Below are 1,153,433 nucleotides of genomic sequence, written 5' to 3'. Positions count from 1 at the left end.
CCCATGCGTTTGGACGGGAGGGGCCCGCAAATTTTCAAAAATCGGTCATTTCGGGCTTCCAAAACAGACTTTTCTCTATACACGGAGAACGAAGCGACTCAGGGGCCCGCCCTTTTAACTGTAGCATCCCCGCATGGTCCCTGATAATCACCACGAAAATCGAGCAAATCCGTCTCAAATTTTTTTTGACTCATTTTTTCGGTACCCAAAGTATTTCGGTCTGTAATTCCGGAAATAATGGCCGAACCCGTCAAACCCCATCTGTGGCATAAAGCACAAGTCTCTATCCCCCTGCGTTTGGACGGGAGGGGCCCGCAAATTTTCAAAAATCGGTCATTTCGGGCTTTCAAAACAGACTTTACTCTATACACGGAGAAACGTGCGACACAGGGCCCGCCCTTTTAACTGTAGCATTCCCGCATGGTCCCTGATAATAATCCACGAAAATCGAGCAAATCCGTCTCAAATTTTTTTTGACTCGTTTTTTCGGTACCCAAAGTATTTCGGTCTGTAATTCCGGAAATAATGGCCGAACCGAGGAGCGGGATGCGGTCTCGTATTCCCCTTTGACTTAGTTCTTACACGATAGTATCAAAATTGGAATCGCGAACGCAAGCTGATTTTCGAAAAAAAAATGAGAAGTTCGCCGACTTTCTTTCCCCCATAACTCCGCAGTATGAGAGGTGAGAAAATAGCCGGCCAGTGCGTTGAATAGAGCTCGTCGAACTCCATCTGTGGCATAAAGCACAAGTATCTATCCCCCAGGGTTTGGACGGGAGGGGCCCCCAAATTTTCAAAAATCGGTCATTTCGGGCTTCCAAAACAGAGTTTTCTCTATACACGGAGACCCGTGCGACACAGGGCCCGCCCTTTTAACTGTAGCAATCCCGCATGGTCCCTGATAATAATACACGAAAATCGAGCAAATCCGTCTCACATTTTTTTTACTCATTTTTTCGGTACCCAAAGTATTTCGGTCTGTAATTCCGGAAATAATGGCCGAACCGAGGAACGGGATGCGGTCTCGCATTCCCCCTTGACTTAGTTCTTACACGATAGTATCAGAATGGGAATCGCAAACGCAAGCTGATTTTCGAAAAAAAAAATGAGAACCACTAGTTCGCCGACTTCTTTCTTCCAAAACAGACTTTTCTCTATACACGGAGAACGAAGCGACTCAGGGGCCCGCCTTTTTAACTGTATTATCCCCGCATGGTCCCTGATAATCACCACGAAAATCGAGCAAATCCGTCTCACTTTTTTTTTGACTCATTTTTTCGGTACCCAAAATATTTCGGTCTGTAATTCCGGAAAGAATGGCCGAACCGAGGAACGGGATGCGGTCTCGTATTCCCCCTTGATTTAGTTCTTACACGATAGTATCAAAATTGGAATCGCGAACGCAAGCTGATTTTCGAAAAAAAAATAAGAAGGGTTAAACCACTAGTTCGCCGACTTTCTTTCCGCCATAACTCCACAGTCCGTGAAGTGAGAAATAAAGGCGGCCAGTGCGTCGAATAGAGCTCGTCGAACTCCATCTGTGGCATAAAGCACAAGTCTCTATCCCCCTGCGTTTGGAAGAGTGGGGCCCGCAAATTTTCAAAAATCGGTCATTTCGGGGTTCCAAAACAGACTTTTCTCTATACATGGAGTAAGAAACGACTCAGGGGCCCGCTCTTTTAACTGTTGCATCCCCGCATGTTCCCTGATAATGAACACGAAAATCGAGCAAATCCGTCTCACTTTCTTTTTACTCATTTTTTCCGTACCCAAAGTATTTCGGTCTGTAATTCCGGAAATAATGGCCGTACCGAGGAACGGGAAGCGGTCTCGCATTCCCCCTTGACTTAGTCCTTACACGATAGCATCATAATGGCAATCGCGAACACAAGATGAATTTCGAGTTCGCCGACCTTCTTTCCGCCATAGCTCCGCAGTCCGTGAAGTGAGAAAAAAGACGGCCAGTGTGTTGAATAGAGCTCGTCGAACTCCATCTGTGGCATAAAGCACAAGTCTCTATCCCCTTGCGTTTGAACGGGAGGAGTGCGCAAATTTAAAAAAATCGGTCATTTCGGGGTTCCAAAAGAGACTTTTCTCTACACAGTGGTTCTCATTTTTTTCTCGAAAATCAGCTTGCTTTCGCGATTCCCATTTTGATACTATCGTGTAAGAACTAAGTCAAGGGGGAATGCGAGATCGCTTCCCGTTCCTCGGTACGGCCATTATTTCCGGATTTACAGACCGAAATAGCCTGCATTGTGTACGGAAAAAATAAGTAAAAAAAAGTGAGACGGATTTGCTCGATTTTCGTGTTCATTATCAGGGACCATGCGGGGATGCAACAGTTAAAAGGGCGGGCCCCTGAGTTCCTTCATTCTCCGTGTATAGAGAAAAGTCTGTTTTGGAAGACCGAAATGACCGATTTTTGATAATTTGCGGGCTCCTCCCGTCCAAACGCAAGGGGATAGAGGCTTGTGTTTTATGCCACAGATGGAGTTGACGAGCTCTATACAACGGACTCTCCTTCGTTTTTCTCGTTTCGCGGGCTGGGGAGCTATGGGGGAAAGAATATCGGCGAACAAGTGGTACCCTTCTCATTTTTTCCTCGAAAAATCAGTAAAAAAAATGAGTAAAAAAAATTGAGACGGATTTGCTCGATTTTCGTGTTGATTATCAGGGACCATGCGGGGATGCAATAGTTAAAAGGGCGGGCCCCTGAGTCGCTTCGTTCTCCGTGTATAGAGAAAAGTCTGTTTTGGAAGCCCCAAATGTCCGATTTTTTTAAATTTGCGGGCCCCTCCCGTCCAAACGCAAGAGGATAGAGACTTGTGCTTTATTCCACTGATGTAGTTCGACGAGCTCTATTCAACGCACAGGGCGGTTTTTTTCTCACGTCACGTGCTGCGGAGTTATGGCGGAAAGAATGTCGGCGAACTAGTGGTTTAAAGCTATCGTGTCTTTTACGAGTTAGTCAAGGGGGAATGCGAGACCGCATCCCGTTCCTCGGTACGGCCATTATTTCCGGAATTACAGACTGAAATACTTTGGGTACGGAAGAAATAATTAAAAAAAAAGTGATACGGATTTGCTCGATTTTCGTGGTTATTATTAGGGACCATGCGGGGATGCTACTGTTGTGCGACCGTCACTTAGATGGCACTGATTGGCACCCGGATGGCTGCTGCGTTCGACTTCTGCTGTTTCTCATCAGGAATTCTTTCACCACCATTGTACACAACAATGGAAAACGATTTTACTGGAGGACCCGGAGCTCTCAGGATACTATAGGAAAACTACATGATTACTAAACTAAGTCTGAAATGACTGCAATATTGTAAACACTACTTGATATATTCTATATTTAGAAAATGTACAAATTTACTTACAGGGTATTTCATCGGACGACGCCCTGCAGCTTCTCTGATACTTCACCCCCTCTGCCAGCAGTTTTCAATAACTAACTGCAGAATCTCTTCTCCAACACTTTTTATGTTTCGTTAACCGATTCCCGCCCGGAGTGCCGACCACGCCATCCACCAGGTGAGATGGGCTTAAAAGCACTTTTGATTTTACGTACCTACTTACAAATGTCGTCTTAATCAAACATCTCTTACATTTAATTTTGATTTAGTGCATTATAGTGACTATTTCGTTTATATGACGTCATTCCATTTTCGACCAATGGAGTGTAATGAAATTTTGAATTCCAACCAATCACAGTCAGACTTTGCGATAATTTCTGCAGCTAGATTTATCGCTATCAATTTATCGCATGGTCGTTCTTTTGTTTAGTCCTTGTCGCCAACTCTTTGCCCGTAAATTGATGATCATGAATACATTAAGATGCAACTACACGGTTAAACTTTTCTTTCAACTTTAAAGCAATGAATGCAAAATTGATATTTAATATTAATTATTATATTTACGCAGTGAAGACCACGTTCAAAACGGCGCACCATGTAGACACAAAATTTTTATGCATCTTAATTGAACGTACCTTTTAAACTTGATTCTATTCTTCCCAGATTGCACCCATACGCGATTGGAATATTGAACTGTGTAGATGCAGCTTTAGTTCCGTTACATACTACAGCGAGAATGCGTTTGTCGAGCTATAAAAAAATGCTTTCGTGTAGCACTCATTGTAAGTAACGGTCGAAACAAGGCACAGCTGACATTGGTCCTGCTTCCACAGGTAGGCCTAACGTAACCTATAAAATTGTAGACTATAACATTTGTATTGAAATTAAACAATTAACAGAAGTTCAAATTTATGTAACATCATCGCATATCGAACTCAAAGACCTTGCATAGTAATAATGTCTTTGATCAAACTGCCTTTCGTATGGCGTAATGAAATTCGTGTTTTAATTAGGCCTATCTATACAAAGATGGCTTCACTGTGTAGCAACATGTCTCGCTGTGAATACATAACCATTGGTATATAGCTGTCCCCACTATTACTGTTAAATTAAATTATGATTTTAGCAGATAATGAAAATGTATTTGTTATAATAATAAGAGAAAAGTGCAGTACATGTAATTAACAATGTTAAACCTGTATTTCGCTTTTCGCAATTGGCATTACTGAATAATAACATCGAATTTCTTTATTGCAATAATCGATATTCATCTAAGAGTATTTCAACTTCACAATGTCTGAATAGGTTAAGTATTCGTTAATATACAATTATTAACATTTTGTGATCGAATTTTAGGGATACATTATTTACATTTTTATTTTATTCACGAAATAGTCCTAATAAATGTCACTCGAGGTCTGAGATTTCCCAGATAAATCCACTCGCTTCGCTCGTGGATTTATCGGCAGATCTCAGTCCTCTCGTGACATTACTACAGATAAGTCGCTATAATGAGATTGCGCGCAAGAAAAGAGTTCGAACAATGCGTGATATAATTTTAACCAATTAAAATGCATGCTTTGTCCTACTGGACCAATCCGTTTAGTCCAGCAATGATCTGAGGCATAAGAAGACAAATCATTGTAGACTGTGATTTACCTCACGCCCGACAAGACTCTATGACGCTGGCTAAGCATCTTAAGACCGTGTATTCCGCTGACACTGTTCCTGTTTCAAATTTAATACTCCACAGGAAATCATGCTACAGGACGTTCTTTAGCCCTGGGGCATAACAATGCCCCCTTCTTTTCAAAAAGACGATGCCTCAAGGGCACGTGCTTTTTCATTGAGCTTGTTGTGAGGCCTAGTGATCGTGGGTTAGATTCTGTAACACATTCACGCACACAAGCAACAGGTAAAGTTTACAGAGAGTTATCTCATGCCAGGGACTCTCTCTCTGCTCAGGCAGGCTTACGGAGTATTTACTCCTCGCCATTGGCCTTCAAATGCACACCATTTATACTACGAATCTGGTGATCACTAAGTTACAAGGCAGAGCGGAATCACTAATAATGTCCTCTCTAAAAAAAACTTAGTTTATGCATTCTAATTGGTTTTGAATTTTCCACGTTAAATTTTGAGACGATCCATAATTTCGTGTTGGTTCGGTTCGTTACGGTTCGTTGCATGGCGTCAGCTGTAACAGTTATCAGCCCTTTTTACAACAATAGATTTTGGGTACCATACTTTCCCCTTTCACAGTAAAATTTCATAATATTGGTTATTATTAAGTTAACATAATATTTCTCTCTCTCACACTCACTCACTTTTGGTTCTGTCGGGGCCCCGATATACACTTTTTTCTCCTCACACACACCGCATTCCGCATACACGCACACACGTTTCAATGTAATTCACTCCAATCTTAAGCTAAATGTTTGTCTTAAAAGCATTCAAGTCTTAACTCTATGTTCTGTGTTGGAACGTCTTTTCGTACATACAGCACTTCCTATGTTGTTCTGCTCACACATGAAGTTGATTTCCGTGCTGTGCGCTGATAGCGTTCCAGCTGGCGCGTGACGTCACCTGTCCATCGTGGCTCCTGTTGCTTACAGCGCGGTTCACGTTACGCTACCGGAGGACATCTTGCATTCTCGAAGCCTAGAGCACATACAGTACATAAGTTCAAGTAACACAATGATTAAATTAAGATTATCGTTTACGCACTCACGAAAGAGTTTCAGTTATGACATCTCTAACTTCAATTTGCACATCAACTATGCTTTCCTTTTAAATCATCGCTTGTGATACGTTTAAATTTGAATATTTACATATATGTGTTAGGCAGAGTAACCTTCAAAACTATTTTAATTGCTATTATATCTCTGTGTCAAATTAACCCTAAACTTAAGAACATTATTTTATCTCATTGTTTAAAATGTTTCAAAATCTATATACATGTTACATAGCAGTTAACTCGAGCAATAATAGTACATTATGCAACGAGCCTATAATGAAGGTAATTAAGAAGTGAGTATGGATATTTATGAAACGAGCGCAAGCGAGTTTCATAATTTTCATACGAGCTTCTTAATTACCATTACAGGCGAGTTTCATACGACTTTTTATGCTCGACCATATTTCTAACTTGATATTATTATACGATGAAAGAGTAATGGAACGGAGAAAAATTCTCTCCGGCGCCGGGACTTGAACCCGGGTTTTCAGCTCTACGTGCTGATGCTTTATCCACTAAGCCACACCGGATACAACTCCGACGCCGGTTAGAATCGTCTCAGATTAAGCTCCAACTCTTGGGTTCCCTCTAGTGGCCGCCCTCTGCACTACGTCATAGATGTCTATGAACGCAGGACCGAAGTCCACACATGTGCTGAGGTGCACTCGATATGGGTGACTAGTTGGCCGGGATCCGACGGAATAAGCGCCGTCTTAAATCACGAAGTGATTTACGCATATCATATATATTATTTTAATGTACCGAAGTACATATGAATATCTGCATGGAAATATCATATGTACTTCGGTACATTAAAATAATATATATTTGATATTATTAATTTTATTGTATCTGACCTGGAGCAATGTTCCGTATGTTGTGAGATGTGCGCAGACGCGAAAGTATTGATTTTTTCCGAGGAACAGATGTCCACATTGACCTTGCTAGGCCATAAGAACCTACAGAGATAACATTCAAATTAAATTAGACATTGAAAAACGAGATGACAAATTGAATTTATTTGAATATTATTTACAATTAACGCTAATTATTATAGTAACAGAACATAACCTTCTGCGACAGTATTGGATTTCCATCCTCCGTAACTTTTCGCTAATTCTCTTTCGATTGCATATCCGAGAATAATCGATACTTGCGGTTTTATAACGGTAGAAAGCTGACCTGTCATTGGCTGAACAGTTGTAACCTGAGTCGTCATTGGCTGAAAGACCTGACCTTTAATGAGTAGGTGTACTTTAATGACATGCAATAAAGGTCTGCTACCAGGTGTATAATTACTACGTTTCGGCATGGTCGAGCATAAAATTATTTATGATATAGTTATTTCAAGTTACAACAGTAGAAATAAGTTTTACAAGTGCCATTTTCAGCTTTGGCATCTTCAGGCGAGCTTCATGCTCCACTTAACATTATACAATATACTTTGAGTTTTTCCTGGAATGAGCGATATCACGTCGAAGGTCGCTCAGATCCGATGACACAGGCTTCCTCAGTTTTCTCTGGCTAGACAGTGCGGCTGAGTAGCTGAAAACATTGTTACATATGGGGAACAGAGAGTGTAAATCTCGTCCCCATATTTCATTAGATCACTTCGTTACGATAACAATCACACAATCTGCTATTAAATATGTCAATAAATGTTTCTATTTCGCAATCCGTAGCGAGATGAAGTCGGTTGGTCTCACTGTTCGACTGTTTCATTACTCACACTGGGAGCATTAACTGAGTTTGGGTCGAACTCGTGGTCTGGTTCATTAGAACTCTGTGCCTGGGGAGGATCACGTAATCTCGCTTTCCACGAGGCAAGAGGGATTTCGTCCTCGGACTCAAAGTCTTCATCTCTCTCTACTCTGTCTCTTAACTCGCTCAGTGGCATCTCATCTTTCGATGCCCACGCGTTTTCTGCCGCCGTTTCTGGCGTTTCACTATCTCTTCACCTTGGAGTTCCCTGTTCGATTCCGCTGCCAGGGATCCCTCATCATTCTCCCAATAGTGCGTGTACATACTTTCAGTATTACTTTCGGTATGGTGACTGTCGTCATCCTGTTCATCGACTCTACTAGGGCACAACTTTAACCTATTCACATGAACTACCTGTCTTCTACCGTCTCCGTAGCGAATGCGATAATTGACTGCATTTAGTCTTTCTACTATCTCAACGGGACCTATCCATGGCTTAGCTAGTTTCTTTGTTACTCCTTTTTTCAACACTGTGCTATGTATGAATATTTTCTCTCCTACTTCGAATGTTTGTAGTTTCACATTTCGTCTCTTGTTGTACTGCCTCGCTTGCGTTGTCTTACTCTGCTTTAATCGATCTCTAACTACTTTATAGGCCGTCTCTAGTTTCTTGGCTAGGCCAACTACAGGGTTGGATTCTATAGTTTCTCTCGGAAATTTTGGACTGATATCGACTGGGAATGGCAGAGGCATTTCCCTGCCATATAAGAGAAAGAAAGGGGAGTAGCCGGTCACTGAGTGAGGTGTACTTCTGTACGCCATTTGTACAATTGCTATCCATTTATCCCAATATCTTTGGTCTTTACGCACAAAGTGAGACATCACTGCCGTGAACGTTTGATGAAGGTCGGCGAACTAGTGGTTCATTTCTTTCTCGAAAATCAGCTTGTGTTTGGGATTCCCAATTTGATGCTATGGTGTAAGGAGTAAGTCCAGGGGGAATGCGAGACCGCATCCCGTTCCTCGGTACGGCCATTATTTCCGGAATTACAGACTGAAATTCTTTGGGTAACGGAAAAAATGAGTCAAAAAAAGTGAGACAGATTTGCTCGATTTTCGTGTTGATTATCAGGGACCATGCGGGGATGCTACAGTTAAAAGGGCGGGCCCCTGAGTCGCTTCGTTCTCCGTGTGTAGAGAGAAGTCTGTTTTGGAAGCTCGAAATGACCGATTTTTTAAAATTTGCGGGCCCCTCCCGTCCAAACGCAGGGGGATAGAGCGTTGTGCTTTATGCCACAAATGGAGTTCGACGAGCTCTATTCAATGCAGTGGCCGGTTTTTTTTCTCACTTCACATACTATGGAGTTATGGCGGAAAGAAGGTCGGCGAACTCGAAAATCAGCTTATGTTCGCGATTCCCATTTTGATGCTATCGTGTAAGGAGTAAGCCAAGGGAGAATACGAGACCGCATTCCGTTCCTCGGTATGGCCATTATTTCCGGAATTACAGATTGAAATACTTTGAGTACGGAAAAAATAAGTAAAAAAAAAGTGAGACGGATTTGCTCGATTTTCGTGGTGATTATCAGGGACCATGCGAGGATGCTACAGTTAAAAGGGCGGGACCCTGAGTCGCTTCGTTCTCCTTGTATAGAGAAAAGTCTGTTTTGGAAGCTTGAAATGACCGATTTTTTAAAATTTGCGGGCCCCTCCCGTCCAAACGCAAGGGGATAGAGTTGTGCTTTATGCCACAGCGACGAGCTCTATTCAATGCACTGGCCGGCTTTTTTCTCACTTCACGCACTGCGGAGTTATGGAGGAAAGAAGGTCTCGAAAATCAGCTTGTGTTTGCGATTCCCATTTTGATGCTATCGTGTAAGGTGTAAGTCAAGGGGGAATGCGAGACCGCATCCCGTTCCTAGGTATGACCATTATTTCCGGAATTACAGACTGAAATACTTTGGGTACGGAAAGAATACTGTAAGTCTAGAAAGAAGTGCGACGGATTTGCCTGATTTTCGTGGTGATTATTAGTGAACATGCGGGGATGCTACAGGTAAAAGGGCGGGCCTCTGAGCCGCTTCGTTCTCCTTCTGTAGACAAAATTATGTTGTGAAAGGTCAAAATGACCTTCAATACAAATTTTCTTCATTGAGGCGAAGAGATGACTGTTGCATAACGAAGAGTAGTACAGTGAAACCTGTTCAAATCGGAACCTGAATAATCCGGAATCCTGTCTATTTCGGAACAATTTATTGGTCCTGGTGAAATTCATATGTGTTATGTGTAATTCTTCCTGAATAAAACGGAAACTGTCTGCTACTGTTCAAAACGGAAATAATATTTTGGACACATTACTTTAATGTAAACTATATTTTGAAACAGTATGTCCTTTCAAGGAACGTACGAAATACTAGTAGGTCACTAAAATAAAAACAAGTTTTCTTTGTAAAATTTTTGAGGGTGCGATGGTGTGTTGGCCTGGTGGTCATAAATTTTATTACCCTATTGACTAGGCAGACGAGTCCCTTCAAAGATGTTCAATGCTTCACTCCTGTATACTGTCGTACTAGTAGATGGGTAGAACGCAAGTGTATTAGCGATTTCGTGATAACAAAAGTTGCGTAAAAATGTTGCACTATCATTAATTGATGAAATAAAAGTTATCGAGGAAAATGAGAAATGAAGAGTATGGAAAATAATGTTGAAATTTATGAATGTAACACTCAGGTGTAACTTAACACTTTCAAAAATAAAGGCTGTAACATGAATGAGTGGCTTGTGGTCAATAATGGTGGCATAAAAAGAAAGAGAAAACAACTGGTTACATATAAATAAATGAACTGTTGTGGGAGTGGATTGTTCTTGCCCTTTTATAGATCATGCAAATTTCTGGAACCCTTGAATTGGCAAAGAAATTAGATAATCCAGAATTCAAGTCTTCTATACTGTTTTCGCTGTAAGAAAAATCCTAATGTAAACATAAGCATGTTGCTGTCATACCCGTGATTGGCTCCCAGCCGAAACTCTCACATGACGCAGTGAAATGTAGTTCGTATTTGGAAACCATAATCTTGTATTATTTGAAAATAAAACTTGAATTCTAGTTGTTAAATACGATGAAACATATAACTTCACTCATATGTAAAACACTATGTAAAAGAAAAGCTACTTTTATATTTTGTTATGCACTATGAACGCGGATGAATACAAACAGTAATACTGAGGTAGTCTGTTCCTGTAACAAGCTGGCGTCACTTGAGCTCGTATAGCTTTTGTATCCTCAGTGTGTGTGGTTATTAAACATAGGAGTGGAAACCCTCTCAAAAGCGAAGAAAAACAAATAGACTTAAATGTATATAATAAGTTAAGTGAGTTTTAATTACAGTAATTATAAAGTAAATGTTTCCTAAGCAAACGAATGCATAGTAGTGAGGTTAGACCTACTTGACGAGTAACGGGAAATGTTTAACATGAAACAGAATGTACAACAGTAGGCGGGAACATGTACTGAGAATCTATGGCGCCAAACAGTGGCCAATGAAACCTCACTTCAGTCACGTGCTATTATTTACATTAGGATTTTTCTTACAGCGAAAAGATTATAGGCTCCTAGTCCAATTAAATAATGTGCTGTAATATACAGTATAATATTATAATGTTATAGTGTTAGATATTAAATTTAGCAGTGTTTAATGAGTGAGTTACGATACAATTTATATATGAAATGAGATTTTCATCAAGATCATTCACCAATTAAATAAGTGACAGGAAGCTGATTTAATATCAGTAGTGTTAAACGGAATATTTTGTAATTCCTACAATTTGCGGCATGCCATTTTGTTTTTCATTTATGCAAATGATAAAATATTTCATTTAACTTCACACCTGAATAACACGGAAACCTGTCCACAACGGAAAAAAATTAGGACCATGTCACTTCCGTCTTGAACAGTTTTTACTGTATCTAGTACCTGGAGACAAAATCTACGTCCGGCGAAGACTGTGTTTGTTGAAGGTGGGCCAGCGCAGACTTCGCTTTGTTTTATCTGCTTTCCTCGCAGTAGGAATTGGAGTTTTGGTTTCTTGCACTGGACCATGCTCCATCTCGTTCCGGCCTTCTCGTAAAGGTTCTGCTGTCTCCGGTTGTTTACGGGTGGCTGATATAACCAGACACCATGTAGACGTGGACATTGTCGGTACGTCTGTGGGACACAAGCAAGACACAATATTAACTCCTGTTATGGTTAAAGCTATTAGCCAGGGGTTTGCACTTTCTTGTGTGGGGTTTCGTCTACTTTAGATTTTACACTTTCAATTTTCTCTTATAATTTTTCTACGGTTATGCCATCATTATTAAAATCCTTAATACTTGGAAGCATATTCTTTAAAGCAATGACATGTTGTTCAGATAGATTTAGATCTGGATGAACTATTTCAGAAGTTATATCCGGGACAATAACATCATTATGCTCATATACTGGATACAGATTTCCAGAAACATGGGGAAACAGTTTAAACTGATCAAAATAAAAATGACAGTTTGCAGATACATTAATAATACCTGCAAATCAAGCTTTCAGGTGTAACTCCCTGTGAAGTTGATTTGAATAATTTCGAGGGAAAAATTGTTCCGGGGCCGGGTATCGAACCCGGGACCTTTGGTTTAAAGTACCAACGCTCTCCCAACTGAGCTACCCGGGAACTCTACCAGACACCGATCCAATTTTTCCCTGTATATCCACAGACCTCAAAGTGGGCTGACAACCGTCAAGCAACCAACATTGAGTGCACACTAACTCTGTGTGACTTAAATTGTGGTTTTCTGTTAACGAACAGTGACGTGTATTATGCAAATCAAGCTTTCAGGTATAACTCCCTGTGAAGTTGATTTGAATAATTTTGAGGGAAAAATTGTTCCGGGGCCGGGTATCGAACCCGGGACCTTTGGTTTAACCCTCGAAATTATTCAAATTTATTAATAATACCTGTCCCTTGGATAATAAATATAGAAGTTGACGGTCGTGTAGCGTTTGGGTTACGACAACTTCTAGACATACGTACGGTAGCTGGTACGCTGTACACCCAATAATTCTTCTGGTACGGTCTGTACCATACAGGTCACCTGTGGGGTCCAACTAGGCGTCGGTCACACAGTTTCGTTGCTTCCTGGGATTTTCCAAAAAAAAAAAAAAAAAAAAAAAAACAGAGCTGCTGAACAATGTGATTGCACGGAGGCTGAAAAAATAACAACATCTGGAGTACATAACATATACATTTCACCTCTACATTGAGATAGATCATTCTCCTCCATGAGAGCATAAAATTGCCTATCACTTGTGACGACAAAGTACGGAGCTTGTCCATAGCGGTTATATATTGCCTAAATTCAATAAGAGTGCTTTCAATTTCGGTTTCTCTCTGCATTATCTTATTAATTTGTTTTAATTACTGGATCACAAACTACTATCGTGAGAAAATACATAATCTGAAACGAGATAATCTAATCAGTCGGTCTGAAGCGAAAATTATATCTATGACAGGATAGTTCATCACTATTCTGTGCCACGGGTTCAGTTACCTCATCGTTATCTAAATTAGCATCATCATCATCATCATCATCTGAATTCATATATTCACGGCGGGAGGAAACAAAGGAAGGAGACTTCACATCAGAATTTGTCATGGTAGGGTCATTAGTTTGTGCTGTTACCTTTCTCGATGCGGTCTGTAATTGATCTCTTAACTGTGCTAATGGTACGTCATCTACCTCATCGAAATCATCACTCGGGGGAACACGTAACTGCCTAAGAGGAATATCACCTTCCGTAGACCATCCGTCGTCATCCACCGCTGCTGGTACCTCACGGGGAGTTTCGTATGACTTCAGGTCGTCTCTAATTATTTCGATGGTTTCCGCTTCACTGAAACTACTATCTTCGTCTGCTTGCCGGGGACGAAACTTGCCTTCTTTAATTTCAGACCCTGGGGGTCATAATTTCAACCGGTTTAGGTGAACTACCTGTGTTCTACCATCTTTGAACTTAATTCTGTAGTTCACTTCATTTAGTTTCTCTACAACCTGAAATGGACCAATCCATGGTTTCGACCATTTTTTCGTTACGCCTTTCTTAATCGCTGGAGAGTGTAGAAAAACCAAGTCTCCTACCTTGAGACAACGAAACTTTACTCTAGGATCTTTGTTATACTGCTTTGCTTGTGTAGTCTTACTTCGAGCTATTCGGTTTCTTACTACCTTGTAAGCTTTTTCTAGTTTATCTGCTAAAACTTCAACATGCTCGTCGGTTATGTCACTTCTCGAAAATTTCGGTACGATATCGATAGACAATGGGAGCTGCATTTCACTACCGTGAAGCAAAAAATGTGGGGAATATCCCGTTGCGGAATGCGGTGTTCTCCTGTACGCCATCTGGACTATTGCTATCCATTTGTCCCAATCTTTCTGATCTGCAAGTACAAAATGTGATAACATGTTAGTGAATGTTTGATGACTGCGTTCCACTAAGCCATTCGACATAGGGTGATACGGACTCGTTTGTATTTTTTTGAATTTGTAGCAATTTACAAACTTTGTTGTTTCAGCGTGCCTGAGTAAAACCCAGGAAAGGGGAAAGGATCGTAACTTAAGGTATTTTTGGCTGCCTTTCACAAATAATAGGTATAAATACCATGATAATTGTAACAATTTAATATTAACAAACTGAGAGAGATAAATTAATGTAAAAATACAAAAACAAAGAATTATAAATCTAATAACAATATAAAGTGGTAAGATGATGAAAGAGAGAAAATTAATGTCTGCCATCAAAATGAATGTAAGATGGTGATGTATAACAGAGTGAACTGAACACTCATTGAAAATACAGTCTGAATAGACTCGACTCAAATAAGACATATAAAGTTGTAGTCTCCAACCTTTAGCTGAATCAAAGTTCAAATCCATGGAAAACACACGGTAACCAAGTAAGCCGTTATATACATTAATGGCGTAACGACCCCAGAGAACTTCCCTGTAGGTTTATGGACGCCGATGATCCCTCGTAGTGTAGAATATGAAAATCAGGAATGCTGGGAATGAAACAGACCATCCCTTAGTCTGTAAAACGATGATATCCAAACGATGTTCCACCGATGAATTATACCACACAGACGACAGTCGCAGCTATCTAAACCAGCGGGGTCACCTTGACCACCGGAACCACGTAATACGATGAGTTGACTATCTCAGCAGAGACGGGAGACTGCCCGTTTCTCTCTTGAAGTCGTAACTGCCTCGAATTCTTTCACCAACTGAACATTCGCTCGCTCTCCAAGCCGAGGCCGGCGGTGCGTGACGTTCCTCCAATCAGCGGAGGAGAATATCACTGTACGTTCAGGAAAAATAAACCTAACACTACAGCCACCATAAACAATAATATTGCCCACAGCATAAACTACATCACAACTTCTTTAAATAATTTAAACAAGAAGTTTCTACCCTGATCCGTAAGTAGCTTTTTCGGGGTGCCATGTCATGCTACTATCTTCGTAACAAATTCTCTAGCTATTGTTTCAGCAGTTTGATCAGGAATCGGGATTGCTTCGCTATACTTTGTGAAAGCGTCCATAAAAGTCAACAAATATGTGTTACCTGAAGTTGTTTTGGGAAATGGACCAACTATGTCCATACTTACTAGTTCAAAAGCCTTTAAACAAGCAGCAAAGTTCTGTAACGGAGCTATAGGCTGCCTGCCCGTCTTTCTCTTGTTACAATTACACATTTCTCGATATAATTTTCAATATCGGTTTTCATATTCGGCCAGTAAAATCGTTGCCTAAGCAATTCGAATGTACGTTTTTGACCTTGGTGTGCTCCAATAGGAGTATCGTGGTAAGTATTCAAAATAAAATTTCTCATAGGACAAGGAACAACCAACCGTTGCTTTGTATCGAAACGAAACAGAATACCGTTTTCGCCTAACTTAAATATTTCGGTATCTGCTATCCATTCTAAGCACTTTGGTTCTGCCATCTGAAGATTTCTGAGTGATTGACTGTCTAACTGTTCACTTTTTATAGCGAAACATTGTGCGTTCGGGACAAAGCGTCAGCGTTTTGGTGACGTTTACCGGGTTTGTATTGGACTTGGAATTGAAATTCAGAAAGTCCAACGAAGTAATTTAGAATTTGGTTCCTTTAAGCTCATTAACCAGCGGAGAGCTGCGTGATCGGTCATGGCTATGAACTCATGACCATATAGATAACAACGAAAATATTTCGTACCCCATACAAGTGCTAGTAATTCCCTTTCTGTCGTGCTATAATTTCGTTCAGCTTTATTCAAAATTCTAGAGACGTATGCTATGAGATGTTCTTCTGAACCAACCTTTTGAGATAGCACTGCTCCGAGGGCAACTCCTGAGGCGTCAGTCGCTAAAATGAACGGTTGTTTAAAATCGGGATATTTCAAAATAGGTTCACTGCACAAGGTTTTTTTCAATATGTCAAAGGATTCTTGTTGTGGGTCTAGCCATACTAATTGTTTATCTTTTCTTGTAAGTTCGGTAAGTGGTTTTGCAATCTCAGCAAAATCTGCTATGTGACAGCGATAGTAACCAACTAAGCCAAGAAATGAACGGACTTCCTTAACATCTTTAGGAATCGGAAATTGTTGTACAGCTTGTACTTTCTTTGGATCTGGGCGAATGCCATTTCTATCTACTACATGTCCGAGATAGTCGATTTCGTGCACGGCAAATGTACACTTCACAGGGTGTGCTTTTAAGTTTGCTTCCTTAATCTTTGTAAAACTTCTCGAAGTCTTTCAGCATGCTCTTCTATGGTTGAACTGTACAGGACGATGTCATCAATATACACAAAACAGGATACGCCCTTTAGGCCGGATAGTACTCCGTCCATTAATCTCTGATATGTGCTTGGGGCTCCAACCAAAAAAAAATGCCATTCCGTTACATTCATAAGAACCTAGTGGGGTGCTAAAGGCTGTCTTTTCTTTATCTTTTTCTTCGATTTCCACTTGCCAAAAGCCACTGTAAAGGTCAATTTTACTAAAATACTTTGTACCAGAGAGATTTTCTAATGTTTCAACTATTTTGGGAATGGGGTATGAGTCACCGTGAGTAACTGAATTTAAACCATGAAAATCAGTACAAAACCGGATTTTATCGCAACCGTCGGGAGATTTTTTTGGTACTAACACAATTGGTGAGCTCCATGGACTGCATGAGGATCGAATTATGTTTTTTTCTAACATGTCTTCTATCATCACCTTCACCACTTCTTTATACTTATATGGCAATCTATAAGGGTTTGTCTTTATAGGATGCGCGTTCCATGTATCGATCCTATGTTTTACTTTGCTAGTACAACCTAACTTATTCTCCTTAGGGTCCTGAAATACCTCCTTGTATTCCATAAGAACGTTCTTAATAACTTTTCTCTCGTCATCTTCTAAGTGACTTAAATCTATGCTTTCTAACATGTTTGCCTGAGGGGAGGACTCTAATTCATCTTTAACACGTACGGAACTGATTACATCAACAGCACTGAGACAACCTGAGTAGTACCCAGTAACTTATTTCGAGGTACTTCTACTGCTTCACCTGAGCAATTTATAAGTTTCGCCGGAACCTTGGGAAATTGTTCATTGGGTCGACTTGCACTAACACACGAGAAATATACACTCCGTTAATACCAAAATCATTGGGGTCCATTACCATGGGTACCGGAGTCGAAATACCCTTCTGAAATAGTGGTAAGCTATTTCTCCACAATGTCTTATTAAAATTATCCAACAACGTCACTTCACTTCTAGGCGGGATAGTAACTCTCTTACTCTTAAATACACTTAATTCATGAGACATGTTAAACTTCTGAAGAGACTGGGTTACTGGTTTTTCCCTCTGAACACGTTCTAATTGATATGGCGGACTCACGTTTAAAACAGATTGTTTGTGGGTCGTCGAACGTTTCCGGGTGATCAATCCGGGTTCGAACACGCCTACCCTTTCGCAACGCGTCGATTCATTTATCAGGTTTACCCATCTTCCATCGGTTTTCAGTCCACCAGTGAGAACATCTAGAGAAATACTATTTCCTCTCATAAAATCAAGACCCAGGACGCCTGATACCACCGGTCCAAACGACACTGGACATACTAAAAACTCGTGCCGCTTTCGCACACCATTATTAAATTCAAATTCAATCATTTGCGATCCCTCGATTTCAAGATGGTGTCCCGTTACCCCTATCGCTACCATTTGCGAATACTTAACCGGTACTGCTGCTACACCTGGTTGTACTATCGATACTGTGGCACCTGTATCGATTAACCATTTATGTTCAATCCCGTCCACTTTTACTACTACCTTGAGAGCTTCTGTGTGAGGTGTTACCATGTAAAGGAGAGAAGGTAGCTTTATTGCCTCTCTGCCGGGACGCACATTGAAGCGGTTGTGTTTACCGAATTATTAGCTTGTTTTGAAATATTTGGCAATGTATCCCTCTTTCTTACAATTAAAACATACAAGTGGTTTTCTATAACTTCTAACTGCTTCAGGGGGTTTGAAATTATTTCCCTTTTGAAATGGTGCTGTTCGAGGCTGAGCTGTGTGAGCAGAGTAATTACCCTTCATCTGTTGTCGTTGTGATTATTAGTGAACATGCGGGGATGTACAGCTGTCAAAAAAAAAAAAAAAGTGGCAGCGAATATTTTCAAAGTCCACTTCGGGTCGCGGCGATGTTACACGATGCATGTGCTTGTACAAGCAGTTCCCGAACTATGAAAGTATTCCATGTCTGCGCCTCGTAGGCCAGCGGTAGAGTGCTTGTTTAGTGATTCAAAGGTTGTGGGTTCGGGCCTTCTTCAAGTTTTCACTTTATTTTTTAATCGTTCTTTAGCGATGTAAATGCTATTCAAATTATCATTTATATTCAGTTATCGTTCTTTATGGATATCACGTTATTTATATTTTGTTATCGTTCTTTAGAGATATGAATAAAATTCAAGTCATCATTTGTATTCTGTTATCGTTTTATAACGATATGAATAACAATTTTTATTATTGTATCTCCAATGGTGGTTAGCCCTATTTTACATATGTATGTTAGGGCTATAGTTTCATACACAAAAAAGATAAGCATAAAGAGAAATAGAAAAGAAAATTAAATTAGCTTACGCGATGTAAACAAAACATAAACAAACCGTAAATTAGGCATTGCGATTGCAAAATAAATATCAGGTATCAATTTGAAACATACAAAAACATTAACAACACACATACGTAACACTTCTATAACACAAATACGCAGCCTTCCGTACCATACATCATAAATTAATACACAATAGTCATACAAACACAATCAAACTATAATTACGACATTGCGACGACATCAAGCATCACATAACTGACTCACATACATAACAAATCAAGCATCCGTTACAACACATACACTTCAACATAGTAACCACACTTTTAAAAGTTACAAATTTGGCTCCAAGAAGAATAAATAGGACACTGTTACTAATTACTATTCTTCTACAAATTCTTAAATATATCTGTAATAAATCTGTGAAATTCCGATATGAATAATATTCACGTTTTTTATATTGTTATCGTTCTTTAGCGATATAGATAATATTCAAGTTATCATTTATATTCTGTTTTCCTTCATTAGCATTATAAAATAATATTCAAGTTATTTATATTGTTATTGTTCTTTCGGAATATAAATAATCTGTATTTTATGTAAGTAATTATTATAACACAAATAACCATCTGTCTTTGTTATTTTATTTAGATAATTAAATAAGTATTATATAATATCTTATATTAATTAAACAAACCGATATTTATCATTTATATTCTGTTATCGTTCTTTAGTGATACTGTATAAATAATATTCTAGTTATTTATATTGTAATAGTTCTTTAGCGATATAAATAACATAAATTTAATATTAGGTTTGGAAAAATCCAGTTGCATAATACTGGTATTAGTTTTTCTTTTTGTATTATTACATTATACTATCTTGAACCACAATAAAATGAAAAGGAGTAACGAGGAATTGAACCTGAGACGTTGACATCTAAATTTCGACGTTCGTCCGCTGAGCTACGAGGGCAAAAGTGTGGAAACATTTTCGGAAAAATTGGCCCAATCACACTCTAAGATTTTCTGATGATTCGTAGAAGCTAGTCCAGGATGCGGGGGGCAAAGGCTAATTGAGATTTCCCGGTCTCTGATCGGGTCAAACATCCTGATAGAATTAATATTTAACCCTTGCCGTGACTTTCGGTGAAGTCCGGAGGGCCCAATTAGTCAAATCCACTCTCCTCATCTCCAAGATTGGGTCCCCTGGAATTTAATAAGATGCGAAAGAGATAGTGGTGTGCGGAAAGCAACGGGATGTTACCGCATTTAGGTCTATCCTTCCCAAGAAAAACTGCAAACATGAACAAAGGAAGCTTTTAATAGAAGAAGAAGGATATTCTGCGGACCTCTGGAAAAAGAACTAAGGAAGAGACTAGTGAAGTACTTTGTGTGGAGTGTGGCACTGTATGGGGAAGGAACATGGACATTACGACGAAATGAAGAGAAACGAATTGAAGCATTTGAAATGTGGATGTGGTGAAAAACGGTGCGTGTGAAGTGGACAGACAGAATAAGAAATAAAATTGTGTTTGAAAAAGTGAGTGAAGAAAGAATGATGCTGAAACTGATTAGAAAGAGAAAAAGGAATTGGTTGGGTCTCTGGTTGAAAAGAATAATAGACGACATTAGGATATGTGGATCATATGCGGAGACTAAGAGGAAGGCAGAAAATAGGAAAGATTGGAGATTGCTGGGTTTGCAATGAAAGACCTGCCCGTGGACAGAACACTTATGTATGTGGGTATGTTCAGAATGCCTGGAATATCGTGTCTAAGAACAGTCGCTATTTGCAAAGACTAGTCGATTCCATGCCCACTCGACTGCAAGATGATCGAGATAAGAGGAAGATAGACTAAATATTGAATTGTGGCTTTTTGTTTTGTTTTTTGAACGCTTAATTGTTTGAATGTTTTAAGGCCGACGCCAGTAAATTTGTTTTGTTTATGCCACGGAAGATATTTTTATTGAGAATAAAATCTTTTTTCTTTCCATTTGCAGCCACAATATCATAATGATAAAGTCATGGCATAATATATTAATGAACCTGATGTTAATTACTAAAATAATCGTAAAAGAGAAAGGAGCCATTATGTATAGTTTGTCTCTCTCAAAAACATAACAAAAAAGAACATAAAAAGCACGAGGTTGTAGTCGAACGCAGGACCTCATGAATAAGAGGCCTGAACGCTACCATTACGTTATCGAATCACAGAGAGAATACTTCAATTATAACTGTAGATATCAGGCAACGTGGTCCAACAACATGTAACATCGCCTGTCTCCGAATTATAGCGAAGATACCCGAAGGGAACTTTGTTCCAGGAGAGCGGCCACTTTTTCTTTTGACAGCTGTACAGTTAAAAGGACGGGCCTCTGAGCCGCTTCGTTCTCCTTGTGTAGAGAAAATTCTGTTTTGGAAGGTCAAAATGACCATTTTTTTTTAATTTTGCCCGCCTCTGCCGTCCAAACGCACGGGGATAGAGAGTTGTCCTTTACACTAAAGGTAGAGTTCGAGGAGCTCTATTCAACGCAGTTATCAGCTTTGTTCTCACTACACGTACTGCGGAGTTATGGCGGCGGGAATGTTGGCGGAAGGGTGGTCCTTCCCTTTTCTTTTTTTTTCTAGAAAATCAGCCGTGTTCGCGATTCCCATTTTGATGCTATCGTGTAAGAAGTAAGTCAAGGGGGAATACAGGACTGCATCCCTTCCTCGGTATGCCCATTATTTCCGGAATTAGAGAGTGAAATTTTTTATGACTTATCATCCATTTCTCTGAGAACCTTCTTCATTACATAAAATACACTATAATAATGATTTCAATTAAAATAATGTATTTCATCGTCGACTGCTGCGAAGAATCGGCGAAAGATATCTACAGAAAAATAGAGAATTGTATATAATATTTGTGGATCTGGAAAAGGCTTCCGACAAAGTGGATTGGAATAAACTTATGGGAATCTTGAAGAAAACTGGTCTGGATTGGAAAGAGAAGAGAGGCCATTGGATAATCTTTATACAGAACGACTCAAAGTCAGGATAGGAGAAGAAATGCCAGAGGGAAGTGGAATAGGGAGATTACTACAACATCACCTATCTTGTTCAACATCTACTTGGAGGGTTTAGTGAAGAACCATTTTCAGAACATGGGAAAGGTGATAGTAATTGAAAGAAGAATAAAGTGCAGAAGATTTTCTGATGATATGGCGTTGTTAGCATTACAGAAGATGCTACTAAGGGATATACAATTGGAGCTAAATGACAGCTGTGAGCAGTATATGAGATGCAAACAAGAGGAAGACCATGGTTATTTGAATAAAAAAAGGTAAACTTGCGAATTCTAAATGAAGCAGTAGAACAAGTGGACAACTTCATGTACTTAAGGTGTGCTATAAGCAGTAGCATGAGGTGCTGCCAGAAAATAAAAAAGGGATTCATAAAAAAGAAGCATTTCTCCGGGCTTTTGAAAAGAGAATTAAGGAAGACACTAGTGAAGTTCTTTGTGTAGAGTGTGGTATTTTATAGGGGCAAAAACATGGACATTACGAGAAAGAAACGACTAAAAGTATTTTAAATGTGGTTATGGAGAATAATGAAGCGTGTAAAATTGATAAACAAAATAAGAAATGAAATTGATCAGGAAGTGAAAAGGGAAATGGCTGGGCCATAGCTAAGAAGAAACTGCCTACTGAAGGATGCACTGGAAACAATGCTGAACGGGAGAAAAGTTCGGGGACTAAAAGAAAGGCAGATGAGAGAGTGAGAAGATTGGAGAATGCTGGATTTGCAGTGAAGGATGTGCCCTCGGGCCGAAACAATGAATGAATGAATGTGGATTTTGGTTTATCACAAAATTTATCCTAGATCAATGAAGAAAATAAGATACCGGAATGTGAAAAAATAATATACATCCACAACAACACCAATGAATAGGCCTATAATCTGACTTCACAGCCTTCTCGATCGATCTGTGATGCTTTTTTTTTCTTCTTTACGGTACCTTCTATAAGTTACAAATGTCTAACCAACACATGTATTTTTTCTCTTTGCTCCGACAATGATATATAGCCTATGATATTATATTTATCTTATTTATTTATTTATTTCATCAATCTTTGTTCACGTCATGGCGGATTAGATGTATTCCAGTTCTTAATCCGCCATCACTCTCAATACAAATATATCACAAAGTAATGCATAATGAACCTATAAGTTTCCTCTGTTTACAATAATAAAACTAATAATAATAATAATAATAATAATAATAATAATAATAATAATAATAATAATAATAATAATAATAATAATAATATAATAATAATCTATGATATTATATCATTTTTGTAAAAGAGAATAATAATAGTAATAATAATAATAATAATAATAATAATAATAATATGCCATGTCTACGCTAAAACAATAATAATGATAATCATAATCTACTATTGTATTTCATTTTTTTAATATATTCAAAACTATCTTCTCTTTTTGCTCTCATTGGCCTTCATTTCCTCTTTCGTTGCCTACACCTTCTACTTCATCATTATCTTCTGAATATCCATCATTAACTTTTTTAATATTTAGTATTTACCATACACAGTGGAAATATTACAGCTATGCACATTTAAGGTAGCAATACAAGACATTAAAATAATAGAAAAAACACTATGTGTTTTGTAATCTAATGCATGGTTAGTTAGAAAATTACTCTGAAAGTACGTAGTTTGACAACAGCGCGTAGCCGACTCAAGTATGGATACATACACACTCGGACTGAATAGCAGTATTACTTGGTCACTGCAGCAGGGTTGGCAGACTTTCTAATGACAGGAAATAATGATACAAGTTGATCTTTTTATTTTATTTACAAGAAAACTGCAAAGGGATAAATAATAATTCCTTATCAATTTCTCTAATGATAAGAGTAAAAATTAGAATCGTATGAATAGTACTTATCGAGTAAAACAGTGCTAACATTTATGGTAAAATTATTCTTTTTTCTGAGGAAAGTATTCAATTGCGACTAATATAATATTAACACATTTTACTATAGGTCTACTCTATCCAAGGAATATCTGCACAGTTATAGGCTATTACTTTCATCCTGTATATTCGTAATATTGATGATAACCAGTAAGTTATGTCTTCTTACTATTCATCATGCTAATGTTTATCTTCATCTCCATAATCTATAATAATAAATCTGTAGCCGAAATTTTTCTGGTAATTTTCGATTTTCCAAAAATAATTGGTCCTAACATATATAATTAACCACCCTGAAAACGAAAATCGCTTTTTTGAAATTTTTGTTTGTATGTCTGTCTGTCTGTCTGTATGTTTGTTACCTTTTCACGCGATAATGGCTGAACCGATTTCGATTAAAATTGGAATATAAATTAAGTTCGTTGTAGCTTAGATTATAGGCTATATGACATTCAAAATGCATTATTTAAAAGGGGGGTTATAAGGGGGCCTGAATTAAATAAATCGAAATATCTCGCTTATTATTGATTTTTGTGAAATATGTTACATAACTAAAGTTTCTTTAAAAATGATTTGTGATAAGTTTTATTCTCTGAAAAAGTTTGATAGGACTGATATTTAATGAGATAAATGAGTTTTAAAATTAAAATAACTGCCATCTAAGGCGGTGTATTGAAATAAAAAACAAATGACTTCGTCTATAAGGGGCCTTGGACACAACAATCGAAAGCTATGAAACATAGCCTACAGACAATGTTTCTGTGTTTGTATGAAGTAATATCGGAAGCTAAATTAACCGATTTGTATAATTAATTATTATTTCATCATTGGAAAATGTAGTTTCTCTGGATGGACATAATGCTATAATGTTATTACAGTAACTTGTGAGTGAATTGAGGACAGGTAAGATTAAAATAGCTTCTTATGCACAGAAAACTTGATAGGTTATTCTGTAGGCTATATTCATTTCCTGTATTTCTTATAATAATGTTTATGAACATATTCATTTTTATCTCAGAGAATTAACGAACGAGAGTGTATTGATTTAGTATGCAGTAATAGTACGTTAGCTTAGCAATCCATTATTTTATAATTCAAATTTTAACTATGCTCAATTGAATCGTGTTAAAATACATAAAATACATATGCAGTAAATGCAATGCAAAAAAAAAAAAAAATTGGGTAATGAGCCAAGCAGATTATGTTGCGCTGTTGTAAAAGTCGTTCCTCCTGAGATTCAAGAGCTCCCACAACAAATTAAAAACTTTCTAATTCGAGTACATCCGTTATCAACACACTTTTTCATAATATAATATAATATAATATAATATAATATAATATAATATAATATAATATAATATAATATAATATAATATAATATAATATAATATAATATAATATAATATAATATAATATAATATAATGTAATATAATATAATATAATATAAACATAATAATAAATCTGTAGCTAAAATTTTCTGTCAATTTTCGCTTTTCCAAAAATAATTGGTAATAACAATTAAGAAACATGTTAAAGGAATTGTCATTGCACCAAATGAGTGGTCTCTGGATCAAAATGATCGCATTTTAATATTTTAAATACAATTTAAATTAAGTAAAATATTAAACGATTTATCCTTCTATCAAACACGAATGTTTCCTGGATCAAATGTCCTATTTTAATTATGTAATTACTTTATATTTATTTCTAACGGGTGCAGCGGAGCGCACGGGTACGGCTGGTCATCAATAAATTATTCTTCATTGTTTGGTACACTCTTTAAACACTTGTAAAATCACTGATTAACAATAACTTCTTTACTGTGTTAATATTATACACTAAAGAAGGTACTGTTAATCAGTAAATAAATTATTTATTTATTCTTCTTCTTTAAAAAAGAGGGGTTGAATCTTTAGTTGCTTTTTTATCTTTGAAATAATGCATACATAATTTCAATTAATTTGCAATAACTAATTTCATGCTCATACGATCATTGCGCAGCCTATCTGCTTGAGACAACATAGGTCAGTTATGAGAAGATATAAGAACCAATTTCTAGTTTCGCTAAATTGTTTATAATAAATGCTGCCTATCTCTTAACATGAAGATCACTGTATATGCAATATATGTAGATATCGGTAAAACATATATTTTGACGTAGAAGTGAATGACACAGTCAGATATATATATATATATATATATATATATATATATATATATATACATACAGTATGTATTATTTACATACTTGTACAACACCAATGGTCTAATTTGTCACTTCACTGGGTGCCAGTAACGTTATGCAGTGAAATACAGCAGCACTTGTTTGTGGACAAAAATGCGAAAGGAGGGTGATATGCGATAATCATCTTATGGACAGAGTCATAAGCAATCCATTTTTATGGCACTTTGCTGTAATATGTACAGAGGGGGAAGAACCCATAAAACGCCAATAGCAATAACAATTTCGGAAGCAAACATTGTCATACTGAGCACAATCGAGACCGCGAAGGTAAGGCAGGGCTTTGTTACGAGTTGTCTCGCCGACATGTCTTTTCTTCCTTCACACTAACGTTACTTCCGTTGTAAACTTTTAGAAATCCTTACATTAGTCTGTAATACTGAATGTGGAAGCAGATAAAAATATTAAAGCACCCTACGAATTCAACGCAATTTTCTGCTTTCATCTCTCATCGAGGTGAAGTTCTCAAGAGTGATGAAATCTACGCAGAATTAACCCTTGAACTGACGACGTATCCTATAGGATACAACATTTTAATTTATGCTACAATTTTAATAAAATAACAGAAAAGAAATTGGTTGGAAAATATACGTAAATTTAAGCAAAATTACAGAATAATATTCAACATTGCGTTAGTTGTTTTCTTTGCAATCCGTCGCAGTTTGAGAAATATCAGAGTGAGACACAGATTTCTTCCAATTTAAGGGCTAAATAAAACATGTTATTAATAAGACAGCAGATTGCTCACGCAAGCAAATTGAAATGCTTCAAGTATGCTGACGATGAATAAGTCGAGTTATAATGCTCGGCTATACAAAATGCTTAGTAAAGGCTGCATTGCAACTTTTTGCTAATGGGAAAGAAAGAAAGAAAGAAAGAAAGAAAGAAAGAAAGAAAGAAAGAAAGAAAGAAAGAATAAATGGAAAAATAAATGACAGAAAGAAACAGCGGACAAAAATAAAGGAAAATGAATGAAAAAGGAAAGAAAAAAGAAAGAATGAATGAAAACAAGAAAAGACAGAAAAAAAGAAACAAATAAAGAAAGAACGGACAGACAGACACAAACGACAGAAAGAAAGAAAAGACAAAGAAATGGAACAGAAATAAAAATAAAGAAGGAAACAAAGTAAGAAAGAATATAAAAAAGAAACAAAGAAAAATGGACAGTCATAAAGAAAGAAACAAACAACAGGAAGAAAAAAGAAAGAAAGGACGAAATGAAAGACAAAAGAAAGGGAAGACAGAAAGAAACAGAGAGAAAGAAAGAGAGAGAGAATGAAAGGAGGAAAGAAAAAAATGACAAGAAGGAAAGAAAAAAGAAGGAAAGAAAAAAGAAGGAAAGAAAGAAATAAGAAGAAAGAAAGAAGGAAAGAAAGAAATTACAAGAAGAAAGAAAGAAAGAAAGAAGGAAAGAAAGAAATGATAAGAAGAAAGAAGGAAAGAAAGAAATGATAAGAAGAAAGAAAGAAAGAAAGAAAGAAGGAAAGAAGGAAAGGAAAAAGAAAGAAAGAAGGAAAGAAGGTAAGAAAGAATGAAAGAAAGAAATTACAAGAAGAAAGAAAGAAAAAAAGAGAGGCACTGGAAAAGGTTCAAACTAAATTCATTCTGGAACGCGACATTTCGCGAGAGCACTTACTCAACAACAGCTTTTGCCATTTTGGCATATAAATTCCATATCAGTAGGCTACTTCGGTGCTGTTAGAAAACAAATGAAGGGTACACGGGAAAAACGATCAAGGTCCACCAAAAATCGAAATTGAGTTAATAATGCTATCTTATAGTGGAAAGAAAGTACTATCATGTGGTCTAGTTAGTAATAAGAAGTAATCGTTCTTGACATTCCACTACGTCAATTTCTATTAAAAACAAAGTATTAACTTTAAAATTCATTTTTCTCGAAACTTTCTAAAATGGACCTTGATCGTTATTCCCGTGTACCCTTCAAATGTCAGATGACTTTCTGAACTCGACTAGGAGTTATGTGAAAGGTAGCCTCCAGGCTACTTGACTTCAGGAAGCGATTCTTTCCGCCGCAGCCGCACAGCGTAAGCTGTTTGGGTTTCTCATGCACAGCCCATCCAGCTGGTACAATTTGTTCTGATTCCCTGTTGGATTGAGAAACGCGAAGTAAGAAAGTAAACAATCAATTACTATCGAGATGCGGTTCTAACTACAATACATCGATGTTCCCCGGAGACCTGAGACTCAATTTTCTCTACATCTGCGGCCGGAGATCGTCTGGTGATTCAGACTCTCTCTTGCAAGTGTTTTGTCTTTCACTGACACCGACAGTGTCTTGGGAAATTAAGAGGCCACTGGCAAGCTGAACGTCACAGGCCCGCCGTGAAGTGAACATATGCCAAGCATGCATATTCGTCAGTAATGCGAGAGTTATCTATACTAATAATAAATCTGTAGACGAAATTTTTCTGGTAATTTTCGATTTTCCAAAAATAATTGGTCCTAACATATATAATTAACCACCTTGAAACCGAAAATCGCTTTTTTGAAATTTTTGTTTGTATGTCTGTCTGTCTGTCTGTATGTTTGTTACCTTTTCACGCGACAATGGCTGAACGGATTTCGATGAAAATTGAAATATAAATTAAGTTCGTTGTAACTTAGATTTTAGGCTATATCGCATTCAAAATACATTATTTAAAAGGGGGTTATAAGGGGGCCTGAATTAAATAAATCGAAATATCTCGCTTATTATTGATTTTTGTGAAAAATGTTAAATAACAAAAGTTTCTTTAAAAATGATTTGTGATAAGTTTCATTCTCTGAAAAATTTTGATAGGACTGATATTTAATGAGATAAATGAGTTTTAAAATTAAAATAACTGCTCTCTAAGGCCGTGTAATGATTTAAAAAACAAATGACTTCGTCTATAAGGGGCCTTGGATAGCAACAATTGAAAGCTATGAAAGATAGCCTACAGAGAATGTTTCTGTGTTTGTATGAATTAATATCGGAAGCTAAATTAACCGATTTTTATAATTATTTATTATTTCACCATTGGAAAGTGTAGTTTCTCTAGATGGACATAATGCTATAATGTTATTACAGTAACTTATAATATAATATAATATAATATAATATAATATAATATAATATAATATAATATAATATAATATAATATAATATAATATAATATAATATAACATAATATAATATAATATTATATTAGTACATTATGCAACGCGTCTATAATGAAGGTAATTAAGAAGTGAGTATGGATATTTATGAAACGAGCGCAAGCGAGTTTCATAATTTTCATACGAGCTTCTTAATTACCATTATAGGCGAGTTTCATACGACTTTTTATGCTCGACCATATTTCTAACTTGATATTATTAATTTTTCAGCAATGTCCCGTATGTTGTGAGATGTGCGCAGACGCGAAAGTATTGATTTTTTCCGAGGAACAGATGTCCACATTGACCTTGCTAGGCCATAAGAACCTACAGAGATAACATTGAAATTAAATTAGACATTGAAAAACGAGATGACAAATTGAATTTATTTGAATATTATTTACAATTAACGCTAATTATTATAGTAACAGAACATAACCTTCTGCGACGGTATTGGATTTCCAGCCTCCGTGACTTTTCGCTAATTCTCTTTCGATTGCATATCCGAGAATAATCGATACTGCGATTTTATAACGGTAGAAAGCTGACCTGTCATTGGCTGAACAGTTGTAACCTGAGTCGTCACTGGCTGAAAGACCTGACCTTTAATGAGTAGGTGTACTTTAATGACATGCATTAAAGGTCTGCTGCCAGGTGTATAATTACTACATTTCGGCATGGTCGAGCATAAAATATAATTTAAGTTATTTGAAGGGTTCACAACCATAGAGGGCCAAGCGCCATTTACTGAATACGTAGAAAACAAGGGTTAAAATTAAGTTATTACCATAATTCAATGGAAACCTATAACAATTAATTAAAATATACACATTAAATCTAAATGATGTCAATCTTCATTAAACTATGGTTGCATGTAATAAAAATTAAGAAACAGGTCAAAGGAAAATTGTCATTGCACCAAATGAGTGTCTCTGGACCAAAATGGTCGCATTTTAATTATTTGGATGCAATTTAAATTAAGTAACATATTAAACGATTTATCCTTCTATCAAACACGAATGATCCCTGGATCAAACGTCCTATTTTAATTATGTAATTACTTTATATTTATTTCTAACGGGTGCAGCGGAGCGCACGGGTACGGCTAGTACTGAAATAATTATTACAGTTTTAAGTATCATGAAGATATCACGTCCTACATATTTATAATTTCTAACAGTTCATTACCTTTTAGTATGAAGTATCATTTCCTAAGATTTCTCGATTTCGTAAATATTTGTCATCTTCTTCACAATACAAAGGTGTTACTGCAGAATCCTTTGAAATTTTTTAACGTATACTATGAAGGTATTCCATGCAACAAACAATTTCTATAATTTATTATCAACTTATTAAATTACAGACTTCTCGTCAGTACTGATTCATAATAAGCACTTCTCTCTTTTATATTTTCATTTCCTTTTATTTCTATCGTTAATTAATTGCATATTCTTATTTTATAAATACCGCCCATGTAAGTCATTATCAATAACTATAATTTAAATTGTTAATTTATATTTATGTGAAGAAGGCGCTTTGCTGAACATCTAGCCTGGGTACAGTAGAGGAGGCAAGACGTGTCGTAACTAGTCACCAATGGGTATGGAGGAAAAGATAGGTTTTAAACATTAATTATAGCCGTTTACTTAGCCGGCAATATTAATTTTAATAAAATATGCACCAACAACGTAATGGAGACAGAATAAATTGAATTCATATAGGCTACATTTTTGCCTCCATAAATCCAATACGATCTTGAAGGAATCGAACATGTCCCTATGATGAAGCCGATTAAAATGTTATATCACGCAACTGAGGACTGAGCGCCAACGTGATCATTAGAGTAGGAAGCTTAACGATTACAACGAATACATTTATAATTTCAAAAACAATATACGCCTACATGCAACTATATTTCTTAAATTACATCTTGAAATGCAGAAATAAATTCTTCTGCGAGAAACAGAGAACCGTTTAATCATCGATTTTGAAGATGATGATAAAGAAGAACGCTAGCTTCCTAGTAGGGACATGGAGTTGGGATTGTTGACGACTCCCGTCAAGATGACGTGGGATTCGAATCATTTGCTTAAAATCAATAGGGCGTGCCGAGTCAGGAGCCGACAGATAAAGAGCGTAGTTTAAATCAGTTAGTCTTGCATGACAAAAGCGTCGTACAGCTTTGATGAATGGCATCATTGAGAAGTTGTGATATTCGAAAATGTTTTGATTGAAGTCTTCCAACATCAATCAGTTAATTAATGTAGAATATAATGCTACGACTAAGGAAAAACAAATTTACGTGAGCGCGCACAAGGTGAGTTCGTTACTAGGAATAGGCCTATATTACCTTCAGTGCGTGTTCGTTCGCCACTCGCTGCCAGCCTTTAAGTTCGCAGCCTAGAAACGAGAGCGACCAAAGCTGAACTCTGCTCCACTCTATTCGCTGCTTCGGTCGCCTGCACTGTTGGCCGTGGAGCGGATAAAGTAGCCACCACGTGGTAGACAAACATGTCGAAAGAACTCGAGAATGCGGGTGTTTTGTTACTAACGGCAATTCTAAGAGAACAAATAACTCAACAAAATAGAGAAGTTAAGAAAAAGAAAAGGAAATAGGTAAAATGTTTTTCGATAGGTCGCTAGCACAAGAGTCGCCACGTGTCAATAGGCTACATCAGCGACTTCATCCGCTATTCTCTTATTCGCCGAGCTTCCAAAGACGCTACAAGAACACGAAGGATACAACAGTCAACATAGTAAACTCTGTACCAAAGAGGACAGTGACGCCATTGGACAGTCCATAGTAGTAAAGCAGCAGTAGGCTAGTTGTGATGGTGGTGGTATCAGTTGTTGCAATAGCAGCAGTTAATAGTGTTTGTAATAGTAGTAGTGATACTACGGGTAGCAGTAGTTTCTGTAATACTATTAGTGGTAATACTAATAATAGTAGTAGTTGTTGTAATAATAGTAGTGGTGTTGGTGATGTGGTATCAACGTTGGTTTTAATAGTAATGGTGATGGTAGTTGTAATAGTAGTAGTGATAGTAGCAGTTATAACAGTATTAGTAGTAGTTGTGTTAGTTTTAGTGATAGTAGTAGTTGTAATTTTGTAGTGGTGGAGGTTGTAGTACTAGCAGTAGTGGTAGTAATAGTAGCGATGTTTGTAATAGTAATGATAGTAGCAGTAAATAGTAATGATAGTAGTCGTTATAGTACTAGCGGTAGTGTTAGTAATGATAGTAGTGATGGTAGTAGTATTAGTGGTGGATATCGTAGTAATAGTATTAATAATACTAGTAGTGGTAGACGTTTGCGATGGGCAGGGCATGTAGCACGTATGGGCGAATCCAGAAATGCATATAGAGTGTTAGTTGGGACACCGGAGGGAAAAAGACCTTTGGGGAGGCCGAGACGTAGATGGGAGGATAATATTAAAATGGATTTGAGGGAGGTGGGATATGATAATACAGACTGGATTAATCTTGCACAGGATAGGGACCGATGGCGGGCTTATGTGAGGGCGGCAATGAACCTTCGGGTTCCTTAAAAGCCATTTGTAAGTAAGTAAGTAAGTAAGTAAGTATGGTAGTATCAGAACAGTAGTGGTGACGGTGGTAGTGGTAGTACTGTTGCTACTATTACCACTACTAATATTACTACTATTACTATACTACAGGTATAAATTTTCTATAGCATTCTTAGCCTTTTTAACAATTTCTATAGGAATTTTACGAGATTCCTCCATTTTGTACGCAATTAATAAACTTTGTTTATAAAATCGCTAGACACCGTTTCCATGTGAACTTAAAGCCGACGTTTCAAATTTATTATTTGATTCAATTATGAACTTAATATTTAGTTATGGAGTAGTGAACCATATTATGAATTAGTCAACCATAAATTATTATTATTATTATTATTATTATTATTATTATTATTATTTTTATTTATTTATTTATTTTTATTTTAAGTAATATTATAATCATCCTTGTGCGAAACCTATTCGTATGAATGGCGACACACTGTTGGTTAATAGGTTAGCATTATAAATTAATTAATAAATAAAAAACAAAAAATAAACAAACATAAAACGAACGAATAAATAAATAAATTAATTAGTAAGTGAATTAGTAAGTAAATAAATGGATAAACATAAAAACAAATAAATAAATAAATAAATAAAAATAAATAAACAAAAAAAATGGAATGAATGAATGAATATATATTTTAGGCCATATATAGGCTATAGGTCTACAGTTTTTGCCGACCTTATAACTTACCGGCACTCGACGGCTGTCGTATAACTTCATCGATGCGTGGAAGCTACGGTGTAGGGCTTGTATTTTCGTCCGTTGCCCCGTCTTTTCATATGCACACAATAGTTGTACATTATACAGATTTTAAAGTTATTGTATAAAAATTATTTCGCATCTGGGAGCCCCGGTCAGCTCCTGATAGCCGTGGATTCATTATTCTGTCTTTGTTCCGGACGTTTTAAAGTACCGATGCTGTGTATCGGGGATGCTAAAATGAAAAACTGCAGCATTTTCATTGCTGCCCAAATATATAGCATATTTCCGTGGGAATATGTTTCGCAACCTGCGATATGAATAACGCTGCCGGGAAGCGCAATATATCACGGCGTAATGTCCGTCTTGTTTTGCATGGGAATATATAGAGCTCAAGATTCAACCAAAAATCAGTTCCGTCCCTCTCGTCCCTCCCCGAGGTATCATCCGTCATCCATCACCCCTCATCAATTTGCCATTTCTTCCATCCCCATTCGTTCGTGGCCCAGTGATCGCTCCCTTGCGGATATCGAGCAATCAGGGTGGAGAATTAAGGGAAGACACGTCTACCAGCTTTAACAAAACAAAACATTAAAAAAAAAAAAAAAAAAAAAAAAAATGAATGCTCTGCAGCGCTCTGCTTTTAAAAATCGTGGCTTAAAACTCCTACTTTAACATATAATTTATATTAATCGTTGTTCGAAATCTTTCTGAAAAGACGCACTTAACAGTCTTACAGTTTTTCGCCTGCGAGACGCTGTTAGACGTGAGGTTAGGGTTTCTTTATTGATTACGTGTGCAATTATTTCTGAAGTGTAGTTTTCGCCGAGATAGAGATTTTTTCCACTAAAATTATTTGAGTTTGTCTTTCCTCAGACGGAGCAGAGGTTTTCCAAGTCGAAGACAATATGTTGTATCATCAATCACGTATCTAACTCAAACTATGGGTTGCTGAACCACCAAAACTCGGAGAGTAACATGTAAAGCGCTTAATGATAATTCTCCAGTTACCATTACAGTAGGCCTATCTATTCACATGACTGCAGGCTTGAGTGTCAGTTCGGCGATAAAAGCTGGATAGACGAATAACAATCTCGCGACCGTGCACTGATGCCAGTCAGAGGCACCCAGTGGCGAGACCCGCTCGTATAGCCTATAGAAATGTTATCAGTAAAGCCCAATATTTGATTACATTTAACGAAGTTAGGTGAGCAGTGACTATATGCCAAAGGCTATAGGCAGAAACGGGAGGTAGGTACGTTTAGATATTTTCATGTCTCATAGGTACGGGCGGTTGACAATAAATTGAATACAACTTACTGTAAACAATACTTTCAGTAAATGTTTGACATAGGTACCAAATAATTTATCATATATTCTAGAGTGATCTATACAACAGGGTATTATTCTAAGGAAAGACCACCAGAAAATTATATAAAAATCTAAAACTTAAAATTAAATTTAAATAAAACAGGAAATACTATAGAATTGTAAATTAGATTACATGAAAACGAAATCATATAATTTGCTACACTTAGCTATTATATTGAAAGGCAACACAATAAATAACTAGGCTATGTACAATCCTAGTGTTTTCATTGAAACAATTCTTATCTTTATTCGACAATCCTTGGATCTTATTTGTCTATGTTTATTTGTAAGGTTTTGTTACTAGAGCCAATTTGTCTTGTGATTATAGCAGTAGCTTACAATGACTATGTTCAATTCATAGCGAGATTGATCCTATGCCAATGACATGACGTATGAATACTCTTATCAATTATATGCTTAGAATTTCATTCAGGAGTTTGAGCCAACTGTTATACGCTGATTTCAGGCTACCAGTTCCGTGATCACCATGAATAAACATTGTATCGAAAAACAGACGTCCAAAACATGACGCCTCAGCATTGTTATTACTCTACCGAGACGAGTGGAGCCGTGGGCGTAATGTGAACTACAGCGATGACGCTATACGAACGCAGGAGCAGTACAAGTGGCGCTCCGGGCTGCTGGACTCCACTGGCCTCGGTCGAATAATATGTATTGTATTCTCGGAGTTTTATTCGAGAGTTGAGGTAAACTATCATACCTTTATTTCTCAATATCGTCTCTTTTTTCACTCAGTTATTACTAGTATTATTATTTACTAATTTTATTATCATCTTTATGTGAGCTTTTTTCTTAAGTATCATGTCTACAAAGTATGTGTATCTATGTAACGGAACTGTCCCCGAACACGAGCTTTGCTCTTTCGGGGTATTTTAATGTAACGTTTTTATGTATATGTTATTATTAAATAAAATCTAAATCTAAATATAAATTTATTTCAGGTTACCGTACCGTGACCTTCACGGATGAACACTTTAATGAACAATAGACTCCCTAAACATGACGTTTGTTTACTCTTATTTATTATATTCTCGGAGTTTCATTCAAGGGTTGAGGTCAACTGCCATGCCCTTATTTCAGGTTACCAGTACTGCTACCACCATGGAGAAACATTGGATTGAACAATAGACGCCCAAGACAGACGTTTGTTTACTGTTATTCATTATGTTAAATGGCTGTTGTTTTACTTTAATAAATAACGCAAATATAGCTAGGTATTGCAGTGAAGATGAGGATTTATGAATCTTAGATGGATAGTCTACATGGTCAACTTCAGAAGGAAGAGGTGATGCATCGGCCAGAGACGTGCCGTATGCAGGGTGAACCAGAACTCTACCGACAAACTTTCACAGGTTGTTCAGGGATGTTGGCTGAGTGTTTTGATATCAGGAACCTATGGTCTCTGGTGACTTATTACTGAGTAATGTGTTCATTCTTATTTCAGCAGTCGGCGTATTGCAAGACATGTCAACGTAAGCCAATCAACTGTTTTGAGAGTATAGTCGCTGTACAGTTTAAGAGATCATGGCGGTCGACATTTTGAACAGCTGCTTTAAACGAAGAGAAGAATAAATAGCGTACTGTACAGTGAAGTGTTTAACAAACAAGTATGAGTTTTGTTCTAAGGTTTGTTTCATTTCTCATGTAATTTCTGTATTGTTTGTATTATAGTTTATGATATTACTGTACCTACTTCAGAACTCAGTTGATTACTTTTTAATTTTTCATTGTAATCTATCACAACCCATCTTATCACCGTCCAAACGGCATGAGTAAAGTGAACACCTAAACAGCACAGTACTCAGTTATAAGTCACGGGAGACCATAGGTTCCTTATATCAAAACACTCAACCAACAACCCTGAACAACTTGTGAAAGTTTGTCGATAGAGTTCTCGTTCACCCTGTATATTAGATTGGTTACAACTAATAGTGCTGGATCCTTATTGGTACATCGTATTGAAAACGATTGGAGTAGTACTATCAAGAAAGGTTGCATACTGTTAATTATACTAAAGGTCTTAGGGAAAGAATGTATTTATGTAAGCTGGTGAATGAACATATTGTATGGAAGAAGCATACAAATCAAATAATTAGAATAAGACAATTATATGCTGAAAATGAAGTGTTAACTAGAGATAATAATGATAATCTGAGTGAGGAAGAAGTTGTCAGCCATAGTTGTAGTGAGTGGAAATGAGGATGAAGTGGTGGCTCGCAGATCAAGGGTTGCTGACCCTGAGGACAATGTTATTACCAGTGAAGAGGAGATAATGCTTCAAGGTAGATGTACTGAGGTTTTATTGAGGCGTTCTAGTATGGAGGTTAAACCTCGTGACAGATTGCGATATTGTTGAATTGGTCGTAGTTTTTATCTGGTTAAGGAAGAATTTAATCTTTATTGATGACTTAGAGTGGGTCATGGTTGTTGACATTGTTGTCTGTGATTACATACTGAATGTAGGGCTATAACTTATGTTAAATGGCTGTTCTTTTGTTTTAACTAATATCACATGTAATGTAATAAATTTCAATTAGACCATCTATGCTTATCTTATGATAAGATAAGCATAGATGGTCTAATTGAAATTTATTACATCTTATGATAAAATAAGCATAGATGGCCTAATTGAAATTTGTTACATCTTATGATAAGTTAAGCATAGATGGTCTAATTGAAAGTTATTACATCTTATGATAAGATAAGCATAGATGGTCTAATTGAAATTTATTACATCTTATGATAAGATAAGCATAGATGGTCTTATTGAAATTTGTTACATTATAGGGAGCTTATCGGAAAATCAAAACAAAGATGAAATTGTAATATCACATGGTTTAATAAAAATAACACAATATGGTTTAAATCCCTCTTTTATGGTCAAGTTTATCCCAGTTCACGGTAAATAAAACAGTTCATTTCAGAGGAAATATGGAGTAAATACGCCACGCGTAATACTCCATGAGGTGTTCCGTAAAAATATCTTTTCTCCAAAGCAAGACATGAATGATGTCCCTGTCTGCGAAGAATATAGTACCCAATGTAATACAGCGATTTTTCAACTTCTCTTGTCACTTACGAGCAATATCGTCAATATCCAGTGTCCGGCAGAGGAACGACGACTTTAAATAGTTGGCCATTTACTGAAGAAATTATTTTTGAAAATGACATAGGTACGTGAGATCATAAAGTACACAGTCTTTCATTTATTTATTTACTGAAAAGGACATCCTTCAAGGGTCGTATTCATAGACAAGACTTTGGACCAAAGTTGACTTTGGAAAGTACAAAGTCACCATTTTCCTATTCACAGTCGACACTTTGAGGAAAGTAAACTTCAATCGTGACTTTACTTCGAAGTCGCCGAAAATCTAGACTTTGACTTTGGTTTGTGGACAAGAGGAAAATGATTGATATTTGGGAAATTGTTGAATTTGCCGAGAATATTGAAGACATCTAGGAGATTATTAAAGTTTCTCGTGTTCCTTAGCGTATTATTATAGATTATAAATTCAAATCAAGGTACAGATTTGATAAACAGACAGTATTAAATATCCTCGTCATGTTTCAACTTTCATTGATGAATAATCAAAGAGGATTATCTGTTCCACCATAAATAATACAACTTATTTCATCGCGATTTTAAGCTGTAGGTAAGGATTAATAGCTTAATATTGATTCTTACTATTTAATTTTATAGAAGATAGGTTATACAGTTGGAAATGCAGTTAATTTATAATCCTTGCGGTCATCATAATAATGTTTTCTACATATTGAGTTCAGATAATATTTAAGTAGTTTCTGCAGACATGCAGGGAATAACTCTGCCAACTGTCAGCTGGATAATATGTCTCTTTCATAGTCTGTCATTGGTAGAATCTTATCTTCCATATCTTCACAACAAAACTATTTTACAATGGAATAATTTCAGGGCTTAATGTGAAACTAACGTAACTGCAATAGATGTTTTATTCACAACAAAATTCTTAACAGGCAATACTATTTCAGATAAACTATACCATCACGTTTTGTAGTTATGAATTATGTTATATATAAGACTGTTCGAACTGAGTTACGCTTTTTGTGACCAGAGAAGAACAAATTATTATCGATTGGTGTAAAGACCTGAAAATGTCAATTTTTGTACTTACGTTAGTTTCACAATAAGCCCTCGAATAATATTATTCTTATGTAAAACTGCAAGAACTATTAACAATTGCTTAACATGTACCGATGTTCAATTGTTTCATTGATTTGTGTCTCAAAAGATGGCTTTGATTGTGGAAATGCCTACTCTATTTCAACTATCTATTAATTTAATTCGTTTAGAAGTCAGTGATTTTGATTGCCAACATTAGAACAAGATCGTCAAATCTCGACTTACCAAAGTCAAAGTTAAAGTCTCAGAAGTATCGTCTATGAATAGGACTTTTAACAAAGTTAAACTTTACTACGAAAGTCGACTTTGGGAAGTCTTCATCCAAAATCTCGTTTATGAATACGGTCCTAAGTGACTACCACAGAGATGGAAATGTGCTTCGTTAGACATCCACAAAGTGTCAATAAAGTCTTCATGCGATTTAAAATCTTCCCACAAAACATCCTCCGGTTGAGAATATCGCGATAATGTACTGCGTATGGATGAAAAAGTAAGTCGCATGAGCAGATGGAAAGGAACATGACGCCGTAAATTAAAATGACGCAATTCACACCTAGTAGCCTCAAAACTGTTGTTGTTCTTGTAAAAGCTTTTAATTGCTAACTGCTCCACTTTTTCATGATGACTAAATGGGACTGTATTATCAGCAGAATGTGCTCGCAGTTTATGGTCCTTCTACTGTGCTGTGAGAGTTAGGTATACGCTCCTTAAAAGTTATCCTTTGCCGGACCCTGTGTAAGTTCTCTTATTTCCATTTTCAGTATTATTTGGTTTGCATTATTTAAAACACTCTTTTTTTCTTTACGTCTTCACATATAATTTCAATTACTTTCAGTCTTTCAACCAGATAGTGTAATAGTTTATATAGGGAAAATTAGGGTCTGTTGCACAGTCGTGCATGTTGGACACTTTGTACTTTAACGTGTTACCTCGCCACTTGTGGGCACCACATTCTGCTAGAAGTCAACGACGGAAGTAGCCACGAGTGGCGAGGTAACACGTTAAAGTGCAAAGTGCCCAACATGCCCGACTGTCCAACAGACCCTACATGTTTACGTACAATCAATAAAGAAAAAACTAAAATTATGGCCTTCTGCGGAAAATACCCTGTGCCTAGCAAATTATGTTAAGATTCAAAAATATTAGAAAGGATAAATTATTTTACATATCTCGGATACACATTATCTTTTTCCGATGAAGTAGACATTTCACAGAAAATTTCTAAATACACCAGAAAAATGGGAATAATTAACACCATTATGAAACCTTCCCTAATACAAAGGCATACTCGAATTCGCCTTTACAAGACCTTGGCGAAAACTGTACTTTGTTACGGCAGTGAGGCATGGACATTGAGGAAGAAAGACGAAAGCAGAATAACGGCTAATGAAAATGAAATTTATGAGATATACAGCGGGATATACGAAATGGGATCACAAACGCAATGAAGATGTAATGGAAGAATTACAACTAGAACCTGTAATTAATCACGTAAAACATTATCAGAACAACTGGATAAATAATCTGCATCGCATGCATAGAGATAGAATCCCAAAAGTCATGCTCCACTATCGTCCAAACGGGAAGAGATCTCTCGGTCGTCCAAAGAAGCGCTGGATTGAAAATTCAACTGTGAGATCGTAACAGGCCATTTGGCCTAATATTTGAAGGGAAGAATAAGAAGAAGATATGCATGTCTAAGAACAATAATGTGTAGACGAAGTCAAGTAAAGTCACAATTAGGCCTACAAAGGAACGTACAATTAAAAAAAATTAGTCATTGTTACAGAACGCCATTGAAATTAACGAACTAGAGATGTATGATAAGTTATGGGAGTAGGTCTACTTAGGCTAAATTAAAAATGTGAGAAGAAAATCTATTTGCAACCTTTAGAAACATTTATTGAAAGTTATTGTATATTTTGGTAAGTCTACAAGGTGAGAAATGAAAATAATTTGTTTGTCTTGTGTGTATATATAAGAAATGAAAGTTATTTCTTAATATTGAAGTTGAATGATTATCTTTAACATATAGGGTTAGCTCTAGAATATGTTAGGCCTATAAGTTTATATAATATCATGATTTTCTTTTTTACAAATAAAAGTTTACAATATTCATTATAAGTTACGTTCGATATACTCTTATAGCCTTTTTTTGCAGCAAACGTGCCCTATTTATAAAAGTACTGTTACTCCATAGCAATATTCCATATGTAAGAGTGTTTTCAAAATAAGCATTACGAATATAGTCTGCAGGTACAACTGTTTTAATCTCTTAAGGAGAAACAAAGTTCTACAAAGTTTACTACAAATATGATTCACACGAATTTCCTACGTCAAGTTAAAGTCAACAATAATACGAGTACCTATCGTTAAAGTCATTAGTTCGTGATTAGGGGAGACACGGGCAAAACGAATAACCCGGGCAAAGACAATAATGCCTATTTCTTAGAAACGCCAACAGGTAGCGCTTTCTGCTATGTTGGGGAAGAATCCCAACCAGATTTTGCTGCTGGAACTGACTTGTCGTCATTCTAGCTAGTGAGAGAAGAAATCACCGTATGTTTGAAGAAAATTGACTGTTTTCTTAAAATATTTCAAAGTAAGAGAAACATATGTACAACACACAATACTGCAGAAACTTTTTGTTATGTGATAGTAATATATAGGCGATACGATTACTTCTAAAGTGTCGCACTTACGAAGAAGATTATTGATGCTTATGTTTGTATAACCTTAAATGAAAAGCGAAATGGCGTCTGCGGGCAAAGTGAATAGGGCGAAGTGGATAACTTATCCGCTTTGCCTTGCCACCTTTATTTGATTAATTATATAAGTGTTAGCTGTATTTTTGTATGTATTTGTCTATTGTAATAAAGCGTATTAAATCATTTTACATAGTGGAACCATTAAGTCACACTAATTAAACTATAAAGAAGAGTCACTGATCTTAATTTTTACTTAAAAAGATCGTAATGTGTTTTCTGATGGTTTAATTTTTCAAGAGGAAGACGGAGCAAGCAAAATGGTCTGAAGAAGCCATGAAGAAAGTACTTGGAGAAATAAAATCTTCCAATCACTGGTTATGCTATCTGGCCATACAACCATAATGTGTTTGTTGATGAAGATTTTGCTCCAGATCAACTTACAGATCTCCCACTTGAGAAAAAATTATCGAAACGACAGCTTTCTCAGATTTAACAAATTCTGCGGTGCCAGCTTCTTCAGCGGCTGAAGAAACAGTTAATACTCACTCAGAATCAATCACCTCTGTGATGTCGTTATCTTCAGAGATTGAAGGAATATTCAGTACATCAATTACACTCAGATTTTCAGTTTCGGTTACACCAAAACCCTCAACATCGTCAGCAGGAGAACCCAAGTCAGTTCTTTTGATTTAGACCAGTGCCAAAATTGGATGCTCGAAAGATACGAGGTAAAGGAAGAAAATGTCAGCGCTCTGCAGTTCTTACTTCTATAATACCGATTAAAAACGTTGAAAGAGAAGTAAGTTATGGGCAGGAGCAAAAGCAGAAGAAATCCAAGCCTTCAGTGCCAGTGAAACGTCGACTTGTTCAAATTTGTATTTTGTTCTAATCTAACGTGCTGTAAAGGACTGTAATAGGGTAAACTAGGGTCTGTTGGACAGTCGGGCATGTTGGACACTCTGTACTTTAACGTGTTACCTCGCCACTTGTGGGCACCACATTCTGCTAGAAGTCAATGACGTATGTAGCCACGAGTGGGGCTATTTCCGTCATTGACTTCTAGCAGAATGTGATGCCCACAAGTGGCGAGGTAACACGTTGAAGTACAGAGTGTCCAACATGTCCGACTGTCCAACAGACCCTAGTTTACCCTAACATTTCTTATCGTCTAATATGACTCATTAACATCGTGTTGATGTGTTGATTTAATTTTATTGTCAGTGAATAAAAATTGAACAGAAACGTGAAAATGTTATAGGTATATTCACTTTGCCCGGGTTAATTATTTTCTTTCTCAAATCATATCACTGTCCGTAGGTACGAGAAACGAATTGCTGTTTTTTAGATATGTGGACAACATGTGTCACAACCAATGCCATGAAGTTTTTATTTAGGAGCACCAAAATATAGCCTGTGGCATTGTTTATTTATAGCTTATCCGCTTTGCCCGGGTTTCCCCTACTGTAAAAAGCTCAAGTTCAGCAGAAAACCAATAGTTTTAAACAAAATTTTAGCATATTTTAAATTTTGTTGGATAACATTTTAAAAAAAGTAATATCACTAAGGTTAATTAAAAAGGTAGTATCTCCGTATACAGTAGTGTACGAGCATTTACATTATAAGCTAGTCATTAGTAACTAACAAAGAAAAATCGGATTCAATACTGAGCCGTAAGGAACTCCATGGTAATAACACATAATATTAGATTTGTTTATGATTTCACAATAAGATGCAAAAATCATTAATTCCTTGCTTATGATACCCAAATAATTCAGTTAATACAATACGATGATCAAAAAAATCAAAAGTCTTGCTTAGATCAAAAAAGAGATTTTTTTTTAATTGGGGACATGGGCTATGAATTAAACTAAAATTATAATGATGGCAGGCAGAGTAATTATTTCATGCCTTCATGTTAATTATTGTATTAGTGCACTTTATTTGAACCAGGTACCCAGCTTTGAAGCCGTTAGCCCTGTGAACTCACAATATATTTAATTCCCCTGTTAAAAGATTTAGGTTTTACTAAAATAATGACAATAATTTATTTATGGTTAAAGAATTACTTACAAATGGCTTTTAAAGAACAAGGAGGTTTATTGTTGTCCTCACATAAGCCCGCCATCGGTCTGTATCCTGTTTAATCCAGTCTCTACCATCATATCCCATCGCCCTCAAATCCATTTTAATATTATCCTTCCATCTTTTTCCCTCCGGCCTCCCAACTAACACTCTATATACCGTATTTGCTCGCGTAATTTGCGCACTTTTTAATTAACTTTGGCCACTGAAAAATTGGGGTGCGTAGAATATGCGGATTTTTCAAATAAGAGGTCCTGTTCTGAGTTTATCTCAATTAGTATATGTATAGGTAAGTATTTACGGTAGGGCTAATTTTCTATACCGGTAACTTGTCTCTACCAAGGACAAGCATTGTTAAAGTAGCGGGACTTTGGGGTTTCTTTCTGAAGCAGGTACTTCAGTTGCTGGTGAATGACCTACGATGGACTGTAGGGAAGGACCCTACTACACTGAAAAAAATATGTACGTAAAATGTGTGCGCAAAATACACGGAGCAAAAATAAAGTTCAAAATAATTCCTTAAAAATTAGGGTGCGCAAAATACGCGGGGGCGCAAATTACGCGAGCAAATACGGTACATTTCTGGATTTGTCCATACGTGCTACATGCCCTGCCCATCTCAAACGTCTGGATTTAATGTTCCTAATTATGTCAGGTGAAGAATACAATGCGTGCAGTTTTGCGTTGTGTGACTTTCTCCATTCTCCTGGAACTTCATTCCTCTTAGGCTAAAATATTTCCTAAGCACTCACACAAGGATATTCAGGGTAAAATGAGGAAAATGCGATTTTAATCAACATCTTCAACAATCTGCAGAATGCTACATCTGGATGTGTGAACATGCAGCACCGCAGGTGCCAGTCAGTTCCCTTACAATTTTCTGCGGTTGCCTGACTGGCCACTAAATACGGTTAACGGAGTTCGACAAGCCCGGCCCACCGCCACAGAATAGCATCGAGACGTCGGAGCAGCGTGCCGTCGCGATGCCGGCGTCCCATTGGCCGACGCCCCATCCAGAAACTCCTCCCCGCGCCGCAGCGTCCATTGGCGGCCGGCACTGGGCCCGCCCCCGCGAGCATGGAGCGGCATGCTGGATATAAGCTAGGAAAGCGGGGCAGTCGGTGCATTCCCTTCATCTGGAAGAGTTGCAGTGAGTGCAGCAGGGATGCACGGGTGCTTGTGCACGTGGCTCAGTCGTGAAGTGTGTGATAGTGACATGGACCCTTAACGCAGTCTTGGCGCACACAGGCAGAAATCCACACATATCCGAGGTAAATCAATATCAATTACACCAATTGGACGCTTAATTGAGATGCAGTGTGTATAAGATTTTCAAAACTAAGGGCCTAATTCATAATGGATACTTTTAATGAGTGAAATGCTTAAGTGATAAGTAAGTTACTCATATCTGTTTCTATGTCATAAACAACATTCATATAAGATGCACGCTCAAACTTATAGTAGTAGGCCTTAAATGTGGCATCATAGCACCCTGTGATGTATGTCACGGTTTTGGATATACAGTAGAACCTCTATTATCCGTGGTAATGAAGGGGGTGGAGTGAACGGTTAATCGAAAAAATCGGATAATCCGCACCATAAAAAGTTTTCATAAACTAAGTACATAATATTTTCGTAATTTCCTCGATGATTTTTTCTTTTAATACGCTAGGTAGTGGATCAGAAGTTCAATAATTTGTCTGTTTTTTTTTTTTCTTTTGCAATTCATGTTTGATTTTCCTGTAAGTCAGTTATTAATGGTTTTAATGGCTGAGGAAATTCCTTATGACTACTGTCTGTGCAAAGATAGAAATAGTAGAGGTCTCATGTTGTAGATTACAAATTTTATAGAGTTTATATTTTAGTCTTTATTAGTCTAAATCGCGTACAGTTGTAATTCATATCTCGTATTGTGATGTGAGATGAACCACATTTTCTCTTTTCCTAAATCACTTAATTACTTGCACTTTTTGCCGTAGTACATGTTTTCTTTTGACACTTGTAGAAAATACTTTCCATAGAAGTTAAACAGTACGGCCATAATGCGTAAGGGTAAAGATTTATAAAAAAGACTCTGTAGAAAAAATTCATACTAATATATTGTACAGTAGCCTACTTCATATTTTTTTTCTGCGAGCGAGAAAGACAGTCGGATAATCCACCAATCGGTTAATAGGGTGACGGATAATCGGGGTTTTGCGGTATTTTTATATTACTGACATGCAGAGTATGGATCAGTTATGTTAGCGCAGTGTTGAGTTCATATTTGTAAATGATATTATTACAGCTGCTGCTTTAACCTAAAATTACGCCTAGGGTAAGCATTTTACAGACCAAGAAAGGCTTCACCTGCAGGATTTGGTATTCAGATACACGATTAACAGAAAACAAACAGATAATGTTTCTGCAAAGAGAGAGAGAGAGAGATGGGGAAGATTTGCTTGGAATGCAATGCCAATTCTGAATATAATTAATTGAAATAAATAGGCTAAATAGTGGGTAAAAATATAGCATTATAAAAATGTGAAGAGTAATACTGATATTAGTATTTCTAAATAGTCACCTGAAAAGAGAAATTTCCTTAGAACCTCAGAGAAATAATAATTTTCATAAGAGCAGAGATTGGTAAAGTTTCTTGGTCACATTATCTGTTATTAATGAAATCAAAACATTCACAACAGTCCATTTATTGAAACGAAAAAGTTTTCTGAATTACTGTTCATCATTATACGTCTAAAGAATTCTCCTTAAATAATTTCTATCTTTGTGCAGCATAAAATTAAACATATTCTGCGAAGTAATTATTATTATTATTATTATTATTATTATTATTATTATTATTATTATTATTATTATTGTCTAAAGAACTACTATTCTGGTCAGAAAGCAATATGAGTAACACTCAAGAGGCATTCTAGCTTACTTATTTGATCACTCATTTGTGAATAAGGAGCAATTATGAATTATTGGAAATGAGTCTGAGTACTGATAGGCCTATAAGTGTCCTTCATTTGTAAACGTTCACCATGAATTATGCCCTAACAGGTAACTTTAATTGATCACATTTTATATTGATCACATTTTATACACAATCTTAAAAATTATGGCACTGGCTTATTACACATCAGATTTTTTTGCATCACCATGACAACGAGTTTGTTTGTTTTTATTGTTCTGGTGGTCGTGTTATCAGTAGGAACTTTCATGTAACTTGGCCTGCAAGGTCGCCAGATATTAACCCAGCAGATTATTGGTTGTGGGGCTATCTGAAGGAACCTATGACAAAAATAATGAGTTGAAGGGCTTCATCGCACACACGTGGCAGATATTTAGAACTTCTAGCATAAAATAGACATAGAGGAGAGGCTGTTACTTGTACAAGAAAACATGCTGGACATATACCTACATCTACGATGAAGTTGCGGGGCTGGGTGGTGATGCAAAAAAAATCCAACTTTTTGTGTAATATCTCAGTGACAGAATTTTTAAGATTCTGTAGAAAATATGGGCAAATAAAATTAGAAATGTATTAATTGCCGTTTTGTTATAGACACAATTGAAACACAATGCGATGAATGTAATTGTAATTCTTCATTCGCCGTCCCATTTAAATTATCGACACTAATCAGGGTGATGAGATTATTGTAATCGCTATTTTTTTTGTAATATTCATTTTCAACTACAGCGGCTACTCAGAGGCAATAACATGATTTTAATAATGTTATTGTAACTGTTTATGTAACAACCAATTTCAATAAAATTATAGTGGATGAACAAAGAAGACCTGTTTATAGAGTTTCAGATTAATTCTTCTTTATGTAAAATTCCTTTTAAAATAAACATTCTACTTAGAGATCATCATTTGTAATCATATAGGCCCAATTTACGTTACTTTTAAACTATAGAGATTATTCACAGACGATGATATAATAATTGTATTTTTATTTAGACGTATTATCCTTCCTTAAATTATAGGACTATTCAAAGACGGTTATATGACTGTAATTGTAATTATTTATTTAACAACCTTTTAATGTGAAATGTTCATGCACTTGACAATTCAGAAATCTGGTCACACTTTCTGTTAAAACTGTGACGTAATTAATTACAGTAGCCTTAGATGACTGAAATTATGATATGTTTAAAACAAAGTAGTTTATAATCCAGCCAGTCGTTATAGAACACAAAGGGAAACGAATGTGATATCATAATGAATTCATTATTATTCGTACACAAATGGAGTGATTAATTAATGCGGGGAGTATAAAAACATAATTAGTTAATTTAACATAATTTAGTCCAATTCTAAAGCACTTAACTGTGGTATTAATTTCCAAACAACTCATTGGCGTCATATAGACGTGTGAATCGTTTCAACTATCAGTTGTCTCGAGACTAGATCTCATGGAATGAGGTAGTTAACGAGAAGGCTCTGCCTTATTAAATTTGAATGTGGGCAATATAATGTTATTTCAAATCCCAAACATCCTAACAATCCCAATCATTCTCACAATAACAGTCACGGACAGAATGAACGTTTTAAGCAATTATAGGGCTTCGATTAATCCCCTGTCCGTTTTTTTAACTACAGAGATTATTCACAGACAATAAGATAGGCTAATTTCAATTGCAGTTCTTTATTTAACGTCTATTTTAAACTACGGAGATCATTCAGAGACAACGAAATTATTGTAAGTGTAACACATTTTAATAGTACAGAGACTAATGGTTTTAATTATAATTCATTGTTTAGCGTCTTTTTAAACTAGATGGAGTGACATTGTCCTTGTAATTCTTTATTTAATGAGTTTTTAAACTATATAGACAGACTGGTGGCTGTAATTATTGTAATTTTAATTAGGTCTATTTGTTTAACGTCCTCTTTAAACTACAGAGGCCATTCAGATACGATGAGAGTGGAACAGCTATTATTTATTAAAAGTCCATTTTAATTTAAGTTACTTACTGTATTTAGTAAGCTGTCTTTGTAAATTTTATGTTATATTATTGGCTAAGACCACACCGTACACTAGCCTGGCTCTTACGGTAGTGACTAGAAACATTTTTGTTTTATAAATGTAATTTGTACTCACTAGCTAGCTAGCTAGTTAAATAAATTAAATGACCACTTCTACTCAAGAGACTATAAATAAGATTATAATACAGTAATATTTAACTAATCAATCGCACTCTTAAATTTCAGATTCAATTCGGACAGTAAGGAATGTTTCTAGATGTTCTTCATTTGACGCCTCATTTAAATTATATAAATTCGATGGTGATTGGGTAAAGGGAGATAAGTCATAAAAATGAGTTTTGAGTTAAATTAAACATCGGACCCTTATTGCAAATAATTTTCTACACAAATAAAACACATCAATGCTAGTATTCTTTTGTTTTTTGTACACTCACTTATAGAATTTAACTTTTGTATTCCCCTGAGGAAAAAAAACTACATTTGCACAAATAATGACTTAATCCCCTTTACCCGAACACCATCGAATTATGAAATGACCGTATGTCATTAATTTGACATTCATTTCGAACTGAGAGGGAATTCGGAGACAATTATGTGCTTGCAGGCTTTAGTTTAATGCCGTTTTTAAAATACAAAGGCTATTCAGAGACGATGATAGGCCTATGATTGTAACAATAGCTTATTGTTTAATTAATGTTTCTCTTAAACTGCAGTGATCATTTAGAAAAGATAATAGTCTATGATTATAATTGTAAGTACCTACTTATTCAACTTATAAACTACAATGATTATTAATTAAGGACCGAATTCATAGTCAACACTTATCGTAAGGAAACCCTTAAGCAGTTGCTTATAATCGTTTCCAATTCATAAATCCCACTGAAGTGAACACTTATTCAAATAAGGTAGCTTGTCAGCTTACTCAAGTATTTCCTCATATGCATTGTAATCAGCCGATTCAGTATACAATTGATGATTATGATTTTGATGAATTGATTGAGTTCTATAATGAAAATGAAAATATGTTTCGGCAAAACAAAATAGGGTAGAGTAGCATAAATCGCACCGCTTCCTAAATGGCACCACTGCTAGTTTAAAACAAGTTACTGTAGTAGTGTAGCATCTAGTAGTATTGTTACAATCTACCCTATGAACTTCCACCATGTCACTTGATTTCTGCCACTTCTTTGTGCTAGCAACGTGGTGATAGAATATTTAATATAATCGCTCAGTTGGATGTAAATTTAGCTAACATTTTGTAACTAAATAACGGATTTGTATGCAAAGGAATCCATAATCTTAAGATGTTATTAGTTAAAATAAATATTAAAGAACATTTAACTTAGTACGATTTTCGAACATGTGGTGATTATAGGCTAGAATGAAGGAAATAATAACTTATGACGCAGTTTCTTAATTTGCACCTCTTTGTAGGTGCCTAATTCGCATCGGTGCGATATGAGCAACTGTAGCAATTCTAACCGTATAAAAGAAGGCCCAAAAATTTTAACTGACCGAGGAATGCTCAGGTGGGTGCAATATCAAGTGGTGAAAAGGGCGTTAATACAACAAGTGTGTGTTGTAAAAACGCACCAGATATTTTGTGCCACCTATGAAAATTTTTAAACGTCAAACAGTGCATCCTACATTATTAACTAGTGTTCTTCCAGGATCGTTATTTGTTTGCTCTGATTCAGGTTACATCAACAGTGAACTATTTGTCGAATAGCTCAAACATTCTATTTGCCACTCAAACCTGCCATAGAAAAAAGTGCTGCTTCTGTATGTCCACCTAAACGAACCATTCCAAAAATTTAGAAGCTAGATTAGCTCGGGAAAATGATGTGCTTCTATTTCAGCTTCCTCGTCATAATACTCAGAGGCCCAGCCTTTAGATGTTTCTATCTTCAAACCATTTCAGACAGCTATATCATGAAGCAGTTCTTAGGTGGCTTCGAGATAATCGTGGAGAAAAGGTGACGCAGTTTACAGTTTGAACTGCCTGGTGAAGCACATGGCAAATGTGTAACAATAAAAAACGCATTCAGGAAGTTTAAATGTTAGGTAATTTATGCTCTATTTTTTCAATTTCATTATTTTGAAGATGCGTTACTCTCTTTCATTAATTTCAATAAACTTGTAATTTGCATTTATTACATTATTCATATTAAATACTGTTCAATATGTTCAATATTAAAAGCTTTCCTTCATCCTGTTTCCTGCAGTTAAAGAGGTGCGATTTAAGAAACCACAGGTGCTATTTAGGAAACTAGTTGCCTAAATGGCACCACTGACAAGTGTTTCGAAAATTTCATTCTACTTAAAAAAATATTAAACCAAATTCAAGGATTCTTTTTTACATGAAAGGTAAATGTTCTGGGAATGTATTTCTGTATAGGAATGCAGAAAATAAAAATTGTGTTGTTCTATAAAAATTATAAATGCTAAAGTGGTGCGATATACGCAACCTTACCCTATATATCAAACATATGGAAATCCCTTTAGAGATATAGAATGAACATTTCGACAAGAACACTGTTGTGGATATTCTGGTGTCTCTCATTGAAATTCACAATACAACCATGAGGCTTACCGACTTTACCATTACTGAAAATAGGCCTACTGGTTGCTTTGATATTTTATGCTACAGCATCATTTCAGGTAGGTTTAAGTAGTATTTGTTCGAAAAGTATTGACGTCCCAACAAAGTGTTATCTGCATTTTCGTTTGTATTTTACCCACGGAATTAGCTATTAAAATTTGCGTAATTATACCACTTCCACTCTGTATATCATAAAATAACTGAAAAATAAATTAAAATGATTTACTTACAGGAATATTTCCGGAGCTTGCGTTAAACTCAACTGTAATTTTGTCTCATGTCAATTTCTTCTTTTGGAGAAAACACTTTTTAAGATTTTTTTACTTTCGACGATATCTCTATATTTCATAACTATTTCTCTTCGCTCTAGCTCACTTCTTTCTTTTTTTGTAAAATGCTTTCTCGACATTTTCTATAATTTTTAGTTCTATAATATTTACTTCTGTATTTGTGTACGATAATAATGCCTATTTAACAATTTGAAGGCGCTGGAAAACAATTGAATGTACGAAAGCGCTCACGTCTAGCCATGTTGCCATATTTATTTTGATATCAAGGGAACACTCAGTGCATAAGAAACAGTAGGCCCAAAGTCTCTGCAATACGATCTAAAATAAGTGCTAAGGAAATGCTCATTACTTAAGTGTTTCCTCATTTTATAAGTGACGACTATGAATTCGACCCTAGATGATATGATTATATAACTCCTCAAGTACCATAGAGACTAGCCTACTTTGATCGGTTATCTAACATCGCCGAACCCAACTGCGCCTTGTCTGGCGACGGTGGAACTGGATATCTCTAAATAATATATTAAAGAAATGATTGCGATGTCTCACCATATGACTGCCTGACTTTCGTATTACAGTTTGAGAAAATCTAGGACGAATGTCAGGGAATCTGCTCAAACTGGATTCGAACCCACGCCCGGTCACATCCTCGAAGCGGGTGTCTCGTCTGTCACCCCTAAACCATATCAGTGGCTCGGAGAATACTGAGAGGGCGAAATAATCAGGACGATAACAGAGGAATGATGGGGTGGCGTAACATTGGAGAGGAACTGTCTACAGCCGCATCCAGATCATCCGTCAGACAGTTTCTCCGATTACTTCTCATTTAACTGCCGTATCATCACATTAGTTTCTGGAGGGTCTTTAATAAAAAGTAGGATAATACAATTTTAATTTAGGGCATGAATAAATAAGATTTCAATTTAAGGCATGAATAAAGTTATAAACTTATTGTGGACTGAAAGCCATGTTATTCTTTTGCATTATGGAAATGCAGTTACTAAGTAGGCTATACTTCTATAAAACTTTCAAAATTGATTTTTGCCGTATAACACAAAAGAAAGATGCGGAAGAATATCAAATATATGTTTTAATATGTAATGGCTATTTCTAGCTTTTATATAGATACAAAAGTTAATGATTGTGGGAAGAAACAAAATATAAATTATTAAAGTGAAATTCTTACGGAAAAAAGAAGATTCCGTAGGTACAGAAGAAAGAAACAAACGTAGAAATAGGCCTACTATGTATGTGCTACTAACAGTAATAAAATATAGGGTAAACATTGGTAATTTCGTGATAATTTCATGAAAACAAATTTAAAATTCAAACCTGTAAATATATCCTTATTCCGATTTTTTCATCTAAAAGACGATAACTTGCTGTACAAATCTGGAGACATAAAAGATTGGATAAGTTCTTGAATATGTGCCAAAAACCACTTTTACAACTTAAGCTGAAGGTTGGTTATTTCGTGATAACCTTGGTAATTTCGTGATATTGCATTGATCATTTCGTGAGAGGTAGAAGAATTGTGGAAAAATTCATTAAAATCAAATGAAATTCTCATTTATTGTTACAAGACTTCAAGCATAGTAATTCCGTCTAATATTCATAGCAAGAAAACATAGAAATACATATCAACACATAATAAGAATGAAATCAAAGTGAAAATTGAAATTGAAAGGGTGAACACTTTTATTACGGACTTGACTATAGCCTATATTACTAGGGTAACTCCAAAAGTAATGCATAACGTTTGTTTAAAAATTATATTTTTATCCTACAGCTTTGCTATTTTCACAGAATGTAGATGCAACCTTAAGGAACAAAATGTCACTTTTCCACATAATCCCCGTCCCTTTCAACTGCCTTACGTAACCTAGGAACGAGGGCCTGTAGACCAGCACGGTAAAAGTCTGGACCAACACGTGAGCCACTCTTTAGCAGCGTGCACAAGGGAGTCATCTTCTAACCTCGTTCCGCGAAGGGATCCTTCAGATTACCAAAGAGATGGTAATCGCACGGTGCCAGTTCAGGACTGTAAGGCGGATGTTTCAGTGTTGTCTATCCGAATTTTCTGATCTGGTCTGTGGTCTTGTGACTGACATATGGCTGTGCGTTGTCGTGCAATAGCAGAACATCCTGCTTCTCCCGATATCGTCGAACACGACTCAGTCGAACTTGAAGTTTCTTGAGAGTTGCAACATACGCGTCAGAATTAATGGTGGTTCCGTGTGGCATGATGTCCACAAGCAAGAGTCCTTCTGAATCGAAAAACACAGTAGCCATAACGTTTCCTGCCGAAGGTGTACTTTTGAATTTCTATTTCTTTGGTGAATTTGCATGATGCCACTCCATTGTCTGCCTCTGTCTCCGGTCCAAAATGGTGGAGCCATGTTCCATCTTCTGTCACAATTCTTGCAAGTCATCTAGCACTTATCATTGACACTTAGCATGATAACAAATCAAACAGAAGCTACACTGAACACATTGCGTCCCCGTTTTCTTTTTTGTTATCACATCTTGTCTTCAGATTTCTAAAATTCCTATTGTAATACATTTTATACTATTTTAAAAATTGTAACACTTAATGCTCAACAAAATTTCGCCTCAAACAGCTAAGATTTCTATCAGTAGAGCTAAGCCTATATGGCGACTACAAATATATCTAAAATTCCAAAAACATTTCCTAAAATTTCATGAAGATACAATAAATCTTTGTACCAAATATCATAAGCTTACGTTAGTAATAAACCTGTAATGTAATTACAAACGTCCACAAAATTTGTATGCCTGAGAAGTCGACGCAAACTTGCTCTCTCCAAACATAAAAGCTCACTGAAGCAACTACAATAGTCACACAAAGCTTAGCTGTATGTTTCTGGAAACTGGACAACATATGCAATCCCTTGGAGGAAATGTGGATCTCGTAACACCATTGGTTAGTTCACAAAAGAGCAAAGAAAAAGTATCACGAAATAACCACTGCCACGAATTTACCAATGTTTACCCTATTGTGTTATCTGTGTAATTTCTCTGTTGCTAACAATAAAAACAAAACAATAACTACACAAATCTTAATCACAGAAACATTTGAATATCATTTCATGTCAAAGCTCTTTACAGTAGCTCTGTTTTCACTACACACAATCGAATTACCACTCTCGTTCGCGGCCTTCAACCCGTCCCTGTACTCTCGTTTCCGTTCAGTTTTTAACATACGTAGCTAGTCTTTTCTGAATCCTTGAACCACCTTTACTGTATTCCGCCTAATACACTCACAAACTGGGTTTCGTAACTCTCGTAATTTAACTCACTTATAAATTGTATTTTTATCCACTGATAGCGTTGTCTTTAAGCTGCAGAGCGGAGTACTGCTCGCTTCCGTATCTAAAGTCATACTGGCGCTGTTGGCCCTGACTCATACCACGGCGCAGAGCCGAGTTCGCCGAAGACGGCCATTTTCACCGCGCCCCCTCGCCCTTTACGCATCTGGTCCAACCGGTTCACATATTGTTAGGAAACGATGTAATATATAGGCCTACATTTCTCACTGTAGAATATATTCCGATGCTTGAAAAATCCACTACAATAATTTCGCGGGGGGGGGGGGGGACTTTTAAAATATTCTTCATGCTGAAAAAAATGACATGTCTGTGTACGGCGATTTCTACTAAACTATCGGACAGAATTTGTTCATAGGGCCAAGTGAAATATTATAATTAAAAATAGATGACAGGCGATTTGAGTAAATCCTTATGATTGCGTATTTCATCTATCCAGGAACTGTGGTTATGCAATTAGGATAAGTAAATACAATCTGTTGTAAGATTTAAGTGGGTCTATTTACCGTAATGAAATAGGCTATCAATAATAATAATAATAATAATAATAATAATAATAATAATAATAATAATAATAATATACTATTATGAGGACAAGTAAATAACTATTTTAAGCCACAGACAATTAACAATCAAATAGTATACTGTTTATAAGCACATGAGAATATCCGGTAAATATTATTATTATTGTTATCTATCTTTCTGTATGTGAATAATATCAAACTTGCATTAAATTTCTATAGTTACGCATGTATTGTACACGCGTCTCTTTCGCGTTCATGTCAAAGTACAAATTAATAACATTATTTTTTTAATGTAATTAGGCCTACTGCACTCCCCCATGGATTATAATAAACTCTTCCAAGTAACTTATGTATTCGCATATATTATATACAGAAATCGAATTTCCGTGACTCCTGCATACAGCAAGATCGTGCGACCTGTCATACAGCAGGTGTAACCATGACGATGCCGAGGACATTTTTTGGAGACTGAAACATATCTAGAGGACTATGGCCTCCAAGATCTCCAGATCTTACCAGTCCAGATTACTTCTTGTGAGGACACTTAAAATAATGTGTACAAAAAGCAATTCACACGTCTTGGAAGAGCTGAAAATGAACATCACTGCTGCCATAGTGTTCTGCCCAAGGGCAGGTCTTTTACTGCAAACCCAGCTTTCTCCAATCTTTCCTGTTTTCTGCCTTCCTCTTTGTCTCCGCATGTGACTCATATATCTTAATGTCGCCTATTTGATATTTTCTTTTGCTCTGAACTTTTCTCCCGTTCATCATTCCATCCAGTGCATCCTTCAATAGACAGTTAAGCTCTCACTAATTCTTTGCATAGGAAGGCCATTATATTTGTTTGATTGATTATGGAAATTGTCACGTTATATTTTCTCATTACTTTCTTTAAACTTAAAATTGAATTTTGTTTTCTGAGCGTCCGGAAATAATTTGATCATTATCGAAGTCAAAGATTTTATTCCATTAATAATTAACACTTTTTTAAAGTACTCTGTCATAATTTTTGGGCATCAACAATGTCAAAATTAATAATAGTGGAGACAGTGGATTGATCTCTATTGAATACTTTCCAACAACAGTTGTTCTTTATTTTATTATTGCCTCCATGTTTCAATGAATCTGAAACAGAACGAAGTACAGCAGACCATACTCGGAAACATTCCAAGTCGGAGAACTGTATATTGTGATTGAAAGTTTCATATTGTAGAAAAGAAGATATAGTTGCTTCAAAACTACGCTTCAAAAGCAGTTCTATATGAAAGGACTTGGAATTTGGGACAGCTTGAATGGCAAGTGACAGTAACAACACAGGGTGAGGAGAGCGCTATGGGAAAGTGGTAATTCCGTCTTTATATTAGATTAGTCATGGCAGTTGGGTAAGCTATTTACGAGCGTGTGGGTTTTAAACGTCAGTGACACTTCTTGTGACTGGACTGCGGTACGGACAGCCAGGGGACTCGCGGGCAATGAGATCTGTGCCAACTTCCTCCCCTGCTGTGAAGGAAGCGTGTTGGCAGATGGATAGTTCGAAAACAATGTCAGTTGATTCACTCTCCGCGGAGAGCGAGGCAAGGAGTATCTGTAGCGCGGGACGCTCCCTATTCGCGATACCGCTGCGCTACGACAAAAAATATATCATCCCAAAATAAGGGTGAAAATATTAAATTTCATATTCTAAAGCATTTCTGCTAGCGGAATGGGAAGAAGAATTTTCATGATTCAAGATGTCTAGCATGAAATTAATGCCAACAAATGTTTCATACGGCAATTCATAAAGTTTCGGTAAAATTTTCATATTTCATAAAAACTTTTCTAAAGATTATGTATGTATGTATTTATTTACGCTGCAAATGGGCAAGCATCCGGTGGCAGTGGTATAGACAATATAAACAATACACAATAAAATGATAAACAATACACAATACAATTTAAAATACACAAATACAATTTTACAATACACATACAATTTTATACACAATACAATAAGAATACACAATACAATTTAACACAATAATAATAACACATAGATAAAATACCTAATTTTACAATACAACCTACATAATTATGTATAGGCCCTACATAAGTTTCAATAGTCTTTCACTTTACTCTCATCTCACTCACTGTAGTGGCACTATGACGCATTTCACTGACACTTTAGCACACATTTCACTGACACTCTATAACACATTTCACTGACACTGTAGAACACATTTCATTAACGCTATAAATTATCACTGATCGGAACTATTCACAGCCACTGTAAACTATAACTTCACTGACTCACCTCGCTTCACTGATACAACAATTCAAATAAGTCAAATAATTACACCCTTATGCATACTTATAAACAGAACTACATTTAAACTAAACGTTTCTAGTCTAAGGCCCTCTTACACGCTATTTTTAAATAATTTACCATTCAAACCAAGGAAGTAACTCGTCAGGCTAAATAAATCCACGTCACCTTAAAAAATTAAATGTTAAATGTCACCTTAATTTTAATTTGCACTTTATACACAACTTTTTAAGTTATTCTTGAATCTCCTTAAGGAAGGACAGCCCTCAAAGACCGCTACAGGTAGGGCATTCCAATCATTTATAGTTCTATTTAAAAATGAGAATTTACCTAGATCCGTTTTCTGTTTCCTACATTTGATTTTAAAATCATGATCGTTCCTACCATAGTACGTTAGCTTTTCCTAACCGAGCCGTTATGTCTACCCATTATAAGGAGATAATAGAGATGTTTTCAAGGAAACACTTGAAAGCCATGTCACTCTTCCACCAATATACAGGAATTCCCTAGAACAAGTGAAATCTTCAGCTTCCCCTTTAGAGTCACTGAACTCTCAGCGTCAATGAATTTCATAAACCAAAACGAAATAAGTGGTTCCTATTCTAACTTTGCTCATTCTCTGGATTCCAGTGAAAATCTTTTCAGTGTTGCCATATCTAGTTAGGCCTATATGAGTGTGAATTAATTACTTAAACGGGTTTCAACGATCAATTTTATTTTGCTTAATTTCTCCTCTTTTTAGAACCTTAACGTACAAAACAATATTAACTGATAGAAGTTGTAGCCTATTCCCAGAAATTATAGAAAAGTTACTTGTGTTGTGTTGTAACCTGTGTTGAGTCCAGCCAATATAGAAACTATTTTTCTTTTCACTTCAGTATAAGAAATTGAGTAATATAATAATATTATTGCATTCGGGTAAACATTTGATGATGCTGAAAAACTGTTACTTATGCAGATTTATTACATACTAGCCGTACCCGTGCGCTCCGCTGCACCTGTTAGAAATAAATATAAAGTAATTACATAATTAAAATAGGACGTTTGATGCAGGGAATATTTGTGTTTGTTAGAAGGATAAATCGTTTAATAGGCCTATGTTACTTAATTGAAATTGTATTTCAATAATTAAAATGCGATCATTTTGATCCAGAGAGCATTCATTTGGTGCAATGACAATTCCTTTAACATGTTTCTTATTTCTTATTACATGCAACCATAGCTTAATGAAGATTGACATATCATTTAGTTTTAATGTGTAAACTTGATATTACTTGCTATATGGTTCCATTGAATTATTGTAATAACTTAATTTTAACCATTGTTTTCTACGTCTTCAGTAAATGGCGCTTGGCCCACAATGGTTCTGAACCCTTCAAATAACTTAAATAGTGATACGCATAAACAGTGATATGTAATTATATTTATTTCTTTCGAAAATGTAAGAATTCACGATCTCCTATGTACCATTGCCATGGGGTAAATAAATGTGTTTTTTCTTCCTACTCAAAAATTTTATATTTTGCACATAGGAATAACTGCAGAAACAACAACGCTACAATCTGAGGCGGCGGTGAAAATGTATTGTATTGTTATTTTAAAAGTCTATCAGTCCTACCAAATTTTGCATAGAATAAAACTTAACGGAAATCATTTTTAAAGAAACTTTTGTTATGTACCATTTTTCACAAAAAGCAATAATAAGCGAGATATTTCGATTTAATTCAGGCCCCGTTAAATGAAGTATTTTGAATGGCATATAGCCTTAAATCTAAATTACAACGAACTTAATTTATACTTAAATTTTCATTGAAATCCGTACAGCCATTATCGCGTGAAAAGGTAACAAACATCCAGACAGACAAACAGACATACATAAAAACAAAAATTTCAAAAAAGCGATTTTCGGTCTCAGGATGAATAATTATACATGCTAACACCAATTATTTTTGGGAAAGCGAAAATTACCAGAAAATTTTCGGTTACATATTTATTATTAGTATATATCATATTATATTATATTATATAAAAAGTGCGTTGATAACGGTTGTACTCCGATAAGTAAGTTTTTAATTTGTTGTGGGGGCTCTTGAATCTCAGAAGCAACAACTTTTACAACAGCGCAACATAATCTGCTTGGCTCATTACCCAATTTTTTTTTGCATTACATTTATTGCATATATAGCCTATTTTATGTATTTTAACACGATTCAATTGAGCATAGTTAAAATTTGAATTATAAAATAATGGATTGCTAAGCTAACGTACTATTACTGCGTACTAAATACACTCTCGTTGTTCGTTAATTCTCTGAGATTAAACTGAGTGTGTACATAAATATTATTTTAAGAAATACAGAAAACGAATGTACAAACTAGCTATCAAATTTTCTATGCATAAAAAGCTATTTTAATCTTACCTGTCCTCGATTTACTCAGAAGTTACTGCAATAACATTATAGCATTATGTCCATCTAGAGAAACCACACTTTCCAATGGTGAAATAATAATTAATTATACAAATCGGTTAATTTAGCTTCCGATATTACTTCATACAAACACAGAAACATTTTCTGTAGGCTATGTTTAATAGCTTTCGATTGTTGCTGTCCAAGGCACCTTTTTCGATTGTTGTTGTCCAAGGCCCCTCATAGACGAAGTCATTTGTAATTTCATTGCACCGTCTTAGATGGCGTTATTTTAATGTTAAAACTCATTTATCTCATTAAATATCAGTCCTATCAAAATTTTGTAAAGAATAAAACTTATCGGAAATCATTTGTAAAAAAAAAACTTTTGTTATGCAACATTTTTTTACAAAAATCAATAATAAGCGAGATATTTCGATTTATTTAATTCAGGCCTCTTTATAACTCCTCTTTTAAATAAAGTATTTTGAATGCCATATAGCCTAAAATCTAAGTTACAACGAACTTAACTTATATTCCAATGTTCATATAAATCGGTTCAGCCATTATCGCGTGAAAAGGTAACAAACATCCAGACAGACATACAAACAAAAATTTCAAAAATGCGATTTTCGGTTTCAGGGTGGTTAATTATATATGTTAGGACAAATTATTTTTGGAACATCGAAAATTACCAGAAAAATTTCGGCTACAGATTTATTATTAGTATAGATTATTTGGAAGTATAGTCCTACTAAATTAGGCAAAAAGATAATCTCTGAAAGCTTATTTGGTAAATAATGATGTAACGGATGGCATATCTGACCGTGAAACGAGCGAGTCCGAGTTCAAATCCGGTTGGGACAAGTTACCTAGTTTACTATTTTCCGAGGTTTCCTTCTACCAATTGAAGCAGAATTGCTGGGTAACTTTCGGCGTTGGACCTCGGACTTATTTCGCCATCATTAAATCAAATGTCATTGTCATTACTACAGCTCGGTTACGTTGAAGGTGCAGCATGCTGTATACGTACAAAGCGCGATCGTTCGGCGACAAAATCTTTCACAGAATAGGAGAGCTAAGCACAATAAACCTCATACTGTACAACAAGCCTTCGGGTGCATCCTCCGTAATAGTAATATACGTTACAAGAGCGGTATGTTGACGTTTTCATGTTCGAGGAAAAGATTGAAAAAGCGAAACGTAGTTGAGCTTTTTTAATTTCCGAGAACATGAAAACAAACATACCGCTCGTGTATCGTACATTATTTTGTGCGAAGATCGTTTATTACATACCTGAAAGACGAATTTCTAATTAGGTGCAATGAAATCTCCATGTTGGTTTCTGTTTAATGACGGCAACTTCGGAAAACCAAAATATCTATCTTCAACATTGTTGCTATAAAATGTTTTCTGTGTTTACTATACTCCAGCAGGCCGTGATATACGTCTGTCTTTTTTTTTCCCCCAGTCTATAAATGCGAACTTAAAACAAACGGTAAGGTTATGTAATGATTTTTTTTTCATTTTAATATTTTAACAATATTATTTATATAACATATTGCAGTAATAACATCGGCATCTGGAATCTTGTTGATTTTTTCACGGCTTCTTTAATGTTACTTGTATCAGGAATGCAATAAGTTTCGTGGAGTAGTAGACTTTACTTAATTTTTGCAAATATTTAAAAACAATAATTAACATTGCAATTTAGGTGAAATTGCAGTGGTAAGTTTCCAATTTATAATTATTACTATGTTAAACGTCTCTAAAAATAATATGTTAAAAGCCTAAAGCAGTAAAATGAATGTCGCGCTTAAGCGGTAAGAAGAGGGAAATTGTTATGTGTGTTACGTTGGGAATGTGATATTCACACTTACCGCGTATTGGTTCTGTGCGGAAAACAAGCAAATACGCACGATCTCGCACAAAAGGAAAATACAGGCAGATCTATTAATTTTTTAAGGACTTGCTTTTTTAATAAAGTAAATCTGTTCAAAATGGTTTAGGAACGAATATATTTCTGTATTGAAACATTTATTTCATATTTTCATATTTTTCCAAAATAAAATTAATATTTTTAAAAATTTTCTTCATATTGTGCCGGTCTCTAGTGATCGTAATGTTCCTTTCAGTAAACCAAAGAAACATTATTACAATATCAAATGCAACTTATACTGAACACTGAAAACCCTTTTTGTGTTGCTGTAAAATCTTCCGTAACTTGATATAGTATTTCTTGGTCAGAGTGTGACTCGAGCTCTTTGAAACACGTTTATTATCCCACGAGTTCTGCTTTGTTGCATACTCATCAAGGACCTGCACATAGCGGTAACATGTAAATTACCTTGGCAGCCTAACCTTTAGGTCGGAGGTCTCCCTCATGAAAATAATCTCATTAAGATTAATATGATATAATGTTTAAAAACAGTGTAACGCCACACAATTAAATGTTTTTAACTGGTTTATTTTACGACGCTTTGCCAACTGCGATGGTTATTTAGCGTTTGAGTGAAATGAAGGTGATAAAGCCAGCGAACTGAGTCCAGATCCACCGCCGAAAGTTAGCCACGATTTGCTCTTAATATGTTCAGGGAAAACCTCGGAAAAACTTTAATCATTTAACTTGTCCCAACCAGGATTTGAACCCGGGCCCGCTCGTTTCACAGTCAGACATGGTAACCGTTACTCCACAGCAGTGGACTAATTAACTGTTAGACTAATGAACACTAAAATAATGAATGTATGAAATTTTTCCAAATTGTTATTTGTCTATATTTAACATATCCTATAAGACCACTTATAGAGTATATAAATTTTTAGCAGTCATAACTTTATTAGTTTTTGTTAATTGCCTGCATTTCACTGTAAGTACTTTATAACGTTAATAAATGTCTGTCTAACGAAATAATGCGAATGAATATTGCTGAAGTTCGTATAATTTTTAAAATGAGCAGATTAACCTCCAGTATAGTGAGGGTAAACTTCCCTTTGTTACTCTCGGCACTTGATACATTAATCCGATTTTCAAACTCTGTGACAGATTAACGGATTTCCATTGTGACAAACGGTTTTCTGCTACCTTTTCGAATTTGCTATAACGGAATTCTGCCTTATCAAGTGACACGTCAGTACAGCAAAAGTAGTCACTCTTCTGTTCCCCCATGAATCCGTAATTTGCAATAAAACAGAATTTCCATTTTCTGTAAGAATAGCAAATAAACTGAAACATTTATTGTAAGAATTTCCCTTACATAGGAGGCCTATCGCTTAAAACTTTTTTCCTAGGCGTTTCCACGTATACTGCGGTTTGCCTTAGACTTCTCTCTCTTGATTCCGACTCATCTCGCCAAATAATATCTCGCTATCACCAATTCAATCGACTTTAAATAACTTCGCAGTTCCTGCAGCGTAATTACATAAACGATAGGCTTAAAAAATCTGGGTAGGCTGTATCGGAGACACAACCGAAACTGTTACGCGTAAATAGGTCGTTGATAGAATTACAATCAACATCTCTTCTTTTCAGATACCCTGAAAACCCGGTATATCTTCGCTGTGCTGGGATTTCTGGGAGTAGCTACCTTGCATCCATTGGAAGTATTATAAACATGTTTGTTGCTATAATAACCGTCCTATGCTATTGTTTGTTACCCATTGCTTATACGTCCGCTCTAATTTGTGCTACATATGCCTCGGCATTGTGAATTTTCTTGCTTCACTCAATTTCAGTCGCAAATTTTTCCAATTTAAATTATCGACTGCTGGTTGTTGCTCAATGGAGATTGTAGCCTGATTCGTCACGAATCGTACGACACCAATGCGAACGTTCTATCGCTTCGAATACTCGGCATACACTGCCTAGGCTGCCACGCGACCCGCCAATTCGTGCTTCGACTTCCCCTCTCCCGCGTATCGCTAATGACGTCATTCGCTCCAAGTCAAGGTCACGTTGTATACATTGATCCTTCGTCTGTCGATCGCCGTTTGCTTCATTGGAATTATGCCGCGTAGTTTAGAAATTACAGACGCCACAAAACTCGTCTCAAAATGTGCCTGTCGACTTCCTCGGAGGGTAATCTAGTGCTGGACCAACTTATAGGCGTATTCACGCCAAAACATTGTGTATAGACCACTTTCTATCGCATTCTGTCACTCGCTGCGTTATCCATTTAATTAATTTATAACTCGAGGGACACGTTACTCGTTATAGGCCTACCATTACAATATAGCTGGTACGCTTGTAGTAAATCTAAGCTTATCTCAAAGTTTTGCTAAGAGCAAGTCTTTCACATAGCCAGCACATATATTGTACCGACGGACTGCATTAATTTCCGGCTAGGTGAGGAACACTGTCACCTCATTACACGGCCACTGCCAACAGAAGGGTGGAGAGATGCAGTCTTCCACGTCGACGACTTGTAATTATTCCCAAGACCTACGAGCAGGTGGACAAATTTCGAAGTAATTGTCTTCATATTTGTAATTCATGTTTCTCAAAATCACTTCCAGTTCTCAAGTGAAAAGACATTAAAACTTCACCGGCAGCTCTGTTCTAGATTGCGGGCTTCCTATTAGACAACTTCTTTCACTAGCCTGTAAGGATAGGCCTAGTGATGCAAAGATCGGTTAAAAAGGACGAACTACTTCGTTAATAACCGGTTGGAACAAAATTATTGCCCTTGATCACCTATCCTGTTCAACAACTACTTGTAGGATTTAGTGAAGAACTGCTTTCAAGACATGGGAGGCGTGATAGTAGGAGGAAGAAGAATAAAGTGCACAACATTTGCTGATGACATGGCATTGTTAACGGAAGACTAGATGATAGCAAGAGATATGACATTGGTGCTAAATGACAGTTCTGAGCAGTATGTGATGAATATAAAATAATGCAAACAAGACGAAGACCATGGTTATCGGAAGTAAAATAAAGAAAGTAAACGTGCGAATTCGAAAAGAGACAGTGGAACAAGTGGAAAGCTACAAATATTTCAGGTTTAGGCCTACTATAAGTAATAACATGAGCTAGTAGTAGTGCATTGTGTATTGGTGGGTGGTTTGATGGGTGAATGGAGGAGTGGATGTAACCTATGCCTCGTATCTGAGTGTTCCGAGGAAAACAATATCTTTGAATTTGTTCGCCCTCTCTCAGACAGGTAACATTGTATACTTACAGACGCCAGACAGTTGGTTGCACTTTATGTTGATAGTGATAAAACCTGCCGTGACGCTGCCATTCAGAACATATTTATATCTCCCTCGAACTGCGATTCAAGCTGCATGCCAGCTTCTTGTGTCATATAAACTCGAAGCACGGCGCTCAAGTTTTCTTACTTCTCCCACTTTTATTTCAGATCCAGTCTGATAAGCTGCACTGTCTTTTACGACGTCGCGGTAAGTGCTGCAATTAACATGGAACAAGTTGCTATGGCAACGCCAGCTTTTACCTCCTGCTACTTTGTTTTAGGAACTATCGCTGCCCTATTCTGCGTTTCCCCTTTTACTAATTTAATTTTTAATAAATTTTAGATACATACATTGCTGTCTAATAGAGAATATTATGGAATGCATTTTTGACATTTTAGGACTATGTCTACGAACTTGAGTCAGTATGGCTGTATGGCTGCACATCGGGCTTTGTGATAAACGTAAATAGTGGTATAGCGAAAACCGCTATAATTGTTAAAGTAATAGATATATAACGATGATATTGTAATATATTATACAGCAAGGAGTCCCGTAGTGGTAATGCACAGCAAAATCGCGCGCACCTGCCCCCTCTATCTCATGGCGATGCCCGAATATGCGTTATTTATCTCGACTTTCGGTTGACGTAACAAATTCGTGTTTGGTGTTGTTGTAAAGCGCTCGAAGAGATCTACCCAATAAAATACTACTTTACTTTATTCCAAGCGAAATTATATATATATATATATATATATATATATATATATATATATATATATATTCCTTTTCAGACATTTTGAAGATGACACGCAATACCGCTTAGTAATGTAACAAGAAATGGCAAAAATCTCAACAGGAGGCAAGAGTAGATCAACCAAAATCACCAGCACCGAGCGAGTTAAACGATTTCAACAGCTCAAGAAAGAAACCGAATAGTCTTCGGTTCGGCTATCGAACTTGTGCCTGGACCGTCCGGAATCGCAATACACTTTTGTTCAAAATACATTTTCTTAGACGAACTTTTATGTGTGTGTGTGTGTGTGTGTGTGTGTGTGTGTGTGTGTGTGTGTGTGTGTGTGTGTGTAGAGGCCTATGTATGTATGTATGTATGTATGTATGTATGTATGTATGTATATATGTATGTATGTGTGTGTATTTTAAAATGGATTCTACGACGCTTATTTATGTTTCCTAGAACATTCTCGAGGACAAGCTTTGGCTGTTTTCGGGAGTGAAGTAATTATAAATTATTTAATTTTATATATATATTTTTTTGTAAAAGAACTCAATAAATATATATTATTGCTTTTTTACTTGAGGCATTTACTTTATAAAAAAAGAACGGAATACTTCGTGACGATCAAAATTCGCGGTATCAAAGCTATAAGATAAGCACCGGCATTGACTCTTGAAACGGCATATTTTTTTCTATTGTTGTTTTAATCGATTATTTAACGACGCTCTACCAACTACTAGGTCATTTAGCGTCGATGGAATTAGTGCCTGTAAGATGTTATTTTGCGAGATGTGGTTGAATATTCGCCATGGGATTACCTGACATTCATAGAAAATCCATCTAGGTAATCATCCCCAGCGGTTTTATATTGCTATATTCTAAGAATATTATAAAACTTGCGTCCCTATATTTTTTTAAACAGTGCCAATCGAGAAACGTATGCGAAATATTTGTTTTATATGGGTGTTAGGGGTATACTTCAAATATTTTGATATTTGTTTAAGAAAAATGCATATAAAACAATACCCTATTTTCTTTTTCTCTTGCTCTAATAGTTTTTACATATGCTAAATGTGCCATATATTTTACGGTCTGATATTTTATGATTCATCATATTGTGAATCGCCAGTCAGTTTAGACTACACGCACGTCTTTCGATCAATTTTATTATCATATAATACACTGCTGTCTTATATTGACTGAGCATATTGGGAAAATAATCAATAGCTTTTTCAAAACACGTTATAAAATGTTTCATATAAAAATATTTTTATCCGAAAAGGAAGCAAAAGCAAGCAAAATTGTATTAAACTTTTTCTATTGAATTATCTCAAAGAATAACCTCCTGAAATTAATGGTATTACGGTTCACTCTGTAGGCTATATTAGTCTATAATTTGTGTGTGTCTGAGGCACTGTTCTAATCGGAAGTCAATCTGTGAGTTCAGAAGTAGCCGTTTTGTTAGTTAATTAATTGACTAAGGCCCAATTGTATAAAACTCCCTGACTAAAGATCAACTTTGATCGAAGATCGAAAAGTGAACCGAGTTCAGACAGTTCTTCTATTGTATAGAACTTTTCTGCGATCAAATTACCTTGGTTCAAATGCAATCTAAGTTCACGTGAAAAGGATTTGGCAACATCGCATAAACAGGTGAAATACGTGATGCGTGGACCATGTTATACAGGTTTGTTCAGTGTTGCCAATCTAGCGACTTTAACTCTTTTTCAACAACAATTTCTTTTAACTTTTATACTGCTTAGATAGGGATTTAGTGACCTTTTTAGCACCCCATAGTGACAAAATTTAATCTTTCTTTGTTGATAATGAGAAATCTAGCGACTTTACAACTACTTTTTGGCGACTTTCCGTACACTCTGTTGGAGACACTGGTTTTTTTGTGCAATGTAAATAATGGCGGACAATAAGAAGAAGGTTGACTGTTCTCCGAGTTGTTATGTTATGGTGTTTGATACTGCTAAACATAATAAAGCTTTATAAAACGACAATTTTCGTTTATTAATACAGTTAATTGAAAATGTATGAATGTAACTATCATATCCATTAATAATGAATGGTTGTTATAAACATAACATGTTATTTGATACTGCTGAATACGATAGAGCCTTATAAAATATAAGATTGTTTGTGTATTAAGGCAAGAAATTGAAAGAAATATATATAAATGTACCTATCATATCTATTAATATTAATAATAATGGATATTTTATTTGCACAATCTGTCACTCGTATATTTCAAACAGAAAAGAAATAACTGAACTTGGATCATCTAACTTAATCGGAGAAATTTCTTCAGTCAAAGTTGACTTTAGTTGAGACAAATTAATCTCAGATTAGACTTTATACAACACAAAATTCCAAGTTCAGCTGAAACAAGGATCAATTTAACCTCTGATCTAAGATTAAATGGTTTATATAATCGGGCCTAAGACTCTTACTAAGACATGTACCGCTTACTACCAAGCTAAGATTACTATTTCAAAGATACATGTTGAATATTGAACAATATTCGATATAGTGTATTGTAAATTTAAATGATCACAATTCATTGAAGGATAATCTAGCTGACTGTGAACACCAAAGGGTGAGTGAGGGTTCTTCTCCCTTAGAAGAGCTAGGGGTGGGACATGGACCTGCGGCGAAGCTTTCATTGTTCGCATCTGGCTCGATCCTTGCTCTGTGGACGAGGACTAGGCGCTGCCTGAACTACGTAGTTTTTCGCGATAAGCTATTTCCCCTTCATAATATGTTCTTCCGCTTTCCCCTTACTACCCAGAATGAAGACGAGTGGGTACCAGAGTCGAAATAGACGTTCCATCAGTCCGGGGCTCCTATCAACGACGTGAGCTGCTACAATCTTTTAAGATTTTCTCCTTTACATTGACTGTTAGTGTTAATTTAAGTTAAATTGTACTCACAGATCACGTCTCTTCCAGCAGTGGTTAGTCCTCCATTGAAGCTGTAAAGAAACAAATTCATCATTAAAGGAACTTCATTAATATTTTTTTTATTTATTCAAATTTAAATGACACAAAAATAAATATGGAATGAAATATTAAAGAAAGCACAAAAACACAATAGAATAGTTCATTACAGGAAGAGCATGAGCCAACTTTTTATGCGAAAATATATTTTCATTGAAACGTACAGTTGAAAGATAGATCTATCATTCTGCAGAAGAAGGGATTCAGTCACGAATTTGTATCCACTGTTTTACAGTTTGCAGATATCCAGTCCTTGTAGAAAAGTCATGAGCAGAAAGCAGGGTTTCGATGTCCCTATACAGCAACAAGACGTCGTGTCCTTTGGCGTACGGAGGGACCGTAGCAACTAACATAGGCCTACACTTAACGTTCAGTATCGGGACCCAAAATCCGCTGTCTGGTCACGAGTCACTGACTCGTGCCCTATCTGCAGTATGGATGGAGCAGAACTGACATTATCGCCTTTAATTTTGTTTGTTTTAATTTTTTCATCTCTCTTCAAATCTCAATAATTGTTTTAGTTCTGAGCAAGGTTACCAGGTTGTACGATAATTACAGATCCAAAACGGTGAACCGTTTGGTATGCAAAAATCCCCAAAATATACGACAATTTAATGTTGTTCTCTCTTTTTCATTTTTCTATTTTCTTTGCAAAAAGTTATATTAATTGCAGAAATGATATGAGTCAACCAATTTTATATATATTTTTTTTCTCAAAAACTCTAACATGTCAAAATTCAAATTACACTACTCAAACTCTTTCCACAAAGTATGTTTATTGATATGACTTTTGGCAAATGTCAGTGTTACATAGTTAACCTTATAAACAGCTTTTTGCTGTTCCTGAAAAGTTTGCTTTGCAACTCATGTCTTTTCTGAAATGACCGATTCAATAATTACAGTAGTAATAATAATAATAATAATAATAATAATAATAATAATAATAATAATAATAATAATTATTATTATTATTATTATTATTATTATAAAAATAGACGTTCCAAATCATACTTAAACTATATCGGGATATTAATATCATTATTTTTTGTGAAAATGGGAACCAATTCTACATTTAGCTCTTTTCTGAGTTACTTATAATCAAGTAAACAATAACAACACAGATCAGATTTCAATAATTCTTTTATGTAATAATTTTAGCGAGAGAATGGTAGTCTGTGATAATCCACCCCATCCTAGGACTTCAATATAAGACCTAGAATGCGAGTGTAGTGTTTTACAAAAAGCCATCTTGCTCAGTGATGTAACATTTCGCAGGTTTACAACAAAAGAAATTAAGTAAAAAAATATTACTTCCGAGAAAATGTTCTTTACAAAACTGAATCCTCAAAAATATTATTTTAGTAAGCTGTTTCTCTTAAGTATATTTCATTTTCCAACTATAAGTTTATAGACATGAATTATGTGAATTATATACGCCCTTTCTCAAAAGTAATACTTTGGACTTAATGTGTTTTGCTTCTAAACTGACGATTTGTTTCGATTAATTTCGATCTTTAGGTACTAACCGGACTTCAAGACATTCTTCGTTACTGTTATTTATTATTATTATTATTATTATTATTATTATTATTATTACTAACAACAACAAAGCAATAAATTATAAAATAAGTTACCAAAATGGACCACATTCCTAGAGTTACAAAAATTGTGGCGCTAGCCAATTTCAATGCGTATGATGTTACCAATGTGGAAAATTCCTGTTCTCCGCGATATATCCCTCCAGTATGATTCTCCAGTAGGGTAGAAAGACGTTCAGTGGTCCTTTCTGTAAACATTCTTACATGGAGAATGATAATAATTAGTAGCGTTCGGATTTAATTCACCAAAACATTGTAAAAAGTTTAGCTGTATATATAGTATAGCTTGAGCTGACGTAACGAGCTCTGAGAGGACATTCCCAACTAGAATATCAAAGCAGCAGTCGTCGCGTTTGTTTGAGTGAACGTCGTTTGAGTCATTCAGAAAGTATGTTGTTATTAATAAGTAGCAGAGAGCCGTGAACGAGTGACTAATACTGTTGTATATAGGTCTATATAAGTGTATTTAATTTATGTATTTATTTTATATTTTTTAAGAAGTCAGTGAATCATGACTAATTGTGTTATATGTACAAGTGTATTTATTTTGAAATTTTTAAGTCAGTGAACGTGTGAACCAATGACTAATTTTGTTACATAGAAGAGTACCTAATTAATTTATGTCTTTATTTTATATTCTGTTAAATGCACTGAACTAATTACTACTTTTGTCATGCGTAGGAATGTGTTTTATACATTTTTCGATGTTTCTTAAGGTATTAAATTTTGTCTGTTAAGTTCCACGTGAAAGTTCTGCAAAATTATGTTACATTTACTACGAAAGGAAACTGTGATTTCCCTACAAGGTTCTTCGCGTGACTATCTGTAGGGAAACAGGCAGTGCCTCAGACTCTGGTTGTGAATGTGTTCCTGTTTGTATTTCTTTCAACTTTAAATATATTTGCTGCGCAGTTAATGAAATTCGGGCTCTAATAATTATTTTAATACCAGCATTTACATTTACATAGCCTAAGATATAGGCTATTTCCATTTTGAAATCCATGTTCTTCAATAACTCATCTGTTTGTTGCAGCACAGCGGCGTCCATCAGAATGACTATGGACATTAACATTCAGCAGCGCGTACGAGTCGAGTCCACGACCTCCCTCATCAACACGACGGCAAGCGGCAGCGCCTCAACCACCAACAGCTCGAGCACCAGGAGCTCCGCCTCTCCAGACAACAACCGGTCCCCCGCCCCGCCCAACACTACCCCCGACACTCCCTCGTACTCGCCTAACCTGCCAACGACGACCACCACAATCCCACCACGAAATATCAAGCGAAGCTTCGATGTCGCCTTCCTGATGGCGCCCGACGAGAATCTGGCCAAGAAACAGATGCAGCAGGAGAAGCAGCTGAGGCTGGTGACCACAGGATCCCTGATCAGCCGCTCGTCGCCACTGACCATCCATAACACGTCACCACGTTCGTCCCTGTCCCCTAATAGCGCGCTACTCACAGCCCAGAACCCTCTACTGAGTGGGATCACAGAACCGCTGAGGTCGTATTCGAACCACGGTCTGATAGGTGATGTAACTGACTCTTCTGTGAGGAGCAGCAGTCATGTGGTTGGCGGAATTGAAGTCATTCCCCGTCCACACAATCAAAGACTAATGCTAGGTTCGCATCAAAACAAAGTTGGTTTGTTTGAACATTCAGGTCTGTTAGTGCCAAAAACGAGTTACAGCCACGAAGATAATGTTGACAGAGTTAGCAAAAGCCACGGCAGTGGGAACAAGAGTCAAGAATTAAGTCTCATCAACATCAGACCTGGTTTCCAACAAGACGATATTCTAGAGAGATCTAGTAAAGGCCACAGCACCGCAAATAAGAGTCAGGAAATGAACTCTATCAGCAATACCACTACAGGCGTGATGATTAGGAGTGCTTTTACCAAAGTTACAACGTCATCAACAAAATTTGATCCCAGTAATCTCTTGAACATGCCTCTGCCGACATCTCCTTCATCTGTATCGTCGTTATCCGGAGGTCTTTCTCCAGACCACATGACTTATCAAGAAAGTATGAGTCCTCCCGCCATAGGCACAGGCCCCACAACGTCTCCAGTACCTCCACATTTCATGCACTCGGGCCCTAAACCTTTTCAAAGTCCGATGCCGTTGCTGTCTCCCAACCAGCATCTTTCGCCAAATACCCTTCATGGGGCATCTCCATCTGCAGGGAAATCATTAACGACCTCATATTCATCTGCAGCTTTTCTGTTGCAACAAGAAAGCAACAGCACCAAGCATATCAAAACCAGCAACGGACTGTGTAACAGCGGTGGTCCAGTAAGTTCCAACAATGGGAATTTCAGGAGTGACATCGACAGTTATTTGATGAAAGCTTCAATCACCGCCACCAACCACCACCAGCTATACAGTACCAACGAAAAAGAATTGATGGCTGGTTTTTCAAATTCCGGTGCCACTACGTCGAAGTTACGACCGACAAGCATGCTATACCATCACCCAGAATCCGTAGCGGCATACTCTACTCTAGCAGCAGCCGCGTATCCGTTTGCAGCAAATTTCTCAACAACGGCCGCTGAGCTGCTAGTAACGAGAGCTCCCCCGCCAAGTCTCTTGACCGCTGCCACAAGCCCAGCAGCTGCAGCAGCTGCTGCCGTGGTATCAGCGTCCCTGCTGCCGCCGTCGTTCGCGGCGTTGTCACTTCCTGCGCAGAACGTATGCGCAAAGTGTAACATCAGCTTCCGTATGACGTCGGACCTCGTGTACCATATGCGGTCACACCATAAAGGCGATCACATGAACAGCGATATACTACGAAGGAGAAGGGAGCAAGAGAAGCTAAAGTGTCCAGTGTGCAGTGAGAGCTTCAGGGAGAGGCACCACCTCACGCGTCATATGACGGCGCACCAGGACAAGGAGGGGGATATGGTTGACGACGCCGAGGACGCGGATAGAGCTGACGCCAGCGTCGAAGCGGGCGGCAGGCGTCGGATGATGGTCGCGGGCCATAACAAATGACAGCGACCACAACATAGAAGACAGCAGCAGCCGCAGAGACTGTTTCAGCAGACGAGGAAGCTGTTCGGGACTCCTTTAGTTAACCAGCAGGATCTATACGTGTTGGGGAACTACCGACAACAGAACTAGTGACTCAGCTGGGAATAATCTCATTACTGTTACTGGTCTTCACACTGACAGTGTTTCTCAAACTGCAGGCACTCACACCGTGTCAGATTGAAAATAAATGACAAGTGAACACAATTATTTTAATTAGAAAAAATTAGCGACATATCTATGATTTCACTCAAATGCAGTTCCCAGTGTATCTATACTTGTAACACAGAGTCCGACAGAAGAACGAGCAATTTAAGGAGCGTATATTTCTCACAGTACAGTTGAGGGGCGATAAATTGCGCCCACATTCTGCTGCCAATATAATGTCATTTAGTCATCATGGAAAGGTGGAGCGGTGCACGTGGTTTTGCAATAAAAAGCTTTTGCAAGAACGATAGTTCAAGGTTATTAGGCATGAATTTCGGCATTTTAATTTATGGCGCCATGCTCCATCTGCTCCATGCGACTTACATTTTCATCTATACAAATTAAAACATCGGGATATTATAAATCGAAAGACGTTTTGTGAGGAGGTTTCAAAAGGTATGGATGAAGATGAAGACTTTACTGAAACTTTGCGTATGTGTGCGAAGCAGATTTCCATCGCAGTGGTAATTACTTAAAGGACGTACTTTCAAAGAAATAAATGACAGACTACGTAGTTTGTGCTCTCAGCATGTTATTTTGAAAAAAAAAAATTAATTGAGTCAATAACCAACTATTTATAATCGTCCGTACTTCTGCCGGACTCTATATATTCTGCGTAATTCATATGCCATCTGCTTGTTTCTACTCTGTCATTCTGAATTAGATATTTTTTCTTAAACATAACCACAAGTTATTCTGTCCCGAAAGCACGTACGAGAGGTGCCATAATCATTACTACCCGTAGACATGCCACACATTTATTTTATCTCTAAGCGAACTATTATCAAAAGCATGAATAACTTCTAATTATTCTTATTCGTTTTCTCAAATGGCTGCACCAATATTTTTAATTTAGGGGAGGGCATTAGGATGGGAAGAACGTCATCAAGATGGAGAATCATAGTGGTTTCGTGATAGGTCTTGAAAAATGAATGACTTACTAGAAGGGTCGCTAAATTTTCAGAATTTCTCATATTTTTATTTTGAAATCTTCTTTTCTATTCAAAACCAATTTTAATCTGAATGTTACAGGAAAGGGGCAACGTGGATATTTCAATTTGCAAATGAAAAGGAAAACTTATCAAATTCTCCTATACGATATTCACAAACCTCTTTGTTTGTTCCCCACGTTCTTTAAATTGTTTTGAGTGAAGATGCAGTAAGTAGTTCTGATATTAAACAGTGTGTGTTAGCTTATGATTACTTTTACCTTCACGCACCACCTAGGTGCTAAAAAGCTTTAACAATTTTGAGCAAAATTAAAATCATGACTTGGAAACCTCAACACATTCGGTTGGTAAGAGAAATTGTGAAATAATTGCTAAGGAAAAGATGTAAGTTAAATAACATGATAAATCAATCAGAAAATTTGACAGAAATGTCTAATCTTTATTTAACTGCACTTTGAGCACTTTTGTATAGTGGGGAGACAGAGATGTGAGTGTGGGTTGAATTTTTTGGGCACTAGCAAACCAAAGTCCCACCGCTCCTACAGGCGACGTCCCTGATAAAAAAATGTCATTGTGATAGTTAAGAAAGCGAAAGCCAGGTTTTCAAAATAGCATTTTGAGTGCAATAAAACGTTTTTCCCAGTCGCTGTAGTGTATGTAGTAGCTATATCACAAGACGAGAGAAGACATATTTGAAGTCACAGGTACCATAGTTTTACGAGTTGTTTCAACTGCAATTGTTATTTATTTTATAGTTATTGTAACTGCATGTTTTAAAAAATCAGAAGAACTTTTTTGGCACAAATTTACAGTAACTATTCACTTACTTAGAAAAATTTAAGAGAAAATATGTGCAATTCCTTAATCATTACAAGGTTTAATATAAAATATAACTACTTGAATTGATATTTATATACTTTGTGTATAATTTTTCTATCAAAACATTTACGCAATAATTTAACAAATACGAGTAATTTTTTCACCTAATTTTACTTAATTGCATAATGCAATGTGTTTGAGAAACACTGCTTCAAATAATACGATTTTGACATCGTTACACGAAAAACTAACAGAATTATCAATCCAGATTACAATCACAGAGATATTGAGTGATTGCTGAACTGTGACCTCCTATGAATGCTGCGTAAGGTCATTTATTAACATCAAAAGATATTTGCATAGGCCTATACAGTACATAGAATCAATTATTAGTTGTACGAAGACGTGCATTTGATTTACAGCCATGTTGCCTATAAAATGACGAGTGGCAGTGTGTCCATATAGCCTATTTCCCATTTCAAGACATTAAGCATATTCTGGGTGAGGAAGAATTAAAATTATTTTGAGGTCACTTTAAATTAATCATATATTACTAGTGGGGTTTCAACAGTTCGGCGCATCGTATTAAGATATTACGTTTCGTAAAATAACTTACACCTAAAACATTAAGTAGGCCTATTGTCGCTGGACCACGTTGGGTTACAATGACAGGATCTTGGTTTCATTTATATAACAAAATAAAAAAAAATCCTTTGCATGATAGCACAGAGAAGACCAAGACCTATCAGCCGACTTCTGGTCTCATGTACACATGCCTCAGCTGAGGTGAACGATTATCCAACCAGTATGGGTAACGTGTGGTTAGTACGTTGACTTGTATACCTGAAGTTACAACGACGCAGTTTCTCGGGTGGAGAAATCGCAATTCAGTAATTTCTCAGACTAGTATGTGGCCACTACAGTATGGACGTAAGGTCACCATAAAGGTAACTGTAATGGGAAAGGTGGATGTAACACGGAACGATGTAACGAAATGTTAGAATATGGTGAAGATTATGATCCGCTATAAGATACTATATTATAGCAAATTGTCAAGAATGAAATGTTAAAACAACCTATCTTTCTAAATACATTTTCCAAAAAGAGTCATGTTTGTTATGAAGTACACTGCTCTCCTACCTTTACTTCTGGTACCGCAAAGTGCTGTCAAATTTTAAATGAAAGCTCATGAGGTTCAGAAATATTAACTGTATAAAAACATGATTTTATTTGTTTTTATGAAGTGTGGAGAAAGACTAGATGATGGTGTAGCATATTGTAGATTGTTTGATAGTGCTGCCGTATAAATTTGACCGTTTTTATTTGTTTGTATACTTATTTATTTATTTGTTTATTTATTTGGCTATTTATTTGTTATTTATTCATTCATTCATTCAATTTCTTTTCAAAATATACCTATTTACATTTTATAAACCTTAAAATATATATTTTGTACTAAAATAATGCGCAATACATAGGCCTAACTATGTACTCGTATATACACTATTTCAGACATAACCTTTTGTATTGTGAGATCAATATTTTTCTTTTATGTTTACAATTCATATCAGCAGGATGTCTAGAATTTCTCGCACTAATGTCAAACATCCAAGTCGCAGTTTGTCATACTATTATTTTGGAACTGTTATTTGGAATCTGGTATTTCATGTAAAACGAAACATATGCGCCCTTAATATGCACAAAATATTGCTTTTATATCTGTGATTCAGCACAAGAACCTGTAATCCTCACAAAGCTTGTTCTGAGAAAATCAAAGTTAAAGGAAATAGTAAGCATTTGTACATAATGGTAATGCAGCATGCTGTCATCCCTATTCTACCTCAACAACAGTCACAACACAAGAAATGATAAATAAAAGTTTTAGATCCATAGTAATAATTTTATCTGACTTTATGAGAGTTACAGGGTTCTTGCACTGAACCACAGACAGACTATTAACTAAATTGCAATTAGATTCACACGATTCTTTTAGGACAATTACACACAGTTCTAGCCTTAAAACCACATAATATGGATAAAAAAATGTCAAGGAGATAATAGAATGTTTGGTTTTCAATCTAAAGTCATCTGTAATTGTTACTTGATTATACTGGTACGATTTTTAATTGAGTTTTCTAGAGTTTATTAGCACATTTCAATTAACTTTTTGTGTTTACAATGTTTCCGAACTTCATTGGTTCCGATCTAAGGAACATATTTTTAATATTTTCCAGGAGAAGAAAATGTTCTCGGAGTCATCGCTAGCAAATTTACCTCTTGTATGCCACATACGTACAGATACTGTTAAAACACAAGTTTAAACATATTATCTAAGTCAACTAGTTTAAATAATTAGGAGTCTAACAGCAGTTTTTAAGGTATTATATCCGACCAAAGCCTATAAATGTCGCAGTTATGGGCGTCATTCCCATTGCTCTAATTGATTTCTGACGGCTACAGAAATGTTAATTGTTTTATAGAGGGTGTTAGGAAAAACATTCAGTATTTTGAGAGGTGGTAGTATTCATCAGAACAAGAAAAAATATAATAAACTTGGGCCCTAAAATTAATATCTTCCGAGATATGAGTAGCCTACCGGTACTCGTTCATCAACATAACAGAATGTGCTCAAAATGATTTCTATGTATAAAAAGCATTCTTTATTCTCCATATCTCGGAAGATACTAGTTTTAGGACCCATGCTTATTAAAGTCTACTCTTTTCCTTCTTTTGATGAATACTACCATTTCTCCGGACACTGAATGTTTTTATTCGTGGAAATCGCATTGTGCATCTTTCACTCTGTAGATGAATCAGTACTCATATCTCGGAACATATTAGGCTAATTTTAGAACCAATGTTTATTAGACTTTGTTGCCTTATTTTGATGAATACTAACACGTCCAAAAATGTTGAATTTTTTAACACCCTATATAGTCTAGTATGGCAATTGTGGCTGTTGAGGTGCAAAGCGTTCTGTAGAATCCCAATTTCAAAATCAGACGCAGAACTATCCTCTCAATGTTCTCAATACACAAAAGTTTCACTTTTCTAAGCTTGCACGTCACTACCATGTAAGTGACGCAATTCATTGCTTATTTCCTTTTAACATGGAACCAGTAAGGAGTTCTGAAACGATGGAAATTATCTCTTCAGTCATGTAATTAAACACGTGACTAAACTCAATCGTAAAGGCTGGCATCATGTAACAATATAATATAGATATTTAAAGAAGTGAGTTTTCAACTCAGAATGTGGAAATAGAATTTAATGGTCTGTTAGCCGGTTGGTAAGGTGTCACATCTGATATCTCAGGCGCTTCCGCCAAACGCAAGGATTCATTGTGGTTACGTTACCCAGACAAGTTTCACCGCAGGAATTCAAGGAACCTGTAATTAATAACCGAACATTTTACAGATACATCAACACCATGTGGTAGCGTATCACAGGTTAATATCTACTTTCTTGTAAAGAATAATTTCAAAGAAGGAAGTCAGATACTATGGACTTTGAATGCGCCAACTTTGTGAATGCACTCAACAATGAGAAAGAAAAAAAAAATATGTAAAATTGTAAATGTACATATCTTACACTCTTTATAGACGGTTTTCAGATGTTTCACACAGTTTTATTGCTTCCAAATTTAGTCACTGAAGAGCAAAGCACATTGTAGATCCATCCCAATCCCTTCTAAGGACTCCCTGATATTTTTAGACGTATGTTCACCTGATTCTACATATTAAGATCTGATCACAGAAGAGAAGCAGTCTGTCGATCCATTCAACGTGAATGAGTTAATTCTGCTGCATATCTGGGGTTGAAAAGTCAACAGCAGGGTTTTCATTCATTTCACCCATACCTCATGGTGTTGTACCTAAATAGTCTCCATGTGGAAGAAGTTTCGTTCGACACACAAAAACAGATAACTTGCACAAACAAGCAGTGGGTCGGTATAAAGTACAGGCTCGGGCATGGATTCGATTCCCGTCTGGGCTGATTATCTGGTTGAGTTCTTTCTGAGGTTTTCTCCAATCGTAAGGAAAATGTCAGGTAATTTATGGCGAATCCTGGGCCTCATCTCGCTATCAGCAATCATATGCCAAATAAATCAGTAGTTGATACAGCATCGTTAAATAGCCAACTAAAAAAGTACTCAATTGTTTATACATTTCATTCATTCGATCTCATATCTTTTGTTTTCTAATGTCGCCTGGCAACCTGGATTATTGTTATTGTCAGCTGGTTGTAAGGATGGAAGCACAGCTTATTTTAGATAATTTACTAAATTAAATACTCAATGCACAGTACTTCACAGTCACCACAACAGATCTAAAGGATAGTTGTATTGAGCAGCTAGAAGACTGACGACAATGTTTCAAAATGTCTGATTAAATAAATAAATTACCGGTAAATGTTCAAAATGTGTTCCATTGTTGGCTAGACAGTAATACGGCCTATTTCGGAACTCTCTGCATAGCACTGCCTTAGTATCAAAACGTAAATCCAAACTTCGGCTTTTATTATCCTCTGTCCCGTTCTAAATTCTTAAAGAATATAGTGTAAATGTCAGGTTATCTATGACGAATCCTCGGCCTCAACTCATCTTGCCAAGAAATTGCATAACTCTTGATTTGTTCCACATCTTAAAGCTTCAATGCTAATGTAGGCCCCACAGTAAGATCTATGGAATACAATAAATTAAATGGAACGAAATGAAATGGAACAACCATAATATTCCTTAATATTAGTTTATTTGACTGCCTGAAATAACCTGTAAGCAACAATAGTCTTTATAGTTTTATTCCCTAGGGCCTTCAGCTTTAATCAACAATAACAACACTCTAGGTTGCCAGGCGACGACAGAAAACAAAAGATGTGAAACAAATGAATGAGATGTATAAACAACTGAATTTCTTTCAGATTCAAGTATCATAATTAGAGGTGCAATTTGAAATTTCAAAGGAGGGGTGAGTGGGTGAAACCTAAAATGCAATTAACACTAGTTTAACTTTCCTCTCGATATCTAAATTGACGTGTTTGTTGTTTAAATTAAACTTAATTGAAATAAATAGTTATTTAAACTGTAAAGTTTCGAAATGAAAGTCCTGTACAATGGGCTCCCTTTTGATGAATTCGAAGATCCCTAGCAACGAGAGGTGACATTATGAACGTCAGTTTATCGTCAAGAATTGCTTACCTTGACCCATCTACTCTCTAACTTCTCAGCATTAATATGCATCTTGATATTTCGTTTTGTTTATTTTTCCAGTAACACGGAGTTTAGTTCATCATGTCAAAGAGTATAAATAGGTCTGCAATGAGCGCTGTAAAATGTCGATGCTTAACTTTTTATAGCTAAAATGTTGTGAGACGAACTACGGGATGTTTCTGATCCGTATTTACGGCCCCTGCGAATGCTGTAACTCGGAACCATCGGTTACCAGTCTGGGGGAAATCAGTCACTCCCGAAGCTCAGATCGCTGGAGTCTTACAGATAATTTAGTAATAAAATGAGGAAGTGCTAATTACATGTCGAAAACCGTACCCTTTCGACGCTCTTCACCCCTCGACGCCGCCCCTAACTCGTTCCATCATCCCTCCTCTCATCTCATGCAAGCCCTTATTTAATCTGTGTGTTCGAAAACTGTTAAATTAAATGGACCGAAAAGGTGCGATAACAGCCGAGTAATCCCGATTGTTCCCAGATGTATAGTTAACTATGTAACACAGCGATTATCTTGGGGTACAGTCCAAAGCAGAAAACTGTATCGACGAATTGTAAAACTGTCATCAGCACCGAGTTGTACTTTTCATTTTTATTCGTTGCGTTGTAATAAAATGTAAGTATAAAATGTAGTATATACCATGTACGTAAGAAAGCTGTCTTCTGTCCTTTCATTTTGCATTTGTTGAAATGTTCCAGCAACAGCAAAATGAAATCCACTCTTGCTTTTCACTGTTCACATTTCTCTACATGTTTCACAGCCTAATTAAACCTGTGTGATATTGGGAAAATGTAAAGTCTAAGAGACGCCCGTAGTGTGAAGTGTAATATACTACTATCTAAGTTATTCACAACTAGGATGGCTTTTGTAAAATATGGATCTCTTCAGTTTCTGTGTATCTGTTGGAATAGTTATAACTTGCAATCTCAATTACACATCTCGTAAAGATCAGTTGATGTATATTAAGGCTGTTATTTTTAATAAATTGTGTGTTAAAATGAATGTTTGTACAACTTATTTGAGTCCTTTAACGTCAGGCATCCACAGATATTAGCAACAAACCTACATAGTCTATACTAATAATATATTATCCCTCATTACAGTCATACTTAAATTGTAGCAAGACTTAAACCATTTTTCGCATTCGTTATTTTAAAGAACAGGAAGTAACTGACTATTATAATATAAAGGAATTGTAGTGAGATAATAAGAAACCAGCTTGCCCATGAAAGAACGACAGAGGTGATAGACGAGGCTACTGCCTGGTAGTAGCCTAGAAGGCGGCTTGTTTGAGTATCTTTTGAAGTAATTTGATTTGTCTGTAGTTTGTTAATGTTATTACTTAAATTTATAATAAAATTTTATCGTTATTATTTATTAGCTACTACTTTCAATAAAAAAACGTAACTAACATGAAAACAACAAAATATTAAATTGGTTATATTCTTTTTATGAAGTACATAATATAAAATGAACGAAACTATCGGACATTAGGTAGTGTGAAGGGTGGCTAGCATGAGGAGATGTTCTATGCTATCCTAAGCCCATTAAATTCATAAACATGTGTTCCTATACATGTATAAATCGTACTTTCAATTTTTTATATAGATTTTAAATAGCAGTGTTAAATTTGTAATTATCTCTCCTGAGACCAAAAATCGCAGTAAACTTCTGAAGAAGTTGTAATTAACGGAATAAGAAAATAAGTTAAGCTAATATTAATTATATAAATTAGTATATTATTAGAAGAAAAACTAAATAAAAATAATTAGAAATAAAGCGGTAATTGAAGAAGGGGAATTAACAATTTGAGGAGTAAAAATCAGAAGAAGAAACAGAAATTAGAAGTGAAATAAAGGGAGGTGATGATGATGGTAATGATGATGATGACTGACGATGATAATGTTGATGACAGCAGAGACCACGGTGGTAACTACGCAGACATTTTTCTAAACGCATACTGATAGCTAATGTCCTTTCAAGTAACATAGGCTATGCGTTTAAATTATTTTTGTGCAGGCTTATGTAAACTAACATCTGCACATTTTTATTATTACCATTAATATTTCTCTAAATAGAATACAAAACGTCCCATGGCAAAATCTCATTACATTAATATTCTCATTATATCAAAATATATTTTAGATTTATACATATTTTGCTCCCTATAACATAGTTCTAGTAAGCTTTTATTATATAATTTCTCATCATTTTAACCAACCAGCTATCTCAAATTAATTATAATTCTTTACATATTGGATATAGACTGAATTGAATTGCATTAGCTCATAAATTAAGTTATTACTTTCTCTTACAGGTTTTATCTCAATTTAAATAAACATGTACTATAGTCCCGACGCTGTTATTTCCAGCGTGACTCCGCCTCTTTGTTTACGTCTTAGAAAGTGAAGGCTCTATAAAGTCTAGGTAGGTAGTATCATTCGCCATTTTTGTTCTTACGTTCCCGAGCTACTATACGAGGAATCTATTTGCCACACCGTTAAACATTATCATGTCGTAGCTCCTATGATAATAAATCAAACGCACTGTAATTCAGCAAATAATTGAGCGGCAAATAACGTCTTCGTGTGCTTTCTGCGAACGTCAACGAAAGAGCTAAAATGGCGTGCGATTATATTAAGTATTTATCGAGCCTTAAGAAATGAATCAGCGAATCACAAGACGCACACGTTTAAATGTAGCCGACCTGGAACGCGATTGGCTGCCGGAAATTAGAGCGACGGGACTATAATTAACTGAAAAATATTGCTGGAGAATCTTTTAAGTGTATTGTAAATATTCATAATTTAAATATTGTATTGATTAAGGCTGATTGAGTGGAAGAGAAGCCCTTATGGCCTTAACTCTACCAGCAAAAATAAAACATTCTATTCTATTCTATGTTCAGCAGTTTTTGAAATGTATCCGGCATGGTTCAGATCTTTGTGCGTTAATGAGCAGGCAGGAGGTCCAGATTCTGGTAACGAGTGCAATGGAACGAGGAGAATCTGGGCGCTGCGGCCATATGCAGTCCGGTCCAACGCCGAGAAGGACCAGCCCGTATCTGGAGCAGATTTCGCGGGAAACATCGCGTGGAAAGCACAATTACATCCAGCGGTGCAGACCTAGTTCATATCAATAACCACGTCTTGTACCGCGTACAGTCTCTTACGAAATTGACTTCACACGGAGAGTCAGTTTCACCCATAAAAAGTGACAAGAGTATTCACGGAGTCCCTATAATTGCGTGAAATGTTTATGCTGTTCGTGATTGTTATTGTGAGAATGGTTGGGATTGTAAGGATGTTTGGGATTTGAAATTAAGAGTTGATATTTATTTTCATTTCTAGCCGCATTTAAATTTAACAAGGCGTTAACTACTTCATGATTGCTTCCTCATTCCATGAGGCCTAGTCCCGAGATAACGATACAAATGATAGTCAAATATAATTTTTTCATTAAATTAAAATGAAGTTTAATATTTTGTTCAACTTTTACGCGTTAAAAATCGTTTCACATAATCTTCTCCAAGTCCATCTGATACCGAAATCACAGATCTACAGCAGCTGTTTTTAATACGGCCTCCCTTCTATAAAGATATACAGTGGCAGTCAAAAAAATAGAGCCGTGTTGAAAGGTAGTGAAGTAACACACGTAATAACAACATACAATTGTTTTATTAATGCAGTCATTTTGTATAATGTACAAGACAACACTGAACGTAATGACCTCTATTTGCATTAATCTTTATAATAAAAAAATATCTGTACTATGTACGTATAATGTCCCAGGTCAAAATAATAGAGCCACTTGCTACAAAATAGGAAAAACTACTCCAACATGTCTGAATTTAATATTTGGTTGGATATTCTTTACTCTTCAAAACAGCACGACATCTTTTACCCACAGAGTCTACTAACTTCTGACAAAGACCTACTGGAAGTGAGTACCAAGAATTTTGGATTGCTTCCCACAGTTGGTCCAGATTTGTGGTCTTTGAACGATCAATTCTTTTGTCAACAATATCCCACAGATTTTCAATAGGATTTAGGTCAGGGCTCTGCGGTGGCCACTCCAATACACGAACATTTTCCGTTCTAAGGAAGTTTTTTACTACTCCAGCAGTATGTTTCGGATCGTTCTCATGAATGAATTGCCATACTAGTGGCATATTTTCTTCGGTATAAGGTAACGTGACATCTTTCAAAATACCTTTATACATTTCCGTACCCTTTCTGCCATTGATGCGAAATATGGGACCGACACCGAACCATGAAAAACATCCCCATGCCATAACGTTGCCACCTCTATGTTTGATAGTTTTTATGGTGTAATTATGATTGTTTTTCTGTTTGGTGGCAGCCTTACGTACACTTTCCCATCAGAGGTGAATCTGTTAAACTCAGATTCGTCTGACCACAAAACATTACGACAACAACGATCATCTTTATCCTTGTGTCTCTTAGCAAATGCTAATCTCTTTTTGATATTTTGTTTGGACACATGAGGCTTGTGTTTGGTTAGTCGACCATCACACAGCCGTCGTCTTACAGTCGATGTTGATACATACAGACTGTTCTCATTTGGTAATAACTCTTTCAACCGTGGTACAGTTAAGAAAGGTTCCTTTTCAACTGCTCTAGCTATCAGCCGGTCTTGGCGCAGAGAACTTTTTCGTGGTCTTCCTCGTTTTTCGGGCATCGCTTTAGTTTCTTTCGATTGTTTTATTGCGTTCTGTACGCGTTTACGGGAAACATTTAGTTGCTTTGCAATTTGATTCCTACTGGTGCCATTTTCCCACAAACGAAACATAACACTGCGTTGATCGTCAGTTGTATGCTTTGTTCTCCCCATCTGCATAAAAATATGTTCTGAGTTGAAAAATATACCTAATACACTGCATAGAGCATGGATGCACGGTAATAAAAAAAAGTGGCTATTCAAAAACACTAGTATACTTACATGACATTACGTAGCTCTATTTTTTTAACATCCTATGTTTAACTTTCTATCTTCTGTGCTGCCTCAGACACGCAACTGTTATTCCAGGACGTCAGCGTGGTGTACAGATGTTTACTGCTACACGAACTAATAACTGCTGCGCAGAACTGTGTACGCATAGTACAAGTAGGTAGAGTCAGCCTCTTTATCTCCAAACGAGCATGGCTCTATTTTTTTGACTGCCACTGTAAATCACTGAAATAAAGAAGCACCAAATGCATAATTAATTTATTAATACGTTATCGTTATTGTTGCAATTGCCTATAAAGCCTAAAGGACAACACCCCGGATGCCTGGACATTTTTTTGAGATACACATAATCTCCTAATATACTGTAGAAAAAATGAGGAAAGATCTAATAACATGACACTGTTTTGTGCGCCCATCGGAATGACGCATATACACTGGCGGAGAAAAAATTTGGAACACTTGAATTTTGCTTTGTAAATGTATTTAATAGGTCACCAAGATGTTTTAAATAGTGATTAATAAGATTATAATCTTACTGCAAAAAAAAGAAAATGAAGATGACTTCATAACACCAACAATTACCAACAATAATTCCTATTGTTGTCACACTCTGCATAAGCAAAATTTTGTTCAAATCTAGACTGTGATGTTATTGTTGGTAATTGATGGTGGTATGAAGTCATAATCATTTTCGTTTTCAATCTATGTTACGTTTATATATAATCGTATAATTAAATTTATCACCATTTAAAACAGATCGGTGACACATTAATACAAAGTAAAATTCAAATGTCCTAAATTCTTTGTCCGCCAGTATATTATAAATGTACAAAAGCTTCTGAAATTTTCTCGCAGCTTTGTCATCATCATGTGACAAATCTAACTTACTTATTTCGAGGTGTTTTATTCAAGACAGCACTTCCTAATTAAACTTTTGTACCTATACTTATAAGACTTTTATTAATATAAAGAAGAAGAAGAAGAAGAAGAAGAAGAAGATGCTGATGATGAAATACATAGTTTTTTTAATTTAGTAAAATTTTAATTATCTCATGTATTCTGGTAAAGTGCTTCAAAATTTTGAAAACAAATAGGCTAATTATACATTTTTGGAGAACATTAATTTATGACAACTCCAAAATAAATTCTCATTCACCAAATTTTCATGGCGAAATGGACAATTCCTTACACCTAAATTTTTCATTTTTTAAATACGTAATTACTTATGACACTACTGAATCAATAAGCCTACGGGATTGGCCGAGAGTGTTTATTTCCACGAGTGGATATAAAAGTCTTGATTCATTGGTGCCATATAGCCTAACATTTTTTCAGCACCGACAAAGAAACCAGGGAGTCTTCCTATTTTTAGTTAAAATAAGAAATTTGATACTTTATTTATTAGTAATTAAAGTAAAATTTTATCAATCCTTATTGTTAAAGCGATTTCAGCTACTAAATTGTAACTTTGCAGGTAGGCCTAAGTGTTGGAAAATAGTAATATGCGTTACGTTGAAGTTTTCATGTTCGAGGAAAAGTTTGAAAAAGCGAAACGTAGTTGAGCTTTTTTAATTTCCGAGAATTCAAAGAAAACATACCGCTCGTGTATCGTACATTATTTTGTGCGAAGATCGTTTATTACATACCTGAAAGAGGAATTTCTAATTAGTTGCAATGAAACCTCCATCTTGGTTTCTGTTCAATGACGGCAAATTTGCAAAACAAAAATATCTATCTTCAACATTGTTGCTTTAAAATGTTTTCTGTGTTTACTATACTCCAGCAGGCCGTGATATACGTCTGTCTTTTTTTCCCCCAGTCTATAATTGCGAACTTAAAACAAACGGTAAGGTTATGTAATGATTTAGAGTTTACTTAATTTGTGCAAATATTTAAAAACAATAATTAACAGTGCAATTTAGGTGAAATTGCAGTGGTAAGTTTCCAATTTATAATTATTACTATATTGAACGTCTCTAAAAATAATATGTTAAAAGCCTAAAGCAGTAAAATCAATATGTCACTTAAGCGGTGAGAAGAGGGAAATTGTTATGTGTGTTAGGTTGAGAATACTGAATATGGAATTTTAGACTTTCCGCGGATTGGTTTTGTGCGGAAACCAAGCAAATACGCACAATCTCGCACAAATGTTACTTTAGCTTTTATAACGTAGGTTTTAAAGAGAAGAGAAATTATAATTAATTTAGCGATATTTAATTAAATAAGATATTCCCATAACAAATTTAGAGGAATCTGAGTAATTTACAGTCTGAGGTTCGCAATATACGTTAAAAATTATTTTAAAAGATAGGCCTAGTAAGATTTATCGTAACCTCTAGAGTTAAATGCGTTATGCGATTGCTTTGTTGGAAAACCCTGCCGGTATTCATTTATTTGTGATAACTAGCATAATATTGATATGAGCACAAAGGTTAAGTGAAGGAAGATCTCGCAGACGAAGCTGACTTTTTCAGTTCAAGTTGTAGCAGCGTGATCACAACTGCCATCATTCGCCACTCGTGAATATCACTCGCCTGTATCATTTCATGTCATATAACGAAGGGAAAGAAGACGGCAACTCTCGAAATGAAATATGTGAAATCCCCTTCTTTATGTAAAGGAAAAAAGTTGTTGTAAAAAAAAGCTCAAGGGGCCAATATGGGCTGCGTTCTGAACAGATAAGAGGAAAAGGAGAGGACGAAATGGCGAGCTGTAACAGACGGCCATTTTATCTTCCGTGCAGTGAAGGCGGGAAATGGAGGAGAGGAACGTGGACAGAGGAGAAGAGAAGAAAATGTTCGCAATATCATAGAAGAAAATAATTCTCAGACAACGGGAAGAAAGAATCGAAGAGATACAATATTGAAAGAACTACGTGGAATGTTTGCGGGAATTTTGTTCTCGAACAACGGAATGTAACAAGAACAATATTAAAAGACAAAGAAAAAAGCACTTGCAATATTGCAGTAGAAAAATAGGACTATATAATGTGGGAAAGACTTTATTCCAATTTTGTACTTCAAGACAACTCAAAGGGATAATAATTGTGATAATGCATTATGAAGAGTGTTCATAGAACAGTGATAATTATGAAAATTAAGCATAAATATTACAAATCATTTCTGTACAAAAGAATAGGCTTTGCTATATACAAAATAGTCTAATTCTAGATTATATACATACATAGTGTTCTGTCAAATGGTAGATCTTTCACTGCAAACCCGCATTTTCCATCTTTCCTATTTTCTATCTTCCTCTTAATCGCCGCATATGATCCATATACTACAGTATCTTAATGTCGTCTATCATCTGATATCTTATTCTGACACGAACTCTTCTCCCGTTCACCATTCCTTCCAGAGCATCCTTCAGTAGACAGTTTCTTCTCAGCTAGTGATCCAACCAATTCCTTTTTCTCGTCCTGATCAGTTTCAGCATTATTTTTCTTCATCCACTCTTTTCAGCACAGCTTCATTTCTTATTTTGTCTGTCCATTTCTCACGTCCTATTCTTCTCCATATCCAAATTCCAAATGCTTCTAGTCGCTTCTCTTCACTTCGTCGTAAGATCATATACTGACCCTAGTAAAAATCCAACTCATACAAATAGGCCTACATACATAACTTACTAATATACACGCATTACAGCTCTGCATTTCATTAAGAACGACCGACGGAGTCATGATAATATGTGCGATCGGTCCCTCGCTCCATACTATACGCAGCAGGCTGGCTACCGCGTATCCTGACTCCGCAGAAAGCAAAACACCCAATGAAGCATCACGGACGACCGATCATCTCGGTCGTATGAAGGGTATCATAGACTGAAAACTGTCTTCGATCGACGTGTTTACAGTATGCGCTATGGAAATTATTTAACTGCCTGTTTAGTGAACCTAGTAAGTTCAGATTTAATAAAATATTTAAACAACAATAAAAAATAAATAAAATACAATTTTAAGAAACTATATTGTCTATAAGAATATAAATATAAAGCATAAGCAGCACAAAAAATAAAACAATAAGTTAGTCGTTATCCTCTAGTTGAACGGAACAGTTAACTTATCATATTTTGTAACAGTGTTATATTCGTAATGGCACAGGACAAAAGTAAATACATTACAGAAACCAAGGAGAAAATTGTAGATAATATTGAACAAAAATTATTAAAAAAAATGTTTTTTTTTATTGATTCCTTTAATTTTGGAATAACTTTAGCACGAATTTTGTTTGCTCCATTCTGGACATTCGTGATATGGTCGTTGAATGTGGAATAATAGAATCTGCATACACCTTACCATAAGTAGCTCCAACATCAATCATTGCCTGCGATAAAGCATCTCTTAATGTACACTAATGTAAAAATATTAAGCAAAGTGAACATTTAGATTTGGTTTATTTTTATTAAATATTGTGACAAACAGATTATGCCTGCTTTTGAAGAAATTAGAGACGTATCACAAAATATCTGTTCTTTTTATACAATCACATCTTTACTAAGCTATAATAAACATTTTTGTTACTGATATAATGAGTTCGACAATATGATGCTGAATAATATTATTGATAATATAAAGCATTATTTCATTTAAAGAATTATGTTATTTAAAAATTGTTTCCTTGTTTAAATGTTCAAATACTTTATAATTTTCGTGCTATCTGAAATAGGAACAAAATGGTAGGCTGTTTTGGGGATTAGATATTAAAAGGTGATGTAATTGTAGCGCAACAACCTCGAGCGCTTGCGACCGACCGAGTAAACATTTAAACCGATCGGTTATAAATTCTCGACTGCATGCGCTCGAGCCATTTCCCGGCTGTCTTCTTCACAACCGAGGACTAATCAGCGAGACATACATACATAGTGCATACATACATACATACATACATACATACATACATACATACATACATACATACATACAATTCTGGTGACATTTGTGAAAGAAATTATCCTTTATAGAACAGCTTTCATTATTATTTGAATTATAATTGAAGAAGTCACCAGCAAAAGGTGTTAACTAACAAAATTTAAATGTGGTGCACAGGTTCACTTCTGCTTCCATATCAGCTATAATTTTCATTCGATTTTCTTGTCTTGTGTGCAAAATTCTTCGGAAAGGATTAACCGAAACAACATGCGAATCTGCTGTTCAGATTGAATTATATTTATAGCAGGATCGGAAGTGGAAGTACACCTTGACACAAATTCAGATTTTGTTACATAGCACCTTTTGCTGGTGACTCCTTCAATTGTTATTAAAAATTCTTCTGTTGATGAAATGAGCGATTCATCTAAAGTCAAGTGAAGCATGAATGTATCAGTCAATCAATCAATGCAAGAATTGATGAATTTAACCTTCATTAAGCTAACCTCATGTCTTACATCTGAGTATTGCTGAAGTTAGATGGAGTCAAGGCATGGATTCTACTGAATGCGACATTGTTGCTGATGGGCGGTAATAAAACTAGATGAAAGGAGAACACGAAGAATGGAGACCGCAAATACGGATAAGAAAAAAATAAGTAGGAAGAATGGAAGGGAAAGAAGGAAGGGAGGAAAAGTTAATCGTTTTTAATATGACAAATATACGACACATGGGGGCGACCAGATGGCCATAAATTCGGGGATGATGTCTTCTTTTGCCTCCGCACCTCTCCAGCCAATTTCCCCAGCCAGTGTTCTCTAAATCCCTTCCCATCACGCGGTTGTATCTGCCCCGCAATCAAGTCGAGGCTCTCGGCTGCTGAATGAATCGAGTGAGTCGCTTCTTCCGATATTTATTAAACGAGTATCGATCCAGCCTCTAAGTAGCGACGCCGCCGTCATAACCCACACAACGAAAACAAGAGAGGGGGCTACTTAGGAAATAGTTGCTACTGCTTCAAGACTCATTGTATACACACAAGTGAGGACTACAGTTGTAACATTCTTCCTAAACTACAGAACATATCAATAGAAGATGAGAGCGTTACCTAAATTAAAAGAAGCTATTAAGAGACGATGACATGGTTGTCATTTTAATAATTATTAATTTAATGTTCCTTTTAAACAACAGCGGCTGTTTAGGGATAACGAGACAATAATTGCAATTTTAATTCTTTATTATTTTAATATTCCTTACAAACTATAGAGGCAATTCAGAAATGATTGAAATAATAATTATTTACTTAATGTCCGTTTTGAACTACAAATCTATTCAGAAATTCTGAAATGATTTTAATTATAATTCTTTACTTAATGTCCCTTTTAAAAGATTCTATTAGAAATCATAATTGTAATTCTTCATTTAATGTTCCTTTTAAACTACAGATGTTATTCAGAAACGCTGTAATAATTATCATTATAATTATTTACTTGACTTTTCTTTCAAATGACTGAGGCTATTCGCAGATAGTAAGAAGATTTCTTTTCCTTTAGTCAACTCATAACAACTTAAATATAACTAATAAATCTTCTTAACAATTAGGAGTTTTAATTCAGAATCTCGAGGGACGTTTGAGTAATGGTTATTTTATTCAACAATCTTGTTCGAATGCTGCAGTAGTATGGCCACCGATATGTAAATCTTATAATTAATTAGGGAAACTAAAAAAATGTTCACCGAATATCTTTCTCAAAAGTACAACGTCCCTCTTAAACAATGGTCCGTCATTGGTTTGCTATTTTGCAGTAGAGGTTCAATCACAAAATTCACGTGGAATTATCTTAAGGAACTTCACATTCCTTTTGATTCTGTAATGTCTATTCTTATAAATATTATCAAGGATTCTCTTCAAATATTACATCATCGTCTCTATTTCAATTAATCAACTTATATTTGCCTTCAACAATTAACTTTCATTTTTCTTCAATGTATCACATCACATTATTATACATGTTTATTGTATTCAGGACCCTTGTGGTCACTCAAAATTCTTTGAGCTGATGTCTATAATTTAGAAATTTATTTAATAAAAGTCAGAATAATTCGATATATGAGCGGGACAATCCACGCAGCGAGGTTTCAAATTAATTTATCTTGCGTAATGATTTGTTCCCCATAAATCTGTCTATGCCACTAAAATTTTTTTCCCACTTTCTGGTGGAATTTCTGCGAAATCTTAGTGGACTACTTTCACATACTGTCGCTACAACTGGAAGTCGACATGGTGCAAAGGAGAGCTGAAAATATGGGCGCAGAACAATGTTTCGTTTTTATCAAGAGTTAAAATACAATGAGAGTAACATTCTTCCAGTAAGCTTGCAGAACCATGCACCAGCACTATAAAATTAATCTTTGTTGCTGTGATATATGCATACATATAGGAGACATGAAATGCGCTAGCAACCTTAGACGAGTACAAGATACGTCATCTGTTCGAGGCTCCTGATCAGGTCCCATCCCAGCACATCTTAAGCAAGAACCACTCCTCAAAATCCATGGCATTGTTCCTTCTCTTACCCTATTTGAGCTCACGGATCGAAATCGGTCTCCCGCGAGTCATAATGAACCTTGGGAGCGATCTGTGAAGTTCAAAGCATCTATTGTCTGACCCGAGATCCAGGATCGAGACCCATCCACAGCTCAACTTATGCCAGAGACACCCCATCATCGTGTCTTGTGGTCAAATTCAACTCGGACTCTCATAAGAACAATAACACTTAAATAATAATAATAATAATAATAATAATAATAATAATAATAATAATAATAATAATAATAATCCGTGGCGCTACAGCCCGTGGAGGACCTAGACCGACCAGCCGGCTGCTGGCCTCACGCCCACATGCCGAAGCAGAGGTGGACGATCATCCAACCAGAATGGAGGTATCGAGTGGTTAGCACGATGATCCCCCCAGCCGTTATAGCTGGCATTCGCAACCGGATTTCGCTATCTATCGTAGCTCCTCAAGTGCATCACGATGCTGGGTGGGCACCGGTCTCATACACTGGCCGAAATTTCATGAGAAAATTTCTTCCCCATGAGGACTCGAACCAGCGCGCATTCCGTAACGCGAGTCCAAGGCAGGATGTCTTAGACCGCGACGCCACGGCGCGGGACACAATAACACTTAGCCTTCCGAAATAATACCCTCAAGATCTATCCGGCTATATTTTAATAGTGACGTCAGAGCCAACTGGCTAGACTCCTAAATTGAGACAACTCATTCTGCATGTGATTTTCCGTCGTTTTCCTAAGATGCTAAGACAAATGGGCCACGAACCTACATCTCCCTCCCCACACAAGTTCCGGAATTTTTCCAAATTAAAAGCGGATTGCAACAGTGCCACTCTATGTGCAGGCTTTAAACATCTTTCGTCGTTCCTGTTCTGTCATGCTTCTCTCCCCCCTCTCACGTGGTACCTACTAGATTACGGTTATTTTCGACATCCCCTACAAAATTCACTACAGTTCCTTCAGTGGAACGGCGAAACTCGAAGTGAGACTAAATGGCCAACAGGCTTGGAGCTCACATACTCAGTTTTCCTCAGCCCCAAATTCCCTTGGAAGATCGCGTTTTCGCGTACGGTACGTTTCAAAAGTTTCTCCTCCCAGTTCTCATCGACAGCGACAATGACATGCAATGAGCAATACAGTATATTATTCCGTTCGATCGAGATGATACTGCGAAGGTCTCTCCTACGGAGTTCAAACCACTTGACCTCTCTTCGTCGAAAACCGCCTAATTACGTATTATAATGACGTGCTAACCTTGCCAGTGGAGTGGCACACAGACTGTGAGATGGCTGCATCGGACCTGCTGATCTGCTCTGACGACATCCCGCCCGGGAAGTGCGTGCTGTACCACCGCGACATGCTCAAGGTGAGGCATTGCTGTCCACGCCGTAGTGATAGGAAAACGAGCCACTTGTAGGCCTACTTTCTCATTATTACAGGTACAAATTTTAGGCGCTGCAACGAAAGTTTCTTTGCCAGAAATTACATCCCACGAAGCGAATATGAAACAACACTCTTGATCATTGGTGTACGCAGAATTTTGACAAGGGGGTCATTATTAAAATTGTTTAAAATTTACATTATCACTATTTTAAATGTTGTATATTATTATGTTACGGTATATTTATTAATATTATACTATGTTCTAATAGAATATAATATTCATGAATATCCTTATAAAATCTTTGAAACGTAATTGCTCCACTCCATCCAATTTTTAACAAATTTTAAACTCTGTTTAATTTTGTATAATAAAAAATGTTTGTGTCGTTATTACACTTACACAAGAAGTTTATATTAAAAATATGAACTGTCAAATCCAAAACGTTAAACGAACGTTTCACAATAACGTCAGAACTCAAACTAACAAATGGGCGAATATTGCTCTTAAAATGAGTTTGAGATCGACAATGCACAATATTTAACATCTGTACTGCAGACCTGTCAAGACCACCTTTTCAATATGTTGCACAACAAGTTAAATTTCGTATTGTGTCGGCTTCATTTTATTACAAGGTCGATACTGTTTTGGTTGTACCTATCTGCACCTTTTCTCAATGTTCCTTTTTGCACCTTTTTTGGGGGAGGCACACTTTACCGGGTTTTCATTTTTACAAAAAAAAAAATGAACAAGGAAAAGCAAATTAATTGAAATTATTATTATTATTATTATTATTATTATTATTATTATTATTAGACTATTATTATTAATTAAACAACACAAGTACAAATACTGTATAATATAATGAAAGATACATTATATTCTTCACCTGACATAATTAGGAACATTAAATCCAGACGTTTGAGATGGGCAGAGCATGTAGCACGTATGGGCGAATCCAGAAATGCATATAGAATGTTAGTTGGGAGACCGGAGAGAAAAAGATCTTTGGGGAGGCCGAGACGTAGATGGGAGGATAATATTAAAATGGATTTGAAGGAGGTGGGATATGATGATAGAGACTGGATTAATCTTGCACAGGATAGGGACCGATGGCGGGCTTATGTGAGGGCGGCAGTGAACCTTCGGGTTCCTTAAAAGCCATTTGTAAGTAAGTAAGTATAATGAAAGATACAAGATAACGCAAAACCACAATACAGTAAGATTAAAAAAAAAAATAACACGTTCCTCTTCATTAAAGTTACAAATCATACTTAAACTACAGGCCTATTGGGAATATAACACAATATACATAGACTATAGAATTATTGTATTAATAAATGATAACTGGTCACATCCGAAAAAGTAAGAATGCTGCTTCTATCAGTGTACTCGTATTTTATCTGTAACACCTGTTTGCAAACTATAGAAAGAATTAACATTCTGTAGACCTGTACAGGACAATGTAGCAAGGTGCTAATAACAGTTCTAAGTGTGGAATATAACGTTAATGTTATAGAAAAAATCGGGAATGGTAGAGAGAAAGCTGGCGTGAATTTTGTTTTATAAAAGAAGAATTGAGAATGATTTAAAGATGCAGTATTTTGCAAAACGGAAACAGAAAAAAATACAGATTTTTTTCAGTCTGCATTCTCAATTGTGATTATCGTAATTACTTTATATTACATAATTAACTACGTATTTTATTTTCTACAATCCAGTAGGCCTACAGTATATTTGTCAAAATAATTAAAAAACGGCGTAAAGTATTTAAAAAGCTATAGTACTTTAGGTCTATATAAAATTGAAATTCAATTACAGTCATTTATAAAATGCGTAACATTATGAATATAAAGTACATTATTTCTGTTTAGAATTTTACTTACGTGTTGTATTTATTTACTTATTTATTATTAATACATTTATTCATTGATTTATTGTCTTATTTATTTATTTTCAGAGCGACACTCGTTTATTGCGGCATAATTTCTTTAGTCCTTCCGATAACACTACAACAGAGTTCAGCTGTGTGTGAATATCCCTTGTGCATAGGAATGGACTCATTCATATTGTTGAGTTTATCGGATATAACGTAAGCATTTCCGTGGGAAACTATGTTGAATTTCCGTTCGACAAAATTATTTCGTTTTTTTTTTTTTTCGTAGGCCAAATACAGACGTTACATGTCGAAATAGAGGAAAATAAAATAAAAGGAAAGAACAGGCAGAAAAACAGAAAAGGAAAAGAAAGTGAAACAAGAAGAAAGAAAGAAATATGAAATAATAAAATGACAAGCAAAGGAGAGGAAAGAAAAAGAAGAATGTCACTCATTCATTCATTGTTCTGCCCAAGGGCAGGTCTTTCACTGCAAACCCAACTCTCTCCAATCTATTCTATTTTCTGCTTTCTCTTTGTCCCCTCATGTGATCCATATATCTTAATATCGTCTATCATCTGATATCTTCTTCTACTCCAAACTCTTCTCCCGTTCACCATTCTTTCCAGTGAATCCTTCAGTAGGCAGTTTCTTCTCAGACAGTGACCCAACCAATTCCTTTTCCTCTTCCTGATCAGTTTCAGCATCATTCTTTCTTCACTCACGGTTTCCAACACAGCTTCATTTCTTATTCTGTCTATCCACTGCACACGTTCCATTCTTCTCCATATCCACATTTCAAATGCTTTTATTCGCTTCTCTTCACTTCGTCGTAATGTCCATGTTTCTGTCACATACAATGCCACACTAAGAAGGATGTATAGATGGACAATGTATGAACAAGGCAAAGAATATGATTAGATAGAAAATAAAATTAAGGAAAATAAATTGAACTGAAAATGACGAAAAAAAGAGAAAAAAAAGAAGGAAGGAAAAATAAAAAATATACGAAGAAAGCAAGAGTAAAGAGTGGAAAGAAAGAAGGACAGAGAATAAATAAATGGAAGGAAATTAAAGAAAGAAAACAGATAAAAATAAGGTAGCAAAAATATCGATTTAAGAAAGAAGAGGAGCAAGAAATATAAAATAAAGAAAGAAAGAATGAGAACGGAAGTAGGCCTAAGAGATGAAAAGAGGAAGAAATGTGAATGAGGATATAAAGCGGGAGGTAATCATATAACAATGAAAACGGAAGAAGAAAGGAAGTGAAAATGAAGAAACATAATTAATAAGTTACAAATAAATACATGATAAAATAAATAAATAGATTATAATGAAAACAGAAGTATAATAATAATAATAATAATAATAATAATAATAATAATTATTATTATTATTTATTTATTTAATCTGGCAGAGCTAAGGCCAGTAGGTCTTCTCTTCCGCCCAGCCAGACTCTAATTCTACATACTTACATAGTTATTACATTAATATCTAGACCATAAAACAACATGAAAGACCATAAAACAACATGAAGGACTACGCGGAAAAGTGAGTTAATTAAATCTTTCAGCCAGCCAAGCTTTCTGGTTGGCTAAGTGTTGATAGGTGAGAGCATCTTTCACGATATTCCAGTCTCGTTGCAAGTCGCCGTTACATCTCGAGTCAAATAAATTCTGGAATGAGCTGTCAGAGCCCCGTGAGCTGCTACCTGCTTATTGCACAGTTGCAGCTATAACTCTAGGGCGCATTGATATAATTTTTTAACTACTGCTTGTGTTGCTACCTTTTTTTTTTTCATGTTACTGGGCTTTTCCTGGTACGAATATCTCTCGTCATCTTTTCATTATTAACAATTTTATTTGTCTCCATTTTATTGGATGTATTCCGAGAAATTCTCCAGAATATGATCAGTCATAAACTTCAACACACATCATTGTAGCAGAAGATGCTGTGTGCGACATTATTGTCTCGCAACAACGCCCAAACTTTACTGCATTGTAGATAAGCAAGTCCTGTATAGACAATCTATGCGTATACTCTATCAAATTGGTACCTCCGCGTACAAACAAGTTATCGATGAAAATAAAGTTACGAATTGCGACGTCAAGAGGAAATAGATATGGATTTATAGTAGCATATTTGGATTGATGTCTGGAAGAACCAACCACACACGACTGCCAGATGTAATATATTATTATAGACGTATTATTTATCCGGACTTTATTTCTTCCTTGCATTAAAATAAGACTGACTCAGAATAATTTATTTTAGAAAGGTTTCTGCTTCTTTAAATAAGCCAAATCGACGCGATAACAAATGCTTATTTTAATTTTAAGCTGCGTTAGGACTGAAATTTTCAACTTCTATACTTTTTACGCAATCTTTTTCAAATTTTTATCACATACACAGTTAACGTATGCTATCACACCAAATTTGTACTGCAAACAGGTTTTTATTTATTAATTATTTTATTCTTTTTTATCGTCATATACCTATATTTCGTTGCAATTTAAAACTTTCTAAACTGAAATTTAATGATTAGTTACTACAAACGTAGAAAATTAACAATCTCTCTGGGTTTGGTGAGCAACTGATATAACATTTATAGAATTTTTTTTTTAATTCTGAATTTTTTTATTTCCCCACTTTTTGTCACTTTTCGTAATTTTAAAATGTGAAAAATTCAGCAATATACAGTATGATTATATAACTAACACATTTCTTTCTTTCTTTCTTTCTTTCTTTCTTTCTTTCTAAATGAATGGTGCTAGCCACAATTTGTTATAAGTATCTCAAATGTAGAGTATCTCTGGGAGATTGCTAACCGCTATAGCAAATGTTGAAAATGTACCCGGTCTCCTGTGACTAACGTCTTAATGACTTACGGAGTGACAGCTCCAATCGTGCCTGGACGTCCACAACAACCGTGGGCAGCCTAGATGAACGATGTTTGCCTTTTTCACTCACCAGAGATTCAGTTGTTTCCAATTTGTTTACCAGTCCCAGTAGGCCTATTGTGTTTCTTTGAGGGGGGGGGGGAATTACGAACACCAAATTCTCTCTGGTATGCCCTTTGAGTAGCGGTAATTGAATTCGTAATCCAGTATTGCTTCACAAGGAAGAGCCGTTGATTTAATGTGTACCGCATTTTGAGTGACTAAAGAAAATGTCGAAAACAGCAGCCAACAGTAAGGAATAAAGAGTAAACATCTGAGCATCTTGGTACAGGGAATAGAAACTTCTGCTTAATATGACGTTAAAAACTGGTCATTAAGTGAATTTCCAGCCTAATAAATAAATAATTTTCAACATTTGCTATAGAGGTTAGTAATCTCCCAAAGATACTCTACATTTGAGGTAAAACAAATTGTGGCTAGCATCATTCGTTTTGAAAGAAAGAAAGAAAGAAAGAAAGAAAGAAAGAAAGAAAGAAAGAAAGAAAGAAAGAAAGAAATAAATAAATAAAGAAAGAAAGAACGAAAAAGAAAGAAAGAAAGAAAGAAATGTGTTAGTTCTGTATAAATCACTCTGTATAATTTACACTGAACTCAAAAGCAAATTAAATTATTCATACATTTATAAGCATATCCTGGAAGTTTCCAGATGGTACCACAAAATTTGTGACGCCTTACAAACAAAAGTATTGCCTTATTTACCGAGACGCTATTATAATGAAAGGGGAATGTGGAGAGTGTTAGTGGATTGATGAGAAAATCTCTCATAGTCTTATATGGGTACTTCTTAAATATGACGTATCAATATAAACATGCATTTTCATGCAAATCCTTGCTCTAACTACAAAACCAACGGCTTATCTACTAAGACAGCAGATTAATCTGAAGTCCATCTCTATTTACACCTATACTGTTTTTTATACAGAAAGAAACTCACTGTTGAGTAGGTGCAAATCCAGTCTAGGTAATTTAATCTTATAATCAACAAACTTGGATCAACTATTCATAAATAAATGTATACTAAACAAAAAGAGTTAATTAATTCTTCCGTAACCTAGTAGGTTCAGTTTTTGAACACATCATTTACTATAATGTATTATTTTCCATTTAGGATTATAGATGGACTATAGTGAGTGGTGTGTGGGTGTTGATGTGCTTAGTAATTACTATGTAATTGGCGGAGGAAATTGCATACACTCTGATATCAAAGAAGTTGTGTGTCATGTTCATATGTACGAGTATTTCCAGAGAGAATATGAAAATGTAGGTAATAGAGGACAATCAATTTCATTTTTTGGAGAGAATACTTAAAGCTATGGGTGTGTCTTAAATTGGGGTACATAATTACATGAAAGGAAATGAACCGGGAGAAAATCTCAAAGTCCTTCCAAAAAACGTGTTCTACATTTAATCAGGAAACTTTAAGACGGACAGTAGGCCTACTTGCTTTATATAAAGAAGGCTTTATGTCCAGTTTAGAGGATATTTTGCCGGAAACTCGCAAAATACGAAACATACAAATTAAAATGTCACATTTCCCATTGCGGAAAGCACTATAAACTATTGGATACAGCAGAGCAGAAGCGAGGACAATAAGGAAATATTTAATAGTGGCGACATTGTTGCCCGCCGTAACGAATTTTAAGAACAATGAGAAAAATGAGAGAATTGGGAAGACCTATAATATTTTTAATGAAATTATTTTTGGTGCAGTTCTGTATTTATCGTTCATAATATTACTTACTTACTGGCTTTTAAGGAACCCGGAGGTTCATTGCCGCCCTCATATAAGCCCGCCATTGGTCCCTATCCTGAGCAAGATTAATCCATTCTCTATCATCATATCCCACGTTCATAATATTTATTTACTTATTGGCTTTTAAGGAACCCGGAGGTTCATTGCCGCCCTCACATAAGCTCGCCATTGATCCCTATCCTGAGCAAGATTAATCCAGTCTCTACCATCATATCCCACCTCCCTCAAATCCATTTTAATATTATCCTCCCATCTACATCTCGGCCTCCCCAAAGGTCTTTTTCCCTCCGGGCTCCTAACTAACACCCTATATGCATTTCTGGATTCGCCCATACGTGCTACATGCCCTGCCCATCTCAAGCGTCTGGATTTAATGTTCCTAATTATGTCAGGTGAAGAATACAATGCGTGCAGCTCTGCGTCGTTCATAATATTACTTTAGTTAAATTTGTTTTTGTGAACTTAGTTCTGAAATGTCCTATACGATAGCCCCGCCTCAGACCATTTGAAATTTCAGCTGGAAGCTTTCTCCTGTATGAAAAACAGAGTACACCAATCGTTTGATTAACCGCGAGGAAAATCCACTGTGGCTGAGATCGATTCGGCGTCTCACAAACACAAGTGGTTCCCTGTTTATTTAGATGAAGATTATGATGAAAGGAGAAATATGGAGAATGTTGGTGGATTGACGAGAAAAGCCTTGATAATCTTGGCTTTAACCACTACAAAAACTCCACCATCGTCGACATTTAACTCGCTTCAGTTGTCCCAAGATTCCAAGACGGAAGAGGCGAGCACCCTGACAACAGAGGGCAAACAGCGCTATTGGGTCACACAGGGTCTGTTCTATTCGCTGGAATATGCTTTATTGTAACCACAGCCAAAGACGAAATCTCCAACAAAGCAAAAGTAGAAGAATCAATTAGCGAGGGTTGTCAGCGTTCCGATCTATATTAAGATAAATTGATTGGATTACAAGTCAACTAGACATGAAAACTAAATTGTACAAACTCGGCGTAACATCTTTCACAACATATTTCTCACGCACGTGCCATTGTAATGAGAGAGAGCCCGTCTGAATAGATAGCGCCCATTGTGGCGGTCGTGCTCCGTGAAGAATCGTCGAGCGTGCTCCAGTCGTGACGAATTGATCACGCGCTTGCGTATTTCGCATTGCAGAACGAAATGACCCATGCGCCATCCGATCTGTTCCACTGAGTAAGGAGATATCTTGATAGTTTGTCAAGATAGGCAGAACCGTCGAAGATCGCGGCTTTAGATTGTCTTCTTTCTTCACGATGTTAATCACTATGGCAACTCAGAGACGATTCCATTCAATGTAAGAGTTACTCCAGTCACGACACTTTATGAACAATAATAATAATAATAATAATAATAATAATAATAATGATAAAAATAATATTATTATTATTATTTTATTATTATTATTATTATTATTATTATTATTATTATTATTATTATTATTATTATTATTATTATTATTATATTACACAGAATTGGATTCATTTGGAAATTAATACTACAGTTAAGTATTTCAGAATTAACTATTTCAGATCAACTATTTGTTTTTATTGTCCAAGCATTTATTAATTAACTCCATTTGTGCGCGAATAATAATAAATTAAAATTAAGTCCAATATATCGTTAAGTTTTTACACGTTAAAAGCAAACCCTAAACCAACGTCCAGATGGCAAAGGAGATCAGGTAAACCAAGGAAAAATGGCTGGGTGATATAGTAAGGATGTGGCATAAGACGTTGGAGAAAATGTGCCCAGGACAGATGAGTCGGAGACTCCGGTAGGGAAAGCCGGGGCCCTACGTGGATTGCAGCGCCTGGAGATTGATTGATTGATTTTGTAGGTTAAAATGTCTGACGTGAAGCTATTCAAAGTTCGTATGATACCAAAATCACAGACCTACAGGAACTGTATTTAACACGGCCTTCCTGTGTAAAGACATAAATCACTGGAATAAAAAAGCATCAAAATACATTGTTCATGCAGCCGCCACGGTGTTGTAGTGACTAGAGTGCTGGACTCATAAACCTGTGGACCGGGTTCGATCTCCGGTGTACTACCGATTTATAACTTGTGTTGGGCAGGCCCGTGGTCCAAGTAACACAGGTGTTTTCTCTGGGAGCTCCGGTTCCCTTGTGGCATCCCAACAAATCTCCATCATCTCATCTCATCTCATGGCAAGTGTAGCCTCCTATGATGCACCTTGGACGACTCCATCGGTAATTGGTCTACATAATTGACTTCATGTCGAACAGTCAAATACAAAGTACTTACAAATGACTATTGGAGAACCGGAGGTTCATTCCCGCCCTCACATAAGCCCGTCATCGGTCCCTATTCTGAACAAGACATTTTCATTTCGGACTATGTTCTGGTCACGAGACATAATCATATAAGTTACTTTGTCTTTTAGGGATTTACTTCCAAACCTATCTCTTTACTTGCTTCAAGTAAAATTCCCGTGTTTTCCCTAATCGTATATGGATTTTCTCCTAACATATTCACGTCATCCGCATAGACAAGTAGCTGATGTAACCCGTTCAATTCCAAACCCTTTATATTATCCTGGACTTTCCTAATGGCATACTCCAGAGTCTAGAGCGAAGTTAAAAAGTAAAGGTGATAGTGCATCTCCTTGCTTTAGCCCGCAGTGTATTGGAAAAGCATCAGACAGGAACTGACCTATACGGACTCTCCTGTATGTTTCACTAAGACACATTTTAATTAATCGAACTAATTTCTTGGAAATACCAAATTCAATAAGAATACCATATAAAACTTATATTTTAACCGAGTCATATGCGGTTTTGAAATCTATGAATAACTGATGTACTGTGCCTTTATACTCCCCAAATACCCGCCATAGGCCTAGTAAAAAAAACCTTATTCATGTAGGCCTATTAATTAATACGTCATCATTATTGCTGGAATTGCGTATAAAGAGGACATCTCTTATGGCTGAGTGGTTCCTTTCAGGAAATGCTACGACGTACTAATCTCTCAAAATATAAAAACAAATGAGGATGGATCCGCCAACATAATAAGTATATGTTACCCATTCCATTTCATCAATAATATAGGCTAGTAGAAGTATAACTTGGGTCATGAATAACAAATGAAGTTTCTTAATTAACGAATGCATTGCGAGTGGTGTCGACGCAATACCCATAAGGACAATGTAATTTGTGTTACAATTTTCTTGAGTGGTACGCAGAAATACATTCCACGCTAATGGGCCTGAGCACAACAGCCACAAAGCAATTTGAACTCCATCACTGCGAATTTTGAAGAATACAGATCTCAGACCTAAATTAAGAAGAAGAAGAATAAGAAGAAGAAGAAGAAGACGAGAAAGAAAAATTCTTGTGCATCACAATGCTTTCTTTTTATAATTCCATTTTACTGTTGCGAAAAATACACTCTATATTAACCAGACTACACTGCAACTTTATTTCTTCACAAAGATGCACACTTTCCAAAACACGTGCTGCTTTTATTCATCAACAAGTTGTCCTCCGTGATCTAGCTATTACCATCCGTGTGAAGTTAGCTGGTTCAAACACATAGAGGGCCATGAATTTTTAAGGGCAATGAAATACTTAGCACTGGTTCCCTTCGAAAGAGAAGTAAATCTGTGGGTCCCGTTTCGTATTTTACTGCACGTAGAAGCACTCTGTCCCTGATGGAGGACTCAAGGCAAAATTTTCCTGCCACTTCTCGACCACAACAAAATTCAGTGGCCTAAATGCACTTAGGCTTGTCCCCATCTACCCATGGCCCTTACTCGTCAACAGGCAGATGCACAATGTATGTAACAGAAACTGTCGAATACAGCACACTGCTGCTTCGTCTAATGACGAGAGACGTGCAGTTAATAGCATAATGGACAGACAAAGCTGTGATGACTTTATCTAGCCGACAGCAACACATCAAGACATGTGGCACAAATAAATAAAACACTGACAGCACCCCGCTCCTGCTCTAAGAATTAAATAATAGCACCCCAAGCTGCTCGGGCTATCTGAGCGTGTCAGACCGCACCGTGACTAATTGCTGCATTTGCATCCAACACAGAAGCTTACATGTGGGAGCCAAGTCGAGCTGTTTGAAATAACGACCTGCGATCGGTGAGATGCTGATGTGTAGGGCTCGGGTTTCTATGACTTCAGAACTCTGGAAATATGCATGCACTTATCTATACTAATAAAAAATCTGTAGCCGAAATTTTTCTGGTAATTTTCGATTTTCCAAAAATATTTGGTCCTAACATATATAATTAACCAATGAAACCGAAAATCGCTTTTTTGAAATTTTTGTTTGTATGTCTGTCTGTCTGTCTGTATGTTTGTTACCTTTTCACGCGATAATGGCTAAACGGATTTCGATGAAAATTGGAATATAAATTAAGTTCGTTGTAACTTAGATTTTAGGCTATATGGCATTCAAAAACATTATTTAAAAGGGGGGATATAAGGGGGTCTGAATTAAATAAATCGAAATATCTCGCTTATTATTGATTTTTGTGAAAAATGTTACATAACAAATATTTCTTTAAAACTCATTTGCGATATGTTTTATTCTTTGAAAAATTTTGATAGGACTGATATTTAATGAGATAAATGAGTTTTAAAATTAAAATAACTGCCATCTAAGGCAGTGTAACGAAATAAAAAACAAATGACTTCGTCTATAAGGGGCCTTGAACAGCAACAATCGAAAGCTATGAAAGATAGCCTACAGAGAATGTTTCTGTGTTTGTATGAAGTAATATCGGAAGCTAAATTAACCTATTTGTATAATTAATCATTATTTCACCATTGGAAAGTGTAGTTTCTCTAGATGGACATACTGCTATAATGTTATTACAGTAACTTCTGATATAATATAATATAATATAATATAATATAATATAATATAATATAATATAATATAATATAATATAATATAATATAATATAATATAATATAATATAATATAATATAATATAATATAATATAATATGTAATATTATTATAATATAATTTAAGTTATTTGAAGGGTTCACAACCATAGTGGGCCAAGCGCCATTTACTGAATACGTAGAAAACAAGGGTTAAAATTAAGTTATTACCATAATTCAATGGAAACCTATAACAAGTAAAATAAAATATACACATTAAATCTAAATGATGTCAATGTTCATTAAACTATGGTTGCAAGTAATAAAAATTAAGAAACATGTTAAAGGAATTGTCATTGCACCAAATGAGTGTCTCTGGACCAAAATAATCGCATTTTAATTATTTGGATGCAATTTAAATTAAGTAACATATTAAACGATTTATCCTTCTATCAAACACGAATGTTCCCTGGATCAAATGTCCTATTTTAATTATGTAATTACTTTATATTTATTTCTAACGGGTGCAGCGGAGCGCACGGGTACGGCTAGTATTATATAAAAACTTGCAATAAAAAAAATATTGCCCAAAAATTGCTTAGAAAACGTCTTTATTCACCAGTGAACAAAACCGTTTTTGTGAATATTAACCCTCTCAGTGTGGACTGTGTATGAATAGAATGAGTTTGATATCTTTGTAAGAACTTCCGGAAAATACGGATATTTGGTTTATGTAAAGAAATGTTCGATGAGATCATCATCTCACAAAGATCGTTAGAAAACTCAGATGCAGTGTCTGGAGATGAACTGCTGGCTGAGAAATCAGTCAGCAAGCCTATCTGCTTTCTGTAGCGAATTGTTTATTTAAGCAGCTTTTGTGCAATGTCGTTTGATTGTAAAACGTTTCTGAATCGTAACTTTCACTTCACAAATTTTTCAAAATAAAATTCCCCAATAGAATCAAAATATTTTTCACCAAACTCTTTAACAAACCCACGCAATTTCGCACCATCAGAGACTATTTTACTTTAAGCATGTTAAACTAGACTCGTATGCTACTGTAGAACTGAATTCACACTTCACAATAAAGGAGACGAAAGGATTCTGAGAAATGGGGAAAAAAGGGTGAACATGTCTAACGTCTGTCCTCTGCGAGACTAATGTCTGCATCGGACGTTTTCGCTCGAGCGCCAAGTAGTTCATAGCATAGGCCTAATCCGATAGGTAGCGCACATGCATGATGGGTAAAATTGTCGCGAGCGATAAATCCTCGAACGGTATAAGCCGAGCGTTAGACATTCGTTCTTGTTACAGTGATGAACTGTGTAGTAACATCATACATGTTTATCATTTCAAAACTTTGCAGTGTTTAACTAACCTCTCCATAGTACAACTACAACACTTGCTTTAAAATGTAATATAAATGTTGTAGGTAAATGTTCCCCCCCCCCCCACACATAGGAGTTATTTTGTTTTTGTCACATCTGATAGATGTTATTGGATGTAAATGTAATTATTATAAACGGAGAACACAATCACAATAATGCAAGAACCGTATCAAGTTTTCTAGTAATAATAATAATCTCTAATAAATAGTGCATCAATCTTTGCGTCTGTAACAGTTGCGCAGCATGATTATTCGTTTTGTTATATTTTCTGCGACGTTATCTCTGTACTAATATTGTTATTAATCTGCTTCTATATCAATAATATTTTGTAAAACGTTTCTACATTGTCGCAGTATATAGGCAGAACATTATATATGGACCTATCTTATTATGTATGTGGTAAATCAAATATTGAATAATTATTAATTAGCAATAATAACTGTATATCGAAGTTTTTCATACTATTTTATTTATAACTTCATGTTCCTGTTTTGGTACGTTCCATTGACTGTTCCATTAGATGTTTGTCATAAACGCAGAAAATAAAGCCTTACTTTTACCGTGTGAGCAAAACATATGTGTATCTTATCTGTCGCCTTCCATACAAGATAAGACATTTCGGTGAGATGACCTTGTACTGCGCTTCTATTTATTACGAGCGTATCACGGCCGATCTTACCTCACTCGAGGGTACGACATTCGACCGAGTTCAGGCGAGCGATTTAACTTCAATGCAGGCAGCACTCTGGTAACAATCGTCACATGTTTCGGTGGGGTGGAAGGAGTGAAGGCAAGACCAGCCAGAAACAAACTGTCCATATTCCTAACATCTTTTGCTCTTTGTGTTTTGGCATCTTATTGCTGGTAAATTCCGTTACTTTCAAACTTTATTTAACCACAAAATATTTCTAAGAAAAGGAAATTCAAAATAAATAATCAAACGCAAATAAATTATCTTACCATTATTGACACAAAACATGTGAATAATGTTTGGAGAACTCCTAAAACACTAAATTGTAATTTGACCAAAAATATGCTTATATACAATTTTTGGTTGAATGTGGTAATGCTAAAATATGGTAAAATATGCATTTATATCACCAATAAAATCGGGTCATCGTGTTTAGAAAAGCTAGCAATGTGTTTAATTTAACTTAAGTTTGTAAACAAAGACCAGGATAAAAATATGGCATGTTACAGAAATTCGAGCCCTGCTAAAGACTATGATACTGAAATTGAGAGATGTTGACGGAATGTTGTCAATTTTGAGAATTTGGGAGAAAATCGAAAATTGCTAATCGTGACTTCATCCACCACAAGTGTCATTATGAATTTTGAAAAGTCACAGCCTGCCCGGGGTTTGAACTTGATTGTCTGACAGATTGATGGTCTAGACCAGCTGTCGTCAGAACACTGCACTCTCGAGCTGGCGTCTCTTACCCGCAAGTCTCTTACAGCACCAGCAGCGGCTATGCTTCCTCCTGCACGGGGGTGCATGTCGCCATGCACTGCTTACCCGTAACCCATTTCAGTGAGTGCTGACGACCACTGGTCTAGACCATGCAGCTACTAGTAGATGAAATTATATTTATTACTTCATTTATTAAAAAGTAGACTTAAAATATAAATTATTTCTTTCCGCAGAGCCAGTGAGAGGGAAGGAGAAACGTGAAGAGGGTGAAAGAGAGATGGGAAGAGGTGGAGAGAGAGAGAGAGAGAGAGAGAGAGAGAGAGAGCTAGTGGGAGAGTGAGAGAGCAAAGAGGGGGAAAGGAACATCATCGGGATAACAGCCCTGAGTGATCAGGGATAACAGTCAAAACGTGTTTAGGGGACTGTTTAAATCTGTAAATGTACTTACACGTCCCTCAATCAGAATACCCCCTCCCCTATGCAGCGCAAGAACAGGAGTAAAAATGTTTAATTATTAATTAGAAATGTGTGCTTCTACAAACTGCGCATTTAGGTGTCGAAGATGACTACAAGTGCCAGTTTTATTAAAATTTGCAGGAAACATTGTCTGGAAACTCGATATCAAGAACGTTCTGAAATATTGGAATACGATTACCAAGCAGCAGCAGCAGCAGCATTCAATATTATCACTGCAAGTGTGTCCTTACTAGCCCCACATCTTTAATTCCGCAGTAGCGTTATCTAAATGAACGGCAGTCCAACTTGCTATTCTGGAAGCAGGAATAATTCTCTCATCGGAAAGAAGATAAGAAGGCGCAAGTTCGAACACACATTCCAATTAATTAAAAACGAATCGACATCCCCAAACCATTCAAACTTAATTCAACCTCTTTACAAGTTAATAGGCCTACAAGGGAGATATCATCTTCTTTCTTCTAGAGTTCCTTTATTTAGTAAGACAGAGTTGGGACAACGCAAGCCTACATTCATAGTATAACGATCCCGAAATTGACGTATGCAAGAATCTTCGTTTCGTTGCTTAGGCATTTTCCTAGTTTACGCCAATTTCTGGATCATTATTACAATCAGCGCGCCTTGCACTTTCTTACTCTATAAAGGGTGATTCAGTAAAAGCGTGAAAAATTAAGCAGGAAATAGTGGATGCTCTACGGAAAATTTCGAGATAAGGAACTTGGGGTCTGTGAAATAGATTAAGTAGATATGAGCTTAAACATATCTATCGATATCGCTTACTGTTTTCCTTATCATTTACATCTATATTTAGGTACATTTATTTACACTTACTACAGTAGAACCTCTATTATCCGTGGTAATGAAGGGGATAGACTGAACGGTTGATCGAAAAAAAATCGGATAATCCGTACCAGTCATGAAAGATTTTGTAATTTCCTCCGTCGTCTTGTATTTAACTCGCTAGGTAGTGGATCAGAAGTTCACTAATTTTAAGTCTGGTTGTCAATGACGGGTTTTTAAGGGGCAAGGAAGCCCTTTGTAATGATTGTCTCAGGAAAGACAGGAACAAAGGAGGTCTCATGTTGTAGATTTACATATCTTTTTACACTTTCTCCTTGTTTTTTTTATTAAATCGCGCAGTTGTAATTCCAATCTCGTATTCTGATGCGAGATGAGCCATAATTTCTCTTTCTCAGAGACGCGCTGACCGTTACTCCACAGGTGTGGACCAGTAGGTCTATGTATGCGAGTGGGTAAAATTCTCTCTGCTGTGGATTTGTCGTCCCTGATGACGTTGATGACAATTAAGAGAAATAAATATATATTTTTTTTAATTTTCGTCTTCCACAAAGGCTGTTAAGTGTCGTACGCAGTGGATTTGCGGCAGGCTGACCATACGACGGTACTTACGTTAGTCCCGCTGCGTGAAGGCAGATTGTGATGTTGGAAACCATCAAGAGTCTAGAGCAGCCGTGGCGAGAACGTGACTCGCGAGACATTGTGGCTCGCAGTGATAGCTGTGCATTTCGCTTGCCCTCTAACCTCCGCCAACCCCCACCCTCTCACTCACTGGAGTCAAAATCCGTTCCATTTGTATTTGTCTCTGACCTGCGAGTGGCATATGTCTCTCTCGAAACCATGTACGACAGTTCCAAGTAGGATGGGAGGACGCATTTTTTTGCTGTCAATATGATGAGAATATTAAATGTATGATTTGTTCACAAGTATTACGAGGAAAACGGTTGTATAACATAAAACGGCATTATACTACATGTTACTGATGAAACATTAAAAGGTTAAGTGTTATTGTTGTTGTTATCATCATCATCATCATCATCATCTCTGTACGTCGACCCTTTTTCAGCAGGTGTACGAATAATGCGGTTAGATCTTCAATTTAAACTCACAGATTTACAATGTGATGTTAAATGAAAGCTAGATGTAAGGACTTGACAATTCTTGAACTTTCAAATCTTTGCCAAAAAATAAATATCCGAAGCTTCGTTCTTTCGCTTGCTCTTTTGAAGCCATGTTCGCTACAACTTACGTTCGTGAAAAATTATTTTAAACAATTTAAAATAGTAAAACCCAAATTTAGATCACGACTGACAGACAAATACTTTCGTGATCAACTACGACTGGCAGTAAGTGACATAATTTCTAATTTTGAAATTCTATCGCAGAGACATTCTGAAGACAGTTAATTTTAGGTTGTGATATTGTTCATTTATTGTTCATTTCTTTCTTCGTTACACGTACTAAACATTAGTTTGTAGCCTTGTACTGTACAAAATTATATTTAAGTGCTTGACGTAAAGAAAATGAAAATCCGTTAATAAGTCAGACAGTCGCTTCACCTCCCCTTCGGGTGTCCGCCTCCCTCCATAGGTGCCATGCACGTTGCAGGTTACACAGTGGCTCGGCGCACGATTACATTTTCGCCACCGCTGGTCTAGAGTGTAGACTGTCTTGTGTTAATGACGTCCTCCTTCATAGCCAGTTAACGTCTCAGAGCACTACCCGAAATAAGACGCGGCCGCTCTCATATCTTTACGAGTTTTGTTTGGGAGACTCGCAGCATATTTATGTACCCTTCCATCCACGCGCCCCTCGATACTCCGCCCGCCATCATTTTTAGAAATGGCGTTTCTTTTATGCATCAGTCTTGGGCGAAAGAGAGTCATGACTAACGCATGAGACGCCTCAATCAGTTGCTTCCAGCCTTATGCTCGGATTGGACCGCAGAAAGGCCCTCTCACCCACAGACTGTTACCAATCATTGTTCACCACAGTATGATCCACAAAGTATGACTTATTTCCACAACTGTCGAGTGTATAGTATACATTACAGGCGCTTAGAACAATGACTGGCAACCTGTCACTAAACACTATTTACTACATTGTGTTCCTCACTTGCGGAAAGAGGCAGAGCCGTCGATTTATGAATATTAGGCAACATTCATACGAGTATAGCAATATTTCATGTGAAGAAATCACAAAGGCAACATTGATGAAAGCAATAAAAACTGTATGAAACTGTACTCCAAAATGAAAATATTAAAAGAGGTAGTAGCGTTATCCCTTCTACGAATCCCAGCACTTTTCCTAATGCAATTTTCGGAATGGAGAATATCCCAAACAGCATTATTCCAAAATACAAATTTGGAAAGCCAAATTTACAAAGGGACATTTCCTGAATGCAATTTATCCGAATGCACTGTTTTCCTAAACTATTATCCGAATTGTTTTTCGGAAGTGCAACCGACTTAGTGTTAGTCTCTCATTTAACTATTTTTTACAAATCATTTAACAATATTGTTTATATATATATATTTGACCTTTAAGCATACTGAAATTTTAAAAATCTGTGTACAGTGTTTACATTAGCCCTTTTATTGGAATTTTGCAGATCTGTTTACAGTTTCTTCAGACAATGAATGGTCGTAGACTATGAGATTATGAAGTTGAACAACCAATCCGCAGATTAGTATAGGAAAATTTCATTATTGGTGCTCACACTTTTTTTATAATGTTAGTGATGTACTCACCAACACATAGCCTACCCGTATACTGTAGATCTATTGCTCATAGCTCCTAACGATGCCAGTTATATAGCCTATTCACAAATGAAGAGTCCACTGCAAGAATGATGGATGTCATTTGGAATACATTTTGCAGGAGAAGCAAATGAAAATTTGAAATGCTTAGCGCTCAAAGCTTAACTGAGATTTTCCGATCATTACTGGACAATGACTATCAGTGTTAATGCCATATAACTCTCTATGTACATTCTATATGTCTTAAGCTATGCATTGACAGTCTTGGTTCATTTTCGACAAGAAAGTGACATCCATCATTCTTGCAGTGGACTCTTCAAATATAATATATAAACTTATTTCTCTCAGTGTCTGTTAACGATTGTGATGCACTCACAAAGACATAATACACTTATTACTGATAGTTTTTGATAATGGTGTTGATACACTCAAAAAGAAACATACTTATTGCTCACAGCTATCTACAATGAAAGTGATACATTCACAATCGTATAATACAATAGGCCTAATTTCTCAAAGTTTCTAATAAAGATTAAATTCACGCACAAACGCATGTTTTGTTTTCACTTTCTATACTTATGAATTCACAAACTCAAACATAATGTTTACTGATTCTGAAATTGCCTAAACACAAAGAAACACGAAAAATGCACATATATCACTTTGATATTGCTATTAATACAATCATAGGCACCTGCTCACCTACTTCATACACTTCCTGATACTAATACAATGACAAAGAGAAGCGCATGGAATGCTTACATTTCATGATGCTGATGGAACAAACCTGAATAATGTAGCATCATCTATTGGGTCCATAATTTTATTTATTGAAGTCTTACATGAGAAAGAATAGAAATTAATTGACAAATTTTATGTCCAACGCAAAACAACAAATTCAATTGAATTATTTACTTACTTACTTACAAATGGCTTTTAAGGAACCCGAAGGTTCATTGCCGCCCTCACATAAGCCCGCCAGCGGCCCCTATCCTGTGCAAGATTAATCCAGTCTCTATCATCATATCCCACCTCCCTCAAATCCATTTTAATATTATCCTCCCATCTACGTCTCGGCCTCCCTAAAGGTCTTTTTCCTTCCGGTCTCTCAACTAACACTCTATATGCATTTCTGGATTCGCCCATACGTGCTACATGCCCTGCCCATCTCAAACGTCTGGATTTAATGTTCCTAATTATGTCAGGTGAAGAATACAATGCGTGCAGTTCTGTGTTGTGTAACTTTCTCCATTCTCCTGTAACTTCATCCCGCTTAGCCCCAAATATTTTCCTAAGCACCTTATTCTCAAACACCCTTAACCTATGTTCCTCTCTCAGAGTGAGAGTCCAAGTTTCACAACCATGCAGAACAACCGGTAATATAACTGTTTTATAAATTCTAACTTTCAGATTTTTGGACAGCAGACTGGATGATAAGAGCTTCTCAACCGAATAATAACACGCATTTCTCATATTTATTCTGCGTTTCATTTCCTCCCGAGTGTCATTTATATTTGTTACTGTTGCTCCAAGATATTTGAATTTTTCCACCTCTTCGAAGGATAAATCTCCAATTTTTATATTTCCATTTCGTACAATATTACAAAATTGAAAAAAAAATATTGTTTCCAATTTATGATTTCACTATTAATTTTTCCCCCATTGTTGTTGTATTAGGTAGGCTATAATTGCGACAAATATACCAATTTCTTATATTTTCGCTATTAATTCATCAATCTTCTACAGCAGGAACTGTAAGGTAGATCACGGTTTATCACTGTTGGTCTGATTTTATATTTGAAGATTTCAGTGCCAGAACAAAGACATTCTTATCCTTCATTATTCTTGTGAATGGTTTCATTTTTTATTTCTGGCTTGTCATAATGCTGATTGTGGTGCCATCTTGGTGAAGCTGCAGAAAACCCCGACATATGTGCATAGACCGGGGAATCGCATTACAACAGCCCAAGAAAACAGACTCAGATGTCCATTCCTTGATTGTAATAATAAGGAGCTGAGATGGAATTTATATCCTTGCGCGGCGTCTGTTTCGTGCTTTCTATTTCCATCGCCATGTTTTATTCATATCTTTTTTATGTCTGAAGGAGCTACGATACTTTTATATCTATTTTTGTTCTAATAAAACGAAACGTTGTATTATCTTCCTTTTTACTCTCTTGGCAATTCTGCCACATAGCGAACTATCATAATGCTTGACATCTGACGTATGAAAGCAAACAAGTTTTACTGTCTATCGAGGAATCAAACCTCTAACTTTATCGTCGCTTATTACAGTCTGCGGATGCAGTAATTCAGGAGTAGAGTAAAGACAAATATCGTAACTTGTGTTACTATTATCAACGACACACTAGGTCGAGCTTGTTCTCAGATGGACATAATACTAGCCATAATTAATGCCATTTTTATACCTGGAATTTTGTAAGTTTGTAATATTCACACTGTATTTGTAAGTTGTCCATGGAATTTAGAGAAGACTACCGTTGTAATTATTACGTAATGCTAGCGTATGGCAATCGTCAACTATTAATTTAAATAAAAAAATATGGAGTTAACAAAGTTAGAGTTTCAGTTCTTCTTAGGCACTATTGCAAATACGATTACCAAGATTGGGCTCGAAAGATAGGTTGTGTGTTGTGTTGGGTGAAGGAACTGCCAATGAGAATGTAAGAAGTTATACGCAGGGTGTTAGGAGTGTTCCTGCAAATAATTTTAGAAGTAATCGGGTATGGTATAACCAAACCACATTATGGAAAGAATTTCTCATTCTTCGTAGTTATTTTTAGAAATAAAAAAGTCATACTTTTAGATCCTTCCAGGCAATTTGTTTTACCAACGAACGCCTGGCTAGTTACGCGGAGGACCAAGCTTGTGGGGGTTGTCTTCGTCCAGGTTTACCATGAAGGACTTGTACTGTAACACCTAACCCAGAGCTGGGCAGCAAGAGCGGATTCTACTCTCTCACGGGGAGTCATATGATTTCTCTTCATCCCCTTTCTTCCCCACCGAACACCGCGCAGCGATGATTCATTGACGGATGAATATTAAGCGTCCCCGTTTAGAGACTAGTTCCGCTCCCGATGCCCAGCTCTGACCTAACCAAATAATTTAACGTGTATCCAAACACAATACTTTTATACATTAACACATGCGATTAAATTGATTATTTAATTTGTACCGTAATACGTTCGGATGTCGAACATTTTTTATTTTCATAAATATAGTAAACTACAAGGAAACAAAATAATTTAAAGTAATGTTATCTAAATTATCAAAATAAAAATGGCTTTATAAATTATATGGAATTTATTCTAAATAATCACGAAAGAATTAAAATAAATTCACATTTAAAAATAATTTATAAATTCTTAACAATAGCGTAGAATATTTTTTAGAACAGTTGTGTCACATAATGAAGAAGACTTCGTTACATTATGGTCCACGATCGGTCCGAGGACGAAGAGATTGAGTGTTTTGGTACACAGCAAAGAATACTAATTTATTTGGAATCCTACGATTTGGAAATCGTAACCAATAGAGCTCCCTTGCTACTATTGCAGATTCTCTTGCTGTCCCGTACATTAAACGAATATCGGCTAATTCGACATCAGTTAATGATTCCATAACGTCAAGTAAGCTTTTACAAGGTTAATGACCCTTAACCAACTTAGAAAGAGTGTTCTTGCTTGAGTATATTATGTGATCGAAAGACGTGCGAATAGTCTAAACTGTTAGGCGTTTCATAGAACGACTATTCATAACACATCAGACCGTAAAATACGTGACACATTTATAAAAAAGCTATTAGAGCAAGGGAAAAAGCAAATAGAGTGTTATTTTACATGTATTTTTCTTAAAGAAATGTCAACATATTTGCACGTATAAACCTAACAACCTGTAAAGATACAATCCGAAAGTCTCCAGTGATAGTACTTGAGAACTCACGCAGAGCTTTGGAAGAAAATTCATCAAAAAGCACTCTAGGCTGCCAGAATAATCTATACTAATGATAAATCTGTAGCCAAAATTTTTCTGGTAATTTTCGATTTTCCAAAAATAATTGGTGTTAACATGTATAATTAACCATCCTGAAACCGAAAATCGCTTTTTTGAAATTTTTGTTTGTATGTCTGTCTGTCTCTGTCTGTCTGTCTGTCTGTCTGTCAGGATGTTTGTTACCTTTTCACGCGATAATGGCTGAACGGATTTATATGAAAATTGGAATATAAATTAAGTTCGTTGTAACTTAGATTTTAGGCTATATGGCATTGAAAATACTTTATTTAAAAGGGGGGTTATAAGGGGACCTGAATTAAATAAATCGAAATATCTCGCTTATTATTGATTTTTGTGAAAAATGTTACATAACAAAAGTTTCTTTAAACATGATTTCCGATAAGTTTTAATCTTTACAAAAGTTTGATAAGACTGATATTTAATGAGATAAATGAGTTTTAAAATTAAAATAACGCCATCTAAGACGGTGCAATGAATTAAGAACAAATGACTTCGTCTATAAGGGGCCTTGGACAACAACAATCGAAACAGGGGCCTTGGACATCAACAATCGAAAGCTATTAAACATAGCCTACAGACAATGTTTCTGTGCTTGTATGAAGTAATATCAGAAGGTAAATTAACCGATTTGTATAATCAATTATTATTTCACCATTCGAAAGTGTAGTTTCTCTAGATGGACATAATGCTATAATGTTATTACAGTAACGTCTGAGTAAATCGAGGACAGGTAAGATTAAAATAGCTTCTTATGCACAGAAAATTTGATAGGCTATTTTGTACATTCGTTTTCTGTATTTCTTAAAATAATATTTATGTACACTCATTTTAATCTCAGAGAATTAACGAACAACGAGAGTGTATTGATTTAGTATGCAGTAATAGTACGTTAGCTTAGCAATCCATTATTTTATAATTCAAATTTTAATTATGCTCAATTGAATCGTGTTAAAATACATAAAATATATATGCAATAAATGCAATACAAAAAAAAATTGGGTAATGAGCCAAGCAGATTATGTTGCGCTGTTGTAAAAGTTGTTCCCTGGATCAAACGTCCTATTTTAATTATGTAATTACTTTATATTTATTTCTAACAGGTGCAGCGGAGCGCACGGGTACGGCTAGTATGTACATAAAAATGTTTACGGCAATAGAGTGAATATCGTACTTCGTACAGTAACTGGTCCAATCCATGAAAATGACCAATAGAGGAAAAGAAACAATAATGAATTATATAAAATATATTAATATCATAAGAGCAGGAAGATTAAGATGGGCTGGACAAGTTGTAAGAATGGACAATTCTGAGAGTCATAACTGGTAAGTCTGGAGGACGATCTAAAACTCGATGGCTGGATGGAGTGGAAGAGGATTTAAGGAATATAGGATGGCGTAATTGAAGAATGCAGCAAACAACAGACTGACATGGCAGAAAGTCATTGAAGAGGTCAAGGTTATCTAGAGAGTGTAGCGCCAACGAAGAAGAACAGTGAATATCGCTGTCGTCAACTTGTCACTAATCCCACGGATGATAGGATCACGAAGAGAATCGTAAAATATGATGAAAATGAACATATTATTTCAAGCAGTTGCTCAGTCTGCCAGGGATTTTACTAAACAAAGTGGTTTGAGCTTAAAACAATGTTATGTGCCATGTGGAAAATTGTTCTAGCTGCTTAGAATAAAGCTGAACATCAATGGTACGCCAGTTTGGAACCAGCTCGAAGTGGTTACGAACCCTAATTCTTTCATGATGATGTTTTGAAAGAACATGAACACAGGAACTGTATACCGGTAGGCCTACATACGAACCTGAAGAGCTAAGGTAAACTTCTGGGTAATAGACGATAATTATACACAGTATGTAAAGGATGTAAATGATATTTTGTTATTGAAGTGTTGTATCAGTGAAGGATTATGTTGTGTCAGTGAAGTGTGTTGTGTCAGTGAAGTATGTTGTGTCAGTGAAGTGTGTTGTGTCGGTGAAACGTGTTCCTGTCAGGGAAGCTTCATAGTTTATAGTGGTAGTGCAAAGTATTTGAACAGTGAAATGTTTTTGAAGTGTTAGTGAAATCAGGATAGAATCAGTGAAATGTGTCGTAGTTCCAGTGCAGTGAGTGAGTTGACAGCGAAATGAGTGTAATGTAGAAAGGTACTTGTGCAGATATGAACATATCATACTCGTGGGTTTTAGTTCGAACTTAGATTTAAGATACAAATTAGATTTATTTTAAATGTTATTTTAAGTGATCGTTTCATTTAATTTAGGATATTCCCTATTATTATTATTATTATTATTATTATTATTATTATTATTATTATTATTATTATTATTATTATTATTATTATTATTATTATTATTAATTATTTGTATTAATTATTGGTATTATTATTAAGTGTATTTTTAATTAACAAGTTTATTATTGTCATTATTGAGTGTAATTAGTTACCACTGCCACCGGGTATATACCCATTGCAGTGTGAATACATACATACAATATAAATAATGCTACTTTTTGGAGGAGGTTAGGCAAAAGAAGAAAATAAGAAACATAAAAAAGAAGAAATATGAAATAGGAAATAACAAGGAAGAAAACTTGATAACTGACAACTTCGTGACTCTATTTCAATTCGTACACATAAAAGCTTATGACAGACTAAAGAATGTCATCAACGTAACACCTATAAAAAAATGCACATAGCCTATCAGCTTATAGTTTCCTACCACAGAATTAAAATATGACGAAAGTAAATGAGAAGAATATTCAGTAAAATGAAAAGACAAAAAAGAAGGGATTGAAGAAGAAAGAGAAAAGAAAATTAGGGCACAAGAGAATGAAAAGCGAACAAGCAAATATAAGGATTAAGTTAAAGACCAGGCAAACGAAAGAGAAGGGCTGACATATATTTTAAGTTGACTCCCTCTGACTTACGTAATTGGTATTCTTCCATTACAACTAGTTGTCATAGGGTTCCCTGGTGATAGCATTTTGCCATTCTTTCAGTATCATCAATTTGTCATAATCATGAGTTTCTTTCACACTAGACTTTCGCTATTATTCCACTACAACCATGCTGCCACGACCATGAGATTCTTTGACGTTACTAAATCTCTTTTCTTCCATTATAACTATGTTGTCAGGAGCATGAGTTCTTCTCACGTTAGTATTTCGCCATTCTTATACCTATTAATACGAGATAGTTCGTAATCTCGTCCTAAATGCGTGTTTTACATGAATCTACAACTAATCTTCCCGGAAAAATCGTACCGCGACAATTCGTCCCAAACTATTTGTCAAAACGCGTTTTGGTACCGGTACAAGATTTGTACCGTGACAAATCGTTCCAAAGTGTTTTTCTCAACATGTCTCAGTCCCACGTTTGTGCCAAATAAGTCATAAATATTGTCAGTTTACTGTCGGCATTGAAAGAGAGGAGCCACCGTCTGCCGACCTTATCAATTTGGAAACGGTCTGGTATGACTTCCAAAACAGCCAGGGATTTAGGATCGGGAAGTAAATTTTCTTTACGAACCCTTTGCACCAAACGATTTATGATTGATATTTTTTTAAGTTTTAAATACGTCTCACTTGACACCGTACTGACATGACGATCCACTATTGAAGATGTTGCTTCGTTGGATGACTGCGCTGACTCTTTCATCTCTGCTAAGACTTCGATTGCTCTGCACTTGCCCCAATCAGGAGCATGCGTATGATCACTTTCTTTTAGAACTTGATGTGACCCTACTTCTAAATGAACTCTAGCAGAACATTCTCCTCTTCTTTCACATCTCCATCCTGTTTTCTCCCTTCCTTCCCTATGTTCGGTGTACAAATTAATTTGGTTTTGCCTTTCTGAGATATGGTGAGATGTGGACGTTCCATGATGTTTAACCAGTTTGTACAACGAATTTTGATCTTGTTTTAAATTTTCGCCTTGAGACAATGGGACAATATATAATAATAATAATAATAATAATAATAATAATAATAATAATAATAATAATAATAATAATTTATTTATTTAATCTGGCAGAGCTAAGGCCAGTAGGCCTTCTCTTCCGCCTAGCCAGACTCTAATTCTAATTACATAGTTATTACATTATTACATTAATATCTAGATCATAACACATTAATATCTAGATCATAAAACAACATGAAAGTAAATAATGAAAATTGGATAACTAATGTTAGTGCGACAATAATAAACACTGGTAAGAAATAGTTATAATAATAATGATGATAATAATAATAATAATAATAATAGTAATAATAATAATAATAATGAGATAATTTAGATATTTATCTCATATATATATATATATATATATATATATATATATATATATATATATATATATATATATATATATATATAACGATTAAACATTGCGAAACCTGAAACAGCTATTATTGTTGACAATAATTGTTAGAAAAATATCTCGTTAGCCTATTCTTAAATTGATTTGTTGTCTGACAGTCCCTGACGTTACTCGGTAGGGAATTCCAAAGTCGAGGAACAGCCACAGTGAAAGAAGATGAATATGAGGATGTTCGGTGGGAGGGAATGGATAATATTGAGGAGTGTTGTGATCGTGTGTCTAGGTTATGATGGGTGGATAAATTTTGAAAACGAGATGCAAGATAGACAGGAGTGGAGAAATGCAGTATGTGAAAGAGAAGGGAAAGACAGTGGATTTTCCTACGATCTTCTAGACGGAACCAGGACAACATTTCGAGGGATGGTGTTACGTGATCAGCCCGGCGAATGTTGCAGACGAAACGGACGCACATATTATGAACACGTTGTAGTCTCTGCGCCGAAGTAACGCTTAGGTCAGTAAGCAGAATATCACAGTAATCGAAGTGGGGCATCACGAGTGTTTGCACTAACATTTTTTTCATGGAAAAGAGTAGAAAATTCTTCAATCGTCTAAACGAGTGGATTAATGAGAATACCTTTTTGCAGGTTTCTGCAACTTGAATGTTCCAATTTAAACTTTTATCCATATAAATTCCTAGATTCTTTACTGATTCACTGAACGGAATTTCGGTGCCGTGTATTTTAATCGGGGACAAATTTGGTATGGTAATAGTGCTTAACAAACGTGAATGGCCCACAATGATTGACTGTGATTTTTCTGGATTTAGTTTAAGTCGGAATTTCCGTGTCCATGTCCAGATTGAGTCCAGATCGTCATTAATTTTAGTTATTGCATCATTTATTTCGTCAGTGTGGAATTTTATGTATATTTGAAGGTCGTCTGCATAGAGATGGTGTCGGCAGTACTTTAGAGATTCTGATATGTCGTTGATATAAACTGTAAATAGTAAAGGGCCAAGAACTGATCCCTGTGGGATCCCTGACCTCACGTCGTGGTACGTCGTAGATTCGGGGCGAAATATTCTTGAAACAATTTGTCGTGGGACGAATTATTATTCTTGGGACGAATTGTCGCGGTACAAATTATATTCTTGGGACGAATTGTCGCGGTACATATTTCCCGGTACGATTTATCGCGCTTCCGTTTTTACATATCTAGCAAAGATAAAGAATGCAATGTACTACTATATAGAACTAACTATAGCTTATTGTGGTTCTGCTCACTTACTGTATCCTGATAACACCAATCGACTTATACTCTCCAGATCTTGCGAAAATGTCTTCTACCAATAGGAACGGAATTTAACACAAACTTGGTTAACACAAGATACGTCTAGAGATGTCGTAAGTAAAGAACCCTGGCCTCACACCACTTCTGCACAGATGACAGTGATTGACAGGCCAGTTAGGGGAAGCTGTTGCCAAGTTTGCTCTTGGCTGGACTCTTTAAATGTACTTTCTTTTGCAACTGGTTGGATTCTTTCAAAAATGGAAAATTCACAACACAGCATTCTCGGCGGTCTCCTGGCTGTATCTTTGTCCACAGTTTCACTAATTGGGGGAGTGTGTCAGTCAGATTTATGGCTTCCTGAACCCAACCCTGCAACGACGGTTCTTTACTTGTGAAACCAAGAGTACTTACCACTATTAGGATAACAGAATGATCGAGGAGGTATTATGAGAGTGTTCGTGGTCACGTCCTAAATACGTGTTCTACATGCCTAATAATAGTAGCTATCTATTGCAAAGTATGTAAGAATTAATACGTCTTTACATTAATACAATGATAAGTCTAGAGATGTAGTAAGTTTTACAAATTCGTCGCAGCGAGGACAAGGAATTTATTCTCCTACTAGGTTAACATGGGCATATGCTTAGTAATGTTATCGGTTGCTAGTTTAGTAGAATTACATTTTGCTTTTGTTCACTTCCTATAACCTAACACCTGTTGTGGAATTCCAGTGTCCTGATACTTGTGCTTTTCGAAAATTTTTGCTGCTGTGCAGTCCTGGTTTTGCTATTCTTTTATTATAACCATGTTGTCATGTCCATGAGTTCCTCTGACTTTAGTATTTTGCTACTTTTCCATTATAAGCATGAGTTCCTCTGACTTAGCATTTTGCTATTCGTCTTTTATAACTATGTTGTTACGGTCTCATCATGTGGGTGTTCGTCCAGTAGTCTATAACCATTTTTTCATTTCATCGACTTGGAATAACGTTATTGTGGTTTGTGAATGAACATCAGCGTCATGGGACGAGCAGAAAACTCTGTATGACAACAGAGTTGTATAAATCGGAGAAAACCTTTTCAAACTTTGTCATTATTTAGTTCCATTTAGTTCACCTCCTAACATCATGTGTCCAAAGTGGCAGGAAGCTGATGAACATTTTTACCATATCCATATGTATACATAAAGCACTGCATAGGATTGCGACTGCTTGCCTTTATATTTTAATTGGAGCTGTGAGGCCGATCCGACGGGCAGGCCAACAAGGGGAGCCGAAAACAAATGACTAAGCTTTCCCGTTAAAGCTGTAAATAACGCCCGTGTTTTGACTTACTAGGTGCGGAAACCGGACGCTCGAGTTCTCCATATATGCGCAACAATAACACAGACTGCCTCGGAAGCATCATTGTAATCAATTGTAGGTGTTTCTCACACACATGGGGCGCCTTTGTGTTCGAGCTGAATGGACGTTAATAAGTGTTGCAATTGTTGCGAGGGTCCCATACAGAGAGCTTTCTAATTGATTTATACTTCCACGAGGCTCCAGTTGCCTCTCTCTCTGAAAGAAGCAGATACACTCCCACCTTCCCACAGATGCTAGAAACGTTAATAACTGTAGGAGACGTGATGCAAAGTCCCGCGATGATAACTTGTTTAACAGTGATCTCTTCAAAAATATGATAGAAGTATTATATAGGTCTAGCCTATAGACCTACGGTCTTACTAATAAACTGTGTATAGTTTTTATACGAGACCTATGCAGCGTTGAGACAGAAAACGTCACTAATAAGCCATGCATAAGCGATGGATATATAAACAATCTGTAATTATTCAATGGGAATTACTTTGCAGTAGTTATATATACGAAACCCCTTGTTTAAGCGTTGTATATAGAGAAAAAATGGCCGCCCTCTAACAGCTGTTCGTATAGATTTTCATTTTATGATGATGGATCCCTTGTAACCACAGAAGAACACACCAAAGAACACAGAATAAGTAGAATATTATTGCTGTAGCTTGTACTCTTTGACCAAAATATAGTGTGGTAATCGATCAGAGCCAGTTGTACTATCGATTCTTAACACGGCACACTAGAGCGCTCTACCGGATGCAATAGAGAATCTCAGAATTCTATTACCTTTCGTAATGAAGTAATGACGAAACTATGACGTAGCTGTGTAACTGTTATACTGTTATACACGACGTATGTAGTGATTATTAGTAAGGAATTTACACACGGCTTATAAACGAGCTACTCCTTGTATAAGTGTAAGACAGTTAAACGTCTGTATATAGAGTTTATATTAGTAAGACCGCTATAATATAGGCTAAATCATATAAATAGGAAGGGCAGAGAATTTTCACCACATCTGAATTGGATAAATTTTGTTAGTTTCGAACACTGTGACATCACGTTAATGAAATAACATTTTCCAGTCACGGGACATTCTTTGTTTCTTTCGTTCTGCCTTTCTTTCTTTGTATCTTTCTCTATTTATTATTATTTGTTTGCTTTCTAACGGCATTAATTTGCATCATAATTATGAAAAATAATAGGCCCTATTTTATGAAGTTCTGGTGAGATTTTACAAAGCATCAATTTTATTTTTATCGCTAAACGAAGTTATACTGTTAACAGCTGAGCTATCGACTTACGTCATGCAACCACAAGATAATAATTATTGCAAACGAATCTCTTGAACAGTCATTCATCATTAGACCTATCACTAATATATTGTAATTATATCGTTATTACATTACAGATATAAATAAAATGTACAGTTTTATCCAAACATTTCTACACTAAATGTTATAGGCTACCGTTTAGGGTTTCTAGATCAAATATGTCGAATCTTTTTAATTTTTTTTTTAACCCTGCACACTTCCAGCAAGTATTTCTCTATTCCTTTAACACGACTGTACACTGTAGGACGATTGGGAAAACCTCTCGAAACCTTCATCGCACTCGCCAGGCAGTCTTAGTGAGTACTTACATGAGAAACATAAACAACTCCTGTTGCATAGTAAATCGAGAAACATTCATTCCAATCACATGATCGCCATAAATGAAATCCTCATTTGTACTGACGGCCAGAACTAACAGAAAACTTGACTCCCTTTTATACGGATTAAATGAGTCCAATTGACTTTTGTTTGTTCTGATTTATCTCATTATTATCTGAGGCTTTAATCTTATTCAAAAGAACTAAGATTTTGATGGCCTATCAATTATCAAACAATTCCGTAAAAATAAGGCATATAGGCCTACGACTTAAAACACTTTTTAAAAAACTTAAAACTAATATGCCAAATTCGCAACATAAAGTATATATATATATATATATATATATATATATATATATATATATATATATACTTTATGTTGCGAATTTGGCATAGTATGAAAATAGGTTTTGTACTGTTTAATACTTAGACTAGTAATTAATAAATGTCGTGATTTAGTTATTGTAGTATCAACATTGAAGTATACTATAATATTTATTTTGCATTAATTTTATCTAAATAAGTGTAAGTACATAAATTATTTTACCTGATGTAGCTACTTCCCATCAGTTCGTCTTTTTAATTTGCGCTTTCACTTTCTGGGTTGTAGTATAGGCCTACAATAAATATCTTAGTAAGGTTTTCAACATTGAAACTATGAAGAAAATCGACTAACAAAGTATTATAAATTATACGAAAAGCATCCTTCCTACCTGAACTGGAACAATAGGAGCACACTTAAAATACACAATATCACTGGTTACTAAATCACTGTCAATTTGCTCCTGTGAAAATTGTTCTTCAGATAGAACCTTTGATATGGTCATATGGAACACATCTTGGCATAACCTATATTTTAATTTAGAATTTTCTTCGTGTTTTCATTTATGACCTTGTCCATACTAACCGGACGAATCTATAGTGAAGGGGTGATTGAATTGGTTCAAAGTGTAGATGTTAAAATGGAATTATTCAATGTGACTAGGAAATTAAGAGAGGAATTAAGAAATGCAGAATTCGAATCATGGAAAATAATGCCTGGAAGAGGCAGAGGTGTAGAATTGTACAGCCAAGTACCTGAAGCCAACGCCTGGATTTTTAATAAGTCTGGAGTATCTAAATCTGAATGGGTAACCTGCCTCAAAATGAATGCCAATTTAGCAGCAGTTAGAGGAGTACCTGATCGCTCTTTGGACGGATCCCGGTGCAGACATGGCTGGCCGGAGACTGAAACCCTTGCCCACGTCCAAGGTCAGTGTAGCAGAGGTTTACTCCTCCGAAATGCCAGACACCATCATGTTCGATCCTTAATTGCAACTGCTTTAAGAAAAAAGTCTTGGATAGTAGAAGAGGAAGTTTTTTGCCTTGCTACTAATGGCTCCTCTAGATGTATTGACATCATAGCGTATTCCCAGACTACCAAGAAAGGATATATAATTGATCCTACCATAAGGATTGAAACGGGGAGTAGCCAGCCGGAGGATGCCAATCAAGAAAAGATCAACATTTATCTGCCAACAGTTGATTACTTCAAAGCAAAATACCAGCTTGAAGACATTGAGGTGATTGGTCTTCTTATTGGAGCTCGTGGTGTGATTCCCAAGTTCTTTGAAAGCTTCAGGAAGACTTTTGAACTACCACAGACACTTACTGCTGACATCATAACTTCAGTTTTGAAACGCTCTTGCCAAATTCTGAGTCATCATATTCACTCTGTTTAATTTTTTTTATTCACTTTATATTCATATGTGTTTATTTTAATTTTCTTTCTACAAAATTTACGTAAACATTTAATATTGTAAAATTCATGTAGGAGAGTATACTGAGTCCTTCTGGCAGTTAACTTATCTATTATCTATTTTACAAAATGATGAGTACCTCTTGATGACCAAATGAGTGGAGGAAATATCAAAGGAAATGCAAATAGGAATAATGGCCTTGATGGAGATTTGTGACGAAAATTCAACGAAAAATCCTAAAAATGATCGAACAGAACAAAAATATTCTTAAGGGAAAATAATTAAAAAAACAAGAAGAATGCCGAAACGAATATGTCTGAAAACGCTCCATCTATCATGAAATACCTATGTAAGTACCTAAATACCACAGGAGCTATGTTTTTGGCTTATCAGAAAAAGATCCGATTTCATCAAAATCTTAGCCCTAATACTGAACGCACACAGCGTGAAGAGCGTATGGAACAGAGCGGGAGAAAGTGTAGCCCTATGTTAACAGTAAGAGATAAAACAACGGATTTACTGTATTATATTTCTCTGTGAAGGAACCCACTTTCGACAAAAGCCAAGTCCAGGCATGTACCTCACTGAACCGGCTGTCGTCAAGGAAACAAACTCCGTGCGCCATGATCTGCCGTCATAAGAGTGACGACCCGCGCGTATGTACGAGTGCAGATAAAACATTGCTCCCCCTCCCTCACACTTGCACCCTTCTCAGAGATTTCAATTAAGTGAATTGCCCTTCTCTATAGCACCCCCATCCCTTATAATACATCCCAAGCATTTCGATCCGATAACGCCAGAAAGCGATAAATATTAATTATTCGGTCGAGGCGGAATCAGTTCGAGAAAGCATTTCTGCAGATAAACCGCCGCTATGTTGCGCGCAGCAGATACGAAATTGATGACGTCAAACTCGGGTTTTACTCCATGTATCATACTTGACATCAGAGAGCGGAAAAGAGATTCAATGGGAAGGATATTAGATTATCTTAGTAAAAATACAGCCTTATAGCACTACCGGACACGTTTGTAGACCTATTATACGACTGAGATGCGGGTTCAGATACTTGTGTGGAATTTCCCGCGCTCAAAGAAGATTATGTGACACACATTCTCCAGCTGCTACTGCATAACTGCTCAGGATATCATTCATTGCAGTCGTACCCTAAATTTTATTGAAATTTTTCTAATTAGACCTACAGAGACTACTGCAGCAATTGTAATTATTATAATCATTACTTGAAATCTAACCGCAAATGTATTTAACGTCCCTCTTAAATCATAGTAGTAGTAGCAGTAACAGTATTTTGTTTAACGACGCCTTCAACTGCACAGATTATTCATCGTAGAAATTTAACGTGGGCAACAAAGGGCCGTGTTACCCGACTCACCACTAGATCTGAGATTTTAGGGTAATTTTTTTGGTTCCCGTCAAATACTTATCAATTATAATACCATAAAGTAAAATTCTTTACACATTACATAGTGTACAATAAGGTTAAAAAAAGAATAGGCCGGCGACAAATGTCTTAAGTTCCAGAAACAGAACAGTGCGCTTGTACGTCTCCTTTGAAGCTCCAGTTCACAAGACGACACAATTAAACCATGCAAATGTGCTGTATTTTGTTCTAAAATAGGCCTATGTTATAAAATAAGGGTTGATTCTAGCTGCATCAAGGTCTCTGAAGAGTGAAATAGCAATAAAATAATTGATAAATACTAAATCTATCGAAACGAGGTAAAAAATTTATAGATTTTTATACATCATTTACACAAGTACCAAGTGGCAACATCGCCTGGAAGTCGATTGAATGTTTAGTAAATAGCATAACCCCTCCCCCGAACAACATTCCTGTCTGTTAATAAAACCATCTCCATTTATATCTGATTTATAGATTTTAAAAATATGTTTAACTACAACATTAAAACATGTTACCATTGTAAACATAGAATTTAGTTCTATTTGTTTTAATAATGGCAATACTAAAGTGATAATGTTTACCATTCTTCAGTTCATATTGGAGTTTAGCTTTCTGTATTTTTTGTTTACCTAGGCCTGTAGACTATTCTTCACAGGGAGCGTTGACATTTCTCCAGTCGAAGTCCACGACATGATCCATTTTCAAATGTTCTTTCGTCGCAGTTCGACGAGACCTTATGCCACGCTCTCTAAAATGCCTCCTCATAGTTAGTGAAGCCAGGAAAGTAGGACGCCATCTTTAATTCAAAGGCACTTCGAAAAGAGTGGTTTTCAACTTCTTTCATTAAGATGGCGTCCTCTTCCCTTGTAGGCTCTAGAGATGCGCGGCCGACCAGGTGGTTTGTGGACGAAATACTAGTCACTACCACAGGTCTTTTTTTGGGGGGTTTATACATGTTTCTTTGCATAATTTGTGTTTATTTATATTTTAGGTGTTTCTGATTTTTTAGGAAGCAAATAAACTATTAATTTTGTATACAGGCCAGGTCGGGCCTAATAGACCTAATATCCCACGAATAATGGGCTATAATATGTTTGCAATACTTGCATAAGAAATTTTATTAACAAATTCCACTAACACTTGTCATTAAAAATGTAAAATAATACAATAAAAAAATCAACCCTGCTGGGAAGCTTACTTACAACCTCTGATTTCGAAATCAGAAACCTTACCCCTACGTTACACCACCTCGCAACACTAGCTACATTGTAGACGGGTCACAATCAAAGAGCAAACGTCACAGCATTGCCTTTGAACGCAATGAGTTCACTCATGTGAACCTGACTAAAAACTTCACATTTAAACTACCAAGTGTCGGCCCATTCTTTTTTAACCCAATTGTACATAGGCCTATTTCTTGTATAAACGTTTTCGCCATTCTTTGTGGCATCATCAGATACTTTTGGTTTTCAATAAAAATAACCTAATTAAAATGTGGGCTAACCATATAAAATCAATCAAGATAAAATTTGAAAACGTGAATTTTAAAAGACATGAATTTAAAAAAGTATCTACGAGCTTTCACTTACTTGATAACATAAATTTATTTTGTATCTTAATATTCAGGGTTGGATGTCGTATGTGGGTTTGTTATATAAATCATAGTTATCATGTGTGTTTATATTAAAGATATGTGTAAGGGAAAACTAGTTTACAGTTATATTTTCATATGGAAACCTTTGTTCATAGTTCATATCCAATATGTTATGTGCAGTATAGTTTGTAATTTTTTGTTTATGATGGTTGAATTGTGTATCTTGGAAGTGTAATTGTGAAATTTGTATAGGCCTATATTGGTTTGAATTATTTTAAAATTAGATTATTTATTTACGTGATACAAGGTTTACATACAGTGTGTTAATTAAGTATGGAATATTGCTAATAACTCTTTATATATTCATTTTATGAAAAAATACCAAAAACACAAGTTGTTAGAGATATCTAACTAAACACTTATGGATGTAATCTCACAAAAGTATTGATTTATGTACAGGGTGTAGCAAAATAGTAACACTTTTTTCTAGTGGCATCCTATATTAAAGTTTACTTATTTGAAATCTCAATTCTATTTTGCATACAAATAGAATTTTGACTCAGCATAAATAATGAATACTCTTTTGTAAATGTTATGGTTCTTTCAATTGCTTTGATAATGTAATACAAAATAAATGTGTGTATTCATATGGAGTAGGCCATGAAACAAAACAATAACATAACTGTTTCAATAGAGTCAGAGTTCGCTACCCCACAGTGTTTAGTAGAGTATCAACTATTTTCTGTTTAATTTTTGCACACTTTTACAGACTTCATACCATCTTAAGCCACCCGGTCGTATCGTGGAGAAAGGCTAATTGACACGTGATTCTGGTTGCCGAAAAGTTCGGAACTTGAGAGCGATGACAGCAGCGGGAGGAAAGAGTTGCCTGTCAGGCCCAGTACACATGCGACGACATTTCCGTAATTTCATCATCGGTTTTACCCCCGATGACATTTGCATTGTTACCCCCGACCCTTCCTGCAGGCCACAATAAAACCGCGCCCGGCACGCTACCATGTGTTTTCCGGCAGTGCAACGAGTGAAAAGGTTGTCCGGAGAGGATGTTTTTGCGACTAGCGGCAGGGGCGGAGGGGGGCGAGAATTTGTATGAGGGGCGGAGTTTTTGGTCCGGAGGAGGAGGGATGCAGCAGTCATACCAACGTTATACAATAGTTACCAGGATTTAAATCATGTGCTTTTACGCGCTAGATAATTGGTTCAGGGGGGATCTTCACCTTTTCGTGACTTCCATGGTTTGATGGAAATCCTCTCCTTTCTTACACAAGCCTGCCGAATGAGCACTCCTCGCATTCTCAATCCCCAAAGCTCTTCTACCTTCATCTCCTCTCCTTTTTGCTCTTCCCCTGGACTTTCATCAGATTCTAGTGCATTTATCGTATGTTCAAACACTTCATTACACGTTGTTGGTCTAGAGCTCGCACTTAAAACGTTAAAAGCATACAGGCTTAAATACGTTCAAAATAAGCACTAAAATGCTAGGCCTAATATAAAAATATATGTTATAATGAATACATAAATTATCAATATTTTCACTTATTTTACTTTGCTACATTTTTTAATGAGCAGCTGTGTTTTATGATGCTTTAAATGCCACTTCTTTCCGCGTTTTATCTATTAAAAATACGGTCTCAGTATGTCTGTTTCGTCCCCATCCAGTAGACGTATAAGTGGTCTGCCTGGTCTTCTATGATGTCGTCATTATCTTTGAGATTCTTACGCCGTAGGGTACATTCTGGCCACATGGTGTAGCTAATTTACACTTATAATAACATTTTGTCTTCACCTAATTGAACATTATTTTATTTCTGCTAAAATTTCTTCATATCTGTTGAAGTCAAAAAGAGTATAATATTATATAAATGATTGATTAAATAGCAACTTACTAGTGTTAAATTATACAACCACGTGTGGCTTACAGCTGTTTCGGTGTATCCTTCACAACATCATCAGAGTCTACTAGATCCCGGCGTCCCTACAGTTTTTCTGAGGAATTTCATTTCAATGGTCTACAGTAATTTTTTTTGGGTGGCCGGGTAGCTCAGTTGGTAGAGCAGCTGGCTACGGACTGGAAGGTCCGGGGTTCGATCCCAGGTGGTGACAGGATTTTTTCTCGTTGCCAAACTTTCAGAACGGCCCCAAGGTTCACTCAGCCTTCTATAAAAATTGAGTACCGGGTCTTTCCCGGGGGTAAAAGGCGGTCAGAGCGTGGTGCCGACCACACCACCTCATTCTAGTGCCGAGGTCATGGAAAGCATGGGGCTCTACCTCTATGCCCCCCAAGTGCCTTCATGGCATGTTACGGGGATACCTTTACCTTTTACAGTAATTTTTTTTAGTTTATTTACCTATACACGCTTTAACATGTGGTCATATCGCGTGTTAGGATCTGTGGGTATGCCAGTAGGCCATTGTTACTATTCTTGAGTTCCTGTTTCTGTTGTGTGTTGTAGATGGTTTGTCTTCATGTAACTGATGCAATTTCTTATCTCTTTGTTTTAGGGTCAAAATTTATCTATCATGTACAACTTACAAAAGTATAGGAAGGACTAGGGCATTAGGCTAATAGGCCTATATTTTGATTTGGAAAGACATTTGTGGCGAATTAACTTTTCAGTGTCATTTATTATTCCTCAGATTTATGTAGGCCTAAACTTTGTGATATTTGTTATGTAGGCCTAACTTAGGCCTGCATCTTTTTAAGTTTCTTGTCATATATAAACTCCCTATCGGCCCTATCACATCTGAGGTATTAGTCTAAATATTTGATAATTGCTCCAACATTAATTAATATCTTATGATTTTGCTTCTTAATAGGTGCTGTCCTAAAATTGTTATCGTTTTAGAATTTCGTATAGATATTTCTAGCCCCAATTTCCTGTTATGTAAATATGACTCTTCGTAAATTATCGCTCGAGTTGGATCATCCTAAAAACGTAGAGTGTTTAATTTAGTAGAATTTTGTTAAGATAATGCCTGGTGAATAGATTTGGTTCCATTTGGAAATCTTGTCATTCATGTAAGTGTTGAAAAAGGTTGGTAATGATGGACATTCCTGCCTAACTCTATTATTAACCTATCTAGCCAATTGCCTGATATCTGGTTGTTTATTTTTAATTTTCATTATTTCTAGTGTAGGCTAGACAGTTGAGGAGCTCATTTTCAAAACGTCTCTTGTCCACCTCGTAAGAAAACGAGCTTCTTGTGTCCAAGCATTCTTAAAATATAACTCTACATGCAACTGTCGTGATTGGCCTTCAGAACGCCTTGTAAACCAATAAAATCTTGCGTTAAAAATGGCTACTGAATCAAATTGACTCTTGTCCACAGCAAAATTGCGACAAAATATTAGTTCCAGCTTTGAAATCAAAGATGGACCCAACCTATTTGGTTTCATAATGTCTCTTGCTTAGCTGGTAAGAAATTTTAGACCTAAAAATGTGTTTTGTGATTTCCCACAAAGTTATAGGAATGGACAAGAGTCGCTTTGAAAATAATCTATTGAGTTCTGTAACAATAAATTAAGGACATTCTTATCCTTCAATAGGTAGTCTATGTCAAAGATCTTTTTTAACTTTGTCGAAAGCTTCAGCATAATTAAGTAAAGTAAAATGGGTCTCCAATTTATTATTATTATTATTATTATTATTATTATTATTATTATTATTATTATTATTATCACTATTTTTTACTAAAAGCAAATGGACACTGAACAATGGATCTATGTAACATCTACCTCCGTACAGACTCATTCGTGGAAGAATTCTGGACTAGAGACCGAAGGGAAGTAGAGATCCATGGAGATAAAGGAAATTATGGACAGGCTTAAAATGAAGTCGCAATAGGCTATAAAGTCTAATCTTGCAGGTCTAATGCAATTGCATACACAGCGGTCCGAAATTACTCTAGTGTTCAAAGTAAGAGTGTGGATATTGGAGCGCACTCATATCAAATGAATGTATTCCACGGACTGATCAAGCTGTCTGCCTTATTGTGCACGTATTCTGGCCAATGTTTATGAATATCCTGATTATCTCCGAAATTGGTGATGGTCTGACGAGTGTCATGTGATACCTACTCAGTGGACATGTCAATAAACAGAATTGTCGGATGAGTAAGTATGTACAGAGACTACTACATTCGGGAAAAGTTACATTGTGGGCCGCTGTGTCTTGTCACATCACTGGTATAAGTGTAGGCTATTTCACTGTAGGCGAAAATGGAAACAGAACTGCACAAGTGTATAGAGATCAAGTTATTGAACGTTTCAGGGGTACAGTATTTGGAAACATTTGTGAGCTAAATAATTTTGATATGAATAAGCAAGTGTTCGAACAAGATGGGGCTACAGCTCCTATTGGTCATGGGAATGGGCGCCTGCTCCAACAGATGTTTCCCGATCTGTTGATTTCTAACACTCAGACTTTTCATATCTTGCACGGTCTTGATTTGTCTTTGTGTGACGCTTATTTTTGTGGGGAATATCGAAAGAACAGTACTTTACGTCCATTCCACGTAGTCTACACGATGTTCGTTCTGCACAATGCAACAAGGTAGCAGTGTGATGCTATGGTCACTAGAGTGATAGAGGATATGGATCATGTCATCCACAATGTAGAACATATAGTTGTATGATAAGTATTGTGTTTTATCAAAGTATTCGGTTAGCTGCTTTTTTTTTCGTTCATGGTCATGAAGAGCATGCTTCTACTTCCTGAAACTGGCTTAATATTAGGTTACATCTTTCAGATCCATACAGAAGAGTCGATATCACTCCTCATTTTGAGGCAATGGACTTAGAGACTGCCACTGCTTGTATAAATCTAGTTTCCATACATGCACAGCTAAGATTAATGTGAGTTTTACAAAATAGTTTACCGTCTTCAGTCATGTACGCTAGAGAACGCACCTAATCCTATGTTGTAACGAAATTTGCATAAAATGAAAAGAAACGTATCCGAATTTTGAACTCGTTTTCTACTTAACAATTCATCACTGCAATAATGATTTTATACCGGCGATGCCTCTCTCTCCTTCCACAGATCACCAGTCAAACATTTCCCCCCGTCATGTCGCAGAGCCGGTCGCTTCGCTTCGTGATCGAAGTTACCCATTTCAGATGCAAGTTGTTGTGTTCTGGAGATAGTACACAGTGCAGAAGACTAATTTCCTGCAGTTACAGACGTTACTCAGTTCTGATGGAATGATGCACGAGGAAACGGAAAGAATTGGTAGTTGTAAAATTTTAATTTAGGCCTAATATATTTTTAAATTACACACAAGATTCAAGGGATCATAAGATGATTGTAATTCAGATTATTATATAATTAACACTTTAAATAGCAGGGGCTATAGGTGATTGTAATTCTAATTAATTTAAACTAGAGACGCTATTCAAAGACGTCGAGATGATTGTAATTGTAATTATTTGTTTAACGTAGACTACTATCACAGCCTAGTAAGTATATAGCCTATAGTCACGAAGCTTGAGTTGATGAGGGTACTAGGAACAATAGACTGTGCAGGTATTATTTCGCAATGTCTGTGATGAGACGATAGTAGTGATCCTTGTGGTTAGCAACTAAGTATCTCTGGATGCATATTCCCTACGTATTGAGCTTCGTGGCTAGACTGTGGTACTATCCTTTAAACAGCAGAGCCTATTCAGATACGATGAGATTATTGTAGGGGCCTAATTGTAACGCTTCTTTTAAAATGCAGAGACTACTCGTAAACGATGAGATGATTGTAATTGTGATTTTTTATCTACCGTTCCTTAAGAAAAGGAGACTATTTAGAGACGACAAGATATTTTTAATTCTAGTTATTCATTATTTAAAGTTCCTTTCTAACAACAGAGATCTTTCATACACGAAGAACTGATTGTAATTATTTATTAAATTTAACGTCCTTCTTAAACTATAGACGCTATTGAAAGACGATAAGATGATTATAATTGAATACCCCCCTCCCCGGAATAAGGGTCTAAGTACATAGGGAAACAATGTACCATATAGGCCTACTCTTATTCCGAGGGAGTAATCAAGTGTAATTATTTATTTTTCTACATGTTCTCTAAAGCAATGTATTGCTTTTCGGACTATTAAGCGCCTTGTAAAGTCGACATAGCAACACCTCAACGAAATAATTAATTAATTAAATATCGATGGTTAAGAAGTGATACCTCGTATCTGTGAGTTTGCAGGTGAATCAGAAGATTGTTTCAAAAATTAACTTCTTTCAAAATAGACAGACTTGCAAGATCTTCCACTCGAGGACGAAATATTACTTAGGCCCTAACTGTTCCTTTTTATGAACATAATAATAACGTAGACCTAGTTATTCTAAATAACAATGGAGCTAATCTAAATTACCATTTTTGTAGTAGATACGAGTAATCACTTCTTAGTCATTTACTTTTAAATAAAATTATTCAACTTCAAATTCTTCGTATAACATAGTTTAGGGAGTTTTTACTAAAAAAAAATATTGTATGCTCGACATAGCCTAAGTGAAGAATTTTAGCGGACTCATCCTACATTCCGGACACGTATGCGCTTTGTCCGAAAACACTGGATTCTTCCGCTAAAGCTTCTCTTGATAAGTTACATTATATAACTTATTATTAACGTTTCTTCAAAACAAAAGAGGTTATTTAGAGAGGAGAATATATATTTTTTAATTATTTCATGTTTAACGTTCCTTTCGACCAAAGAGATTTTGCATACACGATAAGATGATTATAATTACAGGCCTAATTATTTATTTAACGGCCGGAGACTATAGCATGAAGCTATTAAAAAACAAGAATATGACTGTAGGCCTATTGCAGTTCATTTTGAATCTTGCGTACACTACTTTTAATACTTGAATATAAGTAATTGATTAACTAGCGGACTTACTCGTGTTAATTATGTAAGTCTCCTAGGCTCTGAGGATGGTGTGATGAAGCACCGAAACAGCTGTAAGCCGCACAGACTTACATAATTAACACGAGTAAGTCCGCTAGTTAATCAATTAATATTGCAGTTATTTTTTTAAGGTTCCTACTAAATTAAGCAAACTCTTCCGAAACGATCAGTTAATCGATTTCCATTTTAAGGTATAAAAATATTCAAGAACAATAGGGACACGGCTTTAATATTGGAGCAATTGTGAGCTGGGAATAAAGAGAATCAGGTACTCACCTAACTGATGCTGGCTTGCACTTCGGCTCGTCCAGGTGGACCTGCACACAAAAATCACATTTACCGTAGTGCAAGTGTGTTTATACAACAGTTGGTACAATAGCCACTCACTTAGAAAGAGAAATATGGAATGGTGGCAGTAGTGAGAGTGAAGTATATCCCCCCTATATGTAACAGCAGAACTAAACTACCCCTATTCTCCTTCCACCCCCTGGCAGCCGAGTGTGACGTTTTGCTCCACTCACTTCAGTTGTACAAAAAGCCGGAACACAGTTGAAACGTAATGAGGTTATGACGATCAACAAATTACTCGCACGGAAAGGAAGTGAGAGGGTTTGTTGGGAGTGGGGGTGCGGCCAGACATGCAGTATACAGCCTCTCTTGCACTCGTTTCTATCTAGCATTAAAAGTGACACTGTTAGTGTGTCTGAACCTAGCACACAACTATCACAGGAGTTTAGTTCCCACCGAGCTGCCAGGATTAAAGACTGATTCAGGACGAGGCTTAAAGGTTAATTTAATGTAAGTGAAGCTAATGAAGGAATACTTTTAAAGACAAGACTAACCTAAAAAATTAGAAGCCTGAAAAAGACAAAAGCCAAAAGTAAAAAGAAAATGTGTGCCATCTTGTAGCCTATATGAGAACTTCAAGTGAACTTCTTTCAGCCAATGAAATAAGATCAATGATACACAATAGACCAATGAGATGATGATACAGTATCTTTCGTTTGTATACAAATTCACCAATAGAGGGTAAAAATCTGTTTAATTTAAACCAATAAGATCCATTTATCATTGTAATGTTATCGATTTTTTATTGTCGCTTTTGTCTTGTCACAGTTAGAGTCCCTCGATAATAACTGAATATAGGCTAAGAGTTGAGACACTGAGCATAAGTTACTCTTTCTGATTGGTTGGGTCCAACCACGACTTCCATTAACATACAATTAATAAATCTGGGTACACATATACTCAAATAAAAATTAATTAGGTCGATGAAATAATAAATCCCTCATTATCTGTATTGTCTAGTCTCTGGAGTCCCTTTATAATGAGAGTTTAGACTTTATAATATGGTCTCTGATCCCATCAACAAAAAAATTTGTAATGATTTCATAGCACTGAAAATGGGAAAACAAAATTAATATCATGAGAAGTAAACCATAGGCCTATTATATTACACCTACAATACATTATGTAATTTTATAACATAGGCCTATCTTATTATTTATTATAATACATACAAACTACTATTACAGCTACTTTATAAATGAGGAATGAGGGAAACGTCCTATTAACTTGTTCGAAGTGCTCACTTGATTATGCTACAAGGTAGGCGATGTTTGGATCTGTTGTCTCAACTCTTATATTCAATTATTACCAAGGAACTCTAGGCATAGTTGATCGCAATCAATCAATCAATCAATCAATCAATCAATCAATCAATCAATCAATCAATCAATCAATCAATCAATCAATCAATCAATTTCTATAGCTACTACCAAATCTTTACCCTGAACTTCATATTGAAGAAGGCCTTTATTTATATCCACTATTTACTAGTTACTTTCGAATAAAACAACAGAATAAATTGAAAACAGACACCCGTATCAACTCGCTGTTTCTACAGTTGATGGAATTGGTGGCTGCAAAACGATATTTTAGCGAGATGAATTATTATAAGATTCTAGGTTACCTAAAATTCGCTTTGCAGTTCAGGACAATATCGGAAAACCTCTATCATGTAATCAGTCAATCGAGATAAGAGGTATAGTTCTATAAATAATTATGGATTTCTCTGATAAAAGCATTTCTGGAGACATACGGCCAACACTATTTTGTTTATTATAAGATTTCAAATAAAAAAAATTATGAAAAATCGTCTGAGGCAACTTCAAGTTATTTTATCTTATTTTATATAAATGGTTCAATAGTTTTGTAACAGTCATTTCCGGATAAACTGACTAACATAACACAGGCCTAGGTATTTCCATAAAATCTTGTCATCCGCAGTATTACAACTTTCTCTTCAAATTCACTCATTCATAGTCCTCTGTTCAAAGGCAGGTCCTTCACTACAACGAACCCAACATTTTCAATCTTCCCTCTTTTCCGCCTTCATTTCAGTCTCCGCATGCGAACCTTATAGGCCTATCTTAATGTTGTCTATCATCTGATGCCTTCTTCTACCCCGAACTTTTCTCCCGTGCATCATTCCTCCCAATTCATCATTCAGTAGACAGTTTCTTTTGAGCTAGTGACCTAACCAATTTCTTTTTCTTATCCAGACCGGTTTCAGCGTTATTCTTTCTTCATCCACTCTTTCCAACACCCAGCTCTTATTTTGTCTGTCCATTTCACACGCTCCATTCTTATCTATATCCACATTTCAAATGCTTTCAGTCATTTCTCTTCACTTCGTCGTAATATCCATGTTAATGCCTCATACAATGTCACACTCCACACGAAGCATTTCACTAGTCTCTGCCTTAGTTCTTTTTCCAGAGGTCCGCAGAAGATGTTCATTTTTATATTAAAAGCTTCCTTTGGGATTGTTATCCTCCTTTTGACTTTCTGGCAGCAGCTCATGTTGCTGCTCATAGTAGGTCTACACTCCAAGTACGTTATTTGAAGATTTCCACTTGCTCTACTGTCTCATTTAGAATTTGCAAGTTTATTTTTCTTCCTATGACCATGGTCTTCGTCTTATTTGCATTTATCTTCATTCCATACTGCTCACAGCTGTCTTTTAGCTCCAATAGCGTATCCCTCAGTATCATCTCCTCTTCTGTTAACAACGTCTAATCATCAGCAAATGTTTTACACTGTATTCTTCTTTCTCCTACTATCACCACTCACGTTTTGAAAACAGTTCTTCACTAAATCTTCCAAGTAGATGTTGAACAGGGTAAGTGATAAAGGGTATCCTTGTCGTATCTCCTTCCCTAGTCCACTTCCCTCTGACATTTTATCCTATGCTGATTTTGATTCGTTGTTTCATATAAAGATTACATAATATCCTCCTCTCTTTCAAACCCACGTCAATTTTCTTCAGGATCTTCATAAGTTTATTCCTATCCACTCTATTAAAAGTATTTTCCAGACCCACAAATACTATATACAGACCTACTATAACAATAACGTTGTCTTTATATGCTTCTTAGAAATAATGAGAAAGTAGTAGACCATAAATAATTACAACATCATTGGAAGAAAACTGAAGATCCAAGAGGAAAATTATGATTGGATGAGTTTTGATCGCTGTTAAAACAAGACGAAATTACATATATAAATTAGATGATGATGATGATGATTAATACGCAATTTGTAAAGTTGGAAAGATCTTGTGATGGCTGTCCTGCGGAACTCGTTAGCAAGATACAAAGGCGCTCTTCTCGAGATAGCGCGCTCCCAGTTGTGTCTGCTGTTTTGACTAATTCGATAACATTTCCATGAGAATTAAATAACATAAAATACGGCATGCATTAATATGGATATGCGAGGCTTTGCGAAAAGAAGAATAGCGGGGAGGTTACGAAGAATAAGTTGAGCGGAGGAAGAATGCTCAAATTAGGCGTAACATCACCATATTTGCATAAATATGTCGTCTGAGCCCCATTTATCACTCCGCTTATGCTTGTGTGCATAGTACTACACAACTCTTACCCCTCGCCTAGAGCTAGGGGGGGTTCTGGAAACCGTGACGATGGGGTGGGGGTGGGGTGGGGTGCGGCGACAGAGACAGAGGGAGGATGTGTGAATGGGAGGCGTATACATAAGTAATCTGAGCAGAATTTAAGAAGCAGCCCTGCTTACGAGATAGAAGCCTTCACACAGCTACAGTAATCGAGGCCATGCGCACAAATATGTTCCAGAGGCACCGCCGGGCTTGCTGACGCATGCGGCTCATTTCCATATTGCGATCGAGTCACATTAACAGTATTAAATTATGATAACAATAATGTTCTTTGTGTCGAAGTTTTGCTCCTGGTTGAGTGTTAAGGAAGGTGTATGATCTGAACTCTGTCAGGTTAAATAAACCATTATTATTATTGTTATTATTATTATTATTATTATTATTATTATCATTATTATTATACAGCTAATGTTCTCACAAAGAAACCGTAAAAATTATCAACTCACAAAAATATCACAGACGATTTATGAAATCCCTTGTTTTGCGTGAAACGTCTTTATTCTTTATATGTAATTTTTTGATCACGTGAGGATGAATTTAAGGATTAAATAAATACTAACACAGCCAGGATGAGTACATCCTATCCAATAATTAATTAGATAAAGGAGCAAGAGTCCAGACCTGTGGAGTAACAGTTAGCGCGTTTGGCCGCGAAACCAGGGTTCGAATCCTGGTCGGGGAAAGTTACCTGGTTGAGGTTTTTTTCGGGACTTTCCCTCAACCTCAACCCAATCTGAGCAAATGCTGGGTAACTTTCGGTGCTGGATCCCGGACTCATTTCACCGGCATTATCACCTTCATCTCATTCAGACGCTAAATAACCTGAGATGTTGATACAGTGTCATAAAATAACCTCTAAAAAATAAAGGAGCAAGATGGTAAAGGCACATTAACTATAGAATGAAGCGAGACGGACCGCGTCACAAACCACAAGACACGAAGTCCAGCTCACTGTTTCCATGGTATCACGAGTGACGTCAGACTAAAGCTTTCATATCAAGATATTTTACTTTTTCTCTCGAATATAGACAATTCACTTAAAAAAAACCTATCATTATGAGCTGTAAGGTACGAATGCAGTTTCCAAAACAGCCTAAAATTTTAATTTTACTAGCCCTTATGGCAGAATATTTAGTGAAAAACTGTTTTCAGAACATGGGAGGGGGGAGCCACAGGCATAGCTCAGTCGGCTAAGGCGCTTGCATTCCGATCCGGAGTTGCGCTTGGGCGCGGGTTCGATTCCTGAATGGGCTGATTACCTGGTTGGTTTTTTCCCCGAGATTTTCCCCAACCGTAAGGCAAATGTCAGGTAATCTATGGCGAATCCTCGGTCTCATCTCGCCAAATATCACTTCGTATCACCTAAAAAAAAAAAAAAAAACATGGGGGAGAGTGGTAGTAGAAGTAAGAAAAAGTGCATAAGACTTGTTGATGATATGGCGTTGTTAGCAGAAGAGGAGATGACATTAAGGGATAAGGGACCTAAATGTCAGCTGTGAGCAGTATGGGACGAAGATAAATGCAAAAAAGACGAAGACCATGGTTTCGGAAGAAAAATGAAAAGGTAAACGTGCGAATTCGAAATGAGACAATGGATAAAGTGGGCAGCTTCAAATACTTGAGTGCACTAACTTATAAATACCTAGTAACATGAGCTGTTGCCAAAAGGTCACAAGGAGTATAGCAACATGATCTGTTTCCAGAAAATCAAAAGAAGTATAGCAATTGTAGAGGAGGAGCATTTTATGCGTGAATACGTCGCTGATAGAATTGCTTTTACGGTAAGTGTCAGCAGTGACAGTCTATATGCCCTGAAAACCCGTTACACCTTCGCTGTGCCGGTATTCCCGGAGTAGCAATGTTGTAGGGCTACTGTATTAAAAGTAAACATTCGTTTGTTTTAGTGACCATCGTGCTCCATCGTTTGGAACCCGTTGCTTATACGCCCTCTACCATTTGCTCTGCACATGCTTCGACATTTCGAATTTTCTCTCATTACTCAATTTTACTCGCGAATTTTTTCAATTTAACTCGTCCACTGCTGATTATTGCTCGATTGAGATTTTAGCCTGAATCGTTTGATGTCACTCCGAACGTTGTATTGCTTCGCATTCTCGAGTTACACTGCCTCGACTGCCGCGCGACCGTACCTCAATTTCCCCCTCACACGTATAGCTAGATGACGTCACCTGCTCCAATTCAAGGTCACGTTGGATATTGATCCTTCGTCTATCGATCGCCATTTATTTAAATTGAATATGTCGTGTAGTTTAGAAATTATAGGAGCGACAATACTCGCCTGTACATGTGTCGGTCGACTTTCAGGGATAGGATCCTAGTACTGGACTGAACATTCACGTCAGAACGCACGCAGCTGATAGCGTATTGTTAATTGTAACGGTAAGCAATACATCCGCTGTGACAGACAATCATTATCTATCACAACACGTGGAGCATTATCGTGGCTTATCGCCGACAGATCAGGAACCAGACGCAGTTTAGTGTAGTGCTGCCGTACTCCAAGAAGCAGACTGCAAGCATGGTGAGTTCTTGTTTCCATCTCTTTGTATCTTGTTTCCAGAACACTCAAATTTGAAACGGACAGGGCCTTCTCAAATATTTATCAGATATCTGATAGGCGAGAGAAGCAGTGAAAGTAAAAATATGTAACTAATTTCTCGTCATCTTGGAGCAGAATGAAATTTCTTCCACTTTGTTTTCAGAGAACATTTACATACTCCTCTACTTTATTTCAGAGCAATTCCGGCACTAGAAAATTCTCCAAACATATCTTAATTGTTTATTTATCAGGTGCATCTTGTCTGTACGTTGTCTGAAATTTCTTTGCACCAAAAAAATGTATTTTATTTCTATATAGCACACGGCAACTTGAGCTCGCTGTTGAGGCATCGACATTCTTATTTATTTGCCACAGAAACAAATAACTAGGCTAAATGTGGCGATGTCATGGTGAACTAAAATCATTTGAGTTTTTGTTCTTCTAGTATTAATTGAAATTCACCTTCACATTTTTTCACAGTGTTTGGTTAAAATGTGGTAGCTCTGAACGGAATCATGATACTGTAATAGTGTAATATTAGTAAATATATCATGTGAATTTTTTAAGTTATTCACACATCTAATTAAATAGTCTATATTTTACAAATGAAGTCAAATATTTTCTTCTTTAGGAGTACGTTACGCAATTTATATTAATTCATTTTTGGGGGCTCAGTAAATAACGTATTTTATGCATATCTTTCGAATGACAGTTAAATATTTAACTAGAAATTGCGATGTCATTGGTAATATGAGAATTGAATTGAATTGTTTCATCAATGATAAGAACTAAAATGAAAATCTATGTATCACATTTCTGACACGAATTATTTTAATCACCGGTGTATTTCCATCCAACTGTCTGCCTACAGATCATTTTGCCATCGTTCACTTTAACCATGGATGTGAACTTAAACAGTAATTATGAACTCGAGTGGCTTAGAAAATGAAGTAAGGACTAAGAGTAACAGGGTTGGAATCCTGTACTTCAGAACAGGAAAACAGTTGAGACAACGTGACTAGGTCGCTGTGCTATGTTACATCAAACAAAGCGTGCACTTTTTTTTTAATGTAGTATCAGTTAGTAAATTTGTTGGGAACTGAGCGGATTTAGGGTTGTTAATCAGACTCATCGCCAGGAATTTGAATTAACATGTAGCATGTAATGTTCATCGGCTCATTGGATCTCCAGTTGTTATGGAAACCGACCGATTCTTTTATAAAACCCCACACGCTCTGTCTTCTCTAATTCATGCAGGGATATTGTTTACATTTACATTATGATTATCTTATTCAATTTGTTGCGCACTATATATATATATATATATATATATATATATATATATATATATATATATGTAATGTTCTTTGTATCGAAGTTTTATTCCTGGTTGAGTGCTAGAGAAGGCTCTACAGCCTCTGTCAAGTTAAATAAAACTATTATTATTATTATTATTATTATTATTATTATTTGGCTCTATGTGTAAAACTAGAACTATTGTAGTGCATTAACTGAAGGTCAGTCTGAGAACAATCGACCTTTGTTATCGTGTCTTTTTTTCTCCAGAGTTATTAATATTTTATTTATTACATCGACTAATATAGCACAACAAATATAGATTTGTTCAAGAATTGTTCGGAAATGACTTAGTTGTAGCGCAGAGGAGTGGACAGCTGTACTGCAAGTTTCTTCAAGGACATGAATTTTATGTGCACATAGAAACATTTAATATTTTTTTTATTTCACAGTGTAATCCAATCTTGACATATTTTTCGTACTTTTTAAATCGACAGACGAATCCAGAAACCTACAATATTTCCAAAGTAAACATTTTTCGTGCACAGATTTTATTTTTGTTTGAAATTATTTGGAACACTAAGAACAAAAATATCAAACAAAATTGCTATTTTCCAAGGAAATGGCAAAAACGTTGTCTTTATCTCTTTGATTGTGAAATGAGTTCCTCGCTCTTCAGGACATTAAATTTGTGCTTATGTGTTTACTAAGTTTTAATTTAAGTAAATGTATTATGTATTTCTGAAAATAAGGACGAAAGTGGATTTCTGAAGCTCGTTGTAGTAGCTACGGTAAAACTGCCAACAGCGAAGAAACTATTGTTAAAGAATTCGCTTTGTTAATAGAACGACACAGTCGGAAGCGCAGACTTTGCCCGGCTGAAGCAGGAGGTGCAGGACCTGAGCTACATGGTCTTCATCATCACAGAAGTGTTGTCTGCCAGCATCTTGCTCATCTTCGTCCTGATTCTTGTTCTGGCATGGCGTCTCAAGAGGTAAGGACAGGAAACGAGACACGAGTTTTTTTTTAGGCCAGGTTCTTTCAATATAATGCAGGAATAATTGTAAATTTTTAAGATATCACTTGTACTACAGTGGCTATTGAGTGACAGTGAAATGACTGTAGTTATAATCCTAACTTTCCTTTTAAACTGCGTGACTATGAAATGACTGTAGTTATAATCCTAACTTTCCTTTTAAACTGCGTGACTATGAAACGACTGTAGTTATAATCCTAACTTTCCTTTTAAACTGCGTGACTATGAAACGACTGTAGTTATAAGTTTTAAATTATTCATATGCATCCACAACCTCGTAACTAGATTATAGAACTTCATGCACTAAAATCCTGAAAATACGCAATTAACTATGCAATGAAAACAGTCGCAATATCCGCTAAAAATTAAAATGTATGCAGTAAAAATACATTTAAGAGGATTATTTGGTTTAATAATAAGATATACGAATTTTAAAATAATAATTGTCATCATTTGTATTAAATATATTTTTTTCTTTGCATGCACTAATAAAATCAGTAATTTTACAGGTATATTATTGAACCGGCACCTCTTTAACTCTATAACTTTAACTTTCTTCGCCTTTCACATAATAATTATGACTGAAGAATCAACGATTTCTCCAGGTTCTTTTCTGTGAAACTTCTCTTATCTGTCAGAATTAGTTTAAATGCCGAGATTGATTATGTCTATGTGACTGGTGCGTACTTGTAAGTAGAATGTTCCGAATTTTAGTGATTGTTTCGCATTTTCCACTGAGAATGTCAGCGATTTGTAGCATTTCTTTATAGCTGGAATTATCCTCTAACACACGCTTAAATTTTGCAGCCATTGTTTTATCTTGAGATCAAGGAACTGCTTCTAGTGAGTCTTTCACCTTTGGCACAACTAGAAGGATTTTACAATTCATTTTGAAGATTTTTTTTAGATAAGTCGTAGTAAATTCAATTAAATGGTTTTATTATTTTCAGTCTATGACTTAACATACAATATTTAAGAAATAGTTCCTTTATATTACATATTTTTTTGCTGTTTGTATTCACGTTTTCATCGCGCCTGCGACATAATCAGATACATTCTCACATTTCCAATATGTTAACCTCATTATCAATGTGCAGAAGCATAGTGAATATCAAATATCGATAAAACAAAGGTTAAAAGTTAAAATATACAAGGTAAAAACCTTTAAAATATGTGCTACGAGCTTTCACTTACATTTTAAAAATTATTTTGACCTGTGTTTATGATTGATCATGGAAAATTTGTATAAGTTATTAATTTAATTAGTGTGAGTGAAAACTCGTTTACAATTTAATTTACATGAAGTGAAATGTATAGATTATGTTACTTATTGTGTCTATGTTCATTATTTTGTGTTTTGGTGTGGTGTTGTTTTATGGTTGAGTATGTGGTTGCTATTATGTGTCAGTATAGTAAGGATGATATTTGGAATTATGGGCCGATGTTGAAGTATTATGTGATTATTTGTGTGTGGTTTATATGTTATCTTCTATTAGGGGGCAGTGGTGTAATGTTGAAATACCCTCAAAAGTTTTCAAAAGTAATTCTTTAAGTATAGTTCTTTGAAAGTTATCTTCTATTTAGAGGAGGTAGTGTAATTAGTATTAGTGGAGCATCGTCAAAGATTCTCAATAGTTACTGTATGAAGGTAATTTATAAGTAAGTTACTATTGTGCCTTGGAATTGTGAATTAAAATTCAATAGTATAGCAATAGCTAGTCAGTTGGTGTGTGTGTGACTTCGCTCGTCAGCTCGCATTCAATTGGAGAACGGGAACGAATAGAGAGAACAAATTAATTATTAATAATAGGCAAAGGAAGATGTACTAAGCATTGTACGCTCTTGTGTGTATGTGTGTGTGTATTTTTCATAGAATTATTACATTTCTTTTAAATTATTATTATTATTATTATTATTATTATTATTATTATTATTAGAAATAAATTTGTAAAATTAGATAAAACAATCGGGCAAAATAAGGAAAGATGTCGAGACATGCGTTTAAATGTGCAAAATAAAGTTGGCTTCATTCGAACGTAAGAACTATGCTCGGCAAAAATTCATTTTTACATTCTCAGTATGCAAATCAATATAAATATGCAATTGCACGTAGTTACGCAATATAGGCTACTCATAAAATTCACAAACACTATATGTTACTTCAATTTGACGTTTCAAATATCATTCTCGATAAAGTTTTGCAATGTTTCTCACCAAGATGATAAAATTTGACATATTTGTAAAGAGGTGGAAACATAATTAATCACTCAATACAGGCTTCAAGTCAAAGAAGGAAATACTAAGCAAATAATACAGTGTAGCAATCAGCAATAAAGAGGCGAGTAGAAATGTACGTACTGGATTTCTTGTGCAAGTATTGGAAACAGATAAGATTATACCCAATCCATCGAGATATGATAACAATTCGCCAAACGCTAAAGTCATTGAACTATTTCGGCGCGCAGGTTGATTGTAATGCTGTATGACGCAATCAATTTTGGTGTAATTTGAAGTGCTCTCTCTTTTTCTTTTTATGATTCAAGTATTTTTAACGTGAAATATTTTTCTGCATACGAGTCAAAAATTTGTAGCAATAATTACAACACTGCTCTCATGGCAGTTGCGTCGAATGCATTAATTGGTTAAAGGACTTAATTTATTATTCACGGCCCAGGTTATGTTTTTGATAGAACACTGATGAAATGCGAAGTACAACCTATGCTTATTTGGAAGATGACACACACTTTCTCATTATACACATTACGCATTTCTGAACAATGCTTCTTTATGACGTCATGAATGAAATTCCTACTTCTTAAACTATCACTTACAAAACAAATTAGTAAGATACTGATTGCAATGTTAAAACCCTATGTCGTAAACCCAGAAAAACACAAGATATGTTACTTACCACAATGAACGAGTTGAAGTAAGAGCGCCAATTGGAATTCAGAAGTGAGATAAGAACAAAGCAGAACCTTTCATCCTTGAAGTTTCTGACGGTAATAGTCACTAAGGTGGCAAAGGGGAATAACGCCAGTCGAGGTAATAGCGCCAACTACTCGTACTTCACCCAGTTTTCAAGAAGCTCAACTGATGCACACACTGTACTTAAGGAACACCTTTGTAGTCAGAATAGCAAAAACTCGTTCTTTAGGCAGCCATTCTTCAGTTAGCAGGTGCATGTGTTGTGTGCAGTAGCTATCTTTTTTTTTTTTTTTGGAACGCTTCTTCTAAATTTTCAAAGGCAAATAAAGTTAGGCCTATATTGTGACCATAATAAGATCGTAGTACAATTGACAATTCGTCTGAAACTTTCAGACAGCCACTAGAAATGAGAAAATACAGTATTTCAATAAACTTATTCTGTAAAGCTGATTCATGTTATCTTTTGTTATGTATATAGCGTTATTATTCATGTAATGCTGGAGTTAATATTCACAAGCACGAGCAAGTTGCAGTAGGCTATAAGGCAATATATTCCTTAATTCCTTTTATCCTTGAATTTCTGACAAATACACATTTTGCACGTTTGATGAACATGTTTGACTCTAGAATTGTGAGACTATATCTGAACAAGACCTGTCCTTGAAAGGTGTCCAAACGTTAAAGTTAACATGGCGTTATTTCCCCAACGTACCGTATTATTGTTTAGTATACTATCCAATTATACACATTTCTTTCATATTGAGATGTGTTATAATATAGGCTATTGCGATGAAAATAAGATTGCATCAAACGATTAATTAATGATTTTCAGCTCGAAAGGGAAACTTGAAACACTGCTCTAGAAAGGAAGAGACCACTGTTGTTGTAGTGGTGGATCATAAGGATTTGAGATTTCCAGGATATGCACATAACAGCAATGGTTACATGATCACTCCAAAAGCTTTGTTCGGTTCAAGTCTCACGGACAGTGCCAGGTGATGCTCATGTGTTGCAGAGAGAAGAGGAGAGCTGCGGCACAACAGAGCCAGCAGACCTTCTTCAACAGAGCCTTCCTGCCCGACGAGGAGTCGGGCCACAGACTGAGCAACATGCAGTACACGTATTCTCAGGAGTGAGTGACAGGTTCTACCACAAGTTTAAGCACACCCCTTCACTCCTGTCCTGAAATCTCCTGATGTTAATAAAGGGACCAAATGCCTATGAAAAATGAAGTTTTTTGCTCCAAACCCAATCTATCTTTCAAACTATGGATTATAAAGCAATTTTTCTGTTATGAAAACTTACTGAAAAATTGCATTTTTTTATAGGAAGAAAATTAATTACTCCAGTACGGATGTATTTGGGGTAGAGTTAAATGTTATCTCAAATAATTCTGCCACTTCACGTCCACACTCCTGAATTTCGACCCATTTCCACTTTTTTTTTCAATGAAGAGATCTAACCTTTCCACAATTGTAGCAATCTTCAAACTGGTTACTAAAATAAAGGGAATAAGCTGATTGACTTGTATTAGCAATGCTCAATGTTGTGATGTAAGTGGCAGTGGTGGTCCCGGGTCAATTTGGTGCCAATTTCAAACTCAAGAGGGTTTTTGAAAATGGCAATTTTTCCTAACGAAAATAAAGAAAAAATCTGGATTTTAATGCGTGAACAAGGTGTCACAATTTGTTTAAACAAAAAGTAATATATGCACAAGAAGCCTTTCAGATATTATGTCTTATTGACAACATAGGCCTATAGGTTTGTATAAAATCATGATCATATACATAATAATATGCTATTCTAGCCTGTCCTAACGTGTCCTGTCATATCCCTTCCTATCCTATCCTGCTATTTTACCCTACCTTAACCTCTTATCATACATTACTCTACGCTTTCCTATCCTACTCTACCTTACCTACGCTATCGTACCTTACCGTACCTTATCTGTGCCTATCTTACCATACTCCAACTAAACCTACCCCATTCCGTTTCAGGCCCCAATAAAGTATACGTATGTATGTACTGTGTGTATATATATATAAGTGCCATAATGCTACTTGTACATTTTTATGCTGAAAGTATGCATACTCGCGTGACGTAAGCAACGCAGGTGCTTATTCAACCTTCTTTCCACTTTCTGTTTTATGTGTTAGGATTTCTGAACAAAAATATGTAAGATCTTAACTTGTCTAATAAGAAGAGAATTCGGCTTCATTTCCAGTCGTCAAATTGGGCTATAACACTTCAATTTTCAGCGTGGTTTGAAAGTCTCGATGGTCTAATGTAATTATATTAGAAAATGAATAGCTAGAAATAAAATAATTTCACTTTTCCTACGATGGTCTAAAATCTTCTCAAACCGCTTAGTATAAGTTAATTCTAATTTAAAAAGTGTCATTGTCACAGTGCATTAATAACAACACTAATAGCTATTTACTTTCATTGCAGTGTGAAGATTCCTCTCTAATCAAGAGTGATGTCGGTGCTGCTGGACGCCTGATTAAGAATAATCTCTTGTGTCAACGATCTTCCTTTCTCAAATTGACTTAGTATATACTAACGACATTTATTTCTAACTTAGTCATTAACAAGTAGACTTACAAAAGTCACAGCTCCAGTATCAGAGAATGAACACAGAAGTGTTTAACATCCAGGATTCGACCAAGAGAGTGCAAGTGTATCTATAAAAGTTCTTGTTTCTTGTTAGACTGAAATATCCATCTTTCAATTCGATACTTTTACGACATTTTTAACTTTAACTAAACATAATGTGATACGTTATTAATTTTAAATGTAATAAAGATTTAACTTCTCTTAATAGTTGATTATAATAGGTAGTAGGCCTACTACTCGAATCGAAAATATAGGCTAAGTAAAAATCTTCTTCACTGGTATTTCATATATGAAACCGGATGCTCTTACTAATACTAAAACGTAATAATATACACGTTTTTTCTTAATAAATGTTCGTAGGAAATGTAACACACAAGAAGAATACGCAGTTACTTCAATTCAGGTTTAAGTTATAGGCCTACTTACATTACAATGATAAATATTCTGGTAAAAACCATTAAAACTATGTTTTATATAAAAAATTTAATAAGTTCCTCAATATGCTAGTTTTTGTTAATTCGCCATAATTCAATACTTCGCTTGCTTCGTCATATATTGCTAATGTGTAACTCATGACTAGACCGCGGAACTTTATGCACTAAAAAAACCTGAAAATATGCATGTAACTATGCAGTGAAAACTGTTGAAATATGCGCTAAAAATTAAAATATATACAGCAAAAAACATATTTTAGAGGTTTAGTAATGCGATATAAATTACAATAATTTAAAGTAATAAGTATCAAGAACCATATTGCACAGAAGACAATTTTCCTACCAGTAGAAAAATATTTGTCCTCAGAAACCCATTTCTTCAACAACATTTTTCTGCTACTTTTTTCTTTCAGCATATCGGTGGTTAAACTTGTAAGCAGACCGATCATGTACTGGTTCTTCACTTGGTTGCGCAAGAAAACTTGATGAAATGAAAATTTATACTCTGCGAGACTTCACTGTCGCAGATGTTTAAATACATTTAGTTTTATTTCTATGAAATCAGAGTGCACTAGCAGCATTGTTTTCGCAGCAATTTCATGACCTCACAATACACGGCTTTACTGTCGCAGGTATCTAAATACTGTACATTCATTTTTGGTTCTACGACTAGTGAAGTGTTTTGTGTGGAGCAGAAATACGGACATTACGACGAATTGAAGAGAAGCGAATTGAAACGTTTGAAATGTGGATATGGAGAAGAATGGAACTTGTGAAGTGGACAGGCAGAATAAGAAATGAAGCTGTGTTGGAAAGAGTGGGTGAAGGAACGAATGATGCTGAAATTGATCAGGAAGAGGAAAAGGAATTGGTTGGGTCACTGGCTGAGAAGAAACTGTCGACTGAAGGATGCACTGGAAGGAGTGGTGAACAGGAGAAGAGTTCGGGGCAGAAGAAGATATCAGATGATAAACGACATTAAGGTGGATCATATGCGGAGACAAAGAGAAAGGCAGACAATAGGATAGATTGGAGACCTGCTCTTGGGCAGAACACTATGAATGAGTGAATGAAACCAGAGTGAAATGTGGTAAAATTCTGAGGCATCTAGGTGACGCGTATTTTCACCCTGGTTCCTGAAACATTACACTTAAGGCTCATTCACAATGAAAATTAAACATAACGTAAACATTAACATAAGCACATAAACATATGCCACAAACTTCTTCTTCTTCTTCTTCACTTCAAGGATTAGGTTCATGTTGAACCTGTTCCGGCGCCCATTTCGCTCTTGGTCTTCCTACATCTCGTCTTCCTTTCGGTTTATAGCCCATTGCTAAAGGTGGCAGTCTGTAGTTCGGCATCCTTTGTAGATGTTCACACCACCTTCTGTTATTTCTCTTTAATTTCTCCAGCAATGGTTCCACCTCTAATTTCTTCCGTATATCTATGTTCTTCTTTTTATCTTGTATTGTACATCCTAGTGTACTTCTCATAAATTTCATTTCTGCTACCTGGACTTTTGATTTATCTTTTTCTGTCATTATTCTGGCTTCACTTCCATAAGTTAGCATAGGTACTGCGATTGTATTGAAAAATTTTATCCGTGTATCTTTTCTTGTTTTGTTTTTTTAAAGATCTATGGATTGTTCCACAGACATTTCGAAAGTTATTAAGTTTTTTATCCAGGTCTATATCTCTTTCATATGAAATGTAGCATCCTAGGTACTTAAAATATTTAACCTGTTCTATAATTATTTCATCGATTACTATTTTTGTCCTTATTGGGTATTTTCCTTTAAATGCCATTGTTTTGGTTTTTTGAGCTGCAATTTTAAAATTATATTCTTTTGTTATTTTATTTAAAACATAAATTGATTTCTGTAATTTATCCTCACTGTCTTGGATAATTACTTTATCATCAGCATATAAAAGGGAGTTCAAGAAAGTGTTGTTCTTTAAATATATTCCTGGAGTAACATAAGATTTCCATGTTCTAAACATGTCGTCAATGTAAATATTAAAAAGTGTCGGCGAGATACTACAGCCCTGTCTTACTCCTTTATTAGTGGGAATCGCTTCTGTCAAGTTTCCTCCTATCACTAAGCATATGCTGGTTTCTTTATAGAGAGATTTAATTGCTTCCACAAGGTGTTTCGGGTATCCCCTTCTTATAAGTATATTCCATAGTAGTTCTCTATCTATATTATCGAAGGCCTTTTCCAGATTTATGAAGGCTAAATGTGTTTCACAATTAAACTCTCTTCTTTCTTCTATTATTCTTTTAAGTGTGAAAACTGCATCCATGCAAGATCTTCCTTTCCTGAATCCTACTTGTTCTTCTGATATCAAGTGGTCGGCTATTTTCTTTAGTCTTTCATTTAGCATTCTTGCATATATCTTGTAAGTGGTATCTAGCAGGCTTATCCCTCTGTAATTATTCGGATTTGTTCTGTCGCCTTTCTTGTAAAGTGAGATGACTTTCGCCTGGTACCATTCTTTTGGGATTTGTCCGAGTTTCCAACACATGTTGTACAGATGAAGAAGGCGGAGATGAAATAATATTCCTGCATATTTTAGTAATTCTGTATTTATACCATTAAGACCAGTTGCTTTCCGATTTTTTGATCGTTTTAAAGCTTCCAATAATTCTTCTATGGTGAGACTGTCCACTTCTTTGCAAGCGTAGTTATCTGTTGCTCCTGATTCTTCCTCGTTATACCACAATTTTTTGTAGTGTTCTATCCAAGATTGTTTATCAATAGCATTTATTTGTATATTTTCTCTTTCATTCTTATTGAGTGTTTTTATTACTTTGTAGGCTAATGACTGCCTACCATGCAAATCATGTTCAATGCATCCAATAAACCTTTCCCAAGACTCTGTGTGTGCTTTCTTTATAATTGTCTTTGCTACATTCCTGGCTTTTTTATATTCTTCCCGATTGTCTTCTGTGGGACTGTTTAAATATGTTTCATACTTTTTCTGTTTATCCTTTATACAACTTTCTATTTCTTCTGTCCAAATCTTTAATCCTTTTCTCTTTCTATACTTTTTCCTGTGTCCCAAAGATTCACTTGCTGCCTTTGTTATTATTTTCTTTATGTTTTGCCACTCTTCTTCTATGTTATCACTTGTGGTACGATCTTGGAGATATGTGTTAATTCTATTTTGATATAGATTTCTTATGCTTTCAGTTTCTAAAAGATATACTTTATATACTTCTTCGTTCTTATTCCTTGCTTGTGTTATTCTTTCTTTCTTCCATCTTGTTAGAAGTTTTATGCGGGAAATAACCAGGAAGTGATCTGATCCTATATCGCTACCTCTTTTAACCGTTGTATCTTCTATATGTTTTGCTATTTTTTTGTTTCCAATCACATAATCAATTAAAGATCTACAGCCTCTGGCTGCCCAAGTAAATTTATGTATATCTTTCTTTTTCTTGAATGTGTTGGAAATACTTAATTCATTAAAAGCTGCAAACTCTATCAGCTTTTCTCCATTAGAGTTTTTTACTCCTTCTCCACATGTTCCCATTACATTCGGTATACCTATATTTCCTACTCTTGCATTCATGTCTCCCATTAGCAAAACTTCATATCTTGAATTATATTTATCCAATATTATTTGAAGAGTTTTATAAAATTCATCTGTTTCCTCCTTTTTTCCTTCTTCTGGAGCATAAGCACCTATTACTACAAGGTAGCCTCTATCATGTTTTAATTTTATTGTAATAATTCTTTCATTGATGTATTGACATTCTTTTATTCTCGATTCCCATTTTTTATCCACCAATATTGAAACTCCCTTTGCTGCTCTACAGTCTTGATTCACACCACTATAAAACATGGCATAATTTCCTATATATTTTGATCCTTTTAATTTCTTCTTCGTTTCTGTCAGCACAGCTACATTTATATGTTTATCTTCTAAGATTTTGGTTAGTTCAGATTCTTTATTTGCTATTCCTCTTACATTCCAGGTAGCAACTTTGAGATAATCCAATATCCATTTACATTTTCCAGGTTTCTTTGCTATGGTCGTCATATTTTGATTCAATCCATTTCCGAGGCTAATATGGGCACTACAAGTAGCTTCATTTTTACGTGGGTGGGTTACTGGCCCTCTCTGCACAACCTCCAACCGGAGGGGGGGATATTATTTTGGACTTTCCTTGTCCTAGGGAGATTGCCTTCTCTACGGCTTTGAAGTCCCCCTCTCCATATCCCTCTTTAGGGTTCATTTCCTAACCCAAGGTGAGAGATTGAGCCTACCATTGTCTGCTCCTCCGCCAAATGCCGTTGGCAGACAATGGGGGACCACTTATCCCGGCGGTCACTCGGTCATGCCACAAACTTAAGTAGCCAATTTGTTTTCGTAACTTCTGACAAAAATGTTACTAGAATTCACCAATTTAAAAATTGTTTTTCAAAACTTATGGTAACATCCAAAACCTGTCTTGAAATTCAACGTTCAGAATAATAATAATGATAATAATAATAATAATAATAATAATAATAATAATAATAATAATAATAATAATAATAATTTTAAACAATTTTTCTTAGTAAATTTTCATAAGAAATGTAATACACAGTGTGTAAGAAAAGGCAACCATTTACTTCAATTCATATTATGTAAGCTACATTTTAATTTCAATATAGTCTACTAAATATTCTCACAAAAAACAATTAGAACTGCACTTACTATAAAACCAAAAAGTAGTCTGTAGATATGGATACTAGAAGTTAAGATCTTTCGCTGTAATAAATTTTGCCCGTTGTTTGATAACTATGTATCATATTTATATGCACTGAGTTAAGAATGGAGCCGAGTAGCAAATACAGTATACTGGAGTGGATTTGGTGTCTATTGGGAGAAGCTTTACACCTGGTTCACAAGTCCCTGAAACCTAACAGCAAAGAACTGAGTGACATAGACTGGAGAGTGCGTTGAGGAATAGCTTGCAAGCTGATGTGTAAGTGGCGGATTGGAACTGATTCAAATCATCATGAACATTGTAATACGTTGATATTCTTTATTATTTTTGTTACTATGGCTTTCCTTCTTTCCATGCTTTGAGCATTACCCGTAGAAATGATGAAAAAAAGGCAAACAACCATAAGTTACACAATATTTGAACTCACATTGCTTCCACTGTTACTAAAGAAGCAAATGTATTTTTATAATGTATTTTGTTGTGAATAAATATACAAATGTATTTTAATTTCCAAACTACGACATTTTACTGTATGCACATCAGATTTAACAAGATTTCAATAAGCCTGGTGGAACTGATACACGATGTAACTGCGCAGATTGAAGGAGACAGCAGAATACTGTACATTAAAATAAATAACAAAACCTAATAATGTGTTTTGCAATTAAGTACATGGTTAATTTAGGCTGAAAGTATGCGTAGTTTGGCAACAGCGCATCGCCGGTTGACATATTACGAAAGTACACACGCACTTGGTCTGAACATCTGAGTTCCTTCTCTTAGTCACTACAGCAGGGTTGCCAGACTTCAAAATGGCAGGAAATGATGATACATGTTGATCTTTATATTTAATTTGCAAGAAAACAATCTACTGTAGCAGAAAATTGCAAAGGGATAAATCAGTTTCTCTAATGATAAGAGTAGAAATCAGAATAGTACAGATAGTATGTATGGTTTAAACAATGTTAACTTTTTGGGGAAAATAATTTTTTTTAGAAAAGTATAGATTCGGGACTAATATGTTACTTTTTTTCGTTGTAGGCATAATTAATCCGAAGAATAAACGGTTAAAATCTGCACAATTAGGCCTATCTTACTTCCACTCGAATACGAATTTTACAAAATCTGAAAGATTGTAAAGGTGGCAAAAGTGAACATATTCCCATTATATCCAGAGAGCCTAAAAGTTATATTCAGAATTACATAAAATACTGTTCGTTTTGTAATTAGAATGCATTAATTTTTACATTTCAAAATTATTCTGTTCAAGCATGACAAAAATATAACAGCACTTGCGGCTATCAGTAGGTTTATTAATGAGGAATGATGCGATAGTTAGGTTCTATGAGTTAATTCTACAGAAAATGTTGCACAATAATTATAATAATTCTTAATAAAATATTACCGGGTCTTTATTTAAAAATTCCAAACATAGTAGTTTATCGTACCTACTCCAAAACGTACCCGAAATATTATTCCATTTTTTTTTTCGTACTTAAGCTGATGGATGAAATTATGCAGAGACATTGAAAAAAAAACGAGGTATTTTTAAAACAAATACCTATCTGTACATTGCACATAATGAATTAATTTAGTGTTTTTCAACATCATAAACAGCCTAGACTTCGGAATTTTTGTATATAGCGCGTAATTTCATCAACTACTAGATCTTACTTACTTACTGGCTTTTAAGGAACCCGGAGGTTCATTGCCGCCCTCACATATGCTCGCCATAGGTCCCTATCCTGAGCAAGACCAATCCAGTCTCTATCATCATATCCGACCTCCCTCAAATCCATTTTAATATTATCCTCCCATCTACGTCTCGGCCTCCCCAAAGGTCTTTTTCCCTCCGGCCTCCCAACTAACACTCTATATACATTTCTGGATTCGCCCATACGTCCTACATGCCCTGCCCATCTCAAACGTCTGGACTTAATGTTCCTAATTATGTCAGGTGAAGAATACAATGCGTGCAGTTCTGTGTTGTGTAACTTTCTCCATTCTCCTGTAACTTCATCCCTCTTAGCCCCAAATATTTTTCTAAGCACCTTATTAACTACTAAGTCTAGTAAAGAAAATGGTATATTCTATGTTGTCGATCAAAGCATAATGGCATCGATTTTAATAGCGCAATGTGAGTTCAGAGTGAAGTTTCTATGGAGAGAAGTTCCAACTGAAAAATTGGTTTAAAAAATTCGAAGAAACAGGTTTCGTCTGACCGATCACAAATTTGATTCTCTAAAGAAGCTAATTTTAATTTGAGTGGCTACGTTATTAAACGTAATAAGCGTGTTTGAGCTTTGAGAATCCATGTTTAGGCAGTCAAGTACCATTACATTCTACAAAAATATCTTCATAATTCCAGTTCAGCACTAAAATATATTTTGCCGAGGGACAATAATTCAGATTGGGTCTCCCAGCATTGTAACTGGCAAGTAATAAATAAAAAGGAAATGAAACGTAACTGTCACAGAATAATCTTTATAAAAAAATACGTTTCATCAAGACATAAATACCTTCGCTTCGTACATAAATTTAAAGAAACATTAGAATGCAATGTTTGCTTCTCCTATGCAGGACGCTTTTCAACAGCATCGAAAATCAATGCAGCAGCACCATGTTTCCCAAACAGTATTAGATTTATTATAGATCTATGAATATTTATGGAACATCTGCATTTTCTGTTTTCTGTAGTTGGCTTGTTTCTTAGCCTACTTGCCGTAAAATCAATCGTTATCAATGTTAAGTTCCTGATAACGACATCTATTTCGGACTGTTGTTTTGAGGCTGCAATCGGATGTGGGATCGATTCCCGCTTACATTTTCCCAACTATATGACAAATGTCAGATGATCCCATGACGAATGCACGTATTCAACTAGGCTAATTCTATTTCGATATTATTAATGCCAAGGACGACTGGATAGATAATCAAGTAATTAATGCGACATCGTCAAAATCAGTTTATGTACATAGCGTGTTTAGTAACATGTGGGAAAACTTTGGGGAATGGGAAGAGAATCTAAAAATAAGCAATAGATTTCATGTAAATAAATAAATAAATAAATATATATATATATATATATATGTAGCCAATAATTTAGACATGTCTTCATCCGGAATTCATACACATGTCCTCTCTCACCCATCCATTCACCCAATAATTTAGGCATGCATTCATCCAGCCACTCATCCACATGTCGTCTTTCATTCAACCATTCTGCTAACCATTGAGGCATGTATTCAGACCGCCACCCATCCACATGTCCTCTTTCATTCAAACATTCAGCTAACAATTGAGGCATGTATTCAGACCGCCACTCATCCACATGTCGTCTTTCATTCAACCATTCAGCTAACAATTGAGGCATGTATTCAGACCGCCACTCATCCACATGTCCTCTTTCATTCAACCATTCAGCTAACAATTGAGGCATGTATTCAGACCGCCACTCATCCACATGTCCTCTTTCATTCAACCATTCAGCTAACAATTGAAGCATGTATTCAGACCGCCACTCATCCACATGTCGTCTTTCATTCAACCATTCAGCTAACAATTGAGGCATGTATTCAAACCGCCACTTATCCACATGTCGTCTTTCATTCAACCATTCAGCTAACCATTGAGGCATGTATTCATACCGCCACTTATCCACATGTCCTCTTTCATTCAACCATTCAGCTAACAATTGAGGCATGTATTCAGACCGCCACTCATCCACATGTCGTCTTTCATTCAACCATTCAGCTAACAATTGAGGCATGTATTCAGACCGCCACTCATCCACATGTCCTCTTTCATTCAACCATTCAGCTAACCACTGAGGCATGTATTCAGACCGCCACTCATCCGCATGTCCTCTTTCATTCAACCATTCAGCTAACAATTGAGGCATGTATTCAGACCGCCACTCATCCACATGTCCTCTTTCATTCAACCATTCAGCTAACAATTGAGGCATGTATTCAGACCGCCACTCATCCACATGTCCTCTTTCATTCAACCATTCAGCTAACAATTGAGGCATGTATTCAAACCGCCACTCATCCACATGTCCTCTTTCATTCAACCATTCAGCTAACAATTGAGGCATGTATTCAGACCGCCACTCATCCACATGTCCTCTTTCATTCAACCATTCAGCTAACAATTGAGGCATGTATTCAGACCGCCACTCATCCACATGTCCTCTTTCATTCAAACATTCAGCTAACAATTGAGGCATGTATTCAGACCGCCACTCATCCACATGTCCTCTTTCATTCAAACATTCAGCTAACAATTGAGGCATGTATTCAGACCGCCACTCATCCACATGTCCTCTTTCATTCAAATATTCAGCTAACAATTGAGGCATGTATTCAGACCGCCACTCATCCACATGTCGTCTTTCATTCAACCATTCAGCTAACAATTGAGGCATGTATTCAGACCGCCACTCATCCGCATGTCCTCTTTCATTCAAACATTCAGCTAACAATTGAGGCATGTATTCAGACCGCCACTCATCCGCATGTCCTCTTTCATTCAAACATTCAGCTAACAATTGAGGCATGTATTCAGACCGCCACTCATCCACATGTCGTCTTTCATTCAACCATTCAGCTAACCATTGAGGCATGTATTCAGACCGCCACTCATCCGCATGTCCTCTTTCATTCAACCATTCAGCTAACCATTGAGGCATGTATTCAGACCGCCACTCATCCGCATGTCGTCTTTCATTCAACCATTCAGCTAACCATTGAGGCATGTATTCAGACTGCCACTCATCCACATGTCGTCTTTCATTCAACCATTCAGCTAACCATTGAGGCATGTATTCAGACTGCCACTCATCCACATGTCGTCTTTCATTCAACCATTCAGCTAACAATTGAGGCATGTATTCAGACCGCCACTCATCCACATGTCCTCTTTCATTCAAACATTCAGCTAACAATTGAGGCATGTATTCAGACCGCCACTCATCCACATGTCCTCTTTCATTCAACCATTCAGCTAACAATTGAGGCATGTATTCAGACCGCCACTCATCCACATGTCCTCTTTCATTCAACCATTCAGCTAACAATTGAGGCATGTATTCAGACCACCACTTATCCACATGTCGTCTTTCATTCAACCATTCAGCTAACAATTGAGGCATGTATTCAGACCGCCACTTATCCACATGTCGTTTTTCATTCAACCATTCAGCTAACCATTGAGGCATGTATTCAGACCGCCACTCATCCGCATGTCCTCTTTCATTCAACCATTCAGCTAACAATTGAGGCATGTATTCAGACCGCCACTCATCCACATGTCGTCTTTCATTCAACCATTCAGCTAACAATTGAGGCATGTATTCAGACCGCCACTCATCCACATGTCCTCTTTCATTCAACCATTCAGCTAACAATTGAGGCATGTATTCAGACCGCCACTCATCCACATGTCCTCTTTCATACAACCATTCAGCTAACAATTGAGGCATGCATTCATCCGGCCACTCACCCACTTGTCCATTCACCCAACATTCTACCTGCACATTCGTCTAACTTTACGGTCCTTCGTACACCCATTGATCCAAGCACCTACCCACCAGTGTCTAGGAGTGAATTGACTTGGACATCCCTGATTTCTGCGGGGTGAGGAAAAAGAACTGACGAAGAAAAAAGCGGAGAGTGGGTCGGCTATGACAACACTTGGAGGCGACGTCTCCATTGAAATGTGCACCTATTAGCAGATTGCGCTTCCTTGCTCACCCTTTCTAAAGTAGATTCATAGTAACCAAATTTATCGTCAGTGCCTTTTTGCTAAGCTGCGAGGGTGGGGGTTAAAAGGGTGGGTGGGGAGGAGAGTGCGGCGGGAGGTTAAGCCCAAAACCTCGACGGCATATGTGACGTCTCACAAAGCGATACATCAAAAATTTAATCTGCGAAATGGAACTAGCACCGCTTCGGACAGACAGGCAGACAGACGGGCAAAACGTTCTAGCTGAAATCAACACGCCGGCCGACTAGAAGCAGAGGACAGCAATGTGTCTAAAAGGCTGTTAGCATTCTCGAGCTATAGCCGGACGGCAACACTGCCGCCTCGTAGGCGACTTGCTAGTCTCCACAATTCAAGTCACACTCACTATCTCCGAAAACAAGACAGGCTACAAGGTTTGCAGAGTAATTCAGAATTTTCAACCGTGTCTTGAGGTTAGTGTCCCCGACGTTTCGGAGGTTCCATCATCAGGTCATATTACCCCTACCCCATCCTTCCAAACTCTAAACTGGCTTCGTGTTAATGAACGTAGAAATTTTCATTTCCTTGTTATTCTTTTCCAAGTCCTTCACATCTACACGTACCTACCTTGCTTACCGCTTCAGTTATCTATCATCATATGACAGTCTCTACACACATACGCAGAATATCCCTATACTAGCCATACAAACATATGTATAAAACAGGGTATGTTCATTTAGTGAGTTGTGATGCAAACGTTCTATTGTTGTGAACCAGATGGCGACTGTAGGCCTATATGTAGCCTATTACTGATTTGTTATGAATATGATTTCGGTGATGAATGAGGCCGGTGATTTTCAGGGATGTTGTGGCCCGAATTTCCTGGCATTTGCCTTAAGGTTGAGGGAAAACCCTGAAAAAACCCAAGCAGGAAATCCAACCCGACCGGAAATCGAACCCGGGTCCTCTGAGTAAGAGACCAGCATGCTGACCTCTACATCACAGAGGTGGATGAATACACAATTGCTTGAGGTCAGGGGAACGAGTAGGCAATAATGAGTAAATCCTGTTTTTCTTAAAAGGTCTCCTGAGTTAATGAAGATGATGTAAGAACTAAAGAGTGCCTGTAATTAAAAAACAAAGCGAAATTTACTGTACTGTTTACTTGTTTTTAGGTTCTCCATCCACTTTCCAAAAGTTTCCCATATATTAGTCAACGCCTTGTGTAAAGACAATTTTATGATGGTAATTATAACTAATTTTATTTATTTATCTATATATCTAAATATCACAGAAAGCAGACCCCAATTACAGCAGACAATGCAAAACTATAATTATTTACGACACAAAAATAATAAAAAGCAATTAAAAAAAAAGAGAAAATGTAGAATATAAAAGTCAAAACTAAATATATCTGGTAAGGTTTATCCTGCCTCAGTAGCAATAAAACCAAGTCCCTTTAAATGAGGGTGGAGATTATAGGAGGGTTGTAAATTTTCAGAATTCCTTTCAAAACCTTCTTATTGTACAGGCTACCGGAAGTCAGTTTCTTGAAAGACAAGCCCAGTGACGGAACTACACAGTACGAAGAGAGATATTTTGTAATTTTATTTTGCGCTACAGAATGTATCAACTGGTCCCTTCCGCCACTGGATGGATGGATGGCATCGCTTCACTCCCCCATTGCCATAACAATACAGACGAAGTAAGACATATTTCCTTTCTCTCTCTTTTCACAGTGAGACAAGATACATCACACAAACTTTAATAACAAATAGGTAGCAATATTATTTTAAATCGACTACCTTCATTATATTATTAAGAATAAGTCTCTGCTCGTATTTAGGTAGGCTCTAATATACGAAATGAAGAAATCTAGATCTCATATTTTACATACGTCATTGATCTCAGCACATATTTTTAACATTTGTAAATTTTAAATGTGTCTAAGTGTTTGATTTTTTGTAATGTAATGATTATGATTGTGAGGAATTGAAATTGAGTGGCACTTTGGGGATCACGCTACACAGATCATCTGTGCCGATCACCACACGACAGGCAAGATTTCTGTCCCCTTACCATGACCACAGCTGTAACTTTCAGTGCGGCCAACGAACTGGTACAACAATATTCCGTATTCGGCCCGGAGAGGTTGGGAGCGACACTCGACGCGCAGCCTCGGGGCCATGCGCTGTGCCAGGACTGTCCCCTGCTGGCTCGGTATAGCTATAGCGCCGCCGACACTAATATTTTCTCCCGAGTTATATATGACGTCCATTTTGTTTGGCTGTAAATAATCATTCTTGGTGAAAACTTTGAACAAACAACTCTGTTCGTCAACGCTCTCTTGTCACTATTTTAAAATGACATTTTTCAACTTTCATTTTGTTATCATTTTAAAGTTTCCATTTTTACAAATCGTTTCGTGATGATAACCAATACAGACAACTCAGTGTTTAGTTTTGCTTTATGTATAGGCCTAAAGAAATTAACTGTTCATTTCCACACACAGCTATGAATCCTGGGGATAGCCTGGCGCTGAATGTCCCCATCGAAGCTCATAATTACCCTCCCGGAGATTTCAGTTGAACTCAAAGGATTTTACATTAAGTTTATGCTATCGGTATTAAATTTAACTTAAAATAAAACGAGTCAAACAAATGAGGAATTTCTTGTGTCTAGTCATACATGGATCAGCTTCAACAATAGCGGCTCTCTTGCACATAAAGATCGCTCTACTTTAATATTATTTTACAATAAAATAGTTTATCCTCACTAATCATGTTATATTCATCAGCAGCGTATAAACATAATAATAGTAGTAGTAGTAGTAGTAGTAGTAGTAGTAGTAGTAGTAGTAGTAATAGTAGTAGTAGTAGTAATAACAACCACAATATGAACTTGAACTTACTGCATTACGAATGGGCAGGTATCTGATGGTAATTTTGGTATGATGCAATAGTGAACAAAAAAACATTATACAAATACAAAACAAAATACAATATCACGCCAGTGCAAAACAAACAATCAATAACATAAACTAATAACAATTACAAAATAAAACACAAAAAATCCGTACTATCGCCAAAACTTCAACCAGCCTATTTTTTAGTTATTGCTTATGATGCATTAAATTGAGGGAAGACAGAATGTGTAGGTGAGATAAAAGGGGGGAAACAGGAATACCCTGAGAAGGACTCTCTGCGGCATCTATTCTGTGCACTACAAATTACACCACGACGAGACTGGGGATCGAAGCCGGGCCGCCTGGATGAAAGGACAACATACTGGTGCTGAACCACAGAGGTGGTTTGAATTATGAATTATACGTTGTGCTCAGGTTGTATCAACCTTCGTGCTTCGTAACATTAGACGTGATTTATATAGCCAGAAATAGGAGAATTACTCAACTATTAGAGGAACGAAGTATTTTACACAATTAATCGGTATTTTGTCTTCCAGTTTTACTTTTTCTTAAACAGTGCTCACATGTCTGCACATGATACAGAGATGTATGAAGATTTGGGACACTCGCTGGAGATCGTCTTCACTAATATCGCGTATTGATTTGCCATTTCATCCATATTAACACATATTACATAATTTAACAGCACAATATTCCTAATGTCGCCGACTCTTGCGTAACACAAACTAATACGACTTCTTCAGTAGATAGGCCTACATTTGTACTGTATAAGTGACCATGATTAAAATACGTACTTCTAAATAAAGTTCAGACAGCTGACTAACAGAGACTGACAGTGTAAAGTGCCAGCAGAATTGTATTCCAAGTGTAGTGCAACAACCCACGCATTGTGTCCTGGACCACGCTTAAAGCAAACATAAGTTACCTGTATTCATACAGAGCTGTAACATTGCTATGTGGCAAACAGTACGTTGGGTTTTTCCAACCTCGTGTATAGAACGTAATGGAGGACATATTTTGCAACTGTGAATTCAAGTAAGATTCTCTCCATTTTATTAAATAAATAGACTGATAAATAATGTAGGATTTGTTTATAATTGCCTCCAGGCGTTAATGCGATAGTTAATAAATAAAATTCCCTACTTTTTCTACGTCCGTTGAATTTTCGCTGCAAGATGTGCCTAACTTGAACCAGGGGTTCTTATAAATTTTCGTCATTACGGTAGTCTTATACTGTAGGCCCAGGTACGTATATTGTGTTACTTTTTTCTCAATGTCGTCTTTTGTTCAAAATAGACGAGTAGCAGGAGTTTTAGTCTGGATTTGATAGATGAAGTAGAGTGAATATTATTAAATAATAAATAATGATGTTGTTAGATATCAAGACAACAGAAAGCTGGGTGTCAACGGTAACAACAATAACAACAAGGGCTTGCAGAAGATACAGTTTTTGTGGAGCGTGGCTCCATTGCCACAAACAAGCGGACGACTGGTGTATTGTGAGTTTTGAATTATACATACATGAAATCAGTGACCAGTATCATCATCGCTTCCATTTTTCAGCGATTTAGCATTTTTGCTGAGCAATACAATAGTCGCCCCCTCTCTGTCGCACCCACACAGTCTCGCTCGTCTAAAAACGCTATAATTTATTGATTAATAGGTTTCACAGCAATGGGATGCGATACGCCCTATTGCTTTTTTGTGCATGTTGCGAAACAATTGAAACCATTCCGACAGGGTAGACACCGTGCCTATGCAGAGGCGACTTGCGAGTCGCCGAGCAACAACGGCGCAAGTGCCGTCCTGCCGGTTTTTTATCACAGTATGAAGGATTACTTAGTGGCACTGCCTGCAGTTTATCAACACGTCGTGTCTAAACAATTTCACTATTACGCGTGAGGTCTGAAGCAGAATGGAGGATGGTATTTTAGCGTGAGAGGATACAATTAATGCTGTAAATTCTGAGTTAAGTGCAAATATAGTAATATGCGTTACAAGAGCGGTATGTTTCATGTTCGAGGAAAAGTTTGAAAAAGCGAAGCGTAGTTGAGCTTTTTTAATTTCCGAGAATTGAAAGAAAACATACCGCTCGTGTATCGTACATTATTTTGTGCGAAGATCGTTTATTACATACCTGAAAAAGGAACTTCTAATTAGTTGCAATGAAATCCCCATCTTGGTTTCTGTTCAATGACGGCAAATTTGCAAAACAGAAATATCTATCTTCAACATTGTTGCTTTAAAATGTTTTCTGTGTTTACTATACTCCAGCAGGCCGTGATATACGTCAGTCTTCCCCCCCCCCCCCAGTCCATAAATGCGAACTTAAAACAAACGGTAAGGTTATGTAATGATTTATTTTTCATTTTAATATTTTAACAATATTATTTACATAACATATTGCAATAATAACATCGGAATCTGGAATCTGGTTGATTTTTTCACGGCTTCCTTAATGTTACTTGTATCAGGAATGCAATAAGTTTCGTGGAGTAGTAGACTTTACTTAATTCTTGCAAATATTTAAAAACAATAATTAAGAGTGCAATTTAGGTGAAATTGCAGTGGTAAGCTTCCAATTTATAATTATTAGTATGTTAAACGTCTCTAAAATAATATGTTAAAAGCCTAAAGCAGTAAAATCAATATGTCACTTAAGCGGTAAGAAGAGGGAAATTGTTGGGTGTGTTAGGTTGGGAATACTGAATGTGGAATTTTAGACTTTCCGCGGATTGGTTTTGTGCGGAAACCAAGCAAATACGCACGATCTCGCACAAAAATTTATACGTTCTGGTACAGTTAGGAAAACTATCCGTGTCATACAGATGGAATGTAGGCCTACATATTTTCATTGGGTTTTCGTTTTATACATTTCCCGATAATTTAGTTATTTGGGGTGTTATCAGTGACATTCTTTTCTGTAGTTCACTCCTCTGCTCATCACTCCAATTTCACTTTAGTCATTTACTACGCACTGAAGTAAGATTATAACTTGTTTCTTCCGCACTACAAACAAGAAGCATTTTTTTTTTATAATTGTACAAATGAGAAATCTGACTTCAACTGCAAGTTACGTAGACACAGTTGTCTACAGGTTTACTTTATGCAGTTATTGTAACAGTTTCTAATACTATTTTGCTGATTAATCTATACTTAAACCATCGGCGTAGCTCAGTCAGCCGATCCGGCGTTGCTCTCGGGCGCGGGTTCGATTCGCGCTTGGGCTGATTACCTGGTTGGGTTTTTTCCGAGGTTTCTCCCAACGGTAAGGCAAATGTCTGGTAATCTAGAGCGAATTCTCGGCCTCATCTCGCCACTATCTCACTATCATCAAACCCATCGACGCTATATAACCTCGTAGTTGATATAGCGTCATTAAATAACCAAGTTAGAAAAATTATAGGCTACTTATCAGTCGAAAATGGTATTTACTCTATATACAGGTATAAACCACAGGGAGAAAGAATAATTGGAAGATCTAAGAAACGTTGGCGAGAACAGCTATAAATCTTGGAGACGGGATGGATAAAAGGTCCAATTCATGAAGCTTATGATAATAGGCATATATATAATTATATATATATAATAAATTTATAAATCTTCTCACTATTCGTGAGCTGCCAAAGGGACAAAGAGTACTAGTAGAATCAAAAAGTGACCGAACATGTGTATAAAACTTTGTTGCAGATGACATGTACCCCTGGGCAGTGACACACTTCTGCCAGCGTCCATACCACTTCTCGAAACATTCCTGCAGCCCATCTTTGGTAATTTCCCGCAGAGCGCGCGTCGCATGAATTTTCACCTCTTCGGCTGACGCAAACCGCTGTCCCTTGAATAGAGATTTGACCTTTGGAAATAGGTAGAAATCTGCTGAAGCAAGATCTGGAGAATATGGTGGCTGTGGAAGGACAGGTATTTTGTGTTCTGCGAGGAATTCGCTCACCAAGAGCGACTGATGTGCTAGGGTATTGTCATGATGAAGAACCCAATTTTGTCCTTGACACAAATTGGGTCTTTTTCGTCGAACTGCATCACGAAGGCGTCGAAGAATTGTAACATGCACCTCCTTACTTACAGTTCGACCCTCAGGAATGAACTCGAAATTTACGAGACCCTGGATATCGAAGAACACTTCAAGCATTACTTTCCCCTTTGATCGGTCGGCAAACTGAGTCTATACGCCTGGAGAGTAGGCCAGTACCACACGGACAAGGCAGAGAAGTTGCCTACAGAGCACGGCGTTGCTACCCGAAGTTCAGGTACTTTCTGACTCTACTAGTATACCTATACAGTGTGTGTATGTACACAGTGCATTTTTTCTACGGAAAAAGTGCCGGTACTCACCAAAATTCAGAAGTTACACATATTTATAATAGCAACCAATTTCGGGACGAAAAACACCTTCTTCATGGAATCATAACTTAAAATTTGTATTCACTGCCGATTGTATGATTATTTTGCCAACATTTTATGACAAAATTGTTAATTTAAAAACGTTTAAAAAGGAGAGCTGCCGGTGCGTACTGCAAAAAAAAGCACGGCTTATATATGTACATTATATATACATATGTGTATATATATACATATATAAAGGTAAAAGTATCCCCTACACAAGCCATGAAGGCATTTGGGGAGCTTAGAGGTAGAACACCATGTTTTCTTGACCTCTGTTACTATAACGAAGTGGTGTTGTCGGACCATGTTCCGACCGCCATTTACCCCAAGAAAGACCCGGTACTTTAATTTGATAGAAGGCTAAGCGAATCTCGGGGCTCTTCTGGAAGTTAGGTAACGAAAAAAAATCACCACCTGGATCTAAATCCAGGGCATTCCAGTCCGTAGCCAGTTGCCCTACCAACTGAAATACCTGATCGAATATAGCCTACATACATAACTGTAATGAGCAAAAGTAGGTTATGCATTATTATTATTATTATTATTATTATTATTATTATTATTATTATTACGTAGCAATATGAATATGAATAATAAGAATAAGTATTGATGACATACTCAAAACAATTAATAACACAGATAAGTTCATTTCCTTAAGTGTTCAAATTGGAATCAAGAAAACTTTGTCTAAGGCTTTTTAATCTTGTTACTGCTGTATTACATCATTACATCCAAATAATGTTTACACTTACTTATGAATCATCCGGTACATATATACATACATTTTATATATGTGTTTACATACTGAGATGAGCAGAACACGACACGAACTTTTGACATGATGCTTCTTTCTTCGAGTAGGCGTCAGACTTCTGATCTGTTGTGGCCCCTATTAAATCTGCTGTACTCATCTTTTTCTTAGTCCACCGACGTCCTACGTCCCTCCTGGCTCGTATAAGAGTACTTCGGTAATCTCTCTGTGGTCTGGATTCAGCCTTTCTCCCTTTTTCCCTTTCCTGGTTACTCTATCCGCGCCTGATTGCTGTCATGCCGGGTTATGACATTCTTCCAGTGTAGCTGCTTCAATCCTAAGAATTGAAATTGCTGATCTATACTAAGATAATTTGCGGCATAACACAACAAGAAATTAAACAATCTGTCGAAGTAATCATGCGTTCTGTGTAGTGCAGAGTTTCAAACCCCGTAACGATAATTAGGAATAGTCTATGTGCGACAATAACTGAAGATCCCGCATCGGTGTGATGTCGTATATGACAGAAGGAACAGCAGAGGAATAGAAACAGAATATCTTAACACTATACCCAGTTCTTCAAGCTAGTTCACATACCTTCCGTATTAAAAGTTAATATAGCCTCACTAGGCAGTTGCTGCATTTTCTGTTTCGTAGTTGACATTAAATAATTCTGTGCGTTTAGTCAAAAAATTACACTGGTTAGTTTACTTGTGGTTGATTATTAATGTTGCTGATTAAAAACAGGCAGCGCTAGGAATACTGTAGCAGTATAAAAAATATGCTGATGTGCCGATAAATCACAAGATACAAGAGTAGTAGGTGCATCGAAGAAAAGTTTGAAAAGAAGAGACTAAGTTGAGGCTTTTCTATTCCCGAGATTGTTACGCACTTAACACATATGGTAAAGATTGAAATATTGTGATAGCTCTTTTTGAGAATTTATTATAATTTTACTGAGCGAGAGAAAAATCGATTTTTTGCGTCAGCGTATTAAGGGAATGTTCGTGGACAAGTTTCTGCACAAAACCGGTCCTTCTCTCGCTCAGTAAAATTGTAATAAATTTTCAAGAAGAACTATCACAATATTACTCATATCACAATACTACCAACCTTTATCCTATGTATTGAATATTGGTATATTTTGCAGGATCATATTTTTACAGTTATTTCAAACACTACAAAATTTTTACGATATTTCTTGTACTGAAAATATAGAGTAAACTTATTTTTCAAAGGCTTTGTGTACTGTTTCATTGTAGACCAATTGATAACTAACTCCAGAAGAGAGATTAATAATAACAATAATAATAATAATAATAATAATAATAATAATAATAATAATAATAATAATAAGTTCATTCTCAGAAAAATATAATGCTCCGCCATTTTAGTCGATGTAACTATTATACATTCAAGGGAGTATTATTTTACTAAGAAGATTAGTAAATTTAGTGTTATACTCGTAAATACATCCGATAAGCTTACATCAGCTCCGGGCATAAGAGAGGAAGTTAAATGGACGGAGAAACCTCCGCCCCTGCTTTTTACTTACACCGCCTTGTAGACAAACGCAAAGTAAGGCTCTGTGCTTCAGTGGTGGATTTTAGGCGATCAGCTAGAGCTGAAAGTTCGCACAAGCTATAATTCCAGCTGGTAACAGTGACTTACATCACAGCAGCTAAGATGACTGAAAACGAAAATTCTGACACGTCTGAGGACATAAATATTGCAGAGCTACGGAAAATTGAAAGTACTTCATTGGTACTGTTACGTCCTATACAACACTAGTGTTGTTACGAGTCTCTATAGCAACTATCTCGCGTGTGGTAAACCCAACTTACAAGGCCTGTCAAGAATAGCGGTAACTACCACAAAAACTACAATCGCGAAAAACAAGATTATTATGAAGGCCTACATAAGGTTTGGACATACAAAAATGAAATAATTTAATTTCGAATTTGTGATACCAGTCAATTTTACTAGCCTATATTTGAGTTTTGTAGAATTGTTTTGGCTAGCCGCTTTGACTGTATGGAGAGCGCGTGTGCTTCCCAATTAAGCGGTCCTTGGTTAAAGTTCCGGCTTGGGTGTAATTTGTATCCATGCGGCGGAGTAGATGTCTGTCCCTTGACATTTTCTTGTCCTGCGACGCGTCTGTCGAGCGAGGTAACGGAAACAGAACATGAAATATAATAGGCCTAATTATATGGTTATGTAACGTAGGCAGAAATTTAATGTAACCGATAAATTAAACTGTTGCGGAATACATGAATATAACATGAGAAAGTATATATATAATCTTTATAACAGTCTTTTTTATTTTTAATAGTTCTGAATCTCCAAACCCATTTTTACCACTAAATTCTGGTGTTATCGAAAAAAATTCTTCTGTGAAAAATATGAGACCACAAAACCGTAAGAAAATATCTGATGCTTCACAAGTTCCCAGTAGTTAACTTTCATAGCTACCTTCTCAATAGAGGTGACGTCGTTAGGCATGAGTCGACAGTCCGTGTTTCGCTTCCTGAAGGGTTCTGACTTAGCACGCTGTTGCGCGCACTTACGCAATTAAAAGCCCATCGACAGTAAAAATTAATCGTTTACACATAAAAGGCAGTGACGGCAGTTAAAAAAGATAAGTTTGTACAAGTGATGAAGTGCATTTATCGGTCTATCTGCTTGATAATTATCTGTCCCTTATGCATTACTGGCTGGCTGCAGGGCAGACCATTGTTTGTTGGGAATAAAAATGATTTACTGGACTTATCTAATCTTTTGATAACACTCTGTTGCTTATGGGCGCTGCTATATGTCACAGCCCTGCCAAGAGACGCAGAAGAAGAGCGTAAGTAATGGCTTTGTGGTGCCGTATCGCTAGCATTTTATAGCAGCATTATTAAAAAAAGAACAAAATATGACGTGGGGGGTCTCTATTAGTACATCAGACTCGCTGGAATTTATTATCATTCATGGGTTTAAAATTTACATTAAGTGCACAATTACATTATTTTTCAATACTTTATTATTTTAACTTTACGGAGTGGAAAATTCTACACAGCATACAAGCCGCACTGCAACATGTTTACAACAAACAACGGCCGGCAGGCAGGCAGGCCCCCAGCCTGGGCGCTATTGAAAGCGGGTTGCGCCAACATGTAAACAGATTACCGTGGCTACGGAAATTACATATAAATTTAATATATTTTTGTTTCATTTTTTCTTCCCTCCTTTATTTTCTTTGCTTCTTCTTTATTCTTCTTTACCCTTAGGCATAATTATTATTTTCAATTTGCTTGTTTTTCTCTATTTTATTCCTTTCTTCATTTATTTGATTATAATTCTGTGGTGTTCGGGTAAAGGGGGATAAGCCATTTTTTGTGCAGATGGAATTTTGTTCCCCAGATGAACACACAAGTTAAATTATACAAGTGGGTGTGCAAAAATCAAAGAATATTAGCAGTTGATGTGTTTTATTTGTGTAGAAAATTATTTGTAATAAGGGTTCCAAGTTTAATTTTCATTTATCTCCGAACTCATTTTTCTGTCTTATCTCCCTTTACCCAAACACCACAGAATTGTTACTTTGATCTCTTCCTGTCTTTCCGTTCATATCACACTTTCGTTCTGTCCTATAACATTTTTCTTTCCTCCTTTCTCTCATGGTTCTTATAGTAGAGGTCCATATTTCTTTCTAAATTATTGTTAACTTACATTAATGACAAAAGAATACATTGTGAATGATGGGCCAACTACAATTTTATCAGATACAGTAATTACTGAGAAGAATGTTACAGATATTATCAATTTTAAAGCAATTACAACTTAAAATAAATGTTAAGCAAACCAAATTATTACTTATTTACTTATGGCTTTTAAGGAACGGAGGTTCATTGCCGCCTTTACATAAGTCCGTCATCGGTTCCTATCCTGAGCAAGATTAATCCAGTCTCTACAATCATAATCCCGCTTCCCTTAAATCCATTTTAATATTATCCTTCCATCTACGTCTCGGCCTCCCCAAAGGTCTTTTTCCCTTTGGCCTCCCAACTAACACTCTATATGCATTTCTGGACTCGCCCATACGTGCTACATGCCCTGCCTATCTCGAACGTCTGGATTTAATGTTCTTAATTATGTCAGGTGCAGAATATAATTCGTGCAGTTCTGCGTTGTGTAACTTTCTCCATTCTCCTGTAACTTCATCCCTCTTAGCCCCAAATATTTTCCTAAGCACCTTATTCTCAAACACTCTTAATCTCTGTTCCTCTCTCAAAGTGTGAGTCCAAGTTTCACAACCATAAAGAACAACCGGTAATAAAACTGTTTTATAAATTCTAACGTTCAGCTTTTTTGAGAGCAGACTGGATGATAAAAGCTTTTCAACCGAATAATAACAGGCATTTCCCATATTTATTCTGCGTTTAATTTCCTCCTGAGTGTCATTTATATTTGTTACTGTTGCTTCAAGATATTTTAATTTTTCCATCTCTTCAAAGGATAAATTTCCAATTTTTTATAGGCCTATTACCATTTCGTACAATTGGGAATATAACGCCGAACCTTTCTGTCAGCATCAAACTCGAAATGAGTTGGTCACTGGGTATGAGTAGATTTTAAAATGGTTCTGTAAGATCATAGTAATGCGATTTAGTTACCTTGTTCACTTTTTGAAAATTACTTTAGTTAATTGTCCCCCAATTACAATTTAAACACTAGTGTACTCTTCCACATAAGTAATGCATTACACTCTGCAATATCTCACAATCAATGTTTCTTATTTCTTCTCGTATGCAGTACATGGATGATTCTGGAAGACTTCGGACTATAAATAGCCCCATACACTCACATCCGGAGATCTTGCTACTCCCAAATCTTGAAATTAATAGACCGGGAAACATGGCTCTGAGGGCAGTCAAGCTTTCTCTTGCGGTATGCGCCGTGGCAACATCTTGTTGAAAGGAAAGTTATTTATCCCAAGTCTTGCAATTCTTCTAAAAATCGTTCTCGGAATATTCAACAGCAGAGACTGTCTCAGGATCGGAATTCTTGCCACGGCAGTTCGCACTCGTTCAACGTTCTCGGGAGCTCGAAATAAACGTGTATCACTGCCACGAAATGATGAATTAACACTGCCATAAACAACAGAATTGCTAACTCATTTTAAAATCGTATTCCTTTTGAGTACCTTTCCATGTTTTGGAACTAAATGAGATATGAAACTTCTTTGTGTCTGCACAAGAAGGTATCCACAGGAAACGTCCGTTGATTTACTGAGAAGTATGACATGATTCATCATACTGTAGAACACGGAAAATGAATTTGTAACAATATGATATTCTTAAAGTGTTGCGTTGGAATTACACATCCAATCCTGTATTAAAATGAATGAATGAATAAATGAATGATTAGGCGGATGGAAGGATGGATGAATAATTAATTGGAACGGCTTTACTAGTTAAACAAGCCTTTACCAATAGAAAAGCAGTTACTGAACTGCCGCCTCAAACATATATGCTAAGTGAGGAAAACATTCATAAAAATTATCTGTACTGTATTGTTGTATTGAAGTGAAAGTTAGCAAATTATTACAATACTAGCCGTACCCGTGCGCTCCGCTGCACCCGTTAGAAATAAATATAAAGTAATTACATAATTAAAATAGGACATTTGATCCAGGGAACATTCGTGTTTGATATAAGGATAAATCGTTTATTATGTTACTTAATTTAAATTGTATTTGCATAATTAAAATGCGATCATTTTGATCCAGAGACCACTCATTTGGTCATAAAAATTATTTTAGGAAATACAGGAAACGAATGTACAGAATAGCCTATCAAGTTTTCTGTGCATAAGAAGCTATTTTAATCCTACCTGTCCTCGATTCACTCAGAAGTTGCTGTAATAACATTATAGCATTATGTCCATCTAGAGAAACCACACTTTCCAATGGTGAATTAATAATTAATTATACAAATCGATTAATTCAGCTTCCGATATTACTTCATACAAACACAGAAACAATATCTGTAGGCTATCTTTCATAGCTTTCGATTGTTGCTGTCCAAGGCCCCTTATACACGAAGTCATTTGTTTTTTAATTCATTACACGGCCTTAGATGGCAGTTATTTTAATTTTAAAACTCATTTATCTCATTAAATATCAGTCCTATCAAAATTTTTCAAGGAATAACACTTATCGGAAATTATTTTCAAAGAAACTTTTGTTATGTAACATTTTTCACAGAAGTCAATAATAAGCGAGATATTTCGATTTATTTAATTCAGGCCCCCTTATAACCCCCCTTTTAAATAATGTATTTTGAATACCATATAGCCTAAAATCTAAGTTACAAAGAACTTAATTTATATTCCAATTTTCATCGAAATCCGTTCAGCCATTATCGCGTGAAAAGGTAACAAACATACAGACAGACAGACAGACATACAAACAAAAATTTCAAAAAAGCGATTTTCGGTTTCAGGGTGGTTAATTATATATCTTAGGACCAATTATTTTTGGAAAATCGAAAATTACCAGAAAAATTTCGGCTACAGATTTATTATTAGTATAGATTAACAACGCCGTAACAACTGCTGGGTTATCTGGCTTCAATGGAATTGGCGACGGTCAGATGGCATTTTGGTGAGATGCTGTAAGTCTCGAGGTTTGCCGAGATATTACTTGAGATTTGACTTAGAGCCGGGAAAAGCATAAAAAACTAGTTAATCAAATCCCAAGGGACTGAGCACAGGTCCCTCTCGCTACCCTTAGATCACGCCGATAGCCTATTGTCGCCTTAAGTAAACAGCGTTATCATAAACTCATCGATAAAATAGCTCTGTTAAGCGGATATCAACCCACCGGTGATATACCTACGAGGTGTCGTACACGCTACTCGTCACCATGGAAACGGAGCAAATTGAAAGCGGTCCTCAATCTGAGGCAATGCACTACGATCGCCATTGTAAGGGAAGGGGGAGGGGGCGTGGTCATGCCTGCTCATTTATGCATGCGACTTTAAATGGGCAATTAATGATGCAAAATTTGACGAAAACCTGGTTCGAAATCAATCACAGATGCGCGCCCCATTCAGTGCAGTACACGTCTAATCATTTCGCCGCTCCGCTCGGAGCGCTTCGTAGCAGACAGGGAATGAGTGCGTGGTGGCATTCAAGTGCGATCCAGGGGCTGCCTGGCCAGAGGCTTAAAGCCGGACGACACTGGGCGTGAAATTCTTGAATGGCACTGTTACTCGTTCATATGTGCCATCAATTCATCATTATCATCATCATCATCATCATCATCTTGAAATTCTTAAAAACTCCCTATAGTTAATAAATTCTACAATGTAAACTTTCTTCCGAGTATTTCAAGTTTCCGCGGTTTTCCTCACATCCACCTCTTTTATCATCCAACATAATAATAATAATAATAATAATAATAATAATAGTAATAATAATAATTTATTTAACCTGGCAGAGTTAAGGCCATACGGCCTTCTCTAACACTCAACCAGGAGTAAAAACTGCGTTACAAAAACACTACAAATTTACAAAGTACACTACAATTTTACACACAAAACTGAATAAGATAATAATAATAAAATGTAAACAACAAGTAAGAAGAAATCAGACATATATAACATAGAGAAAGAAAGAAAGAAAAAAGCATAATAAAATGTGAACAGCAGGTCAAAAATAAATGAGGCCTACAAAGTATAAAAAAATAAGACAATTATTGATAATAATAATAATAATAATAATAATAATAATAATAATAATAATAAATAAGAATAGTAATAATAATAATAATAATGACAATAATAATAATAATAACAATAATAATAACAGGCCTAATAGTAATAATAATACTAATAGTAGTAATAAAATAGTGCAGTACAAAGCATACAATGAATACGATATTTTTAAGTACACATAGTAAGGGAAATTATGATTATATATAGCTCAACTTATCACATTAGAGATATGCCATTATCGGAAAATATGAAAACAAAAATATAAAATAAGTTAAATATCACTAGAACATAAAAAAAAATGTGAATACGTGGAAACATGCAATGCAACACTCGTCATAATAGTAAGTTAGTTTGGCAACTCGTCATAAGATAATTTTCTAACTTGGATTTGAAAGATTTCAATGTTCGGCAGCCCTTGACTTCAGGCGGCAGAGAGTTCCAGTGACGAGAGGTAGCAACAGTGAGAGATGAGGAATACAGAGATGATGTGTGAAGTGGAATTGCTAGCGTGTTATCGCGTTGTGATCGAGTATTAATATTATGATAGCGAGAGAGAGTATGAAAACGAGCGTATAAATAATAGGGGGATGAAGTGTGCATAATTCGATATAAGAGAGAAAGTGAATGCAGATTTCTCCTCTCATGTAACCTAAGCCATGATAACTTCTCGAAAGAAGGTGAGATATGATCATAGTATCGAACATTACAAATGAAGCGGACGCACGCGTTATGAACATGCTGTAGTTTCTGAGCGAAATCAATCCTGAGATCACTGAACACAACGTCGCAATAATCGAAGTGAGGTAGAATGAGTGTCTGTACCAGCGTCTGTTTTAATTTAGATGGATAATGATACAATCTTTTTAGTGAATGAAGAATAGAGAATGCCTTCTTACATGTATATTTAATATGCGTATCCCAACTGAGATTAGATTCGAAATGCACTCCGAGATTTTTTACGGTAGAGCTAAACGGGATGATTGTTTTATTCAGTTTCACAGGTGGAATATTCAGGTCGTTGACTTCAGGAATTAATCTACGGTTCGCGAACAGAATAGCCTGTGATTTACATGCGTTTAGGTTAAGCCCAAATTGTTGAGACCAGGAAGAGATGGAATCAAGATCTTCATTAGGCCAATGTCTACGATCATTTTATATGCTACTTATAGGACAATAGTCTGTTGCAGATGATACGGCTGACTGTAATTTACACTTGCGGTAAGCACGTGCGAAAGTTTCCACTCATTAATACTGTATGCCCGTTGACGAGCCAGAGAGACAGAGCTGTGACTGGTCGAGCTCTGGAGGAAAGAATCGACACGTTAGTAGAAAAAGTAAGTTAAGAAAATGAAAATTGAAAGAGAAAAATCCAAAAAGGCAACGATAACTCAGAGAGATAGAAGTCTGACCGGTCCATTCCTAAAGGAAGGACAGAAAGGACTGAAAAGTAACGTTATCGCTGATTAAGTAAATTCAGTAACACGTCATTGCTTGGACGTGAGAAATGATGGGAACTTTAAGAAGGACACCTGCAAGAGTGGAGTGAAAAATGGAGACGACGCCACTAGATCGATCAATAGATCGATTCCAGCACTAAGTGTCAGTTCAAATGACGTAGGTACCTCTAACACGCAAACATTCTGATGGAAGCAGATAAAAAAGTTAAAATATTTTCCCTCTCCCATGTTAATAATGTCAAAAGAAGTACTTACATAAATTTTGCCCACTGGACGCAATTACGAGGGCCGTAAAAAAATAAGTTCGCCGGAGCCGTTGTAAGAAAGAAAACACAATTTCATTGGAAAAATTTATTTGACCAGACAAAGCAATTGTTGAACTATTTTTCAACATATTCCCCACCGGAACTGATACATTTATCATGTCATGGTATCGATAGAGAGGTGCAGACGGCTGTCACACAATGGTTCCGATTCCAGGCGGCATACTTCTACGACACAAGGATACAAGAATTGATCCCATGGTATCACAAATGTCTTATTTTCAGTGAGGAATATGTTGAAAAATAGTGCAACAATTGCTGTATTTGTTTCAATAAATCTTTCCATGCAATTGTTCTTTTTTTCCATAAACGGCCCCAGGGAAAATCACTTTCTAGACAGTCTCGTAATTGCGTTTGAGTGGCCAAAATATGTATAAGCACATCTTTCGACATTATTAACATGATGGAAGAAAAAATTAACTTTTTTATCTGGCTCCAGCTGAATGTTTACTTGTAAGAGGAAAGTGAAGACGGTTCAGAGAATTGCTGAAGCTTCCACCATCAGAGAAATACTGAAGCGCCGCACGCTGGAACTGGACTCAGAGCTTTGCGAACTATCATTTCGTATAGTATGGTATCCCAGCTACTAGAAACGATTAAAAGAAATAACACCTCGAATTAACTAATTAACTGCTTGAAGTGTAATATTAATACATATAGGCTATGTAACACCGGAAATGCTTAATACACAATTATGCGTGTGAATTTGTTATTTTAACTACAAGGTCATATCGCGTTCTCCTCAGAATGGTGCACTGCTGATATCTGGTTTTCACTGTAATGTCACCTACAGGCCAGACAACAGACATGTGCACTCATGACCAACGTGTCTACCGGCATGTGCCCGACGTTACAGCTCATGAATCCCTTTTTATATATTGCCATTTAGTGACCATATCTGAGTATTCTGCAGTCATGTCAGCCGTGTATAACAGGTCTTGTGAATCACTTTTTGCAAGTACGTTTGTAGTGGAAGTGGGAACCAATCCCGCATTTGCTCTTTTTTTAATAACCAAATTCCCAGTTATTTATTAATTATGATCGAGTAAACCGCGATCAAATTGTTCGAGACCGGAACTTGAACGCGAGACATCCAAAATGTAAATGTGCATGTTTAACCATTGAGCCATATCGCTCGGTTTCGAACTTTTTCAACATCATCTATGTTTACTCTTTGTTATTTTTCTTATGGAGTGTTATCATGGGATAACATCTCCACTCATGTCATATTCTTTTATTATCTAAATTTACTTACTAGACAGATTGTAAATTTGGCATAAATGTTAAATAAAAAAGTCTGGTTACTAAGTCAAAGCCTGTTCTCTTGTTTAAATTGTCATAGCCTGCTAATTCTGTTCTCTTGTTTAAATTGTCATAGCCTGCTAATTTCTAAACATGGCCCACTAATTAGGTCTAAGTAATTTCTTCATTGTTTTCATTCATAATCTAGGTTTCTTATGGAAATGTTAAATGCCTAAGTCCTATACCCAGAAAAACACACGGTGTACCTATGTAGGTCTAATACAAAAGTATTTTTTTATCATCACACGACATTTATTTGAATAGAAATATCTCTCAATTATCTTACACTCATACTCTTAACGAACAAATCAAACAGTTTTGTCGCACCTTGCAATATGACTCCTCATTTCGCATACTTGAAATTCCAACGATTTATGTCCTCCATACGAATAAAATTGTTACAGTGTGCTTCATGGAGTTCGCGTTTACACAGAAGAAATATATCAATAAGGAAAATTCTTACATAAAAACTTTTCTAATAAATTTTCAACGGTACACCGCACGTCGGTACAAAATTCGAAACTACAAGGTCAAGAAGTTTTTTATCAAGAAATGCCACATTGCAAGTCAAAATAAGCTCTTCATATATCACAAGAAAACTCATGAAATGTATTTCCCTTATAAGGAACATTGGCTTCAAATCCTTTAAACAACAGCAGAACGCAGAAGAAAGTCGAGACTTCCTCTTCCTAGCCTGCTGCTTTCATGGATAATTTATAGATCTAACTTCCCGGATTCTTTTTATTTCGTTCAAGTCTGTATGCATATTTTTACCTTGCTACGATCTGGAACAAGTTTTCAAGTCATAAAACATTAGAACCGAGAACTATGTCATCTATAACACAAGAAACGACAATTCTTTCTTTTTTATTTTTCTTTTGCTCCGTCTTTTGAATATCAGATGTCGTTAGAGGTGGAAGCGAGAAGTGTAACACTTTTCCAATTCCTCGCGCTCTATGAACTGGAAGCGAATCTGAGAACAATTAAGAAACGAGTATCGCCAGCAACTCTATGAATTGCGACCATACAAAATTATCATTGTACAATCGTAAACAAATTTCAGGAAAGAGTGCATAGGAGACTTACTGCCTAATAAAGTGCAGAATATTCTAGGTCTCACTTTATTAAACATATAGACACAAGTATAAGAGTACCGGCCCACACTGAGAACCAGTTAGGTCGAGTTGTTCACATATACGTACTTTAGCCTACACATATGTTTATTCAGAGACATAATAAACTTTACGTACAAACGTACATTGATACATATATATCTTTATATTATTTTATGTTTCTTGTATTTATATCATTATATTTTCTTTGTCACCTTAGCTTTGTAAATAAATAAATATATATACAGCTATATATAATTTTTGTATTTAATAATTAATATCTTAGTTATAAGTGAACATTGTAATTGGTTGGCCTGTTATGGTCACATCTTAAAAGAAAAAAAAAAAAAAAAAACAAACAAATGAAAAATAAACATTTGGGGGGGGGCACATTTTTTTTTCTAAGAAAACTATGGACTTTCACTAGTATTATATTATACTTTTTTACCATGTAACATGAACTTCGCTCTGAAAATCTGCAGGGTTATTTCACTTCCACCCTGTATATATCGACGAGTCAGTTCAAAAGGGAAACAACTCAAAATTTAAAGTTTCATGTTACTGCGGACAGTCCAAATAATATCACTCTAATTTTAAACTTATAATACTGGACATATAAAACATCATTAACAAAATTTTGAGTAATTGCAATTATCCCAGAATTTTACTTGGAAGTTTGTTCTTTCTGACATATTTTGAGTTGTTCCTTTTTCATCTGACACTGAGGGTAAATTGACAGCAACAGCAGTATTGTTTTGAGACAGAGTACAGGAAATGTTACGAATATGAAATAGAGGTACAAATATGAAATAGTGTGATATACGATTGCGTCTCAGATTGCGTCAAGGACGGTATTCCGTTGGACTCTACCAATCGGGTACGGAGGGCAGATCTGATATTTGAATGTAATTTATTGTGAAAATTTGTTTGAACAATCTGGTTCTCCTCAACAAATCGGCTAACTTTCATTTGAAACATTTTTTTACACAGTGAAGACTTAGAAGTTACAGTTTGTTTGAAAGTAATAAGGACCCATAGAAACTCCAACTATGACCTTGTCCAACTGCGAACCCGGGCCACCTGCCTGACAGTCTGGTGCTGTAGGCTAGACACGGAACCACAATGAGGATTTAATGCAGTTTGAAAAAAAAATGTGCGTCGCCGGTGTGCCGGAATATTTTCCCGCAGAAGTTCTTTTATCTTTTACATGCCAGTAAATCTACTGACATGAGCCTGTTGTATTTAAACACACTTAAATGCCATCGACCTTGGCTGGGATCGAACCTCAACTTCGAGCATAGAGAAGGCCAGCGCTATACCAACTACGCTACTGCAGTTTGAATACTGTTTGTGAACCAGGGAAAAAAATTGTTGGAAAGGCAACAGTAACATTCTGATAATCATCTGTTTTCAATATGAATGAACAAATAAGTGAAGCGTGTGATATTATTATTATTACAGTCGGTATGTTAGTAAATGTTAGAAGAAGCCTTCGTAATAGTAATATGCGTTACAAGAGCGGTGTGTTGAAGTTTTCATGTTCGAGGAAAAGTTTGAAAAAGCGAAACGTAGTTGAGCTTTTTTAATTTCCGAGAATTCTCGTGTATCGTACATTATTTTGTGCGAAGATCGTTTATTACATACCTGAAAGAGGAATTTCTAATTAGTTGGAATGAAATCTCCATCTTGGTTTCTGTTCAATGACGGCAAATTTACAAAACAAAAATATCTATCTTCAACATTGTTGCTTTAAAATGTTTTCTGTGTTTACAATACTCGAGCAGGCCGTGATATACGTCTGTCTTTTTTTTCCCCCAGTCTATAAATGCGAACTTAAAACAAACGGCTTCCTTAATGTTACTTGCATCACGAATGCAGTAACTTTAGTGGAGTTGTAGAGATTACTTAATTTTTGCAAATATTTAAAAACAATAATTAACAGTGGAATTTAGATGAAATTGCAATGGTAAGTTTCCAATTTATAATTTATTACTATATTGAACGTCTCTAAAAATAATATGTTAAAAGCCTAAAGCAGTAAAATCAATGTCACTTAAGCGGTAAGAAGAGGGAAATTGTAATGTGTGTTAGGTTGGGAATACTGAATGTGGAATTTTAGACTTACCGCGGATTGATTTTGTGCGGAAACCAAGCAAATACGCACGATCTCGCACAAAAGAATTAATAAGCGGTTAGATGTTAATGAAGGTTACAGTTAGCTTCCTCATACGCAGACGAGTTTCGTTACGGAAAGTTATGTAGTAAAGATCGTCAAAGTTTAGGTTTATCTTTACATGCGTCGTTTACTTCTGGCTGCTTGCAGACTTGTTTATAGCTTAAAATGACACTACTTATTATAGTATAATACTAATAATATAATATAATATAATATAATATAATATAATATAATATAATATAATATAATATAATATAATATAATATAATATAATATAATATAATATAATATAATATAATATAATATAATATAATATATGTTTAGAAAAAACCTGAGAATTAGTTTCAATTAAAACAGTCTTGGCCTAAATGTACATTATAATTTTACGAATTACACGTCATCTTCATCTTATCTACAACGAACGACACGTAGAGGTAACACATCGAAGGTGGGGAGAAGTGTCGCAGAGATGGAGGGCGGCCTCAAGCCTGCTTCTTACGGCTCCCATTCGCTCACCACAAAAACTCCGTTACTTTCCTTCCATTATTTCCATATTAACGTGTGCGCTGGTATTTTATGACCAGAATATGCGATAAGGGTTCGTTGCTACGAACCTAACTAAATCAGGGAATCAATGATGCATACAAAACACTGCATTGAAATTGACGCTGAATTCCGTTCCGCGAAGCTCCTGCCACCCCAAACATATCCCTGATATCTTTTCAAGGATTCCACTGCGACTAATATTATTTTATTGTTATATTTGGCAAAACATTGCATCGAAATTGACGTTATATCCTGATTCCAGGCCATATATATACACACAGTGGATTTCTATAGGTTAGGCAACCGTCGTCAGGCCCTATCAATGCTCCATTCTATTTTTTTCAAGTGGTATACATCCTTCCTAGCGGCGATATTCTAAAAATCTACCCTCCATACCTCCCCCTGCTCCTCCCCCTTGTTTGCATGAAATAAAATATATTTCAACCAGCGCCCGTAACGCGGAAATTTAATGGTAATTAATCATACCATTGTCTATTGGAACCGGAGCGGACTCCTCACTCACAATGTCCGCAGCCACACAAATACAGTCAATCATAAAATATTCTTTCAAAGTCGTAACCAGGCAGTTATGCTCGATCAAGTCTCATAAATATTGTTCTGTGTATGGTGATCAACTATTTAATACGTGTTTTATTTATTTGTGCAATTAAAATACTAGTAACATTTAAGGAAAGCTCATTGGGATGAGCTGAAATGGAGAAATTTTGACATTCTGAGATCTAAGCTAAGTTCAGTAAAGAAACTGAATGTCATGCAAAGTACTGTCACATAATTCGTTTTACGAGTTCCGTAATTCAACTTTCTAACATGACATCATTAACCATCAATCCAGTCGAAATTGACTCAGATACCGAACATAGATCAAATCTAAGAAACAGTTTAGAAAAATTCGCTATACACAGACAGACAAACACACATGGCATGCCAAAGAAATACGTTCCTGGAAACAGGGATGCTGAAAAACAAGTTTTTCCATAAATATTTCAGATAATTGCTGGCTTGCACTGAAATAAAGTTACAAATAAAATTACATAATAGTACATTATGCAACGAGCCTATAATGAAGGTAATTAAGAAGTGAGTATGGATATTTATGAAACGAGCGCAAGCGAGTTTCATAATTTTCATACGAGCTTCTTAATTACCATTATAGGCAAGTTTCATACGACTTTTTATGCTCGACCATATTTCTAACTTGATATTATTAATTTTTTAGCAATGTCCCGTATGTTGTGAGATGTGCGCAGACGCGAAAGTATTGATTTTTTCCGAGGAACAGATGTCCACATTGACCTTGCTAGGCCATAAGAACCTACAGAGATAACATTGAAATTAAATTAGACATTGAAAAACGAGATGACAAATTGAATTTATTTGAATATTATTTACAATTAACGCTAATTATTATAATAACAGAAGATAACCTTCTGCGACAGTATTGGATTTCAGCCTCCGTGACTTTCCGCTAATTCTCTTTCGATTGCATACCTGAGAATAATCGATACTTGCGGTTTTATAACGGTAGAAAGCTGACCTGTCATTGGCTGAACAGTTGTAACCTGAATCGTCATTGGCTGAAAGACCTGACCTTTAATGAGTAGGTGTACTTTAATGACATGCATTAAAGGTCTGCTACCAGGTGTATAATTACTACATTTCGGCATGGTCGAGCATAAAATTAAATAAAAGGAAACAATGAAAGCGCTGAAGATATCGATAACAAAAATTTCAATAGAAGGAATATGAATTAAGAAAGGAAGAGAATCTTACTACTATTCCAAGCCCACTGGAAAAAGAAAAGAAGAAGGTGACAGGGGCCTTTGTAAAAGGGGATCATTAACACCAAAATTATTTTGTATTGTTAACTATCCACACTCTGTGCTTCGCTGCACTTGTTACAAATAAATATGGATTTGAATCTATTATATTTTCAATACAGCTTTGTTACTACTTAGTGAACAATTAGCTTATTATAAGTTATAAGTCGGCTCCTGCTGAATTATTTTAAAAATTACTTTTAGTGGCATCTAATTTATTTTACATACCAATTTTCATAGATACCTGTTCAGCCATTATCGAAGGAAAAAGTTATAAACATACAGTCAAACGGACAGGCAGCCATACAAACAAAAATATAAGAAATGTAATTTTCGGCCTCAGGAGAATTCATTATAAATATGCTAACACCAACTGTTTTTGCAAAAGCAAAAATTACGAAAAAAAATTTAAGTTACAATTTTATTATTATTATTATTATTATTATTATTATTATTATTAATTTGTATAGTTACACGATTTCCTCTACTAATTTTTTGCTTGGCACTAATGTTCTTCGAGAGTTAGCCTAATTAATTTGCATTTACTTTCGATTCTGTTTTATTTTGTAATATTTAATTAGCATCTAACTGAAGAGTGTGATCCCAAAACTCGCTCCGTCCATTTTTATGATTTATACATAGTCTATTGTTTGAGACCTCTATCATATTTTAAGCTTGTTTTCTTCCAAAACACCACCAATCCTTGACTAAAAGTTTGTGTTATTGTCCATGTTACTTGAAAACTCGCTTAGTCCGTAGACAGGTGTGTAAAAAAAAACTAGCTCAGTCCTTTCATAAAAATGGACTTAACTCGTTTTGAGATGATACTGTTCAATTGACTTATGTTCTTAGCTCTTGGTTATTTATATTCTTAGAAAGTTGTTTAATTAACTTTACCTACTTTAATATTCAGTTTGTGATTTATTTACTTATAATATTATATTTTGTAATTGTTAATATTAATTTGTCCATTACTGTATTCTTTTATTTTTGGTTCAGTGGTAGAAAAGGCCTGTTGGCCTTAACTCTGCCAAAAAAAAAAATAAATGAATTAATTAATAGACAATACGCATAGCTATATAAATAAACAAGCCAAAAACAAATATATACATAAAAATAAATAAATAATGACACAGCACTGCGACCATTACTGATCTATTGTGATAACCCCCAAACTAAGCGCAACAGCACCTCGCAACTGAGCTAAGGCTGGGTTACCGACCTGTGATCGGAAAAATCTTGGTGAATATGTTAATGGAGGGTTGACGAAAAGCTGTCGATGGCTATATTGGGATAAGTGGAGTATCTCGAGAGGGTAACAGGAGTACCTCGAGAAAACCCTAATCGCTACCTCGTTCTCTACAAGTAGTATCAGTATAGAATTTTCAATGAAAAATTCCAGGCCTAACCGTGATTCGAACTTGGACCGCTTGCATGATGTTCTACACCACGCAGCCATATGGACAGTGCCATGGCCTTACTTAAGCAGACCAATATCGTCAAAATAGTTGTTACTATGGATACACATATTGTATAAGTAACCAATAAGCTTGTTTCTTTGCGGAATGTAGATCAACGAACCTAACCTTTCAGACTTCCGACCTCAAATATTGGTATTATATTGTATTTTATTTTGTTAATTTTATACGAAATATTCGAAGCATTTTTGCCTCATAATTTGACAGTGTACACCACCTCCCTTCCGAATTGTATGCAAAGAGACAAAAATCCTTGCACACAACGCTGCTCCTTGGTGGCGGGGCATCAGATAGCTCAGAGGCATGTGTCAGGAAGAAGATAGGAAAATGGTAGCTAAAATTACATGCAAAAGGGTTTTAGTATTAGATTACAACGGAAATTGACAAAGTAAGCATTTTAGTTGTAGATTCGCGCATTAACGCAGGGTGGCAATTACAGAGAGCGACAGCAGGGTTACCAACCAATGTTTCAGGGCTGATATTGGATAAAAGAAAGGAAGGGTCGCTAAGTTCGTAAACGAATACAAAAAAAATAGAGCGGTTAGACGCAAGTTTTCGACAACGTGACGAGAAGCCTGTTGTAATATAACTTCATATAGATTACGTAGTAAATGAATGCGAAGTTGGTATAACTGAGAATGTTTGACTTTTTATAGTCATAGATAAACTACAGGTTGAATTGCCATTGTTGTGATTTTATTGTTGTTAAATTTATTTACTTTACTGTCGATGAAAGCGTAATGGAACGGAGAAAAATTCTCTCCGGCGCCGGGATTTGAACCCGGGTTTTCAGCTCTACGTGCTGATGCTTTATCCACTAAGCCACACCGGATACCACCCCGGCGTCGGACAGAATCGTCTCAGTTTTAAGTTCCAACTCTTGGCTTCCCTCTAGTGGCCGCCCTCTGCACTACGTCATAGATGTCTATGAACGAAGGACTGAAGTCCACACATGTGCTGAGGTGCACTCGTTATGAGTGACTAGTGTGCACCCCAGTAATCGAACCCACGTCCGAACGCAACTCCGGATCGGCAGGCAAGCGCCTCAGACGACTGAGCTACGCTGGTGGCGAGTGGAAAGTGGCAACCCGACAATCACAACTAAACTATTATTTTTACATACTAATTTAATCATGTGTGAATAAATATTTGTTGATATTAATAAAGACTTATCCACATAATAGGTCTATACGTAATACAATACTTAAGGGATATGTACAAATTTTGATAACAGTAGTTTTAATCATTTCTCAGAAGAAGAAAAAAAAGGATCATATGTTTGTAAAATATTAAGTAAAAAATCTGACCTAAATTTCTTATTTGGCATAAATGTACGAGCGACCTATTACAAAGATAATTTTAGGACATGACAATACTGTAACAATAAACCCCCATAATGATATTCTTTTAATGTACGCACAGAAAATTCTTCATTTCAAACCCAAAAACCGAAAATGTCATTTTTGGTAATCTACACTACCCAGATTCTTTAAGAAATATTGAAATAAATATTGTAGTTTGTACAACTAGTTACAGCAATTCTTTGAATAGAGAAACTTATGGAACTATTGGTAATTGTCTAAAATATGTTATATGATATACGTCAGAAATGATTTTAATTTGTTCGTAAATTTGCTACACTTGGCTTAGCTGTCTCGTTTCGCAAACATGCATACTCACGAAATAAACCCACACTTTTAGCTCTTGTGTCAGAAGTATATCATTGTAAGGAATGTCCAAAACATGAATTTTGGGTGAAAATCTCAAAATGTACTTTTCAGCACAACAATAATCTTGTTTCACGTTTCTTAAAGACCTGATAATATAGCCTAAACATGACGGGCGATTATGGTACACTAATAACGGACACTAAAATTCAAGGCTTTCCGCGACCCTAGCGCCATGAAGATGAACAGTCCCTTTATTCCAGATCATTATTTCTGGATCATACGTAACGACAATGACGTACGAAGTGATATAGGCCTGCACACTAACTGTGCATATCTGCGTCGATCGGAGACTCGTCAACAGCTTCATGAACAATGTTCTCCAAATCGTTTTAGCTGCTGTAGTTGGATTATGTATCAATTCAGTCAATCGCCTGCGGTTTATGAATGTATCCCTCGTCACTGTTACAGGCATGTTACCATAACGACACATTTTGCATTTTAATTAGCTGTCACTTCCTGGGGATTGGCTGCTGCACAAATACGCCATACCACCTCAATCACCCGCCTTTAATTGAACACTAAGGTAGAGTTAATCTTCGTTCATTGCAGCATTGCGTTTGCGAACACATATTCGTAAAATTGACGGACTAATGTTGGAGGAAACAGCATATTTTACTTTTAAAATACCCACTAAATTCATCATTAGAATAACTGGATAAAACGTAAGTATACCGAAAGTAAAACATCGATTAATACTGAAAGATTCGTTTTAACGATGGATAGTTCCATGGCAGCTGTAGGACTAAGAAGTTTGTGTTTATTGGAATAAGATGACGAGCGGATGTATGTGAAAGGTAACAAAAGAAATCTGACTTCTATGTTTATGTTTGCAGGACAGTACGTTTATGTGAAATGAATTTACAGTAGGCCTATGTTTATGTTTCATTCATTCATTCATAGTCTTCTGCCGAAGGATTTAGGTCCTTTACTGCAAACAGAGCATTCTCCAATCTTCTCTTTTCTCTGCTTCTTCTTCTCCGATGCAATTTATATATCTTAATGTTTTTTTATCATCTTATTCTGTATCATTTTCTAACCTGAACTTTTTCTCGCTCACCATTTCTTCCAGTGTATCCTTCAGTATGTTATTAAAGGTAAATAAATAAAATAATGAAAATGAATAAAAGAAATTTAAGGTGAAACATTACCGTGTAGTTATATTTTTAGTTTTTTCTAATATTTTATAAAGCTAAAGGTTTGATAAAGAAATGTTTCAGACAAAAGTTTTTTCTTCTTGCGTAATATCAGAATCTGATGAAAAAGTTTGGTTTCTCATTCAGAAAAAGTTTGGTTTCTCATTCAGAAAACTAACCAAATCCTAAAATGATCTTGCTAACCTCCACCAAATAAAAAATAAGTAATACCATCATTTTTACCCTTTAAACGAAGAAACGGTAATTAAAAATTTTCTTAATTCTACAGAAGAACTAGACCAAACGAGGAACCATATTTTAACAATATGCGTACTACGAATAGTATACAGTACTAAGCACGTGGTTTTACTTTCTGGTACCCAATACTTTTCACAGAATAACTAAGAATTATTCACTTATTTGTACGTACATAGTAGGTCCTAATGAATTGATGTATCGCCGCCATATTGTCCACATCAAACGTCACAAGCGAATGTATCACCATTTACGCGATTTTAATTATTTCGAAATATGACTTCATTCGAAAATAATCTCTATCTTCACTCGCACTAAAAATGCTTTCTTGCTGGTGCTGTCCAGGCCCCCAAATACGCACCATCCGTGAAATATGTACCTCCACTGGCACTAAAAATGTTTTGTTGCTGATAAGATCCAGCCCCCGAACACCATTGTTCAGAAATTTTCACCTGGACCTCTCGAGCAAACATATCTCAACACCATGTGCCATGAAGGCGTGAATAGTCCTGTTATTCTGTGGAAAGTATTGGATACCGCTGGGACGTAAAACCAAAGCTTAGGCCGGTATTCATAGTCGAGATAAGTCATACTTATATATAAGTCGAACTTAAATCTCGTCTCAATTGGAGATTTCGGTCCAAATAAGTCGTACTTATTATAAGTCGTGATTATTTTATAAGCTTTACTTTACAAAGTCTGACTTCATGAAGTTGAACTTATTGCAATTCATAGTGACTCAAGTGCGACTTATGTTATGAAATAAGTTAAACTTTATCAAGTCAAGGGAACCCCTGACTTAAGTTATGTCAGTTTTAACCTAAAAATTAATAACGTTTATGAAGAACTGGCGAAGAAAGTTATTGGAATGTAGGAAATTTGCGCCTAAAAGCGTTACTTGCGAAACGTAATGGGTCGCTTTGAGTTTTATAATGATCTTGAATTCAAAACGAGGTTTCGTTTTCGCAAAAGGACGGTTTTAGAATCAATACTTCGAAAATGTAAAGAACTCTAGCAAAACCGAGATAGCGAGGTTTGCCAGTTCTTCTAGTACTTCTTGTTTGCTTGAGATTTTATACACGGAAAACTTTGAAATAAGTTTAATATTCTTAAAATATAGCCATAACTGTAGTCTGTAATATACTGTATGAGGTATTCAATATATAGATGAGGTTAGGCTTCTTTAATATGCATGAAATTGAAGTATTGTTAAGATTAAATTCCCTTATCCCGTCATTTTAAATTAAATTATTATGTATTAATAAAATGAATGGAAAACAAAGCCTTCTTGCTGTTATACTTACTTACAAATGGCTTTCAGTGAACCAGGAGGTTCATTGCTCCCTCATATAAGCCCGCCATCGGTCCCTATCGTAAGCAAGATTAATCCAGTCCTATCATCATATCCCAACTCCTTCAAATCCATTTTAATATCCTCCCATCTACGTATCGGCCTCCCCAAAGGCCTTTTTCCCCTCAAGTCTTCCAAATAACACTTTGTACACATTTCTGGATTCACCTATACGTGCTACATGCCCTGCTCATCTCTTTCCATGAATAAAAAGTCCTGTTCCTAATTGGTGATTATTATTTCCTTCCCCATAGTACAAGTAATGGTGATTATTATTTCCTTCCCCATAGTACAAGTAATCTCCTATTGGTGATAGGCCATTCTCATCTAATCTAACTCCTGTAGTCCCACAAAGTCTATTCTATATCTACTCGTAGCTAGTTATATTGCTACTAATGTTACCCCTCCTCTTCTATAAAGACTCGTGGCATTCCAAGTACCAAATCTCACAACCTTATTCTTTTGCTGTGGTCGTGCCAAAGAATCAATCCCATTTCGAGGCTTGTGTTGGGGTTCCGTAACAAGCTCTTTTTTACTGTGGGTTGTTAGCCCTTTGCCAAACCCCCAAGCTGGAGGACCACCCCTTATCGGCTGTCCGCGACTGCTTAGTCAATATATTCGCAGCTACCATTCCCGGTGGTTCAAAGTTTCAAACGAGCGTAGAGCTCACTGATCATGCAACCACAGTAACCAATTAAGTTTTCTTACTGTCATAATAAAAATAAATAAATTGTAAAATGTAAGAAGTTGTGGAAATATCGGCTTGACACTTTATAAAATTTATAGATACAATACAGCCGACAAAAGAGACGAGAATTAATGTAGCGGAGACAAAATTTGAGATTTGGAAGGTGAGATTTACTTTTCTCTCGGTTAGTTTAAGAAACAAACTCGAGAATGTCCCAAATATAAATTGTTACCTGTGCAGTGCTTCACAATTTGAGTTCGGAGAGAAATGACAACTTACAAGATGATGATCCAGATGTAACGATTCTTCTTATGAACCTGTGCCTGTTACATCACCTGTACAGCAAACTTCGGTTTGGCTTTCAGGAAGAACTGATTAACAGTGTGTTTAGGAGGCATGATGACAAAATGTAAATAAATTTCATCATTAGTGTTCATGTATTTCACCGAATAAAATATTTATTCATTTATGTGATTTACCAAAACATTTAAACTTGAGACAATTTGTAATATCAACAATGAATACTATGAAGTTTTAAACAATAACCGATTGATGTATTTTATAGCAGTCCCAGTTTCATTATGGACAAGCGGCATTTGTTTGTGAGCTTCTGATCTCAGTTGCATTATTGACTTGTAAAAAGTAATAATAATTACTCTAACCACCTGACCCACTTTAAATATGTGCGGCATTGCCAAGTCTAGTCTTTTTCCGTGGTGTCTAAACCTAGAAAAAAATATTTAATATTCTAATTGTTGCTACCATTAACTAAGATCCGGCAACAACGAGGCACTCTCAGTGAAGTGACAAAGAGCTAAATGGCAGTTAAAGCGCGTGCCGTTTCGATTTCAATGACTTGAACAACAATATTGACGCGATAACGAAAATCTTTTACATGCCACTTGTCTGTAATGAAATACAGTAGGCTCCTAGTCTCTACTATACTATAATAATTATGCTTAGCTATGTCAACAATATCCAATCTTTGAGCTTTTGTATTTTTTGCTAGATCAATATCAATAAGTTGTTCACGCAACACAATTTCCGCAGATTCTACTTCTAATTTTGCCTTCATTCTTTTTAAATGAAATAATTAATTTCCTTCAAAACTGCATTCCTGCGCTTTCTTGTGTGATCTGCTAATGCTGCTGGAGTTGCCGTTACTGTTGTTTCAACTGCAATTGAGTTGGATGGTCCAGCAGTAGAGGAGGTTACGTCCTTGGAAGGATTTGGTGTTTCCTCTGCGAACACAACTGCAATTTAAACAATATGTATGTCAACTGGCTAATTATTTTGTGAAGAATTTATTCTTCCTCATTCTATCACTTGTTAGGTTTAGTTACCTATTACGGACTCTCTTCATGTAAATAAATATGATTTGACAATTTTCTTTATTAACAAACAATAGCTAATAGGCTAAGAAAGAAATTAAATGTTCAAGAAAGAATGTTGAATGTAACACTGCTTAGGCCTACCTTTTAGTTCACTCGCAATCATATCGGAGTCAACCGCTCCCGGAACTTGGACTATTGTGCGAGGATTATTTGTGCTACAGGTGGATCAATGTCCTTCATATTTTTACTAGAAGATCACCTCGTGTAGCCAACACTATTTGACGTTCTTTGGTTAAAGCATTTTATAGGTTGCATTTGATGTTCGTCCATAGTAGCCTATCCGTAGTTGTTTTCCAAATCTCTGTAATCATTATAACCAAATTACAATAAAATTTCCATCTTCGCATAAACGAACTTCATAATTTCTTTCTTTATGTTATAATATACACTTTTCAAAGAAAATATTGTATTAGGCTTACTGGTTATTTGTAAGAAGTCGTCGCTGAACGATTCACATCGTTTATAGTTCACTTCTAGGGTATTGTTACACAAGATGGATGCACTGAACGATTCACACCATTTATAGTTCACTTCTGTGAACGATTCCATTGTCTATTGTTACACAACACACTAAACCTGGAGTAATTTAAGCTTATTAATCAAATAAATAATTCTACTTACTGTTTTTTATATGCTCACCTGTATGTAATTTCTATTTTATACATATTTCATTGTTATTTTCCATCCGAAGATCATTAAGAACGATGAATATTACTTAATATCTCCTATCTTTCTTCAAATAGTGTTTATATGCTATGTTAATTTCATTTCTTTTCATAAGTTAACAATGATGCACATTGGGAGCAACTTATAAGAAATTATTTTCCTACACAATCCACGCTATATTCACGTTGTTTTGGAATTATTAATCGAAGATGGTTTGCTTATTGTTTATTACACGCACATTTGTATGTAATATCTATTCCATACGGTTTTTTTTTTATCCCCCGATCATTAAGAATGGTGAATATTGTTCATGCTTGTTTCTTGTATTTCTTAAAATAATGTTATGTGGCATGTTAGTTTTTATTTGTCGTTATTTACGTAAAAATGATACGCCAAAAAATAAAAAATAATAATAATTTCGTACTCACTCCACATCCTATGTATTCACATTTGTTTTTCAGTGATTTATTAAAGAATGTACCGGTATTTAAAAGACTAATAATTTAGAAACATGTTACATAAATCATCCTTGTGCCAAAAGAGAATGCTCCCTGGACCAAACTGTCGTATTTTGCAGTGGTCGTCAGTACTCGCTGAAATGGGTAATAATAATGTAATAAAATAATGTTGTACGTAGCATTTAGAAACATGTTACATAAATCATCCTTGTGCCATAAGAGAATGCTCCCTGGACCAAATTATCGTATTTTGCAGTGGTCGTCAGTACTCGCTGAAATGGGTAATAATATAATATAATTGTTTTGCACGTAGCAAGTGGGGCTGCAAGCCCTGATGATGATCCTACGTGTAGCACATGATGTAAAAAGCGGGGTATCGGGGCTACAAGCCTTGATGATGATCCGACGTGTAGCACATGATGTAAAAAGCAGGGTATCGGGGCTCCAAGCCCCGATGATGATCCGATGTGTAGCACATGATGTAAAAAGAGGGGTATCGGGGCTGCAAGCCCCGATGATGATCCGACGTGTAACACATGACGTAGAAAGCGGGGTATCGGGGCTGCAAGCCCCGATGATGATCCGACATGTAGCACATGATGAAAAAAGCGGGGTATCGGGGCTGCAAGCCCCGATGATGATCTGACGTGTAGCACATGATGAAAAAAGCGGGGTATCGGGGCTGCAAGCCCCGATGATGATCCGACATGTAGCACATGATGAAAAAAGCGGGGTATCGGGGCTGCAAGCCCCGATGATGATCTGACTTGTAGCACATGATGAAAAAAAGCGGGGTGTCGGGGCTGCAAGCCCCGATGATGATCCGACATGTAGCACATGATGAAAAAAGAGGGGTAGCAGCCCCGATGATGATCTGACTTGTAGCACATGATGAAAAAAAGCGGGGTGTCGGGCACTTAAAAGTGCCTTTTCGAAAGCATGGTGATGCGCATTTGACAAACGCAGTGTACGTACTTTCTAATAATCCCTTTTTATTTTTCGTTATTTACGTAAAAATGATGCGCCAAAAAATAATAATACTTTCGTACTCACTCCACTTCCTATATTTACATTTGTTTTTCAGTGATTTATTAAAGAATGTACCGGTATTTAAAAGACTAATAATTTAGAAACATGTTACATAAATCATCCTTGTGCCAAAAGACAATGCTTCCTGGACCAAATTATCGTATTTTGCAGTGGTCGTCAGTGCTCGCTGAAATGGGTAATAATATAATATAATTATGTTGTACGTAGCAAGATCGATTATTCAATTGATAGGATACTTTATGAGGTTGTCATGACAGAGATATCTATTGTCAATTGCTTTTATTTGTCAGAAGGCCTTGACTGACGGGTATATAAGGACCGGCGCTCTTAGTGGTGGAGGTCGGGGTTTGGGATGGCTCACAAGTAACAAGGGAGAGAGACACCTAGTATTTTAAAGATTTATATCGTTCACTAGATGAGTTGATTCAACTAACCTGGAAATAATGTGAATCGTTCAGCGACGACTTCTTGTAAATAACCGGCTTATTTATATGTTCCACAATATAATATATCGACGAATTGAATTCTTCTGCAATCTTCTGTCTTCAAAAAACTGCGTCGGTCTTCTTATTCTCTACAATCTTTGAATATTTTAGAATAATCTCCTTCAATACAAGAATCTTTCTGTACATAACTAAAATATTTTCTTTTCTTCTTTCCGTACATACATCAATTATTTTATTGTATCCTACAGAAACTATGCATACAAATTTAGAGACAAAAGAAAATCGACTGTCTGATTTACATTGTCGTGATAATGGCCTTGCAATTTCTCATACCAATAAGTTCGACTTATTTGTATACACATGTTACACTTATTCAGTGAAACTTTACAAAGTACGACTTATTAGCCGACTATGAATACCGTAATCATATAAGTTAAGATTTTCCAATAAGTATAACTTAACAAAGTCATACTTATTGAACAAATAAGTCACTGACTATGAATACCGGCCTTAGTACTCTATACTACTCGTAGTATGTACATGTTAAAGAAAAAATTGTGCCCCCTTTGGTTTGGTTCTTCTGTAGAATTACCAAATTGTTATTTTCTTCTCGCTAACGCGTTGTTTTCGAGATAAGCAGTTGGAAAGATTAGAAAGAAACTTCCCGTATACCAAAAACAACTGTTTCACTATGAGGATTGTTAATGATGTGAATTTTCGTGAAAACTTGGAATCGACAATTATTGTGCAGCGTTACGATTCTTTCTCTTTTGCATAATAGTTGGTGTAACGAGGTAGTAACACAGCCTCTTCCGCATGAATGAGAACGCAGACGGACGACAAAGATCCGTTACATAAGACTACGTGCAACTGCCATCCCTTCAGATGTTATAGGAAGTAATTATCACTTCGCTAGTGATAACAGATAGAAATCGAGGCATATATCACTTCTTGACTACGTCCGCGGAATATAATCAAGATTCCATTCCCTTCATGCACAGTTTAAAAAGAGGAACTTTTTTTTCTTGTCAGCGACTGCTGTAAGAAAACTTGGACGGGTTTAATCCAGCGAGCGAGCGAGGCACGTAGCCAAGAATTGACCAGGCGGTTTTAGCCACACTGTCTATATGGAGGAAGGCTAAAGGCCATAAGGGGGCGAAGCGAAAGGGATGGGGCACGCTGCCAAGAAACTGACCCTTATTATTTATACAATGCAAACGTGTGTTTTAGAGAACATGGCTTTTCAAAATATGGACTATCCTATCCGGGCTGTGTTGGACTGGGATATACAATATGGACTGCATAACCCAGAGGGAAGGAAAGACCGCAGAGCGGCAAGACTGGCGAGCAGCGGGAAGAAGGCGGAGCTTCGCTGAGGGAGAAAGTGGGCTATCTAATCAAATATCATGCGAGATGAACGTCTGACCTCAGAAAAAAATTAAACAGACAATATTATAGTGCTGATCAGCATATCGGTAAGAGCATAATAACTTCTCTATGTGTGCACCAATTTTTAAGAACCTTGGTACACTCATGTCATGCTAAGAAATATGTTTTCAGTCTGAATCGAGGCACAAATGAGTCATTTTGATTCTTTAACAATAATTATTTCAATGTAACCCACCAGTAATATAGGCCTAATATACTGTTTATAAAGTTTAATAATAATAATAATAATAATAATAATAATAATAATTATTATTATTATTATTATTATTATTATATCCCATCGTACTGGAAACTAGTTGAGAGATTTATTTTAGACTAGTTTCCTTCAAGTTTATTACGCATACCAAATAAACAATAATACAATGTATTATAATACTACACAATACAGTCACGTATCTTAACATGATACTTGTTTACTCACGAGATTTATAATATAACATACAGTAATAAAGAATGACTAATCGATTGAAAAAAGTCAGTATTTTCCTACATTTAGTCTGTCTTCAATTACACAACGAAGAAAATGATATCCAAGATAAGAAAATATAAAAGATTATGTGCTAACATAGAGAAATCTGAAATATATGCAGCAAATGAAATTAGTTTAAAGTGAAAATATTTGTAGTATTAAGTGATCTATAATGAACCGAAAGTTTGACGATTAGCGCAAGGAGGGAAAAGAGACTGCGTGTACAAAGATTAGATTTTGAAATCCCGTAGACCTACTGAAGTGAAACGAGCTAAGGAATTGTCATGTTAGGTCGAAAATGTTTAGCTTAGGTGGAAAAATAAACGGTTACTGAAATCGATGGCTATATTATGAGGAAAAAGTGACAATCGATTTAGACCTTCAATTCATAAACCAAATTGAAAAATAAATTTCGAACGACCGAAAGAAAGATGCGTGCACAATACTGGAGTCGAATAAGTATTTTCGGTCCAATCCTTGAAGGAAAACTACAAGTAGAAAGAGCAAAGGTCGAAAAGAGGAGGAGGAAAAGTAGAATTAGAAAAAATAGCATAAATGAGAATAAAAGCAAAAAAAAAAAAAGGAAAATAATAAGAGTACGGTAACAATAAAAATTACAAGAATAAGAATAACAAGAAAAATAAGGGAAAGAATAAGAGGAACAATAAAAATAATTAGACTCAAGTCTGATTGAGCCATATCATATTGTGTTAGATAATGAATAAGAAAATTTGTTTTGAACAAACGTGAACTGCGATTGCGGACTCAGGCACGAGTTCCATAGCTGACTGTGAGTCCGAAAATCGTTCGGCGGCGCGAGCCGAGGCTTTTTCTTGCGCTGTTCAAATCGTTTTACTCGCTCGGTGCTGGTGATATTTAGCTTGTTCGGTTCCTTTTCACCTGCTCTTGTCTGCTGTTAAGATTTTCGCCATTTCTTGTTAGGTTCATTAGCGATAATTCGTGGCATCTTTAAAATGTAAACCTTATATTTTCTTTTTCAGAATAAAAATATACTTACATAAAATTAATTTCGCGTTGAAAAAAATTAATTCGTCTTTTAATAGATAGAGGTTTACATGTCTCCGAGAACTTTACAGCAATTATAAGAATATGTTACGTCAACCGGATGCCGAGAGAACCTGAGTAGAGTGGTCGAAAAATTACATAATTCTTGGGCGTCGACGGAGGTTGAGGGAGGGGAGATGCGCGCGACTTCGTTGTGCATTACTGTTATGGGAGTCGTTCCTCTATAATATTATTATCATCATTGTAAGTCTATTAGTTAGGCCTACTTATAAAGGTTTTCGCTATAACAACCATTAATTGTGTTAAACGCATAGCCCAAAGTGCAGCCCCTATTCTGACCCGAGTTCTTAGGCGCAGTCCAATGTCAAAACACAAAGGCTTCGTATTATGTACGTTGACACAGGCGCAATGTTTCCATGTAGAATACGCCTGAGGGGTTTGCTGAGTTAGAACGAGACTACAGTGTTCTCTTTTTTTCAAGATTTGATTTATCTCTGACAATCTTTACATTGGCTACGATGATAAGAGAGGTAAGAAATGGAAGGCATAGGGGCTTAACTTTGAAGTTCTGATTTCGTTCAAATTTCTCTAAACTTAAAAAATGTGTATTATCCTAGCAGAACTTGTAATTCTGAATCAAATGGCAGTGAAATGAGCTCTGTACAATATGTCTCCTCGAAGTCGTGGTTGTTTACTGGAGCGTTACACAATGTTTTCACACTGACTATATTGTCGCTACCCCACCATGACTCATCGCTCGGACTGCACATGTCAGAAATGTTCGTCCCTGTACTCTAAAGCACTGCGTGTTCAGTTCAAAGTATGTCATGTGTCGCTGTATGTCGTCATGTGGCTAGCCGGTTAGCCTAGAGAATTCAATCTTCCTACACTCCCGCAGAGGCGTATTACCTAAATGCGAGAGAAGTTGCCTAGCAAGTACGGCGTTCATTCTGAAGTACGCAGAGTCCGTGGATACCCACGGACTCTGGAAATACGTACCGATACGTGCGGTAACGCCGGCAGTGGCAGGAATGGAAACTGTTTGGAAACACGTACTGAGATGAGTTTTTTTCTTACTGTCGGGATATGGCGAGAGGGTTAAGACGATTACTTACGTATTTGTTGACATTAACTTGGACGGTCTACATGGACACGGAGCATTTGATTTGTGTTGTGGAATGTTGCGGTATGCAACGGATGATAACAAATACCCTGCGTACGACTTGCCCGCGAAAAACGCAGTTCGAAAGAGGTTATGGTAGCACACAGACCGTACAGACCGCCATCTGTTGCTACGACGTTCAAGTTATACCGTACACGTTCTCAAGTTCTGATTGAACGCCTTGATTAATAGGCAACTTCTCTAACATAAAAGCTGAAACTCACTTCAAATCGCTGACTCACAACAGTGACATCATGACACACTTTGAAATGAACACCCAGTACAATTATTTGGTTTATTTGGATATTTCTGGTATTAGTTTTCTCACAGTAGGAGTTTCTATTATCGTCTATTTTCGTTTGGCTTCCTATACGCAGTGCGAACAAAGATGTATTTCACGTCAATAAAGATGAGAAAGGCAAGAAGATGGACGTGAGGGAGGATCAGAAGAATTACAGGAAAGTTCAGAATAAGAAGGGGAGGAGGAGGAGGTGGAGGAGAAAGATAAAAAAGGAGATGACACAGCAGAAGCGGAGAACAAGAAGATTGAAAGGGAAAGAAGAAGGAATAAGTATAAGAAGAACTGCAATGAGCTCATAAACGAGAAAAGACTCGAGTGACTAAAAAGGAAGAGACAAGAAAGATACACAGAACTAAGAAGAAGAAGAAAAAGAAGAAGATGATGATGACAAGAAAAAGTCGGGGACAAAAAAGAGATGAACAAAAAAGAAGAATAAAAAAAGCAGGAACGGGTTTTCATTTCTTACACGAAGCACAAATTAATTCTTTACGAAAACAAGCTAACAGATGATAGGGCAACAAAGAAGCTAACGTGGAAAGGAAATGACAGAGCGAAATCTGCTTTGATTTGATGAGGTACCCTGATTCGAACCTCGGCCTCGCTCATGAATGCGGGATGCAGCGGATCGTATGGGGAAGAGAATTAGGAGCAGCAGAACTGGAAAAGAGAAACAACACAAGGCTTATTACGGAGAGGGAGGCGCTGCGAACAATAGCCACATCCACCTCCATAACTGCAAAACTGCTTTGGCCGCTAGAGGCGCTTTCAACCGAATTGATTCTCAACTGTTTCGTCCCCTTTCGACCTCAATCTTCTAGTTCATTATCCTGTCACCTCGGGGCGCTAGTAGCGATATTGTTGGGATGGGATCCTGTTATATGTACGCTGAGGGAAAAAATATATATACCATATAAAGTAACAAAAAAGATCCAGAAATTGAAGGAAAAATAAGGAAAATGCTTTTAGACATAAAATAAGAATTTGGAGGAAGTACAGAAGCATGTCAATGCAGAAGTGCTTTATATTATGGATTCTCGGCTTACAAAATCACAAGCGACAGATGGAAAATGTTTTCCTTTTCAAATAAAATAGGGCCGATCTTTAACTTGTAGTTTTGGAGTTCTTTTGATTTCAGTATTGAAAGAAACGCTGTTATGGAATTCATTAAATAGCCACAAACATAATGAGTACAATTTTTCAATATTGTAACATGATTATCATTTCAGAAAAAACAGTTATTGCAGAAATAATAATAATAATAATAATAATAATAATAATAATAATAATAATAATAATCTGGCTTTTCTTAATTTTATTTTTCGCTGGCCTTAGGTAAGAGGAAAGAAAATCTATATTAACTGAAAGCATTACATAGTGCAATATAACTTTTTTGGGCTTCTATATATAGTTTAGGTTCGCCGTCTTTTGGAAACCAATCCGGTAGAATATAAAAGAGGTGAAACGTCTTACAGTAAATAATGTAATATCATGCAGTGACAATTTGTAGTTGGAAATTAATAAAAGAATGTCATCTCGCATTTATAATGCCCTGTTGGCTTTCTTTTATATTCAATATGAAATTACAAGACATGTAGGGCTATATACAGTAGTTAGGACCTAAAAATTATACAGGTTTACATTACTACAAGTATCTTTACGTTCTAAATAAGTCGCAGAGCCATTTAAATTCCAAGTAAGGTAAGTCCCTTTTACTCAGAAATAGTTAAAACTACAGTTCTCAAATGTTGCTCACATCCCCTAAATACTGTGTTACAGATATGGGTAAGCTGTCATTAAAAATACAGTTGTTTCCATTTTATGCTTCACATGGTACATTTTTTTTATTAAAACTACCCAAGAAAAATAAGCTAAAGCTTAATAACATAGATAGGAGAAATGAGGAATGTGTGTACAAAATTTTCGGTTCTGAACTATTTTTAGTTTCAGAGATATGGGGCACATATGTAGTCAATGTTCGTATTTTATTTTTCCATACTAAATAATTTTAATCAACTTTAGTCTCTAGAAAGTTAAAAATTTGTGTCTTTATAAATTGTACCAACAAAGGCCAATGCGCTTCTGACATTATTGCCAAATAAAAAAGTAAAAATCCTTCTGAAGGAAGTAAAAAAGTCCCTTTCAGAATACCCACAGATCCCCAGAATGATCTTCGGGGACCCCACTAAAAGAATCTCTGCATTAGTCTGTATCAGCGGTTCCCAGTTATTTTTTTTTCAAAGGCCACATAGTGTTATTTGACATGGGCAAGGGGACAGAAATGAGCAATTAATACTCAAATGCTTGAGGAAAAAATTGTTTATATTTGGGGTTGATTAAAGTATTAAACAGTTTTTGGAGGTATCTAATATTATTAACATCGCCTTATATATTAAATAATTTTATTAGCAAACGTTTTTACATCTGTTTTACATTTAATTGAATCCATAACCTGTTAATGACAGAAATAAGTACGATATTCAGGGCAGATTTTATCTCAGTTAAGGCTGTAAGAGATAGTGGGTAATCTTAAAGTATCTTGAAAGTCATTGAAATATAATTCCGTAATTTTTTCATATTACTTATGTCAAAAAAGCTTGATTCACACCAGTAAGTTAATGCAAATATCGATACAACCTACAGTACAATGCAAGTGTCTTGCAAGTTTGAAAATTATCCACAAATTTGTCCAAAAATAAGTAATATTAGAATTAATCTCAAGTTATTCTGAATCCTAAATACCATGTAGTGAAACTGTAAACTACTTTTGTTTATCTCAGGTAACATTGATTTCAATCCCTCATAAATATTATTTATCTGAAGGGCGTAAAAATACCTGTGTAACAAATCACTTTTGTCATTAAAATGTGTTTAAGGAAATATCGAAGATTTTTACCGCTGGCCTTCTGTGCCCGAGGTTGCGGGTTCGAACCCGACCCAGGTCGATGGCATTTAAGTGTGCTTAAATGCGACAGGCTCATGTCACTAGATTTAGTGGCATGTAAAAGAACTCCTGCGGGACAAAACTACGGCACACCGGTGACGCTGATATAACCTCGGAAGTTGCGAGAGTCGTTAAATAAACCATAATAATAAAAAAAAAAAGATTTTTACCTAATTTCGAATTTTTGGAAAAGAAAAACTTATTACGAACGACATCATCTGACAGATTAGACTTCCGTTTGTGTTCCATAAAGTTTACTCTTCGGGCCCAAACTAGACATTTGTCGGGTCACATTCTTCCCGCAAACCGCCTATTGGGAACAGTAGCCTACTTACTAGGACTATAACTATTTTAAAACTATATTATCAATGTAACAAAACATAAAATAAACACATTGTTGACAGTCTATCAGGGAGTCACCAAAAACAATAAATAAATAAATAAATAAATAAATAAATAAATATAAATAAATAAATAATCACGTGAATATATGAATGTTTGAATGAATGAATAAATAAACAAATTAAAAAATAAGTAAATAAATAAATAAATGTGAGGTGAAAACTTACAAGAGAACTGTTAATAAACCTATTCCAAAACCTCAAATTGAGTACACTGAACAATCTCCACAACATATTGACAAATATATACAAAATATTAGTTATCCATACTTCCAGTATGGGAGCGAAATTAAAACCTCAATAAATGGTATAAAAAAATTCGCAGCAAAATGATGTAACAGCTAAGCCATGTTGATGGTAATGATAATGTGATTATAATCCTAATCCATATTTGACGATAATGAAAATGATGGTGATTACTATCAATCCTAGACAAAAGTATAGGAGGTATATGATATGAAATGAACAGGAATCAGAGTGTCTTGTATATTATTCAGATGCTGCTCGTACTTGACCCTTGTGTCTCATTCATGATAGATCCTGCAATTTGGCGACTCTGTTCTGGGAAACCACTCGTGAAGGAGAAATGCAGTTTGCCACGGGTCACAACTAAGAGGATTTATGAAGCCCATAATGCTCGGAGATCTACATCAAGTGTCTGGGCTCGGCACTGCTATGGCAACAGCATTACCGGACGCCGACGACATCTCGAGAATGGCTGACCGACTTGAAGCAATTAATAAGTCAAGGGGATCAGATGGCAGGTGAGTCAGGGGCCTAGCTTTGATAATACTGTGCAATGCGGGATTCGACTGTCCTTCATTTATTTTCTCTGTTGTTCACAATAGAAAATGAAACAATAACTAACATCTGAATGTCACTTCATGTCAAAGAGTTTGTAGCTCTGTTTACGCTACGCAATACAACGAATTTTCACTCTCGACAGCGGTCTTCAACCAGGTCTTGTACTCTCGTCTTCGTTCAGTTTTAAACATAAATGAATTCTTGTACCCTCGGCCATTCCTCATTGTGTATTTTGCCTGTCGTGATGGTATTTTACCCAAAATTTCATGGACATATTTTAAATTGTCACTCTACTCTCACACACTAGTCTCGTAACGTTGTCACAAATAAATGATATTAAGTGTAATTATTGTGTACAATTAAGTTACCACTGCCACCGGTTGTTTGCCCACTTGCATACATACAGCCTACATACATTATACACTGACAGCGTTGCCTTTAAACTACTGAACGAGGTACTGCTCGCTTCCGTATCTCCAGTCACACTGACGCAGTCTGCTCTGACTCACACCGCGGCGCCAAGCCGAGGTTGCTGAAGACAGTCATTTTCGCCTCGTCTTGTTTCACACTTCACACATTGGGTCCAACCGGTTTGATATTGTTAAGAAATGGCATTCTGTACTCTATCCCTGTAGGCTAAATAAATTATTAAGGTAGATCTTATAGTTTCCGTGCAGTAAAGGTTTCAAATTTTGAACTTTTTGGGACCTTCGAAACTCTATACTTAACACCTCAATCATATTCAGGGAAGGACATATTTGTACGTCAAAATAAAAAGGATAATGAAAGACGAGGCAGAGTCAAGAGCAGAACTGAGGAAATTAGGGAGAAAAAATGACGAAGAGAAAGAGAAGAGAAGGATAAATGGGAAGATGAGGAAAAAGGGAGAAACAGAGAAGAAGACAAAAATGAGGAAAATGAGAGAAGAGAACAATAAAGAGAAAAGAGTTTGTAGGAAATGGAAGCAAGAGGAGGAGAGAAGGAATACAAAAGAGGATGACGTATAAAAAAGAAAATAAAGAAAATGTGAGAAATACGAAGAAAATAACAGGAGAAGAATGTGCCTCACATGCATCGTAGTGTCACAATCTCTATCTATCATGTCTATCATGTACAACAGGGCTGGGCAGCAAGAGCGGATTGTATTCTCTCACGGGGAGCCATATGACTTTTTTCTTCATCCCCTTTCTTCCCCGCCGAACACCGCGCAGCATTGATTCAGTAACGGATGAATATTAAGGTCCCCGTTTAGAGTCTAGTCCCGCTCCCGACGCCCAGCCCTGATGTACAATATCCTTAAACGTAGTTATGAGGTTTTAAAGTAAAACAACGTTATCTTACTTGTCTACAACTACGGAAATTACACTAAAGCTCTAAATTTACAGTTGAGTTCGCCGTATAATAATAATAATAATAATAATAATAATAATAATAATAATAAGAATGATAATACACAGATTCAAATACAGTGGATCGCAAAGAGCACTGCTTATGTTCGGGAGTCAGTTCAATAGAGACAAACATTAATGAAGACTATAACAATAAGTTATTTTGTCTCAAAAAAATAAAATACAGAACCATTTAGTAATTATCAATAATATATAATTCTGTGCTGTTTGGTCAGAACATAACTCCAAAAAGATATTTTTAAGCTGAACGCGCAGCCCTATAGGTATAAAACAGTTCTCTTGGCATAGCAGTGATATCTCCATCAGTTGTTTTTATTCCAAGAATCCTGTTGAAATATCATCTCTGCTTCGATTCGACTGTTTTTCTGGCTCTTATTATTATAACATCGAATGTTTTAGTTGTTCAGAATTACAATTGCTCGCATTGGATTGTCTTGTCGAATACAATTCGTGATAAAATTTATTCTCAAATATTTAATTTCGCTTTTTAAACTATGTTTGCTGTCATTAGATAATTATTTATCGATCTCCGGTCTCGAAATAATTGTCATGACAACAAACACTCGTTGTATTATAGAAGATGTTATGTTATGTTTTATTTAACGACGCTCGCAACTGCAGAGGTTATACCAGCGTCGCCGGATGTGCCGGAATTTTGTCCCGCAGAAGTTCTTTTACATGCCAGTGAATCTACTGACATGAGCCTGTCGCATTTAAGCACACTTAAATGCCATCGACCTGGCCCGGGATCGAACCCTCAACCTTGGGCATAGAAGGCCAGCGCTATACCAACTTGCCAACGAGGTCGACATTATAGAAGATAGTTTTGAGAATGAAAATGTTTCAAAAATATAACAGAAATAAAATAAAAGCCTCCCCATATTACCGGTTCTTCTGTATGGTTGTGAAACTTGGACTCTCACTTTGAGAGAAACAGAGGTTAAGGATGTTTGAGAATAAGGTGCTTAGGAAAATATTTGGGACTAAGAGAGATGAAGTTACAGGAGAATGGAGAAAGTTACACAACGCAGAACTGCATGCATTTTATTCTTCACCTGACATAATTAGGAACATTAAATCCAGACGTTTGAGATGGGCAGGGCATGTAGCACGTATGGGCGAATCCAGAAATGCATACAGAGTGTTAGTTGGGAGGCCAGAGGGAATATAACCTTCAGGGAGGCCGAGACGTAGATAAGAGAGTAATATTAAAATGGATTTGAACAAGGTGGGATATGATGGTAGGTACTGGATTAATGTTGCTCAGGCGTGCATATGTAAGGGCGGCAAAGAACCTCCGGGTTCCTTAAAAGCCATAAGTAAGTAAATAAATTGACGCGGAATTCAATTTATGATTTTCTAAAGCGGAAGTAATGACATAGAGAATAAAATTCTGTAAGCAACTTATTCCAATTAACAACACATTTCAAGTCTTTTGTGTTTGTACAGTAGCTTAACTCATTATTTGTTTTAAGAAAAGCCTCCCCATAGTAAATAGCCACTCCTCTAAAAGACCAATTTTATGTGAGACTATCAATCAGTTTAATACCGATTTCACACAGAATTTCTTAATTTTCTTCTAATTATTGTATTTTGACATGTTACTTGCAAGTTAATACAATTAACTATGCGTAACGTGTACTCATACTTAATTGACACACTGCAGTTTTGCGACAGACTTAATCGGGTCACTCCCGTTTATCCTGACACTGAATCCAAATTTGAATCGTTGTTGCATTCGAGTGGTTGTGACGTCCGCCGTGAGTTCTCCGCATCGAGTGGGATAATTCGGCTGTAACGTCTCGTTAGCCGGCTCCTCGACATCTTCTGCTCGTTGGGGTGAGGAGAAGGGGTTGCACAATATTATACAGCAGGCGATGCAGATATTAGATTTTACCTTAATTGCACTTTAGTTGTTCGGAGCTTAATTTAATACCCGCTCCAGTCCAAGTAATTGATTGGAATAATTTGTTCTTTATTTCGACTTACTGACATCAGCAGATTCTATTTTATTTGCTGCATTCGCAAATTAAAAAATTTCTACGAAATGAATCCGATTCAACAATCAATAAGAGCTTTCATGAATGCAACAACCACAAATGGACAGATTTATTTTGAGGACGTGGGTTTCATGTTGTTAATGTTCCTGTTTCACTTATGTTTCGACATCGTTACGCGGTAGTAAGCAATATTGACTGAATGACAAATTCTTCATCCACTTTGGCCAAAACGCTAGCGTTTATTACGTTATGGAATTCAACACCACCAAATATCCAAGAATCACATAAAATACAGTTTTATTTACTTATAAATGGCTTTCAAGGAAACTTCAGGTTCATTGCCGCCCTCACATAAGCCCGCCACCGGTCCTTATCCTGAGCAAGATTAATCCAGTCTCTATCATATCTCGCCTTCCCCAAATCTATTTTAATATTATCCTCCCATCTATGTCTCGGTATCCCCAAAGGTCTTTTTCCCTCCGGTCTCCCAACTAACACTCTATATGCATTTCTGGATTCGCCCATACGTGCTACATGCCCTGTCCATCTCAATCGTCTGGATTTAATGTTCCTAATTATGTCAGGTGAAGAATACAATGCGTGCAGTTCTACGTTGTGTAACTTTCTTCATTCTTCTGTAACTTCATTCCTTTTAGCACCAAATATTTTCCTAAGAACCTTATTCTCAAACACCCTTAATCTCTGTTCCTCTTTCAAAGTGAGTCCAAGTTTCACAACCATACAGAACAACCGGTAATATAACTGTTTTATAAATTAAAATACAGTTTACTGTGATAATATATCTTGTGAATATGAACAAGAAGAGCTTAAAAGTTACACATATTTCAAAATATTTCTGGCATCTCAAGAAGTTTAAAAAAAATGCATTATTTTATTTTTATAAAGTTATTGCGGTCCCTATCCTAAGAGTGCAACTTCGATTAACGTTAGTTTCGATAACAATTGTTAATGTTTATACTAACGTCCATTGATATAGTACATATTATTAGCATTAAAATAAATTATCGTCGAAATTTTATTAATCAAAATTGTTGCTTAGTCATGTATCGGTACATTTCTCCTAGATGAATAATAATGGCACAAACTTGAGCATGTTGTCACGTGTCCCATCAATTAAGGAAGATTATGAAACAAGCGAGTCTTGATAGTTTTTTTCAAGGAGCAAGATGAATCAGACACTTTCAGAACCCCAGTCATCAACTAAAAACATAGACATCATTTTAATTCACTGATTTCAATTTCTTGAGACGACGAGAAAGTCTTTTCATGTTCCAATTAACTTTCGTGTTTTGTGTATGCCTATGTAATATTATTCAAGACGCGCATCCGATGTGAATATTTGAATGCTAATCTTCCTGATCGTTGGACTGGACGCGCTTCTGGCAATGACTATTCTCTTCTTCCCTGGTCTTCATGGTCATCTCACCTAACCACCTGTGAATTCTTGTGGGACAGTATGAACGTATTTCCTATGAGAGAGGTAATTTACTAGGGCTGAGACAAAGAATCACGCAGACAATCACTGCTTTCGACAGTGAGATGTTGAAACGTATGTGGTGAGAACTTGATTTTACAGGATTGGCGTCTGTCGTGCCAACAGGGATGGACATACTGATTACCTGTATGGTAGGATACAAATTTGGAGAGTTTGTCTACCTTTTTACATGTAACTCGTCGTGTACCGCAAGTGTAGAAATCCCAGAAGACTTATAAATTGCCTTGCATTATCGGAACAATTTTTTTTATTTAAATCAAAATTCTTCACTATATCATATATGTAAATAGTTTTTTGATATGATTCAAAGAATATTTCTTTCTCGAAAACCACAACGAAGATATAAAAATCCCAAAGCACTTTTGAGTTTGCTTCAGTGACTCATCGCTATAAATGAATGTGCGCATGCAAGAAGGCGACTTCTCCAAAAGAGCAAGTTTTCAGGAGAATGTTAGAACTGATTTGTAGTCACATGCATTACTGCACAACTTCTTTACTACAACATATCGGTAGATAATGGTAATGCCTGCCTTTCTGAGGTATTATAAGCAATGAATTTTATTTGCATTAAGTACTAATACAAATCACTTTTAACCTTCTCATAAAAACTTGTTCTTTTGGAGAAGTCACCTTCTTCCATACGCACACTCAAAAAAATGCAAAAGTTCTTATTTCATCCTGCTGAAATACTTCGTACATGCTTTACTGCGATAGGTTGTCACAAGTACTACTGTACACTATTATTACTTACTTACTTACAAATGGCTTTTAAGGAACCCGAAGGTTCATTGCCGCCCTCACATAAGCCCGCCACCGGTCCCTATCTTGTGCAAGATTAATCCAGTCTCTATCATCATACCCCACCTCCCTCAAATCCATTTTAATATTATCCTCCCATCTACGTCTCGGCCTCCCCAAAGGTCTTTTTCCCTCCGGTCTCCCAACTAACACTCTATATGCATTTCTGGATTCGCTCATACGTGCTACATCCCAAACATCTGGATTTAATGTTCCTAATTATGTCAGGTGAAGAATACAATGCGTGCAGTTCTGTGTTGTGTAACTTTCTCCATTCTCCTGTAACTTCATCCCGCTTAGCCCCAAATATTTTCCTAAGCACCTTATTCTCAAACACCCTTAACCTATGTTCCTCTCTCAGAGTGAGAGTCTAAGTTTCACAACCATACACAACAACTGGTAATATAACTGTTTTATAAAATCTAACTTTCAGACATTTTGACAGCAGACTGGATGATAAGAGTTTCTCAACCGAATAATAACACGCATTTCCCATATTTATTCTGCGTTTAATTTCCTCCCGAGTGTCATTTATATTTGTTACTGTTGCTCCAACATATTTGAATTTTTCCACCTCTTCGAAGGATAAATCTCCAATTTTTATATTTCCATTTCGTACAATATTCTGGTCACGAGACATAATCATATACTTTTTCTTTTCGGGATTTGCTTCCAACCCTATCGCTTTACTTGCTTGAACTAGAATTTCCGCGTTTTCCCTAATCGTTTGTGTATTTTCTCCTAACATATTCACGTCATCTGCATAGACAAGAAGCTGATGTAACCCGTTCAATTCCAAACCCTGCCTATTATCCTGAACTTTCCTAATGGCATATTCTAGAGCGAAGTTAAAAAGTAAAGGTGATAGTGCATCTCCCTGCTTTAGCCCGCAGTGAATTGGAAAAGCATCAGATAGAAACTGACCTATACGGATTCTGCTGTATGTTTCACTGAGACACATTTTAATTAATCGAACTAGTTTCTTGGGAATACCAAATTCAATAAGAATATCATATAATACTTCCCTCTTAACCGAGTCATATGCCTTTTTGAAATTTATGAATAACTGATGTACTGTACCCTTATACTCCCATTTTTTCTCCATTACCTGTCGAATACAAAAAATCTGATCAATAGTCGATCTATTACGCCGAAAACCGCAATGATGATCCCCAATAATTTCATCTACGTACGGAGTTAATCTTCTCAAAAGAATATTGGACAAAATTTTGTACGACGTCAACAAAAGTGATATTCCTCGAAAGTTACCACAGTTGGTTTTGTCCCCCTTTTTAAAAATAGGTACAATTATGGACTGATTCCATTGTTCTGGTACAATTTCCTTTTCCAAAATAGCAAGTACAAGTTTATAAATTTCGCTATATAATGCACTTCCACCCTCATGTATTAATTCTGCTGGAATTTGATCGATACCTGGAGACTTGTACTTTTTCAGATTTTCTGTCGCAATTTCGACTTCTGAAAGCGTGGTTCGGGTATAAATGGCTCAGCAGTTTGTGTTTCAATTTCGTCCCGATCATTTCTATTTGGCCTATGTACATTTAGTAGTTGCGCAAAATAGTTTTTCCATCTGTTTAGGATTGATGGAGAGTCTGCAAGCAAGTCATCATATTATTAAATCAGTGAAAATTTGAAAAAAAAAAAAAAAAATCACCACAAATAAACTACGTAAAGGATACTGAAACAAGTAGCTACACTCAACAAGTTTTCTCTCACACATTTCACAGGTGCTCAAAGTATCAACCTCTGTTAATGTACATACCCTGTTGCGACGAACTGGCTGGCAGTTTCAGGGGAAGATCCTGGCTCTGCACTGAAAAACAAGAAAAACAGAGTGAGACTCTTGAAAAGAGCTCGCGCGTCAGTACTGAGCTTATTGAAGGTCTATGATGACAACCCCAGACTTCCCTCATCACCATAATGTCATAAAACAAGTCTAATAATTTCTGCACAAGAACGAAAGTCGAGTATCTTGCGGGCTGACGTGCGGAAGAAGAGGGTAAACTGCTGCGAGAGTGCGGCAGGTTTCACTGCTGTAAAAGTTGCAAGCAAACTTCCATATTTTCTGGCGCAGTAGGGCCCATTGTGCTCGCACGCAAGGGTGTACAACGCGCCTCGATACAGCTTCTTAAGATCAACTAATTGAACATACTGTAACACAAGAGCAATAATAACGTCTTCCCTTTACAAGCGTGTATTCTACAGAGTGTTCATAATAGTAATATGCGTTACAAGAGCGGTATGTTGAAGTTTTCATGTTCGAGGAAAAGTTTGAAAAAGCGAAACGTAGTTGAGCTTTTTTAATTTCCGAGAATTCAAAGAAAACATACCGCTCGTGTATCGTACATTATTTTGTGCGAAGATCGTTTATTACATACCTGAAAGAGGAATTTCTAATTAGTTGCAATGAAATCTCCATCTTGGTTTCTGTTCAATGACGGCAATTTTGGAAAACAAAAATATCTATCTTCAACATTGTTGCTTTAAAATGTTTTCTGTGTTTACTATACTCCAGCAGGCCGTGATATACGTCTGTCTTTTTTCCCCCCAGTCTATAAATGCGAACTTAAAACAAACGGCTTCCTTAATGTTACATGCATCACGAAATGCAGTAACTTTAGTGGAGTTGTAGAGTTTACTTAATTTTTGCAAATATTTAAAAACAATAATTAACAGTGCAATTTAGGTGAAATTGCAGTGGTAAGTTTCCAATTTATAATTATTACTATATTGAACGTCTCTAAAAATAATATGTTAAAAGCCTAAAGCAGTAAAATGAATACGTCACTTAAGCGGTAAGAAGAGGGAAATTGTTATGTGTGTTCGGTTGGGAATACTGAATGTGGAATTTTAGACTTACCGTGGGTTGGTTTTGTGCGGAAACCAAGCAAATACGCACGATCTCGCACAAAAAGTTTATTCAGCAAGCAAGAGGATATCCATGGAAGTTCGCCACTCCATGCTGCTCCAGTGGACAATGAATGCATTCAGGCAGGTGGATTTCAGTTCGAACAATTCTTGTGAGCACTTGTTTTGTTTAGTCTTTTATCTTAGGACGCTGTACCGATTATGTTCGTGGAATTTGTGAAAGCGAGATGAATCCAAAGATTCGTCATAAGATTATCTACCATCAGCCGTATAGTTGGAAAAAAACTCGGAAAAACTCCTACTTGGTAATCAGTCTAAGCGAAGTACGAATAAACGTCCAAGTGGATTCCCGGAGAACGAGAGCAGCTCGTCAACCTCTGAGCTTTGCCGGTGGCTTTGCTATGTTCTGTAGAAGATTATTGTCATGTTTGGTTTCGTTCATATTTTAAAGTACCGAAGTACCGGTATGTGAAATTTGTTTCAGTTGCGTTGTTGAAGTTTTACTGCAAGAAATACAAGCATCTGAACTCTCTCCTCCTCCCTCACTTGATTCATCGTAAGGAAGGCCTGCCTAAAATTCGCGTTACCCTCAGGTCCCTAATACAGATGATTCCGGCGCTATCTGTAATGTTATTGTTAAAAATTACCTCTTTTTACTTCATCTATTACCTGGCAAAGTTTGTCAGTCAATTTTTTCCTACATTCTGTGTATGTAAGTAAACATAGGCCTACATATAAAATTGGCGGTAGTCAAGTTAATTTTAAGTTACATTTCAAAGTACGCTGGTTTATTCATATATGTATGAAAGCGTTAGACTGCAGCTATAGCAACGGAAATGCATTCATAGCTAAAGGATGGTGTTAATTTGCTACCACAATAAATATAATGCAAATTTAACTTCTCTCTTACAGTAAAATGGACGGCACTAGCTTTCATAATGCCGGTATTATAAAAGTAGTTTACACCTCAGTGTTAATAGTTAACTTCTAGTTTTCGATATTTTTGCGTAGGCCTATTATACAGGTTGAAGTGAAGATTAACTCTACCCACAGAATTCTATCGGTTAACTTTTCGTTAAACAATTTCGATAGCAAAAGCGTGATTCATAAACACTAAGGCCGCAGATATTGTTATTTAGTCAACTGTCCGAAGACATCTGAACCTCACAAGTGATACCAAAAAGGCACCATTTATGAGGCAACCACGCCTGGAGGACGAATTTGAAGAAATATTAATTGACGATTATGGGGTACACCAAGGCCACAAGTAAATCATATCAACTTCTTGGACTAAATTATTCCGATATACAGAAAAAATTATATAAGGTAATTCGGGGGAAGATGCCAGTTGGGTGAAGACGCAACTTTCTTTGCAGTTCTTTTATGTGTCAGCAATTGACAACGCGGATCCTCTAGTTTGAAGAGTGTTGACGGGGTGGACACGTAGCGTGTGCATTTGTCTTACTTTATCGTCTTTCATCACCGTTATTTTGGATCTTGTGAGAATATAGTCTGGTTAGGACACACTTTATAATATTTCGTTGCTTATATTTAAGGTTCATAGACTGATGTTTCATTTTAAATGGAATATCTGCTATATACGTGAGTTGTGCATTTTGTTACGCACACTAGACATGCAGCTACGGCAACAACCTTGCGGCAGTAGGCAAGTAAGTGTGAGTGGCGTCTTCCCCCTGTAACTGGGGGAAGACGCAACATGGTTAAGAAATACATTATTTAACACGTAAATTATGTTTTGGGAAGGTTATTATTTGATAATATTTTAAATTATATTATTTTACATGTTCTCTGATACTTTACAAAAGTTATCAATGATTAAAAATATATTCACATTTCATTTTTATGCAGACGATGACTTCAGACTACAAAATAAAAACAGATTGGACATCTTAGTCAAAATAAAATTTAATTCTAGCTGCTGAAGATTTAAAGTATGGACAAAAATCGTCATGCGCTGCAGTGAGGGTGTGTGGCATTCCATACAGAACTCTCAAATGACGAATGGAATCTTCAAACATTACTACAAGAAATCCTTGCACGAAGATTGGAGTGGTGATAATTTGCAGTGCATGAAATGTGGTACAGGCTCGTACTAACATTCAGAATTGTGTCCTAATTAATCAATTTTTGCAAAATAATCATGAAATAAGTTTATAATTAAATTTATAGATGTTTCTCTGTAGTTGTAATAAAATACACATAAAATATTCCAATGTTTATTTTATGTATGCCATTTACTCTGTTGTTGCATCTTACCCCATACCAAGTGGCATCTTCCCCGTATATATGGGGGAAGATGCCACCCTGACGCGAGTTCTTTTAACATGAAAAATTGTTAACAATATACGCACTTGCAAAGGAACCAATCATTATACAGAGCAAATTATAATTGAAAAATACGATAAATTTGTTTGTATTGGCTTATCACTTCAGGTTTGAGTTGTATAGCCAAGAAATACCTTAGTTGTGGCGTCTTCCCCCGAATTACCTTACAGGTATAATAGGGCTACAGGTAGTGTTTGGACAGATCCATTTTTTTTTTCGAGTACCAAATAAAAGATTTGGATTATTTTCAATTTAAATAATTCATTATGAAATTAATTTAAATATAGGAATCTATCTTCAGATTTATTGTATAGGATGAATTAACTTTTGTTAGCTCTGGATATTCACATTGGATTGATGTTTTATCTACAGACAACAAAAATTTTCATTATTAAAAATTACAAAATCAAGACAAAAATATTCCCAGTATGACTCTAAAATAGATGAGTAAGTGCTGAAGTTATTGTATAAATGAATGTTTATTTCATATTTTAAATTTAAAACCAACTACATATAGAAATAAGAGAAATCTATATATTTTCTGGTAACATTGTTGTACTATTGTCACTTGTAGCACTATCTAAATGTATTGAAGTCAACTAACCTTAGACGAATTTTATAATTCCGAGAATGGATCTTTAATGATTTGGTGTTATCTTATTGAGAATTTAATTTTATCTCATATCATTCTGTTATTAATGTACTGAGAATTTATTATTCAGATTATCATTAATAAAATTAAACACTATATTTTCAGGTTGATAATTATTGCGTCACTTTAACGTCTACTGCTTCGAAGCCCGTTCAACCTACTCCGACCAATTCTTATCAAAGAATCTGTGTTACGTTGATAGTTCAGCAACACCGCCTCTTGTTTTGTAAATCTCAATTTTCTCTAAAGCTAACTTCTTCGCACACTTCTTGAAGTTATCATGTACTTACACTAAGATTTTTTGATGATCGTTGCGTACAACTGGTTCTACCGTTGAATTCGTCACAGTCACAGTCTTCTATATATATTCTAGACTGTGGTACCGTACAGTTATTCCATATCCCTTTTTTGTTCCTATGTGAATGCATCGGTCTTCTTGCACTCTGCACTATATTACACTTATATTTCTTAACCAAGCTGAATAACAACTTATTTTCGTCCTGTGAGAAATAACGTTTCCATTTGTTTCCGACATTTTGTTAACAAAACACGATCTGTTCGTATTACCAACTACAACAAAACACGATCTATTCGTGTTACCAACTACAACAATGTTCAGTTTAACTTAACCAAATCTTTATACTGAAAAGTTCGGTAATATTTAAATTGACGAACGGCTAACTTTTCTTTATAATACCAGCCATGACCGGTTTGGCTCAGACGGTAGTGTTTGAGATTCCCATTCGGGAAGTCCCGGGGTTCAAACCCCGTGGCCGGCCAATCTGACTGGAGTTTTTCATGGTTTCCCTCAGTCACACAGGTAAATGCTGGATTGGAAATTTATATACCATGATTCATCACCGCCTCAGTCACCAATGTCATAAACATTCATCAAAATCTAAAATCAGTTACATGGACACAAGTCATCTACAAACATAACAGAAACAGAAACTCAACAATAGTAGCAACGGCGTCCTACCACAGATATACCGATATAACCACAGATGTTAAAGCGTGTATAAATAAACTTAACAAAGAAATACGGCCTTAAATAATTATCCAGACTTTTTCCATTATAAAAATGGGGAAGTGGAATTTCATGTAGCTGGCCATGTGTAAGAAATTAGTAGGCCTTGTAGAAAAGAAGACTGTCTACTGATTACTGCCAACTAAAATTCTGTTTGATTACATTAATCTAAAAAATAGATTATTACACTACAGAAGAAAATATTTTATTTATTGAACTATTTGGAAACAATCCTTTGAGAAAGGTAAGATACCTACTTGAGAAATCTTTCCTGGTAGAAGAGTTCTATCCCACAATACGATCAGACTTGTGATTAATCTCTTCAGAAATTGGAAGTGTGAACAAATCATGCAGGTGTGAGGAAAGGACAGGGCATACATAATATTGAACAGAAGCGTAGAGAGAAGGAAATCCTGTTGAGAGTTACTGACAAAAACGTAAGTACTCGAAAAATTGCCAAGTAACTAATGAAAAAAAAAATCTTTAAAATGAAATACACAACTGAAATTATAATAGTGAAACCATGATATAGTTATTCTAATCACTTAATCTAAAAGTGATAATATGTTTTGAGACGAACATGTATAAGTTGGCAATAACCAGCAGTCTTCTTTTCTACAAGGCTTATTAATTTCTTACAAATGGCCAGCTACATTAAATTCCACTTTCAATTTTTATACACGAATTTCTTATGGCAATGTTAATTCCCTTTGCACTATAGTTCGAAATACACGTGGTACGACTTCGTGCGCAGATAGTGATACAGACTTATGAGTGCGCCAGCAAACACCAACAAATAGCTTTGCCCATCGTGTTTTTTGAGTGTTTAGGGCATGACATTTAATTTCTTTGATATATATTTCAATTTCAAATTGCGGCAGAATCTTACTCAGGGACTGGGTTGTTCCAAATAATATTTAATGATGAACTAATCATTCGAAATGGAACTGTAGTAAAGCTGTTGCAAACAACTTAGGCCAAATTCATCGTGGCTTAATGATTCTGAAGGTGTGAATTTCTGTTTCTATAGTGCTAGGTCTCAACTTCCATCAAATGCATATTTACAGATCAGTTCCAATTTGTAAAATTCGCTGTTATTTGTTAACATATTTTAATAGTGTATTCCAGTAAGAGATTTAAGGGAATTTTAGCTCTTGTATCACTAACTTGTAGATCTGGAGATCTGCATGAAAGTTTTGCTGCCTTAATGCTTTGATAAGGACGGAAAATAGGCTCATTAGCGTTCTGACTTTTAAATATAATCTGGTGTTGATACATTGTCGTTTACTTAAATTATTATCTAGTAGTTATGTCAACGCCTTATCACCACTTAAAAGTAAGAGTGATGGATTATTGGAATAAAACAATAATAACAATAATAAAGAATAATTATATATTCGCATAGTCGGGGGTTTATTCACTTCCTTTGACACCACAGCAAGTTCTAATTGTTCTATTGATCTGGCAGCCACACTTACAGCTTTAACAATCAAACCGGCCTGTTGATGATGATCAGAAGATAACTTTTACGCAACTCTACGCTTCGATATTTCTGATTTTCCTTCAAATGCAAGAGCATGGCGACCTGATTCATGTCTTGAACAATCTGTAGAAAGAGAAGTTTTTCATTTAAATAATTCAAAATCATCCGAAAAGCTAAATAAACAAAAATTTCTAACATCCTGTAGCTTTTTTGGCATTTTATATTAAGTTTACGACAAAAATCTTTAACTGTTAACTTCAAATTGTATACATAACCATCTAGAATATCATCTTCATTACTGAAATTCGATATTTGATACAGAGCAGAACTTTCCTTGTATAATTTTACAGTTTCATCATTTCATTTATCAAATAGTACTTTCTTCTTCACGCGACACTGAACTGGCATGTAAAAGAAATCCTGCGGGACAAAATTCCGGCATACCGGCGATGCTGATATAGCCTCGGCAGTTGCGAGCATCGTTAAATAAAACATAATTTACAATTTTTGTTATCTGATATAATGTAAATAACCCCTAGGAGTGCAGGAGAGTGCAAAATGAAAGTATTCGATCATGATCAGTGATAAATAGCAATAATAATGAATTATGAATTAAACAATTAAATACAAACTGTGTAGCAAATTTAGACTAATATAGCCTACGTACAGTACATAGAATGTTAGTATACTTCAAATAATTTTAGATAATAGCAAGAAATTACAATGAAAATAATTACGATAATTGTAAACATTTAGCGTCATCAGAATGAATGCCTAGGCCTAATAGGTAAACGAAATTACCAGGTAGTCAGCAACCGTTAACGTCAGGCTAAAGATCGAATTGCTAAGAAGGTTATCCTTTAACCAATTCTTAAAAGTGATTGTTGTGTTCCAGTGCCTATTGATAATACCTGAAAAAACCGCAACTTCGAACTTATCCGTCACAAGTGTCACTATACTAGATCTTTAATAAAAATTCTAGACCTGATCGGGATTCGGATCTGGAGCGCTTGTATCACAGGTTGACGATTTAGACAAGAATAACGGAATACATAAATCTATATCTAGTGGTTCAGTAACCTGCGATGCTTGAAATGGCACATTATGCAACGAGCCTATAATGATAGTAATTAAGACGCGAGTATGTTTAAGAAACGAGCGCCAGCGACTATCATAATTTTCATACGAGCGTCTTAATTACCATTTTAGGGAAGTTTCATACGACTTTTTATGCTCGACAATATTTCTAACTTGAAATTATTCATAAGTATTCATGTTATTCTTATCTGACTGGGGAACGGAACTGACCTTGTGCAATATCTCGTAAATTGTGAGATGTGCGCAGACGCGAAAGTATTGATTTTTTCCGAGAAAGAAATGTCATTGACCTTGATATAATCTAGAGAGTAAAATGAACAGTAATCTTGATAAAACGTTGAAATTGATTTAGACATTGAAAAACGAGATGACAAATTGAATTTATTTGAATATTATTTACAATTAACGCTAATTATTATAGTAACAGAACATAACCTTCTGCGACAGTATTGGATTTCCAGCCTCCGTGACGTTTCGCTAGTTGTCTTTCAATTGCATATCCGAGAATAATCGATACTTTCGCTTTCATATTGCTACAATGATGTTTTCTGATTGGTGGAACACCTGAACTTTATTGAATAGGTGTACTTTAATGAGGTCCATGAAAGGGCTGCTACCAAGTGTATAATTACTACATTTCGGCATGGTCGAGCATAAAACCTTCTTTAGTTTTCAATTAGGCATATTTATTGAAAAGATTTATTTTCTCCTTTTGCACGGTGTTACAGAATGCACCACGAAATCATAAAATATTATCTGTGCGATTGAGTACTTTTTCACCTTTAGTTCTTTCTTATATTTATTATTATTATTATTAGTAGTAGTAGTAGTAGTAGTAGTAGTAGTAGTAGTAGTAGCAGTAGTAGTAGTAGTAGTAGTAGTAGTAGTAGTAGTAGTAGTAGTAAATGTTTCTTTCAAGCTTGGAAGAGATTAGAATGCAATTTTTTTCATTAATTTCAACTTCAAATTATATCCATGAACATTTAGATCATACAGGGGTAATTAATATATTGTGGAATGATAACGCAGGTTTCATTCTGTTACAAACTTATTCAAAAGCTGATTATGATTCTGTTCAATTTGCACATGTACTGGTATTAGACATTATCTTGTAATTTTGGCCATCCCCTGTTTGAACTGCGTTGTTAGTTCCCTGCTTAGAATGAAACAGATTTCCCGTTTGTAAAATCTGAGACGCGACAGAAGTTGTAAAGTCATTTAGAATTACTGGCTGCTTGGGTCGGACTATATGCTAGCTCTGTTATTACAATTGCGCGGATCCCACCATTATCTGCAGACAAGGAGACGCCAGATAAGAATAAGAAGAACGTCTTGCTGAAAAATCCCACTTAGAGCGAAACCACGGTTTCATGAAGCAATTCTCTTTATATACAAAACTCTGCTCTGTTTTGCAGCTGTTTATACAGCGCAATTGCTACAGAAATTATGGGTACGAACTTGCTCTTGCAGATAAGACATAAATGTGACGCCAAATGAGTTCCGGTAACACAGTCCGTCCTTGCGTCAGGATTCTTCAATTTGTCCAACATACTAAATTCACGTGTGATCAACCAGGCTGTGGCGTCTTACTGAGTTTCCTACGAAAGTGCATCATAGGTTCAATACATCCTTAGCTTATTTTCACTGGTTTTATCTATAGTAATGTCACAAAAGGAGTCTGAGACTTATTAGGGCTATTTTGTGAATAAAATAAAAATATAAATAATAATATATCCCTAAAATTCACTCACGAAATGTTAATAATTGTATATTTATTCAGACATTGTGAAGTTGAAATAGATGAATATCGATTACTGCAATAAAGTAATTGGATGTTGTTCAGTAATGTCAATTGAGAAAAGCGAAATAACCTACAGGTTTAACAATGTTAATTACATGTACTGCGCTTTTCCCTTGTTATTATAACATAGATACATTTTCATTATCTGCTGAAATCATCTGATTAATAATTTAATGAAATGAACAATTGTTATGAAGGAGTGTCATTCTCTTTATATACAATGGACATGGAATTAGAACATGAAGATATAATGTTAAAGCAGGATTTCGAAATTTTATTTAGTACAATGAATACATGCTCATCCATTTACGGGGAACAGTTGGCGACACCGACTAAACAAAAGAACGACCACGCGATACATTGATAGTGATAAATCTAGTTGCAAAAACTATCGCGATATGTGACTGTGATTGGTTGAAATTCAAAATTTAATTACACTTCATTGGTCGAAAATGGAATGACGTCATATAAACGAAATAGTCAATCTAATCTCACATTCACCTCCTCGTCTTTTAAAAATTACCACCGTGTCTTACAATATGTATGTGTTTATTTTTAATAAAATAACAGTACTACAATTACAATCTTTTCGCTTTCTCTGAATGGTCACTGCAATTTAAAAGGGAAGTTAAACAAACAAACAAACAAACAAATAAATAAATAGATAAATAAATAAACAAACAAATAAATAGATAAATAAATAATCTATACTAATAATAAATCTGTAGCCGAACTTTTTCTGGTAATTTTCGATTTTACAAAAATAATTGGTCCTAACATATATAATTAACCACCCTGAAACCGAAAATCGCTTTTTTGAAATTTTTGTTTGTATGTTTGTCTGTCTGTATGTTTGTTATCTTTTCACGCGATAATGGCTGAACGGATTTCGATGAAAATTGGAATATAAATTAAGTTCGTTGTAACTTAGATTTTAGGCTATATGGCATTCAAAATACATTATTTAAAAGGGGGGTTATAAGGGGGCCTGAATTAAATAAATCGAAATATCTCGCTTAATATTGATTTTTGTGAAAAATGTTACATAACAAAAGTTTCTTTACAAATAATTTTCGATAAGTTTTATTCCTTGAAAAATTTTGATAGGACTGATATTTAATGAGATAAATGAGTTTTAAAATTAAAATAACTGCCATCTAAGGCCGTGTAATGAATTAAAAAACAAATGACTTCGTCTATAAGGGGCCTTGGACAGCAACAATGGAAAGCTATGAAAGATAGCCTACAGAGAATGTTTCTGTGTTTGTATGAAGTAATATCGGAAGCTAAATTAACCGATTTGTATATTTAATTATTATTTCACCATTGGAAAGTGTAGTTTCTCTAGATGGACATAATGCTATAATGTTATTACAGTAACTTCTGATATAATATAATATAATATAATATAATATAATATAATATAATATAATATAATATAATATAATATAATTTAAGTTATTTGAAGGGTTCAGAACCATAGTGGGCCAAGCGCCATTTACTGAATACGTAGAAAACAAGGGTTAAAATTAAGTTATTACCATAATTCAATGGAAACTTATAACAAGTAAAATAAAATATACACATTAAATCTAAATGATGTCAATCTTTATTAAACTGTGGTTGCGTGTAATAAAAATTAAGAAACATGTTAAGGGAATTGTCGCACCAAATGAGTGTCTCTGGACCAAAATGATCGCATTTTAATTATTTGGATGCAATTTAAATTAAGTAACATATTAAACGATATATCCTTCTATCAAACACGAATGTTCCCTGGTTCAAATGCCCTATTTTAATTATGTAATTACTTTATATTTATTTCTAACGGGTGCAGCGGAGCGGACGGGTACGGCTAGTAGATAAATAAATAAACAAACAAATAAATAGATAAATACATAAATAAATAAATAAATAAATACAATCCTCTCGTCTCCTCTGAATGGCCACTTTAGTTTAAAAGAGAAGTTAAATATATAAATAATTACACTTACAATCTTCTCGCCGCCTCTGAATGGTCTCTGTAGTTTAACAAGAACATTAAATACATAATTACAATTACAATCCTCTCGCATCTTTGAATAGCCTTTGTAGAACAATTTAACTACATGAAGACCTGGAAACAGACACCGTGTCTATAACAATCAGAAATGTGACAATGAAACTCTATCACTTGGCTTCACAGAACACCAACCCGCTAATATGCAACTTTGGCTCCTATTCAACTGCAGCAGATAAGCACTAAAGACCTAAAAACTTTCTCACGAGTCACCACCATCTTTTAATAACAATAATCAAGCTGTAACTACATGTAAGCATAGCTCAATCTCATATAGGTTAGCATCTTTTGAACTCAAGACACAGATCACCATGTTGAACTACAACTGAGAGGAAAGATCGAGAGACCGACACTGTTTATACTAGGCTACAACACAAGAAGAATTACAATTGCAATCCCCTCACTGTAGTTTAAAAGAAACGTTAAATATAATACAATTACAATAAAATTACAATCCTTTCGCCATCTTGAATAGTCTTTGTTGTTTAAAAGTAGGCATAACAGTAAATTACATTACAGACATCTCATAGTCTCTGCTGTTCCAGTGCTGTGTGATAAATGCGTTACAGAACTCTTATCCACAATCACACATTAATGTAATGTTCGAACGTTTACACTGTTTTGCGGATTCAGTGACTGTGCCAGCAATTCGCGATTCAGAAGTATTATATGTAGGCACATTGCCATGTAGAGCAGAGGGTACGTTCAGAGTAAGCCTTAAGGTTTGCGGTATGAATTACGAGATCTTGGTACCCGTGCGCAATGCATACAAAAGACAATTCTTGAAACATTGTACGCGACATCAGAATCCCCTCCGCCCTCGCAAGATAACGTTTAAACACTAAGTATAATAGCAGGAAACAATTATAAACTTGCTCGCAGCCGCAGTCTTTACGATTCCGCTATGCAAATCGACTTCGAGGAGAAGATATCTCTTATACTGCTAATTAACTAAAACTAGACTAAGATTTGTAATTAGATCTCTTGTGCTGCCGCAGAACGTGAGGCAACAGCGCCTCAATGCATCAGCTAGAGACATATTTACTAGCATAGCAATTCTTCTAATTCACAGAACAATTCCTCCACGTGTCTAAGTGTACTGTTTACCGCTCTAATTTGTTTCTACATTCATAATATAAAACGTTTTAGGGATGAATAGAGAGAAAATGAAAATTTCTACATTTTTTAAAATACAGCTTTCATTTTTGGTACACGTTATGTATCTTAGAAACCTAATAAGGGCACCAAAATCGACTTTCAAAATGTCCTTTTTTCAGTTACTGACTTTTTTTTAAGAAAATGGGCCAAATTTTCAAAATTCTACTCCTGATACAAATTTCAAACAATCAGCTTCAATATTTTTATACAGCACCACTGTTACGTTAGAAAGTGAACTGTGTAATTCATTTTTTTAAATAATACCAAGTTACAGAGAAAAATAATCACATCATTTTAAAATTATTTTGTTTATGCGACATATATTTTTTTCTTTCGAAAGTTAGAAAAAAAAATCATGCATAAAATCGTTAGTATGGTATAGTGGATATACATAATAGAATTTAGATTCTTAGATACACAATTGTAGAAGCTTGGTACTTTGGGTGAAGTGAAATGCACAAAATATTATCTATAAAAATGACTTTAAAGTTGACACTTCAAGAGCACGGACCTTTAATTATGTAGGGCATTAGGAACCATTCACAAGAAAAGGAAAGAAAAATATATTTTTTTGTTCAAAAATATCACATTTTCTCTATAAATATTGTTATTCCACAATAGTTTTCTTGTACAGAGAATTCTCCTAAACTACTGGACAGAATTTCTCCAAATATTTAGTATGTCTGAAACATTTCAATCTCAAATGATGCGTGTGAAATGTAATCGTTGTAATAATATATATATATATATATGTGTGTGTGTATGTATGTATGTATGTATGTATGTATGTATGTATGTGTATGTATGCATGTGTGTATGTATGTATGTATGTATGTATGTATGTATGTATGTGTGTATGTATTTATTCACACTGCAATGGGTATATACCCGGTGGCAGTGGTAACTAATTACACTCAATAAAGACAATAATAAACACAATTAATAAAAAACACAATTAATGATAATACTAATAATTAATACTAACAATAATTAATAATAATAATAATAATAATAATAATAATAATAATAATAATAATAATAATAAACAATAACAGGGAACATCCTAAATTAAATGAAGCACGATCGGTTAAAATAACATTTATATATATATATATATATATATATATATATATATATCATATATATATATATCAATGCTAAGTAGGTGATAACATTTCTCATTATACATTTTGTGCATTTCGAAACAAATTGGTTTTTCATGATACCAGCTCGTATCTACGTTACGTAACCACATTGTCACGTTATATTTTAGATTCTAGCTCCGTTAACTCGGTCCACAGCACACATACTGTACACTGACACAATTCAGAATGTATAGACTTATAGGTCCACATGAAACAGCTACGCAGTGAAGAACAGAAATAAAAGGGAAATTAAGGAGGGAAGAAAATTTAATAAACGTGAAGACATTTTGATTTCATTCATAAGTTGAATTATACAGCCTAAGTGGACACAGCCTATATGTAAAGGATACAACTTCAGCAATACCTTTTTGCTCTATTATGAAGCTACTGAAACCTTATTTATTATAAATCGGTTATTTTATGGCGCTTTATTTTATACGATGCTATGGTTAGCGTCTGAGTGAAATGAAGGTGATAATGTCAGCGAAATGAGTCCAAGGTCCAGCGCCGAAAGTTATCTTAATGCGCCCTTCTAGAGTCCGTAGAAAATGTTGCAAAACAATTTTTGGGTTTTACAGATACAGAAGCGGCTAAATGCAATGATGATTCTACTGACATACAGGCCGATTATTTAGTCCTGACAGCTCAGCGACGCGAAAGAGGGGAAGTAATAGGAGTAGTGGGGAGAGCTCCGGAGTAGAGATAAGGGCGAGCGGTCGGTAAAGGAATGCAGTACAGCTTAAATGTACTAGAAACATACCGCTCTACCGCACGCATGACATCCGATCTCTTCGAAGACAAGCGAGTGACTAACCCAAACACCCCTTGGCGTAACTAAATGGACTCGCCTGACCCAGGCGCACATCGCCGGCGACTGTCAGGACTAAATAATCGTACTCTACCACTAGATTTAGATGAAACGTGGCAGAAAAGAGGATCACGGTGTAGTTGCTGCAACCACCTGCAGACACAGAAAAGTTGTAGATCTACATATCATGACCAAATACTTCATACTTTTAAACAATTTGGTGATCAGCATCATCCTGACCGCAACAAAAAAATTTTGAAGATACCAGTGGCGGGGAATGGAGACAAAGGGGACAACACGCAATTTTCAGAAGTTTTCAGAGGAAAGAGAAGTAAAATACTGTACATAAATTAGGGGATGGAGATAGTAAAATAGTAAAGGCTTTGTGGAAGTGCTAGAAAGTATACCCTATGGCGAAGACATAAATATAAAAAAATTAGAATGCGTAAGCTACACAAAGAAACGCATGGGTTTACGACTGCGGGAGGAAAGAAGATTTTGTGGGGGGGGGGACGAACAGATGGACGCAAAAAGACTCAATACTCATATTTTGATCCAGTTTTGAGAAAAGTGCACCTAAACATTTTCATTCAAACCCCTAATTCTTCCTTTGTTTCTGTGTGTGAATGTTAAAACGAGTTCATAAGACTCTATTGAACGATTGGTTTACGAGTTTTTACGTAAACATTTTTTTTTCAGAAGCTCAGGCTGTGATTGCAAAATTATTACGGAATGGCAATAAAGCTAAAGTATCGGGACCTGTCACAGCCGCTGCCACGTGGTCAAAAGCATCATGCGGTACGGAACGAGAGCTGGTTCCAGTCCTCGTAAGGGAAGAAAATGTATCATTTCAGTGTGTGGGACCGGTAATCACCCAGCTCCGTCATGAAATAGGAGAGCTACAGTAAGTAGCTAAATCCGGTTTTGAACGGCTGAGAGGATAATCGTGCTAACCACACTATAGATACTTCTGTAGCCCACCTACTGCTTGATTCAATTTAATTAAATTTATAAGCCATTAGACATACAGTGAATGTATCTATGTATGCCACAGATTACAATTTTCCCAAAATGGCAAAAAAATATGACTTAGAAACAGTATCTTAAGTATAGAATCAAATGTTAGGCTAAGATACAGTAGATATTTAGGGGATGGAGATGGTAGAGGCTTCATGCGAGAGTGAGCCTTATGTTAATGAGTGTTCCATTAAAACTACGCGAACTTTTCTAATCGAACTTTGTGCGTACAGAAAGTTAGTGCTTGTTATCTTGAAGACGTCGCCGTGTGCGCTCGCGATACAGGCCGTAACTCAGGCACTCGCTTTTATCTGTTCGGAGATCGGAGTAACTGTAATATTCCCAAGACGTGACGTCATCTGCTTCTCTTCAGCTACTTACACATTCTAAACCTGTGCATCTTAATCCCGGGGAAATTCCCCAGGTATACCGGAATTGCTCTGCCAAATGATACGATCTTTTTAACTCATTTAACTGCAGTGTACGTCACACCTCCTGAGCGGTATACTTCCTTCCTTGCTTGCAGAACTGCACAACAATATTCCTCTCAAAATACGGCAATTGATTTGCGTCATCTAATTCAATGAAATATTATGAGAATTCCGCATTTGAAAATTTCCTCTATTTTTAATAACATTATAAATTTAGAATGTTTTCAGAAGCGAGCATTTAAAGTCTGAACAACTGTATAAAATCATAATAATCATGTTTCATTACAACGGGTCAGAAAGAAAAATAATACAGATATGCATGTCATCTTTTGAGACAACAAAGATACCATCAAGATGCACAACATATCGCAAAATATCATTTTCGCCGAAAATTTATATAATATCATGATCACCTTTCACCTTGAATTCACAGAATTAATAATATGTAACGGATTTTCATAAAATTCATCCCTCATGTAGGCCTATTTTATGAGAAGGGAGACATGAATCAGATTCTCTAGGAAGCCATGAGTTTCCTTGCCACTTTCATTCACTGCTTTCTTGATCTATACCAGGCCATCACTACATCTCGCCAAGAAATTGTAAAAAATTGAAATTGTAAAAAAAAAATGTAAAAATTGTAATTGTAACCCTGTAAAATTTTGACTTGTTCCACATCTTAAAGCTTCATTGCTAATGTAGGATCTATGGAATATAATAAATGAAATAAAATGAAATGAAACATAGTGTAACGTGTGCGACGTCACTTGAAGAGACGAAGTTTCTATATTTGAGAATATAGAGTTCAATTAAATATATTACGTTATTGCGTATCAATGCTCGGTTTTATCTAGTGTAATGTAGTGTATACATAACTTCCATATACTTGTTATATAATATGTTGCAGAATTATGAAACTTTATTATTTTAACGTGAAGAGAATTTACCATGAATTTTCTTTTAAAGCTAATGGCGGAAACTTGACTTCCAACATTTACCCAAGCGTTCCTATCTAATGGGCGACGCTCCGAAGCTTGTAGTTCTTTCAGCCGCCACGAAGGCGTTGTCCTTGGTGCACCATATGAGGCGAACTACGACACCGTATGATGATAATTAACGGAGCAATGGTGGAATGCCGGTAGAGGAAACTGTTTAAGTTGGACCCGCAGAGAATCGAATCCGGGTTACAAGCGTGGAAAGCCGACACTATAGCCGTTCGGCTAATACTAACTAAATTAACACAGCCTACTTACAACATTAATATTTTAAGTTTACAATGGAAGCTATTTTGAGATTTAATAAAGAAGAATTTGTATTATGACTTTAATTTAGCACATATACTTTTCTTACTTGTACAATAAAATTCATCAGAATCCTATGAAATTAGAGTACGGCTATATATTGCTTCCTCCGAAAGGTAGTAGATAAATGCAATCCAGTAGACTCCAGTATAATAACAAATAAATGCAATTGCATGCACAGGCTATCATCATTCATAAAGTAATGCTAAATTATGATGCATAATTGCAAAATAGAAATGTAAGGTAATTACAGTACAAGAAACATTCACCACTGTGGAATAACAGTTAGCATGCTTTACCGTGAAACAAGCAGTCCCTGGTTGAAATACTAATTGGGACAAGTAACCTGTTTGAGGATTTTTCCGGTTTTTTTTCCTCAACTCATGAAGAGGAAATGCTGGGTAACTTTCGGCGCTGGACTGTGGACTCATTTATTTATTTGTTTATTTGGTTCGTTATTTATGTTTATTAGTTATTTGTCTATAACTAGGCAAAGCCCCAATTACAATAGACAGTACAAATAGTTGCTTATAACACAAATAAACAATTTAATTATTAAAAAAAGAACATTAAAAAGAGGTAAATACAAATATAAATACAAGTAAAAGCACAAAATCGAATTTTCTAACAAATTTAATTGTATAGTCTACTAAAACTAGCAATGTGCCATATTTATAAAATAATGAAATAAGCATTACTTCAAGTTAAATGTCATCCTTGTTTGTGGGAATTTTTTAAAAATATAATGTCGTAGTGTTTTTTCTTTTAGTAGGCCCATGGCAATCCTAAATTTGCTACACTCCCTTTCATTCGTACATATTAAGATTTTCAGTTTCTTTTGCGCTTAAAATGGTGAATTAATAGAGTAAATATGGATATACTATATTGGACGACTCATTCAATGCCCGACGAAAGGGGAAGAACAGCAATAATAATATAACGTAATTATTAGGCCTACATAATATGAGAGGGAAAGCAACTGGGCACCCTACCCCATTACCTCCTGGCTTATTTACCTCAGGAGTGATGTCTATTGGTGGCGCTTATGAAGTTCCAACCTCTCTTCGGACAGTTGACTGAACAACTATTATATTCACAATTATATCTCTAATAAAAAACTTCTTAAGGCAAGACTGGTCCGCATACCATTAGGATAGTAAGTAGCATTCCAGTTTGCAGACCACCGAAGAGATGAAGGACAGCTGGCCGCTAATCTCTAAAAAAAATAGGTAAGCAAACTGTTCTAGCATTAGTGACTGTGCCGTGTCGATCTCGAACCAAGCGAAGATAAATAATGATGGCTGTGCAATATATTCCGAATAATAAAACCAAAGTATCAAGTTAATATGATTAGGTAATGTGTTTTATCAGTGAATAAAGACGATTATTTTTCCTGGACCAAAAAATTGTACTTTCCCTGGCACCAAAAAATGAGGGAATGAAAGGGAATTATTTTCCCTGGAACGATCACTTTACAAACTTTTCTCTAGAGTTGGCCTTGATTTCTCGTAACGGTACAAAAAATGAGGATTAATCACTTCGAGAAAACAGATCGTCAGAACTCAGATACTAGAAGAAGTGTAAATAGTATTTGGCACTGTACGTCTGAGAATTCACCATGCGATTATGAGATAACCGGTCGGAGCGGGATTGGAACCCACACGCCTACGCAAGGGATCACGAGTCCCACTCTTTAAGCCGGGACTAAATGGCCCTTTAACAGTTGTTCAACCAATTACAAGGTTATCTAAGGCTAACACGATGAACTCAATTGTTAAGAAACAAGTGAAACTTGTGAAAAAGTTGGGTGTCAAATGCCATCTCATAACAAAGACTTCTGTTTGCACTGCGTCTTTGACAACTTGCGCTGTCCCTGGTGGTACGTAGCAATATGGTGGCAGGAAATGTGCTGTCCACAGCATTGACTCTTTGGTCGTTTGCCTCCCCCCTCGGAGCTGGGAGCTGAAAAACAGAATAATTGCGGAGTCCGCCTTCCCCAAATTACATCCCGCGTTGCTTAAGTTTATGACGCCTCATTGCTTTACAGCGCCAATGAAGCCGGGATTATTGTCTGCATGCGAATAAAAACGAGCAAGGAGCCACGGCCTATGCAGGATTTGTTTGAATCCCGAAGGAACTGCAATAAATCTGTATAGAGAGGAAAGTTTTTTGACGAGACGCGACAGTGTTAATAACGGATAATAACGGACTGGAAAGTTTACCGGTTATCGCTTTACAGCGTCGTTACGGACAAATGCTAGCCATACGGTCATTTTTTCCCCTGGCTCTCTCTGGCTCAGTACATCCATACCGTTAATAAGTCTTCAGTGAATTGTGTAGCAAATGCATGACAAATCATTCGTATGATATCTACTGAAGTTTATCTGCGCGTGATTTCATAGAAAAATGTTTAGTTCCACCACAGTGATATCTTGTATGTGTGACAAAGTCATCCTGTATGATCCAACTACTTATGCGTAAGTCACAATTACGTGCACCTTCCTTACGGATCTGTAACCTGCAGCTGACGACGATACGCTCGGGTTCAAGCATGACAACGAACAAGAAAGTCTAGATAACAAAGAGAAAGATAAAGAGCGGCGTGGTAGAGGTGATGCAAGTTAAGAAAGGAGAAGGGGAGAAAAAAAAGTAAGAGAAGAAAGGTAAATAAGAAAAGCATGAGGAAAACAGAATATGTAGGAAAATAAATGAGGAAGAAAAAAACACAAAGGATGTGGAAAAACTGAAAAGAAGTAACACAAATTAAAGAACAAAAGAGAAAGTGTTTAAGGAAATGGCTAAATAAAAATAAAAAATGAGAGAAGAAGAAAAACAAAATGATGGAGAAAGGAAGAGGACAGTAAACAGCAAAAGTACGCGGAAGAGGGATGGACAAATGAGGGACAATTGTGAGGAAAAATGGAGACGAACAAAATGCAAAAGGAGAAAGAGCAGAAACAATTAAAAAAGAGAAAGGAGAAGAAATTAAAAGGAGGAAGAGAAGAAATTTAAAAAGAGGAAGAAGAGAAGACATTAAAAAGGAGAAAGAGGAGAAACAATTAAAAAAAGAAGAGAAGAAATTAAACAGAAGGAAGAGGAGAAAAAATTAAAAGGAGGAAGAAAAGGAGAAATTAAAAAGAAGACGAAAAAAATTGAAAAGAAGAAGAGAAGAAATTAAATGAAGGAAAAGGAGAAGAAATTAAAAAAGGAAGAGGAGAAGAAATTGAAAAGAAGGAAGAAGAGAATAAATTACAAAGGACGAAGAGGAGAAACAATTAAAAAGGAGAAGTAAGAGAAGAAATTAAAGAGAAGGAAAAGGAGAAGAAATTAAAAAAGGAAGAAGAGAAGAAATTAAAAAAGAGGAAGAGGGGAAAATTGAAAAAGAGGACGAGAAAATATTAGAAAGGAGAAAAAAAGAGGAAATTAGAAAGGACGAGAAGAGACGTTGAAAAAAATAAAGAAGAGAAGATCTGAAAAACTGTAATTTTTCTTACTCGTTGTGGCCTCTTCAGAAAATAAAAAGGGAACCGATGAAATTAGATAAAGGGGTAGAAGAAAAGAGAAAGATGCGAGAGGATAAGTAAAAGGTAAAGGTAAAGGTATCCCCGTAACATACCATGAAGGCACTTGGGGGGCATGGAGGTATAGGCCCATGCTTTCCATGACCTCGGCACTAGAATGAGGTGGTGTGATCGGCACCACGCTCTGACCGCCTTTTATCCCCGGGAAAGACCCGGTACTCAATTTTATAGGAGGCTGAGTGAACCTCGGGGCCGTTCTGAAAGTTTGGCAACGAGAAAAAATCCTGTCACCACCTGGGATGAGAGGATAAGTAGGTAAATTAAAAAATAGGAGTAGCGAAAGGATATGAAGTAGGAAAATAATAAGTGGGTAAATAGGCTAAAAAGAAGAAAATGAAAGTAAGAAGGGAAAGAATGATTGGAGAAAATAAAACATCAAAGATACAAAGAAGGAAAAGTAGGAGAAAAGGGAAAGGAGTGTGAAAACCCGAAAAAAATAAGTGAAACACATGAAAAGAGGAGGAGAAATAATGCGGAGGTAAGTAGGGGAAGAGAAGAAAAATATCAAGAGAAGGGTAATTGTATGAGGAGGTGGGTAAGATGGACGGATTGGGGATAAAGAGGAGGATACTCTGAAAGGAAGTCAACTTGAAAATATAATCCGTGTAGCTGTAAAGTCCAGGCGTTGAGTAGAACCTCGCAGTAAAGCAATCCGCCAGCTCGCTGTGTCATTTTCATAAACTCATTCACAGCATGCCAGCCCGACAGGTCCTTCTGCTCAGTACTCCCCCACTGGCCCCCGTGGCCTCTTTAAAAATACAGACAAAACTTACTTTTTAAATTTAAGAAAGACTACAGAACTGGCGCCACGAAAGCTCTCCAACTAAACATAAAGATATCCCAGAGCCTATTTCCTCCTTTTTTATACCTCCCATCCCTCCCCCTTAAAGGCCGCACTGTTTGCCCTAATTTACATAATCGAGTGAAATTTGAATGTATTGAAAAGAGGGTTGCGGGGAAGACACACGCTCCGGGCTGCTGAGAATCTTCCAATGAGGACGATGATTTATAACCATCATAAATACGGTCACACCTGACTTCATACCGGCACAACTCCGACGAGTCCTCCTGGCTCTCAAAGCGCGCCCGGCGCGGCGTGAGAGTTCGGACTGTAAAGTTCGACCGACATACACATGACACTTTGACAAAGTGCTCAATTCTCTTTCAGTGACGTACATAAATATGACATAAAAACACTATTGTCGTTAATAAATTGATATGTACCATGCATTTTTTCGGGTGAAGGACATAGGAATTTAACATTGCTATAAGAAACCTATGTTTAAAAAAAATGAAGAAATAATTTAATCAGTGAGGCTTGCTTAGAAAATAGCTTACTTTGACAATTTGTAGAACAAGAGAACATCATTTTTATGGTTGCTAAGTCAAAGCCTGATGTTCTCTTGTTTTACAGATTGTCAAAACCTGCTAATTTCTGAGCATGGTCCACTGATTAAGTTTTTTTTCATTGTTTTTACTCTTAGATTTCTTATGGAAATGTTAAATCAGTAGGCATAAGTTCTATGCCTAGAAAACACGCGCTATTTTAATCAGTTGCTTAATAAAGCTGTGTTAATTACGTCTTGTTTGGCATCTGTTAAATTGTTGATAGCGTGATATTATTTGAGGGAGATTGGTAGGAGAGTCTTCCATAGGATTACCTGGTATTCGCTTACAGTTCGGAAAACCCTGGATGGAATTAACCAGATAATCATTTCAAGCGGGATTCGATCACGCTCAAGCACAGCCTGGAATTATGAGTCCAGCTTGTAACCACGAGACTACGCGCGCCGCGTCGATGGGAAATTGACACTGGCTTGGCCAAATTCTTGTAAAGTAGGTATCCCTGATATGGCCATGCTAAAGTTTGAGAATTTTTCTAGCTGCCATTTTGAAAAAAAATGTAAACCACTTTTTTCTTACTCGTTCTCAGTCTAATGGACTTTCTTAAAACAATTTCCTTTCCCCATAAAAATAGCTTTAATTGTCCAAAAAGTCCCAAATTCCAAAAGTCTACCTAGTGGCCATATCGGGAACATGTGCACATGATATGGCCATCCTTGTTCCATGTTCTACAAATCGTGATTGTTTTCAGTTTGATAGCGCTGTTGTGCTAAAATTAAATAATTTTGGTGTAAAATGAATAAAAATGACACTTAATAATCTTTTTTATAATTCAAAAGTCTAGTCAAAACAGGTATTTCCATAAAAAATTAAGTTGTTTTTCTTAAAATACAAAACTTTTACGTAATCCCAGCTATAAGGCATGTAAATTTGTCAGGTGAAAAAATAAAAGTGAAATGAACTTGATATGGCCATGGTGCATTTGATATGGCCATATCAGGAGCAGATAAGCTTTCACGAAAATCGTTTGATTATGAACAACTCGCAAAAGATACGCCATCAACGACAACATCAATCGACAGAACATTAAAAACTGAATGGAGTACGATGGTTTTCATGAAACAAGTCTTTGAAAAACATGCATAAAACAAAGGAGACTTACCAGAGAAAAATAAGAAGAGGTCACATGAAAACAGCAAAACAGGCAACTGACGCCATATTGCTCAACCTGACTGGATGGAAAACGATCAAGTGACATACCAGGATGTCCTTTCACTGGATGCTGCTTGAATTTAGCGGATTTTTTGGTTAACTAACTCACAATAGGGGGGTGGCCATATCGGGAACATGGCCATAACAGGGGAACCCACCTTATGTGAACATAACTTATTTTTCAGCTAATTAATAATGAACAAACACAGATAATCGAAATAAAGTTATTTATTTACTTATCTATTTATTTATTTGCTTAATTATTTGCTTGTCTATAACAAGGCAACGCCCCAATAACAATAGACAGTATAAATAGTTGCTTAAAACGTATATAATGAAAAAAAAAGAACATGAAAAAAGAGATAAATACAGATGTAAACACAAGATAAAGGTATCAATACAAATTAAAAATGAAAAAAAAAGAAATAAATGCAGATATAAATACAAGACGCGTGTAAGTACAAGTGAAAGTACAAATGAATCCTCTAGATTCAAAACCCCCTAAAGACCATTTTGTTCACAATTGAGTTATGCTCACATATTGCTTGCTAAGATTTAATTCTAATGATTTATATAGTTTGAATTAAAAAGTAACTAAATTTAAAGCAAAAGGTTTGTCAAAAGTGACTGTAAGGTTTAAAATTTCCTCAATTTGCCACCAGTTACTGTCAAAATACTTCAAATTGTGAAAGTGGATATAGGGAATTTTGAATCTATAGGATTCAAATAAAATAAAAAATATATATAAATAATTAGAGATATAAATAAAAGATGAAAATGTATAAATGAAGATTATAGTGTAACAAATAGATAGCAATATACCTATTATATTAAATCAACTAGCTCCAATATTTTAATAAAAGAAAATACATTTAATGTAAGAAATTCTGAAATCTAGATTCATGATATTCCATCGTCATATTATTTCGCTAGAGACTGCCATGTCTCTGTTAGTAATTTTTTGGCGATAACATTCTTTGGACTTGGAAGCAAGCAACTGATGGAAATCCTGTATGGATCCCAGCAACATTATCGAGTGTCGTCTGTGCAGAAAAAGTGTCAAAAGCGGAAAATGCAATGAGTGAGCTATACTGGATACGATGTTTTACAGTTTTAACGTGAAACGTTTATGCTCGAGGGCGAAATGGAGAAAACGTTACGGCAGTTTCAACATATAACGTCACTTGCTTAGCAACGACGAGTTTCGTCACAATATTCTCGCGTTACACTTTTAGAAACGGAAAACAGTTACGTTAAACCGCTGCTTAGAAACGGCAACGAGTTATGAAGGGAAAAACTATTAATAATAAAGCACATAAAGTGTATTTAATTTAGCCTATTTCATTCCCAATTACAATCCTTATAAATAAACAATCAACTCCTAAAATATATCACAATAATACCCAACCTATAACATCAACGTGTCACGTAATTACAGCGATTCTGTGAATCCCCTTCCCTTTCTGATGTGAATACTACTGTAAGTTCGGTCCAGTCCTATGGTGCCAACCTAGAAAGCTGACCAACACATTTTCAGGCCAGTTCTGTAGCACTTATGTATTGCAATGAAGTGAACGGCGATCCGCAGACGAAGGTTCATTGTATCCACGAGGAACGAAATAATTAGTGTTAGTATGCCATCTATCGGTTGGTACTCAAACTATATACAGATCTCTTAACCGTATCGCTGACTCTAGACAATAAACGATGCAGGGATACCAATTTCACAGCAAACAGTGGTGCCAAAATTGTTAAATTATGACATACATAAAAATTAGCTAATCAGTGAAATGTAACATTCCTTCCTTCTTTATCTTTACATCTGTGTGCATTGCTACAATTAAAAATAGCACACGAACTAAACCTGTACTTATTCATCTCAACCAAGCAAATGGCCGCCCGTCGGCTGTTCAATTTGGGAGCATAACACTAGCGCCAGTGAGCGGTCTAGCGGTTATTTAGTAAGTCTATGGACATACAGAGTGCGATTTGTAGTAGTGATGGGGCAGATTTCCTCCCTCAAAGCCAATAACATCCCTAACTCTCTTCGTATGGCATATCATGGCCAACGATGGTAATTTCCCCCTCTGTGCACTTTTAGAATTAACATGTCACAGATTACGGAGTTACGCTCGGGCGTGGGTTCGAGTCCCACTTGGGTTGATTACCTGATTGGGTTTTTACGAGTTTTTTCCCAACTGTAAGATGAATGTAACGTAAACACATGGTGAATCCTCGGCCTCATCACGCTGTCACCAATTCCATCGACGTTAAATTTAATAATCTAGTAGTTGATAAAGCGTCATTAAATAGCCGAATAAAAAGGGCTTGTCCTACAATCCTGATTGCTTTTTGATTATTATTATTATTATTATTATTATTATTATTATTATTATTATTATTCAGCAGCAGGCTACAACAAGTGCGTCAATTACATTTGCAATATTCGTAAGCATGATCATGTTTTCCTGGCTTTCCAAACTCTGTCTTAGTTAAGACTAAGCGATCGACAAGCCATGCATTCTCTTATTCTCTTTATTTCAAATTTCACCGCTACCCCAATCTATTTGGCTTCTCGTTTTCAAAATTTATCAGAAAATTATCAGCTAAGTGCCAGGTCTCATGATAACAATTTGTTCTTTGTATCCTGCTACAAGACATCTTTATATTCTTCGTCCTATACAGTCACAGTTGCCAGAAATCAACTCGCTTTCGAGCGAAATAAGGGGTTGTCAAACAATGACTTCATTTAGATCAAAACTGCATAAATTCTTGCTTAACAGATTAATTATTAATATTTGTTACTTATGATGAAGCTAATATCTGTCCATTCTTATTATTACCATTACTTTATTTAAATAGAATACAAAACCTCTAATGGTTAAATATTACGTTAAATCTAATATTATTCTCATTATACCGATATATTTTAGATTTATATTTTGATCCGTATAACATAGTTCCAGTAAACTAATTTCGCACCAAGTAGCGAAAAGAAAAACTAATTACTTCTTGCATTTAGCAGCGTACCTGGTGACGAAAAATGTTAAACTATGCAGAAAATATTCTTCCCTCCCACCCTCATCGATATTCTCAACCAACCCAATTTAAAATAAAACATTTACATTTTCATTTCTCACACTATCTTCCACTGAAAATTCTTATCGGAGCCAACAGGAAGATATTTCACATTATCCAATTAAAATATAACCAAACAGAGACAGAAAATAAAGCAAATGGTTAGATAATTGGGACTGTTTTCTTTGGATATTTAGTGTACAGCGCAATGGAAAAATCTTCAAAAACTACTTAGATAGTTCAATTTATTATATTACTATTACTATACAATACATTCAACGACACTATTTTTACAACGTCCATAAACATCACTGTTCAACATACACTGCTTATACACACACTTAGTATCACTTTATGTGCATTCATTAGCAAGTTTCTGGCTGCCATCTTGTCTTCTCGAGCATCGTCTGTTCGTCTCGAACGAACGGATAAATAGAGAACTCTGGGTAATCTACCCCACACGTAGTTCTAATGTTCACCACCCACGACGTCGGGCGCTGATCATCTTATTTAAACCCCCTTCCGTCAGATGGTGCTCACCGCAGTTTCGCATCCTATTATAATATATTCATCCATGACTATGTCATTCATATCTCCACCACTGTTGGTAACATATTTTGGTTGTGTAAACTACGTGTATGAACATTTACCTATTTATTTAAAGCAACGGTAATCATGATTAGCTGTAAAATAAATCTTAAAATTGAAAGAACTGACAATAGCTCAATCTATAATTCGAGGGCTTCAGATTTTATAAACTACTGTCATCTCTTGTGAGCTCACGTAACTACTAGGACTCGACAAGCTGCGATACTTTATGCCATCTTTCGGCAGTCTGATGAACCACCTCGCCGGCTGGCAAGGAGGAGTGGCGGAGGGCACGTGCGACGAGTAAACGATTGAACGCTCGTTTATGTGCCCAACAGGAATGATCGACTGGCGTCGGGAGTTTATTTCATCGTCAAGGATATTTTAAACGACCCACGCCAGGGCTAAATAAGACTAATGGCATTGCTGGCTTGTGGCTCCCCTGTCGATGTGAAGCATTCTGATCTTGCAGAAAGCAGATATTCGGGCATAAGAACTAGGGCTAGGATTTTGATAACCTATCAATTATAAAAAAAAAATCTCTAAAAATAGGATTTATAACCTAAATATCCTCAAAAAATGGACCTAAAATATTTTATTATTGTGAATTTATGCCAATTTATTATTATTATTATTATTATTATTATTATTATTATTATTATTATTATTATTATTATTATTATTATTATTATGTCAATTATAGTGAATTTAGAATAAGAGGTTCTGTACTGTTTAATACGTAGACTTGTAATTAATAATTTATTGCCATAGGCCTCATAGGATTCTAGTACTAACATTCAAGTATTCCATAAAGAATACTGGTAAGAAGGATGGAGAGAAAATGATGTAATGAGGAGGAAAATGAGGTGGTAATGATAAGGTGGAGGAAGAGAAGTTGATGTTGATGAAGAGGATGTGTAGGAGAAAGAAAAGAAGCTGATTATTTATTTAATCTGGTGGAGTTAAAGCCATCAGGGCTTCTCTACCAGAATACATGATGAGGCGGAAGAGAAGCTGATGATAAGGAGGGGAATAGAGACGAAATAATGTAATGAAAAGGAAAAGTACCTGATGATGATGAAGAGACAGTAGGATAAAGAAAAGGAGCTGATGATGATAAGATGGAGGAAGGTGAGCTGATGATGATGATGATAAAGAGACAGTAGGATAAAGAAAAGGAACTGATGATGATAAAGTGGAGGAAGAGGAGCTGATGATGATTATGATTATGAGAGAGAGTAGGAGAAAGAAAGGAACTGATGATGATAAACTGGAGGAAGAGGAGCTGATGAGGAGAATGACAGGAAATAATGTAATGAGTAGGAAAAGGAGCTGATATTGATAGGGTGGAGGAAGAGAAAGAAGTACTGATGAGGAGAAAGAAAAGCTAATAACAAGAAGGGGCTGATGATGAGGTGGAAAAATGATGGTGAGAGAGAACTGGCATTGATGCTGAAGTAAGAACAGTGTCTTGCGCATAGTTTGCTCCAGATATTAATATCCGGCGCTTCTCGTGGGCAGGTTTTGTATATTTTTGTTGGAAAAGTAATCATGTACGCATGGATTCTCACACATGCAATTTCAGTGTCTTCAAGTGGAACACCATCTGTGAAGGTCGGACTGTGCCTGTCCATGACCCAAATGCGCCAGGTTCTTCTTTGATGCACATCTAATTCCCAGTAAGTTGGTGCCCCCCTTAACACGTGTGGATACAAATATCAGAACAAGTTTTAAATGCAGGTGCACAATAACAGAAATGAGTCAGAGAAAGTCTCTGCGTCAACATATCTTAACACTTCCATTTATAACACAATAAAATCACTGTGTTTTTTTATTTCGTAACTACCGTGATGGAAAAAAATTAAATATTGGTGGCCCGCTCAGTTTAGTTACAGGGAAGTTCTACTTAAAAAGCCGAAATGTCAAATAGAAAGATTAGAATTTCAGAATTCCAAACAACAAAATGCATTTACATCACTTATTTGATTTGACACTTCATTCATATGGATGATCTTATATACCTCTATTGGCTTTCAAATAAACTACACATACATTACTTGAATTTACCCTCTAAGATTGTCGAATAGGTTTACACATATTTCCTTCTAAAGTAATTATCAATATTTCAATTTCTGTTCTCTTGATATTAAATTATTTCCACAAGAAGGACGACATCCAGAGTCTTCTCTCATGGCATGTCATAGTTGTCAAATCTTCACTCAATTCTTTTTTTAAGTCCACTGAAATGAAACTTAATATGCTATAAGACTCAATCTTAAGGAACAATAAAATAGAGAACGGATTTTCATTTAGGACAATCTATTTTAAATCCTGTACAATTTTACTGGGCTTTGTGGTGAAAGAATCTTGTTGAACCAGATTTTCGCAGGTTGTCCTGAATTTCCTTGTCAACATATTTTAGTCATGCTCTACATCCATCTTCATTAGTTTCTTTTTAATGAAGCAAAGTTGTATATGACTACAATCGCTTTCGTGTTCCATATAAATAACTCTATGCATACCAGTAGTTTATGTTAATTTTGAAACATAATTCATATATATTATGTACGTGAGCTATTCATAAAGTAACCTCCGTTTCCGTGTAGCATGAGAAGTACTGGAGGAAGCAATGTCATTTTGCGCGGCAATACACAATGTATCAGTACGTACCAGCAATGTAAGAGAGAAGGTCGTGCTGCTGTTCGTCTGGTGCTGCAATAGAAAATCCCGCCAAGTGTGAAATACGATCAGTTATACGATATCTGCTAGCGAAAAACTTAAAGTCGTCAGGAATTCATCGTCAACTTTGTTTTTGCATGATAATGCCCGCCCTTATACTGCCGCTCGCACGCAGCAATTTCTTCAGCAGTTCAAGAGGAAGTGTTCGATCAATCCCCGTACAGCCCGGATTTGGATTCCAGCGATTGCCATCTCTTCACACACATGAAGAAGTGGCTTGCTTCTCGGCGGTTTGATGAAGGTAAATCGCTGAAAAGTAGAACTGAAGAGTGGTTAAAGTTCCAGGCTGCAGAGTTCTATGCAAAGGATATTTCAAAACTGGTTAAAAGATACAAGTGCTTCAATTTGAAGGCGACTGTGTTGACACGTAGTGTAAGACTGTAGCTTCAAGTTGTTACAATAAAATGTTCTGTACATGTATCCCAATTTTTTAATTACTAAACGGAGGTAACTTCATGAACAGCCTCGTATTATTAATTATTCAATCTTTCTAAAATTGTACGTTGTCTAATCTGACAAAGTGTACGTACCACACATAACATTATTTAATAAAAGCAAAAGTATAGATATGCGAACAGCGTGGTTGCATGAGGTAAACAATGCATCGTCTACAGTAATACAATTCATATTTTACATTTTGTATAAATGATTGCATATGAATCGAGCGGGCTAGCGGCGTGTTAGAGGGTTGGCCTTGCATTCGGGAGGTCCGGGGTTCGATCCCAGGGGCCGGCAATCCTAACTGAGGTTTTTCCATGGTTTCCTCAGTTATTTCCAGGCAAATGCCGGGATTGTACCTCTTGAAAGTCCGGCCATGGACGGCGATCCTTCCCTTAATCCTTTCATATGTGTGAGTGAATGCTGTGTAATGTCTTAAATGTTTGTGTTGTATCGGAGGTGGCCCTGGCATTGATCTGATCCCTCATCCGGGAAGGCCCTCCATGTCCTTGTGTGGTCAAAAAAGTATGTATGTGATCCATAGATTAATTCCTCTCCCGACAGGTCGCGGCCCTGTAAGGCCGGGGTGGCGTGGATCGTGTAATTAGAACCTAAAAGGGAGAAGTTAAACTAAGGGAAAGAAGAAGAAGATTGCATATGATCTGTAGAGACCCGTTAATATCAAAATAGCTAAATTGATCCATTCATTTTAGGGCTCCGAAGTGTTTTACAAAAATCCACTACACGTCTTGGTATTGTCCTTCTTGTTCCTAAGAAAAGTACTATTACTTTAATCTAGAATATTTCATATTCTCTCTTTGAAGTAGGCAATCGTTGCATTGTAATTCGCCCATTTCCTTGATCTGCTTCTTCTGACTGATTAGCGCTCACCTCAAATCTGATAGTGGAGTCCAAAATATACGTAGTGTCCAGTGTACGGTTAATGGCAATGTCAATCCTTCGTCAGCAATGCATAGGACTTCTTCATGGACTTCACACTCCTTCTGAAAAATGGTAGCAGCAATTCTTGATCTTATTCTACAGTGTCTCGAGTCCCTGAGCGGACTCCATCTCGACTACGATCAGGAAGAGCCCGAACAGGAACAACGCTACAGGACTGTTTTCCATTCTGAACTACACAATATACTCAGTCTCTAGCCACCTATTTGCCAATCTATATTCCTGGTACAAAATAGTTCCTTTATCGTGAATACTTAGTCCGAAGCTTTCGATTGGATGCATAATAATTAATTTGTGTGAAGAAAACCAACTATACCTATAGTTTGTCATTTAACTTATCACTATACTTATAAAAGAAACAAAATAAACAAATACAAATAAACAATGTCATCAAAATGACACACTTTCCTATTATACATTTTATTCATTCCAAAAGAATTTAGTTTCTCATGTTATCAGTTACATTCCTGTCTATCTTAATAACCACATGTGTACATTATATTTCACATTTGATCTCTGACAGAGAGACACAAAGACATGCCCACACACATCCGGAAGCACGCAAGGACTCTCGAATTCACATGAAACAGCTATTCGTATGAGAAGAGGAAGAACGAAAGAAAAAATTATGAATTTTAATTTAACTTATAATCTTCATTATTTAAGTAGGTATGTTTGCATAATTATCTTTTTACAAATTTACGTAAAGTAGCTACTCCTATATGTAGCTATATAGGCCTATTGGAACCATATGTAATTAACATTTTTCTATTTACAAAAATCAGCAATTAAACATTAGGCTACATCAATTTAATATATACTTTGGTTCATTCTCTCGTAACAAGTAAGTTTATAAAAAGATGCTATAGGCCTAATCCTACTACTGCTTGAAGTACAATATTAGATCCTCTTCACCAAGTGCAATGACCAACTCGCTGAGCCTGAAGCCTGTTTGGACTTGGAATATTCGCAAACAAAATTCCGTACATGCACAGATATAATGTCCAAAACCATTTTTTTAGTATCAGCGATATTTAAAACGTATATTTTGAGGAAAACTCGGAATCGATTTTTTCTGCATCACATTATGTTTCATATATTGAGAATGTAAATTCTTGAACCGATTTTGTATAATCGTCACATTTTTTTTTTTTTTTGTATTTAAACAAGGACCTTAAGTTGTAGTACAAATTATTTTATTTTATATACATAATTTCCGGTTGACTTAAAGAGACCAATGGATGAAGTTTCTACTTTATACTTAATATTTTGTAGACTATACTTCATCCCCTACCTATAAGTATTTTTGAATATAGGCCTAAGTTTCATTACGATCAGATACATGGCTTTGAGTTAGTCAAATTAAAAAATGCATATTTTCAAAATTCATCTCCTCTTATAATAATTTAAATTTTATGCATGACTTTTTTACGACATCTCTGATATGCTTAGAAAATAACCAAGTACCCAGAATTTTAAATTTACTTCTGTAAATGGAAATACTTACTTTTCAAATAGGTCTACATGCAACTTCAAAATTTATAATTTTACATATCCACTACATATGTTTTATTTGTCAAATTCTAAAACATATTGTTTATTTTAAAAATGCTATTGCGTTTTGTTAACCACAGCATTTCGAACATGTAGTAAAAATTTTATGTTCCTAGCATCAAAATTATGAAAAGCCTTTACTCTTTGAACATGACGAAATGTGTTAAAAATGTGCGAGAAAATAAATTTGAGGACCGTTCTTCCAAAACTCGCTTTCTGCAAAATTATAATTTTTCAGGAGATGCAAATGACTGATTGGAAAATTGTATGTAAAAAAAAATTCAAATTCTACGTTAAACACTTCATTTTAGACAGTAGATATATATATATATATATATATATATATATATATATATATATATATATATATATCAAAAGCAAAATATGTATCTTTTCTTAAGTATTTATCACACAAAACTCCATTTTACTTATTTCTGCAGAAAGTGAGTTTCCTGAACTGTAAAATTGGATGGAATTCGAATTCAAGAGCGCAGCCAATAATGTGACGTACGGTAATTGTTAAGGTTCCAAGCGCCGCAGAGCACTGGAACTTGTTCAACATATAAATAAGAGATTGTTGATTCATTTTAAAGAGAAAAACGAAAATGCGATTTTTGATTGAAAATGACCAAAGTGTCACTCGTCTCCTCCATTAACTCGCTTGAACTGAATATGAACAAAATCTAAAATCAATTAAAATCGCTTTATAGAAACCGAAAGACACACGAGATACCGGAAATCAATTTTTCGTTTTCACCGATGCTACAAATCGATTTTTACAGCATCAAAATGCCTCTTCCTGCGGGTACTATATGAGTAAGTAAAATATAGCCCAGTTCTCCCAGCACATCTGAGGAACTGAGAGGATCTGTGAAGGATCGAAGTCCGGACCCAATGATGAGAAGCTGCCGGTTGCCCCGCGAAATGGGTCGCGCCCGGCTCGCTGGAATGTTATTGCAGTTGTCCCTGAACTGAATTAAACACATCGCAGGTCAGTCACCGTGAGAGCCGTCTGCACGCCTCAACCTACTTGAGGTTGGCTTCTGAGAAGATGTTCCAGCCTGATAGGACCTCACACACAGCTCGGACCTTCCAGCCCTATTGGAGGGCTCTTCCTCGAGGCACTATCGCTTACTATGCTCTTTCAGAACTGAATGACTACGTAAGACAAAAAAATCACTCAGTGACAGCCGAATAAAACACATAGAGGCTCCCTGCAGTTACCAACGACGAGTGATGTCATGCGATCTTCATTCGACCTCCCTCACTACCGTGTTTTAGAGATAGTAAGATTTTACAAACTGTAATTGTTTTTAATGTCGACATTATGTAATTTAGTCTTTAACGCCCCTTTTAATCTATAGAGGCCATTCAGAGACGAAGTGGCAATTGTGATGATTTCCCAGCGCTACATCCACCTCACAAAACTTTTCTATTAGTTCCCCTTGAGGAGGCGGACACGGGCTGGAGACCACCCTCACACGTAGGCCGCTTGGGTGGGCTCATTATACTATCCCGATGTGCATGTCTAAAGCCCCCGCGCTACAGAGTTCCCTGCGGACAGCCCCGATTCCCCCTACAGCCTGCAAAATTCCTTTTACTTTTCCATGTAGGCATCAACTGTGGTCCCTCAACTCCGGGTCCCACGAGCACTATGAGACCGAGGGGAGAGCCCAAGGTACACAGCACTACCACCAGCAACTAATGACTACATACTACGATGTCCCGCAGCCGACACATCGGACGCAAGTCCGAAATACGGGAAATAAACGGAGATGATGAAAAAGATAAGTGTAATAAAATTATAATTATAATTACTCAGCAATTATGCTTCAGTTAGTTGAGAGAAAACCTTAACCAGGTTAACATGTCCCTGCCAGAATTTGAATCGGGCCCGCTTGTTTTACGGTCAGACATGCTAACCGTTACTCCACAACGGTGGACGACAGAACTTACATTCTGACCACAGTATAAGAAGAATCAGTAGGGACAACTCCTGTCGGCACCTTTAATGTTGTTGGTACTAAATTCAAGCTCATTAAGGTCTAGTTCCCAATGAATCCAACTATGTCGCTAGTATCAAACCATTATCAAAATATTAGTAAAATATTTATTTATTTATTTTATTGGTCAGTAATACGAATAATCTTGTATGTATATTATCTATCATTACTATTATGTCGCTAGGAAGTCAAAATACTTATATCCATTGTTGACGTTCATGTTCGCACTTCACCGCAACGGACGCCATGATGTACTATGTTGTACTTGGATCAATTTTACCAACATAAGCCTCAAACAGTGACTCGAACGTTAGCGTCAATTAGTGAATATTTTCATGATGATTGCATACGGAAGTAATTATTATTATGGTTATATTGCCATTCCTTTGCCTCATGTTTTTAAAATTATTAAAAGATGAGTAGGCCTAATGAATGTTTTCAGTTAATATTAAATTATGCCAGCCCTGCGTAGATGGAGATACATCTGGTGGACGTTCCAGATAATACACCCGGTTTCGTGACATGCGCACTCAGAATTTGTTCCCACGAAATGGCTTAGGTGTCTTTACTGTATGTTCTCTATGCTGTGTTCTGACCTCCAGCTAGATGCATTTCCAGCCCACACCGGTTGACTGCGCTAAGTTCGCTGAGTATCCAGGTTTCTAGCAGGCAACCCCGCTCATCCCTACACCAGCCCCTCCGTGCGTAATCAGGCGGCGGTCGTGAAATAATAATGGTATTCAGACAGAACGGGATAACGTTGATGCCTACGTGGAGAAATGGAATAACCCCGAGAAAAAATACGAACTGCGACGTAGTTCGCACAAGTGTCACTATGGACTGTTTAATGAAACAATTATGCACTAGAATACGTCACCCAGCTTCGAGAATGAAACTGCAGTTGAGTTGGTTTGAATGTTTTATTTCTGTTTAAGTTTACAAATGGAGAGTATGGCTCTATGATAAGAGAAGTAATTAATGAAGGGCATGCAATATATTTTGTGCGAGATCGTGCGTATTTGCTTGGTTTCCGCACAAAACCAATCCGCGGAAAGTCTAAAATTCCACATTCAGTATTCCCAACCTAACACACATAACAATTTCCCTCTTCTTACCGTTTAAGTGACATATTGATTTTACTGCTTTAGGCTTTTAACATATTATTTTTAGAGACGTTCAATATAGTAATAATTATAAATTGGAAACTTACCACTGCAATTTCACCTAAATTGCACTGTTAATTGTTTTTAAATATTTGCAAAAATTAAGTAAACTCTACAACTCCACTAAAGTTACTGCATTTCGTGACGCAAGTAACATTAAGGAAGCCGTTTGTTTTAAGTTCGCGTTTATAGAATTGAAGAAAAAAAAAAGACAGACGTATATCACGGCCTGCTGGAGTATAGTAAACACAGAAAACATTTCAAAGCAACAATGTTGAAGATAGATTTTGTTTTCCAAAATTGCCGTCATTGAACAGAAACCAAGATGGAGATTTCATTGCAACTAATTAGAAATTCGTCTTTCAGGTATGTAATAAACGATCTTCGCACAAAATAATGTACGATACACGAGCGGAATGTTTTTTTTTTCAATTCTCGGAAATTAAAAAAGCTGAACTACGTTTCGCTTTTTCAAACTTTTCCTCGAACATGAAAACTTCAACATACCGCTCTTGTAACGCATATTAATAGTCTATTCTCTTCATATGAATCGACATTCCGAAATGAGTACCAGCTAACAACAAATTTTTCACTGAAGTTCACTCAAAGTGTAGGCTATCGTACGTGTTTCTTAGGCATCATTTTAATATTGCATAACTCGCGATTACATATCAAGTGAGTGGTCGCACAGATCCGTAGCTACTCTCGATGACGATGTACTGTATTACGAGTACTGACAAAGGCCGTTGGCGCGACTAATGCTATAGGCAAAATTCGGCGCCCTCATGCCTGTAGCGAGAGGAAGTGGCATCACTGGGTGTGTCACACAAGTTATATCGGTTAGCTACTAATAGCATTAGCATTCGGCTGCGGCTCAGAGTGTTGTAGCAGTAAGCATTTGAAATTCTGTCACTTATTATTTCACCATACATTCCGAACGAGTTCCCATATCCTGTGAGGAGAAATACACATTCTACATCAAAATCTCAGACCTTACCGGGACTCGAACCCGGGGAAACTGAAGGTATAACCACTTAGCCACGCAGAGATTACTCCCTTACTATTGAATGTTCCCTACGGGCACTGATTTGTGAGACCCAGAAAGGAGGTTAAACGGAAAAGGAAAAAAATCTATTGATTATCCCTTTCAATCATCAGAAACTATTCACTTACTTATGACTTTTAGGAACCCGGAGGTTCATTGCCGCCCACACATAAGCCCGCCATCGATGCCTATCCTGAGCAAGATTAATTCAATCTCTATCATCATATCCCATCTCCCTAAAATCCATTTTAATTTTATCCTCTCATCTACGTCTCAGCCTCCCCAAAGGTCTTATTCCCTCCGGCCCCCCAACTAACACTCTATATGCATTTCTGGATTCGCCCATATGTGCTACATGTCCTGCCCATCTCAAACGTCTCGATTTAATGTTCCTAATTATGTCAGATGAAGAATAAAATGCATGCAGTTCTGCGTTATGTAACTTCCTCCATTCTCCTGTAACTTCATCCCTCTTAAAGCCAAATATTTTCCTAAGCACCTTATTCTCAAACACCCTTAACCTCAGAAACTATTCACAGGCAATGTAAATCAATAAACCAATAATTAAGTAAACTATGTAAGATAATAAATAAAATAATAAGTGTACAGATGAATAAAAGAGTAAATAAATAAATAATGAAATATGAAAGTTAATAAATTAACAAGTAGCCTACATAAACAGGTAACAGAATAATTGAATAATAACGTAAAGAAATATTTACATAAAGAAGTAAATAAGTATGTAAGTAAATAAATAAGTTAACAAATTAGTAAATGGATTAAGTACGTGAGAATGTGAATTTATATATCAATAATGGAAAGATAAACAGAAAGCAATAAATGAGGTAATTTTATAAATATGCAAATACATTTATAAGTAATGTAATAAATAAGTATGTAATTACAGAAATTAAAGGTGTATTAAATAAGCAATGAACGTATAAATAAATGCCTAAGTATACACGTATGTGAATAAAGGAACCAGCGCTTAATAAAAAAGAAGTAAATGAGGATGTAATTATTTAAGTGCGTGAATAAATTAAATCTCCTCTAACCAGGCATGAAGCACTGACCAGTTCCAGAATACGGAGTATAATTACAGAACTTACTCTGTTAGCACGACAGTTATGTTGCTAAGTGGACAAGAGCTACAAAAACCAGTTGTGCTCAAGAATGCCTATGGAGATACAAATTGCTCTTCGAGTAACGAAAATTAAAGTCGTATTTAATTGTTCGCTGTTACTTTCTCTTGGGAACTCTTTAACAGCGACCTTCTTACTCCCATAACACACTTTAATTTTATTCATGACGGCGAATGACTTCACACCTTTGGTACCTGCCTCATATTCAAAAAAGGAATACAGGTATATTGCGTAATTAAATGGCCTCCACGTCCGATCTGTTATTGTTAGAAACGATGTTGGAACATATTAATTTGTGATGCTTCCAACACAATGCCATAATTCGACCACTTTACCAGAATTCGCAATACTATTTACCATGACGTAGAAGGCAATGGGAAATTGTTTAATTTAAGAACTAATTTTGCGAATGTTTGATGTTAGTGTGACGGCGAGGAACTTCTGTAATCCCACGGGGGAGACTGAAACACTGTTTATAAAGAATGTTATTGTTATTCAGTTATACTTTGATATGGATGCGAAACAGGCGTAACCATAGAAAGTTAATACAAGCTTGACATTATTAAAAAACAAATGGATAAATAACAGTAACAATATATATGGAATATTCTCTTGTGCTTATACTGTATGAGGTGTTAAAGAAGAGCATTCAATGTTTTGGTAATATTCATCCAAGCAAAAAACAAGCCTAATAAACGTGTTCCTAAACGTAATATCTTCCGAGATATGAGTGCTTGTTTATCAGCATCACAGGCTATGTGATTTCCATTTTAAAAAATTCAATATTCTGAAAGGTGGTAGCAAGAGTATTAATCAAAGAAAAAAATCTAATAAACATGGTTCCTAAATTAATATCTTCCGAGATGAGTAGGCTACTTCTTCTTCATTATCGTCATAATCATCATAATAGGAGATGCTCAATGTGATTCCCATTAAAATATTCAATATTCTGAAAGGTGGTAATATTAATCAAAGCAAGGAAAAAAAGTCTAATAAACATGGATCATAAAATCAATATCTTCCGAGATGAGTGCTCGATCGTCGTCATCGTCATCGTCATCGTCATCGTCATCGTCATCGTCATCGTCATCATCATCATCATCATCATCATCATCATCATAGGAGATGCTTAATGTGATCTCCATCAATATTCTGAAAAATGGTAGTATTTTTCAAAGAAAGAAAAAAGTCTAATAAATATGGTTCCTAAAATTAATATCTTCGGAGATGAGTACTTCTTCTTCTTCTTCTTCTTCTTCTTCTTCTTCTTCATAATCGTCACTACCACCACCACCATCATCATCATCATCATCATCATCATCATAAGAGTTGTTTAATGTGAGAGGTGGTAATGTTCATAAAAAAAAATAAAAAGCCTAAATAAACATGGCTCCTAAAATTAAATGTTATGCGAAGCTGGGCTTTAAAATTGATATTGTAAGAGCACCGTATCTTCTAATGTCAGCTCCTAGCTTATTTCTAATTGGGTATAGTATATTATTATATCGGAAGTACAGTAAATAAAAGGGTAACAAGGTTTGAGTCTTTAAGACGAATCTTGTGTGACGTTGATGAACAAGTACTCATGTCTCAGAAGATATTAATTTTAAAACCCATGTTTATTAGACTTTAGTTTCTTTTTTGGTAAATACTACCAGCTCTCAAAATATTGAATGTCTTTTAACACTCAGTATAAAATATACCAGTTATTTGTTAATAACTCTGACTCAAAAATAGTTCTTTACTTGTTCTCTGAATAGTACATTGTTTTTATGCATTATTATTATTATTATTATTATTATTATTATTATTATTATTATTATTATTATTATAGGAGCTTATTTCATTCCGTTCATTACACACACTTAAATCTTACAGAAAATTGTATTTGTTTATCCTAATTGCATTACCCTAATTTCTGTATAAACGTTAGGCCTACACGCAATTAGAGGGATTTTTCAAATCTTCTCTCACTTTTCCCTATGTCCGAAAGTTGCAAAATACATATTTCCATGGAAATGTCAAACTCGCTTAACTGCACAATAGTGCAAAAGAGTGTATTTTCATGAAAATGACGAAGTAAATGTTAAGAGCATCACAATAGGTTTATTTTCTTTGTGTACTCCATATAATTAAAGAAAAGAGATAAAACTCGATGTCAAGAAAATGGCATCTTTTCTCAGAATGCGTTTCGTAACGAATCAGGCATTTATCATGCTATCCTGTTCATATTTCATCTGCTCAAACTGTCATTCAAAAGCCGTACATACTCGTAAATTAAATCCTTTAATTTGCACCTAGTCAATTCCTTTCAGTCCAAGCATTCCAACTTGTAATCCAATCTCACCTCTCTTCTTGCGGGAAACCCGATCTCGGTGACTGCATAGACTGAAATTTAATTTTTTTTTTAAATTTAAATTTTTTTTTAAATTTAAATTTATGTATTTAAATTTAAATATACAGAATAAAGAATATAATTACAAAACAAACAAGAGAAATAGAAATAAAATAATACAAGCAATATAAAAAGAAGATACAGTAGTATTAACAAAATTTGAGACCGAATGAGCAGCGCTCGTGCTCGGTCGCAGTTCAGATATAATATTAAAATAAAGAATAATAATATCAATAAAAATAAATAAGTAAAATAAAATAGGAACTAAAATATAATTACAGCGGCAATGGAATTATATAATATAATATTAACACTAGAGAAGAATAATATCGCACATGAAAAGTAGGACTAATATATATTTCAAAATTATAGAATACAAATATAATATAGGTTGATTAATTCATACACATATGCTATAAATTTATTTAATCAAATTGAAGATATTAACATGTTTCTAATTTTCTTGTTATATGTTAGTGGGTTACATGTTAGAAGTTCTGGGTGTAATTTAGTTAAAGCATTGTACAACCGAGGGCCAAAATTTATGCTATGCTTCAGACCAGCAGATGTGAGACATTTAGGTTCTACTAAAGTTGAATTAATATTTCGTCTTGTGTCATAATTGTGTGTCTGTAATACAGACTTATTACGATTTTTATGATAAAATTTTAACAGCGTATACTTATAAATTTGTTCAATATTAAATACATTAAATTCAGAATAAATTAATTTAGTTGGATAATCGAAACGTTTCTTCAAACAAATTTTAATTATTCGTTTTTGTAGTAAATTTAACGGACTAAGATTAATTTTTGTACTTCCACCCCAAACAATTATACCATATTGAATGATAGACTGAATAATGGCCAAATAAACATTTCGTAGAACTCTAATAGGTAAGTAGCATCGAAGATTAACGAATTTATAAATTGTTTTACGAAGCCTCTTTATTTGGATTTTTTAAAATAGTGTTTCACTAGATATGAAGCAGCTATTAGTTCATTGTCTATGTACACAGAATATTAAACAAGGAGCTTACGACGGCAGCTTAAGCAAGATATGCTGAATTACGCCCTAGGTTACAACCAGAAACTGTAATGATTATCTTAATTCAGCTGTCGAATAGAAACGCTGCAGCAACAACTTCGCAAATTTCTTCATCGCCATTCAGTTGTTTTAGTGTCAAGTGTTACGAGTCCCACGCAATATTCCTGACAACTGCCGGCGTCGCGGTTTAACGACTGCGAGGCGAATTCAGAAAATCAACTCACGTCAGAGTTTATGGCTTCTGTTGCAGGTGTAATGTTAGCGGTGGCACAGTAACTCCAATCTGCAATTCATTAAGACCTTTCTGCAATGATTAAACACTGGCTCAGAAAACCTTTCCATAAAATTCATTACATATTGAACTCCAATAAGTGCTGCAACCCGAATATCTCTTATCCTAAGACACTCAGACTCGAACAATAAAATTTCACTCTATTTAATAATACTAATAATAACACTACTAATAATAATAATACTAAAATAATAATAATAATAATAATAATAATAATACATTAAAATATAATAGATACCGAAAGAAGAACATAGCTCGTGTTCGGAAGTCAGTTCAACAGATGCAAACTTTTACGAAGGCAGTGAAAATCAATTACATTGTCTTTAAAAAATAACGTGTAATAAAGACAAAATGATAATCATTTAGGACCTAGTAATTATTAATTATAACTTAAAAGAATACAAATATTTTTAAAATGTAGAACCATTTAGCAGAGTTATTAATTATAATAAGCAAAGAGTAATAACAGTAATGCTGCATAACTTTCGACGTCGGACATCGGATTCATTTCGCCACCACATGTCGTTATCACCATTACCACAGTCCGAGTTAAGTTCACGTGTAGGGTAAGCTTACTGTATTCGTACGAGAGCGCGACCGTTCGGCGACAAATATTCACAGAACAGAAATAGTAAGTACAGTAAGCCTCAGGCTGAAGTACAAACAAACCTTCGAGGCCTCCAGCGTAAAAGAATAATAATAAAAAAAGAAACAAAATGTAAACTTAGTACAAACGAAAATGTAGAATCATTCAGTAATTATTCAAGACCTCCCCGGAATAAGAACCAACAAAACTGTAATTCTTGTTTCAGGAGAAAGGAAAATAATTTCAGGGTCATATTTCATTAGACCTATATTTGCTATCACTACCATTTGACTAAACAAGGATACAAGTTTATCCAGCCATTGAACTAAATAGGCCTAATTTATTATTATAAATCAATGCTTTAAAATTACTTTTTCCATCTACATCACATATTTAAAAAATCTGATGTTACATTCCTTTTCCGGGGAGGTTTTCAATTACGAATTGGCTGTTTCGTCGTCAAATGTTGTAAGTCAAAAAACGTTGTTTTGTGGAAAGCAAGGTTTTGCACTTCACTGAGCAAAAACGCGCGATGAAAATAATTTTTGTGCGAGATCGTGCGTATTTGCTTGCTTTCCGCACAAAACCAATACGCGGTAAGCGTGAAATACCACATTCAGTATTCCCAACCTAACACACATAACAATTTTCCTCTTCTTACCGCTTAAGCGCCATATTCATTTTACTGCTTTAGGCTTTTAACATATTATTTTTGGAGACGTTTAACATAGTAATAATTATAAATTGGAAACTTACCACTGCAATTTCACCTAAATTGCACTGTTAATTATTGTTTTTAAATTTTTGCAAAAATTAAGTAAACTCTACAACACCACAAAAGTTACTGCATTTGTAATGCAAGTAACATTAAGGAAGCCGTGAAAAAATCAACAAGACTCCAGATGCCGATGTTATTACTGCAATATGTTATATAAATAATATTGTTAAAATATTAAAATGAAAAATAAATCATTACATAACCTTACCGTTTGTTTTAAGTTCGCATTTATAGACTGGGGGAAAAAAAAGACAGACGTATATCACGGCCTGCTGGAATATAGTAAACACAGAAAACATTTTATAGCAACAATGTTGAAGATAGATATTTTAGTTTTTAAAAGTTGCCGTCATTGAACAGAAACCAAGATGGAGATTTCATTGCAACTAATTAGAAATTCGTCTTTCAGGTATGTAATAAACGATCTTCGCACAAAATAATGTACGATACACGAGCGGTATGTTTGTTTTCATGTTCTCGGAACAACATGAAAACATCAACATTTCCATCTACATCACATATTTAAAAAATCTGATGTTACATTCTTTTTCCGGGGAGGTCTTCAATTACGAATTGGCTGTTTGGTCGTCAAATGTTGTAAGTCAAAAAACGTTGTTTTGTGGAAAGCAAGGTTTTGCACTTCACTGAGCAAAAACGCGCGACGAAAATAATTTTTGTGCTCTAACTTCTAATGCTTTTTGTTGGTAGATTTAGATATTATGGACTTACTTACTTGTCAGATTAATATTTTTTCATATGAAGAATACGATGGCACTACTAACTCAATTTCGATAATTTCTGATTTACACCCCTTGGCAACCAAGCAGCGTATGTATAATTAGTAAAGAATAAAACATTCATTCCCTGCTCATCACCCTTCTGTCTCTCATGTACGGAGGAGGGACTGCAGCCTGAGGCTTATTGTGCGTATCACTCCTATTCTGTGAATGATCGGATAGCCGAACGGCCGCGCTCTTGTACAAGTACAGTACGCGGCATCGTGAATTTAACCCGGGCTATGGTAGGGATGATGATGATATGTGAATTAATGATGGTGAAATGAGTCTGAGGTCCAACGCCGAAATTTACCCAGCAATTCTCCTTCAATCCGTTGAGAGAAACCCCTGGAAAAAAGCCCAACCAGGTAAGTTGTCTCAACCAGGATTTGAATCCGGGCCAGACGTGCTAACCATTACTCCACAGCAGTGGACCTCATCACCCTTACGTCCCGCCTCCCTTGTCCGTGATACCGTTTCCCCTCTCGCCATCTCGACACACTAATTTATCTTCCGTCAGTTCAAATACTGCGGACCAATATGTTACAACATGCTCGTAATGTACCGAATATGTGGTAAATTAGATCAAACCAACTTTATTTGTCTGCAGTGTTTAATTGCTCGCATCCACTCTTTGCCATTGCCGAGTTCTGGTTTCTGTGTCTCGGTTTTACGATAATTACACAAGTTAAAATAAAACGGGACGCATTCCGGATCTGGTTCTTATCAACATAGCTTGCGTGAATACCACATTATTCATGTATGAAACGCTGCACACTAACCAATTAGCAAATAAGACCTATGACAAAGTGATTCAATGTAACAAGTGTAAACAACCATAAGAGTGGACATTGTTCAGACCATGCACATTAAGAAGACAAGATATAAGACGTTTCACTTTTTGCTCATTTGCAGGAGGTTTGCATGGTTTCAGCAATTACAGTCTGCATTTGCTGGTTAAGGGGCGGAATGTTCCCTTGGTGTCTTGGAGATGTAATCCGGAGTAACAGCTCCTTCGGCATCTCATTGCTAATGCGTGTGCTGTGATTCTGTAAACTCGGGTTCGAGCCCCGTTTCTGGCTGCTAGACAAGACCCTGAGGATAACGGTTTTCCCAGGAGTTCTCCCGATTCCTCACTAGCCTTGATACGAAGCCAAGGGCGATGAATTTTGCAGGACGATAAAATCCTTTGCACGGCTTCCTCTGAGGAAAAGTAAAGCTGTGAGGTCCGCGTCGTACATTTCTGCCTCTGAAAGAGAGTTCTAACAAAATTATTTTGTCAACGATTTGTCGCGCACGTTGAATTTCGACGTTAACTAAATTCTGCAGCTAAAAGCGTAGTTAAACAAACATCACTGACAAACAAAGACGACGACTACCACCACCACCACCACCACCAAATTTATGTAAGCCTGACCATTAACTTTATAATTAGTTTTTTTTCTACATAGTCTGTCATTCATTTGGGCACCGTTTCTGTGACTCAAGTGCTAGTGCGCTGGTTTTCCATCCAGACGGCCCCAGGTTCAGTCCCCAGCCAGATCGTGATAGAATTTATGGCGGATAAAACAGAAGTTGCAGAGGGTTTTTCTCGAGGTTTTCCCGTTTCCCTCCATTATTCCACCAATATTCTCCACCTCACCCTCATTCTGCAATAGTAAAAATAGGCTGAGAAGAAGTCTTGATGGTAGTACGAGTTTCTGATGCCGATACAGGAAGGGTTTGGAGCTACTCGTCTTCGAGACGGGATCTGGCTCTATCAGCGGCTGAGGCAGGATGACCCACTTTCAGTGTTAGATTCACGAATGCAGTTATCGCATACATAGGACGCACAATGAACCAAAGCGTGGACATCGTTGAAGTATAGATTCAATGGTACTGCAGACAGCAGACATCTTTGCCTGAAGCCTCGATTCAAATTCTTGTTGCACAAAAGCTTCTCACATCTACATTAAACCGTTGGCAATTGCACACGTTGAAAAGTTATAAAGACTAAAATAAATCAGTCACTGGTCTGTGAAATGTCTGCATCTGCTCAAAGCTGCTGGATCCGTGGTTCTCATAAAACATCAATCCATGTCCTTGTGTTTTATTAAATCGCTGCACAATGACAGAAATAATGCTTGCGAAGAAATGTGTTATTCCTTACAGAGACACACTTCACATTCTCGATCTGGCGTTCTCTTTCTCTTCAAAATCTTTGACCGTTCTTGGTGGTCTAATAGTTACCATGACGAGCGTTGCATCCGAGGTTCGCGGGGAGCATGGCTTCCTGCGGAGGTAAGTGAAACTGTGGATGCCGTGTCTATATTTACGGAACGAAGTTCTGTCCGTGATTCTTGGCGTCAGGCAAAATTTACCTGATATTTCACACTCATGTTGAATTTGGATGGTGAGTTGAAATCTCTACATATTATGTGTTATTATTATTATTATTGTTATTATTATTATTTATTATTTATTTACTTACTTACTTACTGGCTTTTAAGAAACCCGGAGGTTCATTGCCGCCCTCACATAGGCCCGCCATCGGTCCCTATCTGAGCAAGATTAATCCAGTCTCTATCATCATATCCCAACTCCCTAAAATCCATTTTAATATTATCTTCCCATTTACGTCTCGGCCCCCCTAAAGGTCTTTTTCCCTCCGGTCTCCCAACTAACACTCTATATGCATTTCTGGATTCGCCCATACGTGCTACATGCTCTGCCCATCTCAAACGTCTGGATTTAATGTTCCTAATTATGTCAGGTGAAGAATACAATGCGTGCAGTTCTGTGATGTGTAACTTTCTCCATTCTCCTGTAACTTCATCCCTCTTAGCCCCAAATATTTTCCTAAGCACCTTATTCTCAAACACCCTTAACCCATGTTCCTCTCTCAAAGTGAGAGTCCAAGTTTCACAACCATAAAGAACAACCGGTAATATAACTATTTTATAAATTCTAACTTTCAGATTTTTTGACAACAGACTGGATGATAAAAGCTTCTCAACCGAATAATAACAGGCATTTCGCATATATATTCTGTGTTTAATTTCCTCCGAGTATCATTTATATTTGTTACTGTTGCTCCCAGGTATTTGAATTTTTCCACCTCTTCAAAAGATAAATTTCCAATTTTTATATTTCCATTTCGTACAATATTCTCGTCACGAGACATATCATACACTTTGTCTTTTCGGAATTTACTTCCAAACCTATCTCTTTACTTGCTTCAAGTAAAATTCCCGTGTTTTCCCTAATCGTTTGTGGATTTTCTCCTAACATATTCACGTCATCCGCATAGACAAGCAACTGATGTAACCCGTTCAATTCCAAACACTCTCTGTTATTCTGGACTTTCCTAATGGCATACTCTAGAGCAAAGTAAAGATAATTCTGGTAAATGTTTTTATAAATGGATTGGTAACACATATTTCTCTATAATTTGCACATTGCCTTCGATCTCCCTTCTATATAACTTATAAATTCAAGTCTCATTTTTCTAGGTATTTCTCCACCGTCTAAAATGTTTCTTTAAAGGTCTCTTACAAGGGTACAGATTATCTTCAACATCATTTTAAAATCTATATTGATAGGTGCCTTAAAAACTGGTCTAGAAATTGTCGCTATATGGGACTGCAAATTTAACAAAATTATTATTTACACCATCTATTATTTGCACGTGATCAAGTACTGATCGCACAGGATATGGATGATGCATCTTGCATGATAAGAAAACTGTTTGCGGAATATGGAAAATCGGAATTACAAATACATTTCGAGAAAACTGAATGTTTGACATTAGGTATGGATGAACAGTTAATATGAGACATAGATGAAATAAAAAATGTTGAAAGTTTTAAATATTTCGGTTCAATTTTGGAGAAAAATAGAACTACAAATTTAGGAATTAAAAGAATATCAATTGATGGTAGGAAAATTGTTGGAATATTGAATTCAGTTTTATACTTACTTACTTACTTACAAATGGCTTTTAAGGAACCCGAAGGTTCATTGCCGCCCTCACATAAGCCCGCCATCGGTCCCTATCCTGTGCAAGATTAATCCAGTATTCAGTTTTATACAGTAGGAATATTTTGCAACGCACTAAAAAATTAATATTTAAGGCACTGCTACAAAGCACTTTATTATATGGGGCAGAAACATAGGCAGTGACCAGACTATAAGCCGAGAGATTAATGATTAATGGTAGTGTAAATGGATTTTTGGAGGAGGGCAGCATGAATATCAAGAAAAGACAAAATCCGAACAGACAAATTATGCAGGTGGACAGGAATATTTTTAAAACAATGGAAGGGAAACGTTTGAGTTGTTATGGACATTTAAAACGGATGACTGAGAACAGACTACCATGGAAAATACTGAATTGGACGGCGGAAGGGAAAAGAGGAAGGGGTAGACACGAGAATGTTGGTTGGATGAGGTTCGACGGAGCATGCAGAGAAAAGAACCAAGTGACGATGATGCTATGAACAGAGACATTTGGCGACAGCGGATTAGTTTGGGTTGTAGTTGAAGGAGAACCACTGTCTAATGAAATATTACTTCTTCTTCTTCTTCTTCTTATTATTATTATTATTATTATTATTATTATTATTATTATTATTATTTAATGGCGCTCTGCTAACTACTAGGCTATTTACCATCAGATTCGCCCTACATTACTTGACATTCGCCTTAAAGTTTGAGGAAAACCTCAAGGAAAAACTCAACCAGGTAATCAGCCCTTACTTGAGGTTAATTTTAATGCGAGATACAAATCACATCTTCATCTAGCCTCTGTTAGTCTCAGCTGTTATAAGAAAAGAATTCAATATTTATGTATTACGATCTTCAATGCACTGCCTAATTGTCTCAAAACTTTGAAGGGCAAAGAGAAAAAGTTCAGAACAGAAATAACCAAATCGCTGCATACTCGTACCTTCCACTCAACTGAAGAATAATAGTTTATTCTTGTAAATTGAATTAATCTGTGTGCTGCATATTTTCGTATAACTTTTGACTTGTTCCGCACCTCAAAGCTGATATGAGATCTTTGGATTACAATAAATGAAATGAAAATGAAAACTCAAATATCATCTCCCTATCATAATCAAGGTATTCCAACAGAACGTCGTCACTCCGCACGTCATACCTATGTATTCTGAAAAATAGTTTTCTCATTCCAGATAAATTCATGCGTTCTATGAGTAATCAAGGATGCTGCAAACATGTATTTCCGCGAAAATTTGTTTTTTTTTTTTTCTCGCAGAATCACAATACATGCTCTTATACTTCGTGTAATGAGAGAGTAAAACAGGATGATAACAATTGATTCATGTTGAATACATTGCGTACAACGATACACATTTCAACCACTATGGCACTATGCAGGATATCAATAAAAATAAAGGCATTCTAAAACTATACATGGTAGGCCTACCAGGAATTCTAGAAAGTAACGGACACCGCAAATAGTTCCAACACTCTCCGCGAGATGGGGGAAGTGTGCGTCAAACTTGTTAAGATTCCAGAATCTCTTCGATCCAGTACCACGCAAGTCTTAACTTGAAAAGTCTAATCGACGCCGAATCACAAATAAGACAAGAATTATTAGATATTTATAGATAATCCTTAGAGATATCTAGTTTTCGCAGACTACGGGTTAAAATATCGTAAGTTTACACTCGCAAAATAATGTGAAATTTTATATGTCTATGACAGCTGCCTCATTGAGTGATACAATACCTTAGAAAAGATAAAAGCAATACATTACTCTAATAGATTAAATCCATTTTCTCACAGAAACGCTCACATGTAAACCCCGCTGGAAACGAAGTAAACCGAAGTTGGAAATAGAAAACGTTTTCGAGTACTGTACAAGACAACGGCAAGTTTTTTTTTGTCCTAAGCCGTACCAATTCACCAACGAAGTGCAAGAATCCGTTGCATTTGAACCAATCAGTGCCATTTATTACTGCAATATTGTCGATATCATTTTTGTCTCGACGCTGGTGATTCGGAATATTTTCTGTAATTGTAATTATAATTGTATTCAAAGTTATTTTTAAACTACAAGGGCTATTCATAGACGATGAGGCGATTGTAATTGTAATTATTTATTTAAAGTTCCTTCTAACTACAGAGACAATGTTTGTAATTGAAATTATAGCCTACATTTAACTTCCTCTCAAATCTGTTAAGGTTATACAAGAATGATGAGATTGTGGTAAATGTAATAATTTACTTATTTTCATTCTGAAGTACACAAAGTATTGAGAAATAAGGATATGAGTGTAATTTTGATTCTTTATTAAACGTCCTTTTGAACTACGAAGACTACTGATTGAAGAAGAGTTCTTTGTAAACTGTCATTCTTTACTCAACGCTCCTTTTAAACTACACAGATTATGTGATGGTTTTAAATTAGCCCTTATTTTATGTCCACTTAATCTGCAGCGACCACTAATCGACGGTAAGATAATGGCCACAGTGGATTAATATTGGGATGAGAATGGCAGAAATCTCTCTCGATCTCGGGTCGTAACCGGGAAGTCGCCGACTCTTGATCCTTCCCGCGGACTTCAGTAACACATCAGTTAACAAGGAATATATATTTGCGATGTCAACTAATTGAGTTCGACGCAGGTAATGCCCACGCTGCTGCATAGTGTTATTGCGCATGTCCACAACCGACTTGTCCAATTTAAGCACTATTTACTATTTAATTAAGCAGAGGACTTTTGAATATATGAGCTCACTTTGGCATGAGCTCAGTCCATTATCATAGGCTCATGAATACAAAACGCTTCGTGCTCAGGAATGTATGGCACTTGGGACCCGTTCGACCTGATCACCGGGCGATAAGCGACCGGGCACACGACTCAACGTCTTATACAGAGTGTTGGAGGCATTCATTGACATGAATAAACGGTGTCACTAAATGACACAAATGTTACATCTAGAAGCACGTATAACAGAAAGCTTTGTCAAATTATTCAAAATAAAATTGTTACAAATCCACTCATTTGGGAAGTTATATCTTGATATCGGCCAGCGTTTTTTGGTTCTTGGCAAATTTTGATATCCTCTTGGAAGATGCGACAGAATTTGTTTTGGCTATCTAGCAGAGTTCACCCTCTCCACATGTACTGGAGAGCTAATTTTGAGATGCGCTGGTTTGCAGCCGACCATTACTGCAGATTCGGTGGTTATCACTGTGTGTGGCACACATGGTGTTAGGAAATCTGAGAGAGACAAGTTATGCTTCAAACTTCTCTGGTTACAAAAACCCATAGCCTATACCAGTGGCGGCTTTACTCGATCACCATTTAAGAGTATAATTAAGGAACTCCATTTAAGAGTCTAATTAAGGAACTCGTTCATCGGATGCGGATTAAGCCTTAAGGCTCTCAGATTAAAAAAAAATCGTACGTCATTGGCGAATTCCCTCAATATACTTTAAGCTTTAAAAGTGTAAAAATCTTACGTCAGTGGTAAGTTACAGAATTCATACACCAGCAGGCGTTATCTCGGTTATACCTTACTGTTATGGGATTATGTCTCGAAGTACTTTAAGGTTCTATATTTGCGAAATTCGTATATCAGTAGTGTATTACATAATTACTTCGATTATTATCTAAGGCTCTCTATTAAAAAAATCCTCTTACTCTGGGCATATAATCCTGATCAGCCTTCGTATTATCTTGGTCCACATCCTTCACAGAAGAAATTTGCAAAAATTCGGCGCACTTATAGCTGAGGAGCTGGGTGCAATAACAGCATTAATGTAAAACATCGCCTTTGAGAAAAATTAGGTATACATTTTAAAAATTAGTAGGAACAAAATCTTTACATTTGGTAATAATTATACTTATGTTATGGGATTATAATTATTATATGAATAACATTACTGATTTGATAATATAGCCTATAATATTTAAGAACAGCTATCTATGCAATAACAGCGTTAATAGGTTAACACTTTTATTGCACACAGCTCCTCAAGTGATATCCGCGAATTTTTCGCATAAATAAGAAAAACTGTTAACAATCTATTCCATTAATGCCGTCCCGTTTTAATCTGTGTTTATATTGAGTACTTCATTTCCCCTTCACTGCAATGCTAATAACTACGTATACAATACACAGAGATAACCATTCCTATGAACAGTGGCGTGCCGCTGTACCGCTGAAATGTTGGCATACATCGCAAACAAGTTCTAATTTGTGATGACGGCGCAGCTGCTACTCTAGCACGAACACCACTGAATACCGGAATATACAACACAGTCAAGCGCACGTGACAGTACAAGTGGGGGTAGAAGACGTAGATTCGTTGTGAGTTGCATTAATGGGAGCCGGTGTACCGTCAAGGGATGTTGGTACTGGCTAAAAGGTAGTTCAAAATCGCAGAATCTGACGATTAAATGCATTCCGTGTCAGAACATACTCTGAATAAAACAATGTTCGAAAAAAAAACATTTTATTACAGATTGTCGGACAAGCCGCCTGTTTATGTAATTAGTCAATGAAATAGTAATATGCGTTACAAGAGCGGTATGTTGATGTTTTCATTTTCGAGGAAAAGATTGAAAAAGCGAAACGTAGTTGAGCTTTTTTAATTTCCGAGAACATGAAAACAAACATACCGCTCGTGTATCGTACATTATTTTGTACGAAGATCGTTTATTACATACCTGAAAGACGAATTTCTAATTAGTTGCAATGAAATCTCCATCTTGGTTTCTGTTCAATGACGGTAACTTTTAAAACAAAAATATCTATCTTCAAATTGTTGCTATAAAATGTTTGCTGTGTTTACTATATTCCAGCAGGCCGTGATATACGTCTGTCTTTTTTTTCCCCCAGTCTATAAATGCGAACTTAAAACAAACGGTAAGGTTATGTAATGATTTATTTTTCATTTTAATATTTTAACAATATTATTTATATAACATATTGCAGTAATAACATCGGCATCTGGAATCTTGTTGATTTTTTCACGGCTTCCTTAATGTTACTTGCATTACAAATGCAGTAACTTTTGTGGTGTTGTAGAGTTTACTTAATTTTTGCAAATATTTAAAAACAATAATTAACAGTGCAATTTAGGTGAAATTGCAATGGTAAGTTTCCAATTTATAATTATTACTATGTTAAACGTCTCTAAAAATAATATGTTAAAAGCCTAAAGCAGTAAAATGAATGTCGCGCTTAAGCGGTAAGAAGAGGGAAATTGTTATGTGTGTTACGTTGGGAATACTGAATGTGGTATTTCACATTTACCGCGTATTGGTTTTGTGCGGAAAGCAAGCAAATACGCACGATCTCGCACAACTATTAGTTCAAATCTGCCTAGGTATAATACAAAATAAATACTTTCCTCTTAGAAAAGTCTCTGTGAAGTCGTTGTTCACTACACGTTGCGTGAATGTACATGACATCAAATTCTGCATTGCCGCGTGATTTACGGTACTCTTCATAACAGCGACACAAGTCAGACACGCAAATAAATGTTTATTTCATTTCTTAACGGTGAGCTGTATTTTAGAGTTCTGAAGGTATTTTGATGTTCATTCTCAGAATGTAGAGTCCAGATCGCACTCAACAGTATTTGTGTAAACTTTCAGTTCTCGCGAGTCGTCTGGCTTCTATTCAGAACTAAGAATGCATGTCAGGTTTTATCCTCGAAAGAATTCTCAATAAACAAAGATGGAAACTTTCAATTGGGCCAATGCAGTGAAGATCTCATTTGATGAACAATTTTCTGAAAGGCTGGAGAACGACTGCCCCGTAGCAACTGCATGCGTTGTGACAGATTAAGTAACCATGGGAACCAATGCATTAGTGTAGACGGCATTCGGCAATAAAAGTTTGTAACAACGTCACAAAATCACCCTGTGAAAATAAAGTTTGCCCTCAAAGAATACACCAAGATCTTTGTTGCCATCTACTCTAACAAATCGATTTTCATTGAAGTTATTGGCCTAACTGAATTTAAGACAAGTGGTTTTCCTCGATACATTAGTTACGTGCTGGGTTACACAGATCCCCGTGCCCTCGTGCGAACATGCAGTTGTTGTGTTTATCCTCTAATACTATTGAGTAGCAGGCACGAGTTTCTTCGAATGCGTAACATTATATTCACTGTTTACACATTTTCCCCCTGCGATGTTTATTTTCGAAGAACTGAGCCGAAATAGGTCTGTAGTAGATAGAATTCAGCTTCAGGTCTGGCATTCGCTGTGGCACAGCTTCGGTATGTAGCCTAACAAATATGCAACTGGAGCTGCAATGGAAAGTTTCTGTGCTGTAGTTAGACTCCAGTGTATACATAAAGACTTCACCGCTACCAAATGACATGAAAACAGACGAGGTATAGTAGGAATCAACATGTCTGTTTTGACCAGTGCATAACTATGCGTAAGTTATGTAAAACTGCAAAGAACAAATCAACGAACCTATCTACTTACTTGTATACCTATCTAACTACTACCTGCATACCTACCAAGTAATCCGTATCTACTATCTAGCAATCTGTCTGCCTACCAGTGGCGTAGCATGAAATTTTGAGCAGGAGAAGCTAACTCAAGTTGTCTTTCATGCAATATGAGAAAACGTATTACAAAAATACAGTCTTAAAATAAATAGTAGTCAATGTCAAGTCAGCCGTCGAAGATTGGTTGGAACCTCGTAAGTAACACCAATAAGGCATGACCTCAAATGGTACGTAGTAAAATATGATTTCATGGTATACACATATCTCTAACAAATAGACACGTATACGTATAACATTAGCTCACTCCCTGTCATACTTAGAGAAATCACAATATTAACGGTCAATAGATACAGTACGTAAGTATGTGTCTGTCTTTTGGTTCTGTCCTTCATTGACAGCAAGGGAGTCGGTCATTTGTTTTTCAGATCACACTTTTGTTCGTAAGTCAGTCTTGATACTACAATTGTCCTAAAAAATTCAAGTAAATTAGTGTCAGGAACCGTTATTTCGCTCATTATTTATTATATCGGCCACAATGCACACTAACACTTCAACTGAACACAACTTACGAAAAGGGATAACTCGGAAACTACTTATTTAAAATGTTAAAGCTAGCTTCTTGCGAGCCTTGCGACTAGGATAGTTTAGTTAGAAAGGGATGGAAAATCTGCGGGGTGGATTACACAGAAGAAACCAGTCTGCTTGGAAGCTGGTGTGTGCAGGCTTCTTGTTTACTGCTGCATCACAAATCATCCTGAGCTGCCGCATCACAATATTTAACGCGTAAATATAAATTCTATTAAAATTAATAAATAATTTTGTCCATAGACTGCAGGTTTATTATGAAATTATTATTAACTGGGGAAGCTAAGCTTCTTAGCTTACATTGACGCTACGCCACTGCTGCCTACTAGTAAGCTATCTATGTACCTATTCTTAATATACATTTTTTTCTGTCTGGCTATGTAAATACTTTTAATCATTAGTCCTAATTTTATTAGAATTTTATTACACGTTGAGATGGATTAGGTTCAGTTTCTTATTGTTTAGTAATTTATTATTCAATCTACTTAAATAGCTAACTTCCTACTTAACCACTTGACCTCTTACTGAACTGCATTTTCGTTTATCTACGTGCCTATCTACTTAGCTAGCGAACTGCCACTCTATGTCTCCTATCTACCTGCCTATCTACTTAACTATCTGTTTAATTACCTGCCTACATATTCATTAGCTAATTATCTGTCTACCTACCTGATCACTTTCTTAACTACCTATATGATTATCTACATATCCACCTATTTAACTAGCTATCTGTTTACCTACCTGTCTACCTACTTAACTATACCGCATTCTATTATGTATAAGGGCGACGGTAGAAGGAGGGAGGAAGATAAATGCTATTTCAAGCAATAGCAGAGTTCACAGTCGAGGCTTATCTTGAAGTGGGGAGATCTGAAGCGTTCTGCCTCTGCCATTGGTTGAATTGCAAATCTTTCTCACTCCCTCTTCGGCAATGTTTATGTCGCCTGTCAGACATTATGGAACGCAGTATAGCTATCTGTAAAGCTGGGATTTACATGTAGTAAGAGTTAAGAATGATGCCGAATATAGCTTAGTCGGTGTGATGCCGGTTAAAAGATTTTAAGCCTGGTTGACAAGACTGGAAATTCAAGAACAGAGAACTTAGTCACAAGGACTAGACAATGCAGCTTTTAAACGCCGCGTTGTTTTGTAAGTGATGGTTAAGAGAATTAAAAACCTTTAGCGCTAACTAATGGAAGTACTGAATGACAAGAATGGCAAGTACTCGTAGAAGGAGTGGGGGCATGGGTTGCATGTTTATAAACTATACCGACTAAAAATATTAACTTTTACTACATACGAATGCCAGTTCTAGTTATCTGTCTCTCTACCTACATACCAGACGACTTCGCTATCTATGTCTTTGTCCCTACCTATTTACCTAGCAAACTATATATCTACCTACCTGATCACTTACTTAATTAGTCGTCTACCTGCCTGCCTGTCTCACTCTTTGTCTACCTGCCTGTTATCTACCTATTTATCTGTCTATCAATTTAACTCTTCTTGTCTTTATGTCTACCTAGCTAGCTAGTTACTTCTTAGTTATCTATTTGTCTACTTTACTCGCTATTTCTTTATCTACCTTCTTACCTGGCTACTTAAGTAACTATCCGTCTACCTATCTGTCCACCTACATAATTGGTAGCCTATCTTTACACATGTAAACTCCTCCAGTCTGTCCACATGCCCAACCTCTTCTCCAGATTGCTTGTCACACTCCGCCACGCAGCGAGCCTATTGTAATGTATTAACCCTCATTGCCCTCACGCCTTTTTTATTGCACTGAGAACGTCACGCTCTTAGCGGACTGAAGCGGAACTAAACGCGAGAGCTCCTTCGTTACGATTCAATTTGCAGGAGTTGAACAATGATGGAAGCAGCTCTTCGAATTATGGTATATTTTTATTCTCTGCCTGTCTCATGACCTCTATAGAAAAGGACTACATCAGGGACAGGAATCACAGAAGCTCAACAAAAGAAGTGTTCAGAACTGGAAATAACTGAAGAGGATTAAGCAATAACATTTCCTTTGACTACAGACTTAAAATAGTTGCATTCAAATTTGGGGTCATGTGAAAAGCGAATGTTTTTACATATTATGTTCAAAAATCATAAAGCTCTTGATTTTACTTAGCACGGTAAAGTACACATGCCATTCAGAAAACGTAATACAAATACAGAAATGCAGCCCTTTAAATGAGAAAAACTACTCAGGGTTATAAGATGATTGTAATTGTAATTCTTTATCTAACGCTATTTCGAAATACAGAGACGCTGAAGTAAAGAATAAAGGCTATTCACTATGGCGAGATGGTAAGATGAAGTTTAAGGAGCAATAGCCTACTAGATTACATTATATATATATATACTATATTATATTCTTTTCTAGGCTTTCACGGTGATTGTAATCAGATACAGACTTTCGGGTATTCCTCCTGAAACTCAACATTTTCAACAGTGAACAATTTCCGTTGCTCAGTTGTTACGGCAGTTACAAGTAGCCAGACATAACGAGCCCAGCAGAGTAGGCGATAGAGATGAACAACAATCGAGAAAGCAAGACTAACAGATCCGCAAAGCCGAAAACCCGCATGAAAATGTTCTATACTTCGCGTCGTTGACGTAAAGACTGCTTGTGAGTGTTTCGAGACGCTGAGATTGATCATTCCCGAAGTTCCGAACGTCAAGCAGCCTTGAGTCGCCACAGTTGTTTATATCTGACTGAAATGTTATCTACTTTGGCAACTGTTATATATGTATAAACAATTAAGTAGCCTATTTGAAACATCATCTCTACCTTTCAGTGTATAATAATCCGTTCCCCAATGTTTATTTAATTACTAGGTACTTATTAAAAGGCTAGGAATTTTCTTTTCATATGTTTGAGATCAAGTGTGCAATCTCAAGAAAAAAGATATTAAAGTTATGTTTTATGTTTCTTTGAAATGCAAATATATTTGCGAATTGTTTTTTTTTCTATTTATATAACCATAGGTAATATCATATAATAGAACCAGAACATTTTGATAACTGAGATATTGTTCTGTTTTGTCTTTTGTCTCATTTAAACATTTATAAAGTTGAGTAGCTTAATATCAAAGACGGACATCTGACCTCAATCAAAATTTAGATAGCTGTGATTTTTTATACAATTTTTCATGCTCTTTCCAGTTATAGTGAAACCATATGCAAACTATAACACTACATTTATAAAATAAATTGTGTTAAATATTACAAAGAACACTGTGAATTAAATAATTGCCTCTAGATCAAAACTATGGAGACGACAGATGTCCATCTTTGATATTAAGCTACTCAGTTATTTATTTCAATGATGTATGTTATTAAAAGTAACGAAATTTTTCCACGCCGACCAAATGCTATTTCGAGAATGATGAGCGAGACCCCAGATCACATATAAAACAGATTGCTCATCCCTATGTTAAAATCGGTAGTATTTTGAAGAGAACAACAGCCAGGATCGCCACCCGTTCGCCGTAAACGAACACGAGATAGCAGTACAGTCTCTAATGCAATTCGATGTGACTCCTTATGTAACAACTAGATGACAGCATAGTAAACCTGACAAAAGTTGTTACCGTCAAAGCCTATAAGGCCGAGCAATCTGGGCGAGACTGGAAGCGCACGAGAATAACGAGACGAGACTCGAAAGACAAATGCAACGAACACAGCGAGCGAGAGCGGCAGTTAGTTTTGTTCATATCTAGTAGGCGACCTCTCTGGCCAAACTATCAGCCCTGATAATGGTACCTCCGAAACGCTGGAAATGTTAAGCTCTAGGACGCGGTGGAATATATAAATATCTGTATTTCCTCTATTCACACTGTGAAAATATGTCATAGTACAGTATTTCAATAGAGGTATTTGAACTAGTGCATTTCTATTGCTCATTAATAAGTGCATTTCAAGGGTTTTCTTCTTTCTTGTTTTTATTTTCCTTATCCCTTCCTCATCCCGTTTGGATATCTCTTTCCTTTTCTCTGTTATTCCATCTTCTTTCTTCTTGAATAATTTCGAGGGAAAAATTGTTCCGGAGCCGGGTATCGAACCCGGGACCTTTGGTTTAACGTACCAACGCTCTACCACTGAGCTACTCGGGAACTCTAACCGACACTGATCCAATTTTTCCCTCTATATCCACAGACCTCAAAGTGGGCTGACAACCGTCAAGCAACCAACTTCGAGTGCACACTAACTCCGTGTGACTTAAATTGTGGTTTTCTGTTAACGAACAGTGACGTGTATTATGCATATCTTCTTGTTTTTAATTTCGTAATCCCACTCTCTTTTCCTTTTCTCGTAGGTTACGTCTTGTTCCTTCTTCAAGCAATTTTAATCTTTCTACACATCAATCCAATTTCAGGGATTCCTCTGGCTTTGATGTAGTATTGTTATGACACAATGCCGTAGCTTCTGCTTTCTTTCGGCAAACAGTAGAATAACAGGGGGATTGTTAACACCGACAAACTACTTGAATCATTCCATTCTTCCCATCATTAACTCCAGCATTTATAACCAGACTTCGACTTCACAGCCATGAGTCATACTGTTCATCAACAGTAGACCTACAGATTAAATGCAACTTCAAAGTTCAGTAACTACCGGATCAGAAGACATATGAGGACTTGTTAATAAAATTCAAATGAAATACAAAATATCCGCAATATTCATGCGTCATACACTGACATTCTTACCTGTTACTTTTGTTTACTACCACTTCTTAGTAAGAGTGGCAGGAGAAGAGTTCCTTACACGGATAGGCTACGTGTCACTTATCTATTGTTACAAGTGACGGAAGTGACTGAATTTAAGACTACCCTTTTAACAAAGACTTAATTCATTTTCTTTTTCACTCGATGTAAAGTTACACACAATGTAACAAAGATGTGACGTCATCTTGACTGAAACTGTTGTAACAGGCTTCTGAACGATCTTCATTGTGGAGAAGAATAGATGCACATCACAGGACTTGGTTTTGGCACACTGACTTCAGAAGTCTTCCTTCAGGCAGCGTACCGTCCTTGACCCACTTCCATAAACAAAGCCCAGGGGGGTAGGAGCGGTCCCTTAGTGGACTCTAAAAAGAAATCTCACGTAAACATCTTCAGCATCGTTTCGGTTGATACATTTATTCGTTATAAAGGGCTATTTTAGTCAGCTTCGCTGCGGAAGTTGTTGCAACTAAAGCAGGACTCGTTCATTTGGCTGGAGAGCAAGCAGAGCAGAGAATTGGCTCTCTGTCTCAGCGGTGGCTACGGTACCAGCATCATCGTCTACTATTATAGGCCTATGCTTCTTGTTTATTACTCTTCTACACTTTCCCTTTTAGTTCTACTCACACACGCTGCGGGTACACTAGACATCTCACAAATGCTGGCCTCCCTGGTCATGGGATGGGCGTGACGCAGGGCCACCGCAAAGACATCACAAGGCAACGAAAATACATCCAGTTTCGGGGACGGAAGATAAATTTCTTCCTTCTTATTTAATAATTGGTACTTTTATTTTTGATAACTGTTTAAACACTTCTATCCACACTTTAGGAACACAAACTATCATCTACGCATGTCGACGCACCTCCACTAGTAGGATGCTTTTCCACAATGACAGCAAACAAACACGCTTCAGGAAGGAATTTAATGCAAGACTCACTTTCTTCTTCCCTTCTTTATATCTCGCCGTCATAGTTATCTTAAAAACATATTCTTTCTTCATACATTTCCTACTACCTTTCTCTGCACACGTCTTTCTTCATCTCCTCTCTTCAAACATAGCTCGCCACCTCCTTTAACGCATCTGTCTCTCTCTTCACACAACTCTTTCCGTCTCTCCTTGTACTTACATCCTTCTCTCTTTTCTACACCTTCCATATCTCTTTGTGTATATATATATATATATATATATATATGTTTTTCTTTTTTTGCAGATTTTTTTCTTGATAAAAAAATTAAAATTATGGTTTATTTAACTACGCTCGCAACTGCAGAAGTTCTATCAGCGTCGCCGGTGTGCCAGAATTTTGTCCCGCAGGAGTTCTTTTACATGCCAGTAAATCTACTGACATGAGCCTGTCGTATTTAAGCATACTTAAATGCCATCGACCTGGGCCGGGGTCGAACCCGCAACCTCAAGCATAGAAGGCCAGCGCTATATCGACTACGCTACCGAGGCCGACTTCTTGATAAATATCTTTCATTGTCTCTTTATACATATTTCTCTGTTCACACATTGTCAACATATATTTCTCCTTCTCTATATGCATTTCTTTGTTTCACTCTTTACAATTAAATGTCTTTCTTCCGCTCTTCCTAACCTACATTAATTTCTTCACTTCCTATCTTAATAAATATTTCACTTGTTATACTTTTTTCTTTCTGTTCATGTCTTTCTTCAATCTTTTATTTTCTTATATTCATCTTATTTCAGAAAGAAAATGTTTTTCTTGCACTGTTATATTTTTAATAACAACAATGATTTGAATGCCTCTACCACATAGGTTTAGGTAACTAGAAATAATTATTTTCTACAGACAATTTGCAAGAACTCTTTATTCAACATTTTGATTCTATAATTAAACATTGAAAATTTAGATCAATTAATAATTGCAATGCTAATAATAATAATACTTAGATAGTACCTTTGATTTAACGATATTTGTCAGAGGAAGAACAAGAGCCAAGAGAAAAAGTTCAGAACATAATTAATCAGATTTCTCCAGATTCATATCATTTACTCAGCTGATGAATTGTTTATGCTTGTCAATTGAATTAATCTGCTTATTATATCATATATTTTTTATAATTTTTTATCTGTTCCACATTTTAAAGCTACATTGCTGATGTAAGATCTATGGAATACTTAGAGTAATGAAATAAAATGAAACTTCAGTAAAATGGTGGACGGCGGCTAGCTTACGGTTCTACATAGAGCTAAGTTATTTTCTTTTCCAAGAAAAAAGAATTTAGTATGCCCACACGCAAGGATAATTCGGGCTTCTTTTGAAACGCTATGGGTGTCAATAAGGGATACCAAACTTTCCAAACGCAGAATTTTTGAATATGTGACAATAACAGAAGGAAAAAGCTAATGCGTTCCATTTATATCTCTACCAGTAACGCGTTCAGTAGTAGAACAACTCAATGTGCCATGCAGCGATCTTGCCAGTGAAAAGTTGGGGCACAAAGTACGTCGAAGCAATGTCAAGCAAAGGTTGATCACTTTCCAGAGTTTGAGAGCACTTCACTTTTTTATGTGAAACGTTTAAGCGGAATCCTATACGGATAAAGGTATCCCACTTTCTTGTAAAACGATGGCATTTGTCGTGGTACCATGGAAGTGCAAGTGATTTTCCACGCGGTAAGTCTCACTTTGTTCTCTATTTAATGTGCCTCGAGGTTTTCCATGCAATATTGGGTATAACTTATGAATATAAAAAATACTGTATAGTGTTAAACAAAATACATACGTTATTGTATATTATTGCTTAAATTTGAGTATATATGTTTCATGCAATCATTAGGATTTCTTTAAATTCCCTGTTACATTTTGTTAGTTTTTCTGTATCAGAATTATCACCGTAAGATATTTATGAACACGTGTTTAAAGTAACAGTAAAAGAAAACATGTCGTTTCTTCTTTCAGTGATATGCTCTACTCTGAGATAACCGATTAGTCGCTTATCAGAAATCACCGACTAGGTACTGTTAAGTGATGGTGACTGGGCCCACTACTTGAAGATTATAGCACGGCAATTTTAATTTTATACTTATTATTTGAAACCAGTCGCTCCTTAAGAACACAGCTACTACTAGGAACAGAGCAAACCCGTGAAAACTCTTAACCAGTTACTTAACGGCAAGTAGGCCTACAGAATAAGGTTATCTTCTGCGCATATTAACAGCTTGGTTCCATATAGACACCATTATGCATTAGAGGGATTGTTTTTTTATATGTATTTCGTTGCTATGGTAAATGTGTCACGCTTTTATAAACAATTTATTGTTGTTAGGAATACACACAGCAATAATCTTTACAATGATTTTGTCTTTACGAACTCGTATAGACCTCGTTCAGTACTATTATGACTGTAATAGATAAAATTCTAATACGTCGAGAAGATTTCGAACGTTACACGGATTGAGAAATGGACCGTGCCCTGTAAAATCATTTCGTAAGTTGGTGAACAAATTTGAGGAAACTGGCGCAGTTACCGATAAAATGCGGTCGGATAGACAGAAACTGAATGTCACTGAAAACATTCCTTAGAATGCTCTTATTAATGCCGTTTATAACATAGTATAACGACAATTTCACATTCAACAACACGGCGGTGGCCATATTTAACTTTTTTTAGTGTTTCTTCTTGTTATGTATGTATACTGTCGTTATAATGAAAATTATTTTAGGGTTTAATAATTTTCTTGATTTTTTTATGAACATGAAATGTAAAGAATCGATTTAATGTTGCATCATCTACTGCAAAACCTATATGAAATTTGATATGATCTAACTCTCATTTCTTTAAGAACAAAATTGGTGCTTTTATGTTTGCAGAATGTGAAAATATGCCACAGTTATGGCCATTTGAAGCTGAGAACTTACTTTAGAATAACTATATTTTAAATTCAACGGCGACATACTCCATTTATCTCTACCAGTAACTCAGCAATGTTTGAGCGTTGTATGTAGGCCTATGTGACGGATCCGTATTGCGCTGGAAGCGTCATCCCCACAGCAGGCCCCACTGAGCTGAGCCACGTGACCAGTATGTTGGCGCTCTTCCCCTTGAAGTTGTCCAGAAACTCTCCTGTTCGACACGGGTGTAGCATGTAGAAGGGGCGTCGCAAAATCGGGTGCTCTTGCTGAGTCAGGACGCTCCATCTGTCTTGCTGCTGGAAATTCTCCTGTACCCTTTGCCATATTTGATCCAGGCTCAGCAGACTTCCATCTTCCTTCCATACGTTGAAGTACAGGGTGGGCACAGCGTAACTAGCACTGTACAACACGTGGTATTCCCACGTGAGAACTCTGCTCTGCGGCGCTGCAATTGCGTTGTCGTCTTCCAAGGCCTTGTCAAGCGGTTCCTCTAATGGAAGTAATGCGGCGGAGGTGTCAGATTTGTCTTCGAAATCTGGCAACACGATTCGCTTCATGAGATACGAAGCTTCCGGTACTTCCTTGTTCTTGTGAGTCCATCCGTCGGATATGGAGTCTGATATTTCAGTCAGTTGTGAAGCACAGCTAAGGAATTCCTCTAAAGAAATACTTCCGGGCATTGGAACTTCTTAGGATTTCCAGTGCTTCAACTTCTCCAATTGCTGTGAAATCTAGATGCCTTCCTAAAATAAAAATGAAATTATTTTTGTTAGCACTCTTATCAATGCTTGCATTAATGCTTAATTCTGTTAAAAGAATATTGCATGTAGTCATGTAGCGCTGTGCTTTCCATTTTGAGCCAGATGAATAAATAAGGAAGGAATAAATAAGGATGATTAGTGGGTTTAGACTTCTGTCTGAAAGTAAGAAAAGGCGATTCGAAGACTGTATCAATCCTCATCACCGTGTGAGGAGAAAAAGGAATATTCCAGTTAAGCTCCATAGCGTCACTAGCCAAAAGAGCAGAACTACACTCCTTTCTCTTCATTCTCACGTGAAATTCGATGAAGTGCATGGAGGATGACAATACAGAAGCTTGCTGCCGCAGCGATAGAACCTAATAATTAGATATCGGGCATTTTGCAGCACTTCAATTAAATGTTGAAGGTTTTCAGAATCTGAACACAGACAAACACGATTCATAAAGAAGAAAGAACGAAATTATGATTTGCATGACCAATCTTTTAATTTCTTGCATTAGAATGTCTACTTGCAGTTAGCTATTATTTTTATTGCTTAGAATTGATTTTAAAATAATTCGTAGAAATTTTTTGTAATAAAACGCAGAACCAGTCATGGATAATATTCAATATGTATTTATTCATGCAGTAACAGTAATTTAACGATGCTTTCAATTATAGAGTTTATTCAGCTTCGAAATTCACCGGGACTGGCAAGTTTCCCTGGAGCCCTCAGACACAGGGTTATTTACGACACAAGATCCACAGCTTTACTTCACTCCCAGAATTAGGATTTTATTGTCTTCGGTTGGGTTTGAACCCACTACATCAGATCCCACAGCCAGAATTGTAACCGCGGATATTTTATTAGGACTATACGTTGTAATTTTAAGACTCGATATATCTTTTATTGAGTTAACTACTTTTATACAGCATTCAATGTTACATTTTCTGCTGAAAGATCAAGAAATTTTCTTATGAGGGTCTGTTTTAGTACTGCCATAGTCCACTCTCGTGTGTTATATATTCAGTGGCATATTCTATCTTTGTATGCACAATGTCAAAGTTGCACATCAGCGTAATGTGTAGCTGAGATTTCTTGTCATGCAACAGGTGACAGTATCATGAATTGTCATCTTGCAAAAAATTACTCATGATTTCAGTTTTGTACAGCCATCCGTGATATTACTTGCAATTGTTTTATATTGTGCTCGTTGGTTTTGGTTCACTAGAGAGTCAGTCAATCAATTCTAGTATTTTTCTCCCAATAACTGTACATTTAATGTCCTTCTGAACCTTATATCTTATTTTCAAGTACATTTATTTCTTACCCCTTCTTGATAGCGTCAACACCTTTTTAGTGCCGTGTTATTTGCTGTCTAATATTATATATATACACATATTTGGAGAATGTAAACCACGTGAATTACCCGCCGACCACGAATGCCTCATGTCTGCCTTTGGGCCTGATTGATGAATTATTTTTGCCAAACAGCTATATCTGAGGGTGTATTTGCGACCTAGTCTAAATACACAAAATATTTAGCAGAAAGGTTTTTTTGTTCTTTTTCTGTAACGACTAGAATTATGTTAATTTTATAAATAAAATCACATGGACACTCAAGTGTAAATCATATGTCTCAATATCTTTTCAATTTGAGGTAAAATCCTGTCAACATTTTTTAAAGGAAAAAGTCACTTTTTTGTGCTATTTCCGAAACTGCTACGTATACGTTTAATTTAAAAAGTTTTTCAGCTGGAGACATAATTACTTACAGTAAAATAATTACTTAAGCTCACAAAAGTCTTCTGAACACAATTGTTCTGTACTATACACTGTGTCCGGCAGAATTACTACCAATAACAAATGTGAATATTTCCTCAACCATTTAGGTTACAAGGATGCTTATGTTCTCTTCTACAGAATCTCTTGTGCGTAGGCGCTGGTCGTGATATTGCACAGCAATGAAAATGCCGTAGTTCACAGTGCAGAGGTTGCGGAATTAAAACTTCCCATTATTCTGTAACGAACATGCAGGCAAGAATAGGGGCAGAATCTTCCAGAGCGTCATACCATAGTTAAATGGCATAAGCAGCCGTTGAAAACAGGTTCGGTGCTCAGAAAGAAGGGAAATGGCAATGAAACAGTGACTCAGGCTAGAGATGAAGAGGTCAGAGAAGCTTTTCAACGCAAATCACGGAAATCCATTCGACGGACATAAGAATGGACACTGCGCGTCGGTACCTTTGATATAGCAGTGACTTATTTCAATGACCTTCAAACCAGCTGTACTTGCGTCAGCGTGAGGTTCTCCCTTATTCCCTACGGTTGGCGCTGATAACGCACTAGCAATAGTCAGCAGAAATACTTTTTTAGCACACTTACCAGCGAATAAGCATTGCTCTTCCACCATTCGCAAGTGCTCGATTACACTGACCTCTAGCGTCTGGAAGTGGAATTACACGGTAACGGAGCGCATGCGCACAGCCAGACAGAACAGGAAAGTTCACTCAGTGTCCATTCTCTATAATTTCTATTCGCTGGTATACCGTTCATGACAAAATATTGCGGCTTGGGGCCTACAAGATCCAGCTAGTGAAGAGGCTGCAGCAAAATTATAAACCCAGACGGGCCGAGTTCGCTAAGAAACCGCCTTGACACTGTTGGGGCCATCAGAAGCGCTCTACTGGAGATTTACTGAAAATTTGTGAGTTTCCCTAACAGAAAATAAAATCATTTGTTATCGGTAGTAATTCTGCCAGATACACTGTACTGTACTGTATTATTTCATTTGAGCTTCTAATTTAATGTACGGAACAAAATCGTGAAAAAAAAAAAAAAGATCGTTACAGTCGTCTTTGCATACATCGCTATTTTATGTGTGTGTTTTTTTAATAAAGACCCACAAATTTAGGGCAGAAAATCATTCTAATTTATGTGCATACTTCCGTTCGAAGAGACTTTTATACAATGATTATGGACAAAATCCGTACAGTATCTATACTTGTTTTTTTGAAAGATGGGACATGACAGGAGCGTTGCGATCGGAAAAACAACTGAATGTCACATAGCGTGGTAGGCCTGTTGCTATGGTAACAACGGTTGAGTTGCCAAACTTACAGTTTCCATATGGCAAGTGCTTAATAGCTCTCATGGCTACATTTATTGTGTACACAATGTTAGCACTGGCACGTTTCATCTTTGATTCTCTGTCGATTTTTGTATTGTTTTCTTACCTTCGCGTCAATTGTCAATGAATGTTTTAACGTCAGCCATCTTAACGACAATTGCTAGCTACCATCAGCTGGCAGCGTGGTAGTCCCTATTGGCAACATGGCAATGTAGTTCCAAGCTCGGCCGCTTAACTGTCATGTCCCATCTTTAAAAAAAAAAACAAGTATAGGAAGAAATCGCAGTGCACAAGACATTCCGAAGACCATTATTTTTGTAACGGGAATTATACTGTATTTCTTAGCTAAAACAGTAAATGAAATGATACATCACACAGTTTGCATTCGGAAGAGTTTCGTAAGCTTTAATATTTATTTTCTATGCTTTTTTGCACAGGCAGTGGATGTTACTACAGTGCTGCCACGCTACAGGAAGTATTCCGTAACTAACATCTAAACGAAGTAGTGACCTTGATGAACCATGTGACCGAATTACCAACATTAATGTTGAAATATTATTGTAATGTTTAATATTTTACCTGGTTGGCCGCCGGTCTTCAAAAAGCAGTTTCGCTGTAGAGAACACGCACCCAGACGAGCATTATCTGGCGGCCTTCTGTATTATCGCTGTAAGCCAGGCCAGGCGCTGTTCACGCATGCTTCTCAGAACAATCTCCTTGCGGCCACGTCCATGCTTTCTACTAGTCTGAGTCAGAGCGTGCCTCTGTGGCTATGAGCATGCGCAGTGCACGCCAGAGTTCGCGGTCGGCTTTCATCGTGATTATTCGTTTCTCGTCGACTCTGAAGTACTATTGATCGACTCGTGAGGAAAATCGTAATTCATAATATAGCTCATCGGCGGATATAATTAGAAATATTCGTAACTGAATAATGTATTTTATTCTTATATGGAGAAAGTTACACAACGCAGAACTGCAAGCTTTGTATTCTTCACCTGACATTATCAGGAACATTAAATCCAGACGTTTGAGATGGGCAGGGCATGCGGCACGTATGGGCGAATCCAGAAATGCTTACAGAGTGTTAGTTGGAAGGCCGGAGGGAAAAAGACCTTTGGGAAGGCCGAGACGTAGATGGGATGATCATATTAAAATGGATTTGAGGGAGGTGGGATGTGATAATAAGAGACTGGATTAATCTTGCACAGGATCGGGACCAATAGCGGGCTTTGTGAGGGCGGCAATGAACCTCCGGGTTCCTTAAAAGTCATTCGTAAGTAAGTATTCTTATATATTGAAAGGTAAAAGGAGATGCACTATCACCTTTAATTTTTTACTTTGCTCTAAAATATGCCATTAGGAAAGTCCAGAGTAACATAGAAGATTTGAAATTGAACGGTTACATCAGCTGTTTCTTATGAGGATGACGTGAATATGTTAGGAGAAATCCACAAACTATTAGGGAAAATACGGGATTTTACTTGATCCAACTAGGCCTAACGAGATAGGTTTGGAAGTATATTCCTAAAAAAACAAAGTATATGGTCAAGTCTAGTCACCAGAACATAGTACGAAATGGAAATATAAAAACTGGAAATTTATCCTTTGAAAAGGTGGGAAAAGTCAAATACTTTGGAGCAACAGTATAAAAAATAAATTATATTCGAGAAGAAATTAAACGCAGAATAATTATGGGAAATGCCTGTTATTATTCGTTGACAAGCTTTTGTCATCTAGTCTGCTTTCAAACAACTGAAAGTTAGAATTTATAAAATAATTATATTACCAGTTGTTCTGTATGTTTGTGAAATTTCGATTCTCACTTAAAGAGAGGAACACAGGTTAAGGGTGTTCGAGAATAAGGATCTTAGGAAAATATTTGGGGCTAAGAGAGATGAATGGAGAAAGTTACACAACGCAGAATTGCACGCATTGTATTCTTCACCTGGTATAATTAGGAACATTAATTCCAGACGTTTGAGATGGGCAGGGCATGTAGCACGTATGGGCGAATCCAAAAATGCATATACTAAATAGAATGTTAGTTGCAAGACCTAAGGGAAAAAGACCGTTGGGAAGGCCGAGACGTAGATGGGAGGATAATATTAAAATGGATTTGAGGGAGGTGGTATGTAATGCTAGGGATTGGATTAATCTTGCTCAGGATAGGGCCGATGACGGACTTACGTGACGGCGGCAATGACTTCAGGGTTCTTTGAAAGTCATTTGTAAGTAAAGGTATCCTAATTAAAAGTTCTTGCGCTTCATGGAGGATACTCAGCGAACCTTAGCATAGTCAAGTGATGTGACTTGATATTGTACCTAGCTGGAATTTAGCACAATAGATCAGCAATGACTGTATGGTGTTTATATTGGGCACATGCCTTGTGTAATAATGGTTACTGTTATCATAAGTAAATGTATTACAAATTAATAAAAAAATATAAATATATAATATTAAAGTACAGTAGAACCTTACTAATTCGGATTAACTGGGAGACAATTCGGTCGGAATTGGTTAAAGTCCGAATCATAGAGAATTTACTGAAACAGGGCTATTTCGACAATTGAAAAAAATGATATTGCATAGTTGTTTAATTACTAACTTAGTGTTTAATCATTCTATTTTACAAACATATGGAGCACAGAACATAAATTTAAAAAAAGAATGAGTTTGAAGTTCTTTAGTCCAAGTGAATTACTGCAAAGGAAGTACCGGTGCATACGAGCTTTGGAGTTTTCAGACTGTGATTTAAAGAAAGAGATTAAGTGTTGTCTGCGTCTGTTTGCGCTGCTGTTCTTTATGTACATCATCATGACGCATTTCTTCAACGGCAAGATAAAATGTCTGACATTTCGGATTGCAGCCCACAAATTCAATTATTGTATTTAAATTAATCCTATATTGGAAAATTTGAATTTATTACTACATTTTTCACTCTTTATATTCACTTCTACCTTCAATCTGTAGAATGTTTATATCTAAGTGACGCGTAAAACGAAAGAAAAGAGCTGTTCCAATTATCGGGATTTCCGTGTATTACTCAAAAAAGAAAAGGGCTGCATAAACGATAATGGAAATATTAGTTGTACAATATATTTAGCTACTGTGAATGTGTATCAAGTGTTCTGATAAACGTTTCTATTCGGCGCCTGAATCAGCAAGGCCAGTTCAAGTACACTTGATTATTAGCAAGGGTGTCGACATTAGATATTGTTTTAATGCAAATTTTGTTAATTATTTTTGAAGTGCTACAAGAGACATAGCAGAGTGCAAAATGCTAATGATACTTTTTGAACGGAAACTGAGAAAGTGAATATTTTAAGAGTACCTCGAAATCAGAAATACAAGCATTAAACTTGAAAGTACTTTTATTTTTGTTAATAACACTATCTTTTTAAAAAATGATTAATTAAATAATAATACAGTTGCTCAGAGTAATTAAAAGGTATTATATATTAACTACTGTTTTAGAGGCATGCATTTTGAGTTTCAAGTGTAAACATTACACTAGAATGTATGTACTTATTTGCTCTTCTATTCAGTAAGTAATTGTTATTTATTCTATTCTCGCTTTTCTTTACACACCAGATGTCACATTCTGCATTACACTTATTTCCTTTGTTGTTACCGATGTCCATTTGTTTATTCATGTATTAGTTAAGAAGATCACTGTATTAAAGTGTCCAATCAATTATAGGCCTATACCAAGCAAACACATTTTTAATAAGACAGTAAATTTCCTTCAATTGTTACTCCGCCTGTGTACTCAGAAAATGTCAGTTTCATGTATGATGAATGATGAAGTGCGCCTGGTGTTCTGTCTTACTTACTTACTGGCTTTTAAGAAACCCGGAGGTTCATTGCCGTCCTCACATAAGCCCGCCATTGGTCCCTATCCTGAGCAAGATTAATCCAGTCTCTACCATCATATCCCACCTCCCTCAGATCCATTTTAATATTATCTTCCCATCTACGTCTCGGCCTCCCCAAAGGTCTTTTTCCCTCCGGCCTCCCAACTAACACTCTATATGCATTTCTGGATTCGCCCATACGTGCTACATGTCCTGCCCATCTCAAACGTCTGGATTTTATGTTCCTAATTATGTCAGGTGAAGAATACAATGCGTGCAGCTCTGCGTTGTGTAACTTTCTCCATTCTCCTGTAACTTCATCCCTCTTAGCCCCAAATATTTTCCTAAGCACCTTATTCTCAAACACCATTAATCTCTGTTCCTCTCTCAAAGTGAGAGCCCAAGTTTCACAACCATACAGAACAACCGGTAATATAAGTGTTTTATAAATTCTAACTTTCAGATTTTTTGACAGCAGACTAGACGACAAAAGCTTCTCAACCGAATAATAACACGCGTTTCCCATGTTTCTTCTGCGTTTAATTTCCTCCCGAGTGTCATTTATGTTTGTTACTGTTGCTCCAAGATATTTGAATTTTTCCACCTCTTCGAAAGATAAATCTCCAATTTTTATATTTCCATTTCGTACAATATTCTGGTCACGAGACATAATCACATACTTTGTCTTTTCGGGATTTACTTCCAAACCGATCGCTCTACTTGCTTCAAGTAAAATTTCCGTGTTTTCCCTAATCGTTTGTGTATTTTCTCCTAACATATTCACGTCATCCGCATAGACAAGAAGCTGATGTAACCCGTTCAATTCCAAACCCTGCCTGTTATCCTGAACTTTCCTAATGGCATATTCTAGAGCGAAGTTAAAAAGTAAAGGTGATAGTGCATCTCCCTGCTTTAGCCCGCAGTGAATTGGAAAAGCATCAGATAGAAACTGACCTATACGGACTCTGCTGTATGTTTCACTGAGACACATTTTAATTAATCGAACTAGTTTCTTGGGAATACCAAATTCAATAAGAATATTATATAAAACTTCTCTCTTAACCGAGTCATACGCCTTTTTGAAATCTATGAATATCTGATGTACTGTACCCTTATACTCCCATTTTTTCTCCAATATCTGTCGAATACAAAAAAATCTGACCAATAGTCGATCTATTACGCCTAAAACCACAATGATGATCCCCAATAATTTCATAGTCAGAAAAATATAAGGGGTAACCGGTTGAAATTCGAACATTCGGTCGGATGCTAAACCTTCACGGATGTTCTCTGATCGGTTGTAAGCCCTATTCTGCAGCTCTCTAGTGCCTATGACAAACATTACCGATGGACATTACATTTAGAGTTCCGAGTTCTGTGCGTTGAAATCCAAGCCAAGCAGCGCTCCTCGCGTGCGGAGGCCTGCACTGGGTGGCGCGGTGCTAATTGTGCGGAGGTGATGAATCGCGTCTTATTACCGGGCGTTCGATTTTGACAATGCCATTATCAATTATGTGAGGCAGGCGGGGCGGCGCTGGAGCGACCTTACACGGACCCGCCAAGGCTGTCTCACAGAGCGCGGCTCATCCACAAACACAAAATGTCTTCCTTTCTTGGGAGACATAAGAACGCTCATGCTATCTACTACCTACTTTTTCTACTCCTTTTACCTTTCAACTTTCCACTCTTTTCATTAATATCCTCCGTCTATTTCTTCATTTCATTCCTCTTTATCATAATTTTTCTTTCCTTTCTCTATTTCCTTCATTAATTTCTTCGAAACTTCTCTATTTTATCAATTTTTTCTTAATTGCTTGATTCTCCTTCCTTAATCACTTGGTTTGCCCATCTTTCTTCATCGTTCGATTCTCCTATTTTTTACTCATTACCGTTCTTTCTTCATCGCTTGATTCTTTTTATTATTTCATCGCTTGATTCTCCTTATTATTCCATCGTTTGATTCTCCTCATTACTTCATCGCGTGGCCTTCCTTTTTTCATCGTTTGATTCTCCTATTTTGCATTGTCTTATTATCGTACTTTCTTCATCGCTTGATTCTCCTCATTACTTCATCGTTGACCTTCCTTTTTCCATCGTTTGATTCTCCTATTTTGCAGTGTCTTATTATCGTTCTTTCTTCATCGCTTGATTCTCCTCATTACTTCATCGCGTGGCCTTCCTTTTTTCATCGTTTGATTCTCCTATTTTGCATTGTCTTATTATCGTACTTTCTTCATCGCTTGATTCTCCTCATTACTTCATCGTTGACCTTCCTTTTTCCATCGTTTGATTCTCCTATTTTGCATTGTCTTATTATCGTTCTTTCTTCATCGCTTGATTCTCCTTATTACTTCATCGTTTGATTCTCCTCATTACTTCATCGCTTGACCTTCCTTTTTCCATCCTTTGATTCTCCTATTTTGCATTGTCTTATTATCGTTCTTTCTTCATCGCCTGATTCTCCTTATTACTTCATCGTTTGATTCCCCTCATTACTTCATCGCTTGACCTTCCTTTTTCCATCCTTTGGTTCTCCTATTTTGGATTGTCTTATTATCGTTCTTTTTTCATCGCTTGATTCTCCTTATTATTTCATCGTTTGATTCCCCTCATTACTTCATCGCTTGACCTTCCTTTTTCCATCCTTTGGTTCTCCTATTTTTCATTGTCTTATTATCGTTCTTTCTTCATCGCTTGATTCTCCTTATTACTTCATCGTTTGATTCTCATTACTTCATCGCTTGATTTTCCTGTTTTCTTCATCACTTGATTCTCGTCTTTCTTTAGCGTTTAATCCTATTTTTCATCGTTTTTAGTATCGTTCTTTCTTCATCACTTGATTTTCTTTCTTTATGCTTCTCAACTTTCTTCGTCATATGCTTCATCTGCAGACGAATCTGACACGACACTTTCGTATCGTAATCTTTGCCTCTTAAATATTCTACATATAAGAGACAGAGTTATCAAACTGACGGGTTGTCATTTATTTCTTGATCAATTTTCATAAAACAATTCTTACCTTAATGATACGTTAAAAATAACAGTAATTCGACTTTCGTGGGAGGAAATTCGACGAACGTTAGGTAACCAGCAATACGATTCATACAACGAAGGAAAATGTTACAGCACACCTGCTTTCCTCTAACACTTTGTTAGTGAAGTCGCATTTTCCAAGAAATCATGGAAATAATATAAATTATCATGGAAACAAGCCTTTAGAACGTGTGGGAAATGGGAACGTGGGGCAAAATAAAGCACATCATACAGTCGCCTAGCAGCAATAAAAGTTGACAGCAAGAGCATGGAACAAGATCAGCCGACTCAAAGCTCAAACTGCCAGTCGCTGCATTCTTTCCAATTGGAAGCATAATGAAAAGGGGCACCGACTATCTACGCAGGGGTGCCAACTTTCCCGTTTTATTTTCTTGTATTTTTAACGCTGCTTTAACGCGGTTTCCAAAGAGCAATTCTGGATTATTTTGAGGTAATTTTTTGGATAGTCTCGGAGTCGCATCCCGCAAAGATAAAAAAAAAAAACATTGTAATTGACTATGAATGGGCCTCCACTTCAGTACACCTTTCTTCACCATACATGTTGCGAAAGTGTAAACCACTGCACTGGAACATACATGCTGTTTGCAGAGCAAGAAAACGACAGAAATACCCTTTGATTCAGAATTAATGTCTTTTCATTTAATATATTAAGGATCCACTAGCAAACGTGAGGAAGGAGAAGCAGCAGTGCAAGGAAAAGAAGAGAAGTGCAGCAGAAGTAGGAAGAAGTAGTGCGGAAGAAGAGTCTAATGAATATGGTAGGATTAGGAGGAAGAACAGGAGAAGAAATAGATTTTTTTTCGTGGCATATTTGATAGTATGAGAGTCATTATTTCCTAATAGACATCGCCTGTCTCAGTGACTAACCGTCACGTGTCTGAAGTACGGGCCAAAACTTGATTATCAGTTTCAAAAGTCACACGATGGACAACCCTGCCAGTTGTCAAGGAAATTGTCCAATAAAGCCAGCTTTCTACCACACCTGGATCACCCCAATACACTGGCCGCCAACCCTGGGCGGGATTAGTAGGGTGAAGCTGTTAACCTGGGGTTTTCGCTTCGTGCTCTTGCAAGAGCCACACACGTTACCGAGTGAAGGCCGCTGATGGCTCTACTAGCATTGTTGTAGTTAACAAGGTTGTCTACATGTCGTCCGAGTGTTTCCATGTCTGTGATTCCTTACTAACAGCTTTCACTTGTTCAACAAATTTTGGTCAGAATTTACGGATACACATTAATTCCATTTTCTATTATGGATTACTTCATCAAATAAGTAAGTCCATCGTAGCGTTTAAATTGTAGAAAATCATTATGTAGTCATTTCTTTTACACAGTTCAAGGATCGTTGGCTCTAGTAGTAGCAGTGGTGATGGTATTCAGTTGTTTACAGGACTCGTTAACAACTTCAGCTACTTGAGTCCTTACTCAGTGTATTAATAACATAATTATTACCGGTAGTAATGTTTATGGAACGCGACGACATTATAGCTATTTTCATCCTTAGCAAGGATTAATCAAAGAAACGAAAATTTGAGTGGTATAATGTGAAGGACAGGCACAAATTGTAATCGCTGCCGATCTAAAACTCTGAAAACAGATACGTTTATGAAAGGGAGAATAACGGTGAAATAAATTCATAATTATAAAACCGACACTAAAAGGTCCGAAAAACCACTATAAAATCTATAACAGGGCTGGGCATCAGGAGCGGAACTAGACTCTAAACGGGGAAGCTTCATATTCATCCGTCACTGAATCAACGCTGCGCGGTGTTCGGTTGGGAAGAAAGGGGAAGAAGAGAAATCATATGGCTTCCCGTGAGAGAGTAGAATCCGCTCTTGCTGCCCAGTCCTGATCTATAACATGGGATAAAAAGACGATTATCATATGTAAAATATCTGAGTGTGTTTTGAAATAAAACATCAAGCACTCTGATATAAAGAGTTCCAATAATAACTAGAAATGAATTAAAAATATCCTCCATGTAAAAAGGGCCTACATTTACAGTAGCTTTAACTGTGAAGACTACCTGTTGAAAATCATAAGTACATTACTGCATGTTAGGTTTTCCTTGTATTGTCATCTATCGGTCAGTCCACAGACATGTTTACTTCGACGTGTTGCCACCTACAGGCATGTACTGTACGTAGACCTACTACCTGGTGTCACATCTATATTAATGTATTATCATATAACGAAGTGGCATATCTGAATAGTCTGGAGACATGTTCACTCTGTACAATTATATTTTGAGATCTTGCGAATCAGTAGGTGTTCCAGAACACCTTGTGAAGGCGTTTACTGAATAGAAATGAATCGGTAGTTGCATAAACAACACAGTCCAAAAAAGTAAATTTTACAGGAGAGATATAAAACAACTTTTCTCCTAAACTGTATCTTCAATTGGTGCAATATTAACCTTCTATAGTGGGATACTTTAATTATAAAATTCAGGATGATACCTTTCATTGCTATTTTTCTGCAATCATTTTAATTTTGTGGACTCATGTTGTTATTGTAAGGTAGTATTTTTAAAGGAAAAATTGATATAAATGCATATTATCAACAGGGTGATATTTTTCTTTCGCGCAAGTTGGATACTCTGTTAAATTCATCTAATCTGCAGTTTTGCCTGCTGTGCCGGAATTACACTCAGTATAGCCATAATTTGAGTGGAGTCTTACTCTTAGTTAGGTCTATATTTCTTTCTTATAGTTGACAGCAATGCCAAACTAATATTGCTAGTTATTAGAATAAATGTTAACTGACGTTAATCCGGTTCTGCCATTCAAATGGCGCTATCTTGGTGTTATTTTCACGTTGTTTACGGCTTACGTTTTTCCCCTTATAAATATTATCAAGGATTCTCTTCAAATATTACATCATCATCTCTATTTCAATTAATCCACTTATATATGCCTTCAACAATTAACTTTCTTTTTTCTTTAATGTATCACATCACATTATATTGTACATGTTTATTGTATTCAGGACCCTTGTGGTCACTCAAATTCTTTGAGCTGATGTCTATAATTTAGAAAAAAATATATATATGTAGTGAATTTAGAACATTTTTCTAGTTCAGCATAAAAATGCCAAGAAGAAAGTGTGAAGTCCAGGACGAGCGTTTTGAGGGGGGAGGAAGTCGTATTAGTGAAAGCCATGTGTTTTGTATATTTTGCAAATGTAATGTTAATTGTTAAAACAAAGGTAGCTGCTTTAATCTCTCATCTGTTGCACAAACAACATGAGTCCAGAATTTATGTTTATACAAGAACATAAAAATGAATGTGTAAGTTTACCTATTTTAAATACAAGGACTCATGTTATTTACACATCAAAACATGCATCTAGTACATACGAATACTGTACAGCACTTAACTCAATTTCCATAAAAATTGGACTCTTGTTGTTTATGCAACTATCGATTCAAATATCAAAGAGAACGCTGCCACAATTATTAAACAATATCATCTCTAAAGTCGGACGTAATACATGTTGACGCCGAGCGCCACCATACTTGAAACAATGCAGTAAAGTACCGGAACATGACACTGTCACACTTCCGTGGAGAAGTGTCACTTTGAACAGGCGGTAGTGCCCACCCCCCAACTTGATGGCACTGACGTTCTCGTTGACGAATCGCATTATTAGTATATTTCATTGTGACGAGGAATGATTTCTGAATATACATTTGAGGCTTCTACAGAACAGTAACAATTATTGTACAGAAATTTCAGTTTATTTCCGTATTGGCTGAGTTCAGCTAATTTCACAAGTGATTCGTGCAGGTATTTAATTAATTGTGTCTGTACTGATATGGCAGCCTCACCCACCTGCCGGCTTATTTAGGGCTGCACTGCCCACAGTTCACCTTCACCTTCGCTGCAGTGACATCGAGACGCGCGCTGGTGATGTCTCCTCCGCAGGTCAACGCTCACGCAGCCTAATAATACGCGAAACTCAAGCGGCTCCAGTGCCGTACATTCGGCTACGCTGTGCGAGATAAGAAGCACTTGTAATGGTCACTTTCATCGGGACGTAAACCGATGAGAGCACTCACACGGTCCACTTGATAAAGGATTTTTCTCTTACATCGGGAGAGGAACTGAAGCATGAAACAGAAAAATACCTAATTTACCGGTAAATGTAAAGCAATATTTTATTCCATTGTCACTCAATATTCATTGTTTTAATTTCAACATGAATCAATTTCATTTATATATTCGTTATACAGTCTAAGCAAGGCGTTCATAAACAAAATCACTTCGTAGAATATTTATTTAACTTTATTTAACTAGCTAGCTAGTGAGTACAAATTAAAATTATAAAACAAAAATGTTTCTAGCCACTACCGTAAGAGCCAGTGATCATTTTGTATGTGAAACGCAAACAGAGGCACTGCGATCTTATGTTGTTACTCTGTAGGAAAGAGGAAGGCACATTCTGACAAGAATAAGAGAGCGATAGTACTGCACAGGCGATGTAACAACAGCGCGCTGTGTATTAGTACAAGCAACTGCCGCGCCACAAACAGAATGGTCGGGTAATATGTGACTGAAATCAGTTTGTTAATATTCAGCTGTAAAACTTTTCTAAATGACTCTTCTACTTCTTGGAGATGGCATCTTTGGGAAACGAGCTGCAGTTTGTCTTTCTAGTTAGGTAATTAGTAGGAAGATACACTTTTGAATCATATCCCCATTTCCGTTATCACTAAGACACTGAGAATAATACCATTAATAGGCTCAGCGTACATGCAGTTAAGATTCTAATGAGGGTGATGGATGAAATTCATATTTTCTACCATTTTTAAGGCAGAAACTTCATATTTTGTACCCTTTGTCTCCTTGCTGTAAGTATTCTTGCATGTAAGTTTGATTATGATCAGCTGAATGGGTTTTTAGTCATTCAAATTGAAAAAAAATCTAGATTTCTACTAGTATGGCAATTTTAATTCAATTTTATATTTGAGGATTATATACGTAATACTAGATTAATTTTACTTCACTATACTGACTATTGTAATGAATTAGTAAGACATTTTCCACCTGCATACATAATTATGTCTTACTGTGATCTGATGGGTCTCAGTACTGCAGCCTTATTTGTAAGAACTCTGAGGTACAATTCGCTTATAATGAACACACAATATTCAATCATACAGCATTGAGACGTAACTGTGAGGGTCACATTTATAAGAAAACAAGGTAAGAGTCTCCTTCCTGGCTGACAACCTCTTCGAGACGACGTGATTAAATACAGAATATTCATGACTTTGACTCCAGAGAGTGAAAGGAATATTTTAAGATTAGATTTACCCCAGCATACAAAAAAGAACTTACCAGGAAATTAATAAATTATATAAGAGTAATCACATTTTCAGACGTCTAGAAATCTTAATCATAAAATAAAGAGACTTAGCAGAAAAAATACTTAAGTACGTACGTTTTACGCTATGAAACTATCAATAGACAAAATTAAGACAATGGCTATGGAAGCAGAAAGAAGTGATTGGTTGGTTTCTAATGCTACTAGAAATCAACTAAGAAATAAGATTAGTCGGTTGCAGAGTTCAATAATTATTGTAGTTAGCTGTGGTAGTAATAGTAGTACTTTATTTAACGAGGTCTTCAACTGCAGAGGTTATTCAATGTCCAAATACAACTTGGCCGAGAAATAGCAGACAAATTTTGCCCCTAGCCCCATCAGGGACAGTGCTCTTTCATGTGCCGTAAATCTACGAAATGGGATCCACAGCTTTACTTCCGTCCCACAGAAAGCCATGCCAAGGACTTAATCGCCCTTTAAAATCTACCGTCCCCGGCCGGATTTGAACCTCCGAATCTTGGATCCCAAAGCTAGTATTGTTACGGCTAGACCACGGAGGTCGACAATATTGTTCACTCACAATGTTTAATGGCAGAATTCAGGCATCACTGGGACTTGAACTCGGATCGCTTGCGTCGCAGGTCGAAAATCTAGACCACTCAGTCACCGCAGAGAAATCTGTACTGTTCTCTTGACTCCACCAGTAATTTTGAGTAACAATTAAGTAATTATATTAGGAATCTATTTTCAATAACTTGTCATATCCGCACTTCGACTCACTAGTATCGTCGTTTTCCTTGGCTGTAAACATAATTTAATGACACTGTCACCTTTAAGCGTCAATTACTCGCCGTTTAGTGTTGATTTTTATTAAATTTTTGTGCGCTGTCACTTTGGAATAAGTTCAAGTTTCCACCTAGTTTATTCCAATTTCACACAAGATGCACACGAATGAAGGAAAGGAAGAGGAAACAGAATCAGCCTGTTGTATGGCTTTCCAAGTACAATGAGGACGTAGTGAATGGCGGACACAATAGGCTCTGCATCGAGTCTGAAGTCACAAGGGACCCGCCAATATTTACACAAGAAAGAGATTTTCCGTAAGTGCAGAGACATGCTGTAGTTCTCTACCAAAGGATTAGGACATCGTCTTTTATATTCTTATGGTTAATAGGTAGTAAACACGGCAAGGTTCACACGCTCACACAACTCAAGGTACGATGATAAAAAAGCAACTAAGATCCGCTATTCGGAAGGTTTACTTACGAGAATGGGATTTGGGAATTTCTGGTGCTCAGGAATTCGTCATGTAACGGTCTAAACAGACCAACGAGAGTGGCATTATGAACTGTGAGGTTCACATCAGCACTCCGGAGTCACAGGGCTTTAGACTCGTAATCCTGGCTTTCAAAAGGGAGAAAGGACCGTAGAAAATACATGCCAGACGAACTGGCGCTGCACAACCTGAGAGCAAGTGATTCTGTGGGAAAAAGGGCTATTTCATAGTGGAAAACTTTTGTCAGATCGTCATCATCCTCATAATCATCATCGTCATGCATGACAAGATTTATCACTGTGTACACGTAGTTCGAAATTCTAGGTGCTTTGCACTGCGTCGAAGACGTTCACTTGACATACCGCACCTAGGCATCGCTTGTCACGTGTGGGCATACACACATTGCAATAGGCTAACAATTGCGCTAGATACGGATCAAAACAGATACCTGCAATTATTGTAGAATTTCTAAGATGTGTAGTTTTAACTTTGCTCTAGAATATGCCATTAGAAACGTTTAGGATAACAGAGAGGATTTGGAATTGAACGGGTTACATCAGCTTCTTATCCATGCGGATAACGTGTTAGGAGAAAATCTACAAACGATTAGGGAAAACATGGCAATTTTACTTGACGTAAGTAAAGCGATAGCCTAGATTTGGAAGTAAATCCGAAAAGACAAAGTATAGAATTATGTCTCGTGACCAGAATAAATTGGAAATTTATCCTTCGAAGGGGTGGAAAAATTCAAATATCTTGGAGCAACAGTAACAAATATAAATGACACTCGGGAGAAAATTAAACGCAGAATAAATATGGGAAATGCCTGTTATTATTCGGTTGAGAAGCTTTTGTCATACAGCCTGCTGTCAAAAATCTGAAAGTTAGAATTTATAAAATAGTTATATTATCGGTTGTTCTGATTGGTTGTGAAACTTGGACTCTCACTTTGAGAGAGGAACAGAGCTTAAGGATGTTTGAGAATAAGGTGCTTAGGAAAATATTTGGGGCTAAGAGGGATGAAGTTACAGGAGAATGGAGAAAGTTACACAACGCAGAAATGCACGCATTGTATTCTTCACCTGACATAATTACGAACATTAATTCCAGGCGTTTGAGATGGGCAGGGCATGTAGCACGTATGGGCGAATCCAGAAATGCATATACGCCTGGAGTGTTAGTTGGGAGGCCGGAGAGAAAAATACCTTTAGGGAGGCCGAGACGTAGATTGGAGGATAATATTAAAATGGATTTGAGGGAGGTGGGATATGATTGTAGAGACTGGATTAATCTTGCTCAGGATAGGGACCGATGGCGGGCTTATGTGAGGGCGGCAATTACCTCCGGGTTCCTTAAAATACATAAGTAAGTAGGCTAAGTGAAGTAATCATGCAAATAATTAGACAATAGTATATTAAATTTAAAACTCATAATAATTATTTTTTTTTGTTCGCGGCCCCCAATTAAGAGAGGAGAGAGTGAAACATTGGCCATTTTTTGAGACAAAACAAAATTTTTAGATTTTTGTATAAAAAATAACCATTGATTTTTCATTTATATGTTGCCTATGCTGGACAATTTTATCAACATAATCGTACTTAAAATTCATGCGTTAGTTATATTTCACAGTTACAAATAAGTTCTCGTGAAAGAAAATCAACATTTTAAAGTCATTTTCCACACTTTCATATTTACTGCATTTACTCACATTCAAAATTATGTACTACTAGCCATACCCGTGCACTTCGCTGCTCTTGTTAGAAATAAATACGAGGCGTGTTCTTAAAGTAAGTTCCATTTTCAATTATAGCTGTCGCATCGCTGCAATCGTTATTTTGCGCATAAATGTTTTCTTCTTCAGTCCTCAGGCAAGCTGTGCATGCAGTTTCAGAGCTTCAGTCCGTGTGTGTGGTTAGTTATGATCAGTTGAAATGTTTAAAGTGATCGAGCACCCCGCCGACTGTGAGATGCGGTCTGTTATCCGTTTCTTGAATGCGAGAAACATCAAACCAGCTGACATTCATCGTCAACTTTGTGAGGTGTATGGTGATGATGTCATTAGTGATGGAATGGTCAGGAGATGGGTTAGAAAGTTCAACGAGGCCCGCATCTCTGTGCATGACGAGCAGCATACCGGTCGGCCATCTTTGATCAATGACGATTTGGTGCGTGCTGTCGATGAAAAAATTCATGAGGACAGGAAGTTCACAATTTCTTCGCTTTCCTTGAATTTTCCACAAATGTTGCGGAGTGGTTCGCAGGCGGGTGAATTCTACAATGAGGGGATAGAAAGACTTGTGCCACGACTCTATAAATGCCTCAATAATGGTGGAGATTATGGTGAGAAGTAATTGAAGCGTGAGGAATACAATGCTACAAAAATGGTTTGTAAATATTTTCCCGTTTACTTTCTACACCCTTTTGGAACTTACTTTAAGAACACGCCTCGTATATAGTAATTACATAATTAAAATAGAACATTTGGTCCAGGGAACATCTGTGTTTGTAAAATCGTTTAATATGTTACTCAATTGAAATTGTATTTGAATAATTAAAATACTATAATTTTGGTCCAGAGAACACTCAATTCCTCTAACATGTTTCTTAATTGTAGTTGAATATGTTAATGCATGTTCTGGAAAAAATGGTTAACAAAACTAGAGAGCTTTTTTTTTTCTTGGATAAAGAAAATATTTTAAAAATAAAATATATTATCCGAATTTGTTTTAAACTTATTTTGAGATCACGTATACATTCATCTTACAGTTCCACTGTTAAATTATATGCATGTCAAAAGTGCTGTACAATTATTTTTCAGACCTGTCACTTGTATTTTATGAAAGTAGGTACATTTAAAAAAAGTAAAAAATGAAAACATAAAATAACTAAAAAAACTATTAAAGTAATACTAATGAAGCATAGGTAGCCTACAGCAGTACTAATAACAACAGTTTGGTATAATAAAAAAATTAAGTCTCTAGCTTAAAAAAATGTAGAAAATAGAAATTTCACGTAGCCTATTTCATCCCTTAACTGCTCTTTGGCCCCCCAAAGGGGCACGTCCTTCGGTTCAGAATCACTGTTCTACTCTACTGTAAAGTAAAGTGAGGAAAAGCGGGCCTTGTCATCAAAAAGATGGAGAAACACTGCTCTGGACAATCTCTGAGGAACTGGGTGCTCTACGCTTCTCTTCATCTACTTTTATGGAAGTATGCAAGTGTGTCTATGGTTCATAATGATTGATCAGTACATTGTCAAGTAATCAGTAATCCTGTGAAAGCAGATAGTTGCTGGAGATACTGTAAATCTAAATTCTACAATAGGCATTCGCATGCGTATAAAAAGGGGCAGTTTACAACCAATGAGGACTAATTAAAAAAAGGCGACCTGATTGTTCTTTTGTAGCCTTACCACCTTTAAAAATCACTCGTATTTTGAGAAGAAATAGTTTTATAGTACAATTTTCGACTTCGCCTCACAAACAATATATATTCTTATTCTGTTTCATTCCCGTAACGGCTAGGATAACGTTCCTGCAAGTAATGGTTATATATATTTCTAAATATTCAGTTCTTTCCTCTGAAGAAGTTTTAATTTTGATGCCTGTAGTTCGTAATAATTATTTTTTATGAGAAGTCAGTCTCTTTCCCTGCTCTATATTTCCGTAGTGACTGAGGATATGTAGGTCTAATTTAAGAAGTCTACTCGTATAGGTTTCTGTAAACTTGAAACCTCTGCCTCGAGAAATTTCGGGTTCAATTAATGGTTAAGTAAATGATAGTATTATGCCACAGAGGTATTGACATTTTTGTAGCTTTCCTATTATAATTTTCTGATTCCTACAAGACATCTTACATCCAGGTGGTTGAAATTATCCACTTGTTCAATAATTATGTCGTCGAATGCCATATTTCCAGCAGGTGAATAGAATCCCTGGATGTCATCACTTTCCTCTTTGTTGTAAATATTTTTAAGTTATAAGCTTTTTTATGTTGTACAAGTTATAGTCCGCGTTGTATATCATCTTCAGTTCTACTGTAACTCTATGCGATGTCTATTAATATAAACTTTCAATAGTGACAGAAAGTTTCTTCAGTTTCTTTGTTAGTGTGGAGATCACTTTACGTCATACCGACCACATATTCAAGGAGTCCCACCGACGATGTCTATGGTTGGTTCAAAATTCCCATTGAGGACGAAAGCTAAGATTACATCGAACATAACCATAAATACTTGTTTTAATGCTGTATTCATGTCTACTGAAGTAAATCTGCAATAGTGTGAACATCGTTTCCGTAGTAGACAAATGCGTCTGGAACACAAGTTCAACCCAACAATTTCAGTCATATGCTATAAAGTTCTTTAGCGTCATGCGGACATAGCCAGTCTGTGCGAAGGGAGGAGGAGGGATTTTTTTGTCCCTTACTCACATAATCTTCAAAATGTTGACATAGTCCCGTTCAAATCGCAAGGAAATGCATATCAAAGAAAAGAGGAATACATACACTATATATAAGGATGGCAGTTAGGCACAAAATGTAAAACTCAGCGCCGTCGTAACGTTGTTGTTGTTCCCGTCGTCTCGACGCTAGGCGCCGCGTCTGTGCAGACATCGTTTCAGTCAGGGGCATTATCCCTGCTACAGTGGAAATACCCATAAACCACCACGGCGCCTCTCTGCTTGCTTAACTTGGGTTATTGCACTTATATGGAGTCCAGAGAAGAAAAAAAAATGGCTTTTCAGTCGTGTTTCTTTTTCCTCAAAGATGTGGCATGAGGATGCGTTGCATTTTGTTAAGCCAAAGTGAAGTCTATATAAGACAAGGGGGCAAAATATTACAAATAGAAACGTTTTTGTTCTTCAATCTCTGTATCTCTGAAGAAACTTTGCAGGTTTACTATATTATTTACTAAATAATTATTTAGAGTTATTATTTGTTTTCTTTACGTAAATTATTTAGAGGTTAATAGTTTTGTTTATATCGAATACGCTACCAAATAAAGTAAATACAGCTGCATAATTACAGTTTACAGAAGTGCAAGAACTAGGTAACTCAATTCTTTTACACTGAAGAGGACAAAAGAAGTTATTAAATTGGCTGGACCCAACACTGGTTGTAATACAACATAACGTCGCAGGCACCTCCAAAATTCACCATGTGCATTTAAACAGATTTTTGGGAAAAAGAAAAACCACCACTTTGAATTCCCTTGATTTACAAAGCTACTTTCGATATATATATATACACACACACACACACATTAAACTACTGGGTGGGCATTGGACACACACACACACACACACATTAAACTACCTTATCTAAGCCCGTGAGATAAGAGTCTTTAAGCCTACTCATTTTCGTGAGATAAGAACTTCATTATTGCACCGTTTCTCATTGCCGCACTCTTTTTTAATATTGAATAATAGCAATAAATATATGCCAACACTTATTGAAACTACAACTACAAAACATAAAATGAAACTTAAATGTTAATGCAACCTCTACATTATTTGAAATATATTCCTGATGAAGTTGAATAGGTGTATATTCCATAAAATTTAAGAAAAACCATGGTAGTTTATAATAAAATTATCATTGCTATTTTTTTACAGCTGTTATCTAGATCGTTACTTTCAGCTTTATATTAATAAAAATAATGGAAAAGTTAAAATAATTTATACTTTTTTTAATTTTGGGCGGGCGTTCATAAAATATTTCACATTACAGTATTAATGCAGTATTAATATAAGTTACTTAAGTGATTAAACAACTCTTGCTAGTTGTTCAACTTCCATAAGCGTATATTGATAATTCCCTTACGCCATTTGTATTGTAAATAAGTTATTCAACAACTCGTCAGTAACAATTTTAAAATGTATCGTACAGCATTTGGATCATGGTGCTAACCAACACGATAAGGTACCCTTGTACTTGCTTGATGATCGTTCACCTCTGCTGAGGTATGTAGACGTGAGACCAGCAATTTCTTCATTCTGCTGCTGTTATCCTCTATTAATTCCAAGGTTTAATATCTACATGCTACTTTTATACGAGCTGGGCAATGCCAGCATTAAATGTAGGCTATTTTCAGTCATTCATTCCTATATCTAGGATGTTTAAGAACTTGAATGTAACATTATTGATCTTGTTACATGGGCTGTACCGCATCAGATTCCGAAACCGCTCGTCCGTGTAAGCACTAGACAAATTGATAGACGCGGCGGATGTACTGGGTCAAAATACTAGCCGTCTGGATCGTAAGATGTAACAGACAGCCACCCGCGGAAATCTAGTCTGCTGTATGTAAAAACTCCACCGCAAATGTTGAAGAAGCATGGAAAATGCACGCTTTATTTACATATCATGAGACGCAGACTACTAGAGATGTTTACTGCGAACACTTAACCTGCGATTTGTCTGGAAGCTGGAACCCACATCGTCTGTAATAGTTATATCACCCCATTTGGGTTCAGTGTCATCTACTAGCGGGAGGCGCTTGCTATTTAACGACGTTCTCAAGTTACAAAGTTCAATGTGATAGTGAAGTGGGAAAGGCAGAGAACTGCCTGTTCAGTGTTGCAAGATGCGCCGGCCCTGTCTGCTGACGCCTCTGCCACACTAAGAGATCTCAACAGCACTTAATTGTTTATATTTTAATTCTACTTAGCTTTCGTCGTTTCTTCTCATCCTGTTCTATCTTCTCTTTCACTCCCTTTCCATCTGTATTCTCCGCGCCATGCTCTTCACCCGGTTCTCAACCATAATCTCCTTCTCCTTCAAGCTTCTCTTTTCCTTCCCACTCTGTTCTCTCATCTATCTAAACTTCTACATATTTTCTTCCTCTTTCTTCCTTTATTTCCCCATCCTTTAGCCATTTTCGTCTTTTTATCCTCATTTCTTTTTTTCTAAAAACTCTTTTCTTCCAGCCCTCTATACCCTACAATCACACATCCATGCACTTCTCTCAGCATTCAACAAAATTATCTACTCTCACATCCTCATCCACCTCTTTCACTTACATCCTTACCTCTTCCACCCACATTCTTATTTACCTCTTTCACCCTCATTCTTATTTACCACTTTCACCCACATTCTTATTAACCTCTTCCACCCACATTCTTATTTACCACTTCTACCAATATTTTTATTAACCTCTTCCACTCACACTGTTTTTACCTCTTCCAACCACATTCTTATTAACCTCTTCCACCCACATTTTTATTAACCTCTTCAAACCACATTCTTATCAACTTCTTCAATCTACATTTTTTTTTTTACTTCTTCTACCCACATTCTTCTACCCATATCATATTAATCTTTTCCACCCAAATTCTTATTAACCTCTTCCACCCACATTGTTATTAACCTCTTTCTCCCACATTCTTATTTACCTTTTCCACGCACGTTCTTATTTTATTTTTTTCACCCACATTCTTATTTATAATTTCTATCCACATTGTTATTTCCTCTCAAGTCATTTTAATAACACTCACTGTAATATTAATTACAATGTAGAATCAAGTACTTCTTCTTTCCATTAAGAACAAGTTACTGTAGTTCGAATTCTCGTTTCGTCTAGAACTCTACATAGATGCAGACATTGTCAAAACTTTGCAGACTCAGTAAATAATATCTGATTGAAGGCCGAAGACGCCGCGGCCAGGAAATAGACGATTCGGAGAGAGAAACAAGGGAAGAAAGTTTATCAGAGAAATAAGAGAATAATGGCCGAAGATATGTGAATTGTTTGATTGAATGTGTCTCGTGGAGAGTTTTATTGTGGGTCTGTTACAGAGAGTGCGCACGTGCAGAAGCCGTGGAGCGTCGAGACATGATGCGCTCTGTCGGCCAACGGGAACAAGCTTATCAGATTATAACAATGAACAAGAAGAAACTTACATCTTCCAAACTGATACAATACAAGACGAAGTGCACCTATCAGAACCTCAGCTACCACATGAACTTTGGACTGTGCTCTAATTCAGACAGAAAAAAATGTGTATTGTACAGCAGCGAATAAAAACAGAACGGAAGGCGCAACTGCTAATGCATCACTGTCCATTTACACATTCAAAAAGAAGAATAAAATACATACATCAAATTTGACGAAACAATTGAAGGTTAATATTATTATAACAGTGATAACAGCTTTCATTTTATTTTTTTACTTGGTTATTTAACGACGCTGTCTCAACTACTGGGTTACTTAACGTCGATGGAATGGTGATAGTGAGACGATATTTGGCGAGATAAGGCCGAGGATTCGCCATAGATTAACTGATATTCGCTTATGATTGGGAAAAACCTCGGAAAAAACCCAACGAGGTATCAGCCCAAGTGAAAATCGAACCCACGCCCGCGCAACTCCGTATCAGCAGGCAAATGCGCTATCGCCTGACCTACACTGGTGGCCACGCTTTTGTTTGCAACAAAGGTACAAAGCTAACCACATATAAATTTCCTTTAAGCCATGAAGAAGTCTCAGATTTTTCTCGAGGTACAAAAAGAAAAGTTGTAACATTTTGACAAGAAAGGTTATTCTGACATGAATGTATGAATGAGCGAATTAAATTAAAAATTAAATTATGGTTTATTTAAGGACGCTCGCAAATGCCGAGGTTATATCAGCGTCGCCGGTGTGCTGGAATTTTGTCCCGCAGAAGTTCTTTTTAAACACGTTAAGAAATGGCATCATGAATTTCAAGCTTGAAGTGTCAACAACACCCACGCCAGATAGTTTTTTTTTATTTCTCCTGAAAATGTATGTTTTTGAACTATGATTGTTTTTACAAAAACCCCTTCAATTCATATTACCTCACTAAGTGATTCGTACATAATTAACTTTAATTGTTTATAATACATGGGTCATTCAATAATTAGTGGCAACAATGTTTGTATGTAGCACTATCAGCGGTAAATGATGCAAGCTGATAACAATGAGAAAGAAGAGCATCTGATGTGTGTCATCTGTGAGTTTGAAGACAATCTCATTTATAAGATATTTGTAGTGAGTTTAATTTGTAGACTGTTATCTGTAGTGCTCTAAAATGTTTAGCAAATACGAACAAAGATGCTTCATTAAAATTCAGATTGCAAGAGGCAAGAATGCTCGACAATGCCATACAGCATTACTTGAAGCTTGTGGTAGAGAGACTTTACCATATCGAACCGTGGCTATGTGGGCACATGCATTTCGCAACGGGAGAGAAGATGTTCATAAAAAACGTGGAGCTGGCAGACCGCAATCGGCAAGTGATGACGTGCATGTGAACGCTGTAAGAGCACTGCTGGAAGAACACCGTTGTTGGACTTGTATCGAAATAGCAAGGAAAGTTGGAATTGCTCCTGGTACGATTCTTCACATACTTAAGAAGAAGTTAAATCTGCGCTCGGTGGGTTCCACACAATCTTAAAGAGGAAAACATGTGGTAGAGAAAGGAAACAGCGAGATTGCACTTAAAACCCTATGGACGTGAAGGCGAGCGTTTCCTTCGACGTATCATAACTTTAGATGAAACCTGGGTTCGATGCTATCAACCAAAATTGAAGAGACAATTAAATGAGTGGCGACACAATGATTTCCCAAGGCCAAAAAAGTATCGGCAAGAACAGGATCCACTTAAGGTCATGTTCATTGTTGCTTATGATTTTGACGGTGTCCTCAATGAGTTTCTGCGGAAAATCATGTGAATGGTGCATATTATTACAGTTACTGTACTTTCTGGAACACCATTTACGACCAGCTGTGCGCCGTAAACGTCCAAATCTCCTGAATTCTCATCCTATTGTGGATGGTGCTCGCTTTCATAGCTGCCCCTGTGGTTAATTTACTTCGCAGATGGAACTGGGAAATTCTGGAGCATTCTACATTCTCTCCAGATATGAGCTCATGTGATTTTGACTTTTTCGCGAAAATGGAATTACCACTTAGAGGAGTTCGCTTTAGAACCAGACAGGCAATTATAGCAGCAGTAGAGCAGTCTGTTCGAAGATTAGTACAATAAGACGGCTGTGGATGGCATCCGTCGTCTCCCTGAGGTGTGGAGGCGGGTTCTTCATGTTGGATGAGATTACTTCTGAGCACTGTTCCAAAAATGTTTTCTTTGTTGTTAATTCAAATGTTGCCACTAATTACTGAATGACCCCTGTATTATATTTATTAATTTGAAAAACTCCGGTTCTGTTGTGGTGGTCCACCGTTTTTATGTCATTTTTTTCTTTAGCACATCATGAACAGCACGAGTACAAGGCGGGATGACAAGTCCCTCATTACTTTTAACTCGCAAAAGACTAAATTATCACATTTTCTTAAATTCTTCATTTAATTCCAAGCATCTTAGCGTAGCATTCTTGCCACGTGCTCGGTCCGGCCTCAACGCTTTAAAAGGCTATGCATGCCATCGGAACGTTACTTAGGGCCGATCCATGCGATTACTACACAAGAGATGGGCGAAAACAATCGAGGCGAATTGCAAATAAAAAATTAAAATAAAGGAATGAAAAAGAGCACGTAACATTCTAAAAACATCTGAAAGAGAGAGATAGAAGCACAAAAAAGACTATAAATCTTGGTTTGAAGTCAGAGGTATGTCTTTTTGTAGGCTGACGGATTTCGCTCATTACGGCCATCTCTGTTGTTGGAGCGGTGGACAGCGGTCGTTATGGAGTGACGCAGGAGACATCCGTCAAGCCGGCCGGCCGGCCGGCATCTCAGCAGAACCAGTTTGCTGCTCTGCTCATGTATACAGGGACTCGCCGCTGCTATAGTGCTTGGACGCGGCGGATACCGTCCCTGCCATGCCATGGGATTAGGCAGAAGTGAACAAGTGAAACGATGAATGAGGGAATTAGTGAGTCAAGTGAGCGAGTGAGACAATTCGCGAGCTAGGGGAAAGAGAGTGAATAAGTGAATAAAGGTCTGTGGGCTGATTTGCATGAGTTGATGAATCAATTACTGAACGAATGAGCGAATTAATTATTGAACTAACGAATGAATTATTTACTGAGGGAAGGAGTGAATGAATTATTGAAAGAGTGCATTAATTATTAAACAACGAGTGGATGAATTGTTGAACTCATGAATAAATTGTTTAACGAACTAGTGAATTAATTACTGACCGATACGAACGAGTGTACGAATTACAGAACGAACGATTGAATCAATTACGGAACGAACGAGTGAATAAATTACTGAACTGATAATTGAATAAATTACTGAACGAACTAGTGGATCAATTACCGAACGAACGATTGAATCAATTACTGAACGAACGAGTGAATAAAAATTAATTACTGAGCAACGAGCGAATACATCACCGAACAAAGGAATGAATGAATTATTGAACGAATAAGTGAATGAATTACTGAACGAACGATTGAATTACTGAGCGAACGAGCGAATAAATTATTGAACAAACGATTCAATACTTTACTGAACGAAAGTGTATGAATGATTGAATGAAGGAATGAATAAATTACTAAACGAACGAGTGAATGAATTATTGAACGAACGAGTGAGTGAATTACTGGACGGACGAGTGAATTACTGAACAAACGAGTGAATAAATTACTGAACAAACGAGTGATTACTTTAATGGACGAGTGAATAAATTACTAAATGAACGAGTGAATAAATTACTAAAGGAATGAGTGAATAATTACTGAAAGAATGAATGAATACTTTATTGAACGAACGAATTATAAATGATTAAACGAACGAATGAATAAATTACTGAGCGAACGAGTGATTGAACTTTAGAACGACTGGGTGAACGAACGAGTGAATCAATTACTGAATTGCTGAACGAAAGGGTGTATGAATGATTGAACAAACTGGCCCAGAGCGATAGGTTTTAAAGGACGATGAGATTGTTAGCATGGCTTCTTCCTGCTGGGAAGTAAAGCTGAAAAGCTGAAGAATCCTGTTCCTGTTAGAGGGCTGGAGGCAAAGTTCGTTGGCAACTTTTCACCGACGTTGAATTTTGTCGCGGAATAACTTCTGCGACTGAAAGTGTCGTTAAATAAAATACTATCACTATTTGACCTGTCCCATCTCACGAGTCTTTCCATCCTCATCGTGGTACTTCAAAATCTCTAAATTCTATATATTTGAAGTGTTGTTATTCTTTCCGTATGTGTGAGTTTTCAGTTCCATTGTTTAGGCCGAATATCGTTAACTTTTTCTGAAAACGTGATCGCTCACTCAGGGTCCTGAAACATATTCTACTATTTCCATCATTCTCTTACCCGTACTATTCATTACCCAACTGTCAGAATCGTAGCCCTACATTACGAAAAGGACAGACATTATCTTAGGACATTAAGCATTTCATTCTTCCTGGCCTTATTTCTTAAGAAGCATTTTAAGGGTAACACAAATGCTCTTGAAACTTGTACAACTCTTCAATTAGGTCTAAATGTTTATTATAAACATATATTATGACGTCGTACTCAAAAAAAATGATAATAATAATATAATAAGTCCCTTATTTGTATTTATTATTACTTATTACTAAATACTTTCCCTATAGAAGGATTGCCTAAAAGACAAAGTATACCATTTACAAAAGAAAATTTGAATAGTACATATTACATGGGTAGTTTTGTTATGAATACTAAACCAATGCAAGAAAGAGAAAAAAAAATTACAATGCAATGTCTTATCTCAGGCGTTTTCTTAACAATGCAATCGAACCTTTCAATACAAGTAAACAAACATTGGTAATCATAGACGATGGCAAATAAAAAGCCTTACAAAAATCAACAAACAGTTTCGGGATGGATCTTCTTGCTCCGACCATCAAACGCATTACTTCTATCTGTTGTAGTTGATATTCAGTCGTTTTCCATAGCACTATATTATATCAATTTAATTTAATTAGCAATATTTTGTTTAGGTACATAATATATAGTATACCTTCATGTAGGTAGTGCTACTATTATTGATATAAACTAAATTATTATTGTTGTCACTTGTCATGTATTTTCAATTTGTCATATACCAACATAATAAATGAACGTTTTAAGCAAATCTGTCAGTTTATTTGAAAGGCAAATTAAGAAAAAATACAAGCATGCAGGTCCCACTGTGTAGGCTAAATTCAAATTAACGAAGAAAAGAAAATTTGATTAAAAAATCTTATTTATTTGATTTTTTAAATCACTTAAATTTATCAAACCTGATATTCAGTTAATTGAAATTTGATTTTGTTTCCTGAATCAGAAGGAAATTATCAAGTTATTTGACTAAACTCTGATATGAATGCAAGAGCGGAGGATCGTACCTTCACTGAAATCTATCAATTTTCCTACTATAAAAAATATAGTATTATGCAATACGAATGGCTTATGTACAGTATGTTGTTTTGTTCACTAAATGTGAGTAAATGAACATTTCGATTTTCTCATATTTCACAAGAACGTTAAAAAGGCATTAAAATGACAAATATAAAGAATTGTCCTCTCAACGTTTTTAAAAAGTCCCTGTTTATAAAAAGACATTAACAGAAGCGCCAACCTTTCACTTATCACTTTATCAGTAATCCCAAAGGTCACGTGCCCCCCCAACTGTCAAAGTTAGATGTAAAGCATATTACAGTATATATAGCTACACGTTATCTGTCCCGTATTCTGCAAAAAAAAAAAAATGTTTTGTGGTATATTTTGCTTCTAACAGCTGTTATTCTGCAAATTTCTTCTTGAAGCATACTATCCTTGTAATGTCATCAGAAGTGATTTCAGTCTTGATGTGTTTAATGTAGGCCCGAATTCTGAATTTTTTTCTCAAAACACTGAAGACACTTTCCATAGGATAGTCATTGTGACGCAATGTTTCACGCTTTCATTTCTGAAATCTGCAATTCTGGTCTTATTTGCCGTATTCTAGATCCATCTAGAATGTATTCAGGAAAAGTATCGCATTGGTAAGCTGCAAATCCTCTTCAAGTCTTATTAACCAAGTCTGAGAATCTTTGAATAAAATATTCAAGAGATGGATATGAAACTTTTTTCTATGTGAAATATCTACAACTTCTGCATTCTTAAGGAATTCAGTTTCAATTGGAAACAACTTTACGTTTCTCCCCCCCCCCCCCCATATATTATTGCCATGATAATTTTCTTTTCCGCAATAATATTCCCTTTGCCGTAATGTGGAGAAGTCCGTAATAATTATGGAAAAGCTGCAATAGTTGGCATATCTTCGTTAATCATAATTGCATCATCTCACATTCTCTGAATAGGCTATGTGGGTAAAAAGAATGTTAAAATTAGTCTCAAGTCTATGAACGTCCTCTGTAGCTCAAAAGAAAAATTAAAATGATACAATTACATCCATTTAATCATGTGTGAATAGTCGGTACATAGAAAAGGAACGTTAAATGAAGAATTACAATTTGCAATTACAAGAAAGTGAAGTGTTTATTGACGTCTAGCGACATAAATGAGTCTTCAATCCATGTAAGAACTGATCCTGTTCATGAGGCCATGTCTCGCTTATAACGCCTTGTTATACAGAGACGCATAACTTCAATCACAGTGACAAATGAATTCTGACTCGCGTATCAAGGAATTGTATTATGATCCTGGCCTGGTCGCAGCCATATAGATTCGCTAGTATTTGTTACTCTGAGCAAGACCACATTCCTGGTAATGAAGGCCGAGGTTCACTGCTGTGTGCAAGTGGAGGACGCAGAGAAATATAAGAAAGCTTTCCTTTCCCTAAATTGTATGAAATTTCAAGTCAGTGCCACCGATACCTGTCATTAACACGCTGTCAACGACGGTACATTAATGTCTTCGAACCTAGACTGACGCCATACATTAAAAGCAGACCTTCAGAACACATGGACGGTATTTATACAAAAGCTTGTAGTATAGTGAAAGCAACGATGACATTTGTTGGAAAGAAACCATTTTATCTGCTTCGTAACTGTCTAACATGACTCCTATTAAGAACGTGTGGAAAATTCTTAAAAAGAATTTCTAAAAGCATATCAATAGCAGATATAAATTATTAGCATTGGTAATCTAAATGCAATGCAGAAGATGGCTAACTCATTCTACTTGTTTCTTGGTATGTTGTTCCTTAATCCAATTAGGTCATCGGCCAATCAGTTCAGCATCCTCGGGTTTTTGATTTGTATCCCCTCCCTGCACATGACCTTTTCTTAACAGTTTTCTTGACTGGACTCATGTTCGTAGTTCTGAACAAACAGTTTACGTTTTTAAATAATTATTTATCCGATCTTACAATGTTCTTCATGCATTTTCCGTAACTTTTCAAGTTTTTGTTGAAGAATTGCTAGTCTTATTTTAAACTGATTTTGTATACCGGCAAAAGTGAACCACTGAAGGAAATCTAATACATTAACACTTGTGTCGCTTAAAAAAATGTCGATTTTCTTGAGGAGAATTACAGTGTTAGACATTATTAAAACAAACATGTTGTTTTTGTGTAAAATTATTACATATCAGTATATCTATTTTAGCCGTAAAATTTATACATGCGGTCAAATGTCTTACATTTGAGTCCACAAAAAATTCTTTCGTGTATATACCAATGATAAAAGTTCCTCTTTCTATTTAGGTAGGCCTACATATTAGCCTATATGATTTCATTTTTGTGTGTCTTTTGAATAATAATTCAAGAAAATAAACAATAAGCAGTAATTCGGAAGGAAAGAAATGAACTGAATTAAGAAAAAAAAGTAAAACTTCCAGGCCTACTTCAATCTTACAATGAAATATCGTACTTTTTAACATTATGGGGAATGTTTTCTTCTATGCAATCCGGAAAACGAATTTTTCTTCCTATTCTGGTGCATAGTGAATTTTTTTAACTATGTATGCCTTTGGAGTAGTAAGCGGATAAGGTAATCTAGAGGTAACACAGTCTGTTCATTTGGGTGGTTAAGTGCGCATGGATTTGCCACGGGCGCTGAGAAAATTTCAATAAATTATTAAATCTCAAACGACTATCGACAGACGATAAGATAGTGACCGTATTCAATTAATGTTGGGATCAGAATGTGACCAGAGGTCGAAAAACTGGAACTACTGACGTCAACAGTACCGGTAGGCCTTTTCAACTAGGGTTACCATGAGAAGAAATTCTATAGGAGGACATGGAATCTAAAATAAGAGGACGTTCCTGAAAAAGGAGGCCTTTTTAAAAATTGATACGAACAAAATTAAAGATTAAAAATAATGGCTCACCTTAGTCAGTTTTCTCACTAGTAGTTGGATCTGTATTTTGTGCAGAAGAGGCTGAAAGGACAAACTTCTATCTTATAGCAAATAACTAAGGAATTGTTCACATGATTATGCCCTTGAAATTATATTTCACCATGATGATACCTGTCTTCGTTAGCATGCAATTTCGTACTTTTGTCCATGGAACAGATATTAGGGAAAATATTCTCTCAACATTACTATTGTGCCTTGGGATAGAGAAATTAAATTGACATATTTTTTAAAGTTCTGAGAAAGTTTCAGTGCTCGTAGAAGTATTGGAATTGAAGAATGCACAATTGTTTATCTAGAGTTAAAGCTTTGTCAAAATTAACTTGATTGGCATATCTTTGTACATTGCAGAATTGATCAAATAGTTTAAAATCATGAATAGTGGCAGTTTTAGAGTGTAAGAATTCAATGCACGTCAATAGATAATCACATTTTACGTTTTGTATGTGCTCCAGCTTCAACCATTCAAAATAGTTAAATTCTTTAATTGGTTTTGACCATTTGCTTAGATATTCTATGCAAATTTCATAGAAAAATACACTAAAACAAAACTAGACACTGGGTAAACAACATTTTGCGCCCTATTATGAAAATGCATTAACTCACATGAAGGGCGTTATGGCATATAAGAAAATATGAGTTTAGCCGGATGAAACAACAGATGTGACTGGGAGATCATAGATCATGTGAAACATAATTTAGTTTTTATGTAATTTACAATTCAATACAATTTCCTGTTTGATTTAAATTTCATTTTAAGTCTTTTATTTGTTATATAATTTTATTGGAATTCTTCCCTTATAATAATACTCTCTTGTATAGGAAAGCATTGTTTACAGTAGTATACAATTTATTGTGTCAAGCGATTGTACCTGTATGATGACAGTGCCCAGACTCACCTTTCGCTCCTGTCCGTCCATAGCCTTGGGCTTATAGTCATTGCTTATCTAACGTGTGCTAAATGTGGGCTTTACTTAGGAGTGAAGGATTGTGTATTACCACGATATTGGTACCGGCGGTAAGTCGCTATCGAGCCGCGGCCACTGCGATGCGATGTCGTGCTCGTTGATTGCATCTGTCACTTCATCCCTTATTGGCGGGCGCCTCCTAATATGGAGCAGCGTTAACAAAAATGTAACAGCGCCGTGACATTCATTGCTCGAGTTTCAACGTTCGGCCGTCGGTTTGACGTGAGATGTTTCTTGCAGACGTTTATGAAGCGGCTCCGTATGAAGGTGCCTTTAACGACCGAACGCCGAAATAATTTATACTGGATTTAATACAACGCCGGGTCTCTTTCAAGTGCAGTTTTAATTAGAGGCTGGATTTGAATGTCTTTGCATTCCACATACTTCCATTTACGTAATTTTAGAATATTAATACCAGTGAATAAATACTTAGCTCTTAGTAAGTAAATCTGTCAAGCAGTAATGTAATACTTCTGTAACAGAAATTACTTAACATGCTCGATGTTAAAAGGGCAGAAGTCGCTTGTTGTATCTAGCACTGGAATTTTTATTTGTTTTATTGAACCATAGGGGCGCTCTGTAACGTCACGGTTAAGACGTACCGCTGTAAAGCAGGAAGGTCGCGGTTTCGATTCCCGATGAGGTCATGGATTTTATCCATTGATCTAATCCCTCCGGCCGCACTATGGACCAAACTTTATCCAGCCCATAATACAGATGAGTACCAGGGGTATTTCCTTCGGAATAAAGGCGTGGGAACGTAGAACTGACATTTTTACTGTCATTAATGCCGATTGTCTGTAAATGTGGGTGTCTTAACCCCCCGCCAACTTCTGGACAGATTTGGCATTACAAAGAGGTTGCTTCACCGTTACTGAATCATAAAGTTATGTATCGAAAACTGAAGTAAATTCTATACTACCATATTAACAAGTAGCAAGGAATTTACTGTAAAGTTACCTTCAAATAACAGAGACACTTTTACATACACACTCCTTGCTATGTGCCTTACGAGAACTTGTCCACAACTCATTACAGCTCGCAGACGAACAAATCGTTCTACTTCATTCTAAACGTGATGTATAAGGAATATGTTTAAGTCTCGAAAAATAACCAATAAATATGTAACTTAAAGTTATCTACAAATGAGTCTAAAGCCTTTAGGTTTAAGAGCACATAACAACTTCAAATTTGAAATAAAATCTGCAATAAGTTTAGTATCAATCATGAATAAAGTATTAAATTTAAAATTGGTAGGTATTGCAACTCACGAGTAACGTACCTAAATTTGTCCTTGGTGGCCCACTGACTTGGGAATTTAAACGTGGCATAGGTCGATGGATTTTATGGGCCAATAAACTCCATGACATGACGTCATTCCAAGGGAAGTCTGTTAGAGATCCAAGTCGTATATACGCGACACGTCAGACAACAAAAGAACACGGGACGCCAAGATAAAATTACCGCCCAGTACTTCATCGTACAACCAGAATTCTTTGATTTCGAATAGATTGACTGCGTGTAGACTGAGGCAGAAGATGTCTACAGGACGACTCAATAGTCATTATAGATTCCTGCAGAACATGTCTCGGTTGAGACTACAAGTGTGTCCACAGGACTGCAGGTGTGTCTGCACGATATTATCTCAATCCAGGCTACAGATGCGTGCAGGACAACTTTCGATTGAAACTATGAGTATCTTTACAGGACAAAGTCTTGATTGAACCTACAGATGTATTTACTGCAGTCGCCTCTACAGGACGATGTCTCAATTCAGACTACAGATGTTCTCACAGAACAAATACTCGATTGAGACTACAGATGTCACTACAGGACGAAATTTGATTGAGCCTACAAGTGTCTTTTCAGAAAGGTCTTGATAACGTCTATATATGTCTTTATAGGACAAAATCTTGATTGAGCCTACAGTCGTTACAGGAAAAATTCTCGATAGAGACTACAGATGTCGCTACAGGAGAAAGTCTCGATTAATTTACAAATGTATTTACAGGACAAAGTCTCGATTGAGACTACAGATGTCTTTGCAGGATAAAGTCTTGATTGAGAATACAGATGTATTTACAGGACAAAGTTTTGATTTAATCTAAAAATGTATTTACAGGAAAGACTTGATTACGCCTACAGATGTATTTACAGGACAAAGTTTTGATTTAATCTAAAAATGTATTTACAGGAAAGACTTGATTACGCCTACAGATGTCTTTACAAGACATTCTTGACTGAACCTACAGATATCTTGATAGGAAAGTCTTGATCACGCCTATAGATGTCTTTACAGGACAAAGTCTCAATTGAGTCTACAGATGTCTTTACAGGATAAAGACTTAATTGAGACTACAGATGTCTTTGCAGGAAAAAAGTCTCGATACAGACTACAATTGTCTCTACAGGGCAAAGTCTTGATTAGGACTACAGTTGTCTTTACAGGACAATTTCGATTGAGACTGGAGATGTATCGATAGGACAAGAAATGTTTGTATAGATACCGTATCGTGAGACTGCAGAGGCGTCTATCGGACGAAGTATGAAATTGAATAAGGTAAATTGGGCGCAACAGTCCTTGAGATACCATCATTCTTAAGGAGCCGCAGATCAAGATCACCACTAAAGAGCCGAGAAAGCCTGCATCATGAACATCACTTGGACTCGTCGGGGTTTGAACACGTGTAACGGGATGGGACGCGTGCGCAGGTGCGCGCTCTCGTCCGCCATATCGAGAGCGGCGAGTTTGTCCTTTTACAGAAAACGCTTATAAAAAGAGACAATGCGAGCCGCAGCGCACCTCGATATATATATATATATATATGTATATATCGATAAGTACTCAGAAATGAAACGAAATTGGCATTTATGTATTCCAGTACAATCTGTGACGAGGTATACGACAATAAAAGGACGGGATTATTTCTTAATAAGGAAAAGCAAAGTGCAGCTCTGTTATCAGTCTCGAATATCTGAGTGAACGCTGAAAAAGTTAATTGATTATTTGAATATAATGACAGAGACAAGCCCTTCAAGCTGCTCGGACTGAGGTCAGTGGCGGATAATACAATCGACAATTTCAAATACAAAATAGTAGGTACGTACAACAGGAACCTGTCCTGCCGTAACTCAGGCAATTTTCCATCATCATCCTTACCCGTTCCGTATTTATCAGCGGTTAGTCACATGAATTTAGCAATTTGTAAGCAGTCATTCGCGTGAATTAAACCATTCGCAATCAATCACTCACGTGGATTGAATTCTTTGTAGGCAGCCATTCACGTGTATTAAACCATTTGTAAGCGGTCATGTAGATTAAAGTATTTGTGAGCTACCATTTACGTAGATTGAACAATTTGTAAGAGACAGTCACGTGGATTAAAAACCATTTGTAAGCAAGCGATCAATAAAGTGGATTAAAGCACTAGTGAGCAACCAATAATGTGAATTAAATTATTTGTAATTAGACCATTTATAAGTGACAGTCACATGGATCAAAAGCAATTTTTCAGCAAATCATCAAGCATGTGGGTTAAAGTATTTGTGAGCAACCAATAATGTGAATTAAAACATTTGTAAGCAAGCGATCAATCATGCACATTAAAACATTTGTGAGCAACCAATAATGAGAATTAGATTATTTGTGACAGCTACTTCGGTTAAGACCGTTCGTAAGCGATAGTCACATGGATTAAACATCATGTGTAAGAAAAAGATTAACCATGTAGATTAAAGTATCTGAGAGAAACAATAATGTGAATTAAATCATTTATAAGTAATAGTTGGATTAAGCCATTTGTAAGCAGAAGTTTACGTAGATTAAACTATTCGTAAGCAGACAATCATGTGGATTAAACTATTTGTAATGAGTCGCTCATATGGATTAAGATATTTTTAAGAGATCAATCAGTGGATTAAACCATTTCTGAGCAAGCGATCAGTAGAGTGTATTAAAGTATTTGTAATCTGTCACTCATATGGATTAAACTATTTGTAAGCGATTAATCACGTGGATTAAACTATTTTAAGCAAGGGATCAGTCATATGAATTAAATTGTTTGTAAGCGATCAATCACGTGGTTTAAACTATTTCTAAGCATGGGATCTGTAATGTGGATTGAAGTATTTGTAAGCGATCAAACATGTTGATTAAACCATTTGTAAGGAAGTGATCAGTCATACGGATTAAATTATTTGTAAGCGCTCAATCAAATGGATGAACCATTTGTAAGAAAATGATCAGTCATATGGATTAAATTATTTGTAAGCGATCAATAATGTGCATTAAATCATTTGTAAAGTAATGATCAGTCATATGGAATACATAATTTGTAAACTATCAATCACGTGGATTAAACCAATTTTATTGTAAGAAGTGATCAGTCATAAGGATTAAAGTATTTGTAAGCGATCAATCACGTGGATTAAACCATTTCTAAGCACGGGATCAGTCATGTGGCTCAAAGTATTTGTAAGCGATCAAGCACGTGGATTGAACCATGTGTAAGGAAATGATCAGACATATAGATTAGAATATTTATAAGCGCTCAAACACGTGGATTAAACCATGTATAAGGAAGTGATCAGTCATATAGATTAGAGGAGTGTTTGTAAGCAATCAATAACGTGATTAAATCATTTGTGAGGAAGTGATCAGTCTTACGGATTAAATTATGTGTAAGCGGTCAACCATGTGGATTGAACCACATGTAAGAAAGCGACTACTCATGTGAATAAGCCATTTTTAAACAACAATCACGTAGATGTACCATTTGTAAGCAATCGTTAAGTGGATTAAACCATTTTAAGCGGTGAGTCATATGAATTAAATCATTTATAAATTGTGAGTTACGTGAATTAAGCCATTTGCAACGACTATCACACACAAGATAGCTTTCTAGACTTATTTCACTGAAGGTAAAAGTACATCTCGCCTTGGAAACACTGTGCATCTATTTACATACTTCATATAAGCTTTCAATGGTGGGAATCACTTACGTGATGCTGATATGATTGCAGGGCAATCTGGAGTGCCTAGGAAGATCTCTACGAGCCGCAATTTTTATTCATTATAAAGTCCATATACTAAAATATAAGCCTACAAGTTTTCAGCGTGAAAAGCCGACAACACAGCAAGACTAAGGAGACATCAGTGATCACGGATTCGTAGAATTGCACGCTGATCGCATTTGGATACGCCACTGCGATGTACTGCATGTCACATGTCGGCACTGTACACTTATAAACATCATTAGTATACTTTTCAATAATCTACAAACTTTACTGTCGGTTTTTCTAAACTTGAGGGCTGGGAATGCGATCTTGCACAGCAGTGGGACGGAATGCAAGGCTATAAAGCAGGGTATTAGATTACCAAGACGATTGTGAGGCGCCTTAAACAAACAACAATTTTTAAGTAATGGCTCTTATTGCAGCAATAAACAAGTAATGATATCTAAAAAAGAGACATAGCGGAAGTACAACTGCAACATAAATCCATCCTTAGGCTGAACTCGATACAAGTTTGAGTGTACTCAGTAAAACTATTTTATTGAATAATTTTGGCTGCGATTCACAAATTATTTTGACATTGTTAAGATTAAAGCAGGTGGCATTAAATTTATTACATGTGGCATTACTGCGTCTAATAAGCCATACCTGTCCAGATACAGAATTTACTTTCCTTCTCATTTCGTGTTGTGAGAAGTTCATTTAATAATGATGACATTGATGACATATACTTTTTCATCACATGTTTTATGCCTTTCGTAACAATTTACTTGTATATAATGTCGCTAATGACATTGAAATTTGTAGTTCATTTCTTTCAACTGTCATTCAAAAGTCACATTAGCTATAGAAATAAAACATTTATTCTTCAACCAAAAGAACGAACTTTAGTTTCTTTCAATGCACTCAGAAAAGGAATCTTTCTGCCCTCTCCCCTCAAATAAAAGAGATCGAATTTAATTTACAGATTGTCTGGTTTAAAGTTATCTATGTAGGCCTAATTATGTAATTTTTCAATGATGCAATGAAATAGCTATTCCTATTTTTGTTGTTTATGGAAATAAATAGGAGGGCTATTCAAAAGTAAGTTACATTTTGAAATAGATATATAGCCTACAGTAACATTTTAAAAAATTAACTTATACACAAAATGGTAACACATTTGTACTCGTATGTATCGAACAATGGAATCTGTTCATTTGTCACACTCATTTGTTTTGGTTAACATGGTAAAAGGTTTTGTGTATAATAATGTGCCAAAAGTAAATTTACTTCTTACTGAATTTTTAAATCACTATCATTGACTGTGTTTTTAAATGGTTTGACTTTACAAGTTGGAATTAGTCTTGTTCAGTGTTATTATGAATGTATAATAAGTTTAACAAACGGCATACGAAAATTCAGAACAAAACATAATTTAAGAATTGGTCCGTGCAGTTTACAAGCTTATAGAAAGTTAATATGTGATTTTTTTAATTTAACAATTTTATTAAAAAGTTGGTTATATTTTGCTTTTCTGGAGTTACATTAACTGTTTTAGGGCTGGTTTGGTTTCACATATTTTCATTTCTACGTCATGGACATCCAAAGCCTAAGTATTGTAATTGTAGTTTGAAAATATTTACAACGATACATCAGTCATTGATGTCATGAAAGTAACAGGCTGGATAATAAATAATGTCAGGTGTAAAATTAACAAAACATTTTAATTTTCAAAATTGAAAGAATAACCATGTAAGTTCTATACACTGACCTTTTAAGTGTCTTTGCTCAATACTTCCAGGTATACTTGTATGCAACTGATACCTATTACTACAAAAGATCAGTGTTTTATAAATCCAAAACTATTAATGTTATCAGGAAACAGATCATAAAGTAATTCTTCAATCTTTCTTTGGAAACACGAATGTTCAATATGTGCTTTGTGTCACATGGCACATATCATGGCGATAGTCTAGTTCTTTCCAATCTAAAACCATTTCACCTAAATCTAAAATTTAAATCTAAAATTTAAATCTAAAATTAACTAATCTAAATCATTACGAAGCGGGACGTAAACCTAATCTTTCACAAAGAAAAAAGTCGCACGGTATGAATCGGGAATCATTGGTGAATACTGTGCGAGGAAGCGGTTATCGTTTGTAGTTGCACGACCACACACTGAAACATATTGTTGGCAGCCAGAGAGATAGGAGTAGAACCACTGAATCGGATTTTCTGATAGACTAAATACTCGTATAATGATCTGAGTTTAGTAATTAATTGATGAATGCTTAGGCCTACTAAACCAAATGCTTTGGAAAAGTCGATGAGAGAACATTTTACTCGCATCCATGTAATTTTACTGCAGAAGAACGCTTCTGTTTCAGAAAAGAAAGAAACTGCATAGACGTAACTTTTACACTGCAGCAGACAGATATACAAGAAGAAAATTTAATTTATCGGTACACAGCCTATAATTTTCATTTATTCATCATTTCTATTGACAGCTAGATTTTTTACAGACCATTTTTCCTCACAATATTTAATCGTATATGAAATTTAAAAAGTGGTTTCGCTCTGACATTCCCTTGCTACAAGAATACTTACGAAACTTCACTGCTTTAAATCTTATATCCTAAGAACACTGCAAAAATAGCAACTTGGATGCCACATGACAATGAGTACTGAGACACAGGTACACTTCCTGAAAGATGACGGCGACGATTAACGGAGGTTGACATGCTATCCTCAATGCGCCTTCATATCACGAAATGGAATTCCAGTGTCTCATTTGTATGAAACAACAGAGCATCAAATTCTAGGAAACGGAGCTCAGAGGTCGAAGAAATTACTTGGAATAGACAAACATGTATCACAAAGTTGCGCGTTACGACTTCGCATGTGAATGTAATAAACGTCTATTAAATAATCTTATTTCATTTCACATAAATTATTGTTTTAAGACGTTTATGTACTCCCGAGAGCCATGTATAGAAATGCGTTACTAATTAAGGTGAGGCGAAATTTACTTACGGCTGCGCTTTACATAGCTGGCGTTCAAACACACGTGCTCGAGAAGCATCTTGTCACGTCTCGAATGTTGCGCGGTTCGTAAACACCAGCCTACAAGCACAGGAAGATACTAAACCCGATTGTCACGTTAGTCAGAATGAATTGCATTGCTGGGCCATTCCTGTGTAATTGCCACCATTACAATTAACGTACTTTAAATACTGGAAACCGTTTCAACGAATCAGAAGCGCCGCAATATAAACAATGAGGACGAGTTAATTACTGAGAAGTGGAATGCCAGTTCTCAGCTGACTAGTGTCGCCATTACCTTCCAGATTAAATCGAATTAAACAGACATGTAGACTTCTCCAGCGAAATATTTACATTTAAATTCTCATCCACAGCACGGCTTAAAGCATTTGGTTTTACTGCGCAACGTTTATGCGACTGAAGTCTTCGCATCTCAGAAAAGTACAGGGTGATCCATTTAGGGTGCTGGAGGTTCGCTGATTGCATCTGTCATAACGGATACTTACTTAAACGTTTGAAAGAATTATTGGGGGAAGAAGCCGACTTCAGAGAGAAATTCCTCTCTTAGTATTGGTTTGAGTTTTCCCGAAGTGAGGGCATTGTACTGTGCACTTTGTACTTAAGTTTCCTCTTCAAGGTGTAAAAAATCACATGGTGTAATATCGAGAGAGGGCTTTCCAATTTCGTTGAACTTTGCAAAAGATGTACCGACTTCAAATGAAAACTGATATTACTATCCGATATTTTGTAAATATAGGCTACTTTATAGAGACTATTTCGTTTATATGACGTCATTGCATTTTCGACCAATGAAGTGTAATGAAATTTTGAATTCCAACCAATCACAGTCACACTTTGCGATAATTTTTGCAGCTAGATTTATCGCTATCAATTTATCGCATGGTCGTTCTTTTGTTTAGTCGTTGTCGCCAACTGTTCCCCCATAAATCGATGATCATGAATACATTAAGATGCAACTACACGGTTAAACTTTTATTTCAACTTTAAAGCAATGAATGCAAGATTAATATTTAATATTAATTAATATATTTACGCAGTGCAGACGACGTTCAAAACGGCGCTCCATGTAGACAAAAATCTTCATGCATCTTAATTTAACGTACGTTTTAAACTCGATTCTTTCAATATTCTTCCCAGATTGCAAGCATACGCGATTGGAATATTGAACTGTGTAGACGCAGCTTTAGTTCCGTTACACACTACAGCGAGAATGCGTTTGTCGAGCTATAAAAAATGCTTTCCTGTAGCACGTAGTAACGGTCGAAATAAGGCACAGCTGACATTGGTCCTGCTCACACAGGTAATCTAACCTATAACTGTAGCCTATAAAATACATCTTCATCTCCCAATTCCATGTCCATTGTAGGCTATCTGAAAAAAATTACATTCCTTCATTCAGATTAGATAACTGCGTTTTCAACAATTCTTCATTTAATTAATGTATTAATGAGGTTACTGTAATTATATTATACCATTTTGAATTAAATCATGATTTCAGCAGATAATGAAAATGATTTATATTATAATAATAAGAGAAAAGTGCAGTACATGTAATTAACATTGTTAAACCTGTATTTCGCTATTCGCAATTGGCATTACTGAATAATAACATCGAATTTCTTTATTGCAGTAATCGATATTCATCTATTTCAACTTCACAATGTCTGAATAGGTTAAGTATTCGTAAATATACAATTATTAACATTTTGTAATCGAATTTTAGGGATATATTATTTACATTTTTATTTTATTCACGAAATAGTCCTAATAAATGTCACTCGAGGTGGATTTATCGGCAGATCTCAGACCTCTCGTGATTACTACAGATAATAGTTTTGTTGCCTTTGCCACATTAGACCTCAACGTCAACACCAAAGCGTTACTATAAATGCGGCAATCACTCTTCCTTTGCCCATAGTATACCTCAAAATCAACACTACAGCATATTACAAAAATGGGAATTTATTTACCTTTACTCACATTAGACCGTAACATCAACACCAGAGCGTAAAATTTCTCTCTTTCTTTGTCCACATTAAATCTCAGCGTACTATAAAAATGGGAATTTCTTTCCCTTCACGCACCTTAGACCTCAACGTCAACACCACAGCCTACTATAAAAAAGATAATTTATTTCTCTTGCCCACATTCGACCTCAAAATCAACATCATACAGTACTACAAAAGTGAGAATTTCTTTCTCTTTTCTCATATTAGACCTCAATGTCAACACCACAGGGTATTATAAAACGGGAATTTCTTTCCCTTTGACATATTAGACCTCAATGTCAACACCATAGGGTACTATGAAACGGGAATTTCTTTCCCTTTGCTCATATTAGATCTCAACGTCAACACCACATCGTATGTAAAGACAGAAATTTGAAGTTAATATCCAATACCTATGCCTATAATGTAGTCTCTTGCCTGCCAAGTGCTCAGTTATTTGCAAATTTGAAATGAATATGATGATGATAATGATGATGATAATGGCACAGGAGGAGGTGGAGGAGGTAGACAATTTGAGGAGGATAGTAAGCTTTAAACATAAATATCGAATTTATAAAAGGTATTCCCGTAACATGCCATGAAGGCACTTGGGGGGCATGGAGGTAGAGCCCCATGCTTTCCATGACCTCGGCACTAGAATGAGGTGGTGTGGTCGGCACCACGCTCTGACCGCCTTTTACCCCCGGGAAAGACCCGGTATTCAATTTTTATAGGAATCTGAGTGAACCTCGGGGCCGTTCTGAAAGTTTGGCAACGAGAAAAAATCCTGTCACCACCTGGGATCGAACCCCGGACCTTTCAGTCCGTAGCCAGCTGAGCTACCCGGCCGCCCAATATCGAATTTATATTGATGAAATTTCCGAATCCTCGGACAAGAAGCACGGCACACCTATTGGTAAAATTAAGATATATTACAACATGTAACAGGTTCTACAATGTATAGTTATTCATACTGCGACGCGCGCTTTGTTTGGCGCGGAATAAATAAGTCAGAATGCGCGTATAAAACACTCCATTGTACGTGGCGGGCAGTGCAGCTATTGTTCAGTGTATACAAAGTATTCAGTTTAGGACGGACTGCAAGTATTACCTTTGGGGGCCCGCCCGTCTAAACAAACACGTCGGAATCAAAACAAAACAAGTGCCGCATGGTCGGACATGTTTTGTAGCGAGGCCGGTCGTCGAGCGGCGTTTCTTTGGCTACAGTTAAACTGAAAATTTGCAATTCTAATTTTTAGAGGAACAAATATTTGACCTCACTCAATCAGTTCAAGGTCACTGATTTTGTTGGCCAGATAACGACTCGGAGAAGTTTTAGAAGCTGCGTGCGACTTGATAACATGTAATTACGTGCAAGATAAACAAGACCGGCTTCTTCAGCAACTAGTTCGAGCTATACCCATTACGTACTCGCTCCTGCTAAAATCATCACTGCTTTCTACACAAGCTTTTAAGTCTGTTTTATTTTATAGCATGATTGGTTTGTATCATTTGCAGCAAGAAGAAACACACTTAGCAAGCTCGCCGGACGTCCACTTTTCACATCGAACACTCTTCTTCAAATTTCCCTAGAGTGTGTAGGTGGAATTCTGGGCCCGTTTTCTCTGATTATTTAAATTTCCTCAAGCATACCAATGATAACCAATGAGCATAAGATATTGTGCTTCTTCTAAAATATACGCGCCATTTAAAAATCCCAAAACATATACAAAGAACGCTTTTATAGTATATTGCTATACAACGGTGCGGTAGTAAGTGTAAAAGGAGAAAATTATAAAAAAAAAACGACAGGAAGTCGAGTCTTTCTTATTTACGAGACTCTGTTACGCACCTAAAACATGTGTAATTGCATACTATTTTTTTGCACGATCATATTTTTAGAATTACAATTCCTCCATAATTTTTATGACATTATTTTAAATTGAAAATATACAGTAAATTTATTTTTTAAGAGCTTTGTATAACTTATTGATTAATTGTAGGCCAATAGGTATCTGGGTAACCCAAACAATAGAGTTGGTTGATGATCCGCCATTTTAGTCATAACTATTACACATCTTGAACCCCATGAATATGTGGACATTCGTTGTTGGTGGTAGTGTTATGCACCGTAGGCTCTCCACTGGGCTCATGGTAACCAGTAGGACCGGGCTAACGGACCGCAAATTTTAAATCAGTCTTATTTTGCAATGTGATTGTTTTATACCACTTGCAGCGAGAAGAAACACTTAGCAAGAAGACCAGAATATCCACGTTCCACATGGAACACACAGGTTAAAATTACAAAAAGTGAAAATAAAGTTCGTTGTGATCGAGAATATCACTAATCAAATGAGTCCGAGTTCCAATCTCGACAAAGAAATCAAAATGCATCTCCCATCTATATATCGCTTTAAGAGTGTAAGAGGAGTTGTCTGTTAAAACAGTGCTTTGCAAGTGGTTTTAAATTTAATTACATACATGTAACGATGCTTAAAAACTTAGAACACATTAATAAAGCACAAGAGGCTAGATTTAAGATTACACTGAGCTATTTTGTAGGCCTACTTTTTTAGAGTATAAATAAAACAGTAATAATAAAACTCAGAATTAAAATTCACAACATAAATGAAATATGTAAAATATATATAAAAATATGGAACCGAGAGATTTAAGACATCAGGCAAGATATAATGGAATAGGCCTACATGTTCATGAAACCATTCAGTGATGAGATAGGCCAACTAGTCATCGTATAAAAGATATTTATAAGCACAAATGCTATCAGTTTCTTCATAGTTTATTATTATTAATATTATTATTATTATTATTATTATTATTATTATTATTATTATTATTATTACTCTTAAATTTTATGAAGTGATGACCATTCTAACCTTACTACATGGATACGAAAACTGGGTCCTAGGTAAAGACCATTTACCTAAGGACAACAGAAGTGGTAGAGATGTAATTCTTAGAAACAGTGGCTGGATTCAGGTTCTTGGAGAAAAAAAAGAAATGATGAAATAAGGAATGAATTACAGGTTGACAGTCTATAAAAATAATAAATATAGACAAAATCCGAAGGACTGTTTATCGATACAATGCAATATTATTGATTACTGGCTGTCAAAATTAGCGAAGGAGTCTAGTATAGGATAACGATTTTTAGAGACATAACCTACATTGAGCCTTAAAAACCAGACCTCTCTCTCACATACTGAAAACAGTCCCTCCAATATCCAAACATCTGTGACCCGGAAGCAATTCTTAACTATCATCACATGATATGGTGCAGATTTGTTTTTTTGGCAACTCCTTGATATTCGGTATACGGAAGACTAGGCTAGTCTCCTGGGAATGCCTCCTTAATGATTTTGATGGTGATATCTGCCATCCTGCATCCTGCCACCAGACAGCTTCCTGATCTTGATCCTGTCTCTAATTTCTGCGTGAAGCACTTGAAGGTACACTTATGTTTGTAAATGTCCTTTGACACTTACGAACAATGAACACGCTCTTCATCAAGCCTACATGGATGATTCAATGTTACAGGAAGATTTAGATTCACTAGGAGGTGACGTATCTGCTTTGTAAGATGCGAGTATTTGCATATTCCACTTCAAACTAGAAAATGCGTCACTTCATTGCGAGCCTTTAGCAAACGATTCAGAGTGTAAGGGACCGTATTACAGTTCTTCTCAGCTGTCGTTCCTAGAAGTATGGAGAATCAAATAGTATAGGCCTGATAGCATTTTGCTTCTTCATGAATGGTTTTCGGTTTTTCACTTTGTGTTACATTTTTGCTTGTGGATTCCATGAAACTATTAAAAAAATACAAGTTGTATTTTTAGGATACTGTGAGTTACCTATTAGTGGCCATTAGCCACCTCCGCCATACAATTTATGCTTTGAATTTCTTGGGTGCTAATATGCATATAGCTTCCCGAAAGCATAAAACTTCTGCTTATTAAGCTGATTTACATCCTTGCATTGAATTGCGTTGTGGACTTACTTTCTCGGTGATTCATATTCATAAATGTCCCTGGTCGTTTTCCTCTTGACGGAGTTACGTATTATTTGGAGATTTAAATATATTTTGCATCTATTCAATGATTGCGTTCCTCATTTGCTTATATGTATTTAATCGCAATGACATCAGCCGAAGTATATCGGTGACCACAGGGAATCTGAATTACAGAAAACTATTACAAAGTAAGTGATTAAAAAAATTCAAACAAATAACACAGATTTAAATAATATGGATTTGTACTAAATAATTTCCATTGGGATTATAAAGTCTGAAAAAGAGAATTATTAATAATTCAATTATTGTTAGGTTGGTTGAAATATAAATGATAATGAAGAATCTTCAAATAGTCCTTAAAAATTAATCTGTTAAAAAAGTTTATATACGAGTAATGCATAGAATCTTTACTGTAACAGTTACATCGTTTTGCTTATTCTTCATATTTCTGTGAAAAAGAAAAACTTAGAATAATCTAATAAAAGCACTTTCTTTTCTGTCTCAATTATTAACAATTAATGCAGAGAGAGAGAGAGAGAGCGAGAGAGACATTCTGAATTTAAGACTACTACTTAATGCATTGTTTATCCTGACTGACTCACTCATTCACTGTGTAACAAAATATAATCGTTCTTTGACATAAAAGAATAGTGCAGCAATTGGATTTCTCATTTTTCCAAAGTAAGCTAAATGAAATAATAATGTAGCAATCGACTTTTCATGTTGCCAGTAACAAACATTGTTGTAAAAATTCACATCAGGTTGCCAGTAGTGCCCAATTGCTCTGCTAATTGAGTAACAGGCAGTCAATAAAATAATAATAATAATAATAATAATAATAATAATAATAATAATAATAATAATAAGCATCAATTACTACTACTTCAATTATATATCTCGACGGGCCAGTTCAAAAGGGAAACAACTCGAAATTTAAAGTTTTGAGAAACCTGCATTTTTAAAGTTTCATGTTGCTATAAAAATTCAAGTATCATTGAAATTATTTCGAATTCTGTTAATGATGTTTTATATATACTATAATTTTAGAGTTAAACTGAAGTTAATTGGATTTTTCACTGCAACATGACGCTTTATAATGCAGTTTCCTCAAAACTTTTAATTTTTAGTTATTTCCCTCTTGAACTAGCCCATCGATTTATATTCAGTATCAAGTAGTACCTGTATGCATATTTTCGCCTATATGTAAATATAGAGGCATATTTGTGCATACATATCGTGTTTCTGTGGGTATGGAACATGGGATAAAACATTGTCATAAGAAACCTAATGCATAAAAACAATTATTAAGAAATAACTACATGTGGGCCATCTTTAGAAATTAGCAGACTTTTACAATTTTTTAAAACAAAAGAACATTAGATTATATCTTAGCAACCATAAAATTATGTTTATTTATGGTAATGTTAAATTGCTATGTCCTACATCTAGAAAAACATACTGTATATAATATATCTGTGCTTTACTAAATCCACAAACACAAAATGACAAAATGCAGTTCTTTATTTACTAAAATCAAAAGGATTTTTGGAGAAAGGTAAACAGAACATCATGAATAGAGTAAGTTACGAATGAAAAATACGAGAAGAAATGGAGGTAAACCTAACAATAATAGCAGAAATGGCAAAATAGCTAATTTGGTATGGTCATATTCTAAGAAGGGCACTAATATCTAAGACTTCAAAGGAACTTTTTATTGGAATCCCTTTGCAAGAAAGCCAAGAAGAACGAGGCAGAATGGTATAAACAAAGAAACGAAGAACAGGGATATACTCTGTGGTTTGTAGGAGGATCGAGATGCCTAGAGATTGAGAATTTGAAAGACGTGACACATCAAATAACCGATACTATACTGTATATATTGAGACCGTACCACTTAATTATTTTTGAGACAATTCTTCTGCTAGTACCTCATTACCACTGCCTCGTTCAGCGCACTATCTGTGAATGAACAAACTGAGCATAATCACCCTCTTATTATCAACAGTAACTCGATTTTCCTCCTGAAAAAGTAATTGTAATAATACATGTTTCTTGCCCCTCATTTGTAAGGAGAAGGAATAGAAGAAAGAAGAAAAGAAGAACTTGTGATTGATAGCGAAGATCCCAGAATGGATCCAATTTGTGGAATCTGGAGACTTGGTCACCTTGCGATGCACTTCTTACGGAAGAATGCTAACCATTAGACCACCAAGTACGACAACCGACGCAGCTAATGGAGTGTCGTTAAATAAGCAAATAAACAGCTCAGTTGTTAGCTGTTCCATCGAGTCGACAGCGATTTATGACTGAATTATAAAGCAGCTGCAATTATTCAAGAGGCGACCGAGTACTTGCCGGAGCTTTTTAAAAAGTGCTCCAGTTGTTTCTGAATGCACTCCGCACTTCATTTGTCTGGAAAACATCTTTTACTACACAATGATTGTGTTCGATATGGCAGAATCAGATTGTCCTGGTAGTGCATATATTGCAACTGTAACCAGTTCTGCTGCACAGTCCAGTCGCCATAGATTTTTCGACTAGTGCAGTAGAAAAAGGCAGTTGGATGCTTTTATGGCGTCCGGAGTGACAACACTTGCTCGTTACACGCTAGGAATTATTTTAAACGCCAAACGATTGCAATTGTATGTTTGTTTGAAGTTTCACCGTTCATAAAGAAAACTTCTTTTGCAGCAGTCGTTCTGCACCGTGAAATAAAACCACTGCGTACGGCAGATCCTTACTAAGAAAACTCAGATTCTAGTGAAATACACGAAGTGTAACACAAGCATTCATGAAGTTGTGGTGCATGCTTCATCATGACACGAGTGGTCCGTGTGTCGAAGTGCACGAATTACAATGCTTCGGCCACTTAAATGGCTGCAATGAAGATGAAAGAGTAATGGAACGGAGAAAAATTCTCTCCGGCGCCGGGATTTGAACCCGGGTTTTCAGCTCTACGTGCTGACGCTTTATCCACTAAGCCACATCGGATTCCACCCCGGCGTCGGAAGAATCGTCTCAGTTTTAAGTTCCAACTCTTGGGTTCCCTCTAGTGGCCGCCCTCTGCACTACGTCACAGATATCTATGAACCTAGGACCGAAGTCCACACATGTGCTGAGGTGCACTCGTAATGAGTGACTAGTTGGCCGGGATCCGACGGAATAAGCGCCGTCTTAAATCACGAAGTGATTTACACATATCATATATATTATTATAATGTACCGAAGTACATGTGATATTTCCATGCAGATATTCTGCGTTATCATACGATGAAAGAGTAATGGAACGGATATGCGTAAATCACTTCGTGATTTAAGACGGCGCTTATTCCGTCGGATCCCGGCCAACTAGTCACTCATTACGAGTGCACCTCAGCACATGTGTGGACTTCGGTCCTAGGTTCATAAATATCTATGACGTAGTGCAGAGGGCGGCCACTAGAGGGAACCCAAGAGTTGGAACTTAAAACTGAGACGATTCTTCCGACGCCGGGGTGGAATCCGGTGTGGCTTAGTGGATAAAGCATCAGCACGTAGAGCTGAAAACCCGGGTTCAAATCCCGGCGCCGGAGAGAATTTTTCTCCGTTCCATTACTCTTTCATCGTGTGATAACGCAGAATATCTGCATGGAAATATCACATGTACTTCGGTACATTATAACAATATAATAATAATAATAATAATAATAATAATAATAATAATAATAATAATATATATGCAATGAAGAGAATCGTGTGTAGATTTCCACGCTCCCACCTTCCTAAAGCAGAGGACAGGCTGTTTCTTTCCTCATCTTTCGCCCAAATCTGAAGTAGCTGCCCGTAAACCTCACATAACTGACGATAAATTTCTGTGGCGGTTAGATTTTTTTTTTTTTTTTACATGAAGGAAGCAAATTACACCACGATCTTCACAGTTGGCGGGAATCCGGATTGTTTTGCTCACATTATACGACAGATATTCCACACGAGCTCACACACAAAGTGACGCGTGGCTTCTCAGTAATAACAGAGTGCGAGTTACGCAAATTATTCGGAATTTCTGATCATCGTAACATTCGACAGGACTTTTATTTCAGAATGCGCCTCGTAGGCTAACAGAGAAATACACGACTCTTCAGTACTTACTTACAAATGGCTTTTAAGGAACCCGAAGGTTCATTGCCGCCCTCACATAAGCCCGCCATCGGTCCCTATCCTGTGCAAGATTAATCCAGTCTCTATCATCATATCCCACCTCCCTCAAATCCATTTTAATATTATCCTCCCATCTACGTCTCGGCCTCCCCAAAGGTCTTCTTCCCTCCGGTCTTCCAACTAACACTCTATATGCATTTCTGGATTCGTCCATACGTGCTACATGCCCTGCCCATCTCAAACGTCTGGATTTTAAGTTCCTAATTATGTCAGGTGAAGAATACAATGCGTGCAGTTCTGCGTTGTGTAACTTTCTCCATTCTCCTGTAACTTCATCCCGCTTAGCCCCAAATATTTTCCTAAGCACCTTATTCTCAAACACCCTTAACCTATGTTCCTCTCTCAGAGTGAGAGTCCAAGTTTCACAACCATACAGAACAACCGACGACTATTCAGTAAAATCTTAAATAGGCCTAATGCTTTGAAAGAGTTTACAGTAATGGAACTTCCCTCTACAAATTATCATGTAAACATATTAAATAAAATAATATTAATTTAAAATGACATAATATGAGGGACAATCTTTTGTTCAAATATGCCACGTCGCAGGAATACATTTTCAATTAAAATCACTCTGCTTTTATGGACACAAGCAAAAAAGAAGTTTCCTAGAAAGAAATGTCAAATGTTCTGCAATGCATTTTTAAAATTAACTTCCATTATCTACGTTCTTTCATATTTCATTATTAGAAATACATTTCCATTGGACACTCATTCATATAATTATTATATTCCATAACAATTGTTTTGCTTAAAATTTAACAATTAAAATTAAATATGAGAACAGGCAACAAAAAACAAAAAAGCATTCATAGCGAACTAATTCAACCAACTAAACTATACATTTCTCTCTAGCGCAGTGATAAAGTGAAAAGAAGTGTTGTAAGTTACACTCAATGAATATGCAAGCGGTAAGTGAACCAATATTATAAATTACAAGAATTACAAACTCAAATGTAAATTATAACTATACAACACTGAGGAAAATTACATATATACACACATACACACAAAGGGAAATTAAACATGAATGCGGAAGAAAGAAGACAATTTCAGAAAAATGAGTAAAATATATACTAATAATTTGTAGGATTACAATGTATATTTATAATTTCAACGATAAGAGTACATACAACAATCATGATAGGATAAAGGAACGGGAAAATTAAATCTGAAGCGAGTTATATGACTTAGTACTGGTCACGTGTTTAAACAATTTATTTTTAAATTGCAGTATCGTTCGACATTTCCTGAGGGAGTTGGGTAGGGAGTTCCAGAAACGAATTGCTGATGCTGTGAAAGAGGAAGAATAGTGAGCTGTTTTATGGCAAGGCATAGATAATAAAGGGTCATTTTAGAACGAGTATCCAGGCTGTGATAAGAGGACAAGAAATTAAAACGCACCGAGAGATAGGCAAAGAAGTATTGATGATGCGATAAAGGAAAATTAGTGAATGGATTTATCTTCGGTCCTGTAATCTTACCGACTGCAGCATTTTCAAGGGAAGGTATTTGCGGATGTTGCATTATGAACGCGCTGCAATCTTTGAGCTAAGTTAGAATTTAAATATGTTAGCAGAATGTCGCAATAGTTAAAATGTGGCAGCACCAATGTTTGTATGAGAATTCTTTTTATGCATCACCCACACTCGAAGAAGGATGTAATTCTACGTTAAAATAAAACAATACCTATTCCAGAAACGTATAGGGTAAATTAGGGTCTGTTGGAAAGTCGGGCATGTTGGACACTTTGTATTTTAACGTGTTACCTCGCCACTTGGGCACCACATTCTGCTAGAAATCAGTGACGGAAGTAGCCACGAGAGGGGCTACTTCCGTCATTGATTTCTAGCAGAATGTGGTGCCCACAAGTGGCGAGGTAACACGTTAAAGTACAAAGTGTCCAAAATGCCCGACTGTCCAACAGACCCTAATTTACCCTATGAATGAATAGCCATAACACGGATACGAAATGTCAGGAACATAGTTTTACTTCAGTCCTTCCGAGTTATTATGGTGATATAAAATATCTATTAAAATCTTGGACGACATTTTTGTTTTTATACTCTTGTTAATATGTTACATTTGACATTCGCAATTTTACTTAGGTCTCGTAACTTCACACGGGTAATAAGCCTTTCGTTGCTCGTGATACTGACATTGCCACACACTATATTAATAGTATCGGAAAATAGGACAGATTCAGAAACTTTGAATTGCTCTGAAACTTCAGAATTTTGGAAAATGACGTTATGGACAATTTTTAAGGACTCTCTGTTCTTTGGAATTTGTAGTACTGAACTTTTTCTACATTAAATAGTTTCGTACTGGACGAAATACTTGGTGCATCCTGTGGTTTGACCCCCTTATTTTTTAGCCTTAACTTTGGAAAACAGAAAAAAGTGCGGACGGTAATACAAAAAATTAAACAATATAAAATAATTGAAGAGACCACGTAGAACACATTCGAGAAAGGAGAATTTTATTACAATAATTGTATATTTTTAATCTCTATTTAAAAAAAAACTTCAAGAACACCCACGAAGACGCAGAGATGGAAGATTCAGTATTTATTGCAGCTGGGGTAGGCATAAAGATTAAGACCGTTATTTAAATTATAATGATCCTTAAATTATATTTATGAAATATTTGATTTAAGCGCGGAAAAATAAACAGATGTGGCTTAATTTAATAGCTCTTATAAGTGCTATTTCGCAGAGTGTGTCATAGCCATTCACGTACTTGTTAACCCGAAGCAGTGCTTCCTCTGCCTCCCCAGGTAACAGAGGGCAGGCGGGCAACTCGATAACTACAAGAATGTTAAATGCATGACCCGAACTTTTATTAGTCTCCCGTCCAGATAGGGTGGGGTAGCGGAGTTTATTACAATCTGCTTGTAATATAATGTCTTTTTTACCTTTTTCTTGTTTTCTCAATGTTTTTTATGTCTTTCTTGTTCTCTAATTTAAAATCTCACATGATATATCAGCGCCGCATGGTGGTGGATGATTGAAATGTTTAAACTCTTCGCGGATTCTCCCCCCCCCCCGCCTACCCCAATGAAACAAAACAAATGAGTAACAGCATCCGTATCGGGAGCTGAGTGCCAGTGTTGCCACACGTAATCAAGCACGTTTAACACTAGAAAAGTGGAACATGGACGTTCTCACTATAGTCCCGTCGCTCTAATTTCCGGCAGCCAATCGCGTTGCAGGTCGGCTACATTTAAACGTGTGCGTCTTGTGATTCGCTGATTCATTTCTTAAGGCTCGATAAATACTTAATATAATCGCCCGCCATTTTAGCTCTTTCGTTGGCGTTCGCAGAAAGCACACGAAGACGTTATTTGCCGCTCAATTATTTGCTGAATTACATTGCGTTTGATTTATTATCACAGGAGCTACGGTATGATAATGTTTAACGGTGTGGCAAATAGATTCCTCGTATGGTAGCTCGGCAACGTAAGAACAAAAATGGCGAACGATACTACCTACCTAGACTTTATAGAGCCTTCACTTTCTAAGATGTAAGCAAAGAGGCGGAGTCACGCCGGAAATAACAGCGTCGGGACTATAATAGCACATTATATTGCTACATGTTCAGCTCGGTGCTAACGCCCTACGTCATTTTAATCTGCGTTAATAGTTCTTGGGAATACAAAAATACTCTTTACACACGCACAGTAGAATTCGCACATATATTTCGAGGAATATTAAACGACATATGTATACGAGTATTACGGCACTGTCAGTATCAAATAATTTAATTGTCACAAGGAATGAAAAATTTTTTGCTGGTCTTCTGCTTTCAGATTATGATAAATTTAATGGGAAATGATTTTACATGTTGAACATTTTAAGAAGAAATGTTTCACATTACGTGTAGATATGGTTTCAGATCTTGATAAAGTTATTGAAGTTTCGTTATATTATCCGTTTATTAGACACAGTTTTTTTATTGTGATATATTTGTTATACATTAATTCAGGTACTAATAAATTAAGTTAACGTGAGTTTACATAATGATAAATTTATTATTAATATTAATATTATTATTACTATTATTATTATTATTATTATCATTATTATTATTATTATTATTATTATTATTATTATTATTATTATTATTATTATTAATTCTCCAATGGGAATAAAACTTGTTCATCACACTAGGTATGTTAGGGTTTTGTTTATTATATACAGAAATATTTTAATACTACTTAATTACTTAATTATATAGTTTTAAATATTTTCGTTATGAAATTGTTGACTTTATGAGTTGAAAAGAATTATACTTGAAACATACGATGGAATTCATAAATAACTGCACTAAATCTGAAGATTGATGTGAGATCTCTGAAAAATTCTTTATCGAACTTCCGGAAGGCGCATTATCAGTATTTGGTAAGCAATGGCGTACAGAATTCCTTCAGATATTGGTACTTATGTGTTTTACCGCTCTAAAATAATTTATACTAATCCATTTCAATTCATTCTAATGTAACTTAATCTAATCTATCCGTGTCAATTTAATACAATGTATCCAATACAATCTAATTCAATTAAATCCAATACAGAATAGTGCAATCTAATTAAATCTAATCTAGTGCAGTGTAATACAGTCGAATACAATCCTATCTAATGCAATGTAGTCTAGTACAATCTAATTCAGTCAAATCTAATGAAATGTAGTCCAGTACAATCTAATATAGGAGTATTTTAATCCAATACTATATAGTGCAGTACAATATAATCAATTCCAATCCACTACAATGTAGTGCAATACAGTCAATTCCAATCAACTACAACAGAGTTTCGTTAATCCGAACTAATCCGGATTACAAGATTTTCGGATTAACCGAAATATTTCCTGTAATGCAATGCATGCTATTCACGAGCGCTGAGAGTTGGTGGTGGGAGTACCCTGTTGCTATTTTTAGAACCACAACCAACAGGTTCACTTCATTATGTCAACAGAAAATTACTGATTTTATGAGCATAACAATGTGTAAATTATGTACAGAAAACACTTATTGTTGTAAGTACCCATGAATTGCTATTTTCATAATTTTTTAAGTAAAAGAAATTGAGTGAATTTATACATTTTTTCTTTTCGCTACTTTGTACTATTATAATAAATTTGCCACCTGGAAAACGCCATTATCCCACGACAAGACAGGTCAAAATTCAAGGTTATGCTTGAACTGTTTTTTATTCAAATGGAATTGTTCACATGGAATTCATTCCCCAAGGTGCAACTGTAAACAAGACCCGCTACAAGGAGATCCTTGATCATTTACGCGATTCAATTCGTCGCAAGGTTCCTGAGCTTTGGCGTAGGAAGAATCGGTTGTTGCTACACGACAACGCCCCTGCATATCGCTCTGCCCTTGTCCAAAAAGAACTTGCAAGACAACAGGGCGCCGTTTTGCCACAACCTCCGTACTCACCTGATCTCGCACCATGCGATTTTCTTTTTCCCCGCATGAAAGCAATGCTACGTGGGCGTAGATTTCATTCGGCCGAAGAGGTCATGACTGCCACAAGAGAAGCCACACGGGACCTTCCTGCCAACATTTTTCAGCGGTGCTTCCAGCAGCTATACCAACGTTGGCAGTCGTGCATAGCGGCCAACGGCGACTATTTTGAGGGAAGACGTGGATCTGTTTAAGTGTACGCCGTGTTATGCGGCATCTTGTAAGACATTCACATTCTTGTGAGTGCTTACTCTCCAGGCGTCAGTCTCAGAACTTAATGACTGCACCACATATGATTAAAGGAAGATTGAACGTAAAGAATAGTTTTGATTAAAGCGATGAATTATCAAAAAGTGAAAGTTAAGCATTTGCTTGCTCTCGGATTTCCGGAGGAGTACTAGCAACAATATCGTCTTCAATATCACTATTAATTATATTAAAATACAAAAAAATTAACACCAAAATTACAAAAGTCCATTATTATTAATAATTTATTTTGTTGATAAATTGTGACAATACAAATCACTAAAACTTAACAACCACCGCCTTGTGGAAACGTATGTAAATACGGTGCTTACAACTAACTTGTTTCATTTTAATTTTTCATAACTAAGTAAAATTTCTACATTTGAAAATTTTATTATGCTTTTGTTGCAGATTTTCGAATGGTGATGAGAAAAATAATGTACAGACGATGACTCGTGGCTAAACGGTGACTTTCTTTACTTGTGCCCTAATTTAACCAAATCGCAAAAAGCACCTCTTTAGTCATGTGGTATTTACGTACACCATCTTGAGTTGAATTCACTGTTTGATAACTATCAATAGTAAGGAGAAATAGCTGTACACAGAGAGACAACTAAAAAAAAATCACTTCTTCAATATTACAGTTATTAGAAACATACATTTCTGCGAAAATTTCGAAGTGGACCTCAGTATCATGAGAAGTTCTCTGCAATATTTTTATAAAGAGAAAACAGCAGTAATCCAGTAGCCCGTCATGTTTAACGGTATAACTCTCAAATTTTCAGACGATAACAAAAGAGGCCGAATAACGTTATATAGTTTATTAGTGCCGGTAACTAAAACATATCGGAATACACATTGTCACCAAGATGACAGTTTTTCATTATAAAGTTTGTGCATTTCGAAACAGTTTGTCTTCTCGCGTCATCATATGCATTTCTAAGCATCGCAAATTAACAAATTAGCTCTACACCAAAATAAAAAAATATATAAAAATAAACATAAATAAATAAATAATAAAAAAACCAATCACTGCACTCACACACCTACTGGCACTTATGCCAGAAATAGTGTCATATACAGTATGTAAATATATATTTATTATTATTTATTACAATGGCTGGAGAGGGCATCCTGCGCGTATAAGACCCTAAAACGGCCTCTGGCTCAAAGCCAGTAAAGTCAATAAATTACTACTACTACTATCTACGTTAACTACATTCTTACACTACACTTCATATTCCACCTCCGTTACTTCGCTCGACCAGCACACATACACTCTGACACTCCTCTCAAAGCATACACAGATTAGTAAATTCACATGACACAACTATCCAAAGAAAAATAAATAAATAAATTAATTAATTAACGAAAGCTAGCGTGAATGATAGTACAACAAATACAGAAACAGCAGCAGCAAGGCAATTGACTTCACGAATAAATTGTTTGAGTATATATATATATATATATATATATATATATATATATATATATATATATATAAAGAGAGAGGAAGAGAGAGAGTGCGGAAGGTTTTCACTGACAATAACGCCACAAAGTAAAATCAATCGTTAAAATAAAGGAAAATAATTTTACTTTGCTACACTACAGTAAATTCAGTCCCACTTGCTCCCCTTCTCCGCAGCAGTGAGGAGAAAACATGTAAACAAGCATGGTCTGCTGTGCGCTCCGCTCTGCAAAGCGCTCTACGTCCCACGTATTGCGGAACTCAGGCCTTAGGGTGAAGTACGCGTCTACGTTTCGGTAACTGTTTTGCCAAACATCGTATTAGTATTTAAAGTCATTTATTAAATTAAAGTCTTAAAATACTCTTACACTGTAAACGTGACAGAACTATTGTGCATAATATTTTTTAGAAAACAGGGAACTCATGATGCTAATTTAATTTTAAACTGTGGTAATGTCCGTCAGCCCCTGACGCTACTAGTATAGAAACGAGATGATGTTAGACTATGATGAAGAAAGATAAGTGTGAAGAAGTTCTGTGAAGAGGAATAGAAAGAAGCGATCGATGTCGATTACGAAGTGCTGTGAGGAACTGAAAGCGTGGTGCCAGGTAATTTGGAGCAGAAGTATGCAGAATTTTGAATAGAAGTGACAGAATGCATTATGTGCACTTTGCTTTGGGTGAGTCACGTGAAACAAATGCGTTTCTAATTAGCGGTCCTAATCCTACTATTACCTGAAATACAATGAAGTACACTTCACTAAGAATGGCGGTTAACAATCAAGAAGTAAAAATAATTCTAGATATAATTAATTTTTACAAACGTAGAGTCTAAAGACAAAACGGGCGAATCATTTAATCATTTCTTATCTTATACAGAAAAGAAAATTTAAGAATTTGTTTATATAGACGTATACTTCATTTTTTTTTTCAAATAGGAACTATTAATGTTTTACTAAAATTATCAATAAATTTACACGTAGAAACTGGATATGAACGAAATCCGCCCAATAGTTTGGGAGAAATTCCTGTATGCACACAGACACAAATACATACTGAAATACAGACGGCATATCTGAATTCCTGTTTTCGGTTTCAGAGATGCTGAAAACATAGACTTCGTCCTCAGATCTCGGAGGCGTCCAGAATCGATATTGGATGCACCAAGGGGATACACAGATCAGCGCCAGGTAACACGCAAGGAGAGGTTTCTAGTTCTCTGACTGAAAATGGTACCTAGGGCTCGGATTTCTATGACCTAAAATCTCTGGAAGTATGCATGCACTAATGCCCGAAAAACACCAAAATATTACATAAAAGTTTGAAAATATGACGCAAAACAAATTAAATATTTCCCAAAAATTAGTTATAAACCTTTTCTATTCACCATTTTGCAAAAATATTATATTATATATATTTTTTTAATATTAACTTCATGTATTGGCCATAGCGGACTGTTTGACCTATAAAAATAGAAGATGGAAAAGAAGGGTGAACATTTTCCAACGTCTGTCCTCTGCGTGACTATGGTAACAGGGCCACTGAACTGTTTATGAATTACTACGTACCTGGCAACATCGAGGTTGGAACTTCTTAAGCGTCACGTTTGGAAGGGGTGAACGAGATAAAGGCGAGATCAACCAGCAACAATCTGGCCATATTCCTCATTCTTTTGTCCTTCGTGTTTTTATAACTTACTGCTGGTGAATCCAGTTGCCTTCTAATTTAATATAACCAAACAATATTTCTAAGGAAAGGAAATCCAAAATAAATAACCAACGCACACAAAATCTGTCATTATTGACACAAAAAGTGTGAATAATACTTGGACTGTTTAAACGATTAATTGTAATATGACCAAAAATATATTTTATACCATATTTTGGTCAATTATGACTTTATGCTAAAATATGGTAAAATATGCATTTATGTGAGTGAGCAATAAAAAACCGTGTCATTGTGTTCAGAAGAGCAATGTGTTAACCTAAGTTTGCAAAAAAAGATCAGGATAAAGATATGGCATGTCATAGAAATCCGAGCCCTAATGATTGCTAGAAGGGGGGCTATAGAGAAATTTGGTGAAGTGAAGAGGAGGAAGGGATCATTCCGAGAAAAGGATTATCGTGATAGGATAAATAAAGTAATATAAATTATCTTTATTACATTTAACAGAAAGCACTCCAAATCTAGATTTCGTCCACAACGAATGGCATATTCGCCAGAGACGAAGACTAACCAATGACCAACGTGGTAAGCGAAAGACCACTGAGGACGACTATACCGAGTCGATGGACGTAGTAATTTGGTGCAATTTTAAGCATTTAATTCCCGAAATCTTTGTTCTTGCTTCCTACAAGTCTATGTGTTATATTATTTTCAACATAAGACCCTGTATGCCAGCAGCGTAGCTCAGACTGCAGGCGCATTTGTCTGCCGATCCAGAGGTAAAGTCGAGCGTGAGTTCGATTTCCGCTTGGGCTTTCCCCAACTGTAAGGCGAATGTCAGGTAATGCATGGAGAATCCTCTCCCTCATCTCGCTATTACCAAATAAATCGACGCTAAATAACCTAGTTGTTGATACAGCGTCGTTAAATAACAAAACAATCCTGTACTACTGTCACTAACCTATACTGCCATATAAAACAATATTGATCCAATTTCTCAGCTTATTTTCAACAACAGTATCTGATCTATAAGACTTTATGGATCATCATCATCGCCTCATACAACGCGCCGAAGCACAGGTCCACTTCGCATTACGTAAACGAACCGTATTTAGCGAAACGAAACTGGTGTGCAAACCGCTCATAAAAAGAGCTTTTCAATTCGACGTGTATTCGTCTAGGTTCATTCGGTCTTCGGTTCCACGCGGTTACACTCCTGATGTAATACTTAGCGATAAAGATGGATAGGGGTGGGTTTTTGAGTGGAAGAGAAAGGGGGGAGTGATAATTGGGGGGTAAAACAAATAGCTTACAGACACAGTTTGAAAGAGAACTATAGGTCGCAGCAACTTGCTGTTCCATCATGGAGCGCGAGAACAGCTGTGCGCGAGCTTTAAACCTCGCGCTTGGGGCAAAAGCTTCACATTCAATAAGACTTCGCCTTTCCTCAAATATGATATTTAAAAATAGGTTAATATTATACGTTTCATGCATTCTGCAACAATTCAGATCTTTTGCCACGTTGCGATGATGATGATGATGATGATGATGATGACGATGACGATGAAGATGAAGTAACAATTGACGAGCTGGGTGCAATAAGAGCATTAGTCTGTTAACGCTGTTATTGCATAGATAGCTGTGATGAAATATTACACATTACAAAGTCTCTAATTTTATTAATATGCCTACAGTATATAAACCCTTACGATTATTATCAAAATAATGTAAAGGATTTGTTCCTAACAATTTTAAATATTCTATAGAATTTTTCTTAAAATCGAATTTTTACATTACGCTTTATTGCACCCAACTACTCAATTATTCTTCATCTTGAACAGAAGTAATTTTCGAAATAAAAGATAAAATCTACTGCAGACGAAACATTATTATTTTCAATGCTTCAATTGTCACCTTTCTTACACTGCAGCTAAAAATTGCAAGCAAGAAATTACCAAAATGATTTGAAAATTAGAAAGAATGGTGCAATGAAAAAAATTCTGAGGATTAAACTTCGGCGTAGCTTAGTAGTTAGAGCGCTTGGTACATAGAACAAAGGACCCGGATTCGATCCCCGCCGCCGGAGCGAATTTTTATCCTCTAATAACAAAGAAAATGTAATGTTGTTGTTTAGTCAAGTGTCCGAAGACAGATCTCAACCTCACAAGTGATAACGATTTAACGTACCACGCATGAGGCAATTAGGCCAGGAGATAATGGGATAGGGTGACCAGTTCCTTTTTCCCTCCATTGCAGACATCGCCGATTAGCTGCATATTACATTAATCATACTTCAGATGCATACAAACAATACCGTAATTATTGTTCTTCCTCTGACACATATCGGCAAGTGAGATGTATTGCTTGATAATATCGGCCAGAACCTCAATCAGAGGATGAAATGTAATGTGTCTGATGAAAATTACCTTACTAGATTGCAAGCTTCAAGATATAACTTACTTCATAATTTCCGTGAAGAATCAATATAGCTAGTGAATACAATGGACAATTTTAGCACAAGTAACGCACTCTGGAACGGACGATTAAATACGTTTGTTTCCAAATACTGGTTTACATTTTTTATTTCTATTCTCCAATTTAGATCAAATTGTTATATTTATTCAACAGGATGAGGCATATCAAATAATTGCATAAAACAAGAATTTTATTCTTTCAAAGCATCAACATAAATTCCTTCGAAAATCTAGCAGTCAAAGAAATGCATTAAAAGAGTCTGTATCTTTGTGTGAAAAAACGGATGGAAATAAGTTTCTTTAGTCACAACTGTATTATCGGAAATACATTTTTGCACAAATGCTAAAGTTGTTAGGATGATGAAACTATTAGCCGTCACTACCTGTAAAGATTCCTTTTCTGATTGGATAATGTACAGGGGATGTTGAAAATGTTAGTAGTGAAGAATGTATAGGCCTATAATAGTAAGTTATAACATAACCTCTTTATAGTCCTTTGATTGTATAGTTTTTCTGTCATATCGTTATTTTTTCTGTAACTACTACCGGGTGCAACCCATTTGTAGTTAATAAAATATTAATCCACTGAGAAACGAAATATTTATTTGTTTACTTATTAGTTAGTTTGTTTGTTCGTTCCTTCTTTCATTCCTGGCCTTCAAGGAGGCTCGGAAATTGGATAAACTTTCCAGCTATCTAGCTCACAATGCCCACTTAAGTGGCTACGTGCATGGGACCGTAAGGGCCCGACCCATTGTAATTGATTTATTTATTTATTTATTTACTTTTTATTTATTTATTTATTTATTACTTATTTATTTATTTATTTAGGGTAAAGGTTGGTAATATTGTGATACGAGTAATATTGTGTGAGAATTTATTACAATTTTCCTGAGCGAGAGAAGGACCGGTTTTGTGCAGAAACTTGTCCACAACATTCCCTTAATACGTTGACGCAAAAAACCGATCGTAATAAATTCTCAAAAATATTACTCATATCACAATATTACAAACCTTATTTATTTGTCTGTTTGTTTGTTTATTTATTTATTAATTCATTTATATATAATTTATAAAACCTAACAAACGCATTTCAACCGTTGAGAATTCGCCATATGCTAATCTGATATTCGCTTTACAGCCGGAAAAAAATATTTGAAAAAAAAAAAAAAAAAAGAAGTCCAACAACATAATGCTACGTCCGAGCGTACTGTAGGTCCGGATCAGCAGGCAGACGCGCCAACCGCCTGAGTTACGCCGGTGCGGTGGCATAAATTACGAAACAAACACCATTTTTAATAAGGTGTCTGCAAATTAATTATCCGAATTCACCAACTACGATGGCGCATCTGTTATAAAAAGTAACACTTCGTCATATAGGATGGCATTACGCCAAAATAACTGGTTGAACGTTGAATAGTTCAGTTTTCCTAAGCATTCACAACTGAGCAGAAATAGGTTTACTTCACCAAATACCTATTTCACCATCACGTCACTCAGTAAATTTCCTAGGTACCGCCCCGAATAGCTGATTTTGTCTTTAGTATGAATCCTCTTCCGGATGTCTGTCATTGTTTCATCGCAATTCTTAATGACATAATTCTATTCTATGGTATCGACTTGGGCGTATATTTCTTCAAGAATGCTTGAAATTTTTCGTTGCTTAGTGTATTTAGTGAAATATTAGCAGAAATAAAAGCGTTTCACATTAAAAAGTGGGAGTGTTTCGAGCAACAATCATGTCTTAGCAGGTGTAGCGTTTTTTGATCTTGAAGTCGGTAGAGAAGTGTTTTGCTTATTTCGAGGTAGATCTTACCAAAACTATCTAAAAAAACATAACACAGTGATAATTGAAAAATGAAGTAACGGCATGGAACAAATAGAAAGGTGAACCAGGTACCTTTTCTTCGTGGTGAGCATGAAGTTATATGCGATTGCCATATAGGTATAGGAATAACAGTAGCCTATTCCAAATCTTACAATTTTCAAGCAAAACTAAGATGGTAAGTATGAAGAATGGATTTGAAGTTTGCAAGAAACAATTTTTGACAATTAATTTTTTAATTGGTTATTTTCCGACGTTTTACCAACTGCTGTGGCTATCTAGCGTATGAATGCAATGAAGGTGATAATCCCAGCGAAATGAGCCCGGAGTCCAACGCCGAAAGTTACCCAGCATTTGCTCTTAATGGGTTGAGGAAAAAAAACACCGGAAAAATCTCAACTAGGTAACTTGTCCCAACCAGAATTTTAACCCGAACCCGCTCGTTTCATGGTTAGGTAGGATAACCGTTACTCCACAGCGGTGGAATTTAGACAATTAAAGGGTGAATGAAAGAAAAATGTAATATTTTAAGAAACAGCTAAATATAAAAAATTAAGATCCAGAAGTACGAAAATGACCAAAAATTGACTAAATATAAAAATAAAATTGATCTTATAAAGACAAATGAGGGGAAAAAAGTAAAATGTCCTTATTAAGTCAGCTTAAATAGCGTATTTGTTACAAACATGTAAACACCGAATCAGTTGTTTTCTTTACTCACTAGAAAATAACGTAATTTCATCAGAATCCTACTCCTGCTTAACAACATGCCAGTTCCTCTTACTACGACTAAACTCTGCACACGGCAGTTACATATACCTTCTTGTCAATCGTGCTGGGAAGTGCAAGCGCAATCCCAGTTATTTATTCACGTTAGAAACAAACAAACAAACAAATAAATAAAAAATATTTGTCTTGAATCCATTAGCATCCTCTAGTCACGTGACGTACAAAGAAGATTAATCTCCTCAAACCACGCTGTTGTGATTAATTCATATTGTTTGTATGATACAAGCTTCATTTCTCTTAACGAATTGTCAAATGACTTGCGAGGGAATGTCATATTCGTGTCCTTATATTATTGCGCTTAAGTAATTACAGTATTGTGAAATCATAACTGTTTTCAATCACGTCAAGTAATGTTACTCATAATCAGAGTATTACTTAGATAGTGTGCGTTACAAGTAACAAGAAGGAAAAGACAAAATGCCTGAATGACTACATTTCAACAGTTTAATGCACTTTTTCGCTCTACTGACAACAGTAGGCTAAGTGTTACTCTTCTGAGGTTCCCTTTAGAAGAAAGAAGAGTGAAGAAGGAAAACCTTGTATGGAAGAAGAAGCTGGAACCAGTGAAGATGCTGTTTGGGGAGCTGGGGCACAGACTGAGAGAATGACCAGTGAGGGTAGTCCGAGGCGCGCAATTGAAAATACATCAAGGAGAAGCGATTGTGGATCAACCGGCAAAGTCAGCGCAAGTGAAGACCAATTAATAAGAATGCCACATGCCGTTGGTAGTCCGGGGTGCGCGAGAGGAAGTGCTACAATTTGGAGGAGCTGTGCGATACCGACCGATGAAGTAGAAGCAGGTGACGAACAGTTAATAAGAGGTAAAATGACAAATAGAAACTCTAACAGAAATAAAGTAGATTCAATCAAAACTATAGATACTGAACGAAACTACCTACTAAGAGATAGACATCAGCAAAGATTAAATTTTCCTAAAATCAGAAAAACTTATTATTAATTAAATAAGGTAAGAAGACAGGTTTTGAAAATAAGATAGAATTACGTCAAGGTTTTTTTTTAAATAATAATAAAAAAATTGAAAATAGAGAACTAAGGTAGTTATTAAGGTATTCCGATAGTTATATTAATTAGTAAAAGTTCAGAAGAAAATTTGACTTTATAAATTGGTTAACTAATATATTTTAATTTCAATAAGAATGCAATTATAATAAATTTATTAGATCATAATAGAAATCATAATAGAAATGAATCGATAATGAGTACATGCGACATAATGATGAAACTAAATTGAGGTTGATTATGTAAGCAATTTGTCAAGCTTGTTTTTAAGCAGGCATGCGGTAGTCTTCGTAGAAGTTACGCAAACGTTTCTGCTGACATGAAAATATTGTAAGAAAGAAAGATTAACCTACATATGGAATGTACCGATTCAGCTATTTCAGGTTCATGACTTACAGTATGTCGACATCTGATCATCTAATTGGAATAATAAATTATTATGTAAAATAAGACCTAAATATTACAATTAGATTTTTGAAAAGGAGCAAATAATTAAGGTTTAAAGTCTTAAGGGTTATCACGATTGGTTTAAACATGCACTAAAACAAGACGTAAGTGCAAGTTTGAACCAATAAATTATTGAGATTTGCGATAGATTAATTAGTTTAGGAAATTGTATATTTATTATGTAGAACTACATTTGTATATAGATCTTTTGTTAAATTATTAAGTTTTGTACTTTTGTGAACAATATCAATAAAGCTATCTATCTATCTATCTACTCTTCTGAGGTCGTCTTGTTCTTTTATGAGGGCAACACTATTCGTAGTGCGAGCTACCAGTTCATCCGTTGTGTTTACTTTGGTTTGCATACTTCGCCTTTCATCTACCTCCACAAATAAAAATCAACTATAGTAAAGTCTGGGGACCTAGGAGGCCATTGTAACCATCCAGTTCGCATTTTTTTTCTTAAAGTATTATTTTCGGATATTTTCCGTAGACCTAATGTTTATATTCTCACTTGTATTCCTATAAAAGATTAAAGCGCTTACCGTACTTTCAACAAATAGATTTGGTAGCCTACTCAGAGTCTTTGATATGACTGATCGAAGAACATTAGTTTTATGAAAGATGTAGGCCTACGCTTTGTTAAATATCTGTACATTAACTAAGGGTTAAGGGTCGCACTGACGAGTCGTCAATTATTTCTTGATCGATGATCATGAAACGGCTCTTATCTGAAGTTCACTTGTTAATTCTGTGGCTCCTAGACAAAATATGATACATCGTTTCTTGCAGCTTTTCAGGAGCGATCATTTACAGTCTGATCGACTGTAGGTATAAAGTCATAGTAATCACGTTTCATAACAAAGGGTTAGAGAGAAAAACAATAGATACAGAGTGTATGTCATCTTTTGTCACCATCAGAATGCGCAAGATACAGCAAAATCAGATTTTAGTCAAAAATTGACATATCATCTTTTGCCTTGGAATCACAGAATTTGAGATTCGTTAATAAAACAGCAGTAAAATTGTTAACTTCGAAATGCGTATGTAGACTAGCTGTCTGATTCGTATCGGGAAAGTACTTTCTCCACACCGTTGCCGGTGGCAAACGGCTACTCTGTTGACAGACGCAGCACAAGCTATTTGCAAGAAGCTATACTTGAAAAGACAAGATGATGGAATCCCCTCGGGTCAGATGGCGGCATGTCGAAAATAACAGAGGAAATGCTGGGTTATGCGGTTCCACGGAGCGTAGTTACATGGCGCGCGAGAAAATTCTGACGATGCCTGGCGTGGGCTCGTTTCACTCCTCCCCCCGGTAATGCGGGCAACATTCTCCACGTGTGTGTTCCGGTAATATTATTATATACACCAGGTATTCCAGTTATCTGCCTAAAGAGGCAAAAGAAACTTCACGGGAGAGAGAAGAAAAGAAAAAGGGGGAGGGATAAAAGGGGGAAATTGGCAAGAAAGAAATTAAGGACGTACACTAAACTGTACTGGTGTGGAGCAGCGCGCAAACGTTTATGACGACGTTAACATTTTATAGTGCTCATTATTCAGGCATGCATATGATTTCCAAACAAAGGTCGATGGAAATTAAATACAACACATTTACAGAGTATAAAACACAGACAGATCATTTCACTTAATACGATGGACTGCAGCCAGACTACTGCAAACCCTCTGTAAGAGCATTCATTACACACTGTGAAAATCAAAGTACTAGACATAGGAATTTAACATGGGAAATCATTTTTTCTCACTGTCTCTCTCTCTCTTTCTCTCTCTCCCCGAATGTTTTGGAGAAAAAATAAGGAAAATGTTAAGGTAAAAAAAAGCATTAGTAACTATTCCGTTTTCTTAATAGGTTCAGAGGAATTAATTAAGTAAAATTCTAACATGTAACTTCATTTGTTTTATAGTATAAGGGTAGATTGAGGTGAAATTTCAAGTTTCTAAACTATTCAAACTAGAGACTTGAAAAAATTCTCTGAATCATACATCTGTCAGACTCTCAGAAACAAAACTTGCTGTCAAGGATTTCCATTATATTCACACGCATGCGCGCACGCGCGCACGCGCACGCACACACACATACACATACACACAAAAGAAATATTTAATGCAGTTGTATATCAAGAATATATAGGCTACATACATATCTTTAATATTTAATCTTCCTCAACAAGGTGAGTTTGCCAAAAACAAAGAATATTAAACAGTAACATTTAAGGTGTGACATTTAAATGCCTTACAAGAAAATGGTTTACATAAATTGAAATTTACAGTTCAATATCATGAGAATTTGCAGTAAAATAAAAAGATAAAAGTTTTTAAAAACAAAATAAAAAAATCAGTTGTAGTTAGAATTGACGTACAAGTGTCCCCGCAAAATCTGCAGAGAACCCTTCAAAGCCAGTATAGAAATTTCTTTTATCGTTGTTGTTGGGAGTCCAAATTTATGACACAATAACACGAATTGTTTTATTATAATATTATGGATTTATTAATTTGTCCTACAGAATAATCTCTGTAATGTTGACAATTAATATTTGAGGAGAGGAATTGTTTTGTCACGATTCCTTCTATGCTTACCATTAAACCGATAACTTCTATATCTCTGAGTTTATATGATGTTTTGTAATAAGGGAGTCGATTCATAAACTTCCCATTTCTCTTGAGTAGCCAATTCGGGTTGTTTATGACGCGTTTCGAATCTGATGGTCGGGTCCAGATAATCTCAATAATCGAAGACTTCCGGTGTCGATTATTCCATGGACTTCTTCGTAGGTAGTGAAGCTATTGGACTTAAGAAATGTTGCGATTACAGACCTAATGTTGTGATGTCTGTCTGCTGTTAAGAAGAGTTTCGTCAAATGGGCATAGACTCATTGTATGAGTGTACGTCTTGTATAAGTGTTGTTTATGAAACAGAAACAGATATTTATGATTCACACTTATAACTTAAGCACTCTACTTATTTATAATAATTCTTTACTATGAATTAGTTCTAAGTGGTATAAAAACTAACAGAAGTAGTAACATTACTATTTTTCTCAAATAATAAATAAAAATAAATGTTACTGAGATATTCAGATTCATATTCAATTTTTAAATACAACATTTTCCCTAAAACGAACAGAGGAGAGAGTAGTTGAGAAAAGCTGATTTTCCACGCTAAATCCCCATGTCCAATACGTTAATTTCTACAGTGTATATAAAGCTTCGACGTTTTATCCATTACGTAAGATTTTAGAAAAAAACAAGGCCACCACAAGAATATTCTACAGTGAGATTTTGTTTCTAGTGTACTGGTTTGTTCTTCCCTTGATTGACCATGGCTCGTATGCTGAGTGACTGGTTGAATGACTGATTAGTTATTTAATTGATTGACCAGTTGTTCCGGTCGGTTGATTTATTAATTTAGTTGATTTTTTGGTTTATTTGTTGTTCATTCATTGACCACTTCCTTGAGTAGCTTGTATCTAGGTCCATAGCTTGGCGGATAGATTTTATAACCTACACACGGATCAAATATACAATTATCTAGTGTCAGTGGAAGAGGTTATCGCGAGATCAAGGATTTTGCTTGTGGGGTTTTGTCAAAGTAGGGTGTACACAAAGTGTCTAACACTTAGATGTCCTGCAAACAACTAGAGGAGCCTATCTATGTTGATGTGGACAGCAGAGAAACTTTTTTGAATTGACGATTGCAATGAAAAATATTGTACGTTCTTATTTTAAACAGTTTTTAAGTTACCAATGAGTGGAATCCGTCAGAGAATTCTGGAATACTCTATATTAATTTTTAATCGTTAGGTACTTTGTTTTAATTTCAAAATCTTTATTCTTAGTGTGGTACTATTTTTTCATTGATCTCTGTGTAACATGGTAAACCGTCAATAGTTAAACAGCTTGTCGAGGCTGGTCACGTCGTATTCCCTGCAAGACGATAGAAATTACACTGGCGAGAGTACACTGGCAACAAACAAAAATTAATATCCATACCCAAGGCATAGTTGGAACCAAAAAGCGTGGATAAATATTATTATGTTAATGCTATAGGCAATTTCACACACACGCCATCAATTTAATCCTTGAAGTTAGCTAAATTCACTTTCTTTGTAATTCTGGAGTCCTCTGATCGTTTCTCAAGTATCGTACTTAATCCATACTACTCAATCTGCGTAAGAAATAAGTACAGTAAAAGATCTAAATTCCGAAAGGATCGGAGACTAAGACATACGGATTTTCGAATTCTCACACAGAATGTCAAAATGAGATTAAATAAAGCACGCAGTTCTCTTTTGATCTTTGCGAAGCTTTCTTAACAGACAATGTTTCATTGTGAAAAATAAATAATCTTGTTCTAAACCAATTGCTGGATAAATATACAAAACAAGTGCCTAGCCGAAACATCTTACATAAAATGCAAAACGTTACATGTTGTTACAATAATGTAATATCAGCGCGCGAAAGAAGTAGAGAATAAGTTTCTATGGGTGCCCTTTGATGAAACTACCGATGCTCAACAATATTAATGTCTCCAGTGAAAACGTGTAATTTCTCTCTCTGAGTAAAATTTCCTTAAATTAATGAAATGTAAGTATTACTTTTCTGCAGTTATTTCTTCTAAGAATTGGTCTTATTAAAAAGTAACCTTTCCTAACGGTTACTACGAGATGTTCTTCTGACATTTCCTGTCGATGAAGGTTGCAACAATTCTCGAGCATACGGTGTTCAATATTTTTCTACAATATAATAAAATGTCTCATTATTCATTCTAAAATTATTTTTAAAAATCTCCTGTCGTTTAACTGAGGAATAAGATGATATTCACCAAATTCACATCTCAACTGATTAATTTCATGGACTGCAATTCTCTCTGGTTTTAATCTTATCTGCGCAAATTACTAAACATGCTGCTCCGTGATGGCGCCTGACCAGACCACCGTCATGCCGATACAACACGCGCCGGCTTTAGGATATTGGCCTGCACTCTATCCGTACCCTTAGACACTTAGAGTGCTATTCATAGACATTTTGCTAACCCGCGCTATGAGCGTGCTAAACTAGCCTCGGCTATCGACTGATTACTTGTACAGGATACTTATCATATCATATCACTAACACTGGCTTATGAATACGAAAAACGTTAGTTCGCTGATCATCCACCGGAAGTCCACGCTAAGAATATCTATGAATATGGCCCTTAGAGCTTGAACGAAGAACTGGGAATTTTCCACATGATGTGAATTCCGAGACAGGATTCATAAGCTTATTCATTCTTCACAGCCTAATCGGCGTACAAATTTAAGACCTAACAGCAACTCCAGCAGATTTTATAGCTCTCTTATTCTGCTTCAATGTGCTTGCCACGTGGTGCACCCAGAGGTCCAAACGATATGCGATTTCTTGCCACACAGAAAGCAACAACTGCTGATCAATTGCTTAGGAGCCCGACGTGCACAATTCTTTACAATCATCCAAATTTCGCGGTAAATGTGGTGTGTCAAGTGCCCCGAGAAAAAAAAAAGATTATGAAGAAAATTGGCACACACTTTTTCCTTGCAGGTTCGCAATAATCCAATTCTTTGTTATGTTTTGACGATATTACCATTTATAACTCACTTTTCTGAACAGTATGCTAATAAAAAAAATACACAGATCCTACCTAACTGAAATGATTGAATAAAATTATCAATATAAGAAGATACACTTTCGTCCTCTAGATTGCACACAAAATACATTATTTATACTCCAAATAGTAAAACATTCAATGTCATTTATAAAAATTGCAGAATAGGTCATTAATTTCACACCTTTCTCACCATACAGCGCTTCTAACACTGTATTCGCACCTTATTTTGCTATTTACGAAAATCACTACACGAACATGGAAAAGTGTTATTCCTTTATAATGAGATTCTACTTATGTTTTGGCCGGAAAATCAATTAATCGTTAACGAAAGCATTTCTCATAGGAATAATCGGTGGATGTGGAAAGTAGGAAATCATTCATTAAAATTAGGGGAGAGTCGGGTAGTATCGGACATCGGGTAGTATCGGACAGTGCGTTTCTTTCATCTACCACCATATGGTAGTACATGAATGACATGGTTACGTTTCTCTATGGGACACCACAGAAACGTAACCATGTCAATCAGGTACTGTCATCGTGTGGTAGATGAAAGAAACTCACTGTCCGATATTACCCGATGTCCGATACTACCCGACTCTCCCCTACAATGAGTGGCCCTTCTATTCAAATCACTCGTGGCAAGGAATAAGTTCTGACTGCACGTTTAGAGACTTAAATGTTATGTCTCTTAGAAGCCAAGTTCCTTTTCGGGTCAACTTAAGTTCCTCTTTTATTGCTTTATTTCCTAATGGCTAAAGTCACCGCGGAGTAGAAAATTAATGTCCGTAGGTCTATTTAGTCCACAACAGGTTTGTCTGAAGCAGTTTTCAATCGGATGTATAATTGTGTAGTTAATTTTTAGAGGAAACATAAGTATTCTGCTGTACTTAAAAAAAGACAAGAATTTCGTTAATTCTTAGAAGTAGGCCTAAACGGTGGAAATACACTAATTTTAAGCTATAGGCTACATTCTTAAGATCTGTCGATTGTAGTTAAACGTATGTCTGTACATTTTCGTTCAGTAAAGTGTCCGAAGACAGGTCTGACCCTCACAAGTGACACCAACAAGGTACCAGGTAACTAGGCCAGGAGAATAAGGGGTAGGTGGCCAGTTCCTTTCCCTCTCAATTTCATACATCGCCGACTAGTTACACATTACATTAGTCAGACTTCAGATGTATACAAACAATAATGTTCATCCTTTGACACATATCGTCAAGTGAAGTGTACTGCCTGATAATAGATGTAGCCTATAGATATGGAATTAAAATTTGGAGCGAATCTTGATGAGAGGCCATCTGTATGTAGGCAAAAATTTCACACGACTGTTCACAAGTAGCATATATACAGAGGCTCTTGTTTATTGCACATGCGCAATGTGTTGCAAGCGAAACTTATAAAATAATGGACCTCCAAATTTTATTTCCGTATCTATACATGTCAGCCAGAACCTCAATCAGAGGATTGTCTGTACATAATTGCCATAATTTATCTAACAAAAACGTTTCTGGAGACATACCTCCCACATCACTTCATTGATCAATTTATCTGACATACGAATTACAAATTTTAAAAAATGTTTTGGAGCCCATTTTTTCAATAAAACGTTAGTTACATTTTTTTACATAACGATCCATTATTTTCAGTTAAAATAATTATATTTCCTCCGTGCCACATACTTACCTAACTACATAGCCTACAGATACACACACATATACATACATACCCACATAGGCCTACATACATACATACATACGCGTAACCTAGTTGTACATATAATATACTTATTACTTTGTCATGCTGTCACCGTCTCGCGCTCCGAGCAGCTCCCAGACTGCTGCTGCTACTGCTGCTGTATTCTATTCTGTACGAATAATATAATACTCCACACCATATGTTGTAAAATTTTATATGCACACATATTTGGAATTCCTGCGGACAGACGGCGAGTACTGAGGGTGGCCTAACAAGCGTGCCACAAGGCGGGCGGCCCTTGCAGCCTGCAGCTAGCAATCCAATTTGCCTTCCTTTCTGGTTTGAGCCCCGAGGAAAGGTCACTTTTTTTCAAGAGGAGGAGAATTTAATGTGAGACGGTGGTATGCATAGCGGAACATCGCATCGGGGGAATGAAGAAATATGCATAGCTCCGTGGACAAAGCTGTTCAAACTGTTTAAGATACCAAACAAGCCATAAAGCATGGTCAATTGGTAAATATCTTATTCTACAGCATGTTTCTCATCTCTAAGGAGCCACACGGCAGACATCAGCTTTAATGCGCCTGCTGCAACATGAAGGAAATGATGACAAGTTCTCCGCATTACTTCTCAAAGGCCATGAGTTTGAAACCAGTGGCCTCGACTTTGATCATGCTACTGGCTATCATAGAAGAGAAAGAAGGAGGTTGAGGACGAAAGAGAAAGGAACGAAATTAATAACGAATGAAGAAGGAAATAAGGGAGTCAAGGAAGTAATAACGTGTGAAAGAAATTAAGTAGAGAAACATAGAAAAGTGAAAAGAGAGAAAAATATGGAAATGTAGAGATGACAGAAAGAAAAAGGGGCGAGCATAAATAACAAAGAAATAAAGGAAGAAGTAAATAGAGAACAAAACGTACGAAAAGTATAATTATGTAGACAGAAAGAGATAAAAGAAGGGAGGGAGAAAGAAGAGAGGGGAGAGAAGATAGCGAAATAGAAAGGCATAAACAAGACAAAAAGGAAGAAAAATGAAAGATAGGAAATGAAGAATATAAAAAAATAAAACTATAGAGATAATTGAAGAAAGAATAAACTGATATAAGAAGGAAGTAACGAAAGATAAGGGAAAACGAAAAGATGATAGAAAAAGAAAGTAATAATAAACGTAAGGTACGAAGAAAGAAGGAACTCATTCCGAGGAAAGAAGTAAAGCGATATGGAAGCAAATAAAATTAATGAAATAATGAAAGGAGATATAAAATATGATTAAAAGGAAGGTGAAAGGAAATGGCTAAGGAAAGAAAGAAGAAAAAAGAAGAAAGAGAGAAGTGCACAAAGACCACAATAAAGAATGCAAAGATAAAGAAGAATAATGAAGAGAGACAGAGAATAAACAAGATAAAACAAAAAAGAAAATAAACTAATAATGTCAGAAAGAAAAGGGATATAGAAAAATATAAAGTGAATTAAATAACGGGAGAAAATGAAATGGAAAGTAAACGAAAGAAAGGAAAAATTAAGACGACATAACGGCGAGTGAGTGAATAGAGACAGGAACAACGGATTTCTAATGAAAAATCCCAGGACAGACTGGGACTCGAACCCACACCGTGTGTGTGGCAGGCTGAAAGTCCCGCCATGCAGAGAAAATAGCCTAATTAATGAGCCTACATCTTTTCAGTACTAGTTCAAGAAACAAATAATAAGCGATACTAAGGCTGCTGACCCTACAGGTCTCAACGTAATGTATGGCTGACTTGACTATCACTGGTAACATGATCAAAATGGAATTGTTACGATTTTCGTAAAATCTTTAATGACGTGCACGCGCCGCTTACACGACAGATCATTTATAACACTAATTTTATTCTTTTTATTACCTGAAATTTGCATTCCTACATGCATTCCTGTTTCGGCTGAAATAAATTTATCCATGATACGATGTCGACAGAATCCACACTACAAGTACGAGATCTCTAACTCCATTTACCTCCCGAAAGACTCTCGTCCTCGTCAAGGTCCGAACTCTGTTCTTTCGGCACCGTTAATCCTACCTCAGCGCGAACTGAAGACTTCTGCGAGCGATCCGGGGACGTTTCTCACAAATTATGAAGACCGTGTTGCACAGCAGTGTGTGACATCCTGATGGTCTGCAGGCGGTAGCTTTTATGTGACTTGTGGTGGCCAAACCGCCTGAAGTGCAAATTTTACTTAATGATACAATTCCCATACGTCACAATTCCATATTTCTCCCTTGAAGTAATTTTAACATTTCATAAACTCTGAAAGTCTAATGTAGAGCCTATATGCAATATGGGCAAGAAATCAGGGAGGACTGTACTATGAACGAACTTAATTGGAGTTTGCTTATTTCGCTTAGTTTCGTAACAGCACACAGCAGTAAGCTATTCTAAGTAAGAGGCAAACAGAAAGTACTTCAAAACAACAATGTGTGACAAAAATAGTGTTAAAAAGTAGACACATACTTTCTAATTACACATTTTATACGTTTGTCAAAAATTCAACTACAGTGTTATATAATGCAGGATATTACACTATACCGTACTCGAGCTGCTGTGTAAAAAATAATATTGTATGTATGTATGTATGTATGTATGTATGTATGTATGTATGTATGTATGTATGTATGTATGTATGTATGTGTGTATGTATTCACGCTGCAAATGAGTAATTACCCGGTGGCAGTGGTAACTAATTACACTCAATAATGACAATTAATAATAAACACAATTATCTTCACTGATACAGCACTTAAAATAACAAAACATCAATTAAACTCTTTAAACAGTGTCGTATAATATACTAAATATACTACTGTCTATTAGTAAAATCTTTAAGCCTATTTTAAATACATTTTTTGTTATTGGTAAAGCCTTTAGTAAGTCTGCAGGTAAAGCATTCCAGTCCCTGATAATACGATTGAGAAAAGAAAACTTTCCAGTGGCCGTCCTCTGTCTTCTTTCCTCTAAGAATAGAATAACTTAACAGGAATCCAAACAACATAAAGTTAATTTCCTAAACTGCACACTAAAAATATTATTTATATCCAAAGGTCTTAATTTATACATTCACTATTAAGTAGATACGCGTAATTATTGAACACAAACACCCAAGTCATACATACCAAGGAACAATTACTAACCAAGGAAAAATCTCTCGGCAGAGTCAGGAATCGAACCCGGAACCTGAATGAGCAAATGAAGCCCTTTAACTAGCAAATGCATTGCGGGTGGTATCGACGTAACTCCCATAAGGGGAAAAGTTTTAATTTTTCTTACAGTTTTCCTTTAAAAGTACTACGCAGAAAAACGCTCAACGTTAAAATGTGGATAGCGAGGGTATGAATCAGTTAAATTTTATTGATTATGTTTATGACACCCTACTCCATTATCTCCTGGCTTAGTTGACTCATGAGTGATGTTTTATCGGGTCACTTATGAGGTTCCAACTAGTCTTCGGACTGTTGACTAAACATACATACAAGCCTAGGAAATATTAATTTATTTTATTTTATTACGTGTAGCTTAGACTAGTATATACAGTCACGAAGCTTGAGTTGTTGAGGGTATTGGGAACAATAGACTGTGCCGGTACTATTTCGCATTGTCTGTGATGGGGTGATAGTAGCGATCCTATTGGTTAGCAACTAGGCCTATCTATGGATGCATATTTCCTACATATTGAGCTTCGTGACTGTACTGTATATACTAGATTGTGGCTGTACTGTATTAAACTCTTTGCTCTTTGAAAAGAACACTGATTTATCTTTAGCTGTTGTACATGGACTCCTTACGCCATCGGATCTATTCATTCCTCATTACTGCGGAATAATAAATTCTGTTTCTTATCTGTCTATGATTACAACATTTAGATGCAGCCTTTCCATCCCTATATACACACAACACGACTATGAAAAACTGCAGAATTCCAATGTATTATTTAAACAGCAGAATTTCGCCAGAATTTGCCTGGAGAAAATGAAGGAAGTCACAAAGAAACGCAGCTGAAGCGGGCTTCCGAAAACAAAGGGACATGTTCATATGCAAGGTCAGATCAGATCGCTTCTGGCCCCTGAGCTATTGTTGGTATCAAAGCTGCGTACTAGAGTTACCCAACGTCACACACTTGGTGCAGGGCCAATATCGACAGAAGTGATACCAGCTGCTGGCCGTTCCATTCACAGATGACGTGACGCAGGTTGAGCCCGACCTCAACAAGTTTGCCACTCACTACTCGTTACATTGATGCCGCGATTGTAAGGGTAAAAACATGTTGGAGTTGTTCATCTCGCCACGCATATCGCCGCGCACCTCGCCGTGTGGCGATTAGGAAACAAACCAACGATATATAATGGGTACAAACATGCTCGAGTAGTTCATCTCGCCACGCACCTCGCCGCACATCTCGCCGTTCAGCGGGAATCAAACTGGTTTGATTTTCAAGATGCAGCTGCCTGAAACTAGCGTTCTGATTGGTCGGTTGTCGCAACGGAACGTCATGATTCTCTCCATCCATCCTCTCAAGGCATAAGATTGGAAGGAAATTCTTATTTTTTTTTTTAATCTTGCAGTTCTTAATTGCTTATTATATTACAGTATGTTCATTTTTAAAGCCATTATCATTATTATTATTATTATTATTATTATTATTATTATTATTATTATTATTATTATTATTATTATTATTATTATTCATTTCGTTTTCAGAACAAAAAGTGTTTATACCGACGTCAAACTTTTGCACAATATTTTGAAAGAATATGTGTTTCTTATTGTGATGGACAGTAAAAGATTTTTGCTAATAATACAGTAAGTAATAAGTTAAATTTTGATAATAGTACATTATTATATACTGTATAATTATTAATTATCTGAGAGTCATTACCAACCTCTCTTCAGCACTGATTGGTTGTTTATGTATGTTAGTGTACACTTTTTGGATTTTAGGTTCTATTAGCATCAAGATGTAGGCCTAATTGAACGTTGACTGAGATATTCTTAAATATTCGTAAAATCTATCTGGAAATGCCTTAAGCTGCTGATATAATTGATACAATTCACCAAGTTTAGTGCGTTCCTTATTGATTGGATGCACGCTGTATTTTCTTCTTCTGTTGGAAAATAACCACCATTTCATTGCAGTACTCGTAGATAAATCGCTAACACTGTCAGTATTTGTAAACATTTTTTAAGTACTAATATGTACGACCAATAAATTTATTAGTATTTACCACGTTGTATTCATGGAGAATCTCACATCTGTACTCATTGTCCGCGTAAGGCGAGAATCATGGCGAGGTGAATTACTTCACTATGTTCTGCTGTGGCGAGATGCGAGATGCACGGCGAGTGAATGGCGAGGTGCGCTACTCGGAGAGGCGAAATGAACAACTCCAACATGTTTTTACCCTAAGACTCAAGTCCGTGCGAGCGCACAAGGGAGGTTCATGAAGCTAAATGTAACAGCATTATCAGTAGATAGGAAATAGATAATAATCAATCATTAGCTTTGATGAATCAACGAGAATACAAAGCACAATTCATAGCAAGCAATGATTTGGTTAAATTATGACTTTCTTCTTTGCTGGCCAGTTACGGATCCGCGACGTTCGTACAACATTAATATAATGTACAAACATTACTGTTGTATAGGCCTGTAAGCTAAATTACAGAGTTGAAAATTTAAATTTAAATTAAAACCAATAATGCTGTATGCTAATACATTTAAAAAATACAATTTTAAATATACATAAAGAGTTTCGAACCCTGGTCTTTGGAACGAAAAGGAAGAGCTCTACCGCTAAGCAATAAAGGTTTCGTAGGGGATAAAACCTGATCGGAAACATGTACTGTATTTCACTCGTACTGCATACCTTTTTGGACTCGCGCTACTGCCTTCACAAGTAGTAGCGCAGATAGTCATGGCGGACGGAAAGACTGAAATTCGGCTGCGAAATCATCACATTATCAGAGAAATAAATAATATTGTGAAAGATGTTGACACAATTTGCTTGGCAGAAGCTGGATGCAGCAGAGTTCAAAAGGTTCGCTGGGTAAATGAACCCTAGAAGCTCAATTCAGCATGTACTTGCTGCAGTAGTCGGCCATCAATCAACTACCGGCAACGTGCGCTGCACGGCACATGAGCGCTCCGCTCGGCAAGGCAATTCCTCCGCGGTGTGCACAACGCGGCCCGAGGGTCGCCCGCCGTAGCTACGCGCAGAGACAAGTAAGCTTACAGAGGTGAATCCTACGGGAAATGATCACGGATCTGTTGTTCACCCGTGGCGGCCCATACACGAATTGGTAATCAAGGATGAGGTGAGTACCCGAACACAAATCCAGTATTGGTCCTTCTGCAGGGTATCTCCCAACCCTTCTGTTGGCATGCTCTGTCTCAATTTACCAGTGTTCCCTAGTGTCAGCTCTATCTTCAGTGCTATCTCATTTTACGTCACAAATATCATCGCAACTGTAGTATTTTCTGATGATCCGTGCTTCACTTCTATTAGCTAGTAGGCCAAACTGAAGTTGCTCCTGGTGTGTTTCTTTACTGAAGATGGTCTCATAACTCAATGAAAGATTCTTATACATTTCATAATTTTATTTGCAATGTCTATACCATTTGTATGTCAGGGAATAACAAAATTAGTTACCTGAATTCGCTCGTTCTAACAATTAATTATACCAAGACATTATACCATTATAGCCCCTGTTTGCCGGTCGGAGCGATCGCGGACGGCGGCAGGACTCTCGTACCATCAGGGACTGGAATGCTTTACCTGCACACTTACTCAAGGCTTTACCAACAACCAAAAACGTATTTAAAAATAGGCTTAAGGACTTTACTAATAGACGATAATTATACACAGTATGTAAAGGGTGTAAATGATATTTTGTTATTGAAGTGTTGTATTAGTGAAGAATTATGTTGTTTCAGTGAAGTGTGTTGTGTCAGTGAAACGTGTTCCTGTCAGGGAAGCTTTATAGTTTATAGTGGCAGTGCAAAGTATTTGAACAGTGAAATGTTTTTGAAGTGTTAGTGAAATCAGGATAGAATCAGTGAAATGTGTCGTAGTTCCAGTGCAGTGAGTGAGTTGACAGCGAAATGAGTGTAATGTGGAAAGGTACTTGTGCAGATATGAGCATATCATACTCGTGGGTTTTAGTTCCAACTTAGATTTAAGATACAAATTAGATTTATTTTAAATGTTATTTTAAGTGATAATGCCTCATTTAATTTAGGATATTCTCTATTATTATTATTATTATTATTATTATTATTATTATTATTATTATTATTATTATTATTATTATAAATTATTGTTAGTATTAATTATTGGTATTATTATTATTAAGTGTATTTTTAATTAATAAGTTTGTTATTGTCATTATTGAGTGTAATTAGTTATCACTGCCACCGGGTATATACCCATTGTAGTGTGAATACATACATACATACATACATACATACATATCTTTTTAGAGCTGGGAGGCTAGAACCATACATTTATCAGATATTTACACATCATAACTCTAAGGTTATGGAACATTCTAAGAGTTGGTTCGCAATACCTCCGTCATTCGCCTATTTTTGTGTATTGTTACGGTGTATGCTGTCATACTGTAGTTGTCTCCATTCCTGTATGACGTCATTCATATATGTTACTCCTCTATTAATACATTTCCAATCAATTCATGATTTATTCTGTAATTAAAATAAAATATTGTTTACACATGAATAATATAAGCCATTATGCATCTGCTGTGATACTCCATTTGTTGTTACCAACTTAGTTCTGAAACGTCCGATACAGCTACCCCGCCTCGAAGTGGAGATGGTCAGGCCGTTTGATATTCCAGCGGAAAGCTTTCCTTTGCAAGAAAGCACTGTACGTATAATTCCAGTTATAAAAGTGTTACACCTGTCGCGTTATCGCTGTCAGAGCACGGATAACGCGAGCTTAAGCAGACATCATCTCCCCTGCGAACTAGTCAATCAGAGCGCTGAGATACTGCGAAGGTCACGACAGCAATGTTGACGAATTCTCTATTTACATCTGGAATTTACTATACGCACTGCCTGTTCGCCCATCTAACTACTTAAGAAACCAATGAGAGGTGATGTACAAGGCAAGGAGGGGGTCTAGACACGCCCACTAATACTGCCATTCGGTCTCAGTCAAATTCATTTGTCCGTCTAGCAGTAGGATAAAAAATTTGGTTTTTATTTCACCTTCCTTCGTATATCCGTGATTGGGTGTAAAATTTGTGGGTGTGAAGCTCCGCAGTATAGTACTTATTCCAGAGTTGTCATTGGTCAACATTCTCATTCTTCACAATATCATCATCATCATCATTGGTTGAAAGCACTGTATACCTATTACTTTTTCCTAGATCCTATGAACACGCAGACTTCAGCTTTCCTTAGACAAACAGCCACTCCACATGTGACTATACTGTTCTACAGGAATCTACTCAAGTACAAGTATTAACTTTTGCTACTGTCGTGCTTGCCTCTGCTACAGTATACAAGAACTTAACGTCTTTCAGGCGATTCTGCAACGTCACTTCCTCCGCTAAAGGAAAGACAAAAATACATAGGCAGGTAAAATTAGCAGGAAACATTGTGTTGAGAATCAGTGGCGCAGATGTAGGCTTCGAGGTTTGGCGTGGGCAGAGAGCAGATACGATGGGGACGTCTGCACACCTACAACACAAAATTCTATACAGTTCGTCGTCCTTTACTTTGTCAGTGGTCAAAGAATAGAGAACGTGCTGCGTTGTTGAAAGACGTTGATTTTCATGTTAAGAGAAGCCTAATTCAAAGCAGCCAAGAACCACAGCACAGCTCTTGTTGGCTAGCTCACGTGGTCAAAGATCCAACTCCAATTCCAATTACAAGAGCCAGAAGTCTGGAGCGTGTGTGAGTTAGCAGGTTATTTTACGACGCTTTATCAACATCTTAGGTTATTTAGCGTCTGAATGAGATGAAAGTGATAATGCCGGTGAAGTGAGTCCGGGTCCAGCACCGAAAGTTACCCAGCATTTGCTCGTATAGGGTTGAGGGAAAACCCCGGAAAAAACCTCAACCAGGTAACTTGCTCCGACCGGGAATCGAACCCGGGCCACCTGGTTTCACGGCCAGACTTGCTAACCGTTACTCCACAGGCGTGGACAGAAGTCTGGAGCGATAGTAAGAAGATAGAGATGAAGGTAAGGAGCCGTCTAGGAGTCTAAACCTTAAAAATATATTTTTTGGCAGAAATAAGAATTTTCAATAGTCATTCTGACTAGAAAATTCTGTGTGGTATGCTGATTCGGTCTGTATTCTCATTAGACCTACACAATTGAAGCACGGAATCAAGAATAGAGTTGAAAATATTACTAACATCGCCTATATTTTATTTATTTATCAAAACGATAACAACTCCCGTTAGGGTCAAAATCAATGAACTGACGAAACTTTCTACGCATCGGCTGTAGCGCGATGGCCTACACTCGGGTCAAATCTACCCTAGCATTATAACTAGAGAGTAGTGCAATTTTCCATCTTTCTTCCTCTTCTACTTATCCTGCTTAAATATTTCTCTTGATTTCATCTTCATTCTCTTCCAGCTGCTTCTTTATTTCTCCTAGCTTCCTAATACTGCACTGTCAATCGCTCTTTACTTTCGTCAAACTCAACCGCTATGCCACCCTCTCCTCCCAGCTTCTTCTCCCTTTTAGTTCTCCTCCTGTTCACATTTCCTCCTCTCCTTCTATTCTCGCCTAACCTTCCTTTTCCAAGCGTTATTCAACATTTTCCCTTTCCGCTTTTCTTCGTCTTTCTTCTTTTCCTGCTGCTTCTCATCTCCTCTGCACTGGCTTACCCAGTGCTCTAGTTTCCATACAGGCTCGGAACTAGAGCAGCAAAGCTCTGATCCCGTCGGTATTCGAACCCGTATCCTTACTAACACAAGCCAACTCGTCGAGGTCTGGACGTCGCCTATACATCTCAATCGTGATTCGACTGGGTGTGTAAAACGTAGTTTGTTTATAAACCTCCGCAAGTTTTTTTAAGGCCCGCAGGGTAACTGGTACAAAATGTTGGAAGAAGGAAGACCACACAATATGCTGGAGCCGGGCCGGCTCAGCTGCCTTGTTAGTTGAGATGGCTCACTCACACGTCAAACACGTGGCCATTAAATATTACTACTGGGACTCAAACACGGTAGCAGTAACAATTAATATAACACATGGCAAATAATGCCATTAAAGTTGTCTAAAAAAATATCCTCGCTAATATTGAAGAACTCCATTTTCTAGCAATCATTTACACATGACAAACAGATACTTTTGAAAGAGATGACGATTTTAAATTTATTTTCTTTCTTTCTTTGTTACTCTGCTTAAATTCCCCTTTTATCCGACTTATAACTGCGAATAGGGCAAGGATATGTGCTTGATCGTACACTAGATATCTCACAAATGCTGGCCTCCCTGGTCACGGGATCGGCATGACGCAGGGGCACCACTGAGAAATCACAGAACAATCACAAAACAGCAGACATATACGAAGTTCCGTGGACGGATGATAAATTTCTTACTTTGCCTACGCCGGTAATCGAACCAACGAACCTCGAACAGCTTAGTTGGAAAGTGCAAACATAATAATGGCGGACATACTTAGGGTCAGTAAAAATTCGATTAAAAATATAGAAGAAGAAATAGTCTTTAGAATTCAGAAAGGGAATAATAATAATAATAATAATAATAATAATAATAATAATAATAATAATAATAATAATACTCCGCCCTACCGTATGAGAAAGCTGCGAATATTATCGTGAGCATGCTTGCAGTGGTGTTACGCAACTCTGCAGCAGTAAAGATATTCCTCCACACAATCACAGTGATCGTTAACAGAATCACAGACTTGGAGATTCAGAAAATAATACATCTCGGCAGTCCGCATTAGCAACAAAATAAGGATGTTCTGCAACTGCAAATGTACCAAGTTTAATTGAAGCAGCGATTGCAGCAGATTGTAACAAACGCAATACCAGAAAAAGCGGCGACGTTACAATTACGTAGACGTGAATGCTAAAACAAGGCCGATGAGTGCTGAGCCCTGCGATCAGTCAATAAAATTACATACTTTACGAACCTCTTACACTACGCTGGGCTTACTACTTACATTTCCAACCCTTCACTTGACAGAACTTAGAACACGCAGGCTGCCCAGGGGCGATGATGGTATTGCAGACTATTTGTAATTCTTTATAACTTTACTACAGACGGTATTCAGACACAGTGGGATGTGTGTAATTGATTTTCTTTATTTCTTCCCAAAAGTAATGTTAAGCGCAACAGCCTATAAATTCAACTCATCTGCTGTGTTCAGCTTCTATAACTTCAAACTGAAGGTACGAATAAAACTGGATGTTGATTATTGTTTCCCATTACTGTATAGAATTTTATCTCCATGATAGCCATAGTATGAAATGCCTTCAATAGAACATGTCCAATAGAACAAGCAATCGAAGAATTCTTCATAGCTAGTTTGAGAAGAGGGTACGTACGCGTATGTACACACAGAGTAACAACATTTTATTTCGCTCCCAACTCCCAAACATTTCAATTAATGAAATAAAATGTTAAATTTTGAATATTTTCTGAACAACATGCAACCTTATGATATCACATGCACAGGATTAGAATTCCAAGCATAAGTCTAAGGTCTTAAGTGCACTATATTTCTTTCTCGAATGTAACTGATGCAACATAGGGCTCTCCGAACTGCTTCCAGGAACACTTTAATATCGTTTAAATTATTATTACCGAAGAAAGCATTTCTACTGGTAGCCTACACAAAAGAACCAGCCGATGTTAACGAGCGAAAAGCTGGCCGAGTTCTTTATCTTGATATTTCTTTCATCGATATGCAAGTTTTACGTTATAAATTTCAACCCGTACAACAAGACAAGAATCGTACAATGCAAATCAATTCTTGCGAATAAAAACCTCTCTTTTATTACAACGCTGTTCCAGGAAGGAGCGGTGCGCTGAAAGAGAATTGAGCTGGTAGTTTTAATTAGATCAGCCTTGATACACAACCCATTTAGCAATACGGAGGAAACTAGTTGAAAAGAAGAGGGTTCTTGCCTTCAGTAGGTGGATGAGCGTAAAGCAGCAATTCTGATGCATCCCAGCTGAAGCCTCTGAACTTACTAGTAAAGAAAGGTGAGAGGTCTTGAGAGCAGTAATTTCTCTCTCTCTCTCTCTCTCTCTCTCTCTCTCTCTCCTCTATTGCTTCTCCTCCTCCAGACTTATTTTCCACTTTCTTCTATTTCCCCTTTTCTTTTCTTCTTGATTTTGTACTTATTCTCGACTTTATCGCCTTCCTTTTTGTCATCCCTCCTCTTTCGACCGAAGAAACGTAAAACTTTAGCAACGAAATAATGAAATTACATGTCTATGAAATCATGAAATGGTGAGATACCAGCCAGAATATAAAACACATTGACACGCATAAAATATTTTCAATTTAAAAAAATTACAAAGTTCTTGTTTAGTTTTGAGGTCTCAAGACAAGAATTACAAATTACTCCATTTCCATAACATAATACTTTTCGTAATAAACTCATTTATGTCCACAGAAAATTTCAAATTAATAGCTACACTACTTCTCAGAAAAAAGGGTGCCGGTACCTACAATTTTAAAAGCGGACTTCAAAAAGAAAGAATAGTCTTTAACATTACTTCCAGAGGAAAAAGTACCGATACCTAAGATTTTAAAAGCAGACTTCAAAAAGAAAGCAGAGCCTTTAACATTACTTCCAGAGGAAAAAGGTGCCGGCATCTAAAATTTTAAAAGCGGACTTCAAAAAGAAAGCAGAGCCTTTAACATTACTTCCAGAGGAAAAAGGTGCCGGCATCTAAAATTTTAAAAGCGGACTTCAAAAAGAAAGCAGAGCCTTTAACATTACTTCCAGAGGAAAAAAGTGCCGGCATCTAAAATTTTAAAAGCAGACTTCAAAAAGAAAGAAGAGCCTTTAACATTACTTCCAGAGGAAAAAGGTGCCGGCATCTAAAATTTTAAAAGCGGACTTCAAAAAGAAAGCAGAGCCTTTAACATTATTTCCAGAGGAAAAAGGTGCCGGCACCTAAAATTTTAAAAGCAGACTTCAAAAAGAAAGAAGAGCCTTTAACATTACTTCCAGAGGAAAAAGGTGCCGGCATCTAAAATTTTAAAAGCGGACTTCAAAAAGAAAGCAGAGTCTTTAACATTACTTCCAGAGGAAAAAGGTGCCGGCACCTAAAATTTTAAAAGCAGACTTCAAAAAGAAAGAAGAGCCTTTAACATTACTTCCAGAGGAAAAAGTTGCCGGCATCTAAAATTTTAAAAGCGGACTTCAAAAAGAAAGCAGAGCTTTAACATTACTTCCAGAGGAAAAAGGTGCCGGCATCTAAAATTTTAAAAGCAGACTTCAAAAAGAAAGAAGAGCCTTTAACATTACTTCCAGAGGAAAAAGGTGCCGGCATCTAAAATTTTAAAAGCGGACTTCAAAAAGAAAGCAGAGCCTTTAACATTACTTCCAGAGGAAAAAGGTGCCGGCATCTAAAATTTTAAAAGCAGACTTCAAAAAGAAAGAAGAGCCTTTAACATTACTTCCAGAGGAAAAAGGTGCCGGCATCTAAAATTTTAAAAGCAGACTTCAAAAAGAATGCAGAGCCTTTAACATTACTTCCAGAGGAAAAAGGTGCCGGCATCTAAAATTTTAAAAGCGGACTTCAAAAAGAAAGAAGAGCCTTTAACATTACTTCCAGAGGAAAAAGGTGCCGGCATCTAAAATTTTAAAAGCAGACTTCAAAAAGAAAGAAAAGCCTTTAACATTATTTCCAGAAGAAAAAGGTGCCGGCATCTAAAATTTTAAAAGCGGATTTGAGAAGGAATAGCCTTTTAATGAACATCTATTATTACAATATGTTACGCAACGCCCATTTTTAATGAATATACAATCAATTGAGTGAATGAAGTAACCACATAAAACTCAAGAAAATATTCATTTGTAACTTCTAACTTATTGACATTTAACCCATTGCGCATATGACACCAAGAGAGTGAAAACGATTCTATCGACGAACAGCTTTCAATAAAGTAGATAACGTAACTTAGTATATCTATCGGCTGGGGAATTCACTCGATGATAATAATAGGAACGCAAGGAAATCACTTCATCATGAGATAACCATTACTTAAGTGATACCTAGGCCTAATACTCAGGACGTACGGTCGGAATGCAGCAAAGGAAGCCGAGCAGAGGAGAATGTGTACAAGATGAAATTTGTTGGGCGGGATGCTTCCGCTCCCGGCATTCCCCCATCGGGTGCAGGACGAAGCATGATTAATGCCTCACAAAACCCACGTGACCGGAGTTCAATAATAATCTCAAGGTCGATATAGTGCCCGTTTCATCAAATGGGGTTGCTGGCATTCCTCTTCCTTTGTTTATGAATATTCATTACATGAAGGAGGGCACTCCGTTACAGAGCATAGACTTCCCATGTCAGAGAACTGGGTTCAAAGTCACAATATTTCAAGTGAAATTTGTAGTGGACAGAAAGTGTTAGGGCAAATTCTTAAACGAGATTAAAGTGAAGCTTTGTAATAGAGGAGCTCAGTTATGGAACATCAAAATGTCTAGTGAAAATGTTAGAATTTCAGAATGGAAAATCTTGCACTTTACTTACTTGAATAATTTGAAACTACATTCATAGCCATCGAATGAATTCGCGTAGTACAGCAGTTGAAACATCGCGATATTCTCAGTTGAAGGGCGTTTTGCGAGAAGATTTTAAATCGCATGAATGAAGATAAAGACTTTATTGACACTCTGTGGATGTCTGACGATGTCCATTTCCATCTCAGTGGTAGTCACTTAAAGGACGTCCTTTTCAAGTAGTAAATGACAGACTATGTACATTACGATCTCACGTATGTCATTTTTTAACAAAATTTTCAGGCAATAACCAACTATTAATAATCGCCCGTACCACTGTAGATTCTGTATAATCAAATAAGGCATAGCATTTAACTATCTGACTATTTGGGAAGTCATAACGATAATACCTTCACGCAGATAGGTTGATAATGGAATGTGATACCCATGAATGAGTTTCTAGTCTAACATACAAAAAGTTGCTGTACGTAATAAAAAAATATTCAACATACACTTAGGACAACGGTCAGAAACAATACTAAGGCTTTGCCTTGGCCTGCAAACCATTTTTTTTTAAGTTTTGGAAATAGGTTATAGTCTCAGGGGGGCTAAATCTGGCGAAGATGCATGACGGTCATAAATTCAAAGCCAACTTTCTCAATTTTCTGCAACGCAATCATGAGCGTGTGACCGGTGCATTGACTTGCAGCAACAGAACATTTTACCTCTACTTTTCGCTACAGTTTTTCTGAAGCTTACTTAATAACAGGCCTAATTAATAAATAGTCTTTGTCCCAATAAACAGATCAATTGATAGAAAACACTACTTTAACTTTTTAGACATTCTGGTGAACTGATAGATAAAGTGTCACTTCGTGTAATTCGTTCATACATTTTGTCCATTTTTCTGGAGATGCTGGAAATTTTTTACTAATCTATTCGCAAATGCATGGATTAGTCAAGAGTGGCACATTGTCAGGCCAACGTGTTTCCTGACATACAGACACTCTTTTAATCCAGTGCTTACTGAACACCGACAACGTGTTGAACAAGGTTGTCAACAAATTCGACAGACACTTGGAATTTTTGAACGATCAGGATGTCTATGACGAGGTGTTGCAAGACTTGCATCGAAGCTGAAAGAGCTAACTTTGAGAACGTCTTTGCAATGTGTTAAAGAGAAGAAAAAACTGTAACCAACTGTAAGCTGAGAGAATTCTTGTTATTGTAATATGGCCTTGAAACCGTCCCTTACCTAGGTACTTCATGTAATGAAACATTCTGTACAGCGATAGCTCAGAAGAGGCTTGTCGTATAGAGCAATAGGACACTGAATATAAGTAGCAGATACAGTAAATCCCAAAAGTAGTCTTCGCCTGTTACACATTCTCATGGCAGGAGATAGCGGTAAAGCTGCACTCGCACATGCAAGAGGAATTGCCACGGAATTTCGTAGTTGGATTGTCGTATAAGGAACAGAGAACTTCATGAATTCATTTCTGCAGTGCCCGGAGGTTCTGTTTAACCGGATTTCACTGCCCGCTCGGCTCGGCAATGGCTTCACCTCGCTGACCATGTGGCCAGTTCGATGAGTGGCGGTAGTTTGGAGTGCGGTAAATGTCTTAAATTACAAGGCAGGGGATTCGATAGCTGAAGCGACGGGTGGTCCGACCAATAACTCAACACACAGATAGGTAATACCATGTATGCATGTGACGATTATGGGGAGAAGGGGTTTTAGGTTTATAATACCCACGAGAGAAGTATAGTCAAAGACATGTAAATGCATCACATTACCAGGCGCATGTATCATTTCTATGATTTAATTCGGTGCTGACCCATCGTCGCTCCGACCTCCAGACCCAAAATCGAAACATCACTTTTACTACAACAAATGGGACACTTCTGTATGACCAAGGTCGAATACCATCAGTAGCAGTATCAGAGGTAATACCAAATTGGTCAGTTCCTCATTCACGCCTCTTAGGACGTTTGAAGGTGTATAAGCAATAAGTTTACAAGCTAACAAGGACACAAGCCTGTAGCTACTAGTTAGAGATGACAGCAGTTTCACAAAAATAGTGACTCTCACCCTTTACTCCTACTAGGTTGATTCACAAGCTCTACCTATTGCCAAAACACTTATTCAACGGCAAATTGCATACAACCCTACTTACATCTTTCTTTGACTTAATATCCAATTTTACTTATTCGTTACATCTACATAATAGTTCGATGCCGCAATTTATTGATTTCGATATGGCGTCCAAGCGCATTCCTCCTCGCGAAACAGAGGCGATAACCTATAACATTCATTAGGGAATTTAGAGAGGATAATGCTGTTATCTCGAAGCTCATGTGTCCACAAACTGCAAAATTAATTCAATTCAGTCTATTGTGTAAAAATATCAATGTGCTGATCTTCTAATTTCAATAAAGTTGTAGTATTTTCTTCAATAAGTATGTAACTGCTTATACTTCTAACATCAATTTGTCAAGATTTCACTTGAAAAACTAAAACTGCAGTTGAAAGTTTGATAAATGCATGTCTTAATAAAGAATATAAACATCATTCAAGTATAAGCTATGCCTTATAGTCATTTGTACGACACAACGAAACGAAAACAAAATTAGTATGATGCGAACATCAATACAGTATTTAAATTTACTTACAATAAACGAAATTAAAACATACAGTTTTAATATGAAAATAAATATAACATATATATACTATTTTAGGTTTATGAACATATTAAAGCTATAACCAAGCCCTACATCACATCAAATTATGCAGACCACATTATCAACAATAATCATGGCTACAATAATAAACAGATATGGAAATTTTACACATCACACCAAAAAGTTCACAGTTAAACATCTTAGAATAATACGAAATATATAAACATACAATAACATACCCACAACATATACTTAACACACAATTACAGTTCAATACCCACACATTATTCGACGTCATGATACATCATAACACACAAACAACCAGCCCCCACCATAAGAGCAACATACCCCCACCCCTACAATCGACAAATGCACATCGCAGAATTCAAGATCACCAGTAGTTCAGGAGACACTGAGGAAGACATGACATCACATCGAAACGGACCTTCTGTCAAAGGTATATACCTTTTTTTAAAGTTTTAACACTTTTTAACGTATGACTAAGTAATTTTATGTTTTTAACAAACAAAGTGTTAACATGACGTGAAATCAATGACTATTTGTACTATTTGTAGATGACGTGATATTATTGGCAGATACCGAAGATGGCCTTCAATGTTCTGTTTTTAAATTACGACACATTTATGACGAATACGGAATAAATGGGCTTCATCGGAAAAAGAATATACGCAGCAAAATTTGCCCCTTTATAATAAACCTCTAAATAAGTCTTTTGTTTCAAATATTTACATTATAATTTAAGTTATGAGCTGGAAAAGATATTTCTACAAAACCGAATTATTTTATTAATGCAATGAATATTATTAATAAGTAATAACATTTTCAAACCTTCTCTTTGCCAAAAAGATAAAGAATCAAAGCCTATAAACACATTGACTAGACATATTTTAATGTATAGAAATGAAGATTTGACCATACGTATATATGTTATGAACACCGAATCACTGCCAAACAAATAATATTTTCAAGAAGAACTGCGGGCTACACTACATTAGAAAGGAAAAAACATAGATATTTTTAAAGAATTAAAAATGGATACTATTTTACAAAATAAATAAATAAATAAATAAATAAATAAATAAATAGATAAATAGATAAATAAATAGGTAGATAAATAAATAAATAAATAAATAAAAATTACAGGTAGAAATGGAAATCGCATGTACTCAGAATGCCACCTACAAAAATACCGTACCACATAATAAATTATCGTTCTTCATAAAAGGTCTTTGAGCCGTCCTCTGAAACAATGAAGGGAGACAGTAACAGGCCTCTGTTTGTATTCATCAAGTTAACTCAAAAAATGTATGCGAATTTTGTAAGTACCGCTTAAGAAAAGAGTTCGAATAGCTCAATAGTTAAAAACGAAACCTTTACTCCAAAAATACTAAGACAAGCAGGTGCACATCGGAATGACTGTACACTACACCGTACAGCAGCCAAGAATTTTGTACAATTTTCCACGGGATTCCCGACCAAACAACTTATTTTCAGTTATAACATAATTGTGTCGGGTCTGCAGTCAGCTGCTGATGAAGTAATTTTCCGGACCCTCCCGCAGTGCGCCGGCCCCTCCAGGTGTCGCTGCACAAGGGGATATTACAGCCAAACTTCACTGTATATTGCCGTCAGTACGTAGGCCTGCCTGTACTATATAACGTCTTTGGTCAGTACGGAAGAAAGTTTTCCTAGGAACCAGTCTAGCAAGAACAACATTCCGGCAATGAAGCAGAATGTAATGTGTGTGTTGCAGATGTATGTATGTATGTATGTATGTATGTATGTATGTATGTATGTATGTATGTATGTATGTATGTATGTATGTATGTAGGGAAGAGTCGGGTAGTATCGCACATAGGGTAATATCGGACAGTGAGTTTCTTTCATCTACCACACGATGATAGTACCTGATTGACATGGTTACGTTTTGTGATGTCGCATAGAGAAACGTAACCACGTCATTCAGGTACTACCATATGGTGGTAGATGAAAGAAACGCACTGTCCGATACTACCCGATGTCCGATACTACCCGACTCTCCCCTATGTATTATATGTATGCACGCGCCTGTAGCAATAGTAGCAGTAAGTAGTATTTCCATTCCCTGCGGTGGTTGAGTGGTCAGACCTCTGACTTGTCACGCAGACGGCCCGGGTTCGAGTCCCGGTTAGGTCTGGGATTTTTCTCATTTGAAAAATCCATAGTGACACTTGTGGCGGACAATGTCGTAGTTGTGGTTTTTCTCGAGGTTCTCCCGTTTTTCCCCATATTAGGCATTTACATCATTACATAGCATTCTCCGATGGCCGGCTGGCGACGCACGGAGGGGGCTGGCCTAGGGGCGAGGGAGGTTGCCTACTCGACAACTTGGTACGCAGCGAACCTTAGTGTAGTCAGCCGGTGTGGGTTTGGGAATGCGCCTAACTTGAGGGTTAGCGCAATAGATCTTAACAGGTCGCAGTGCAGGGCCATAGTGACCCCCTCTGTAAATTCAATTCAAGTAGTAATTTCCATTAGTACCGAAACATATTTATTTACAAACTCATTTGGACGGCAGAGGCTACTCAGCGTTGAAATTTTTCCGCAGTCCTCATGCCGTAAATCTACGACGCAAGTCACTTCTTTGCCATTTTGAATCACACCCGCTGCCATCACCCATAGAGCTCGAGTTGATGTCCATCAGCAAGCACTGGACTGTCCCAGGAAGAAGGCTGCTCGAGCGTGGTGCTGACCACATCATACTTTTGATGTCAAGGTCTACCTCTCGGCCTCCTGTACGCCTTGCCAGTTCCACTGTTTCGGTACGAGAAATTTTCGCGATAGTTGCTTTAGTAACATTTTCAAACAGCATAATTATAAGAAAATTAATATGTCCTTCTCGTTGGTAGACGATTCATTTGAAACGGCTTTGTGAATGTGTAGACTTGATATTCAGCCAATCAGCTTCAGCGACTCACCAGCCTCAGTGAATGTGTCACGTGATATTCAACCAATCAGCTTCATCCACTTGTCAGTTTTCTCGCTGTGTACACCTCTGGTCAAATGTCTCCGGAATCATGTTTGTACAGTAATTTTCTCCGCACTAAAATTTAACTTATAACTTGATACTACTAAACACTGAATTTCTCCAAAAGGAAAACGATATCTAAATGTTGCTTCCTTCTCTTTATGGTTTCTGTCAGCGGAAAGGAGAAAGTAGACTATTCATTTCTTGCAACGTTAGCAACGCGAAAAAGTCCTGCTGAAGTTTGTGGAGTAAGCCTACAATTAATTTTGTCTCTCTTTTTTTTTTTTTTTCCTTCTTGTGAGAATTGTGCATTTTATATAGGCATCTCCATCCTTTCTTTTGCGCCAATCACTTTCTAATATCACGGGAATAATAATAATAATGATAATGCGAGTAGTAATAATAATAAATCGTCAAGGACTGGCCTGTTTGTTTTCATTTTGGAACGAATTTCAACAAACTGTAAAATTCTGAAGCGAATAAACTCCTCTGTCCTGTGGTGAGCATGGCGCAAGATCACCGCTTAGGAGAAACCAAAACAAGTGATTCACACAGTTCCCTTAAAAGGGAAATAAATTTCCACTTTCCGACAGATTATCGAACCTAGTTTTGCTAGATTATTAATGAGAAATTCTGAGACGGTCTATAAAATGAATTAAGCTCATAAACGTCATATTACGAGGTTATTAGCCAAGTAAAGGATTTCAGTTAGTCAATTTCATCATTCAATGTTTTAAGATTACTTGCTATCAAAGTAATTACAATGTAAAACAGAGAACCGATAAAGGCATTGTTAGGCTTATCTTATAGCTGTATGAAGCAAAACGTATTCAGATATAGTATGTGCAAAGTTACGTGGAGAAAACAAATACTCATAGAATAAGGACTATTGTGTACATTTTAGCATACTTCTCATCGTTTACAACACGCTAATAGCTCTATAACAAATGACCTACACCAAAATCCTTTAATAATTTCGCGCGAATGCCTTTGTCGGGCTTTGAAGATTCAACCAAACAATAAGAGACAAGTAAAGCACAAAATGTAGCGAAGATACTCGGACTCGGGTAACAACTTTTTCTAGTAGCGTACCTGTAGTCTCGACTATCCAGGCTAAAGACCGGGAAGAAGTATAATGCGAAAAAACGAACAATACGAAAGTTTATTATTTTGCATGTACTATGTAGTATGTAGGCCTATTTGGTGAACAAATACTTTTAAATCTATATTCAACTTCATATTTACTGTAATACACACAATAGGTATATAGGCCTATAATTTTACACATAATCTAGGATTAAGATTCACACAATTTAAGATTGTAGACAACAAAAGTAAATTTGTTTTCCCACCTCCTCTTCGAAGCAGCCAAGCGTAGTTCACAATCTACCATTTTCATTTGAAGTCCAGTATATTTTTTCATGATTTATTGTCACTTTATATTAATAAGTAATAAATTATTTTCGAGTGTAATCCATGCACGCGTAAACCGCAAACCGAACAAACCGCGCACGAATAATCGAGAACATACTGTAATAGACTGAGAATTTGAGCATGAGTAGGTTCCCTGAGATGTGAGCGTGTTGGATTGGTTGTTTATCTTTATACAATTTGTACTGGATTTATACTTTGGGTTTATAGTACATTATGCAACGAGCCTATAATGGTAGTAATTAAGACGCAAGTATGATTGTTTATGAAACGAGCGCAAGCGAGTTTCATAATTTTCATACGAGCGTCTTAATTACCATTATAGGCAACTTTCATACGACTTTTTATGCTCAACCATATTTCTAACTTGAAAGTATTCAAAATTATGGTTATGTGCGAACTGACCTGAATTGTGAGATGTGCGCAGACGCGAAAGTATTGATTTTTTCCGAGGCCGAATTTCATTGACCTTGGCACAGAATAAGATGAACATTACTCTGGTATAACCTGAAAATTGATTTAGAATTGAAAAACGGGATGACAAATTGAATTTATTTGAATATTATTTACAATTAACGCTAATTATTATAGTAACAGAACATAGCCTTCTGCGCCAGTATTGGATTTCCAGCCTCCGTGACTTTTCGCTAATTCTCTTTCGATTGCATATCCGAGAATAATCGATACTTGTGGTTTTATAACGGTACAAAGCTGGCTTGTCATTGGCTGAACACCTGTAAGCTGACTTGTCATTGGCTGAACACCTGTACATTAATGAGTAGGTGTACTTCAATGACATGCATTAAAGGACTTCTACCAGGTGTATAATTACTACATTTCGGCATTGTCGAGCATAAAATATATTAAACACTTTAGTCTATTCACTCTCAATTTTAATGTTATTTTTGTCTGTATTGGAATCCCTCCTGATCACGAGTCTTACTCATTCAGGAGTGGGCTAGTTTATCTTACATTGTATTAACTTGTATTCATTTCAAACTTTCTAGCAATAAAATAAATAAATAAATAAATAAATAAATAAATAAATAAATAAATAAATTGGTGCCAGCTCAACACTGCTGGCCAACAAATTTGTTCACCAACACCGTCAGGTAGCACACCTTAAAAAATATTCACCAGTGTTCATTTTTATACCCAACTTGTCGGCTTGTGTTAGCCAACATGTTGTGTATGAAGATAAATCCACTTTTACAACACACTCAGTTCAAAAGGCCTTTTGAACGGCAACCAAGAATTCATAATTCCATAAGTTGTCGCCAGAAAAACTCGCAGAGCGAGAGTGTATGTTTGCTGAGTGACCTCAAAACACACTAAGACTGACCGCACTTCCGCAATATCTGCAGTGTCAACGTTGTACTCCACTTATACCATCTCTCAGAAACACAACGACTTTTCAAGCCAACTTTTATCGTACACTAATTACCATTTGGAAGTTAAAATTGAATGAAGTACTTAGTGAAGTTTTATTGTTCATAGGTTCTACATCCATTCCTGAATTAGTTCTCACATCTTTCATACACCCTGTATACAGAATATTGTACTTGTTACAGACAAAGGATTATGAGAGGACATTCCTGCGATATATCTCGTGGCTACTAGCCCCTGGGGCGCACGCCTCCTGTCCCCGCCAATGTATACATTTGATGTATTTTGTTCGACACAGCTATACAATAATTACTGTAGCTGGACCCGCTACGTAACAGCAAAATGGAGGTACCTGTATTAATTCCCATAAAATTGGGGTAAAGATTCCAGCACAGTTTTAATTCATAGGTTACATCCCACCGCCTATCAATTAAGGACATATTTATAATAAAAGCGACAAAATGAAACAAAATTACAAGGCTATCTTTAAAAAATGTAAAACCCATTAGAAAAACATCTCATGCTGGATATATTATTTCATTTGCTTTCAAACGTATCAAGTGCTAAAAGAACCGTTTTAAATACAAAATTATGGCTGTACTTGTTTTATCAGACTTGAAACATAGGCAATACAGGGTAAGATAGCCGTGTACTAAGAATATCAGGCAATGAAGGCACAAGAAACCACTTGAAAATCATATGAATTAATTACAGCACTATTAAACAAATACCTTGCTACAATACTATAAAAATGTGGTTACTCCCTCAAGATGATGTCATAAATATTAAAACTAGCAGGAGAAAGAGGACAATCAGTCTGATATTCACTTATCTGGAACTTTCTACTCCATTGTATATTTTGAAATATGTATTTTTATAAAGTCTCTGTATAACTAAACTTGTATTACATGACGAGGGTGCTACCCCTTCTTCAACATTAAGCTTATAAATGACATAATTTTCCCTCCTAAGAAACAAGTATTTCTTAAGGAATTTATTTGGAAGTCGGAGTCAGGACATTGAGACCATCTCCACAGGTAGGAAGATTGCTAACCAGATTGAGTGAAAATGTTTAACAACATGGAGTAATAGGCCAATATAACATAATGACGACGACAATGATGATCTCATTCGGCTGCAGAAGTCAAAATCTTCACTGCTCAATGACCGTGAGAACGTGACATCCTTTTCTCTTGTCTTGTTAACTTGTTATATACAAGGCACTTTTTTTGGACGGGACTGTACTCGGTAAGGCAGGCTAGCGTTCCCTTGTCTTGTTAACTTGTTATAACGTATTAGAGGCACAGCCTGCTCAGCTTTTTAATGTTTGAAAAACCGCTGCCGAAAATAAGGGAGCTTGACTCCTGCCCTATCATTTGGGCGGTTAGCTTCAATGGTTACAAAACATACACTGAGCCGAGCCGAGGACTCAGGGCCGCGCCGCGCGGTCAGCCGGCTGCTACTACCCGTCCCGACAAACCAGGCCACTCACTAATCATTCCTCAGTTCTAACTTTTCCGATCACTCAATTAGTCTTTCCGTACTTAATTAAATAAACGGTATCATTAAATGTCACATTTTCTCATTACTCCATTTACGACATACCTTATAGCATACTCTGCAACAAATCCAGAAAAACAAGTGTTTGATTACTCGCAGGAAAGCAAAGATTTGACTCCCTGTTGTTGGCTACGAACATTTCTAAACTTCTTTGTATCTATAAAGGGAACCTCTCTCAAAATCAGACCGAAATCCGCCGCCTTCGAATTGATGTACATAATTAAATTCCTTAAAGGAAAAGTAGCTGACAACATGAACTGCATGACACAACAGCTAATTCGTATTACAGTGAAAAATAGTCTATTCCTCGAATAACTTTTCTAGGCACAGTATTTTCTACATTGCAGATCCACAGAAATAAGAGTTTAGGAGTCTGCAAGAAAGTAGACTTATGCCCCTTCCCCTGGTTATGTATCTTTAAAACTTATTTTGTGTGCGTGTGTGTATGTTTATGTGTGGTTTTTCATGGAAATTTGGCTGCGGAGTATTTCCTAGTGAGCAGAATTATTATTTACTTACTCGTGGCTTTTAAAAAACCCGGAGGTTCGTTGCCGCCCTCACATAGACCCGCCAACGGTCCCTATACTGAGCAAGATTAATCCAGTCTCTACAATCATATCCTAATTATTATTGTAGAAAATTAAAAAAATATATATGCTGTTTATAGAGAAAAAAGTGAAGGTACACAAATTTAAAAAAATATATATTTAAAAAATATTTTCAAGAAACGGATTACATTACAGTGTCTTATTAATGACGCATGGTTAAATTAAACGCCTCAGCCGACTGAACTACTACCACCACCACCACCACCACCACCACCACCACCACCACCACCACGACTACTACTACTACTACTACTACTATCATTATTAAATCTGTTCGGATATTAAATATTACATGCAATATTTTGTAGGAAAGGGACGAAGTTTTCATTACCTACACAAGTAACATACGTAAACTCCATATTTCTGTAAGGAAATGTTTAAGGTGATGAACATGGTGTTGATGGATATTATATGCAATGCATTTCAATGCAAAAGAAAATAACATTGTTTGTTCAAGCGCATACATTTCTATCTAACTTACATATTACATTTAAATGTTGAATTGTGGGCAAGAGATCCTTGGGCAAACAAACCGTTCAAGCATTGGCAAGAGACTGTAACGGGCCATTAGGACCAATACATGCAAGGATGATGATGACGTTGAATTTTACTGCTTTTTAACTCATTCGACAATACGAGTACTTATTATGCAACATAATTATTCGTCGAAGAGCACGATTAGGTACTTTAAAGAAAATATTTTTAAAATCTCATTTTGATAGCCTTGTGTCAGACTTGCAGAGCGCGTGCTTGGCTCTGTTCCTCACCAGTCGCTACATCTGCAAACCAACTATAGGAATTCCTGGTCTCTACAAGTGACTGCCAAAATAGTAGTTATTACAAAGGACCACGAACTGCTTTCATCCCATTCCTATTAACTCTTCATTATCACATAATTCCTTGTCATTCGCGACAGATCTCCCATTTGTCCAGAAGCGAAAGAGGCTGCAACGCTATGGAGCAGGAGTGGCAACCACTGATAAGTGACAACGCTCTAAAATAACTATATTTTAAATCCTACTCTGAAACAATATAAAGGTTTACTTCTACCTCAAGCTTCCTCAGTGCTTTGTAAATCTTGTTTGGCTTCAACGGATCTTGTAGTTTAGCATAAACATCCCTTTAAATATCGACCCATTCCTTCCTAGTCTCCACCTCCTCACACCCACAACCCTCAAATCACACTCCGTATCATCCAGCCATCCCAGTTTTTGAGTTCCGATGTTACATCTACATTCGGATTTTGAATCCAGGATCTTCGTTAGAACACGACAATCCTCCATTCAATGACATGACGGTACCCAAACCCTCCTAAGCGACGTGTCTTAATTCCTGCTAAATATTTGGCGATCTGTATTGATTCCTTAATTCCATACTGCACAGTATCCCTCAGTTTCCATTCTCATATATAGATAAAAAAAATTGCTGTCAATATTTTACCTTTATCATGTACATAATTAGTAGCAATTTCATCTTTTTAGTGAATATCCAGGTTTCACTTCTATAAAGAACTAATGACCTATAATTGTTTTATATGTCCGAATTGTAAGGTTTTTATTTATATACTTTGCACAGAGGATTTTATTGAAAGTTCGTAGATATCTATTACGAGTTGCAATTTATCTTTTACATCTGTAGTGCTTTGTAAATAACTACGTATCTTAATTTGTCGACTTATATAAATGTTGACTAAAAATAATTTTATTACATTTACAGAAGTTTGCAAATCACTGTTATAACAACCAGGATTCATTTTTAAATTGTAGCTCGCAGTAGGCCTAAACACCGTGAAGATGCAGCTTCTTTGCAGCAAGGATGATGATAATTAAGTGAGAAATTGCAATTATTTTTGAAAGAAGACTTCCTTGATATATTTTAAGCATTGAGTCATAAACTGATACAGTCATTCAATAATACTGTCCTAATATTTCTTGCATTACAGAGCATTCGTCGTACGAGACTCATGAAACTGAAAACGTAAGCCAGAAGATACAGTGCAGCTTCCCGCTGCCAATGCATCAATGATGAGGGTGATTTGGGATTATGGAATTATAACGGATGGAACAGAAAGACCTCTTGGAATCCTCCTCCAGAATCGTCTTAATTTAGGATAAAAAATTACATTTTTACTTGTCCATTTTTGAACTCAGAACTTTGTAGTAAAGTCCCAGTATTTGCCGTCAGAGCAAGAATGCATCCACGACCCATTTCGTTACGATCGAGAATGAACCTCGCGGCCATTATGCAGAGTTTTTTAATAGGAACATTATGCTGGCCCCGAATCAAGTCAAGCAAATACGGTTCAGCCGTGATTAGCTCATGATGTTCATGAATAAATGCCCAACTCTTTAATTAAAGCTTCATTCTTCCGACAGGAAATTTGACCCTGCGTCGTGGTGTAGCGGGTAGTTTCTCTGTGGAGTTTCCCCTCCGTTTTATTCCGTCCCCTCGGGCAAATTCCGATATAATACCTCACATTAGACCATGATAGTTTCATCCGTGTCCCTAGCAATTCGCCATTCAAATCCATCGTGTTATTTCTCACTCGATGCACATAAGGAGATTTCGAAGAATCACGAATTCTGAAACTGGCAAGTATGTTGCTCTGCTTCACAATTGCATCCTTATTACTATGTTAAATTAAACTATTTCCAAATTCTAACACCTCCGAGGTGGCGTTCCAATGTCCTGCTGCAGTTATTTGTTTGTAACGCGCATACCAAACAATACAGGTGATGACGTCATGTTTGTTGCCAATAATTCTACCTATTTTTGTTTTGTTCATTATCATATGTAGTCACTTTAAATGGGATAAACATACTGAAATAATTTCGAATAAACTCTGAACAATACTATACAAATTATATTACATAAAAGGAAATATGCCGTACAATATATTGCGCATTATATAGACTACTTTGCACTAGCAGAATCAAATATAATATATGGAATTCAGGCTTGGAGAAATACTTATAAAAATTATCCAAATCGTCTATCTAGAGGATAAAGAAATATTGTCAAAATAATTACTACAAATTCAATCAAGACAAACATAAAAACTGATCATGACTTACATAACTATTAAAATAAATTATCACCACCATAGGGACTATATTATTATTGTTTGTTGTTGTTTAGTCAACTGTCCTAAACAGGTTTGAACCTCATATGTAACACTAATAAGGTATTACTCATGAGGCAACTACGCCAGGAGATAATGGGGTAGGGTGGCCAGTTCCTCTCCCTCTCCATTGCATACATCCTGACAAGTAACATATTTCACTAATTAGACTTCAGATGTAAACTGATTAGTATAAACTGCCAACTTCTACATAGGACAGACAGACAGATCATTTCAAACACGTTACAAGTAACACATCACAGCCACAACAAAATTACAAAACAATTCCACATACGCAGAACACATTACAAATGCCAACCACACCTACAGCGACATAAACACAGACATGGAAATTCTACATAATCAACCGAAAAACCAGAAACTAAACACACTAGAACAATACGAAATACACAGGCACACAAAAACACATTCAGATGAAATTCTCACCACACATCTCAATTTCAGAACACACACACACTTTTTGACTCCACATTACACTACACAAACACACCCCCACAGAAAACACAAACAAAAAGACGCGAAGAACAGTACCAGCCAGTTCTGAAGATGGCCCATAATAGGCTGAAACTAGTCAACAAGGTAATGTACCTAATATTTAACACGCGAAAGCATTAAAATACATATTCCGAAGTGATATAGTGTTAAAAGTTGTGTAATCAAAATGTATATATTATTAATATTAGTTTATTGATTTTTTTTTATTAAATGGCCGACGTAATAAAATATGTATTTATTCATTTACTTCGCTTGTTCATCACAGTTTTAATACGTTAATTTATTTATGTATTTATCCATTCATTATTTACTTATTGCAGTTACAGACAAAGATAAAGACGGACCATCAAACTGCAGCGCGGGAGATTAATCTTACATGCGACTTGAGGCGCGAGCTGCTCACCAGACAGAACATTGACGAATTAACGTTTTCCACTCCATAACACACACACCCTCCTTACATGCAACTAGGCCAGACCTGTAAATCTCGCCAGCTTTACGCAATAACTCCTCTTATGGTTATTATGACACGTCTCGGATGTTAATCTGTTTCAATTACGACTTCTTCAAAACATTATGTGTCTGCGCACATATTGCGAACAATGATCCCTTCGTCGCAGGAGGGGAAGAACGCAATAAGTGTCCTTCGGGCTTATTCATTTCTATGTCACTTCATGAAGTAATAGGCTCGTGTCTGACCGTAAAGAAATTATGTTCCCGTTCATGATTATGAACCTCGCAAAGTAAAGTATAGAGATTTACTTGTACTGTGATCAACAGAGCCCGGATTTATGCGTTTATATGAAAAATTCAAATTTAACATATGCAAACATGGTTTTATCCGATTATCATGACAATAGGAACCACTTAACACATGTTTGTTAGTGTATATGACTGCATATTTTAACATTTATTCACATTGCAAAAAATACTAGTGGAAACAGTAGTAAGGCCTCATTTTGATTATTGTGATTTTCTACTAACCGAACTCAATGTCAACCCGTTTCAGAGATTACAGCGTGTTCATAACTCTTGTGTTCGCTTCGTATGCTATGTCCGTCCCGCTGACCACATTACCCCATGCTTGCAAATTCTAACTGCTTCGGATTAACGAATTTTCATTATTTTTTTCTCATTTTTCAAGTCCTTCACACCTCTACACCTCCCTCTTCATTTACTTTTCATCGTATCACAATCTCCAAATACGCAATAGACGCATACCAGCAATAATAAAAAAATTAATAATAATAATAATAATAATAATAATCCGTGGCGCTACAGCCCGTGAAGGGTCTAGACCGACCAGCCGGCTGCTGGGCTCACGCCTACATTCCGAAGCAGAGGTGGACGATCATCCAACCAGAATGGAGGTATCGTGTGGTTAGCACGATGATCCCCCCAGCCGTTATAGCTGGCATTGCATACTAGCCATAACAACACATAAAACATCAACGTATTCATTATCATTCACTATATTGCTTGTACATGTACAATATCCTATCCAGTGACATCAGAGACTGTCGGAATTTAGAATTATTCAAAACAAACCTAGTAACCATTTTCTTAATGGGAAGAGTACATTGTAATAAACTGAAGATTTTAACTTTACTATAAATGTTTTGAAATTGTTACTCTTTTGTTTGTCTTGAAATTTGTAGTTACTTACTTTTAGATGTGTAGTTTACTTTCAACCACTCCAGAAATGCATATAGAGTACTAGTTGGGAGGATAATAAAATGGATTTGAGGAAGGTGGGATATGATGGTAGAGACTGGATTGATCTTGCTCAGGATGGGGACCGATGCGGGCTTATGTGAGGGCGGCAATGAACCTCCGGGTTCCTTAAAAGCCATAAGTAAATAAGTTTCTTTCAATCACTAAACAACTTAAATTAAGCAGTTAATATATGGTATTATATTAGATTTTTGTACCTATTGTGTTTTTTTTTATCTATGTACTTGTGTTTATTTTCTTTTCTCCCCTTACTTACATTTGTGTGTGTGTGTGTTTTTTATATTTGTACTAGTATTTATTTACTTTTTCTCTCTACTCTTGATTTTTTATTTATATTGTGACAGCGACGTGAGATTCAAACTCACGACCAGCGTCCCGCAAGAAAGCAGATCGCGCGGGGACGGAGCGCGGCGGAGAGAAGTAAAGGGAAAGGGCCTACGCGGCGAGAGAGTGGAGAGAGAGTGCGCGCGCATCTGGTGCTGGTAGAGAGGAGAGGGCTCTGGATTTTTCTGGAGTGCCATCTCTAGAGACGCGTGGAACTTTCGAGGCTACGTCGCTGTGGTTATAAATTACGGACGCGAAGGAACGACAGCAGTTTTCAGTTGATTAGTCAGCCAGTCAGTGAGAAAGCCAGAGCAAGCAAGCCAGTCTTGTGTACCGGAGTTCGACTCGAGTGTGCGTCCGCAACTGTATCAGCATCCGAAGGCCTGAGTTCGAGTGCAGTGGACCGCAGTTGGAGGGACCTGAGTTCGAGTACAGTGAACTGTCTCTGAAGGTCTGTGGTTCGAGATACTGTGAACTCGAGTGATTGAGCTAGAAGAACTGTGAACTGAGAACTGATAGTTCTGATTTGTAAATAGTGCTTTGTAAATATTAGTTAAGATTAACAGTTCATTGTTGTTCGTACTAGTCCAAGTAAATTGTCATTGTCGTCGGTGGAGTGCTATAACGAATATTGTGTTGAGTGAAAATCCAATTGTTGACGAGAGCGTTTAAGGTGAATTGTAGAAAGAAATTATTGTTGGAAAAATAAAATCCTATTGTTGAGTTGAAGTAAAATTCACAATATTTTTGGTTGCATGGTCTGATGCTCTTAACTGCACAAGATTAAGTAAATAAGTAAAAATAAACAAATAAATGCAATAAATAAAATAAATAAATAACAAATAATTGGCCGATTTGGATAAGTTTCGTTAAAAATTGTGTATGCTGTAGCCTACTTCTCGTTCTTTCACCAAATCCTTACACATAGCCTACCACAATCTCACACTAGGATTTTCGTGACGAGGGACCAAACGACTCCGAGACTCCAGCTATCGATCTGATAACAAACATCAAGGAATTCGAACCCACGACCGTAGCTTCTGTACAACTGCTGAAAGTTGATGATACAAACAAAATGCGAGGCTCGTGCAGTGTCAATGCATGGCGCAATTCTAAAATAGGACGATCTGGATAACAATAAATTATGCCAACGCCTTCCAGGTAGTTAGATGGCGCTAAGGCGGTTCCTAGTATCGAAAAGAGACGCAAAACGAGAGCTCAAGACTTGCGCAATTCATTTCACTCAGCACTGCGCTCGTGTAATCACTGAGAAAAACAATAAACAGCGGCGCTCCGCGTGTGGAGCTGCTCTCCCTGCGGTAGCCCTCGCAGGTCAGAATCTGCTCAGACTGCATTTACGCAATCACCGACACTAAGGCCCAATTGTATAAAACTCCCTGACTAAAGATCAACTTTGATCGAAGATCGAAAAGTGAACCGAGTTCAAACACTTCTTCTATTGTATAAAATTTTCTGCGATCAAATTACCTTGGTTCAAATGCAATCTAAGGTCACGTGAAAAGGATTTGGCAACATCGCATAAACAGGTGAAATATGTGATGCGCGGACCATGTTGTACAATTTTGTTCAGTGTTGCCAATCTAGCGACTTTAACTCTTTCTCAATAACAATTTCTTTTAACTTATATATTGCTTGAATAGGGATTTAGCGAACTTTTTAGCACCCCATAGTGACAAAATTTAATCTTTCTTTGTTGATAATCAGAAATCTTGCGACTTTACAACTATTGGCGACTTTCCGTACATCTGTTGGAGACACTGGTTTGTTTTGTGCAATGTAAATAATGGCGGACAATAAGAATAAGGTTGACTGTTCTCCAAATTGTTATCATGTTATGGTGTTTGATACTGCTAAACTTAATAAAGCTTAATAAAACGACAAATTGAAAATTTATGAATGTACCTGTCATATCCATTAATAATTAATGGTTGTTATAAACATAATATAATTATAGGTTATGTTATTTGATACTGCTGAACACGATACAGCCTTATAAAATATAAGATTGTTCGTTATTAAGGCAAGAAATTGGAAAAAATATATACAAGTGTACCTACCATATGTATTAAGATTAATAACAATGGTTATTCTATTTGCATAGTCTGCCACTCGTATATTTCAAACAGAAAAGAAATAACTGAACTTGGATCATCTAACTTAATCGGAGAAATTTCTTCAGTCAAAGTTGACTTTAGTTTGAGACAAATTCATCTCAGATTAGACTTTATACAACACAAAATTCCAAGTTCAGCTAGAACAAGGATCAATTTAACCTCTGATCTAAGATTAAATGTTTTATACAATCGGCCCTAAGAAGATTAGGTTATCACAAAGAGCTTCCCATTGCAATATGTTAGTCATTAGTGCTGAGAATTATATGAACTAAAATTCTAAAATATGCACTTAAAATGCCGAAATATGCACTTAAAGTATAGGCTATAGGTCCTACGCACTAAAAGCTGAAGTGCCAGCAAACTTATCACGGTATAAGAGCCCACGAAAAACAAAAGACAAGTCATACAATAGGAAATATTTAAGTTATTTTTGGTATAAAGAAAAACTCAGTGACTTTAATCTTACTTATTTCCTTATTTACTATTGCTAATTTAATTAAAACCAATTTCATACAGACAATTCGTTTTCTAAGAAACTTTGTGACAGAATACACTTTTCCATGTTTTCAGGATCCAACTTGTTTTTCCTGTAAGTAAAAACGAATTTCTACATAGAAAAAGTATTTATACATTACATGAAGTGAGCGGACAAAACTCATAATCTGGTAACAAGTTAGGATTAACGTTCACGTCACTATTGCAACCTTAAAGCATTTTGCTAATTTCTCTAATATTCTTCAGATCATCATTCTTTACTTTAGCTGAAGACACGTTTTCTCGACAAAATTTATTCAGAATTCCTTGATTTAACTTGCGGAATATGTACAAACTATTGAAATTGAACGGAAGGCACTGCTTTTTTTTTATTTACACAAGGCAAAAGGTGAGACCAACTTATTAATATATCACAACGCCTTCTATACAAGGAACACCACAACAAACACACAAACTTCAGTCATCACTGAAGTCTACCTAAAAATACACACCTTAAAGTCGTAAGTATCAACTAACTACATAAAATAAAAATTATTTCTTTCTGCTGAAGAATGCACTGGAAGGAATGGTGAACGGGAGAGGAGTTCGGGGAAGAAGAAGATATCAGACGATAGACAATATTTAGATATATGGATCGTACATGGAGACTAAGAGCAGTAGGCAGTTTCTTCTCAGCCAGTGATCCAGCCCATTTTTTTTTTCTCTTATTGATCAGTTTCAGCATAATTATCTCATCGAATTTAATTAGTATTTGTTGTTTAAAAGGGCGTTAAATAAGAATTGCAATATTACTATCATCTCATAATTTCTGTATAGTTCTATAGTTAAAAAGAATGATTAATAAATTACGAACATCTGATCATTTCTGAATTGCCTCTAGCCTCAGTTGTTTAAAATTAACTTTAAATAAAAAATTACAATTTTATTACAAAAATGTTATCGTTTCTGAACAGCATCTTTCTGATTTCAGATGTCGTAGGACGTTCTTAAAATTTTGAGGGAATACCACGAAATTTTAGAACTCAAGTTTCATCTTTCAGATCCTATGCCTTTTTTTCGGTTAGTAATCATTTCACAACTGCAGTTTAATAAACATCGAAGTCAGTGCTGCAAACTCTGAAGAGAGATCCCGCTTTCAACACGGAGTTCATATGACTGTGCTTTTATTCGAACGGTCTGACGTCAGTTTGTGGAGAAATGCGATGAATCCTTTCCCAAGTATTCACCTTACGTGAGCAGGGCACTCATGTTGGCGAATTTCTTTTTATGAGTCTCACGTACAGAAACTGTTGTATTCATTTTGCATTGCTTTCAGTTATGAAAATTCCACATGTCACATATGGCAACTTGCGAAAAGTGGCATAATACATTACCTGAAATGTTACATATTCTGAAACCTAAGACACGTAAACTAATGGTAGACAGTTGTACTGGATCAACAAAGATTAAAGATGCTATCAATCCAAAGTGCACGATCACATAATGAGGGAACATTTGTCTGATGTGATCTAATATGGCTCAACTAATAACACTTTCATTTCTTTTCTTTTCTTTTCTTCTCCTTTCTTTTCTTTGCTTTCCTTTTCTTTTATTTTCTTTTCTTTTCTCATTGTTCAAAATTTTCCACAATATGCCATTATCAACAAGGAATTAATACACAGTATAACACTCAGAATATTAACGCAGTAGGATAATCGAATAAGATGTGTTACATTGGATAAATGACCAATTATTTGAATTTCGAACATAGTCATCAAAAGTCCTGGCAAATGCAGGAAGCACGAAGGTGAAAGCATGTGATAAAACATATACAGTGACTACTATTGCAGAAGATGTATCGACACTATACTCTTTCACATGGTGGACTTCCCTAACCATGTAATCAACACAATGCAGGACCATAGCAGAGACGTTACAGGACAATAAGCTTACACGATAAGGGACAAATCCAGACATGTAGAATGGAATCATAGATCGCTTGTTTAGAAAGGACATACGGCATAACGCCTGGAAATGATTGCAGTTCTTCATTTTAACTAGTGACGATGAGATTATCTTAAGGCTGGTTCACAATAAACCGGAAACGAGAATCGGAACGAAAACGAAAACGAAAACGAAAACTAAAACGGTAAAATTGTTAAAATGTATACATTCAAATGTGAGTATTCACAATTAACGAAAAGCTTGCAGGAGCTGGGGATCGGGAACGGAAAGTTGGCCAAGTTTCAACTTTGGCGTTCACGTTTCCGATCACAGCCCACTAGATTCATTCTATTGCCATCTAAAAGCTATTTTGTCGTCGTATATTTTGTAGCAAGAAGACCGTGACATAACCTTTGCATTATTTTGTTCTGTGCTGTGCATCATGGAGCAAGTTTTATTTGATGAGATTCTAATATTGAGTGTTGAGGAAAATCCTCGCGTTTACGATAAGCGGCGCGCCTCGTATAAAGATGAGAAAATGAAGGAGAATACGTGGCTTTCAATAGCTGCATCTTTGAACACCGATCGGAAGCGAATCATATTTTATTACTGTATTGGTTGTATTACGCACTACATATTCACGTTTCAATTCAATAACTATTGTTGTGTTCATTTTTGTTCTATTACAAATGTTTCTTCTCTAATTATTTTACGTTATGGTAGACTTAAAATAGGTTGTGATAATAAAGATGCATGGGCATATTTATAGTACCGTACCTAATGAAATGTTTCAGTTGAAATTTCGAAGTTGGTTAATCTGTGTTTATGTTGGCTGCCTTGTACTCATGAGAGAACGCCATTGGTCAATTATACACAAATAACAACAGAATGCGTAATATCGACTTTACATATCGATATTGACATACATATCGATATGCATAGTCGCTACGTTCTCGGTTTATTGTGAATCAAAAATTTTCATATTCACGTCCTCTGCTTCTCGTTTTCATTCTGGTTCTCGTTCCCGGTTTATTGTGAACCAGCCTTTAACTGTAAGTCTTTATTTACAATGCTGTGGTTATTCAGAGACGATGACATGATTGTAATTTTAACTACTTGTTAAACGTTTCTTTTAATTTACAAACATTACCCGGAGACAACAGGATGATTGGAAATGTTGTTGTTTTCTAATGCCAGACGTGTGACAATAAAGTCATTTGACCTCTTGCACTCCAATATTTTTCAAAGATATTATCATGACCAGCCACTGAAGCACAGATTTTGAGGTGTTCCGAATCCATTTCTTGGTTTGAGTTGCACAATGGACAGTTAGGGGACTGATATATTCCAATTCTATGCAGGTGTTTGGCCAAACAATCATGGCCTGTTGCCAATATAAATGCAGCTACAGACGATTTTCGTGGTAAATCGGGAATTAACTGTGGATTTTGATGCAGAGAGTTCCATTTGTTCCCTTGGGATTGAGTTATCAAATTGGAAATGGAAATTGATTGGAAATGTAATTCTTTGTTTCTAAGCTACAGAGACTATTCGGAAACGATGAGATGACAGGCTATCTCCGCAAAGAAGCAACTGTACAAGAAGAAGTCTACTGGCTAAGATAATCGTGTTCCCAAGTCCCAGTCTATCGAGACTCCAACATGACAAGCTTGAGACTGACACCTCATCCCATGCTGCGGCACTATCAAATTTGTGTGTAAACGAGTCTTCTACTTTTGTACTGGACTTCTTCCTCTGGATGACAGTGCGATGTTGAAGAGGGATTTGGGTTTCGATGGTGGCGATGCGAAGTAACCAAAACGTAATCTCCTGCATCTCTGTCCAATTGGTTCGACTTATATTTGATTCAGGTTACATGCATTGAAAGAGAACGCTTTGTCAGTATGTAATACTTGTTATTCTTCAAATTTGCCTTGGATCTGGCTACAACATTTAAGTTTATTCAGTGACATAATGCAATTCTGAGCACGACGATAACCTAGCCCATGATGTCGGAATGATTCATTCACTGCTCCCATGCGTCATGTACAAGCATTCTTTCATACTTAGCTATGAGAATTTTAATGTAACATCTACTGAAGACGTGCTTTTCTACGTCCTTGCCCGAATTTTTAACTAAAATAATATTCTAAGAGAATGCCTTATCTGCAATCATGTTATAGGACTACTACAAAACTAAACAGAAATGATAAGGAAATTATACGGAAAATAAGAAAAAATAAGAAACAGGAGAGAACTCCATTTTGAAAGGAAATCTGTATCACAGACATTCCGTACATCATACTTCCATACTTTTCACAGAATGCAGTGATCTCTCTCATCACCAGAGCTAGGAACTTCGTACCGATCTCGTTATTCAGGGAGCGAGCAGCCAGGAAATGGACATACAAAACGGGCGACCTGGATTCTTGGATATGTGAACTGAGCAACACTATAAAACGGACCATTTTTCTCTTCTAGGCCAAGAGTTTCTGCGCTCAATCATCTTCATCCAAATTTACGGTAATTTTTGCGCAAAGAAAAATAATGATTTATATTTTATAAATATTTCTGACTGCAACTAATCTGACACACATTTACATAAAACAGATTAAGCATTTATTACGAGAAATCGTAATGAGAAATGGTTTCACTTCAATGGTACCATTTATTTAAGTGTGAAGTCCGTTCTTCTTCAGAGTAAAATTTTATGACGAGAAGTATATCGAAGATCAGGACACAAAAGACTACAAATAACCTACAAAATCATCAAATATTGACTCGCAAAATGTATTAAGAATATGAGTTTTCTGTAACCGATGTCAGTTTATTTTGGACAGAAATGTTGTCACACCTGCACGAACGACATTGATTCGCCGCAAAAACCGCGGTTATGCGGTTTCTTTTTAACTTTAGGTATTTCCCGCTTCCTGTCACATAACCTTGGCTATCTGGTCTGTCCGTTTCCTTTCAGTGCGTTAGGTTTCCTGCTGTTATTGAAATATATATGAACTACTGATCTACGTAAGTACTCTCATGCTTGTTTCAGATCTTTTATTTATAGATGTAGTATGTTTAGGCAAATGTTTATCTTATACAGTATAAATGAGAGTCTAAAAAAATATGTTTCAGTAAACATTAAGCCAGCCCATGTATTTTAAATTCCCAATTTTCCATACTCTTCTCATGAATAATATATTTCCATCTATAAAATAGGTAATGAGATTAAATACAAGACTTGACTAAATACAAAATATTACTCCATTATTGACCTATACGTGAAAAAGAACTTAAATATGAAACGAAACTAAATAAATATGCACTCAAACTATTAAGATATCTGAAGTTCAGAAAAGCAAACACAATAATTAGTGGTCTATAAATTCTGCATTCCTTTAATGTGAGGACCATAAGACAATTTTAAAACATAAATAACGCCTGCTTAACAAAAGAAGAACACACGTCAAACTCCGGCCTCTTAGTCCCACAATAAGACATTTGCACATTAACAGAATAAACCTCGAGAAGTGTTTTACATTCATGCACTACTTCTACATTTAAAAGTACTATATATAGGCCTACAATACCACAAAAGCTGTTAGAATTGGCGACCATCGATATGAATGCAGGAAAGTCAGCGACTCGCTATATTTTGACAACAAAGTGGTACACTATTCTGAAATATCGAAAGTGTGGAGGTCTGAATAGTACAAATAGTTCCGAAATCCTGATAACTGCAGTGTCCAATAGTTTTTCGCAGAGAACACTCATATTCCATAAATTATAAATGATTGTGCCCTTCTTAATAGCACTGCTTTGGGTTTCGTAACGACACCAATCGAGAGTACGAGGCGCGTCCCTAAAGTAACTTTCCCACTCGTCCCACAGCTAGCAAACCATAAGTTGCGCGAAGCGACTGCGTGTACGTGATAGAGTAATGTCCTGGCATGACGCATGCACTAGCGGAACTTCCCGAGTGCTCTCAGTAGCTTCGTTGCATTGGCTGATGATGTACGTTCCTATTCCAGCTCCCGCCGAGTGTGAAGTGCGGTCAGTGATAAAGTTTTAGAATGCATAGGGCATAGCGCCGATTGAAATTGATCGTCAGCTGTGTCAGGTCTATGGGCAAGCAGATGGTGCGTTGCTGCTGTAGACAGGACGCCAAAATGTGCATGACGAGGAGCGCAGTGGGAGATCAACCATCATCACAGATGACCTTGTGGAGCAACGCACCATCTGCTTGCTCATGACGTTAGGCCCATGGTTGAAGAACATAGAATCAGCGTTTTCAACGGCGCTACGATTTTTATGTACTGCACTAAAGATAGACATCCAAATTACATTTATTCTGAATTTACATTACAATTCATTACAATTCCATGCACTAGCATTCAGTAGGCCTACATTATAACCTTTACAAAATGTGTATTACTTATTGTGCTACTCGTGATTATGTTTATCACAAAATATTAAGCTTTATATTAATATGCAATGTTACTTTACATTCATACATCTCAGAAATACACTTCTGAGTATTCCACCGTGTCCTAGTAGGCCTACCAACGTTTCGGAGCTACATACAGCCTCAGTTGTTTGGGCTTTATTGGAAATCTGATATAAGAACTCAAGTGTTGCGAAAAACATAACACGTAATGAGTAATTTTTGTGACAGCAGTATGAGATTGTGGACATATGTGGGCACTATCCATTTCAACAACGATTAAGAACTTGAAAGCAGACATTCAAAATGCTCTTGAGAAAATATTCAAATCAGAAACTGTACAGAAAAGTATGTTTAAATGTCCCATATCGTCTTTAGCATTGTATCAACGCAGAACGAATATTACTTGAAAAGCAAAGGGTAATCGTTTTTGTCCTATTGTATTCTATTTGGTGAATCCGACGCCTAACAGCATCAGGGATTGGGAGAAGAAAACGAAGAAGAAGTATTCTATTTACTATCTTTGGAGAGTGGTAGAAAGTTTCTCAATCCTAGAAGATAAGCGAAACCCACGAAGTTTGCAGAGGCAGGCAGCAGCTGAAGCACGGTGAGTATTTTATCCAGCACTACTTATCGATATTGCAGTTCATTTATTTTCAGTAAGCCAGTCTAACAAATTGGAGACTCGCTACAGATACTTAAGATCTCAAAGTTGTTACGAGGCACTTAGAGGTGGGTTAGTCGCATGTACCACAAAATCTTCAGCAGTCATTTCACCTCATTAGCGGTCACTAACCTCTGCAGCAAATGAATTGTCGGATGAACTCAAGAGACTCATTAGCTGGACTTGTAATTGGAAAATAATAATCCGCTGACGTATTATTCCAAGTATACCTTTTTGATGCTTATAGCAAAGTGCATAATGACAAATTGTGTGCCAAATAGTTTTCACTACTGCCCTCTAATTATCACTCCGAGAAGTTCTAAGTCAGCAGAGGAAGTCCCGCCACGTGGCACTTGAGATGAACAAGTAACCATTCAAGACACGTTTGAGCACAGGGAGAAATTAACTGAAATTCAGTCAACGCAAATAGCGCGTGTGCATGTCCTAGCGTTTTATGCCTCTTTCAAAATGACGATGTAATTCGCTTCCAGTCCTTAATCAGGAATTTAACACAACTTATCAAGAGTCCGTTACTCTAGACATGTTTTGTTTCTCAGAATTCGTTTATTTTCGTTTTCTATATACATTCTAAACTTGGGTTAATCTTCTTTACTCTCTCTATCTACAACCACAATACTGATCATCATTGTCGCTCTCGTTCTTCAGGTGTTTTTCTCCATCTGTTATTTCCGTTATGATAAAATCATCGTCATTGTCATGCCATTTTTGTCCTTTTCCACAGTTTGCATTATTCTGTTCTCAATAGTCTTTATCAACACCTCTTTCTTCAAAGCTGTCAGCAGCATTACATCCTCTGTTCCAAGAGTTACTATTTCTATCACTGTCTTCATTGCCATCGTCGTCTTCTCTGTCATTGTCATTCTCATTCTCATCATCTTCATCATTTCCTTCGTTATCATTGTTATTATCTTTAACATCACTGTCATCGTGTCATTGATTCCATTATCGTCAACGTCCCATTTTCTGGATGTCTTCAACATCGTCAAAATCGCATTTCTAACAACATCGTCATAATCTTCATCATTGTCATTTCCTCTTCCACCATCTTTGTTATCTTCGTCGTCAACGCCGTGTTTCCTATCAACACTATTTTCATCATCATTGTTAGGCTATTTCTCTATCATAAATACAATTATCTTCATCAAAGGTATTGCCTTCAACATTATTTCGTTTATCATCTACTTTAATACATTCATCATAATCTTCATCTTTTTTTATCTACATCGTCATTGGCTTTAACATCATTGCCGTCGTGGCTTAGGTTATACGAGAGGAGGAGGTTACACTCTCTTTCTCTCTTATACCGAATTTTGTACACTTCAGTCCCCTATTACCTATTTGTTTCATTTCACAACCTTTCTCGCTATCATAACTTAAATAATCAGTCACAACACCATAACGATTATTATTATTATTATTATTATTATTATTATTATTATTATTATTATTATTATTATTAACTGCTGCCAGGAAGTCAAAAAGAGGATAGCAATGATCAAGGAAGCTTTTAATAGAAAAAGGAGCATCTTCTGCGGACTTCTTGAAAAATAACTAAGGAAGAGAGTAGTGAAACGCTTTGTGTGGAGTGTGGCATTGTTTGGGGCAGAAACATGGACATTTCGACGAAGTGAAGAGAAGCGACTAGGAGCATTTGAAATATGGATATGGAGAAGAATGGAGCGTGTGAAGTGAACAGACAGGATAAGAAATGAAGCTGTGTTGGAAAATGTGTGAAGAAAGAATGATGCTGAAACTGATCAGGACGAGAAAAAGAAATTGCTTGGGTCACTGGCTAAGGTGAAACTGTCTACTGAAGGATACACTAGAAGGATTGGTGAACGGAAGAAAAGTTCGGGGCATAGGAAGATATCAGATGACAGATATTAAAATATATGGATCATATGCGGGGACTAAGAGGAAGGCAGAAAATATAAATGATTGGGGAATGCTGGGTTTGCAGTGAAAGACCTATCTTTGGGCAGAAAACTATGAATTATTATTATTATTATTATTATTATTATTATTATTATTATTATTACTACTACCACTACTTTGTCCATCGTCGATATTATCTTCTCTATCATGAGCTACAAGATGAGTCAAAAGTTTGCAACCATCTTAATAAGCCTATTGGTATATGTATATTTTTAGTAGGTTATTTTATGACGCTTTATCAACATCTTAGGTTATTTAGCTTCTGAATAAAATGAAAGTGATAATGGCGGTGAAATGAGTCCGGGGTCCAGCACCGATAGTTGCCAAGAATTTGCTCATATTGAGTTGAGGGAAAACCCCGAAAAAACTTCAATCAGGTAACTTGATCAGACCGGGAATCGAACCCGGGTCACCTGGTTTCGCGGCCAGACGCACTAACCGTTACTCCACAGGTGTGGACCTATTGGTATAATACTGCATTTTATGTGAATAATAGATATTCCCATTTATTACAAAACCAATGAATCAACCAATTACACACACAATTGTAACACTCCGCCATTTTGAAAGCCGCTCTCTTGGGTGCAATTTCAAATGCAAAGTGGTCGCACGATCACTCTAAACTGTATAATTTTTTTGTGACAAAGCCAGCGACGATCGGTTTTAAGATAACGTAAATCCTGTTGAAAGTATCGCATATTAAAATTTCTGTAAATAAATTGTTACTGCACTTCACTTTTAAGAAGTATCTGTTGATCATCATTATCATCTCCATCTTAATTTCCAATGCCATCGTAATTTTCATCATCCTTCTGGATTTATAAATAAAGTAATTGTACTCTATTGAAATAAGCTGAATATCACTGATTGCGAAGGCAATAGATTATACAGGGACATCATTTTATTTTTACTAACATTTACAATATTAATCTGGCTATACCTTTGGATCAACGGTTGATACCCCCTTCCACGACTGGAGTTCGATGATACTGGCGTAATATACAAACAAATCACTTTACTAGGTATAGGAGGGAACAAAAGTAGTTCATCCATTTACGTAAACTAGGAAATATCACGCTTTTGAGTTTGATAATTTTCATTAGGTTTTTGTTTAATCAAAATACAGTACAGTATTAACAATAAGTGTTTTTACTCACGAACTGAGCTGTCCATGCGGACGTATTCATTATGCAGTGTATATTATACTGTCTACAACACATTAGCGTACACTATAGAGAATGAAGTTAAATTGAAAAATAATCATAATGTGGATATTTAAACACATTTTCAAAATGGTGGCCGTTCATTTCGATATAGGCTTCAGTGCTAATGTGTGTAATTCCAATTGTCAGTTTCGTCCTTCGTACTAGTAACTCATGTTGAAATAATTCTATATCTACTCTCAGAGTACCTTACATACTGTAAATTCAATCTTCACTTCTGCTCGATCCGAAAAGATAAAATTAGTAAGACATGCTATCTGCTGTCCGTCCAAGTGGTTTTGTCGCAGGGTCGTAGAAAGGGGGGAAATCACGTGACAGTTAATTTCTTAACGAGGCCCTTTTATTTAAGTTATTTTAAACAGTTGTATGGGTATAATATGACGTAGACGTCCAATTCTTAACAGAAATTAATGTTCTCAGAAAAGAGCTAAGACAACCCAGCTACTAGCCTTTACAGAGAGGCGAATAGAAGCTGGTGGGGAAAACCGGAATGCGACGTAGGCAAATGGACGACAGTACCTGTGCGAAAATGATGCAATATTGAAAACTCTTGCGTCACTAGAAAACGCGAACATATTTTTGGAACGTACTGTTTACTATGACCGTAAGGCTACTATGACTGTATATGCAGTCTTGAATCTATGTAGAGGGCGGTTGAACTTCATTAGTAGAAGGGGTGGGAGTGAAGTATATTAAAAAACTAAGGTACAATAAAAATTGAAGTAAAAATAAAATGATGTCCCTGTATAATAAAAGAGCCAATTTGGTCAGAAGAAGTTATAGTTTGGAAGAGACGTTAACTGAATGAGTGGCGCGGGTTAAGCCTGCTGTAGCGTGACTCTAGCAAATCGTTTCCACAAAAGCTCTAATTTAAGCTCTATAAATAAAGGCGCAAGGCGTCTTCACTTAGCCACCATCATTCACTTTGTGAAACCACCGTTGCTTGTGACGTCACGTGTCAATGGCTCCTTTCATTCGCACCTCGCAACTAGCTGGTAACTTATGTTTCCTGGCGTCGCTTCAGGCCCATCTCTTTTCGGCAAGGCGCTCTTTACAAGCGTCTCTTGCAGCTAGGTTCAGCAATCAATTTCTCTCCTCTTATTAACTAATTACAACCAAAACACAAGAGGTCGTTTCCTTAACCTTGGCAGCACTGTTACCGTTCCGAATCTTTACTTCAAACTCACCCTAATGCACGTAACACGATGGGGATTACAGCACTTCATATATAGATTTTTATGTATTGTAATCTATTTCGGAAAGAATTTCAGATCAAGGTTATACGGGGTCATTCCAAGCACCATACAACATATTCTATCTTCTGAATATAAGCTATGGAACATAAACTGAAAGTATTGTGACTATAAAATAGATTTCGTGATTCCGCTGTGCTATTCTACAAGCTTTTAAACGTACATGTTACTAAAAGTAATGAAACAGACTGTGTTTTCCATTTAATTCCTCTGTTGCTGACAACAAAAACAAATAATAACAATAAATGAATACGTAAATAAATAATAAATAAACAATCAAATAAATAAATGAATCAATCTGTCAGTCTAGTGATTCATGCAATAAAGTAGGCCTATAAGATTATAAACTTGTTTCATAATATAAGCCTACTGTTATATCCTATTTAATTTATTTTGGAAGCTTTATTTCATTATCAAAACAAGAGGCATAACATTTCCAGCTCAAATTTCACTTTATTTTTTTTTCACGACTGATTAGTCAGTTCATAATTTTAACAGCTTTGTAATACAGCACTTTCGCCATAAACCAATAATTCACTTCAGATTCCATATTGTGGTAAATTTCAGTTTTACCCAAAAACAATTTTTGTAACGGAACATCATTTCACGAATCATTAACAATACTGATGAAATTAGAAACATGATAAAACGATGTAGTCTATATGAACCCACAGTGTTATCGTGCCTTTATAATAAGATTGTATAAAGCAAATAAAGATCTTAAGGAGAGATTATTTCCAGTTTTACAAACCCGCTACGAAAAACGTTATGAGGCATTTTTACATGCTGTAGTATTCTGAAAGAAAACCAACTTGTGTAAATACTATTAGTTGAATGGAAAGTCACTCACCCCTGTTATCACTCCAGTTGTAATGTCTAGCTTCTAACTTCTAGCACCTGAAAAAAATAAGTAAATAAATGAGTGAATGAGTAACTGAGTACTTATTTAACTAAGTGAATAAATTAATTGCTTACTGAGTAGGTAAGTAGTTAAGAAGTTTAGATAATTAGATAAGTAGACGAATAAATAAGTAAGTAAATAAATAAATAAAATATATAACTAACAGAGACATATTATGTTATCACAAATAAATCTCTTCCTCATGTAAATACATAATAAAAGTCAAGTGACTGGATGGAAGGTACATGCATATACTTGAAGTAAGTAGTTTCTACTTAAGTTTGTGACATGCATTTTAACAATGTACAAATTACTAAATTTCTACCAAAGCAATCATTACGGCTAAAATAATGACACAATTCACAGATTATTTTGATCCAGAACCACGACTGTCAACCGCTAGGTAACGATGTCCAAGTAAGGGCTACATTGTAATCGCTTATATCTTTGGAACAAACATAACGAAATGAAAAGTATACCGCCGTGCAGACAAAGGAGTCCCGCAACCGTAAACATTCGCACGAAATCGGTCGGACCCTCAGACCAGACGAGATGGGTGGTGCAAAAGATGTTTCGAAAAATGCGTTCATGGTGCCATTTTATGCGTATAACCCCGTGGGATCTCAACCGATCCGGACGTTTGAGGTGTCGATCGAATAAGAGCGACGAGATCGACTAAATAAATGCGAAAAAATGACCCGGAGTTACCTGGACCCTTGCTTTCAAAAAGTAGTTATGAAAATTTGTGAACTTTCTAAATGTCTCAAAATTCAGACTTCGAGTTCACGCAAAAATGAAGACGAGCACAAAGAGGAAACGGCATCCCAAGACGAATCTAGAACGACGAGACGTGTCACAGTATACATCGGCTCAAAAGTGAATCCTGACAGCCACTGTTATACTGTAAGTACAGGCTACTCTGTATTCTGTAAGCTATTCATTTGATTATATTATTATTATTATTATTATTATTATTATTATTATTACTCTTATCGGTACTTTACTTAACTGAAAAGGCTTTTCAAGTTAGTTTTAAATTTAGATCCATCCATTGTTCTCGATTGCACGTATTTTATACTGGTACTATGATTATATCATGTTAAGTACGTTAAAGTTTTGTAAACAGCACTTTCGTGTGATTTATTTTTTTCAGTTGTTTTTAGAGCCAAGTATAACGGACCCACCATTGGTCTGTAGACCACAGTTTGAGATCTTCTAGATTTTGATCATTATTATTCTGTAAATGTAACCTGTAAATAACGTAGTTTCGAAACGTAGGGAAATGAAATTTCAACAGTTTACGAAACTAAAAGTCTTCATCACAGGTAAACAAAAAGAGGTTAAAATATCTCAACTCGTTCCATAAAGGAATGGATATGGTGTTTATTTACGTTTTTATTCGTCACATGATTGACTACACAGAAAAACGACCAAAGGTGAGTAGGTGTGCACACTTTTAGCCGTGCAAAAACGTCTATTACAGGAGGAATGTCAGTGACGTCACACAGCTAATCTTGGCATTACCTATGCCATATCTTTCAACAGCGAATATAAAGAGACCAAATATAGAGTAGTCTATGATATTAACGTAAACTGAAGTGAGCAAATGAAGCTAAAAATAGCCGACAGAGTGTACAGTTTGAAAGCAGAATTTCAACTCAAAATAGACAACACTTCTCTTTCATGTGCCTAGGATAAGAAACCTCACAAATAAGGGGACTACGTTGTTAAAGATATTGGCTGTAAATTTGTATAAATAAATTAACTTTATCGAGCTGAAATACCAGCGCGTTCGAAAATTAATGGCAAACGATCATGGCTACAGGCTGAGTAGGTTGAGGGAGATTTTTAACATTACAGAATTTAAATGTAATTGTCTACATATCAAAGACGCAGTGGCAAACCGGGGAAGACGGCGATCTTCCTCTGTCCCATCTTCTTGCAATAGTCTTGTTACAGGATTTGAGCTTATAATAAGGAATTGTCCAGAATTTTTACATATAACTTGAAAATCCTTAATCAAATCAAATCAAATTTAAGTTAACTTGAAGAATATAGACTAATATTTGAAGGGTACACGGGAATAACGATCAAGGTCCATTTTAGAAAGTTTCGAGAAAAACGAATTTTAAAGTTTAAGCACTTAATACTTTGTTATGTGTGTGTTTAATAGAAATTGACATAGTGGAATGTCAAGAACGATTATTTCTTATTACTAGGTAGACCACATGATAGTACTTCCTTTCCACTATAAGATGGCATTATTAACTCAATTTCGATTTTTGATGGACCTTGATCGTTTTTCCCGTGTGCCCTTCATTTGTGATGGTATGAATTCATTAACTGCAAATGGATTTTCAAGAATTTATTCGTAACGTTGGTAATCATAACGTGAAAAAAGCAGCAAAATCATACCACTGACACTTTTGGTAGAACTAATTCGAAATCCTGTATATTTTTAAAAAGTCAATAATTATTCAGTAGAGGCAGAAGAAGAAATAATGTTTCATACCATATTAATGTAGTTTACCGTTATGTTTAGTTTAAGAGAATAATAAAATACACGCATGTTTTATGTTTCCATGTTCCAGATTTTGTCACATCACTGGCATGTTTACGAACTCATACTTAATGCATTATGTATATCACTAACTGTGCATTACATAAACATACGTATAATACAGTATAGTGATTACTACAGTACAATTAATAAGAAACAAAGCTTCATTTGAACAATTATTTTGTCCAATGTTATTAAAAATGTCCCACCACTGACGATGCCCAAGCCCATTTCTTCCCTTCTTTGAAAGCGAACGCCTTGTAACATTTCATTGCACACAGGTCTGGTGAATTCGATGGATGAAGGGGGATTTCCGTTGCGGTCACGTGACAGAGAACGTTATCGTGTAATAGAACAGTTCCCGACTGAAGAAGACATGGTCGTTTACGACGCATTGGTCGGCGCAAATGATGGTAAAAGAATGTGCAATAATAAGCTTCATTTACGGAACTCTATCACCAGAAGCTATAGTGCGAACGACGATTAATAGTATCTCTTCGTAATCAAAACACACCATAATCATTTGTGCGAGATCGTGCGTATTTGCTTGGTTTCCGCACAAAACCAATCCGCGGAAAGTCTAAAATTCCACATTCAGTATTCCCAACCTAACACTCATAACAATTTCCCTCTTCTTACCGCTTAAGTGACATATTGATTTTACTGCTTTAGGCTTTTAACATATTATTTTTAGAGACGTTCAATATAGTAATAATTATAAATTGGAAACTTACCACTGCAATTTCACCTAAATTACACTGTTAATTATTGTTTTTAAATATTTGCAAAAATTAAGTAAACTCTACAACTCCACTAAAGTTACTGCATTCGTGATGCAAGTAATATTAAGGAAGCCGTGAAAAAATCAACAATATTACAGACTCATCATAGACTGGGGTAAAAAAAAGACAGACGTACATCACGGCCTGCTGGAGTATAGCAAACACAGAAAACATTTTAAAGCAACAATGTTGAAGATAGATATTTTTGTTTCGCAAATTTGCCGTCATTGAACAGAAACCAAGATGGAGATTTCATTGCAACTAATTAGAAATTCCTCTTTCAGGTATGTAATAAACAATCTTCGCACAAAATAATGTACGATAAACGAGCGGTATGTTTTCTTTCAATTCTCGGAAATTAAAAAAGCTCAACTACGTTTCGCTTTTTCAAACTTTTCCTCGAACATCAAAACTTCAACATACCGCTCTTGTAACGCATATTACTATTACCGGAACCAATGCAGACATTCCAACAGAGGCCTTCTCGTATAACAGTCTAGATGCTGACTTGTTGCAAATGAGTTGCAGTTAAAAACTGACGGCAATATCGTTTAAAACTTTTTTAGTGACTGACGGTGCGTTTGAGGATACTTTCCAAAGCCTACAATTTTGTAAAGGCTCACTAAAACTTCGCACTTCCACACAGGAACTAAACTATTTCCTTCTTAGATCTTTCCAGGCTAGAACGGCATATACAATTTACTTATAACTCAACGGAAAAAGAGATATGCCTTGCGTGCGTTGGTCAACCCTGAGTCGCAGACTTGTCTGCCTGATGATCACGCCATATGTGGCAAGAATTGATTCACCCACACCACAAGCTGATGAATCCGAGACTGCGGGCTCTATAAATAGACGCACTACAATAGCCGTGCGTTAGGTTAGGTCAGTTTGTGCTTCTCAAACTTTCTCAACAACGCACGATCGCCTTTTACGCTCATCTGTTTCTCGCTCTGGAGCTGTGCCGCAATATTTCTCAAGTCGTAAAGCACGTGTATTTACAGTGCTCGTTTTTCTACAGGACTGGATTACGCCGGCCGCCGCGTGGCCTGCACTGCACATCCCCACCAGCATGTTTTTCACCTTGTTTTAAATTTCGTACATATTCTTGCCAGGATCAGCGAGACTTTCAGTGAAAGTACGCTTGAGGACTATCCACCAGTGTAACTTATGTGCCCAATCTCTGAACATTGTTCCAGAAAATGCCTTATTTCATAAGAATGAACATTTCTTAAATGTTACAAAGATTCGTAACCTTCTGAGGAACAGAGAATTTGATATTTGGTGTCGTCATGCACAGAAAGTTTTATTTAAACAATATCCTGGTGCCAACAAATGGATTTGTAAACACGAAGGACTCTCCAACAGCGAATGGCGCGATGGCATTAAAATGGTTGGAAATGTTGCTGCAGTACGTGCTGTGCCGGCAAGATCTCAGGACAACCGTTGTAGGATTGCCACAACGAGGCTGAAACTCTTGCACACGTCCTGGGATCCTGTCCGCACGGCGAAGCTCTGCGAAACGCTAGACACCACCAAGTACGATCAATTATAGTCACTGCCCTTAAAGATGCCGATTACAACATCTTTGAAGAAGTACATGGTCTCTCCGTCACTGGCAGTACACGGCGCATAGATATAATAGCTTTTAAGAAATCTACAAGATCTGGATACATAATTGATCCCACTGTGCGTTTCGAAACGGATGAGGAACAGCCAGCAGAAGTGGATAATGAAAAAAAGAATATCTACAATCCTACCATTCCCTATTACCTCAAAAAATACAAGCTAAAAGAGCTTGAAGTAATCGGACTTCTGGTTGGAGCAAGAGGTACCGCTACTCTCTTCATGAAAGATGTGTTTAAGAGGCTTGGAATACCTACAACTATTATTCCGATTGTAACCTTAGCTGCATTGAAAGGATCAATTGCTCTCCTGAAGAATCACCTATATTCGAAATCAAACTAAGTTCTGTAGCATTCTTTACTTTTTTGTAACACTTACCTTTCTAAAAATAGGTATATTTCCACTAATCTCAGAAAATTATTTGCAGCTATGTACTTGCAAGAACTTCATTGTTAAAACAAAATTAATGGTTTTTCATGAACTTGTAAAAAATGTCTATGGTTAAGTACTCTTTGTCCCTTGTGGCAGCTCACGAATGGTGAGAAGATATACATTTTATAATACCAAGGGAACGCGAGAGATGCGAAAAGTTATGTTCTCTCGTTAACTATAGAGTATAAATAATATAACTATGCAGACTTTAACAGCTAATTCTTGGATAGATAACAACAAAAAAGTTCTAGTGCCGTATTAGTCCCAAAAGAGTACTTTTCTCAGAAAAAAATGTTACCTTAAATATTAACACTGTTTTTACTCGGTAAGTAATATCCCTATGATTCTGAATCTACTCTTATCATGAGAGAAATTCCCATTCTCTGTTATGTTGGTGGGCCACACGAATCCAGTATGAAAGATGCATACCATCTGCTGAAATGAGATTTTTAGAAGAAATGCTGGATACAGCCTTTTAGATTGCAAATGAAATGAACTCAAAATAATCCCTATAACTGAATATCTCCGTGGCTATCTACAGAATTAGTTACAACGTTCCAGGATACCCAAAACAGCTGCTACGATATATACTCAGAGGAAGAAGATCGGTGGGTCCATCATTCCAAACATGGCGGGAGACCGTAGCAGGCCACTAGGCCTATTACTTGACAGGAAGAAGATGATGAAATAAATTATATCGATTATTTGAAATCAATTAAAATAAAATAATGAAGTGAAAAGGCTATACCGATCGTATTTTTACAATAAATCTTATGAGAATATCTCTGTACCGGCCATGTTTCCTTAAGTCCTCTGAAAGTAATATTAAACGCTTCTGTAGAGCCATGTATTCCTGAACAATTGCCAAGCAGTAATAGCAACAGTAATTATGAAACAAAATCGACAATTCAAAAAGATAATACGAGTATTGCAGTGATAGTTGGCTCTGATAGCTATAGTCTAAAATTCAACGGATACCTAAACTTCATTCGTAAATAGATACATGAAACATTAACGGTTATCTATATATTAAGGTAGGTAAGTAGTTTTTACTAGTCAAGGACGAGCTTGCGCCCAAGCGATAGCGAGGACTGCAATAAAATAGTCCGAGACTAGCAAATTATACTTATGTCACGAATTACATAATATAATGTTTTTTTACATTCCCACATTTTACGTAATGAAAATATATTTCTTCATTCTACAAGATTTAATATGCAGAACTGTTGGGAGAGTCGTAGAGTTTTGAGTATTATTTTGTTTGTTGCTATGCGACTGTTGAACGAAACATAATATTCTCATTTACTTCCCTAGGTAAGTAATATGACTTACGTCCCGTCGTCAGTAGCAAATTACATTATCACTGTAAAATTCATTTTTGCACTATTTTCTTTTTTGCTCTATTTACAGCTATTGTTGTTAGGCCTTGAAAGTTAAAATTCCCACTCAGAAATTTGTTGCTAGGGAAACCCTTCTTCTTAACATAACAACTATACTGAAATAGACTCATTACAGTGCACCTATTGTTACCATTACAGTGCAGTTTTGCAAGCCTTTGGAATAATATTGCTCTAAATTTGCAATGAAAAATAGGTTATGTTATACCCCAGGGCTAAAGAATGCCCTGTAGCATGATTTCCTGTGGAGTATTAAATTTGAAACAGGAACAGTGTCAGCGGAATACACGGTCTTAAGATGCTTAGCCAGCGGTATAGAGTCTTGTCGGGCGTGTGGTAAATCACTGCCTACAATGAAAGTATTCTTACGCCACAGATCATTGCTGGACTAATCCCATTGGTCCAGTAGAACAAAGCATGCATTTTAATTGGTTAAAATTATATCACGTATTGTTCGAACTCTTTTCTTGCGCGTAATCTCATTACAGCGACTTATCACTATAATGCACTGAATCAAATTAAATGTAAGAAATGTTTGATTAAGACGACATTTGTAAGTACGTGAAATCAAAAGTGCTTTTAAGCCCATCTCACCTGGTGGATGGCGTGGTCGGTACCCCGGGCGGGAAACGGATAACGAAACATAAAAGGTGTTGGTGAGGAGTTGAGGCAGTCAGTGGAGATTGACGGAGAGTGTACGAGTACATCGAGTCTATTTTTTTTTCTTGGTTAGAAGAAACGGTAGCGGTGATGGCGTCGGTAGAGGAGAATGATATACCCTGTAAGTAGTTTTGCTGTACATATATAAATATATAATAAATTAGGTAGAGGTTACAAGATTGCAACCATTTCAGACTTAGTTTAGTAATCATGTAGTTTTCCTATAGTATCCTGAGAGCTCCAGCTCTTCCAGTAAAATAGTTTTCCATTGTTGTGTACAATGGTGGTGTCAGAAATCCTGATGAGAAAGAGCAGAAGTCGAACGCAGTAGCCATCCGGCTAGCAATCAGTGCGATCGCAGTGACGGTCGCACAACAGTTATATTGTATTTGCAATTTTAAATATATCTTCGTGCAAAAGATATTGTACAATATACGTTTGTGAAGTGCATTACAAAATCTGGAAATTAAAAAACTCACTCTGCTCGTTTATCAAACTTTTCCTCGATTTTGTAAAAAGCACTTCCCAACCTTGTATCGTAATATACTATTACTTCCCTAAAAACAGCAGTATAATTGCGGCATTGGGAATGGAAAAAATATTTCATAAGCATCATTTTCGGGTGAACTGATTCGTAGGGTATCATGGCCAGACTGTGTGTCCAGAAGTACAATTTCAGTGTTAGTAATTGTACTTCTAAGAAAATCTCGGAACTCATCTTTGTACCATTTTATGCTTTGTAGTATGAGAAGTATCAATATCGCAATTAATGAATAGAAACATCCCATGGGATTAGTAACCAAAGAAGATCCCTGGAACTGGCGCCAACGTGACGTGCTCTGTGTGTACCTGCCCACAGGACGGAGGCCGTTGAATCCCTCCAGGGTGAGGCGATCTAAATTTATACCGTCTTGACGTGTGGATTCCACGCCGTCAACAATTCTGACTGTTATATCAGATTCACAGGCCGCAGTGAGGGTCCTGCTGACCCTTAAAGCTGAGACTTCGTCACAGGAGATGCTGGATTTCTCGGAAAGAAAGAATCCAGCTGCAGATTGCTGCCTGGAATCTGATTTCATGGCAGCAAGGTGTTTAGTCTGGAACATTCTATTTATCATTCTCTGAGATGAGATGTATTATACCCTCTCTGTGCAATAGCAACCATCACACGGATGAACATGCCCCTTAAACTTTATGGTAGGGATCAAGTTTGAGAAAAGATGACAAGAGTGTTAATTTCATATATTAGTTAGTGTAGGCAAAACAGTAGTACATATTCATGCTGATTTCACAGCATTTCGTGAAGTTGTAAATTTATAATTTATTGTGATGATAATGATTATCATGATGATCATTATCAAGGCGACATGAGAATCATGATGAAACGGAAAATGATGATGAGTGTGAAAGCAATCATAATGAAAAGATTATTATTATTATTATTATTATTATTATTATTATTACTTACTTACTTACTTACTTACTGGCTTTTAAGGAACCCGGAGGTTCATTGCCGCCCTCACATAAGCCCGCCATCGGTCCCTATCCTGAGCAAGATTAATCCAGTCTCTACCATCATATCCCACCTCCCTCAAATCCATTTTAATATTATCTTCCCACCTACGTCTCGGCCTCCCCAAAGGTCTTTTTCCCTCCGGCCTCCCAACTAGCACTCTATATGCATTTCTGGATTCGCCCATACGTGCTACATGTCCTGCCCATCTCAAACGTCTGGATTTTATGTTCCTAATTATGTCAGGTGAAGAATACAATGCGTGCAACTCTGCGTTGTGTAACTTTCTCCATTCTCCTGTAACTTCATCCTTCTTAGCCCCAAATATTTTCCTAAGAACCTTTTTCTCAAACACCCTTAATCTCTGTTTCTCTCTCAAAGTGAGAATCCAAGTTTCACAACCATACAGAACAACCGGTAATATAACTGTTTTATAAATTCTAACTTTCAGATTTTTTGACAGCAGACTAGATGATAAAAGCTTCTCAACCGAATAATAACACGCATTTCCCATATTTAATCTGCGTTTAATTTCCTCCCGAGTGTCATTCATATTTGTTACTGTTGCTCCAAGATATTTGAATTTTTCCACCCCTTCGAAGAATAAATCTCCAATTTTTACAGTTCCATTTCGTACAATATTCTGGTCACGAGACATAATCATATACTTAGTCTTTTCGGGATTTACTTCCAACCCTATCGCTTTACTCGCTTCAAGTAGAATTTCCGCGTTTTTCCTAATCGTTTGTTGATTTTCTCCTAGCATATTCACGTCATCCGCATAGACAAGAAGCTGATGTAACCCATTCAATTCCAAACCCTCTCTGTTATCCTGAACTTTCCTAATGACATATTCTAGAGCGAAGTTAAAAAGTAAAGGTGATAGTATTATTATTATTATTATTATTATATTATTATTATTATTATTATTATTAATATAAAAACAACCATGTAATATCGAAAATTATTAATAACAATAGTATTAAACAAGTAAATGTGCTTTCAGTTATCTCGGTTGCTGCCTTTCTTACATAAATTCCAGATGTTTTCTTACGGGCTAGAAATCATGTTCGGTTTCCGTTTCACAGACCCATCCTGTGTACTTGTTTCTTAAGGACACAATGTTCCCGTCAGTAAGCTTATGACAGTTTTCAGTTCCATTCTCGAACTGTCACCATGGAGATAGCATCCTGTGGAAGCCGTAAGGTGCGGCAGTTTTCTATCGGTTGTAAATGTTGTTGCCAATATTAAATAAATGTCCGCCGAGTTAGCTCTGTAGTAGCATGTCTGCCTCCAGACTAGCCGGCCCGGGTTCGATTCCCGGTGTGGTCAGAAATTTTCATGTAAAATTTATACCTCGGGACTAGAAGAGATGGCGGTGCACAACTTCTAATCACTAGAGATTGTGCACCAATATGTCTGGGTTAAATCCCAAATCTTTCCGCAGTGCATATGAAGAGAAGGCATATGTCACTGTTGATAGTGATTCGTCCGTCGGATGGGAACGTTAAGCCTGGCGGCCTCCATGGTGCTATTTGACAGGAGTAGGCTACGTGCCGGCACCGTGTTTCTCCTTCTCCCTTCCTCATCATCACTCATTCCAGATACTACACGAACACTTACACATACACTCACCCTAGTACACGACATAACTCTCCACAGATACACATCATGTACAGTGTGGCCCGCCGAAGTGGTGTACAACTAGAAAAATGGGTCACAGTCCTGATATCTATCCGGAATATGCGGAATCCGAATCACGTAACGTGAAGTGGGCAGGCATTGGATACATACATATTAAATAAATAGCGGTTAAGGGATATTGGGACTGAATTTTGGGCAACAATGGAACAAATTTCTTAATTAGGCTTTTCTATATAAATACACAATTGAATTTATGCATCGTTTTGATATAAAATTTTTCGCGCGCCGACAGTTCTAAAAACCCAATAACATAAATAAATATTCTGTATCTAGGAAACCAATTTTTCTTAGTTTTGCATTTTAGACATAAAAAATGTTGTATGCGTCACAGTTTTACTCCAGTTTGTATGAATTGTATGAATATTATTTGGTATTGGTACAATATCTTTATAAGGAAGAATGCATTTTACGGTAGCTTCATTAGTTAACACAAAAAAATTGTATTATAAAAATATTATATGTATAATGTTATCGATATAGATTTTCATTATAACTAAAATCAATTTCTCCATACTTAATACAGTAATATCAATTTTAAACAAGTAACTATATATTTGTAATTATAAAGGTACAGTATCAATTGACTCGACGCAAAGTAAGCCTTACAAAATTTGCATAATTCCACTAATTAAAACTACATTAATTAGAACCTATGATATGTGAGAAACTATTGAAGATAGTTCGAAATTTTGTACAACAGTTTCATTAGTTACGTAATATTGTGTATGCAAAATTTCAAATCAATAGCTTATTAATTACTAAATTAGAAAATTCGGACCCAGTGTCCCTTAAGATATGAAAATGAGATAGCCTCGAAACCAACCACATCACCGTCTTCCTCTCCAAATATTTCACTTGCACTGGCCGAGATTTGAACTCTGGATCCCGGAGTATAGAGGCAGCATTATGGTGTTCTAAAAAGCGTCAAATAAATTGGTAAGTGTGCCGAAACATTATCATATTCTGGGCGGCAGCAGTTAGTAATTGTTTATGTGAGGAAGCTGCTGCCGGAGCCCACACCGGTCCTTTACCTCTCAACCGAGAGGCAAGATCGGCGAGCTGCATAAGCACAAGGAGCAGCTGTATCTGCAGCATGCAGTAGGCCAAGCGGCAGCTGCCAGTCCACGGACCTGGGTTCGATAACGAACAGTAAATGGATATCCATTGGAACTAAGTGTGTGTTACATTTCACTTCCGAAATTATGTTACGAAGATGACACATACTTTCTCATTATAGGCTACATTTATGCGTGTCTCCACAATTTAATTCTTATTCACGTTGGAACTGTTTTTCCTGTTCGTAGTTTACAGCAATTATCATATAGAAGACATGGCATCGAGAACCGATTTCCTCTGCACCTACTACTTCTATATCGGCATATGAAATTGAAATATTACAATCTATCTTACCAAAGTAGCCATATTTTGTGGTTCAAAATCTGCAGTTCAAACAATTGTTTCATTAACATCAGAAGATCAGAAAAAGAGAGCCAAATCTATACCAAAATTAAGTTTCTACAAAACAAACATAAATAGTTGCTTTACAATGCATACCTCCTCATTGTGTACTGAAAGGAATGAAAATGCAGACTTATTTGCAAAGAAAGAAACCACAATCCAACAAAGAATTCATCCTGAGATTTTGTGTTATTCAGCAAAATTATTAATAAAGAAAAATATAAGCTAACAATTTAAATAGTAATGGCAATAAACATTTTAGTAAAACTTAATCTTGGTGCGAAATTTTAAATAACAAAAATTTGATTTCTAATTCTCCAAGAACAGCAGTAATTTTATCTTCACACTGGAAATTGGAGATGGCTGTTTGACAGCGCATCTCTTCAGAATTTGAATTTATACATCACTAGAATAATTGAGGCTTATCAAGTGCAAAACTCGCCTTATCCTAAATTTAAAAAAAAGAGTTACATATGGGATGTTGTACGTCTTGCAGCTCTCTATCCACTGATATAGTCGGTTTGTGCAAATCTTGTCTAATTCCTCTTCCATAGAGCTCAGAAAACTACTATCAAATGCAAAACTGTCCGTATCCATAACGGTTTTTCCTGGTTTCCGACAAATCACTTTACCTGGATAAGGCGAGTTTTGCATTTGATAGCCTTAATTATAATCTCTGCAGAGAAGAAGATTCAACTATGAACTTGCAACACGTACTCAAATGCAAAGCTATCGATAGTTCAGATAGAAGTGTTAATAATATCGCAGACGTTCACTTATAGATCGAAAACAAGTGCCGAAAATCCAGTGTTTTGAGAATTTGATTAATAAATTTTTTATTATCATATTTTAATTACATTATATATCAAGAAAATAGCTGTAGGTATACAAGAAAATAGCATTTGATGAGCATACGACCGGGAATACAATATTATCTACAACTGACTGCGAACAGCAGATTATATCTGATTACAAAGAGCGAATGAGTTCTAGACACTGGGGTGAGAAAGAAATTCCGAGTGTGCATTTTGCGACTTGCACAGAAAAGATGCGGTTATGTTAATTTTTCTCTAATTATTGCATAAATCTCTTAAATCATAACATTTTTTGTATGAAGACGTTTCCAAATTAAGACATAACTATTTAGGTATTAAGTGTTTGGAGAAAGTGAAGTTTCTTTTTCCTTCAATCCTTAATGAAAAGACACATACTGACTGACACAGGCTGACTGACTGATTCATTTATATGAGGATCATAACGACCAGCACTTTCGATTAGATCATCCTTTGGCCAATTTTACTAACCCCAAGCAGGCGCATTCTCAGTACATCAGCCGACTATGTTAGGACACGCTGTGTATCCAGTGTTCTTGCAAGCTTCCACCGCACACCATCGAACGGTCATCATAGAAATGACATTGGGAAAACGGGACAACCCCGAGAAGAACCACAGCTGCGATCTTGTCAGTCACAAGCGTCACTACGGAAACGAAGAATCCAGCCATCTCCGAACCCGAACTGGTTGGCTACACCAGTGTTTTCCAAACTATGTACCGCAGGCGTGTGTAAGTGTTCCATTGCGGTCTCAGTGCAGGGGTCTTTGTGACATTACAATTTGAAATTTTGTCAGATATTCCACTAGTCCATGTATTCCACCATGTATTGTGGGTCCCTATCACCACGGCATGGCGCGTCCTCAGGTTGCGGATAGAGGAGACGGCCTCCAGATATGGAGGGTAGCTGCGAATATATTGAATAAGCAGTCGTGGACAGCCGATAAGGGGTGGTCCTCCAGCTTGGGGGTTGGGCGAAGGGCTAACAACCCATTACCGTAAAAAACAGCTTGTTACGAAACCTAACAGTAAGCCTCGGAATGGGAGGGTTTGAAATTGAACGGGTTACATCAGCTTCTTGTCTATGCGGATGACGTCAATATGTTAGGAGAAAATCCACAAACGATTAGGGAAAACGCGGAAATTCTAGTTGAAGCAAGTAAAGCGATAGGGTTGGAAGTAAATCCCGAAAAGACTAAGTATATGATTATGTCTCGTGACCAGAATATTGTACGAAATGGAACTATAAAAATTGGAGATTTATCCTTCGAAGAGGTGGAAAAATTCAAATATCTTGGAGCAACAGTAACAAATATAAATGGCACTCGGGAGGAAATTAAACGCAGACTAAATATGAGAAATGCCTGTTATTATTCGGTTGAGAAGCTTTTGTCATCTAGTCTTCTGTCAAAATGTCTGAAAGTTAGATTTTATAAAACAGTTATATTACCAGTTGTTGTGTATGGTTGTGAAACTTGGACTCTCACTTTGAGAGAGGAACAGAGATTAAGGGTGTTTGAGAATAAGGTTCTTAGAAAAATATTTGGTGCTAAGAGGGATGAAGTTACAGGAGAATGGAGAAAGTTACACAACGCAGAGCTGCACGCATTGTATCCTTCACCTGACATAATCAGGAACATTAAATCCAGACGTCTGCGATGGGCAGGGCATGTAGCACGCATGGGGGAATCTAGAAATGCATATAGAGTGTTAGTTGGGAGGCCGGAGGGAAAAAGACCTTTGGGGAGGCCGAGACGTAGATGGGAAGATAATATTAAAATGGATTTGAGGGAGGTGGGATATGATGGTAGAGACTGGATTAATCTTGCTCAGGATAGGGACCGATGGCGGGCTTATGTGAGGGCGGCAATGAACCTCCAGGTTCCTTAAAAGCCAGTAAGTAAGTAAATATTCCACTAGTCACATTTATATTGTTAAACAGGCAGTTAAATCCGCCACATGTGGCAGGTAAGAACTATATTGTCACTCCTGTTTATTATAAGTTCCACAGTCGTAGTTCTACTACTTTTAACAACGATAATAGTCATTTATGCAACTAATGGCATAAGTGCATTATTATCGCGCGAACCATTCGCACCACGATAAAAGGAGTTGAATCGTTGCGAAATGCATGAAACGTAGATGAAAGTACGTGCTATTTTGGTGACTTTTTTTTAAATTTATTCTGTCAAAGGAGATTTGACATGTATTTTTAGACATTGTACAATGAATAAGCGATCGTCGGAAATTAAATAAATCTTATAAATTCTTAACACAACGACTTTTAATGTATGCTCATCTGTATTTATAGATGCGGATGTCTATTGTTACTTTTGTTATCGCTCTTTCAATTTTGACAGACATGGAATAACTCTATTCGCGCACAGAGTGTGAACACCAGTTCCGAGATCAGAGATGCACACAAAATGACAGAATTTCAAATGCATATGAGCCACAGCCGAATGTTAATGTTTTAGTAGTTAGCCATGAAGCAATGCAATTTGTGTGACCACGCCCAATGACGCCACCTCTCCTCGCTACGGGCATGAGGACGCCGAAGTTGCGTATAAAATTAACATGTCGCGCAGCCTCTCTCGGTAATATCTACGCATCGAGAACAGCTATATTATTAATATTGTAATATTATGCATTTTCTTTTCATCCTCTGGCTGAGAGGCAGAGAAGGCTTTACGGTCTTAAATATGCCAGAATAAATATCGCACTCAACATATAGGCCTACTGAACCACTGTTGTTTTTAAATATACAGCAGATTAACAAATTAATAACAAATATGATTTTGTAAAACTACAATAAATTTTTATATTCATGCACCTGTTCTTCGGAATTGTTACAACAATGAACATAAGTGTTATGGGGACTTTTCCAGAATCTAAATCGTTGGAAGAGATATTTTATTTCGTGTAGAGCTGTAGAGAGTATTTCGCATCCTTTAGTTTTGTTGCTAATTGATAGTTTGTCCCTTATTCAATTGTTTAATTTAATTTCAAAATTGAATTAAAGTTTATTTTGTATATTCGGAAAATGTAAACAAAGTAATAAAAAGTAAATAATTTTGGATATGGATGTATATTGTATGATTCAATATTGTTGCTATTTTGTGCTAGTTGTATTATACTGGAGACATTATACATGCACAAAATATTTGAATATAATATACCTATTTACTTTTATTATTATGTATTAAAAAATGTACATATAAACCTATGTATGCTGATGTATTTTTGAATATAGTATAATATATTATGTATTATCATTATGAATAAGGTATCAATGTAACAGAAAGAAACATAGCATTTTTAATTTGTCTTTGTAGCAACATTTTGTAAATACATTGATATGATATAAAAAAAATAAAAGTCAATGTGGCTATGTAAAAAAAAAAAAAACATTTGTACATATACATCATAGGCAGCTTGGATGTCTCAAATGTTGAATTAAGGTTATATGACAAGTAGTTGTGTCGCAAAGATATTTTAGTTTAGTGTAAGAACTAAGTAAAGTATTATTTAGAGTTCCTTTAAGAACAAATGACTATAATATTGTAGATAGCTATCTTATTTTGCTTATTAGATAATTATAAAAAGTTCGCTAATGATAAGAAAAATCTCATATGTGTACCAGATTTACGGGGAAACAATTTAGACGAGCATAGGTCTACCCAACTTTTCAATTTTTAATTCTAAAATTTGTTTAATAAAGTATGGAGAGAGTGATTCGATCAGTCCATATGGGCATTTTTTTATGATTTCTACGTAATATATATATATATATATATATATATATATATATATATATGATTATGTATGAGACCTCTAGCATTATATTTTAAGTTTCATTTCTTCCAAAAGAACTCGCAACTTGCTTTACCTGCAGACTTACTAAAGGCTTTACCAACAACCAAAAAGTGTTTAAAAACAGGCTTAAGGACTTTACTAATAGACGGTAATTATACACAGTATGTAAAGGATGTAAATGATATTTTGTTATTGAAGTGTTGTATCAGTGAAGAATTATGTTGTGTCAGTGAAGTATGTTGTGTCAGTGAAGTGTGTTGTGTCAGTGAAACGTGTTCCTGTCAGGGAAGCTTTATAGTTTATAGTGGCAGTGCAAAGTAGGCCTATTTGAACAGTGAAATGTTTTTGAAGTGTTAGTGAAATCAGGATAGAATCAGTGAAATGTGTCGTAGTTCCAGTGCAGTGAGTGAGTTGACAGCGAAATGAGTGTAATGTGGAAAGGTATTTGTGCAGTTATGAACATATCATACTCGTGGGTTTTAGTTTGAACTTAGATTTAAGATACAAATTAGATTTATTTTAAATGTTATTTTAAGTGATCGTGCTTCATTTAATTTAGGATATTCCCTATTATTATTATTATTATTATTATTATTATTATTATTATTATTATTATTATTATTATTATAAATTATTGTTAGTATTAATTATTTGTATTAATTATTAGTATTATTATTAACTGTATTTTTAATTAATAAGTTTATTATTGTCATTATTGAGTGTAATTAGTTACCACTGCCACCGGGTATATACCCATTGCAGTGTGAATAAATACATACATACATACATACAATCCTTGCCTAAAAGTTCGAGTTATTGCGCATGCCACTTAAAAGGCCGCTCAGTCCACAGACCAGTGGATAAAAAACATCGCCCAGTCCTTTAATAAAAATGGACTCAACTCGTTTTCGGATCACACTCATCATTATTGTCAAAGTGAATTGTACAGATGTTACTGTCTCTAAGTTATGTACTTAATCTGTAACTATAACTCATTTCATATAGATTATAGTTCTTAAATCATGAATTTAATATTTTGTAACTATAAGTTATTTCTTCTATTATTCTGTAGTATTGTTTATTGTTTCTAACTCATGTATTTAACTTGTAACTGTAATTCACTTCTCCTACTATATTTTTAGTACTGTTTATCATTTCCATATCATGTATTTAATTTGTAAACAACTACAACCCTAATATCCCTAATAGTAAAATAGGATTTCGGGTAATAATAATAAGTTATAAAACATAAATATAAAAATATGAAGGAAATAGAAAACTAAGTAGTCAAAAAAATAACAAATAATCCTTGCAATGTATGCTCACGAAGTGTGCATTCTTTCGGGTTATGGCATCTGTTGCAAAAATAATTAATTTATTTCATAATATTTGTCGTGCGAGGGGGCAGAACCCCGAAATGGAAGCCTAGCACGTGACCGGGCAGTGGTCTTTATCAAAGATAACCGGCGCTGTCTGTAGTGACTCACTGTTCGAGATACCTCGTCTAACATCGGCTTCGGAAGAAATGACGAAGACGCGGGGAAGGGGCGAGCACAAGCTAGTCGAGGAGGGCTCCCCTCCACCGGGATGTCGCGCCCCGCTACAACCTCATCTCCGTGTAGTAGATAGTATACGCTGGTCCTGTCCAATATCGGCCAGTCTCGGGGGGAGTTGAGCGGCTCTTCCCCGGAGCGGCAGCTGTAGTAGTGGCGGTGGTGGTGGTCTGCAGAAGCTGTATGAAAATTCGAGCGGGCGAGGCGGCAACACTACAGACAGTCGGCAGAAGGCGGCCAGCGCGAGGAAGCACGCGGCGGTGCTCTCTCAAAAATTGTGAACAAATCGTGCTTGAAGATAACATCTCAGGTCAGATGAAAACAAATCCGTGAAGGCGACTGAAACCGAGCAGAGTGACTGTCCGAGACGAGTGCATGTCGTTCAGGTTAGGAGGTTCTGCACATCTGCTGCTTCCCCAGTGTCCGTCAAGAAGGGGGCGTGGTTTTAATCAGTTTTGACACCTTAACCGGGAACTGACGTCCGAAGCGAAGGGGGGGCGCGTGCCTGGGAGCAAGGAGACCCACGAGCCGGGAAAAATCTTATAAAGGAGGAAGGAGGCGATACCGTTCCCGGCTCCAAAATAGCAGGAGTGCATCACAATAGGCCCAGCGACGCCGCGCCATGTCTGCTTCAACCAGACTCCGTCGAAAAACTAACGTGAGAATTCTGTCACCAGGCCGCCCCCACGAGTCGACTCCCAGCCCGTTACTATACATCGACGGCATCCTCGCCATCAAGTTCTCCTCCTCGCCGACCGTGCTAAATCCCACTCGACACAGAAGAAATTTGGACTAGACGTCGGGACTCGAGGAGGGCAGCCAGTGGACGTCTGTGCAGTTTGTGGAAAAGCGACGGACATGCCTGCGAGGGTGCTCCGCCAGGTGCTCTGCGACAAGGTGGTGCTGCTGGTGGCGGTGGTGGTCGTCGTGATTCTGTCGGGCTCGTGCACTGATACGAGTTTGCTAGTGACAGCGGCCCCCGTGGGCCGAAGGGCCTCCCACGGACAGATCGCGCCCTCCGGCGGGGCGGCGACGCTCTCGTCCAAGACCAAGTCGTGTCCCGAGGAGGACGTCGGCGTCAAGACGTACCTGGCCCAGACCGTGTTCGAAGGGAAGGCTAGGTCCAGGAGTCCCGTCAGGGACGGAGTGTACAATGTCACATTTGTCGTGCAGCACGTGTTCAAGGGCTCCGAGCCCGGGTTTCTGGGGAGCCAAGTGCGGCTGCGGTTCGCCGAGAAGGCCGTAGGTGCCGCGTGCGTGGACGAGGGGAATAAGAGTGGTGTTGTGAGGGCCAGCGTCTGGCGCGGGGGCAAGTACATTGTGTTCGCAGATAAAGTTGAACAACACATTTTCAAAGCCCGTGGAGAACCCGCCAAACGAAACGAGAAGATCGTCAAAGCCGTCAGGGATATCCTCTGCCATAAATGCGGTAAGTCTCAAGAAAACCTCACCAACTGAGCAACAATAATTAATGACAGTGAATTTTTTACAGGTATTAGCGACATTTGATGAAATGAATCACTGCCGTCTTCTCAGATTTATTATATTCTGAATTGTAACCTTACGGATATTAATAAAGCTCGCATAAATATAATTAAGCGAACTGGCAATTGCGAATATAATCGTACATAAGGATAGATTAGTAAAATTGTAAAAATAAGTCCAACCCATAAGAAATTAATCCTGAATTTGTTACCTCGTGCAGGTGTCGAGGTATCTCAGAAAGACCTTTTCAATAGCTGCAGTTTGTTTCGAAAACTTTCCTATTATTCATTTTGTAATTTAGCAAACAGGTTCAAACGTGTATGATATTGTTCTATGTAACATTACGATGATAATTATTGTAACAAGAAACAGTAAAAGTTACAATTTACTTATTCAGGCAGGAGTCAAACTGAATGTGTAAGAGGATAAATGCACAAAAAACCGAATTTAGAAAACAGTTTCTTGCAATGTGGAGATATTTATATATTCGTAATAACAATTAACCAAAACTTTCGTATTTCTCAGGCAGATGTAAAGATTTGCACATTAATTACATGTTCCCCAGTGTATTCTTAATACTTGTCCAGTAGAGCCTATAAATTCAAGTTTACTCATTCAAACGTTAAATTCAAACCAGCGGAAGTAATTAAAGACATATACAATACCTCCATGTAAAGCAGAAATGTTCAAAATTTAATGATAGTAATTAACTAATAATATTCGCGCATTTCTAAAGCAGATCTATGTACTTAAATTATCCTATATTGCGATCCCTAGTTGCAACATATTCGTCAGCGCTTACGTCATAAAGTAACGTCCTAATTTTGTCGTCTTGTGGTCCTTATGGATCCACCTGTAAAAGACACACTGCTACTCAGTGTGAGAGTATAGAAACGAAATTGTAAATGTAATGAAAACAACTTCAAATTATAAGTTATTCATCTAACGTCCGAGGAATAAGGGGGGGGGGGGGTCTGACAAATCTCAAGCTGACAACTGCTTCTACAAAATCGAATTAAGAGCTAAAGTTGTAACAATACAAAATCAATGTTATTGTAGTAACTGGCGTTTTATGTTGTCAGGGATATTTTTTATTAACGTTTACAACACTGGTTCTAACACCCGGCACACTACTGCCGAATTAAAGGTACTAAAATAAGGAAACAGTTTTAGTGGGCAACGTTAATGTGTACTTAAACCATTTTAACACGAATATCGAGGGTATATTATTACATTTGTGCTGTACTTTTGGTCCAGGGAAAATACTCGTCTTTTATGCACTAATTTATAGTACCGCGCATAAATAAAAATCGTGGCTCAATGAAGATTCGCGAAAATAAGGAATAACAAGTCAAAAAAAAATTCTATAAGCAGTTAGTTAAAGTGCTTGCACAGTTAGGTATATAGCTGCCTTGCAGGAAGACAGACACAAAACCAATTCATTTTCGCACGCTACATAGAAATTCAGCTTCTCGACGAACTCAGATTTTCGCAGTTATGTTGGATTAAGTTTTACATGCTCCTTGACAGAATTTTAAAGCGAAACTCCTGACATTCTACGTTAGTGGGACATACTATTGTTCTGCTGTACAGCTTTAAAAACACTTTGCTCTTATATTTTTCTCCCTTAAAAATTGTCTGGGAAATAGACCAGTTCACAAATCACGTGACATGTAAACGTTCAATTGAGTAATTATTGAAGAGTAATATAACAATTTTACTGGTCGGTAGAATGTCAGTGGTAGTCTCTGTAATGCCACGAACTGATGACTTCAAACTCAGTTCTCACTGACATTTCATGAGCATGTGTTACTGTAATCTATATTACAGGGTAGCAATGTTGTTATTAGAAAACAAACCACTCGAAAACCTAGACATAAACGACCCTTGCAATTTCAGCAATAATTTGTTTTCTTGAAAGTGTAAAAATATTGAACTGAAGGAAGAGAAGTTTATACTTCATGAAGTGACTTCATTGAATTGAAAATTTTATCTTTAGAAACTGCTATTATTAAAGGACACGTTCTTACAGTATTAAGAACTTCACAAAATAAATACCCATATGCAATCTCCTCTACGTTTTTAGATTTTGTTATTTAAGCTGAAATTGTTTTATTTTTCTTGAATATCGCACTTCCTTTCTGCTCTTTTGCACCTTGCTACAGTTTTTAAAAATCTCATTCATTTTAATTCGAATCTCATATTGTCTCTTTCACTTGTTTCTCATTATTATTATCATTGTTGTTATTATTATCATTATTATTATTATTAGTATTAGTATTATTATTACTATTATTCCGGTTTTAGTGAGCGCAAATGGCGCCAATCATGTTTCTTCCTCTTAGATAAACCCAGAACACTTAAAACGCATATCTTCACCGTCACACGTCCTTCACGATTCCAGGCCTGGTGGTCCTTTTCGGAAAAAATAGTATGATCAGTTAGATATAAATAATAATAATAATAATAATAATAATAATAATAGTAATTGTCTATTTATTTACTACCAACAATTATAAGTTATAACAGGTGAATGAGAACTATTAACAAACATTCTAACTCTTTATGATACAGAAATATAGAAGTATGAAAGCATACATCTCGGCAAAATCAGTGATTTCGCGGACAGCGAAGCTTAAAACTTAGGATAGTGACATTAGGGGAAAAAAATATGGCTAGTGAAATTAATTTTAATATAGACGATTACTGGATATTCAAAACTGGATAACAAGAGAAATGTCGATATTATGTAAGAATTATAATATAGACTCGAAAATATTCCACACTGATAACAGAGTCACATTCTAACATGTCCTTCGTACGCCACAGCACCTGTACCTAGACACCTGTCTATCTGAACTACCAGCCAAGAAGAATAAATTAATAAATTTGGGAAGGCCGAGCTCCCTAAGACACCGACAGAAACCATAACAGAAAATCAGACCAAATACGTGCAAAGAAGAAGAGGAAAAAGATAATGATGTTGATCTACTAGGCATTAACAACATATTATTCACTAATATTCGGTAGTACAACATGGATGTAATCAATGTTATGAAATATGTGACAAAATGTCACAAAACGAAAGTAAGCTGGAAGTATACGGAGTTCAATTACAATTATGCGCAAAATTAGTAACAAAAATTTATATTGTAAGTATGTAGCCTATCATTGTATTATTTCGTGTTGTTTGACAACCGGGATAATGTATTAAACATTTGTGGTGTTTCTGCAATTTCCATATTTTATGGAAAGAACGATTTTTAGTTGGTTATATTTAGCGTCGATGGGATTGTGATAGAGAGATTGTATTTGGCAAGATGAGACCGGAGATTCGCTATACATTACCTGATATTCGTCTTACGGTCGAGAAAAACCTCGGAAAAAACCCAACCCGGTAATCAGCCCAAGTGGGAATCGAACCCACGTTCGAGCGGAACTCCGAACCGGCAGCCGATTGAGCTATGCCGGTGCTCGAAAGAACATTCATCATCTCTATCCCCCACGCGATGAAGTCCCTGTATAACACTACTTACACAATTACATCTTTTTCTGTCCATTTCGCTATGTTATCAGCGTACGATGAAATGTAGCACCAGTTCTTTCTTCTTGGTTTGCCAAAGGAGACTACCTCACGAGGTCGATCACAACTCAAGAACCTCTAAGATTTTAGTTCACGAGTTCTTTGATAGACGGTGTTTTTCCATTCTTAATGCAGATCTACGTGTTCTTTTCAGTCGAATTTTCAGCGTTCAATTTTTGTCTGTGAAATTAAATCCTTTTATCGTCTTCTTAATAGGAAAGATTGGAGAAAGCTGGGTTTGCAGTGAAAGACCTCCCTTGGGCAGAACACTGTGAATGAATGAATCGTGTTCTTGTCTTGGTTAGAGGAGCGCACAATTCAATTCGTTCTTTTCTGTCCATCATGCATTTCTCTGTTCCTCAAGTCAGGACTGAATGCCACTGTTGTTTATGAAGTCCAATCGACCAGGCTACCTGCTCTTGTTTTGCTTCGTGAAACTTTTCTTATTGAACTACACAAACACTAAAATTTGTTTCATTTCACATCGATAACTGTCCCCTTTGAATACGACATGTTGCAGTCCAGTAAATTGAAGAGGCTATTTGCTTTGTTATCCATTATCGTCTGTCAATGTTTATTTCCTTTAAAAGTTGTTATATTTCAGTTTTGTTTTTAGATACCTATATTTAAGTTAATTTAGCTTATAATTTGTTACTTTATCAACTTAATTCATGGCTTCCTGCAGTTTCTCTTCTGAGTTGGCCGAGATGATCTAATAATAAATAAAAATTGTATCCAACAAATGTAAAGTGCTTCATGCACACTTAAATTCGTCCATATGTTCGGTAATATCATTTGCTGTCGCTACTTTAACTCTTACATTCTACTCGCCAGAGAACGTCATCACCACTTTTCTCTCACTCTTCAGCAACCAATGACACATAGAAAAACTCGAGGACCCTCGTAGTCAGATTATTGGGCCCTTTCGCAACTAGACACATCCAATGCGGCTCTTTCTTATATCAAACGGAGCAATATAAATTTATACTAGACAAGAGAATGAAACAAAAATTACGAATTTTCCGGAATTTAGAGACAGTTCTAATTTTCAATTTTCTGTAACTCCTTTAAACAGCTCGTTTGCTATTTCTATCACAATAATTACAGAATCTTCAGTAGAGACAGTATAAAATTCCACCAGATCAATCTGTGTCCTATTCCTTGAATACTGAGACTAAAACTGAATCGCACAACAGACTTACATTCTAGAGTGCTGAATACCACTCAATGCCCCTAATGGCATTCATTGACAGGGGTTAGAGATGCGCAGCAATATCTTGTATATTCAACATTCCTTGCCTGACCTCCGTACTACGGGACATGCCCCTCCATTGCCGCAGCATATTTACATGTATTGACTAGCTTGACATCGACGGCTACTTCTAAACGCACAGAGAGTATACAACCCATTCCTAAGAAATATTTTCCATGCTTCAGTTGCTTATCTAATACAGTAAATCGGTGTGTACTTACACTTCTCGCTTCTTTTGTAAATAATTCTGCAGGAAGGATCCAATCCGTAGACACAACTTAACATACTTAGTCTATAAGGGGAGGTAGCAAACTGAAACGTAGTATTTCACCAGTCATACATACTGGCAGGTCTCAACACGCAGACGGTCAGTCATTTAAAAACGACGTTAACTTTTCAGACTATGTATCAGTTGCACCTGACAATCCGCAGGCCCGCGTAGCTAAGTCGCTGGATTCGCAGACTTGCAAGGAAACCGTTAATGAACTCGTGTCGAAATCTCTCCTAAACTGCGAATACAGATTTGTATAGGAGATAGACCAATATAGAAATTAGCTGTCCATACTAATTGTAAAGGTGTGAAAATTTACTTGAAATATTGCAGTATAAAAGAACTACGCGTTCTTGGGGAGAGTAGTAGAATTGCCTTCCTCCGTGAATGCCTGCGCCATCATGTGACATGTGACCTTGTGCACTCAACACGCTTTGCCAACTGAGAGAGCACTGTCTACTCACGGCGGCAACTACTAAATATTTCGAAAATCTTTTTTTGAAGCTTTAAGTTTACAATCTTACCGTTAGTATACCAAGCGAGGTGATTCATGCGTTCCGCACGGGACTTGCATTCGGGAGGTCCGCGGTTCAAATCCTCGGACCGACCAACCTGACTGTGGTTTTTCCGTGGTTTTCCACAGTAATTTTGGCAAAGGCCGGGTTGAAATTTTCATTGCCACGGTTCATTTCCCTTCCTCTTCCCGTAGGAAAATAACTCAGATTTCATATCATATTATTCAACTTCATAGGCATATTCAAGTCATGACGCATGTCTTCGTCCTCGGAAGTGCTCTTAAGGAATGAATCCTGGCAGAATATTGCGAAAGGCTTGGAACCCAGAGACGGTTTCGGAGAGGACGCTCCTACTGCAAGCGGGCGCTTCGACACTTTAGAAGGGCTGTCGGAATGGATCCTGTGCTGCTTGGACACCTTGGCGGTAAGAACTTTAGGCGGGGAAGTGTAGGGTGCCTATTGGGTAAGCGGGTGAGGGATCTCATGCGCCCGGTGGGCTGGTAAACATCATTCTCATTCATCCCATAATTCGGGGTGCACAATAGGCCACTGTCGAGCTGACGTGCTGAAAGGCCGTCCCTAACCCGCTCCTAACCTCTCAATACTACTACTACTACTACTACTACTACTACTACTACTACTACTACTACTACTACTACTACTACTACTACTACTACCACCACCACCGTTAGTATGGATAGATAAGTTTATATTCATCCGCTATGTGGACATGTAATAATGTGCACAGTTTGAAGGAATATTCCAGCATAAGCTCTTTAATAGTTATTTCGCTAGTATAATTTATACACTCAAAGTTTTTCTTGTTATTAAAAATATAGGCTAAAGTACGAATTTTTTATAACGCAGTAGCTTCAAATATCATAAAGATTTCTCTGATTTACAATGAAATTCATATTTCACTTTCAGTCAAAGAGCATCCATACTTTTTCTGCTGTCCGAAGAATAGTGTACTGGGATGATAAGCTGACGCGTTCAAGATATAGGGTAAACTGTATAGTGATTGACCACTTAAGCTAATGAATAATAAAACAATGAAATAGCGGAAAACAGTGGTAACTTATTGAGAGAATTTCAAAGGCATTGGGTCAAGTGAAGATTCAGAAACAAATCAAAATCAATAAACAAAAGAAAAAATAAAATTTTAATGCAAAGATAAATTAAATAAACACAACAAGTCCACTTTTACAGTTATTGACCGTCTACTGCACAGTTATTGACCACACGCTTATTAGTGATTGACCGTCTACTGCACAGTTATTGAATACTCATTTATTAATGACTGAACAACACATTTTCACAATTTTCACTTTTTTCTTGTCTGTTTCGTTTCTCTTCTTCTGATCTTTTTCATTAAGAACTATTCGCCACCGGCGTAGCTCTGTCGGCAAAGGTGTTTGCCTGCCGATCCGAAGTTTCGTTCGGGCGCAGGTTCAATTCCCGCTTAGGCTGATTACCTGGTTGGGTTTTTCCGAGGTTTTGCCCAACCGTAAGGAAAATTTTAGGTAATCTATGACGAATCCTCGGCCTCATCTCGCCAAATACCATCTCGCTATCATCAATCCCATCGATGCTAAATAACCTCGTAGTTGATACAGTGTCGTTAAATAACCAAGTTAAAAAAAATAAGAAAAGAACTCTTCTCGCTGCCTTTTCTTTCATTTCTTATTCGCTTCCTTTCTTGTCTTGCCTCTTCTTCCATTTTTCTCTTTTGTGCCTTATCAGAAGCAAGTGTGTGTCATTTCTCTGATGTTATTACAAATGGCTTCACCCAGCACTGGACGAGGACCAAAGAACACTTTTCCTTCAACGGGATATTTGTTTCTGGACGCTAAGGTTGCTTTTAGGACACCAAACTTCTTGGCAGCTTCATTTAAATCAAATCCACTGCGGACAGGTTCTGTAGCGTTTCGTAAAGCTTCCCCTGTATAATGCACTTTACCTGGCTTAGGCATTATAATATAGTATCAGTCCTGTAAAAATCCCCATCATTTAACCGATAACATATATAGAATTGAAGCACATTGGTCATTATTCTAACAAATAATTTATGAACGACCAATCACTGTAGTTTGCGGACATACACTTTATAGTGATTGACCACGGGGTATTTTTATGTCATATAAAAACTTTTACAAAATAATATTCTGTGGACGGAAACCTTATACCTTTTCTCACACTGTGAGTGTAAAAACGAGCACCAGAATTTGTGTATCCTTTGCAGAATAAATAAATTATTGCGTGCATTATTCTTAGCAATTTCTCTAGTTACTTACACTTGTTTAAGTTCAGTTGCATTTCCAATCGATTTCAGTCCTCTCAGACAACAGACACTAACTCAGTGGGATGAACAGCGACAACTAACCACAAATAAGGGTTGTTACTAGAGGTATATGCAGCAAAAAGTGAAATCACGATCGTGGTTTATTCACAATATACTTGAAAAAAGGAACCGGTCAATCACCGTATACTGGTCAATAACTACCTAGTTTACCCTAGTAGGACTATACAACAGTTCCCAATAGTTCTCCCAAAAATCCGATTCCAGATTCGGATGACTTCTCCTGGACTTCATAGGCCTATTATAAATCCTGACAGGAAATAAATACGGATACTGAGGGAGCATTTCTTAAGTATTTATATGAAAACAAAATTTCTCTATTTTATACTATTATTTCTGTAATAGCTAGAGTTACATTAGTTTCGCAATATAGGTTAACGCCTGTAGATAATTTAAGCGATAAAATTATCTCACAATTGAGATATAATTCTGATTTTTATGGAAAATTAGCCTAAACCTATATTTGTTATTTCCATAACCACAAAGAATACGTGATGTTTATTATTCCCACTCGAATTGACTCAAAGATAGCTTACTGAATATTAGTATAATAGAATAATTCTTCCATCATCTTAGAAGTAGGCTAATACTCTGCACACAGACAGACGGCATGTCGAAAATCACGTGTCTCCGTAAAAATGCTTAATGAAACAAAGTAGGAAGACAGAAAAAGAGGCAAGAAAAAACAGGGTAATTGTTACAAATAATAAATAATTTCTCATAATTAATGACGGTACAAAACCACTTTAATTCCGGAAAGAACAGAGGTTTCAAAATGCAGAGAAACAAATTTTCATTTCTGGCTACTTCCCCCCCCCCTCCACTGCAGGTTACCTCCCCTGCAACGTGTCATCCAAACAGTGTTTTAAATAGCATAACAAGCATGTTAGGAGATGGAATAGAGAGGAAAGTGTCTTCTTATTATTTTGATTTAGAACAGACCGCTTAACCGCAGAGATAATGAGAAAGAGTGTTGCGGCCTCCGCGTCGCCGCGATGGTCAGGTTCTGGAAGTCTCTCATTTCCTCCTGCTGATAGAGTACCGTGCACAACTGTGACGAACAGTCAAGTGACACTGACGGGTGTATGCGCCTCCTAAGTCGGCAATTCATAAATGCATTTGTCTTGCGATTACAATTGTTGTTTTTTCATCAATGTGCCGCATGAATGAATGAATTGTTAATTTCTTTAAGAAGTAATTAATGCACGAAAGCACGCGCTTCTGTTGTCGGGACGCGGTACTATGTCGAATGGGCAAAGGTGCCTCATTTGAGAATTGGTGTCTCACCAGCTTTGGCAATGCTTATCGCGCTGTATGACGTAAGCGTCTTTCTCCCCTTTCCCCTCTACACGTAGCTCGTTGGTGTGAGCAGATTATATGCTCAGTTAACAGTGGCGGAATCAAAGTAGTATGTACGAGGTGAAAACGACTCTCATGTGGAATGGGAAAAGTTCTTTTGCAGTTTAGAGGGGGAGAACATACATTGTTAAGCTCGAAAATTGTAGTGTCAGGTTTGACCGCGTAAATTACATGGAACGTTGCGTCGAAAAACTAACTTTTACACGATTTTATACGCGGCATAATAAATTATTTTTATTTCAATAAAATGCTATCACAATATAATTGGCAAGCATTTATTTTAAATAATTTCATTAATCACAGAAAGGAAAATAATTTGAGTGATGAAATGTAACGTACATACGAGATGTTAACAAACAGATTATAATATTTTGAAACGTGGTAGTAGGCCTATTCATAAAAAAATAAGAAAAAAAGTCTAATAAACATGGGTACTAAAATAAATATTTTTGAAGAAACAAGGACTGTGAAATTCGTACTGAAATAACATCTAACATTAATTTATTTAAAGAAAAACGGCTTTGAAGTTGGTATTTTAACAACACCATAATTATCTTCTAATGTCAGCATTTTGCTTGTTTCCTATTGCAATACAGTACACTAAAGAGTAAATAGATGTGACATATCCAAAAAGAAACGAGCAAAGAGCTCGCATGATAAGATAGGCTTACAGTAGGCTTACCTATCAATTTAACAGTTCTTTTTTCTTCAAATATATTAATTTTTGGACCTATATTTATTATACTTTTTATCTTGTTTGTATGAATTCTACCTCCTCTCAAAATATTATACCCTTTTTTTCTTAACACCCTGCATGACTAGACTATCACATTACAATATAATCACGAACAATCTAGAAGTGTGTAGTAAAAGTCAAGGTGTCGCGTCTGGGAAAGTGTGCACAGAGAGTTCTCAAAAGGACAATAGATTTTTTTTTCTCTCTTTTAATATTGGCCCTACGATGACAGCGGTTGGAACAAGTTACCCAGTTGAGGTTTTTCCGGGATTTTCCCTCAACCCATTAAGAGCAAATGCTAGGTAACTTTAGGCGTTGAACCCTGGATTCATATTGCCGACATTATCACCTTCATCTCATTTAGACGCTATATAACCATAGGAGTTGAAAAAGCGTTGTAAAATAACCAATGAAAAATCGTTGACAGCTTTGATGACTAATACGAGTAAACTCTGGTAGATGTATCAGCGTGGCGATTAGCTAGGCAACACGCGGAAACGCTGTGCGGTGTCCGCGAATCGTTTCAAATGATAGAAGATATTACAACACTTGATATGAAGAACATGTATGAGTTACCTCTAGTAACGTACGTTGATAGCCTGGGAACTCGAGTTAACAATTATTTAACACTTTGTTTATTTAATTTGTTAGAGGAAGTTGTGATTTTATTACTTTTTTACATTTAAAGCAAATTGTACATTTTACGCGTATTTTACGCATCGTATAGAAATTAATTTTACGTGCACGTCTGCCTAATACGCACTAATAAATGTTATACGACATTACTTCTTAAACATGCTGCATTAAAAGGTACGAGAAATTAAATGTTATTTGTACATACTACTTACCAAGGAAATTTATAAATATCAAATATCCGTAGAAAACGAAATATGATTTTCTGAAATTATTTTAGGTCGAGGACGTGCAAATCTATTAAGTAATCTTGAGAAAACCCAGAATATTCAAGAAAATAAACGTAGACAACGTGATGGAATATTATTGGCTAGATACGCAATTTCTCGCTGTGATTTAAATCAAGTCAGTGACGGAGAAACAGTAAAAAGTTTTATGATTAAAGCTGCTGAATTAATTTGCCCAAATTAAATAAAAGTTTTCGAGAGTCTCACGTTAACCAAGCGTTTTCCTAATAATTCGCCACTGACCGCCTTAGCGATTACGATAAGGAGACGCAGGTCACAGCAGTTTATATTTCCCATCCTACTCTGCAGTCTGCTCTCCTAGTAAATAAACTATTTCAAATCGAGTGCCTCACGTAACAAAAAAATTGTGCCTATGTCTACGTAAATCTTCAGACTTCACAGGGTTCTACAATCTGACAGATTTTTTGGTTTTGCACTGTGTCATGGATACAGAAATACGTATCGCCTCCAACATCGGGGAAGACAGAAGAGGGGAGCGTATTTGTTTATCAGCTACCAAGAGTGATCCGCTGCCCCGAAACATTCGAAGTTTCCACAGCTATAGATAGATAGATAGATTGATTGATTGATTGATTTATTTATTGATAGATAGAGTTAAGATCTTCAGGCCTTTTTTTTCTACATACTGAACCAGAACTGCTATAAATAATATAAAATATAGTATAATAAACTGAAACACATACCATAAAATGATTTCTTTTGTACTCCAGTATGATAAAAAGTCTTCATTGTTAATCAAAATCGTGCATAATATGCTACATTATCGCATTAGTGCTATAATATTACCATGACAACTAAAACGCCATGACTTCTATTGAGAAGGCATAGCTAGCTTGTATCAATTGACTAAACAACAACATATGAGTCATATTTAACGTGCATCTCCAAAAAAAACATCTTAGTTGAAAACTTACCGAGAGTTACATAATTAAGTCATTTATGATGTAAGTATCGATGTGAAATATATTTGAAGTATGTAATTTTGGAGTAAGCCGCTGATTTCCAACATTACGTTAAAGATAACTTATCAGGACGAAGAACATAATATCTTACAGTTCTACGATAGAATTCCTTATGTACAAGCAGTTCAATTATTGTCTGACCTTATTCTGTCTCTAGCGTACCGAAGTTCCACTCCAAGTTACATAATCTACAGTTTCCTCCATAGACTTTAATTTTATTCTAAAACCCTTTCCGAAGGATACGAGCAATTGCAAGTAGCACAATGTCCTGTGTTTCCTTGCCATATTTCTCCCTGTCCTGGTAGTTTTGACAGGCTTTGTGCTAACTTTCGTGGTACATAGCCAAGAGATCCAATTATAATTGGCGCAGTCCCGCATTGGGCTCGCCTCAATTGAGAGGCTGTTACATGTCAGCTGTTCCACACCAAGTTCTGATTCAATCAGTTCGTATAATTTCGTATCTGAATTATGAATCACATTATTGAGCTTATTAACGCTACTGTGTGATTACTGTGGATCTGTTGAACATTCTAAAAGGTCTAATGATCAACAGAAGCAATACGTTTTGTTAAATGGTTTAGCATTGCAAGATGATGGTGGATAATCAAAAAAATATTTTCAATGGAAAATCAAAATTAGAAGAAACCAATGTCTGCGGTAGCGTCGCGGTTAAACCTTAAAACGCTGCAAAGCCGAAAGGTCGCGGATTCGATTCCCGATAGTCATAGATTTTTTCCATTGACCTAATCCTTCCCGGCCACACTGTGGCCGTATGGTTTACTCAGTCTCTTAACACAAATGAGTACCAGGGGCATTTAAATGCGGCGGGCTCGTAGGACTGACATTCCTACTGCCATTAATGCTGATTGTAAAGGTGGGAGCCTTAACCTCCCGTCACCCTTTGGACCGATCTGACCTGTAGATTAATGGGGATGGAGGCAGAATGTATGTGACAAAGATTCCTTCTGCTTACCATATAAGCTAAATATATATTAAGTAGGATCTGTAATAGCTGACACTCACATTTCATAGAAAACATAATGTATATTTGTGCGAGATCGTGCGTATTTCCTTGGTTTCCGCACAAAACCAATCCGCGGAAAGTTTAAAATTCCACATTAGTATTCCCAACCTAACACTCATAACAATTTCCCTCTTCTTACCGCTTAAGTGACATATTGATTTTACTGCTTTAGGCTTTTAACATACTATTTTTAGAGACGTTCAATATAGTAATAATTATAAATTGGAAACTTACCACTGCAATTTCACCTAAATTGCACTGTTAATTATTGTTTTTAAATATTTGCAAACATTAAGTAAAGTCTACAACTCCACTAAAGTTACTGCATTCGTGATGCAAGTAACATTAAGGAAGCCGTGAAAAAATCAACAAATCAACTTGCCGATGTTATTACTGCAATATGTTATATAAATAATATTGTTATAATATTAAAATGAAAAATAAATCATTACATAACCTTACCGTTTGTTTTAAGTTCGCATTTATAGACTGGGGGAAAAAAAAGACGGACGTATATCACGGCATGCTGGAGTATAGTAAACACAGAAAACATTTTAAAGCAACAATGTTGAAGATAGATATTTTTGTTTTCTTTCAATTCTCGGAAATTAAAAAAGCTCAACTACGTTTCGCTTTTTCAAACTTTTCCTCGAACATGAAAACTTCAACATACCGCTCTTGTAACGCATATTACTATTCTTCACTTGTGATTGATTTATGCCCCATGAATAGTCGAGTGTTGTCCGACATCTCTACTGCAGTTACACAGTACAGTAGTTAAGTAGAAATACAGTATGATTTACTGTTTAATTTATAGACGAATTAAGTAACTGAGTTTTGGAAGAGTGACAAAACCGAAAAGAATGAAAACAAGAATTACTTTAAGCCCCCTGGAGGGCCTCGTCGTCTGTAGAGAAGTGTCCCAATTAGAGAATATGAGATATTGTGAAGCTGCATTTCGTGGATATAAAGAGAAAAGTAAACTATAACTTCGTGTGTAGAAAAGTTTTACATGAAACGATTAATTATTAAACTTTGAAGGAAGGTGGAATTGAGAGGAATTAGTAAAATGTAGACTTAAACAACTAAATAGCATAATAATAGGCTAATAATAATGTGTTAATTTGTGAAGTAGATGAATATAACAACTCGACTTAGATTCAGTAGCGTGAATAACAAAACCAACTTTAGTTATTCAAAAGACAGGAAGTTTCGAAATCGTTGATTTTTTTTTTCAAAATAGAGTTTACATAAAAACGAAAGCATAACTTCGTTCACGAAACAGTCGGCTTAACGTCAATACTTGTTTAAAGTGTTTCACTTTCATTGCTGCGGAAACATTTATTTCGGAATGTGTTTCCTTTTTCGCAAATTAATTCCTCTAAATAGCGATTTCAACTCTACACATCTGAAATGGACTTACTCATCAGTGTTCTTTCTTACAGATGCAATAAAGATATTCCAACACTCCGATAGATTTAAAGCTCTAAATGTCAGGTATGTTCCGATTAGTTTGTTTGAAAATTGAATTGTGAAAGATAAATAAACGCTCTCGCAGACCAAAACCGTTTAACAACGTGTTCATCGAATCCCAGATTAAGAGTCTCAAAAAAAGAGACTCGAAGTGTGGGACGTCCCAGAAAGAGATAGAGCGGTTTACTGGAACTACCAACAGAGTCTATAGGCCTAAATTTGTAATGGGCAGAGAACTGGGAAGATATTATGTAACGTAAATAACCCTTTTCTCGCTGACATAAAGATCATAAGACCTTAGAATATAAGCAATATTGTAACAATAAATATTAAAATAGTAGATTAGTTTGACAGAAAGTCCGTACACATCGCCATTTTCTTCTATTAAGCCCCGTACTCCATATCATAATCTTACTTCTTCAAGGCAGACATACTCGTGTAACATTTGGTGTAGGCTTAAATGGGTAATTATTAGCCTCAGCGGAAAAGTGCGCCCCTTACACAATGTTCCCCATTCTTTAAATAAGTATAGAGACTTGTAGCACAATGTAGTACTATGCCTTACATATAATTAGATACCTCTTCCAGTTACGTAACGATAAGTACTTCGTCTAAAAAGTTACATGATTAAAATTACATTTATAGCAGTTCTTTTATGTAGGCATCTCGAGCGTACAGTTCTTAACTTTACTTCCTTTATGAATTAATTTTAGATGATATTTTAGCACTAACATAATAGCCACCAACACAATAAAATTTATTGTGTTTAGAGAGAAAAGGAAAGCAAAATGAAGACTAGACATAAAAAGGCTATGAGTGCCAAAGAGACAAACCGTAGAAACAGTTTGGAAAGAAGAAAAATCTGCTACTATCCGGGGACAACTCGGAAGCTTTCACACTGTTGTAAGCTGCTACAAAACTGACGTACTCCGCCGTCATTTCCTAGAGGTTTGCTTCTTCAGTCTTGTTGATTGCTTGACAAGTAAGTAATACAATTAGAGAACCATTATACAGGACTAATATCTTAACTTCGCAATTAACGTCAAATAGCGATTTTCTTAAATATACCTTAAAAGTAATTTCGCAAGTCATTATAATATACGAAGAGCCATATCATGAAAAAACATAAAAATTAATTTCATGTTTATACTTAAGTCGTAATTGAAGTCAGGTATCTTACGCTGCACAATAAATCAGTTCATCCCTGTCAGCCATGTTAAGTGATATGTCAAGAAAATAAACTCTCACGAATATTAATCTTTGCAAGACGCTTGAAAACATTTAATAATAAATTAGATGTGTGTCATTTTTGTCACAAAATTTTTCTCTTGTAAGAATGTTTTACCAATATCAGAGTTTCACAAGATGCATCACTTTGATCATATATCCAGTATGGTCCAAATATTACAGTGTGCGACAATACGAGATGAAACCAAGACCAGTTTGCATGTGGGGCAAATAAAATGTGATTTCTCTGTTGGATTTGTAGTCTGACACTCTTCCGCTTCCTAGTTATTTTACTGAGGCTTTGAAACCATAAACACTACTTGAAGAACAGCAGGGATGGAGAAACCCCATCTAACCTATCTGTTAAAAATCCCATATATTTTGTCCCTTTTCATTCTTGAATCCACCAATCGTTCTAGATATGGCGTCCTGTAATTAAGTAGGGTGAGTCAGTGGACAACTGAATTGAGTTACTGTACAACAGGAATGCTGATGAGTTATCAGCTACGAATAATATTGGACACTGTCACTGGCAGGTGTTACTATATTACACAACTTTTTTTAAAGGAAAATTATCGCAAGAGAGTGACCGTGTGACGTGATATCTTTCCAATGTAAGAGTCCGCATCACGATGACTGTACTGATGAGTGTTCGAACTACGTGGCACTGCAGAGCATGTACAAGAGATTATATCTGGGGTGTTCGGGTAAAGGGGTATAAGTCATTTTTTTGTCCAGGTGGAATTTTGTTCTCCAGATGAACACACAAGTTAAATTATACAAATGGGTGTGCAAAAATCAAAGAATACTAGCAGTTGATGTGTTTTATTTGTGTAGAAAATTATTTGTAATAAGGGTTCCAAGTTTAATTTTCATTTATCTCCGAACTCATTTTTATGACTTATCTCCCTTTACCCACCAAAATTAAAGCTGGCAGCATAATAAATTCAATGCTCAAGCCGTGTTACCAGATTCAAAGCATACAACACTTTGGCTAAATCGACACTGGAATACGGATGTGAAGCCTGGACTATCTGCAAACAATATACAAGGAGGATATCATCTAGCGAAAAGAGATTCATGCGCAAAACAGTAGGATATACAATCCTTAGTTCTTTTTTATCCTTTTCCTGATCAAAGCGTGGTAACTACTTTTCGTCAGTCACGAGAAAAAGAAACCTGCATAAGGGTCATGTGCAAGTAGGCCTATCATCTTGAATTCTACTACTGCCATTGGTGGGTTATGACCAGGGAACGGATTTATATGGACTAAAAATATATGAAATATGTAAATATATATGTAGTTATTTTTACCAAAATATGGAATTAAATATGGATTTTTACCAAAATATGGAATTAAATATGGACTTAAAATTATAAAAAAATGACTATGTACGTTAAATATTGGTACATTTTAATCAAACTAAACAAAAAATATAATGGACGTACCTTATCTTCCAATGTAGTTTCAACAAAACACAATTTTTATTGTCTGTTACCATAACAATAGGTTACAAACATTTCTTTCAAGTGCTGAAAAGTGAATCTTCTTCTATTGTCTCTGAGGATAGATTTATACTGACTAAAAGAGCGTTCGACGTCACAAGAAGTAACTGGTACATAATTCAATTTCACAATGTCTGCTGGGGATAAGTCCAAGTTAATCTTCACTGTTGATTCACCACTCATCACAGCAACAACCTTTTGTAGTTCTTCATATCCAGAGTTTTTTGAAAGTACAGTGTCCACCTTAGCTCTTACTGCATCTGCAACTTTACCTCTACCACGATTCAGTTGTTCCACAGTACTATTTATAATTTAAAAACTTTCAGATAGTGAAAGGTGCCTATTTTGGAGACTTTTGAGCGTTTTTATGATGCATGAAAATGTATGCTGAATGTGAGCTAAGTCATTCTTCACACTTATGTCACAGGTAACTGTTTTCGCAGTATCAATTGAGACTGCATCTTCAGAGTCCAATGCAAGGAGAACATTGTTAATAGAGTCTATATGTTCGGCATAATATTCAACTGCTTCTAGCCATGTACCCCATCTAGTTAAAATTGGCTTTGGTGGCAATGGAATTTCAGGGTACATTTCTTTCAACACGTTAACTCTACTGGGAGCTTTGAGAAATACTTTTTTCACTGATGAAATCAACAAATCTACTTTAGGGAAATTGTCTCTGACCACTTCTGCCACACGATGAAATGCATGCGCCACACAAGTAAAATGAGTCAATTTAGGATATACAACAGATAATGCTTGTCCAGCTTTGACCATATAAGGGGCAGCATCGCTAATAAAGAATAACACATTATCGTACATAATACCCTTTGGCCACAGGATACCCATAGCTTCGTTGAACAGTTTAACTATAGTTTTGTTATTGCACTTTTCTAGAACATCACAATGTAAAAGAATTCGTTCAGAATATTGTTCACTTAACAAACCGATAACTACATTACCAACAAGTCTACCTTCTTTGTCGGGAGTCTCATCAATGGAAACCCAAATTGAACTATCTTTAATTTCATCTCTTATCTTCTGTATTGTCTCATCGTAGATGGATGGAGCATACGTCTTCCTAAGTGTTGACTCATCCGGGATTGTATGTTGAGTATATTTTTCAAGGAATTCCCTGAAGACCTTATTCTTTAGTTTGTAGAGAGGAATATCAGCAGAGATGAGAGAACGGCACAGGTCGATGTTAAACTCAGATCTTACATTCGATGTTGTTGGTTGTGTTAAAAACAATTGTCTCTGCTTGGAATTTAGTTGTTTGTTGGCCTGATGTTTACTAGTTGTAATGTGTTGTTGCACCAGGAACTTTTGTGTAGATGATACTGCACACTGACACAAATTACAAAATAATATTTTATTGTCAGTTGATAAACCATCTTCTTTAAATTCTGAAATGTAACTTGTTAGTTTTGATTTTAAATTGACTGAATGACGTACTTTTGGCATATTTACCGTCTTTATAGTATGATTTACAAAACTGAACCTATGTGTACTCTGACTGGCATTTAACTGTTGAGCTGCACAACTGAAGTCTGTTAAAAATTTTAAATTAAATTAATACAGTTTTGTAACTTACTTTCCCATTGTTGATAGGACTGCTAATTTTCAAATAACTCTGATGTTAAAGGGATTACTGAACATGTGTTTAAATCTCTATTGTTGAAATGTATTTTTAAAAGTTAATGGAATTTTGTTTTGTTTTATTGTTAAACCTAATATAATATGGACTGTTTTATATGAAATATGGAAAATATATGGAAATTAACGAAAATATGTACTAAACTCTAAAATATGGAAAAATATGGAAAATAAAAGTAGGATTTTTCAACCCTACACATTGTGAAACATAAAGATAATGCAAAATATAAATTATATTAGCTTTATAAGTAAATATGTATTTACATATAAATCCTTTCCCTGGTTATGACTTATTACAATTCCTGTCTATTAATTCAAATATCAGGCAGCAGCTGTGACTGAAAATCGTCCGAAGAAAATCTAATAGAGAGAGAAACACACACACAAAAAGGATGATCGTCTCGAAAGTGTGGATGCGCTCGTTCACTGTAATAAACGTAACTCTAATTGTTGATAATATGTAGAAATATACTTACTTGTAAGTTGGAAGGAAATGTTTATAGAATGACCAGTAGTTCCTTCATCTCATAACGTCAGACCTAGTTTGCAATCTCGGGTTTTCCCCGTTCTTCTGCTGGTTGTAAGCATTCGCTTGAATTGCTAAAGCTCTTTAAACATGATTGTACCATTCATTTCGATAATTTTACGTCTTCAACTATATCTGTTATTATACATTTCCCAAAAAAACTGCGTATTTTTAAATAGTTAAATATTCACAGTGGAGAAATGTATAGTATTACACTATCTAGCAGCAAAACGACAAACTCTGTTTACGTGGCTGAGATTGCGATTAGTAGAAATTAAGCTTTATTTTAGTAATCGTTGTGACTTTTTGTAGAACACAAGAAAAGAAATCAGAAATATACCAGTTCATTTTTTTCTGTTAGCGAGTTGCTGCTGCACTGTTAGTAATGTTTCTAATAAATTTAGAGGCTTCCATACCGAGCCAGAAAATAAGGTTCCACGTTACAATGTGCCTTGTTCTGGCGGCCACATTGTCAGCAGAATTGTTTCCCTGGTTGCCATCCCAACAAGGCGCCAAAGTATGTAAATGTAGTTTGACCTGAGAAGGAGGCAACTTCTTTCACACTACTATTGCGCCGGTTGCGGTACAACCAGGCACCAATTTTTTTGTATAATAACTCGAGCTTCAGTTTGAGCGAAGTTACGGAGAGTGCTTAAACTCCAGTAGTTTGTCTGCAAACAATTTCAATATTTTGAAATGTTACTATTGTTTATTCCCTGGCCTATAGTAATTTCCATATGAATTGCCTGACTATAAACCTTTACTTTCCGACTTAGTTATAGGTCTAGTTAGTCATAATTCAAAGACATTATCCAAAAATTAGCAAGATTTTGACATTGCATATTGTGGAGAGTGACATCAATGTTTAGTTCTTTACGTTGCGACGATCTGCGTCATGTAAGACCATTGACGGTCAGACCCCTCGTCACAAAACTGCATCTACGGTTATGGTGAATAAACTCGAAAACAGGACACACTTATGCACTAAGACAGACGCACATTTTCGAGGGTCGCTACGCATCGACGTGAAGTTTCCTTGTTGCAAGAGATCTTACACTTAACCACTAGGTTCTTGCTCCATGTGCAGCCATTCCCACCACGCCGAGGAGCTGAGAGTGTGATCGTTCCAGTAAATATTTACATTTTAGCTCTCACTTCATTAGTCTGGTTTCCAAAAACTAATCAAGCCGTGGGAGGCAATCGTTCTTGCGAGAAATGCTCCTCCCACACAATTTTTATTCGAAACAGAATCACTTTTAATGAAAATATTAATTGTCAGCGTGTTATGTACAACTAAATCAAAAAGTTACGTATACAATAATGCTAAAACAAGACAAATACTCCGCATTTTGCAAATTTTGCACTTTAGATGACAGACTTCCATAAGTAAAAATATTGCAGTTGTACGATATGACCCTAAGTTTAATGTTGGATAACGTATAATTCTTCCTTCTTTCAAGGATGTCTACAACTTTTATATAGTAGCTATATGAAAATCTACTACTTCCTAACATAACATCTGTATTAAACTAATTTCAGCAATTCTAGCCCTAACGAAATAAATGAGCTCAAATCTTTCATAGTTAAGGTTGCGTATAAAATAGCGCGCTTTCACACTCATTATAATAATATAGAGAAGATTCCATTAATAGTAAATCCTCTTCTCTTTTAGTCACTTCAACAGAGTGTCGATATAATTCACTTAGCATAGTAAGAGGACATCTTCCTTCTTCACAGCACTGATTACTGTACGCAGGTATGGGTTCACAATTTCGTACGGGAATTAATGACAAAAAGTGCAAATTATAGAGCTACAGCTGTATGTATGTATGTATGTATGTATGTATGTATGTATGTATGTATGTATGTATGTATGTATGTACGTATATGTACGAACGAACGTACGTACGTATGTAAGGACGCACGTACGTACGTACGTATGTAAGGACGCACGTACGTACGTATTTTTTTTAATAAAATGTATACTCCTACGACGCACACCGTTTTGTTTAACCAGTATGTTTCCTCTTCTCTGATCTTTCTTTTGGTTCCAATATAACGCATTTTTTTAGATACGTATTTACTGCCCTGCATTCGCTATGTTGGAACTCCCTTTATTTTAATTTAAGCTATAATTTTATTTTGCACATTTTAAATTATGTTCTTAATAAAAATTAATCATTGAAATGGTTTTCATATAAATTGAGTTTGAAAAATACATTGTAACAGCGCAACTGGTTATGTTGGTATGAAATATTTTAAAAGTCTGTTAATTTTTCAAAATATTTTGTAAACAGCATTCCGAAAGAGTTGAGAATGCAACGTACAGTATCTTCAAAGCTGCTGAAAACTAAACGCTATTTCGAAACTCATGACGATAGAATGAAGAATGACAGAATTCGAGAATAACTTCTAATATATTTGGCAAAGGAAAAGATGAGGAAGAAAGTCTTACAGTCCGAGACGTGGGAGAAAGATGGTCTCAATTTGGAAAGCATCTATGAGTCTAGAGCTGCACTTGGCGAGCAAGACGGACGCCGGTTGAGGACAATTTAATAATTTTCATTGAATTAATTGAATAAAGAAAGAATGGACTGTTGTTCTTGGAAGTGAAGTGAGACAGACAGACAGGGGTGTGCAGCCGCATTAGTGAGCAGTCAACTCATCGCACGGGCCAAGGTTAATCCGCTGCATGGGCCTGACTGATGTCATTAATACTTCTGCCAGCAATTAACCGCGCCCTAAACTGACTCCAAACCGAGCGCGAGCGTCTGATACTCAACATTATTTTTATAGGACTGACCGTTCCTTAATGTAACAAAGCATTATTATTATTATTATTATTATTATTATTATTATTATTATTATTATTATTATTATTATTATTATTATTATTACTACTACTATTAGAGGTGGTGATTATATCGCTCATCCAGCGCTGGCCACACTAACTGTAAACTTGTGAAATTGGAGCTTTATCGAAAGTTTTAGTTGTGTTCGGTCTAAATAAATAATTCTTACTCAGCTGTCACTGTGTGTTGGCTACGAGGCTTTCATTTTATGGCTCGTGACAAGATAGGAATTCACTGATAATAACTCAACTAGGACTCTGTCTAATTACGCGGAATTGTTTCTTTAATATTTCAAATAAGTTTACAAATCCTTATAGTTAGCGAGGAGCGTTCATAAAGTTCTTATTACCGCCTCGAAAGAATTGTGCTGCGGCCACGAGCTTCGGTGGAGGGGTTACTTCTTCTCTACATATTCTTCATTCATACTGACGCACTTCTGTCACCGATGGATGAGCTGGCGGAGACCTTCATTGTAGAAGTCCTCATTTTGGCTATTGACGAAGTGCTCCACCTCAGAAATCACCTCGTCGTCGTTCTGGAAATGCCTGCCACGCAGTTAATTCTTCATGCGAAGAAAGAGAAAGTCAGTAGATTCCAGGTCCGGCGAGTACAGAGGATGAGGCAGGATTTCACACCCCAAACGAACTGCATGTGTCACAGTCGGTCGGGCAGAATGAGCTGGTGGAATGTAGTGAAGCAAGCGCACCCCCTTAGTAAGCTTTCTGCGGCGTTTTGCTCGATAGATTCCCGTAACCTTGTTAGAAGGTCTCGGTAATAATTTCCGGTGATTATTTGTCCTCACGGGCGTAATATATCATGGGAATCCCAAAAAATGCTCAGCATCACCTTTTCTGATGACGACTGTGTCGTCGCGTTTTTCGGGAGTGGTGACTCCACGTACTTTCCATTTTTGCTCTATTCCTTCGTCTCTGGGTCGTAAATAGGCCTACAGCATTTATCCAGGGTGATCAGATGTTAAAAAAATCATCAAGGTCTGCTTGGCACAGCTGCAACATTTCCGCTGTTTAAGTTATTAAAGTGCTTAGGAAAATATTTGGGGTTAAGAGGGATGAAGTTACAGGAGAATGGAGAAAGTTACACAAGGCAGCATTGCAAGCATTGTATTCTTCACCTAACAAAATGAGAAACATTAAATCCAGACGTTTGAGATGGGCAGACATGTAGCACGTATGGGCAAATCCAGAAATCCATATAGAGTATTAGTTGGAAGACCTGAGGGGAAAAGACCTTTGGGGGTGCCGAGATTGAACGATAATATTAAAATGGATTTGAGGGAGGTGGGATATGATGGTAGGGACTGTTGGCGGCTTATGTAAGGGCAGCAATGAACCTCAGGGGTCTTTAAAAGCCATTTGTAAGTAATTAAGTAAGTACATAATAATAATAATAATAATAATAATCGCTTACCGATAATCAGCTACCTCAGTACAAGAAGCAAACTTTGTCAGTTCTCATGCTTTGTGAAGCTATCTGTGGTTTGCCAATGTGGAATACATAATCTATGTGGTTCACAAAATTGAGGTATGTAAGGAAGGCCGCGGCACGAGAGGAATTCTAATACAATCTATGACACAGCCGTAACGAGGATCGCTGTTGAATAATGCATCACGCCGCGCGGCAACCTCCGAAATATACAAACCCAGTGATCCTTCTTTGTGTCCGCTAACTTACGATTATATCAACAAATACCAGAGCTAAAATACGTATTTACCAACTTCGTACACATCAAAAGCGAGGTGTCCGAATAAATTAATTCTTGTGCAATCCGTCTTTATAATAATAATAATAATAATAATAATAATAATAATAATAATAATAATAATAATAATAATAATAATAAAGTTAGAAGTTCAAAAAATGCAAAGAGAAGATATGTAAATATTGTCTTCTGCCAATAAATACAGTACTGATAGAATTCGGAATCTGAAGCATTGACATTCTTGTCACCTAATGATCGTACATCAAAATTATATGCAATAAATCTTAATTTTTTGTCCCTAACTATCCCAAAACACTTCTCAGGACGAGAACTTGTAGTCCTCGAAACATATAATATTACCGGTTCACTCGTCAATATGCAATTTTTATTTGAAACTCGATAATTATCCATTTGGGTATGCATCAAAAACGACATCAGGAATGCAGAAGAAAATTCTTCACAAACTATATTAATATGCTATGTAATACATAGGGATTTAGTATGGGAAATAAATTATTTGTGAATACTATTTTTCCTGAATAACTCACATGAACATTTTATAACGAAAAAATGTTAAGGAACTAAAAATAGATCGAAATGCACTAGCAATTACTTTATTTTCTTAATAGGTTCAGTGGAATTAATTAAGTAAAATTATAAAGAATGATTCATTTGCTTCATTTAATATTTCACATTTATTTCTCCTACAGTCAATTGTTTTTTTTTTTTTGTATGTAATATCAAGTGTCATGGGGTCATGATACAAATAACACAAAATTAAATGATATTGCTGATACATTAGGTATGGTAAAAACCAGAAGCAAATGAAGTTATGTCCATAAAATGTCGTACATTTACGGTACGACGTAAAAGAACCCTGTCCTGACAGGGCACCATGCAGTTTGTCATTTCTTGTCTATGTTGGATTTAGAAGCTGAGTAACTCTACATTTTAATTTGTCATTAAACAAAGTACAAGTGAAAAAATCAATTATATTATCTCAGATGTGGTTACTGTTTGAAAGCCACACAGAATTGTATTTTCTTTCGAAAGATATTGTTTCGATATTCACATTTGGTAACGGACAAAATTCAAAATTCTGTTGATTGTCTTACTTTCCAGGTGAAGTATTAGGAGACAAATTTCACTTGACCAAAGACGATAGAGTTTCCATTAACATATTAATCGAGTTTAAAACTTGTAATCTCTATATTCACAGAATATAACCAACACAACGTTCATGCGAAATTCTGATTCTCTAGTTACAATAGCCTATAAAGCCCTACAACAGGCCTAATCATGCCATTCCACCGAAATTCAGTAAGTTCTCCATTTAATTCGTATAAGCATCATACTGCTCTTCAGATAATAAAATTTTCTGCGTAGGACATAATAATGATACCATACTTCCAAAAAAATCTACAGTTAGGACGCATAAGATTCATAGGGCCTACTATTTTTTCAAAAATTCAAATTCTGGAATTAAAAAATACATTTATCATATTGTTTCCCTGAAAACCTCCAACTATAATGCATGAAAGTCATATTATTTACTCAAAATCCAAATTTTCCAGTTACGATGTAAAAACCCAGAAAAAAAATTTGGGTCACCTGAATTATCCAAGTTCCAGTTATAACATACTGCGCATGCTCAGTACTTATTGATTATGCACAGTATGTTATAACTGGAACTTGGAAAATGCAGGTGACCCAAATTTTGTTTCGGGGTCTGTTCATTTATTACGTCGATCTTCAGAAAAATCTCCAATCAGAATGCATGAAAGAAAAAACTCTTTTCCAAAAAATGAAATTCTCAAGACAAAATAGAGTAAAGAGAAGGAACTAATCAAAGTTTCGATATCAAAATAGTAACTAAAAGCTGTACAATCACATCGTTTCTCCAAAATAGAAAGTTCCATAGTTAGAATATATAAACATCATAATATGTTTCTTTGAAACTGAATAATTTATTCCATCACAATATATAAAACAATAAAACATATATTTATATTTTCATTCACTACAGTTGTAAAATAACATTAATAAATTTTAAAAAAATAAATTCAATTAGGAGATGCGGTTGCCATAATGTTCCTCTGAAACTCAATAAATTGTAGAAACTTTGAAAATCGTAATAAAATTTAAGAAACAAGAAACATGCAACGTCTTTAAATTTAAAAAAGTGGGAAAAAAAAAACCAAACGATGCTATCAGAATTTTAACAATTGAAGACCAGAAGCGCATAGTTTCAATTGACATTTTGACATTTTGGAAATCGGTCGCCAGTAGACGTGACCTAGGTATCCGAAAGTGCTTCTCAAATGAAATTCAGAATGGTACATGTCTATCCCGCATACCCGCTCAGCTTTGTGAAGTTTGCACGGACCATTACAGATGCAGTCAGAGTAGCAGTTTCTTTCCTCCGTCTGCTGTTTGATCAGTGCCGCTGTTGCGTGTGTTCCCAAAAGAAACATCGAGAGGCACGACAATAAACTGGACACAAAAATCCAGTGCCGGCCGAGTGGCTAGTGAATAGCTTCGCCATCAAAATACAAATCCACATCAAGTATCGCAGTTCCAATAGACTATATTCCAAGCTGCTCTTGCATCTCACATTACAGATACTTCATTAACATTTACATGACGAGAGATGCACGCTTGACACTCACAATCCAATGCCATCATATTCCAATCTTTAGGATTTCACGGAAATCCATTATAATATATCACCTCACTTAAGAAATGATTGCTAGTCTATTTTTTTTTCTTAACGCCCTTCTTAATTTGAAGAAAATATTCACGGATCAGAATATAATTGTAATTATATATTTAACGTTCTTTTTAAACTATACAGATGCCATTCAGAAACTAAGAATGATAATTTTAATTATAATTCTTTATTTAGCGCCCTTTTTAAACTAAAGAAGTTATTCAGAGACGATAAGATGATACTTGTAATTCTTTAGTTAACGTTTCTTTTAAACTATAGAGAGTGCTCAAAGACGATGAAATAATAATAATTGTTAAGTTTAATTTGATGATTGTAATAATTCTCTGTAGAACGTCCTGTTCACGTACAGATGCTGCTCAGAGAAAATGTAGCAATGGTAAATGAAAATAGTAAGGTTAATCGAAGTAAGCCTACTCTAAGAAAATTTGTCCCACACGCCTAACTGCACATTTCGCAGGACAGCAGGATCGAAATCCGGTGTCCTCTATAACAATTTGAGAACAAACTGAATCAACTACTGTACTGAGTTGGCTGCGTAAATTACATGACAGAAATTTTACGCAAATTCCACGTAATTTATGTCGCATAAAAAACTAATTTTTATATGATTTTCTACGCGGCGTAGTAAATTATTGTCATGCAAGTAAATTAAAAAGTTACATTCTCTTCTTTATGCTTGAAGAGTTCTTAATTATAGAGCTACAAAATGTAAAATTTGCGCAGTTCTTATTTCCAAGTTTTGTGAAAATAAAACAAAGTTCGTCATACTTCCTAAGCAAAGTTCTTCCTTTGTACGACATCTCACCTTCAATTTTTCTTTTTAACACAGAATCTTACTGTTTGTTCTTTAGTCAACTGTCCGAAGACAAGTTTGAACCTCATGAGACATCACTCGTGCATGATGCAACTAAGCCAGCAGATAATGGGGTAGGGTGGCAAGTCCCTCTCCTCTCCACTGCATACATCGCTGACTAGTAACATATTACACTTATCAGACTTCAGATTATACAAACAAATTTGTTCTTCTCTGACCTCTGATACATATCGTAGGATCTTATTAACTTCAAAATCATAAACTCTTACCGAACGCTTCGGAACTATGCCGTGAACTGAAGTTATTTATGTCATTCCATCCTGTTAAAAATGTCTAGATCATTTATCGTTTATCTGTTGGATCTGTCTTATTTGATCACTTCTGTATCTCAGATTTGTTGACTAAAGGAACAACATTCAGTGAGAGTACTCAACTCTTCAATTCCTTTGTAATATATTTCCTTCTTCAAAATTAATTACCGTCATTTCCCATAACTATGGTCCTGGAACACAACTACGGTCCATTCAAATTTTGTACTCCATAACGTAGTACCTCGTTTATCTATATTTTTGCTGTACTGTAGTACTGTTACTTCTACAGTGTTCATTGAATAGTTGTATCGTGGACCATAGTTGTGTTCCAGGACCATAGTTATGGGAAATGACGGTGTTAATAGTTATGAGACATTTTATTAATCCGACGAAAGAAATTACATTTTCATTCGAGCCACACTAAAGATAAAAAACAAAATCTTGTGTATCATTTTAGAGTTCTCGAAAACCAAGAGGGGAGCGGAGATTCTTGGATACAGTGGTAGACATCGCGAACCTGAAGTAAATTGAAGGAAATCCAATCCTGCACAGTACTTTGCTACGACACAGTGCAAGAATCAGAAGAATCGCACCGAACTTGAAGTAACAGATTGCTACTGCCGCTATGAAAGCCCTTGGTATGAGTTCGGTCTGATATTGTTATATGTATAATGAATCGAAGGCCTTCTGCGAGCGGCATGCCAGTCACGTGCGCAACAACAACCATTCGTCAAAAGCGGTTTTCTGTATTGGAAGCGCACACCGCTACGTTGCGATATATATCTCTATTCAAAATATGATGAGGACTGCGAAGGACTGCTGTAACCGTTACCCGCACCTCAAAATCCGAGTGACGAAGCCTCCCTTATTTGACTTGCGTATGACACACACCTCTCTGTGACACTTTGGCCACATCTAACCAAGCTCTGCGCGGGGAATAGTAATTGTCACAAAACTCCTACCCTGACATCAATCATAAACTCATGAACTTAAATTTGTGACGTGCAGGTGACACATATTTCGTCATTACAGATATACATTTTAAGCGTCTCGTAATAGTTTCTTCAACACGTTGTGAATTACGCTATTGTTTATTGTTCATTTTCTAGAACTGTCATTTAAAAGACATACAAATAATCCCAAATGTAAGATATTTGGCTTAAATAGATACAGTGCATTATGTGGAATTAACTGCAGGCCTACACAAATTTACACAAAATGGATATACCTAGTGTGCCTAAGAAGTTGCAATAATGTTTTTCTACTTACAAAAATCGACATTTAAAATGCATATGAATAGTTTATAATTAGGGAAATTCCTGCGTTCTTAGGTACTTTGCTTTACAGGTTAAGTCACACGTAAAAAATGTTTCCACTACTAATTTTTTACTGAATCATAAATTAACAATATGGAAGCAAGAGGCCGTACCTCCTTCTACATGCATACTTGCTCACTTAATATAGACTTTCATAAATTTCCAAACGAAAGTACGTAGAAATAATTTTATACGTAATAATTAATTTATCTTACTAACCAGCCTGAATAGAGCTCTCCTTCTATAGGAGGAGACCTTTGCCCTTAAAGGGACATTTTTAGGCTAATCATTTCATTTCATTTCATTTCAACCAGCCTGTGTCATGCGTCAGTTTAACACAGACATTACAAAAATCACATAGAAAATCGCGTCACGAAAAATGTGTCATTGTGTGTTTCTTATTTCAAATAAACGGCCATTCATTTTTACTAAATATTACAAATAATAATAATAATAATAATAATAATAATAATAATAATAATAATAATAATAATAATAATAATAATAATAATAAATTTCAGATATATACTATAATTCGGGATAGATTTATTCGTATACATATATAGAATATGAACAAATAGAATTCAGTACCAACTAAATTATAGGACGAAACAAAAATCTCTTTTTTTTTTTTTTCCTTGAACATTAGTGGAACGATAGATGCCAATAGACGCAGATTGCTTCAGGAATGCAGGTCAACGGATCAACACAAGTAGCAAAGAACTAGGACACAAAGGACTGAAGAACTAAGATGATAGAAAAAAATGAACAAACGACATACTATAAACAGAGTCAGAATGGATCAAAATGCAATAAGTCTTTGAAGCCGATGATAATAATGATGTCGATAATCACAGTGAAAATACATTTTAATAGTTACTGCGTAAATTTGCAATGAGAAAATACGTGCAATTTACATTGCACAATTTATTTTCACCAATGACAATTTACCATCAGTTAAACTGGATGCACTTAAATCCCTTCCATCTCGTATTTAACAGCAGACTATTAAATTAGTATCGAGTACTGGCACGTTAATGCAAGACGGGGTTTAGCGCTAGAATGCAATCCGCGCATGAGCACACCATCTCGACGGAGAGATACGGGAATGGATTCCGAGAAATGCTCGGCATGTGTGAACACGGAGTCCCGTTCCAGATAATTTTGACATATGTCAATTGAATCATAAATATTGGTGGCATTGGGGGCCGCGTGACGCTTCGGACTCTCGATTCGGAAGATTCGTGGCTCAGATTTGAGGTCTGAAGGTGCAGATGTGCCCAGGAGCAGTCCCCGACAACGAGACCAAGTCTGGCAGAACCATAATGTCTGCACGGCTTAAGCGCTTTATGAAAGAGACAACACATATTGTCGCCGTAACTACTTATTTGGGCAGGGATTCCCAGCCTCTCTGACCGGACGGCACCGATCTACTTGAAACCATCGCTCGTATTTCAGGCACCTCACACCCTCCTAAGAGCGATGTGTGACGCTTACATTCTTTACAACGAGGAACGCGTAATATTCCCTTATTTTTGAACAGACTCTACGGTCCCTGACCAGGAGGCAAAAGCACACACTTCTTTGAGATTCTCTCTTTAAAGCAGACAATAATATATTTAATTATTTTTACCGTGAGACAATTGAAAACAGATGTGACGTCACAGCATACTTTAAGCCAGCGGTTCCCAAACTTTTTCAGCCACGGAGCCCTTTTTGATGCAAAATTTTCTCGCGGAGCCCCAAGAAATATTTACTTTTTAGTTTTATCTGTCTGCGTTCTATGAAGCATATTTCACACGATACATAAACGGAAGTATGTATATGTATGTATGTGTGTATATATATATATATATATATATATATATATATATAATAAAGAAAACAATAGTAAAAAAAGTAGGCCTACTGGATATAATTTATTTAAATCTACAAAATGATATTAACAGGTAGTTAAGATATTTAAAAAATGTTACAATGTTACATGTACACCCGAAGTTAATGTGAAGAATGTGCCTGTTTCTTGCGACAGAGTTTGTCAATGTCCGGTGTCATAGAAGTCAGTTGAAGACGTATATCGTCTTCTGTGTCCAAACAAGTTCGATATTTTGTTTTTGTAGCCGTGTACCTGGAAAAGGTTGTTTCACTGAGGTACACAGTATCAAAAGGCAGTGAGAGAAATTTAGCTTTTGAATTTAATATCAAAAGATCCGCCCCTAACTTACACCAAAATTCGGGAAATAGTTTGCTTTTAAATTATGCCTGACAGTGGCTGTTCGAAACCATGTCTATAAGGACCTCATATCTGAAGCAGTGAGGGCTGCTGGTTTTGACATATCTGGAAATGGATCTACAATCCACTCATATTTCTTTAGAATCGATTCCTGAGGTCCCTTGGAAAGTATGAATTCATATTTTGAAGCAAATTATCAAGGCGTTCTTTCATTATTGCTATGAATGAGACATTCATTGTTATGTTATTTTCTTCTATAAAGTTTGAAGTCAATGAGAAACGTAAGATCCTTATTGTCGACGCTTTCTATGTAGAACGCTATCTTTTTCTTAAGTGCGACAATTTCGTCATCAGCATCGAATATAGTCTTCCATTTACCTTGTATGTATATGCTGAATTCATTTTTGAAAAATGTCTGCCAAGTAACATAATTTTTAGCCTACAACCATTCCTGATCATTCAAATAATCTGCTAGCAAACTGTTCCGGTAATTCAAAAGTGAATAAACTTCCGTTCGAAGTTCATGTAATCGGGACAACGCTTTACCGCGCGACAACCATCGCACTTACTGTGTGTAATATTACTAACAATGACTTGTGTATGCTACCCATATCTTCACACAGGATTTTAAGTAGCCTACACTGCGAAGGTCGTGCCTTAACAAAGTTGATCATTTTGGCGGCGTTGTCTAGTACCTGCTTTAATAACTCTGGCATTTTTTCGTTGCGAGGGCGTGTTGGTGTAGTACACAGTGACTACTTGTTCAATTTTTAAAACTTTCTTGATCCTTGTAACAGCGCCAGCAACAGGACCTACCATGGCCTTTGCGCCGTCTGTGTACACGTCGATGCAATTGTCTCACGGCATCGAGTTTTCAATGAAGAAGAAAAAATTTCAGTACCGTTTGTAGGGGATGGCAATGGCTGCAGAACAAAATATTTCATGAAAGAGCCTGAAAATTCATACCGCACTAACATCATTAACATAGCTAATCCGGCAAAGACCGTGGATTTGTCAAGTTGTAACGAAAATTTCGTTTAACTTATACGGGAAATCATGAAATTTTTTACGTCTTCTCATAGATTCTGGATTCGATTATTTATGCAGTGTTATTTGATAAGGACACACTGGAAATCAAGTTTGTAGTTTTCTCGCCCACCATGCACTTCACTACCTTCACTAATAGTTACACACTACCTTCACTTACATAAGAGTTTCAGCAAGGGCAAGGTTTACCAGCAAGAGCCTGGTCATGACTAACCAAGTACGATGTTTTCAGTGCTTTCTCGTTGTTTGTTTTTACACGAGGTAAAATTTTGTCCGAACTGCATGGAGTTCGTCACTTTTTCTTTCGAAGTAGTCTGCAGTTTTATTTGTGAATTTTTGAATTGAGAAATGCCGTCTAAGCTTGGCAGGGAACATAGAACTATTGGGAAAAAATTGGTTACATATCACACACTGGACGTTCATCAGCGAACTCAGTGAATCCCATGTTCAAATATAAATCACCTTTAATTATTTCATAAAATCAATGAACACTGTTTATTGACATAACATGCGTGTTTTATCATTAAATATAAATTACAATATTTTCGTTTGTTATTTTCAATACCTCTACACTAGGTACCGTAGACTCTGATACAGGATCATGGTCAACATATTCCGAACTCAATTCCCAGGAATTCGCACTATCTTCTTTGAAGTAAGGTTATAGCTGTTGTTATCTCCCTTTGACTGAGCACTGGTTGATGGCTAATGACTATTGGGTCTTAGGGAGCCCGTCTTAAGCCACAATTCCTGTTTAACGAAAGTTTAGTTAACACATCTGCTATCAAATTAACATGCAGGTATACAGTATATATATTTTTTGAGGTAACGTAACAGTCAATAGATTGTAGATTCCACGTACCACGAATAACAAACGCTGCCTGCCTAGTATATAAAAAATAAAATCATTTCGAGAATCATTGAGTACTTGGCAAGCAAGAAAGACCGAGATAGTTCCAGTGACCAGTAGATCTAATATTAATGCTTCCATGTAGCAAGAAGAACGCAAACTACTTTCTCAGAAAGTATTTTTCGCTTGATGGAAGTAGTTTCCGTTTTTCCCGCTAGAGACTAGATGGAATTAGCAATTTTTGTCATCTTCATAACTTCCGCCCTAAGGGCTCCGCGGAGCACACTTTGGGAACCGCTGCTTTAAGCAAAGGTCCTAATTGGCTATGGTGTAGGCTGTCTGATCGATTTGTTGATCGTTCTTGTATCTAAAACCAAAGAATTGAGGAATGACCAGTCCACTATTGGTATATTTGTCTATAGTGCTTTTCTTTATAAAAGAGAACGAGTGTTTCGTATTGGCCGAAATACGCCGCATAAGCATACGCTCATCATCTACATCGTCTTCAATTATTAATTCTGTCTACTGTTATAATGTTGAACTGTTATGAAACTCATTTTCTTCCAATTTTGTAAACGGTTTGTTAAAGAAAAATATGGGGTCAATGCTGTAGAATGCGCGAGAATGGCAAGTGCATTATGAACTAAAAAATGCATCCTGAGTACTAGTGAAGAGAGCGATGTGTTTCTACACACTGACACAATACGTCAGATGTAGCGTAATATTTCTTCATTGCCATCTCTTCAACACAAATACACTCGTACAGTATGTATTATAATAAACTTCTGTAACAGTTGACGACCACTCAACCAACAGGAACGTACTGTACATACGTAGTAGTTCTGAATGGTTTCACCTCGTCCGACTCAAAAGTTCTGTTGCAGAACGACTAATTTCATACACAAATTCGGCTCCCTCATGCCCGTAGCAAGAGGAGGTGGCGTCGTTGGGCGTGGTCACACAAGTTACATTGCTTCATGACCTAACTACTAATAACATTAGCATTCGGCTTTGCCTCATAGCCTTGTTATAGCACACATTTGAAATTCTGTTTTACCACGGACCCCATAATCGGTGGGGAGAAAGACGTATTTTGCGTCAGAAGTAAAATAATTTAAATTTTTTCCATTTCATGTAATCCATTTTATATGGGAAATAAAATTTAGGCATGTTTCCTATTGAAATGAAGGTAGAAATAATTATACACCAGCACTATCCACTTTATAAGTTTCTGGCTAGCTTCAAGAGAGTTTATTTTCCAATTTACTAAAAGGCATCAAACATCTCTGTATTCCTCTGGGATCACAACTTGGTAGGCCTATTGTTGTAAGAAAAATGTGTGAGTACTCCACTGAGTTAATACGAGTACATTAATACGTTCACTTCTATGCCGTATCAAGAAAATGATTTAATTAAGGAACTGTGTCATGCGAAAAGGCATACCTCCCTAAACCCTACCGTTTTTCAACCAAAAATTCCACTTGCACTCACTGGATTTGAACCTGAATCTTCGGCGTGGAAGGCTGATATACTAGGCGTTTGAATAATGGTGCGCATATAGAATCATATATAAGAGAAATGATAGTTAAAAACTCTTTGGCAACCGTCTGCAGATTTGAAAATATTTAAACAATGTGTACTACACCACTACATCTATTTACTTTTATATAGTAAATAAAAGATTATGTTTGATTTTTTAAAGATGTTCGTAAAGAAGAAACATTAATGTTGAATGAGACTGCGATCTCTTAGACTTGACATGATCAGCTTACTGAGAGTGGCTTACTAGTGAAGTGAGCCAGAGAGTTCATGGAAGTAGAACCACGTCTGTCAGCAAGGGCGGTTCTGAGTGAAATTGGCGAAAAAAAATGTTCTGAACTTGTTTCATAGAAAGAGTAGCATGTGCTCACAGACTAAAACAATGTTCTACAGCCACGGAGCTCGCTATCTTGCGCCTCTCCCTGCTGTCTCTTGTATTCCACAGCGGCAGTCTTGGGCTTGTTTGGCTCTTCTTAGGGTGCACTTTTCTCATGTTGTGCTTATCTCCACGTTTGCGTTCTCTCAACGTTTGAATTTCGAAACATTTTGAAAGTACATACATTTTCACGACTACGTTTTTTTTTTTTTTTTTCAAATTGAGAGTCTAATTTACTCGAATAATTTATTCTCCTGTTTATTTAGCATGTCTAGTCGCGCTCGATTGATCGAAACCTCAAACGTCCTGATCGGTTCAGATCTCACGGACTTATTCGCATAAAATGGCCGCCGGAAACTAGCTTTCGAGAAATGTTTCGAATGATTGGATAATTCGAATTAACCAACCTCTACTACAGTAGGGAACAGACAATTCATAGTTCACACTCTTGTAGCTAAATTGTGACTTCAGTTACCACTCTGCCTCTAATGTAAAGTATGACGATCTGGATTGGCTTCGTTATAGACAAATAGAAAGGGTACTTAAATGTTACAACCAAATGTAGGTCACATGTTTCAGTAACCTTACTTACTTACTGGCTTTTAAGGAACCCGGAGGTTCATTGCCGCCCTCACATAAGCCCGCCATTGGTCCCTATCCTGAGCAAGATTAATTCAGTCCCTACCATCATATCCCACCTCCCTCAAATCCATTATCTTCCCATCTACGTCTCGGCCTCCCCAAAGATCTTTTCCCCTCTGGCCTCCCAATTAACACTCTATATGCATTTCTGGATTCGTCCATACGTGCTACATGCCCTGCCCATCTCAAACGTCTGGATTTAATGTTCCTAATTATGTCAGGTGAAGGATACAATGCGTGCAGCTCTGCGTTGTGTAACTTTCTCCATTCTCCTGTAACTTCATCCCTCTTAGCCCCAAATATTTGCCTAAGAACCTTATTCTCAAAAACCCTCAATCTCTGTTCCTCTCTCAAAGTGAGAGTCCTAGTTTCACAGCCATACAGAATAACTGGTAATATAACTGTTTTATAAATTCTAACTTCCAGATTTTTTTACAGCAGACTAGATGACAAAAGCTTCTCAACCGAATAATAACACGCATTTCCCATATTTATTCTGCGTTTAATTTCCTCCCGAGTTTCATTTACATTTGTTACTGTTGCTCCAAGATATTTGAATTTTTCCACCTCTTCGAAGGATAAATCTCCAACTTTTATAGTTCCATTTCGTACAATATTCTGATCACGAGACATAATCATATACTTGGTCTTTTCGGGATTTACTTCCAACCCTATCGCTTTACTTGCTTCAAGTAGAATTTCCTCATTTTTCCTAATCGTTTGTGAATTTTCTCCTAACATATTCACGTCATCCTCATAGACAAGAAGCTGATGTAACCCGTTCAATTCCAAACCCTCTGTGTTTCAGTAACCTAGTATATTAATTATCCACGTGCTAGGTTTCAGTAACCTAGTATATTAATTATCCACGTGCAAATTTTTAAATTGGGTTCAGGCCTGTTGAGAAAGCTTCTCTTGTCAGTAAGCAAGGTCAGCAATTAGTGTCAGTACATAGCATGAATCGAGAGATTAACAGGAGGTGAGAAATTAAAAAAAAATGATTGAGACATCAGTAAGACATGGTGCATTGTACTGTAACTACTTCAGACCCAAATCACCTACGAATGAAAGTGTCGTCGAAAATAATAGTTGGATAGATGTACGTGGATTTTCTATGAGTGTGGTGTCTGGCTGCTGAAGCTGTTGGCAATTCGTCACCGTTGCGGCCGTCTTGGAGCCTCCCTTGTCTGCTGCAGATAGCATCTGCACGCTCGTGGCGTGGGCGAAGGGGCGTCGAGGCAACCATGCAGGGTGCGGTCCCATCTCGGTGCATCCACAACAAGCCAATCCAATTACAAAATGCAGTGCAAAGCCAATTTCGCATCAATTGTTTTTTTTTAGTCTGTGGACCGAAACGTCACCAAGAGTAAATACTGTTTAATGTTTCCGGCGCATTCCTAATGCGAGTAAGTAATTGCAACAGATTCTGACCTGACACGGCCTCCATTAGCATTCAGACAAAAAGCGAAGGCACGCAACACATGAACAATGTGCTTAACGATTTTCTAACATGTACTTCGGGATTGTCTATGATGTCTACATGAAATGTACCAATTTTCCGTATGAAAGAGTAAGACTTAATACAAAATAGTAATATACGATACAAGAGCGGTATGTTGACGTTTTCATGTTCGAGGAAAAGATTGAAAAAGCGAAACGTAGTTGAGCTTTTTTAATTTCCGAGAACATGAAAACAAACATACCACTCGTGTATCGTACATTATTTTGTGCAAAGATCGTTTATTACTTACCTGAAAGACGAATTTCTAATTAGTTGCAATGAAATCTCCATGTTGGTTTCTGTTTAATGACGCCAACTTCGGAAAACCAAAATATCTTTCTTTAACATTGTTGCTATAAAATGTTTTCTGTGTTTACTATACTCCAGCAGGCCGTGATATACGTCTGTCTTTTTTTTTCCCCCTCCCAGTCTATAAATGCGAACTTAAAACAAACGGTAAGGTTATGTAATGATTTATTTTTCATTTTAATATTTTAACAATATTATTTATATAACATATTGCAGTAATAACATCGGCATCTGGAATCTTGTTGATTTTTTCACTGCTTCCTTAATGTTACTTGTATCAGGAATGCAATAAGTTTCGTGGAGTAGTAGACTTTACTTAATTTTTGCAAATATTTAAAAACAATAATTAACATTGCAATTTAGGTGAAATTGCACTGGTAAGTTTCCAATTTATAATTATTACTATGTTAAACGTCTCTAAAAATAATATGTTAAAAGCCTAAAGCAGTAAAATGAATGTCGCGCTTAAGCGGTAAGAAGAGGGAAATTGTTATGTGTGTTACGTTGGGAATACTGAATGTGGTATTTCACACTTACCGCGTATTGGTTCTGTGCGGAAAACAAGCAAATACGCACGATCTCGCACAAACATCTTTAAAGGTCGGAAGCAGCAGAAATGTGCTCTTGAGAGCTGCTTGACGCTATCTTTTGCTATACGCGAAGTACAATGATAGATTTTAAACTTGGTTGTAATTAAATTCACTTCACTCTAAAGAATTTGATGGTTGGTGTTAAAGGAGAAGTATGACCACCGTTTCGCAGAGCCACAGTTTCTCGTCCCTGGACATAACTGACCAAACAGAATGTGACCTTTCAAGTTTTTGGTAATACCTTCCTGATGATGAAACTTTTAAAGAGTGTCGAAACGTGCAAGACTGATCAGTTGTTTCGTAACAAACTCAAATGCGTAGACGACCCTTCACTTTCTTCGACTATTAGATACAACCCTAATAATGAAACCGACAACTCTTCCAAACTACAGAGGCAGTAGATCTCAAGACAGGGTTGCAATCCCAAATTATATCCTATAATAATAATCTTCTTCTTTCAACCAATACAGTATTCGGTGTGACTATGTTAACTATTGGGTCATAGGTAAAGGACTGATGATTCCATCTTCAAAATTAATCACGGGTCTACCGCTGTGGGTAACGGTTAGCATATCTGACCTTGAAATGAGGGGCCCAAGTTCAAATCCTGGTTGAGACAAGTTACCTGGTTGAGGTTTTTCTGGGGTTTACCCTCAACCTATTAAAAGCAAATGCTGGTTAACTTTCGGCGCTGGACCCTGGACTCATTTCGCTGGCATTATCACTTTCATTTCACTCAGACGCCACATAGCCATTGCAGTTCATAAAGCGTCGTAAAAATAAACCAATATGTAACTTATAGGCCCATGCGTTATTTTACAGTTATTTTCCGTAAGTTTAGTTTCTACATGCAAAAAAAAAAAAAAAAAAAAAAAAAAAAACAGTTTCTCAGCTTCTATGTAATCTAAAAAGCTGAAATCTGCAGAAATTATTTGGATGTTTTCCATGTACAGTACTGAAAAAATGTTTTTGAAACTTGTCAAATTTTGTAAATGTATTAAAAATCGTTGTAAAAATATACAAATGAAGGAAGAATTATTTCTCAGTAAGGGAATAAATTAAAAATAGTACTGTTTCAGCATAAAGTCAAGTTACGTGTTTATGAGGTGTAGAAAAATGGGTTGTCTAGCTTCAGCAGTTTTTGAGAAAAAGTTCCTTATGAAAGACATAATTTAACATTGCCCAGATAGGAAATTCCGTGTCATCTTAATGTTGTTATGTATTTTCATGATCGTTTAGCATTTAGCAACTATGTACTAACATCTTATAATTTTTATGGGCGATAAGACGAAGAAGCTGTCGAGACATTTTGTTGAAAAGGCAAAGACCGACCCCACTTCGAACACCGGACTATTGGCATATATTCTGTGCTAAGAATACACAAAAGTATAGGAAAAAGAACTATGGGCTTTAAATTTCTGTCAGGTTTTCGCAGGCGTGTGTAAATTGGGCTGATTTCCACCAGTGTTACGTTGACCTATAATAACCGTATATCAGTGAAAACAAGTAACGGTTGGTTTCGTGGTACTATTTGGTCATTTTTGTGTTTGACTGTGTTCAGTCAAGGATAACGAGTATCTCCAAGCTTTGATATACTTCCATTCCGATTCATATCCACGTATTGCGTAATGCGTTAACATGCGTGAGATGCCGACGAATGTTGCAGCTTCTTCTTACATAATAATATATATACATTTAGTGTATGCTATCTTTGCGACGTGAGCTCTTTTACTCATTTTATTACAGAAAAATTTAATAAAATTATAACAATATATTGCTCTGCAGTATGAAATTATGAACAATTTAAGAAAAGAGAAATTATTGTTCAATTCCACTACCACCACCACCACTATCATCCTCTGTTACATCCGAGTTGCTTAAATCGGCATTCGGACTACATACACTGCGCTTCCTGGGAATTGTTCTCGAAGGAAAGATCCGAAAATCTATACTTTGGACCATCTTGGCGTTAGATATGGGAGGAGGAAGGGATGTGATTAATTGACATCTAAGGTTGAACTAGCAGGCGTATAATCGACTGAGAACTCGGATCTCGCCCTAGACGCCTCGCCGTCGATCAACAGTCCATGATCGGAAGCTCCAGCTCCAAATGATACACCGGCGTTCTGCGTCACCCCATGGCTTATCCCTTTTATGATAGGAAAAACGAGTGAAATAGTGAAACTTGGTAGAATTATATTGGGTGAAGTTAAGGGCAACGGGAGAAATCCAGGAAAATTCAATAATCTTCGATGATGGCCAACAAAGTATCACTTCACAGAACTAGCGGGATAAAACTAGAATCTTTCATAACAGACCTATACCTCGTTTAAAAGGGTGTACTTGGATAATATTGCTAAAAATGTGACCTACAAACCCATATTTATCCATACACACTGTAAGACACAAAAGGTTTGAAAAATACACCGTTCTACTACTTCAACAGTATTCTATTTTACGTTAAAGAATATAATCCAGATGCATCACACCTTAGAGGCTTAGACTACAGTAAAGGTAGTGGTGTATTTCTAAACAAAAAAAGTGTCCTGGCTCTGGGATTTCGGTAGTACGGGTAGTAGTTGTCTTCGTCGTCATCTCCTTCATTGTCTTCATCACCATTTCCGCAGGAATACTTAGGGGATGTCATTCGAATGTAGATATAAGTGCTGTTAGGTCTGCGGAGTAGACCTCATTATGAAATGTTTAAATATGAATAAAATAAGACTTTTATAAATGTAAAATTTGACGATAATATTAAATTAATTATAAGAGCTCTGGCGCCGCCAGACCTGAAATACATCCCTGAGTAAAGGCATATTATTAATGTATAACTCAGAATTCATTGTCTACTATAAACTATGTGTTGTAGTATCTGTCAATAGGAGTCCAGCATGATAAAGAAAGTCTAAGAAAGAAGTCTGCAATTTATCGGGTTGATAGCCCAGGAGCAAAGATCACGGAGATCTATGTCAAGCATGGGTACTCCACTACCTGACTGAAAGGGGCTACTGAAACGCAGGTGTGGTGTTTAGGGAGATTTTCCTTACCTACCGGTATGTTCGCAATGAAAGCTTAATTTTGTATCTAACTCTTCTTTACGTACGACTCGAATCTCAAGATTCTGCGAACATGGAGAATTCTATCTGTCGTCGGTTTGGTCAGTAACGTGAACTGTCGGAGCGACTCGCTCGCTATACCCGTCGTGTTGCAGACGAGAACCTGTTCGCACCAACTTTACCTTATACTAAGAAATCGCCTTATGGACACAATCAACATACGTACCCCCCGCGTCTGTTGAGAAAGACATCTCATTAGCAGACTACGCTCGGCAAACAGACAAACAGTCCAAGTCTGGACTCAAGCGATATCTGATTCCTTGTCGTACTGTATATACAACCCGCTCCAAATTACAACACTGAAATGGGACTTGACTTGTTCTCTTTTGTACTAAGAGGAGGCTAAGCATATGAAAGGGGCTCGAGTACTAGAAGAGAATGAGAAAAAAATTGGAGGAAGCAATCTCTCGATGCAGGTGTTGATAATTACGGGTATTTTATATTTTATTATTTTTTTAGTTGCGAATAAGTACTTTTAGGACTACGCAAAGTACTTAGAGGCGTTTCTTTGTCTTTCTATTTAGGTACCCATAGTTCTCTCATTCTTTGACCTGGGCTTCTTTTCTCTCTTCAGTCTACGTTGTTCTAGTCTTTTTCTTCGGGTTTTTCTGTTTGTCAACTTGACATTTATAAATTTTGATTCTATTATTATTATTATTATTATTATTATCATTATCATTATTATTATTATTATTATTATTATTATTATTATTATTATTTTCCGGCCGCCGTGTACGCAAGCGTTCTATCCGACCCACGACTCGAGAACTCTAGGAAATTTTTTTCCCTCAAGCGTCTACAATATGCCAAATTATTATACCAGTGCCATAAGAGATTACCTTACCTACTAAAAACATAATGACTTTTATTATGACGGAATAAAATAATATGAAACGATTTTTTATGCAAACATTTTTGAATATATTACTGCTGTCATAGCAACTCATTCTTCATAGACCATACTATCAACCTACCAATCATTACCAATTTTATAATACACCTATATTATTTCTTTATTAATTGTTTTGTAATGATATCACATGAAAATAGCATATGTTATATAGCTGTTATTGCACTCAGCAAATTTACTTCGATCGTTTCCTAAACACTGACTTATACAATAAAGTATAACATTATAAACGTGTTTCATAATATACTATTATTTTTTAAAACGTATTACACTTTATGGTAACCATATCATTGAAACATTAATGCAAGAAGTGCACTACCAAACCGCGGTGGATTTCTTTCTATTTGTTGTAAAAATTTTCACTTGTAACCATTTCTTTTATTGGTACTTTCAGCTGAAGACAGTACTATGTTGGAAAAGCCCAAGAAAAATGTCTAAGGGAAGGGCCTAATCCCCACTGAGGGTTAATGAACGCACAATAATAATAATTATAATAATAATATAATAATAATACTTACTTACTGGCTTTTAAGGAACCCGGAGGTTCATTGCCGCCCTTACATAAGCCCGCCATTGGTCCCTATCCTGAGCAAGATTAATTCAGTCCCTACCATCATATCCCACCTCCCTCAAATCCATTTTAATATTATCTTCCCATTTACGTCTCGGCCTCCCCAAAGGTCTTCTCCCCTCTGGCCTCCCAACTAACACTCTATATGCATTTTTGGATTCGCCCATACGTGCTACATGCCCTGCCCATCTCAAACGTCTGGATTTAATGTTCCTAATTATGTCAGGTGAAGGATGCAATGCGTGCAGCTCTGCGTTGTGTAACTTTCTCCATTCTCCTGTAACTTCATCCCTCTTAGCCCCAAATATTTTCCTAAAAACCTTATTCTCAAAAACCCTCAATCTCTGTTCCTCTCTCAAAGTGAGAGTCCAAGTTTCACAGCCATACAGAACAACCGGTAATATGACTGTTTTATAAATTCTAACTTTTAGATTTTTTGACAGCAGACTAGATGACAAAAGCTTCTCAACCGAATAATAACAGGCATTTCCCATATTTATTCTGCGTTTAATTTCCTCCCAAGTGTCATTTACATTTGTTACTGTTGCTCCAAGATATTTGAATTTTTCTACCTCTTCGAAGGATAAATCTCCAACTTTTACAGTTCCATTTCGTAAAATATTCTGATCACGAGACATAATCATATACTTAGTCTTTTCGGGATTTACTTCCAACCCTATCTCTTTACTTGCTTCAAGTAGAATTTCCGTGTTTTCCCTAATCGTTTGTGGATTTTCTCCTAACATATTCACGTCATTCGCATAGACAAGAAGCTGGTGTAACCCGTTCAATTCCAAACCCTCTCTGTTATCCTGAACTTTCCTAATGGCATATTCTAGAGCGAAGTTAAAAAGTAAAGGTGATAGTGCATCTCCCTGCTTTAGCCCGCAGAATAATAATAATAATAATAATAATAATAATAATAATAATAATAATAATAATTTATTAGTATTTAATAACAGCAGTGGGATGATTTGCTGTATACAGCAACGAGTATCAAGCAGCAATTTCCCGTGCCCGCCAGGAAATTTAGAAAACTCGCTGTCTATGACATTGTAAGTTAGTGAGGAAAGAGAGCGTGCTGGAGTGTCTCACATGACAGCAGTGTTTAAAGCGGGCGCTGCTACCAGTTCAACTTGTAGATGTATCATCAGTGACTTCCATGTGGCGTGTGTTATGGATACAGTGTAACTCGAGAGAGACAGACAGAGAGGGTTATTGTTGTCAGGCCATCATCCCACCTTGAAACTGGCCCTTGTTTCTATTAATACGGGGATGCTTGAACTGCTCCCATTCAGACTGTAACACGTGTCAGTCACAAAATGTTTTGCAAATAAAGCTCTGCCGCCTTCAATTCACAGTGACAACGAGGAAATATGTACCAAACGCAGCCCTGTGCATTCTGCTGTCAGCGAGGCTTTCATATTCTCATTACACGACATATAAAGAAAGCCTTGTGAACCTGCAAGATAAATTCACTGCAACATGTCTTGAAAATACATTCGAGTATTATCGCCAATAAGTTCTCTTTCCGAATAAGGGAGAAAGAAATGGTGGATTATTCAGAGGCGCTTCTGTTTGCACTTTTTCCACTGCCGATAAAGAAATAATTTCACGTTTCCAAAGTTAACTCTGCCTTCGTCTTCAGGTGAACAACGTACGTAAGTATGAACGAAGAAGGGCTTCCTGCTCGTTGCCAACGTTACAAATGGCTAAATCCACTGAATTGTGTTAACATTTTCAGAAGTATTTTTCGTATATTTATGCATTGTGTTCAGTATCCCCTACTTATTTTTGTTAAGTTTATTTGCACACGCTTTAATATTTACTTAAGGTCATAACGCATGTGTCAGATCTTTGTATAAGTATACCAGTAGGTCGTTCACTATTGTTCAGTTTCTGTTTCTATTGCTGTGTGTTATAGATGGATTGTGTTCATGTACGAGTAACTGGTTTAGATTCTGTTTTAATGTTTATGAAAGTGGTGATTAAGGCGGCGATGAATCATGGTATGTATATTTTCAATCCGGCATTTGCTTTTGTGACTGAGAGAAACCATGAAAAACCCCAGTCCGATTGGCCGGCCACGGGGTTCGAACCCGGGACCTCCCGAATGTAAGTCTCAAACTCCACCGTCTCGGCCACTTCGCTCGATTTCATTATATTTTAAAATGCATAATTTTTACGTAATCATATTCCTATATAGGCCTATTTTAATTTTGGGCTATTCTTTTAATATTATGTGAATAGTGAAGTTATATTTCGAATTTCAAATCAATATTATATATAATATTTTTCATTTTATCAATAGAGATAGTTAAACTTCTTAGCTTTTAATCAAACTTTCGTCCACCGCTGTGGACTAACGGTTAGCCTGTGGAGTAACGGTTAGAGGCCCGGGTTCAAATCCTGGTTGGGACAAGTTACCTGGTTGAGGTTTTTTCCGGGGTTTTCCCTCAACCCAATAAGAGAAAATGTTGGGTAACTTTCGGCGTTAGACTCTGACTCATTTCGCTGGCATTACCGCCTTCATCTCATTCAGACTCTATATAACCATAGCAGTTGAAAAAGCGTAGGAAAATAACGAATTAAAAAGTAAATAAATAAAAAAACTTTCATATTAAAAATCGGCATTCCCGAGAAAGCAAAAGACACAACAATTTCGACCACTGATTAATGTAGCCTATATTAGAGATGTAAGAAATCGTAACAGAAAAATGACAGTTTCATATTGCATCCTATGTACTGTCATAAAATCGTCTTACCTCGTCACGAAGAGCTCTTTCCTATTTCGGAGAAGAAATATCCCCTGAGCTTTATTTTAATCATAGGTATTAAGCAAATTTACAACAGTAACGCATGTTAGACATGGTGGGATATGATGCTAGGAACTGGATTAATAGCTCAGGATAGAGACCGATGGCGGGCTTATGTGAGGGCGGCAATGAACCCCGGTTCACTAAAAGCTATTTGCGATGTAATATAACGCATGTTAGGCTATACATTTTAGGGCTTGTTTTAACCACAATTTCGTCGTTTTTCATAACTTTCAGAGAGGATAGATATTTTCAGGAAAGATGAAAAATACTTCAATAAATGAAATTTTGTTAAAAATTTTTTGGCCTATCGTGTTTTTTAACAATCTTAGCGATGTTGTTGATAGGCTTTGTAAGTTAAACTTACAACACACGTGCGGTAAGTGAATAAATCAAATCAACTTTTATTTATTTACTTAAAAGTAACAAACTAGCTATCAGTGTCGCTCACCACTATGCGCTATGAGGAAATAACTAAATTTCTTGTTATAGCTGTACTATTTCTAAATTAATTTATTGGAGTGAAGATTTGTAAGAAAACAGAAATTAATGTAAATAAGACGTAAGCGTGAAAACCATTTCTGACGACTTCCGGTTGTTGCTCTGAGCACTGAGCGCCACTCGTGGGGTCGTGGCTGAACGCGAAAACATCCATAGAATAAAATACATATTAAAACATTAACCTATACCGCTATGTAATTTATTTACACTGATGTATTTACTAATGTGTCACCTAAAACTTTTTCTATATGATATTTATTTATACTGATGTTTAATTAATGTGTCACCTACCTACTTCTTTGAAGACAAAACTAAAATTTATTTATTTTATCACAACATTTTCACAATCGCCGCCGAATAATAACAAATGAATAACACCTATCAACAAATACGAATAATAAAAAATGAATGACACCTATCGACAAATAACAAACGGCGATCACACATGAAAATGTTAGCGTCCACAAACGAACTATTTATTTAACTTAAAAATTATTAATAATAATTTATTTATTATTAAGATCAGCCAAAAAAATAATATGCAATACATGTGTTAAGTGTACAACAGGATCTCGGAAATAAAGAAGACTCGACTTCGTCTTTCTTCTCTTAACTTTTCCTCGATTCTGTTATAAGGCATTTACCACGCTTGCATCGCAATATATATACTAGGCTATAATATTGTAAGAATAATTATTTAATCTAATAAAAATATGTAGGCCTATGTCGTGTTAAGTTTGAGATAATTTCCTTTAATATAAATGGAATTTTAGTTCCTGTGAATTTTATAACATACAGGGATATGGAAAGAAATTGTCATGGATGATTGACATAACACACATTTACAAAACAATTATTTAATTATATGTAATATCTACGTAGCAATTAAATGCACAACTATCATTCGCATGACACAGTTTATTAAATCAGATTAAATCAAAGACTCTTCTGTACATTTTTTCGCGCGAAGTGATTGCACAAGCTTTCCTGAACGCTTATGTGAAACGTTATTTTTAGCCGGTTAATATTTACTACACTATAGGTCAACTAAATGTCACTGCTTCTTCTTCACATTCAGTAACTAAAATATTACTCGTAACTTGGCAATTCAAAGCCTTCTCTTCGTGCATTCCTGTAATATTGTCACTAAAACCACAAGTCCTACATGTCTCAGGCCTATTTATTATTCGACACTAGAAAATTATGTACCTCAAAGTATATCTTCTTATAGCCTTGGAACCAGAGTTCCAATTCTAACGTAGTGGAGATTTATTTTGCACCAATAAGGTGTTTCGTCTTGTAATCTTCCTATCATATTTGGTAGCTTGCTGACCACATGGTTGACGAGTCCACAAACGTTACATTCATGTGTAATATTGGTTTATTATTTTCATACGAATGAGAACGGAAAGTAAGAAACTGTTCTAATTCTCACCTCATTATTATTATTATTATTATCATTATTATTATTATTATTATTATTATTATTATTAGTGGTAGTAGTAGTAGTAGTAGTAGTAAATTAATGCTTATAATGATTACGCAATACTAATCGCAAAAGCGCGGAACGAATCCTCCGCATATGGTAGCGTCGTTACGTATGAATCAGCCGCCGTGAATGCGGTTAGGAGTCTAGCACTGGTTGGTTCACCCTATACATTGGTAAAATGAGTAAGGCCCGCTCTTCATTAACAGTGAACAATCAAGAGAACCATTATTGGTGCAATATTTTGGTTAAGTTATCTTGACAGACTTTATAATCAATCATTGTGTGACTTTTTTTTTCACATCATGATATTATATGCTTACTGAATATGTTGTATTGAACTTTTACGATAATTCCTTTCCCGTCTTTAATAACTATAAATCTCCTGTTATTTATACCTAGTAATGCATGAACAAATGAAGGGTGTAGAACCATAGTGGGCCAAACGCCATTTATTAAAAACGGAGAAAGCAAGGGTTAAAGTTAAGTGGATACCATAGTTTAGTGAAGATTGACATATTATTTAGTTTCAATGTGTATAGTTTATATTACTTGCTATATGTTTCCATTGAATTATGGTAATAACTTCATTTTAACCCTTGTTTTCTACGGTTTTAGTAAATGGCGCTTGGCCCACTATGGTTTTGAACCCTTCACATCTTCTATCCCAGGGAGCAGTCAACTACAGTACTTATTAATATATTTTCTACGTATTTTTACCGCCATGAAGTTCTTAGGTCGTACATATAGGGGAGAGTCAGGTAGTATCGGACGTCGGGTAATATCGGACAGTGAGTTTCTTTCATCTACCACACGATGATAGTACCTGATTGACATGGTTACGTTTCTGTGATGTCGCATAGAGAAACGTAACCATGTCATTCAGGTACTACCACATGGTGGTAGATGAAAGACACGCACTGTCCGATATTACCCGACGTCCGATACTACCCGACTCTCCCCTATGTTACTGAGGGATTTTTAAATTCAAACTTGGCTCTTCTATTCATTTATAATCAGTGGGAAGACAATTTCGTTTGCCAAAGTTAAAGATGACTAGTTATCAATAACATTGTTACCTGGCGTGGTTATAATTCAACTTTCCTATTGTTTAAAAAATGTAGTAATGCAATTTTACTACTACTGCTACGGAGTAATACCACAACCGCTACTATCATTGTACTACTTCACAGTGTCTTGTAACTCACTGCTCGGTGTTTGTTCTGTGTTGCGACAACACAGAAATACACATGATATGTACTTACACCCAGTTCAATGTAATAAGGATACATTTTCACTTTCCTGCTGAAATTGAATTAAAGTCCTCTGGGTTAATAGCAAGAAAATTTGCAGCTTGAACAATAGCGGAAAAAAAAATTACGACGTTCAAAAGATGACAACTTCAATTAGAAATCATTGTGTCTGTGAGTGTGAGTGAGTGTGTGTTTGTGTGAGAGAGAGGCGGGGAGAGGGGAGTATTCGATGTGGATTTATGAATTTATTTGTTATAAACAGACATGTCACATAGTATCCTTTTTTCATGTAAAAATCAAACTGAACAGGCAATAGACCTAAGAGCTATAAAGTGGAATCGGTGAACTATATCGACGCCAGAGAAGAGAAATAATTTGTATTACGTTATGAGTAGAATACAGAACACTTGGTTGTAAGGAAAATTACATTTTATAAGTCGACAACAGCGACGAGTTTTATAGGTCGTTTTAATTAATTGGGTAGTAACGTGCGAGACTTTCCTGGTGCGTATAAATATTTCTCGCAATTCCCACGTCAGTCTGTAGACAGAGAGAAGTAATTTAAAACAGCATTAACTAGCACAGTCGTACAATCTTACTATCTGAACTGGAGCAATGTATACAATCACCAGATACATCAAATGTTTTATTACTTATTATTGACGTTTCCACAGCAGTACAGAGACGCTCCTTAGTCAGTGGCGGATTGTTTCAATGGGCTAAGTTGTAAGAATTCTAACAGTACTACCACAGAATAAGAAGACTTCGTTACAAAATCTTCGGACTGTCGTCTAAATAACTGAAATTAGATGTTTCTCGACAGGGTTTCCGATTCTAAGGTAAGGTAGATTTTAGAACGTTTCAGAATATTATGATGTTTAAAACAATGTGTTCGTTCGGATGCCGTGGAAATGCCTATAACAATATACTGTAACACCGACGTTGAGACTCCAACTTGTGTCCTCTACTCACTAGCCAGACACATCTTTTTAATCGATCATTTAACGACTCTGTATCAACCACTAGGTTATCTAGTGTTGATGGAATTTGTGATTGCGAGATGGTATTTGGCAATTCACCACGTAATTGCCTGACATTCGCCTAACAGTTTTGGAAAACATTGAAAAAAACAATCAAGTAATGAGTCCAAGCGGGAATCGAAGCCGGTGATGTCAAACATGTTTTCCCTATGCCATGAACGAGACCTGTCCAGCGAGTTTAACTTAAGGAGTTCCTGCTGAACATAATAATGCTGAAACAAAGAAATATCATAACTTTAATTCATTATTCTGTTAATCGAGCTCAATCCAATGAACTTGGGAATATTTCAGACAGCTCTCAATCGTTTTTACTATACCAGCATGTTTCTGAAATTAATAAAAATCGCATCCCATTCAAACTAATAACTTACCTACCAAAAATATGACGACTATATCTATCTGGAAATAGCACAGGCTTAATAGTCCAATCCGTGAAAGGATGGATGGATTTTGGGTGTGATGGGTGGGACACTTAGGCTCTTGTTATGGCCCATTGTGCTACCTCAATATTTCAACGTGGACACGGCCGACAAATTTTACTGCTATACCAACGAGGACGACGCCTGACCCGTGATGCTTTAATTACAGTGGAGATAGACAAAACCTTTAGCAAACGAGGGTTGAAGTGCATTCCCATACTTATATTATGAAGAAAGAGTAGGGCTAGGCTTTGGGATCATCATTTGGATTTTAGTTATTGGTGTGAAACGAAGTTACAGCGAAGTCAAATTGTACAACCCTCAAACATTGTCGTGTTATTGGTAGTTGACGATACGGTATGCCGCCTCTTTACTTCATGTATTCACCTTGTTCTCACTTCTGGCACGTAGTTTCTGTAACTCGATAGTTAGAAACAGGACTGGTCCTGAGTTCGAACCAGTTTAGTTTATCCTATTACCGTGTTAGTCTATGTTTAATAATCATTTTGATATATTTACGGACTTTTTGTCGTACGTTAATAATAATAATAGAGGAAGAAAGTATGACTTCCTTCCTAATATTTTCTTCCTTAATGAAGTAGCTTACTAACAGCTAAACTATTTCAACAATATTCGTTCTCAGAAATCATCAAAGTTTCACAGACTGCACGTAAACAGGACTAAGCAGTCATCACTACTGTTAATATTATGAAACATCCATCCATTTTCTTATTTATAATAAAACAACTCGAAACGCCTCAACTGTTAATTGGTTGAAGTTCAATGTTATGTTCCTTTAAATGTAAAGGCAAAATCAATTTTGAAATAGAATTGTTCACAAGAAGGTACTGTAATAAGGAAAGATGCGACATGTCTCTATTTATATTATTTTAAGCATACGAGAAACACGTCTGTATAGTATATAAAGCCTATATTAAGAACAGAATAACATGGAAAAAAGGAAAGACGAAAATATTTACGAAAAAGAAGTTTCGAAGTCAGGACCTAATTGCCAAGTCCGTGAGTAAGCATTAAACCACAGCAGCTATATGTTAAACGTGCGAAAACGGTGGGTACCTATATTAACTAAATAGGTTGGTATCCCACAAATTTCTCTGTCACCAATTCGGCAACGTTTGAGCGTTGTATAATGGACTTCGTTTTACATCATTAACTTCTATCGGAAACAGAATCACCAAAATCGGAGATCCCAGAAGAGGTCCTTTCCTTGATGGTGTTTACGAACTACTCCTTGTGCGACACACACAGATGGGCAGATCAGTTGAAGGAACAAAATATTTACATCATCATCATCATCATCATCATCATCATCATCATCATCATCATCATCATCATCATCATCATCATCATCGGCGCTACAGCCCTTGGTGGGCCTGGGCCTCCCTTAGTAATTGTCGCCATCCGTCTCTATCTTGTGTAGCAGCCTTCCAATTCTTGCACCCCAACTTTCTGGTTTCCTCTTCCACTCCATCAATCCATCGCAAGTGCGGTCGACCTCGTCTTCTCTGACCTCCCGGATTTGTTATTACAATTTTTTTGCCAGGTTCACTTGGGTCCATGCGTATTACATGTCCTGCCCACCTCAATCTGCTAGTTTTAACTGTATTGATTATATTTGGCTCTCCTAGAAGTCTATATAATTTATAGTTGCATCTCCTCCTCCAGAGACCTTCCTCAAATGTTGGGCCATAGATCCTTCGCAGAATCTTTCTTTCGAAAATCTCCAGCCTTTTTTCATCATTTTTGGAGATTGACCACGTTTCTGCCGCATATGTCAAAACTGGTCTCACTAATGTTTTGTAAAGAATAACTTTTACTTTCCTGGATAGAGCATGCGAACTAAAGTGATATTTCAAGCCGAAATATGCTCTGACAAAATATTTACAATAATCATTAAAATAATGTCACAATATCAACAGACACCCGAGAGAGAAAATTGTTGATTTGAGGCAGAACAAGCCGAGAGGCCTGAATCCTGAAAGAAGAAACAAGAATACTTACTTACTTACTGGCTTTTAAGGAACCCGGAGGTTCATTGCCGCCCTCACATAAGCCCGCCATCGGTCCCTATCCTGAGCAAGATTAATCCAGTCCCTACCATCATATCCCACCTCCCTCAAATCCATTTTAATATTATCTTCCCATCTACGTCTCGGCCTCCCCAAAGGTCTTTTCCCCTCTGGCCTCCCAACTAATACTCTATATGCATTTCTGGATTCGCCCATACGTGCTACATGCCCTGCCCATCTCAAACGTATGGATTTAATGTTCCTAATTATGTCAGGTGAAGGATACAATGCGTGCAGCTCTGCGTTGTGTAACTTTCTCCATTCTCCTGTAACTTCATCCCTCTTAGCCCCAAATATTTTCCTAAGAACCTTATTCTCAAAAACCCTCAATCTCTGTTCCTCTCTCAAAGTGAGAGTCCAAGTTTCACAGCCATACAGAATAACCGGCAATATAACTGTTTTATAAATTCTAACTTTTAGATTTTTTGACAGCAGACTAGATGACAAAAGAAGAAACAAGAATACGACAGTAAATTGAGGAATGGCGGGTTGGGGCACAGTGCCCAACATCGTCTTCATTGTCACAATTTCGACTTTAACTATACGAAGTGAGGTGACGTCCAGCTCGAAACGTAACTTGGCCTGCTGCACCATTACGCAACATTAATTCATCACGAAAAGCAGTGATGTATCCCTCCAAGAACGTGCGTACAGCTCCTTATTGAACTCGCAAATTGACACCGACAAGTTAAAACTGTCCCGCTGACTAAGCGGAGAGCAAAGGGGACATCTAAATACGACCGCAAGTACGAGAGTGGACGTCCGAACCCCTCTGCAATCCACATGCAGGCGGGAGTGCGACAACATCGTCAGTAATTCACCAGTCACCACTCTTACCGCCGCCGCCGTCGTGACGCTCATCAACATGATCATCAGTCTCTACTCTGTTTCAATGGAAAAGCATTACTGGATCACAATGCCACATAAAGCAACATTCTGCACTTTATTAGGGACACACCGGCATGCAGAATACGTCACCCAGTTTCCGGAATGAAACCGATGTTGTGTTGGTTTCAATGTTTTACTTTTGTTTCGTTTACAAATGGAGAGTATGGGTGAATGATGAAAGAAGTAATTAATGAAAAGCATGCAGTATATTTTCTCTACATTTGAAGCGATATACCGAAATTAGGCCTAGTCCCAGCTCACAACAAAATGTTCACTATGGTTGACTCAAAGTGTATCGTACTTTAATATTGGAGAACTCGGAATTACAAGTCAAACGAGTGGTTGCACATGTCTGTAGCTGCTCTCGATGTCGACATATTACTGAGATAGGTCGCGAGACGCGGCTAATTTTATATGAAAATTCGGTGTCCTCATGCCCGTAGTGAGGGGAGGTGACATCATTGAGCAGAGTCACACAAGTTCCTACTAAAAACATTAGCATTCAACTGTGGCTCATAGTATTGTTACAGTGAGTATCTCAAATTCTGTCATTTTTTGTTTCACCACGGACACCAGGACGGGTGCCTATACTCGATGTGGAGAAAGACGTAGGCTATAAACGCATCTATTTCAATTCACACAGACCTAACTTTTATGAGCAAGGAAAATTTTGGCACAAAAATATTAAAATAACCTTCATTCGTTAGTTGGATTGGAAGATATTAATTACTAGACTTCGTTGAATTGTCACACGCAGCATGCAATCAGGTTGCCGACATACGGTAGTATAGAGGAGGTGGGCGACCTCCCGGTCTCGTAGTATAAGCAGTTCATGTTAAGAGTTGTGACCGGTCCAAATAGATAGAGCAGCTACAGCTAATGTATCCATAAGTAAGCACTTGTTTTTGCATTACTGTGGTTGGAATAGTCAAAGCTTAACATTTGTTCAGTGCAGACAAGAATTCAATCAAACATACTCCAATGAGAGTGTTGCTGTTCCAAATAATTGCCCCTGGAATACCCTTACTCCCGCAGCCAGTTTTGACTCGTTAGGAAACGTTGTTGGATGCTGTTAATTATTATGCAGAACATTACGGAAAAATAATGGAGGTAATTGATGCATTGGATAGCACAGACAGTTCCGCTGTTGCAGCTGTAAAATCATTGCTTTCTTAACAGCTATTGGAAGATATTCTGTTCATTGATTCTGATTTTAAAATCGTGTCCAAAAGCATCACCCTGTTAGAATCGTCTAAACTAAAACTCTCAGAAGCCCTTAATATAGTGGATAAAGTATCACAAACCCTTAACCAAAAATAACAATTCACTAATTTCAGAAAAAGTGAAATATAAGTTGAGAAACATTATTGCTAAAAATTCTGCCTATTCACAATTTCGTATTATAAATGATGTACCATCAGGTCACGACAAGACGTCTGAAGTTGGTGTACTAAAAAGTAGTGACTTTCCGTTCTTCAAATATGCATCGTGTGATGTTGAACGTACATTTTCCCAATATAAAAACTGTTTGAGTGACCATCGGAAGAAGTTCACTTTGCAGTCGCTCAAAATGTACGTAACTCTTCACTGCAATGCACATATTCAAGGATGATGCGAGTATATTACATTAAATTTTAAGAGTTAATATAGCTCACTACCAAATAATTGTGTATTTATATGTTTAGACATTTTCTACTTCAATGATCATTCATTATATTTCTTGAATACAGGATACAGGTTTTATTGTAACCGCAGTATACTGCTCAGTGTTTACATTAGAGGCATATTCTATCCTTTCCATGCCCCCTTCTCATACAGTCTATACTGCGTGCATAGTAAACCTTACTATTCTCGTGGCAATTCCACGAAGTCTATTAATTACATTTAATCAATTGACAGAAATATTAGTGGGTTACATCAGAAATGGACTGATTACGAGTATGATGTTAGATCTAGATAAAAGCTTTTATTCTTCAACAAGACGCAAGCGAGGGTGGTGACAAGACTGTATTACAATGTGTATGAGCAAAACAGAATCAGAGTATGTTCTTCGGCGATGTGCTGCATCAAGGGAACAGACATACTGAATATCCAGCACGTAGACTTGGAAACCTCCTGGACCAACCTGGAGAGGTTTGGTATTTTTCAGTACGCTTGTCAGGAGCCAGCTCCAAGGAAACACCTATAAGAGGCTTGTATTCAAACACTAAGGAAGTTCTTCAAGTCACACGAACAGATAGGTGTAGAACATAGCTCCTTAAAATAATGATAAATGAGGCTAAGCCCCCACTTACGCGTTGTTCTGTTTAAGGCTGTTTCTGCAGCGTCGCGTGCGCAGAGGCGTCTCCTTATATAGAGCTTCTGTGTCGGACAGGCCGAGCCATACTGCACTCGTACGTGATTTGATTGCACGAGGGTGAGCGCTGACCAACTGCTAACTCATTTCGGGCGCAGCTTTGTAGGAAACTCAAGCTCATGTCGCCCATTAAAATAGAAACATCTCAATTTGAGAAGGGCCAGATTCATACACAGAAGGAAGAAGTGCCGGTGGTAATGACAGCAACAGTATTCATACCAACAATGGCATTAGTAACTCTCGGTCAAAATATCAGTGTCAGCAAAATCACACATTCTTTGTCATTGCACATTCTACGCTTTCCGCAGTGCAACTCCGTTATCACGTTAATAATACCGTTTATAGTTTATTTTCCTTCAACTGCTGTGTAAAAGACAGACCCATATGAAGTTTTTAAATTTGAACTGGGCTATATACTAAAGCTATATTGCATAATCCCGAAATTAAGCTAGGCACTTTATTTTATTCACCAGGAGTGTGGGCGACAAGTCGGGTCATATCTACTGTATCTGCCTTCATGTGTGTAGTTCCGAAACATTATTAATGTCAGTTTCAGGACACGACGAAATACCCAAAAGCCTAATCCTGATGGTTAAATATCCTATATTTGTAACTCATTAAAAAGATCCACATAAAATAGCAGTACGTACGAGTATATTGTAACCATTTCTAATATTACTTTTATAGGCATATTTACGAAACTCGACAGTTAAAAATGATATAAATGTTAACTTTTATAATAAGATTCCGAACAAACTCTTCCACCTTTCATTCTAGATTTTCAACATATAAAAACAAAATATGACCACATTAACAACATTTACGGAAAATACGCCTACAAGGGATCAGAGGGGTTAAGGAGAAATCGTTCCTATCGTTAGTTTATCCCTTAGAAGTTACTGACGTTGATGTACAGTCTGTATAGTTATTTTTTCTTGTGCAAGCTCAAGTGATAGCACTATGTAGTTCCATCACTTAGCAGCAGTAACAATAGCACAGTAGTAGTAGTACAGGGACATCATTTTATTTTTACTAACATTTTTAATATTAACCTGGCTCTACCTTTGGATCAACACCGTTTGCTACCTCCTTCCACGACTGGAGTTCGATTATACTGGCGTAATATATAAACAAATCATTTTACTAGGGAAGAGGGAAGAAAAGTAGTCCATCCATTTACGTAATCTAGGAAATATCGCGATTTTGAGTTTGATCATTTTCATTAGATTTTGTTTAATCAAAATACAGTACAGTATTAACAATGAGTGTTTTTATTCACGAACTGAGCTATTCATTCGGACGCATTCATTATGCAGTGTACATTATACCGTCTACAGCACATTAGCGTACGATATAGAAAATGAAGTTAAATTGAAAAATAATCATAATATGGATATTTAAACATATTTTTGAAAATGGTGGCAGTTCATTTCGATATAGGCTTCAGTTCTAATATGCATATTATCGCACTATAGACTATTGTACTTAATCCCAATTATCAGTTTCGTCCTTCGTACTAGTAACTCACGTTGAAATAATTCTGTACCTACTATATGAAAGATTACCTTACGTACTGTAAATTCAATCTTCACTTCTGCCCGATCCGAAAAGATAAAATTACTCAGACATACTATCTACTGTCCGTCCAAGTGGTTATGTCGTAGGATCGTAGAAAGGAAGGAAATCACGTGACAGTTAATTACTTAACGAGGCCCTTTTATTTAAGTTATTTTAAACAGTCGTATAATATTACGTAGACGTCCAATTCCTAACAGAAATTAATGTTCTCAGAAAATAGCTAAGACAGCCCAGCCACTAGCTGGCGAATAAAAGCTGGTGGGGGAAACCGGGATACGAAGTAGGCAAATGGACAACAGTACCTGTGCGAAAATGATTCAATTTTGAAAGCTCTTTCGTCACTGGAAAACGTGAACATATTTTTGGAACGTACTGTTTACTATGACCGTAAGGCTACTATTACTGTATATGCGGTCTTGGTTTTGTGTGGAGGACGGGTGAACTTCATTAGTAGAAGGGGTGGGAGTGAAGTACATTAAAAAACTCAGGTACAATAAAAATTGAAGTAAAAATAAAATGATGTCCCTGTAGTAATTAGTAATATTAATTTGAAATAGTCTGTTCAGAGTTAGAAGGTAGCGAGTGTGAATTAATGCCCTGTTCAAATGTAATAGTCACGTGACCAAGCAGATGATTTTCATGTTCTTTGCGACATGACAGGAATATTCGAAGACACATGCCAGTCGCTGCAAATGTGCTACATTCTCTGCAACTTTCAGTAATTTTTATGAACGCTATTGTTGTGTTGTATTAGCAAGGAATTCCATAAATAATTGAAGATTCGCGATTTAAAGTGAATGGTGAATTTTTATCTCATTTACGGCGTCATAGCAGAGAAAGAAGACACCATCTAAGTGGGTTTCCGCTCTCAGAATACTCGTGCTAAGTCTCCCAATTCCATTCCTAAAAGTTTGTGCTTTTCCTAATCATTCTGCATAGGCCTAAACCATAGCGGTGGTACAGACGAAATAGTAAGGAACAGAGAAATGTCAAAATATATAATCAAGAGAATATGTGTAGATTTACTAGAATAAAATAAGTTATATGCTCCAGAAACTCACCAGAAGATTGAATGCCAGGCAGCGTCTCGAGGACGTAATCCAAACAGTTCTAGACGAAATTATCTGGAACACAAAATAGTATGACATGTTCATTTAACATCCAGTTATCACATGAATTAAAACTCAGCAATTTATGTTATTCAAAGTTACTATCTACTTATCAAATTGCTCTTCAGGAACTTAGTCTTTTAGAGAAATCGCAATTAAACGTAAACTGTTGGATTCTCATGAGAATACTTTCATGTATAAATAGTGAAAAATAACTCAGCGATTCTTTGAGAACAATTTCGGAAAAGACCGCATGATCGGAGAAGCATCATGAAGATGACATATTTCCTCCTTACATTTGTTATGCGTTTGTAACACTTCAGTTCTTAGACATTCTTCTATCAAGGGATCACAGGCAATTAAGCTGCTTTACACTCAAAATACTCATTAAAATTGTCGACTTAAGTCGGCAAAATAAAAAAAAAGCGTTATACTCGTATGCTATTTAGAAATAACTATCTCTCTTAAAGTTTATTTAACTTTTATCTTATTCTCTACGAAACCGATCCACCACAATCCCATATTCCAGAGTGGACAATGCCACAGACAGAGCGCTAGCAATAATACAGAGTGCGTCAGAAAGAACGGATGGATTTCAAACTATCGATACGCAGCGAGGGGAGGGATAGAGTGAGGGGGACCACGACTGTTGGGTCAGCGAGAGAATGCAGTTTCAGTTGAAAACATGGTGTTGGTCTGGTGTACAACGTGCTTTCATAACAGAGACATTTTTGAAAAATGAAGAGTCTGTGATCGCCTCTCAGGACTCATTTCGACATCGGACGTCACGCTAGGATTCCAACTCGGAATACAATTTTGCGGTGGGTGGCTTCATTTCATACCACAGGTTCAACATTAAAGAAGAAATCACCTGGACGAACACGGAGCGCGTGTACACCTGCAAATGTGGAGAGAGACAGTAGGTTGTCCGGCCACCTCAACCATCAGCCCGCAAACATGCTATTGCACTGAGATTGTCCGAGGCTACGGTAAGATCTCGACGAACTGAAGACGGCGATTCGTGAAGAAATCGAGGCAATCCCACCAGCTATGACTGTGAAAGTGACGGCGAACTTCAGAAAACGTCTCGATGCCTGTATCGAAAGCCAAGGACATCATATGGATGATGTTGTATACCATAAATAAACTGCATGCATTGGTGAATCTGTTGATAACAACAAATTTTTGATTTGATGAATCCTTACAATTTTCTTGCCCTGTGAAATCCATCCGTTCTTTCTGACGCACCCTATATCTTTCAGGGATGTCAACATTTACAAAAAAAAAATCTAACAATGACTGACATCAGATTTGCCTAGTTAATTTTTTCTGTGCAAGGGTTGCTGCACAGTTAGAGGAAGATTAAACTACGTCAGATCAAGTTAAGTTACCTTCAGTTATATTTCTGCTTGGGAGAATGAACAGTCTTGGGTTAGCTTTAGTTTAATATAGGCTGCTCAAGAAGCTTGCACAGGATTTGGTTTGGCTTGACTGTGGAGCAACCCTACGAAATGTGTGGGCATTATTCTTAATATATTAACAAAAATCAATCCAGCTTTTCTATCGAGAGATATGTCGCCAAGTTTATCACGTGGAGCGATGGTAGTTGCCAATAAGCAACCTGTTGCGTAGCTTAAAAATGGTACTGCAAAATGTTACCAAATGTGAACACATATTCCAGAAGAACTATGAGAACTATAATTATTTTGAATGGTTTCAAAGTAAAGATGAAATAAAATCAGAAAGGTAAATGAATAATGTAGGTTAAAGCATCAGTATTTAAACTTACGAGTACATGGTATAAATAAGTAAACAAATGCAATTAATTAATTACAACAGTAAACAAAATAAAATTTCATGGCGTACATATTTTAATTTGGAAAGCAGAAGTTCATATTGCCTGAAGGAGAGAAGTCTTTTCTCGCCACGAATTCTGCTTGAGATTGTCTCGGGATTTTATGGAGGGGCCCGAAATGCGTAAAGACAACCATATTTCATGCGTGGAATCCCTTAATAATTGGACTGTGTGTTCTCTAGGATTGTCGTCACAACTCGTGATTTACGTGAGCACTAACCTTACCCTTCGGTGCTGTCTCTTAAAATAGCAGTAACGACCATTTCTTTACGTAATAAGTTCATGATCTGACGTAATGACACTATTTACGTGTGATAGCAGTTAACACAATATTTATACTATGTTCTTCAATGGTGTTAACGAAAGTGATTATGTTCTAACGTAGATATAATTTGGAACCTTGCAGATTCGTGCAACAATGGGACATGGACGGCATATTACTTTTAAACTTCAAGCGTTTTTAATATTAAAATTCAATATTATTAAAATTATCTATAGCCTACTAATAATAAATCTGTAGCCGAATTTTTTCTGGTAATTTTCGATTTTCCAAAAATAATTGGTCCTAACATATATAATTAACCACCCTGAAACCGAAAATCGCTTTTTTGAAATTTTTATTTGTATGTCTGTCTGTCTGTATGTTTGTTACCTTTTCACGCGATAATGGCTGAACCGATTTCGATGAAAATTGGAATATAAATTAAGTTCGTTGTAACTTATATTATAGGCTATATGGCATTCAAAATACGTTATTTAAAAGGGGGGTTATAAGGGGGCCTGAATTAAATAAATCGAAATATCTCGCTTATTATTGATTTTTGTGAAATATGTTACATAACAAAAGTTTCTTTAAAAATAATTTCTGATAAGTTTTGTTCTCTGAAAAATTTTGATAGGACTAATATTTAATGAGATAAATGAGTTTTAAAATTAAAATAACTGCCATCTAAGGCGGTGTATTGAAATAAAAAACAAATGACTTCGTCTATAAGGGGCCTTGGACACAACAATCGAAAGCTATGAAACATAGCCTACAGACAATGTTTCTGTGTTTTATGAAGTAATATCAGAAGCTAAATTAACCGATTTGTATAATTAATTATTATTTCATCATTGGAAAGTGTAGTTTCTCTAGATGGACATAATGCTATAATGTTATTACAGTAACTTGTGAGTGAATTGAGGACAGATAAGATTAAAATAGCTTCTTATGCACAGAAAACTTGATAGGTTATTCTGTATATTCATTTCCTGAATTGATTATAATAATGTTTATGAACATATTCATTTTTATCTCAGAGAATTAACGAACAACGAGAGTGAATTGATTTAGTATGCAGTAATAGTACGTTAGCTTAGCAATCCATTATTTTATAATTCAAATTTTAACTATGCTCAATTGAATCGTGTTAAAATACATATGCAATAAATGCAATGCAAAAAAATTGGGTAATGAGCCAAGCAGATTATGTTGCGCTGCTGTAAAAGTTGTTCCTCTTGAGATTCAAGAGCTCCCACAACAAATTAAAAACTTTCTAATTCGAGTACATCCGTTATCAACACACTTTTTCATAATATAATATAATATAATATAATATAATATAATGTAATATAATATAATATAATATAATATAATATAATATAATATAATATAATATAATATAATATAATATAATATAATATAATATAAACATAATAATAAATCTGTAGCCAAAATTTTTCTGTTAATTTTCGCTTTTCCAAAAATAATTGGTAATAACAATTAAGAAACATGTTAAAGAAATTGTCACTGCACCAAATGAGTGGTGTCTGGATCAAAATGTTCGCATTTTAATATTTTAAATACAATTTAAATTAAGTAACATATTAAACGATTTATCCTTCTATCAAACACGAATGTTCCCTGGATCAAATGTCCTATTTTAATTATGTAATTACTTTATATTTATTTCTAACGGGTGCAGCGGAGCGCACGGGTACGGCTAGTTAAAATAAATAACAGAATGCTTCCGTTCACTGATGTATGCATACTCTCAGTGAAGTTTTTCTACATAAAGTGAACTACATTAAATGACAAGCTCCGTGAGATCAGTATTGACTTGTCTGTGGTTTTGAGGGCCAGATCTGCTAAATAAGCTAATACAGCGTCATTAAATAACCAGTTAAAGTGGCTAAATTAAATTCACTATTCACAACAACCCTAACCACAGATTGTCTTTTTCAACCCACTCTCATTCTTTTTATGCAATGAAGACGATAAATTTAATCTTCCAAATACCGTGAAGTAATTAGGAATATGCTTTTCACGAATAGTAGAAAAAATTCCATCCAACCTCTTCTGACTCCTTAGATCAGTGGAGTGAATTTCGGCATTAGTAAAAACTCAACGATACTAACGACTAGGATACCCTTCTCAGCTTTTTATTTGTCTGATGGAAGCAGATACAACTTTCGAAGTATTTAGAGTTTTTAATATCCTATATAACAGATTAACAAGGCTTAAGCAACTTCCTGTGCCCAAATTTTTCTTCTCCATTTTGCTCTATCTTGCAAGTCCCTTTCTGCCAATCTTCTGTGTTGCATAGTTTTTCATGTAGTCCGTACCTTCTCCTCTTCCCCCTGCCTTCAGGGATTCATTCCAACATCTGTCTTGGCAATCTATCCTCCTACATCCTCCGAACATGGCCGTATCAGGTGAACTGTTTGCTACTGGTATAATCCACTATAGAATTTTCATATTCCACTTTTCTCCTTATTTCCTCATTTCACACTTTATCAAGTTTTGAACATCGAGCAGACCTGAGAAAATTCATTTCTGTGTATTCTAATTAACATTGAAATTTTGAATTTAAAACCCACACTTCTGCTCCATAAGTTGTCACACTCCGAACTAATGATTTGCATAAGTTTATTATTATTATTTTTTTTTGTTGTTTTAATGCTATGTTTATCGCATAGGACTCCGTTTAATCTTTTATTATTGATCTTACTTTTACAATCCTTTCTCTTATTTCAGTTTCGATCCGACCATCATTAGTAATTTTAGTTCCTAAACATTTTAATTCGTCACATCGTTTAATCAATTCCATTTTTCCATTTTCCTCCAAAACTATCATTTACTTCGTCAGTTTCAATTACCATATAATTAGTTTTCTCCATATTTATTGTTAATCCTCAGTTATTGTATTCTTTTTTCAGTTTTCTTGTCATATGTTAAATCATCAAGTTCGTCGGCTGTAACTAATTGGTCATCTGCAGATAATAGTGTATATGCAGTATTATCCGCAACCATTAAACCCATACTACTACATTTTCTCTTCCATGTTTCCATATCTTTTTTAATATACATTCTCAATAATTTTGAGGAGATACAACAATCTTGACTTAAATCTTTAGTAACGGGACATCCTTCAGATAATACTTTCCTACTGTAATTTTTACATTAGAATTATGAAATAATTCCTTAATGTTATTTATCAATTTTTATTTATTGTTGTATCAATAAGTTTCCATAATTTTTTATCGGTAAACTGTAGTATGCCTTTTCTAAATCGATATATACCTACAGTATTTACTTGGACATAGTGTAAATTCCCCTCTCAATCTACTTCTACGATTTGAACTAGAGTTATATTACAAATAACAACGAAATAAGGAAGAAAGGCATTCAGTGAACTACAAGAAAGTCGAAACTTCTCAAGAGGACACCGGTACCACACAACGTACTTTATACGAAAAACGTTTTAGAGATTACGCCTACTGTTTAGTTCAAATTTTAAAAATGTCATTTCTGTGAAATTTACCGATTAAGCTCGGAAGTTGCTAGCTTGCAAATTTTACACGCATCCTCATTCCACCTGTTAACAGAAATGTGACAAAAATATACTTCTATTTTGGCATCTAAAATTCACCATCATAATGACTGGGGAGATTTCTGGTAGTGAGGAGAAGGAACATGTCGATTTACAATCTCGCTGCTCTAAGAGCCATCTGTCAACGTACTAGTACGAATCTAAATCTGATACCTATTAAGCAGAGACCTGTTGATAAGAGGCAGTAATTTGGTTGTAAAGCGATCAACATTAAAAATCATCAAAAACACGACGAAAAACAGACAAGTTCTGAAACAGATTCGAACACACGACGAAAAACTAAACATGAATACTTTAATTCGTACATACACTACGGCCAGTTTTGATCTATAGGTTATGTTGCTGAACAAATTCTTAGTCTCTTAAAGATGCACATAACACGCTCTTGCACGAAGACTCTCACGTAGTACAGTACGTCAACTAGCGCAAATATTACGAGGCACGCGTCACAAAGCCTTCCGATCCACATTCACAATGTACTGCAGCGTAACCTTTTATCTCTGCAGGATGACGACGGCACTTTTCTAGTCGGATGTTGAAAATGATTAAACATTATTTTTATGTGCTTACATTAAGTATTCGATTCAGGAGCAATTATTGATATACTGGATGTGCGTCTTATAATATAAAATCATATTATGATCCTTTGTGGCTTTTACATAAGTTTACGTTAAGCAACATATTGTCAGATATTCCTCGAACTAGAATACTGTATTTTCCGCTAAAAACTAACATTAAGTAAGAACTACTTTTTCTTCTCATGTCAGAAATCACTAGTTATTTTGTTTACATTTTTCAATGTGTTAAATGAGCTCATTAATAAACAATGGTACAATATCAAGAGTACAGCCATGTACTGTACATGTGTTTCATATGCTGGTCTCGTAATTACATGGTATCATAGACGTGTATTTAATTAACTCATTACGCGTCCTAATTCAACATTTTCGTTAAATACAATTGATATTAATAATTATAGTAGTCTTGAGTCTTCATTATAAACAGAGGTGGTTACCACGGAAAAGAGTGTGTTATATTGTTTATAATAGTTACTCCATATTTGGTGATAAAAGTTCAGTCAATTCTAACTTACATCACGAATTCTTTTTAAAATTATGTTACATAAAATATTAAATTTTGATAAAATTGACTGCGATATCCGTCGGTGATAAATCACCTATTTTCGAAAGCGTTATCTGGAAAAGAAATGTATGCGGATATGGTGAATACATTGAGGGATAAATTGTCCTTCGTACGCCACGATAAAAAATATTGGTTGTGGAATTTAAGAGAGGAAGAACAGAGATCAAAGATGAACACAGTGTTAGTAGATTTGTTTTCAGCAAATATTGATGCTGTGCACAACATGATTTTTGAGGATTGAAGAAATGGATTCAAACGTGTATGAGAGACTAAAAATTTGCTCTGAACGAATTTTTACAATGGATATCATGACTTGGCTATGAGAAAAGTGAGTGTTAAATGGACCCATATATGCCTGAACGCTGATCAGAAACGACTCAGAGTGACAATTGCCAAGTCCCTTTGCTGCCGTTTTGAATATTGATTCTTCCAACTTTATGGATAGTATTGTAATAATTACAATGGACAAACATGGATCTATCATTGTGATCTAGAAATAAATTAATAATCAAAAGAATGGAAACACTCTTATGCTCCCCGCTAAAAAATGTTGCGTTCAAAAGTCGGCAGGAAAGGTCTTCGCTTCGCTTAAAAAAAAACGAAATAATTATGATAAAATGCTTAGAGGAAGATAAAACTGTAACTGGAGCGTACTTTCTTAATTATTAACTAAGCTTCGAAAAAAAGTGTGGAGAAACGTCGAGGTAAAATGTTCTGTTCTTGCAAGACAATACACGCACTCACAAGTGCCTGACTGAGTTGAAATTTGATGAAGTTAGTTTCGAATGGCCTCATTATCTTACTAACTATTCCCCATATTCACCAGATTTAGCCCCCCAGACTATAACCTATTTCTGAAACAGAAAAAGAATATTGAAAGGAAGCAAGTTTTCATCAAATTAATCAGTAATATGTACTGTGGAAGGGTTAAAAGTTGGTTCGGTTAAGTGGCTTTGCTCACAGCATGATCTGACCATAGAAGTTGAGAGCTAAAGCCACAGTATTTAGACAGTTATAGACTAGATATGTAATATCACAGCTCATTTCTCAAGCAATTCTTTTAAGTTTACACTATTTTTATAAAATACTTTTTAAGCAACTTGTATGTAAAGTGAAACTTTCCTGCACGAATGGAAGGATTTTGAAATTACACGAGTACTTACACGAAAGTCCAGTCCACGGCACACATATGTTGCAATGTCCATAATTTTATTTATTAGTGAACCATATTATAGTCAGCGATGTAAGCAGTGGAGGGAAAAAGGAACTGGCCACCCTAACCTATTATCTCCTCATTAATTATACCTTATTGGTGACACTTATGAGGTTCCAACCAGTCTTCGGACTGTTGACTAAACTTATGTTAAATAAATAAACATTTTTGTTTTGAGACACGTAATATTTTCCATATTAGGCTAAGACTTGTATATTTTTAATCTGATTTTTGCACCTTAATATTTCCGACATTTTATACTAAAATTATCAACGTACCTTATGATTTCAATTTCATTGCTTTGTAAATCTGAGTCAAACGTTTGGTAACACGATATAAATATCTGCCGGTCTGGTTTCATTAATTTCATTTCTCAAAACAGAGGCACGTTATGATCTAGGCGACGGACTCTATGACTCCGCCCCCTGCTGCACATGTGACACTTTAACCTACTCTGCCTGCGCTAAATGTGTTATTCGGAACGTCGACCACCGACGGCTCTCCGTGTCCTCGGACACTTTCTCATCCCAAAGGTTTTCTAAATTGTGAAAATGCGTAATAAAAGTCACACATCTTCAAACTCTTACCACGCAGTATTACAAGCCAAGTGTCAAATTCATTTTTCTATTGTTTATTGTCATTTGTTTTCTTTCTTCATGTCTGCTTTCTTCGGTATTTTGTTTTCTTTTTTTTTTTGTTTTCCCTTCGTACTTGCTTTATAAGCATTCTTTTGTTCGTTTCTCCTTTGCTTGTTTTTCTTTTGTTTTTCCTTTGTATTCCTTTAGATTTATTTTTTCTTCTTTTATTTTGTTTGTTTTTATCTGTATTTTTGTAGGTGTTCGAATGGCCACAGTCTTTGCCTCCGACACACGATTTTTAAAGCGATAATTTGTTTAATTGAAACTAAAGCCGAAGATTCCGCAATATAGGCTAAACTTACGGCAACTAAGGAATCCTATCCCTCATTGAGAGAGTTTCCGACAAAATCTGTCATCCAGCTGTTCCATGTTTTCATTTTGAGGACATAATTCTCTGAAAGACCCTGCTCTGTGATGTTAATGAGGACTTTCACTGATGCAGGAGCAAACAAATTTATTGTGTATAAAATGAGTCAATATGATGTAGAGTACCCAGAGGTTAATGGCCCATGTGCATTGAAATAAAGAACAATACGTCACTCCTTTGTTCATTGATGAATAAACTGGGAGTTCCGTAACACCTTGTATACTACGATAGAAAATTATTTATACCGTACATATTTTTCTGTTCATACAATAAAATGTATTCTTTTCTGGACATTTGTGTTTTAAAAACTAAGATTTACTTCGATTTACAGTAAAGTCTACTAGAAGGAAAGTTATAATAATTTTCCACTTGCCGCTTCTGTGAATTTGGCAATCCTGGGCCCTGTTTCACAATCTGAGTTTGTAAAGCTGAACTTCGCAGAGGAAATCGTTTTAAAATATTACAAATGTGTAAATTGTAGTTTTAATTTCTAAAGCTAACTATTTAAAGTTTAACATTGCTTACAGATGTGTAATTATAATAATGCATATAAGTGTTTATTGACTGCTCTGACACGTCATGTCAACAGTGTCTGGAGTGCGAGCGTTGCTCTGGTCACGCTGTCTTCCCCGCACCTTCATTTCATTTATACATTTTCATATAACCGGGACATTTTTACAGGAAACACGGCGTTGATTATTCAAACCATCTCGGCCTTACTCTTTGTCCGTTAACAGCTATTAATCGCGAATATATCAATGTACACACGACTACAGCAACACGTCCGTGGTTCCTCTTTATATTTTATTTTTCTACGACTTGTCTCATGAAATTTGTCGTAGACAAAAGCAGTGTGAAAGGAGATTTTACTCGGTCACTCCCACATTCCGTGCCATCCTTTCACCGCGCACTTATAATCTTTTCGCTGTAAGAAAAATCCTAATATAAACAATAGCACGTGACTGAAGTGAGGCTTCATTGGCTGCTGTTTGGCGCCATAGATTCTCAGTACGTGTTCCCGCCTACTGTTGTATATTCTGTTTCATGTTAAACATTTCCAGTTACTCATGAAGTAGGCCAAACCTCACTACTATACATTCGTTTGCTTAGGAAACATATACTTCATAATTACTGTAATTAAATTATTTTAATCTTAGGTGTAAGGTAATAGCTGCCGGACAAAGATCGTCGGCAGGATTTATGACGAGACGATCCACAACAGCGTCAGTTATCCCTTCCAGCTAGAACATGCGGTCCGATTGACTTGTTCTGAATAGATATCATTGGATTCAACTCACTTAACTTTTATATACATTTAAGACTATTTGTTTTTCTCCGCTTTTGAGAGGGTTTCCACTCTTATGTTTAATAACCAAACACATCGAGGATGCAGAAGCCATACTTCAGTACCACGTGCTTACGTGAACAATTACGAGCTCAAGTGACGCCAGTTTGTTACCTCGGTATTACTGTTGGTATTCATCCGCGTTCATAGTACATAACAAAATATAAAAGAAACATTTATTTTACATAGCGTTTTACATATTAGTAAAGTTACATGTTTCATCTTATTTAACAACTAGAATTCAATTTTTTATTTTCAAATAATACAAAATTATGGTTTCCAAATACGAACTATATTTTCCTGCGTCATGTGAGTGTTTCGACTGGGAGCCAATCACGGCTAGGACAGCCCCGTGTTTATGTTTACATTAGGATTTTTCTTACAGCGAAAACAGTATAGGCAGAAGAGTCTGGTCTTGCAAGTAATATGGCACTTCATATCTGACCAGTCACTTCAAACAGGAATACACAAAAACAAAAATGAATATTTAACGGCACCAAATCACTAAAATATTCTTTTTAATCGTATGTAGGGTTTTGTATAACAATAACAAGCATTGAGTAAGATAATGTAATGTGATACGTTTCGTTTGCTGTGAGGTGTCATATAGTTTGTGAAACTCTGTCCCACGGAAGTGCCTGAGCTCGCACCCTGCGTGCCACTTAACAAGAAACTGCCAGTGTTCGGGAGTGAACCTGTTCAGTGGAGGTTGTTGGACTCAAGATTTATAGTGTTTTGGTGAAATACGGTTTATTATCATTTTTAATTAGATTGTTGTTCTGCACTGGACCTTCCGTTGTTTGGCCATCGCCTAAGTTGATACTATCCCTTCTTTCCGCGCACGTGGGCTCTCCGGCGTGGACCGAGAAGAACGCCAAGTTTTCTTTCAGTCATAATAAATAGAGAGCAAAACCCTCGAAAGAATACCAAACCGTCTGCCGGTTTTATCGCGGATTTTATAGAAGAACATACCAAACTTTCGTCTCATAGAATAGTAACGAGAACACTGTTTAATCTTTTTGTGGCTCGACGCTGGTGCCAGCAGCACAGAGCGCTCAGCTGGACTCCGGCCGGGAACACTCGCATCAGACATGCTTGCATGGTCGGCGCAGACAGCGTCATTATCGACCAGTATGCTCCCGCGTGTCATTACTCATATAACTGAAGAGTTCGCGGAAAAACCGATGAATGTCACATTTCTGTTAAGGATTAGATAATGATCCAATTGAGTCTATAACTGCGAGATGTAGTGCTGTTTCTAAAGAAAATAAAGGAAAGGATTACTGTATTCGTGGTGATAATTCTCCTTTTTACCATTTTTCATAAGAACAACATTAAATTTCGTAGTGATCCACTGAATTAGATAATGACATCAACCTTCACAAAACTGTGACATTCACCGTTTTTCCCGCGAACTCTTCAACTGTCAATAATGATAACACGCACACAATTATATTTTATATTATTTACACTTCCCATGTATTGTGGGTCTCTATCACCACGGCATGGCGCGTCCTCAGGTTGCGGATAGAGGAGACGGCCTCCAGATATGGAGGGTAGCTGCGAATATATTGAATACGCAGTCGTGGACAGCATATAAGGGGTGATCCTCCAGCTTGGGGGTTGGGCGAAGGGCTAACAACCCATCACCGTAAAAAACAACTTGTTACGAATCCCTACAATAAGCCTCGGAATAGGACTGATTCTCTGGCACGACCACAGCAAAGGAATAAGGTTTTGAGATTTGGCACTTGGAACGTAACTAGTCTTTATAGAACAGGAGGGGTAACATTAGTAGCAAAAGAACTATCTAGATATAGAATAGCCTTCGTGGGAGTACAAGAGGTTAGGTTATATGGGAATGGCATATCACAAATAGGAGATTATTTGTTGTATTATGGGGAAGGAAACAATAATCACCAATTAGGAACAGGATTCTTTGTTCATAAAAGAATAAAATCAGCAGTAAAAAAGGTCGAATTTATCAGTGACAGGTTATCATATTTTGTACTTAAGGGTAGATGGTGCGACATCATAGTTATAAATGCTCACGTCCCTACAGAAGAGAAAGACGACCATATAAAGGATAGCTTCTATGAGGAATTGGAACATACTTTTGTTCAGTTACCTAGATATCACATGGAAATTTTATTGGGGGATTTCAACGCTAAAGTAGGACAGGAGGATATTTTTAGACCAACTATTGGAAAAGAGAGCCTACACGCAACTAGTAGTGACAATGGAATTAGATTAGTCAACTTTGCCACATCGAAAAATTTATTTGTCAAAAGTACAACATTCCCCCATAAGGATATACATAAATATACTTGGACTTCTCCAGATGGATTGACACACAACCAAATAGATCACATCTTGATAGATAAACGAAGACATACTAGTATAGTAGATATTCGAACTTTCAGGGGTGCAGACTGTAATTCTGACCATTATTTGGTGATTGGAGAATTAAGAGAAAGATTATCAGTAGCCAAGCGAGTAGAGCAACAAGTTAATATTACTAAATTCAATATTTTGAAATTAAAGGACGAGGAAGCTAAGCAAAATTATCAGGTCGAAATTTCGAATAGGTTTGCCACTTTAGAAAGTTCCGACGAAGTTGAGAAAGAATTAGATGTTAATAGCGTGTGGGAAAATATCAGAGATAGTATCAAAATTGCAGCTGAGCAGAGCATAGGTTATTATGAAACTAAGAAAAAGAAACCGTGGTTTGATGAAGATTGTTGCATGGTAGTAGAAAGAAGGAAACAGGCAAAATTGACATTCTTACAGGATCCAGTTGAGGAGAAGAGAGATAATTATTTCAATGAAAGACGGGAAGCAAGTCGTACACTTAGGAATAAAAAGAGAGGTTACTTGAAGGAAAAACTGAATGAGGTAGAAACAAATAGTAAGAATAAAACCATTCGAGATTTATATAAGGGTATAAAGGAATTTAAGAACGGATATCAGCCAAGGGTAAACGTGATCAAGGATGAGAATGGTGACTTGCTTGCTGACTCTCCATCAATCCTAACCAGATGGGAAAACTATTTTGCGCAACTACTAAATGTACATAGGCCAAATAGAAATGATCGGGACGAAATTGAAATGCAAACTGCTGAGCCATTTATACCCGAACCCACGCTTTCAGAAGTCGAAATTGCGATAGAAAATCTGAAAAAGTACAAGTCTCCAGGTATCGATCAAATTCCAGCAGAATTAATACAAGAGGGTGGAAGTGCATTATATAGCGAAATTTATAAACTTGTACTTGCTATTTGGGAAAAGGAAATTGTACCAGAACAATGGAAGGAGTCCATAATTGTACCTATTTTTAAAAAGGGGGACAAAACCAACTGTGGTAACTTTCGAGGAATATCACTTTTGTAGACGTCGTACAAAATTTTGTCCAATATCCTTTTGAGAAGATTAACTCCGTACGTAGATGAAATTATTGGGGATCATCAGTGCGGTTTTCGGCGTAATAGATCGACTATTGATCAGATTTTTTGTATTCGACAGATAATGGAAAAAAAATGGGAGTATAAGGGTACAGTACATCAGTTATTCATAGACTTCAAAAAGGCATATGACTCGGATAAGAGGGAAGTATTATATGATATTCTTATTGAATTTGGTATTCCCAAGAAACTAGTTCGATTAATTAAAATGTGTCTCAGTGAAACATACAGCAGAGTTCGTATAGGTCAGTTTCTATCTGATACTTTTCCAATTCACTGCGGGCTAAAGCAGGGAGATGCACTATCACCTTTACTTTTTAACTTCGCTTTAGAATATGCCATTAGGAAAGTTCAGGATAACAGGCAGGGTTTGGAATTGAACGGGTTACATCAGCTTCTTGTCTATGCGGATGACGTGAATATGTTAGGAGAAAATACACAAACGATTAGGGAAAACACGGAAATTTTACTTGAAGCAAGTAAAGCGATCGGTTTGGAAGCAAATCCCGAAAAGACAAAGTATATGATTATGTCTCGTGACCAGAATATTGTACGAAATGGAAACATAATAATTGGAGATTTATCTTTCGAAGAGGTGGAAAAATTCAAATATCTTGGAGCAACAGTAACAAATATAAATGACACTCGGGAGGAAATTAAACACAGAATAAATATGGGAAATGCGTGTTATTATTCGGTTGAGAAGCTCTTATCATCCAGTCTGGTGTCCAAAAATCTGAAAGTTAGAATTTATAAAACAGTTATATTACCGGTTGTTCTGTATGGTTGTGAAACTTGGACTATCACTCTGAGGGAGGAACATAGGTTAAGGGTGTTTGAGAATAAGGTGCTTAGGAAAATATTTGGGGCTAAGCGGGATGAAGTTACAGGAGAATGGAGAAAGTTACACAACGCAGAGCTGCACGCATTGTATTCTTCACCTGACATAATTAGGAACATTAAATCCAGACGTTTGAGATGGGCAGGGCATGTAGCACGTATGGGCGAATCCAGAAATGCATATAGAGTGTTAGTTGGGAGACCGGAGGGAAAAAGACCTTATAGGGAGGCCGAGACGTAGATGGGAGGATAATATTAAAATGGATTTGAGGGAGGTGGGATATGATGATAGAGACTGGATTAATCTTGCACAGGATAGGGACCGATGGCGGGCTTATGTGAGGGCGGCAATGAACCTTCGGGTTCCTTAAAAGCCATTTGTAAGTAAGTTGTAAGTAAGTATTATTTACACTTGTTACAGGAATATTGTTCAAATTGGTGTCCTTCTACATTCACACATTCCCCACATGTTTCGATGGAATTGTTATTCGCACCCTAAACAGTTATGAAAATAGCGTATACAGGAATAGGCCTAATCCCCACACTATAGACGAAGTTAAAAACAATATAAGAAGAAAAATGGCAAGCATTGACGGACATGCCTAGAACTTTTACGTTTAAAGTATATAAGGAATTATTATTTTTAATTGATTTATTTTACGACGCTTAATCAACTGCGATGGTTATCTAGCGTCTGTGTGGAATGAAGGTGATAATGTCAGCGAAATGAGTTCAGGGTCCAGCACCGGAAGGTACACAGCATCTGTTCTTAATGGGTCCAGGGAAACTCCGGAAAAAAAACACCAACTAGGTAACTTGCCCCAAACAGTATTTGAACCGGGGCTCGCTCGTTCCACGGTCAGACATGCTAATCCTTACTCCACAATGCTGGACCAGGAATTAGTATAACTAGTGTTCTAAAATATTTCACAATAATAAATAAAGTTTTAATACGAATAAAACAGCAGAAAGTGTCAACTTACTTATTGTCAATATGCAGCATTTGAAAATTAATAAAATTATCATATTGATATTACGTACAGGCTATTGCTCCGTATGAATATTGATTAGGAGGCCTATCGTATCGATTCCCTAATTGGGGTCCCTATCTAAGTGGTTTATCTCTCTCCTGATACATTATGGAAGTAACAACTGAATAATAAATGTCATCAGACATCAAAATTAAAAAAAAAAAAAGTTCATTTTGAAAATTAAAACTATAGGGGAGAGTCGGGTAGTATCGGACATCGGGTGATATCGGACAGTGAGTTTCTTTCATCTACCACACGATGATAGTACCTGATTGACATGGTTACGTTTATGTGATGTCGCATAGAGAAACGTAACCATGTCATTCAGGTACTACCATATGGTGGTAGATGAAAGAAACGCACTGTCCGATACTACCCGATGTCCGATACTACCCGACTCTCCCCTAAGCATGTAAATGTGTTTCATATGCTGACTGCCATCTCAGTATTGCATGGTTTCAGAGCGTGTTTTTTAATATCGTCACTGCTGAAGTTTTGCGATACCCGATTCAATATTTTCAAGAATCTGTATCTAACATAGATATTGAATATACTTACTTACTTACTTACTTACTTACTGGCTTTTAAGGAACCCGGAGGTTCATTGCCGCCCTCATATAAGCCCGCCATAGGTCCCTATCCTGAGCAAGATTAATCCAGTCTCTATCATCATATCCCACCTCCCTCAAATCCATTTTAATATTATTGAGTATAACTTACATAACTGTTCAATTTCTACTAATTCATTCCCGGACACTATAGAGAACATAAAAATTTAATTCAACTACTGCCATTCAGTGCTTTACAAATTCGTGTCACATGTATGTATAAGTTTGTTGCACTTATACAGGGACATCATTTTATTTTTACTTCAATTTTTATTGTACCTGAGTTTTTTAATGTACTTCATTCCCACCCCTTCTACTAATGAACTTCACCCGTCCTCCACACAGATCCAAGACCGCATATACAGTCATACACAGTACGTTCCAAAAATATGTTCGCCTTTTCCAGTGACGAAAGAGCTTTCAATGTTGAATCATTTTCGCACAGGTATTGTCGTCCATTTGCCTACGTCGTATCCCGGTTTCCCCCACCAGCTTTTATTCGCCAGCTAGTGGCTGGGCTGTCTTAGCTCTTTTCTGAGAACATTAATTTCTGTTAGGAATTGGACGTCTACGTAATATTATACAACTGTTTAAAATAACTTACATAAAAGGGCTTTGTTAAGTAATTAACTGTCACGTGATTTCCCTCCTTTCTACGACCCTACGACATAACCACTTGGACGAACAGTAGATAGTATGTCTGAGTAATTTTATCTTTTCGGATCGGGCAGAAGTGAAGATTGAATTTACAGTACGTAAGGTACTCTTTTATAGAAGTAGGTACAGAATTATTTCAACATGAGTTACTAGTACGAAGAACGAAACTGGTAATTGGAATTAAGTACAATAGTCTATAGTGCGATAATATCCACATTAGAACTGAAGCCTGTATCGAAATGAACGGCTACCATTTAAAAAAATGTGTTTAAATATCCATATTGTGATTATTTTTTAATTTAACTTCATTCTCTATATTGTACGCTAATGTGCTGTAGACAGTATAATATACACTGCATAATGAATACGTCCACATGGACAGCTCAGTTCGTGAGTAAAAACACTCATTGTTAATACTGTACTGTATTTTGATCAAACAAAAACCTAATGAAAATAATTAAACTCAAAAGCGCAATATTTGCTAGTTTACGTAAATGGATGAACTACTTTTCTTCCCTCCTATACCTAGTAAAGTGATTTGTTTGTATAGGCCTATTACGCCAGTATCATCGAACTCCAGTCGTGGAAGGGGGTAACAAACGGCGTTGATCCATAGGTATAGGCAAGTTAATATTAAAAATGTTAGTAAAAATAAAATGATGTCCCTGTAGAAGCTTGCAAACTACTGATTTTAACAATCAAGCTTCCTTAACGCTTCCATGAACTTGGTTCGAATGCAGGCTACGGCATGGATGTTTAGTTAACTGGGAGCGTGTCGTCTTTTGTGTCACACGTTGTGCTTGTCTAACAATTTATAAGGTCTTGAAGTTCATTGTATAGTTAGTCCAAGAATCTTAGAAGGATGTTAAGAGCAATAAAATGAAAAAAGCAACAAAATAAAGGGGGGGGGAAGAGCAGAAGGGAATTTAAGATGTTGCATATCGACACTTCATACCGCACAGTAGTTAGTTTACACTCACACCTGAGCATTTGAATGCAGGAGAGGAACGTGGTAAAATCAAGCTACATTATTAGACGTCAGCAATTATGTCCCAGCGGGGAGCACGCGTGTTTTTACAGCTTTCCTCATTGCCCCGCTGGTTCTCAAAGCAAATTTCGAATAAATTCAATATGAATCGCCCAAGAATTGTCTATTTAATTTTTAAGTCTACGAGGGCTCTGTGCCAAAATCTCCCATACGACTCTTTCATGTCCGTTAAAACTCAGGAATGCTGCTTGTCGCTTTCAAGTCATAGCTTTTAGTCTTTTATTTCATGCGAGACGAACTGACGTCCGCAAAAAGTGCTTCTGATTGTTTGCTAGCAAATTTTATATAATACTAGCCGTACCCGTGCGCTCCGCTGCACCTGTTAGAAATAAATATAAAGTAATTACATAATTTAAATAGGACGTTTGATCCAGGGAATAACTTTTACAACAGCGCAAGATAATCTGCTTCGCTCATTACCCAATTTTTTTTGCATTGCATTTATTGCATATATATTTTATGTATTTTAACACGATTCAATTGAGCATAGTTAAAATTTGAATTATAAAATAATGGATTGCTAGGCTAACGTACTATTACTGCATACTAAATCAATACACTCTCGTTGTTCGTTAATTCTCTGAGATTAAAATGAGTATACATAAATATTATTTTAAGAAATACAGAAAACGAATGTACAAAATAGCCTATCAAATTTTCTCTGCATAAGAAGCTATTTTAATCTTATCTGTCCTCAATTCACTCACAAGTTACTGTAATAACATTATAGCATTATGTCCATCTAGAGAAACTACACTTTCCAATGATGAAATAATAGTTAATTATACAAATCGGTTAATTTAGCTTCCGATATTACTTCATACAAATACAGAAACATTGTCTGTAGGCTATGTTTAATAGCTTTCGATTGTTGCTGTCCAAGGCCCCTTATAGACGAAGTCATTTGTTTTTTAATTCATTACACGGCCTTAGATGGCAGTTATTTTAATTTTAAAACTCATTCATCTCATTAAATATCAGCCCTATCAACATTTTTCAAGGAATAAAACTTATCGCAAATTATTTTTAAAGAAACTTTTGTTATGTAACATGTTTCACAAAAATCAATAATAAGCGAGATATTTCGATTTATTTAATTCAGGCCCCCTTATAACCCCCCTTTTAAATAATGTATTTTGAATGCCATATAGCCTAAAATCTAAGTTACAACGAACTTAATTTATATTCCAATTTTCATCGAAATCGGTTCAGCCATTATCGCGTGAAAAGGTAACAAACATACAGACAGACAGACAGACAGACATACAAACAAAAATTTCAAAAAAGCGATTTTCGGCTTCAGGGTGGTTAATTATATATGTTAGGATCAATTATTTTTGGAAAATCGAAAATTACCAGAAAAATGTCGGCTAGAGTTTATTATTAGTATATTAGTTTTACCTCTCAGCCTTAAAAAGAACCTGATCCAAACTTTAGTGATGCCCCACTTCGATTATTGCGATTCTTTATTCACGAATCTAAATACTGATCTTGCCCATAGACTACAGCGTGTTCACAATATCTGCGTTCGTTTCGTTTGTAACATTAGAAAATTCGATCATGTAACACCGTCACTAGAATTGTTGTCTTGGAGTCCACTTAAAGAAAGAAGATTCTTCAACTCTCTCTTATTACTATTTAAAATCATCCACACCTCCACACCCTCTTACCTAGCATCTCGTTTTGTTTACCTTTCACTACCTCGAACCCGGAACATGTACCTTCTCTCTATTCCTCTGCACAGAACATCCTTCTACTCATCATCTTTCAGCATATCTATTCCACGCCTCTGGAATTCTCTCCCTGACCACGTCAGAGACTGTCGGACAATATCAAAATTCAAATTTAAATTAAAAAATCACATTCTAGTTCGTGGAATTGTTTGTTGAACACATGTCAGGTTGCGCAACTTCACCTTAACCCATGACATATAGTAAATATTGTAACTATGCTGTTGTAAAATTGAAAATTAATATGTAATGTATTTATTATTATTATTATTGCTACTATTATTATTATTATTATTATTATTATTATTATTATTATTATTATTGTCAGTTATCAATATCATCATTGCTATCTCTGTTTTCTTTCTTTTTGTTGTATTAGCTCGATGAGAGCACTATAATGTACTTTTGACTCTGTTGGCCCTCTATAGGGCTTTAACTTAATTTGTATCATTTTCATCAGTGTTTGTATTTCTTTTTTGTATTTATATGTGCTATCTGGTAGGATGGAAGAGAAGTCCTTATGGCCTTAATCCTGTCAGATTAAATAAATGAAATTATTAATTATTATTATAATCTAGAAAAAAAGATATAAAATTTGCTAGCAAACAATCAGAAGCACTTTATATTATATTTTTTTCTTTCATAGCGTGTACACGCACATTAAGAACGTAAGTGGCTAGATTCCATTTTTTCAATGTACGAATCTTAAAGTAAAAATATTGCGATGCTGCGAAAGATTCGATTCAGATATTTTATCGGCAATTTACGTTTTCCTCACCTCTGATGCCGAAGAACTGATTTCAGTATGCCGTTAGAGTAAAGTGTTTTCTCCCAACAGCTAAGTATATATATATATATATATATATATATATATATATATATATATATATATATGTTAAAAACATAAATCAATAATTTACTTCAAATTGGCTGCTACTATTTCCCATTTTAATTGTTCATTATACTCCTGTAAGGCGAAATGGTACATGAAATACAGCACGTCCCCAGTTCATTCTACCGGAGAAATCACAAAAATTAAATTAAATTCTTGGCGCGACAGTCCATGAACGGCCAAGCAGCCAACAGCCGATTGCTGGCCTCACGTCCACATACCTCATCAGAGATGAACGATCATCCAAACAGAATGAAGATATCGTGAGATTAGCATGATGATACTCCAGGCGTGAGAAACCACAGAATATATAATAATTGTTAATATTTCCAATCGGAAAAGTCTTTAAAAGAAAACTTATGCCTTAAAATAAACATATACGAATCACCTTGCAAAATTAACCTAACAGGGAATAGAAGTATTATGGCACTTCCTAATGACAAGTTATATGAAGAAATAAAATTTGAATCTGTAAAGACGGGATTCCTACAGAAAATACTTTGTCTGTCAATATTCGCTCCCAGTCGTCTAACATATGTTCTAACAAGAGTCAAATACTTCATTCAGGAGATCAAAGAGAAACATAATCTTCCAATCACCGAGACTTACACCCAAGTGATAGGAGAAAGAGAGAGAAGATAAGGGAGGCAATACCAGCTGAATACTTCGCCACAGATGCCAAGAGGACCGAAGACTGGAAAGGGTCGAATTCCACCCTAAGACATCTGTAGGCCTATACATGATTTGCAGTCCAAAGGTTTCACGACAAGTTGGGCCAGAAAAAAGGGTTTCATACACCATATGATACCTGCATATGCATATCATGTGATTAACAGTGCATGTTACACCATCTCAAACAAACACTCTCACTTACAGAAATATCTACTGTATGTGGTTAATGTTTTGTATAGTATGTACGACTGATATCCCTACTACCGATTGTCTTTAAATATGAAGCCTTAACCTCTTGCTACCATAACTTTACCTTTACTCTTAATGAGTTACATTGGACAAATCATTCTCTGCTCGACTTGGACTGCAATATTTCACTTGCCAGTTCGTTCTGTGTAGCTTAATACAAGAAATCACCAGTGTGCTACAGCACAGTTTTGAAAATTAATTATTTCTGGAAAAAAAAGAATTGACGTTTTACACATTTACTTCAAGTCTGTTAGAATATTTCTCTGAAATTGGACAACATGGTACCGGTATTTAAAATATCCTCTCCACTTGTTACTTCCTTCCTGCAATAATATCAAGCGATGTGTTCTCTGTGACAAGTATGTCATGTGCGGAGTTACAGGGCTGTAACAATCTCGGCGAATCGCAATAATATTGCAGAAAAGGTCGTTCATCGTAAACAAACACACAAACTTGAAGTAGACTGCAGAGTACCGCATTCCACTTGCTTGTTACATAATGTGTCAACCAAGACGCTCCACGGCTCTGCACTGGCTTCCTTGTAAGGCACGATCCTAAATCAAGTTTCCGACTAACACATGTCAGCTTAACCCCTCCCCCCACTAATTTTGATTTTTGTATCGGGTCAAGTAATGACACGCATCGTTGCTACTCGTCCCGATAGTTTCTAATTACATAATATATCGTCGTTGTTTTTATTAAACCTCCTATGTGGCAGTACAGAAAATAATTTTTCAGGAGGAAGACAAAATTAATTAAAATCAGTGGACGTACGTAAGAATCTATACTAATAATAAATCTGTAGCCAAAATTTTTCTGGTAATTTTCGATTTTCCAAAAATAATTGGTCCTAACATATATAATTAACCGCCCTGAAACCGAAAATCGCTTTTTTGACATTTTTGTTTGTATGTCTGTCTGTCTGTCTGTCTGGATGTTTGTTACCTTTTCACGCGATAATGGCTGAACCGATTTATATGAAAATTGGAATATAAATTAAGTTCGTTGTAACTTAGATTTTAGGCTATATGACATTCAAAATACTTTATTTAAAAGGGGGGTTTTAAGGGGGCTTGAATTAAATAAATCGAAATATCTCCCTTATTATTAATTTTCATGAAAAAGTTACATAACAAAAGTTTCTTTAAACATAATTTCCGATAAGTTTTATTCTATACAAAATTTTTATAGAACTGATATTTAATGAGATAAATGAGTTTTAAAATTACAATAACAACGCCATCTAAGGCGCTGTACTGAAATAAAAACAAATGACTTCGTCTATAAGGGGCCTTGGACAACAACAATCGAAAGCTATGAAACATACGGTAGTTTACAGAGAATGTTTCTGTGTTTGTATGAAGTAATATCGGAAGCTAAATTAACCGATTTGTATAATTAATTATTAATTCACCATTGGAAAGTGTAGTTTCTCTAGATGGACATAATGCTATAATGTTATTACAGTGACTTGAGTGAATCGAGGACAGGTAAGATTAAAAATAGCTTCTTATGCACAGAAAACTTGATAGGCATTCGTTTCCTGTATTTCCTAAAATAATTCTTATGACCAAATGAGTGGTCTCTGGATCAAAATGATCGCATTTTAATTTTTTAATACAATTTAAATTAAGTAATATAATAAATGATTTATCCTTCTATCAAACACTAATGTTCCCTGGATCAAATGTCCTATTTTAATTATGTAATTACTTTACATTTATTTCTAACGGGTGCAGCGGAGCGCACGGGTACGGCTAGTATGAAATAATTCGGTAGAAAACATTGGTGAATATGATGAACATAAATGATATCATCGAGGATCAGTGTAGGTCTATTGATATTTAATTAATTTTTTCTTTCTCCTGAATAATTATTTTCTGTACTGTCACATACGCTTCATAAAAACAGCGACGATATGTAACGTGAAAAGGTTTAGTACGTGGGTACCAGAAGAAACATCGTTTTTGTTTCAGAAGGAGGAGCACACTTATGCGATTCTATTTCAGATGGAACTGATGTGCAACGAAACACAGCAAAACCAAATTACATAACACTTAAGTGTTTCCGTGTTATTAGCAACGAAAGTTGCGGTCTGCTGTCTGATCGCTTAATATGCATCTTTTGCTAAATCTCTTTCTCGGGAATCCAGATTTAGAAAAACTGCGAACTTGTATTTTTAAATTAATAATTCTCTTTCCAAAAGTGTATAAAATATCAATATCTTAAACAAGTAAAATATACTGTCTCTTTTTAATGGATCACGTAGGTACAGGGCAATTCATAAGCCTCTCCAGTATTTTCACATTGCGGTAGAGTAGCTGTGATGGTCACGTAGTTGTACGTTTAAAAGCTTGCAGCACAGCACAACTTGTGCTCCGGAATTTTTCTTTTAACCATACACATCAAAAACAGTTTTGCATAATGACGGATAGTCAAAGTTGTTCCGGTATTGGTTTTGTGATTTTCAGACATGAATAAATCCTTCGTGAATTTCTTGATGAAGTAATCTATTTTGTAATAACCTATCAAATATCCCAATCAGTTGTGTGTCAGTGCGACAAGCAGTATGCAAAACTGTTTCTGATGTGTACTCGTATATGATATCTATAAGATTACACTGGCAGATTTCTGCACTCCGTGCATGGATTGTGGGAGACTGAACAGACTCATATTTCATGCATGCGGACCCAGTTCTCAGCCGAAGTGGTGAGGATGGATTTAGGACTAATGAGTTACTTTGATGGTGCAAACAAAGTGAAATATACCGTGTATATAATAAGTAGCTTCAATAGTTTAAGTAACGAAATTATTTATATAGTAGGCATTCTTAATTTTAAATATCCTAAAAAATCCAAATCCATGGCGCTACAGCTCTTTGCAGGGCCAAGATCAACCAGCCGGCTACCGGCCTCACGTCCACATGCCGAAGCAGAGGTGGACGATCATACAACCAGAACTATATGTTGAATGGTTAGCACGATGATCCCCCCAGCCGCTGTAGCTGGTTAAATATCCTAACTGGGTTTAAAATGTCAGCACACTCAAAAGAAAGAACACAAAATAAAAGAAATGCTCCTCTAAAAGTAAATAGTAATTTTAGAAGGAAGAGCTCTAATAATACATAACACATTCACTGTCTAAAGTAGAATGAAATAAATTTACTTCTACCACAAGCTTACCATTACGAAGATCATTCACGATCATTACTGTAGTAACAACTTTTCCACAAGCTGAACACTGTGTCCGACTTTATACCTCCAAAAATAATCACTGTCCCACAGAGGATTCAATTCAGGGGCGAATGCTAGTCACGAAAGTTAGGCTTGCTCTTTTATTCATAGGGGAAGATGGGAGGATATAATAATTCATAATTAATAAAAATAATCAGACTCACATAAATAATTTATTTTATAATTATTAAATCACTATGAGTCATGGATTATATTCGCTTATCAGATGCAGAAGTTCGATATCATATAACAAACATGGCCAACAAAACAGTTTATTTAGTTTTTTCGACCCTGCCAACCAATGCACATTGTTGTATTCAGCTGCACTGAAAGAGCGCACATAATCTCTATAATGTCTGTCTTCTCTTGAATAGTCCTTCGGGAAAATGGATTTAATAATGTTTCAATAACACACAATTCCGAACTCATTCCAATACTTCAAATTAATGTTTAAGAACTAATAATACATTCAGCAGGTAACATAATATGCATTCCGCTCACACAATTACATTGCACTCGCAAATCACAGCACATTCCCGCTGTCAATACTGCTCGTTGGTGTAGCTCTCGGACCAGAGCTTCAAACAACACATAACAGAAGCATGTGCGCCTAGGAGGAAGGCACTTGCGCGCGCATCATATTCTCGCTATTTCTACGTCTTTTCTGTAGCTCCAAGAAACGAGCAAGCGTTGCGATACTTGCGGTGTGCAACCTGCGGATGGTATTACGCCTATACAGTATTCCAAATATCAAAATAGATTTTAATGTACGTAACGCCATTTTGAGAAATACACATTCTACGATAATATTGGGCTTGCGCAGCAAGCATAGCATGCCCTGAGAAATCGCCCCTGATTCAATTGACACCCAGAGCGTCGTTTAATATCACTCGTGCTAGCCATACTGTAACTGACTCACAAAAGTTCTGTTTATATACAGCATTGTTTGATTACATGTGAAGAGCACAGGGGAAAAGCGTAATAAGTTCAAAATTATCCATTTTCTGTTTTAGATGTCATGTAATAGCTTAGGTAGTGTAGATTTATGTAATTTAACTGTACAGAATAGCAATCTCATTAGTCTATGGAAGAATGACAACTCAAAGGCAATATACTGTAATGGGTCTTGAAACTCTTAACTTGTTCTCCTGTAAAACCAGTAAAATTTTACATCAGATTTTTGTCCTATACTCTTCATATTTTAGTTCGCTTTCAACTGCTGCTATAGATGTTTGTCGGCCACAGACTTCGGCAAGACAAGAAAGTCAAGAGCGCCTATAGGTTAGGCAATCTTCAGAACAGTGTACACGAGTTTTTATGCTCACTGCAAGCGGTGTAAAGACACACGAATGCCCGTCTCTGCTTAGACACAGCAACGATATTTGAAATGTAGATTCGTAATTATATTATCAATGTTTTGGTTCTCAGACACATATTAAATGTTAAGTAGATACATACACATATTCATTACTTGCATAGAAGCTACAGTAGGCTACATTGTATCCGTGAAAATACATGGAACATGGGAATCATTTCTGATTTTATATGAAAGACTTTCTTAAGTACCGAATGAACAGTAGACAGTTTTAACTAACGTTTTGCACATAGGAATGTGAGAGGACTTAAAGTCTCGTGCTACTACTACTACTACTACTACTACTACTACTACTACTACTACTACTACTACTACTACTAATAATAATAATAATAATAATAATAATAATAATAATAATAATGTGTACTATGTGTATCGCAGGACTATGTAGCCTACTACTGTCAATCTGTGGTATTAGACTAGAACATTTTATCGTATGATGACGCAGAATATCTGCATGGAAATATCGTATGTACTTCGGTACATTAAAATAATATATACAGTATGATATGCGTAAATCACTTCGTGATTTAAGACGGCGCTTATTCCGTCGGATCCCGGCCAACTAGTCACTCATAACGAGTGCACCTCAGCACATGGACTTCGGTCCTGCGTTCATAGACACCTATGACGTAGTGCAGAGGGCGGCCACTAGAGGGAACCCAAGAGTTGGAGCTTAATCTGAGACAATTCTGTCCGACGCCGGGGTGGTATCCGGTGTGGCTTAGTGGATAAAGCATCAGCACGTAGAGCTGAAAACCCGGGTTCAAATCCCGGCGCGGGAGAGAATTTTTCTCCGTTCCATTACTCTTTCATCGTATGATGACGCAGAATATCTGCATGGAAATATCATATATACTTCGGTACATTAAAATAATATATAGAACATTTTAGTTTTACAGAAAATAAACTTAAAACAGTTTCGGGCTAACATCTGGATTTCATTTATTGGACATACATAGGTATATAGGCTTACATGTTAGATGAGAGTTGCAAATGATAACTTACATAATTGATGTTGCCTAGAAGTCTTTCATTTCAGGACATTTCTTATCTGTGCCGTAGCCACATAACATGGAAGCCCTCACTTTTCTTTACTCTTGTAGGAACCTATATTCAGTATTCTATCGCCCTCGAACTTCACTTGTGATGTGCATCAGTGTAATAACTTGGCCACCAAGGACGACGATAAGAAAATCCAGAATATTTTATATACTTGGTACATGAAGGCGGCATGGCCAGTAATCAGTTCTAATGTTCAAATTATATTCAATTTCTGCATTTCTTTATCATATAGATGGATCTTTGTGTATGATTTGCAATGAAGTCATAAACGAAGAGGAATGCGGACAGAACGAAGCTCCAGTATAATCTACGCAAATGCCTTTCTAATGCGCATGCACGGGCATTAAATTGTGAAGAGAACGCAAAAAACGTTCGTAATAATCTCTCCAACTTTTATGTCCCTTTCGCTACTTTCATTAAATCCTCTTTATGATCATTTTTATTAAATATTTTAGCCGAATTGAAATATGTTTATGAAGGAAAACATACTGGAAGCTTCTCAGTAAGCGGACTGCTTCAACTGTGTATGACGTCATCACACAAATCCCCCACCAGTCCATCTCAGACAATGCCACACTAGTCACAACGTTGCGCGCTGTCTTCTTTTCAGGTGGCCCGCATTCGATCCTAGGCCAGGTTGTGGTGGAATTTGTGGTAGATATGAAGAATTTGCAGAGGATTTTTCTCGGAGCACTCCCTTTTCCCTCTATCATATCACCAACACTCCAACCCCACTTCCCCCCCGTTTAATCTATCATAGGCAAAAGTAGCAATAGGCTGAGGTAAAATCTCTGATGCTGATTTAGAATTTAAGGGTCTGGAACTTCGGGCCAGGGACTTATCAGGTACTCGTATGAAGTCGGGACCTGGTTCTGTCAGGATTGAGGCGGGATGGTTCGCCTGCAGGATTGGGTTCACGAATGCAGTCCAGGTCACCCGTCGGATTTGGAAATAACATCGAATATTAGGCGCAAAATGGGCCAGTTAAGCATACATCCCGGGTCTAGCCAAGTCATAACTTTTCTTTTCTCTTATCAATAATTAAACACAGGATTTAGGTAAGAAGAGATAGACTGCTATTAAGTTGTATTAACACATTTCATGGATTGTAATAACAGTGGTACTTTTATAAAGCCTAATGATACGTGGTATAATAAGGTAAGTTGTAAGTCTTAGTACACAATAAAATTGATAAAACTGTTAATAATAATTAATGATATTAATTATTTAACTATGCTGACTGTAAATAAGCTTATATCTTTTGTAATTTCCTGATTCTTGGCACTTCGTTAACGACCTAATTTGTTTTAGCAAGGAATGTTTGTTATCCCGTAATTACTTGTGGAAATTCAAACAAGATAGACGTCTTACATTAAATTTTATAAACACAATATTCTCTAATGGACTCCAGACATAGACTTTTTCTCTCTTTGGTCTCTCTTTTGACGAGAGAGAAAAGCAGAGCAACTTTTGATTTTATACAGTGCCCGGTCGGACGCAGGACACACACTTGAAAAGCAAGACATTCCCGGTGAAATCCGGACGTCAGGTAACCATATATATATATATATATATATATATATATATATATATATATATATATATATATATATAGACCTATAGAAGAAGGAATACAATTCGTAATACAAAAATAAATTATTTCGAAGCTCGCAAAGCTTATAAGAACAAGGGATATGTCGCGACACAAGGATAAGTGCGCAATAATTGCAGGAGAGCAATAGTGTCCAACACAAAATTGCGCCTTGGACTCACCGGGATTCGAATCTGGAATCCAGTTGTATTCATTCGGCTATCAAACCATAAATGTGTGTGAAAGACAATGAATTATGCATGATTACGTAGGGATGGCTACCTTAACGAGACCTCGCGCGCTCTTGTAATGGACATCGGCCAAGATAACCTTGTCTGCTAGGGATGAGACAAGAACGCTAACAACAAATCAATGCCGTGATCGGAATTCGAACTACTGCCCTTAAGCTTTAATGAGGTCGATCCGTAAACATCGCATCTGTCGTGATGTCGTCTGGCCGGCCTACATTTCACATATTTATTTCTATTCTAAACAAATTTTGCTTACGAGTAAAAGACTTATACGAGATTACAGTTTCAAAATCGAGATGGCAATTCTAAAGCCATACCCATTAAACATTTATTACACAAGCGTTACATCACTACTGGGCTATGACGCCATTATTCACGACGCTCTCCATGGATACTATTTGAACACATTGTTCGCGACACCAGATAAAACTCGGCGCGGCGCGGCGCGGCGTGCACCAACAAACTAACTCTAAGAGAAGTCAGCTTCATGACTAATCCATGTAAATAGTCTCATATTTTGTTAACTTTTCCTTTTTTAATTTGTTACCGTATGAAGCACAAGAGAAAAATATTGAGTTATGCAAAAATCGATTTCCAGATTTCCATGGAAATCGGTATACGTTGTAACAACATCAACATCCTTTAAGCCACCGGTGTAGCTCAACCGGTTAAGGCGCTTGCCTGCCGATTCGAAGTTGCGCTCGGGCGATGGTTTGATTCCCGCTTGGACTGATTACCTGGTTGGGGTTTTTCCGAGGTAAGGCAAATGTCAGGTAATCTATGGCGAATCCTCGGCCTCATCACGCCAAATATCATCTCGCTATCACCAATTTCATCGACGCTAAATAACCTCGTAGTTGATACAGCGTCGGTAAACAGCGAGGCACTCTAGGGATGTAATTTCGCAGAACTTCCAGTCGTCGAATAAAGGCTGGTCCACAATAAACCGGGAACGGAAACTGCGACGAGAACGAGAACGGAAATATTGTTAAAATAAATTTATTTAAATGTGAGAATTCGCAAATTAACTATTGTGAATGCTCACATTTAAATACATTTATTTTAACATTATTTCCGTTCTCGTTTTCGTTTTCGTTCCCGGTTTATTGTGAACCAGATGTCCCCTCCATAGACATGGTAGGCTTTCTCGGCTGGCGTCGATAGGGTGAGAGTTATCCGGGCTAAGAGGCCGTGGTGTACTGGCGACTTCACGTGCAGCTACTGCAGCTGTAAACGAAACGTCTGGACGTAACATCGCCAGTAGACCACGACCTCTTAGTCCGGATAACTCTCACCCCAATTCAGTGTATGATTTTATTGAATCTGGCCAGGTGACTTCATGGGCGGAAAGTTCGATACTCCTAATGGATTAGAGGCCACGGATCTGAAATCACTCCCGTTAGGTCTAGGTGTATTTTCACAAACACAATTAAGTGTTACTCAAGGTATAGGCTATCTGAATGGACTTTTCGCCGGACATTCCCGCTTTTAGTGTGTTCTGCGTGCAGTTAGGCATTGTAGAAAATCAGAAACTGTCCTGATTTTCTCTCTCGTCAATTCTCAGTGGATCAAAGACAGAAACTGTGTACGTCTGGAGTCCAATGAAGGAATTATGTTTGTAAAATGTAATTTAAGACATCTACCTTGTGTGGATTTCCACAAGTATTTCCTGGATAACAAACAACATTAACGAATATAAAAATCATGAGAAACGAGTGCGTGAAGGTCTAGGTGAAGGGATCGTACATGTTTAACATAAATCCTGAAATAATGCAAATATCCTCATAATTCCTTCACTGATAGGAGTAGAGTTCGATCTAAAATTAGAAAACAAAATAGTGGATTGAAAAATCGTATTTTTTAATTTTTAAACCTTATCTCTCTTCTTAAGTAGATTATGGGTGCAATATCTTAAAACCATTTTCATTATTAAGCAAAAGGTATTGCAATGATATTTTCAATGCAAGTTTCTTTCATATTTCTGAACAATCCTTAGCTGATTCATTTCTTTTAATTTGTTTGGTTGATTAAAAAACATTTTGTCATATCTAGATGACTAGTTTCGACTTCGTATCAGCGATCTTCAGAACTAGTCTGATTAGTTGGTTTATTTTACGTCGCTTTATTAACTGCGATGGTTAGTCTATCTAGCGTCTGAGTGGATAATTAGGTATGTCGATAATTAGGTATGTCTTAATTTTCTGGAGAAATGGTAGCAAAATTGGGAGCGTCTTGATTTTGCAAAAGAAAGCCATTAGAATTCTATGTCGACCTCTTTTCAAACAATCACAGATATTGTCATAAATTTATATATATATACGACTTAGTCCTTTACACTCGACAAAATATAGACAATTACTCATTAATAGCCGATATACATGATCATGAAATTAGAAATAGTGAACAAATTAATATTCCATACTGTAGATTACATAAAACTAGTACAAATTTTTCTGTCATGGGGATGAAATTATATAATAAGCTTTCCAGTCAATATTATAAGTTACCAACCAATAGTTTCAAAGATAGATTTCACAATTGGCTTTTAATTAATCCTTTCTACTCTGTAGATGAGTTTCTTCACATAAATTCACACGAAATTGTTTTTAATAAATAAAGTTATTTAGATTAGTTACAATTATTTTTCTGTTGCTGAGTTTTTCAACACAAATTTGTATGAAATTGTATTTTAATAAATAAGTTTAACTGCAATTTAGTTAGTTTTCTTCAATTTAAAAGTTTCAAATTATTTCATGTTTTCATTGTATTACTTAAATTTTACTGTTTCTACTATTAGTGTTTTTAAAATGTATTTATATGTTTTTTCAATATATTCTGACGAAGCCTAAAACTGTATGTCTAATGGCCAAAATAAATTGAATTGAATTGAATGACGGCTATAATGCCAGCGAAATGGGTAAGGGTCCAGCGCCTAAATTTGCCCAGCATTTTCTCCTGATTCGCTCTTGTATTTAAAAATCCATACATCCAATTGTTCCTCTAATAATTATTGTAACTGTCCTATTCTAAATGAATCTCCTAAAATTAAGTATCTCGGAATAATATTAATCGACCAGCACTTACGTTGGGATTAACATGTTCTTTTTCTTTACAATAAATTAAGAAAAATTATTCACTATTTTGTTATCGTATGAAATTATTGACTACACATACTTGAACGATTCGCCTCGCATTAGTACAAGCTATATTACGATACGGTGTTATAGGATGGGGTTGTGCGTTAGTATCTCTCTCATGCCAATAACGCTGCTACAGAAAATAAAAATTAAAAATGTCTTAATATGCCTCTTGATTATTCCTCAGAACTGTTGTATTCTGAATTAAAGAATTTACTATCCATCAAATTTATAATCATGCCTTATTGAATTTCGTACATAAAAACCGTAATATATTTAATTTGTATACGCATAAATATAAAACTAAAAGATCAGACAACATATTCTTGACAGAACCTAAATATACCACATTACTGTAACTTATAATCACTGTAGCAACCCCAGTTCAAGGCTTTAAAACAAGATAACAGCTGAATTACCAAACATTCAATTTGCTAATGCTCCTTATTTTAAAAAATCAATTAAAAATTATTGTTTAGGGAGACAATATAAAGTTTCAATTACTGTAATATCTTTACTTTTTGTCTTTTACTCTTTTTTTTTTTGTTAATTAGGCTAATACTTGTTTTAAAATTTTGTGCAACGTCCCCCCGAGCACAAGTATGTACTGTTTCTGGGGGTGCTAGAGTGATTTATATATATAAAAATATGTATCTTTATTCTAGCAATAAATTATTATTATTATTATTATTATTATTATTATTATTATTATTATTATCATTATTAGTTACTTACTTACTTATTGACTTTTAAGGAACCCGGAGTTTCATTGCCGCCCTCACATAAGCCCGCCATTGGTCCCTATCCTGAGCAAGATTAATACAGTCTCTATCATCATATCCCACCTCCCTCAAATCCATTTTAATATTATCTTCCCATCTACGTCTCGGCCTCCCTAAAGGTTTTTTCCCTCCGGCCTACCAACTAACACTCTATATGCATTTCTGGATTCGCCCATACGTGCTACATGCCCTGCCCATCTCAAACGTCTGGATTTAATGTTCCTAATTATGTCAGGTGAAGAATACAATGCGTGCAGTTCTGTGTTGTGTAACTTTCTCCATTCTCCTGTAACTTCATCCCTCTATTATTATTATTATTATTATTATTATTATTATTATTATTATTATTATTATTTGCTCTTAAGAGGTTGAGGGAAAACCCCGGGAAAATTTGTCCCAGCCAGGACTTGAACCCGGGCCAGCTAGCCGGTAGACCAAGTAGAAGAAATAGTATTAGCATTAGTAGTAGCAGCATTCGAGTAGTATACGAGTATACATCATATTATGTAGATTATTCAGCGGCGAAATTCAACGTGGGTGAGAAATGACAAATTTTGCCTCTAGCCCCCTTCCAGGAACAGAGTTCTTTTTTACATGCTGTAAATCTGCGATACGATAGGTTTATTTCTCTCTCTGAGGAAACCATGTTAATAATTTTATATCCATTAAAATATGGTGAATACAATATGGACAGTCAAAATTAATCATAGTAATATTTGCAATGACACAATTCACTTACCAAGAAGAGCAAGAATAGGACACCTGTACAACGGGAAAGGTGTGACTTTTGTTTTGAGTGTAATTAATTCAGTTTGGAAGATTTCCCAATTGGTAATTCTAAAAAAAAAAAAAAAAATCAGCAAATTCTGAGAAGAAATACGGGTGACACGAACTACGTTTGGCAAGAGTTGACGTTTTATTTTCCTCATTCTCTCAGCTCAGTCATCCGTGTCTTATTAATTCCAGACATGTGGCAAATGATATGATGAGGCTATTTCAAATATCCATCCCAGCATAAAGTTCCAAGACTTCTCCGTCAGCGGAATTGTTAATACATCAGCTTTCCGAGACGGTAGGTAACGGTTTCAGGCAAATTCTCTAGTTTTTACATTGTATCCGTCATCCATTAAATCAATACACAGGGTGTTTTCGAAAGCTATTGAGTATGTGGAAATGTTCGGTGATAGAAAATTCGTGGCGGAGTGTTCTCACTACAAAAACAAACTTTTTGAACTTGTAAATATTCAGATTGTCAATGTTAATACAGATAATACTATATAATATTTGTTTTATTCAGTCTTATGACAAATCAATTATTAAAACAATGACTTATATTTCATAACATGTGGTCATTGAGTTTTATACAAAATAAGTTACGAATGTTTTCGCCCATTCAGGCATCTTCAGGTTCAGTGTACAATATCTCATTATTAAACTGTGTGATAATTACAATGGTAGGCGATGAGATGAACTGTTTAAAATTGATCATAATATATACATATACAGTTATGTTTAAATGTCCGTGAACGACACGCAATACGAACTGACGTAGGCCTACTAGTGTCAGCATACCGAAGATTGTGCTCACTTATACAAAAAGTTAGGGCCTACATATTTTCGGAACTATTAATGCTACATGCTCGATATTTGGTACACAGATTGCTTAGACTACTGTATCAGGAAATTTTTCTCTGGAATAGAAATTTCTTATTTTGTTGCATTTGAGAAAATATTCCCATCTTCATAAGTGGCTGAGATATATCCATTAGGGTAAGTGGCTACTTCCGTCATTGACTTCTAGCAGAATGTGGTGCCCACAAGTGGCGAGGTAACACGTTAAAGTACAGAGTGTCCAACATGCCCTACTGTCCAACAGACCCCAGTTTACCCTATAGTGAATTACAGTATCCTGCGTTTTTTAAATTTGGGCCACAATTTTTTTTTCAAAACTAATTTCAAATATAAGCTGTTGTAACAAAGACGTTTCTACACACAAAAAAAAAAATGAAAATATCAATTAGGAAAAAATGTCAAATTTCACCATACTTTCCAATTAAATATTGAGTAACAGAGATAATTTAAAAATAAAACAATTGTGATTTCAATGTCACTGAGAAATAATTCGATTAATTAGATACTATATAAGACACTGAAACAGTGTTATAAAATTAGGTGTATTTCTTGAAATATATTGGAGAACAAAAGCGTAAGCGTAATCTAACAGAATTTAAAATTAAAACTAAAAGGAAAGTAGACTCGGTGGTGTAAACAGCAAACAGCTTGCACTGTAGAGAATATAGACGTACGTTAACCGGATTTGAAAGCGTATTAATATGGAATGTGATGCGTCTTTGAAGTGAAATCGCCTTGCCTACTTGTGCAGGGAAGTTGATGATTTATGTGAAGAGCGGAGTGGTAATAACTCACAAGACGTGTGCCCAATATAAATCTCAGCAAGCCAATAAATGGAAATTAAAACATTAAACTGATACAGTCTTCTTTTTCATCGGACTGGCTTCACGTCTAAGCACGCCGTTATTAATCCTTGATGATGCCACGAGTTTTATTTTGTAGCTCTCTAAGGATGACTCTGATATTTTCGCATGCAGTAATTGCTGCTGTAAGTCAAGTTATAAAATTGCATCCTCAAATAATGTTCTTATCCTTTCTAAAAGAGTAGTTAGTTTTGCCATCAACGTTTCGCATCCACCTGCAAGCACACACTTCTTGTATTTTAAGTGCACAGTTTTACAGCTGGGAGCGGACAGTTGTATTTGAATCTCTCTTAGCGACAACATGATTTAAATCGCATCAACACAGCTCGGGCACTGAAATTCTTTAATTTAATTACCACTTACATGCGTACGCAAGAACTTGCTACCGCGTCAACACGTGATTTGTGCCGCCGCGCGACTTCAGACTTCTGCCTCCAGCGCGTTTCATGCTGCAGCCAATTCTCTTGATGTCCTTAACTCATCAGTAGGACCCCAGAAATATCTCGTGTACACTTATTTAAATTTTTTGGATCGCAGAAGTAAAAGAAAAGACGCGAAAATCCGGTTTGTAGCAAAAGATGTAAGCAGGCCTTGTTAAAACAGCAAACATTGAAACTACGCAGGCCTAATTTCGACAAAATTTTTTCTCTGTTCTATCCATCCTTCATTTATTGCGGAAGTTTCCATGAGATTTTCAGTTTTCACTAAACTAGACGGAATAGATTTATAACTAAAGTAGGATACAGAGATTCTAATGTATCTAAGGGTTTTTGGAACACAGCATCGAGTCGGCCTAGGTAGTGCAATCGGTATAGCGCTGGCCTTCTGTGCTCGAGGTTGCGGGTTCGATCCCGGTCCAGGTCGATGGCATTTAAGTGCGCTTAAATGCGACAGGCTCATGTCAGTAGATTTACTGCCATGTAAAAGAACTCCTGCGGGACAAAATTCCGGCACACTGGCGACGCTGATATAATCTCGGCAGTTGCGAGGGTCGTTAAATAAACCATAATTAAAAAAAAACAGCTAATTTTCATTTAAATGCTAAGGTAAACCCTTGAGATGAATTATTCGTAACACGAGCTTCATGAAGCACGTACGATATATAGTGTTACATTAACAGATGTATTTTTACTTTTTCTGGAAAGTAGTTATTTTATAACATTAAGACATGTCAGAAAGGAGCGACCGTGAGTAAAGATGTTAAAATTTAATCTCCAATTCACAAATAAGAACTCCGTGAAAATATATTTGAGACTAATTCGCGAGTAAAATAGTTTTATTTCATCTCCGTATTTGTATTTGGCTTCCTTCGTGTTGATGGTTTTCGTACCGTACAGTTCCCACGCTTCAGACTTAGGACGCATTCTGAGAACATTTTCTTGTGCACTGAGATGTTCCTCCTACAGAAATTCTTTATATACACTCACTTATCTTCTAGATCCGTGAGAGTGAAAGTATTAAATATCCTCTTTAAGGACAAATCTCCATTCTCAGGACTAGAATCTAACCCGGGATCTTATGATTTGTAGTCAATAATGCTGACCACTAGCCCAAGAAGCCACATATTACAGAATTTGCTTATATTGTCATTTGTAATAGCATTGATAGATAACATCGCCTGTTGTTCATGCAACTAGCAGCGCCTAGGTGTATCTAAGGTTGCAGTATAATCTACTAAGAAAATTACAGTATTCAATGGCAGTCTATCGCAGCTTTACAACTCTAATTGTAACTAATCCATAACAGAAGAACTGCATTCTACAAAAATATTTTGTTGCATATTATTATTATTATTATTATTATTATTATTATTATTATTATTATTATTATTATTATTATTATTATTCAGCAGAATTAATACAAGAGGGTGGAAGCGCATTATCTGGCGAATTTTATAAGCTTGTACTTACTATTTGGGAAAAGGAAATTGTACCAGAACAATGGAAGGAGTCCATAATTGTACCTATCTTTAAAAAGAGGGACAAGACTAGCTGTAGTAACTTTCGAGGAATATCACTTTTGTTGACGTCATACAAAATTTTGTCCAATATTCTTTTGAGAAGATTAACTCAATATGTAGATGAAATTATTGGGGATCATCAGTGTGGTTTTAAGCGTAATAGATCGACTATTCATAAGATTTTTTGTATTCGACAGATATTGGAGAAAAAATGGGAGTATAAGGGTACAGTATATCAGTTATTCATAGATTTCAAAAAAGCATATGATGTTTATACTTACAAGGAAAATGTGATAACCAGGGCGCGAATTTTTATGACCTAAAATACCCCTAAAATGACCTAAAAATAAACAATCCTATTCATAAGTAGTAAAAATCCTGCCTTAAATTAACAGCTCTCCAGACTGTCTATTACGGTATTCCCACATAAATGTATAACATTTCCCACAATCGACAGTATGAGCCACAATTAATAATTAATTAGGCTATAATTAAATTCAAAAGGCTGCAGTTCAATTCTTTTATTTGGAAGGCAGAGCATACAACAATTCAGCGGAGAGCTTCATCTCCTATTCTATTTCTCTTCTTCCTTTTCACATCACTTACTATCGACGAGAAAATCTTTTCAGATTCCGCATATGAATGGGGTACTGTCAGTACTAATTTTGCGAGTTTTCCTATATTGGGAAATTTTACTTCGTCATTGAAGTGTTTTAGCTTAAATTACTACAATATGATCTTAAAATTTAAAATACCCTCAAAATTAAAGAAATAGCTTAAAAAATTAAAACAGCGAAAACTGACCTAAAATGACGTAAAAACTCTACATTTCTGTAACCAGCAGCTCGTATCCAAAATTTATTTATTTATGGACGTTGCAAAGGATATAAAGAAAAGAGATGACATGTCATGTAGTGTGAGGAATTCCATCCCTGTGGGGAGGAGTAAACTGTGAACCGTAATTCATTACCTTGATATTAGGTGACAGGCAAGGTTTTTCACTAGTCGGGTTGAATAGCCTATACGAGTATGTCACATACAAGAAATAGCCAGGGCATTTGTACGCAGCCTCTCATTTAGGCTAACATAAATCAGCGACACAGACCTCTCAGCTTCACTTCACTTTTCAAGGAAATCAAGCTACAGTGTCCTGAAGCAATAAGAAAATTAACTGTCCTACGCCGAGTTTGAACCCAAGAACCCAGGATCAACAATAAATAATATCGTGAACACTAAACCAGTGAAGACGGTTTAGTATAGAAAGAAAGACAAAAAAAAAAGGATGATATGAAGCATTATTGCATTGAAATATGTTGCTTACGTTAGTCACTATTAATGTATACAAAGCTGTTGTTTGAAGAAATGACACACTAGACGTATGAAGGCAATTACACGAGTTTGTAAACAAATGCGATGCAAGAACACATGTGGGAGGCCATACGTACACGTGGCAAGCATTTACACAGAGTCGCTGAAAGCGTTGATCGACTTCAGTTGACTCGCCCAGCCGCTGAAGGGGTGGGACGCTGCTGGAGCCATGTTTTCTCGTGTCACTCCAATTTTCACGCCACCATTGTGTTACTTTTCCATAACTCGCTGATGTTTATACGGGAGGAAAGCACAGAAATGGGAAGGAACGTGAACTCTTAACTCGAAACACAATCCTGAGATGAAATACGAAAAGACTAAAGTGGGCAAAGTCGACCGTTAGGGAGCAGCAATAGTCATCTGTGCGGCTAAATGTCACCGGTAGAGTTTGTAGCACAAGGGGGGGGACCACCGCAAGAAGGAGCGATGCCACAAAATTATGAAAAAATGTCCCTACCACCTATTCTCCTTTTCTTAAACTCTACAGAAGTGGCATTGCACCGGCCAATGCTAGAGCACCCTGACTGATTTTAAAACCTTTTTCTCCCTTTATGATTCTTATGGCATAGCTCCCTTTTGCAGTGGATCCCTCAATTTATCGTCTTTTGTTCTAAAAGCCGAAGTAAACAAGACAAATGAACATCACAGCCTGGGATAGAGCTGGTACGTCTCATGACCTGACACACCAGCTAGTAATGCATAGTACACAGAATGTCTAAAAAAAATTGCGAGTTCACAAAGCGACTTGGCAATGTCTTCGGAAAATACCGTTATATAAAATCTTACTTACTTACTTACTTACTTACAAATGGCTTTTAAGGAACCCGAAGGTTCATTGCCGCCCTCACATAAGCCCGCCAGCGGTCCCTATCCTGTGCAAGATTAATCCAGTCTCTATCATCATACCCCACCTCCCTCAAATCCAATTTAATATTATCCTCCCATCTACGTCTCGGCCTCCCTAAAGGTATTTTTCCCTCCGGTCTACCAACTAACACTCTATATGCATTTCTGGATTCGCCCATACGTGCTACATGCCCTGCCCATCTCCGTTATATAAAAGGAAAATGTGATAACCAGGGCGCGAATTTTTATATAAATTTTTATATAAAATCTAGAGTAATTTATTGAAAAATGGTGAGACTCTTTGGCGCTGTGACCAAAGAAAAACGTGTTCAGTTCTAAGAGTGAAATTATGCAAGTTACTCTCGTTTCGGTAGAGAGCATACCATATTGTGACTGTGGATGAAATTGAAAAATTAAAAGTTTTATTACTTTTGTGAATTTTGTATAATTTTAACTATTGAAGTCGGGAATATTACTGACTTGAATGGTTTGATTCTACTTCACCAACAACTGTGGACATAATTATTGTATACGTTACATGTTATGAGGTTCGTACAGCTTTGAAACGTAAAGCCATTGAACACCTGATTTGGCGTCCAAATAAAATAACACTACGAGCTGTGGCGGATATGATTTTGTTACGCTCCAGGATGCAACAAATTTAAGAAAAACGATTTATCGGAAACGTCAGTCTATATTGCCGGTTAAGCAAAAATCGTAGGAGGAGGCTGTTCAAATAATGGAGAAAGATGAATTTGACATAGTTACGTGACAATGACTTTAAAGAAAGAAATTCAAATAAGATTGCTTTGTAGAAAACAAATGCACAGAGCTTTACATGGAACTAATAACACTATTAGATTTTGTTAACGCCGTTGGACGGAAAGATCTGCCTAACCTATAAAAAAAACGTACCACTTTGTGAGTTGTTCCACCAGTATGTGGTCAATCGATGTTGAGTGGGGCTATGTGATGAATCGGATAACAACTACTCAAATGGTGTATTTACTTAGCAACATTATAGAGGAACTGAATTTTTGCGAAATGCGTAACATCTTCCTGAGGCTCAACTTTCTCAGCAGTAAATTATTTGTATCTATTAGATTTTATCCTATTCTACATAGTTGTATACGTTCTGTATGATTTATACATTACATTCTACTTATGATGTGTTCGGTTTTGTGGTTTTTCTCATTTGCAAGAAAGAAAAGCAGGCGCAAAGTTACTTCTCAAACCGTTTCATATATCAAGTTGAAGTAATTAAGCACTCTATATTTGAATGAAAGGAGCGATTGCCTATTTCGTAGAAGAAATACAAATACGCTATCACATTTTCAGCACCAATGGAAGACTAGTTTCTGTTTCAAAATTAAAAATGCCCGGTGCATAATTTTTTAAGTTTCTTTGCCGTGCCACAGACACGGAGACGTCCAACGTTACAGAGCTATCATCATGGAAGGTAGGAAAAGGGAAACCTATGCGTTTTAGTCCCGAAGAATAGCTGTTGGTAACGGATCCCTTTCACACTCAAATTCTTGTTTACAACCTCAGTATGTGAAGTGTCAAAAATGTGCGGGACTGACATCGGAGTGTGCGGTGTAGAAGAGCAACGTTTATGATTCTTACTGACGCATACATTTAGCATTAAAGATAACAAAAAAAAAAAAGATCAAATCTTTCTAAAGACATAAAATCTTATAAAAAAAATGACTCGCACGTCAAGACGTCAGCATTGATGTCGTCACTGAGTGGTGACAAACTGAACGTACTGTGACGTGCGACTGACCTCGTCATTTGTAGAGTGAGGGAACTCTGTGGCAGATGCAGGAAAATCGCGACATTTCGGCAAACTCAGATGGCGTACACATTCTCTTCTTTTCATGTGTTTGTTCACGGATCCTTCTTCAATTCATTCATCACTCAACCTTCCATTTATTCGTCTTTCAATTATCCATCTTTCATTCTCGGTTCATTTGTTCAGCCCTCATTCATTATTCATTCAATCGTTCGTTCGTACGCCCTTCATTCACTCGTTTTTTCTCCTCCTGTGTCCTGAGAGTACAGTATGCTATACCATAGCTACTTCATAAATGATGATATAAGATGTACATGCAGAGACCCAAAGTATAGTATAATATACCTGCATTTGTGCCCTAACTCTAACCTGCAGAATTTTTTCAGCATTTTTCCTCACATCAGTGACAATTTCTGAAGTGTAGAATTATATTAAAGTTTAAAATTAAAACTAAAAATGTCTCAGGGCTCAGAAGGATGCCAGTTTATTTCATTAATTTTTCCTATATTCATTCGTATTTCATTAATTCGTGCTATACTCATTCGTATTTCATTAATTTGTGCTATATTCATTCGTTTTTATTTAATTCGCCCGATCTTCATTCGCCATTTATTAATACATTCGTTGTACAGGAATCGTTAGCCACACTTTCGCCCTCCATTCCCTCGTTTATTCTTTATCTATATATTCATTCTACCATTCATTTTTATTGTCCATTCATCCAGCCATTAACTCTTTTTTCATTCGCTAATTTATTAATAGTTTAGTCAGCTCGCTCGTTCGTTAATCCGTCTCTCCGTAAAACCGTATCTTGATTCATTCGTTAGTTAGCTTAATCGTGTTCTTTAATTCGTTCTTTCGTCAACTGAATTCATTCATTTCTTAATTCATCTGTTCTTTAACATATTCATATTTGTTCAGTCACTCTCTAATTAACTCATTCGTTAAATCATTACTTCGTTTATTCACTCGTATGTTAATCCATTCGTTCGTGAACCCATTTTTCCCTTAATTCACTCATTCCTTGATACATTAGTTCGTTAAGTGGATGCATACATCTTCGAGGGTCAGAAAAATTAATTTTTCATTTTTCTTATAGGCTTATTAATTTAATATGAACTATTGGCTTTATATCTGTTAAAAATTGTTTGTATGTATTGTGTATATATATATATATATATATATATATATATATATATATATATATATATACACGCGCGCGCACACACACACACACACACACAGATATATATAAAGTTTACGAAGTCATGCATTAAAATGTTCTGCCATTCAACAATATCAGCCAGCAATATGTAATTTTATGGCTCATTTTCTCAAAACTGTTTAAATCACCTCTTCCACAATTTTAGATATTGAAATTTTGTATGGCCTTTTCTCTTAATAAGATCAACTAACTGTGACTCAAACTTTAACCCATCTTTGACAGAAATTAAACATCAATTAAAATTACTTTAAAATATAAATTACTCGTATGAAGAAAACATTCTCCTCTTATATTGTGCTATTTTAACTAGGGCTTGTTAATATTAATGTAACCTTTAAGACAAAAGCAGAATCACTAAAAATACTAAAAATCTTCGGAGTAATTTTTTTTTAAATAGCAGTTTCGTACAAACCGCAAAATGAAAATTTTGAAAATTCACTCTTCCAAAAGCTTTTATTTTGGAAAATATTTTTGTTTTTAGATTCAAGAGTAATTTTCAGACTTTAGGTTTATAAAATTTTATCGAAATAGACCTTAAGAATATGGAGGAATAAAATTTAAGGGTGGAAGGTGCACGTAGCATATTAAACTAATTATTCGTCTGTTAATTTTGCAGTTTATTCATTATTCAATCGATTTATTCGTTTATGCATTCTTCTTCTTCTTCTTCGTAGGTGATACAGCCAGCTTCAGACCATGACCGCCTTCACCACATTTTTCCACTGGTCCCTAGTTTATGCATTCACTTCTCCAATCTTTCATTTGCCCTTCATTCATTCATCAATCCTTCTGTCCTTTTCTTGCTCTCTTTGCGTTGGTCCTTCTGGCACCTGTGGCTCACACATTTAAACAAATCCGCGTGACGTGTTCTCAGCATAGCGCTGGCCACCATCATATTGACAATGGTGGTGGATACGCAACCAATGACCCTGATTTTCACGTGGCGTTAAACCGCGCGTGTGAGCTATTACGTATGTGGCGGCTGGTTAATTAATTTCAGTTATTCTAAATATACACACGTTCAAAGTAAATTGGATAATTAAAAAAAAACATTTATGCGAAACCTGTAGACAGACATGGACAACTAAGCCGTATGGAAACTCCAATAGAATTGCACAATACACACAGTGCGACCACATAGGCTAGTAGCTATCAGTGGAGCTCAAATTGGGGGAACGTGTTTACACACTGGAAGGAGAACGGCTCGACCATCTCGAGGTACATGAAAGGACTACGTTTCGACAACGATGGCGGCGATTATGATGATCACTATCATGAGCGGTTGTGGTGATTTATTATCAGATATCCCGCTTGTAATTCTATCTTCTACAGGTTTGTTGAACATTCGTCACTCTGCAATTACTGTAACTTCTACCAGAATACACGCGTGTTAGAAGAAACTATATCAGCACACGGACACGCATGGTATTAATGACACAGCAATTATGGCCTTTCAAATTAAGAGTTGCACCGTAGCTTCTTATTTTAAGAGTAATTGACACAAGTGACACTGTAGTAAAAATAGAGGGACAAGAAGGAAGACAGAGGAAGAGGAGGTAATGACAGAGTTCAGTCAACTTGGTAGTATTTATTTCCTGTTACTGGGAACTGCGCCGTCAATTGGTTAAAAAGACGTAATAAACATACACTGTATAACTTTCGTGTTTACTCTGTACTGCTAACTTCTGCTTTGTTCACCTAAAAGTAGTATAGGTACAAATTCTTATAAGACGTAATTCATATACCGTCATTTCCCATAACTATGGTCCTGGAACACAACTATGGTCCACGATAAAACTATTCAAAGAACACTGTAGAAGTAACATAGACCGTTCGTAGATAGCTGCAGTGACTTGATTTCAAACTACATTACAGCAAAAATATAGATAAACGAGGTACTACGTTATGGAGTACAAAATTTGAACGGACCATACTGGGTGTTCAGTTCAAAGTGTGTCATAGCTCGCTGTAATACGTCATGTGGCTAGCCGATGAGCCTAGACAATTCAATCTTCCTACACTTCCGCAGAGGCGTATTACATATGTGCCAGAGAAGTTGCCTAGCAAGTACGGCGTTCATTCTGAAGAGTATTTACCGATACGTATGGTAACTCCAATAGTGGCAGGAATGTGAACTGTTTGGAAACCCGTACTGGGGTGAGTTTTTTTCTTACTGTCGGGATATGGGGAGAGGGTTAAGACGATTACTTACGTATTTGTTGACATTAACTTCGACGGTCAACATGGACACGGAGCATTTGATTTGTGTTTTGGAATGTTGCCATACGCAACCGATGATAACAAATACCCTGCGTACGACTTGCCCGCGCAAAACACAGTTCGAAAGAGGTTATGGTAGCAAACAGACCGTACACACCGCCATCTGTTGCTACGACGTTCAAGTCATACCGTACACGGTTTCAAGTTCAGATTGAACCCCTTGATTAATAGGCAACTTCTCTGACATAAAAGCTGAAACTCGCTTCAAATCGCTGACTCACAACAGTGACGTCATGACACACTTTGAAATGAACACCCAGTAGTTGTGTTCAGGACCATAGTTATGGGAAATGACGGCAGTTAAGTTTCATGACAAACACTCAAATTCAAAGTCAACTACGAACCTAATTTTGTCATCACCATTGCTGTCATTGCCCAGCCGAACTCTTCCACTTAGTTGACCACTGCGATATCTCCACGGTCGCTGTTACTCCGCAAGGGTCCCACGAAGAAGAGGATGTGTCGTAAAATATATTGGTTGATTCTGTATGGGTGGCAAAGCTTATTCTGAGATATGGAGAGAATTGGTAGGGATAATACGAGTGAGCCGGGAAAATTTGCGTTGCCATCGATTACATCCGCCAAAAAATATCACTTGCAATGCCGTCATTCGCATCCTACTTTATCTTTATCTCAACTTACTATCATGTCTGTCGCAATTAGTGTCATCTCTTCGTCTATGAATAGTGTCTGTATTTCAAAAGGGACCATGCATAACACTTAGTGACGTAAACCAGGAATTTGAGAAGGGAATAGGGCAAAATCACGTGCCAAATTTGTCCATAACTTATATTTGAAAGACAGTAATGATTATTGTTTAATACTATTAAATTTAAATTCAATTTAGACTCCCCAAAAGTTGTTACAAATCAAAATCCATTATCCGTCATTGCAGAGTGAATCAACAGACGCCGACCCTAAATAAGTTATTTAATCCAATTATTAACCTCTGATTGAGGTTCTGGCTGATATGTATACATCTATTATCAGGCAGTACATCTCACTTGACGATATGTGTCAGAGGAAGAACAATTGTTTGTATACATCTAACGTCTGATTAGTGTAATATGTTACTAGTCAGCGATGTATGCAATAGAGGGGGAAAAGGAACTGGCCACTCTACCCCATTATCTCTTAGCTTAGTTGTTTCATGAGTGATCCTTATTGGTGTCGCTAATGAGGTACCAACCAGACTTCGGACAGTTGACTAAACAACAACAACAATCTAGTTATTTTGTTGAGAACGGCAGCGTCATAATTTCTTTGAAAATCATCGGTCAATTTGAAACAAGTTGTCAGGATAAATGTGAAGGATTTGTTATTCTAAATCAGGGATGTTAAAATGTGCTCATACTACAAGGAATACAAATCCAACAAGGTTCAGTTTTTAGCAAGATAAAGTACTATCATCCCTCTTAAAGAAATGTTGTGCAGGTTCTTGGGAGCACGTAGTGGAGGCGCTTTGATATCTCTGTTCTAAATATTGATTACTTCCGGTAGAAACAGTCAAACATTATTTTTCTTTCACTGTCAAACTCGCAACGCCAATGGTGGATTGTTTCTTTATGGTTTAAATCTTATTTTAAAATATTTCTTGAAAAAAATGGGGTGCATTAGCCCGGTGAACCCCCACCCCCTCCTTATGTTGCCTACGCCACTGATAAAACACTTTACCATATCGTTTCTGTACTTTAAAAGAATCTATACTAATAATAAATCTGTAGCCAAAATTTTTCTGGTAATTTTCGATTTTCCAAAAATAATTGGTGTTAACATGTATAATTAACCATCCTGAAACCGCAAATCGCTTTTTTGAAATTTTTGTTTGTATGTCTGTCTGTCTGTCTGTCTTTCTGTCTGTCTGTCTGTCTGTCTGGATGTTTGTTACCTTTTCACGCGATAATGGCTGAACGGATTTCGATGAAAATTGGAGTATAAATTAAGTTCGTTGTAACTTAGATTTTAGGCTATATGGCATTCAAAATACGTTATTTAAAAGGGGGGTTTATAAGGGGGCCTGAATTAAATAAATCGAAATATCTCGCTTATTATTGATTTTTGTGAAAAATGTTACATAACAAAAGTTTCTTTAAAAATGATTTCTGATATCTTTTATTCTTTGAAAAATTTTGACAGGACTGATATTTAATGAGATAAATGAGTTTTAAAATTAAAATAACTGCCATCTAAGGCGGTGTATTGAAATAAAAAACAAACGACTTCGTCTGTAAGGAGCCTTGGACACAACAATCGAGAGCTATGAAACATAGCCTACAGACAATGTTTCTGTGTTTGTATGAAGTAATATCGGAAGCTAAATTAACCGATTTGTATAATTAATTATTATTTCATCATTGGAAAGTGTAGTTTCTCTGGATGGACATAATGCTATAATGTTATTACAGTAACTTGTGAGTGAATTGAGGACAGGTAAGATTAAAATAGCTTCTTATGCACAGAAAACTTGATAGGCTATTCTGTATATTCATTTCCTGTATTTCTTAAAATAATGTTTATGAATACATTCATTTTTATCTCAGAGAATTAACGAACAACGAGAGTGTATCGATTTAGTATGCAGTAATAGTATGTTAGCTTAGCAATCCATTATTTTATAATTCAAATTTTAACTATGCTCAATTGAATCGTGTTAAAATACATAAAATATATATGCAATAAATTCAATGCAAAAAAATTGGGTAATGAGCCAAGCAGATTATGTTGCGTTGTTGTAAAAGCTGTTCCTGCTGAGATTCAAGAGCTCCCACAACAAATTAAAAACTTTCTAATTCGAGTACATCCGTTATCAACACACTTTTTACATAATATAATACAATATAATATAATATAATATAATAATAAATCTGTAGCCAAAATTTTTCTGTTAATTTTCGCTTTTCCAAAAATAATTGGTAATAACAATTAAGAAACATGTTAAAGGAATTGTCATTGCACCAAATGAGTGGTATATTTTAAGTACAATTTAAATTAAGATTCTTTTCATCAATGGAGCAAATTGAAAAGTAAAGGTTTGGGAGTTGTTTTCTATTCTCACTGGAAGAAAGGTAATTCGTGGATCTCAACCAAAAAGGAACTTTCGAGCAGTGAGTGGACGCAAGCCATTAAGATGAACTGTAATACAATACCTGTACGTACTCTCCCTGGTAGAACTCTTGACTCAACCCGTTGCAGAAGATGCGACGAGCAAGAAACGCTTCCTCCCGTCTTGGGTTTCTGCCATCATGGAGAATTGCTCCGAATCAACAGACATAATACGGTTCGTTCTCTCATCGCAGCTTCACTCCGTCAGAATGCTTCCTATGAGGTTTATGAGGAGGTTGGTTGCGTCTCTTCTGATGGCTCTACTAGACGTGCTGATATCATCATAATTGATCGGCAGAAGGATAAGGGTATCATTCTTGATCCCACAATCCGTTTTGAGATGCATGAGCAACAGCCACAAGAGGTGTGTAGTGAAAAACAAGTCATATATGAGCCTTGTTGTCAGCATCTTGGAGCACAATACCACATTACACATTGGACAGTTTTTGGGCTCATGTTCGGTGCCCGTGGCACGATCCCACGTGAAACTTTAAATCAACTTAAACAATATAAAATTTCTGATGCAACGATTGATGCCATAGGATCTCACGTGTTAAAATCATCCTTAGCTATAATTAGTAATCATTTGTACCCAACAAAATTTTTATTGTAAATGATTTCCTACGTTTTCTTATCTTAATGTTTTTTTCTTTTTCTTTCCAAGTGTCACAAAATCGTTTTGTTTACTTATTATTCTTTCTGAATTGATTAGTAGGCCGATCTATCGAACCCTTATTTACGGCGGCTTTTTTTTTCTACAAATTATCTCTCTCTATTGAACGATTTATTTTTCTATCAAACACGAATGTTCCCTGGATCAAATGTCCTATTTTAGTTATGTAATTACTTTATATTTATTTCTAACGGGTGCAGCGGAGCGCACGGGTACGGCTAGTCGTTGAATAAATTACTACAATTACAAAACTCCCATCACACAGATGCTATGGGACATTCGGTACGAGGTGGGCACGAGCAGCAGCCAACGCTCCACGTTGCTAATAAGGTTAGAGTGCGCGGGCAGGAGACAATGTCGGAGGCGCGCGCGGCTATTGCTCTTGTATTGTTTTATTCCTCCCTGACTAGCATGGCATTGCTGCTCTGCCCAGCCCAAGGACGAGTGCGACATAAGTATAATTACATTTCCGAAATCCTATATCAGTCAGTAAATGTAGGCCTAATTGTATTTTTGTGTTCGACACATTTTATCAAGAGCACAAACTATTAAGAGATTATGAGGTTATTGCAATTGCATTTCCTTAGTTTATCGTTCTTTTTCAAATACAAACGTATTCGAGATGATAATAGTAATATGCGTTACAAGAGCGGTATGTTGACGTTTTCATGTTCGAGGAAAAGATTGAAAAAGCGAAACGTAGTTCAGCTTTTTTAATTTCCGAGAACATGAAAACAAACATACCGCTCGTGTATCGTACATTATTTTGTGCGAAGATCGTTTATTACATACCTGAAAGAGGAATTTCTAATTAGTTGCAATGAAATCTCCATCTTGGTTTCTGTTCAATGACGGCAACTTTGGAAAACAAATATATCTATCTTCAACATTGTTGCTATAAAATGTTTTCTGTGTTTACTATATTCCAGCAGGCCGTGATATATGTCTGTCTTTTTTTCCCCCCAGTCTATAAATGCGACGAGAGACGAGACGAATGTAATTTGAAGCTCACTATAATTGACTGATAAAGTCACACTGTATTAATTGAATAGGAGTTTTCGTAATCAGGAAACTAATATTAGAAGCATTTACGATTAACTGATGGAAATTTGTGCAAAGTACGTAATTATATACATGTAGACTATTTAAATCGTGACATTTAAAGTTTCATTCAAATATTTCACTTTCAGCGAATACAAACTACATGTATGTATCTAGTACAGTGCAGAAAATTGGAGTTTTATTTCTTTATTTACGAATGATTTGACAACACGATAAAAAAATGAAGTATGTAATTGAGAAGATGTGTCATCTTCACGACACGGGTTTTTCTAATGCGATCATATTTATGTAATCGTATGAATTCATTGGACCTTTATGCCTATGTGCCACAACTCAATGGAAAACACTAGGTAGGCCTAATTAGTGAAACTGAAAAAGGCTGATTTTGTTATTAGCATGTAACGATTGCATCGCAAGTTTAATAGCGAAAATCCCAAACAAGAATGATGTGCAGTTCCCACCATGAGCGCTGCTTCAGTGTGTGTTTGGAACTCGTATAGTCTTTACTTGGAACTTGGCTTGCTAGACCTCTCTGCTCTGAAATAATAAACAATTCAGTTATTTTAAAACTGATGTTTGCTGATAGACCGCAAAGACTCCCGTTAGCTTGGACTCTACGATTTTATTTCCTTAATAATGAAGTTCAGAGTATTGACTTCGATAAGTTCGTTTTGATCAAGAAATTGAAGCGTAAACACAACTCGCTTATAGACATAAGTTATTGGTAGCATATCGTACTAGAACACATGGAGAGAACTGCAACGGACACAACACAATAAGCAACAACTGCTGCAGGCCTCAACAAACTTAGTAATAAGTGCAGCTATGAATCGACTAAAAATTTTGATCGGTTAACCCAGTGTCTTTAATCGATTAATCGACCGAATTTTAATCGAGTTTAAAGTGTTTGTAAGTTATAACAAAACACTTGATACAATTTTATAACATCTGTTAATTCCATACAAGAAGAGCACACTTCTTAGAAATATTTTCAATTTTATTTACATATATCTCAAATATTTATTAAAAAGCCATTGGCAGTGAGAATAAACAAAGGTTTCAAGTTTACACTTACTTACAATCACTATATTTGTGCTTCCACTACAACCGAACACTTTTTCTTCCCGTCACCTTTCCACAATCGTTTAATTTAAATCCGAAACTTTATCAAGTTTTCCAAGCAATTGTTCATAAGTCATATATGTACTCACAACTAAAGTTCACAAATATGGATCTAAGTCACTGAATATACTGACCTCTAAATATCCAACAGTCTCGCATAATCTTCGAAAGTGAACTGATAATTCAGAGCCACTGAACAACTAACAGAAAAGTTAGATGCATGTGGACGAAACGTATTCAATTCCAAGAAATATCATTACTCGGATCATTCTCTTCCAACTACCTTGGTGGTTATTATGACAAAAGACAATATGTCCGCAAATGTAATACCGGCACAATATACGGTACGTCTTTTCCATAGTTTTCGGAAGTAAATAGTTGCCTATTTCGCATTTTCAAAGAAGAAAGTTATTAAGGAGAGATTTCTGCGTAAATTATACTAAGCAGTACCATTTCCTTCACCTTTCTAACGCAAGAAGATAAAAACATCAGTTTACACTAATGACATGTCAATCATAGCTTAAGAGTGCACCGCACCAAATGATATACAAATCGTGTGCTACACAGACTTCACAACGGTAACTTTTAATCGAATGAAACACAATTGATCGGTTAATCGGATTTTAAAATTAATCAGTTAATCGGTTCGATTAATCGGTTAAATCGACACTTCTATTAATAAGCGTATAAAATTCGTCGTTTGTAAGGATGTATGAATAATTGATGGCGTTTGAAATGTCTCAATAATTACGGTTGTTAAATGGTAAGTTCTCCAGAGATATTTGTGCTAACACTCACCCATCTGATCAATGAATAATATGTTCGCTATCTAAAATACAAATCTGAATGGGACCTACGACGGAAACAATGATATTTTTATCCGACGGCGGGTACTTCGACGCTCATCAAGTGGCCGTAGCTAAGCTTCGCCCTCTAGGAACGAAGAGGCGAAACCCGAAACAAAACTTTCAAATCCCTTAGCCTTCTTCGCTACTTCTCGTGCTGTGCCATAGGAGGCGGAAGTACAATAAAATATAGGCCTGATGATAATGATTAATACGAGTATATTATTTGTCGAAGCAGTTAAATGCAACCATCAGTATCACAACCATAATGATATTTTCCAAATCAGTCCATTTGTTTTCCGATTCGCTGCCTTGCAGACTGTTTTAATAGCTCCGACACGCTACAGTACTCACCTACGTCACAGGATACAAATTTAACTTTATTTCGCATCTCTCACTCCTTCAAGTTATAATTCTTTTAAAAATCTATACACACTCTACTCTGTACTGCAGTTCTCTACTTTCAATTTACTGATGTCTGTAAACTTACAATCCCCGTGTTTAATGTGATACTCGCACGATTAATGAATACCAATACATACGAAAAAAGATTATGCAATTTTTAAGGACAGATGCTTGTATAGTTTCTCTTAAATGGATCGATAAAACTAAATGCTGATTTTTTCAAATCTCATTAGAGCAGGGAGCCTTTCAGTTTGCGCCATGGACGGTATTCCGTTGGGCCCCACTGATGGAGAACGTGGAGGCAGCTCTGATATTTTGGATGGAATGGGGGACATTTTTTTTCTGGTTCTCCTACATAAATTGGATAACTTTTGTTTGAAACATAGCAATAAAAACAATAGTTTGTTTTGCCGTGGTTGTGACAAAACACGAACTTTTTTTGAACACTCAATTTGAAAGTACTGTATTTCATATGTGGTAGGTACAGTCACAGCGAGGGAGTGCGTTATCCTAATTAGGCAGCAGAGCAATACTATCAATGGCTAAAAGGCTAATTTAGGTATTCTTGTTTTCTCTCTATGATCGTTACAGTGTATGAGTCGGGTGGTGATGTAGATGAACATTTTACGTTATTTTTTTTAAATATTAATTTAGCAGCTACATTTTTGTATGCTATTTTTATATTACAGTAATACAAACTTCAAATTGAGGATTTCGACCTGAAGTTGTGTGAGTCCTCTTGTTAGGACATAAAAGACATCCTATTACTATCAATTACAAATATACAGACTTGTGGCGGAGTTGAATTCGATGAACTTATCTACGTATCCTTCACTGTTTCATACGCTGCAAATTTAAATCCAAGAACGCTAAAAAGTAAAGAGTATACTATTACGTATATTACTAAGAAGAAAAGTTTTTTTTTTTTTTTTTTTTTTCGAGCGGTCTGCATAAGTTCAGGGATATTTGGCAGAGAGAATATCTGAATACTTTTCGAGCACATCAGTGAACGCAGCAATTTCACAACAGAAGAGTTGCACGTTAGCAACCAAACGCCGTACAAGGAGATGTCTGCTAATAGGTCAGGCGGTCCGTGCCCCTCTTTGACGCGGAGCATTAATACACACTAGTTGGCAGACTCCGAATGTGGGCGACAATCGTCTCTCAACTTCGCAAGTCCTCTCCGCTTCTTATCAGAGGGACGAAAACAGCTAGTACAGGATTTCGTAGATTTCTTCGGTTAACATAGAATTTCACTGCAGTTTAAGCCTACTACTGCTCCGACTTCAAAAGCTGATTGATAACTATCCCTTAATATAAGTACTGCTATATGCAAATCTAGCAAATATCGAAGACAACTCACAAAGAACAGTACATACATTATTAAAGATAACAAGAGGTTGTAAGATTAAATTACAATTAAATTTATTTCGTTCAGAATATAGCCTACTTATTTTTTATTTATATTTTACGACGCTTTATCAACTGCTATAGTTATTTGAGATGAAGGTGACAATGCCAGCGAAATGAGTCCAGAGCCCAGCGCCGAAAGTTACCCAGCATTTCCTCTTAATGGGTTGAGAGAAAACTCCCGGAAAACCTCAGCCAGGTAACTTTTTTCAATCAGGATTTGAACCCGGGCCCGCTCGTTTCAGGTGAGACGTGCTAACTGTTAATCCACAGCGGTGTATTAGCCTATACATATTAAAGTACATAATAATGATATCCCAAGGAGGAACGCTCGTGCTCGGCTGCTGTTCAGTACCAAATAGTATACCAAGACAAAAAGTACCTGTTAAAAAGTGAATTATAATACAAAGAAAACAAATGCAATACTAAACAACCTGAAGCAGATACAACACAAGGATAAAAATGGAAGTACGATATGTAATGCCATGTAATTTAAAAATTTCTATAACTAAAAAATAATGGTTTTCACAAGATGACACTATGGCAGATGTAGGCCTAAAAGTGTTACAATAATAGGATAGTGTAAATTACCGCTTTCAATTCTGCTACAGACATCCAGTAATACTGATACCGAATGAACAAAATTTCAAAAGCTTTTGGATACATCAACGAAAACACTATTAAAACATTCAACCATAGACTATCTTAAAATATTATAAGAAAATTAGCAACTCAAACTCTGGTATATTGCTTGGAAATATGGACCTTAACATAAATTCCACTTCATAGAATGTAAGCTGCTGAGAGAGATTATTGACAGGTTACACTCTTCAAGACCATAAACGGAATGAAGGTATCCTAATTAAAATTAACATCACAGGCGTTATTGAAACCATTAGGATTTACCGCACAACTGGCAGAAGCACGTATTACGTATGTCTACCACAAACTACCCTAGAGACTGTTTAATTATAAACCTAATCGAAAAACACATCTTGGACGGCCGAAGAAGAGATAGAAGGACCAGCTGTCAATGCAAAGCGAAACACGCCAGAAGACCTAATTCAGCCAGCATTGCTAATGATGATGATAATGATAATGCTCAGCATTACCATCATCATCAAGAATGAAGTCCACACCTGTGGAATAACGGTTAGCGCGTCTGGCCGCGAAACCAGGTGGCCCGGGTTCGATTCCCGGTCGGGGCGTTACCTGGTTGAGGTTTTCTCCGGGGTTTTCCCTCAACCCAATATGAGAAAATGCTGAGTAACTTTCGGTGTTGGACCCCGGATTCATTTTACCGGCATTATCACCTTCATCTCATCCAGACGCTAAATAACCTGAGATGTTGATACAGTTTCGTAAATTAACCTATTAAAATAAAATAAAAATCAAGAATGAATAAACTGAAAATTATGTCTAACAATGAAACCATCGTAATCCCAGATCTAAACCCTCCTGTAGTAAATGCTGTAAAAATAAAAAACAACCTACATAAACACTGCAGCTATTACAATCTGCAATACATAGTACAAAAAGAACGTGGTTTGAAAAAGTAGCGTAAAATGTTCATTTCTGTTAGTTCAATATCCTTTTTACTTACAGTTAGAGAAGTCACACCTTACGCCACAGTAGAGGTAGATTAACGTACAGAAGTGTCGCTTCGACCTTTCACCATTGCTGGCGAGGAATACAAAAAGCCATCACGTTTTGAAGGACAGGATCTAGCTTTGTCTTCAGGTGGACAAGAGGCTGGAAGGGTATCCTACTCGTTGGAGTCAAGTTGCGTGAATTCAGCCATTTGTAACCACAAGGAGCAGGATATTCTTCAGGTATTTAAATACAGGCACGATTTCAGAAATATGCACTAATATAAACGATGCAGCCTCCGATTGTTACTTTGGGTTTTAGCGAATTTCGCCGCAAGGCCACGCCGCATGCCACCGTCTCGTCTGACAGCGGGTGATGGAGAATGAAATGTATAATTCTGAGACAAATGAAAGATCCCGGGCAAGTCTCACCCTCGTAAATTTCACTCCAGTCGACGCTGCCTCGGTAGGTCAGCTGCTGAACGCTGGCGATGGCGGAGTTTTTCTGGTGCATAAAGCCAAGGTTAAAAAGATTTCTCTCGGAATTCCCCCATTTTCCATTCGTCATTCCACAAAATTTAAATTATGGTTTATTTAACGACGCTCGCAACTGCCGAAGTTATATCAGCGTCGTCGGTGTGCCGGAATTTTGTCCCGCAGGAGTTCTTTTACACACCAGTAAATCTACTGACATGAGCCTGTCGCATTTAATCACACTTAAATGCCATCGACATGGGCCAGGATCGAACTCGCAACCTCGAGCACAGAGGGCCAGTGCTATACCGACTGCGCTACCCAGGCCGAGTCTATTCCACAATACACAATACTCCTCACATTTCCCCTTTCATTAACATCTGTCTCGAAAAATAGAGCATCTTCTGCGTTTGCGTGACGCCGAACAGACTGACAGACGGCAGTGGTGGTGAACCGTAAACGATTCATACATCTGCATAAAAGATACTGGAACCCTCTCCCCACAAATTCTTGCATGCCTGAAGAGGAAATGACTACAGATATATGAGGTACGGCAGAGCACCACCAAAGGTTTGGTATACGAATTAGAAGACTGGAGGAATTCGTAGAGTAGCGAATAGTAGGGCCGCTTAGTCGACCAGCACAATTGGTACGCAGTTCATTCCATCAGGGGTGCTGAAGCGCTCAGGTTTGCTCCAAGTCCCGCCCAATAAGCACCTCTATACCTCTATCACTCCAGTCGACGAGGAACAAAACCTCATTTCGCGGAATAAGCCAGAGCTCTAACACTGGAGCAACCGAAAAAGTTCATAAAATTACGTGAAGAATGTCTGCAGGACGAGAGCGAGCGGTGAGCGTCTTCCTCGTCATAATCTTCTCGTTGAACGCACGAAACACGGACGGCTACTGTGATATTTCCCAGGAGCAAACAATGCCACCAACAAGACACAAACTTCCCTATATCAGTAATTACTCTATAAATTACAGACAACTGTCAAATGAAACATTCCCATAATTACAAAAAATTAATTAAATGAAGGTCACATCATTACAAACATAATAAAATAAAGAGCATGCTTTAATGACTGTGCGTACCTGGCGTCGAGTTAGCACGGAAACTCGCCATTAAATTGATCTGTTATGTACTTTCATCCACCATGTTCGTTAGTGCAATATGCGAAATGTGTCTTGTGGTTGCCGTAATCTTCATCGATGTGCCTGAGACAGATTCCACTGAAAGAAAGTGACTTCAAAATTTGTACAGAAAATTCAACTTTCGTTAAAATAAATTGTTCGTATTCTTTCATAAAAGTTTTGTATTTTAGAATATCCAAAGGACGACATTTCGGCAATAGAATAATTTTAGTGAGGATCATTCTAAGTAAAGGAGGAAATAATGTGAACTGTTTAGATTGAACCTTTTCCATTACTGGTGAAGAAGACAAAAATGTTATAGTATAAAAGTTCAAAACATTTCGAAGGTTCAACCTTAATCCTTGGGTGATAAATCAGGATGAGAGGGAAAGACAACACATATGATCAGTCACGTGGATCTTGCCATTTGCAACGACTACATCAGCATGAACCAATCGTCATGATCTTCACTTGCATCATCTAAACTTTCTTAAAAACCGCGAATGAAAACAAAGACATTTGAAATGTCATTCTACATAAATTTTGTGCGAGATCGTGCGTATTTGCTTGTTTTCCGCACAGAACCAATACGCGGTAAGTGTGAAATACCACATTCAGTATTCTCAACGTAACACACATAACAATTTCCCTCTTCTTACCGCTTAAGCGCGACATTCATTTTACTGCTTTAGGCTTTTAACATATTATTTTTAGAGACGTTTAACTAGTAATAATTATAAATTGGAAACTTACCACTGCAATTTCACATAAATTGCAATGTTAATTATTGTTTTTAAATATTTGCAAAAATTAAGTAAAATCTACTACTCCACGAAACTTATTGCATTCCTGATACAAGTAACATTAAGGAAGCCGTGAAAAAATCAACGAGATTCCAGATGCCGATGTTATTACTGCAATATGTTATATAAATAATATTGTTAAAATATTAAAATGAAAAGTAAATCATTACATAACCTTACCGTTTGTTTTAAGTTCGCATTTATAGACTGGGGGAAAAAAAAGACACACGTATATCACGGCCTGCTGGAGTATAGTAAACACAGAAAACATTTTACAGCAACAATGTTGAAGAAAGATATTTTGGTGTACCGAAGTTGGCGTCATTAAACAGAAACCAACATGGAGATTTCATTGCAACTAATTAGAAATTCGTCTTTCGGGTATGTAATAAACGATCTTCCCACAAAATAATGTACGATACACGAGAGGTATGTTTGTTTTCATGTTCTCGGAAATTAAAAAAGCTCAACTACGTTTCGCTTTTTCAATCTTTTCCTCGACCATGAAAACGTCAACATACCGCTCTTGTAACGTATATTACTATTTCATAACGATATATCAAAGAATCCAAAATTTTTTACAGTTTTACAGTTTTCAAAATTATTTTCGCCAAGAATAATTTCCATTGTCATTCTCAATTTGGGTGCTTTCTTAAAAACCTTAAATGCGAAATGCCTTCCGAAATGTAAACATTAAAAGAAAATAAATGGCAGAAATTTACTGAAGAATGCACATTTTATTCAGAAAGTAATAAAAAAAATTAAAGACTCTTAATAAGTAGTGTAATAAAGAAAGATATAAATCACGACTTTGACGGTGGGATCAGATGGGAAGAACAGTATCCACATGGACGCTGCAATGCAGCACAGTTTCGTGGAAATCATCACAGCTGCGTGCATGAACGCACTATAACGACGCTCGCGTCCATTTGCATGCAGATGACGCTCTGCGTTTTACACACTGTGTATACATATTAATTACATGCGGCAGACACCGGCTTCGTGTGTTGATGTCTGCACTGTTCAGAGGATTCTGTCTCCTCCAGGTGTCTCCTGAATCACGTCTTCTGGACTCGCCAGTGGCCTCAATGAAGGTCATAAGCGACGTATTACGAATGCGATGTGCTTGCAAATGCACCTAAATTTTCTACTTTTTGGTATACTTCAATTACAAGTAATTATTTCATCTTGGGAAAATTACGCCGCTTCCGTTTGGGGCTGTGCCCGTTCTCTAGCTAATGATTCCTCCTAAGCAATGATCTTGCACTGTGCTGGGCGAGTCATCAACTATTCCTTCCATTTATGATTGTCTAATGCTACATCATCATCGTATGAATACGACAGACCAAATGCCCCAAAACTTGGAGGAAAATGATGATAATTATAAATGCAGATTTAGCAACTTAAAATTATAAGTTTAGCACTTTAGAAATAAAATACAGCATTTTATAGCACTTTTAATGTCATAATTTAGCATTTTGTAGCTTTTGGGAACATATGCAATTATATGCACTATAAAACTTCACATACAAAAACAGAAGAACATGAAACATATTGCAAAAGTTAATTCCATATCACAAGTAAAAACAAACTAAATATGCATTTGCATATAATTTAAATCCGATGTCTAATAATTACAACTAGTTACAAAAGTGCTGTTTTATGCAAGAGTGGGTCAGATTAGAACACGACCGTAGGGACTTCCAACACACATGAGTGCAATAAAGCTACTTTTGCAACTATTCATAGGCTTATATGATATTTTTGTGCATTGTGCTAAAATGTAGAAGAAATAAATTCGTAATAATACTGTTAAAATTTAATTTCTTTAACTCGTATATAATTCAGGATGCCACGTTAGAGATTCTTAGTAGCCATATTATTGTAGCAACGTAAAATCAACAATCATTTTTGTTGTTGTCGTCGACATCTGACTCATTTAGTAGATATAGAATACTCTGCACTACTTTATAGCAGTCCTACACAATTCGACTCATTCTATATTACCTGTCATCTGAATAATATGTCGTACTATTTCATTGGCGGCGGATAGCTCAGTTGTACAGAGTCTTTCCCGGGGGTCAAAGGCGGTCGAAGCATGGTGCCGACCACACCACCTCATTCTAGTGCCGAGGTCATGGAGACAGAACCCCATGCCTCCAAGTGCCTTCATGGCACCTTACTATTTCATTACTTTTATCATCACTAACATCACTGTTTCCTTATATTTTTATCTTTACGCTTCTAAGCACCACATTTAGCGGAGCTCTCTAATCATTTGCAAGCATGATGCAAGGCTACTTGGTGAGACGGTGTTTGTTACGGAAATATAAATCTCCATTTCTCTCGCCAAGAATCGAGTTCGGTTGGTTATTGCTAAGTGCAGTACGTGCCTTATGTCTGTTCGATGATCTCGGAATCGAATCCTGGACGAGGCACGGGATTGTACTCACGCCCACCCAACCTCGTAATTATTGGGTACCGAGGGCGTTCCTCCGAGGCTCGCGTGAAGTTAATTACCCCTAGTGCCGAGCATAAGAATACACGTCATGCTTTGTCATTACGATTAACTTTGGCAGAATCATTGGTGGAGGGGGGAAATACAACACAGACTAATGGCGACATCTGTGTTACTCTAAAAGTCTAAAAGAATAGAATCAACAAACAAGACAAAGTTAGGAATAATTTGGAATTATTAACCTATTTCAAAGTTCTTCAGTGTGTCTTCAGCTATATCTCAAATCTAGTTTTTTTAATAACTAAGGTCCACCGCTGTGGAGTAACGATTAGCATGCCTGACAGTGACACGAGGGGACCCGGGTTCAAGTCCTGGTTGGGACAAGTTATATGATTGAGGTTTTTCCAGGGTTTTCCCTCTACCTATTACGAGCAAATAATGGATAACTTTCGGCGCTGGACGCTGGACTCGTTTTGCTAACATCACCTTCATTTCATTCAGACGCTAGATAACCATAGCAGTTGATAAAGCGTCGTAAATATACAACTAAAAAAATCACTAAGGCCAGCAGAACGTCCGATGCAGTATGCTTCAGCCTCAAAAGAATGCGTGTAATCACCGTCACATCGGACGATCCGAGACAAAACCGTCCTTTCCGATTTCTGAAGAGATTGGGAATGGTAACACTGGAGATAAAGTGGAAGTAAAGTAAAGTAAAAGAAAATACACGGTGCTACAGCCCACGAAGGGCCAAGACCGACCAGCCGGCTGCTGACCTCACGTCCACATGCCGAAGCAGAGGCGGACGATCATCCAACCAGAATGGAGGTATCGTGTGGTTAGCACGATGATCCTCCCAGCCGTTATAGCTGGTTTGCGAAACCGGATTTTCGCTACCTATCGTAGCTCCCCAAGTGCATCACGATGCTGGGTGGGCACCGGTCCCATACACTAGCCGAAATTTCATGACAAAATTTCTTCCCCCATGAGGACTCGAACCAGCGCGAATTCCGTAACGTGAATCCTAGGCGACATGCCTTAGACCACGACGCCACGGCGCGGGATAGATAAAGTGGAAGTATAGATATGGAATTTAAAAATGGGCCGAGTCTTGGTAGCAGTCCTCCTCTATGTAGGCAACAGTATTCACAAAACTGTTATTAAAATATGGCCATAAAGTAATTTAAATATGCGCTCTTGCATATATGACTTATATGTCTAAAATGCAGGTAGCAGGCCATTGATGATACAATGAGGAGAGTTCGGCCGGCACTGTGGATCGTGTCCCGGCATAGTTCAGTTGGAAAGAGCGCTCAACCCGCAGAGCTGAGAGGTCCCGGGTTCGATTCCCGGTGCCAGAACGAATTTTTCTCAAATTATTAGGTATATACATGTTGACTACTAACCCAAAATAGTAGTCGTGATTATTCAACGAGGATGGTGAGACCTCATATATACGAATATAGGTATATTATTATTATTATTATTATTATTATTATTATTATATGACTAATCTAATATTAAAATGTATTTTGTCTGGCAACATGAAATTCATTGCTTTGATAAACAATCTATTCATGAGACAACCTAAAACTTTATTTTGTTTGAACACGTGAAATTATAGCACGAGCTCCGAAAACCGAATACTAATTTAAAATATATAATATTTCTTCATTGTTACTATTCCATTTATTAATATTTGGCTTAATATTATTAATTATGAATTACTTTCAAATTTCAAATAAAACTAGTCAGTAACTTTCGTTTCATGAAAGTTAGCAGCTTCTTCAAAGGCAAACGGTGCTGTCAACATAACAGAAAGTTACTGCTAGTTGTAGGTTTTGTTAGTACCGAAATTCGAAACAAAGTTGGGAAAAGAAAATTCAACCTGACAACTAAAAATCACCATAAACCACTAGCATAATATATGTAGCAATAGGGGGAAAAGTGGTTAGGTTTTAAACTTAGAGTATAAAATAAGAAGGCACAGACTATAAAATACAGCAATACGATTTAATTAAGATAGTGTAGTATAGAATGACTGTGGATGGATAGGGAAGACCGGAGAGAAAGAATTAATTCATAATTGAGGGGCTCTACTTATAACTTAAGAGGTTGGTGCATAAGTGGCATGAGTGACAAAACGTAAGAAAGTGACAAAGTGAAAAGAGTGATAGTGACAGAAAATACGGTAAGGCAAGGGAATAATGGTGAAAAAGGATAAGATACAAGTAATAACCAGAGAGTGATAATAAGTAAGTAGTGATACAAATATAATAAAGAAAGTGGGAACGGAAAGGTAATGAAACGGTAGAAACTACTTCGTCTGAAAATATACAGATTAGATTAATGGGAATAAGTGGTTAGTGAATGTTAGTGATTCAAGTGAATAAATAAGAAGAGTTCAACAAATATAAACAATGTTCGGACCAATTAATTAGAAACTGAGAGAAGTCATTGTTTAGTTAAATGAGATTAGTAAGAATAAGATAGATAACTAGGAAAGGGAAGGGTAAATATAAGAAGATGGGAGGGAAACAGAGGTGAGGGACGTGATAGAAAAGTGATCAGGGTCATTTATATGTAATAGCCGGAGGTTTAGAAAAAGCGTAAGCAGAAAATCATATATCCAAGGGAGTGATGGCACTGTATACAGAAATGTAAAGAGCCATCACGACCGATGTAAGCTGGTGGAATAAATATATCATACCATATCAATTGAGGGGCTCACAACCAGAGTGGACCAAGTCCACCAGTAGTCAGTTTGTGGATTAATACAATTTCCGTTAAAGAAAACTTAGATTTATTCATTCCTATAACAAACCAAGTCCATAACTCATTTGTTACTCCAAAGAGAGCAGTATTTCCTATGGAAGGTGAAGGTTGCTAAGCATGAGCCAGGAAATGTAAGACTCGATTTCTCAAAATTATTCCGGAAGGACTTAGTCCACTCTGGTTGTGAACCCCTCAATTACGAATCAGAATCCTTTCAGTTAATAATGTTTGGTACCGGAAGATGTGAACAAATTAAAAAAAAAAATATATGGGCCGTGCAGTCAATCTTGGTAGTACAACTCATTCAGGTAGCTGAAATTGTAAAGCTGCTGTGCGGTTTATCTCTGTGAGCACGCAACGGCCGTAACAGGTCCGTCCGTCTTCGTCGGCCGAGTTTCCGTGTCTAGGTGCTCTTCTCTTCCTTCTTCCCCTAATTGTCTCCCCTCCGCCGCGCCGGCCGCGACTCTTCCGAATTTAACTCGCGCGGCGCACTCGTCATGTTTTATGTTGTCGAAGTGTCCCAGCCTGCGCTCCATCAGATGGCACGTCGGTTCTCCCCTGAAATTAAGACAAACTCTTCGGAGGAGGGGACGCACATATACGTTATCGTTATATATAGAGCGCACATTAGCACCTCCTGAACAAGCTAGACTCAGTAACACATTCGTACCTACTCCGGTATGCTTTGTACTCCGTAACATTCATAAACGATGACTTGAAACGACAACACGGAGGAAATTTTCCCTCCAAGAAATAATTAATCACTCTAGATAATAATTAAATAATATATAAATCATTCTAAATAAGTAATAGAGAAATTGTGGATTAATTCAGATTATGTTCGGATTGGACGCTTCCCACAGAAAATATAATAAAATGTTCACAAAGCCTCGAAGATTGTATCTACATTCCTCTTCTTGTAAAAATAACAGAGCGACAGGAAAAAGGTCGGTATCATATTCTTTGACAGTCGTTACAAAACGGGACTGATCCCTCAAATTCGGATATTTTTCTGAGGTTTCGCAATTTAGTCTTTAACGCGTGGTAGCCACATACTGAGAAGGTTGAGACTAGTAATTTGTACTAAATTACATAGAAGAAAAAAATTAGAAATCTTCTCACCAATCGTGAGCTGATAGGAGTCTACAGTATAAAGAATTAGGAGCAAACATTGTGTTCAAGTGTAATTCCTTCTACGTACAAGAAATACAAAGTTAATATACAGAAATATGTATAAAAACACGCAAAAAACTTTATATAAACAATAAATTTATATTTAAATATCATTTATAAACAGACATTTTTAATTGAACCTCATAACGGAAACTGTTGAAAATTCAGAATGAATTTTGATTCTGGAGTTATTAATTTTGGTCCTAGACTAACTAACACTGTGTTTTAACTCTCTGAAAACTGACATGAAATACACACGCTGTAAGCTAAGTGGGTGTGGTGTACAAAATGAACCCCGCCAGCTTGCCGAGGGTTAAACCTGCCATTGTGGAAAATGTTTGGTCTGTTAATGATAAATTAAAATTCCGCCTAGTATTGTAAACATAAGTAAATGGTATATAATATTTGTGATTTTTGTGATATGTCAATAATAATGTATATTCGTATGTATAATTGAAAAGCTTTCTTCCAAAACGAGTTAAGTCCATTTTCAGTAATTTGACAGGGACGACAAAAAATTGTGGATGCTGTTTCGATTTATGCTGGAAGGTTCCTAGTGGCTTCTTATTGTTGTATACAGATATATGCTTTCATTCATTCATAGTCTTCTGCCCAAGGACAGGTCTTTCACTGCAGACGCAGCATTCTCGAGTTTTTCCTATTTTCTGCCTTCCTCTTTGTCTCCTCATATGATCCATATATCTTAATGTCGTCTATCATCTGATATCTTCTTCTGCCACGAACTTTTCTCCCGTTCACTTTCCTTCAGTAGGCAGTTTCTTCTCAACCAGTGACCCAACCAATTCCTTTTCCTCTTCCTGATCAGTTTCAGCATCATTCTTTCTTCATCCACTCTTTCCAACACAGCTTCGTTTCTTACTCTGTCCATTTCACACGTTCCATTCTTCTCCATATCCACATTTCAAATGCTTCTATTCGCTTCTCTTCGCTTCGTCGTAATGTCCATGTTTCTGTCCTATAATGCTACACTTCACACAAAGTACTTCACTAGTCTCTTCCTTAGTTCTTTCTTCAGAGGTCCGCAGAAGATGCTTCTTTTTCTGTTAAAGCTTCCTTTGCCATTGCTATTCTCCTTTTGATTTCTTGGCAGCAGCTCATGTTAGTCCTAATAGTACACCCCAAATATATATGTTTTCAGCATAGGAAAAATAATAAATCCTCAGTTTAAATCTACGTTCCAAATAAGATCATTTTCAAAGAAAGAAATTTATACCAATTCTGTGTGATGTTATTTATTGACCAAAATCCCAGGAACAATAACGTCGAAGTAGGCTAAATCGCGAAAGAGTAAAGTTAATTGTGAATTGCAAAATTTGTCTTGATAACAGCTAACTAGAGCAATGGGTTTTCTTGGTGGGAGACATTGATATAAAAGGCGTAAAATTTTTCGTTCTGTATTAGTGTCGTACATTACAGGCGCTATGTTCGGTTCAAGTTTGTCGAGTACGGCAAAGTTCGATATTCGCCGATGTTCGGTCTGCAGAAGGAGGCCTGTCGTGTTTGTTCCACCTTGTTATAAAAATATTCCCTGTCCTTCACTCATGTTTTAAGCCCTTAAAGAATTTTAGCACATATATTGCGATTAATTTTTCATTTGAAATAAGACGAAGTTTTTATTGTCTTGGTTGCCTCTCCCATGTTCGAACATTGCAAGACACTAGTCTGTATATTCAGCGAAATATAAATGCCATAGTAAAGTTCTACTGTGGATCACGGACATAAAGCTGACAGGAAAATATAAGGCGTAGAACAGTTTAACTCTGTCTGAATCCGATAAACGTATACTGTGACGATAAACATATGCTGTGACGTCACAACATTGAAGTTTCGATTTGGAATAACGTTACATTATTTTTAATATTTTCTTAGCATTTTAAACCGGTAAAGGTAGCATTTAGCAAGTTTTTAAATATAAATTATGAAATTGCAATGTATTTCTCACTAAAATAACTTAAGTCAGTTTAGGGAGGAATGTACAAGTCCATGCTTGTTCCCCATTGCCGTTTCCACGACACCGTTTATTCGTGTTGCCATGGCGAGGCACGCCGAAGTCAGTCACCGTGATGGTTGGACACCACACCCTCCGCTCGATGTGCTATTGTCTCTAGTTGGTCTGTCGCCATATACTCAACACTAGCATAAACTGGACCCCTAGCTTCGAAAGCTAATTGGCGCCTCACTTTGCAAGCAACGCTAACTGTACTTATTCCAAGTCAAACCACCGAGCCCAGTTCTTCGTCCAATTTCATATCCCTGAAGAATGCGTTAATTATTTCCACATTCTTCTTATTCTTTTGTTCCTTACTGCAATCTCTGCATATCGTTTACATAAGCGATTACGTCGTGCGTGCAATGAACTTCTACTTCCAAGGAAAACGGGGAGAGGTTGAAATGTGTTACTAAATACTTCTTAACATATATTTGGTTTGTCGTCTGGTACTTATCCTTTTCGTATGCATCCTTGTGGGCTGCGATTAGAACGCAACTACTAAACACAGTGTAGTGTGGAATATATCTTCCTTTACTTCTATTCGCCGTGATTTTATAGCAGGTTCATGTAGGCAATAAGTAACAGTGTTTTACTTAATGGCGCTTTCAACTGCAGACATTTCTCAGCTTCGAAAATCAAATAGGCCCCAAATGGATCCCTGTATCAGAGACAGTGTTCATTTCCGTACCGTAAATCTAAGATATGGAACTCCTGTCTTTGCTTCCCTCTCGGAGGAAGCCATGCTAAGAATTTTATGACCCTCGGCCGAGTTTGAAGGATCCAATCGCTAGCTCTGCCTAAATGAAATGTTACGCGTTCACATACAACAACAACAAAGATACGAACTCACAAATTAAAGAACACATTACGAGTATGATTTCGATACAAGGCGCTCAATGTAATTTGTGAGAGAGGTTATACAAAAATCGAAATCAGATATCCCAATAATCTCCTTCAGATACTTACCGTATGATATGACTAGGGACCGGCACAATATGAAGAAAATGTTGCTAAATTATGAAATTTGTTCTGTAAAATAAGAACACATTAAATAATTTTTCAGTGCCAAAATATCTTCGTTCCTAAACCATTTGGAGCAGGTTTACATGATCTACAAAATAAGCCTATAAAGGTTAATAGTTTTGTACAAGGTGCGGCAAAGGAGTTGGACGATTTTCAAATGGAAATAACACAGTGGTTATGTGTATCAGAACAAATTTTTATTCTTACCGTTCCGCTGATTTGCGCATGAATTTCATTTCGCCAGCAACTTTCCTCCGTTTATCGCGCTTTCTCATAGTCCAAGCTACCGCTGCCATATACCTAACCTGCTACTTACTTTTAAACTTGTGCGCTTGTATAGAGAGGAAATTTAGAATATAATTAATATCACCAATGTCTTCCATAGAATTTCAGATTTGTTTACATAATTTTCATTTCCATCGGTTACACATTCAAATACGGAAATGAAAATATTGATTTGCTCCAAAATAATGTGCACTCATAAGTCATTATGTACCTTTCAAAGCTATGACTTAGATTTACTGTGGATATTTTCACGTCTTAGCTTTTTGTAATTGAATAAGTGAATGTGTTGATTTTTTAAGCTCGTCTTCGGACTTTTCCGGTAAAACTTGAAAATTCAAAACTACTTCTACTGGACTTGTGTAATTATGTAAATTACTCGGTATTGCTCCATTTATTCAATAAAATTAAATTTTCATTTAGAAATGTAGTCTATTTGTCTGTACAAAGCTGCTATAAATGAGCACTGAGCCCTTATTTGTATTTGAGTTGCACAAGCTGGTGCGATAGGTCCTAAAGCACGTGTGAATCGCGGTGTCGCAGGTGTGAGCAAGTTTTCAATTAATTTTGGCGCTAGATTAGCTCCCCTCTGTCGTAACAGACGCTGTTGGATCGCAGACAGGCAGTGAGACAGAAGCCGGCTATTTCTGGCTTCCAAGAGTCTGGCATCATGCACTGCTTCCACGGCGCGCGCTCTCCTCCATTTTCTGGATTTGTTTTGATGGCGCTACAGATTGCTGGAAGGGGAGGTCTCCAAGTGTCGGCAGTGCAAAACCACCGCATACGTACAGCAACGGTGGAGACAAGCTTCCTTACTTTATGGAATATGCTCTCAGTTCGATCCATCTTCTTTGGAACCACCTTTTCCCCACCTTCTTATATGTCGTCCATCATCTCGATTATACCTACTTGTTTTACGTTCATTATTTTTATATATTACAACTATTTCCCATTATTTTCCCGTGTTATTTTCAATGCACCAATATCTATGTAGTACACTCTACCCAATACATCTTTATTTTCTAGTTAATCTCTTGACTGCACAGCCCGTAGAAGTTTCATTTTAGCAACTTTTTTCGTCGTAAATGCTTGTTTTGATGACCCTGCCCAGGTGTAATCATTATCTCGAAGAATGCCACGTTCGAAATATTTCTTGCTTTTGTATTTTAATTTTCTAAGAATGGAGCATAGGCATTAATTTCCTTTTCCTTCCGGAGTGAGTTCTTTTAAAAGAAATTTACATTGGACATTTTCCATTGCCTCTGGGGAAATAAAATTCATAACAAATCGATGCCACAAAAATGAAGATTTTCTTATTTAGTGTTTACATGTTACGAAATAATTCAGTTCGTCTAAGACAGTGGTCGTCAACACTCGTTGAAATGGATAAAATATAAGGAGTATAACGAAATACGCTTCGTCGTGCAGAAGGGATAGGGAGACGGATACCCGTCAGCAGCCACGGATGCACGCTAGTGCAATATCATATCCACGGGTAAAAGACACTAGCCCGAGAGTGCACTGTGCTGATGATCGCTGGTCTAACACGTTGCCAATGATATTCCTTTATGCATTTCCGTGAGTCGTCATTACAAGACTCTACACAAATTAAGTCATTTATTAAGCACCGAAATAAGGTCAATTTTCTTTTTTTCTGGTTTACACATAAAACACAGTACCAAAAAGTAAGATGTTTGACATGTAAAAATTGTATACGGCTTAAGCAGATTCTATATTAAACACCTATTAGCACATTTTATCTTAATGACTAATCATTTATTTTATTTTTGTAGTAAAACATTTTATTAATTAATGAGGATGTCATTTAGTAAGTCTGAGTTATTACTGGTAAAATTTGTGCCAGTGTACTGTTATTTCTTTGTTTACAAAAATGTACTTCAAAATGAATACATGATGCCCACAGGAACCTTCATGATTACCAACGGATATAATTTCGTAACGATGCATATTATACTATACCCCTTTTCATGCTACTCAGTTCATGGAGGTCGCCGCCCAGGACAACACGAGCCAATCCCGCTTAAGCAATGTTGTCTAGTTGCAATTTTAAGACTCAGTCGCTGTTAGTTATGGTAAGTTAAATATTACAAAATATTCTAGTCACGAAGAAGATGAGACGTATGAACATTATAGTGTCGTAAGAAAGAGCCACTCAAAGAATTCATGTTTTGAATATTGCACTATGTCTAATTGCCGACGGAAATAATAGATGGCAGCAGAAGCGATTAGAAGCTGTTAATATGTTTCGTTCGTTCGGGTTTGCCAGTATTGTGTTAATTTTTGCATTGGAGCAGTTGGGTTTTTCTCGGGGTTCTTCCGTCCCACCGCGAGGCATCAACATCGTTCCGTTATCATTCCACCCGATGCCGGCTGGCGACGCACGGAGGGGCTGCCTGGATACTCAGCGAACGTAAAAGTAATCTAGACGGAGCCCTCCTCCTTCAGGACATGGAGACCCGGCTGCCCTGCCATGTTCCAGTCTAATATCAAGACGAAAGATAGGATTGAATGAAAGCCTTGGATGTTCTTGCGGGATCTGTAAGGTTCGAAGGCCATTGCTTTGATTGTAAGAATGAATGATTGAATCCTTGCTGTAGCATCGCAGAAGGCTGGGATGTGATGAGAGTGCAAAGCAGTGCAGACAATGAACACGGGACACTAATTACATCATCGAACAGAAGGAGTGTAGTCTGCAATTCCTGGTTGCGGGCAGCAGTTGCATTCCTAAATCGTGACCCGGGTTTCTATTGCCAAGACTGACCCTTTTCACCAAGTGTCTCACCATATTCTCACTCTTCTATACAAATGTCGGCATAGTACAAAGAGAAAATATTGTGATCCTGGTACTGTAAAAACAAGATACGAGATGTTCACGAATGTGCACGTTTACAGCATCCCTCATATCGAAAAAGTGATTTTTGGCATGCCGTCTGCAGTACTATTGGGTGGATGTTGTTTTTCTTTAGTATTATGAGGCAAGGATTTTCTGAAACGTGCACACGAAACGTAGGCCTAATAATTTATTATACATGAAAATCCACAACGCAATTTATTTGAAGTCAAATCAGAGTTTATTTTTGTAATTTGTGCGCAGAACAAAATGGCATATTAAACTGTACAAGTCTAGTTTTTCAGCTCCCTGTGAAGCAGACTTCAATAATTTCAAGGGAAAAATTGTTTCGGGGCCGGGTATCAATCCCGGGACCTCTGGTTGAACGTACCAGCGCTCTACCAACTGAGCTACCCAGGAACTCCACCCGACACCGTCTCAATTTTAAACTGTACAGTTCGTTTAGTTTTATAAGAGAAAGCATTCCTGTGTTTCTTCGTGATTTCACTCGAAGTTCCTAACCTCCTTTGCAACGGAAAATTCCGCACAGGCAGCTAGCATAAAAATGTCACCTTTCATTAAAATATTTAAACCCCTCTTGTTATGCATGTATGGTATTCCATAATAAGAAAATAGTTGCACAACTGTCTGACTGGCAATGCTATTGGTTATGTGAAAGGAAAGTAATATCCTTAAAATCTCATTTTATACTACTAACAAATTTTAATATGTAGGCCTCCTGAATATGGAGATGTTCATAGAAAACTTCCGTGATTATAAACTGGTATATCGTCTCTGTCTGTAGTCATATGTACATGCAAATGGTAACACCAGAAAGAGCAACTCAGAAGTTGTATAGTGCGTACTTCACACACAGCAGACATCAAGGCAATATTCCCACTCACGCCACACGCGCTCCAACATATCTATTGGAATTGACTCGGTAGCATAGGACATACGATATCACAGCTCTTGCAGATTCTGAGGCAGTGAAAGGTATATATATATTATAATATATTTTATGTAACCCCACAAGAAGTCACAGACATTCAAATCGGGGGACCTGGGTGGCCACTTGAAAAAGACGTTGTTTTTGTCTCCGGCGTGCCCAGTACACCTTCCTGTCAGTTGCTCATTAGGGTGGTCACGAATGTTAAGATGCCATGTCAGGCACAAATCTTGCGAAGATACGCATAGTAATGAGTAGAGGTAATTTTTCCTGTTCTTAGTATGAATAAACATTCACAAAAACATACGTATAAGTAAATCAAATAATATAACTGTTTAAAGAAAAGGTTATACTGTATGTTCGTAGTAGGGTCTACCGGCTACTATCGTGCAATTTTCAAACATGAGAGAGGAAAGCAAGACATTTCAAACTTCGTTTTACTCCATATGAAAAATCAATTGCATGATATGTGATCAAATCCTTAAGAAATTCGTAGTACACGACGCCTTCTTTATCCTATCATACGCATAACATCATCCTCTGTGGATGGACAGTTTGTACGGGGTGTTGTGTGTTGCAATGATAGACCATTTTCTCGCAGTACTTTCTCAGATGACATTCTCTCCATACATGAAACAAAAGTTTCGAGCCGCCTCCGCTGCCTTTGTTCCTCTATTAAACTCAAACAGAAGAATATGTCGGAAGTGTTCGTTTTTTCCACTTGACGCTCCATTTTCTTTAGCCCACAAATATCACAAACTTTCTTTAAATCCGCAAAATTCAAGGCGTATTTACAAGCACAGCAATCCGAATAGCAAATGACAACTGACAAACGATAAACACAGTCCATATAATACAGTGTTGAAATGTGGACAAAAGCGCTACAAACTTATGCATCAACATATTCAATGCCAAAGACTAAGTTCGATTCTATAGCTCGGAGGACAGAAGTTGAGTTTGTGATAGACGGAATTTCTTGGGTCCCTCCCGCTTCTCTTGCCACCATTACAGTAGGATATTTACCAATGATATAATAGTTTTTACGTTTCACAATACATAAGCATAAATGAGAAAGTTGCAAAATATAGATTTAAAAATTTTCGCTGAAACAGAAATTTTCAATGTTAGTTATGTCGAATAAGTGGTTTTCAACATAGGCCTACTGAAGTCTGTGTGATGTATCTTGTCTTACTGTGAAAAGAGAGAGAAAGGAGATCTGTCTTACTTCGTCTGTATTGTTATGGCGATGGGGGAGTGGAGCGATGCCGTCCATCCATCCAGTGGCGGAAGGGACTAGTTGATACATTCTGTAGCACAAAATAAAATAACAAAATATCTCTCTTCGTACTGTGTAGTTCCGTCACTGAGTTTGTCTTTCAAGCAACTGAGTTCCAAGTAGCCTGTACAATAACAAGGTTTTGAAAGGAATCCTGAAAATTTACAACCCTCCTATAATCTCCACTCTCATTTGAAGGGACTTGGGTTTATTGCTACTGAGACAAGATAAACCTTACCAGGTATAACCATAGGTGATTGTTATTGGACCATTAGTATATGCATATACATAATTATATTTAATATCAAGAAATAAACATACGGGAACGATGCATATGGAATGTAATAACATTTTGTAGAAATTAATGGCTTCTCATGTTTTAAAATACAGTACCAATATTATTCAAAATGCACAGTAAACGATCTTCTTTAATTTAGTTTGGTTTACATAAGATGACGTGATGAATGAAATGGGATAGGAAATATTTCTGAAAAAAACACACATCTTTTGGAAATATTTATATTTATAATTTTGATTTCTCTATACATTCCGCTTACTTACTTACTTACTGGCTTTTAAGGAACCCGGAGGTTCATTGCCGCCCTCACATAAGCCCGCTATTGGTCCCTATCCTGAGCAAGATTAATCCAGTCTCTACCATCATATCCTACCTCCCTCAAATCCATTTTAATATTATCTTCCCATCTACATCTCGGCCTCCCCAAAGGTCTTTTGCCCTCCGGCCTCCCAACTAACACTCTATATGCATTTCTGGATTCGCCCATATGTGCTACATGTCCTGCCCATCTCAAACGTCTGGATTTTATGGTCCTAATTATGTCAGGTGAAGTATACAATGGGTGCAGCTCTGTGTTGTGTAACTTTCTCTATTCTCCTGCTATACATTCCGCTAGAGGTAATTAAAGAGAAAAACTGCACATTGACGTTATGTCCGGTGAACCGAATTCCCAAATTAATAATTTATTATATAAACCTGTCGGAAAAAGAAATATTGGAAGGCCAAGGAAAATGTGGCTTAAAGAATTTCAAAAATAAAAACTTCGCGAGTGGTAACGACCTTAAAAGGGCTTAATCCTAATGGATGATGATAAACATTTAATACGAAGACATGTGCGTATGAGTCTGGTTTGTATTCGACCGGTTTCCTCAGTCCAGACTCCTGAGCCACACAATGCTGCAGCCTCGCGGAAGAGACAAGGCTCCAGTCAATTGAAATGAATTGCCTTTTTGCACATTAAATAAACCCTGACGAGTTCGTAAAGAAGAAAATGTAAACACTGTTCTTTGTTCCCGACTCGATATTGTGTTGTAACATTATGAAATGCAAGCAAAACATACACTACACAAGAAATTGATATAGTCTGCTACTATTTAATGGCAGAATCAGCAAACCTTACTAACGGCTTTATCTGCAACATGAGCCTGCAGTGGGTTACTGATAGGGAACACGATGTAACGGCCGGAACACTTGATTTAGGTGTCATACCATCTGGAATATTAAGCATTTGCATCTTGGAACCACTATATCTGGAAATATTATAGCCCGGAAAACATTTCCTGGTTCAGAGACGCTGAAATTAATTAATAAGAGATTTTATTAAGGTTTCGAATTGCTTTAAAACCAAAACATGCTGCCTGTAATCGTAATTATTCGGAAAAGAGCGGGTTATACCCTGTTGAATGAAATCGTGTGCAAGATTCAGTTTACTCCAATTTTTAAAGAAAATTCATAAACATGAAATAAACTGGCTGCAGCCTAATATTTTTCACGAAGGAGTGACGAACGACACTCCAGCAAAATTTTACAATATAAACATACTTACTTACTTACGGCTTTTAAGGAATCCGGAGGTTCATTGCCGCTCTCACATAAGCCCGCCATCGGTCCCTATTTTGAGGAAGATTAATCAAGTCTCTACCATCATATCCTACCTCCCTCAAATCTATTTTAATATTATTCTCCCATCTACGTCTCGGCCTCCCCAAAGGTCTTATTCCCTCCGGCCTCCAAACTAACACTCAATATGCATTTCTGGATTCGGCCATACATGCTACATGCTCTGCCCATCTCAAACGTCAGGATTTAATGTTCCTAATTATGTCAGATGAAAAATAAAATGCATGCAGTTCTGCGTTATGTAACTTTCTCCATTCTCCTGTAACTTCATCCTTCTTAGCCCCAAATATTTTCCTAAGCACCTTATTCTCAAAATAAAGTCCATACCTGTGGAGTAACGGTCAGCGCGTCTGGCTGCGAAACCAGGTGGCCCGGGTTCGAATCCCGGTCGGGGCAAGTTGCCTGGTTGAGGTTTTTTCCGGGGTTTTCCCTCAACCCAATACGAGCAAATGCTGGGTAACTTTCGGTGCTGGACCCCGGACTCATTTCACCGCCATTATCACCTTCATATCATTCAGACGATAAATAACCTAGATGTTGATACAGGGTCGTAAAATAACACAATAAAAAAAATTGTCAAAATAAACATAGAGAAAAAAACCTTTTGACTTTTGAAATCATGTATACATTTGTAATTATTACTTATTAGTTATGTTTCCTTTTAGTCATGTATTAAAAAAATAAAATTAAAATCCTTACAGTAACACAACTGTTGATAATACACAAAAAAAACAAAGTCAGGTCTACCACAAAACGAAAGAAAACAGATTAAACTCAGCTGAGATTTAATTCTTCTCTGACCGGCGTGTTACGTGTTGTTAGTTTACAAAAGGAATGATTGAAGCTGTTTACTAATACGCTAACACGATTACTATTCGGCACATATTTTTAACGATATAACGATTTCAATTGGGACGTATTTTTGTCACAGGCGGTCGACCGCAAGTCTTCCCATGTTATCAGCAGAGTTAGACGTAGTCCTGCGTCAAAGTTTATAATAATAATAATAATAATAATAATAATAATAATAATAATAATAATAATAATAATAATAATAATAATAATTGGAAGATTTTAATGGTTGTTGTGATAAAGATTGAAGTAAGTGTAAATAGTCAATAACTGTGAATGAATTTAATTGATAAAATCAATCAACATTCCAACTTCGAGAAATAACGAGAATTATAAAAAGCATGTTGCGCCGTTGTTCAGTCGGATAATTGAGGTTCGATTCTCTGAAGGTCCAAGAGATGTATCTTCCACCTGTTTGTGACAAGGTCCCTTCCAGTAGTTCGGTTTTCATATTCACTTATTCTACCATTGCTCCAATATCAATATCACTCACCGGCCCTGAATATTCGCTGTGATTTAACCATCCTGGTTACACCATTGACTGCCTCATTAAGTCATTGTAGAATGTGTTGACTGTGAGCAGAGCTGTATAATAGCAGAAACGTCAGAACCTTACAGATTTATGGAATATAATTGAGAGACTTCCTCTTTATGCCCGGCGAGCGCCAAGGTGACTGCAAGAAGAAGGCCTTCACGGGACAGTAGGCAAGTGTCCTCACGAGCTTCAATCAGCTGTTGTATTCCGGGCATTTCCTGTTTGGACGTCTTCACGTGCCCAAGTGCGAATCTGGATAATGATGGCAGCCCATTTCCTTTGTCTTCCGAGACGAGGCGCTTGACCGGGGTGAACGCGTCGCGGTTGGTGGTTTTTCACAGAGAAACGTCCTTATTCTCAGCAAATTCGTTTTATACCCAGTTACTGTTCTCACAAGGAGAGATCACGACCTACAAGTGCGGCATTTTTAACGAAACCCGTAGCCTACCAAGTACTGCATTTGAAGAGTATGTTCTGAAACCGTAGACTATAACTATAGACGATTCATTAAAATTTAGAAGAAAAAACTTTTTATGGAGAGTCATCAGTATACAGTACAGTATTTCTTGGCTAAATGTCAATTAAAAACTCTAAGCAACAGCGGAAAAAGCCAAAGGCCAGTACGCCTAAGTTGTACTTTTTCTTCTGCAGCTTAGATTTAATTCTTTGTTGATGTATAAATTTTTAATTGGTTCATTTTACGACGCTTTATCAACTGCTATGGTTATCTAGTATCTGAATGAGATGAAGGTGATAATATCAGCGAAATGAGTTCAGAGTCCAGCGCCAGAAGTTACTCAGTATTTGCTCTTAATGGGTTGAGGTAAAATCCCGGAAAAATTATTATCAACCAGGTAACTTGTCCCAACCAGCATTTGAGCCCGGACTCGCTCCTTTCACGGTCGGACATGCTAACAGTTACCCACAGCGGTGGCCGGCGAATTTTCCCTGAAGCCCTCTATCAGGAACAGTGTTCCTTTACGTTCTGAAAATCAACAACTGTACGACATGAAATGGCCAGCTTCACTTTCCTCCCGAAGGAAGTCACGGTAACCTTTAAAATCCATCGGCCTCGGCCGGGTTTGAACACACGAATATCCGATCCAATAGCCAGCATGGCAAACGCAATATCATAGAACGTAACGAAATGTAGAACGTAACAGCAAAACAGACAGCTTAAATCTTAGACATTGAAAGATGCATAAAGCAACTGCAACACTTGTGAGAAAGTTTGTAAATAAATGTTTTATTTTTCATTCGAGACGTCGGAACGTTAAAAATGTTACTGAGATAATCTTAATCATCCAGGCTGCAATAAACCAGACATTAAGTGGTTAAGATATGCTGTCACAATTCCAGGTGGTTGAACATCACAGCATTCCATCGTACTGTTATGCCTTGTGATTACCGGCAGACAGCACTGTTATTTACAGATTCTTCACCTACAAGGGCACATGTCATCACCTGCAAATACGCACACGCATCATTTAGCGGCATTTCAGAGTTTCGACTAAGAACGCCAGAACAGAAAGATTGCGACCGACTGGCAATTTGTGTGTCGTCGTTCTTTTCTAGTCGTATTTGATATTTTATTTATCTTGCAAGTTCGTAGATTTCGCCTGAATTCCGTTAGATTATATATTTTTGACATAGAGAAAAAGTATGAAGTACCAGTTACAAGAATCGAAATATGCATTCGTATCTGTTTGAATGCCATTTTGTATTATCAATGAAGGTTCTACACAACACAGTTTAAAGAAACGTGACAATCTGCTACTTAAAAAAACAGATGCAATGCAAACTGTGTCTGTTGGTCACTAGCCACATAACACCTGCAGTTATGATTGATGCGACCTTTCTGGCAGACGTGATCAGGGAATCGACAATTAATTTTCACTTAGAGAGACTGATTATTACTAGTAATAATAAGTCAGCCAATGAATTTGTTTCAAACCATAAAGTACCTTTCTTAAATTTTAATGAAAATTTGTTTCCAGTAATCAAGTCATTCAAATTATGAAGAAATTTAAAAACTTGTCCAGTTAGAATATATGTTACGTTAAATTATTTAATCAAATAGATAACTTATTTCATTAAATTATTTAACCCAATGTAATTCTTACACTCCTCTACACGCATTGCTGTGTATGTCGGATAAAATGGGAGGTAAATAGGAATAAAAAGAAAGTAAGGTAATTATGTAGTAAGCATCGGCCAGGCCTCATCAGGTTCAGGGAACATACTTTCCTATTACAATGTAAAGAGGCTGACAATTTATTATGTCAATTATGAATAAACGTTGAAATTTAATTAAACTACATGTATACCTGTATCCATGTATGGTGGGTCCCTATCACCACGGCATGGCGCGTCCTCAGGTTGCGGATAGAGGAGACGGCCTCCAGATATGGAGGGTAGCTGCGAATATATTGAATAAGCAGTCGTGGACAGCCGATAAGGGGTGGTCCTCCAGCTTGGGGGTTGGGCGAAGGGCTAACAACCCATCACCGTAAAAAACAGCTTGTTACGAATTCCTACAGTAAGCCTCGGAATAGGACTGATTCTCTGGCACGACCACAGCAAAGGAATAAGGTTTTGAGATTTGGCACTTGGAACGTAACTAGTCTTTATAGAACAGGAGGGGTAACATTAGTAGCAAAAGAACTAGCTAGATATAGAATAGACTTTGTGGGAGTACAAGAGGTTAGGTTAGATGGGAATGGCATATCACAAATAGGAGATTACTTGTTGTATTATGGGGAAGGAAACAATAATCACCAATTAGGAACAGGATTCTTTGTACATAAAAGAATAAAATCAGCAGTAAAAAAGGTCGAATTTATCAGTGACAGGTTATCATATTTAGTACTTAAGGGTAGATGGTGCGACATCATAGTTATAAATGCTCACGCCCCTACAGAAGAGAAAGACGACTATATAAAGGATAGCTTCTATGAGGAATTGGAACATACTTTTGATCAGTTCCCTAGATATCATATGAAAATTTTATTGGGGGATTTCAACGCTAAAGTAGGACGGGAGGATATTTTTAGACCAACTATTGGAAAAGAGAGCCTACACGCAATTAGTAGTGACAATGGAGTTAGATTAGTCAACTTTGCCACATCGAAAAATTTAATTGTCAAAAGTACAACATTCCCCCATAAGGATATACATAAATATACTTGGACTTCTCCAGATGGATTGACACACAACCAAATAGATCACGTCTTGATAGATAAACGGAGACATACTAGTATAGTAGATATTCGAACTTTCAGAGGTGCAGACTGTAATTCTGACCATTATTTGGTGATTGGAGAATTAAGAGAAAGATTATCAGTAGCCAAGCGAGTAGAGCAACAAGTTAATATTACTAAATTCAATATTTTGAAATTAAAGGACGAGGAAGCTAAGCAAAATTATCAGGTCGAAATTTCGAATAGGTTTGCCACTTTAGAAAGTTCCGACGAAGTTGAGAAAGAATTAGATGTTAATAGCGTGTGGGAAAATATCAGAGATAGTATCAAAATTGCAGCTGAGCAGAGCATAGGTTATTATGAAACTAAGAAAAAGAAACCGTGGTTTGATGAAGATTGTTGCATGGTACTAGAAAGAAGGAAACAGGCAAAATTGAAATTCTTACAGGATCCAGTTGAGGAGAATAGAGATAATTATTTCAATGAAAGACGGGAAGCAAGTCGTACACTTAGGAATAAAAAGAGAGGTTACTTGAAGGAAAAACTGAATGAGGTAGAAACAAATAGTAAGAATAAAAACATTCGAGATTTATATAAGGGTATAAAGGAATTTAAGAACGGATATCAGTCAAGGGTAAACGTGATCAAGGATGAGAATGGTGACTTGCTTGCAGACTCTTCATCAATCCTAAACAGATGGAAAAACTATTTTGCGCAACTACTAAATGTACATAGGCCAAATAGAAATGATCGGGACGATATTGAAATACAAACTGCTGAGCCATTTATACCCGAACCCACGATTTCAGAAGTCGAAATTGCGATAGAAAATCTGAAAAAGTACAAGTCTCCAGGTATCGATCAAATTCCAGCAGAATTAATACAAGAGGGTGGAAGTGCATTATATAGCGAAATTTATAAACTTGTACTTGCTATTTGGGAAAAGGAAATTGTACCAGAACAATGGAAGGAGTCCATAATTGTACCTATTTTTAAAAAGGGGGACAAAACGAACTGTGGTAACTTTCGAGGAATATCACTTTTGTTGACGTCGTACAAAATTTTGTCCAATATTCTTTTGAGGAGATTAACTCCGTACGTAGATGAAATTATTGGGGATCATCAGTGCGGTTTTCGGCGTAATAGATCGACTATTGATCAGATTTTTTGTATTCGGCAGATAATGGAGAAAAAATGGGAGTATAAGGGTACAGTACATCAGTTATTCATAGATTTCAAAAAGGCATATGACTCGGTTAAGAGGGAAGTATTATATGATATTCTTATTGAATTTGGTATTCCCAAGAAACTAGTTCGATTAATTAAAATGTGTCTCAGTGAAACATACAGCAGAGTCCGTATAGGTCAGTTTCTATCTGATCCTTTTCCAATTCACTGCGGGCTAAAGCAGGGAGATGCACTATCACCTTTACTTTTTAACTTCGCTTTAGAATATGCCATTAGGAAAGTTCAGGATAACAGGCAGGGTTTGGAATTGAACGGGCTACATCAGCTTCTTGTCTATGCAGATGACGTGAATATGTTAGGAGAAAATACACAAACGGTTAGGGAAAACACGGAAATTTTACTTGAAGCAAGTAAAGCGATCGGTTTGGAAGTAAATCCCGAAAAGACAAAGTATATGATTATGTCTCGTGACGGGAATATTGTACGAAATGGAAATATAAATATTGGAGATTTATCCTTCGAAGAGGTGGAAAAATTCAAATATCTTGGAGCAACAGTAACAAATGTAAATGACACTCGGGAGGAAATTAAACGCAGAATAAATATGGGAAATGCCTGTTATTATTCGGTTGAGAAGCTCTTATCATCCAGTCTGCTGTCCAAAAATCTGAAAGTTAGAATTTATAAAACAGTTATATTACCGGTTGTTCTATATGGCTGTGAAACTTGGACTCTCACACTGAGAGAGGAACATAGGTTAAGGGTGTTTGAGAATAAGGTGCTTAGGAAAATATTTGGGGCTAAGCGGGATGAAGTTACAGGAGAATGGAGAAAGTTACACAACACAGAACTGCACGCATTGTATTCTTCACCTGACATAATTAGGAACTTGAAATCCAGACGTTTGAGATGGGCAGGGCATGTAGCACGTATGGGCGAATCCAGAAATGCATATAGAGTGTTAGTTGGGAGACCGGAGGGAAAAAGACCTTTAGGGAGGCCGAGACGTAGATGGGAGGATAATATTAAAATGGATTTGAGGGAGGTGGGGTATGATGATAGAGACTGGAATAATCTTGCACAGGATAGGGACCGCTGGCGGGCTTATGTGAGGGCGGCAATGAACCTTCGGGTTCCTTAAAAGCCATTTGTAAGTAAGTAAGTATACCTGTATATTTTGCAATGTATGTGCCCTGGACCTCTATTGCAGGAAGTTGTCCTGGTTGATGTTTACTACATATTTACCGAAACTAATTCTTGTACTATCAGTATTAATATGGACAGCAAATAATTAAATTTTTATGATTATACAACAATGGTTGACTTCACAGCTTATGTAATGAGTACCGGGTATTAGGAAACTTCCCAATATTGTTGTATATTTGTACAATTAACACGATGGCGGACAGCAGAGTGGCTACGATAGCAAGAGATGGAAAATCACATTCAAGATGATCTACAGCAGAGAGAACTGGACATCATCACCATCATCAGATTCACAGTAGATGTAGGAAAAGCAGGTTTCAATCCTATTTTAAGAAGAAGAATTTACTTATCGTAGAAGTGTTATCATTCTATGAAATTGTTTTAGTATTCTGTGTCTAAGGGAAACCCCTATTGGGATCAGATATGAAATAATAATAATAATAATAATAATAATAATAATAATAATAATAATAATAATAATAATAATAATATATAAAATGTCGTTTTTATTTAATTTATAAAACAATCAGACAAAACTGTGGCTTTCAATTCTAAAATCAGATAGATACTGGTAACTATTCGATGTAGCAGTATAAAAATATTTTTTTCCTAAATTTGTCACCCTTTCCTTCACACTCCAGTCAAGTTTTAAGGTATTCTTAAGCATTTATTGGTCGTCAAAATCGGGACCGTATTTGTCAGAATATTGGAAAACCAATAACGTTGGTTTTTAAATAAAAATATAGATATGAAGTCAAAAGAAATTCTAAATTATTGCATTTAAACCAGAAATAAAAAGTTAAAAAATGGACCATAACGACAAAGTCCGGAAACAGTTTTCAAATCTCGCAACCATGATTTGTGGGTAAATAAACAGATGTAAATCATGCCAAATATTACAATGTGCTAGACAAGGTTGTCCATTATCAACCACTCTTTTTAATATATATCTAGACGACATGATAAGATCATGGAAACAAATAACAACAGGAAGAATTAATTTAGGAAATATGATAATAAAAACGTTAGCCTTTGCAGATGATCAGATTTTAATTGCAAAAACAGAGGACGAAATGCAGAGAATGCTATATAAATTAAACGAAATATCAAAAAAATACAACATGGAAATATCACCAGAAAAAACAAAGGCAATGGCTTTCAAGGGCTCTTATCCAGTTCGGACAAAGATAATTTTAGAAAATAAAGCAATAGAACAAGTTTCAAAATTCAACTTCCTAGGTTGCGAAATAACATAAACAGAAACAGATATAAATAATAAGTTTAACAAGTTTAATTATATAACAGGAACACTAAAAAGAACCTTGAAAAATAAAGCCAGAAAAGACTCCTTAATAAAATTATATAAGACGATGGCAGTTCCTACAATTACTTATGGATCCGAAACATGGACAATGACGGCACAACATATAGCTAGAATACAAGCTGCTGAAATGAAATTCCTCAGGCCAATAGCAGGATATCAAAGAACAGACAAAAAACACAATACAGAAATAAGACAACAACTAAACGTAGAGGAACTAAATACAACAATAGTGAAATACAGAACAAGTTGGGAAAACCACTTAACAAGGATGACGGACGATAGAATACCAAAAGCAGCATACAATTACTCACCACGAGGAAAAAGAAATTTAGGAAGACCTAAGAAAAGATGGAGGCAGCAACAATTTGGAGCCGGAATAGGCTAATGGAAGGCCTAAACCGTGATGTAGAAGAAGAAGAAGAAGTTTTAAAATAAATGTAATTACCTTATAACTAATGTCCTTCATATGTCCGTGATGTCCACCAAGTCTCCGTCAGGTATCCGTAACGTCAACCATGTTTCCATAAAATAAATCGGTTCACACAGAGAATATTGGAACAAGAAATATTACACAAATATACGAAAATTAGGCAAACTAAACAATCACGTTTCTAGAATATCAAGATTAAAATTTGAATATCACAAATACGTAATCAAATACTTATTAATGCACTAATAAAACAAAGAAAACACTGAAGAAATATACTGCAAACGACTAGACACGTAGCCACCGGCCATATTAGTGCGTCAAACTAGGGATTATATCAACCAGGGATTATATCAACCAATCAGTGACGATTTGAAAGATGGAAGGGTGCATGACGCAGACACACCAATGTTCACAGGGAGTTTAGGAAGTTAACACACTATTAGTATAAAAATCGTATAGTCTGAGATCTTCAAGTTAAAATTATTACAATAAAGTTCACTAAAGTTGTAAGTAATTATTCGTAAACAATGAAAATTAATCGAGTAAATATAGAGCGACAGCGAGCATCAGACTTCATTGATAACTAAGGACATGAACATAAGCAACTATGATACAAAGGAGTGACAGGAAATTTGAGGAAATCCCTATGATTGCGTGTAACGTCTATACAGGAAACAAGATAATGGGATTAGGATAAATAAAATTTGCTCTAAGATTTATTAAGTGTGTCTAATGAATGGAATTACCTCTGATGGAGATTCTGGCTGATATGTACAGTAGCTACTTCTTCACTCCCACATGAAAAACCGACTAATCGTCCTGACATTGTTACTTGCGTTTTCGCATTGAAACTCAAGAATTGAAGATATATAGGTTCAATAAATAGTATTTATCATAAAGATAACCATTCCGAGCGGTATGTTTCATTATTATGGAAGCAAATAACTTCCAAAATATCTGGTACTCTTCATTGGAAATAAATTTGAAAAGTTTTAATTTGAATTTCTAATGAACTTAGTTTGCAGCATTTGTTGCACAAGCCACTAGTATAATTTAAAATCTAAATATAAAAAAGTATTGTGATTTCAATTAAAAATTGCTTTATGTTATTACACTCTTTATACTAGAATGTTTTAAAACTGGCGTAATATTACTTGTTTTATTTTTCAATTTGTATATAACATTTTATAGTAAAACTGAAAATTATGTAACTTATGAAGAACAGTCCACATCTTCATTACACTGTGTACATACACAAATTACTTATCCCTGCAATCTTGGAAATCCGTCAGATCAGTTCATCAGACTGACATGTTTCGCTCTCTGCCCTCCCAGCTGACGCGGCAGGTAGGCTACAGTACGTAGGCTACTCTATGTGGCTCCGACATGCTGGTAGCAGTAGCAGTCTACTATATACAGTCGCGAAGCTTGAGGTGATTTTTTGCAAATCTCGCGATAAAGCGCTCCAAGCGGTTAGCAACTAGAAACAATAGACTGTCCACGGTCGACTTTGGATTTAGAGTGGACTGAGTCGTATTTCCATCGAGTGCTAGGTCGTTGCGTATTTCGCATTGATGCTCGTGAAGAAAAATCCTAACATCCATTTCTATTTTACTTCTAGATGCAAAAAGTGGTTAATAAACAGCAGGAGGGAAGATCTAATGACAAAGAATGAAGCATATCTTTATAATAATATAAAGTTTTGCTCTCTTCATTTCGAAAACACACAATTTATGAATGAAAACAAGAATAAATTAATCTGGAATGCAGTTCCAACTTTATTTGTTGTTTCAAATAAACCTGTTCTGTTATTACCTGCAGCTGAGAAACAAAAGCTTTGCACTAATTCTACGTCTGTGTCAGCTGATTCCTTGAATAATTGTACATTTTCAGACAACTTAGGCCTACTTTTTTTTCAAAGCATATGTTTTTAATTATAGCTGTTAATTTTGTTGTTATTTTTATTTGTTACTTTACTAGAGACGTAGAAAAAGTAAGTCTGTTGCAATAAAATTTATTGATCACGTTTTATTTCCAATTCTGTTGTGATTATTATTGCGTAACCTCATCCCACTTTGTTAACTACGTAAGCCTACACTACAAGTACCGGTACACGTAAGTTACTCCCATTAATTAATATTTCCATTATTATTGTTATTATATTGTTGTAAAGGGAAATGCAAATTAATATTTATTGAATAACTCTTCTCGGGTTCTCAGCCAGGTGAGTTGGAGATTAGCTTCCAAGCTTTCGACGGCTAGCTCTGCCATCTTCTTCAGCGACGAAGTGATGCGGGACCACTTCGTCCCTGAAGAAGATGGCAGAGCTAGCCGTCGAAAGCTTAGAAGCTAATCTCCAACTCACCTGGCTGAGAACCCGACAAGAGTTATTCTATATCAAACGCCGGGAAAGCCTCAAGTCATAATATTTATTGGTTTCATAGTTCATTATCGCTATAATCTTGAATGAGCGAAGCGATTATACTAAATTTCAGTTCGTTTTGCACAAACAAAAATAATATTAACCTATTTCTTGCAGGTATCTTCGAGTTTATGGTGGCATTTAATATATTTCATTAAAATAATAAATTAACTTTATCCATTTAATATTTCAATAATGGAAGGAAGGTGTTAATTTTTCCAAAAGAACACGACAACGAAAGTGTAACATATTTTGTCATTGCTAGGAGAGATCTGTGATGATGAGGCGATAGTAGCGATCCTAGTGGTGGGCAACTACCCATGTTTGCATTTTTACTACATATTGAGCTTCGCGACTGTATATAGTAGACTGTGCTGGTAGCAGTAGCAGTCTTTCTGTTGCAGAGGATTTTCACCGTCGAAATACACTCTGGGCGAGAACTGGAGCTCTCAATCGGGATAAGAGTTCCTAATGTTCCGTAGGACACGAGTCTTCCAGTTCATAGATGAGGCGAGACCTGACATGTGAACTGAGCGAGAGGGGAAAGAATGAGCTGAGAGTTTGTTTCATAATGGTTAATATTATACGAATTTACCGACACAGAAGTTCATCTCAGACTAAAACCTAACTTCCTGTTCTATACTCATTGGTGATATAGCCATGGCACATGATAAGGCCACAGGACATGTCTTGCTTCCCCTACTGTACCTCCATACTTCCCATCTAAGCAATTCATGGCCTTTTAAAATCGATCATGCTCTAACGCGAACTCCAAATCCACATGGTAGCATGGTAACACCGCCAGACCACCGAGGATGACCCGAATGTTGGACAGCTGGTACGCATATAATGAATGTAAAACACTGCAATATAAACCTGCGAGATGATGAAAACCTGTAAAAAGATGCAAGGATGACTTGTAGGAAGAAACGTGTCCTATTATTATTATCATTATTATTATTATTATTATTATTATTATTACTACTACTACTACTACTTACTGACTTTTATGGAATCCGGAGGTTCATTGCTGCCCTCACATAAGCCCGCCATTGGTCCCTATCCTGAGCAAGATTAATCCAGTCTCTAACCATCATATCCCACCTCCCTCAAATCCATTTTAATATTATCTTCCCATCTACGCAAGTCTTTTTCCCTCCCGCCTCCCAACTAACACTCTATATACATTTCTGGATTCGCCCATAAGTGCTACATGCCCTGCCCATCTCAAACTTCTGGATTTAATGTTTCTAATTATGTCAGGTGAACAATACAATGCGTGCAGTTCTGCGTTGTGTAACTTTCTCCATTCTCCTGTAACTTCATCCCTCTTAGCCCCAAATATTTTCTTAAGAACCTTATTCTCAAACACCCTTAATCTCTGTTTCTCTCTCAAAGTGAGAGAACCATACAGAACAACCGGTAATATAACTGTTTTATAAATTCTAACTTTCTGATTATTATTATTATTATTATTATTATTATTATTATTATTATTATTATTATTATTATTAACTGCTTTCACAAATCTGACTTATAGAGTTTCAATAGCCGACAGTAAAGTATGGACTGTATTATTGTGACTGCTTCCTGACTTGTCTAACGTAGCAGTACAGCACAATAAAATTATAAAAGAATATCTCGTTACTAATGTCCAGAAATTCAAGTGTCTCTTAGAGAGTACGTGGAATTGTACGTATTTTTTATATTGCTGACATGACTTTCACGAGAGACAGGGGACGCGCGGTAGCATCGTGGTTAACAATTTTTTTAGCAGGTTATTTTACGACGCTTTGTCAACAGCTTTGGTTATTTAGCGTCTGAATGAGATGAAAGTGATAATGCCGGTGAAATGAGTCGGGGTCCAACACCGAAAGTTACCCAGCATTTGCTCATATTGGGTTGACGGAAAACCCCGGAAAAAACCTCAACCAGGTAACTTGCCCCAATAGGGAATCGAACCCGGGCCACCTGGTTTCGCGGCTAGACGTGCTAACCGTTACTCCATAGGTGTCGTGATTAAGAAAAGCTGGAAGGACGATTCCCAATGGCATCATGGATTTTCTCCGTTGTTCTAATCCTTCCGTCCCTATTATGGCCCCGGATTTACTCAGCCTCTAACAGAAATGAGTACCAGGAGCCTTTCCTTGGGAGTAAAAGCGACGACTACTTGGACTGACATCCCTACTATACGTCGATTTTTTGTACAATAAAGTAGGGAGCTTTATCTTGCAATGTTACGTATTTCATTTGCTAAACCATTGATTATGTATACAAACTGTACGTTTGATGTGTTTTGCCCAAACTTCAGTATCGGGTATGTTATAGCCATCTGTTCCATCTGTTAACAAGTTTCCATTTCAGTACTTCTTTGCTGAATTTGTCTAATATATTGCATGGATTAGATGCAGTATGGAACATTTTTAGTTAACATTAAATAGGGAAGCAAGATTTTTGGTGCGATTTTTGGTTACATCATTATTAGAGTTTTTTTTTTCTTTTTCGCAAACCACGGATTCGCAAGATATAGTCTCTGAGACGATAAAAGTAAAAATGTTATGTCTGAAGTCCTTTCAGTTCAAAATATCGTAAGTTTAAACTCACGAAATACAGCAAAATTTTGCTTATATGCGAAATTATTGTTTTTAGTACGAGTTCATTCGAAATTAGTGTTTTCAAGAGGAATATTGATATTTACTTTTATGAAATTTTAATTTAAAGTATTCAAAAAATTGATATTTACATCATCATCATCATCATCATCATTATCATCATCATCGTTGGCACTACAGCCCAAAAGGGGCCCAGGCCTTCTTGATTCTCTGCCTCCAATCTTCTCTATCCCGGGCTCTCACTTCCCAATTCCTACACTTCAGTAGCTGTTGACAATCTTCCTTGATTGAGTCCTTCCATCTTTTCCTAGGTTTTCCAATAGGTCCTTTGCCATGTATCTGATCCTGCACAGTCATCTTCGGTATGCTTGAATTGTCCATTCGCTGAACATGTCCAGCCCATTCTAATTTTTTGACTTTCACTAAAAATTTTTAATTCAATATTAAAATCCTATTTAAATGCAGAATTTCGAATCTAATATTCAAACAATATCTTTAAATATAAAGTAAAAATAGCCAGAATGTTTCTTGGTGCCTATTAGTTGAAGGGTTCAAGTTAGACGTGACTCTCCCACAATGTCGCATACATTAAGTTTATTATCTTAATCACAACTTCTTATCTTTATCTATCTTTTGATAAGTATAAATATACATACAGTAAATGTTTCTTTTATTCCTGAAGGATGCAATTGTAAGTTTGATAACATATTATATATTTAACCATTCACAGTTGAACTTAAATATTGAATATCTTCGAACTATTTTATATGGACTAGTCAGGTCTGGTTTCAAACCTTCAATTTATGTTATTCACACACAGGATGCGAGACTGTGCCACAAATTTCTCTACACAACAGAAGTGCCGATAGAAAACTGTAATGTACTGTTAAAATGTACAAAGATTCTTACGATCACTTTGATCATACAAACCTCTGATCTTTATAGTAATGTATTCTGTACGAGGAGGGTTAAAAAGTGTGAAATAACACCGAATTGATGTTTCTTATGCGAAACAACACTGAAATTAAGCAATTTTTTTACCCAAAGTTGATAATTTTATTTACCGTAAAATAGGATTCTTAATCGTCATTCTTTAATTTATTATTGTAGTTATTATTATAATTATTATCATAATCACCAACGCAATAAACTGTTATTCGTGCACAAGTTAAAATTTCCAACTCTTCGAGCGTGACATCAAGAATGTTGGCGATAGGCTACATCACTGTTTCAGACCGTCATTTATGAACATTTTCTTTTGAAGCGCTTCGTTCTGATCGATTTTTGTAACATTTGCGTGATACGGATATTTTAATCAGTTCTATTAGGGGTTTCCGTATTCGGAACTGGACTGGCTGTTATCTTACAAATTCCTGGCTAATTGTAACGGAATGATTTCATAGGCGCAGGCAGCAATGCGAGACATGTTCTGATTGCTCTCCACTGTACGACATGCTGATGTTCTCTGAGGTCAGAGGGCGTGTTACATACTTTCATATCAAGACATAACAATACAATACAAGGACGATCCCACCATCTTCCTGACCTTCACAGCCTACACACCATATCCCTGCAAAAGTACACTCGCTGGCAATTATACGATATTCACTAAATCATATTCCTTCAACACGATGTGGCTCTGAGGTTCCAAAGATGGACTTCATTGGAAGAAGAAGACCGTCCCAGATTAGCTCTCTCTTCAGGTCGCGTTAAATGACAATATGTTTAGGTCGGAAGATCAACTCAGAGACGGACTTATGACATAAAATATAGGGAAAAAAACATGACACATCTCTCATTGTACGTTTCGCAACAATTCATTTGTTATATCCCGTAGCCAATACTATTGTCATTTATAATTTATTTTTTAACAGTTATTAAAAAAACATGCAAAAATAAAATCGTTTATCATGATCCCAAATAAGAAAATATAATTTAGTTTTCTGGACTGCAAACAAAACACAATTATGTATAAACTGTACGATATAAGACACGTATATCATAATTCTCCAAACTTTTACATGAATATGTCCAATATTTCCCAAGGAATCACTGTACACAGGAAGACGACGTATTAAAACCTCTTCCGTGTGAAGAGGAATACCGAAAAAGCATTTCCATCGAAATTCGAATTATTTTTTGCAATATCACATTTTTCTTTATAGACCGTACCTATCTTTGACTAGAAAGTATAATTGAGGTTTTGTTATTTGCAGTCTCTCCCTAACACCTCTTCTTTCAAGCAGTAGGTCCAATGACATGTTCCGGCTTCATTTATAGTTATGTTGCCATCTTTCTTTTGGAGAGTATTTAATTTAGTATTTGACAGAGTCATATGTTTGTATCCATTCGTGTAATATGCTGTAGCCAATAATTTCCATATATAACGATATTCTCGTTTAAGTTGACTACATAAAACCTAACTCTTATTTCTCATTTGGCATCTGTTGCTCCTTGTTACACCTATCACTGATCTTAAAACACATTTCTGTAGCTTGTAATCTACTCTTATTCTTTGAAGTCAGTAGGTACCCAATTTTCACTTCCATACACTAGTTCATACTACCATTGTTTTGCAAAATTTTATTTGTATATCATTTCTTGTTCTGCGTTTAAATTTCTTTTAATAGTCCTACACATGGTTAAATCTTTCTAATTTATGGGTGCTTACATCAACCTCGCCGTAATATATGTGGCAGCCCAAAAAAATTAAATGTATTAACTCGTTCAACTCGTGGCATTTAAAGAGCTGTCAAAATTATTTTTCATCAAAGAATTCTTTTTTTTTTCTCTCTTTTTTTTTTTAAGAAATTTCTGATTACAAATCTAGTAACTTTTTGTTCTAAAGTTGGCTCCCTGAAGTTACTATATGAATGTAGCGGAGGAGAATTTTAATAGGTATATGTTACATAAATATTTTACTTTCAAATCCATTTTTCCGGATGTTTACTTTTCTTGATTCAACACCCACTTTTTTATGCCAAATATTAATGAATCTGGATGAAATTTTTACTGCAAGTATTTATGAGGTAGCTGCATGTTTCTATACATTTATTTTGTAAGAAATGCTGCTACTTTATTTTATTAATATATTGTTTCATGAATTATAGAAAAAATAACATTTTCAAAACTTCAAAACAAGATTTAAAGTGAATAAATCAGATATTTCATAAAATGAATGCATATGTTTCTCTATGTCTTGTGAATATAACTAGAAAAGGTTAAAAATTTAGATCTTCTACTAAAAACTTGGATTTGAAAATATTTCTAAAAAAAATACAAAAAAATAAAAAGTCAAAACATTTGGGAGTTCAAAACTTGGATTTTGTTAGTCCTTTACATAGTAAACATGCTCTCAAAATTTGGTGAAAAAAAAATTATTAGGAAAAAAGTTGTCACTTTTAGTGGAATGTCCCCTTAATGAACAACTGCCAGGAAGGTACACTGGGAGCGCTGGAGATCAAGACAACGTTTTCTGCGAGTGGTCACCGGGGTCCCTCTACTTGAATGTGTGTAACTTCTTCTTATGGGGTTACATAAAAGATATCATCTGTGCACCTCCACTGTCTTAGAATCTGCAAGAGCTGCGAAATAGTACTCCCGGTACCATTGAATCCATTCCAATAGAAATATGTCGGAACGCGTGTCGTGAGTGGGAATATCGCCTTGTTGTCTGCTGTATGACACGCAGGGGTACACCGAGTATCTGTGAGATATGCACTATATCATTTTTGAGTTGTCCTTTCTGATATCACAATTTTCATGTACACTCTTGAAAAGCCACAATGGTCGGTTTAGAAATACAGTAGAACCTCTATTATCCGTGGTAATGAACGGGATGGGCTGAACGGTTAATCGAAAAAATCGGATAATCCGTACCATAAAACATTTTCGTAAATGCGCGGCCGACCAGGAATGGGACGATTCACAACTTCACCATTCTCGATAAAAAATTTAGCCCACCGCTTAGCAGTTGACAATGGAACTCCAATCTCTCTCGCCGCCATCGACACAGAATAACCTACGCGAACCAGGGCAATTACTTGTTGACGAAATTGCTGTCTCTCTGCCATTTTCAAGCGTAATGACGAGACAGAACGTTTTATTAACAGACAGGAGTATTGCTTGGAAGGGAGGGAGATTTATTATTTATTAGGGTTTGGGTATATTCTAAGAGATGTCGCCACATTAATATAGCTTTGCGAGACATATATTATGGCAAGTTTGTAATTAAAAAAAAAAGATTGTAGGAAATTCGAACCTTGAGCTAATACTATTAATTCGTTCAATAGACCAATGCTGTAACGACTTACGCTACTAACACTGTTAATATCGTTTTTACATAATACGTGGTTTTCCTGTTCTTATTCGCTTCGATTGATTTTGTATTTATGAATTTTATTATTATTTCACTCTTCAGAGACCCTGATGTACCTAGAATCAATCCTCCATTTGATTTTATAACATATTTTAGACTCTTAAACAAAATAAAGCAAATTTAAATGGTTTAATTATGTGTTACCTGGTGAACTACGGTTTTGACGAGACGAGCATGCGCAATGTTATGTCTCTGGAACTTAGAAATTGTCGGCGGCTCATTCTTTTTGCCGTTAAATGTACATTACTTCACATATTTCTGTAACAAAAAGATCCGAGAGAAAGACAGTCGAATAATCCGCCAATCGGTTAATAGAGCAACGGATAATCGGGGCTCTACTGTAATAATAATAATAATAATAATAATAATAATAATAATAATAATAATAATAATAATAATCGTAACAATGTTAGCTTGGAGAGGTTGCTGTCCTGTAACTTATCATAAGCATCCATTAATCTTGCCGCGTCTCGGGGCAGCAGACTGACGCCCGCCGCACAGACGATGTATCGATTCGTCTACTGGTGCGGGCCCAACATCCTCAGTAAAATGGAAAACCACTGTCTGCCTTCACCACGCAAAGTAATTTCGCTCTCAGAGTTTGTTTTTCTTAGGCATTCTCTTGCTCCCCCGCGCCTCGCTCTCTTTCTCCTCATCTTTTCCCCTCCCCTTCTTTTTCTAACACTCTTTTTTGTTTCTTCTCTTTCATATTGGCTCGCATTCTCCTATTTTCTTGCACTCATCAAACACTTACACCGGTTTCCATGCCTATGCAGATGTGGCGAAAGCCACTTATCATGTAACTTCAAAGACACACTCTCCCCTTCCATCTCAGTATCTTGCGAATCTGTATCTTTGTAGTGCAAGTAGGAATCAATCCGACATTTAACTCTTTATTCCCAGTTATTTGTAACTGACGAAACCACTACACCAAGATCAGATTGAGTGACTCAGGATATGAACCTGGGACCTGCCGAATATTAGTCTAGTGTTTTGCTACCCAGCCACCTCGTTCAGCCATTAACTCTTACATGACTTTTTAAAAGACAAGTTCAGAAAATAGAAACAATCACAACATACTAATAACTTTCTTACATGAATGTATGAGAAATGAATTAATGTGCAGAATTAGTATTTAATACAGTAATTGTATTTTGTAAAGTGAGGATTAGGAGTAGAAATATTTGTTCGATGTTAACGGTACAGTGTAAATTGACACATTTTTGTTTAATTTATTGTCGAATTTAAATGTCTCTCCAATCAAGAATCCACTCACGTTTCATAAGTTTAAAGACCCATAACTCGTATTAAAATAATGTACCTTACTTACTTACTTACAAATGGCTTTTAAGGAACCCGAAGGTTCATTGCCGCCCTCACACAAGCCCGCCATTGGTCCCTATTCTGTGCAAGATTAATCCAGTCTCTATCATCATATCCCACCTCCCTCAAATCCATTTTAATATTATCCTGCCATCTACGTCTCGGCCTCCCCAAAGGTCTTTTTCCCTTCGGACTCCCAACTAACATTCTATATGCATTTCTGGATTCGCCCATACGTGCTACATGCCCTGCCCATCTCAAACGTCTGGATTTAATGTTCCTAATTATGTCAGGTGAAGAATACAATGCGTGCAGTTCTGAGTTGTGTAACTTTCTCCATTCTCCTGTAACTTCATCCCGCTTAGCCCCAAATATTTTCCTAAGCACCTTATTCTCAAACACCCTTAACCTATGTTCCTCTCTCAGAGTGAGAGTCCAAGTTTCACAACCATACAGAACAACCGGTAATATAACTGTTTTATAAATTCTAACTTTCAGATTTTTTGACAGCAGACTAGATGATAAAAGTTTCTCAACCGAATAATAACACGCATTTCCCATATTTATTCTGCGTTTAATTTCCTCCCGAGTGTCATTTATATTTGTTACTGTTGCTCCAAGATATTTGAATTTTTCCACCCCTTCGAAGGATAAATCTCCAATATACCATAGATGTGAAAATATTTCCTACACCAAATACAACTTTTAATATGAAGGCTACTGTGAGACAAATATTTTTTGTACTTGGATCGAGTATCGACTTGGATCGACAGAATACTGACAAATACTCTTAAATTTCCTTCCCATGTGACACCTACTAGTGTCAAAAACTCACTGTTCATTACTAAAAATGTTATTTCGGAAATACTATTTAGAACGTCGCATTCAGGTGAATCGGAACATAGGAAACAATTATGGAAAAATATTTTTTCCACCTCCATTATGTTCTGAATTTTGTTTACAGACTCATTTTATCATATTTAAACTTCTATGCAACCAAGAGTTAACAAACGGAAATCACAGCAGTAGGCCTACTCTTCAATTTCTCACATGCAGGTCAGCAAGTGGTTCACAGGGCTGTCCAAGTCCTGCGTTTCTATAATGTGGAAATATACTGCTTGTTAGATATGTCAAGTTCTCCCTCTTTCTTAGGCGACAATAATCACAGTATTTCCATCATTTTTCTATGGTATATGACAAGTATACTGGAGGTATCGTCATCAGCTTCTGAAATCTTATGTTCTTTTCAAAGCTTTCTGTTTCAGTATCCTTCGATTTGTTTCACACAATTGTTCAATTTTAAGGCAGAAAATTTTATGCTTGTTCTGTGAACATCTTTAAACTTATTTCACAACTTCAGTGTTGTTTCCCTTTAGCATATCCGTGTTCTTGCTTTAAGGAATGAAATCTTCAATCGGAATCAAATAAACATTTTATAAAAGTGCTACTAAAAGCTTGATTATCCAGTTTGTGGAGCCAAGTAGTCTGATTAGGACAAATAAACCGACGATCCTATTTTGTTAAGAGCTTATGATAAACGTTGATCCATCCAAAGGGAAAAAGAATATTTTAATTGCGTCCATCCGTCTCTCGTGTAATTCAACTGTAGCAACATTTGTGTGGTGTTTGGTCAGAACATGCTAACTCCAAAAATGGCAGTTTTAGCTGAAAGCGCAGCCCTATATAAAAAAACAGTTCTCCTTTATTTGGTACAGCCGTGATATCTCCTTATAATCTTATGTTATTTTCACTCACATTAATTGTAAGTAAAGTAGAATATGATTCGTATGGGACAAGTGAAAATAAAAATGCTTGTATCTGAAAACAGATTTTTTGGAGTTATTATTTTTTGACCAAACTCCACAGATTTGTCTTAGCAAATATTATTTATTTATTTCTTAAAGCGGTATTAAGCATGAAGATATTCAGAGAAATTAAAAAAAAAATCCATAATTTTTTTCAAAGTGATAAAGAATTAAAAAAAAAATCTGTGTTTTCAGTTGCGTAGGGACATCAGTACGGCTACTCAGTGCCAATTGTATAATATAACAATATGCGAGCTATGCTGTAAATGGTGCGATATTAATTACTATCTTTCAAAGTGTACTTTGCTTCAAAATAAGTGCGAGTGTGCAGAACACAACTAAAAGAAACGTTGAACTATCAAAGGATATAAAATGAAATTAACTTCCAGGCGCAGATGTTACGCGCGAGGCAGTGTGTGTTCTTATTAAAAATAAACAACTGAATCATAACATGGAAAATTTTAATTCAAAATTAAGTAGCGTCCTTGCACCACGCTAAGGCTACGCTCTAATGAGCTCTATATTCTCTTAGGAAGAACTCTGCTCTGAGGTTACCGTAAGCATTCTACAACACGATGCCTCGGCTGGACCTTGGACGGGTCCGTACACTTAGAAGCCCTTTGGTCCTTTCTGCACCCTTATATGTGCTGACTATCCAAGTCCGACAGCTGGTATTCGTGAATCCGATGCTGACAGGTGGGACATCCTGGTAGTGTCAGGTCCCGTTTCGCGGACGAGAGTGCGATAAACCCCAGTGCTTCCTGTGATCGTCGACTTCTGCCTGATCCTGGCCGCACAAGCCCAAAGCTCTTCCTATACCAGCATCGGAAACCCATACTAGCCCTGAGACTTCATTGTAGCACATTTTACTATTGCAGATGATAGATGAAATGAGGGAGTGTGTTAGTGGAATGACAGAGGAAAACTAGAGTACGAGAAAAACCCTCTGTAACTTCCGCTTTGTTCACCACAAATTCCATCACGACCTGACCGGGGATCGAACTCGCCTGCCTGAATGAAAGACCTGCGCACTTGAGCCACAGACGCGGCAGCACGGTATCTTGACTTGTGCTTCAACTGCCCACCGATATACTCAAGTTCGACAGCACGCCCAGTTTTATGGCTCCCAACTTCCAATGTAGGCTGTAAAGAAGAATGCTTACCTACCTCTCTTCCTAATCAATGAAAGAAACTAGATTTCATTTAAAATTAATAAAAACATGATTTGATTCGAATATTTTTCTTAACACTGTTAAAACTAAAGTTTTCATTTTTCATTAACTAGTAAATATTATACATTGCATAATTCTCCCCTAAACATTAAACTACACAATTCAGGTTGTTCGCAATTAATTGTAATTGTCTACTCATAAACTAATCTTCCGAAGTTAAATATTCAGGGATCATAATTTATTAATAAACATCTGAAATAGGACAAACATATAACTATTTTTTAACAAATTACGTAAAATTATATATTATTTCGTTCAGCTTTGAAATTACTTACCAATAGACGTACTACCTTGCCTTATTTCAGTCTGTAACCCAGTATGGAATATTAGGATGGGGTAGTACTTATAAAACTAACCTTAATCCACTAGATTTATTACAGAGAATAATAATTAAAATATGTCTAATATGTATTGATTATCCTACCGAAAAATCGTTGAAAGAATTTAAAGTATTGAAAATACATCAAATTTATATAAATGTATTATGAAACCTTACACACAAAAATCCACAAATTTCATATCATGTACTGACAAACACAAGACCAAATGCATGGATACGATACGTTTATTTGAACCCAAGTGTTTAACGAGCATTGCCTTCAATCATAGTAGTAATATTGGCTCTAGAATTTGCAAAAAAAAAAAATAATAATAATAATAATAAAGAAATGCCCTAATCTATTTAACTCAAACAGTTTTAAATTTAAAAACGTATATAAGCACTTTGTCATTAGTGAATATTAATTTTAAGACATTAATTATTGTAATTTTTCTGTGTAATTGTATTATGTATCGAATCCTCCCCTGAGCACGAACGAGATCACTTTCTTTCAGGGGAGTGCTAGAATTTTTATAGAGAGAGAAATCCAATATGAGGATAGCTGCCCTCAAAGGGTTATCAAAATGATGTAGCCTACTATTTAGTCCATTATAAAGGATAATAATCAAAATACAATAACACAATAATTTCCTTGTATATTTTTCTGTAATTATAATTATATTATTATTATTATTATTATTATTATTATTATCATTATTATTATTACTCGCATTATTAGATTAGAAATGCGACATGTTTGTTGTTTATGACGGTTATAATGACGCATAAAGATTTCATAGGCGAGTATGTTATTATATTTTGTAAAAATAACTCCTCACATGTGTTTCACAATAACTGTCACTATGCATACATAAACCGTGTACGTAAATGATTGGTACACTTGAAATGTCTTGTAGCCTACCAAGGGGAGTATTAAAGCTATCCAGTTTGGTATTTGAAAAACAAACACTGAGAGTTTTCAGTAATTTTCAATTTCAGGTGGCACAAAAATTTTATCCTTCACATAACTTCATGCAAAGAAGTGGCGTGGAGTGAGACAGCAATCAGGGTAGGTCTACTTCATCCACTGTTCATCTGAATCTCTACATCTGTAAGAAGACGAACGTGTCGTATTCTGTGAGCTGTGGCATTAACCAATTGTGTGGCATATCCAGGAAATTAATCTTATTGGCTGCGTTCTCGGAAAATAAAAACGGACCGTAAGTTTGTGGGTATGTATGTAGGCCTATGTATGGCTCGAGCACATAGGTGTATATAACATTTCATATGGATATGATGGAAGCTGTGCATACAGTTGCTCTGCGAAGAGGGATGTTATTACTGTGTCACTAAATGTCAGAGCAGTATGCAATATTTACACAGCTTTATTTATGCGCATAATCCAGGACGCTCTGATAATTCTCGGTATAAAAAAGAAAAGTTGAAATTTGCAACAAAAATAGTAATATATAATATGTGAGCGCAGACAAGATAAATTGTGTTTGCAACGGAAAGACCTTAAAAAAAGTCGCCGCTTTCAATTTATAGCAGAGTTGAATAAACTGACGTCAATGGTGTTTACTGGCGCAGGCCGTCACTAAAACTGCTGACAAACTAGCAAGACGGTGACGAGCTTCAGCAGCACTCGGAGATGCAAGTCGTAATATCTACGAATACAAATAAGATGCTAATGGTAACAAAAGGGAGGAAACTTGCTCTTGCACCAAAAGTTTTGCAAGTCGGCAGCTGCTGAACGCTGCAAGAAAGTAAACAAGGAAATAACTTCATCCATATCTCTGACGGGAAGAACTTACAACTTCTTCGGAAACGCAACGACTCTTCGAGTATGTTATAGGTATGTCCCAACAGAACAATTTCCTCGATGGCAGTTTAGCGAGAAACGGTTTCACTCTTAGTGAACTCTCCACGCCAGATATCAGACTCGAAATTTCTGTATGTCCAAATGGAATCAGTGGGGATATTCTATCTAGATGCTCTATTTCCCCAACCAGAATTCCGTCATTTTCAGCTACAGCTTGCATACTCGTATTTTCTATTTCTAATGAAGTTCTTCACCTGAAGGCGACGGGACACCAAACGTTCAAGATGTAGTTTTTATAGGCTATACTTCACTAGTTATGGAAAATGTCCAAGTCAGAACTCTTCGGAATGATCCACTATTGCTGCTCTCCTTTGCTTAAGTTAGCTATAAATTCAAATGATTGGGAAATACATGCTGCCGCTAAGTGTTCACAGATCTGACGATGACGGCAGACGCAACAACAAATTAATTATTACTCTTCCGTAAGATTTATATACCTGTACCAATGATCACACGAAATAAGATACATAAACAATGCGAAGGTACTTGTATTACATTTAAGTAATGAATCATATAATAAATGGCAACATTATTACCTGAATTAAAATTTAAAACCGCACAAGACAATCGTCAAAGATTGTGAACAAGAACAATGACAATATAAGTTTTGACAAGGATAAATTGACACATAAAACATTCTGTCAGCCAAGAACGAATGAGCAGAAAATAACTACACAAAAAAAAATCACATAAACAACCAAATATGATTAAATAAACGTAACTTAAATGGTTTGGACACATGACAGAAGCAGCACAATAAAGGAAAATGAAGTTAATCGTACAAGAGAGGTGTGCAGATTAAAAACCGCAGAGAAGACAGCGATTGCCATAGCTAGTATTAATAACGCAGACAAGTGGCAACAGACATAGATGATCGGTGAATCACATGCAGGAAAAGGATAATTTCGCTTAATACTTAGCAGCGAGAAGCTTCCATGTCTTTATATACAACTTAGGGGAGAGTCGGGTAGTATCAGACATCGGGTAATATCGGACAGTGAGTTTCTTTCATCTACCACACGATGATAGTACCTGATTGACATGGTTACGTTTCTGTGATGTCGCATAGAGAAACGTAACAATGTCATTCAGGTACTACCATAAGGTGGTAGATGAAAGAAACGCACTGTCCGATACTACCCGATGTCCGATACTACCCGACTCTCCCCTACTTACTTACAAATGGCTTTTAAGGAACCCACAGGTTCATTGCCGCCCTCACATAAGCCCGCCATCGGTCCCTATCTGTGCAAGATTAATCCAGTCTGTATCATCATATCCCACCTCCCTCAAATCCATTTTAATATTATCTTCCCATCTACGTGTCGGCCTCCCCAAATGTCTTTATATACTGGTAATAATAATAATGATAATAATAATAATAATAATAAACAATAGGCATAATAAAAAGTGAAACATTTATAGAGATAGTGAAATAAAAAAAATATTTGGATACTCCGATAAAAAGTCACAAGTAAAAAAAAAATTGCATTTTTAGAAGGGCATTACTTTTTCTACCTGTAGAGAACAAAATGTAATTTACTTAGTTCTTGTAATAGAGTAACTTGTCCACACCTGTGGAGTAACGGCTAGCGCGTCTGGCCGCGAAATCAGGTGGCCCGGGTTCGATTCCCGGTCGGGGCAAGTTACCTGGTTGAGGTTTTTTCCGGGGTTTTCCCTCAACCCAATACGAGCAAATGCTGGGTAACTTTCGGTGCTGGACCCCGGACTCATTTCACCGGCATTATCACCTTCATCTCATTCAGACGCTAAATAACCTAAGCTGTTGATAAAGCGTCGTAAAATAACCTATTACTAGAGTAACTTGATTTCAAATCCAATTATGCTAATTTTCTCCAAAAATCTTAATTATTGGGTTTTGTAACAGCTTAGTGCAGTTGTTTTTTTTTTAGTAGGTTATTTTATGACGCTTTATCAACAACTGAGTTTATTTAGCGCCTGAATGAGATGAATGTGATAATGCTAGTGAAATGAGTCCGGGGTTCAGCACCAATAGTTACCCAGCATTTGCTCACATTGGGTTGAGGGAGAACCCCGGAAAAACCTCAACCAGGTAACTTACCCCAATCGGAAATAGAATCCGGGCCAGCTGGTTTCGCAGCCAGACGCGCTAACCGTTACTCCACAGGTGTGGACAATGCAGTTGCATTTTTTACAGTTCTATATCTACGAAACCTAGCATAATTTGGAGACAACGTTCAGTAATTTGATACGTACAGATGTTCTTAATCGATAGGTCCACGATACCAAAAATTAATAAATATTGCCTAAGTGAATTCTGGAAAAGAGCTCTTCAATTTCTAACTAATACCATCCATAGACAAGGTAACGTGCCGATTTATGAAACAGATCCTATTACACAATCTGCTCGCATTCTTGAAATATTAAAGTTATATACAATAATATTATCGAAGTACATTCCTCCGACAACGCAGATAAAAGGAATTAGTAAACTTAAACAATTACAATAACAGAAATAGTCATATCAGGTATATGAATTGCACTGTATAAGAAATAATCACACCATAATATTCGGAAAATACCAATATTACATACATATCATAACCAAAATTTTAAATCTTCACTTGTTGAACAATTGCATTGTTATAAAATGAACTTCACGTTCAGAAACTAAAATCCTTGTTTTCTTTATGGATATCTTAACAATTATACGAATATGCAATAATCTTGAAACAAAAGAGAGCACTGTGTAGTAACTCCTCATTCTCGAATTTCCTACGAATGAGCTGTTAATCACAGCTTCTGATAAGTAGCTCTGGGATGAGAAGTCAAATTTCCATGAAAGAAAAGCGATGCTGTGGACAATAAAATCATTTTTCAGGTCACCGTATCCTTACAGGCTGCAGCAGTTGGACTCTACGAGCATTCGGCTAGCCAAGTACGTCTTGCTCAAGTTATGGCTGATTGTTACATATTGAATGTATTCCACACTAAGGGGATCCATGCAACGAATTTTATTTCTGCTCCGTCTTCACTGGGAAACGTGCTGCGCTGGTGACTCAGCAAAGCCACTATTGAAAATATAAAATTGTAACGAATGCAATGAATTGCTACGTGAAAGAAAATATCGTACGAGTTGGAGGCAAAAGAGAATCCAGTACTTAGAAGAAAAATTTGAATCTGGAAGAAGTAGGAACCGGACGAAATAAAATCTGAAATATTTTTCTCGCCTTTCTACTCCACTGTTGCTATATCGTACCTCTTATAGTTCAAAAGGGATGATGAGTAAATCATTTCCATTTAACTTCCATGGTGAACTGGTTGTGGAGCACAATTCCAAACTGTCAACTATCTCTTGAGAGCTATTGTATTCAAAGATTCGGAGCACCTTATGACGATCTATGGTCAAAATCGTATTCTCCAAGATCTCTAAGGGATCGCCGACTCTGTTGGGTCGTTATCTTCGCTAACTCAGGTTAAGGCTGGTTCACAATAAAGCGGGAACGGAAACTACAACGAAAACGAGAACGGAAGTAATGTTAAAATAAATGTATTTAAATGTGAGCGTTCACAACAGTTAATTGTGAATGCTCACATTTAAATACATTTATTTTAACAATATTTCCGTTTTCGTTCTCGTTTCCGTTCCTGGTTTATTGTGAACCAGCCTTTACTGGACACGGAGTTCCCGAGATACCTCTATGTAGCTACGGTCAGTCTGCCTTTCGCTAAAACTGAAATGAATATATATATATATATATATATATATATATATATATCACAGCTTATACGTCATCATAAATTCAAGTCAAAGACCCGAATATATTTCAATAAAAATCCTTTAACAAACTCGCTGTTATTTCAAGTTATTCTATGCTTGTTGTAATCCTGGAATAGAAAGGGATAAACATACGCTTTGCTTGTCATTCTACATTAAATAAATTATATGTTTTGTCTTTCTCTATGTGTTTTTAATTTTTGGAAGGAACGAAGTTTCGGAAAGAAAAACGCTTCGATTACACTGAACACAGCCTAATATAGCAATTTCAAATAGGTCTATAGCCTAGTTTTAATAAATACATTTTTATTATTGTTAAAGACTGTCTCCGTAACTAGAGTTATTCTTCTTTGGTGACATTTTTACTGCAGCATAAAATTGACATGACTTGATTACAAAAAAAAAAAATAAAAATAAAAATAAAAATAAAACATAGAATCTATTAATATTTTGAAGTCAAGTTATGAAAATGGAATGTAATACATTGGAAATTAAGTGTATTTGGAATTATTTACGTCGGGAAATGTTGAGAATGTGTAATTCTAGTAAGATAATTATCTTAACGTTAGTTTTAACAATAAATATAGGCTACAGCTTACATTTTAATTGAGATATGAAAATGTTGGCTTCTTCACTTGAACTAGAATCAAATGTATTCGTAACAACTTTGAATAGATTTAATATTTCCTTAATAATACAAGAAAATCAATTTTATTTTCTGAACGCGGAAATTAAGAAGTATTAATTCGTTTTCGTTTTCGTTTTCATTTATCACATTTCACCATCTTAAGGCATATTCATATGTCATTTATCTAGAGAAGTTCAAAATTACGAGTTTATTTGTTAGGACTTTAATAAAACGAACTAGTAGAACTAATAAAAATCCAATAAATAAGATAATATTTTAAATACAATAAAATACATCTTAACTTCACATTCAGACGCCATATTATTGTTTGAATCTAGCACCTGTCCTAACTGCACACGTTTATTACACCTAGTCGATAGTTAATGTGAAAAGTATTCCCATTTGTTGTTAATCAGCTATGTCAGTTTAACAAATAACACACCGTTTTATTATTCAGCAGAAATTTGTCACGATAAATCATCACAGATTCATGCCTTTGCCCATTGTGTTGTGCGAAGTTATGGATGTTCTTCAGCCGAAGTGTATGACGTCACAACACTTACATGTGGCTAACGAGAAAGACAGGCTACTTACAGCCAGCTCTATACAACATCACGATGGACTCGGCTTCTAGGTATTGCCCCAGATCACATATAACAGACTGCTCAGCCTTATAGACTTTGATGGCAACAACTTTTATCAGTTTCACTATGCTGCCATCTAGCTACTGCATAAGAAGTCACGTTATAACTCTCATTTGAATTGCATGGAGCAACTGTACTTCATCTAGCGGTCGCTCCCAATCGACGGTGACGATCCTGGTGGTTGTTCTTTTCCACAGTTTTTAACATGGGGATGGACAATCTGTTATATATGTGATCAGGAATATTACTAACAGGACCATTGTAATGTATCAAAGACCAAGACTCTTGATCAAAGTAGTGGGTCTCTTTGACGTATAACACCAATTGCACATAAGACAGAAAAATAAAAGTTTTCTGAACTTGCTGCAGAGAAGAAAACTGTTTTGGCGCTGGCTAAGGACAGAATATAGAAGATCAATCTTCCGCAACATTGAGTGAACCAGCCATCGAACCGATGAAGGAAGTTTGAAAAAGTTGGCAAAGTATACATCGTACCGCGTGCAGAATAGACACTATAATGCGCAGCATGACTTCCATACTGGTATGAGAAATTTAATGTGACCCGAAACTACAGCTTGGTTGCTAGTTCTTGGTTCCAGGCTGCCCGAGCGACGTGCCACAGTGCGGGGGAAAGACTATACTGTACATCGGTGAAGAAGCATACGAGACGCAAAAGACCGGCGAAGAAAGTTTCGTAGCTGAGAGACGAAACTACTTCTATGAAAGTCTACAAGCGGTTCAGCAATATGCTAACCAGTTTTTAGCAAGTAGGTGTATTCCGTAAAAACCTATGCATTGCTATTAAAAGACCTGAAAACAATGAAGAGATTGAAAACAGTAATGCGCTTTCAAGAACTCATTATTTTGGCTGAATTGTATGTGTCTGATTGATTTTTTTTTATTATTATTAATAGTAGATAGGCGGTTCAAAAATTTAAACAGCTTATACTACTACGAATGTCGAAAATTCCTCACTTTTACATCTTCCGGTAGAAAATTTGTTGTGGACTTATTAATCAAGACGCTGTTTCCGCGAATAATCAATTATGTCCTTAGTTACTGAGAAACGTTTTTTTTTTCTAAAATGTTGTCAGAACATAAAAAGTATTCCCGAAAACAGTTTCTTAATTAGTTATTTTAAAATGCTTTATCAACTGCTATGGTTATCTGGCATCTGAATGAGATGAAGGTGATAATGCCAGCGAAATGAGTCCAGGGTCCAGCGCCGAAAGTTAACCAGCATTTGCTCTTAATGGGTTGAGGGAAAAACCCGGAAAAAATCTCCACCAGGTAACTTGTCCCAACCAAAATTTGAGCTCGGGCCCGCTCGTTTTATGGTCTGGCAAACTAATCGTTACTCCCTAGCGGTGGACCCGATCACAGTTAAAACATTTTAAATATTTTAATAAGGTGTTCATGCCCAGTCGGGGTTGTTCTAAGAAGGTGAAACCTGCATTTGAGTAGTCTTAAACACACCTGCTTAACATAGTCCTACGTGGTCCTTCATCTCTTACCAGCGAGACTTCCACACCATTAATCATGAGCCTATTAAGTCTGTTTTCGACCTTCTTTACCATCCTGGATTTATAGAGACAAAGTAGAAAACTTCTCAAAAGTCTATGGCGAGTCCTCGGCATCACTTCATTTCACCCCTTTGATTTGATTACCTGGTTGGGTTTTTCCGAGGTTTTCCCCAACCAAAAGGCAAATGCCGGATAATCTTTTGGCGAATCCTCGGACCTCACCTCATCTCAGTACATCTCGCCAAAATATTGTAAAAAATTGCACAAAATTGTAAAAATTGTAGAAAATTACTGAATTGTAAAATTGTAAAAATTGTAAAATATTGTAAAAAATTTATAAAAATTGTAATTATAATATTATAAAATTTTGACTTGTTCCACATCTTAAAGCTTCATTGCTTATGTAAGATCTATGGAATATAATGAATGAATGCAACTCATAGTTCGTAATACCCCCATTACATATATAACAGATTGGCCATTCCTATGTTAAAAACGGTAACATGTGGAAGAGAACAACCACCAGGATCGCCTCTATCGATTGGAAACGACCGCTAGATGGAAGTACAGTTGCTCCATGCAATTCAAATAAAAGTTATAACGTTATTTCTTCTGCAGTCGCTAGATGGCAGCATAGTGAAATTGATAAAAGTTGTTTCCTTCAAAGCCCATAAGGCTGATCAATCTGTCATTGTGCGATCTGGGGTAATACACAAAGATCTACACCAGTCTGCTTCTACTCCAGAGCAGGTGTGAGTCTCCTAACTGCAGTTACAAAAGAATTATTCACGTACTAATACAATACAAAGAATCATTTTATGTAATTTCAAACATATTTTTATCTCACAGATTATATTAATATTTAAGCTTTTGTATATAACTTTTCTTTCATATATATGTACAAATTTTAATCCATTGACACATATTTAGCGAAGTAGAGGGTCTCTTGCAAAGAGGGCCAGCATGTCGCTAATCGATAAGTATTTGATCAGTGAATATAGTAACCGTGTATTTCATGCAAGAGAATCCAAACGAGTCAGAGGGGTGTTGAAATATAAGAAAACACATGGCATCCTATTTCACAGATGCAACTGAAAAGTTGGAAGAGATGTGCGCACCTTATCTGTCGGAATTGGATGTTTTCAGCCATCACTAAGGAAGTCCACGTGTCGTGAAAATTGAGGACTCTACTAGGCCTATTAAAATCTCCACTTGAACAATGGATACTCTCCGATACAAGGTCAAATGAGCCGTAACTCAAGGTCACCCGATGGACCCATGACGTGTAGCGTGTAAGGTAATTATCATCATGACAACTCAATTAAGATCAGCGTATTACACGAGGATCTGAAAGCAGCAGCCCTGGAGGATCCAGGCAAGGCGCCGACAGCTGCGAGCAGTGGCTTACTGTGCACTGTTCAGCAAATTCAGTATAACGCCCCCTATCCTTGCAAACAAAATCATGCTGCAAACTACAGGTGCAGAGCAGGGTGAATCCACACACATCTTTCTAATCTGTTATTTAACGACGATACATTAACTGCGACACTATCCAGCATCGGTGAATATGGTGATGGCGAGATGAGACCGGGGATTCGCAGTGGACTGCTTGACATTCTCGAAAAATCTCGAAAAAAACCCGAACAAGTAATCAGCCTAAGCGGGATCCGAACCCACGCTCGAGCGCAGTTTCGGATAATGAGACCACACCTTCACTCCTAGGCTACGCGTGTTGATGTAAAATGAGCGATTATGCATGTTTCTTCTCTTCCAGGGACAGGGTTGTTCTGCTTGCCGTAAATCTAACACACGACCTCCCAAGTTTTCATCCCGTGCGAAGGGAGCCAAATGGTGACCACTACATGACCGACCACAACTGTGATGTAATAAAGACAGTGCAAAGTACTTCGATATAATTGTACTCGTATGTACAACTTCTCTTGTACAGATACGGAATTAAAATTTGGAGCAAGTCTTGATGGGAGTCCACCTGTATGTAGGCACGACTGTCCACAAGTAGCATATATGCAGGGGCTCTTGTTTACTGCACATGCGCACTGTGTTGTAAGCGAAACATACAATAATTTTATTTCCGTATCTGTACATTAAATACACGTCCCACGTCAGTGACGTAATAAAATAGTTGTTATGATATTAGACCGTGAAGGAACTATTTTTTGTTTGTATGTGGAATTTTGAGGAACTTATCACAGACAAATTCCTCAAACATAATACAACGTTTTTTCTACGCAGACATGGAGTTGTATTTCTGATTACATATATGCAATGCTGCGGAAGAACCAGTTTCTGATTTGTTAGCTAAAAGTCCATAAACTTTTACATACAGTAATATTAGAAAAATGTACACGTAATTATGACGAAACTGTTCTGCTGACTTATTTTTGCAAAGTATCAAAATTAATTCTGCAGCTTTTTGGTCACAATACTCAATTAAAAATCTACTTTGGCGATAAGGCATGTTAAAGTGTAGTGTATAATTTAATCATTAAAAGTTTAATATTTCGCATGTGAAGGTAAATTTTAACTGTACGCTACTTGGTGTTCCAAGTTATAGGACAGTGCGTGAAGTAAATTACTTCACGAGTCTATTGGTCAGTCCTTGATGTAGCTTTTTATGATTACGATGATGATGATGATGATTATTATTATTATTATTATTATTATTATTATTATTATTATTATTGAAAAGAAGAAAAAATTCGTTACTACGTAGCATTGAAGTGTAAGTTAATGACAATTACATGGGAAGTGTGGCATTTGTAACGACACCAGATGATATTAAACCGTAATATAAAAGTTCGCTGTCGAGGTTAGTGTAATTCGGTACTTACTTACTTACTTACTGGGTTTTAAGGAACCCGAAGGTTCATTGCCGCCATCTTATTTGAAGATTTCGTAACAAGTTGTTTTTTTACGGTGATGGGTTGTTAGCCCTTCGCCCAACCCCCAAGCTGGAGGACCACCTCTCATCGGCTGTCCGCGACTGCTTATTCAATATATTCACAGCTACCCTCCATATCTGGAGGCCGTCTGGGTAATTCGGTACATTCTGAATATTTCAAACATTAGCTGCAGGAAGGAGATCCGCGAAATGAAGTGAAATACTTATTGAGGCAAGGGAATTGCGAGGCCATCCGTAGTAAATTTCAAACTGGTAGAGATAGCAATCTGAAGGTTAATACCAATGTGTCTCGTACCAACGAAACATGCTGTATTGACGCCAAGAGATCGCAATCAGAAACTTTAATGACAACATGAAACAAGCGAGGAATTCGCGACATTTCTGGTATGAACAACAGTGTTTCATACTGCGAATGGTAGCATTGCATCATTGCGCCTGGAAAATGTTACTCTGCGGCGGGACAATCCGAACTAGTAACAAGATTGACTGTCCTAGTGTTTTTTTTCATTTATTATATAGGCTATTTCAGTAGTTTCGAAGAATTGGGAACATTTATTTTCAGTCACATCATGCCTGGACTCATGTTACGGAATGAGTGCTGTTTCGCGTACCCATGAAGAAGAATTTTCTCATGAAATGTCGCCCAGTGTATGGGACCGGTGTCCACGCAGCATCTTGATGGATTTGGATAGATACACTAGGTAACGAAATCCGGTTTTGAAAATAATCTATGAAAGCTGGGGAATTATCATGCTGACCTCATGTTGCCCCCATACAGGTTACATGATCGTTCATCTCTGCTGAGGCATGTGGATGTGAAGCCTTGGCCCTTCATGGGCTGTTCCGCCACCAATGAAATATAAAGAGAAAGTCCTATGATGCTGCAAATATCGATTCCGAGATTCCTCAAGTAGACGATGATGATGATGATGATGATATTATTATTATTATTATTATTATTATTATTATTATTATTATTATTATTAACAAATTAGATAAAGCTTACATCGTTTTCATTTTATGTTATACATTGCAGCGACATAGGTCTAATATTAGCTCATTATGTTTCGTAGCCTATATGAGAAACTAAAAATGATAAACAGACATTTTTAAAATTGTAGATTTCTTCAAAATCTTTTAAAATGTTCTCCTGTGTTATTACCCTATGTGATTTATCACTACGTTTCACCGACGCGACGCTCCCCTCATATCACTGGGGAAAAGTGTACATAAAAGTTAAAAAGAATAAATAAATAAATAAAAATCAAAAGAAAACGAAGTTAACTGAAATCACAAAAGAAGAAAAGTAATATACCGTGTATTTTTTTGGGTATAGGACATAAGGATTTAACATTGCCACAAGAAACCTATGCATAAAAACAATGTGGGCATGTTTAGAGATCAGCAAGCTTTGAAAATTTGTAAACCAAGAGAGCATAATTATTTATGGTTGCTAAGTCAAAGCCAAATATTCTCCTGTTTTAAAAATTGTCAAAGTCTGCTATTTTCTAAACATGGCCAACTTATTAAGTTATTTCTTCATTGTTTCTATAACTCACATAGTTTATTATGAGAATGTTCAATCACTATGTCCTATACCCACAAAAACACAAGGTATATGATAAAATTTGGATTCAGACACTAAAATCGTACAAAGTAAACGTAAGAACAACCTAGCAGCTCTCAATTATTTTTGGAATTGGTACCTATTATTATATAAATAAATACATTTTCATGGCATTTTCACTAATCAGTGGTTACCACTAACTTGTGCTATGGCCTCCCTGCCTCTCTACAGAGGAGAAAACATCCAGCCAGTTGGGATATTTCCTGGATAAATACAGATCTATCACGGGAAATGGGTTGATGACATGTGAATTTATATGATAATGAGTGACCACAATATTCGGAAGGAATCGGCTGAATAAATAAATACATAGATGGATGGGTGGATCGATGGATGGATGGATGGATGGATGGATGAATGAATGAATGAATGAATGAATGAATTTAAATTAAATTAAATTATGTTTTATTTAACGACGCTCGCAACTGCCGAGATTGTATCAGCATCGCCGGTGTGCCGGAATTTTGTCCCGCAGGATTTCTTTTACATGTCAGTAAATGTACTGACATGAGCCTGTCGCATTTAAGCATACTTAAAGAACCGGGATCGAACCCGCAACCTCGGACACAGAAGGCCAGTATTCTACCGACTGCGACACCCACACCCAGGCCGACTGAATGAATGAATGAATGAATGAATGAATGAATGAATGAATGAATGAATGAATGAATGAATGAATGAATGAATGAATGAATGAATGAATGAATGAATGAATGAATGAATGAATGAATGAATTTGATAGGAGGTTGAGTGCGCGCACTAATGACGATTTGTCTCCATCGCCCATCGCTCCAATTTGTTTTATTTTATTGAAATACGTTGTAACACTAGGTACTGTTTGTACCACATGAACTTGAACGCTAGGTCTTCCACTGCATACTGTACAGTGGATAGTTGTTCTACCAGACCAAATGAAATCGGAGCCATAGACCTATTACATAGACCCTACTAAAGGTGAGAAACCAACTAAATGAAGATCCCAATTTAATGAAAATGAAACGTAGGAATTATTGTACAAACAAAATTACAGCATCCACTCTTAATCTGGTGTGAATGACTAACATTGACATGGCTGAGTGATGCGATGTAACTTGATTTTCTCGCTGCTCTTCGCAGCAGAAATTTCTGTATTCATTTACATCGAAGACACAAATCTGTTACAAGTTCAAACAGTTAACTGTAAGTTAAATGCATACTCACCAATGTTGATGCTGAGACACTGCAAATAACCGTCCAGACTGCAAAAGAAAGAAAGGAATGTGAATCTGTTGATAGTTAAAGAGAATGAAGAAAATCCATTCTTCACAAACGTTTTGGGATGAGATCAAAGTGAGATCAAAAGAAGCATATTTTAAGTGACCATGGGTCGAAAGTGCTTCCCTTTCCTCACATAGTCTATTAAGATCAGATGTTAGCTGCTGACATTTGGTATTAACTCTCCATTATCCACCAAGTGCAAGAGCATATCATAAATAGAGATAAATCCAGGTAAAGAAACAATAGAGATAGATTTTTGTACACCAGAATTAAAGAACATTGTTCATCTACAATATACATTACATGAATATATTTGTTAACATAGTTCAATACTTAATTTACCATCCACACCAAAATACGAGTATATAGAGTCAAGGAAGAGTGCGGTATTTATTATTCTCTTGCAACGTGACAGATAGAAATAAATCTGAGCTACAGGAAATAGATAGAGTAATATACAATGAAGCTATTAGTTAACGATCCAACAGGCCGTTGTAATTTTTTACGACTTTTATACTGCTAGGCTACCAATTTTCAATAAACGACATTAGATCCAGATTAGGGAAAGACGATACAATTACCATTTCAGTTGAAGACCGGCTGCTGTAACTTAAGACATCCAGCAACTGTTGATTTATTCACTAACAACATTAAGAATTCTACAGAAATAACTTGACAACCATTTAATATAGGCCTACTTTTATTCTGTTTGATAAATAATATTCACACAAAATGGGAATGCTTATGTCGGCCATGACATTACCGTTGAAACTCAGTTAATGTCCGGATGTAAAAAATGGTGACTACGTAATGGACATGTTAGAACAATTCTTTATAGCTATATAAAGAGTCCTGCCTTATAGAAGACCAATTAGAGATGTTCAGGATCTGCGTCACAGAATTAAAGAAGACTGCTGGGGCGAACATGAACCAAAATCAAGTTTCGATTGAATATTTTCCGATTACTGAATGACTAAAATGTGGAAACTATAGCCTACAACCGAACTCCCATCTTTTGTTAACATAATGTAACAAACGATTTTACAATGTTCAATACCTGTAAAGTTACTTAAGTTTAATTTTGCGACACTATATTATAGACACATGTACTTTAAGCACACACATATGACAATCATAACAATGAATGAATTGTAAGAATTTCTAATTATATTTTCAGAAGGATGGAGCTCCTACAGATAATTTAAATTCAGAATTATTCAAATTCTCTTGAAAAGATTTCAAGAAAAGGCTACTTACCGTCCTCAACAACAAATATATTTTCTAACAACAGAATGATACAACAAATAAACACTTCCAGTTATCTAGTGAATATTATATTTTAAAACAGAGAAAGATAGTAGGTACAACAATAAAACTGTCAAAAATAATTGCGAATCACAGATATCTTATATAAAGACCTACGACATTATTACAAACTAAATTGAAATTACATAATGCATTAACAATTCCTACTCTTGTACACGGATGAAAATCCGGACTTAGAAATAACGAGACAAATCAAGAATCACAGCAGTAAAAATGCAATTTTAAGGGAAACAGCTAAATGAACATGGCAGGATCACAAAGACATTCACAAGGAACTAAAAACTGAACCTATATTTAAGAAAATTGATAAATACAGAACTGTATCCAATCTGTGCGATGAATGGACAGGCTCAGAATTCTACAGTTAATTCTCAAATACAGGCCATAGAGCAGAAGAAATGAAGGGCGTCCTTTGAAGAGACTTGTGGATGACTGAGTTTGGAACGGGTCGCACGGCCCAACTCCATGATAGTTTGTTGTTGATGATGATGATGATGATGATGGTGACACCTGTACATTAAAATATCCCGTTACCGAACATGCGAAGATGGAAAAGTTTATAAACGTCATAAAAGTTAATGTAAAGTTTCAATGAAAAAATTACGGAAAATCAGATCATGAACAAAGTACAAGTTATTAATACGTGAGTTTATCAATAAATTTCGAAAAATACGGACGGACGTGATATGCCAACAAAGTTAGGCAACGAAAACTTTGGGTGTGAACGCACCCTCTAAGTGATAATTCCCCACCTTTTCTGGTTCCGTGAGAAACTCACGAGCTCGGGTCTACATGGATGTTTTGGTGGCTATATTTTCCATGTCGTTGGCTGCTAATGGTTGATCACTGTCCAGTTAAAAGGCCGGTAATTTGTTACGATATCCTTGGCTTGAAAGTCTTGGACGGGCGGCAGTGCCCCTACAAGGCTTCCAAGTCCCTAATGAATAGAATGGAAAATCAGAAGTCGTTAGAATAGTTCTAGTTATATATTACTGCCTTCTCGTTGCGAGCGTCGCTTCCTTTGTTGCTCAACTCTGGAATACTGTTCACTAAATTTCTCTCAACGAACGCTGTGATAATTAGGGCTCGGAAGATTTGTGTATTTGCATATAATTTCAGCAGCTACAACTTTACGCAGGTAAATTATCTATATCAAATACCGATTTGTAACTTAAACACAGTTCATGTTGCATATAACTACATCATATTTTCAACATGTTGAAGTCCGTTCGGAATATTAAGATAATGCATATTTCTCTGTTTTACATTATTTACCCCAGTCCTTTTTGCTACACATGAACACAAACAAGCAGGAAGCTGTAGAGATGGTAAAATAGGTGAACTGCCGTGTTGATTACGAAACCAACATAGAACACCAGGTATAAGAATGAGTCACGGACTTCAGATTGTTGTTACAAGTCGGCAACTTACCACTGTCCTGCATCCAATCAGGGACTCGCCACGGTTTTCTACCGAACTAGGTACTCGCCATGGTTTCCCACCAAGTCTGGGCTCGTCGCTGTTTTCCACCGACTCCAGTACTCGCCTTTGTTTCTCACCGACTCGGGTACTCGCCATGGTTCCCAATTGAGTCGGAGATTCGCCACGGTTTTCCACCAAGTCTGGGCTCGCCGCTGTTTTCCACCGACTCCAGTACTCGCCTTTGTTTCTCACCGACTCGGGTACTCGCCATGGTTCCCAATTGAGTCGGAGACTCGCCACGGTTTTCCACCAAGTCTGGGCTCGTCGCTGTTTTCCACCGACTCCAGTACTCGCCTTTGTTTCTCACCGACTCGGGTACTCGCCATGGTTCCCAATTGAGTCGGAGACTCGCCACGGTTTTCCACCAAGTCTGGGCTCGCCGCTGTTTTCCACCGACTCCAGTACTCGCCTTTGTTTCTCACCGACTCGGGTACTCGCCATGGTTCCCAATTGAGTCGGAGACTCGCCACGGTTTTCCACCAAGTCTGGGCTCGTCGCTGTTTTCCACCGACTCCAGTACTCGCCATTGTTTCTCACCGACTCGGGTACTCGCCATGGTTCCCAATTGAGTCGGAGACTCGCCACGGTTTTCCACCGTCTGGGCTCGCCGCTGTTTTCCACCGACTCCAGTACTCGCCACTGTTTCTCACCGACTCGGGTACTCGCCATGGTTCCCAATTGAGTCGGAGACTAGTCACGGTTTTCCACCGATTGTACTCACCAATGTTTTCTCCAATTCGAAGAATCGTCACGATTTTCCACAGCGCCCGCGTCGAAAATTCGCCACGGTTTTTCGAGTTGGGAAATAGTCTTGGAGTCCACCGCTGTGAAGTGACGGTTAGCATGTCTGACCGTGAAACGAGCGGGCCCGGGTTCAAATCCTGATTTATAACTTATAACCAGACATCGGATTCTAGGGCAAATGCCTATTTTGTTTCTTTAGGAGAAAAATAAAAATAATTATTAATATTTGTGTTTCATGGAAATTGAAAGGTATTCAAAGAATTTTATAGTGCCCTAAAATGCCCTAAAACGGTTATTAGAGCCTAATTTGTTAATATTCGCCTAAAAATGCCTAACTCACTGTAAAGTTTCGCATTTTACTCTTACTTTTTATAATTTATACATGCATTCACTGCGAAATTTAAGGCATTTAAAAAGTGGAAAGTTTGCTTCACACCGGCCATGAAACCATTGATAAAGGAAACAAAATGTTTTGAATCTCACGACACTCGCAATAGATTTCACCGAATTTAACATGTTTGGAGGCATAAATGCCGACAAAGAACCAACCTTAGTTTTGAAGCAGGCAAAAATCACAACATGTGCTGCTACCGATTCAGAGATATACTATACTATAAAAATGACTGTTTTCGGTCTGAAACCGATTAGCTGTACTGCCCTTCAGAGTGTCATAAAATCACAATTTTTGGAGAAAGAGTGTTTTTGAAATATTTATGAAAAGTCGTAAAACTGCGAATTAGTAGGGTAAACCGTTACATAATATTTAAAAGAATGGCCCTCATAGTGTTAACACTACCAGGAAATGCAACAATAAGTGGAACTTTGTATTTTTGTCCAATTGAATCTCAATAACAACGGTTCATTTGAATGCTCGTTAACAGTTGCTCTTTCCCTCACCTTATTTGTGTTGAGAAGTTTTGAGCGGTAGGACGTTTTCCTGTAAAGTTTAACGCGATAATGCCGAAAAATATAAGTGCAAAATCTACATTGATCCGGCAATGGCTAACAGAATATTCAGAATTCACTTATGATGAAAAAATAATATTCTGCAAAATTTGTAGCAAACAGGTATGTAACAATAGTTGAAATATATAAATTCTATTAATTTTAATGATTAGGCCTATAATATTTATACATTGACTGAGCTATCCTGAGGTATAATTCTTTTTAAGACCACTACACTTTAACCTTTTAAATTCCGATAGTTAAAGTATTTGCAGGTCATTAAAATTTTGATTATTCGAACCCACTAACTTTGTGATAGAAATACGGCAATACAACAATTAGGATTTTATTTTAATTCAGTTTACTTTACATTTTTAGATTTCGCAAGAAAAGAAGTGCCACCTAAAGCAGCATGTGCAAGGAGCGGCTCATAAGGCTAAAGTTCAGCAGAAAAATCAACTGCAACAAACTTTACTAACACAGCCTACTTCATCCAATCTCAGCAGCAATTTCTATGCTGATTTAACCAGAGCGTTTGTTGCTGCTAACATTTCCTGTAATGCAATTGAAAATCCGGTTTTAAGACAGTTTTTACAAAAATACTGCAAACAAAATATCCCATCTGAGTTGACCCTAAGAAAAAATTACTTAGACAGAATATACAATGAAACTTTAGCTTCCATTCGGGAGCATATAGGTGATTCTTACATATGGGTCTCTGTGGATGAAACCTCAGATCCTATGAATAGGTATATAGCAAATATGGTAGTAGGAAAACTTAGTCCTGATGGACCTTCGATTCCACACCTCGTATGTGTTAAGGAACTTTCGAAAGTGAATAGCCAAGCCATTGCTTATTTTGTAAATAAAGGCCTACAGTCTTTATACTCAGGTAATATAGACGATTCTAAAGTTCTGTTGTTTTGTACTGATGCTGCCTCATACATGGTTGCTGCAGCTCCACTTCTTAAAACATTTTATCCTAACCTCACGCATGTAACCTGTCTAGCACATGGCCTTCACAGGGTTTCTGAAACAATCCGGAATGAATTTCCTCTTGTCAATTCGTTTATTTCTAACACAAAAAAATGTTTTTGTAAAGCCCCATCCAGGATTTCAATATTCAGAGAGAACTTTCCAGATATCCCACTCCCACCTCAGCCGGTTGTTACACGATGGGGAACCTGGATTCAGTCAGTGGTGTATTATTCTAAGTATTTTAAAGAAGTGGTCACAGTTATTGATAAATTACCTGAAACTGATAGTGCAGCGTGTGTGAAAGCAGTGAAAGATTGTCTGAATGACTCACGAGTGAAAAACGATATTGCCTACATAACATCAAACTTTTCTTTCATACCTGCAAGCATTGAACAATTATAACGTGAAAAACAATCTCTTTGTAGCCAAATAGCAATAGTAAAGGAAGCTCAAGTGAACATACATTCTGCTTTGGGCGAAACTGGGAAAAAAGTTAAAAATAAGTGGGACAACGTATTAAATAAGAATGTAGGATTTTCATTGTTGGAAAGAGTATCAAGAGTGATATCGGGGGAAAGTGTAAATGTTCCAGCAAGTATTGATGTTTCTATTGTACCTAATTCAAAATTTGCGCCTCTCACATCAGTTTCGGTTGAAAGAAGTTTTTCTGCTTTCAAAATGATTCTCAGTGACAAAAGGCAAAAGTTAACTGTGGAGAATTTAGAAAACATTCTGGTGGTGTACTGTGCAGATAATTATAATAAAGTCTGAGCATGGAACTGAATTTCAATAACTTAAAATGAGTAATCTTGATATCAATAATCATTATTTCATTAGTTTCAATATATTAAATTTGTGCAGCTCTGTTTATAAATATAATATAGTATTCTTTTTTAATGTTTACACATACTTTTTTGTGCGTATTTTAGTGTATAACTAAAAATTTCAGTGAAAGAAATAAGTATGATACCTTGATGTGCCTAAAATGGCTATTTTCATTAAAATAGAGCCTAATTTTACAAATTTTGAGCTTATTTTAGGCGCCTAAAACTGCAATTTTTATTGCCTAAAAATCCAATGTCTACTTATAACTTACCTAGTTGAGTTTTTTCCCGGGATTTCCCCTCATCCCAGTAAGAGAAAATGCTGGGTAACTTTCGGCGCTGAACTCTGGACCCATTTCGCTGGCATTATCACCTTCATCTCATTCAGACGCTAGAGATAACCACAGGAGTTGATAAACCGTCATAAAATAACCAATTTAAAAAAATCGCCTTGATTTTCTACCGATTCCTGTACTCGCTACGGATTTTCACCGACTCATGTATTCGCCACAATTTTCCATCGGTTCGAGTAGGCCTAATCGTCACGGTTTTCCATCGACTCGGTTAGATGTTACGGTTTTTCACAGTCGGGGACTCGTTACAGTTTTCCACTCGCAACGGTTATCTACCAAGTCGTGGATTCGCCACGGTTTAGAGACTAGCCAGGTTTTCCACAGATTCGGAGACTCGCTACGGTTTCCCACCGAGTCAAAGATTCACAACGGTTTTTCACCGATTGAGGAACTCGCCACGGCTTTCCTCATATTTTATTACTTAAGCTTCACGAAACCACAATATTTCGAAGTTTACAATAGGCCTATTGTTATATGCTTCTGTGAAACGTTCAACATATTCTGCAGAGACATACCACGATTCATAGCGTTATGTAATAATGTTTCAGTATACATTTAACGTTCTAAGAAAACAGGTTATTCAGATACTAATTATTGTAGTTATTCTTTATTTAAGGTAGGTACTCTAAACAATAGACACTACTCTGAATGACGAGATTATTTTAAATGTAATTCTATATTTAACGTCTCACTTAAGCTGCAGACTTATCCAGAGACGTTGAGATTATTGTAGTTGTAATTTTCCATTTAACGTTACATCAAACTGCCAACGCTGTTCAGAGATAAGACGACTGTAAATGTAATACTTTATACTAAGCCCTTTTCAAACTACGGAGACCATTTGAGACGATTAGATGATTCGGGTAATTGTATTTTTTTTTATTTAACGTCCTTTTTTAAACTTTAAAGACTATTATGCGATGGTGAGACGACTGCAATATTAATTTATTTAATTTTTCAAACTGCAGAGAATATTCAGAGACGATTGCTACTGTAATCCTTTATGCAACGTTGGCCTGTCTTATTAATGACAGAGACTATTCATGAACTGTGAGATGATTCTAGTTTCAAAAAAATTCATCGTTTAACGTTTCATCTTACTTGCAGATCATAATTGTATATTTTTTACTTAACGTGCTTTTGAACTGCAGATGCTATTCAGAAACAATAAGTCAATTGTAATTATTTAGTGAACGTCCCTTTTATGCTGGAGACACTGTTTATAGACGTGACGGAGCACTGGCGGAATTAGACTGGAAGGGGAAATTTTTCCTGCAGAAGCCTTGTTCGTTGGTGTGCAGGTAAGCGTTATTCATGGCACGCCTTGTATTATTGGTACGCAGAGAAGATCGCTTTCGCGGAATGTGTGCGAGCGCTACACCTGCGACGCACCACACTGTCTGCCAGACGCTGATATAAATGGTGATGACCAAGCCGACGAATGTTGGCGGGTGTCGCCTCTTGAGATTCCATTTCGTTTTATTGGTATTTTCCAGCTCATTTACGTCCATGGACAGGAACGGCGTTCCCATCTTTTACTGGTTGCTGCCCCAACTTCTGCAAATTTCTAAGAGGTCGTTAACACTGAAAAGGGAACAACTTATTGTGTCTTGCATGGATAACGTAATGTTCTTAAGAAGAAAAATATTCGAGAACATCCAGTGCAAAGCACTAGTTCAGGATCCACAACACACATTTTGACATTACTTATGAAGGAAAAAGCCTTTTTTTAACACTTCGAAGTTACCTGGAAATTTGACGCTACCAATCGTATATAACCTCTTCAGTCCTGTTGTAGAGTATACTATACATTTTATTTTATTTTTTTAAATTTATTTTATTTTATTTTATTTTTTTCCTTTTGAAAATTTTGAAAAATTAAATTTGATAGAAATGAAGAATATTACTTTTGAAACATTTATATACCAGAATTATAAATTAGAATTTAAAATTTGGGGTACCAAGAGTCAAAATTGTCCCAAAATTTGATTTTCTGTGAAGATTTGATTTGGGATTTTTGGAACCCCAGAATGATTATGTGACCGATTTTTTTTTTTCAATTAAAAAAATATAAATTCGTGACTGAAGAGGATAATCGTATCATCTTTTCTGTAATAATAAACTTATGTGTAAACTACTACTTAACTTTTACGATTAAGTGCCTTATTCAATATATTAATGTAATTCAAATCCCTTGTATTTAAATGCTATTTAAAAATCGGGACATCTTCGTAATCCTTGAAAACTTGCTAAAATAAAAATATATTGATTTAGAATTTAATGCAAGGATCTTGAATTCATCATTTTAATAACGTTAAAATAAAATAACATTTTTATAAAAGAAGGGTTGGGTCATTACGCACGGAATATTGTTTTCCTACATACATGTACAAAATAGTGTAGAATATGTAACATATATAGAAATTTATAGAATAAAATTAGTTTATACAGTAATGTTTTATAACAAGGATAGTATACATAATAAATATTTATTGATTTCTATTTATTTACCAGAGCTTCCTCAAATTAGAGGCTGCCATTAGACAAAGCATACAAAACAAAAAAAGAACAAATAGATGATGAAAGATAACAGAGTAAAAAAATGACAAACAAGTAAACAAACAGACAATGGCAGTTCACAGAATAAGAAAAGTTACAAACAAGTAAAGAACCAATGAAAGCTAATAAGAAAAAGAAAAATGATAATGGTGCGTCAGTTTTTTCAGTACACTGAATTAGAGTCCATATAGGTGGTTCCGTAAGAGTTTGATTGACTAATTATGAGGAGGGCCAGCTCATTTAGAAAAGATTTGTGCAGTCCTAGGGTCTTACAGAATTGAGAAGAGAAGTTAGGTGTATCGTTCCTCTTGCTCCAAACATCAATCCAGTGACACTGATATCGTGAAGTTATCTTTATAATATGGGATGGTTGGAACGTAGATTGCTCGTTTCTCCTCGTGTACGTCTTCAGGCTGTCCTTTATATGTTTTAAACCTGATAGTGGGGTCGATGATCATAACCCTGAGACAGGGATTCTCTAATGGCGATTATGTCAATGCGTCTGTTACTGCCATTGTCGGCAGTTCCGTGGACTTCTTCATAGACGGTGTATTTTAGTTTTCAAAGGGCATTATATTAGGCCTACGTATAATTATTCCCTATACCATATTTAATCTAGCAATTAGGTTATTACTGTCTGATTTTTTATTATTTAATTTAAGTATAATGTACTGAATTTAAAAGTAATTTTCCATTAGTTACACACATAAGTATTTTAACTGAAATAAATAAAAATTAAAACTAAAACTTTACATAATTCAAATTTGATTGTACATGGTGGAAGACCAATCGAAGGCACTGACCAAAATGTAAACACGACCTGCGATTGTGTTCATTCTTAACAGGCTCTCTTCTAAGCTTTGTACACACATTAGAAGGAAATTTTATGAATTTTTCTGGATTTCTTTAGTAATTCACCGCTTCAACTTTTTTCTTTTAATCAGAACTCGGCGGAGATTACATCTCGTGGTAGTGGATGTCGGCTTGTAATGTGACTCCATAATTGCAATATTCACTGATTTCCTGAACTTCTTGTGAAACAACTACAGCATTTAAACTGTCTACAGAACGCTATTTGCCAGGAAACGGTCTGTTCACATTTTCCAACAAGCTTCCGGAATGGAGACAGATTATATGGTCCTCATACAAACCATTTTATTTACTTTCTCAGGCCGATGTAAAATTCTCAATTGCAATTCATTACAGCAATTCACGTTTGTATAAAGGAAAACATTTTTTCAAAAATGTTAATAACCCATACAAGAAGAAGTGCATTAGCGCTGAGTTTTTACATTTCAAAATAAAGACTGCGAAGGCAACGGAACAGGGATATCTCGTATATACATATTGCGGCGTGAAATTTCTTGCTTTTGTGGATGAAATGGTGATTTAATTTCTATAGAAAGCTAATTATTAATAAGGTTCAGCGATTTCACAAGTTTAGTATGCTCATTTTAGAATAACCCTGTAAGCCTATATCGTAATTTAAATTGTTCCATGACTATGATAAAGCAAAACAACATAGTAAACTAGCGTGATAGCAAGTGTGCGTAACTTATATGCTGAATGGCATCTGTGTTCAGACATCTTTCCTTATCACGATGTACACAGTACGCACAGCGCGTAGCAAGGCCGGAGAGGGTTGGATTCGTTTTGTAATCAGAATGCAAGCGGCTTAAGTGGGTCGCTCACAAGGCTGATATCGTTTACAAGCGCTTTTCAATGGCGCGAAACGCAGTGACCTCAAAGTTTTTGTCTCAGAGTTCATTCCAGCTCTCAGTTTCCACAACTGACCTGGCATCAATGCAAGTGCGCAGTTATCGTATTCAAGTCTGCTGTGACAGATGAAGACCAAGGGAAAGAGCTTTCAATTGAAATTATCAGTACACACAAATAAGTTAATAGGACATAGACAAAATAACTACAATAAGCAACCCCGACTCGTGTAAGTCACGGACGTGAGGCAAACCCACACAGAGCTACTGCTATCATCTTCTACTCAAACCTTAATGGTAAACACCTAAACCTTCGACAATACTAATATTATCATTCTACCCGTCCGTTATACCATCTGTCCATCAGTTCATCATCATCATTATCATCATCGTCATGATCATCCAACTCGTCACCAATCTCAGATACAGTCATTTAACTTGCTTCATAACTAGTTTGTTTAGTCAACTGTCAGAAGACAGGTTTCAACCTCACAAGTGATACCAATAAAGAATCACTCATGAGGCAACTAAGCCAGGAGATAATGGGTTAGAGTGGCCAATTCCTTCCCCCTCCGTTGCATACATCGTTGACTAGTAACATATTACACTAATCAGACTTCAGATATTACAAACAATTGTTCTTCCTCTGACACATATCGTCAAGTGAGATGTACTGCCTGATAACAGATGTACATATCAGACAGAACCTCAATCAGAGGTATTCACAACTAGTATTTCTGAATATTAGTCGTGAAACAAACACATACTGTACATATAAATTGTAAATACTATATCGATGACTTCGACGCTCACTAGAGACGGAAGGTGATTTTTTGGACTCGGGTTTGCTGTTAAAAATTACTTGCCTTGAACCTATATTCTGTTACATCACGAAGTTTCTTATCTGAATTTTGTCGCATTTTGTATATACTATGTGTACTGTATGTATGTATGTATGTATGTATGTATGTATGTATGTATGTATGTATGTATGTATGTATGTATGTATGTATGTATGTATGTACGTATGTATGCATGTATGTACTGTATGTATGTATGTATGTCTTTTTAATTTTTTTAAATTGGGTTATTTTACGACGTTGTATCAACATCTCAGGTTATTTAGCGTCTGAATGAAATGAAGGTGATAATGCCGGTGAAATGAGTGCAGGGTCCAGCACCGAAAGTTACCCAGCATTTGCTCGTAATGGGTTGAGGGAAAACCCCGGAAAAAACCTCTACCAGGTAACTTGCCCCCACCGGGATTCGAACCGGGCCACCTGGTATCGCGGCCAGACGCGCTGACCGTTATTCCACAGGTGTAGACTGTATGTATGTATGTATGTATGTATGTATGTATGTATGTATGTATGTATGTATGTAGCCTCCTATATATTGTATGTAGCCTCCTATATATTGTATGTTCGTGTATGTATATACTTGTATAGAGCATAATATGCAAGTATGTTTGTATGTAAGTACGTAATAATTGCGAACAAGAAGAAACCAAATGAATTCTGTCATTGAAGTGGAGAGGCTAAATGAACGGAGACAGTCGCTCCTTGATCCTGCCCTCGCCTCGTACAGACACCTGCAGTAGTCTACATGCTGACAACTTTGATGCAATCATACGTGTTCATTGAGATAAATATCCACGACAGGAATTTGTCCTCGTGCGTCCAATCCATTTCAACATTAGAATCATTCATGCCTTCCCGTCCCGTCCCGTCCGTCGTGCGCACCTCACCCGCTGTCTGACACCTGCTGCCTCCTTGTCATGCCTCATGCGCTCCACACCTTTGCATGCTACAGCGATCCGTATTCAGCGCGTTTCATTTCAAACCGCCACAGCGCCAAAGTTACTTATGCTGACGGTATGAGTGTTGACCTTCTAACTCCTCCATTTCACATCTTATTCTGTTTTCCTTAATATTCTTCTCCTAATTTTTCTCCTCCGTCGTATCTTGTCCTTGTTTTCGTTCTTCCCTTGTTTTTTCTTATTCTCGTGTCCTTTATTCTTATCCGTACTCTTTTCCTTCCCTCCTACTTTTCTGTCCCTACCTTCTTCCTTTTCTTATTCTTTTCTTCCTTCTCCATCTTCTTTATTTCCTATCTCATGCCTTTCCGCCCATCCCTTCTTCTTCCTTCATTTATTCGTCTTCTTCTTCTGCACTGCTTTCTCTCCTTTGACATATTTTCCTTCTCACCATGCATACCCGATACTTCCCTATTTTGCTAATCTGTTGTCTTCCAATTGCATTCAAACCATGTCTTCTAAATTAACTATCGGTACTGATTCTATTTCACATTGTTCTATAATATATTTCGTAATAGGTTACTATTCTTTCTCAATTCGGTGATTCTGCGTTATTTATTTATTATCATATAGAAAGTTGTTTTTACAGATAAGTTTTTCTTTCCCATGTGCTTGTAACTTTAACTGACGATCTAGGCGATGTTCCCTGCTGCCACTATGACCTCAAAGGCAGGATTCGCGACCTGAGAATTCGCACACGGGGGAATAACTGTTGATTCCGTTTCCACGTGAATATTACAGTGAGTAATTCCAAGCAGCTGCAACTGGACAGTTTATTGTTTACATGGGTCTATACAGCAGCAAATTGTTACATAAACTTCTGACACAATGAAAGCAATTTGTATAAACATAGTGGCGGAAATGTTTCTGCAAGAAACTAAGTCATCGCTCGGTGTTATCTCTTGAAATACAGTAGTAGGGCAGCTATGCACATCGCAAAACGCCTGCGCAATACTTCTTAGTCACGGAAAAGACAACTCTTGTGTATTCATAATTTAAAATAATATATTTCATTTTTAATAAAAACATTACGAGTACATTCCATGTAGGCCACATTATTCGTAGATATGTATTGAATATTAACACAATTCGTTCAGGCAGATGACATGCTCAGCATCACTTCTTCGTCATGAAGGAGACTGAAACGTTATGTTCATGAAAACCACGAAATAGATTTTTGCACTGTCACAACACTTTCACGTATAATGAAAAGGTAAAAGGGGGCAAACAAGGGGTTGCCCGCGGGCTAGTTCGCACTTGCAACGGGTAAATCTGACTGGAAACTACTCGAGCTCCAGCTTAGTAAGAGTCTAAAACTCGCACTGGCCATTTGTTGCAATTTTAGTGTTTAAATAATGATAATAGAAATAGTAAAAGGGGAGTACTGGAATTCTCGCTTAACTTTATACGATAAATGACAATAAAAGTGTCGTCAAGAGACCTTGGCAGAAACATCGCATCAGAAATGTAACGTGCATGTACACAGAAGGTGTAACACTTTCATTGATCCCGGAACTTTTTTTCTAGAAGGTGAGTCATGATTGAGGATCGTTGTGGAATTATTAGTATCGGAGCATATGTGCAATTTGTATGGGCTTGTCTGTATCATTACGTGCGAGCGACCTTCACTGCCGTGCATATGGGCAGGAAGAGCTGGTTTCATAACCTGCGACTTATAATTTGTTGGAATTAGAGTTAAAAAAAGGAATGCAAGACAAAAATTACTTTTATAATGTGATGGCGATAGGAAGCAATGTTCGCACACGGATTCGCTAGCTAATTACAATATCATCCTGGAAAACTTCATTCAAAATTGCATGTTAATGGTCCATATCACAACCACGTACACCAAATGTCAAATTGCAATCACACGGACAGAGGAAATGTCCCACCAAACTTGTCCCTTGCCCTGTCCTGCCTCACAGGAGGGTCTAATAGAGGCCTGCCTGGTCTTCTATGCTATAATCTTCTTCCTCTTCACAGTTCTCATTCTGCAGGTTCTATTATTTTTCTATATTGTAATTTTGATCTCTCGCTATAGCTAGTTCTTCTTTAGATTCTGCTCCTCCTCATCCTCTCGAAGTTTTCTTTTTCTCTTTCTCTTGTATTTATGTTGTTCTTCTTCTTCTCTAGTCCCCCCTTGTAATTCTCGTATTGTTCTTATTCTTCAGTTCATGCTCTTTTCTTATATTTCATATCTTCTTTTCTTCTTCACTTCATGTTCTCTTTTCCCCTCAATTGTCATGTCTTATTCTAGTTTTTCTTGTCTCGTTATTTCGTACTCCTTTTCTTGTTTTTCTTACGCTGTCCTCCCTGCTTTGTTTCTTTCCATTCTTGTTGTTTTTCTTCGCTATTTTTCTAGTTCTCATATTGTTCTGCTTTTGGTATCCTTTTGTTTTTACTCATCACTTCTTTCTGTCACATACATATAACTTATTACATTCTGTATACTGTATACGGAGTGAACCGTATGTAATATCATTAATTTCAGGGGGTTATTCTTTGAGATATTTCAAACAACAAAGTTTAATAGAATTTTGCTCGTTTTTGCTTCCTTTCTGTAAAAATTGTTTTATATTGAACATTTCTTAATGTGTTTTAGGAAAGCCATTTATTGAATTTCCAATATGCTCAGTCAATTTAAGGCAACAGATACGAAGATACTAGGCCTATATGGTTGAAAGAATTTTAGTTTTGTCTTTTAAATGTGCAGAAATTTCATCCGATCAAATGTAACTTTATAAAATTCCTTTGCAGAACGAAAAGTTACATTTGTCTGGATCAAATTTCTGCACATCTATCTTCTCCCGTTCCTTTTCATTATTTTTTCTTGTTCTCTCTTCCTCCCCACTTTTGTTTCCCTTGCTCCTCCTTTTGTTCCTTTCATTATTATTTTATCTTCTACTTTTCTTTCCTTCATGCTTCTCTTTCTTTTTTCGGTTCTAAATTTTCCCTATTTTTAATTATCATTTTTTCTTCACTCCTTTTCGTTCCTTATTCTTCTTCTGACTTTTACATTTTTCTCATTCTCCCTCCCTGCATTAAACTTTCGTTCATTTTGAAATATAAGTTTAACTTCATAAACATCACTGCAATGATACTTCTGTAGTGGTTGAGTGATCTAGACCAGTAATCTTCAAAATCCTACTTGCGAGTGCGCCCCTGAAATTACAGAACTCAACCCAAGACGTCATGTACTGAGTGCAGTCTACCTCACCTATCTGTAAAGTATTCAGTGTTGTTACGCAAAGAGAGAGCAGCGGTGGACTGGCTTCATCAGTGTGTTATTAGGAGTGCTCCAAGGTTTCACAATGTTGTCCAAGCATGAAAATAGTCTTATAAAACGTAAATTTAATGATGAATGGGAATATAAATCTTTATTTTGTGTTAATGGGGAGAATGTTAGATGTTTAATTTGTTCTAAGAGTCTTAAGGGTGTCTTATAATACAACATGCGACAACATAACGTTTTATCTTGTCACAAAGACTATCATACAATTACAGATAAGTTAGACATGTGCTAAATTCATTTATTTTGAATAAGTGTAAAAAAACTGTTGGTTACACGTAATTACATCAAACTAAAAGTATGAGTATCTAAATTGTGATGCATTTCCACTGTGCACTGCTATATTGACACTATAATATAGTATTTTTTATTTTAGGAAAATTTCGTGCTAATACTTTCAGAAATTAAAAAAGAATACAAACAAAACGGAGAAGTATTCAATCACTTAAACGCCTGGAATAATGGAAAAACGAATTAAGCCTTTCACAGAAGGAGAATTTGTAAAATCTTGCATAGACTAAAGGATGTGACTGAAATACTCTGTCTAGAAGGAAATCCACGATTTTAATAAAATGAAATTGTCTCTAAACACAATTCAGAGGAAGATAGGCAAGATTTCAAAATTAATTGAAACCAAACTTAAACTGTTTAAAGCTTACTTACTTGCATTGGACGAAAGCACAGGTAAAAATGACAGAGCTCAATTAGGCATTTTCATCCGAGGAGTTAATGAGAATTTTTCTGTGTCTCAATGTATAGTTCTTAAAATTATTAGTTATTACATTATTTAAACACAGTAGCAGACCATTATCGTAGTAGCACTGCGCTCTGACAACTGGTGAGACAAGTGCGCATCGCCTCTTCTTCCCCAACCAGGTTACTTTTTGAGATGAAAGGCTAGCAATTTATGCACTAATTACGGTGTTCTGTTTGGAAACCAATGATTATAGATCCAGGGTTCCAGTCCCGATCAGGTCTGAGATTTTACAAATGAAAAATCCATAGTGGCACTAAACTTGTGGTGGACAAGATCGCAGTTGGATTTTCATTCTCCATTCCATTCTTATCTCCATAGCATTTTCCCGATCATTGGTTGGTGAAGTTCGGAAGGGGCGAATCTTAGCACAGTCGACTGGTGCGAGTGAAGACACGCTTAGAAAGGGATTAGCGCGATGTTATGATGCAGCGCTATAGGGCAGTCTTATCCATCACGATGATAATAATGTGAACCGAAACAAGTCTACAAGGAAAAAGAGATCGGCACTTACTGCATTGTGTAGAGACGACTTAATAAAATAGGCAAGCGACATTATCAAAACTGGGAACGGACAAATCCTGTGGTTCATGATGAACACACACACACGCACGACACCTAATAAGGACTACTCTATGCAGTCTGGTGGCCAAGAAAGAAAAATATATTGGCAATTAGGAAAAGCTACATATGTGTAAGTGGTCAAGTGTGAAGCAGTGATGTTCTCTCGCGTTCCGGTTAATTTACACAGTCTGTATAAAGTACAAAATTCATCTCTCACAATAATGATGTAGCGTAAATAATTCATTGGGAGAAATAAATTGGACAGCTCGTTTGTAGAGAGGAGCTGTGTCCGGAGCTCGTTCTTGGCTCGCACTGCGGCGGATGAGTCAGTCAGGATTCATGCCCAGACGTGCAGCGAGACTGCCAGGCTCTTGCATCAGAGCGCTATTTCTCAAATTCTCATTCATAAAGCAGAACATTACACCGTGGCGACCAAGTAGCTACATGTTTTATATTAACATTTCTTAACGTGTTTTAGGAAAGCCATTGATTGAAATCCCAATATGCTCAGACAATTTAAGGCAACAGATACGAAGATACTAGGTCTATATGGTTGAAAGAATTTTAGTTTTGTCCTTTAAATGTGCAGAAATTTCATCCGATCAAATGTAACTTTATAAAATTCCTTTGCAGAACGAAAAGTTACATTTGTCTGGATCAAATTTCTGCACATCTATCTTCTCCCGTTCCTTTTCATTATTTTTTCTTGTTCTCTCTTCCTCCCCACTTTTGTTTTCCTTGCTCCTCCTTTTGTTTCTTTCATTATTATTTTATCTTCTACTTTTCTTTCCTTCATGCTTCTCTTTCTTTCTTCGATTCTAAATGTTCCCTATTTTTAATTATAATTTTTCTTCACTCCTTTTCGTTCCTTGTTCTTCTTCTGACTTTTACATTTTTCTCATTCTCCCTCCCTGCATTAAACTTTCGTTCATTTTGAAATATAAGTTTAACTTCATAAACATCACTGCAATGATACTTCTGTAGTGGCTGAGTGATCTAGACCAGTAATCTTCAAAATCCTACTCGCGAGTGCGTCCCTGAAGTTAAAGAACTCAACCCAAGACGTCATGTACTGAGTGCAGTCTACCTCACCTATCTGTAAAGTATTCAGTGTTGTTACGCAAAGAGAGAGCAGCGGTGGACTGGCTTCATCAGTGTGTTATTAGTAGTGCTTCAAGGTTTCACAATGTTGTCCAAGCATGAAAATAGTCTTATAAAACGTAAATTTTGCAGTGTGGATCGCCGGATCTTGTCTTTGTTTAATTTATTTCTCAGTATACTCAGTCCAACGAGGATGTTTTGTGATGTGCACAAAATCGATTTCGAAATATTCGGGGAAATGAACGTTTTCAGCATTACTGACACGAAAAAAGTGGTTTAGGGCAGCCGTCTGTGTACAGCGATTTCTCCTCGGCTATTGGATGGATTTTGCTCGTGTTCAGTAGAGTATCTACGAACCAATGTGTGCAAGAATTATGCACATGGAATTTAGCAGGTGTTCATTCCAAATAAAAAATTATAAAATGGAAATGAACTCGGAATTTAACTTAAATTTGTATTCTTACATAAAATAAATACCTCTGATCGAGGTTCTGGCGTCCACACCTGTGGAGTAACGGTCAGCGCGTCTGGCCGCGAAACCAGGTGGCTCGGGTTCGAATCCCGGTCGGGGCAAGTTACCTGGTTGAGGTTTTTTCCGGGGCTTTCCCTCAACCAAAGCGAGCAAATGCTGGGTAACTTTCGGTGCTGGACCCCGGACTCATTTCACCGGCATTATCACCATTTCATTCAGATGCTAAATAACCTAGATGTTGATACAGCGTCGTAAAATAACCCAATAAAATAAATAAAATAAAATCGAGGTTCTGGCTGATATGTACATCTATTGTCAGGCAGTACATCTCACTTGACGATATGTTTCAGGGGAAGAACAATTGTTTGTATACATCTGAAGTCTGTATCTAGTCAGTTATTCATCGAGACATTGTACCTTACTGTGAAGACATCTGCAATCTCAATTGATACATTTTCCTGTAGAGACATGTGTAGCCTTAGTGAATACATTGTTCTGTAATCTTAAGCATATCTGCACTCTTAATGCAGACCTCTCTCTGCAAAGCTTGGTAGGGCATGATTAGTATTTTTTATCTGGAGCCTCTCAGAGTTAATTTCGAAGGAAGCCATGCTAACTATTTTCATCGTCCTATTCCAGGTTTGAACCGGAGGACACTCGGAGCAAATAGTAGCCAGTAGACCACCAAAGGCGATCTTACGTCTTCATTTCCCATGCCTCCGTCTGCCATTTCTTAGATATCTTTATTGCAATACCTGAGAGCAGTTGTATTAGTCAACATTATTGCAAGGTGTCAAAATAATATCCGGTTCATAGGTTCGAACTACGGAGTGCTTATTACATCTCTCGTTTGTACAAGTTATGGATCTGATTTACATACATGACCGGGAGCATAAAGAAGCCGAAGACATGACGGTCCAGCATTTGCGTAGTTAATAACTCGATGCAGTATCCAGAAACATCGTTTTTTAACTCTTTTTTCCACGAAGTCATTGACTTAACCCATTTCTGCCATGATTTAGAATTCTATTTTTAACTACCCACAAGATGAATACAGTACACTACTCCGTTCTGCATGGAGAACAGCAGTGGGGTCAAAGAGTATTACCACAGTTCCATTCAAACGTCAAACTTTTTTTTTCAGTTACGAATTCTATTCCAATTCTGACATCCATACACCACACATATCATGATGTGATGATGAGAAACTGCACAAAAACGACTGTATTATCGTGATATCGGAAACACTCACCATTTCGAGCAGCTATTGTTTCGCTCTCATGTGACGTATCGCATTTGTCGTTCCGTATGGCAAAACTAGAGACATCCTGTGGTCGCTAAATAAAATTCGCAACATTATGGGTTGCCAGGTTTGAGGGGCGGAAAAAAAAAGAGGAAGCATTACTTTCGTACCAACCCACGTATGATATAGTAAAAAATAAATAAATACAAATAATCAAATAATTTCGCATCACGTCGCAAACAGTAAACGTCTTAAATTATGTTGAATATCTATCATTTTAATGGGAAATTTCAGCTTCAGAGCGAGATGATTCCTGTCGTCAACAAATAAACGCTTGTATGTCACGCATGGGAGTTGCGTATCTGATAACGGAATACTCCACTTTCTTATTTTATTATTTTACTTCCCAGTTTCGCTTGAAGGCAAAGCAAGCCAATCAACTCAGTGGTCTTGGGCACGGTAGGACCAACGTATTCAAGTCGAAGTTTTAAAAACCAAGCATGCTTGTTCTATCAACAAGGATGAGTCGCACTGACGTCCGCATGACGAAGTCTGTAACGGTAAATAAATAGCTTATTTTGTTCACTAACGACATACAACAGCCGAGTTTACAAAATTTGGAACTATCGAACCCGTTGCTGATAACGTTTTAATATTACTTTAAACTTGCAGAGGTTATTCATAATCAAAATTCAATCTGACAAATTTTGGCTGGAGTCCTCCATCAGGACCAGGGTTATTTTACGTGCCGTAAATCTAGGATAGGACCAATGCTTCAAGAATTTCATGGCCTTACTCGGATTTGAACCCGCTAATCCCGAAATCAACCACAAGTCCATCAAAAACGACCCTATACCATAATGATGCTATTTTTCAATAAAAACGTCTGGAAAAATGGTAGACAATATGTTGGAAACTCTTAACAAATACATTTACGAATTTTAATCTTCCGTCTTCTCCTCCTCGTCGTCTTCCTCTGTTCCCCTCATTCCTCTATTTTCTTTCACTCTCCACCTGAGCATTTCGAACTATTATTTATTTAAACTCAAAGACACTCGCCTTATAATTAGATATTCGAATACATGAAACACTGAACACTGTTTATGGTCTCAATTTTGCGCAAACTTACTTCCTTAGAAATGACTTTTAAGGAACCCGGAGGTTCATTGCCGCCCTCACATAAGCCCGCCATCGTTCTCTATCCTGAGCAAGATTAATCCAGTCTCTACCATCATATCCCACCTCCCTCAAATCAATTTTTATATTATCTTCCCTTCTACGTCTCGGCCTACCCAAAGGTTTTTTCCCCTCCGGCTTTCCAACTAACACTCTATATGCATTTCTGGATTCCCCGTACATGCTATATGCCCTGCCCATCTCAAACGTCTGGATTTAATATTCCTAATTATGTGAGGTGAGGAATACAATGATAATTTAGTGCAAACAGTTAATAACATATAAGTAGGCCTATACAACACATCATTCCTTCGACGTCTGTTTAGTGACATTAAATTTTTCACTCTCAGACGTTAACACAAGAACAAACTGAAAATAGCTTTTAAGGGAAAATATTTAAACATTTTTAAGATATAAACTTAGAGACTAGAAGAGGAATAAGGAGCCACCGGCGTAGCTAAGACGATAGCGCATTTGTCTGCTGATCCGAGGTTGCGCTGAGACGAGGATTCGATTTCCCGCTTGTGCTGATTATACCTGGTTGGGTTTCTTTTCGAGGTTTTCCCCAACCGTACGGCGAATATCAGTAATCTATCGCGAATCCTCGGCTTCATCTCGCTATCACCAATTCCATTGACGCTAAATAACCCGGTAGTCGATAGAGCGTCGTTAAATAATCAAGCGAAAAAAAAAGAGAAATAAGGGCATTTAATGAAGACTGGAAGTTCAACCAGCCATTAGCAAAATCCAAAAATTAAACGATACGGAGTCTGACAAAACAGGTATTCGATATTTCTAACTTTAAGGACCATTTCCTTGAGGGTAAAAGCGGCGGATGGGTAGGACTGATAGCCCTATTGTCATTAATGCCGATTGTCTATAGCAGGGCTGGGCAGCAAGAGCGGATTCTACTCTCTCACGGGGAGCCATATGATTTCTCTTCATCCCCTTCCTTCCCCGCCGAACACCGCGTAGCGTTGATTCAGTGACGGATGAATATTAGAGTGTGGTTCCGCTCCCGAAGCCCAGCACTGGTCTATAGCCAATAGATAGGAGTCTTAACCTCCCCACCACCCTCTGGGTCAATCTGGCCTGTGATGTGTTTTTTTTATAACTTGGTACAAAATCACAAAGATATTGCATCATATAGAACAATGAGATTTCAATCATATTCATGTAATGTTATTAATTTTGGGGAACACATTTTAGGAAGATCTAGAAAAACTATAGTTAGAATTATATTAAGATAAACTATTTAGTAAACGAGTGCGGATAGAGAAAATTAAGTAAAACTAAGAATTTAAATTTACAAAATATATGTACCGTACGTGTACGTATCTCTGAAAATATTGAGCCATAAAACTTGAAAGTTCAACATCGAGATATGAGGTACAAATATATGAAATCATAAAGAGGTGAGATCTTGGTCAGCATATAAAATATATTTAAATGTGTTTACTCGCATTTTCATTTTTTTATTGATCGTTTAACCTCCCATGTCATTGGTCTTGCATACCAATGCCTGTAATAGAGAGGCCGATTCTATGGACCACATACTAGACATCGACATATTTGTGGCCTACCGTAGCCTGAGGTCTCCACTGATACACAATACAGAACATTAATGAAGGACATCCAACCATGCTCAAGGCGAGATTCGAACCCATGAACCTTCAGATCGATCCTCCTTACGGACGCATAGCATAAAAATTCGAATTCAAATTTATTTATTTAATGAATAGGTTTCAGCTACATTAGGTATTGCATAATATAAAAATGCAGGAAATATTCTTAAGAGTCGATTTTTCTGTTAGATAAATTTTACAAAAATAATGTATACACTTTATTTTAAACCCAAAATCATTCATTAAATTTAGGTGAAGATAATAATAAAAAGATTATATAGTTTTGGGCCAAAATGAGAGCTATGCCTCAGACCAGACTCGGTAATACACTTAGGTTCAATTAGTGAGAAGTAAATAGCACATCTTCTTGTATAATAAGCATGATTATAATTTAAAGAGTGCCTGATTTTATTTGTGTGGTAATAATTATGTTAATATATTCGTAATTCTAGTTGATGTCTAAAGTTTTGAAATCTTTATATATGAGATTTGTTGAATAACATAAATCCGCTTTAAAAAAATTTAATAATTCTCTTATTAAGTTGATTCAGGAGGAACAGAACAGATTTTGTTATATCCCCCCCCCCCCAGCCTATTGTTCCATATTGAATAACAGACTGGACTAAAGTTAAATAAACGGGCCGCATTATATTACATGCCAGAAGAAATCGTAACTGATAAAATTTATATTTTATCAGTTACGAAAGGGACATAGTCCAGAATCGTACCTATTTTTAAGAAGGGGGACAAGACTAACTGTAGTAACTTTCGAGGAACATCACTTTTGTTGACGTCGTATAAAATTTTGTCGAATATCCTTTTTAGAAGATTAGCTCCAACTCGGGAGGAAATTAAATGCAGAATAAATATGGGAAATGCCTGTTATTATTCGTTCGAGAAGCTTTTGTCATCTAGTCTGCTGTCAAAAAAACTGAAAGTTAGAATTTATAAAACAGTTATATTACCGGTTGTTCTGTATGGTTGTGAAACTTGGACTCTCACTTTGAGAGAGGAACAGAGATTAAGGGTGTTTGAGAATAAGTCCTTAGGAAAATATTTGGGGCTAAGAGGGATGAAGTTACAGGAGAATGGAGAAAGTTACACAACTCAGAGCTGCACGCATTGTATTCTTCACCTGACATAATTAGGAACATTAAATCCAGACGTTTGAGATGGGCAGGGCATGTAGCACGTATGGGCGAATCCAGAAATGCATATAGAATGTTAGTGGGGAGGCCGGCGGAAAAAGACCTTTGGGGAGGCCGAGACGTAGATGGGAAGATAATATTAAAATGGATTTGAGGGAGGTGGGATATGATGGTAGGGACTGGATTAATCTTGCTCAGGATAGGGACCAATGGCGGGCTTATGTGAGGGCGGCAATGAACCTCCGGGTTCCTTAAAAGCCAGTAAGTAAGTAATGAAGTTTCGGTAATGAAGTAGCATGTAGTGTATTTACAATACATCCGGCTGTTGAAGAAGGGATGCCAAGTACAATGCACTGCTATTCTAAGCCACCCCTTTCCTCGCAGGAGCTCCTTTTAATTTTGAAACAGAAACACGCATTCGGAAAGAGTAGAAATAAAACTGAAAAATGTATGTCAAGTCGTCTTCAACACGACGCAATCTAGCAACGCGCTGTGTAAGCGATCCCAGCCCCGGCGTTGAGACGCAGACGCCGATATATCAGTGTTGGCTCCTTACACAGCTTCTTCGTTATCTGCACCACTTAACCGGCCGGCGCGGCGCTCCTCTTCCATCGCTCATCGAGTGAGGAACAGCTGCCGCGGTGCTGATGGGGGCGCGGGCGCTTCAAGCAGCACCTGGAAAAATACAGCTCCCTCCCTCCCCACTCGGCGGAGCAACAGCATCTAGCCAATTTTACAAGGGTGAAAATATATTCTGGAAGATTCGAATCAAAGCAATGAGATTTAATTTGTACAACGGTCATAGGTCCTACCGCAGTTACAAGGCTTACGTACAAAGTCTGGTGGCCACATACGGTGCCTACACAGATTTTCTGTCGATACTCACGTTTTCCACCTGCTGCTGTGGCTTCAGTGGTGGCGTTTGTATGCATAAAGGCAATATTCCTCACAGAGAAGCACAAATCCCTCCCCTAGAGATTTACTATTTGTTATGTGCCCATACACTGTCGCGTGTTCTGATCCCATACCCATTGAGTCCGCTACTTCTGCCAAATATTGGTCCATAATTTTATTATTCTCACAAGCATTATGATGTATTTAAGTCCATCGAGTCGCGGGCAACCCCTAGTGATCTCTTAAGGGAATATTCACAGCGGATTTTTGGAATTATGCGCCAGTTCCCTCCTAACACTTATATTTATCTACATGTAAATTAAACCTAAGGACAACACAAGCACCCAAGACATTCATAACAAGGACAATTTCTAACCCAAGTAAAATCCCTTGGTGAAGTCGGGAATTGAATCTGAATCCTCCTGGTTAGAAGCAAACATTGCTAACCCCTAGACCAGGAGGCTGTCCCAAGCATTATGACAACTGGTTAAGTGGACCAACCCTTGAACGTGTATAATAATTATGAGAGTGAGTGTAATAATAAAAATAATAATAATTTATTATTATTATTATTCTCTGAAACCGAACAACGTGATAAAAGGTAGGTAGCCAAATAGACGGAAGTTACTGGGGTTTATTTTCATTAATCGTATAATACGCAGATCATATTACCTTGTAGTAAATTAAATAATATTGAATATATCCACCTACTGCCAGAATACAGGCCTCAGCTCTTATGTTACAATGACTTCCGAAAGTTGGCAAGTTCTTAGCATGCAGTGTACCGTCTTACAAGCTGTCAGAACTCGGCAGAAGAGGGTTTCTGTATCATTCATTACAAACGTATAAAACAGAAGCCTTTAAATTAGCCCAAAGATACAGGGTCCGGCGCTCTTGTATTGCACCACCACTCCTATTGAACAAAAATAATTCACGATAATCTGTGCAGCGACGTGACTGTTCAATGGCGCATTTTTCACTTTCGAAATACAAACGTCGCGCCGCATGTTACAATTTTTAAAGCATTGCTGATTCTATTTGCGCTCTTCAGTATGTGTTGCACAGGCATAACGTATTGACGGGAATATGCAGAGATTGAATACTTGTTGCTACAACGTTCACAATTAATAATAATAATAATAATAATAATAATAATAATAATAATAATAATAATAATGAGAGTCGGACATTAGTCGCCTAAAGGGGTTGGAAGTAAATCCCGAAAAGACTAAGTATATGATTATGTCTCGTGATCAGAATATTGTACGAAATGGAACTATAAAAGTTGGAGATTTATCTTTCGAAGAGGTGGAAAAATTCAAATATTTTGGAGCAACAGTAACAAATGTAAATGACACTCGGGAGGAAATTAAACGCAGAATAAATATGGGAAATGCCAGTTATTATTCGGTTGAGAAGCTTTTGTCATCTAGTCTGCAGTCAAAAAATCTGAAAGTTAGAATTTACAAAACAGTTATATTACCGGTTCTTCTGTATGGTTGTGAAACTTGGACTCTCACTCTGAGAGAGGAACATAGGTTAAGGGTTTTGAGAATAAGGTGCTTAGGAAAATATTTGGGGCTAAGAGGGATGAAGTTACAGGAGAATGGAGAAAGTTACACAACGCAGAGCTGCACGCATTGTATTCTTCACCTGACATAATTAGGAACATTAAATCCAGACGTTTGAGATGGGCAGGGCATGTGGCACGTATGGGCGAATCCAGAAATGCATATAGAGTATTAGTTGGGAGGCCAGAAGGGAAAAGACCTTTGGGGAGGCCGAGACGTAGATGGGAAGATAATATTAAAATGGATTTGAGGGAGGTGGGATATGATGGTAGGGACTGGATTAATCTTGCTCAGGATAGGGACCAATGGCGGGCTTATGTGAGGGCGGCAATGAACCTCCGGATTCCTTAAAAGCCAGTAAGAAAGTAAGTAAGTAAGTGAGAGGGGACTGGTAGTTTGTAGTAAATTAAGTGGATCACTGGGTATATAGATGAAGCAATACTTGGAATACTTAAGTACAGAACATGGCATACAATCGCTGTAGATTCAAAATAAAACCTTCATTTATTCTTGTGAAAGATTTTAGGATTTCATTTCACTCATGTTGCCAAGTTACAGCCTTTCCTCCCGAATATTTCCTTGCATCCGTTCGCCATTAGCTGAATGTGATCTCAACACGCAGCATCAGACAATTCCAGCAAATGTAAACAAACAAATATCTCAACTTAGAGAGTGGTAAGAAAAGTGAGAAATGCAATTCAGAATCTCGAAGATGACAAATATCCAGTGAATGGGGATGCTGAGAATCGTGTGACATAAGAGACCGGGAGGCGGGGTTGGGTGGAAGAGCGTTGAACCGACTAACTGCGTTGGCAAAATGTCAAAAAGTCGTAATATAAAAAACAGATGATGAGTTACGAGCAGCAGACGTAACCCACCCTGTGCAGTGCGACCGTCAAAACACAGACGTCTGACGCTGTGCCAGCCACCGCGCGGGCCTCGTGTTTACAAGCTGCTCGCATGTGCTGTACCCGGGGCACATAATTACAATTCTTCATGTTAACCTCTTTCGAATTACAGAAGAAGATGAGATTATTATAATTATTTATTTAGCGTTCCTTTTAAGCTACTGAGACCGCCGGCCGCGTCTGTGGCTCAAGTGCTAGCGCGCTAGTCTTCCATCCAGGCGGCCCGGGTTTGATCCTCGGCCAGGTCGTGATGGAATTTGTGATGGATGAAGCAGACGTTGCAGGGGATTTTTCTCGGGGTTCTCCCGTATCTTCTATCAGTCCACCAACACTCTCTACTTTCCTCGCCCCTCATTTCATCTATCATCCGCAATAGTAAATGTAAGCTGAGGATGTTGATATAGGAAGGGCTTGGGGCTTTGGGCTCCTAGTCTTTTCGGGCTACTCGTATGCGGATGTTGAGGCAGAATGGTCCACCTGCCAGCGTCGGCTGATCAGGAAGGGGCTTGTGGCTACGGGCCCCCAGGACTTATCAGGCTACTCGTCCGCGAAACGGAATCTGACTCTACCAGGGGCTGAGGCAGGATGACCCAACTGTCAGCGTCTAACTCCGGCAACCTGTCGGACTTGGACAACCATCGCACAAAGGGCCAAACTGTGCCTAAATGTACAGACCAGTCCCGGGTCCAGCCCTCCTGAAACCCAAGTCAAGCTACTGAGACTATTTAGATTGATCTGAATGAAGGGAGGGAGAGCAACGGTGAATGTTCAATGGTTGAGCTGTTTGGACTTTCTCCACTGCTAATTTTCAAAATTGTCTGACTGACAGGCTATCTGTTTGTAACGATCCCCACAGTAGGTTTTTACCTGACGACGAAGAGAGATCCACTCTTCGAAACGTTGTGTTACAATTTTGAAAATTTGCAATGGAAAAAGTCCAAAAAACTCAACCATTGGATGATATGACTAATATTTAACATCCATACAGTACTTTTGCACTCCTTTAAAATACTCGAAAATGCTTGTGTATTTCTGGTTAATATATGAGGATTATGATTATCCTTAAAATGCAATAAAAATAAATCTATATTGTACACCCGATTAAACATTACGGCTAGGCTACAGCCCAATTGCGTACAAAGACCTTCTCATAACTACTTTAAACTGTAATATAATATTCTTGTTCATTTAGCGTTGCCCAGGGTGCACCACGAGGAGGCGAACTATATTACAACCCAAAAATATCAAGTACCTTCTTTATATTGCGTCATGTTTAATGAAATTTTAAAATGTTAGACTGTGTCTCATTCAGATAGAAATGTTAAAAATTTTTGTGGTGGTACGCCATAAGTTTCACGAAGAGAAACCTGTCAATCCTTTCTTTTCCGCTGTACATTTTAAACTTTTCTTCGACGAAAGCAGTCCTCTTTTTGTATCAAAGACCGGTATTTGTGTGTAATCTTCTTGAACGTATTGATTGCTATAGTTACTCGTAAGTCCGTCTGCTAGGCCTACTCTTTAAGGGACACTAGGATTCAATTTTGACTTCACACATTTGTCTAAGTTATACGCAACTGGATTATGGCCAAAGGGGAAAACTGACCACTGTACGCATTGGATGTCACCCTGTTATGAACGTTTGTTACTGTGATTCTGCTGTCACCCTCGTCCCAATCGTCTGGCTGTTACAGCTTCTTCGTTTAGAGACGTATTCTGGTAGCATTTCACCATCAAGAGACCCGCATGTTTCTAAATTCCACATTTAATGGACTCAGGGGTCTTCAAATACGTCTGTGAACTTTTGTTCGACGAAGACAAAGCACAAGTATTCAATTTAAAATCACAGTCGGTGCAGCATTAGATCTCTTCCCGCTATGACTTCATAAAGCATCGAGTGTAATCCACTAATGGCTTCCAGAGCGCAGAACTATGTGCGAACAAGTAATGAAACTCCTAAATTACTGTAAGTAGTAAGTTTTCTCAATGTAATAGAATTTCTGAACCCTGTGACTCCTTCTGAGCTTCTAGATCTGTCAATCTCGTCTCGTCTTTTTCGTTCTGGCTTTACAATTTTACTGAAGTCCCTCAATAGCGCTTACTAGTCCTGAAACATCCATTCTTCATATAGCACCCAACACAACAGACTGCAAGTTTTCTGCACAGCGATGGAGACACCATATTATGCGGTATACTTTTCGGTAACGGCACACATTGCATCGCTCATCTAAAGAAGATTGACGTACTTTTAAGTGACGCGAGCTTCAAGCTCAGATGACCAATGTTTTGTGTCTCTAGGAGTAAAAACAAAGCGCTGAGTTGCTGGCAATTAGACATTAAGTGTGATCAAGCCGAAAGTGTGATACAAATTACAATACAGTAGCTATTAAAGTGAGGTTTACGAACGTATGCAGAACTATGTTTTTTCAGCGAGTTTGGTTCTGGGCGAAATTGGCAAAATAAATGTTTTGAATTTGTGGGTGGATGGACGAAGGGATGGCTGGATGGATGGATGGATGGATGGATGGATGGATGGATGGATGGATGGATGGATGGATGGATGGATGAATGGACGAAAGGATGGATGGGTTTACGGCTACGGGACTCTCTAATCTGCACAGTGGTATAATTTTATTTTCGTTATGTTCATTTATTACAATTTTATAAGTGATTCTAATGCAACATTTTTATAACGTTACTGAGCGGTTAGCAACCTATCCTGCCGAATACAAAGTCGTAGTTCTACGTCAAAATAATATTTAACAGAAAATACAACTGACTGGTCTTTCAAACTAGAAAAGCAAAAATATGACGTCCAATAGTAATATAACGAAAGATAGATCAAACAGTTCAACATTATCTAGAGCTCCTTCAGTGGAGCAACGTAACTCGGAGTGAGACAAGTGGCCAACCGGCTTGGAGCTCACATATTTAGTTTCTTACAGCCCCGATGCCCTTGCAAGGACGAGTTTTGCGTACCGTTTAAATTTCTCCTCCCAATTCTCCTCTTTCAATTCAATTCAACTGGAAGCCTCTCACCCGATCTGTCGATGTATGTCTTCTCCTTCCGAAGAATAGAAAGATGAAACAGAAGAGAAATTTCCCTCATTAGTCTCCAAAAACCCCTATGTATAAATTCGAAAATTTCAAAGAGGCGTCAGTTATGCCTAGATGCAGACATGAAATATTTCCAAAAACGTTTATGAAATGGATGAAGCTGTTACTGTATTAATAAAAATCCATAATTCAGGCCTTTTAACTAGAATTATGTCGCCATATTCAGAAAGCAGGTATAGGCCTACGGCTTGCCTGAAACAGTCGTGTAGCTGAAAAATCACAATCATGCGTTTGTAGCACTGAACTCTATATAATTATGAATCCTGAAAGATATTTATTTTAATGTAGCTTATTCATGATAACTACGCTTCTAAATTAACCCGTTTGTTTCAACCTATAATTTGTCTAAGAAATTTCACTAGCTGCATTCCTGTTCGTCTTTTATCACTCTTTTGTAAAACAGAAGTTTCTGAACAAAAGAATATTGTTTGTATGCGTTTAGTACTTAATAGCCTCAATAAAACATTTGTTGAGATTAGTAGGGAATTTAACTTGTGGAATAAACGAGGATTTTTTGACGATAACATACCTACTAAACCCATCAAAATTAAACCTCCCACAACATCAAGCCAAATCTTTGTAAGTTTGAACATGTAAATGCTGAAAATAATGCCGTCAATATTAGCTGTAACACAGAAAGACTGGTTTCAAATACAACGGAAAATCTTTCACTCGACTAGTAGATTATTTGACTGTCGTTAAGAAGAACAGATTATTGGAGATGCGTCATACTTTGCATACAGTAATGGCAGATGGCTAACTTTTAAGTTACAATAATTGTATTATATTATACTTTGAATATATATTTATGAGGAACTCTCTTCTCTACCAATAGTAATAAGTATGATGAAGATGGCGTAAGATAAAGTGTTTAAAGTGTGAAATCTACTGAACATTTCGATTACATACACAACACATTTTTCCGCCACACTGTCGAAAGATGTAGATCTACTGTTTCCAGAAGTCGGATTTTCCAAAAAATTCAAGAGAATAAAAAAGAAAACATAGATTGTTAAGCAATACGATTTAATGCCCACAATTTGCTTAATGGTTTATATTACTGAATGTAACGCAGAATTTTGTCTTATGTTCTCTTGTTGAATAATTTGTAGAGCAAATTCTTGAAACACTTCTCACATCACGGAGATTCCACAATGTATATTTATCATGATATCGAAAGTTGCCCAAATTGGACAATGAGTAAACCCGGTAGTGATAGGAAAGACCTCGAATAATATGATTAATTCATAATTACGGCAAAAAGAGTGGGAGGTTCGCCGCCCGAGTAGCGATGTGTAATAATGCAATTCAAGTGAAATATCCATTGTCCCAATTCCGCGTTGCTTGAGTATGCTGTTCAGGTTGCTCGACAGCTGCGCTTTATGACTTCCAGCAAGCGATTCCACGTGACAACGAGCCTCACATAACCTGCACTATACAACTTAAAATTAAAATTCAATTAACCGCACCATAATAATACAATATTACATTACACAAGACAGACTATACTATCAAAAACTTCACCGAACAATGTAAGTGTACACTGCTTCATAAATTTCACTGAACTGCACTAAAAACTAGTACGATATCGCAGAACACAACACTTTACTGTACTACATCATGAACTTCACTTAACTACAAAACAAGCCAATGCATACTATATTGTACTACACTAAATTACGCTTCACTAAACTCCATCACGAACTTCAGTGAAAAGGATACAACGCTAAACGTTATGAATTTCACCGAACTGTACTACAATACAATATATTGCTCTATGTTATACAACACTAAACTACACTTCATTACACTATACTGTATATGACTTCATAATATAATGTTCTAATACACTAGTACTGATCAGGAAGAGGAAAATGAATTGGTTGGGTCACTGGTTGAGAAGAAACTGCCTTCTGAAGGGTGCACTGGAAAAAATGGTGAACGGGAGAATATTTCGGGGCAAAAGAAGATATCAGATAATAATAATAATAATAATAATAATAATAATAATAATAATAATAATACTTTGTTGCCAGAACAAAGATACATATTGATTTTTTTATATAAAAACTCTCTAGCACCCCCAGAAAGAATAAGTTACATACTCGTGCTTGATAGACATTAAGATATATGGATCATATGCGGAAACTAAGAGGGAGGCAGAAAATAGGAAAGACTAGAGAATTCTTGATTTGTAGTGAAAGTCCTGCTCTTGGGCAGAACTAATGAATGAATGAATACATTAGCGCGGTCACCGGCGTAGCTCAGACTGCAGGGCGTGAGTACTAATGTCCTTGGGTTTATTATAATTGGCGACTTGAAGTAAATAAGGGTCTAAGTGTCATTTTCAAATTTTCGAGATTAACGAATCTTAACATAAGTCGAAGTTATTGGCAGATATACGTCCCGCTATCCCGCTGGCTAAATGTTACAAGGGTGTATGTAGTAATATTTCTGATATAGACATAGAACCTTGTAATATTGAGCCAGCGATCTGTTAACGCCTAATACAATGATAAAAGAAATATAATTTTGATCCTTATTTATATTATAGGGCGAGGTATTCCAATAAGAACACAATTTTCACAAATATGGCACTTAGACCCTGAAGCCTATTGACTTCAAGTTTTCATTTTTATTTTATTCGATTATTTAACGACTTTGTACTCCTGCTAGGTTGTTTAGTGTCGATGTAATTGGTGGTAGCGAGATGAGTCCGAGGATTCGCCAGTAAATACCTGACATTCGCCTTGCAGTTGAAGAAAACCTCGGAAAAATCCAACCATGTAAATCGGCCCAAGCTGGAGTCCAACCCACGCTCAAGCAGGCAAGCGCACGACCGCCTGAGCTATACCGGTAGCATTCGGTTATTACATCGTTGGATTTTTTCAAGACTTTCCTATGTACAGTAATAACTGTGTAATCAATTATATTCAATTAGAATTAGAGTCTGGCTGGGCGGAAGAGAAGGCCTACTGGCCTTAGCTCTGCCAGATTAAATAAATTATTATTATTATTATTATTATTATTATTATTATTATGCGGTAAGGCGAATGTCAGGTAATTCCATGGCAAATCCTCGGACTCATCTCGAAAAATACCATCTTGCTGTCACCAAGTCCATCGATGATATATAACACCGCATTTGCTACAGTGCCATTAAACTGTCAGCTAAAAACACAGACTTCACTCATATGCTGCGTCATGGACTTCATTACATTATACTGTATTATGCAACACAATACTACAGCAGTACATCATAAGTCTACAATACAAAGCATTAAGCTTTACCACATAGCATATTTGTAACGTAACACTTCACTACAATGTACAAAAACTACAGTGCATATTGCTACACTACGGACCACACAACACAACATTACCGTGACAATGCGTAGCATTATATTTTACTACACTACATAGCGCAATGATACAGAACACTAAACGCGGGATGGGGCTTTTTTTAAAGGTGCATGAATTTCCGACATTTATTAATTTACATAAGCTGCTACTTGTTTCACTCCACACTACAACATTACACATTGAATACCGAATTGAAAATGCGCATAACACTGTACTGCAGCTCTTGTGTTAATACTGCACAGCACGAGCGGCCTATACAGGAACAAGCCGACGGCTATTAGTCGAGTGCATGTTTTCGTGTGGTCAATACATGAGTGTTTCTAGCTTTTATTTAATTGAGTGGAATTCTGAACAATGCAAAATGTCTCAATTTAATTACCCTTCATTAATGGAGTCGAATTTTGAACTTCAGATACAATTGAGAGTTCGGTATAAAACCCGACGAATCGATTTCAGGAGATGGCAAGTGGTAAAGATAAAAAAAAAAACTATATATGAATGAAGAGTATCATTATTGATCAGAATTTTAAATGGCCTCATCACATTACTTATCTTTGTAAGAGGCTTCGTAAAACAATTTATAAATTCGTTAATCTTCGATGCTACTTACCTATTAGAGTTCTACGAAATGTTTATTTGGCCATTATTCAGTCTATCATTCAATATGGTATAATTGTTTGGGGTGGAAGTACAAAAATTAATCTCAGTCCGTTAAATTTACTACAAAAACGAATAATTAAAATTTGTTTGAAGAAACGTTTCGATTATCCAACTAAATTAATTTATTCTGAATTTAATGTATTTAATATTGAACAAATTTATAAGTATACGCTGTTAAAATTTTATAATAAAAATCGTAATAAGTTTGTATTACAGACACACAATTATGACACAAGACGAAATATTAATTCAACATTAGTAGAACCTAAATGTCTCACATCTGCTGGTCTAAAGCATAGCATAAATTTTGGCCCTCGGTTGTACAATGCTTTAACTAAATTACACCCAGAACTTCTAACATGTAACCCACTAACATATAACAAGAAAATTAGAAACGTGTTAATATCTTCAATTTGAATAGATAAATTTATAGCCTATGTGTATGAATTAATCAACCTATATTATATTTGTATTCTATAATTTTGAAATATATATTAGTCCTACTTTTCACGTGCGATATTATTCTTCTATAGTGTTAATATTATATTATATAATTCCATTGCCGCTGTAATTATATTTTAGTTCCTATTTTATTTTACTTATTTATTTATATTATTATTTTTTATTTTAATATTATATCAGAACTGCGACCGAGCACGAGCGCTGCTCATTCGGTCTCAAATTTTGTTAATACTACTGTATCTTCTTTTTATATTGCTTGTATTATTTTATTTGTATTTCTCTTTGTTTGTTTTGTAATTATATTTCTTTATTCTGTATATTTGAAATAAATAAATAAATAAATTGAAAATAAAAAAAAGAGTACTAACCGAGGAAATTAAATGAAATTGGCTTTCTACTAATAAAAGACTCCCCAACCAAATCGCTTTGGCACGTGTCGCAACAAACTGTTTCTTATGGTTCCGTGTAAATGGCTACAAAGTTGAGTTAAAACCGAATAAAATTACAGTTAGGCATGAGCTACGACCTGGTAATCCTGAACAATGGAATAGATTTTATGAGTGAATAACATACACCTTAAAATGTGTCTATATTTAATAATTTGTTGTGGAATCAGTGCTGTTAGAAGATTACGTTGGCGACGTGCACTGTCTTCCCCATCAGCATTTCGACTGCCGACTGTATCATTTAGTGCATTTGGCAACAACATGACAAAACTTCTCTCCTGGCATTTCTAAGGACAAAAACCATTATCGCACCAACAACTTTTATCTTTTATCTGTGATTTTTGTGTTCTTTTCTTCCATCTTTAACGACTGAGCTAGATGTATATAGTAACGAGGCTCAATTTTCAAATCTACCCCCCACAGTTGTAGTATTTCCACAATTTCATAAATCCACAGTAATGTTTTGCTGTAGACCTGATGAGTTTCTAAGCCATCTTTCTGAAGAAAATGCAAATATTCTGTAGCGCAACGGTAGCAGAATTTTTAATTACTCGTACGTCGTCATTCTAGAAAAATTATATTTCGATCGCAATAGCTCAATTTCAGCAATTTGAGAAGAAAGTAATATTGTACTACAAGCCTACATAATGTTGGATGACTTCTAAAAACCTCGTAAGTCCAATGTTTTCGGAATAGGAAAATGTATGTATATTTTTAAAATGGGTCTGCTGATAACACCTCGTAAGTATGGAAATGTTCCTATATTTACACACTGTATAACAAATCAATAACAGTTGTTAGCTGGTATATAAAAAGAATAAGAAGTTATTTCATTCTTTTGTGCAAGTTTCTCAAATGAAGTATCAAGGTTTTAAAAATAAGACACAGATATGCTGCTGTACTTTGTGAAACATTAATGTTTTGGTTTTTAATTTCCAGTAAAATCACAGCGACCAGTCCACGAATTGTTTAATGGCCCACGTAGATAGCTCTGGATTTGCAAGAAGCGTATTTCTATCCGTCTCCATCGAATCGTTATTGAGGTGGCAACTAATGAACAAATGCTTTATTACCTACATGTTATATGCAACCAAAAGCTTTATTATCTCATCCAATGGAGAAAAGACTTCGAATTTTTATGTCTAACCTCTTGACGCTATCTGTATCAGTATTGACATATGAACATAATTATTGTTTGCAGATTGTCGCGCCAATTCTGTAAACCCCTGAGACATAAAACAGTTGTAACGGCGAACACTCTAACATCTTCATTCATGCCGTCTGGTGGCACACGAGGAGCCGACAAAGGGCGACTCCTTTATGATTATGCGTCCCAGCTAACAGGGTTATTACCAATCGAACAGTATGAAATTCCACCACGCAAGACAGCAACATAAAACCGCAACGCAATAACAAACCAACAATCCATCAGCACGCCCCTCGTTTCCTCAAATTGCGGACTGAATTCCACAGTTTTGGTTCCTTATCAAGCCTTAATGTCCCGGTGGAATTACTGTTCAGCTATCTCGGAGATTCAAGACGCTCAAGTAACACCACTAATTGGACTTTTCGTTGTTTATAAATACATTTTATCTATATAAGGAGTAATATCTCCCCAATTTATATGCAACTGAGATAGCAGTTGAGTACGATTGTAACACACAGCTGTATTCTTTCCTCTCTAACTTTGTTAAGTATCTATTTACGACTTTCGTATTTATACCCAGAAACTGCTTCACAGAAGATACGAAGACTCAACCTTGGCCACGTTTTATACATGGGCTACTCAGGGAAGAACTTCCAATACTTTATCATAAATCGGAATCGTGTTTTATCTTTACAGGTACATAATTTCTGGCAGGAAGCTAGTCTTCTAAGGAGGGCGGCTGTAACTAGGCTATATGTATGTAATTATGTATGTATGTATGTATGTATGTATGTATGTATGTAAGTATGTATGTATGTATGTATGCATGTATGTATGTATATATGTATGTATATATGTATGTATGTATGTATGTATATATATGTATGTATGTATGTATGTATGTAGCCACACTGCGAATGGAAAATAATATGATAGAGTAGAGTCATACAGAGTAAAATTGAAATCACAAAAATGAACATCAATGGTCGTCATTTTGCTGTGAGGAACTCTTTGAAAATTATTGCTGAAATTTTGCTTAGGAAAGTGACTTCATCTCTCGAGGAAGAAGAGAATAGAACAAAGAAAATATGGATTATAGACTGGATCAAAACAAGGCACAGTCATGGAACATCTGCCCTTTTTCTGAGGGAACTTGCTGAAAAGGACGTACAAGAGCATAATAAAATCCGTTTTCCTCATAACTTTTACATTTTTTAAGATAAATTCATGAAATTTTGCATGCAAGTGTATTTCATATTGAAGAACACTCTTTTCATCATTTTAAGTTCTTTTTTCATTAATAGTTATTTATATGAAATAATTAAATTTTACAATTCACGGCAAAACATATTTCTTGTTATATATTCAACTGTAAGAACAGGATTTATTAATACGCTCATTATGGATAAAACAGAGACGAAAGCATTATAATAGTCAAGATTGTACAAAATATCAGTGAAACAAACTTTTTCTGCACAAATTGCAACTACAAATTAAAAAATATAATTACCCTTAAAAATAATTTATTATGAATTCTAAAAATTGTTTATTAGTCTAGAAGTATTCTCTAATCACTGTACCAAATTCTAGCCCAATATTAATTCAGGATATGTAGAAATTAAATTTTGAATTTTACTAAATTTATACTAGCGAAAGGTATACATACTTCGTTAAGAAAACAGGACAAATGCAAAGCAAGGGACACACACCTGGTCTCTACTAAAGAAAGAATGTCGTTGTCGTATGTCGTTGCTTGGAGTGGAACTGAAATCCGCTGAACGTGCAGGAAGAAACACTACTACTGACGAACTGAATGTGAAGTCATAATGTAAATGTTTCCAACTGTTAACTGCACTGTGGTTATATTATTATCAGTAAAATAGATCTGTGTGATATTTTAACAGCATGAAGAACTATCGAAGCATTCGAGAAGGAAACTAACTCAAGGAGAGGATCTATGCTTACAGTGGCTGAATTTTATCGAAGAAAATGAAATGCGAAATTCGATATATGTTTTGAAATAAAAATAAACATCGCCATCGCACATACAGAGACAGGAAGAGGGAGTGAGGCAGGCGGTAGCGCCCGTCCAGTATATAGGACATTGTAACTAAAATTAAGAATGGCACATTTAGTAACTTTCCAGTTTCACAACCAACAGCTGAAACGCTATACACACAAATTGTTCCGTCATTTATCCCTATAATTATTTTCAATCCATTAAATATTCAACATTTTTTTAAGATAATTGCGTCAAATTCTTCTCGAACCGAAAAATATCATTAATTTCTTTTAGATAATCTATTCCAATGAATTTAAGTCATAAAATATGCCTACTCGTTTGTATTTTTAAAACTTAGACTTTCTTTACAAAACAATAATAATAATAATAATAATAATAATAATAATAACAGGCTAATCATCATCATCATCATTATGAACAACAACATATTGAAGTACTTTCACAATATTCCTTGTTCTTCACGCTTTCATTGCTGTGAGAAAAACAAATTTAATCTACACTGAAAATAATGAAGTTTTCTTTTACACCAGCATTATAAACAGTATTTATTTTTGCTTAAAATCGTCCATAAAATGGCATTTTATTACGCATGGCTATAATTACGTCATTAACTGGAACTACTTATTTATAACAACACTATGCCATAATATCAATATTACTTAAAACCAAGAATTTCTAAAAGAAAATAAATATTTTATTAATAACGCAATCTTACTTCTGAATAATAAAATGAAATGTAAAATTTAATATATTGACCTGGTCTGATAGGTGTGATAAAATAAAACTGACCACCGAATGAAACGTAAAATTTAATCAACTTACCTGTTCCACTGATACACTAGAACCACTTTTTCTGAAATCTCTTTCGTTTTCTTACCCTCCAACCATTTAATAAATTTCTCGTGCTCTCTTTCACGGTTTTCAAGAGATTCTTTGGAAATTAAACCAAATTCTATTTTATAAGCTTCTTCTACTCGTAAAATATATGCAGGTAAATTGTTTCTGTATTTAGCAACAATAAATAAAGCACTATTATTATTATTATTATCATTACTGTCAATAAATTCAACAGATCAAATAATGATGTCACGACTACATTGCGGGCTTTTCTCCTAGAGTACTGATTAGAAATGTTATACCTTATTTACTTATTATTAATTTTATTACAATGCTATTGTAAGAAACATTAACGTATGAAATTAGTTCGTAATGTACTATTTTATTCTCCTTTCCGTAAGTATATCACACAAGTGAGCTCTATACAGGCTATACTAGCTATCTAGTTATACAGGGTGGACAGCTTGAATGTACCTAATTTCAATTGTATGTGACTGGTGAATGGTTGAAGATAGAACCTTACGGTAACGTTTATATGAAAGGAAAACTCTACAAGTTTCGAATCCTGTCGGTAGATGGTGCGCAGACACGGTTTCTTTTCGTAGATCGTATCGATTGTCAAAATAGCGACACCGCAGATGAAAGCGCAAACTGTGTTGTGGTATGTGAAGTTTAAATCAATTGTTAGAGTTCAAAGGGAGTATCAGCGAGTGTTTAATCATGATGCTCCAACTGCTAACAGCATTAAGAAGTGGCACGATACATTTTTAGCTACAGGATCGGTGTTGAAGAAGCATGGTGGTGGACGTAGAATATCCGACGAAATGGTTGAAAATGTTCAAGCCGCGTATGAGCGAAGCCCGCGGAAGTCATTAAGAAGAGCTTCGCGGGTACTTCAAGTACCTAAATCAACATTGCAACGAATTGTCCACAAACGTCTCAAACTGTACGCATACAAAGTGCAACATCTGGAGCCGGATGACAAACCCAAACGAGTGGAATTCGCCAATACGATGCTAGACCGTCTCGGCGCTGATCCTGATTTTATGCCCAGTATTTATTAGAAGAAGAATAAGTTAATATGTACCTATAGCGCAGCAAGCTAGTAATGATCCTCGTGAGCAGAGACTACAATGGAACCAAAGTGGCGCGATTTGTACTACGAGAATGAAACGGAGTTCTAAATTGTAATAATGAAACTAATTCTAATAAGAAGATATCAAAATTTTAAACTAAATATGTAGTAATGAAAATAGTAAGAAACACACCAATTTTGTGCTAGAAAGAACCAAAGTAATAGTAAACAAAAATAGCGAGGTGAAAGAAGACTCAAATGTAACTTACGTTCAGGGGGATAAGAAAGCGCGGTTTAATTGTGAAATTTAAAAAGGCAGGGACTGTGGATTGAGTTGCTGGTCGGGCAGCCAGTTGCATGGCTGTGTCCACTTGTGTGGTCGAGCGCTCCGGGCCAGGGACCTCCCGCCCGCCGAGCGACCGCCGCACGGTACTACTCGCTCCAAACATATAGCCTCATTAGGAAGCCTGGTTCGAGCCCTGGCGATCTAAGACAAGTTGTCGTGGCCTATTAATAGAGAGCTGCTTCCGCTACATGATCCTTAAAACATCCAATAATTTCAGTTTCACTAACAAATCGTAAACTGTTCCTCTTTTGCGAATTACAAACTAATTCACGTCGTTGTTATTCTTTACATCATACTTTTCATTCCCTTCTGGTCCTAGTACTTACCCTCTGTCCCATTCTCCTTCTTTTCCTTCCTGTCCTCGTATTTTTCTTTTTCCTCCCCTTCCATTTTTCTTAAACTTCTTCTTCTTACACTTCTATTAAACTTCTCCTTCAGCTTATCTTCCACTTCTTCCGTTTCTCTTCTACTTTCCCTCCTTCCACTTCTCTTTTACTTCTCTTTCCGCTTCTCTTCCACTTCTATTCCATTTCTTCCGCTTCTCTTCTACTCCTTCCGCTTCTCTTCCACTTCTCCTTCAGCTTCCCTTCCACTTCTTCTGCTTCTCTTCCACAACTCCTTCTGCTTCCCTTCAACTTCTCCTTCCGTTCCCTTCCACTTCCCCTTCCGCTTCTCTTCCACACCTCCTTTCCCTTCCCTTCAACTTCTACTTCCGCTTCCCTTACACTTCTCCTTCCATTCCCTTCCACTTCCTCTTCCGCTTCTCTTCCCCACCTCCTATCCCTTCCCTTCAACTTCTTCCGCTTCCCTTACACTTCTTCCGTTTCCCTTCCACTTCCCCTTCCGCTTCTCTTCCACACCTCCTTTCGCTTCCCTTCAACTTCTTCTTCCGCTTCCCTTACACTTCTCCTTCTGTTCCCTTCCACTTCCCCTTCCGCTTGTCTTCCACACCTCCTTCCGTTTCCCTTCAACTTTTTCTTTTGCTTCCCTTCCACTTCTCCTTCCGTTTCCCTTCAATTTCTTCCGCTTCCCTTCCACTTCCCCTTCAGCTTCTCTTCCACACCTCCTTTCGCTTTCCTTCCACTTCCCCCTCCGCTTCCCTTCCACATCCCCTTTCGCTTCCCTTCCACTTCTCCTTCCGCTTCCCTTCAACTTCTTCCGTTTCCCTTCCACTTCCCCTTCAGCTTCTCTTCCACACCTCCTTTCGCTTCTCTTCCACTTCCCCCTCCGCTTCCCTTCCACATCTCCTTTCTCTTCCCTTCCACTTGTCCTTCTGCTTCCCTTGCACTTCTCCTTCCGCTTCTCTTCCACTTCCTTTTCTCCTTCCGGTTGTTTCACTTCTCCTTCCAGTTCTCTTCCTCTTCTCCTTCCGCTTCTTCCTTTTCTCTTTTTTCTTCCTCTTTCCGTTTTTCCTGTATTCTCTTTCACTCATTTTCCTTGTGTACCAAGTAGCGCACTAAACACACATTTGCACATAATATCTTCCTTTTCATCCATCGTAGCTATACGCTGATAACTCACCAACACGAACCAGCGATTTCAAGTCATACGTCATATGATCTTATGTTCCATATAATTCATGTTTTCTCATTTCTTATAAAATAATTAATTATTTTTTCAGCATATTATTACCTAGTCGACGTATCATACAACATTTTATGTTGTTTTATTGATCTCCGCTCTCTTTACCATCACGTGAACACAAACAAGCTAATCGCTGAAGGGCATGTAACATGTGAATCCCCATGTTGACTACGAAAACACTTGAACACGATGTGTAAGATTGAGTCGGAAACTTTTCACTGTTTTTCTTTGTGAAGAGAATTCACCACTTACTTTTGCTTCCCGTTGGGAATTTACTTCTCGTTTCCATTGTTAGATTGCTAAAGTTCCTGCAACCCAACTACAGAATTTAAAAAATCTTTTGATACAAAGATGTGAAAAAATTCGAGACTTCATGGAAGGCAAATATTCCATCGAACCAAAAGGCTTTATTTCTCTCTGTACAACGTTGACGGAATTTAGGTACACTCCAGTGGCGTATGCAGTGTGACATGAATATAAATTTTTCACAATACACATTTCCTACAACTTTTAAGGAGTAAATGTGAGTTTATAATCAATATGCGTGCTTAATTCGCCGTTATAATATCCTGTCGTTAAGATCTAGCAATGTGCATTATGTTCATTGCTGACGGCCCTCTATTAACCAATAATGCAACACAATTACAATCCTGGCGCCACGAAGAATGAGCAAATTTCCACAGTACTGGAAGCTTGTGCCACAGCCACCAATAACAACAAAATTCTTACAAATGAATCGGACTTGCTGCCTCCAGTAAGAGGTTGCCAGCTGATTTGAAATGCAAGGTTTTAAACTCTCCTCTACAGGCCTCACACTTCGCCCCATTCACAGGCGTTATCTTCAGACCGGATTACAGTACATTTGTACCTTATCCACGAAGCAGCGCACAGCAGAGACAATAGTGAGGTTATCACTATGCGCTGTACAGTGGCAGTGTGTAGGAAATGGGGGCACGCCTCCCCGCATTCCTAACTCTGGCCCTAGAATATGAGGACGTGCCATAGCGCTCGGTGGCACAAGAAAAACTGTTCTTCTCTTAATAATAAAATCGTTTACACTAGTAAGCACCTGTCTCAAATGAGTTATGAGTCAACGTCGGATGTTAGGAAAAAAAGTCAACTTTATAAGAAATAACGTTTTCATACTCTTAAAATACATTGCGAAGAAGAATGAAACAACCTAATAAAATTCTACACTTTCTATAATTTGACTGCTTGCACATGGAATCATTTCTATTATTCATTACATATTCGTCATCTTTTATCTTTCTTACTTAAACTTATTTTTCAAGAATTAAATTAAATAAGTATAAATCGTAAAAAAAATGGATAGAAGTGTATTTTTACACATTCTTCACATGTAACAGTATTCAATATGTCAATCATATAGTGCGTTGGAAAAAAAAGACGATAGATTTTGACAGATTAGTATTTGCAAAAATAAACAGAAAAAACTTCTAATGAACATTTATCCGAAAACCAATACCTATGCACTGTGTGTTCTCCTCTCATTTCTACAGTTCTCAAGTACGCATTTATAGGAATTCTATAAATATTTTAGCAGACATTCGCTATCCGTTGACACAAATAGTGTCTCCAACACATTTATTGACCTTCAGTGTTAGAATGTCAAATAGTGTCCTTCGACCTTAGCATAAAATGTAAACATATAAAAAGAAATCTTTTGTCCTTATCATGCAATGTGTTGTAGCTTTATCTTACTACTGTACGTCGGCAAATGGAAGCATCTGTAACTTGGACCTATGATGATAAGAAGGGTTTTACATTCCGTATAAGTGATTTTGAATGGTTAGAAATAGGCTTATATTATAATTTTGTAAGGTGAGATTTGTTTCTGAAATGTAGATCTAAGCTCAAATAAAATTTCTGAAAAATTTTGAAACATCATCAGTGCTATTAAGATAAGGGGATGCCTTATCTTGTATTTTTTCAATCTGGCCCTAGGGAAGGTAGTCAGTGATTTCCGGATGGAAACTGAAGGAACCAACCATATGAGGAACTCCGAAGCAAAATCCATGAAGCCAGTTTCCAATAGGTTATAGATTGTATTCATAACTTCCCAAGGGTCCTCCATCCGATAACAAGCTACATTCGAAGGAAAGTAACTGTGTTAAAAAGGATTGTAATTTTTAGCCTGATATAAGATCCTTCCGAGAGTATGAATTCCTTTCAAACGATCAGAGGTTTTGTTTCAGAGCTCCTCCTCATAAAACAGCGCAAATACTATACTTGCCTTTGAAGACGATACTGTTATCGTGGCAAGAACAGGTGATGTACAAATGTATTCAAGGAAGGATTCATGCTGTGGTCCAGACAATGGGACTTACCGACCAATTCGCAGAACATTACATAGGTGCTATATATGAAAATGACAAAAAGCCTAACATAAACACTGAAAATAGATGACAAAAATTTGAAAGAATTAAATAATTTTAATATTTATGAAAGATTTTAACAAATCATAATAATACAATCATGGAAATTAAACAGAGAATAGTAATGGGTAACAAACTATAGCCTGAATAATTTGAATAATTTCGAGGGAAAAATTGTTCCGGGTTCGATGCCCGGCCCCGGAACAATTTTTCCCTCGAAATTATTCAAATCGACTTTACAGGGAGTTATACCTGAAAGCTTGATTTGCAAACTATAGCCTAATGATGCACCTGATCAAAAAACTACGCACAATTTATGAGGCTAGTGGTAGCACAGTAGTTGGGGGGTCTATGCTACAAAGCCGACGGTTGCGGATTCGATTCCCGATAAAGTAATGGATTTTTACACTTGACCCACTCCTTCCGGCTCCTGGCCTGTAGTAGCCATAACTTTATCTTAAACAAAATCGATGTTGTGCAAAACTCTTACAGCATCAATATTGTTAGATATGGAAGTGAAAAGTAGTCCCTGGCGTTGCAACATGGATATGTGCTTCATATCTTTTAAAAATGTATGAGCCGAAAAAACAGGATGGTGTATGAAGAAAATGCGATAGGCCTACTCATGAATTCGTCAGTTACACAAACTATTTAACGAACTTGATATAACCTAGTGCAACTAATTAAACTGGAAGACAGACTGAAGTGAGTTGGCTGGAACATATCTTTAAAATGCACAATCAGATTCGGAGCAAAAATAAAGCTAACACTTCATAAACAAGAAGGCGGACGAGAGCTAAATTGAGAGGGTTGAAAACAGTGAGGAAAATTGTGAGATTAATGGACATCGGGATTTTGATGATTGGAGATAGATTGAAACAGGCTAAAGCTCACAGTGGACTGTAAATCCGGAAGAAGAAGGAGAAGAAGAAGAAGAAGAAGAAGATTTATTATTGCTTTAGGTAGGCCTATATTATTTTAAGTATTTACGTTAATGCAAGATTTAGACTTCTTTATGTAACTACTTCTCACTTGTCACGCTTTATGCTGAGAAAATCTTAAAAATAACTTGTTGGACAGTTCTCTGCAAGGTTCTATGCTAGTAGTGCCATATTTCATTCCCATGTCTTACAAAAACAGTAATCGCTTATTCCGTGTATGTTTCTAGTTACAATACTTTTCTGAAATATTTTCGACATATCCTGCTCTTGTAAGAGTATTTCATTGGTCAAATGCCTATACATATGAGCGAGTGCTGGATATTTGGAATAATCTATAAATTAAAAAAATTAAGTGTTTTTGCTGAATTCTCAATTTTACAGAAAAGTTATTACGTGTTATGCTAAGTTATGCTGAAATAACTCGGTGATTAACTTCTTGCAGCTTTTCAGTCTTGTCTCGGTTGTGCACTCTGCGTGTGCAAGTCAACGGGTAGCACGTTTTTTTACACGGCCCTATGTTCCGTACGAGTTTTTACAACAGAGTGATAGTTTTAATTATAATGTTATGTACAATAATATATCCACCATTAAAGTTATTATATACAAGGCATTCTGCGTTCTCTTCGTATTATTTCACAGGCTGGCTCTCTATTCTTTCACTTCCTGCATGAACATTTTAATCCCTCTTGACCTCATTTCTTACTCGCTAATGTTATTCTGTTTAGGCGCCTCAAAATCTATTTTAGTGCGTTAACACCTGATATCTAGTTATGAGATTTAGCTCTTTCGCGCTCATTACACTCTCGTTTGGTTTAAGAATAAATAAAAAATATAGATAACTGGCGTGTGTCTACTTAGCCTATCAGGACCATTTTTGTGTAACGTTGTTGCACTTTAGGAAATTGAGGGATGACAATAAAATTGTTCTATAATGTCATTGATGCCTACCTTAGAATTCTCTGGATATTTTCCTCTAAAAGCCTTGATTTTCTACAAATTCTGTTTCACAATTGCACATGAATAGGAAAAAACGCCTTCTGAAGACGACCTCACCAGTACTTCTGAAATGGAATACAAATTAAAACGAAGTCATTGTCAGGGCGATCTTGTTTCGAACCTCCTGACGTTTAAAGGAACTCGCAGGCTTAGGAGGCTATTAAACTCGACGAGTTACGAAAAGCATCTTTCACGTGGAGGTGGCGTCTCTCAAAAGAGTTGAAGGTCGCCCTGAAATAGCCCATGGCGGTAAATTGTTTAAAATAAGTGCTGCCCTTCCCCCTTCCTTGCCAACGAGTCCTGACTTCTGTTCGGTTAATTCCGCCGTTTCTAGTTCGATATGGATGATTTATCATGTTCTGTCATACCCGTGAACATGCTCCAGCTCAAGAATGCGTAATGCACAGGCGCTTCGAACAACACCTCATCCTTGCGGCCTCACCGTCGTCGCCTGGCTACTTCTCTTGTCTCCGATTCGTATTATTTGCTTACCTCACTCGTTTTTTTTTTTCAAAGAGGCAGTAGTTTATTTTCTTCTTCATTCCTTCCCTTTTATTCCATATCACCACCACCGTTACCATCACTAATGTGTGATTGGGAGGATGACTCGTTGTATCTTCGACTTTCTCAGCCAAACATCGAGAAGTTATGTTTGACGTTTTAAAATATCATCATCACCATCATCCTGTTCCGGATTCTTGTCAAGTTTTGCGACTTAACCCAAATATGTCTTATGCAAGGTTGGTAATTCAGGAGCTGTTAACTTAGAGATGTGCTTTATGCATAAGTAGTACACGTCATTGCTAACTTATGAATCTGCAGTTTCATATAGGCCTATTACTTACTGATTTTATTTTCATCATCATCCATCATGCATTAGACATCACTGTCTGTAGCAGTCTACGTATCTTCTTCATGCCAGCCTTTTCTGGGTTAACCAATGTTTCTTTTATCTATCGGTTTATAATTATATAAATAAAATGGCAATGTATCAGGTTCCATTCTTTGATCAATGATTATCTACTTTGTTCTATTTTCTTTAATTTTATCATTTAGATTATATATTCTCAATTCTTCACTGAAATATTCATTTCTTTTATGATCAGTTTTCTTATACCCTGGAACTCCTCTTAAGAACTTCACTTCGCTCACCTGAATCCTACTTTTATCTCCTTCTGTCATTATTCATGCTTCACTTCCATTTACTCGTAATAATTTTGGCAGTAACATTATTTCATAAAATTTGAATGTTGTATCTTTTCTTACTTTGTTTGTGGAGTTTTACACTTAATTTGATTTAAATAATGAAATGCTTCCATCGTTTTTGTTCATGCTATTTCCGTTTTATATGAAATGTTGCATCCTAAGTAGTTGAATAATTTCGAGAGAAAAATTATTCCAGAGCCGGGTATCGATCCCGAGACCTTTGGCTGAACGCACCAACGCTCTTATCAACTGAGCTATCCAGGAACTGCACCCGACATCGACACTCGATGTGGATTTCTGGCGTCTTGTCAACCCACTCGAGTTATCTGGACATAAAAAGAAAAAAGTGAGATGGTGTCGGATTAAGTTCCTGGGTAACTCAGTTGGTAAGAGCGTTGGTGAGTTCAGCCAAAGGTCCCGGGATCAATACCCGACCCCGAAATATTTTTTCCCTTGAAATTATTCGGTATTATTTACTATTACAATTTTCGATCTAATATTTGGTTCCATTTTTAATTGCGATATTATAGAATGCCCATATTTTTCTATCTAATTTTGCATATCCAGAACTTCTTAAAAACTTAATTCACTCGTCATGATTTTATTATCGCACTCTCCTGTGGCCCAGAATTCCATGCCATGTGAGAACATTTGTCTTGCCAAGGTTGTATAAGCTTTCATTGTAGTTCTGCTTCACAGGAGAACTAAATGTATGATCATTTTTTATCTTTTATAATTTACAAACGTTCTCTTGTATGTGGTGGTGTAGGCATGAACACGCCCGCCTTGTATTCACAAGATCCGGAACTCGATTCCAAGATATCCTGACATAGGTTTGTCTCTCCTGAGAGTAACTTTACTGCAAAGGGCCACGACCCACTTCCTTTCCAAACTTCTCATCATATTATTCCATATGTTATCCACCCATTTTTCGCGACAAACCTGTCATATGTCCGGGAAAAATCGAAATTAGCTGACTGTGCTGCTCATACTCGGGAAATGTTATAATATAATAATTTAACGTAACAAACTATCGTCTTTTCCTGCCTGCTTTGTGCAAATTACTGTAGTCACCTCACAGAATTAAACTCTGGGACGCATATAAATTGTTTATTTTCTAGTCTGTTTTACATATTTCAATAGATAAATTTCAAATATCACAATACTCCTCTCTTTCAACATCTTCACAATTCTTGTGCTCTTTAAATAAATAAACGCCAGTTCATCTTAGAAACAGCAATTAAGTTATTTCGATTCTGTTTAGCTATTGTGACGTTAGCTTATAATCTAAGTCATAATTTATTGGTGTGTCATCTTCAAGTTATAGCATACAACTAAAAATATTATCAAATCTTAAGAAAATAAAATATTTTAAATCGTTTTTCCTGTTAAAAATGTAATCACAACTACTTCAGAGCAAGACAAACCACGTTTCAAAAGATTTATACATCATAAAACTGGCGAGTATTAGGTCTAAAAGAAATAATTATAAATATTCAAATGTAAAACTTAATGTGAAGGGTCCGAGTGCTAATTATAAAGTAGGATAAACATTTAAATGACGTCTGGAGGACAAATAACAAGAGCCCACATATGAAAACTCAAATCACTTTGTCTACACCGTTGCTTGATGAAACGTTTAAAATGGTGCTCACACAATTAAAATCATTGCCAACATTGTCACGTAGCTTCGGGCGTGTTGCATGTTGACGCCTAGCACCATTACGTTTACAACAATGTAATAAAATGTATTCTAGTGTGATGGAACATGGCACGTACCATACTCAGGTGCAGGAGCGCACCCGTGATCAGTCCTCACACTGGTGTCACCTCTTCATAGTATGACGATCTTATAGACAAATATCATTTTCGAAAAGCATTATTTACGATATGCAATTTACTCCTTTTATACAGAGGTCACTATTAGATTTGCCAATTCCACCAGATTGTTTATTTATTCATTCATTCATTTATTTATTTATTTATTTATTTATTTATTTATTTATTTATTTATTTGATAACTTACTCGCTCATTCATTCAACCAATCAATCATTCATTCATTCAATCTATAATTTATTTATTTGTTCATTTATCTGTTTGCAGTATATGTTCATCTATTCATATAATTATTATTCATTAATTTGGTTATTTACGCGATATCTTTAGGGCGTATAAATTCATAGAAAGTTATCTTTGACGGCTATAGTAAAACCAATGGTCTGCGTAACAGGACTGCATAGTATAAAGAACATTTTCCGACTACGGAATTCATTTGCAGGAGCATTACGACGTAAAACGTGGCACTTAACAAATTGAGCACTGACCGTTTGTCACACAGCTATCTTCAGAATGTTCGTCCGGCACCCAAGTATTTATTTATTTATTTATTTATTTATTTATTTATTTATTTATTTATTTATTCATTTATTCATGTATTCATTTATTTATTTATTTATTTTATTTATTTAAATTTAAATATACAGAATAAAGAATATAATTACAAAACAAACAAGAGAAATAGATATAAAATAATGCAATCAATATAAAAAAGAAGATACAGTAGTATTAACAAAATTTGAGACCGAATGAGCAGCGCTCGTGTTCGGTCGCAGTTCAGATATAATATTAATAGGCCTATAAGAGACTATAAAATAAAATAAAATAGGAAATAAAATTAAAATTACAGTTACAGAAATTATATAATACAATATTAATATAAGAGAAATATAGAAAAAAATAATAATAATAAATATAAATAAGTAAAATAAAATACGAACTAAAATTTAAATTACAGCGGCAATGGAATTATATAATATAATATTAACATTAGAGAAGAATAATATCGCATGTGAAAAAGTAGGACTATATATATATATATATATATATATATATTTTTTTTTTTCAAAATTATAGAATACAAATATAATATAGGTTGATTGATTCATACACATAGGCTATAAATTTATTTAATCAAAATTGAAGATATTAACACATTTCTATTTTTCTTGTTATATGTTAGTGGGTTACATGTTAGAAGTTCTGGGTATAATTTAGTTAAAGCATTGTACAACCGAGGGCCAAAATTAATGCTATCCTTTAGGCCAGCAGATGTGAGACATTTAGGTTCTAGTAATGTTGAATTAATATTTCGTCTTGTGTCATAATTATGTGTCTGTAATACAAACTTATTACGATTTTTATGATAAAATTTTAACAGCGTATACTTATAAATTTGTTCAATATTAAATACATTAAATTCAGAATAAAGTAATTTAGTTGGATAATCGAAACGTTTCTTCAAACATATTTTAATTATTCGTTTTTGTAGTAAATTTAACGAACTAAGATTAATTTTTGTACTTCCACCCCAAACAATTATACCATATTGAATGATAGACTGAATAATGGCCAAATAAACATTTCGTAGAACTCTAATGGGTAAGTAGCAACGAAGATTAACGAATTTATAAATTGTTTTACGAAGCCTCTTACAAAGATAAGTAATGTGATGAGGCCATTTTAAATTCTGATCAGTAATGATACCCAGATATTTCACATACGTGGCTTCTTTCAATGGTGGACATTTACAACTTCTGGGATCTAAACAATTTTCACTGTGTATTATTAGTCTATATAGAATGATATGTCAATGTTCCAGTGACAGTGAAACATATTTATTTTAGGGCAATAGGTGTGTTTAATGAATTGTCCATTGCAGCCCACTCTGTGAGCGTTAATAAACATGAATATGTGTTAAGAAACTGATTTATTTTCAATTCATTATATAATACAAATGAATTCTATAGCTCCGATTTTAATATGAGTTTTTAATCTCCTTTTGTTTTTATGTACTATATTTATTATGCTGTGACTAGTATCCATAACATCTGTTTGGCGGTAATGATACAAATAAAGAATTGAATTGAATTTAATTCAATATTTTATACGCCGATCTAGATATGGGAACACCGCCGTATGCCTGCGGTCTAAAGCATCGTGCGGTACAAAATTCGTCCTAGTTCGAGTTTTTATAAGCGAATATATATTCTCATGAAATTTCGGTTAGAGATAAATCATTTTTTCTAACGAAATACACCTTTCTTTAATTCTGCTTAATTTTTTATTTGTTATTTTAGGATGCTTTAACAAATACTGTGGTTATCTAACGTCTGAATGAGATCAAGCTGATAATGACAGTGAAAGAAGTTCAGGATCCAGCGCCGAAAGTTACTCAGCATTTGCTCTAATGGGCTGAGGGGAAACCCGGAAAAACCTCAACCAGGTAACTTGTCCCGGGCCCGCTCATTTTACGGTCAGGCATGCTGACCGTTACTCCACAAAGAGGAACGCTTAAATTATACAAGATTCAGCAGAGGAACGGGCGATTTTAAGGAGCGTATATCTCTCACAGCACAGCTGAGGGGCGCTCAATCTGTTGCCAGTACAATGTAATTTAGTCATCATGGAAAGATGGAGCGGTGCGCAACGTGCATTTGTAATTAACAGCTTTTAGAAGAACAAAGACAGTTTTGAGGCTACTAGGCGTGAATTTCGTCACTTTAATTTACGGTATCATGATCCCGTCCCATCTGCTCATGCGACTTACATTGCCATCCATACAAAATTCAGGTTGTACATCAGTTGACACATCGCGATATTCTCAACTAAAGGGCGTTTTGTAAGGAGATTTTACATCGCATGGATGAAGATGTCTGACGAAGCACATTTCGATTTCCGTGGTAGTCACTTAAAGAACGTCCTTTTCAAGAAATAAATGACAGACTAAATCTTGAGTCAATAACCAACTATTTATAATAGTCGGCTTCTTTGCCGGACGCTGTGCAATTGTTTTTGAAGGCCTACATTGTTCCTTATGTGATTTAAAAGCTTCATACGTCAGGAAATGGAGCACTGTTAAGAAAATTAATCTCTTATTTACGTAGATCAGTTTGAACTGATTTGTTAATTAATATAAAGTTTAAAAATCTGTAAGTGAAATGAGACACTTCTTCCACACAGCTGTGACAGTCCTATAGTTCCTGCCAATAACTTAAAAATCACGTAAGAATGAAAAGGGCCATCTCGCGGGAGAAGCACACTGCATAAGAATAGCCTATACTTAGAGCCAAATAGATTCGTCGACGTACGAAACGAGAGTGTCAGGTTTTTTGTGTATGGTCGGTCATCTTTTTATCATGTTATTAAAGGGTTGAGGTAGACAGAGATGCGGAGAGGCAGGGAGAGGCGAGCTCCAGTAGCGCTACGTGCGATAACATGGACCAGCCAGCATCTGAGCGCAGCTTCGTGGAGTCGCACCGCTTCGCTTTGTTACAGCAGTCCACTCCTGTGGGTCTTGCCTGCCATAGGCCCCATTGGAAAACTTTACGTCTCGCGATTTAGTTATCTTACGGAATGTGTTTGAATCTAACATGGAAACTCTTAATGAATTTATGTCGGAAACCCCCCCCCCCCAAAACTCCGCACAATATTAGACCTCCACATCAGCTAGATAAAAATATAGATAATATAAAAAGTGGTTGTTCAAAGTAACTATAACGTTGCGAAATTAGAGCTTGAATAAAATTCTATCGAAAGATTGAAGGTGGTGAAGCACGCTTACGTCACGTGACAGCGTAGGCACTCACGGAGATCGGAACCTCAACTACTCTCTCCAGGAATACGCGCCCTTGTTTCTTAATGCAACATTCTAGTAATTTTTCATACTATTAAAGTTATTACTTTGGGTAGCTAAATGTTTTACATTTGTGGGCACAGTTTGGACGATGGTTTCTGGTGAGACAAGGATCATAGGAATAAGATGAAATTATTAAATGATTATTTATCAGAAACATGGTCCATGACACAGAGGTCCACTGTACGAAAAGTTCCAATCAGACATACACAAACATATACGCATGAAACTCAAGGAACAGCAATATCTAATTAATAAAATATCTCCCCGTGAAGTTCCACTATGTTTCATGATCAAAAATCAAACATGTTCAATGTTCATTTGCTGAAAGGAAAAACAAGACAAGTCCATAACTAGTAACTCCGTGTATCTTTACATTATGTCTAATAATTATAGTAATGAATACGTAATCAAAATATTTCAGTGTTCAGAGCCTTTGACAAAACACAGGTATTCATAACAGGAGCCTAATTTAATTCAGTTTCAATCATGGTTGTCGATTTTTGAGTTATTATACAATTTCAAGAGGTATGAAATGATCAGTGTCAGTTTTGCCTTTGTACGTTTACTAACACATTAACAGTTTTAATTTTCGCTTTTGATAGCCTAAGAATTTTCTGCTGCACGTGAAATACGAGCATTACGAGCGTTTTATTCTAAATCGGCTCAAGCAAACTATTCTACAAAATAAATAAAACTTATTTCTATAAAAATAAATAAAACTTTTCATTTAAATTATGTTAAGGCAATATCCATAAAAGAGTAATAATATTATTATTATGGTACTTGTGAGGTAAGTATATCTTTATTGCGCGAGTGGAAAGATTTAAACATGAGGCGTCATTAATTTTTATCCATGACCATAAAAAAAATTCTGTTTTATAAAAGAAAATATGTCGAGTCCTCATATAATCAGATATCGTGGCATGGATTTTAGAATCGATATTGTGTACTAGGTAGGTTATGATGTAGGAGGCCATGAATAGTGAAGAATGGTATCTAAGGCGCTGGATAAATAAATTATAATTATTACATAATTTCAATATATATATATATATATATATATATATATATATATATATATATATATATATATATATATTTTTTTTTTAACATATATTTTCATCTGTTTCAAGTTTCAGGGATTATTTAGAAGCGTTCACGGGACTAATGTGATTAAAATAATTTCACATTTTACTTCTGTAAACTGTAAACTTAAGAGGAATATTAAAACGTAATTAATCATCGTTTCTATTTAGCTCAGTTGACTAAGGCGTGTTGTTATTAGTTATTAAATTATTAAATCCAATAAATTCAACTTCGCCGGTCCGAGTATCCTCGCTTCACAAAAGATAAATTACAAAATAAAAAATATATATTAGATATGGATGTAATGCACAAAGCAGCAGCAGCAGCAGCAGCAGTAGCAGCAGCAGTAGCAGTAGCAGTAGCAGTAGCAGTAGTAGTAGTAGTAGATAGAGAAAGGAAAAGGAGATTGAGTGTATGGAGGTATAAGAAATGGTAATAAAGAAGTAGAGGTAGTGACATCTAGTAACTAATATATTAATTTCTTGAGCAATAGTTGAATGGAAAAGTGGTATATGTGCGGTCCCGGGTACTAGGAAAATACTGATGAACTGTGAGGTAAAGTTTATTTCACTAGTGGAATGAAGTAATGTTGAATAAAAGCCTACTTTACAAACGTAAAAGTATTTAGTAAACGCATGTTTTTTGTTATGGCAATGGATAAAAATAAATTACACTTCTTTACATCTTGCAAACTAGTGAATAAAAATGCAGTCAGTAAAAATACTTATATGGAGGTGTTTACTGATTCATAATACAAAATAAATACGAAACAATAGTCATTCGCGTGCATTTTAAACTTTACTGCAAGTACTTGAGGTTTTAATTTCAATATTGCGGTTATGATTACGCCGCGTCGTAATTAACAGTGACATTACACATAATTCCACGCTACGCACAAGTTGCACATACAGCTTTATTAATTCTATTACCACAATATAAACACATCTGCAAAAATAATCTATTCTATTCTCATAGTAAGAACATATCCTGTGGTCCAAAGAAAACAGAATGTCTAGTAGCCTACGTTACAATAGGTCCTGGATCGATTTTTAACATTAACAGTAACAGCATTTTTTTTCTACGGTAAAAATTGAAATAATATAATAGAGAAGACCATGATGTATGCGATGAAATTTCACCGGATGCGTGGAATAAATTAACTTTACTCCACAGTGTTTAGGAAAAGCTTACTTTTCATACGGAAAACTGTTTAGAAAACCCTTACTTTTTGATATGATAGTAAATAAACTATTTTAAAACATTTTATCAATATCAAACTATTAATTTAATATTATTTTAAAGTGAATTATTTTGTAACCAAGTTTCAATTTTATGTTTGAAGTGACTTTCATCTAGTACTTTTATGTTAAGAGGCATCTTATTGTATACTTTAATTGCACTAATTATACATCTTAATTGTGTTTTTGTAGCCTGACAAAATGTAAGTTTAATTGCTCGGTATTGCTTGTTTCATAGCGATGCACATCTTCAGCAAGCATATAATTATCAATATAATTTTTTACACGCAACAAGAGTTCAAAATTATATAAATTATATACAGTCATATTTTTTTCCTTTTTAAAAATAGATCTAAAAGATGCTCTAGTATTATTTTTGTATTTACAAGAATCGCTGTTTAGAAGTAATATAAATGTAATAATAAAATTATTAGAAGTTTATTTTGGGATTATAAGCATATTTCTCTCTTTTGTTTTTTAAGAATCGATTGTCTGTCAGTCAGGCTGTGTAAAATTAATTCTTTTTGTTGAAATTCACCGACACACAACAAGGGGATTTAGAATTAGCACCCGTTTATTCTATAGGAGAAATCACTGTTACCTACGTTGGTTTACTTGCCGAAGACGGCAAACGTTAAAGTGGAATTTTGAGATAATTATAAATACTTTTATTTTTTATCATAACTGACGTCTCTTAGAATATTCGTATAACACGGTCTTTAATCCTTCATCTCTCAATTGCTTCAACACTGCCTAATACAAAAGTCACGATGAAAATAGGTTTCATTTGGTGTAGAGTACCAGAAAAAAGTAATGAGCCATGTCTTAACTGCAATCCACATATGAGGGGTTCACAACCAGAGTGGACCAAGTCCTTCTGGGATAATTTTGAGTGACTGAGTCAAAGTTCCTGGTTCACGCTTAGCAACTTCACCTTCCATAGGAAATGCTGCTCTCTGTGGAGTAACAAATGAGTTATGGACTTGGTTTGTTATGGCCATGAATAAATCTAAGTTTCCTTCATCCGAAATTGTATTAATCCACAAACTGACCACTGGTGGACTTGGTCCACTCTGGTTGTGAGCCGCTCATATACAGGATGTTTCAGTCATTTCCGGACCAGGGTTCCTTATCTCAGATTGATACATGTGCCCTTCCCCATCATCCCTGAAAGTTTGTAACACTAGCCCGAAAACACTCTGTATATGTAGGCAACAAGTTTCGCACGACTGTGCACTAGTAGTTCTTATTTACTGCACATGCGCAATGCGTTGCATTTGGAGCTTAGTAAAATTAGGCAGTCCATTTTTTTTTCTGGAACTGTACATCATCACTGTGTGTTCATTTCAAATAAGACCCATAACATAATTTCATGTGCATTATTTTTCGACACGTTGGCTCGTAGGTAGGCCTACAGAATAACAAAAGCCAACTTAGTAGTTTACGAGAAATCGTTCCCCACATTCAGATGAAATAAAACTTTTTCGGAGTGTTGAAAACATATATTTCTATGAAAATCTCAAGACCAACTTTTTTGCTGCATTACAAAACTTGCATAACGAGAAAACATAAGGATGTCTCGGCACTTTATCAATACATAGGCCTACACAGCCACTGGAGCTATTCATGACAACTCTTTCATCGCCAAAAAAAATGACATAAGAAAACTGCTAATTAATAATAGAATTGTTAGTTCAACTTTTCAGTGTTTTCTATTCTTACTTTTTTATTTATTGAATTTATTGAAAATACTCGTATAATTTGTGATCCTGCTAAGTATTATTTGACAGTAGGTACCAACGTAATACAATTAATCTTACAGCAGGAAATTTTAGATAAGAAAAAAAATATATATATGATCATAAGTTTAGACACAATTCAATCATTCCGGCGTCATAACAGCTGTCACCGTCTTCCGAAAACCAAACGCCACTCCTCTCTGATCATCCACTGGCCTGGCTCTAATCCTCGACACAATTATAGCCTACAATATTAATTTATAAATATTTACATAGATAATTATACAGATACTTAGTTTTCAATTTAATTATGATTACATGACGTAATAATTTCTTAATCTATAAATATACTGTATCAGTTGCACAAGATGAAGTTATACAGAGTAATTTACCTCCACGTCACTACGTTTATTATGTTTGATTCAACTCTGCATTTTTATAGCATGCCTATTGTGTTTACGGAATTGACTGCGAATGTGCGGGATCGCAAAACTTAGTTGTAAATAACGGCAGGTGACTCACCTGGTATAATGACAGTATTTATAAATGTACAAAATATCATAAAACAAGCTTTTATATGTGGGCTTACTTAAGATCAGAGATATTTTATCAGTCTCAATTAGGGCTTATCTTTTACATTGAAAATCGTCACTAACATCGTCACTGCAATCATGGATTGAGCCTTTTGGCCGTTACTTTCTAACTCTAGTCATAATTCTGAACCAAATTGAGCCATTCACATTCACAAGTAATTTGTCTTCCTAGTAATGCTATGAGCGTGATGTAAGCCCGTAGTTTATAGAAAACTGAGCGTAAAGCTCTATGGAAACTGGAAAAAAAACATCAAAATCAATCTATAATTTGGCTGCATTGTTTCACCCATCATTATACGCATTTTGAACAAAAGGTTTGTCACCCGGTCAATTTTATCTGCAGCTAATACGCTACATTTAAGTATGTCGAAAATAAGGAAAACGATTTTGAAAAGCGCCATGCGGACCTGATATGCAACAGAGTAGGCCTATCGGACACAGTTCGTATTCTTGTCTTGTCACTTCGTGCTATACTAACACACGTCTCGTCAGAGACGCGAGCAAAATAACAAGACAAGTGATCAAATATTATCTTCTTCACGTGCCATGCTTGAATCCAGGGTTTCCCGTGAGACGTTCTGCACCCGGAGAGTCTTTGAATGGTGTTGATGTATTCGTCGTTCCTGAGCAAGGAATGCTAATGGTATTTGGCTAAAAAAAACATCACCGAACTTCGGTTGTAAAACTGGAGTGCAACGAGAAAATAGCCCCCCTATCACCTGTAATGTCACGTTGGAAAAACTAAGATCTTTCAAACACAGTCCTACTCATTCTAAGGCGACACGAAAAACTGTGATACCAAAAGCAAACTATCTACCGTGTTCTGGTTCTTTAATCGGTTATTTAACACGCTGTATTAACTGCGGAATTATCTATCATAGGGAGGTGGTATATGGGTGCTATGAATCGAGGACTCACCATGAGGATATATGATACTCGCCTTACAGTTGGGAAAACTTAAGAGAAAATCCAAGTAAGTAATCAGCCCAAGCGGGATTCGAATCCACATCCAAACGCAGCCTTGGAACTCGAATATACCTCGCTAGCGAATTATTGCTGTTGTTATAAATACATGTAAAATAAGTTAGGATTACGAATGACACAAGAATTCAATACTTCAAGAGGTGGCATAAAAGGGATTTTCCTCAATGTATCCGTCTGTCGAAGACATTATGCGGATATGGTATCAAAAATGATAAAGTAAACTCATGATTTATTACTGGTGTGGACTTCACTTAAGTAGGCCCTACTGTACAGCTGACCAAGTCGTCATCCTTCGACAAAAGTGAGATATATAAAATGAATACAGAAATTGGAGGCTTGCTAACCTTTATCTCCTAATATCATCTATTTATAGCCCCCTGAAGGGAAGGGGAACGGGCTGGGACTGTCCTTTCACGTAGGTTGCCTGGGTAGGGCCGTTGTACTACATAACCTAAGGTCTTGCGGGTGTGCATATCCTAAGGCCTCCCGCGCTACAGATTCCCCCGTTTCTTAAACCTACAGAATCCTTTTACCTTTCCGCGTAGGCATCACCGAGTTAGAGCCCGGACGAGAAGTTATGGCACCAGCGCGAGGGACGCATTTTAGTTCGTTTGCTTGGACTCGCCCTCACACTCAACTGGAGGGGTGTTGGGTTAGTTGGTTACTAGCATTCCGAGTGTTCAGATGGTTCTGCTACTACCGCTATTGCTAATACTGAAAACATTGTCCTTCTGAGCGCCCTTATTATGGTGTGAAATCATAGAGTAGTTCATAGTCAAGAACATAAATAGCATACAATGTATGTAAATTCATGTCAGAAGAGGCTGTAAATGGAATAGCAATTCCATTGAAAAGTGCGTGTGCAAGAGTACTGGCTGCCATTGGTATTTGAAAGCGAACCTCGACAAGAATCAGGAAAGAAGGGGAAAATATTGAGACAGGAACAGCAGATTCTTTCTCCAGTCCGCAAAAATCACACCCGAAGAAGAAGATTGTTGCAGATGTAGACAGTTTTGATGAGGAAGTCATAAGAAGACTCATCTATAATTTCTACGCTACGCATAAGCAGAGGCCGACTCTGCAATCGCTTCTTCCAAGAATGGATATCAGTGCATGATTATGTGAAGAAAGTACAGAACAATTTCATTGAAAGTGAGCACGTAATGGACAGTATTTTGGACAACATTTCCATAAACTTAGGGACATCTGATTCCAGCACAGATCAGTCGTCTGATTCGGAAGGAGAATAAGAATATAAAGATGGAATAGCGGGCGTAATTCCATTAGGTACCTTCGGACTCTTGAGTAGGAAAGTGGTGATACTAAGATAAGACGTATGTTTTTAGAAAGATATGAAACGGATATGCCTGCCGCTCTGAGCTTAAGAACCGTAACCCAAACAACCCCCACTCCTCTACCCTGCTGGGCGGCAATTTAAAACTTCGCGCAGGTTGGTGCCATAACATCTCGTCTCAGTTCTACCAAGAGCTCCCTGTACTAACCAATGGTCACATACTTCCCCGGAAATATGGGGAAGAAACGTAGATGATGAAAAAAAAGAAGTGTATTTATGATGGCGAAATGGGTCCGAACTTCACCACCTAAAGTTACCTAGCAATTCTCCTTCAGCTGGTTGAGGGAAAACCTCAACCTGGTAACATGTCCAAATCAGGATTTGTACTGAGGCCCACTTGTTTCACGATCAGACATGCTTCCCGTTCCTCCATAGCGGTAGACAGCGACACCATAGATGAGTGTTATTAATAGGAATAGAATTAATATTGTTAACCAGTTATTAAAGGCCTATATAAACTCTATAACACACATAAATGGAACTTTCAGACTGCAATAAACATTATCAGTATACTGAATTTAATCCTTTGGAGTAAGCATACTTTAGAGAGACCTGAATGACACATACACAGAAGTACAGTACCAAATGTATCAGAGACATGGACACCAAGCAGAACTCATAAAAGACATTTTTGAATTAAAGAAATGTTTTTGGAGGCCAGAATTTCCAAGTTATATACAGGGTAGGGCATGGGAACCAAGTGTTTTTGGAATGGCTTATACTCGGTCGTTATGAAAGGAAGAGACGTGCGGAATGTGACAATCCATTCCGCGGCTTATAGCATTTCACCTGCAGTCGGCATCATGGAGCAGTGGACGCAAGTTTGCGTATGATTATTTTAGGCGAGTCGGTGACCGCGATACCTCGTGAATTTTGCTACAGATTCAATATTAATCGTAATGATTCTGTTCCCTTGCGTGACACAATCTCATGTTGGGTTAAAAATCTTTGAACAAAAGGCGCAATACTGAAGAATAAACCGCCCGGCCCCCAACGCAGAGTGCGTACTCCAGAAAATTTTGAGTCAGACAAGCGATAATGCGCAGCCCAGGTCCTTCTGCTCATAGACATTCAGCTGCACTTGGAATCAGCAATCGTACGGTAAGACAGATTTTGAATGACGATTTACATTTAAACTCATACAAGATGGGTGGTTGTGCAGAAATTCAATGTAAGGGATAACCCCCAACAATGAATTTCGCACAGGAAATGCTTGCACTCCACAAGCAGTATAAAAACATGATGGTTGCAATGAGTGATGAAGCCCATTTTCACCTTAATGGAGTCGTTAACAGATACATTTTCGGTATTGGGATGCTGAAAATTCGCGTCATTTACATGAAAAACCTATGCATAGTCCTAAGGTAACAGTTTGGTGCGTGGTGCGACAGTTTGGCGTCATCGGTCCCTACTTTTTTTCAAGAAAATGGGATTACAATTACTGTAAACTCTGTGCGTTACACTGAGACAATTCATGCCTTTTTCATCCTTGAGTTACAAAGAAGAAGCGACTAACATTCAGCCCATATCATAATTGAAGAATATGTTAGAATTTTTCGGATCGAAATTTAATAGAAATCGATTAATTTATTAAAAGTATTGCAACAGAGATATCCTAGAAAGAACAGAGGTCAATTTTCGTCAGCGCTTCAACAATGAATCAACACAGACGGACATCACATGCCAGATGTAATTTTTCGCTCATAATTGAAATGGTATGTTCTCACAAACGTTGTTCACCAATAAAGTGTGTTGAAAACAAAAACTAACTATTTTATGGTTATTTTAAAAACACTTGGTTCCTATGCCCCACCCTGTACAATAAGAAATCAAACACTGAGGGCAAAAATGAAAATAAAGGAAAGTATTTTCCGAGAAATAGCAAAGAAACATTTGAGAACGGCCGGTGGTATAAAGAAACTGCTACGGATGGACATTGGGAACTGGCCACAGCAGTCAAGAAGGGCTAAGGGATGAACTAACACTAAAGTATACACAAGTAGGAGGGAAATAAATAGTCTACTAGCAAAGGAGGACAGAAGAGAAGCTAGCAACAAAATGGAACGGCATAATAGTCGGTCATGATGCCTATACGGCGCAGTAAGCTTTATTATTCGCTATGACGTCACGCACATAAGAACACTTGTAAAACCAAATGAATCTAGATACAACGTTAATCAAACGACATTCAGCGGCGGCTCCTGGACCGAGTCCCCTGGAATGACACTTTGCATGGGCACTAGTTTCTATATCTATTACACATAGGCCTAACCTACAGCCTGTATGTCCTATGGATTTGATCCAACTGAATGCGTAGGTATATCTCAAAGATCTAAATTTTCCTTTCCAAGCATGATCCAACTTATATAGATAACATAGGTAGAGAGACCAACCTCATGGTCTAGTGGTCAGAGCTTCTGGCTATCACTCATGCGGTCCCGGGTTCGATTCCCGATGAAAGCACAGAAATTTTCTCCTTAAAGGAGATTATTCCTGTGTTCGTCAATGGTCTGGAATTTAGGTAAAGTTTAGATTTAAAACCTCTCCTGGCACCACAACCTCAACTAAGCCAGTGCCAGGGGAGAACACCAGAAATGTCGAAAAGACAATCTGGTGGCAGTGATAAAAAATATATATAGGTAGATTTGGATTCTAAAGAGTTTCATTTTCTTCCCTTCATTCATACTATAGCTGTAGCAGAATACGTCGTTAGCAATAGTAGCAGTAGGCCTACTGGTAACAACAATGTTATTTGCACCAGCAGCAGTAACAGTAGCAGTGTTGGTCCCAGTAACTGTAGAATTAGTAGCAGTAACGATCCGTGGCAATATTATCAATATTAGTATAATCAGTGGTGTAATGTATAGTATCAGTAGTAGCATCAATAGTATTCAATATAGTAATTTTAGTATAGTAATTTTACTTGGTTATTTAATGACGTATCAACAACTAGATTATTTAGTGTCGATGGGATTGATGATAGCGAAATGGTATTTGGCGAGATGAGGCAGATGATTCGCCATAGGTTACCTGAAATTCGCATTTGCCTTTATGGTTGGGGAAAACCTCGGAAAAAACCCAACCAGGAAATCAGCCCAAGCGGAGATCGAACCCGCACCCGAGCGCAACTCTGGATCAGCCTTAGCCGACTGAGCTACGCCGGTGGTATCATCAGTATTAGTAGTAATTGAAGTATCGGTATCAGTAGTATCATGAATAGTGATTAGTATAATACCTACTGTTGATGTCAGTATAGTAAAAGGTAAATTCATCCTCATTATAGACCATGAAAGTCCACACGGCGGGGCGGCGGGAGGTTAAGTTTCACGCCAGTACAATCGGTATTAATGGCTGTAGAGATGTCAGTCCTACATACCCACCGCCTTTACCTTCAAGGAAATGTCCCTAGTACTCATTTCTGTTAGAGGCTGAGTAGACCCCAGGGTCATAGTTCGGCTGGAAGGAATAGATCAACGGAGAAAATTGTTCCCGTTCGGAATCTAACCCGCGCTTCTGGCTTGCAGCGTGACTTGTCAGTAGTAGTAGCAATAGTAAGTATAAATACTATCAGTATTAGTAAAATATTGTAGTACCGCAATATTACGAGTAGTAATAGTAATAACTATCAGTAGCAGCAACAGTAGGAATAGTAATAGGCACCAATAAATTTAATCTGACTTTTAATAGTAATATGCGTTACAAGAGCGGTATGTTGGCGTTTGACATGAAAACAAACATACCGCTCGTGTATCGTACATTATTTTGTGCGAAGATCGTTTATTACATACCTGAAAGACGAATTTCTAATTAGTTGCAATGAAATCTCCATCTTGATTTCTGTTTAATGACGGCAACTTCGGAAAGCCAAAATATCTTTCTTCAACATTGTTGCTATAAAATGTTTTCTGTGATTACTATACTCCAGCAGGCAGTGATATACGTCTGTCTTTTTTTTCCCCCAATCTATAAATGCGAACTTAAAACAAACGGTAAGGTTATGTAATGATTTATTTTTCATTTTAATATTTTAACAATATTATTTATATAACATATTGCAGTAATAACATCGGCATCTGGAATCTTGTTGATTTTTTTCACGGCTTCCTTAATGTTACTTGTATCAGGAATGCAATAAGTTTCGTGGAGTAGTAGACTTTACTTAATTTTTGCAAATATTTAAAAACAATAATTAACATTGCAATTTAGGTGAAATTGGAGTGGTAAGTTTCCAATTTATAATTATTACTATGTTAAACGTCTCTAAAAATAATATGTTAAAGGCTAAAGCAGTAAAATGAATGTCGCGCTTAAGCGGTAAGAAGAGGGAAATTGTTATGTGTGTTACGTTGGGAATACCGAATGTGGTATTTCACACTTACCGCGTATTGGTTCTGTGCGGAAAACAAGCAAATACGCACGATCTCGCTCGCACAAAAGTCTTTTGTAGGATCCTTGTAAGAGTGTAATAGTCACATTAAAGTCACCAAGGAAATGTCTGATTTGATTTCGAGTAAATCATATAATAATAATAATAATAATAATAATAATAATAATAATAATAATAATAATAATAATAATAATATTTATGTGGAATAGTTCTGTGATATTAGCAAGTTCCTCCCCCCCCCCCCAGATAACTCGGTCTAGAAAATCTCCATCTTCCATGTCCTTCTTCTTCATGCTGTCCCTTACTACATTAGCTCATGTAGGTTGTGACTTTCCTCGTGTCTTTCTTTTAGGTGACTTCCAGTTAAAAATGTATTTATCTAATTCAATGTCTTCAGTGTTATAGATTAATAAGAGAAAAAATTTAAGTCACAAAAAATATTCTTCAAGAAACAGAAGAACTGCAGTTAAAACGGTATTAACATGTAATGAAAAGAGAAATAATAATAGTAATAATAATAATAATAATAATAATAATAATAATAATAATAACAATAATATTACTAATAATAACAATAATATTACTAATAATAATAATAATAATAATAATAATAATAATAATAATAATGCCTAACTAGAAGAGCAAAGCTATAATGTAACAAGAACATATTGTTCCAAGCCATATGCGACTATCCCATAATATCACAAAAATTAAGTTTCTTGTTTTAATCACACCTTATCACAATCTACCTTGCGAAACTACGAATAACTGTTTCCTTAAGTCCTGAATATTGCAATTTGTTAGATGAAATTTGACAGCATATGGATCCGTTCGCAGTTGAACACACGCCTTAAATATCTCCGAAGCTATTTCATGTGGATTAGTCATGTCTGGTTTGAAACCCTTAACATATTTTATGCTCGACCATGCCGAAATGTAGTAATTATACACCTGGTAGCAGTCCTTTAATGCATGTCATTAAAGTACACCTACTCATTAAAGTTCAGGTGTTTTCAGCCAATGACAACTCAGCTTACAGGTGTTCAGCCAATAACGAGTCAGCTTTGTACCGTTATAAAACCGCAAGTATCGATTATTCTCGGATATGCAATCGAAAGAGAATTAGCGAAAAGTCACGGAGGTTGGAAATCCAATACTGTCGCAGAAGGTTATGTTCTGTTACTATAATAATTAGCGTTAATTGTAAATAATATTCAAATAAATTCAATTTGTCATCTCGTTTTTCAATGTCGAATTCAATAATCAAAGTTATACGAAGTTTAACGGCTTACACAAGGTCAATGACATTATTGTTCCTCGGAAAAAATCAATACTTTCGCGTCTGCGCACATCTCACAATTCACGACCTAGAACAAGGTCACTTCCTATCTTGTCAGATACAAATAAAATGTATACATCTGAATACTGTAATTTCAAGTTAGAAATATGGTCGAGCATAAAAAGTCGTATGAAACTCGCCTATAATGGTAATTAAGAAGCTCGTATGAAAATTATGAAACTCGCGTGCGCTCGTTTCATAAATATCCATACTCGCTTCTTAATTACTATCATTATAGGCTCGTTGCATAATGTACTATTGGCTTATTCACTCAACAGAGTCACTCTCCCGTAGTTTCATATAAAATAGTCTAGAATGATCTCTCGTCGCGAAATTTTATCATTTTGAAAGTTGGATAGCGATTACACACATGAAAAGTTAATAAAATATTATTTGATATAATTTTTAATTGGTTATCTAGTATCTGAATAAAGTGAAGGTGGTAAGGCCAGCGAAATGAGTACAGGGTCCAGCGTCGAAAGTTACCCATCATTTACTCTTAACAGACTGTGAGGAAACCTCGGAAAAAAACCTCAACCAGACAACTTGTCCCAACCAGGATATGAATCCGGACTCGCTCGTTTCACGATCAGATATGCTGTTACTTCACAGCGGTGAACTTATTTCATCTAAGACTCTACGGTGCTAGTTCTTTTGGGTCTTTACACAATAGCGCAGAAGCAGCAACACTCAGCCTTCTGGAGTTACGTTTCGGCTCCTCCTCAGGGAAGCCAAGGGGACGGAGCCTTCAAAAGTTCTATGTTTCTGTATCTGTGCCAAGATGCAAAAACGGCAGTAACTTCTCCACTTGGTCAAGTATTAATATTTACATTAATAAATGGAAGATAGGTAAGAATGAGCCGTTACAGAGAAACAAACGAAAATGTAACGGGTAAGTGGAAAAGTGTAACAAGAGACATCGCAAGCAGGAGCGGACAGGCCGTGGCGGAGTTGTGTGTGGTCCAGCGCTGGTCAGCTGTTGTGGACCCGAGTTATGGCATGCCAAGAATTTCACTACCTGAAGGCATTACATATCACAACATCACACCTTTGCGCTTTTTATTCAAGTACACTCTCCTTCCAAATAATACAGAGTGTTTCCAAACCACAAGTGGGCAGTAAATCTCCCATATGTTTGTTCTTCGTCATCTGCGCATTGACTTATTGGCCGTGTAATCCAATGCCGGCTTTCAACGTTCCCCGGAACAACGAAATATCGAACTGGCGCAACCGCAGGTGACTGGGCATACCAATCACACCGCACCGTTACCTGCACGACACGCTCCTTTCTTCATTGTTTACGGTAATTATGTTAATTAACACAGCTGAGTATTGCTGGCATTACAAACACATGCTGTGAATATCGTCAGTTCAACAGAGTGTTGCCGTTATATAAATTGAATACTTTAAAGAAAACAGTTTGATGGGCTATAATAAAATAGTGCCAGTCCCATTTAATTGGACAGTGTATAAGTTCACAATATACAGTCTGATCCATTTGAGTATGGGTAATATTACTGTATTATTATAAAGCTATTATGATAGTAGGAAAAATTTCTTGCTGGTTATATTATGATTAAAAGATGGGAATTTCCATATATGACAATCAACAATGCACAATCTGAAAGGACAAATGAAAATTGTAGATGATTCAAATGGCTACTACAAATCAACAGCAGGCACAATGTGTTCTTTGGTATGCTAAATTTGAGAGTGTTAAAAGAGTTCAAAGGGAATTTCGACGTGAGTATGGTGTGCGTAATGTACCCAATACGATTTCATAATGTTGTGGTATCGAACATTGTAGAAACGAGTTCTGTGCAGGAGGTCGCAGGCGAAACCCAGTACGAGAAGCAGCTATCTCTTGGCTTGACCCCCAAACTCCCCAGATCTAACCCCGCCTGACTTCTTCGTGTGAGGTTTTGTTAAAGACATTGTCTATTCACAGAAACACAGGAACATTGATGATCTGAGAGTAAAAATTACTCAAGATTTTCAACAAATCAGCCCTCTTATGTTACAACGGACATGGGCTGAATTGCATCACCGTTATGAGTTGTGCAGGGTGCGCAATGGGAGTCATGTTGAGCTCTGAGGAATCTCTCATCTTTCAGTGTTGTATGCACAAATTTTCAACAAATAAAGTTCAGTAGTAAATGTTTTATGGTGTTTTTATTTTATCCATATCCAAACGGATCACCCTATAGATTGATAAATTTTCGTATTGTCAGCTTGTTGAGAGATTTTTGAAACTATTAGTGAGAGCTGCTCTCCAGGGCTGCAGGCACGGTGCAAATATCTACCAAAAACCTTCGCACTATTTTAAAATGTATTCGTTACTCCAAAGTATTTCCAGGTCCACATTATGACAGAAATTAAAAAATATTTCTCAGTAAAAGAGTAGTAACCGTAATATAAGTTGAAGGGCCGTAATAAATGTCTTAGAGAGCCGCATGTGACCCCCCGGGCCGCGTAATGAGTACCACTGGATTAAAGGATTACATTTCATACTTTTCATTGCGAATTCAGCCCAAGGTTTAGAAGTCCGTAGTTCAACACAGGGGAGCACGTTTATCGGAGAACAGGGTAGATAGAATGGGCTCATTACGAAAAGACTTATTGTCCCTTATAAATACATGTTAACACGTAGGAGAATCAACGTCTTAAAGATGAGTCTCAAAAGGATTGAGTCTCAATATACGGCTGACATGTTTCAAGTTTATTTCAATTTTAAATATCGATTTTATTAAATATAAATTAGGATTAAAATAAACTGCAATATATAAATGGCTACTTAATATAAATTTGTGAAAAATTAATTACATCTTCTTAAACCGCACAATTTATAAACGAAGTCAAATGCCTTGATTTTGAGATTATAGATAATGTTATTTTTGTGTGTAATCCAGAAACGAAAGTTCATCTTATTATTTCGGTGCATATTAAGTAACAACACAAAAAGAAGAGTCTGTAAACGGTACTACTGTTTGCGACATGAGAACGCAACTGAATTGATGCGAAGTATAATGAAAAAGTATGTCTCACCTTCAAGATGGTCACTTTCAATTACGCATGATCATTTGATCATTACGTTAACAAGCTTGCTTCCAAATTTAAATGTTCAACGTAAATAAAATACAAGATCACCACGAGAATTTGTAATGAAATTTTCTGTAAATGTGAAAAGTATTTTAAAAAACTATGTAGGAGAATGTGTTATAAGGGCATGTTCAACTTCATTTTGCCCATTAAGCCATTCGCTATAGTGTAACATACAGTAGACAGAGCTGGTGAGATGAAAGCTTTTACTCATGATGCCTCTCCTTCAGCTCATCATATCGAATAGTGAGAGATTTTCAAGCGCCACAAGGTCTGACAAATATATCTGACGGACCACGCGCGAAGTTTGTTTCCAGTTAAACTCATGTACAAATAAACCAGACATTCCAAATTCCATTATGCGGCTAAATATAGTTTGGAGTTATACACAGACCGCAACATTAAGAATACAACGCAAGTGAATTCGAGTATATGAAAGATACAAAAAGAAATACAGCTTCAAAAGCAACAAACATATAGTTTATATTCAGTTACTCTTCAACCAAAATCAAAATTCTGAACAGGAACCATTAGAAGCAAAATCTGCAGTCATATTACTAATAATTAATTTAGGCTTCAAAGTATCTTACTTTAAGAGAAAGAAAAGTAATGTATAGTCATTAAAGTGTCCAAATCATATTAAATAAGTAACTCGCAATAGCATGACCACATACAAATTTTAGACTGTCAAGAATTCAACTACAGAATAGAAAGTGTGAGATATTAAGTAATTTTTTAGTTTTACCTTAAATAATGCAGGGTTTTGGTTATCTTATGATTCTTAATATCTTGAGGAAGACTACTGAAAATTCTATATAATAGATTTAGGGGAGAGTCGGGTAGTATCGGACATCGGGTAATATCGGACAGTGAGTTTCTTTCATCTACCACACGATGATAGTACCTGAGTGACATGGTTACATTTCTGTGATGTCGCATAGAGAAAGTAACCATGTCATTCAGGTACTACCGTATGGTGGTAGATGAAAGAAATGCACTGTCCGATACTACCCGATGTCCGATACTACCCGACTCTCCCCTAAGTCAATGATTTTTTTTTATTTATAACAAGTACTGCGTATGCGTATGTTCGAGAAAGCTGTATTCAACACGCCATTTGTAAATAAATCCGGGATATAATAATAATAATAATAATAATAATAATAATAATAGTAATAATAATATAATCTATAAACATAATCGTTCGATGAAAAAGTAATGGAACGGAGAAAAATTCTCTCCGGCGCCGGGATTTGAACCAGGGTTTCAGCTCTACGTGCTGATGCTTTATCCACTAAGCCACACCGGATACCCACCCCGTCGTCGGACAGAATCGTCTCAGATTAAGTTTCAACTCTTGGGTTCCGTCTAGTGGCCGCCCTCTGCACTACGTCATAGATGTCTATGAACATAGGACTGAAGTCCACACATGTGCTGAGACGATTCTGTCCGACGCCGGGGTGGGTATCCGGTGTGGCTTAGTGGATAAAGCATCAGCACGTAAAGCTGAAAACCCGGGTTCAAATCCCGGCGCCGGAGAGAATTTTTCTCCGTTCCATTACTCTTTCATCGTATGATGACGCAGAATATCTGCATGGAAATATCATATGTACCTCGGTACATTAAAATAATATATATAATAATCGTTTTCATCATAATCATGGATCTTCCAGTATTTTCCATGTCCACGTCTGTGAGGGTGACAAGCCAACATTGGATATTCCACCGGTTACGTTGCCAGTACATAACAACACGCGAGTACCTCATACAAGGGTCATCCAATAAGTCCGTATGGTATGGAAATAACCTCTTCTTTGTTGTCGAGAATTGAACCCGATACTCTGGACGAGAATTTTAATTCCAACAAATCGGGAGCTTCATGGAGCCTGGACAATCCTCGCCGTACTGCAGCGAGGTGTAAACTAATATGTGGCCTTAGGCAGAGCGCTGCAGCTAAGCCCGTGGAATGCCCTCAACATATAAAGATGATTTATAGCCTGGCCAGTATAAAACATAATCAGGACGGTGTATATATGTACCAAAGCCGACTTTTAACTGAGCTATTCTTTTCTTTTTTTCGGGGTGTTCCTTTTTGTGTTCTTTTGTTCTGTATTTATTTTTTATACCCTTGCTTCCTAATTACTCTAGTAAGGGAAGATTTTTGCCCGACGTCTGCGCGAATGGAATGTAACCTTGGAGTTATAATTATTTCACTAGCGGCCATGTTGCAGTGCTAAAGGTAAAAGACATCTCGAACGTACACCACGCTTCTTAAAATATATGAATGTGTGGAGTACGCCATTATACAGTGGTGCATCCACGGCGATGCGACGGACGCGTCCGGCTCCTGCCAAGCAGAGCACGCGGACGTGTTCAATTCTATACATTTATGAAATTCTATAAAAGTTATTTTCGAAATTCCGTAATAGTACATTATACAACGAGCCTATAATGAAGGTAATTAAGAAGTGAGTATGGATATTTATGAAACGAGCGCAAGCGAGTTTCATAATTTTCATACGAGGCGAGTTTCATACGACTTTTTATGCTCGACCATATTTCTAACTTGATATTATTAATTTTATTGTATCTGACCTGGAGCAATGTCCAGTATGTTGTGAGATGTGCGCAGACGCGAAAGTATTGTTTTTTTCAGAGGAACAGATGTGCACATTGACGTTGCTAGGCCATAAGAACCTACAGAGATAACATTCAAATTAAATTAGACATTGAAAAACGAGATGACAAATTGAATTTATTTGAATATTATTTACAATTAACGCTAATTATTATAGTAACAGAACATAACCTTCTGCGACAGTATTGGATTTCCAGCCTCCGTGACTTTTCGCTAATTCTCTTTCGATTGCATGTCCGAGAATAATCGATACTTGCGGTTTTATAACGGTAGAAAGCTGACCTGTCATTGGCTGAACAGTTGTAACCTGAGTCGTCATTGGCTGAAAGACCTGACCTTTAATGAGTAGGTGTACTTTAATGACATGCATTAAAGGTCTGCTACCAGGTGTATAATTACTACATTTCGGCATGGTCAAGCATAAAAGTTATTTTCGAATGAGATCACACCTGGTATTGTGACTATTTGTGTCTTTTCATAGATTCGACAGCATTTCTGAAATTGTGATCAGAATTTATGATTTCAAAATGCTGGTGGAAACTTGAATTTTTCAAGATTTCGGAACTACGTGCTTGCAGAATACGCTCAGTTCTGAAGTTCTGGAAATGCACTAAGTAAAGGAGGACAGGTATACTTATGATTTAAGGCCACTACTCACAGTCAGGTATGCATTATTAAGTGCATATTGTACAATATTATTACTGCTGAGCATGCTAAGACTTTAATGCGAAAACATCAGACCAACATTATCGGAGAAATTACAATAATTAATTCGTACATCATCTTTCCAATTTAATTTTCTTCGACAATAATTTTTAATTGCAAAAAATAAAATGTTTAAGTAAATATAAAATTAACAGTTCAAGTTGATGTATGCAATAAAATTCCCCACGCAGCTTTTCGATCGCTTCTAGTACTGAAAGACGTTAAAACGTTTAAAATGAGATTGAGAAAGTATTTCTTACTTGTCAAGTAAATTCCTCAAGAGGAAAATATTAGCTGTAGAATACAAAGGTGGTCTTCTCAACTGACCGCAAAGAACGACAATAGCGAATCATAAAGGTCCTGCAATCTCGTCAGAATTTAAAAGTATATCTAGCAAGAAAGGTACTTTTAATCCCGGGTGGTGACGGAGTTTTTCTCGTTGCCAAGCCTTCCAGCAGTGCCCCAAGGTTCAGTCAACCTCCTGTCAAATTGAGTACCAATCTTTCCTGGTGGTAAACGGCGGTTGGAGGGTGGTGCTGACCACAACACCTCATTCTAGTGCCGAAGTCATGAAAGTATGGAGCTGTATCTCCATTCCCCCAAGCGCCTTCTTGCGTGTAAAGGGGATGTCTTTCTTTTACCTTTAAGAAAGATACTATAACGTTAGGCCCACACTTTGTCATTCCAGAAAAAAACATATCCTTACTGCTCTAGTGCCGTGAAGACGAGAGTTTCGTTAACTCCCCAAAGGAATCACTCACATAATATTTTGTCTGGATAGATAGCAAAATGTTAATTAATTTCTCCAAAGCAAAGACGAGGGTCGGGCGCACATCGCCCCATTATTTCGTTCTGTCATTTTATGTTATGTATAAAAGAAAAATAATTGGATTACAAGTAAATCACCATTTTATACAAGTTTTCAAATAGTTTCTGGAAAAGCATATCCCTTATGCATAATTCCCGATAGAAAGGGCACGTAAATACTGAATATGAACAAAATTCGTCCAACAATTTAGAAGATATCACTGTACACAGACAGACAGGCAGGCAGAATAGGCTATTTGTCGAAGTCTTTCTGCAACGTCACATTACTTGCTCAATAGACAATATATCCTACAATGTGAAAAAAATTATAAAAAGTCCCATACTACGAAATTAGTGCAGAACTCTTTTCTTTTGTTATAGCTTGCAATTTAGTTCTCAATGCTATGTCATTCATTTGATATTACGAGCGCACTTTTATAAGCAGGGCATCAACAGCAGTGTGTTTCTATGGCGACCAAATGCCATCATGCACAGCAGAGCGTTAGTTCCGAAAACGTCCGTCGGCACAGATATATCATCAACATTATAATGCATGTTATTTTGTTGAGGCACTTTCTCAAAAAAAAGTGAAGTTGTGGAGCGCTGACCTGGAATCTGATGCATACTAGCCATTCAGCAAGCTCAGCTAACAGACTAACATCTACAAGTGACGTTTAATGAAAAAAATTAACGACGATTTTGTTTTAAAGTATCATTTTAAAACATCTGTACGCTTATAATCAAGATTATATTATAATCTTATATAATCGTCCTTGGAATTGACTGCTTGGTATGGGATTCCCGGTCACGACGTCCCCTTCTGAGACACAAAATCCGAGGATTAGTGTCTTCCCTTACAGAATGACTGAAGTTGTGTGCACTGACATAACATACAGTACGTACAATGACTTTCTTTCTCGGTAAACTTGGCAAAAAATGGTGTTAAATATTTCCAATGTTACCTATACTGTCTTCAAAAAATATTGATCCAATAATCCTTTGAGCATTAATCGCACAACATACACTGTACTTCGATTTTTAAACAAATCATGCTGCTGTTCCATAAGCCAATAACAGTTATTTAATGTAACAAATTACGCTTTATCACTGGAAGGGATGACTAAACAGTCACGGATAGAGAGCTGATACTACTACAAAATTTCATTCTCCAAGATGTCACGGAATTAATATCTTACAAATAAAATTTCCACATTGAATTCTTCACTCCATTACATTCATAGTTTTAAATACAACTTTGAAAAATTCAAGAGTAAAAGACTTAGGCCTATAGCTTATAATAAGCTATTATTCACTAAAGCTGTATCTGAAAATATAATGTGAGTCAATAATATTTATCTCTAACAAGTGGAGCGAAGCGCACGGGCATAGCTAGTCCTTAAATAAAATAGAACGTAATTAAGACGTTTATAAAAACATCATTTGTAAGCAGTGCCCATCGTTTAATATCCCCTTTAGAGTGCATCTACTGAATTAAACCTTTATTGCGAACAGAATTAATCCTTGACTTTTATTTGAATCACATTTAATTTTAACAATTATTCAAAGACAATCCTAGACACTTTTATTCCTCTATTGTGAATATTTATTTTAGGTTATAATTTTTTTTGTAAAAAAAAACTCTTCGATTTTTAATGATATTGGCTCACCTCTTTCGAGGATTATTTAATTTTACAACTTAAAAAATTGATCATATTCTTCACCATCATCATAATTGTATATGAATACCTCTGAAGTTTAAGTAAAATATTACAAAAAGAATAAAATTACATCGTCTCTATATTTCACACTTTTGTATAATAATAATGATAATAATAATAATAATAACAATAATAATAATAATAACAATAATAAGCGAGCGAGTTGGCTCAGACGATAGTGTTTGAGGCTCGCATTCGGGAGGTCCCGGGTTCAAATCCCGTGGCCGACCAATCTGACCGGGGTTTTTCTTTTTCATGGTTTCCTTATGTCACAAAGGATAAATGTCGGATTGGAAATTTACATGCCATGATTCAACACCGCTTCAATCATCAATATCATAAACGTTAATCAAAATCTATAATTAGTTACATGAACACAAGCCACCTACAACACACAATAGAAACAGGAACTCAACAATAGCGAAAACGGCGTACTGGTATACTCACAGAACCTAAAACACGCGATATGACCACAGATGTTAAAGAGTCTATAAATAAACTTAACAAAATAATAATAATAATAATAATAATAATAATAATAATAATAATAATAATGTTTTAAGAGTAGTTGTAGTGGTGTCTGTGGTGGTTGTGGCGCCGATGTGACTTTCTAGCCCGTTACAAACTCACTTTAAGTCTGTCCATCATTTCCTTAGTCTCCACGGATCACTTCTTCCCTTCTGTCTACTATTCAGGATTCTTCAAGGGACACAGCTGCTATATATTGTCTAAATGCTCAGTCCACTGTTGTCTGTAGTGGTGAATTTCTTTCTCTGGCGATAATACATTTACTCGTAGTACAGTCCTTATATCTTCGTTCTAAATTTTGTCGAGTCTAGTCTATCTTATCTAAGGAATCCCATTTCAGTAACTTACAGTTATTTTTGCATCGCTGTGTGTCATCGTCCAAGTCTCCGATTCTTACAACAGAACTGGTACTGTTTTACTGTATAAAGTTTTATTTAAGTTTGTTTCTTTCACTTGCCTTTCGGTATTGTATTTATGGTGCCACATTATCTGCTGAAACGTGGAAGTTTACGCAGTTCTACTTTCATTAGTGTCATTACAAGTGATCTCACATCCTAGATGCTGTATTTAAAGCTTGTGATCTGTTCTAATGAAGATCCATTAAAAGCATTATTATCCTGATGTTATATTTCCGAGTTTTTTTGTAGTGAAATCTTAAAATTGTAGCCTATTCCTCACTTATCTTCTGTAATCCATGAAAATCTCTAAATCAATTTTTGCGGCATCACTGTAAAATATCGAACAAGTAAAACTTATTGCTTCACGAACACAAATGCGCTATTTAGAGTAAAAGAGTCAAAATATAACTTCCTTTTGAATGACCTCTAATTCTGTTTCCTTATTTCTACAGCTAAGCACACGACACAAAATCTCATTAGATTTTACGACCATAAATTGTGGGCGAGAACTGAATTCGAGTGTCCGGCGTGGGAATCCTACCGACGCGCGACGTCGCAAATCGCAATCGATGTAAAGCTCACAGGATATATAAATTATTAGTTCCTCGCATCTTAGCGCTGGTTAGCGAAGCAATTAACATCAGAGCATGCAAGCATACATTACCGTGGCCAGGCAGTGTGGAAAATGCAGTATATTGTCCATCTGAATCGCGCCCCGGGGCACCGTGTATCGGATGTGTACCTAATATTGAAATAAGCCTGTGCTTCCAGTCGTCTGTTGGTATTACGTTTATTCCCTACTTATGATTAAAGCTGTTCCCATCCCTTTCACTCCATCTCGTTCTTCCTCTTTCTTTCTTCCACTTTTTTTTTTCTTCCTTGGAGCTATTTAAGACCTCCCATACTGTGCTGCGTATTATATTAATTTTTGCCTGCACACAACTTGACAACGCCGCACTGTATGCATTAATTTGTAAGGTTAATAATCTAGTGATCTGGTTCAACGAGTTGGAACCTGATTACATTAGTGTTTCAGGAGGCACTGTACCTTAGCAACGGCCGCTCTGCGACTTCCACTACAGCGCCCTTCAGCATGTACCTGTGTAGCAAAAGACATGGAATAATATTATTTATAAATTAATTTGATTACTAATGAACAAAAATCATATGATCCTCATTAAATATACCAAATTAATTACCACTATAATAGTCTGCCATACTGTGTCAGTGGTACGCCCTGGTTCGATTCCCTGAGTAGTTAATGAAGAAGTTAATCTTCACACCACTGGAAAATGTGTGTATCCAGTCCTCTGATTGCCCTGTGAAGTCCTGGCAGTGGTCCTGCATGGTGCTGACCTCACAGGCAGGGAGGGCCACATTGTGCAACTATCTGACGTGGATTAGAGAATTAAAATAAACTCGACGTTCGAAATGGCCACAAAGGCATAGAAAAAAAATGGAGAAAAGTTACCACATTAATAGATTTGTCACATTGTCCACGATCACATTCTTACACATCACTTCTCCAGCTAAGTCACAATCATATTGTTCGGGCCTCTTTTGGTCCAGTTAACTAATAGTACATTGCGATAGAAGGATGGTAAGTGCATTATAACAGAATCGAGGAAAAATTATAAAAGACGGGATGAAGTCGAGTCTTTCTTATTTCCGCGATTCTGCTCGCATTTAACTCATGTGTATTGCATTCAATTTTTTTTTGCACGATCACATTTTTAGAATTGCAAATACTGCGCAATTCTTACATATTTTGCATTCAAAAGGTAGAATAAATTTAATTTTTTTCAAGAGCTTTGCGTAGGCCTATTCCTTCATTATAGGCCAATAGGTTACTAAGTAGCCCCAAGAATAGAGTTTGTTGATGCTCCGTCAGTTTAGTAAATGTATAATTTTCATGTAAAATTTCTACCTGCGGACTAGGAGAGATGGCAGTGCACAACTTCTAATCACTAGAGTGTGCACCAATATGCCTGGGTTAAATTCTAAATCTCTCCGCAGTGCATATGAAGAGGATGCATATGTCACTGACGATAGTGATTCGTCCGTTGGATGGAGACGTTAAGCCTGGCGGCCCTCTTGGTGCTATTCGACAGGAGTAGGCTACGTGCCGGCACCGGGTTTCCCCTTCTCCCTTCCTCACCTCCACTACCATCCTCATCCATTCCCTACAATACATTTACACATATACTCACCCTAGTACACGACATAACTCTTCACAGATGCACATCATGCATAACGTGGCCCGTCGAAGTGGTGTGCAACTTGAAAATAGGTCATAGTCCTGCTATCTATCCGCAGTATGTGGAAACCGAATCACGTTAAGTGAAGTGGATAGGCAATAGAAACACACACACACACTATTATGCATTCACAGCAGTGTTATTTTGCTAAACAGATTAGTAAAAGTTTGTGTTACAGTACAGCCTTTACATCGTAGCAGCTAAGATGACTGAAAGCATAGGATATGTACATCATTCCATTTCGGTAGTACAATTGGCCCACTCAAGCGGCCTACGTGCGAATGCAGTCCCCACCCCGTGCCCCTCCCCTCAAGAGGAACTAATAGATAGATAACAATAGTTAAACACACTTCTACGTCCCATGTCTGGTTTTTTAAATTTACAAACTAACATAAATGAGCACATACCTATTCATCTATTTTCATATCTATCCATCTACCTATTATATCCATCAATCAATTCACATATCTACCCACCTATCTACATACTGTATCTATCCATTTAATCCACTTAGTCACATATATATTCATCTATCTACATATCTATCCACCTATCTACAAACTATATATCCATCTATCCACTTAGTCACATATCTATCCATCTCCATCTCCACCTCCACCAGAGACAATATAAAGCACCCATGTCTGAAGCTGGATTTGAACCCGCATATGGTCACTTGATCGTCATACTTGCGTTCTTGTCTAAATACGCGTGATCCTCATCCTTGAGCATTTAGAGGGGCAAACAAATAGTGGAACTGTCACGTAGAGGAAGCCGCATAAAAAGTGGAAAACAAAAGAACCTCAATAATAATCACACATATGCATTAATGTTAATTCGCGAATAACAAGATCACGTCTCCGGTGGGTCTTGGACAATTACGTTTACTGTTGAGATAAGTTTCTGTAAGCTATTAGAAGCTTCCTGTGCCATGAATATCTCTTCTAAGAAGCATACGATTTCCTCCTTGCAATCATCGCTGTGCCGATGAATAAGCTAATTCGATAGTCTGCACAATCTGCAGTAATAAGCAGGACAATCCTGCTGCTGCTCTGAACAGAAGACGAACCAATTGATCAACGGACTCTGGGCTTGTCTCATGCCATCAGGGCTCACTCGTCCCATTTATCATATTGGACTGCAGCCTACGTGTCCAACACATTTATTTACTACTTAAAACTATAAAATCATACAATATTACGTAATCCCATCAAAATTCAGCATCAGCATCATCATCTTTGTCGACAAAAAAAAAAAACAGGATTTTAAGATTATATTATCATGTCCCGTAAAAACTTAAAGACTCTGTTCATTAAATCTATACCCATAATTTAAAGTAGGCCTAATTTTATTCTGCATACTCGGTCAACTCATCACTATCCACAACACATTGAGATTCAATTGCATTGGTAATTCTTTGCATATACCTACTTGTCCAACTTTTAATTTTTCTCGCAAGTGGGTGCTTAATTAGTGCTATAAATGTGTACATATTAAAAATTGCCATAAGAAGCGCATTGAGCAGCTCCAATTATCTGTACTCTTCATTTTAAACACAAATGTTACTTCCATATTTCAAAACTGTGTTGGGTAAAATATTATAAAACCTCAATGTTGTGGTTTTCTACACTTGTTAATCACTTCATTTTATAATTCCATACTAACATATTCTGTTCTTTCTCTGTGGCTTTGCATTGGCGTCAGAAATATATTCCTAAAACTTGAGCCCTAAATTTTGCGGTGAACATTTGTACAGTACCTACCTCAGAGACAAATTTTAACTACGGAAAACCGGGATAAACAGCGGATATACTTTGTCATACGAAACACACTTCACAACGTAATGTAGTGATCGTCATTTTTTTATTAATTCATTTTTTAAAATGAAAATCCACACTCATCCAAACTCCTTCTACATCTGAATAAACTTGATAAACGTTACATAAACGTTAGAATTTATAAAACGTCGTGTAATGTATATCCAATATTCAGATGTCCACAACTGCAAGTATATAGTAGTAACAATATATTTTTAAATGAATTTTGTATTTGTTAACGATTGAGACAGACTACTTTTATGCAGAGAGATGGCTGAAATTAATCGTTACGGAATAAAAAGTTTCATTTTATTTGGATTATTATAACGTCGTTAAAACAATGCCGAAAAGAAAGAATGCTAATAGCGCGGTATAATGATGTCCAGGGGCGGCGAGTTCACAAAAAGCGAGCAGAGCACCCTTACAGACCCGCCACATTCAACAAGTGTCACTTCTCTCAAGTCCACCATACAGTTAGTAATGGGCGTATTTAAGGAGCAAGAGTGACGTCACTACTCTCGATGCACATCGGGATATTCTGAAGTTGGAAATTAAAGAAGAGCTACATATAAATGACTTTTCACATAATATGACAACAGAAAAGTTTCTTCTCGTACAGTCCACATACATTCCTGAAGTAATTAACTTTAATTCTGAAATTATGATTTGATTCGTAATTTTAAAACATATGTATCCAATATCCATTTAAAATATGCAGGCGTGCATATATCATTATGTGGTATGCGTAAAAATGATCCTATATGGTTAATTGAAGAGTATGTTAAGATTTTTCGAATTGTAATTTGATTTAATCCATTAATTCCATCACGACATTATATTTTATGAAATAAATTATTAATAAATTTACATAAAGAATTCAAAACATTGCTTGGAACAAGAAATACTATTACATATTCTACGCAATTCTAAAGAACACATTTCGTTGATGAGGTAATACTCAAAAACATGTTACCAAAGTAGCTGGAAAAACGGTCCCAACACCTTTTATAATGTATTATAGTGACAATGATAATTCAGTAGCTGGAAAGACCATTCCGATGTCATTTTGTTAAAATATATTAGCATGACAATGGTAACCAGGCAGCTGAAAAGAGGGCCTCAGCAGCACTTCATTTCAATGAATTATAGGAAAATGTTGCTAGGACAGTGGTAGCCAAATAGTTGAAAAAACGGCCACAAAGCCATTTCATTATAATGAATTGAAATATTATCATGACGTAGTAACCAAGTATCTGAATAGACAGTTCCAACACCATTTTATGATAAAATATTACTGAAAAATGTTTGTATGACGGTGCTAACCCAATAGCTGAAAAAATGGTATCTACATGACTTTTATGATAATAGATTATACAGAAATGTTAATATGACAGTTTCAACCAAGGACTTGGAAGATCTATTCCAAAACTGTTCGTTCGTATAACAGAAATATTCGTATAATGACAGAGGCAACCAAGTAAATCAGAATTCCAGGATAGAGGTGTCTTTATGCACTAAAACTTAAAAGTTGAGCCCGGGTCTTCGGTACGCTGATTTCTTGGCTAACGGAAACATGAAAACAGCATATTTTTGACAAAGCTCTTCTCGTGGGAACGTTGCACTAGATTTTCTATGCGATTGTACACTAATCGAGAAATGAAAAGCTAAGCATCCAAGTCGGTTTGGATGGAGTAGGCCGGAGTAAGTTGTAACGTAGTAAGAGAGGGGAATTGGAGCAGTGCGGGGATGGACTGTGAGAGGGGGAAAGTGGGAGGGAAGAGAAATACCGCTTAAGGCCGCCATGCAATAACTAACCAGCCTTTAACTGTTGTAAGGGAGATTCCACGACCAGACAGCATGGCTACAAGTGGTCAGCTATCGCATTAGCTCAAGTTACACGACGCTGGGAACCTGCCACCAGTGGCGACGCCAGGGCTGTCCAGAGTGCCTTCTAATAAACAACTTTTCTTAGCGACAGACCTTAACACCGACTGTTCGCAGTTATCAGGTTTCATTCGGATGTGTCGCACGTGATCACAGATAGATGACCAATGCCACATTCGACAATTCAGGCGTCGCGTCGTCGGTTTCACGATTCTCAGTGATTTCTTGTCATTAACTGATTGCGACTGCAAAATTTTGCAATAATGGAAAGGGGGGCACAGCTGTCACCGCTCAGTAGGCTAGCGTCCTCAGTATTTGTAGGCAAGTTTCAATCTTTTCCTTCCTTCATGTTAGCTGAATCCTACTGAATCTAGAAAGGTTAACAGAAACTTTAAGTAGGCCTATACACTGAGGTGAAATTCTAATTTTCTTAGCCGTTTAAGTTAGATCTTTGAGAATTTGAACAGTTATCATGCTGCATATAAATAGCTATTATATAACATTTCATAACATTTGGCCCAAAATGCTATGAATTATTAAAATTGTTGTCAATTTAAATTTAATTTTGAAAAATCATTATTCCTCCTACAAATTTTAAAATATTTGCCGCGTCCACGCCTTCAATGTTAGTGAATCTCGCCGTGAAGCGTTTTTCGTCTCACATCTGAGGAAATACCGTAAGCTTTATACAGAGAATCAGTCGACTGGCTCTATTCATCGCCATCAGACATCAGAAAATCTTCTACACTTTGCCCATAAAACATATTTTTCGGTGACAAAATTAAAGGAAGACTAGGATGAAACTTGTAATATGTAATGCTGAGAAATACTTCCACCCTCCAGTCTTGCCCACCGCAAGCATCAACTCAATCGGAGTGCGGGAATCGCTCTGGCACTGAACACGCGACGGCAGCAGGGAATAGCTAGCTCTCCTTCAAGCTTCGTTTGTATGCATGCTTGTCTTTTGCGATTCTGCGCACGCGTCCCCCCTACCTTAAGTTCACTGGCGCTCTTTACATAATTTCAACAGCGCATGCAAATATGTGATCCCCGAGTTGTACGATAAATGTTGCCTGACTTTTACTCATCCGCGTCTTCCAGTAAATGCGAATCAAGTCAGATGAGATGCCGGTCTTTTACTTTATAGCCTGCCGCCAGGTAAATTGAAATATATTTACAACCGGTCGTTCGTCCAGCCTCGCAACTCAGGATGTCTACAGATCCATTTCACAGTAGTTATTAGGCCTACGCCTTGTAATGAGCATCAGTGCATACGGGCCCAGAAATCCTATGCGTCACCCGATTATTTAGTTTTATGACTTGTAGAATGTAAATATTCGGAGCATTAAATTGGTTACATACACACAAATATCTTAGTATAGGAACAATCTGGATTTTCGTTAAAGGAGATATTTCGTCCTCTAACAAGAGAACCTTTCACATCAGGCAGAAACCACTTCCTTCCTCGAAAGTTAAACGGAAACTGACCCACAAAAACCAAGTTTTTACTGCAAACTGTAAGACACAAAAACTCGGTTCTGAAAATAGTATAAAATGTTCCATTATATATATATATATATATATATATATATATATATATATATATATTAATATTGCAGTTACAATTTTATTTGTCTAAAGGGTCGAATACACGCGAAGACTTATCCGAGACTTATCTATCTTTACAGATTTACTTGAAGCAGTTATATCTGAATTGGATGATTGTCCATACATGCTCACACTTACAGTCCATAATAGTAATATACGTTACAAGAGCGGTATGTTGACGTTTTCATGGTCGAGGAAAAGATTGAAAAAGCTCGTGTATCGTACATTATTTTGTGCGAAGATCGTTTATTACATACCTGAAAGACGAATTTCTAATTAGTTGCAATGAAATCTCCATGTTGGTTTCTGTTTAATGACGGCAACTTCGGAAAACCAAAATATCTTTCTTCAACATTGTTGCTATAAAATGTTTTCTGTGTTTACTATACTCCAGCAGGCCGTGATATACGTCTGTCTTTTTTTCCCCCAATCTATAAATGCGAACTTAAAACAAACGGTAAGGTTATGTAATGATTTATTTTTCATTTTAATATTTTAACAATATTATTTATATAACATATTGCAGTAATAACATCGGCATCTGGAATCTTGTTGATTTTTTCACTGCTTCCTTAATGTTACTTGTATCAGGAATGCAATAAGTTTCGTGGAGTAGTAGACTTTACTTAATTTTTGCAAATATTTAAAAACAAAAATTAACATTGCAATTTAAGTGAAATTGCAGTGATAAGTTTCCAATTTATAATTACTACTATGTTAAACGTCTCTAAAAATAATATGTTAAAAGCCTAAAGCAGTAAAATGAATGTCGCGCTTAAGCGGTAAGAAGAGGGAAATTGTTATGTGTGTTACGTTGGGAATACTGAATGTGGTATTTCACACTTACAGCGTATTGGTTCTGTGCGGAAAACAAGCAAATACGCACGATCTCGCACAAAATAGTCTTTAGAGTTCGTTGAAATCAATAATTATCCGTGAAGAAATTCCCTCACTCGAAAAATATTACTTCATGGTGCTACGTTCACAGAAATGCGTGAGAATGGTTTCTCAAATCTGTACTTTCACAGCTTGCCGACATTTCGCTACGGAAAGCTGCTTAAAACGAAACAATGACGAAATTTCGACTACATGCTCGCAGTATCGCTCGTTTCTATGTTCACTCTTTCTCCCGCGTAATTTGGAGAGCGGTAAAGTCGGAAAAATTCAAGCAGTCGCAGAATTCTGTACTTATCTCAAAGCCAAAAGTCGTAACTTTTTGTCCAAGTACATACACGAGGGGACTTGCCTTTGTAGTTAGATTTGTACAGACTTAACTCCAAGTAAGTCTCTGCGTGTATATGGCTCTTTACGCTATAGGAAGAGGTAAAGTGATGTAATTTTGGAGTCGCAATTTAACTATATCAGTGAGTTCTAGTACTCACGTTGAACACTTGAGAAGAAAATGTCCACCCTACTTCCAATAGAAATCCAGATTTGGAAGTTCGAAGGCAGAATTCTCACATTTATTGATCTATAGGATTTGAGACCACAGAGTCTCACGTCAAGCACGTGAGCACCAAAATTCTGGCATATGACAATTGAAATACAGATTTCAGGATATTTCTGGCAGTTTTTTCTTGCGTTAGATCATTTTTGTAGACTATTAAATTCACCTTCATGTCTGTTACCTATCCACAATTTTCTGAGTGGTATAGGATCTTTTGAAAAGTTTATTTGTAAGAGTATTTATTATTATTATTATTATTATTATTATTATTATTATTATTTTTTTTTTACACTGTCATTTCTCAAGTCAGATAATCTACTATGCACAGTCGTTTCCAACATACGAGCATAACGGATCTACGTGAATAAGAATAAGAACAGTAATTTTATTTGACAAAAGTACACAAACCGGAACATTTGGACATTTGACAACATTTTGAGCGTTCTCAGACTGAAGAAAATTCGTCTCTGATTAATTTGGTTACCATTGATGAGAGGCAGTGATCCGTTATACTAATTAGAGAATAAGCCGCAAAGTTTAGTTTAGTAACGTGCGCCATCGCCAACAACAACGAAGTTCAAGGCTCAGCCTTCTGCAGGGAAATTATTGGAATAAGAAAGATCTAATATTGATTCACTTCAAGTCTAAAAGTGAAACAATATGTAGTTACGGATACTGTAAACTATTGTAATATCTGAAGCCGAAAATAAAATCCCAGAGGCGTGGGAAACTTCAAAAGGTGCGATTCGCTAAAAGACAATGCTGGAGCGTACACGACTAACAAAAGAAACCAGTGTATTCAGTATCTAGTTCTCAGTTCTTTAATCATCCAATGATTGATCTCCTTTCTGGCCCATTAAAACAAGACTTGAGAAGATACTAGTTCTATCAAATCAGAAGGTGAAGAGTGGCTGCGCATCAAACCGAAAAGAATCTTCCAGGACAGAATCTAGAAGCTCATTAGGCGGTAGACTAAGTGTATCGAAATTAGGGACGGAAGGGTATCATGTAAATGTTATTAAAGGGTTTGACTTTTTAAATGTTTCTTTATTTCCTGATTTACCATCGCAACAACAATTTTTACAACGATAAAGTATCCACAGTATAGAATAATAACATATTATTCATTCATTCATTATTAGCACTACAGCCCATGAAGGGCCTGGGCTTCCTTAATCAGTAGAAACCATTAATCTCTATCTTGAGCCCGTTGTCTCCATCTCTTGCATCCAACTCTCCGCAGATCATCCCCCACATCCTGAAGCCACCTCAGCCTTGGTCTTCCTCTCTTCCTTGATCCTCCTGGGTGTCCATATAATGCCCGTTTAGGTAGTCGGCCTTCTGGCATACGTTCAAGATGTCCCAACCATCTAAGTCTGCCTTTCTTAATGAAGGAAACTATACTCGGTTCTCCATACAGTTCAATTAGTTCTTTATTTGTTCTACTTCTAAACTGACCATTTTCAAAATGGGGCCCATATATCTTTCTCAGGACTTTTCTTTCCCAAACTGCTAGCATATTTTCATTATTTATTGTTAAAACCCAAGCTTCGCTAGCATATGTAACCACTGGTCTTAGAATAGTTTTATAAATTATTTTCTTTGCAGATCTGGATAATGAACCGAGTTTAAATAGTTTTCCAAGCCCAAACAGGCAATAACATATTATTATTATTATTATTATTATTATTATTATTATTATTATTATATGCTTATATATAAGCATTAAAACAAAGGCGTAGGGAAAAGAACAAACTTTAAGATTTCAACAACGCTTGCATCTGGTAGAAATTGTTTTTGTGTACATCTCTTCGGATTTGCGTGGTAGAAATCTCCTGAATTAGCAGAACTTCTGAGGCAGTAAGAAGAAGAGTCATGACGAAATGCTGTCACAGACATCGAATGTGTTTGAGACGGAGTCTGACCTACATTCACATCGAGACATCTGCTTCGGCACTTGACTTTTACAAACGCCAACAAGGATAATTACAAGAGTACCCAAGCCAACCCGGGCTCGTTAAAGGATTCCGAGAACATATGACAAACATACCAAATATTCTGCATTTAAAGTACACGAGACTGAATAACTATTTCCACATTATTTTGTTGAAGTAGCCCCTAAACAAGCGATAGAATTGCTCTTGTAAAGGATTTAGGATTGGCTACATACAAACTTGAAATTCATATATGCCATACTTTGTATAGACAACTGTCAAGATAAGTTTCACTGTAACTTTATCAACTGTCCAAATAAAACAATGTAAATGCAATATAATATAAGAAAACATAATGGAATGGCAAGACATATGAGTATCGCGAGATGCAATTAAAGCGATAGGACTGCTCTTTATTGCTTATAGATATGTAGAATGTTATGATAAGTGGATTAATTTTTATACGACATGATATAATTACAACATGATACGATATACGGCATAACAAGAAATTATAATATTATCAATTATAAGTTAAGATATGTCGTATACATTAATGTGCTGCGACACATGATGCACATGTTGGGATCGAGTTCTCTGGCGAAATAAAATCACCAATATCGGTGCCACGAAAAGTGTACACTGAGGTTATCTTATGATATTTAACACGACATTATAGTAGGTCTACGTATGCAACATATAAGCCTACGATACGATATGATAATACAGAGCTCCTACAAAAGACCTTTTTCGGTTTCGAACACATGTAATTTACGTTCTATGAATCTGAGGTGTATTAAAATAGCACCAATGGAAAAAGAAACTCAAAAAGTTTCGTTGTGGTAACATTGTTTTCCTAGTTGGTAACTCTGCCTCATAATAGCGCATATAAACAAATTTGTTCATTGTTGAGGCGAAATGGCTACTATAGAAGACAGAAGAGCTTGATTTTCATGTGAACCAATTGGTTATTAATGTGCAACGGCATTACCGAACAAAGTCTGGTGCAGATCCACCCAGTGGGCCTACAATCCTTAAATGGTACACTGATTTTAAGGCAAGATTCTTCGCAAGCGGTTGCGATTTCATCCGTACCGACTACAGTTGCTGCAAGCCCTAAAACCAGAGGACAAAGTGCTACGAAGAAATTTCTGCATAATTAAGAAGACTTTAATTGAAACGATGATGAATTAATTCGTTCGGTGGTGTTTTCTGAGGAAGCCACTTTTCATATTTTGGTAAGGTGAATAGATATAACATCAGAATCTAGAGGTCGGAAAATCCGCGTACCAAGTGGAACTTGACTATAGGCTTGATGTGTGCAGTGTTACCAAGGGGGAACACATTGAAAATCTTTAAGGTAAGGAACTAAACTTTTTAAGTTTATCTTTCCACTGGTACTATTTTCATGCATCTCAAATTCATATAACGTAAATAATTACATGCGTTGGAAACCGGAAAGATCTTTTGTAGGAGCCCTGTATAAATATTATATAAAGCAGGGTGATTAATCTAACAATAATTTTACTCAGCGATATTTAAACTACTGGGAGCCCGAAAAGACAAAGTATATGATAATGTATCGTGACGAGAATATTGTACGAAATGGAAATATAAAAATTGCAAATTTATCCTTTGAAGAGGTGGAAAAATTCAAATATCTTGGAGCAACAGTAACAAATATAGGCCTAAATGATACTCGGGAGGAAATTAAACACAGAATAAATATGGGAAATGCCTGTTATTATTCGGTTGAGAAGCTTTTATCATCCAGTCTGGTGTCAAAAAATCTGAAAGTTAGAATTTATAAAACAGTCATATTACCGGTTATTCTTTATGGTTATGAAACTTGGACTCTCACTTTGAGAGAGGAGCATAGGTTAAGGATGTTTGAGAATAAGGTGCTTAGGAAAATATTTGGAGCTAAGATGGATGAAGTTACAGGAGAATGGAGAAAGTTACACAACACAGAACTGCACGCATTGTATTCTTCACCTGACATAATTAGGAACATTAAATCCAGACGTTTGAGATGGGCAGGGCATGTAGCACGTATGGGCGAATCCAGAAATGCGTACAGCGTGTTAATTGGGAGGCCGGAGGGAAAACGACCTTTGGGGAGGCCGAGACGTAGATGGGAAGATAATATTAAAATGGATTTGAGGGACGTGGGATATGATGATAGAGACTGGATTAATCTTGTTCAGGAAAGGGACCAATAGCGGGCTTATGTGAGGGCAGCAATGAACCTCCGGGTTCCTTAAAAGCCATTAAGTAAGTAAGTATCATAAAACATAATCTTATTACTTAATTTTACTTGCCCATAGATGAAGATCATGATCTGCTACACACCAGAGGATAAAGAAGACCAGGCAGAACTCTTAAACGACTGTCGAATAGGCCAAAACAGGACTACAAAGGACTAATTCATAAAGGATGATGATGATGATGATGATGATGATGATGATAATGAAGGAGAAGCCAGATAGGGTGATGCGAGCCCTCTAGAATAGGTTGTAGTAGCGGCTTCAAATCGTTTCCCTTTTCCTAGTTTCCCTGGTAACGGAATCGATACGTATCTCGATAGTTTGGCTGCCTCTACATTTTATTCGGCGAAAGCCAAATATTCCGTACTGTCCAATTTTCGATTCTAAATTTCTTGGAAATCCATCTCTTCCCAGCACACAGTGATCTGAATACGTAAATATAATTATTACTACACATTGAATAACGTCGCGCATTCCAAGCATACAAATGAGTCACCGTGTTAAATAACCAAACAAAAGTGACTTCATAAATATTGGCCTATTAATATGGAGGTCGTCTTGGGGTGATTTATACACGGCCAAACAAAGGAATTACTGTTATAATCCATTTATTGTGCAACCACTAAATTACAGTGCGGTTAGTAGTTAACATTGTTACAAATGGGCGATAATGGCACACAATACACTGCACAATGAAACAAAAGGGAGGATCAGCACGGTGGAAAACGCACTGTGCAAACTGTTCCTAAATCGTGGCTCGCGAATATTCCTGTTATTAAGACAGACTGTTAATAAGACTAAATAACGCACACTTCTTCGTTACACACTTTACGCAGCTGCTAATGAAACATATGAATGATGTTCAATGAGCAATTACCATTAAATCTCCTCATACCAAACCCATTCATCTCTGTTACTTCCTATAAGTTGCGTCCGTTCGTTGCGATACATTGAAAATGCCTCCCACAAAAATCCTTCTTCAGCATGCGAAATACCATGAGGATGGCAGACATTTCCAAATTATAAGAGCTGAAAATTTAACAAAATGCAGTCTCTATATTAGGTTACCAATGATATAACAGTTTGTAATTTATAAGAGTACGGTCAAATCACTTAGAAAAATAAGAATGTCATTTCTTGCACTACATACAAAAGACATGTTTTGTAATTAAAAAAGTTAAAATAACTAACTCAAGTAAGGATTTAGATATAGGCTATGCAGTGATTCCTAAACCTTTTGAAGGTGCTCCTCACTTTTGAAAGAGACATCTGCTTGCGCCCCCCTCTACTGTACTGGTGCTTAATCTCATTCGAAAAATACAAATCCCTGTAAAATCGAAATCAACGATAATTTTACTCAAAACCGGTGGATGCTACCGAACTATTAATGTATCGGTACCTGCAGGACGAGAAATCGGAATATGTAAACCTATGTTCCAATTCACTTAGCTTCTTACACTAGACTTCCTTGTTGATATTATTTTCCGAACACTTATATACACTTTGAATAGTAGTTCGCAAGGCCAAGATGTTAACATAATAACAGTCAGACGGATTTATAAGAAAATTTGATCACTGGTCGACATCACTTGACAAAAAGAAATTTTAAATTTGTTTTTGGGTCGATTATGTTTGCACAATTTAAACAACAGCTTTTCGAGTATTTCCCGAAAGAAATTCAAAACACGACAGTCACAGATAAATACTGAATCCGTTTCTAGACAGTTGCGTTCAAATATATACATATAAGGGGAAGACTCATTGAAATACGAGTATATACCCACTAATGGAATGTTGATTTTTTATTTTTTTTTTTTTTCGCAGAGCATAGGCCAGTTGGTGTAGCATTGCATGGACCTGTATTTTTTCTTTTAATTTTTGCTGGAAATCTGTGTTATTTTAAGGGATATCGTGTTATTTTTCCAAGAATTTAGCGTTATATTTTAATAGATTTAGCTATTTTTAGGAACGTCTGTTTCTTTTTTTTACGGGTTTTCAATTATACCACGATATATTTGAAGGATTTTGGAATTGTCAGACTTTTATTTATTTTATTTATTTAAGATTTTATGAGGGAAAATCTTCTTGCATGTAAATCAATTAACGAAGGACAATATTGAATTGTTATTAATAAAAAATGAAAACATTTTTATCACGTCGAGTAACTACAATAGCTATAATGTCTCCAAACAAAAATACATTAGCCTATTTTGTATCAACTAATTGTTGAAGGAGGACATTGCCGTAGTGTTCACATTATCTTCTTTCATGTTGCAACGCAAGTCACTCAAGACTCCTAAGTAGGAAGAAAAGAAACGTTCATTGTCAATATCGGCTCACAGATAGGCCTACCAAACTGACTGAAGAGCTCTGCTACTAAACTCACGATGACCGTCAAGTAAACTAATCAGAACTTTCACAGTATCTTCCATCTCGCAGCATAATTTGGTTAGTTTCCTCTTGAAGTGCATTGTACTCTTTTACGATTAATTAATGATTTTAATCTCCAAAGAACGGAACAGACTTCACCTTTCCCACTAGAGTTGTATCCACATTACTGTTAATGATGAATCCTGGACTGAATACTTCAAGTGCTGATGAATACAACTACGAGTAGTATGGCGGCGGGATGACTTAAAAAATATCAAAAACAAACATCGTGATTTTGAGCTATCATTCGGATAAAGTTGATAATTTTGCGTTATTATTCGATTTCGAATTTAAAAATACACCTTAATTTCGGTTTATTAACGTACATAATGCCCAGAAACAGTTTCCCAATCATTTTGGAATATATTTTATAAAGGTCTGTTTTATCGCAGCCATAGCTGTTACTCAAGTGACTGCGTATCCAGGTACGGGCCGAGCGGACCCGGTTTCGATTCCAGGTAGAGAATTGAAGATTTCAGGGAGTATCCCTGTTCTTGTAGTGTCATGTATCAAAGAGTTCTCCTGCTTGTGAATGACATTATTACAAAATATTCGCTAAGGAAAGGGCGGAACGGGCCAAATAACCTAATTCTTAAAGAAAAGAAACGCGGAAAGATGACTAAATACAGTTATTAGTGAATAAAGAGGTTTATTACTTCCTTTACTTGACAGAGATCCTTTGCTCCCCACTGAGGGTCGTGACATAACACGCATGAATAACAGCCTTAAATTGAGATTCCATCTTAATATCTCTCATACAGCAGACATTTCTTTCTCAAGGTTTCGAGTACAACAGCCTTTTAAGTTATTCATACGTAGGAATAAAAAAAGGGAGAGGAATTGTCAACCTTTTGCCACATCATTAAGAAGAAAACACGTTTCCGTTTTCTTGTTTATTTGCCTTTTTTAGCTCCCGTTCCTTTTTATAAGGTAGCAAACGCATGTTTTGTCCATTGTCAAAAAAACAAGCAGAACGAGTAAGGTATGCTAGGAATTTCGTCTCTTCTTGTTCTATTTAAAAGATAATAAAGCTAATGACGGTCCGAAAGTTGACCTGTGTGAAGCCGACCAATGCATTTTCAATTTTAAAACAGTTCACTTTCAAGGAATTTAAACGTTTTCCCAGTACTAATAAATGCTGTGTTTTGTGTACCTGATGATGCCGTTTAAGAAATATTGTCATGTCCCGGCTGAAAATATAAAGTAAACCCTCAAGTAATGAGAATGACACAATCTGCTAAACGCCTGTTACGGCGTCGTTACAAAGGCAAAGGGAATGACAGCGCGCTCACTGAGTCTGCCAAACAAATATTTTGCCCGGTTTCGATATCTGTCATGTCAAACAGCCCTGACACCATCAGTGGAAACGAAATATTACTGCTGACGAAAATACTAGTTTGTCCATACTGGTATTTCGAAAATGCGTTTGCCTTAGAAAGAAAGCGTCGGAATGCCTATCAAATAGCACTGTCTTGCAGCACATCAAATGCATCACAGATATGGGCTCAAATTTCCTAGATGAGTTGTAGAGCTTACAAACTCATTTAAAGCAGTTTCTTCGAGATAATCAGGCTCCGCTCAGACGGGAAGAGGCCGAATTTTGATCACCAGGAGGTTATTGCTTTATGGACATAATATCCCTTTCCAGTGGCATCATTATGGCATTAGCATCATTTTATGCTCTTACGTCTTTATAGATTCTTTTTAAAGTTAATTTTAAATTAAGAATTTACAATTTAATCCCAGGAGCGAGCTAAAATTGTTCTGTTTATTTATATTTTATGTTACAATTATTAGCAAAATAAATAAATAAAAAAAAATGGCCAGAAATTAGAGAATTTATTTGAAGGACAGGAACCTCATGAATTTGTTCGTTTATTTAGTGTATTGTATGTATTTATAGATTCCGTCGGTACTTACCAGAAAGAACCTTATGCTCCTCAAGGTAAGAAGAGACATCGTGGCTCGTGCAGTTAAGATCCTCCTAAGTTGTTGCATCTATTTGTTAGTCGAACAACTGGGTGGTCTTCATTTGTTTAAAGAAGAGGAATTAGTATTCACAGCATTACCCGTTGATCACTCAGTAATTATGGGTTCAAAAATAATCTGGAAATAAAGTTTAGGAGACTCATCTGACAACGCCGAATGGGTCCTGCGGTTACATATTTAATTTTTGTACTCGTAAAGGAATTCAGAGGCACAGAATTAGACATTTTTCTGTGTACAACGTTGAGCAGAATGGTGATTAAACATTGTTCGTATCCCGCCAGTCCATGTATGGAGTTATCCAAAATAAATCACTCGGCATCCCGCATCACTGGGGTGGAGTCCGGCGCAGCGAGGAGACAGATCATGGCCTTTTCCTCCTTGGTCACATGTGTGGGCGGATGAGCATCGGCGGGATCAAGGCAATTCCGACGACCTACGAAACTCCCACTGAGTGGAACATTTCCGCGTCGTGATATTAAACAACTTTATTTCTCCTCAGAGCTGGCCGAGGACGACAAATTTCTGAGACATAAAATTAGAAGTAGGACTTCTTCTGGGAGAGAAGTAAATCTGGGAGTCCTATATCAATCTACGTTTGTGGCAATGTTTCTCCGCCACATGGCCGGTCTTCCCTCTGTTTCTTCGACCTTATGCAATATAATACTGCTCTACGTTAGCCATTAATTGTTCCTTCCATGCACCAGTGTTATTTATTTTTCTGTACTTGTATTGATACCGGCACCGGCGTTACTTGTAAAGTCCTCACAACATTTCGTCGTTCCCTTTCCTGTGTTGTTTACATCCTTCTATCGCTATTAAGTCTTTCATTTCTACAGTCTGGATTTCTCTCATGTTTTTATATTCAATATATTAAGCATAAAGAGAAAGCATTTATTTATTTATTTATTTATTTACTTACTTATTGAGTCATTCATTCATTTATTTATTTATTTATTTAATCTGGTGGAGTTCAGGCCATCAGGCCATCACTACAGAGATAATGCTATAAAAAATATTTTTGGAGACATTCACGTCCTAATAACAAAAGTAAATCCATACATGTCGCCTGTCTGTCCATCCCGATTTGTTCACTGATTTATTCTAAACTAATGGGGGATTTTTCTCACATTCCGAAGTTTTCAGCTAATTCCTTCAGGATACTACACATTAAATACAATAATTTTTATTAAAAGCAATGACTTACAACTAAAACATTCTAATGATTTATTCAAATTGTCTCTAATGATTTCTTTACTTGAAGCTGCTGAGTCTTTTAAATTTCCCTAGCGCGCAGGACCAGTGCGTAGCTAGGTAGATTAGTGATGGGGCTGCCATCTTAAGGTTTCTAATCCAACCTCTCCTCATACTGACCCCTGAAAGAGAGGGTTGCTCCTTCCGCTCGTTTCGCTATATTGTTGCAATAAAGCAACTATGCCTCTGTCGACCGTTGGAAACTTCACCTGTAACCCTGGGAAAGGGACCCTAAGCAGGTACTGTCAGCCGGGTCAGCTGGGCCCACGATTTTTTTCGAGGTGTTCTCCTCCCCTTCTCCTTTCTCAACCTGGCTTGGAACAAGCTATGGCGGAACAGGCCAAAGGTCTAAGCCATGCTGTTGATGATGATGATGATGATGATGTCTCTAATGATTTCCGTTTTTCAAAGTATATAAAAAAACAAATGAAATATTATACGTTAAGTATTCAAAAGTATTTGTTTGAGAGGTATTAATAGATCTATTCACTTAGACAAAACAGCAAGAAATACTACACATACTGGATGTCATTTCTTCACTACGCATTTTTTTTCTATCGTCATTTTTTTTTTTCAGGGAACCAGCTGATCTTTGAAAGTTCGGCTGGGTTTCAATGCAGGAGTTGAAGCAATTAGAGTATTTTGGTAATGAATAAGCTTCTTTTATACTTCTTCTTCTTCTGCTTCAAGCTGTAGGCTTTAAGCCCGTTGCGGCTCCTTTATTTCTTGGATCCATCTTTTTGCTGGTCTGCCGATACTTCTTTTTCCAGTGGGTACATAGTCAGCGATTATTTTCGGGGTTCTATCTTGGCTCATCCGTTGTACGTGTTCCCACCATTTCTGTTTCTGAGAAGGGAAAGTAATTTTAAAAATACGACCGCGAATAATGCGACATATCTCTACGTAATGTAAGGATTATATTTAGTTTTTTTTTTTGATGATATATACTATGAGAAAGTACCTGGCACTTAACAGTACTCATCCAACATAGTGAGCGATAAAGCAAATAATAAAATTTGGATGTGATACACAAAATAGTATAAAACTTCAAATATCAAGTTGCCTATTATTTCATATTACAGAAAGATGTGACGGGCATACTAGGTGAAGAATTTAAGTATTTTTTTGTGTAGCCTACACCGTCTGGGGGATTCTACTTACGGAATCATGCAAAATTTCTCGATTGTGTGATGTATGTAACTGATTGAGAAAAGTCCTTCTCGCTGTAGAGTTAACTGAAACACAGTTCACAAACTTCTTGAGCGGTCTATTACGACGTCGACACTAACCACCTGAGGTAGAGCAGTCGTCTCGCGTAAGAACGAGGGTGGCAGGGGAGGAGGATTATTTTAAAAATACATCTTAGCTCCCCCGAACTCACAATCCTCTTTAAGTGAGCGGCGTTCTCCTCCCTTTCATGACGGATAGCAATGTCTTACTCACACCGCCGGTACGCTGACGCTCTCATCAACATCAGGTCAACTATTTCTCCCGCCTGTCAAATTGCGCTATCTCACTGCACTTCACTGTATCAGTAACATCAATATACATCAGTTCTGTTTTCTATCGTGTGATACAACATTTTTATACATATTTCTTGTTGGTAACAAACACTATAACTTAATTTATATATCGTTCCCAGATGTTTAGAAAAAGAATACAGAATACATATGCAGTAATTCTACCCATTGAATGTTCACAATTATTTAATTGCTCATTATTTGAATTCAGTAACATTTAAACTGTGAAATACAATTATTACAGTATCTGTTCAAGTTTAAACTCGAATCAATTTTGCTACAAGACAAGCAATACAAGATGAAACATTATCAAAAACGCCAGAAACTGATCACAAGGGAAATAAATGTAGCTAAAACTATTAGTTAATGCTATTAAATTAAGAGTAATAATATTTTATTTAACGACGTTTTCAACTACAGGGGTTATTCAGCGTCGAAATTCAACAGAGGCTCGAAATGGCTAACAAATTTTGCCTGGAATCCTTTATCAATATGTTTTTTCTGTGTGTAAACCTACGATATGGAATTCATTACTGTCCTCCAAATGGAATCTATGTTAACATTCAAGGAGACATCTGATAGGAAAGAATGAAAATATATCTATTCAACATCTCGGACGTCTACAACGTTCTGTATGTTTACAATGCACGTAGAGTAGCCTACAAAGAAAGGCGTGAATTTTTATTGGGTTATTTTACGATGCTTTATCAACTGCGATGGTCATCTAGCGTCTGAGTGAAATGAAGGTGATAATGTCAGCTAAATGAGGCCAGAATCCAACGCCGAAAGTTAGCCAGCATTTTCTCTCAATAGATTGAGGGAAAACTCCGAATAATCTCAATCATATAACTTGTCCCAACGAGGAATTGAACCCGGGCCCGTAATTTCGCAGTCTGACCTGCAGACCAATAGGCCTACTGCACGCGCTGCACTAGAAGAGGTGAACAAATTTTAATTGGATAACAATGGAGCTGAGCCTTAACTGTCAACTGCGGACTTCTGGTGAGACATTTTTGGGTTCTTGTACCATAGAACAGATGTACCGACACCGCCATCGGGCAAGGTAAGAAAACGGTACCTACGTGCTGGATCCTTCACCTAGAATAAATTCGTTACATCTGACAGAATCCCTTTCCCTTGACGTTCCTGACTATGTTATAGCATAAAAATTGAAACAATTCGCACCACAGTGAATGCCGTGAAAGTTTTAAACAGTTGCAACTTCTCTCACAATTATCATTGCAAGCATTCAACTCGAACTGTTGGGTAAGCAGACGAACGCCCCAGAAATACTAAGCCATTCCGAGACTAAACGCTCCACATCCTGAAAATTTACGTTTACTTCTATTTCTAGGACTTCCAACACTACAAGCGATACTTCTCGGCCAATTGTGAGGACAAGGCACGTTTCCCATTTTGTATGGGAAGAAGTTAAGTCTTCACTTTCCTGACAGGAGTCGAACCTCTGCCTTCTCGGCATAGGCTATTGTCAAGTCACGACTAGGGACACAACCTCCGCAATATCTAATATTACAAATCATGCTAAAAGTTACTAAGATCTCTCTTTGCCTTACATTATGATTATGGATTCCAGTTGAAACCTTCAAAGCGCATAAAGGAAATGTGTGCCAACCAACCAACATCTTGTTTCACTGAAAGTTTATATGACCGGAGATCAAGCTGACTTGCTTTTGACTCCTCCTTTAATTTATAACACTTTGAAATTGTTCAGTCTAGTTCTTTGTCCTTGATGTTAAACCATGATGAATTTGTAAAAGATATGGCTGGTATAACTTGGGTTTTATTATTTATGTTTGATGATTAAACTTCTGTAGCAGAGGATTTGGATGATTTTTCAATGTTTGTATAAATTTGAATTTTAAATTTTCCGAAAACTCTTCAATTGATGCTATGTCCAAAACGTCGTGTAAAAATTTATTGGATGTTATGTAATCAGCTCCAGCAATTGTGCGCAGAACTGTTCTTTGTACACCACGCAGTCTTCTCAGTAGAGACCCATTGACAGATGACCAAGCTGGATATGCATATAGGAGGCTAGCTCTGATTATTGTTGTATAGAAAGTTTTCTTAGTCCACAAACTCAGCGATGGCGACTTGAATAAAGGATACAAACGTTGAAACATAGCATATCCTTTGGCAGCAATTTTATTCATGTGAGGCTTAAAAGAAAGTCTATGGTCCAAAAGTATTCCCAAATAAGTTGTTTCTTTTTGATTTGGAATTACTACATCAAAAAGTTTCAGTTCAAATGGTTCTTGCGGTCTTCTTTTAGTGAAAATTACTACAGAACTCTTAGAGGCATTGATTTTTATTTTCCAATTTATGAGCCAATTTTCTATCTTGTTTAAGTAATCCTGTAAATTATTATATGCAATGTGAATATCCATGTCTGAAGTGAATATAACTGTGTCATCAGCATACTGGGCGAAGCGACAGTTTTTGTGGCGAGGGAAATCTGCTGTATAGATATTAAAAAGTGTAGGTGATAAAACTGCACCTTGAGGAACACCTGCATTTATTGTTTTTTCGGAAGAGAATGTGTTATTGATTTTCACTTTGAAGGTTCTTTCTGTTAGGAAGCTCTTTATGATATGCACATAGGTATCAGGTAGGTCAGACGTTATCAATTTTATAAGCAAACCTTGAGGCCATACAGTATCGAATGCTTTTTCAACATCTAGGAAGACACAAACTGTGTGTTGACCACTAACTATAGTGGAATTTATGTGATTACATAAACGATAGAGTTGATGTGTTGTACTGTGGTGTTCTCTGAATCCAAACTGTTCATTAGGTATGTAACATTTTTGTTGTGAAATAAATTTTAAGATGATTCTTTCCAGGATTTTACTCATAGTATTTAATAAAGTAATTGGTCTTAAATTTTCCGGATATAATGGACTCTTTCCTGGTTTTGGGAGTGCAATAATAACTCCTTTCTTCCATTCATAGGGAAAATAATTTAATCGAAGACAAGAGTTGAAAATCTTTGTGAGATGTGTTATAGCTGGTAAAGGAAGATTTTGTAATAACTGATTATGAACATGATCAGGACCAGGTGATTTCGTAGGGTTTAGATCTTTTATTATGTTTCTTACTTCTGAAGGACAAATAATTTCTGGTGAACTTTCTGGACGTTTACTGAAATAGTTTTGAAGTATGAATTCTACATCACGAGTGAAATTATCATTACATTTTGCAAGACTGTTTGTTTGAAACCGTGATTGTAAATCTCTGGCAATAATATCTGCTTTGCCTTGATCGCTATACACAACTGTTCCATCACAGTTCTTCAGCGCATGGTTTTCAGGTCTGGTTCTTTTCCCTGTCAAGGCACGACTAATTTTCCACAATTTTGAAGGTTCTGATTCACAAAGAAGAAGTTTTTCATCAAAATTATCCTGTCTGAGTTCTGTAAGTAAGTTCTTGACTTCTTTTTGAATTTTGTTCAGTGCAGTTTTATCTGCACGAATCTTGTATTTCTGCCATCTTCTTCTGAGTACCCTTTTACGACTTAGAAGTGATTCAAGTTCTATATTTTTATATTGCACTTGTTTATATGACTTGTAATGAGTAACTCTTTCGAAGGCATCTTTAATTGTATATGTGTATATTTGTATAGCTGTATCTATATCACTTTTAGTTTGAATTGTTGGATTTCCAGGGATATTGGTAAGAATTTCTTTGTACAAATCCCAATCCGTAATTCTTTCACTCCTCGTGAAAAGTGTGTGACCTTCGCTCGAATCAATGGTTAGTAGTACAGGATTGTGATCAGAATTTAAGTCAGCTGTTGTTGTAACAGACAGTATGTTTGCAGTATGATGAAATAGGGCCACATCTAGAATATCAGGTGCAGATCTAGCATTATGAGGGTAAAATGTTGGGATGTCAGGAGTTACAATTGCATAATTATTTTGAGTACTGTGAATCTGTAAGACTTTCCCTCTTGAGTTCTGAGTTAAAGAGTTCCAACTTTGATGTTTAGCGTTTAAATCTCCTAAAATAATGAAATTTTTGGTAGTATGTATGAGCTTATCTAAGTCTGATAAGAGCAAAGGTTTTGTAGGTTGGTTGTACACAGCTGCTATTGTTGTTTCACGATGATTGAGCAATATAGTTATGGCAGTACATTCAACATTTTCCAGGTTCGATATTTTAATAGGATTGTGAGAAATAGTTTTCTTAATTAGTATTGCAGTTCCACCACCTGGTTTATTTTCCCTATCAGTTCTGTAGATTTTATAATTCTTGATTTTTATATTGTCTGTTCGATTTAAATGTGTTTCATTTACACAAGCAATGTCAACAGTGTTGTCTTGCAAGAACTTTGTAAATTCTAATAGTTGATTTTTCAGTCCGTTTGCATTGAAGTTTAAAATAATAAGTGGTTTTGAAATTACTGATTTAGGGTGTGCAGCCATCTGCAGTTGAGAAGGTCAGTACACTTTCTATCAGAATAATAATTTTAGACCATGTGTCATTACATTGTCCAAGCTTTTGTGAAACTTCACTTAATTTCTTTAAAATTTGTTGCAGGTTTATGTTTTTGAAAATATTCAGAATGGATTTCAAATCCTCCGTGGTGGACGAAGTATTTGATGTGTACATGTTTTGTTGGCTTTGAGGGAACCTTCTCTTTGGCAGTGGAGGAAATTCTTTATTATTGAGTGTAGGTGGCATTGATTGTTGTACAGGCTTACTTGATAATCTCATATTGAAAAGGTCAATATGTTTTTTAAAAACTGGACATTCTCTGTAGTTTGAGGTGTGCTCTCCCTGACAATTTGCACATTTAGGGGTATAATCAGGCCCTTTGAATGGACAATGAGCTATTAAATGTTTATCTCCACATTTTAAGCATCTTGGTTCTCGTTTACAACCTGAAAATACATGTCCAAAAGATTGGCAATTATGACATTGACGTAAACGAGGTTGAGGGTTATAAGCCTCGACTTTAATGATGATGTTGTTTATGCTGTTTAATTGCAATATTTCTCTTGATTTTGGATTATTTTCCAATGTAATTTGAAAGATGGGTAATCTGTAAGAATAATTCTCATCATTTTTGTTTTGTATCCATTGTTGAACATTCAATACTGGAAAGTTGAGAGACTTAAGTTCGTCTGAAATTTCCGCTTCTGTGATATTGGGTGGAAGATTTTTAATCAGAACTCTTATCGGACGATTGTTGGTCGAAGTAAAAGAATAAAATTCATATTTGTTAGCACTGAAAATATCCACGAGTCTATTGTAATCTTTATCATTATCGCACAAATATTTGATACCTTCATTGGAATAAACAATTCTTAGGTTGCCCTGTAGGTTGGTGCGGAATTTCTGATTTTCGGAGAAGAAATTGGGTAGTTTTGTAGTTAAAACAATGGGTGGAGGTTTCTTTGTTTTTGATTGTACAGAGTTTGATGTTGTAGACATTTGTGGATTGGAATTGACATTTAGTGAATTTGTCTCTGTTGTTTTTACTACATCTATACTATCAGAGTTTGACGCCATTGAAGAAGCGGTGACTAGTACTTGAAATTTATTGTTAGTGGGTATGCTTGTTTTTACCATTGATTTAGCTATTTTGTTTGCTGAATAAAATCGTAATGGTCTTTTTGGATGTAAATACTCATCATCATCGCTGCCATTTGGTTCTTTCCTCACCTTCAATTGTTTCATTGTTGATTCTGCAGATATGTGTTGAAAATTATTTATTGCATTATTCGAAGTTTGAGAGGTTTCCATTTCTTCATTTATAGTTTCACTTGGATAGAGGGATTTCTGATTCTGAATTGAGATGCGTGGTAAGTCTGTGTGTAAATCAAATTGATCATTAACTAATGTAGTGTCCATGCTTGAGGATCAAGATCACTCGAAACACTCGCACAAAACACGAAAATATATATACTGTTCACAAAGAAAATAAGTATTAGGATCAATAATAAAATGTAAAATAGTAACACTAAGTATTAACACAATTGGAACACTTCACTTTAACACGTTAAAATCTGACAAACTATTTGTATACTCATCAAATTACACCAACACAATCACGTAATTCGAATCGTCCGCCATTCAATGTGTGCCTCCTACTCTATAGATTGCAGCGCCATCTATTGCTTTCAATAAAAACTGACTGGAACTGGCTCCGGTGGATTGAGGAGGGGAACATTCTTCAAGAGTTTATTGCCAAAGAAGGGTCTTACAAGAGAAATTGCATAAGCTCATAAAAGTACAAACTAGTAGTTCTGTACACTTGAAAAATTTTATTTTCTATGAATGCGGTTAACCGATGTAGCTCTACAGAGGAACTTGAACCAGCGTCTCATTGTGAGTGTGCGTAGTCTGGAGAAGTGTATGGACGACTTGGATGGAGTACGTTCGGAAAATCTATCGAGAATTAGTTTTTCTCTATCAGTCATTTTTTTTTCGAGTAGCTGTATATCGTTAAATGAGAAACATTTATTACGAATAAACTGGATGTTAAAATACTCTTACATGTATTTACCATCATGCAGTAGTCTGTTAAAGCAAATGTGGTCAGCCTATTCGAAGGTCGAGGATGCAACTTCTACCTGTCTGCTAAGTAATGTTTTGCAAACACAATAAGTGAATAAGAATGTGTACCGATTATGAAATTAAACGGCTTTATAAAAACAAATTTTGTTTTTATTATGACGGAGATTAAATTTTAAAAAGATGGACATTTAAAAAATAACTTTATTTTGAATAATTCAAAAAGTGAAATGGATCTACTGAACTCGGGGACGGCGATTGGCTTTAGTAGAGATTTAAAGATTAATGCGTCATCATCATAGACATTCACAAGAAGAATGACTACTTTGTACTTTAATTGTTCTATAAAACTCAGGGTTGGGGATTACAATAAGTGGAGAATTATTGCGGTCAGTATTTGTGACTCCTCAATAGAAAGGGGCAAACCTTTGCTCTTTTAGTCGGATATTTAATGTAGCGTCGCGTCGATGGGACTGCTCATACCGAGATGGCATCTGACAAAATGAGACCCAAGATTCATTGGACCGGACAGCAGAGCTTCACACCGATGACTGACATTCAAATTACAGTTGGGGAAACCTTGGAAAAACTAAATTATAGTCCCGACGCTGTTATTTTCGGAGTGACTCCGCCTGTTTGCTTAGGTCTTAGAAAGTGAAGGCTCTATAAAGTCTAGGTAGTTAGTATCGTTCGCCATTTTTGTTCTCACGTTGCCGAGCTACCATACGAGGAATCTATTTGCCACACCGTTAAACATTATCATGTCGTAGCTCCTGTGATAATAAATCAAACGCAATGTAATTCGGCAAATAATTGAGCGGCAAATAACGTCTTCGTATGCTTTCTGCGAACGCCAACGAAAGTGCTAAAATGGCGGGCAATTATATTGAGTATTTATCGAGCCTTAAGAAATGAATCAGCGAATCACAAGACGCACACGTTTAAATGTAGCCGACCTGCAACGCGATTGGCTGCCGGAAATTAGAGCGACGGGACTATAGGTATTCAAGCCAAGAGAGGATCGAACTCATGGCCGACCACGGCTTCTGATCAGTAGGTAAACGAGCTACTTCCTGAGAACATTCACTTAATAGAGTGGTTAATTTAATGCATGCTTAACCCTAGCAATATCAAGGTAACTTAAATAACATACAGTACCATCGGGGGGAGGGGCATATTTTGCAACCTCAACAAAAATGTTTAATTTTGAACATTTTTTAACATATGTAATCGCCAAATAGTGTGCACTATAAAAAAAAGAAAAATTTAAATGTCACTGTATATTTTCGAACAGTTACTTCAACAAGGGGGGATATTTTTTGTCCGCCTTGACATAGTTTCGTAACCTGAACATATGTTTCAACATCTCATTGTTGACAAAGTAACGCCATCTATGAGCACAACCAGAAAGCACTAAAAGGTGCCAAAGAGTTGACGATTAATTAAAAAATAATAAAAGTTTATGAATAACTTAAAGCTAATTACAATAAGATAATGAAGTTGAAAATTCTATACACTACCAATCGCATTTAGGGTTTTTTTTTTTTTTTTTTTGTTTTTTTTTAAGAATTAATCTCAGGAGAAGACCTCTATACCCCGCCATGTTGTTTCCTAAAGTCTTCCGAAAAGGATATACATTTTACTTTGGAATACATACTAATGAAATTAACTTTTCTGTACCTAAATAAGTTGCAATGATAACATAATTAAAAACAACATGGTAAGAAGAAAGGATAAGTCACTTGTATATCTCGAGCTCGAGATCAAAACTTCACCAATCTCACGTTTACACACTGTGTTTCTGCGACTACATGACGGAAGTAGGAGGATGTTACTTAATTTAGTGAAAATGGAGGCAGATCGCAACTTTCGCTGCCAGTAACTCGGTAACCTTCGAGTGTTGTATAATTAGGCTTTCTTATAATTCGTTTTGCATCATTAATAATATCACAGACAGAACGCTTTACATCGCGACCTACCGCTGCCGATGGAACACCAGCATCGCAACTGTGAAGATATGATTTACTGGAGAGGGCAGGGGCGCGGGGTCCGGCCCGATTTACTTGTTATTCTCCCAAGAGGTTTTAGTGTGGCAGTTAATGAGTTCCCGAGACTAGTAAACTCCCAAATGTTATAAACTTGGAAGCAAGGTGGCCCCACATGTTCGTCGCCACTAACAGTTTTTATTTAGTTCCCCACTACAAGCACGTGGATAAGTCTATGCTCGCCAACTAATTTAAAAATGTTTTCATTCCCAATTCAATTCAAACCCGCAGATGTCAGAAAATCTGAGTTCGAGAACCTCACATCAATTTTCGGCAAAGACTTCGAGACCTTCCTTTCTGCAAAATAAATTTCTATCCTTGTCACCAGTGAGGTAAAGTAGAGTATTGGAAAGCTGCGAAACATGTTAAGAAAGAGGTTGACGCGACAAGCAACAGAAACAATTAAAATTTGTAATATAATATAATCACAATGAAATATTTAATTTCAGAAAAAGTGCTTAAAGGTATTGATAATTTCGTTCATTTCTCGACCTTCTTGGTCTCTGCGTCCTCATGGAATTAATTAAATCTCCTTTTCACGAGACTATATCTTCCCATACCTTTCCAATTCTGTTCGCAATCGTGTACTTTGTTAAATGGTTAAGCAAATGACCTAAAGCTCATCTGTAATGTCGATATCTGTTATGGTCAATTATGATTAAGCTTAGTGATGGTCAGGAAGCGCATCTGTGCTGTGTTAAATAAAAAATTATTGTGTTTAAAATACTTACAAATGAAGAGTACAGGGGAAAAGGGTAAATGTCACATTGCTGTTAAGGGTGAGATAATGATCTAATTCAGTATATCAATGGAAGATTTATTGCTATTCCTATTAAAAATTAGGGAAAGGATGACTAACTGTGGTAATAATTCTCCTTTTTACCAGGTGTGATAAGAACAAGTTCGGAGTAATCTATTGAATTAGATGCTGACATCCCCCTTAAGAGCATTCTGACATTCATCCTTTTTCCCGTGTACTCTTCAAATTTCATCCCCAAATTGAAGTTTTGCCTTTGATGTTAAATATCCAAACGTAAACTTTTGTATCATTATCAATAATTCACATAAATGTCCTCTAATAACCCCATCCTCTAGTAATCTAAAGACGTTTTTCCAAATACGAAACTTTCTTCATTAGTATTCCTGCTTTGGTTTTGTTAAATTAAAACAATATAGAAGTAAGATGTAGCAATACTGTTAACAGAAAGTCGCAAGTCAATGTTCACAACCTATAGATAATTTAAACGGGCGGTGACGGGGCTCTGTTAATAAAACGTTGAAATTCGCCGTGCCACATCGACTACTTCTCCAACACATTTGCTACGATTGTAGTCTAGACAAGAATGTGCAGGCGTTAATTTTTTTTTTCATAGTAATGAACCGTAGTACATGTTATAGTTCCAACATTTGTACCTCCAATAAACGTAAATATGTGTATCTTACTTTAGGACGTTGTTCAGCCCGGTGCAGAACTTTTACCTCTTAAAATGCAACAGGAATCATTTCAACGTATGACTGCTGACCCACAGAGTGGCATGTATGACTACAAACTGCCCTGACGTGGAGGTATGTAGCGTGAAGTTATGCCTTAGGATATAATGCAAATAGGAAGAACAAATGCAATCTAGCTTTCAAGTATAGCTCCCTGTGAAGCAGATTTGAATAATTTCAAGGGAAAATTTTTTCCCTTGAAATTATGTAGGAAGAACAAAGTTCTCTGTCATTTATATTAACTTACAATATAAATTCTGAAGGGTTAATTTATGAAACTTTTTGATCCACTGAAAAATATTTATTCAAAATCCTTTACCATACTTGATGATAACTTAATCTACAGTTTTTTAACTTTAATGTGTTAACTCCAATAAAGGTGTCAAGAATCTCATATGAGCAGTTTCTTTATCTTTCTTACTTAAGATCCAACTTTCACAGTCGATATCTATACTACAACTATATTATGCAATCTCAATTTTGTAGCCACTGACATATTTTGTTTACTAAAATTTATTTTAATATTACCATTTAACAGGTTGTATTTCTGCTGTTTTCTATCAACAGTTTTTAATCTTAATTATGTTAATTAGCTTGGCTTCTGAATGTCTCAATTACTGACAATTATGACGATAATATTTTACAGTTTAATTTTATTTCATATGAAATATGTACAATACTCACGTATTTAAGCTATCTGTGTAAACCACTGCATCACATAGTTACCATGCACGTACCGTACATTTTGCAAGAATTACGTTTTCGTGAATTCCGGAGAAACGTTACGATCTATTAGATACGTTTCATTATGACCAGTAGTGTCAAGTGCGACTGATGAGACTGTACATTATTCGGGGATTTATTACATATTAACATCTTCGAGTATAAAAAAATGTGCATCCCATATGCTAATTCAATATGAGCTGCTAAATCCCATTTCTATATATTGCCTAATTTTAACTCGTCTGTCCAGAGGGGTGAATGATTCCTGTTTTCGGCAGGCAGCGGAGTAGTCGATCTGTAGAGCGCGTGGGATTGTGGGTTTAAGCTCTCGGCCTCTTCCAAGAGTAAATATTTACGAAAGTGAGCGCCTTGCGTTATAAAGTCCCCGATGCTGCCTCGTCGTCACCTGCGCCACACATGGCGCGCGCCGTGGCGCACTTCAGCTCCAGGTACCGCACGCACGCACGCCATGTGCTTGGTTGGCATAGGGCAAGGCCACTGCATAGCAACCAGGCTTTCCTCTTCATTTTTTACTTTACCATCTTTCAACGTATAAAGAAAAATATTGTGAAGCTGTACAAAGTGGGTTTTCAGATTTGCCACATAGATGCACAATTTCAGCACTCTTTACACCGTGAAAGTGGTTTTGGGCATGCCGTTTCTCTGTGTGTACAGCAATTTGCCACCTGGACGCATATTGTTTATATTTAGTATTTATGAGTAAATTTACCAGAGAATTAAACACAGGCCTGTGATAATATACTATATAACAATTTTTAACAAAAATCAATCGCTCTTTATTCATACGAAAAACAAATAATAATTTTTATTTATTTATTTATTTATTTATTTATTTATTTATTTATTTATTTATTTATTTATTTATTTATTTATTCATTCATTTATTTATTTATTTATTTATTTATTTATTTATTTATTTATTTATTTATTTTGCGTTACCTGTACAACGAGCTTTCCCAGCACAAGTCATAAATTGGAGGTACACCGGGGATCGAATTTGAGTCCACAGAATTATAAATCCTGAGTTCTAGCCACTGAACTACCATGGCGACTATTATTAAATACTTTAGCGAATTGATTTTGTCGTACTATAAACTAACAACTCTCGCAATAGTTCACCCCAATATACAGAGTGTCTACCATGAACCTCCTACATTTTAAACACATACAGTTGAAAGAAAAAATTGTATATGAATAATACTACACATGGGAATGTTCGTAAAACTCACCAAGTATTCAGTTCAATGCACTGAATACGGGCACCTCTAGTAGCACGGGAGAAAGTCAATTCTGTACTCGATTCCACGCCATGTGGCATGGGGCATATTTAATGTGACAGAGTGCACGGCTTTTCTTCTGCACTTTTTCAAATCTTCTATGCTGTTAACTGTTGTAGCATACACTTTATCTTTGATGCATCCCCACAAGAAGAAATGCAGTAGGGTAACATCGGGAGAACGCGGAGGCCAAGAAATAAGATCATCACGCCCTATCCAGCGATTTGGGAATATCTCGCTTTGGTCGGTCGTTGAGTTTGGTATCCTGCAAAATCTGTACCTTGCAGGCGTGAAAATGTAATCGTTGGAGAAGAATTTAGTGTACCGTCGACCGTTTCACTCCAAGTTCTCTCACTGCGATCTCCGCACATTTTTAATAGCCTCTTCCTGGATACCGGGGCTCAAGCCTCCCTGTCCTTTCAACACATTACCGTTGGCCAAAAACTTACTATGCTACTCCTTCATGGTCTCAAATGTCGGCGGCTCCTTATTGCACTCACGACTGAAGATTCTTTGCACTTGAATAACTGATTTTGCCTCTGCATACCACCAAACGACTTGGGTACGCTCGGTAGAAGTCGACATTATATAAATTATTCACTGCTGCAGCCTTACTATGGCTCTGGCTTGTACGGTACTACGAAATTATCACATAAGCTTTTTGAGTCTGCGAAAATGGAAAAAAAATGGGAGTATAAGGGTACAGTACATCAGTTATTCATAGATTTCAAAAAGGCATATGACTCAGTTAAGAAGGAAGTATTATATGATATTCTTATTGCATTTGGTATTCCCAAGAAACTAGTTCGATTAATTAAAATGTGTCTCAGTGAAACATACAGCAGAGTCAGTATAGGTCAGTTTCTATCTGATGCTTTTTCAATTCACTGCGGGCTAAAGCAGGGAGATTCACTATCACCTTTACTTTTTAACTTCGCTTTAGAATATGCCATTAGGAAAGTTCAGGATAACAGGCAGGTTTTGGATTTGAACGGGTTACATCAGCTTCTTGTCTATGCGTGAATACGTTAGGAGAAAATCCACAAACGATTAGGGAAAACACGGAAATTTTACTTGAAGCAAGTAAAGCGATCGGTTTGGCAATAAATCCCGAAAAGACAAGTATATGATTATGTCTCGTGACCAGAATATTGTACGAAATGGAAATATAAAAATTGGAGATTTATCCTTCGAAGGGGTGGAAAAATTCAAATATCTTGGAGCAACAGTAACAAATATAAATGACACTAGGGAGGAAATTAAACGCAGAATAAATATGGGAAATGTGTGTTATTATTCGGTTGAGAAGCTTTTATCATCTAGTCTGCTGTCCAAAAATCTGAAAGTTAGAATTTATAAAACAGTTATATTACCGGTTGTTCTATATGGTTGTGAAACTTGGACTCTCACTCTGAGAGAGGAACATAGGTTAAGGGTGTTTGAGAATAAGGTGCTTAGGAAAATATTTGGGGCTAAGCGGTATGAAGTTACAGGAGAATGGATAAAGTTACACAACACAGAGCTGCACGCATTGTATTCTTCACCTGACATAATTAGGAACATTAAATCCAGACATTTGCGATGGGCAGGACATGTAGCACATATGGGCGAATCCAGGAATACATATAGAGTGTTAGTTGGGAGACCGGAGGGAAAAAGACCTTTGGGGGGGCCGAGACGTAGATGGAAGGATAATATTAAAATGGATTTGAGGGAGGTGGGATATGATGATAGGGACTGAATTAATCTTGCACAGGATAGGGACCGATGGCGGGCTTATGTGAGGGCGGCAATGAACCTTCGGGTTCCTTAAAAGCCATTTGTAAGTAAGTAAGTAAGTAAGATTATTTTCCGACCAAAATCACTGCTTATACTTCCTCACATTAACTTTCAAATGTTGGACGTTCACAGTAGATACACTGTATAACTTGACTGGAAGAAGCAGCTTGAGCCGCTCAAACAGAAGATAGCTACAACATTAAAATAAAGAGCCGAGATGCTGAATGAAAGGAGAAAAAAATACGTCTCTGTGGGACTACAGCACTTACAGATAAGATTCTGAAGACATAGGCTACTATCTTTCGAATTTGCATGAAGGAAAGAAAGACGGTTAAAGTGGGCACAATGGTGTTATTAGGGTGAAGTATTCAAAGCTAATTTATCCTATCTATTTGTCTTTTTCCAGTTCGCAAGGCATCGTTTCTAGTGTGGATGTGTGCTGATAAGTCTCATTGTCTGTTTGCAGTACGGCCACCGTCCGTGTCCGGCCTTCTAGACGCTTCACTGAAACCGAAAGAAAAGATGAAACTGTTGTGTCGAGTGAAAGGCAACCCGCTCCCGACGGTGATTTGGTATAAAGATGACGTCCGGATACAACCTTCCAAAAAAACTAGGATACACACAAAAAAGTAAGTGAGGTTAGAAGACTTTTATATCTAATAGCGATAGTTATCGATTAAGGAAATAAACCTAAAATCAAATGTGTCCGAAGCAACCGTGACCCTAGCATATGAACTGAATGTGTCAATAAATATAACATTCCAGATCTTTGAAAAGAAATAATTCATTTGTTTTTTCAAGGTTAAAATATTAAAATAAAGTTGGAAAAACAAGACAAACGAACACAATCTGACAGGTGTTTACAGATTAACATACAAATACGTGTAAGTTAATAATAATATGCGTTACAAGAGCGGTATGTTGACGTTTTCATGTTCGAGGAAAAGATTAAAAAAGCTCAACTACGTTTCGCTTTTTTAATTTCCGAGAACATGAAAACAAACATACCGCTCGTATATCGTACATTATTTTGTGCGAAGATCATTTATTACATACCTGAAAGACGAATTTCTAATTAGTTGCAATGAAATCTCCATCTTGGTTTCTGTTCAATGACGGTAACTTTGGAAAACAAATATATCTATCTTCAACATTGTTCCTATAAAATGTTTTCTGTGTTTACTATACTCCAGCAGGCCGTGATATACGTCTGTCTTTCCCACCCCCCAATCTATGATGAGTCTGGAATCTTGTTGATTTTTTCACGGCTTCCTTAATGTTACTTGCATTACAAATGCAGTAACTTTTGTGGTGTTGTAGAGTTTACTTAATTTTTGCAAATATTTAAAAACAATAATTAGCAGTGAAATTTAGGTGAAATTGCAGTGGTAAGTTTCCAATTTATAATTATTACTATATTGAACGTCTTTAAAAATAATATGTTAAAAGCCTAAAGCAGTAAAATGAATATGACGCTTAAGCGGTAAGAATAGGGAAATTGTTATGTGTGTTACGTTGGGAATACTGAATGTGGCATTTCACACTTACCGCGTATTGGTTTTGTGCGGAAAGCAAGCAAATACGCACGATCTCGCACAATAGTTATTTACATTACAAAACCGTTATGAAGAATTTAACATGCGAGCATGGCATTTAACTAAACGCGCGAGCTTAGCAATGCATAACAAATATGGTTGCAAATAATACTGTGTTTGTCAAATATATTGCCAACTATAAAAATGTATAAACAGCTGAGATATTTTGATTGATATGACGTGTCGTCAATTTTTTATTTGGAACAGTATTCCATACCACGGACAGAGGCGTATCCTAAATGCAGAACGCCGCAACATAACAACAGGATGGCGTAGGGTCAGTCGAACACGTTATACCGAGTGAACTTCAGAGGTGATTCCTGACAGGAAAACAGCATATGTCCAAAACGAAAGTTTTCCATGGTAGATGGCAATATTGTTATTCATGATGCCAGTCCCTCCTAACAGCAATCATATCAGTTACAGTGTGTTTACGCTTATTTTCGGTTGTAGCATCCCTGATAACGAAGAACTTGGATGGGCATACCGCTAGCTGTTCGTGTACGGTGATTCCTCCTAAAGTAGTGGTCGGATTTTTTTCATACTTCTCGTCACTGGAATTCTCTGCCGCCTGAAGTCAAGGGCTGCCGAACTTTAATTTTCTTTAAATGTAAATTAGAAAAATATCTTATGATGAGTTGCCAGACCTAACGCGTTGAAAATATTTAATTGAATGTGTTCCACTGTATTTATTTTTATTTTCATTTCTTTTCTTATTTTTATTATCTAAATCGTGTTTATTTATCACTTAACGCCAATATGTATCCCACTGTGTTGTTTTTTTATTATTAATTTATTTTTGTGTACATTTTATTCAATTATCGGTTTCTGGTTTAATTATGTAAATCCTGCTTAATTGTAATCTAATATTAATATGTATACTAATGTGTTTATTTTTATTTTTACTGTGTACATTTTTTTATCGAATTATCGGCTTGTTTTTATGTGATTCGTATTTGATTCTAACAACATTAATATGTATTCCACTATGTTTATTTTTATTTTTATGAGGTAAATTTTTATGTAACTGCCTCTTTTGATCTCATTATGTACCTAAATTGTATCAGTATGTAATTACTTAATTCCGATCCAGTTTTATGTTCAACTATGTAAGCAAATTTTAATCCTGGTTGAGTGTAAGAGAAGGCCTTACGGCCTTAACTCTGCCAGGTTAAATAAAGCCATTATTATTATTATTATTATTATTATTATTATTATTATCTATGAAACAATTATTTGGTAATGATGTACGTGAAATATATTTTGGGCGAGAAAAAATGTTTTTAATTAAGCAGATTATTACGAAGCACTTCAAATCGACCGCCGATATTCATGTTTTCTCAAATTACACAAAATAAACTGACGAAAGGAAATTGAAACAAATATTAATCACTATACTTATATAAGAGAAACTGTGTGCACAAAGATTAGTTATACTAATCGTTGCAAATGTTTAAGTCTTGAATTCTCCGGCAGACAAAACGGGTAACGGAGAGCAGCGGAGACCGCTTCATTGCTAGAAAGTACTATCCTTGCTGTGAACATGCTCATTGCGCGCAGTTGAACCACTAAATTTAGATGTAATATTATATTGTAACATTTACATAACTTTTAAATTTAGATTTTCTTAAAAAGAAAAGTATTAGATAATATTACAATATTGGCATAATAAATAATTACTTCGCGTAAATTTGGGAAATATTTAACAATACACTTTATAAATCAAGTTAAATATATTCTTTTTTTCTATATCTTTCTGTTATCATTCCCTCTTTCCTTCTCTTTTTCTTCATAAGCATAGCTGTGTGTGCCTGCTGGGCGAGGTTATGGAGATCGCATATAAAGCATAATGTTGGAAAGTGGTTATGTAACGTAGACAAGAACATAACTGGAAACGTGGTGAACTCAACTGTTTCGGAATGCACGAAATAATAATTCAGGGTTTTCTAAAAGTAAGAGGTGACTCTAATTATTGCTCATATTTTCTACACAAACTTAAAAATTCTGGCAATGGCTAATTACACAAGGAATGACAACGAGTTTGTTTCTGATTTTTCTGATGGTCGTGTTACCAGTAGGCGCTTTCCTGTAACTTGGCCTGTAAGATCGCCAGACATTATCCAGCAGATTATTGGCTGTGTGGCTATCTGAAGGAAAGTGTGTTCTTGAGCAAACTATGACAATAATGCTAAGTTGAAGGGTTTCATCGCACACACTGTGGCAGATATTCCCGAATACGAACTCAGAACTTCTGTATACAGCATTGAAGAGAGGCTGTTACTGTACAGGAATAAAATGGTGGACACATATATCTACGATGAAGTTATGGCAACGGATGATGATACAAAAACTCATTTTTTCTGTAATACGCCAGTGCCAGAATTTTTAAGATTGTGCAGAAAACATGAGCAATTAAAGTTTCCTCTTGCTTTTGAAAACCACTTTGCAACTAGAAAGTATATGTATCATCTCCTTGAAATTATTGTTTTTATCGTACCACCGTCTTAAAGAGATTCGCAGTTGATAGAAGGTTCGTTAAGTGGTGGAAATGTCGAGCGCAGGGGTCAAGGTGCATCCAAGAGGATGAGCTAAGCGACTAGAACGTGTCACAATCCGCCATCTGGATGTCTTGCTCATTGAGTTCTGGCGAGGAGAGACTCCGAAAATAGAGAGAGCATCAGCTTTTCATGTCACCAGGTTTAAGTCGTGCTCAACCTCGCTAAGCACTCTACTATCCAGTATCAAAAACATCACTTTTGAAGTATTCCATCAAACAGGGAGGCATTCGTCCCCAGCAGTCACTGAGATTTGTTGTCATCCATAAAGATGGGAGAGTTTTTCCAAATCTCATTTGACTTCGCTTTTGGACAACGATCCCACTCCAGACCTAGGCATAGATCACTTTTTAATTACGTTGTAAGCCTACGATTTCAGAAAAATTTCCAATTATTACAATTTTATCGTCGCTTCCCTATCGGAATATCATATAATCGTATAAGAATTACAATTACAATCAACTCATTGTCTCTGATAAGGAATTACAATTACACACATATTGAATGCGATTAAAGGGTCGCAACTGCAATCATTTCACATTTCCTAAATAGTAGGCTCTCCGTAATTATTTAAAACTAATGTCTGCAGTTTAAAGTTAAGTTACAGACGCTTAATAATAACTGAAGACAGTACAATAATCCTACTGTCTCGAAAAAGCTGTGACTTAAAAGAAACGTTCATATTACAATAATTATAAAACTCCCATCGTCTATGAATAGTCTCTGCAATTTTAAGAGTACTTCTTTGCTCCTACAGTGTGTCTGTAGTTTAAAAAAATACAATAAATAATTAAAAATTTAAATTTAACGTTGTATTTTCGTCCCTGAAACTTATACTCAATTTAAGAGACAGGTTAAATAAAATACAACTACACAGCGCGTCGGTAGTTTAAAAAAGACAATAAATAATTAAAAATTACAATTTGACATTGTATTTTCGTCCCTTAAATTTATCCTCAAGTTAAGAGACGGGTTAAATAAAATACAACTATGATAGTATCTTTTTATGAATAGTATCTGAAGTATGAAAGTAGCATAAAATAAAAAATACAATTAGTTATCACTGCCGTCTTTGTCGATGCTGAATACTGCCTGTGATCCATGGAAAACTCTTATTTATATGAATTATACCTGCAAATTCAATGTTCGTTTGTTGTAGGATAGGAATTCGCTTGTAACGAAGCGGCCGTTGCCTAATTTATGGAAGCAAGACTTTGTTTACTCATAGGGCCTAATTCCAAGAACCTCATAATATCTAGAATGTAAGACTCCAGGACGTCTTGATAGAGTAATACTACTACACTCCATCACCAATCTCTACCTCCTCCTCATTTCATATATAATCTGCAAGCGTTAAAAATAGGATGGGGTGGTAGCCTGCGGGTTTCCGATGCTGATACAGGTAGGGCTTGGGGCTTCGGGCCCAGGGGCTTATCAGGTACTCGTTTGAGGATGGGACCTGCCTCTGTCAGGGCAGAGCAGTATGGCTCACCCGTCGTTATCGGGTTCACAAATTCCATCCAGGCCACGTATTTGTCGCATCACTCTGATACAATGCCATTGTTTTATCAGCTTCACCACCTCTTCTGTCAGTCCAGATCATAATAATACAAACAACCACCAGACGTGGTGAACATAACATGTAAATAATGTATAATATACTGTGGTGTATGTATGTATTTATTTACACTGCAAGTGGGCAAGCACTCGGTGGCAATGGTATACACAATATAAACAATACACAATAAAATTACAATACAATACAATTATAACAATACACAATACAATTATATACACAATACAATTTAACACAATAATTACAAATATATAGGCCCTATATGTTTCAATAGTCTTTCACTTTACTCTCATCGCACTCACTGTAGTGGCACTACGACGCATTTCACTGACACTTTAGGACACATTTCACTAAAACTCTATAACACATTTCACTGACACTATAGAACACATTTCATTAACGCTATAAATTATCACTGATCGGAACTATTCACTGCACTGTAAAACCATAACTTCACTGACTCACCTCGCTTCACTGATACAACAGTTCAAATAAGACAGATAATTACATCCTTATGCATACTTATAAACAGAACTACATTTAAGCTAAACATTTCTAGTCTAAGGCCCTCTTACACGCTATTTTTAAATAATTTACAATTCAAAACAAGGGAGTAACTCGTCAGGCTAAATAAATACATGTCATCATGTGATGACGCAGAATATCTGCACGGAAATATCATATGTACTTCGGTACATCAATATATATAAATGTTAAATGTCACCTTAATTTTAATTTGCACTTTATACACAACTTTTTAAGTTATTCTTGAATCTCCTTAAGGAAGGACAGCCCTCAAAGACCCCTGTAGGTAGGTCATTCCAATCATTTATAGTTCTATTTAAAAATGAGAATTTACCTACATCCGTTTTCTGTTTCCTACATTTGATTTTAAAATCATGATCATTCCTACCATAGTACGTTGGCTTTTCTAATCGAGCCGTTATGTCTACCCATGCTTTCTGACCTAGATGTGCTCTATACAATGATGTTATTCTAGTTTTCCTACGTCTGTTTTCCAATGTTTCCCATTTAAGTTCTTTTATCTTTTTAAGTTCTTTTATCGTGGTATGTAAGTAATGCGCAATACTATGTAAAAAAGATAAAGTAACGCAAAAACATTAACCTCACAACGCGAAAGCGAACAATTAAGACAGTATAGATACACGTAATGGCTGCGGTGTTCCATAATGAAAGTTATCATTTCGACCAACCTTTTGATCGCACTTCCATTATTTTAAACAAGGGCTGCAGGTGACTCATGAATAGAGGCAACAATTGTTTACTGAGTGGGGACGCGTCCCAACTTGTCTGCAGGTAAAACTGTAACCTTCAGGCTGAGTCGCAAGTATATTTAAAACCTTCGCGTGCGCATTCATGGATAAAAGTAAGAGGAAATGTTTTCTAACACTATGGAGCCGCAGATGCTCATTTACAGAAATAACAGCAAGTTTCATCACCCTGCTGCATCTACATGAGAATATAGGCCTACCTATACACATTAAAAAAAAATAAAAAAGATAAATGTGGTTTGTGTACGACGGAACCTCATCAGTCATCACCTAAATTGCGCGTCAGTGACCATCTCGAACAGATCCATCGAGATCACCAGACCTCAGTCCACTGGATGTTATTCTGTGGGATCACTATAAAAAAAACTTATGAACTATCTGTGAACAGTGAAAAAAAACTATGCAGATTGATGCTAGACGATCCTAGAAAACCCTAGTGTGTACGGGCGGATGTCAGTCTTCTGTCTGTGGTGCTAAGGCGTATGCAGAGAATGAAGTACAGGTAGCTAAGCTTCCGCTTCATTTGACATTTTTTAGAACTAAGTAAATAATTTGACTATTTCTTTAGTGCTCTTTCACTGCAAACCTAACTTTCTCCAATCTTTCCTATTTTCTGCCTTCCTCTTTGTCTCCTCATATGGTCCATATATCTTATCGTCTATCATCTGATATCTTCTTCTGCCCAAACTCTTTTCCCTTCACCATTCCTTCCAGTGCATCCTTCAATAGGCAGTTTCTTCTCAGCTCCTTTTCCTCTTCCTGATCAGTTTCAGCACCATTCTTTCTTCACCTACTCTTTCCAACACAGCTTCATTTCTTATTCTGTCTGTTCACTTCACACGTTCCATTCTTCTCCATATTCACATTTCAAATGCTTTTATTCGCTTCTCTTCATTTCGCCGTAATGTCCATGTTTCTGTCCCATACATTGCCACATTCCATACAAAGCACTTCACTAGTCTCTTCTTTAGTTCTTTTTCCAGAGGTCCGCAGAAAATGATCTTTGATATTTATTTATAGGACTAAATTAAGTACATAAAACATAAAAAATCACAAACATCCCCATGAGCAAAGCTCATGAAAGAAATTTATTTGTGGTCATTGTTACAACAAAGAAGCACTTGCAATTACATGTTCACAGAAACTTTCTTTTTCTTCATATTTTGGATCTTGTAACATACATAGGGGAGAGTTGGGTAGTATCGGACATCGGGTAATATCGGACAGTGAGTTTCTTTCATCTACCACCAGATAATAGTACCTGAATGACATGGTTACGTTTCTGTGATGTCGCATACAGAAACGTAACCTTTGTCATTCAGATACTACCATCTAGTGGTAGATGAAAGAAACGCACTGTCCGATATTACCCGATGTCCGATACCACCCAACTCTCCCCTACTAGTTTTTTATACATACAGTACACAGACTGTATCTCTAGGTTCGAAACAAACATTTTTCAGAACATAATTGTTGTATATTGCATTATTATAGAAGGAATAATAATAAATAGAACATCAATTTCAAGAAAATTCTCGTATTATATTATAACTCAGCATCATTACGGCTTTGGTCACTCGATCTGTTCTTTCTTAAAAGGAATTGCTACTTTAGATTTCAAGACTAAAACTGAACTTGCGAATTCGAAATAAGGTAGTAGAACAAGTGGACAGCTTCGAATATTTGGGCGTACTATAAGCAGTAACATGAGCTGCTGTCAGAAAGTCAAAAGGAGGATAGTAATGGTAAACGAAGCTTTTAATAGAAAAAGGAGCATCTTCTGCGGACCTCTGGAAAAAGGACTAAGGAAGAGACTAGTGTAGTGCCTTGTGTGGATTGTGACATTGTAAGGGACAAAAACATGAACATTACAACGAAGTGAAGAGAAATGACTAGAAGTATTTGAAATGTGAATATGGAGAAGAATGAAGCGTGTGAAATGCACAGACAGAATAAGAAATGAAGCTGTGGTAGAAAGAGTGTGCGAAGAAATAATGATGCTGAAACTGATCAAGAAGAGAAAAAGGAATTGGCTGGCCCACTGGCTAAGAAGAACTACCTACTGAAGGATGAAATTGAAGAAATGGTGAACGGAAGAAAAGTTCGGGTCAGAAGAAGATAGCTATCACATGATACAGAACATTAAAATACATGGATTATACGCGGAGACTAAGAGGAAGGCGGAAAATGGAAAATATTGGAGAATTCTGGGTTTGCAGTGAAAGATCTGCCTTGGACAGAACACTATGAATTAATTAATGTCAAGACTGGTCTCTCCAGAGTTTTATTGGAACTGCTGTACCTCTTTCACCGGTTAGATGTAAATCAGAAGTTTTCTTACGAATGCATTTGGATAATTAACACACAAGCGCATCACAATGACTGTGTGATTTGTTTGCTGCAGTGTACATGTAGCTCTGTAGCAAGGAATTTGAGGGAAATGGGTTTTCTATATCAATTTATCAGCAATAATTATAATCGATTCATTATTTACATTCTTACTACCAATTTCGTATATTTTACGATTGATTTATTATTTTAGGTACAGTGTAATTCTAAACCTGAAATAACAATTACACACAATATGGTTTAATACGTACATAGACTAATAAAATACAATAATCACGTTAATGTATAGAAACAAAAGTTATTGTTATCAGACACGTACTCTAAAAAATTAGTTTTTTTATCTATAGTAAAATAAACTAATTTTTAACTGAAGTGAGACGCTGAGAAGCTACTTGTGTGAATAGAAAAACGCCCGGCTATGTACAGTTTTAACCTGAAGGATAACAGCAACTGTGTTTGGTAATGACTTGTTGGCTGCAGTGTGTAGTAAAGATGTTTGAAACAGCAAGAAACATTTTGTTTCGAGCAGCTGCAGTGTGGACCTAGTATTAGACTTTCTGCAAAACGAGCTTCCTATGTTGTTGCAGGAGATTTCCTTGGCTACAAGGATGGGCATTTTCTTCCAGTATGACGGAGACCCTGTACATTTTAGCTGCCAAGTGACACATCATCCAAATCTCATATTCCTCCAATGATGGATCGGCTGCATTGGCCACCAAGGTCCTCAGATCTTACTCCTGTCGATTTTTGTCTACGAGGATGGATGAAAGGCGAAGTGTACAAAAACAAAGTAAATACAGTACAAGGAACAAATTGGTCACTTCCATTATAAAGATGATACTCCCATGACAGAACAAGACAACCTCAGAAGAGTAACACGTACTGTTGTCAACAGAGCGGAAAGAGCATTGAAGCCAGTGGTGGAATTTTTTAACCATTACTTTGAACTGTTGAATGTATTGGTTGATCCGCGTAAATAAGCAAAAAATGTAATCGTTAAGTCAATGCACAACAGTATCTCCATACCCTTTAAAAATTGGACACATATTTATATAAACTTTTTTATTCATAATAAAATCCGTATCACCATCCCCCTAAAATATTTACTATTCCTCCTGAATCATCCTATTTTAATTGTAGGTCCTACTACATTATCTTTATAACTCACACATGCATTTAAGAAGCATGGACTACATAAAAATCTCACGCAGACGGTAATGAATAAAGAAAAGTAACCCGGCCTAACACAAAAGATTTCTTTAAAACCTAACCTAAAAATATAGCAGTCAGCACCTTTTCAGACGCTTCAAGATTGAAGTAATGTGCGGAAAGTGAAAGCGGCCAACGTGTCACAGTTGTTGTTTACCTGTGTTCTGCCAGATTAACCTTGACCGAGTTCCCAATATTCACCCACAAGTTACAGTGCACTACACTACATTGTAGAGACTCATGTGGATGGACTAAAACTTTTTAAACATCTTTAGTTCCAATTTCTAATTATACTAAGTACTATGAAGCTGTGATTAATATAATACAAGCTCAAGCGTATCATACACCTAGATTCATTCTGACTAATGAACTTCAACCAAAGACACATTTTATAATATGTTGGCTGAAATATAGGCCTAGAGCTCCACGGTAATTTTTTTCGTGTATTTAGGTTTTCCTATCCATCATATGTAAACAATAAATTGATAGTCCAGAAGTATTTTCCTTAAAAGAAACTAAAATTACAAACAATTCATCGTCTCTTAATAGCCTCTGTAGGTTCGGTAATCCGTTTCGAATCCAAGCCCGAACGCAGTGTCTAGCTATCTATAGCCTCAACTCCTCTGTAGTTAAAAAAGAAAATAGAATGCTCAGTAACTTCGGCAGTTCAGAATTGCAGCTGCAATGACATACTTTCTCAAGTAGCCTGATGCTTAAAGGGAACATAAAATTACAATTTGTATCACTTTATCGTCAATGAGAAACCCTTACGTTGGTCTCAGCAACAACAAGTTCAGCGTTAGTTATTGTTAAGGGGAGAGGATGGTATTTTTTTTAACTTTTTTCCTATTTGGTGTAAAATATTAATATTTTGTGTGTAGAGAGCTCATACCTGTAGCAACTCAACCAAATATAAATATTTTGAAAAAAAATTATTTGGGGGCCCAAATTTGAAAAAAATGTACCCAATGCAGGATTGTACTAAAACCGATATATCTAAACCGTTTTTAAAGATAGATTCAAACAATTTTTTTCAATGTACTTGCAAAAACATGTTCTACAATCTGTCTGTAACAGAATTTTGACATTAGTCCCTACGTTTAAAATAAACAATTAAAATTTAATAACAATTTTCTGATTTCCTTTCTTGCAAACGGACGTATTTTTAAAATGAAATCAATTAACAAAATTCTGTTACAGAGAAAAGTTTCATAATAGTCTAAAGAATGTGTGTTCTACATTTCATGCATGTATCTTTAATAGTTCAGAAATTATATCCATTTTTGTCTGGCAATGTAGCAAAGAAAGTGAAGTTACTAGAAACCGATAAAAGGGGGAGTGTGATTTAAAAAATCCATAGCGCAGGAAGTTTAAAAATGACGTCTCAACATCTGATAAGGGCACAAATACCCACCAAATGTTATGCAATGCGTTTCACATATCAAAGAGTATTTTAAAGAAAAAAAATTTTTTTTTTCTTTTTTGAAAATTTAATTTACCGGAAACAACAATAAAAGTGGGCGAATGATTTAAAAATCCGTAACGCAGATAGTTTAAAAATGGCGACTCAACATCCGATAAGGGCACAAATACTCACAAAATGTTATGCTATGCATTCCACGCATATCACAGAGTGTTTTAAAGATTTTTTTTTCTAATTTACTCATTTTTCACCAAAAAATAACATCCTCTCCCCTTAACATTCTATGGCCGCTGTTATCTAGTGTCTGAATGAGATGAAGGTGATAATGCCAGCGAAATGAATCAGGGTCCAGCGCCGAAAGTTAACCTGCATTTGCTCTTACTGGGTTTAGTAGTAGTAGTAGTAGTAGTAGTAGTAGTAGTAGTAGTAGTAGTAGTAGTAGTAGTAGTAGTAGTAGTAGTAGTAGTAGCAGTAGTAGTAGTAGTAGTAATTATTTATTTAACCTGGTAGAGATAAGGCCGTCAGGCCTTCTCTGCCCCTCTACCAGGGGAAACCCCCGAAAAAATCCTCAGTCAGGTAACTTGTCCCAACCAGGATTTGAACCTGGGCCCACTCGTTTCACGGTCAGGTATGCTAACAGTTACTTCACAGTAGTGGAAACGTGCTTTTGTGCGAGATCGTGCGTATTTGCTTGTTTTCCGCACAGAACCAATACGCGGTAAGTGTGAAATACCACATTCAGTATTCCCAACGTAACACACACAATTATTTCCCTCTTCTTACCGCTTAAGCGCGACATTCATTTTACTGCTTTAGGCTTTTAACATATTATTTTTAGAGACGTTTAACATAGTAATAATTATAAATTGGAAACTTACCACTGCAATTTCACCTAAATTGCAATGTTAATTATTGTTTTTAAATATTTGCAAAAATTAAGTAAAGTCTACTACTCCACGAAACTTATTGCATTCCTGACACAAGTAACATTAAGGAAGCCGTGAAAAAATCAACAAGATTCCAGATGCCGATGTTATTACTGTAATATGTTATATAAATAATATTGTTAAAATATTAAAATGAAAAATAAATCATTACATAACCTTACCGTTTGTTTTAAGTTCGCATTTATAAACTGGGGGAAAAAAAAGACAGACGTATATCACGGCCTGCTGGAGTATAGTAAACACAGAAAACATTTTACAGCAACAATGTTGAAGAAAGATATTTTGGTGTTCCGAAGTTGGCGTCATTAAACAGAAACCAACATGGAGATTTCATTGCAACTAATTAGAAATTCGTCTTTCAGGTATGTAATAAACGATCTTCGCACAAAATAATGTACGATACACGAGCGGTATGTTTGTTTTCATGTTCTCGGAAATTAAAAAAGCCCAACTACGTTTCGCTTTTTCAATATTTTCCTCGACCATGAAAACGTCACCATACCGCTCTCGTAACGCATATTACTATATTATTCAGGTTTTAAGTTTCAGTTTCTATGCCAATATTACCCAAAACGAGTTGCAGCTATCTTCAGGCCATTCGAATGCTTATCCTGAGACGGACATTAATAGCGTCATTACTATGATACCTATTATTTAAATACATATTGATAGTGCGCTGATTTTATGGCGACGTAAACACTGTCGTAACAAATATAAAGTGAATGCGTCAGTTCTAAGGAGTTCAATGTGTATGGATGAGAACTTGGAAACGTATAAAGGCGAACATACATATGATAAACATGTATGTAAAAAGTACTGCATATTATTTTCTATTCTACCAGATAGTAATCTTGAGTACTAGTAAACAAAATCATAACTGCATTCGACTAAAAAAGTAAAAGCAAAATCGAGTCGCACAGCGGTCATGGAGATAACATTTCCATGTCCAATTTTTAAATTAAACACATCCCGAGATCACGGTACCGTATTGTAATTCCTTAATAAGTTTTATCTAGAGATTTGAGTACTGTAAGTAATTCCTTAAGGAGTCTGATCCTGAGATTTCGGTATTGTAGTTCCTTAATAAGCTTTATCCAGAGATTTGAGTATTGTAAGTAATTCCTTAAGGAGTCTGATCCTGATATTTCGGTATTGTAGTTCCTTAATAAGCTTTATCCAGAGATTTGAGTATTGTAAGTAATTCCTTAAGGAGTCTGATCCTGATATTTCGGTATTGTAGTTCCTTAGTAAGCTTTATCCAGAGATTTGAGTACTGTAAGTAATTCCTTAAGGAATCTGATCCTGAGATTTCGGTATTGTAGTTCCTTAATAAGCTTTATCCAGAGATTTGAGTATTGTAAGTAATTCCTTAAGGAGTCTGATCCTGAGATTTCGGTATTGTAGTTCCTTAATAAGTTTTAACCAGAGATTTGAGTATTGTAAGCAATTCCTTAAGGAGTCTGATCCTGAGATTTCGGTATTGTAATTCCTCAATAAGTTTTATCCAGAGATTTGAGTATTGTAAGTAATTCCTTAAGGAATCTGATCCTGAGATTTTGGTATTGTAATTCCTGAAGAAGTTTGATCCTGAGTTTTGAGTATTGTAACTAATTCCTTAAGGAGTCTCATCCTAGATTTCGGTATTGTAATTCCTTAATAAGTTTTATCCAGAGATTTCGGTATTGTAATTCTGTAAGTACTTTGATCCTGAGGTTTCGGTATTGTAATTCCTGAAGAAGTTAGATCCAGAAACTTTGCTTTGTAATTCCTTGATGAATTTCAATCAGAGATCTCGGAAATGTAATTTCTTAAGAAGTTTGATCCAGGTCTTCGGTATTGTAATTCCTTAAGAAGTCTGAACCTTTGTAATTCCTTAAGATGTTAGATCCAGAGGCCTCGGTATTGTAATTTCTTAATTAATTTGAATCACAGATCTCGGAAATGTAATTAAGTTTGATCCAGGTTTCTGCATTGTAATTCCTTAAGAAGTTTGATTCAGAGATTTCGGTATTATAATTCCTTAATAACTGGCCACCCTACCCCATTATCTCCTGGCCTAGTTGCCTCATGAGTGGTGCCATGTTGGTATCACTTGTGAGGTTCAGATCTGTCTTCAGACAGTTGACTAAACAACAACAACAACAATTTCCTTATTAGTTTGATCTAGGACCTCAGTGTTGTAATTCCTACATACGGTAGTAACATAATCTTGCAATCGCTCTACTGTATGCCCTATACAGTGTTAATGATGGTGGAAATTTATATCGAAATATCTGAATTACTCCTAAACCACAACTCGGTATGTTTGTCCATTCATTTGCTCACGTCGCCAGGTTTCGAACTAGAATCTTCGGCGTGACAAATGACGAGTCTGTTCGAGAGAGAACATATGTTACATGTGCTCATTGCCGGTTTGTGTCTGAGTAATATTGGAACAGATAGTAAGACTTCAGTGTTGGCACATGCAACACAAGGCCAGACCTGACCATTGCCAATCCCTGACTCAATTCTAAGGTTATGTATGGGGACTTATCTCATAGCCATCACGTCTAATAGTGTCTACACGCTTTCGTTTCGAGGTTGAAGACGGGGTTGTTGTGACTAAATATGTGGACTGTTCAACAACAAAAAAATTAAATAGAAAAAGATATATATATGCTTGCGTTTAAGATGGTCTCAAACCAGAAGTTTTTAATGAAAACTCTCCTAGTCTTATGAAAATAGCTACAAAAACTGATAACTTTTTACTATACACATTCGCTTTGAAATATAGCCTAGAAAGACTAAATTAAAACTTGGGTAGGAAAAGGTGATGAATATGATGATGATTAATGTTTACATATAATAATAATAATAATAATAATAATAATAATAATAATAATAATAATAATAATAATAATAATAATAAATATATAATTTCGTTCTTTACGCAAAATTTTGAGAAAATTACAGCACCTATCACGATGGGAAATGTCTCATTCGATTCGTTATTAATTGAAGAAATGTTCAAAAATACAAAAAAAAAAAAAAAAAAAAAAAAAAAAAACTTGCAACATTTGTTTATAAATTTTATAATTTAACAAATAGGCTATAACAAGAAATGCGTATAAGAAAGGCTTATGTTTCGTTCATAAGGATTCAGTTTTCTTCATTCATTATGATGTATGTGTATCAAGAAGGCTTTGGTTTCGTTCGTTCAACACCATTTTATGAGACACGGGATTCTAAATATTGTCTAGTTATTGCGGCAAAATCGAAACGAATGTAGCCTGTATTTTCGCGTTGCATTTGTTTGTCTTTGGGCTCTATTATTCTTACGGGTTATATTTCTTTGTTTTTCAGTGCTGTTATGTTAAAAATCTTACAAAATGGAAAAAGGGTGAAGAAAATTAGTACGAATATCTGTACAATTCAAAGCCCCAAATTACCAGGGAACTATGCAATATTCTAAGATCCATCCATAACCTCTCTTCGTTCAGCCTGCGACGTAGGAAAAGAGGTACTCGAATGTTCCCTATTAAAATACTGAACATATTAGTTGCAGGGAATCCGATTCATGGGAGAAATAGGACTGCTTCTGCTTCTGGATTATTCCAAATGATCCATTTGTTGTAGCAGAAGAGACACGGTAGATTTTTATAAACAAAAATCCTCCTGGAATTTCTGTCCCCTAATTCCTCTTAAGAATTCTCTTTTTCACTAATGAAACTTCATGTTCACCATCATCCCTATCCAAGTAATCCAATTACAATAATAATCGTCTTCGAAATAATCAGTTATGAATCTAGCCGCCATTTTGTTTCACTAGGCCTACTAATCACTGGTTATCTTCTTTAACGGCTCGAAACCTCCTGTGTAAGTCCTAACCGAGATTGATAAACCGTAAGTATGCTTAGCCAGGGGTTAGTTTCAATTTTAATCAGTGGTTACAATAATCGACGTATGCACGTGACCATCAATATTTCTTAAGCAACTGTGCATGTACGTCTGATGGTATGAATACTATGCAGCACTGAGGTTTTAAATTATATATTCCCGCACTTATCCACCATAGGCTTCCAAAACATTGATGTAATGACATATGTTAATATGGCGAATCTAGACAAAGAATTTTGTATTTACTCACCTTCATTCGTAAACAAAAGCCCTTCCATGTGCAGTAAATCTACGAACTACACTAGGAGAAGTACTCATTTCTCAAATCACTTGAGAATCCCTGTGTCTAAAAATCCGTTGCGACTCAATAGGGAACACCTGAGTTCGGTGCAAAGCTACCTAAGCCTACATCACCAAGGTCAACTAAATGTGAAAATCGTGTAAAATATTTCAAGTGTAACTGAGTTCCTACGAATGAACAGTCTTTTCGATGTTTTTCAAGATTCAAACTTGAGATAGTATAATACAATCGGAATGAGTCGAACTTCAAACAGGTCCCCCAATCCATTACTTCACTGTTACACAAGGCGTATGTGTCAAAGATACCATGTGGTTTTTTTCATCGACGCAATTTATATAAACCTTCTTTTGAAAGAATTCGCATAAAACTTACTTAACTGGTGTGGTTGATCTGCAGTGTTACAACAGAGACAAACATAAATAAACAACATGTGGAACGGCGTAGAAGCTACTACAGCTAGGTGTCAGTATCCCAATCTAGTGAAATTATGAAGATGCTAACAATACTGAGTGTACCAGTTCTAATGTTTAGCAGAGTGCGTAAACAGGTACGGCTATTTGCGCCTTTGGACGAAGGAAGAACTTTAGAAATCTATACTAATAATCAGGGAAAGGATTTATATGTAAATACATATTTACTTATAAAGCTAATATAATTTATATTTTGCATTATCTTTATGTTTCACAATGTGTAGGGTTGAAAAATCCTACTTTTATTTTCCATATTTTTCCATATTTTAGAGTTTAGTACATATTTTCGTTAATTTCCATATATTTTCCATATTTCATATAAAGCAGTCCATATTATATTAGGTTTAACAATAAAACAAAACAAAATTCCATTAACTTTTAAAAATACATTTCAACAATAGAGATTTAAACACATGTTCAGTAATCCCTTTAACATCAGAGTTATTTGAAAATTAGCAGTCCTATCAACAATGGGAAAGTAAGTTACAAAACTGTATTAATTTAATTTAAAATTTTTAACAGACTTCAGTTGTGCAGCTCAACAGTTAAATGCCAGTCAGAGTACACATAGGTTCAGTTTTGTAAATCATACTATAAAGACGGTAAATATGTCAAAAGTACGTCATTCAGTCAATTTAAAATCAAAACTAACAAGTTACATTTCAGAATTTAAAGAAGATGGTTTATCAACTGACAATAAAATATTATTTTGTAATTTGTGTCAGTGTGCAGTATCATCTACACAAAAGTTCCTGGTGCAACAACACATTACAACTAGTAAACATCAGGCCAACAAACAACTAAATTCCAAGCAGAGACAATTGTTTTTAACACAACCAACAACATCGAATGTAAGATCTGAGTTTAACATCGACCTGTGCCGTTCTCTCATCTCTGCTGATATTCCTCTCTACAAACTAAAGAATAAGGTCTTCAGGGAATTCCTTGAAAAATATACTCAACATACAATCCCGGATGAGTCAACACTTAGAAAGACGCATGCTCCATCCATCTACGATGAGACAATACAGAAGATAAGGGATGAAATTAAAGATAGTTCAATTTGGGTTTCCATTGATGAGACTCCCGACAAAGAAGGTAGACTTGTTGGTAATGTAGTTATCGGTTTGTTAAGTGAACAATATTCTGAACGAATTCTTTTACATTGTGATGTTCTAGAAAAGTGCAATAACAAAACTATAGTTAAACTGTTCAACGAAGCTATGGGTATCCTGTGGCCAAAGGGTATTATGTACGATAATGTGTTATTCTTTATTAGCGATGCTGCCCCTTATATGGTCAAAGCTGGACAAGCATTATCTGTTGTATATCCTAAATTGACTCATTTTACTTGTGTGGCGCATGCATTTCATCGTGTGGCAGAAGTGGTCAGAGACAATTTCCCTAAAGTAGATTTGTTGATTTCATCAGTGAAAAAAGTATTTCTCAAAGCTCCCAGTAGAGTTAACGTGTTGAAAGAAATGTACCCTGAAATTCCATTGCCACCAAAGCCAATTTTAACTAGATGGGGTACATGGCTAGAAGCAGTTGAATATTATGCCGAACATATAGACTCTATTAACAATGTTCTCCTTGCATTGGACTCTGAAGATGCAGTCTCAATTGATACTGCGAAAACAGTTACCTGTGACATAAGTGTGAAGAATGACTTAGCTCACATTCAGCATACATTTTCATGCATCATAAAAACGCTCAAAAGTCTCCAAAATAGGCACCTTTCACTATCTGAAAGTTTTGAAATTATAAATAGTACTGTGGAACAACTGAATCGTGGTAGAGGTAAAGTTGCAGATGCAGTAAGAGCTAAGGTGGACACTGTACTTTCAAAAAACCCTGGATATGAAGAACTACAAAAGGTTGTTGCTGTGATGAGTGGTGAATCAACAGTGAAGATTAACTTGGACTTATCCCCAGCAGACATTGTGAAATTGAATTATGTACCAGTTACTTCTTGTGACGTCGAACGCCCTTTTAGTCAGTATAAATCTATCCTCAGAGACAATAGAAGAAGATTCACTTTTCAGCACTTGAAAGAAATGTTTGTAACCTATTGTTATGGTAACAGACAATAAAAATTGTGTTTTGTTGAAACTACATTGGAAGATAAGGTACGTCCATTATATTTTTTGTTTAGTTTGATTAAAATGTACCAATATTTAACGTACATAGTCATTTTTTTATAATTTTAAGTCCATATTTAATTCCATATTTTGGTAAAAATCCATATTTAATTCCATATTTTGGTAAAAATAACTACATATATATTTACATATTTCATATATTTTTAGTCCATATAAATCCGTTCCCTGCTAATAATAAATCTGTAGCCGAAATTTTTCTGGTAATTTTAGATTTTCCAAAAAAAATTGGTCCTAACATATATAATTAACCGCCCTGAAACCAAAAAACACTTTTTTGAAATTTTTGTTTGTCTGTCTGTCTGGATGTTTGTTACCTTTTCACGCAATAATGGCTGAACCGATTTATATGAAAATTGGAATATAAATTAAGTTCTTTGTAACTTAGAATTTAGGCTATATGGCATTCAAAATAGTTTATTTAAAAGGGGGGATATAAGGGAGCTTGAATTAAATAAATCGAAATACCTCTCTTATTATTAATTTTCATGAAAAATATTACATAACAAAAGTTTCTTAAAAAATAATTTCCGATAAGTTTTATTCTATACAAAATTTTGATAGAACTGATATTTAATGAGATAAATGAGTTTCAAAATTACAATAACAACGCCATCTAAGGCGGTGTAATGAAATAAAAAACAAATCACTTCGTCTATAAGGGGCCTTGGACAACAACAATCGAAAGCTATGAAACATACGGTAGCCTACAGAGAATGTTTCTGTGTTTGTATGAAGTAATATCGGAAGCTAAATTAACCGATTTGTATAATTAATTATTAGTTCACCATTGAAAAGTGTAGTTTCTCTAGATGGACATAATACTATAATGTTATTACAGTAACTTCTGAGTGAATCGAGGACAGGTAAGATTAAAATAGCTTCTTATGCACAGAAAACTTCATAGGCATTCGTTTCCTGTATTTCCTAAAATAATTTTTATGACCAAATGAGTGGTCTCTGGATCAAAATGATCGCATTTTAATTTTTTAATACAATTTAAATTATGTAACATAATAAACTTTTTATCCTATCAAACACGAATATTCCCTGGATCAAATGTCCTATTTTAATTATGTAATTACTTTATATTTATTTCTAACGGGTGCAGCGGAACGCACGGGTACGGCTAGTTCATAATAATTTTGAAGTTGAAATGAGAAGAATTTTCAGTGAAATTTAAATATCGCTGGCTGTCATGTTTTAATTTAATCTGAAACTTTTTATTTTGAACATATATCCCATATAATATTTTGTGCTTATGTATTTTTATTGATATAAAATGGACTAGAATTAGCCCTACAACACAAATCAAAAATTTACAGTAAGTTACAAATAATATTGCTCAGTTTTCTTGCCATATTAGATTAAATGGAACATCTCAAAAAGTCTATACCACAAGTTTCTTGGCTTGGAATCGGATAATCATTTGAACTGTAAAACATACTTTACGGCCTACTCCTAAATTGAGTTCTGTCTGCTATGCAGAAAGATCCTCATCTTTTATTGACAATATAAACACACTTAAAATGATATACTTTGCATACTTTCATTCTATAATGAATTATGGATTAAAATTCTGGGAAAATTCTTCTGAAGTTAAGCATATTTTCCTTTTACAAAAGAAAGCTATAAGGTTCATGACAGGTGTGCATAAAATGTCACCATGCAGTATTCATGTATTACAATCTTCAATGCACTGACTAATTTCCTTAAAGCTTTGAAGGGTTAAGTGACAAGATTCAGAACAGAAATATCTCTAGGTATATAGGGCTACTCATACTCAGCTTATGAATTTATTATATATTTTCGTGTAAATTTTGACTCGTTTCATATCTCAAAGTTACAATTCTGATGCAAGATTTTTTTATGGAATACAATAAATGAATTTAAATACATTAAATTAAGGGAAGAGAAATGAATGCATTAAGATAAGACAGAAAACAAAGCTTATGAATGGTAAGGAACAGCACTAAAAACCTCATCCGAAGATGATGATGATGATTATTATTATTATTATCATCATCATCATTATTAAATTTGAATTAATTGATTAGTACGCTGTGACTGTATTGCATCTCCAAAATGGAGCAACTTCACTTATTGTCAACAAATAAGTTGTTTCTCCCTCCTATTATTATTATTATTATTATTATTATTATTATTATTATTATTATTTTATTATTATTATTTACTTACTTACTGGCTTTTAAGGAACCCGGAGGTTCATTGCCGCCTTCACATAAGCCCGCCAATGGTCCCTATCCTGAGCAAGATTAATCCAGTCTCTACCATCATGTCCCACCTCCCTCAAATCCATTTTTATATTACCTTCCCATCTACGTCTCGGCCTCCCCAAAGGTCTTTTTCCCGCCGGCCTCCCAACTAACACTCTATATGCATTTCTGGATTCGCCCATCCGTGCCACATGCCCTGCCCATCTCAAACGTCTGGATTTAATGTTCCTAATTATGTCAGGTGAAGAATACAATGCGTGCATCTCTGCGTTGTGTAACTTTCTCCATTCTTTTGTAACTTCATCCCTCTTAGCCCCAAATATTTTCCTAAGAACCTTATTCTCAAACACCCTTAATCTCTGTTCCTCTCCCAAAGTGAGAGTCCAAGTTTCACAACCATACAGAACAACTGGTAATATAACTGTTTTATAAATTCTAACTTTCAGATTTTTTGACAGCAGACTAGATGACAAAAGCTTCTCAAGCGAATAATAACAGGCATTTCCCATATTTATTCTGCATTTAATTTCCTCCCGAGTGCCATTTAATTATTATTATTATTATTATTATTATTATTATTATTATTTACTTACTTATAAATGGCTTTTAAGTAACCCGAAGGTTCATTGCCGCCCTCACATAAGCCCGCCATCGGTCCCTATCCTGTGCAAGATTAATCCAGTCTCTATCATCATATCCCACCTCCCTCAAATCCATTTTAATATTATCCTCCCATCTATGTCTCGGCCTCCCCAAAGGTCTATTATTATTATTATTATTATTATTATTATTATTATTATTATTATTATTATTATTATTCTGGGTTCCAGTTACAAAAAATATTTTCTTGTGTAAGAATTTCGGGCTCAAAAATTAGCATGCACAAAATAGGAATTCACTTCTCAACAGTCATCCTTCCTACTTCTTTTAGCAATAGCACAATTATTTCGAAGTGTCACAAAAATTACCAGTAAATTTAGCTTGAGCGGCTGACACGTTAAGGAGGGCGTGTGCCTGATATGGGGCATCGCAGCGCCGGGTGTTAATTACCAGGCGCAGACAACGCATATAGACTCTGGCACACAACGCCAGACCCCTACACAGTGCCTTAATGTGGCCGGAGACTACGCTCAGCAACTCGGCACGATAACTCATGGAATACGCAACATCCAGCAAGCACGCACACAAAGCCACTATTGTTTCAAAAGTTCGAATACTCACTTTATTCTACAACAACGTACCCACTTGAAATACGTGTCGTACGCTACTTTTTGGTAGCTTCAGAAGGATATATGGCTATGTAATGCATGAGACTAAGGCTTTAAGGGTATATGTACGTGAACGACTACAAATATTATCAGAAAATGCAGGTTCTAAATTTCTAAAATTTTATAAGAAAATTAACTCACAATTGGACAAAAATTACAAGGTACCACAACAAGATTTATTAGAACTTAAATATCTGATAAAAGTATAAAAAAATATTACAAATAATATTTTTCAAACCAGTTTTTATCAGAGTATGAAAAATAAAAACAAAGAAATTTTGCACTTATATAATTTGGTAACCATAACATTGTTATGGTCTCTCTGACATCTTTAATATTTTTCCTGGATGTAATAAACATTTATTTCTGTAAAGTAGACTACTCTCAGACATGCAGAGTTGTTTATTTTAATACAATTGATTTTTTATTTGTCCTATATAAAAAAATATTAAAATGTACATACTCTTTTGGGACCTAATTTTTCTATTATTAAAGAAATGGGCATTATTGTAGTCTACCTTTTGCATAAATTCATGTTAAATCAGTGTAGAAAATTTCAGAATTCTATCTCTAATGGTTGTGGAGTTATGAAATATTATGTGTGAAAATTTTCAAAATTTGGAAAATTTAATTTAAAGTAAAAAGTGAATTCTTAAAAATATTAGTAGTAACCTTTTTTATAATTTTATCAGATATTTAAGTTCTGATAAGTCTTGTTGTGATACCTTATAATTTTTGTCAAATTGTGAGTTCATTTCTTTATAAAATTTTAGAAATTTATTGCCTTAATTTTCTGATAATAATTGCGGCCGTTCACGTACATATACCCTTAAGCTTATTTCAAGAGAGAGAGAGAGAGACAGATTTCAGTGACTCTCCACTGGGAAATACCATAGGCGAAGTTATGGGGGGCACGGGGGGCAGTGCCTTCTCCCAAACTTGGCCGAACTCTTTTTTTTTTTTTCTATTAACATTATAAAATATTGAATTCAAAAGATTTTTCTTGCTTTTGTTTATGATTAAGTTTCTGTGCTTAAATTGACGAATTAATGTCTTCAGATCATGTGTCTCGACTATAATATTTATTTTAAATTTCTGAATGTATAAGAATTTCTATACCTCATTTGTGGAATAGAAGCACTGTAATGTTTTTTTAGTAATAGCCTGTACTGATGTGTTAGAAGTCTGCAGGGTTAAAGCTGCCACTTGGAGAAATATAAGTAACATACTACACAACAATGCAGTAAAAAGAAAAGTGACCCGGTTTAATGTGTAAACTTGAAGACGAAATAAAATAATTAGAATGTACATATCATATATCTTGCTTTTTTTAAATAAACAGATAAAATAAATGTAAAGTTGGTCCATCGCTGTGGAGTAATGGTTAGCACTTTTGGACATGAAATGAGTGGGCCCAGGTTCAAATTCTGGTTGGGACAAGTTACTTGGTAGGGGTTTTTCCTTAACCAATTGAAGCATAATTGCAGGGTAATTTTCGGTGTTGGACCTCGGCTCATTTCGCCATCATTAATTCACATATCATCATCCTCCATACAATAGCCCGAGTTACGTTCATGGTGCGGTGTGCTGTACTTGTACAATAGCGCGGCCGTTCGGCTACCCAATCATTCACAAAACAAGAGTGGTAAGCACAATAAGCCTCAGGCAGAAGTGCAAGCCTTCAGGTCCCTCAACTCTGTACAAAAGGAAAAAAAAGTAAAATTGTCTGTATACTCGTATTTTGTTACAATTTTATTTTATTTTACAATATCTTATCAAATGACCATATTCCGATATACTGTACCACGGTCAAGCTATAACGGGGGGAGGAGGTAAATGATGTCCCCCATAATCTCGTTATATCGGGATTCTATAGTTTTGCTTTGCCCCCCTCCCAAAGGAAACGGTTCTCTCTTCGCCTATGGAAATACCTAATGTCTTATTCTTCTAGAATCTTATAATGGCAATATTGAAACTTTAACAGTTTGAAGACAACTTAATAGAATAGAGTTAACAATGCACATTCATATATTTTAAGTGAGCTTCTAACTGTCCACACTAGAATCATGACTAGTCAACGAATTCTTCAAACCGTCCACGTGCTTACATAACGAAAAAAAGTCATAGACCCTGTTTGACTCGGAACTCACCTGAAGCACATCTCAGGGACACGGAGGTAAGAAACCTCACCAGGTTAAAAATTCATCCCAACGCAACTCTCAGACACAGGGGTAGCTGCAACATGGAATTCACCAAGTCAAGGCATTCAGAACTTTGAATCCCTTGGTATCTCAGTAAGGAAGAGCGGACAAGGAAGTGCAAACTTTAACTCCCTGTCCGTTGATTTGGGTGAGTTCTTTGTTCCACTCACCTTGGTGAGTTCCTTGTCTATGAAACAAAACTCCTGCTCTGAAGGGTGACTTAGTTTGGGTTGCATATCCTGGTGAGTTTTCTCTCTTCCTTTATAGGTTGAGTTCCCAGTGAGTTCCATGTGACACTTTCCTTGGTGAGTTTCCGGGCTGAACGAATCCACAATGAAATTCTTCTACTGGTAAGTCAAAGCAATCATATCGTTAACACAATCGTTAGGTAATACATGAGATTTGTACAGTTATTTTAATAGACATTATTTTTTTTCGGAACCGGTGCTGCGGTTTACCCTACCCTTACAGCAACATTCAAGAACTAATCCAGAGAAGTGTAATAGACATAGAAGTTAAAGTGACATTTCACTAAATTAAAATAAAACTGAAATGCTTTGAGTACTTTGAGTACATGAAAATTAGTGAAAATACACAGTTGAAGTAAATATTTAAATGTAAATCTAAAAAAAGGAAAAGAGCACGACCGAAAACTTTACAACAGAAAAAATACTGCTGTTAGAAGATTACCTGAAGAGGAACGAATGTCGCTAATGATGTGCGCTGGGACCAGAGTAGTCATACAATTTGTGCTCAATATACAAGCTCTTAAAAACTGGGAGGCCGGCCGAAAGGTCGGGGATATTCTCTACACACGGTTGGTAAGTCTAAAGCCTTGGTTTTTCTGAACCGACGCATGCGAATTGCGAGGTGCGAGGCCCGCTTCGCAAAAATCCGGATTATACGAGAGATAATGAGTGGTTTATATAAGTACGAGGTACGCAGACCTCGCACCTCGCAGTTATAGAAACAACTCACTATCTTTCGTGTAGTACTCGCAACTCGCAATCATCGGTTCAGAAAAACCAAGGCTTTAAGTAGCCATCATGAAAATATAAAATCTAAAAACCGGAGAAGTCACGTGGATCGAATGGACAATGTAAAGCTACCGAATGTGAGATCCAAAAACAGACACTTGGACGGACAACAGATGGGGCGCAACGAACTCCAAGAAGTACAGTACTTAGATGATGATGATGATGATGATGATGATGATGGTGGTGGTGGTGGTGGTGGTGATGTGACGATGGCAATAATTTCAAAAGGGTCGCAGGTCAGACGTCAGGTCTGAAGTACTGGATTCACTATTCCACCCCGTGCAGTTAAAAAGAATTAGCCTAACAATGTCTGGCGTTCTTCACTCCGTTCTCAACACGAAGTATGCACAACGCGTCCCTTGTTCAACAAACGCACCAGCCAATCCGATAAGTATTTGTAGTCGTGAGATCCAATTAACCTTCAAAAAATGTTTTCAAATATTTTTTACGGCTACTTTGAAGAGGAGAAGGAGAGACATTTTCAACAAACATGCTGAAGTGTGAAAGTGGAATTTTTCTACATTTCACCGTGACCATTTCACTGGCGATCACACTAATTAACATAAATTTATACTCATTGTTAGTTCTTGGAGTGAAGAAATATCTCTCAAATAACTACGGTTACGTGTACTGTATGTATGTATGTATGCATGTATGTATGTATGTATGTATGTATGTATGTATGTATGTATGTATGTATGTATGTATGTATGTATGTATGTATGTATGCATGTATGCATGTATGATTGTATGATGCATAGTTCCTTTGTACTCGTATACATATCGTACATAAGTACATACACATGTGTTCTGCCCATGGGCAGATCTCTCACTGCAAACCCAGAATTCTCCAATCTTTCCTATTTTCTGCCTTCCTCTTAGTCTCCGCAAATGATCCACATAACTTAATGTCGTCTAACATCTGATATCTTCTTGTGTCCGAACTCTTCTCCCGTCCACCATTCCTTCCAGTGCATCCTTCAGTAGGCAGTTTTTTCTGAGCCAGTGATCCAACCAATTATTTTTCCTCTTTCTGATCAGTTTCAGTATCATTCTTTCTTCACCCATTCTTTGCAACACAACTTCATTTCTTATTCTGTCTGTCCACTTCACACGCTCCATTCTTTTCCATATCCACATTTCAAATGCTTCTATTTGTTTCTCTTCATTTCGTCGTAATGTCCATGTTTCTGTCCCATACAATGCCACACTCCATACAAAGCACTTCACTAGTCTCTGTGCTCATATGTATTGCAATAAGTAATGCAGAGATTGAATTATGACCGTAAGACAGGATTCTGAGCATTCCTACCAAGTAATACAGTTCCTCTCAAAAATTCCTCTTTATTTGCATGTCAGGTGCTATTTCCGAAAATGAAATCATACTATTACACCACAAGACAACAATTTCGACGCTCTGAGACATATGTACGTGTGTACTACGGGTATATTATATAGCCTTTTATTACCGTGGAACACCCTAATAATACGTGTTTTATTCGAGAAGATTCTTCATTGAACAATTAAAGATATTTCATACAACCTTTATTTGCTTCTTAAAATAGATTCATTCTCAGAAGTCACCATTCGTCAAGCTTCCACTACTTTCAGATGTTTCAGGTCACTACTAATATCACGTCTGATATTTCTTTATCTTGTTGGACTGAATATTTTGTAAGTTTCAATGCTACATCAATTAACTTACAGCGGCAGTATTATGATTATGATTATTATCGTTACTATTACTAATATTACTTGAGTACTGCTTGACACATTTTCTCACATTGTTATCCTTGTTTCGCAGGAGACGATCCACACTAGTAATTCAAAAGATGAGGCCTGAGGACGAGGGCCTGTACAAATGTCAAGCGAAAAGCGTCACGGGACAAGAGGATTTCAAGACTGCGCGAGTCACTGTCATCTCCGATGATAGACCAGAAAACAGTAAGTGTTCCTCTAGTCTTACAGAATACAAGACATTCCTAAGGGATAAACAGCTGTAGCGTATATTTTGCTTAAAAGAAAGATAGACAAAAATTATAAATTAATGGTTTATGAACCGAAGAAGAAAATATGTACGGTGTTTTCGCTGCTGCGCAACGATGCATCACTATTGGGCAGAAGATTGAATTCCAGGTAAGTTAACTTGATCCTTCACGAGAATGACCATAAGCGCGTACATTCATTACGAAAATTTAAATATAAATATGTAATCTCTCATAAACACACATAATAATGAATTGTGAGCAATCATAATTAGAAACGTATACTTACGTAAGGATGAGAGAAAGACGACGAAATGCGAGGAGAAACAATTAAAAGGTACGGGATCGCAAGTCCTTGTTACAGTCAACGTTCTGCCCAGCATATGAAGGTATTCTGCGTGTATAAAAGCATGATTTAATGGATTTTTGTTCCAAAAATCTGCACCTTTGAGAGATGATGCATTATTAACATGATTTATATTTATATCGCTTAATTGTATAGTGTAGTTTAATGAAGTATATACAAGTATAATTTATTTCATTAAAGAGCATGCAAAAACTAGTTAGAATGTAAAAATTTCCGCCAAAAAATACTTTCATAATAAATTAGTAGAGAAATTTATTCACACAAATAATATCCACCTGAATAGCATAACATTTTGTGCTGGGAGATTTAATACGTGTACGAAATTACCAATTTGATGTCCATGTTGTATGTATGTCACCTCCCTGCCATTTATTCCGAAAGTAAATCATCATTTTGACACTATTTCCAGAAACTCTTAAGTCCCCAGAGTAAGATTCTGAGGCATTTCTAACTAAAATAAAAGAAATCATGAAAAATAGCAAATACCACTGGATCACGACCTAGTCAATAGCATTTTTAAAGTCCATGTGTAACCGTTCTCTTATATGAAAAGAAATTAAATTATATATTTTCATCTGCAAGGAAAAGACATATATTGCCTCTGAAGGTGAATCCGGCACTTTACTTTACTTACTTACTTACTTACGGCTTTTAAGGAACCCGGAGGTTCATTGCCGCCCTCACATAAGCCCGTCATCAGTCCCTATCCTGTGCAAGATTAATCCAGTCTCTATCATCATACCCCACCTCCCTCAAATCCATTTTAATATTATCCTCCCATCTATGTCTCGGCCTCCCGAAACGTCTTTTTCCCTCCGGCCTCCTAACTAACATTCTATATGCATTTCTGGATTCGCCCATACGTGCTATATGTCCTGTCCATCTCAAATGTCTGGATTTAATGTTCCTAATTATGTCAGGTGAAGAATACAATGCGTCCAGTTCTATTTTGTGTAACTTTCTCCATTCTCCTGTAACTTCATCCCGCTTAGCCCCAAATATTTTCCTAAGCATCTTATTCTCAAACATCCTTAATCTTTAGTTCTCTCTCAAAGTGAGAGTCCAAGTTTCACAACCATACAGAACAACCGGTAATATAACTGTTTTATAAATTCTAACTTTCAGATTTTTTGACAGCAGACTAGATGACAAAAACTTCTCAAACGAATAATAACAAACGTTTCCCCCATATTTATTCTGCGTTTAATTTCCTTCCGAGTATCATTTATATTTGAATTTTTACTTTACTTTATATGACGTAATTTCTGTCAAGATGAAGTGAAGTTGAAGTGACATTCTTGAATACGGACCTGACTGTGACGACGATACCACACAATATCAATGAAAGCACTAATTCCGACTTTAATTTCCTTCGTTCTGAGCAGGTCCGCTGCTCGCAACCAACGAGTAAGAATCAATATTCATTCTGGTAAACCTTCTGCTATACTGACAATATTAAGCCAATCGACACCGACTATCTGCGCAGACAACCTGCACGCTGCACTCCAACTCCTGCATTGTTCCACCTACTAGCAGCATTTCATCATCGTCGCTTCAGCACATTAGCTCACGGCTTGTGAATTCGGGCAGGCCACCTACTTTCGGTCTTTATTATGCACAGACAACGATACCACGCATAACTTCAAGGCTGTAACGAGGACACAAGATGACAGAAATTCGAGGAAAGATGAGAGCAGTCAAAATATCAAGCCGGATAAATATGCATAGTTACAGACAAAACGATGTTCAATAATAACTTTGACTTATGTGGCCGTGTATTAAAATATAATTCGCCAACGTTCCGACACAACTTACAGTATCAGCTATTCCAAGAATCTTCTGTTATGCTTGTCTACTTCAAGCAACTGGGTCACACAACAGGGCCCACGTCAGAGTTCGAAAGCCCATCATCTTTGAGTAGGCTAAGCTTTCTCCCAAATGAAGACTAGCTGCAATAGTAGACTATCAACAACTCTGTTTACGACTTAATAAACTAAATTGAATTGAAATTAATGTTTATTTATGTTTCTCATTTGCTCAAGCAAATAATTGTACTCTTAAAGTAGTATTGTATACACAAATCTTACCCCCTTATTAAAGATCGTACCTCACAACACACTAATTAAGTTTGCTAACAAATTTAGGTTTCGTTGAATTTGGTATCAAAGTAAATAATATAGCCTAGTATGTAAACACTTCCAACAACGATACCTACAAACATACCAAACAAAAGTCATTTTCAGGAGACATTACCACATACAGTTCGCAATCTTCTTTACAGACTATTAAGGCGTCTGATAATAGCCACTATACAATTTTAACTTCCACTGTCTCACGGGAGTACAGAACATCTATGTCGATATTTTCACAAAAACAAATGTATTCAGGACGCCGTCTCTCTGTCTGCAGCGATTTCTTTCACACTATTGACAAATTTGCACCATATTCGGTATCTACAAGTCACTTCCACCAAAATAATAAAATGCTTTACATTAGGGATTGTCTCGCGCCGTGGCGTCGTAGTCTAAGGCATCCTGCCTAGGACTCACGTTACGAAATGCGCGCTGGTTCGAGTCCTCGTGAGGGAAATTTCGGCCAGTGTATGGGACCGGTGCCCACCCATCATCGTGATGCACTTGGGGAGCTACGATAGGTAGCGAAAATCCGGTTTCGCAAACCAGCTATAACGGCTGGGGGGAGGGGGATCATCGTGCTAACCACACGATACCGCCATTCTGGTTGGATGATCGTCCACCTCTGCTTCGGCATGTGGACTTTGGCCAGCAGCCAGCTGGTCGGTCTTGGCCCTTCATGGACTGTAGCGCCATGGATTTTTTTTTTTTTTTACATTAGGGATTATACAAAGTGTCTCAGAAATAAACCGACAAAATTTTCTGGAATGTTAATTAGAAAGGTACAAGAGCAAAAGGTTTCAATTTTGTAACTCAAACAGTACTTGAAATATCAAATAAACATGATTTGTGATATAGACACTATGTTGGTGTACATAATACGTATTAGATACTAATTGATTAATTGTTTACTACTTGGCATCGAATTGTTCAAGTAACTTGCCACGGAATCCGAGAACAGCTCTCCATACACTGCCTAATCACTCTGAGTTAAGTTCAATTTACAACATTTCATCTATTTAAAAAGTGGAAATAATCTGATAGGAAAAAAAGAGAACATCGTCAATGCCTTTCCTACAAATAATGCATACCTTTTCCCTTCTTTAAGCCTTTTCGAAATTGTTTAATTTTCATTATTGAGACTGGGCTTTAACAAATTCCCAGAACGATAACTTCAAAAATATTTAATACAGAATTGTGAGGTTTTCACTGGCATATTTCTTTACTTTGCGGCTACTACCACAATTAATTCGTCAATCTATTTTTTAGACATCTTGTATAAAAAAAAAGCCTCTCGTGTGAGATCTAAGAAACGAAATTTACATTTTTATTTGGGTGCAGAATATATTTCATATATATATATATATATATATATATATATATATATATATATATATGTATATCTTTCTTGCACAGTAAATGGTTCCACTTATGTATGTAGTTAAATGATATTAACTACAAGCAAAAATATAATTCACATCATAACAAAACAGAACTATTCCAAGATGTAAGAAAGTGTGTCACCTCCATTTGAGGCCCTACAACAGGCATGTCAAAAATCAGACACTGAAAGTGCAGTGTATGTGCGCGGAACGCCGGTCTGTGCAGATTGCGTCATTCACGTGTTGCTCTTTCCAGTTCTTAGCGGGAGGGATGTACAAGAATCTATTCTGCGCTTCTAGTGTTCAATTAAATTGACATTTGGACATTATAAACATATTTAGCAGAAGGAAAAACACAATTATTGTCAGTGTCTATATTTGACAATAATTCTAACACAAGAAACAATAGACTTACTCAGTTACAATTCACAATGCAGTCGTTTGTAAAGAATAATTTATTTACATGATTTGTATACAGTATTTGAAGAAAATATAAATATTGCAGTAATTTCGAAACAACAAAAAACGACCACAGTATTTCATTTTACGTAGTAGGTATTGATTATTTCAAAGTAATACTCTTTCATTGTTCCTCAAGCATTATTGGGACCATTGGTGCACAAATGCTAAGAAAGAAAATATTTTACTCCCAATTACATGCAATAGGACATTGTGAGGCTTTTACACTGGAAACATTTCCTTGCTGTATATTAATATAAATTCACATTATTATTAATAAATTGGATAAATTAAGCTTGAATTTAAATTTATTTGGAAAACTTTGAGAGCAAGTATTAGCAAGTTGGGAGCGTTACTGAATTGAGTTAAAAGAGTACTTCACAAGCTGTGAAGCGAGGACATTTTCTTTATGTCAGGTTTAAAGATTTATTAACATAAGTATATTAGATAATATAGTAGCGCGAGGTGGAAAATTCGCCATTATGTATTATTTTTCCAGAAAGGTTTTCCGCCTTACAAATCGTTGCTTTCTTCCTTCCCTTACAACCTCAGGAGCCTCACATGTATTACTCACTATATTCTCATCACTTATCAGCTTATCAAATAAAAGTTGTAAGTCGTCTAACCATTGATGGCTGTGTTAGTACAGACCCCAAAACAACGTCATTTTCATGTTTGTCTTGCCGTGAGAGTACTAATTAAGAAATAAGAGCAGGAGAATATCATATTTTGATAACTTTACTAATATGATTCAAATTCTCATATCACTATTAGGTCCACATGATATGATGAAAGCCTTCCATTTTAAAATAATTACTATTGGCTGAGGAAAACATCATAACAGTTATGTTATATGATTCGTGATTTCTCTTCTTCGTAATATCTGTGGACTCCTCACTTTATTTTCCATAACGCATTCACAATCACAGCTCAATGAGCACCCGTACTGAGCTGTATTACTGAAACAAAAGCTGATCTGCTACTATAGGTACTGTACAGCCCTGTCGCGTTCCCCTCCAAGCCGATTCGCTCCCTCCAGTTAGGGGAATAGGAACTGCACGTTGCACGCAGACCAGTGCACAATGTGCGCGACTGCACAATGTGCAGGGTTTTGACATGCCTGCTCTACATCATCTAACCAGCCTGATCTCGGACACTGGTGCGTCTGAATGATTTCGAGCAGCATTCCTAGCACGCTGGTGCCCTGTGCCGCAGCTCCCACCACTACGCAGCGACGCTTCTAATTTTAATTATTCAGTTTTGGGGATGTTGTCATTTTTTGCTGGATGTGTTATGCGGCGTGACGCGGTCGTATGTCACGCGCTTCTTGGAAGAGTGCTGTGCTGCTTGACACCTTGCCACTGGAAGCTGAGTCCGCCGTGAATTCCGTGTTTCATATTTTTTACTGTTCTTCAGAAATGGCTGTGATGTAAGCAAGTACCATGCCTGCTACCCAAATAACGAATGATTAAATTTCTTAATAGCGTTGTGGTGAAGAGCGAAGAGAGGCGCCGGGACCAGGCGGTGCGAAACGCTGCCTAGTCACACTCCGTCATCATAAGCAACGAGATTAAAACAAAAGGGTTATTCCGGTTACGAAGATGTTAATAATTGTTCATTATGTCACTCCGTCGTTTCGTTGCACACCTCACTTGTCTGTAATTAAACAGCTTACTCGTATGTGAAGTCATACTTAAAATGCGCCTTCTCCAACAACTTCTTTATTTATCTATATTTAACAATTACTCTCCCCAGAAAAAGTTAATTTTGGATATCCCTGCCTTAAACAATTAACTTTCTTTTTTTTTTCTTTAATGTGTCACATCACATTATTGTACATGTTTATTGTATTCAGGACCCTTGTGGTCACTCAAATTCTTTGAGCTGATGTCTATAATTTAGAATTTATATATATATATATATATATATATATATATATATATATATATATATATATATATATATACACACACACACTACGTGTTTTGTCTTAAGAGGACGAAATATTTTGTTGAAGTGTGTACAACACTCAATACTGATACTACAATACGATGTCGTCAAAATTGGTTTCTCCTCTACATTCTTGTGTTCAAAATCAGATCGTGTCTCATAAAAGGATCGCACATGCCTCTAGAAGCATAGGGATATGCTTGGCTCTATCAATGATCAACATTTACACGTAAGAAAAAATGAAGCTAAACCGTTGAAATAAACGTAGCCGGCCGTGGCGGACGCATGGGCTAGTTAACAGAGAGAGTCCAGAGCCGGCCGGGCGTGGGCTTCACTAAACAGATATCATGGCAACCAAGACGCTAGCAAAATAAACCACGGCCTGTGAGACTTCTTCCCGACACCGACCTGCGCTCTGCCGTTCATCACCAGCGCCACCCGCCCGGCTCTGCTCCTGCGATTTGTGCCGCGCCGGCCGGCCGATACAGCGCTTCCAAATGCGTCACCATCGCCTGCCTGTGAGCTGCAACCACCGATAAGTGTTCGCAGGACTTCGGTCGCGTCAGATCCGTATGGCATAGCACTCCTGAAATTACCGACGATGGCAAGAGGGAAAGTTGAAGGAAACAATAACCCGAAACAGTACGCGCCACCTTGCGGCCTTACAAGGGACTCCAGTTGTGTTGGCTTGAATGTTTTATTTTCGTTTCGGTTTATAAATGGACAGTATGGTTCTGTGATAATAACAGTAATGAAGGGCATGCAATATGTTTTCTCTTTATATGAAGCAACATTCCGAAATTAGTCTCACCTCACAACAAATTTTTCACTATAGTTCATTCAATGTGTAATTTATTGTACGTGTCTATTATCACTTTAATATTGCAGAATTCGCGATTACAAATCAAACAAGTGGTCGTACCGGTCTTTAGATGCTCTCGATGCAGAGATATTGCTAACAGAGCCCGAGCAGCACGTCTAGTTTTATAAGCAACTTCGGCTTTCTCATGCCCGTACGGAGGGGAGGTGGCATCATTGGGCGTGGTGACACAAGTTACGAGTACATTGGTTCATGGCCTAACTACTAATAAACATTAGAATTGGCTGTGGCTCATAGTGTTGCTTCAGAACATAACAGCACTAGTGATGTTATAGGACATAACAGTGTCAACAAATTACAGCCAGAAAGTTTATTTCATTTTATTTTATTGGACTATTAAACTTAGACATGGAATACCACGAATGAGACGAAAACTTCATATTACAATAAGTTATATTTACTTACTTACTAACTCACTTACTTACTTATGGCTTTTAAGGAACCCGGAGATTCTTTGTCGCCCTCACATAAACCCGCCATCGGTCCCTATGCTTTGCAAGATTACTCCAGTCTCTACAATCGTATCCCACTCCCTTGAAATTCATTTTAATATTATCCTCCCATCTACGTCTCGGCCTCCCCAAAGGTCTTTTTCCTCCGGTCTCTCAACTAACACTCTTTATGCATTTCTGGATTCACCCATACGTGCTACATGCCCTGCCCATCTCAAACGTCTGGATTTAATGTTCTTAATTACGTCAGGTGAAGAATACAATGCGTCCAGTTCTGCGTTGTGTAACTTTCTCCATTCTCTTGTAACTTCATCCCTCTTACACCCAAATATTTTCCTAAGCACCTTATTCTTAAACACCCTTAACCTCTGTTCCTCTCTCAAAGTCAGAGTCCAAGTTTCACAACCATACAGAAGAACCAACAATATAATTGTTTCATAAATTCTAACTTTCAGCTTTTTTGAAGTAGACTGGATTACAAAAGCTTCTCAACCGAATAATAACAGGCATTTCCCATATTTATTATTCAATTTCCTCCGAGTGTCGTTTATATTTGTTACTGTCGCTCCAAGGTATTTGAATTTTTCCACCTCTTGAAAGGATACATTTCTAATTCTTATATTTCCATTTCATATAATATTTATGATGTTATAGCTAAGGAATTTCTAGGAACATTATGAATAACTGGAAACGATCTAAATTTATAACACGTACCGTACCGTATGTACAGGAAGACACACCGTAGACTGCACCACTGACTACTGTCAGCAGCTTGCGACGCAACAAGACATTTCATAGGAAGAACTGACAACTCTGATTGAGGCTCTGGCTGATATGTACGTCTCACTTGACGATTTGTGTCAGAGGGAGAACAATTGTTTATACTCATCTGAAGTCTGATTAGTGTAATATGTTACAAGTCAGCGATGTATGCAATAGAGGGGGAAACGAATTGACCACCCTACACCATTATATCATGGCTTAATTGCATCATGAGTGATGCTTCATTGGTGTCACTTATGAGGTTCAAACTTGTTTTCGGACAGTTGACTAAACAACAACAGGAGAACTGACACAAGAGACACGTTAGTTATCATAATTACCATGACGCTATATAGGCCTATATTACGGGAAACTAGATTACAGCGGAACCCCGGCGTGTCGTGCTTGCACCCGCGGGGAGTGTGTTTCGTTACTACCGGCAAATCAAGACATTTAACACTACAGAATAAAATAAGTCCACGAATTTAAATTATTGTTAAAAATACATGTATATAGGTTTATTACTCACCATTTATATCATATACTGTTGAAAATGACCTCCTTCCGCAGAAAGACATGCCTCACATCGTTTAAACAAATTATTTTCCAGTTTCCACTTCGGTAATAGACTGTATTGTACTTTGTGCGAGATCGTGCGTATTTGCTTGTTTTCCGCACAGAACCAATACGCGGTAAGTGTGAAATACCACATTCAGTATTCCCAACGTAACACACATAACAATTTCCCTCTTCTTACCGCTTAAGCGCGACATTCATTTTACTGCTTTAGGCTTTTAACATATTTTTAGAGACGTTTAACATAGTAATAATTATAAATTGGAAACTTACCACTGCAATTTCACCTAAATTGCAATGTTAATTATCGTTTTTAAATATTTGCAAAAATTAAGTAGCCTACTACTCCACGAAACTTATTGCATTCCTGATACAAGTAACATTAAGGAAGCCGTGAAAAAATCAACAAGATTCCAGATGCCGATGTTATTACTGCAATATGTTATATAAATAATATTGTTAAAATATTAAAATGAAAAATAAATCATTACATAACCTTACCGTTTGTTTTAAGTTCGCATTTATAGACTGGGGCGAAAAAAAAAGACAGACGTATATCACGGCCTGCTGGAGTATAGTAAACACAGAAAACATTTTATAGCAACAATGTTGAGGAAAGATATTTTGGTTTTCCGAAGTTGCCGTCATTAAACAGAAACCAACATGGAGATTTCATTGCAACTAATTAGAAATTCGTCTTTCAGGTATGTAATAAACGATCTTCGCACAAAATGATGTACGATACACGAGCGGTATGTTTGTTTTCATGTTCTCGGAAATTAAAAAAGCTCAACTACGTTTCGCTTTTTCAATCTTTTCCTCGAACATGAAAACGTCAACATACCGCTCTTGTAACGTATATTACTATTATTTCGGCCTTCAGATCTTCTACAGTACGGGGATTATTTCGGTAAACTTTGCCCTTTAGTTTCTCCAAAGATAGTAATCACTGTAAGTTAGGTCGGCTAATCTAGGGGGCCATAAACCGGTATTAACTATCAGGTCATCAAAAACTAGACGTCAAGTGTGTATAGAATTATGAGCGGTAAGTGCTGTGACACCGTCCTGTTGAAAATGTCCATAATCCTTTTCTTCCTGTACCAGTTCATTAAGAAATGAACGCAACATTGTTCTCACATACACATCTGAATTCACGCGGTCTTCGTAAAATATAGGCCCAATTATCCCCCGCGCGCTTACCGCACACAATAGGGGAGAGTCGGGTAGCATCGGACATCGGGTAGTATCGGACAGTGCGTTTCTTTCATCTACCACCATATGGTAGAACTTGAATGACATGGTTACGTTTCTCTATGCGACATCACAGAAACGTAACCATGTCAATCAGGTACTATCATCGTTTGGTAGATGAAAGAAACTCACTGTCCGATATTACCCGATGTCCGATACTACCCGACTCTCCCCTACTCCTATTTTAATGGGATACAATGGCACTTCCTGTATAATATACGGGTTCTCAGTACACTACATTCGCACATTTTGAGAATTTACATGTCCACAAAGATGGAACCATGCCTCGTCAGATATAAACATTAGCTGTGAATCCAAATTTACATTGTAAACACTTTCACGAAACCAATTACAGAACCTTATTCTTACGGCGAAATCTGTCTGGTGAAGTTCCTGCACAAACCTTTGTTTATATGGTCGAAATGTTAGCAGTCTGGTCGCTTTGTGAACTCTCCCCATGGATATGTTCGTTTCCTACGCTAGACGACGAAGTGATTTTCTGGGACTTACTTCTAACGGCGCCCGAATATCCCCAAGTTTATCTTCAGTTAAAACGTGTCTTTTCCGCTTCCTTTCTATATAAAAACTGAAACTGTTGTACGCCACTTTTTCAACAACTTCGAAACGCAAGATTTTGTAGGAATGCTAGAGTCAGGATATTTAAGAGCAAATCTCCGAACGCATCTTCTATAGCAATCTTTTTTTCACGTAACATTTCACCAAATAAATTCGCCGTTCAATTCTAAACGGATTTCCGTATGGTCCAAGATCGAAATAGAGAATGTCTTGGCTTAATATATCGATTTCAAGATGTCCAACCGCGGTAATATTGAATGTATAATGAACTGGATGACGCAAAGCTTATTTTAAGTACAACAATATGCAGAGCTTTATAATTTATGAAATCAGAATTATAGCAATGTAATATGAAGAAAGAGCATATGGGATAAAATTGGAAAAATACTGAATTAGCCAGGTATGTCCTTCATAGTTTATTTAAGTTACAGACCTATTCATCCAGGTTCAGTCCAGAACACTACAACGAAATAATGCGCTCTAGTGGTAAATTACAACACTATTTTATGATTCGTTCGGAAATGCGGACAAGTGAGCGATACTAAAATAAAAATCTGAACGCAACGAACGATTTTTTCCGGTGAGTGTGAGCTACCTTAAAACGTCATTTCTGATCATGTTGAACACCGTACTAATATCATTAACCATATGGACATTATGAACATGTTTAAACCATTCAAGCCTTTCAAGGCATTCAATATATCAGAATACCGAACCACTACTTCATGGACACTTCACCTATATCTTCCTTTTTGAACGATTTTTCTCTACTTTCGAAATTGATCATTCTGTAGTTAGATCTCTCTCTCTCTCTCTCTCTACTTACTTACTTACAAATGGCTTTTAAGGAACCCGAAGGTTCATTGCCGCCCTCACATAAGCCCGCCAGCGGTCCCTATCCTGTGCAAGATTAATCCAGTCTCTATCATCATACCCCACCTCCCTCAAATCCATTTTAATATTATCCTCCCACCTACGTCTCGGCCTCCCTAAAAGTATTTTTCCCTCCGGTCTCCAAACTAACACTCTATATGCATTTCTGGATTCGCCCATACGTGCTACATGCCCTGCCCACCTCAAACGTCTGGATTTAATGTTCCTAATTATGTCAGGTGAAGAATACAATGCGTGCAGTTCTGTGTTGTGTAACTTTCTCCATTCTCCTGTAACTTCATCCCGTTTAGCCCCAAATATTTTCCTAAGCACCTTATTCTCAAACACCCTTAACCTATGTTCCTCTCTCAGAGTGAGAGTCCAAGTTTCACAACCATACAGAACAACCGGTAATATAACTGTTTTATAAATTCTAACTTTCAGATTTTTGGACAGCAGACTGGATGATAAGAGCTTCTCAACCGAATAATAACACGCATGTCCCATATTTATTCTGCGTTCTCTCTCCCTCTCTCTAAGACATATTAAATCTTATTTTCTAGCCGTTATCTTTGGTCGGTAAAACCTATAGACACAGTCGATTAAGTTTACTCCACTGATTTGGTAAGACACTACATGCACGAGATGAGGCACCTGTAAGGCGGGACCGATTATTGATTCTTCGATGATAGGATGACATGGTAATACACATTTCTTACCCTGTAGATTAAAATGGCATATACATTCAAGTATGGTCTCTCTATTCCTTCCCAACCTCGTAGCAGACTCCCTGGCTATGTGGTCAGCTTGACGCAAGGTCACTGCCTGGGACAAGCGCACATCCAGAGCCTGTAAATTAATGCATTTTCAAAGCGGTACGTGCGGTGTGCGAACTTGGTGGGTGACGGTGGGGTGTGCGGTGAGTGGTGTGGAGTCCATGAGACTACGCGGTGTCCAAAATAAACCAAGCAAGCAAACAGGCAGGCAGTCTGACATCGCTGCCAACTGAGTTAGGCCAGTTTTTATATTCAATATAGACAGACAGACAGTCCGTGGAAAAAGTTAATAAACATGCGCAAAGGCTGATGAGCCACTCAATGGAGTAAGAACTGTTTAGCAACTGCACGAGGTACTGTACGTTGAAGACACTGTCTTTTATTTCGTTGTATGGAAGTAGTACAAAGAGTACATAATAGCAAATACAAGAACTAAGAACTAATTCACACGCTGCGACATGTTTGGGCGTTCGCACAGTCTCGTAGGAGTAGAAACACCCAACGTTTCGGAGCTACTTCTCGGCTCCATTACAGAAAAGATAAGAAATATTGGAACAGTTTCTGGTAAGCGGATCCTCTTTCCCGTCATTCCCTGATAATGCATCTCATAAGTAGCGTGTTTCTACTGTATATCTATGATATGATATAAAAGTAAGTTTCGCATAACTTTAAACAATGTGAAGTTCTTAAATCATAGTAGACTATTATTATTCTACACTCGCATGTGCGTGAAATAGAGCTGGAAATCAAATGTTTCAATTATAAACTAAACTGCATCTACAGTATCTAATTTGCAAGTCAGTCGCATAGGTGGGAAGACTGATGTACACTGGAAAGAGTGTGTTGAATGTCGGACAGTGAATAAGTATTTTTGTTTATTCCATAATTTACAGAATGGCTCCAGAAATCACGTGATATGATTTCTAATTTTACATTTTCTTTTAAAATTCGGAAATATGTTAGAATTAAATATTTTATTGATGTCTGAATGACTAATATAACCGAGCGTGTTAGCTCACACTATTGCGTTTGAGACTCGTATTCGGCAGGTCCCGGGTTCAAGCTCCGGGGCCGGTCAACCTGATTGAGATTTTTTCGTGGTTCCGTCAATCTATTATACTATATATTTCCAGTAATAAAGGCAATTGTCAAATTGGTATCCAATTTCCACGAAAACCAGATCCATAACCCTCCGACAATAGTACATTCAATAAGCCGTCATCTTAATAGTTGCAGCATTGTACACGAGACAACGTCTGTCAAGTAAGACTTTAAATGTCCGGTCCGGAGATAGATGGTGCTTCGGTTGGGGGTTTAAGTGTCCAGCTGTCGCAATAAATATCGAGTTGGTGAGAGAGCACCTCGGCGGTCCGTTCGGGGTCTAAGTATCCAGCCGGTGCTGTGGATGTTGTGATGGTGAGAGAGCACCCCAGATTGGGGCGTCAGATCTCGGATGTCTCCGGGTTAGAGAGAACGCCGAGCTTCAGACAAAACGATATCACAACCATAGTAAAGTAATAATAATAATAATAATAATAATAATAATAATAATAATAATAATAATAATAATAATAATTGCGTTCTGTAGATATTCTTCACTAAATGAGACTACAGTGTACACAGTATGCGCAATTAAATAATTTTCAACCAATTCCAGTTCCTGTTATTAGCTAGTTTTTAAGTCAAATAATTACTATTAAATATTAAGTTTATGCTCTTAAATGTTTCCGTACAAAAGAAATAATTACAAACTACCTTAACATAATTGATACATGTGTATTAGGGTAAATTAGGGTCTGTTGGACAGTCGGGCATGTTGGACACTTTGTATTTTAACGTGTTACCTCGCCATTTGTGGGCACCACATTCTGCTAGAAGTCAATGACGGAGGTAGCCCCACTCGTGGCTACTTCCGTCATTGACTTCTAGCAGAATGTGGTGCCCACAAATGGCGAGGTAACACGTTAAAATACAAAGTGTCCAACATGCCCGACTGTCCAACAGACCCTAATTTACCCTATATATTATACAATAATGTGATATGCATTAATTTCACATGTTACGAACACACGTTCTTCGTCGCACAGCACCGATTACGAAACTTATTTTTACATGTTTAGTTTTTTACTTTTTCTTCCTTCAATGTACCACCAAATGTTACAAATAATTTGTTCTTCAATTTCCTCCATAAGAAAGAGTTTCATTTTGATAAGATAGTTTTATGAATAATAGCTGTTAATGACACAAATCAACATTCTCAAAGTCTACTACCATAACCACAATCTCATAAGAAACCGTGCACCCTATTTGCTTATTTCAATGTAATTATACATCTTGCAATTTATGACGTCACGTCATTAATATTTATTAAGTTAATAAGAAAGATACAAGACCGCACCTTGCAAGAGTATGGCTTGTAACTTATACAGTTCCATATATGTGCTTTAATTGCAAATATAAGGTGGAAATTAAACTGTGCCTATTTAACGGCTCCGGACAGAAAACTTGATCGGCAGAACAGGAAACTTAAGAGAACATTTTGGAGGGCACGCGAAATGGAAATGATGAACAGATAACCACATTAAGGAACGTTTAAAGGCAGTTGTATTTGAAGCATCAAATAACGTTGACGTAGCAGCCAGCAGTAACGTTCGCCTGTCACTGTTACACTCCCTGAACCTTAGGCTCCCAATTCTTCAAAGAAGAGCGGGTCAATTATGAGACTGCCCGTGAAACCGCACCAAACAGTGACTCGGTCACTGTACAGAGATATAATTACAAAACAAACAAAGAGAAATACAAATAAAATAATACAAGCAATATAAAAAGAAGATACAGTAGTATTAACAAAATTTGAGACCGAATGAGCAGCGCTCGTGCTCGGTCGCAGTTCAGATATAATGTTAAAATAAAAAATAATAATATAAATAAATAAGTAAAATAAAATAGGAACTAAAATATAATTACAGCGGCAATGGAATTATATAATATAATATTAATACTATAGAAGAATAATATCGCAAGTGAAAAGTAGGACTAATATATATTTCAAAATCATAGAATACAAATATAATATAGGTTGATTAATTCATACACATAGGCTGTAAATTTATTTTATCAAATTGAAGATATTAACACGTTTCTAATTTTCTTGTTATATGTTAGTGTGTTACATGTTAGAAGTTCTGGGTGTAATTTAGTTAAAGCATTGTACAACCGAAGGCCAAAATTTATGCTATGCTTTAGACCAGCAGATGTAAGACATTTAGGTTCTACTAATGTTGAATTAATATTTCGTCTTGTGTCACAATACTTCATAAATCTCGTTTGAAGGGGTAGAACTCCAAATTCTATGAGAGAGAAGTATGCTTCATCACTTCACAGGATATTTCAAGACCAGGAGCCATCAACGTTTACTCTTACAAGGAATCAGAGGCGAAGACGCCACGTTGCTGTGCGCCATGTAGCCACAAATTATGAAGCACATAGTCTGTATCTAGCTTAGTTTTTAACAAATTTGGTACTCCTAGGGTCATTAATTCTCCATCTAGAGACGGTTAGTAGATAGTCTAATTATAACAACCTCGATGAGCTTAGTTTTAAATCTATTATATTTTAAAGCACATTAGTAATGTTATTCACCATATATAACGCAGAACAATATGTATCAGTTCGTTTGCATTCATAAGCTATGCAATAATTTCTGCTGAACTGCTGATCCCTATTTCAAGTCTAGTTCTGGCTATCATTCTGAAATTTGGAACGTTTTCGATTTCCGAAACGTGTCTGGTCCCAATGGTTCCGAGTACCTGTACTTGTTTATTCTCATTGGTCATTGCCCCTCTGTGTGGATGTTTAACCGGTGTTGTGTGTGTTGCAGCGACAACGCTATGGCCGCTGTTCGCGGTGCCCTGCCCTGTCGACACTTACTGCCTGAATGGAGGCAAATGCTCTTTTTACGAGACCGTGGGGGAGCTTGTCTGTCAGTAAGTATATAAAATTATACGAATTGAACGATCACACTACAGCCGAGGCAACTATATATGTGAGACACTACTGCTGTCGCCAACGCTGTCTGTACCCTCATTGGACACCAAGCCTTGATTTGAAATTTTCAAAATATAATATAATGAAGCAATGAAACTCTAAAATAATCATTCCGTGTAAATTTCCACACAACCGATCCGCACAACCTCGGAGACCGCAGTAGGGCCCCAGTGTGGAGAAACTTCATCCACTGCGTGAGTGACCATACGCTGACTAATGTGCTGACAAATCATTTGAATTTGAAAATATCCGGCTCACTGACTCGGATGACTGAATGACTGACCAAACACCCCGGAAAAAGGATGTAATATCAAATTAATTAAATATGTGACTTAGGTGGAAAAGTAATTTTGAGCATTAATTTATAACAAAAATTATTGCATACAATAGCTAAATAACTTTGTATCCTTGATTAGTTAAATGGTTTTGCTATTAAATAAAGGTCTAACGAAATATGTCCTGAAACTATTTTCCATTCTCTGAAACATATACTATAGATTTGTTGGTTACACCCTTACTCCGAGGAGATCTTCAATTGCAGAGTGTCTGACAGAATGACTGAGTGCCTGACCGAAAAGCAGGGTGCCGATCGAATGGTATAGTGTCTGACTTAATGACAGAAAGCTTGAGTGAATGACAGGGTGCCTGACTGAATGGCAGGTTACCTGACTGATAGAGAGGATACCTGACTGAATGACACAATGCCTGGCTGAATGATTTGCGTGACTGAACAGTAGGGTGTTTGACTGAATGACAGAGTACCTGACTGAATGGTTGGATGGTTGACTGAATGAGAGTGCCTGGCTGAATGGTAGGGTGCGTGACTGAATGACAGAGTACCTGACTGAATGGTAGGGTGCGTGACTGAATGAAAAAGCGCCTAGCTGAATGGTATGGTGCGTGACTGAATGACAGAGTGCCTGGCTGAATGGTAGGGTGCGTGACTGAATGACATTACCTGGCTGAATGGCATGGTGCGTGACTCAATGACAGAGTGCCTGGCTGAATGGTAGGGTGCGTGACTGAATGACAGATTACCTAGCTGAATGGCATGGTGCGTGACTGAATGACAGTGTGCCTGGCTGAATGATAATGTGCGTGACTGAATAGTAGGGTGTTTGACTGAATGACAGAGTACCTGACTGAATGGTTGGGTGCGTGACTGAATGAGAGTGCCTGGCTGAATGGTAGGGTGCGTGACTGAATGACAGAGTACCTGACTGAATGGTAGGGTGCGTGACTGAATGACAGAGTACCTGACTGAATGGTAGGGTGCGTGACTGAATGACAGAGTACCTGACTGAATGGTAGGGTGCGTGACTGAATGAAAAAGCGCCTAGCTGAATGGCATGGTGCGTGACTGAATGACAGATTACCTGGCTGAATGGCATGGTGCGTGACTGAATGACAGTGTGCCTGGCTGAATGGTAGGGTGCGTGACTGAATGACAGATTACCTGGCTGAATGGTAGGGTGCGTGACTGAATGACAGATTACCTGGCTGAATGGCATGGTGCGTGACTGAATGACATTACCTGGCTGAATGGTATGGTGCGTGACCGAATGACAGTGTGCCTGGCTGAATGGCATGGTGCGTGACTGAATGACAGATTACCTGGCTGAATGGTAGGGTGCGTGACTGAATGACAGATTACCTGGCTGAATGGCATGGTGCGTGACTGAATGACAGTGTGCCTGGCTGAATGGCATGGTGCGTGACTGAATGACAGATTACCTGGCTGAATGGCATGGTGCGTGACTGAATGACAGATTACCTGGCTGAATGGCATGGTGCGTGACTGAATGACAGTGTGCCTGGCTGAATGGCATGGTGCGTGACTGAATGACAGATTACCTGGCTGAATGGCATGGTGCGTGACTCAATGACAGAGTGCCTGGCTGAATGGTAGGGTGCGTGACTGAATGACAGATTACCTGGCTGAATGGCATGGTGCGTGACTGAATGACAGATTACCTGGCTGAATGGCATGGTGCGTGACTGAATGACAGTGTGCCTGGCTGAATGGCATGGTGCGTGACTGAATGACAGATTACCTGGCTGAATGGCATGGTGCGTGACTCAATGACAGAGTGCCTGGCTGAATGGTAGGGTGCGTGACTGAATGACAGATTACCTGGCTGAATGACAGTGTGCCTGGCTGAATGATAATGTGCGTGACTGAATAGTAGGGTGTTTGACTGAATGACAGAGTACCTGACTGAATGGTTGGGTGCGTGACTGAATGAGAGTGCCTGGCTGAATGGTAGGGTGCGTGATTGAATGACAGAGTACCTGACTGAATGGTAGGGTGCGTGACTGAATGACAGAGTGCCTGACTGAATGGTAGGGTGCGTGACTGAATGACAGAATACCTGACTGAATGGTAGGGTGCGTGACTGAATGACAGAGTACCTGACTGAATGGTAGGGTGCGTGACTGAATGACAGAGTACCTGACTGAATGGTAGGGTGCGTGACTGAATGACAGAGTACCTGACTGAATGGTAGGGTGCGTGACTGAATGAAAAAGCGCCTAGCTGAATGGCATGGTGCGTGACTGAATGACAGATTACCTGGCTGAATGGCATGGTGCGTGACTGAATGACAGTGTGCCTGGCTGAATGGTAGGGTGCGTGACTGAATGACAGATTACCTGGCTGAATGGTAGGGTGCGTGACTGAATGACAGATTACCTGGCTGAATGGCATGATGCGTGACTGAATGACATTACCTTGCTGAATGGTATGGTGCGTGACCGAATGACAGTGTGCCTGGCTGAATGGCATGGTGCGTGACTGAATGACAGATTACCTGGCTGAATGGTAGGGTGCGTGACTGAATGACAGGTTACCTGGCTGAATGGCATGGTGCGTGACTGAATGACAGATTACCTGGCTGAATGGCATGGTGCGTGACTGAATGACAGTGTGCCTGGCTGAATGGCATGGTGCGTGACTGAATGACAGTGTGCCTGGCTGAATGGCATGGTGCGTGACTGAATGACAGATTACCTGGCTGAATGGCATGGTGCGTGACTGAATGACAGTGTGCCTGGCTGAATGGTAGGGTGCGTGACTGAATGACAAATTACCTGGCTGAATGGCATGGTGCGTGACTGAACGACAGTGTGTCTGGCTGAATGGCATGGTGCGTGACTGAATGACAGATTACCTGGCTGAATGGCATGGTGCGTGACTGAATGACAGTGTGCCTGGCTGAATGGCATGGTGCGTGACTGAATGACAGATTACCTGGCTGAATGGCATGGTGCGTGACTGAATGACAGCGTGCCTGGCTGAATGGTAGGGTGCGTGACTGAATGACAGCGCATGACTGCCGACAGATTTAGTGACAGACTGAAGTACTCTAGGAAACCTGCCTTAACATCTGAATGAGTGTGCTCTACTACAGCAGCTAGACGGTGTGTGGCGTGATTGCTACGCGTGGAAGTAACCCGAGAAAACTTGCTAGATCAGTCCACTCGCACTCCCCACGAACCGAACGCTCCACGGATACTGAATGTAAACACTGTCAGCACTCCGAGGTGAGCCGGATCTCGGGTTGTAGTGACGTCAGTTGAATACACATATAGTTGCCTACCACACATATCAGTACAGTTTACAAGTCCTGCCAATTAAAAATCACTTGGATCTGTGCAACTCGTATGGTGTTTCCTTCTGGCTGTATGAACGTCAAAAGAAGTTTTCGATAAAAAAAAAAATATGTTATTAATCGCATTCATGTGGCGGCAAATGAACGTAGCGACCATCACAAGTTTTCATGTCATGTATGCTCCTGATGTAAACAAAATGGAGCGAGGGGTTCAATGTTCAGGACTAGACAGAGAGATTTGCTCACGATCACAAGAAAAAGCTACAGAAGTACTAACCTCACATCAGTTTGACACCGAGACAAGTCAAAAAGAAAGTATCCGAATTGCAATAGCCTATATGGCTGCTTCAGCAAGCTGGTGTACGTGATTATAGCAAAACTATTTGTCTTGTAGGTGGGACAAATTGACAAATTATTTCACTCACCTATTACGCCTCTTGCTGTTCCAGACATTCAGAATTTGAAATGTAAGCACTACATTTTCATTGACTGAATTTAAATTCGTGTCAAATGACAGAAACTCCTACACTGATGAATAACAATTATAAGGTTAAAAATAAATGTTTGGAATAAAATCACGATTTAATTGTCTGGATTGTGTATATCACACAATATAAAGATGTTCAAGCAATTACAAACTTAATTCACACAAATATTAGAAATAATGAACAAAATCTTAATTTATTGCAAGAATCCTGCATAATAATAATAAACAATACGCTTGGCCTTACCAGCCTGTTGTATGACATTGAAGGTTTTTGATCGTCAAACGGGTAAGTCAGACTCAAAAACAGCATAAATTAAGCTTTTAAGGAACACATCAAAATATATAAAGGGGGTAAGCAATTTTTGCAAGAATGTAAAGTGGAACCGATAATATGAAAATATCGAAAAATACACGGTAATTGGCAAAACAGCTGATTCTTGATTCAAAAAAGTATAATGTATTATTCAGATAATGTTGCATCAAGAAATTCACCCCACGATTAAATTATATTTTTATTTAAAAAATTACGACGTTCAGTATCAAGAAATTCGACTCACGATTAAATTGCACTTTTATTTTTAAAAATACAAAGTTCACAAAAATCTAAGAAATACTGAAAAACCCTAAGTCCTTATGTTAGTGAAATGGTCTCATACAATTCGCAATTCTCTCCACTCTACTGCAAAGAGGACACAAGTAGACTTGAGGAGGTAGGTTTCATTAGAATATTAAAATTCATAGTCATATACAAGAAGAATAATAGGAAAAAAATTAGAGGAAATGAAAATAGATTCAGTAATTGAAAAATCTACATGTACGATAACTAAGTTCGACACGTTTCGAGAAATAACAAATCAGATTCCTAGAGTAATCGATTACAAAAAGAAAACTTACTCACGAAAAGAAAGAATGCTGACGTGAATGAAGACAGAACAGACCATACGACGTCTTGCGTGAATTAACGACTATCGAATTGAAATATTGTTTATTTTCTTTGATACTGCAAATTGATACTTACACAGACCTCACTTCCTTTCTATTCCGTGTACTTCGTAAATACTGTATAATTAAATTTTGCAAATGCAAAATGTTAACGCGAAAGGAACTGTACAAATTGGTTGATGACAATGCGAATACTAGGCAGTACTTAGCAGAAACGTCTTAACTTGAGGCTGTGAGCCGAATATCAATTGAGAAAAGAGAAGGCACATATTTCGCATACTGCATGTCACGTACGTCCATTTTCCTTCCAACCAATCAGGTGGCGTATCAACAGACCAATCATCCACCGACTTGTTTACATCAGGAACATTATATGACAAAAATCTCAGACATGGTATAGACTACGTCAGCAGTGTTATGAAATAATGTAACATAATTCCTCTGAATGAAAATGCTATAAAATTTAAATAAACCCCTCTGAAACAAAATGCAACACCACCTTTACTTCACTTTCCTGTAGACTCCGAAGGCAATGTACTTATCTCAATTAAAGGCAAAGCTGTAATAAGATACAACCTAAACATTATATTGGTACCAAAACCAAAAGAATAGGCACAACACATGTGGTATGGTCCTATTGTTTATGTTACATACGTTTAACAACATGTAGGATTCACATTAGGAATAGATTCAGGATCTCAAAATATATTTAAAAGTTCAAATAAATTGGCTTCCAGTTGCTACCCTCCAAGGAAGCGTTCTCGCTGGAATAGTTGCTGCCGTGCTCGCCACTGAGTCCGAAATCCCTGCGTTCAGACTCGACTGAGAGCGAATGAATTTTAATTGTGATACAAACCATGAGCATGGCTTTCTTAGGACGAGAAGGAAAGCTGAAAGATCCGTGTCGCACATTTACTGCACGTAAGAACATCCTTCTCCCTGAATGATAAGGTTCCAGACAAAATTCATCGACGATTTCTCACCCAAAATTATAATCTGGAGGTAGCGTAATGGCTGGCCTAAATTCACATGGGTTTTCCTCTACAAATCATTCATTCCTTACAAATAATTAATTCTAAATAAGTCTTTTCACGCTTCGATAAGAGTCCTTCCATGTCTCACCATGAACCTCTCCTAGCTCTGTCGAATTCGATGACAGTTTTGTTCAACACGTTCTCACTAGACAGACAACTGTAGGGTTCTCAAGCAGTCTGGTGTAAACAATAAATTTAAGATGACTGAGGAGCATGTACCTCAGGTAGGCCTAATGCGTCCTTCACTATCAATTAACTTCTTTGGGGATCTGTTATTCAAAAATGTTACCGGTAATTCAACTAAAATGAAGCGGAGCATTATCGTGCACAAACCAATGCGACGGATTATATCAACTGTTATTTCAGCCAGCAACATTAGCATATTTTCCTCTGAAAATCACAAGCAATCCTATTGTCATTCTGTCAACAGAATATCAAATTATTGTTAGTTATTCTTGTCCATATGTTGCTACTGAATTGTTATTGGTGTCTTGATTCATTCCATAATATTGTGAAAATTCTTTTCACTCAGTCATCAATGTTGTGAAAATTAAGCACACATACCTTCGAATATGCCGCTTCATCGCTAGTACAATTATCCGCACGGACTACGTTGATGATTGATATGGATGCCGTGAAACCCTCCACAATATTACATGTGACACATTCTCAATTCTTGCTATGTGTTAGGTGTAGTAACAAAAAACTGAGGATCCCCTTATTTTAGTCGCTTATTTAACGACGCTGTATCAATTATTAGATTATTTAGCGTCGATGGAATTGATGATAGCAAGATGGTATTTGGCGAGATGAGGAAGAGGATTTGTCATATATTACCTGACAATGACCTTACATTTGGGAAAAACTTCTGAAAACCCAACCAGATAATCAGCCAAAGGGTGAATCGAATTCACACCTGAGCGCAACTATGGAAAAACAGGTAAATGCGCTATCGCCTGAGCTACGCCGACGGCTTTGGATCCGTTCGTAAAATTTAACTTTACTTAATTTCACTTCACTTACATCTGAAAGTTCCTCCCAAGCCGTTGGTCTATTCTTCACATTCGGCAGGAGGCAATTAGAAAATATTTCCACATACAGACATTTTTTCAGCTCTCTTGCATAAGATGAATATCCGCTATTTCTCAATTTGAATACGGTACGCGTCCATGTCATGAGCTTCAGCAATACGTATTAGCCTTGTCAAGAGAATTGAGAACTATTTTGGACCTAGATTCATTTTTCTTATTTTCAGGCTCTAAATTCGTCCATTAAGTGGATCCAACACGTTATGCAACACTCTGGACTTATTTAAACAAGCCGCTGTACAGCATACTCAAGTTTTAGACACGCAACTTTAATGCTGCGCACATGCCACGATCGTGGGCTTGATCTCGAACTGGACAAGAATGTTTGCCCTTCGATTTATTAGGCGACGGCCTGATGTCGTGCTAATTTCACATGAAGAAGTCCCACGAAGAATAGATTAAAAGAAGGTCCCAAAATGAGATTAGAATAAACTATGCAGGAAATATTAAATTCCTTCATAGATATATATGCTAGTTCTGGATTATTGTTGATTTAAATCTATAATTATGAAGGTTTTTAATTATACCTACAAAACGTTTGGCAGTATGAGATTATTTTGTTAATATGTAAATGTTAAATGCACTATAATTTTAGATTGTATTGCTTATTTACATGTCACGTACATTGGTGATCCAATTAATGGGATGCACTACTGAGTTCTGGTCAATTTTGGAACTTTTCTTCATTTTTGAAAATATGGTGCTAAAAATACGTTTTCTTGAGGAATATTGTATTGAAGATTTCATTAAACTATCTTTATTATAAGTTACAAATTCAGTTTATCCCTGTAAATGGTTATTATATTCAGAACGCATATTTCAAACTTTTAAAGTAGTTTTGCAACAATTTCAAGTTTCTTACATTTTAACTTACTACAAACAAGATCTCTCCTAAATGGCTACACGTAGGGTAATGAAATTTTGCACACATATTCACAACAGGTATCTGCATTTCTGTCGGACAAAAAAGTTGAAAATACAAAGTTAATAATAAAATAATATGTTCAAATTATCTTTTAACTAATGAACTATATTGTCCAGGGAGAAACTAATGTTTCATTTTAAACTTTTATGAAATTGATTACATCTATGTGAGGCCTAGATAAATGTTTACTAAAAATATAAATTATTTTAAAATAAAAGTAAATATTTTTTCTGTGCACATTTTTGAACATAAAATTGTGCACATGTACTCGTACAGTACTTCAGCAGTATCTAACTTACGTAAAATTTTCAAGAAGATATAATGTAAACTGTATAAAATATTCAGTTACATCCTCATACTGAGTTTGTCTCCGGCAAGAATATTTCGAGTAATTCCAAACTGTGTGTGTGCGTGCGTGCGTTTGTATGTGTGTGTTTTCATACGTGGAGCAGCGGTCGTTACCGGTACACAGTGTCTTTACAGCCTGTTTAGCTGGAAGATGCACTCTACCTGTATTTTATTCAAGAGATGTGTTCGCAAAATTCAGGATAATGGTATTTCATCACCATCTTTATTTATTTCAAGAAATGAGACCTTCGACTTATTCTGCCGTCACTATTACGAAGATTCTGAAGCGACAACACACTTTACAAGCAGTGCAACTCGCTGGGCATACAACAAGACCGAGGACATAACTACAGTTCCTATTACATGAAGAGGAAGACGGTAGAATGAGGCATTTTAAACAACGTATTGAACAGCAACTAATTCCCTATGAATAACTTAAGTTGAATGTAAGTCAATTTAAGAAAATAATAACGGATAGATTGTCGACGAAAACTTTAAATTATAGACCTAGGTGAACATGAAAGTATAGTTGTGAAGAAATTTCAAAGAAAAATATTCACTACGCCCCAACTAATCCCTATTTTAAATAATGATTGCCATTGATGATAATGATTGTGATTGATGTTGACAGTGAGTAGATTCCTTCGATAATCATGATTTCGTTCCCTATTCCCACTTGCACGTCCAGGACTATGAACTCCTGCAAAGCGAGGATATTTTTACTGGCACCGTACTATGTTAAAACGATCTTGCTTTCTCGAGTGACGCCGGGTAGTTTCGGCAACTCTTCTGACACAACTTCCTCGCGTGCTGCGTAACTTATTTCTTTACAGGCGGAAGTCTAGCACATTTAAATACAATATGTTATCAAATGCGAATAAATATCAGTGAAACTAGCTTATCAGAAAAAGAAAAAACTTCACGAAACAAATATTCGCATATGTAAGAGTTTATCAGTTCCTCTACAATTATACATATTAACCAATTCTTATCAAATTCTACATTCAAATAAAGTCCAGTCCCCAAAATAGGAACATAATAATTAAAACCGCAATGAAATGAAGTCGCAAAGTAAGAAATACCCTACTCTGACCATAAAGCCTAGAGAAATTCATGCAATACCAATGTCCCAACTTCTTTTGCATTGTTCATTATTATCAAGATGAATAAATTCCCCTTTCAGATAGACAAAACTGTAGTCAACTCACTTGCATGAAGACTTCTTACGAAAAAAAAAAAAAAAAAACCTGGCTCAGGTTCTTAACATTGTGCTCAAATAACTACTTTAAACTTTATGAAAGAATCGTGACTATACTTGACCTTTAGAGGAAAATATTCTGTAAGAATTAAACTAGTAATCAACAATAAAAGAGTGAAACAAGCAACCGATTTCGATCTTCTATCCATAAAAATCTAGCAATCCATAAGAAAATGCCAAGTTAAAAATCACTAAATGTTAACATCACCTGGATATACAGAAATTTACAAAAATATTATGGATACTCTGATATAATCGAAAATATAACCAGTAACATTTAACGTTGATAAATGAAGAAGCAATTGGCAACATACAAGTATGAGTTTTTAGGCCAGTCCTGCACAAGGTTTGCGCTCTCCGAGGAGCGGAATGCAGATATTAGCTGCGCTCTGTATAAAGGTGGATTGGAAGAAGGGGTCATCTCGTACAAAATGTACACAAGGTATTCATGAAATGAATTCCCGTTCAGTGTTTACAAAACTATCTTGCACTATTATTAATTAATAAACAAATATTTATTTTACAGAAATAATAGAAATTCTATAGCTACTTAAATGTACAATATCATTTTGTTATATTTTTATTTATCAGTACATGAAAATGAGGTTTTATGCTGTTGGCAGCTGAAAGGAACAGTAGCCTACCGATCGTAAGGAAACATTAGTTACAGATGTTCGATGTCTGCCTTTATTAAAGTTGATTATAGAAAACTGTTGCTCACAAATATAAATGTTGAGCCAAACATAGTAATCATTTTCACAGCCAGCCTGTGTAGTCGTGGATATTATTGCTAATGTTTAGTCTTGTAAAACTCAACCAGGCTAGTAGTAGACTATTATTCAAACGATCTTTAGCCCTTAGGTCATATTGAAGATCAATAAGTTCGAAAATCGTTAAATGTTAAATGTTATGTTCCGTCTTTCAGATTCCTCCATACTGTACTGTAGCAGTAGGTAAGCAACGTGAAACAGTTACTGAGAATAGGCCTACACACTGCACTCCACTAGATAACTGAGTGGTCGTTTCCCTCTCCTCTACCTACAGCAAGTCTATGTCATTGTAACGTATCTTCCTCTCCGTTTCGGCGAGCGGTAAACACCGCTCTCCCGCTCCGAAGGAGCGCGCGCGCTCGTTGAGCGCTGTTTGTGCAGGCCTGTTTTAGGCTTTTACGGTGATTATATTCAGAAGTAGAATTTCGCATATAAGTTATCACTTGTCCTGGAACTTAACATCTCTATCGTCTCCGAAGTGCATACCAGTACATGTCCCGTCATTAGGGCAAAAAGGCACGACTTGAAGAGCCACGTATGTTGGGCCCGTTACGTTTAACTACACTAAACAACTGAGCCCGGTAGAATGAAAACTCTTCTGGGCGGACCTTTTTGCCATGATGAAGGAACATCTGCGTAGTTCCGAAATTTTGGAAATGTTAGTTCCAAGATATTGTATAGGTATACCTGAAAGTCTACTGATGAATTGGCAACATGTTCTTCACATGCAGAGAGCAGATCGAAAATCAACAACCAAGGAGTAAAATATCTTTGAAGAGATACTAAAAATCCGGGAAACAGACCACCAGATCTAATACTTACTTACTGGCTTTTAAGGAACCCGGAGGTTCATTGCCGCCCTCACATAAGCCCGCCATTGATCCCTATCCTGAGCAAGATTAATCCAGTCTCTACCATCATATCCTACCTCCCTCAAATCCATTTTAATATTATCTTCCCATCTACGTCTCGGCCTCCCAAAAGGTCTTTTGCCCTCCGGCCTCCCAACTAACACTCTATATGCATTTCTAGATTCACCCATACGTGCTACATGTCCTGCCCGTCTCAAACGTCTGGATTTTATGGTCCTAATTATGTCAGGTGAAGTATACAATGCGTGCAGCTCTGTGTTGTGTAACTTTCTCCATTCTCCTGTAACTTCATCCATCTTAGCCCCAAATATTTTCCTAAGAACCTTATTCTCAATAAGTTCTAGAGTTATGATGATGATGATGATGATAATGATGATAATAATAATAATAATAATAATAATAATAATAATAATAATTTATGTGCAGATTCATCAAAAGAACATTCGTAGAAAGAAACCAGGTAATAAGCCTAAGAGGAAATATAATCCACGACAGAACGCAGTTCCGGATCTGAAGGCAAGTGCCTACCGCCTGAACTAGGCCGGTGGCCAATCTCTGTTTATTGTTTAAATAAAATCATATAGGCCTATAAATAAATCATCCTGCGCTGTGACAACGCAGTGCGATACCAAATTCCTTTACTATGATAATTGTATTTGTAGTTAGTAATATTGAAATATATACAGGAAGCGCGCGGTAGCGTCGTGGTTAAAGCTGCGAGCCAGAAGATCGTGGCTTCGATTCTCGATGAGGTCTTGGATTTTCTCCATTGATCTAATCCTTCCAGTTACTCTGTGACCTTAGGTTTATCCAGCCTCTATCAGAAATGAGTACCAGGAGCATTTCAGGCAGTGTGCACGTAAGACTGACATCCATACTGTCATTAATGCCGATTGTCTATAAAGGTAGGAGCCTTAACGTCCCGCCATCCTCTGGGTCGATTTGGCCTGTAATGGGGTTGGCTTTGCCTTTCATAATAGGTATAATTATACGAAACAGTTAATTTCATTGTTATAGACTGCAAATAGAAGAAATGCCTTCTTTCTCAAGACACCTTCAGGAAAGGCATTAGCACAGTTGATGGAAAGTGAGAAATCAACCACATCTCTGGCGCAGAGTAACACAGAAATCGCTCTATAATTGTGAGGTGTTTTCAAGAACTCTGTAAGTGAAAAATATTTACAAGCACAGAGACACTTTAATCATATGGGCAGCGTGTGCTCACCACTTAAGATAAAAGTGTACAAAAACACGATATACAGATTCTATCCCTGTGGGAGGAAATAAATCTACACTTTCTGCCAGGACACGAACCTGATTTGTAGGTAGCAGTGGTATGGATTGTGTTACATCTATTACTAGATATTCAAGTAAAAGATCCGGGAGAATATCGCTGTCAACGATGAAGCCTGGAGAGACAATTTTTTTTATTGAGAAGCGAGATGAATGTGCAAAAAAAAAAAAAACGAGATTGCATACTTTGAAACGTTGCGTTGAATGACGGAACAGACGAGGACTCAATAACCAGGCATCGACAACGACTGGAGGCTCGAATTCCTAGAATAAAAACAGAAACACATGCACCAAAACGTGTTGTCAGATCGGCTAAACAAACTTACTTTCAGATCTTAAACAAATTCAAGTAAAATTTACATTCCAATGCCAACAGCTTTTAAAATTATTTCTCTTTCACTACCAAAAGTCATATTTTCTTCCTTTTTCTTTTCATCTTTTTTCTTCCTTCCTTTCTTTTTTATTCTTGCCTCTTTTCTTTATGTGACTTCTCGATCTTATATGATTGCGTCAATACACTTCGTAAACTCAGAGTTATTAGCACCCAGACGATATGGTAAGGGAAGTTAGCATCCCGTGCTTTTATATAGGCTATAAAATGATCTGGAAAACGAAGAGAGAATAGAAGTATTCCGAGCAAATCTGTTTCAATATCGTAATAATCGATGTACTCAGCGTACTTCAATTTTTAATATGAGCCGTTCAGAGCAGAAGTGGCGTAAGTCAAAATTGGGTAATGAGGTTTAAAGTAAAAATTCTGTAAAATACAGCGCAAAGTAGCAATTAATATAATCTTCATGCCATCAACTGACTACTAACAGTTTAAATAAATTGAATATTAATTGCTACTTTACGCTGTATTTTACAGAACGTTTACTTTAATCCTCATTACCCATTTTTGACTTACACCACTTTTGCTCTCAATGGCTCATATGTTGAATGGATTCGAATTACGCGCCGGCAATTGTGGCACGAAACTCTAATTCGCATTGTACTCTTATAACAGTTATAACATTCGCCAACGGATGGTTATTAAGTAAGAATCACAAAATTACAGTTTGCTTTACCGAGAAGGCAATTTCTCCTATTCTTCTCCCGCGTCGATTGCCGACCCATAGGAATTCACTGAACTGTGAAGCAGTTCTGTTTCCTTTAATTCAATTTTAATTTTTTTTAAGTGTCTGAAATTAGAATAAGTTTAATAATTTGACCCCGTGAATAACTTTAATAATACAAAATGTTACTTCTCTTCGGATACGCTTCACGAAATAGACATAAAGTTTGTTTACTGCGATAAATCTTTACGCTACATCTCTCCATCTCTTTTTGTCTCATCTCATGTTCTCTTATACTAGATCGATGTTACTTTTTGGCAATTCTCCATATCGCATTCTACCGAAGTGCTCCGATCAACTGCTGCAATATTCTTGTATTTTATCACTAGTGGAATATATTTGAGCTTTTACTTGTATATTCATTTTGATACGGTCTAAAGTCTTAATTCCCAGTACAAGGTTCAGTATAGCTATTTCCTCTTATTTATCTTCTCGTAAATGTATTTTAAAGCTATGAAATGCATATATTTCTTTATTTACATTATGTTGTTCCATTTTCAGTTTTTTCGCGCGTACATAGATAATTAAACTGTGTTACGTCTTTCATAAATACTCTATTGTTTACAAATATTTTTGGTATTTTTTTTTTCAAACAATAAAATATCTGTTTTTTTTTTCTTAATTTACATTGTGAAACCATAATGTTCATGTAAATTTTAAATGGCAGGCCTAAATAGAATTCTGTAAATCATATTAGTTTTTTTTCCATGATCATTTTTTCACAGTTGTATAGCTAATATATTTTAAAATTCGGTCTTTTTTAACTTATCCCTCAATGAATAACCGTTTTACACTTCTGGAACACATCTACATATTTACAGTCGTATTTTTCTCGATCATAGGCTACTGACATTGTAGATACATCTTCTAAGTAGACTGTAACAACAGAATCTGGTTTGTTTACAACCCTAAAAATTAACATTACAGGTAACGCTTATAACCTATCATGTGCGATATGTAAAACAGAAACACTCTCCCCTAGCATCTTACGCAAATCCTCTTAAAACATTAATTATTTAACAAACAGATTAACATTTTATATTGTGCTTTCTAATATAACATCAAGGGATTTATCTACTAACGTTGCAAATCAGTGCAGTCTAAATTACCTCTGATCACAAAACTTCCATCTACATACGTTTTCGAAAGCAAAACCCACATCTTCAACATTGTCTATAATTTATTTGTACAATTCGTCTCGCCAACATGCACCACATACTCCAAATATAAGAGCAACTTTTCTTAATAGGTATTTATCATCAGGCGCATTTTGGAAAAACTGGTTTATCTAACTTCTTTCTAATATTTTTTTACTTTTTTGGACGGAAACCAACAGACTGTTTAAAAACGCTCTAAGTTTCTTTTCGTATTTATTAATATCCATATTATCGTTAATCATAAGAGTAGATTTTACTATTGAATACTCAGATCAAAGAGTAGACTTGAACTGCTTAGACTTCTCATAAAAATAAGCTAATACTGTATTTTCTGTAATCTTCAGTTTTTACATACACACACCAATCTTTAGATTTTATGTAACGCGTTATAAATTTTCCTTAATGTTTCTGGTTGAATGTCTAATGTAAAATGTTTCACATCTTCTGTTATTTCAGGTGGTGTAGTATACACATCTTCATTCCATCTATTATGAAAGCTAATACTGTTATGCAGGATCAAAATGGCGACTACAGTAACAATGTCTACTGATTTTTTTTCATAATGTGTTAACTACTCGTCAGAAACCCAAACTCGCCTCCCTCGATCATCTAAAAGGAACTGAATATTTTACCAACACATTTCTACTTATTTTCATAGTTTTTAGCAAAATACACAAACGTAGATAAAATACTGTATACAATTAGTTACAAAAGGAACTTCATTTACTCGTGGGTTTTGGAACACTCCCTGCGATCGTGTTTTAAATTAACCCCTCGTTAATAAAGCTGCACTTTTGTAACTATAGCAGTTGTATAATATATTATATTTGCACAAATATAATATCGTCCACAAAAGATAACATACGTTAGGCCCATATTATTGTTAAATGCTTAAAACATAATATTGAAAATAAAAAGAAACTCGACTGCATTATTTTCCTTTTCTAACTTCTCTTGGATTATCTTACTTTTCACTTTAACGTAATATACTAAAAATATTCAAATTGTACAGATCCGGAAACAAAATTTGGTTCATCTGAATTTTCCAAGTTCCAATTATACTGCGCATGCTCAGTAATCATGTTTCTAGGTCCGTACTAGGAGCTCATCTAAAATCTTTATTTTTTACTATTTTTACATTTTAGATGTTCCTATGTTTATTATTTTAGAATTAGTGTATAATATAAACTTCTAACTATGTTTTAAGTGTTGTACACAGCCTCGTTTTTTTTAATTTGTTTCAAAATAGGCCTATATTTCTATTCACATTGTCGAAAACTTTTCTAAACCACTAAATGTAGAATTTCTACTAAGATTAATTATAAAATGGCATTGTTGCTTATTTCCTCCAATATCTTACATATGAAATGTTATGACGGTAGGCATCTTTAATCTTTCAATTCCTCTCATGATTAGTGAATTAGCATCCAATACTGAGGTTCATTAAAATTACAGAACAAGAACCAGCACTCTTTCCATAACATAAAATTTAGATAATTTAAAATTCCAAAACTATATAGCTAAACTGCCTAGTAAGAAAATCAAGCTCAATGACAGGTCTAAATTTTGCAATAGTTGGTTTTCTGGACTATCAAGGAATTAAATCTGGATTATGTAGAAATTAATTCAAAGTGTTCTATCCAAGAGCAGGTCTTTCACCCAGCTATTTCCAATCTTTCCTATTTTCTTCCTTCCTCTTTGTCTCCGCATATGATCCATATAGTCTTTAAAACTATTATATATATTTTTAGACTTCTCTCAAATTTTAGCTAAGACACATTCTTTGTCGATATGTGGACCTAAGATACATACTGTCTGTGAAAACTGCAACACCATGAGAACTGAATCAAATTTATTTTACATATTACTAATATTGATGTACATAAATGATTAACGTTTCAGACCTACACATGAATACATATCAGTGCATCAGTATTTTGTGAAACCTCCACGAGCTGCAATCAGAGCTGCTGTACGTCGTGGCATTGAGTCAGAGAGACTTTGGATCTCTTCCTGGGGAATGGCCTGCGAGGCTGCTTGTATACGTGCCTACAGTTAATTGCAGCTGGCTGCTGAAGGTTATTGACGGACTACCAACCATAACCCACACATGTTCAATAGGCGATATGTCTGGCGAACGAACAGGCCACTGAAGAAGCTGCATGTGCTGTACGTTGAAGAGACCTTTAACATTCTTGGCAACATGTGGTCGAGCATTGTCTTACTGGAATATAGCATCAAGAGTGCGCTGAAGAAAGAGTATGACTTCTGCCTCTACAATGTCCTCGATGTACCGGTTATTGTTGAGTCTACCCTCAATACCCAGCAGCCGAGATCATGAATGATACCCAGTGGCGCCCCACACTATCACTCCTGGCGTTTGGCCAGTATGACACTGGACAATGCAGTCTGCATGATACCACTGACCACGGTATCGTCTAATGCGTATACGACTTTCATTGTAGTCCAAGTTGAAACATGATTCGTCCGAAAACATCACGTGTTGCCAATCTGCACGCCACTCTGTGTGTTCACATGCCCACTGTAGCCTGAGACGTCGATGATCTAGGGCATACATGGGCATAATTTTCGGTTACGTGAGGCACTCGATTTGAAATAGTTTTTTTACTAGGAGAGGAGACTGCAGAGTAGGATGGGAAATATAAACTGCTGTGACCTGCGTCACCTTATCGTAATCGCTAAGGCGGTCAGTGGCGAATTATTAGGAAAGCGCTTGGTTAACGTGAGAGACTCTAAAACTTTTATTTAATTTGGCAAATTAATTCGGCAGCTTTAATCATAAACCTCTCTACTATTTCTCCATCACTGAATTGATTTAAATCACAGGTGAGAAATTGCGTAACTAGCCAATAATATTCCATCACATTGTTTACGTTTATTTTCTTGAATATTCTGGCGTTTCTCAAGATTACTTAATAGATTTGCACGTTCTCGACCTAAAATAATTTCAAAAAATCATATTTCGTTTTCTACGCACATTTGATATTTTTTTTTATAAATTTCTTTTGAAAATAATACGTACAAACAACATTTAATTCCTCGTACCTTTTAATGCAGCGTGTTTAAGGTATAATGTCGTATTTAGTATACTATGCAAATGTTCAGATCATAAATTTTCTTCGGAATAGTACGAAAAATAACATTTAATTTGTCTTACCTTCTAATTCACCATGTTCTTTATGACATAAGGAGTAATGTCGTTCTATATTAAATGTATTAATGCCTAATAGGATTTTCGAGCATAACATACATCGTATGTTCTCCCCTTCAAACAGCAAAAAAACTCTTCCTCCCATTTCTCATGAAATAATCGTTTTCTAACGCGTACACACTGCTTTCATAATGCCATTATGCCACCACTGATATTGCTTATGAAATTGATATGGAACCTGCCCACGCCTAGGAGCTACGTGAGGGAGGAACGGGGACTGTGAAGATGATGTCACTCAGAGCGATAAGCCCTGTGAAGGTCAGTGAGGCACGATGCCCATCTCTGATCTAGGGTCAAGGCAATCCATCTCAAAGGAGTGCGTGCAATCAGCCTTCTATGAAGCAGATGTCGTCGAACAGTGGAAGCAGACAATGCTACACCTATTACAGTGCTCCGCCGTTGTGTTAACACTTGTGATGAAGCTAAACGATCCGTCACTACCATGCGGACGAGATGTCTGTCATCCCGTGGTGTCGCCACAGATCGTGATCCACTGTCAGATTTTCGATGTGTCAGATTCTCTTCGGTCCACTGCTTTCACATTCGCATCACTGTAGTGGCATGATGTTCCATACCGAGCAATAATATCGCGATACGAAAATCCACCTTCACGCAAGCCAATCATTCGTCCCCGTTCAAACTTTTAGCACGACGAGGCATAGTGACTCTTACAGGAAGGTTTACTGCCTGTTGACTCTAATACACTCCTCGTGTGGCTCCACAACAGCCCTCTATTTATGCGCCAACCACGACAGTTCAGAGGGCACTGCTGGGTTCAGGGATGCAAAATCATTTTGAAATTCTAATCACTTGCTTGTCATACCCTGCGTTATATTTAGTATAATTTTCACATGCCTCTACGTTCCTTCATGGTGTTGCACTTTTTACAGACAGTAGTGTATATTCCTGTCTGGTAATTAAAGTTTACATATAACCATGTGAAGTTAGATGATATAGGCCTAGATGTAAAGCCTTTCTATGACAAAGCTAATAACGCTTAATACTCGTAGAGGTATCATAAGAAGTAATTTGAGAATAGGAATTTACGTTGAGAAGCACATCAGTCGCTACTTTTAACTCAACATACTTTTGTACTGAAGTAAAGGAAGTGAAGGAAAAATACTCTCGAATATAAATAGAAATACTACTTCTCAGGTAATGTTATTTGCGGACGACTGTATATAGACAAATTAATGATGAATCCAATATCGCTGTCTTACAAAACGATCTTAACGTTACTGAAACCTGGACGACAGAAAATAAAATTAAAATCAATGTGAGTAAAAGTAAATCAATATCCTTCTGTCTCAGATATCAGCTGAATGATACTCGGTGCCACAAGTGAACACTTGTAAATACCTAGGTATATATCTAAGTAACAAACTGTGTTGGTAGGAACAAGTCACTAATACCACAAGGAAAGCACTACATTTCTCTACGCGTATTCTTAAGAAATCTAACCGAAGGTCAAAAGAATTAGCGTACAAAACCCTTGATCGCCCAATTATGGAATATGGAGCAGTAGGTTGGGATCCATACAGACAAAACCAAATCGATTCAATTGAGAAGGTTCAACGCAGAGCAGCAAAACATGTCAAAATGGGAAAGGGACGTGACGAAGAGATACTAAAAGACTTAGGGTGGAAATTTCTCAAATCAAGGCGACGGAAAACCAGACTGACCGCATTGTTTAAAGCACAAATGGGACACAAAGAATGGACCGACATCAATGCTAGATTAGTAACACCATCATACTTAGGCAGGGCTGATCATATTAGGAAGTTTAAATGCAGAAAACAAAGAATGGACGAGGCAAAATTTTCCTTTGTTAATCGCACAATAGTAGAATGGAACAGCTTACCTACGGCAGTCTTTGAGGGTGGTCCTCTCAAAATCAATACATTTAAAGAAAGATTGAGAAGATTAGACTGAAAATGTAATTGTAGGTACAGTGTAATTATCTAAGTTGTGTCATGTAATTAATTAAGTTGATATGTAATTAATTAAGGTGATATGTAATTAAGTTGATATGTAATTAATTAAGGTGATATGTAATTACTTAAGTTGGTAATAGTTGGGTTTAATAGAAGTACTTATAAGTTAGGTTTACTTTTGCTTATTGTAGGCGTTATTATAGCATAGTTTTTATTTATAGTCCTAGGTTTATTGCATCTATTTATTTATAGTTAGAATTAAATTTACGTTTATTTTATTTTTATTGTTGTAATTATTGTAAATGTTATTAATATAATTATTGTAATGTTATTATTGTATACGTATTATATATCACTGCCACTGGGTGTATACCAAATTGTAGTGTTAATACATACATACATACATACATACATACATACATACATACATACATACATACATACATACATACATACATACATACATACATACATACATACATACGAACACAAATTTGAATGGCTATCACAGCTATCATATAAGTAAATTTCATGAGCAGAGCCGCAATAAATTTTAATACCCAAGACTAGACTGGCAAGAAAGTTATATGTACCGTTTTGCAGCTAAGTATGTACAGTATATTCTGTGGTTAGTGATTTATGCAATCGTACCGGTGTTGGGAGAGTTATTACCGATCTGTCAGATAGGCATCCCACAATGTATGCTTGCAACACATTTGACTGGCAGGATATTTCGGTGACAACTGTTACGGGCCTAACTCTCACCGAAGTTTTAGAGTAGTTACGTAGGTTTACTTAAATTACTTATTATTCTCTCTATCAGACTTAAAAATGTATTTTGTGTCATTCAAATACCTCGTATAAACTCAGAAAATGAAAACTACATATTAGTAGTCATATTAACCAAATTTCTATAGGAACTATTTTTCCCTTGAAATATTTTCTCAAATATCGCAACCATTTTAGTTATACATCTTGATTACACAACTTTTAACACTGTATCACTTCGGAATATGTATGTACAGTATATGTACTTTAGTTACTTTTTCCAAGGGAAGTATTTCTCCCACGAGTTGTCAGTGTTCATGTGCTACGTGTGTTGGGTAGTGCGATAATTCTTCACACGTTCCACAGACAAAAAAAGAAGTTGAGACTGCGAAGTTTAACTGAGCGAGAACGAAGTCTTTCAATTTGTTAAATTCGAAATAAAGTCAGCTATTCGTTTGCGTATCTGTGAATATCACCACACAGAGCGACGGACTGAAAGGTGGATCAAGATAAATCACTCTAGTTTGTGTAGTCTACGACGTATGGGCACTGAGAGGCTTCAGCACATGGCACGCCAGGCATATCACACTCTTAAGATAAGTATTTATCAGACTTCGAGTTCATCAGACCTCCGACGACGTAACAGATTCACTTCACACCAGCAAAATTAGAGTGACGTCATCAACTGCTTGTGAATGTGTGTACGTTTCGTTTTTCTACTAGATCGAATGGATTAAAAGACTTTCCTTTCTTCGTGCTTCAACTCCAGCTCAAATTTAATTCTCCGACTCTTTATCCAGCAACACTGCCGACGTCATGATTCCGAGATATGAATTTAAAATCAGTCTTCAGTTTTGCTACTGTTCTTAGGATAGTAGATTTGCTTGATGTTCTTATATAATCGGCTCTCAGTATATTATATTCCTCCACTGTTTTATCCTGTGTGCAGGCCTTCCACGAAGATGTTTCGAATAAGTGATATGTTACCTCTCTCCATTGTGGCAAATGAATTAGTCATAAACAGAAAAAACGCAACACTATGTAAACAACGCACTTGTATTAGTTTGCCTCTCAGACAAAACTCTGTATGCATTGTAATATAAGAGTAACGCTAACATGGAGCAGCACTGAATGGAACTACACTTATATTACTTTTTCTCTGAACAGAAGTGACGTTAAAGGTTTAGAATATACACTTACCTCATTTTTAAAAAAAAATGTCACTTGTATCACTTTGCTTCTGAGTGCCTCAATTATAAGTTATGTTTACTATATTTAACTTATATTCCTAAATTCGCAATCATACATTATAATTAAGCATAATGTCATGTATGATACCCCAGACATTCAATTTGTCTGTATTTTAATACTACAATTGAGTACTGAATTATTGTATTTACCTACTACTTAAGAGACGAAGTAACACAATTGTACGTACACTAATTTCATAGGAGTGGTATGGTAAATGTTTTGTCTAAAATTAAGGAAGGTAGATATGCTAAATGGCGGCTGGGTAGCTCAGTTGGTAGAGCAGCTGGCTACGGACTGGAAGGTCCGGGGTTCGATCCCAGGTGGTGACAGGATTTTTTTTCTCGTTGCCAAACTTTCAGAACGGCCCCGAGGATCACTCAGCCTCCTATAAAATTGAGTACCGGGTCTTTCCCGGGGGTAAAAGGCGGTCAGAGCGTGGTGCCGACCACACCACCTCATTCTAGTGCCGAGGTCATGGAAAGCATGGGGCTCTACCTCCATGCCCCCCAAGTGCCTTCATGGCATGTTACGGGGATACCTTTACCTTTTTACTGTTTTACCCGCTCGGGGCATCCGACTTTCTTATGTCTCTTCTGCAGAAGACAAGTTTCAAGAAGAAATGTTGTTCCGGATGTAACTCTAAACAATATTAGTAATGCATTTCTCCGATTCATAGCCGCCGACTTCTTTGAAATAATGGGCGTGGGGAGGGGGGCAGAACTGTGCACAAAAGTCCGAGAAAACTTTAACTGTTGTTTCTAAAAAAAAATCCTTATATATTTTACAGAAAATAACACCGTTTGATTTTTCATTCAAATCGCTTAACCTAAGGTGGTTGAAGGCTACGGCCATTATGCGCTACCATTTCCCGTACACTACTTTGCTCGTTAATCCTTGCAGCAATGGTAAATAAGAGCTATTAGTGCAGCTGCTACTACTACAACCCATTTTATCACTGTTTCTGTTCACTGGAGTTTTATTTTGGACAGTTTTCTTCCTTAAGAATTTATCCATTGTCAATAGTTACATCGCATAGTTGATATATTTGAACTGAACTAAATAAAGTGGATCACAGACAAAGAAGTGGCGTTACCATTGCATCGTGCGTGGAGATTCATCAATCTCAAAGCTGGAGGAGAGAATGAGAGGAGTCACTAGCGTGGTCATTGCCACAGCGTACCCTCTCCATGGATTTGAAATAACCATTTTTGGCTTAAGTCTTAGTTACTTAAGACCTAGTTTCTATTTCAAACAATTTAATTCCTTTTTTAACACGAGGAATCTCTTCGAATTATTTAGAAAGACGAGGCCCCTCTATTAATTTTATTTGGGGGGGGGGGGCGACGTCCCTGGCTTTATAAACTGTGGGGGCATAAAGTGCCTTTCCCCCTTCCAAAGTCGGCGGCTACGTGTTTCAGAATTTCGTTCATAAAATTCCTTTTAATAATGTCATCTATTAAACTGAAATTATTAATTTCATTCACGATCTCTTGCTTTTTAGCTCTTAAAACTATTACTGAGATATTTCATTGCAACAATTTGTTCTAATCTAAAGTGTTTTAAGTCCATCTCAAATGTCTTAAATTTAAATATTTTTATATCTCGAATGTACACGGTGATTAAATAAGTCCATACTTACTGAATTTATTTCTGGGGTCATTTTGGGTAAAAATACTTTCATGTAAATATGGATATGATTTCCATTAATTATTGTATTACTTACTTACTTATAAATGGCTTTTAAGGAGCCCTCACATAAGCCCGCTATCGATCCCTATCGTGTGCAAGATTAATCCAGTCTCTAAATTATCATCATATCCCACCTCCCTCAAATCAATTTTAATATTATTCTCCCATCTACGTCTCGGCCTCCCCAAAAGTCTTTTTCCCTCTGACCTCCCAACTAACACACTAGCCTATATGCATTTCTGGATTCGCCCATACGTGCTACATGCCCTGCCCATCTCAAACGTCTGGATTTAATGTTCCTAATTATGTCAGCTTTGCTGTGGTCGTGCCAGAGAATCAATCCCATTCTGAGGCTTATTGTATGAATTCGTAACAAGTTGTTTTTTACGATGATGGGTTGTTAGCCCTTCGCCCAACCCCTAAGCTGGAGGACCACCCCTTATCGGCTGTCCACGACTGCTTATTCAATATATTCGCAGCTACCCTCCATATCTGGAGGCCATTTCCTCCATCCGCAACCTGAGGACGCGCCATGCCGTGGTGATAGGGACCCACAATACATGGAATTCGAATATTAAGAAAATAATTAGTAATACAAAACTAAAAAAATACCAGAATAAATTCCTGCGAAATATGTAGCCTATTACTCCATCAAGTTATGTGCGTGCTTATACTGAACGTCTGTAATTGTTTGTGTATTTTTGTCTGAAAAAAAATTCTTAACACTTTTACCACAGAACATAAAAGGAGCCGACACAGGAAACTTTTGTTTTATGGGGCTGCGCTTTTTCTCATGTTAAATAAAATCTTTGTTATCAGCAGAGTTCTAGTCGGAGCTCAGTTTACATCGTGACATAACCAATATTCCCTATAAGAGGCAAGGGTAACTCAGTGCTCTTGCTCGGACAGCAGGAATATTGACAACGTCGCTAAAATCATTTTGTGAAAATTCCCTGTCGATACAGTAAACGGAACGTTGTTTATAACTACATAATTATGTAAACAAGTGCAGAAGCCTCATGTCTCTACCTCAAAAACCTGGAATCAAATCCCATCAAGTCGCAAGATGATTTCCGGCAAGTTTTCGCGGAGGTTCTCCATTTCTTGTGATCCCCAGTTATCCAATATCATGTTAATCCCTCGCTTCATGAAGTGCCCAGTCCTGTCTGCTACCACAAGTTACGATAGCTGTTATTGTTAAGGTTCTTACTTCCCACGTGCCTTGGTTTTATTTTAACTATTTCAATGCCAGTTTAAAAGTTTTCTTTAAAAACATTTTAGTTCTTGTATTGAGCAATTGCCCTCGTTGTTAACATGTCAGGCACTGGTTGCGAGGTTCGCGGGTGATGGGTTTTAACCTCGTCTGTCCTTCGGTATCATATGTGATAGCTTAGAAATTTATTCACGTCATCCATTATGCGCTTATATAGGTCCGCAGCCTGAGGTATCTTATTCTCTACCATCTGCGCTTTCTGGTTATCATTCGAGTTTCTTCTATTTTCTTGTCACTAGATGCCTCCAGTTGATTGAATTCATCATTCCGTCTAGTCAGCAGCTTGGCTGAGAAAAGCAAATATAATTGCCGATGTGTTATATGTTAAATTAAATAATATTAACTGTTGATACATTCTTACACATTACCTATTCACGTAGGCCTAATAATAATAATTGTGTTCTCATACAGGCGTACAACACTACTGGTATCATTGGCGATACCTTTGGTCACTAGCATGACTTTTCATAAATCACATTACTATAGTTTTCTATAATAAGTAGAATAAATACTATTGTATAATTGTGCTCACATCATTTTCACATATTCAAAATATTCTTTACAATATAATACGCTTCACTAAAAAGTGATACTGATATGAAGACAGAAGGTAGGGGTAGTTACGAGCAAGTGGTGAGAAATGACGACAAACTAGCTCTATTAAAGTAGTTTGACAATACGTCCATTTTTATGGCAACGACTGAATTCGATGTGGAACTAGTAGTAGAAGACTGCAAGTGCTCGTGAAAAAAGGATACTATGTCCTGTGTTGCATAATACTCCAATAGATGGACAGGTTAGTAAAAAATTGTGGGCAGAAACAATTCATATAAGTCAATGTTTGTAAAAGGGAGTGTGTGGAACTGCCAATCAGATTTGATCACTGTGCCCTGTATTGTATAATACTCCAATAGATGGACAGGTTAGTAAAAAATTGTGGGCAGAAACAATTCATATAAGTCAATGTTTGTAATAGGGAGCGTGTGGAACTGCCAATCACATTTGATCACTGTACCCGTGTATTGTATAATACTCCAATAGATGGACGGTTCAGTAAAAAATTGTGGGCAAAAACAATTCGTATACTAAGTCAATGCCAAAAGTAGGGAGTGTGTGGAACTACCAATCAGATTTGATCACTGTACCAGTGTATTATATAATACTCCAATAGAGGGACAGTTCAGTAAAAAATTGTGGGCAGAAACAATTCATATACTAAGTCAATGCCAAAAGTAGGGAGTGTGTGGAACTCCCAATCAGATTTGATCACTGTACCAGTGTATTGTATAAAACTCCAATAGATGGACAGTTCAGTAAAAAATTGTGGGCAGAAACAATTCGTATACTAAGTCAATGCCAAAAGTAGGGAGTGTGTGGAACTGCCAATCAGATTTGATCACTGTACCCGCACCTGGAGCGAACTACGGTCGAGATGCATTAGGTACCTTGAAACGGTATGGGCTTTGGTTTGGACGGGGTTCGTCTGTATAGCCACAGGGAACATTTTGCAATATTTTGCAAAATGTCTGTTACTATATATATATATATATATATATATATATATATATATATATATATAGTGTAGTTCCTGGTACAGATCATCTTTACAGATCATCGCTTTTTCAACGGAGGAAATATTTTTCTATTTAATGTATATAGGCCTATTTAACGAAAGTATTATATTTGTCATTATTTCTAAGCGTAGTGTTGCTGCTGGAATACAGATACTTTCATTTCATTATTTGTATGCAATAATTGAATGTATTTTTATAAAATAAATAAAACTGAATGGATAGCAATTCAAGTCTCCATAGAATCCCAAGTTATCATATATGATACCTAGCATAAAACAAGAATTGCGGTCATGATAACAATTTTGATTGGTTATTGTTTGTCTTTGTATCGCCAATTATCCAATGAATAATATTTTAACATTTTTTTTTTACTTTAAATTTGTCTCGGGACTGAAGAGGTTAAAGGGCTATAAAAGTTTTAGCATGGCTCCCTCTAGGGAAGAGGTGAATTGCAGTCGCTGAGAAATATGTACTAAGATTGCAATCCAATAATTTTCCACATAAACAGTAAAGCGAGAGATGGCTCCGGACAAAATGTATTGGCCATTCCTCGGTCACATAGAATTTCGGCTTTGAATAAGCTCTAGAGTTGAAAGTACCGTTAAATAAGCTCGCCACCAGCACTCTATCTTGCCATGTCTTTTTTTTTATCCAAAATGTGCCTCTCTTTGAGTTACATACAGTAGGGTATAATAAAGATGTAGACTAGTAGACAATTTGAATTTGTACTCCCTTGGAGACATTTTACAAGGAAATATTATTACAATCAGACAAATGAATAGCGTTTAATGAACAAATATTACAATAAAATTTCATTCTTTTCAAACCCTACTCTCACGTGCACCATGAAATGAATGAATAAGTGTATTTTCCGAGGTGAAAGTTCTTACAGAAAGAGAATAAAGTATGTAGGAAAACCTAGGGTTTCAGAAACCAATGGTATTGCCTCGATCCTTCCCAACCGTCTTCAAGGATAGGTAGTTGGATGAAACATGATAGGCCTAATGTAAATTTCTGCATGTCCATCCCATTTCAATTACAGTCGTGCCAGCACCACTACATCCTGCATATCGCTTATTCTCCTGATATCTATGTTTCTCATCAAATGTAGGACGTCCCTCTCCATTTTCCTCTAACACAAACGAAGCAGGCTCTTTTTTTTTGTTCCGTCGAGTACCAAATTTGGCAACCGTACAACATTACTCCCACACAGCTTTAAACAACTTCAAAAATTTTAATTATTACTAAGTGTATAAAGTGCATGTCCTGCAGGATGAACTTCAGGCTAAAATATTCTTCCATGCTATACAAATTAATATTATTATCTATTTCTCGCTTTTGTTAGTGAGTGTCATGATTTGTCTTCTACATACGAGCAGTGACGCATTCCGCTGTCATGTTGTTGATTGTCCGTGATAATTCAGATATCGGGTGACATGACTCTAGCATAGAATATGTAGGTAGTTCCGAAATCCAAAATTCTTCTGCGTTAATTCGTAACAAATATGAGCATGAAACCGACATGATCTCTTGCATTTCTTCCTCCTGCAAGTGCCTTTCCCGAATCCAGACGTCTGAAACAATTCCAGGGGACTCCCTTTGGTTGCTTCACCCTCGGGATGTACATTACCCCGAGACTGTTGCTTATGGAATATTGTACAGCAAAGTAGTTTTCCGTTACTGTCTGTGCCTTTTATTTGGCAATGTAGTAATTCATCGTGTTCCGCTTAAAACACCAATAAAATAAATGGCTATAACTTAAAATATATGCACGCCGAACATAAATAAATGTACATAGGTTTGATAGTGCAGATCTTTAAATTTATGTAACAATGGTTGTCATGGAGATTGAGAAATGATTAAATAATAACAAACTGAAAAAATGAAAAATTTATTTAATTGAAACAACATTTTGTGACACATTAAGATTTGCCATTTTAATCTTCAATGGATTTCAACATGACTACCACTTGTTGCACGGCAGATTTCAAACCTGTTGTCAGTCTCTATCCAGGTATTCCTCAGTATACCAATAGCGACATTCTGAATCTCAAGATGGATTTTACGCTTCAAATCAACTACTGGTGTTCTATACACTTGATCCTTCACGAATCCCCATAAGAAAAAGTCCAAGGGTGACCTTGGTAACCAAGCTATGATCTCGGATCCTCTGCCAATCCATTGCCTTGGAAAGTTGTCGTTAATAAAACTGCGTATTTGGCATGCGAAGTGAGAAAGAGCGCCGTCTTGCTGATGTAGGTAGCTGTGACACAACATCGAACTCGATAGGCTATGGTAGTCACTGTAGGTTCAGCAAAAACGAAGGGACTTATCACACGAACTTTCATTAAGCCGCACCAGACATTAATTTTGGGAGAATCACGTGGTTGTTCAAACACAACACGCGGATTCTCGCTTCCTCAGATCCTGCAAATGTGTTAGCTTTTCCGGATATGTCGACAGAAAAACATACATAGGCTATCAATTTTGTCCTTACCATCGGGCTTGATCTGCTGTGTTATTGTAATTTTATTCTGTATGCTTCAGAGAATTAACAGTTTATTATATGTATTCATTTCTCAATCTCCATGACAACCATTCTTTCAAAAATTGCAAGATGTGCACTACTAAATCTAGGTACATTTATTTCTCTTTGGAGTAGGATATTTTTGTTATAGTCATTTCTTTTACTTATGTTTTAAGCGGGACACGGTGTATTTTATTCAAAGATACTTTCAGCAGGTTATTCAGCGTCGAAATTCAAGTAGGCGAGAAATGGCCAGAACATTTTGTCTGGAGCCCTCTATCACGGAAAGGGATTTTTTACTGCCTTAAATCTATGGCATGGGACCCACAACTTCATTATCCACCATGCGGAAGCCATACTAAGCATTTAGAAACATATCGCTCTCGGCGGGGTTCCAAGCCGGGAACTTTGGTCAGCACGGTAATCACGAGAAGATCGATAACGACGACTATTACATGCACAGCAGAGCAATATTGAGAATTAAATGGTGACATGGGAAAAGGGAGTATCCCGAGGAAGCTGTCCCAACACCGTCAAGCATACTAGGTTGATTCAAAACTTCTTAGACGTGAACATAACATCCAACAGCAATCCAAAAAACAAAAAACACAGGTCATGGTTTTCGATGACAGTGTACCACCTTTTTGCTGGTACCATTTCTTGGAATTTGAGGCAAAAATCCTTTTAATGCCATAAATAACTCATAAATATTATTGAAGCCTTATCCACACAGAAACTATACCATCGGACGGATGCGGTAAAATCTCAAAGTCCAGTTATTGAATCATGGCTTTGCTAAATGGGATCGACTAGCCGGAACGTTGGCATATTGATCAAGAACTCGTTTTCGTTTGACCAAAGACGGATAGAGATTGCACAATAAGTTGTATACTCGATCTAGATGGAACCTATAAATCTTGAATATAAATAAAATTTTATAATAACTTATATAAGCCGGCTAGTAGAATTAGTAAAAATGTTGTTCTAATAATTGTTCATATTATGATTCTTGACGTGTATATAATAATTGTTATTGGTAATAATAAGGCAATTTCTACGTCAAAGATTAGAAAGATTACTGCAATCAAAAAAAATCGTAGTGAAAAAGGTAGTCGTGCTCTTGAGTTCTATATCAATGGCCTGACCACTCAAAAAAAATTCGAAGTGAAGTACTTTCACCAAACACACAACATAACCTCAGGTTCAAAGCAACCTGACCACCGGTGTAGCTCGGTTGTTTACGATCTCCACTACTTTTTTGGATTGTGTGTGTGACGATCCTCTTCTGAAATTGTCTCCTAAAGTACTTTGGAATAGTTGACTGCAGATCTCGACTTGTGCCTTTCACAATTTCTATGCTCTTTGTCGAGAGCGGATAATTGTAAATTAAGCTTTCGCAAGTGATGGAACATAGTTGAATAATAATAATAATAATAATAATAATAATAATAATAATAATAATAATAATAATGGCTTTATTTAACCTGGCAGAGTTAAGGCCGTAAGGCCTTCTCTTACACTCAACCAGGATTAAAACTTGCTTACACAGTTGAACATAAAACTAGATCAGAATTAAGTAATGACATACTGATACATAACGAGATCAAAAGAGGTAGTTACATAAAATTTACCTCATAAAATAAAAATACGAATCACATAAAAACAGAAGCCGATAATTCAATAAAAAAGAAAAATGTACACAGTAAAAATAAAAATAAACACAATAGTATACATATTAGTATTAGATTACAATTAAATTGGATTTACATAATTATACCAGAAACCGACAGTTTGAATAAAATGTACACAAACAATAGATTAATAATAAAAAACAACAACACAGTGGAATACATATTGGCATTAAGTGATAAATAAACACGATTTAGATAATAAAAATAAGAAAAAAAAATAAAAATAAATACAGTGGAACACATTTGCAACACGTTAGGTCTGGCAACTCATCATAAGATATTTTTCTAATTTACATTTAAAGGAAATTAAAGTTCGGCAGCCCTTGACTTCAGGCGGCAGAGAATTCCAGTGACGAGAAGTAGCAACAGTGAAAGACGAAGAATAAAGAGATGATGTGTGCAGTGGTATTTCTAGCGTGTTATCATATTGTGACCGAGTATTTAAGTTATGATACCGAGAAAGACTGTGGAATCGGACAGATAAGTAAGAGGGAGTAGAGGTGTGCAAAATTCGGTATAAGAGAGAAAGGGAATGTAACTTTCTCCTCTCATTTAACCTGAGCCACAATAATTTATCGAAAGAAGGCGAAGTACTCTTGACAGTGCTGGGCTCTTTATAAATGCATTTAGGGCCCCATCATCGTCAGATGGTTGCTCCAACCAAGGTTTGGTTGTCAGATTGGTGTTACTTTCATTGAAACGCATGAATGCAATCGATGCAGCACTTCCATGTACGGTACTGTTCCCTCAACTTTAAATTTTACCAAATTCATTCGGCAGCTACTTTTGCAAATAAGCCTCTTTAAAAACGGCGAAAACCACAGGAATCCTTATTTTCTCATTACACACTCTGAATTTAATAACAAGCACCTATCTATTATGACAAAATAAACACACATAATTAAATTATGGCTACAGAAGAGAGCATTAATAAACCCTCACATAAAATTTTGGGCATTTTCCAGAAATTAAACGTTTAAAAAATTGTCAGTTAATGTCTAATGAGTTTTGAATCAACCTAATAAATTGCAACTTGGGCTCTCCAGAATTAAAACCCGGATCTCCGGCGTGGAAAACTGACGCACTGAGCGTTCGGTTGACGGAGAGCCATATTGCATTTGGGAAAAGAAAGAGAAATCAAGCCGTAATGTGTTCCTATTTCTTTCTGTGTTTTATCTTTTGCAGATGCGCGGACGGCTACAAGGGCCAACGCTGTGAGAATAAAGACGTCTTCAACCGTGGGAGTATGTATAGGCCTAAGTTCTGTAACGTAGTAGGCTTTTTATCCTCGTTTTACTGCTAAAGTATAGAAAACTGATGGAAATGAAAAAAACCAAAGATTATTTAAAATACTCGCGGCACAAGTTTCCTAAAGCTGCTCTCATGACTCACTGTTGCTATTGTTTTTATATAAAACAATTTTTCCAGTTGAGTCTTTAGCTGTTATACAGATTATTTATTTATTGTTAATTATTAATGACCAAAACTTATACTTCCATCCAACTCACAACAAATTAGGATGATGCAAAAGTGAACGATGGTAGTACGAGTAGTTCGCGCGCGAACTGTCTTGTTGAAACGAGTTGCGTAACGAAAGGAGGATGACCTGAATGTCTACAGAGCTCGAAAGAATGGACTTTTCGTTGTAAAGTAAAGAAGTGATGGAGTTCTACGGGAAGATCAAGATACATGACTCAACAAGATCACGTCCTCGCTCCAGGGTTTACGGATAGGTACGTAGAAAGAAGATTATTTTTAAAAAATAAGACAGAATCCACCAACCAGGAAGAAACGTGTAGTTACATTCAACAGATGCATTTATTTTTACAATAAACTATATTTATTTGATAACTTACAATTATTATCTCTTTTCTTAGAAGTCTTTTCAAATATTTTCTTACTGTCATCTTCTTGTGACTGACCAAAATTATTTATAATACATTTATTCAAGTAAGAAGTACAGTAGCAAGTTGTTATGTGGCTATATGAAACTCATTTGTTTTCCTCTAACAACAATAATAATAATAATAATAATCTATTTTCCATTAAATTGAACTGTAGCCTACTAAATGCACATCGTAGTGTTGTGTTCCTCGTAGAAAACAAACCAGCCCACAACGTGACAAGTGTACATACATCAGCCGTTATACTTTTCAAACATGTGGCAGGTCCTACATTTGTTGTGAGAAGGTTGAAATGTTGCTCGGCTCAAAGTGTAAAACCATTGCATACATTACATTATTTATAATAATTTATTTTGTACAAAACATACTTCCATTTATTTATATAAAATACAGCTTGCTGCTGCTTATTCTAATTTGTACAGTCTCATTATTTTCCAATTTGGTAAAGGGCAACTTCCCATCCCGTAGGAACTCCCTCCTCTCTTAACACGTTTACTGAACCGCATCCTGACAGTAACCTCCCGGTGACTAAACATCTTCGGTTTGGAATACTAAAATATGCCAGGCGCAAATGCCATCCAATCTCGAGAGGCTGTATACAAAGATATGTGCTAGAAGGACACAAGTCTCTCAGCCAGACTAAATCAAATGAATTACAAGAATTTAATATTTTCATACTGCCGAATATATTTATTTCATTGTGAGGAGTTTTTGCAGGCAAAATTAATGTGAATTCATTTTATTTCACTATTGCTGTCATGTTTACAGAATGGCTTCGTGTTCCTCTAGTTATGTAGTTCTGCAGTGTTTCGTTTAGCGTAGTTGCTTTGTTTTGTGGCGCATGTTGATTTCTGCCGTGAAGCTTTTTAATGCATATGCTTCGAGTTTGTCTACGTCGCATATTTGGTGTTGCATTTAACATTTCTATCAGCAATCCATTCATTACTTTAACACCACATTACTTTCACATGTAATAACTCAAATTCAGGTAAGAAAATTCTTATCAGGGTATAGTGTCATTGGTTGTGTAAAACGAAAAATGTATGTAGCTTCGATCATGCATGACCAACTCATCTTCTATTTAACTGTGATATTAAAATAGCCTATATGAAATTTTATGTGTATCGATAATGTTAAATTTAGAAGTAAATTTTACTTTAAGTAATACACAGTTCTGGTAATTATATGTTCCACACTTATGAAGTCTCGTGAGAAGTAGAGGTATGTATCTATGTATGTATCTGTGTGTATACTAAATACTTGTCAAGGGAGATTCATATCACAGAAGTTTTAGCGGTGTGATGTTAGAAACCATACGACGAAAACGACCTGCGATACTGTAAAATGCTTTATTTCGGAGTCACAGTGCAAAGAATCAGCAGCAAGCAATACAAACTATCTCTCTCTTTCTCTCTATGAGTTCACATACGCATTTCACTCACTATCGTAAGGGGATGCGCTACTGAAAAATGACCGTATTTGAAGAAATGTCATGTTTTTTTTTTATTTTACTCTTCATATGCTAAATTCCAATGCTCCATTACAACAACCTGTGTTTCAGCTATAATATGCACTATAAAAAACATAGAAAACTCTTGTTTTAGATTAAAAAAACGGTTTCCAAAATAGACGTGTTATTTTCAAATTTTATTTTTAAAAGAGTTATTTCTTGACTTAGATCATTGAAATTTTCTTGATTAATTCATAATCATGATCATAATATGCTGTTAAAATTTCAATACATTATCTCTTAAAATGTAGAAATTAGAAAATTCAGTAGCGCATCCCCTTAATTTTCCGCAGTCCAATAAACGTTTAAGTTGTAAAGACCAGTTTGTTGACAAGCCAGATCACCTGATTTCAATCTTTAAACTTATACATATGGAGTTTCCTCAAGAAGACTTGCATGTGTAGTCCTATGGAAATTAAAAAAATAGATAATTATATTGACCTCACTGATTTTATTCTTGAAACAAAGTTTATTTTTAATTCAGATAGGTTTGTTTAGCTTGATTTCCGAAATGTATAACACAAAAATAGAACGCAAGATATAAATCAAATGATAACTCCTCAAACTAGTCAGTTTTTAGAGTACAAAGTTTTACAGCATAAACGCAAGATAATCATCTGAAAGCAGACTATTATAATCACGTTGCTGGAGCAACAACTAAAAAGATTTTACTTACTAGGTATGTCCCTATTGTAAACATAGGAATATTTGTGAAGAATTTATGTCGTTATTTTCTATATTTATAAAAGTAATACATTCTTAAAGTAACATCACATAAGTACAACAAAAATCCGAAAACTGATCTTCCTTCCTGATAAATCCGGAGTTTTTTTTTTTAATACAGAAAATTATCTTTCAGAAATATTAAAGGAGATATGTTGAATACCTGAAGTGAAAGAAATACCATTTAAACATATATTTAGAAACTGAAAACATTTTAACATATAAGCAGCATTGTATGTTTATGTTCATTTTTACCAACCTTCAGGTATAAACTTCTTAACGCCACTGACATAAAATATAAATATTCTAAACGGAACACAATTGAAACGTGACTGCAAACAGTTCGAATTTAGTTTAAACGGCTCGGTGGCTATAAAATATAGAGTCTACGAGAATTGGTCTATTTACGAATTTAAAGCGTCATTTCGAACCCTTATTATGAAGTCAATGTCTTATTGGCTTTTTTAATTATGTATATTTTACAGGGCACAAAAATTTCGATTCATAGCTACTGTACATTCCTATGAGTAAATTTAACATCGTTCGTTAACATTTTCATCAGTTTATATTGCTGCTATTGTTTCTTTGGACTAATTCCGAAACAAACCATTCCTAAAAAAAGTACCGCATGATATATCAGTCATTACACCCCTAAAATTGCATACCTATAGGTACACATCTATAGGCCTACAAAATGCTTTCGTCACTATGACACGAACTTCTACAGTTGGCAGAAGGAATAAAAGGCAACATCATTATATAAATTCATATCCTGTAGTACCCCTGCTATGCGATATAACGTGGGCACTCCTTCAGCATAGGTATCATTTTCAATAATAAAATTCATTTTGTCACTTTTCATCTCCAATTTATAAATGTATTATTATTCATTGTTTCTACTCAGTTTTCCACTTTTCATCATATTTTTGGTCATTTAATTACCGTATATTAAGATCATTCCCACTCAGTCTTATACTACTTCTCGTTTTGCTTCTTAACATCCAGATAAAACACTGATTTAGTTCTGTCATTTTCATTTCTTCATTATTGATTTAAGTATCGGAATATAGGTCTACTGTTTGAATTCAGTTTTATCGCGTATAGTCATATTATTCACTCATTAAATTAATTGAAGGTTTTTGCATCAATTTTGGTCACCTTCCGTCACATCACAGTACTTATTAATTTAATTATTTTAAGATACTTCCATTTACGTTTGTTCAATTTTTTACTTTATTATTTTATTCAATTTATTTGAATATATCATTTCTTTTAAATTTTGTTATTTCCGCCATATTACTAATTCGTCTCATTATTCAAGATATATTTTAATTCACTTTTGCCACATTTATTCGCGTTCGTTATTACTTGTAATTTATGTATTAAGATGGACGGAAAAACTTTGAAGGCGGAATGGCATTGGTGCATAATTCATGAAGTGATGCTGATGATGATGATTTATTTATTTATTTATTTTGTTATGTATTTATTTATTTACTTTTATTTACTTATTTATTTATTTATTTATTTATTTATTTATTTATTTATTTATTTATTTATTTTATTTATTTACTTACTTATTTATTTATTTATTTATTTATTTATTTATTTATTTATTTATTTTATTTATCTACCCATTCACTTTCGTCACTTTTCACAACCTCTATTACATTAACATAACATCATCTTACCATTTTATCATATAATAATGCTCCTATAATAAACATGGACGAATGCGCTAAAATGTATAGTAAGCGGTCAAAATGTCGATCTCCAGCATCGATGAGACATTACAGAATAGTAACCACACCAACAGTGCTAGAGTTGTTCGTGTTATGTATCACACGCAACTACGATTCTATTAGATGCCTCTCTGCAGTATTTATAGGTGTCTGGTGGACTTGCATACATTCAGCTACTCCGCACTATACTAGCAATTATAATATTCATGACAGGGTCGTTAACGTCAAAAGTTCCTAATCTTATGTTGTTTCTTTCAAACCCTTCTGCTTTCCTTGGAAATTCTGTCATAATGACGGATACACCTTGTTTATGTGTGTCTATAATATGACCAAGATTTTACCCAAAATTTAATTAAATTAAACGTGAATAATTTAATCATATCCTGGTCTTCTCCCATTATGAATCTTCTATGTAAACTCTGAGACAAGTAGCTGTTTCACGAAAATATATTGGTAATCAGTTTTTTTTTAATTGTGAACACGCTTTGTGACGCCTCAGTAAAAGAAACAAATTGAATATTAAAAGTACAAATTTTGAATTTAAAATGTTTCAACACTCTACATCGAAGTGAAAAAATGTCGGTTTCAAAATTTACCTTTAATAATCGACAAAAATTAAATTAAACGGAATTCTCCTTGCAATATCGAAATATTTCCAAATAACTCAGGAGCATATTACATATAATATCACACTATGTATCAGAAAATAATTTTATTGCAAGAATAATAGTAGAAAGTTAAATTAACTCTTAATGTAATACAGAGTTATGGATTGAAAATTTATGCTTAAAGTAATACTACAATTAAAGAGATTGCAAATGACGTGATATAGAGATATTTTTAGGAAATATTCTGCTCATGTGAGGTGATATTTCGCTCCCAGTCCCCTATGACGTGATCACGCAATTCGCGAGAGCTAATTCTCATTTTCCAGAATTGCTCTCAGAGACTTACCGACATTAAGACGTGGTTCCCCTTGCGGTGTCTCACAGAAAATATTTTACATGATCGCTATTATTCTGTCACTTTTCTTTTTCTACTTCCCTTCTCTTTATTTAATTTCCGTTTGATAAGACGTGTGTAAAGTTCTTACGTTCTTTTAGACCTTGTTGTTACAGTTTATCATTTTTAAAATACTCATATATCTAAGAAGAAACAGTTACATCACTAATTCAAGGTAGGCAGGAGGAAAAATTTATACGACTTCCAAGCCTCTAGGCGACTATGACAGTGACTGAGACTCAAACTGTGACTTCTGACTTCATTATTCGCCACTATATTTTACTAAACAATTTAGTGACCTCTTAGGTTCTTTCCACCAAGTCGTGATACATGAATTACTACTCTAAAGATTCTCAACCATCGATTATAGAAGAAAAGAACTAGTCGACAATTCCCAATGAAGTTACAGAAATATTAATATTTTCTTTGTCTTTCAAGAATGAGTATTTATTATTATTGCCGGGAATAAAATACACTTAAAAGTGAAAAGTTTACTTCAACCAAAATCATTAAAATTACTTTTCATAAAAAACTCAACTTCTAAGTCTCATTATTTTGTAATTCCGCTGTTACATAATCTTGTAAAGTAACGCGGTCATTAACAGTTACTGCGCGTTTCTATTATTCAAATAAATTCAGTTTTATAATAAAAAGTACAACCAACCACTCCAAACAATAATTTTCATATCATGAAAGCATTAACACTAAAATTACGTGACCACCAAAATCCTGAAAAAGGGGAATGCTATAACCCATGCAACACAGCAATAGGCTTACTTGTAACTTCTTCGCTAAAGCGATCGACGTGAAATAATTGAAAATAAACCATGACGCCAATCTCCGATTTTTGTAAATAATTTAGATGTTAATCTCTTTTTTAAAAAAGTTTCAACAATGTAAGACAGACTCGATTTTCTAACGCCTCTATGCAAGTCACTATAAAGGCCGCTCATTTCCCCTATATTTTAATATAAAAATACCTAAACTTCTATAGTGATTCATGAGTATGGTGACCATTTGAAGGTCTTGCTCAATACTGTTTCCCGCGTATTTTTAGTCCGAATATTCCACTTCAACATTTCCTTAATCGATTTAATCAAAAGATCATAGAAAATCTGATATTGTAAATGGACAAAGCTTACTATGTATTTATCTACAGCACATTACACGCATATTTCAATTCAAATCTCAGACATTTCGTTTTACTATCCATCTAGGAAATGCTCTCTTGATTGATACTGTCTCCCGTAATAAGACCGTCACAGAGTGGTGCCGACCACACCACCTCATTTTAGTGCCGAGGTCATGAAAAGAGCTCTACCTCCATGTCCCTCATTCGTCTTAACTTTACACTTTACTAAATGAGGCAATACTCTACAACATGACAGCTAAAAGCAAATAGGCCCTATTACCAGAAAGTATTACGAAGAAATATTCTGCAAATATGGACAGGATTAAGCTCGGAAAAAATTTATGGCAGATTTATCAGTTGATTCAGCAGGGTTTCGTAATTTATTCGCGAACTCCTTCCATTGATTTTGAAATTTAATAAACATAATTGCGCCTACAATTTGAGAACAAAAGACAAAAGCTTTCGTAAAACTATTTCAGTTAGAGACGGAGACTGAATTTGAGACAATCACACACTTCCGAGTTTTGTTCCTACGTCACTTTTGATATATTAAAATACTTGTGAACTCAGGGTACGCGTCTTTTCTGACCTTTCTGCCCTCTTCCTTTTTGTGTCAAACGTACTATTAAACGAGGTAATTCTGATACGGCTCCAATAACTGAATTCACTTTCTGATTTAATTCCTTCGATGATAAAATACTCGTAGGTATCCAAAACAGCAAATTTCACCGGACTGGACTAATTAATAGTAACATGTAATTCAGAGTTATTGATATTAACTGCATATCGTTTCTTATCGCACATATACAGTTGACAAAGTTGATTAATATCGCAAAAGCTAAGTGCCACTGAGCGATGGATAATTGTTCATGCTGGCACAAAAAGGGGTTTTGTTGATGGAGCATATCTGGCGTTCAAATCCAAAACAAAAAGTGAGGACTACCATGACGAAATGGATTCTCAAACATTTTCAAAATGAGTCGAGAAGAAGCTCCTATCCAATCTTCCACCACACTGTTAATATTAGGAGATTATCCGTATCAATCCATTCAGATTAACAAACGTCCGGCAATAGGCCAATCAGAAAAGTTGCAATCCAGGAATGGCTTGAAATGAACAACGTAAATTGCGAGAACAAAATGACAAAAGTGAGCTTGTGCACCTGATCCGAGGTGAACGTCTATCGCCAAAGTATTATACTTATACTATGTTTGAAAGTCATGGTTGCGAAACTATTAGATTACCCACAAATCACTGTAAATTTAACGCTACAGAATATATTTGGAATGTGGTTAAAATGTGTGGCAAAAAAAGTAGCACAAAGTGCCTCTCAAATTGAGAACATTATGACAGACGTATCTCAAACGTAACTTTCAACTACTGGTAGCAAACCGTTTCTAAAGTCAAAGATATTGAAGAAAATTAGTGGCAACGGGATCGTTTGCTGGAAGATAAAACTGAATAATATTACTTATACGGACTGGTGGAGGATAGTTTGACAGTGAATGAATGTTACAGTGGCATAAGGTAGGCCGTGTAATTAATACATAGTTTTCTAGTTAGGAATTTACAATAATAAAATATTGTAATGTTGTAATAATTATATTCTATTATTACAACAGTAATATACGAAATTCGCCGCATATTGTCTGAGAGTTTCTCTGCCAATGTTGTAGATTTCTGCTCAGTTGTTTGTAATAGTGAGCGATATAAAATTATGTGAATATTCTTACTAATGCTGCTGTACCTTTCCTCACTGGCTTCTAAGTTAATGGGTCGGGTAGTAGTTCCTAATCCAATGAAAGCCGCACTTAAAATCTTACCACCTGAAAACACATCGTCCCCTGACGGAATCGAACTGGCGTGTCCAGATGCGAGAACGGTAGCCACTATGCCACCGACAACAATGTGCCACCAATAGGATTTATCATTTTAAAAATATCACAAGAAATAACATGAACATACAAAAAAAAAAAAAGAAGGCATGAAAGCCGCAATATGAAAAAACTAGCTTTGTTCGAAAACAAAGGACAAAGAAATAGAAGCGAATCGATAAAATTCTTGAAAGGAAACAAATTTGCTTTGCAGACTGAAGGCACAGGTCAAAGTGCCAAAAATAGTGACAATCACGAATCGTAACCCATACATGTGGAGAGTAGTAGCCGAGAGAAAAAAGTACTAAAACTTTCTATCTGAACAAATCTAGATCCTTCAACAGAAATGAGCTCAATGCTCGGTCAACAATTGCCAAACGTCTTATATTAATGAACAAAAAGTTACTGGACACCAGGTGTGAAAGCGGCCGCGTCTCGAACCAGTGACCATTATGCTCATCCAAACGGAGCGGAAACAAGAGCATGAAGGTCAGCTGTGAAGTTCGACCCTGAAGGCACGTAGGTGAACTGCTGCAAGGCTAAATTTGTAGATGTCTTCGAACTTTATCGAAGAACAAGGACGGGTGAGAATTTTTAAGTGAGAAATGTTTTCTGTAGGCTACGCATAGGAGCTGTGCCATTTCGAAGTGCATTTTATTTAGTCTCTGTAACAATAGGAATAATGCAATTTTGAAGTAATTAGAATGTATTCAGCATAGATCTGACTAATCACTTCGAAAATTGAGAAATGTGATGATGTTTGGATGTGTTATACATCTACGGTAGTATGAACCTTTCTTTCGATTTGATCACGAGTGCCAGAAGGCGCCACTTTTCCATGTAAGGACGAATGAGACAATTCTTATTGAATTCAGAATGTAGAGTAATTGTCACGAAAAACATAAACAGAAACATAACGGATTATGTACAGATTACAGTAAACTAATTATGGCCCACAGTTTTCAACATGTCTGCCACCTTGAAGAATACACAAGTGAAAACGACAAATCATCTCGTGCACTCTCGAAAGCATGTTGTGAGTGACCATTTGTATCGTATGCACGATCCGCTCTATCAGTTCAGGGATAGTTCGTAGTTTAGTTGCATACACAAGATCTTTAACAAATTCCCATAAAAATCCCATGGGAGTTAGGTCTGGAGATCGCGTAGGCCGACCTCAAACCAGGCACTTATTTTTATTTTTGTAGCGGAGTTAAACGCCCGCGCAGCATTTTGTCCGTCTATTCCACGCCAACAATATGTCGATGCACAAGACGCCAACTCACCAGGTATACCAACAATAAACGCACACTACGCATGGAAAAATGGCGCTTTCTAGTGAGCATATAGTGCGCATATTAATTATGACAAGGAAATATTTTTACTGGCAAGGATATATAAAATGTCCGAGAATCATCCCTGCTGGTAAAATTTTCGAGTGATTGGTTACTTATATGCTCAAACACCTGAGTTCTACATAACATTGCAGTCATAACTCAGACAGGCAGTTGGGTAGGCTTCGTGGCCTATTCAGGACCAAGTTTCAACCCAGTGGTCGCTCCTAGTTTCTTCTTTCTCAAAGCTTATCTCGTCATAGCCTGCAGTGGTCGGATTATATCCATTTTAATTTGTAATCCTTAATTTCGATAGGAACAAGTTTGAGTCGTTTGTAACTCCTGCTTTACTTTGCGCTCTTCTTTGCTGTTCCTCTCATAGAACTGTAACTATAACTGTCTTCCTTGATTTATCTTAAATTCATAATATCTAGGTCTTGCATCCATTAAGCAGAGAATGTCGAGCGAATGTATTGTATGCGAGTCAAATGCGTTTCTAAACTTTAGGGGAGATAGTGGTACACATATTCTAAAATAAATTTGTTATTATTTTATATATTTTTATCCTTATTATGAAACAGTGTTTCCTATACAGTTAAGAATGATGTTTGTTCCATAATTACGTTGTTCATTGCCACTTTACTTCTAGTAGGTTCGCGTCTTCCAAATTCCATAATCAGAGCCACGCTTCATTTACTTTTTTAATTTATTGATTCACTCAACTATTTAATCATTCACTCAATCACTTGTTCATTCATACATTTAATTATTCATCCATTTACTCGTTATACAATTCATTCATTTGTTTATTCATTATTCCCCATTCATTTATTCGTTAATGCATTTATTCACCTATTTCTTCAATAATTACTCATTCTATCATTCATTTATTCGTCCAATAATTGTTTGTTATTTATTGTATTATTTATTTGACGGACTTACATTAATTTGTTTATCTATATATCGTACACAAGGTGGTTCTGCCTATCGCATTTACATTGTACAAAACATGGTATGAGTCAACGACAGATCCTTTCACGCCATTCGAAGTGTTAATTATAGTACGTACAGTATGTGTTGCTAACTCAGATTTGTAAATGAAATTAAAATAATTTTAAAACGTACATAAATGTAAATAATAAATTAGATAATATGGAAAACTGTAAGCGGTAGCGATAGACATGTTAAGTTCACATCTCCTTATTCTGGCTTCGCCGACACCAAAATCCCTATTTCAGAATGTTCTGTAGAGCACCCCTATTTCATGCACGCTCTTACTGAATCACCCTGTATAAGGGAACTTGAAACAGCATATGCGCTGACACACAAAACATTAAATGAAACATTAATTTTATTCATAATCACTTGTTTTCAATATATCTAAATCTTCAACTGCAAGAGGTTCATTTTCTTATAATACTTCTCCGCTTTGTAGGAAAATTTGGTAGTAGGGACGACATGCCGAAGTAATTTATGATAAAAGACTATTTATCTCTTGCAGTTTGACATGATTCAGCTTCACTGGCTCCATGTAGGCCTACTTCGGAAGTGATGCTGTGGTTGCACTATGTCACCCCTCTTCTACTCACATTTAAATCGGAGAATTTTCCATTCAGCGTGTACTTCATAAATATATTATTTTGTGCGCTCCTTCAAAATTAAAAATATTATTTTCGATAACTCTACTTTCCCACCATTCCATTGTGTCTTTTTTCTGTTTGTGATAGGCCTATTTTGTTACAGCTATTGTATAGAAAGGAAATTGCCTCGTTTTAGACTGGTAACAGAAAAGAGCTTACTCTTTTCATATTATTTCATCACTTCTATCCAGATCATCGGGGCTGAAGATCTGGGAGTTGTACTGGAATTTTTGTTTCTCAATAATGGCAAAATCTATGTCACAGGGAAGATACGTGTGATTTCTTATAATAAATCTGTGTTCCTCAGTTTTAAACAGCGCCTTCTTGAACAAGGTTGATAATAATGATAATATGTATGCCAATGTAAGCAATTCTTTATTTCAATACGTCAAAGCAAAATAAGTGCAACAGCAGTCATTGATCTCTTGCGTAATAACAATAATAATAATAATAATAATAATAATAATAATAACAACAACAACAATATTCACTAACACATTGAAGTATTTTATCTATCATTCTTAACTCGATAATAATAATAATAATAATAATAATTATTATTATTATTATTATTATTATTATTATTATTATTATTATTACACTACAAAGTCTTTCCATTAAGTATGCTAAGGTTTACTGAAATATTGGTCATGCATTTCACGTTATTCTATCACATATCGAAAAATGTACGGAAATAGAACTGCTATGCCAAATCAGCGCATAACACCGTTCCTCAACTGAAACCTAGAAACATAATTTTAATAATTTTTGGACAGTTTTTTTGAAAGATAGAACCATCACATTCTGTTCAAAATCTGCAATCAAATATTATTAACATGGAAAAATTGTTACATTTTTGCAATGATTTTTTTCTTTTTGTATTGATATATAGTGTCATTGTAGTTTCCTTGTTTCAGGGCCATCAGCATAGTAAACATTTTTCTTTGTGTAGAGCCACTTTCTTATGTACGGATTTGTGATTGCTGTTATTTATCGCAGATGTACGCAAGGGTTCATGGGCTCTAGGTGCCAGTACGCGGATGCTGCCCTTTCACTAGGATAAATTCCGAGCTCGCGAGAGAGTATGTATGCCTATAATTCAATTTCATCCATTATTATATTTTCAGATTCTTTAAATTAGTCATATGTAACATAATTTGAATATTTCATTTTACTAAATCAACTTCAAAAATTGGTGACCGGGTATTAACATTCTACCTTCCTGCCCTTCTACATTAGTTCCAATTCCTGACACAATAGTAAATTTCTTCGAGACTTCAGCACCTTCACGACATTATCGAATACAGATCACCTTAAACACACGTACACGCATTTCAATAAGGAACACGTAAGCGGAAGTTGTAGTTTCTTAATTACTAAAAGACGTCAGAAAATCTTGAACTAGACAAGTCCTGTCCATTACCGACAGATTGCTTGTACGTCTCTTAAGTTCTAACAGTATTACCTCCAAATAAAACGTGTAACTTGGTATCTTCAAGTATTCCAGCCGCAAACTTCAATCTTCACGCCTTTCATAGTATCAGATCGAAACCTCCTTGAAGGTCTGCACGTGAGTAAAAACTGTAAAGCAAATGTAGTTGCCGATATGAACTGTAAAATCGAAGCCAGTGCTTAAAGTAATCTGCTCTAGTAGTACTTGGAAACCTTTCCACTGGTCGCTGTCGTAGACTCACACTGAGCTACTCTATAAAACACAATTTAACTAGGTCAGTGTTTACTAAGAACTATGTGTTCTTATTGAACACTTGTGAAGAAAGACTTATGCCATTTGTCAACAGCAATCCAATATGATACAGAAGGTTGAAGATAGAACTTTATATTTGCTTACAGATATAGTTGACTGAAGGTAAAGGATGGCGAACTAATACGAATGATGAGAGAGCCTAATAAAATTTAAGCTGATCTTTTGTATTGGCAGCTATGTAACGTCTCCTCGTGTATTATTTTAGAAGAATGATTTCGACTTGATCATTTTTAAAGGTTCTCCTGCGAGATAGGCACGAAAATTCATATCAACCACGAAACTACTCTTGTAACATTCAACTATTCTAATAATTGTCATCTGAATTCCGAAGCAATCACAAAATGTGAGGATAACATGGAAAAGAGAAATCAGTTACGATAGGTACATCTGGTCGATACGAGATGAAAAGAAACGCTTCAGATAATATGCCGACCAATTTGTGATCGGATGGAAAAAATGAAGAAATTCGTTCATTCTGCTGTATTAGTCTGTTCAGTTCGGAGCTTCATTAATGTCACACATTATTCTTCTCTTTCTCTCTTACTCTCATTCACATTAAGTGAAAACAAGTACGACATTGTGGAAAGCTTCAGCGACAAGAGATTAAAGACGGGTAACATTTTGAAATGAATAATATTGGTAGCGTGCAATGCGGAGTTATAGTGAATATATGGAAATACCGATTTGGCCTGTTTCAAGATTATTCCTTATTTAGAAACATCAGAGGTCAAAAACGTACTTGGACTCTGTAAGTTTATATCAACCAAAAATGAAATGGAATTAAATATAAAATAAAAAGGAGTATAGGCAAATCATGGAAAGCTGTAGGTATTCTCAAAATTTTATTACATAACTAAGGAGTCCACACAGCTCAAGCATAGTAAAAAATAATCCATTATATTTTTGGTCCAAGGATATTATGTACTGAAACGTCATTTACATAAGGTGGAGAAGTGCAGATATTTGTAACCAAATGAAACAGCGCCTACACCTCAGAACAGTTAAAAGCTCGAATTTTTAGAGCTAATCATAGTCTAAATAAACTCAAGTTACAATACTAGGTCTTATAACAAATTTGATAAAGATACGTTTACGATTTACTTAGAAACCCGCGGGCTTAATATAGGCAGAGATGTAAAACCTACCGCGGTTTCATTGGGAAGGAAATAAAAGTCAGAATTTCGTGACAGCATGTAAAAGTACCATGCGCCTGATTGAATAACAGTGGATACATTCAGAACGTCTCGTTATAATTCCGCATAGAGTAGCGAACTTATTTTCCAGGCCGGTCTGATTCTGCTTCCATGGTGGCCTCTGGCACATGAAAGATACGCAAGGCAGGGCAAAAAATACTTCGAGGAGAATAAAATAACAGCTCACTCATTTGTGACACTTTAACTTGCACTAATTTCATTATTACTGGTTCAATATAAACGTTAAAAGACATATTTCCACTTTTCTCTAGCATTGCTCTTCACACTAATTATTATCGTGGTAACGTCTTCTGCCGGGAATTGAAGCGGGATTGCAAATAGAGTTTTGCCTACATTCATGAACAAATGGACCCTTCGCAAGCAGGAAATCTACTACATGGGGCCAACAGCTTAATTCTTCATCCGGTGCAAATCTCACTTAGGGTTCTATCAGTCTAAAATCCCATGATCCTTCTTCCACGCATGTCTTAGGTCCAACGGAAATACGTGGCTTTCAGACAACCGAGAACGACACTAAAACCTCAAAAATATTTAAACGTGTGAAATTTTAGTCTCTTTAACGTATCTTTTAAAACAGAAACACTATCCAGAGATGACACAGTAACAAATTAGAGACTGGGCAACATTTCTCGAACAACGGAAGGGAAAAAATTAGTAGTCGAATGAAAGCTGTCCACAGCCACTTTACTCGACATAAATCTCATTAACCCTACTAAGTAGCGGCGCCAGAGTTTTTAATCTAGATATGGAGGCATTTGCATGGCCATAGTTCAGTCAAAGTAGGCAAATCTCCTTCCTTGTATCCTATACCATTGACGCTATTAGAGTACATTATTATTGGTCAAGACAAATTTTTCTAGCCGGTACTAAATATTAGTACCGAATAGCATTTCATTTTCCACTTGCTCACCACCCAGATGCAAAGCAAACAAGATGAAATTAAATTTAAAGAGCTACCAACACCTTAAAATATGAACTTCGTACAATTTTTTCACAGAGATAAGAGAAACTGTGAAGTGATGTATCAAGAGAAAAAACCATAATGGACGCTACTGCACAACATCGGGCGAAATGCGTCTTGTGGTTTGTTCAGTCAGCGTCAGGTTCGTCGTATGGTTTCCAGGAAGCTTGAAATTGCAGATCAACGAAGCTGTAGTATTGCACGTTCGAAAAAGCAGGGCACACTTGTAAACCACACGCTGGTGGTCGCAAGATGATATGCTGTTATGACAGCAAACCATAATAGCAGAAATATATGTATGCACAATGTTTGCTATGGTAGGCACGCTCATACCATTGCCAGGGGGCGAGCTTAGCTACCATTATAAAAAGGCCATTCTTGTAGTCGCCTTTGAGGTCAAGAGACGAAATATTTTGTGTGATCTGGGGAAAGAAGTCCGCAAAGACCCATCGGTCGGGGCGGCATCACTTTTGTAAGCGGAAAATTCTATTGGTGCGGATGTGGTATCCAATGCCAGCGGACCTGAATCCACTCCATTTGGGGAGAGGATTTACAAAGAACATTGTGCATGCACAAAACAGGGATATTGTTCATCTCAGAGACAAAATAGTTCAGTTTTCACAGAAATTATGACTGATGTGTTATATCTGACACAGAAGAGAACATTCGAATGTTATGATTCGTGTCGTGTACGCAGAGGTGTTCACGTTGAGTCTAACGTGTACAAAGAGAGCAACTCCCAACTTTTTATTAGTGTATTTACAAAACGTCAAAACTAAAATACCAATTGCTTTCATTTTACAAAGTTTATGTTTTATCCATTCCCAAAACGGATATGCATATTACATTTACATGATTACTGTATTTTGCGTCGTAAATACGTGAGATCAGGACGGCATTCGCTGCAGTACAGTGTGGTGCATAATAAGAGTATGCCACTACTGTAATTCTTCTGCTACCTACCAAACGTTTTGTACCTCTTTTTCTTTATATTTTTACTTTGAAGTGATGAAACATTAAAACAGCTCCATTTTATAATAATGTCTATTAAAATGTTACAATTTTCTAAACTAGAGATTGAAACAGTTAAGTTCATAAACTCTTATTTTCTTATTATGACTACGCAGAATTATTACGTTTTAATTTTTCTAAGAATAAGATTCAAGATTTGCAAAATGAAGTTGGAATGAAAAATAAAAGACACGGCAAGGCCTTACAAGTTTCCAAGAGGGATGATGGAATATTCATGTAAATTCCAAGCCCTTTGTCCACGTAAGCTAATCTCACTCCGAGCAACGTCGACATATAAAAGAACAGACATTCTCAAAGAGGAAATCCTAAAATTCTCCAAAGAAAGATTCTCCATATTGCAAACTGCATAAAGTTCTAGTCACATCTATTACTATACAATACAGCGGGTACAATGCTTTTTTATACCAAAAGCGGTGCTGAAGTCTCGATGTCTCATCAAACCCATCTGTCTGGTTGAAGGCGCTAACAATCCATTATCAATAGTCACTTCCGGATACATGACAGGTAAGTTTAGACTAATAGGTTTCAGATTTTAGCTGTCCGATGTCCGCCGATTCATTAGATTATTACTGCCTTCCCACAGTTTTCAATGAAACAGTCCTAATTGTTGTATTGATTCAAAGTTGTAGAACTGCACCAAGAAAATAAACTATAGAATATTTTCACACAGAACAGGTTCGAAAATCCAAATGACGTGTTCAAAATGTAAAAAAAAAAACTAAAAAAAAACAGTGTAATGAAAAGTTTAACACGGACAGCAAAGATCTTATCACATTTGAAGAATGCTAGTGGCAATGAGGGATGTCTACATATAACAGAATTTTAGAACGTGTCGCCATCCCAAACTTTATTTGAAGTTCATCCACAATAAATGGCACGTAAGGAGAAAAATGGTTTAGTTACAGATTAGTAAAAGTATTAAATGTTGAAAGGAGACATGTCCATCACAAATAAAGAAGAGCATTTTCAAATTTCTTTTGGCTCATTTTTAAAGGAAAGCAGTTTGTGTTCATTCCTGTATTAACGAAGAACATGCTGTCTCCAATCAATAACCTGCTTTTCATTATTTTTCTGTTGTGTTTGGAATATAGGATGTTCCAGAATAATGATTCCTAATTTTCAGATGTGATAGAGGGCACATAAACAATTTTTTCGTAATAAAGTAATGTCCGGAAATGCTTTCATATCAAGATATAACGATATTAAAGAAATGAGAATTTCAAAGACTGTCAACGTGAAAAGTAACTGGCTATTATATCGAAGACCGTTGATCTATCCTTGAACTTACTGTGCGAGGATGTTGCTGCGCATAAATTCGCCGTGCCTCATTAGCAATGCCATAAGCTGCTCCATATGGTATAAGCATGTCTGCTAATTCAATATTTGCAAACCGATACATTTTTTTAATGATTGGATATTTCATAAACGGATCTCACAGAAGTTATTTTGTGACAGACAACTAAACCAAACCAATTTCAAGTGTTTCCATGGTAACGGGAATAATTGAAAAAACAATTAAATGTAGTCATGGACGATATTAAGCTGAATGAAAAGTTTTGACTTTTACTTTTCGATACGGAAGCATTTCCGGACACTACGTTTTTAAGAAAAATGTTCAGTTAAATGCCTACTACCTTACTTACTTACAAATGGCTTTTAAGGAACCCGAAGGTTCATTGCCGCCCTCACATAAGCCCGCCATCGGTCCCTATCCTGTGCAAGATTAATCCAGTCTCTATCATCACACCCCATCTCCCTCAAATCCATTTTAATATTATCCTCCCATCTACGTCTCGGCCTCCCCAAAGGTCTTTTTCCCTCCGGTCTCCCAACTAACACTCTATATGCATTTCTGGATTCGCCCATACGTGCTACATGCCCTGCCCATCTCAAACGTCTGGATTTTAAGTTCCTACTACCACATTTATGAAAATTAGGAATAGTTATTCTGCAAAACCTCGTATATTCTTGACTTCCAATTTCGCTCTTTAAATATATTAATATAATTAATTTAATTTGCTAGGCAATTGATTACATTTTATGTTTAGTCATTAGAACTCCCTATATACTATTTTAACATGTTATTTCTTCTTAGTATTGCGTAATTTTGATTTAGCTTCATTATGACTGGAGATAAGACCATTTATATTCAAAATATCCATTCCAATGTCGGTCGTACACGAAAATACAAAGATCAGGTGTCAATACGAATTTTACAGTGCAAAGATTAGCTTCCAAATATTGTGTAAAACCTGCATTTGAATAATCATTTTGTCATGCTGATGGAGGACGTGTGCTTAACAAGGCTCTAAGTGGTTTTTAATTTCTTGTCAACTACACCTACAGGCCAAATAAAACTTTCTATCTTCGACTTCAATATAATGAATTACTTATGTGGAATGCATCACAAGTACAATAGACAGTTCATAATAAGCACTGATCTAGTTAAATGGCTTCTTTTCGTTAACGTCAACCACTAGTACAACGGAACATTTTACTCTATATTTAATATGTATTTTCTGTGTCCTAAAATTTACATTGGTAGCTCATTATAGGTAACTTCTCTTAACATACAAACTTTCAAAGACAGTTTAAACCTCATACTAAGTAAGGTTCTTTGTTGCAAGAAAATATGCACATTTACATATTACTTTGCAATTTCATTATTATACATCAATTACGTTTGGAATAATGTTACATAATAATTTTCATTGAAATCTACACAGCAATTGTTTGAATTCCACAAAGTAATGTACTGAAAATTTATAACGGACATTTCCCGTTCTACTCTGCATTCTTCAATTCTCTTCCTTCTCATAAAGGCTTGAGACAAGTGGGCGAAAACAAAACATGAGCATGGATTCAATTAACTGCTTTCGAAATGTTTATGTCTTTCACACATATACGCTACACATAGCATCCCAATGGTCTATATAGCCTATATATACATTTAAAAAACTGGCTTAGTGTTTGCAAACAATGCAGTGGAAACCGAAGTTATACGTTCTAGAAATTTTGTTTTAAGGTTTCCAAGAAAAGACAAATATAGACAAAATATTAAATATGTTTTTGAGATATATTAAGCTATTCTAATTTATTATTGTATTTAGAATCACTTTAATTACCGGTATTATGGTAAAACAGGTGTATTTTCTAGACACTACAACAATAAAATAACACACTATAATGTCCTGTTTATTTTATGCCATAATGGGCTGCATTATTTATGAAACATAAAGCCAGTTCCCTGTTATTTTCCCTTTCCATTGCATACATCGCCGATTAGCTACACATTATACCAATAAGACTTCAGGGAAATACCTGTAGTTTTATTCACCGAAACTCGAAGAGGATTGGCAATATATTATATCTTCACATATCGATGTTCCGAAGGTAACTGCTGGGCGATGCTAACGAGAAGAGAATGTCTGTGCTGAACACATGACTTCTACCTGCTCCTGCGCAGACCACAATATTTTTTATGGAAAACTAAATGCGAATCGTAGATACACGACTATTTAGGATTATAGAACTGCAGTATTTATATTGTTTTGAAGCTCAAACATTTATTCCTTTTGTCAAGTCAGATTTGAGTTTGGAACCACTGTGAGACGTATCGAAAGCAGGTCGCTGCTGTAGGTTTGTTGTCATCAGTTTGTGATTAAATTACAAACGTACCAACGTTCGTGCATAATGTGAGAGTCACCCGCAATTACCTCACGACTTCTGCTCTTCCGCTTGACACGATAATCTCCGGGACTTAGAGGTGATCACATAACTTTCGTGTTTAACGTTATGTTTTCGTCCCACTGCAATTATTATTATTATTATTATTATTATTATTATTATTATTATTATTATTATTATTATTAAAAACTATATCCGTATTAAATTCCCATACTCCGCATTTCATCTCTGTTAGTTTGGCAGATTTGATATTACATGCGCTCTGCGTTCGTCAAGAAGGACGTGAGACATTTAGTTCAGTATTTCTTTGATATGGTTGAACGCTTGGTCGCACAGTACTGGCTTATCTAACTTAAATAACAGGACGCATTAAAGAGAAACGGAAGAAACTAAAGAACAAAGAGAGGTAAAACAAAGAGCAGTAGAAAAGAGAAATGAGAACGAAATCAAAGAAAGGACGAAGGAAACAAATGAATTGAAAAGAGAGAACACAAATCAAATACATAAAAAAGAAACCAAAGAGAGCAAAGACAGACAGAAAACAAAGACATAGAAGAAAGAAAAGAAATAAACAAAAGAAGGAAATAAAGAAACAAAAGAGAGGCCACAAAACAAAGAAATGAAACTAGGAAACAAGGAAACAAAAGAAAATACACAAACAAAACAAAGAATACACAAAGAAACAAAAAAGAAAAGAATGAAACAAAGACAAGAAAGGAGAAAAACAAAGAAACAAAGGGAGGAAACAAAGAAGAAAAGAAGGAATAAATGAAACAGAAAAGAAAGGAAAATGATAAAAACGAATAAAGGAAAAAATTATCAATATGAATGAACAAACATGAAGCGTAAAGACAAATACAGGAAAAGAGAAATAAAGACAATAAGAGTGACTAAAATATGTAAATAATCAGAAAGATATTAAAAGAAGAATATGTCATTTTCGGAAGTTACACTCATGTTGCAAACATTTATCGTTTGTGGATAGAAAGAGGTTCCAGATCATCTGTATGAACACTCCGTTTCGTTAAGAAGCTAAAAATATTTCAGCTGGTATTTTCCTTACCGTGTTTTCCTTGTAGTTGAATAAATGCTTTGTTTTGGTGGCTGCGACTTCGAAAATAGTCTCCCTCCTAAGATTATGCTCCCAAGAGATTAACTCACCATCTGAAAACAGACGATATTTACAAATTATTATTCCATATAAACACTCAATAAAATCGGCAAGCACGTAGCACAAATCTAATTAAAAGGAAATCCACCAAGCCAAAAAATAAAAAGACTTTTTATTTTCCGCCTGTTACTTTAAGTTGAAATTTTTTCACAAAATAATTTTTATAAAAATTATTTTTAAAATTAAAAATGCAATAGTTAAGTAACAAATTGCATATATTAATATCAAATTTTGCACATTTTTGCATTTTACGAGTTTATAGGAAATGTCCAAATTGCTGCCCTATTTTCACGCACGTGTTACGTCTTGAATGTGGTATAATCCCGACATTTAAACATAGATATTTAAAACTGTCTTGGATGTAGAGTATCTACGTGAATTTTCTTTGCTTGTGGCAAAAAAATCGCAACGTTAAAGATCAAGTTTAGAGTACCAATGGCCGCTTTCAGTGGATGACCACTGATTTCATGAAGGGATACTATAGAGGCCTACCACAGAAAACACTATTGAATAAAATTCATCCAATACTTCGATTATTAAAACTTATCGAAGTAATTATCTGATTGTTACAAACTACTATCGAGTAAGTCCAATTTAATCAATATTGCCCATTACTATTGAACATCGTACTTTTAGCCAATATTTTCTTACCAGACAAAAGCCACTGTCCCTGATGCAAGTGATAAGCTTGAAGAAATAACTACACTCAATAAGTAACAATAGATTACTATGAGCAACTGCTTTTTCACAAATCATCGGCAATTACGATTAATAATAATAATAATAATAATAATAATAATAATAATAATAATAATCTTATTAGTGCAACTATAAAACACATTCATTCTGACGCTGAAGATTTGAGACTTAGTAATAGACAGTGCAACAAAGCAGATTGCTTTAAATATGACTGTAAAAAATATACAATAAAAAATAAGTAACGAAATTGATAAACTATAAATATGGAAGTGGTACAATAAGTAAATAATTAAAAGTAAGGGAATAAATAATATTTCTCAATATAAGTATGATAATTTTTTTGCAAAGGCTAGCAAAATGGACAGATAGAAATCTCAATTTATAAAGTTTTCAATACTTTATGGTAAAACCACAGTCTAGTATACACAGTCACGAAGCTTGAGTTGTGAGGACATTAGGAACAATAGACTGTGCAAGTACTATTTCGCATTGTCTGTGATGAGACGATGGTAGCGATCCTAGTTGTTAGCAACTTCCTATGGATGCAGATTTACTACGTATTGAGCTTCGTGACTGTAAATACTAGACTATAGTAAAACTACGAGTAAAATACTTTTCTCTTTGTAAACTTATAAAAATGCAAAGTGAAGAGTTGCAAAGTAGCTGTATTAGTGAAATGGAGCTGCTTTGTCTGCACACCAATCAGTACATGTCAGGGACGCCTAGAACCGATTCCTTCTTCGAGGTAGAGCTAGTGACCTCTAGTATCTTCGGGACTCAAAATCGACTTCCTCAAATTCTTTAATCTAATCCCTTCCTCCAAGTGAGGATAGTACCCACAACGGATCATTTGATTGTAGTGCTAAAGAAGGTTCGTCAGCCGAATGTGATAAGTCGTAATTGGCTTCAGAAATGGAGGTGGTTTCATTGAGCTTACCTAACAAAGATTCCTAGAAGAGCAGTTCCATGGGTCTTATGTTATTTGATCTCGGCTAATAGAAGGGGAATCTAAGGTCGACTATCAAAGCAAACAGTTGGCGGTGCAAAATTAGACAAGTTCAGCCGGAATAAAATGGAAAATTTTATATTTGTGTCATAAATTAAATTCTTGCAACTCTTGACTTCATAAAAATTGGGATGAATGTTTGGATTTTACAATTCTGGGTTGGAATATAATTTCTCCAACGCTTCGGAGCCACCTGCAGATTTCTTCCTCAGAGTAGCATCGCTTTACAAAAGCAAATATTTATATGATTTATTCAACGACTGTTCATTGATTTTAATTAGTGATGTTGTCTTCTGGTTATAGACCTAATTTTATATGACTTTTTAGAATTACACAGAAATCAAAAGATACTATCTCTGAAATATTTCCGAAACGTTCGAGAGATTAAAATTTAAAACATGGCTACGAGGTCCAAATTCTTCGTCATCTCTCAATTATCGTAAAAAGCATAAACTCTTATTTTATAGAAGTGTACTTCACGAGCAGCTGAAATGTGGAAGACACTGACCGAAACCTCAGTAGTCTACATGTAGCAAAATTTGACAAACACTACGCTAAGCTAAACTAACCTAACATCTGCTTCATGTGCCTCTACTAACATTCATTCTTACTAATTGTTTTGCAGCCTTTCTGTGAACCACCGGAGAATTGTACAAGCAACCCCCTCCCTGACAAACCACTTCTCTCATTCTATCCTGAACTGAACTCTTTAATATTTCGGTTTCCTTTTATCTCTTTTATCCTTCATTGGCACTGTACTTCCAGTGCATTTCTAGCCTTCATTCTTCCATTTCATTCAACAGCCAGAACTTCTCAATTGAAGTGAACAGGTGAGATTGTTAGTCTATACAGTAACTAAATACATGCAAGGGAACATGGGACTCCAGAATCTGTACACATACCTATACGTTATACGTTCGGTTACGAGAAGTGTAAATACACAGAGCTTACATTGTAAATAAATTCTTATATATCATTGTAATAGCCAACAAAGATTAATACCAGAAAAATTATCATTGAAGTTTCCTCACCATTACCTAATTTGTTAAATGTTATTTCAAATCTACTCGCACTAATGTACGAAAACATCCGTCGCCAATCGAATTGAAACAAATCGGCGCTCACTGGACATATGTTGACCAAATTCTGTATTTGTTACATTGTAATGACTTACTAGTTAACCCGATGAATACTGTACATGTACGCATATGTAGGTGACAAATTCATCTCTACTCACGATTATGAACTACAGAGACTATTTAGAGACGATGAGAACATAGTAACAGAAATCCTTGCTTTACAGTCCTTTTAAATTACGCAGAATATTCAGAGAGATGAAATAATTGTAACTGAACTATATGGCATTCATCCTTCCCAGGAACCCAAATGAATCCAAATTGCAGTCTTTGTGAGAAGTCGTAACTGAACTACGGCCAGGCATCAGTTTAACAGAACGACAGTACAAGGTCTACACGACATTAGCAATATAGCTAAATAATAATAATAATAATAATAATAATAATAATAATAATAATAATGTTTATTTACCTTCAATTTCTATAGTACGAAAGTAATGAAAATGTAGATAACATTGTGAAATTAACTACAAAACTGAATAAATGATTATATTTAAACTTATCGCTTTTTGCGGTATAGACAATATCATAGATTTCAAATATAGCGAAGCGTTTTAGCAATGTGTTAACAACTACAAAATATTATTATTCAATATCCAATTAAATGAAAATATGCTCGGTAATCTTGCATCAACGTTGCCACGTTTTTCCCGCAAAATCCGGGCTGTAGGACTGAGGAAAACTGTGGATTTTAGTTGAAACCAATTTATCTCAATGGCCTCGTTGTATACAGTTTGTTATTTAAAGACGCTGTATCAATTACTGGATTACTTAGCGACTATGGCATTCGTGATAGTGACAGATGAGGCTAAGGATTTGTTATATGCTTAACTGGAATTCGCCTTACAGTTAGAGAACTGAGCCAGGTAATCCGACAAAATGAATATCGAGCCCATGCCCGAGCCGCAGCTCCACATCAGTAGGCAAGCCCGCCAACCTCGTGGCTCATATGTACAGGGACATCACTTTATTTTTACCAACATTTTTAACATTAACCTGGCTATACTCGGAAACACTGTTACCCCCTTCCATTACAGGAGTTTGGTGTTACTAGTGCAATATGTAAACAAATCATTTCATTAGCTATAGAAGGAGAGAAAAGTAGTGTATCAATTTATATTACAGGGAAATACGATATTAGGATTTTCAGTTTGATCATTACTTTTACGGTATTTTATCAAAATACAGTAGAGTAATAACATTTTTTTTTTTCACAAAGTCAACTCTTCAGGCGGTTTTATTCGTTATACTGGGTGTTCAGTTCAAAATGTGTCATGGCTCGCTGTATGCCGTCATGTGGCTAGCCGATGAGCCTAGAGAATTCAATCTTCCTACACTTCCGCAGAGGTGTATAACCTAAGAGGCAGAGAAGTTGCCTAGCAAGTACGGCGTTCATTCTGAAGAGTACGTACCGATACGTACGGTCACGCCGGTAGTGACAGGAATGTGAAATGTTTGGAAATACGTACTGTCGGGATATGGGGAGAGGGTTAAGACGATTACTTACGTATTTGTTGACATTAACTTCGACGGTCAACATGGACACGGAGCATTTGATTTGTGTTGTGGAATGTTACCGTACGCAACCGACGATAACAAATACCCTGCGTACGACTTGCCGGCGCAAAACGCAGTTCGAAAGAGGTTATGGTAGCACACAGACCGTACAGACCGCCATCTGTTGCTACGACGTCCAAGTTATACCGTACACGTTCTCAAGTTCAGATTGAAGAACGCCTTAAATAATAGGCAACTTCTCTAACATATAAGCTGAAACTCGCTTCAAATCGGTGACCCAACAACAGTGACGTCATGACACACTTTGAAATGAACACCCAGTATAATGGCTACTTTATTCAGCATATTACCGTAATTTCGGTAACTCTAATCTTCACCTCTGGTCAGTCCACACAGATACTAAAGATATTCAGTCATGCTACACACCGTACCTGTGCGAAATAAGCAGGGGAGGGTATTTACGGAGATCGCGAAAATCACGACATAATAGATATACAATAGATTTTTACTAATCTTTACGAGTTAAGCGATTCTGATTAATCATATCCGGATAAAACAATCACGACAAATCCCGAAATAGAGTTCTAATAGCGAAATATGAACACATTCGCGTATTATTATTATTATTATTATTATTATTATTTTTATTATTATTATTATTATTATTATTATTATTATTATTGTATCGTTTTATAGCGAATTTCATATTCTGAGTTCTTTTTTCAGACATTTTTTCATTTGAATTTGTTACATATCCAAGTAGGCTACATTACATGGTATTCCAGGTGTTCTGATTACATCAGTGAACTCAAAAGACGGAGAATTCAGCATTTCACTAATAATTTGAAAGTATTAATGAGGGCTGCAAGTTTTTTTTTCGTTTTTAATGAATGTGTGTTAAATACAATCTGAATTCAACAAATATTGTCTATTGGCCATACAGCATCTTTACCAGAATCCAACGAACCTTTAATGTTAATTATTTGGAAAGTAATATTCATACTGAGTTAATACTCCAATTTCAAAATAAGTGTATTTTCCAAAATTTCCATTAATATCCAACAAGAGTACAAATCAATCTCCAACAATCTCCGCCGACACCAATACTAAAAAAACACAAATGATAAAATTAATCTCCATAAATATCTGCCCCTGGAAATAAGCTTCAATAATATAGGCCGTTCCTTCTTTGGAAAACGCAACGAAATTTTTTAAACACACTATACTCTGTACTGTTTACTTCACTGCTAGTAGACTTCGAATGCAACAGCGGCCGTAAGTTTGTGTGGCTGACGGGAGCAACTACATTAGTGAAAGGGGTGGGAGTCAAATACATTCAGAAACGCAGGTACAATAAAAATGCAAGTAAAAATAAAGTGATGTCCCGGTAGAAAGGTACAGATCAAATCGGCCCACAGGGTGACGGGAGGTTAAGATTCCAATCTATACAGACAACCGGCATTGATGACAGCATAGACGTCAGTCCTACGTGCCCGCCGCCTTTACCCCCAAGGAAACGTCCCTGTACTCATTTCTGTTAGAGACTGGGTAAACCCAAAAGCCATGGTACTACTGAAAGGATTGAATCAATGGAGAAAATCCATGATCCATCAGGATTCGAACCCCCGACTTTGTAGTGCTACGCCTTAACCGCGACGCTAACACGCGTCCCTCTCTAATAGGAAACTAACTACTCATAGTCATAATATACTCCCAAAATGTTAACATAATGGTATTTTGTGAAACTACTAACAAATAGAATTTCCTCAATTTCACGCCGGCGTTTAAATTCAGACAAAACATTTTAAGAATATGACGCTGAAAAGGTTAAAATACCATCTTAAGTCCAACCATATCTTGAAGATGGAGACAGTAAAGCTTACTTCAGAATTATTGTAATCGTATGTGTAAAGATATAAATTTCTCTTAACATTATCTGGCTCATTGTTAACCAATTAACCTTCATTTTTTTATATTCTATTCACAAATGCCTCAGATAACTTGCAGTAGAAAACGAGACAACAGTGTACTATAAAAATGACCAATTGATATTTAGAATACAAAACTAACATCTCAAGTCCGCTGAGCTTTTGATAATTACAACTTAAGTTGGAAATACGTCAAACGTGTCGGACTGGAACAAACCCGTGACCATCTCAACTGAACACTTCAAAATCAAGAAGTGCAATTCCCACTGAGAAGTATTACACGGAAAGTATTACATACAAAAATAATTAGCTGTATATAGAATTTCTGAGACAGAAACAGCTGAAATCCTGCATTTTGTCAGTGTTTTAGGGACATGTGCTTGACACGGCTCATTATCTTTCATTAATTAGACACGTAAACCAAACTATATAAATTGAGTGAGAAATTCTTTGCAAGCATTCGGGCACTAATACGACATACAGCCATCCTCGACGATCTAGAGCAGCGGTCGTCAGCACAGAACACCCTGGGGATAGCGTCCCTTACCCGCGGAGAACACAATGCACAATGGTGCACTCGTAGCTGCTAGCGGGTATGCTCTCTACCTCTTCCTGCTGCACGACGAGGCACACGGGACGGCTCCGCTTACCCTTTGCACATTTCAGCGAGTGCTGACGATCACTGATCTAGGGCATACCGTGCTAGCAGTGGTATCCCAGGTTAACGTGTTCAAATGTTGACGAAGACGATATCGCGATGGAATCTAAAGAGCGATATAAACTTTAGCATGGCTTCCTCCAAGAGGGACGCAAAGTTGGAAGGCCCGTGTCGTACATTTACGGAATATAAAAATCTTGTCCTTGACACAGGGTTCGGCGCAAAATTTGTTGGTCATTTACCGCCAAAGTTCAATTTCGGCGCCGAATAACCTCCACAACTGAAACCATCGTTAACTAAAATACTATTCGTTCTAAGATGCAGTTCACAGTAGGCACTGGTCTAGTTAAATGCAACATATTCGCCTCTAGTGTAATACATTTGGGTATTTCCCTGATAATTACAAGTAAAATGGTTATTCAAGTACCAGCGAAACTGAGCTGCATTTCAAACCTACGTTTCTTTCATTTGTATATTAGCATATTGTTTAAAGTACCGGTAACAACTATATTTCTTTAGGTCAATTGCTCTCTACAGTATTCATCCCTTGCAAACTTTCAACCCGATGCTGCAGAATATTCCTTTGAGAGAACTATTTCTTAATTTCTAAGAATAGCTTCGGTGGATGCTGCGTATTTCTCGGCCGGATTTTTGGCGTGACTGCGCCGGTGGAAAATCACCTTCTTCACGACTTCCACAATGAAAGCTCTGAGTGTTTGCACACAAAAGATTTTGTGACGGAATTCAGTGCTGACGAAGCACCAATTTCAGGTCTCATATTTACTGCTGAAACAGCGTTGAACTTACTTTAAAAAATTTGGAAGTGTTGAAAATGTCAAGTCCAATTTAAGTCATAAAATACTGCGACATATAAGCAATCATCCAATCGCTATTGATTCTCTTGCATGTTTTTCTTACTTATTACAATATATTTAAATGATTTCCAATATTAAGGGTATACTCTGGAAGCATAAATCGTCTTCAAGTAACGAAATTGTGATGTTCAAAGGTAGTAAGTTTAGAATTCAATAATGGTGAATGCATGTTTCAGTACATTTTTTTTCCTTCGACTATACGAAATTTTAAGACAGTTTTTTTCCATCTTATAATTTTTGCGGACTATCTCATTTCAGAAATGTGATATTTATAATTTAGGAAAACATAATTTAGGAAAACACTACATTTTTACAACGTTTTGAATAAAACAAAAATGCTCTGGCAGGTCATGTTACAATGAACATGCCATAAAATATAAGATAAAAAAAACGAAGATAAAATAAGATTTAATTTAGATAAGTGTAAAGGAATTTTATGCATATTTTATTCGAACATAATAATTAAAATGTAATATTATATCGTTTTTTCTTTCTATGCTACATAAAGGAGTGTTAGATAATTTTCACTACACAAAACCTTTTTAAATGAGAATGGCGATAGTTGCCTTCCAGGGTGTTCCCTTAATGGAATATTACAATATAAAGTTTCAAAGATTATCAGAATATGTACTGAAAACTGCATAATACGTAATTCTATCCTCTCTATGCTACAAACAGAATTTGTAAAAATACTGAACGGTAGGCCTATATCTCTTCTGTTTTGTTACTTTGGATGATTTTAAACTACTACCAATTACTATGTTACTATCGCGTTTCTAAGATTATGATCATTTACGAATAAATAATTTATTATTACTTTTGGTAGTAAAATTAGTATAACTCTTAATCTCACATTTCTTTAACAAAGAGAATTTATTACTTTTTTCGAAGCCGGAAAAAATAACGTGTTTTCTGCTCGACTGAAGACACATTTGTAAATTCAATACTACCATTGTAGTTACATATTGAACGCAATAGTCATTATGTATAAGATAAAGACAGATATCACGTCAACGCCGTAGAGACAAGTTAAAAATTTCAAAGTGTAATAACATATAGCCATGCACTTCATATTCTCGTATGTGTTGACATTATAATGAATACTCAACGCGCGTTACTAACATAGTAAATCAGCTGTGTTCCGCTAATCTAACCATGACATACTAATATTTCATACACGCCACTCTTTTTAACTGTACTTAAAGGCACGAGCTATGAGAAAAATAACTACCGTAATGATATTTCTACGTTCAGTTGAAGATATACACTTATAAAGGCAGCAATATTAGCAATAGAAGATTAAGAAGACAAACACAGCAAACTGGAAAGAACAAAAGTACAGGATGAACGAAGGAAGATGATCCACAAATTCTACAGTATTAACCAAGAGAATTACAGTATTAACCAAGATAACTACAGTATTAACCAAGAGAAAGCCGTAACAGAGCACATAAATCACCACTGAATTGTTGTGTCACAATACATGGTGTAATATTCTAATGAATTACCCACACTAACAGAGCACTATACCCCCTCAGGAAAAGAGACACTGACTCAGGCTATTCGGTGTAAACCTCCACATTGAGGCTTCTGGTATGGAACAAGAGATCTCAAGTCTCCAAAGATATCAGTTGTTTGCTACTGAAATAAAGGTTACGACAAAGCGGATTATGATAGGCCTGCGAAACTGGTCGAGACGCGGCTGTTAGAAACAGTGTTTGCAACTTTTAAAAATAAATTTAATTGAACCAAGTCAAATATTAATATGTTACTGAAGTTGGGGCATATTTAGATAACACTACAAAACATGTAGGTTTAAATTGAAATATTTTGTATATTGTTATAGTATAAGACAAAAATAGTAATATCAAAAAAGCGAATGTTCATATACGTTACATATTTGTACTGTGCTCATAAAATCGGATGACATTTTAAACAAAAGAACAATTCTCGAAGTTATGCTATGTAGTCACAGAAGTTCGATGTGGCCTCCTATAGTAGCCGGGTAGTCATTAAAGTGGTACTTAAACCCTTAATACATACGACCAAGAACATCAGAGTGACGAATATGATAGCCTCCCTGATTCGCTTTTTTAAATGGTTAATGACGTCAATAGGTACATTATATACAATAATAAAATCCCGTAAGTAAAAATTCAAAGAAGTGAGGTCCGGAGAGCTTGTTGGCCATGTTTCGCTCCATCCCACCCGATCTATCTCTGTGGAAATCCTTCACTTTCAAATCACACCATAAAAATACGAAATACCACAATTTTGCTGAAAGACTACACCGACGTTCAAATTTGGGATAATGCAAACAATTCTAACATTTCGAAATAATTGTGCGAGGTTACAGTATATTCCCAGAAGAAGAAAAAGAAGAGACCAATCACATTAAATCTTGTAAGAGCATATCACATTTTTGGGCTATTCCACTGTCAGGTGGAATGTAACGACTTTAAGGACGGTTATGTCTGAAATTTTTAAACCAAGATATTAAAAATATGTCCATAAAAGTATGCTATGACGAGATTCTAGTCAGAATGTACTTTACTATAGGCCTATTGCAGTCAGGGATTCCATAGACACTGCCACATTGTCGGGTCGTCACTTCCAACAATTTACTTGCTGTCATTATTTTGTCACAAGGGCATGAAAGATACGCTGGACACACACTGCTGAATTAAAGTACATAATATAAGTGCTGCTTCGTAACAGTAGGACAGCCAGTGCGATGCGATCGGCAGTGGTTCTCAATCACGTTTGGGTGCTTCCGAGTTCTCCCCCTACTGTAAGACGAATGACGGATAATCTTGGCGAGTTCTCGGCCTCAACTCGCTACAGCTAATTTCACCGACGCTAAATAACCCAGCAACTGATACAGCTTCGTTAAATAAAACAACAGTAGGAAGACTATTAGCTGAAATGCAAGAGGAGTTGCAGCAGACGTCTCAACTTTGATGCCTCTTTCGTGAAACGAACTCCTCACTTGGTATTCACTTATTTCCTTTCTCAAAATATCTGAGTATCTACATTCTAACAACATTTCACTGTTATTCTGTAAATGACAAACACAAACTAAGTATGCATGTATACGCGCAATCAAAAAGCACATTTCAAAGCAAGGGACTGAGAAGTGTATATGTTACTGTAAATGTACGAAGACCGGTAAATCTTAGAATTTACCGGTATAACCTAACATTTACCATTACAGTGCGGTAAAACCCCGAAATATCTTTTATATGTATACATTTTGAACTTTTACCAAGAGATATTGGTAAATCTAGGAGTTACCGATCAGCTGTGGTAAAATCGTATTAAAGAAGAAAAAAGAATCTTTACTAAGATTTGCCGTTCTTCGCACTTTTACATATCTATTTCCAATAAATCTTTTATTGTTGTTTTAGGATCTGTTTAAAAACATAAATACAAATCATCTCAGCAATGACTGAAATAATTTGTATTTATTTTTAATTTAAGTTATTTAAATATTCATACTTTCTAATGTGAGTATAATAAACAATATTCTATATTAAAAATAGTGAAAAATATTATAATTTTAACCACTGTCTGTTATAGTATTTCATATAAAAATTAACAAAGTCTTTACATCTTCTCAAAGAGTCTAGGTCCACAAATAAAGTAAAACAAACATTATGAAGCACTTTTTTGTTGAACACTTTTTAAACATTTACACTTTTTGAATCCTTGTCCTCCAACGAAAGATAATTGACGAACCACTTCCCGTACATAAATTCCTTCTTTTTCTAATTCTTCAATGCTGATAAAATTTTCTTTACACAATATAAGTTGGTTCCTAGAGTACAATGACTTCAGTTTGCCAGCTTTGGTACCAAGTTGATAAAACTCATCTTAAATATTTATGATCACTGTTATTATTGATTTTGCGTCAATTTTTGCATCCGGTACTTTGATTCTCACATTCTATCCGACTAAAAATTTTGGAATTTTGTTACAAGTGGCTGCTTTCATTTTCTTCGCTTGCACTTCAAGACCTTCTTTCGTAGCCTCTCTAACCTCTTCACCCCTGCAAACATGTCTGAATCTGCACAACGAAGGCGAGATTCTTCGTTCTGGATTTTTCGATCTAGCTTTTACCAGCTCGCATCGGTAAATCCTGAGATTTACCAACATTTCTTGGTAAAAGTTCAAAATGTATGCATCTAGTAAGATATTTTGGGGTTTTACCGCACTATAACGGTAAATGTTAGGTTATACCGGTAAATTCTAAGATTTACCGGTCTTCGTACATTTACAGTAACATATACATAAATTAAAAGTGAAATAATAATGCCGCGAAAATCAGAGTCCTACTTATAATACTTCAGAAATTCAGTTACTTTAAGTATGATTTGACAAAGCATAGTGGGGATAGAGTAGTGGAATTAAAGCGGTGCTCCTAATATGACATTTCACATCAGAGCGTAGAAGAATGTGCAGCAGAGGCAGCGGCAGCAGCAACGTGGAGTTCAGAGTCCGCCACCCGGGGAAGCTATGCGCGCCCAGACCTGCCGCGCCCCTGGTAGACTCGCGACACACCACCGCGTGGATGGCGGTGCAGAGGCCCCTTAGGGACACGTGGCGAAGAGAGCTTCGCTGGCTTACCTAGCCCACAGCCGGCAGACGCTTCGGTTCCGAAATTCATTCACAGGTAAGTCTCAGAGAAATCATGTGAGCACAAAACAAAGCCCGGCTCGGGATCAGAAACCAAAAGCCTATCATTTTAATACACATTAGAGTGAGTCATCGACCAGGAACTTCGGGATTCCACATTTTAAAAGATCATAATACATACAATTTTTAAACTGAGCATGTACTGTAATGCTAAGAATGTATCTACTTTGAGATTTTTATGGAAATGTACACTTTTAGAATCCTCATAGTATATTGAGGGCATCTATATGTCTGTGTACAGTGATCTATCTCAAACAATTAAACGTAATTTCTTCATATTCAATATCTAAAAGTTAACTCTTTCCAAAATCTATACTAATAATAAATCTGTAGCCGAAATTTTTCTCGTAATTTTCGATTTTCCAAAAATAATTGGTCCTAACATATATAATTAACCGCCCTGAAACCGAAAATCGCTTTTTTTTTTATTTTTGTCTGTCTGTCTGTCTGCCTGGATGTTTGTTACCTTTTCACGCGATAATAGCTGAACCGATTTATATTAAAATTGGAATATAAATTAAGTTCTTTGTAACTTAGAATTTAGGCTATATGGCATTCAAAATAGTTTATTTAAAAGGGGGGTTATAAGGGGGCTTGAATTAAATAAATCGAAATATCTCCCTTATTATTAATTTTCGTGAAAAATATTACATAACAAAAGTTTCTTTAAAAATAATTTCCGATAAGTTTTATTCCACGCAAAATTTTGATAGGACTGATATTTAATGAGATAAATGAGTTTCAAAATTACAATAACAACGCCATCTAAGGCGGTGTAATGAAATAAAAAACAAATCACTTCGTCTATAAGGGGCCTTGGACAACAACAATCGAAAGCTATGAAACATACGGTAGCCTACAGAGAATGTTTCTGTGTTTGTATGAAGTAATATCGGAAGCTAAATTAACCGATTTGTATAATTAATTATTAATTCACCATTGGAAAGTGTAGTTTCTCTAGATGGACATAATGCTATAATGTTATTACAGTAACTTCTGAGTGAATTGAGGACAGGTAAGATTAAAATAGCTTCTTCTGCACAGAAAACTTGATAGGATTCGTTTCCTGTATTTCCTAAAATAATTTTTATGACCAAATGAGTGGTCTCTGCATCAAAATGATCGAATTTTAATTTTTTTAATACAGTTTAAATTAAGTAACATAATAAACGATTTATCCTTCTATCAATCACGAATGTTCTCTGGATCAAATGTCCTATTTTAATTACGTAATTACTTTATATTTATTTCTAACGGGTGCAGCGGAGCGCACGGGTACGGCTAGTATACAAATAAAATATCATTTCTCAGTTGAGGAATTTTGGATTTCCAACTTTTGTTTATAGACTTCATATCTTCAACATTTCGAACTACTTGCAAGTTCCGTAATCAAGCTAATGTTGTCTTATGACCGGAATGATCCTCTACTTTTATTGAGTACATTACGTTCAGTTGTTTTAGATAGTCAGAAAAAGAATATGCGAGCCATCAGACCTTCGACATCATTACCCTGATGAAAATAATTCTGAATCGTTGAAGATACGAAGTCTCAACACGTGGCTGAATATCCAGAATTCTTCTTCTAAACAGAATGACAGTGAAAACGTAAAATAGCAAGCATTTTAATAACAAAATAAAACAATTTTAATAACAAAATAAAACATTTTTTTTTTTCAGTAAATTGACAATTTGTATTATTTTAGCCCAAATTGTTCCCTGTTTAATCTATCCATAGACAAGTACAGTATGCGCCAAAACAAACAGTACTGAATATGCAAATCTAGCTTTCAGGTAAAGCTCCTTGTGAAGCATATTTGAATAATTTCAAGGGAAATATTGTTTCGGGGCCGGATATCGATCCCGGGACCTTTAGTTGAATATACCAACGCTCTACCGACTGAACTATCCTGGAACTTCACCCGAAAATCCTCTGCAACGTCCGTTTTGTCCACCACGACCTGGCTGGGGATCGAACCCGAGTCGCCTGGATGGAAGACCAGCGCGCTAGCACTTGAGCCATAGACACATGTCGTATAGCGTGGTCCACTGCACAAAAAAGTCTAATAATGTTTTTGCTCTGATATTGTAAAGATGTTTTTTTTTTCAAGTCGTAGGACTATGTTTCAGGGAAGTTCATAATTGTGTTGGATTAATATTTTCGCCTGAACCAAATAGCGGGGTATAAATCAATTGCCAACAGGATCAGCAATATTGAACAACTGATATCTATCAATGTGTGAGGGCAATCAATTGCAGTTAGATGACAGGCATGGATGACATTGATCGCTTTCCTGTTCGCAGGATGTGACATTCATTTAATTTATGGTTGCGAAAAATGTCGCGAGAATAGCACTTCCTCTTTATCAACAACGTTTTTTCTGGCTTCGGTTTGCTGCACGTTCAACGTTTTTTGCTGTTGACCAAAGATTAAGATAAATATTGACTCTTGTGATCAGTGGCTACTGTCTACCCAAGAAATATGAAAATTTAATTCAATAAAATGTACGTCCGAGATGGAAGGGAACTTTATTAAAATAAGTTCCTTTAAGTGGACTGTATTGCATCACCTGTATCAGTTTGTCGATAAAAATATCGTGTATACTTGATATATTAATCAATTCATTCCCTAAAGCATATTATTACGAATAATAATAATAATAATAATAATAATAATAATAATAATAATAATAATAATAATATTGGTTGTTACAAATTCTTTTGTGTGTAATTCTTAAATTGGAAGATATTTAATACGATTTGGTAAATTTAGGCCTATACAATGTATCTTAATATATAAAACTGAATGTGGGTATGTATGTATGTATGTATGTATGTTCTCTATACAAATCTACACGCTTTGACCGATATGTGCCAAAGTTTGTACATTTAACCTTCATAACCAGGAGAAGAACATAGGCTACATTAAAATTGTGCAAATGGAAGTTAAATTAATTATAATTGTAAAAAATAAAAATAAATAGATCAAATATTCACGTATAATATTAAAATGCAAAATCTTCTACAGTCAATTGTTTTTTATTATTGTCTGTTGTATTCAACATCGACTTTCACGAGGCCATGGAAATTTTAACACGAAATTAAATTACATTGTTGTTACACATCATGAAGGCTAAAACTAGATCATTCATGCAATAACTATCTTTACGCAGTCCAGGACCGTATTATGAATTCCTCGATGCAGTTCTGTAGATAGTGAGCAGACTGTTTTATACAACTGAATTCTAGAATTCTTTGAAACTACAAGGTTTGCTACCACATAATTTACTTAATATTGAATAACCAATAATACTATTGCGAAAAATTGACCCACCAAAATTATGCACGAATAAGAATTGGTGTGAAAAACTCATACGAAACGTAATAGAATTGGCAATATTAACTGCAAAAATAAAAGGAGATGTTTTTATTCCACGTATTGCTAGGATACTCATTCAATTTTAAGCAACTGCAATTTCAATGCCGCTAGCATTTGTAATGGCCATATTAAAAAGAAGCTCCAAGGACAGTCGTTCAAAGTTGCAGACATTAACTTGAAAACTGCGTGTTTTTCACTTCCTCGCTATATTTTATACAAAGAAGTGGGGGAAAATAGATTTTACACATATCAATAAGCAATTCAATGATACATTATATATGTATATATTGGTTCGATGCTGAAACTGATCAGAAAGAGGAGAAGGAATTATATTTTCGTTGGGTTTTACTTTGTTTATAGTTTGATTTTTCTATTACTTTATTTGTATTTCTGGTGGTGTGGAAGAGAAGGCCTAATGGCCTTAACTACACCAGAATAAATAAATAAATAAACACAAATGAATAAAACAAATAAATAAATAAGTAACAACAAATAAATACATAAAAACAAATAACTATATAAATTTAAAACAACAGTTTAACGTCAGGCACATGATGAAATGTTTTCTTTTCGGTGCATGATTTACAACCCTGAGTTAATCCTGGAAGACATTTGGCTAAGGAGTTCATTAATTCATGTAAGTGACGTTAAGTAAAAATTCATCTTTATGGGCGAGGAAAGCTTAGTAAAGAAATTCGTTTTGGTTGACTGTAGTTAGGTTTCCGAGATTTCCGAAAATGTAATAACCAGTTTAATTAAAAATAGAAGCAGAAAGGAAAACCCGGGCAACGCCGGGTACTTTCAGCTAGTGTACAATAAAACATAGGACATTATCAATTAACGAGATTTTCTTTTCATTTACCGCTAGTAGATAACGGACACTGCAAGAACTCGTAACTGGGAGACCGGAAAGTTGGGTGCTCTCAACTCTACCAGAAACGGAGTTCATTACTTCACATAAACGATAAAACTGAAAAACATTATTTTATAATGCGTCACCAGATTCGGTGTGACATTCGCCTCAGCGCAGCGTGTCGTACGGCGGGCGTCCTTCAATTCATCGAAGGTGTCGTACCATTCATTCCTGTGCAACAATGCTCTTGGTGAAATACTACAGCGCACTGTCACAGATTGTGAGGTCAGTGCTACGAGGCAACCAGTCGAGAGGAGCTGGCAAGATGGTTGACCCATGGCCAATCCAGCGTTGTGGAAAGACCTCATTGAGGCACTCACGAAGGAAATGGCATGTATGTCTGCGTTATGACTGGAATTACATAAATAGTGTGTATATTTGAGGTATTTATAGGGGGTAACGAGACTTTGTGAACATCCTGTACATCACTGGTTGCAACATGGACATAATGTCAATTGAAAACATTACACTATCCTTCCTACAGAAGATTTGAAGAAAGTATTGACAAAGAATATACTTGTCAAGGAAACCTGTTTCTGCTGCAAAGTCACATAAGACTGGTGTGACAATGAAAGAGCTCATCGAAACGGCGGAATAAAAACCTTTAAAACATCAGCATAAGCCTAGATCTCGCACCTTGCGATTTTTGGACATTTTTAACTATGAAAAAAAAAAGTTTCCAGACAAGAGCTTTCTAATTTATTATCCTGTTGTAGCAGGCGAGAAATTGTATATAGTATGTGTTTCAGTGCATTATAGGTAAGAAGTGGACCGTTTTCCAAGGACTCTCCTTACAATAAATATGATCATACAGGCATCAACCTCTGATTGTGAAGTGACTACATGAAATCTTCAAACAGTCTTAGTCCTCCACACAGACTTCATTTCAATAACTAAAAAAAATTGTAAAAGTGGTGCCATATTAACTGTGTACGAACATTTCGTATGCTATCCATTCCCTTCTTACATCGCTGTAGTCTCATAAGTCTGCAGAGGCTGAAAATTTCAATGAGGAAGTGTAGTAATTTTGGCAGGACTCTTTTCACCCGATTAATACGAGGCGCGTTTATAAAGTAACTTTCCCACTCGTCCCACAGCTAGCAAACCATATATTGAGCGAAGCGACTGCGTTTACGTGATAGAGTAATGTCCTGGCATGGCGCATGCGCTAGCGGAACTTCCCGAGTGCTGTCAGTAGCTTCGTTGCATTGGTTGAAGATGGACGCTCCTATTCCAGCTCCCGCCGCGTGTGAAGTGCGATCAGTGAATGCACAGGGCATAGCGCCGATTGAAATTTATCGTCAGCTGTGCCAGGTCTATGAGCCTAATGTCATGAGCAAGCAGATGGTGCGTTGCTCCACAAGGTCGTCTATAATTATGGTTGGCCTCCACTGCGCTCCTCGCCATGCACATTTTGCCGTCCTGCTGAAAATTGTCTACAGCAGCAACGTACCATCTGTTTTTACTTTTTTTTTTCTTTGTTTTAATTTTGGTTTTACTTTTGTTGTTGATCAGCTATTTTATGTTGTTTGTCGTAGTCCATATTGTGATTTTTATCGTGATCCTTGTCGTGGTCCTTGTCGTGCTTGTCTTTGACACTGTCGTGGTCGTTTCGTATTCCTTGTTGTTTTTGTCATGACCTTTATTGTAATCCTTGTCGTCTTCGTGATGGTCCTTATCACGTTTCTCGTGGTCTATGTCATGGTCCTTACCGTGATCCTTGTCTTTGTCATTATCGTGGTCGTGTTCCTTGTCGTAATCCTTATCGTGGTTCTTGTTATGATGCTTGTCGTGGTCCATGTTGTGATCGTTATCTTGGTCCTTGCTGTAGTCCTTGCCGTAGTCCTATTAGTCCTTATTGTTTTTCTCATAGTCCCACGTTTAGAATTTCAAAATAATATTATTTACCCCATTGGACAAGTGACTTTTTGTGTCACATGGTACCTTCCATACTTTCATAAAATATAAGCCGAGACTATACCTAGACCGATGGCCTAGGGACGAGGGGATTTATCTGCTCGAAAGCTAGGTACACAGCGATCCTTAGTGTATTCAGCCGGTGTGGGTTTGAGAATGAGTCTTGCTTGAGAATTAGCGCAATAGAGCTGGGCCATAGTGCCTCCCTCCCGAAATTTCATACCATTTCATACTTAAATCGAGCCTACTAGAAAAACTGATAATATTTTTCACTGCAGCCGTGTTATCCTTTCTGAAAATGGGGCACAGAGGGCTCTATTCCAATTAAATAATATAAGTAAAAGTTTTAGCTTAAACATTTCAATTAATAAAACAAAAGTTTTAGCATTTAGAGGAGCAGATACATTAAGAGCCAAAATTGTCTTGGAAGGAAAAATTATTGAACAGATAAATTGTTTCAATTATCTTGGGTGCAACATTTCTTATATGAAGAATGAAGATATTCAAAACAAGATTAATAAATTCAGCTATGTATGCGGTGTCATTAATAGATCCCTAAAAAGTACTAGGAAAGAAACAAAAATTAAATTTTATAAGGTAATGGCAGTGCCAATGTTGCTTTATGGGTCTGAATTTTGGATCCTGACTAAAAAAGAAGAAAGAAGAATAGAAGCAGCAGAGATGAAATTTCTAAGATCTGTAGCAGGTTACACCTTATTGGATAGGAAAAGAAGTGATGATATAAGGAGGGAACTAAGCATTTTTAAATTAATAGACAGAATGAAACAATATAGAAACGATTGGAAACAACATATACAAAGAATGGAAGTAGACCGCATACCAAAACTGATGATGAACTATAACCCAATAGGTAGAAGAAATGTTGGTAGACCGAAAACAAGATGGGCTCAACAGTGTTAAAAAAAAAATGAGACCGGAACGAGCCTTATAAGGCTTAATCCATGATGCTGATGATGATGATGATTTTTCACTGCAGTGTGCTTTGGGGTAGGGTTGCAACAAGAGTGGAAATTGGATAAAAAGAAACGCATGTGTGACCAGACGTCTTTCTGCATGACTACACCTTCAGTTGCCTTTTTCTTTTTTTTTTTTTTTTTCAATTAATGGAGCCGGTACAAATTATGACATGACAAAGAATTCGCATTACGTAGAACATTTACTAAGTCATACTTTAGATATAGGCCATTCGTTATCTCGTGAAACCTACCTGCGCGTGTGGAGAAGCAGAAAGTGGACTGAGAAGCTTCCCTCCCTAACTACGATTCCACTCGCAGCCACCTAGCTCGCTTATCCCCACCATAGGTTCTTACTGTAAGCTACACACATACATCACAATTCATTTGGTTTCACGAGATAATGAATGACCTATAATGACATAATGTTGCCAGAAAATATATTATAAATTTTTCAACCGTCAACTTCGTTTTTAATCTAATATATTCTGAACAAATTGTTACTCGACACATAGCTGTGCAAATAATAATTAGTGCAAATAATAATTATTATTTAACTTTCAACAGGAAAAAGCAAACATTAATGAAGCTATTCGGAATATTAGTTAAATTTAACAAACCTAGGCCTATCTTTAACACTGAACCAAACATAAGTGTCACTCATAATAATTACATTTCTCAATAAATTAGAATTGATAACAAGCAGACAATCTTCACTAGTGTTATAGAATGTGTGACGTGTGTTTCAGTAACGGGCCCCAATCGAGCGGCAAGAGGGCTAGTTCCGGAGTGACTCACCGGCCAGCCACCCAGACATCTGCCCATGAAGAGCGAGTCTTGGATCGTCGGACAACATAAAGAGAACAGACGTTTATAAAAAAACGAACACTTCGAATGGGTTGTGAATATTTCCTGGTTTTAAAATGTCGTTATTATTTTATTTATCTAAATTATTTTATTAATGAGAGGGGAGGGATTAACTATGCAAATCACTCATTTTGAGACATTGCAAGGCTCCTTCCTTATAAGTGGATAAACAATTGCAGTGTTTGTGTTAACGATGGACGAAGACTGATTTTTTTAAAGGTCGTATTCTTTGTTACGCATTTATACAGCTATCCTAATCGGAATCAAGCATTCGATCCAACCCCTCATACATCAACTGAAACACTCCGAGCTATTATAAGAAAGTACTTCTCTGAAAGAGCACTGTCTTCTTCATTTATTTACTGAAACAGGGAATTCATTTATCATGTCTCGCGACAAGGGCAGACAAATAAACATTTAGGAATTTTATGGATATTTAGGTAGGCATTTCAGAATTTTTACGACGCTTTAAATCAGAATTTATGTAATATTTCCGGAATTTCTGTTCCAGACAGAGACAATTTTGAAAAATGAATTCCTTGTAAAAAAAAAAAAGAAAAAAAAAAGCATATGCACTGTATTTCAGAAATACCACCCTGTGCTACTTGCATCCACTTTTCTGACTGTTGGTAGTTCCAACTTTAGAAACTATCGGTTTTGAATATGTCACAGCAGTATAGATGCCTCAAACTAGAAAGCTGTCTCGTTCGCGCAGGCGCATACAGCACTTCTCCCCTACCACTGTCCGCCTACTGCTGTGCACCGTGGACTAGAACGGTACAGCTCAGTTCTAATAACAGATGAGAAGCCTGCATAGGGAGGGTACATCTTGAATACATCGTCAAGAGGTCAACTTTTCAGATAATATGACTATACCTGGGTATCGGAGCCTAGGTGGGCCCCCTCCGTTAGCTCTACTACTTCCCCTCTCCAGGCAGCTTCCTAGTTTGAGGCATCTGTACAATTTTAATGTAGCAGTTGGCAGATTTACTGAAGACGGTGTTTCTGGGACACACTGTATTTTCCTCGGTTACTTTGATTTCACACTTCTATTGTAACCAATGAGAGTGTTTTGCACAGTCAAATGCTCCCCTTAAGTGCCGTAAATGTCTGATCGAGTTACAATGTCATTGGTGAAGAAGAACAGCAAAGGAGCGAATCGGAAAGTGTCAATTCCATACACATTAATGCGAAAGGAAGATGGATAACGAGCGAGACCTCAGGGGATGCTTGCAGTACGAGGGAGCACAAGAGTTCATAAAGAGTATCAATTCTAGTGTGAATCGAAATAGTTGTTCTAAGTCCACGAAAAATAAGTAAGTAAATAAAAGTCCATACCAAAGACTAATATTAATAATTTATGAGGGACATCTTTGTGTTTTGTGAATTTATATAAAAGGACGTTTTTAACAATAGTGTTATTAAGTTATTGCAAATAACATACACCTGTGTCGTATTATTTCACTGTCTTTCAACTACGTACCGACATAATGCATATTTAAATGGAAATCCAGTTTCTGGAAATAAACATACGTCATGGGTGTTAGGGAGGGGTACACAACTTTTCATTTCCAAGAAATCAACATCCATTGAAACATTTAACATAACACAGAAAAATGTGATAGCTTCAGCAACGTATATACCTATATGTTACATGTTGTGTTACAAGATCCCAACCATTTCATGTGGTAGTTAATTCCGAAACTAGTTGAAACTCCTGTTAGTACAGTAGTCCTGTACTTTTGTGCGACGTTTTGACCTTATCAGTTGATATTTCGCCCGTAACCGTTTCTATTGTGTTTGAGCCTTGAATACAAGAACCAATCTAAGACGTACATTTAATATTTCAAATATGAGGTAAAACACAGATTTTGAAATATAAAATAACACAGATCACGATAAGAATTGATCAATATCTTACTTCTGAAGTTAATTTTTCAATCAGTGTAAGAAAACTGCAACAATGCTTAAGGCAATACAATAAAAACAATAAATCCATTAATATTTTTCGAAAAAAGAGTACACAAAGTATAAATTCCATACGAACACGCATGTGTTCAAAACGAAGCATCTCCAAGATCATGTAATGACTTTTCACGCATATGTCCGATTTTGTGATGAAGTTTCCTTGGTTTTGTAAACGTTTGCATAAATTTAATTTCTCCATTCGGAGCCAGACTCAATCCGACTGTGATGATTCTCAAACGACATTATTCCCTCCTTGCATGCATCAATTGATATTCTGTTCGCATAACCTAATGAATTTATAATTGCTATTTCAGGCATTAATATTGATAATGATGCTCTTCAAAAGTCAGCACATTATTTAAATCACTGAAACATTATCAAAATAAGGTTTACATCAAAATAAGAACACAATTTCATTAAAAAAAAATAGGCTTCACGGTTCATTTAAGTGAAATCGATTAATATCGAAGAGCAGTAATTCGGACTTGTTTACTTAAGTCGATATTGAACACACAAGCCAGCAAGCTATGTTTCACAATGTTACGCTACTCATTAATTAGGAGCAAGCAAGAGAAGGCACTTAAATGCCATCAACTTGGCCCGAGATCGAACCCGCAACCTCGGCCATAGAAGGCCAGCGCTATACCAACTCCGTCAACCCGGCCGACTAAACCGCGGCCATCATAAAGTTACAAGAGACCTTACACCAGCAGCCGTGACGTCACAACGACGTGCTATGCCTCGCAATCGGGTAATCAATTCCAATACCAATATTATTATTATTTTTTTTTTTTGCATAATATGACAAAAATTAAGTTAAATGTGCCCTAGATACTGAAACTTCTTAAATGAAAATTTTCAAAAATAATTTTAATAAAACTAAATTTATATTCTTAAAAAAACTCAAATGAATTGTGCCGTGGGAGAATCATTTTGCCATATATGTCATTATTTTGTGTTTGTTAGAGTACACATTGCTATCATTAATTAGTTTTGAATAATTATTTTTCAAAATAGGTCTTCCCACACCTTTCCAACAACGACCATTAACTCCACACAACATGTAGTCTAGTACATTTTTCATATAAATCAATGCCCATTTCTTCCACTTTCATTTTCAAAAGGTTTATAAAATGTAGCTATATGCATATTTACCTGCTTCAAAATCTGTACGGCGTACAGCACGAATCCACTTTTATCGTCTTTCTTTATTACAAGGAAAAGCAAATGCTGAAACGGGTCTTCCCTTACTTGAACGGTAATTAGATGTGCAACCTGACACACTACACATTCGTCACATTTTATAAATTACAGCCTGTACCACTAACAAAAATAAATATCGGTAACTGAACATTATATCATTATAAGAGACAAATGGTTTACATAACTTTGATACAACTTTAGTTCGTTAAATAACCAACTAAAATAAAAAAAAATACATTTACATAAAGTAACCTAACAATGCTTGCTGCCTTCGTAACAGCAAGCCACCATATCTCAAACGACAATACAACACCAGTACAAACATTGCAACACAAAAATATAATGTTCTATTAATGGTTCAGAGTATGACTTATTCTAAAACACTGAGAAACCGCTTAATGCTTACTTTTAAATCATAATCACATTATCATACTACAAACTTCCCATGCTTTTATGCTTACCAAAAGCATGTGACGTCATAGAAGCTGAACTGTCAACGAAATAAAGCCGGTTTTTCACGACGGTCGCGGTTAAACAAATCAAAACCAAGATCTTCATCGATATAATGGACAGTGTCTTTCGCAAAATAAAATTTGAAAATGAAACCAATTATGTAAAACTTGATAAAGGAACACTTAATTTACAGTGTCGTTACATTGCAGAAGCGTCAACCAACAGTATTTCTTAACATTCATATTCTACAATAGCTTCTGCAATGTAATCGACTCAGTCAGTCTTGTATTCGAGGATCTAATAAGTAATCATGTATGAAATGAAAACGATAACACCTTCTTTAATAATTTAATAGTTCGAGATTTTCTTGAGAAACTCCGAACAAGTTACGGCGCAGGCAAGTTTAGAAAAAACGTCAGTTCAATGTCAAAAATAATTAAATGCAGTATTAAATATTCCGTATTAGAATATGTTTCCAAGAAAATCTCGAGACAAACGGAAATAGAAATTTTAAAACTCATGCGAGCCTAAATGGTATTCTTTATTTTCTGTATACATGCTTTTAGTACGAAAACTTGTATTATTGAACTCTAGTTCCTCGTCAGGTTTTAATGTACAGTTCACCACAGTTCCACTGGTTGTTACGTAACAGGGGTATAAAAGTAAGGGTAGCAGTCTCAATTGCAAATTACGCAATAATTTACGATTTATGTATATTTTAAGACTAAGTAAAATACATTTCAACTTTCAACTAATAAATCAGTGAAATACATAAAAATATGTAAATAATAGTCTCCTTTTATAACAAAGTATATTGTGATGCAAATATTGTTGAAAATTTACACATATGCTTCATGAAGCTAAGGACATAACGGTGCCAAGAAACAATCTTTTGTATTAAAAGTTCTGTAGATTATACAGTATACATTTGGATCGAACTTGTAAATAATAAAATATACAGCATTATGCTTCAGAACTATAACATCGCTACAAAATGAAACTCCTGCGAATACAGTTACTGTACATCCACAGCATCCAGGTCTTTAAATATTTCAGACGGATGAAATGCAAAATTAATATCGCACAATTCCCTCGATTATCGATCGTGACTGTGTGTGAAAAAATACTTTGAACTTAAATAATCGCTGGTTCTATTCATCTTTCTATAACTTATTTATTCTTACTTGGTACTGAAACATTTTTATATGTCTAATATGTACCTACAACACATATTAGTCAGTAATTGCGGAAAATTTTGTGATGTTTATCAAAGGTTAGTTATGAACTTGAATTTATTTTCAATGTAAGTTACTATAGTGTAAATCATAGTTTCATCTTCTAGATTTTTCATAATATACTTACTCCTGTTACCAGATGTCAGTTTAAAACTCCGTAATTATTGTGTCGAGTTAACAACATAACATTTATCTCAAACATAATATGTCATCACATGTATTTATAGCTACGAGATACATTTAAAATTTGTTTTTATCATAGTATGTCACTTATATGTAGTACAAAACAGATGCAATAATGTTCACAGTTTCTAACGATACGAAGTTCATTGTGTGTTACATTTTTATCTTCAACATTTTTATAAGTGTTCATGAGGATGCAAATTGTATGTTCATAATTTTTTAATTACATGATGCTGTGAGATTGAGCTGAATTCAAATGCCTTGGTTGTCTTCATATCATCATCAGAGACATTTTGCTGAATGCCATACAAATCAAAATGTAAGCATTTGTGGTATCCAAAATAGATATCAAACCGAGTGCAAACATTACTTTAATCACGCGAATATTTTGTCTTTCTCTACTCTATCGTTACAGCAGAGATAAGTCGTCTTTTGAATACACAAATTAAGATACGAAATTTATAGAACTTAAAATATTCAAAATATTAACAAAATCTCCTTCAATTAGTCTACCGTGTCGCGATATCATTGTATTTTAATTATATTTTCTAAGTCTTCTCATTTAACTTTGGTGTTTTTTACAATTCTATCATAATCACATAACATACTCTGCCTCAATTTTCAATTTGTTTATCAAAACACACACATAGCAATTCAAAAGATCTTGTACACCGTATTTTTCTTTTCAAGTTCCCAGATAGCGCAATTGTAATTTATGGTATAAGAGACTAAAATTGGATTTTACGCGCGAGTTGGAAGTTCGGCGCCTGAAGAGAAGTCGAGGGTGATAATTTCCACGAGAGCATAAAATCTGTTTAATCTCATGTGCTATACATTATTTTATCCATTACTGGTATCTAAATTTCATTACTAGAATCTAAACTTAATTTTAAATTGTACGCCTTTCTTTGTAGTGTGTTATTTGTGAAGAAGTTATAAATGAATGCATGTGTGGATTTCATTGTTGCCAATATGTTGTCATAGAGAGAGTGATTTGAAAAAATTTAATTCACTGTTATGAATAAGAAACTTTTAATTCACTAGTTTGAATAAGGCCGGCGGCCGGGTAGCTCAGTTGGTAGAGCAGCTGACTACGGACTACGGGTTCGATCCCAGGTGGTGACAGGATTTTTTCTCGTTGCCAAACTTTCAGAACGGCCCCGAGGTTCACTCAGCCTCCTATAAAATTGAGTACCGGGTCTTTCCCGGGGGTAAAAGGCGGTCAGAGCGTGGTGCCGACCACACCACCTCATTCTAGTGCCGAGGTCATGGAAAGCATGGGGCTCTACCTCCATGCCCCCCCAAGTGCCTACATAGCATGTTACGGGGATACCTTTACCTTTACCTTACCTTTACTTTGAATAAGGCCACTGTTTAGGTTGCTAGGAACAGTGAAAGAAATACCAGTTTAGATAGGCCTACCAGTTATGGATAAAATTAATATACACTTCAATTCCATGTTATAGAAATAAGAACACTAATCGAAAAAAAATGTTATATCAATTCAAAAAGATTGCTGATTTCATTTTCTGTGGCGATTGCCATATTGTATTTCAATCGGTATTAGTTTTATATCTTATACCAGCGTTTCTCCCGCATCACGTTTCAAATATGTTAATTTACAGTCATCGAACTATAGCTACTAAGTACTAAGTACTAAGGGAAGTTAACACAGGGAAAAATTACAACTTTACAGGGTTCAAAAATTGATTCAGAAACAGATAAAAAAGAACGTATTAGATACCTTGTCATTGATTTTAGTAATGAAATTTCAATTGACAAAAATAGAATTGTTAAAAATCTAACATCTGATCTTAATGGCCTTTTACAAACAAAATTATTAATATCTGAACAGAAACTAAAAATAATTTTTATTTATGAATATGTGTGGCCTAGTCTCATATATCCCTTACAGTGTGCTCTTTTAAATCAATTATCCACCGGTTTCGAGAACTTGAAAAAATAGTTAGAAGTGCTGTCAAAGAAATCATGATGTTACCAGACGATACTCCAAATTTTTTGTTATATTCATCTAAAAAAGTGTGTAGCCAGTATACAGCATTTTAATATCTGCAATCGTCTTCAGCCCCTTCATGATCCACGTTTACATCATATACGGAATCTTGAAGAAGAGAAAAATGCGGCCCTTGGAAAACTTAATTTTACTAAATCGTCCCTTTCTCCAAAGACCAGTGGGAGGAAACTTAGAGAAATTCTAAGAACGAGATCTTTCCAAGCTTGGTGTCAACTGCCACATAAAGGGAAAGGAGTGATTATGTATGCTGAGTGCCCCAAAGCTAATTCATGGATGTCCAGCAAAAGAAAACCTCTTTCTACATCTGAATATGTCAATGCGGTGATGCTTTCTTGCAATTTTATTCCTGTAAGATCCGTTCCTGTCAGATCCTTTAATACAACCCGTTATAGGCATACTGACTGCAAAGAAACAGAAACTATTGGTCACGTATTGGGATTCTGCAGGAAAAGCGAGCTGCTGTGGAATAACAGACATCATAGAGTGAGGGCAAGGATTGCAGAAGTCCTAAGACACCTTGGTTGGGAGGTTCATGAAGAGGTTCATTGCATTTCGGCCGCAGATTCCAACAGGCGCGCGGACGTCATAGTCATCGACATCTGCTTTGAGAGAAACCTCTGACAAGCGGACGAGGTCAACAAGAAAAAACAAGAAAGATATGAACCATGCCTACCTTTCCTCTCTTCTAGATATAACATAACTGTTAATCAGTGGGTCATCAGAGGTATGTTATTTGGAATGAGAGGTTCCCTTCCACCTACCAACTACTTCTTCTTCTTCTTTGGTTCTACAGCCGGGTTCCAGCCTTGACCGCCCCAACGATGCTTTTCCATGTCCTTCGATCTAACACCTTTGTTTTCCATCCTCTAACATCTGCTGCTATTATATCCTTCTCCACTTCATCCAGCCATCTTAGCTGAGGTCTCCCTACTTTTCTGGTGCCAAAAGGTATAGTGAGAGTCAATTTCTTGCAAGGATCATTTTCATCCTTCCTACAGATATGGCCCAGCCACCTGACTCTCCTAGCTTTAATTTATCTGCAAACATCTGGTTCTTTAAAAAGTTGGTATAATTCATAGTTATATCTTTTCCTCCAACTGTCCTCATCATTTACTGGTCCATATATCGTCCTCAGAACCTTTCTCTCAAATATACTCAGCCTACAATTGTCGGCACTGCCAACTGCCCAGGTTTCAGATCCATAAAGCAAGACTGGTCTTATTAATGTTTTATATAATTTGCTCTTAGTGCTGAGGCTGATATCATGTGATCTTAACTGTTTTTGGAGTCCATAATAGCATCTGTTTGCTGTGAGGAGTCTATGTTGGATTTCTGCACTCACATTATTATCTGAGGTGACTAGTGAACCTAGGTACTTAACCTACCAACTACTAGTGAAATTAAAATTCCAAGTCTTTCAAATGCAAAATATCCTATTACAAATTCCAAATTCTTAGGGACTCTTTACATATCATCCAATATCATTTATATTTTCAAGAAAGATAATTTTGTCAATATGAAATTTTGCAGCATCAAGCGAATCCCAAATCCAAAATTTACTAGTTTTTTTTTTTTTTTTAACTAATCGATTTAAAAGCATAACTGTATTCAGAATTCTTGTGGTCACCCTCACTGGAAGGCTGGTGATTTAATCAAATCCTTCTCCTTCTCTCTCTCTTGGTCTATGGGTACAAGCTGACTTCATATGGGTGAATGACGAACAATCACGTATCCGTCAGATCATAATATCAACTATGTATTTAATTACTATCGACGCAACAATGACAAAAACAACGGAGTATGCACGACTCTATACATACTACATCCTGGTGTTACGTTCGGCTCTTCATTGGCATGTTTGTGATCTGAACATTATATTTGTATTGGGCAAAACACAATATATTGTAATCGAACTTTAAGGCAATTTGTAGTCTTCACTCTGATCAGTATTCAAGTTTGTTGAATTGCAATAAGTCTGTTTACAACTCACAAGTTATTAGTTAATTTACAATTTATGACTTGAAGAGAATTAAATAGTTTTAAACTACCATTTCAATTTTTAAATCTCTATTACTTTCTTTTATAGAAAATGTTCATCAAATGAAATCTAGTCTATACTGTAAACATTAAGTTATGTTCACATTAGCAAAACTCGACAACTTAGAAATAACTACGAATACTTTTATCCATTTTCGAAACAGTTTCTAATTTAAGAAATGTTTTTTTTATATTTCATCATCTATGCTAAAACAAAATCGTGTGTGTAAGTGATAACTATAATATATTTAAGAATTTCAGATCGTCTTTACAAATAGAGAGCAGAACGTGTTTTAAAATGCTGATTCCAAACAGAAATATAAAGACCTGAATGCTTGGAAACAAATCATGCTACCCCAACTTTCTTACATTTGCATTACGGAAGTAATGACCAGAGAGATTGTATTTAATAATATTATTATAACAGTTGGATGTAAATATTGATGTCTACATGTCACTGTTCAATGGTGTATATTTTGAAGATACATTTTCGGAGCTATTCTGGAATAATAAGCAAGGATTGTATGTTAAAATGCAAGATTAATAGTATTACATAGGGCAGCATTTAAGGGAAATTCTAGACAAAGCAGATCATGATGTCACTAGGTACTACACAGTCGTAGAAGCAACATGCTTTAATGCACAACCGTAAAACATGTCAAAATATTTTCAAAATGCTTACTGGCAATGTTCACAGTACCTAAAAGTAGTTTTAAGTCAGTGCTTCCCAACCAGCGACACGAGGTAAGACTCGACCTAAAAATCTTTCAAAGTGGAGCCAATGAAATGTTTTGACAATTGATATCTGAAAAAGATACTCACATTTTGCTGTTATGTATTTTGAAAGGAGTCACTTGGGAACGGGCTGAGAGGCACTGACGAAGGTTCATCAGAATTACTGTACAATTCATCGCATTTTTCCTTAATAAATAACATTCCACTCATGTTTTGGTATCCTGTATGTTGTACAGATTGTCCATAGCTTCTATGAGAGTGCCTACATGCAAGTTCTATTTTATTTTGTTGGTTGCTGTTGTAAAAATGCTAAGAAATTATTTTTTGCCTTGGCAGAAATGATAAAATATTTGACCAAATAAAAGTTCTTAGTAAAGGTTCTGCTCTAATTGCCAGTGATTTAAGATATGTCAAGTATTTCAGTTTGCTTCGTCGGACTCACTGCGCAGAGGCACAACACAACAAACGACTTCAAACTGCAGTTCTTATCAAGAGGGCAGGCACACATACCAGTATCAGTAACACGGACATAACAAAGTAATGCAAGTAACATTTGTACGATAGATTTGCAATTGTCTTAAATACACCTACTGAACAATATACGAGACGGTTTAAATTCAAGAATTAGTTTTCAATTGTCCGTAGTTTTTAAAAATGTCATTTTGACCATTTGTAGGCAGCGTCGATATGTTCAAACAAACTTGAACCGAGAAGCAATTAACCAAAACGCACTTTGTCACAAGAAATTAAGCATTTCCGAAAAAGAAGAAAATGTATGACTTATTATGCCTGTATACTAAATAGGCTACAGTTAATTTATTTATGAAAGTTGAAGTATGGATTTTTTTGTATAAGTGAAAAATGGATTTTGATTAGTTCCTCCTCAGTAAATGCCAAATGTTAAAAATAACACGTTCTAAGTAAAATTAATCAGTGATAACTAGTGTTGAGAATTTTATGCACTAAAAACCCTAAAATATGTATGCAAATATGCACATAAATTGCCGAAATATGCACAATATATATGCACAAAAAGCTGAATAACTGGCAAACTTACCACAGTACAGGATTCCACGAAAAACAAAAAAACACTAGCCATATAATGGGCAATATTCAAATCATTGGGCATAAAGAAAAAAGTCACTTTAATTTCTTACTCATGATTGACTTTATAACTCTTTACTGTGTTAATGTAAGGAAATTACCTGTCTGACTAGTTTCGAAGTGATGTTCTTCATTGTCCAAAGCCTAGTGAATTTAATTCCTTATTTAATGCCTTATTGTCTACTGCTAATTTAATTAAAATCAATTTTATACAGACAATTAATTTCTTTCCTTGAATGTATGAAACTTTGTGACACAATAATCTTTTCCCTGTTTTCAGAATCCAACTTGTTTTTCCTGTCTATAAAAATATACTTGTGCACAACAAAATTTCTTTCTACGGCGCGCAGTGAGGAGACAGACCTATAATCGGATAACACGGTGAGCCTATGATTAACGTCCATATCACTATCGCATCTTTGAAGCACTTTGCTCATTTCCCTCATCTCCTTCAATCATTCTTTACTTTAATTGACGACGCGTTTTCTCGACAAAATGTATTCGGCTTGTGGGATACGTACAAACTACTGAAATTGAGCGGAAAACACTTTTTTTATTTACAAAGAAACACTAATTCACAAATTTCCAACACCACAAATGTGCACGAATGACTTTTTACCTCAGTTTCATTTATGGTGAAGAGGAAGAGAAGGCCCGATGATTTCACCCTAATAAGTAACTCTAATTCTAAATCAAAGAAATAGTGCGGTCGATCTCTACGAAGGCCCTCTTAAACATAAATTCGACATCTGTTTACTTTAGAGGTACCAAATTACCTAACCCACTCTAACCCTGTCAGAATTCTTTGTCTTCTGTCAAATTTCCTTGGAAATTCTAAGGCTGACAACTACATCGAACTTGTGGAAACTACGTTAAGTGCATATAAGAAAATGGAGTGTAACATGTCTCTCAAAATACACTTTTTACATTCTCATTTAGATTTCTTTTCTCCTAACCTTGGAGCGGTAAGCAACGAGCATGGGAAAAGATTTCATCAATAAATATCTTAAATGGAAAGGCGATATAAAGGAAGGTCATCATCCAGCATGCTTGCAGACTATTGTTGGTTCCTTGTAAAAGACAGTACCGGGTCTAGTTATAAACGGAAATCGTTCAGAAAATCATTTTAAATGGTCAGTTCAAATTTCGAGATTTTGTTCATTATAAGCATGAAATATTTTTATTGTTGTTGTATTTCTTGTGTTTTAAACTATGTAACATTATTTTTGTATCCAATACATATTTTTCAAGTTATGAGGCATTGTGAATCCCTAATGTGCTGTAATGTTATCAGTAGCAGTGAAAAATTAAAAAATAAGATTTTTCATAAAAAATTGAATTCGCTTTCCCCGGAAAATGATACGTGATGGGGCAATTTGAATTCAGGCTGGGTAACTATTTACAACTGACATTGACTTGGACAGCTTCATAAAACCAATAAGAAGAAACTGTAATTTCACAAGATCAGCGTAATGCAAGCTGGTGAGGATAATAACAAATGTCACAAGTTTAGTTTGAGGCAAACCAGTTTCATAAAGCAGTCACAAGGAACTATTATAATATCAAAATCAATGTGCCTACAATGCAAATCGATGACGAAAAAAGGTACATTCGACATTTAATTACGCAAAGCTAAATTTTTAAGTAATCTAATAGGCTAGTTCGCAGTACATAAGTAAACTACTGTTTCATAAAACCGGTATGTGTTGTGTATGCAGCAGAGACCGAATGACGCGGTCTGTTCATTCATTAGAATAGAAAGTTAACGATCATATAACATACCAAAAAATATAATTCTACCTGTGATCCGTGTTGGTGAATGCAGTGGGAAAGCATCTTTGCTGATAGTACCAGATGCTACTCTTGCTATATAGGGCAACGATAAAAGAAATCAATGTTGACGGTAAGTAAACAGTATTATTTACTTTTCTATTTTGAAAACTATTAAAATACGAATATTCATTGCAATGATTTGCTACACCAATTTGCATGCAGGGTAAAGTAATCAGAATTTAGATCTTATCAGTCATTTACTTTAACATGCAGAAGATCTATCGTATAACTGATCAATTAAGATATTTCTATGGTATAATTTGTGTTTTTACGAAAAATGTGTGGCCTTTTCAAATACTGTGTAGTTCTACATGAATTCTGCAGTGCTCGGGAAAAGTGACATCAGTCAGTTTCCACAAACCTTTTTTGATAATTTATTGACAACTTACACTGGTTTATGTCGATTTGATTTTTTTCTCTATGAATTATTGTAATGGGAGAAATACCTATGTATTTTTTTTCCAAGCGAGCAGATGTTCCCTAAGTTGTCAATAAATTATCAAAGAAGGTTTGTGGAAACTGACTTATGTCACTTTTCCCGAGCACTGCAGAATTAAGGAACAGTCAAATCAAAGGTGATAATAGTATCAGTACCAGTACTAGCAGCAGCAGCAATAATAGTACCAGTAGCAGCAGTAAAAGTAACAATAGCAGCAGCTGTAGCAGAAATAAAGGCAGCAGCCACAACAGTAGTGTAAGAGCAGAAGAGGACTTACAACTGCAAGTTATTCGTAATAACTTATCTGACCTGAAGGCAGAACCTGTATGTAAGGCCTATGTAGTTCCCAAACGTTGGAAATATTAACTTCCAGGATATGGTGGAATATCCAAAAGTCTAATTCTGATCACATTCACTCTGAAAGCCTAAGAAAGCATATAATAGGTTTATTAGCTATGCAATCTAAATAGTTTCTTTTGTTTTCGCCATTACTTTCTGGACGTATCCCAAATCTATTCACACTCCTAAAATGTTGCTTCTTCTCCAAAAGTCTGAGATATGTTTGCCTCCTGATTCTGAAGTTAAGTACCGGTGTGCTTGGAAACTCCACATTTTTGTTAACTCATGTGCCTGAGGTTTATTTTTCTCACTCTCTGTCATTACGTGACCCAGACAAGATTTTTTTTATATTAGCAAAATTAAAAGTTGAAGTTACCAGATGAAGAATCATAAAATAAACATTTTGACTTCTGTAAACTAAAGAAAAAATAAAAGGGGCAATGATGAAAATTGAAACTTTCTAGAGAACTTCAGTAGTAGCAACAGATACATTTTTATAACATCTTTCAAGTGAACATCGGTGGTTATTTAGGCGCACATTACAGAAATAATCAGATTCTTCACTTTAAAGTTGAAGACTTAAAGTTATTACCGGTATAACCATAAATTTATTTTCATAAATAATTGCATTACACCTTCGAAATACATCTTCTATTACTGTATAAGACATGGCTTTAAGAATATATTATATTTTATTATTTCATACGCAATCCTTGTCATAGTATTATGGCTGTAAAAATATATAACTAAAACAACATTTTCGAGCATTTTGCAGTTTTAGGTTATGAATCCATTTGTTTTTTTTTATTATTATTATTATTATTTTAGCGTAAGCTTTACGTTATACGTTTTTCATTGTTAATCTTCTTTGCCACTGTAATATTTATGCTCACTTTTAATGTATCATGATATCTGAGACCTTGCCGGAGCATTATGCAACAATACAAGCTTTTATACAGATTAATACAAACACTGAAAGTTTATACTATCTATGTCCGCAAATATAATTTTATTGGATCTATTTATAGGGTACAAAATTAAGAAAGGAATCAGCGATAAAAATTAAAACTCAGATTCTGCATTAGCCATTATTCATACCAAGAAATGTCGTCATGTAAAAGCGAAGTCACTTCATATGAAAATTAGCTTAATATTGTGTACTTTGTTCCGGAATAAATTAATAATAATCTATGGCATTTTTGAGTTTCGTAATTTATTTTGAGTAAATTTTAGGTAATAAAAATCCGAGTTCTCACAATGAGCTAAAGCTTTGCTATCCATCAGAAATTTCAGTCAGAGGATAACCAGAGCTAGGAACTTCGTACCGATCTCGTTATTCAGGGTGCGAGCAGCCAGGAAATGGACATTTAATTAAGTATAGGCCTATAGACTACTTAATTAAAGTCGTCATATATCTAAACTTAAAAACAAATTCGAAGATTGAAGACACAACCATATAAATGAGTTTTGTATTCTGACTACATAGATAAGCACTTCATTATCTTGTTTCCAAAGTTTGAAATTCTTTGTTTCATAACTTAGTCAGATATTCCTACCTATGTGATATATCTTGAATTCTGAATTGTACTAACTTCCATTCATATATAGTAACTATAACTAAATCTAGCTTTATAAAGGACATGTGAGTTCTGGGTTTGAAAGTAACATTGCATAAAGATTTTGCTTACAGCTGAATTCATAAAGCTTGCAAACCACTGTCTGAAGGGCAATCGCGTCCCATTCTTTCACTTTTATTCTTATCTTGTCCATAATACCTCTAATAGAAGTTCTGGCCGATATATATATATATATATATATATATATATATATATATTATCAGGCAGTACATTCCACTTGATAATACTGTAATATGTGTCGGAGAAAGAAGTCTCAATGGAAACCTGGCCTGGAGAATGATGGAGCTTGAAGGACGAGGATAATGAAATTTAAGTTATATACGGGAAAAAACTGAACCGTGTGTACACTGCTGTCCGCACGAAATGGACTGTAATAAACGCTCGTTTCGATAAATTCCCGTACCGTGTGAACGGGCCCTTAGCCGGTAATTTCGTCCTGATCAGAATTTCCTCGTGCGTCGTAAATACACGGCACGGGAACTCTCGCTTTACTCTCTTTATCAAGGAAATCACTCAATTGGGTTCAAATACCAGATATTTGGATCAAGAGATAAACATAATAACCTGCGTATCCATTCCTTTATCAGCCGAATGGCACTATAGAGTCATTTTAAAAATACGATTCTGTCATGAGCATAACTATGTTGGTGTGGTCACGCACCCGAACTTCAGAGCCAAGAAATGTCTCTTCACTCCATTTCTTTTAAATTCTTCACACCTACAAACTTTCGATTTAAAGGGACTAAAGAATGCTTCGTGGAGAGGGGAAGGACGGGGCCTAAGTCAAGAAATAAAGAAGTACGACCGAAATACTGCTCAGCGTCTGAGTCATTGGGAGGCAGGTTAGAATAAAAATGTTAACGGATGGAAGTGATTTTTTACGAGATATAAAAAGGAGGGTGGGAGGGATGAGGAGAGCGACTGAAATATTTATCCCAATGAGAAGCTCGACTCCTTACATTTGCAACTGGGAAGTGGCCAACCCATCTGCTCGAGTCTACGCTGTATAAAATAATCATTCAAGGGTCGGAAAGTGTATTCCACTCATATGAATGATCTCTTAATAGAATTTTCATGCCAAAAGTTATGCCTGATCACAAGTTGTCATAAATATAGGTAATTAACTGGATTTTATTCAGAACTTAGTCTTAAACTGTGAATACAATACTTAGTGGGCCTACATGACGTAGTCACAGAAATTATTACAACTGAAGATTTCAAGAAGACCTGCCGCCTCCTTGTATGCAAAAAGCTTCAGCTTAGACTATGGTTTAACTGTTCCCTAGAGTATAAATGTACAACGCTAATCAAAATAAAGTTATATTACGACAATTTCATAATTTATACCTTATCAATTTCAAGAAGCATTAATGAAATGCTTTGCGATGGCTCTAAACAATATAATTACAGACTTTTACAAACTAGTATCTTCAGGTTTTTTTATGACAAGGAACTGGTCTTTTGGTATGCTCTCTGTCTGGTTTTCTGTGCAAAGGTATTTTTTCTAAACTACTGGACGGATTTTGTTAACATTAAATACCTACAAGTCAATAAATATGGGAATGATGCACGTGAAATATAATCGTTTTAACCAAAGAAACCAAAGACTCTTTATTTGAAAAGTCATTTCCTAGAAATCTGCTCCGACGATTTCTTAATTTTTTTTTTCTCACAAACGATTTAATGATAGCGGAAATGCGCAGGCAACGTGTTTCTAGAAATGTCTATACCAGACATTAATGATTTTAAAATATTCTTATACTCGTCCATTTCAGAAAAAAACTTCTATGTGTATTGCTTTGCAGGCACTCAATTAACACTAGTCGTTGAGGGAATAAAACCGAAAATATCTATATTTCTGTAAAATTATTATAATAAAGTTTATTATTATTATTATTATTATTATTATTATTATTATTATTATTATTACAAGCATAATTTAAGACCTCCCCGGAATAAGAATGTAAGCAACGTAACTATAGTTTTATTCATGTTTCCGGAGGAAGGAAAATAATTTCAGGTGCATACTTCATTAGGCCTATATTTACTAGCACAACCATTTGACTAATTAATTATATAAGTTTATTAAGCTATTTAATGCAATAAATAATTTATAGTTATAAGTAAATGCTTCAAAATTACTTTTCCACCTAAATCACATAGCCATATTTCAATAATTTGATCTTACATCCTTTTTTCCGGAGAGGTCTTACCTCGTCTCACAAAAAATGTATAGACCTAATATCAATATGTGTTTTCAGACTACAATAATGTACCTTTTATCCTCCTGATTTTGTCTTCTCTAAAGTCTGGGAAATCTGATTACATTTCTTTCCATTATTTCTGTAGTGCTCGGAAAAAGTGGCACAAGTCAAAAATATTAATTTTACAGGAGAAGGAAAAAAACTGTCTTCACACTAGTTTATGTCGATTTGATTTTCTTCTGTATGAATTTTTGTAATGGGTGAAATACTTATGTCTCTTTTCCCAAACGAGCAGATGTTCCGTAAGTTGTCAATAAATTAATAAAAAAATGTTTGTGGAAACTGACTTATGCCAATTTTCCCAAGCATTGTAGATTTATCTTACCATCAACCATAGCGAGTGGAAGATAGGAATGTAATCTCTCCGCTAGTACAGATGAGGAGGCGAGACCTGGCATGTGAGCTGTGCGAGAGGCGAAGAATGAACTACCAGGAAGAGAGTTTGCTTTATGATGGTTAATATTATACGAATCTACGTACTACACGGAAGTTCATCTCAGAATAAAACCTATATTCTCCCTCCATACCCATTGGTGATATAACCACGTCAAAAGATAAGGTCGCAGGAAGGTCTTGCCTCCTCTGCTGTAATTATTTAGTAATTACCAATAGTCTGTGCCACTACGCTGTGCTGGAGAATGTTTACATATTACTCTTCTCATTCTTTGTATACTGTATAACGAGTGTACGCCTGGAAACAGGTTTCGCTTAGTACCGCATGGTATCCACCCGACCGGAGGACGAATTGAAGCAATTTAACTTTGTAAATGAAATTTTAACGATGTAAATGTAAAAGTGGTGAGTCATATTTAGGATTGAGGGAGAAATTTAGTTACCATTGCCAACAAGACAGTATTAAAATCAAGCATTTCGAATGATGTATACGCAAAGATATTTCGCAGAAGAACTTCTCCTTCATAAATACAGGAAATAATTGCGATATTAATACTTGTCACTTCCCTTCCACTAGGAGGAGCGGCATTGCTCGGAGACAAATGGCTACGAGCAGACGACCAAAGTAACGACCTCAGTGGAGGATCTAAGGGGCAAATTGTTTTATAGTCGAATGAGTCCGTTAAAATTTCACTGAATGAAATTTTAATTTCAAGATGTTAGATTCTCATAAATTCTTCTCTATAGGACACACAAATACATTCACAACTATGATTTCAAAACTTCTCTATTCTTTAATCTAATGAATGCAGTTGAGATAAATTTATCCAATGGTAATTCGTGCTTTAAATTAATGTGTCCTGCATGACGGAATTATATTCCACTGCAAATAACCAGAAAGTGACTATGGCACAGAAACTGACAGGTCATTACCCTTTCAGAAAAATACGTCCAGCACCAAAAGTAAACACATTAAAAACACAAAACATTTAAACTCGTATCTTAAAACATTCTAATCAATTACCTATTAATTTGAGAAAAATTCGTTCCCGCACCAGGAATCGAACCCGGGATCTCTCAGCTCTGCGCGCTGAGCGCTCTTTCCAACTGAGCTATGCCGGAACAAGCTTCACGGTGAGGAGAGTTCGGCCGGCACCGTGGATCGTGTCACGGCGTAGCTCAGTTGGAAAGAGCGCTCAGCGCGCAGAGCTGAGAGGTCTCGGGTTCCATTCCCGGTGCCGGAACGAATTTTTCTCAAATTAATAGGTAATACACATTGATTACTAACCCAAATAGTAGTCGTAATTATTCAATGAGGATGGCGAGACCTCATATATATGAATAGTCTATAGATACATTCTAATCAATCTTTATCAAAACGATTGAAATTTCATTACATTTCCAACTTGTACTGTAATGCTGAATGCCTGGTTTGCACTACAATCCTGCTGCGATATTTACCGGACACGACACATTTCAAAATCCTCTCTTGTCTACGCCATGGAAACCAGTCAATTTTAAACTGCGAAGAGGGGAGGGGATTGTTCAGAGATCACTTTAACTATTTCTTTAGTTAATATCACATTTGAGTTAAACCTATGTTAACCAAACATAATGAGGCCTTACGCCTCAACAGAAGTGAACGATCATCCAGTCAGTATGGGAGCACGATGATCTCCCAAACCGTCATTCCTGGCGCACGAAATCTTATCACCCTACTCATTGTAACTTCCCAAATTACTCACGATGGTGGATGAGCATCGATCCCGTAACTAGCCGAAATTTCATGAAAAATTTCTTCTACTAGCGCTCATTTCGCATCGCTATTCAATATCTTTTATTACTCTAAATTAATGCAATGCAAAGAATCATTTTAATTATACTATAATTTATATTACTTCCGTCCCGCGCAGTATTTAAGGCGTCATATCTTGGACTCGGGTTACGGAATGAGCGCTAGTTCGAGTCCTCAAACAGAAGAAACTTTCTCATGAAATTTCGGCCAGTGTATGGGACCGGTGCCCATCCAGCACTGTGATAAATTCTGGAGAGCTACTATAGGTAGCGAAATCCGGTTACGCGACCCAGCAATAATATTATGGGGGATGAATCATAGTGGTAACCACACATTACGTCTGCTGAGGTATGTGGACGTGAGACCAACAGTTGGCTGGTGGACCTTGGCTCTCTATGAGATGTCGTGCATAGGATTATTATTATTATTATTATTATTATTATTATTATTATTATTCCACTGAGGTTTTAAAAATAATGTTCACCTATTTCCAAGAATTAGAATTATGCAGTTGTGCCTATTCCGTTCTCACTCCTACAAGAAACACGAACCAATATTAAGATATTCCGAAGCAGAGAAACTGCCTGGTCTTTCGCTCAGCATGTTGCAGGGACCACCGCTTAAAAACAACCCGTGTCCATTGAATACTGGAGCAATATCGCGTAACAGTTGTTGAACCAGAATAATTCAGAAAACTTGGGAGCTGTTCTAAGAATAAAAGCCTTTACACTTATTACGTACCTGTGATGTTATAAACTCTTAGAGAATCGTCCTGCCCAGACAATGTGACTCATTTAAAAGCAATAATATTGAATAAAAGAGAGAGTGCGTCCACTCGTGATGCATACTGTTAAACTAAACAACGAAACGCAAAATTGCTTGTTGAAATGAACAATGGCACGATTATCGCCCTGCCAAAACTTAAAATAAAGCTGTTAATTCTTCAACTCGCAGCTACTTTAAATTCACTCGCAAACAAACAGAGTTCTCTGCCCGAAGGCATTGTGGAAGTGTATGTACTCTACAAAGTGCGAAATATTGACGAAGTGAAATTAGGTCATTCTGAAGTACTGTCATCATAATGGACTTCAGTGCTTCTGGATGTAAAACTTTTGTTTAACAGTCGAGGTAACAAAAATAAACGGCCTTACATAAATGGTACACATTGTACTCTACTTCCGCAATAATGTATTAAACAGTAACCTTTATTTAAGTGTGGGTCAACCGAATTGTGTACATGTGAAGAAGACTCGAGTGTGTTCTAATCACTGTGAAGTACTTCTCTACCAGATCAATTGCGCGTCCATTTCCTCTAACCGGCTATGATTTGGCACTCCACCTTCCTTTATGCTCCAGTATAAAGAGTAGTACTATACCGTACCATACTGTCTACTGACACATCAGGGTGTGTGTGACTTAAAAAAGATCGCAGTCATGCAAATGAGACGTATTTTATAAACAATACGTTTCACATGCTCCCTAACATTTCCATTTCGTAACAAACCTTAACATTGAATGAGTAATTCAAAGGGGTACCTGGCTATTGATCCCAACCGAAAAAATATTCCACTTTTATAAACGCTTAAGAAACAAAAGATGAGCTAATGGCTTTATTCAAATGAAACCTAAGCGTTACTATTTGATACGTTAATGAATGTTATCTATACTTACCGGTACTTACTTACTTACTGGCTTTTAAGGAACCCGGAGGTTCATTGCCGCCCTCACATAAGCCCGCCATAGGTCCCTATCCTGAGCAAGATTAATCCAGTCTCTATCAAGATATCCCACCGCCCTCAAATCCATTTTAATATTATCTTCCCATCTACGTCTCGGCCTCCCCAAAGGTCTTTTTCCCTCCGGCCTTCCAACTAACACCCTATATGCATTTCTAGATTCGCCCATACGTGCTATATGCCCTGCCCATCTCAAACGTCTGGATTTAATTTTCCTAATTATGTCAGGTGAAGAATACATTCCTGTGCTATTCATAATGTAAAAGCTAACATGGGGAGAGGGGTGACCACACTTTTGAAAAAAAAATGTAAGAACCTATATATGGCCGGGCCTTTAGTTAGATTCTGGTTTTTTCTTTTTACAAAAACACAAAAATGTCTCATGAAATGCAAATTCGCTCTTATTTCGCAGAAAGACATACATTTCGCATTTTGTACTCAATTTCGCATTTTATCGCGGATTAAAAAACTATACTAATATACATAACATGCTTTTAAACATAAAATTATCTATTTCGTCAGCAATTCGGCACATTTCACATTTATCATGATTTCTACTGGCTCTATAAGACCTGCAACCGCCACTGACGACTGTCGTGTAGAAGCCAGAGGGTTGTGAACAGCTGGGCGGCCGGCCGAACCGTAGAGATGTGGTTCAGCATGGGACAGCAGAGTCATGAATTCTCTCTCTCACTCGCGCGGACGTGTGACTCACGTCGGGCCGCTTGCAGACGGTGGCACAAGTTTTGGCCGTCATACAACTCTCATTGGCAACACGTAAGCGGAGAGTCAACACGTCTGGGACGGTTTAAATGAAAGGAATTGCTAGCATCCCCCTCCGCCCCTATCCCGCGAGCGACCGCGGAGGACCCGAGTGTATGTCCACATAAATACTTTGGGAACTTTATTAAGCAGCAATTGCGAGGTTCAATGTGAGAGTGGGCTAACCCACAATCCGAATCAGAAACGTTAACACTTCTTGTTAGAATGCTACAGGAAACAAAGCTTACGACTGCCATTCGCTAGGGTCAGAGAAGCAATTATTCCACAAAAATGCACACATACACTGGCTGACTGCAAATAGTACATTATGCAACGAGCCTATAATGATAGTAATTAAGAAGCGAGTATGGATGTTTATGAAACGAGCGCAAGCGAGTTTCATAATTTTCATACGAGCTTCTTAATTACCATTATAGGCGAGTTCCATACGACTTTTTATGCTCGACCATATTTCTAACTTGAAATTACAGTATTCAGATGTATACATTTTATTTGTATCTGACAAGATCGGAAGTGACCTTGTTCTAGGTCGTGAATTGTGAGATGTGCGCAGACGCGAAAGTATTGATTTTTTCCTAGGAACAATAATGTCATTGACCTTGATGTAATCCCGTTAAACTTGATATAACCTTTATTATTGAATTCGACATTGAAAAACGAGATGACAAATTGAATTTATTTGAATATTATTTACAATTAACGCTAATTATTATAGTAACAGAACATAACCTTCTGCGACAGTATTGGATTTCCAGCCTCCGTGACTTTTCGCTAATTCTCTTTCGATTGCATATCCGAGAATAATCGATACTTGCGGTTGTATAACGGTACAAAGCTGACTTGTCATTGGCTGAACACCTGTAAGCTGAGTTGTCATTGGCTGAACACCTGTACTTTAATGAGTAGGTGTACTTTAATGACATGCATTAAAGGACTGCTACCAGGTGTATAATTACTACATTTCGGCATGGTCGAGCATAAAATAATATTTCTTATTCGTGTATTTATTCACACTGCAAGTGGGTAAGCAGCCGGTAGCAGTGGTAGCTAATTACAAGTAATAATAATAATAATAATAATAATAATAATAATAATAATAATAATAATAATCGTATATGAAAACCTAAATTAAAAGAAGCATCCTGAGTAAAGGGAGCATTCTAAATTAAAATAAACAACAATTAAAAATAACCCAATTAATTAAAATAAACCCAATTATACCTCCCATTACAACCAAAATTCGAAGATTAAACCCATATATATATATATATATATATATATATATATAATAGAGAGAGAGAGAGAGAGAGAAAGCATATACCAATACAAGTACATGTACATTTTAGCATAGATAATCTTCTACCACACTCATTTCACTCTCATCTCACTCACTCCACATCTCACTGACACTTCAAAATTTTTTCACTGTTCAAAAACTTTTCGTTGCCACTAAACTATTAACTTCACTGACACAACACTTCAAATAACAAATTAACAATTACATCCTTATTTTATTTTTTGTGGGTTATGTTACGACGCTGTATCAACATCTCAAGTTATTTAACGTCTGAATGAAATAAAGGTGATAATGCCGGGGTTCAGCAGCGATAGTTGCCCAGCATTTGCTCATATTGGGTTGAGGAAAATCATGGAAAAAACCTCAACCAGGTAACTTGGCCCAACCGGAATTCGAACCCGGGCCACCTGGTTTCGCGGTCAGATGCGCTAACCGTTACTCCACAGGTGTGGACTGCATCCTTATTATTCCACAAAATCATACTTATAAATTATAGCTTATTAACTTAAAATTGCTAGCCTAAGACATTCCTATAAGCTATTTTAAACTAATTTACATTTCACACGTAAGTAATTACTAGTCAAGTTGAGTAAATACATATCACCTTATTACTAGTAAACAAAACGGCAATAATAATAATAATAATAATAATAATAATAATAATAATAATAGGGCCTAGTTGTGCACTAACAACAATTAAAGAAATCACATGAAAATAAAAAGTAAAAAGCTCACAGACAGGATAATCTATTAATACGAAAATTAGTAAAATATACAGAACATTTGTAGATAAGATAAATTACTCATACAAAAGTTAGTGAATTAATATAGATAAACATTTATAGATTAAGTAAACTGTTCCTACAAAAGTTAATGAAATAATATACGAGAGCGTTTATAGATTAAATTAGTGATTCATACAAAAGTTAGGGAAATACTAGGTTCTAGGTAAGCATTTATAGATTAAATAAACTATTCATACAAAAGTTTGCGAAATAATATAGCAGAACGTCCATACATTAAATAAATTATTGACACAGAAGTTAGGGAAATAATACAGGAGAACGTCTATAGATTAATAGTACATTATGCAACGAGCCTATAATGGTAGTAATTAAGACGCAAGTATGTTTGTTTATGAAACGAGCGCAAGCGAGTTTCATAATTTTCATACGAGCGTCTTAATTACCATTATAGGCAAGTTTCATACGACTTTTTATGCTCGACCATATTTCTAACTTGAAAGTATTGAAAATTAGGTCTTTTTATGCTTATGTGCGAACTGACCTGAATTGTGAGATGTGTTCAGACACGAAAGTATTGATTTTTTCCAAGGCCGAATGTCATTGACCTTGGCACAGAATAAGAATGAACATTACTCTGATATAACCTGGAAATTGATTTAGAATTGAAAAACGAGATGACAAATTGAATTTATTTAAATATTATTTACAATTAACGCTAATTATTATAGTAACAGAACATAACCTTCTGCGACAGTATTGGATTTCCAGCCTCCGTGACTTTTCGCTAATTGTCTGTTGTTTGCATATCCGAGAATAATCGATATAACGGTACAAAGCTGACTTGTCATTGGCTGAAGACCTGTACTTTAATGAGTAGGTGTACTTTAATGACATGCATTAAAGGACTGCTACCAGGAGTATAATTGAACCGCTCCATGCAGAAAGGGCTTCAGTCACAAATTTTGAAAAAACGAGATATCGATGGAAATCATATCTTTATGGATGGTCCCATCAGCCTGTGCGGAAAGGTATTCAGTCCAATGCTTGGAAAGACAGAAACTGAAGCGTCAGGCTCAGAGTTCTATGCAGAAAGGAATACAAAGTACACACTGTTTTCCTTAGTTTTCTCAAAACCAGGTCTAATGGACTGAAGCCCTTTCTGCATGGGGCAATTCAATTACTACATTTCGGCATGGTCGAGCATAAACAAATTATTCACACAAAGATTGGGAAAACAATAGGTTATAGGTAAACATTTATAGATTAAATGAGCCATTTATACAAAAGTTAGTGAAATAATACAGGAGAACGTCTATAGATTAAATAAATTACTCACACAGAAGTTAGAGAAATAATAGGTTATTAGCATTTATGGGTTAAATAAACTATTCACATAAAAGTTGGTGAAATAATAAAAGAATACGTTTGTACGGTAGATTAAATAAACTATTCATACAGAAGTTGATCAAATAATATAGAGAAACGTTCAGTATAGATTAAATTTAATAAACTATATGTACAAAAATTTAGCAATAACATAACAAACATTTATGAATGAATGAATGTTTCTCTATATTATTTGAACAACTTCTGTGTGAATAGTTTATTTAAAATGCTGTATAAGCATATTCCTACATCATTCACTAACTTTTGTATGAATAGTTTATTTAATCTACTGTACAAACGTATTCCTTTATTATTTCACCAACTTTTATGTGAATAGTTTATTTAACCCATAAATGCTAATAACCTATTATTTATAAATTAAATAAATTAAATAAATTATTCACACAAAATTACTGAAAAAAAAATAGGTTAACTTTTATACAATAAATACATTTTATTCATTCCGGTACAAAAGTGATAAAATAAAATGAACTAAACGTATAAAATACTGGAATAATATAAGAAAACTTTTATATGTTAAATAAGTTACTCACATAAAATTACTGAAATAATATAGGAAAAGCTTTATAGGTTAAATATTCATACAAAACTTACTGAAATAATACAAGAAATATTTATAGATGAAATAAATTATTGACATAAAAATCACTCAAATGAAACGAAAGAAATAAGTTGAGAAAGTAGTCTATTATTTTAATAATACCAAACTTAACAACAGGATAAGGACCAAAAAAAACAATTAAAATATTAATCAAGATTAAATGAAAAAATGTGTTTTATCCAAAATATACTCTTATAATTTTTAATAAAACAATATAATGAGACACAAAACTAAATATTGACAGAGAATTATTTAGGTAAAGAAAAGTGATTGCGTAAAAACGAAATCATGTATTAATACAAACATTATGAAGAAGAAAAATAAGAGAAAGGTTACGAACTGCTAATATAAGGACGTAAAAAAGAAAAATTATATCCAAAACAGAGTATTGATGCAAAAATATTACAGTTAAATAAAAGAAAAAAACAAAAAATAATTTCAGTAAACCAATAGCACAATAATGCAATATTGCAACTATCAATTTATTAATGAACTAATGAAAAGTAAAAAAGTTAAAAAAGTTAGACAAAATTAACTATTGCTACAATAATTATTTAAACAAAACAATACACTAGTAATAATTTTCAACAAATCAAAGCGAAAAGGTTACAGACAAGATACTGTATTTATATAATAGCATAACACCTGATACACAGAAATATAAATTTCCAAACAATAGGTACATGACAAAATAATTTTAAAAGTGAACAATTACATTTTCTTTATACGGTACTTCGTAAAAAGAATATGTAGTCTAAGTATTATTGCAAACCCACCAACACCCAATGTCTAGCCTGAATAATGGTTTTCTTCCCAGTGCCCAAAGTTCAATCTCTTCTGCAGACTATTTCTTGAAACTGAACTTGGTTCACTTGATTTAAATAGGTTTAAATGGTACGTATTAAAGTTACATCGCAGGTTCCAGATTACTGTTCTCCTTTAACGGGGACCTTGGAAGTGACCGCATCCAGTAGCTCTAATTCGTCCTGTCACCAGTTCATGGAGCGTTGTAGAAGCAAGGTTAGCTCAGATCACTTGGACTCTTTTTTCTGCGCTGTCGAAGCTTCCTCGATGCCCCCATTAACAAGAAATACCTAACACCAAAATTAGATCGGTAATCGACCTTGACAAACTCAGTGACGTCCCGCATAAGAAACAGCCCATCTGACCTACCAATTTACACATTCAACGAACTACACAGTCCTGCCATCTACCGTCGCCACGGAGAACAATGTAGGCCCTATTTCAACACAAGGGATGTATGTACACCCTTCGACACGGAAATTGGTCGCTGTTGAGAGACAGTCCCACTTCGGAATAGCTCGGGAATCATCGTGTACGCTGTGTTCACTCGCGAACTTTTCTTTCTGTGCCGTTTTACTCTCAAAACACTTATTACCGATTTTAATAAAATATAGTTTCATAATTGGGAAATTATGTTTGTTAACTGGATAATTTTACACCACGAACTCTAGTTACAGAAATGAAACTGCAATCGTCAAAAAAGAAAGAAAGAAAGAAAAGATAATCTGCAACATCAAATAAGTCTAGATAAAAATAAACATTTAATATGAGAGAAAGCGTCTTTTTCCCAAAAATTAATATAAACAGTGATTTCTTTTCACTGCAACTACAATGCATGCAATCGTGGTCGAAGGAAACGCGTGCATTTCATTCAGACGGTAGACAACAGATGTGTTGTGTAAGAGTAGTAAAATGCATCACTTGTAAATCTAAAGGCGCATCTACACGGTTCAACTTTTCTTTCAACTTCACGCATTCAAGCAATGCATGCAATATTGATATTTAATATTAATTATACCTAGTGGAGATGACGTTGAAAACGGCGCACCATGTAGACACAAAATCTTCATGCATCTTAATTGAACGCGCGTTTTAAACTAGATCCTTTCAATATTTGTCCCAGATTGCATGCGTACCCGCATTAAAAATTGAACCGTGTAGATGCAGTTATAGTGCCGGAGTTTGAATCCCGGTTAATTTTAAAAAATGTGTATATTTTCTTTTTAGGGGTCTCACGAGTTTTAGTTCATAATCGGATAGTTAACATGGCTGGTCGTATCCAGATCTTACCATGTGCTCACTATATACGCGCTCACCAATACAAAATACAAAATGAACAATATTTAGTAGCCTACCTTAATTTATACTATAAATAAATTCATTTCAGTAAAACGTATAGGCCTACAATAAATAACACCTAAACCTAAAATATGGGAAGAAAGAAAAAAGAAAAGTTCTGAACCATTTCCTTCCTTGTTTCTTATTCTATGAGGCTATCCATAACGTGTACATTTTGTAAGTGTTAGATTTCAAAATTAGTTCTGTTGTCATGAATTCGAATCTCGAAAAATGTAAATTAATTCATATCTTACGTTTTTCTATTTTTTTTTATTATTCTTTTGCTTTCATCTGATATTTCGAAATAAGGACGTTTCTATAAAATTAATATAATGTTTGAAAACTACTGTTGTATATAAGTTAAATTACAGAGTTGGAAATTTAAATTTAAATTACAACCAATAACGGTGCATGCTAATAGGCCGACATTCAAAACATCCTAAAATTTTACATAGAAATATTCGAACCCCGGTCTTCGGAACAAGAAGAAACAGCTCTATTGTTTCGTGACATACAAACATGTCGCTCCTACGGGTTGACTTCATCCTCGATGTTTAATTTTTTCCCGTGTGCATCGCGCGTTAACCCGAATGACAGACAAATTCACGCTACAGGAGAGTTCCCTGTCATGTGAATGATGGTGATAACAATGACGATAACGGTGATAGTGGCAATATAGATAGAAAAATCATCTAAAAACAGGGATTAGGCCTTACGGTCCATTCCTCGTGCTTCAAAAATTGGTCTTGCTATCTCCTCTTTGACCTCCATGTGCTCCCTTCGCTCATACTATGAAATTGTTATTGTGGTGTTTCTGGCATTCGTCCTGAATGATCTCTCCATTTAGTATGATATGTTCTATTGTCTTTGTTTTAATTCATTTCTTATATAATTGCTCTTCTTGTCCATTAGTGTGTATGCAATGTATCTTGCTACAGGTGTTCGTTCTTTATCTAGTATTTCTCAAGATCCAGCTCTCATCGACACAAAGAAAGGATTTTAATAACTTTTCTTTTCGAACGGACTTCCCTAATATTTGGCGAATTGCTCCAGAGAAATAGTTGAAAATATTTCCACACTAGACCCTTAATACTACAAGTATTTATACTTCTTGTAAAATCTCTTTGTTCAGTTCAATTTTAACCCCTAAATGGTTGTAATCCCGCAAATGTCATTGTTCCACTAATATCTTCATGTTAAAATCGTTGGTACTTCATTAAATCTAAAAAACAGCTTCTTGTAATTCGTTTTCATTTCGGCTGAGCATCACTTGGTCATCTGCACAAAATAATGTAATGAAATTTACTTAGTTAATGATAAAATGTTTAATCTCTGTAATCAATTCTTATGACTTCAAATGTACATTTTGAATGAATATCCTTGTTGAACTCCTTGATTTGTTCATATCATTTCACTTTACTACTGGGAGTTTTAATTATCATTTTATTGTTTTTGTAAAGGCTCCATATTGCACTATTGAGATGAGATGTAATCCCTCAATTTATCAATATTTCCCACAAAATCCTATCATTAACACTATCAAAAGCCTTTTCGTATTCTATGAAGGTAAAATAAGTTGGTATGTTAAACTATTGTTTTTTTTTTAGTCAGCTGACTGAGTGACAGTATATATACAGTCTGAGCATGAATCCATGCTGCGCATCCAATGTCATTGTTTCTTTGACTGACTTCTTACGTTTTGTCATTATTCTAGCATATAAGTATATATAACATACAATATACCTGGGCATAGAATGCTAATACCCGGAGTGAGATAAGTGGACAACAGGCTTGGACCTCACATACACTCCTTCTCAACCCCAATTTCCCTTGTAAGGGCGCGTTTCAAATGTTTCTCCTTCCAAATTCCTCATTCATTAGTTGATTTGTTGAATCATTAAATTTTCTTCGTTTTGTTAAGAATTATTTGGGGGAAAGTCCCAAACTATACATCTCTGTGTGTAGTTTAGCAATAAATTTGCTCAGCTATGAAGCAGAAACACGCTGGGTGGAAAATAAGCATGTCAGCGAGACGTTAGACGCGGACATAATAAGGACGTGGTCAATTACAGCTTCAACTGTTCACCGTCGCTTAGCACGTCTAACTTCGTCCTACATTATAAGAACTTACACGAACTGAGAGCACACATGACTGTTTCGATCATCAAACATGAAGCCACTAACATCTCCCAAGTATAGCTTTGCCATGACGTCACGGTTACCATGGTAGCAGTTCTCCCGGCTATCGATTATTGTGCATGTTTTTCTGAACGTATCTTTATTCCTGCGGCGTCCTAAGAGCAGACATCAGACACCCACATGTTTGGTTACTATGGCAACGGGGAGATGACTTCCTACTGAGCTAACGCGACCGTCATATAAACATTATCTTGCAACGGTGGCAGCCAGCTGCAGCCAACGCACTGAAACGTAAGTAGACTACTCTTAAATTAAGCGTATATGGAAGAATGCTCCAATTTTGCATGCATTTCTCAGTTTAATACAGTCATAGATTAATACGCTAAATTATAATCTCACTTCATTAATACACATTTTATCTTTATGAATAATAAGTTAATTACATATTATAGTTCCTTACAAATTATCCATTAAGTTAGTATATACCCCGCATTGCTTTATATGCATCGTACACACGTAACACAATCTCGAACTGAGAGAGAGAACAATCTATCACACAAGACATAAGACTTCGTGATCTATGAATGACAGCTATTGTCACATCGGATGTTGACCATAGAAACATTCATGTAGTTTAGTATCGGAACACAAGATGGCAGCAATAATCACGTACCTCTCACATAACCTCTTTGCAGAGATACAAATACAAAACTTTTTCTGCCCCTGTCGTTTTGTCATTTATCTTAATGTTATAAATGTATCTAATAATGTAAATATTGTCAATTCATACACTTACGTGGTTATGAAACGACATGTCAACATTAAATAACTGAAATTCAAAACCAAAAGTTGGCACAATACATAACGCACAGTTCCTCTACATCAAGTAATGTGTTGACAACAGTGATGCCAACCTAATATTGTTCACCTCTTCAAACATACTTTAATGCTCGAAGATTCGTCTATAGAAAAATGTTTCTGCAATATGTAGATTTTTTTTAATTGTGTTTTTTTAACGACGCTCGCAACTGCCGAGATTATATCAGCGTCGCCGATGTACTGGAATTTTGTTCCGCAGGAGTTCTTTTACTTGCCAGTAAATCTACTGACACGAGTCTGTCGCATTTAAGAACACTGGGCCGGGATCGAACCCGCACCTCGAGCACAGAAGGCCAGCGCTATACCAACTACGCTCCCAGGCCGACTGCAATATGTAGAAGTACAGCATTTGTATTAACTGTCGAAGACATAGGTTGTCATTTTCCCGGATCTCATGTATTTTGGATTATTTTAACGCGATATCCCGTATTTTTCTGAATTAATTCAATTATATTTACACATGTGAACTAAATCATTTCTAGGTGTAGGTAATAGTTTCACATTTTTACTAGAAAATTCACTAAATAACTTTAAATTCATTTTCAAAAAGCGTTACTGAAATTTGTAATTCTAACAGGCATGGTGATTTTTCAGTTCAGCAGCAGATGTGAAATGTTTAAAAATTAATATATATTAATCAACTGAAAATGTTAGATACCAAAATTTAAATTTAATGATATTTCTTTATACCGTAAACTACCATATTGTGCATTAATTTCTAACACTCGGATCTCTCAAGGTAGTTAATGGCTGTCAGCTAGAGTAGCCGGGTTCTATGAATATTTGACTGCCTGTGAGAGTTTGATCCCCAGTTCTTCTTTTCGTACTCTTTAATGTCGAACTCCGATAGCAGATGATTCTAGGAGATTCTAGTTAATACTACTTTAAAACGAAAATAATGTAATCAATTAAACATCTTATGAACCAGAATGTTCCACAGCAGTAGCTATGAAAGCTTGAATCCTGACTTCGGTACAGGTAATTATTCACGGTTCGAACCTCTGAAACTCGTGACAGCAAAAGTGAATAATATCAACAGAAGAACTTAATATAAGATATCCCAGCAAGCAATATAGATCGACATAATCCAGCTTCATGCGGGTTGCCATTGATCTCTTATGCCGTGGACCATTTGATATATAATAGTCCGAATCCAACGTTTTTCATGGTCTACTCAGGTTGCGACGTTCTCATGGTAGTATTGCTAGAAGTGACATACTCAAAATGTCTTTAAATAAATGGGTAAATTGTGTTAAAACTCTATGTTGTCTGTTCTTTACAGGTACCTTCTTATTATGTCCGTTATTTATTCTGAATGAAACAAAACAAATTAATTTGAGGGACTGGAAATAACATAGGCCTACGTATTAAGAAATAATATAAGAAGAGCAAATGGCTTAATAGAACACTATCCAATTAAAAACGCGAACGCGACTATAAGAAACGTTGGAAAGCAGAAAGAAAATAAATAATTATTAACATAATACATTGACTGCACACGAAAACTAAAATTCTTAACATTCACGCGACAATGACAGTGGACGTTATACACACCCCAGATTCCAACTTCCAAACCATTAAATACTCCCACATGTCTGGACTGATATTTGGGCTAGGAACGTGTGTCACTACTTGCCTGCCCTAAATACTTAGTTATGACTTTTACAGAACCCGGAGGTTCATTGCCGCCCTCACATAAGCCCACTATTGGTCCTTACTATCATATCCCATCTCCCTCAAATCCATTTTTATTCTCCTCCCATCTATGTTTCGACCTCCCCAAAGGTCTTTTTCCCTCCGGCCTCCCAACTAACATTCTATATGCATTTCTGGATTCGCCCATACGTGCTACATGCCCTGCCCATCTCAAACGTCTGGATTTAATGTTCCTAATTATGTCTGGTGAAGAATGCAATGCGTACAGTTCTGCGTTGTAACTTTCTCCATTCTCCTGTAACTTCATCGCTCTAAATACTACAGTTCATTTTATAGTAAGTAGAATTATTGTTAGCGAACTAAAAAGAGCATTCATTAAAAGTGTTCTGATTGGCTGCGTGAGACGCATTCTATTACGCCGGTCTCTAGTGGAAGTCGTAGAAGTAATGTTTTAGAGTGGTTGATGGAGGGAAATCTCACCTGTTAGGTACTTAACTAGGGTGACCAGATTCACATCCATAAAAAAAGGACACAAAGCTTCAATAAGGAGGACTTTGATCAAAAAAAGAGGACAGAAAATATTATATACTTAGATTTATTTATGTTTTCTTTTTACGTATTTATTTAACGACGCTGTATCAACTACTATGTTATTTAGCGTCGATCGGATTGGTGATAGCGAGATATTTGGCGAGTAGAGGTCAAGGATTCTCCATAGATTACCTGACATTTGCCTTACGGTTGGAGAAAACCTCGGAAAAAAATTCAACCTGGTAATCTACCCAAACGGGGATTGAACCCGCGCCCAAGCGCAGTTCCGAATCGGCAGGCAAGGGTCTTAGATGACTGAGCTACGCCTTAAAGGCTTAAAAAGGAGGACATGTCCAGGCAAAAGAGGGCGTCTGGTCACTCTATACTTAACTATCTTCTCATTTAACCTACTCTAAAATTGCCACAGTCCTCACCTCTTGGACTTCTGCTCCAGTGATAATACTCGTCTCTATTTACACAAACCTTCATTGTACTTTTGGTACAGGGAAAATACTACAGACTGCATGGAAGGAAATATCTATGGGGTGAAGCAGTGCTCGCTTTTCATTTGATAAGTTAGCAGACGACTGTTTCGAGCGTCGCAGCGTTCATGGTCGCACGGTGTAAGTAAAAACAAAGAATAACAATATTGGATATATCTGGCAATACAATGTATGTGTCCTGGATCTCTATTGCGAGAAGATGGCCTGACCGATGCTTACTACATAATTACCATGTTTTCTTTTCTTACCTTACAAAGGAAAGAAAGTAAGTTTAAAAACGAGAAATCAGGAAGCGTGGATGAAAGAAAAAAGTAAATAAAAATTAGACTTTCATGACGTCATAAATCGCGTTATCATAACGGCGACACATTCACCGTATTTTCCGGTCTTTGTATTGCAAAAATCTGCCCAACGAAAGAATAAAGTGATGTAGACACGTGCACCATGAAACAGAACATGGATCCCTATATTCTTGCACACACAAGAACAGCAGCCTCGCCGTCCGTGATACGCATGCGCAAGATCGTCTTTAGTGAGTTGGCTCTGAAAATAAATTGTTTTGTTCAGTCAACTGTCCGAAGGCAGGTCTGAGCTTCACAAGTGATACCAACAAGGCATCACTTATGATGCAACTAGGCCAGGAGATAGTGAGATGGTCCACACCTGTGGAGTAACGGTCAGCGCGTCTGGCCGCGAAACAAGGTGGCCCGGTTCGATTTCCGGTCGGGACAAGTTACCCGGTTGAGGTTTTTTTTTCCGGGATTTTCCCACAACCCAATAAGAGCAAATGCTGGGTAACTTTCGGTGCTGGACCCCGGACTCATTTCACCGGCATTATCACCTTCATTTCATTCAGACGCTAAATAACCTAGATGTTGATACAGCATCGTAAAATAACCCAATTGCATAGGCCTACATCTTCGATTAGCTACATATTACACTAATTAGACTTGAGATACAAACAATTATTGTTCTTCCTCTGACACATATCATCAAGTGAGACGTACTAGGTAATAGATATACGTATTAGCCAGAACCTCAATCAGAGGCATCTGAAATTGAAGGTAGGCTACGGTAAATTGACGGGAAACGTGTCCCTGCACTTACGGTGGCTTTGCTTCAAGTAATACAGAAAATTGTGTTCAAATTTGTTCTTTAGTCCAGATAAATGTATTTGACTGCAATAAAGAATTTGTGCCGCAAATTGTTGACTGAATTTCAACAAAGAATGTATGCGCCCTGGACCATACGCATCATGCATAGATGACGAGACTACATTCAAGAAGCACGGAAGTGCCCATATTCTAATAGAAGTGTTGTACAATAGCAGTAAATTTGTAAACACAATTAGCAATAAGTTAGATAAATAAAGAGTAATAAAATACCGCCTCTGTAAATACTGATATTTTTTATACAAGATCTCCATTTTGAAAGCGCGGTAACTTAATGTTGACTTACTTTTCTGTAGACCACAGACAGCAGTAGTTTCTTGAGTGTAGGCCTATTTTTTCATGGTCTTCCTCTTCATATTATCCATAATCATATTATCACAATAAAACAAACACATTTACATTTATAAACCACCAAAGTCTATTAAAATACCGAAATCAAACGGACCATCTTCTCACAATATCGCGTACCCGCAACAATCGAGACTAAAGCGCGGAACACTGTTTTTTACTAGTCATATGTTTTCGTTTACTTCCGTCGATACTCGTCGATACTCGCCGATACCCGCGCTTTCTAGTGCAAGGACAAAAAAAACGCATAGGCAAGACTGACTACGTAATTGCGTAGAATACATACTGAATTCGACCCCAATTACATGTCACAGAGAGGCAAAGGCTAATTGGGATTTCCCGGTTTTTGATCGGGTCAAAAACTCTGTTAGAACTGATATTTAATCCTTGCTGTGAATTTCGGTGAAGTCCGGAGGGCCTAATTAATCAAATCCACTCTCCTCACCTCCACGCTGGGGACCCCTGGGATCTTTTAAAATGCGAAAGAGAGAGTAGTGTGCGGAAAGCAACGCCATTTATCTTTCCCAAGAAATACTGCAAACATGCAAATAGGAAAGAATGGAGAATACTGAGTCTGCAGTGAAAGACCTGCCATTTGGAATATAGTTGCCCGTACATAATTTTTTTAATTGGATACAGCGTTTTCCGACGCTGTATCAACATCTCAGGTTATTTAGAGTCTGAATAAAATTAAGGTGATAATGCCGGTGAAATGAGTCCGGGGTCCAGCACCGAAAGTTACCCAGCATTTGCTCTATTGGGTTGAGAGAAACCCCCGGAAAAACCTCAACCAGGTAACTTGCCCCGACCGGAATTCGAACACGGGCCACCTGGTTTCGCGGTTAGACGCGCTAACCGTTACCCCACAGGTCTGGACGCCCGTACAAAATACCTGAAACACAACCCATTGCTGTCAACTTCAATAATGATACACAATGAAATTCCAATGGTTGACTAAGTTGACTTAAGCCACAGTGTTATTACCATAGTATGCTATGGTTGCCACGTTTGTGATCAAAGTGTTAGAGCACTGGTTTTCCATCCAGGCGGTTCGATCCCCAGCAAGGTCGTGATGAAATTTGTGGTGAACAAAGACGTTGCAGATAGTTCTTCTCGGGGTACTCCCGTTTCCTTCTATCATTCCACTAACACTCTCCATCCTTCTGCATTTCATCTATCGTCTGCAATAATAAAATAGGCAGGGGTGAAGTGTTGGGGGTAATGCAGATTTCCGATGCTGATATAGGAAGGGATTTGGGCTCTGGGGCTTATCAGGCCACTCATCTGCGGATGGGAGCTGGCTCTATCAGAAGCTGAGGCAGAGTAGACCACCTGTCAGCGTCGGTTTCACGATGTTGTTTTAAGAAGGGCTTGGAACTCCGGGCCCCTGGGACTTATAAGGCTTCTCATCTGCGGATGGGACCTGATTCTATCACAGGTTGAGGAGTGAGGATAGCATTTGCGAGATATCTCGTGTACGAACAAATGAAACACCCTCCCCTATCTGCAGTGACGTATAAATCGGACAAAAGGAAATATAATTAATTATTATTGTTGGGTATAGTCAGATATTTGAAACACTGCTCCTCTTTTTTTTTTTCAGATGCTTGCAAGAAAAAAAAGAGGAAAAGCAAATTCAACTGCCACTTGCAATGAGGAAAGAAACAATAGGGAAGAAAATTATCAGTTGGCAGACAATATAAAATCATGCGCAAATGAAGGGAAAGGCTCAAATTCAAACATATTTAAAGTTGAATTTGAATTTTCATTAACTGATATCAAGAACTGGGAGAATATTATTCGTTTCATGTATAAGCCAATGGATCCTGCGTCACTTGGTTTGATTAGAATAATGTTTGGTAAGTGAATTATATTTTGATGGTACCAGTACTCATAAAGGAGTAAGAAAAGACCATGATCTATTCCAAATATTATTTTACTATAAATAAGCTCATAAATAATGCATTATCGGGTACTATACTAGAATTACAGCCAGTGTAACAGTTCGGTAATACCTGCTTAGATGAGTGCAAAAGGCATTCATTATCTCGACAATGCTACAGTAATTGTAGTTGTCTGTGAATGGCACCAGTAACTCTATTTTATTATTTGTTTATAAAAGTATACACTAATAGTATTGTTACATCGTTAAATTAAAGACATCTATTACGAATACACTAGATTTGCTCTTCATTGTATTTACCCTTATAATATGTACTGTACTGTATATAGTAAACTTCTTTTCACTGTCATCTACTAGAGTAAATGCTGAAACCCTGTTTAGCACAAAGCTGTAACATTTATCTCCCTACTGTCTAAATTTATGTATATAATATTTTATGAACCGGTATGTATTACTCATACTCAGAGTTTTAAGACTAAAATAATATTACCCAGATATAAATTAGTTAATAAAATTAGTTCAGTAAGGAACAGATCAATTCTAATGGCCACTACATTATATAATCTAAATTTCATGAAGACTATAATTTCATTATTATATAAGATATAGGTATTTTAGAATTCTGTTAAAATTGATTTGACGTGTTTAATTTTTGTAAATCTAATTATATTTTAAGATCCACCTACTCTCCAGAAAGATTTCACCTCTGTGAGGGTGATAATTAGATTTTATGTTGAATATCTTACTTTTAGATTACTTTTCGGAAGCACTTTTACAGTTACACTGATCTCATAATATGAATAAAACTATTGTAGGCCTATATTTTACAGTCATAGTGTAAGATTCGAATTAAAAGATTTGGATATACATTTCAGGTTTTTTGATGGTTTTGGATATTCCTGAAGAAAGAGGTTTATCTAATGCAGATATTAACTGGGGAGATCCGAATGAGTGCAGATTTCCTCTCTTCAATTTTCTTCAGCCATTACCATTGCAATGGATGTGCATTGTTTATCTCATCATGTGGATTGGTATCTGTCATCATGTCACATTTGCATGCTAAAACAGTAAATGTCACTCCACTTTGTACAGAGATATAAATGCCATTTGTTAATCATTATCATCCAGTGTAAGGTAACTATGAAGGTACATACATAGGGCCTAAGTTACTGGTAAGATAAAAATATTTTAAGCATTTCAAAATGATTGAAAGGAATGAATAAGAAAAGCGTTGGATTATTCTAAAACACAAACAGTTCTGTCACATATTTAGATGCAATTCTGCAACCATTTGACGTCTTAAGCAAAAGTCTCTAGAACATTATACATGGACGATTAAATTATGCAAATACCTAGTTTTGCTTGCAATTTAATTTGCTTTGTTCCATGAATACCAAATATATCATGTAACTATAACATGTTCTTTTTCCTATAATACATAAAGTTAATTTTCAGTAAATTCAATCTGTGTGATTTTTACAGGAGCATTTGGTATCATGCTTGGCTGGTATTTTCGTTTTAGTTGCCTTGCCTTCATAATACCATATTGGTATATTTTCCTACTGGATAAGACGTCTTGGAATAATCATTCATACTTGTATGGCGTGATTTCTATATTGCTGCTAGGCTCACAAGCTAATTGCTATTGGTAAGTACAGTGACAGCATCACTTTCTACTTAGATAAAAGACAAAAATACCGTAAACTGGGGTAAATTTGACCACAAAAAAAAAGAAGGATGATATTAGCTCTAATTGTCACTAAGAATAAATGATAAAAATTAAGTACTTAAGAAACGGATAAAAATTTAATTAACTTTAAAAACATATTCAGTGCATCTCATATCATGATTCAAATTTTTCTCGATCAAATTTATCCCATTTGTCAAGTTTACCTCAGTTTACGGTACATACCACTACGTGTAGGGGAAAGAGAAATAGAATTACTTATTCTTAAATTATTTTATAGAATTGAAAATCATTTGAGGAGTTACATACAACTTCCATATCCTTAAGCCCTATGTTCATGAAATTTAATACGCTTACTGTCTGAAAATTATTGCTCTTTTGAAGGCGTATGTAACCCCTTAAGTACTATAACAAAGAAATTGACATATTCTTACATGATAACATCATCACTACTTATTAAAGAGCGTTTACAAACCTTATATTCTGTTAGGTATCTCACTTTCACTGTTACCAGTACCCTAAATAAGATGGTTGAAACATTATGTTGCAAATTAAAACGGTAATAGTTAATATGGAAGCCTCCAAACGTTGATATATAATGATCATAACACTGGGGTTCTTCTCGTATATCTTCTTAACATTTCTCTCCCCCAGTTGACTATGTATTAAGAAAGTTTAATGTCTAAGTAGATATTAAAGATTGTGTTTGTTGTTGATGCTGCTTCTTTCTTCACCCATTGGTGTTGAGGTTTACTTACTTACTTACTTACTTATGGCTTTTAAGGAACCCGAAGGTTCATTGCCGCCCTCACATAAGCCCGCCATCGGTCCCTATCCTGTGCAAGATTAAGCCAGTCTCTATCATCATACCCCACCTCCCTCAAATCCATTTTAATATTATCCTCCCATCTACGTCTCGGCCTCCCTAAAGGTCTTTTTCCCTCCGGTCTCCCAACTAACACTCTATATGCATTTCTGGATTCGCCCATACGTGCTACATGCCCTGCCCATCTCAAACGTCTGGATTTCAAGTTCCTAATTATGTCTGGTGTTGAGGTTTAACTTATTTTTAATATATATTTTTTAATTTACGTTGTAGCTATATTCTTATATCCTGTTTTGGTAAACTATAAAACAATTTTATATGCATGTACGGTATTTCATTTCTTCTTTCAGGTCCTTGGACATTCTTTTAGGCAGGGTTAAAGAAAACACACCAGTGCCACTATGGAATTATTTTATTCTGCGATTTCAAATTTTTTTACTATATTTCTATGCCGGATTAAAAAAGATGGACAAAGATTGGTTAGAAGGTTACTCAATGAGATATCTCAGCAACCATTGGGTATTTGGACCGTTTAAGTAAGTGATGTTATCTTTAAATTAAACAATATTTCCGAAAATAGTGTTAGATTAATTTTGTTCATATACGAGGATGCAGTGAACGAAAATACAGTTATTGTTTTACATTACGTAGTACATATTGATTTATAACTTTTCTATACAGTTTGTGCAAGTTCTACAGTGCTAATTGTTAGCTTTCTTCTGATTGCACACTTCGACCTGCACCATCTAGCAAAGATTATCATTACACAAATTTCAAGAGTGTATCAATCATCTCAGTAATCCATTTTGAATCTTGCGTACACCACTTTTAACACTTGAATATAATTAATTGATGAACTAGTGGACTTACTCGTGTTAAATATGTAATATTTGTCCGGCTTACAACTGTTTCAGTGCTTCACGCACCATCATCAGAGCCTACTAGATCGCGGCGTCATCTCGAACTTCTCTGCCTTATAAGAGGATGTGTTTTATTGTTGGAAGGTGTTGAAGTGTGGAGTCGAATAGTGTGTGTGTACTGAAATTGATCTGTGTGTTGAGGATTTGATCGGGGTGTGTTTTAGTGTGTTTGTATATTTCGTATTGTTCTAGTGTGTTGAGTTTTTGGTTCTTGGGTTGTGTGTGTAGGATTTCCATGTCCGTATTTATGTTATTGTATGTATGGTTAGTATTGGTTATGTGATCGGCGTATGTAAATTTATTGTGTCCTCTGGTTATAGCTTTAATGTGTTCTTTATAGCGTGTTTGGAATGATCTGCCTGTCTGTCTTATGTAGGTGTATACAAACTCACATGTAATAGCTGCGACAAGTTCTACATAGGACAGACAGGCAGATCATTCCAAACACGCTATAAAGAACACATTAAAGCTATAACCAGAGGACACAATAAATCTACATACACCGATCACATAACCAATACTAACCATGCATACAATAACATAAATACGGACATGGAAATCCTACACACACAACCCAAGAACCAAAAACTCAACACGCTAGAACAATACGAAATATACAAACACACTAAAACACACCCCGATCAAATCCTCAACACACAGATCAATTTCAGTACACAAACACTATTCGACTCCACACTTCAACACCTTCCAACAATAAAACACATCCTCTTAATAGGCAGAGAAGTTCGAGATGACGCCGCGATCTAGTAGGCTCTGATGATGGTGCGTGAAGCACTGAAACAGCTGTAAGCCGGACAAATATTACATATTTAACACGAGTAAGTCCACTAGTTCATCAATTAATCATCTCAGTAAAATATACGAGGCGTGTTCTTAAAGTAAGTTCCAAATGGATGTAGTAAGTAAACGGGAAGATATTTACAAGCCATTTTTGTTGCACTGTATTCCCCACACTTCAATTACTTCTGAACATAATCTCCACCATTATTGAGGCATTTATCGAGTCGTGGCACAAGTCTTTCTATCCCCTCATTGTAGAATTCGCCCGCCTGCGATGCGAACCACTCCCGCACTGCTGTTTTCACTTCATCGTCGCCATCAAAATGTTGACCATCGAGGAACTTCTTGAGGTGCAGGAAAAGATGAAAATCACTCGGAGCCAAATCCAGGCTGTAGGGATGATGGTCAATTTGTTCCTATACTCATGAATTTTTTCCATCGACAGCACGCACCAAATCGTCATTGATCAAAGATGACCGACCGGTACACTGCTCGTCATGCACAGAGACGCGGCCCTTGTTGAACTTCCTAACCCATCTCCTGACCATTCCATCACTAATGGCATCATCACCATACACCTCACAAAGTTGACGATGAATGTCAGCTGATTTGATGTTTCTCGCATTCAAGAAACGGATAACAGACTGCATCTCACAGTCGGCGGGGTGCTCGATCACTTTAAACATTTCAACTGATCACAACTAACCACACACACACGGACTGAAGCTCTGAAACTGCATGCACAGCTTGCCTGAGGACTGAAGAAGAAAACACGCATGCGCAAAATAACGACTGCAGCGATGCAACGGTTATAATTGAAAACGGAACTTATTTTAAGAACATGCCTCGTAGAATATGACATTCAGAGCCAGCATAATGGCTATAAACTATCACTTGAATTTCAAGTTTGAAACAATGTCCTTTTTCATGCAGACTTTTCCTGACAACAGAACAGGTGGATTTCTGGATTATTCATTTAAACGGTTTCGCTCTCGATTTGAGTGTTGGATTTCTTCTGATATACAAGAAAACAAGGCCAATGGCTTTATTTGTACTAGGTTTGTTCCATATAATGAATTCAAGACTGTTCAACATTGGTGAGTATCTTACTTCACTTACCAATAAAACTGATATAATAAAGACTTCAGTAATACGTATTCATATCTCAATCATAGTGTGCCTACTCACAGATCGAGCAGTGACCATGGCAAGGTTTTCAAATTCAAACATAGCCGAGGGAAATGGATTTTAAAGGGCGATAAAATCCTTAAAATAGCTCCCTCCAGAAAGGAAGTAAAGCTAACAGGTCCGTGTCATAGATTTATGACGTGACAGAATCCTGTTTTTGATAGATGACTACATGCAACATTTGTATTGCAGAACACTCTCAGAAAACACTAACTTCCACATTTCTTTCACATATAAATTTTGTCTTCCCTCATAGGATTGAATGATGAGAAACAACATTTGGAAAGATTTTGGTAAAAATGGAAATATGTAGTTATTACTCATTCAGAATTATAGGTGAAAAAAAAATACATTTCTTGAGGAAGTTATATTTATTGAATATTTGTTACTTTCAGGAATGTTCCCTTATGTTTGCATTGCAACAATGCCTATATTTTGTAATGCGGATTGGCCTCATAAAATACTAAAATTATTTTCATTACCAAAATCAGCTACTGATGATGCTAAACAAGATGTAAGAAATACTTCAGCTCAACTAAGTGTAAAGGAAAACAAAATTGGTAAGTCTAGTGGCGAAGAATTTGATAATTGTGACTAATGATTTAGCATTTCAAGTAAGATCATGATGTTAATTAACCATCTTTACTTAAAAAATAAGTTCGATTCATGTACATGGAGACTCCAAATATTTTCTCTTCCTCTCCTATTCTTATTTTCTCCCTATTATGGCAGAGGAAAGAGAAACATGATTAAAGTTACAAGGCAAAGCCTTTGGAATTAACTGACTGAACAACCAACCGATTCATAGGATGCATATTTTCCGGGCTAGAGGGCCATGGTCTGTCGGTGTTACAACCAAACGTTTCGTCCACTACTCCGGTGGACATCTTCAGTGGCGTGGTACACGTGTGTGGAGAGATCTGCTGTGTGTATCAGGAACTGGCATTGAGACTGGTAGCACGTCGATATTTAAGGTGTGAGACTGTTGTTGCTTGTCGTCGCCGCGGTCCACACCAGTGGCTTCGGTGTTCTGATTGTTTGTCATAGTGTCTAATTGTCGGAGAAAGGATTTGATGTGTGTGCTTCTGAGGGCCAGATACCAAGCTTTGTTGACCTTGAGACCTTCCTCCTTACGGTTAAAGTTGTTTTTGTGTTTATGAATTTCAATAGCTTCCCGATGTAACCTGGAAACTAAGTAATTTACAATATACTTACTTGTATGACTTGAGGCTTTCCCGGCTAGACATGGTCCCACATCACTTCATTCCCTAAAGAAGATGGCAAAGCTAGCCATCGAAAGCTTGGAAGCAAATCTCCAACTTACCTGGCTGAGAACCCGAGAAGAGTTATTCAATATACTTACTTACTTACAAATGGCTTTTAAGAAACCCGCAGGTTCTTTGCACCCTCACATAAGACCGCCAATTTACAATATACTTCATAAAACAATTTTATTGTAATAATAAACTTTGAAACAGCGAACAAAAACATGTGTGAATTGTTTGAACATGTTAAGAAAGACTGCAGTTAGTGCTGGCATTCAGGGGGGAATTGGCAACATTTATGTTTGTCTCAGAAAGCAGAAACAGAGATTACCCCATCCCTCGAGTGGACAGAAAAGGTTGGGGGATCGTCTTACTTCAAAAGGCAACTGCTCAGCGTACGGTAGCCTCTGTCTTTAGCTGGGGATTTACAGAACCATCCTACTATAGTACTGTTGTAACTGTTGTGTTTCTTAATAATTTAGGTAAATTTCTGTTCAGAGTCAAAACTAGATGGGAAAAGAAGATAAAAGAACTAGGTATGTGAAGACAGATTACAATGTGAGAGAATCCTTCACTCTGCAAAAGCTACCGGTATTAGTTAAGGAGTAACCAAATTAGTAACTTGTTAAACAGTTTAGTAAACAAGTGAAAAGATGACTTAGAATAATAACAGTAAAACATTTGGGATGGTAAATATAGTAAAGTGAGTTTATTATGATATTATTTCGGAATATGTATTATATATATATCTTTCTTGTGTTAAATTCTATCATATCTGGTTAGCATGTTTCGGTCTGTTATGGACCTTCTTCAGAACTTGTTGTTGCGCCTTTGGTTTGTTTCCTGTGGGGGTGTGTTTGTGTAGTGTAATGTGGAGTCAAAGAGTGTGTGTTCTGAAACTAACTGCTATCTACAGAGACATCAACACAGACATGGAAATTCTATACATCCAACCAAAAAGCCAGAAACTAAACACACTAGAATAATGCGAAATATACAGACACACAAAAACACATCCAATTGAAATTCTCAATACACAACTCAATTTCAGAACACACACACTCTTTGACTCCAGATTACACTACACAAACACACCCCCACAGGAAACAAAACAAAAGGCGCCAAGACCAGCAACAACCAGTTCTGAAGAAAGTCCGTAACAGACCGAAACATGTTAACCAGGTACCGGTACGATAGAATTTAACAGAAGAAAGACATATAATACATATTCCGAAGTGATATAGTCTTAAAAGTTGTGTAATCAAGATGTATGATATTATTATTTTTTATTATTATGATTATTATTATTATTATTATTATTATTATTATTATTACTGCATTCGTGTTGTGTTGTGTTTTATAGTATAGTATGGTAGATATGCTGTAGGCCTACTATACTGCTATTAGCAGAGCTGTAAAATTAAGAAGTAGTTCATAGGCTAATACTTGTGAAACTTGTATGTTATATTTACTTTGTATATGAATGCCTCAAATCTGCCATGTCCAGATAAGATTGATGAGAAATAAATAAGTAAATAACTGTTGTGTTTGTTCCAGGACAAAGTATTAAGAAACTACAAGATGGTCGTAGGGACACATTTACAATTGGCTGGAAGCACAAATTAATTACGTGTTTACTCATTAGTCACACTGGTCTACAAATATTTCTGCCTTATTCTCACTTTATCACCAAGGTGAGTGCATTTCTATGAGAGCAACAAAAATACTGATTCAAGATAATTCAAATGGAAACCTATCTCGATCATGTTGAAATTTAAACTAGTCATGATTACTATGCAGAATATAAGTGAAGAATGAGTTTACAGCCTCTGAGTAGTAGAGGAGCGGAGGAAAGGGGCATTAAGATTTAAAATATATATATATATATATATATATATATATATATATATATATATATATATATATATATATATATAATTGAGTATAGTAAGTTACATACTATAAAGAATGTTAGAACTGTACTTCTAATATTAAGATATTCCATTTTTAAAAACACGTAAGAAATAAAAACGAGCTAATTAATGACTTTGCTTAAATGAAACCAAAGCTGGTAGTGGTTGTTACCTATTGTAAGTATCTAGAATTTTTTTTAATTGAAATTAAAATGTTTTATCAATAAAACTGTTTGTGTTCGTTTGTTCGTAGCTACGTCATATTAACAGCAAGTGCATGTAAATTACATATTGTATAGATAGGATAAGAAGTTAAAACTCTATGTGAAAACTGGAAATGTTCTGTAAAGTGGGGTAAATGTGACCACAAAACAAAGAAAATTTTAAACAGTATCGGCCCTATTTGTGATTTAAAATAATACAAAATGGAGAAAATATAATTAACTTTATAAAAATATGTTCAGTGCATCTGATATCATGCTTTAAATCACTTCTTTATGGTCAAGTTTACCCCAGTTTACGGTATGAAAAAAGTTCATTTCAGAGCAAATAGGAAGCGAGTACGCCATACATATACCCTATAAGATCTTCTCTAAAAATTCTTGTTCCTCTCCCTTCTCCCCCAAGTAAAAACTGAAATGACGTCCCTGAGTGTGGCACTGTATTAATTAATATATCTGAGATTTAAAAGAGAGCGGCTATGATTGTGAAAGAATTCGAGGATTGTGGCAAGACAGGACTTTGTGGAGGCAGCTATGTCCTGAGACGATCCACAACTGAGTGGAAACGTCTACTGATGATTATGATCTCTAAGGATATACAACAATGGACGTTGTTGTTCTATGTAGCTGCATGCAGTAGACCACAGATTGTAGATATTGAATTAGAATTGCTATGTATTAGTCTTTTTGAGAAGCAGCTAATGTCTACTAGTACCAAGTTTTTCAGAGCACCACATTTCTCATGTCAAAATAATATAGCTAATTTGAGATCCATCTCCTCTTTTCTCTAATTCGGGAATGAAGTGGCTCTGAATTTGCACACCAGTAATGTGGTGGAATCTGATGTTCTTATACAAATACTTCCAGCTTGTTATGAAACATTTTAATCATTCACCCAAACGACATTGCAACCAACATTTTCGTTGAATATGAGTTAGAAATAGAATTGCGCTATGTATGTCCTCCTGCATGTGATAGGAAACTGTTTTTGCCTAAATCAACAGTTGGCACCATTAGATCCTACAGATATTTGAAATTAGTGTTTAGTAGAACATTATAATTCTTACAATTTTTTTACTCTCCTTTTTGTTGGTGACACCATTGTTCGGGTGAATGATTTATTTATGAATATAGTGGTTCATATAACTGTATAATAAAAGTGACAACAATTTTTATTTTTCAAGCTTCCAACAAAATTAAAAGTCAGCGTTATAAGAAAATGCATAAAAACAGTAACATGAAATATTGTACAGATATTCATAAATCAATTTATTATTGTAATTACTCAAAGCTTATGTACCCAGTACTATTTTTTAACTAAGTCTATGCATGTAACTACAGTTACACTATGGTTTGTTAGTGATTTGATGCTTTGACCTGTATAAATCAAACTTAGATATTACAAATACTTAATCTTCAATTTTCACCTATTTCCATAACGCCGATATATTGCTGGACTTCAGTGACATATTATATTCACAATTTATTTTTTCAGGGATACAACAACTGGACAAACGGGTTGTATGGTTACTCGTGGGATATGATGGTTCACACTTGGGACACTGTACTGGCTGTTGTAAAAGTTGTGGATCATGAAACAGGGCAGGAACATTTTCTAGATCCAGAGGTAAACCACGATATCTCAGTTACATTTGTATTTACATGTTACATTTGTATAGTTCGTCTACTTATATTTTTCACTTCAAATAAGACATCCCAGTACAGTATCCTATATTTAGCGACTGTTTTATTTCCTTAACACTAAAATATACAAATATACAATATACTGAAGAATGACCTGTGTGTTGTTACTCACACAAGAATACGACATTTTCATACTTTTTGCTTCTGAACATAGAACTGAGAAAAAATGACGACTGATTTATTTATGAAAACAAAAACATTAATGTAAGTAGGCACCTTTTAATATATAGGAGTCATTTGTATTGTAGTATTAATTTTCTTTAGGATTATCATATCGTCAGTCAAAAGGGCAGTAAATAAGCTTTCGGAGTATGTCACAAAATGATCCAACAACTTCAAAAACTACAGAAAAGAATTCAATTGCAATGGATACCTGCACATTGCGGAATTGCTGGAAATGAAACTGCTGACTTTCTTGCCAAAAAAGGATCCAATTTAATTCAGAATACAAATTAAAAATAAATATAAAATCAAGCAAAACCAAGCGGTATGTACCAAAGCCAAAGATAAAAAATGGAGCATTTTAATAAAAAAAACCAGAAATTATTCCAGAAATCCCACGTAAATCTGCAGTAGCAAAATTCAGACTGCTTACAGAACACGATTATTTGGCCAAACACTTGAATAAAATAGGAATTTACACAAATCCAAATTGCCCTCTATGCAACAAGGAAGAAGAAATGACTGAAGATCATCTCATAACCTGTGAAGTTCTACCTGATGGATCCACCACGGGGAAATATTGGAGAGCAAGAACGCTAATGGCTTCATTGCCAAAGCCCGGCATTAGATAACAACAACAGCTTTCGGAGTTATGTTTCAGTTTCACTAATATTAACATCACAAATTGTTAAAGATTAACATCACACATATTTTTACAAATGTGTGTGTATGTGTGCGCGTGTATGTGTGGTTGTGTATATATGACAGCTTTGAATGGTAAAGTTCTACTGTTTTTCATTTTATCACTCCAGTTTGTTTCCCATACCAAATTAAAGAATATGATGGCAGTTACTACATTGAGATGGTGTAACTTATGTTTCCAGGCGTGGGTTCAAACAGACCGCTGGGAGAAGCATGCTGACATGGTAGTCCAGTACGCCCAGTGTCTCAAGAGAAACCTGATGAAAGCAGAATCCATGGACAGCAATAGATTGAGTGGCAACATCTCTATCCATGTGGACGTGTGGTGCTCCTTGAATGGACGCTTCCAGCAACGCATGTTCGACCCCCGGGTGGACCTGTTGACCGCTGACTGGTCGCCAGTCAAGGCAGTCACGTGGTTAATGCCTTTGCTGACTGAATTCAGTTCCTGGCGGACGCAGATTATGGACATACAGAGGGAAGTTTATTCATGGTCTGAGTACAGCGATGCCATATTTGTAGCTGACTTCCCAGGTAGGTGTATGCAGAAAAAATATTTATGGGACTTGAGAATCTCTCTGTTCCTCTCCCTCTCTTCCCTTCCCTCCCCCTTTCTCGCTTTAGCTCCCCTTCCCATCATTATCACTATTATTATTATTATTATTATTATTACTATTATTATTATTATCATCATCCGTAACGGAGCATTAGGCCCAGTACTTGTGAGGACGATGATGATGATTATTATTATTATCCGTAACGGAGCATTAGGCCCAGTACTTGTTAGGACGATGATGATGATGATGATTATTACTATTATTATTATTATTATCATCCGTAATGGAGCATTAGGCCCAGTACTTGTTAGGACGATGATGATGATGATGATGATGATTATTATTATTATTATTATTATTATTAATTACAATTTCAAACAATTCATCATTGGCGTCATATTGATGTGTGAATAGTTTTGACTATCAATTATTGCATTATTGTCTCTAGACTAGGCCTCATGGAATGAGGAAGCAATTATGAAGTAATTAACGAGAAGGCTCTGTCTTATTAAATTTAAATGCAGGGCGTGTAAAGACAGAAATATTTAACACAGTCTAATTCTAAAGTATAGTACCGTAGTTTCCCCTAACTATGGTCCACATTTTTCACATTTTTCTTTGTATATTCAGTACTATTCATCCAGATTAAGTGAAATTTTGGCTTCGGACTCTTGTAAGTTTATATTAAATAAATATTGACATATGTGTTTTAAATTATTTAATTACAAGTGTTAAAAAAATAATAAGCATTGGTACATAGTTGTATTCTGAGTAGCCCAACTATGGTCCACTCATATATTCATGCTTGAAAGCATGAATGGACTATAACTGGAGCTGTAATTATTCGTAAATCAATAAATTGAGTTTCTAATTTAAGGGTAGAAACATAATCTAGCACAGAAATATTAAAAATAAATGAAAAGTACATGGATTCTTTTTATTAGTACACATTACATAAACACTCAATAAACAAGTGAAATCTGAAAGTCATTTTTCTGCAATAATGAACAACTACACTCACTGGCAAAATAAACCCTGCCACCTAAAGTTTCTCAATTTTTATGAGGTGAGAATCAGAAAATCCTTTATGAAAAATGAAGAAAACATTGCTTCCCAGAAAAAAAAAAACTTACAGTACCGGTATTCATTATCATTTGCGCTATTATTTTCAACGCCAAACAATGGGTATAATTAAAAGGTGTAAAAACTTACAAATTATATCAATTTTCTTCCAAATGTTAAACTGATTTTGTGGCCACCCAGGTGTTGGTAATAGCGGGCATTACCTCCCCGTGACTGTATGACTAGTTGGCCCAGTTTTTTTGAAGGCGAGTGTATATCAAAGAACAAAATTACGGTATCAAAATAAACTAACACATTCTTAGCAAAATAGTATGCAAATAAATACAATGTTAATGTTATTTATCGTACTGAGAACTACATTCATTAGGCTTATTTCGACCCTTTGAAACTCCACTTCTCTTGTAATTCTGAAATTGAATCATAATCTGTATCCAATTCAATTTCATCGCTCTCATAGTCACTCACAGGGACGATTGTTTTCCTTCTACCCTGAAGTTTTCGTTTTACCGGACTATCATTCGTGCTAGTACCATTGATGCTGGAACAGCCTGTTTCTTTTTTTACTTGACTATAATGTTAAATGGTGTTTTAGAATATACTGAGATACCGTATTTGCAGAAGTAAATAATCACATTTTATTGAAACAAATATTTCAAAATGAAATACAACTATGGTCCACGAAAAATTGTGGTACATAGTTGAGGACTGACTTCTAGTCTTGAGGTTAAACATTTTTCACGCAGAGTCCTTAACCTCTGCCAGTGTAATTATTACGTGAAAGTAAACACTACATAGCAAGGTTTAATTGTACAAAGAATCATATATCTATAATTTACCAGTTCTACAGAGGAGAGCTTAATAAAACAGACAATCACAAATTGGATGATTTTGTGTCTTCACACATTCAATAGAACGATGCACACTGACCTTGTTAAGCATCCATATCATTGCCACGTGTAATGGTAGAGAGAAGCATCTATGGGGAACATAATTCCACCACAGTGGCGCCTTAAATGGCAAACACCGAACTCTTGGGAGACTAAGTAGTACATAATGCGTTTTGGACCATAGTTGGGTGCCTGGACCATAGTTATGGGAAATTACGGTACTTAAATTTGGTATTAATTTCCAAATTAATTCAATTCTCTGTAATGACTGATGATATATTTATTGATTACAGTTTCAAACAACTCATTCGTATCATATTGATGTGTGAATCGTTTCGACTATCAACTGCATTATTGTCTCGAGACTAGGCCCTCATGGAATGAGGAAGCAATTATGAAATAATTCATGAGAAGACTTCACCTTGATAAATTTAAATGCGGGGAGTATACTCGAAAAAACAGAAATAAAAATAAATATAGGCATACAACTTTTATTTCAAATTCCAAACATTCTTACAATTCCAACCATATTCACAGTAACAATCACGAACAGCATAAACGTTTCACGCAATTAAACGAATTTGATGAATCCCACGTCACTTTCATTTGAAGATTTTCATCTAATGATCGTCGTGGAGAAACAGAACCGGTATATTACGATACACAGTTGGGAAGTGCTTTTAACAAAATCGAGGAAAAATTTGAAAAACGAGCAGAGCAAGTTTTTCAATTTTCGAGATTTTGTAATGCACTTTACAAAAGTGTATTGTACAACATTTTTTGCGCAATTATATTTTTAAAATTGCAAATACAATATATTTTGCATAGCAATATTATTCCAAAGCCTTCACAAAACAGCACTGTAATGGTAACTAAGTAACAATAAGTGCACTGTAACGGATCTATTTCAGTATACTTTTATGTTATGAAGAATGGTTTCCCTAGCAACAAGTTTCTGTGTGGGAATTCCAACTTTCAAGGCCTAACAACAATAACTGCAAATACAACAAAAAACACGATCGTGCAAAAAAAATGTTTCTTGCATCTAGAAAAATGACACTATAACAACTAGTGATGGGATTTCTTGTCATCTGGTCTATGTCAGATGAAAACTTAAAAGAGAAGTCGTGTTTTAATTGGGAAAGTTTTCGACAAAAATGGTGCGGAATTAGAAGCTATCTTTGAAATTTCACCTGTGCCAGGGTTCTTTCCTGTATAGTAAATTTACAATATGTGACCCGTGGTTTTACTTCCACCGATAAGACTTTTATCGTTGATCTAAATGAGGGGTTGGAAAGCAATGGTGGATTGTTGATGTTTAGATGAGGAGTTTAGACTTTTTCCATTGCTGGTTGTCACAATAAAAAAATTAAGACACAACGTGGTTCTCCCTTCGTCTTCAGGTGGAAGGAAGGAGAGAAGAGAAAAAAACCTACTGTTGGGATCGTTACGTACAGCTATTCTGTATGACTGATCAGGCGATAATGTCACAGACATACAGAATAACTGTACGTAACGATCCCAACAGTAGGTCTTTTTCTCTTCTCTCCTTCCTTCCACCTGAAGACAAAGGGAGAACCACCCTTCGAAACGTTGTGTCTTAATTTTTTGATTGTGACAACCAGCAATGGAAAAAGTCCAAACTCCTCACCTAAACATTAAGACTTTTATCTCTCTTGGTTGGAGTTCCACCCGCGAAGTTCGGAGCCCATAGTACTGAAGACAATAAATAACAGCATTTTGATTTGTTTCAGGTTTGACACTCGAAAACTATATTGGTGAAGATCTTACCAATATAACATTGACGGTGTTAGAAGGCGAAGTGATAGTAGAAGCAGGCGATAATGTCACAGACAAACATAAACAAGGCAGAGGAAACAAAATACTGAGGCAGAAAATCTCAAAAGGTGAATCCATGGGTGTTCCTGCTAGACTGTTTCACAGAGTTCACACTGTGTCCGCAACACCATCGTGTTACATGTACTCCTACGTTAACCACACACGCCAGCTGCAAGAGGAGCAAGGCGACACACCAGTTGCAGATGTGGAGCACAAGAGTAGAGGCTTGTGGCGGGAATTTACATTTCGACTGGAAAACATGGCAAGAGCAGTTGGACTTGTCAGTAATGCGATCCTGAACATACTGTACTCCGTTCCAATGGTGAAGAGGGTCCGTCTAGTGTAACAGCAAACTAGTTTTTAAAGCATTCAGTACTAGAGTGCTTTCAGAAGTATTACTTATATTTAAGTGACATACCGGTATAGTTTATGTAAACAAATTCAAAATATAGCACTTAATGAAGCATGAAACAATAAAAATATTCAGTAGAATGTACTGCAATTCATTCTATCATGATCATCTTTTCTTCAAAAAGCTGAACAACAATTTGGGAAAAAGCGTCAATCAATCAATCAATCAATCAATCAATCAATCAATCAATCAACCAACCAACTAATCAACCAATCAATCTATCAATCCACGAACCATCAGTTATAATTTAAGACATTGAAAGTTCGATATTCTTCCACACCACACACGGGACTGATGTCTGATTTGTTTTGCTTTATTTCGTGATCAACAGTTTTTGAAAACATGTTCAAAATATTATTTTTTCACCCCCTAAAACTTGTGTATTTAGAGTTTCTTCATATATTTAAAGGTAGAAAAACTACAAGCAATGTTCTATACTTTTTACTCATCTAGTTTATCTTATAATGAGGAAAGAAAGTTTTTCGAAACAAATCTCACTGTCTGAAATGAAATTAAAGACGCAAAGAACTTCAATTCTGGAAAACATCACTTATTTAAACGCACATCCATACATTTTTATATCTATACTCTTGCTTCATTAAATGCTTTGTATTTTTACATGATTATACAACTTCTGCACAAAAATGAGTGCCAAACTGTACTATTTTATAGATAAACCCTTTTATCAAGGCTTCCACTGTGAAGAATCTGATATGTGCGATTGAGATGCTGTAAATTCAACATAATCAACCCAGTTAATATAGTTCTAGAGTCTGAGGACACAGATATTACAGATGAACGTCATTCAAGCCCACTGATTTAACACAGATAGTTTCATAATGGGTCCCATTTTTTTTTTTGTTTTATCTTATCCTGTCATGTAATCTGGGTACTGAAGTTACTGATCATTTCTTCTAGTTGAAGGAATTGTGATAATATCACAGTACGGAGGAAGAAATAAGATATTTTCAAACAAATATTGCGAATATCCATGCAGTCTACCCAATATTTTATATAACCCAATCTTGCAAATATTTAGGCTGCAAAAGTACACAACAAATTAAGCGCAGAAGTATATGGTGCAGAAAGAAACAGGAAACTTTTACATCGTATTGTAATCGTAAGAGATCATTTTTATTAAATGAATTCAGAGAAAATTTGCATAGACAACAGAGCCACGATTATTGGTCACAGTATTTACCGATGGACAGATTATCCAATTTCCCCCCCCCCCCCCTGCAGAAAGAAACGTTATTACAAGCCTTTACCCTTACACAATATTTGTGGCCGTACTGTGCAACTTCTATGCAAAATGTCTTCCACAAGTGTCGAAAGAAAACGTGTTTGATGATGCCATTTTTATAAAAATAATGGTAGTGCAGAAGTTTAAATTTAATTTTAAATTCTTTATAAATGAAAATATGAAAACAGAACGAATAATCACTATATTATTTTAACAACTGAAAATTTGGGTTGAAAATTGTATAATATATTCATTGCAACTTAAATTTCGTCGTTGATTTTATGAAACCTGCTATGTGACTTTACAGAAAGTAATTTTTCAGGAGGAAGAAAAAATTAATTAAAAATCGATGATGTCTTTTATGTTCATCATATTCACCAACATTTTCTACAGAATTACTTCATATTCTTATGTAAGTCCATTGATTTTTAATTAATTTTTTCTTCCTCCTGAAAAATTATTTTCTGTAAAGTCACATAGGAGGTTTTTATAAAATCAACGATGATTTGTTCTTGATGATATATAATATGCAATTTCCTTCAGAAAGTAGGTCTATATGGACTGGATTGAATTGTGTTGTCAAAAATGCTGCCAATTCTTTAAAAATATATGGAATGTGGGCCATATGTTACAGACGAATAGATATTCAGCATCTTTGACCGAGTTCACTCAGAAACCTATTAAAATTGTTTCAAAAATACATTAATTTCAGTTTTAGTTAAAATTCGTACAATTTTGATCATTTCGTATGCTTGATCTTTGTGATATAATTCTTTATATTGCATGATTATAACCAGGAGTATTATTATAACACAAGGACAACTACAAAATTCGCAGATGTGGAAAAGCTGGCAGAGTTAATGTGCTGTGCATATATTTATAAAACTTTAATATTTTTATGCTCATTTTTTTTTTTTTGCTTCTGTGATAGTAGTTAATTGAACATTTTTCATTGTATTGTATTATTATTTAAAATAGGTTTCCTTAAAAGTAAGCATTATTATGTGAAAAAGAAAATGTGTAAAGAAATATTTAAATGTAATAACATTATCCTTGGAAAACAAGTTTATTATAATCATATGAAATGAAATATTCAAAATATATCTTTATTACAAAAATTTGCATTTAAATTTTTTGCCTAAATGGTGCTCATAGTTTTGTCATGAATTGATAAACAGATTGAAACAAAAATGTCATACCAGTAGGCTACAGTAATTTTAAATTGATAAACTATAAATACACCGCAAAGGGGACAGGCCAGAAAATTGAATAGAAAAATGAACTTGACCTAGGTACAGTAGTCGATATCTTGTTAAGTGAATTTGACACATGCTGGATGGACATGTGAATAAAATGAGGTTATACTTGTTTTCTTACACCGTAATTAAGGAGGCCAATATCCGAGCACAGAATACATGTAAGACGTTACTTAGGTTGTTTTAGGATAGAATGTAATCAGTCAAGAATAATTACTGGACAAGCATCAGTGTTAGGTAACACATTGTGGCACATGTACCACTCGAGTTATTTGTATGGCCTTAGACACAAAAAATGACCAATCTTTTGTAGCCTGAATTTGTCTAAATCCACCTTCAGGTAGCATCTGGTTCACGCTATTAGGGAAAGGATGTTTATTTTGCACCTAATGCACTTGATATATATGTATATAAATAGACAGAAAACCCAACAAACAAAACAAAGGAGAAACAGAGCAGAATCTTGCATAAGAAATTCGTTCATGTGTAAACTTAAGGTCTCACGGAATCAACCAAAATCTTTCGAAGGAGACTTAGCGTTTGGCAGCCATCAAATTTTTTTATGTTTAATATGATACATCATCAATCTTCAATCAAACTTCTTAACGTATCCAGGAGGATGATGATAATGAAAAGTCAACTGTAACCTTCTAACAAATGAGGTCAAATGTGTTGCAAGGCTGTGCCTTGTGTGACTGATATTGATGACTTTAACTTGCTTCTTTTAGTATTACTTACTTACTTACAAATGGCTTTTAAGGAACCCGAAGGTTCATTGCCGCCCTCACATAAGCCCGCCATCGGTCCCTATCCTGTGCAAGATTAAGCCAGTCTCTATCATCATACCCCACCTCCCTCAAATCCATTTTAATATTATCCTCCCATCTACGTCTCGGCCTCCCTAAAGGTCTTTTTCCCTCCGGTCTCCCAACTAACACTCTATATGCATTTCTGGATTCGCTCATACGTGCTACATGCCCTGCCCATCTCAAACGTATTAATAATAATAATAATAATAATAATAATAATAATAATAATAATAATAATAATAATATTAATAATATTAATATTAATAATAATAATAATAATAATAATAATAATAATAATAATAATAATAATAGTTTCATTTAATTTGTCAGAGTTAAAGCCATAGGGCCTTCTCTAACATGCATGCTGTACAACATAAACTGACTATCGTCACTTTACACAAAGTTCAACAATGAATTCAGCAACAGATCAGACTCTGAGAATATGGCAACATCCAACCATGTGGAAGGAAGTAGCATCAAAACTTTTAAATGTAGCAAGAGTGGCCACACAAGAAATAAGAAGGTATGACATGACTAATAGTTCATGGAGTGTCATTTTACACTTAACGTCAATTAATATTTCATCCTGCATCTTGCACTTAATAATAGCAATGTATCTATAGTACTTTCATTATTTATAGAAAAGTATACACCCAATATATTTATTGATAGAAGGGAGTGAAACAGAGTATACGATTGGTGGACTTGCAGCCAGATATACCACCAGAAATAGACTCAGACAGTTCTGTAACTGTCACCAGATTTTATATGGCATTCAAGTAAACCAGAAAATCTTGCCAACTAGGCTTCTCCGAAGAGTTTTGCAATACTGACTTAGAAGGACTTAAAACATAAAATTCTAGCTATTATCTGCTGAAAAAAAAATCCGTGGCTTGCGAAAACTAGGTACTGGTACTGGTATCTCTAGATATTACATTCCATGTACATCCTTCTCGGATAAACTGAATAGAAACAAAGTCAGTCCAATTACACAGATAGACGATATGCTTAAACCATATTTTTATCAGGAATCTTTAAAACGTTAATTTTCGCAAAAAAAACTTCCAAATCGATTTTTCCAGGATCACAATGTTTTCTCTTTATATTCCATACAATGAGACAGTAGAATATTTGGGAAGCATGTTAAGGATATGCAATGTGTAGGAATGTGCAATCAGTGTGAGAAACCCAAAGTACGACTGTAAAATTTTAATTGAACAGAAATGTCAATAACACCAGAATACTTTTAAGATTTTACAGACCTTTATTAAAGTAGGCCTAGTTGATTGATTGTGAACTGAAGGACTGATATGAATAGGTGACAAATTGTGCTCAAAGTGTTGGAATATCAGAAGGAATCAAGTCTCTAAATCTCAATCCCAAATAACCACTATGTACACTTTCCAGATGGAATGGGATTCCTTCACAGAGCAGAACCAAGGCGACCAGCTTGTTTGCAAACCTCCGTTTATTCATTTACATCAGGCATTACAATAAATACATAATAAAAGTGACACAACTTTCTTTTCATAATTTCTTCAATCACAATTTGATTTAACTGTATGCAGTCAGTGTATATTTCATTAATGAACAATAAAAGATAAAATATTCTCTTTGTATTTACAAATAAACTTTAATGTATACTCTAAGAGAAACACATTTTTCTTCATTTCATAATCAAATAAATTTAAGTACATTATGGTAACACTGTAATTGGTATGCAACGTAACATAACTAGGTTGGGCAAGCATTCAAGCGATGATCAAATTACAGAAAGACCATGGTAATAGTGTTCACAGCACTGGTACAGTGGAACTTGTTATGCTATTTCAAGTCTTGCTAGTGAAGTTATGGGTTTCATACATTTTTCTCTATTAACGTCTTTTATGGTAATTCTGTCTTCACAGTCTACCTTCTTATGTATTTGTTATCAATATATAGATGCATTAGCTTGCTTGTTATCATTAATGGGGTGAAAATAGTAGCACCAGTTTCTCTAAAAATCTTTTAATTTATAAAATGTTAAATTTTTTGCTTATTGTACACAACATTTTTAAATATTTTTCTTAAGAGACCTCAGAATTTCGTAAGCAATTTCAATGAAAAACACTTAATGATTTCTTAGTACTGGTATAATAATATGTCAGAACTATTTTCCAGCAGTTATCCTGCTATCCTATGTAAAAAGCTAGCGAAGACAAGTTTCACTGTAAGTATATAGAACTGACTTAATCCTTCGTTTACAACATTATAAATCAATTAAGCAACTGAAATAGATACAATGAGTTAGAACATCTATGAAACACATAACGAAGAGAAAACAATACATTCTGAATAATATGTTCTGATATCTTCGTTGTTAATATGGCAAAGAGGAGAAGCTTACAATACAAAACAAGTAGTAAGGCGGGATTATAAGAGCTAACAATCCATGTCTGTGGAAGTGGTTTGTGTGAAACATCGACAGGAATAAAATTCAACATCACGATACTGCAAACTAAGCTACCCCACGGGGAAAGAACTTACCTACAATAAGCATTGTTTGGCAACCTCAAGAATTCACGTTATTGGGAATATAACTTAACAATAGAACAAGGGAGAGAAAAACTCTAATAGGAACATATCCGATCATTCCAAATATGTAAGTTACCGGGTCGATTCTGGTTCATAACCGTAACTCAAAATGTCTAGTGTCTGCTTTAAAATATTCTTCTGATCCACTGTGGCTTGGTTTTAAGATTCGTGTTTTCACATTTTATTTCTGCGTTTTTCTCAATCCCTCTCGAGTGTACTGAAAAGTAACTAAGAATTACATCTGGATCTTACCAAGTTTCTTACTCTTACGCATAAATAAACTCTACAAATCTTTTTCATACAGTATGAAATGCGAAGTTATAGAGACAAACAAACAATATTATGATAAATAATTATATTATTTCTATAGCTTGGATAGATAACAATATATTCACATACAACATTATACTCAAAAGTCAAATTATGCCAGTAGCCATAGATGCTGATGTTTCTGTTAAAAGTTCAAAAAATATATATTTCACTGAACTTTCAGTTTGTGTATATCACAGGACATCTTATTTGTAGATAAGATAGTGTGAATAACTGTATGTGGTGTCACTACTGGCGACTTGTACTCCTAACAGTTATACTGTTCACTTCCTGAATTTAATAAAGGCACTGCTGATCACAAAAATTACTACAGAGATTTAATTCATAAATATTTAATTTTTGGTTTCTTAAACATCTGAGAGTCGTTAAATGGTACAGACTAAAAATTACACACTAGTAATATTAATACGTAGCATATAAGCCCATTCTTCTCTAAGGCACATATTGGTAAGGAAAAGAATATGGTACCGGTATACGGCATATTCATTATCTCAAAAAAGGTTACGTAATGCAAACTAAGACACATGAAGTAAATGTAAAAGAAATCCAATACTTGGCACTGCAAAGTAGAAATTTAATTCTAATATAATCCTATTCAAAGTGACTTAAATTAAAACCCTACTCAAGGGCTTTCCAACTTTAGGTATTTGGTCTTTATAAGCGTTCCAATTAATTAGCCTTTCTACCAATGAAACTAATAAATCTGTGTAGTTAGAAGCATATCACTGCATTCATACCTCAGTTCAACGATGGAAACAAAGAGAAGCCCATGTTACTTGTTAGACTCACTGCTGCAACATTTACTACAATCTTATTGCATCGACCATTGCGTTGCAGGTGAATTGCCGATAGAGAGTTCTTAACGAGCGTGGGCCTTGCAGAAAGGTCGTCCTCCCTTGGCATAGAAGCTCTGACCTTCCAAGTTCTTCTTGCAGTTCTGTGTATACAAATATTTGCAATTAAGAATCATACAGAAATGCGTTTATATTCGTGATAATCACGAAATGTTAGATATACAATTGAATTTTATTAACATTCTGGAATTAAGGTTATACAGTAATTAATAGTCTATAGATAAATGCAATAAGTTGTGAAATGGGATCCTAATACAGAAATATAAACATAATTGCGAATTAACACAACTGTGTAATTTTATAACGAATTTCAAATTCTGAATTCTTTAAAATTATTCCGGCTACTTGTTAACTATTGTTCACTTGCATTTGTTTGATTCAGACTATGCTCTTTCAACAAATAGCAATCATAATAAAGTAAAGGTGATGCTGGCCCAAATTCCGTTTCTAATGATTGTGAAGGTATTGTATTTTGTTACCATATGTTAAATTTGTAGATATTTTGAAAAGTCAATTGAAATCTGAAAATATAGACATTGTAGAAGCTTCAGTGCTTCTAAAACTGAAAAAACACAATGTATGCTAAAATTTTAACACCTTGTCTGCAAACTATATGGTTACCTGTCTAATGCAGAATCTGAGAAACGTTTTTCAAGGTACAATTTTATTGTAACAGACAGGCACTTTGGAATGTTGGAAAAAAATACTGAAACATGTGCAATGCTGCAGTTTCAGGATGACCTGGATGCTTATTAAGAATAAATGAGGTTTCATAATTATAATTGCAAGTAATATATAATACCGGTACGAGTACAAGAATTACGTTTAAAAATATAACATTTTCTTCCATATGAAATAAATAATATATAACGTAGGCCTACCTTGTTAACATGTTTAGACCTATTTTCGGTCATCTTCGGAACGAGTTCCGAAGATGACCGAAAATAGGTCGAAACATGTTAACAAGGTACGTTAAAAATTTAACACAAAAAAGTTCTTATCATACATATTCCGAAGTGATACAGTCTTAAAAGTTGTGTAAATAATATATTTTATCCATGGCCATAACAAAAGACATGCTGTTTACTAAATACTTTTGCGTTCGTAAAGTAGGCTTTTATTCAACATTACTTTATTCCACTAGTGAAATAAACTTTACCTCACAGTTCATTAATATTTTCCTAGTAGCCGGGACTGCACATATACCACTTTTCCATTCAACTATTGCTCAAGAAGTTAATATAATTTAAATTGTTAACTGCCTCCCATTAGGGGTAGCCCAGAAGGGCTCAGTATACTCTCCTTTATGAATTTCATACTAGATGTCATTACCTCTACTTCTTTATTACCATTTCTTATATCTCTTTCTCCTTTCTCTACCACTCACGTATTTACCACCACGTGTTGCTATAGCCAACTGAATAAGTTCAAACATGTTCTGGTACATAGCTCACATTTTATGGAACAATGCCAGGTACATAACTCAACTGCCATTTATCGTTATAATATTCACCTACTTCTCCTGGTGTTCGAAGTTAGCCCAGTTTATACGTTATAGGCATTGGCACATTGTTTTCATTTTCACCATTAACCCAATTTCTCATGTTTTGGCACTTAGACCATTATTTATTTCAATGCTACAAATGATAAAATTAATCTCCATAAATACCTGCCCCTGGTTATAAATAATAATTACCTTTGAAGAAACTGTTTTTTTTTTTTAATTTAATACAATCAAAAACAGGCGTTGCAATATAAGAATCTGTAAACATCTGTCATGCTGCGATTGCTAACAAAAAATAACGGCAAGTGACACAGGATGAGTGTGAATGCATACAGTACATGTTAGTACTTACAGTGCAGTTGAAGCACTGGCTGTGGTAGTTATTGCTAAGGGCCTCTACCCAGCGGTCTCCGGCCTCAATTGGGAAACCACAAGCAAAGCACTTGGTCGTGAACAGCTCGTTCCAATCTGAAAACAGTTCAATTTATCTGCAGTGATCTGCCACAAAACACAGCGACTTTTCCTGAAATTGAAACTTCATTTTTTTAGAAAATAACCCCAATATTTCAACTACTGTATCACTATATATATATATTTCTTTATTTTCTTTTATGTACAGGTATTAATTAAGTTCAATGTAAAATAAGGAACCTGAACCTGTTAACGAAGTTATACATATAACGAGTAGTTATTTCATGTGCCAATAATATTATATAGGTATAGTTTCAATTCACACCCATGTTGATTAGAACTTTTTCACTCAAAATAATCCCAGGAACACGCAAGTAAGCTATGGACATCCCGCTGTGGAACAATCTGTATTTTATGGTGTTGTAAAATTTCAATTTTTATGTAAAATATATTAAAGTAAAACCTAGAGAATTTATATAAGATGGTTTCCTTACCTGCCTCACAGTATGGCAGTCCATCTTCCAGGAAGAATGGATTGTTGCCAAACAACTTGCCACAGTAAGCACACAAGAAGCATTCTGGGTGGAAATGCTTGCCAATTGCATTCAAGCAATCCTGAAAAATACATCAATTTTTAAAATACGCAATATACATTTGATATACGAACACGTACTTCATTCTAAGCTATATTCATGTTGGCTAATCAAACAGCTGTTCAGCAGAGAATGTCACAAGAAGTGATTAAACACTGCTCTACGAATTTATTAGTACATACTCTTTCTCACTCACAGAGAAATGAAAACCATGTCCAAGTAAAGTAACAGGAAACAGAAATACACATTCATGAAACCGTAAAGGAAAAATATTAGTATTATACAGCAACATTTTAAGAAGTATTTTTTAAATGCTTCATCATGCATATACTTCTAAGTATAACCCAGATGTGTTTCAATATACTCCCCAAATCCTGTGACTTGGTATAAGAGTGAATAAAATATACAATATTCAACCACGGATCATAATTTCATCCTCACTACATTTTGTTTTCAATTACTTTGTGTATATGCAGGCTTATACTTTGAGAAATAGCTGTATAAACAAAGTGCCAAATTAAACGAGTCTTACTGTGACTACATTTCAGGAATCACCACTCACAAAATCAAAGTCAGCAAAGAAACGGGAGTTCGAAATACAGAATGAATGTAGATAAATGACTCAATTTATCAAAATCATTTGTGGCTTGTTTCTATTCTGCAGAATTAATTAACAGAAGAAATGCGCACGCACCTTGCTGTATTCATTTAGAGTTTTGTCCTCTTTGCACACAGGTACTCTATTCTGCAGAATACCATCCAATTTAATTAACAGAATAAGGTCAAATTTATACTACCAGAGAACCATGAGGAAGAAAAGTATCTTTACCGATACAGATGACCACAATTTAATTTGCTTATGCTTGGCTCTATTTATGTTTGTGGAATAAACTGACTATTAAACGCGTTCATATACTCCCCCTTGGTCAATATACTACGGCTTTCCAAGCTGATATTAGCTTGCACTCAGGAAAACCTAAAATCATCATGTCAAGGCAAGAAAAATCTGTATTTTCTCTGATAGCCAAGTGCGCACAGAGTCGACTACAGGCTGGTTGAAGAATGCAGAACTACCCTAAAACCTTATCCAGAAGTGAAGTACAACTCATTTGCTCCCAGAACACAGTGGAGTTACAGCAATGAACAAGCCGACCTAGTGGCCAAGCATGGAACTTTCATCCAGGGGCGTATTTTGCGGGCTACCGGGGCTACTGGCGGTAGCCCAAGGAAATTACAAAAGAAAAAGTTTATAATATAACATAATGTAATAATTTTGTATTATTAGTTTTACCATAGTAATTAAAATTAAAGTAATTGTTAGATATATTTTGTGTAATAATAGGGTCAGCGGTAGCCCAAACCCTTTAACCAGTATACGGCTCTGCTTTCATCCAATACTATGGCCTGGAACTCTGTGTTGTTTAATCAAACACCTGATGCAGCCTGGAGCTCTAAATCCGCCAAGAGACAGGCTAAACTCCTTATTGGACAACCAAAACCTGACTCGACTAAACAACTTCTGGCTTTGGAAAGGAGAATTTTAAAATGGGTAACCAAACTTTTGACTGGACAATGCCATGTGAATAAGCACCTACATATACTGAGCTTTAGTGATGACCCAACTTTTAGGAAATGTAATCGAATTATTGCTTTTACTTTGATTCTGATGATGAATTATAGAATATAGACTAAAAGTGGAATATTAAAACATACCGGTACATGAAAAGACTGTCTAAGCTAGGAAGTCATAGCTTTAAGGGCATAAGTATACCTTTCGCTATTATAAATTTAGTAAAATTCAACATTTAATTTCTACATATCCTGAACTAATTTTTGCTGGAATTTTGTATAATTATTATATACACTTCTAGATTAATGAATAACTTTTAGAATCCAAAAAAACTTTCGCTATACTGGAGAATTAGCACGGTCACTTTGAACCGTGCCGTTACGTTTAGCACCAAATTTAAGTAAATACACAATGTCACCAACATAAGAACATGACGTTGGTGTGTGGCGTTGTTGGCGGGAGAAATTTTTTCTCTCTCTGTCTACCTCCTTCGTTCTGAACATTATTGAGAGATAGCACCACTGTTAGCGACAATGTGTATTTGCGTAAATATTGCGAGTAAATTATGACGAGTGCCTTAGATGAGAGGCTCGGGACAGAAACAGTTTTGCTGTAGCGCATGCGCGGACCTCTCATGCACTGGGAGCGTGATCCTTACTTGAATTTATTTTTGCGTGTACTTGCAGATTAAATGATTGAGATTCCTTCTTGCTCCGGTTACAGGCCTTGCATTTACGAAGGTTATGTTATGTTAGGTTAGCTTAGCTTAGATTAGCTTAGCTTAGGTTAGGTTAGCTGAGGTTAGGTTAAATTAGCTTTGGTTAGGTTAGATTAGTTTTGGTTAGGTTAGCTTAGCTTTGGTTAGGTTAGGTTAGCTTTGGTTAGGTTAGCTTAGGTTAGGTTAGCTTAGCTTTGGTTAGGTTAGATTAGTTTTGGTTAGGTTAGCTTAGCTTTGGTTAGGTTAGGTTAGGTTTGGTTAGGTTAGGTTAGCTTTGGTTAGGTTAGGTTAGCTTTGGTTAGGTTAGGTTAGGTTAGCTTGATTTGGTTCGTCCATGTAGTAGTTAAAATTATATAATATGGCAGTTTTTGATTCGTAATATTGTTAAAAAATAATAGGCCTATAATGAAAGCGGTGAATAATTTCATGGTCCTTAAATTTTTTTTTCGTAAAAGGCTAGGTATTTTTCTATAGGCCAGAAATAAAACAGCAACGCCGTCATAATTACGTACTTCACGCTTTGGCGAACATTAACCGGAAATTTACTTTCCGTCATTTTAATTGTATTCCGTGAAACACATCTTTTTGCCTGTTAATTTCCTTGTGATAACCTAGTTTATTATCTTATTACATCTTCATTTTCATTTAATGCATTCAAAAAACCGCCGTTGTACTACATAAAACCTTGAACTTGACTAATGGAGTGAATTATTTAAGAATATAGTCGCGAATTTGACTACCACCATTTCGATTATATTTTGTTTGATACGGCTCGGTACGGCCCGGTGACTAGTGTCCAGCGAGTAGAGTCGACTATCGATATTGGTCTGCCGTGCGTATTATCCAGTTGTTCCAAAACTTTTATTGTTAAGGATAATTATGGAAAGGATAATTTAGGAAATGACTTCATCTCAAACAGCAGAAATAACTAAAATTCTCTCTCAATTAATATCACTCAATAAAGGAATTGCATTCCAATGGATACCATCCCATTGTGGAATCCTGGCAAACGAGAATGCGGATGCTTTAGCAAAGAAGGGCAGCACTGCTACTTACAGACCTGTTACTAAATCTATGTATTACTCTGTGAAAAGATTTATTAAATCTACATACTTAGACTTCAACAAACAAAATTTGATAACACAATCCCAAGGGAAAAAATGGAACTCTCTGCATCAAAATCCACAGTTAATTCCCGATTTACCACGAAAATCGTCTGTAGCTGCATTTAGATTGGCAACAGGCCATGACTGTTTGGCCAAACACCTGCATAGAATTGGAATATATCAGTCCCCTAACTGCCCATTGTGCAACTCAAACCAAGAAATGGATTCGGAACACCTCAAAATCTGTGCTTCATTGGCTGGTCATGATAATATCTTTGAAAAATATTGGAATGCAAGAGGTCAAATGACTTTATTGTCAAACGCCTGGCATTAGAAAACAACAACAACAACACTTTTAGGAAATGTGGAATGGAGGTTGAGTCATCATCTCACATTTTGCTGGATTGCCCAGGTTTAAGCCAAATCAGGCATCGTTATCTCAGGAAACACGTGTTGTCTTCCGAGGAATTTAATGAAATTAAACCCAGTAGCATCACAAGACTGATGTCGCATTGCGGTCTTCTGGGTTGATTTCCTGCTTATGGGGTACACAATGAGTCATTAATTGTACCTAAGTGCTATAGTAGAAGTCTACACCCCTAATTAAGAAGTAGAAGAAGCGTTCATATACTCACTCCTTTGATCTTCTTGCTGCACTTGTCGCACGTGGGAGCCAAGTACTTCTCAAAGCAGTATTCACAATACAGCTCACCCTTCTCTTCCACGAAGCCAATGTCAGCAAGCGGGCGACGGCACTGGGCGTTCACACAGACGAAATGATCTGGGCACCAGTTCTTGCCAAGTGCAGTAATGAAGGGGCCCCTACAATACATACATCTCAGTTACTTCACTCAACATAGGAACAATAAAATGTGATCAGAATTATTCTAAGTAATTAAACACATGCCATGTCAAAAATTTGTTTAAATTGAACATTATTTAACAATGGCTCTCACCGTTTCTATTTAAACTTTATTACAAACTAAGAATCACAAAATGGATATAATTCTGTGATGTTACCTTTTGAATTTACGTGGTTAAGTGGACGTTTACATTTCCAATATTCATATTTTCAAACAACTTTCTCACACAGAACAAGATAAAAGAGCTATAGTAAAGAAATTTGTTTCTAATAGGCTGAAATAAGTACTGTATGTTTCTCAATATCAGTTCACCTGTGCAATTTGTAATCGAATTATTGCTTTTACTTTGATTCTGATGATGCATTATAGAATGTAGACTAAAAGTTGAATATTAAAACATAACGAAAAGACTGTCTAATCTAGGAAGTCATACCTTTAAGGAAATAAGTATACCTTCCGCTATTATAAATTTAGTAAAATTCAACATTTAATTTCTACATATCCTGAACTAATTTTTGCTGGAATTTTGTATAATTATTACATAGACTTCTAGATTAATGAACAACTTTCAGAATCCAAAAAAACTTTTATTGTTAAGGATAATTATACTTTTAAAATAAGGGGTGCAATTTGTAAAAGAAAAATTCGTTTCTCTGATATCTTGCACAATTTAGTGTGTTTTAATGTTTTCTTCTTTTATTTTATTCATAATGAGTATGTTTAACAAATCCTGCTCCTATCAGTTGAATGTATAGTGAGAAAATTTTTTTGTTAACTTGAAATAATAACAGCCCTAGACACAGGATTTGTTCTCCAGTACGAAATACACTTTCATGCAAAATTTCATAAATTTATTTCAATAAATGTGAAAGTTATGACGGAAACGAATATGTAAAATTTAAGTTATGAGAAATAATACAGAAACTTATCGAAGATGAGAGGTTTTGTCCATATTTAAACGGCCAAGTCAATTGATACATGTTTCAGGTCATAACTCGAATTGTACCTAGAGATATTTAAAAATTTTTTTATCATACTATTGAAGAAAGTCCATTTAAAATAAAATAAAAATAAATATAAAAAAATACATTTTTTTCGAGTTCCACAGGTATATATTACAACATAACAACTCTAATTGAAGTAACTTTATTTTTTAGAAAATAAAACAAATTTAAATACACTCAGGGACAAAAAAAACCGGACACTTCTATATTTGCTTGTATTTTGTTGCCAATTATTTCAAAATGAAACAAAACCCATTTAAACAAAATAATGTTCCATTTAGCACATTATACGACAAGATTTGAAAAAAATAAAAATCTCTGATGAGAAAATTTACAACAAATTAAAAGGGCGTATAACTATGGCATCGTTTGGTCTAACTGTTTTTTTCATTTTATGGTGCCTTAAACATTAAAAACTCTTTTTAGTAACGGGTATTACCCCCTCTGGCTTGAATAACTGCATCCATACGTCTTGGCATGCTCTCAATTTGGTTAGCAATGTCTTCTTGAAGAATAAGTTCCCATTCTTCGCCAATTGCTCGCCTCAACTCTTGTAACGATTCTGGTCTCGGTGTCTATTCTTAACACGCCATCCCAGCATGTCCCACACGTGTTCAATTCGGTTCATGTCTGGACTCCTTGCTGGCCATGGAAGAACATGGATTCCGACTTCTTGGAGATAATCTCCGACCGCATGGGCAATATGCGGCCGTGCATTATCATGCATTAAAACAAAATTATCGCCTACAAATTGGCCAAATGGCACAGCATGATCAGCCAAACATTCATTTATATACCTATCAGCTGTCAGTCTTCCATTTTCAACAAAAACCAACTCTGTACGAGCATCCGTATACACTCCTACCTAAACCATCACTCCACCACCTCCATACGGCACATTTTCGGAAATGCAACACTGTGAAAATCGTTCTCCCCTCCTTCTCCAAACTCTTTCACGTCCATCAGGTGAGCACAGATTGAAACGGGACTCATCGGTGAACAGAACACAGCTCCACTGTCCATTTCTCCAATCCCTGTGATCATTTGCAAAACGCAGTCATTCAACTCGATGCATCCTGAGAAGTCTGGGACCAGTTGCATGTCTACTTGATATCAGTCCACTTTCTTTCAACCTCCTTCTAACTGTTTTGGCCGAAGTTGGGCGTCCATGCATGTTAACAAATTACTGGGCTACACTAGTAGCTGGCAGGTTGCACTCCCTAAGAACTCTCAACACCATATACCTGTCTTCATTTGGATTTGTAGCTCTTGGACGACCCGAACCTGGTCTTCTGGGATATTCTAGGGTCTCTCTATACCGTTTTATGGCATTTTGGGTTATCATGGGTTGTGCTTCTAGCCGTATTCATAACATTTGCAATGTAACGTACACTGCGTCCATTATCGTAAAGGACTACAGCTCGAGCCACATCTTCAGGTCGCATCTTGTTTTAAGACAAATGTTACAACCCCACTTAAACTCAGAAAATGTAAAAATAAAGAAATAACGAATGATAACGATAATGAAGTACAAAATGATTGAGACAAAATTGTTATAGCTGAGACTCCGAAGGCAAAATTGGAATATTTGGTTGTAATGGCTTGTTTATAAAACAAAAAACAATCAACAATGTATACACGTCTCCATAACAACAGATGGCTACCATAATATTGTATGAGAAGATAATATTTTGCAAAATACCAGCAAATATTAAAGTGTCCGGTTTTTTTTGTCCCTGAGTGTATTATTCAGAGCTCAGTATCGTAAGTATATACAACTTATTAAAAGAAAAACTTCTTCACTTTACAATCTTATATAACAAAAGGAATAAAAAAAAAAGAATAAAAAATTGAGCTTCAAATTAAGATGAGGATAAAAATCTTGGTTTATAACCTGGGCTGCATTTTATGGTGATTTATTTTTTATTTTGCGTAACATTTCTATGCATTCAAGTGTGTACTAAATCATGCATCAGTCCTGTAACTATATAGAAATAATTTTATAATTTTTCTCAGTGTCCCAGTTGGAAGCCATAGTATGAAAAATGAATGGAAACGTCAGCCAACCTGACCCTGTGATGAAGTTGTCCAGACATTAGCCCTATCCATTTTATGTAACTAGACATTTGCAGTTTCAATTGAAACGTAGATTACAGTGACATCTGTCTGCAAAGCAGAGAACTTAGTGGAACGAGATATAATGGCTGGTAATTTTGTCTGGCGCCCTTTCATTCCGGATCATGTACTATTAATCTGTGGACAGGACCTCTGAAGAAAGGCATGACTCACAAAAATTCATCGTACTCAGCAGGGTTTCGACCCACAGATTTCGGATCCATTACAAGTATGGACCAGCGAGAATGACATGAGAGTAAAGTACCGATATTGTGAAGTGTTTGCTTTCAGAATTATGGAAATTTTTACTTAATACCGGCACTTTATTTTATATCAACACCTTGTAGAACTACTTTGACATATGCCTTGAACAAGTCAATTGAAAAGAATGAAAATATCTGGCAAATTTGTTAATACTGTAAAGTCTTTGTTTGATAATTCAATAATCATTTAGTAGAAAATAATGACGCAGGTATTTATTAATCACTTTACCTTCTGATTGCCTTGTCGCACTTGGTGCACACGGGGTATACATCATGCTCAATCGATTCCCTGATCGTCTGCACTAAAGCTTCTGTTAACATCCAGAAATAAGTTAGTGCACAACACATATTAGTCATCATGCCAAATCACTACTGTAAAAAAATCCACTGCAACTGGATTAGTAGGCCAACACAAATACAAACTACAATGTCTACAGTACAGTGTAGTAAAACTACTGCCTGCAGACTCCATTTAAGTAAAATATAAAAAAGCTTCACATGAGTAACAAACCAATGCTTCATTCATATATTTTAACACTGTTTCATTATAATGTATTATTGCTAAGTAACTTGTGTTGGATATTTAATCATAGATTAAGTTACTATTAATGATCTGTTAAGTTACTTTAATCAAGCGTGAGTGAGTGAGTGTCTAATGCCCACCCACTTCACTTGCGTGATTCGGGTTCCGCATATTGAGGATAGATGGCAGGACTGTGACCCATTTTCAAGTTGCAAACTACTTCGGCTGGCCACGTTATGCATGATGTGTATCTGTGAAGAGTTATATCGTGTACTTGGGTGACTGTAGTGTAGGGAATGGGTGAGGATGATGATGAAGCTGCGGAAGGGAGAAGGGGAAACCCAGTGTCGGCATGTAGCCTACTCTTGTTGATTAGCACCAAGGGGGCTGCCAGGCTTAATGTTCCCATCCAACAGACGAATTACTATTAACAGTGACATATGCCTTCTCTTCATATGCACTGCGGAGAAATTTGGGATTTAACCCAGGCATATTGGTGCAGAATTTAGTGATTAGAAGTTGTGCACCGCCATCTCTTCTAGTCCCAAGGCACAAATTGTACGCCGCCTGGAATTGAACCCAGGTCGGCTCGTCTGTAGACAGGTGCGCTACCAAAGAGCTAACTCGGCAGACCTAGTTTAAAAGTTGTTTATTTAAATAACTCAACAGATCATAAGTGATAAATAAGTGTTAAAAGAATGTAATTAAGAATGAAGTAAATTAAATTACTATAATCCTCATCAAAATATTTTAAAAAGACCAACTAACCATTTCATTACTTTTTGTTTAGCTACGGTTTCATCAAAATCAGTTAATTACACAAGAAAACGTGTTCTTATTTTACAAGCAATAAAAATTAATCTCGAAGCCATACAATGTATCAACATCATTGCAAAGTTACTAGTACCGGTAGCTGTTTGTCGGCCACAACTATGAGCAGTATGATATTTCCTAATCCCTTCCTGTTTCACTTGAAGATGAATGTAGATCCAACCTTCTGAACGTCGTGAACTTTCATTGCAACAACAATTATAGAAGTCCATCACCTTTGAATGATTCACTGCTACTTCATTCCCAATTCAATTGGGTCCTAACCTAAACATAACCGAGAACTTTAAAGTTGTAATGATGAAAATTTTACTCGGATTGGAACTAAAGCCTAGTTCTTTATGTTGGTAATTGTTTAAAAAATCTATAATACCACGTACGGTTATATGTCGCAGCACTGTTCATTATTTTAAAATCTCCTTTAAAAAGATTAATTTTTTTAAACCAATTTTATACTATCAAGAGTTTTGTTTAATAGAATATTTACACTGCATCCACATCGTGTGTAATTATTTTCTCTTATTATCTTACTTTTGCCCCTTATGCACTACAAGATGTCATCTTGCAAACATTCCACTAAATTTTAAACGAAGTCTCCTGAAAGAACAATTAAACATAAAACTGCACTTGATTGTGCATCTAACTCTAATTATGCTAGCACACATACTTGCTGTTAGAATTTACAGTATTTCTAAATTATAACATTCATACCCACCTTTAATAGGTGGAGTTACGATAACAATAAATTTAATTAAAATTTTATTTAGAGACAGATTATTTTACGTGCCGCTGTATTTCAGTCCATGCGAAAATAAAAAAGAAACAAAAAAACATGATCCTACACCACTGGCAACAAGCAAAGCTTTCAAAGCACAAGAGTAAATGAACCTACAGAAAAACACAACTGCATGCAAGACACACACCGTGTGGGGAAAGCTATCATACACAACCAAACCACAGTAGCCTTGTCTGCAAAAAAAAAAGGCTATTGAAAGTCTCTGTTACATTAAGTGTTACATTAAGGCCAGTTAGCTAACTTAGTCTCCATATTGTACGCATTTTCTTCGTTACAACACCAATTCACAATTACTTAACCTTTTCAATACATTGCTGATTCTTGGTTCTAAAGCTCTAAATGTAATGTAACTCTAGACATCATCTTTGAAGATTACAATTAAATGCATATCATACAGTAGGTTTTTATTAATTTAATTCACTAAAGAAATACCGGTAGCAGTCAAATCACACTAAGTTTAAAAATCGCAACATTTCTTTTACAAATATTATTTAATTCTATTTACCAAAATGTAAATAAAATAAAAATCACCGTAATATCGCTGACTAAATGTTACAAGGGTGTATGTAGTAATATTTCTGATATGGTCATAGAACCTTGTAATATTGAGCCAGCGATATGTCTTTCATTTTATGCGTTGTACACATCCGAACTCTTCAAGACCTACTGCATTCTATGTTTTCACCTTGGTCCCAGCTTTATCCATCAGAGACATCTCTAACTTCACAAGATGTTCTGAAAATCTGCAGTCTCAAATGAAACATACAAAATATGTCTCCAAACAGGGAATTGGTATAGCAAGAAAAAAACTGGCTACAATTTTGCCTCAGTAAAAATCCTTTAAGACTGTAAGAACAAGTCATACTGAGAATTTTTACCGCCTGGTTCACGCATTGAAACCATGACTGATTAATGCTCATTGGTAACCTTGTGTGCAGGCATAACGAAGATGTGGAGAAAATTAAATTAATCAATCAGGTACACACTTTTATTATTTCTCTCCAAGGAAAGACCACTCTATATCAAATTGAAATCAGACAGATCCCAGAGACTTTCTGAAATTGGAGCATTTGTAGATGCAGAACGAGCAAGTCCATCTCAACAAGAACCGCAGCACACACTTACACACTCAAACACACACACAAGCAGACATGTATACCTGATCTGTGCATTGCAGTAAGCGCACAAGGGGATCCTACCGCCCGGAACCGAGCTCTGCTGGGTCAGCACACCCCTTCCCCTGCGAGGGGCTGTTGAGCCAGCAACACTTGCGCCCTTCTGGGCACCACCGGGAGCAGCACCACCGCCACCACCTGCATTTGGGACTGATGAAGAACTTGGAGCTGAAGGGGTTTTAGCTATAGAAGTTGGCTGAGCGACTGAGATGGGGGCTACAGGCACGGGCTGGGGTGCTGGAGGAGAAGGCTTAACAACTGGAGCAGGGGGGGCCGGCTGAGGGGGAGCCGTAAACACCGGTGCAGGCTGAGGGGCAGCGGCTAGGGGCGAGGGCTTAAACACGGGTCCTGCCGGAGGAGCACTTTGCTGAGGAGGCGCAAAAGACTGAGAGATGGGTTTGAATCCCGAGCTCAGAGATTCCGGTTTGAAGCCTTCTGGGAGTGGTATGTTCGGGAAAGGTATAGAAGGTTGTTGGGCCGCTGCTTGGCCTGGTGCCTGCGCCGGGGCCTGGGAAGGTACAGGTACAGGTGCAGGTGCAGGTGCAGGTGCAGGGGCAGGGGCAGGGGCCGGTGCCTGAGGTTGTGCAGGTGGAGTTGGCTGGTATGACTCATATGGTTTCTGAGGTGGTGGCTGTCTCTGGAACAGTGCAGAAGGCTTTTGTGGACCTTCAGGTTTGGTAAACTGATATTTAGGAGTCTGTGGACGTTGCTCCGTCATTGGACAGGTAGGAGTAGCAGAACGAGGTCTCTGTCCTGGGAAATCTCCCATCTGTTGTTGGTAGATTGGTATAAGAGCTGGTTTCTGTAGCCCTGTCCTAGATTTCTGCTGCGGGGTTGCACTGCGACTACGTTGAGTCGGTGTCATTGCTCTCTGTACCGGTGTCATTGGCCTTTCAGCCTTCAGTGAGTCAGGAATGGGAGGCAAAGGATACGGCTCGTCAGACGATGCGGGCTTGAGTTCACCTGGTGGTATGATTGGTCTAAAGCCCCCCATTACTGGCAGTGAACTAGATGATCCTCCCTGTTTTGCAGATGGAGGTTGAGGTTTGGGGATCGGTTGGGCTTTCTGAGCAGGTGCAGAAAACTGTGGCCGTTGTGTTTCGTCTCTCAACGGTTGTGGCTTGGAACCACTTGGCGAGAATTTTACTGGGGCAGGGACTGGAGCATAACTGGGTTTTGTTGGTGCTTTTGCTGGAGCAAAGCTGGGTTTTGCCGGAACTTGGGCTGGAGCAAAGCTGGGTTTTGCTGGAGCTTGGGCTGGAGCAAAGCTGGGTTTTGCCGGAGCTTGGGCTGGAGCAAAGCTGGGTTTTGCTGGAGCTTGGGCTGGAACAAAGCTGGGTTTTGCCGGAGCTTGGGCTGGAGCAAAGCTGGGTTTTGCCGGAGCTTGGGCTGGAGCAAAGCTGGGTTTTGCTGGTGCTTGAATTGGAGCGAAACTAGGTTTAGCCGGTGCCTGAATTGGTGCAAAACCAGGCCTTGTTGCTGGAGGTAGAGGAGAATATGGTCTCTCTGAGGCAATAGTCAGTGCTGATAAGAGGGGTGACGGACAAGCTGCTTCACGATTCATCTGAGACTGGACTGGTGATGAAGGTTTCACAACAGTCGGGTATCCGGCACCTCTAGCTAAAGGAGCAAGGGTACTGGTTGGAAGCGGTGCTGCAGCCACAGGTTTTATGACAGTTGGTTGAACAGCTTGTGTGCTGATCGGTGCTGATTGAAATGGGGCAGGAGCCATGGGTTTGGTGGCAGAAGGCAGAGGAGAGTACGGACGTTCTGAGGCAACTGTTAGTGCTTGCAGCATAGGTGATGGGCAGGCAGCCTCACGACTCAGTGGGGCTTGAGCACTAACTGGCAATGGAGCAGGTGCTATGGGTTTCACAGCCGTAGGATATGGAGCCTGACTGGTGAATGGGGCAGACTGTATCGAAATAGGGGCCATTGGCTGAGTGGCAGATGGCAATGGTGAGTAGGGACGTTCTGAGGCAACAGTAAGAGCTTGCAGCATTGGCGATGGACAAGCTGCTTGACGGTCTAGAGGTTGGGACAAAAGAAGTTGGGAGGAAGGTTGGGGGTTTGAAAAACTAGCGGAAGGTTGGGGGTTTGAAAAACTAACAGAAGGCTGGGGGTTTGAAAAACTAGACTCCGAAACGAGTGACGACGATTTTTGGGATGAAAACCGACGAGTCTGCAGTTGGAACTGAGTCGCAGACTGTTCCTGCTCTCTTGAGACAGGCACGAAACCGCTCACTGATTGAGAAGACACGGCCTGCGATTCACTGAACACGTTCTGTTGTGACTCAGTCTGCGAAGAAATTACTGACTGTACTTCTTGTTTTTCTACAGTGACTTGACTGGATGATTTGATCTCAGAGATCTCCACAACAGACTGTTGAGTCTGTTGGGAAGTAACTGACTGCTCAGAGACGTTCACGGTCTCTGACTGAGACAAAGACGAAACTTGCTCCACCTCACCAGTCTTAATCTCTACGGACTGTGCGCTGGGCTGCTCTACTGCAGGAAGTGGCTCAGCAGTTGGCTCAGATGGAGCAGTTTCGGTGGCAACTGTCTTCACCTGATCTATCGGATTAGGTATTGCGCTCTGATCTGTCGTTGAAGGTAGATCCTGAATGGAGCTGGTCTTACTGTCTTGCATAGGCACTGGAGATTCAGGACGCTGAACTGGTTCAGGAGTGAGAGACGTTACCAGCATCTGTGTTTCGAGGGTCTCTGACAACGCCTCAAATTTGGGCGCAGGTTTATCCACGTTTATTGCAAATACTTCTTGCGAACACATAGAGTATTTTTTGTGGAGTGCTGCACTCTGGATCGCTTTCAAATCCTCAGCTTCGGGGTCCTCAATGGGAATGACGGGTGGTTCGCTAGGTTGCATTGGGGACTGGAATTGAGGCAATTCGACTTTGCTCTGTTGAGGACCTTGTTGTAAGGGGGTGGGGCTGGATACAGCTCTCATTGGGGCTTGCTGTTTGGCTAAATAGACTGAAAATGGCTGCGGAAATGGGGCAGGTGGCTGCGAAGGCTGAGGCGGAGCAGATTGAACAGGTGGAGCAGCTGGTTTGACAATAGGAGCAGGAACTGGAGCAGGTGCTGGGACAGATCCGGGGAAAGGCGAGTAAGGGCGTTCTGGAGCAATAGTCAGGGCTTCTATCATGGGGGATGGACAGGCAGCTGCACGGTCCTGAGCGGGGAATGGCTGGGGAGGCCCCCTTGCAGCGGAAGTGGAAGCTGGCACAGGTGCAGGCACAGGCTTGACAGCAGTGTGAGGGGGGGCCTTGGGAGCAGACTTGCCAGATGGCACTGTTGAACCACCAGCGTGCAGGTGAGGGCTTGGCGGGATGTACAGAGGAGTTGCAGTTGGAGAGGACCCTTCTTCTTCTGCTCTTGAGGGGGGCCACACAAATTTACTACCAGCTAAGTTTAATAGCAGAAATTAATGTAGACCATTGTTACCAGCATAACAGAAAAAGTAAGTAAAAATAAAGCATTTCACACACACACAAAATGTGCAAGAAATCACATTCACACAAAATAACACAGACGATATGTCCCAAATTATTAGAAAATAGTTAATGCGTTGGTTTTAAAAAATTAATTTTGGTGGTTAAAATTAAGTAAGAGAAATAAAAATGTTGAGGCACGTGGAAGTATATCAGTAACAATCAGACATATTATTAGACATTAATAAGATAGAAAATTGAGTCATTGGTACGGATTTATTGGTTAAGAATGTATGGAAGATTAGGGAAGAAAAATAAAAAAGAGAAAGAGAGAAAAAAAGGAAGTTACATTATGCAGATAAGCTAGCATAATTAGTAAAAGCCAAAAATAAAAATGTAATATTAGAACCTACATAAAAATGACTAAAAATTATCTAAAATATACTACAGTCTGATAATTTAAAATGCAGTACTTATTATATCAAGAAGCAACGAAGCGTTTCTGAGGCGTGATGTGTAGTGTACTTGTGTTTGTTAATGAGGCACATTGTTTTTGTGTTACCCTGCAATGAAAAACAGCTTAATGACTAGTGTTTTATAGAGTACACATAAATCTAGATCACTCAAACATTGACCACCATCAATGATTGCTGATCCACGTAACGAGTGCAAGTTCTGTGCTGCCCAACACCAAAGCAGAGATTCTCGTGTAATGTCACTTACTCCCGCATTAATGTGGTCTCCTCGAAATACAGCACAAGATGCATTATGGCAGACTACAGAGATTAGCCCAATTAATTAAGCGATTAGGAAGTAATTAAGCTACACTTTTGAGAGCTGCTTTTGTTTTCTATTTCCTATTTAATGAGAAATGGAGAAAGGTTTGGGCTTAGGATTGAAAGATTTGAAGGCTGAAAAGAAAGAAAAAATGTAAAAGGATACAGAAATATGGAACACCACGAAATTTTACAGGACTTTATAATTTTCTGACGCCAATGTGAGCTCAACTGGAATATTTCTACTTTTCTCTCCTAGACTCACTGTCACCTTCACAGAACCGAAGTGTTGAAGAAAGAAATGACTTGTGCTGATATGATCTGTTTCACGAAACGAACCCCAGAGCACTTATGCTTCCTCCCTCAACACTTCATATCTATGAGGTGACTGCAAATGGGATAATGTTATACTTGAGGAATCCAGATTTTTCAGATACTGAATGACAGACAATATTTTATATAGGCTACTAGATATCCATCATTATCTCTTATTGTGGAAACTATGCTTAAAAACCAACGACATTCAGAACAATAAAGTTTTTTCTTTTCTTTTTTCTTCTGATATTAATATACAATATTTTAGTATTATACTCTTCCGAAATGTCAAAAAATTTTGCATCACTTCTTCATAATGGTGTGATTTTCACTTTCCCGAAAATATATTGCTTTTTTCAATTTAAACAGCACAGAAACAAAATCACTCTTATTACATTTATAATACATAGGAATTGTTACCGGTACCTTATGTTGTGCAAAAAAGTGTTCACATCTGTACGCATACATATTCCTTGTATAAATTCAGTTAATTGTGTATCTGAAAGATACAACCATGTGTAAACATGTAATTGTGTAAATTTTTAAGATTACATTTCTATATCCAAGTAGCGGTATTATTATTTGATAAAAACAAGTAACTATGTCGTCATATTTCAAATCTTCTCATTAGCAGAAATACAGAGTAGGTAATACTCCTTCTTCTTTAACGGAAGTTCAAGTTTCTTGAAATCCTTCATTAAATAGTAACAGAGCTGTATTCACTTCTAAACTATTGTAAAATTGTTCAGTGATAATGCTGAAAGAAAGATATCTGAGGTATGCAAAATTAGAAGTATAATAAAAATTACCAAATTATGGCCAAATGATAAAGAATGTAAGGATAACGTAACTCCCTGAATACTAATGTTATATTATGACATTTGAAATTAATATTTAAATACACACGTGTGACTTCATGTCATTTTGTTCTACCAGAATGAAAAACACGTGAAAATGTTTAAGCATTGTTGTGCTGTTATGTGATATGTGTAGGATTATGAAATTACTGGAGTAGTTGTAAAGATGCCTAACAAATATGTTCAGATCTTATTAGTGTCATATCAATGGGGACATTAAAAATTATTATAATTATGAAATCCAAGTTTCAAGCGCTGATATAATGTGATACAACTATTAAAATCCTAACATTTTTAATCTAAATATATTAATAATCACTTTGAAATTAAGAAATTATCTTAGACGTAAGTTATTTGTTTGGTTGTAGTCAGACTGACAAAGTTGGTTGGTTTTCCATGCCAGATATGTTAATGGCATTTATCAACTGCACATCGTACCGGTACTAATACGTCAACAGGATAGCTACACACAGTTAGCTATGGGCCAGAGAAATATTATCCTTCTCCATGAACAAAAGGATCGAACTTATATCTCTTGGCTCCAATAGCGAGCATGGTCAGTTAATCATTAGACTAAGGACAACAATAAAGTAAAGAATTTTTTTCAGTGAGAAATGGAAATTGCAGTGAATCCTAGCATATGTAACATTGAACACAATAGAATCTGCATTCAAGCAGCAATGATGTCTCTGTTTCATTCTTTCTTGCAAATGCAAGCAATTTAATCATAATGTTAAAATATAGGAATAATTTTTGTGTATTGAGAAATGTTGTTGTTGTTTTCTAATGCCAGGCATTTGACAATAAAGTCATTTGACCTCTTGCACTCCAATATTTTTCAAAGATATTGTCATGGTTAGCCACTGACGCACAGATTTTGAGAAATGTGCCGGTAGCATTTTCATCACCACAATATTAGTGTACCGGTATAATAAAGGAAAAATAGTTTACAAAAATTCACTTGAATTATCTATTACACAGATTTAATACAAAATGGTTTCAATTGGAGATTAAAAAAAATTTAATTAGCTCAAATTTTGTTCACAAATCATCACATCTTTGGTAAACAAACATAACGACTGTAGGCTGGTGGGCCAAATAATGTTTGCTAGCTTCTTTAATAACAGTAGGCCTACCTGAAAGACTGATCATCAGTCCGTAACAGTCTGTAAAAGGGAAGCTAAGGGCATAAATATTTATATTTTGCTATGTTATTTCCAGATTGTAATATTGTACTGGTACTAAATTAAAATAAATAAGATTAATGAATCAAAGACAAAATAATTAAAAATCAATATCGAAATATGAATAACGAGTTTCGTTTTATTATAATAAGAACCGCTTTCCTGTTCGAGTTGTAAATATACTAGCAGAATTTGTAGAAATCAATCTGGTTATTTAATCCCTTAATGAGTAAACCTATTTCCAAAATCGAGATCTAGCTAAATCACTTTTCTCGAGCCATAAAATGGTAGTGTCACCCCATTTTACTAAAATTCTTAGGTCCATTTTCAAGATAAAATTGACAAATATACAACATATATATATATATATATATATATATATATATATATACAAGATGACTGATTAATTTTATAACTCTTCACTGTGTTAATATGCGGAATCAATACAAGAATTGCTCGTTTAGTATTATAGGATTAACAATTCAAAATGAGTCCGTGCATAAATTTTAAAAGATTGGTTTAATAAATGTACACAAATTAGAAAACAGGGTTTTCCTTCTGAAAATAGAAAAAGAAATATATAAAACGAATTCAGATATGTGCTATGCTAAAATAGAAAATAATATGTAATACTGAGCAATGATGCTGGATAGAAATGTTAGACTGTCTATGGAATAAAATAAAACATCAAAAAAACTTAAACATAAGGAACCAAATGCTTTCACAGTAAGTTACAGTAATTTATAACACATGAAAGGAGACCAACCAACTGTCTGTTGACTTCACGAAACTGTAACTACATAGTTTCGTGAGTTTCAATATTATTAGTTGCAAGAAATAAAAATTACTATGCAACAGCAAATAGCTTAGCATTTCTACTGCAATAGCATTTAAAGTTTAGATAATCTAAAGGAGCAGATATGCGGAATAAAATTATGTTTTATTTAATTCCAGAAGAATCTACCAAATGCTTAATTATATTTTAAAACTAACAACAATAAAAACTCATACCAAAAAAAAATAAACTCTAAAATAAGGTGTGAGGAATTTCAAAATCAGCTCTCAAAAGTTGTATTACCATTCCAATATTATTCGATAGCTACAGCCATGCTCAAGAGAAATATACCACATTGAAACCGGCGGTGCAATTTGTGAGCTGGCAACGTGTGAAGCGTCACAACACTTAGAACTCGGTGCACCAGTGAGCTTGGGTGCTACAAACAGTAACCCAATTACTTTAGTTACTTTATCGTCATTGTTTTACCTTTAATGTTGGTTATAGGCCTCAGTGTTGAGAAATAACCTGAACAGTTAAAATTGTTTCAAAAAAGTATCTTACATACAATATTAATCAATTCATGTTCCTACAATCTACTTAAATTATGTGTAAAATTGTCAATGGCAATGTAAGGGACAATCATTAATAGGGAGGGGGGGGGGGGGAAAGAAAAACAAAATCAGGAAATAAAAGCTGCTTAAATGTGAAATCAGACTATTTTCATCACATTTCTTGTGCTCCCGAATTACACTTGAGTAAGATTAATAGTTCTCATGAAAAAAAAGCTACAACATATTGGCACTTCTTTTTAATTAGAATATACCAGTACCATACTGAAGCTACAGGATACATGTGATTCATCCACACCACACTTCATGGGGTACATCTAGCATTCAAAGAAGATTGATATTGCATTCTACATCCTACGTACTGGTACTGTATGTTTAACAATGGAAACATACTGGCACCTTAATATGTATGTGTGTATGTATATATATATATATATATATATATATATATATATATATATATATATATATACACACACACACACAAATTCACTAACAACCAAACATTTATATTATATTATATTAAACTTTACCATTTCCACTAACGCTCATTTACATTGCGCACCTTAATTTAACCGTATTAAAAGTTATATTTCTTTAATCAGCATTTCATTCACATAGGCGGTGCAGAAAGGTTACTGGTACCAATGTTCAATAGGACTAGAAATCGAAGCTAGACCATATTATATACGCTATAAAATACTTATAAGAACTTTTTATATGTGACAGACATTCGAAGTAGTGGTAAAGATTTATAACATCTTTCATTGCACAACAACGAAAAATAAAAGAACATTTTGAAAAAATAAGAATGTCAGGTAAAGATGTAACTCCTTATTTCTCACTTTGCAATCAATTTTATGGGGGAGGGGGGAGGGATCAAGAAAACGAAATGTGAAAATCCATTAACAATGCATAACATTTATCCAGCAAAAATTGCATCTTCAAATTTAACTATCTTTTCAAAATAATAACGGTACTAGGAGTTAAAGTCTTTTACGTATTCTTTAATCACACAATTCTACAACTTATCCAGAAATGTTCTTCATAAACTACCATACATATATTTAATAATGTATATTGATAGTACAGTGAAACCTCGGTAATACGCTATTCAAGGGACCGCATAAAAATAGTGTATTATACGGGACCACATATTAGCGAAAGTGGGCCATTTTTTAATTTTTTTAATTTTAACACAGAAGTATGAATCAGCATAAATATTTGTTGAAGAAATTTAAGGATTAAATACTGTAATTATGCAGGATAAAAGGTTATTTTATTTTCTTCACTTTCAGAAAATGTCAGAACAAATACATTGTCTTATCAATTAAAGTACCCCTTTATTAAAGAAATAACAAATTGTTTTCTGTCTTGCACTTGACCCAGTACTATGAATAATTGCATTTTCCACACGATTTAAATCGGAAGTGACATCAGTAATTTGATTACTGGAAACATTAATGAATCTACGAATCACAGACATTGCGGCAAGGGCTTCGTTGAGAGAAGAATTTGGAATGTCTACCACTTCCACTTCCTCTTCGTCAAATCTTCACTGATAATGCAATTTAAAACTGGCAGCAAGAAGGACAGGCTCTGAATACAGCAGTCTTGCAGGTACTCAAGGGTCGCATTTCATTCTAATGTATTCACCAAACAAAGACTCCTACAAATCCTTGAATATGCAAACACTAGCGGTAAATGTAGAAGTCCAGGAAAATTTTCTCAGTATCCTTTAAAGTGTGATATTTTAGAATTTTCAGCATATGAAAGTGTATTGAACGAGATGATGAGCATATGAAGCAGTGGATTTTACATGGTTTTATATAGAGATGTCAAGGGACTGGACGAAAAGAGCATATTATTCGGGATAGCATAACAAACGGGCGTGTATTATCAGGGTTTCACTGTGTGTTATATTGTCAGAACTAACTATAATATAGTGATGCATCACTACAATCATTGCTGTGAAATGTACGGTATACATACCGTAGTTATGTTTGCATACAAGACTAAATTCCTTCATGAAAATAATTATTTTTAACGTTGTAACAGTGACTTCCATGGATTTAAAAAAATATACATTTTTTTTATTTATTTATATACTTAAAAACTGCGCAAATGGTAAAGACGATCTTTGTAAAGGAGCACAAAAAAGTGATATTTTCGTGTTCTATTTATATTTGCACTGGACTATAGTGAACTTTATGTTGTCAGCAAACAGCTAGATACATTAAAAAGACTGATTGATTGATTGATTTATTGATTGATTGATTGATTGATTGTATTTGCAACAAAAATACCGATAATTATTTATGGAATTTAGTTAATAACATACATAAATACCGGTATTAAGAAAAATTCTGTGCATGTGAGGAATATTGTCGTACATGAATTATGATTCTGAATCGTGATAGTTTTGGGATATAAACAAATTAGGCTACTGACAGAAGAAACCACTAGGTACGTCTTAACACTACAAAATTACATCTTTGCAAAGAAACTGATATTTGAAGAACATGGATAACAAACACTCTTAGAAGGTTAATAATTTTACCAAACAATTTTTGCCAACAACAATGTGTGGTTCAAACATTCTAAATGACACAAGCTTATAGCTTGGGCTCAATTTCGAAATACAAGATTTCACATTTGTTTGAGTCGGGTAGAATACTAAAAACGGATAGGTAAGGAAGGATGGTAAAACACAAATGCAAAAAATCCATGCTGTTAATACAGGAAAACTAAACTTACAATGTATTTTGAATGGGTAACAACTTACAATGCCACTAACAAGTAAAGAAAACCAAATCTTAAATTACTTTAGTATTACTAGGTTTTGGATCACATATTACGTTATATTTATGGAAATTCCCAACATTTTCAGGAATTTTAAGAGATTTGGTGCAAGTAAATAAATAAACAAAACAGAGGAAATGACATCCCAAATTCAGTGCTCAGGACGTTTACCAGGTATTCCATTTTAAATTGTGTTTATCTGTGTCATCTTATTCCAGTGTTTAAAAAGATTCAGAACATTTGAAAGGCATCAAGTAAAACTTACTGTTGATTACATAAACTGGATAAGATAGGCTATGAACTACGGATTCATGTTTCAGTGTTTCAAATGTATAAATTTAATATTAAATGGTAACATCTTGGATAACGTAAAATTTGAAGTTTATGTATATAGGAAATGTTAGATTCGTTAGATTCCTTATAATTATTATTACTATAGGCTTACATAAAAAATTAAGATACAAATTTGAAACAGCACAAATCTCAAACGGTTCCTAGGTCATCATACAACTACATGTTTTACTGGATTATGCAAATTAGTGTTATCGAATTTTGAAATTTGTTTGTTAGGACAGTGAAATTCGAACTTCCTTTTACATAAATTACTGCATGTTGGCAACATTCATAGCATACCTTACACAATCTATCTCCCTGTTAGTAAGTACCGGTACTATGTATGGATTTATGAAATCTTAATATTTTTAATTACACTTGCACTTAAATAATTCTTACAATTAAGAAATACGATCTGCACATTGGTTTTCTCTTTTGTTATCGAAATATTTTGTAAGCCTAGTTCTAAAATTAAAGGTTTTTAATATCATACAGATAATGCCTATAAAGACTGCATAGACTTCAAAACTTATACATATGAATTAAGTTAAAACAATTTTGCTATAAATTCCATTAATATTTTTTATATATTAAAGCAAAAGAAATAACAGTATTTTCCATGTTCCCATACTGGTTCCAGAATTATCCAGTTTGAGTGTTATTTATCACCTGCAAAGCTATAATGCCCCAATAACTGTTCAAAATTAACTGAGTAGGTACATCCAAAATTTAAATGATGCTATGATTTTATGTTGACAAAGAGAGTACATCAGTACTGGCAGACAGTTTTTTATGTTTTCTCTCACTTATGAGTATTTCATACAGGGACAGAGTGATTGTAAGATATAGAACGTGATTTTGATCCATGGCAAATGTGTTTTTTTTTCTTTTTTAAAACTTCAATTAATGTTGAGAAAAATGCTTTCTCTGGGGAACAATGCTCAAGCAATAGTGATCAATTCTACCCTTCTCCACAGTCAGGATAAGAAGGATTTATCACGCTTTGTAAGTTGAAATCATTAACGGTTACTGTCACTGGACAACGATCAAGTAACAAACTGCATAACAAGTAGGCTTACATGTGAAAGAACTCTTCTCTTCCGATCATAAACATTTGTAAGCCTTTACATTTTGATGTCTGGGAATTCCTTTATTAACATCCCGTACATCCAATGAGACATGTGATTAAACTATTCTTGTCAAAATATTTCATACATTCATAACCGGTGTGGAAAATTAAATTTATTTCCTATTTCCCCACTGGAATTATGAAGTGTAATGGATTTAAACCAGCAAAGAAAACTGTAAGTTTATAGATGAAATTGATTACAGTTAGGCACATGTTTTTTAACGTATACAGTACTGGTACCATAACCAATAATACTTAAAATGGCATGGAATACAGATCCATGATCAAAATGATGTGTTAACTGGAAGATACTGAAGAGAATGTCGGATTTTGTGTTTCACTACTAACTTAACTGTTACTTACCAGGAGCGGGGCGCGCCGGGCTAGTAGTAGGAGCAGAGGGTGTGCTGAATGGTTTCGGTCCAGCCAAGCTTGATGGAGCCTGATTAAAAAAAGAGGCACTACTGAAAGGCAACTGAAAATTTTCGCCATACTTATGTCTGTGTTATATGTAACATATGTCTCTTAAAAGCCTATATAAATTTAAAGTTACTTGTTCATATTCAGATTAATTTGCAATGGATAATAATTATTATTAAAGCATTATTTGCCAAATTGAATTCAGTTTAAATAATTCGTTACGATGTAAGGTAAATAATTTTCCTGTGTAATTTGTAGAAATAACATTACAAATTCAAGAAAAACCATTTTCTCTCTGATCACAAACAGAACTAATAAAATATGTAATCTTTTGGTAAAAACCCAGTGTATGGGTACAAGATTTATATTCTGTTTACTTCAGATCTAATCTTGTCTTGTATAGACTTCTTGAAATTAAATAAATAGTCATTTAGTGTGAAAGGCTGTTCACATACTCTAAAAAGTGGAAGGTATCATGCAATTTCCATCAGAGAATGAAGTACATCCAGTTATTTAAGATAAATTATTATTGGGGAGAAGTGGACAACGTTGAAGTAAAGTATCATACAAGTCAGACAGGATGCTGTTACAATAATATATCTAATCTATTATAAGTGAATATATTTTGTAACAGATCATTAAGGAACAAGTTTTCAATCCAGCAATTAGATTCTTTAAATGTGCTTTAAAGGAATCACATTCACATTTAACAACTAAAACACAGATCTTTTCTGTAAACTGTAAGTATATAAATATGTTGTACACTATTTCATGGCTTTAGAAAATAATTTTTCATAAGAATATACAGATCAGCATAATTTACTAATCATAAGGTTCCTCAACGTTGGTGTATGATAGTATGGAATGTAATTACATTTTTAAGTTAAAATAAAACTAAGTAAAAAACGTTACAGTGAAATATTTGTCACTCTTGTATATCAATTCATGGGACAAGTCGAGGCGTTGGTATACACATGAATGATGAAAAATTTGTCACATAATCATCTGCCCTCTAATGAGGGTGACCAAAAGGATCCAAAACAATGATAAAAAAATTTTTACAAATTTGAAGAAAATTAATAAATACAAAGACAAATTAATTTGACAATAATAAATATTTAAATTTTGAATACCAATACAATTACACAAGGAAAGCTGTAATTAAGAAATATATCTCTATCTCGAATTTTATATTCCGCAATCATCATAGCTCTAATTCTAGTATTGCATGAACATATACTGGTAAATTAAACATTTCACTTTTTATCACTCTCGTTCACTACTTCCTTGTGCATATCACAGTGCATGCACTAGAAATTTTCTATTAGCCAGAGGTTCCCAAACTTTCGTATCTTACACAGCTCTTGAAATATTTCATGAAGTTTACATTTCTGTCTTTGTAAGAGACAAAGGAAACGAGAAACCAAGCAAAAATAAATCGGAACAAAGCGCAAGACCTCACTAGAAATTTGATAATGGCGTACAGTTCCCGCCGAAACTAGTTACTACTAAATAAAGTACGGGTATCCTATCTAAAATCTCTGCTATGAATGAACTTTGCCACAATTCTCTGTACTGTATTTGAATTATATGACATACCGGTAATAAATTAGTTTGATAGATATCACAATCTTTTTTGATATGAAATCATACTGGTACTGAAGTTAAAGTCTTGCAATTGTAACTTTGAGGTCATTTCATAGTTTCATAATCATAATTCAGTATATGAAATGTAAATTCAGTTATTAAACGTATTACAAATTATGTTAATTAATTTCATTACATGACTTGTCTGATTTATACGTTGCGGCTGTATATTTTTCTGTCCCTCATTCTGGTCTGAGATATCTGGCAGTTTGTATGGAGCACACCACACTTTGGGAACCTCTGCTATAAGCTTCTGGAGGCAGCCAACGAAATAAATATAAATAAGGGATACACACAGTGCTTTTCTTCTGGAGAAAAAGATGGTGGAACTCTGTGTAGAATATATTATAGCAGACATGGAAATGATTATTGTCCAGTGCACGGGAATTTTGTCGTTTTTAACCTCCTTTTCGTAAATCTTAAATACTTTCAAGGCTTAAGCGGAGTTCAAGAAAAAATATAATTATTAACACATTTTTCGGTTCTCAAATGAAAAATACCACAAAAACGTGCCGGAGTGATGGTATGACACATTCCGCCAGAAAAAATAAGCACTGGATACACATGAATCCATATTGTATGTATGAACTCGTATTATTGAAAATATTATCGGTAGTTTCTTTAATGCAATTCTTTCAACTTTCTAAAAGTTATGGTAAAAAATTGACACAAATTCAAAAATTTTTGGAAAAATCAATTTTCTACATACAATGATACAGACACAATAACTATGAAGACTGGACGATACTTTGTTTTCATCCGTTTGGTGTAGGACCTTAAAATAAATGAAAAACTAATTCATATGGATTCATTATTCTAATGTTCTACATCAACATTGTATGGTATGTGTACAACAATAAAAATCAGAAAATTTCTTTACGTAAAAAAAGATAAAAGTCTGTAAGGAGCTATGTCCACAGTATCAGAAATTAAACATTAAAATAACTTATAAAAGTAAAGCTATAGAAAATATTTGCTTTAATTAGCACAAGCAAAAACTGAAGCTGTCGAGGTTATCATGTTAGCACCACACCACGATAAGTTAGTGAAGCGTGAGATCGGTGCACATTGCATCTCTCGGCTTCTGTCTATTCTACCTGAACTGGGCGAGGAGCACTGACGTGTGTCGTACCTCCCCTGGGAGCCTGCAAATACACATGTCGCCACTATTCCATACCTCACACTAGTGCTTCATATTCATTTCCTGTGTGATTGTGCAACATTCGGGACATATTGCAATTTTGCATATCATATTCTTATTATGATTTTCACATTAAAAAAATGGGATTTTTGGTGAAACTGGCGGAACAGCGAGGACAACAACGAAATTCCGTAGCATAGCTGTGCTATACTGCAAGCTTTTAAACGTAGAACTACGTCTAGGACTGCATAGTAAATTAAAACCGTGAGTAATGTAGATTATACATTTATTTTGCTTTGTTACTTTTAGTTACAGTTTTACAGGAATGGGTGAAATGAATTCTTGGACAAACTGGGTCTCGAAACTCTCGTAATTAAACTCGCAGATAAATGGTATGATTAGCCTACTTCATCCACAGATAGCTTTGCCTTTGAGCTACAGAATGAGGTACCAGTGTTACGTGTTTCTAAAAGTAATGAAATAGATTGTGTTCTCCATTTAGTCTCTCTGTTGCTAACAATAAAAACAAAACAATAACTACAAAAATCTAAATCGCAGAAACATTTGAATACTGCTTCATGTCAAAGCCGTCTACATTTACAGTAGCTCTGTACACAACGAAGTAAATTTCCACTTTTGCGAGTGGTCTTCAGCCAGGCCCTGTACTCTCATTTTCATTCGGCTTCCGACATGATATTATATGGTATCTTATGAATCCTTGTATCCACGGCCATCCCTCTTAGCGCATTTCATCGATTGCAATAATATTTTGCTCCAAATTCCTCGGGCTTGTTTGAAATTTTCACTACTACTCTCACAAACTGGATTTCATAAAAAATAAATCCGCGGCACAACAGCCTATTAGAAGCCAGGTCCGACCAGCATGTCCACATGCTTCCGCAGAGGTGAACGATCATCCAATCAGAACAGAGGTATCATGTGGTTATCACGATAATCCCCCAGCCGTTCTAGCTGGTTTCTGCAACTGGACTTTGCTACCTAACGTAGTTCCCCAAATTCATCATGATGCTGGGTAGGCACTAGTACCATACACTGGCCGAAATTTAATCAGAAAATTTCTTACCCTTACCAGCGCGCATTCTGCAAAAACTGGATCTCATAGCTCTCATAATTTAACTCATAGATAAATGCATTTTTATACGTTGATAGCATTGTCTTTAAGCTACAGAACGAGGTACTGCTCGCTTCTCTATCTCAACTTACACTAATACAATCGGCCCTGATTTATACCACGGCACAGAGCTGAGGTCACTAACTAAAAACGGCATAACTCTTATAGTTTTCGTGTTTCAAATTTTGCCTTTTTTGGAATATCTAAAACTCCATACATACCTCCTGACCTCAAAATCGGGGAAGGACGTAGTTCTACATCAAAAGAAAACAGTCCCGTTCAAAATGCGACATATGATCAGCCTGGTAGTATATCGAAATATTAATCGGAGTAAATTTAAAGCTAGTTCCAAGAGCTGAGGAAATCACGTAAATCCCAATTCCTATCTCCAGAATATAATTCAGTAGTACAATAGAACATTTTTGTACATAAAATGTCAATGTTATTATGGTCTAAAAGTGCTTCTTTTGAGTCTACAACTAAAGTAAAGGTGCTTATAATGATAATTGAAAAATCATACAGGAAAATACATTGCACGCATAAATTGAAACAACGCACTATATTATCAGATATAAAGAGACAGAAATGATTACCACTATTAATCACATGAACCAGCTAATCACAGCTACTTCAATAATTTACATGTTAAGTCTACTGGATGTCTTTTACAATTAACATATGATTATAATGATAGTGGTAGCCACCTCTAGAAGTACGTGCAAAAAGAAGAAAGTATCCCATCTCCGAGTGTGGTCGAAGTGATAAGTGATTAAATAATGTACCTTGTTTGGTTTAGTGACTATTGGTTCAGGAAGGCTTTTCACTGAATCAGAATCATCAATTTCTAGTGCAGGAATGGCCGTAATGATATTTTTCATATTATTCTCTGTTACAAAGTTATTTTCTGGCGTCCTGTGCTGGTGAACAGACTGAAAAAATTAAGTTTTAATAGGAGAAAAATGGGGTACAACAACACAAAAACACTCAAAAACCAAAAGAGCTATTAAAACACAAAAATATTACCTACGTTTTAAGTGGGGAAGACTGTAGACAATAAACACAGAGCAAGAAGTAGCTTAAGAGCGAGATTTAAGAAGAAAGTAATCTTATCTTCGAAAATGAAACTGACACTTTCTGCACACTTGTGAAATCTTCACCTTCCCATAGATATTGTGAGTCTATACTCTATACCGGTACTAATTTTGACTGGATCACTAGCAATGTGTCAAACCTTCTACCTACAATTCTGAACACTTGTGGTAAAACAATAATTTTCTATTTATTTGACTCTCTCATAACAGTCGAACTATAAATTCGCTTATGGTACTATTTCAACAAGAATGAAACGTTCTATTACGCATTTTGAACGATGAAGATAAGATTTTTTTTTTTTAACCAAAAGCGGATACTTGACTGTTCGTCATTCAGCCATGTGAGGTCAGTTGTACAGACCAATTTACTGACAAAGTCATTGCCAAGAGTTCGCTATAGGGGGCTGGTGATGAGATGAGATGATGATGGAGATTTGTTGGGGTGCCACAGGGGAATTGGAGATCCCGGGAAAAACCCCTGCGTTACCTAGATCAAAAGTTTGCTCAACACAAGTTATAAATCGGGGTTACGCCAGGTCCACAGAATTATAAGTCCAGTGCTCTAACCACTAGATCACCATGGCAGCAGGTATGAAGATATCGATTGTGATATTTATGAATGTCTTTATTGTGATGTCTTCAGTAATGATTTTTGTACAAAAGTTACGTTCATACTGTACTACCAGTAATGATTTAAGTTTTTATACCACTGGCACTTCAGTCAGTTTTCAGTTACAAGGCTACTATACAATTCAGAAATTGATTTTACATAAAAATGTGATTTAAAATATATCTGCCATAACAAAATACTAATCCAAAATACACACGCACATTACAACTTGTACATTTTCCATTGTTAGTATCTAATGTCTAACAGTGATAACTAGGGTTGCCATTTTTTTTTTTTTTTGAAGAAAATACGAGAGACTAAGGAATCTACAAAATTTCACAAAGAAAACAGGAAAATTATTCGGTTCAGTTACTGAAAAACAACTATATCCTACACTTCGGCAGCTAGGCTTAAATTAATAGTATTTTGAGACCGATTTTATCTCGCATAATAGTTGAAGTCGACTTCAGTTTGCAGTTATGATTTGATTACATGTGTCGTGCTCCTGTTTCGAACATCTGTTCAATTATTGTTCATGAGCTTAAAACAACCTCTTTGTATGAGCATTACTAGTTGGTATGCTTAGAATAAAACTCGCCAATTTTGCCAATTTTTCCAATTTATAACATTAACATGGTTTGATTTTAATCAGGTGAGCACTAAAACCCATTTATGGCAAGCATTAGGCCTATGTTCTGTAAAGATTGCACATTTTAATCCATTTCTTGAACAACAAAATTCATCGTATAAATTTATCATTTACGGAAAAATCAAATGTTTAGAATTACAATTTTTACATTATGCAAAAATAAGGAAGAAAAACGTTTGAATCGAAGAAAAATATGGGAACCGGGAGACTGTTTAAAATTAGGGACAAATACGGGAGATCCCGGGAAATGCGGGAGGGTTGGCAATCCTCGGATAACACAAGTGTTTAATATTGACTCAAATATGGTTGAATATGTTCAACTCATTTTACGAGTAATACTCTTAAATTTAATTTTAAAAAATACCCCAGTCTAATGTAAAATTAAAATATTAACAAGACAAGGAAATTATTTTCTTCCCTGAAGACAAAATCAACTCATAGTTTTGTTCAAATCCTTCATTAAAAATTTTATGCTAACCGAATAGTTATTATTTTCATAAATCACCACAAACCCTAGAATTCAGCTGTGCAACCACTGTTCATATAAATATTCATTTTCTAACTTTTGCTTATTCATATTAAATCAGTTTCATTTTCGCTCAAAGTAATATTGTGGACAATTTATTTTTAATTTTTAAGCGTATTACATTTCTCAAGTAAAAACTAACTAATCTACAGAAGACTGTCAAAACAGTTTACACAATTCAGTACCTCACCATAAGCCACTTCCTCGCATTAGTTAAGTTTGTGAATCATTCAATATAAAGAATAATCCATTCATGTAACACACGAACATCAGACATGGTTTCACATTACATAAAAATAAAATAATATTCTGACTTGAGTGGCACAGCTGTGTCTCTTGTATTGTAACTTTCCAGATTACAGTTATGAAGCCATACAGCTATTAACACAGTGCGGACAGTTTAAAAGTCCCGAAACACTGCTCTGCCAGTCGGAAGCCCAAGCCCCATGCAATCACAGACTTCCCCCCTCCATTACAGTATGGCGCTCTTCCCGCCTGCAGTCAGTCGTGAGTGAGATTTCATCAGAGGACAATTTTGTTGTGCAGTCGTAAGATTTAATTAGAGAGTACAGTAGCATTGTGCAGTGGTGATATATCTGTTGTGTTTGGGTAAAGGGGTATAAGTCATTTTTTTATCCAGGTGGAATTTTGTTCCCCAGATGAACACACAAGTTAAATTATACAAGTGGGTGTGCAAAAATCAAAGAATACAAGCAGTTGATGTGTTTTATTTGTGTAGAAAATTATTTGTAATAAGGGTTCCAAGTTTAATTTTCATTTATCTCCGAACTCATTTTTATGACTTATCTCCCTTTACCCAAACACCACAGATATTTACTGAGTCATTGTATATGCATCTTGAAGACGTACATCAAGTGCAGAAAGTTGTGTGGCAGAACAAGACAAACTTTTAAATGTAAATTTCCTGGCAGTTCAGTTCCAATACAAAAAGCTATATTAAAGTTAGTGGAAACTGGACTGACTAGAAAAGAAAACAAAGACGCCATAAGCTAGTCCTGATATAATTTATTTTTTAATTGGTTTATTTTACGACACTTTATCAACTCGATGGTCATCTAGCGTCTGAGTGAAGTGAAGGTGATAATACGAGCGAAATGGGTCCAGGATCCAGCGCCAAAAGTTACCCAGAATTTGCTCTTAATGACTTGAGGGGAAACCCCGAAAAAAATCTCAACCAGGTAACTTGTCTCAACCAGAATTTGAAAACCTGGGCCTGCCTGTTTCACGGTCAGACATACTAACTGTTAGTCCACAGTAGTGAATGTCCTACTATAAATGCAATGATAATGAATGCATGTAAAATGTGTCCGTGTATGTGCATGCATATGCTTGCAACACGTTTATAAGTATGTATGTCTGATGTGTGAATTCCCTATTATTAGATACTGGGGAACAAGAATAATAAAGCAACAATTTCATACAAGAGACACGTTCTTGCCACTCAGTCGTCTCACCCTGGTTAAAATAAATAAGTAAACCAAACTTACATGGAAGGGGAGAGGGCCAAGAGTGCCTGGCTGGGGGGAGAGGTTTCCAGGACTTACGGGAGCCGGTGCTGGTGCTGGTGCTGGTGCCGGTGCCGGTGCAGGTGCAGGAGCACGAGCTGGTGCAAAAGAGGGCGCTGCTGATCGAGCAGGTGCCGCAGCGAAGTTGGATGCTGGGCTCTGGGGGGCTTTGGCCAGTGGCGACGCAATAGCTCCAGCAGGTATCCGACCACCACTGCAAAGTCCAATGTCGTTAAAACTACAAAACTAACTGCCGAATTATGTTGTTCTATGTGGGTAATACCACACATAATTATAGTAATAGGAACATCTAATAAAATTATGTTACACATGGTTATATTTCCTTTTCAACTGCTCTTAACATTTAAAATGTGTAGCGATTGTTACTGAAGAAAATGAATTAAAGTTAACTACATTATTACTGAGGTGTCAAAATGTTTCAAGTTATTTGGAAGTTGAAACTGATCCATATACTTTAACATTGATTTAATCATAAGTAAACTTTAATTATTGTTTATCACTTATATGTACAACATTTAATGACATATGGAGTTTCCATATAGGTATTAATTAATGAAATAAATTATATATTATTACAATGTACCAAAGTACATATGATATTTCCGTGCAGAAATTCTGCGTCATCATATGATTAAGGATGAGTGGAACAGAGAGTGTGGCTTAGCGGATAGAGCGTCAGCACGTAGAGCTGAAAACCCAGGTTCAAATCCCAGTGCTGGAGAGAATTTTTCTCTGTTCCACTCATCCTTCATCATATGAAATAAATTATGTTTTTACAATGCAGAAAAAAATACTAAGAATATTGCAAATTTAAGTAACAGAACATACTGTAAAACATATTTTTCAAGAACTCAACTAACAGTACCATGTATTTATATTTTAGAAACTATTTGTTATACTATACATAAAAAGGTTTATTATAAATTATAATTTTCAAAGAGCATACCAGTCAGTTCGGCAGCTTATAAATAATCAAGATTATCTGTTGTCTTTTTAATAAAATAATACACAAGACTATTACTGACTGAGGAAATTAAATATTTAACTAGGTTTTTTTTTTACAAATGACAGGTGCTCGACCGTTCGTCATTCACCCATATGAAGCCAATTGTGTAGACAGACCAATTTGCCGACAGAGTCGTTACCCAGGGTGCACCATAGGAGGCTGCTACACTCGCAATGAGATGAGATTATGATGGAGATTTGTTGGAATGCCACAGGGGAACTGGAGATCCCTGAGAAAACCTGTGTGTTACCTCGACAATGGGATTGCCCGACACAAGTTATAAATCGGGGTATACCAGGGATCGAACCCAGTCCGCAGAATTATAAGTCCAGTGTTCTAGCCACTAGATCACCATGGCGGCATAGTTTAACAATTTAAATCTTAGATTTCCAATATTGGCTCCATATTGAACTTCAGGTGAAAAATTGAGATGGAAAGGGTATCCTATGGGAAGAAAAAGCATGAAAAGATGTAGACAATTAGAGGCATATTTGGAATCGAGTTTCCAAAAAGAGGACACGATAAAAGTAGGTGGAGGAGGAGGAGAAGGAGATGATGCTGGTGATGAAGGGTATCTACTCCCTTTTTTCACCTGAAGTCGAGGATATAGCCAATCTCCGAAACGTTGTGAATTCCTTATTCATTATCAACAATGGGAAAATTCAATCTATATCTCTTTCTAACAGTACATCAACAATCTTAAATGGATTTTTTCTATCCCCTGATCTTCCTTACTTCTTAAAAAGTGTTGGTAATCCTCAATTCATGAAAGAAGATTGTGGTAATTATTTATAAATAAACATTGTAATCGTACTAAAAGAGCAACTTTATACCTATGAGCCTATGAATCATTTTAACAATGTGCAATGCATCAGAACTGAAGCAATAAATTAGTATATATATATATATATATATATATATATATCTTACAGAAAATCTGTTCACTGAATAACACCTATTTGACTCCTTTTAATCAGTTCTTTTTCCTGCATTATTAACTGTCCGAAGACAGGTCTGAACCTCACCAAGTGATACCAACAAGGCACCACTTATGAGGCAACTAGGCCAGGAGATAATGGGGTAGGATGGCAAGTTCCTTTCCCCCTTTTCTTGTGTTATGAGATGATAAAGAATCTATTGTAAAAGATTAGTGATTGAAAGTAGAGCATACTATGTGATTATTATCACAACAAAATGTTTATTATTTTTTGCGTTGCACTTTAAGTTTTACAAAGTAATTTAGCTTTCATTCAGATTATTGAATTATTGTAAGTGAGTGCATTTAATAGATTAATAAGCATCTACACTAACACATTCCGCGTTCCAATTAAGTCAGTAGAGTAATGCAGAACTATAAATTTGCCATGTAAAGCAACATGTTCTAAATGTCTCCTCTTTGTAAATAATCAAAGCAATGTTAACCTTTACTAAATAATGTTGCCTCGGATAATAAATTATTTTAGGGGGCATAATCTTTTTCGCTTGCAAATTGCAAGCAAAATCTCATTATTATTATTTTTTGTATGTAAAATAAGAATAGAAATTGGAATACCAATTTAATGTAACTAATATCCCTCTCCTTTAGAGAAAAAGAAAATGAACATTACCTGCTCTTCAACCTTTATGTTGTCAGCAAACAGCTGCTACATTAAGAAGATTGATTGATAAACGTACCGGTACAAAATAATTAATTCTGTGAATATGTGTGTAATTGAATGGACTCTACATATTCATCCCACCCCCTAAAGAAGACAAATCCTGGTTAATCAGCTGGAATTTCTGGTGGACAAAGACAAGTGTGTATCTCATTTTCGCTGTCATTCATTCCACATTTTATCCATTAATCACCATCGTCTCTGATAGACCTACAACATAGATTCACTTCTTGTTCGTTCCCATGATATACCACAGTGAATATAGAAGACGGTAAAGTGATCTAGTCTACATTTTTTATGTATTACTGTTGGAGAGGGATTCTCGAGATGAAACGATTAACAAATTAAGTATCTACCATTACCATATATATATATATATATATATATATATATATATTAAGATATTGATTTTAGATTTTAAAAAATGCTGATATACCTAAGACCGTCGATTTCAAATCTAGAATAGATGCATTATAATGACATTCAGAACATGTCAAGACTAACATCCTAAACTTCAAATCTAAAAAAATAATTAATTAACATGTTTCAAATACATATCATATCAGTATAGTAATGTTTTAAGATATATGAGAAACTATAAAACACATTCCAATCTTTTACAATTACATTTAGCATCATATTACTGAACAGGAAAATTAGCTACGTTATTATGTTACTTGTGTACTGGTATTTATTATGACACATCATAATTATTTAATATGTGTATTAAATGTACTTAGAAACTGTTTGTTACCATAACTTAAATTAACTACGCCAACTTAAGAACGAAACTATATTGTAAAGTTCCAGATTGTTAGATTTTTTATGTTCGTTTCAATAACAAAATGAAATGGAAGTGTTCTCACTTTTGTAGTCTGTTTCACAGATCACAACAACTCGAAAATTTTTCAACTTGAAAAGAATGTTCTGAGGCATAAAAAAAAAATTATTAATTATATAAGCTATTTTTTAAAATTAAGTATAAAACAATAAAATTTACAAAGTTGCAACATTTAGTTGTACACCGTATTTTAGTTGTGCATTTATAGAACTTAAAGTAAAAGATTAGGCCTATAATAGTTGAAGAGAAAAACTGTAAAGGCTCTAATTGGAGTTTGTGTTTTTATCTAGAGCATTTATATCTCTGCCTAAATATTACACTAACGAGGATAGGGATCGCTTTTGGGAATTACAATTTTGATGATTCTGATTCCGATGGAAATTATAAGAAGTAGGTCTACAGCAAAGCCAAATATTATAGCTACTGGTATTGAAAGTTGCCGAGTTAATGGCAACATAAGTTGTCATATGCCATTTTGTATTTACATGTACTAATTAAACTGACACATGATGGGACTCCTACATCGTATAGCCAGCATGACGCCAACACATGACAACACAAAGCAGTACTACAATGGACTTCATAAAAATCTAAAAATCCGGAACCCATTCATAATTTTTAAAAAAACTAATCTGTTATTCCAAGCAAGCAACAATATCACATTAGTTTGTGTTAGTTGCACATGAATGAACAATATACTTACGGAGGGATGGTGATAGGATCCAGATTGGGTGCTGGAGGATTTTGCCTAGCCACCAGTTTGGCATGGATGTCGCAGTACAATTTGTTGTTTATGTTGTAGTAACCGACATTCTTGAGAGATGTTCCACATGTTGCACATTTGAAGCATTCTACATGCAGGTTCTTGTCCTTGATACGCACAAACACACCACTGCAGACCACACAGGAAGGATGTGTTACGACAGATTATACAGTTACAGGAGAGACAGCCAACCAAAATGCCCACTTTCACTTCTCAGTTTTCATTTCATTTCCCTGCGCGATTATCTGTACAATTATCGTACTTTGTTATTTATTAGACAATCAGGATAGTCAAATTCTATCAGTTTAAGAGAATAAAGACATTCAAAATTATTAGAAAACAGATTTTTATATATTGGTACCAGTAGGCTATTCATGTTAAGTACCCGATTCTGAAGCAAGTGGTGTAGACCTATAGAATGTGTGTTATTCTGTTATTCTTTAAAGATCCTTATGACTTTTAAATGAACGCTTGTGTAACTAATGTGAGTTATTTCTATAGAAGAATTTTTTTTCTTTAAAATTTTAAATACCGTATTTTCCATTTTTCAGAACATATTACTTCTTTTTTTTTTTCTCCACAATTATATACCGATTTCAGTCCATTGGGAACAAAATCTCTCTCTCTTCTTGGGTTATTTTACGACGCTGTATCAACATCTAGGTTATTTAGAGTCTGAGTGATATGAAGGTGATAATGCTGGTGAAATGAGTCCGGGGTCCAGCACCGAAAGTTACCCAGCATTTGCTCGTATTGGGTTGAGGGAAAACCCCGGAAAAAACATCAACCAGGTAACTTGCCCCGACCGGGATTCGAACCCTGGCCACCTGGTTTCGCGGCCAGACGCGCTGACCGTTACTCCACAGGTGTGGTGGGAACAAAATTGTGAGTATAGAAATAACATAATGGATAATAAATTAGGCTATCATTTGTCCAAATTTAAATAAATGTTAAGAAAATTAGAAGTAAGTTTGTACTGTACTGTATAATCATAATATACCGGTAAGTACATTATTGTATGCATTTTATTATCGCGTTCCTTAAATTTAAAGTTACTTCCTTCAGTATTTTAAGTGAAATATATATCAAATTTACATATATCGTGTATTTAAATTTTGAAATTCACTAATCTTGTTTTATTCATATACTTTAACTGTACAAAATATCTTAATGTAATCCCAATTGCAACTTTTCTGGCACTTCTTAAATGTGTCCCAAGTTTTCTAATATTAAAGTTGGCCCCTTAAGCAGTGATTTGATAAATCTGAATTTATAAAAATCTACAAAATAATCTTCATGAAACTGTTGTTGTTGTTGTCTAGTGCCTTGCATTTGGCAATGAAGCCATTAGCAGTCGTGCTTTCCAATACTTTTGAACTGTAGTTTCTTCTGATCTTAATGCTTCACAGGTCTGCAAGTGGTCTTCATTCATTTCTGCTGGATCGTTACACAGGACACATACTTCATGAAACTGTTCACTAACATTTTTTCCTTCGTTAGTGCATTCATGACACATCCAGATATTTAACAGAAGAATTTCCAAAAGCAAAACAACTTCACTTATTAAAATGAACTTGACTTTCATTAACTTGTGAGACATTGAGTCTTCGTGAAGATTTTCATATACGAGTAATAGTCAACTTGATACCAGCACTTCTGCATTGTTTTTCTCTCTTTCTACATAAGAAAAATCCAAATTTTATTTACCGGTAGGTATATAAGCGCAATATCATGAATTAAATCATTCCTGTATTAAATCATTCCTGTATTTAATTCAATTTGCATTTTTTACTTTTATTTAGATTCAATTTAATAGCCGTTTGATTTCTTGCAGCAAATGTAATGCAATAAAAATGGACTATAATTTTCTGTTCCCATAAGCTTGGGAGAAACTAGAGATCATAGAATAAAACTCAGCGAACACTATAAATTATTTTTTAAGCTACCAGTACTGAAAGTTCTGCAAGAGGAAAAACTCAATTGTTTATTTCTTTTCCGCACGACTTCTGTTAACACACAATCCAACCTCACTGTCAATTTTCTTTGTAACGTTGTTCTTGAAAAAGTTAGCATTCTGGTTAGGGCTGACATTTAATTGTGATGTGATAGGGAATACAAACTTTTCTATTACAAAACAGAAAATTACAGTACCAGGTACTCTGGTAATGCGGAAACAGTGACAAATTCATCATACAATTTGTGTATATGAGTGAATAAAATGTAACATACCAAAAATATTAATATAATAATTATGGAGTATTGGAATACAATATAGGCTACATTTATATATTTCATGTAATACATTTTATAACATTATGGTATCCAAATACCTGAAATGGGATAATGATTACATAAAGTTTGAAAAAATATATGAAAATTTCAAAGAATCTACCTACTGGAGTGTTTGCAAAAACCACACTCAAAAAATAAAAATTCCTTTCATATTTAAATATGAAGGTCAAAAAATTTTAAGGTTAAAAAAGTACTCAAAAACTCAAAAACTTGTGCATTGTACACATGCAAAAAAAAAAAAAAAAAGAAAGTGCTAACAAAACTAAGTAGACGCACAAAAATAGAAGAAAAAACGTCACAGATACAAAGTAAAGTCTTCTAAAGTCTGAAATAATAGCTTGCGGAATTACAGGACAGCTATAGAGAAGACTAAGCGAATCAGTTTAAGAGGCATGACAAAGAAACAATACAGAGAACCAATCACAGCATTAATTAAAAGCAAGATATTTTGCAGGACAGTTTCCTAATTAAGAAGTACTTCGAAGACACTGAGATAGAAAATAAAAGAGCCTCCGCATAAGAATTCATTATTTCGGAATGAATTCCTAATCGAAGAACACATTCGAAGCAACAGAAATGTTTCTGAAAACACAACTAGTAAATTCAACAGACAACACATTTGAAATAAATTAATTTAAGATAATATATCTAACAAGTACCACAAATCTAATTAAACTATTAATAACACAGCAGATTAAGCGAGCTTGAAATTATACATCACATCTCACCATTGAGCAATAGACTACCAAGATGCATGTCACAATACGCACTACCGGTATCTCTCAAAAAGGTTTTCTAAGTTCTATGACTAAAATTACGGACTCCATAATATTACTATTAAAATATGGTATGTTGAGTTGTGTAAAGATTTCGTAAGAAAGTTAAAATGGTGTAAAATTATTACATTTCATATTATTAAAATTTTACTCTGAGGAAAACATTGCACCATGCGTGACAGGAAAGTGTAGAGATTCATAATGAAAAAGTATGTGGAAGTAGGATTATTTCATACAGACCTCACGAAGGAACAATGGACATCGAAATGCCATTTTTTATATACCGTGTGTTTTTCTGGGTGTAGGACATAGAGATTAAACATTGCTTTGAGAAACCTATGCATAAAACAATGAAGAAATAACTTAATCAGTAGGCCAAGTTTAGAAATTAGCAGGCTTTGACAATTTGTGAAACAAGAGAACATCAGACTTCGACTTAGCAATCATAAATGATATTCTTTTGTTTTACAAATTGTCTAAGCCTGCTAATTTCTAAACATGGCCTACTGATTAAGTTATTTCTTCATTGTTTCTGTACATACGTTTCTAATGATAATGTTAAATCCCTATCTCCTATACCCGGAAAAACACACGGTATAATTCTTCAATATGTTACTTTAAGTATGACTCAACAGCTGGTCTTCTATAAACACAATGTCAAGATATAGTATTTATAAGAGAACCAGAACAAAGCCATAAAGTAACAATTCGGAGAATTAAATAGACCGACAAATACACGTTGAAAATATATCTGAGACATGCTAGAAGAACAAGATGCAGCCACAACGCTATTCCTCCATCAGTCAGCGAGTCAGTCAACACTAAACTTCCTGTTACTTACACAATGCCTCGCTCGCAATCCGAACACTTGGTTGTGTCCGATGGGAAATTTGTCGGTAGATGGCTGCTAGGAGCAGATGATTGAGGCAATTGTTGCGCCAGAGGTGTTAGGGGGCGAGGGGAGGTGGCTCGTCCACCCACAGCATGGCTGGAGGTGGCGAAAAATGACGTGCTAGATGATAGGGCTGATTGTTTTGATTACGAGAAGCCCAGAGAGTTATGCGATTGAAGATGATGAAAGAAACAGAAAATCAGAGAACTAAAGATGCAGTCAAACCAAGTTATTAATTCCAATGATTAGGAACATAAGTAATAAAATAAAACAAAATAAAAATAAAAATTAAACTGCAGCAGCATCATCTGGCGGCTTTCTGTAGTTTCAGTAATTACTATCCATTAATTAAGGTCCACGCTGAGTTTTGTGACAGATTTATCACTAAGTGCATATAAAAGAAAAGTTCACAGCAATAGTAGCGTTTGCTCCTGATATCGAAACCATAATTTTAAAAAATGCGTCTCTGGGATAATATTTTTAGTTCGAAGAAAAATATTGAATGCAGAAGGTACCTTATTACTGGTACTTCTGAATTCTAGAGGAGAATTCTGATAATGAATTAATATTTTACGTACCTGATATCATATTATTTTCAAAATATAATTTTAAGTTTACGTAAAATTAATAGGATTTATGTTCATAAAGTAGTAGGCTAGTATTACCGGTAGGCTACTTTCTTTATTTAGATTGGAATATTATTGCATATCTTTTTAAGTTCCTCTTTAAGAAGCAACTGTTGTTTCAAACTGTTTTTTTTTCCTGAAGCAATGTAACATAATTAGGATCTATAATAAAATTATTAATAATGTAAATAAACCATTTCAATTTTTTTTCAATCACTTACTTACTGAATATACTGTCTGGAATAACTTGGAAAGAACATAGGAGCTGCATAAAAGAAATCAATTCCATTTCAAGCTCATGTAAGAAAGGATAATATTTTAATGTTTTTCACATTCAAGCCCCAATTCTAAAGAATAAATTAAATTTTCGTCAACAATTTCCTACCCATCATGCCATTAAATAATATAAATGTTGCCTCAAGAGATATGCTGACAATCTAGAATGGCATTAATTAATGGACAGTAAGAATCATCCTGGAAACAAAAAGGATTATCAGTTACCATTCCTATTTTCGTGGATCTACTTACACAATCAAACGCTCACAATCAGCACATATATTCTGTCCAGGGGGCAGAACCTTGAAGGGGTCGTCGTGGGGGGTTGTAGGAGTGGGCTTGGTCTCGGGGGCGGATACATGTCTCAAGCCTGTCGCTGGAGGAGACATGACTGGGCCCCCTACTGAAGGTTCTAAATGGAACACATTACAATTAAATATCCATCCACACAGCACCATGTATTCCTAGGACTGAAGGGATAGCTACTCGGAAGTATAAGAACAGAACGTCAAGAAACTGGAACACAGAGCAATATCACTCACATCTGTAACAACGTATTTCTTTATGCTAAAAAAATAAACTTAGATATATGAAGGGATCAACTGGCACCATTCGCTTTACATGTTTCTATCTTTTACCATTAAAATGTGATTCTAAACATATTTATCGTTTGTGTATTATTTACAATATTTTCTTTCACCCCAGATTAAGTATTTCAAACAGTTAGGGCAAATAAAAATTTATATTTGTTTTTATTCCGCTATATATTGATCAAAGTTGGCATAAATGCTGTGTCTTGAACAGCCCTCGAAAAACTTATTACTGTATCACATCAATTCATCAATGAATTTTTCAAATGCCATGAAGAACTGAAGATTACATTGATATTATGAAGCATATCTTTCATGATGTTGAAGATCACGTAGGTATTCCTATATGTAATAATGTTGAATATGTGTATCTCACAGAATATTATATTTTAAGAATTTTAAGAATTCCACTATGATACATAAATTTTAATTTCATTTCCTTATTGACTTTATTGTACGTAAGTTAAATATATGTTATCTTTTAATTAAACATCTGAAAAATGAGTGCATTTTCTTTTCCGAAGTAAAACATATCAATAAATCTCGACAATGTGCCAGTCAACGCCAACATACATTTCACAATTGAAACACAAAGGTTCTTCGCAATTTTGTCCATAATGGACATTTCATTCCGATTAGTGCAGTATTTATATTCATTTCAATTATACTCGAACAATTTCTATGAGTTCAACTAACTTAAACTAAAACTAATGCATATTCTTTTGAGCAGTAAAATAAAAATCCATCGATAGAATGTGAAATAGAACCAGGTACAGAATTCTACACGATCTGCAAATATCAAATCCGAAGTAACGGTACTTCAATATGTTGTTATTCATTTACACACATCCACATATAGTCCAACCTGCACGCACACACACACAGATACTATCCCTTTGTCTATATACAGAGTAGACCGTAAGTAATGCCATTAATTTCGGGGAGATTTTTTCTGATATTTCATATAAAAAAGTTGAATACAATTTTGCTCTTTTTGCCTCCTTTTCGAGATAATGTTGTTTTATACGAAACATTTCATAGCGTGTTTGAGAAAGCCATTGATTTAATTTCCAATATGCTCAGTCAGTTTAAGAGAGCAGTGTATTATGATAATAATTGATTGAAAGAATTTTAGTTTTGACCTTTAAATATGCAGAAATTTGATCCGATGTAACTTTTCATTCTGAAAAGGAATTTTAAAATATTACATTTGTTCGGATCAAATTTCTGCACATTTAAAGGACAAAACTAAAATTCTTTCAATCAGTTATTATCATAATATATTGCTCTCGTATACTGACTGAGCATATTGGGAATTAAATCAATGGCTTTCCCAAAACACGCTATGAAATATTTCGTATAAAACAACATTATCTCGAAAAGGAGGCAAAAACGAGCAAAATTATATTCAACTTTATTATATGAAATGTCTAAAAAAAATAAAATAAAATAAATAAATAATAATAACTCCCCGAAATTATAATGACATTACTTACGGTTCACCCTGTAAGTGTATGTGTGTGTCCCCCACAGAAAAAAAGCATGTTCATAGGACTTCAAAACGTATAGTTACTTCCAAGGAACTAAAATTTCAGTTTTTTTTCTTTATAAAGGAGTTGTTGAATATCGAAAATGCTAATCACAACTGCTAAATATTACGTACATTTAAAATTGTTCTAATAAATTATAACAATATGCAGAATATAAATCATCATATAAAAGGGCAAAATGGAAGGAGTTCGTAAAAAAATAGTTTGAGAAGTATAGAAGAATATTCAGACTCAAATAAGAGATAACCACAAGCATCCTAAAAGGGTTTGAAACTGCGACTTGATGAGATTAAAAGCAACTGTTGTGAGCAGGAGGGTAAAAAAAAAGAAAAAGATATCAAGTCAGTACAAATTATAAAAGACAAATTGCTAAAGACAGGAAAAGGCTGTCAACCTATTAAATTTGTAGGCCTATATCGTTTACAAAAACTACATGTTACAATAACTAAGCACGTAAAAGGAAAGAAAGCAACGAGAAGAAAGATGTATTTCCTCATTTAATGAGGATTTCAGACAAAACATAATGTGAAAAACATATATACGACCTTCATTCCCGTCTTTCAGGTCAAGTACGTCCAAAAAATTAAATTAAACAAAATTATAACTTTGCATTCCAACTCGTAACTTAAAAACTGTTTGGCACAAACCTTACATTCATTCCCATTCATTTAGGCAACCAAACGAAAAAGCTTACAAATCACCATGCTCCCAAAATCTATCAGTAACAAAATGGTAGTGCAGGAGTCACTCTTCAATAATTACTTTCAGGAGTTCTTGTCTCATTTTCAAGACAGAAATAAACAATATTATCAATATTATATAGTAAATGCAGCCTCATCAGAAAACATCAAGACACAATTATGTTTCTACCAACAAAATGAGCTGAAAATGGAATGTTATCGGCTGTAACTGATTATGGCATTTCTGACAATTTTTTTTATAAATGGCGTTTAATATTCAGACCATGGGTGGCCAAACGCCTATAGAACCAGGAGATATTGCACTTCTAGCATGCTTTGCTAAGGTCAATAACTTTCCATATAAAATAGGAAAAACGACCACAAGAATATGCACTGCGGGTTGCTTAGGCCAGAGGTTATCTCGTAGGAGTTACAATTGGACATCTATGTTCCAGACAAATTATATGAATAATACATTTCAAAGCAAAAAAAAAAAGTTTCACACCATGTTAAATGACAGGGAAATCTTTAATTTTGAAAGGAAATTGAAGAAGATTAAAAAACAGTTATCTTGAAATAAAACTCACTATAACAGTGTTACTAGACTTCATATTTGTTTTCATTTGTTAATGCATTGAATAGAACTTAAAAGAAGATTTTATGGTGGATTAAGTTAAACATACTGATGTGTATGAGTGTTTCATCTATCCATTTAAGTCTCTGGGTGTGTGTATGTATGTATCTAATGCCTATCCACTTCACTTGCGTGATTCGGGTTTCGCATATTGCAGATAGATGACAGGACTGTGCCCCATTTTCAAGTTGCACACCACTTCGGCAGGTCACACTATGCATGATGCGTATCTGTGGAGAGTCATGTCGTGTACGAGGGTGAGTGTATGTGTAAAGTGTTCGTGTAAGTGTAGTGTAGGGAATGGGTGAGGATGGTGATGAAGATGAGGAAGGGAGAAGGGGAAACCCAGTGCCGGCACATAGCCTACTCCTACCAAATAGCACCAAGGGGTCCACTAGTCTCTGGATGTCTCTATCAGCATTTGTTGGGGGAGGGGAAGAAAAAAAAAACAAATCAATAATAAGAGCTTGTGAAGATTAAGATCTGTTGAAACTGCATTTATAAAAGTTCACATAAATACAATACAGTAATAAAGAACATTGAACATCATACTAAAGTTTACATTTCCATAAGCACACTACACTGGCAAATGGAAGCAGCCTTTTTGGTCTTCAGTTTTGCTGCAAGGGGCAATGCTAGAGACATGCTCGTGAGATATAACACACTGAGAACAAGGTGAACGGTGTGGAAGGATTTCCACAGACCAATTAAAGCAATAGCCACTTTCTTCTTCGTCCTTGGAAGAGAGGATCTTCAAGCCTAAGAGACCGACAGATGGAGGTATAGGTGTGCGTGGTGATTCTGGAGTAGTCTCTCGCTTCCTGGGACGTGATTTCGGAATGACGAGACGCGTACGGTATCCTTCTGGGGGGCCTGTGTGGCCCAGGAACTTGTTAAACTTAATTTGTAATAATATATTTAACACTATGTTACCTAAGTTAAGAAAAAGTTCCCTCCACTGACGCCAGAAAATGTGTAATATAAAATCAAATCTCTTACAACGTACATATCTGTAATACAACTTGTCCCAATGTCACATATTTATTACATTAGACTTCATCACTCTTACCTTTCAAACTGTATTTAACAGTGGCGTAGCATGAAATTTTGAGCAGAGGAAGCTAATTCAAGTTGTCTTTCATGCAATATGAGAAAACGTATTACAAAAATAAAGTCTTAAAATAAATAGTTGTCAATGTCAAGTCAGCAGTCGAAGATTGGTAGGAACCTCATAAGTAACACCAATAAGGCATGACCTCAAATGGTTCGTAGTAAAATATGATTTCACGATTTACACATATCTCTAACAAATAGACACGTATAGTATAACTTTAGCTCACTTCCTGTAATAGTTAGAGAAATCACACTATTAACGGACAATAGATACAGTATTAGTATCATTACGTAAGTATGTATCTGTCTTTTGGTTATGTCCTTCATTGACAGCAAGGGAGTCGGTCATTTGTTTTTTAGATCACACTTTTGTTCGTAAGTCAGTCTTGATAATAGAATTGTCCTAAAAAAATTCAAGTAAATTGGTGTCAGGAACTGTTATTTCACTCATTATTTACTATATCAGCCACAATGCACACTAACACTTCAACTGAACACAACTGACGAAAAGGGATAACTCGGAAACTACTTATTTTCAATGTCAAAGCTAGCTTCTTGCGAACCTTGCGACCAGGATAATTTAGTTAGAAAGGGATGGAAAATCTGCGGGGTGGGTTACACAGAAGAATGAGTGTAAGAAACCAGTCTGCTTGGAAACTGGTGTGTGCAGGCTTCTTGTTTACTGCTGCATCACAAATCATCCTGAGCTGCCGCATCACAATATTAACGCGTAAATATAAATTCTATTAAAATTAATAAATAATTTTGTCCGTAGACTGCAGGTTTATTATGAAGTTATCATTAACTGGAGAAGCTGAGCTTTTAAGCTTACATTGACGCTACGCCACTGGTATTTAACAAGATACAGTCACGACTCTGAAGTATACACTCCATTCACTCTTAGAATAGGTCCAAGTGTAAACAAAACAAATTGTACCCATCTGTCAAAAATCAGGTCTGTACACACCAGACCAAAAATAAGTAACTATATCCTGTATAACACATACTTCTTCTCCGTGAGTAGAATATCTTGCGGTCAATGGCACATGGTTCATATTTACATTAGGACCCAAATAAGAGCGGACAGACAATAATAGTATCTGTATGCATATACAAAATGTACAATCCATTTCTGTCATCCAGTTTAACAGAAAACATATACCGGGTACCTAATAGTAGGAACTTAAAACAAGGTAAAATACAGTAATATACACTGTCTGGTTTTAGGACGTGAATGATTTAAAGAAAACAAAACTTCTATTAGGGGCGTAATTTTTATCACATAGTTTGAACTGAAATCATACAAAAACTGCTTAATATATTTCTGTGTGTTTCTAGTAACAAATCACTTTTCAGTACCGGTATGGAAAGATAGGTGAAGATGACTTTTTTCATCAACTTTTTTAATTTGAAAGGCAAATTTCTTGAAAGATTTCTGTTGTACAACTATTTGTTCATTCAGGTCACTTTCAAAATTGAGCTTGGTTCAAGTTAGCAGTACCGCTACTCTTGTTATATCCAAGTTATTAACTGTATTTGGAGAGTTATTGTTTAGTCTACATGGTTACAAAAATAACTATAAATACAAATTCCTTTTAAAACTCTCTCATAATAATGTGGATTCAGTGATAGAAATCATATAACATTTTCAAGAATTCATAATTTGTCAGAAAGCTATTACATAATTTACAAATTCAGAATGTATACCGTACATCTCCCAATTTCGTAAATACTAGTAGGCCTACATATTTATATTAACTTATGCACAATATCGACCAAGAACCTTTGTGTTCCAAATTGATCGTTAACTATATAATATTATGAGCAAAAAGCAAAATTACTCTGAGAGCAAAATATATAATTTCAGTCATAAATTCTTATTATATTGGAGTTCTTCACCTTTGAAATTCAACATGGAATGTTCTGAATTTTTAGCATTGACGGTATTAGTAAATAATATATAACTTCCGTAGCACGAAATCAGCATATAAAGATTGACATATGTATGAAGAGGCATTGCTGCTCCCCTAAAAGAATTAACCTTAATTCCAATAACCACGTTTGTTTATTTTGTTATTTTTCCAGAGAAACAGAGAATGACTGTCTCTCCTTCCATTCCGGCTGATCCTTGTCTTTAATTCATTTCTCCCTCTCACCCCCCTCCCGGGTTTCCCAAATAGGAAATTCAGAACACTTCCATAAGTTATCTAAATACATGCGAATTGCAAATTCAAGTCAGATCTCTTGCAATATTGCTGAAATATGCCACAGCGCTTTCATATTCTGTATATACCTCCATGTGTATGGTGCTATTTTTCACAAATGCAACTTTTCTTATACTTACATCAAACTATAAATAATTAAACAAGTTAAAAGAGGATCAATATTATTTAATTTTAAGTAAGTAATCAACGAAAATTACACAGTTTGTAAACCATGACTGCCCATATGGGGGGACGGACACCACTCGAGTAGAGACTTGGGCACCATGGAGGTTCAGCTCGATTTTTAGATATTTTTAAGAGGAGGAAAACACAAAATACTTACAAAACTTTTTTATATGAAAGAAGAATTGTTTAAAATCACACATTATTGAAATAGGTCTACTGGTAGTAATTATGTTTCCGACAAGTTTTAAAAAGGGGGCTACTATTGAAGGGTTATTTCCTTCTTTCTGTAATCTAATAAAGTTTTCTTATCTTGTTATCTTAATACTGTGTTTAAATTATACAATTTCAACATCCATTAAAAATATTGGCGAAAGTAGGCCTGAGAAATGTTTGTGAGGGTCCCCACAATTTCTATGGGCGGCGCTGTGTAGACTTAAAAACACAAACTTAATACTTAGAACACTGTATGTGGTCATCACGTTAATGCCTCTAGCCGTTGAAGCTGATTTACTGAACCAGATTACACTACTCAATGTAGCTCGACACATGAAGACTCTACCCAGCATGCATTCTGTGATGTCAGTCCAAAGCACGATGCCTTAGACTACGCAGTTATGGCACAGATACTTTGTTCATGATTAAAAATTAATACAGACAAAATTGTATGTTTAACTCTTAGTAGCACAAGCCATCTCATTGTTATTAACAACACGGTAAATAGGGAGAATGGAGAAAATTGAAGAGTGGAAACACGTCAATTCATAATCTGGCTGTCCAGAGCAATTTGTGAATCGATTCCACCGACAGAATAGTCACCACAGACCCTGCACATCCTGCCAAGTAGCCAAAGGGGTCTCGAAGGAGATAGACTTGTTAATGTTTAAGATTATACCAGCGCGAAATAATTAAATTAATAATTTGATGAAATCCATTTTAGTAGTAGTAACAGTAACAGTCGGCAGTAAAAGGCGGTCAAAGCGTTGTGCCGACCACACCACCTCATTCTAGTGCCGAGGTCATGGAAAGCATGGGGCTCTACCTCCATGCCCCCCAAGTGCCTTCATGGCATGTTACGGGGATACCTTTACCTTTTTTTTTACATATTTCCTTATTTATTTGGGCGGCCGGGTAGCTCAGTTGGTAGAGCAGCTGGCTACGAACTGGAAGGTCCGGGGTTCGATCCCAGGTGGTGACAGGATTTTTTTCTCATTGCCAAACTTTCAGAACGGCCCCGAGGTTCACTCAGCCTCCTATAAAATTGAGTACCGGGTCTTTCCCGGGGGTAAAAGGCAGTCAGAGCGTGGTGCCGACCACATCACCTCATTCTAGTGCCGAGGTCATGGAAAGCATGGGGCTCTACCTCCATCCCCCCCAAGTGCCTTCATGGCATGTTACGGGGATACCTTTACCTTTTTTACCTTTACCTTTAATAGTAACAGTAGCAGTAGTAATAGTAATAGTACAAAAGTTTTGTGCTCTCAGCTCAGAGATGAACGGTCTTTCAGATATGTATTGTACAATTTAGAATTATTGTGTTTTATGTTCAGAAAATAATAAAATTTTTATTGTGTTGATTCTTAATTAATTTGTTTCTGGTTTATCTTACATTATTATTCTTGATGATTTTGACCTAGTAATGCAATCTTTGAAAATAACACAGCAAAATATAGAACTTTGTATGCCCTCGACCCTTCTTTACTGACTGATGGTCGGTCTTCCAGGTATCGTCCATATAATTAAAATTAGAATCTATTCTCTTATTAACAATTATTTGGTGAACATGTAATCCAGCTATGTAATTATATTCATGGTTGTTATATGCAAGTAAGAGATAAATCATTGCATTTACGAATAAGCACCATAAAATAGTAAATGTACATACAGAGCATCAAATGGCTCAGCATCCAGTAGTTGGAGGTAAGAGTGGCACACATCTGCTCTTTCTTACCTGGCTCTGGGTCCCTAGGTTCGCTGTCGATCTCCTGTACCATTTTAAGTACTTCACTATTGGCAGCATTGTAGATTCTCTCATTTTTCTTGAAATTTACTCTGTAAATACAATAAAGTGCTATGTAGAAATTGCACATCTTCATTATTAATTTATAAGTGATGTTACTTACATTTCATTTTGTAATGAGCAACATTTCAGTTTCACATCAAAAGGCAACCATTCTTGTAAATAATGTAAATTTATCCGTATAAAAATGAACTGTGTGCTGAAAGTAATAATTTTCTCATATTGGCTTGAACCATAATCCTGACAGGAGAATTTAGTATTTGACTCTTCAAAGAAGACTAATGAAAATGCCTGTACCAGTGCAGTACTATTTGTCTATTTTTTAAATTAAATATGGAGGAACAGAAGCAATATAATGCACTGCTCTGTGTGTATATGACAGATGTAAGCTAATGCACATTTTTACTACAGTTAATTCCCGATTTACCACGAAAATCGTCTGTAGCTGCATTTAGATTGGCAACAGGCCATGATTGTTTGGCTAAACACCTGCATAGAATTGGAATATATCAGTCCCCTAACTGCCCATTGTGCAACTCAAACCAAGAAATGGATTCGGAACACCTCAAAATCTGTGCTTCATTGGCTGGTCATGATAATATCTTTGAAAAATATTGGAGTGCAAGAGGTCAAATGACTTTATTGTCAAACACCTGGCATTAGAAAACAACAACAACAACTTTCTATGACGAATGACGAGAAAGTATAAAGAATTCCTATGCAGACCAGTCCCAGGTAGCAATGTTCCGTCAGATTAATGACGGTAGTGTGGAGCATCTGTCCAGAGGAAAATAAACGATAAGGGGTGGAGTAGGGCCGGTCTGTGTAGGAACTCTATCACAATACAGCAAAAATCTATAGAATATCTCCTAAACTACTGGACGGATATTCAACAACTAAGAATCGATCCTCCCAGCAAATGAGACACATCGAGTACCTATACTTTTTACAAACAAAATAGAAATGCTTCTCACCCCAAAACTCCTCCGGCCAGAACTTCAGCCTGGGCTGACAGGGTTTCTGCGATGGTTTCTTCGCTGTAGATACCCACTGGAGTGTTGTACTGCTTGTTCACTATCGACTTGACAGTTGGATCACTAACTCCATTCACCTGAAACATCAATGAACCATAAGCAAGGTACAACCATATTAGTCCCGCGCTGTGGCGTCGTGGTCTAAGGCATCTGCCTAGGACTCGCGTTACGGAATGCGCACTGGTTCGAATCCTCATGGGGGAAGAAATTTTCTCATGAAATTTCGACCAGTGTATGGGACCGGTGCCCACCCAGCATCGTGATGCACTTGGGGAGCTACAATAGGTAGCGAAATCCGGTTGTGAATGCCAGCTATAACGGCTGGGAGGATCATCGTGCTAACCACAAGATACCTCCATTCTGGTTGGATGATCGTCCACCTCTGCTTCGGCATGTGGGCGTGAGGCCAGCAGCCGGCTGGTCGGTCTAGGCCCTTCATGGGCTGTAGCACCACGGATTAACATTAACAACCATATTAATTGTTAAAAATAACAGTAATGTTTAATATTCTTTTCTATCATCTCTTAAAGCAACTTTAAAAAAATGATTATGCCTACTTCAAATACATGTGAGCCATTGTATTTTAAATTCTTTATTTACATTCTTTTCTAAGACACGTTTAATTCATTTTAAAGAATTCTGTATTTCTTCTGAACAAATTGTGTAACCACTGCACTACCATACATAATCTTATGTTATGCCTCAAAAACAATGTGCCTTTCACGTAACATCATGAGATGTAACACATTAACCCCATTTGAATACTGTTCTAGTAAATTAAAATGAGACTATAATTGCATGCAGTAGGTAATGAATTCAGGCAGTGACATGTGGGGGAGGTGCTCAAAATTACTCTCCCTCTCGGATTTCGGACACATCTGAACTACTTCAGTTTAATTTTAAGCTATTATGGTAAGTTTAAGTAGAATAACTCAATAAAAACATTGAACACTTTGCCTTCATTCACATATATTTCATTCTACATAATAGTGTTCCTCTCTCATAGATAAGGATATGTACAGATGTACAATGTTTTACTATATTTCATAAAATGTACATCAACATAATCTACACATGCTAACTCATTTTCTTTAAAAGTTTTTACTTTAAAACTAGTAATAAAATGATCTGCTCTTAGGAAAATATGGTGTATCCATCAGATACATGTATATTAAATAGTGGGATAATAATAATAATAATAATAATAATAATAATAATAATAATAATAATAATACGTACCTGTATGGAAGTGAAAAGTATTTCCAGAGGCAAAAAAAAAAAAACATTCAATGCCCTATTAACTTAATCAAATCTGCCCTTTACCAGAGAAAAGTCTTAAATGATCACTGATTGTAAATGATTCACACATCACAATGTAAACTTACCACAAAATCACATTTTTATTTTAATGTCTGTAATTACTGCTATACAAACAATTTATACACGGGTTCAGTGCAGTATACCTTATTTTATTTCAAGGAGTGCAGTTCGATGGCTTATTTGAACACCGAACTGCACTCCTTGAAATAAAATAATGTATACCAATCACATGGCGATGACCAACACTGATTCAAGCGGTAATTAGATAGGAGACGTCGTTGCATATAGACCACTTTTACACTGAACCTAACCTTAGTGTATACAACGTATACTAAAACACTAACCTAACCTGTCACAGATAAAGGAAAATGTTAGGTTAGGTCAGTTTAGGGTTTTAGTATATCTTGCAAAAACAAATGTTAGGTTTAGTGTAAAAGTGGTCTAACGCAACGACGTCGCCTAGCAAATTACCGAATTTTTTTGTGGTGATGCAGTTGATCATATATGTAAGGCATAACAAAAGCCTAAACTAACCAAACCTAACTTATTACAGTTTCGTATATGTAAGCTGTATAAGCGGAGTACGAAGGGAACTACCTCCGCGCTAGTTTAGCCAATCAACAAATTGTTGCTCGTTGGTTCAATTACTTGCCACAATTATCTGAACTTTGTAAGGTTTACAAACGTCACCATGGTAACATCAAGCTTGTGTTATTTGTTCTGCTATAGATTAGGCCTAATCACAACATAAAATCAAGACAAAGGAATATTAACAACTGTACACCTACTTTTGCCCATCCCGATATATTACAGATCACTTTTTCGTTAATTCTTATCAACTGTTATTTTATGAGAGTAAGGAAGAAATAAAATACATATTGAGTCAGAATTAAACTTCGCATGAAACTAATTTTACAACATCTACAAAGAAAGATTATAAAGAAAACAGCAGACTACTTACTCTCCTCATGTTGTGGACGGAGTGAAGACAAGACGAATTTAGAGCTACAGCCAGCTGATGACTGGCCTGAGAAGTAATTGAGAGAAATTTATTTATGTCGCATGACAGTTCACCTTTAGATTCATGGTGCCAGTGGCTATGTTGGAAGTGTCAGTCAGCTACCACACTCTCTGCAGGCTTGCGAACTGCAGTATGTATTTGGCACTGAACACAGAATAAGTTGTAATTACCAGTACCTGCATCGCGGCTAAAATGATCATTTACAGACAATGCTAAGTAAAAAAAAAAAAGATGTAAATCACACATAGGCTATCTTCTCGTTATTCATCTATGTATGTAATACTACCTGATAAAATGGTGGTTTATGTGAAAATACAGGTTAGAATTTTTGGTATAGGAAACCCAGGATGTAGGCTCTAGTGTATAGTATTTTATTTAACAATGATTTCTACTGCAGACTTTATTCAATGTGAGCAAAAAATGGAGGATTAAATATATCTGGAACCCTTAGGGACAAGGGTCTTTTAATGTGCCGTAAATCTACGACACAGACCTTCAAGTTTCACTTTACTACATGCTAAGAATTTTATCGCCCTTTAAAAACCAGTGCCTTTGGCCAGGTTTGGAAAGCATTTTCCCTAACCTTACGACACAGGGTGGAGGTAGCAAGTCAGGTTATTTTCATCTGTAGATCTATGACGCTCATATTTAAGATGTATTCTCGTCATATTTGGGGCACAATTTTCTCTGGAAGTATTATTTTATACTATATTAATACAATTTAGCACATATACAGAGAGACATGTACAGGTTGTCGCATATACAGAACAGTTAGTTGGGTGGCCTACCCATGTTATTACAGGCGAACATGTTTGGGTTAATGTTGAAGGTATTGACAATAATGACTTCTTTTAGGAGTCATTTTATGAATCGAACAGATTGTCTCAGATACAGAGCAGTTAGTTGGGTGGCCTATCCATGTTATTACAGGCGAACATGTTTGAGTTAACATTGAAGATATTGACAATGATGACTTCTTTTAAGAATCATTTTATGAACCGATGAATGTGTGTTTGGAAGTGTTAGCAGCTTCAATCACCATAACAAACACCACTATGCCGACCACAACGCTCATTGACGGAAAGAACTGCAAACAAGGTCGCTTCACAACGAACTTTGGATGGACATAATTGACAACCAGGTCTTTCTTCTTTTACTTATTGATAACAACGACAACAACAACAATAATAATAATAATAATAATAATAATAATAATAATGTTGCTGTTTAGTCACCACTTTTTCCAGCACAGCTTCGTTTCTTATTTTGTCGTCCATTTCATACTCTCCATTCTTGTTCATATCCACATTTCAAATGCTTCCATCGCTTCTCTTCACTTTGTCGTAATGTCCGTGTTTCTGCTGCATACAATGCCTCACGCCATAAAAAGTACTCCACTCATTTGCCCTATATAATCGAAGGGAATGTCAATGCTGCAAGCTACTCTACACTTCTTGAGGGACAGTTGGATAATCTGTTAGAGGATGTGCTATTGGCCATGCTGTTCAACCAGATGGTCATTCCGCTCACATCGAATTAATGGCATGTGCTATGTTGGATACACATTATCCAGACAGTGCTATATACCGGTAGTACATACCGTAAGTCGTAAAGAAACTTGTTCGCCTGTAATAACCTGGGTAGACCACTCAACTAACTGCTCTGTATGTATGTGAGACAACCTGTACATTCTGCAACAGTATTGAATTTCATTCATAAATAAATTTTTAATTTTTTTTTTCCCTAGGTCCAATTTTTATCACATTTTTAAATAAAATAATTAACAACTTCGATGACCTTTTAGTCAGACACATGAAACAAAAAATATTCATAAATATGAGTTTAATTATGGGTGAAAATGTCAACCTTCCTTTCGAAATATTTCGTGAGAGGAAATCAATAAGTTTCGGACTGCCTTGAATGTAGGCAACACACAGTACACAGAAAACCGAGAAGTTGTCTAGAACAAGGGAAACGCCTGGAATCTATAGTAAATGCATCAATTGAAAGGCAGAGAAAAAGACTAGCCATAAGGCGTATCCAGGAAAAATCGTAATAGGTTCTTGACATGTTTGCACGAAATCATGTGTAGAAGCTCAGTTCTTAAAGGCAATGTGGCGCTCTTTGATAGGCTGACTCAACAGGCATGGAAGCAGTGACATTGAGTGACACGCGCATATATGTTTAACGGTACAATAAGTACTCTACAAGTACAATTGAGGACCGTTTTTGCAAAACTTGCTAACTGCAAAATTTGCAAAATTGAGATTTTGGTAGATTCGTTAACATAAAGCAGGCCTCTACACGACGTTAAAATTATCTTAGTAAAATTGAATTATTTCTCTTCATTGTAGTGTGTCAAAGTGTGATGGTTGCACCTATAACCTATTTGTCTTCACTCAGTTTTTTGTCTCTCCCGTAAAATTTAGTTTTTTTTTTTTTCAGTTAGCAAATTTTGCAAAAACGGCCCTCAATTCAAAGATATATTGATTGCACCTTGTTTATATACCAAGGAAACTTCACTTTACGGGAAAACGCGTTTTAAGATAAATAAAATAGGCTACTAGTGGAATGGCACATGGCGCGCTGGATAAAAATGTAATACAAATGTCGCTTAAATCTTGCAGTAGGCCTATCTCCTTTATATAATTACTAGCCAGAGACGCCCGTTTTGCGGGACCCGCTCTGTACGGAGTTGGTCTCTCTCTCTCTCTGAAATGACGAGGAAATGAATTCCACATTTTGTGTGTCTCCGGGCTGCAAATCCAACGAAAAGGCTCTCTACCAAAAATTATACCTCTCTCCCAAAGGGTCCAGTACATGTAATAGGTTAAGTAGCAGTCGTGATGCAGTCCGTCCTCTTCATAGGCAAATAAAAGGGCAGAATACGTGTATAAACGAAAAGGCAAGTACTTTCGCGTGTATTTGGTATCTCGGACCTGATGAAATATCTGATGACTGAAGAGTTCTGACCTTTGAGCCATTTGTCTTACTCCACGGTAAGTCGACCCATAAATATAACTTAAATGTTAAATAAAAGAGGGGGAGGTTTTTACCTGCGCTCCGCCGAAAGGCTTGGGTGCGTAGTTGTGCGCGGCCCCGACGTGCGGCACTTCCTGCTTCTTGGCGGCCAGCGACGTCTTGGTGACGGGGGCGATGTTGGTCTGGCTGTAGGTGACGGGCGCCGGAGCCACAGGCGTCACCTGCGGCTTCCACGTGCTGCCACCCCTGCAACAGACAAGAATACTGCCTGAGCAGCTTTGCTCCGAGTGAGTGCTGCGGCCCCTCACTCCACCATTGAACCTGTGTGGAGTCCAGTTAATTAGGCGGACGCTCGCGGGATCAGAGTAAGTGAAAACTGAACGAGTGCTACGACGACAATGACGGAGTAATGATAATGGTACATCACAGCTATTTCACGGTTGGTTTGACGTTTCGAAACGAAGTATCTATGAATTTAAAACTTGTCACGAGAGTTTCCACGCCAGAAAGGGAAAGCAGAGGAGCTTCTTGTGTTGGACCATGTTTTCTTGGTGTAGGCTACTTCTGTTTTGCATGTTAACAGTTTCTTTCTCATAACCCATCGCCATCACTGCCAGTATGACAATAAAATAGAATTTATAGGTGAAATACATCCAGTGTGATTGCAGGCGCAACAGTGAGGTAAGTCCGAGGATTCGCCAGTTGTCTTAAAGTCTTAAAATAGGGGAAAATCTCGTAAAAACAAACCAAATGGCCTAACTAGAATTCGAACCCACGTAATTCCAACTGACTGCAGTCTGAGCTACGCCGGCAGCTTATCCTGAAATTAGTGGCAACGGCTGAAAATAGAAGTATCCAAACAAGAAGGGAAAATGGTGAGAAGAAATAGAGAAAAAGATGAAGATGAGTAGAAATTGAGGACAAAGACGAGGAGAAAATCAGAAGTTGGAGACGACGACGGAGAAAAGCAGAAGTTAGAGACAATGAGGATGGGAAGAGAGAAGTTGGGGAAAATATGAAGGAAAGAGCAGAAGTTGGGGACAACGACGAAGAAAGGAGAAGTTGAGGACAACGGCGAGGGGAAGAGTAGAAGTTGAAGACAACGAGAGAGGAAGAGTAGAAGTAGAGGACAACGACGAAGGAAGGAGAAGTTGAGGACAACGACGAAGGAAGGAGAAGTTGAGGACAACGACGAGGGGAAGACCAGAAGTTGAGGACAACGATGAGGGGAAGCCCAGAAGTTGAGGACAACGTCGAGGGGAAGCCCAGAAGTTGAGGACAACGATGAGGGGAAGCCCAGAAGTTGAGGACAACGACGAGGGGAAGCCCAGAAATTGAGGACAACGACGAGGGGAAGAGTAGAAGTTGAGGACAACGACGAGGGGAAAGCAGAATTTGAGAACGACGAGAGAAGAGCGGAAGTTGAGGACAACGACGAAGGCAGGAGAAGCAGAGGACAGCGACGAGGGGAAGAGTAGAAGTTGAGAACAACGACGAGGGGAAGCCCAAAAGTTGAGGACGACGAGGGGAAGTCGGAAGTTGAGAACGACGACAAGAAGAGGATGATGAGATGGAAAGAACTTTAGGACGACAGCAAGAAAACAAGGAGAATGGGAGAAGATGAAGGAAAAGTAAATAAGACAATGACGGAGAAGACGAGGGGGGAAATGAAGAGGGAGACGAAGGGGAGGAAAGTCTAGAACAAGGAGGAAGGTAAGAGAAGATTAGAAGAATAAAGAAAAGGAAGAAGGAATTAAAGAAACGAGACTGGTGAACAGTTCTCTCACAGACCAGTACTTCCACTGAAGGGCACTTTTAAGAAAGAAAAGGGGCGGAGTCCCAAGGCCATTAAATCGTCCTTGTAAAAACTGAGTCTAGTCTAGTCGCCGTCTAGCCACAGAGGCAGATGTTTTCTGACAGGTCCGAGTCACCCGGTGTCATGTGCTACTTCTGCAGTCCAGCGAGGAGTGCCACCCAGCGGAGAGGAATGGAATGTTGGAGCGGACCCAAATATGCTGCACTAGAGATAAAACTCGAGAGGGCAGATCGCTGCTATTTCCGAGTGTAGCCAGCAACCGGAGACAGGACGCCGTTCGTTTTCTGTGTCCAGCACACGCAAATTGATTCATCAATATAATTACTGGGTTAAGTTAGTCCGGCGTCAGTCATCCAAAGTTAGCAGCTTCATGTAACGCGTCATTTTGAAAATTTCACTTCTAATTTTTCGTAAGCTTCGCAGTGTTTGTCCTTCTCAGCCTATAGTATGGCTGACCTCCCTATTAGATCAGCCGCTTCTGTGAGACTAAATAGAAAATTGTTTAAATTAGCCTAAGAATTTCTAGAATATGCCATTAGGAAAGTTCAGGATAACAGGCAGGGTTTGGAATTGAACGGGTTACATCAGCTTCTTGTCTATGCAGATGACGTGAATATGTTAGGAGAAAATACACAAACGATTAGGGAAAACACGGAAATTTTACTTGAAGCAAGTAAAGCGATCGGTTTGGAAGTAAATCCCGAAAAGACAAAGTATATGATTATGTCTCGTGACCAGAATATTGTACGAAATGGAAATATAAAAATTGGAGATTTATCCTTCGAAGAGGTGGAAAAATTCAAATATCTTGGAGCAACAGTAACAAATATAAATGACACTCGGGAGGAAATTAAACGCAGAATAAATATGGGAAATGCGTGTTATTATTCGGTTGAGAAGCTCTTATCATCCAGTCTGCTGTCCAAAAATCTGAAAGTTAGAATTTATAAAACAGTTATATTACCGGTTGTTCTGTATGGTTGTGAAACTTGGACTCTCACTCTGAGAGAGGAACATAGGTTAAGGGTATTTGAGAATAAGGTGCTTAGGAAAATATTTGGGGCTAAGAGGGATGAAGTTACAGGAGAATGGAGAAATTTACACAACACAGAACTGCACGCATTGTATTCTTCACCTGACATAATTAGGAACTTAAAATCCAGACGTTTGAGATGGGTAGGGCATGTAGCACGTATGGGCGAATCCAGAAATGCATATAGAGTATTAGTTGGGAGACCGGAGGGAAAAAGACCTTTAGGGAGGCCGAGACGTAGATGGGAGGATAATATTAAAATGGATTTGAGGGAGGTGGGGTATGATGATAGGGACTGGATTAATCTTGCACAGGATAGGGACCGATGGCGGGCTTATGTGAGTGCGGCAATGAAACTTCGAGTTCCTTAAAAGCCATTTGTAAGTAAGTAAGTAAGTAAGCCTAAGAATTTAATTAAACTGGATGCAACGGAAAACTACAATACCGTGACAATCCTTGAAGTTGACGCCGACGCTTGTGCTGGGGCAGTGATGACTATGGAGTTTCCCGGGAGGAATTCTCCCCAGATTCCAGGGTGTTCTCCCCGGAGGTCTTAGACTTTTTAAACTAAAATATAATTTAGAAAATATTTCAATTTGATATGACTTTTCAGTAACTAAAATAAATTACGGTACCGGTATGTGGATTTTAAGGTGGTTGATTTCCTGAAGGTTGGTGTTTTTATGTAGGAGATGTTAGAAAAGGCTAGTTGCGACACAATTCGCATAGCTGAATCTGCCGGCCGATCTTGATTGGTTAGGAAGTTATGGAACAGAAATGGGAAGCAAGGCAAGAGGAGAATGAGAAAGAAAAGAAAGGAGAGAGAGAGAGAAAAGGAGGAAGGAAATGGAGGTTTAGGAATAGAAAAGAGAAAGACCGCGTGAGAGAGGGGATTCATATGTGTAATATAGAACTTGCTATTCAGTCCTAGCTCCGTGCATCGCGCTGCTCATCTGTTTCTACGGGAAGTACATTCCTTATGTCGTCAAATATTTTTCTTAAAGATTTCACAGAACTTCTTTGCCATTGTTTAAAAGGGTCTAAGAAGGCGGCAAACATCTCGGTCCTTCCGGTGCTACAACCAACTAAAATAGATTTCTGAGAATGAAAAATCTTGCATCTCCCTTCTAACGGCGCTAGCGTCAGAGCCGTGCCATGAAATTGCTACGAAATTGAAGAAACAGCATGTCAAATTCCCATAAAAATAACTGTCCAGGACAAAAGAGGATACTTGTCACAGCAATATAAATAAGCGAATTCCTGCAGTGGTTGGGTGGTCAGATATTCAGCCTGTCTACCCACACCGGTTGACTACACTGCGGTTTTTCTCGAGGTTCTCCGTTTCCATATTCCCTTCCCTTCCCTTCCCTTCCCTTCCCTTCCCTTCCCTTCCCTTCCCTTCCCTTCCCTTCTCAACTAGTCATAAGTTACAAAATGTTACTGTTTTGTTGAGTCAGATACAAATTGCAGGAATATGAAATTTATAATATTGTCTTATTATTTTATTAATTCTGTAGCGCAACAAATCGTAGAACTGTGTTTCTTTAATCAAGAATTATCTGCCGTTATTTCTTGAGTCAGATACACTTTGCAGAAAAATGAAATGTATAATATTTATCTTATTATTTTATGAAATTCTGTAGTACAATAAATTGTAAAACTATATTTCTTTAATCAAGAATTTTCTGCCGTGTTGGACCATAAAATAAAGATTTTTTTGAAGTTACTAAATAGCCAACGAACTTAGATTTCAAACTAGTACTGTTTCATCTTAACCAACGCAGACTGGCTTCCGTGAATGCAAGTCACTCTACCTTATAATACGAGCAAACAGGCAGGCTTTCTTGGGTTCCGCCTGGACTGAACCTATAAAACCCGGGCTGAATGGGTTCAGTCTTAAAAGATAACTTGCTTTGTAGCGTCATCGGAACCCAAGCCTGACGGCAAGCAGTTACGGGCGTGAGTCTTGTCTGATTTGTCGGTGTCTAAAGACGAGTAAACAGGGGAGGAAGCGGAAAACTAGTTGCTCAAGCCAGCTGTCCCAGAATGCATATGCAGCCCGTTCAACATACAGGCATCATGAGGTCAGCGTGAACAGAGAGACATTATGCTCGCTCCCCGAGTGATTTATTGACACGCTCGTCAGTCTAATTTGAAAGTAAATTCGTTACAACCTTGATGTAAAATTCAATTCCTCGTGGAGCGAGAGCCAGAACGTATCAATCTGGTTTAAAAATATGCGGCCTTCCAACGCCTCTTACAATTTAACGCCACGTAACCCTGCACCACCGCACTGCAGCATTCACAACTCAACAATGTGACCACACGTCTTGTTATGCACCTCTTTCCCAGTTTTCTTTCTGACATTTTTGACTTCTCTTTTCTCCGACTACTTTCTCTTTATTCTTATTCTTCCTCTTCCTTCTTCCACAGTTTTCTTTGACCGAACTAAGTGGCCTAAACTTCTCGGCACTAGCGACATCTATGAGCCACGTTTTAGAGTCGGGGCGAATAACGGCAAAATTAAGGAACGTCCTTGAAATAAGTTGTTACTGCCCTATTTACATAACTGAAAAAAAAAAAACAATTCGTAAAGCTATAACAACTATAAGGGTGAGATGAGAACTACTACTCCACTTACGTCGAACACGTGGCTCGGACATTCAAGCGGCAGAGGACAGAAACTGTTTCCATTGAACAGTTTTAGTCGATGTTAATGGCTACTGTAGGGAATGGTAAAATATTATCTTATTCTCAACTTCATTCCAAATAAAAGGCCTTCGTTGATAGAAATCTCCCCCCCTCCCCTTCACCCCATCTTTCTTTTTCTTGTCTTTATTTCTCATTCTTCCACAACTATCTCCATAATTTAACTTTATTTTTTGTTTTTCCCCTTCTACAATCTTTCCTCTTTATTTCTTCTTCTTCTTCCTCTTCTTCTTCACCTCCCATCTGTTCTTCTTTTACTCCCTATTCTTCCTCATTGTCTTCTACTTGTCCGTCTTCATTTGTAATCTTCTTATATCCTTTCTTTTATTCGTCCACTTTTCTTTCATTTTCTACCACTCTTCTTATATCATTATCTTCTTCTCCCTTCAAGTTAAATTCCAGAAATCCCCTCTTAATAATTGACCTTAATTAAGGAAATATTTGAGTAGCTTAATATCAAAGACGGACATCTGTCGTCTCCATAGTTTTGATCTAGAGGCAATTTTTTAATTCACAGTGTTCATTGTAATATTTAACACAATTTATTTTATGAATATAGTGTTAGAGTTTGCATATGGTTTCACTATAACTGTAAAGAGCATGAAAAATTGTATAAAAAACAATAGCTATCTAAATTTCGATTGAGGTCAGATATCCGTCTTTGATATTAAGCTACTCATTTAAACTGTCACTGATTTTTAGCAGCAGGTAAAGCGTAGCCATAGTAATGACACGGTATAACAGTTACAAAAATATTCTTACGAAACTCGGTACTTAATCCATCCTACCGGGCGAACAGGCGGGGACAAATCCGTGCAAGATAGAAGTTCAGTGTTTTAATTACAGGATATCAAAATGATTTCACTATCATAAAGAGAGGTAGCGTACTCTTTTAAATGAAACATGTCTTGTGATAAGAAAACAATCCATCAAATTCGATTCGAAGTACAGAGACTTCCACTATCGGACTGTTCCAGTCACATGACTGATATGGGTTGGCTCTGGGTACCAATGTTGCCAATCGCCGGGTAATTACCCGGTTTTCGGAGGGCATTTTAACGTGTATTACGAAATTTCGGATATTTTTGGGTAATTTAATCATTTTGGACTCGACAGGACTCGAACCCCGTGCGTCGCAGTTGCGTGGCGAGTGGGCCGGGAGAGTGCTGCATAAATCAAGAGTACAACAGGTGCGCGGGCAGCCTTGAACACGGGCCAATTGCGAGGCACAATCCGACCTGCGTAACAGTAGCGAGGGGCTCGTTACACGCTGCGAGCAGTACGAGACTGGCGAAGATGTTCGATGTTGTGAACATGACAACGCTTACAGTACTTCCTCATTATGCGTTACACAATTCGCTCTTTATCATGTCAAATGATATTCCTCCTTCCAGTATAGCCTACTTACTTACTTACTGGCTTTTAAGGAACCCGGAGGTTCATTGCCGCCCTCACATAAGCCCACCATCGGTCCCTATCCTGAGCAAAATTAATCCATTCTCTATCAACATATCCCACCTCCCTCAAATCCATTTTAATATTATCTTCCCATCTACGTCTCGGTCTCCCTAAAGGTCTTTTCCCCTCCGGCCTCCCAACTAACACTCTATATGCATTTCTGGATTCGCCCATACGTGCTACATGTCCTGCCCATCTCAAACGTCTGGATTTAATGTTCCTAATTATGCCAGGTGAAGAATGCAATGCGTGCAGTTCTGTGTTGTGTAAATTTCTCCATTCTCCTGTAACTTCATCCCTCTTAGCCCCAAATATTTTCCTAAGCACCTTATTCTCAAACACCCTTAACCTATGTTCCTCTCTCAGAGTGAGAGTCCAAGTTTCACAACCATACAGAAGAACCGGTAATATAACTGTTTTATAAATTCTAACTTTCAGATTTTTGGACAGCAGACTGGATGATAAGAGCTTCTCAACCGAATAATAACACGCATTTCCCATATTTATTCTGCGTTTAATTTCCTCCCGAGTGTCATTTATATTTGTTACTGTTGCTCCAAGATATTTGAATTTTTCCACCTCTTCGAAGGATAAATCTCCAATTTTTATATTTCCATTTCGTACAATATTCTGGTCACGAGACATAATCATATACTTTGTCTTTTCGGGATTTACTTCCAAACCGATCGCTTTACTTGCTTCAAGTAAAATTTCCGTGTTTTCCCTAATCATTTGTGTATTTTCTCCTAACATATTCACGTCATCCACATAGACAAGAAGCTGATGTGACCCGTTCAATTCCAAACCCTGCCTGTTATCCTGAACTTTCCTAATGTCATATTCTAGAGCGAAGTTAAAAAGCAAAGGTGATAGTGCATCTCCCTGCTTTAGCCCGCAGTGAATTGGAAAAGCATCATATAGAAACTGACCTATACAGTTCTGCTGTACTTTCTTTAACTATCATTCAAAAGACATGAAGGAGTTTTCAAAAGTAAGAGGTTCCGATAATTGTAACTGCTCATAATAAAATTATCATAATATCGCGAGTGAGTTTCTTCTTGTCGATAATTTCACAAGCGCGGAGAGAACCGCGAGGGAAACTATCTGAAGAGATGAATTCACGAGTGATACTTGCTAAGACTATTTCGTGAATAGAATATTCAATAAACAGCTTTAATAAAATAAAGACTAACGTAATACTTTTATTTTATTTTATTCATTTGCATATCGAACTTCTTACGTTGGAACGGCTTTCGATTGTGCTTTAGTACTGCTTGCAATATTAAGAATCTCAACTACAGATGAAGTATTGATTTTTATTCACAATTCAGTACTACTTGTAATTTAGTGTTAAGAATTTCAACTGGAACAGCGGAATTATGTGAATATTGAATTTTATTGAATTGAATGTGGTCTAAACACAAATGGAAATTGTCATTTAACCTACTTTAATTCTAAATAAAAGTTTTAAACTTTATAATACGGATCTTAAGACACATTTATGCCTTCTAATAGACTAAAAGTACAATTATGAAACTAGCATTCTTCAAAGGTAAGCTTAAAATTATTTGATGATGAGGATGATGATTGGTTGTTTCGCAGTTTGTTTATTAAGAGGTTATGATGTTTTCTTTTACTTGGTTATTTAACGACGCTGTATCAACTACAAGGTTATTTAGTGTCGATGGTATTGGTCATCCATGTAATGTGGGTCCCTATCACCACGGCATGGCGCGTCCTCAGGTTGCGGATAGAGGAGACGGCCTCCAGATATGGAGGGTAGCTGCGAATATATTGAATAAGCAGTCGTGGACAGCCGATAAGGGGTGGTCCTCCAGCTTGGGGGTTGGGCGAAGGGCTAACAACCCATCACCGTAAAAAACAGCTTGTTACGTATCCCTATAATAAGCCTCGGAATAGGACTGATTCTCTGGCACGACCACAGCAAAGAAATAAGGTTTTGAGATTTGGCACTTGGAACGTAACTAGTCTTTATAGAACAGGAGGGGTAACATTAGTAGCAAAAGAACTAGCTAGATATAGAATAGACTTCGTAGGAGTACAAGAGGTTAGGTTAGATGGGAATGGCATATCACAAATAGGAGATTACTTGTTGTATTATGGGGAAGGAAACAATAATCACCAATTAGGAACAGGATTCTTTGTTCATAAAAGAATAAAATCAGCAGTAAAAAAGGTCGAATTTATCAGTGACAGGTTATCATATTTAGTACTTAAGGGTAGATGGTGCGACATCATAGTTATAAATGCTCACGCCCCTACAGAAGAGAAAGACGACCATATAAAGAATAGCTTCTATGAGGAATTGGAACATACTTTTGATCAGTTCCCTAGATATCACATGAAAATTTTATTGGGGGATTTCAATGCTAAAGTAGGACGGGAGGATATTTTTAGACCAACTATTGGAAAAGAGAGCCTACACGCAACTAGTAGTGACAATGGAGTTAGATTAGTCAACTTTGCCACATCGAAAAATTTAATTGTCAAAAATACAACATTCCCCCATAAGGATATACATAAATATACTTGGACTTCTCCAGATGGATTGACACACAACCAAATAGATCACATCTTGATAGATAAACGGAGACATACTAGTATAGTAGATATTCGAACTTTCAGGGGTGCAGACTGTAATTCTGACCATTATTTGGTGATTGGAGAATTAAGAGAAAGATTATCAGTAGCCAAGCGAGTAGAGCAGCAAGTTAATATTACTAAATTCAATATTTTGAAATTAAAGGACGAGGAAGCTAAGCAAAATTATCAGGTCGAAATTTCGAATAGGTTTGCCACTTTAGAAAGTTCCGACGAAGTTGAGAAAGAATTAGATGTTAATAGCGTGTGGGAAAATATCAGAGATAGTATCAAAATTGCAGCTGAGCAGAGCATAGGTTATTATGAAACTAAGAAAAAGAAACCGTGGTTTGATGAAGATTGTTGCATGGTAGTAGAAAGAAGGAAACAGGCAAAATTGAAATTCTTACAGGATCCAGTTGAGGAGAAGAGAGATAATTATTTCAATGAAAGACGGGAAGCAAGTCGTACACTTAGGAATAAAAAGAGAGGTTACTTGAAGGAAAAACTGAATGAGGTAGAAACAAATAGTAAGAATAAAAACATTCGAGATTTATATAAGGGTATAAAGGAATTTAAGAACGGATATCAGCCAAGGGTAAACGTGATCAAGGATGAGAATGGTGACTTGCTTGCAGACTCTCCATCAATCCTAAACAGATGGAAAAACTATTTTGCGCAACTACTAAATGTACATAGGCCAAATAGAAATGATCGGGACGAAATTGAAATACAAACTGCTGAGCCATTTATACCCGAACCCACACTTTCAGAAGTCGAAATTGCGATAGAAAATCTGAAAAAGTACAAGTCTCCAGGTATCGATCAAATTCCAGCAGAATTAATACAAGAGGGTGGAAGTGCATTATATAGCGAAATTTATAAACTTGTACTTGCTATTTGGGAAAAGGAAATTGTACCAGAACAATGGAAGGAGTCCATAATTGTGCCTATTTTTAAAAAGGGGGACAAAACCAACTGTGGTAACTTTCGAGGAATATCACTTTTGTTGACGTCGTACAAAATTTTGTCCAATATTCTTTTGAGAAGATTAACTCCGTATGTAGATGAAATTATTGGGGATCATCAGTGCGGTTTTCGGCGTAATAGATCGACTATTGATCAGATTTTTTGTATTCGACAGATAATGGAGAAAAAATGGGAGTATAAGGGTACAGTACATCAGTTATTCATAGATTTCAAAAAGGCATATGACTCGGTTAAGAGGGAAGTATTATATGATATTCTTATTGAATTTGGTATTCCCAAGAAACTAGTTCGATTAATTAAAATGTGTCTCAGTGAAACATACAGCAGAGTCCGTATAGGTCAGTTTCTATCTGATGCTTTTCCAATTCACTGCGGGCTAAAGCAGGGAGATGCACTATCACCTTTACTTTTTAACTTCGCGCTTGAATATGCTATTAGGAAAGTTCAGGATAACAGGCAGGGTTTGGAATTGAACGGGTTACATCAGCTTCTTGTCTATGCGGATGACGTGAATATGTTAGGAGAAAATACACAAACGATTAGGGAAAACACGGAAATTTTACTTGAAGCAAGTAGAGCGATCGGTTTGGAAGTAAATCCCGAAAAGACAAAGTATATGATTATGTCTCGTGACCAGAATATTGTACGAAATGGAAATATAAAAATTGGAGATTTATCCTTCGAAGAGGTGGAAAAATTCAAATATCTTGGAGCAACAGTAACAAATATAAATGACACTCGGGAGGAAATCAAACGCAGAATAAATATGGGAAATGCGTGTTATTATTCGGTTGAGAAGCTCTTATCATCCAGTCTGCTGTCCAAAAATCTGAAAGTTAGAATTTATAAAACAGTTATATTACCGGTTGTTCTGTATGGTTGTGAAACTTGGACTCTCACTCTGAGAGAGGAACATAGGTTCAGGGTGTTTGAGAATAAGGTGCTTAGGAAAATATTTGGGGCTAAGCGGGATGAAGTTACAGGGGAATGGAGAAAGTTACACAACACAGAACTGCACGCATTGTATTCTTCACCTGACATAATTAGGAACATTAAATCCAGACGTTTGAGATGGGCAGGGCATGTAGCACGTATGGGCGAATCCAGAAATGCATATAGAGTGTTAGTTGGGAGACCGGAGGGAAAAAGACCTTTAGGGAGGCCGAGACGTAGATGGGAGGATAATATTAAAATGGATTTGAGGGAGGTGGGATATGATGATAGAGACTGGATTAATCTTGCACAGGATAGGGACCGCTGGCGGGCTTATGTGAGGGCGGCAATGAACCTTCGGGTTCCTTAAAAGCCATTTGTAAGTAAGTAAGTAAGTAAGGTATTGGTCATAGCAAGATAATATTTGGCTAGATGAGCCCGAGAATTTGCCATAGATTACCTGACATATGCCTTACGGTTGAGGAAAACCTCAGAAAAAACCCAACCAGGTAATCACCCCAAGCGGGAATCGAACCCGCGCCCGAGCGCAACTTCGGATCGATAGGCGTTATGATGTTCCTTGTTAATTTGAACATAAGGTTTCAGTAAGGATGTCACTGCCTTCTAAAATACATTCGCCGTACTAGTCAGGAACAATCACGATTCATGTACGACAAGATTATTTCGACAATATTACAGTATTGTAGTGTGAATACAATATAATAAGTAAATCAAACTGAGGAACAGTTTTATTTCTAGTAAGAAAGATACAAATCAATTAACAACAAAACCGTTGCCAAGGAGAGCTAAATTTTCATGTTGATATAATTGAGGGGTTTGCCGGAAAAAGGGCGTATACGTCAATATGGTGAATTGAGATACAGGCAATCTAAGATTTTAAAACGCACCTGAATAAAATGTTATATAGATAGTGAACAAAATCATACATTAAATTAAAAATCTTAGCGAGTATAAATGTTTTGTAGCATTTAGGCAATTTATATTATTAAATTTCCTTATATCTGTACCATATAAAACTTCGGTCTATACGCCCTTTATCCATATAATGATTTGCTTAGGGGATTTAATGTAGATTTCAGATTTAAATTTCACACGGAATTGAAACAAAGATACATTTTATGACATTTATTATCTACTTCTAATGTAATTTACATTATTTCAGAGTAGACATTAAGTACGCAAAGCAAAATTCCTGAATATAACAGAAAAAGAAAATCTCCATTTTGTGTGAACATAAATAAATAAAATTTATTCTTTGTATAATCCTGATAATAAGCCCAAAAATCTGAATATTGTAACAAATCTCTTTATAGAACATAAAATATTTCCGTCTGAATCTATGAGTTTCATAAGTTTGTCTACTCTTGAAGCAAGGACAATAATGAACATAAAAAGTACTCAAACGAAACAACTGGACTGACTAAATTGCTCTATATATATATATATATATATATATATATATATATATATATATATATGCTTAGTCTCTACCAAGAGAAAACACACACAGTAGTATGCGGTAACGCAGTACTTGTAGACTGACGCACGCACGCACGCACGCACGCAGCCCTGTCCTGCCGGTATGTACAGTACAATCAAAACAAAATTTCGCTACTATAATTAGCGAATTATTCACTACATTTTAAACCGTTTTCCCGAAGAAGGGCGTATAGGTCTATCCGCCTTTCTTCCGGCAAAGCCCTCAATTATGACCGTGATATATAATTTCACGAATGAAACGAAGTAACAGAACCAATAAAACCCCTCAAATAAGAGAAGGGTTTTTCTCGGCGCTCTGCTTTCCTCCCTCTCGTCATTCTATCAACACTATCCATAATTCACTTTTCATTATCTTGTTCGTCTCAAAAATAGGACATCCCCTGTGTCTATGTGGCGCCAAATAGACCAACCGCTCACGGATTGTTCGAAGACTGTTAGATGGCATTGGTAGTGGGTTGTACACGGCTCATAGATTTGAAATAAAAATTTAAACAGAAATCCCCGTATTTGATTATACGAAGATGCCTTAACATTTTCTACGCATTTATGCAAGAATCTGGACGTGAAGATCCCTGCACGACCTTTCGCAATGGAGTGGTGTGGCGTCATTTTCTGTACATGACGTAGGACCGGCATTATAGCCGTGCAATCGTAAACATCACATTTCAGTTTGGTATGCAAAAGGATAAAAAGTGATTCACTTTGCACGTTGATACAGTATAGCAAATGTTTATCTCCTGGATTCCCTCATCACACCGTTGGAAATGGAAAAGGAAGAGACATTCCTTCCACTCGTCTAAATTAAACTTCCATCCGAAAGATGATTCACAATCACTCAATCAATACGTTTCGGAAATCCAAAGCAGAGCCAGAAAATGCAGTTAAAACAGATATTATTATTATTATTGTAGCTTTTAATCTCACTGGTCTTCAGATCAGTTCTATGGGATTAGTTTCAATAAAACATCTATTAAACTATTACACTCAAAATCACAAGAAATGCATTAATGTATTTAAGGGAAAATCATGTTCATAATCAATGCCAGTGACATCTCTCTGTCCATAATCTCAGAAGACAGTTGCAACGCGATTGCAAGCCATTATTCAAGTGTTGCAATATGGCTTCCTCAGAGGGCACGACGACAAACGAACAGCAGAGGTTTAATTAGTAAACAATGTGAAATATTTGGGGCACGCGCCCAGCATTCCAAGGACAGATTTTAATAATGTAAATGCCATGCGACGGAACGGACTGGCATTCTCGGCGCTATTAATTATGCATGGCAAAGTTTATGACTTCAATTCAGTCCGCGATGCGATTGTGTTACACAGAGCTGCTCCATTTGAATACAGTACCAGTGAGTCATGTAAATTTTTCTTTTCAACTTCAAATGAATTTCCTTAAATATTTAAGACATTTCTTTCTAAGTAAATTTTATATCTTTTACATAGAAAATATACAGATAAGCAATAACGGAGAGAAAAAGACAAATCTTTGAAAAAAGAAGACACAGACATACAAAAAAAGACAGCAAAGACAAGAAAGAAACAGGAGCAGGAAGAAGGAGCGAGAAAAGTCTGAAATACAAAGATAGAAAAGAGATAAATATGAGAGACATACTGTACATAGAAAAAATAAATTAGTGTGAGAGATAAAGACAGAAGACAGAAAAAGAAATGTGTTAGAAATAAAGAGAGACAAAGACAGAAAAAATAAATAAATGTGAGAGATAAAGATAAAAATAGAAAAAGAAATGTGTTAGAAATAAAGAGAGACAAAGACAGAAAAAATAAATAAATGTGAGAGATAAAGACAGGAAACAGAAAAAGAAATGTGTTACAAATAAAGGGAGACAAAGACAGAAAAAATAAATAAATGTGAGAGATAAAGACAGGAAACAGAAAAAGAAATGTGTTACAAATAAAGGGAGACAAAGACAGAAAAAATAAATAAATGTGAGAGGTAAAGACAGGAAACAGAAAAAGAAATGTGTTACAAATAAAGGGAGACGACAGAAAAAATAAATAAATGTGAGAGATAAAGACAGGAAACAGAAAAAGAAATGTGTTAGAAATAAAGAGAGACAAAGACAGAAAAAATAAATAAATGTGAGAGATAAAGCCAGAAAACAGAAAAAGAAATGTGTTAGAAATAATGGGAGACAAAGACAGAAAAAATAAATAAATGTGAGAGATAAAGCCAGGAAACAGAAAAAGAAATGTGTTAGAAATAAAGGGAGACAAAGACAGAAAAAATAAATATATTTGAGAGACAAAGACAGGAAACAGAAAAAGAAATGTGTTAGAAATAAAGAGAGACAAAGACAGAAAAAATAAATATATGTGAGAGACAAAGACAGGAAACAAAAAAGGAAATGTGTTAGAAATAAAGGGAGACAAAGACAGAGAAAATAAATATATGTGAGAGACAAAGACAGGAAACAGAAAAGGAAATGTATTAGAAATAAAGGGAGACAAAGACAGAAAACGTGTGAGAGATAATCCAGAATAAAAGAAACGTGTATTAGAGACAAAGACATAAAAAAGAAATATGTGTGAAAGATAAAGACAAAAAATAAGTGTGAGTGACAAAGACAAAAAAAGAAATATGCGAGAGACAAAGACAGAAGGAAAATAAGTATAAGCTACAGAGACAAAAAATAAATAAGTGTGAGCAACAAAAAAAAAAAAATAAGTGAGACAGATCAAGACAGAGGACAGAAAAAGAATTGTGTGAAAGATAAAGAGAGACAAAGATAAAAAATAAAAAAGTGTGAGAGACAAAGAGAGAAAAAAGAAATATGTGAGAGACAAAGACAGATAAAATAAATAATCGTGAGAAACTAAGAAGATAAAAGAAATAAATGTGAGGGACAGACAGAAAAAAGAGAAGCGTGAGAGACAAAGACAAAAGAGGCAGTTAGGAAAACGTCAGAAACAGAAAGAAAAGAGAAACACATACAAGGAGAGAAACAGATGAAAGTGAAAGAGTGAATAAACAAAACCTTTGCACGTGAGGGCTTCATATCTAACCAGTTACAGAATCAGGAAAAATAAAGAATCTTACAATTTTATTTTTCAGATAAATCAGTTCAAGATTATAAATTTATTTTAAAGTTTTCAATCATATGATTTATCATTTTTTGCAAATGGTGTTAATTTGTCCTTCAAACACTTTTGATTAAACCAAATGCTTGCATTCGTGTAATTTGATTTGCAAAAAATGATAAATCATACTATGATTGAAAACTTTAAAATAAATTTATAAAATAAAGAATGGTTAGAAAATATAAATTCATTTAAAAATAAATAAATAAATAAATAAATAAAATTAACAATACTAAACTGAAGAAAATGTAAAGGAAAGAAAGAAGTGAATAAATTAAAAAGACGAATATAAGAAGACGAAAAAGAAAGAATTGTGAAGGATTTTAATAGTAATATAGGCCTACTGTGTGCACACACACAAATGAGCAGTTCAGAGCAGAAGTGGTGTAAATCAAGAATGGGTAATGAGGGTTAAAGTAAACAATCTGTAAAATACAGCGCAGAGTAGCAATTAATATTCAATTTATTTAAAGTATTAGTAGTCAGTGGATAGCAAGAAGGCCATATTAATTGCTACTTTGGACTGTATTTTACAGAATTTTTACTTTTAAACCTCATTACCAAATTTTGACTTACACCACTTTTGCTCTGACAGGCTCAAATAATGAAATGTTAGAACAATATAAAAGGGAGATAAAAAACAAAAATAACTAGGCCTAAATAGAAGAGATATACATAAGAAGATGAAGCATAGAATTATACATACTAGTTAATGAAATTGTTTCACACCCGAAAATATTTCCATTAGGACTGTAAGTATAACAGCATCGAAAAATAGTGGTATACTTTTTAAAACTAAAATAATTACATTTTGCACAGGTAAAACATGTTATTTTAGATACGAGCTACATTTAAAAAAGATTATATTTCACAATCGTCAATGAAGCTATTAAACCAAAATGACAAGTACTTGCTAAGTTATGAGGGCATGATTGATCCATCCGAGGCTAAAGACGCAAGGCTTTACGAGATATTAGAAGGGGACAGATAATGGCACATCGATGTTTTTTACTGTTTTGTTGCATAACTCAGTGAACCTTTACAACTCGAAGAACGAATTTGTCAGAGCGTTAAAGATGGGCCATTGTCCACATAGAGAATTTGTAAGCATCTCAAATTGCTCGTAAAATGCTCGCACAATCGCGATAAGAAAAAAGATCTTCCTTATTACTAAGATATCGTTTGACTGGGCTATGAATGCTTACAAATAGAAACCGAACACGCATCATTGACAACTGCCGTCGCCATAGGAATAATCTGGCAGCTTGCTACATAATTCTCCACGCCCAGAGCGCTATCAAGGCTGACGGACAGGAACAAATTTAAACCGCAAGACGCTGCCAACTCGATCAGTAACCCAAATTCGACATTCTTACTAATTAGAACTTGACGGCACCGGCCGGCGCGGTGCGGCGTCTCAGTCAACGGCTTGTTTCGTGGTGTCTGGGAACCACTTAAATTTGGACAGTTTGCTGAAAGCGGTCATTTTCGCCTGTTTCTCTGCACAAACCTTCTCACTAAAGAGCCTAGGTGTTAACGACCGGCAACTCTTGTATCATAATATTTACGGAGGAAATGAATCTTTAGCAAAAATCGTTGATGTTATTTTCAAGTGATACCAACACGGGAAAGACGCACTTTACTCATTTTGGTCACACTGTTTCGCACGAAAGATAATGCTGTACTAGTAAAATGAACTGCTATAACAAAGCCAAATTATGCAACGTTTATAGGTTGCAGGGTTACTGGAAGCGAAATCTGAAGTCTGCAGCCCTTTTAGTTAATAAGTGGCCATGAAAATCGATTTGGGATGGTGGCACTGTGAAATCCTCCATTCCAGTGTTGCTATGGCTCAAAGGAAGCTTCTGCTACTCTACTGCTTGTAAAGAAAAAATTCGTTTACCGCTGATGCTACTAACTGTACAACGAAGGATCACTAATTACAGCTGTACTATACAATTTGACAGAGTTATGCAACAACAGATCAGTTAGAAAAATAACTTTTTAGAGACACTGAAGTATTATTGGAAATTAATTACAAATTTATAGTATTAATATTGTTCAAATTCAACGGACTCTGAGCATGGAGTTCAATACCAAGCAGGGTATTATTTACTATTGCAATAAATATGATGTAAATTTTCTAATAAATTATGTATCGGTCTGTTGTCGCAGAAGAGAAAATTGAGAAAAAGCAAGCGAGCAAAAATTAAAATTCAATGTTGAGAGTGGAAAATGAGAAACCAAGTATTGTTTTAGACAGTTTCAACGAGTTGCCTGGAGATGATACCAAAACCTCATGTTTACCAAATTGCTAGTTGGTCTGCTGTTGCATAACTCCGTCCAACTCTGAGTGATGGACCATAATATTGTCATTTTCGGTAATTCCGTTCACAAAAGTCACTATTTTCACCCCTAACTTTCTTCAAACAATAGTGTCGTGTATAGGTCTACCAATCACAAGTAATGCGTATCTTCCTTCTACTAGCCGTCAGGTAGTAGCGGTACCTCAGAGCGTAGACGGAAGATTGGTAATGGCGACATCCCGAGTTGGAGACGAAGAGTTTCCTAGGATTAACGTAATCCTAAACAGTTCTGAAAATATAACAAAATAATAATAAGACTGCATTTTTATGCGAAAACTGCATTTTTCTACATCAATCCTACTTTAATAAATAATTATTTCGAACGAACTATATGTATAGAAGTCAGATAGAGCAACAGAACAAAACTTCGAAGCCAGTCTTTTTTAAATGATTAGTCGTCACTTGTAAAAACAAATTGGTACGATATGGTCTATATCCATAATATAACATAGCTTTACAACTTGTCCTTGGACGTCTGAACCCACAGTAGAGCGTACTGTTAGTTGTTTGACAAGTAATATATATATAATCAAAAACAACAATAACAATTATTATTATTATTATTATTATTATTATTATTATTATTATTATTATTATTATTATTACAAAGAAACAAACACCATCTCTTCACATCCGAATATCAAGTAAATACAATATACGAATAGTTGGTTTGTGACAATCTGTGCAACATTTTAAATGCACACATCTACATAAATACTGGGTGTTCAGTTCAAAATGTGTCATGGCTCGCTGTATGTCGTCATGTGGCTAGCCGATGAGCCTAGAGAATTCAATCTTCCTACACTTCCGCAAAGGCGTATTACCTAAATGCGAGAGAAGTTGCCTAGCAAGTACGGCGTTCATTCTGAAGATTACTTACCGATACGTACGGTAACGCCAGTAGTGGCAAGAATGTCAACTGTTTGGAAACACGTACTGAAGTGAGTTTTTTTTCTTACTGTCGGGATATGGGGGAGAGGGTTAAGACGATTACTTACGTATTTGTTGACATTAACTTCGATGGTCAACATGGACACGGAGCATTTGATTTGTGTTGTGGAATGTTGCCGTACGCAACCGATGATAACAAATACCCTGCGTACGACTTGCCGGCGCAAAACACAGTTCGAAAGAGGTTATGGTAGCACACAGACCGTACAGACCGCCATCTGTTGCTACGACGTTCAAGTTATACCGTACACGTTCTCAAGTTCAGATTGAAGAACGCCTTAAATAATAGGCAACTTCTCTAACATATAAGCTGAAACTCGCTTCAAATCGGTGACCCAACAACAGTGACGTCATGACACACTTTGAAATGAACACCCAGTAGTCGGCTGTATCACTTTAAATGTAATCTTCCGTGAGCATAAAAATATTAATAATGAATATAATACACAAAGAGTTACATAATGCGGATTTGTGTTAAATTAATTGAACACATGAAACTCAACAGCCAAGTTATAAGTTGAATAAGATATGATTTTCGGATTACAAAATAGCATTTTTATGCATTGCAGGAAACTAAATTTCATTTTATTTTGAGGGACAGTACACAACTTCAATTATAAGCCTATATTCCATTTAAATTACTGTACCAAACGCTCACATAAATTTAATAATATTATTATCTATGATTCACACACAATTTTATTAACAATCTCCAACATCCAAACAGCGATGCCATATAATTAATTTGGAGGACTGTTTACAGAGGAGTTTAGCTTAGAGGCCATGGTTGCTATGGATGCAGTGCAGATGTTTCCTTATCAATATGTGACGAATGAATGCACACACACATTTCATCGAAAAGGAGCGAGATGAGGAATTGTCTGTCCTGTTTGGCCCATGCTGAGGGGCTGTGTTGAGTATTTTCGGACGCGACTGACTGTCCTAGCAAACGATCAACGCACCGAATCCTCTATCGCGGTTTAATCTACTTGGCAGTGTTTTAAAAACAGATCAGTGGCGACTGCTATGTCCACAAGCATCCCGGAAGACAGACACACATACGGTCAGGATATCCTGCAGACTGCGGCCGCTGATTACTAAACAGAGCAATAACGTCTTGTTCCTCAAGATGTGAATTTCCTAACAGCCATTCCTGAGTAACAGACATATGCCATTTTCACTGCCATTAAGCTAGTGAATCATTTAGAGTACCAGTATTTTATTTAACGACTCCTTTAACTGCATAGCTACCTTCTGCTCATTTTAATACTTCCCATCTCGAATAACATTGTAGGGAACACGATTTTGAGGAAAAACACGTCGATTTAGTTTTTGAGGGGGAAAGCACTGCTGACTGAATTTTCTGTTCCACCCCTTCACCCCCACTCACCCCCAGTTTTGAATTTCAAATTGAACCTCCTATTTTCAGACACATCATTTTAAAGGGAATGATAAATCCTATCCACCTACAAAATAATAATAATAATAATAATAATAATAATAGACTAATAATAATAATATATTTTTAAATGTCCACACCTGTGGAGTAACGGTCAGCGCGTCTGGCCGCGAAACCAGGTGGCTCGGGTTCGATTCCCGGTCGGGGCAAGTTACCTGGTTGAGGTTTTTTCCGGGGTTTTCCCTCAACCCATTGTGAGCAAATGCTGGGTACCTTTCGGTGTTGGACCCCGGACTCATTTCACCGGCATTATCACCATCTCATTCAGACGCTAAATAACCTAGATGTTGATAAAGCGTCGTAAAATAACCTACGAAAATAAAAAAAATATATATTTTTAAATTCGGTCTATTGGTTTCTGAGGTAGAGCCAGGAACACAAGCACCTTTCATGTACTATGCAACTGGATTAACATTTCTAATAAACGACCTAGCCTTCGTTTAACACACTGTGAAAAACTCTTCATCCCAGGAAAGGTCCTGAGATCCACTCTGTGCCCATAAGAAGCGAGTCAACGATGAGGTTCTTGCAAACGATTCGCGCAACTGTCCGAAGCAAAATCTCTGATCTGTTTGACAGTCCAATTCTTTCTTATTTTTAACATATAAACTTTCTACAACTTAAGGGCAACTACAATTTTCTCCATAATTTGCACTTTGCAGAAATGTCAAAGAAAAACAAACATTAGGTCTACATAATAAATATGCTGCTTAACGCGAGTCGAATCCTGCGTGAACTATATCGGTGGTTGCGAGGAGGGAATCACACCTCATTGAGAAAGAAAACAGCGAGCGCGCAGTCCGAGGTGAATGGGACGGACCTGGTGCATGCAGAGCTCGAACTAAGAACGTGTACAGCGTCTCGTGTTCTTACAAAAAATGCGTCCAGCTACCTTCACAGCGTGGCTCGAGTTCTATGTCACTACGTTGCTGTTTGGTTCACCTCGCACTTATTCCACACAGCTCGATTGTGTAAAACCTAGGAATTTGTAGGGACTGCCACCTGGAATGGCATTAACAAGTGAATCACACTTCCAAAAATTGTTTTCGATCCTCATTAAAGAAATTGAAGTAGGCCTCTTTCTTTCTGATAAACTAAAATTAATCCTTGCAATTCCAAGTCACACAGAGATTGTGTGCACTCGATGTGGGTCTCTGGCGTTTCGTCAGCCCACGCGAGTTGTGTGGATATAAAGGGGAAAAGTTGAGACGGTGTCGGGTGGAGTTCCCGGGTAGCTCAGTTGGTAAGAGCGCTGGTACGTTCAACCAGAGGTCCCGGGATCGATACCCAGCCCCGGAACAATTTTTCCCTTGAAATTATTTAAAATTAATCCTTGTACACTCATGATGCTACACTTCCACTATTGCAATGGTACATTAAATACACATTATGTCTTCTAATTGAAAGTACAATTTTATTATGGAATTGGCATCCTTTAAAAGTAAAAGTATTTGAATGATGAGGATCTGGAATAGTTGTTTCGTAGTTTCTTTATAGTGCGATTATGATGTTTCTCGTTAATTTGTACACAGGGTTTCAGTGAGGATGAGCTGTCACTGACTTCTAATATTTCCTGTACTAACCAGGAACAATTGCGAATCAAGTGTGACAATATGCAGACAATTTCGAATCAGGTGCGACAAGATTATTTCGACAATATTACAGTGATAGATGAAACTGAATGAATTCTTATACATAATTTGTCACTGACTGCATGAGCGATATAGTCAACTTAACGACAGTGAATATGTGTCGTCGCGCACTCACTAGCCAATGAAAGAAGCATTAAATTCGTCGAAGGGAAATCAACAATGGCCATTTCTCATCTATAGTCTATTTGCGTACAAGTCAGCCTATGATACGAAGTTCTGCAGTACTTGCATCGACAATACTGGAAGTATGACAGGAATCAGCAAACTTCACTTCTCGCCTCGAAACAGATTCTGGGCGGTACCGGAAAAAGTTGTCACGTGTGGCAGGCAGATCGCTCATATTTTGCATGCGCACTTGATTTGCATTCAAAGCACCGTCTAGTATAAATATAAATGTCCTTTCTTCAGTCACGTACGTGGTACACTTAGAGCTAGAAAGACATCAGCCAGGCATTAGTCATAAACCACGCCTTCCTGACACTGCATGCTAAGCAAATTCGACTTGCTTTGTGTTATGTGCAATGCCCCCAGCCTCTGGTCAGAGCAGAAGTGACGAGGAGATCAGCCCAGCTGACTTCTGAACTTGTGAATCTTATTTCTAAGATATGGTGGACAGGAAGTCTATATGTGGATTCGTGAACTAGTTTTTGTATTATGTTGAACCGTCATTATTACAGAACAAATTTTCTTGAGTTTGTTGAACATTTAGTAAACGGTTCTTTTAAGACCTTCAGAGTTAAAAAGAGCACTAACAGGCGATGACATGATTGCAATAGAAATAAAAAAATGTTATTTACAAAATATCGCCTACTTTAAAATATTGACAGTAATGGGAATGATATTAAAATAATTTTAGGCCCGGTTGCAGAAACGCAAAACAAATCAGTCTCTGATCGCCATCAGTCGATGTCTGATTTATTTGATTGTTCATTGCGTTGCACAAACGTGAATCTCGAATCAAATTGTTTCAATTTACTAATTGCTGATTTGAGAAAGAAATGCATTTGACAACAGCGCTATTTAGCAACCACAGCCAATTTGATGCTCTTTAAAAGTCGCGAAACGAATGCATCAAGCGGGCGGTGACTAGGAAAACAAGTGAATGCTTTGCTGTTTTGTTGCTTTTTGTAGAAAGGAAACAGGCGGATTCTATTTGTATACAGACTACAATATAGTGAAAAAAATGAAGGAAACAAAAAACGTGAGTGGGCTTCTGTTGTGGGATTTGCTAGGGGAGTCGATAAAAAATTGGAACATGCATAGCCTCCATAGCCCAAAAGAATTCCATTTCCCATCTCTCTGTTTACAAATTGAGCTCGTAACCTACTCATTAAAAATATTGTGTTGTCATGTGTAGAACCCTGCCAACGGGCTACAACATTCCAGAATTTCAATATGGTTCAGACTACAAATTGCCTGTACATTCACAGAAAAGAAACCTTTCCTATACCGATAGGGTTCGGCATGATTTTAACCCGGTGATCGGATGGGGATGTGAGCAGTATATACAACCAATTACTCTTGGAAATCCTGACATGGCTGAAAATTCTCTCTGGATTTCAAGTCGTTCCCTGTCTGAGGTTGGGAGCTTTGTGAGATCCTGCGATAACAAAGCAATTTCATACGTAACATTCCTAACTACTCGGCAAATAGTTGATTTGTGGACCCCAACAAGATCACGTAAGACTGCCTGAAAAATTCCAACAGCATAAAATGTCAGCGTTATTAGAACTTGGTTCATAGGAGAAAGTGGAAGGTTTCGATTTGTCTGTCTGCATATATATATATATATATATATATATATATATATATATATATATATTTTTTTTTTTCAATTTTTGAAAGTAACAAAACACATGAATCCTTACTTAACCTAAATCTTTGCTCAAATTCTTTGTCATTATACATAAAAACAAATCACGTCTATCACGGAAGTACCTTCTACTTAATCATATTTTTTCATTCTAAAATTTGTCATCAGAAAACTATTGTTACGCTGTAACTATTTACTATATAAATTACAGTAACTGCACTATAAAGAGAACAACATATACTTGATCAATGATCACTGACTTAACCAGCAAAAATCTGTTGATCAAATCTGATGGAAGACTGATCTCCGATCAAATACTGATTGTTCTTTCTGCAACAGAAATATAACTGATGGCCAATCAAACCCTCCTTGATTGCCAATCATATTTTGATCGGTGTTTCTGCAACCGGGCCTTAGCCTTTGCTGTTGAATTTATTAATTTTATATTATTAATTGTTGTAAGCGTGTTAATTTGTACTGGAAGATTTAACTTCTCTCGTCGCAGTTTTAAAATACACGTTTCCATGAGAACTATGAAAACCGAAACATTTTATAACACCTGATCTGCAGCCTCTTTACGAAACATGAGTCGTCTGAAGTAACATGCATTGCATGTTGACCCACACGACTGTAGCAGTGGTTGGTCAGCATCATGTGTGTGATGTGCTTGGTTGCTAAATGCTGAGCTGTGGGTCGTCTCGCCAGAACTTACTGTAGGAACTAATTGGCACCGGTACAAGTGAGAGTACGGCCATTTTACTACTTTTCGGCGCGCACTACTTATTCTCTTTGCCTTGTTATTCTGTTTTAATCACCGTTAACATAGGACATCCACGAAACTTCTGCACCATGAGTCCAACAAAGACTCCGATACATCCGCCAGCACCAGGGCAAGAAACTGAGGAATAGTAACATTACAGAAATTTACACAACATGACATAATCACAAATTTATACAGTACAATGGGATTATATTTTTAATCCTTCATTTCATCTCTTCCTCACCCCATTTCTTTTCCCTACTCATCGTTTTCTTCTTTTTAAACCCCGCGTTTGATCCTCTTGTCCTTCACAGACATCTTTCTTCTCTTTCGCATACTGTTCAGTTTTTTTTTTTTTCTGAATATTCGGTCTTCTTCACGATTTACAACAAACGCCTGCTTCGACTAAAAGCATTCCATTTCTACCTCTTTCAACATGGAACGTATTTCTGCACACCATTCAAGAAAAATTATAACAAAGATTACAGCATTGCCCCTTATGGGAGTTGCGTCGATGTCGGTCGCAGCGCATTCGTTGGTGGGGGGCGGGTTTCATTGTCATTTCAGACTATACAACATTGATCAGCCTTCTCTCCTGGAAAGAAGGTCATTTTTAGTAGGTTATTTTACGACGCTTTATCAACATCTTAGGTTATTTAGCGCCTGAATGAGATGAAGGTGATAATGACGGTGAAATGAGTCCGGGGTCCAGCACCGAAAGTTACCCAGCAATTGCTCATATTGGGTTGAGGGAAAACCCCGGAAAAAACCTCAACCAGGTAACTTGCCCCGACCGGGAATCGAACCCGGGCCACCTGGTTTCGCGGCCGGACGCGCTGACCGTGGAAGGAAGGTCATAAATACTCACCCCTGTATTATTTTATAAGTGTTTCCACTATAGGCGACACCCCTTCTTATAACACTCATGCAATGTACGCCGAAGAAAATCGCGAGTAAAATCATTGATAAGGATGTAATGGAGTAGTATGAGGGAAGGCCGCCATATTCTGTCATCAACTGTAGAGTGAGCGACCTATGCTTGTAATATCAGCGGATCCATCTTATTTATTTGTATATTTTAAGAGGTTATGTGCAATGCAGCATTTCCTGAAAGAAACCACCCAGCAATCCGGGAAGTCGTCTCTTAATATAGGTAATTGCAACAATAACGATGACGTATTAATTAATAAATTAATAATGTAATAATTAATAAGTTAATAGTCCATTTCAAATCTTCTTTATTGCAATGATTTATATGTTTATACAAGGGGGTCATGTTAAAAATAGTTGATGTAGATATGTGATTTCGGTATCAGATGGACTTGGAAAAGATTCAGATGAAACTTTTTGAAAGTGTAAGAGTTTAACGAAATATTAAACTTCATTTCAATTCAATAAAAATTATCATGAGCTTAATTTTAATTTAATTAAAAATTATTATTCTTAAGCAAATTAGTGCGATTAATGAATGAAGGAAATATGAAGAGTCCTCTGCAAGAATGATGGATGTCATTTGGAATAAATTTTGCAGGAGAAGCAATTGAAAGTTTGAAATGCTTAGCGCTCAAAGCTTAACTGTGATTTTCCAATCATTATTGGACAATGACTATCAGTGTTAATGCCATATAACTCTGTATGTACATTCTATATGTCTTAAGCTATGCATTGACAGTCTTGGTTCATTTTCGAAAAGAAAGTGACATCCATCATTCTTGCAGTAGACTCTTCATATAAAAATAGGAATAGTTATTTTAACATATTCTGGAATGAGAAAGCGATTATGGAGTAGTTAACGAGAAGGCTCCACGTTGTTAAATTTAAATGAGGGGAGTATTAAGACAGAAATGAAAAGAAATATCAAATTTTATTTCAAATTTCAAATATCATTACAATTCAACCATTATTCCTTCTCATACTCTTTAAACGTTTCCGAGATTGTGTCCAGTTACTTTTCATGTTGAGATTCTTTGAAATCCTCATTTCTTTGATATCGGCATATCTGGATACTGAAGCATTTCCAGACACTACTTTATCAAGAAGAAATATTTAATTACATGCCGTCTATCACATCTGAAAGTTAGGGATAGTTAATCCTTAAAAAAGCAAAGATGGCCACTTCCTTTTTGGGAATCAAGTTAAACAATTGCTCAGCAAATGAAAATTCAGTGACGTCGTCACTGTCCTCAAGGTTCAGCAAGTTGACCGCCCGACGGTCGCTGAGTAAATATAAACCAGAGGACTGGAATGGGGTCGTCGTGAGTTACAGTGCGCCCCCAGAATTGAGCACAAGGTTAGTATAGGCCGCTTTTAAGGGACACAAGGACTGAGTTTGGAAATTTTTACAATTTTAATCAGATTTCTTTCATTTTAACTGTTTGTTAGTTGCATTAAAAATAAGATGTGTGTGAATCTTCAGTTCAATCGGACTACTAGTTTCGAAGTTAATTTTATTTCAATTATGCATATTAGTTATGTAATCAAAATATTCCAGGCGCATTACATCTAAATATAGCAAGTTCTTAGTTATTTTTTTCATATGGACCCCAATTCAAGGGTAATATTTTAACGTTAAGAAATTCATGATATCTAGGATAGTCTCGGCGCAATAAATGTTTTAAAATCAAACATTTATTAATGTTTTTATTTTGATAATATTTTTTTAGTTCTTAATTTTCCAAATACTTAATACTTCTCAACGTTAGATTTTTTTATTTTAGTAGGTTATTTTACGACGCTTTATCAACATCTAAGGTTATTTAGCGTCTGAATGAGATGAAGGTGATAATGTCGGTGAAATGAGTCCGGGGTTCAACACCGAAAGTTACCCAGCATATGCTCATATTGGGTTGAGGGAAAACCCCGGAAAAAACCTCAACCAGGTAACTTGTCCCGACCGGGAATCGAACCCGAGCCACCTGGTTTCGCGGCTAGACGCGCTAACCGTTAATCCACAGGTGTGGACTCAACGTTAGATCTCAGCTAATATATGCATGGACACATACGAACATTTTCATTGAATTTTCTGAAAACTGCATGCGCATGGAGCATTTTAACTTCTAAAAATGTAGTTTCGAGAAAAGGCAAATTTGTGAAAAGAAATGCAATGTTGATGTATGGAGAAGGCCTATATAAATATCGCTCCTAAACCTCAAAAGACGTAGATGCAAAAATCCTCTTATTGTCAACTTCCTAAGAGCCCAAGAAACATTTCCGTGCAAAACAAGAAAGATTTCTTTTTTTAACTCAGTGTTAGTATCCCTTAACGCTCCTAAACTGATGGCGATACACGTGGAGGAACTTCGTTGACTTGTTATCTACGAGATGCGTTTGAAAAATTCGTGATCTGACAAATAGATGGCATTGACAACGTGTCAACAATGCCGCCATTGTTACCGGCCACTTTACATTAGTTCAAATTTGAAAAATCATAATGTTCTGTTGAATATATTTCGTGTAGTTCAATTCTGAAATTAGTGCGCCGAACAGATTGGAAACAATGGAAAATATCGAGCTTGGTGATGTTATTAAATATTTCTTTAAAAAAAGTGAATAAGTTCAACAGAAATTAAATCAGACATGGATGTTACACTGGGGGATCCGCTCCAGTGTTTTGTTTATGAAAACATGGGCGGCACTATTTAACATGGTCGAGAGAGCGTGGGAGACGATTCCCGCAGCGGACGACCAGTAACAGAAACAAGTGAAGAAACCTAGAAAAAATCGAATATATCGTGTAGAATGACCATCGAATGAAAGTGCGGGAAATTAGCGAGGTTATGCATAATTGTCAACTGAACGGGTGCGCCACATCTTAGTCAATGTCTTGAGCATGTGTAAGGTCTCCCGCAAGCTGGAATCCGTGTTTGTTAACACCGAAAAAAAAAAAAACACGTCCGATATCAAACTTCGAGGGATTGTCTAGCTCGATTCGAGAAAAATACTCCCGATATTTTTAGGCGGTTTGTGACTAGTGATGAAATCTGAATCCATTATTACATACCAGAGACAAAACAGCAGTCGAAACAATGGAACCACAGTGATTCTCCTTCCGCCTCCAAAGAAAGATAATCATGATTGACTATCTAACAAAGGGGACAACAATAACCGGAGAATATGATTCAAATCTCCTGCAGCAACTGAAATGGAAAATTCGCTTGTTTACTTATTATTATTATTATTATTATTATTATTATTATTATTATTATTGTTATTAAGAAGGAATATTCCTCTATAAAGGTACAATGATTCCCCTTCATCCCAAAAGATCTTCTGCTGCCAAAGGTCCTTGGCATATTCTCTCATTGGTCCTTTATCTCCATGGTACTTAACACCCCATCCATGCAACATTCTCGTGGTCTACCTTGATAAAAATTTATCAGAAAATACTGACAGCTCCAAAAAGGAACATTTCATATCCAACAATTAGAAGTAGACGAGGAAATTGAAAAACTTAGTGTTTTAAGGTTCTTCCTCTACATTTAAATTTGGGAAGACATCGCTGCTTGGATAAGGATTGCCTTATATGTGCCTGCACTTCGTACATTCAACACAGCCGGCCCTGAAGCATGGTCTGCGGATGTCGCAAACTATCAGAGGAAATGGAAGAAGCATTGATGACATCACCTCTTCACATTAAACGTTCGTTACGTCGTCTGTAATGCAATTTGAAGTCAGCCCTCTGCACGTTCATGGTAAATCATTTTGCTTCATCCATGGAATTATACCTCCTGGATTACAAACATCCTGACTGTATCCCTGCTCCCTAGCGTACTTCGTTGCAGTATGCGACGGCTGATTGATGCGTCCAACAATCGTAACAATAAAATAGTTTTCTTAGGAAGTATAAAAATTAATGTATTATAAAATTAAGGGCAGCATAAAACACTATGAGTGTCAAGCAACACAAAATACCCTTGTGTTTTGTATATGAAATTAATTTGTGGAGATAGCAAAAGATGATAATGATGATAGCCTAATGAATAATGATATTTATTATTAGTCTATTATTACTTACTTACTGGCTTTTAAGGAACCCGGAGGTTCATTGCCGCCCTCACATAAGCTCGACATTGGTCCCTATCCTTAGCAAGATTAGTCTTCTATTATTATTATTATTATTATTATTATTATTATTATTATTATTATTATTATTATTGTTGTTGTTGTTGTTGTTGTTGTTATTATTATTATTATTAATAGTGGTAATAGCAGTGGTAGTAGTAGTAGTAGTATTAAACGGGATATACTGTACGTAATTCGTGCAATAATAAGTACAGTACATCTTGTACAAGTACTGATATTAAATCATTCCGAAAGTATATTGCACTTGCAAATCTAGTCTTTCAGGTAAAGCTTCCTGTAAAGCAGATTTGAATAATTTTTCCCTTGAAATTATTCAAATCTGCTTTACAGGAAGCTTCACCTGAAAGACTAGATTTGCATAATATATACATCACTGTGTACGTTAACAGAAAACCACAATTCCAAGTCACACAGAGTTTGTGTGCACTCGATGTGGGTCTCTGGCGTTTCGTCAGCCCACGCGAGTTGTGTGGATATAAAGGGAAAAGTTGAGACGGTGTCGGATGGAGTTCCCGGGTAGCTCAGTTGGGAGAGCGTTGGTACGTTCAACCAGAGGTCTCGGGATCGATACCGGGCCCCGGAACAATTTTTCCCTTGAAATTATATATTGCACTTATGTATATGAGAATGATGAAAAGATTATGGTGATGACGATAATGATGATGGTGATGGTGAAGTTGATGATGTCTCAAGCCTGTGTCTTGCAAAAACTGAAAATTTCACATCAGGAAGAAATTTGTTAGCCTAACATACAATCTAATTCTGCAAGCACAACCACACTGTCACGCAGGGTGCGAACTGACAGGGGAGATGCCAGGAATCGTCCACATACAGAACTAGACCAAAGATGGAGATATTAAGTTACAGCACAGGGAGGACTATTAATCCTTCACATAGCGCACTAAATTAAAAAATACGAATAAAATCAGCAAGCGTATGCCAAGGTACAGTTATCATCGAAATAATCATTTCGAGAGCAGGGACGAGCAAACGAACCGACGTTAATGACACGACCAGGAGCTTGTAACTCGATATTCGTACTACTAGGCCTAAATAAAGGTTACAAAACCCAACTGTTAAACAGAAGAAAACTGTCAAAGAGGAAGAAGAGAAGAAGAAATATGAGTTCAGATACAGAAAGCAGAATATTTTAAATCGTTTGATATAAAAAAGATTGAACATGTTAGCCTACTTTACGTCTGTACTGACTGAAATTCAATCTAAAATCCGTGTTAAAATTATTCAACATTCATTACTGTTACGCAGCCTTTTGTTAACATCAATGCCCCTTGCACACCGGAAGATCGTATTTTGTTAATCTCAGACTTTTTGTTGGAGAATATAAAGGTCGAGGGCAGACTAACAATAATAGGCCGTTGTTGTGTTTGTTATCCATGAATCACTCGTCCGATGGAATGACGGTAAATATTTATAGAAAATGCTAATTCTGAAGCTGATGTATCTTCTAGGATGAAGTTCCTTTGTTTTAGTATATAAATAAGCCTTCACTCCGAGTTCGGACAATGGTATAATACTCGATCGAGTTTCTGTTCTTCTGACGTCACGTAAATTTGGAACAATTTGTGTTGCAGCGATAGAAATGTTACAAATACAGCAGCAGATTCCTGTGCTTCTAATAAAGGGACAAGGCCTTCGACTTCCAGACATGACTTCGTTTTCAAAGTTTATCAGAAAACATAACATTGTTTTAAAGTCCTTTCGCCTGATATCTCACTGAAATAGCCATCTGTAAAGGCCCCAACAAGTATTTTTTTATCAGATGACAAAGTTAACCCAACCTCCGTGATGTGTTTGTTACTAAAGATGACCAGTAAATTGGAATATGTAATGGTCCCAGAAACCAATTTTTTGCTTCCTTACCAGGTAACTTCCCTTACATTTATCTGTTGCGAAAAGAAAACCCAGCCTCCATAATATTTTTGTTAGTAAAGTTGACTAGTAAATATAGCTATATCTAATTTTAATTGCTCCAGAATTTACTTTTATGTTTCCTTATCCAACGATTTCCTTTTCCTTTATCAGAAAAAAACTTCCGTAACATGTTTTTTAACTAAGCAAACCAGCAAACTGGAATAGCCAGTTTTTTAGTCTGTTATTTAACGACGCTATATAAACTACTAAGTTACTTAGCATCAATGGAATTAGTGATAGTGAGAGAGTATTTGGCGAAATGGGTCCTAGAATGCGCTTTGTGATTACTCGATATTCGCCATACAGTCAAGGGCACCTCGAAAAAAACGCAAGCAGGTAATTATCCCAGGCGGGCAGTGAATCCACGCCCGAGCTCACTTTCGGGTCGGCAGGCAAATGCGCCTACAGACTGAGCTACACCAGTGGCAATAATCAGTTTAAACGTCTCCGGAAATTAGTTTTATGTTTCCTTACCTGATGACAGAAGTAACTGCAAGCGCTGTAACTTTTTATTTACTTATTTATTTTTTTATTTATTAATTATTTATTTACGTATAGATTTATTTATCCATCCATTAATCCAGCTATTTATTTATCTCTTTATTTTACTTATTTATCCATCTATTTGTCCATTTATTTATTTGTATCTTTATTTATTTATTCATCGACAAGTTTATTTACCTATTATTTATTTATTCATCTATTTAGGTACCTCTTTATTTGTTTATTTATTCATTTATCCATTTACTTATCAATATATTTATTTATTTATTTATTTAAATATTTAAATATTTATTTATTTACTTACTTGCTTGCTTACTTACTTACTTACTTACTTACTTACTTATTTATTTATTTATTTATTTATTTATTTATTTATTTATTTTTGTGAAAGTAATCAGTAAGTTTGAATGGACTACTGTAATAATTTTTATTCTTAACTGGTGGCAAATGTGTAGTCAAACCTATTAACGTTTTTCTTTTAGGGAATGGTGAGTAGCGTAGTTCATATCGCAAGGAATGATTAACATCCTACGCCAGACCATGCACTCGTGTGTTAAATAAAATAATGAAGGCAATTAAAAGTGCAATAAATTCTTTTCATAAGAAGACCGTTTCCCATGTTCAAGACTACGCAGGAAATATGTAGGCTTTGCTTTTTTTACTACTATACTGAATATTAAAACTATAATCTGCCAGTCTAATACATCCTATAAAATTCTATTTCACTTTTACGGATTGGTGCATAGCTGCATGTTTGCCTCAATGTCAATAAGCAGGACTATAGAAACGGTGCCAAATTCACTTGTTTGTATCTTAAAAATATTATTCAACCCCCATATTATGCAATGATTATGGGTGTTCGCGCAGAGCATGTCTAAATTTAAACAACTGGATAACAGCCAACTGAAAAAATACGTATCCATGGTTACAAATAGAGGCTATTGAAAGAGGCGTCAAGCGCTCGACTTTCATCTCAATAGGCATATCTCGGATCCAACAAGAACGTTTATGTAAAGTCGAAAAATTTCGGACAGCCGTTAACGAAAGTGTAAAACACCAAAGATCAGGCAATTAAAAGCACTCTTGATACACGAACACATTTTAAGTAAGTAGTGCATGCTTTTATTGAGGCATTTAAGAAATTATAAACACGCTTGTCAATGGATAAAAGAGTCGCGAGTTCAAATATGGCCGAGAAATTTAAGGGCTTCGTTTGGATCTACGAGTATAGTATGAACGTAAAACGTCTAATAATTTAAGAAAAAACACTGTATACACAGAGACACCATTTCTGTAGCCATGGAGACTCAATACTGTAATTTCCGTAACATCTTAAAATCGATTTTGAAGCAACACATTACTTTCTCTACACCTCTTAAAATGACAAAATAAAAATCGAATAGCGTTTCTTTCGAAACACAGACCAACAGAAGCATAATTACCAAGATTTAGGTTGTTCCTGTGTAAAACTAACTCGTGTTATATAAACACAGTAGCTGACTTCATTAGATAACAAATTTCGAAAGATACATAATCCATGCTTTACTTCCACAGAAATCTTATCTGTAATTGAATCGTTTACTGAATCTATGATCCTTTATATCTTAACATATTAGATAGTAGGCAACAAAATATAATATGTTTCCAAAGCTTACAATTATTACGTGGAAACTGAAGTTTGGCGCTCTTTTTCTACATACAAAGATAGAAAATACCTTAATATGCAGAATATTACAATTATTTATTATTCCCAGATGATTTCCATCGCAGAATGCTGTTTATATAAGCTGGTATTCACGGCGATACTGTCTCACGTAACCGACTCACGGCTGGATGGATCCCAACCCAAAACTTAAATAAAATGTCTCTCGTTTTGAGATACAATCCGACTCTGCAAATATCTCCTCACACACGACTGTTTACTAATTATTTGCACGTACATTTAACAATGCACGCACATTCCTTTAACAACGGAAGTCATTAAACTAAGTACACACCCGCGTAATAATATCCTGAGAAAGAAAATTACGTAGAAGGATATTACAATGTATCTTAGTTTGTGGAAGACTTCTTCCAATAAATGCAATAAGCAGAATTATCTGTGTTTCAGGGTCAGTTTCTGAAATACGGTGTCGTCGTTGGTGGTCCAGTGGTTAGCATGTTAGTCGTTGACTCCGAGGTTCGCAGGTTTAACCCCATCCGAGGGCAATTAATTTCAAAGAGCGCTCAAATCCTTAGTATGCCTTTCTCTACGATGGAAATAAAGCTACGGTTTCGTGATTTATGTTTAAGATAAGTGAAAGAACCCTAAAGCTCCAAACAATATTTGGCAGCCATTTCTAGCCCCGTTGAATTTAAACGAGAAATAATATCTAGTTGAAAGAGCTGTTAAATTAAATTCTACCACTGCGTCTCAAATGTAGTGTATTGGATCAATATTCATTCATTCATTCATTCACTCACTCATTTACTTATTTATTTATGTATTTATTTATTTATTTATTTATTTATTTAAATTGTAGGGCTAGGTATATAAATTGTTGTTCCAGTAAAAATACAATTTTCACAAATATGATATACTCGTAGGCCTACGAGGCGTTGAGAACTAAAGTGGATCAAGTCCATGAGACGTAGTTTTGAGATAATAGGACTTGAAGTTACACTAGTGGATTATCTAATTTCACTAGCAATAATTTTATTGCTCCATTCTCAAATTCTAGGTATATAAAATATAAACAATTGTGATGTTAATTGATGCAACGCTTTGGTGACTTGATCCACTATGGCTTAGAACTTCGTGAACAAATAAATAATCTGAGTCAAAAGTGACTGGTGTCACCTACCGGCAAATGCTTGGAATTAAGACTTGATCCATTACTACTCGGAAAAGATCCAACTTCAGATAATCAGAAAATGAATTAAATTCAATTTATGAAAATTTGTGACTTGATCCACTTTAGCTCTGAACGCTTCATACGATAATGATTATTCTGTACACCGTGCATTTGTTTCTTGAACGGTTCAACGTCTTCAAATGTAGAGTGTTAAGAAAACAGTAATGATTATAACACTCATCACAGTCCCGCATATATGTGACATACCGGTGCAAGTGCATTCCGCACGAGTCCAAGAGGGCAACATTGTTTAAAACATGACACGTACAGCAGGATATACGGCTCCAACATCACGTCGAGCAGCTGCAGATATGTTATCTGTCGATATCCGATTCAATAGTCAGACCTTGTACGTGTAACCCATTAAATCAGGTTTAGACATGAAAAGGATTATGTACTTACAGTGCTGTAAACTTTCCCAAGCAGAGACGTCATTGCAATTCCCCCCCCTCCCACCCCGGAGATTAAGATTAAAAAAACTAGAGAGACAAAATGAAAGAACTATACATCTAATATTACAATATTCCACTTTTATAAGCGTTTAAGATATAAAAGACGAGCTGGTTAATGACATTGTTCAATGAAAGCGACGCATTACCCTTTGATACATTAGAGGTTATCTACTACAAATGCAAGTACAATTTGTTTGTTAATTGAAATTAAAGTATCTTTATTAATACTTCTGATTGAGGTTCTGGCTGATACATTTATTATCAGGCAGTACATCTCACTTGACGATATGTATCAGAGGAAGAACATTCTTCAAATAGGCTAACATCTGAAGTCTGACTAATGTAATACGTTACTAGTCAGCGATATATGCAATGAAGGCGGAAAGGAACTGGCCACCTTAACCCATTATCTCCTGGCTTAGTTTCCTCATGAGTGATGCCTTATTGATGTCACTTATGAGGTTACAACCAGTCTTCGGACTGCTGGCTAAACATACATACTCTATCACTAAAATTGTGTGTGTTAATTTGTTTGCACTTACGTCATATTAACAGCAAATGTATGTAACTTACGTAGGCCCTATCGCAGAAGTAGGATAAAAAGTTCAAAATAGGCCTATGTGTGGAAAATTAAAATGTACTGTGAAGTGGGGTAAACTTGACCATAAAAAATAGAAAATTAAAAGGTACTGTGAAGTGGGGTAAACTTGACCATAAAAAATAAACCATGATGTCAGCTCTATTTGTGACTTAAAATAATAAAAAATACTAAATAATGGAGAAAAATAACGAGCTTTAAAAATATTTTCAATACATCTCATATCATGGTTCAAATCAGTTTTACATGGTCAAGTTTATCCCAGTTCACGGCATGGAAAATAGTTTATTTCAGAGGAAATAGGGCGGAAGTACGGTACGCGATATAGGGGAGAGTCGGGTAGTATCGGACATCGGGTAATATCGGACAGTGCGTTTCTTTCATCTACCACCATATGGTAGTACCTGAATGACATGGTTACGTTTCTCTATGCGACATCACAGAAACGTAACCATGTCAATCAGGTACTATCATCGTGTGGTAGATGAAAGAAACTCACTGTCCGATATTACCCGATGTCCAATACTACCCGACTCTCCCCTACCCTATATCAAAGGACATCAGCACAGTGCACCCTCGGGCTAGCGTCTCTTACCCGCGGATAAGAGAGGCACTGGGGTGCATCCGTGGCTGCTGGGGCGGTTATGCTTCCTCCCTCTCCCTTCTGCTCGGCGGTGCATATTGTGATACACTCCTTACCCGTTACCCATTTCAGCGAGTTCTGACGACCACTGCCCTATAAGGTCTTCCCTAAAAAAAATCTTGCCCTTCCTTCAAGCAAATCTGAAATGATGCCTCTGTGGTAAGCCTTTGCTCTACTTTCCAAGTGTTGGGACGCATGCAAGACATGATAGGCCTAATGTTGCCAGTGGCGCACTGTCATCGAGAGATTATTATTATTATTATTATTATTATTATTATTATTATTATTATTATTATTATGTCTACTAGCTACAATAATTTACCAATTTGAGATTATGGAAAGCGTTTACAATACTTTTTCCTGGCATTTAACGTATTCCGCGTGGTTAACCACAACTACCGGACCGGTCTCTCTAGTCTTCCGACAGTTCGACCAGTTTGCGCACCACTGTAACAAGATGTATTAGAAATTCAAGTAATATAGGCCTTACTTAACATATTAGTGAGAAATCTGGCACCGTATTTCTGCAATAACTTGGATGAAATTTGGAGGATGGCTGTAACAAAATATTTTGAATGCGTCATCTAGACTGTCTATAAATCTCATGCGATAGCTTTCGGTTTAGACATTAAAAAAAAAAAAAAACAGAAAACAAGTAGACGTGAGACAAAGTCAGTGGCACAATTCTGCTCTCGAAAGGCGTCTGTATTGTTCTAGGCTGATTAGGAAATCTGGCTTTATCACTTGGATAGAAGCAAGGCAAGTGTGAATTCCAATTCTATTTAAAAGTCTCTGTCAACATTCTTGCGTGCCAACGTCACTTTAAGGAGTTCTTCGTTGTTATCGACTTCGTCGTAAGTACGGATAGGTATTGAAACTTCGCCAATTACCATTCGTTTTACAACAGCCTTTTCTGACAGGTAAGCGTAAAATATCGAACGTTATACCTACTTAACCCTTTGCAGCATAGTAAGCCAAAAAATGAAAACAAAAGGTATCTTTTTAATGTTTTTCATATCATGGATCATAAAAACGCTTCGAATAATTTCTTTCAAAATTTTAACTTTGCACACAGTTTAAAAAAAAATGATGGTCATTCTGGGTAACCGCTATGCCACAGTAGGGATTTTGATATTATATAATAGCATAATATGACATTTGCAATGTTTTACAAGAGTATAATTTATTAATGTTGTTTTATAGTTCAGTATTACGAAATTATTTTCTGTCACCTGCCTTTCTCCTTATAACTTAATGTGGAAATATTTCAATTTAACTATTTTCGTTTTCTGCAGATCTCTGGAAAAGAAACTAAGGAAAAGACTAGCGAAGTGCTTTGTATGGAGTGTGGTATTGTATGGGGCAGAAGCATGGATATTACGACGAGTGAAGAGAAGCGAATAGAAGCACTGGAAATGTGGATATGGAGAAGAATGGAACGTGTGAAGTGGACAGAGAGAGTAAGAAATGAAGCTGTGTTGGAAAGAGTGGATGAAGAAAGAATGATACTGAAACTGATCAAGAATAGGAAAAGGAATTGGTTGGGTCACTGGCTGAGAAGAAACTGCCTACTGAATGATGCACTGGAAGGAATGGTGAACGGGAGGAGAGTTCGGGGTAGAAGAAGGTATCAGATCATAGACGACATTAAGATGTATGGATCATATGAGGAAACGAAAAGAAAGGCAGAAAATAGGAAAGATTAGAGAAAGCTGGGTTTGCAGTGAAAGACCTGCCCTTGGGCAGAACACTAAATGAATGACAGAACTAATTTCGTTTTCATGAAACAAAATCAGTATCGGTATAACGAAAGAAAAATTTCGCTCCCTTACTAAAAAAGAAATCCACTTCTTTAACGAAAAATAATTTAAATATAAAGTACAATTCGTTAGCAAGTATGAATATATTTTATTATAATATTCCAATTTGCATAGCAGCCATGAGGTCACTAAATATCTAGTTAATGTAGGCTAATATGGCTAATATGTCTATTATGATACAGATGTCTCTGACTTTTGTGTTAGTTTTTCCTTGAATTCGTTCCCTTGTTCTCCTCATTTAGTTTCCATCTAATCGCGCAAAATAGCGCCTCCAATCGCAACTTACTTTTCATATGCCTTTCTTTTCAACTTTTTTTTTTCAAATGCAATGCAAGTTCAGTTTTTTATTTTATTTAAGAATATTTCCTGGACGTATATGCAAAATATGCTGATTTTACGGCGTAAAAAATAACTTATTTCGATGTAACGAAATTTCATTACACTCAAGTAATTTCAGAGGTCCGTAGGATTTCGTTGTACTACTCGTATTTTACTGTAGTCGAATAGTCGTAATGGGGGAAGAAATTTTCTCATGAAATTTCGGCCAGTGTATGGGACCGGTACCCACCCAGCATCATGATGCACTTTGGGAGCTACGATAGGTAGCGAAATTCGGTTACGCAAACCAGCTAAAACGGCTGGAGGGCTCATCGTGCTAACCACACGATACCTCCATTCTGGTTGGATGATCGTTCACCTCTGCTTCGGCATGTGGCCGTGAGGCCAGCAGCCGGCTGGTCGGTCTTGGCCTTTCGTGTTCTGTAGCGCCACGGATTATTTATTATTTTTAATACCGTAATAATCCCAATATTACTGGTATAATTCGATGCAACTGTGACTACCGCCGCGATTTTCTTTTTGCATAAACATCAGGCGACTTGGCTCTTCATCAATCGGTCAAAGTCCGTCCGTAGCTTTTATCTTTGATAATGCGGAAAATGTACATAAATGTGTTGAGAATATCATGAGGATGTGTTTTTGTGTGACTGTATATTTCGTATTGTTCTAGTGTGTTTAGTTTCTGTTTTTTGGTTGAATGTGTAGAATTTCTATGTCTGTATTTATGTTGCTGTAGATGTGGTTAGCATTTGTGATGTCTTCTGCGTATGTGGAAGTGTTTTGTGATTTCGTTATGACTGTGATGTGCTATTTGTAACGTGTTTGAAATGATCTGCCTGTCTGTCCTATGTAGAAATTATTGCAGGTGTTGCATTTGAGTTTGTATACGCCTGTGTGATTGTATTTGTTTGTTTGTGTTGTTTGTGTGTTGAGAAACCAGAAACTAAACACACTAGAACAATACGAAATATACAGACACACAAAAACACACCCTCATGATATTCTCAACACACAACTTAATTTCAGAACACACACATTATTTCATTCTACATTACACTACGCAAACACACTCCCACAAGAAACAATCAGAAGGTGAGAAAACCAGGCACACCCAGTTCTGAAGATAACTTACAGCTGGTTGAAACTAGTCAACAACAAGGTACGGTACCTAATTTTAACACATGAAAGAAATACAGTATATATTCCGAAGTAAAATTATAAACTAAAATTGAAATTATGTAAAATATTGGAATATTAATATTGTTCTGATTTTGTTTTATTATTATTGCTGCAATTACTTTATTGAACTACTATTAATAACATTCATTATTATTGCCTTCCAATAGAGCCTAACTTACGTACAATACGCGTTCATAAAGCTATGACAATATTTGCCGATGGGAAAAAGTATATTTTTCAAAACAAAATTGTTCTTGGTCTTTACAAGCATTCAAGTCACCAACCCAACCAATTTTACCAAATATACCAGGTATTACAAAGCCCCGATTCACTATTATAACAATAATACTGACCTGGATTTAAACGCCACAGCAACTCTAGTCGACATACATACATACATACATGCCAGGCAACACGTTTTTTACATGAGGCCTAAACATTCTAAACGACCAGAGTCTTGAGTTCTGAAGGTCCCTATTGATGTTTTGTCAATATCTGTGCATGGAAAATAACGCCATTTTAGACGAGGTCTACAATATTCTAACTGACCGGCTTTATAATATTTTCAGAGCACTTAAGCGTTATTAATATCCCGAGCAAGCCAAATATCTTTCGTCTTGCACGATTATCTTCCCCAACTATCCGACAAGCCTAACCGTAGCGCTGTCAGCGAATTACTTCTTACTCAAAGAAGTGAAGAGGTCAATTTAAGCAATATTCTGCAACTGTTTCCATAGACAAGTGTGCCGGTGAACAAGTTTTCTCCTATTAATTCGTACTGAGAGCTATACTATGAGAACATCCATGCATGCCAACCTCTCCACGGTGAGCTCGAAGTTGTTGCCGGCTCGCACGATGCTGTCCTGCGCGTCCTTGTGCCTCATGTTGTACAGATTCACATCGTTCACCTTGATGACCGCGTCTCCTGCCTGTAGGCCTGCCTTCTCCGCGGGGCTTCCGCCGTTAACCTGCACAGAAGAAAGAGCTACGACTCAAAAACACTGAAACTTATTATGACTGAATGAATGAATGAATGAATGAATGAATGAATGAATGAATGAATGAATGAATGAATGAATGAATGAATGAATGAATGAAATAGCCTATTAGTGTCCCTTAGAAGGGCTAAGGCCTCCTGCAAGAGGGAAAGCTCTGGCTCCGTTTTGCTCACGTGTCGAGCTAGTCCACGTGGGCGGAGTTGTGTACTACTCATCGACAATTTATTATGACTAAATATTAACACTTTGTCACTGAATTATAACTAGACATCGGATTTTTAGGCACTAAAAATTGCAGTTTTAGGCGCCTAAAATAAGCTCAAAATTTGTAAAATTAGGCTCTATTTTAATGAAAATAGGCATTTTAGGCACATCAAGGTATCATACTTATTTCTTTCACTGAAATTTTTAGTTATAAACTAAAATACGCACAAAAAAAGTATGTTTAAACATTAAAAAAGAATACTACATTATATTTATAAACAGCGCTGCACAAATTTAATATATTGAAACTAATGAAATAATAATTATTGATATCAAGATTACTCATTTTAAGTTATTGAAATTCAGTTCCATGCTCAGACTTTATTATAATTATCTGCACAGTACACCACCAGAATTTTTTCTAAATTCTCCACAGTTAACCTTTGCCTTTTGTCACTGAGAATCATTTTGAAAGCAGAAAAACTTCTTTCAACCGAAACTGATGTGAGAGGCGCAAATTTTAAATTAGGTACAATAGAAACATCAATACTTACTGGAACATTTACACTTTCCCTCGATATCACTCTTGATACTTCTTCCAACAATGAAAATCCTACATTCTTATTTAATACGTTGTCCCACTTATTTTTAACTTTTTTCCCAGTTTCGCCCAAAGCAGAATGTATGTTCACTTGAGCTTCCTTTACTATTGCTATTTGGCTACAAAGAGATTGTTTTTCACGTTCTAATTGTTCAATGCTTGCAGGTATGAAAGAAAAGTTTGATGTTATGTAGGCAATATCGTTTTTCACTCGTGAGTCATTCAGACAATCTTTCACTGCTTTCACACACGCTGCACTATCAGTTTCAGGTAATTTATCAATAACTGTGACCACTTCTTTAAAATACTTAGAATAATACACCACTGACTGAATCCAGGTTCCCCATCGTGTAACAACCGGCTGAGGTGGGAGTGGGATATCTGGAAAGTTCTCTCTGAATATTGAAATCCTGGATGGGGCTTTACAAAAACATTTTTTTGTGTTATAAATAAATGAATTGACAAGAGGAAATTCATTCCGGATTGTTTCAGAAACCCTGTGAAGGCCATGTGCTACACAGGTTACATGCGTGAGGTTAGGATAAAATGTTTTAAGAAGTGGAGCTGCAGCAACCATGTATGAGGCAGCATCAGTACAAAACAACAGAACTTTAGAATCGTCTATATTACTTGAGTATAAAGACTGTAGGCCTTTATTTACAAAATAAGGAATGGCTTGGCTATTCACTTTCTAAAGTTCCTTAACACATACGAGATGTGGAATCGAAGGTCCATCAGGACTAAGTTTTCCTACTACCATATTTGCTATATACCTATTCATAGGATCTGAGGTTTCATCCACAGAGACCCATATGTAAGAATCCTCCCGAATGGAAGCTAAAGTTTCATTGTATATTCTGTCTAAGTAATTTTTTCTTAGGGTCGACTCAGATGGGATATTTTGTTTGCAGTATTTTTGTAAAAACTGTCTTAAAACCGGATTTCAATTGCATTCCAGGGAATGTTAGCAGCAACAAACGCTCTGGTTAAATCAGCATAGAAATTGCTGCTGAGATTGGATGAAGTAGGCTGTGTTAGTAAAGTTTGTTGCAGTTGATTTTTCTGCTGAGCTTTAGCCTTATGAGCCGCTCCTTGCACATGCTGCTTTAGGTGGCACTTCTTTTCTTGCGAAATCTAAAAATAATCCTAATTGTTGTATTGCCGTATTTCTATCACAAAGTTAGTGGGTTCGAACAATCAAAATTTTAATGACCTGCAAATACTTTAACTATCGGAATTTAAAAGGTTAAAGTGTAGTGGTCTTAAAAAGAATTATACCTCAGGATAGCTCAGTCAATGTATAAATATTATAGGCCTACTCATTAAAATTAATAGAATTTATATATTTCAACTATTGTTACATACCTGTTTGCTACAAATCTTGCAGAATATTATTTTTCCATCATAAGTGAATTCTGAATATTCTGTTAGCCATTGCCGGATCAATGTAGATTTTGCACTTATATTTTTCGGCATTATCGCGTTAAACTTCACAGGAAAACGTCCTACCGCTCAAAACTTCTCAACACAAATAAGGTGAGGGAAAGAGCAACTGTTAACGAGCATTCAAATGAACCGTTGTTATTGAGATTCAATTGGACAAAAATACAAAGTTCCACTTATTGTTGCATTTCCTGGTAGTGCTAACACTAGGAGGGCCATTCTTTTAAATATTTTGTAACGGTTTACCCTACTAATTCGCAGTTTTACGACTTTTCATAAATATTTCAAAAACACTCTTTCTCCAAAAATTGTGATTTTATGACACTCTGAAGGGCAGTACAGCTAATCGGTTTCAGACCGAAAACAGTCATTTTTATAGTATAGTATATCTCTGAATCGGCAGCAGCACATGTTGTGATTGTTGCCTGCTTCTAAACTAAGGTTGGTTCTTTGTCGGCATTTATGCCTCCAAACATGTTAAATTCGGTGAAATCTATTGCGAGTGTCGTGAGATTCAAAACATTTTGTTTCCTTTATCAATGGTTTCATGGCCGGTGTGAAGCAAACTTTCCACTTTTTAAATGCCTTAAATTTCGCAGTGAATGCATGTATAAATTATAAAAAGTAAGAGTAAAATGCGAAACTTTACAGTGAGTTAGGCATTTTTAGGCGAATATTAGCAAATTAGGCTCTAATAACCGTTTTAGGGCATTTTAGGGCACTATAAAACTCTTTGAATACCTTTCAATTTCCATGAAACACAAATATTAATAATTATTTTTACTTTTCTCCTAAAGAAACAAAATAGGCATTTGCCCTAGAATCCGATGTCTGATTATAACTAAGATATTCAACACTTTTGTCATTTAGGATTGTACTCATTGCTGTTAGTCTGTTCTGCACGTTAGTTATCACCAGGGAAAGGATTTATATGTAAATACATATTTACTTATAAAGCTAATATAATTTATATTTTGCATTATCTTTATGTTTCACAATGTGTAGGGTTGAAAAATCCTACTTTTATTTTCCATATTTTTCCATATTTTAGAGTTTAGTACATATTTTCGTTAATTTCCATATATTTTCCATATTTCATATAAAACAGTCCATATTATATTAGGTTTAACAATAAAACAAAACAAAATTCCATTAACTTTTAAAAATACATTTCAACAATAGAGATTTAAACACATGTTCAGTAATCCCTTTAACATCAGAGTTATTTGAAAATTAGCAGTCCTATCAACAATGGGAAAGTAAGTTACAAAACTGTATTAATTTAATTTAAAATTTTTAACAGACTTCAGTTGTGCAGCTCAACAGTTAAATGCCAGTCAGAGTACACATAGGTTCAGTTTTGTAAATCATACTATAAAGACGGTAAATATGCCAAAAGTACGTCATTCAGTCAATTTAAAATCAAAACTAACAAGTTACATTTCAGAATTTAAAGAAGATGGTTTATCAACTGACAATAAAATATTATTTTGTAATTTGTGTCAGTGTGCAGTATCATCTACACAAAAGTTCCTGGTGCAACAACACATTACAACTAGTAAACATCAGGCCAACAAACAACTAAATTCCAAGCAGAGACAATTGTTTTTAACACAACCAACAACATCGAATGTAAGATCTGAGTTTAACATCGACCTGTGCCGTTCTCTCATCTCTGCTGATATTCCTCTCTACAAACTAAAGAATAAGGTCTTCAGGGAATTCCTTGAAAAATATACTCAACATACAATCCCGGATGAGTCAACACTTAGGAAGACGTATGCTCCATCCATCTACGATGAGACAATACAGAAGATAAGAGATGAAATTAAAGATAGTTCAATTTGGGTTTCCATTGATGAGACTCCCGACAAAGAAGGTAGACTTGTTGGTAATGTAGTTATCGGTTTGTTAAGTGAACAATATTCTGAACGAATTCTTTTACATTGTGATGTTCTAGAAAAGTGCAATAACAAAACTATAGTTAAACTGTTCAACGAAGCTATGGGTATCCTGTGGCCAAAGGGTATTATGTACGATAATGTGTTATTCTTTATTAGCGATGCTGCCCCTTATATGGTCAAAGCTGGACAAGCATTATCTGTTGTATATCCTAAATTGACTCATTTTACTTGTGTGGCGCATGCATTTCATCGTGTGGCAGAAGTGGTCAGAGACAATTTCCCTAAAGTAGATTTGTTGATTTCATCAGTGAAAAAAGTATTTCTCAAAGCTCCCAGTAGAGTTAACGTGTTGAAAGAAATGTACCCTGAAATTCCATTGCCACCAAAGCCAATTTTAACTAGATGGGGTACATGGCTAGAAGCAGTTGAATATTATGCCGAACATATAGACTCTATTAACAATGTTCTCCTTGCATTGGACTCTGAAGATGCAGTCTCAATTGATACTGCGAAAACAGTTACCTGTGACATAAGTGTGAAGAATGACTTAGCTCACATTCAGCATACATTTTCATGCATCATAAAAACGCTCAAAAGTCTCCAAAATAGGCACCTTTCACTATCTGAAAGTTTTGAAATTATAAATAGTACTGTGGAACAACTGAATCGTGGTAGAGGTAAAGTTGCAGATGCAGTAAGAGCTAAGGTGGACACTGTACTTTCAAAACACCCTGGATATGAAGAACTACAAAAGGTTGTTGCTGTGATGAGTGGTGAATCAACAGTGAAGATTAACTTGGACTTATCCCCAGCAGACATTGTGAAATTGAATTATGTACCAGTTACTTCTTGTGACGTCGAACACTCTTTTAGTCAGTATAAATCTATCCTCAGAGACAATAGAAGAAGATTCACTTTTCAGCACTTGAAAGAAATGTTTGTAACCTATTGTTATGGTAACAGACAATAAAAATTGTGTTTTGTTGAAACTACATTGGAAGATAAGGTACGTCCATTATATTTTTTGTTTAGTTTGATTAAAATGTACCAATATTTAACGTACATAGTCATTTTTTTATAATTTTAAGTCCATATTTAATTCCATATTTTGGTAAAAATCCATATTTAATTCCATATTTTGGTAAAAATAACTACATATATATTTACATATTTCATATATTTTTAGTCCATATAAATCCGTTCCCTGGTTATCACATTAGAATATTTAGGCTTTGTCATTCAGGTGATTTCAGTTCCTACTCATTGGTCTACGTTTAATTCGCACCAAATTAACATATTAGGATATGTACCACTTTGTCCTTGGGATGTGTTGTCTCTACTCAACTAGCTGTCGTCCTAGCTCCTTCCATCCTCTCCTACATTGTGCTACTCTGCTCCAGTGTGTTCCGATCTGCTGCCTGAAGGAGTCAGCCCATCTGACTCTCGGCCTTCCCGGTCTTCTCTTTCCTTGGTAAGGGTCCCAAGTAGTTGTTATTTGCGCCCATCTATTCCCCTGCAGCCTTACCACATGTCCTCCCCATCTCCATTTTATCCTTGCCGCTTCATGAACTATGTTCTTGGAGGATGTGATTTCTTGCTACCTCTTGTTGTTAATCCTGTCCGTCAAAGATATGCCGAGTATTTTCCTCTCCATTCCCCTTTGGCTTAAACTTATTATAGACACCTTTTATTGAAGGACAGTTCAAAATGTCTCAGCAGATATATAAAAGCTCTCTTGGGAAAACAGCTTTATCAATATCACGCTTCGAGCTTGAAAGGATGTCAAATAAAGAACTGGAGTTCAATAAACGACCAGGTAACAAAACCACGTTTTCAGGTGATTAAAGAAATCTGTAATGTGTTGTCAATTGTTGATTAAAAATTTAAAAAACTTACACTACTACTTTTTTGGATTCTCAACACAGCAGTACTCAGTTATTATTTTTTTTTACAATATTTGATTTAATTTTGTTAGCTTGGTCAGTTTAGAAAATCCAAAATGGTAATTTAGGAAACACCTAATACGACCAGAGTCTTGTACGGATCGGAAACGTGGACGTTATTAAAGGAGGATGTAAAAGTTTTAAGTGTGTGGGAGAGGAAAATATTGAGAAGGATATACGGAGCTGTTGACGATCAAGGTATTTGGAGAGCAAGAACAAACCAGGAGCTAGAAGTACTGTACCATAAACCGGGATTAGTATCAGTAATTAAAGCAAGAAGACTGTAATGGCTGGGGCATGTGCAAAGAATGGAGGAAGATAGACGTGTGAAGAAAATATTTACGGGGAATCCAGGAGAGAGAAGACTGAGAGGGTGACATCGTACAAGATGGATGGACGATGTGGAGGGATTTGAGGGAACTGGGGATACGAGGTTGAAGAAGAAAGACTGGAGATAGAGCGGCTTGGAACAAAATTGTTAAGGAGGCCAAGACTTTTCAGGGGTTATAGCGCCACGAAGTAAGTAAGTAACTTAGTCAGTTTTGTCACTTGGACATTCCTTATGTTAACTCTATGAATAAAATTACTTTAACGATTTTTTCTCAATAGTTGTTTGTTAAAAATATTGTTTCTTTGTTCTTAATTATTTGTCCTAAAATATGAGAGCTTTTTAATTGTTTATTCATATAATATAAGACAGTTAAAAATTCATAATTATATTATTTTATTGTTCCTTTACGTGCTTTAATTCCCAATGACACCATGTCCTGTAAGTTCCATGACTGCCAATTTTACAGCATTGCAGAAGAATTCCATCAGGATTTAGAATTGAAGTAGCTATTTATAAAGTTTTTTAATATCCTCAAATTTTTCTTTTTTAAGGGGAGAGTAAAGAGAAAAAAGTAAAACTGATTTTGAGGCATTTTTATATATTTGTGTCGATCAATGAAAAAATAATATAGACTAATGTTAGCAACTTAAATACCGGTATCTTATTTAACAGTAATACAATTATCTTACTTTCTTTTAGTTACCGGTAATTATTTATTGATACTTACGAAATAGTCTTAGACCTATTCAAATATCACACGAGTTTTTTTCTCGCGAATTATTGACAAGATGAGAACTCTTGTGATATTGCCTATGCAAATAACTTATATAGTCCTCTAGGACACCTTCTCTCTTCTTTATTTTCTTTATCCAGAGAGCCAACTATTAGTTTCAAAGACTGCTGCCGAACTCATGGCAAGAAATCACCAAGTGTCACGCATTTGGACAATTATTGCCCTGAGTCCAATTTTCAATATCTTATAAATGTGGTCTAACAGCTCTAACAGCTCTAACTTGGCATGATACGATGCCGATCTGCTTGTAGAGTTAAATGGCGGTCTTAATTATATTTGTTAAAACTGTCACATAGACACTTACTGACCTAGGCTATGCAATTAAATTACTTTGTCGTTTCTGAATGAAGTCTGTAGTTCCAAAAAAAAATTTGAAATGAACTATTCACAAGTTCATCGTCTCTGAAGACCCGTTGAAATATAAAAACAAAGTTAAATAGGCTTATGGAATTACATTTCCTGGACGATCAATTCAGTTGAAAAACGTTTCATGAATAGATCTTGCAAACAAAGTACCACTCAAATATTATATTTACGTTGTTACCTACTGTACCGCGAACAGCAGATTGAATTACAAAACCTTCGAGAATGCATGTATCAACTTGAGCGTGTAACGAACTCGGATTATGTCTACCTCAGAAGAGAGAGTTCAAGTTGTCTTGGTTGGTTCTCTTTGAGAAGTAACTCACACTTCCCTAAGACTGCACGTGTTCCTTTGTGTCGTAAAACGAAATCTGCACTGGAAATTACGTCACCACTGTTGTACATATGTTGTTATTTCGAATAAAGGACCGGGCGGCACCTCGCCAGTAACAACTTCTGAATATTCATGCGAGTCTTTGAAAGATGCAGAAAACGAGGTTAACATTCATCACACTAGCATAAGGACGCGCGGATTCGTGCACTTCTGTGCAGAAAGAGGGCGTACAGTTCCGCCATTTCCTCCTTTTGTTCAATTGTCATTTCTTATTCCAGACGTTGGCGGAGATTCCAGGAACAGCCTTGGGTTCTTGCCTAATGCCATGCAATACAACCATGGAACTAACGAAGCTATGACAGTATGATATACTGACGATGCAACAGTTCTCCGAGTACTTATGCGGCGATGATAATATTATTCTTCTAGGCCTAGTTATATTACCGGTATTTTTTAATATTCAGAAGTTATAGAGAGGCAAGATACAGCAATAACTTAGTGCATACAATGTTTCTTTTGAAATACAGAAGGTGATCAGTGAAGGTGTATGGTTGCAAACAGTGCATGTGATGTCAGTTTGTCTTAAGTGAAATTATACCCAATCCTTTCGTAACACCGACACTTTAAAAATAACATAATAAATATCTGAAATGATTAATGTAATCTATACTTACTTACTTACAAATGGCTTTTAAGGAACCCGAAGGTTCATTGCCGCCCTCACATAAGCCCGCCATCGGTCCCTATCCTGTGCAAGATTAATCCAGTCTCTATCATCATACCCCACCTCCCTCAAATCCATTTTAATATTATCCTCCCATCTACGACTCGGCCTCCCTAAAGGTCTTTTTCCCTCCGGTCTCCCAACTAACACTCTATATGCATTTCTGGATTCGCCCATACGTGCTACATGCCCTGCCCATCTCAAACGTCTGGATTTAATGTTCCTAATTATGTCAGGTGAAGAACACAATGCGTGCAGTTCTGTGTTGTGGAACTTTCTCCATTCTCCTGTAACTTCATCCCGCTTAGCCCCAAATATTTTCCTAAGCACCTTATTCTCAAACACCTTTAACCTATGTTCCTCTCTCAGAGTGAGAGTCCAAGTTTCACAACCATACAGAAGAACCGGTAATATAACTGTTTTAAAAATTCTAACTTTCAGATTTTTGGACAGCAGACTGGATGATAAGAGCTTCTCAACCGAATAATAACACGCATTTCCCATATTTATTCTGCGTTTAATTTCCTCCCGAGTGTCATTTATATTTGTTACTGTTGCTCCAAGATATTTGAATTTTTCCATCTCTTCGAAGGATAACTCTCCAATTTTTCCAATCTATATTATTTTATTTTCACAGCTGTCTTCATACCAAAAACTGAACACTTATATGCAACTAACTTGTTCGTTAAACAAAAAAAATATCAGGACACTTTTATATCATAACATATTTTGCTTCTACGAAAAATGCATGGCTTTGAATCGTACACTTTTCGTGAACTCATCAAACCCACGGTTCTTCAATTATTAATTTTATTGTTGGTTGGTGTTGGTGAGATGACTTTAACGGGAAGTTAAACAATTGACACGTGTTAAGTTACAGTTCGTCAAGCAAAATCTGAAGAAAGCTGGTGAAACTAAGCACGATGACAAAGTTGACCGGCCTCGTCCATTGACTAGGCCTACTGCCAGCCGATGACAGACATCCGCAGGCACCCAAAGTCATTAACAGCGCGACACTGCCAACAATGAACTTGCCTACCATGATAGCTTACCCTTTAATTTCAAATTTTTAATGAGATGCAGAGTTTTCGAATGAGAACGAACTTACACAAATACAGGAATTGTGAGACGCGATTTTTGTTTGGCCGACTAGTCTATAGCTTTTAATAACACAAAGAAACTTTCAGTATGACGGATTAAAATAGCATAATGGCACGTCATTCTGGACAAAGTCACATCGAATTTAAAGTTATTTATAATAAAAACAAATTATGCAATGTTATACAAGTTTAATTAATCGATGTTTTATTATGGCAACAGCGGATGACTGGTACGAATGTATTTAAAAAATACATAGGCTACATGTACAGTACTTTTCTGGCTAGAGGATATAGGAATTTAAGGGGTTACAGCAGTAACGATTTAATTTTTTTTTAATTCAAAACGGTGATAGTTCACTGTGCAGTGATGGAGCGTTTCCCTCATAACTTATAAACTTGTTAATTTTTTCATGTTCTCTCTCTTTTATTTTATTGCTGAAACTCATATTTACAATATCATGCTCATTCAACTATATTCCTTAATAAATAATATTTTTTTTCTATTTTGTGTTAGAAGAAAATACTGATATTTGGCTATTTTTTAAATGAATTTATTTTTTATCATACAATCTATCAAAGGTAGAGAAGTGATTTTCCATCATATTGTAAATATGACAAGCATAAATACACACAAAAAATTGTATCATAGAATGTTGGATAGTTTTTGAGTTATGAGGGAAACGCGTCATTACTGCACAGTGAACTGCTACCATTTGGAATTTTGCAAATATATATATATATATATATATATATATATATATAATTATTTATATCATTAAAAAATATTTTTTATCACATAGCAGAACAGTGTTTTACACATACTAATTTTCATTACTGTACAAGGTAAAGTAATGGAGAGAAAAAATGTTGAATATTTCCAAAATTTTACTGCTGTAAGCTTTACCTAACCCCTTAACATTGCCATAAAACACATGTATAAAAATAAAGAAGAAATAACTTAATCAAGGGGCATGTTAGGAACTAGCAGATTTTGACAATAAATTGATAAAACAAGAGAACATCATTGTTGGTCTGATGTTCCCTTATTTTACAAATTGTCGAAGCTTGCTAATTTATATAAATGGCGCACTGATCCTTTCATTGTTTTTATACATAGGTTTCTCATGACAATATCAAATCCCTATGTTTTATACCCAGGAAAACATACGGTATGTGTCTCTCTGCATCGATACACGATCTCTACACAGCTGAAAAATAGAATAATACAGAGTGGAATGAGCTTTTGCATTTATTTATAAGGATAAGAAAACATTTTATTAGGTCTACGATTAAAACAGCGCAATTAAAATCATCCTAACAACTAGATTTCTTGGATATTCTATTTTGTCATAAAAATAAATGAAAAACCAATCGCTTCACACAATACAACACGATTGTAAGTATAACGTACAATCCGCTTGCACGATCAGAGTATGCTCTGTTGTCAGCTCCTTCACTGGTATTAAAATTAATTAATTTAGCCAAGACAATAAGAATTGGTAGAAACACATTTCAAGAATGGTTTCCTATACAGCAGCCCACAGAGGGTGATTAACAGGTCCATTAAAAACAGAGGAGGGCTACCCAATATTTATTAAAAGCTTCACGACCGGAAATGAATTTCTGTGCACTTTGAAAGATTAAGATGGTGGCAGAGATGAAGGTGATGATTATGATGGTGGTGAAGAGGAATAACTTAACATTTTTTTAATGTAGAGTTGCTAAATTTTATGGGTAAGTTATTTAGGACAGCCTTGTACTATTACGAAATGAGCCAGAAGCGAAACTCCGCGAGCGATGAGTCGACACGAAGTATTTGGCATACTACCTTGGATTTTATGTAACGAAATATTATATACATAATATTCTGTGCTACCGCTCAGATGAGAGACGTCTGGTAACAAACAAGAAGAAGGAAGTACGTTGATAATGCACTAAAAAAGGAAATCCGTGGCATGTGTTTAAGGACGAGAGTGACACTTTAAAAAGAAGCAGAAGAGAACAATGAGAAGAAAAGAAGATGAGTAGAAGAGGAGGAAGACTAGAAAATGAGGAAGCGTAAAAATGTTAAATGTTATGTTTTATTTAACGACGCTTGCAACTGCAGTGGTTATATCAGCGTCGCCGGATGTGCCGGAATTTTGTCCCGCAGGAGTTCTTTTACATGCCAGTAAATCTACTGACATGAGCCTGTCACATTTAAGAACACTTAAATGCCATCGACCTGGCCCGGGATCGAACCCGCAACCTTGGGCATAGAAGGCCAACGCTATACCAACTTGCCAACCAGGTCGACGAGGAAGCGTAAAAGAGGAGAAAGATTATGAGATGAGAAGTGTAGAAAAGGAAGAACAGCAGAAGAGGAAGTATAGAAAATGAGGAAGAGCAGAAGAGGAGATACAGAAAAGGGCAGAAGAGGAGGAAGTATAGACAAGAATAGGTGAGAAAGTATAGAAACGGAGGAAGAGAAGAAAGGGAAGTATAGAAACGGAGAAAGAGCAGAAGAGGAAGTATAGAAACTGAGGGAGAGCAGAAGAGGAAGTACAGAAAAAGGCAGAAGAGGAGGAAGTATAGACAAGGAGGAAGAGTAGACGAGAAAGTATAGAAACGGAGGAAGAGAAGAAGAGAAAGTATAGAAACGGAGAAAGAGCAGAAGAGGAAGTATAGAAACTGAGGGAGAGCAGAAGAGGAAGTACAGAAAAGGGCAGAAGAGGAGGAAGTATAGAGAAGGAGGAAGAGTAGACGAGAAAGTATAGAAACGGAGGAAGAGAAGAAGAGGAAGTATAGAAACGGAGAAAGAGCAGAAGAGGAAGTATAGAAACTGAGGAAGAGCAGAAGAGGAAGCATAGAAACTGAGGAAGAGAAGAAGAGGAAGCATAGAAATTGAGGAAGAGCAGGAGAAGAAATACAGAAAAGGGCAGAAGAGAAGGAAGTATAGACAAGGAGGAAGAGTAGACGAGAAAGTATAGAAACGGAGGAAGAGAAGAAGAGGAAGTATAGAAACGGAGAAAGATCAGAAGAGGAAGTATAGAAACTGAGGAAGAACAGAAGAGGAAGCATAGAAACTGAGGAAGAGCAGAAGAGGAAGCATAGAAATTGAGGAAGAGCAGGAGAAGAAATACAGAAAAGGGCAGAAGAGGAGGAAGTATAGACAAGGAGGAAGAGTAGATGAGAAAGTATAGAAACGGAGGAAGAGAAGAAGAGGAAGTATATAAACGAAGAAAGAACAGAAGAGGAAGTATAGAAACTGAGGAAGAGCAGAGAAGGAAGTAAATAAATGGAGGAAGCAAAAGAGGAAGTATGGAAACAAAAGAAAAGCAGAAGAAAAAATATAGAAACGGAGACAGAGCAGAAGGAGAAGTATAGAAACGGAGAAAAAGCAGAAGAGGAAGTCTAGAAATGGAGTAAGAGGAGAAGGTGAAGTGTAGAAACGGAGGAAGAACAGAAAAGGAAGTATAGAAATGGATTAAGAGCAGAAGATAAAGTACAGAAACAGAGGAAGAGCAGAAGAGGAAGTATGAAAATGGAGGAAGAGCAGAAGAGGATGTATAGAAACATATGAAGAGCAGAAGAGGAAGAAGAGAAGGAAAGAGTTGAAAAGGACGAGTGAAAAAGTATACAAAGATTAGAAGAGGCACAGGAAAGTAAAAAAGAAGCAAACATGAATGAATAACAATAATAAGGCGACGGACAAGTGTCAGGAGAAACATTTGTCTTCCTGTTCACATTCCAGCTAAACGCGATGTCCCGCCAGTCAGCTCCAATCTCACATTTTGCTCAAGTCACATCTCAACTGTAATCACAAATTTGCTTTCAGTTACTGGCATAACTAATCGTCCTCCTCGTCTGATGTCACTGTTATAAATACATACAAATTTGTTTTTGTAAATGATTCATCTGAATGGCCTCCATTACATGTAACTCCAGCTGTTTCTAAGATTGTCACGGGTCACGGGTGATTGGATACAGACGACTATCATGTCTGATCCATGACCTAGGCCTGCTGCGAACGCCGCTCTTGTAACTATTATACTTAGTAGCCATGTAGTCGCGGAAATACACGCTTACAGTACCACTGATACCGAAAATGTGGTTTTCGGTACGCCACCTGCATGTCAAAATTGAGTACAGCGGTTTCTTCTAAATCACTGATCAAATTTTGTTCATATTCTGTATACACGAGTCCAATTATCCAGGGAAAATGTAGATGGAATACAATAATTTTTACTAAAATATTACTGGACGTATTCTTTTAATTTCATACATTGCAAACTATGAAACGATATGTATCTTCATATTTAGATTGACAAAAATAATTAACTTATTTCCTTTATGACTAAGAAAAATTATTTTTATGACGTTAATAACATTAATAAAACAAACAAAATATACACGGCACTAAAACTCATGACTTGAATTAAATCATTATAACACGTAGGCCCTAAATGTATGAAAGAAAGTACATCATTTTCACGATACCGTTTATTTAATAAGCGTTTCTTGCTCGGTTAGTCAGAAGCCTTCGCATTCTTATGAGACAACCTGCAAAGACATTTTTAATCTTAATCGAAACGCTCATCCGAAGGGATAAAACAGTTGATTTTGATAAAAACAAGTGCTAGCCAGCCGAAAATAAAATTTTTCTTCCAGAATCCTTCGAGTAAGATGTGCTAACAATCCTAGAGCCTTCACGAGGGAATTTAATGTCATTATGGGTCATGTAATTGACAGGAATGTTTTAAATTGACACCAAAGCTTTCAAATCAGGAAATGACATTTAATGAAAATAAGAAGTTAGATTGTGTTGTCATCTTTTAAATGTCAATTAATATTTTAATAACTCCCATTTATCATTCAACTTTCGCCGGCAAAGACAGCTCACGGCCTCGAATGCCTGCTGTGTGTTCGTGAAACAAAACGCAAGGCCACGTTTTGTCTGAGATTTCGCACGATTTTCCCAGCTATTCCAGATTATTGTTAGAGTAGACACAGAGCAGGCCTTGGAACAATGCATTATATAGGTCTAATCGTGACCATCTTTTGTTTCTGCAAACCAATGATAAATTAAAGTAGAGTATAACAACGCCCAGCATTTTAATAGTACATTTTGCAACGAGCCTATAATGATAGTAATTAAGACGCAAGTATGTTTGTTTATGAAGCGAGCGCAAGCGAGTTTCATAATTTCATACGAGCGTCTTAATTACCATTATAGGCAAGTTTCATACGACTTTTTATGCTCGACCATATTTCTAACTTTAAATTATTCAGAAATATTCATTTTATTTGTATCTGACAGAAGATCGGAAGTGACCTTGTTCATAGCTCAAAATTGTGAGATGTGCGCAGACGCGAAAGTATTGATCTTTTCCGAGGAAAAATAATGTCATTGACCTTGATGTAATGCAGAGAATGTATAACCTGGAAATTGATTTAGAATTGAAAAACGAGATGACAAATTGAATTTATTTGAATATTATTTACAATTAACGCTAATTATTATAGTAACAGAACATAACCTTCTGCGACAGTATTGGATTTCCAGCCTCCGTGACGTTTCCTCGTCTTTCGATTGCATATATCCGAGAGTAATCGAAAACCTGAACTTTAATGAATAGGTGTACTTTAATGACATGCACTAAAGGACTGCTACCAGGTGTATAATTACTACATTTCGGCATGGTCGAGCATAAAATTCCTTTTCAGAACGAAAAGTTACATTTGTTCAGATCAAATTTCTGCATATTTAAAGGACAAAACTAAAATTATCATAATACATTGCTCTCTTAAACTGAATGAGCATATTCGGAATTAATTCAGTAGCTTTCCCAAAATAAACTATGAAATGTTTCACATAAAACAATTTCTTTCTCAAAAAGAAAGCGAAAATGAGCAAATTTGTATTAAACTTTTTTGTTTGAAATTTCTCAAAGAATAGCCCCCTCAAATTAATGACATTACTTACGGTTCCCCCTATTTATTACAAAGCATTACATTCATAGTTTTTGTTATGCATATTGCGTGTGTCGCAGGCGCAGGGGCCGGCGTGCCGGCCGGGCGTCCCTGGTAGTGACCAGCCTTACACAAGATGCGGCGGCGCGGCGGGAAGAGAGCTATTCCTGGACGCTCGCCTAGCGGCGGCACACATCCCTGGAACGACGCCCGTGGCCCCATAAAAGGCCAGCCAGGTTACGTCATCAATGAAACCATGATCTCCCCCGGACAGCGAACAGCATCGCCGCGGCCCACCAGGCCGTGCAAATCCTCCATTACAATTATTACGATATTGCAGCCGGGTCACTGACTCGAGTACACTTGTCATCGCCAGAGTGTTCCCCGAGAGCAAATCGTCAGGAAGCGGCGGTACAATGCACTTATTATACTCTGTTTATTAAACGGGAGGAAACTTCCCGCCGCGCCGCTGAGCTTGAACGTTAGGGCGAACCTTGCCAATCAGTAACAAGAGGGATTGGGGTGAGCTACTCAATCCCTTATACCTGTTTGACAGGATGTTCCTACAAGATGTTAACGTTCTTTCTTATCATCCCTCAGTCTGACCTGCTTGTAACCTAATTAAGTTCAGTTTTTAAACACGTCATCTACAATTACTTTCCTGTCAAGACGATGGATATTGTGATTAGTGTGCTGGTTTGGCGTGCTTAGTAATTACTTTCTATTTAATAGGTAGTACAGGACATTACAAACACTAAGGAAGTCGTGTGTCATGTTTATACGTATTTTCAGAGCGAATATGAGAATACAAGAAATGGAGAAGACAATTTCCTTTAATCATGATTTGGAGAGAACACTTATAGCGACGGGTGTGTCTAAAATTGCGCTATATAGTTACATAAAGAAAATTAATCGGGAGAGAAGCTTAAACCCCTTCCAAAAAAACGTATTCGCGACTCTTGTGTTACAATATTGGACACGAAGCTTTAAGACGGGTAGTACTTCATACCCAGTCTATACAATATTTTGCTAGAAGCTCGCAAAAATACGAAACACTACAAATTAAAATTTGACGTTTCTCATTGCGGAAGTGCTAAGAGCCATTGGATTCCAGTACAGCAGAAACGAGAAAAACAAATATTTAATGGAACGTGGTGACATTGTTGCCCGTCGCAACGAAGTTTTAAGAAGAATGAGAAAAATGAGGGAATTACAAAGACTTTAATATTTGTACATAAAATTATTTTTAGTGTAGTTCTGTATAGTCTATTGCGTTCATCTTTCATTTAGTTGAATTTGTTTTTGTGAACTTAGTTCTGAAACGTCCTATACAATAGAACCGCCTCGAAGTGGAGCTGGTCAGACCGTTTGAAATTTCAGCGGGAAGTTTCCCTTTGCATGAAAAACAGAGTATACATTCTACTGCTCCGAAACGTTTGATTCATTGTGCTTCCAACGAAATGCTAGTGATCCAAAATATCGAGTTTCTTTGACATCAGTGCATTATTTTAGTAGGTATTAATCTATATTATTACTTGAATTCGTGAGTGAAACAAAAATTATTATTATTATTATTATTATTATTATTATTATTATTTTATTATTATTATTATTATTATTATTATTATTATTATTATTATTATTATTAGAGTGCGAACTTTTGTCACTTTCTTCAGAGGTTGTAACTACATATCGTCATTGTTCCTGCAATAACTCCTATGTGCAAAACACACAATTTTTCAGTAGGAGGAAAAAACACATTTTATTCATCCTATGGCAGCCGTACATAGAGGATTGTGAATTCTTACATTTTCGAAAGAAAGAAATATAATTGCATATATGAGATTTCATTATTTGCTGTATCACTATTTAAGTTATTTAATAAAGCAAAAATCTGAAAATCGAAAAATAAGTCACATAGGAGTTATTGCAGGAACAACGACGATATGAAAAACAGTATATGTAGGCTTTATATATAGCAAACTTGAAATTCATTAAAAATGATGTTATGTTGCATAAAATTGCACATTTTTCACGTCTTGTAACTGAATCGCATTTTGAATAAGTTAACTTCCATACGAAATATTAAGTAGCCTAGTACTTTTTTTATCAATTTTACTCTATCGGTCTTACCTCGTTTTAAAATCACGTGAATAGTAACAAGCAGGCAGCTGATGGAATATGTAAATATGTGAATCTCTGTGATGATCACTGAACCAACACCCCAACACCACGTATATGTTTCATTCGAGATCGCTATTGTTTTCCATTAGATTGATAAATGTCCTCGAAAATAACTATTTTAACTTAAAAAATTACTCAATATTATCAAATATTAGAAACTGGAAACTTTCTAGAAATGAAGTCCTTTATTATGGCACGATTAATGCCATTTACTGTAAACGTCTTTATCAACCACAAAGTCGACCTGGTTGGCGAGTTGGTATAGCGCTGGCCTTCTATGCCCAAGGTTGCGGGTTCGATCCCGGGCCAGGTCGATGGCATTTAAGTGTGCTTAAATGCGACAGGCTCATGTCAGTAGATTTACTGGCATGTAAAAGAACTCCTGCGGGACAAAATTTCGGCACATCCGGCGATGCTGGTATAACCTCTGCAGTTGCGAGCGTCGTTAAATAAAACATAACATTAACATTAACATCAACCACAAATTCCACCTGGATCCGCCAGTTAGTCTAAACAAGCAGCTGATGTAACCTGTTCAATTCCAAACCCTCTGTTATCCTGAACTTTCCCAATGCCATATTCTAGATCAAAGTTAAAAAGTAATGGTGATAGTGCATCTTCTTGCTTTAGCCCGCAGTGAATTGGAAAAGCATCCGACAGAAACTGGCCTATACAGAGACATTTTAATTAATCGAACTAATTTTTGGGAATACCAAATTCAATAAGAATGTTATATAAAACTTCTCTTAACCGAGTTATATGCCTTTTTGAAATCTATGAATAACTGATGTACTATACCCTTATACTCCCATTTTTTCTCCAATATCTGTCGAATACAAAAAAGCTTATCAATAATCCATCTATTACGCCTAAAACCACACTGATGATCCCCAATAATTTTATCTACATGTACATTAATTAAGATATCTCAGACACTACTGAAGGTGAAGTGTTGAAATGTTGTACAACAGTACCTTTAAGTTACATATACTGTGTGTGCAAAATTTCAAATTAATAATTACCAAAATTAGGCAATTCGATCCTAGTGTCCCTTAAAAACTACATGACCGTGCTGGCTAAATAATAATAATAATAATAATAATAATAATAATAACAAAGCTTTCCTCTAAAACAAACCACAGAGCAATTACAAGACTGCCATACAGTCTCTCACCCAGGAATAATCTTATGACAATTATTAAAAAGTCAGTATCTATGAATCGTAGTATCATTACTGGGCATCTAGCAGCCATTATTCATCTTCTAACTACCGTGTAGGCTCACCGTCGTCAATGTCTAGCGTGTGTCACATCAATGAACGCTGTTGTATTTCGGGATATCGGCTCCGCTTTGCTTGGCCCTCCTCCAAGTCTATAGCCTATTTCAGTTATGCATATAGCGAGAAGTTGATGAATGGCTATGAAGCAATAAGCGACGCGTGGAACTCGACCACCCGAGCGACACCTTCACAGAAAAAGTATAAATACAAAATTCAACATTCCAATTCTCCACCTCAGATATTGACGAGTGATTAAATGTGGGCTAATTTAAAAGTGTAAAAAGAGATAATATGCATAAAAAATAAACCATTTGTCACTTTCCTAAAAACAAAATTATTACAATGGTGTAATTAACGTCCCGGAACAGCAGCAGAAGCAATGCAGAAACTACACTATAAACTGATTATAATTTTAAATCTTTTAAGGGAAGAAGATGATTTTAATATGATGAAAAACCAACGATTTTTTTACTTTATACGAGTAATAAAGTTTGATGTGTAAAAAATATGTTACATGAAATTTTATGCGCACTTATGCTCTTGTCAGTCGAGACGACACTATTTTTAAAGCTCTGGTGCACAGAGTTTTCAAAAATAAGTTTCCATGTACGAAAAGTATATTACACAAAATTTAACGCGCATTTATGGCCTTATTAATTGCTCTAATGCAATTTTCAAAGCTCTGGTGCACAGTATTTTATATGATATTAAACTTTGATTGTAATTTTCCGTAACTTATTATTTTTTTCTTTTTGCTTTATTCTCAGACAAAAAGTTGTATATCTTAGGAACTATTATTACTACATGCATGATATTTTGAACACACAATCCTTAAGGTATTGGGAAACCTTTATTTGCAACAGAAATTTATTTTGTTACATTTGAAAAATAATAATAATAATAATAATAATAATAATAATAATAGTAATAGTAATAGTGATAATAATAATCCGTGGCGCTACAGCCCGTGAAGGGCCAAGACCGACCAGTCGGCTGCTGGCCTCAGGCCCACATGTCGAAGCAGAGGTGGACGATCATCCAACCAGAATTGAGGTATCGTGTGGTTAGCACGATGATGCCCCCAGCCGTTATAGCTGGCTTTCGCAACCGGATTTCGCTAGCTATCGTAGCTCCCCAAGTACATCACGATGCTGGGTGGACACCGGTCCTATACACTGGCCGAAATTTCATGAGAAAATTTCTTCCTCCACGAGGACTCGAACCAGCGCGCATTCCGTAACGCGAGTCCTAGGCAGGACGCCTTAGACTACGACGCCACGGCGCGGGACACATTTGGAAAATAATCTTCCATAATTCTAAAAAAAAAAAGTACCTCTAAAATTCATTCTTAAAATGTAATCGTTTTATCTTAAAATTTTAAATGCTAATATCAAAATTATGGTACACACATTCTGAATAATGTCTTTTTATGAGTAAAGTGTCAAAGATATTTTGAATTTATCTTAAAAATGTCAGATATTGCCTATATAGAATTTTAATTGCTGCAACAATGATATTTCTATGGACAAAAAAATGAAAAATCTGCATAGATTAGGAAAGCGATTTCAATTACACCGTGCTCCCCCCATAAGTCCCATTTAAAGTACAGAGGTTATCAAGAGACAACGACTATATTGTAATTTCAATTCTTTAGTTAAAATTCCCTTTAAACTACAAAGACTATTCACAGACGATGAAGTGCTTTTAATTGTAATTTATTTAACTAACCGATAATCACGCAGTTAATAGTGTGTCCTCAATAATGCATTAAAAATTCTTTTCGTGCGATGTATTACAATCAGACCGATGGTCGTCCTTTCCTATTTGGGTACAATTTAACTTACAACAGCTTTAAAGCCAGAGCCCCCTAAAATAAATAAGAAATGTGTTTGAAAACAGTTGAGATTATGTGTGTAAACAGAATATACTCTTTTCCAAATACGAGAGAGCAATAAGAGTTAAAGTGGAGATAGAGTCAGAGGTGTGACAACGCATGTAAACAACGCGAGGTCGTATACATCAAAGTCGGCATCTCCAAAATACCTGATGAGTCCCCTCGAGTATCCACAAGTCTGCCATAAAAACGTCAGATTTATGAAAGTTAATATGCCATGATGCCAAAAATAATATCTCGTCAGTGCCAACTATTGGAAGAGGTGTTGCAGGAATTCACTGCATCGACGAACGAGCCTTCACACTTTGAATTTATAGCAAGTAACGGAATATCGAGAAGAAGTGAAATGCGATCTTCAAGTGTTTATTTACCTGAATCGTGCCGTTGGCATCGACTCAAGTTATTCCCTTATCTTAGTCGTCCCATATTACCCTCAGTGAGGATCACGAGCCGAATCAAGTGTGTTAATATCTAGCATGCAATTCTGCAATTAATGTTTCATATGCACACCCTGGAAATGTTGACGCTTTCTGTAAAAATTACAATATAAGAATCTTATAAAAAATGCGTCAAATGGCTAGTGGAAATAACAATTTGATTCCCAATTCTCCAAGAAGAATAGCAGTTTTTATCTTCATACTAGTAACTGGACATGAGTGTTTGGGAACGCAACTCTTCAGTAATGGAATTTATACCTCACTAAAAAGTAGGCCTATTCTCTGCAGAGAAGAAGTTTCAACTATGAACTTGCAGCACATACTAAATTGCAAAACTACCAACATTTCAGATAAAAGTGTTAATAACATCACAAACGTTTACTGGCATGTTGGAAAACAAATGAAAAAAAAATCCAGTATTCTGAGCATTTGATACATTAATAGCTACAGTACAGCGCAAAAAATTTTAAGAGACGAGACTAAACTCAAACTATAAAAAATTATAAATTTTGACAAAGGAAGTAGACACAATAGACCAGTTTAATTACTTGGGTTGCATCATACTTAAGGATAGAGAAACTAAACAAGATGTTAGGCGTAACATAGATAAGACCAAAGGGACTTTTGTACAGCTCACAGCATTATGGAAATCACAACAAATGAACAAAAATCCGAATATTCAAAAGAAATGTTCTAGGAGTTTTATTACATGGCTATGAAACATGGAAAGTAACACAAGAAATAACCAAATAAATTACAAACATTTATGAACTGCTATCTATAGGCTATATAGAAATATAACGATCCAAACATATTACCAATGAAAACTCTGGGAAGTAACGAATCTGCCTCCAATAGACCAAGAAATTAAGAAAATTCGCTCTTGTGACTGGTGGCAGCTTCTTGCGCTCTTGGTGGTAAATAAGAAAACTTTGAAATGCGCAACGAAGTTAAATTGCCTTGTATTAAAATTATACCATATATTTATTATTATTATTATTATTATTATTATTATTATTATTATTATTAACTGTAGACGAAGTGCTTAATTTTCCAGCGACAAACCCTGCGCAGTCAGTTTCCACTGAAAGTTTATGTTTCGGATTGAATGAAAGTAGCGATTGTGTTATCGGGCCTGAATTCACGAACAAGGTCGGCGAGTTTTACGTCAACGTTTTAATTTTGTATTCTAGGAACGTCTTTCGGTCAGTCGGTTACGTATATGACTATTATCGGCATGTTATCTACTCCAACTTTCTTGCTTCTTCCCTTAACTCCACTTCCCGTAACTCATACACATACACGATAGGTCTATTTACTTTGCTTTTACCAATACGTTAGGAAGACTAGAATGCAACAGGATCCTCCACATTATTATAATTACACTGTCGAAGTTCATACAAATGCATAATATTTTTACTGAATAAGCATAACTTATGTCTAAATCTTTGCATATCTTCGCTGATCGTGTGTTATAGGTTCAAAATAAAGTGAGATTTATTTTGTAGGCCTATATCTTGCATATTTTGGAGCTTTTTCCTATACATGCATAATTATTTTGTTTTATTTTGCATATTAAATTTAAGAGTATACTTTGTTTTTTTTTTATCAACTTTTACTTTCTAATAATCCTTACAAAGAACATGATCATTACTAGTGCTTTATTCGTCTCATTTTTACTATTATGGTAACAATGGCAGGATTGATATACTTGGATGAAGGTGTGATGTGATTTCTATTTCACTTTGTACTGTACTGTTACATTAAGGTATTAAGAAATCTTCGGTCAAAAAAGCTTTAAAATTCTAAAAGAAAAATGAAATAGGAAGATTCCACTATAGAAATGAAAAATACATAGAAGAGGAGGATAAATGTTTCTCTAGTGCAGCGTTGTCAGACACAGCTTAAACGGAGCGGAGCGCTCCACTATGCCTGTTGCGTGCTCCGGTCCTTCCACAACATAAGCAAGTTCAAGCTCCGACTCTAGCTCCACAACTGCTTTTGACACTACTGCTCTAGTGAGAGCGAAGTGGTATATCGTCAAGTGTGTGAAAAATAATTACAAGTTATTTTTTGTTACCTATTTTTTCTACAAATTAAAATGTTAAACATTTTGAGCGAAAATCCGCAATTTTTTTAAAGAGATAAATAGCGTAGTCTCGATGGGTAAAGAGGATCGGGAGAAAGCGTAACGAAACAAAAGTATTAACAGGAAGAACACAGAGTATGGCGATACCAACGTCCTTTTTTTTTTTTTTTAACTCGAAGGTGTACACGTCTGCTCAGCACACGATCTCTGCTCACAGGAGGCCCGGCTCCAGCACGTGCCGGAGGCAGAGGTTATGGCAGCGACAAATATTTATATACAGCCACAGCCCCCTGGATCACGCAGCACCCTCCATCAATCATGGTTTCACACTCGGGATTGTGAGCTAGGTGGTAGAGGAATGTCGTACCTACAGAGCTGGAAAAATATATCTATAATCCGTATACATTTCCCCCACTGTAAACCCGCCAGGCTTCAGACGCGAGCGGGCGCATTCCTTTGTGCTTCAAGAGAGGGAGGAAGACAGAGAGAGGGCGTTATTATTTTATTCTTATATCGGTTATTTAACGACGCTGTACCAAGAGTCTATGAAATTTGTGACAGCGAGAAGGTATTTTGACGAGATGAGTCCTAAGATATGCCGTGGAATTACGTGACATTCGACTTACAGTTCGGGCAAACTTAGGAAAAATATTCTGTCCGAGCGACATTCGAAGTCCCGGCAGCCGAGAAAACATTTGATTGGCGTTTATTGTACAAATATAAATGGACAACGCTGCATCTGTGGCTACAGTGCTAGAGCTCTGGCCTTCCATATAGGTGACTCAGGACTCGATCCCCGGTCAGGTCTGGATGGATTTGTGGTGGACAAAACAGACGTCGCAAGGTTTTCTCAGGGTACTCCCGTTTTCCTCTTTCATTCCACCAATACTCTCCACTTCCCCTCATTTCATATATCATCTGCAATAATAGAAATAGGTTGGGGTGATGTCTGGAGATAGTAGATACGCGTTTCCAATGCTGATCTAAGTTGTAAGGGCTTGTGGCTCCGGGCTCTGGGTTTGTGCTCGTCAGTATATGATGGGACCTTACTTGAGGACCCAGGAAGGATGGTCCGTCTGTCGGCGTCGGATTAACGAATAACACCCGTCATGGCATATAGGACGTAAAATGGGTCTAAGTGCAAGGATCCACCCCGGACCCAGTCCTCGTGAAATCAATCAATCAATCAATAAATGGACAAAAGTAACTTTCTTGACTCTAGTGTATACAAGGGTCAGTGATTCTACCTTCTGATGGTGGGATCTCACTCTACTTGTAGCAGCTCAAACTGATTTCTGTAGGCGTCCCACAGACGGCATGTGGTGCGATTGTTTTACATATAATAAGACCCCACAAAGGGCATAGGCCCACGGAAGTGGATAACCATGCGTTGACACGCAAGACAAGTATTGTCTGGCGCAGATATGTCATCCGACCGCTTCTCCTTCTCACGTCTCACCCTGCTTCCCGGTAAACTCACAGGTTCCGACGTCCTTCGAGAATTGTGGCAGAATGGTCACCGAACATTGCTAGAGAATTCGTAATTCTTACGTTCGGAATGCAACGCGAGCCCCTTTGACGACCACGACTCGTTCTAAAGAGCGGACCGTAAGTCACGTTACCCCCCTCCAATTTATTTCACAACTAACGACGCATATACATACATATACCGTCAACGCGGGCCACTTGGACCCTTAAGGTGTTACTTGAACCCAGAAGAAAAAAATGTTTACTTACCATTGGAGTAACTTAGGTGAAAATATTTCTACAGATGAAAGTTTGCAGAGAAAAAAGACCACAACTTTCGACACCAAACTGTTATTTTACATCGACGAAAATTTTTTTTTTCTTCTGGGTTCAAGTAACACCTTAAGGGCCAAAGTAGTTCGCGTTGACGGTACTTAATTTATCCAGAAGATCTGTGTGTGCACAGTCGTTATCATGACATAACTGAATACGACGCAATGTTCGACGAGAGGTTTTGCGAAGAAAATCTTCTATTATATTTTTTTTTATTTTAGTAATTATTTTACGACGCTTTATCAACATCTCTGGTTATTTAGCGTCTGAATGAGATGAAGGTGATAATGACGGTGAAATGAATCCGGGGTCCAACACCGAAAGTTACCCAGCATTTGCTCGTATTGGGTTGAGGGAAAACTCCGGAAAAAAATCTCAACCAGGTAACTTGCCCCGACCGGGAATCGAACCCGGCCACCTGGTTTCGCGGCCAGACGCGGACTTCAGGTGTGGACTTCTATTATATTCGTGAATGATTCTGCCATAGCAAAACTGCAATAAAATGCGTCTTTAAAATAGTTTCACGACTAGTTTAATTGCTCCTACTTAATTATTTTATGCTCTCTTTACACAGATTGAAGAGAGCGTACCTGAAGATACAATATCTTAGAACTATAGAGAACTTAAACACGAAAGCTTCAGTAAACACAACGTAAAATTGTCAGGTATAAATAACATTAGTTTAATATAGAACATATGTTGAAATATATATATATATATATATATATATATATATATATATATATATATATATATATATATAAACCGTAATAATGAAACAGGTAAAATTTAAAAACCAAGGAAGGGAATCGTAAATCAAATTAATGAAGTAGTGAAAAGATGGATAAAAATCACTACATCAACAAAAACGTCACAGTTTTCGATTCCTGAAATTGGTTTCCTGCGAGTACATCAATTCAGACACTCGATTCTTCCATGTGGTGACTCGCAAATGAAAACTGATTCTAGAGAGACAACTGTAATCCCTTGCTCGGGGTCCACATTCATTTGTCAAGCAATATATGACGACTGTAGAGATTTACATACCTAAGAGCATGAAGGCGAAAAGTAAGGTAATGAGGAATAACAAAGGAGTGACCTTTTGGCCTCGCCTCGCGGTCCACCACAATGAGGCATAAAGTCTGCTAACAGTGCCCACGTCTGCAGCACAGTTCGTTGTGTACACGTCACGCCCGGCCTGAACGCACACCTGCTTAAACAAAAGCAGCTCGGATGCCTGATGCCATGTGTTCCAGGCGGAGCCGAAGTGACTACTGTCGTCTGATGTTCACTACTAGATTGGAATTATGAATTCACAATAATTCGCTCGAGATTTTAAGTTACCGAATATCATCCCTAATTGCGCACCCATCACTTATCAACACATGTAACGTACCTCTCAAGTCACAGACGCTATTCAGATACGATGAATAACATTTTATAAGTATAATTACGTTATTATTTATGAAGTCTCTTTTACATTACAGAAACTATTCTGAGAATATTATGAAGTGTTCGTAATTGTAAACCTTTATCATCGTCCTCTCAAATTACAAAAATAATTCAGAGACGATCAGATGATTTAACTGCAAGATTTTACAACTTAAATTACTTATACAGAGTGATTTATATAGAACTGACACATTTCTTTATTTAATTATTCCGTTGGAAATTCATTCAATGACCCAATTTTAGCACCAAATTAAGCAGAATGTTCTGGAGTTTCGATTCCTTGTCACTAGATGCGCAGATGTTTATGTTTTATTCCTATTTTGGCAGCACTAGATGCGCAGATGTTTATGTTTTCTTCCTATTGTTGGCAGCTGTTTTCGACATTTTGTGTCAACGTGAAAATGCAGTACACATTAAATCAACGACTCTTCCTTGTGAAGCAGTACTGGATTACGAATTCAATTACAGCTACTCAAAGGACATACCAGAGAGAATTTGGTGTTCGCAATCCTCCCAAAAGAAACACAATACTGGGATTGGTAAACAAATTGGAAACAACTGGATCTCTGGTGAGTGAAAAGGGCAAGCATCGTTCATCTAGGCTTCCCACGGTTGTTGTTGACTTAAGAGCACGACTGGAGCAGTCACCCAAAAAATCATTAAGACGTTTGTCGTAGGAGACAGGGTACACCTACTCAATGTGTCAGAGAGCTGCGAAAAGTTTCTTTGACGACCGAATAATTTCCAGGAACCTGTGGCCACCGAGATCTCCGGATTTGACAACGCCGGACTTCTTTCTATGGGGTTACTTAAAAGACAGGGTTTACGCTACACGTCCCCAGACATTGGACGATCTGAAGCACAACATCACACAGGAGATTCAAGCTATTGACAACAGCGTCCTCCAACGAGTGGCCAATAACATGGAACGACGTGTTGAGTTGTGCCTTATGTAGGATGGAGGACATTTTCAACATTTGCTATAGAGGTAAATAATCTCCCAAAATTCCTCTACATTTTAGGTATAATAAGTTGTCGCTAGCACAATTTGTTTTGAAACAATTAATGAAAGAAATGTGTCAGTTCTATATAAATCACTCTGTATATGGTATTGAAAGATGTAACTATACATCTATGCTTAACGTTCCTTTCATACTATTGCGGCTATTCAAAGATGACTAATAATCGTGATTATCATTGTAATTAAACATCCCTTCTAAAACACAGGATTTATTCACAAAATATGAGATGATTTTAATTGTAATTATTTAAGGCGATTTTAAATTACAGGGGCATGATAAACTGCAAGAATGGGACTTTTTTTTCTAGTGTTCCTCAATGATATCTTCAAAAATATAAATCGAAGTTCTGATCAAGTCTTTTGTATTAATAACAGATGTCTGAAATGAAAGTGTTATGTGTATAAAAGAGGGTTTCATCACTTCCCATGTTTGAAATCATTTGTGAAAATTGAAGATAGTCTCGAAACATTTTTTTCAATTCACTAGAAATTGTGAAATCTGAATATAGAAAAAATATATATATTTGACAGCTTCAAAAACATGAAAAACGATTACTAATATTAGTTTTTTAAGTTAGGTGTTGTGTAAGATTTTAATAAGTTTTTTCATTTGGGCAACGCAATTTGCAGAGTGCTATGGTTATTACTGCGCATTGTGAGCATATGGCATTCGTCAATTCTTAATACAAACGGTCTTACTAATAAACCGTGTATAGTTTTTATACGAGACTTATGCAGAGGTGAGACAGAAAACGTTACTAATAATCCGTGAATAAGCTATGGACGTATAAACAGACTGTAACTACACAATGGGAATTGCTTTGCAGTAGTTATATACACGAAACCCCTTGTTTAAGCGTTGTATATAGCGAAAAAATGGCCGCCCCTCTAACAGCTGTTCGTATCGACTGTCATTTTATGATGATGGTTACCTTGTAACCACAGAAGAACAAACCAAAGATCATAGAATTATGAGAATAATATTGCTGTCTGCCTGTTTAGAAAATCTTACAGAATCCAGAAAACACACACTAGTCACACACTCCACCAATAACAATGAAGATAATACGTGTAATATAATTTAAACATAATACTTATCGAGACACTAAAACAATAATACAACAAAATCATATTTTTAATTCACACAAAGTACGCGCTAACCAGCTAACTCAAAGTAATCCTGGACGCTGTATTCACATTCACCACTAGACCGTCGTATTCACGTGCAACTTGTAAACAGACACGGCAACACCGTCCCGTTACCATGGTTACGCGTCTCTCGTGATTGGTTGATTTGAATGGTTGCCATGGTAACACGCTAAAGGCGCCAATTGTCAAGTCGGAAGTAGTTTTGGACAGACCATAGACATCGACACATATTTTATGGGCCTTCCCTAGCTTGCGGTCAGAAGAGGGTAGACACCTCCACGAGACACACAGGACAGAACATTAACACGGCACATCCATCCATGTCCGAGGCGGGATTCGAACCCAAGAACCTTCGGGCCGCGTCGCCTAAAGCAAAAGAAAATTATGCTAACTCTTTCCGTTCCATCTCGTAAGAAATGGCTATGGTCCGTTCCGGTTTGTTTTAATTTGGTATTAATTAGCTACGATATTTCGAGTCCTGTTGTAGCACATTTCACCGAATTTATACAATGCTAACAGCCTCGCGTGGCTCACTATTCACATCTGAAAGTCTGTAGCAAACCACAGCAGAGGATTCATATCTGACCAGCTACTTGACTAAAGGAAGACAAGTAATCTAGCTGACTGTGACTAATTAACAGAAAAACAAACCGAGATTTTGAAACGAACGAACAATCTAAGTATTAGGTCAACCTTGGCGGAGTGACAAACAGATCGTGTTGAAGGGATCTTGCACATCATTTAATTTGTGTTTAGTTTATCTGCAGCAGTCAACAAACACCGCAGCATCACAGCTGTCGCTCGCGGTCTACAGGGAAAGTGATGCAATTTGCATTACAAGCAGTAGCGGACGAATTTGCAGCTCGGCGACCTTGACACACTCCAAGACTGACGCGCGTCTTCCTTCCGCACGACTGCGGCTTTCTTTTTTTCTCTTATCAGTCGTTTCCTATCGTTGAATTCCGTTCTTCCACGTCCCTACACTCGAAACTACTCACATTTCTTCATACCTACATTCCTCACATCCTTGTCCTCATACTCCCTTCAGGGTAGGCAGGGTGAGCTGAACTTTCCCAAACATTTTCGAAGAAGGGACAAGATCAATTTAGAATTTAGTTAATTAAAAACAGGAGGGTTTCCGCGTTTCGTTTACCTTTTAGCGACGTAAAGCACGGCCTAGATCACTATTTCCGAACCATGCCTTCAGCCCAGCTTACCCAAACATTTTGTCACGCTTCGCTACAGTCACCTTACCTATCCTCCTCCCCCACTCCTGACTTTCTTTACTACGCTCCTCCTCATCACCTCCCTCTTAACCTACAATCTCTTCCTCCTTCTCACCTGCTTAACCTGCAGTACCTCCTTCTCTTTTTCCCGATTCTCGACCTACATCATTTCCTTCCTCCTCTCCTCCCTCTTAACATACTTCCTTTCTCTTTTCCTCTCCTCTTTCTTAACATACCTCCTTTCCCTTTTCGGGAAAATCGCAATTTAGCGAAAGTAGAAGCTCCGCCCACGACCCCTCCCACTTTTCCCCTACTAGCTCACCAGACACTCTACGTGATAGCTGAGTGTTGTGAAGAATGCACATTTCATGTGGGTGGGGATAACTTCCCCTACTAGCGTTCGCTATATTGCGATTTATCCTTGTCCCCTCCTCCCTCTTAACATACCTCCTTTCCCTTTTCTTCTCCTCCCTCTTAACATTACCTCCATTCCCTTTTCCTCTCCACCATCTTAACATACCTCCTTTCTCTTTTCCTCTCCTCCCTCTTAACATACCTCCTTTCCCTTTACCTCTCCTCCCTCTTAACATACCTTCTTTCCCTTTACCTCTCCTCCCTCTTAACATACCTCCTTTCCCTTTTCCTCTCCTCCCTCTTAACATACCTCCTTTCCCTTTTCCTCTCCTCACTCTTAACATACCTCCTTTCCCTTTTCCTCTCCTCCCTCTTAACATACCTCCTTTCCCTTTTCCTCTCCTTCCTCTTAACATACCTCCTTTCCCTTTTCCTCTCCTCCCTCTTAACATACCTCCTTTCCCTTTTCCTCTCCTCCCTCTTAACACACCTCCTTTCCCTTTTCCTCTCCTCCCCCTTAACACACCTCCTTTCCCTTTTCCTCTCCTCCCTCTTAACACACCTCCTTTCTCTTTTCCTCTCCTCCCTCTTAACATACCTCCTTTCCCTTTACCTCTCCTCCCTCTTAACATACCTTCTTTCCCTTTACCTCTCCTCCCTCTTAACATACCTCCTTTCCCTTTTCCTCTCCTCCCTCTTAACATACCTCCTTTCCCTTTTCCTCTCCTCACTCTTAACATACCTCCTTTCCCTTTTCCTCTCCTCCCTCTTAACATACCTCCTTTCCCTTTTCCTCTCCTTCCTCTTAACATACCTATTTCCCTTTTCCTCTCCTCCCTCTTAACATACCTCCTTTCCCTTTTCCTCTCCTCCCTCTTAACACACGTCCTTTCCCTTTTCCTCTCCTCCCCCTTAACACACCTCCTTTCCCTTTTCCTCTCCTCCCTCTTAACACACCTCCTTTCTCTTTTCCTCTCCTCCCTCTTAACATACCTCCTTTCTCTTTTCCTCTCCTCCCTCTCAACACACCTCCTTTCTCTTTTCCTCTCCTCCCTCTTAACATACCTCATTTCCCTATTCTTCTCCTCCCTCTTAACACACCTCCTTTCCCTTTTCCTCTCCTCCCTCTTAACATACCTCCTTTCCCTTTTCCTCTTCTCCCTCTTAACACACATCCTTTCCCTTTTCCTCTCCTCCCTCTTAACACACCTCCTTTCTCTTTTCCTCTCCTCCCTCTTAACACACCTCCTTTCCCTTTTCCTCTCCTCCCGCTTAACACACCTCCTTTCTCTTTTCCTCTCCTCCCTCTTAACATACCTCCTTTCTCTTTTCCTCTCCTCCCTCTCAACACACCTCCTTTCTCTTTTCCTCTCCTCCCTCTTAACATACCTCCTTTCCCTATTCCTCTCCTCCCTCTTAACACACCTCCTTTCCCTTTTCCTCTCCTCCCTCTTAACATACCTCCTTTCCCTTTTCCTCTCCTCCCTCTTAACACACCTCCTTTCACTTTTCCTCTCCTCCCTCTTAACACACCTCCTTTCCCTTTTCCTCTCCTCCCTCTTAACAAACCTCCTTTCTCTTTTCCTCTCCTCCCTCTTAACATACCTCCTTTCCCTTTTCCTCTCCTCCCTCTTAACACTCCTCCTTTCCCTTTTCCTCTCCTCCCTCTTAACACACCTCCTTTCCCTTTCCCTCTCCTCCCTCTTAACACACCTCCTTTCCCTTTTCCTCTCCTCCCTCTTAACATACCTCCTTTCCCTTTTCCTCTCCTCCCTCTTAACATACCTCCTTTCCCTTTTCCTTCCTCCCTCTTAACACACCTCCTTTCCCTTTTCCTCTCCTCCCTCTTAACACACCTCCTTTCCCTTTTCCTCTCCTCCCTCTTAACATACCTCCTTTCCCTTTTCCTCTCCTCCCTCTTAACATACCTCCTTTCTCTTTTCCTCTCCTCCCTCTTAACACACCTCCTTTCCCTTTTCCTCTCCTCCCTCTTAACATACCTCCTTTCCCTTTTCCTCTCCTCCCTCTTAACATACCTCCTTTCCCTTTTCCTCTCCTCCCTCTTAACATACCTCCTTTCTCTTTTCCTCTCCTCCCTCTTAACATAACTCCTTTCCCTTTTCCTCTCCTCCCTCTTAACATACCTCCATTCTCTTTTCCTCTCCTCCCTCTTAAGATACCTCCTTTCTCTTTTCCTCTCCTCCCTCTTAACATACCTCCTTTCTCTTTTCCTCTCCTCCCTCTTAACATACCTCCTTTCTCTTTTCCTCTCCTCCCTCTTAACATACCTCCTTTCCCTTTTCCTATCCTCCCTCTTAACACACCTCCTTTCTCTTTTCCTCTCCTCCCTCTTAACATACCTCCTTTCCCTTTTCCTCTCCTCCCTCTTAACACACCTCCTTTCCCTTTTCCTCTCCTCCCTCTTAACACACCTCCTTTCCCTTTTCCTCTCCTCCCTCTTAACACACCTCCTTTCCCTTTTCCTCTCCTCCATCTTAACATACCTCCTTTCTCTTTTCCTCTCCTCCCTCTTAACATACCTCCTTTCCCTTTTCCTCTCCTCCCTCTTAACATACCTCCTTTCCCTTTTCCTCTCGTCCCTCTTAACATACCTCCTTTCCCTTTTCCTCTCCTCCCTCTTAACATACTTCCTTTCCCTTTTCCTCTCCTCCCTCTTAACACACCTCCTTTCCCTTTTTCTCTCCTCCCTCTTAACACACTTCCTTTCCCTTTTCCTCTCCTCCATCTTAACATACCTCCTTTCTCTTTTCCTCTCCTCCCTCTTAACATACCTCCTTTCCCTTTTCCTCTCCTCCCTCTTAACACACCTCCTTTCCCTTTTCCTCTTCTCCATCTTAACATACCTCCTTTCTCTTTTCCTCTCCTCCCTCTTAACATACCTCCTTTCCCTTTTCCTCTCCTCCCTCTTAACACACCTCCTTTCCCTTTTCCTCTCCTCCCTCTTAACACACCTCCTTTCCCTTTTCCTCTCCTCCATCTTAACATACCTCCTTTCTGTTTTCCTCTCCTCCCTCTTAACATATCTCCTTTCCCTTTTCCTCTCCTCCCTCTTAACACACCTCCTTTCCCTTTTCCTCTCCTCCATCTTAACATACCTCCTTTCTCTTTTCCTCTCCTCCCTCTTAACTTACCTCCTTTCCCTTTTCCTCTCCTCCCTCTTAACATACCTCCTTTCCCTTTTCCTCTCCTCCCTCTTAACATACCTCCTTTCCCTTTTCCTCTCCTCTCTCTTAACTCACCTTCCTCTTAACCTACCTCCTTTGATCCTTACTCACCTCCTTCTTAACCTCTTCTTTCGTTCCTCTCACCTCCTCCTTTCCTTCGTTTTCACTTTCCTCTTTTCTATCTCTTTACCCACATTGCTTCCTCCTCATCTATCTCCCTCCTTACTTACCTCTCGCCTTCCCACTCATCTCCTCTACAATCCTTTCGTCCTGTCTTGCTGTCTGGTAATACTCCCAATTCTCGCGGTGACTCAGTAGCCTTGACGCCGCAATCCCACGTCTTTTCTCGTTAATACGACTTTACCATTAATTCTTGTCACGTAGCCCTGGGTAACCTCTCATAGAATTAAAAGATTATACTTAGCCAAGACATGACGAGGGCCAACATTCAATGAGATATTAAGGCAATTTCACAAGTTAATTTGAAGCTAAGTCCAATTACAGCAATTGAGCCTGAATCGTGCCTAGAACTTGGAACGAAGCTGGCAGTTGTATAAAGACTTGCTACAATTTTGTACTAGAGACAAGAGACATCTGTGGTGAACAGAGACTCTGCGAAAGAAAAACAGTAGACTAATGAAATTGAGTACCACTTTAAGAGTATTTGCAAGAATTAAGCTTCACTTCCGGGTCGCTAATTCAGACCAGCCTTGGACTAAACTTAAGCTCGATAATCCTGTGGAGAGAATCGTGCAATGGCTGCATTGTGATCTCCGGTCTTTGTAGTCGGAGCCGAAGGATTTCTGAATGAATCGGGTGGCCTTCCTGTCTCGCATTCAGCAGGCTCGTGGTTCGACATATGGTAATTTCAATTCCGAGTTGTTTCCATTTTCTAAACACTGCTCCATACATAAATAGAGCTTCGTATCTCACTTGACTGGAATGCGTGTGATACCACCCGCCCGCCCGGCGTCCTTACAGGCTAGAGGAGGAGAGGAGAACTTTGCAAGGTTTGGCAGGGCTGACGTCACCTGCTGGACATTTTATTCATAAGGGCAAGGTGAAATTGTTCCTGCTTCCGTGTCGGTTGTCGCCCAGTTGTTCGGCAAGAATACAGAAGAAAAATCCGTAATAAAAAACATTGCCCTACTTAAGAGTGCAAAGAAAGGAAATGGGATTCTTAGGAAGATTGGTTGGGACCACAAGAAGGAAAGAACCAGGAATAATGCAATACAATTCAATTGACTGTCTTGTCCTGTAAGTTTTCATGAAATGCATTACTTTAGCTACTTTTTATCCGTTATTGGAGATTTCCAAATCGTAACTTTGTGGCTCGATGGAAAAATGTGACGTCATTTCTTGCAGTTTTTCAGGAGGGAGCATTAAAAGGATGAACGACTTTATAAAATCATTAGAATCATGTTTGATAACAACGGGTTACAGAGAAAAATAATAGCTATGCATGTCATATTTGCCACAATAAAGTACCATCAGGATGCACAACATATCGCAAATTCTCATTTTCACCAAAAATGGACATATCACCTTTTGCCTTGGAATCACAGAATTGCAAGGTGAATTTTACAGTATTTGTAATCAGTGGTGTACTTCTTTAAAAAAAAACTCTCCTGACTTCGGGATTTCAAAGCACAAGCTACTGGGCCAATCTGTTTGCACAGAAACAGCTGGTTGCGTTTGGCAATACAGAAAACAAAATTAGAGCAATTTCCTGATAGCAAAAAATAAAGAGGTTGTTAGGCCCGAAGAGTAGACTTCACTAAAAAATTGTTTAAATATGAATAAAATATCACTTTTTAAAAATGCAAAATTTGATGATAATATGAAAATCAGGAAAGTGCCCTGTCGCCGCCAGGGACCGCCAGGCCTGAAAGATACCCTGGTTGTAATTCGATTTGGAATTCATGCTCGTGTGCAAACAGCAGTGTATTTAAAATCCATTTCTCTGATCAAACATTTGTTTTAATTGTATGTTTATTTATTTATTTTTAAGTAACCACAGGGTTCATTCATTCACTGTAATAATAAATAAATACAGTACACGTATATAACAACAACGATGTTGACGTACTTTTGTACGATTGTATGCAGCAACACAAAGTAGGCCTATGTAACAATAAGTGTGCATGCTACGTGTATCTTCCTCTCTCGTTAACAAAACTTCAATTCTCTCTTTCTCTCTCTCTCTCTCGCTCTCTTTATAATTTCATATTTCTCTGCGGTATGACTTGGAATCTTACATCTGCGCCCATGCCTGGAATATGTAACTAGACAAAACGCGGCACTAAAAGGGCAGCGCAACAATGTCCCGAGATTTTGATGCGCGCTGACCCCGGCGATGTCATGGCGGCTATAAATATCCTCAGCATCCGGATGATGCACTCGTCATGACATCATTCGTTTCAGCAGTTAAATGTCCGAGAACTGAGACAATAGAAGAGCGGCAGATCCATTCCTCGCGCGTGCATGTAGCAGACTCATGCACGGAGATTTATCTTATGCAGCTCAGAGTGCTGCAAAAATATGTTTAAATATTTATTTTTTTACAGTAACATCGTTCCACAATCCGCAACGAAGAAACTTTGTTTTTAGGCATACTGTCTGATATTGTCATCGCGGAGAAAGATGCAACTTCAGAACGTCTCAGAGCAAAATGTAAGAGCCAAAGCGCGACGTTACAACTAAACACCGTTTTCACTTCTTTCACCCTGATGGCAGTTAGGGAATAGGCTATAATAACTTTGTGGCAACATAGTGTAACTTACACTTCGTGCGTGGCGCCAAAAAGACAAATGTAATCAGTTCCCATTGGCTGAGGGATTCGGGGATCGGCTGGGAGTTCTTTACGAAGCCGTCAAAAATTGGTTCCTTCCTTGCGGGAGCATTTTTTTAAACTGGTTGGTAGAATTATTATCAGTCATCCTGCCGGTTCATTGATAGTCAGCCAGATTTTTGTTAGCTATTAATCAGCCTATCAAACTGGTTGCTGATATTTTTACATCATCATACAATTTTTGTATTGCAATCGTAGGTAGGTAGGGTAGGTTTTTCTATTAAGTCCTTTAAGTCAAAGTATCTGTGGCAACAAAATAAAGACAATTTGAAGACAAAAGCATCTATCAGGAATGGGCGAGGCAACTTTATGAATTGAAATTAATGTAACGTCTTACGATGTAAATCTTCAAAATTATAGTAAATATTAACAGTATTTAATTTATTTGTTTTATTGTAATTGATGTTAGGTATATTGTCAGGGTCTTCATAAAAAAGCAGCACTTTTAAATGGTTATATTTCAGCTGTTACATTAGATACATCAATGGTTTTGGTATTAAAGTATCCCTGAAAGATGGGAATTTTATGTTATGTAAAAAGATTTTCAATATGAGACTCTCCAATAGCCACCGTCATATTCAATCGTCGATGAAAACTACCCACTACTTCTTCGAGAGTTTCATCACGAATTCCCTGCACAGCAGTTTAAATGTTGGCTTTCAATCCATAAATTGTATGAGGATTGTTCTGGTAGACTTGGTTCTTCATAAATCTCTATAAATGAAAATCACAAGGATTAAAGTCCGGTGACTTGGGAGTCCAAGTCCATCCAAGATCATGAAATCGTTCCTGATAACGATTAGAGATTACTCTACCATGTAAATGCTCATCCAGGAAATCAAGGATTGCATTTGTTTTGTGCTGTTTTGCACCATCTTGGAACTATGCCTCACTCATATTTGTCCCCATGCCTTGAAGAGTTGTAACAAAATCTTCTTGCAGGACCTGTAGATAGTGATCAGTTTTAAGGTCCAATAATTCCGACAGAAGACATGTCGCCAGACAAGGAACTTCTGAGGATGTAGATTTCGTGTGGGTTCTGTCATACACTCCATTCTGCTTATTTTTGTTGTACGTTTAATGAATATGGCGCTAGGTGGCAGCCATTATTACACTTCAAATTCCCAGCCCTCAGGAGTTCCACAACGCAACAATTTATCGATGGGCTATAGTCTATGTAATGTAGTAGTGTAATAGTACAGTATATAATAGTCATTTTGTGAAGACCTTGTAGTTATACATAATTATTATTACTGCGTCAAAGGACAGAATAGAATTAGGCTATATGATCCCAAAATTTCACTGTTTTTTACATGATCTGAAATCACAGGGTACAAGGTGAACGACACAAATAGTTGTGCGCACAGCTATTATCATTTGTCTGTAGGAGCGCCACAATCCAGGTTGTATTGCATATCAAGTCTGTCGTAGATACATTTAAGAGACTCGCAGTAAATCCTCCAATAAAGTGATAATGAGGGGAACTCTCTTGAAAGACAGCAGTCGTAAAACAACCGTTATGATAGCGAAGGAGAACTCTTAACCTCTTGTGGGGAAAGCATACATTATCACATGTCGTCTGCTATCTGTTTTATTCGTGCTTTTCAATAAATAAACCAGCGAGCTGACATTAATTGCCAGTTATCTAGAAGCGAGCGGAGACGAATGTAGGCCACACGCACTGCCTCGGCGCTCATAAGCATTCCTTCCACTAATCAGATTCCATAAATATTGAGATGAACACACGTCCACGTGTTGGGAGGGGACATGAACAGCGAGAATGAAGAATCAGCGCTATTTACCAGTTAATTGTTCACATCGCCACCTCTCCACAGAAATCTACAGAAACAGAAATATAGATATGAGGAAGTAGATTTCTGGATGTACTGTAAATGGAAATATTCACTTAGAAAAATTCGTACATATCAATGTGCGATGGTAGTTTTGTGTTATCCATAGATCATTTGTTATAACAATAAAGAAAAGAATAGTAATATACGTTACAAGAGCGGTATGTTGACGTTTTCATGGTCGAGGAAAAGATTGAAAAAGCGAAACGTAGTTGAGCTTTTTTAATTTCCGAGAATTGAAAACAAACATACCGCTCGTGTATCGTACATTATTTTGTGCGAAGATCGTTTATTACATATCTGAAAGACGAATTTCTAATTAGTTGCAATGAAATCTCCATGTTGGTTTCTGTTTAATGACGGCAACTTCGGAAAACCAAAATATCTTTCTTCAACATTGTTGCTATAAAATGTTTTCAGTGTTTACTATACTCCAGCAGGCCGTGATATACGTCTGTCTTTTTTTCCCCCAATCTATAAATGCGAACTTAAAACAAACGGTAAGGTTATGTAATGATTTATTTTTCATTTTAATATTTTAACAATATTATTTATATAACATATTGCAGTAATAACATCCGCATCTGGAATCTTGTTGATTTTTTCACGGCTTCCTTAATGTTACTTGTATCAGGAATGCAATAAGTTTCGTGGAGTAGTAGACTTTACTTAATTTTTGCAAATATTTAAAAACAATAATTAACATTGCAATTTAGGTGAAATTGCAGTGGTAAGTTTCCAGTTTATAATTATTACTATGTTAAACGTCTCTAAAAATAATATGTTAAAAGCCTAAAGCAGTAAAATGAATGTTGCGCTTAAGCGGTAAGAAGAGGGAAATTGTTATGTGTGTTACGTTGGGAATACTGAATGTGGTATTTCACACTTACCGCGTATTGGCTCTGTGCGGAAAACAAGCAAATACGCACGATCTCGCACAAATATTTTTTTTTTCTCAATGCCACCCTCCAGGTTGTCATTTGACATTTCTGGTCTCTCCTCGCAATGGCTTATTTGTAACCCACTTCTGAGGGTTAACGGGAAATGGGGAGGAAGGCAATAAAAGAGGATGAGTAAAGAAAGGAGAAATTAAAGAAAACGAGAAGCATAAAAGGAGTGGCACAATACAAAGAACAAGAAAAAACTGAGAGAAAGAAATACTGTATATCTGATGTTGGTGACGAACATGACAACGGTGTGATCCACCACAGTTTTCTGTCAGTTATAAGCGTTTCATCAAACGGGCATAGATTCGATCCCAGGCAAATCTTTAATACCTCCTTCCGTTTCGAAGTTCGTTCTCGTGTCTTACATAAGCTGAGCTGTTGGTTCAACGTAATGTGACAATTACTGCGGACTGACAGGCTCGACAGAATAATTATTAGTCGACTTGTCGATGACGTCACTGCTTAAAGGTTACTACTCCGTTTCGTTCCAACTTGTAAACTGCAACATTTCAACTGCTTTGCTAATACCACGTCTCATATTTCACTTCCGGTTCTTCAGCGTATCGTACGGGAATAGTAGTGAAGTGTCATGGAGATGAAGGCTACATAACGCCAGTCCATAGCAACTGCAATTCTTCATCCTCTAACGTCTCTTTAAACTACAGACGCTATTCAGAGACGCTGAGATGATTGTAATTAAAGTTTTCAATTAAGGCTAATCTTTAAAAAATGAGATCATTTAGAGGCGATGAAATTATTCTAACTGCAATTCTCTGTTCCAAACTGCTAATTTTTTGGATGAATTGGCGCTGAATTATTAAATATGAATAAACTCTCAAGTAACGATACATGACAAACAGTAACACAAATTAGCGATGTGACAAAACGCTTGAAGAGACGATTTCATTAGACATTCTTATTGTTTGTACGTTAAAATGTCGAATATAGGTTCTGATAATAATCGTTGCACCTTCTCTGTTGTCCGTATACTCATAAAATAATATTTTCGATATTTTTCCCAGCATGCATTTGTAATTCTAGATCCAGAGTGCTCGTGTTGGTTTCCAGTGGGTAATTGCAAATTAAATTCACACTTCCCACATGTACGTATATATGTGCGTGTTATGTTAAGCTATGATATCGCTCCATGCTGACAACACGACGAGCGAGCCCAGTGACTTCTGAATGCCAGTTGTTTATACTTTCCACACGACTGTGGCATAAAAGGCTATCAGGACTCAACGCTTAAAAAGTGATGATTATTTTTTACAAGGCAGCAACATGATAGCATATTCCGAACCGTAGGAGGAGAGAGAACCGTTTCCTTGGGAAAGGGGGGGGGGGGGAAGCAAAACCATAGAATCCCATATAACGGGGTTATGGGGGACATCATTTACTTCCTCTCCCCGTTATAGCTTGACCGTGGTACAGTATATTGGAATATGATTACTTAAAGGTATTTTCGAGGGCATGTTTCTTACAGTGTTACATCCACATCCGCGATGTTTCGGACCGAGTTGTACTGGACTTAAACTGTAGGCCTACTACAAATTATAATAGGGCATTACTTAAAACAATTTCCCTCTTTTTCTCTCTCGTACAGAAACACATGTATGCATCAATAAAACTATGTAATAGTGTTAACAGAAACTTTTTATATGAAGTTTACCTTCCTGAAGATATTATATGAAATATAAACTTTAATTATTTTATTTAATCTCGTCTTTAAGTTTACACATTATACCGGAATCACTTTTCTTTTTTCTGCATTGTTGTGCAGTATGTTATTCAAATTTCTCCAAGTGGCGACCTGAACACCTGCAGACTTCTAACATATGAGTACAGGCTGTTACAAAAAAACACATTATACTGCTTCCATTCCTTAAATGAGGTATAGAAATTCTTATACGTTCAGAAATTAAAAATAAATAGGCCTATTATAGTCCAGACACATGATGTGAAGACATTAATTAATCAATTTAAGCACTGAAACTTAATCCTAAACAAAAGCAAAAAAGATCTTTTGAATTCAATATTTTCTAACGTTAATAGAAAAAAAGAGAGTTCAGACAAGTTTCGGGGAGCAGTGACGTCCACACCCCTCCATAACTCCGCCTATGTTCCGAACGACGGAAAAAATCGAATTAATCTGCTATGCATGAATCCCGAACAGCAATACGTGTATTCCCTTCAACATGACACATTTGTATTACATATGAGACCCACACAAGTAGTACTCTACAGTACACATTAAGAACAGAGGGGAAGACTATATATATAGCCTAATGCACCACGAGCAAACAACAAGGAGAAGAGAAAAGGTACGGAGGGAGAAGAGGAAAGACAAAGGGGGAGAAGAAAAAATACACAAAAGAGAAGAGAAGAGAAGAGAAGAGAAGAGAAGAGAAGAGAAGAGAAGAGAAGAGAAGAGAAGAGAAGAGAAGAGAAGTAATACAGAATTACAGAGGGAGAAGAGGAAAGATACAGAGGTAGAAGAGGAAAGGAAAAGAGAGAAAAGAGAAAATTGAATAAAAGTGCACTGTTTACGTTTTCAGGCGAAGTTCCTGATTCCGATGAGTGTTTTCACAAGAATAGGCTATACTCTTACGAATACAGTCTTATTAATAACCTCACGTATGAAATCACTAATAACACGTCAACACGGACCAGCCAATCACAAACTTTTCATCTACTTACTGTACATTACTTAATATTATCAGTTTAGAATCCCAGGGTTTTTTTAACGTTTGAAGGATATCCTGGAAACTCTTAAAAATACTTCATTGAAAATGCGATGCCATCGATGAACTCATCGGTGACTTAAACAAACGTGCACGTCCTCTTGCTATTGCAAAGTATATTTAAACAGTTTATTACTTCACAGCTGGCCTTCGCCATAATGCATAATTCCACAGCCTTCTACTGGTGTAGGCAATTAAACACATCTTCAATGCAAACGTGTAGGAGTTTACCTCAAGTTCGCAGCACGACGTGAATCATGGATTCTTAATTTTTATGCAGAACTGCAAAAAACTATGACTCTTGTTCTCTAGGTCAAGTGATGCGTCACATCGATAAAACATGTCCATAGATTTAACAGTAGGTGTCACTGAATTGCACATAATTTCACGTGTACAAATTACAAAGCACTGAAAACATGCATGGCGTTCTCATGTTAACAAAGTTCGATTTCTTACAGATACTTTCTTTTGTGAAGTCACAAGACTAACTTCCCGTTAAATTTGCTCATAGATACTGAATATGAGAGAAGATGGCATGTTGGAAACAACTTTTTACCCCACGACAGGGAGTTAAATGTCGGTTACCAAAATCGGGAGAGAAATACGTCCTTTGCATCTATGCTTATGCGCTCAATGAAATAGCTCCAGCGAACTTCAATAATAAGAATTTCAGAAATACCAAGGGAATGAAACACAATTTTTCCCTCGGGATAAAGCCCTTGGGCTACAATCATGTACATCGGGAAGAATCATGGGTTTCCCTCCTTTAATGTGTAATATAACTTACAGACGCCATTGGACGTGGAGATACAAGTTAAATTGGTGCATGGCCTAACTACTAATAACATAAGCATTCAAACTATTGTTACAGTAAGCATTTGAGATTCTGTTATGTCCCGGAAGGAGTGCCCATACTAGGTGCAGAAAAAGACGTAGCCTACAAAACTTGATAGTACTTAAAATTCATTCGTGGTTAACGGAACTGTTAACGACCACATGTCAACATCTTCCCTTAAACTGCGCACATGCTTGGATCTTAAAACATTCTGACAAATTCTGCCATTTTTCTGTTTCACCAAGGTCCCGGAACGGGTGCCCATGCTCGGTGCGGGGAAAACGTATTCAAAAAGAGAATTAGAATTTAAGAAATGTTGGTGTCCTTATCACAGGACTTCTCCTTCTCTCTGGGATCTGCGGTGACTTCATTGTGTAAGAGGTATAAACAAAAAATTACTTTATTTTTGTAAGTGATCCATTTGTAAAAAGTGCCACAGATTTCGTTCCGTAACATTTGCCAGTTTCCTTGTATTTGAGAAAATATGCAGACTTGCAGCATTTTCTGCCGCATCGTATGTGTACGGTTTCCATAAAAGATAGCGAAGTTCTATCTACGTATTTTCCCGGATATTCATACTGGCGATAAAGAGGCTTGAAGGACAATATTCCACTGCGTGTAGCACAGCGACATAATGCTAGCAACAAAAATAAACGATAACACGTACAGTGAGTGACAGGTAATTCCTTATTACTGTCTTTAAGCTGAGACTAATTAATACTTTAATTTAGAAGAAAGTATGTAACAGTACGTCAATCATCTTCTGCTGAACATCCATTTGTGTGCGCGCAACTGTTAGTCTCCAACCACATTAGAGAAGTTGTCTACATATTATTAGTTATTACAGTCAAAGATATCGCTGCGAAATAAGTCATTTTTATATTTTAGACGTGAAAGTACGAAATATGTTAAGTATATAAAAGTTTCGTTGTTGATAAGATGAAAATATACGCGCACGGAGAATTCTTACCTTCAGCGCAGTATTTCTTACGATAAGATAAAATAATTGTGTCAGTAAGTTCAAAAGGACGAGAATAATATTGAATGTTGAAGCTTCTTGCAGTATTTAAGTATTAAAATAAGCCACAACAAAATAATATTTTAACATGAACATCGCAAGAAGATTTATCAAACTTGTTTTGCAGTTTTAACGTGAAATGTTTACACGTTTGTTAAAAAAAAATTGTTATGTTTTATTTAACGACTCTCGCAATTGCCGAAGTTATATCAACGTCGCCGGTGTGCTGGAATTTTGTCCGCTGGAGTTCTTTTACATGCCAGTAAATCTACTAACATAAGCCTGTCGCATTTAAACACTATACCAACTGTGCCAACCAGGCCGACTTTATACGTTTGACATTCGAGAAATGTGGCCACAATTTTGTTAATACGGTGACGTCATTAATTACTGTAGACTGGATGACTGATATAAATTACGATGTGTTCAAAGCAAAGTATTTTCGAATCCAGGCAGCCGTGATAAAGCATAAAGCGGAAAGAAATGAATGTGGCATAATGAATTCATTATTATTCGTATATAAATGCATGTCACTAAGAAAATGCAGAAGTATAAAGGCGGAAATAATTAGGCCTAATTTAACATAGTCTAATTCTGAAATAGTTAACTGTGATATTAATTTCCAAATGAATAGTTCTCTGTAATGACATATTATTATTATTAATTACAATTTCAAACAACATATTGCAGTCATATTGATGTGTGAATCGTTTCAACTATCAATTTCATATGTTGTCTCGAGACTAGGCCTCATGGACTGAGGAAGCGATTATGAAGTAGTTAACGAGGAGACTTCGCCTTGTTAAATTTAAATGCGGGGAGTACGAAGACAGAAATGAAAACAAATATCAAAATGTTATTTCAAATCCCAAACATGCTCACAATAACAATCACGAACAGCATAGACGTTTCACGAAATTACAGGGATTAGATTAATCCCCTGTCACCTTTTTTTTAATTACCGTACATCCTATTCCCTCTTGCTTGAGAATATTTTGTACGTAAGTGAATAGCGAGGAAAGAAGAAATGACGCATACAATCATAATAACTTTATACAGGCCTATAGCATAACATTGAACCTACTTGCAATTTATTGTAACTTTCAAAATATATTAAAATTGGAGGTCTTACATAGAATGTCGCTCAGCCACGTGAACATCCTTGTCTTAATCGACCGTCTGGAGTCAAGATGCACTGTACAACATACCTGAAACAAACAAGATATCAGTTAACTTAAAAAGCACTCTAATGATTTCGAAACGATAAATACTAACATTCTTACATTAGACCATTCACAGGTTGTTTAAGACCACATGGAAATACACGAGAAGCATCGCTGTGGACGAAGAGAGTTGCCGATCTGATTCCAGGTAGAATAATGCCAACCTGTTCTTGCAATAGTTTCGTCAAAAAGGATGCACTTTTAACTGCACAGGTTATTCAGCATCGAAATTCAACGCGGATTCAAGATGGGTTGGACTGATTACCTGGTTGGGTTTTTTCCGACATTTTCCCAACTGTAAAACGAATGTCAGGCAAGTTAAGACGAATCCTCGATCTCATCTTGCCAAATACCACAGTGTTGACATCCTACTGTATGTGTCAAATTGGAAATGTACTGTGGAGCTGGGTAAACTTGACCATAAAACAAACAAGAAATTAAGCCATCATATCAGTCCTATTGGTGACTTAATTCATTCATTCATAGTGTTCTACCCAAGGGCAGGTCTTTCACTGCAAATCCAGAATTTTCCAGTCTTTCCTTTTTCTGCCTTCCCCTTTGTCTCCACATACGATCCATATATTATCTTAATGTCGTCTATATGGAGGGGGAAAGGAACTGACCACTCTACCCCATTATCTCCTGGCCTAATTGCCTCATGAGTGGTGCCGTCTTGATATCACTTGTGAGGTTCAGACCTGTCTTCGGACAGTTGACTAAACAACATCTGATATCTTCTTTTGCCACGAACTCTTCTCCCGTTCACCATTCCTTCCAGAGCATCCTTCAGTAGGCAGTTTCTTCTCAACCAGTGACCCAGCCAATTCTTTTTCCTCTTTCTGATCAGTTTCAACATCATTCCTTCTTCATCCATTCTTTCCAACACAACTTCGTTCCTTACTCTGTCCGTTACACACGCTCCATTTATGACTTAAAGTAATAAAAAATATGAGTACTTAAGAAACAGAGAGAAACAATGAACTTTGAAAATATGTTCAGTGCTTCTGATAAAATGGTTTAAATCTTATTTTATGGTCAATTTACTCCAGTTTACGTTACAGAAAATAGTTCATTTTAGAGGAAATAGGGAGGGAGTACGCCAGTACCTTACAAGTTATAAGTCTTATCTAAAAAAAAATTGCCCTTCCCCCAAGCAAAAACTGAAATGACAATTTGCAGCAAGTCTTTGCCATTTTACTTCGCAAAGAAAACCGTCGTGTGTTATTGGAACTGTATTACGATTAGAACATGAATTGATGTTGCAGCTGTTTTATTCGTCACGGTCATGTCGTGCAGGCTACAGAACACTCCTAATCAGTCACGTTGCATAGGTGTGATAGCGCGTGTGGAAGTCGTCTACACTTGAAACATTGCTCTATGCTCAGATAAACAGGCGCTCGCGTCTTTGGACCATTGTTAGCAATTGCGCTACCGACTTCCTTCATTCAAGCCTGCAAGGTAGTCGCAGAAAAATCTCTTGGGACAGCCAATCATCATCACCATCAACTTTTGTTGAAAAGTATCAGAGGATTTGAGGAAATTCCTACATTGAGGAATTCGGGTATTGTAATTAGGACAAATAAATAATTTTAAATAAAACTATGTACTTTATTTTGACGTGTAAAATACATAGTTTTATTTTAAAATGTTTTTCACGAAGTGGTACATCTTGTAGAATTTTCTGAGTGAAAACAACTCACACTCGTGTCCAACTTCCATTCCAACCACACGATCACCACAAATGAAATAAAATTGTCGCTTGTACCGACTGCCGGACACAGCAGAAAGCTTTCCATAAGGACTGGGTGAGTTCAATATTGTCTCGTCTTTGTCCTGAATTATCTTATTATTATCTCACACCTTGATCTTTGCCAGAGTAAACAGCATGGGCGCGTAAGGTTAATTCATAAAATGGCTGCGGGAGCAAGTGCCGCTTATCGATAAGAAAATAAAACGGGCGCACTGCCCCCATATACACTCACGGACAGGAGAACGCGAATTCGATTATGCGCACTGTTCAAAACATACAGAGGTGAGCCTGCCTGGAGAGAAATAAAAAATAGGTTGCAACCGCCAAATTACTCTTCAAGGAACGACTACTCATATAAATTGAGGGAAAGAAGACAGAGGACGGACATTGGAAAGTTTTCTTTTCTCAATCGTACTATCAGGGACTGGAATGCTTTACCTGCAGACTTACTAAAGGCTTTACCAACAACCAAAAACGTATTTAAAAATAGGCTTAAGGACTTTATTAATAGACGATAATTATACACAGTATGTAAAGGATGTAAATGATATTTTGTTATTGAAGTGTTGTATCAGTGAAGAATTATGTTGTGTCAGTGAAGTGTGTTGTGTCAGTGAAGTGGGTTGTGCCAGTGAAACGTGTTCCTGTCAGGGAAGCTTTATAGTTTATAGTGGCAGTGCAAAGTATTTGAACAGTGAAATGTTTTTGAAGTGTTTGTGAAATCAGGATAGAATCAGTGAAATGTGTCGTAGTTCCAGTGCAGTGAGTGAGTTGACAGCGAAATGAGTGTAATGTGGAAAGGTACTTGTGCAGATATGAACATATCATACTCGTGGGTTTTAGTTCGAACTTAGATTTAAGATACAAATTAGATTTATTTTAAATGTTATTTTAAGTGATAGTGCTTCATTTAATTTAGGATATTCCCTATTATTATTATTATTATTATTATTATTATTATTATTATTATTATTATTATTATTGTTAGTATTAATTATTGGTATTATTAAGTGTATTTTTAATTAACAAGTTTATTATTGTCATTATTGAGTGTAATTAGTTACCACTGCCACCGGGTATATACCCATTGCAGTGTGAATAAATACATACATACATATAATGTAGCCTACTATGTACCTGTTAAAGGAAGCCTACGAACGACTGGCAGCGCATAAAAAAATACATAAATGGTGTAAAATTCTCTCACTCAAAACAGTCTATAGCTACTGCTTTCAACTATTACGAAGCCATTTTGTCAACATCAGGAAAGAAGCAGGAGAAAATATGACATGTCTTTAACTATGAGGTGACCACGCCCCAATGACCAGGACAAGAACAAGGCAAGGCTCTTAATGAAGGCTGCTTTGTGCTATAATACAACGATCCTCTATTGATAAATTCACAATTATCTACTTCGGTATAAAGGGATTTCAAGACTAGAAAAAAAAGTAGACTGTCTAGCTGCGAAGAAGGGAAGATTAAGATCACTTAAAATAAATGAAATGTGCAACTTCAACTACCATAAAATAATTAAAGAAAAAAAGTTATTTTGTTTGTATGAAGGCAGTTAAAATATACTCTGAATAATATTCGTAATGCTACTCCAGAATAAACTAGTTTTGCAAGGACTAGCTCACACTAATTGATTTAAAACGTAAGAATTAGATTAGACATTCTAGCAGTAAAACAACAAATATCAGCAGCCCGGTTTGTGGAGATTCTTGAATTTCTTAACGAGTATTGCATTCCTTTGGAAGTAAATTACATTGATAGCTAATCTACTTGATAATGCGTTTAATTTATACAAAACTGTTGTGCGTGTATGTATGTGCTTTAATCAGAACAACATTTTCTCTTTACGTGCAAGACATCTCGAGCACTTAAAAAGACACTAACGTTAATTTTATATAAAGTAGTAGAGTCTATAATTTTTTGACCTGCAACTACTCTCCTGCTTCAGAATAACTGCCACAAGCCACAGCTGACTACCGCGCTATCAGTGTCTTGGGTCATAAGATTATCAGCGCAACACAGTAGCTAGCTGCAGTGCAACGGCACGTTCTCACCGTCAGTCAAACTGTTTATGCAGACATGTGACCTCCGCTTCATAATTGCTCCAAGATAAGGTCAACGATTCAAGGCAGAGAAGGTGGGTGGTGATAACCGTCACACACCCTCGGAGTAGCACAATGTATCGACATCTTGTACACAGCTCAACAAAAGGAGCAACATCAGTATGAAGCAACTACAGGAGTTGAATGTCAACCAAGCCGTTAAATACAGACGACGGCGATTGAAGTTGCAGTAACATTCAGATATGATTCGAAACTAATGTAATTCCTTGTTCAACGTCCTTGCGAATTATATTCAAAGACAAGATGATTATAGGTCTAATTGCAATTAATTATTAACGCTACTATTTAAAGGTGACAAGATGATTCTTTATTATATTTTATTTTATCTAACATTCATTTTCAACTACACATATGTTATTCCTAGGAGACAAAAATGTTGTAACCTTTTATTTAACGTCCGTTTAGAACTATAAAAGCTATTCAAAATTAATTAGAATCGAAATAATTAATTCTTAACTTAAAATCCTCTCTATGGCAGAGATTATTTAGAGAACATGCCACGATTGTACTGTATTTGTTTGTTTAAGGTACCGTTTAAACTACAGAGGCTAATCAGACATAATGAGATTATTGTGATAAAATTATTTATTTAACGTTCTTTGAAACTACAGAGTCTATTCCGGGACGATGACATTAGTTTAATTGTAATTGTTTATTTAGCGATCTTTTAAACTACAGGGACTGTTCAAAGACTACGGGATGACTGCAATCCATTAATTCATTCATTTATTTACCCATTCATTTGCTCATGTATTTATTTATTTGTTTATTTATATTTTTAATTTATTTATTTACTTATTTATTTATTTACTTATTTATTTTTTACTTACCGGTACTCATTTATTTTTTTACTTCTCTACTTACTTATTTATTTACTTATTTACTTATTTTAAATTGACCAGAGTTAAGTGTACCACTCCCTGTCTTCTACCATCCCCCATTTTGTAACTACAGTAGTGTGTCAAAGAACGAAGACAATAGTTTATTTGCACCAGAGGCGTTTCATGGTTCAGATCAGTATTTCCTAACTATATCATATATGATCACTTAAGTTTCCTTGCTGAAACATATTCATCATCAGTCCGAAGTGGAGCTGATAAATTTTCTATTCGTGATGAAGCTGTTATTTTTTTTATTCCAAGCTGAAACGTATCTCTGAAGCAATTCGCCACTTATGAAGGGGTGTGTCTGCATATATTCCAGTTTAAGAATCGCTCATTCCTTGGTACTTTGTATACATCAATAGCAGAGTTCAGAAAGGTCTAACAAGTGGCCACATCTGAAGGTAATAGTAAACAACTAACATATCCTGAACTCTTGACAATCGTGCTCAAAATATTTCTCTATGCAAATCGTTCTTGCCATAGGCTGTGGCAGACTAATCCCGATGGTCCTCGGCTCATTCTTTCGGTGAAAGGATCTCTGCAAATTAAGTGCTTTGTCGGATATTTAAAGTTTCCACATGAATGCTCGCCCGAGTTTCACAACACATCCGTAATTGGAACTGAGGAGGACAGCAAGCCCGGAGTGACCCGGCATTATGCCTGCATGGCTTTCTACGTCACAGAAGGAACAAGGGTAGCGGGTATATGCGTAAAGTCCTACAGTAAAACCCCGGTTTTCCGTCACCCTATTAACCGATTGGTGGATTATCCGACTGTCTCTTTTTTTTTTTTTTTTTTTTTTTTTTTTTTTTTTTTTTTTGCAGAACAAATATGAAGTACTGTACATTATATTAGTACGAGTGTTTTTTACAAACCTTTACCCTTATACAGTGTGGTCTAATCTTCGAGGGGCCGTACTGTCTAACTTCTATGCAAAATATCTTCCACAGGTGTCAAAAGAAAACATGCTGTGTTACGAAAAAAAGTGTAAGTAATTGAGTGGTTTGGAGAAAAAAAACTGTGGTTCATCTCGCATCAGAATACGAAATAGGAATTACAATTGTGCATGATTTAATGAAAAACAAATATAAAGTATGTAAATCTATTCAACTGCTGTTGAAAACCAGACTTTAATTAGTGAATTTCTAATCTATGAGCTATCTAGCGTGTTAAAACAAGACCGTGGAGAAAATTACGAAACTGTATTATGCACTTAATTTATGAAAACCTTATATGGTACGGATTATCCAACTTTTTCGACTAACCGTTCACTCCATCCCCTTTATTACCACGGATAATAGAGGTTCTACTGTATTTTACTTTACAACTGAAATGTCCGTTTACACTTACACACAATCAGGCGGCTAGAAGGCGGAGATCCCATGCAATTTATTTCGCCAATAGGGGCGAAGTGATCAGAGCGATATTTTACCCCGTAATGAATTTTATAGGAAGCGCAACATATCTTCGAGCCACAATGAACATTAAGATGGGATTAAAAAATTCTGTGTAATACAATATCAATTGATTACTACAGCCGTCAAACCAATATGAATATAATTATGATTATGATTAATATTATTTTTATAAATATAAATAATACTTCATTTGATGCTAGTCTTGTAACATAAATAAATAATACTGACCTGGACATTTACACAAATTACTATTCTAAAGGAAATGTTCAGGAAAGTAACTTTATATCTCGAAATATGTTACTATTTTTCAACAATTCTCAACCAGTTATGAATTCAGAGGTGACTGGTTATAGGCCTAAATCTCTTCGAAGCTGAAAAATTCTTTGTCAGGGGATTTCAGATGAATAAAAGCTACTGCTGGGCCAAAAGTCACTACGATACTCATTTCAACCACAGTTTAGAACTAGGAAACAGGCATTAAAAAGGCTTTGAAAGAAACTGATTAGGATCAGATACTGTGCGGAAAATTATGTTTAAGTGTTCCAGATCATCTTCACCTATTTATCAACGCAGAAAGAAAACGAATTTTAAAAACAAAGAAAGCAATGGATAGTGACATACAGTAAGACCTACCCTGCATTTGTTTACTTTTAACCTTTATCATAATTAAAAATTTTTGAATGTGGATTTCTTCCACAGGCAAAGACCTCTCTGCTTTATCTGCGCGACCTTATCATTTGCAATGCAATACTTAACTGCGTGCTTTCTAAATACATGTACAGTAATTAGTTTTACATACTGTAGTTTGCATAAAACAGTTTTTCGTATCATCATTTCTCATATTTTCCTATTGCTACGGAAATTAGTATTTAAGAGTAGCACAAATATTAAAATATATTATAGTTTCACAATGAGATTCAATTTACATTCCATCCTTTTAATTATTTTTTCCTTAAAAACCAACTTAATCGTTTCATTTGAAAATTATTCTAAATAATACAAAAGATCAGGGAGAAAACTTTTGTATATGATTTGCACTGGATTACTATTTTATGTGTTTTTTTCCTTCAAATAGAGACCCATTAATTTGTTTACAAACTTGTGAAATTTCATGTGAATCATTCCCAGATAAATAGACTCTTACATGTTGAAGATGAACAAAATTTGACATAACCTATACAAGAAATCGCTGTCAATAGATACGAAAACAACGTTTTCGGGATCAGAGATACTGCAAATCTGTAATTCCGTGAAAATGTCGTAGTTTATATTATACTCGTAGGTCTAATGAATGAAGATGATAGGGAGTTGTTGGAATGTCACAGGGGAACCAGAGTATCCAGAGAAAACCCCTACGTTGTCTGAACCACATACTTGTCAAACATTAGTTATAAATTCAGGGTGGATTCACGAGGATATGAACTGGGGTCCCCTGGCTTAAAAACCCAGCGCACTAGTGCTTAACATCGTGATGGTCGAAGAAGTTAAAATTATGAGTATGTACAAAAAGCTAGTAGTTTGTTATCAGATGGTTTTTTTTTAACCAATAAGGGGGGGAAAAGGTGACAGGCTTGCCTGTCCAGGTGATCGAATCCTGGACCTCCTGAATATAAATCCATATTATAACGTTTTTATTTTAAAAATTGTCTAATGTATTACACTTACAAAAAAACCGTCTGAAGCGACTCGCGGGTGTGTCTATGTGGAATATTGAAAACGCAGCGATTAAAACTGTGACCCGTGACAACGAGCAACCGTCACTGGGTGGGGTCTCGTCAACATAATGAACTGGAACATTAGGCGGGTCTATTAAGTCATTTCGCATTACAATTACGAAGGAAGACGTAGTCTACCATCGTCTCATCGTAGTCTGCAGTCAAAGCTTGGGTACCGGAAAAAATTTCGATTCAGCAATTTCCCTGTTATGAGATTTTAGGCTTTCACAGCGATCACGCTTGAAAGAATCTTGCTTTTCAACCGTGTGGGAATGAATGTCTTAGTCGTTTCTATCACTATCAGTGTCTCACTGCACTGAGGTTTACCCACCTTGTTGTGCCTAGCTAGCTCAAACAGCTGTATCGAAGTTTTAAAAACCACTCCGTGAGTTCCGAACTTGATTTTCTTCTGTTCCTAACCAATTTTGTTAAAACAATATGAAAACCAATTGAAGGAAAACAACAATTCAGATTTGAAACAATATAAAACTTTCCACAGGCTGAAGGTGACAATCCTACCAATGGACTTGCTTTCTCTTGGCCAGGCCCCAACTGAAAGGACTTATTAATTGCTTCCAAGTTCTACGAGGCGCATCCAAAAAGTAAGTTTCCCGATTTTTTCCCCTTGAAAGTAAAAGTAATTAGCCGTGTCAATTGCGCATGCGTAACAGATCTATGACGTATCAATCATATGCCAGCCGGACAGGTCCCGCCTGGTGCCAGTAGCGTGGCAGCAGTGGTCCGAAATGGAAGCTCTTATTCCTTCTCCCGCCGCCTGCGAGGTTCGGTCGGTGATAAAGTTCTTTAATGCACAAAGCATTGCGCCAATTGAAATTCATCGGCAGCTCTGTAAGGTCTATAGGCCGAACATCATGAGTAAGCAGATGGTGCGTCGCTGGTGTAGGCAGTTTTCTGAAGATCGTCAAAGTGACCATGATGAAGAGTGCATTGGGCGACCGTCCCTCATCAATGATGATCGTGTTGAGCTGGTGCGGCAGTGCATCATGGAGAACCGTCGCTTCACGATTACGGAGCTGAGCAGCCATTCTCCGCAGATATCGCGATCCTTGTTGCATGAGATTGTCACTAAGCACCTGCTATTAAAAAAAGTGTGTGCCAAGTGGGTGCCGAAAAACCTGACACCCGAACACAAAATGCAACGTTTAGGAGCAGCACTGACATTTCTGCAACGGTATCACGATGACGGCGACGAGTTCTTCGACAGGATCGTCACGGGCGATGAGACTTGGATTTCGCACTATACCCCGGAAACCAAGCAGCAGTCAATGCATTGACGGCATAGTGGATCTCCGGTCAGGACGAAATTCAAACAGACGCTGTCGGTACGGAAAGCGATGTGCACGGTGTTCTGGGACAGGAAGGGCATTCTGCTCATTGACTTCCTTCCAAGAGGTGAAACAGTGAACGCTGACCGTTACTGTGAAACACTGCGAAAATTGTGACGTGCCATTCAAAACAAGAGGCGTGGAATGCTTACTGCAGGTGTTGTGCTCCTCCATGACAATGCTCGTCCACATACGGCTCGGCGCACAGCAGCTGTTTTGACAGAATTTGGCTGGGAGTTGTTTCATCATCCACCCTACAGTCCTGATCTTGCTCCCAGCGATTTTCACGTTTTCTTGCACCTCAAGAAATTCCTGTCCTCCGGTGAGCGTTTTGGCAACGACGAAGAGCTGAAGACGTCTGTTACACGCTGGTTCCATTCACAGGCGGCAGAGTTCTACGACAGAGGGATACAAAAGTTGATCCCACGATACGACAAGTGTCTCAATTCTGATGGTGGCTATGTTGAAAAATAGCTGAACATTGCTGTACCTGTTGCCAATAAATGTTTTCCTGAAAGTGTGTGTTATTTTTTTTTAATAGGGAAACTTACTTTCTGGATGCACCTCGTATAATAAAAAACCGGATGGAAAATTTTCATATACGAGGAAAAGATCTTCGCGCCCTCCGCTAAAACGGTTGAATGAGACTGTAATAGAACATTAGGCCTAATAGACTACTTGGAATAAGATAGTGAGTGGTAAGCAGACCTCGCACCTCGCAGCTATAGAAACCACTCACTCACTATCTTTCGTGCAGTCCGCATTTGTGCTAGGCGGACCTCGCACCTCGCAATTCGAATTCGTCGGCTTTAATCTAGGTAGGCAAACTCCCATTTCTACACACGCTCGTATTGAAACTTGTACGGAATCGGGTTATTATTTTGACGTGTAACGTCTATATTCAACTCAAAATATTGCAGGATTTTGTGAAAAGAAAATTACACTCACATTACCAGGGAAATGTTTTCGTATGCGATAAACTCAACAATGTGAACGAATCTATTCTCATAAACAAAAGCAGAGTCCGCCTGTATACATAATGTACTTGGAAGAATTTACTTCAGCCTATAGGCTAATCCACGGGAGGGTTACAATATATTAAAAAAAATCAATGTTGTTCAGTTGAACTTTGATATTAATACGAAACAGACGCGTGCACAATACATGCGTACAGTAACTGTAAAAAGTTAATACAAGGTTGGCGTTACTCACATACAGATAATAACAAATACATTTGCGGGATATTCTCAAGTGCCTTCTCAGAAGGCAGTTTTTACTACTGCTTAGTTCCTGTTTCTATTGTACTATTGTACGTTATAGATGGCTTGTGTTCATGTAACTGACTTTAAATTTTGATTTATGTTTATAATATTGGTGATTGAGGCGGTGATGAATCATATCATGTAAATTTACAATCCGACATTTGCCTTTGTGACTGAGGGAAACCATGAAAAATCCCAGTCAGATTGGTCAGGCACGGGGTTTGAACCCGGGACCTCCCGAATGCGAGTCTCAAACGTTACCATCTGAGTCAACTTGCTCGGTAAATAATTGTTTATTGTCTGTAACTCAACATTTCTTTACTACATTCTTTATTAATGCAGTATAATAATAATAATAATAATAATAATAATAATAATAATAATAATAATAATAATATGATTATTATTATTATTATTATTATTATTATTATTATTATTATTATTATTATTATTGAAGGATTCACTATTATTATTAAATTTATAGATCAGCTTATTTCATTTCATTTACTGTATTAATAACATGGAATAAAATAATAATAATAATAATAATAATAATAATAATAATAATAATAATAATAAAGTTGGAATGTAATTCAATCATATTATTTTCGGATATATATTTTTTTATCAGAATTAACTTTGATACCGACATGTTCCTGGAGTCCACGAAAAACGACATGAAAATGTACTAGGGTTTCTAATGAACGCCAGTCTGCTGTTGATTACGTTATGGAGTTTCAGTTTCTTTATAATACGCAACAAAAGGAACTGATGATTAATTTATAATTCATAATTACGAGTGGGGTACAGTACTGCATTGAGCTTCAAGGACAGTAGAGAAAGTTCCTCTGTCCGTTTTACGCAACTGACGCTCGAAGACAGCACTCCACCGAATCAACTATCTTTGTTTGGTTCCTAGAATGGGTCATAAGAAAACGAAAGGACTCTCCAAACCTTGAAATATCAACGATTGTTAATGACTGTGTTCTTTACAATGACAGCGACAAGTTTGTTCTTATAGCCAGCACTCAGGAATTCCGATAACAAAATTAATTATCTATCAGGCGTGAATGTACTGTATTTTAAGTACGGGGAATGTAACATGAAATGCAGTAGTAATAGCTGATTGTTAAAGGCTGCTTTCTACAGACTATCATGTATAATATTATTTGTTTCTTACTATGTTGCATTTGACTAGTTTACGTTGATCAACCAAAGTAAAGCTAAACGGTACTATTTTACTTTACCAGACTTAATTCTTTCAAAATATAATTACAATAATTGAATATCTTTCGGGAAAAATTATGTAACGTCACATTTTTTAAATGTGTAATGTAGGTGAAAAAAAGTAATTTTAAAACATTATTTATAACAAATTATTGCGTTCAATGGCTGAATAAACTTGTATCCTTGTTTAGCCAAATGGTTGTGATAGACCTAATGAAATATGTTCCTGAAATTATTTTCCTTTCTCCTGAAACATGAATACAGTTTTGTTGGTTACATCCTTATTCCGGGAAGGTCTTCAATGTAACAAAACAAATTATATGTAAGTACCGGCGCGAACGAATATAATATAATATAATATTACTATAATGTAAAGTCTAAGAATTAATTCCCAATTCAAAGAAAATTTTCCTTAATATGACGTACGGTATAATACAATCCGAATTACAAAATAATAAGCAAAAACGCTTACCTAATCCGACATATTATGCCAACAATACATTCTCATTAAAAATCTCTGTGTTTCCCCCCCCCCATGCACAGAATATTTCATTCTCTTTTTTTAATACATTTTACTTGATTTCTTTGGGATTAATTTCCCCAGAGCTTTATCAAATCTCTTGTGCAAGCTTACTTTGTACATCTCTCTCCCTTTTTAAATATTTCAGATTCAATAGACAATTCAATTGTCTCTCAAACAATTTAATTTGTCTCCAAAACAACGCTCACGGCCTACTTTATAATGAACAAAACCAATGTTCTCCATTCAACCACAGTTTCAGTCATTTGTTTTCAATATTTTCTTATGTCTACCCTTCAAAATTAATTACATTATTTATTTTAATAAGGAATAAGCAAATGCGACTTAGTATGAACCAAAATATTGTACTTACAACGTCTCACTCGTACGGTGAAGTATCACTTTCTGTAGTAGTTACCTTAATAACTAGGCTATTGAAGTCCGTTTTAACCTAAACAAACTTATTCAGATATTCAGAGAATTGTAAATGTAATTATTTATTTACCATTCTTTTTAAACTGCTGAAGCTTTTTAGAGAAGACTAATTTTATTAGTAAAGGGATGTTCGGAGACGATGAGATGAGACGAATTTATATTCAGAGAATTGTAAATGAAATTATTTGTTTAACATTCTTTTTAAACTGCTGAAGCTTTTTAGAGAAGACTAATTTTATTAGTAAAGGGATGTTCGGAGACGATGAGATGAGACGAATTTATATTCTTGATTTGATGGACAAATAATTTGGTCTATTTTAGTTGCTTGATTGGTAATCATTTCATGGAGGGAATACATTAAATTAAGTTAGTTTTTTAATCGGAAACAAAGATGACAGGAAGAACTGGTTCATATTTCATAATACTAAATATAGGCTATTTGTGACAGTGAGCGACATTTCGTATTGTTCTAAATATGAGATAGTTGTAAGCAGACAGCACATTTCTATGTACCGAATATAATTAAAATAATATGTAGTTAAAATCGAAGAAATGTTCACTTAAATATGCAATTTAAAGAAAATATGCAGTTAAATATGCCACTAAAGAGAAATATGCACTTAAATATGCCATTAAAATTAATAAAAGATGTTGCTTATTTAATATACGCCTACAAACAACACATGGCAGAATATCTAGCAGTTCTGCGACCTAAAATAAATCTTAAAAAATAGTAATATGCGTTACAAGAGCGGTATGTTGAAGTTTTCATGTTCGAGGAAAAGTTTGAAAAAGCGAAACGTAGTTGAGCTTTTTTAATTTCCGAGAATTGAAAGAAAACATACCGCTAGTGTATCGTACATTATTTTGTGCGAAGATCGTTTATTACATACCTGAAAGAGGAATTTCTAATTAGTTGCAATGAAATCTCCATCTTGGTTTCTGTTCAATGACGGCAACTTTGGCAAACAAATATATCTATCTTCAACATTGTTCCTATAAAATGTTTTCTGTGTTTACTATACTCCATCAGGCCGTGATATACGTCTGTTTTTTTTTTCCCCCAGTCTATGATGAGACTGGAATCTTGTTGATTTGTTCACGGCTTCCTTAATGTTACTTGCATCACGAATGCAGTAACTTTAGTGGAGTTGTAGAGTTTACTTAATTTTTGCAAATATTTAAAAACAATAATTAACAGTGCAATTTAGGTGAAATTGCAGTGGTAAGTTTCCAATTTATAATTATTACTATATTGAACGTCTCTAAAAAATAATATGTTAAAAGCCTAAAGCAGTAAAATCAATATGTCACTTAAGCAAAGCGATCTGTTTGGAAGTAAATCCCGAAAAGACAAAGTATATGACTAAGTCTCGTGACCAGAATATTGTACGAAATGGAAATATAAAAATTGGAGATTTATCCTTCGAAGAGGTGGAAAAATTCAAATATCTTGGAGCAACAGTAACAAATATAAATGGCACTCGGGAGGAAATTAAATGCAGAATAAATATGGGAAATGCGTGTTATTATTCGGTTGAGAAGCTCTTATCATCCAGTCTGCTGTCCAAAAATCTGAAAGTTAGAATTTATAAAACAGTTATATTACCGGTTCTTCTGTATGGTTGTGAAACTTGGACTCTCACTCTGAGAGAGGAACATAGGTTAAGGGTGTTTGAGAATAAAGTGCTTAGGAAAATATTTGGGGCTAAGCGGGATGAAGTTACAGGAGAATGGAGAAAGTTACACAACGCAGAACTGCACGCATTGTATTCTTCACCTGACATAATTAGGAGATGGGCAGGGCATGTAGCACGTATGGGCGAATCCAGAAATGCATATAGAGTGTTAGTTGGGAGACCGGAGGGAAAAATACCTTTAGGGAGGCCGAGACGTAGATGGGAGGATAATATTAAAATGGATTTGAGGGAGGTGGGATATGATGATAGAGACTGGATTAATGTTGCACAGGATAGGGACCGATGGCGGGCTTATGTGAGGGCGGCATCCCTTCGGGTTCCTTAAAAGCCATTTGTAAGTAAGTAAGTAAGCGGTAAGAAGAGGGAAATTGTTATGTGTGTTAGGTTGGAAATACTGAATGTGGAATTTTAGACATTCCGCGGATTGGTTTTGTGCGGAAACCAAGCAAATACGCACGATCTCACACAAAAATACATGTCAGAGTGATGACGCAATATCCAGCCTATTTTTTTATGTTTCAAAAACTGGATGTTACCGAAAGGCAATGTTTCATATGTATGGTATGTGCATTTTCATCTTTAAAATATGCGTATTTAAGCCTGCATTCTTGCAATGTGTCACAATAGCCGAACTATACAGATACAGTATAAGCACTACAAAGCTTCACACACGGATTTACAGTAGAAGAACGTGAAACATACTTCGGCTCCACTTTGCATATCATGTGTGAGAGCATGTGTATTTGCATATAAAACCGATGTCTAGTTATAAGTTATAAACACTCGATCGTAGTGTGGTTTCGGGGCACAGAAGCCGCAGTCACTGATTCGAATACCGGAAAGACATCAATATCTGTATACACTGCAGACTACGCCCTGTATTGTACTAGAAGGTCTCGTATCTGGACCGTCTCATGCCAGGTAATACGAGTTACGGTAAAGCTCTGTCGAGAATATGAACAATCCTGTACAGGCTGGGAAACTAACGAGAGCACTTACTTTAAAATCAGTGCTTGGGAGGGTGACACCTGCCCACACAAGGAGTCTGGAGCTCTGTCCACGTGTTACACCTGGCTTGTGAGTCACAACTGCCCTGTAGTCAGGGGGAAACGCTACAAAAATGCGGATCAGTAAATACATCTGTCCAGATAGTTTCCTTCTGAATCACGTGCTTGTAATTCCCTGATAATGGTCTCTGATTCACGGGGTACAACAACCGTTTGATTATTATTGGAAGTACTAACTGCAAAGAGCACCGCCAAGACTCAACATCAAGGTAACCGCCCCGGTGTCTCGGCGCCTGTCTGGCCAGGGAGTCTAGTGAAATAATTTAATAGCCACAATGGTCGCCGATGTCCCAACTTGTAAAAAAAATTATGGTTTATTTAACGACGCTCGCAACTGCAGAGGTTATATCAACGTCGCCGGTGTGCCGGAATTTCGTCCCGCAGGAGTTCTTTTACATGCCAGTAAATCTACTGACATGGGCCTGTCGCATTTAAGCACACTTAAATGCCATCAACCTGGGCCGGGATCGAACCGCAACCTCGAGCATAGAAGGTCAGCGCTATACCGACTACGCTATCCAGGCCGACCTCAACTTGTAACTGGAGTTCTATTTCCACCGTGAGCTGAAATTACACTTGCGATGAGCATTATATACCATTTTTCTATGTAATGGTAAAGAAAATTACAGCATTGCCCCTTATGGGGATTGCATCGATGGCACCCGCAATGCATTCGTTAGTTAGGAAGCTTCATTTATTCATTCATGACCCAGGTTGTGCTTCTGGAACATTGCCCAAATGGAATGCTCAATCTATAGTCTAATTATGTTAGCGGATCCATCCTCATTTATTTTTAAATTTTAAGAGGTTACGTGCATTGCAGTATTTCCTGAAAGAAACCACCCAGCCAACCGGGATACAGAATAAAGAAGACAGGGACATCGTCTGCTTCATATAGGCAATTTCAACAATAACGATGACTTATTAATTAGAAATGAATGAAGTATTTTGAAGCTACTTTATTTAAGTAATTTATATCCTTATACAAGGTGAGAACCGTATTAAAACAGTTGCTGTAGGTCTGTAAATTCGGTATCAGATGAACTGGGAAAAAATGCACGTGAAACGTTTCTTAACATGTAAAAGTTTGACGAATATTCAACTTACTTTTAATTTAATAAAACTTTATTATTCATACACAAATGAAGTGATTAATAAATGCGGATAGTATAAAAACATAAATATTTTGTTTAACATAGCTATTCTAAAGTACTTAACTGTGGTATTTATTCCAAATTAATCCAATTATTTGTATTATTATTATTATTATTATTATTATTATCATTATTAATTACGATTTCAGACAACTCATATTGATGTGTGAATAGTTTTTCCTATCAATAATTTATTGCATTCTTGTATCGAGACTGGCCCCATGGAATGAAGAATCGATTATGAATTTATGAAGTATGTAGTTATCGAAAAGGCTCCGCCTTGTTAAATTTAAATGCGGGGAGTATGGAGACAGAGATGAAAAAAATATCAAAGTTTTATTTCAAATTCCAAACATCATTACAATCCAATCATGCTCACAATAACAATCACGAACACCATAAACGTTTCACGTAATTACAGGGATTCCATGAATCCCTCGTCACTTGAATTTCCCTTTCTGAAGGCTCTTGCTTTTCATTCAACATAATTTAATTCCTCGAGGACACCCCATTTACGTCCATTTCGCCTTTCTTATATAATTTCTCTTCATTATAGCGCAGACTGCAAGGGAACTCAATTTCCTTATGCTAAAGAATGATAGATGCCATTTGGAATAAAAATGGTGTTTTCAGTATTTTACTGATAACTGTCTATTTAAAACAAACAATTTTCATTTCAGGTAGTACAGGCCCAACATATTATATGATGCCGTATCTATATACTGTATGTACAGTTCGTACAACTTCCTCGTGTGCAGTTCCATGGCTTCTTTGAACACCCAACTGCACTCGAGAAAAATCAAGTTCACCAAAATCGGTCAATTCTTATGTAAATAACTGGAAGAAACATAAAAAGCATAAATGATCTTGCAAGGCTTCTTTCTTTTTCAGAAATACAAATTTCAAAAAACTCATTTTATGAACATAAATATCTACTCTCGCCTCTCTAGTGAAATAAATATAAACTCCTGGCATCAAAGAACTGGCCTATATAGTATACAGCACATGAGTATGGCAATTGAGTTTAATACGATGATTGAACTGCCACGATTAATTAGCGAGCCTGCAACATGCAACATTTAAATTGCTTGGAATAAGCTAGAGCAGTAAACAGAAAACTATGTAGAGCGGAGAGATAAGCATTCCAAATAAGCACATAAAGTGGAAACAGCAGAAGTAGGCCTAGCTTAAAGTTATGAGCAGCAGAAAACAACAGACGAGCAAGTCGCATAGTAAGGAATGGAATGCAGACAAATGTATTATCCTTATAGTTATTACGGCATAGCGCAACAATGCTTCAAAGCCGAGGACAGTGGAGTCGAAAGATTCAGATTCAAGATTTGGTTTCGTTCGGTTTCGCTTATTTAGAGACGTAGTATTCAACCAATAGGCTATAGTCAGAAATTTTAACTTCTATTTGCAAACTAAAGTCACTATCAATATACAAAATATCAATGTCTATAATACGAATAATAATAATAGATTTTAACGTTACTGGCATGAAATAATATCCATCACTAATATAATGGTACTTACTTACTTACTTACTTACTTACAAATGGCTTTTAGAGAATATGCACGTAAATGAATGCTAATGTCCATCCCATTATCACATTATGGCGATACTTGAAGTCTCATTCTAATCTAGTATTAGGATTTGTCTTTCAGTTGAGATTTCCGTCCTTCGTCTCGCATCGTGGCTTGTTTGTGTAGTGACGGTAATGAAAGCTCTAAATCTCTTAAATATTCAATGAAAGCATGCGCTTATAAGGTCAACTCTTCTCCAATCAGATGCATAGCTGAGTGAGAGGTATCTGAATACATGGCGAGATGCACACACTTATCCAACAGAGCGGCCATTGTTCGGACGTAAGCCGCGCCCAACACGACACAAAAAAATGCGACCCTTCAATGGAATCCACTGTTCATACGGGCGGGCGGAGGGAAATCTTCGAATTTATAAATACGAAATGTCTCTCCAAGCCAAGAAATTAAGAGGTGTGGCACTATTGCGCATAATTATGATACTTAGTAACGCAACAATGCAGTGCTTTACAAACAAACGACTGCGCAGTTTAGATTCGCACGTATCAGTGAATTGCTGAACAGACCTCACCTTCAACCTCTGTTTTTCTTTTTTGCTTATCAATGACCACTTGGTTTGGAAAAGAAAGCCGGTCTTACGAACGCTTCGTTTTTAATGTAAGTACCGTACATAGTATGTATTTACACTCTGAGCTTCTCTCAGAGCTTTATCAAATAAGGCTAAGCTCAGAAAACTTCACAAGGCTTAGAGGGCCGAGATGGGCCGTCAAAGAACGTAATGCAATTACAAATGCATGTATTTATGACGTTATGGTAATAGGGAAATAAGTGTTAAACGATGGCAGGGTAAACCCAAGTATTCCGACAGAATGTGTTCCATAACAACTTTGTCCACCACAAATGTTGCAATACTGACCGGATATCACACCACGGTACCTCAAGTCAAAATTATTATCATTTCTTAGTCACTTTTAGAATAAAATTCTACAAAAAAAAAAAAAAAAAAACAAACGTTGAAAATAGAACTCCTCACTCCTGGAAATAAATTATTCCACTGTCTATTTGAAATTGTAATAATAGTCTAAGGTTGGCAGTAGATGCACAAAATAAACCTACATCTATAACACGAAAGGAAACAATTAATGATAAATAATAGCTATATTGGTGAATAATAAGCTCAATAAGACAACACGAAATAACTGTTGTGCCAGTTGTCTGTATGGAGGTCTCAAGAAGAAAGACATTTCTTGGACGGACATGATTGTTACTCTGTCGCTTAGCGGCCAATATTCAAAGTAGGCTAGCGTAAAAATCATGAAAACAATCAGTGGCTCCAACTTTTGGAAAACACTGGGTGGTATCAAACACTTGAGTTATAAGATAAGTTAAAATAAATAAATCTCGTAAATAATAATAATAATAATAATAATAATAATAATAATACGAATTAATGGGTAGGCTCAGGCCCCATGCGCCCATGTAAGTTGGCGCCACTAAAAGGATTCAGCATCAAACATGCCGTGACAGAGTTCACTCTGAATGACATGCTGGACTTGCAGTTCTTGTCATATTGTAAAAAGATTACTTACTAATCCAGTGTTTAACATACATAAGCGATTATAATTATACTAGTCAATAATAATAATGATAACAACGGGTCGCAGGTCGCTTGTGTATCTTGAAAGTTACAATGAAGTGTTCATAACAGGATAACATAGCTTTGCTAAGCGCATACTGTTTATAGTAAACGATATTTTGTTCGCATTATGTGCAACGTCAACTTGATAAGCAACACACGGCTTAATCTACCTAGGATTTGAAATAATGCGTCCGTCAAAAGACAATATGAATTTTATTGAAAAATAACAGACAAATGGACTGATCTAAAATCGATAAACCACAGCGATAAAGGATATAAACTAATCTAAAATCGATAAACCACAGCGATAAAGGATATAAACTTATCTAAAATCGATAAACCACAGCGATAAAGGATATAAACTGATCTAAAATCGATAAACCACAGCGATAAAGGATATGAACTGATCTAAAATCGATAAACCACAGCGATAAAGGATATAAACTGATCTAAAATCGATAAACCACAGCGATAAAGGATATGAACTGATCTAAAATCGATAAACCACAACTATAAAGGATATAAACTGATCTAAAATCGATAAACCACAGCGATAAAGGATATGAACTGATCTAAAATCGATAAACCACAGCGATAAAGGATATGAACTGATCTAAAATCGATAAACCACAGCGATAAAGGATATAAACTGATCTAAAATCGACAAACCACAGCGAAAAAGGATATAAACTGATCTAAAATCGATAAACCACAGCGATAAAGGATATGAACTGATATAAAATCGATAAACCACAGCGATAAAGGATATAAACTGATCTAAAATCGACAAACCACAGCGAAAAAGGATATAAACTGATCTAAAATCGATAAACCACAGCGATAAAGGATATAAACTGATCTAAAATCGATAAACCACAGCGATAAAGGATATAAACTGATCTAAAATCGATAAACCACAGCGATAAAGGATATAAACTGATTTAAAATCGATAAACCACAGCGATAAAGGATACAGATCCTATAACAATTTTTAAGGGAGAGAAGACCATACTAGAATTCAGATTTGGATGTTAATGTTGAATAATAAATTGTACAAGGGTTTATGGAGTAATAATTTTCAAGTTATAATTAAAGCTATTGTAAATTATGGGGCTGTATTTTTCTGTCCCATAAAATAACATACAAGTCTTGCATATTATGATCAAGTACTGTATTTTGACGTGTTACATCTATATTCAACCTACACTAATAAACAAATGAAGTGATGTTGTGGAACGGAAATTGGACTTCGGTTGCTATGGAAATGCTTAGGCCTACGTCATATCCGATAAACTGAACGAGGAACAAGTTTATATGCAAGGAGAGTCCGCATCTATACAATATGTCCTACTGGGAAGAGTTTACTATAATCCATGCGAGAGTTGCTACACATATTAAAAAAAATATGTTATTCAGATATGCTTTAACATGGACGCAAAATAGACGCGTGTACAATACATGCGCAACTATACAAAGTGAATGGTATTGCATACAGGTGGATAAATAACAATATTTTATGTGATTATTATACAGTATATCAGTTAACTGGCAACTGTCTGTGGCTGAAAAACATTTTTACACTTGCCTTCTTAATGGTACGAGTGCATTAAATGGTATTATGAATCAGTACGCTGTGTAACTAGGACCTACGTATAATTCCGGCACACCAGCGACACTGATATAACCTCGATAGTTGCGAACGTCGTCAAATAAATCATATTAAAAAAAACTATGTATATAGTGTCGTTAGTAATTGATATCTAGCTGAGTACAGTAAGTGTTCCAACTTGCATCAAGTCACGTCATGCAAAGGTTTTCATGTGCCATCCTTATTTAAATATGGAGACGACTATTTTTTCTCTGGACATGATCACTTTCACTTATGCTGTTGGGCCACATACTTAACCACTTGATGTAAACATACTTTATAAATACCAATAACACTTAAATGCATCGCCTTGCTTTCACTAGTAGGAAAATCTATATATAAATAAGTTAATAATACTAACACTTTCGAGGTACAGAATAAGACAAACGTCATTTGTAACTGATAACCATGGCGTAATACTCGATGCCCCTGTAACTCAGTTGGTAGCACTGGTCTTAGGTCCCTCAACCATTCGACTATCACTCTACATTTTAATATTTATCATTGTCATTAGGCCTGCAATAGCATTAACCATAAAGATGACAACGTGATGTAGTATTGAAACTCGTGTTTCTCTCCTGGAATAGTTTAGGAATTCCTAAATTAACATTTCTACAGAGATGACCCGGAAATGGAGAATTAAAACCATGGCCACTATTATCTCCTCACCTCATCTCTCCGACATTTTACTTGTGGTATGCCAAGTAAAGTGTGTACAGTGTACCCGTCCACAACACTAACCATTTGAAAGAGCGAATTAGAAGTTTTGTCATGTGTCACTCCTGATGTGATGTTCTTGGTATTATGTGGTAGAAATTAGAGTAAGAACTTACGTCCACCGCTGTGGAGTAACGGTTAGCATGCCTGACCGTCAAACGAACGGGTCCAGGTTCAAATCCCGCTTGGGACAAGTTACCTGGTTGAGGTTATTTCTGAGGTTTTCCCTCAACCCATTAACAACAAATGCTCGGTAACTTTTGGCGCTGGACCCTGGACTCATTTCGCTCGCATTATCACCTTCATATCATTCAGAAGCTAGATAATCTTAGCAGTTGATAAAGTGTCATAAAATAACCAATTAAAAAAAGTAGGAACTTACAGCTTAGATATCTAGGCTACCTTAAAAAGGACTTATGTCAAACTTCAACCAATACAAAATAAAAACTTGGAGAATTATTTTGCACATGTGCAGGCCAGTGTTGAAGAAGTACCAGGAATGTTCACACGAAGATATTCTGGCCATGTCTCGGACTTCACTGTGGCGCATTTTGAGAGGAGATTAAATTCGTTATTTTTATTGGCCTAAAGTGCAACAGGCGCAATAATTTTTAAACCGTTTGCAGTGCGTGTTCAAGAGTTGGCAATAGAAGGAAATGGATTTGTTTATCAGTTTATGAGCAAATGAAGCCCATGTTCACCTGAATTACTTTGTTAATGAACAAAAATGCAGAGCTTTGGGAACAGAGAATTCAAATAGCTACCCGTCAGCGACAATTATACACCCTCAAGTGTACAGTGAGGGACATAATGTGTTGAGCGGGCGAAAATGTCTCAAGATTTGTAACTCACTTCGTAAGAGGCTATAGTTTTAATTCCTTCTCAGCATAAGTTATATATGTAATATTTGAACAGAAAAGCGAAGCGAATATGACCGAAAACTTTCGGCTCGGAGTATGCGCAGTGTGGCATTCTTTCACTTAAAAAAACTCGAGTCGTTAAACTGTCTATTGTCGGGTGTGGTGTTACATCATAGAGGATCATTAGGCCTTACTTGAAAATAAAGATGACAGGACAGTGGCAATTATTGGTGAATGATATCGTTGTGCGTCCTGCAGTAGAGAACAGGGCTGAAATGTGGTTGCAAGAAGATGGAGCCAATGTTCAGACGATCAGCGCCACAGTGGTTTTGTACAGCGAATAATTTCACGAAATGTTGAAGTCAATTGGCCACCGCATTCACTGGATTTGACAGCACCGAACTACTTACTTTGAGGTTATCTTAAGACGACAGTGTATGTTAACAATCACCGCCAAACAATCCAACAGCTCAAAACACAACATCCGTTCAGAAATCTAAGCTTTGGAATCAGGAATACTGAGAACTGTAATGACAAATGTGTTGGAAAGAGCATGAGTCCAATCAATAAAATGAATGGTGGACATTTGCGTGAAATTATTTTTCATAAATATTGAATTGGTCATTGTCAAAAACATTGTGATGGATTTCTTAAGTTTTTTTCAGGATTTAATAGAAGATGAAACAAAACAATTATACTTTCTAGCTTAGTATTAACATGTGACTGATTCATAAACAGAACAGAAAATAGCAGTTTTATTCGATTATCACTTTACTGAAAGAAATGACAGTATTTAAACTTAAACTATATGAAAGTTATTGTTTAGACACCTTTGTAACTTAAGGCAACTCTGTATAATAATTTAAAACCCTACCAGGGCTTTACGGATAAATGGTACTTCTACTTTTGCCTGCTTCCCTTCTTCCATCACCTTCACCTCTTTCTCCTTTCCTAATTCTCTCTTCCTTCGTGTCTCCCTGTCCTCTCTCTATACTCTCACGTACAATATCTAGTATCGATCATTATCGTTCCATCTCCATATGCGGGCTCATTGTCGTGTATCCCATTCCAGGGGGCTCGCTGGGTGAGGTACGAAACAAGATCACGACCGTTTGCTCCTCGAGCGTAACCAGCATGCATTGCACAACGCTCTCTAGCAAAAACATCTGATTTCCAGACTGTTTTTTGTTTCCATTCCATTGCTATAATTTTAATAATTTGAGGCAATTAAATCTTTCTCAACGATTTGACACCCTTGATGCATATTAGCACGAACTCGTGATGACTGCGTCCCGAATAACAGACAGACACTTTATCGCAACTTTGCGAAACCTGCACTGAGTCAGCCGCTAGTGAGGCCGGGGATCGAACGCAGGGAACTTGACGACATCGGAATCATCATTATTAACATATTTCTGTGATGCCCGCGTGGGCATGGCACTTCCTCAAGGACGTCGACGCGCCTGCGAACAGCTGACATGAGCATTTCCATTCAGCTGGGGAAAGCGTGTTTCACCTGACGTAATTAGGAACATTAAATCCAGACATTTGAGATGGGCAGGGCATGTAACACGTATGGGCGAATCCAGAAATGCATATAGAGTGTTAGTTGGGAGACAGGAGGGAAAAAGACCTTTGAGAGGCCGAGACGTAGATGGGAGGATAATATTAAAATGGATTTGAGGGAGGTGGGATATGATGATGGAGACTGGATTAATCTTGCACAGGATAGGGACCGATGGCGGGCTTATGTGAGGGCGGCAATGAACCTGCGGTTTCCTTAAAAGCCATTTGTAAGTAAGTAAGTATTTGTATAGTCTAATAGCCAAATTATTATAGAATAGTTCTACGTGATTTCTCAGATACTTCAGTTTTTCGATTTTGCCCCACTGTATGGCATCACCAAAGTTCGTATGCTATCCTATGCCATAGCTTTTATATGGAATTATATGAAGTGAAGGAAAAGACATGGCACTTTGTAATGTACAAACTTGAAGGAAACCAGAGCACTTGTGAAATCCCTCATCCTCTTATCTTGTCCGCAAGTGCCAATGCAGTCAACGTGGGGTTCGAACCGGAGTTCACGAAGTGAGAAACACTAGCTCTAGCAAGGAAACAGCAGAGGGCGCAGTTTTCATTTATAATTCCTTCTACTTTCTTAAGCTTTATTTTTGCGTGGACACAAAAATCAACCACTTACAGATACCAAGAACATACAGCTTGGATACAGCAATCTGTTTCGAGAACCCGGAGCCTGCTCCAAATACAAGAAAGGTGACGGGCGCCTCCAAGAATACGAACAGTGAGCAAGGAGTGGCTTTCTGGAGAGGAATTTTAAAACGTACAAGATAAGAGCGCATCTCCCTTTAAGTGGACCGGCTGCTCTTTAGTGGAACTTTTATCAGCTGTCTTCGAGGAAGGACTCGCCTCTACCTGGCGGTGACGTCACGCAGCTCAGAGGTTGGCCACGAATATCACACAGGTGGGCTCCGCCACCGTCTGTGCAGGCGATGTTTACACGGTCCGTTTCGATATTGTCGCCGGCAACTTGAGGAATTTTTAACAAGAGGGTTTTCCCTACGTTGTGCCCGAGTTTCCGGTATGCATCGTCTTGTTAGTCATACTTATATTCTGCGATTGTCACACCTGTAAAAATACTCAAATTCGTAACAATTATCGCCATATTCGTAATGAAGTCACATGCACAATCACTTAACTATAAAATCCGTCTCTATGTTTCACATGTAACAGCAAGACGCTGACACCGGTATCGCCTCATTAACATACCTACATCATGTTTAACACATACAACATAATCACTGTCACGTAATCGTCACCATTAAACCTAGAATGCCTATATAGTCTGGTTTCAGGATACCTCATGTTGTATGTAACAAAAAACTATATTATCATATTGATGGAAAGTTAATAGTTTTTTCAGAAGAAAAAAGTTTTTTCTCATATGTTTAACAAAGTCTTATTCGGTAACTATTGCAAGTAGAATCGTGATTTTTGTCCATATCGATAGGAAAACTAATAAAGAATAATTTATCCCTCTAGCGTATTTCAATATTGTGAACGGTATTCGTGTAAATTTAATTTTAAAAACCTCTAAATTCAAGCCACTGCGCGCTGCGAGTTGGTTCCAACACGGCGCCAGAAAACAGCTCTTCTATAGCGAGACACACTGAGTTACCACAGTCTTGTACAGTATAAACAGTCACGAAGCTCAATACATAGTAAATATGCATCCATAGATAGTTGCTAACCGCTAGGATCGCTAATATCGCCTCATTACAGACAATGCGAAATAGTAACGGCACAGTCTATTGTTTCTAGCACCCTCACAACTCAAGCTTCGTGACTGTATATACTAGACTGTGGAGTTACCGAGATCGTTGACCTCTTAAGCTGGTTCACAATAAACCGGAAACGAGAATCGGAACGAAAACGAAAATGGTAAAATTGTTAAAATGTGTACATTTAAATGTGAGCATTCACAATTAACGAAAAGCTTGCCGGAGCCCGGGATCGGGAACGGAGAGTTGGCCAAGTTTCAACTTTGGCGTTCGCGTTTCCGATCACAGCCCACTAGATTAATTCTATTGCCATCTAAAAGCTATTTTGTCGTCGTATATTTTGTAGCAAGAAGACCGTGACATAACCTTTGCATTATTTTGTTCTATGCTGTGCATCATGGAGCAAGTTTATTTGACGAGATTCTAATATTGAGTGTTGAGGAAAATCCTCACGTTTACGATAAGCGGCGCGCCTCGTATAAAGATGAGAAAATGAAGGAGAATACGTGGCTTTCAATAGCTGCATTTTGAACACCGATCGTAAGTGAATCATATTTTATTACTGTATTGGCTGTATTACACACTACATATTCATGCTTCAATTCAATAACTACTGTGGTGTTCATTTTTGTTCTATTACAAATGTTTTTTCTCTAATTATTTTACGTTATGGTAGACTTAAAATAGGTTGTGATAATAAAGATGCATGAGCATATTTATAGTACCGTTGACATTTTGAAGTTGGTTAACCTGTGTTTATGTTGGCTGCCTTGTACTCATGAGAGAACGCCATTGGTCAATTATACACAAATAACATCAGAATGCGTAATATCGACTTTACATATCGTTATTGACATGCATATCGATATGCATAGTCGTCTACGTTCTCGGTTTATTGTGAATCAAAAATTTTCATATTCACGTTCTCTGCTTCTCGTTTTCACTCTGGTTCTCGTTCCCGGTTTATTGTGAACCAGCCTTTACATCTGTATCACGAGAAGTTTGTGTTAGCGGCAGCGATGTTGCCAGACTGCTGAAACTTCAAGCTTAATTTTCTAATTAACCGTGCATTTAATCACAAAACGTAATATAGGTTTTGTATTCATTTCAATCGCCCCTTTCAATCTGCAAGATTATTTCACTTTCACTAGAAACTGGAGTAGAAACTTGTTATTTTGTTGTATTTGAAAAATATGCTTTCATATTGCTATAAAAGTAACCTCTAATCGTCTAATCAAAACTAATCTCTAATTTAAGTTGTTGCAGCAATGATATTTCTATATCAAAAAATTAAAAATTGGGCATCAATTAAGAAACAATTTTCAATTTTCACTATCTTCATCCCGTAACAGAAAGTGTGACCAGATTCTCTAACAAGTGCATAAACCTTTCTTGTTGAAAGAATCCGGCTTGAGCGGACAGCCCTGGAGATCTGACAGCGGGTGCCGGGCCTGCTACTGCGAGCGTACTTGGAATACTGATGTGGAACGGTAATCCTCATTCATAAACAGAGTTAGCCCATTTACACATCGCGTGTGAATCCCCCCCCCCTCCCGAACTGTGTCACTTCATTGTTCCTATAGCAACCGTCTCGTGTTCCAAAATTCCTACGTTACAAATTACTGGAGTTCGTTAAGATGGAGATGACAGGTGCTGATATACCTCGAGTGAGTGGCGCGAAGCGATTCCTGTGAACTAGAAACGAGGCGGAAGTCTACAACAGGACTGTCCAAAGTCTACAACAGCCATTATGATAAATTTTCATCACAATCTTAATCACTTTTACCATCGCCAGACTTCGAATTGAACGGGGGAGAGGAAGGCGGAAAATCTTTCCCCTTCTAGATTTTTTCCCAATTTCTGCATTCCTGTCTCCATTCCCAACCGTGGAAAGAAAATTCCCCTCTTTTAACACATGTTTTAATATTACTCGGCCTGAATAGATACATTTTTCCTGAAATTGCATTTCCGAAAACTTATTCTTATTTTCTGTGCGGCGATCAATACATTTTCTCCTCTAGAGCGAATTTGGTATAGTGAGCTTATTCTGAGTGTAGTTTATAAATATGATTTCGATTTCAACATTAAAAGAAATATATATTATCCTTTAACATAAAAGTAGTACCGTCGCGAGGGGTGACTTTGTGCCATTCGCGAAAAACGTATGGAAGTATTCTTTAAGACCGTGACAAAGTTTTAAAGTCTACTTCCTTACGTTTAGTAGTCTTTAAAACCTTGTGACGGTTTCAATGACTACTTCCTTACGTTTTTTTATGAAATGCGCGAATGGCACAAAGTCACCCCGCTCGACGGTATATTAGAACATTCTGAACTATTTTTTAGAACTGTGTCAGAAATACTACACGTTTGTTGTTTTCATAAATGTTTGTTGCTATTTTCGTTTTCATAATAGAATTTTGTATTTTTTGTTTTACTAATGGCGGGTACTTGACTGTTCGCCATTCATACAATGAAGGAGCCAGTTGTGTAGACCAACACAAGTTATAAATCAGGGGTATACACCGGGGATCCAATCCGGGTCCACAGAATTATAAGCTCTAGCCACTAGACCACCGTGCGGCACGATTTTGTAATTTATTAGTGAATTATCTATCTATAGTACCTATTAAGTCATAACATAGGATAGAAAAAGTCATTATGGTACCGTACCAGGAATTCAAAATATCATGTCAGGTAAACCTGGCTTTTAGATATATGGCTCCCTGTGAATTTGATTTGAATAATTTTAAGGGAAAAATTGTTCCGGGATCGCTTATCGAACCCGGGACGTTAGGCTGAGCGCGCCAACGCTCTACAGACTGAGCTACCCAGGAACGTATCAGACACCGGTCAATTTTTCCGTTTTATATCCATATACCTCAAGCGGGCTGACAAGACGTCAGAAACCCAACATTGAGAGCGCACAAACTCTGTGCGACTTGAAATGTGGTTTTCTGTTAACGAAGCCTCTCAGAGCGAAAGTTTGAGATACACCCTGTGAGATGGAATAGATTCGAACCTAATAGTCTGAGGTTCAATAATTATTTTCAAGTTAACTATGGCAGAATTATGTCCAAAGTTTCTTCACGATTTAATTTAGTAATTGTGAAATAAATTAGATCTGCTTATTCTGTTGTTAACGTATTTTGTTTCATCACATAAAGTTCATAACATAGACCATATAACAAAACAAGGCATTATCTAGTTGAAGTGACCCAGCTCTTAACGCAGGCTGTAAGGAATTTTATATTTTATTAGATCATTTTATGGTTTTATTAAATTGATTTTATTATTGAAATACCGGTAGTCCAAAATATACCCTCGAAGTTTTGAGTTTTCCTACATAAATTTACTCGCAACTAACTTTGTTCGTGAATTTATCGGTAACCTGAAAACGTCTCGTGGTATTACGATGACTGTAAATTTCAGACGTGTAAAAATAAGAAACCAGCTTAGGCTCGAAAATTGATGAAATTAGTTTTATTTTACCAAGAAAATGTAATTTTACCTAACTTTCAGTAAGAATTGTTAATTTGAAATATTTTGAGAAATTTACGGTGAATAACGCACTCCATAATTCTATAGGTGGCTCTCAATTAATCATTTAGACTGTAGAAAACAACATGCAAACAAGAACAGATGTATCATGTGGTGTTTTGTTCACCCCTGGCATTAACACGAAGATGCTACCGTTGTCTGGTGGCGTATAATTAAAGATACAATGCATATAGTGCCAGTCCTTTGTCTTATGCCTCTATGTAAGATGAGCTGGTTTCCGTAGCAACAGTTAGGCCTACTTTATCCACACGGAAATTAAATCTGCAAAATCTTCAAGCGAGGAAAAACAACGCACAGCACAGACAGTTGACGGCACTTAAAATAGTTGAAATGATGTTATCGTTTCTGAACAATTGAGGGGCGTTTTCACAAAACTCGTTATCTACATTTTTTCCGATTTTGAGGTTTTAGTGTATCCTTATGTTTTTGGGTCAGAAGAATCCAATGGTGCTATCAGAATTAAGCTGAAGTTGGTAAGTATATCAGTAAATTGATCTTGAAATAAAAGAGATTTTTCAAAACTCGGTATCTACAGTTGTGTATTTGAGGAAAGAGTTGTCTTGAAAAAAAGAAGATTTTGTAGATAACTAGTTTTGTGAAAACACCCCTCAATTTTCAACTACCTTGGTTGCATAGTCTCTTACTCGGAAATTCATTATGTCGAAAATAAACTACATAAATTCCAATTACTTGTAGGAACAACAAACTCAGCAATGATATTAATAAAAAACTTAGAGTAATAAGTATATTGGATACATTCAAGGGATACAGAGAATGATGGCAGGAACATTTAGAACCAAACTGATTGCTTCGGCTGCTTTTTAGATACAAAGCTAGAGGGAAAAAGAGACCAGAAGACCAGAGAAAAGATGAAGTGACCAATTTTAAAATTTGTGGGATCGGAACAAGACGAATAGTTTGACTATTTCAATTGTATGTTAGTTCATCAATGGAGAGAGAACCCCGAAATAAGTAGAAAGTATAATTATATTATATTATATTATATTATATTATATTATATTATATTATATTATATTCTGGAGTTGTTTATTATTATTATTATTATTATTATTATTATTATTATTATTATTATTATTATTATTATTATTTATTACAATCGGCAGCGCCACTTTAATTTAGATTTGAAAAGTATGTTTACAACCAAGAAGTCACAGTTGCAGTGACCAATGCAGTGAGGTTAAGACGTAATTTCTTGTATGTATTTGAAATATTATCTTAACTTATTTTATGGGTTTTATTAATTCTATTAGTTCGTTTTACTCATGAAGTAGTCCTAACAAATACAACTCCTATTTTGAACGCCTCTAATTAAATCACTCGTGGCGTTGTGTAATTATAATTATTGATTGCTTTTATCCAATTACACGAAATTAAGTAAAATATCTTAGGAAATTATATCAATTTTTCTGTGTGCAATACAGAAAAGAAAGTTAATATTTTTATTTGAATGCATATTACATTGTTTTATTATGTATGTATTTTGAACAGTAATTAAATAAAATAAACTAGGCCTACAAACAGTGATATCATTTGCAAGATAATAAAAAGAAAACTGTTACGAAAAGCTTAAACGGATGTGTCTCATTATTCTTGATACCCATTTTTAAAACATAGTCACAGTCTACAATTTAATGTAGGCACTTTGAGTTCTAATTCAAGACCTATAATGTCATGCACCATCCATTAAAAGATCTCGGTTCCAAATTTCGACGACTACTATGAGGAACATCAAACACGGAAATTTTACTTGAAGCAAGTAAAGCGATCGGTTTGGAAGTAAATCCCGAAAAGACAAAGTATATGATTATGTCTCGTGACCAGAATATTGTACGAAATGGAAATATAAAAATTGGAGATTTATCCTTCGAAGAGGTGGAAAAATTCAAATATCTTGGAGCAACAGTAACAAATATAAATGACACTCGGGAGGAAATTAAACGCAGAATAAATATGGGAAATGCGTGCTATTATTCGGTTGAGAAGCTCTTATCATCCAGTCTGCTGTCCAAAAATCTGAAAGTTAGAATTTATAAAACAGTTATATTACCGGTTCTTCTGTATGGTTGTGAAACTTGGACTCTCACTCTGAGAGAGGAACATAGGTTAAGGGTGTTTGAGAATAAGGTGCTTAGGAAAATATTTGGGGCTAAGCGGGATGAAGTTACAGGAGAATGGAGAAAGTTACACAACGCAGAACTGCACGCATTGTATTCTTCACCTGACATAATTAGGAACATTAAATCCAGACGTTTGCGATGGGCAGGGCATGTAGCACGTATGGGCGAATCCAGAAATGCATATAGAGTGTTAGTTGGGAGACCGGAGGGAAAAAGACCTTTAGGGAGGCCGAGACGTAGATGGGAGGATAATATTAAAATGGATTTGAGGGAGGTGGGGTATGATGATAGAGACTGGATTAATCTTGCACAGGATAGGGACCGCTGGCAGGCTTATGCGAGGGCGGCAATGAACCTCCGGGTTCCTTAAAAGCCATTTGAAATAAGTAAGTACTATGAGGAACATCTTGCACTGCCAAGGATATTAGTTGTTGCACACCCTGTACCAGACAATAGCATTAGGTCAATGAATTCAGAGAGGTTAGTGCATGCTGAAAATCGCGTCCATATACAGAGAGAGGAAGATAAAGGAAAACATATTAAGCACCTAACGAGGTTCACAGATAAAACAGGAGCTGACAAGCTTCCTGAATCATTTAAATAACTCGAATTCCGTGTCGTCACTGACCTCTGTGTCGTCACTGGTCAGAAATGACGTCATGATGACAGGTCAGTCGCGTTCCAATGCAGTGGCGTAACTAATTGAATTTTTAAGAGGTCCACTCCATACGCTTGTGATGTCATGCCTGGAAAGTGGAGAGATCGGATGGATAGGACCGCATTTTTACATCGCTCCGTTATATCCATAGAAAACCAGAAGGAGCCGTGCTGTACTGTGCGTGTAGAGAGGAGTCCACAATAAAACTAAGAGCTTGTCGATGTCAGGGACTGTCGCCAGAGTGGCTGGCTATTAAGAGGATGAAATTCTTTATTTAGAGCAGTGTTTCTCGAACTTTTCACACCACGAAATCCCTTTTAACCTATAGTGTAGCCCTTGTAACCCATTTTGTTTCGATATTATTATTATTATTATTATTATTATTATTATTATTATTACTTACTGGCTTTTAAGGAACCCGGAGTTTCATTGCCGCCCTCACATAAGCCCGACAGCGGTCCCTATCCTGAGCAAGATTAATCCAGTCCCTACCATCATATCCCACCTCCCTCAAATCCATTTTAATATTATCTTCCCATCTACGTCTCGGCCTCCCTAAAGGTCTTTTTCCCTCCGGCCTCCCAACTAACACTCTATATGCATTTCTGGATTCGCCCATACGTGCTACATGTCCTGCCCATCTCAAACGTCTGGATTTAATGTTCCTAATTATGTCAGGTGAAGAATACTATGCGTGAAGTTCTGTCTTGTGTAACTTTCTCCATTCTCCTGTAACTTCATCCCTCTTAGCCCCAAATATTTTCCTAAGCACCTTATTCTCAAACACCCTTAACCTATGTTCTTCTCTCAAAGTGAGAGTCTAAGTTTCACAACCATACAGAACAACCGGTAATATAACTGTTTTATAAATTCTAACTTTCAGATTTTTCGACAGCAGACTGGATGATAAAATTTCTCAACCGAATAATAGCAGGCATTTCCCATATTTATTCTGTGTTTAATTTCTTCCCGAGTATCATTTATATTTGTTACTGTTGCTCCCAGATATTTTAACTTCTCCACCTCTTCAAAAGATAAATTTCCAATTTTTATATTTCCATTTCGTACAATATTCTCGTCACGAGACATAACCATATACTTTGTCTTTTCGGGATTTACTTCCAAACCTATCTTTTTACTTGCTTCAAGTAAAATTCCCGTGTTTTCCCTAATCGTTTGTGGATTTTCTCCTAACATATTCACGTCATCCGCATAGACAAGCAGCTGATGTAACCCGTTCAATTCCAAACACTCTCTGTTATCCTGAACTTTCCTAATGGCATATTCTAGAGCAAAGTTAAAAAGTAAAGGTGATAGTGCATCTCCTTGCTTCAGCCCGCAGTGAATTGGAAACGCATCTGACAGAAACTGACCTATACGAACTCTGCTGTACGTTTCACTGAGACACATTTTAAATTATTATTATTATGATTATGATTATGATTATGATTATTATTATTATTATTATTATTATTATTATTATTATTATTATTACTATTATTATTATTGGGCATGTTACATATTTTTATTGATTATTGATTCAGTTCTTTATTATTTTTAAATACATTTTGTAGTACCGGCATTCTCCAAGTATAAAATATAATTTTTCAAACCACTTAGGACTCCCAAAACCCCTAGCATGGGTGCCGCGGAACACAGTTTTTGAAATCTCTGTATAAAGCGGTTAGATCAATAAAATGATTAGATACAATCTCATAAAACGCAACAGACATCAGATCTTGTGCTCTGAAGTTCTTTCACACATGAGAGCTAAATGGACAGAACTGAACAAATGCCATCAAGATATAAAAAGGCAAAAGAAGCGCAGAAAAAGACGTACTTATTCGTTATACGAAACAAGTTTGGGAGATTCGGTAACTTTAGCTATTTAGTTTACGCTCAGCTTAGCGTAACAACGAAACATCTGTTACTATGGCAACAACGATCCTCCTGTATTCCAGTGCGAATGTCATCTTGTTTGTTGGCGTAAATAGCGTTCCTGTTTAAACTACACACCACAGAAAAAAAAAAACATAATCGTGTAACAGAAGAACATAATTTTTACGTAGTACAGTATGTAGGCCTATACTGTTTTATGGTTATTTTTGAATTTGTTATCAGCACCAATTCAGTCATTATTGAAACTGTCACTTATAAATCTAGCCATTCAGAACACGGAATTAACATCGATTGTAGATTTCACCGAATACTCCTTCCTCTTATTCCGAGGTTGTTCAGACCAAGTCCATGAATCCATGAAGTTGGTTGTATATCGGCGGTTTCCAATTATTATTCTTCAAGGCTCAAATAGTTTTTTTTTTTTTGACCAGGGCCAGAAGATGACAGAAATGAGCATTCAATAGTCAAATACTTGAAAATAAAAATGTATATTTTGGGGTAATTACAGTAGCTAGGATATTGAAAATGGTTTTCATGGTATCTAATATTTATTAGCAGCAATCTTAGGCTGTATTTGTTTAAGAACTTTAATTAGCAAACTTATTCACATCTGTTTAATATTCTTAATTGAACCCAGAACTTCTTAATTCTGTGAGCGATAGCGCTTATCTCCAGATGGCTCTGCAATCGATCTCTCGCCAGAGCCAGTGTCTCTCGCCACTTATTCGCCCGTATGTATAATCAGCTCTTTGCGGAAATCGCAATGCGCATGCGCTCGTTTGCACAAAAACTATTTTTCTGGTCGTACCAAATCTACCGAGATGGTAGATTTGTGCAAACAATTCAATGCATTTACACATGTACGTAGGCCAGTTTTCACCGAAAACGAACCTCCGGGTTCCTTAAAAGCCATTGATGTAAAAAATGTAATGTTTTATTTAACGACGCTCGCAACTGCAGAGGTTATATCAGCGTCGCCGGATGTGCCGGAATTTTGTCCCGCAGGAGTTCTTTTACATGCCAGTTCAATGCATCTGCACATGCACACAGCCAGTTTGTACCGATTAGTTAATGTGTGTAAACGTCACTTAAAACTATAGTCCCTGCTTGTTAACCTCACTGGCCCGTAAGGAAATGACGTAATGAAACAGTGATTGTGACGATGGTTATTTCCAACCACGATTCCCTTCGCGTCTCGACTCACTCGTACCCTTATATAGGCGCAATGCTCTTGAAGAGCCCTGAACTTGGTGCCTGATGAATCTGCGTTCTTCCTCCTTCGTGAGTCAGCAGCTCGATCAATGGGGGCACTCATCTTGTGTCCAGCACATTCCTTGTGGTCTAACAAAGGGACTATTATTCCACGCTAGCCCTTTAAAAATGCCCCGCATGTACGTCATCCAACGTTAACACACCTGGTAACGACGTCCGATATACATACTTAGGTAGGACATCTCGTTTTGTGAACAGTTTAGGTGGAATGAAACTGTTACTTGATCCGACATCTCCTTTAAAACACAATCATGCAAGGGCTATGTAACAATGTTGTAATTCTTAATTAACTTAGCTACTTTATTTAACGTCCATTTAAACTACAGAAGCCAGTGGCGGCTCCGGATGTCAAAAAAAGTTCGAGACAGAAGAAGATAGATAACATTAAGAAGTATGGATTGTATGCGGAGACGAGAAAGAAGGCGGAAAAGAGGCAAGATTGGAGGATGCTGGGTTTGCAGTGAAGGACCTGTCTTTGGTCAGAAAACTATGGATGAATAAACTAGCATATTATCAAAGATTCTTCCTTCATTTGCATTTTTAAAAAGAAGAAAAAATGCCTAATATGAAATAGTGTTAACGTTCATTGGTAACACAACAAAATGCAGAATTATTTTCGGTAGACTCAAATGATTCAACCTAAAGGTACATAACTTTCCCACTAAACCTTCCGGTGACATCTCCCACAAAAAGGTACCACAAATGCAGGGTTGTACAAAACTGAAAAGAAACGAACATTTAATTACTCTGTATATAGGTTACGGGCAGAGCTCTAAAGTCAGATAAAGCTAGGTTTACTTGGACAACGTGTAGTTCAACCAACTACAATAAAACAAACAAAAAAAAACATTCCCTGAGTTCGAACTTGGTATATTAATTTCCTGGATGAAATATGTAGGCTACTTAGAACAAGAAACTGATAGTAGTATCTGAAAAATAATGTAGACGGCGCCTGAAATCAATTAATTACCGTACATGAAAAAAATGTACTAAAGAGATAATACGAAAATACCTACATTCAAGACTCTGAAGTGAGCATCCACACAACGTGACTCGGGAACGCTGTTCTGCCTTTGATAATACAAGAGCACACCTCTAATTGCTCGCATCATCGATAAGAATACACGTATTAGCGGTTTTATCACAGCTATGTCAATTTGATAACACACACGCTGCACGATCCTAACCTTCAACACATTGTCCTCACATTTATTGCAGAACAATTCATACAACACGAGCTGCTCACATATTCCTCGCGGATTGTGTTCACAACAATGAGCTGCCAGTTCTGCCAACTGCATAATATTGAAAATTACATTGTACAGATACAGAATTAAAATTTGGAGCGAGTCTTGATGGGAGTTCACCTGTATTTAGACAAAAATTTCACACGATTGTCCACAGGAGCATATATACAGGAGATCTTATTTACTGCACATGTGCAGTGTGTTGTAAGCAAAACTTACAAGACAGCTCCAAAAATTTATTTCCGTATTTGTGTATGGCTGATTTTTATTGCGCGTTTGAGAGATTAAAAAAAAACTTCTCTACCATGTTCCTTCACGAGGACTGATTGAATTCAATCCTTCCAGGTTCGACTATTCTTGTCAAATTGGCAATAATTTGCTTCACAATTCCGAAACTAAAACACTAATTCTACCTACATTTTTTCATCTTTTTCCTTAAAGATTTATCTAATCTAATTCAAAGAAATATTTGAGAGCTAAACAGTTCTCGCGAAACAGAAAGGAAATAAAGGAATTCCAACACGATCTTCTTTCCCTCCAATTCCCGTGAATACCAATTTAATTCCAACAACAATGTCTGTTATTACGTTATTTTCAAGTCTGGTTAGTAAGCGCGAGTATTTCAAGGATACAGAACTCCGAGTGTTATTTTATGATCTCAACAATTCTCGTGATTACGCAATATTAACAATTTTAATGCCCTCGTAATTAGACATTCTTCTCATGCCTGAGGAGCAATGTCGCTTCTGGTTTGCAGGAACGCGTGATAGTTAAATTAAATAATTTTAATAATGTAAATATGTAAAATGTTTAGCTACTCATAATTCCTACATTGCAACAAGAGGCTCCGGGACGCGACGACGTGCTCTTCCGCCAGAATAACCGCATGGTCAGGTGATAAGCTCGTATTTCTAATCTTATCGTCCTGCTGATAGCTGGAACAGCACGAAGTGAAGTGCAAATCGTTTACTCTCGACACTTGCGTAGGTTAGGTGTTCTTAACCAGGAAATGTTGTTTCGGATTTTTCCTTTTAATAAAAGAGATGTGATATTTTCCTCGTGTGAAACGTTTAATTAAAAATAGGTGTCAAGAAAGACATCTCCTCATTATACGTGTGCCCGTTACCAACAATGAAGTTATTATTTATCCTCTTGAATTGTGATTCAAACCACGTACACAATGGAATAGTTTAATTAATACACATACTGTAGGTCTGGAATTGAACGGGTTACATCAGCTGCTTGTTTATGCGGATGACGTGAATATGTTAGGAGAAAATCCACAAACGATCAGTGAAAACACGGGAATTTTACTTGAAGCAAGTAATGAGATGGGTTTGGAAATAAATCCCGAAAAAAAAAAACAAAGTATATGATTATGTCTCGTGACCAGAACGTAGTACGAAATGGAAATATAAAAATTGGAAAGTTATCCTTTGAAAAGATGTAAGAATTCAAGTACCTTGGAGCAACAGTAACAAATAATATACAGTAGATGACACTCGGGAAAAAATTAAAAGGAGAAAAAATATGAGAAATGTCTGTTATTATTCAATTGAGAAGCTTTTATCATCCAGTCTGCTCTCAAAAAAATCAGAAAGTTAGAATTTATGAAACAGTTATATTACCTGAGTTTGTCTACGTTCACAGTTTCAGCATTACTATCTGTATAATAATAATAATAATAATAATAATAATAATAATAATAATAATAAATCTCAGCTATAATCAAAATATACCTCCGGTAAAATAGGGTTCTCCACATAATGTAGGAAATTCATTAAATACAAATATACAAAGGAATTTCCTTGAACGTTACTAGTCCACACTTTCGTGAAACAGCCCTGGGTCGTGGAGATGTCCCGGAGTCCCCGTTCTGTCGACGCGTTGAGTCAATGAAAATTTATTTACTTTACTTTCCCATTTGTGCTTATTTTTAGTTTCGTGTTCTGAAGCGGACGGAAAGGGGTTTACAGAGAGTGCGCATCTGTGAGTGTGATCTATACCCTCTAAAGAAACGCTAGGACGTTCAACAGCCACAGTGAAGATATGTTAACAGAGGAACTCTTACATGTCCCCACAATTCCATATCTTGTCTGCAGTGGCGTACGCAAAATTTCTTTCTGGGGTTAAGGAGTTTCATCATAAAATGTTATGATACAAATTTTCGTTTCTATTTATTTTCATATATCAGCAATGTAGCTTTCAGTTATGTAAATAAAAAAAATCATACACAAATGTATAAAATACGATTAATTATTACTACAATGTAAGCTGATTTATTCAATTTACAAGCATAAACATTTCATCAGTTGAGCAGGAGATTTTTTTCTCCCAGTTCTTCAGAGCTTTAACGTAATTAGGCAATGTATTAAAATAATTTTGAACTCCTTTTCATAACATCTGAGACTAACAGAAAGCAGATGGAAATGTTTTGTGTCTTGTACTACAATAATGAATGTTCTAATTATCGTTAAAAGTATCTTGATTTTTAACATGGGACATAATCAGCGGAAGAATGTACTCAGAAAGTACACTTACTTTATGCACTTTAACCTCAAAGAAGGCAATCTTCTTATTATGGCATTATTTCTCTCTCACCCTTGTTGTTTTATCCATAGAGTTCATAAAGGAGAATATTACTGGTTAAAAACAATACCACATTAACACTCTTTTCTTGACAAGAATTTTAATTCATGTTTTTTTTTTTTCAAATACATTACAAAAATAATACAAAAATATATTGAAATATAGCCTATATCAGATTGAAGCAAATTGTTAAAACAATAACTGAATATTAGATTGAAATAAAAAACTGACAACGTTACACCATGTAAATATTAAAACTTCTGGCTATGATGTGATATTATATACAAATTTTATTAATTATAAAGCAATAACTAAATACAAGACAAAGAATACCAGGAATATCAGGTTGAAGTTTTTTCCTTCTGATGAAAATGACTGAACTTAATATCTACCGTTAATTTTCTTTCTTTAAGCTTTAACCGAAACATGACGTACACATCTTTGTTGGCCTGGCAACTTACTACAAGGCCGTCTATAGATAAGAACATTGTAATTGCGTTTCATGTAGACTACAAAAGAAGTGTACGTTTAGTCATTAATCTTTCTCATATCTTGACAGTTACTGGAAAACAGTAGAATCACGACTGCTTGTGTTTTTATGAATTAACCGATGAAGTTGTGCGAGCACAAAATATGAGACAATCTATCAGCTTCTAAAATAATTCAATATCCAAACATTACATACAAAACTGAACGGTAATATAAATTTATCGACTGATACTACAATTTCACATAGCAAATATTTGAGTTAGCGGTATGTAATATGTACAAACATGGACAAATTGAACCGTATAATTATAGTATACAAGGTAGATACGTCTGCAAAATAAAATATTCGTTGTAACCATGGGAACTTTAATGGAAGCTACACAGCTTGTTTCTGGCAAATCGAAAAGGTTTCGTGCAAGGAATAATATAATAGGAAAAGATTTCTTGCGATGTTTTGAGAACGTAAATGTCACATAAGAAGCCGGGCCATTACACAATTCAATGAACTGGTTTCATAAGATTACAGAAATACTCATTTATTTGTATTTATTAGTATGACGGAGGAGGCAAAAAATCTTGTAGATATGAAGTATTTTTCAGAGTTACTGATAAGTGATAATTTAACGATAATCTTTGACTGTCTGCTAACCACTAAAATAAGACAGGATGTACTATGCTTAAATAAACGTCTCTAATAAATTAGACAAGTTGCTTTGGCCTTGAAGACAGCAATAAAATGCGTTACACTAGACACACATCACAAAACAGAGGGCGATATTGTGTCAAAAGTCCAGTCATTCAGGATTGATGCTACTGCTGATGATGTCAATGAGTTATTATTATTATTATTATTATTATTATTATTATCATCAAGTTCCCTAGGAATCAATTTTATTCTGTGCTGTGTCAGGGATACACAGACACATAGAATAATAATACAGTTGTGTTGGTTTTAGTTGTTTATTCTGTTTCGGTTTACAAGTGGAGGATATGGATTTGTGGTAAGAGAAGTAATTAATGAAGATCTCTCCACTTCCACAACGAAGTCCGGGCATTCCTGAACGACCGAATGCCAAACAGATGGATTGGTCGCGCAGGGAGAGACGACATGCAGCTCTTGTCTTGGCCTCCACGTTCCCCTGGCTTAACACCGTGTGACTTCTACCTGTGGGGGGTATGTTAAAGATTCTGTTTTTGTATCTCCATTATCGGAAAATCTGTCAGAGCTATGCTCTCGCATCATCAACGCCATCGCTGCAATCGATATGGATACACTTAGCGATGTGTGGGACGAAGTGGACTACCGGCTTGATGTCTGCAGGGTTACAAGGGAGGCCCATATCGAGCACCTATAAGGTATATTTAAAAACTTGGAGAGTTTCACCATATACTAGTGTAATTAAAAATTTTCTACCTTCAATCGTTTGTCCACAAATAATTTCCGTAATCACGGAAGTCATTTACATTCACGCTGTAAATAGCCTATACAGTTCAAAACTATCCGAAAAAAAAATATGTGTCCGTTCATAATTTCAACGATAATTATAGAGCTTCTTTGTAATTTTAGGGCAATTATCTAGAAATAATACGTGTTCCACTGTATTAACGTTTTTTTTTCTTATTTTTATTATCTAAATCGTGTTTATTTATCTTCCACTGTTTTGTTGTTTTTTTATTATTAATCTATTTTTTGTGTACATTTTATTCAATTGTCGGTTTCTGGTTTAATTATGTAAATCCTATTTAATTGTAATCTAATACTAATATGTATACTAATGTGTTTATTTTTATTTTTACTGTGTACATTTTTCTTTTTTATTGAATTATCGGCTTCTGTTTTTATGTAATTCGTATTTGATTCTAACAAATTAATATGTATTTCACTATGTTTATTTTTTATTTTATGAGGTAAATTTTATGTAATTACCTCTTTTCATCTCATTATGTATCAGTATGTAATTACTTAATTCTGATCTAGTTTTATGCTCAACTGTGTAAGCAAGTTTTAATCCTGGTTGAGTGTAAGAGAAGGCCTTACGGCCTTAACTCTGCCGGGTTAAATAAAGCCATTATTGTTATTATTATTATTATTATTATTATTATTATATTAATTGTGGCACGGTTAATTTCCTTCAATTGTTTTCGTTTACATTCCTACGAAACCTTACGAAAAAAGAATTGTTATATTGTAAATGTGGTAACTTATCAAAACAGATTTGTTCCTTTATGCATATGTACTCATTTATCAAAATCAAATCGTATCGTTTAAAAAAGGCTAACTGGAACAACAGCATTCCCTAGAATTGTTACTTCGGCGTTTTGAAGAATCGCTATCGCAAGAAAGACAACCAAACTCCTTCACGTTCCACACGAATGCATTTTCGAGCTCTGAATATATGCAGAGTGCATTTAAATGCCTGCGTTGTCCGCCTGTGTCCTGCCCCATTAATCAATGCCTCACGACTGAATAAAGAGGTTTGTTTCTTGACGGGGCCACCAGTCACAGAAAGGAAATGTTATCGCCGCGACGCTGCGGGCAGCTTCATTCATGTGTTTAACGGTGCCTCTCTGCATACGGAGTGGCAAACTCAGGGTCATTATGCCAGATATCCCAGAATAGGCTGCATTGCGGGCCAGGCAGAAATGAGGTAAGTCTGCTCACTCTTTATGTACTAACGAAAAGATACCGTACATCATTTTTAGCATGTTACTTCCAAAAATCTTGCGTTATTAATTTTCTAATAAACAATTTTGAATGGGAGCTTACGGCAATTATTTTTGTGTGAGATCGTGCGTATTTCCTTGCTTTCCGCACAAAACCAATACGCGGTAAGTGTGAAATACCACATTCAGTATTCCCAACGTAACACACATAACAATTTCCCTATTCTTACCGCTTAAGCGTCATATTCATCTTACTGCTTTAGGCTTTTAACATATTATTTTTAAAGACGTTCAATATAGTAATAATTATAAATTGGAACCTTACCACTGCAATTTCACCTAAATTGCACTGTTAATTATTGTTTTTAAATATTTGCAAAAATTAAGTAAACTCTACAACACCACAAAAGTTACTGCATGTGTAATGCAAGTAACATTAAGGAAGCCGTGAAAAAATCAACAAGATTCCAGACTCATCACAGACTGGGGGGAAAAAAAGACAGACGTATATCACGGCCTGCTGCAGTATAGTAAACACAGAAAACATTTTATAGGAACAATGTTTGTTTTCCAAAGTTGCCGTCATTGAACAGAAACCAAGATGGAGATTTCATTGCAACTAATTAGAAATTCCTCTTTCAGGTATGTAATAAACGATCTTCGCACAAAATAATGTACGATACTCGAGCGGTATGTTTGTTTTCATGTTCTCGGAAATTAAAAAAGCTCAACTACGTTTCGCTTTTTCAATCTTTTCCTCGAACATGAAAACGTCAACATACCGCTCTTGTAACGCATATTACTATTACGTTCGCTACACCATAGATTCGTTTGCCAATCCTAACCAAAAAACGGACGATTTTACCGATTTAATAATTTTATTTATGGTACTTTTGGTACTTTCGCATGTCTGAGCTACGATTTTTTTTTTTTGTACGGAGGAGGGACTCGAAGACTTACACTGCAGCCTGAGGCTTATTGTGTTTACCAGTCCTATTCTTGTGAATGATTGGGTAGCCAAATGGCCGCGCTCTTGGACAAGTACAGCACGCCGCACCGTGAACTTAACCCAGGCTATTGTATGGATGATGACGATGAGGATGATGATGATGATGATGATAATATGTGAATTAATGAAGGCGAAATGTGTCCGAAGTTCAACGCCAAAAATTACCAGCAATTCTGCTTCAGTTGGTTGAGGGAAAACCCCGGAAAAAAAACCCAACCAGGCAATTTATCTCAACCAGGATTTGAACCCTTCGAACCCGGGGCCGTCCGTTTCATAGCCAGACGTGCCGACCATTACTCCACAGCAGTGAACGAGCTACACACTTAGTATTTTTTAATTATGTCTGTTAAAAAAACATGTATTATTTTGTCACGTGAACAAGACAATATTGAATTTACCTATTATAAATTCTGATAAGGTTCTGTCGAGGAAGTCCCTGGAATTGTGGCCAAATGGTCAGAAATTCATTCACCCAATGGTCAACATCGTAACGATACTGCTAACTAAAATTCCTGTGCGGAAGTAAGCTTCAAGAATAAATTTGTAATGCTCTGTTGTAACATGCATTTCGCCCTTAAGAAATATAAAAAAAGAAATAAAGTTTGATTGAATAATAACATAGGTGACAATTTATTAATATTTCTTGTTTTTTAATACAAGCTGCATTCATTTGTTGACAAAACAAAAGAACAATACCCAACAATGTCAACAACAGACATGGCCTACATCGTTTATCTATGCCTTGAGGATTTTGATTAAACTCGCTCTATGATGATGATGACCTATTGGGTATTAGAAACAAGTGCCGTCAACCCCAAACAATGCGATTACTTTATACACACTTCTAACAGTGTTACCTCTGCGGTCAAACTTTCATCCTGTCACGCAGGCGGCCCGGGTTCGAGTTCCGGTCAGGCCCGTGAACGAAAATTCATAGCATCATGCTTTTACTGGTTCGTGAACAACAGCATGCGTAGTAACTGTGAAGTACTCCGTGAAATATTCAAGTGTTCCACTTCATAAATCAGACATCAATATCTCGACTTATTCAGCATTTTCGAGGAAAATACAAAACGTGAGTCACTTCTCAACGGTGTTGGTTTACGCGTGCAGTTCCAGCATATCGGCAGAAATACGGTCTCCAACAGAAGTACGCACAATAAAAATAGACGGCATCTATCACATCTTCACCAGAAGTGTGTTAAAAATAGAAACTATCTTTACGTTGAAGAATCACGTCATTTACATGTTCAAAAATGTAATGTGTTGTGCATTGAAATTATATTTAACATTCTGTACCAATTTGCTGTTCAGAAAGTGCTAGCGGTTCGCATGATAAAATAAAGAGAATTTTATTATTATTATTACCCAGAACTTCACATAACAGCAGCAAAAATTGATATCAAGACCAATAAAATTAACATTAACTCTGAATTACCAAAATTGCAGTTCCAGTAGTATAATAATAATAATAATAATAATAATAATAATAATAATAATAGTACAATCAAGTTTTTATTGGTTGATTAATGACGCTGTATTAATTACTTGATTAAAGCGTCGATAACGAGATGGTACTTCGGCGACATTAGCGGATTAGATATGGGTTACCTGACAGTGTGGAAAACTAAAAGAAAAAAAGTCGATCCATGTCCGAGAGCAACCTCGGGGCGTGTCCCGCCCGCTAATTCCGATGTCATGTTATTTCTGTTCATTTCAAAGTTTCCTTTTGACTTTGATTCTTAATGTGAAAATTCATACGCAGCAGGGTCCAAAATTTAACACGTTGACTGTATTTATTACAGTGCTTTTCATCGCGAAGATCGCTCCATTTCCTTCCGTAATCATTTTGAAAACTTTTTCATAAATCGCGAAATTTTGCTCTAGGCCTAATCACAATTGGCGAAAAAGTTTTCTTTTTTTTGCTACACTTATTCTCAACTATTAATCTGTGAGCTGTTCGTCACTTCTAATCATGATTTTGAACGTTTATTTTCCAAAATTTACCATGCAATTAGGGCTTAATGCAGATTTTTAACATACTATTATTACCAAGTCGGCCTCAGAGAGGTACATGTTTAAAAAAACTGTCACCATGGAAATGTTTCAATAAATGAACACAGATTTGCGTGATTACAAAACCTAACAGTAGATGTTATAATCAATTATCGCACACTGTAATAAAATTTTAAGTCTTGATGGTATTTAATACGTCACAAGTCTACATCACGTCACACATTCGCGTTTAAATTTAGTAACATTGGTCTCTCGCAACAGCCCATAAAGAAGTACCGAAGATTCAAGTAAGATCACATAAGCCTCTGCACTTAAAAGTAGGAAAAATTAAGTAAAAATATCTTTCACGTGTTATATTTAATTAAAAGAAATTTTCATTCCTAAACATTCTATAGTCGTCAAAAGATTATCATTTAATCATTCTGCGATCAGGGTTACAAAAATTAAAAAAATTAACCATTGTCACTGTTTCGTTATCGACGAACTTTAGTTACATTCTGTATCATTGTACTATCGCATTTGTAAGATAATATCGATATCTGAAAAACTAAGATACACGGCCAAATGCCACTTGCGTATGAAGCACATATTCTGCAGTCCACTCCCAAGTTAATAATGGACGCATCCCAAAGTAATTCTAAAATAAGTTTGATAACTTGGTATGTCAATATAAAATTGTTATATCAATATTCCAGACGTGAAAAGAGAGCACTTCCACAACTTTTACAAAATGATTTTTTATAAGACATGCAATGCACAATATAAGGAGCAAAAATGTTTCTAATCCTAAAGATATCAAATTGTTCGGCAATCAAAACATTTCATCTCACACGAAAAATAAAACTTTGGAGTAGACAAATTCGGTAGTCACAATACAGTAACGTAACAAATTAGAAAATATTTTGTATAATGTTCAAAAGCAATAAGATTAGAAACGAAAATAGGACAATAAAATAGGACAATAAAATAAGTAGCTTTTAAATAAATACGGACACAACACACTTCCTTCCCTTGACAAATCCCTTGACCACATTTATAACCCAATCATTCCAACATGAGCTATAAGACATAATAATGACAACAATGTACATTGACGCGTACAAAATATGTGATCAACATTATTTAATGCACTGCCAAACAATTCGAAACTAACTGTAACTAAACTATAAATAGCTGAGATCGTCTGGTGCAATAATAAATACATGTCGAATTCAGGCATTACGTACCTTTTGGATGAGCAAGGGTGCTCCAAAATCCTTGCCTCCCTGCAGACGAAATCCCCACGGGGAGGCGTCGAATCGCGATAATTTAACGCTAATTAATTGCGCCATTATTTAAGTCGTTTTCAAACACTGATTATTTATTTAAAACTTATGTAACTCTAATTCTTTTTTTGTTATATCGAAATCGAAGTTGACTAGTTGAGCGACGAAACACAACTCCCGCGTTCTAAAATTGAAGACAGTACATGAATAGACTGTCGTCTGCTATTTTGAATCTAGAGCTGCTACGCGCACGCGCCTCTGTGACGTAGCGAGCATGTGCTACTATCAGTACGAGAAAACATTCTGGTCTTTTCCTTGCTAATGTTAAAATAGGAATTGAACGCGATACTGACTTCCTGCGGAGGCAGCACTATCTTCGACACAAAACACACACTCCCGAGGCTTTATCATATTATATACGTGTAATATAAGCTTAAAAAAACAATGAAGTACTGAAATTCATACGACTAAACATAATGCCAGAACTACCAACATACGCGTTTTATCCCTATATGGACTATTGTTTGGGAATATCGATTGTAACAATGATTCTCAACAGGGGGCGCGGTCATCAGATGATCCAAAGAACAGTAAAGTTGTTGGGGGGGGGCCGCGAACAAAATAATAATAATAATAATAATAATAATAATAATAATAATAATAATAATAATAATAATAATAATAATAATAATAATAATATTTTGTTTTCCTTCACTGCGCAACTTTCAACGTATACAACCCAAAACGATTTTTAGAACTTTTTGGCGTTAAAGACTAGTATTTTCCCTGAACAGGAAAGGTTTAAACCATGATATCAGATGCACTGAACATCCATTAGTTTTTATCTGTTTCTGAAGTATTTTTTATTATTTTTAAGTTACAAATAAGACTGTTATCATGGTATATTTTTGTTTTGTTTTATGGTCAAATTTACCCCACTTTAAAGTACATTTTCAGTTTCCACACATAGGCTCAGTTTTAACATTTTTTATCTCCTTATACGATATAAAAATTTTAATTATGGTTCTTTTAACGACGATCGCAACTGCAGAGGTTATATCAGTGTCGCCGGTGTGCTGAAATTTTGTTCCGCAGAAGTTCTTTAACATGCCAGTAAATCTACTGACATGAGCCTGTCGCATTTAAACACATTTAAATGCCATCGACCTCGGCCAGGATCGAACCCGCACCCTCGAGCATAGAAGGCCAGCGCTATACTAACTACGCTACTGAGGGCAACTATACGATATTTAATTTACATGCACTTACTGTTAGTATTACGTATGTGCGAAGAAATGAACACACAGTTTTATTGATAAAGAAATTTTAATTTACATTAATACAAATTTGTACTTTTATGTACGTAGGTAGCGTCTCGCATCGTAGCGTCGTGGGCCAAGGAACTTCATGGGCTGTCGCGCTTCACATTTATTATTATTATTATTATTATTATTATTATTATTATTATTATTATTATTATTATTATTATTATTATTATTTACTAATGTAGCAAAGGGGAAATGCCTTGGTTTCATTTAAGCAACGTCATTAACTAGCTCGTCTTTTATTTCGTGTTTATAAAAGCGCAATATTTAACATAGAGAGCTTTCTTCAGTTACAAGCCGGAGCCATACGTCGGCAATACTGTAATCAAGAACTGTCAATCACTTTGTCATTATTAATAACCGTAAAAACGTTAATTGTAATTCTTCTAAATATTAAATATTGTATAAACTACATTTTTTATAGTCTTACTTGTAGTTTGTGGTGTATCAGAATTCTAGCTAAATTGTTGGATCTCACCTGCTATATCAATAAAGTTACGCCGTTGATTTTCAAGTTCATTGTGAACAGCTGTTCTCTGATACCATAAATGTTGCAGTTTTGTTGAAGATTCGGAATGTCTGCTATACGTCAGAACTACCTACAATATAATTTGTAGATGCATACACTCATTTTGTCGGTTTTCAAGGTTTGTTTATTAATATTATTCCTTTTGTAACAAATTAGTTATAAATATGTTTCTTTTCACTTCGTATTCACAGGATTTAAAGTTCACTGAGTTTATGCTAATTGGCACATACTTAATAGGTAAAGATGTGTTTTGTTACGTACCGTATTAGATTGAAAGTATGTTTCTGCATTTTTCATAGATCTTTATACTTGGCCTAACTGTAGTTACATCCTCATATTTATTATAATGTCAATAGTTTCCTCTGTTTGCATTTTTATTTTATTTGCGTAATTTACATTCTTAGCTACTTTTCTGTAGTTATATTTATTTAAAATTATATTTTAAAAAGTTTATAACAAATAATTTAGGATAACAGTATTGTTATGGTGACTGGCCAGGTTCAAACTAAAACTGACTTCCTGGGAATCTGAAATATTTTTAGAAAAGCACGACAGATAATCACATGAAATTAAAATGTATTGTGATATCCTATAATAGACCTTTCACGTCAAAAGTGAAACAACATAAAGCGGCAAAACATGTCAATTTACTAGCGACAAATTTTTAATTGAATGGAACTTAAGAATACTGCGTAGGAACTTACGTCTTTATTGCATTATTGATTTTATTATTTTCGGTGCAAGGAATATCTTTTTTTATTTATTTACCTTTGTACTACCAATAAAAACATGTTTTTTTTTTATTATTTTAAGTGGCAGACTTTGTATGTAAGTAGACTACTTACGCCGTATTCTGAAGTATTGCTAATTGATTGCAATAAAACACTACTTTCGAATCCGTAATAATTTACATCATTACTCTGAATCTTGATCTTACCTTTGTGCATAAAGTAATATTGAAAAAATACACGTTATGTACAACGAAAGCAATGAGCAAGCACAACTACATCAGAATCTTCCGCCTCCACCCAGCGTTGCCAAACCTACCCATGCTCCGGCTTGTATTATCGCAACATTCGGCAGGTCTTTGAAATTTAATTGTATTATTGTTTTCAATGTCTTATGTCGCCGCTCCAATCACTCGCCTCAATTTCAATGTTGCAACCAATAAGCTGCTTCCATTATAAAATGACATTTACTTGTCTAATCCAAGTGGACTAAAACCGAGGTTGCAATGTCTTGTGCTGAGGACGAACATAAAGGTATGTGATTAAAAATTATTATTAAAGAGTTATTATTAAGAGTTAAGAATGTCAACGTACTCGTATATGGAATAATAATAATAATAATAATAATAATAATAATAATAATAATAATAATAATAATAATAGCCATTTAACAATATAACAAACTAGTGCTTATTCTTATCGAGGAAGTAGACGTGACAACATGACACTTAGAGTGAAACCTACAGAGCAACAATCGGTCGGCAAAATTATGTGCTTTTAGCACACCGCACGTTATTGTATGATGCCGGCATGTTAAGCATGAGCCCGCGGCGATTATACAACATAATCGCAATTTAAATGTTATCTTTTTATATTAGTTCAATTTACTTGTTTTTGAGTGAATAAAATACTACATACAGCATTTCTCACCCTGCTGAACGTGAGAATAAAATGCCTTATTTCAAACTGTTAATACTTTTTCAGTATAACGCATGTACTCCTAGTTCCTTTCATTTTCTAAAGTTGGTGTTCAGGTTATAGCGGTATTGACCACTGCGAAGCGGGACCAGCCAGAGGTGACACCTCTGAGGTGTGTACAGGGACACAATGGCAACAACAGGTGGTACCATTCCTCACGAACATATGGAACGCATTTCTGGAATGAAAAGAGAGAAACTATGTTAAACAAACAGAATGTTTCTAATTGTATGCAACACGGCTTACAGTAAGTGAAGTCTATTATGTCATACTAGTGTTATTTATTACCATTTGACAGTTTCTAAACAATACTTATTGGCTTTGTATTACTATTGAAAATAATGTAATTTTGTTACATTTTAACCTAACGTTAAAATATAGTTGTGTGATTATTAATTCATTTGAAAAGACATGATTTATTAATAGGACTACTGAAAGAAACATAAATAAATACCAACCATTCAGACAAAACCATATGTTTTGAAGGACACTTAGGTTAATTAATCTTTTGGTGTGTAGCAGTAGCTGTAACGATGACATTTTATCTACTTTTTTTAGAATTGCAAGGTAAATACTAACGAGTCAAACAACGTGTATTTTATAAAGTAATTACTATAATAGTAGATAAGATAGTAATTATCTCCTTTTTCATCAAAATTCATTATTTATGAACTAAAAAACAAAAAGTGAATAGCAGCATAATGATTCTTGTTACACCTTAGGCTACCTATTGACTATATGTAAATTACTGTATATTCAAATACACACACACAGATATGTATATACACACACATTCATTCAAAGTGTTCTGCCCAAAGGCATGTTTTTCACTGCAAACCTAGCATTCTCCAGTCTTTCCTATTTTCTGCCTTCCTCTTTGCCTCAGTATATGATCCATATACCTTAATGTCGTCTATCATCTGATATCTTCTTCTGCCTTGAACTCTTCTTCCATTCATCATTTCTTCCAGTGCATCCTTCAGTAGGCAGTTTCTTCTCAACCAGTGACCCAGCCAATTCCTTTTTCTCTTTCTGATCAGTTTCAGTGTCATTCTTTCTTCATCCACTCTTTCCAACACAGCTTCGTTTCTTACTCTGTCCATTTCACACACTCCATCCTTCTCCATATCCACATTTCAAATGTTTCTATTCACTTCTCTTCACTTCGTCGTAAGGAGATATAGGCCAGTTTTACACTAATCCTAAACATCTTGATGGGATAATAAAAGCCTAGCCTAACTTAACCTAACCTAAGTGCGTCGGTGTCTATTCCAAAATCGGCGGAAGTCGCTCAATGCTCGTTTAACCAATATTCGTTCAGTGGGCGGTGGATACTCTACATTGACCTCTCCATGTTTCTGCTCCCTACAATGTTACATTCCACACAAAGCATTTCACTAGTCCCTTCCTTAGTTCTTTCTCTAGAGGTCCGCAGAAGATGCTCCTTTTTCTCAAAAGCTTCCTTTGCCATTGCTATTCTCCTTTTGACTTCTTGGCAGCAGCTCATGTTACTGCTTACCCCAAGTATTTGAAGCTGTCCACTTGCTCTACTGCCTCATTTAGAATTCGCAAGTTCATCTTCTTTACTTTTCTTCCTATGATCATGATCTTCGTCTTGTTGGCATTTATTTTCATCCCATACTGCTCACAGCTGTCATTAAGCTCCAGTAGCATATCCTTTAGTATCATCTCCTCTTCTGCTATCAACGCCATATCATCAGCAAATCTTACACACTTTATTCTTCTTCCTCGTACTATCACTCCTCCCATATTCTGAAAGCAGTTCTTCACTAAATCCTCCAAGTAGATGTTGAACAGGTAGATGATAAAGGGCATCTTTATCGTACTCCTCTCCCTATTTTATTTCCTTCTGATATTTCTTCTCCTATCCTGACTTTGACTGGTTGTTTCATGTAAAGGTTACTGAACAGCCTCCTCTCTTTCCAATCCACGCGAATTTTCTTTAGGATTCCCATCAGTTTATTCCAATCCACTCTGTCAAATGCCTTTTCTAAGTCCACAAATAACTTACTATAAACTGTTATGACGTGAAATGTGCATTTCGCTTTACAACTGGGATGTTACAGGCTTACTATTTGGAGCGAGGGGTTGTTTACCAAAATTTACATGTAATATCCTTAAATCCTTTCAAATTTCCTTTTATGAGGTTCAGAAGATTGTAATGGAAATTGTGAAGGCCTCTCTTCAAATTCTACACTATCATCTATATGTTAACACGTAAATTTTTGCTTTAATGTACAAATCGAATCATTATTTTGCTCGTTTCATTTCCCTTTATTTTTTATGTTTGTTAATTCCGGATCCCAATGGTCAACCTCACTTGAGGACGGATGATTTGAAAAATCTTAGTAGAACAGTCACTTCTAAGTTTTTATTAACGTTTCATCATTTTCATGAAGTAGTAAAGACAAAATACGAAAATGTTGCTCACAATACTCATCCTTTACCTTGTGTGCAAAAATTTTAATTTAAGAATATAAAGAGTGTTTGATGAGTGATCATTTATTGAAAAAACTGCAATAACAATAAATTAATTTATGTCATTATCAATAGGCGTTATTCTGAAGTAACAGTAAACACGTCATATGATGTCACACATGTATATTATAATACTAACAGTAATGTCCAAACATTAAACACATTAATGCCATTTACCAGTTATTTATCATCTTTTGACAACCATGTTGGTCCAGGCCTACAGAATTTCTACAGATTTTTGATCATGTCATTCTTCAATAAACATTTGCTGGCAGTAACAATAATGCAATTGTCCCTGTTGTGGAAGTAATTAATCTTGTTTTTATTAGGAACTTCTTGACTGGATGCATTCAGATTACCATAATTAAAATCAAAAGTGTGCTGACAGAAGAAACATTAGAAAGAGATTTACTGTTGCTCTAAACTTCTAAAGTTAAGATGTTGGAGTATGTATGTAGCAATGTCGGCAGTATGATAGTCCAAATATATTCTGCATAGGCCTAGACAATTGACAAACATATTCAGTAGTGACAATTTTCTCAAGATTTTTAGGTTCTGAAGTTTCAGATGGTAAATTTATTGCAGATTGTTTTTGTTTCAATAGTACTGGCATGATTTTTCATTAAATATCTAGCAATAGAAAACTAAATTATATATTCAATTTTTTGAATACAATTCGTAATAATTATTATGATACAGAAATAGTCATTAAACGTTTAAAATTTACTAAGCAATTAAGTATCTGCCATATTTTATGGTTATTATAAATCTACTAGCTAACTTCAATTTTCAAAATGTATAGGCTAAACACAGAAATTGTGTTGAAAAAACATTATATAAAAGTAAATTTAATCTCATAGTGAATGTGTCAACCAGAATAATGTAAATGTCAGCAGTAATTACAAGACTTACGAAAATAAATTATTGTTGTGTTAACAACCATCTGCAAACGTTAATATCTAAAACAATAATTGTATCTTTTAGACGTAATCTTCTTTGGAGTCCATCAGTGAAACTGCTACTGAAGTAAGAAGATTCATGGAGCTTTCTGGGCCTTCTAGAAGTCCAACAGAAAAAACAGCTATAAAATCACAACTTTCGTTTAATCAGGATTTATCTGAAGTTCCTGAAGAAATCAGGTAAACATCTGTCATAACTTGCTCTACAGAAATAAATACGAAATTGTGAAACGTATATTATTTGTCACAAGTACCTACTACCCGAAACTTTCTTCTGCTCTCAGAACTGTTGATCAGTTATCATTAAAAACTTTGTTTCCATAAAGAGCTAAAATCTCCAGTTTTGTTTGTTTGAACATCTGTTTACAGATGTACCTGTACTTGTTATGCTTAATGTTTTTGCATATGTACAAGTATGTTTCTGTCTTAGCTTAAATACCGGTAATTAAAATTATTGACTAAAAATGCCACTTTTCATTTGTTATAGTTAGTTTCATGCTAACTTATAGAATCCTAATAATTTTCTTTCAGTAATATGTGCAATATAAAAATTAGGTTCCACAATCCAATTTAGTTTATGCAGCATAGTAAAAACAAATGAAGTTATAATCACAAAATATTAAACAATTTAAGTATGTACTCAACTTTTTAGATTGCTCATGTCAGCATTCACCTGTTCATATGAGATTTTAAGTTGTAGAGTGATTTGTAATTCTACTTTTATGTTGTGTACAGTTCAGAATGGCGCTTTTCAATCCCACGACGTTACATAGTAGCCATCATGGCGTTCTTCGGCTTCTGCAATGTGTATGCACTGAGGGTGAACCTGAGTGTTGCTATAGTGGCCATGACAAGCAACTACTCACACATAGAGAATGGAACAGTAAGCTTTGTGAGTACGCTTTTGTGCTTCCTGCAGTAAATACTTGATAAGAAATAGGGAAGAGCAATTAATTTTTATGTGAGAGCTAAAATTGTATTATCGGTGTCATAATAGCTACAATCATCACTGCCATCCTATTAATGTCACTGTCACTGTCACTGCCACCATTTCTACCTGCACCACCAAGATAACCACTAGGGCTAGGAATTTGATGAAATTGCATCTTTTTTCTAGTAAGCCAGGAACATAGCTGCTTTAGTATTTATATGTTATGTGATAAACTGAGTGTTTTAAAACATATCTGTTAGGGCATTTTTTTGCATTTTTTGCCTCTTACAACTCATAACAGCATTTTTTGTTTTATTCGTCATTTTTAGGGTATTTTCATTTAATTTTGGCCATAAATCCCCATTATTAATGTGAAATATTATTTATTTCCGTTAATATTTTCTCTACATATTTTGTCCATTAATACCCATTACTTTGTATATAATTTTAATCGTTTTTCTACACAAATATTGTCATTTTAACGTAGCACACCCCATGTAATGGACCAGTCCAACCACCCCTTCAATATAGACTCCTCTATACCTGCTAGTTCCGGATAAGAGTGGCCTTGTGGTGGACTACATGGAACTACATCAGATAAAATAAATTAAAGAGTACTACTTAGAAAAATTAAGTAAAATTAAATAAACTTGAATGTTGGTACTAGAATTTAATTACTAGTCTAAATATTGATATTCCTACTAAGCCATTTATGTAAGATCAATTTTTAGGGCATTTTAGGGCATTTTTGAAAGTTTATTAGTTCATAAATGCGTTGTTTTTAGGACATTTTTTCATGATTTATAGGTCATCAAAATCCTAGCCCTAATAACCACCATCACCATAATACCATTGCTGCCACCACTATCCCTATCATCATCATTTTTTTTTCATTCATAATTTTCTGTCCTAGGGCAAGTCATTCACCACAAATGCAGCATTATTCAATCTTCCCTCATTTCCTTCTCCTTCCCAGTCTCCTCATATGATCCATATATGAGCCGTTTAGAGCAAAAGTGGTGTAAGTCAAAATTGGATAATGAGGTTTAAAGTAAAAATTCTGTAAAATACAGCGCAAAGTAGCAATTAATATGTCGTTCTTGCTATCCACTGACTACTAATAGTTTGAATAAAGTGAATATTAATTACTACTTTGCGCTGTATTTTACAGAATGTTTATTTCAACCATCATTACCCATTCTTGATTTACACCACTTCTGCTCTGAACGGCTCATATCTTAATGTCGTCTATCATCTGATATCTTCTTCTGCTCCGAACCCTTCTTCCATTCACCATTCCTTCTAGTGCATAACGTATTTCAGTAGGCACTTCCTTCTTAGCCAGTAGCCCAGCCAATTCCTTTTTCTGTACCTGATCAGTTTCAGCATTATTCTTTCTTCACCCACTCTTTCTAACACAGCTTCATTTCTTATTCTGTCTATTTCACACACTCCATTCTCCTCCCACATTTCAAATGCTTCCAGTCATTCCGCTTCACTTTGTCGTTTTTTTTTTTTTTTTAATTATTTTATTTTACGACGCTTTACCAACTGTGATGGTTAGCTAGCGTCTGAATGAAATTAAGGTGATAATGCCAGCGAAATGACTCCAGGGGATCCAGCATTTGCTCTTAATGGGTTGAGGGAAAACTCTGGGGGGGGGGGGGGAACAGGTAACTTGTGTCAACCAGAATTTGAACCTGGGCTCTCTAATTTCACGGTCAGACATGCTAACCATTACTCCACAGCAGTGGATGACTTTGCCGTAATGTCCATGTTTCTATTCCATGCAGTGCCATACTTCACACAAAGCACTTCACTAGTCTTTTCTTTAGTTCTTTTCCCAAAGATCCGCAGAAGATGCTCCTTTTCCTCTCACCATCATCACCACCGATGCCACTGTCATTGTCAACACTAGTGGCAGTGTAACCAAAACCAACACCATCATAGCCACCACAAGTTGGGCTCAGAATCTGTACCAGTCAGCTTATCTTTTCTGTGCACTTAATAAAACGAAACAAAAGTTGAGAGTGAACTTGCTACTTTCGACTCTAAAGAAAAAAAGTTTGAAAATCTATTTCCAGAAAATCATATATATTTTTTTCTTTTACTATAAAGCATTCCACGTTAAGGAAAAGGCATTGCTTTTATGGGCCTTGCCTAGTACATTGTAGAAGCTATGTGGTAGATAGATGTTTCTATGGTAACTGCTCATTTGATGGAATAGCCCCATATGTTCAATGCTTTTTTCTTAACGTGGAATCCTATACAACAATTGAACTTACTGCTTTCTGTAAGACAATGCAACAATAATAGAGATTGGCTGTGTAGTATTCATCACGTCTGTAGGTCTACTTAATACACTCTTGCATCAATATTTAGGGTGAGTGTGTATCCAACCTAAAGCTTCTCTATTTAAAATCATAGTTAAATATTCCCACCTGTATCTCCGGCTTGGAAAAGTTATTTATCTAACAGGAAACCCTACAAATTTCCAACAGAAATATGTAAAAATGAAACCAAACATCATTTTATACTGTGCAATTTAATTGTGCAGAGACAAGACTACCCTTGGAGCCCTGAGGTGCAGGGACTTGTGTTGAGTTCTTTCTTCTACGGCTACATTGTGACCCAGATTCCTGGAGGATGGCTGGCAACCAGAATTGGTGGAAAGAAATTATTTGGGATTGGTGTAGGTGTTACAGCTGTCGTAACATTGCTAACACCAGCCCTTGCATCTGCGAATCTGTACTTGCTGGTTCTGGGTCGAGTGCTTGAAGGTTTGTTTGAGGTAAGTTCCATTCCAACAGATTTGACATCGGTAAACAAAAGTCCTATTAGCTATATTTAAGGCACACTCACCATGAATACTGTTGAATCTGAGGTTTATGTAAATCTGACTGAGAATGTTGGATTTTAAAGGTTAGAAAAATCTTTAGAATTGTTTCCTTCAGAAGAAACATACGGTACACTTATGTCATAGATAGAGATCTGTGAAATTTGTGAAACATGATAACACGAATTTGTCTCATTTTGTCAGCTTTTTTATACCATTTCTTTATACTTTTCCCCATAACCTAAAAAATGCACTTTTGAATCATGAATCAACACAATGAACCGGTAACAATGCGAAAAAAAAAACATAGGTAATTCAATAAAATTAATTAAACGAATTGCAACAATAGTACTTGATGTTCTATTTACGAAATCTTAACAATATTGTGTTTTAAGTAATATTTTCATTATTTCCATTCTTTTTTTATTCAAGTTATTTATTTATTTTTTTTAATAGTATTGTAGACTTACATTTCGTTTCGCCATTTTATCAACAAATGAATGCAGCCATATTAAAATCTATATAAACATTGTAAAAACTTAAAATTTTATTGATGCTGAGAATGCTGCATATACCACTCTAATTGTTGTCATTATCTTAAGCTAGGCTTATAAAACTTGTGTGTGTATATATATATATATATATATATATATATATATATATATATATACATTTTTAAAATAACACCTCCAAATTGGCAATAACACCGATTTCTTGATATTTTAAAACTAATTTTTTTAAAGACCGAAACCATTTTCACTTGACTCGTCATAGATTTATAGCACGTAAAAACCTTATCCTTGAATAAAGAAGGCTACATGAAGAAAAATTTACGATCCTTTCCCAAATTGTCCTAGTTTATACAGACAAATGTCTGTGCATACCTGTGAGATTTGGAAGTTCTGTATAAATAAAGTAATGTGGGCCTGGGTGCTTGCCTAGTGGCCCCAAGTGCTCCATTTCGTAGCATACATGATACAAAGTGGCTGATGTTTTATTTCCTTTTATTACTTCAATTTCGGCCAGTGTATGGGACCGGTGCCCACCCAGCATCGTGTGGAACTTGGGGAGCTATAATAGGTAGCGAAAATCTGGTTTCGAAAACCAACTATAACGGCTGGGGGAATCATTGTGCTAACCACACGATACCTCCATTCTGTTTGGATTATTGTCCATCTCTGCTTCGGCATATGGACGTGAGGCCAGCAGTGGATGGTTGGTCGTGGCCCTTCATGGGCTGTAGCACCATGGATTTACTTTACTTTATTTTACTTTTATTACTTGAACTTCAAAGGTGAAGGACATTATAAAATTATTCTCATGTAACTAAAGGCCTAACAGGTCAATTAAAGCACTTAAATGTGATATTCTGATCATTACGTGGGGGAGGGGAAGAAAGAAATATTTATGAGAATGTGGTTTCATAAGAAGTGTAAATGGATTTTTGAATTTTTGTAATGTTAAAAATTATTAATTTACGATTACTACTGCTGTTACCACTTTCACTGCCGCTGCTGCTACTGCTTTCTGAATTAAATTGTGGTTAATGGTGACAGAGTGTAAAAAATATAAAATATTACTTGTAACTTCTTAATTTTTAGTTTCACTTTATATCTACAGAATGATACATGTTACAGAGCATTGTCTCTTAAATGGGTCAATAAAACTGAATGCCAGTTTTTTCCAACTTTATGCCAGGAAGGGACATTCCAGAAAATGATATAACTTTTTCTGTGTGCCACAGGCACTGGGGAATAACATGACATTCTTGCTTCGATTTTTATTTATTTATTTTTTCCTAATACAGATCCAATCATGGAATTTCGCTACTAATCAGTATGTTTTTTGTCAGAAAATATAAAAATTCTTGAACTAGGTATGAAATTTTCAACACTTTCTCCACGAAGATCCCTTGATAAATATTTTACAAAGAAAAGTTAATTGTTCAAGATTGTACTGTACTTATTTTCACAACACGAATACAAATAGATTGCATTCATTTGATATTCCGACAGTATTGAAGATGTGTAACATTTTTGTGTCATAATTGATAAAGATGAAATACAGGTGGAGGGAGATCTTGACCAGAAACACATTTTCTGAAATCTGTGGATTTTGTGAAAAACTTTCCTGTATCTGAAATGAAACGGTATACATATGAAATCAACATTTTGTATTTTAATTTGAATTTTATTTTCTCACACATGTCTTGTTTGCAGGGTGTTACCTATCCTTCTATACATGCAGTATGGAGTCGATGGGCACCACCTCTCGAGAGAAGTCGCCTTGCTACTATAGCTTTCTCAGGAAGTTACTTTGGAACTGTCATATCGCTTCCACTGTCAGGGATGTTGGCTCAATATGTAGGTTGGCCATACATATTCTATTTGTTTGGTAAGCAGCAAAATTTATTTCTGAATAGGGTGAATGGTAACCTCTGCACCAAAATTTAAGAGGTGATTCTATATGTTAGATATAACAAAACTTTTATCACACTTTTCCTTTGATGGAGCACCATTAAGCAGGAAAAAAATTGTCTTTACCCAATGTTTGTAGTGCTGTATAGCGGTAATGGCCCGAGAGAAATGACTAATTGCTATACAAGCAGATAGGTAAAAATAATCTGAACAGTTAATGCCTTGAATCTTTTTTTTTTGCAAATTAAACTGTTTAGCCATGAATTTAAACTGAATAATAGCGAAAATCGTTGAAATAAATCTTGCAACACAGCACATGTCATGTGTTACCGACTGAGTGTAGCAGAGAGAGAGGGGAAGGTAAGAAGTGCAGGCCACGCTTGCTTAGAGTTATTACAGCAGTCGTGATGTTGCCAAATGCTTAATAGAAACATAACGATTTCCTCTAAAATGTTGAATTTAGAGAAAAAATTTATTTAGATTTTCAAATCAATTTTCATGATCTATTTACCAGTTTCATTTTGGACCAGATGTTACCATATCCACCCTGTATTACAGTTTTTTGTGTGTGTGTGTGTGTGTGTGTGCGCGCGCGCGTGCGTGCGTGCGTGCGTGTGTGCGTGCGTTTTTTTTACGACATTGACTTAACCTTGTTCTTCCTGTGTGATATTACTTTTAATGACCTGTGATTAAAAAAAAAAGTCAGTTATTTTGGACTGCTTGCTCCAAAGGTGTAAACTGTGCCCTTAAATTGTGATAACTGTTCCATAATTTATTCAGTTATAGTTCATGATGTGTTACAAAACGTTTCACTGTTTCTGAAACAGTATATACATATACACACGCATCACACACACCCTAATAGACACTGACGTATATGTAGGCCTCCATTAGCCCGGAGTCCACACCTGTGGAGTAATGGTCAGCGCGTATAGCCGCGAAACCAGGTGGCCCGGGTTCGATTCCCGGTCGGGGCAAGTTACCTGGTTGAGGTTTTTTCCGGGGTTTTCCCTCAACCAAATATGGGCAAATGCTGGGTAACTTTCGGTGTTGGACCCCGGATTCATTTCACTGGCATTATCACCTTCATCTCATTCAGACGCTAAATAACCTAAGATGTTGATAAAGCGTCGTAAAATAACCTACTAAAAAAAAATTAGCCTGGCGTCACAGAGACACACACAGGGCAGGATATTAACAAAGGACATCCATACCCGAGTCAGGATTCAAGCCCACAATTCTTCAGTCCACTCTGCCTAAGGGGAGTGAACTTCAGACATAGCAAACATCAGAGTAAATTTGAGAAATTTGGATGCTGGCTGAAAATGTGTACCAAAGACGTCAAGCAATCAGCAACATATGACTGGAGTTGAAGCTCGTATTAAGGAGTAATTAAGAACAAATAGCCGTACCTACTGTATTTAGCTTGTATTTTTTGCAACTGGACTCCAAAGTCTTTAGTTACATCACTGTTCTTCACAGTGTTGATGAACTTCGATAGATCTAGGTTGTTGTCATCATCATCATCATCATCATCATCATCATCATCATCATCATCATCATCATCATCACCATCATCATCATCGGCATCATCGTATCATCACTGTCATCAGTTTTGGACAGTGAGGCATTTGGATGGGCAGTCCTCTTTCCTTGTGCCCAGCACCTCTGAAATGGTTAATAAGCAGATGTTGTAAATATTAAACATTTTTATTACTCATTTTCTGTCTGCAAATCGTGTGGACATAAAACAAAATAAAATGATTGATATATATTATTGTAATGTACCGAAGTACATATGATATTTCCATGCAGATATTCTGCGTCATCATACGATGAAAGAGTAATGGAATGGAGAAAAATTCTCTCCGGCGCTGGGACTTGAACCCGGGTTTTCAGCTCTACGTGCTGATGCTTTATCCACTAAGCCACACCGGATACCACCCCAGTGTCGGACAGAATCGTCTCAGATTCAGCTCCAACTCTTGGGTTCCCTCTAGTGGCCGCCCTCTGCACTACGTCATAGATGTCTATGAACGTAGGACTGAAGTCCACACATGTGCTGAGGTGCACTCGTTATGAGTGACTAGTTGGCCGGGATCCGACGGAATAAGCGCCGTCTTAAATCACGAAGTGATTTACGCATATCATATATATTATTATAATGTACCGAAGTACATATGATATTTCCATGCAGATATTCTGCGTCATCATACGATGAAAGAGTAATGGAACGGAGATATCTATGACGTAGTGCAGAGGGCGGCCACTAGAGGGAACCCAAGAGTTGGAACTTAAAACTGAGACGATTCTTCTGACGCCGGGGTGGAATCCGGTGTGGCTTAGTGGATAAAGCGTCAGCACGTAGAGCTGAAAACCTGGATTCAAATCCCGGCGCCGGAGAGAATTTTTCTCCATTCCATTACTCTTTCATCGTAAAATGATTGAGTTAAAATTCAATGAACATTTAGCAAATGGAAACACGAACATAAATCGTCCTCTTCTCTACAGGCTTTGGTGTATAAGTCCTACAACAGGAAGAGGTTAAAAAAAAAGCTGATAATTTAGTTTTGATTTATGGCTAGGCATTGTAAAAAAATGAATATTTACATGAACGCTTCTGTTTAACTTGTTTCAACTCCGAAGGTGACTCCTTCAGGGAACCTTCTCTTTCTTTCCCTGATACATAGCTCTAAAATGCTGGATATTTTTGTATGTTTCGCACAATGCAGCAAAACCACAAATATCTCGCATCAGTTAACATTAAATGTTATTTCAGGGGTATTGGCGTTAATATGGTGCTTGCTGTGGTGGTACATAGTTGCTGAAACACCACAAGGTGACCGGAGGATTACAGATGCCGAGTTGGAATATATAAGGTCATCCATTGGTCCATCAGCCAACCATATCAAGGTGGTAAAGTATCATTCGCTGTACTAACCTGGTGGTGGGACAGCTTACTTCCTTCTTCAGCTTCTGGGTAATCAGGGCATAAAAATATGCATCAGCTGCAATTCTTGCTTGTTGGAAGTATTTCTGAAAATATTGTGTAATTAAAATACCATGTCTTGACCATCTACGAATGTAAATGTGAAAGTTTGTCATCAACGTTTTTGGTAAATTTTTTAAAGATAATACTTATGCCCTAATTACAAATATGCATCACATCTCCTCTTGTTCTTTTACTAGTTTTTCTTTACAGAAATAATTAACAAACTTACTTTGTGCTTTATTTGTTCTGGGTGTAATCTTTCAGAAATATTCAATACCGGTGCCTCTTTGAAACTTCACTTATGACATAAATTAACATTGTTAATCACACAAATCGAAGGATTTTACTATTAAAGATATACAGTTAGTCTATGCATGAATAATTCCCTCTCGTAACTGAATAAATTGTAATACCTAACAACTTGTCATAAAGAAGATTTTCAGTGTTAATATTTATAATATTTCGGAATTATAGGTTCTATCCTCAAAGCTACATTGCTTAGAACCTCAAAGAATCTCTTAATCTGCAGGGCCAGTGATGTTTGATTAGCATGGACTAGGGACATGACGTCCTGGATTTTAAGGCCTTGTCTTCATTAAGAGAAATGTGTCATTCCCTTCTGGTTCAGTCGCGGGACGCCAATTACCCCATACTTTGAACCTTATACGTTTAACCTGTGGTGATAATATGAGTATTGCTAGCAAATAGCTGGCAATTTTCAAGAATATGGACAGTAATGTGCGAAATTTCTCAAATGCATTTGTTGAAAAGATGTTTTCTCGAAGACTTAGAAGTAGAATACACAGACCTAAGGTTCTTGTCTGACTAATTTAAATAAGGCACAGTTATCGATTTCAGTCAATTTTCCTATTATGTCTTGTAAAGATTTTTTTATAAGTCATCTCAAGGGGTTTCATACAGTAGCGGTTGCACTTTTTACAAACTATTAAATAACTTTACTATCACGTCATGTATTTTCTTCAAATGTTTCACACTTATTCTACATCATTTTAGCTTTAATTTGATATATAATACATCTAGTACGGTAACCATGAGTATGTTTGAAAGTTTTAATTTTGCAAGAAGAAAAAATTGTGTCTTACAAAGAACATGATTTAATCTGAACTGAGAAATAGCCATTTATTATTTTTTCCCTTAAATCTGAGATCATAATCTGAAGATTGGTCCTCAGTGAGCATCACAGCTGATTTCATGCTTAATTTATAGATTTTTTAAATTTACTTTAAAAAAAATTGTTTTTTTTTTTTCTGTGTATTTTTACTAGAAAATTGCTCATTTATCATTCAAATTTAACCATTGTGATCCAACCTCTAAAGATTATTACAAAGGACTAGTGTACAAAATTTGAATGAAATCAGACAAACAGTTCTTGAGATACGAAGTTTTTTGTATCGAAAAATGTAATTATTGGGAAAATTAGTCTAAAGTTGGGACATGCTTGTACTTACATTGTGCACTAGAAAGCACCTGCTGCATATGTTACACCCTCAACATACATCTGAAAAATTGGAAACATATACAGAAAAGTATACTCCATCGATTGAGACAGTAAAAAAATTCAAATTTTTTCACGATTCTTATTGTATAAGCCCACTTAAATGAAATAAAAACTTTAAGAACTTTGAGAAGTTGTTTGGAAGTGACAAATATAAACATGTTACATCTGATCCTAGAAATCGATATGTGAAATGCAATTAAATGTGTAAATTGAAAATTTGTTTTGTTAAAATTTAATTGCGATTAATGCTAATTTAGTTTTCATTGAATTATTTTATTTAGACATCGAGAGATATTTACTATTGTCTGCTTTAAGATTGGTAACTCTGAACGTGCCTCTGCTGATGAAACCTATATGCACAGTATAGGGTCTGATCTTGATAAGAATGTTAGGCAGCAGTGATAGGAAACCAATTATAGCAGGTAGAATTTGTTACAAGAAAAATGTATTGGTAACAACTATTCAAAATACCTACCAATTCCCAAGATTATTTGATCTTCCACAACTGCTGTGCAGCAAGTGACGCATGTTTTAAGGAGGGCAGTATATGTAGTAGGTGGATACAGTATTAACTTCCGTGGCTGCAAGGCTTCATTCCTGCCAGGGCTCAACTTTAAAGTTACAGACTGTTTCGAAAATAGAAATATTAAATTTCAACATATTATTGAAAAACCCAAATTTTCTTCAATTTCAATTTCTGCTCATTCACTCTTAAAGAACACACTTTTCTTATCTGTTTAAACATTGCTCTCGTGGGCACTCACCTTGTCGTGGTGAGGGGACTTAAACTTGTTGTTTAAGCTAACAAGTAACAAAGAGGTACCCACAGAAGCTGCACTAACACCAACGCAGTCCCACTATATTTTTCACTGCTTATGGATTCCCTCAGCGTAAAATTCTCTGGAGGTAAAATAGTCCCTCAGTCGGATCTCCGGGTAGGGGCTGCACTGAGAGATGCCAAGAACCGTACTAAAGTACTTATTTGGAAACATTGCTAGAGAAATGATATTATTAATATTATGGTTTAACAAATCGAAAACTGAAATAGGTACAATTACAGTCTCTTTACAGAAGAAATAAATAAATGAGTGAGTGAGTGAGTGAGTGAGTGAATGAGCAAGTGAGTGAGTGAGTAAGTGAATGAGTGAGCAAGTGATTGAGTGAATGAGTGAGCGAGTGAGTGAACAAGTGAGTGAGTGAGTGAACAAGTGAGTGAGTGAGTGAACAAGTGAGTGACCAAGTGAGTGAGTGAGCAAGTGAGTGAGCAAGTGAGCGAGCAAGTGAGAGTAAGTGAGTGAGTTAATGAGTGAGTGAGCAGGTGAGTGAATGAGTGACCAAGTGAGTGAATGAGTGAGCAAGTGAGTGAGTGAGTGAATGGGTGAGCGAGCAAGTGAGTGAGTGAGCAAGTGAGTGAGTGACCAAGTGAGTGAGTGAGTGAGCAAGTGAGTGAGTGAATGAGTGAGCAAGTGAGTGAGTGAATGAATGAGTGACCAAGTGAGTGAGTGAATGAGTGAGCAAGTGAGTGAGTGAATGAATGAGTGACCAAGTGAGTGAGTGATTGAGTGAGCAAGTGAGTGAGTGACCAAGTGAGTGAGTGGGTGAGTGAATGGGTGAGCGAGCAAGTGAGTGAGTGAGTGAGCAAGTGAGCGAGTGAGTGAGCAAGTGAGTGAATGAGTGAGCAAGTGAGTGAGTAAGCAAGCAAGTGAGTGAATGAATGAGTGAGCAAGTGAGTGAATGAGTGAATAAATAAATTAATTAAAGATAATTCTAAAAAATAAATTACAATTAGAATCACTCAAATATATGACATTAAAAGCAAATCAGAAACCAATTACTTGAAACTTGGTAAATTAAAAGCAAGTGCTTTTCATTAAAAAAAAAAAAAAAAAAAAAAAAAAAAAAAAAAAAAAAAAAAAAAAAAAAAAACTCAAATATCAGAAATCATCGAGTCTATTTCTCTACATCTGAATATGTTGGGCACACCATTAGCTGAACGGCTAGAGCATCAGCTTTTCATGCTGGTAACCTGAGTTCGAATCCCAGCATGTCCAACTGGAATTTGTGGTAGACAAAAACAGTGTTTGATGGTATATTTTCGCGAGGTACTTTCACTTCTCCTACCGGAATTCCGCCATTGCTTCATTTATCATTACCATACAGTGTTACATATTTCGCCTCCTATGGTGCACCAAGGGCAATGCCTTTATGGTGGCTTAAAGAATTACAATCTTTCGTGTTGCCCAGTAAATGGGGATACTTGGGTGAATGACAAGTCAAGTGCCCACCATTAGTTTAAAAAAAATTTGAATGATTCATTCCGAACAGTGTAATTTCTCTTGTGATTCATGTAATTAAAATTCAGTGTACACACTTGTGATGAGACGAAAGTTCTTGGGATAGTGTCACGTTAAGCCCAAGCTGAATGTAATTAAAAAACTAGTAAGTAATATTTTACGTATCTCTTACCTTTTGTCTTAGAATGTGGATCCTCCGTGGAAGAGGTTTCTAACTTCTCTACCTGTTTGGGCAATCATGATAGCACATTTCAGTGAAAACTGGGGTTTCTACACTCTTCTCACAGAACTACCAACATTCATGAAAGGTGAGATTCATAGCAGACGATGTGCACAGTAGATATTTGGTGTGCCCACCCTTACACCTCTGTTACGTTTCATAGTTCTGGTCTTGCATTATGCATTGTGTAATATCTTTATTTTACTGCAAAACACAATCCTCATGTACAGTAGTTACTGCCATGCTAAGAAATTTTCTTGCCAAAAGAGCTTGTGTCTAATCTTCTTTATTCCCATCTTTCTGCTTCTCTTTATTTCTTCCTTTAATCTATCTTTAAAATAAAAAGGTTATTCAGAGAAGAAAGGATCATCATTTGGCAATATGGAGAATCTTAAGTGCTTAGAAACAAAATACCAAACAACTACCTAATTTTTCGCTGTAAGTCCTGTGGAATATATTTGGGTCGAATTCTGGGCTATTTAATGAGATGTTAAAGAAAACAGAAGCAGTGACTAAAAACATCCATCTTTTTCTCTGAAAATTAATGTCATATGAAAACAATTTTACTACAGTTTCGTATGTGAGTTAAAAAGTGAGATAAAATGAAGTCATGTAGAAAACACCAGAAAATGTTGGAGGGTAGTGAGCAACTCTGAGATCTTTTAAAACATTCATAGTCGGTACCTGCAATGTGTACTAACACACTCTCTGGACGTGTCAAAACTCCTCTTGGAACAAGCTATGACTTCCATGTCAATGTTGAGATTATTATATCAATGACTTCCTGCAATTATAGCAGATTCAAGTTGAAATAATTATTTTAAATAGTTACAGCTTGAATATTATTGCTTTCCAGTTGTTTTACAGCTGCTGTGAGTCTATTAATTTTGTCTCTTAACTATAGACGTTGTGATGATTGAATTACAGTAAATACAGTGCCATTTTTAAAATACGCATCAGCTTGAAACATTCTTTGTACTGGCATTGGACATTCTTCCACTCGCGGAACATGTGTTATATCACTCAGTAGAAAAGAAGACAAATTTTGATTTTTATTAACATGTTATAAACAGTATTCGCTCATTTCATAGCAGTTGTTGCAAAATGTTATCTGCCTGCATGTGGACATAACTGGCATCTCCTTAAAAATTTAGAATATACACGAAGTCGTTTTTGAGAGTATATCGATGGCTAGGATAGAATGCAGGTGAATCAGAAAATTCTTTTAAAAATTAATTTCTCTCAAAATAGACAAACTTTTTATATATGTTTCTGCTTTGCAAGATCTTCTTCTCGAAGGCAAAATATTAGTTAACTGTCCAGTTTTGTGAACATATATTAACGTAGTTATTCTAAATAATAATATAGTTAAACTAAATAACCATTTCTATAGATACGAGGTATCACTTCTTCACCATCAGTATGGAGAAATTTCTCTCGTAGTATTGTCTTTCAGTTCTTCTAAAATGTAGGAATTGTACTTACACACTTTGTGGAAGTTCTTGGGGTCATTTCTTTGAAAACAAGTAGTGACTATTTTAGAAGTTTGGGAAAAACACTCTTTCCCACAAGTACAGTAATACCCTCATATCTGCAGAAGGTACATTCCAGAAACTACTGCAGATATGTGAAATCGCTGATAATAGCAAATCCTTTAAATATACTGTTGGTAGGTTGCTATTGCAGCACATGTCAGGATAGTGAAAAGTAAATAGTTGGGGTAATGCCATTAAGGACAGTTTTGGAGGTTGATATTATCGCAGTCTATGAATATAGGGTGCGACTATATTTTCTATAAAACTCTTCATATTAAGATACTAGGCGCTAAAACAATGTCGCAGAGATTTAATGCAGATAACTGAAACCACGGATAAGGGGGCTTACTGTAATTATTTCTGTTGCCAGTAGCAGCAGCAGCAGTATTCCTATTGCATACTGTGTCACAGTAAATATAACCCTAATATAATGTACAGTACTTCATATTTTTTCTGCAAGAAAACAGGCTGATAATCTGCCTATCATTGAATAGGTTACCGGATAATCGGGGTTCTGCTGTATAAACAATAATATCATTTGCCATGATGAAGGAACTGAACTGTTGCAGATCCATTAAAATGAAAAAGTAATTTTTTACATACAGGCTGTAGCAAAAGGCAAGGTCAGTTGTTATGGAGATGATAGAGGACCTGATTTACTGCAAAAAATGTTAATACCATTTTTCTGAATTCGTCTCAGTTCTCGAGTTGCGTGTTGAGAAAACATTCCTTTGATTGTCATAGTCTGTGAACTCATTTGTCGTTTTATTTTGCTAAGTATTCTCTGTTGCGATTAATTTACTGTATTTTTACAGCCTACATTCGGTTTCACCAACTTGTGATTAGGGATAGTTCAGTTTCTTGGCCTGCAGTCTCCAGACTTGACACCACTGGACTTCTATCTATGGAACATACCTACAGTTCTCAGATATCAAATAAAGATGATCTAGTTGCAAAGATTCACACATCTGCAGCATAAATACAATGGGAGTGTAGAACTTGCAATGGGAGATTAGACTTGTGTGAGATATTTCCAACATCTGCTCCAATAGACTTTAATGATTAGGAAACGGATTTCTAGTTCCTTACCTATTTTGTTTGCTATATCCCAGATGTATGTTATTCAGATATTTCTAAGTTTCATGTAGGCCTACACAGGATCCCTCTATTAATATTCTATAGGAACAGCAGCACACTGAAGAGAAAGATATAATTCAAAAGTAATGGAGAGCAAGAGCGCTAATGGCTTTATTGCCAGATGCCAGGCATTAAACAACAACAACAACAACACCAACAACATATTCTATAGGACCTAAAATGCCTAAATAAACCATAAACTCCTATAAATGTCTATGTATGTGTCTGAGAAGCGTCCTTTTATTATTTTGTGTATATTTAAAATAAAAATACCCATGTTAAAAATGCAAAAATGACAAAAAAAAATACAAAAATGCTATTAAAAAAATGTTATTATAAAAAATCTTACAGACAAATACTGGTCTAGCAAGTTCGTTCCGTATTGGTCTTTGAAAGGAAGGGGAAAATATTTTACGTAATTTCCTGGAACCGGAATTTGTTTGGAAACTTCCATCCTAGCATAAAAGGAATGGTAAGTCCTTCAGGGTAGGCAAGAGAGCTTACTAATTAAGTTTTCGAGTCAGTGCATCTCTGTTATACGAAATGAAACTGACAGATCAACAGTCGATCTCCTTCATTGATAGAATTTGAGTCTTCAGTTCAGGAACACTCATTGTCAGCACCAGCTTTTTTTGTATGTAAAATGGAATATTTACTAAAATTAAAATTATTAATTGTTAATTTTATATAAACTCCTAAATTGGATTTTATAAAGTCCTAAATCTCTCTTTTTAGCACCTAGAAATCCGTACCCTACTAATGCTATACCAGAGTAGTTACGTTTATTCAAGTACTTACCATGATTATTTACGGAAATAAATTACCAATTGGGTTCATAGAGTATGAAATTCATAAGAAAGTTTATTATAGTGTAACTCGAAAACGGGGACAAATTCGAAAAAATTGTATCAGCACATTTTGCAGCAAATCAGTTCCTTAACAGTTGACCTTACCTTTTGATACACCCTGTATAGGAGAGACAGCCTTATGTGAGATGTGTATTTCCAGATTAAACTGCAAGACGTAACTCCGTTTGTTTGTTTGTTTGTGCAGATGTGCTGAAGTTCGATCTGAAGGATGCAGGCCTACTTGCAGCTTTGCCTTACTTAGTGATGGGCATCGTAGTGCAGGCTGGAGGCTTTCTAGCTGACTGGCTTAGATCTCAGGGGCATCTTACAACTACACAGGTAACATGTGGAACTAATTCTTGGCACAAGTTATGCCATCATAATAATAGTATATTATGAAACAAGTTTATAATGTTACACTTTATTGCATAAGTCAATGTTTAGAAAACGAGCCAAGGGAATTTCCTAATTTTAACGAATGCAATAACTGTATAACATTATAAACATATTTCATATGCTATTTTTTTTTGTACGACAGCATTATAAAACAATTAATAAAGAAATATCAAATTTGTAATGATAGGCAGTTTGATGTCATTGGTCTATGAAGAAAGGAGTTGCTATGATAACAATGAAGTATTAAATATGGTAGCATGGCAATTCGTTTCGTAATATTAACTTTATGGCACAATTTATGCCTTCATAATAGAAGTCATTGCCCGCTATATCACCTTTTTGAGTGCTCACTAAGAACATTGCCGCTGTCATATTATGCAAAAGATGAATGACAAAGAACTGTGTACGACATACTCACAATGCTCGATATACACAATGTGTTTATTAAATCTATTATTATTATAATAGAAGTCATGACGTTTTAGTTGTCATGGTAATATTTTACAGCACTGGCACAATAATGTGTAGGTTAAGGGTGTTTGAGAATAAGGTGCTCAGGAAAATATTTGGGGCTAAGAGGGATGAAGTTACAGGAGAATGGAGAAAGTTACACAACACAGAACTGCACGCATTGTATTCTTCACCTGACATAATTAGGAACATAAAATCCAGACGTTTGAGATGGGCAGGGCATGTAGCACGTATGGGTGAATCCAGAAATGCATATAGAGTGTTAGTTGGGATGCCGGAGGGAAAAAGACCTTTGGGGAGGCCGAGACGTAGATGGGAAGATAATATTAAAATGGATTTAAGGGAGGTGGGATATGATGATAGAGACCGGATTAATGTTGCTTAGGATAGGGACCGATGGCGGGCTTATGGTAGGGCGGCAATGAACCTCCGGGTTCCTTAAACGCCAGTTAAGTAAGTAAGTAAGGCACAATAATGTAGCAAGCACTATTTTGACTGTTTATAATGTTTGAGTACAAAAAAATATGTTCTTCTGTGTGAAGCATGTGAGTAAGCATTTCATTTAATTCGTGTGTTATTGCCAGGTGCGCAAACTTTGTAACTGCGGAGCCTTTGTGTGCCAGACGTTGTTTCTGCTGGCTGCTGCGCACTCTACAACACCCACCGCTGTTGTAGCAAGCTTGACTGTCGCTGTGGGGTTTGGAGGCTTTGCCTGGGCTGGCTTCAGGTACATTTTCCATTTCATTGTGTATGTATGTGAGTAAGGTACTGTCTGATTGACACTTTTAATTTGTCATTCATATATTCATGAAAAGCAAGTCTTGTTACAGAGACTATATCCCCTCCCCCACTACTTGTTCAAACGTGTAGCGACATCTTTGAAAAGAACATACACACAGTTTAAATAATGGTGTTAACTTGTTGCACTGTGTTATAAGGGCCCACACCGTAGTATCGCGGTCTAAGGCATTATGTCGGGACTTGCATTACGGAATGAGTGCTGGTTCGAGTCCTTATGGGGAAATAATTTTCTCATGAAATTTCGACCAGTGTATGCCCATTCTCCTCAGTCGAAAGCCTTATTCCTCTATCTTTTCTTTCCCAGTCATCCAAATGGCTTTAAAAAAAAAAAAAGTCCTTTTTTCATTTGCAAGTTCAGTCCATAAATTCAGCCTGGGATCTTTCATCTGATTTCTCAACTGAAATATTTGTTTACGGAATCAGATTTTCAGCTTCACGCTCACCCACAACCTGGAGCACCAGGGTGTCTCTCTTTGTCTGAATCTTCACTCTTGACCTGTCCAGCAAGAGAGGCCATATCAGTAGCTACGTTACCGCCAGCATAACTCTCGAGATCATTGAGTTACTCAAGCCCCTCCACTATGTCAAGTGGAGACAAACTTCGGGAGGTGTTGTTCCAAATAATGTAATAAATTGTCTTTTAATTCAAATGCAGAAGAAGAACATTCCCTCTTGCTCATATTATGCACAACTATTGAAAATCATAGTAAAATATGAAAATATTGCAAAAAAAAAAATACAGAAAGTTATTAATAAAAAAATTATTTAAATAAATAAAACTTTTTAAAGACTCGCAAAGCAGATAATCGAGAGTTGACTATATACCAAATAAGTAGTTCCATTTCGGCAAAACATTTTAATTACTGTACAAAATACAGTGCGTTCGTAGCTCGGCCGGACCGTTCTGCGGCACAGGTTGTCAATTGACGAGAAATTTTATAGATACTTCTACATTCATGCAAGTCGTGTAAAAACTAACAAGTATGCAATCAAGTCTGTATCAGACCGATTTCTGAACTTAATAAATTCTTATTGTTGTGTTATATAATGCCACGGGACGGTCCAGCTGAGCTACGAACGCACTGTAGTAAACAAACAAACAAACATGGTTTTATGATGATAAACCCAGGAGAGGTAGTGGAAAACCAAACATGATCTTAGATTCTCTTTTTTTTTTATTGTGTGGTTTCATTCTTAAACTGAATATAAAATAATAACTATGAATTCCATAAAAGAGATCTATTCAATTATTTGTTTGCAGTGTAAACCATTTGGACATCGCACCGCAGTTTGCCAGTATTCTCATGGGACTGTCCAACACTGTGGCCACCTTACCAGGAATGGTCAGCCCTTTACTTACGGGTCATCTTGTGCAAGACAAGGTTGGTGACATCTCTGAGTTAATTAATTAGACCAAATTCTGTGACATAATAAAGAGGCGTACGGTATGGTGAAGGTTTGGAGTTGAATCCTAGTGTTACCTTGCAAATGGTTGGAACCAAGAGAATTTTAAATACTCGAAAATATCACAAGAAAGACCGTTCTTCCATATTTCTTCTTTTAATATCAACTTAGAGGCCACCAAGATATGGAGATCAGGGAATTTTTGCAAAGATCAACAGCATCTTGTGATGCTATAACAGTCTTAAATCTAAATTTGTTCGTGATGATGATGACAATGATGATGAGGACGATGGTTATTATTTCAAATATAATCAGTAATGGACAAAGATGGTAGTGGAGTGATTAGAAAATCACTCCACTACCATCTTTGTACTCCATCATAGCATTGTACAATGAATCCTCTAGCACATACACTCCGTCTAGTGAATCTACGAAGTGACTCTGTAAAGACAAGCCTTCTGCTCATGCAGCGTCATGGTTGGCTGGCCCAGTGAGTAATCAAGTGGAAATGCGTGGGGGAGAGAACACAAGAAATGACACTTTACATTTGGTTGTTTCTCTTGAAGAAGAAAATATTTCAAACTGTAATGTGGGCCCGACATTGCGATTGGGAGACTAAATGAGTATGAGAATCAGTTTGCACGTGTTGACAAAACAGTTTCTGAATGTGCTGAGAAAACAGCACCTCTTATGGGAGTTAGAAAAAATCACCAAAATCCTACTTCAGAGATTTCTTGGAAGGAGTATAGTAGGGATTATAAGCATTTTTAACTTGTGGGTGGGAGGAGAGATGTGATAGATAGAACGTAATAAATTGGGGTAATCCTCTTTCCTTATGGTGTCCATTTTCAATGAATCTCATCTGACTGTCATTACCCAATAATGAATTTATAGATGCTAAAAAACTTTAAAATGTTAATTTTTTATATACTAAAAAATAGGAAATCATGTATCAAGAATTCAAAAATATTTTGTTTTAGTATTACATAATCAAACTAATATTATACATAAAGTAAAAACTATTACTCACTAATTACAACAAGACATCGATGAGTGAAAATACTTCGTTGCTGCAATGGATAGTGAATACTTTCTCCAAGTTTTTCTTCACAAATCGATGTCAATTATTATGGAACAATGCATGATACCAGAAGAGGGAGCTCTTTGGGTCACAAGAAGACAGTCTTGCATATTTTAGCAAATGCTGTGTGACTTTAGATTGCTGATCTGCTGTTATACATTTCCCACATTTTTGCAGTATAGGATGTTCTCGTCACGTATGAATATTCCTTTAAACTCAGCAACATATTGATGCAAACGAGAACTAACACTTGACTTTACTTTCGGCATCATCACTCACTGTCTGTAGATACTGTCTCGTCTAATCAAGACAACACAAGTGATTGAAAAAATTCCACATGCATAGCAGCAGGGGATTCACAGCTTCCACACACTAAGCAGCTGCGTGCAGTCAAGGTCACGAGTGTGGTGCAATGGACAAAGGATAATCCTACATTACGTAGTACATTCACATTGTATTTACTTTAATTTATGAATTGGAAGTAATTTAAGAACATTAAATTTTAAAAATTAAAATGCATGTATGTAAAATAAGAATAACATGTATGTATTTATAAGGAAATTATTTAAAATATGTATTTATATTACCATCAAAACCCAAAATCCGCCAAAACCAGTCTCAACTACAGTGAAAACTAGTTTAAACAAGCAAAAGCAGAACAAAATAACGTATATCGTGATTGTTCCTGCAATAACTCCTATGTGACATATTTATCGATTTTCATATTTTTGTTCTATTAAATAACTTAAACAGATTAAAATATGGTGTTCACTTAAATCGGCTACAACTTGCCATTTAACAGAACATCTCAAAATCTGTGCGTCAGTGGCTAACCATGACAATATCTTTGAAAAATATTGGAGTGCAAGAGGTTAAATGACTTTATTGTCAAACGCCTGGCATTAGAAAACAACAACAACATAACTTAAATAGTGATACAGTAAGTAATAAAATCTCTTATATGTAATTATATTTCTTTCTTTCGAAAATGTAAGAATTCACAATCTCCTATGCACTACTGCCATAAAATGAATAAATGTGTTTTCCTTCCTACTGAACAATTTTATATTTTGCACCTAAGAGTTATTGCAGGAACAACGACGATATGCAAGGCTTACCAAAAGCCTAAACAAGCCAAACCTAACCTGTCACATTCTAGACCTTACAAAAACATGCTTTCTAGCTATCTACATTTGTTTAAACTAATTTTTACTAGTTGAAACTGGTTTTGACAGATTTCGGGTTTTAACAGTAACATTTACATAAGTTATAAAAATGTGTTTCTATATGAAATAAAATAATAAATATAAACTTATGGCTTATTATTCCGAATTTTAATCTTAGTTACAATCATATTTACAAGCAGAAAAAAATATTTATTTACCTAAAAATCTGTTCCTTGGTCATTACGTAGTTTGATACAAGAGCTCTTACACATTTCAATTTGGTTTGAACAGTCATATTGCACTGTTGTCTTGCTGTAAGTCACATAGTGTTAAGTAACTTACACTAATCGAATACATATTACTATCTCACACATGCATGAGTCACATAGAATCACACATGTGAAAATTCATATCAAGTCTTTTGACGTTTTGTTTAACATCTCACCCATATCATGATGATTCCAGACTCCAGAAGAATGGCAGGCAGTGTTCTACATAGCAGGCGGCGTATATCTGGCTGGAGCTGTTTTCTACGGTCTGTTTGCATCAGGAGAGAGACAGAAATGGGCTGACATCCCCGATTCCTATGCTCTTTGTCGAGACGATCAGTCCCACGCATCCACTGAAGACATGCCCTATGGAACTGGTTCCTGTGAATAAAGTTAAAACAGTTCTTATCTCTTTCTCCCGCTGTATGATCTCAGAGGCACTAAATATCAACTTTTCTATGTCTGATTAATGTCATGTGATTTTTTTCTATTCATTGTGGAGTAGAGTCTCAATTATACGATCTCTGTCTTGTGCAACTGAAATGTATGTTATGGGGACAATATGGCCTTGAAGCATTGGATTGCCAGTGCACTGACTAACGGTAGGCGAGTCAGATCTATGCAGATGGATTATGAACAATTTCTCATAGAATGCTATGCCCATCTGGCATCTGCAGCCAGTAGTAGAAAATTCCAACGCACTCCAATGGCATACAATGCTGGTTCAGTACTTTGCACTTTGTTTCCATGATTGCTGATATATCATTCCAGTTTTTGCATTATTTCCATTCACCTATGTTACAGTTGATAACATATATTGGACGATTCTGTGACTTTGTTACAAACTTTTAGGAGTGATAGAGGTGATCAGTATGAACAACTTTCACATAGAATCCATGTCCGGAAATATTCTGGTTAGTGATTACAAGCCTTGATATGTGTAGTCAGTGTAGCTAGCATCAAACTCAAGACCATCTTTCTGAAGTTTCGTTGCAGACTCCCTGTTCCTATTAACTTTGGTGAAATCTTAAACATGATACTACTAGACACCGTACATTATATTTTGACTGATAAAGTCCTACAGCTCTTCTTCCATTTCCATTTGCCCTTTCATAAATGGAATTCGTATCAGCAAGTTCTCTTAATGTGAATCTTCCTCTTGATAATAAGAAACTAAAGAAATCAAATTTGTTATCTGTACATAACGTTTAACACAAATAATTCTAACTTCATAGAAGGAGGACATTGTACTAATGTAAGGTTTCAGTGTCTTAGCCAATATTTCGATGCCAGATGTCTATTTTAATGTATGCTGTAAATAGGTTCTGTACCTGTTCTCATGAACTTTGTAATATTTACAAGATTCACCAGGCATACATTGGAGAAAACAGAATGATTTATTTTATCATGGCCCTCCACTGTTACTTGAACAGTTAGTAGATGCATCACGTTCTGTAGGCCTAATTACCAAATGAAACATTTCTTAACATGGGTTCCTGTATGAAAGTTGTTCATAAAGATCTCCTTTATCATCCCTAAAAGTATGTAACTAAGTCACAGAATCATCCTGTATTTGCTGGCTATCTGAATGTTACATTTACTAGATTTAACAAAAAAAAAAATCTGGCCGACCTTGCAACAGTGAGCATAGCCTCTTGCTATGGCAGTGGTGTGCTGTATTGTAGAGCATTAAGGCTCCCACGCACATGAAAGACATACAGTATATGGGATTTAGTTTTCTCGTAAAGAAACTGGCAGGAACAGCTTTCAAAGAAGACAACTGCAGTAATTTTATTTTTCAAATGAATATTTGTGCATATCACATACTAAATATCCAAAATATTAGGTCATTATGAGGGTGAGAAAAAAATGAAGGGCAATTTCTGTAGTCCAGTACTGATATTGAAAAAAAGCTAAACCCATTTCCCCATGTATGTTACATTTTATTGTATTGAAGTGTTTCTTTTCCTGAAGAATTGTTTCAAAATGAGTCCTCAGTCAACAAATTCCAGATCTGTTAAAGCAACAGAAAGTGAATATGAATGTGGCTAACCACTGATATCTTAACTGCATTATATTGTGACACTTATAAGATTATACTGAACCAGTAGTAGCTGTTTTACATCTCAAGAGACACTATAATATGAAAGTTAGTTCTACAAGTAATAAAAAAATATATTATTATTAACTTCAAACAAGCATTGAGCTACAAACATGAACACCATTAAATAATAAAAAGTTTACGAGAAGTACTGATGGATGAAAACAAATTAAGTTACCTGGGTCTGGATTACTGCATAGACATCGATTTATTTTTTTAAATTAACTTGTATAAAATGTTCAAATTAATTTAAAATGATCTTGATGCAGAGAGAAATATACGTATAATATAGGACAATCCTATGTTACCTTTTACAAGCTTTTGTGAGCGTTGAATGAGTATACAGAGTGTCCCATAAGTGTAGACCCACGGGAGAAAAACACAACACAATTACGGAATATGTTCAAAGTGTCCGCTGTTGTGTTGCATACAGAAATGAAGACACAGCCTCCATTGTCACAGCACTTAATGGATTTCACTCGCGGAAATTTGCTGACATGCATGCACAGTGCATTCTTTTAAGATGAAAAATACTCTGAATTTTGACTTAGTGTACCATGGCTCTCATATGGCTCCATATATAAAACTCGAATGGAGTGAGATCTGGGCTCCTTGAAGGCAATTCCACAGGTCCTTGGTGTCCAATCTGGTGTTCGGGAAACTGTGTGTTAACAGTATTGTCACTCTGTCAGCTCGTAGTGCAGAGGATACCATCCTGCTGCGTTCAACAAGCTTAGAAATGCTTCCCAGTGACTGCAGGTTCCAATCAGAAAAATAACTTGAATTAATTCCTTATTACTCACTAACATAGTTTACCTATAACAAGAGAAGTGGTAATATTATGAGAAAGTCCAGACTTACGGGACACTTTGTAATCTCTCTTACCTTTAACAATCGCAATCCCACCTACAACATGTTCACTAAACCAAAAGAATCAGTTGTAATCTTGATAAAGTAACAAGTACTTACGATGTAAAGAAAAACTCCAAGATGGATTGAGTGTATTTTCTTAACTTAACATCTCTGGAATGTAAAGTTCTTAATAATACGTATGTTGTTGTTTAGTCAACTGTCTGAAGACAGGTCTGAACCTCACAAGTGATACCAAGAAGGCACTACTTATGAGGCAACTAGGCCAGGAGATAATGGGGTAGGATGGTCAGTTCCTTTCCCCCTCCATTGCATGCATTGCCATCTAGCTACATATTACACTAGAATAATACATATACAGTACATAAAATTGGTTCTGCTTGAAAATAAAGCAAAATAGCCAGAAGTACCAGTACTGGTACCCGGTATATAAATATTTACACACAATTTACTGAACCATGCTACAAATAGTGTACATGCAAATTGCCCTTTGCTTTTCAATTTGCTATCTCTCCATGATCAAAAACAGGAACATTTATTATTAGTTCACGGTTTCTTATATTATAAATATGATTTTTTTCGCTGGAATATAACATCTGTGCATATTTGATTAATAATGAGTGTTATGGATGTAATAAGACTGAATATTCTATTTTCTAGTAAGGACGAATATGTAGGCCTAATGAGAAAGAAACATTATATGGCGTATAAATTTATCAATGTTTTGTAGGCTTTTACACTATTATACCTTTTATTTTTCTATTTGCTTTGCTTTGTTATGTAGTTCTGCTTTGTACATCATAATATATAAATAGTTCTCAGAAATATTTTTCAGTATTGATAGGTTTATATATTTCAGCATTTATTTCTACAATTCTTTATATTTTGTTGTTGAATTTTATTTGTTTAAATATGTAAATATGACGTTAGTTTAATATAAGCAGTTTTTATTTTTGTGCTCTTTTTTTGACAAACGTTAACCATTTTATTTTCAGTAAATATTTTTCCCACACTTTTTGTTTTCCCCTGACCTTATAATTATATCAGAAGAAAATTTAATTTTAACATTTAAGAGGCTGTTATCACTGTATTTTGCATACGTTTGGATTACTCCATTTTATACCTTCAGTTAATGAGTATATTTGTCATTCAAGTAAAGTAAAATCCAATTTATAAGATGTAGCAACTGGAAGTGTAAGCAGGTCAGCATTTTACTCCTTCCTTTCATGTCCATTTCATTTGAAGTCCCCTGAGGTTTACATCACATAGATTTAAGACAGATCTAGTTGTTCAGTTTAAACTTTTCGTAAATATGGATTGAATATTTTTAGTTTTTAAATGAAATGAAATGAAATCCACTGGATTGATTTTATTATTATACAAAATTTGCAAAACGGTTTATTGTCTTTCTGATCATTTGTTTTATAACTTTGTTGTCTATTAAAAAGATTCTTTCTGAAAGATGTAACGAAATTTATAACTTCTCAGTAGATATATTTAAAATTTATGTTTTATCCATAGTGTGGAAATTAGTTTTCTAATAAGCTACTGAAATAACAGATAACACATATGTGAAGATGTTACGTCAGTATGTTTGAAAGATTAAAATTTATACATTATGTTCAAAATTTGAAACCATTTCCAATTAAAACGAACTCTATATGTTATATTTCCACACATTTTTTTTCTGGCATGTGATTAACGTGTTGATTTGTCTATACAACATACGAAAACAACAATTGATTATACTCATATACATATCACAACAGTTATATCATTAAGACACACAGACTGATACACTTGATGTTTCTGGTAGTAATTCAATCTTGGTGCTCTTTAAATCAGAAAGGGAAAGGCGTCATCCTCTATAAGGAGTTCACTCCCACCAATAAATGGATCCGACAACCTGATCGCCTCACTAGCAGTGAATGGAGACTAGCTCTTAAAATGACAGCTAATGTTTGTCCGCTGCGTGCTATACCAGGAAGGTCCTGAAACGGAAACCACTGTCGTCGTTGCATCAGTGAGATTGAAACTCTTGGCCACGTTTTGGGTGCCTGTCGTTTCAGCAAGACACTGTGGAACTCTAGACATCACAGAATCAGGTCCATGATTGCCGAAGCCTTGAGTAAGAAAGATCTCACTGTACACGAAGAATCCATGGCATCTCTCAAGAGGGATCCTGTCGGCGAATTGACATGCTTGCCATTCCACCAGGCTCTGCATCCGCCTGCATTATCTACCCGACAGTCAGGTTCGAGGCACAGGAACAACAGCCCGCTGAAGTCCACGCAGAAAAATGCAGGATTTATGAGCCCACAGTTCCATTCTATTTGGAGAAATATCACCTCACCTCCATTGAAGTAGTTGAGCTAATAGTTGGCGCTAGGGGCACAATACCTCGCCTCTTTGTCACTTTCTGCAAGAAGTTCCAGCTGAACAACGACTTCATTCGTGATGTTTTCCTTATTGCTATCAGAGGATCACTTGCCATTTTAAAATATCACCTGTACTTTGTTTTCTAAAGAGGAAGAACTTTCGTTTGAAGGTCTAATCCGTTTGTTTATTATGTTTAGGCCTGTTATATGTATGCTCTTATCCTTCCTGTACTTAATTTCCCTTCTTTTTCGTTCCCCACATTTCTCTTTTGTGATCTGTTTTTGTTTTCACTCTGTGTTATGCTTTGTCCAATGAGACAGTCCCGTTATTGGGAAAGCTGAAAGAGTGTCTTTCTTCCCAAATGACAATGTATTTAATGTTTCTATTAAACTGCAAATGCTATTTGGAGATGATGAGGTAAACGTAATTCATTACTCGTCCTTTTTTAAACTACAGACGCTATTTACTATGATAAGATAAGAAGTATAATCGGATAATTATTTATTTTAAGTTCTGCTTACACTGGAAATGCTACTTATTCAGGAACAATAAGATCATTGTAATTTAAGTTGTATATTTGGCGTTATTTTAATCACAAAGGCTATTCAAGGGCAATAAAGTGTCTGTAATTTTAATACTGGATCTATTCAGAGACTATCACACGACAATAATAGAAAAATGGTGGAGCATGGATGGCAGGGGAAACTGAAATATTCAGCAAAAAATCTTTCACAAGATGCCGAGAATCTAACTCTTGTCTCTCTGCAGATAAACTATTAGCTAACTGAATGGGCCTGGTACTAGCACTCGATTATTTTTGAGATAAAATATTGTTTGTAAATGTCGATATTCAATGAATATGTTTTCCGGTATTACTAGTACTGTTGTTCTGTAACTATAATTATTTATATTTAATATCATATTTGTTGTAATCTACAAACATTGACAAACTATTGAAATGATCTGTGGAGTAGAAAGTTTGCCGACACCTTTCTTACATAATTGAAACTCTACTACTAAAATATTAATGAATTACTGTATGTTATAGAAATCTCAGTAAACCGATCAAATTTCCAATCTTTAAATATGACAGGGATCCCAGATTTCATTCAGAAATATGTACGAGACCTGTACGATCAGTGGATACACTACCGGTATTTCGTATTCTGACTCTTACAGGATTTTAACGGAGAATAATAACATTTTAACCTGCAGACTAATGTACTGTCTTTAAACAATTGCACAAAAACTCGTATACAAAGTTTTGCATTAAACAGAATTCATATCTTTGACTCCAATTTATGAGTCGTACCATCTACATCTTCAACAGCTTGTCATGGTTCAGTTGATATTGGATAAATGAGTAAATGTGAAGCTATAAACTACCGGTAATTATGGAAGACAGCTCAGCATCAGTAGTTTAACAGAACACGAAATGGACATGTTTAAAGATCATTTAGTCATCCAAATTAAGTAAGAAAATGCTGTACCGGTACCTTTCTGCTATCTTTTTCCAAACATTTTGGTATCTGATTTTGAAATTACGTGCTGATCATGTGCTGTGGTTGCCTTCGAGAAATATAGACCATGTTTTGACAAATATTATTTTTAATTTTTTTTCGGACATGTGTGTTACAAATAATTAGAAAATTACTTTAAAAATTTCAGTATTTTAGAAGAACAAAATAACCTATAACATATTTTAAAGGATAATTACAAAACCATTAGAACAGCACAGCTGTAATTATTAAAATAGACTTTAATTGAAGCAACAAATTTTACTTATATTATGTCCAAAAAAGACTATACAAAGATGATGGGCAATACTGTAAGCACATGCCAAATATATTTGAAAAATGAAAGTAGATGTTTCAGTATTTCCTGATTTAATTTTTATTAAAAAAATAGATCTACGTTTTAAATGCTCACACACAAAAAAAAAGTATATGAAAGCAAAGCATAGACCATTATAAGTTACACTGATAAATGCAAAATGAAATAGGCTACCTACATGAGAAGAATTGCCAGTTAATCACTTTTGACCAAAATAGAATTTATGTATCCAATATAGCAGAATTAAGAATGCAATCAATTCTGATAGTTATTATAAATGATAGACTGGATTGAAAATATGTCGAAAGAATGGAGAATGATGAAAATTATATTTTAAAACAACTTGTAAACATGTATGTCATAGGTAAAGAGAAGTATAGGTTAGTATGAGAAAAAATGGATTGGGTATTGTAAAGGGCTATTTGTCCTAAAACAGTGAAGAATTATGAATGATGATGATGATGATGATGATGATCTTTATAGCACTTAGATATCTATATCAAATTATATCAATTTCATGATGTGATTTTGGAGAGTGCGGTATGATCTTGCTTTCATTTGACATGCAGCTGACATAACAGTAATCTGCATAGAAGATAATGAAAAGTAGATTTGAAGAGTCACAAACATTTTTTGCAATTGAAGAGTCCACTGCAAGAATGATGGATGTCATTTGGAATACATTTTGCAGGAGAAGCAATTGAAAGTTTGAAATGCTTAGCGCTCAAAGCTTAACTGTGATTTTCCGATCATTACTGGACAATGACTATCAGTGTTAATGCCATATAACTCTGTAGGTACATTCTATATGTCTTAAGCTATGCATTGACAGTCTTTGTTCATTTTCGACAAGAAAGTGACATCCATCATTCTTGCAGTGGACTCTTCAATTATGATTACTGGTGAGCTGTTTAATGCAATAAATGATCACATTATAGAGTAATGCACCTAAAACCAATAATATAAGCCTATAATTGCAGACAAAATCTAATAATATTTATTCTCTCGTCACATGCATAAAGATAAACAACTGAAAGTAGCTGAGTACACACAAACTTATAATACTGTTGTGACATTCATCATCAGTGATATATACTGGCCTAAAGAGTTGTTAGTTAGCGTAATTTAAAACACTGAAATAAACAAGAAATAAGGTATTCTGCATAGAAATTTTTTTTTTCAACTAAACAATGTACTAAAGGATAGATATTTTATTTTGAGTCACATTTTAAAATACATGGCAAAGTCAATTCCGTATAATAATTATTTCTTATAAAATTAGGCATAAAAACAGTTTTGCATTATATATTTAAAACCATTTCAGCACGTTCTATTATAAATCTATTTCCTGTTACAATGAAATTTTATGTAGCAATGACAGTTCTCTCGAAATAAAAATGCCAATGGAGAATGGTTAGTATACAAAGATTACAAGCTTCATAATACATTTAATCTGGGATTCCTCGTTTCAATATTAGGTTGTATTTGCCATAAAGGTGCAATTAATTATTGTTTTAGATTAAGATTTTTACTTTTATTTAGATTTTTATGTAATTTTACACATACAATATAATATAGTTGCTGGCAGGCAAGTAAATCTTACATTAAACTGTGATACAGCTGTTGTGAGTCATTTTCTAGTTTATGTGTCTTCTTGAATAATAAAACCTTTTTTAATTTTTAAGTAGCATATTGTAATTAGGCTATACATTTAACAGACCTGTTCTGACAAACGATTGTATTAGTGTATTAATGTGAGAACTTTCTACTGAATATTTTCTTAAAATTGTCATACAGTACATTTCTTGAACAGTATCATTTTTAAAATTTGAAGAAAAAACAGTTTGTAACATACATAAATAATTATTTATTACAGCCCATTGTCACAACAGGGCTGAATATTTAAATCTTTTTTTGATTATGGTACATTATGATAAAGACATATCTCTTGTAGGTAATTTACAAATCATTGTAAACATGTTCTAACGTATATTGAATGATACATATTATATGGATTTTGAATTCTTCTAAACAGCTAGCAAAACTGAATTAAATATCTTGTGAATGAAACTGTGTTTTCATTGATAGTAACTGCTGAATATCTTGAAAGCTTCCTATATAACACCTAAATTCCATAACTTAGCACGAGAGAGAGAGAATCTGGAAAGGGATAGTTGCCCTATAACAAAGGATACTGTTTTTTAGCAGCCATCATTATAACCGAATTATTTATTTATTCATTTATAAAATTGTACAAATGGTGATTTACAATTAACAAAGGGAAATTTAAAATCTGTGTAAATATATCCTGGAGATGTAGATTCATTTTCCGGGCTGAGAGGCCGTGGTCTATTAGTTGGTTTTATACCAGACGTTTCGTCTGCAACGTCTGGTATAAAACCAACTAATAGACCACGGCCTCTCAGCCCGGAAAATGAATCTACATCTATAGACTCCGGCCGTGAAAGCCTACACTGCAAAATATCCTGGAGATTTTATGTATCTATATGAAATCTATGGAAAAAAATTTACACAAAATTTTTAAATAGTTCCACATGCTCCAAACAATATCCAAACATCTCTCAATGATTTTCAGGTATGGTGTATTTTTCTTCCAGGTATTCGAAGCAAGGTTCATAATGCCTCTTTCTTTCAGATCTAACTTACTTTTCTGCTCTGTGCCCCACTTTTTCCAAAATGTATTGTTGGATCAATAACAAACCTTCTGAATGTAATGAAATTATTTAGATAAACTGAAATTTGAAACAAATTAAATTACAGAAATATAACCATCAATTTCTCCACTGTACTTGTTACTGGTAACTTATGATTTTTTCCCTTGATAAATTTTGTCAAAATGTTTACTGTATTTTTAGAGATATAAATCTCAATGTTTTACACTCTCTGATGATGTTCATCCTTCTTAGAAGTGATATTATACGATGTTATCTATGTATTTCTACTGTTATTATTGAGGATTTCGGGTTGGTTAAGATTTTTATAAAACCAGTTGATCCTTTCTTCCGTCTATTTCTCAGGGGATTTTCTATTGAGCATTCTAATGGCATTCAGTTTGACAAACGCTGCAATGCCTATTGTTTTGTGAAATACCGTACGTGGAGATGAGATTTTGTTGTTGTATGCCCCATGTATACAATGAACCACCGGGTTCCTTAAAAGCCATTTGTAAATAAGTAAGTAAATGCCCCATTCTTGCTCATGCTCCAAATGTTTCAATATTTGAATCATGAGTTCTTAACATTTTAGATACGTTGTTTGGATATTGTATACTGTTCATCCAAAAGCTGAATTCGTTGTATCTGTACAGTATTACGAAGAATTTATTTATTTTGTTGACAATGGCACTAGAGTTACAAATTTCTTGGAACAAGCATTTATTTTTAACCTTTTTTGACTATTGTATTCGCAGTTTCGTTACAATGTTGGAAATCTTTCATGAAGCACTGTAAACTACTATCAAGTAGACTAAAAGGGGTCCACAAATGCTACTTGAAAGCACTTTAACCCATCTGAACAACATAAATAATATAACACGAGACAGTAAAATGTGTAGTGTTTATAAAATACCAGAAAATTGATGAAATGATGTATAAACGGAAATGCACACATGCCCATGGCTGAGAGGAATGATGGTAATAGTAATGATTGATGATAGTGTTGGTGATAATAATGGTAAGGTTAAAACAATGCAGGTATGTTCAATATCTGAGGGAATAATAGAGAAACATTATGTAGAGTTCAGCATACTTACTAGCCACGACAATATGTTACAAAGACAACACTAATTAACTGCACTAAGATAAGCAGTGTTATGCTGCACTTCACATGGTCAACTGGCCTGCATAACAGAAGAGCTGCCAATAAATTCTTCTCATCAACAAGCACCATGACATGATTGGCACAGAGCCCACGGGATTCCAATCAATGTCAGCAATCACTATATAATTTGGGTGTGAACTTTATGTGAAGTCCAAGTGCAGCCCCTGGACTTGTCAGCACTAAATTTGTTGCTACCTCACTGGCTCAACTTGTTGTTGTTATTCTAGATGCGCTTCTCGTATTCAGCACTTCAATAATCAAGTATGTTCAATATGCGTGTGTAACAGACTGGAGTGCGTGCTTAGAGCTTTTTTCTTCGCCAATAATGCATACAATTCTCAATTGTTGCTCAAATTCAGCAGTTATACAAACTGTATCGTTTGTTGACACTTAATATGCATTGGCTAAATGAATTGTGCAACCAATAAGTGTGGTAGAATCAAATAATTGAAGTGTGTGTGTGTGTGTGCAGTCATATTTTTTAAATTAATCTTTTCTTTTTACTTGGTACTCGTTAGTGTTTGTATTTGTATTTTATCTTTACTAATGTATTTGCTGAGAATTTTTTAAGCATCTTTGTGCTCTATACAAGATAATAGTTTCAAATATTTTGGCATTTATGGCAAGTGTGTCTCACGTTTATATAATATATAACATATTATGTGAAAAACCTTACCATTATCCTTCTTTATAAGCATAAACAGAAGCTGCATAATATTTTAAAATTTGTTTCACACCATTTGTTATAATTTATTAACGTAGTGTAATTGATGAAGCATCAGCAAGTCAGATAGATTATTTGTTCTGCTTATTGTTGTGAAACCACCACCATTTTAATTTTATACAGCTGTAAGATAAATATGTCGCAGACATAACAGAGCCATTTATGTCATATATTCATATTTATTGCGTCCAACAGATCACATACATAATATGGGACTTATAAAAACTTAACTGAACTTATATCACATGATAACTGGAAAGTATAGCGGAAAATGTAAAATGAAATATACAAAACACCCAGTTTAGATTAAAAATTCACTGGATGTGAAATTAACAGTATGTGGTTGCATGGTACCCTAAATAAATAACTAAAATATATAAAAAAAGAAAATCTCACAACTCTGCTAGGATATATATATATATATATATATATATATATATATATATATAAGCTTATAGGTTCTAAAGGATAAATATTATCAATGATGATGATGGAGGACTTGAGACTTTCCTGGCGTTGGATATCAAATAATCTTCTTCTATTCTCAGCCAGGTGCATTGGATTGTTGCTTCCAAGCTTTCGATGACTAGCTCTGCTATCTTGTTCAGGGATTGAAGTGTACAGCTCTGAAGAAGATGGCAAAGCTAGTCATCGAAAACTTGGAAGCAACAATCCAACGCACCTGGCTGAGAATCTGAGAAGAATTATTCGATGGTGATATGATGATTATGAAAATGACGCTGTTGGAAACACTGCACTGGCTTTTTAAAAATATTCATATTCGGGAGGAGGGAGGGGGGGACATGGGTTCTACAATTTGTGGTACTAGTGCTGTGCTAGATATGCAATTAACCCAAAATTTGGAACATATCAATGATACAGATATTTTTAACATACAAAAGTGAGTAATATGCATTCTGTCACTTTTACACTTTATGTAGCAAACTAACGAAACAAAAATTTTATTTCACACTGTATAAAATTGTCTGAAACAACATTCATGAAACACTCCCCCCTCCCCACTGCCTTTTTAATTCATAATCATTTCAAAATTACTCCACAATTAGATAAAAACTGTGCCTGAATGAACTGGGATAATTAGGCCTACTGCCTGGGGCTAGGAGGGATGAAGTTACAGGAGAACGGAGAAAGTTACACAACGCAGAACTGCACATATTGTATTCTTCACCTGACATAATTAGGAACATAAAATCCAGACGTTTGAGATGGGCAGGACATGTAACACGTATGGCCAAATCCAGAAATGCATACAGAGTGTTAGTTGGGAGACCGGAGGGAAAAAGACCTTTGGGGTGGCCGAGACGTAGATGGGAGGATAATATTAAAATGGATTTGAGGGACGTGGGATATGATGATAGAGACTGAATTAATTTTGCACAGGATAGGGACCGATGGTGGGCTTATGTGAGGGCGGCAATGAACCTGTGGGTTCCTTAAAAGCCATTTGTAAGTAAGTAAGTCTGTTAGAAATCACTAATTCTTGTCTTAATTAAATTTCAAAAGGTGACACAGTAGATTCCAGGTTACTAAGCAATATTAGGGGGAACAAACAGTAGTTTTAACTAACAAATTTTGCTATTGTAAAAATAGATAAAAAGTACGATAACAAAACAATAACTCTGCACAAAACGTGCTCTATTGCTCAAAACAACATTACAGGCAGAGAGAAAGATACGGATAGGAAAATTATTAGAACTTATTTGGGTGAAATGTCATTTTATGCTGGTTTTCTTTACCATTATTTTCAAGTAAAATTATAATTTTGAATACGTATACTTCCCAGAAAAATTGACTCGTAAATATTTAATATGACAAAATTCCTCCCAATGTTTACGAGAAACCTTATTCAATAAAAAATCTCTTATTGACGATAGTCTCGTAGAATTATTCTTTCACAGAATGCAGAAAATATAACATAAACATAACAATTCAAACTCAATAGAATTTTTGGTTGTGCTTAATCCCATTTCACTGCACGTTCTTTGCTAATCTGTGAAACAAGTACATTCTATATGTTGTTATGTTTCAGTTGATTCGAGATGTTGCTGAACATTTCGGAAGTGGCTGAAGAGATCAAACTCTCCAAGATTGATGACAAACCTTGGGGATTTCGGTTAACTGGTGGACTCGATTTTGGGACACCTGTAACAGTAATAAAGGTAAAGCTGCCCTGTCTTTGGAAGAATATTTCTTTAGACTTAATCTATTCTGTAGTTGGTATTTTCAAAAGCATGTGGCCTATGCAGGGGTGAAAAAAGCGCCAAATAAACAAAAAAACACAAATTATCCTCCTGAGTCATGAGAATATAGTATAGTATACCATACTTCATACATGATTATGATGTATAAGATGTATGTGCAGATGCGAAGTCTAGTATAATATACCTGTATTTGTGCCCTAACTAACCTGGAGAATTTTTTTCAGCATTTTTCCTCATGTCAGTGACTTTTTTTTTAAGTGTAGAATTATATTGAATGACCAAATGACCTTTATGTAGTCATCATGTAGATACTTATTAACTTTAAAAATAAAAAAACAACAAATATCTCAGGACTCAGGAGGTTATAAATATCACACATAATACACGTTGCACGTTACCAAATTATTACAAATATAGGCATAAACAACCATAAATGAACTCGTTGTGTTCCAAAGAAGACATAGGTTCCTTGTAGTTAGGTTAATCCTCCTCCCCCTTGTTTTCAGTAAGCTGTGCATATTCCGATAGCAGTCTTCAGCAAATGTATTGAATGCAATCCTGCAGACAGTTGTATTGCTTTCGTATATCGTAAAACAATTCAAATATGCTCTCAAAGGCAATTAACAAACTGGTGTAAAATGTTATACATTCACTGTTTAGCCTATAGATTTGTTTGTTTAGGTGACAGCAGGCAGTCTTGCAGAGCAAGCAGGTCTGAAGGTTGGAGACATACTACTAGAGGCAAATGGAAAGCCTCTGTCATATTTGACTCATCACGAATCCCAGCAGCTGCTCTTGGAAGCTGGCAACTTCATCGAGCTCCTTGTTGTGCGGTAAGCTGCATACTGTATTTCTTTATGACTCCTTTTTGCAGCAGTAAGCAGTAACTACTTCAGTCTAAATGTATAATTTTAAAGAATGTCATTGTTAATATGTAATCTTTGATGATGTCTCTTTCAAATGTACCGGTACCTGATCTTGGACAAATAAATAAATAATATTAATAATAATAATAATAATAATAACAATAGATACCTGTAATGATAATGTACTTATTATTAATTTATTATTATTTTTATTATTATTATTATTATTATTATTATTATTATTATTATTATTATTATTATTATTATTATTATTATTATTATTATTATTAAATTAGAATTTTATTTCTTATCAGGAATTAATTACAAACAAAAGCAGCAATGAGAGCTTTTGTTTGCAATGTAAATTTCAATGTTACTACATGAACGGAAATATGAACTCAAAACAAATGACAAACTCAAAAATAACAAAGGCACTTACTGCAAAAAAAGAATAAATGTTATGTATTTGAGTCTACTCTTTCTGAATTGTAATATAACAGACTATATAATGGTAGACTGATATGAAAAATTAGCTGTCTATATTAACCATAAGGATGTAAGAACATATTTGGAATACTGAATTAAGAAATAACAACATGTTCTTGGAGAGAGTAGTTGAATTGCCGTCCTTCGTGAATTTCAAGTCTGTCATGTGATAAAGTCTTTCACTGAATGTGCTGTGCCAACTGAGTGAGTACTACCTCCTCAAGGCCAGAGGAGACTCAATTTTTCGATAATCCTTTGTCCAAGATTTTAATTTCGTGACCTTACAATTAGATGGACAGCTTTTTTGTTTGTTTGTTTGTTTTTTTTTTATCTAATGTAGACATATAACGAAGTACTCAGTTTAAGGGGAGGTTTCGACATAAGCTCCATAACATTTCTCCTGTATTTGCAACCTTAAAACATAAATTATGCCACTGTGAATCAAATGTTGGTTTACTGTCTTTTGCAAAAATTATTTCAAAATTATACAACATTTTTCTGTTTAATTTACGTCTCTTGTTTTCAGAGGAAGTTTGGTTTTGGCACCTCCCACAGTTCCTGTAAGTATTCACATCTACAAACGCACTTAAAATAATTTTTTAATTTTGAAATCAAATTATGTTTTATTGGAAATTATTTTTCATGAATTTCTTCTTGATTTGATCTCATACATGTAATGCTACAGAAATATATATCATTTAAGCTACAAGTTTATGAAAACTGATAGCTGAAAACAATAATTATCTTCAGCTGAAATATTTTTAAATGAAGGTACTTCATGAAGAAGATGGAATGCTTTCAAGTAATTATACAATTTTGGACATAGGTTAAAATAATGTACATTATTTATTTCAATAAATATATGTTAAACCGAAAGTATTCTGAATCAAAAATTGAAGGCTTTGTATTACACAAATTTACATACACGCTATTCAATTCAATTTATTTAATCCATTAGATCATTACAATGATATTGAACACGTCCGTATATAATACAATGCAGGATACAAAACAAAACAAATATGGTTCAGTATATATAATACAAAATAACATATTTAACTAATACACAATGTTTGCTGTCAATGCACACATATTAGATAAAAGTAGCTCCAGAAGAAAATATCAGATGGTAGACATCATTAAGATGAGGAGACCAAAAGGGAAGCAAAAATTAGGAAAGATTGGAGAATGCTGGGTTTGCAGCGAAAGACCTGTCCTTTGGCAGGAAACTATGAATGAATGAATTAGATAAAATTAAATTCAGAGTAAAAATTGACACCGTACTATTCCAATAGATTAGATTCCATACTTGTAATTGCAATTCTTTATTTAATGCTCCTTTTAAAGTACTCCAACCTTAAGTCAGTTGGGTTTAATAATAAGTATTTTGTCTATAGGTTTTTCTGTTTTGGCTTTTTTTCATTTGTTAACTCGTGCATTATTTAAAGCGTTATTATTTGTGTGTGCTGGTATGGTAATTCATGTTATAAGGGGTTCTCAAGATACCGGTATTCGTTTTATACGTCGACCTGGTTGGCGAGTTGGTATAGCGCTGGCCTTCTATGCCCAAGGTTGTGGGTTCGATCCCGGGCGACAGGCTCATGTCAGTAGATTTACTGGCATGTAAAAGAACTCCTGCGGGACAAAATTCCGGCACATCCAGCGATGCTGATATAACCTCTGAAGTTGCGAGCTTCGTTAAATAAAACATAACATTAACATCGTTTTATACGTAATTTGTCCTTTCGGTACAGAGTTAGTGAAGTGATTGTAACTTCAGTCATTTTTTTATTGTTTCTTCAAATTACAGAAGACATTAGGAAACTATCTGTCCCTACACTACAATAATCACATAAAATCTCACAAGATAAAATTCAAATCTCTTTGGATTAGAAGTTTCCAGCTAGCTAACTGTTGGATTTGCAAATTTCAGTAAAGAAAAATTATTAATAGTTGCTGCACAATGTGTCTCATGAAAAATACACACATCTGCAATTGAAGAGTGTGATCGTAAAATGCGTTAAGTCAATTTTTATTAACGACTAATTTTTTTATCCACTGGTCTACGGACTGAGCGAGTTTTCAAATGGCATGCACAAAACACAAACATTTAGACAAAGATTGGCGTTGTTTTGGAAGAAAACAAGCTTAAAATATAATCATATACTTCTCAAACATAATCATGTATGTGTATAAATCATAAACATGGCCAAATGGACTGAATAAGTTTTAGGATCACACTCTGCAACTAAACCTTTACTTTTTTATAGGTACCGGTAACACAAAATTACAGTACCAGTAATATGAATATTTCCATGAAGCACAGCCAAATAATATAATCAGAGCCAATATTTTCTTGTCTCAATACCGTATTTTATAATGCTATATACAGTATAGGCCAGTGGTATTCAATCTACAGTACGCATTCCCCCAGGGGTACACAAGGTTCTCAAGGGATATGCATCCCATTGACTATGTATGTAAAAATGCTGACAAATATATTGTATTATACTTGTTGATAATTATTATTCCAGTTTACATATTTTCTTTTACAATATCAGTTCTTATTTTTTCTTTCTTCAGTAACATTTTACATAATTCATTGCTATTGTTATTGCATCAAAAACTACTGCATGAGTAATAATAATAATAATAATAATAATAATAATAATAATAATATTATTATTATTATTATTATTATTATTATTATTTATTTATTTATTTATTTATTTTAGCTACAACATCAATTATAGTCTTTTCTTATTTCTTATGTTATTTCCTATGGGTATAATTGCAATGCGGTATGGGGTACGAAGATAAAGAATGTATTTCAGGGGTATGTTAGCGAAAAAATTGAATACCACTGATATAGGCTATTTTACTCTTTGTAAATTGTACCTTGTATGTAAAACCACAGAATGCAAGTTTTAGAAAAGTTTAAATAATCAAGTTTGAGGCTAAACAAAAACAAATTTAATAGTGTTACGGACGTATATAATAACAGAATAAGTATGAAACATGTTTAAAATCTAGAAAGAGGCAACAGAAGGAGATGAAGTCAGCCAACAAGGAGAAGCAATCAATCAACAAGGAGAATCGCAAACTAGTAGCAGCACTAGATTGCAGAAGCAAGCACCTAGAGAACTTAGCCTGTTTGAAAGTATCTTCGGTCCACTGGACGAGCAGATAGAAGAGACATTCATAGAAAATGTGATCCAAGAAGTGCTAACGGACCAACAACTCGAGTCTGGCGTGGATGAGCCACATCTTACACAGGAGCTTGTGGAACCACAAGGATCAGGAATAGACGGTCAGTATGAAAAAGACAGTAACGTTTTATTTTTAATTTTTAATGTTTGTCTCATGAATAATTTCTGTGTTGTCTTCAGCATATTTTATCTGATGTTAAAATAAGACATGTTTTCATCTTTTACTACAGAAGTCTTCCAAAATATTCTCCCCTGCATTTGTTAATGACCGTCAGTTCTTTAATCCATGAGGTTAGCATTATTCTGGATCTCCGAAAATTGTTTATAAAAGTATTAAATTAAATTACATTTGCCTTATTTCAGTCTATAACCCAATATGGAATATTAGGATGGGGTAGTATTTATAAAATTAACCTTAATCCACTAGATTTATTTACATAGAAGAATAATAATCAAAATATGTCTAAAAAACCTATTGATTATCCTATCGAAAAATCGTTTTTAGAATTTAAAGTGTTGAAAATATATCAAATTTATATCAATGCGTTATTAAATTTTATACATAAAACTCACACATATTTCAGATCCTATACTCATAAACACAAAACCAAAGCCATGGATGAATATGTTTGTTTGAACTAAAGTGTTTAACGAGCACTGCTTTCAACCATAGTAGTAATATCGACCCTAGAATTTATAACAAATTAATAAAGAAATACCCACATCTATTTACCTCCAACAGTTTGAAATTTAAAAATATATGTTTACAGTTCTCTGTATATGATGCTTCCCTCACACAAGCTCAGCAACAATTTCTGTTATATGCCTTGCACATTTATCATTTGCCATTTGTGTGGTAGTACCGGTAACTTTAGTATCTAAAACTTGTTGTTCCAAATTTCCCTTGTGAAAATTTTACTAAATTGACTTAACTCGTTCTTCCCATTTAGTTTTAAAATACTGTTTCAGATGCTTCTTAAATTCAACTTTAGTTATATGTTTTCCTCACCTATGTGTTTTCTTCAGATCCCCATAAAACATATAAATGAAGTTTTATTGTACGGTATTTACTTTAACATTTGAATTATGTGAATATTGATTTCCAGTACCAGTAAGTTGATCTTGCCAGAACCCACCACATCATATTTTTTGCACGTTTTTTATGTACACGATTAGATTTTGAACTAGCTGACGAATTTTGTTTGTAACCAATATTCATAACATGATGCATACCATTGAAAGTACAAAATTGTGAGCTTTACTTTGTTGCTAAGGCAGTAGCAGTTTAAAATGAAATTACAGAATTATCTCTAAACAAAGGAATTAATTTTCTGTCTTTTTGAACAGTTGTGGAGAACACAGAGCATACAGTTATGTCACAAGAACCAGAAACTGATGTGGAAATAACACCTGAACTACAAGAAGTAAATGAACAACAAACAGAAATGTTTACTGAAGAAGTGAAAAGGGAGTTAACAGAAGAAGACATCGTAGATATAATGACTGGGCATGCAGAAGTTTTGCAAGGTACATCCATTGGGTAAGTGACATTAGCCTACATTTCTAAAATAACTTATTGCACTGTGAACAAAAATGCAGTGAACGTTGTCATTATTATGAAACCTTTTAATTCCTAAGCTGCAATCATTTCTGTTTGTTTTAATCAACCTTCTACGTCTCCTGTAAGTTCTCTGTTCAGAAGTTCGATTGCAATTCTGCTTCCACTTCCTTCTGTCTCCCCCAGTTTTTCACGTCTTTCTGCAAGATCCTTAAATTTGTCTATCCATGTGATTCGTATGCATTTTTCTCCTTTTAAATGCCATACTCGTCATTCTTCTTATACTAATTCCTTCTCCTTCTGCATTTGTCTTGTCTGTCAAATCTTTTTCTACAATTTTCTTCCAACTCTGACACTGTTTGCATAACTTACATATACCGTGTGTTTTTCTGGGTGTAGGAAAGGCATTTATAGTCGCGATGCTGTTATTCCCGGCATGACTCCTCCTCTTTGCTTACGTCTTAGGAAGTAAAGGCTCTATAAAGTCTAGGTAGGTAGTATTGTTCGCCATTTTTATTCTTTCGTTGCCGAGCTACCAGACGAGGAATCTATTTGCCACACCATTAAACATTATCATGTCGTAGCTCCTATGATAATAAGTCAAACGCACTGTAATTCAGCAAATAATTGAGCGGCAAATAACGTCCTCATGTGCTTTCTGCGAACGCCAACGAAAGAGCCAAAATGGCGGGCGATTATATTTTAAGTATTTATCCAGCCTTAGGAAATGCTTTACATCTTCATCAGCGAATCACAAGACGCACACGTTTAAATATAGCCGACCTGCAACGTGATTGGCTGCCGGAAATTAGAGCGACAGGACTATAACATTACCATAAGAAACTTTTGTATAAAAACAATGAAGAAATAACTTAATCAGTGTACCATGTTGAAATTAACGGGCTTTGACAATTTGTAAAATACTGGTAACTGAACCAGGCTTTGAGTCCTTGTCTTTGACTTAGCAATCATTCGTTGTTCTTATACACAGGTTTCTTATGGCAATGTTAAATCCGTATGTCTTATACACAGAAAAATGCACGGTATATATAGAGTGTCCAGGACAAACATTACTGATAAGAAAGTTTTACAACTCGAGAAACAACAAATTTACCCAGATTCCATTTGCTGCAAAAGACAGAGGAACTCAGTAAGTTTTTATGGTGATCAATAAATATTCACATATACCATTCTGACTAAACGAGCTATCAACTCGAAAATGTCAGCAACAATGAATGAAATAACACTGCCGCTAATATAAACGTTAACAACAATTGAAAAAATCTAGTAGAATCACGAGGAGTGTAATTATGGTGTTGCCACCTTAAGAACTTGGTGAGTTTCTGTGTCCCTTGCACCAAACATAATTTATATCAATTGATTAGTTGCTGAGCTATAAAACTTTCTTATTGGTAGTATGTGTATGTGTATATATATATATATATATATATAATATTTGCATTTTATTGGCCCTTGTTTCTTGACGTCAAGACCCTGTAGTCCTTAAATCTGAAGAATTTTATGTGCTAGTCATTTTATTTCAAGTGTAATCTTTGGAGCTTTTGTATCTGATTATTTTATTGGATTAGATCACAAGACACTTTAAATCTGACGGGTTTGTTATTTTTATTGGCACTTTTAATATTATTTGGACCTACTATTTGTCACTTTCACCTACTATGTGGACTACATTTGAAAGATAATTTAGATTCTTATTATTTAGTTTAACGTGTTTGAACTATTTATATTTTAAAACTTTATATTTACACAATCCTTTGTGCACACTGACATGTGTGTTACTAATATATTTTTAACATACGTGTTAAACATACTAGGAGTATTGTTACCGGTACATGTCTTTATAATATGTGGGGGAAGTTTATTATATAAATTACTGCTAATATGTGTAGAGATATTAAAACTTCTAATAAGTCTGTGATAATAATTAATGTACGCCTATTCTCATGTCACAACGATTTTAAATATTATAGTTTGTGTTTGAAGTGTCTGTTTTCTTGACAGTCTTTAGGCTAGCCTATAAAACAATATGAGTGAAAGAGTGCAAACGTCCACAGTGCCTGACAGGTCTTTCAAATTAGTACAATACTGTTACTACTACTGCCGCTAGAGGTGTTGCGAATATTCGGAACGAACTCTCAAAATACAAATTTCGAGATTCTTTATCGAGTTTGCCTCTAATATCCATAATGCATCTACTACCCACAAGAAAATTAATACATGCGTATTTAAAGCACTTGCACCTTGCTTTACAGAGTGGATTTCGACAAATTGGATCCTAAATCTGAAATAATTGACAAGTCTGAGGTTCTGCAAGCCCTTAAGGAAGAAGAAAATGAGCTCGAGAAGAAAAAGCTGACCACCTTCTTGCAAGTACCAAATCGACCCAAGATAAAACCAAAAGAGAAACCCAAACAGCAGCCACAAAAGCATACGCAAGACAGTTCTGAAGTTGAAGGAACCAAGAAAGAAGAAGAAACTGATGAACCGAAAGTCGAAGAGGATATTCAATTAAATGAAAAGAAGGAACAGGATAGAAATAAGGCCGAGGAACAAGAAATGAACATGTCTGAAGAACAGGATAGAAATAAGGCCGAGGAACAGGAAATGAAGATGTCTGAGGAACAGGAAATAAACATACCCGAGGAACAGGGAAAAGAAGAAAAGAGAAGTGAGAATGTAGAGGATCTTAGGCTGCTGGAGATTCAGAACCAATTGTCTGCATTACTGCAACTTCCAACAGTCATGCAAGAGCAGCTTGCTGTCCTGCAGCAACAAGTGGCAAACATCGTGCAACAGAAACTGGCCGCGCTACATTCAGCAGCATCACAAGGTGCGTAATGTAATGCCACGCATGTGTTGTAGTAGTGATAACTGTAAAGCTGGAAACACATTATTGCCACGGCATGTGTTCTCCTGTGAGATCATATAAGTTGGAAGGCACGTGCTGTGTCGTGTTGTGTGCACATTATCGCCACGCCATGTCACTTCACACTAAGCTTACAATCTGTTCAGTCGCTATTTTATTCAGTAGCTTTCTGTAGCAGAGATGGAAGGTGAACGGGTTAGTAGTTCCAGTAGTTCTTCAGAGTTTGAAGAAGACATCGAAAATGCTCTGGTTGATGCGGATTATAAATTTATTACAATTGATGTAGGCTCTTACGGCAGAAACAGTGATGGGTGTGTTTTTGCTAATTCACGCTTTGGGAAAAAACTGGAATCTAATACTTTAAATGTGCCACAAAATGCTCCATTAGTTGAAAATGGGGAGCCACAACCACACATAATTGTTGGGGATGAAGCATTTCCACTAAAAAAATATCTTCTGCGTCCATATGGCAGGCACCATTTAGATGGAGACGAAACAAAAAATATTTTCAACTATAGACTTTCCCGAGCGAGAAATGTGGTCGAGAATGCATTCGGAATTTTGACTGCTCGTTGGAGAATTTTTCGAAGATATATGGAGGTACATGGTCGATAGAATTGTACTTGCGTCATGCTGCCTGCATAATATGCTATGTAAAGACAATATGTTTGAGCCTGATGTGCAAGCACTTTCACTACCAACCTGTGCCCTAAGAAACCTAGACCACTTGAGAAGAAACAGTACACGCGAGTCTTTTCAAGTGCGAGAAAACTTCAAGGAATATTTTAATTCTCTAGGCTCAGTGCCTTGGCAATTAAATGTTGTTCGTCGAGGTAGATCGCAAAATTAAGATTAATGTCTACAGTACAGCTGTTGTAGTCATTGTTAATATGCACTTTTATGTGTATGGTCGCATCTACACTGATGTACCTCCTAAAATAATAATAATAATAATAATAATAATAATAATAATAATAATAATAATAAAAAAAATAGTAATAATGAGGTTAAGTTGAATCGATGATTTACTTATGGGCTATTCCATATGAAATCGATCAGTAAAAACCCTCGCATTTTTTATACTCATTGTATCACTGTTCTCTACGTACAAAAAGTTTCATTGTATTTAGAAATTTTAAGGTCAATTTTCTCTATATTTCGGTCGATTTGAGATGGAATAGCTCTTGGAAATAAGTTAACATACAGTACTCACCGCTTATATTCATCTCTCTTCCTATTTCCTCCCAAGTTCCTTTTCTCATGTTTAAGTCTCTGTAATTGGATGACTTAAAATTATACATAAATTCATATTGCCTTACTTTTTCAATGATATATTCCTCCATAATGAACCTGCACGTGCTCTCCACCGTCCAACAATGTCCGGTGCGACAGAAAATCTTAACGTGATGGCACGAGTGCTGCACAGGAGAGGACGTGGCGTCCGTGGCGTGGGAACAGTGTGATTCTAAGCAACGTAAATAAATGGAGAAAACGAATACCACATATTGAATGCAGAACGTGACAGCACAGGAAATCACATTTCGTGCCGTGCCGTGGCAATAATGTGTTTCTACCTTCAGTGTTGCCTTTCCAACTAGAGACTCAGGCAGAAGTGGAGTTCGTGGTAGTGAACAAGGCAGTGCTTGGGCTCATTATTGCCACTACTCTCATCTCTTTGTCTGCCATGCCACCATTTCTCCACATATAATAATAATAATAATAATAATAATAATAATTATTATTATTATTATTATTATTATTTATTTATTTATTTATTTACTTATATTTAATGTGCTGTACAACAGCCAGAGGCCAATTCCAGTTCAGCACAAACAATATAACAAAAACATTAGCAATAATTTACAATAAAAGTACAAAGAAATAATTAAATTAATGGCAATTAATTAAAATGATAATTACAAATGAAATAATGGAATCATAAATGAAGAATGGAATCATATAAAATAGTATTACAAAGATATACAAGATTATAATACAACGACAATAATGACAATGAATGGATGGGATAAAATGGATGACTAAACTACATAGCATAATGAGATAAAAGTAATTGTATTTGAAAATGAAAGGATGGAATCAAGTAAATTAATAAATATATATATATATATAAGATATAAAAGAAAACTGATATAAAACTTCAAAATGTATACTACACATTAAATGGATCCAAGTTTGATTCATGCATATTTTATACATCTGCAGACCGGAGAGAAAGATTTAGAATTTCTATTGTAAAACATTTTATGATATCTTAAACCCTTAGCAGGAATACGAAGACTGATATTGCTTAGGAAAGATTCACAATCAATATCACCCTTAAGAACTTTACAAAAAAATAAGTAATCAAGATCTTGACGTCTGGCAAATAAACAACAGCAATTAAAATATTTGCAGTTAATCTCATAGTTATAATCATCAGAATTAGGTAAAAATCTATAAGAACAAAGGGAAATAAATTTTCTTTGAATATTCTCAAGCTTAGCCGAGTCAGTGGAAGTAATAGAGTTCCAAACTACAGATGCATATTCAAGCTTGGATCTGACCAATGTAAAGTATAAAATTAATAAACACATAGGAGTAGAAAAAGAATAAGTTATAGATCTAATTAGACCAAGCATTCTTAATGAATGGGTATAAATATATAATAATAATAATAATAATAATAATAATAATAATAATAATAATAATAATAATAATGATAATGATAATGATAATGATCGTACAGAATGTCTCTTTGCTGCCAGATCCTGTCCAGTAGAGAACAATGCATCACTACTTTGCAGAAGGTGAAATGAACTCACTCGTAATATGTTTTAACTGAGCATTCATTACGAGTTCAAATTCTGTGACTGTGGGACCCCTGTTGAGTCTTTTATTAATAATCCAGCTCTGGGCAGGACCTTCTATAGAACGTTTACACTCTTATTAGTAACAAATTAATAATATTAACTAATAATATTATAGTTGTTTCATAAATATATCCCTTAATATTTCTAATAATATTAGCTAGTTGTTTAAAAAAATGAAGGTAATAAAATTGTCATATTATTAGGTTTTTTTTCTATGAATGAATTTTGCCCAGTAATTTAAATTAATAGTAAAAATAAGCACATCAAATAAATTAAAACTTATAATCGTCCTCTTTCTAATAATTATTCTACCACATAGTATCATTTCGAATGTATGTATAATCCGTCTTTGTTAATGTTTGATGAGAATATTCTAAATAGTTTAATTGGTTCTGTACCTCAGTTACTTTATGCAGGAAACATTCCTTTTTATGTTATTTTCGTTTCTTTCCTTACCAAGTTTTTAAAATATTAAAATGGCAGATAAAAACAGCTTCAATATACCAAGAGACAAAACACAAACAATAAAACTGAAACAAATGACTGATTAGTTAACAATATCAGTAAAATATTTTATTACCGTGTAAAAATCTTTACGAAACAGAATTTGGTTAGCTAATTAATTATCCTATGGATGCTAATGTTATTAAGCAATATTATTAGTAAGTTTTATAAAACAGACCCCTGAACATCAGCTCATGTAAGCTCCGAAAGTGTTGGTTTCTTCATCTATAACACAATGCAAAATTCCAAAATAATCGTACCAATCTAAATAATTTATAACCCTAATCTACTTTTGAGACCTAATTGTTTCTATTTACTTGCTTTATTCGATAAAAGTCTCTGTAATTTCGAGACACCACACAAAGCAGGGAATTTGTTGGCATGCTGAACAGTTGACCAGTGTCCTTTTTGCAGGTGTAAATCTATAAATGTATGACTTGTGATCTCTGATTTATTTTAGTTCTGAAAAAGTGGTCTAGCAGTTAACATCTAATCACTGGATTCCAAGTTCGTGTATTTAAACCTGCTCAGGAGTTATGTATTTTAAAGGCTTAGTGTTGCTTTTCCTGAGATGAAAGTAAAGCTGTGGGTCCAGTGTCATAGATTTACTGTACGTCAAGTATAAGAATTTTATTCCTAATAGAGCACTTAAGGCAAAATTCATTTGCTATTATTTTGTTACCCATATTAATAACCTCTGTAGTTGACAGTGTTGTTGAATAAACAACTACCATCGCTACTGCTACTACTCTTTCTATGCTAATGATCTCTACTACTTATCCCAATAAGGTTCTTTTATACATTATAAATTTATGATATGAGACTTTTGGTCTTCTTTTCTGAAGAAGATAAAGCTAAGCATTTTTCTTTTCACTTCTTAAAAATCCGTCACTCTCAATTTATTAGAATCCTCAAACATTTCACCAAATGGTATGAATGGTGACCACAGAAGACGACTTGATAAATTGTAATAGAGAATATGAATAAATGTAAGTCGATGTACATGCAGACTTCATTGATTGTTATTACGCATTTCAGAGAACATGCCAACAAGCGAAGAAGAACCAAGTCAAAAAGAAACAGAAGTGAGTGACGAAAGAAATGAGGAGGCTGATGAAGAGGGAAAAAAACTTGAAGACATAAGTCAAACAGTTGAAGGTGAGGAGTCTGTGCAGAAAGGTGAGAAGTCTGTGCAGGAAGGTGAGGAGTCTGTGCAGGAAGGTGAGTCTGTGCAAGAAGATGAGAAATCAACTGCAGAAACAGGAAACCAAGAAAATGTACAGTCACAACAGCAGGAGAACAGTACGACCAACACTGCTGAGGAGGACCCAAGTGAAGGACGAAAGCGTGACATTAAGGTGAGAATCAATAATGATTAGAGATGGTAGATTTAAAATAAAACTTTAGCACTTTATAAATCAGATTTAGCATTTTGCAGCACTTTTAATGTTACAATTTAGCACTTTGTAGCGATTTTGGATGGAACTTTTTCTATGGAAAGTTTGGTGGTAGAAATTCAATGTCATCAATGCGCTAACAGGTGCATTTTCTAGATATTCCAGTTAAAATTCTTTAAAATAATAAATAAGTAAGGAAACATATAAAAGGCAGTGAAATTGTGAACATTGTGAAACATGCCCAAAGATAATGATGTGATTTTATCCCGATCCATCTTCTTACTCAATCACATCACCTGTTACCACATACAAGTTGTTATGAGTGAACATTGGAACTAAAGAGATTGCATAGGCAGTCAATATTCTACCACCAGCATCAAAAAGATTAGTTCAAAATTCGAGATAACAGTATAGATAACAACAAAGAGGGTGTCGGATAGGTCACATTCCTGTGCTATTCATATTGTAAAAGCTAACATCTGGGAGGAGGGGTGACCAGCGAATAGGGATTATAAAGAATGGACACTGAGCGAAATTTCCTGTGTTTTGTTTCTCTGTGCGCCAGGGTATAGTTCCACTTTCAAGCGCTAGAGGTTAGTGTAATCGAGCATACGCTAAGATAATAATTGAGAATAGAGTTGAGACACAGGATCCAAACATCGCCTACCTTATTGCATAACCCAGTAACGCTTTGTTTCAAATAAATTCAAGTTAACGGCTTTTCCTTATTTCTCAGTGACAAACTAGTTGTAATAATAATATTTTATATTTCAGATATAATAAATTATATTATAAAATAATATAATATATTATAAAATTAAGTATCGAATGCCTTGAGGCTTTATGAAACGATCCATTCTTTCATTAAGGTGCATTCTTGTACATAATAATTCATGTGAATTGCAACCTTGACCACAATTTTGTATTATAATTTTATTATTGTTTATTGCTTATAAAATATATTTTGATGCCAACTATAACCCTAATATACCTCAGGGTGAAATAGGGTTTATTAAATTGGATAATAAAAAAAAAGTATCGAATTCGTTTAATATTTGTATATAATATAATATAGGTATATGGTTTTACTTCTCATAAGAGTTTTTTTTTTCCTTTTTCAGCGCTATCACATCATTGCATATTTTAATGGTCAACGTCTCAACTCTCATTATAAAGGAACTCTAGAGTCTAGACATTACAGTTAATGACGGATTTATTATTTTATGGATCCAATTTATTTTATTTGAGTACATAATGTACCTAGATGTATTAATTATATGTGCTATATTTCCGCTGTGTCGATTGCTAGCTGGTGTGATGTCAGCGCCAACTCTAGGGAGAAAGCAGAATCTCACGCTTTAGCTGGCTTGAAGGTCATTGAAATCAGTCCGGCTACATCAAAGGTACCGACGCGAAGTGTCCATTCTTTATAATCCCTATTCGCTGGGGTGACTAAACTACTTGAAAAAAATTTAAGAGCTTTTATGTGACCCTTTAAGGTAGCTTCTGATTTTTTTACAAAAAAAAAATGTAATTTCACTCTTATTTCGCAGAAACGGATAGACCTACATTTCACATCTTATTGCGGATTAAAAACTATTCTAACATGCTTTTAAACATAAAATTACTTATTTTGACAGCATTTGGGCACATTTCGCATTTATCATGACTGCGAAAATCTGCCATCTCCAGTAATGATTACATGTTCACTCAGATTTAAAGCTTTGATAGTTTTATTTGTCATCTAGTTTTTCAGTTTACAAATAAATAATAAAGTTATCCGTATTAGAGTCCATGGAGGACCACAAAGTAGCGGAGGTTAAGGCTCCCACCTGTATAGACAACTGACATTAGTAGCAGTAGGGAGTCAGCCTCTTTCATCCCCCACAAAAACTAAAACCTCCCTGCTATTCATTTCTTTAGAGCTTGAGCTGCCATAGTGCAGCCTGAGGGATTAGATTAATAAAGAAAATCCACAACTCCATCGGGAATTGAACTCACAACTTTTGACTTACATGCAGTGTCTTAACTTCGACGCTACCCTGTGCCCCTTTCAGAGCACATATCATGCAGAAAACAATTACATACACAGAGTGATTCAAAAGGTTGGTTTATGAAATGCTAGGTGGTGAAAAATATGCTTATTTGGAACAGAAATGTAAATAACTTTTTTAAAATACAATATGACATCGTTCAGAGATACAGTATTTTGAAGGGTAATTTGAAACACAGTGATATTATGATGTGATTTCTATTACCGTACATAGGATTACTATTACTTAATTAATATTGTAATAATAACATGAGAACAACACCTTCATCCATAGTTACATGGAAATTGTTCATACTGTTGATGTCTTTCTGTATGTTTCTGTGGCATCTTGGATACTTTGCAGCATGAATTCTTCATTACTGGTAACTAGAGTGCAAGTTTAATAATAAAAGGATGAAATTGGGTTTAAGCACTATTCAGAAGAAACTACTTGCATTCTTAAGTTAGCGACCTAACTTGTCTTCTTATAGATTCGACCCTGAAAGACAGGTGTTTGTTAACAAAACATAAATGCCTCCAGAGTCATGACGTATAGTATGGACAGGTAAAGAAATGCTGCTATACTCGTACATGATAATTGACATCGTATTGTAGAATATTTCAATTGTAGTTATTTCGGAGACTATTTCAAATAATGGATTTGTTTATTTACATGAATCACCATATATGACATAATTACAAGACGAAGCAAAGAATATTAGAAGAAGTAGATAAAAAAAATACTGGTATTATATAAATCAACAGAATACAAAGACAAATAACCGGATCAGTACAATGAATGAAGAGTGAAGCTAAAAGACATTATAATAATAAACCACCCGACAGAAACTGTAACTTGTAGATATACAGTACAGTAAGGGTGGAATTGACATAAGATATAATTTCTTTGGATGATGATAGTAGAGGTGGTGATGACAAATATAATTTATATTTATGATAAACATCAAACATTTAAAACATTTTAATAGATAATGCAGAAGCAACTGAATAATTGTACGTTAGTACTGTTATTGAGTGTTTGTTTTTTCAAGTGGCAGAGAGAGAAGCCCAAAAGAAACAAGCCCTTCTTCCCACTAACTCCACATCCGAGACCAATTATACTGCCGGGAAAAATAAAATTTCAAATGAATCCTGAAGAAGTTTACGATGATGACTTCATTGCAGAAACGATGAGTGGAAATGCTGAGGTCATTATAGGCAATGCAATTGGGTAAGCAAGCATCATTTTACGTGGATTTTAAAAGTTCTATGCACAAGTAAAATCTTATGTTTTAATACATTTTATAACAGAAATTTTGACTGTAATGACTATACTTTGTATTATGAAAAAAAAAAAACGCAGGATATTGACCTGTGCAGATTCAAGTTCAACAAAAATTCTTCTGAAGACAAAGAAAGTCATAGATTCCAGCCATGGACTTAAGACATGTAAAATATACAGAACCAGACAAAATTATCGCCAGTTGTACCTCTGCAGACAGGCATGGCAATTATCTCTACAGAGATTTATAATGTTTCATAAGTTCAATGAAAAGTAATATTGATTGAAGCAATATGCTAAAATAAGATACCTGTACCATGCAAATTAATCTCTATTTATTACTTGTACTTGTATGTTAAAAACTTATTTTCTGTTATATCTCAGGGTGAATTTCCAGAAATATCAGCGAAACTACGACCACCTGAAATCATCAAGTGTATACCACATGATTCACGAAACTGAAGAAAGGAGTCCAGGAGCTTTCCGAGGTCGACCAGAGAAGTTACCAGCTAATGAGGATTACAAACCAGCAGCAGAAGTATGGTGCTATTCTAGGCTGCAAAGTCTTGCACATTTCTTTACTTCATTTTACTACTTATAATTTTGATGTGTCTTTTGTGGTATTTTCAGGTCAGAGAACAACAAGACGCTTAAAAAATACGTCTGCACATTAAAAGTGGTAAGCATCGCTGATAGATATTTAAGTTGAATATTATTATTAAATCAAGACACTTAAAAATACAACTGCACACAAAATGTGTTAAGCAACACTGATTGATAATATAATTTAAGCTCAAAATAATTTATTAATCTCCTCATTTGGACAAATGAGAGAATGCATGCACGTACATAAACATGTACAAGAATTGAAGCCTTTTGTGAAACCTAAATATTTCTGTGTTGAATATTACTGATGTTCAGTTGTTTTTAATATAATATAAGGCCGCTGATTCCATACATTAAGTATACAAGGCATATTATTGTAGGATTGTAATCCTCTGAATATCAATCTGTGAATATAATATAACAGAGAAACGTGTGCTCATGTACACACTCACACACAAAGCAGACAAACTAAGACAAAATTCTTACCACTGTAAGCCATTATTTCCAATAGAAACTATTAAAACTGTGGAAATATTAATTTACAGATTGTCATATGTTGTAAAAGTAAACCTGAATTTTAAAATTTCTTCAGTGAATTGGACTTAAACTATTAGCCTACTTCAACAATATAAGTCTGGAAAACCGCACCAGAAGAACAAATGAACTTCAGTGCTACACAGGCTCGCAAATTTCATCTTGAATGGTTACGTTCAGCCGGGACAGCACTAAAGCAGCAAAAACATTGAATGCCTTGCTGACTGACAGCGCTTCGGCTTCGCTATAATAGCAGTCGCCATTTTTTGTAGCAAAATTTTTTTCGCTTCTCACTGCAAAGGAACAAGGGTATGTTTGTTTTTAAAACACAGCAGACATTTTTAAATCGGGTAGTTCAGCCTCTCGAAGCTGCTGTCACTTATCAGAAATGAATAGCTGAGTTAGCGCTGTCCTGGCTGAACACAGCCAGTGTTAGTCGTGAAGTGAAAACATATGACAAATGAAATACCAGTAATTGAAGAAAATATTGCGTATTTTCTAAATCATAGATGTATGAAACTGATACCTATAACAAAACCTCATTTTATGATTATTAGTTACTAAGCACTAATCTAGATGTTACAGCGCCATCATAAAGGAAGTTTAGAAGTATCCTCTACCATAGTTCGCCTCACAGTAATTTGCATGTCTTATAGGTATTCAAACTTGGTCATATAAGTGTAGTCTTTGTGTTATTGTCTTCGAAGAATTGACAGTTTACTATCTTATCATACATATAAGTTAATCTTACATCATATGACCTCATGGATTATCTTTGCTAAGTTTGATGAAAATGCATGCAAACTAACACTCATTTTAAAGTAATTCATTTGCACAGAATTTCTGAATTCAATGTAGCAGAATGAGACTTCTACGTCTATGGTATTTTATACTTAATTAAAAAATTGTGAACATAATTTCAATTATGATCTTTGGCTCAGGTTATAAAGTACCTTACAGAAGTGCGTATAAATATCAGCTTTTGTTAAACACTGATTTGTTTTGAGTTTGTTATATACACTACAAAAAATTATTAAACATTTCCAATAGAACTGTATTTCTTTACCTAACTAATAGTCTATATATAAATTTCACATTGAAATCTCGATTGTGCATCTTCTGATTCACCATTCAGTATATAGTTTTTAATCGCATTCATTCAAGTTTTCTATGAGACTATCATATTGTATGTAGAATGAGTTGAAACATAGTCCAAGCTTCATAAGTACCGGTAATATACTGTTATGTAAAATTCTCTCATTACAACAAATATAACGACTTCCCATAAACAAGTTTTTATGTTCTTAATATATGGTAGCTCACATTTTATAAAAGAAAATTATATATGTAACTTATTGTATGAGAAATAAAATATTACCATCCTCACGTGACATCACAGTATTTCATGAACATCTCCAATTACCAATTACAGCAATTCAGATCAAAAGTGGTGTTGTGAATCCTTCCTTGTATGTTTTTCAGAGTTAAGTTACACATTTTCAAAATTCCTATGAAAAAGCGTAACTTAGAAAATACATACATCAGTGAATTGTAATGTATTAGAAATAACATAGTTCTTTTTGGAAAATAAAGATAAAAGAAAAGGTACTCACACTTTTTCATTATTCATTTATGCAGTAATTAATCATAATCATAATCATTTATTACATCCACTGATCATATACATGATATGGGACATGTCATATTTACAAACTAATAATTAATTACATAATATACATAAAAGTAATAACTATGATTAAATGCAACACAAATACAAATATAAAAAACTTGGAACTTGATTGAAGAAAACTACAGGTTGGTCGATTTCAGCTATAAGTCCCGTTCGCAGTATTTCTTGAAGTCAGGAATCAATTTCAACCATCGTGTCTTTCGTGAGAAGACATATTTCTCGAAGTCAGGATCTGGAAAAGAGGAAGTAAAGTTTTTTGAAGTAAGGCGTTCTTTTTCTATTCAGTTATGACAATTTTCAATAAATTCATTCATACTGTAAAAACAGTTTTTGATTAAAATCTTATAAAGAGCTTTCTTAAATTTCTGATGTGCAGATATTTCTTTAAGATAATTTGGTAGGCTATTGTACATAAGAAGACCAGCATGAATGAAACTGTTTTTATATAGAGTTGTGTTAAAACTTTCAATAAAAATATAATCTTTACAGTATCTCTTGCATTGTACTGGTGTGTGTCTGAATTTGTAGGAAAGCTATGCAAAATTATATTTGATAAAACTACTACTGTCATGCTTTTCACGTGACTTAGTTCATATGTCTCAGTGGCTACCAATATTTTGTCGGGACCGCTTGTAATATTTAACTTACCATAACTAACAGCAATTGAATCTTAACATTACAACTAAGCAATGTTGTTTAAGCGCGAATGGCTCGTGTTTTTTGGGATGGGTAAAAAGCCACGACTTCCATGAACTAAGTTGCATGAAAAGAGCTATGAGTATGTAACAGAAATTTGTGTTTATTGATTTGTCTATAACCACATTGCAATCTCCTTTGTATCTTTATCATAAGATTTTTTCCCATATGCCAAAGTGATAAGAAGCCAGAACCTATCCAGCTAGATAGCACAACACTCTAGAGACATGATGTGATCACTGCGAACTCTATAAACCCACCCATCCATTCCAAATAGGCCTACCTTTCCTTTCTTTTATGCTCCACCGATGATTTTGTCAGACGTTTTCACACAATGATGCGTAATCCAGTGATACCACCTTGAAGTTGCACTCCTTTCTCTGCTATGGTCCAGGATAACTCTTATCTACCGAAAAGCATATTATATGCAAGGCATACCAGAAACCTGAACAAACAAAACCTAATCTGTCACTGATTCTACGAAAACTCGCTTATTTAGCTTTTCAGATTTTGGCAGCACTGCAATATGCATTTCAAGAGTCATTTGCCGGAAATGAGTCACAACTGTTGAGTTATATTTTGTGTGAAATGTTTCTTGAGTGGAATTGTGGAAACATAGTGTGTGAATCATGATTGATTAAAGCTAAGATATCCAGCCATACATGATATTAACAGTTTGATTTGCTTTATTTAATGAACAAATAAAACTGAGAGAATAACACACGGGTCACACGCTCCTTGAGGTCACTGCTCTGCAGTGCAGGTGACTAATCGTCCACTCTGCAAGACTTGCGACAGGAGGATGTGAACAAAAACATCTCGAGCATTGCAACATCTTACATTTCGCACTCTCAAAAAACTTACTTGACAAAACATGTTCACATTGACTTGATCTATTACCTCTGTGAATTACCTCGTAATGTAATAGGTTTCCTTCCATCCTCACTTCTCACTTTCATCACTGTATTTTACTATAAAGTGACCATATTTTCAGGTCTCAAAATCGGGAAACCTTACAAAGCAGGATAGTAAATGAGTGGTGAACTTTTTATATAAACTTACATGGGAAATATAAATACCCAATAAAATAAACAGAATCGCAATAAAAACAACATATTACAATATATGGATAAAATAACATAAAACACAAAAATAACATACAGTATTATACATATTAAAATCGACTGCATGTGTCGAATAAATTGTTCCAGAAGGAAGTCAGTTGATCTGCTGTGGGCTTGATACTTTCATTATAAATTCCGTGTGGTCTGGTTGCTTTCTTATCTTTCGCCTTCAGGATGGCTGCTCTTACTCCTGCTATGCTTCTATCAGCTCTTCATCATATGACTCTGGCGCTTTGATTTGGCAAGCGATGGTTAGGTTACCTCTGTTGAGGAGAAGGGAGAAGTGTTTTCCCAAGATTCCATTGGGATCTCTGTGGCAGTGCTGGTTAACTTCTTTCCAAGGGCAAGAAAGGTGTCTGTTAGCGCCTCTTGAACTTGGACTTTTCCTTGTTCTTCTTTGAAATTAGGCCTAGTTTCCTTAGTCTTTAGCATTTTTTATAGGCTCTCCTCTTCTCTGCATAGAGATTTAGATTTGGCTCCGAGATGTCTGTCTGTGCTCTGTGCAAGAATTTCATCTGTTTGAACCACTCGGCATCAAATCAAGGTTTGGCTGTTGGCTGTCCTTTGCCTCTGGGATATGAGTGATGATTGTATATAGTTTTCTATTCTTTTCAAAGCAGTACCTAGTTGGCCCTTTTTAAGGAGTGCTGAAGCTTCGACAGTTGCTTGTTTTCTGGTTTCCAGTTGTGTTCCCTCCACTTTTCTTGAGACTGTAAAGAACTTTACTGCTTTTTTGTTGGCTTCTACTTTATTAGTTTAACTGCTGATTCTACAGTAGGTAATTTCTAAGAACGATGGCTGTAAGGAAGGAAGGAAGTACTTTTTGTATGAAAAATGTAATCTTGTACCATCAGGATACTATACCACATGGAATGAAAATGTTAGTAATTTAGCCAATCACATGGCTTATAACATCTCTGCCAGTCCAATCACAGCATGTTGGAATACTGAATTGAATATGAGTGGTAGGCTATTTTGAAGCGAATGAGATATAATACCAACACTGGCAATGACAACTGACTATGTTGCCAACTTCAGAGTTCACATCCTATAAAAATATTACAACGAATGTAGAAAAATCTAAATCAGGATAAATCATAACATCTTGGCAAAATCAGGGACAAATTGGTGTCCCAAAATGCCTTCAGAAAAATCCTGAACAGAAGGTCTAAATTTGGGACTGTCCAGGAAAAATTGGAACAGATGATCACTTTAATCTTATTATCATCTTTTATCAACTCTACTTCACAAAATAAATTGCTTATACGTTTAAAATCCTTAAATAGTAAACTTCATATCCCAGAAAAAATAAATAACACAGTGCACTCATTTAGCCTACCATAAGAACTTTTAAATACCGTATGCAGCATAATCAACAGTTTTAGTTGGTAGTTTTGTGTTATTTCCACTCTTTACTTGTGTAGCGAAACGTAGTGCAATTTTGTCAGACTTCTAGCGAGATTTTATATTTTTTTCGTTGTTGGTAGCATTGTGGGACCACAATATTAGGATGTTGAATAGGGATATGTACGAATCTTAATAGACTGCACACATTTTATGCAGGTAGATGTATTTGAAATTTGCAGTATGTAACATTTTAGTTACAGCTATAAATTTATTAGTACTGTAAAGTGATATTGAAAGCATTGTTTCACGAAAAGTAACCAGTTTTCATAATTCAATACAGCCGACTGGTGATGCCAGGAATTAGAAATTGCTCAATTTGACTTCTAGAACATTGCTCAATTTGACTTCTAGAACAGTGTTTCTCTACCTTTCTGAGGTCCCCCTCGTTCCCTAAGATTACTGGTACTTCAGTGCGGCTCCCTAGCCGAAGGTGTAGACCAGAATGTATAATATAATAATGTGAAATTTAATATCAATTTAAAAAGAAGGCAATGTAATTATATGTTTATTTAACGCTAAGTTGAATATTTAAATTTTCATAGAACAACTTTTTATAATAATAATAATAATAATTATAATTATTTTTTGCGGCCTCCATTAACTCCTCTTCGGATCCCCTAGGGGTCGAAGTCATCTGTTGAGAATCACTGTTCTAGCATATTTAACTGTTAGGTTTTGTTTATATGGTCATCTAGTCTGCTGTCAAAAAATCTGAAAATTAGAATTTATAAAACAGTTATATTACCGGTTGTTCTGTATGGTTGTGAAACTTGGACTCTCAGTTTGAGAGAGGAACAGAGATTAAGGGTATCTGAGAATAAGGTTCTTAGGAAAATATTTGGGACTAAAAGGGATGAAGTTACAGGAGAATGGAGAAAGTTACATATTGCAGAACTGCATGCATTTTATTCTTCACCAGACATAATTAGGAACATTAAATCCAAACGTTTGAGATGGGCAGGGCATGTAGCACGTATGGGCGAATCCAGAAATGCATATAGTGTTAGTTGGGTGGCCGGAGAGAAAAAGACCTTTGGGGATGCCGAGACGTAGATGGGAGGATAATATTAAAATGGATTTGAGGGAGGTGGGATATGATGATACAGACTGGAGTTATGGGGAGTCACTGCCACCCCAAACTTGGCCGACTTTTTTTTTTCTATTAATGTTATAAAATATTGAATTCAAAGGTTTTTCTTCCTTTTGTTTACGATTAAGTTTCTATGTTTAAATTGACGAATTAATGTCTTCAGATCATGTGTTTGGAATATAATATGTATTTTAAATTTCTGAATGTATAAGAATTTCCATACTTCATTTGAGGAAGGAAGCACTGTAATGTTTTTTTTTTTTTTTTTTTTTTTTTTATATAATAGCCTGTAGGTACTTACTGATGTGTCAGAACTCTGCAGGTGTTCAAGCTGCCACTTGGAGAAATATGAATAACATACTGCACAATAATGCAGAAAAAGAAAAGTGATCCCAGGGGAAAACGTAATACGGCGATCGCCAGTAGGGGAAGTTATCTCCACCCACATAAAATGTGCATTCGAACACAACACTAGCCTATCATGTAGATTCGAAGTTCAGAAATTCTGCGCAGGGGGCAGGACATGATAGTCCACCTATGCTGTCATGTGTCGCGTAATCTATTTGCTAGTGGCCAGTAAAAAGGATGATAATTAATAGCAATCAAAAATACAAAACAATTTACACGAAGTTCAGAAATTCTCAGCAGGGGGAAGGACATGATAGTGCACCTATGCTGCCATCTGTCGGGTGTTGTATAATCTACTTGCAAGTGGCCTGGGAAAAGGATGAAAACTAATAGCAATCAAAAATACCAATCAATTTACACGAAGTTCAGAAATTCTGCGCTGGGAGCAGGACATGATAGTCCACCTATGCAGCCATCTGTCGGGTGTTGTATAATCTACTTCCAAGTGGCCTGTAAAAAGGATGAAAACTAGTAGCAATCAAAAATACCTAACAATTCACACGAAGTTCAGAAATTCTGCGCTGGGAGCAGGACATGATAGTCCACCTATTCTGCCATCTGTCGGGTGTTGTATAATCCACTTGCAAGTGGCCTGTAAAAAGAATGAAAACTAATAGCAATCAAAAATACCAAACAATTTACACGAAGTTCAGAAATTCTCAGCAGGGGGCAGGACATGATAGTGCACCTATGCTGCCATCTGTCGGGTGTTGTATAATCTACTTGCAAGTGGCCTGTAAAAAGTATGAAAACTAATAGCAATCAAAAATACCAATCAATTTACACGAAGTTCAGAAATTCTGCGCTGGGAGCAGGACATGATAGTCCACCTACGCTGCCATCTTTCGGGTGTTGTATAATCTACTTCCAAGTGGCCTGTGAAAAGGATGAAAATTAATAGCAATCAAAAATACCAAACAATTTACACGAAGTTCAGAAATTCTGCGCTGGGAGCAGGATATGATAGTGCACATATGCTGCCATCTGTCATGTGTTGTATTATCTACTTGCAAGTGGCCAGTAAAGAGGATGAAAACAAATAGCAATCAAAAATACCAAACAATATACACGAAGTTCAGAAATTGCGCGCTGGGAGCAGGACATGATAGTCCACCTATGCTGCCATCTGTCGGGTGTTGTATAATCTACTTGCAAGTGGCCAGTAAAGAGGATGAAAACTAATAGCAATCAAAAATACCAAACAATTTACACGAAGTTCAGAAATTCTGCGCTGGGAGCAGGACATGATAGTCCTCCTATGCTGCCATCTGTCGGGTGTTGAATAATCTACTTCCAAGTGGCCTGTAAAAAGGATGAAATCTAATAGCAAACAAAGATACCAAAGAATTTACACGAAGTTCAGAAATTCTGCGCTGGGAGCAGGACATGATAGTCCACCTATGCTGCCATCTGTCATTTGTTGTATAATCTACTTGCAAGATGCCTGTAAAGAGGATGAAAACTAATAGCAATCAAAAATACCAGACAATTTACACGAAGTTCAGAAATTCTGCGCTGGGAGCAGGACATGATAGTCCACCTATGCTGCCATCTGTCGGGTGTTGTATAATCTACTTGCAAGTGGCCAGTAAAGAGGATGAAAACTAATAGCAATCAAAAATACCAAACAATTTACACGAAGTTCAGAAATTCTGCGCTGGGAGCAGGACATGATAGTCCACCTACACTGCCATCTTTCGGGTGTTGTATAATCTACTTCCAAGTGGCCTGTGAAAAGGATGAAAACTAATAGCAATCAAAGATACGAGACAATTTACACGAAGTTCAGAAATTCTGCGCTGGGAGCAGGACATGATAGTCCACCTATGCTGCCATCTGTCATTTGTTGTATAATCTTCTTGCAAGATGCCAGTAAAGAGGATAAAAAACTAATAGCAATCAAAAATACCAAACAATTTACACGAAGTTCAGAAATTCTGCGCTGGGAGCAGGACATGATAGTCCACCTATGCTACCATCTGTCGGGTGTTGTATAATCTACTTGCAAGTGGCCAGTAAAGAGGATGAAAACTAATAGCAATCAAAAATACCAAACAATTTACACGAAGTTCAGAAATTCTGCGCTGGGAGCAGGACATGATAGTCCACCTACGCTGCCATCTTTCGGGTGTTGTATAATCTACTTCCAAGTGGCCAGTAAAGAGGATGAAAACTAATAGCAATCAAAAATACCAAACAATTTACACGAAGTTCAGAAATTCTGCGCTGGGAGCAGGACATGATAGTCCACCTGCGCTGCCATCTTTCGGGTGTTGTATAATCTACTTCCAAGTGGCCTGTGAAAAGGATGAAAACTAATAGCAATCAAAGATACGAAACAATTTACACGAAGTTCAGAAATTCTGCGCTGGGAGCAGGACATGATAGACCACCTATGCCCCCATCTGTCGCGTGTTGTATAATCTACTTGCAAGTGGCCAGTAAAGAGCATGAAAATTAATAGCAATAAAAAATACCAACAATTTACACGAAGTTCTGAAATTCTGCGCTGGGAGCAGGACATGATAGTCCACCTATTTTGCCATCTATCGGGTGTTGTATAATCTACTTCCAAGTGGCCAGTATAAAGGATGAAAACTATAAGCAATCAAAAATACCAAACAATTTACACGAAGTTCAGAAATTCTGCGCTGGGAGCAGGACATGATGGTCCACCTACGCTGCCATCTCTCGGGTGTTGTATAATCACCTCGCAAGTGGCCAATAAAGAGCATGAAAACTAATAGCAATCAAAAATACCAAACAATTTACACGAAGTTCAGATATTCTGCGCTGGGAGCAGGACATGATAGTCCACCTATTTTGCCATCTGTCGGGTGTTGTATAATCTACTTCCAAGTGGCCAGTATAAAGGATGAAATCTATAAGCAATCAAAAATACCAAACAATTTACACGAAGTTCAGAAATTCTGCGCTGGGAGCAGGATATGATAGTGCACATATGCTGCCATCTGTCATGTGTTGTATAATCTACTTGCAAGTGGCCAGGAAAGAGGATGAAAACTAATAGGAATCAAAAATACCAAACAATTTACACGAAGTTCAGAAATTGTGCGCTGGGAGCAGGACATGATAGTCCACCTATTTTGCCATCTGTCGGGTGTTGTATAATCTACTTCCAAGTGGCCAGTATAAAGGATGAAAACTATAAGCAATCAAAAATACCAAACAATTTACACGAAGTTCAGAAATTCTGCGCTGGGAGCAGGACATGATGGTCCACCTACGCTGCCATCTCTCGGGTGTTGTACAATCACCTCGCAAGTGGCCAATAAAGAGCATGAAAACTAATAGCAATCAAAAATACCAAACAATTTACACGAAGTTCAGATATTCTGCGCTGGGAGCAGGACATGATAGTCCACCTATTTTGCCATCTGTCGGGTGTTGTATAATCTACTTCCAAGTGGCCAGTATAAAGGATGAAATCTATAAGCAATCAAAAATAGCAAACAATTTACACGAAGTTCAGAAATTCTGCGCTGGGAGCAGGATATGATAGTGCACATATGCTGCCATCTGTCATGTGTTGTATAATCTACTTGCAAGTGGCCAGTAAAGAGGATGAAAACTAATAGGAATCAAAAATACCAAACAATTTACACGAAGTTCAGAAATTGTGCGCTGGGAGCAGGACATGATAGTCCGCCTATGCTGCCATCTGTAGGGTGTTGTATAATCTACTTCCAAGTGGCCAGTTTAAAGGATGAAAACTAATAGCAATCAAAAATACCAAACAATTTACACGAAGTTCAGAAATTCTGCGCTGGGAGCAGGACATGATAGTCCACCTACGCTGCCATCTTTCGGGTGTTGTATAATCTACTTCCAAGTGGCCTGGAAAAAGGATGAAAACTATAAGCAATAAAAAAACCAGACAATTTACACGAAGTTCAGAAATTCTGCGCTGGGAGCAGGACATGATAGTCCACCTATGCTGCCATCTGTAGGGTGTTGTATGATCTACTTGCAAGTGGCCTGGAAAGAGGATGAAAACTAATAGCAATCAAAAATACCAAACAATTTACACGAAGTTCAGAAATTCTGCGCTGGGAGCAGGATATGATAGTGCACATATGCTCCCATCTGTCATTTGTTGTATAATCTACTTCCAAGTGGCCAGTATAAAGAATGAAAACTAATAGCAATTAAAAATACCAAACAATTTACACGAACTTCAGAAATTCTGCGCTGGGAGCAGGACATGATAGTCCACCTATGCTGCCATCTGTCGGGTGTTGTATAATCTACACGCAAGAGGCCTGTAAAAAGGATGAAAACTAATAGCAATCAAAAATACCAAACAATTTACACGAAGTTCAGAATTTCTGCGCTGGGAGCAGGACATGATAGTCCACCTATGCTGCCATCTGTCGGGTGTTGTATAATCTACTTTCAAGTGGCCTGTAAAAAGGATGAAAACTAATAGCAATCAAAGATACGAAACAATTTACACGAAGTTCAGAAATTCTGCGCTGGGAGCAGGACATGATAGTCCACCTATGCTGCCATCTGTCGGGTGTTGTATAATCTACTTCCAAGTGGCCAGTATAAAGATTGAAAACTAATAGCAATCAAAAATAGCAAACAATTTACACGAAGTTCAGAAATTCTGCGCTGGGACCAGGACATGATAGTCCACCTACGCTGCCAACTCTCGGGTGTAGTATAATCTACTTGCAAGTGGCCAGTAAAGAGCATGAAAACTAATAGCAATCAAAAATACCAAACAATTTACACGAAGTTCAGAAATTCTGCGCTGGGAGCAGGACATGATAGTCCACCTGCGCTGCCATCTTTCGGGTGTTGTATAATCTACTTCCAAGTGGCCTGTGAAAAGGATGAAAACTAATAGCAATCAAAGATACGAAACAATTTACACGAAGTTCAGAAATTCTGCGCTGGGAGCAGGACATGATAGACCACCTATGCCCCCATCTGTCGCGTGTTGTATAATCTACTTGCAAGTGGCCAGTAAAGAGCATGAAAATTAATAGCAATAAAAAATACCAACAATTTACACGAAGTTCTGAAATTCTGCGCTGGGAGCAGGACATGATAGTCCACCTATTTTGCCATCTGTCGGGTGTTGTATAATCTACTTCCAAGTGGCCAGTATAAAGGATGAAAACTATAAGCAATCAAAAATACCAAACAATTTACACGAAGTTCAGAAATTCTGCGCTGGGAGCAGGACATGATGGTCCACCTACGCTGCCATCTCTCGGGTGTTGTATAATCACCTCGCAAGTGGCCAATAAAGAGCATGAAAACTAATAGCAATCAAAAATACCAAACAATTTACACGAAGTTCAGATATTCTGCGCTGGGAGCAGGACATGATAGTCCACCTATTTTGCCATCTGTCGGGTGTTGTATAATCTACTTCCAAGAGGCCAGTATAAAGGATGAAATCTATAAGCAATCAAAAATACCAAACAATTTACACGAAGTTCAGAAATTCTGCGCTGGGAGCAGGATATGATAGTGCACATATGCTGCCATCTGTCATGTGTTGTATAATCTACTTGCAAGTGGCCAGGAAAGAGGATGAAAACTAATAGGAATCAAAAATACCAAACAATTTACACGAAGTTCAGAAATTGTGCGCTGGGAGCAGGACATGATAGTCCACCTATTTTGCCATCTGTCGGGTGTTGTATAATCTACTTCCAAGTGGCCAGTATAAAGGATGAAAACTATAAGCAATCAAAAATACCAAACAATTTACACGAAGTTCAGAAATTCTGCGCTGGGAGCAGGACATGATGGTCCACCTACGCTGCCATCTCTCGGGTGTTGTATAATCACCTCGCAAGTGGCCAATAAAGAGCATGAAAACTAATAGCAATCAAAAATACCAAACAATTTACACGAAGTTCAGATATTCTGCGCTGGGAGCAGGACATGATAGTCCGCCTATTTTGCCATCTGTCGGGTGTTGTATAATCTACTTCCAAGTGGCCAGTATAAAGGATGAAATCTATAAGCAATCAAAAATAGCAAACAATTTACACGAAGTTCAGAAATTCTGCGCTGGGAGCAGGATATGATAGTGCACATATGCTGCCATCTGTCATGTGTTGTATAATCTACTTGCAAGTGGCCAGTAAAGAGGATGAAAACTAATAGGAATCAAAAATACCAAACAATTTACACGAAGTTCAGAAATTGTGCGCTGGGAGCAGGACATGATAGTCCGCCTATGCTGCCATCTGTAGGGTGTTGTATAATCTACTTCCAAGTGGCCAGTTTAAAGGATGAAAACTAATAGCAATCAAAAATACCAAACAATTTACACGAAGTTCAGAAATTCTGCGCTGGGAGCAGGACATGATAGTCCACCTACGCTGCCATCTTTCGGGTGTTGTATAATCTACTTCCAAGTGGCCTGGAAAAAGGATGAAAACTATAAGCAATAAAAAAACCAGACAATTTACACGAAGTTCAGAAATTCTGCGCTGGGAGCAGGACATGATAGTCCACCTATGCTGCCATCTGTAGGGTGTTGTATGATCTACTTGCAAGTGGCCTGGAAAGAGGATGAAAACTAATAGCAATCAAAAATACCAAACAATTTACACGAAGTTCAGAAATTCTGCGCTGGGAGCAGGATATGATAGTGCACATATGCTCCCATCTGTCATTTGTTGTATAATCTACTTCCAAGTGGCCAGTATAAAGAATGAAAACTAATAGCAATCAAAAATACCAAACAATTTACACGAACTTCAGAAATTCTGCGCTGGGAGCAGGACATGATAGTCCACCTATGCTGCCATCTGTCGGGTGTTGTATAATCTACACGCAAGAGGCCTGTAAAAAGGATGAAAACTAATAGCAATCAAAAATACCAAACAATTTACACGAAGTTCAGAATTTCTGCGCTGGGAGCAGGACATGATAGTCCACCTATGCTGCCATCTGTCGGGTGTTGTATAATCTACTTTCAAGTGGCCTGTAAAAAGGATGAAAACTAATAGCAATCAAAGATACGAAACAATTTACACGAAGTTCAGAAATTCTGCGCTGGGAGCAGGACATGATAGTCCACCTATGCTGCCATCTGTCGGGTGTTGTATAATCTACTTCCAAGTGGCCAGTATAAAGATTGAAAACTAATAGCAATCAAAAATAGCAAACAATTTACACGAAGTTCAGAAATTCTGCGCTGGGACCAGGACATGATAGTCCACCTACGCTGCCAACTCTCGGGTGTTGTATAATCTACTTGCAAGTGGCCAGTAAAGAGCATGAAAACTAATAGCAATCAAAAATACCAAACAATTTACACGAAGTTCAGAAATTCTGCGCTGGGAGCAGGACATAATAGTCCACCTATGCTGCCATCTGTCGGGTTTTGTATAATCTACTTTCAAGTGGCCTGTAAAAAGGATGAAAACTAATAGCAATCAAAGTTACGAAACAATTTACACGAAGTTCAGAAATTCTGCGCTCGGAGCAGGACATGATAGTCCATCTATTCTGCCATCTGTCGGGTGTTGTATAATCTACTTCCAAGTGGGCAGTATAAAGATTGAAAAATAATAGCAATCAAAAACAGCAAACAATTTACACGAAGTTCAGAAATTTTGCGCTGGGAGCAGGACATGATAGTCCACCTATGCTGCCATCTGTCGGGTGTTGTATAATCTACTTCCAAGTGGCCAGTAAAAAGGATGAAAACTACTAGCAATCAAAAATACCAAACAATTTACACGAAGTTCAGAAATTCTGCGCTGGGAGCAGGACATGATAGTCCACCTATGCTGCCATCTGTCGGGTGTTGTATAATCTACTTCCAAGTGGCCAGTAAAAAGGATGAAAACTACTAGCAATCAAAAATACCAAACAATTTACACGAAGTTCAGAAATTCTGCGCTGGGAGCAGGACATGATAGTCCACCTATGCTGCCATCTGTCGGGTGTTGTATAATCTACTTCCAAGTGGCCAGTATAAAGATTGAAAACTAATAGCAATCAAAAATAGCAAACAATTTACACGAAGTTCAGAAATTCTGCGCTGGGACCAGGACATGATAGTCCACCTACGCTGCCAACTCTCGGGTGTTGTATAATCTACTTGCAAGTGGCCAGTAAAGAGGATGAAAACTAATAGCAATCAAAAATACCAAACAATTTACACGAAGTTCAGAAATTATGAGCTGGGAGCAGGACATGATAGTCGACCTACGCTGCCATCTCTCGGGTGTTGTATAATCTACTTGCAAGTGGCCTGGAGAAAGGATGAAAACTATAAGCATCCAAAATACCAAACAATTTACACGAAGTTCAGAAATTCTGCGCTGGGAGCAGGACATGATAGTCCACCTATGCTGCCATCTATCGGGTGTTGTATAATCTACTTTCAAGTGGCCTGTAAAAAGGATGAAAACTAATAGCAATCATAGATACGAAACAATTTACACGAAGTTCAGAAATTCTGCGCTGGGAGCAGGACAAGATAGTCCACCTATGCTGCCATCTGTCGGGAGTTGTATAATCTACTTACAAGTGGCCAGTATAAAGATTGAAAACTAATAGCAATCATAAATAGCAAACAATTTACACGAAGTTCAGAAATTCTGCGCTGGGAGCAGGACATGAAAGTCCACCTATGTTGCCATCTGTCGGGTGTTGTATAATCTACTTGCAAGTGGCCAGTAAAGAGGATGAAAACTAATAGGAATCAAAAATACCAAACAATTTACACGAAGTTCAGAAATTGTGCGCTGGGAGCAGGACATGATAGTCCACCTATGCAGCCATCTTTCGGGTGTTGTATAATCTACTTCCTAGTGGCCAGTTTAAAGGATGAAACCTAATAGCAATCAAAAATACCAAACAATTTACACGAAGTTCAGAAATTCTGCGCTGGGAGCAGGACATGATAGTCCACCTACGCTACCATCTTTCGGGTGTTGTATAATCTACTTCCAAGTGGCCTGTAAAAAGGATGAAAACTATAAGCAATCAAAAATACCAGACAATTTACACGAAGTTCAGAAATTCTGCGCTGGGAGCAGGACATGATAGTCCACCTATGCTGCCATCTGTCATTTTTGTATAATCTACTTGCAAGATGCCAGTAAAGAGGATGAAAACTAATAGCAATCAAAAATACCAAACAATTTACACCAAGTTCAGAAATTCTGCGCTGGGAGCAGGACATGATAGTCCACCTATGCTGCCATCTGTCGGGTGTTGTATAATCTACTTTCAAGTGGCCTGTAAAGAGGATGAAAACAAATAGCAATCAAAAATACCAAACAATATACACGAAGTTCAGAAATTGCGCGCTGGGAGCAGGACATGATAGTCCACCTTTGCTGCCATCTTTCGGGTGTTGTATAATCTACTTGCAAGTGGCCAGTAAAGAGGATGAAAACTAATAGCAATCAAAAATACCAAACAATTTACACGAAGTTCAGAAATTCTGCGCTGGGAGCAGGACATGATAGTCCTCCTATTCTGCCATCTGTCGGGTGTTGAATAATCTACTTCCAAGTGGCCTGTAAAAAGCATGAAATCTAATAGCAAACAAAGATACCAAACAATTTACACGAAGTTCAGAAATTCTGCGCTGGGAGCAGGACATGATAGTCCACCAACACTGTCATCTGTCGGGTGTTGTATAATCTACTTTCAAGTGGCCTGTAAAAAGGATGAAAACTAATAGCAATCAAAGTTACGAAACAATTTACACGAAGATCAGAAATTCTGCGCTCGGAGCAGGACATGATAGTCCATCTATTCTGCCATCTGTCGGGTGTTGTATAATCTACTTCCAAGTGGGCAGTATAAAGATTGAAAAATAATAGCAATCAAAAACAGCAAACAATTTACACGAAGTTCAGAAATTTTGCGCTGGGAGCAGGACATGATAGTCCACCTATGCTGCCATCTGTCGGGTGTTGTATAATCTACTTGCAAGTGGCCTGGAGAAAGGATGAAAACTATAAGCATCCAAAATACCAAACAATTTACACGAAGTTCAGAAATTCTGCGCTGGGAGCAGGACATGATAGTCCACCTATGCTGCCATCTATCGGGTGTTGTATAATCTACTTTCAAGTGGCCTGTAAAAAGGATGAAAACTAATAGCAATCATAGATACGAAACAATTTACACGAAGTTCAGAAATTCTGCGCTGGGAGCAGGACAAGATAGTCCACCTATGCTGCCATCTGTCGGGTGTTGTATAATCTACTTACAAGTGGCCAGTATAAAGATTGAAAACTAATAGCAATCATAAATAGCAAACAATTTACACGAAGTTCAGAAATTCTGCGCTGGGAGCAGGACATGAAAGTCCACCTATGCTGCCATCTGTCGGGTGTTGTATAATCTACTTCGAAGTGGCCTGTAAAAAGGATGAAAACTAATAGCAATCAAAGATACCAAACAATTTACACGAAGTTCAGAAATTCTGCGCTGGGAGCAGGACATGATAGTCCACCTATGCTGCCATCTGTAGGGTGTTGTATGATCTACTTGCAAGTGGCCTGGAAAGAGGATGAAAACTAATAGCAATCAAAAATACCAAACAATTTACACGAAGTTCAGAAATTCTGCGCTGGGAGCAGGACATGATAGTCCACCAACACTGCCATCTGTTGGGTGTTGTGTAATCTACTTGCAAGTGGCCTGTAAAAAGGATGAAAACTAATAGCAATCAAAAATACCAAACACTTTACACGAAGTTCAGAAATTCTGCGCTGGGAGCAGGATATGATAGTGCACATATGCTGCCATCTGTCATGTGTTGTATAATCTACTTGCAAGTGGCCAGTAAAGAGGATGAAAACTAATAGCAATCAAAAATACCAAACAATTTACTCGAAGTTCAGAAATTCTGCGCTGCGAGGAGGACATGATAGTCCACCTATGCTCCCATCTGTCGGGTGTTGTATAATCTACTTGCAAGTGGCCAGTAAAGAGGATGAAAACTAATAGCAATCAAAAATACCAAACAATTTACACGAAGTTCAGAAATTCTGCGCTGGGAGCAGGACATGATAGTCCACCTACGCTGCCATCTTTCGGGTGTTGTATAATCTACTTCCAAGTGGCCTGGAAAAAGGATGAAAACTATAAGCAATCAAAAATACCAGACAATTTACACGAAGTTCAGAAATTCTCCGCTGGGAGCAGGACATGATAGTCCACCTATTTTGCCATCTGTCGGGTGTTGTATAATCTACTTCCAAGTGGCCAGTATAAAGGATGAAAACTATAAGCAATCAAAAATACCAAACAATTTACACAAAGTTCAGAAATTCTGCGCTGGGAGCAGGACATGATAGTCCACCTACGCTGCCATCTCTCGGGTGTTGTATAATCACCTCGCAAGTGGCCAATAAAGAGCATGAAAACTAATAGCAAACAAAAATACCAACCAATTTACACGAAGTTCAGAAATTCTGCGCTGGGAGCAGGACATGATAGTCCACCTATTTTGCCATCTGTCGGGTGTTGTATAACCTACTTCCAAGTGGCCAGTATAAAGGATGAAATCTATAAGCAATCAAAAATACCAAACAATTTACACGAAGTTCAGAAATTCTGCGCTGGGAGCAGGATATGATAGTGCACATATGTTGCCATCTGTCATGTGTTGTATAATCTACTTGCAAGTGGCCAGTAAAGAGGATGAAAACTAATAGGAATCAAAAATACCAAACAATTTACACGAAGTTCAGAAATTGTGCGCTGGGAGCAGGACATGATAGTCCACCTATGCTGCCATCTGTCGGGTGTTGTATAATCTACTTCCTAGTGGCCAGTTTAAAGGATGAAACCTAATAGCAATCAAAAATACCAAACAATTTACACGAAGTTCAGAAATTCTGCGCTGGGAGCAGGACATGATAGTCCACCTACGCTGCCATCTTTCGGGTGTTGTATAATCTACTTCCAAGTGGCCTGTAAAAAGGATGAAAACTATAAGCAATCAAAAATACCAGACAATTTACACGAAGTTCAGAAATTCTGCGCTGGGAGCAGGACATGATAGTCCACCTATGCTGCCATCTGTCATTTTTGTATAATGTACTTGCAAGATGCCAGTAAAGAGGATGAAAACTAATAGCAATCAAAAATATCAAACAATTTACACCAAGTTCAGAAATTCTGCGCTGGGAACAGGACATGTTAGTCCACCTATGCTGCCATCTGTCGGGTGTTGTATAATCTACTTTCAAGTGGCCTGTAAAGAGGATGAAAACAAATAGCAATCAAAAATACCAAACAATATACACGAAGTACAGAAATTGCGCGCTGGGAGCAGGACATGATAGTCCACCTATGCTGCCATCTTTCGGGTGTTGTATAATCTACTTGCAAGTGGCCAGTAAAGAGGATGAAAACTAATAGCAATCAAAAATACCAAACAATTTACACGAAGTTCAGAAATTCTGCGCTGGGAGCAGGACATGATAGTCCTCCTATTCTGCCATCTGTCGGGTGTTGAATAATCTACTTCCAAGTGGCCTGTAAAAAGCATGAAATCTAATAGCAAACAAAGATACCAAACAATTTACACGAAGTTCAGAAATTCTGCGCTGGGAGCAGGACATGATAGTCCACCAACACTGTCATCTGTCGGGTGTTGTATAATCTACTTTCAAGTGGCCTGTAAAAAGGATGAAAAGTAATAGCAATCAAAGTTACGAAACAATTTACACGAAGATCAGAAATTCTGCGCTCGGAGCAGGACATGATAGTCCATCTATTC

General features: G+C 36.2%; 7 protein-coding genes, 2 long non-coding RNA genes and 1 other non-coding gene across 38 annotated transcripts; 5 read left to right on the top strand and 5 right to left on the bottom strand.

The window, feature by feature from the left end:
• Nucleotides 1–12,431: 12,431 nt before the first annotated feature.
• On the bottom strand, nt 12,432–12,504 carry TRNAK-UUU (transfer RNA lysine (anticodon UUU)). Its single transcript has one exon. It is a non-coding gene; the product is annotated as a tRNA-Lys (tRNA).
• Nucleotides 12,505–94,807: 82,303 nt separating this feature from the next.
• Nucleotides 94,808–157,734, top strand: LOC138691229 (uncharacterized). The gene is made up of 4 exons (XM_069813037.1): nt 94,808–94,954; nt 146,325–146,473; nt 150,459–150,575; nt 151,895–157,734. The coding sequence occupies exons 1-4, from the start codon at nt 94,874–94,876 to the stop codon at nt 151,911–151,913; spliced, it is 366 nt and encodes a 121-aa protein (XP_069669138.1). The 5' UTR covers nt 94,808–94,873; the 3' UTR covers nt 151,914–157,734.
• A 36,710-nt stretch (nt 157,735–194,444) lies between these two features.
• Nucleotides 194,445–850,581, bottom strand: Atg10 (Autophagy-related 10). Of its 6 annotated transcripts, none has more exons than XR_011329775.1 (9): nt 850,450–850,581; nt 798,480–798,580; nt 666,862–666,912; nt 589,365–589,402; nt 477,942–478,004; nt 399,767–399,813; nt 214,244–214,294; nt 195,646–195,865; nt 194,445–195,423 (listed from the first exon to the last, which is right to left on the bottom strand). XR_011329775.1 is itself a non-coding variant. In XM_069813034.1 (7 exons), exon 7 carries the CDS (start codon nt 278,764–278,766, stop codon nt 278,182–278,184), a length of 585 nt encoding a protein of 194 aa, XP_069669135.1. In that variant the 5' UTR covers nt 278,767–278,829; nt 399,767–399,813; nt 477,942–478,004; nt 589,365–589,402; nt 666,862–666,912; nt 798,480–798,580; nt 850,450–850,576; the 3' UTR covers nt 276,022–278,181. The 6 variants fall into 6 exon arrangements, 4 of the variants coding, with proteins under 4 accessions (XP_069669135.1, XP_069669136.1, XP_069669137.1 ...); XR_011329776.1 differs by having other exon boundaries at nt 194,445–195,411; XM_069813034.1 differs by lacking the exons at nt 194,445–195,423; nt 195,646–195,865; nt 214,244–214,294 and adding an exon at nt 276,022–278,829 and having other exon boundaries at nt 850,450–850,576.
• LOC138691226 (protein vein-like) lies at nt 418,190–829,375 on the top strand. Of its 11 annotated transcripts, none has more exons than XM_069813024.1 (7): nt 418,190–419,579; nt 700,561–700,723; nt 728,394–728,533; nt 744,891–744,996; nt 777,082–777,140; nt 810,850–811,079; nt 819,032–829,375. In XM_069813024.1, the coding sequence occupies exons 1-6, from the start codon at nt 419,009–419,011 to the stop codon at nt 811,035–811,037; spliced, it is 1,227 nt and encodes a 408-aa protein (XP_069669125.1). In that variant the 5' UTR covers nt 418,190–419,008; the 3' UTR covers nt 811,038–811,079; nt 819,032–829,375. The 11 variants fall into 11 exon arrangements, 8 of the variants coding, with proteins under 8 accessions (XP_069669125.1, XP_069669127.1, XP_069669131.1 ...); XM_069813026.1 differs by lacking the exon at nt 810,850–811,079 and adding an exon at nt 789,757–789,839 and having other exon boundaries at nt 819,032–819,157; XR_011329774.1 differs by lacking the exon at nt 819,032–829,375 and adding an exon at nt 800,918–801,122 and having other exon boundaries at nt 418,191–419,579; nt 810,850–810,961.
• GC (gamma-glutamyl carboxylase) lies at nt 849,622–875,173 on the top strand. Of its 3 annotated transcripts, none has more exons than XM_069813023.1 (11): nt 849,625–849,944; nt 856,346–856,601; nt 857,521–857,676; nt 858,168–858,293; nt 859,509–859,694; nt 861,813–861,976; nt 862,463–862,627; nt 864,890–865,026; nt 866,962–867,093; nt 868,217–868,568; nt 872,316–875,173. In XM_069813023.1, exons 3-11 carry the CDS (start codon nt 857,642–857,644, stop codon nt 872,744–872,746), a joined length of 1,728 nt encoding a protein of 575 aa, XP_069669124.1. In that variant the 5' UTR covers nt 849,625–849,944; nt 856,346–856,601; nt 857,521–857,641; the 3' UTR covers nt 872,747–875,173. The 3 variants fall into 3 exon arrangements, with proteins under 3 accessions (XP_069669123.1, XP_069669124.1, XP_069669122.1); XM_069813021.1 differs by having other exon boundaries at nt 858,128–858,293; XM_069813022.1 differs by lacking the exon at nt 866,962–867,093 and having other exon boundaries at nt 849,622–849,944; nt 858,128–858,293.
• A 2,397-nt stretch (nt 875,174–877,570) lies between these two features.
• Zasp52 (Z band alternatively spliced PDZ-motif protein 52) lies at nt 877,571–1,073,170 on the bottom strand. Of its 8 annotated transcripts, none has more exons than XM_069815456.1 (15): nt 1,072,688–1,073,170; nt 980,193–980,344; nt 938,838–939,009; nt 933,381–933,517; nt 932,338–932,438; nt 923,685–923,844; nt 918,511–918,699; nt 914,267–914,498; nt 910,665–910,811; nt 905,906–905,984; nt 893,332–896,773; nt 886,416–886,602; nt 882,288–882,408; nt 881,735–881,850; nt 877,571–879,961 (listed from the first exon to the last, which is right to left on the bottom strand). In XM_069815456.1, the coding sequence occupies exons 1-15, from the start codon at nt 1,072,790–1,072,792 to the stop codon at nt 879,884–879,886; spliced, it is 5,418 nt and encodes a 1,805-aa protein (XP_069671557.1). In that variant the 5' UTR covers nt 1,072,793–1,073,170; the 3' UTR covers nt 877,571–879,883. The 8 variants fall into 8 exon arrangements, with proteins under 8 accessions (XP_069671557.1, XP_069671556.1, XP_069671555.1 ...); XM_069815455.1 differs by lacking the exon at nt 923,685–923,844 and adding an exon at nt 927,591–927,759 and having other exon boundaries at nt 1,072,688–1,073,071; XM_069815454.1 differs by lacking the exon at nt 923,685–923,844 and adding an exon at nt 922,480–922,663 and having other exon boundaries at nt 1,072,688–1,073,068.
• Nucleotides 1,068,287–1,111,314, top strand: LOC138692284 (vesicular glutamate transporter 2-like). 2 transcript variants are annotated; one of them, XM_069815468.1, is made up of 12 exons: nt 1,068,287–1,068,420; nt 1,076,343–1,076,533; nt 1,079,770–1,079,924; nt 1,080,480–1,080,636; nt 1,083,233–1,083,466; nt 1,085,731–1,085,905; nt 1,088,708–1,088,841; nt 1,092,918–1,093,041; nt 1,096,679–1,096,812; nt 1,097,925–1,098,067; nt 1,099,403–1,099,523; nt 1,102,258–1,111,314. In XM_069815468.1, exons 3-12 carry the CDS (start codon nt 1,079,824–1,079,826, stop codon nt 1,102,450–1,102,452), a joined length of 1,518 nt encoding a protein of 505 aa, XP_069671569.1. In that variant the 5' UTR covers nt 1,068,287–1,068,420; nt 1,076,343–1,076,533; nt 1,079,770–1,079,823; the 3' UTR covers nt 1,102,453–1,111,314. The 2 variants fall into 2 exon arrangements, with proteins under 2 accessions (XP_069671569.1, XP_069671568.1); XM_069815467.1 differs by having other exon boundaries at nt 1,088,708–1,088,844.
• LOC138692286 (uncharacterized) lies at nt 1,088,909–1,113,357 on the bottom strand. Its single transcript, XR_011330043.1, has 6 exons — nt 1,113,017–1,113,357; nt 1,100,576–1,102,442; nt 1,091,204–1,091,433; nt 1,090,915–1,091,065; nt 1,090,390–1,090,439; nt 1,088,909–1,088,964 (listed from the first exon to the last, which is right to left on the bottom strand). It is a non-coding gene; the product is annotated as an uncharacterized lncRNA (long non-coding RNA).
• On the top strand, nt 1,113,257–1,137,262 carry LOC138692283 (high mobility group nucleosome-binding domain-containing protein 5-like). Of its 4 annotated transcripts, XM_069815464.1 has the most exons (12): nt 1,113,257–1,113,345; nt 1,115,859–1,115,988; nt 1,116,712–1,116,863; nt 1,117,909–1,117,942; nt 1,120,416–1,120,692; nt 1,121,939–1,122,131; nt 1,124,423–1,125,000; nt 1,129,449–1,129,768; nt 1,132,892–1,133,070; nt 1,133,506–1,133,659; nt 1,133,752–1,133,800; nt 1,137,155–1,137,262. In XM_069815464.1, exons 2-11 carry the CDS (start codon nt 1,115,869–1,115,871, stop codon nt 1,133,773–1,133,775), a joined length of 2,031 nt encoding a protein of 676 aa, XP_069671565.1. In that variant the 5' UTR covers nt 1,113,257–1,113,345; nt 1,115,859–1,115,868; the 3' UTR covers nt 1,133,776–1,133,800; nt 1,137,155–1,137,262. The 4 variants fall into 4 exon arrangements, 3 of the variants coding, with proteins under 3 accessions (XP_069671565.1, XP_069671566.1, XP_069671564.1); XM_069815465.1 differs by lacking the exon at nt 1,137,155–1,137,262 and having other exon boundaries at nt 1,132,898–1,133,070; nt 1,133,752–1,135,652; XM_069815463.1 differs by lacking the exon at nt 1,137,155–1,137,262 and having other exon boundaries at nt 1,133,752–1,135,652.
• LOC138692285 (uncharacterized) lies at nt 1,135,789–1,140,897 on the bottom strand. Its single transcript, XR_011330042.1, has 3 exons — nt 1,140,570–1,140,897; nt 1,136,931–1,137,092; nt 1,135,789–1,136,183 (listed from the first exon to the last, which is right to left on the bottom strand). It is a non-coding gene; the product is annotated as an uncharacterized lncRNA (long non-coding RNA).
• Nucleotides 1,140,898–1,153,433: the final 12,536 nt, after the last annotated feature.

Source organism: Periplaneta americana, chromosome 16, assembly GCF_040183065.1.
Source record: "Periplaneta americana isolate PAMFEO1 chromosome 16, P.americana_PAMFEO1_priV1, whole genome shotgun sequence".
Taxonomy (NCBI): domain Eukaryota; kingdom Metazoa; phylum Arthropoda; class Insecta; order Blattodea; family Blattidae; genus Periplaneta; species Periplaneta americana.
Note: the sequence above shows the minus strand (reverse complement) of the source record. Positions and strands in the feature narration are given on the sequence as shown.

Excerpts from the sequence above, each read along its gene's own strand:
- GC (XM_069813021.1), top strand. The coding sequence starts at position 856,346 with ATGCTTGCAAGAAAAAAAAGAGGAAAAGCAAATTCAACTGCCACTTGC. Across the intron at positions 857,677-858,127 it reads TTATCTCATCATGTGGATTG|GAGCATTTGGTATCATGCTT; the intron begins GTATCTGTCATC and ends TGATTTTTACAG. Across the intron at positions 861,977-862,462 it reads TTCAAGACTGTTCAACATTG|GAATGTTCCCTTATGTTTGC; the intron begins GTGAGTATCTTA and ends TGTTACTTTCAG.
- LOC138691229 (XM_069813037.1), top strand. The coding sequence starts at position 94,874 with ATGGCTGCATCGGACCTGCTGATCTGCTCTGACGACATCCCGCCCGGG. Across the intron at positions 94,955-146,324 it reads ACCACCGCGACATGCTCAAG|AACGACACAGTCGGAAGCGC; the intron begins GTGAGGCATTGC and ends CTTTGTTAATAG. Across the intron at positions 146,474-150,458 it reads CTGGCATGGCGTCTCAAGAG|AGAGAAGAGGAGAGCTGCGG; the intron begins GTAAGGACAGGA and ends CATGTGTTGCAG.
- LOC138692283 (XM_069815464.1), top strand. The coding sequence starts at position 1,115,869 with ATGTTGCTGAACATTTCGGAAGTGGCTGAAGAGATCAAACTCTCCAAG. Across the intron at positions 1,116,864-1,117,908 it reads ATCGAGCTCCTTGTTGTGCG|AGGAAGTTTGGTTTTGGCAC; the intron begins GTAAGCTGCATA and ends TCTTGTTTTCAG. Across the intron at positions 1,133,660-1,133,751 it reads ATTACAAACCAGCAGCAGAA|GTCAGAGAACAACAAGACGC; the intron begins GTATGGTGCTAT and ends TGGTATTTTCAG.
- LOC138692284 (XM_069815467.1), top strand. The coding sequence starts at position 1,079,824 with ATGGAGCTTTCTGGGCCTTCTAGAAGTCCAACAGAAAAAACAGCTATA. Across the intron at positions 1,080,637-1,083,232 it reads AGAATGGAACAGTAAGCTTT|AGACAAGACTACCCTTGGAG; the intron begins GTGAGTACGCTT and ends TTAATTGTGCAG. Across the intron at positions 1,096,813-1,097,924 it reads GGCATCTTACAACTACACAG|GTGCGCAAACTTTGTAACTG; the intron begins GTAACATGTGGA and ends TGTTATTGCCAG.
- Atg10 (XM_069813034.1), bottom strand. The coding sequence starts at position 278,766 with ATGCCCGGAAGTATTTCTTTAGAGGAATTCCTTAGCTGTGCTTCACAA.
- Zasp52 (XM_069815454.1), bottom strand. The coding sequence starts at position 1,072,792 with ATGGCGCAATTAATTAGCGTTAAATTATCGCGATTCGACGCCTCCCCG. Across the intron at positions 932,439-933,380 it reads CTGGCCGGAGGAGTTTTGGG|AGTAAATTTCAAGAAAAATG; the intron begins GTGAGAAGCATT and ends TTGTATTTACAG. Across the intron at positions 886,603-893,331 it reads TACTGCAATGCACAGATCAG|GGGCCCCTTCATTACTGCAC; the intron begins GTATACATGTCT and ends TATGTATTGTAG.
- LOC138691226 (XM_069813024.1), top strand. The coding sequence starts at position 419,009 with ATGCCTGCGAGGGTGCTCCGCCAGGTGCTCTGCGACAAGGTGGTGCTG. Across the intron at positions 419,580-700,560 it reads TATCCTCTGCCATAAATGCG|TACGGCCACCGTCCGTGTCC; the intron begins GTAAGTCTCAAG and ends GTCTGTTTGCAG. Across the intron at positions 728,534-744,890 it reads CGATGATAGACCAGAAAACA|CGACAACGCTATGGCCGCTG; the intron begins GTAAGTGTTCCT and ends TGTGTGTTGCAG.